Consider the following 1,153,433-nt stretch of genomic DNA (forward strand, 5'->3'; position numbering starts at 1 on the left):
TAAACAAATCATACAACAGGCTACACCAATGAAGAAAATGGTCGGTGCTATTACGGGAGTAGGAATATCGTAAAAGAGTGTCTTGATTAGACATATTTAATTTGTTGAAATGTACTGCTGACAAAGGCAGATCTACTTTCATGACAATGTAGTTCGAACTCCAGCTCACAAGGCACATTCTTGTTGTGCGCATTATCCTCCGCTGCTGACAATACACCGACCATTGTGTTGTGCGACAGATCAACTATTTATTTTTCTCAATAACAACTATTTTATTCGCTATCACACATCGTCAGTTTGGCAAGCCGTAGGTGAGTAACCAGTGTCCGGCATGTGCTTATCATTCCGCCTGAATGAATGCTCGTCATTATTTGAATACTGCTCAGATCAAGAGAAGGAATAATATCCTTTGGTAAGTTTCCAATCCAGTCGCTGAGTGTTAAAAATACGATGGGTTACGGGGATTCCACCAAAAATCCAACAGAATTGGCAATCTATTTTTGTGTTAGCGGTTAACCTTTTCTCATTCGAACAAACCACCATTTATGAGTAACGGCCACATTTCTCTTGATGACTGGTTTAATTGTACTTCTTTGTCACAGCGTAATTTGCGAGAAACGTCATAGTGTCGGTTTGCAGTAATAGAAGAGAAAAAATTTCATGTTTATTTTCGTACTAGGAAACTCTTTCTTCGCCAGCTGTCGATAATTCTTAAAAAAATACAGTCACGGGTGTGAAAAAAAAAAACGTGAAGTACTGTTATATCGCCATAAATAAGAAAGTTCCGTGTGTTAACCAATTGGCAAAATACTCTCCTCCTTGTGTGCTATCATTCGCCAAACTTTCGTTACGATGTCTGGAGCGGTTTAGGAGATATGAGAGATGTTGCGAGTATTTCATTCTCGCGGGCTTCAGATCGGAAGTGAGCGCGCTACATAGGTTCTATTTTCTCGAGATCGGAGGCAGATAGAGACCTCCTCCCAAGTCTAAACAAAAATTCAACATGTTAGCTAAATTTCATACCCAGCATCTTATGGTGTAATACGCACCAAACGCAAAATCATAGCGACCCCTAATTTTCGTTGTAAACTTTTTGAGTTTTGCGTAGTGTCTTACTACAATGTGTACATCACAATAAGACTGGCCATTAGCGAGATGATGGGCACTTCGCCACGAAGCTGACATGTAACGCTACAAGTAAGGCAAAATAAAATATTTTCGGTGAGTCTGTAAAATCGTTTGAGAAAGATAACAGGTTGCGCGCGCTTCGGTTCAGTCAGCGCAGAGCGTCGCCAGTCGGCGCGTGCGAAGTATGGCGTACGCGTCGCAATATGCGCTGCACCCGCGCGACCTGTGCGTGTCGCGCTGTCGTATCGTGTCACGTCACACGTGCTATACGCGTCTCAATTTGCGCCTAGCCTTAGGCGCAAATTGAGATGTGTATAGCGCGTGGGGCGCGACGCAGCGCAGCGCGCGTTTTTGTAACATCAGAGGTTCAAATGGGGCCGCGCAAATTGCGACGCGACGGGACTGAGATGCGACACGCGCCTGCGCCACGTCGTGCTGCGTTGTGGTTGCGGCAGTTTCTCTTGCTGCGCGTCGCGCGTGCCTCGCTAGCACCGTGGGAAATTTGAGGCGAAAAGTAACCCGGCCATATGCTCACATCGGAACGGCGCATATGAGCAGTGGTAGTATTGCCCATACGATAAATTTTGCCTGACTGTGTACTAAATTTCATTGCCTTTGGGTAGTGTTTCGTTTTTAGACATTTAAACGCTCCAGCTACCGTACTTTTTCTGTTATTTATATCTGTATAGTTCTGTTCTGTTTTGTTTTGTTTTTCTTCTGTCTACAAAAATGCATACTTCAGTAACTGATGAGCCATTGGCCGCTGGAATTGTATCATATGCTTCCGCGATGTTTTCAGATCGCAAGAAGTGACAGAGGGTAGTGAATAAGGAACCAAGGAATATTATAAAACCATGTGATTAATAAGCAAGGCAAGAAAGTAAAACGAGGTTATCTTATCGCTGCCTAGTTTGCTGGCGTATCTGTACGAACTGTTACAAAAATTTAAAAAGACATTATCTCCAAAGGTGTATTCCCTTTGTGCTCCTGGTAAAAAGGGTCCAAGAACTGAAGTGTAGAAGTCTCGCTGTGATAATTCAGAAATGGATGTAGTAATGTAATACGTCACATTGTACTACATGCATGTGAACATCACATTTCCACTGCAAGCTAGCAACAGTCGAAAAGCAGTCACAAATAATAATGTTTTAATCGGTTCGCCGTGATGAGAAAAAGCATTTCAGTTGTTGCATGCACATTATCAGCATTAATAAACTAATTATACAACAGGCTACACAAATGAAGAAAATGATCGGTATTATTACGAGAGTAGGTACATCCTAAAAGAGTGTTATGATTAGATACATTTAATTTGTTGAAATGTACTGCTGAAAAAAGGCAGATGTACTTTCATGACATTTTTCGAACTGCAACTCACAAGACACGCAACTCACAAGACACGCTTCTGCATTCCTGTCGCACGCGTTATCCTCCGCTGTTGACAACACACTGACCATTGTGTTGTGCGACAGATCAATTGTTTATTTTTCTCAGTAACAACTATTTTATTCGTGATCACACGTTGACAGTTTGGCAAGCCGTAGAGGAGTAACCAATATCTGGCATTTGCCTATCATTCCGCCTGAAGGAACGCTCGTCATTTTTTTAATACTGCTCAGATCAGGATAAGGAATAAAATCCTTCGGTAAATTTCCATTCCAGTCGCTAAGTGTTAAAAATACTGTGGGTTACATGGATTCCACCAGAATTCCAACAGAACTGGGAATCTATTTTTGTGTGAATTGTTAACCTTTTCTCCTTCGAAGAAGCATCACCATTTTGAGTGACGGCCACATTTCTCTTGGTGATTGGCTTAAGCAGCTATTGAGACAGAATTCCGAAACGGAGTGCCTCATTAAACAAGTAATAGGCAATCACAGAGCTCAATAGCTTACGGAAAACGTCATAGTGTCCGTTTACAGTAACATAAAAGAAGAAATTTAACCAGAATGAGATTTTCACTCTGCAGGGGAGTGTGCGCTGATATCAAACTTCCTGGCAGATTAAAACTGTGTGCCCGACCGAGACTCGAACTCGGGACGTTTGCCTTTCGCGGGCAAGTGCTCTACCATCTGAGCTACCGAAGCACGACTCAGGCCCAGTACTCACAGCTTTACTTCTGCCAGTACCCGTCTCCTACCTTCCAAACTTTACAGAAGTTCTCCTGCGAACCTTGCAGAACTAGCACTCCTGAAAGAAAGGATATTGCGGAGCCATGGCTTAGCCACAGCCTGGGGGATGTTTCCAGAATGAGATTTTCACTCTGCAGCGGAGTGTGCGCTGATATGAAACTTCCCGGCAGATTAAAACTGTGTGCCCGACCGAGACTCGAACTCGGGACCTTTGCCTGCAAGGTTCGCAGGAGAGCTTCTGTAAAGTTTGGAAGGTAGGAGACGGATACTGGCAGAAGTAAAGCGTGAGTCGTGCTTCGGTAGCTCAGATGGTAGAGCACTTGCCCGCGAAAGGCAAAGGTCCCGAGTTCGAGTCTTGGTCGGGCACACAGTTAAATCTGCCAGGAAGTTTCAAGAAATTTAACGTTTATTTTCATACGAGGAAGCTCTTGTATCGCTAGCTGTCGATAACTCTTAAAAGATTTCAGTCACTGGAGTGAACCAAATAAAAAGGGAAGTATAAGTACTGATATATCGCCATAGATAAGAAAGTTCTGTGTGTTTAACAACTGGCATAACACTCTCCTGCTTGTGTGCTATAATTCGCCAAACTTTCGTTTGGATGTCTCCAGCGGTTTAGGAGATATGATAGATGTTGCGAGTAATTCATTCTCGCGAGCGTGAGATCAGAAGTGAGCGCGCTACATGGGATTCATTTTCTCGAGGATCGGAGGCAGACAGAGATCTCCTCCCGAGTCTAAACAAAAATTCAACATTTTTAGCTAAATATCATACGCAGCAAAATATGGTGTAATACGCACAAAGCGCAAAATCACCGGTACCCCTTGGCTAGGCGCCTTAGGCTAGGCGCAAATTGAGACGCGTATAGCACGTGTGACGTGACATAACTACAGCGCGACACGCACGTGCCACACGAGTCGCGCGGGTGCAACGCATATTGCGACGCGTACACCATACTTCGCACGCGCCGACTGGCGACGCTCTGCGCTGACTGAACCGAAGCGCGCGCGACCTGTTACTTTTCTCAAATGATATTACAAAATGACCGTTCTTACTGTGATGTACACATTTTAGTAAGACACTACGCAAAACTCAAAAAGTTTGCAACGAAAATTAGGGGTCGGTATGATTTTGCGTTTGGTGCGTATTACACCATATGTTGCTGAGTATGAAATTTAGCTAACATGCTGAATTTTTGTTTAGACTTGGGAGAAAATCTCTATCTGCCTCCGATCTCAAGAAAATGGATCCCATGTAGCGCTCTCACTCCCGATCTCACGCCCGCGAGAATGAAAACTCGCGACATCTCTCATATCGCCTAAACCGTTCGAGACATCGAAACGAAAGTTTGGCGAATGACAGAACATAAGGAGGAGAGTGTTTTGCCAATTCTTAAACACACGGAACTTTCTTATCTGTGGCGATATATCAGTACTTATACTTTTTATTTATTTCACTCCAGTGACTAATTTTTTAAGAGTTATCGACAGCTAGAGAAACAACAGCTTCCTAGTATGAAAATAAACATGAAATTTCTTCTTTTATGTTACTGCAAATGGACACTATGAGGTTTTTCGTAAGCTATTGAGCTCTGTGATTGCCAATTACTTGTTTAATGAGGCACTCTGTTTCGGAATTCTGTCTCAATAGCTGCTGTGACATGAGTTTGGCAAATTACACTGTGACAAAGGAAGTACAATTAAATCAGTCACCAAGAGAAATGTGGCCGTCACTCACAAATGGTGATGCTTCTTCGAATGAAAAAAGGTTAGCAACTCACACAAAAATAGATTGCCAATTCTGTTGGAATTTTGGTGGAATCCCAGTAACCCATCGTATTTTTAACACTGAGCGACTGGAATGGAAACTTACCAAAAGATTTTATTCCTTCTCTTGATCTGAGCAGTATTAAAATAATGACGAGCGTTCCTTCTGGCGGAATGATAGGCAAATGGCAGATACTGGTTACTCACCTACGGCTTACCAAACTTACAATGCGTGATCTCGAACAAAATAGTTGTTACTGAGAAAAATAAACAATTGATCTGTCGCACAACACAATTGTCAGCGTATTGTCAGCAGCGGAGGATAATGCGCGCGACAGGAATGCACAAGCTAGCCATGTGTGCCTTGTGAGATGGAGTTCGAAAAACATTGTCATGAAAGTAGATCTGCCTTTGTCAGCAGTACATTTCGCCAAATTAAATATATTTAATCATAATACTCTTTTAGGATATTTCTACTTTCGTAATAAATCCGACCATTTCCTTCATTTGTGTAGCCTGTTGTATAATTTGTTTATTAATGCTGATAATGTGCATGCAACAATTGAAATGCTTTTCTTATCACGGCGAACCAATTAAAACATTGTTATTTGTGACTGCTTTTCGACTGTTTCTAGCTTGCAGTGGAAATGTGATGTTCACATGCATGTAGTACAGTGTGTCGTATTACATTATTACATCCATATCAGTGTAATCACAGTGAGACTTCTACACTTCAGATCTTGGACGCTTTTTACCAGGAGCACAAAGGGATCACACCTGTGGAGATAATCTCTTTCTAAATTATTGTAACAGGTCGTACAGATACGGCAGCATTCTATGCAGAGAGAAGATAACCTTTTATTTTTACTTTCCTGCCTTGATTCTTAATCACATGATTTTATAATATTCCTTGCTTCCATATTCACTACCCTCTGTCCCTTCATGTGATCTGAAAACATCGCGGAGGCATATGATACAATTACAGCGGCCCATGTCTCATCAGTATGCATTTTTCTTGACAGAAGAAAAACAAAACAAAACAAAACTATACAGATATAAAACTAATTTCGTTTATAATTTCACTTCGAAGGAATCGGTGTGTTACTTCTAATTGCGGATAATTTTTATGCCTATGTGTACAAAATAAAAGAATCACTTATGTCTATACATATTACTTTATCTTAACATAAACTCTAGAAGAAAAATTACACTTAGAATTATGTATACTATGTAAAATTATCTTGTGAAAAAAATGTTACCGCGCTTCGTCATTCTATAAAGGCTTTTATATCTTTGTGAAGGTAGAGACCCTTGTCTATTTCTGTTTTCTCTTAGGTTAATCTATACGTCCCCGGATATTGTATTTTGGAAATTACGTATGGTTCTCAATAGAGTAATTGCCACTTTTTATTCAATTTGCAATTTTTGTCGATGTAGGGTGAGTCCGTAAGAGGAGTCGCTGCCCTTCAAAAAATTGTGTAACACGTTTCAGTTTCTTGTTATAAATTTTCCTTCTATTCTCGGCCCTGTTTTCTAGAGTAACTATGTCTTGTTTGATTTTATCTTGTGGTGTCATTTCTGCAGTGGGTAACTTTGGTATTGGCGACTCCCACTCATTCGTTTGCTTTGTCCCGAACATTAATTCATTAGGTGTGAAACCTGTTGTAGATTGGGGAAGGTTATTGACAACTTGCATGAAAGGAGTTACATATTCTACCCGTTGCGTATGTTTGTGAGGGGTGTTGTCCTAATAAACCGATTAAATTCCTTAAAGACTCGTTCAACTGAGCTTGATTCTGGGTGAAAAAAGCTTACTAATATGTGCTTTATGCCATGTGAGGTCATACATTGTTTCCACTTCCGCCCAACGAAATATGAAGCATTATCAGTTAGTAGTACGTTTGGTTTACCTATTCTTCTCAAATAGGCCCCCTCAATTCTTTTTCTGATATCTGCGGCTGTTGCATTTTTAATGGCATACATTTTGACATGTTTCGAGAAAATATCGTATAGTGCTACTGCGTATCTTACTCCTCTTTACTTCTTGATATGGGCTAGCTATGTCCAGGGATACAATATCTCAAGGATTTTTTGTGAGTATTGGGTGTAGCTCAGTATATTTTGAAACACTGGACTCTTTTGATTTTTGACATATTGCACAGTTTCTTAATACCTGTAGGACTCGCCTTCTCAAATTTGGAAAATAACAAAGTGTTGCAATTTTTGCAGTACATTTGCTCACTCCATAATGTCCCCATACTTCATGTGTGTGGCTTATGAATTCGTCGATATAATCTTCCGGGATACACACACACACACACACACACACACACTATTGATAAGATTTTTTTATGTTTCCTATGAAACAAAACGCCCTTGTACTCCTGATACCGTTTACTTTCCTTTCCACCTTCATCTGGCTTAAGGTTTTGCATGACTTCACTCCATCTGCTTTCTTGCTGTTGTATAATTTTCATCTGCTTACAAAACTTATTGCAATCCGACTGTTGTGTTGTACCTTGCATTAATAACGTTTTGATTTCTGCATCTTGCTCTGTTAATTCACTAAATTCCTCTAAACCTAGTGGTAGCCTATACGAGGCATCTGCAATAACGTTCTGACTTTCTTTAATATAAATGATTTCGAAATTGAATTCCTGTAAATATAGACACCACATAGCTATTCTACAGTGCAATAGTTTACATGTTAAAAGAAATGACAGTGACTGGTGGTCACAATAAACTTTGGTATTCTTGCCCCTCAAAAAATATTCAAACTTTTTAATTTCCCATATTACCGCTAAACTTTCAATTCTGACCTTTATGCTTCTGATAACGTGCGACTAGCAAAACTGATGACCTTGGGAACTTCTTTGCCTTCTTCCTCTCGCATCTGGAATAAGTATTCCCTCAGCCCTTGAGATGAGGCATTTGTGCATAGACAAAAACCTTGGACATGTCAGGGTGGCTAAGAATGTTCACATTTACCAATTCCTGCATAATGTTATTAAAGTCCACTTGACACTTGTCATCCCATAACCAGAGCCTATTTTTTCGTAACAAGTTGACAATGCATCTCTGTTCATCAGTTGCTGTGTTACGAATTTACGATAAAACGAAGCTAGTCGTAAAAAGGCTTTTAGTTGCTTTTTATTTCTTGGAGCTGGACAATTGCGTATGACATCACGTTTTTCGGACCAGGTAATATACCATGTCCTAAAATATTGACTTGCTCCTTACCAAAACAATATTTTTTGAAAATTGGCTGTTACTCCGTAATCTGCAAATCGTTGAAGGAGCTGTTCAATGAGTCTGATATGTTCTAACCAAGTAGGTGTGGTTGTTAGCAGGTCGTCTACATAGACAGTGACTTTGCTAAGCAATTCGGGTCCTAAAGCCTTGTCCAATGCAGATATAAACACTTTTGCGCAGGTAGCACACAGAATTCGTAATTTCTACCACAACAAACAAAAGCTGTATATTTTGGACTTCCTTCGTGGAGTATTTTTGGCCAGTAGGATTCTTTGAGATCGAGTACACTCAAATATTTTGTATTGTAAAACTTTTGAAGCTGTTCGTCCAAATTGTCTGGCCATATGCGTGCTGGTATTATAATCTTATTGATACCTCTAGCATCGAGAATTACTCTTACAGAACCATCTGGTTTGCTTACTGGTAATATTGGACTACAATAGGGTGAAAATGAAGGTTGGATAGTTCCCCTTTTAATCATACGATTGATCTCTTCTCTTAATGCCTATCGTTTTGCCCATGGAATAGGATATGACATTACATAAAATGTCTCATGTGGATTTCAAATATATATTCATAGTCTTTTATTACTCCTGGCTCCTTACTGAAAAAACTGACATACTTAAATAACAAGTTAGAAAGTTCTTGTCTTTGGATATCATATAGTACCTGTGATTCACTTAGTTTCTACTCTACCAATTCGTAACTAACCTCAGAGGTCGCTTCTTGCTCAGTATCAAATTTGTTTATGAAATACACAGCTGGAAAGGAATATTGTACTACGACATTCGACTCTGGTTTGTTTTTCTTACTTTCATCAGGTGTTTTGACTAAATCAATTGAAAAGATCTGATCCTTCGCATGAAAGTGGCATTTACCATTACCTATGTCAATCTGTGTTTTGTACGTTCTAAACGTGTCCATGCCAATAAGACAATTAACAGTAAGTTTGTCAATTATAAGAAACTTGCACTTCACTGTAAAATGTTGTTTGTACTGAAATAAGTCCTTGATGCTTAACCAATTTATTCTTACTGCTTGTAGCAGTTTGCACCTTACAATTTTCTACAGGAAATGTTGGAAACTTGCCTCTCTTCTTCAAATCACAAAAAAATCATTTGACTTTAGATTTGTAGTTGAACCTACATCTAAAATTAACTGTGTGTCAATGATTAGCATTTTCACCTTAATGATTGCTTGTACTTGTTCTTCCTTCACTTTATCTACTATATCTAACTCATGCTCATACAAATCATCCTTGATGTCACCTCGTTTGTCAAATATTATGAAACATATTTGTAGTTCTGCCTTGCCCCCACTGCCTCAGAGGTCAATAACCTGGGGCTTAACTACGACCGGTTGGTGTTTTCCGACGGCGTAGTGTGACTTATTTCATTACCTGGAGAAATTTCAGTGAGTTGCACTGTGTGTGTACTTCGCCAATCTGTGTCCTTAGCTGCTGTGCAGTTATTTTGCTGCCCAAAGGTCGGCTGCGGTACAGCGTTAAGGCCTGGCCTTGTTGCCGCGCGTCGGCCACTGCTGCGGCTGACTGCTTCTATTCATATTTGGCATACGTCCTTGTGATGGTGAATTGTAATTCGCTCGTGCGTTGAAATTACCCATGTTGTTTTGGAAATTTCTTTCAAATCGTTTGTTTTTTCCGATCCCGTTATCGCACTCATTACCGCTAGGTATGTAACTTAGCTGTTGTGTGTACCAAATTTGCCGTGTGTTTAAATCACGTTTTACTAACTGATTTACATAATTACGTTGTTTTTGTGCCTGATTTTCTGTTGCTCTATTGGGTACCGGTCTTTCTTCATAGATTAATTCGATAGAATCGAAACAGACAGAAAATATTCAGTGTCGTGCTCGGGCGTTGTGACTAGTTTTTCTCTAATGTGCGATGGTAAACAACTTTCAAAATTTTTAACACGTCTACCTGTGATATTGGGTTCATCCAGTAGCGTGTCTCGTTGAGGTATTTTTCAAAGTATCCACGTAGACTATCGTATTTGCCATTGAATGGTGCAAGGTTGAAAACCTCGCGCCTTTCTTGCACTGCCTTATACCAGTATTTCTCGAGGAAAGCTCGTTCGATTGGGTATAAGTGCTGCAATGTTCGGCCACTTCAGTTGCCCATAAGAGCACATCACCTTGCGTACATCCCACGACAAATTTGATTTTCTGTGCTTCCGTCCAGTTGCGTGGAAATACATGACGAAAATCACTAATAAATACTACGGGATTCATTGTTTAACCTTCGGTAGTGAATGTAGGAAACTGTCGATGTCTCAGCAATTCTTCGTCTGTAAAAATAGTTGATAGACTCGTGGCGTTTTCGATCGTAGTGATGTTGCTATTGTAGTTACATGTAATTCCGGCTGGTAATTGTTCAGGTATTGGAGTTGTGGGTATGTTTACATTTTGGAATATACAACTGTCACTGGTACCTGCTGTGGGGCTCGTGACAATTTGTGAATAGATACCAACAGGTTGTGGTTTGTTCACTGTAGCCTGTGTATTATTTACATGCATATTTCGAGATCCGGTAATATTTTCTTCTACAAGATTTTGGATCCTATTTTCTGTAGCTTGTAGGCCAATATTTACTTAGTTCACGATTTCATTTTCTTATTTCTGAATGGCCTTTTCTACTACATCTGTGTATAGCTTACAATCGATTACTAACTTCTCTGTAATGGTGTTACCCTTATCTTACGTACCTCCTTCAGCTTGACTAATGATAGAACTCTGATTTTCATTAATCTTCTCTCTCTCCTTCTTAGCACATGCTGAGTCAACTTCTGATGTTGCTACCTTTAAAGTAAGCTCTTCTACAGATAGAGGTACTCCTTGATAGTCTTTATTTAGTTTGTTAACGGCAGTGGTTACCTTTCTTTTACTGTCGAAACCAACTGGTTTTGTGTGGCTGCAATGTTTGTGTTTGTGTCCGTGATTTTCTTTATCTGTTGTTCTACTAGAACGCGATGGTTAATAAAAGAACCTACCTTCTGTTTTACCTCCGTAATCTCACTATTAACTTCAAAAAGTTCTTCATGCTTTACCTGTGTTTTCATATCATTCAATTTTTCGTCGATTTCAGTGAGTAAAGTTTTGGCTAAGTCATCGAATTTCCGTGAGACTGTGTCTTGCAAATCCTTGAATACTTGTTTTCGTTCTTGCTTACTTGTATTTAGATCTTGTCTAACAGTGTTTTGTTGCTGATTTTCCGTGTAAATATCTTGTGTAACAGTGTTTTGCTGCTGTTTTAGCATGTCCATATCTTGTGTCAAACTACTGAAATTGGTGTTTATATTTTGTTTCATATCACCAAATTTCGCTTTTATGTTAGATAGTAGCTGTCTTAGCAGTGCTCCAGTTGCTGCCCGCTGTACTTCCCAAGTTAATGTCTGTGTTGTGAGCAAGTGGTGTTTTTAACATGTTGCCAAGATTCATATTTAGATCGCTCTCTGACGTTTCATTCATGAGCGGTATGTCGCTCTGGGAGATGCGGGACTTTGTCTCGTCAATTGTCAACATTGTGTCGTCAAGGTTATTCTGCTGTGGAGCGTCGCTATCATTTGTCACTCCTGCGACACACATATCTGATCTACTTAAACCATCCGCAGTAGACATGGAAGGCGCCTAACTTCAATTGTTCGATCTCGCAATTCTGTGCCATGTTGTCTGATTGCGTTTTCGCTATCGCTATCAACAATGGGCATATATTTTTCGGCCATCTTGTATGAATTTGCAAAAAAATGGAAATTTCACAAAAATTTTAAAAATTTCGTACACTGATTATTACACTTGATAAATGTAAATTATGTAATGTCAAAGCCTAAGCCTGTTTCACGTCTATTATGATGCTCAAACTATTGTGTCACAAATCTTTATTTACTGACAATGTGTATCACACTGAAAAATTTCTGTAAATTTTTCGCCAATAAAACCCAAGGAAGTAAATAATGAGGTAAAGGTTTCTACCTACATCAAAAGAGGCGCTACCAAGCGGTAACCATGCAATCAACTTGTGTAGCCGTCCTACCTTTGCTACGCCGAATAATACAGCTTACTAAGGGAAACTTTTTACGTAATCTGCGTCCAATTCTTATTCCTTTGAAAATTTTTTTCCTCAGTTTTTGCCTTTCTGTAATACTTGCTCCCCGTCGTGATTCATGCAAAGAGAAAATACAGGCAATCAGTTTTTATAATTCATAACAATGTCGTAGAAATTTCTTACTATAACCATAGTCAACAAACTTTACTCGCTACCGGTGCCCAGAAGTCTTGCCACACAGGCTGACAGTTGTAATATATAAAAAAAGAATTTTTTTGAATAAATTATAATTGTAGATGATCGAGTTGTTAAAATGTTCTGTGCTTATTAGTATTCTTTTGGGCATCTGCCTTCCTTATTTTTTTGTTGAAGCTGCAGGCGGCGGAAGACTCCGGGGACACCGGCGCTTGTCATAATCACGAAAAGCCTCTTCCTGTAATTTTTCTCTACACTTACTTCGATAAATAAAATGCTTGATACGGTTCTTTAACATTATGTTATTCACTCACACATATAATACATCAAGATCGCAATACTGCATCTCTAAAATCGCACATCCACATCGTCCTTCTACACACGAGAAAGTCTGACTGTGTCTGTCTACAACAAAAACCTGTACAACAAATTGAATGAGAAAATGTCAAGGATATTGTACGGTAGTTTTTTGCACCACATCTACTACCCTTCTTGTAGACATGTGTGTGACATGTGCCTTTTTCCAAGAACCGGACACGGTTATCTGTTCGAGGGATCTACCATAGATTATAGTTAGAAGAGGGGCTAACTCAGCCGCAAATGCAGTAGAGAATCTGAAAGGAATTCCATAGCGACCTGGAGCTTTGTTCAGTTTCAACGATTTCAACTATTCTCAACACCACTGACACTAATAATTATTTCATTCGTATTTTTAATGGTATGAGGATTAAATTGGGGCAGTTCTCTTGGGTTTTCCTTTGAAAAGAAAAAATTTGAAAACGGAATTAAGCATTTCAGCTTTTGCTCTGCTACCCTCCATTTTAGTTGCGGCTTCATTTGCTAGGGAGTGGACACTAACTTTGGTGCCACTAACAGCCATTACATACGACCACAATTTCTTTGGGTTCTGTGAAAGATCACTTGACAATATTCTGCTAAAGTAGTCTTGAAGACATCACACATTGTTCTCTTGACAGCCAAGCGTATTTCATTCAGCATCTCTTTGTCTCTAGCCCTACACTTTGTTTTACACCTGTTAGGCAGTAATCTCTGTTTCCTTAGAAGTTTCTTTACAGTGACTGTATACCATGGAGGGTTCCTTCCTTTACGAATTGTTCTGCTGAGAACATATCTATGGTCAACTTCTTTTAAACTTGAGCACAGTTCCTCTATATACTTTTGCCCAGTGCTGAAATTTCAGCTTCCTCAATGAGATGTGACACTACAGATTTTTTTATCTAGTTTACTGAACGTATATATCTTTCTGTTTGTTTTAGTTGTCTTTTGTACTTTCGTGATCATTGTTGCCTCAACCGCATCATGGTCACTGATATCAGTTTCGATGTGGACATCCTCAAAGACGTCAGGGTTGTTTGTTGCCATTAGACTCAAAACATGTACATCATGAGTGGGGTTCTAGTTACCTGTTCCAGGTAGGTTTCAGAGAAGGCATTTAGTATCGTTTCGCAGGATGTCTTATCAAGCACACCACTAACAAAACTAATGAGTCGACCCCAAACAATCTCACATGCAGCCGTAGTTTCTGTTTCGGTGGATCTGAGTTTGTCCTCTACTGCGATAAATACACCACCTTCATTTCCTTTCTGCCTATCATTTCGATATACACTTAAATTTTCCAAAAAATCTCACAGCTATCAATTTCAAGTTTCAAACACCTTTCTGCACCGAGTATTATGTGCTCTTCACTGCTTTTACCACACAATAAACCTTGATTTGTTCAACATCGATTCTCTCAATATATTTTCGTGAGTGACCTTTGACGCTCCTTGAATCAATTTTTCATCCACTTTTTTCTGCTAGAAGCTTGCAACAAAGTAGAGCAATTATCACACCAGCAGGGTGTTTATCATTAATTTCGAACCCCAATATTATTGAGCACTCCAGAGAGAACTTCAGTAACATTGCACAATGTTATTGACCAAGAGCGAGAGCGAGAACTGAGAAAACAATCATATGTTTAGATTACTATTCAGGGACTTATTCATTGTGTCACACATAACACTCCAAGCAATTCGGAAAATGCATACATTTTGAAGTGTGTAGTTTCCATAGTACAGTTTGGTAACTCAGACGATACATTTCCGTTCCACATCTACATCAATACTCCTTAAGCAGCCGTACGGTGCGTGGCGGAGGGTACAATGTTCAGTGTGTGTATTATAATTGCGTAGGCTGCCGCGGCCAGAGTCAGTCGACATAAAAGTTTTCTGGGTATGGTACCACGTCATAATGTAAAAACTACGGCTGGTTTTTCTCCAGGAGCTTACGTGTTGTTCGAACCTACCGGTAGCAAATCAAGCAGCTCGCCTCTGCATTGCTTCGATGCCTTCCTTCAATCCGACCTGATACGAATCCCAAACACTCGCGCAGTACTCAAGATCAGGTCGCACCAGCATCCTATATGTGATCTCCTTTACAGATGAATTTATCTTTCCTAAAATTTTTCCAATAAACCGAAGTCGATCATACGCCTTCCCTGCCATAGTTCTTACGTGCTCGTTACACCTCATATCGCTTCACAACATTACGCCCAGATATTTAAACGTGTTGACTGTGTTAATCAGGACACTATTAATACCGTATCCGAACATTCCAGGTTTGCTCTTCCTGCTCATCTGCATTATCTTACATTTGTCCACATTTAAGGCTAGCTGCCATTCATCACACCAACTAGAAATTTTGTCTAAGTCGGCTTGTGTCTTCCAACAACTTCGACACCTTACCGTACACAACGGTGTCGTCAGCATCCTGTCCGCCAAATCATTTATGTAAACAGAGAATAATAGCGGTCCTGTCACACGTCTCTGGTACACTCCTGACGATACCCTTGTCTCTGATGAATACTCACTGTCGAGGACAAACGTACTGGCTCTATTTTGTATCAAGTCTTCAAGCCACTCACATATCTGTGAACTTATTCCAAATGCACGTGCCTTCGTTATTAGCTTGCAACGGGGTACCATGTCAGATGGAAATCTATAAATATGGAATCTGCCTTTTGCCCTTCATCCATGGTTCTCAGTACATCATGTGAGAAAAGTGCAAGCTGAGTTTCGCACGAGCGATGCTTTTTAAAACCATGGTGACTGGACAAAAGGTTCTTAGCCTCAAGAAACTTTATTATGTTCGAACTGAGCGTATGTTCAACAATTCTGCTGCAAACACAAGTTAGCGATATTGGTCTGTAATTTTGCGGGTCCGTTCTTTTACCTTCCTTATATATTGGTGTCACCTGCGCTATTTCCAGTCGCTTGGGACTTGGTGCTGGGTGAGAGATTCCGGATAAATGCAAGCTAGGTAAGGGGCCAATACCGTAGTGTACTCTTTTAAAACCGGATTGGGGTTCCATCCGGACATGGTAATTTATTTGTTTTCAAATTTTTCAGTTGTTTCTCTAGGCCGGGTATGCTTATTTCTATATCGTCGATACGGGAATCTGTCCGATGGTCAAATGACGGTATGTTTGTCCGGTTCTCCTGTATGAACGATTTCTTGAACGTGAAATTTAAAACTTCGGCTTTCATTTTCCTATTTTCAACTGCCAAACTAGATTGGTCAACAAGGAACTGAATGAAAGCCTTAGACCCACTTAGCGATTTTACATACGACGAGAATTTTCACTTGTTCCCTGTAAAATCTTATGCTAAGGTGCGTTAGCAGTTGTTGCATGCTTTGCGCTTAGATTTTTACACAGATGCATGAATCTCTACTAACCTTCGCTTGTCGTCATTTGTGAGTCCCCTTTTGAAAATAGACTACAAAATTCTCTGCTTCCTCACTGAGCCGTGATTTAATTTCAAAGAATATTCTTAAGAATTTTTTTATTTACTAGCGATTCATCAAGAACATTAACACATTTAATCACACTATGTGAGCGTGGAAGTACTTGCCAGGGAGTAACTGATGAAATCATAAGCAAATTCCTTTTAAAAAAATGGAAATTGATTCACCTTTAATGCTGCATAAAGCATTTTTTAAAACAAATAAATTTAAAATTACAATCAGAAAGCACCCTCTAAACATCAAGTTACAATTTTTTCAGGGGCAGAAAGAATCAAATTTTTGACTGTATGAGCTTTCGGGCTCAGAACCTTGCCTCTCCATTTTGCCACAGCCGTAGTTACGACCGCTCACAACCACCTCTGAAAGACTACACTGGTGCAAATCTGCAACACCCCAGATTACTTTAAACTAAAAGTTTTAACAATTCACACAAGCACACAAACTATGCACCCCGTAGGAGGGATGGAAATGGTACAAAACTCTAAAATTAAAATATTAACTTTGCCACCGAAGGTGCAACTTGATTTTAGCTTCTAAGAAAAGTCTTACGGTGGAAGGGTGCCAACTTTATATACTAAAATGACCATTTAAATAAAAGCGCATGAAATGCAATCATATATAAAATTATACAAGGTTGGCCAAACAAGTTAACATGCTCTACAGTACACAGATACCGCCTCTCAAGATGATAGACAAGATCAAAACATATTTCATACCTCATAAATTGGTAAGAGATGGAACGGATCCCCCGTGGTACACAAAAAAGGTCCGAACGCTGTTGCAGAGGCAACGGAAAAAGCATGCGAAGTTCAGAAGAACGCGAAATCCCGAAGATGGGCTAAAATTTACAGACGCTCGAAATTTGGCACGTACTTCGATGCGAGATGCCTTTAATAGGTTCCACAACGAAACATTGTCTCGAAATTTGGTAGAAAATCCGAAGAAATTCTGGTCGTATGTAAAGTACACAAGCGGCAAGACGCAGTCAATACCTTAGCTGCGCAGTGCCGATGGTACTGTTATCGACGACTCTGCCGCTAAAGCGGAGTTATTGAATGCAGTTTTCCGAAATTCCTTCACCAGGGAAGACGAATGGAATATTCCAGAATTTGAAACACGAACATCTGCTAGCATGAGTTTCTTAGAAGTAGATACCTTAGGGGTTGCGAAGCAACTCAAATCGCTTGATACGGGCAAGTCTTCAGGTCCAGATTGTATACCGATTAGGTTCCTTTCAGATTACGCTGATACTATAGCTCCCTACTTAGCACTCATATACAACCGCTCGCTCACCGATAGATCTGTACCTACAGATTGGAAAATTGCGCAGGTCGCACCAGTGTTCAAGAAGGGTAGTAGGAGTAATCCATTTAACTACAGACCTATATCATTGACGTCGGTTTGCAGTAGGGTTTTGGAGCATATGCTGTATTCAAACATTATGAATCACCTCGAAGGGAACGATCTATTGACACGTAATCAGCATGGCTTCAGAAAACATCGCTCTTGTGCAACGCAGCTAGCTCTTTATTCGCACGAAGTAATGGCCGCTATCGACAGGGGATCTCAAGTTGATTCCGTATTTCTAGATTTCCGGAAAGCTTTTGACACCGTTCCTCATAAGCGACTTCTAATCAAGCTGCGGAGCTATGGGGTATCGTCTCAGTTGTGCGACTGGATTCGTGATTTCCTGTCAGGAAGGTCGCAGTCCGTAGTAATAGACGGCAAATCATCGAGTAAAACTGAAGTGATATCAGGTGTTCCCCAGGGAAGCGTCCTGGGACCTCTACTGTTCCTGATCTATATAAATGACCTGGGTGACAATCTGAGCAGTTCTCTTAGACTGTTCGCAGATGATGCTGTAATTTACCGTCTAGTAAGGTCATCCGAAGACCAGTATCAGTTGCAAAGCGATTTAGAAAAGATTGCTGTATGGTGTGTCAGGTGGCAGTTGACGCTAAATAACGAAAAGTGTGAGATGATCCACATGAGTTCCAAAAGAAATCCGTTGGAATTCGATTACTCGATAAATAGTACAATTCTCAAGGCTGTCAATTCAACTAAGTACCTGGGTGTTAAAATTACGAACAACTTCAGTTGGAAGAACCACATAGATAATATTGTCGGGAAGGGGAGCCAAATGTTGCGTTTCATTGGCAGGACACTTAGAAGATGCAACAAGTCCACTAAAGAGACAGCTTACACTACACTCGTTCGTCCTCTGTTAGAATATTGCTGCGCGGTGTGGGATCCTTACCAGGTGGGATTGACGGAGGACATCGAAAGGGTGCAAAAAAGGGCAGCTCGTTTTGTATTATCACGTTATAGGGGAGAGAGTGTGGCAGATATGATACACGAGTTGGGATGGAAGTCATTACAGCATAGACGTTTTTCGTCGCGGCGAGACCTTTTTACGAAATTTCAGTCACCAACTTTCTCTTCCGAATGCGAAAATATTTTGTTGAGGTAGGAATGATCATCAAAATAAAATAAGAGAAATCAGAGCTCGAACAGAAAGGTTTAGGTGTTCGTTTTTCCCGCTCGCTGCTCGGGAGTGGAATAGTAGAGAGATAGTATGATTGTGGTTCGATGAACCCTCTGCCAAGCACTTAAATGTGAATTGCAGAGTAGTCATGTAGATGTAGATGTAGATGTAGGCCGTTACGCTCCAAGCAATAAATTCGTTAACACGCCGAATCCGACAAACATGACAGAGGCAGATTGATAAAACCCGAACCGCCCCTACTCCACAAGGGAAAAACGGACCACCCAGTTCATAAATATCCACCTTCCCGCGGGTAGGCAAACGGAGAAGAATGGTAGGACGACCGAAAAACAAAACGGCTGGTGACCTCGCCAAGAAAACAAATAGAATTTAACCAGGAAACGAAACAATATATCACCGATCACTTAACTTCTAATAAACTGCGATTTCTGGAGAAGAACTGGCGCAGCACCCTCAAATCGCTCTCCCGAACCGTCCGCTGCCAGCAGCTTCAACGGACGCAGGAAGGCGCGCTGATCTCCCGTCTCACGGCGTCGCAGCTCGCACCGGGCAGACCGATGTCGCGGGTTGACTCCTGTTGCTCTCGTGTCGACCGCGAAGCCACTACCCCTCGCTATACGGCGCGGCCTACTGGACTCAGGTGGCGACCTCACATGCACCGACGCTCAAGACGGACAAGTCATCTTGTGTCTCAGTGCTCGACCGACCGACGGATCGATACATCCGCCAATGACCACTGCCTGAGCAACTCGAGCAGACTGGCCGCCTAACGCGCAGACTCAGATGCAGGAACTAACCCCGACCAGGCGACCACTCGCTGAGTTCTCTTACGGGCGGAGTGGAAAGACTCTCATTTATCCGGCTTTAAAGATTGATCCAAACGAAAGACATCCTAGCACTCCAGATGACAGACAGACACTCATTGCCTCACAAATGCGGACAAGAGACAGACTAGCAAGCTGGGGACGAGAGACTGACCCCAGACTAACACACTGGCGAGCTCATAGCGCCCTTAAATGCACGTGAATAGCGACCTTTCCCACCAGAGGGAAACACCAAATCTGCGATTGCCACAGCGGCGCCACCGCCAGAAACGGAGGGCGACTGCTTCACACTACGCGCTGCGGCGCGCTCTTCAAAACAGCAATTTTTACCACGGCTCAGTCAGCATCCGCTGAATTTCGGTATTAAACCATGCTTGGTCTTTCCCATCAAAAAAAAAAAAAAAAAAAAGGTTCAAATGGCCCTGAGCACTATGGGACTTAACATCTATGGTCATCAGTCCCCTAGAACTTAGAACTATTTAAACCTAACTAACCTAAGGACATCACACAACATCCAGTCATCACGAGGCAGAGAAAATCCCTGACCCCGCCGGGAATCGAACGCGGGAACCCGGGCGCGGGAAGCGAGAACGCTTCCGCACGACCACGAGCTGCGGACAGGTCTTTTCCTTCCTTCATCCACTAACTAGGAAGGTAACTTTCCAGTCGACGATTTACAATCTGCTTAAACTTCTCCCACAATTCCTCCACAACCATCTTACTGGAACTAAGTGGTGCCAGTTCGCTGTCTAAGTGAGATGTTAATAACTGCTTATCTGCTCTATCTAGCAGAAACACTGTCCTAAACTTCATGACTGATTTATTATCTTTCATAATCATAGTTGCTATAATGACATCATGATCGCTAACCCCCGTTTCCTTACTGACATTATCGATAAGTCTGGACTGTTTGTAGCTGCAAGGTCTAATATATTTCCATTGCTTGCGGCCTGTCGAGCTAGATGCTCAAGTCAGTTTTCAAAAAACACCTTTAATAGTACTTCGCGTGACTGTCTGTACCCCCCCCCCCCCCCACCCCACCCCACCCCCCCTCCCGCAATGAATCCATAGACATCCCAGTCTATACTCGGCAGGTTAAAGTCGCCTCCAACTAGTATTGCATGATTTGGGTATTTACGCGCTATAGACCGTAGACTTTCTTTGAATGACTCTAGAACTGTCACAGCGGTGTCGGGTGGACAGTAAAACCATCTAACAGTTAACTTGGTTTCACCTACACCTGTTATACGCAATCAGAGGACTTCACTGTCACACTCAACTTCGACCTCACTAGAGACAATATTTTAGTCAACTGCAATGAACACTCCCCCTCCAATGGCCTCTAATCTGTCTTTCTGATGTACGTTCCACGACTCGCTAAATACCTCAGCGCTTTTCAATTCGGGTTTCAGCCAGTTCTCGGCCCCAAGAAGTACAATTTGAGCGTGAGAACTTTCCTGGGGTGCAGCAAATTCGGAAACTTTATTACGAATACTGCGACAGTTTACAGATATAATTGTGACAGTCGAAGTGTCTTTATTCTGAACGCCTTTTGACTTCGCTTGCTGCTAATCGACTGGCGAGTGTTCATTATATGAAACGTCCCCTTAGAAAAATTATATAAGACTGTGCTTAAACTGACACAATATTTTTAGCGCAACGCAATCTGACTTTCAATAATCCCTACAAAAGAATGGCCCTGACTAACATTAACCTATACGTTTCACAAATCACTTACCTCACAAAAATCTTGGTGACTCGAAGTACTGCAATACAGCGAGCGCCACTACTGCCAGCTAAATAAAAGATTCAAACTACGGAAGGCACTTACTACTGATAGGCATAGTTAGCAAATGAAAGATTTTAATAGAGAACAAACAATGTATTTACCTTAATAGTCATCTAAAGTCATAATATATATAGCAGTTCATAACATCCAGTCTTACAAATTTCAAAACTCCGCCATTTCTCTCCCCACATCCACCACTGCTGGCGGCTCACCTCCAACTGCGCAACGGTACGAGCTGTTAACATCCAGCTGCCCAACACTACAATGGCAGACAACAGTGCAAACTAGCCACAGACTGCACACAGCACAGCCAGTGATTTTCATACAGAGCGCTACGTGGCGTTACCAATAAGAAAACAGAAACAGCCTACTTACAATTAGAGCACCTTAAACAACAGTCTGGCCTAAAAAACCCTCATGTGCACCCCGCAAGTGATGTGCAACCGCCGGCCGGGGTGGCCGAGCGGTTCTAGGCGCTACAGTCTGAAACCGCGCGACCGCTACTGTCGCAGGTTTGAATCCTGCCTTGGGCATGAATGTGTGTGATGTCCTTAGGTTAGTTAGGTTTAAGTAGTTCTAAGTCCTAAGGGACTGATGACCTCAGCAGTTAAGTCCCATAGTGCTCAGAGCCATTTGAACCATTTGAGCTGCAGTCAAGACCGTCACAGAGTCGACGAAGCCTTTGGGTGAGACCCTCCACTCGGCTCCAAATCAAAGAACCCTGATCAACCCTGGGAACGATGCTGCAAATTGCAAGTTGTGCTTGCACTCCGCTCGCGTAGTCAGCAATCTTCACCACCTCCGCCAGCTGCCAGTATGACCTGAGGATCGCCTCAAAACCCAAGCGACAGGCGTCCTTGGTACCGACGTGATCCACAACTTGCAGACGACTGCTCCCTGCACGCTCATAGTCACAGACAAGGCCGCTTCCACATCACAGATATACCGAGTGCACGCTAGCTTTCTGTCCATCCCTGAACGCTATCTGCCTAAGGGGCTCCATAGTACACCTAACATTGGAGCTCCAATAACCAGGAAACCCTTCTTCCCTGTGTCTACTCGGACCCTGCTGACGGAGCGGCCACCTGTCCACTCACAGGGTGAACGGGTGAGGCCAGGCGTCCAGTCTCCAAACTGGCCCTCTGCCTCGAGCGACGCGAACGCATAACCACCTGCCATTCACCCTGCTGCAAGAGTGGATCCACCGCTTCAGGTGCACGGGGAGGTGCCTCAGAAGCAGAGCCTGTGGGCAAAACAAATAACGCTTGAGGTGTCCCACAATGGAGGCGCCAGATTCTCTGCCACCACTACACCCCGAGGCAGCAGCCTGAAGGTGATTGACCGTAGTCAACAGCACGTTCAGCTGTTCCTCGAGCGTCCGCATACAGCATGCACACATCCTATCCATCCTAGCAAGCCTAAATGAAGAAGTGAACTATAAAAGCAGACTATTCTAGACATGCGACTAGCTACCCTCCTGATGTGTTGCCAATGGACGCTGATGCGTTAAAGAGCTACGTAGCTGGCTGTTCAGTGAGCAACAATTGCGCTGAAGACTTACTGAAATTACACTTACAAAAACACTAGAATAACCCTCTTATAGAGAGAAATACCCCAGAAATTTAATAAATATACTAGAATATGCAGACTAAATTAAAGTTTTTGACATAAAATGAAAACGACAAAATCTGTGACGTCTACATCTATACTCTATAAACCATCGTGAGCCACATGGCACAGGGTACGTCCCGTTGTACCGATTATTAGGGTTTCTTTCTGTTCTACTCACGTATGGAGTGCGGCAAGAATGATTGTTTGACTGCCTCAATGCGTGCAGTAATTATTCTACTCTTATTCTCACGATCCCTTTGTGAGCGGTACGTAGGGGGTGTAGTACATTCCTAGAGTAATTATTTAAAGTCGGTTCTTGAAACTTTGTTAATAGACTTTCCGCGGAAAGTTTACAGCTATCTTCAAGAGTCTTCCAGTTCAGTTCGTTCAGTAACTCAGTGATGCCCTCCCACGGATTGAACAAACCTTTGACCATTCGTGCTGCTCTTCCATATATACGTTCAATATTACCTGTTAGTGCTATCTGGTACGGGTCCCACACGCTTGAGCAATATTCTAGAATCGGCCGCACGAGTGATTTGTAAGCAATCTCCGCTGTAGACAGATTGCACTTCCCCAGTATTCTACCAATAAACGGAAGTCTAACACCTGCTTTACCCGCTTGCACTTCCCCAGTATTCTACCAATAAACGGAAGTCTAACACCTGCTTTACCCGCAACTGAAGTTACAAGTCACACTTGCAACTTACATGATTATGATGACGATCTATAGCAAAGGCCAGTAATGGAGAATATGCTAAATGAAATAAACCTTCGTCGCCAAATTCTGAAAACCCCTGAAAGAGGGAACGCTTCTGTCACTTAACATGTCGTTTGTTGACGGCAATATGCAGGTAGCGAGCCAGGAGGTGTCAACGACAGTCAAGTAAAATGAAAGGCGGTGAAAACAGACCTAACAGGAAGTAGGCCTATTCCGGCAAAAGCTAGCAACGTGCGAATAGAATGGCTCACGTTATAAGTTACCTGCACCGACTAGAACTTCAGAGGTCAGATACATTCAGTCGGAGAATTACCTTGCATCAGTTTTTCCATACATATACAGTTGTACACAATTCTCTTTGCCCCTCCCTAAACAAGTGCGCTGTTTTTCAAAAAAAAAAAAAAGTTCTCGTGGCATTGCATCGTGAATTCTTCTGGGACAGACTATTATAGTTCATTGTCCCGGAAATATCCTCTGTTTGCTTTCCATGAAGCGGAGTGCTCGTTTTCTTCTGGGTTGATATTTGTGGAAGTCAAGCACCTTACCCCAACTCATCTTTCTGTGAGCTGTCAGTACAGACTAAATCCATACTGTTACCTAAATCTGTACTCTACAACCCACCTTAAGATGTGTGGCACAGGATACTCTGGGCACCATAGTCACTTCCCCCTTTTCTGGTTCTAGTCGTGTACGGTTCACAGGGGGAATGATTGCTTGCACAGTATGAATGAACAGAAATCCGTACAGACCACTTACAAAGGACTAGGTACAGAGCCAGCTTGAAACGTTCCTTTGACTCGTCTTCAGTAATGCCATGGTTTAGCATGAAGTCTCACTCAGCGGCTGTAACAGCAGTCCACGCACACTTACGCACACTTAGCAATGTGTAACGTGTGAGTTACTTGGCTTATTGCACCACTGAGTAACACATTTATCGTGGACCACAAAAAATATCTTCATAAGGGTCGCCAGCCTGGCTTTGGGTCCGCAGAGTGGGTTAAAATTCCAGAATGAGATTTTCACTCTGCAGCGGAATGTGCGTTGATATGAAACTTCCTGGCAGATTAAAACTGTGTACCGGACCGAGACTCGAACTCGGGACCTTTGCCTTTCGCAGGCAAGTGCTCTAGCAACTTTTATTTTGTCATTTTGTTCGCTTTTGTTCGTTGTATCTGCTCGGAGCGGACGTCGTAAGACATCCATTTAAGTTCGTTGTTGATCGATTAACTCAGTTTTTTTATTACAGAGGGCAGCTAACCGAATACGCTGAGCTACGGCGTCGGCATCCAACTGAGCTACCCAAGGACGACTCACGCCACGTCCTCACAGCTTTACTTCCGCCAGTATCTCGTGTCCTACCTTCCAAACTTTATAGAAGCTCTCCTGCGAACGATGCAGGACTAGCACTCCCGAAAGAAATGATATTGCGGAGACATGGCTTAGCCACAGCCTAGGGGATTTTTCCAGAATGAGATTTTCACTCTGCAGCGGAGTGTGCGCTGATATGAGTTCGAGTCTCGAGTCTCTGTCTGGCACACTGTTTTAATCTGCCAGCAAGTTGCAGGGTTAAAATTGTCACTAGTCAGAGATTCGATCAGTGTTAATGCACTACTGGTATTCTATAAACCCTCGTCACCAGTTCCGTAAAGGCCTCGTCGCTACTGCTGTGGAAGCCGAGTTGCCATTGATACGGTAGATCCAGCATGTGGGTTTGTGAAACAGCTTCTGAGGTAGTACACCGGTAAGACAATTTCTTCCTGCCGGCTGTTACACAGCTACGCCCCAGGGTCAGGTACAGGTTAGGACAACGAAGGTACTACAACATTCCAATAAATTAGTATCAAAGTTGTGGTACTTCGAAATAACAGTAGAAGTAGTTTTAATTCTTTTGTAAAGTGCTGGTTGTATTACATTCCATTTGATTATTTCCTGTTTCTTTTTAATAACTGTCAAGTAAATAACATGTTACTGAAAAAGTTCTCAAGACGAAACATTCAGTGGGGTCAGCGGCAGGGCATTAAGTACAAATGAGACATAGGTACAATATATAACGCCAGAGGTTTGGTACAAGTGCCAAACCATCGCATTTTTTAAGTCTGTTGCTGCTGTAGTCTTCATTTCCATACGGGTTTGATGCAACCCTTGGCAACAGTCTGTCCTGCGGAAGTCTCTCATGTCCGCACAACCACGGCAAACTGCACGAATATGACACTGCTTACTGATTCCTCTATAGTTTTTATCACTGTTCCTTCCATAAACAGAATAACTATTCTTCTATTCCTCAGGTTACGACCAATAAACTTACCCCATTTGGCAAGTTCCATCATAAAGTTCTTCTTCTTTAATTTGATTCAGTACCTTTTCGTTAGATACTTGAACTATCCATCTAGTCTTCAGCTTTCTTCTGTAACACATTTCTGTAGCTTCCGTTCTATTCACGTTACTTGGTTACAATGCAGCTACAATTGAACCTGATTTATGCGTGACTCCGTGCGCGTAATTCTTATTTATAGGTAAAGTTTTGTCGGCCCCGGCAAAATATAATTTAAAAACATACGTAACGCATATTTACGTAATTCGCTGTTATACGTAACAAATTACGGTGAAATAAACTGAGTTGGCGTGACTCTAATGAGCCTTGTTTGAAAAAAAAAAAAGAAAGGCCTATGACATTTCTCTAACTTTGTTGACTTATGCAAGTACAGCGAGCCGGCTGCGCCGCGGAGACAAGGGACAAAGACACCGTTAACAATAGCGGGCGAAATGGAAACAAACACTCCTGGCACTGTTGTTTTTAGTACGAGAATTACTTTCGTGGTTACAGTCGAGAAGTTAAAAGTTGCCGACTGACGTTTATTGTTGAAGAGCTTTACATCAACCACACACTAGATCAGAAAGTAAAATTCGTACGAGAAGCGGATGCTAATCCACACAAAACAAAATCCGAGATTGCTTTACACTTAGGAATTGCCTATACCACATCATGTACAGTCATCGGCAAAAGAAACAGTATTTTGAACCAGTTTTTTTCCAAATTGGGTGCAGCATCAACAAAATGCAGCCGTCTACAAGAATGGAGCTACATAGGTCTGGAAAAGGCACTTTTTGCATGGTTCCAACAAAAACGGGCTGCAGCTCCACCGATCAAATGACGACATGCTAAAAGCAAAGGCGATAGACTTAGCTAGAAGTATGAACATCATTGCCGATTTCAAGACCTCATCAGGATGGCTACAAGGATTTAAAATCTTCATGGAAACACAGGGAGAACAATTTCCGTCGAATCGAAAGCTGTGGGCGACGTCACACTGTAACACTGGATTTATGGGATTCTGTCGGGTGTCTTAAGGGATTAGCAATCTCAAAATATCTACATCTCTGACAAGACCGGTCTATTCTACAGTTTGGTTTCTAGTAAAACATTAGCTAAAAAGGGTGACTAATGCCATGGAAGGGAGAAAAGTAAAATTCACTTTGCAGTTCTTCTTGCCGCGAATGCGATAGATCTGACAAACTTCCTCCACTTGTGACAGGAAAATCTAAGAATCCGAGATGTTTCAAAGAATAAAAGGCTAGACCTGTGGAATACGAAACCAACAAAAACTCTTGGATGACTATATTTTTAATGGAATAGTGGTTAAAAGGACTGGACAAAACAAGAAAAAAAAGAGGATTCTTCTTCTAATGGATCAATGTGCAGCACATCCATCCCAAGAAGTTTTGGAAAATGTTCGAGTGGAATTTTTCTCTCCAAACTGTACCCTGTGTCCTCAGCTGCTTGATCTGGACATTAATGCAAATTGCAAAGCGCGTTATTGAATAAAAAACTTGTTCAATATTTGATAGCACTGGCTGACACCAGAAATGAAAACCTCTCCACTAACCTACTAGAAGTCAAGGAATTTATTTCGGGTGCCTGGCAGCTGGTGTCATTTTTCACAATCAACAACTGTTTCCGTGAACCTGGTACTACGAGTATGTAGGGTTGCCATATCTAGCTGGGACTTAGTCGCCGTCGGGACACTCTTGAGATGGGGATATGGAAAGCAAGTAAAATTTTGTTTAATATAATTACTTTTTATTTAGAATACAATTACAAGGAACTTATTATGGCAAACGTAATTTGTACACGCTATTTTTTGGAAGATTTCACTTTTTTTAACAAGTCATTTTTCCCTTTCACGTGTTTATAAAACTCCATGCAAGTCAGGCTGTAGTTATACTGGCACCGTAAGATTGATTCCACACTCCATGGCAGCAGTCGATTTCTGTCATCAGTCCATTGGGCCGACATCAGCGAAAACAATCTTTCCACAGTGGCGATGTGTGCGAGAATAGAAAGCATATACTCACTTAATTTCAGCAGTTGGCATTTGCGTTCAGGATTTTCGGTTTCCTTCAGAAAGTAAATCCACCTTTCTTCCACGGACTGTTTAGACATCCATTCTTCCATGTCACGTTTAGTTACTAAAAAGCTTTTCAGATACAGATACTCCTGAAACAATTGTCGCCTGAAATCGTCACACCATTTTTAGTCAGATATATAATAGTGTTTTCTGTCATCATCCAATCTGGGGTTTCAGATGGTGTCATCCAATCAAATACTTGATATTTATTAAAAGAAATAGCCTATTTCTCTAAGTAATCAAGTGCTATGGTAAAGAAAACAATTATTTCTTCCTCACATTCGAAATGAAATTATTTCTCGGTTAGGTTTCTGATTCTTTAATTTGTTCAGGTTCATATTGGTTTGCATGCCAATTAAATTGGCAGTCTTCCTTTCGTTCAGACATCTTTGAGTGTCGATTAATATATTTCTCCTTTCAAATTATCGAGACTTCGTCTCCTCCACGTTTTTTATATTTTTTTTTCAAACAGAGCAAGTTTGACAATAGAAACCTGAAGTAACTTGCACTGATCGGACTACTGAAAAAATCTGAAGTTGTTTCAGGTAGCCTGTCTTCGGCTTAAAAAAAAAATTGTTTCAGTGGAATCCAAAGCTTCAGAATTCTCTCAACTGCTGGCATTATCGACAGCCATCTTGCTTTTAGTGAGATAGAAGAGTCGAAGTTTTGTACATTTTAAGATACTCTCGCCATGCGTGCGGAACCACAGGGTGAGGAGGTTATTGCTGATGGGTGCCAACAACGCACTGATGATCAAGACGGAGGAACAGCTTCAAGTGACAGTGATGGAGATGCAGATGATGACTTGGATCTTGAAATCGAGTGAAGACTTACGTGCAACTGATGTGTGCGAGCCTTACATCAGTGCAAAAAGTTGTAGTTGAAAAGCTCTGAATTCATTATAAGTTTGTAAAATGAGATGTATACGCTTGCTTCACGAAAAGTGAAACACGCCGAATTATTGGATTTTTTAAAAAGTATTAAGTCCAAAATAAGATATTTTCTCTTTAATACTGAATTTTTCTACATTGAAGAATACCAAATTACAATACAGTATCTAATTTCTCTAAACCAGTATCGAATAATATTTTTATTTCAGTAATGGACTTTACCTTTGTCGTTTCTAAATGTCACACTTGTAGGCCCGCTGCATGTTTTTTCAGTGAAAATTGGATTATATTACTGTGTCTACATCTAACCTCTAAGAAATTCGGAGTAACACGTGATCTTTTCTCTTCCCCTTGATATACGTATAAATCAGGTTCAACTGTAGTATCAACGGACAGTATGTTTTATCAAACATGAATGTTTGTGTTGGTGAATGAAGGAAACGGAAGATTTTGCTTAATAACTAGTTAACCACCTCCAGTTTTGCTTTCCGTTGTATTAATGTTGTTTTATGCTTAATCTGGTAACCTCTCAGGCACCTTACAAAGCCTAAATAAGAAAATTGTGGTGTTACGTTTCCACGCACTCATGGGGCGACAATAGCATGCTGACAGTTAAATTACATCTAGAAACAAGTAGATGAAGTAATCAAAGCTGAAAGTTAATAGCTAAACTTTATTAGCTAATAATTACTGTAATTTGAATATTAATTTGTTGTATGCTACCTAGACGACTGAGAGATACCGATAACGCAATGATGTTCCTCAAATGTGATAGTATATTTCCCCAATTTATGTGGCTTGATAAATATTGTCATCAATAAGTTACAAACCATGATCGGGCAAGGTATAGACATTTCCTATCGGGCTTACGGAACCTATCAACACGAATCTGCCCAAGGGGGTGTTTTTGCTCTACGCCAACGTCGCAGCTAATTCTGCTCAGTACGAAGACACATATACCCCGTCTTTGGGCTATTAAATATTGTTGCATTCTCTGGATAGTACAAATCTGACAGTTAGTCATCCATCATTAAGGACTTGGCGAGTGATCTGCTTCGTGGCCCGAGTGCCCACTGCTACAATCTTTGTCGTTGGCGAACCCTGTAGTCCGCCAGTTGTCAGCGACAGCAGTTGAAACACCTTATGTCCATCTTTTAGAGATGGTTTCGAGATCTCGGTTGTTCGGCAGAGAATGCCAAATCAAAACACGTTTCAGTCGTCTAAAGTTCCATATTGTTGTTTTATTGAACAACCAGTTACGGAGATATTTTACGCCGTTAGTTCAGTCTGAACGGTCGACAGGTGAAGTTTGAAGTGATCGCTGTCTCAAAAATCTACGGGTACCAGTCATTGAATGCTGGCCCCTGTTTTGACTGAACCAAGGGCGGGAATGTTGTTGCACGTCGGTCACGGAGTCTGAAGGTGGCGTAATACGAGGGCTGTCCAGAAAGTAAGTTACGATTGATCGCGAAATGAAAATCACAGTGAAAATAAGAAATGTTTCATTTGTAACAGTTAGCTACACCTTTCAGCTACTTCTCTACGTAGTCGCCGTTCTGACTCAGACACTCGTCGTAGCGTTGTACCAACTTTCCAATAGCCTCATCATCATAAAAGGCAGCCGCCAGTGCTTTCCGCCAATTCTCTACGCTGGCCTAAAGCTCGTTGTCTGTGCCAAAATGTTGTCTTCATAGCCAGCGGTTCGTTTAAGCAGAGATGAAACTCAGTGGGAGACAATTACGGGCTGTATTGTGAGTAACCAAAAATTTCCAATTGAAACAATGCAGGAACATCTTCATTGCCCCTGCAGAATGAGGCTGATAATTGTCTTGAAGAAGAAACCACATGACAGTTATGTAATGTTGGCTTCATAGCTTCAGGAGAAAATTCTCACCAGGCCCTCGTACTTGGCGGGAGACACTATTTTCTATAATATCTTTACGCGCTCACTAAGAGCTCAGGAATGAAAAGAGCGACATAATTCTACCTAGAGTTATACTAGAGACACTGCCCAACACATCTTTGCAAAGCTTTATCGGATTTTCATAGCCGTTTCCATTTCGCGACCGATCGTAACTTACTTTCTGGACAGCCCTCGTATATCGCTGAAATTTATTGCGCAATGACATAACATTTCGAAATTTAGACGGCTGAAAGATGTTTTGATCTGACATCCTGCTATTCAAACAAGCCACGACAATAGCAGATGAGTCGAGATGGAGCAACCGAGCGAGACGATTCAGAATTTAAGGCGCTGAGCTCATATTCGTGGGAAACGGGCATTCATACTCAGATTTACCGTGTTTTTCCTAAATCGATTAAGGCTAATGCAGAGATGATTCCTTTGAAAAGACGGGGGCAAATTCCTCCCACATCCATGTAAAATCCAAGTTTGTCTTTAATGACGCCTCTTCGACAGGCGTTAAACCCGAAAACGTATTTCTTTAGAGGTACTGGCAGTAGACTCGACGTGTTGGTCTGCTCACAGACCAGTATGTGGTCGAATTTTGGATGTAAAGTGCCGGTACGATCTGGCACCGATGGTCTTGCTGTTATCAAACGGTCTGGCGTATTTTGCTCATTTTATGTGTACTTGTGACATAGAGTGTCGCACCAAGTTCTGGCGAAGGCAACCGTCTTGATCTTGCTGAAAGGTGACAGGAGTGCTCTGTCTCCAACATCGCAGCGTCTCATGATGCATAATTATTTGGAAGGTAAGGTATGCAGGTTTTCATGTGTAGCTGCCGTTCTATTTGCTTTAAATGCTTGCTATGTAATTCCTTGTGAGGAATACTCACAGAATGGGAGAATGCCGTTGAATAAATAAAAATACAATTTTAAGCAAAGATATTCACTGTAAATTTATTAACAACAGGAAAAATGTATTTTGGTTAGGTATTGCATTTGTAGCAAAGAGTTAGAAATCGCTTGATGTTTTCAAACGTTGCTAGTACTTCTCTACATCAGCGGTACTTACCCCATGGGCGGCAATCCACTTCCGGACCGCGGGCAGCTTCGCACTGGGCCGTTAACGCTGGCCGAGAGTCGACGACAGATAAAAGTTATCGGAAGTGTCAGGGGTTTCACTCGTCAGCCGTCAAGGCCAGCGAGCACGGAATGAAACAGAGCTGAAATGCCCTGTTGCCTTCCCATGCCACTCACAAGGGAATGATCCGTTTTGTCAAGTTGAAAGAACGACTCGACTGAATTTTCTCATTTAATATCCAAACACAACAAGGAGAAAGGGTGGGATGTTGGTGTTTTACGTCTTGTCTACAGCTAAGATTATAAGAAACGAAACTTTGCACGGATTTATTACTTCTGGAGGAAAAGGAAGCGGCCATGGCCCTTCTAATCCTCTGACTACCTTGTCTTCCATGATAGGTTATCAGAGAACTGCTGCATATCATTGCTATGTATCAATGTCATTCTGGTAAAGGGAAGCATACTAATGGTTAGAAGAATTCTTATCACAGATTGCACCTGTAGATTGTGCTGTCCTCAAGTTCCACTGTTAACCCTCGTCTCCGTATTGTCCTCTCGAATTAGTTCGCACCTGCAGATAGGCAACCCAGTTACCAGATTTGCAAAGCGGGCTGCGTTCGTGCCTTCCTGAACACATCGTGTCAACGACTTGCACCCAGAATTGACGCTTGCCACACCGCAGATAAAGTTCATATTGTACACCTAAAGTGAGCGTTACAAAATCGGAGAGATGATCTGATGTGTTTCTTTTTTCAGTATATCCTGAAGTTTTTGCACAATCGTCTTCTGAAACCCTGGAGGTACTTATGAATAATCCTATATGTGTTACCCCCCGCCCCACCACCCCCAACTCACTTGGAAAACGAAACAGCGACAAACATTCTCTTCGTTTGTTACCTCCGACTAAGAAATTCACTAAAATAACCACACATGAAAGTTTCTGAAATAAAATTGGTTGTCAAAGAGTTAAGGAATCATCCCAACATTTGCATGGACTCGTCTGGATGAATGTAGGAAACTGATATCTGGATGGTTGACCCGAGAAATGAACCCGGATCTCTCGAATGCGAGTTGAGGAAGTTAGGCCCCATACCACCTGACTCAATGACGGTAGAGATAATGCTGAATTAGTGTTCACTGAGTTTTTTCATATTTCTTCATGTTTGGCTGCTAACGGAATTTGGATCTGTGCATGCTTGTATAACTAATATTGATTTCAGGATGTACAATCATTCTAAAATAAAGGCAGAGAGAGAAAGAAAAGAGAAAATTGTTAATGAATATCTTAACAGGTAAAATTTCATAAGACAGTCTGTATATTACCTATCCACTATTATAGCTGACATCCGATACCTCAGTGTATCATTCACAGTCTTCGACAGTTTGAAGCAGACGAACTATTGACGCCAGCATGTTCTGTATGCAGACGTTGATTTGATGAGAAGGTAAACTGTGGAGATATAATAGATATTGTGTGGATGGCGGCAATGATTGTGGCTGTATTGATTTGTAAATACTACGAGGGTTGTACCAAAAGTAAGGTTTCCAATTAGCTACAGCCTAGAGGGAAGGTGCGAGGCTAAATCTGACAACAGTGCTGTGCACAGTGGTTCCGCCGGCCGCGGTAGCCGTGCGGTTCTGGCGCTGCAGGACGGAACCGCGGGGCTGCTACGGTCGCAGGTTCGAATCCTGCCTCGGGAATGGGTGTGTGTGATGTCCTTAGGTTAGTTAGGTTTAAGTAGTTCTAAGTTCTAGGGGACTTACGACGTAAGATGTTGAGTCCCATAGTGCTCAGAGCCATTTGAACCTGCGGTTCCCCCACTCTCGAGACCGTCCGTCCAGAATTCGCTATGTCGCCCAGTGTTGACTTGGCAGCTGTCAGAAATGGAAGTGTTGACTGCCGCTGCCGCCAAGTGCGAGGTTGGAGCAGTCATCTGGTTTCTCCACGCACGGAAGTTACCGCCCATGGACATTCATCGGCAGCTGACTGAGGTTTATGGTGCAGAGTGCATGTCCGTTCAGAATGTCCGCAAATGGTGCAGGGCTTTTGCTGAGGCTTGCACGGAAGTTCATGATGAAGAACGGAGTGGAATACCGCCGGTTTCGGATGCGATTATCGAGAAGATCAACAGTGAGCTGCTCTAAAATCGTAGGGTCACTGTCCGTGAACTTGTTGAACGCATTCCTGAAGCTTCCCATGACACACTTGAAAGAACTTTAACACAAACGATGGATTATCGCAATATGTGTGCTCGCTGGGTCCCCCGGATGCTGTCTGATGGACACAAGGAGCAACGCCTTGACTGTGTTTGCAAGTTTCTTCAAAAATGTGAGGGGGAGGCAACAAGGAGAAGTTGTTGGGCTCTATCGTCACCGGAGATGCAATATGAGTATTTCATTACACCTCTGAAACAAAACAACAATCTTGTCAGTGCCGTCACTCCATTTCACCGCCACCAGAGAAATTCAAACAAACGCAGTTGTCAGGAAACGTTATTGCGAATGTGTTTTGGGGTTGGAAGGGGTTACCCCTCATCGATTTCATGCAACCTGGGACGACAATAAACTCAGACAGATATTGTGAAACATTGACCAAACTCTGGCGAGAAATCCAGAATTGCCGCAGAGGAGTACTGCTTCTTCACGACAACGCTCGACCCCACGTCACTTGTCAAACACAGGAGCTTTTGAAGAAATTTCTTATGCCGCATCCCCCACACAGCCTGGACTTAGCCCCCAACTATTATCACTCTTCCCCAAGCTAAAGGAACACTTAGGTGGCAAACGTTTCAAGAGCGAAAATGAAGTCCGAGCAGAGGTCATACGCTTCCTCAAAGGGTTGGCGGGAGACTTCTTCACTTAGGAATACAAAAACTAGAGCACCGTCTTCAAAAGTGTGTTGTAAAAAATGGAGACTATGTTGAAAAATAGACAAAAATGTAAGCTTTTCAACGATGTATAAATTAATAACAATAAACAATGTTTTCTATTTGTAAAAAATACTCTTGGTACAACCCTCATTTTCTCTTTTCATTTTCTTAAAAATACCTAGCTCTGAAGGATTGAGCTCTAACGGTGGAAGCAGAAAAAACTCTAAACCTGAGACATACTAAGTTCCAGTCATGTGGGAAGGTGGCATAATTTTCAGCCATTCTGCACATCCGTTAACCACTGGCAGCCAGTAAGATTCGTTGTCTTTCCGAGCGGCTAGCCGCGAGTTACAGCTAGACAGCAAGAATCTGTTTCCTGCACGCCGCAATGTTGCCAAACTATTCATTCAACTCTTTGAGTTTTTTTTCTTGTATCAATATAATTGTGAATGTGTATCTGTAAATGCCTACCCCCATGAACCATGGACCTTGCCGTTGGTGGGGAGGCTTGCGTGCCTCAGCGATACAGATGGCCGTACCGTAGGTACAACCACATGGAGGGGTATCTGTTAAGAGGCCAGACAAACGTGTGGTTCCTGAAGAGGGGCAGCAGCCTTTCCAGTAGTTGCAGGGGCAACAGTCTGGATGACTGACTGATCTGGCCTTGCAACACTAACCAAAACGGCCTTGCTGTGCTGCTACTGCGAACTGCTGAAAGCAAGGGGAAACTAGGGCCGTAATTTTTCCCGAGGGCATGCAGCATTACTGTATGATTAAATGATGATGGCCTCCTCTTGGGTAAAATATTCCGGAGGTAAAATAGTCCCCCATTCGGATCTCCGGGCGGGGACTACTCAAGAGGATGTCGTTATCAGGAGAAAGAAAACTGGCGTTCTACGGAACAGAGCGTGGGATGTCAGATCCCTTAATCGGAGAGGTAGGTTAGAAAATTTAAAAAGGGAAATGGATAGGTTAAAGTAAGATATAGTGGGAATTAGTGACGTTCGGTGGCAGGATGAGCAAGACTTTTGGTCAGGTGAATACAGGGTTATAAATACAAAATCAAATTGGGGTAATGTAGGAGTAGGTATAATAATGAATAAAAAATATAAGTGCGGGTAAGCTACTACCAACAGCATAGTGAATGCATTATTGTGACCAAGACAGACACGAAGCCCACGCCTGCTACAGTAGTACAAGTTTATATGACAACTACCTCTGCAGATGATGAAGAAATTGATGAAATGTATGATGAGATAAAATAAATTATTCAGATAGTGAAGGGAGATGAAAATTTAATAGTCATGGGTGAGTGGAATTCGAGAATAGGAAAAGGGAGAGAAGGAAACACAGTGGGTGAATATGAATTGGGGAAGAGAAATAAAAGAGGAAGCCGTCTGGGTAACAGAAAAAATATTGAATTTAATTGATGAAAGGAGAAAATATCAAAAAGCAGTAAATGAAGCAGACAAAAGGGAATACAAACGTCTCAAAAATGAGATCGGCAGGAAGTGCAAAATGGCTAAGCAGGGATGGCTAGAGGACAAATGTAAGGATGTAGAGGCTTATCTCACTAGGGGTAAGATAGAAAGATAGATACTAGCTACAGGAAAATTAAAGAGACCTTTGGAGAAAAGAGAGCCACTTGTATGAATATCAAGAGCTCAGATGGAAACCCAGTTGTAAGCAAAGAAGGGAAAGCAGAAAGGTGGAAGGACTATATAGATGGTCTATACAAGGGCGATGTACTTGAGGACAATATTATGAAAATGGAAGAGGATGTAGATGAAGATGAAATGGGAGATACGATACTGCGTGAAGAGTTTGACAGAGCACTAAAAGACATGAGTCGAAACAAGGCCCCGGGAGTAGACAACATTCCATTAGAACTACTGACGGCCTTGGGAGAGCCAGTCCTGACTAAGCTCTACCATCTGGTGAGCAGGATGTATGAAACAGGCGAAATACCCTCAGACTGCAAGAAGAATATAATTCCAATCCCAAAGAAAGCAGCTGTTGTCCGATGTGAAAATTACCGAACTATCAGTTTAATAAGTCTCAGCTACAAAATACTAACGCGAATTCTTTACAGACGAATGGAAAAACTAGTAGAAGCCGATCTCGGGGAAGACCAGTTTGGATTCCGTAGAAATATTGGAACACGTGAGGCAATACTGACCCTACAACTTATCTTAGAAGAAAGATTAAGGAAGGGCAAACCTACGTTTCTAGCATTTGTAGACTTAGATAAAGCTTTTGACAATGTTGACTGGAATACTCTCTTTCAAATTCCGAAGGTGGCAGACGTAAAATGCAGGAAGCGAAAGGCTATTTACAATTTGCACAGAAACCAGATGGCAGTCATAAGAGTCGAGAGGCATTAAAGGGAAGCAGCGGTTGGGAAGGGAGTGAGACAGGGTTATAGCCTCTCCCCGACGTTATTCAATCTGTGTATTGAGCAAGCAGGGAAGGAAACAAAAGAAAAATTCGGAGTAGGTATTAAAGTCCATGGAGAAGAAATAAAAACTTTGAGGTTCGCCGATGACATTGTAATTCTGTCAGAGACAGCAAAGGACTTGGAAGAGCAGTTGAATGGAATGGACAGTGTCTTGAAAGTAGGATATAAGATGAACATCAACAAAAGCGAAACGAGGATATTGGAATGTAGTCGAATTAAGTCGTGTGATGCTGAGGGAATTAGATTAGGAAATGAGACCCTTAAAGTAGTAAAGGAGGTTTGCTATTTGGGGAGCAAAATAACTGATGATGGTCGAAGTAGAGAGGATATAAAATGTAGACTGGCAATGGGAAGGAAAGCGTTTCTGAAGAAGAGAAATTTGTTAACATCGAGTATAGATTTAAGTGTCAGGAAGTCGTTTCTGAAAGTATGTGTATGGAGTGTAGCCATGTATGGAAGTGAAACATGGACGATAAATAGTTTAGACAAGAAGAGATTAGAAGCTTTCGAAATGTGGTGCTACAGAAGAATGCTGAAGATTAGATGGGTAGATCACATAACTAATGAGGAAGTATTCAATAGAATTGGGGAGAAGAGGAGTTTGTGGCACAACTTGACAAGAAGAAGGGTCCGGTTGGCAGGACATGTTCTGAGGTATCAAGGGATCACAAATTTAGCATTGGAGGGCAGCGTGGAGGGTAAAAATCGAAGAGGGAGACTAAGAGATGAATACACTAAGCAGATTCAGAAGGATGTAGGTTGCAGTAAGTGCTGGGAGATGAAGAAGCTTGCACAGGATAGAGTAGCATGGAGAGCTGCATCAAACCAGTCTCAAGACTGAAGACCACAACAACAACATCTGTAAATGTATTAGTGCGATTAAAGAAAAAAGTCAGTTGATGGCAATAAGCATGAAGTTGTTCACGAGCAAGCGAGGGGTGTTATTTGCCGCATTTCTAACTTTTTCGAAAGTGAATTTGAAAGCAGGACTCTTACTGCTGACATTTGAAGACACAAAGACGAAATGCAGGAACATGTGATGTCGGCAAGAGAACTGTAGTGATAACTGTAAACGAAAGTGTCAGAACTGTAGAAATCTTTGGAAAAGTTGGTGTCGTGTCGCTGGGGAAACATTAAAATCGCAAGAAACCTGTAACACAAGTGGATGGTTTTCTTAACAACGTTTAAATTGCCCCTTGTAAATGGTGAATACCTGACATAACAAAAACGTGTTACAATTATGCATGAGAATATTGGCTTCGATGGTAGCGCTTTGTCACTGTAAGAATTTTAAAAGATATTGGATTTAAATGTGTTAAGAAGACAATTTTTAGTTGAATAAGTGACATAGGTGCTAACGAACCACATCCATAATAAAGATGCACAATACAAGAGAAGGAGGTAGTGCAACAGAGTATTAACTTGATGAAACATGGGGTGAACCGGTAACATTCCAGGAAGGCCGGCTGGAAAGTGAGTGATGCTATTGGCGGTTTTAGGAATAGGTTCCTGGATAACTGTTCTGCATACTGGCTCTTCTTCTACTTTTATTCCTAAGAGTAAACTTGTATTTGCGTATAAGAAGTGACTATCACTCTGAAATGAACGCTGAGTTTTGTGAAATGGTTCACAGAACAAATCTTGCCGTACCTTGCTTCGAAGTTGGTCGTTATGATGTACCATGCCAGTTATAATACAACTGCTACCAATAAAACACCAAGCACAAACACCAGGAAACCGGGTATGTTGCCCTGGTTTAAAAATAAAAAATACTTTGCACATTGTGAACCAGATTCGTGCCGAACTCTTGCATATATAAGTTATGCAACAGAACATACAGACTTGATTTTCTTCCACGTGAATGTGGTCACACAGTTTTGTGTTCACCGACATATCACTCTCAGTGTAATCCAATGGTGTTAGTTTGGCCAAAGGTTAAAAACTATGTGGAGAAAAAAACAAATCATTCAAGATAATAGACACTGAATCTCTTGTGCATGAGGCGATAGACGACACCCTCCCCCCCTCTCAATGTGGGCACAGTCTATGCTTTGATAGCGAGGTGAAGATGGATGGAAGCCGTTAACCTATAATCGTAAATTTACCCTCAGATGCTTCGGACACAGACTCAGATAACAGTGACTATGGTATTACGATGTAAACTTTGGAGTACAATAAAGTAATAATATCTCTTGATTTTAAAGACTCATGGTTTAAAAATGTGTTTGTTAACACATCAAAATGGTTCAAATGGCTCTGAGCACTATGGGACTTAACTGCTGGGGTCATCAGTCCCCTAGAACTTAGAACTACTTAAATCTAACTAGGACGTGACACACATCCATGCCCGAGGCAGGATTCGAACCTGCGACCGTAGTGATCGCGTGGTTCCAGACTGAAGCGCCTAGAACCGCTCGGCCACCACGGTCGGCGTTAACACATCAGTTTCATACACAGTATATGAGAACTTCCTAGCCTTGAGTAATAACTTTTATCCTATGTAGTATACAGACCATAATGTTCAACATTTTGTCCGAGGAGAAGTTAAGCTTTCCTCAGCGTGTTGTATGCTCTAATAACTTGTGAGAATAATGTGGTCGCATAAATTCTTCAAAAACTTCCACTGGTAAATCCCTGTCATTTTCAAAGCATGAACTGGAAAATGTCTTAAAAAGACAGAGACGGTTATCTGTCGAGATATCGGTGGTTTGCGATGGTATCGGTCAGCATTCCCTCAAGTTATCCGCAGAAGGTGGTTAATTGTTTGCTTGTTCAATGGATTATAAACGCAACCTGTCACTGTAATTTCGAACAAGTTGGTTTATACTCATAACGCCTGTTGACAGTGAAAAATACACTCCTGGAAATTGAAATAAGAACACCGTGAATTCATTGTCCCAGGAAGGGGAAACTTTATTGACACATTCCTGGGGTCAGATACATCACATGATCACACTGACAGAACCACAGGCACATAGACACAGGCAACAGAGCATGCACAATGTCGGCACTAGTACAGTGTATATCCACATTTCGCAGCAATGCAGGCTGCTATTCTCCCTTGGAGACGATCGTAGAGATGCTGGATGTAGTCCTGTGGAACGGCTTGCCATGCCATTTCCACCTGGCGCCTCAGTTGGACCAGCGTTCGTGCTGGACGTGCAGACCGCGTGAGACGACGCTTCATCCAGTCCCAAACATGCTCAATGGTGGACAGATCCGGAGATCTTGCTGGCCAGGGTAGTTGACTTACACCTTCTAGAGCACGTTGGGTGGCACGGGATACATGCGGACGTGCATTGTCCTGTTGGAACAGCAAGTTCCCTTGCCGGTCTAGGAATGGTAGAACGATGGGTTCGATGACGGTTTGGATGTACCGTGCACTATTCAGTGTCCCCTCGACGATCACCAGAGGTGTACGGCCAGTGTAGGAGATCGCTCCCCACACCATGATGCCGGGTGTTGGCCCTGTGTGCCTCGGTCGTATGCAGTCCTGATTGTGGCGCTCACCTGCACGGCGCCAAACACGCATACGACCATCATTGGCACCAAGGCAGAAGCGACTCTCATCGCTGAAGACGACACGTCTCCATTCGTCCCTCCATTCACGCCTGTCGCGACACCACTGGAGGCGGGCTGAACGATGTTGGGGCGTGAGCGGAAGGCGGCCTAACGGTGTGCGAGACCGTAGCCCAGCTTCATGGAGACGGTTGCGAATGGTCCTCGCCGACACCCCAGGAGCAACAGTGTCCCTAATTTGCTGGGAAGTGGCGGTGCGGTCCCCTACGGCACTGCGTAGGATCCTACGGTCTTGGCGTGCATCCGTACGTCGCTGCGGTCCGGTCCCAGGTCGACGGGCACGTGCACCTTCCGCCGACCACTGGCGACAACATCGATGTACTGTGGAGACCTCACGCCTCACGTGTTGAGCAATTCGGCGGTACGTCCACCCGGCCTCCCGCATGCCTACTATATGCCCTCGCTCAAAGTCCGTCAACTGCACATACGGTTCACGTCCACGCTGTCGCGGCATGCTACTAGTGTTAAAGACTGCGATGGAGCTCCGTATGCCACGGCAAACTGGCTGACACTGACGGCGGCGGTGCACAAATGCTGCGCAGTTAGCGCCATTCGACGGCCAGCACCGCGGTTCCTGGTGTGTCCGCTGTGCCGTGCGTGTGATCATTGCTTGTACAGCCCTCTCGCAGTGTCCGGAGTAAGTATGGTGGGTCTGACACACCGGTGTCAATGTGTTCTTTTTTCCATTTCCAGGAGTGTATTAAAACATACTGACCATTATTACAACAGATTTTAACGTTAGTCTTTTCTACCATTAATTCCTTTTTTTACACACAATGAATACACTTAACTGCAGTCGGACACACTCACAATGAAGCCTTGTACACACTTTTAAAAATTCTATGGAGTAGAAGCAGGGGTTTGCGCTTGAAGTTTGTATTGTTGTGTATTACATTTTTACTTATAATACAGTCTAAATAGCAATAAATGACTATTATTGCAAGCAGTTTCAATAATCTTGTCGTTAGTTGTAATTTTGAGAAAAATTGTGCTTGACGTCTTCGCAAAGATGTGTCAGCTGTTCTCGCCTTCCGATACCCTGCGGACTAAAACTGTGGAGCAGAGGGCGCACCGTTCTCAAGACATCAGGTACAATTTCTCTCAAGACGCCTGCTCGAAATCGGTCTAAAAATTTATTATTCTGGTCATAGGAATGAACGTATAATACGATATACCGTAGGCAAATGAACCTGATTGTTGTCTGCGGCAACACAGTTGGGCAACGTTGACTTTGCCCATTCTCTGCTGCCATACACGCGCACATCTCATCTTCGCCACACTTCCCTACCATCTACCTCTATTTGCGGAAGCGCCATTCTACCTGATGCAGGCTGTAGTCGTACAATTTCAGTTTAACGTTATAGTTTCGCGGTGTTTCAAAATGCATCTAACAAGAAGATCGAGTTTTTGCGATAATATAAAGAAACTTCATAAAGTAGGGACATATTAATATGAAACCGAATACGACGAGTAACACATAGTTGCGGCGATGACGAGAGCACAGTTTGCACTGTCATGGTCACATCACGGGCAAGTGAGAACGCTGCCGTTTACATTCCTACAACAATGCTACCAACGACGTCGGTGAAATCACGGACCGCTGCTGCGGGTCCCAACGGGCTGGGGACACGTCGCTGTTGCAGACCCCGACGGGTTGGAGGAAGTCGCATCCACTGATGAGCAAAGAAATAAATCCGATACAAGCGATGATAGAAGTACAAAGACCGTCACACGGCAACAAACACAGACAATAAGCAGTGGGAACACTCTTCCGCGGCTTCTTCGTACTCTGTTGCTGCTGCGGCTGGACGGCGCTGGACGATTTCGACTGGCGCTGACAATGGCTGCAACTGAGGCTGCAGAGGTGCTGGGCCCGCCTTGTATCCCCGTTGTGATCGGATGCTGCATTCCTGTTGACTACTGCCAATTTCAAGCGCCTCTGGTGGTATAATTGTGTTATGGGGGTGCAATTCAGCTTTCCTTACAGGAGGACCAGGGTTCGAGTCCCGGAAAGGGCACCGCCATATTTAATTTCCCGGCAATTCACGGGTGGAGTGGGACGTGAGCACAGCACCTGCCACCCCAGTTGAGATCACTACATGTCAGTCAGCGGGTCAGTCGTAATATTCTGCAATGCATATAAAAGCGATATTTTTGTGTTCAACGTGTGAGCAAGTACTTAATCGTATGTGGAAGGAAGGTAAAATGTAAAGTACACTGGCAAGAATTATCCTAGTGGTCTTATAAATCAAGAGATTGAAAAGCTATGTAATCATAAGATTCAAAGGAAGGTACAAATAATGTTGTCTTTCGTATCCAAAGTAAATAAAGTTTCAGTGACATTTAATGTATACAATGCAGGGTGAGTCACCTACCATTACCACTGGAAACACCTCCCAAACCACAACAAACACGGAATAACCAATTCTGCAGTCCGAAAGTGAGGAGAGGGGCCGGTGTAATTGGTTAATACAGACCATTGAGAAATACACGGAAGTATGATTTTCAACACATTAAATGGAAAACTGTTATTATTTTTAGCACAACTGAAAATAGAAAATGCTGTTTCGTGCATTGTAAAACGTCAGTTACCTCTAGAGCAATTTGTAACGTAAGAGTGATACTTGAGTAACTCCTCAGCGGTTCAATCGTGTGTTTCGGAGGGAACCGAATAAATTGGAGATACAAAAAGAAGTGAGGTAACGTAGGTACAGTAGAGACTTGAACAGCACGTTACGTCCACATACTAACATTTTTATTAGTCTTTTTCTCCGAGGAATACTGTACGGCACTAATTTTTTAGAAGAAAATGTACATTAACATGAGAATTTAGTTAAACTTACAAATTTGTTTTTTGTTTTCAGTTACAGAATGTGAAAGAGTGTGTCCTGACATTTCAGGTCATTAAATGTTCAAAGTGGTGTCCATTCATTTGCTGCACACATTTGCAGTCTACTGCATAATGAATGTCTTACGCGACGCGGTACATCTGGTGTAACATTGCCATAGGCTGCCTCAATACGATGTTTCATATCCTCTGGCGTTGCAGGCACATGACGGTGCACGTTCTCCTTTAACGTACGCTGCAGAAAGAATTCTAAAGATGTAAGAGGAGGAGAACGGGCTGGCCAATTTATGCGTCCGCCACGTCCTATGAAACGCCCGTCGAACATTCTGTCAAGGGTGAGTCTAGTGTTCATTGCAGAATGTGCAGGTACACCGTCATGTTGATACCACATACGTCTACGCGTTTCCGGCGGGACATTTCCTAACAACATTAGTAGGTCATTTTGTAGAAACTCGATGTATTTTGCAGCCGTTTGGGTTCCTTCAATGAAGTGAGGACCATTGAGATGGTCACCAATTACTCCGCACCGTACATATACATTCCACAGTCGCTGTCACTCTACCTGTCGAAGCCAGCGAGGATTGTCCACTGACCACTAATGAATGTTTCATAAATTCACTGCACTGTGGTTTGTGAAACGTGCTTCGTCGGTAAACAGGTAGAACTGCAACACATTCTTTGTTAATGTCCATTGACAGAAATTAACTCGATTATTAAAGTCATTTCCAAGTAATTTTGATGCAGTGACACGTGATACGGGTGATTTTAGTGACGATGAAGTATGCGCATTACACTACTTTGACTCACTGCACTGCCTGTAGCGACGTCACGTGAACTCATGTGTGGGTTCACGCCAACAGCAGCTAACACACCGAGTGCACCTGCTTCTCCTGTGACGAATTGTTCCGGACCCGTTTGCGTGTTACTACCATACCTTTTGCATACAATTGTTTGTACATGTTTTCGAATGTGCGGCGCGATGGATGATCTCTGTCAGGGTACCTTTCTGCATACAACCTGCAGGCTGCAGCTGCATTTTGTCTACGCTCGCCATAGATGAGTATCATCTCTGCCTCTTCAGAGTTAGAATAAACCATTTTCACAGTTCTTACAACATTGTACACACAACATTGCGATCTTCTCACGTTCCTACTGCACGTACTTCTGTCCTTAGTTGTGTACAGTACACTACCACAGACGTCCGGTAACACAGTGTAGGCCGGCCGGAGTGGCGGAGCGCTTCTAGGCGCTACAGTCTGGAAGCGTGCGACCACTACGGTCGCAGGTTCGAATCCTGCCTCGGGCATGGATGTGTGTGATGTCCTTAGGTTAGTTAGGTTTACGTAGTTCTAAGTTTTAGGGGACTGATGACCTCATAAGTTAAGTCCCATAGTGCTCAGAGCTATTTGAGCCAAACACAGTGTACTACAGTTATTCTGAATACAGGGACTAATTCAGTAAGCACTACATGCAAACACGGAGACAGCCAAACGCGTAAACATCGTAGTCTTCGTAAACAAACCCCTACAGATCTTGTTTATTACAACACGCAACTGAACGGCTGAGGTTTCAAGCGTCAACTTTAGTTACAAATTACTCTGGATGTACTTAACATTTTACAATGTAACATACGGCATCGATTAAGTATTTTTTCCTATTTTCAGTTGTGCTAAAAATAAGGTTTACATTAAAAAAAAACATAAGCAGGTGTTAAAAATCAGACTTCCGTGCATTTCTCAGTGGTTCGTATTAATCAATTACAACAGCCCCTCTCCTCACTTTCGGTCTGCGGAATTGGTTATTCAGTGTTTGTTGTGGTTTGGGAAGTGACTCACCACGTATATCAATAAAAGACTAGGTTTTTTACAAATCCGTCAAAACAGTTAATACTATTTTCGTCGAGTCTTTATGTCCGTCTGTCTATCGTAATACTACTCGGGGTTGGCAAGTTAAAAATAAAGTGTTTTTTATCACATGTTAGAAACGCTATTTAATACACTTTCTAAATAAACATGTTTTTATAAGTGTTTTTATAAAAGTGTTTAAGATAAATAAAGAAATCATTTTTACGTGTTTTACTCCACTGTGGTGTAAAGCTGACATGAGGGGGAGGGGCGTCTCACGACATATCACAAAATCCCATCAAAGGGCGATGGGTGGTCAGAATTTAAAAAATAAAACCCTCGCGAAATTTATGGCTGTCCCGTTAGCCATATTGGAATAGCCTTCACTCCAGTGCGCAGTGACAGAAGACGAACTTTCTCGAGAGGTTAACACGAAAGTGCTACTCACGGCAAAATTTCTTCGAGCGAACTGGTGGGAGGTCCGCCTGTCAGGTGGTCATACCCGACCGACCGACAGGAAAAGTCTATTGGACGGCTGAGCAAAACGGCAGAACAGACGGAATACGGGAAGGGAGTAGAGGGAGGCTTACAGGCTTTGTTTGAAGTCAGGTGTTGCACTCGTTGCCAAATTGAAACCGATTAAACGTGAATCGATAGCTGCTTACTAAAATAAATAAATAAGTAAACTCTGAAGTCCCTAAGGTACCGATCGGCCGCCGTGTCATCCTCAGACTACAGGCGTCACTGGTTGCGTATATGGAGGGGCATGTGGTCAGCACACCGCACTCCCGGCCGTTGTCAGTTTTCTCGGCCGGAGGCGCTTCTTCCGGATCACGCAGCTCCTCTGCTGGGCTCACAAGAGCTGAATGCGCCCTGCTTGCCAACAGCGCTCGGCGGACCGGAGGTCACCCATCTACGTGCTAGCCCAGCCCAATAGTGCTTAACTTCGGTGACCCGATGGGAACCGCTGTTACCTCTGCGGCAAGGCTTTTGTGTTAGCTGCTTACTATTACGACTCGAAATGGATGTTCTTACGAAAAAAAAAAAAAATGGTTCAAATGGCTCTGAGCACTATCTACTTAACTGCTGAGGTCATCAGTCCCCTAGAACTTAGAACTACTTAAACCTAACTAACCTAAGGACATCACACACATCCATGCCCGAGACAGGATTCGAACCTGCGTCCGTAGCAGTCGCGCGGTTCCAGACTGTAGCGCCTAGAACGGCTCGGCCACTACTGGCGGCCATTCTTACTATACGGAAGTAGTATGGCCGACAAAATGAAAACTTCTGTGAAACAAAACGCTAGCGAAACAAGTTGTGATACATCTTTAGTCAAAAATTTATCGCATACGCTTTTAAATTAATTACTGTTCACATGTGGAAGCTGTAAAATGCCACTGCTTTTAGCTTCAGATGACAATTTAGCTACGTTGTTTTGCAAACATCTATCTTTTTCTTGCAGCAATTTTATTTTACCATTTAATGTTTCTTTTCTAGGGCTGTGAGCTGATAATCTCATTTCCAATAGAAACAGCTGTTACGGGACACACTGCAGGAGTTTCAGTGTTATTGCTGAAATTTTCACTCGTGTTTTCAACCTTATGGTAACACATTTACTTGAATGTTTGGATGAACAGCCATAAATGACGGCTGACAGTCGTCTGAAATTTATTCGAAATAAATTGGAGTGCACGGATAGACGAATTGGTTAAGGCTACCGATCGCGATAGGCGGGAATCTGGGTTTGCTTCCCAGTCTAATACAAACTTTAATGTACCGCTAATAGGTAGCATATCCATACCTAACGCAGTTGATTCCAAGATATTCGCAGTCAGCGAATTTATTTCCAATTAACATAGATATTACTTTAAATGAAGACAGTAGGTTGTATTAAAATTTAATTTATGCAAATGTTTTAAATTAGGTCCAGTCCTATAAGTTCACTCTAACGTATTGTGTAATAAGAATCATATTCGTTAAATAAATGATGATTGATAAGTGTTGCAAAGAAACTTTTGCCAAGCTTTCTCCTACATATGAGATGTGTTTCAGCTGTTCCGTTATATAACTGTTGGCATGGAACGTCTTCTTCTTCATCATTTTCTTTCAGCAGTACGTAGGGCCTCCAACTACAAATCGCAACCACTAATTTGAGAAAACTACACCTACTTGCACGAACTGTTCACGGCTGAACTGCAGATTACTTGCACGTGGCGCCTTTAGGGAGCGCGCTCAAATAAAATACTCGAACTTCCATTTCCTCCGTTCTGAAGTGAAATGTGGCTTTCCTTCCGATTTTAAAAATAGTTTTGATTGTTAGCTACATTTAGTACTCAGCAACTTATCACCCAAAATGAACCATACGCAAAGTAGCTGGTGACCACACTTTTCAGTGCAAACCATTCAAATTATACGCTGCAGAGTACTAGAAAAATCACACTAGCTATGTCCAGTCAATTCATCATCGAGCTATGATATGAAACTAAAATATACGAAAGAAATCAATTTTGTGTGTTTCATAATCGAGTGAGGTACAATAGTGAAGAAAACGCACAAATACGAAACATTTAGTTTTTAATTTTGTAAAGGAAAAGGAGAACCTCTACCGGGAAACGAACTCCAGGAGCTGATGTAGCTTTGCTTCATTTACACGCAGTATTTTTTTTTTACAGTTTAATTAGCTTTTATTGTTTACAGCAAAAAAATCGGAAAACACTTTTTCCCTTGTGCTGCTATCAGTCTCTTTGTGGGAACCGCTCTTAACTTTTCTGTGTGGTTTTTGTCTTACATTTGCTCATTATATGTTGCTAAGTTCAACTATACACCAAACAACTGTCAACTTGTAGGTTATCCCAGCAGCTAAAATGTACAATTAATAAAAAAAATTAAAGATATCCGTTCAAACACAGCTATTTATTCCGTTTCATATAGCACACTTTGCACACGTGCACTAAATTATGGCGCATGGATTGCAGCTGAGTTTCTATTCTGGATAATTGTAATTTGTCGGACGGTTGTTACGTGTAAAGGACCCTTTAGAAAATTCCAGTAATCGACTCACATAGCAGAAACTGGAAATATTCTTCAGCACCCCGCATTCGATTCCCGAGAGATAGCGTCAGTAAAATTAGCCAGAGGCGTACAAGCATTCATTCTTCCCACATTTCGTCAGCGACTGGAATGGAAGAAACCTTAATATACGACACAATAAAAAGTACGTTCTGCTACACATTTCATAGTGACTGCATTATAGGGCTAGACAAAGAACCAGAATGTATGCACCAATCCCGAAGCCAAACGAGTAAGTAGCCACATCATTACGTTTGATTGCCCAGGCAATTGCTGGATATTTGTACAACATGAGAATTCTAATACGAGGCAAGGTCTCACATTCCTAGACTATCGGGAAGCCAAGAAGTAGAAACTATTGGAATCCGAGTCGATTTACTTGGGAACACAAGACCGCCTCTTCACCCTTCTATGGATCGAATCTTTTAATAAAAAATTACAACTGATAAGCTCGACAGTTTTATATTTAAATTCGATGTTATGAAAAACCCGGAAAACGCCCGATTCTTTAAAGAATCGAACTCCCATGTATAAAATAGCTCCAAACGTTGATTGTCTTACAAATGATTTAATGTGTTAAATGTTTGCCCTTAAGCATGTAGGCTAGGAAAGATTTCGGAAAGATTTGAATCATGCTTGAAGCTTATTCAAAGTCGTCAAGTGCTCCTTTTATGAAACGTAACAGCCCATTTTTTACAAGATTTCGAAGTTAATTTGGATCGCTTGATTAATTTGCAAGTCGTTAGATAGGACCAATGTGAGTAATTTCGCGTTTTGTGCTCTGTGGTGTGATTGTCAACAACTTAATGGCAAAGCATTGGCCAATATTACGTCCATCCATTGGCAGAGACATGTATCGTCGATTCGTTTAAGTGGAATTATGACTTTTCGTATACAAACAATTGGATAGTAAAAGAAGTACGAAATACACTGTACTACACTTTTAGAAACCTGTAACAACTCTCTTTGCCATACCGTCAGCCTGCTATACTACTGTTTATCATAACGCTGCTCCGTGTCTATCACTAGGCAAGACTAGGCTGCCGCTTGGGCGGCAAAATTTTAGGGGCGGCAGATGGTGGCAAAAATTAATTTCAAATCAAACAGCATGTCTCGTATCAGTATAGCATAATTACTAAATTCAAGTAAAACTTCATTCGCACTAGAAGATAATTCCACGCTTCCGTTAGCCCATTTTCTTGTAATTAAATAAAATAAGTAATTGATGCCAAATGTAGTTGCACCAGTATATAAGTTGATTAGTGTTTAAAATGTTCGGCATATTCTTCCTATTTCAATTATTTCAGGAAATTTCAAAAATTGAGGACAAAAAATAAGAAATCGAGAACATTTGTTGTCCTTAATAGGATTTGAAGGAACTGAGGACAAAGCATTGAGCAACGAAAAGGAGTTGGGTTCTAGTCAACATTTTTTCGTTTTATTGAACTATCTGAGCTACCCCCGTTCAACTTCGCAAACTTTTATCCATCTACGATTTTCAAAATTAATATTCGTAAAGAATTTTGCTTTGGCTTACTTTTATTTGACAATTATTATAGCCAGCAAGGCGGTTACACCGCAGTTACGAAAGATGGAATAATATAAAAAGGGTAATTTTCGCTCCATTTTAAGCAAAACTAGTTTTTCAGGCATTTCAATGTTTTTGACGTCATATCTCCTGAACCAAGCGTCCTACAATGATATAATTTTGCAGGTACATTCAGCGATATAATATAATACTGTATACAATGTGTGTTGTGAATAGAGGTAGTAGTAAAGAAGCGATAAATTAAAACGTCATGTCTGATGTTGGAATTTCACTGCGCGCCATTTTAAGCAAATAAATGTATACAACATCGTATCTCCTAAACTATGAATCGTACATTGACATAATATAGCAAGTACATTCAGCGGTATATGTACATACCGTCTCCAAAGCGAGATGGGAATAGAGTTATTGCGAATGGAGTGAGTAGTAAAGAGGTAATAAATTAAAACGTCATGCACAATGTTGAGGTTTTACTGCCCGCCATTTTTAGCAAATTCTAGTTTTACACGCATCTCTATGTTTATCACTTCACGTCCATTGTATTATGTCTCGTATAATGATGTAAATTTGTAGGTACATTCAATGCTATATGCGGATAGTGTGTTGCGATCAGAGTTGGTATTGTAGTAAAGAAGTAATAAATTAAAACGTCATGCCTGATGGTGCCGTTTTACTAGATGAACAGCGGAAATCCAGTAAGCGACTAATTCTTTTTCCCTTCATCATTTTGTGCGTGAGGGCGTGTCAACGGCAAAAAGTGTCGGCAAATATTTGTTGTTACTTGTAGATTTTGTTAGAAGTCGCTCACTGCATTTGAGCGCCCATCAGTTAAGTTGTCTTGAGACAAACACACGATTTCTAAGTATAAAACTTGCTTTATTGTGTTACTTTTGACATACGTTTACACCTCTTAATGAGTAGATTATGACAGCAATTTAAAATTTTAAATTCGGTCAATAATTGCGCTATGGTCATCAGACGTTCCGTATTTTACAGGATTGTCCCTTATTTAACTTAATTATCCCGTTGTCCCGACAAAATACGTACAGGACGTATTTTGTTCCATTTTCATTAACCGTCCCGTATATTCTGAAATAGCGTGCTTCTAAGAAACTTATAGCGTAACCAGTTGCAGAGTATGTGTAGCATTACCCTAGGAAAAAAACAAGACACACTCTTTGATTAATCCAAACTGAATGAGGTCTATCATTTTCAGCTGGCTTACATCTCAAGATAACTGCTGCAAGAATTTGCTGCTCATTAATGCGTTTGTGCTAGCTCTACTTCGCACTAATGCTACTGTAGAAAGATCACAAATGATTTACGTATGAATCGGTGAAAAGAGAAGAATTAGAGTCGCAGCCGTTAAGGAAATAGTTTTAACCAAGATTCGTTACCAAGATACTTCATTTGTTGATTTTTATAAAATTCCGTTTGAAAAAATCAGACTCCTGAATGAGATACATTCTTTTGGAAAAATAGCGAAAGGATTGTCAGAAACTACCAATGTAAATAATGATCATTTTCTACCCTTGTTAAAGACATCGTTCTATTAAAGTGATATATTGTGTTTGCGTGTGACAACAATAAGACAATAAAATATTTACTGATTGGTAATGCAAGGTATTTTGATAGTTTTTTAGTACGAATTTTAAGAAAATGGTACAATGATCTGTGTAGTTGTAGCATAAACCATATGGTTTAACACACATCTGCTGTACATCAATCTACCATATAGAGATATTAACAACAGTTTCCGCAAAATGTCGATTCATTTCTGCCTGTAATTTGCGTCCCATATATTGATTTTGAAAATCTGGTCACCCTAAATTATGCGAAATATTAAAAATCAAATTTCTGATGCCTCTCTAAGCCTTTAGATAGGCAGTCTGGAAATGGGTCTTGATACCGTGCCTCAGGTCCTGAGGTTCACTAATGTAAATGACTTGCATCAATTACACACAATTCTAGAAAACATTTACTTTCTTCAAATACGTTTTGCAAGACCAAAAATATCCTTTTAAGCTTATAATGCATGTCAAGAGGAAAGATTACGATCAACTTCTCAAAATTCGCAATGCGTACAAATTTTAAATTTCAAATGGTTTCGTGTTACTCCGTGCCTGCCACATCTTGAGGATCATTTGGCCGAAGGCTCCGTTTCACTTGCCATTTCGAATATTCTGAAGTCGTTGCATTTATGTCTTGCATTTGTATGTGCTGCAGGCACCGATAACAGCGATTACTACCAACAAACGAAAGTGAACTGAGATTTTATGGTTTTCGGAGTAATACGTCGGCGCCTTGTTCTTTTTTCTGTCCCCAGACAATGGTGATGATCACAAAGAAGATATTAAAACTTTTGCCATATGCCGACAATGGTTACTGTATGATAAGGTTTCCAGATGCATATAATTATCTTAGAATATTTTACATTCAACAGTTAGTTGTATCTTCTGGATCTACTTTCCCCACGTAGGCATGTGGTTACGTTAACCAGGTTGCAATACATCAAACAAACAAAAAATGGTTCAAATGGCTCTGAGCACTATGGGACTCAACTTCTGAGGTTATTAGTCCCCTAGAACTTAGAACTAGTTAAACCTAACTAACCTAAGGACATCACACACATCCATGCCCGAGGCAGGATTCGAACCTGCGATCGTAGCGGTCTCGCGGTTCCAGACTGCAGCGACTGGAACCTATATCAAAGAAATAAATGTCGTCCTAGAAGCTAATAAAAAATAAATGCTATCTGTGGATCGCAGTTTTTCAGTATCTTTCCAATGTCTCAACAATAACGATCTTCCACGGATCTTTCCGACAGCTGTTCCCTGTCCTTATCCGCGACGCTTACGTCACGAACGTGGTGGCTCGAGATTTCCCTTGCGCATGCGCACTACGGAGTAGCAGGCGGTGTTCGGTGGGAATGGAGAGCGGCTGTCACGTTTCCAGTTCACGTGCTCACGAGCCGTGGGCAAGTCAGTTGCCTTGAGGTGGCATACAGGATAGTGTTGTCTCTGTTTCATCAAAACAGTTGATTTTGTGTGACAATATTCTCATTGTGATCGATAGCGACGCCGTACGTAAGAAAGTTGGTAAGTTGTTGCTTTTTTTCTGTAAAGGCAAGCGATAATTTCGATTTTATTAACGAAACACATTAGTGATCTTGAAAAACGTTATTAGTTCGTTCTTTTTATCAGAAATGTTGCGATTTGCAGCGACGGTCGTTCACTAGTAAAAACACTAGTGATACATGAATTTATGACGACAATTATTCAAATAACAATGAACTTTTGTGACAGTTCTTTTCATATGGTCTTGAAATGATCACTTGAGCGGGAAGGTAATAATTGTAAAGATCTTTTCTATGCTTGCAGTACATATGTAATAGCTTTTCGCAGGGAAAATTTGAAACGAAAATCCATTTCTTTACTGCGTAAAGAAGATTGTTACATCGCATGCGCGTTGTACAGTATTTCGCTTTTTTCCTTCTGTGATATATACAAATTTCAAAAAAACCCAACCAGCCAAACCATAATTTTGATACTTATTCCTTCGTTGCTGTCCTTTTTCTTTCTTGCTCCTTCCTGAAGACCTCGACACCGAAGGGACGTATAACTTCTTAGCTGTTTACTTACTTTGTGACAGAAGGTCTCATTTTAAAAAAATCTGCGCAATATACCAAGCGTTTATTCGAAAGTATTCTACAAAACATTTTTCAGAAAAAAACGAGCCGGCCGGCTGTTATGTGGGCCAATGCATATTGTTGAAAATTATTCTTGCAGTACTCATAATAATGCTCTTGCGGCTAATTGTAATAATTTAAGTAGAGGGACTGAAACAACCACGATTGAAAATTTGATGTTTTGCGAGTCTTTTTTGTATTACAGTTACTCTCTCTCTCTCTCTCTCTCTCTCTCTCTCTCTCTCTCTCTCTGTGTGTGTGTGTGTGTGTGTGTGTGTGTGTGTGTGTGTGTGTGTGTGTCACGAAGAATATGCAAAAGCATTGTCGCTTTGATGAGAAGTGGAAAAAAATTTGCATTGCAAGTAACTGATGGCTATCACCGAGCGAATACCATTTGCAAAAGCAGCTGGATAACGAAACATGTTGAAACGCCTTATTAAATAAGAAGAAAGCCATCGTAGAGTTGCTAATTATTGTAAAATAAGACTGCTAGATGAAAGCAATCTATGAAGTATGATGGCCGATACTGCTTGAAAACGTTTATTGCAAAATATTAAAGAATGCGCCTTACTTGAGTTAAAACTGGGTTTTCGATAAGTTATAAACTGGAGTTAGCGCTTTGCAAACCAGTAGAAACTTTAGACATTTGGGTCTGATATTTACATTATTTATTTTTTATATTTGTGCTAGGAGAAGCAAAGTGACATAAATAATTCATTGCAGGTTCTTGAGATCAGAGGTCAGCGTCACACATTTTATACATAAGCTGTTTAGACATAACATCGATAGACTGTAAGACATAGTCATACTTACATTATTCAACTCATTTAGTATCTTCGTAAAGTATATAATTTCGTTCCATATATTACGTCCATAGTACTTGAAAATATGTGCTGGGTATCTACGATTTGGGATGTTTAATTTTTACCTACATAATAACATCAAGTTTACAAGAAAAGACACATTTTTCTGTATTGCGCAGGACGTTGGTATGGAGGCAATTGCGGCAATACTGAGGAAATCAGCAGCGATATGAGAGCGACAACTTTCTGTGAGATACACGCCTTTAGAGGACCTTATTAGTGCATTGCCAAGATAACACACATCACATTGTTTCTCAACGTGATCCTAACTGACGTTCACGCCGGAACGTTCCATAAAGTTTGCCATTGTCTGTCACAGAACCACTGCCAGTCCGCGTCGTCAGAACCTGCTGTTTTCGTTACCAAATCGCAGCTGACCCAGTTGTACATTCAGATTGCAAAGCGTGTGATAATCGCAAGGTGAAATACTCGGACCGTGAGGAAGATGCTTTCCCTGCCTTTCCTTGATATCTACCCGAAACAAATGGTGTATGTCCAAGGGCGTGTTGATGAAAAGTAATGTCTCTGATTTTCTCAACGTGGAAACTTTTAAAGCTTTTAAAATAAAACAAACGTTATTAGCGTTCTACATCTTTGTTCTTCATGTCTACATATTTGCAGCCTTCTGCCGCTAGAGGGCTCCGAATTGTACCGTGTAACATGGCGGTGTGTAACGTAACATGCCGGTGCATGAAAAACAGCGTACTGTTATCCAGTTTCGATTTCGAATAGTTCCTCCACACATGGATTACCATCCCCTCCAGCATGACAATGCCAGACCATACACGAGCGCTGCGACATCTACACCACTCCGACGCCTTGCGTCCGCTGCCATCGATTATCCTCCATACAGTCACGATTTGGCGTCATTCGATTTTCATTTGTTTTCAAAACTAAAAGAGCACTTTCAAGGACTACACTTTGATAGTCATGAAGCGGTTCAAGCAGAGGTGAGGTTGTGGCTCCGTCAACAAAGTCAAACATTCTACAGCGATGGTAGTCAGTCGTTGACAGAAATGTGTTCGTCGCCAGGGTGACTATGTTGAGAAATAAATATGTAGACTAGAAGAATAAAAATGTAGAATGTTAATAATGTTTGTTTCATTTACGAAGCTTTAAGAGTTTTCACATAAATTCAGAGGCATTATTTTTGGGCACGCTGTCGTTACTTCAAGCTAGTTCTACATACTTTCACTCTGTTATCTTCTGGTGTATTACAGCTAAAGCCAGTAAAGTACTTCTTTTTTCAACGGTGAGAAATCATCATGTATATTATTTCTCGATGGTGTTTTTGTTGTTTGTACGCCATATCTCCCGTATTACTTAATTAAAATTTATGATTGAGACATCATTTCCAAGATTTTGTTCACCACTATTGACGATAAATACACAAATGGTTTAAAGATATTATTTTCGTTAAAAAACTTTGTTTTTAGAAAATAGTTTTCAAAATAATGTAGAAGGTGCCATCTATTGACGATCTAATTGCACTATTATGCAGGTCAGTGGTTGGAGTTGTTTACTTTCTTTAAGCAAATGTTGTGTACTGTATCTACCTGTACATGATTACTCTGTAATTCACAGTCTGTTAAATATTTGTATACAAATACGTGTATGAAGGACATGACTGCGCGGCTTTACGATTGCGCTCAGATTCTGAAGGACAACAGCAACTCATTATTGACGAAGCGGCTATTTACTTGAGCTGAAGTTTTACGAGTCCATCAGGGGCTACATGACTATTACGCGGACGCTAACTTTTCCACTGGTCTCATAAGATCACGCGACTGTCTGTCCACTTATCGGAAGAACACATGGTGACTCCAAACTCATGGCATTTTTTTTTTAAATTGTAGAATGATAATACTACCGCCTTCGATTGCCTTTACCACCAAGTTCCAGAATGTTCTGTATTGTGGAAAGGACAACAGATTATTTGCAAGAAAAACACCAATTGCTTTGTACGCATCTACACTGTCAATACAGCCTATATTTGAAGATACTACGTCAGCAGTACCACTACTGCACGTCAAAGAACCCTAACTCGTTTGCTCATCTACGCACAGTATATGGAATAATGTGGAACTCTATTCTCGAAGCTGCATAAAAATTATATTTACTTATTAATGACGTTGTATCAAAAAAATTGTTGCTGACGGCTGCCAGACATCAAATAACGAGCAACTGAGATTGATTTTAGTCATCATCTGCGGATTCTGTCCTACTGCTAACATACTTGAGTTGTGGACAACAATTCAGGACGCTCTTTCAGAAGATATTCAGAGACAGTACAAATCACCTAAAACCTTCAACCTCACACTGCTAGAACTGGAGAACGTTTTTAAATATCATGCCAAATCTTGCCAACAATTCAACCTGCCGACCCCTGCTGTGGTCTTCGCACAACATACAACAGAATCGTTCAGCGTAGAAGAAGAACGTATGAACGGAAGACAACTTACGGAAAGCTAAACATAGAACAGAAGGCAATAGCTGAGCAAGACTTACATTCAGTAAGAAATAAGATTCTCAGTTGTTGCTTCATTGACGGATTGGGAGGCTCTGGTAAAACATTTGTCCACAAAACTTTGTATCATACTTTACGAAGTGTTTTAACAGTTGCTTGAATAGGCATCGCTGCCAATCGCCTACCAGGGGGGACGCACATCCGATTTTCAAACTGCCTGTACCCAACATGAATATATCGGTCTCGTCGATTCTCACCCACATCAAGCATGCACATCTTCTCCGTGACTCATCATTTGGGACAAGATTTCAATGGTTCCCAAAGACTCGCTAAGTGTTGTCGATCGACTTTTAAAGGACATAATGAAAAATAATCGCTCTTATGGAGGCAAAATAATTCTGTTTGGTGGTACACGTTGCTGGACATGCCAATAGAACAGCCTTTGTCGAAACTACAGTGAAGGGGGAGGCGTGTTTATAGCGATAAGAAGTGCAATAGTATCGAAGGAAATTGACGGAGATTCGAATTGTGAAATGATTTGGGTGAAGGTCACGGTTAAAGCAGGCTCAGACATGGTAATTGGATGTCTCTATAGGCCCCCGGGCTCAGCAGCTGTTGTGGCTCAGCACCTGAAGAATAATTTGGAAAATATTTCGAGTAGATTTCCCCACCATGTTATAGTTCTGGGTGGAGATTTTAATTTGCCGGATATAGACTGGGAGACTCAAACGTTCATAACGGGTGGCAGGCACAAAGAATCCAGTGAAATATTTTTAAGTGCTTTATCTGAAAACTACCTTGAGCTGTTAAACAGAAAACCGACTCGTGGCGATAATATATTAGACCTTCTGGTGACTAACAGACCCGAACTATTTGAATCAGTTAATGCAGAACAGGGAATCAGCGATCATAAAGCGGTTGCTGCATCGATGATTTCAGCCGTAAATAGAAATATTTAAAAAGGTAGGAAGATTTTTCTGTTTAGCAAAAGTGACAAAAAGCAGATTACAGAGTACCTGACGGCTCAACACAAAAGTTTTGTCTCAAGTGCAGATAGTGTTGAGGATCAGTGGACAAAGTTCAAAACCATGGTACAATATGCGTTAGATGAGTATGTGCCAAGCAAGATCGTAAGAGATGGAAAAGAGCCACCGTGGTACAACAACCGAGTTAGAAAACTGCTGCGGAAGCAAAGGGAACTTCACAGCAAACATAAACATAGCCGAAGCCTTGCAGACAAACAAAAATTACGCGAAGCGAAATGTAGTGTGAGGAGGGCTATGCGAGAGGCTTTCAATGAATTCGAAAGTAAAGTTCTATGTACTGACTTGGCAGAAAATCCTAAGAAATTTTGGTCCTATGTCAAAGCGGTAGGTGGATCAAAACAAAATGTCCAGACACTCTGTGACCAAAATGGTACTGAAACAGAGGATGACAGACTAAAGGCCGAAATACTAAATGTCTTCTTCCAAAGCTGTTTCACAGAGGAAGACTGCAATGTGCTTCCTTCTCTAGATTGTCGCACAGTTGACAAAATGGTGGATATCGAAGTAGACGACAGAGGGATAGAGAAACAATTAAAATCGCTCAAAAGAGGAAAGGCCGCTGGTCCTGATGGGATACCAGTTCGATTTTACACAGAGTACGCGAAGGAACTTGCCCCCCTTCTTGCAGCGGTGTACCGTAGGTCTCTAGAAGAGCGAAGCGTTCCAAAGGATTGGAAAAGGGCACAGGTCATCCCCGTTCTCAAGAAGGGACGTCGAACAGATGTGCAGAACTATAGACCTATATCTCTAACGTCGATCAGTTGTAGGATTTTGGAACACGTATTATGTTAGAGTATAATGTCTTTTCTGGAGACTAGAAATCTACTCTGTAGGAATCAGCATGGGTTTCGAAAAAGACGATCGTGTGAAACCCAGCTCGCGCTATTCGTCCACGAGACTCAGAGGGCCTTAGACACGGGTTCACAGGTAGATGCCGTGTTTCTTGACTTCCGCAAGGCGTTTGACACAGTTCCCCACAGTCGTTTAATGAACAAAGTAAGAGCATACGGACTATCAGATCAATTGTGTGATTGGATTGAGGAGTTCCTAGATAACAGAACGCAGCACGTCATTCTCAATGGAGAGAAGTCTTCCGAAGTAAGAGTGATTTCAGGTGTGCCGCAGGGGAGTGTCATAGGACCGTTGCTATTCACAATATACATAAATGACCTGGTGGATGACATCGGAAGTTCACTGAGGCTTTTTGCAGATGATGCTGTGGTGTATCGAGAGGTTGCAACAATGGAAAATTGTACTGAAATGCAGGAGGATCTGCAGCGAATTGACGCATGGTGCACGGAATGGCAATTGAATCTCAATGTAGCGAAGTGTAATGTGATGCGAATACATAGAAAGATAGGTCCCTTATCATTTAGCTACAAAATAGCAGGTCAGCAACTGGAAGCAGTTAATTCCATAAATTATCTGGGAGTACGCATTAGGAGTGATTTAAAATTGAATGATCATATAAAGTTGATCGTCGGTAAAGCAGATGCCAGACTGAGATTCATTGGAAGAATCCTAAGGAAATTCAATCCGACAACAAAGGAAGTAGGTTACAGTACGCTTGTTCGCCCAATGCTTGAATACTGCTCAGCAGTGTGGGATCCGCACCAGGTAGGGTTGATAGAAGAGATAGAGAAGATCCAACGGAGAGCAGCGCGCTTCGTTACAGGATCATTTAGTAATTGTGAAAGCGTTACGCAGATGACAGATAAACTCTAGTGCAATCCGACAACAAAGGAAGTAGGTTACAGTACGCTTGTTCGCCCAATGCTTGAATACTGCTCAGCAGTGTGGGATCCGCACCAGGTAGGGTTGATAGAAGAGATAGAGAAGATCCAACGGAGAGCAGCGCGCTTCATTACAGGATCATTTAGTAATTGCGAAAGCGTTACGGAGATGATAGATAAACTCCAGTGGAAGACTCTGCAGGAGAGACGCTCAGTAGCTCGGTACGGGCTTTTGTTAAAGTTTCGAGAACATACCTTCACCGAAGAGTCAAGCAGTATATTGCTCCCTCCTACGTATATCTCGCGAAGAGACCATGAGGATAAAATCAGAGAGATTAGAGCCCACACAGAAGCATACCGACAATCCTTCTTTCCACGTACAATACGAGACTGGAATAGAAGGGAGAACCGATAGAGGTACTCAGGGTACCCTCCGCCACACACCGTCAGGTGGCTTGCGGAGTACGGATGTAGATGTAGATGTACAGTTAAGCGATAACCCTTATGCTCTCATGTTAAAACTCATAAGTTGACTTAAAGTAAAGAGGGCAAATTGTGATTCCGTTTTCACTGGATGGTTACTTAAATTGGGTAATGGTGATTCAAAAACTCAAACAGATCACTTCAATGAGTCGATCAAAATTCCTAAACATTGTTGTTTTATTACCACCATAATGCCATTGAAATCAAGGAATAAAATGTTTCGCAGTTCCATCCAACGGCGGTTATGTGTCCAAAAATGATGATTGTACAACAGTTAATGAATATGTCATTTCTAGTTCATTACCTGAAGAGGCGAAGGTTTACCTCAGTTCTTATTTTGTCCAACTTGAAGAAATAAACAACACCCAATTTTAATTGTACCGCGTCGAATTCTGCAACTTTTTAAATCTTTCTGGTTTAGCACCTCAACAATTGCTTTCAAAGAAAAATGTTAATTAGAAATCGTAACGGTAATCAGGGATTAGATTAGTGATATCTCTCTTCGGCAAGTGCATCATCACTGTTAAATTCACTGGCTGATAAAACTGCGTTCATACCCCGCATTAATCCAACCATGCACTTCCACATGATGACAAAACAATTCGGTCTACACGTGGCTTTTTCGAGAGTTGGCACATTCTGTGACATATATGTTTTTACTAAAGACACATACAGCCAAACAGTTAACGATGATTAGCAAGCAGAACACAGCATGTTGTTATCAATGGAGAGAACGTTAAAGTAACCTTTGGCGTGCCATAAGGGAGTGTTATGGGACCACTGCTTTTCACAATATATAAAAATGACCTAGTACATAGTGTCGGAAGTTCCATGCGGCTTTTCGCGGATAATTCTGTAGTATACAGAGAACTTGCAGCATTAGAAAACTGCAGCGAAATGCAGGAAGATCTGCAGCGGATAGGCACTTGGTGTAGGGAGTGGCAACTGACCCTTAACGTAGACAAATGTAATGTATTGCGAATTCATAGAAAGAAGGATCCTTTATTCTATGATTATACGATAGTGGAAAAAAAACACTGGTAGCAGGTACTTCTGTAAAATATCTGGGAGTGTGCGTACGGAACGATTTGAAGTGGAATGATCATATAAAATTAATTGTTGGAAAGGCGGGTGCCAGGTTGAGATTCATTGGGAGAGTCCTTAGAAAATGTAGTCCATCAACAAAGGCGGTGGCTTACAAAACACTTGTTCGATCTATTCTTGAGTGTTGCTCATCAGTGTGGGATCCGTACCAGATCGGGTTGACAGAGGAGATAGAGAAGATCCAAAGAAGAGCGGCGCGTTTCGTCACAGAGTTATTTGGTAAACGTGATAGTGTTACGGGGATGTTTAGCAAACTCAAGTGGCAGACTCTGCAAGAGAGGAGCTCTGCATCGCGGTGTAGCTTGCTGTCCAGGTTTCGAGAGGGTGCGTTTCTGGATGAGGTATCGAATATATTGCTTCCCGCTAGTTATACCTCCCGAGGAGATCACGAATGTAAACTTAGAGAGATTCGAGCGCGCACGGAGGCTTTCCGGCAGTCGTTCTTCCCGCGAACCATATGCGACTATAGCAGGAAAGGGAGGTAATGACAGTGACACGTAAAGTGCCCTTCGCCACACACCGTTGGGTGGCTTGCGGAGTATAAATGTAGATGTAGATGTAACTACTGACGTTTTTAAATAAGTTTGTAAAAATACAATTAATCTGACAAAGACAATATCCACTTTTTGTATGCTTTACATTAATAAATATTATATATAATGATATCGATAATTTAAAATACGAGTTATATTTGTCACTACTATACAGAATTTAATAAGTTTTATTAATAAGTACTTGGATTTACTTATTTCTGCATTATTAAATTACCTATGCGATACAAGAAAATTTGTGGCGGTCGGGGACTCGAAGCCGGATTCCCGTTTATCGTGAGCGATGGACTTAATCTCGGCTATCCGTGCACGCTTCCCGGCCCGATCCAAACCTCCAGATGCCATACTGTCTACTCTCCTATTGCTCGCAACATTAGAAGCCTAGGCGGGCAAAACGACGATAATAATACTAACGTTGAACACGTTTATCTCACCAACCGTGCCGCGGGAATCCAAGCAGTGCTGCGAGCAATAGGGGTGTAGATAATGTGGCATCTGGATGTATGGATCGGTCCGGGAATCATAAACGTATAGCCAAGATGTTTAAGGCTGCCGGTCGCAGTAAGTGGGAAATCCGGGTTCGAGTCCGTGTCCGCCAAAAAGTTTCATGTGCCACAAGCAGTTAGTATTTCTGTACCTAATACGTTAATATTAAAAGAATTCGCAACTGCGAATGAATTTCGTAATATTAATACAGCTGCAGATAGTCACTGTCTGCCTCTTCACACCCATATGCATGTCTGAAGGAACAAGCATTGTGAAATAAATATGCAGGTAATTTGAGGGTGCGCGGGGTGCGAAATTTGGTACACAGAGCTGCCAGCTTTGGTTGCAACAGCGACCATCGACTCGATCTGATCTTACAAGTGGACCGTACGAAATTCCTCTCACCGATTTGATTCATATTGACATGATGTGTAGGGCAAGACTACTACGCCAACATATGTAAACAAGAGGGCACAACTCTCAACCATTTTTTGAGAAAATCTAGTTTGAAACTTTTGCGCGTATTTATATACACTGCTGGCCATTAAAATTGCTATACCAAGAAGAAATGCAGATGATAAACGGGTATTCATTGGAGAAATATATTACACTACAACTTTCATGTGATTACATTTTCATGCAATTTGGGTGCATAGATCCTGAGAAATCAGTACCCAGAACAACCACTTATGGCCATAATAACGGCCGTAATACGCCTGGGCATTGAGTCAAACATAGCTTGGATGGCGTATACAGGTACAGCTGCCCATGCAGCTTCCACACGATACCACAGTTCATCAAGAGTAGTGACTGGCGTATTGTGACGAGCCAGTTGCACGGCCACCATTGGCCAGACGTTTTCAATTGGTCAGAGATCTGGAAAATATGCTGGCCAGGGCAGCAGTCGGACATTTTCTGTATCCAGAAAGGCCCGTGCAGGACCTGCAACATGCGGTCGTGCATTATTCTGCTGAAATGTAGGATTTCGCAGGCATCAAATGAAGGGTAGAGCCACGGGTCGTAACACATCTGAAATGTAACGTCCACTATTCAAAGTGCCGTCAGTGCGAACAAGAGGTGACCGAGACTTATAACCAATGGTACCCCATACCATCACGCTGGGCGTACGGCAGTATGGCGATGACGAATACACCTTCGAATGTACGTTCACCGCGATGTCGCCAAACACGGATGCGACCATCATGATGCTGTAAACAGAACCTAGATTCATCCGAAAAAATGACGTTTTGCCATTCGTGCACCCAGGTTCGTCGTTGAGTACACCATCGCAGGCGCTCCTGTCTGTGATGCAGCGTCAAGGGTAACCGCAGCCATGGTCTCAGAGCTGATAGTCCATGCTGCTGCAAACGACGTCGAACTCTTCGTGCAGACGGTTGTTCTCTTGCAAACGCCCCCTTCTGTTGATTCAGGGATCGAGACGCTACAGCCATGTGGATAAAGATGCCTGTCATGTCGACTGCTAGTCATACGAGGCCGTTGGGATCCAGCACGGCGTTCCGTATTACCCTCCTGAACCCACCGATTGCATATTCTACTAACAGTCATTAGATCTCGACCAACGCGAGCAGCAATGTCGCGATACGATAAACCGCAATCGCGATAGGCGACAATCCGACCTTTATCAAAGTCGGAAACGTGATGGTACGCATTTCTCCTCTTTACACGAGGCATCACAACAACGTTTCACCAGGCATTGCCGGTCAACTGCTGTTTGTGTATGAGAAATCGGTTTTAAACTTTCCTCATGTCAGCACGTTGTAGGTGTCGCCACCGGCGCCAACGTTGTGTGAATGCTCTGAAAAGCTAATCATTTGTATATCACAGCATCTTCTTCCTGCCGGTTAAATTTCGTGTCTGTAGCACGTCATCACCGTGGTGTATCGATATTAATAGCCAGTAGTGTATTTTGTATGGTCGCTAGTGCTCAAGAAGTCCGCAGCTGAGCAATGGTCTATATCGTGCAGTGAATACAGTTGCAGAATTGTGCGATGTGCTTCTGGTTCTTGGTGCGACGGATGCTGGCCTTAATTACCCGTCCGACTCCTGATCAGATGCCTCCTAACCTGCTCCTCTTACCGAACTCTGGATACTTCTCCGAAACGAAGACGAACTCCGTGAAGTGAATCTGTAGACACTTGTTTTCTGACGGCGAGAAAGATGTCCTTGATTTTGGGCACTTCCTTAATGAACGACTTTGTCCGCAACGGCAAATACAATTTTTCTCTAATTTTCTTTACGTCGTCTTGCTTAACCCACATCGGAGTTGCAATGAAGAGTTGACCCACGCCTTTCGCACTTACAAGGGAAACTCCCCGTCGCACCTTCCTCAGATTTAGTGGTAAAAAAGGGTTCAAATGGCTCTGAGCATCATTTTAACAATCAAAGTTTCTCTGTGCTATGTCAAAACATATGTTTTTAACAGTTTTGAAATTGCGTTCCGTTTTGGAAGTCTTAGCTTTTGAATTCCTTTGTTGTGACATAGTTCACACCTGTTTATTTGTCGTTTTCATTTCTGTGAGATGTCTATGAGGTATCTCACCAGCTCTCACTATTCATCACATTTACATGCGACGGTATATTCTTACCACATGACTCATATTCTATAACCAATGTATGACAACTGCCAAGACTACAGAAAGAGAACAAACATTTCAATGTACAGTACATAATGTTGTAAAAAAAAATGGCACAAGATAGTTTTGAACACGGCTCGTCCGGTTCATAGTTCAACACCACGAACACTGAAGTACGTAGCCGCAGCTATTCTACTTGCTGCTATATTGCACTTGTTCAGCTTGGACCGTTCACTATTTTTATTTTATTTTTTTCACAGTTCAGTACACCTTCTTCCTGTTTTTATGCTTGGTCTGCGTTCAGTTTTTGACGGGCTGTCCAGTGGCCCATTTTACCACAAAATCTGAGACGGTTGTGATAAGGAGTTTCCCTTGTTACTACCGGTTATTCTCTGGTCACAGGAATGTTCTTCTCGGTAAAACTATGCGTCGATTGTCCCACCGAGTGTGACGAATTGCCGTTCCCTCCTCTACGTCGGTTTCGTACTACGCTGTTTTATAAAATATAAAAAAAATTGGTCTCGTTGATGCGCTTTGTATCTCTATTCCACGTTCCTGGGGGAGGGAACAGGGCATGCTGGTTACGCCCCGGGATGCGAACCACGCCCACTTTGTCCCCACCCCTCATTTTAGGCGCCAGGAGAGTTTCTTTGGTAAAAACCCTCTTAAGCGGTTAGTTTCAGGAATGCGAGGTCCATGGATCGAATATCCTTGCCTGCACTTATTTTCTCTTTGTTCCCACATGATTATTATGACTGTGCAAACTGCCATTGTTGAATGATTCTTTTATTATTTTTATAATCATTACCCTGAAAAAAGAAGAAAAAAATTCTTGATGAGATTTGAAAAAAGATACACAAGAATTTTTAATCAAATCAGTATAGCTATTTTATTTATATTATTTTATCTACATGTGTGGCAGGTATAATGTGTAGGCTATGGAACACTGTGACGAACCAGGATGGTACTGATCATAGAAGCATAGAAAACAATAAGTATTGTGACATACAGCACTTGAAATGGACACTGAGTCTTTGCATGAGCTCGTTTTATTTTTCAGTGTGTGTATTGCAAAACATACTTTGGTTACAATGGTAAGCGGTTCTCGGTGATCGCACAAATTCGTGGCGTACCACGCAAATCTGTCGTTAGAATTACGTCGGAACGAAACAAAACAAGAGTACGGGAGGCGACACTCGATCCACGGACCTCGCGCCTATAAAACTCGACGCATACTCGCTTGGCTGTGGACTCCTTGGTTCCTAGTCACCGTACGAAGTATGTAAGACTGCCTAAAATGTTCAAACTCGATTTTCCCCAAAGAATTGCGGCTTGTTAATTACGCACAGGGTGTTAGGAAACTTCCGTTACCAACTTTTAGGACTTGTAGAGGGGAGTGAGTAGAAATATTTTGAATTGGAACCCATGTTCGGAAAAGTACTGTTCCCGTGCTGCAACCGATTGAAAACATGTTGGTAACGCGACAATTTTTATAAGTAATTGATTAGGAGTGACCCAGATCATCACTTATTTTGCGTTTCCACAGCTAACAGCTAAATAAATCGCTCGTATACTCATTGATGGGTTCTCTTCAACGTGATGCAGCACGGTCTGTTCCAATTTGGATGTGCGGCGTCTTCTTGGAGCACCACCGTCACGCCTGTTGACACTGAAGGTACCCTTCCTCGAAGCCATTGCCTAATTGCGGCGAAAAGGTTATGCGATGAAGTCGTGGGGAACGATCTTGGATAAAGGCGACAAGTAGCACTTTTATTGCCTTGTGACTTCCCCACTGAGAAGGGCCATGTCGGTGATTCGGCAAACGTGTACTCAACCATGTTGCTGTAACACTCACAGATACGTGAATGAGTCTCGAACCAGGTCAGAGAGGTAGGACAGAAGTTGGTTCAAATGGCTCTGAGCACTATGGGACTTAACTTCTGAGGTCCTCAGTCCCCTAGAACTGCTTAAACCTAACTAACCTAAGAACATCACACACATCCATGCCCAAGGTAGGATTCGATCCTGCGACCGTAGCGGTCGCGCGGTTCCAGACTGTAGCGCCTAGAAGCGCTCTGCCACTCTGGCCGGCAGGACAGAAGTCAAATGACATTAGCTGATCCGACGTGACCACCTCCCACCATGACTATCCTGTTGCATATCTAACTAGCAAACATGTTTTCAAACGGCTGTAGCACGAAAACGGTACGTTTTCGGACATGAGTTCCTATTCAAAATATCAATTAATCAATCACTCCCCTCTACAAGTTCTAGAAATCTGTAATAGGAATTTCTGAACACCTTGTATACTGAAGTTCTAGACGTGCCCTGCATAGCCTGTCAGTATGAATCAAATCGGCGAGAGGGCGTCGGTACGGTCTCCTTAGATGTCAGACAGGGAGAGGTCACTCCTTGCTGCTTCAGTCCGTTACCAGAGTTTATCAGTTGTAGTGGTTGGCGTTTAGTGATTGCCAGTCTCTTGGCGATACACGACCAGACATTCGGAGAACATGCTGGCCAGGGAACATCTTGTGTGTCGAAGTAGGTCAGGGCAGCACAGGCAATGTACGGTCTTGCGTTATCTTGTTGAAAGGTATCGTCACGGAGGCTTCGAAGGTACGCCACAGTCACCGTCCCCAGAACGTCAGAAATGCAACGGCAGATGTCTAAATTGCCAGCTAGATTTCCAGAATTCTTTGGCACAAGACATCTAATCAAATTACCTGCCTGCGGAGTATCGCTTAATTTGTGCTACAGGAGTAGTGATTTTCTTTCAGAAAGGTCACAGTACGTAGTAATCGATGGAAAATAATCGAGTAAAACAGAAATGATATGTGGTACTCTCCAAGGAAGTGTTCTAGGCCCTCTGCTGTAACTAGTCTACATGACTGATTTAGGAGACAGTCTGACCTGCCGTCTTAGACTGTTTGCAGATTGTAATGTAATTTAATAAAATTTTTAATTTATTTTATCTGCTTTGATAGCTATTAATAAAGTGACGTCAAAAGAAAAGAGAAATAACTAATAATACTATGGACAGTGTAACGTATTTTAATGTAGCCCGACACGAATCAGCAATCATTAAACTAGCTCAGTACTCAGGCTGGTTACGGGATTATAAATAATTAATTGTCTCTCTCTTGAATAATCACAGATATTCCCCTGTGTACGTACATCCAAAGTATAGTTAAAACTCATGTACTTATAGCACCCGATAATATTTCGTATGTCAGGTAAATGAGAAGTATTGAAACCCGTAGCTCAAGATCGTGGTTTCGTCTCGAATACCAATATAAGATAACAAGCATAAACTTTTGCAGATGAAATCTTATACTAGAACTAGAATCCTGTGACCAGGCCTTTCTGCCTGGGATATTATCTCGCAATCTTGAGAAAATTTGTAAATGAAATATATTAAATTATTCATAGCGGCTGCATAGCTCGTGGAATCTGAAAGAAAATTTAGTGTCCTAACCGGGGGCACGTCTCGAAGATGAGCTGAAAGAAAATTACTAATTATTTTCTAGTATGGCGCCTAACAATGGTCAATATTCCGTTAAGGCCACGTCTACTCAGGACAAACAGGGTTGAAGAATACATATTATTGAATACTGTACACAAATCTTAAGTTATGAACAACTATATTTTTTTCTTCGATTTAAACTTACATAGACAATTACAGCAAGATGAACTTCAGACAATCGTTCTTTTCTCTTCAAGTCCAATAACAGAAGAAGACGACAAAGGAATATAGAATTCAGACACAGAATCTCTAATGTCCATGGAGTATATTGCAACACAATGCATTTGATTATTCTTTGGAGCACCGCGCCATAACAATAACTATAACCACATGGCACTTATAAATTTCAAATTCATGACCACCCCAGGAAATACAGTAAAAGCAATTGAAAAATGATTTAGACAAAACATCTGCATGGAACGAAAAGTGGCACTTGTCCCTAAATAAGGAAAAGTGTGAGGTCATCCACATGATTATGAAATGAAATCCGTTAAATTTCGGTTCCACGATAAATCGCACAAACTTAAAGGCTGCCAATCCAGTTAAATACGAATTAAAATTAGGATAAACTTAAAATTGAACGGTCACTTAGATAATGTCGTGGGGGAGGGAAAGCAAAAACTTCGTTTCATTGGCAGAACACTCGGAAGGTGCAACAGGTCTACTGAAGAGACTGTCTACACTACTCTTCCGTACTCTGGTAGAGTACTGCTGTGTTGCATGGGATCCTTACCAGATATGATTGACAGAGAACATCGAAAAAGTACAAAGAGGCGCAGTTCGTTTTGTATTATCGCATAATAGGGGGAAATGTCACTGATATGATACGCGATTTGAGATAGCAAAGGCGTCTCTCGTTGCAGCTGGACCTGCTCATGAAAAGTCAATCAGAAACTTTCTCCACAGAGTGTGATAACATGGGCGCCCATCTACATAAGGAGAAGTGCTCATCATCATAAAATGAAAAGAAAAAAGAGCTCACACGGAATTATTTGCGTGTTCGTTTCCCCACGCCATGTGGTCGAACGGTAGAGTAATAGTCTGAAAGTAGCTCGAAGAACCCTTTGTTAGGCACTTCATTGTGTACTGCAGACTAATCATGTAGATGTAGAAGTGCTAACAAAAGGTGATCGTGTTGTGTACCCAATGACATCCTATACCATCACGTCAAGTGCCGGGGCTGCATAACGATGATGAATGCAATCTAAAAACGTTCGTTGGCCTCGGAACTTCCACACAGGGATAGCTGCACTGTGATGCCATACACGGAATCGACACTCGCCTTAAAAGACGACGTGCTGCTTCTCTTGTGTCCCGTGTGTGATTCGTCCCACCGCTGTCGGCGCGCGTCAAGGGAAGCCTCGGCTGCGGTCGGCGTTCCGACAGTCCTAGGCGCTCCAAACATCGTGCTGCCAACAATTGCATTTCTTGACGCACGCATGAGGCGTGGCTGATCCTACACGGCAGAGCGGTAAGGTATTTCTGTCATCTCGGGCACTGGTTGCACGATACCCTGCATAGCATCGCATACAACTTTTTTGGTCTTGGGATCCTGACCAGCTCGATCAGAAACGTAGCGAAATGGTAAACTGTAGTTTCAGAGGCCACAATCTTGCTGCTGTCGAATTTCCTACGTGCTGGTACAAGTTTCCTCTTATTCTTATACGAAATGTCACATGATATTGTCAAGAACAGACAACCAAAAGCGATTATGAGTGTGAAACCCGCTGCGTAACCTTGCCTTATATATACACTCCTGGAAATTGAAATAAGAACACCGTGAATTCATTGTCCCAGGAAGGGGAAACTTTATTGACACATTCCTGGGGTCAGATACATCACATGATCACACTGACAGAACCACAGGCACATAGACACAGGCAACAGAGCATGCACAATGTCGGCACTAGTACAGTGTATATCCGCCTTTCGCAGCAATGCAGGCTGCTATTCTCCCTTGGAGACGATCGTAGAGATGCTGGATGTAGTCCTGTGGAACGGCTTGCCACGCCATTTCCACCTGGCGCCTCAGTTGGACCAGCGTTCGTGCTGGACGTGCAGACCGTGTGAGACGACGCTTCGTCCAGTCCCAAACATGCTCAATGGAGGACAGATCCGGAGATCTTGCTGGCCAGGGTAGTTGACTTACACCTTCTAGAGCACGTTGGGTGGCACGGGATACATGCGGACGTGCATTGTCCTGTTGGAACAGCAAGTTCCCCTGCCGGTCTAGGAATGGTAGAACGATGGGTTCGATGACGGTTTGGATGTACCGTGCACTATTCAGTGTCCCCTCGACGATCACCAGAGGTGTACGGCCAGTGTAGGAGATCTCTCCCCACACCATGATGCCGGGTGTTGGTCCTGTGTGCCTCGGTCGTATGCAGTCCTGATTGTGGCGCTCACCTGCACGGCGCCAAACACGCATACGACCATCATTGGCACCAAGGCAGAAGCGACTCTCATCGCTGAAGACGACACGTCTCCATTCGTCCCTCCATTCACGCCTGTCGCGACACCACTGGAGGCGGGCTGAACGATGTTGGGGCGTGAGCGGAAGGCGGCCTAACGGTGTGCGAGACCGTAGCCCAGCTTCATGGAGACGGTTGCGAATGGTCCTCGCCGATACCCCAGGGGCAACAGTGTCCCTAATTTGCTGGGAAGTGGCGGTGCGGTCCCCTATGGCACTGCGTAGGATCCTACGGTCTTGGCGTGCATCCGTACGTCGCTGCGGTCCGGTCCCAGGTCGACGGGCACGTGCACCTTCCGCCGACCACTGGCGACAACTTCGATGTACTGTGGAGAACTCATGCCCCACGTGTTGAGCAATTCGGCGGTACGTCCACCCGGTCTCCCGCATGCCCACTATACGCCCTCGCTCAAAGTCCGTCAACTGCACATACGGTTCACGTCCACGCTGTCGCGGCATGCTACCAGTGTGGGAGACTGCGATGGAGCTCCGTATGCCACGGCAAACTGGCTGACACTGACGGCGGCGGTGCACAAATGCTGCGCAGCTAGCGCCATTCGACGGCCAACACCGCGGTTCCTGGTGTGTCCGCTGTGCCGTGCGTGTGATCATTGCTTGTACAGCCCTCTCGCAGTGTCCGGAGCAAGTATGGTGGGTCTGACACACCGGTGTCAATGTGTTCTTTTTTCCATTTCCAGGAGTGTAGAATGTGAATGACTTTACTCCTACCTAGTGTGCGCGGTTGTACTGAAACTGTAATTGACTTTTTTTTTTGCTTACCGTCTTCATCGCGTGCAGTTTTAATGGCCGTGTGTACACAGAGTGCGCAAGGGGTACGGTCAATATTCAGGGATATGAGAGCGGTATCGCCAGGACCACTACTATTTTATGTATACATAAATGATGTGGCGGACAGGGTGGGATGCAATATGCTGTTATTTGCTGACGATGCTGTTCTGTAGGGGAAGGAGTCGAAGTAGAGTGACTGCAGAGAGATAACAAGATGACTTAGACAGAATTGTAGTTGGTGGGATGACCCTAAATGTAGAAAAATTTAAGTTAATGAGGATGACTAGGAAAGACAAACCTGTGATGTTCTGATACAGCATTAATAGTGTCCTGATTAGCACAATTACGTCATTTAAATATCTGGGTGTAACGTTGCAAAGCGATATGAAAAGGAGTAAGAATGTGCGGATTCTAGTAAGGGAGACTTATGGTCGACTTCGGTCTGTTGGTAGAATTTTGCGAATGTGTGGTTCATCTGTAAAGGAAGCAGCATACAGCACGCTAGTGCGACCTATTCTTGGATACTGCTCGAGTGTTTGGGACCCGTAGCAGGTCGGATTAAAGGGAGTATATCGGAGCAATTCAAAGGCGGATCTGCTAGATTTGTCACCATTGGGTTCGAATGACACGCAGGTATTGTGGAGATGCTTCGGCAACTCCAGTGGGAGTCCCTGAAGGGAAGTCGACGTTCTTTTTTAGGAACACTATTGAAAAATGTTAGACAACGATTCTACTCTCGCCAACATACATTCCGTGTAAGGACCACGGAGATAAGATACGAGAAATTAGGGCTTAGACGGAGGCACAAAGAAAGTCGTTTTTCCCTGTCTCTATTAGCGAGTGGTACAGGAGAGGAAATGAGTAGTTGTGTAATAATGTGGTATACTGTACCATCCGCTACGCACCGTACGGTGGCATGCAGAGTACGTATGTAGATGCAGATGTAGAACACCCATTCGAAGCAAACGACCTAGAAAAAAATGGCCCTGTAATATACAGTGTGTTCATGAAATTCGGGAACACTTTAAGTTATTTATTGCACAAGAACCAAACGTTGTACAGATATCACACATATGCTATTTTGACGAGAAACTCTGAAAGTTGTTTTTTCATGTACACCGCCACAGCGTAGTTTAGTAATTTGCCGATAGTCAGCGCTAGTCGCAAACATGGCGAGATCACGTGCGGAGCGAGCATTCTGTGTGTTGGAGTTGAGAAAAACAAGTGTGCTACAGCTGTTCAGCGGTTGTTTAGAACCGAGTACGGTAAGAAGCCACCAACAAGGTGGCACAACAAATTCGTTACGACGGGTTGCCTTTGCCCGGCAAAGAGAAGCGGACGTCCCATTGTGAGTGATTTGAATGTGGAGCGCGTTACGAGAGACTTGGACATGTTGCAGTAATGGCTGATGCCTAAAATGCAATCAGACTCTCTGTTCATCTTTCAGCAGGTTGGGGCCCCACCCCATTTTCATCGTGAAGTTCGTGTGTACCTGAACACGAGCTGCCGTATCGATGGATCGGCCGTGCTACAGAAGGGGACAGCTGTTTCATGAAATGGCCTCCCCGATCACCAGACCTCACTCGGTGTGACTTTTTTCTGTGGGCACACTTTAAAGATCTGGTATATGTACCGCCTCTACGAAGTGATGTAGCAGAGCTCCGGGAGAGAATACGGGAAGCGACGCCCACAGTCGACGATGCCATGTGGGACGGGCATGGCAAGAATTCGATTACCATATTGACGCCTGCCGGCTCATTCATGGTTCGCATTTCGACTGTTTGTAAAAAAAATAAAAATAAAAAACACCAAACTTTCAGAGTTTCTCTTCAAAATGCAATATGTATGACCTGTGCAATGTTTAGTTCTTGTGCAAATAAATAATTGAAAGTGTTCTTGGACTTTATGTTACACCCTGTATATCTTAAAAGCTAAGACGAGTTCTTCATCTTAGATACTATTAAAAAAAACCTTTTTTAATCCACGCCCTTTGCTTTTTATATTTTTAGAGGTGGTGAGGTGGTAGTATGGATGAAAACAAGAAAAAATGTCCAGTAATCAGAGGCTCTATAGTGCATACCTTAAGTGCTGTGAGCACTTTTAATAGAAGAAATGTGTTTCACAGTAGCGAAGACGAACAAGTGCTCATAACTCTTAAGGTATGCATTTTAGAGCTCATGTTTATTAGAGTTTTTTTGCTTCTAATGATCGTTCCTGCCTGTTTAGAGTTTATGAACGTCTGAGGATAGCGACTCTTCTTATGTAATCGTGTGGCATATGGAACAGTTTATTGCATTGCGTTTGTCATAAGTTCGGCCACTTGTCAGACTGGACGTCGATTTTTTGCACTTTTCCAAGGCTTAAAGCCGATGAACAGATTTCTGATGTTACATAATCAGTAAGTTTTAAAGAATGAAATGCGCGTCAGATTGTGAATTAATCAGAAAAAATGTCGATTTTTTTGTGTTAACGTTCTGTACTTTTCCCTCTATGGTGGGAGGGATTCATAGAAATGAATTCCTGTGTGTTGTGTAAAAATTTGAAGACAAGGTATTTACTTAGCGCATTTTCTTACTAAATGAGACGTAATTAGTTGTTATTATTCCCCGGATAATGTTCTCGTTGGCACAAAACCGACGAACAACATGCCAAAGAGAGGACTTCACTATCTAAACACAACTGATTGGAGGTAGGGCTACCTGCTAGATAATGAGCGATCAGTGTAGCCAGATTTTGCAATCCGATGAGGCAAGTCTTGTACTGAAGCAAATGTTGTAGTTGAGAGATGCGTATTTTCTTAGCCATACAATCTATTTTCAAAACCCACAAGAATAGCGTTCAGGGGTGTTAGCGACTTTTCCCCATAAGTGGATCACTATAATTTATCATTGAAACATGTAAGTACTGTTACTGCCTCATCTACGATTCTCACTGAAGACAGAAGGCTGCTGCAATCACTATGCGATGTAGAATTTCTGATAACGATATGGAGAAAGAATTGTGCTATTATTGGAAAATTATCTGATGACGTTGTGTATTAGTGTCTGCTGTGGAGTCGCACAACTCCACCTTTTCCGGTTTCTACTGTCCAGGATGATAGTGGGAGCGGGGGGTCAGGGCTTCGATAAATTAGCTCTCTCTTTCATATTTAAAAGCACTTATGCCAGTTTGAAGAGAAAGGCTGAACGACTAAAGTTCAGTAGCAAATAGGCAAATTTAAATTTTTACGGCATTCTTTTCGCTATAGGTAAAGAAATGTTTTATTCATTTCTCCCTTTTGAAAGAGGTGTAACATTATCGAGAAAATTCATTACGTTTTACTCAATAAATTGTCCAGAAAGAACAACGCAGCGCTTCAGCGCTTTCTCCAGACTTAGCCCCATAACGTGGACGTAAATATGTTTTAACCTTTGTCCGATGGTGATTTTTGTACGTTACTGTGCGCTCCTGGTAGCTGAATGGTCAGCGCGACGGAATGTCATACCTAACGGCCCGGGTTCGATTCCCGGTTGGATCGGAGATTTTCTCCGCTCAGGGACGGGGTATTGTCCTAATCATCATCATTTCATCCCCATCGACACGCAAGTAGCCGGAAGTGGCGTGAACTCGAAAGACTTGCACCAGGCGAACGCTCTACCCGACGGGAGGTACTAGCCATACGCCATTTACAATTAATTATTTTACTACGTTACTTAAATCACGTGCTCCTATGTATGTTGGGGACCAAGAATGAGTTGTTACAACCCAGAAACCATTCGTAGAGTTAATACGCGCACTCCTTAACAGATTTAGCGTGACTTTCTGCTGACTATAATTTCCTTACAAGCTTTTCGAGAGTTGGGCGCACTCTAGTCTTAAACTAATAGTATTTTTAAGTTTGTAATTAGGCGTCCTACGATTGGCGAGTTGATTGTCTATCAAGATTCAGCAATTTATATGCATCTGTAGTTAACATTTTTTTCTATTGCTCCACATGCAGGTCGGCATGATTGCTGCGATAAAAATTATACTCTGTTTCACCTACCTTCTTATCAACTCTGAGTTGTTTCAACACTGTGCTATTGATTTGCGCCGAACCTCAACCCCCCACTAGAAAAAATACTCAACGATGTAAGGGTTTTTCTTGCCAAAGAATGATTATTAGAGTGTGGAGCAGTAGTGACTTACAGTTGTGTCAACAACTATTCAACCACCATCTCCATCATATCCTTTACTTCTTCAGAAAAAAAAGCAGCTACAGATTCTTTCTCCCTGACCGGAGCGTTTAGCCTTGACTTGTGTCTACGTTTTGCCGCTACTGCTGATTTCTTTCTCGCTTCTTTTACTGTATGCAGTCCGTAGAGAGCTTTCCTCTTGCCACCCTGTACTAGTCGTACACACAATTAGTGACATCATGTTCTGGTTTTCTGAGAGTTTGGTCAACCTAGGGTTATTTATTCTCTTTAATTACTATGATGACACGATGCTCTGAGGAAGTTTCCAGAGGACTTAATTGTATGTACATTACGTTACCCACCAACGATGGAACGGAGACATATCCTAATAAAAGCCTGCAGTTGACTATAATTCCTTCGTTACTTTCCTTGTTTCGTGTCCATTGAAAACATGGACTAAACATTACTTCGAAAACTCCTGGTCATCGTTCTCCTGCTCTGCGGCAGTGCAGTTGTGCACGCTAATAATATTGCTGCCATTCAAAGAGAAATTTTCCACTGTACACGCATCTTTTAGGAGAGGAAATTGTAGAATTCCATGGGAAATGCGCGTGTCATTTATGATAGGGAGACACAGATCGGCAAATGTTTGAAATGATAAACAGTGGTGATCATTGTGGACATCATTATCTTTGCGATAAATCCCAAGACTATAGTAAACGGCAGTAAGCGCTACTTTATGCTTGTATAGATAATCTGGTCGGGCTGTATTTATCTTGTGTATTGATTTTGCAGTGCGCGCACTAGCCCCTGTGTGTGTGTGTGTGTGTGTGTGTGTGTGTGAGTGAGTGAGAGAGAGAGAGAGAGAGAGAGAGGGGGGGGGGTCTTGACATACGTCTTGAAGAAGGCGAGCGGAGTTTGCTATTTTTGATCATTTATGCGATTCTATTATGCTCCTCAGAGCCCAGTAAGAGGCAAGTCATAAGCAACAACAATAAACTTCACCCCAGCAGTCATTAATTCGGATTTGGCGCGCTTTGTGTTACACTCTGACCTCGGAGACATCGCATTGGAGGTAACAGGGATGCATGACGAATGACGGACTCTCACTTAGGGTTGCCATCCGTTCCGGTATATCGGAACCGCCACCGTTACGGACTTTATTGTCCCGACAAGCCCTAATTTTGTCTCATTTTGTAGAATACTGTGAAGCGCATTGCTCGAGTACAAATAACGCCATCTGTTAGCGCAGCATGTAAATACAGCCCCGTTAGTTCGATTTATGTCAACAATTTTATGTTGATAAAGTCGTCTCACAGATGACGTTGTATTTTGCGTATCCTCTATCGACTATGCAAGCACATTTTAGCCATCATTCGAGAAAATACCTGAATTTTACAGTACTATGGGCTGGAACCATTGGAGCAGCGCCACGTAGAAGAATCCGGCATTTCCTATTTGAAGAGCGGTCTGTTAAGACGATTTTTTCGAAACGTAATACGAACAACGAGTGCAAGTTGTTAATTTTTTAAGTGTTTACTGCTGGTATATAGGGCGTGAACGTTATAGTGACATGTACTTCGATGACGAAAGTATTATTGTCGACTGTTTACCGTCTAATAAACTTATCATACTGTAACTTATGAAAATGTCAGTTTTCGGATGATTACACATAATAATAGTGCTTTTAAGAAAGGACGGGCGCATCAGGAAGCGTTGTGTGAGATTTGTAGCTGTCTCATCTCAGTAGGTCACGGGGGTAAGGCAGCCTAAGACCCAAATTATGCAGTAGTATAGGAGTAAATAAACTAAAAACTGACAGCCGCAGGCAGCATGGCATCGTTAAAGTAACTTAGCAACTACGGACATAAGTTGAAAAATCAAATAAAAAGTATTACGAAGAAAACTGTAGTTACATGACGAGGCAGCCTACTGATTTTATATTAACGAGGGTATAATTGGATCTCTGCATGTGTGGCAGGATCAGCGACCCCCACCAAAAGCCAACTTCTATACCATTAGTGGAAACGAACAGTTGTATTGGATGGATATTAGTAGTACGGCGTGAGACAGAAACAGATCTCGTGTTTGTACCCGCGAGAGCAGCCAGCCGTATGAGTACGTGGCGGCTTCTACTGCCATCTTGTTTATCGACTGACCTTCACACACCGGGAGTGGGGCCTCGCAGACGCAGCACGTGACCGCTCAAGGCTGTGAATCATTCGCGCCACACGGACACGTGTCTCGCGCCAGTTCTTGTCGGATTCTCTGACGCTGCGGTCGAATACTGACCTTTTTCCCAAATTCCGAGTAACCCACGCTGTAGCACGGCTACGCCTGTATTTCATCGTAAGTTAATCATCTCGGCAAGAATGCTTTCTGCTTGGTGGTTATTATTAATGTGCAGTTTCTCAGACGTGTCCTGTGTGGCCTGTTATTGTAGTATGGCAGCGAAACTTGGTAGGTGTTCTAATGCGTTAATGCGGAACCGATTTACGCTGGAAAAAATTAGTTTGTTTTAGCCACCAGGTGTAATTCTGGGGCAGTGAATGCCAGAAAGGCGTATATAAACGTTTCCTTATGTAAGGGACTAAGAACGGGACGTGGGCAAAAAACATCAGACAAATGAGAAAGGCATAATGATGATTTTATTATTAACCGCTGCTTACACAATTTATTCAGTACGATCACCGGAGACGTCGGTGGGATGCTGCATCCGTAAAACGACATGATCGACACTTGATTGCTGCAGTTTCGCTGGAATATTAGCAACGTATTCCTGTACATATCATGTAGAGACAAAACGTGTCCCTGGTGCATTCAAATACGGACGTTTTTTTGTGTGTCTACTGGAGCGCAACATGTAATACATAAATTAAAGGAAGTTTATATAACGACGTCAATGTTCGTTTGTTCAGAATCTTAAATCGCCAAAAGTTCTCAGCGATTGCTTCGAAATTTTGACACATCGTTGCATTCGAATAAGCGCGTGTTTGATATACACAATGTGATCAAAAGTACCCGGACACCTGGCTGAAAATGACTTACAAGTTTGTGGCGCCTTCCATCGGTAATGCTGAAATTCAGTATGGTGTTGACCCACCCTTAGCCTTGATGACAGCTTCCACTCTCGCAATCAGGTGCTGGAAGGTTTCTTGCGGAATGACAGCACATCCTTCACGGAGTACTGCACTGAGGAGAGGTGAGGCTTGGCACGAAGTGGGCGTTCCTAAACATCCCAAAGGTGTTCTATAGGACTCAGGTCAGGACTATGTGCACGCCAGTCCATTAGAGGGATGCTATTGTCGTGTAACCACTCCACCAAAGGCCGTGCATTATGAACAGGTGCTAGATCGTGTTGAAACATGCAGTCGCCATCCCCGATTTGCTTTCCAGCAGTGGCAAGCAAGAAGGTGCTTAAAACATCAATGTAGGCCTGTGCTGCGATAGTGCCACGCAAAACAACAAGGGGTGCAAGCCCCTTCCATGAAAAACACGAACACACCGTAACACCTCCGCCTCCGAATTTTACTGTTGGCACTACACACGCTCGCAGATGGCGTTCACCGGGCATTCGCCATACCCCCACCCTGTCATCGGATCGCCACATCGTGCACCGTGATTCGTCACTCCAGACAACATTTTTCCACTGTTCAATCGTCCAGTGTTACGCTCCTCACACCAAGCGAGGCGTCATTTGGCATTTACCGGCGGAATGTATGGCGTATGAGCTGCCGCTCGACCATGACATCCAAGTTTTCTCACCTCCCGCCTAATTGCCATAGTACTTGCAGTGTATCCTCAAGCAGTTTGGCATTCCTGTGTGATGGTGTGGATAGATGTCTACCTATTACACATGACGACCCTTTTTAACTGTCGGCAGTCTCTATCAGTCAACAGACGAGGTCGGCCTGCACGCTTTTGTGCTGTACGCGTCCCTTCACGTTTACACTTCACTATCACATCGGAAACAGCGGACCTAGGGATGTTTAGGGGTGTGGAATTCTCGCGTACAGACGTACGACACAAGTGACACCCAATCACCTGACCACGTTAGAAGTCCGTGAGTTCCGCGGAGCGCCCCATTCTGCTCTCTCACGATGTCTAATGACTACTGTGGTGGCTGATATGGAGTATGTTTTCGGGGTGTCTGGATACTTTTGATCACATAGTGTACCTGTTTTTAAAATATGTATGTAATATATAAATATATACGTAATATATAAAAGGGAAGCACTGTTACGAAAAAATTCAAAAAGTTTGTTTTATTAGTTTTGCTGAATATTATTCTTGTAAATATGTTTTAAAGTTAGAAACGCTATTTGTTATTTAACAAAGAGAATATTATGACATTTTGTAAGTAGACACGCTGGCCTAGTCGGGCAAATTGTATTGTCAAAGAGTGTAATAAACTATAAATGCATCATTGCTGGGCTTGCGGCCGAGCCAAAGAAAGTAGCTGTTCGGGATCGCGAGGAGACGATTGGTGTCGTCCATTGTGTGTATTCGCCGTGTGGCTATGCAAAAGTGCGGAGATAAAAAATCTTTTTCCGAAGTGCGGAGCAGTGAAAACTGAAATGTTTGTTTTGGCGGATGTTTTAATATGGGCAAGCTACGTTTATGACATTTTGGGCACAGTAGAAATACAGCAAGAGTAATTCACTAAATATCAAGAGTACTGTGGGCCCTTGTTATTAGCTATGGTATGACAAGAAGATCAACTTGTGCCTTATTTTACCCTAAAATGAAACTGCCCGACAAACCAAGAGCATCATGAAGGGAAATAAGATCTGGACTTTTTATAACTTGAAGTGCAATAGGCTGACCAGCGTAGTTGGGATTTTATTGCTTAAATAACATCGGTTTCGAGCATATTGTCACGTAAACAACTTTCCTAAGTCATTATTCAAGTAGTACCCATCCTATCCTTTTGTATGAACCTAGCCGCGCGGTCTCAGGCTCTTTGCCTCGGTCCGCGCGGCTCCCCCCGTCGGAGGTTCGAGTCCCGCCTCGGGCATGGGTGTTTGTGTTGTCCTTAGCGTAAGTTAGTTTAAGTTAGATTAATTAGTGTGTAGGCGTAGGGACTGATGATCTAAGTAATTTTCTCCCATAATACCTTCCCACAAATTTACAAATTTGAACCGAGATAATCAGAAAATAAAGTGCATACTAATTTATTAGATTATTAAAACATAATTTTTCCAACTTTTCGACAATTCCGTAATAATAAAATCTTTGGCTGTAGTATGTATTATGTCAGAAATAGATTGATGCAAAAGCCAGTATTGATTCGTTTGCTAAAAATAAGTAACTTTCACAATAAAAAAATTGGTAGTAAAACTTTACATAACTTGGACACTGAATTTCACTGTCAAAGCACAGCACAATTTATTGTTTTTGTTATCAAGAAATATCAGTAAATTCAAATGATCTCTCTGCTTGCTAGAATTACGACCGTCAGTATTACGGAGAGTAGCGTAACAAAAAGTTTCTGTCCACAGCCAGTAAACAATCTTACTTTAACTGATCTTTGAAAATTAATATATGTGGTATGTGTTTGCTATTTGTTTATTATCTCACTGCTGTGACATGTGTGGTGTGAAGTACTTGAAAGTCTGCATTAGGTACTTTTCCTACGTCATGATGCCAGTAACTATTCTTACGTTTGTTCCGTTGAGGAACTGGCTAAAGTTATTATTCTTGTTTCATTAACGACGTACTTCGAAAACCTTTCTTCCAAATTATCCACTAATTAAAAGCTAGTTTACGGAATAAAAATATAGAGTTAACCGAAATTTGTTTCTAATCGTTATTGTTAAAGTACTGAGCGGTGGTGATTCGGTTATAACTTCATCTACTTCTTTCGGTTTACATTATTCTTCGGAGTAGCTGCCTTTTCCCCACAGATTAGGGGTACACGGACATATAGAAAGGCCTAATTAGCCGGAGAGGCAGGAGGGTTATAAGCCCTTCTGCAAATTGCTGCAGATTTCAATGGTGGGCCGTCAACAAGTGTCAGCGTGCGAAGCGTTCAACGAAACATCATCAATATGGGCTTTCGGAGCCGAAGGCCCACTCGTGTATCCTTGATTACTGCATGGCACAAAGCTTTACACCTCGCCTGTGTCCGTCAGCACCGACATTGGACTGTTGATGACTGGAAACATGTTGTATGGTCGGACGAGTCTCGTTTCAAATTGTATTGAGCGAATGGACGTGTACGTGTTTGGAGACAACCTAATGAAAATATAGACCCTGCATGTCAGCAGGCGGCTGTTGAAGCTGGTGGAGGCTCTGTAATGGTGTGGAGTGTATGCAGTCGGAGTGATATGGGACCCCAGGTACGTCTACATACGACTCTGACTGGTAACACGTACATAAGTATCCTGTCTGATCACCATCATCCATTCATGTCTATTGTGCCATCCGACGGACTTGGGAAATTCCAGCAGGACAATGCGACACCCCATACGTCCAGAATTGCTACAGAGTGCTCCATGAACATTCTTCTGAGTTTAACCATTTCCGCTGGCCACCAAACTCCCCAGACATGAACATTATTGAGCATATCTGGGCTTCATTGCAGCGTGCTCTTCAGAAGAGATCTCCACTCCCTCGTACGCTTACGGATTTTTGGACAGCCCGCAGGACTCATCCAGTCAGTTCCCTCCAGCATACTTCAGACATTAATCGAGTCCATGCCACGTAGTGTTGTAGACTTCTGCGTGCTCGTGGAGGCCCTATACGATATTAGGCAGGTATACCAGTTTCTTTGGCATTTCAGTATATTTTTATCGAAGTAAATGCTTCCAGTAATTGTTCTGTAATTTTATAATCATACAAAAAAGGATCTTTCTGATTACGTGTTCGCGGTACGTTACATTTGGTTATATTGAGAGTCAATTGGCATTCTCTGCACCTAGAGCCGATCCTCTGCAGGTGTTCGTGCGTTTCATTACAATTTTTAGTGTCGCGCGATCACTGTGTATAAAGGCATCATCCATGAAAAGCCTCATGGAACGTCCGACGTTATCTACAAAGTAATTGAAGTTCTTTTACGTATGAAGATCAATCGAGTGCTCTAAGGTGCTGCAGTCATGGGTTCTGCGGCTGGTCCTAGCGGAGGTTCGAGTCCTCCCTTGGACGTGGGTGTGTGTGTTTGTCCTTAGGATAATTTAGGTTAAGTAGTGTGTAAGCTTAGGGACTAATGACCTTAGCAGTTAAGTCCCATAAGATTTCACACACATTTCTGAACGTATGAAGACTTCTCTCCGTTCAGAATGACAACTGTGATGACACGCTGTGTTATGTTCGCTAGAACCTCTTCACACATAGCTGATCGGATATTCCTTACGCTTGTACTTTATTCATTAGACGGCAGTGCGGAACTATATCGAAGAGGAGCCAGTTCTTTCCCACATTTCATGTAAAATAGAATTGGTATCGAGTCTGGTCTAATGGCGTTTCCTGTGCTGAGTAATTTCGGTTCCGTTTCTATCACTTGGTCTCTTATTTTGATATCTAAGTACTCTCAGGAAAGATTCCGTTGTCCGACCACTGGAATGGGTTATGTTCACGCTAACAGTTCAGTGTACCGCTTGCAACTGGCTACTAGCAACTCCAGCCAGTAACGTGCACAACCAACCTGCGATTGGTTTGATGTGGTAGAAGAGACCAAACAGCGAGGTCATCGGCCTCGTCGGATTAGGGAAGGGTGGGAAGGAAATCGGCCATGCCCTTTGAAAGGGACCCTCCCAGCATTTGCCTGAAGTGATTTAGGGAAATAATGGAAAACCTAAATCAAGATGGCCGAATGCGGGATTGAATCGTCGTCCTTTCGAATGGATTGAAGCGTCGTCCTTTCGAATGCGAGTTCACTGTCCTAACCACTGCGCCACCTCGCTCGGTATCACGCTTAGATTTCCAAACAAATACATTTATTGGCTTCCGCTAAATCTCGGCAGGTCCGTCTCGTTGACTAAAACGCTACCGTCCTGGTAGCTAATGGCTCTGCAATCTGATGTAAGGGCTCTGCCTATCGAGCACGTGCACGCCCATTTAAAGGAAATACTCGCGTAGAATACCGGAAATTTCCACCCATAATCCACGTCTGCGCACGGTAAAACACTTTCGGAATCTTTCATTACTGCAAAAAGGTAAACACGGGTTGAACAGGAAGCATCGCCGTCTCCTGCCTTCAGAAATACCCACCAAAACACCACCACTACAATAGTGACGGACGTCTGCACTCCAAGAGGGTGCAGCTTCCTGGCAGCACTTTTATAACTTCCTCTGCGTCACATGTTGGAAAACACTGGCTGCCATGGGAAAATTATTCATCCTTAAAATCAGTCAGACAGCTCAAACTTAAGTGACCGATGCAGGGCTCGGTAAGCAAGAACTCACTCCCAGGTAGACAAGGAACAAAACATTGATTGATAACAACATAAAATCACACTCCGTTCTGTCGTAAACACGAGAAAAGTCACAAAGAAGTCTGTTGGTGAATGTAACTCTACCTCTGTTTCGAGAGCTTTGTTATTCTAATAAAAGATTGTAACTGTTTGTCGTGGCAGACGAGTTCAGTGACTCTAAACAGGCATAAAAACTTCGTCCGGAGAGACGACTGTTACAGACGGCTCTTCGAGAGCACAAAACAATAAAAAGCTATTGATTGCCATTGTCCTGGCGACAGAGATTCGTGAGGCCAAGGCATTGCTGTGGGCGACTGGCTGCTCGAGATAGGCTCCGTAGGCGGCAGTCTCCGGGCTGGTGAGCAGGCTTCGGCTGTCGGACACTGTGTTTTCTAAAACTTTGAACACGGCTGCTAAGGTTCAGTGACCGTGTCAGAATTATATTGGAACAAATAAGCCCTCCATCACAAATATTAAGTCAAAATTGACCTGGTTTCGACGCTACTATGAGCGTCGTCTTCAGAATTAGACTAACCGTTCTAAAACATATTAGGTATATAGTACATTAATAAAATTAAAGTTTGTACTGACTGGAAAAGATACAGTACTTACAAGTCACATATTAAAAAAGATCTGAGCCGGAAAGGTGACGTCATGAACAGTTGTGAGATGGCGAGCCGCTAAGGGCTGCTCGTACTGTGAACAAGGGTTGCGACGAGACTGTTTTTTCTTCTTTTTGGTTCAAATGGCTCTGAGCACTGTGGGACTCAACTTCTGAGGTCATTAGTCCCCTAGAACTTGGAACTAGTTAAACCTAACTAACCTAAGGACATCACACACATCCATGCCCGCGGCAGGATTCCAACCTGCGACCGTAGCGGTCTCGCGGTTCCAGACTGCAGCGCCTGTTATGCCCTGTACTTTCGGGAAAGACTTTTCTAACACTAACATTTACATTAGACGTTAACGAATTTCTCTTTTCAGAAATGGTTTTGTTTCAGCTCGTATTACGTCTCCATTTTACATTCTCTTTACTTCAGGACGTTGTGAGTTATTTTTATTTTCCCCAGATAGCAAAACCCATCTATTACTTTTACAGTCTCATTTCCTCGTTTAATTCTCTCACCATCACCTGATGTAATTCAACTGCATTCCATTAGTACCCTTGTTTTACTTTTGTCGATGTTCATCCTATGACCTCTTTTCATGATACTATCCATTCCGTTTCAGCTGATAACACAAGTCTCTGACAGAATTACAGTTCATTGGCAAAGAAGGGGCAGTTAGGGGAAAATGAGGGAGATGTCCGACATTTCCTAAAGAACTATAACCTCATTTTCGAATTGGGATATTTTCTAATAATTACAGTCAAATAATTGTTTCCCCAGGAGGCATACTTCAATAAATCTGTAACTGTAAGTAAAATGCACAGGATGGCAATTATTGAACTATATGGAATAAAACTGTCATAGCTACTGAACGGTTTGCGTCAGGACGTTCGAACTGTACGGTTGGCTGCGGGGCGTGATGGGAATTAGTAGGCTCATGCTCATGGTTCGGTTTAGCGACGAAGCCCACTTACATTTGGATGAGTTCGTCAATAAATAAAATTGGTCATTTGGGGGACTGAGAATCCGCAATTCGCGGTCGAGAAGTCTCTTCACGCTCAACGGGTGACTGGTGTGCAGTGTCCAGTCACGGAGTGATCGATGCGATGTTCCTCGACGGTATGGTGACTACCGTGTAATAACGGTACGTGAATATGAGTTCATCCCCATTATACAAAGTGACTCTGATTTCTACAAGACATGGTTCATGCAAGACGGAGCTCGACACCATTGAAACAGGAGAGTGTTTGATGCCCTGGAGAAGCACTTGAGAGACCGCATTCTGGCTCTAGGTTACCCAGAAGCCACTGGCAAGGGCCTCGATTGGCCGCCACATTCTCCGGATCTGAACACACGCGACTCGTTTTCGTGAGGCTGTATTAAGACAAGGTGTACGGCAATAACCCCAAAACCATAGCCGAGCTGAGGTCATTGACAGCATCGATTTTCCGACACTTCAGCGGGTCATGCAGAATTTCGCAATTCGTCAGCGCCACATCATCGCCAATGATGGCAGGCCTATCGAGCATATCATAACCTAAGACAGAATATCTTTAGTGACGTTTACGTATTGAATAAAGTGTGTGCACGCCGTAGTTTGTAATTAACTTACTTTTTTTTCATATACTCTCCTGGAAATTGAAATAAGAACACCGTGAATACATTGTCCCAGGAAGGGGAAACTTTATTGACACATTTCTGGGGTCAGATACATCACATGATCACACTGACAGAACCACAGGCACATAGACACAGGCAACAGAGCATGCACAATGTCGGCACTAGTACAGTGTATATACACCTTTCGCAGCAATGCAGGCTGCTATTCTCCCATGGAGACGATCGTAGAGATGCTGGATGTAGTCCTGTGGAACGGCTTGCCACGCCATTTCCACCTGGCGCCTCAGTTGGACCAGCGTTCGTGCTGGACGTGCAGACCGCGTGAGACGACGCTTCATCCAGTCCCAAACATGCTCAATGGGAGGCAGATGCGGAGATCTTGCTGGCCAGGGTAGTTGACTTACACCTTCTAGAGCACGTTGGGTGGCACTGGATACATGCGGACGTGCATTGTCCTGTTGGAACAGCAAGTTCCCTTGCCGGTCTAGGAATGGTAGAACGATGGGTTCGATGCCGGTTTGGATGTACCGTGCACTATTCAGTGTCCCCTCGACGATCACCAGAGGTGTACGGCCAGTGTAGGAGATCGCTCCCCACACCATGATGCCGGGTGTTGGCCCTGTGTGCCTCGGTCGTATGCAGTCCTGATTGTGGCGCTTACCTGCACGGCGCCAAACACGCATACGACCACCATTGGCACCAAGGCAGAAGCGACTCTCATCGCTGAAGACGACACGTCTCCATTCGTCCCTCCATTCACGCCTGTCGCGACACCACTGGAGGCGGGCTGCACGATGTTGGGGCGTGAGCGGAAGACGGCCTAACGGTGTGCGGGACCGTAGCCCAGCTTCATGGAGACGGTTGCGAATGGTCCTCGCCGATACCCCAGGGGCAACAGTGTCCCTAATTTGCTGGGAAGTGGCGGTGCGGTCCCCTACGGCACTGCGTAGGATCCTACGGTCTTGGCGTGCATCCGTGCGTCGCTGCGGTCCGGTCCCAGGTCGACGGGCACGTGCACCTCACGCCCCACGTGTTGAGTAATTCGGCGGTACGTCCACCCGGCCTCCCGCATGCCCACTATACGCCCTCGCTCAAAGTCCGTCAACTGCACATACGTTTCACGTCCACGCTGTCGCGGCATGCTACCAGTGTTAAAGACTGCGATGGAGCTCCGTATGCCACGGCAAACTGGCTGACACTGACGGCGGCGGTGCACAAATGCTGCGCAGCTAGCGCCATTCGACGGCCAACATCGCGGTGTCTGGTGTGTCCGCTGTGCCGTGCGTGTGATCATTGCTTGTACAGCCCTCTCGCAGTGTCCGGAGCAAGTATGGTGGGTCTGACACACCGGTGTCAATGTGTTTTTTTTTCCATTTCCAGGAGTGTAGTTCAAGAATTGTCACCCTGTAGGTCGAAGAGTCTCTTCATACGAACTGAGAGTGGCGATCCATCATTTAGCAACGGCATTTGTGTTACGGTGCACTCATTACTTGATTACTACTTTGTCGCTGTGCGTTAAACTCTTCAGTGGTGCCGAGAATTGTCTGAAACTTTGGATGAATTAACCTAAACGTTCTATTCCGCTCATTTTTAAGAGGGCCACGTGTTGTTATCTCTTAATACTATGATGGACGAGTGAGGAAAGTCAATAAAACTGACGCTGTCAAACTGGAGCCGCAAATCTATTTGAAGTACTCTCTTTGATTCGCAAATGATCGCATTTGGCAGATATATCGCAGTCAGACTCTAACGAACCATCATCGTAACTAAAAATTCGGTATCTTGTTGCGAATGTAACACGTCAAATTGTCATTAAGGGCTCATTGTGGACATTTAAAATGAATTAATGACGACTTGACGTGTTACTTTAATAAGAAAATACAGAATTTTTAGCTCTGTTGATGACTCGTTAGAGTCGAAACCGGTTTACTGTGATGTATCTACCAAATGCGAGAAGACATTTGTGAGTAAACGAGTGAATGAGAGGACCAGTGATCACACTTCCTTCTGCGTGCTGGTGCCCAGCGCTGATTTTCTGTAAAAAAGATTTCGGTCGTCCCCCGAGTGACCTATTCCCAGTGTCCAAAGTTGACAAATTATTGCTGTAAGATGTTATAAAGTGTTTTTAACGCGTACATTAAAGAAAACATGTAATTCAGATGTGTCTGTAATATCTAAAATTAAGGTTAAAAGAAATACTTGGCAGATGAACTTGGTTGTTTCGAGCAGACTCGAAATCGGCATCAGAATATCGTACCATGTATCTCCTACTTCCTCTCTTTACTTTTACTGTATGCAGCCAGTTGTCTTTCTTTCAGGAACCAGGTCCTTACAGAAGGAGTTGTGTTGAGGAAGCTCCTGCTAGTTTGATAAACATCAAGTTGGCAAATTCTTCAGGTGCTGTGACTCTTTTAATGGGCTTAAAACATGAGTCATTTGTGAAAATCCTCTCTCGTATTCACTGGTGGACGTACGTATGCAGTTAATTGCGTTTGTCAGTGGTAGTAGAGAATCTGGACATTTCTTTTCTTTTAGGAACTTCCGAAAACCTGTGCGTAGTCAGCAATTCATTTCGACTATTCAACACTGAATGCAGATGTGAACAGACGACACTTCATATCGGTAAAAGCATTGCCTTCTCGAAACGTGTTTCTTTTTTTTTTAGTTGTTAAGATACATATGCGGAACGATTTCAATAATGTTATGAAGATCGGTATTCTAGAATAGTTTCGAAAAGCCTGTAACATTGTCTGCCATGTCTCCTAAAGATAATACCAACGTACCATTTACAAATGCCCCAGTTATCGACGAAATCTAATATTACTATCTGTTTTTGCTAGTAACGTTATTGATGTATGAATTTTATGCCTTTTAATGTTAATAAAATTTAACTTTTCCCCCCCCTCCGCGGATTAAAAAATTTGAAGTGGTCGCATCCCCTAGCGTACCCCCGGAACTCAGTTCTGGGTTTGTGGCTCAAAAATGGCTCTAAGCACTATGAGACTTAACACCTGAGGTCGTCAGCCTCCTAGACTTATACCTAACTAAGCTAAGGACATCACACACATCCTAGGCCGAGGCAGGATTATAACCTGCGACCGTAGCAGCAGCGCGGTTCCGGACTGAAGCGCCTAGGACCGCTCGGCCACAGCGGCCGGCACTGAGTCTGTCGACCAGCTCATAAAGGCGTACATTCTTATGCAGGCGTGTGTTTGTCATGTACACTCCAGTTACAGCACACATTCATAATGTCGGGCAGCTCGTTCGTTCTCTGGAGTTTTCAGACGTACATGAGCGGTACGTATTCGCGGCGTGTGAACCGTTACCAGCTGAGCCTGACATTTCGCCCGGGCAGCAGTTGAGCGCAAGGCCGCCGCTGCAGAATCCTGGTCATGGCCTCCCAACGGCCTCCCAACTCCCGGTGAAAGGGCTGCGCGAATCCTGAGCTCGAGCTGGCCGCAGTGCAAAATCCAGATCCTCGCGCGTTTTGAATAAGTGTCTCACTTGCTCAAGCAAACAGTCTTCACCAAGAAGAAAGCGATATGATATCTCACTGTTAGACCCTCGATCTAGGAAAAGAGCTGTAGAAAAGAAATCAGAAAAAGGAGAACAGTGGAGACAACTACAGACCAGTTCTTGATTCGCTACTTATGAAGCTGTCTCTGTTGTTGCCAAGACATCATCATCAACATCAACATCATACTCCGCAAGCCACCTAATAGTGTGTGGCGGAGGGTACTTTCGGTACCACTATCTGGTCCCTCCAACCCTGTTCTACTCGCAAATAGTGCGTGGGAAGAATGATTGTCGGTAAGCTTCTGTATTGGTTCCAATTTTTCAAATTTTCTCCTCGTGATCAATACGCGAGATGTATGTGGGGCGGGGGGGGGGGGGGGGGAGGGGGGGGGGGAAGTTATATGCTGTCTGACTCCTCCTCAAAAACTGAGCTTAGCTTATATAATATGTAGGAAGTATCAAGGCGTTCCAAATTGAATGAAAATCATTACGCAGTTGATGTTAATAATATACGTAGTAGATAAGTTCTCAGCATAATTTCACCAGCCACAAGTTAGATACATAAGAAATTATCACGTAGCTGCTCATATTTATAGTCACGCTGGTAATATGGTTGGCTATGTGACTAGATTTTCAAATGGCTCTGAGAACTATGGGACTTAACATCTATGGTCATCAGTCCCCTATAACTTAGAACTACTTAAACCTAACTAACCTAAGGACAGCACACAACATCGAGCCATCACGAGGCAGCGAAAATCCATGACCCCGCCGGAATCGAACCCGGGAACCCGGGCGTGGGCAGCGAGATCGCTACCGCACGACCACGAGCTGCGGACTATGTGACTGGAGGTCGGTGATAATTTTATTTCACGTCGCCCATGTCAAAACGCAGGACTGACTTGCAGATTGCTTTCCACAGAGTATATTCTGCTGTTGATTAGTAGGACTTCCTGTTTTTCTTCCCTTACATAAGTAAATACGTAAGCTGCACGTGCACTGCGAAACTGGTTTTTCCAAGATGGGCAGTTGTTAAAACAGTGATAGTTTTAAATGTCACGTGCGTCCCGCGCGTGTGTTGGGGAGGAGGCGGGAAAATGATCTTATACAGGCATAGGGTCTTTCGCATCTTACCTTATCCTAGACTGTAAAGACGTTATTACTTAGTGAATGACGCTCCATTTAAAAGTACAATATCGTTATTTAAGATTTACAGAAGCGCAGAGATAAGTTTCCTTCATAATTAAGAACAAGCCGGCAGTTCTCAGTGACTGAGACAATGAAGCTGGTGTCTATCGATTATGATGCAACTGTGACGGAAGAGATTGCGATGTCATCCTCTAGTGTACAACTTTCTTAAAATTTTCGTGATTACTGTATAACTTTCGAAATAAAAAAAAGACCAATCACGGAGCATTATGACAGCAAGTAGACGAATGCTAGAATATACTCCTTGCAAAATCATGCTCCTTCTTACGCAGTCTCATAACTCGGCTTCTAGTGGCCTCTTACGGTTGCGAACGTTGTCAGTAACACTGAACATCGATATCTACTCCGATATTCCTCACTCCACCATACGAGGCGTGGCGGAGGGTACCCCGTACAAATACGCAAGTAGAACTAGGGAAAACAGACTATCTATATGCTTCCATATGATCCCTGATTTCTCATATCTTCATGATCCTTACGCGTATTGTACAGTATGCTGGAGGCAGTTTCAAATGCCGGTTCTCTAAATTTTCTCAATAGTGTTCCTCGAAAAGAAAGTCGCCTTCCATCCAGGGATGGAAGCGTCTTACATGCGGTCTCCTTTGGAGGTGGACCACACTTTCATAGAATTCTCCCAATAAACCGAGGTCGACCATTCGTCTTTTCTATCACAAATCTCAAATGCTGATTCCATTTCGTATCGCTTTGCAACGTCACGCCCATATATTTAAACGACCTGACAGTGTCAAGCAGGACGCTACTAATGTTGTATCCGAACATTACGAGTTTGTGTTTCCTACTCATCCATATTAACTTGAATTTTTCTACTTTTAGAGCCTGCCATTAATTACACCAACTAGGTATTTTGTCTAAGTCATCGTATATCCTGCTACATCGACTCAACTTCGACACTTTACCGTACACCACAGCATTATCAGCAAACAACCGCAGACTGCCGCGTATCGTGTCCGCCAAATCATTTATGTGTATAGAGAATAATGGCGGTCTTGTCACACTTCCCTGGAGCACTCCTGACGATACACCTTCCCTGTTGAACAATCGCCGTCGGGGTCAACATACTGGATTCTATAACTTGCGAAGCCTTCGAGAGACTAACATACCTGTGAACCTATTTCACATGCTTTCAAGCCAGGTAATATGGCAATGCCGAAGACTAGTCCGTGAAAAACCCAATTGGGATTCCATCTGGACCTGGTGACTTTATTTGTTTCCAGTTTCCTCAGTTGTCTTCTACACCAGGGTTGCTTATTAGTTCGTCTTCCATACGGGACTCTGTTCTATGATCAGACTACGGTATGTTTGTACGAGTCTCCTGCTTGAACTATTTCATGAACTTGAAATTTAAAGCCGTCCTGTGTGGCCGAGCGGTTCTAGGCGCTTCAGTCTGGAACCGTGCGACCGCTACGGTCGCAGGTTCGAATCCTGCCTCGGGCATGGATGTGTGTGATGTCCTTAGGTTAGCTAGGTTTCAGTAGTTCTAAGTTCTAGGGGACTGATGACCTCAGATCTTAAGTCCTATAGTGCTCAGAGCCATTTGAACCATTTTGAAATTTAAAACTTCGGCTTCTGTTTTGCTATCTTCATCTGTCACACCAGGTTAGACCACAAGTAACTGGATGGAAGCCTTACACCCTAGCGATTTTACATAGGACCAGAATTTTCTCCGATTGTCTCCCAAATCTTTTGCCTGACGGTGGTAGCAGTTACATGCTTCGCGGATAGAGCTTTTCACAGACGCGCTAATCTTCATTAACATTTGTTTGTTGTCATCTGCGCGTTCTCTTTTGAACCGAGAGTGTAACAGCCTCTACTTCCTCAGCATTTTCCGTATCTCGTTATTAAACCATGTTGGGTCTTTTACGTCCTTAATCCACATATTAGACGCATAGTTCTCCAGACTAAGATTTACAATCTGCTTAAACTTTGCGCATAATTTCTCTACTTCCATCTTAATGGAATTAAGTGATGTAAGTTCATTGTGTTCGTGAGATACTAACAACTGCTCGTCTGTTCTTTCAAGCAGAAACACTGTCCTAACCTTTTTAAGTGATTTATTAACTTTCGTAATTGTAGTTGCTATAATGACATCGTGTTGATAAGGTCTGGCCTATTTGTAGCTACAAGTTCTAAGGTATTTACATGTGGGCTGTCGAACTAGCTGCTCGAGACGGCTTTCAAATGGTTCAAATGGCTCTGAGCACTATGGAACATAACATCTCAGGTCATCAGTACCCTAGAACTTAGAACTACTTAAACCTAACTAACCTAAGGACATCACACACATCCATGCCCGAGGCAGGATTCGAACCTGCGACCGTAGCGGTCGCGCGGTTCCAGGCTGAAGCGCCCAGAACCGCTCGGCCACCAGCGGCCGGAGGACGGCTTTCAGAAAACTTAATCAAAAGTACTTCGTACGACTGTCTGCCTGTACCCCCTGAAATGAATCCATAGACATCCCAGTCTATACTCGATAGGTTAAAGTCGCTTCCAACTAGTAATGCATGATGTGGATATTTACGCCCTACTGACCATAGGCATTTTTTGAATGACTTTAGAACTGTCACAACAGAATTGGGTGGCCGGTAAAAATTCCCAGCAATTACGTGGTTTCATCTAGATCTGTTATACGCGGCCATATAATTTCAGTGTCACACTCAACTTCGACGTCAATAGAGACAGTATTTTTGTCAACTGCAATGAACACTCTCCCTCCAATGGCCTCTAATCTGTCTTTTCGATATACGTTCCGTAACTCGCTAAATACCTCAGAGCTTTCCACTTCGGGTTTAAGCTAGCTCTCATTCTCGAGAATAATTTGAGCGCGAGAACTTTCCTGGAAGGCAGTAAATTGGGGAACTTTGTTATGAATACTTCGACAGTTTACTGATAACATTTTGAGAGTGATTTTACTCTGAACGCGGTCTGAATTCCCTTGCTGCGCATAGACTGGCGAATGTTCACCAGGGAACCTCAAACTAAAGTCTTGCATAAAAAAACCATGTACATTCTTCAAGTACTTTGCTACCCGATTAACTGCTTCCTTGGTTTAGTGCACCGTGACCCACCAAGGGAGTCCTACAAACATCAACCGATAAAGCAGGTCTAGAAATCGGCGGCGAAGACTGTCACAGTCGACGAATCCTTTTGTGGAGGCTTTCCACTCAGCTCCAAACCAAATACTCCTATCAACTATGGGAACATTGCTGCAAGTTGCGACCACTGTTTGCACCCCATGCGTAAGGCCAACAACCTTCACCCCTTCCGCCAGCCGTCTGTATGAACTGAAGATGGCCTCAGAACCCACGGCACAGCGTCGTTGGTACCGACTTAAGCCACAACTTGCAGATGATTGAACCCTGCACGCTCGATAGTTGCAGGTTAGGCCGCCTCCACATCTCGGATGAGGCCTCCCGGTGGACATACATAGTGCACTTTGACTTTCTTTTCAATCCTGAACTCTATCTGCCTTAGGAGCTCCATAACCTACCTAACGTTGGAGCTCCCGATAACTAGTAAACCCTCCCCCCGTCTGCTTGCTCGGACCCTGCTTAACGAGCGACCGCCTGTCCACTCACAGGGTGAATGGGCGAGTCCAGACGAGCAGTCTCCACATTGGCCCTCCGCCTCGAACGGCGAATCCACCTCATCGGGTACTCTAGGAGTTGCCTTGGTAGCAGAGCCTGTGGATGAAGCAAGAGACACCTGAAGTGTCCCATGCGACGCGCCGCTTTCTCCGCTTTCCGTTACACCCCGAGGCAGGAGCTTGAAGGGGACTGACCGTTGGCAAAAGCGCATTCAGCTGTTCACGAACTACACAGCATGCACACATCATAGCGCTACAGAGTGCTCGAATTACTTACACCTCTTAAACGGAAACACGCAGGAAGTTTAATAAATATACTACGAGGAAAAGACAGGAAAAGATAAAAAATAAACTTACCGCTCTTTAGATGTATATCAGCCAAGAGGTGGAGCCTGACTGACTGACTTACTAAACGAAAGGACGCTTATCTTCAAACCAGAACAAATGAGTAACTACTGCGCTACGGACTAAATGAATTTACATTTACAAAAACGCAAGATTAAACCTCTTAAACAGGAAAACAGGCTCCAAATTTAATAAATATACTACGAGGAAATCCCAGGAAAGCATAAAAACTGAACTTGCCGCTGTAGAGATATGCGTGTCAATTTAATTTGTTGTTTGTTCGTTCTCAGTATTCAGGCTTTGTGTGGTTTACACTGAGGTGACATAAGTCGTGGGATATCGATGTACACATACACAAGGCGGTAGTATCACGCACATAAATTTAAAAAAAGGCAGTACGTTGGCAGAGCTGTCATTTGTACTCGGGTGATTCATGAGAATACGTGTCCGACGTGATTATGTCCGAACGCTGAATGGTAGTTGGAGCTAGACGCATGGGACATTCCAATCAGAAACTCAATATTCCGAAATCCACAGTGTCGAGAGTGTGCGGAGAATACCAAAATTACCTCTCACCACGGATAACGCAGTGACCGACGACCTTCACCTAATGACCGTGAACAGCGGCGTTTGCCTAGAGTTATCAGTGCTAACAGACAAGCAACACTGTGTGAAATAATGTAGGAAGTAGCCGTCAGGCGGCGAAGTTTGACGTTAACGCGCTATGGCAGCAGACGACCGACGCGAGCGTCTTTGCTAACAGCACATCGCCTGCAGCGCTTCACCTGGGCTCATGACCATGTTGGTTGGACCCTAGACATTGGTAAATCGTGGCTTGGTCTGATGAGTCCCGAATTCAGTTGGTAAGGGCTAATGGTAAGGTTCGAGTGTGGCACAGACCCTACAAAGTCATGGCCCCAAATTCTCAACAAGGTACTCTGCAAACTGGTGGTGGGTCCATAATGGTGTTTGTTGTGTTTACATTGAATGGACTGAGACCTTTGGTAGAAGGTGAACCGATCATTGACTGAAAATTGTTATGTTCGGCAACATGGAGAACAATTGCAGAGATTTATGCACATCATGTTCCGAAACAACGATGGAATTTTTATATGGATATTAGTGCGCCATGTTACGAGCCCAGTCGTTCACGATTGATTTGAAGAACATTCTGCACAATTCGAGTGAATGATTTTGTCACCTAATAATCTCATCGTCCGTATACAGGATATAATCGAGAGGTGCACAAAATTCTGCACATCGGCAACATTTTTGGAATTATGTTCAGCTATAGGGGTATCATGGCTCAATATGTATGCAGGGGACTTCCAACGACTAGCTGAGTCCATACCACGTCGAGATGCTGCACTAAACTGGGCGAAAGGAGGTCCGACACAGTATTAGGAGGTATACCATGACTTCTGTCACCTCAGTGTAACTTGAAACTGGCGATCCAAGGACTTTGCAAGAAAATATTGAGACATTTTGGAACAGTTTCTGCCTAATAATAATGTCTTGATAGAAGACGCTACTGTAAGAGACCTTTGACCATAGACATTGAGTCATTCACAACCACGGAAGAGATTTTCCTTTTCCCTCGGTGAAGTATTATACAGCCATCAATGTTCATTCTGCAGAGTATGTTAACGACTTGGTGAATATTATTCGTTCTAACCCTTTATTTCATGCAGATAATACATTCTTAGGGAATAACACTCCAAACCATTCCCATTCCGAATGAAAGGGTTGCTACTCAATTAAATCTGACACATAATCAACGTGGCAGAAATTTTGTCAGCCGGCCATAACTATAACGAAATGTGAAGTTCAGCCATTCATGAAACGCAGTATATTATTAATAACAGAATGTCGTTGAAGCCTATCATTTCCTGCTAACAGTTGGAAATAGATGTGTATGCAACAAGAAGCAGAAAAATCTCACAGGGTTCAAATGTAGTTCTAGCAACCTGTAGGATTTTCTGGGGAACTGCGGTTAATCTAAATACTGATAATTGAATATTTGTATGACTAATTCTGCGACTGTGCTCAAGGGCGTGATAACCACACAAGGCTGAATTAATATAAAGAAGAACTGGTGCCCCGAGAGGGCAGCTGGAGGGGCCTGTATATTGGTTCACACAAATGTCGTCAGTGAGTGGATTTTCCTTTATACCACGTTGGAAGGAATAGCTCTGCGGGTGCAGATGACCTCAGAGATAACCATTTGCAATGTTTATTTTCCGCCAGACAGACCACTTACTTATAGTAATATCTTTCTCCCGCTTTCCTCACAACTGGGGACTTCAATTCGCACTACCCTCTGTGAGGGAGTACCACTTCGACTGGTAAGGGCCTTCTAATTGACCAGCTTCTTACCAACCATGGTCACCAACTTGAGTGCAGCACCTGGCACCGTCTTAGGTACCGACGTAATGATTTCTTCCGCCAACCTCGTGGTTACTACACGATGATCTTTGTGACAGTGACCACTGTCGCTTCCTTGCCACCGCCAGACGGACCGACTACATTGTTGGCTGCTTCAAAGAGCAGGACGACCTGCTGAAGCCGCAGGACAGGACAGGTAGTTTAAGTTGTGGAAAGAGACAAAAATAAGCGGCTGTCAGTTACACTCGAACATACAACCCTTTATTTGATCAAACATTACAAGAGCCAAGAATTTTTTATTTTTTTGTTTTTTTATGTATTTTTTTAACACAGCCTTAGTTTTGGAACTTAAATAGCGGCTGAATGCGTCGTAAAATCTCATGCCTAAAGGGTAAGACCCCTTTAATTTAAAACGGCTGAAAGCCAATAACTTAAAGCTCAACCAAAATATGAAATTTAAAAGGCAAAGCCTTATATTAAAACAGTTCCTTAATTAAGCTGAAGGCCCAAAGAATCTGACACTTCAAGAGCAAAACAATTTAAATTCAAAATCGGCTGAAGGTCCAACACTTAAGACTCAATAACATTAATTTTAAAAATGCCAAAGGCTTTACGTAAGACAGTTGTTAAATTAGGCTGAAGGCCCAAACCAACAACTCAACCAACAGACACACAACGAACCCACCAACAAAATAACCTCCACTTCAGCCGACCAGCACACAACAGGGAGTTCAATGGAACAACGTAGAAGGTATTGCCGCCTACAACCATTTATACATTGAGTTGTCAAACTACACACCTTGCTGGACAGCGACAACACAACGAGGAAAATACACTGCCTGAATTTACGTCAACGGTCAGGGCAGGCAACTGGAACGTTAACGGCCACAAGCCAGAAGATTCCGCTGGTGCACTTCAATTCAAATAGCCAAGTACAGTTAGACTCCACCGGAGGGTGGCTAAAATTTGCCAACTTGACAACACATGTTGTTGCTCGCGGGGATATCCCAACAGCCGACAACGAACTCCAAACGACACAATGTGAACAGTCGTGACTGGTAGATAAAGTCAAAACTCACTCAACTTTCATGTCCAGGATCGGTGAGCCACGAACCTCGTAGCAATGGGAACAGCACCACACACTCCGACACCACATAGAGGCCGCCAGCGGGCCTGGCCAAACTACACGCCGCGGAGATTTCTTCGCTGCTCCACCCCAACTGACCAACTGCCCACACACAGCCCAGCCGGAAACTATAAGCGCTAGGCCAAAGATAGTCCAAGGTGCGAATATCGATACACACCGCTGCTGCCACCCGCGGAAAGAGAGGATAACAGTATAATCGCGATAACCGCGGGTGACTAAACACAGAATAGCAACCAAGGTTTAGTCCAACGCATAGCATGAGCCAGCCACGGCACAGTCTCTTTCCACAGCAGTTGGGTCCCGAAATCGTGTTCCACGTTACCTCCAGATTCGGATTTGTCGAGGTTAACAGTCTAGACCAACTCAGGAATCACCTGTAAAAAGGACATTGGCCCACCCTTTGACCGTCCAGGTGGCACGTCGGCGACTCCACTCCAGACGTTCCCTTTTGTGAAGATGCATCAGAGCTACACATGCAGCAGGTCTCCGACAGTAAAGGCTACTCTAAGAAGCTATCTGTACACCGTTTGCCTCGCTACAACACGTCCAGTGGATGCTGCGAGAACAGATGCCAATTTCTGTTCAGTACTGAGGCGGTACTGTCGTACTCTTAAAGCCAAATAACGGTTCTCTTTTTCTGATGTTACATGTGGGTGGTTCTGGCCTGGTCTTCAGGATAGTTTCGATCACATCAGAAAAACAACAGAACAATTCACATTAAGCATTCGGCCACTAATTTGCGACTGTGCTCCTTCATTCTTCGCGTGGCCCTCCACCCCAAGAGAGCCTGGTAGGCGCCTTCTGTGTGCCATACTGCACCTGTGACTGTGTACACAGCGACTGTGGATGTGGGACTACCCAGCAAACAGTATCCTGTTTGATAGGTGCCCTGACCTCATCGTTGGCGTGGTTGTCCGTTGACCAGAATGCCATCTTCCGTGAAGGGCACGATCGTACAGACATCTGTTGACAGTTTGTAAGATTATATCGTGAATTAGACACAGGACGGGGAAATAGTGGTTTGTTGCTTTAATTTTGGGCATCAGTGTACTTGTAAACTTTAAAACCATGATTTCAGATAAGAGTCGATGAACATCACCTAGAACCCTGTACAAAGCGTGCATAAAAGTAGGGAATATCAAACTTACACAGATTGCACTGCATCATGTAACCGTTCATTCTTCTCAAGCTCCATCTGTGAAAGGAACAGGAAGAAATCCTAACATTTGCTAAAATAAAAATTCACTAGCAGTAATTTTTAGAGTATAGATACAAAAGCATGGTAAAGTTTCCTGAGTGTCCTTCTTCACTTGTAGCAGGGCAGGGCGTTCAGCCTGGCCCCTGTAACGGCACACAAATTTGTGTCACAGGAAACACAGATCTCATATTTGCTTGTAAGCTTCACACTACTAACTTATTTGGTAACAGAATCATTGTGCATCCCTGTTGTCGCACTAAAACAGTAGAAGTTGCATCTCATGTTGTATTGCTTCTGGCCTACATGCCGCCCTACATCGTCTCGTGTTACCGTCGTTACCTCAAAACGTAAATTGTCACAGCAAGGTATGTCCAATATTATTGTAAGAGATATTTACGGGCGACTAAAACTACTACCACCGTAGCTACGAGTAGATGTCACGTGTGCCGGGGATTATTGTCAGTAGAGAATCAGTAACAGTAGCTTGGTTCTGTCCCGGAGACCTCAGTGACTTCGAACGTGGACTAGTCATTGGATATCACCTGAGTTACAAATCCTTTAGGGATATTTCAACCCTTCTAAAGCTACCAAAATCGACTGTTGGTGACAGGACTGTGATCTGGAAACACAAAGGAACAACCACAGCTAAATCGGGATCAGGTGGACCCGATGTACTGACGAATAGCGCTCGTCGAGCATTGCGGGTGTAATAAGCGCATGAAGTCATCGGAAGGAATCACTCGTGAGTTCCAAAGTGCTATCAGCACTCCAGCTAACACAATGCGTAGAGGAGAAAAAAGGAAAAGGTGCATTAGTAGAGCACCTCCACATAAGCCACACATTTTAGAAGTCAGTGGTAGGCAGCGTTTGAGGGAGTGTAAACAATGACGCCACAGAACAGTGGATGACTGGGAACGACTGATCTGGAGTGATGATCACGCTAGACATTGTAACAATCCAATGGTAGGGCTTGGATTAAGAAAATGCTTGGAGAAGATCGCCTACTAACGTGTGTATTGCCAGCAGTAAAGTACAGAAGGGGCAGTGTTGCGCTACGGGAGTGATTTTCGTGGTTATGGTGTGGCCCTCTTGTTGCCCTTAAGAAAATGGTAAATATGGAAGGATATTAACACTTTTTACGGGATTGTGTACTGCATACCGTAGAAGAACAGTACGGAGATGTTGATTGTTTATATCAGCACAACAATATACACTGTCAAAGCAGCACTTGGAGGCAATTGTTTGTGGACAGTAACATTCCTGAAATGGACTGGACTACCCAGAGCTCTACCTGAATTCATCGGATACCATTGAGATGAGTTAGAAGGTTGATTTCGCTCCAAACCCTAGACCTCAACCACTATCTTCTCTGGTTTCGACTCTTGAGGAAGGATAGGCGCCATTCGTCTGCAGACATTGACACCTCGTTGTAAATGTCCTCAGCAGAGCTCAAGCCGCCATAAAGACGAAGGGTGGACACACTCCGTGTTACTTTCCACTCGTAGGTGTCTGGATACTTCTGATCAGATAGTGCAGTATTAACTAAGTACAATGTGTAACGAGTATAAGCAGAGGATAAAATGTTTCAGATAGGAGTCAAACTTTTACCGGTTCACAACGGGGTTGGTACAGCAAATAGTATGTATGATATGAAGAAACAAGTATTCTTGGTTGCAGTTTATAACAGAAATTTTAACTCTGTTGGAAATAAAATAATAATAATGATAACAATAAATAATAAAAAATTTAACATTGCACCGAAGACTGCTTGTTTTTCGTATGTAGGAGCCAAACAATTTCTTTGGAAAATTTTCTTCCGTCATGGCTAGTTCCTCATCTCATCTAGTTAACCTTCAACATAATAATCGTTAAGTGTAGGGCTCAACATTTAGTTAGACCCAGAATTTGATTCTGCAATTGAGAGTGGGTTTCTGAATCCACTTTATATGAAAAACTAATCGTTCAGGTATGTCGTTAAATAACTACGATTATGACTGCTTTACTTTTCCCAGATGTTAGTGGCGAGAATTTAAGATTGTGTAAAGGGTATTTCCGTGTTTCTGTTACTGGCTTCTAGGTATTGTAGAGGGGACTTAGTAAATAAAGCTTTGATAAGGAACCTATATCCGGAAATGTACCGTTTGGATATAAAATAGGTCTGAAGCTCGAATCACTTTCAAATTTCCCACTTCACGATACACACGCAAACTGAGAAGAGGGCATTATCATCACTCCCTGTTGTAAATTATGAACTCACTCACGATTTTCGTCCGAATATAACAACGGCTGCGAGGAAGTGGTATGTTCGCAACTGGGAAGGTTGACTCTGGTGCTCCACGTACGAGCCACACTCTCAACTGTGAAGAGGGCGTCATTCGTAATGTAGAAGAGAACTCAACGACGAGTACTCGTAACATTGGCCAAGCCATGGCTCCTGAGGAGACCATACGGGTTATTGTCGTGTCTCCGCTGTGTTCGTACTATGAAACGGGAGATCTGAAAGGAATCCAGTTTTCAAAATTGTTTTACATTCAAACAGGGCACTTCTGGATATGGATTTACTGTCAAAACTTTATCTACTTCGTCCCTTCTACAGATCCCAGAAGCCTGTTGTAGGAATTGTAAAACATCCTGAATATTTTACAGAACTACGCACACTTTGTGGTTGGGAAAGGAGTGAGACAGGGTTGTAGCCTCTCCCCGATGTTATTCAATCTGTATATTGAGCAAGCAGTAAAGGAAACAAAAGAAAATTTTGGAGTAGGTATTAAAATTCATGGAGAAGAAGTAAAAACTTTGAGGTTCGCCGAAGACATTGTAATTCTGTCAGAGACGGCAAAGGACTTGGAAGAGCAGTTGAAAGGAATGGACAGTGTCTTGAAGGGAGGATATCAGATGAACATCAACAAAAGCAAAACGAGGATAATGGAATGTAGTCAAATTACTACTTAAAGTAGTAAAGGAGTTTTGCTATTTAGGAAGTAAAATAACTGATGATGGTCGAAGTAGAGAGGATATAAAATTTAGACTGGCAATGGCAAGGAAAGCGTTTCTGAAGAAGAGAAATTTGTTAACATCGAATATAGATTTATGTATCAGGAAGTCGTTTCTGAAAGTATTTGTTTGGAGTGTAGCCATGTATGGAAGTGAAACATGGACGATAACTAGTTTGGACAAGAAGAGAATAGAAGCTTTCGAAATGTGGTGCTACAGAAGAATACTGAAGATAAGGTGGATAGATCACGTAACTAATGAGGAGGTATTGAATAGGATTGAGGAGAAGAGAAGTTTGTGGCACAACTTGACTAGAAGAAGGGATCGGTTGGTAGGACATGTTTTGAGGCATCAAGGGATCACAAATTTAGCATTTGAAGGCAGCGTGGAGGGTAAAAATCGTAGAGGGAGACCGAGAGATGAGTACACTAAGCAGATTCAGAAGGATGTAGGTTGCAGTAGGTACTGGGAGATGAAGAAACTTGCACAGGATAGACTATCATGGAGAGCTGCATCAAACCAGTCTGGACTGAAGACTACAACAACAACACGCACACTTTATCTATTTTTCTTTATTTTTCCACACTATTACCGTAGTATTGCCACACTATCACAGAATGTTACTACAGCTAGTTTTACAACAGCAACAATAATAATAACTGATACGTCATCTGCCACAAAGTAGAGCAGTGGGCTGTAGCGTATGCGGCGATCGGAGCCTACCTGCAGCTCAACGCTGGATACAGCGCCTGCGTGATACATTACTTGGAACACCCTGCATCTTTGTTGTGTGTGTGTGTGTTTTCTAGCTTAGCTCTGTAACTCCAGAGCAGTTTCAACCAAACTTGGTACCTTTATGACTGACTACGTGGAAAAAATAATACTAGTGGGGTAAGACCTCCCTAAAATCTTTGAATTGGAATGTATTTGTAGAGGGTGTGAACGTAAAACTATATTGGTATCGTAGCCATTGTTTCCGGGTCCTCTAGGCTGACTGGTGATAGCTGATGGCATTTAAGCTCTAGGTGTGAATGACAGTGGAAAGGGACTGCGTGTAAAGCATAACTCTGGGAAGATTGAAGCGATTACGACAGAAGATTGTATACGTAATTTAAGATTGCTCTAAACAAGTAACCGCGCATTTTATATGGCGATACCTCATACGAATTTGTTCTTACACTCGGAAGATTCCATCTGACAGAAACAAAACTCGTGTATGCTCCTTACCGCTGGTACATTGTATGAAATATTTAAAAATTACTAAAATTAATTTAGTTTTAAAGCACACTGTATTTTGTGTTACAGAGTTATCAGAAAATGAAAAGTGACAGAGATACTCCATCTCTAAAAAATACTGAACCAGCCAGCCATCTTTACCAAGTTTACCTCATACAAGATAATAGTATATACGGTAAGTAAACAGTTCATCTTAAAACAGTGTTGTCATGATGCAAAATGTTGAACTGGTGCGCTGTGTACCCGCGCTGTGTACCCGCAGTCGGTAGCAGAAGACGCTCTGAGACAACCGATAGTAGACCCGTACCTGCTCCATCCTTACGTTCTTTTTTCGATCATCAGTCTTCAAACTGTCTTGATACGGACCGCTACAAATTCCTCTCTTGTGCCAACATCTTCATGTCTGACTAGAATGTACACCCTAATTATTTGTTTGTAACGTTGCTATTTCTGTTTTCCCCTTCAGTTTTTACTTCCGTCCGCTACCATGGAAGTTATTCCTTGATTTACTAAAACTTTTGTGTCATTCGGTCTCCGCTTCTGGTCAATGTTTTTCAATGTTCCTCTCCTAGCCATTCTTCAGACGGGCTCCTCATTTGTTACCTTATCAGTCCACTTAAATTTCAACATCCTTCTGCCTCGCCGCTTCTCAAATGTTTCGATTATTTTCTTTTTCGGTTTTCCCACAGCCCATGATTCACTTCCATAGAATTCTATGCTACAAACATACATTCTCAGAAATGTCTTCCTCAAGGTTGATATTTGATATTAGTAGACTTCGTTGGGCCAGAAACGCCGTCTTTGCCTGAGCTAGTCTGCATTTTATGTCCTCCTTGCTTCTCCTATCATGTGTTTGTTATTTTGTTCCCAAGACAGCTTCGTCTAATTTGTGGTCCCAGTTTTGATGTGCTCGACTATTCATTTCATTCAGCAGATCCTGCAATTCTTCTTCATTTTCATTGAAGATAGCACTGTGTCACCAGCGAATCACAGGGATATCCTTTCCCCAAGAACTTTAATCCATCTCTGAACCTTTCGTTTATTTTCTTCATTACTTCTTTGATATGTAGACTGAACAGTAAGGACGAAAAACTTCATTCCTGTCTTAGAACCTTTTTACTCCAATTTCTTAACTCTTAGTTTAATCTCTTATTCTTTGTAGAAATTGTATATTACTCGTCTTTCCCTATATCCCACATCTATTTTCCGGAGAATTTCGAACATATTCCATCGTTTTGCAATGCCTAGAGCTCTTTCTACGACGACTACGAAGCGCTATGACAGAACTGCTTCTATAGTTCTTTCAACTTTCCTAAAGCCAAACTGATCGTCATCTAGAAGATCCTGAGTTTTCTTTTCCTTTCTTCTGTATTTAATTCTGAAAGTCCAAGATTTGAATAGAAATGGCGGTAATATTACTTCTGATCTCCTTCTTGTCCCTCCCTCCACCTTATTTTGTCTTTTCTCTTTACAGGTATGGTGAATCAGTGAGTTGTTGTTGATTTGTTTAATACTGTATGTTTCTTGAAATATCAGTGTTCATAATTTCATAGAGGCCTATCAAAAGTGTAAGATAAGGCTTTGATCAGCTAGTTACTTTCTTCTGGTTTTGTGACAAAAACACTACCGATGCGAATTTTCCGCACTTTTCATTGTGTAGCGTTAGGTGACTGTGTTTCGCAAGTGATTTCACAGGACACCAGCTTTTGCTAACACGCTGCGCAGTGATCAGGAGATGTGACAGCATCTCGCTCGGATCTGGCGGTATTCTTAGTAAACGTTGGTCTCAAATTGTAAAGGCGTAAATGAAAGGCCACTTTTTTCCGGGTCCAGGAACGCTCTAAGAACATGCACAGCCTTCAAAAAGAAATCGACAATCGTTGTGAGCAACGAAAGCCATACAAGCTGTATCATTTCGTCAGAAGTCAAGTCTGAACTCCTTGCGTCTATTTTCTCTACCCCTCTAAATTCACCGTGAGAGTTGGTACACTCCCTTTGATTCGTACTAACTGCAATAAACAAGAAGGGATAACTACAGTATGCGGGCGTTATTGTTATCCATATTGTTCTCACTCCCCCTTTAAATACAAAATAGTATCGAGTGAAATATCTTGAAGATATTCCTGAATATATTGCTCAAATGCTTCACTCGCAGTCTTCAGTGCAGACTACGTCTATTAATTTGTGTGATACGCATGAAAAGAAGTGAGAAGTTAAATAGTCCACGGCATACCAGCATACGCTTAAGAAACTTGGTTCTGCTTTAATTCGAGACATCGTGTATTTACTGTCGTGGGACTTTTGTTCGTTGCTGTTTATAACATACCTCGGTCGTCCGACGTAGAACAGAGAACTGATGTAATATGGTATTTGTTAAACAAGAGGATCATAGGTAGTTAGTTCTACATTTACATATTATCTCTGCAAACCACTGTGAAGTGCGTAGAAGAGGATGCTTCGCGTTTGTATTTCTTCCTGTCCCATTTACGTATATAGCGTGGGTAGAATGACTACGTAAATAAACATGTGCGCGTTGTGCCTAATTTTGTCTTCGCAATCTCGGCTGTTGCTCGACACCACTGGTATTAATAACTGCATCACTCATTCTTGCACTGGTACGAGAACTCAACTGGGACAGTTCTTCTTCTTTTTTTTTCCTTCATAAGTCATTCACCAGTTAACTCTAATTTGGTGTTATTGACAGCCTTTGCAGATAATCAAGAGGTCTTTCGATAAGATTTGGCTATGGTTCCACGTATTGCCCTTTTGACAGCCGACGCGTTTCATTCAGCATTTGACTGTCTATAGCTGTATGCTTTGCTTTACATCTGTTGCGCAGTAATCACTATTTACATACAAGGTGCTTTACAGAGACTGTATACCACGGAGTGTACGTAGGTACTTAAGTATCCAGTGCATTTGTCAACTATTCTTTAAACCCTCAGCCACAGTTCCTCTACATGCTTCTATGCAGTGTCAAATGTTTTCTCATTGAGATATGATACTACTGTCCCAGCATCTAGTCTGCCGAACATTCGAATCTTTCTACTTGATTTTATTGGCATTAGTACTTCGATAGTCATCTGTGCCAGAAATGTTTCACCGTTGCAGATACCAGTTTAAACGTAGATATCCTTAAAAAAAGTTTGATTTTGTTGCCATTAGTACTTTGATAATCATTTGTGCTAGAAATGTTTCACCATTGCGGATACCATCTTCAACCTAGATATCCTCAAAAAAGTCAGATATATTTGTTAGCATTAGATCCAATATATTGGCTTCGTTCGAGAGCTTCCGGACAATCTATTCTAGGAAGTTTTCCAAGAAGGCATTTATTACTGTTCTGCAGTATATCTTGTCACGCCCACCTCTTACGAAACTGTTATCATCCCAATCGATTGTTGGGTAATTAAATTTCCTCCAATGATAACAGTATAACTGAGGGACACATACACTAGCGAAATGAGGTTCACTGCAGAATTTTCGATTACATCTGGGGATGAGTTTGTAGTTCAATAGAAGGATCCAGTTATAAGTTTCTGCGCACTCTTGTTACTGATGAGGAGATCACGGCAGGTGCCACAACTTGATTTTCCAGAAACTTCGCTCAGTGGAAGAGGAGCCAAAATAAACGAACAAGTGTCTCAACTTATCCGTAGATATTCGACCGTTTCCGAGAAAACTGTGGTTAAAGTTTTCGAGGTACTTTATGGATCTCTTAGCGAGTACATACGAGGTTTGGAACTTAAATAGTGGCAACTATTTATTCACAACCGATACAAAAGGGTTACATGTTTGCACCTGTTACTGTCCTTCAAAGAAGTCACCAGCGTTGTGTAGAACCCGTTGCCAGCGACGTGGAAGGCGTAGTATAGCGCTAACAGAGCTTGTTCTGTTGGTGTGAATGGAGCGGTATAAAGTTATGGTGATTCTCGTGTACGACTGTGATGGTGTTATCCTAACGCATTACGTTCCTTCATGGCAGACCGTCATTTTTGGAGCACCACCTGCGACCTGCTTTGCGAAAGAAGGAGAGACACTTTCTGCACAACCCACACGTCATTTTGCACGACATTGCGTGGACGCATATAGCCTGCTCTGTTCGGTCAATGGGACTTGGAAGTACTGTATCATCCACCATACTCCCCGGACTTAATTCCTTGTGACTTTGATTTGATTCCGAAGACGAAGAAACCACTTCGTGGAATTCGCTTCAGGATTGTTCCAGAGATTCGACAGGCAGTAGACCACTCCATTCGCACCATCAACAGAACAGGCTCTGATAACTATATACTACGGCGTCCACGTCGCTGGCAACGGGTTCTACACGTCGCTGGTGACTACTTTGAAAGACAGTAACAGGTGCAAACATGTAACTCTTTTGTATCGGTTGTGAATAAATATTTACCACTATTTAAGTTACAACCCTTGTAGTTCAACCGAAGCAGTGGCACAGTGCTCACATCGCGGCATCAGACTTTTGCGACCCGTTTGCGAAACCCGATTATTATTTTTGTTTTTTTTTTTCATTTTTCTACCAGTGTCCGTAGAAGATTATCATACAAGTGTTTTCCAATATATAATGAAATAACGTTGTCCATATTCGTCTGCTAACTGTACGTCGGGTGGATGAATTTAAAAGAAGAAGAAAAACGCAATAAATGGATGGAAAAAAATTGTTCGAAATTGTTTTCGATGAAGTTCCTGTAGTGCATTTTGATTCGTAATCAACTGCAAGCGACATTTTTTGGAAAAGTAATCCGTTAAGTGTCATTTGCCGCAAAATTACTGCCAACGTGTGAAATCTTCACCCATGTTAAGGACTTTTTTTCCGGAGAGAAATTCATACGAAGAAATGTCACTCTGGCATATCTGCCTTCTCACAATGCTCGTGGTATTCGAAATTTCCATGTTTCTAATGTTTTTACGACCCGCTTTATCCATGGGAATGCATCAAATCGTCCTGAATAAATATAAGAATAAAATATAAAAATTAAACTTTGATATAAGAATACAGAGTTTATAAAGATTGTAACCCCAGAAAATAACATACGCACATATATTACATAATAAATTTGACACTTGTGAACCCAGTTGCAATTTTACAATTAATTTAATGCCCTTGTATCCCCTATCTTGATAAGAAATATTCGTGTAGTAACCTTCTACGGAAATGGGTAGATAAACGAAAAATAAAATAAAATAATTAAAAACAGTAATCGGATTTCGAACATGGCGTGCGAAAGTGAGAGGCCACCGTTTCGGCTGCGACTAGCGTGTGCTAAAAAGGCATCTAAATTATGTGGAAAATTTTGACAGTCGTTTTCTCAGAAACGGTCGAGTGTCTACGGGCAAGCCAAGACACGTGATCGTTTATTTTGGCTCCTCTTCCACTGAGCGAAGTTTCTGAGATATCGGCTTATGGCACGCGGCGTGTCCTCCTCGTGAGTCTTGCCCAAGCAGTCTCTATTGCAGCTTCATTTCTATCTCGATGGATTTTAATCACTTTTCTATTGTGGCAAATACACAGTTAAGAAATGTATATAAAAATAGTAGCCTATTGCATAGAAGCAAAATTTACGATGATTCATTTTGCTTGTACATGTATTCGTTGTCCGTGCACGAGTAGTCATTAATATTGCTATTATTACTTATGTCTTTTGTTTCACAAGCGGTTCCGTAAGTAAACAGTCCTGCTGTGAGTGAATTACGATTAATAATTCGATCTGTCAGTTCAAAAGCCCGTGCTTGCGAATTTCACTGCAAATCGTCTGACGTTACTGGGCCTTCAGCAGCCAGTCGAGGAAAATTAACGTTTTGTGTTATGCTGAACGTGCTGAAGTGAACAGTTGGGATGGGATATCGTCGCTTCATAGTTAGACAATTTACTATGAAATATCCAAAAGGTCTCGAAAACTTTCAACAAGATTGGTACTATGAATGTGAAATGCTCACAAAACAAAACGAACAAACTGCAGACGCAGTTTCGGACAATTTCCTTGAAAACAATAAGGGCTGTTTTATGTCATTTCAAGATTGCTGTGATTAAACATATGATTCTTATATATAGCAGATGAAAAGGCTAAAGAGCAATCTATGCAAGGCCATAGTTTAAAATATCTGATAAAAATGTTCTATAGCGTAAATAAGGGCATATGTATTTTGGCACAAAAAGTGCTCTTTTGGTGTATTTAATGGAACCGAGAACATTAGTAACTTCTGAAGTACCTGTCTAACATGTTTTTAATAGGTCGCTTCTTGGCTGTTTGTTCGTACAAATTCTGCAGTTGATTATCAAATAACTACCCGACGAGCTAGAGACTTGATACTTGCAACATAGGTCAAAACTGGATGACAATGCGATTTTAACTCCCTTTCGTGTCTGGTGTGTGGCTGAGGGCAACCACTGTCGTTTCCCGATGTGCTAGTGACTTGAGACTTTCAACATGGGTCAGAACTGGATAACAATACATTAACTTGCTTTCTTGTGTGGTGTGTGGGAGGGAGCTTGGCGTACAACTGCCATTTCTCACTTTTCCTATATCAGTCGCGAATGTTTCGCAGTAAGAACAACTGCTGATAAGGCTTTTTGGGAGCTCGAACTCTCTTAATTTTTACCTTTACGGGCTTTTACCAAAATATACGTAGGAGGAAGCAATATATAGGATGACTCAGGTAAAGAGAAACGTAAATAAACCTGATATGTACCACATACCCCTGTTGTAATCTCATCATAATGTGTAAAATCGATTGACAAATCTCACACACACAATAGCAAAGCAGAAAATACTTGTTAAAATAAAAAACTCTTTAATATTGCACGTTTTTAAAACCAACTAAAAAGTGTAAAATTATTTATCGCTGCCCCATACAGGTGATTTTGAAAATTCGTTCCTGTGAATTTTTAATAGCTATGACAGTACTTGTAAAATTTCAAACGAAAAACGTGGGGCGCATGCAACAATTTTAAGGACTGTAGAGAGTGGCTGTCATTGGGAAAAATCACTCAACTGTTCATATCATTAGCAGTGCAGTAAAATTGTTAGTGACTTGGGCGAACTATTCATGCATTAGTTATCTATTGCATGCACCCAACGCTTTTCGTTTTAAATTTTACAACTATTGCCATAACTATTAAAAATTCACACACATAAATTTTCAGGACTATTTGTATAGGGTTGGGAATCTGTATGGGGCCAGGAGAAAATATTTAATAATTTTAAGTTTGTTTTAAGAAGTTTTATTCAAACAATTACTCCAACTTTCCGTGAAAGTCGGAACCCGTTATTACCAACAAAAAAATTCTTAATAGGTATGCCTCCAGTCAGTGTCTATGCGTCGCGGTCTATATTATTATAGAAATATCATTGTGTCAGAGATTGCAGTGGCGCGGAGAAGTGTTGCCAGCATGAGAAAGCCGCGCGAGATGTGCGATGTCGACAAATTGTCGATTTCATCATCGATTTCTAAACAACGATGGCTTAAAATAGTCGACCTCTAAACATCGATGTTAAATGATGAATTTATGTATTGGCGAAAAAAGCAACACAAAATGCAAGTAATATGTATTTACTAAAGAATACATTCTCATACAATCAAGATTATATATAGACAAGTTATTGTGTAAAGACTTAATATTTTTGAGAGGTTTCCCCTTCAATCTACTGTATTTTTGACAGAGAACATATTCTGATTTTGATAAGTCTTTCAAAATTTAACGACGTGGCTGTACTGTTCGAATATTTAAAAGAAGTCTGTCGTACCACGTACTACCGATGATATGGCTATACTTCTAAAGGACCTAGTGTAAGATTTATAAAGCGATATTTCGGATAATAATTGGGATCAGTTCTAGTGCTGATTCCACCCTTCGGCTTTGAGGAATGGCATAAGGTGTGACGTTATTTTGTTTATGTCCCAGACATTTTAGTAGTGAATGTTAAATGTTTTCTCTGGATGTCTTCGTTACGCGCGTATATTAGAAATTTTGGGTCTAGTGAAGCAGGGGATACAACCCGTCGGCTTTGACCAATGACGTCATAAATTAGTCATAGATAGTAATGTCTTCACTTCGAGGCATAGATTATAAATAAAACAGTTCTGTGCTCCGGATAAGCGTTGTCATTGTACATTAAAATAATTATTCGTAGTGATATTGAGGTAATTTGGAGTATTAGTTTGTTATTGTAGAACAATGTTTAGTGTCTTATTTTTCATTATAGGAATGGATTTGTCTGTTTGTGGGTATGTAATTTTCGTTACTGTCTGTCTAGGCGAGCTTCGGTTATTCCTCGATATTTCCGTGTGGTAAGTTCAGTTTTCCATTTGCTTCTTTCACTGTACTTCACTATTTTGACATATTTCACCGTTTAATTCCACCAATATGTGTATTTTAGTGTTGTGAAGTACGTAATAGAAATTTTTAAAGTACAGGGAAACATTAGAAAGTGCGGGGGGGGGGGGGGGGGGAGCAGAGGCTATACTTGAAGTACACGAATATAATTTTGATTTTGGTAAAAGAGAGGACGAAAGGGGGCATGAGGTAGTTGGGCTTTGAGTTTTTGCAGTAATCATTTCTGGGGGGGGGAGGATTGTGCCAGAGTTGTATTTAGGGTGGTTTTAAATCGTACCAAAGAAGTGTTAACATCTTTGAATGAAGAATATGTAGAAGTTTCAGTAGTAATGTCAGATGAGTTTGCTTCATATAACAGTTGAGTCACACCGGTTGTTATCGTTTTGTTGTAAAACATAACATTCAGTTTAAAGATTATAAGACGGGGACATGTACAAAAATAATCGAGGGATATTGGGCGGGGCTGTAAAATCTGTTGTAGGGCTGGGAAGTATTGCAAGGCCATTTGGATGAATAGTGTTGGAGGAAGAGTATTTCTTAACGTTATTGTGTATTTCTAACTTTTATGAGGTCAGCCAAATGCACACGCCTCGTTTTGTTAATTAGGTGTCGGTAGGTTACATATATTTTTCTTGTTTTCTGTTTTTTTTCTGTTATTGTAATCTGTGAATTTGGTATCTTTTTGTTGGTTTCTCTAGGCGGAGGTTTTTCTGTTTTAATATTTTTTGGGTACGATGGTAGGGCGAGAGGTTGAGTGTTGTGTCTTGTGTGTGTGGGTTTCTCTGTTTGATTTGTGATAGTATTTGCGTTTTTTATTTTAAAATTTTGCGGCTGGTTGCGCGAGGGTTGCTGGAAGGAATTGATTTGAGTGGTACCTCATTCGTGCCCGGCATAGAGTTTTTCTTGTTAATTTTTTCATTACTTACTTTGGTTTTGCATATTTTGTCAGTTTGACCTCTTAGCATTCTCATTCCTCGTTATGTTCGTATTTTGTTCTTGTTAGCTTCGAGTTGTCATTCATCTGGAAGTTCTTTTATATGTAGCTATTTATTTTCTTTCTTCCATTTTGATGTTTCTGCTATATTTTTGTCAATTTTACTTTCAGTCCTTAGGTACAAGTTCTACGGTTTTTCATTTTCGAACTTTTGTAGCTGGTGTGAGTTACGTGTAGTCCAGTTACTGGATCCAAGGTTTGTCATTTTTGTGATTTCGGTCCAAAGTTTGTCGTTTTCGTGATTACGTATTTGGGGTGTGCAGTGATGTTTTTAAAGATTTTCGTTTTTGCAACACAACCTACGACCAGCTTAGAGACAGAAATGATGACACCTTCTGTAGGACCTGACCTTCATTTTGCAGGACAATGCTCAAGCAAGTACAGTGCAAGCTGTTGCTGATTTGTTTGACTGATGGGGCTGCTAAGTGCTATACCACCTACTGCACTTCCCTGACTGACTTAAGTCCTCGTGAGTTCAACTCGATTTCTAAACTGAAGAAACACTTCACGGCATTCGCGTCGGAACTGCTACAAATTCGTCCAGCAACAGACCGCGCTGTTCGAACTGTCAATGGCACTGTTTCAGAGTATCCTACGACTTCCACATCGCTGGCAACGAGTTATACACAATGTTGGTGACTAAAAACTTTGAAACACGTGTCTCTTTTGTTCGAGCTGTAAATAAATAGTTGCCCCTGTTAAAGTTCCAACCCTCGCATATTAGGAAAAGTTGGAGTTAATGTTATTGTGCCTGCTTCACAACCGGAAAATTATTTGCATCAGTGACTTTTATGGGACCAAACTGCTAAGGTCATCGGACCCTAAAGCTACTCACTGCTTGATCTAATTTAAACTAACACACACACACATGCCCGAGGGAGGGCTCGAACCTGCGACGGGGGGAGCCGCACGAACCGTGACATGGTGCTCCACACCGCGCGGCCGTCAATGACTCAGTTGTGGTACTTCCTGCAGTTAGTTTGTCCGACACGGTGTTTTTATATTAAAAGACACCACCGTCACACAAAATTCCGAAGATATAACTGTAATTGTTATATGATAATGATTTTTTGTAAATATATTTACTTTCGTGAAAATGCAAGGCTTAGGAAATTATCGCAGTTTCTTTAAGCGGGGATCGAAAAGATTTACTGATCTTAGTTTACTCAAATATGATTCAATATTGGAAATATTGCTTAGGTTTTTTGTTTCAAAGGAAGAACCGCTAATCAAGAGAAATCTCCGACATTTACATTTATTTTTACTTGTCAGAATTAGCGAATACTATGATATGTATTATGAATCTGGGCCGTTATCATTTAGGACAATGGCACAGACCTCTGCACCAGTGTTTCCCTATAAAATTTGCATGAAGTATTTAAATCTATCACTTCATGAATATAGGAGCTGGTACAAAAAACATTAGCGACACTGTTAAGTAATATTTGATTATATTCAGGCTAAATGTGAAATGAAACTTACACGTTTTCGTGCCTCACCACAAAATAGCTAAGAGGGAAGAGAGAGGAAGAGGGAAGTTACATTCATAGATCGTATTAACTGATTAGAGTCTCTGTTATTTTTCTCAGATAATATTTGTCTCGTTACGATGTCAGTTTTGGTATATTTGCGAAGTTATTCAATATCATTTTTATCGCGTTATGTGGCGTACCGCCACAGGCCGACAGTTTCATAGGAGAAGTTGGAGGGGGGAGAGACTAGGTTAATCTCACGGGAGCGTACGCAAGCGTGTTGTCAGTTTATGGATCGATTCCCCGTGACTGATTGAATATTCTCTGTGTCAATATGGTCTGCAACAGCATCACTCAGCCTTGTGAGGCCGACCGAGAAGGTACCTGCATAAATAAGCAGCGTTATTGATGCAGTTGTTCCCGAATTGACGCCTTGTCGGTTAGGCTCACAGCTAGACCAGCGACCGGTTGTGTCGCAAAAGCCGCCAGCGCCGTGTTTCAGCGATATGGCCTGTTGCAGATGTAACGGCGGGCTGCCGATATCGTCTCCTCGCTTCCCCTCCTCTCTCTCTCTTTTCCTTCTCCCACCCTCCTCCTCCATCTTCGCGCAGCGGCCGTAGTCGCTCCAGCAACCGGATAGAGGCCGTCGCGCAGATTGCGGTCACGTGGCTGGGACACGTGACACGTTCGTGGCAGGAACTCAGATACTCTCAAATTACCTGTCCTTCATTTAACACACTAAACACCAAGTATACCACAGCTCTGCTCGAAGAAACGTTCCGAGAATTATTTTTTTGTAATTTGGTTCCACCGAAATAGTAATTAGACCTTTTTCTCCCGAAGAATTTGCAGAGCCGACCGTTGACTTCCGCGTTAGGCAGCTTTACATCGTATCATTTATAACTTAGTTTCGTTGTATAGAGCTGATGATGATGATCGTATGCCATAGTTGGCTGGAAGTCCCCACCCGGGGAAGTTCGGCCGCCGAATTGCGCCTTTGCATGTCAATGATAATGAAATGATGATGAAGACAACGCCCTATCCCCGAGAGGAGAAAATCTCCGATACGCCAAGAATAGAAACCTGGCCCCCTGCATGGCAATATGGCAATCAGACGTGCCGACCACAATAGTTGGTTTATACCACAATGTCTGAGGAAGCAGCAGGTGATCTGTCACCTCCAAGATATACTTTGTCCAAATCACAGAGAAGGTGTAAAATGCTGTAAATTTCATGTAGCAGCATGCAAAGTCTTTTTTCATTTATATATATTAACTTCGTGAGTGTTATAGCTTAGTTGTTATTCTAGAGAAACAATCGTCCGAATGGACAGTTTTAGATCCAGCGATGCACATGCCCCAACAGTTGTGAAGCAGATGAGATGTAACGATGCAGTGCAGGACTTCATCTGCTGCGCTTTACTGAATGCTAATCGAACTACACAGCGAATTTACACTGCAGAGACCTTTGTTCGAGACATATACTTGCCCCACTTCGGGCAAAGTATCATTCTGCTGAGTACTACGGCACGCTGGATTCCATGGTAATGCTCTGATGCTGATAATGACTATATGTTGGTGTGGGTGTACCATAACAAGGTCTTTAGCGCCCGTACTAAAATATTATGAGTTGAGTGAGGATAAAGGGTACAAAAGGATAAAAAAAATTATTAAAAACTGCGAAGAAAAACATAAATAATGACTAAAAAACAAACATGAGCGCGCGCGACACACACACACACACACACACACACACACACACACACACACACACACAACCACGGAAAACTTGCAAGTAAAGAAAGAAAGCAGGATAAATAATGAAAGTAAAACTGCAGATAGTTGTAGATAGCTGAACGCTGGAACAAAAAGTGAGCCAGCCATAATGCGCTCTCTAAAATATCCAACCTAAATCCTTAGGGTGGAGTCCAGCACTTCACAGAACTTTAAAACCATTACCCTACCGAAATTCGCTTATGCCTTCTCATCATAGTATAAAATTCACTCAGCTAAAACGTGACACAGTGGTTTGCACGCCACAGGCACCACAGACTGGCGAATCCTCTCGCCGAAGTGTGAAGCCATGTGGTAGGGGACAGTTCCCAATTCGGAGATGGAGTCCGATCAATTCGTTTCACGTGAGTGACCGGCAGAAGAACGTTACGGTCGGATAGATAGCCTCATGAAACAAAGTGTCAGCCATCCCCCCCCCCCCAAAAAAAAAAAAAACTCAATTACGTGGATCACGGACACAATAGCGGAATGAGAGTCTGCAGGGGAATGGCACAACAGTGGAATGATAGTCTGCAGGGGAATGGCACATTGTGTCACATCGTGTTCCGTGCAAGCGTCCTTGGTGGCTCGGTCTGCCTTTCATCTCCCCAGACTCGCACATGTTCCGGGACCTATAATAATGATACCCGCTTCGCGTGCTGTTGAAGGAAGTACGCTTGGTACTGAAGTGGCAGATGCGGCGGCAGAAAAGACCTGTGAGGAAACAATTAACACAGGGTTATGAATCGTCTTGATATCAGGAGTGTCTTTGTTCAAACTGTCTCTTCAGTCTGCTGTGAAGGGACCAAAGAGCCTTATACTAAAATTCTGCTCTTGAGCGCCAGTACTTCAAGATGTTATGTATCTTTCCAACGTTTATATATTTTATATTAATGTGCAGCACATTTTATGGAGGATATTGAGAGGAAGGAGGCAAGTGTTTAACGTCCCGTCGACAACGAAATCGTTAGAGACGGAGCACAAGCTATGGTAAGGGGTGGATGGAGATGGAGAGCGGCCGTGTCCTTTCTGAGGAACCGTTCCGGCATTTACAATTGACAGAAATCAGGTAAATCTAAATCAGGATGCCCGGATGCGGGTTTCAGCCGTCGTCCTCCCGAATGCGAATCCAGTGTGCTAACCACTGCGCAACTCCGCTCAGTATGGTGCATACTATATGTATAAACTAATTAATGAGGTTTGATCTAGCATTGTTGGGAACACCTGGAATAATTTCAGTCAAACTGGATACATACATGACTGTGACTTGCTGCCTGAAAAAAAAATAACTGTGGATGTGCCACACGTCCAGCGCTCAAAGGAATGGATTGAATCCATAATTTTTTTCTGTCGTTAGACCGATTGATGTCAGCGACATCCCAGAAATCTCCTATTTCAGCCAGGATGGATGAACACAACGTTTATCAGTTTTTTCGTCGATCTATAGAGTGGACTGTTATCAGATGAAAGAAACCAGGAACATTAAAAAAATACCGAGAAAAAATGTCGAAAATTAGCTATTTCTGCGGGAGACCTCATCATATGGCAGTGACAACACGCGCACCTAAAAGTGCTCTCTTGTTCCATATTTTAAAACGAATTTTTAATGCAAGAAATTAGCCATCTTTATGATAATAACGAATCTTAACAGCTTGTGATAATCCCATTCTATGTCAGTGACTTGAATTAAATTGCAAATTTCGTTTCATGCCGAGTGATTCCTGAAGGTAGAGTTTACGATGATTGGTCTGTCAGATAGATACTTAAAATCCGGTAACGTCCTATTGTTTCTGCAGAGGAGCAAGCTACGTTCCGTAAACCGTGTCGAGGCTCTCACTCCTACCAGCGCTGTCATTCCCCCTCCCCCCCCCCCCCCCCCCCCACCATCACCACCAACAGCAATAACACGAACACACATGGAGAAACCATCCATACTCCTCAAGGAAAGATGACCAAAGGAATTTTTCAGTATTAGTTTTTTTTCAGTTTCATGGCAGGCCATTTTTTCTCTTCATTCTCTACCCAGATTATTTTCTTGACTAATCCAAGCTATCTAGAAATCCTCGAAGAATTGTTCCAGGAACAAGACTGCCCTAGTCAAAAAATATAAAAAACACTTTAAGTTTGTGATAATGGCAACATGGGGGGGGGGGGGGGGGCGTACGCTACCAGATCAAAAGTATCTGGACATTTATTAGTGGGCAGTAATATGGTGTGTGTCCACCCTTCGCCTTTCTAACGCCTTGATCTCTGCTGAGGACACTTTCAATGAGGTGTCTGATCGTTTGTGGAGGAATGGCAGCTTATTCTTCCTCAAGAGCCGAAACCTGATTAGTTACTGATGTTAGTCGTTGGACTCTATAGCGAAGTCGACGTTCTGATTGACCCCGAAGTTTTCCATTGGGTTCAGGTTGGGACGCTGGGCAGGCCATTCCATTTCACACTACATTACATCACACATCCCCTTCTACAGTCAATGAGCTAGCTGGACTGCTAGTAGCACTTTGGAACTTACGAGTGATTCCTTCAGCTGATTTCTTGCGATTTTTTACAATTACCCACCGCACTGCTCCACGGTCCCTGTCCTTAAGCACACGAGATCTGTCTGGTCTTGGTTTAGCTGTGGTTGCTCCTTCGCGTGTCGACTTCAGCACCAACAATCGATTTGGTAATTTTTAGAAGTGTTGAAATGTCCCTGATGGATTTAACATCTCGTCGACGTCTCAGACATTAGATATGGACGACAAGCTCGGATTGCGGAAGCATACGGAAGAACCATGCTGGCGTTCGTCTTATGTGATTTAGGAAAATCCCATAAAACCTAAACCTTGATGACCGTATCTCTAGTGTCGACCATTGCGCCACCTCGCTCGGTAGTCACACAACACAGAGCCCTGCTGAGTCTACGTGGCTGAACTCGCTCTACAACCTTAACGACTTGCTGCTCGTACGCTGCACCACACATTCCAGAAGTTCTGGTTATGCAACTTCCTGAACTACCATAATACAAAGCAATGCAGTCAGCACGCATTGCTAAGGAACTTTTTCTTGTGCCCTGTATTAGTGCGCGACTGTTTATCGACATACAACTCTGACAAGTTTCATCAAATGTATAAACTGACTGGCGGTTGTGATGTAATGTATGTACGGGAAAGATGAGATGATAATTTTTAATGACAAATGGTACAAGGACAGCTGATGAGAACAAATTTTTATTGTCAGTCTGTAATTATATTCTATAAAGATGTACAGGAAAGTTAAGATATACCATCGCTGAAGAGATCAAAGGAATCTTGATTAACATGAACGTTTTTGATCTTCTTTTATCTTTTCTTATCTGTTCTGTGTTCTAGCACGAGGAGAGGAAGAAATGAATGCACATATGTGTGGACTTAAATAAGAATGCCTGTCGGTAAGGCCACAGTTCGAAGGATTTCATTGGGAGTCATTGACTGAAACATAAGGGATATCTGGCGTTCCTAAAGGAAGTGTTATAGGCCTTCTGCCGTTACTAATCTATGTAAACGTTTTAGGAGACAATTTGACTACCCCTCTTAGATTGTTTACAGACGATGTTGTTGTTTCCTGTCTAGTGAAGTCGTTAGAAGATCAAAAGCAATTACAAACTGATTTAGACATTATATTTTTGTGTTGCGAGCAAATCTACCAACCGATTCCCTGCATTACGCTTGTCCGTCCTCTTCTGGATTATTGCTGGGGATGGGGTTAGGGGTCATTACCAGATAGGATTGACGGATGACTTCGAAAAACTTTAGAAAAGGGCAGCTCGTTTTGTATTATCGTGCCTTAGGGAGCAGTAGTATATCACGAGTTGGATTGGCAGTCATTAAAACAAGGTGCTTTTCGATGCGGCGAGTTATTTTCACATAATTTCAATCACTTTCTTCTCCAGGTGCGAAAACATTTTGTTGACTCCCACCTACATAGAGATAAATGACCGTTGTAATAACATAATAGAAATCAGAGTTTGTACGGGAACATGTAGGTGTTCGTTTTTTCCCATGTAATTCTACGGTGGAAATAGTCTGAAACTTGTTCAGTGAGTCTCCTGTCAAGAAGTTAATTGTGAATTATAGAACTGTCATGTACAAAGTAGATGTAGATCGCCCTACTTTGAAGGCAGCCACCGCTAATTCAAGGTATTTAGTAATTTCACGTTAAACTGTCTCGTTTGTTTGTGTCAGACCTCGTGCTCGATAGTCACAGCAGGAGTGCAAGAAGACGTCTGTAGTGAGCTGCCCATCCACTGACACTAAGGTGATCGGTTGCGATGAAACTTGCCGCCGCTAAGTACATAGTTCAAGGCCGGAATACACACGCGTACTAATGCGGCAAGGCAAGCAGTTCTTTAGTAATGCGAACAGTCTCATTACATTTGTGTCGAGGAAGTATGTGTAGTTAGTGGATTCATATGCGTTTGTCCGTCACGAGAAAAAAGCAAAAAACAGACATCCTGCATGGCATGAACTGGCTTGTCGTGCCAAGTGCCTCACGTGGTAGCGCACGGGACGAAGCACCCAACACGGCCAACACGCGCTCTGCGGACGCTGCTGTTGCTGGAATGCTGAGGAGTGAACTCGAACAGGGTTACTGCAACAACAGCACATAGCCGTGGACAGGCTTCACAAACTTGACAAAGCAGCTGGAAACCTACAGAGGAGCGCGGAGGAGGCCTTCAGCCCCGCCCTCACAGGACTTGAAAACGCATTTGGGCCAGCAGCTGGTGACGTCACAGCGTGTGGAGTTCCACGTTCCTCTACACTGCGGGGCGTGAAATAAAGAATCTTGCATGAGATGCAACGTCGTTGTACATCGCAAGCAGAACGTAGTACCTGCCGCATTGTATGGCGTTAAACAAGGTCTGTGATTTCTTTTTTTTTCCGCGTAGAGTACGTGATATGGATGTAAGTTGTCTCAAAGCAGTAACAAAGTGATCTGTTGTAAACGCATCGTTTTGGCTACGATTTGTTATAATAAAATGACAGGAAACTACACATCGGTAGGACTTGGCTTCCTCTAGTCGATGTTTTTAGTGCTACAACTTGTGTGCTACGAAAATGTGTTGTATCAATGTTACGGCTCAGTTATGATCCATCGAAAGCGTGTCTTTTTAGTACAGTTTGCATATTAAATGTCAAATAATAACATCTCTAGATACAGTCTTTAGACAGTGTATTCCTTATAAGGAAGCCAAGTTCCTGTGCTGAAGCCGCAGCGCAACTGATCGCGTTATGGGCTCGTGAGTGTTGACGAGGGAGATAATGGGTTCGTGTCCAGCCCCTTTCAATTTTTTAAACATTTTGATTTCTGTAATATTCTGGGCCTTCCTTATTCATTTAATAGAAGTATTATCTCAAAACTACATGTTATTTATTACAAATAATGAATTTGTTGCAATTCTTGCTGCAAAGGCACAGGACTGGATTGTTTCACCAGTGGCCAGAAATCTTATTATCGAGAATATTTACCCATATGTAAACTGACAATAACCATATTCAATCTGAAACCGAAAATGAGATGAAAATCCAGTTGAGCTAATGAATAACTTGTATTAGTATATATCTTACGTAAGATCGTTTTACAGCATTATGTAGTGTTCCTCTGCCAGCAGTCCGCTGTTCAAGCCTTCGACGAGTTCAGAATATTCTTTGCGATTTTCTCCACTCCTCTTCGACAATAGCTAACAGAATTAACACAGCTGTTTTACGCACGTCCAGCCATCGCCTGCATTACCAACTCCAGATTAACATGGCGTCATCGCGAAGACACAGCATAAGTCCAGGAAAAAAAAAAAGAAAGAATGATACTCACTTTCAATAGGCATCATGGAACCCACCGTTAACAAGATGTGGCTGCTGTGCCGTCGATAGGGGTAGTTAAATGACGTGTTATATGATACATTCGTATCAGTTATGCAAATTTCAAATATGTTAAACACTAACATAATTTTTTGTTAATAATCCGATTTTCATATTTTACTTGTGTATATCGTGATTTATACACTAAGAGTACATTTGGTCACATTCAACACTATCTACTCGAAGAATACCTAGTGTCTCGATTTTGGTTCGATTTATGGAAACAAATGTACGAGGCATCTTCGAAATGTCAGGGCCGTTTACTTGTATTTAAACGTGGGGAAATCAGAACAAAATTACACGAATGTAGCCTGATGGGTAATTGTTGCTGTACAATATTCGTGTGAATCTGGTTGAAAGCAAACAACGATGACTACGGAAATCGTAACCCATGCCAGCTGCGAAGGGCGTTCTGTAATTCGATTTTTGAGTTCAAAAGGATGTAAAACTGCATAACTTCATCAGGAGTGGTGCTTATTTTATAAGTGACCATAGAAATGTGCGTGTGAGCGGAATGGCACTTTCAATCGCACAACAGGTGGACCAAAGATAGCGAACTGATAAACAACTGACAAATTGTGTTCTGGGTGATGAATATCCTCATTTTGGACGCACACGATTGTGAGGCAAAACCGGGATTACGTAAATTTGTATGCGCAGTGGGTATCGAAAATGCTTAGACACCAACATAGCAAAGTATGCTGTGCGGAGGAGCTTTTTATGACTACTATCGATAAGATGGAGATCATTCCTTGTCCACATTGTTACTGACGACAAGACAGGAATATCACACGCCGTCGCGGCATCTAAACAACAGGCAAATCGGCAGTGCCAATCAGCTTCGCCAAAACTGACAAAAATTCAACTCCGCTATTCTTTGTTCTTTCGGTTGCTTTCAAGGAACGTGTGCCTAAGCTACAAGTGGCATGTACTGTGAGAACCCAAACCAAACAGACGCGCCACCCAAAGTCGACGGTGCTGGAAACTATCGTGTAACATACTTCCCCTTGGCGCGTCCACACACCTGTGTGCGTACCGGAGAAAAGGTTCAGCGTTTCCGTTGCGAACTTTATAACCAAGCCATTAGCACTTAGTGACTATTACCTCTTCTTGCATCTGTAACAGTGACTTGGTGGACAACTGTTTGAAAATGACGAGAAACACAAGAGCTCTATTGTCAACTATTTCATTTCACAGGCGGGGAACTTGTATGCTGAGGAAGTTAGTGAAGTGTTACGAAAAGTGATTACAAGAGAACATCGATTACGTGGAAAAGTGAAATAGGATTGTACGAAACTAAAATCGCCAATAAAAGCTTTTTCTGACGACTATACATTCTTATGAGTAAACAGCACGCACTTCTCGGATGCGCCTCGTAGTTCCGAACAGTCCTGCAATTTTCCTATAAAAAGTGGCGCAGTAGTATTGAATGAAATATGCAGGGTATGTCTTAGCTATAGGCTAGGCTTCTGAAGAGTTTTTTAAAATATGTATCCTTTCGGCTGTAGACTGTACGGAGTGCTTTCGGTGTCAACGTGTCTCAACAGCAAAATGCAGAACTACTTTATGAGAGGTTGCGGCCATTTTTAATGCACTCAAAAACTTATATTAGCGTTGACCTCTGTATTTATTAATTTTATACTGCCTCACACGTTTCATCTTAACACCAATCTCAAAGGCTTTGCAAGAGAAATACATGGACGGACATCTACAACAAAACATTTTATTGAACAGCTAAATGTTCATGTATTTTAATTTCATTTTTACACATTGACAACTTCTTGCGGTGATAATTTTCGCGTCTCCTTGCACCAGATGATTATTAATTAGATAATAACCTGGACGATGTAATAAATATAACAATATTATTTATCTTTTAAAACTCCGTGGTCTCTATCAACTGTATCAATACTTCTGTATTTCAAAACACGTCATTTTCATGAACGCCGTAAAGTACAATACTGTCGCATTCTAGTGCGTTGTGTAAGACTGCGGTGCTGTCATCTGACTGTCTTCTTCACATAATAACTGGATGTGTACAGTGAGTCAGTTTTCACTCAGATGTTATCAAGTAATATAGCACAGATGCTTTGTATCAATGTTCGAAGAATTGAGTTTCGTTTTTCCTTAGAACATTTTATTCATACTGGAAAGTTCTACTTTTCTCCGTTTTGTACGATTTGCATTTTATGTGCTTTGTCAATGTTTTTTCATTGAGTGCTTGCATCTTCCGTTATTACGATGTACACTATGTGATCAAAAGTATCCGGGCACCTGGCTGAAAATGACTTATAAGTTCGTGGTGCCCTACGTCGGTAATGCTGGAATTCAGTATGGCCTTGGTCCATCCTTAGCCTTGATGACAGCTTGCACTCTCGCAGGCATACCCATTCTCGACAGAGTGCTGCGTTGAGGAGAGGTATCGATGTCGGTCGGTGAGGCCTGCCACGAAGTTGGCGATCCAAAACATCTCAAAGGTGTTCCATAGGATACAGGTCAGGAAAAACACGATCACACCACAACACCACCGCCTCCGAATTTTGCTGTTGTCACTAAAAATGCTAAGAGATGACGTTCACCGGGCATTCGCCATACCCACACCCTGCCATCGGATCGCCACATTGTATACCATGATTTGTCACTCCACACTACGTTTTTCCACTGTTCAGTCGTCCAATGTTTACGCTCCTTACACCGAGCGAGGCTTCGTTTGGCATTTACCGGCGTTATGTGTGGCTTATCAGCAGCCGTTCAACCACGAAATCCAAGTTTTCTCACCTCCCGCCTAACTGTCATAGTACTTGCAGTGGCTCCTGATGCAGTCTGGAATACCTGTGTGTTGGTCTGGATAGATGTCTACCTATTACACATTACGACCCTCTTCAACTGTCGACGGTCTCTGTCAGTCAACAGACGAGGTCGGCCTGTACGCTTTTATGCTGCACGTGTCCCTTCACGTTTCCACTTCACTATCACATCAGAAGCAGTGGACCTAGGGATGTTTATGAGTGTGGAAATCTCGCGTACGGAGTATGACACAAGTGACACCCAGTCACCTGAGCACGTTCGAAGTCCGTGAGTTCTGCGGAGTGCCCCATTCTGCTCTCTCACGATGTCTAATGACTACTGAGGTCGCTGATATGGAGTACCTGGCAGCACAATGCACCTAATATGAAAAAGTAAGTTTAGGGGGTGTCGGGATACCTTTGATCACATAGTGTACGTTTTATATAATTGTACCAGTTATTCTTCAGAGATACCCTATCCACACAAACGCCCACTAGTCTTGAATGCTCTTATCCCTGGCAGTCTACATACCCTCAACACTTCCCTCACTAATATATCTATTTCAATCGATCAGCACAACGGCATTTTACCTTTCAAATTATGCAATTGCCCATTTATTTTTGTTCTTCCATTCATATACAGCACTCATTTTCCATTCTTCTGTGTCCAGATTTTTACTAATCAACAATCAGCCTTTTATATTTTTTACTTGTGTAACTTGCGGGCTGTCTTTTTGCTGTGTAAAACATTAATTTATGTCAACAGCAATGTGCAATTTTTATGGTATGTTTTAAAATTTCTATCCACTGACAGCCCACCCCCTGTCCATATGAGGCGAGGTGGATGAAATAACAATAAAGAAAAAAAATTCTTTTCACTTATACACTTTCATGTATTTTTCTTGTAGAGCCTTTGAGAATGACGTAAGGACCAAACGCGAAAGGCTGTTGAAATTCATAAATGAAGTGGCAAGACTAACTTCAGTTTTGACTGACGCAATTCTTCCGGTAAGCTCGTAGTGGAGACCGGGAGCCCAACAGCGGAGCAGCGGCTGTCCGTGTGTGGTGGGTTGTCGCGTGTGCCACCACGTGAGGCAGACGGCGCTGTACACCGAAGCGAACAAGAACGAACGAGAATTCTCCCTGGTGTAAACGCTAGGCGCGCGTGAGCAAATGGCACTCCGTCGTGTTCGGTTTGCATCCGCTTGTGTTCGCTCGTGTTTCGTTGGTTGTCGGTCTTCTAGCGAATCATCAAAGGAAATTCGCCTCCTCTCCGCTTCGACATCGGCAATTCAGAAAACTTTCGGATGCTATCTTGTCTAATCTTGTTGTTGTTGTTGAATCGATTGGTTGAGCGATGAATTGGTCCGAAGAGAATATGATGTTGTGACTCTTGAAGCAAATCTGATGTTACTGATAGAAGATCGTAGATAACATACGTGCTTCTGGAATCCAAGAGGTCCACAACACAAATACCGAAGGAAAAGAAACACGAGTGGTAGAAAATCGCCAAAGCATTCAAAGATCCTATTGTGCATATAAAAAAGACGATAAATTCATTACATGATTGCATTAGGCGGGAATGGAGTGAGTAAATACAAGCCTTGTAATTCTTTTTATTAAAAAAGCACAATAAATTTCTTTGAAAGTGAACAAGTACGAATAAATCGCACTCCAGAAAGAAAATGGACGCAAGTCGAAAAACAGCATCTTTAGTTTATGTCATTGAAAAATACGTGTAAAGTGCCCAATGAAATTTAAAGAAAGCTAATACTTTTTTAATGTAAGGTTTATAGACTTAATTCTTCGAGTCAACTGAAAGGAAAACAGTGATTTTTAGTGCTCTGCTGTTACGTAACTTCCACATTTCGCCACGGAAACTACGTCTCCTTTACCCCAGGAAGCCCATGCTGACGGCCTCACACATGTGTGTAGCGTCACTTCCTGGAACACACCTACTATTTCTGCGGGTATACATATGTGTGGTCAAAATGAGTGTGGTAGACACAGGTGTATTCACCAATGTCATCTCAGAATTCAGATGTTCGTCAGTCTAGACACGTTAGCACATAGACGTCTTGCGCTCTCCGAACGTAAATTATCAGTGACAACTGGCTTTATTAAGTTTGACTACAGTTGCGTCAGTTAGTACTTCTCATTCCACCTTGCAACACGCATTGAGCCATTTAGATGACATGGGACATTTGATCGTAAATACGCCTGAGGATGTACGTACATGGTACGAAACCGCTCGTCCCAGTCTCCGAGTGATTCCCAAAAACCAGCTAATTAGGTTAATTTTACTCATAATCAGTTTTATCAGCATTTCAACATCTCAATATATTTTAATTTGTTTGAGTTTTTCTTTCACCATGTATAATTATTCTAGGTGTGGATGCCTTACTAATAGGATTGTTCTTTAAGTCGAGTTATCTGAAGTATTGCATTTTTGAGTTTGACACTGTTATGATGATTAAAAAAGAAAAAATAAATTTTCTCACACCGAGAAATTAGAAGGAGTGATATGCTTTACTTGGTGAAAACTTTCTAAAGCCAAGATTGCGTAAGTATTTCTTTATTTAAAAACAACCGGTTTCGACAAATTTCGCTGTCTTCTTCACGTCCTCAAAATTTTTTGTCATAACATGTATTCATTTTGAGTTGCGCCTCACGCCAAGTTGTTTCGAAGATAAAATGTAGCACAGACTATAAAGGTTTGTCATAAATAAAACATTTCAAATCAATAAGCACCTTGTCCAGCTAACGTAACAGATGTGCTGCTGTGCATTTTATTGTGTAGTGCGTTTTTTATGACGTAAGAATCATCTGTGAGCGCTACGTACGAGGCATGACCATGTATACAAGTGCTTCTTGATTTTAAATGTTTTACCTATGACAAACATTTGTATTGTGTGCTACATTTTACCTACATGACGGCTTGCCGTGAGATCCAACTCAAATGGAACACATTTTATAACATAAATTTTTGAGGACCTGAAGATGACAGCGAAGTGTGTCGAAAGCCATTATCTGTAAATAAAGAAATATTTATGCGATCTTAGCTTTAGAAAGTTTTTGCCAAGTAAAATTAGAAATATACGAAAGATCTGGTCATTCTCGTTGTATGTGATCATAGTATATATAATTACAAGCCCTATGTATCACTGTTACATTAAATATTTTTGGGAATTAATAAAAATGGTTTACCTTAGATCACGCTGTCTGCCGTCTAACAAACTGCACAGCATCAAATTGCCAATGTGACAGGTCGTATGTATATTTCACATTCCATTAATCGTACTGTATTGACATTATGTTCTTTTATGTGTTTTAATAAAATCCTTGAAGAGCTTCAAGTATGCCACTATAGACATAAATTACCTGATATATAGGATGTTCGAGAATTTCCTTTACAAACTTCTAGGACTTGTAGAGAGGAGTGAGTACATAATATTTTGAATAGAAACCCATGTCCGGAAACTACCATTCTACGATGGTTTCTGTTCAGATGTTTAACTCGTCCACTTCTGCTTGAGGAATATGATTAGGTATGACGTAGTACAATTATTTGGGAGCAAGGCGAAAGGAAACATAACTAAACATCCATTTATCATTTAAGCGCAAATGTTTGTATTAACACGTAAACATTACGTTGTGTATGTACTGGATACTTTTTTGTTTTGGAATAATGTGTACACGTAATCTTTAATTGTTAATACAAACAAATGAGCTTAAGTGATAAATGGATGTTTTGTTATGTTCCCTTTCGACTGCATCACTCCTAATTAAAGTCCTCAAGAAGAAGTAGAACGGAAACGGACATGAGTTTGTAGTCAAAATACTGTGTACTCACTCTTCTCTACAAAACCTAACGAGAAATTCTGAACACCCAGTATAAGAGAAGATCAAAAACCTTTCGAAGGCCTTACAGTCCAGATCGGTAGGCCAATCAGCTTTAATCGCCGTGAGCATTGAGACAGCCATCCCACCGACGCACCGTGTTGAAGATATCAGTTTGGTAAAACACCGTGTCCTGCTACGTGAAGAAGTCCGCAACTCCCTCTTCCGACAGGAATCGTCGAATACTGAAAGACTTTTATAGGCGACCTGAGTCGTGATAATCGCATGGGAAAGATCAGGACTATAGGGCGGCTTTTGCCGGAGAGCCACTTCAAGTGCTATATTTTTGTTGGTTATGAAACTTGACGTAAATCGATTAATGACCATATCTGGCTCACATGGAATGGGGAGGGAATTGTGCAGCCCAAAGTGGTGTTTAGGGTAGAACAGATAATGATTCTCTTTTTCAAATTTTGCAATACTTTCTTGCGATTACCAATGTGCCTGGCAAGATGTAGGTTACATAAGCAGCTCCACAGCAGTGGGGATGGATCCCATGCTCGGTTCTGTTCAGCTAACGACACTATGCTGAGGAAGTAACACTTTCAGAAAGTTTAAAGCCAACCAATGGGAGAGTAGAAAGCCCTTTTACCCTATGGACATGTCTGTCTGCTCCTCCCACTGATGGAGAAATGCTCTCTGCTGCTATGTGCGGTTCCTTCCACAATTGAAGTAGATGACAGACCAAACGTACCCGTAGAACAGGAGAAGGTGAAAACATATCTCTTCTATTAGCTTACAGTTACAAAAGCTGGGATGTTTCTATAAGAGAATTGTTTCACAACTCCTGTTTATATGGCAAATTATTCTGTGAACAACTCTGCAGAAAAAAGAGAGCCGTAATGTTCAAAGATTGATGCACCTGACAAGCGAGGAGTCAAGGTGATAATATAACAGATTTCCACAATGTGCAGGAACTATTAGGAACTATTCACAAACAACTGTATACAAAGATTTCAACCAGGAGATAACTCCACAACAGCAGCTAGTGTCTTTCAGTGCTGCAGATTTCTACAATTTATCCCAAGCAAGCCAGGAAAATATAGAATAAAGGCATTCTGGCTCTGCAACTCGTAGATCATGCACTATAGATGGGCTAGTGTACTCAAGAAAAAACCCAGATCATCCTCATCAAGCTAATGTTGCAGCTCATGTGGTAACGATGCTTAGAGTAGCGGGTGCTCGAGAGTCTGCCACTTGAGTAGTATGTAGTGGATGAGGCTGGCCTCACAGATCGACCGGCGTCGTGTCGAATGCGACCACCACGGGACTCCGCGCACCATTCCACAAATGATGATTTTCGACAGACACATTTTCGTTCTCCTACGGATATCCACTGATGTTTGTCCTTCGGCAGCCAAGAAAAGAATAACAGGTCGTTGGTCCTACTTGAACGCATTTGGTAATAACGTCGCCATAGTTCACGTTTCCGCATTTACTGCACTGTGCCACCCTGATCCCTTGCCTACTTGTCCGTGCTTATATACCAGTATCAGAGTCGCGCTACGTGGCATATACGCTGCAGCAACTCCCTCAAACGTAAACTTTTTGATCGCTCCTTATATAACAGCTATTGAAATGCGAAACAATTACTAGCGTAAACGTCTCCGGTTGCGTTTACGTTAGAGTGTAAAAGCTAACTTTTTATCACATTGTGTTGTTCATTGGTAATTCGTGTTCAACTTTTAAATGTCCTCCTTAGTTGTAATGAGAAGCCAGCAAAAAGCGTCAGCCGACGTATCTGCAAAGTTCTGGACCGTTTGTAAAGAAACAAGCGACTGTGATTCAGTGTTAAGTGAACTACCTCCACGCATTTCACTTTTCATACAAACTGAGACATCTGAGTTCTTAGTTACATCATCAAAAGCAGTCCGTTCGCCATATAAAATAATCCTCTCTGAATATCAGTTTTTCATTGTGGTGGTAACTATAAGGTCTGAATGGCGGTTATCACTGAAAAAACCGGTTTCGGTTATACCGTTTTTTTATCTCCAGTTTAACGTGACGACCAGCTCAAAATAACCGGTTTCTCAAATAACTAATTTTCCGTTTTTTTATTGCTATTATTTCCAGTTGCAGACGCAGATCTCGAACAAAAAGTGAAAAATCCTGACTCCTTTAGATGTTTGCATTATACATTTCAAGTTACGTAGAATCAGAATGTCTAATAAAAGGGGTAGATAGAAGAAAACATAGTCCGTATACTGTTTCCTCCTTTTCTCTAAAAGTAATGAGGTTAAATAGTATAAAAATCATCTATTGATTCTAAGTTTTTGATACTCTGCTCAAAAATTATTTTGTAATCGAGTGTCATAAACCATTTTGGTATAACGAATAGTCAGTGCTAAACGATGAAAACTGATATTGGAAATCTCTATTTCTCGTATTAAGTTGTCCGCTTTCAAGGTCTACAAACAGATAAAGGCATACCATGTAGACACAGATTGCAGATCAGCTACTTTCTAATTTTATTTTAAACGCCGAATAAATTGTTAAGTACTTAATTTATTACTGGTGCTTTAGTTTCCTTTTTCTTGTATTCTTTTATAGAAATGGCGGATCAATAATAAGATTTTGTGTGTAAAATTTGTAGCACTCTTTCTGTTTTAATTATTTCGAATGAAAAACCCGTTTTGTAGTCATATCTGTTTACTTTTTAAGAGGAATGTGAAAACAAGCGATTTAAAAAAATCCATCTGTAAAATTTAGATAATAGGCAAAATAGAACATTTAGCAGGAACAATTACTTGACAATAGCTGAAATTTCAGTACCGAATTAATCTGTTGGCCAATATTTATTGACCCATCTGTTCACAAATACTCTTTCTATAATGCGCTGATCTGTAAGTCGACTCCTTTCATCAAAACAGTATAATTCAAAGGCTATATCAATCCTTCAGTAGCCAGAGAACTTGTTGTGGTCATCAGTCCAAAGACTTGTTTGATGCTGCTCTATTTTGTGCAAGCCTCTACATCTCTGCAACTTCCGTCCTTCTGAATCTGCTTAACGTATTCATCTCTTGATCTCCCTCCACAATCCCCCCCCCCCCCCCCCCCTCGTCCTCTCGTCCTAGTCAGGTTGTGGCTCAAATTTCTTTTCTCTGTTTCGTACCTCCTCATGAGTTACACGATCTACCCGCCTAATCTTCAGCATTATTCTGTAGCATTTGGATTGTTTGCGGGAAGAAACCAAACAGCGAGGTCATCGGTCTCATCGGATTAGGAAAGGACAGGGAAGGAAGTCGGCCGTACCCTTTCAAAGGAACCATCCAGGCATTTGCCTGCAGCGATTTAGGGAAATCACGGAAAACCTAAATCAGGATGGCCAGACGCGGGATTGAACCGTCGTCCTCCCGAATGAGAGTCCAGTGTGCTAACCACTGCGCCACCTCCCTCCGTTCTTCTGTAGCACCACATTTCAAAAGCCACTCTTCTCTTCTTGTCTTAACTGTTTACCATCCACGGTTGCACTCTATATAAATGCTTTCAGAAAAAACTTCCTAACACTTAAATCAGTATTCGATTTTAATACATTTCTTTCCTTCAGAAGCGCATTTCTTGACATTGTCAGTCTGCATTTTATATCCTCTCTACTTCGTCCATCATAGTTTATTCTGCTGTCCAGAAAATAAAAATCTTCTATTTTAATTGTCTCGTTTCCTAATCTGATTCCTCAGCATCACCTGACTTAATTTGGAGATAAATATTTTTGGGCAAATTCTCTGCTCCAAAAATAAATAACAATAAAAAAACGAAATGATCGGTGCTTCTGGGTAGTAAAAGACAACAGTTACAGTATTGTCGCAGCAACGTTGTACCGATTCTTATGTCACGTGTTCCTCGTTTCTGTCGGCGTTGTTATTAAAACAACACTAATCGCGTTTTCCATTTTCTATAATAACCCAGTATCTCAAAGGAGTAGAAATGCTACGAACAAGTATTACTCGTTTTTAAAGCAGTTTTATTTAGCTAAGAAAAAACTGATATGCCGGTTTTTTACGTAGTTATTAATAAAAAATAAAAAAGCTGAACTAGAGTTACCGGATTAAATTGACGACAAACCAAACATTACCTGGCGAAAGCATTTGCTGAATGAGGTATGAAGGTGAAAACAATAAAACACTTAGCAAACGCGAAAAATTCTACGTACTCGTATTTGTTATTGCAGTTTGCAGCTTCCAACAAATTTTCGTTGCCTTTAATTTATTGTTAAAAGTCGTTGCAATCTTGAAATTTTAACGAAAGCATAATTCTCCTTTTACTAGAGCGACACTCAGTTTTTTTCTAGCGTGTGACCATAAATGATTTATATGACTGAAGACTTTTAACCTTTTGGTAATTTTTTTATGTTAGGTGTTTTTTCTTCACTTGAAAACGTTTTCCACAAAACGTGTTTGTGGACACAGGAGCTTGACTCTGTAATTTCCAGTGCTTTAGTTAGTATATGGATCTATTCATATAAGCTATGTTTATCAAGGTCTTCTTCGGTGCCAATCACCCTTGATGCTTGGACATATTTTTCATACTAGGAGCTACCTTTCCTAATCCACGTAACCGAGAATCTTCAAAGCAGAGTTTTCATAGTCAAACCGTTTTTAAGATAATGCTCGGCTCTTTGGTAGACTACGGGAGCTTCATTCTTGAATTTATTTCGCACAATCTTATTTAGTTTTAAACTTGTTGGTTAGTTTTTGCTCCGAAGAAACAACCGTTCTTACATGAGTCGGTATCCTCTTTTAATGTGAGCATAATATTATAAAAACAACCAATCAAGGGCACGAATGCAGCTCGTATCAGCTGGCAACAGCGCAAGAAATGCTTATAGACTTGATTTTGAATATCAGTAAATAAATTACCGAAATGAGTGGAATTCTAAAAATACCAAAGCACTCATACAGCGGTACCGAACACCGAACACGGAGCTGAAATACCAAACACCTCGGTAAAAATCTGAACATCTGGCAACACAAATTCTGATGCGTGACAGGTAGCGCTTGTGAGTTGTTGAACAAGCCAGCGTTGCCAACTCCGTCAGACTTATCTTTCAAAATCAGCTAGAGATCGGCCAGAAATATCAGGAGCATGGTTAATCTTTCCTTCTTCAGACTACTGATCATTTTAACATTTCCTTATCACGATAATATTTTTCCCAAGTATAACACGTTAATTTTAAACTGAACAGTTCACTACATTTGAAAAACAAGTATTTTGGGGTCATTCACTGCTTCTTTCAGAAAATGGTGTTAATGTTGACAGACCTGGGTTGTTACTCCTAACGCTACTTCTCTTGCCTTAGTGATGAGTGATACCTATGAAACAAACAATGTTTATTTGGTAAAACATGGTAATGGAGAAAACTCGAAACATTTGTAAATGTATGAGGTTATCCAATTATGAATCTTACCTATTTCTTTAGAACTGAATCTTCAAATTGGAAGTTGTGACAGCACTTTCCGTAGCGCCAAAAGCCAGCATGTATCGTCAGAATAGAATTGAGCCTGACGTTGTGATAACGCCCGTGGACAGCCCCCCCCCCCCCTTTCCCACCTTAACAGCCTCCCTCACTATTTTATCAAAGGTGCCAATAACGCAGATTTAAACAGCCCCCTTCGCATAGACACATGTACATACTTACGCTACCGTGCGGTTTGAGGCGCCTTGTCAGGATTCTTGCGGCTCCCCCGTCGGAGGTTCGAGTTCTCCCTTGGGCATGGGTGTGTGTGTGTGTGTGTTAGTTTGAGTCAGATTAAGTAGTGTGTAGGCTTAGGGACCGATGACCTCAGCAGTTTGGTCCTATAAGACCTTACCACAAATTTCCAATTTACATACCTACGCCTCCATACGAGGGTGATCAAAAATGGTTCCAATGGCTGTAAGCACTATGGGACTTAACATCTGAGGTCATCAGTCCCCTAGACTTACAAACTACTTAAACCTAACTAACCCAAGGACATCACACACATCCATGCCCGAGGCAGGATTCGAACCTGCGACCGTAGCAGTAGCGCGGCTCCGGACTGAAGCGCCTAGAACCGCTCGGCCACAGCGGCCGGCATACGAGAGTGATTCATAAATAAGACTCAAATGGGACAGAGACAACATAGACTAGCGTACCAGGCTGAAATTTATTTTTCCTCTTCAACATATTATCCTTGTAAACATAAACACTTATCCCATCGTTCGACAAGGCGTTAAAACCCTATTGCATAGAATTCTCGTAGCAGCGTTTGCTTCTAACAAGCGAGATGTCTGGTTTATTTGGTTCCTTACGTTGCTGCAACCCACAAGACCGATGTGTCTTGGGGATAGCGAAGTACGCCTAGATAAGGAAATGCCCTTAAAAGACAAACTGTGTGCCACCACTGGATAACCAGTGCGGCCAGGACGCTCCTTGTTTGTGACTTTTTCTTGTCCTTTGCTGCATTCCCATATCCGACAGAACAAACATTTCCATGAAATGCAATTCCAACCACATACGGGACGAATTTCACTATGGACGTGTTCTGTGGACAGTACCTCAGCGCACAAAAATCGCGTTGTTCTAGTCGTGTACACTCTCATAGCACACCTGTGATGTCGGTCTGACTGCAAGTCATTAGCTATTGGCCGCAGAATACTATGTATCGGCTACCTTCCATGCGACTTGCGCTGCCATCTTCCGCTTGCGCGTTTGTCCCGCAGCTTTTGCAGGGTCGGCATGGTTACAATCGGATTTGGCATGGTTAATTTGAATGGGTTGCCGGATGCCCTTTCTGCCACCACCTCGTGCCCTCCGGGATGGAATCAGTAAACCCCAGCTGTCTGCATCTAGTGTAAATCATGAAATAGTGCTAACGTGTTACAAACGTCTGTGAGTCGTATAACTGAGGCGGGACGTGGGTACCAGCCTGGTATTCACCTAGCGGTATGTGGAAAACCGCCTAAAAATCACATCCAGGCTGGCCGGCACACCGGACCTCGTCGTTAATCCGCATGGCGGATTCGATCCGGGGCCGGCGCGCTTACCCGAGTCCAGGAAGCAGCGCATTAGCGCTCTCGGCTAACGTGGAGGGGCCTTCTAGGTACATGTAGGTGCAAAATTTAAAACGATGTTAGTTATTCTGGCGTTTGCGACTTATTTACTGACTCACAGTCATACAGTCTGGCTGCACCTGCCATTGGAAATCTTACACCAAATTTCTGGTACTGTGCATATCTTACCAGACCTACACTGGTCGTTTTTAAGGACTTCCAATACAATTTTGCTTTTGATTACATTTTCCGCGCATCGTTCTTCCAGCAGTTGCTCCTCGACCCTTTGTTTCAACGAAGTGGGGTACTGTTTGCCCTTCCCCAATAATTTCCCTATTGCCTCTGATGCCAGACTAACGAACTCGGCACTGCTAAATATGTATGGGAACTGGATATGCGTCCTAAACATCTTAACTTCCCCTCTCCGTCCGTCCCCTCTTCACCCCTCTCATTGTTCATCTGCTGCCTCTCCCCCCCTCTATCTGTGCATCAGTACCTCCCCCCTCCCGCCTGCGTGCATCATCTCCTCCCCCATCTCTCTACCCACGCTCTCCCCCTCCCCCATCTCTGTCCGTTTCCTCCACTCCCACCTCCTCCCATCGTTCTCTGCCCTCTTACCCCCTTCTCTGACCTTGAGACATGATTATTGTTATTGCAAACAAAACCTTGACGGGAAATTGGAAGTCGCTTAAAGCGGATGGGTAAATCGCTTGGGATCATTGATATATGGGATATGTGACTGACCTCCCTGGCTGCTGGATCTGTGACGACACTAGCTCCAGTGACAGCATTTCCCATAGTTTTAATCTGCGAAAAGGTAGAATTACAGTATTTCAGATGATTTAGATCACATAGTAGTATTCTAAACGTAAGCCATAAATGCAACTGTCCTGTTCTCTGTAAAACCGATGATATGGAAGAAAATAAAACAGAACTATTTATGTCTACAGTTGTTCGAAATTACATACAGGGTGTTAAAAAGTGTCAAATACTTTGAGAGGTGGTAGTACTCATCGATACCAGAAGAATATGTCCAATAAACGTTGACCTGGAGATGCATACTTTCTGAGATAAGTCCAATAAACATGAGTCCGGAATTGCACACTTTTGCGCTAAACACTTGTTTAACGTGATGCCCATTCATGACAATGCGCCCCTTTGTACTCTGGAGTAAGGAATGGCGCACCCTTTGAAGTACACCCGGTTGTTGTTGTACCTGCCGGCGCGCATTGACGACGCGACCCTCTAGTGTCCGCACATCGTTGATTGACGTGGCGTAGGCCAATTCCTTCAAGTGTCCCCATAACCAAAAGTATAGGGGATTGATGTCTGGAGGATGACCAGGCCAAGGTGTGCCTTTTCCCCCTCCCCGACCAATCCAGCTGTTCTGAAATGTCTGCATCAGATGTTCACGCACATTGTGGCAAAAATGGCTGGTGCGCCTTCATGCTTGAACCACATTTGTATTCGTTATTGCAATGGCACAGCCTCCAGCACGGTAGGCACTGCATTAATGAGAAAGTCCAGATAATGCTTCCAAGCTGACCTTTATGGCCCTGTTAATCTATCGCCAAGTGCTCCTGCCAGTACGTTGATTGAGAATCGATGTAGATGTCCTCTTTTCTGAATTGCTTGGGGATTTACATCTGCCCATACATACTGGCATACTGGTTGTGGAAATTCACAATACCATCTCGTGCAAAACTTGCCTCATCGATAAATAAAATGTTGGATGTGAACAGTAGATCTGTGGCACTCTTCTGCAAAAGCCATTGACAGAATCACCGTCTGTCATGACGATCTTGTGGCCGTAGGGCCTGCCTGCGCTGTAGATGATATGGGTACAGCACTTGTTCATGAAGCACTCCCCAGATCAGAGTGAGACACGCCTTTTGCTGATGCTAATGGTCGCACACTGGTACCAGAGGTTTCTTACATCGAACGTATCTCACACTCCTCCATGTTAGGCGTGCAGATTATGCGGGGCCTTCCACTGTCAGTCTTCCGAGGTGCAAGGGTACCCGTGTCTCTCACACGTTGGAAAAGCCTGCCGAACAACTTATCAGAGGGCCACTCTGCGCTTTGGATATTTTTCAGTGTAGAGGGCACGGGTTCGCAGGCTACATTCATGTGCCAAACCATAGCAGATTATCGTATCCGCCATTTCACGAGTCGTATATAAGGAAGCGGTGGAAAAGAGAAAATTTAAATTTACTACACCATTTGTACGTACAAACAGCGCAATAATAGTAAACACATAAGCGAATCTGCGTTTGGAAGAAAGTAAAACACCATGATATGTACGTAGTATTGACAGTACTGCACAGTAAGGCACACAAACACGACGAAAACAACGTTGCGTTCAACACTACTCGAATTCGAGACCACCTAATGGTAGGTAGAGTACAGTGACTGAAACATCGTAATACCCTGCCGTCACATTTGCGGTGCGCCAGTGCAACTATTGTGCTAATATCCGCAACCAAGTGTCGTGCAGCCCTTCCGACATACACGTATCTATCTCTGAGAGTACGCGTTTGTGGACCCATATTTATTGGACTTACTTTTCTTGTTTCGATGAGTACTGCCACGTCTCAAAGTATTCGATACTTTTTTTAACACCCTGTACAAGAAGGAAGAATCTACGGAAAATCAATTTGTCAACCGATTTACATGCCCTGCTGTCAGAGTTGAAAGTTCTTACAAGAAAAGAAAACGAAAGCGGTCTGAATGTTCATTTGAGTATCATGTAACATTTCAAGTAAATTTGTCAAGAACTTTTCGAGATTTTTGCTAGCAACATTTCCACTATATACGGGATATGTCCATGTCTGAATGTTTATTGAAACTCAGTAGCTTTTCGATAGTTCTGGTAACAACGGCTTGCCTTTATATAGTAGTATAGATTGTCGGCAGCTTCGCCCCGAGTGGCTCTTGCCAGTTTCGGATAAAGAAAACGTCCTCGAGTAGGCTGAAAGGGAGTGCAACTGGCATCGAGCAGAAACAGGGGAATGGAATGGCGTTGAGAAGCAGGCTCAACTTTTTGTGACAGGACCCCAGAAGCGCGATTGTCTTATTAGTTGCGTAACCCAGCTCTCAGTGGGCGGTGGAAGGCGGAGCCTGCGACTGCGATTGACATCGGCTGCCGTCTTTAAGCAGGGGATGGAAGGACACGCGTCGACGTTTTTTTAATGAATCACTAGGAAACAAAAGCAGATATGCTCACTGCCCGAAGAGCTTTTCGTTGTGAAACACAGCACGTGGACTTGGTGCCAGGTGGGGTGGACTACAGTCGGTAATGAAACACACGTGTAGCATTACCATTTTCTCTAATTTCCATCAGCTGATATAATTACTGATTCATTCAGAAATAATTATGAATTACAATCGCAACTGAAGAATTTATCTTGTTTCGACAATCGAAGTCAGTGCAGTATTATTCGGGGATTATGCTGTTCCTGACAAGGTCTTGAGTGGGAACTGATGTTACATTCGCCTTCAAACCGTTGTTGAGCAATGAATGAAAAATCAGCGTTCCTAACGGGTGACCAGCAATGAGGGGTAGTGATTACCATACTGGACTCGCACTGGGAAGGACGACGGTTTAATTATGCTGACAGTTGTAAAATTGTAAGGTTCCGTGGTCTAGGAGTAGCGTCTTTGATTAGTCCTCGGTCCCGGGCTCGAAATCCATCACTGCTCAAATTCTGATTAATAATAACCATCGGCGGCCGAAGATTTCCGGCATAAGGAGTCACCCTCATTCTGCCAACGGCCTCGTCATAAAAGGCGGAGGAGCGGACGGACGTTCAGGGCACTCTCTCGTTCTTGAGATGAGAAACTGCCTCTAAAGGCGGAAGAATCAACAATGATCAACGGCATGAGAATGCGGAAGGCAATGAAAACCACTACATTAAAGACACATAACTTATATCCACAGGAATATGGCGTATAACTGAAAAAAGTGGCATGATGATCTCTCCATTGGCAAAAGATTCTGGAACAGTACCCCATTCGGATCTCTAGGAGGGGCTGACCAAGGGGGAGGTGACCATGAGATAAAGATAGAATAACCAACGAAAGGAAACGTTCTATGAGTCGGGGAGTGGAATGTCAGAAGCTTGAACGTGGTACGGGGAGCTAGAAAATCTGAAAAGGGAAATGCAAAGGCTCAATCTAAATATAGCAAGAGTCATTGAAGTGAAAGCGAAAGAAGGCAAGGATTCCCGCTCAGGTGAGTAGAGGGTAATATCAATAGCGGAAGAAAATGGTATAACGGGAGCAGGATTCGTTATGAATAGGAACGTAGAGCAGAGAGTGTCTTATTGTGGGCAGTTCAGTGATAGGGTTATTCTTATTAGACTCGACAGCAAACCAACACCGACCACGAAAGTTCAGGTATACATGCCGACGTCGCAAGCTAAGGGTGAAGAGATAGATAAAGTATATGAGGATACTGAAAGGGTAATACAGCACGTAAAGGGAAAGGGAGATGAAAACTTAATAGTCGTGGGGGACTGGAATGTAGTTTTAGGGGAAGGAACGGAAGTAATGGTGACAGGAGAATATGGGCTTGGGACGAAGAATGAGAGAGGAGAAAGACTAATTGAGTACTATATTAAATTTAAGTTAGTAATCGAATACTCTGTTCCGGAATCACAAGAGGAGGGGGTATTCGTGGAAAAGGCCGGATGATACGGGAAGATTTCAGTTGGATTACATCATAGTCAGAGAAAGATTCCGAAATCAGATATTGAATTCTAAGGCGTACGCAGGAGAAGATGTAAGCTTAGATCACAATTTAGTAGTGATGAAGAGTAGGCTGAAGTTCAAGAGATTAATCAGGAGGAATAAGTGGGATGCGGAAGTACTGAGGAATGACGAGATACGTTTGAAGTTCTCTAAGGCTATAGGTACAGCAATAAGGAATAGTTCGGTAGGCAGTACAGTTGAAGAGAAATGGACATCTCTAATAAGGGCAATCACAGAAGCTGGAAAGAAAAACATAGGTACAAAGACGGCAACATCGAAGAAACCATGGTTAACAGAAGAAATACTTCAGTTGATCGACGAAAGAAGGAAGTACAAAAATGTTCAGAGAAATTCAGCAATACACAAATACAAGTCACTGAGGAATGAAATAAATAGGAAGTGCAGGGAAGCTAAGACGGAATGGCTGCTTGGAAAATGTGAAGAAATCGAAAAAGAAAGGATTGTCAGGAAGACTGACTCAGATTACGGAAAAGTCAAAACAACCTTCGGTGACAATAAAAGCAAGGGTATTATTAAGAGTGCAACAAGAGTTCCACTGTTAAATGCAGATGAGAGAGCGGATAGGTGGAAAGAGTACATTGAAGGACTCTGGGGGGCAAGATTTGTCTGATGTGATAGAAGAAGAAACAGTAGTCGATTTAGAAGAGATAGGGGATCCAACAGTAGAATCAGAATTTAAGAGAGCTTTGGAGGACTTAAGATCAAATAAGGCAAAAGTGATTGAAAACATTATATCAGAATTTCTAAAACCCTCGGGAGAAATGGCAACAAAACGACTATTTCTGATGGTGTGAATGTATGAGTCTGGATACATACCGTCCACACAGTTTCGACGACTGCAAGAGCTGACACGTGCGAGAATTATCGCACAATCAGCTTAACAGCTCATGCATCCATGCTAATGACAAGAATAATATGCAGAAGAATGGAAAAGAAAATTGAGGCTGTGTTAGATGACGGATCAGTTTAGCTTTAGGAAAGGTAAAGTTACCAGGGAGGTGTCTGACGTTGCGACTGATAATGGAAGCAAAACTAAAGAAGAATCAAAACACGTTCATAGAATTTCTCGACGTGGAAAGAGCGTTCGACAGGGTAAAATGGTGCACGAAGTTCGAAATACCGAGAAAAGTAGGGGTAAACCATAGGGAGACGGGGAATTTACAATAAGAATAAGAGCCAATAGGGCATAATAAGGGTGGACGACTAAGAACGAAGTGTTCGGATTTAAAAGGATGTAGACAGGGATGTAGTCCTTCGCCCTTGCTCTTCGGTGTGCATGTCGAAGAAGTAATGATGGAAATAAAAGAAATGTTCAGGAGTAGGATTAAAATTCAAAGTGAAAGGATATCAATGATACGATTCGTTGATGGCATCATTAACCTGAATGAAAGTGAAAAAGACTTACAGGATATGCTGAATGGAATGAACAGTCTAATGAGTACGGAATATGGATTGAAAATAAAACGAAGAAAGGCGAAAGTAATGAGAAGTAGAAGAAATGAGAACAGCGAGAAACTTACCATCACTATTGATGGTCACGAAGTAGATGAAGTTAAGGAATTCGACTAGCTAGGCAGCAAAATAACCAATGACGGACGGAGCAAGGAGGACATTAAAAGTAGACTAGCACTGGCAAAAAGGGGATTCCTGGCCAAGAGAAGTCCACTAGTATAAGACATAGGTCTCAATTTGAGGGACAAATTTCTGAGAATGTACGTTTGGAACACACCATTGTACGGTAGCAAAACATGGACTATGGGAAAACCGGAACACAAGAGAATCTAAGCATTTGAGGTGTAGTGCTACAGACGAATGTTGAAAATTAGGTGGACTGGTAAGGTAAGGAATAGGAGGTTCTTCGCAGAATTGGAGAGGAAATGAATATATGGAAAATACGACAAGGAGAAAGGACAGGATGATAAGACTTCAAGGCCAGGATGATAAGACTTTAGAGAATGACTTCCATGGTACCAGAGGGAGCTGTAGAGGGCAAAAACTGTAGAGGAAGAAAGGTATTGGAAAACATCCAGCAAATAACTGAGGACGTAGTAAGTAAGTGTTGTTCTCGGATGAAGAAATTGGCACAGGAGAGGAATTCGGGGTGGGCCGTATCAAACCAGTCAGAAGACTGATGACTCAAAAAAAGGTTCCGTTATTAAACTAAAAGACTAACAGAAATTTTATATTTTCGTTCTTTCCGCTTGGATTAATACGCAGTCCAGTCACATTAGTATGACAACGTTCAGCGTGCAGTAACCTCTCACAGACCGAAGATCGTAGCACAAGCAGTGGAGGGTATATACAGCGTGTCGGGGGACGCGGAAAACAGTACAGTTGTTCATGTTAGCTCTCACGGCGTATACTGTTAGTGAAAAGCTCTCAAGTTTCCAGCTGATTTATCTGACGTCCAAAAGAGCATGATCATTGGCGTTCGGGTCATGGGTGGAAGAATTTCCAAAACAGATGAGTTTGTAAACTGTTCTCCTGTCGTCGTAGTTAAAGTACACCGTGCATGGTAAAATCGCTGAGGTAACTAACTGTGGTGCACTACGGGCCATAGGTAACAGTGGTGAACGACTGCCGCAGAGATGTGTACGGGCAAATAGAAGTGCAGCTGTTGAGCAACTCACTGCCCAGATTAAACAATAGGCTACAAGTAGAGTCTTCTCAACGGGCATTTAACGAACATTGCTGAACGTGGACCTCCGCAGCACGCGCCTTGTCCGTGCTCCATGCTGACTGCTGTTCACTGGCGATGAAGGCTGGAAGGAGACGTTTACTGAGTGGCGACAGGTGGCCTTTTCAGATGAAAGGTAACCGATGGCGTACACGGCGTGAAATACTCTGCAACAATCCTCGGAAGGGTCCAGGCCGGAGGAAGGAGTGTTATGATCTTTGGAATGTTTTCGTGGCTTACTATGGTGGCCTCATCATCATAAAAGGAGCAGCGCAATCACCATGTCCACCCCTAATGCTGTTCGTTTTTCTTCGGCACCGTGGCATCTACTAGCAGGGCGGTGCAACGCGTGACACAGCTCGCAGCGTATGTGCGTTGATCGAAGAGCATCAGGATGTGTTTGCTGTACTCCCCTGGCCACTAAATTCTTCGGATTGAAACCCTGTCGAAAATCTGTGGGACCACTTAGATCCATTCAAAAATCTGTGAGACCACCTAGGTCCAGTCGAAAATCTGCGGGACCACCTAGATCCAGTCGAAAATCTGCGGGACCAGCTAGATCCACTCGAACATCTGTGGGACCATCTAGGTCGGGCAGATCGTGCCGTGAATCCTCAACCGAGAAATCTAGCGCGGGGTACAAGCCTCGCAGCGGTCTGCACTGAAAAATGTGGTTATTGGGGAATTTGATAAGTGGTCACAGTAATGTGACTCGACACTGTAGATAGCGAACAGCTTTTAATTATATGAAGAATTACCTTAAATATAAATTGTTGCTTCTTGTAACATTTAGCACTGGAATAAGGTTCAGAAATTTATTTATGTTATAGAGGACAGTCAATGTAGTGTCTATTGTAAAAGAAGAAAAGGCAATCCATTTCCACCACCATGTGATTTGAATTTATTTTCGAAGGTATTACCAGGAGCCCAAAGAAATATCTGAAGCGGATGCGAAGGGCTGGGTGCGCCAACGATACGTCGCTGTCGCTTGTGTGGAACTTAGTCCTCGAACTAGAGATGGGCAAAGTCGTTCATCCTTGGGAACTAGTTCACTGGTGATCGCTCATTTTATAGGAACCGTTCATTTTTACTCGTCCGCCGTTCATTGTGCTTGGTATATGGTTCTTGTGAAAAATTGAAAATTAGTATCATAGGTGACAAAATGGAAGGCGCCTCTCCCCTAGGGTACAGAGTTTTTATTCATAGTAGAATTCCCACACACTTGTAATTTTCATGATTCTGCAAAACATCTCGTTTAGCCAACTGTAGCGTTATGTGGCTGATCGCAGTGAAATAATATTAGGTGGCGCACGAAAAACCGGCCCTGAGTACAGACTGCTCGCCAGTTACGCACGAGCGGAATAGATAAGTATGTAATAATTAGGCAGTGAAGAAATAACAAATAAGCTAATTCAAACAACTACTTCGAAACAACAGATGACGATTGGTGGGCGACAGTGAGCAGTCGGGGCCGATTTTTCGTGCGCCACCTTGTACCACTGAAATAATATTGTAGGAGTTATCATTTTCTCTTTTCAAAATGTGAGACCAGACATTAGATTTCGAAGCGCGGGCTTCATTCTGTTGTAAGTCGGTCTGCCTTCCACAACAATGAACATGCTCGTTTACCTTGGATCAAAAAAAGACGGGAAATGGCCACTCGTGTGTGCCGTGCCGACGTCCTTTGCCTGTGTAATAACAAAATATCTTGCCTTTTTATAAGTATTTCTTCTGCTGTTTATCGAGATAGTGAAGTAAGCTGATACGCCGTTTTGTTACCCAGAAAGATGTATGTACTACATACGACGTGATTTGATGTAGTTTACATGATTATAAAATACATTTTAATTACCGGTCGTGGACGCTGAATAGAATACGAAAAGAACCAGAAGTTCAGAGTTCAAAAACGGTTTGAAACAGATCTATAATGGGCGTGCGAAGCGAACATCTTGATACTGAACTATGAGCAGTCAGCAGTGGAACTGCGACGAGTGGTCACGCGAGGAAGGACGAGTCCGGCCGACCGAGACAGACGAGAACGGGACCGAGGCTGGAACGAGAGCGGCCGACGTGCCGTTGCGGAAACGAGACCGATCATTTACCATTTCCGAGAACTACAAGTTGAAAGCCGCGACCGAAGTGAACTATGAGAGACCGTTCCTTAAGCCGTCGGCACACGGACCGTGCTGTCGAACGTTAACGTTGAGCGTGCCAAGTTCAACGTGCTGCTGAACGCTCAGAAACGATGCGACTTGTGCATACGGTACGTGGGACCAACGTGGTATACGCGATCACAACGCACTCCAGCGGCAGTTGAGGGATATTTCTAGTTCGTAAATCACACTGTTTATTCAACGGGCGAGCGTAAAATTCCCTCGTTACCTCAATTGAAACGCACATTTCCTCCATCGTCCACGAAAAGGAAAGTAACATGTCCAATTAATAAGGACACAGACTTATAAAAGTTCCGTTATAAACAGTGCATTACAAATATGAAATACTTTTCCGCATAAGATAAACATTATTTCATCTTTCCCACATTTTAGTAAAACCCCAAGGTCAGTCTTTCTTGACCACTGTTCCTACACAGCAGCAGAATCTTTGCAACATGTGAATTACGAGGCGTAAAAGAAAAATGAGCAAAATATCTTTAACAAGTAGTGCAAGCTGTCCTGTAACTTAAGACAATCCTACAAAGTCACCCCTTTAAAAAAAAAAAAAAAAAAAAAAAAGTGGACTTATATTTACATAACATCAAATATTATGGTATATGCTTATATTAAGCTAATAATAAAGTATCAGAACCTAATAAAAACGCGAATGTTAGGAAAAAAATTGGAAGGGTCAAGATGCGAATCACTGCCCCACCATAAAACTCTTCACTGCTCAGACTCTACTCATTACGGTAAACCAACATCACAACCTATACATCTAATCATGTTATGATACGGCTTGCTGAAAACCTTAGATATGTTACTAATTGAAATTTAACTATAACAAACTGTACCAAGAACAATACGTTTTAGGTGAATCTTCAATGTGTCGCTGACTTCAAATAGCCTACTCTCATAATACGCAAATTACAATAATTCTTTTGCCACGAATATGATATTTCTCATCATTTTATTGGAACGAATCACACAATTATCAACGGGTTTCCAGTGATTCTCAATTTGCTGGTGCTCAGAAACATAATATTTACATATAGGCTTGAAATGAACGCCAGTATGGCGCCTCGCAACTCTGTACTGAAGGCAGACGGCGTGGTTGTTACGTGGGTGGCGTTGTGCCATCTCATTGGTCAACGCTCAGACGCACGCTCAAAAAATCTGACATGCCATATATTGCTCTGCACGTCCGGAAAGACTCCTGAGCGTGCTGTTCCACGCTGTGACGTCAGAAACTCGGCATGCTCAACGTTCGGATGCACGGTCCGTGTGCCGACGGCTTTAGAATTCGTTTCTCGCTCGTTCCGTTCATCTTGCTGAACCGTTCCTTTGGACCCGTTAGTTCGCGAACGACCCTCGAATCAACCTTGCTGTGGCCAGCAAGAGATCGCGCGTGGAGCATAGCGTAGTTGACTACTTGCTGCATATGGCTTCCGGTGGCGCTCTGGGCCCATTGACCAGCCAGGCACCTAAGCAGCCAGGACCCTGGGCGGCAGTCACGTGGCGGCTCCGCACGCGCTCCGCCTGCCGGCGGGACGGCGGAGTGGGGGCCGCGCGCCCTCTCCTACCCTTCCCCTCTCATACCCACCCCTCTCTTGTTTACGTTGCTCTACTGTTCCGACACGACACAGAAACTGTTCGGTTTGTTTCAGACAGTTACAGCACAGGACAAATGACGTCACCCAGACTTGTTTATGACGGTACAACAAAAGGCTGGGTGACTGGAATTCGCTAGTAGAAAAAGGGAGAGATGGAAACGTAGTAGGTGAATATGGATGGGGGGGGTAAGACACGAAAGAGGAAGCCGCCTGGTAGAATTTTCCGCAGAGCACAACTTAATCATAGCTAACACTTGGTTCAAGAACCATAAAAGAAGACTGTATACATGGAAGAAACCTGGAGATACTGACATGTTTCAGATAGATTATATAATGGTAAGACAGAGATTTAGGAACCAGGTTTTAAATTGTTAAACATTTCCAGGGGCAGACGTGGACTCTGACCACACTCTATTGGTTATGAAATGTAGATTAAAACTGAAGAAACTGCAAAAAGGTGGGAATGTAAGGAGATGGGACCTGGATAAACTGTAAGAACCAGAGGTTGTTGAGAGTTTCAGGGAGCGCATAAGGGAACAATTGACAAGAATGGGGAAAGAAATACAGTAGAAGAAGAATGGGTAGCTTTGAGGGATGAAGTAGTGAAGGCAGCAGAGGATCAAGTAGGTAAAAAGACGAGGGCTAGTAGAAATCCTTGGGAACCAGAAGAAATTAATTGATGAAAGGAGTTATGCAGTAAATGAAGCAGGCAAAAAGGAATACAGACGTCTCAAAAATGAGATCGACAGGAAGGGCAAAATGGCTAAGGAGGGATGGCTAGAGGACAAATGTAAGGATGTAGAGGCTTATCTCACTAGGGGTAAGATAGATATTGCCTACAGGAAAATTAAAGAGACCTTTGGAGATAAGAGAACCACTTGTATGAACATCAAAAGCTCAGATGGAAACCCAGTTCTAAGGAAAGAAGGGAAAGCAGAAAGGGTGAAGGAGTATATAGAGGGTCTATACAAGGGCGATGTACTTGAGGACAATATTATGGAAATGGAAGAGGATGTAGATGAAGATGAAATGGGAGATACGATACTGCGTGAAGAGTTTGACAGAGCACTGAAAGACCTGAGTCGAAACAAGGCCCCCGGAGTAGACAACATTCAATTGGAACTACTGACGGCCTTTGGAGAGCCAGTCCTGACAAAACTGTACCATCTGGTGAGCAAGATGTATGAGACAGGCGAAATACCCTCAGACTTCAAGAAGAATATAATAATTCCAACCCCAAAGAAAGCAGGTGTTGACAGATGTGAAAATTACCGAACTATCAGTTTAATAATTCACGGCTGCAAAATACTAACGCGAATTCTTTACAGACGAATGGAAAAATTAGTAGAAGCCGAAATCGGGGAAGATCAGTTTGGATTCCGTAGAAATGTTGGAACACGTGAGGCAATACTGACCCTATGACTTATCTTAGAAGCTAGATTAAAGGAAGGCAAACCTACGTTTCTAGCATTTGTAGACTTAGAGAAAGCTTTTGACAATGTTGACTGGAATACTCTCTTTTAGATTCTGAAGGTGGCACGGGTAAAATACAAGGAGCGAAAAGCTATTTTCAATTTGTACAGAAACCATATGGCAGTTATAAGAGTCGAGGGATATCAGAGGGAAGCAGTGGTTGGGAAAGGAGTGAGACAGGGTTGTAGCCTGTCCCCGATGTTATTCAATCTGTATATTGAGCAAGCAGTGAAGGAAACAAAAGAAAAATTTGGAATAGGTATTAAAATCCATGGAGAAGAAATAAAAACTTTGAGGTTTGCCGATGACATTGTAATTCTGTCAGAGACAGCAAAGGACTTGGAAGAGCAGTTGAACGGAATGGATAGTGTCTTCAAAAGAGCATATAAGATGAACATCAACGATAGCAAAACGAGGATAATGGAATGTAGTCGAATTAAGTCGGGTGATGTTGACGGTATTAGATTAGGAAAAGAGACACTTGAAATAGTAGAGGAGTTTTGCTATTTGGGGAGCAAAATAACTGATGATGGTAGAAGTAGAGAGGATATAAAATGTAGACTGGCAACGGCAAGGAAAGCATTTCCGAAGAAGAGAAATTTGTTAACATCGAGTATAGATTTAAGTGTCAGGAAGTCGTTTCTGAAAGTATTTGTATGGAGTGTAGCCATGTATGGAAGTGAAACGTGGACGATAAATATTTTGGACAAGAAGAGAATAGAATCTTTCGAAATGTGGTGCTGCAGAAGTATGCTGATGATTAGATGGGTAGATCACATAACTAATGAGGAAGTGTTGAATATGATTGGGAAGAAGAGAAGTTTGTGGCACAACTTGACTGGAAGATAGGATCGGTTGGTAGGACATGTTCTGAGGCATCAAGGGATCACCAGTTTAGTATTGTAGGGCAGTATGGATGGTAAAAATCGTAGAGGCAGACCAAGAGACGAATACACTAAGCAGATTCAGAAGGATGTAGGTTGCAGTAAGTACTGGGAGATGAAAAAGCTTGCACAGGATAGAGTAGCATGGAGAGGTGCATCAAACCAGTCTCAGGACTAAAGACAACAACAACAACAACAAGAAAAGACCGATAATATCTTTTTTAGCATTTAGTAATTATCATTTTTACTATTTTGCGGAGTGAAGTTTGTGATGACTGCCTAATCTGTATTGTAGCCAAAGGTTAAGGTTCGGTTGAAACGAAATAATTTGGATACGAGCTGGCAATGCCAATGTACACTGAGGTGACAAAAGTCATAGGATACGTCGTAATAACGTGTGGCATCTCCTTTTGCCGGCATAGTGCAGCAGCTCGACGTGTCATGGACTTTACAAGTCGCTGGAAGTCCCCTGAAGAAATACTGAGCCATGCTGCCCCCTTTAGCCGTTCATAAGTGCGAGAGTTTTGCCTGTGCAGGATTTTGTGCACGAACTGACCTCTCGATTACGTCCCATAAATCAGCGTGGCCAAATCATTTACTCGAGTTGCCCAGAATGTTCTTGAAACCAGTCACCAACAGTTGTAACCCGCTGTCACTGCACATTGTCATCAATAAAAGTACCATCGTTGTTTGGGAGCACGAAATCCATGAATGGATGCGAATGGTCTCCAGGCAGCCGAACATAACCATTTACAGTCAGAGAACGGCTCAGTTGGCCCAGAGGACCAAATCCATTCCACGTAAACAGCCCAAACTATTACGGAGCCACCAGCAGCTCGCACATTGTCTTGTTGACAGCTTGGTTCCTTGGCTTAGCGGGATGTGCACCACACTCGAACGCTACAATCAGCTCTTACCAGCTGAAAGGAGGACTCAGCTGACCAGGCCAGGATTATCCAACCGTCTAGGGCACAGCCGATATTGTCACGAACCCAGGAGAGGCGGTACGTATGATGCACTGTTAACAAAGGCACTCGCGTCGATCGTCTGCTGCCATAGCCCAGTAACACCACATTTCGCCGCAGTGTGCTAACGGATACATTCGTCGCACACTCTACATTGATTTCTGCGGTTATTTCACGTAGTGTCGCTTGTCTGTTAACACTGACAACTCCACAAACATCTCTGCTCTCGGATGTTAGGTGAAGGTCGTCGGCCACTGCGTGTCCTCGGTTAGACGTAATGCCTCAAATTTAGTACTCTCTGCACACTCTTGACACTGTACCTCCGCCAATGCATTGCCTCTTTTATACGTCTTGCACGAGATACTGTTGCCATATGTATGTATGTTCAGCGCTATGCCATGACTTTTGTTACCTCAGTGTATGTGGTTCTGACCTCAGTGTACGTGGTTGTGTAAGAAGCTATCATACTACTCGTGCAGTTTGAATTAAATTCTTATATCCTACGTAACGACAGCGACGTAAGCTTGACGTCACGTATTCTGTGCTGTGATTTCTTGTTAGAAGCCACCTGAGCAGGCACCATGTTTGATAAAGTCTTTGGGCATCAGTGCCGTATTTGATGGATTTTGTAATTAAATAAGAGTACTACGAAAATATGCTATTTAATTACTGCATCGAATCAAAAGACTCTTGAAAACGCGTCGTGTTTGGCACGATTTGCTGTAAAAAAGCGTCAGAAAATAGAACGCCGGCCCATCTTAACCTTATCTTGAAAAGTATGTGTTTCTGAAATTAAAGGTAAAAATGAAAATTCCTGGTACAGGCCAGGTGCGGACCCAAGGGCATGAAAGGGATGGGGGATCGTGACGCACACAAAATTATCTTTTAGCAGAACCGTTTATATTGTTACATATATCAGTTTCCAAATTTCACACCTAACTTTCGGAGAGTAAAGTAGCATGAAAACAAAGTCTCGAAAGTGGTACGGATTTCCAGAAGCTACAAGCTGCATTTAACACAGGTTAGTTTTCAATTGCTAGCACAATGGACTGCTTGCTTGGTGGGCTTGTGGCTTGTCAGTAAAAGGTGCGTTATCCATGGGCCGACACCTTACTTGCTATCAACATCAAATCCGCATAATTTGTGAGTCCACTGGTAGAACCGGCAAACCGAAGGAATCTGGCTACGGCCCTCCACTAATAAAAAAATCTTCTTTTTAAGGCGCCTTCTCTGACGGAGATTGGTGGTCCACTGGACGCGACGTTGCAGCATGGAAGGCATCTTCTGACGTGCTTTTGTACCACTGCGGAATGTCCTTCAGCTATGAGTTCATTAGTCTTCCAACAAACCTTTTCCCTTGTACTTTCCCTTCGACTGTGTGTTGTAATAACAGATACAGGATGCGGTGCGGGAATTTCCTTATTTGAAACACGCGCCACACAGCGGCCGTTACTCGTTGCTGTGTGGGTCAGAGTGCATCCGAAAGTGCGGGGCCTAACGCGTTTTTGTTTTAAGTTAGTTTAGTAGCGATCATGCAGTGGACGAGAGGAGCGCGCGTTCCCCATGGCCACTTACTTCTCCAATGGACATTCGATCACCGCAACCATCGTACGGGAACAATTTAATATCGCGCCAGTAGGTCGTGTTCCTGATCGAAAATGTAATGTTATGTGGGTGTACACCTTTGTGGTGGTAGTGTGCAGAAAAAGAAAGCAGGATTTCCATGAACTACCAGGACACCAGAAGAAAGCGATCTGCACGCAACCATTATTGGCCCATAGTTTTTCGAAGAGAACGGAAATATTGAGGAGTTTTTTCTTCCTGAATGTGAGGAAAGGATGTGTGGGATTTCTGGTTCCAACGAGACAATTTCGCATGGCACGGAAGAAAATGACACTCTTGTGTGTGACCACTTCCCCCACCGTCTCAACTCTTTGAGGAACGATCTTCAGCAGCTAATATGCTCGCCAGATTTAGCACCCTGCAACATTTTTCGTATGAGGCTGTCGTAATTTCTTGGTGTATACCCCCCCATGAACCATGGACCTTGCCGTTGGTGGGGAGGCTTGCGTGCCTCAGCGATACAGATGGCCGTACCGTAGGTGCAACCACAACGGAGGGGTATCTGTTGAGAGGCCAGACAAACGTGTGGTTCCGGAAGAGGGGCAGCAGCCTTTTCAGTAGTTGCAGGGGCAACAGTCTGGATGATTGACTGATCTGGCCTTGCAACATTAACCAAAACGGCCTTGCTGTGCTGGTACTGCGAACGGCTGAAAGCAAGGGGAAACTACAGCCGTAATTTTTCCCGAGGACATGCAGCTTTACTGTATGATTAAATGATGATGGCATCCTCTTGGGCAAAATATTCCGGAGGTAAAATAGTCCCCCATTCGGATCTCCGGGCGGGGACTACTCAGGAGGATGTCGTTATCAGGAGAAAGAAAACTGGCGTTCTACGGATCGGAGCGTGGAATGTCAGATCCCTTAATCGGGCAGGTAGGTTAGAAAATTTAAAAAGGGAAATGGATAGGTTAAAGTTAGATATAGTGGGAATTAGTGAAGTTCGGTGGCAGGAGGAACAAGACTTCTGGTCAGGTGACTACAGGGTTATAAACACAAAATCAAATAGGGGTAATGCAGGAGTAGGTTTAATAATGAATAGGAAAATAGGAATGCGGGTAAGCTACTACAAACAGCATAGTGAACGCATTATTGTGGCCAAGATAGATACGAAGCCCACACCTACTACAGTAGTACAAGTTTATATGCCAACTAGCTCTGCAGATGATGAAGAAATTGAAGAAATGTACGATGAAATAAAAGAAATTATTCAGATAGTGAAGGGAGACGAAAATTTAATAGTAATGGGTGACTGGAATTCGAGTGTAGGAAAAGGGAGAGAAGGAAACATAGTAGGTGAATATGGATTGGGGCTAAGAAATGAAAGAGGAAGCCGCCTAGTAGAATTTTGCACAGAGCACAACTTAATCATAGCTAACACTTGGTTTAAGAATCATGAAAGAAGGTTGTATACATGGAAGAACCCTGGAGATACTAAAAGGTATCAGATAGATTATATAATGGTAAGACAGAGATTTAGGAACCAGGTTTTAAGTTGTAAGACATTTCCAGGGGCAGATGTGGACTCTGACCACAATCTATTGGTTATGACCTGTAGATTAAAACTGAAGAAACTGCAAAAATGTGAGAAATTAAGGAGATGGGACCTGGATAAACTGAAAGAACCAGAGGTTGTACAGAGTTTCAGAGAGAGCATAAGGGAACAATTGACAGGAATAGGGGAAAGAAATACAGTAGAAGAAGAATGGGTAGCTCTGAGGGATGTAGTAGTGAAGGCAGCAGAGGATAAAGTAGGTACAAAGACGAGGGCTGCTAGAAATCCTTGGGTAACAGAAGAAATATTGAATTTAATTGATGAAAGGAGAAAATATAAAAATGCAGTAAATGAAGCAGGCAAAAAGGAATACAAACGTCTCAAAAATGAGATCGATAGGAAATGCAAAATGGCTAAACAGGGATGGCTAGAGGACAAATGTAAGGATGTAGAAGCTTATCTCACTAGGGGTAAGATAGATACTGCCTACAGGAAAATTAAAGAGACCTTTGGAGAGAAGAGAACCACGTGTATGAATATCAAGAGCTCAGATGGCAGCCCAGTTCTAAGCAAAGAAGGGAAGGCAGAAAGGTGGAAGGAGTATATAGAAGGTTTATACAAGGGCGATGTACTTGAGGACAATATTATGGAAATAGAAGAGGATGTAGATGAAGACGAAATGGGAGATACGATACTGCGTGAAGAGTTTGACAGAGCACTGAAAGACCTGAGTCGAAACAAGGCCCCCGGAGTAGACAACATTCCATTAGAACTACTGACGGCCTTGGGAGAGCCAGTCATGACAAAACTCTACCAGCTGGTGAGCAAGATGTATGAGACAGGCGGAATACCCTCAGACTTCAAGAAGAATATAATAATTCCAATCCCAAAGAAAGCAGGTGCTGACAGATGTGAAAATTACCGAACTATCAGTTTAATAAGCCACGGCTGCAAAATACTAACGCGAATTCTTTACAGACGAATGGAAAAACTGGTAGATGCAGACCTCGGGGAGGATCAGTTTGGATTCCGTCGAAATGTTGGAAGACGTGAGGCAATACTGACCTTACGACTTATCTTAGAAGAAAGATTAAGAAAAGGCAAACCTACGTTTCTAGCATTTGTAGACTTAGAGAAAGCTTTTGACAATGTAGACTGGAATACTCTTTTTCAAATTCTAAAGGTGGCAGGGGTAAAATACAGGGAGCGAAAGGCTATTTATAATTTGTACAGAAACCAGATGGCAGTAATAAGAGTCGAGGGGCATGAAAGGGAAGCAGTGGTTGGGAAAGGAGTGAGACAGGGTTGTAGCCTCTCCCCGATGTTATTCAATCTGTATATTGAGCAAGCAGTAAAGGAAACAAAAGAAAAATTTGGAGTAGGTATTAAAATTCATGGAGAAGAAAGTAAAAACTTTGAGGTTCGCCGATGACATTGTAATTCTGTCAGAGACGGCAAAGGACTTAGAAGAGCAGTTGAACGGAATGGACAGTGTCTTGAAAGGAGGATATAAGATGAACATTAACAAAAGCAAAACGAGGATAATGGAATGTAGTCAAATTAAATCGGGTGATGCTGAGGGAATTAGATTAGGAAATGAGACCCTTAAAGTAGTAAAGGAGTTTTGCTATTTAGGAAGTAAAATAACTGATGATGGTCGAAGTAGAGAGGATATAAAATGTAGACTGGCAATGGCAAGGAAAGCGTTTCTGAAGAAGAGAAATTTGTTAACATCGAATATAGATTTATGTATCAGGAAGTCGTTTCTGAAAGTATTTGTTTGGAGTGTAGCCATGTATGGAAGTGAAACATGGACGATAACTAGTTTGGACAAGAAGAGAATAGAAGCTTTCGAAATGTGGTGCTACAGAAGAATACTGAAGATAAGGTGGATAGATCACGTAACTAATGAGGAGGTATTGAATAGGATTGGGGAGAAGAGAAGTTTGTGGCACAACTTGACTAGAAGAAGGGATCGGTTGGTAGGACATGTTTTGAGGCATCAAGGGATCACAAATTTAGCATTGGAGTGCAGCGTGGAGGGTAAAAATCGTAGAGGGAGACCGAGAGATGAGTACACTAAGCAGATTCAGAAGGATGTAGGTTGCAGTAGGTACTGGGAGATGAAGCAGCTTGCACAGGATAGAGTAGCATGGAGAGCTGCATCAAACCAGTCTCAGGACTGAAGACAACAACAACAACAACCAATCGTCCTTGGACCCTGGTTCCATTTTACCAACATCCGACAGAGACATACTGGACAGAATGGACCGAACCTTCCAATTTCGACTCTCCAAATACACTGAGCAAAACAGAGGCTATCTTCGAGATTTATTTATTTATTTAAAATTTTTATTTAAAATTTGTTTGACATTAGACCCAAAGAACCAAACCATTTCCCCTACAATGACAACAGCCTTTTAATCCACAACACACTACAAAGTAAGTATATTGAAAACCATTCATGAAATGACTTGTTAGAGCAAAATGTTCGTTGGGCTTCAGCAAGAGGAAACAATTCAGAAGTTACCAGATCCAACTTAATCAGCGAGGACAACTTGTAAACATTACCACCTTTTACTACTTAAAGATTCCTCAAGACCAAAATATGCAGGCCTATCAAACGAGGGGCTGAGCAGAGTACCACGGTTTGACATTCAATTTCAACACAGCACAAGATAAGACCGGGCAAAAGTGCGCAAGATAACCCGGCACTAAGACCACACGAAACGGCAACGAATTGACGGACAGCCTAACATCACGTGTTTCCCAAAGTTTGGAGAAGGCTAATCAGCTTGCAAGTCACCAAGCAGTACATTCAAATTCGCTCACCAAACAGTCGGAGACTGTGGCGATGCTCAGACACACAAGTCAGGGCAGAACTGTGCAGTACGTAAATTAACTAAACAGTGAGTAACAACAGTTTTTTCTAATCGCATTGTGACTTGAACCTAATTCGCAAACCATTAAAAAAAGTTGTCCAATTTGCAACAGAAATACAATGTCAGGACCAACTACAAGGGAGAAGATGATAAGTAACAGATAAAGAGGGGAGCAGGAACAGCGTTGCAATACTGGCCGCGTGAAATTGAGATAAGTGGAACATTTAGCCATACGAACTTGCATTCTATCAACTAAGAGATTCCCTGCTGAATTCCTTGTGTAAAAACAATGTAAACAAAGTTTGTTGGACCACACCAGGAGTATAATACTCTGAAGAGCCAAAGAAACTGGCACATCTGCCTAATTTCGTGTAGAGCTCCCGCGAGCAAGCAGAAGTGCCGAAATAGGACGTGACATGGACTAGAGTAATGTCTGAAGTAGTGCTGGAGGGACTGACACCATAAGTCGTTCAGGGCTGTCCAAAAATCCGTAAGAGTACGAGGGGGTGAAGATTTCTTCTGAACGTTGCAAGTCAGCCCAGATATGCCCATTAATGTTCATGTATGAGGAGTTTTGTGGCCAGCGGAAGTGTTTAAACTCAGAGGAGTGTTCCTGGAGCCACTATGTAGCAATTCTAGACTTGTGGGGTGTCGCATTGTCCTGCTGGAATTGCCCAAATGCCTCGAAATGGACAATTGACATGAATGGATGCAGGTTATCAGATAGGATGCTTACGTACGTGTTACCTGTCAGAGTCGTATCTAGACGTATCAGGAGTCCACAATTACTGGATCTGCACACCCGCCACACCATTACAGAGCCTCCACCAGCTTGAACAGTCCCCTGCTGACATGCTGGGTCCATAGATTCATGAGGTTGTCTCCATACCCGTACAACTTCATCCCCTCGATACAATTTGAAATGAGACTCGTCCGACTAGGCAGCATGTTTCCAGTCATCAACAGTCCAATGTCGCCCAGGCGAGGAAACAAATGATTCAAATGGCTCTAAGCACTATGGGACTTAACATCTGAGGTCATCAGTCCCCTAGACTTAGAACTACTTAAACCTAACTAACCTAAGGACATCACACACATCCGTGCCCGAGGCAGGATTCGAACTTGCGACCGTAGCAGCGGCGCGGTTCCGGACTGAGGTGCCTAGAACCGCTCGGTCACAACGGACGGCCCATGCGAGGAGTAAAGCTGTATGTCGTGCAGTCATCAAGAGCACATTAGTGGGCCTTCGGCTCCGAATTTTCATACCGATGTTGTTTCGTTGAATGGTTCGCACGCTGGCACTTGTTGATGGCCCAGCATTGAAACCTGCAGCAACTTGTTGAAGGGCTGCACTTCTGTCACGTTGAACGATTCTCTTCAGTCTTCGTTGGTCCCGTTCTTGCAGGTTCTTTTTCCTGCCTCAACGATGTCGGAGATTTGATGTTTTACCGGATTCCTGATATTCACTGTACACTCGTGAAATGGCCACACGGGAAAATCCCCACTTCATCGCTACCCCTGGGATGCCGTGTGCCATCGCTCGTACGCTGACTATAACACCACGTTCAAGCTCATTTAAATCTTGATAACCTGCCATTGTAGCAGCAGTAACCGATCTAACAACTGCGCCAGACACTTGTTGTCTTATATAGGTGTTGCTGACCGCAGTGCCCTATTCTATCTGTTGACATATGCGTGCCTGTACCAGTTTCTTTGTCGCTTCAGTGTATACACTCATGAGGAACTAAATGAGAGACAGTTGTTATGTGACTGCGATGTCAGATCTCGTCGTGTCAGTCGAGCCAAAGACAAGCGGCAATTGCATTATCAGACCATTTCATCGCGGCCATGTCGTGGCTGACAAACCCCAGAGGACTTTCGGTTGTTTTCTCCTGCATACTTCGCTCCACCTTACTGCACATAACCTTTCTTTTACTACTGGTTTTATCCTTCCTGTCCACTTTTTCCGTCCTAGACGAAAACATACTAACTGACGTCAATTCATGCGATTTCGTTTAGAAGAATTTTATTGACACTCTCAGGATGGAAGATTCGGTGGTCTTATAGTCTGGTGTCTTAAACCCACCAAACCAATCCAAAACAATCGAGGATCACTCCAAACACATAAGGTTGCTCACGTGCCCTGTAGATCAGTTGCTGCAGTCATACTGATTACATCTGCGGCATCGTAGAATGAGATAAGCGCTCATTCGGATCCAGGTGCAGCCTATATCCGTAATTGAGCGCTGCGGTTGAGCAATCATTGATCACCTTGGCTGCCCAAAGCTTTCAGTGTCTCGTCGAGTCCGTGATATGACGTGTTGCGCCTTCATCGGGAGAAAAGTGGTGCTACGTGCTACTAGCCAGGTGTGTCTATTCCACTGTTTATGAGCGTAGAGTCGTATCTAGGCAAGCGAGGTGGCGCGGTGGTTAGCACACTGGACTCGCATTCGGGAGGACGACGGTTCAATCTCGCGTCCGGCCATCCTGATTTAGGTTTTCCGTGATTTCCTATCCCTCCAAGCAAATGCCGGGATGGTTCCTCTGAAAGGGCTCGGCCGACTACCCTCGTCGTCCTTTCCTAATCCGATGAGACCGATGACCTCGCTGTTTGGTCTCTTTCCCCAAACAACCCCAATCCCATATCTAGGATGGCCCGTCATCCATAATTGGTCGTAAATTGGTTGTGGCCAATGACGACGACAGCGACAGAAGCAATATCTGTAGATACTATAACAAGGAAAAATGGTTTTAATGTTCCAGCTGTGGTTTTCTCCCACTTTTTGGGAATGGGCTGGACAAATAGTTCCCACCTTTGAGAAATGTTGCAGTGCTGGTGGCGTGGAGTGGAACGACCGGCTGTCGCTGGGTGGCGAGGCTCCACCGCAGAACACGAGGCCCGGCTCCAAACGCAGCGTCGGCTTTAGCGTTACGCAACACGCTCGTTTCGTGTACGTCACTGCTGCGAAGCCCGTAGCGCACGAATGGAATCCACGTGCTGCTAGTCGTTAGCTTGACACCGACAGCACTCACGCAGTACTTGATACCTCACTAAGGGGACGAAAGAGGTAGCAAATCCTGACGTGTTCAGGTGTACATTTTGTCTCTCACTTCTTTAGAGACTGAGACCACCTAATCCAGTGGGTATATAAGTAGATTTTTCTCGCCCAACACTTGACCTCAGGTTCTGTCTAGACGTACTTTATCTGATGAAAAGTACGTGGATACCTATTATTGGACATTATCAGGCGCTGTGTCCGCTATTCGCCTTTACAACGGCTTGACCTCTGTTGCCAAGCCACCGTCCTAAATCGTCCAGAACTGCTTCAGTGGGTTCAGGACACGACTCTGGGCAGTCCAGTCCGTTTCAAAACTGTGATTATCCGCAAACCGTTGTTTCACAGATGCCGCTTTATGACAGTTTGTATTGTCATGCTGATACAAACGATCCTCTTTCCCGACCTGTTCCTCTATGTAAGCACTACATAATCCTGTAAAATCTGCTCATAACCTTCCGCTTTAGCAGTATACGAGGTCTGGCTGGTTTTGGTTTAGCTACCGTTTCTCCTTCGCGTTTCCACCTCACATCATCACATCACCGACAGTAGAATTGGACAGGTTAGCAAAGGTTTATATGTCCCTGTCGCATATGTTACTCACGTGGAGTTTAGCAGTTACTCTACATCCGAAGTCAGTGAGCTCTCCTTAGCGATCCATTCTGCTATTACTGGTTCTCTACTGACGACCCAAACTCCCCGCCTCCTTTTATACTAGTGCATCCGCCTCTCGTGACATCTGATGATCAATTTCCCATTATTGTAAGGATACTTTTGATCAGATAATGTATACATTTCAACACCTCTTGGTGATTCCGTGATGCCGTTCTTAAGTTTATTGAACCTGTGCAGCCATCTTAGCATAAAATCCACCAAACGCCAAAGAAACTGGTATAGGCATGCTTATTCAAATAGAGAGATATTTTAAGAGGCAGAATGGGGCGCTGCAGTCGCCAACGACTATATATGACAAGTGCTTGGCGCAGTTGTTAGAGCGTTCTTGTTGCTACTGTGACAAATTATCAAGATTTACGTGAGTTTGAACTTGGTGTTATAGTATGCACACGAGCGATGGGACACAGCACCTCCGAGGTGCGATGAAGTGGGGATTTTCCCGCACGAGTGTACCGTGAATATCAGGAATCCGGCAAAACGTCAGATCTCCGACATCGGTGCGGCCGGAAAAGGCTCCTGCAAGAACGGAACTAACGACGACTGAAGAGAATCGTTCGACGTGACAGAAGTTCAACCCTTCCGCAAATTGTCGCAGATTTCAAGTGCCAGCGTGCGAACCATTCAACGAAACATCATCGAAATGGGCTTTCGGAGCCTACGGCCTACTAGTGTACCCTTGATGACTGCACGACACAAAGCTTTACTCCTCGCCTAGGCCCGTCAACACCGACATTGGACTGCTGATGACTGGAAACATGTCTCCTGGTCGGACGAGTCTCTTTTCAAATGGCATCGAGCGGATGGACGTGTAATGGTATGAAGACAACTTCATAAATCCATGGACCCTGCGTGTCAGCAGGGGAGTGTCCAAGCTGGTGGAGGCTCTGTAATGGTATGGCGCGTGTTGAGTTGGAGTGATATGGGACCCCTCATATGTCAAGATACGACTCTGACACGTGACACGAACGTAAGCATCCTGTCTGATCACCTGCATCCATTCATGTCAATTGTGCATTCCTACGGACTTGGGCAATTCGAGCAGGACAGTGCGACTCTCCACACGTCCAGAATTGCCACAGAGTGGCTCCAGGAACACTCTTCTGAGTTTAAAAGCTTCCGCTGGCTGCTAAACATCCCAGACATGAACATTATTGAGCATATCTGGAATGCCTCGCAACGTGTTGTTCAGAAGAGACCATCACCCTTTCGTCTCTTACGGATTTATGGACAGCCCTGCAGGATTCATGGTTTGAATTCCCTCCAGCACTGCTTCAGATATTAGTCGAGTCCATGCCACGCCGTGTTGCGGCACATCTGCGTCCTCGCGGGGGCTCTATGCGATATTAGGCAGGTGTACCAGTTTCTTTGCCTCTTCAATGTAATTCAGTAACTGAATTTGAAACAAAGCCCCACAATACTTGTCATGAGTATGTGTATATAGCAGTGCTTTGCATAAGTGAAATAAGGCTAAAGTCGATGTGTATGGTACACTACACAGGCCGAGGACAACAGCTCAAATAGGAACGTCCTTGTTTGTTGCTTTCAGATGAACCATCGAGTTGATCGTTATTTCATTTTTATATACAGTGTAACAAAAAGGTGTGGCCACACTTTCAGAAAACATCCTCACGCAGCATCTGCAAAGAGAGGTAACGGGGCATGGGATACTGTGCGAGGTCAGCCTCTCCGCATTATTCTACTATTTATTGCAATACCTTACCTGCCCAGGATTGATAGTTGTGACGATTTACGAAACCACTGATGTAAAGTATTGCCTCGTCACTGAAAATGATGCTAATATACGGATCTGAACACTCACAGTGCCATACAAACATAATTTTTGTATGAAAGAGAAGCAGATAAATGCCCCCCCCCCCCTCACCGTCTTCGAAATGCTTTGCTTGCAGCCGATTCAGCTGCTTAGGTAATATTGGATATTCAGCCCCGTTTCGTGTTAAGCCTTAAAATACTTTTACACTGGATTTTTTTATGGTAATGAGGGATTTCAAATGTTCGAAACTGGATTAACAAAAAATAACAGTTAAGTTGGTGGTTTTAACGCTTCAGGTATTCTACGTAATTCCTCCCCCGACCCTCACCCCCTAATTTGAGTACAACGCACAGAACGTTCAAACCACAGTGTGAAACCGTCATAAAAATTCTCGTTTGGGAAGCTGCTCAGCCCACACATCACTTAGGAATTATGACGTCAAGTAAAATTCTGTACTTTATCTTTTTGTAGTAGTTTTGTATCGATAACACCAACTCTCGTCTCTCGTGATGATTTTATACAGAAAAGAACTGCCTGCGTTTTTCAGTTAAATCAAGTCGCGGCAGGCACACACACATCTTTTTTTTTTTTTTTCAGGAGTCGTGGTGTGCGCGACAAACTTTGGACACACTGTTCTCTTCTTCAAAACATTCTAGACAATGTCATGAACTGAAGTTTTAGAAATGTTGCCCCATTGCAAACTTCGGAACAGTAATGACCAATGAAGAGTTATGCGACACAATCAGAAAACAAAACTTTGAGCATCTGAGTGAAGAAGAGTTCAAAGACTGTTTTAAACTCAGATTCAAGACAGGTCCACGGGGTCGAGATGTGGTACATCACGTCGCTGAGGTTACAGCGCGGATGTGGAAAAGCATTACGACAATGGGCAAAATATATGTTGGCTTCCATGCCATCAACACTAGGGACTATGTCGTGGTACCTCGTTGCCACAACTGTGGCGACTTGGACCACATTCTCAGGCTGTGCACCAGGGAGTCGGCCTGCACAAAATGTGGAGAGAACGGCTACAACCGTAAAGACTGCAAGGCAGCAGCAATCTGCATACCATGCAGGAACCGAGGCAAGAAATCATGCGGAGCCACAGGTCGAAACTGCCCAACATACAGGATGCTTGAACAAAGACTGATTTCCAGGATTGATTATGGGTGAGCCCGGCATACTGAACAGGATGCCGAAACATAAGTCCCCGAGCAAAAGGAGGAGGGATGCTATGAGGGCTAACAAGTTTAAGTTGTTCTTAAGGTCGCTTACGAGCACCAAGAAAACTGAAAATAGAGCCACACAGACTGAGATCTATATGATAAATATGGCAATACAGACAGATCCCCCCATAGCTGCAGCTCCCTCCTCCGAAAGCCGGGGAGCAGAGCCGACAGAACACCAGAAACGGCAAGGGCATCCTGTGGCTGTGGCAGTTTCCAGAAAGGAGCAGAAAAAAGTCATTCAACCGATACAGGAAAACTTGATAACCAGTAGCTCTAGTACAAGTTCTCCCACACAGGGTACTCCAGTAGTTAGACTACCACCTGTGGACCCTGTAAGAGTGTACCCCAACTTGGAGTACACCATGCAACTAGCAAGACTTGAGCAGCCGGCTACCCTGACCACTGCCCTGAGACATGTGGTTCGTGTAGGACACGAAGAGGGACGAAAGATAACCTTCTCGGTGATGGAGGCTGTGGACAGAATTCAACTAAAATCAGTGAATCTCCCCACTGACTTTGGAGCCCTGCGAGACTTGTTAAGAAAGGTGTTTGAAAGAAGGGGCGAGAAATTCGACCTAAATGACATCTACGAACAGGCAGTTTTGGCGAACGGACGAATTGCGTTCGACTGGACTAAGATCTGGCCACATGACCGAGTACACACCTACTTTCCATAATGACCAAAATAAACATAGGACAACTAAACACTCATAATAGTCGACTTGTGATGCAGGAACTCCGAAGGGAGGTGGAGGAGAGGAGATTGGATGTGCTCTGTCTGCAGGAGCCGTACTCCCAAGCTGGGAAAGTCGCATTTGCTGCCGCCACATGGCAAGTAATAAGCAGAGGAGAAGACCCAAGGGCGGCAATTATAATTACAAACAAACTCGTGAGAGTAACCACACTCTCTCAGTTTACAACTCCCCATTGCAACGTCGTGGAGCTCCAATCTCCAGCAGGAATCATCACCATCATTAATATGTATTTCCAGTATGGAGATGACATTGAAATACACCTAGACCACCTGATGAGGGTGACCACGGCGTTGCGGGGAAGGAAAATTGTAATAACAGCTGATATTAATGCCAAGTCCCCCCTATGGTTCAGTGGCACAAGAGACGCAAATGGAGAAAAGGTGGAAGAATACATTATGGCGTCGCAACTCGTGGTGGCCAACAGGCCTGGTAATCCTCCTACCTACACGGCAGGAGGAGGGCAGGGTACAAATATTGATGTCACTCTCGTGACACCAAATGTAACAAACATCATTCAAAATTGGAAAGTAGTAGGAAACGCCACCACTAGCGACCATAACTTAATAACCTTCACAGTAGGGGAGAGAGAGTGCCGCTGGGCCATGGGATGGGAAATACAATTTAACTACAGGAAAGCTGACTGGGAACGCCTGGCGAGGGAGTGCGACATTCCTCCATTACCGGAAGATGACATACAACAAGACATAAACGTAGACAACAGAGCAGATGAACTAGTAACTGCAGTAACCAGGGCGGTGAGGGCTGCTGTACCGATCAGGAGGAAGGCCATGGCGGCTTCTCCGTCACCGTGGTCGCCTGAACTGGAAGATCTACGCCAATCTGTCAGGAGGCTAAGGAGGCACTACCAGCGCAGTGTCGTCTGGCAGGAGAGACAAAGATGGCAATTGCAGTACAGGGAGGCAAAACAGAGGTTCCAGAGTGAACTACGTGAAGTCAGAAGGCGAAGCTGGGAACACTATGTGCTCAGCCAGCTAGCTCTGGATCCATGGGGACTCCCCTATAAATTAGTCAGGGAGAAAATCCGCTCTCCTATGGAGCTATCTACAGTCAGGCACGGGGACAGGATGACGGAGTCCTGGCAGGAGACTGCTGGGGTCCTCCTCCGGTCCCTGCTGCCTGATGACAATGCGGATGGGGAGACAGAGGGACAACGGCAATTGCGAGAACAAGACCGTGAAATATATAATAATGACACGGCGGTCTACCCCTTCTCAGAAGAGGAGGTGGCGACCCACATAAAGCAACTTAAAAGAGGCAAAGCTCCTGGGCCAGACGGCATTGTGGCGGAGGTGGTGCAATTCCTGACACCCCAGCTGGTTGCCCCGCTTACCCACCTCTATAATGAGTGCCTGAGGCAACAACAGTTCCCAAGAAGGTGGAAAACTGGGAACGTCGTCATCATTAAGAAGGGACCGGACAAGGATCCTGCAGAAGTAAAGTCGTACAGGCCGATCTGCCTGTTAGATTTGTTTGGAAAAATCTTGGAAAAACTGCTGGCTGACAGACTGGCAGCACATAGAGTATTGTGCGGGATGAGCAGTAGGCAATTCGGTTTCAGGCCGGGGCGGTCGGCATCTGATGCAATCGCCCTGGCGGCCGAGGTCTGTGGCTCAACCCCGCACAAATACGTGGTGGGCATCATGGTGGACATCAGTGGCGCCTTCGACAACCTGTGGTGGCCCTCGCTCTTCTCCTGCTTGCGGGAGAAGGAGTGTCCAGGGCCGCTATATGGCTGCCTGAGGAGCTACTGTGAGGATCGGGAGGTCTGGCTATCATCCCCTAGCGAAAGGGTAGGGAAAGCTGTCACGAAAGGATGTCCCCAAGGATCGGTCCTAGGGCCGCTCTTTTGGGACATCCACATGGAGCCATTACTAGACAGCCTGCAACGAAGTGAGGATGTGCTAGAGGTGATAGCCTACGCTGATGACCTCCTCCTGATGGTCGGTGGCCGTAGCCAAGAGGACATAGAACCTAAAATAGAGAGAGCGTTAGACAGACTCCTACAGTGGTGGCACACCACGAAAATGACCATATCACCAAGCAAATCGACATACTTACTACTTAAAGGACAACTAATCAGGAACCCTACGGTCAGAATTGACGGCACACCGGTACTGCGAAGACGAGACACACGTTACCTAGGAGTCATCATTGATGAGAAATGGAACTTCGGAAAACACATTGAAACTGTAACCCAAAAAGCTCTGCAAATATTAAACAACCTCATTTCCATAGGACATAAAAGATTTCACCTACCTCCACATCTCATTAAACTTTATCATAATAGTATCCTAACTTCAGTAGTGGGTTACGGCTCCGGGGTCTGGGCGCACAGACTCACGAGGGTTGTGCCCGCCATGGCAGTGAGAAGGGTTCAGAGAAGCATGGTTCTAAGATCTGTGGGCGCTTATAGAACATCTCCAGGAGGGGCCCTATTAGTCATAATGGGGCTCTGCCCACTTGACATCAAGATTAGGGAGCAAGCAGCCTGGTATTGGGCAAAAAAAGGGAACCAGGGGAAAATAGAAGAAATCATGGGTGTGAGGGTAGAGGACAAAAGGGGGATTAGAAGAAGGGGGGAAGAACTTTGGCAGGGGTCCTGGGAGACAGAAGAAACCGGTCGCAGAACCTTTCAGTTCCTGCCGAACGTGAGGGAGCGCTTAGAAATGAAGTACTTTCAGCCAACACGGGGACTGATCCATTTTCTCACTGGTCATGGACCCTACCCGACATACTTATGTCGGTTTGGGAAGAGGGCTACGCCAGCGTGTGACTGTGGCGCGCCGGAAGGCACTCCGGATCATGTGATTTACGAGTGCCCTCTCTTCAATGATGTAGCGACTACACTTCGAGACGGACTACCGAACCATGACACGTATCAACTCCTCAGACGTGAAGACACTTTTCAGATGATTAATACTCTGGCCAACGAGGTATCACGGAAAGTGTTAAATGAATATCTGAGGGAGATTAACTAAGAATGTGAAAATGAACACCGATATTGTCTAGATCCCTTTTCCCATACCGCCAGCGCGCGGACTGGCCGACTTCACATCACAGTTGGGATCCGCCGCGCGCAGGATTAGGGGGAGGAGGGGTTAATTTCACCGACTTAGAGATGCACCGGATTTGACTTAGGATAAGTTAGCTCCGTAGGACTTAGAATAGGATATTATGTTAGGTTATGGAACTGCAGCGAGTTAACATCTTGGCCAGCCCAGTGCCGGGGGCAAGCTCTTTGGGGTTAGCCCGAAGAGCAAGGCTTGCAAAGTAGGTTTATATATTCTACTGGCACATATGTGACGCTGCAGGTGTAGAAATTAGCAATTAGTGATAGTAATAGTTTCTTAAGTAGTAGGGATAGTTAGTATAATGCCCATTGTTGTAGTAACCTGTAGCACATCATATTTTGTAGCATGCTGCATGAAACAATAATAAATGTATTAATATTACGACCCACTAATGCTATTAAGGAAGTGGGTTAATATTGTATAATTATTATTATTAATGATGAATAAAGTTTTTTTTTTTTTTTTAAAAAAAAAAAAAAAAACTTCGGAACATGACGGCCGTCCGTCCACTACTGAATACAGCCTGCTCACAACTGAGAGATCGAATGCAATTGTTAGTTCAAGCTGTTGCCGCAATTATTGCTCAGACATTGCTTACAAGCTAAGAATAAAATATCCTTTTTGGACGGACGTTGTACGAGGGGTGTCCAGAAAGTACGTTCCAATCGGCCGCGAAACGGAAAGCTCAGTGAAAATTAGAAACGTTTATTTTGCAACAGCTACCTACACCTTCCAGCTACTTCTCTACATAGTCGCCGCTCCGACTTGGAAATTTGTCGTAACGTTGTACCAGCTTTATGATACCCTCGTCACAGAAGGCAGCCTGTGCTTTGCGCCAGTTCTCTACGCTGGTCTGCAGCTCGATATCTATGCCAAAATGTTTTCATCATAGTTAGCAGACCGGAGATGAAAATCAGAGGGAGTCATGTCCGCGTTGTAAGGCCTTAGAAAACACTGCAGGAGCGTCTTCATTGCCTTTGCAGTGTGCGGTCGATAATTGTTCTGAAGAAGGAAACGCATGACAGTTACGTTATGTGCCTTTACATGAAATCAGGCGAAACCTCTAGGCAAGCACAATACTTTACGGGAGACAATATTTACTATGCATCATTACGTGCTGACTGTGCGCTCAAAAGTGCAAAGTGCAAGGTGACTGGATCTACAGGCTTATTAGAGACATTGTCCAACACGTCTGTGCAAAGCTTCACCAGTTTCTCGCCATGGTTTCCATTTCACCAACGATGGTTAACTTACGTTCTGTGCACCCGTCGTATACCAAGAGCTCAAACGGTGGCCCAGAAGAATAACCTCAGGTAGAAAAAGTGTGCAGAAGACCTGTTCAAAGGAAACAAACTGAGAGACAAATGTATGCAAAAGGGAGGTGAAGTAGATAGAGAGGCGATACCAAGAAGAATTTAATAGAGCTCTTAAAGGTATAAACCGAAACAAGTCACGTGGAGCAGACGACATTTATTGAGATCGCCGGACAAACAAGCCATAAGAAAACTATACCATCTGGCAGACAATCCTATATTTATAGCATTTCTAGAGTTAGATCTTGATCTGGATAGTGTTGACTGGAATACATTCTTTGAAATTCTGAAGCTGACAGGGCTGAAACATAGGGTGAGAAAAGTTATCTACAGCTTGTACAGAAACCATATTATCGTAGCTGAGATGGGAGTGAGACAGTAGACTTTCCCATATGTTTTTTAGTCTGTATACTGAGCAAGCAGTAAAGAAAACGAAGGAGAAATTGAGAAAGGAAATTAAATGTCAGTAAGAAAGTCACGCTTTTGTCTCTTTTCAAATGATGCAAGTCGTCGGGTGCACTGGTGGGCCAATGGCGCGATTAACCTGCACTGGAGGAGGGATGTGCGCCAGGCTCCATGTGGTTTTGTGATGTTTTGGGGTGTTTTTCCTACAGTGACTTGGGTCCACCTATTCAGCTTACTGTGAGCGCGAAGCAAGACGTTTATTTTAACATACTCGGTAAGCAAGCATTGTCCTTTCTCCCACATCTTCATGATGAGAATGTTGCAGAAGCACCTGCCTTCCAATATGACAGCTGCATTGACAGGGCTGCAAGCACACGTTCCTGATTTGACGAACACTCAGCCAGCCTATTGTACCTCAGCTGACCCGCTGTATTGTCTGATCTTAGCCCCAGCGAATTTTCATTCCATCAGTGCGTGGAATCAGCTCGATATGGCATGCCTGAAGGAAATTTTGGACTTTCTGCCTTGGCGAATTTGGCCATTATGAGGAATGTAGGTGGTGTTACTTGCAATTAGCGTGATGTTTTATGCAGGTGACTTATTTTTTCTCCGATCTGATTATTTTTCATGATACTAAGAAATGGTCGAATACTGACATCGAGACTGATATCAGTGGTGCCGTACCAAAGGTATCCGTACTTACTCATACCAGTAATATCAGAGCACCTTTAATCAGATGTTCAGAGGTGTCCACTTTAGAGTTGGGTAAAACCCAGGACTTCAAGGAATCGAGAACTTTGTTTCTGAGAACCGAAAGGAATCGAATACACAACATAGAATATCAAACTTTAACGTGTACAGTAGCTTGCGAGATCTTTTCGTATATAAATGATTTATGTGCAAACGAAGATGAATGCTGTCTCAGAAGGAACAGGCTGGGGAAGTGATGCCTTGAGTTGCAGTTCCTTATGATTAATTCCAAAATTTTGTGTTCGGTCTGGAAATGCCTATAATAATCTGCAGACTTTTATTCGACTAATTTTATTTTACAGGTCCGTCTTGATCATATAAAGTTTTACACTTCTCTATTGCCGGTTTCGGCTGCTAGCATCTTCAGATCATAAAATATTCTGATGTAGTATCAACGTCAAACTAAACATCTAGGTACATAGTAAGTCCACTTACATTTATGATCTGAAGGTGGCAGTAGCCGAAACCGGTATTAGTGAAGCGTAAAAGTTTATGTGATCAAGACGGACCTTTAAAATAAAGTGAATAAAACTTGATCACGGTCTCATTTTCAGACTTTATGTCTTCAGTTGATATTCGACTAATCTTTGAAACAAATCTTATCAGGCGATCTAGCGACTCTGGAAACTATACGTCTGACACTAATGTTGGTTGTTTTAATACGTTTCACATTCTTTCTACACTCCCGCCCCTTCCACTCATAGTAGTGCCAAGGCAAACTGATCGTGCTAGTATTTTTGTCCAGACAATAAGTACTATGAGTAGATCTTCCGGAAATATGCGTAAATCTGCACGCAGACATTCATTTGAATCTGCCTACCATTGTGAAGTTACGTATCACATATTACGATGTATTTCAATGAGAATTTGTTTCAATGTATGAACAACTCGTCAGACTTCTATGTGATGTTGGTTTACACTACTATTTTGATCCACGTAGAGAAGATACAACAACCAAGCATGATTCGGACACGTGACCTCCCCTATTGTATTAACTGACGTTACTCCGAGGCCGCTGACGCCTGTTAGGATTATAGCAGTCCAAATGCTGTCACGTTCCCTTGTGTCACTTGCGTATTTTCAGTGCCCCTACAAGGATTGTTGCCACTTCCCGAATCATTAGTCCTTAAGCAACGTTATTTTCACCTGAACTTCTTTCAATATACAGGGTGATTTAAAAAGAACACCACAACTTTAGGAATTTAAAACTCTGCAACGACAAAAGCCAGAGCTAAGCACTATCTGTCGGCGAATTAAGGGAGCTATAAAGTTTCATTTAGTTGTACATTTGTTCGCTTGAGGCGCTGTTGACTAGGCGTCAGCGTCAGTTGATGCTCAACAGAAAGCTTTTTGTGTTATGGAGTACGGCAGAAGTGAATCGACGACAGTTGTTCAGCGTGCATTTCGAACGAAGTATGGTGTTAATCCTCCTGATAGGTAGTGTATTAAACGTTGGTATAAACAGTTTACAGAGAATGGGTGTTTGTGCAAAGGGAAAAGTTCTGGACGACCGAGAACGAGTGATGAAAATGTAGCACGCATCCAGCAAGCATTTGTTCGCAGCCCAGGAAAATCGACTCGCACAGCTAGCAGAGAGCTGCAAATTCCACAATCAACTGTATGGAGAGTCCTACGAAAAAGGTTAGTTATGAAACCTTATCGTCTGAAATTGGTTCAAGCACTGTCTGCAGCTGATAAGATTAAAAGAATCGATTTCTGTGATTTTATCCTTGCTCAAATGGAAACAGATGAATCTTTCATTTGAAAGATTGTGTTTAGTGATGAAGCAACTTTCCACACTAACGGGAAAGTCAACCTTCACTATGTCTGTACATGGGGCACTGAGAATCTGTGGGAAACAACTCAGTATGAACGTGACTCGCCTAAGGTGAACGTTTTCTGTGCCATTTCAGCCAATAAAGTTTTTGGTCCCTTTTTCTTCGAAGGTGCTACTGTAACTGGACTACAGTATCTGGAGATGTTAGAGAATTGGATGTTTCCTCAGCTCGAACAAGAAGCACAACAATTTATATTTCAGCAGGATGGAGCGCCACCACATTGGCACTTATCTGTCCGTAACTACCTGAACGTCAACTACCCGAGGAGATGGATCGGCCGCCAGGCAGCCCGTGACAGAGCACTTCATCACTGGCCTCCAAGAAGCCCTGATCTTACCCCCTACGATTTTTTCTTATGGGGGTATGTTAAGGATATGGTGTTTCGGCCACCTCTCCCAGCCACCATTGATGACTTGAAACGAAAAATAACAGCAGCTATCCAATCTGTTATGCCTGAAATGCTACAGAGAGTGTGGAACGAGTTGGAGTATCGGGTTGATATTGCTCGAGTGTCTGGAGGGGGCCATATTGAACATCTCTGAACTTGTTTTTGTGTGAAAAAAAACCTTTTTATATACTCTTTGTAATGATGTATAACAGAAGGTTATATTATGTTTTTTTATTAAATACACATTTTTAAAGGTGTGGTATTCTTTTTGAATTACCCTGTATTTTACCCTTTTGCATTTTAGTGTCACATTTGAAAGCTAAGAAACGTGTTGTAGCGTAGTTCTAGGAGATTTTTGCTAATACTTTATATTAAATTACACTGAAGGGGGAAAAATTGCAACACCAAGAAGGTGGTGTGCGACATAAACGAAAGTTGGTAGGCGTATTTCTATTTCTGAAAAATGACATCTGTTCCAATTAGGCGCCAGTTCCGTGAGAGTGGCGCTAGTAGCGGCACTACGAGGATGCAAATCATATTTGTTTTAAATACAAGCTATAACGGTCGTGAGCGTTAGTTACCTTTGAGATTGGACGTTGTGAGTTGCTGTTAGTCAGAAATGCCATTAAGGCGACAAAGATGCCATTATTAACATCCCAGAGAGTTTGAACGAGGTCATATAATAGGGCAACGAGAAGCTGGGTGTTCCTTCTGGGATATTGCACAAATACTAGGCAGAAATGTAGCTACTGTACATGACTGCTGGCAACGGTGGTCACGAAAATGTACGTTTGCAGGAAGACAGGGCTCCGGACGGCCGCGTGAGACTACGGAGAGGGAAGACCGTCACGTTTGGCGCAAAGCTTTGGCGCATCATACTGCATCTGGAGCAACAATTTGAGCAGCCGTTAGTGTCGGACAGCTCCGAGCCAGAGGCCCTGTAGTGTGAATGAAAGCTTGTTCTGCTACGGTGCCAATCACGGCTGTGTGTTGGTCAGAAGGAGGCCAGGCGAATGCCTGTAGTCCGGGGTGCACTTTCGACAGCAGGAGCACTCTCTTGGTGACTGCAAATTTGTCCGTCTATCTGGTGACAAGAGGCGTCAGGATAGGTGGGCGGAAAATTGAATGTATAAGATTTGCAGATGACATGGCGATCCTCGCAGAAAACCAAGAGATATTGACGCAAATGCTACATGACCTGAATGAAGTCTGTGTAACAGGCGAAAGAGGCATTTCAAAAGCAGGGGAGACTACTAAGTAGTTGTTTAATCAAGGAATTAAGGAAGCGAAAGGTTAAGAGCTTAATATGGAGCGTGGCCTTGTATGGGGCAGAAACGTTGATGTTGAGAAAGCAGGATGAGGAGAGAATTGAAGCTTGTGAAATGTGGGTATGGCGTAGAATGCGGATCACCTTGACTGATAAAGTCAGGAAGGAAGAAGCACTGAGGAGAGTCGGAGATTAACGGAGGATGCTGGTGCCGGCGAAGAACAGGAAAACTAAACTGGGCAAGGCATAATCTAAGAAGAGATTACCTTCTAAATTGCGCGTCATTTATGACGGCGGCCGAGTTTAGGTTCGTTCTGCGCATCTGACGTCACAAAATACAGTCAGCCAATGAACAGAGAACGACGTTGCCAGAGCTCGACTGCAAGTGCAGAGCATGGACGAGTGTCTTCAAGTATAGAAACGTTCAGTCATAAATAAAGTAATTGAACGAAAGCAGTGTCTTTCTTTTATAGAAAGTTTGGAAAAAGCATTCTTTATACCAATTGCTTCATATTCAATTAAGTAATTAAACAAAACTAGCAATAAGCCTCCTAATAGCAAGGAAAGGTATTTGTATCATTCTCACTAACCGCTTTTTCGCAATAAAGAACAGCGGTAATTGTTTATTTCCTTTTGTACTTCTACGAAACGTGAGTAATTCATAGTCATACCAACAGCGTTTGTCGGTATTTTGCGTGATATTTTAAAGTCTTCTGGGAGATGTATTGATCGACGAGCTCCGCTAGTGTCATGGTGGAAAAAAAAAATGGTGAAAGTGTATGACTGCTAAGTAGAAGGTTGTGAGTTCAAACCTTGTTCGGTGCTTAATATTTTCTTTATTTAAAAACAATATCAAAGTGTATTACTTTATGAATTTTATTCGTTTGAATGTAATTTTTTGAAATTTCTAGTGGCAACTAAAATCGACCATACGGAAAGTATATGCTATGGACGTTTACCTCTGCAAACTCTTCAAAATTTCGTGCAATAGTTTACTACATCTATTGCTGCACAATAACTGCGTTGAACTTCGAAACAAAATTAAGTCATTTATGGGGGGAAGGTATCAGTCAGGAAGATGTGTAAAAATAAAATTTTTGGGCGAAATAGTTTTTGTGAAATCGAATGATAAAGTGTGTCAAAGCAGTCGAAACACCATGTGTCTGCACAGGCGTGCAGTGCAATGATAAAATCGCGCACATCGCTGAATGCAGGAAGCACGTCTCTGAGGAAGCGAAAGAGTTAATGTTGGGTGGGGCATGGTGGCTTTATTTCATAAATTGCGCGCTCCCCCCTAAACTTAAGTTTGCGAACTATATACAATGACGCTGCTTCTCTTAACGCGTACAACTGGCAGCGCAGCAATCTCCCGCGAACTACCAAGATAAAAGAATTGAACTATAGTAGAAGCAATTGAAGGTTTCATTCCGGGAAAGAGAGGGAAGGGCAGAAGAAAGTTCCAGATGCTCTATGATGTCAGCAGGCCACAAGGAGGGTACCGGGTACGAAAGAATGAAGAGGAATGTAGAAGACAGAGAAGCATGCAGTCAAAACCTGGCGCAAGGCAGACAACCCAATTATGATGATGATCTGGTGACTCGACCAGCTGAGTTGCCATTCATGAACAGCATTCCAGGGGCTGTTTTCCAGTAGGATAACATGCTCTACATAGTGTCGACCTTTGTCTTGGCCTGCCCGTTCACCATATCTGTCTCCTGCTGAGCACATACGGTACATCATCGGACGACAACTCAGGCGTCATCCACAGCCAGCATTAATGGTCCCTGTATTGACCGACCAAGTGCAACAGGCATCGAATTCCATCCCACAAACTGACATCCTGCAGCTTTACAGCACAATGTGTGCAAGTATGCTTGCATCCATTCAAAATTCTGGTCGTTACACCTGTCATTAATGTACCAGCATTTTACATTTGGAATGGCTTATCTCGCGTTTGCATTAACCACGGTCCTGCATCGGTAATCACTCAGATATCTTACCTGGACAATGTATTCCTGAAATCTCATTACTCTACATTAATTGTGTTTTGTTGAACGGAATGGATAGTGTCTTTAAAGGAGGATATAAGATGAACATCAACAAAAGCAAAATGAGGATAATGGAATGTAGTCGAATAAAGTCGGGTGATGCTGAGGGAATTAGATTAGGAAATGAGACACTTAAAGTAGTAAAGGAGTTTTGCTATTTGGGGAGCGAAATAACTGATGATGGTCTAAGTAGAGAGGATATAAAATGTAGACTGGCAATGACAAGGAAAGCGTTTCTGAAGAAGAGAAATTTGTTAACATCGAGTATAGATTTAAGTGTCAGGAAGTCATTTCTGAAAGTATTTGTATGGAGTGTAGCCATGTTTGGAAGTGAAACATGGGCGATAAATAGTTTGGACAAGAAGAGAATAGAAGCTTTCGAAATGTGGTGCTACAGAAGAATGCTGAAGATTAAATGGGTAGATCACATAACTAATGAGGAAGTATTGAATAGGATTGGGGAGAAGAGAAGTTTGTGGCACAACTTGACCAGAAGAAGGGATCGGTTGGTAGGACATGTTCTGAGGCATCAAGGGATCACAATTTAGTATTGGAGGGCAGTGTGGAGGGAAAAAATCGTAGAGGCAGACCAAGAGATGAATACACTAAGCAGATTCAGAAGGATGTAGGCTGCAGTACATACTGGGAAATGAAGAAGCTTGCACAGGATAGAATAGCATGGAGAGGTGCATCAAAGCAGTCTCAGGACTGAAGACCGCAACAACAAACTGTGTTTTGCTGTTGCGATTCATTTTTCCATCGTGTATATCTTTCAGTTCAGTGTTCTGCCTTGTATAGATAACAAGTGAAGAAGTCGATAATGTTTCTCGAATTCCAATAATACCCACAGTGCGTTTGTCGTTTGACCGTCAGTGGAGCGGAGTGACGCAAGCGTGATCCGGCCCCACGAGGCAGCTAGTCCCCGGCCAGCCGTAGCGCGGCGCCTGCGTCATTGTCCGGAGGGCAGGCGCGCCGCGCCGCGTGACCGCGCCACGGCCGTTGTAACGTCACAACGTTACGTAAAAGCTTCTGAACCTTATTTCTTCTTATTTCGCCCTATCCGTCAGACACCCTTCCGCAGCGTCACTGCAGGCTGTGCCGCCAGGGATAACAGTGGGCCCGCATCACCTGCAAACTCGTTTCAGACGAGTGTGCAGAATGTTCCTCTTCTCCGAATGTAATCACTTCAGATTCGAACACAGCTAGTTCGTCCAGGCCTCTATCATACCACCTCCATATGCAAGAAAATCTTGCCTTGCAGCAAAAGTGAACTTTTATCGTCAGAAGCTGCTCTAGTCTAGAGTATTATAGTTTTGAATGGCTACTGTAGGCGAAAGAGAAGCTTCTGCTGTGACAAAGCCTATAGTGCGCGCAAAACGTCGTGGCCGCTAGATGCGCAATCGGCTGGGGAAGTTAGGGGGGGAGAGCGGCAGTGGCGGGGGCGCCTGGAGCGGAACTGACGTTCTAAACTGGAGCCTGCGCTCACATTTTTGGTAAATGTTAAGTGGGCCCCCTCCATGCCAACACTTACTTGCATGATGACCGTTCAAGGAGTTCTGTCACCTCTTCTATGTTTAGTATCTTAAAAGAATTCCGCCGAAAATGCAGCGATTTATTTTCTCCTGGCTTGTTAACCATTTGTAATTTTCAGAAAGGAGTCACGAGTGTGGAATTTTGAGTAAAAGCTACACATTTCTCTCGTTTCCTCACCACCACCAACCTTCAGTGGCCGCCAGTATTGCCACCCCTGCTGCCAGTCAGTCCGCACGCTATTCGTTCGTTTCCTTTGCCAGTCGACTCGATTGAATCGAGCTATCGAGTAGTTGTTCTTTCCTATGTAGCACGCGTGTCCATGTCATCGTATTTTATACGTTTCTGTCTGGCACATAGTTAGCTAACAGATACCTAAGAGAAAACTCAAGGCTATTCAGGTGATCTCGATACCTTATTCTGTCTGGCATTTCTTCGAGAAAATTCGGAAATATTCTACTGTTTTCTTGTAGAGAGAACCTTCGATACGTAGCGTTATAAAAAAGGACAATTCGCCGAATAGGAAGCTAGTCTACATTCAGAAGCAGAAATATTAAGATTGAAGAATGAATAAATAAAAAGTCCTAGTTGTTGCAAATGCAAGTGTGCAGATTAAAAAGTGAGAGTGATCAGTTGATTATGAAGTATTAATAGTAGTAATTCATTGTAATTTATCAGTGAAAATATTTTTACGAGACTCGTAACATAATTTTTACTAATAGTGTAACAAGAATTAAGACGTGGAGATGAGTATGCCTCGCCTTACAGGCAGACAGAGTCACAGGGAAAACTGCGATCATAATAATGATGCTATGACGTACTGGAAAAGAACTGTTTTTGTTCCAACACTGGGGCATGTTACGACTGACATGAGAGAACGTTTTGCTTAAGAAAATATTTATCATTTAAAATTCAACATACTTTAGCCCTCACAACTTCTGAAACATGACAGTAATGATCTGGCACATAAATTGAATCAGTGTTTAACTGAACTACCGTTCTTTGAAGAAGAATCACTCTTTGTGATTAAAAAGAGACTAGTGGGAGAGATTCTTCAATACAAGCAAACGAGTATAAACGCTCTTAATGATCGTGATTCTGTTATGCAAGCGTTGTGTCTCCTAGATCTGACTATCTTACTTTGCACATGCTGTACAAAATAACTGCTTGTCTACCTGCTTCTATTGCTACAGTAGCAAGAAGAAGTTTTTCAACATTCCGGCTTACAAAGACATGGCTGAGGTCGACAATGAAGGGGGATCGACTTAAGGGGATTGTAACACCCTATCCCACCAATGTTAAATTTAGTGACTTGGTTTCCCTGTTTTTGAGGAACCATTGTAGCCATTGACATGAAACTTTTACAGGACATTAAACTGTATGTTCTGAGTCTACTGAGCTACAATAATGCATTTCAGCCACTGCTTTCGGAAATACTATTTTTTAATTACACTGGTAAAATTTTGTGTCCGTTTTTGCACGTTATCCTAAATAATTTTAATTGTACGTGACATTATGTTCTTCTTTTAGTTCAGTAGGCCCAGGATATGTATGTTATTACTCCATGAAAATTTGAATACTCTACTTGAAATTGTTTCTGAGATTTTGAGGAAGATGCAATAGAAAATGTAAATTTTCAGGAACAGCTTCTGAAGTTTCAAAAGAGTGTAAATCACTTAATATATGCTTAATTTTTTATTGTTAGTTACTCAGAAGCACCCTGCCCCATATTGTATATCACCCTCTTGATCTTTTTCCAAGTTTTTTTCTTCTTTTCCTCTTTCAGGACTCCTTAGTGACCAACTGTGCTGCATACTCAGCTTTATCAATGCGAACCTTGTCCATCCGTTCAGGTTCTCTGATGCCGCTTGTTTCAGGATTAATTCCCATATGCTGTAGCACTTTCACCCAACCAGTGCTGCCATCATTAAAAGCAATAACAGCATCACTGACGCCCCCCCTCCCCCCACTGTAATGTCTTCATTCAAACAAAAAAATTTTTGGTAAGCGGGTCCATAGAAGATCATTGACTGACTTATTGGGATTTTGCGTCTGACTATACAGACACTTCTTCAGTAAATGAGAATTTGTCAGGTCTCTTGACTGCTTCTGGGATGGAATGTTTATGGCTGTATGAGTACAGGGCACTGCAGTAATTGCACTATGAATCAAGTCCATGAGAGCAAAGGTGGTGTACTGGTTTTTCATCAGTTGATAGTCTGTGGAAGAAGGTAGCCCACACTGTCTGCTTAATTCTAATGGCTGTCCCATAATACTGCTGTAGTTCATCAATCATTATGTTTATCAGCCTACGTTTTATGGTTTTACCACCAGAAAGTTTCTGTCTTTCAAACTTTATTTCAATTTCCTCAACCTGGTGCCCATCCTTTTCTGGACATGACCAACACATTCCAGTTTTGTGATACTCTTCTCGCCATAAGGCTGAGTAGCTACTACACTGTTACATGCTTTTGAGTCTCCATCACCTAAGAGCTTAGTGTAACATACACCACTTTCATTTACAGATAGACTAAAAATTTCAATAGCTGCAGAGGCCTCCATACCACCACTTGTTCCTTCATAATTTCTGTCACAGGTATGCCCTTCTTCTTTCCCTTATTTACAGTTATAACATTGTTTCATTAAAATCTGGAAACCTATTACCTTTCCAGTATCCACACTGGTCACTGTAGCAACAGAATTCTTAGAACTGTAGGTGTGTCTGCCCAAAAGCTACTGGTGTGTCAGTCATACCATCATTTATTTCAACAGTTTCATTTGCAGCACCTTTCATTGACTCACATGCAATAGATTCTACAGCAGCTCCAATGAATCGTGCATACTTGTCGATTTTACAAGGTGAATGTGGCATATTCATCACAGCACACATTGTTTCTGCTGCAGTGTGTCCTTTGCCAATTGCTCTCATTCCATAAAACCACCCAACATTTACTTCAAAATAATTATCTTTACACTTTTCAGAATTCCAAAATGAATGAGAGCATATCTACAGCTGGTACAATTAATGATAAGTTTCCTGGATAGTCCATTTGCTACCTCACTGTCTTCATGTAAACTAACTGGCCCTCCACATATTTTACAACGCACACATTCACCTAACACCCTTGTTAGGATGTATTGTATTCTGAATGCCCCGATGAAGACATTTACTAAGCAAAACAGGGTTACTCAGGTCTCTAAAACTTGGTTTTATTTCATTCATAACAGGCTCAGAAAGAAAATGCTTATGATGGTAAATTTGACCACTTTCTTTTGATTTTTGGTAACCACACCAAGAATCTGCTCCTTTAGGGCAAAATCCGTGAACAGGGTCGTCATCTGTGGACAACTTATGAAAGTAGGTGGCCCATATAGCTTTTCTCATTGCTGTTAACATCATTCAGAGCCGCAGTTCGTCTAATGGCCAGTCCATAATCTGCCTCGGCCAGACAGAGATTTTCCATCAGATAGCAACTTTCGTTTCATTTCTCTTCGTAGCTTCCTCAATCTAGCACCCATCCTCTTTTGCACATGTCCATAACACTACAGTTTTGTCACCAAGGTATCACTATAAATGTTGAACTCATTAATTTTATTGAAAGCTTTAGAGTCCCCATCGCCTAGGTACTTCGTATATCTAACATTATAAATGGGCACTGACCTCTGAAATATTTTTAGAGCCCCCTCACACTCCGTACCTCCATTGTAACCGTCATAATTATTAGAACACTGATGTTCAGTATGTCCTTCAGTGTTACCATGACAGGTGTGAGAATACTTGGATAAGCACTCAACATCAACAACTTTTCTATTTTCCAGAGAAATAGCACTTACAACACCATTCGAGGAACAATGCTCTCGATGTTGCCATGTTACATCAAGTGCAACAGCAATGCCCCTGGTTCCAACAATATTTACAGTTTCTTCTGCCGCACATTTCATAGATGCTTTAGACACAACCGTCACGGCGCCTAAAAGTATTTTTGTGTACTTCCTGAACCTACTGGAAGGAGGAGGAAGGTCCATCAAACCATAGAAAGTTTGGGCAGCCTTTTTTTTTCTTTTCCTATTGCACAAATTGCATACACTAACTTCAAATTCTTCTGCCGCACATTTCATAGATGCTTTAGACACAACAGTCACGGCGCCTAAAAGTATTTTTGTGTACTTCCTGAACCTACTGGAAGGAGGAGGAAGGTCCATCAAACCATAGAAAGTTTGGGCAGCCTTTTTTTTTTCTTTTCCTATTGCACAAATTGCATACACTAACTTCAAATTCTTCTGCCGCACATTTCATAGATGCTTTAGACACAACAGTCACGGCGCCTAAAAGTATTTTTGTGTACTTCCTGAACCTACTGGAAGGAGGAGGAAGGTCCATCAAACCATAGAAAGTTTGGGCAGCCTTTTTTTTCTTTTCCTATTGCACAAATTGCATACACTAACTTCAAATTCTTCTGCCGCACATTTCATAGATGCTTTAGACACAACCGTCACGGCGCCTAAAAGTATTTTTATGTACTTCCTGAACCTACTGGAAGGAGGAGGAAGGTCCATCAAACCACAAAACGTTTGAGCAGCCTTTTTTTTCTTTTCCTATTGCACAAATTGCATACACTAACTTCAAATTCACATCATATGAATTATGCATAATTTTAGAAGTCATTTGCAAGGTAGATTTATTGTAGGATCTACACAGAACAACTAATTTTGGTGCTAAACCCTTCCTGCTACTTTGTTGTTCAGTTATTTCCAGACAGCCTACACCGTCACATTATTGACATTTCGACACTTCCTTTGTCAAAGAAGATAAGACGCCCACATAAACAACAATAAATTCGCTACAAACATCATCATTGTCAACACAAAAATTTGAACCACCAGGAGGCGTGCCATGTGGGAGTTTCTTCCCCGAGGAACTGATACATAGGTTACTTTAAACAGTGTGGCTTGCTTTGTTTGTGAACTGGTTACCACGGAATTTCCTTTTATTGATTTTTTTTATGTGTGGCAAAGTTCGTATTTATTGCACACTAAAGGATATGTACCTCCACAAGTATATGTTGCACTTGGGTATATGTAGCACTTGGGCAACAAACATTCAATAACACGTGAACAAACTGCTTCAGCGAAACAAAAGTAAATAACAACAAAGATAATCATTTACAGACGCTAGAAACCTACATTGTTACCAGAATATACGTATAATCGCTGGATTTCGAAATACACTCCTGGAAATGGAAAAAAGAACACATTGACACCGTTGTGTCAGACCCACCATACTTGCTCCGGACACTGCGAGAGGGCTGTACAAGCAATGATCACACGCACGGCACAGCGGACACACCAGGAACCGCGGTGTTGGCCGTCGAATGGCGCTAGCTGCGCAGCATTTGTGCACCGCCGCCGTCAGTGTCAGCCAGTTTGCCGTGGCATACGGAGCTCCATCGCAGTCTTTAACACTGGTAGCATGCCGCGACAGCGTGGACGTGAACCGTATGTGCAGTTGACGGACTTTGAGCGAAGGCGTATAGTGGGAATCCGGGAGGCCGGGTGGACGTACCGCCGAATTGCTCAAGACGTGGGGCGTGAGGTCTCCACAGTACATCGATGTTGTCGCCAGGGGTCGGCGGAAGGTGCACGTGCCCGTCGACCTGGGACCGGACCGCAGCGACGCACGGATGCACGCCAAGACCGTAGGATCCTACGCAGTGCCGTAGGGGACCGCACCGCCACTTCCCAGCAAATTAGGGACACTGTTGCTCCTGGGGTATCGGCGAGGACCATTCGCAACCGTCTCCATGAAGCTGGACTGCGGTCCCGCACACCGTTAGGCCGTCTTCCGCTCACGCCCCAACATCGTGCAGCCCGCCTCCAGTGGTGTCGCGACAGGCGTGAATGCAGGGACGAATGGAGACGTGTCGTCTTCAGCGATGAGAGTCGCTTGTGCCTTGGTGCCAATGATGGTCGTATGCGTGTTTGGCGCCGTGCAGGTGAGCGCCACAATCAGGACTGCATACGACCGAGGCACACAGGGCCAACACCCGGCATCATGGTGTGGGGAGCGATCTCCTACACTGGCCGTACACCTCTGGTGATCGTCGAGGGGACACTGAATAGTGTACGGTACATCCAAACCGTCATCGAACCCATCGTTCTACCATTACTAGACCGGCAAGGGAACTTGCTGTTCCAACAGGACAATGCACGTCCGCATGTATCCCGTGCCACCCAACGTGCTGTAGAAGGTTTAAGTCAACTACCCTGACCAGCAAGATCTCCGGATCTGTCCCCCATTGAGCATGTTTGGGACTGGATGAAGCGTCGTCTCATGCGGTCTGCACGTCCAGCACAAACGCTGGTCCAACTGAGGCGCCAGGTGGAAATGGAATGGCAACCCGTTCCACAGGACTACATCCAGCATCTCTACGATCGTCTCCATGGGAGAATAGCAGCCTGCATTGCTGCGAAAGGTGGATATACACTGTACTAGTGCCGACATTGTGCATGCTCTGTTGCCTGTGTCTATGTGCCTGTGGTTCTGTCAGTGTGATCATGTGATGTATCTGACCCCAGGAATGTGTCAATAAAGTTTCCCCTTCCTGGGACAATGAATTCACGGTGTTCTTATTTCAATTTCCAGGAATGTAATACTGGTTTCTGTAACAAAATTTGGTATATATCCGTCAAAATGGCTCTGAGCACTATGGGACTTAACAGCTGTGGTCATCAGTCCCCTAGAACTTAGAACTGCTTAAACCTAGCTAACCTAAGGACATCACAAACATCCATGCCCGAGGCAGTATTCGAACCTGCGACTGTAGCAGTCGCGTGGTTCCGGACTGGGCGCCTAGAACCGCTCGGTCACCGCGGCCGGCATATATCCGCAATTTTTCATTTGAAACCCTATAATGTACGTATCAATGTAATCAAGAAAGACTATAGAATTTAATAAAGTAAAAAAAATTGATTTTTCCACCATTTACAAGTACCCTGGATCCTTAAGATGAATGTTACTCACACATGTACAAGCGGCTCTGTGAAGATAAGTCTGGATGTCAAATGTACAGAACGGAATTATTGTGAGTGGCATAATGTGCAATAATGTAGGCTACCTGTTGTGTTTGTTATACCTCATTAGTTTAAAAATGGTTCAGATGGCTCTGTGCACTATGGGACTTAACATCTGAGGTCATCAGTCCCCTAGAACTTAGAACTACTTAAACCTAACTAACCTAAGGACATCACACACATTCATGCCTGAGGCAGGATTCGAACCTGCGGCCGTAGCAGTCACGCGGTTCCGGACTGAGCGCCTAGAACCGCGAGACCACCGGGACCGGCACCTCATTAGTTACGTACAATATTACTGTATGCACTATTGTTTTCTATTGGGCTTTATTTGTGTCCTGGACACAGTAAAAGAAAGAAATACATAAGATAGCACATTGTGGAGCTGTAAATTGGATATAAATTGACGCTTTAACTGAAAAAAGGTGAGTCTGCATATCGTTCGTCACTGCCGTGCCTCATCTCACTGCGCTAATGTTGCGGCTCTGGCAGAGTGCAGGGTTCATGATACCTGTTCTTGGCCATTTCTGGTGAGTCTGTCATTTCCTACGTGAAAATATGTGTGGCACGGCTGGTATGGTAGGAATGAATCTGTGTCCATTGCAGTATAATACCGTGTGTCAGAGTGAGCATTACAGCGTTGCCAGTGCATCGTTTTATAAATTGCATGTCTGCTAAACCTACAGGCTTGAATAGGTTTTACTAGATACACTTTTCTCTTGAACTAGGATGAGGAATCGCATGCCGACCGCGATCAAGTGCGGAATTTTTTCATCACCCTGTATATAGTTTCAAACTGTAATACTTGACTTACTGTGTTATATCTATAATGTATGAGTGTAGCTCTTAGTGAGTAGATCACGATAGCATTTTACAGTTTTGAAACAGGCTAATAACTGTATGATAAATTGAAAATCAAACATTTGTTTCCCATAGGAGCCTTAGACAGGTAACCTGCAACTGGGAAAAGGTGCTGTGAATCGGGATAGGCGTTTATTCATATAGGTACCGCTACCGTGAAAGCCCTGTTTTCCCGAATTTGTGAGTTTTTGAACCAGTTTGTTGCTGGCAGCAGATTGTTGTCCAGTTGTGCCATCAACAAAACGTTCATCCTTCTGTTCTAAAATGACACCGTTGACAGACGTCTCCACTTTTCATATTTGGTTCGTATGCGGCACGAATTTTACTATGAGCGTCAAGAGTTCTTGGACTTTTTCGCTTCTAAAAACAGTGTTCCGCAATGGATTTCATATATGGCGGGATTTTCAATTGCAATGTTGATCTGTAAGATGAACTCAAAGTAACGTAGGTTCCTCACTATTGTTGCTCGGGCTGAGCCCTCGTTATAGAATGGTCGTTTCAGAAAGAGTTAAATTGTATTTCGGCCTGTGGCACAGAACCGGTTTATCGATGTAACATATGTAGTACTTCAGACAGGCATTGTGCAGTCATGGATCCTGATAATGCACTGCACAGCTAAGATCGTACGGAAATTAACCGGTAACAGTTTTGAACTGAAAATGGTAATACTGCTTAGGATTACATGCAGATGTTCGCGCAATATTTTTAAATCGATGTAAATAATAGATCGTTGCCGTAAAAGTATGTGTATTTTGGAGCTTTTGAAGAATAAATTCGTTTTAATTCTGTAATAGACCGCCACATCGAGAGTTTTTAATTTCTATTTCATTGTGGTCTGTTGTAAATTATTACGAACTTGTGCCACCATTGTTACGAATTTGTGCCACCCAGTTGTTAACAGAAACTTTAAACACACACACACACACACACACACACATCATTTGTTAGCATAACAGGCGCCGTAACAAGAATCCTCAAGTATGACAGCTATTCGTTTGAGTTAAGGTTACTGATAATTTACTCCACTCAGTGCCGTTTATGCGACCCTGATTTACGTTTCTTTTCCTCAGTATGCCTTTAAAGAACATATGCTTGCCATGTTTCCATGCAGTTTCTATAAAGTCGTTGTGCATACCGTACTTAAATGCTTAACCCAGTGAGCTCATTCTCGACAAACGTGGCGGTGTTAGATTTCCAAATTCCACCTCTAAGGAAAACTGTAGATAAGGCTTTCTCAACCAGTATGTTGCACTGTTTTACTGTGTGGCACAGTGCTATGGCACATGTCAGGAAATATTGTTCTAGCAGTGGTTCCCATTCTGCAGGTAATTATCCCTTGAGGGATAAAATGAAATTTCCAGAGGGATAAAAACAATATGGTTCAATTATATTTCAGTCACGAAACTACGTTATTTTTAAAAGAGAGTACCATTGTGGTTCGTAGTTGATAACTGATCATTTATTTCCATATGTATTACAAACATACACTCACTTACGAGGAGCATAGAATACTAAAACTAAGTCAAGAGGCAAAGAGTAACAGATTGAATTATGAGTGAGTGTCGTGGAATATTTATGTACACTGCCACTGTGCTTTTCACCGTATTGTACATGACAACTCCCCCCGTTCCCCCCTTAAAGTCAGCAGTACCTCAGGTTGAATTGGACATGACATCTTGCATGCGATGTCACTGTTTTTGGAAAACCGGGTATCTTATTGCTGAACCAGTGGTACTGTACTCAAGGTCACTTTCTTTATTGCGGACCTGTTGGTTGTTGTATCTTGTCAACATTATGTTGGACGTGTGTATCTTCAGATACTGCATCTTCCGTACTGCATCTTTATCTTCAGCAGGTGCGGGTCTGACTGTCTTCAATGCATTTTGCTTAACATAGAAGGCAGGTTTGAGTCTTATAAGTTGATACGGTGTTAGGCACACCCCTAATGTCTATCATAAAAGAATTATTGCTTCTACCAAGTACTGTACATGGCCCTTCATACGACGGCTGCAGTGGCTTGCGCATCATGTCGTTTTGTATAAATTCGTTATTGCTCCTAGAGAGGTCCCCGAACATGAATGGGTGTCATCCACTTTGTTCTTTAGGTGTCACTGGCTGGAGTTGTCAGATGTGTGATCATAATTTGATGACAGACTCTGTCACATTGACCATATCATCCTTCATGTTATGTATAAACTCCCCTGGTGGGCGCTGTGTTTGTCCATACACTATTTCAGCTGCTGTAGCCTTAAAGTCAAATGACATGTGGGGACCAAGGAGTATGATGGGTAACATCTGCAACAAATTTCTTGTAGCATGACACCAAAGGGCTGCCTTGAGTTGGCAACACAGGCGCTCTGTTGTTCAATTCACTTTTGATGATAAGCCACAGTGTGTGTGTGTTTAGTGTCTAACAAGATGTCCAGTGCTTCAAATAAGTGTGGTTCAAATATGCATCTTTGATCTGCTGTAATGGGTTTTGGAATGCCAAACCGGCAATTCATTTGCGGAGAAATGCTTGTGCTACCATCTTGGCTGTAATATCTTTCATAGGGATAGCTTGAGGCTATCTTGAAAATCGATCCACGACTGTGAGAGGGCAGCTGTAGCCTTCGGGCAGTGGAAAGGGGGCCACAACGTCCGTGTGCACGCGTTCAGAGTGCTGACTACTTTGTGGTAGGAATGTGCTTAATGGTGCCTTGATGTGCTGAGTGATCTTATTTTTCTGGTGTGCCCTGCAGTGTCTGACAAATGTCCTACAGTCAGCATCCATTCCTGGCCAGATGAAACTCTGTTTGACTAATTTCACTTGGTCTCGGACCCCAGGATGGGTCAGGCTGTGCACTGAAGCAATTGCTTCTGAGCGAAATTGATGAGGTATGAATGGTTGTACTTTTGCTCTAGACATATTGCAGTAAAGTATCAACTTTTGATGCTGGTACAGTCATGTGTTGTAACTTTAATTCCTTGGGTGATCCAATAACTTGTGTAATCCATCATTGTGATGCTGGAACTGAGCGAGGACCTCACAGTCAATTGCAGTGGTTATAGCTTTAAAACTTGAGAGAGCATTTGCTGGTACATTCAACTTTCATTGCACATAGACTACGTGGGTCATAAACTGACTCATATAGTCCAACTGTCGAAGTTGTGTTGGTGATGTTTTCTCTGGTTTTATATTGAAAATGGTTGTCAGCAGTTCATGGCCCATGTATGTGGTGAAGTGTTCGCTTCTTAGTGAGTGCAGCGTATGTGGCATAGAGTTGTTGCTCATAAGTTGCCCAGTGTTTATGTGACAATGACAGCTTACGATTAAAGAACATGAGTGGCTGCCAACTTGTTGCTCAGGTACAGTGCCAAAAGCAGTAGCTGATGCATGCATCATGAGCACAAGTGGAGCCTGTGATATTGCATGAGCTAATTGTGTCACCCCACTATTTCAGATTTTACGTTAAGAAAGCAGTATCCATTCGTTTGTCCATTGCATTCTGGTATTCAGCTTTGGTGCGCCCTACAGAAGTTCATTTAATGGTGCTGTTATTAGTGCATGGTTGTGTATGTTTTGGTGATAAAAATTAAATGTGCCAAGAAAATGACATAGTTGCCTAACTTTAATGGGACAGGAATACTTGACTATGGCTTCCACCTTATCTTTAGGAGGCCGGAAGGCATCAGTTGTACATCCAAGAAATTGAATTTCTGTTGCCCCGAAGGTACACTTTGTAGGATTAGTAACAAGGCCTTACATACACATATAATTAAATATTTAGGTTAAATGTTGCTGCTGCTCCACTTCAGGTGCACTTATCACTAATGTGTCGTCTATGTAGACATAACAGAAATATAGATCTCTTGTGATTTTGTCCATAAAACGTTGAAATGACTGTGCTTCATTTGACATTCTCACACACTGAAAAAGATTGAAGGACGTTGTTATAGCCTTCTTGTGTCTGTCTTCAGGTGCTATAGGAATTTCGTAGTACACTATGTGAATAGTACAGAATATTTTCTTACCTTGTATGTTGAAAGCAAAGTCTTTGATATGTGGCATGGTATACCAGTCAAGGATGGCCCTTGTGCTGAGTTGAAAGTAATCACCACATGAGCATCATGTGTAACAGGGCCATCCAACTACTACGGGGAGGGTTGACAGAATTCGTGCTTCATGACTTTTAACTGTTCCAGTGTGAGAGGCCTAGGATGTGCATAGGCTAATGGCCCTGGTGTGATAAAGATATGATGTACTGTGGTGTGCTTCACTGGTACCAGACATTTTAATGGAATATCCTCCAGAATCAAGCACTCAGTCTTCGGGATGACACAACATATCTTTTCTTGGCTATCAAAGTTAGTGATAGAATCTATCAGTCACTGATGTTGTTGATCACGAACCAGGCTGTAAAAAGATAGAAATCTGTTTGTAGAGTGGGACACGACACATCTGCTGCCGTGAACTGCCATTTGAATCTGCAACACAATCCGAGTTTGAGTAATAGTGTCACATGCACATATGTCTTCTGCAACTACATCTTCATTTAGTGCTGCTACGAAACAGCTATATTTGGTTTCATCTGACCATATCTGTGCTACTATGAACTGGCTTTCCAGTTGCGCAAACCTAATCATGATTCTGATGATCCCATTGCTTGCAGCCATTTCTGGTGAGTCTGTCATTTCCTACGTGAAAATATGTGTGGCACGGCTGGTATGGTAGGAATGAATCTGTGTCCATTGCAGTATAATACCGTGTGCCAGAGTGAGCGTTGTTGTGTTGATGTAATGCTACATCGGCAGTCAACAATTATGTGGTTATCTGTTAATAATTAATCATTTATTTCCACATACATTACATAAATATTCACACTTGTATGTGGGTTGTGTTCTCTACACATGAAGTATAAAATACTAAACTAAATCAAGAGTTAAATAACAACACATAAAATTATGAGTGTCATGGAATATTTATGTATATTGTCACTGTGCTTGTTGTCACAGTGTGGTACTCTGTCCCATTATCTCTATTTCATAAGACTGTAATACTGAATACATTAGTTTCCAATAATTATATTTTTTCAAGTAGATTCCTACTAGGATTAACATGTAGCGTTGTGGTGGAGATTTAAGCTTGTGAAACAAGTGTATGAACATCTTCCTCACACACTCCACCCCTACACACAGCCAATAAAATTGAGACATACTCATACCCGCAATGGACAGAAACTGCTTCATTATTCACTTTAGCAACATATAAACAAAGTAATTCGTATCACAACAGGACAGTCACAATGTAGTGGCTGCTATATTACTGGTATCCCAATTTCTGTCAGTTCAGAAATAAAGAGTCCAGCAATCATCCTATTTATAAACAAAAAATGTAGTGCACACACTTCAAAATGGTATATTTTAAAATGGGCGCACAGGTATGGATAAAACAAGAGTCAGTAGGGAGAAGAGTGGTGGAGAGGAAGTGTACTTTGCAATAAGTGTGTGCTCTCAATATGGATAGTTAACTTCCTTTTCTGAGAAGGAGTTTAGGTATTTATTGTCAGGCACAGAGAATTGATTCATTATCGTACAAAAATGATTGTTGGAAATAAACAATACCAGTTATCACCTGTGGCACTAGGATGGGCAAGTTGTGAGCCCAGCACACCAGCCACCTTGCACCCCCCTGGGAAAGCTCCCTGTTATTCATTTGACAACAGACCCGGGACAGTCCTGGAGTGACTGGAATGAGGAAAAGTCCCCACACCTATCCAGTTTGAATCCAGGATCTCCAGGACTGGAGGGTAGTGCCCTAGGTAGTAGACCACCATGGCCACAGTATAATAAAACACCTAAAAAAAGTAAATATCATTCGTCTTTTGTTGTTTCAAAAATAAAAGTGTTCAGGTAACATTCTTTTCATTCTGAAGTTGAGGTACTAACTACTATCTGATTACACTCAGGCATAATGGTCTGGGAAAGATGGGGAACCACTGACCTAGAGAGTCCAGAACTGAGCCCAATGGAACAAGTTTGGAGGGGGTCAGAATGTTGACTTCGCTTCAGATCCCAGAATCCAACACTACCTTCACTGGTTTCAGCTCGTTAGGAAGAATGAGCTGCCAGAGGTTGGGTAGCAACAGTGCACACAAACAACATTAATGCACTTTCACAGAGAACCACAGCTCTGATAATTTACTACCTGCTGATGGTGTGCCTGTACAAAGCTACATTGACATCTGACCATATCTTGTAGGTGTCTCACTTTTTTGTCAGAGAGTGTACATTTTGAAATGACATGTCTTTTGAGTAGCATAGGCCACACCTTTGGACAAAATACGTAATAATTCTATGTAGTGTAGAGTGTGCACATGGATGACTGTAAGGTACCATTGTTCCCAATTTCAGTAAATAAAATAATAAGAAGTAAAAAGAAACAAAAGTGACTGTAGAGAAGGCAAAATGACATATTTTTGAGATGTTGTGTAAAATATGAAATTGGACATACTATTAGATCATGTGTAGAATCCGAATATATTTTTCAGAAATGACAAAGAGACAAAATTATGTATATTAAGAGTTCTTCGGGTGATATTTTTAAATATATTGCGAGACAGTTGTTTTGTGGATGCTGCAAATGTGAGCAGGGACCAGCTCTTTGAAGGCTTTAACCTAGGCACATGGAGCAGACAGGGCTATTCACATTTATATAATATCTGAATGGATGAGTGATCATACGCAAATAGCAGCATGTAGTTATCAAACTGGAAGGAAGGAAGAGAGAACTATTAACCTTGAGTCATATAAGGGAAACATAAATCTAGATGGTTGCACAAGCATCAAAACCCCACTTTAACTTCATTTACAATGCTTCTCTGCAGTTCACATGTAAACAATCAGCAGATGATTCATACAATTAGTTACAGATTTTCTTGACCATTCCACTCTCAAATCGTACATGGGAGAAATAAACACACAAATGTTTCTGTGTAAGATCTCATTTCTCTTATTTTATTACAGTGGTCATTTCTCCATTTTTTGGTAGGAACCAGCGAAATACTTTTTCGTTTGGATGAAAAAACTGGTGATTGAAATTTTGTGTAAAGATCTCACCACGATGAATATACAGCAATTGTTTTAATGACTGCTACCTCTACTTGAGTATTATATCCATGACGCTCTCTTCCCTAATTCATTATAAGAAAAAACTAGCTGCCCTTTGACACTCTCACTTCCTAAGTCAGTTGTGTCTGGTAAGAATCCCATACCATGTAGCAGATTCCAGAAGAGAATGGGCAAGTGTAGTTTAGGTAATCTCTTTAAGAGACTACCGACTGGTTTAAACCGAAAAGTGCAGTGAAAAAAACAAGTCGTCAGTCAGATGTGAATTACAAAAATTGTTTGAATCAGAAATGGAAGAGGTAAATGAAGCACAACTTGTAAAGCTCCAGAAGTTTCACAAAGTGCAAACCATATTAATGCCAAGTGCAGTGAAGTGTTTCAGTCTACAGGAACAGTATAAGAAGTATCAGAATCACAAGTGTCATCGATAACAACAATGCTGTGAGAACCACCATCACCAAACACGGCAGAAGCAGTGTCATCGAACTCACAACAGGAAAGAGGCACAGTGTTTTTTATGGGGAGCCAATAAGAGAAAAACTGTTCAAGCCAGGTGCAAATCTCTCTCATATATACAAAGTGAGTCTCCAGTGCCTACAGCAAAGCAACAGTTGCATGTAATGAAAGAAGTTGTTTTTGCATCAAATGAATATGTTAGGGTATTGTCTGTATTCCCTGAAAATAAGCCTTAAAAAGGAACAGAGCAGGCCATTCTGTTTGAGGTATTTAAACATACAATATGTTTGAAATAAATTACACTTGCTGCAGCCTGTCATCGATGAATGTAATCCAGATGTTCTAGTGTCAACAGAAAATGACTTAAAGCAAGACAAAATAAAACATTTTAAATTAGATGGCTATCCCTAAGAAGTAGTTACTGTAACCAGCATCAAAAAGCTGATGGATTAGCTCTTTATGTTATTCAACATAGTAAAAGAGACTGTTATTTCTTGAACAGTACTGCAGAGTAGGACCACTTGAATTAACTGGTACTGTGATACATTATGAAGGCTTTAAGAACAGCACACTTGAAAAAAACCTCTGGGTGTCTGTCACATAACTGACGAAGTTGGACCCGATAACCTCACAGAATAACAGATTTAACCTCCAGTAGGATAGACTATGCAATAAACATCAAATGTGATGAAGATAGTATTAAGTTCAGTAACATGGAATTCCACTTCTCTGATCACTGCCAGAAAATTGATTACTTAATTGTAGATCCTCCAGAAATTGCAAGACTAATTCAGCGGAAAAGAAGCAGTACCACTAAGAACATAGTCAGGTTCAAAAATACATTAGCTAGACAAAATTTGGACAGCGTATACAAGTTAGAAGGCTCAAATAATAAATTGAATGAATTATATTCAGTTGTGTTGAAGCATTTTAACTCTTGTGGTTCAATTAAAACAAAAGCGCTTCTCAGTCAATGGCTTCAAATGGCTCTGAGCGCTATGGGACTTAACTTCTGAGATCATCAGTTCCCTAGAACTTAGAACTACTTAAACCTAACTAACCTAAGGACATCACACACATCCATGCTCGAGGCAGGATTCGAACCAGCGACCGTAGCGGTTGAGCGGTTCCAGACTGTAGCGCCTAGAAGTGCTCGGCTACCCCGGCTGGCTCAGTCAGTGGGAAAGAAGAGTTAAATTAAAACTATGACATAGATTAGTCAAGCTTAGACAGAACATCCATCACCTCTACATACTTACAAATCATAAGGGCTCCACATTTTCAAAGAAAAATTTAACGTATTAAACAAAGTTTCAAATTAAAACCCTAAATCTTAGAAGACAAGTTCACAGTGAAGCGATAGCACCGCCAACATGCCTCCTGGCACCTTATTAACAAAAACCGTAAAACACATACAAACACAGAGGGAGAATCAGTAAATATCAGACATGAAGGTCAACTGATACAAGCTCAAGAAAGAGTTTTTATCATCTTATATCCCCCAAGTGACGCTATTATTCCAGACACAGATCTGTTCAACATTCTGATGCTCTGCCATACAACAGTTAAGGGCTTTGATTTGAGGAAGTAAAAGAACAAGAAATAAACAAAATAATTTGATAACTAAAAAAACAAACACACAGGTTGTTGGGATGGTCTTTCTAGCTCAGTAATAAAAAAATTCACAAAAGTTGTGGCTAATCCAATTACATAAATCATCAATTGTTGCATCAAAGAAGGTATGTTTCTTAATGCACTGAAAAGGAGCTTTGTCAGACATAAAAAAGGATCAAAGGAAGAAGCATCAAACTATAGACCCAAATCTCCGATTCCTACATTTCATAAGATTTTTGAATTAGTGGTGTTAGCACAGCAACCTTTCTTGATAAAAAGAAAAAAAATATCTTCGCTGAAACTCAACGTGATTCCAAAAAGATCACAACAACTCTCACAGAAATTTTTGCTCCAAGTGTATAGTTATCAGACTGAAAGAAAGCATGCGGTAGGCATATTCTTAGATCTCACTAAAGCTTTTAACCTGGTCAATCATGCACTTCTCTTGCAGAAATTCAGTGCATGCAATATCACACACACACCGAGCGAGGTTGTGCAGTGGTTAGCACACTGGACTTGCATTCGGGAGGACGACGGTTCAATCCCGTCTCCAGCCATCCTGATTTAGGTTTTCCGTGATTTCCCTAAATCGTTTCAGGCAAAATTCCGGGATAGTTCCTATGAAAGGGCACGGCCGATTTCCTTCCCAATCCTTCCCTAACCCGAGCTTGCGCTCCGTCTCTAATGACCTCGTTGTCGACGGGACGTTAAGCATTAACCACCACCACCACCACCACCACCAATATCACACACAGATTTCTTGAACTCTTATCTACATACCTAAAAACCCTTAAAGAATATACAAATATAAATTATCAAATCAAAATTATGAAAATCAACATTTGGTCTGTGACTGAATCAGTAATGCAAGGAGTCGATATTGGAAACATTTCTTTTTATTGTGTATGTAAAGGATATTATACATCCTTTTAATTCCCATATAATTACTTGCCCATATGACCACTTTCTGCAGTTTTACAATGACAATGAGGAGGATATAACATATTTTTAAGCACAGGGGTATCTGAAGTGACTAAATATTTTAATAACCAAGATCTAAAATTGAATATCAAAAAATAACAGTTGCTGGAGTTCAAAGTAGGTGACTTGTGCCCCCCATGTGTAGGAAATATTTGGGGAACTTTTTATACAGACAATGAAGACTGTGAGTTCCTTAGTCTGTGCTCGGATGGTAATCTTTGGTGAGAAGACTATGTTAGCTATGTATGCTGGAAAATAAGCAGTGCAATTGTATATAAAATCCTAAAAACAGTTTTCTATGGGAAAATTTTCCCATTTATAAGTTGTGGGATAGGACTGGGGGGGGGGGGGGGGGGGTGCTGCTGAGGTGTGCCTGAACAGAACACTGGTGTTACTAAAGAGAAGTGTTAGATTGACAAATGGTCTGGGATACTGGGGATCATGTCATGAAGCCCTTATCAAAAAGAAATATCTTTTTATATAGATGGTCCATTCACCACCACTCATGTTCAGCATCAATATGCAGTAACCACTTACAGACAGCATGTGGCAGTACTGGAGAGTATATAAAGCATGTCGCAGTCATTGTCATAAGGCACAAATGCATTGTTTTACTTGACATCCAAAAAGAGCATAATCATTGGATTTTGAGCTAAGAGTGAAAGCACTTCAAAAGTTTGTCAACTTTTTGTATATCACTGTGGTTTAGGTATATGATGCTTGGAAAAATGGCACTATCCAAAATCTGCATTGATGCAGCTGTGGTTCACTGTAGGCCATCAATGACAGGGATGAATGACAGTTGCAGAGATGTGTACAGGCGAATAGACAAGCAACTATTGAGTGACTGACCACCCAAATGAATCAAGGGGCTATCAACAGTGTCTCCTCAACAGCCGCTAAGCGAACATTGCTGCAAATGGGCCTCAGCAGTAGGTGCCTAGTTCATGCACCCATGCTGACTGCTGATCGTCAGCGGTGAAGTACGGAATTTGCGTGTCAATACCACAACTGGCTGTCCACCAAGTGGTAACAGGTGGCCTCTTGTGATGAATCACATTTTATGCTCCATCTGACATTTGCCTGTTGGTGTATATGGTATGAAATGTCTGAAAGCAAATAAAGAGGGAGTGTAATGCTTTGGGGAATGTTTTTGTGGCATTTTCTGCAAGACCTCATCATTCTGGAAGGCACAGTTGGTCAACACAAGTATGCATCTGTACTTGGGGACCGTGTCCACCTCTACATACAGTTTGTTTTTCCTTGGCACGATGTCACTTATCTGCAGAACAAACAAGCATGTCACCCAACTCGCAGTGCATGTGTGTGATTTGAAGAGCACTGGGATGAGTTTACCATACTCTCCTGGCCACCAAACTCCCTGGATTTAAACCCAGCTGAGAATCTGTGGGACCCTCTCAGTCTAATTGTTGATGCCACCTAGCTGTTTACCTCGTACAGCTGGCTACGGTAATGGTGTCAGTGTGGCTTCACATTCCTGTTAGTGACCTCCAGAACACCCTGTTAGTAACCTCCAGAACCTCAGTGACACTCTTCCTGCGTGTCTTACAGCAGACTGCACAGCGCTGCACTCTTTTAAAAGGTGTCCAAATTATTGTGACTGGACAGTGTAAATACACTCTCAAGTTTTTTGTAAGCTGTTGGGCTGACACACCAAAATGTTATTATGTACATAATCACAATGCAAGAAATAAGAACAATTATTACAGACAAAGAGCAAAATAGACCACAGTCCTTATATCAGTGACTCAGTGATGTACAACAAATTGCCAGAATCAGTAAGAGCATATACGGCAGCTAAGGAGGGGAAGAAATCCAGTGTGCACTCCGTGTGCATTCCGGGAGGAGTCATTCCTGATGTGGAAAGGGTCCTTCCGGATGCCATGAAGAGCACAGGGTGCAGCCAGCTGCAGGTGGTGGCACATGTCGGCACTAATGACGTGTGTCGCTTTGGATCTGAGGAAATTCTCTCTGGATTCCAGCGGCTATCTGATTTGGTGAAGGCTGCCGGTCTTGCTTACGAGATGAAGGCAGAGCTCACCATCTGCAGCATCGTTGACAGAACCGACTGCGGACCTTTGGTGCAGAGCCGGGTGGAGGGTCTGAATCAGAGGCTCAGACGGTTTTGCGACCGTATTGGCTGCAGATTCCTAGACTTGCGCCATAGGGTGGTGGGGTTTTGGGTTCCGCTGAATAGGTCAGGAGTTCACTACACTCAGCTGGCAGCTACACGGGTAGCGGAGGCTGTGTGGCGTGGACTGGGCGGTTTTTTAGGTTAGAAGGCCTCGGGAAAGTGCGGGATGGGCTGCAATGTCAAAGGGTGCTTGGCAATTACAGGACGTGCTTGGATCAAGGAACAGTCGGAATTTTAGTTGTAAATTGTTGTAGTTGTGCTGGAAAAGTCCCTGAGCTTCAAGCGCTAATAGAAAGCACAGAAGCTGATATCGTTATAGGTACAGAAAGCTGGCTAAAGCCTGAAATAAGTTCTGCAGAGATTTTTACGAAGTCTCAGACAGTGTTCAGGAAAGATAGATTAGGCAGAATTGGTGGTGGAGTGTTTGTGTCTGTGAGTAGTGGTTTATCTTGTAGTGAAGTCGAAGTAGATACTCCGTGCGAATTGGTGTGGGTGGAGGTTATACTTAACAGCCGAATTAAGTTAATAATTGGCTCCTTCTACCGACCCCCAGACTCCGATGATACAGTTGCGGAACAGTTCAGAGAAAGTTTGAGTCTCGTAACAAATAAATACCCCACTCATACGGTTATAGTTGGTGGGGACTTCAACCTACCCTCGGTATGTTGGCAAAAATACTTGTTCAAAACCGGTGGTAGGCAGAAAACGTCTTCCGAGATTGTCCTAAATGCATTCTCCGAAAATTATTTCGAGCAGTTAGTCCACGAACCCACGCGAATTGTAAATGATTGCGAAAACACACTTGACCTCTTGGCCACAAACAATCCAGAGCTGATAGAGAGCATCATGACTGATACAGGGATTAGTGATCACAAGGTCATTGTAGCTAGGCTCAATACCATTTCTTCCAAATCCATCAGAAACAAACGCAAAATAATTTTATTTAAGAAAGCGGATAAAGTGCCACTAGAAGCCTTCCTAAAAGACAATTTCCATTCCTTCCGAACTGACTATGCGAATGTAGACGAGATGTGGCTCAAATTCAAAGATATAGTAGCAACAGCAATTGAGAGATTCATACCTCATAAATTGGTAAGAGATGGAACGGATCCCCCGTGGTACACAAAAAAGGTCCGAACGCTGTTGCAGAGGCAACGGAAAAAGCATGCGAAGTTCAGAAGAATGCGAAATCCCGAAGATGGCCTAAAATTTACAGACGCGCGAAATTTGGCACGTACTTCGATGCGAGATGCCTTTAATAGGTTCCACAACGAAACATTGTCTCGAAATTTGGTAGAAAATCCGAAGAAATTCTGGTCGTATGTAAAGTACACAAGCGGCAAGACGCAGTCAATACCTTCGCTGCGCAGTGCCGATAGTACTGTTATCGACGACTGTGCCGCTAAAGCGGAGTTATTGAACGCAGTTTTCCGAAATTCCTTCACCAGGGAAGACGAATGGAATATTCCAGAATTTGAAACACGAACATCTGCTAGCATGAGTTTCTTAGAAGTAGATACCTTAGGGGTTGCGAAGCAACTCAAATCGCTTGATACGGGCAAGTCTTCAGGTCCAGATTGTATACCGATTAGGTTCCTTTCAGATTACGCTGATACTATAGCTCCCTACTTAGCACTCATATACAACCGCTCGCTCACCGATAGATCTGTACCTACAGATTGGAAAATTGCGCAGGTCGCACCAGTGTTCAAGAAGGGTCTTAGGAGTAATCCATTTAACTACAGACCTATATCATTGACGTCGGTTTGCAGTAGGGTTTTGGAGCATATACTGTATTCAAACATTATGAATCACCTCGAAGGGAACGATCTATTGACACGTAATCAGCATGGCTTCAGAAAACATCGCTCTTGTGCAACGCAGCTAGCTGTATATTTGCACGAAGTAATGGCCGCTATTGACAGGGGATCTCAAGTTGATTCCGTATTTCTAGATTTCCGGAAAGCTTTTGACACCGTTCCTCACAAGCGACTTCTAATCAAGCTGCGGAGCTATGGGGTATCGTCTTAGTTGTGCGACTGGATTCGTGATTTCCTGTCAGGAAGGTCGCAGTTCGTAGTAATAGACGGCAAATCATCGAGTAAAACTGAAGTGATATCAGGTGTTCCCCAGGGAAGCGTCCTGGGACCTCTACTGTTCCTGATCTATATAAATGACCTGGGTGACAATCTGAGCAGTTCTCTTAGACTGTTCGCAGATGATGCTGTAATTTACCGTCTAGTAAGGTCATCCGAAGACCAGTATCAGCTGCAAAGCGATTTAGAAAAGATTGCTGTATGGTGTGTCAGGTGGCAGTTGACGCTAAATAACGAAAAGTGTGAGATGATCCACATGAGTTCCAAAAGAAATCAGTTGGAATTCGATTACTCGATAAATAGTACAATTCTCAAGGCTGTCAATTCAAGTAAGTACCTGGGTGTTAAAATTACGAACAACTTCAGTTGGAAGGACCACATAGATAATATTGTCGGGAAGGCGAGCCAAAGGTTGCGTTTCATTGGCAGGACACTTAGAAGATGCAACAAGTCCAATAAAGAGACAGCTTACACTACACTCGTTCGTCCTCTGTTAGAATATTGCTGCGCGGTGTGGGATCCTTACCAGGTGGGATTGACGGAGGACATCGAGAGGGTGCAAAGAAGGGCAGCTCGTTTTGTATTATCGCGTTATAGGGGAGAGAGTGTGGCAGATATGATACACGAGTTGTGATGGAAGTCATTACAGCATAGACGTTTTTCGTCGCGGCGAGACCTTTTTACGAAATTTCAGTCACCAACTTTCTCTTCCGAATGCGAAAATATTTTGTTGAGCCCAACCTACATAGGTAGGGATGATCATCAAAATAAAATAAGAGAAATCAGAGCTCGAACAGAAAGGTTTAGGTGTTCGTTTTACCCACTCGCTGTTCGGGAGTGGAATAGTAGAGAGATAGTATGATTGTGGTTCGATGAACCCTCTGCCAAGCACTTAAATGTGAATTGCTGAGTAGTCATGTAGATGTAGATGTAGATGTAGATGTACTGGGGATCAATCAAAAACAAAATTACTAAAAAATTCTAAATAAGTGCTTGTATTCACTGAAAGAATATATGTGGCTTTTTGTAAAGGTGAGTACCAGATCTCTGCTTATTGTTGCTTTTCTTTCCAGTGATAATTCTTCTCAACTAGAACATTATTGTGCCATTTCTTTAGTCAGAATCACAATGTCAAAACAATGGGTACCATCACCTGTTGCGCAACACATTGTAATCGAGTTACTCATGACGGAGGGCATGAAAATATCTGAAATTTTGAAAAGACTCGTGGCGCAGTGTGGTGTCAAGACCCTGGGAAAGATTCAAGTGTACACATGGCACAAATAGTTTTTATAAGGATGAGAAACTTGGGACTGCATCTCACTGATGTTGCTGAAGGACTCATGTAACTGAGGAGAATACTCTCATTATTAGCCAGGTCATTGAAAATGATTGGCAAATAATAGTTGCTGAAATTGCTACTGAGGTTGGCATAAGCAACGGTAATGCTCAGCTGATCATTACTGACAACCGTGCACTTCAGAAAGTGTCAGCGAGGTAGGTGCCTCTTCTTCTTACCGCAGAAGATAAATTTCAACGCCTTTAGGTGTGCAAACTGTCACTAACATGCTGCCAGATTGAAGGGGAACATGTTTTTGCACCAGATTGTGACTTGTGATGAAATGTGGGTGCACCATTACATCCGTGGATCTGAAAAAAGGCAGCATGGTATGGGACAGAAAGGACGAATTTGCACTCTTCAAAGCCAAAAACTGTCTTTCAGTGGGGAAGGACACTGAAGCATTATTTATTCATTTTACTTCTTCTCATCAATTTTCTCCATGAAAGTCTTGCTTTGAACTGCTGTATACTACAGCCAACTTTTTGACCAAGCAAAATGTGCTTATCATCAGAAAAGGCGCACATTTCCAATCCGGAATGTCATTGTGGTTTTTAAAAATGCTCAACCCTACACAGCTGCCCAAATTCAACAAAAAATCCAGTAACTTTTCTGGACCACACTAGAGAATTCTTCTTAGAGTCTGAACTTCTCATCCTGCGATAGTCATGTATTTGGACCACTGAAGGAAGCAATTGGAGGACACAGATTTGACAACTGTGGTGCTGTTTTACTGTTTGTGCGCAACTGGCTGCTGTCACATCCATGTTCATTTTACGAAAATGAGATAAGAAACTGTCTATCTGCTGGGAAAAATGTGTTTCTTGTTCATGAGACTATATAGAAAAATAAGTTCATGTATGTGAAATTTTATGAAGTTCAAATAAACTTATAAAATAAAGAGTCCAGATTATATTTGTTTCACCCTTGTATTATGTATTAACCTTTGTAGTTAAATAGTAATCCTTTGTACATAAAGATGTAACAATATGACATTTGGAAAAGCCATTATTTTATGACGTCATGCAAAAACATATAAAAAAAAGTTAAATCTTCTAAGTGTTCTGCCAGTAAAACATAGTCTTTAGTTCTCCTCTTCCACAACATATTCCATGTGATGATTCCAGTTTAAGATGTTTGTATTTGTAATCACTAGTTATTTAGTGTGATTTATATGTTGCCAAAATTTAACAGAATTTTTTTATTATTTACATGGAGGGACTAAAATTTTTTATGGTTGAGGGTAATTGCATCTTCACATCATATGGTTATCTTGTCTAAATCATTTTTCAAATTGTTTTGATCATTTCATGAGTACTGGATGATAAATGACATCATCAGCAAACAATCTAAAAACACTGCTCAGACTGTCTCCCAAAATGTGAATGTAGGCTATATTAGGAACAGTAGAAGGGCCTATAACAGTTCCTTGGCAAATGCCAGGTATCACTTTTGTTTCAGTCAGTGACTTCTCATCAGTTACTGCAAAATGTGACCTTTCTGACAGGAAATCCTGAACCCAGTTGTACAACTGAGAATATACTCTATAGGCATGCAGTTTTACTAGAAGCCACTTGTTACGAATGGTTTCAAAAATGTTTTGGAAATTTAGAAATATGGCATCAGTCTGAGATTCCCTTTTGGTAGCTCTCATTACTTTAGAGAATAAAGAGTCAGTTGTGCATCAAAAGAAGAATATTTTCTGTCATAGCTAGCTGTGTGTTGATAGATACTTTTCTTTGAGATATTTAATAATGTTCAAGTACAATAGGCCTATATGTTCCAGAATACTTCTGCAACTCGATGTCAGTGATATGGGGTCAGTCGAGGCCTTATGTGAAGGCTATGGTCCAATGGCTTACCATTCCACGTCAATAGGTGTCAAACTAGACTTTTGCATTACAGTGATATAGCAGAGTAAAAGTGACAATAAAATCTGTTACTGTGATAGAAATTGTGTATTCACACTTCATGAGGTGAATCACTTCTGACAGAATGACTGTGCATTATTTTTGCTCTTGAAACTGCCATTCAACATTTAATTGTTGTGCCGCTTTCTATGCATTGAACATACAACTTGATGGAAGGGAACAGACTCACCAGACAGGAAGTAAAAAAATGTAGATTATGAGAATTAATTTGAGAATGGGAAGGTATACCAGATTAAAGTAAACAGAAAGTTTCATATCTTAGATATGGTAATGAGGATTACATAGACAGAAAGAGATTATTCAACGAAGTTATCCTGTACCCAAGCAGCTGCATAGGTACAAACAGAGCCAACAAAAAGAAAATCCCATATGGGACATGGGAGAATTTAAGCAAATGGTAATAGGAAAATGATGGTGCACAGTGAGGTAAAATTACATGAAAATTTATTCGAGGGTGTATGAGCTGCCTCAAGCTAATTCATTTTGAAAACTTCCAATACTATATCAAATTTTTTGAATGGTTTCTTGTATAATGATTGCCACCATCTAGTAAGAACACAGTTCGCCTCTCAAAGAGAAACTGAGATAGATTTTTTCTACAGTTATTATTGTAAAATACCTTTCTTCAAGAATAGTTTTTATAAAAATTGGTCTAGTTTAATAGTACAGTACAACTACTAAATTAATGCAGCATGAAATACATGCTTGTTATTTTAAGGCTAAAATAGAAAACAAAAACATAGTACAATATTTTACAGAAATAAAAAACAGAACCACATGCTTCATATAGGTGTTGAAACGTGTGTAAAATATGAAAAAAAGCAAACATTGCATTTTGTAGAGCATTGAGATTTTCTGAAAACCAAATTTGACACTATTATATAAATGATTTTGTGTATTACTTACAGGGCTGGATTGGATTAAAAGGAGATAGATTACCAATGTAGGTGTGTGCTAATCGCAGGTCACGAAACTCTGTACACCAACAACAGCCAGCAGCAGAGCATTGACAGACTTTACAAATGCAGTCCACGTGATAATCGCCCACAAATTGCTACACAGCCCTTGTACTTCGTGGTGAGTATTCATGTGAGCTGCAGCAAGTCCTAGTCAGTTGGTCTTTCCTAGAGCCTTTTTCTATCCCTAGAGATACATAGAACCATCTGTATGCTTCCATACTATATTTTCTTCGCTAAATTCACATGAAAATAACCTGTTTTCATTTTGAAACTAAATCTCATATGTACATCTGTATTTTATTTATTTTGCATTCCACAGATCAACTAGGGAACTAAGTTGCAGTGATGTAGGATTTACCACTAATTTGTACCATATATTTCCAATAACTTAGTCCATGTATGCTATATTCTAGTCTGTACAAAACCAGTAAATCAGAACTTTATAAAGAACTGTATGCTAAAGCTAAATACAAGTATAGGAAGGCAATAAATGAAGCAAAGAAACTGCATAACATAGTAAACATTGGAAAATCTAACAATAAATGCAAAAAGGCCTGGAGTGTAATAAACTCCATTACTCACACTAAACACAAAGAGGAAATTGCCATTACCCCAGAAGAACTTAATAAGTATTGCATTCAGTCCAATGAAGAAATTAGTAGCTCAATAAACAAACCCCCTGAAAATGGACTTAGTATTATAGACAGCTGCTTTGAAAAGCTTCCCCCCAAGCACTTCACTTTCACGGAAGTGAGCCCAAATAATATCCTAAAAACAGTGAAAAATTTAAAACCTTCAGTTAGTGTTGATTACTATGATATGTCATGTAATTTGTTGAAAGATGTTATTGATTGTGTTATTTATCCCTTAATTTTTTCTATTAACAAAAGCCTAGTTGAAAGTAAGTTCCCCGATATACAAAAAATTTCTAGAGCTGTGCCTATTTGCAAAAAAATGCGGAAAGAACTGTCCCGCTAGTTACAGACCTATATCTGTAAACACAGTTTTTTCAAAAATTTTAGAAACAATTATGTATGAGCATGTTAGTGTCTACTTGGGTAAACTAAATTTAATTAGTGATAAACAGTTTGGATTTAGGAAAGGTAAATCCACAATGGATGCAATGGACTCCCTCATAAAATTAGTACTAGATGTGTTCGAGGCTAGGGTCTATGCCCAGGCTGCATTTTGTGACCTGAGCAAATCCTTTGACTGTGTAGAGCATGACATTGTGCTGAATAAGCTAGTTTACTATGGTCTTGATGACAACAGTATAAATATGTTCAGGTCTTTTCTAGAGAACTGTCAACAATTTGTGTGCATTGGTAGGCAGAAATCAAATCTGGTTAATGTTAGGTATGAAGTGCCTCAAGGGTTGGTGCTTGGACCTATACAGTTTATAGTGATGGTTAATGACCTGCCCTTGTTCATGAATTCTTACACAATATTGTATGTTGATGACACAAGTTTTATACATAAAAACTCTGATCTAGGCACACTGAAAACACTGACCAAAAATACCCTTGCTCAGGCCTCATTATGGTTCAAAGCTAATGGCTTATTACAAAATGAAAACAAAACCCAGACACTTTACTTTAGCCTCAAAGAGATTCCAAACTACTAAGAAATAGAAACTGTCAAATTTTTAGGTGATTAGTATTGACAATAAATTGACATGGGAACCTCACATTAAAAATATATTGGCTAGACTTTCAAGAGTTATTTATCTAATTAGAAATTTAAAAAGACATGTTCCAAATGACTATGTGAGATCAGCATATTTTGCCTTCTTCCAAATCATCATCTCTTATGGAATTTTAATGTGGGGTAGTAGCTGTCATGTAAATGACATCTTACTTTTACAGAAGAAAGTAATAAGAATAATAATGGAGTCTGATAAAACAGAACATTGTAAACCTCTGTTTATTAAATTGCATTGTCTTACAGTAGCAAACTTATTTATTTACAATGTTTTATTGTACGTTAGAAACAATGTCTCTAATTTTGTGTTGAGAAGTGATATTCATACCCACAATACAAGAAACAGAACATCTGTAGACGTGCCATATCATAGATTATCAAAATCGCAGAACTCCTACCTAGTTCTTGGACAAAGGATGTTTAATAGACTAAGTGCAGACTTTAAAGAACTGCCTGTAAATATTTTTAAAGCTAAATTATGCAAGCTGCTAGTGAACAATTCGTTTTACACCATTGATGATTTTTTTAAGATGAAAATACTGTATTCTAATGTGTACCTATTTTATGTAAACCAATTTACATCAATATAGTAGTTTATGTAGAAATATATGCTCTTGATTTTGTCTGTTGCTGTAATCAGCCAATTGGCAATAAAATTTTATTATTATTATTATTATTTTTGCAGGGAGACACCAACTGGTGTCTTTTGCAAATGTCTTAACATTTTTTTACAAGTTTAGTACAGTCATATATACATATGTGATTACATATACATGATACAAATGTACCAAATAAGGGACAGTATTGGGTGTTACATCGTACCTATTACAAATATTCAGATTTTAGTTTAGAATTAATATTCACTTAAAGAGTATAAACACTTGTCAATCAAGAATTATTTCAGTTTCACTTTGAATAAGTTCCCTTTGTGCCACCTTATAGAGCTCGGTAATCTGTTGTGCCATATTTGATCAGACTATGGTCTGTTGTTTTTAATTTTGTTCTTTGTCTGTAGTAGCAGTCTTTATTTCTTGTATTATAGGCATGCATATCAGAGCACTTAGTTGTAAATAAAATAGAAAGAAACTTCCACATGGGAAAAATATATTAAAAACAAAGATTCCAAGACTTACCAAGCGGGAAAGCGCCGGTAGATAGGCACAATGAATAAAACACACAAACACACACACAGAATTTTGAGCTTTCGCAACCGGCGGCTGCTCCGTCAGGAAAGAGTGAAGGAAAAGGAAAGATGAAAGGATGTGGGTTTTAAGGGAGAGGGTAAGGAGTCATTCCAATCCCGGGAGCGGAAAGACTTACCTTAGGGGGAAAAAAGGATAGGTATATACTCGCGCGCGCGCGCGCACACACACACACACACACACACACACACACACACACACACATATCCATCCATACATACACAGACACAAGCAGACATATTATATTTAAAGGCAAAGAGTAAGGGCAGAGATGTAAGTCTTAGTTGCTTTGTTTTGATGTGTCACAAAAAATATAATTAATTTGTAGAGATAACAGTGAGTAGACTGTGATGTATTTATGATGAACAAAGATTTCCCTGCATGAATCTCTATACCATAATCCATGGATAATTCTGATTGCTCTTTTCTGTAGGGTTAATATTCTGTTCATATGTATGTCGGCAGCACAACCCCATATCTCTATCCCGTAATTAATCTGTGTAAAAATGGTTCCATAATAAATTGTTTTTAATGTCTGATGTGGAACTACTTTTGATAACTGGCTGATTAAATGTAATGAACTGCTGATTTTATTGCATAAAAATTTGATATTGTTTACCCATCTTAGAGTTTCATCTAGGTGAATACCTAGAAATCTGCAGCCTTCTGTGTCCACTACTTCAATTCCACCTATGTTACCGATAGAGCTTTGGTCTGAGTTTTACTGATATTAACTTTCAAACCTTGCCCTTGGAAATAAGTAGTTATTTGACGTAGTCCCTCAGTTGCTACTAATGTTAACTCATCATTTTGTTTACCAAGAAATAACAGTGAGGTATCGTCTGCATAGGTTACCAATTGGGAGTTGAAGGGTTCCTCTATATCATTTATGTGCACTAGGAAAAGGAAAGGGCCCAAAATTGAGCCCTGGGGTACACCTTGTGTGACTGTCTCATATTTGGACTAGAAATTAATGATCTGATTATTGATTTTGTAAGTCAGCTTTGTACACTGCTTGCGCCAGCAATTGCATGGATGCAGCATTTACATTGTATGACTCAAGTTTACTTAAAAGTAACTCATGGTTTACCGAGTCAAAGGCTTTAGTAAGGTTTAGAAATATGTCAGCTGTTTCCATTCCTTGATCAAGGGCACCATGCGTTTTGTGAAGAAATTCCGTAATTGCTGTGATAGTACTATGATCTTTTCGGGATCCTTGTTGTGTCTCTGTTAGGAACTTATTTTTCAAGAAATAGTCACTAAGTTGTGTCAGCAGCACAACTTCAAATACTTTGCTGAAGACAGGTATTAATGATATGGGCCTGAAATTTGAAACCTCTTCCTTGGATCCTTTTTTTATGCACAGATTTAACTGTGTTCCATTTCAATACATTTGGAAATGTATGTTCTCTGATACTGCAGTTTACCAGGTGGGTGATTATTTTAACTAATTCCTTATTACATTTTTAATCACGATACTACTCAAACCATCCCATCCAGAAGAGAACTTATTCTTTAGGTTATTTATTATCCTGCCTATTTCTTTTTCACTTACTTGTTTGAATTCAAAAGGTGGCTCTTCAAAGGGGCAGAGCTTTACCTCACTGCTCACAATTGTGTTATTAACTGGACTAACAGCTGCAGATATAAAGTATTTATTGAAAACATTGCAGACTTTATTAGGATCTTTAATTGTTTAAATATCATGTATAAAATAGTTTCATTGTAAAAACAAAAAGGTGTTAACAGTGAAATTCATGCACACCTGTAAGTGTAAATTCATATTAGGTCTTTCATGCTCTCTGATAATGCATACTTCTTGTAACAGTTTTCAAGGTATTACATTGTAACCTACAGAGATTGTACATTATCATAAAATCCCTGCAAGGAGTGGAAATGTTGTCAGATGGCTGCTGTTGGTTATTTCTGGCTAGTAGCAAGTACGAATGTCCCTACTATGTCAGTCTTCTTATGCAGGCATCATCCAGAAATCATTAGTGTGTGACAGTATAGCTTCTGGACACGTGATGCCAGCATATTCAGAACCCCTGCATGTGTTACTATGTTTTGATGCTGCTGCTGGGTGTTGAATGGCAGGGACCTAAATGAAGGTTGTTAGCCACTTGGTCCTCCACTATGCTCCGGAAAAGCTGGTTTTCTTTAGTCTAATGGCAGCAGCACTGGATGACAGTGTATTGTTAGTTGGAATCCCAAGTCTCTGTTGATAGTGTGAATATCTATGACCTCCTTTTCTTACAGCCTCAGAGAATATATTTTTTTTCTTCTCATACTGTGCTAGGTGTGCTGTGGTAAGGCAATGCTCTGCTACTGCAGATTTATCCGTCTGGCCTAGACATGTATTTTGATGATGCTCTGTACCCATGTTCCACTGTATACCCATGTTTGACCAATATATGACATTCCATTCTGAATATGCTACTTTCATCCATTTGGAAGCAACTTAGTTGTACATGCATCATGTCCACATTGGCCTGTTTAAGAAGATTAGCATAGTGTAGACACCAAAAGGCACTATGATGAATTGCAGTCCCTCACCAATGTGAAATAAAGCTGTGTATTCAGAGCTTTAATGTGAAAATAACAGCATTGCCATCTAGCAGTGAACAGCATAACTCCTTGGAATCATCTGTACATATTCTGAAGTCCCTCATCATATTTTTCTCTCTACATGTGAAAGCTAATCTCAGGAACTGCTGTAGGGATTTTGATAAGGTTTTCACAATAAAGGTTTCCGGGCACTGAAGGTAGGTGTAAGGCTTCCCAACTATGGTGCTAGTCCTATGCAAGCCACTGCTACTGAGAGCAGTGTGACCCAGACTCACTTCCTAGTGGCTATAGTCTGTGCCAAAATGCCACTGCAGTTCGGCGGACCAGGCAGGTCGGTAGTGTGCAGCTCCCATCATTGCTATGAGATGTAACTTCAAACACCAACTAAATATGGAACAGATAACATTCATATAAGCTGAGAATTTTCCTGGAGTGTGCTGCTTAAATTTTTAAGTTATATATGTAATTGATGATATTCAGTTAAGTAGTGCTGTTCTCTGAATTTCAATCATAACTGTAAACTGTGCACCATGAGCAAAATTCTGCCAAACCAGACAAGTTGTGTGACCATATACTGGACATTTCAGTCTTTGTATCAAATGTCTAGGGGTGATAGATCACACAATATGGAACAACTGTTGTTGGAGACAAAATGTTTGCTGACACTTCCCAGTGATGTTAGGCATCCTTTAGTATTCACTGGCTCTCAGATGACAAGATTTCACCAAACTGGGATGACGAGATTTCACCAAACTGTCAGGGTCTGTGAATCAAGTGTGCTGCATACTACCTGCCCCATTAAATTGATAGAGTGATTTTCAACAAGAATACCTTGAGAATGAGTATCTGTAAGTGGAGAATTACTTCAGAACTGAATCAGGAACCTTAATTTTACTTCACATGGGGCATTTGGCAGGATTACAGGCAACTTACAAGACATATGCATGCTATAGAGTACCAATGCCCTTGAGCCTCTCAGGGGCATAACCAATACGTAAAGATGAATAACGTTGGGAAGTATCAACAAACATTTTGCCTGTAATGAAAATTGTTCCCACAATGTGTTCTATGATCCCCAGTCATTTGATGCAAAGACTTTGAAACACCATGAGGGTTGAGGGGGAACTGAAAAGTTCTTGGACAACCCAATAAAGGTTGTGAGTAGTCCAAATGTTTATGGCTATATCTTAATGTAGTCCTGTTTTAGAACCACACACTTCTTCCATCGGTGGTGTAGGCCCGTTATACCTTCCTTGTATAATGTTTCTTCTTGTATGACAGTAAACTCCTTCAGTGCAGCCTTGAAATCATCATCTGGTCAAAAATAAGTTCAAAGCAGTTTGAAGCCATAGTACTTGATGGCACACATTGCAATGACAGATGTGTGCAGGGGCAGTCTGTCCTGACGAAAGAGCACTCATTTTGTCAACATCCCAATGTGTTTCACTTCAATGGCCTCCCTCAAACACACTATTTGAGCAGCATGATACACTCCATTCATTGCGCCAACTTTTTTGAGGTATTCAACCAGGATAACACCACTCAAATCCCAAGAAATAGCAACCATCACCTTGCCAGCTGATCTGATTCACTTGAACGTTTGGGGGTGTGTGTTTCCACTGGTTCGATTGAACCTTAAACTTGGTTGAAATTGGTGAACCCATGCTTCGTATGTTGTCACAAAACATTTGAGAAATGTCACAGGATGTGCCTATAAAGAGGGTCAAGTTTTGTGACAGACATGATGTGTCTCTGGAGTCTGTTTTCTGCTGTCAACATTCTTGGTCGACTCATTGACACGAGACCTTCTGCATGTCAAGTACAACTCTTATAATGTGTCCAGTGCATTCCTGAGATATGCCCACTCTCTCAGCAGTGTAGCGTTCCATCAGACACCAGTCTGCCATGATGATATCCTGGATTTTAGAGACATTTTTCTCCGAATTGGCCTTTAGCTGTGTTCCACTGTGAGGTACATCTTTGATAGAGGTGTTGCCCCACTTGAATTCTGCCACCCACTTTTTCACATTGCAATATGAAGCAGAAACCCCTCCAAATGTGTCCATCATGTCCTTATGTATCTCCTGTGCACTCATGTCATTTTTTTCAGCAAGTACTGGATGACTGCACACTTTCTCCCTTCATCCTTATTTTAAAATCTGTGCACCTTGGTCACTTCGAACTGCAATATCTGAAAAAAAAAAAAGATATTAATGAAAAATTTGGTAAGTAACCTAGCAAAAGAATGTATTGTCTTCTTCTCCTTCTTCCTCTCCATGTCATGTGTCAGGCAGATTGCCTGTTATAGTAACCATATGGTCTTTCTACATTTCTTCTTCCAGTGTATTTATAATTTAGAGCCTTTACTGGCAATCTTTCACCATCCATACTGTCTACATGTTACTTCCATTTTCATCTATTTTCCTTTATTTTTTCATTTAGTTTATACATTCATAAATCTTTTCTTCACCTTCGTTTCCTTTTTGCTCTTTGATTTCACGATGACAGCTTATGTCTCATCTGAGAACCCCATTTACAAAACCATTATATTTTAAAGTATCATCTACAATTTTGAGAAACAAACAATATCACTAAACATGTAGCATTAATGGTATGTTATAGTAATAATTAATTTGTATTTTTTTTCAGAATTAAGCCTACAGTAAAATAAAAATGGATGTTATGTTTCATTTGGAGATCCAAAACATATTTGCATCACTAGGTGGCAATGTAGGAGATGTTTATCAAATTAATGAAAATTGTTTAAGTAAGTATAACAATGTACCATAGACAGTAAATTCAATAACAACCCTTCAGTAGATAGCTAAAGTGGAATGAATCAGAGCCTACCATACATTAAAGGAATGCAGATGAGTTTTCCAAGTAATGCATGTGTTGTGTTCCAGGTGCTTTGGGTGAAATACTAAACAAATTTTCAACGGATATTCAATCAGATCGTAATTTTCGAAGATATCTTTGGTTGTCACATGCAATTAAGAAGGTAAACTGTAAGAGAAGCACTATAGTTTCTTAGAAAAACTCTTTATCTTCTATTAGTGATATGATAATTTCTACATGCAGAATCATCTCTGTGGTGGTGATGCTTATATGAAATGAACAAGACAGTTGTTAGGTTGTAACAACCAAAAACAAATAAAGAGCTTAATTTAACTGAGCACTGACTGCTAGTTAACTGACTGGAAACTAATGAAGTATATAAGAGTTCTTTGCCCCTGTATGGGTTCCTTAAACACCTATGAAAAATACTGTGGTAATGCACTGGATTCTCATTCAGGAAGACTGTAGTTGAAATATCCATCTGGCCACCAAGATGTACAAAAAATGTTCAAATGTGTGTGAAATCTTATGGGATTTAACTGCTAAGGTCATCAGTCCCTAAGCTTACACACTACTTAACCTAAATAATCCTAAGGACGAACACACACACCCATGCCCGAGGGAGGACTCGAACCTCCGCGGGGATCATCCGCACAGTCCGTGACTGCAGCACCTTAGACCGCTCGGCTAATCCTGCGCGGCCCCAGATGTACATTTTTCATGATTTCCCTAAATTGTGTTAGGCAAATGTCAAAATGATAACTTGATGGTACCCACCAGCAGTACCATGACAGGACACTACCAGGCCTTTGCCTGCAGCAGCAGTCTCAGTTGAGAACACAGTGACCTCATTGCTGACAGAACATCAGACCTTTATCTTCCTTCATTTTCTTTTGTCTTCCTTTGTTTTAAGCCCACTACATTAAAGGGTTTACTGATCCAATAGCAAGCAGTAGCTTTTTTTTCTACAACTTATCAATGTAAAGGTCATTAGTAACATAACACCAACCCTGTTAGACAAGGATAGGGACCATGACTTAATTGCTGCAGCTGTCATGGCATTCAACTAAAATGATTTAGGAGAATCAGGGAATAATATGTTTCTGGATGGCAGGTGGTCAGTGTTTTAATCACAGTGTCATTCCACATGTATAAGCCCCCCGCTACTGATATTTTACAACCTAGTGCTAGCTTGCATCAAGAAATAATTGTAATAACTGAATATTTAAGAAAAAAGCAATGTATTGTAAATATTATATTCTTTATAAATGAACTAATGATAAAATTAATTACTATTTATGTTCAGTTTTGGACTTTGAATTTTTGTTTTTTGTTTTACATTTGCGGCTGAAGATTACCTTACAAGGATCTTGTATCCTTATAAGTATTTTAACTAAGAAGCAGAGGAAATATGAGCCAAGGATTCAGTATCCCTCTGTCTTCCAATTATATGGCAATATGCTTGTATTGTGTTAAGGCCAGCAATGTTCACCAGGTTGTCTTACGTGCTGTAGAAGTCTGAGCTAAACTAGATTTGACATTGCAATCATATATTTCACTATGAAGAGCAACATAATGAGAATTTAGTGGAAAGAGAGCACAAACAGATATTTTAATTTAGTATGGATATTTTGGTGAGTGTCAGGAAAATATAAATGATGACTACAATTCAATGACATAGCCTACACAGATTTATGAAGAAAAACATTGTGTTGCTCCATGGCCTGGAAATCTGAAACCATTCATTTTCATGCTTTGTTATAAAAAGAAATATCATGAAAATAACAGATCTCTACTGTCATTGGTTTTAATTGCATGAGTAAAAATGAATATTCACAATACCATTTAAATACAGACTCCCTTTTCTTTCTTTCTTTTTTCCCCACAATATCCAAGTATACTTTGAAGGTAGATCTCAATGATGATCCATCATCTCTCCTCAGAGCCCATACAGAACTCCAGTTGTGAAAATGTAGATGTTCTTTATGAAACACAATCTAGTTGTACTTGTACTCTTTTTTTCCTGAATCAGAAGAAACATAATAAAAATCAACAGTTCAAAAGATTATGCATTAGGACATAGCCAAAGTAAATAAATAAAACACACACTCACACACACACATATACACACACACACACACACACACACACACACACACACACACACACACACAAACTCATGTACACGTGGCCACTGTCATCTCAAGCTACTAAGGCCTGAGTGCAACTGTGACAACATAAGCAATGATTTCAGATGGGGTGGATATGGGGTTACAGAAGGGATGTGGAGCAGGGATAGGGAGGGATAGCAGGGTAAGAGTAGGAGAGATGTTGGTGGAGACTGTGGGAGTGTGCAGGGGTAGGCTCTTAGGTGCAGCATCATGAGATTGTGATGGAAGGTGGGGGGGGGGGGGGAGGGGGACAAGAGGGGAAAGGAGAGAAGTAAGGAATGGGAAAAGAGTATGCAGGTGTAGGGCTGGAATGCGAGCAGGAAAGGGAATATGGGCTGGTGGAGAACAGGGACTAGCGAACATTGGTATCACAGGGGTTACAGGAATAACAGATATGTTGCAGGGAGAGTTCCCACCAAAGCAGTTCAGAGAAGCTTGTGTCAGTGGAAGGAAATCAGATGACAGAAGCTATGAAGCAGTGATTTGAGCCTGTCTCATGGTCAAAGTTGGGAGGTGGCCATTCATGTTAACAGGCAACATGTTAGTTGTCATGCCATCGTAGAATACAGTGTAGCAGTTACAGCTAAGAGTTGGTACATCACATGGCTGCTTTCACAGTGGTCCTGCTGTTACTGGGGTAGGAGATGTATGAGACTGAAATCAGTGATAGCTGGAGGATGTATGGGACAGGTCTTCCATGTAGGTCTGTTGAAGAGAAATGAGCCACTGGGGCAACACGTTGAGAGCAGAGGTTGACTAGGGACAGACTAGGACATTGTGTAAATTGGGAGCTGATTTCAGGGTGTGATGAGAGGTGGTTGAAACCCTGATGGGGAATGCGATTCAGTTGCCTCTGCCCTGGATATTTCTGAATTACGAGGGGGGTGCTCCTGTGTGGCCAGTTAATGAGTATGTTGGGGTTGGTAGATGACTTGAGGAGACAAGGCACATGTTGTGTGTTTGTGGACAGGGTGGGGAGGGTAGTTTTGGTCTGTGATGGTTCAGTGAGAACCTTGGCGGGTCTGGAGAGAACTACTCATCACTAAGGGTGTGTGTGTGTGGGTGGGGGGGGGGGGGGGGCGGGGATGGTAATGCTCATTGCATCTGTCATCTGTATTATTTTTGATAAAGTCACAACTACACTCCACATCATTCTAAATAGCTTGCAGCTCAGGAAGCTCGGTCTTGGTTTGTTGAGTATGAGCTTATGAAGAATCTGGTTTTCCTGACCTGGTTAATGGTAAGGTAGGAGACAAGATACTGGCAGAAGTAAAGCTGTGAGTACCGGGTGTGAGTTGTGCTTCGGTAGCTCAGATGGTAGAGCACTTGCCCGTGAAAGGCAAAGGTCCCGAGTTCGAGTCTCGGTCGGGCACACAGTTTTAATGTGACAGGAAGTTTCATGTAAATCTTACTCTTCCTTGTCTTATATCATTTTAGACATTCATTTCTATTAATTTTTGTAAGGACACATAACCTCATCGTCGAGTACCCAATGATCGGTAGGTTTGATATGCACAGAGGTATTAGTGTAGCCTTTTGGAAGCGGAGGTCTACATCGAGGAAGGTGGCTTGTTGCATTGAGGAGTACCAGGCTTGAGCAAGTGGGGAAGAGGGTGTTGGGATTCTGGAGGAATGAAGATCGGGTGTCCTCATCCTCAGTCCAGATCTTTGAAGGTATTATCAAAGAATCTGAACCACGTTTGGGGATTTGAGATTCTTAGTGTTATGAAGAATTTTTCTGGATAGTTCATGAATAAGTTGGCATAGGATGGCACTGAAATGGTGCCCATTGCTATACCATGGATTTGTTTTTAGATGGTACCTTCAAAGGAGAAGTAATTGTGGGTGTGGAAACAGGTGGTCATGGTGACCAAGAAGGAGGTTGTACATTTGGAGTCAATCGTGATTAGGAAAGTTAGTGTTCAATATTGGGAAGGCCATGGATATTGGAGATGTTAGTGTAGATGGAAGTGGCACATGTAGTGACGAACAGGGTGCCAAATAGCAAAGGAACAGGAACTTTTAAAGAGTCAGAAGACGAAATAGTTAGTGTTAGGGTTGAAAGTGTTGGTCCACAAGGGCAGAGATCCTCTCTGTGGGTGGGGTTGAGAAGGAAGATGGACTCAGGAAATAGGTTCTAGGTTGGACCTGAGGATATGGGGAGGGACTGGAGATCCTATTGGATTTCTGGAATGGGGGGTCATTGTGGCACGCATTCCCTGTGTGGTTAATAACCATAGTAATGGAGCCTTGTGAAGTAGTCGAAATACCAAGACTTTTTATGATGTGTATGTAGAATGTTCTAGAATTAACACCACATATAGTTTTTACAACACCATTGTGTATTCTGAAAATACTATCCTTGTAAGCTAAGTTTATTCAAAAATGCTTCCATAATTCTTTAGTGAATGGAAACACGCAGAATAAATTAGTTTTTTCATTTTTAAATGACCTCTATAGCAGTAATGTATGTACTGTGAGCAACTGAAGTGAGGCATTTAATAAATTCTAGACAGTAGGTCTCCTTTTAAGTTTGTGTTCTATCTGTAATCCTAAAAATTATACACTTTGTATTTTTTGTATTTTGTTGTTTGACAAAACTATTTTTATAGCGTATGGAGTTCAAAGAGTAGTACTGAACTGTATATACTGAGTCTTGGTAAACTTCATGGATATTCCATCTGCCTTGAAGCATCTGTTAATGTTTTCAAACATTTTATTAGCTGTCGTTTCAGTAAGGAGACTGATACTAATTATTATTCCTATACTTGTATCACGTACTAACAGCACAACATTTGCATCTTATGAACTGCAAACAGAAGATCACTTATGCATATAAAAACAACAAATGACCCAATGTAGAACTTTGTGGAACACCAGGCCTGATTGCTTCAGTTCCAAGTATCTGTTGTTATGTGATCAACATGGAACTCATACATTTTACTTTTATGTCATTCACTCCAGACGAAATACACAAACCTGCTGTGTCTACCATTTCATAATATTTTAACTTTTGGATAAGGATTTAACTGTTCATACTATAAAAAGCATGAGCTAGGTCACAGATATTCAAAATAGTAGTAATATCTGATTTATTGATTCTAGTGTATCTTCTGTTAAGATAAATGTAGTCTATATAGTTCACAGCCCTTTTTGACATCGCAGTTATTCACAGAGCTCCAGTGTGGGCTTTAATTATCCTACGGCAGTGAATGTGGTAGGTATGCTAATGCATTAATTGGGAACTGATTTACGATGGAAAAAGTTAGTTCCAATTTTGGCCACTAGGTGCAATTGTGCCACTATACAGCATCTCATCAACTTTTCCAGTGATTATTTTTAACGGATCGTCTAAGCGGCAGTTAGTAATAAAATCAACATTATGCCTTTCTCACTTGTTTGAACCTTTATGCCCATGTCCTGTTCCTAATCCATTACATATGGAAACATTTGTATGTCTTTCTTGGATTTACAGTGTCAGACTTGCACCTGGTGGCCAAAATTGAAACTGATTTTCTCGAGCATAAATATGCTACGCATTAATGTATTAGAATATCTACCAAGATTTGATGCTGTATGATAATTACAGCAGACACTTGACCCCTCTGAGTAGGTGCACTTTAATTATAAAAGCCTGGTATTTATAACGTCCATTGTATGTAATCTTCTCTAATTGTTTGAAAATACTGTCAGTGGCAACATGGGTTGGTATTTTTTTAACTGATGTTTTATCTCCTTTTGAGTGAAGTGTCTTGGCAATAACATATTTGTCTGTTTGGAAAAGTACAGCTGTGAAGAGATTCATTACATAAGTAACAGAATATACAGGGTTTTCCTTTCATACCTCCTACATTTCAAAAGCCGAGGAAGAAAACTACATTAGATATGATAGTGAAACTGCACTTATGCTAGAGCATATGAAAGAATTTATATTCCCACATCAGATATGTTAACTTATTCTTGGCAGCTGCTGCATCATCACATAAGTGAAAATGGCAACTCCACAACAGCACACACAAACAGTAGTGTGGTTTACAGATGCAAAATTGCCGATTACTGGACAAAAAATGTATCATAGGTTATATGAATGTGATTCACCTGACCTGAAAACAATTTAGGAATTCTATCATAGGTTTCTTTGAACTAGAAGTATTCTGTAACATTCTGGTGGCACATGTCATAGGGTTTCAGAAGACACAATGGAAGACATAGGACAAGTACTTAGGAGAATAGTTACATTATTATTTGGGATTGATTGTGCATATGCATTTAGAGGATCATTGGTCTTCATGCCTATGAGTATCTGTGATCGCTGCAAGGAGTGTAGGTTATGATTAAGGGCGCTATGTTAGTAGTGTGTGGATAAATTGGGAATTTGGGTCAGACAGGGACCATGTCCGGATAGCCAAGGTAGTCAAGGTGTCCGTTTGTGAGAAACAGAAATATCTGCATTTGAGTCTGTGTCTGGCATAAATATACAACTTTCCCCATTGATTTAATTCGATGTCCACTAGCAGCTAACGTCATTATTCCTTTGATTAATTGTCTTATAAAGGCTGCAGGATCAAAGATGGTGCGTGTTTGGGCGTGTCCAATCATTAATGTAATTGCAACAGTGACATAGGATTTGTTACTAAGAACATGGCAAGAAGTTGAATACAGACTTGATATTCTTCATGCCGCTAATGATTCACATGTAGAGATGTGCTGATGACTGGTAAATTAACTCTTTGAGGTGCTGTAGCATATGGAGCAAATTCATTATCATATACTCTGTATACTCTGTAGTTTTTTTTTTCCTGGGCCTTGTGTTGCAAAGTTCAGCTGAGTAACAGTTCATTATTTTACTACATATACCATCATAAGCCTCCGAAGAGATTTGATGGTACTGAAAACTTCTTCTGGAGATTTGTTTTTTTATAAATCCAAACACAGATCACATAAAATTTATTAATCAGGTAATTAATTTTAGTCAGCTATGGTCGTATTCAGACCTAAAGAAATATAGCATACAAAGGTAGTGTGATGTACAATGTCTCCAAATTACATAAAGTATGGAATCAGAAATAGTTGTTATCAAACATGACAGTATTTCGTACCTAAGTGAATCCAGTATATTACATAATTTGTGTCACTGTGTATATCAATGGTACAGTCACATTACTCAGGAATACAAGCTTCATTGTAAGATTTAAAAAAATTTCTGAGCACCATGGATACTTTTAGACTTGCAGGATGAAGCTGAATTTTATCATATTTATTTTTGGAGTCTTTTCTTAGAAACAGTAATCTGTCTTAAGGAAATTTTTAGATAATCATCTTGAGATGGAATTCACTCACATGTCCATGTTTGGTTACAAATAAATTTGTTTTTGAGTAGGTTCTGCCTTGAGCACACACAGTTATTCTTTTTTGCCCAGGCTTGTTTTGCTGAAATTACAGCAACTTCAGTATTTTTTTTTTAATTTCTGTCTCTATTGATATTCTGTATGTATTCTGTTTACAGATAGTAAAAAGCAAATTTTCCTTTTGTTGAAGACTGACAACTTTCCACTATAGTCGTATTAAATTTTATTTTCCACTAAAAGGAAAAAAAAAAAAAAAACAACAAAAAACGCAACTGGGTTTAATTGCAACAGTCCAGTCATCAGGTACATCTGAAAATAGAACTAAAGTGACTATAAATTTTATCAAACTCTGAGAAAACCAATAAAGCTTGTAGTTACACCCTAAAAAAGATGCAACAGTAGAGACAGAATACCCATACAAGTCAATTAAAGGAAGTGATATAGTGATTCTCTGGTACATGGTATGTAAGCAGAAAATTCAGCTTATGTATTTTTGGCTGCATAGAAAATCTCTTAACCTCTTGATAGGCCTAGGTAAAACACAATTGATCCCCATATATGAAATAAAATAACCATCCACATGAAAAGAAATTTTAAACTAATAACAGCTGAACAACCAATAAAACCAATACAAACTTAATATTCTCTTGGCTTAAGCTCGTCACTAGCAAGTGTCCGCATAAAGCAAAGGAACCAGACTTTTGCACACTGAAACCAGAAAAAGAGACAGTAGAAAGTTTCTGCATCTACAGGTGCAGTGTATATATGATATGTTCCCTTTATGTAAATATTCCGAATTACCAATACGACGTATGTACTCATAGAGTACTATACCAAGCACACATAAACATTAAAATGCCAAGTGATGCTGCCATGTAAGCGAATACTCCGTGGTGCCACCTCATGTTTGAGCTCTAACCCAGTGGTTCTCAACTTTTATGGTGATGGAGCACTTTTAAAATACTAAATATTTAATGGAGCCCTAAAATAAGCAAAACTTGGTTTTACATTCATTCTTTAATTCCTGACTTCTGCAACAATATACAAAATAACCACAGTAATACAGTATACAAAATAATGGTGTATTGATGCCACCATAATTGATAAGCTGTTTTTATTTATTTTTTACTTTTTGATCAGCTGTTTAATGTAAGACTAGATGTCCCTATCTGCACACATAGCCTTTGGAACTCATTCCTGCAAAACATGCCTGATGTGCAGGGCATTGTAGATCTCAGGTGTTACCAACTCTTCTCACCCCACTGCAGTGGGAGATTAGTGGGTCTTATCCCCCAACAATACTTCCACTCAGACAATAAGAAATATGTGTACCAAATTTGGTTGAAATCGATCCTGTAGTTTAGGAGAAAAGGTGAAACGGATATGCATACATACACGTTTTTATGTATGTATGTAATAGATACATACTGTGCATGTTCATAAAAATATCATTTCAGTGTTTTATTGTTATTTATTAGTGTAAGTATCATTGTAACTGTAACATAAATTTTTGACATGTTTTCCGTTCATTATCATTGCACAGTTCCAGTTTCCCAGGTACTATTTACAAGAGTCTTCCCCTTTCTTCTATCCATGTATAACCCTTTATAGAGAATATCACTCATTTCCTTCCTCTGACAGCAAGGTCATCCTTGAACATGTCCATCCAATGGATTCTGGGTCTTCCTGCAGGATTTTTTCCATTCACTTGTCTTTCCAAATTTATTTGGGTTGTTCTTATAGGCTCCAACCTTATTATATGTCAATACTACCATGGTGTGTTTGTGCTGATTCACTTTAAAAGAGATGTCTCAGATCTTGCTTTGTTTCTCACCTCCTCACTCCTTAACTTACCAACCTTGGTCTTCTGGATGTTGGGTCTAAGGAATTTTATTTGTGAGGCCTGGAGGCTTGATGAAACTCTCTTTCTGAGAATGCATGCTTTGAGACCTTAGGTCAGTGTTGCTGCAAATTAGTAGTCAAACATAACTAATTTTGCTTTTTCTGGAACCATGTTGTCACTTCCAGGTGTTTCAGTTGTTGGTAGAATTCAGCACCTTTTTACACTCTGATGCTGATCTCATGTCGGACAGAATTACCTCTGGTAACTATACTTTTGAGGTATGGAAAGCTGTCTACAAATTCTGGGTGGTGATCTTCTAGTTTTACACTTACTGGGTGCCCCTCTCTTTTGACTGCCACCACCACTGTCTTCATCTAACTGATGTGGATGTTGTAGTCTTAGTACTGGGATCTCTGGAGCTAGGCAGACATGCATATATGAAGCTCTCGCATAGTTAAGTGGTTAATATTGAAACAAGAGCTAATTTAGTTAATATTACATTTTAGACTAGTGTATATACTTCATCTCTAGGCTATCCAATGAAGGTTTTGCTTTTCTGACCATGTGTTGTTGTGGTCTTCAGTCCTGAGACTGGTTTGATGCAGCTCTCCAAGCTACTCTATCCTGTGCAAGCCTCTTCATCTCCCAGTACCTACTGCAACCTACATTATTCTGAATCTGCTTAGTGTATTTATCTCTTGGTCTCCCTCTACGATTTTTACCCTCCACACTGCCCTCCAATGCTAAATTTGTGATCCCTTGATGCCTCAAAACATGTCCTACCCACCGATCCCTTCTTCTAGTCAAGTTGTGCCACAAACTTCGCTTTTCCCCAATCCTATTCAATACCTCCTCATTAGTTATGTGATCTACCCATCTAATCTTCAGCATTCTTCTTCTGTAGCACCACATTTCAAAAGCTTCTATTCTCTTCTTGTCCAAACTAGTTATCGTCCATGTTTCACTTCCATACATGGCTACACTCCATACAAATACTTTCAGAAACGACTTCCTGACACTTAAATCTATACTCGATGTTAACAAATTTCTCTTCTTCAGAAACGCTTACCTTGCCATTGCCAGTCTACATTTTATATCTTCTCTACTTCGACCATCATCAGTTATTGTGCTCCCCAAATAGCAAAACTCCTTTACTACTTTAAGTATATCATTTCCTAATCTAATTCCCTCAGCATCACCTGACTTAATTCGACTACATTCCATTATCCTCATTTTGCTTTTGTTGATGTTCATCTTATATCCTCCTTTCAAGACACTATCCATTCCGTTCACCTGCTCTTCCAAGTCCTTTGCTGTCTCTGACAGAATTACGATGTCATCGGCGAACCTTAGAGTTTTTATATCTTCTCCATGAATTTTAATACCTACTCCAAATTTTTCTTTTGTTTCCTTTACCGCTTGCTCAATATACAGATTGAATAACATCGGGGAGAGACTACAACCCTGTCTCACTCCCTTCCCAACCACTGCTTCCCTTTCATGCCCCTCGACTCTTATAACTGCCATCTGGTTTCTGTACAAATTGTAAATAGCCTTTCGCTCCCTGTATTTTACCCCTGCCACCTTTAGAATTTGAAAGAGAGTGTTCCTGTCAACATTGTCAAAAGCTTTCACTAAGTCTACAAATTCTAGAAACGTAGGTTTGCCTTTCCTTAATCTAGCTTCTAAGATAAGTCGTAGGGTCAGTATTGCCTCACGTCTTCCAACATTTCTACGGAATCCAAACTGATCTTCCCCGAGGTCGGCTTCTACTAGTTTTTCCATTCGTCTGTAAAGAATTCGCGTTAGTATTTTGCAGCTGTGACTTATTAGTTCGGTAATTTTCACATCTGTCAACACCTGCTTTCTTTGGGATTGGAATTATTATATTCTTCTTGAAGTCTGAGGGTACTTCGCCTGTCTCATACATCTTGCTCACCAGATGGTAGAGTTTTGTCAGGACTGGCTCTCCCAAGGCTGTCAGTAGTTCCAATGGAATGTTGTCTACTCCGAGGGCCTTGTTTCGACTCAGGTCTTTCAGTGCTCTGTCAAACTCTTCACGCAGTATCGTATCTCCCATTTCTTCTTCATCTACATCCTCTTCCATTTTCATAATATTGTCGTCAAGTACATCACCCTTGTATAGACCCTCTATATACTCCTTCCACCTTTCTGCTTTCCCTTCTTTGCTTAGAACTGGGTTTCCATCTGAGCTCTTGATGTTCATACAAGTGGTTCTCTTATCTCCAAAGGTCTCTTTAATTTTCCTGTAGGCAGTATCTATTTTACCCCTAGTGAGATAAGCCTCTACATCGTTACATTTGTCCTCTAGCTGTCCCTGCTTAGCCATTTTGCACTTCCTGTCGATCTCATTTTTGAGATGTCTGTATTCCTTTTTGCCTGCTTCATTTACTGCATTTTTATATTTTCTCCTTTCATCAATTAAATTCAATATTTCTTCTGTTACCCAAGAATTTCTACTAGCCTTCGTCTTTTTACCTACTTGATCATCTGTTGCCTTCACTACTTCATCCCTCAAAGCTACCCATTCTTCTTCTACTGCATTTCTTTCCTCCATTTCTGTCAATTGCTCCCTTATGCTCTCCCTGAAACTCTGTACAACCTCTGGTTCTTTTAGTTTATCCATGTCCCATCTCCTTAAATTCCCACCTTTTTGCAGTTTCTTCAGTTTTAATCTACAGGTGTGTCAGAGTCCACATCTGCCCCTGGAAATGTCTTACAATTTAAAACCTGGTTCCTAAATCTCTGTCTTACCATTATATAATATATTTGAAACCTGTCAGTATCTCCAGGCTTCTTCCATGTGTACAACCTTCTTTTATGATTCTTGAACCAAGTGTTAGCTATGATTAAGTTGTGGTCTGTGCAAAATTCTACCAGGCGGCTTCCTCTTTCATTTCTTTGCCCCAGTCCATATTCACCTACTTATTTTCCTTCTCTCCCTTTTCCTACTACCAAATTCCAGTCACCCATGATTATTAAATTTTCATCTCCGTTCACTATCTGAATAATTTCTTTTATTTGATCATACATTTCTTCAATTTCTTTGTCATCTGCAGAGCTAGTTGGCATATAAACTTGTACTACTGTAGTAGGTGTGGGCTTCGTATCTATCTTGGCCACAATAATGCGTTCACTATGCTGTTTGTAGTAGCTTAACCGCATCCCTATTTCCTTATTCATTATTAAATCTACTCCTGCATTACCCCTATTTGATTTTGTGTTTATAATCCTGTATTCACCTGACCAGAAGTCTTGTTCCTCCTGCCACCAAACTTCACTAATTCCCACTATATATAACTTTAACCTATCCATTTTCCTTTTTAAATTTTCTAACCTACCTGCCTGATCAGGGGATCTGACATTGCACCTCCGATCTGTAGATTGCCAGTTTTCTTTCTCCTGATAACGACATCCTCTTGAGTAGTCCCCGCCCGGAGATCCGAATGGGGGACTATTTTACCTCCTTAATATTTTACCCAAGAGGACGCCATCATCATTTAATCATACAGTAAAGCTGCATGCCCTTGGTAAAAATTACGGCCGTAGTTTCCCCTTGCGTTCAGCCGTTCCCAGTACCAGCACAGCAAGGCCGTTTTGGTTGTTGTTACAAGGCCAGATCAGTCAATCATCCAGACTGTTGCCCCTGCAACTACTGAAAAGGCTGCTGCCCCTCTTCAGGAACCACATGTTTGTCTGGCCTCTCAACAGATACCCCTCCGTTGTGGTTGAACCTACGGTACAGCTATCTGTATCGCTGAGGCACGCAAGCCTCCCCACAAATGGCAAGGTCCATGGTTATGGGGGGGTTTCTGACCATATTTAGATCGAAAGGGAAGTATTTTGTAAAAGACCGGTAGTTGCTAGTTTTGTTTATGTTTTTTAGGTGTAAATTTTGCTCGAGTGTAGATTTTCATTTTTTACTATAGTTATCACTTCAAAGTCAAATTAATTTGTGTAGGTCATACAACTTATTCTCTGCTTTTGTGTTAAGTTTGTCTGTCAAACCATGTGTGACAAATGTAGTGGTTGCTGTAGCAGTTTGGAAGAGTGGGTATTCTGTGTAGATGGTAAATTATGCTTGGAAGGTAGAAAATGAGGCTCTTTCATGGCTGTGTAGGTTATGTAGAAAGGACAGAAAAATCGGTCAACAGGAGGCAAAGATTTGTGTCCTTCGGGCTGAATTATGTTGGTCAAGGGAGGAAAAAGAGAGTGGGAACTGGGAAAAGGTAGCAAGCAAAGGGAGAAATAGGGAACGCTTGAAAAAACTCCAGAAATTCAATTAGTAAATCAGTTTGGCTTGCTATCTGAAGTTGAGGAAGGGCCTCATCCAGATGTAGTTGAAAGTAGGTTGAAGCAGAATATTAGCTTAAAGAAAAAAGACAAGTCGGGATCAAAACAGAATAGGAAAAGAAGAATTCTGCTTTTAGGCAGCAGTCATGGGTGGGGTGTGGGCCAGCAGCCTCAGGAGAAATTAGGTGCAGGGTACCAGGTCACAAGTTTTGTGAAACCAAATACTAGTCTCAGCCAGGTGACAGAAAGCTTAGTCAGCTATGCAGGGACTTTGAGAAGGAAGATCAGGTGATTATAATTGGGGGAGCAGGAAACAGCATGGCTATGAATCCAAGATACAGTATTAGGAGTGAGCTGGATAAAATAGGAGCAGAAACTGAGCACACAAATGTGGGGTTTGTGGAGGTCTTTGAGCGCCATGATCAGCCCTGAGTAAACACTGCTGTAAAGCATGTTAACACTGAGCTGAACAGGATGCTCCAGACACCAGCAAAATCTCACATAAGTTTTGTTTCAGTAAATGCTATTGGTTGGTGGGGATACACTATACATGGCCTGCACCTGAATAGGATGGGGAAAAGTAATTCTCTATTAGCAGAAACTGTAAGGGGGTCCACAGTAACACAAGGGGTGATCCCTGTGGTTAATGGGTTCAGGCAGACAGATTTTTTGGGTTAAAGCCAAAGTCCAGACAGATGACAATCAAGATAAATATAATAAAAGAAACTTTATGTAAATAGGGGTAAAGCTAAGGGCAGTATCAACTTACTTCATCAAAATATCAGGGAATAAAAAATAAAGTAGATGAGCTATTAGTGTGTTTAGATGGTCTCAAAAATAAGAATGAGATTGATATACTCTGTCTGAACACTATGTAACTGTTGGCATGGATAGTGTCAGTATAAGGGGGTATAATTGAGCATCTTACACTTGTAGATCTAGGATGGATAAAGGAGGAGTTGCCATTTTCATAAAACAAGGGTATAAATGCAGAACTGTAGAAGTAAGCAAATTTTGTGTTGATCAGCACTTTGAGGTTTGTGCATGTGAACTTTAGCTAGATAATGTAGTATTGATATTAGCAACAGTGTCCAGGTCCCCGTTAGGAGGCTGGGAGCTATTCATAAAAAAGTTTGACTCCCTATTATGCTGTCTGTCAGACAAAAAGAAGAAGTTATTAATCTGTGGTGATTTCAATGTAAACATTCTAAATAATTCTGAGAGGAAAAGTGAACTAGAAGTGTTATTAACAACACATAACTTTGAATCAGTGATCAGTTTCCCTACACATGTAACTCAAGACAGTAGCACACTAATAGATAATGTATTTGTACAGAAATAGGATGTAAAACAAACACATGCCTTCCCTGTGGTAGCTCAACGCGGTATCTATAGAACACTTCAAAGAAAGCTTAAGAAATGTTAATTGGGGAGATGTATATAATGAGCCAGATGCTAATGATAAATGCAACCTATTTCTTGATAAATTTATATCCCTTTTTGAACATTGTTTCCCAAAGAAAATGACTAAATGTAATACCACACATTTTTCAAAGAAACCTTGGATTACTACAGGTATTAAAGCGTCTTCAGAAAAAAAGAAAACCTTATGAGACAGCAAGAACTAGTAAAGATCCAGAAGTAGTTTTACACTATAACAATTATTGTAACATACTGAGAAAAGTTGGAAGGAAATCTAGAAATATGTATGTTAGAGAAGAAATTAACAATTCCGGTAATAAAATAAAATCAGTATGGAATGTTGTTAGAAGGGAGACAGGAAATGTAACGACTGGGGTAGGTAGTATTACTATTAAGAAGAATGAGACCATCCTAACCAACAGTATACAAATAGCTAATCTATTTAACAACCATTTACTAAGTGTAGAAGAAAAATTGGTGAGAACAGTTCAAAAGAAAAAGCCAGGCAGTACATGAAAGAGTCTGTTTTGAAAAAAATTAGTCAGATTAAGTTTCACCTAACAACCTCTTGTGAAATAAGTAAAGTTATTAAATCTTTCAAAAATAAATGTTCTGTTGGAGTAGATGACATCTCTAATAAGATATTAAAACAATGTGGAGCAATTGCAGCTGATGTTTTGAGTCACATATGTAATGCATCATTAACTCAAGGTATTTTCCCAGACAGGTTAAAATATGCCATTGTCAGGCCGCTCGACAAAACGGGGGACACCACAGATGTCAATAATTATCAGCCAGTATCCTTGCTTACAGCATTTTCAAAAATCTTCAAGAAAGTAATGTACTCAAGAGTGGTTAGCCATCTCAACAGTAATGGGATACTTAGTAAATCACAGTTCGGATTTCAAAAATGCTGTTCCACTGAGACAGCAATATACAATTTCACTGTCCACGTAATAGAGTCTTTAAATAGTAAAATATCACCAATAGGAATTTTCTGTGGCTTGTCCAAAGCATTTGATTGTGTGAACCATTATGAACATTATGTTACAGAAATTACAGTTCTATGGAATAAATGGAATAGTATATGAGTGGTTTAAGTCGTACCTACGGAACAGGAAGCAAAAAGTTTCCTTATATGGGCAAGTGATTTAAATAAGTTTGCCACTTCATCTAAATGGGGTGAAATTACATTAGGAGTACCATAGGGTTCATGGGTCCCCTTCTATTCTTGATATATGTGAACGACGTCCCTTCCTATCTGAAACAGGAAGCTGAACTGACACTGTTTGTTGATGATAAAAACATAATTATTAATATGGTAAAACAAACTCCAATTGAAAATGATACAAATAAGGTATTTGGAAAAGTCATTAATTGGTTTTCTGCAAATGGGCTTGCTCTAAACTTTGAAAAAACGCAGTGCATACAATTTTCTGCTGCAAAAATACAATTCCTTCAATAAACATAACACATCAACAGAAGTCAGTAGACAGGGTAGAGCATACTAAGTTTTTGGGTGTACACATAGATGAGAATCTTAATTGGAAAATTCATATTTTGGATCTTCTAAAGCAACTAGGTTCAGCAACTTTTGCAACCAGAATAATTGCCAATTTTGAGGATATAGAAATTAGTAAGCTCACATAGTTTGCATACTTTCCCTCTCTGATGTCATACGGAATAATATTTTGGGGTAACTCAACATTTAGACAGAAAGTATTCACTGCTCAAAAGAAAGTGGTAAGAATAATGTGTGGGGTTCGTAGTCACACATCTTGTAGGCATCTTTGTAAAAGATTGGGAATTCTTACAACAGCCTCACAGTACATTTGTTCTCAACAACATGGACCAGTTTAAAAACAACAGTGACATTCATGATTATAATACCAGAAAAAAGAAAGACTCACACTATCCTTTACTCAACCTATCTTTGGCACAGAAAGGGGTAAAATATGCTGCTATAAAAATTTTCGACTAATTACCAGATGAAATAAAGTGTCTGACAGACAGCAGTAACAGTTTAAAAAATAAATTGAACTCATATCTTCTTGACAACTCCTTCTATACCATACATGAATTCCTGAATAGGAATAAATAAATCTGCAAATATAGTATAGGCATTTTGTGCCATTTAAGGTAATGAGGTAAATAATAGAAATATTAATCCACCAAGTGGGAAAGCGCCGGTAGACAGGCACAATAAAATAACACACAAACACACACACACAAAATTTCGAGCTTTCGCAACCGGCGACTACTTCGTCAGGAAATAGGGAAGGAAAAGGAAAGATGAAAGGATGTGTGTTTTAAAGGAGAGGGTAAGGAGTCATTCCAATCCCGGGAGCGGAAAGACTTACCTTAGGGGGAAAAAAGGATAGGTATATCCTCGCGCACACACACACACACACACACACACACACACACACACACATCCATACATACACTGACACAAGCAAACATATTTGCCTTTCCTGACGGAGCAGCCGCCGGTTGCGAAAGCTCGAAATTTTGTGTGTGTGTGTTTGTGTGTTATTTTATTGTGCCTGTCTACCGGCGCTTTACCGCTTGGTAAGTCTTGGAATCTTTGTTTTTAATATATTTTTCCCATGTGGAAGTTTCTTTCTATTTTATTTACATAACATTCCACATGGGAAAAATATATCTAAAAACAAAGTTGATGTGACTTACCAAACAAAAGCACTGGCAGGTCTTACCCAATCTGTTACCCCCAGAAACCATCCTTGTAACCATTGATGCCACTTCCTTATACACAAATATTCCGCACGTCCAGGGCCTTGCTGCGATGGAGCACTTCCTTTCACGCCGATCACCTGCCACCTTACCTAAAACCTCTTTCCTCATTACCTTAGCCAACTTCATCCTGACCCACAACTTCTTCATTTCTGAAGGCCAGACATACCAACAATTAAAGGGAACAGCCATGGGTACCAGGATGGCCCCCTCGTACGCCAACCTTTTCATGGGTCGCTTAGAGGAAGCCTTCTTGGTTACCCAGGCCTGCCAATCCAAAGTTTGGTACAGATTTGTTGATGACATCTTCATGATCTGGACTCACAGTGAAGAAGAACTCCAGAATTTCCTCTCCAACTTCAACTCCTTTGGTTCCATCAGTTTCACCTGGTCCTACTCCAAATCCCATGCCACTTTCCTTGATGTTGACCTCTATCTGACCAATGGCCAGCTTCACTCATCCGTCCACATCAAACCCACCAACAAGCAACAGTACCTCCATTATGACAGCTGCCACCCATTCCACTTCAAACGGTCCCTTCCCTACAGCCTAGGGCTTCGTGGCAAACGAATCTGCTCCAGTCAGGAATCACTGAACCATTACACCAACAACCTGAAAACAGCTTTCGCGTCCCGCAACTACCCTCCCTACCTGGTACAGAAGCAAAACCAGAGCCACTTCCTCATCCCCTCAAACCCAGAACCTCCCACAGAAGAACCACAAAAGTGCCCCACTTGTGATTGGATACTTTCCGGGACTGGATCAGACTCTGAATGTGGCATGTGTCTGTGTATGTGCGGATGGATATGTGTGTGTGTGTGTGTGTGTGTGTGTGTGTGTGTGTGTGTGTGCGAGTGTATATCTGTCCTTTTTTCCCCTTAAGGTAAGTCTTTCCGCTCCCGGGATTGGAATGACTCCTTACCCTCTCCCGTAAAACCCACATCCTTTCGTCTTTCCCTCTCCTTCCCTCTTTCCTGAAGAAGCAACCGTTGGTTGCGAAAGCTTGAATTTTGTATGTATGTTTGTGTTTATCTATCGACCTGCCAACGCTTTTGTTTGGTAAGTCACATCAACTTTGTGTGTATACATATAACACAAAGATTCCAAGACTTACCGAGTGGGAAAGCGCCGGTAGACAAGCACAATAAAATAACACACAAACACACACACAAAATTTCTAGCTTTCGCAACCAACGATTGCTTCTACAGGAAAGAGGGAAGGAGAGGGAAAGACGAAAGGATGTGGGTTTTAAGGGAGAGGGTAAGGAGTCATTCCAATCCCGGGAGCGGAAAGACTTCCCTTAGGGGAAAAAAAGGACAGGTGTACACTCGCGCACACACACACACACACACACACACACACACACACACACACACACACACACACACTCACATATCCATCCATACATATACAAACACAAAGATGATGTGACTTACCAAACAAAAGCGCTGGCAGGTTGATAGACACACAAACACACAAAATTCAAGCTTTCGCAACCAACGGTTGCTTCGTCAGGAAAGAGGGAAGGAGAGGGAAATACGAGAGGATGTGGGTTTTAAAGGAGAGGGTAAGGAGTCATTCCAATCCCGGGAGTGGAAAGACTTACCTTAGGGGGAAAAAAGGACAGGTTACACTCGCGCGCGCGATCACACACACACACACATATCCATCCGCACATGCACAGACACAAGCAGACATTTGTAAAGGCTATGTGTATGCTTGTGTTTGTTTGTGTGTCTATCAACCTGCCAGCACTTTCGTTTGGTAAGTCACATCATCTTTGTTTTATGTGCATTTCTTGTGAACTTGACATGTTCCACATCATAACGGCTACCATACCATGCGATTGATCAATGGAACCCATGCAGCCAACTAACTATCTAACTGACTTTGCCTATTGAGTCTGGTCTGACATTATCAGCATAAGATATTGTATTAAGGTCAACAAAAGTTTTGTTGATATTCTTTATTATATCATCCATAAGTGGTGAACAGTAGTGGGGACAGTGCACTGCATTTCTGAACTCCACTCTTAGTGTCATGCCACAAAGATCACCTCTCTCCCATTTGTAAACAGTTCGTACAGTCCTTGTATAACATTTGGGTTTTTCTTACCAGTCTTTCAGGTACATTCCTTTTCCTAGATTACTCCCAGATAGTCTTGCTTGCAACATTGTTATATGCTTCTTTAGATTTAGGAACTTGATTAAAAGGTTCTTCCTTGCTTCCAGTATTTTTCATCAGCTTGAGGGCACAGAAAATTAGATCCACTATTGAAGTGTTATTTCCGAAGCCATACTACTCCTCTTCATTTATGATTCTATAACAACGAAAACACTCAATTATTGACAAAATAATTTAATTGGATAGATAAAAAATCTACTCACCAAGTGCCGGCAGACACAAAAATAAAAGACAGATGGGTTGAAGAGGAAAGAAAGTCTTTCCTTGTCATCCTGTGTGGTAAGTCTCCCTTGACTCACAGTTCTGGGTGAATTTCCCAAAATCTACCCCTTTTTGTAGACCTCTCCAGTACTTTTACTTCACCCTCTTCCTTCCCCTTCAAACTTTCTGCCTAAGAAGGAGCAACTGGCTCCAAAAAGCTTGCCAGTTACAGCTGTCTTTTATGTGTGTGCTTTGAGACTAGATTTTTGTCTATCCAATTATGTTGTGGTTCAATGACTGTTCTCAATCTTTGCTCTGTTATCTTCTATAGAATTTTCAACCCATGTGACATCAGTTTTATTTGTCTATAATTAGTGGGCTTCCATCTACTCTCTTTCTTAAGCAGAGAAACTGTGACATCCTTGCTCCAGCCTGAAGGCATTTGTTGTCTTTCCACATGGCATTGAGTGTCCTGTGCAATCATTGTAGGGCCTAGATGCCTGCTGGCTTTACCATGCCCACATTCACTTCATAGGCACCTGGAGATTTTCCTTTAGACAAACCATACGCATTGCAGATAATGTATCATGAGGAGAATAAACCACAATTTGCAGCATGCACCACACATTGGTTTTAATATTAATGAATTCAAATAACTTAAATGGCTTAGTCCTCAATTTAAGTTAATGATATGTTCCATCATGTAATGATTTCACTGAGTTTAATACAGTGAAGACAAAAATAAAAATGTGTTGAATGTAATACTAAAATATTATTATTCTTATTTTTTAGGAGTTTATACCACTTCTGATCAATGCAAAAGATGATATTAGAATAACAGATGGCATAATAAGGTAAGTTTCATAGTTTTATGATTATTATTTTTTGTGTTAGTGCATTGCCTCACATACAGAATCAAAAAATATAAAATAGTGTTAGAAATGTTACAGACAGAAGGGTTGTGCTTGCTGAGAATAATGAAATTCAAGCAGCTTATCAGCAATAGCAGACAATGTATATTTAATATCTAAATCTCATTATCATAGCTTTCTTTGGCAACTGAAGGAAAACAGAAGAAAGGACACAGAAAGTTGGAAAAGAAAAGCTGTAAAATATCCAGCTCAAGAGGAGCAAAATAAACAAAGCTTCATGTTCATAGATGCATGTGTATTATTTCTTCTGCATTAAGAGATATAAGTAGTCTGTGGAACACAGTTAGACTGTTGCATGCACTGTAATTTCTTTGACTTTGGCACATTTCTGGTGCGTTTTGTTACTACCTGCTCCTCCATTCCTTACCAGCTGTCTCTCATTACCCCCTGTGCAGTGACAGGAGACTTCTCAAGAGTGAATGTGCCCCTATTAATCTCCTTCTTTGGGGATACCTTGAAGGCTAATGAGTATTGCTGCAGTTCTGTGTTGAGATAACTTGTCTGTCTTCCACATCTCAATAATGGATGACCATTGCATAGGGTGAGTTTAAAAAAAAATCACCATCCAATACAGATTTCACAGAAGGAGAAAAAAATGTATGTTAGATACTTCGGAACCATCCTGGAAATTATGAAAATGTAGTCATCGTCTTCTGTTCTTTATCAGTTTTCAGCTCCAACACCACTCCATGATTTATGCCCCCTTTTTAGCACATTATTATACTCTCCAACAGCTCTCTCTCTCTCTCTCTCTCTCTCTCTCTCTCTCTCTCTCTCTCTCTCTCTCTCTGCCTAGAAGCACCTTGCTAAAACCTGCAACCAAAAGTGTGCTGATACACTGTATCACCCCCCTGTCACGAAGCCCAATGGTAGTACCACACAATTTGGCAGCTGCCAACAGCAAATGAATAAAAGTCTCCATACATACACTTATTTGCTGGTAGATGTAGAAAGCTGACTCCTAACTGCTCTTTGTAAAGCAAAAAAAAAGTTGGGCCATTTCTCCCCCAGTACACAGCAACTTCTCATGACATAGTGCCCTTTGTGGATTTTGGAGTCCTAGATAACTTCTAGGTTCCATGCTAATCAACTTTTTTGCCTCCAGAAACTCATTAACATCCACCTCCAGCATCAGTGATCATTTGAATATTTATACAGCTTAGTGCCCACACCAAAATCATCTAGGCCTAGAGAACAGGTCTGTCACACAGCTCTTCTTTATGAATAGCTTTTTTACTGTCACCATTGATTCACAGAGGTTTCTTTCATCCAACTTAATTTTTCTTCCCGTAACTGATAAAGTGCCGTTTTTCTCTTTCCATTTGTTTCCCAGAAATTTAGGTACTGTTGAGCATCTATTGTTTAACAACATTAAATTGTGCTTCTTATTTCTTAGTTTTTCAGAGTTGTGTTTTGGTGCATCTCACTATCCTGCTCTAAAGTTACTTTCTAGAAAGACATTATGTCTGTCTGTGTATGTAGTTTTCCATTTGATTTTCCTTATTCCAGTGTAAAAGAAGATCTGTTGTCAGTTGCCTGAGAGACTTGTGAAGTACTGCATGTTAGTGATGTTAAGCTTTGCCAGTATATTTTGATTCTGAAACATATTGTATATTCATCCAGGTATGTTTGTCCAGATAGTGCAATATGATGGCAATCTTACTTCAGGTGGTCCTAAATGATAATGTCTGTTGGGTGCCATCTTGTATATCCCCCTCCTCCCATTCTCAAGCTCAGACTTGCAATGCCTGGGCACAGGTCCATTGGTCAAGTGGAAGGGGAAGTGTGCAGCTGAGACCTCAGTCTTGATTCACAGCCTCTTTGTGGTTGTCAGAATTCTGCTGATGCTGAGGAAGCTTGTCTACATCATGGATGTTCCAATGCTACTGACATGGAGGAGGAACATCTACATGGTGTGATATCAGTTCTTCAGCTGGTATGGCGTGATTGGATCTTCCAACAGACTGTCATTGTGCAGTCAGTATTCTCAAGGCTAGATCCCAAGCCTTACTGATTGGAAACTGCTGCCTTTATTTATCAACAATGGAAAATTCAGGATGGAATGTAACAACATTATGAAAAGGATAGTTGTTACTCACCATATAGCAGAGATGCTGAGTCACTGGTAGGCACAACAAAAAGACTGTCTGAAAATGAGCTTTCGGCCAACCAGGCGGCTCAGTATCACCTCTATTTATCAGTTTATCATGCAGCTGGATCTCTACAGATTCATCAATGAATCAGATGTACATCACATATCCACCAGTGTTTTTAGGAGATGCTGACCACAGTATGATTAAATAGCTAAAGAGATTCGACAGTATCACTAAATACAATGGTTGGGATGATATGATGTACGTTACCAACATCTGCTTCATTGGTACAGCCCTTCAGTGATTTAAGAACAGTGAGAAAATGCTCAAGAGCCAATACAATTTCAGGCAGAATTAAGAAGTTATTTGGTGCCAACCATTGGTAGGTCTACACAGCTAAAGAAGAACTGAAGAACAGAGCTCAACATAGAGAGGGAGATAACACAGTCATCTGTATTACTAAACATATGAAACAGTAATCCAGTCCAAATTGCAGGTTGCCTGTGTAGTGGTTTTTAGATATAACAAAAATTTTATTTTTATTATTTCACACAATTATCAATCAAACTTTTAAGTTTACATTTTTGTCATAATCCAATCATTATGTTAAATGTGTAACACAATAATTTTTTTGATGATTTTTTCATTAGTCAGTGGATGAATAACTTGAAACTAATGAAATCAGCATAATTAGGGTTTTGTATCATTAACCATCAAATATTTGACACATTAACTCATTTGTAAAGTAATCAGATGTTTGAAGCTGTTTTATATGCAAGAGTTTAGTGCTTTAAAGAATCGGGCCTTGGGAAGTAACTGTTATACACAAATTGCTTTGAAGCTATTTATCACAGTGAAGCCGAATATTAAGAAAGCTGATAATGTTTAACATCTAATGAAAGAGTAGCAGATGATGTCTAGCAAGTGCTTCTTATTAAGGATATCACCACAACAGATGACTTCATAAGTTGATGACAGCAAACTGAGGTAATACTCCAAAGAAGAGTAGACCAGAAAACACTCAACAGACTTCCAATCATATTATTGGTGGCAGTCATAGAAGAGCAGCTCTTACTTCACTAATATGGCAAATTGGTGATATTGAATTCAGTTGAATTGAATCAAATTTTATTTGATCCTGTAGGTTTGCATTGTGTACAGTAAATGTACATGCAATATAGGACCATTTTGCTTACATTCTAATGGCACTGATTATAAATAACAATATATACAAATCTAATATGGTAAATACTCTTCAGCACTGTAAAATTTCTTTTCCACTGGATAGTTTTGAGTTTCTTTGGAAAGTTAGTGTTATGTACACTACCATGCAGGTTTTTAGGCAGACTTCTTAGTAATTTGATACGTGAGTACAGAGGTCCTTTTTCTAGGATTCCCACTGTGGAGTATGTGTAGTATATAATTCTTTCTTTGTGTATTGTGGTTGTCTACAATAACATTAGTAATCCACTCTGCACTATCTTTTGTGATGTATGTTATTGTTTTATATTTGTAGTTTGTGGAGGTGTAAAGATTAAAGATCCCTAGATTTTTGCAGCAGTTTCTGCATGTTTCAGAAATCTTTCTTCTTAAAATGATCCTGTTTTATATATTTTTTTCTGTAATGTGAACACTTTTGATTTCTTGAGTGTTTGTGTTTCCTCACATTGTCACTTCATTGAGCAGATGTGGTTAAAAGAGTCAGTGGTATGCTGTGCACAGAAGCCATACATCTGCATACTGCGATAGCTGCTTCATCATAAATATGTCGGAACTGAGTTCCTTACAGGCAGAGTTAATATCCTGTTTCCATTCTTGGTCATTATCCACAGTAATATCTAAGAATCTGTTGGATTCTACTTGTTCCAGTCTTTTCTCCACATGTAAATCCATGTTTATAGCCTTCTCTTTGTTTATGAATGCTACATACACAGGTTTATAACCAGTTCATTCTCCAAGAGCCCTTGAGCTATGACTATGCAGAAATACATGCTCTTCTTTCAAGCTGTTCCACACTTTTGTCACTGTTCTGTATTGTCATGCCATCTGCTTTCAATATTTCCTTCTCCTTCTCTTCAACATGTATAACATTAACGAAGAGGTCAAATAGCAAAGGCCCATTGCTGGATTCTGTGGCACTCCATAATTCATGGCTTTGCTTTCTGATTGCTATGAGTTTCCTATTGATAGATACTCTTTCTTGCAGCATAAGGATGATTGTATCCACTCTCCTGCTTTCCCTTAAACACCATAGTTTCCTGATTTTTGTACCAGTATTTCATTGTCAGTGGTGTCGAACGCCTTGGAGACACCCAGAAAAATTGCAGATACAACATCTTTTTTATCTAAGAAGTATATAATACAGGGTGTACATAAAGTCCAGGAACCCTTTCAATTATTTATTGCACAAAAACAAAACATTGTACAGATATCATACATATGTTATTTTGAAGAGAAACCCTAAAAGTTTCTTTTTTTCATGTATAACACCACAGCATAGCTTGGTAATTTGCCGATAGTCACCACTAGTCGCAAACATGGCGATTTCAGTGCGGAGTGAACTTCCTGTGTGTTGGAGTTCAACAAAAGCAAGTGTGCTACAGCTGTTCAACGGATGTTTAGAACCAAGTATGGTAAGAAGCCACCAACAAGGAAGCCATTTAACACTGGCACAACAAATTTGTTGCGATGGGTTGCTTGTGCCCGGCAAAGAGAAGTGGCCCTCCCAGTGTGAGTGAAGTGAATGTTGAAAGCGTACGAGAGATATCCATAAGGAGTCCAAAGAAATCAGTGCGTCTTGCATCAGGTGAACTCGAAATGGCTCCAATGACAGTGTGGAAAGTCTTGCAACAGAAGCTGTCTATGAAACCAATCAAATTGGAGCTAGTGCAGAAGCTCAATGATGATGACAAAGACAAACGTTTTGAGTTTGGTTCGGAGTTGCAATAAATGAATGAGGATGGGCATGGCATTGTTGATCGGTTAATTTTTAGTGATGAAGCCACTTTTCACACTAATGGAAAAGTGAACAGGCACAATTGTCGAATTTGGGGTACAAAGCATCCACAGGAATGCATTGAATTTGAGTGTGATTCCCCAAAGGTAATTTTTTTTTGTGCCATGTCACGTCGAAAACTGTACAGGCCAATCTTCTTTGTTGAGAGCACTGTCATTGGATACTCCTACTTGGCCTTGTTGCTGCAATGGCTGATGCCTCAAATGCAATTGGCCTCTCCATTCATCTTTCAGCAGGATGGGGCTGCACCCTATTTTCTTCAGGAAGTTTGTGGGTACCTGAACACAGAGCTGCCGCATTGATGGATTGGTCCTGATGCAGAAGGGGACAGCTGTTTCATGAAATGGCCTCCCCAATCACCAGATCTCACTCCGTGTGACTTTTTTCTGCGAGGATACATTAAAGATCTGATGTATGTACTGCCTCTACCACGTGATGTAGCAGAGCTCTGGGAGAGAATACGGGAAGAGACTGCCACAGTCAATGATGCCATGCTGGGATGGGTATGGCGAGAATGCGATTACCCTATTGACATCTGACAGGTCACTAATGGTTCGCATATCGAATTTTTGAAAAAAAAAAAAAAAAAAAAAAAGAGAGAGAGAGAGAGAGAAAAGAAATCAGAGTTTCTCCTCAAAATGCAATATGTATGACATGTGTACAATGTTTAGTTCTTGTACAATAAATAATTGAAAGTGTTCCCCGACTTTATGTAAACCCTGTATATTTTACCAGAACTGAAATTGCTGATTGACTAGATACACCCTTTCTGAAAGCATGCTTTTAATGTACAAGAATGTTATGTTTGCCCTGATAAGTTACTAATCTATTGTACATAATCATTTCCAAGATTTTGGAGAAACATGATATGAGTGGAACTGGCGTGTAGTTTTTGGGGTCATCCTTATCCTCTTTCTTGTATGTTGGTACCACTTTGCTTACCTTCAGTTTTTCTGGAAAAATTCCGTCTCTGAAAGAGCTGTTTGCTATGTCCAGCAGTGGTGTAATTATTCACTCACATACTATCTTTATTATGTGATTCAGTATTTCATCACTCACCAGCTTATTTCTTGGACTTCAGTTCTGTACAGTTTTCCTCACTTCATCCTCTGTGGCTGGTTATATTTCACTGGGAATCCACTGTGTTCAGTCTTGCAGCTTTTCTTGTCTCTTTAAAGGGGAATGCTATACTAAAATAATATTTAATTGTTGTAATAAAGGCATCATACTCCTCATTTACATTCTGTGCCTGTAAGTTTTCATTCCAGGTTTGTCTACTTAATATTGTTCTAAATATGTTAATATTTTACTCACTGATGATCCTGATTTCTTTGGGTTATTCTTTTTGTTTCTTATAGTATGTTATTGCTTCTGCAGATGGAGATCAGCTGTCCCTGATGATGGGAGACTTTTATTTGAACTACATATGACTCATAATTACACCTGTTAATGTTAGTAATGATGTAATCAATAACCCCCCCCTCTCCCTTAACGGTGGCACATTGAACTGCAGACAGATACAGTGAAAAGACTGTTACACATTGAGCTTTCATCTGTATATTGTTGACATTCCAACCTGGAATTTTCATTGTTTGTTACCAATGACTATCTGACTTTGAGAGTTCACTCTTCTTAGCACGATTATTGTTGTCTCCATCTTATACCGTATTAGCAGTTCTTCAAAACCTTGTCTTGTTTTTGAACCTTTTGCCATGTTGAAGTCTCCATGTGTAACAGTGTTTCTCTTCATATTCATCCTTAGTTTGTTAGCAATTTTTTTTCAGAACGCTGCTAGTCTTGCCACCTGGTGATATGTACACAAAAAACACTGTAAAGTTGTCTTTTACTACACTAGTCATTTCAAAGTTATTTTTTTTTTCTCTGGCTGTTGGTAACTTCACACTTTTACTGTTTGCTATCTTTCGGAGCATTCCTGTTATAATAAATGGAGAAACTTCACCATCTTTATGTTTAGGTCTACAGAAGTAACTGGATAAAATACAATCCTTTAGTGTCAGATTACCTCTGTGACTTTAAATTAGTCCATGTACACTGATGCATAATATGTCTGATTATACTTGGGAATACTTCCAACTATAGCTTACTGTTTCCAATGTGTTGGATAATCTGGCGAAATACTTCTATCTAATTTTTCTTTTGCTAACTTGTATATTGTGGTTTGTATTGTGAGAGCATATTCTGTAATACCTCCTTTTTTGTGTGGTGCTTGTATTTTGCTTTTTCAGCTAGAGCATCTGGTTTTTCACCCCCTTCAGGCCATATTAGTTTCTCTTGCCTCTAATGATTTTGCAGGTATTTCTAAACATTCTGCTAAGTTTTGCAGACCACAATATACTTATTCTTTGATGGCAAATTTATTTTGGAGATATCTTTGTCTCTCACTGACCTTCTTTTTTATGATTCCACTAAATATCATCTTCTAGGTTCCCACATACACACTTGCCAAAGGAATCATTTTTCTTGTGTCATCAGCAATTTATTCTTCATACCAACATGTGTTTGGTTTATGAATCCAGTTGTGCAGTTCTGTGTTTTGCATTTCCCATGTTTTAAAAATGTTTGTTGAGTTGTTGCATTCTAATTCTGGGTTGCATTTTGATTTTTCAGTTGGGAATAGCTTTTTTTTCTGCAGTGATTGCCAATTATTTGAAACTCATTTTCTTTCCCTTGCATAGACATGTCTTTTCTTTTACTGATTGTCACCACCTTCTGTTTATATTTATACACATGTTTTTGGCTTGCTGTGTTTATCATGATATCATGGATGTGTCATTGCTAGTATGTATACATGTATTTTGTGGTATTGTTGTCTTTCTGTTTGATGGATTTCACACAAACCGGAGAGTTTTTTTTCATATTAATGTATGATATTCTTTCTTTATAGTCAATACTTCAATTTTTAATGCCCCAATGTCATTTTGTATCAACTTTATAACTTTGTTTTTTGAATCCACTGCACTTACAAGAACAGTCACTTCATCATGTAACAGCCATGGTACATCCACAGAAAATCATCACTGATGAATTTTAATTTTTTACTTTTGTGTAATCAGTAGTTGTGCTTGGAACTCAAAACACTCTTTATCATTCACTTTTCACATTTTATATACGAAGAACTATTTATTTTTGCCTTTTTAGTAAAAGTGAAGTGTCACTACTCTTTTCTTATGATGGCATCTTGAAATGGTACAAAGCCCAGATAACTGGAACTGCATTGAATGTTGAACCCAACTAGGAAGAAGCAATTTCACTAATTCAAAATGATGTTCATCGATCTTTGGCACTGGGTACAATTTGTTATCCTTATAGTGTCGTTATTTATTATAGTGCTATTATTTATTAATGTAAAAATAATTGTAATTGTTTTATAAATTTTTGACATGTCTCCTGTACGCAAACCAAATGGATTGCAAATGCACGTCCTGAGATGAATAAAACACAATTCAACTGATATTGTCATGGCAGACTGATACGGTCAAATGGAGTCAGAAACCTGTTTGTCAAGCTGCACCCAACAGACAACCTCCAAAGTGCTTTATACAGCCAGGTCCACTACCAATTCAGTTACCAAGGGAAAAAAAAATGTATGTGGAATGGGATAACAACAAACTAGCATGCATTCTGTTGTGGATGCTCTGCATAAACTGTGCTCTTGTGTAAAGAAAGAACAAGAGTGTTCGTTAATAATTCCAGCTCAAGATGTCAAACAATGCCAGGCAACTGCAGATGCCAACAGCCAACTTGTGGGATGAAGACTATCACTGTAGCCTTGTTGAGGTCACTCTACAACATTATGCAGCTGTTCCCCATTGCCACACAGAGGACCCAGCTGCTCACTCAATCACCAAAATCAGGAAATCAACATGAGATTACTCTTTATGGAGATGAGACCACTCCAGATGAAAATTCTCCTTGGAGGACAGTTGCCAAGATGTTAGGAAACCACAATGTAGTCATCATTAACAACTAGTCTGTCCATCCTCTAATCGATTCTGGAATATTATTTTCTGTAATACCAGATATTTATTGTAGCCAACTAAAGAAGATTACATTACAGCCAGCTGAAGAAGATCATGTTCTGAGATTCAAATATGATTGTGCTGAAGACAACAAATGTAAAATATGGGGAGCTAACAGGAACCTATGCTGTGAGTATAACTATCAATGACATAACACAGCCCTTCAGATTTGTCTTTTTACCATAACACAGCCACAATACTGTCTTTGGATGGGAATTCTTGCAGGCATCACAAGCAATTATAGGGCGTGGACTGCTAGACTCCAGGTTGATGAAGCTACTTCAACAAGTTATGCATCTACAATTGTTATGGGTAGTTGTCTACCACTGAATCAAACAATGGAAAATCCAGGCTGGAATGTAACAATATTATGAGAAGGAAAGTTGCCACTCACCATATAGTAGAGATGCTGAGTTGCAGATAGGCACAACATAAAAACTCTCTTAATTAAAGCTTTCGGCCATTGGCTTTCGTCAACAATAGACAAACACACACTCACACACACACACACACACACACACACACACACACACACACACACACACACACACACACACACACACACAAGCCTATAGTCTCAGGCAACTGAAACGGCACTGCGAGCAGCAGCACCAGTGCGTGATGGGAGTGGCGATTGGGTGAATGTAACGAGGAGGCTGGGGTACACAGTGAATTATGGCAGACAGTGAATTATGGCAGGTTAGGTTCAGGGCAGGGGAGAGATGGAGAGGGGGGGGGGGGGGCGGGGGGGCAAACTAGCGGAAAAGTAGAGAAATAAAAAGACTGGGTACGGTGGTGGAATGACGGTTGTGTAGTGCTGGAATGGGAACATGCTAGTGGCTGAATGGGTGAGGACAGTGACTAATGAAGGTTGAGGCTAGGAGGGTTATGGGAATGCAGGATGTATTGCAGGAAAAGTTCCCACCTGCACAATTCAGAAAATTTGGTGCTGGTAGAAGGATCCATATGGTACAGGCTGTGAAGCAGTCATTGTAAATGAAGGATATTTTGTTTGGCAGCGTGTTCAGGGTGATCCACTTGTTTCTTGTCCATAGTTTGTCGGAGGCCATTAACGTGATCAGACAACTTGTTGGTTGTTATGCCTACACAGAATACACCACAGTGGTTGTAATGTAGCTTGAGGACCACATAACTGGTTTCATAGTTAGTCCTGCCTTCGATTGGATAGGTGATGTTAGTGACTGAGAACTGTTTCTTAGACAATAACATAGCCAGACATCAGAGCTGAAAATCTTTTTAGGACAATTCAGTTTAAAACATGTAAATTATAAATCTGCTAGAGATGTAGTATATTTATGTAACACTTTTTTAAATGTTAAAATTAAGTGATGCAACAGGATTTAATTTTTTCTGGCCTCATGATCTTAAGGCCTGTTATCTTTCAGTCTAAGAATTTCCTTTTCTGTCAGACACTGGTCTGGCCAATGTGACACTCACATTTCAGTTAATGACTTTTTAGACAAGGTATTATTCGAGAAGTTTTTGAAATCATTTTTGGAAGTATTGAATGGTAATGTAAAGTAATGAACATAGCCTTCAAAAACAAAATATCATACACAAATAATTTTTAGTATTCTGTTCATTTGATTAATACGAATCAACTAGTTTTATTATTTTCCATGTATAACATCAATAATGAGAAATTAATTGGTTAAATGTGGAAATAATTATTAAAAAATCCATTCAAGAGAAAGGAGGGTACATAAAATATTACTAATATTGAGAAAGCCAACAATAAGTGCAAAGCTGCGTGGAAGCTAGTATCAAAATGTTGGCAAAAATTCCAGAAATGAAAAAAACAGTATCTTTCCACACATACTCTATGATTTTCTTATTAAATCGCATTTAAACATGCATGAATTAAATAAATTCACCCTATACACATGCTTCAGTGTCTGTACATTTTTACAAAGCAGTAATGTAACAGACGAAAGATAAATCAAGTTTAATTATTAATCAAAACAGCCACACATGAAATATCATTCAACTAATGATTTGATTATAGTACTTTCACATTATCACTCATGTCTTTGCTCCAAATCCATCTGATTGTTAGCTGTGATTTGGTCTTTATTTTCATGAATGACTAAAATGAGGAAGTACCACACTGCATAGCTGGTGTTTGGCTGAAATCAGAAACTGGTATATGACATCCCTCACTGCTGCTCTGTGTAATGTGATCTTTGTCTTTACTGCCATATTTATGAACATGTTGTTAAGGATTCTGTTGTAGCTAAATACTTGTGAGAAGCAAGGCCATAAATAGGATTGCTGCTCATTTCACTCACAGCAGTTTAAGCTATGCTCTTTGGTTCCTGCATACCATCAGAAATTGTGACATATTCAAAAATAAGCAGCAAAATTTTTGTGACAAGAAAGAATATAAACATCATTACCGATGATTTCATGTACCGAAATTTCGTCTTTCGTTTTTTAATCAGACTGAAATCACGAAACTGAAGAAACTAGTTCCTGATACTGCACATTCCTATATACAGGGTGTTACAAAAAGGTACGGCCAAACTTTCAGGAAACATTCCTCACACACAAAGAAAGAAAATGTGTTACGTGGACATGTGTCCGGAAATGCTTACTTTCCATGTTAGAGCTCATTTTATTACTTCTCTTCAAATCACATTAATCATGGAATGGAAACACACAGCAACAGAATGTACCAGCATGACTTCAAACACTTTGTTACAGGAAATGATCAAAATGTCCTCTGTTAGCGAGGATACATGCATCCACCCTCTGTCGCATGGAATCCCTGATGCGCTGATGCAGCCCTGCAGAATGGTCATTGTATCACAGCCATCCACAATACGAGCACGAAGAGCCTCTACATTTGGTACTGGGGTTGCGTAGACAAGAGCTTGCAAATGCCCCCATAAATAAAAGTCAAGAGGGTTGAGGTCAGGAGAGAGTGGGGGCCATGGAATTGGTCCACCTCTACCAATCTATCGGTCACCGAATTTGTTGTTGAGAAGCATACGAACGACTGAAATGTGCAGGAGCTCCATTGTGCATGAACCACATGTTGTCGTACTTGTAAAGGCGCATGTTTTTGCAGCACAGGTAGAGTATCCTGTATGAAATCATGATAACATGGTCCATTGAGCTTAGGTGGAAGAACATGGGGCCCAATCAAGACATCACCAACAATGCCTGCCCAAACGTTCACAAAAATTCTGTGTTGATTACGTGATTGCACAATTGCGTGTGGATTCTCGACAGCCCACACATGTTGATTGTGAAAATTTACAATTTGATCACATTGGAATGAAGCCTCATCCGTAAAGAGAACATTTGCACTGGAATGAGGATTGACACATTGTTGGATGAACCATTCGCAGAAGTAGACCCATGGAGGCCAATCAGCTGCTGATAGTGCCTGCATATGCTGTACATGATACGGAAACAACTGGTTCTCCCGTAGCACTCTCTATACAGTGACGTGGTCAACGTTACCTTGTACAGCAGCAACTTCTCTGACGTTGACATTAGGATTATCATCAACTGCATGAAGAATTGCCTCGTCCATTGCAGGTGTCCTCGTCGTTCTAGGTCTTCCCCAGTCACGAGTCATAGGCTTGAATGTTCCGTGCTCCCTAAGATGCCGATCAATTGCTTCGCACGTCTTCCTGTCGGGACACCTTTGTTCTGGAAATATGTCTTGATACAAACGTACCGTGCCAAAGCTATTGCCCCATGGTAATCCATACATCAAATGGGCACCTGCCAACTCCGCATTTGTAAACATTGCACTGACTGCAAAACTACGTTCGTGATGAACACTAACCTGTTGATGCTACGTACTGATGTGCTTGATGCTAGTACTGTAGAGCAATGAATCACATGTCAACACAAGCACCTTCCTTCAACTGGGCCAACTGGCGGTGAATCGAGGAAGTACAGTACATACTGATGAAAATAAAATGAGCTCTAACATGGAAACTAAGCTTTTCCGGACACTGTCCACATAACATCTTTTCTTTATTTGTGTGTGAGGAATGTTTCCTGAAAGTTTGGCCGTACCGTTTTGTAACGCCCTGTGTAAAGAACTTCGAGTATTGCACAACATACTTCTGTTAAATAAATAAGAAAGTCCCAGAATGTATTACAAACATGAAGCTGGGGGAGGGGTGGGCAGGGGAACCGTGTACCTGGACGTGATCCTATTTCCTTCGATTCCTTAAGTGCGTGTCTCCAGCCACATGACCACAATCGTCATACACAATTTTGAGCATTACTATCATTCATCTTAGAATCTTGTAATATAACAGTGAAAACAATCAAATTTTGAGAAACTAATTTAATTAGATAGATAAAAAATCTACTTGCCAAGTGATGGAAAAACACACACATAAAAGACAGTTGTAATTAAGCAAGTTTTTGAAGCCAGAGGTTCCATCTTCAGGCAAAAGGGTTGAAGGGGAAGGAAGAGGGGCGAAGGAAAAGGACTGGAGAGGTCTAGGGAAAGGGGTAGATTTCAGGAAAGTCTTACCGCACAAGATGAGAAGGGAAGCTTCTGCCCGAAGAAAGAGCCACTGGCTTCGAAAGCTTGCCTAATTACAACCCTCTTTTATGTGCATGTTCTGGTGTTGCTTCTTGAGTGGATTTTTTATCTATCCTATTAAATTAGGATCTCCTAAGGACTATTACAGCCATTGTGTCATTAACTAACATTTAATTACAACAAATTGTACCTATAATGACATGTCTGTGATAAATCTTCAATGCACCATTGCCTCGAAATGACATAGTCGTAACACACAATTGTAATACAGAAACAATGAAATAAGATGAATCAAGTATGGCACTTCAAAAGTAGCAGGCAAGGGGTGTTAAGTGAATGATTTCAGATGAATGCCAGTCGAAAGCAGCTGTGGCTTCCTCATTTTACTTTTAGTCACTTGTTGTGGGGACAAGCTGAGTCACCATGCATCTGCACAATTTTGATGTCCTAGCTCCCACTTTTGACAGTGCCTGCACATTATTGATGTCTGGACTCGATATTGCTGTTAACTTGTGACTTGTTGACAATACAGAGTAAACACTAATTGTGCCGAAGCATTCACTTACAAATAACATAATGAAGACTGGCAAACTGATTTAAACTGATGAAGTCTTTTTTATTAAACAACACTGTGTCTTGTCTGTCACTACTGTGTAATGAGATGTGTAGTCCATCTTTCTTTTCCTTCTCCTCCTCCTCCTTCTTTCTGCCATTCTTTTTCATGCCCATAAAATTTGTTCCATCCTTTCATCCTCTGCACACATGTGAGTTTTTGAAACTTTTGTGCATTTTCTGTCTTTTTCAGCTTTCTCACCTCATCCTCCTTCCTTCTTCTTTCCTCTCATTTTCTTTTCCCTATTTAGTTTCACTTTTTAAACGATTTTGAAACATTTTCTTCCATTTTACTATTGTGCTTCGTAATTTTCCAGGTAATTTCCACTCTTCTGTTGCGTGTCCTTCATCTTACAGATGCTATTTCAAATTGCTGTATCTCACATGATCTATTTGTTTCTGCTTCCCATGGTCTTCTTCTGTAATAGCACAATATATCCTCATAAATGCATCTGTATTCTGCATAGTGTTGCTTTTCTTTAAATGTAACCATTTGCGCTTTTTTGTCCTTCCCATCATTCACAGCATTTTCACCAAAATCAACTCCACTTGACATCCTACCTTCCAGTCTGCCCCCCCCCCCCCCCAAATGTGCAATCCATACACAAATTCAATACTACCAAAGCCTTTCTTGCATATATGTCTCCTATTTTGATTATACTTCTATCAGTGCTTTTATGCCACTCTTTTCTTTCAAACAGTCTTCCTGAGCTAAATCTGTATTCATTAGGAGTGCTTCATCAATAGTTGCAACTGTTCGTTTTTGTGTTTGTAGTTCTGCTTGCAATTTGGAAGTTCCTAATTGACTGTTTTTAAATCTTTGCGTTTGGCTATATCTTCTTCTGGCCTACTAGACAATTACAGTGAAAGTTCTTCATGTTATTTTATTGCCTTTGCCCATAATTCTTCTCTTATTTTTCTCAATCACTCTTAATATTCTTCCTCCCTTTTTCTTGATTGTTCCTTGTGTTCATGCATTTTTCTCAGTCTTTCCTCATGTTGTTCTTTCCTTTTTTCAATCATTCTTCATTTTCTTCCTGCATTTTCATTATCCCCTCTAACGTTGTTATTATTCTCAATTGGCTAATAGTTGTATCCTCTTTTTGTTGGCCTTCATGCAGACCTGAACAAGACATGCTGCTGTATGTAACACTAGCTTCAGTTTCCACCATGATGAATAGTTTTGTTATAGCTCAGCCTTAGCAAGTTGAATAAACATGTAAAGTACAGTTATAACACAGTTTGCTCTAGTCTGTCACCCACTACTCCACACTCTAAAAACATGACTGCTCCAATCAACTTTTCTACTGCAGTGCTGCTTGGCAGAAATATAATTTTGTTTCTTGCAAGCTTACTTTTTATTGTCAAGTTTCTGCCGTTATGCGGTATTGCTTCCTCTTCGATGTTGAACACTGCTCCATGACGTTCTTGTCATTTCTGCTGTTGTCCAATCGTGTGAATGCATTCCATTCGTTCAGTTCACAGTTCGTTAAACTCTCCATTCCAGGCACGTGGTCCACTATGCTGTCCCTCCTTGCCTCTTGACAATGGGTATTGTCCACCTATTGTCAGTACCTACTGCCATATCTTTTGTGGTCACTTTCTTAATTTTAATATTGCTCTCTCAGCTCGTGTAAGATTGTGGTGTGGTGGGAAGTGGGGTGGGTTGTCAATAGGTCATTTGGAGAAGAAAATAGCTCTTCATGTGCCACAGTTAGATAAAAAACTATTTATTGTACTGAAAATTGCTCTTTATCACAAAATGAATGCAAACTCAATCTCTTTCTCGTGCATCTCTTGGCACACAAGTCCCATTTTAACTTCTAACGATGACATTGTGTGATATGACTGATAGTCACCACAACCACATGCCAACTAATACCTTTGAATACAGAATCAATAACATACATTTATACTTTTCTATTTATTTTTCAGCACTCTTGCTTTTTTTATATTTCAAAATATTTCATGATCTAACTTGGTACTCCAGTCACAACTTCATTTAGCACCCTAGCTATCACTTGACTTCTATGCACTGAAGATCACTGTGAGAAAAAGCCACGTTACACACAGTGTTAGACAGTATGAGTTATTTGATTTTTTTAAAATTTCTAAATAACTAAAGAACAGAAAAGAGTCTGGCCTTCACAGCTAGATACAGTGGTCACATATGTGTGAGTTGTGTTTGCATGAATGTTTGTGTCTGTTGTCTACTCCAAAAGAAGGAATTATGGCAGAGAGCCTATTTGTTTAGCAGTCTTTTTGTTGTACCTGTTTGTGAGTCAACATCTCCACTATTTGCTGAGTAGCAATCTATCCTTTTCATAATATTATCATCATTCCATTCTGAAGTGTCTGAGCCATCGGTCCTGGGGAGCAGATCGGGCGTGTCTGCTGCAGTTTTATAGGGCTTTCATCTGGTCGCATCTTGACTATGGATGCACCGTGTATGGGTCAGCGAGGCCTTCGTATCTGAAGATTCTTGATGCAGTACACCATGAGGGTATCAGGCTGGCCACTGGTGCCTTCCATACCAGTCCCATCCCCATCCCCAGCCTGTGTGCTGAGGCAGGGGAACCGCTGCTCGTCATCCGGCGGAAACTCCTCATGTTGCGATGGGTGTGTCAATTCCTTGCCTGTCCTACCTCCCCTGCATACCCTACTATTGCCCGACTGCATGTGGAACGTCGCTTTTCCCGAGACCATTTGGGATTCGTGCCAAGCATTTGCTTGAGTCCCTTGGTGTGGAGCGTGTGGCACCCCAACTCAAGGGTTTTACCCGCCTGCCTCCCTGGTTGCTCCAGAGGCCCAGCATCATTTTAGACTTGTCAGAGTACTGGAGGAGCTGCACTCCTGCGTTTGTTTTTACCTCCTTATTTTACGATATTTTAAACCAGCATCCCGACCATGTACCAGTATTTACGGATGGCTCTAAACAGGGGGACTCTGTTGGTTGTGCTGTTGTTTTCCCTGATAGAGTCGTCAAGTCACGGCTCCCTGCGGCGTTTACCATCTTTGATGCCAAATTGTTTGCGATTTTGCGGGCATTGGAGCAGATGAGATGTGTTCCCAGTCTTAAGTTTCTCATCTGTTCTGACTCCCTGAGTGCCCTTCAGACCATGCAACATTTGTACCCAGCGAATACGGTCGTCCAGAACATCCATGATGCCCTACTCCACCTGCAACGGCAGGGGAAGGAGGTTTCCTTCTGCTGGGTGCCGGGGCACGTGGGTATTAGGGGGAATGAACTGGCAGATGTGGCTGCCAAAGATGCATCTCCCCTCCCTCAAGTTGTTGAATGTACCATCCCCCTCCATGATGTTACCTCCCTTTTGCGTTTTCGTGTTGTGCATCAATGGGAATAGGAGTGGCTGGCAGTCGGTGAAAATAAGCTGCGTTTGGTAAAGGCCACCACGCGGCCATGGTGTACGTCCTACCAGTCATGCAGGCAGGATGAGGTTCTCCTCACTCGCCTCCGCATCGGGCACAGTCCCTTAATGCACGGTTTTTTACTCCGGCGGGAGGACCCCTCAATCTGCAGTGCTTGTGGCGTCCAGATTACTGTCCGTCACATTTTACTTGACTGTCCTTTATTCTCTGACCAGAGGACGGTGGCTTCCTTGCCACAGGATTTGCCCTCTATTTTGCAAGAAGACGCAACGACTGTGGTCAAGGTCTTACGGTTTTGTGTCCTGTCCAATTTGTTGCCTCAGATTTTAGGGAGAGGATTTTAATGTGGTGCTGAGTGACTGGCTCACCCAGGTTTTAGGTAAGAGGTCCGCCAGTCACGATTACCTACTTGTTTCACTTCGATTTCTGTTCTCTTTCCCTTGTGTTTCCTTTCCTTTTTTAGTGCATATCTTCTCCTCTTGTTTTGTCTCTGTATGTGAGGATTTGGAACTGCGTCAGGTCTGTGTCTTTTAGCCGTTCTCCTTGTTCGCTGTGCATCTTCGTCCCTTCACCTCCTGTATCTCAAACCACTCACACACAACTCCATCCTGGATTTTCCATTTCTTAAAAAAACGGAAACCAGTTTTAGGAAAAAAAAACAGGTCTATTATTTATGCCGTAGACTGTAGTTGAATATGTCATTCAAGTATTTATGACAAGAGTGTTGCTGTGGTCACTTTTTGTGATGTAAGGACTTATAGAGTGTAAAAAAATTGTACTACTCCTAAAAAAAATTGAATTTAATGGCACATGAAAATTTCAAAATCTTATTTGAGGAATGGTAAGCAATATGCCTCTATTCCTAGAGAAAGACCTAGTTCATAACAAATGAAGATATGTGTCCACTGTGGATCTGTGTTGTGACCTTTTTAGTTACTGTTAATAATTAATGACCTGTCTTCAATACCTAAAACTGTGTTTATAATACCATTGGTCAAGCATTGTATGGATTTGGAATGAATGGATTTTTGCATTAATGAGAGAAAAATGCAGCAAATTGTTTTTAGTTAATAATTATTTTGTTCTTCATATAAAATGCAATATAAACCTTCATTTTACAAGTACTATAGTTTATTTTATACAAAGAATTTGCCGAGAGTAAACACAGAGAAAGCATCCACTTTGAAAATTTGAGAAACAGTAGCCATATTTATGTATCACATCATAGACTGTCAAAATTAATTATTAGCTATGAGCTAACATGCCATAAATTATTTAATAAGCTTCTAGTAGTTGTAAAAAGGTCTCCTGGAGGTGCATTTAAACAAAGATTATGTAACATTCATTGTATGAGTCATTATCAACAGCTGACCTACAGCAGTTTTATATGTATTAATGTATTTACTGTCTAATATTGCTGTCACTGTATAGTGTTGTAATGGTCTAATGTGTAATTGTAAAATTATTGTACAGTTATAAACAGACACTGTCTAGTCCAGTACACAAGTTGTCAACTAATTAGATGTAGACATGAAAAAATAACTCTGCTCATAAAAAATTCACCACTTGTAAAAAAAAAAAAATCCTCTTTGTGTCCATATAATGATTGTTGGTTTTCTCTCCCAGTTCCCTCTCCAGAATGACTATATGGAAAATAAGACTATCATGTGATTGTTTTTAATGTTTTTGTTTTCAGAGTGTTTGTGAACGCAACAACACCAATAGAATGCTTATTTGCAGTGGATTCAGTATCAAAGACAGATGCTGGTCGCCTCACAATTTCCGAGGTAAACCAGTTACTCTTATCAGGAAAGGAAGCATTTGTGGATTCTCGAAGTACGAGGGCTGTCATCGACTTCATGAAAATATTACTTGAGAAGGTACTACAGAACTTATTATGATATAAGAGGTAATTTATTGTTTAGGAAACACATTAAATTAGTCCCTATTAATAAAAAAAAAAAAACTTGTTTTCAATTTGCAGAAGGAAAAGCTATCTGAAAGTGAATGTGAGAGCATCAATAATTGCTTACTTCTGCTGCGCAATATTCTACATATTCCAGAAACACGCATTAACCAGTCATCTACAAACCATACCAGCATGCAAAATCAGATTCTGTGGAATATATTTGCACAGAATGTGGACAAGATTCTTATCCATCTTTTGACATGCGAGCAAAAGGTACTATTGGTATAGTATACTATAACTGAATTGTTATTATTATTTATTTGTCCTTGGATGACTTGCACAGTGACATTGAACATGTTAATAGCAATACTAAAATGTGTTTATTAGTGCTTGGACTGGTGGAAATAAAGGCTTGTTTCAGCAAACTACTAAAACTCAAAAATCAGGACAGAAACATTCTTATACAAAAATGCAGAAACTCGCTAGATAGAGTATCAGTCACCCCCTTAAAAGAGCATACTGGTCATTTTGGAGCACTGTAGATGTTGTAGAACTGGTATCAGGTAGTCATGAGACACTAGAATGTTGATGTAAATCTAGGCCGTGAAGTGGTGTGTTTGTGGCAGTCAGTTGTATGGACATAGTGCACTAAGAGGGGTTAACATAAAGACAAGACAGAATGGCAGAAAGGAGCTATCATATTAGAACATGCCCATGACCTCACTGTGAATGTAGTTCTCTGATTTATTGGTGTACTAACACAGACTGTCCAACAATTCCACAAGGGAAGGCATATCACTTGCAGCCATGTAACACTATAAGAACAGAGGCCCTAAAAAAGTCCTGACAGTGGCCAGATAGAGCTATAGCTTGGTAACACCAGATTTTGGATGGGTTATGTATCATAAAATTTACAAAAATTCTTATTCATTATCTAGAAAAACATTATTAAAGGAAAAGGACAAGCTGGTCCAGAAGTGAGTGTAGGACAATGGACCATCTACAGGTTGCTAAACAAATTGTAGATAGAAGGAACTTAGTATGGATTTTTAGAATGTATAAAAGTCAGAATAAAATATATGCTGGTTGCACTAGAAAACCAAAGAATGTACTCTACTTAAATCAGTTTCTTGAAGACTATTACATTACATAAAGAGAGTGAAATATTCAGAAGTGGGAAAGGCGTGAGGCAAGGTGACTCCATTTCAACAATACTATTTTCTGCAGACTTGGAAGAGCTGTTTAAATAATCAAACTGGGATTAAGAAGGAATATATATATAACAGTTTTACCTATACTACCTTAAGTTGCAAGCTGACATTTTTTTGATTTTGCTCTGAATACCAACAAACTTCAGCAAATGTTGAGTGTGGTGGGGGCTGGGAAGGGGAGCTGAACAGAACAAATATATCAGTATACCAGTAAATCAATATGCCTGACCATTAAAGTGTGATCAAAATAATGTACAATCAGTATACTGATCACGAGATAGTGACAATTTTATGGCAACAGTTAGTAGAGTTACTTAGTACAAATAAAAACAACAAGCTGAAGGATACTCAAGACATGGGTTGATGACTTGGTAGAAACTATTATGAAACTGAAGATGGACTGGACAGTAGGGGAGTAGAACAAGTAGAGTAGAACCGATTGCCTTGATATTACTTCAACTATACAGATTAGTTACCTAAAATGCCAAAGTTAATTTACAATCTGAATTTTTCTGGTTCTTATTGTTGTTGTTGTTGTCTTCAGTCCTGAGACTGGTTTGATGCAGCTCTCCATGCTACTCTATCCTGTGCAAGCTTCTTCATCTCCCATTACCTACTGCAACCTACATCCTTCTGAATCTGCTTAGTGTATTTATCTCTTGGTCTCCCTCTACGATTTTTACCCTCCACACTGCCCTCCAATGCTAAATTTGTGATCCCTTGATGCCTCAAAACATGTCCTACCCACCGATCCCTTCTTCTAGTCAAGTTGTGCCACAAACTTCGCTTCTCCCCAATCCTATTCAATACCTCCTCATTAGTTACGTGATCTATCCACCTTATCTTCAGCATTCTTCTGTAGCACCACATTTCGAAAGCTTCTATTCTCTTCTTGTCCAAACTAGTTATCGTCCATGTTTCACTTCCATACATGGCTACACTCCAAACAAATACTTTCAGAAACGACTTCCTGATACGTAAATCTATATTCGATGTTAACAAATTTCTCTTCTTCAGAAACGCTTTCCTTGCCATTGCCAGTCTACGTTTTATATCCTCTCTACTTCGACCATCATCAGTTATTTTACTTCCTAAATAGCAAAACTCCTTCACTACTTTAAGTGTCTCATTTCCTAAAATAATTCCCTCAGCATCACCCGATTTAATTTGACTACATTCCATTATCCTCATTTTGCTTTTGTTGATGTTCATCTTATATCCTCCTTTCAAGACACTGTCCATTCCGTTCAACTGCTCTTCCAAGTCCTTTGCCGTCTCTGACAGAATTACAATGTCATCGGCGAACCTCAAAGTTTTTACTTCTTCTCCATGAATTTTAATACCTACTCCAAATTTTTCTTTTGTTTCCTTTACTGCTTGCTCAATATACAGATTAAATAACATCGGGTAGAGGCTACAACCCTGTCTCACTCCTTTCCCAACTACTGCTTCCCTTTCATGCCCCTCGACTCTTATGACTGCCATCTGGTTTCTGTACAAATTGTAAATAGCCTTTCGCTCCCTGTATTTTACACCTGCCATCTTCAGAATTTGAAAGAGAGTATTCCAGTCAACATTGTCAAACGCTTTCTCTAAGTCTACAAATGCTAGAAATGCAGATTTGCCTTTTCTTAATCTGTCTTAATGTGTTCCAACATTTCTACGGAATCCAAACTGATCCTCCCCGAGGTCTGCATCTACCAGTTTTTCCATTCGTCTGTATGGAATTCGCGTTAGTATTTTGCAGCTGTGACTTATTAAACTGATAGTTCTGTCAGCACCTGCTTTCTTTGGGATTGGAATTATTATATTCTTCTTGAAGTCTGAGGGTATTTCGCCTGTCTCATACATCTTGCTCTCCAGCTGGTAGAGTTTTGTCATGACTGGCTCTCCCAAGGCCGTCAGTAGTTCTAATGGAATGTTGTCTACACCTAGGGACTTGTTTCGACTCAGGTCTTTCAGTGCTCTGTCAAACTCTTCACGCAGTATCTTATCTCCCATTTCGTCTTCATCTACATCCTCTTCAATTTCCATAATATTGTCCTCAAGTACATCGCCCCTGTATGGACCTTCTATATACTCCTTCCACCTTTTTGCTTTCCCTTCTTTGCTTAGAACTGGGTTTCCATCTCAGCCCTTGATATTCATACACGTGGTTCTCTTCTCTCCAAAGGTCTCTTTAACTTTTTTGTAGGCAGTATCTATCTTACCCCTAGTGAGATAAGCTTCTACATCCTTACATTTGCACTTCCTGTCGATCTCATTTTTGAGACGTCTGTATTGCTTTTTGCCTGCTTCATTTACTGCATTTTTATATTTTCTCCTTTCATCAATTAAATTCAATATTTCTTCTGTTACCCAAGGTTTTCTAGCAGCCCTAGTCTTTTTACCTAGTTTATCCTCTGCTGCCTTCACTACTTCATCCCTCAGAGCTACCCATTCTTCTTCTACTGTATTTCTTTCCCCCATTCCTGTCAATTGTTCCCTTATGCTCTCCTTGAAACTCTGTACAACCTCTGGTTCTTTCAGATTATCCAGATCCCATGTCCTTAAATTCCCACCTTTTTGCATTTTCTTCAGTTTTAACCTACAGGTCATAACCAATAGATTGTGGTCAGAGTCCACGTCTGCCCCTGGAAATGTCGTACAATTTAAAACCTGATTCCTAAATCTCTGTCTTACCATTATATAATCTATCTGATACCTTTTAGTATCTCCAGGATTCTTCCATGTGTACAACCTTCTTTTATGATTCTTGAACCAAGTGTTAGCTATGATTAAGTTATGCTCTGTGCAAAATTGTACCAGACGGCTTCCTCTTTCATTTATTAGCCCCAATCCATAATCACCTACTATGTTTCCTTCTCTCCCTTTTCCTACTGATTAATTCCAGTCATCCATGACTAATAAATTTTCGTCTCCCTTCACTACCTGAACAATTTCTTTTATCTCATCATACATTTAATCAATTTCATCATCATCTGCAGAGCTAGTTGGCATATAAACTTGTACTACTGTAGTAGGCATGGGTTTTGTGTCTATCTTGGCCACAATAATGTGTTCACTATGCTGTTTGTAGTAGCTTACCCGCACTCTTATTTTTTTATTCATTATTAAACCTACCCTGCATTACCCCTATTTGATTTTGTATTTATAACCCTGTATTCACCTCACCAAAAGTCTTGTTCCTCCTTCCACCAAACTTCACTAATTCCCACTATATCTAAGTTTAACCTATCCATTTCCCTTTTTAAATTTTCTAACCTACCTGCCCGATTAAGGGATCTGACATTCCACACTTTGATCCGTAGAACGCCAGTTTTCTTTCTCCTAATAACGACATCCTCCTGAGTAGTCCCTGCCCGGAGATCCGAATGGGGGTCTATTTTACCTCTGGAATATTTTACCCAAGAGGATGCCATCATCATTTAATCATACAGTAAAGCTGCATGTCGTCGGGAAAAATTACGGCTGTAGTTTCCCCTTGCTTTCAGCCGTTCGCAGTACCAGCACAGCAAGGCCGTTTTGGTTAATGTTGCAAGGCCAGATCAGTCAATCATCCAGACTGTTGCCCCTGCAACTACTGAAAAGGCTGCTGCCCCTCTTCAGGAACCACACGTTTGTCTGGCCTCTCAACAGATACCCCTCCGTTGTGGTTGCACCTACGGTACGGCCATCTGTATCGCTGAGGCACGCAAGCCTCCCCACCAACGGCAAGGTCCATGGTTCATGCTAAAATTTAAATTGATATTTTCTTGGTTACTATAACATCAATCATCTTTTTAGAAACATGTTATTTAAGGAAATCTTCAATATTTAATATTTGTAAGATAATTTTGAATGCCCTATTAATTTAATGTAGCAGGCATGATTTGCCCTATTTTAAAGGCATCAGTTTCCTCTACAAAAAAGGAGTTAAAATCCTTTCATCATTTAGTAGTTGAGAATATGTTGCTCTTCTAAAACATCAATTTTGTACATCATCATCACTAGCAGCAGCAGCAGCAGCCAATTATCATGCACTGTTGGATACAGTACTCTTCAAGGCTTGTCCATACTTTACAATCTTCAGCGTTTAGTATCTATTTTTGTATTACTTGTTTCTTTATGTCATCCATCCTTCTTCCATTAGATCTTCTTCGAGGTCTTTTCTTATCATGAGTAATCTAACACACCAACTCCTTCAAGCACCTGTCATCACTTTGCCTTACTATATGTCCAGTCCCCCCATGAAAAAAAAAAGGTAAAATAGTCCCCCATTCGGATCTCCGGGCGGGGACTACTCAGGAGGATGTCGTTATCAGGAGAAAGAAAACTGGCGTTCTACGGATTGGAGCGTGGAATGTCAGATCCCTTAATCGGGCAGGTAGGTTAGAAAATTTAAAAAGGGAAATGGATAGGTTAAAGTTAGATATAGTGGGAATTAGTGAAGTTCGGTGGCAGGAGGAACAAGACTTCTGGTCAGGTGATTACAGGGTTATAAACACAAAATCAAATAGGGGTAATGCAGGAGTAGGTTTAATAATGAATAGGAAAATAGGAATGCGGGTAAGCTACTACAAACAGCATAGTGAACGCATTATTGTGGCCAAGATAGATACGAAGCCCACACCTACTACAGTAGTACAAGTTTATATGCCAACTAGCTCTGCAGATGATGAAGAAATTGAAGAAATGTACGATGAAATAAAAGAAATTATTCAGATAATGAAGGGAGACGAAAATTTAATAGTAATGGGTGACTGGAATTCGAGTGTAGGAAAAGGGAGAGAAGGAAACATAGTAGGTGAATATTTATTGGGGCTAAGAAATGAAAGAGGAAGCCGCCTAGTAGAATTTTGCACAGAGCACAACTTAATCATAGCTAACACTTGGTTTAAGAATCATGAAAGAAGGTTGTATACGTGGAAGAATCCTGGAGATACTAAAAGGTATCAGATAGATTATATAATGGTAAGACAGAGATTTAGGAACCAGGTTTTAAGTTGTAAGACATTTCCAGGGGCAGATGTGGACTCTGACCACAATCTATTGGTTATGACCTGTAGATTAAAACTGAAGAAACTGCAAAAATGTGGGAAATTAAGGAGATGGGACCTGGATAAACTGAAAGAACCAGAGGTTGTACAGAGTTTCAGAGAGAGCATAAGGGAACAATTGACAGGAATAGGGGAAAGAAATACAGTAGAAGAAGAATGGGTAGCTCTGAGGGATGTAGTAGTGAAGGCAGCAGAGGATAAAGTAGGTACAAAGACGAGGGCTGCTAGAAATCCTTGGGTAACAGAAGAAATATTGAATTTAATTGATGAAAGGAGAAAATATAAAAATGCAGTAAATGAAGCAGGCAAAAAGGAATACAAACGTCTCAAAAGTGAGATCAACAGGAAGTGCAAAATCGCTAAACAGGGATGGCTAAAGGACAAATGTAAGGATGTAGAAGCTTATCTCACTAGGGGTAAGATAGATACAGCCTACAGGAAAATTAAAGAGACCTTTGGAGAGAAGAGAACCACGCGTATGAATATCAAGAGCTCAGATGGCAGCCCAGTTCTAAGCAAAGAAGGGAAGGCAGAAAGGTGGAAGGAGTATATAGAAGGTTTATACAAGGGCGATGTACTTGAGGACAATATTATGGAAATAGAAGAGGATGTAGATGAAGACGAAATGGGAGATATGATACTGCGTGAAGGGTTTGACAGAGCACTGAAAGACCTGAGTCGATACAAGGCCCCCGGAGTAGACAACATTCCATTAGAACTACTGACGGCCTTGGGAGAGCCAGTCATGACAAAACTCTACCAGCTGGTGAGCAAGATGTATGAGACAGGCGAAATACCCTCAGACTTCAAGAAGAATATAATAATTCCAATCCCAAAGAAAGCAGGTGCTGACAGATGTGAAAATTACCGAACTATCAGTTTAATAAGCCACGGCTGCAAAATACTAACGCGAATTCTTTACAGACGAATGGAAAATCTGGTAGATGCAGACCTCGGGGAAGATCAGTTTGGATTCCGTCGAAATGTTGGAACACGTGAGGCAATACTGACCTTACGACTTATCTTAGAAGTAAGATTAAGAAAAGGCAAACCTACGTTTCTAGCATTTGTAGACTTAGAGAAAGCTTTTGACAATGTTGACTGGAATACTCTTTTTCAAATTCTAAACGTGGCAGGGGTAAAATACAGGGAGCGAAAGGCTATTTATAATTTGTACAGAAACCAGATGGCAGTAATAAGAGTCGAGGGGCATGAAAGGGAAGCAGTGGTTGGGAAAGGAGTGAGACAGGGTTGTAGCCTCTCCCCGATGTTATTCAATCTGTATATTGAGCAAGCAGTAAAGGAAACAAAAGAAAAATTTGGAGTAGGTATTAAAATTCATGGAGACGAAGTAAAAACTTTGAGGTTTGCCGATGACATTGTAATTCTGTCAGAGACGGCAAAGGACTTGGAAGAGCAGTTGAACGGAATGGACAGTGTCTTGAAAGGAGGATATAAGATGAACATTAACAAAAGCAAAACGAGGATAATGGAATGTAGTCAAATTAAATCGGGTGATGCTGAGGGAATTAGATTAGGAAATGAGACACTTAAAGTAGTAAAGGAGTTTTGCTATTTAGGAAGTAAAATAACTGATGATGGTCGAAGTAGAGAGGATATAAAATGTAGACTGGCAATGGCAAGGAAAGCGTTTCTGAAGAAGGGAAATTTGTTAACATCGAATATAGATTTATGTATCAGGAAGTTTCTGAAAGTATTTGTTTGGAGTGTAGCCATGTATGGAAGTGAAACATGGACGATAACTAGTTTGGACAAGAAGAGAATAGAAGCTTTCAAAATGTGGTGCTACAGAAGAATACTGAAGATAAGGTGGATAGATCACGTAACTAATGAGAAGGTATTGAATAGGATTGGGGAGAAGAGAAGTTTGTGGCACAACTTGACTAGAAGAAGGGATCGGTTGGTAGGACATGTTTTGAGGCATCAAGGGATCACAAATTTAGCATTGGAGGGCAGCGTGGAGGGTAAAAATCGTAGAGGGAGACCGAGAGATGAGTACACTAAGCAGATCCAGAAGGATGTAGGTTGCAGTAGGTACTGGGAGATGAAGCAGCTTGCACAGGATAGAGTAGCATGGAGAGCTGCATCAAACCAGTCTCAGGACTGAAGACAACAACAACAACAATAAGAACCAGAAAAATTCAGATTGTAAATTAACTTTGGCATTTTAGGTAACTAATCTGTATAGTTGAAGTAATATCAAGGCAATCGGTTCTACTCTACTTGTTCTACTCCCCTACATTTCACAGTGAGAAAACAAGTATCGTAGGTATACACTGGTGTGTCTATTTACTCTTAGTAACACTTTCATAGTTGTCATATTAATTCAGACAGTTGTAAAATTACAGAGAGAGAGAGAATGCCTGGCCAGTACTTACTTGCACATGGTTAAATTCCAAGTCCTGCCAGTTGAAATACTTAAAATAATAAAAAAACTATATCAAGTATAGTTTCATATGTTATTCACCAATAAGTATGTGTTCAATGCATGAGATCCACTAAACTGGCTGAGTCTATGAAAGGGCACAGAGGAACTGTCTGTCTTGATGACATGCATTACCCAGTTGTGCTCTACAGTATGGCTTAAGAGAAGTAAATATTTACTACACCACAGAGGCCATTTGGATCTCTCCATCAGGTACTAAGTGCCTTGAACTCCTAAACTTGATATGCTTTAACAACCCCCTCCCACCCACTTTGCACCATTGACCAAATATTCCCCCAGATGTGGGCAAGTTAGTTGGAAAGTTAGTGTAGCATTTATGGAGATAATCAGCTTCAAAAGATAGATTTTGGAGCCAAGGCTGGAGAAAGGAGTGTGTTCCATTTATCACACATGATGACTCTCTTATTGGCAGTTATTTTTGTTGGCTGTTTCACAATGAATATGTTCGTCATGAAGAAGGAACCTTACAATGAGGTAGGTGGCAGACATTTTGTGATATCACCAGCTAATTTTGCATGAAAATAGGGTCATTTACATAAGAAATATACATTTTAATTAGAACAATATTGTGAAAAGGAGAGTTGCTACTCACCATATAGCAGAGATGCTGACTTGCAGATAGACGCAACAAAAAGACTGTCACAAATTTAGCTTTTGGCCAGTAAGGTCTTCATCAAAATTAGAAGGAAAACACACCTACACCTTCACCCACACACACCGACACACCCACCCACCCACCCACCCACCCACCCACCCACCCACCCACACACACACACACACACACACACACACACACACACACACACACACACACACAAACGCATCTCACACCACACAAACGCATCTCACACATGCATGACTGCAGGTTCAGGCAACTGAGGTCACACTGCGAGCTGCAGCACCAGTGCATGATGGGGGTGCCGACTGGGTGGGGGTAAGGAGATTTTAGTAATTTGGACAAAGTAGCATCATTGCCAGAAGAGTTACTACTTTTCAATGATGTAATGATTTTTGTAATTGTTCTAATAGTTGATTCAGCAAAACTGACGTCTGGTGGTGGAGGAACTCTAATAGATTTATTTTTCATGGCCCATTCTTTTCTTCCTTCACTTTAAGCCACTATTAGAAAGAATTAATTGAATGATATCAATATGACATCATCTGTCTCACTGTTACTATTATCAAGAAGCTGAATTTCATTTGCCCTATTGAGTTTATTTATTTCATGTCGAGTAATGTTTACCTTATTTTGTTCTAGAATTTTGATTTTTCTTTGTGAGTAAGATATGGTTTGTCCTTTCTTAATGAGACAGTGAAGAATTTTGCACTACTGCTTACCCCTTAAACTCCTGCTTAAGGCTAGCTCTCTTCTTTAAATAAAGGTGTGTCTCTTGACACAAAATACTTTGATCCCAATCATTACTCACCCTTTCCTTTGGATTTCACTTTAATTGTTCATGACATGTTGTAAAGGAAGAATGTGTTCATAACACTGTAAGAAATAAATTTGTTATTTGCTGTGTTCCCTTAGTAAATTGCTTCCCAGTGTTCATTCTATAAATTTTCTCTGAATAGAGTAAATGTGTTACCACATGTTATTCTGTGAAATTGTACTTTCCTTTTCTTATCTGAACCTGGTTGATGAGGATGTCTTATTGCTGCCATTTTCCCATCATGGTCAGATAAACCACTTATAATAAAGCTCACATACATTTTGTGAAAGGCATTAGAATTAAGAAAAAATGAATAATTCTCTGTTGCCCTCTGTCCTTCTGGTTTTGTTGGGATGACATTGTGAAGAACAAGCCAAAAGTAGGCATAACTCCATATGCACTCTTGATAGAACTATCCTAGATGTCAATAAAATTCTTCAAGGTATGTAAGTGCAATGTCAATATGTGAAATTCTCCAACATTCCAATCACTGTTGAAGTGACCTTCCTTAGGGGTTGAGCTAGTCTGCTGAATAAGAAAAAGTTCAATTGTTATGTACTAGTGGTAGAAACTGTTTTGTAAACTGATAGGGTTTTGAGGATGAGAAGGAGAGGTGTTAGACATGCTTTATTTGTGTTTTCTTTGTTTCTTGTTATTGGTGGAAATAGGTGGATGAGAAAAAAGGCAACAGTTGGGATGTAGCACTATTTACTTGCTGCCTGTTGCCAGCTGAGGCATGCCAGTACTCACATGTCCCTGTGGCTACTGTGTTCTCATGTGTGGCTGTGTGAATTGCTTTGTGAATGCTGTCATTCTGAAGTGCTGTTAATACTGGCAGCCGGGATGCTAGAGGTCTGTACCCATCTTCTGTATTTATTTTGGTGGGTTGCACAGCTGTTTCTAACACCTTTACAATCTTCCTCCTTAAGCTAAGTGGCTATTTAGCCAGTACACAATGCTCTTGAAATATTATCAGTTTCCTTCACTCATCTTTATGTTCCACTACCACTGACTTGGTGTGCTTATGCTGTCTCAGATGAATGTATCTTTCATATTCAGATACCAATGTGCTAATCCCTCACCCTGTATCACTCACATACACTAGTCCACACTTGTAGCCTATTTCATCGACTCCATCAGTATGTAGCTTGTCAATTGCATCTTTTGAGCCAGTAACACCTTTAATTTTGTTGGTGATTCAGGAAATTGGCTTGACACCTGCTCAGTGGAGAATCTTGTCCACACATTCAGTGACCCCTTGTACATACGGTAATAGACCAATGTTTTGAACTTCCTTTTGCTCTTTCCTATTACCTTCTCCCTTGTCAGCATAGTTTTATCTATCATATTCATCTCATAACCATTGGCTCTGGAGACAGACATGAGCTTTTTTAACTCTGCCCTCAGATGTTCTTCATGACCAGTCCTGTGGGCCAATTTGGTGCAGAGGGGATTTCTTCTGCATAGGGTTGTGGTAGGAGGAGGAATGTAGGTACTTGTCCGTGCAAGTGGATTTTCTGGATACTCTGTGGGGAAGTTTACCATTAGGCTTTTGATAAACTTCCACATTTTCATAGTACATTTTATTTTGCTGTGCTGTTGATCAGGTGTTGGTGGAAGTTCTCCAGCTCATCTTCTCATGTGTTAAGTTGAAAATGGTATAACAAAGTACTGGAGCCAGCATTCAGGACACAACAGTAGGTTCGCAGATAGCTAAATAGTAAGGCAACTGCTCGCAATGAGTGGGAAATCCAAATCTGAGTCCCAGTCCGGCACAAATATTTATTGCTGTCATTCCATTCTACAGCTGATGTTTGTCCTTATTTGCAATTGTGAATTCATTTAATGTATTTCACAATGCCTGTAGTCGCTGCAGTACCTGTTTCTTTGGACATGCATGCATATTCAAAGGAACTTTGATTGTAATCAGAATAACACTGGCATTGAAATATCATATTTATCTGCTGATACTACACAAGTGACTTTCAAATACATCTGTCCTGTCCAAAGAAAGTTTTGCATCATAATCAGAATAACACATGAATGTGGTCAATGCTTTCCCAAAACAAAGCTTTACTGGCCTGTATGCAGATATCCCTCACCTTGTTCAGTTTTATGTAGAACATTACCATAAAAATTTTCGGGATACACTAGTGGTGTTGCATCTCTTCAAGAAGAAGTGATCATTCAGCAGTTTACCTCTTCTTAGTCACAGTGATTCAAGCTGCCTGGTTTTTCCATAGATTCCCTTTAGGTTGGTTAAATGTAAGCAAAGGTATAGGTTAAATGTAAGCAAAGGTATACACAGCCCTTGTCACTGTAAATAAAATTCTTCACAATTTGTGATGGCATTGTTGATATGTAAAATTCTCCAACATTTCAGCCACTGTTACAAATGGCTTTCCTCTGGGGTTGAGCTAGACTGCTTAATGAGAAAAACTTTCTTATATACTAGTGGAAGGAACTGTTTTTAAAGCACGATAGGATATTGAGGACAAGGAGGGTGGGTGTTAGATGTGCTCTATTGGTGTTTGCATTATTTCTTGTCATTGGTACAAATAGGTAGATGAGAAAACAAGCAGCAGTTGCGATGTAGTGCTGTTTATTTGCTGCCTGTTGCTGGCTGAGGCATTTCAGTATTCTGTGTCCCTGCGGCCATTCTGGTCTCCTGCACACCTGCGTCAGTTGCTTTGTGAACAGTGTCATCAAATTACAATATATAAAAAATATATATCATTTATTAATTAATTATTCTCTTTGTTTTGGCTTTACTGATTTAATTAAAGTTCAGTTTGAGTTTGAGTTTTAGATTCTTGGATATTATTATTCATTTATATTTAAAGCTTACTGTTATGATTAGTTTAAATTTATGTGACAGTGCATTAAGTTTGCTCGCATTTGCTGTGCAGCTCTCTGCAGAACCTGGTAGTTTGCTCAGCGATGCTGCTGCAAGTGAACTTTGTAGCTATTATTTGATCTCCATAGAGTGAACAGAATCTGTATATGTGCAGTTACAGAATGCTATGTGTGCAGCTATAGAATGTTTGATGAAAAGTGGATGATAGCTGTCAAGTTATGAATCACTTAAGACATCAGAAAAGTTGATAATATTTCCTAAAAGAAATTATGATTTTGGGATGAGGTTCTCACTATACACACTTTAACAATCAATCTGGATGATCTATATGTCATAGTAGGCTGTTGTAACATTGAATATGTGCTTTTACCAAATAAAGTAATAATATACCTTTCAAGCACTAACCAAGAAATATTCTTTGAAATAGGAGTACACATTGTCACATTTGAAGAAATTACTGACAATATTTCATCATTAATGCTAACCTAACTTCCATGAATCAAAACAATCAGTATTGGCAGCTGCTAACAATGGTTTTCACACAAAAGATGCTAGTTGTGATAAATGTGTGTACTCATAAGCACATTGCATTAACTTGGGTAGATGTTCCATTCACAGAGTAATGCTGCTAGCCAGGTAGTGCCTCTATCTCTTGCAGCTATTTCGATGATGTTCATTTATATCTTGAGTTATAAAATTTACAATCACTGTGTATGATATACCACAATGCCCCTCGTATGAGTTAAATTTTAATAAATTAACATTTTGTGGTCGCTAAGGTTTTTGTCAGCTTAAGTTCATGCTTTGTGTTAGGTGTTATTACTGAATGTAATTAAAGTAGCTGTGTACAACAATAATTCCTGCAGGATTGGGTAACTAGTAATAGCATGCTATGTCTTTATCAGTAAGATTTAAAATATTTGCACTAGTCACTTTGTTTACAGCTTATGGGATAGTATTGCTGTGGACTTTTAATTAACAAAGGGGTTTCCCATTTGGATGAGGGTTCCAAGGGAAACCATGGAAAAGCTGGAACATAGCTCATATAACACTGTTCCACATTCATCAGTTCACAAAGGAGTACAAGTTCAGTTGGTTACATATGTTTGAAATTTATTGACAAATTTGAAAAATTTTAGTTACTGTAATAATATTAGTTTGAGTAATTTGTAAACAAATAAATGATAAGCAGATGCTACCCAACGGTAATTTCTTTCTCCTGCATGGCGAGGTTAGAAACTGTTTATGGTCACTTGCTCCTGTGCAAACCTCTAGGAAACAGCCACGCGGGGACCTGTGCGGTCTGAGACGCCTTGTCGTGGTCCGTGCGGCTCCCCCCTGTCGGAGGTTTGAGTCCTCCCTCACGTGTGGGTGTGTTGTCCTTAGTGTAAGTTAGTTTGAGTAGTGTGTACGCTTAGGGACCAATGACCTCAGCAGTTTGGTCCCACAAGACCTTACCACAAATTTCCAAAACAAGGAAACAAACAAACATTCCTATAAGTCCACAACAGGCTGATTTCACAAAGTGAATGAACCACAAACATGCCTGGGATGTAGCAAAATTGGCATAGCAATAAAACAGTTCCAGATCATTAACCACTCAAGATTGGAAACAGGCTATATCTACTTGGCTGTCCAGTGGTATGATGCAAACAGCTACAGCGAAGGCAAGGAATAAGCCACACCGTTGAGCCCAGTACACAGGCTCAGTGGCAAATTTTTGGCATCGGTTAGTGCCACGTGAAATATATTTCTCAGCTGTGGCTCCCTTTATGGCATGGCCTGCTGATGTTGCTCACCATCTTGGTAACTCTGAAATGTCCAAGTCTGTGCTAAGTGAGGAATCCGAATCACTGTTGGATATGAAAGTAGTAATACAGTTTGCACATATTGTTACACTCAAGTACGAAAAACAGTTTGAATCTGGTATTGGTTTAAAGGTTTTGGTGGAATCAGGTATATAATAACAAGAACACATGAAAACAAAATATCAGTTTGCATAATAAGTTTAACTGATGTTGCCATGGCGTCATATTTATGGTACACGATAGGTGGAAAATATCTGAGTGTGAAGTCAAAAGGAGTCCTTCTTGATGCCAAAACAGATGTAGATGGCGGGACAGAAAAGAAATCGGGTTAATTCACAGATGGGAAGGACCCAGGATCAGACTCTCATAGGACCATGTTTGAGGTGATGACATGTGAACATGAAACATATGCCTGTGAATATGTACTTATTTATCTAAAAACAAAGATGATGTAACTTACCAAACGAAAGCGTTGGCATGTTGATAGACACACAAACTAACACAAACACACACACAAAATTCAAGCTTTCGCAACCAGCGGTTGCTTCATCAGGAAAGAGGGAAGGAGAGGGAAAGACGAAAGGATGTGGGTTTTAAGGGAGAGGGTAAGGAGTCATTCCAGTCCAGGGAGTGGAAAGACTTACCTTAGGGGGAAAAAAGGACAGGTGTACACTCGCGCACATACACACACACACACACACACACACACACACACACACACACATACATCCGCACATATACAGACACAAGCAGACATTTACTTAGTTAAGGTTATTTATCTGTAAACGACAATATTATAAAAATGACAGATTGCCACTTACTATACACTATGTGATCAAAAGTATCTGGACACCTGCTGAAGAAGAGAAGAAAAAAGACTATGGGTGCATTGGTGGAGCAGGAGGAGGAAGCTATGTAGTGTTGGAGTGGGAACAGGGAAGGGCAAGGTAGGCGGTGGACAGTGACTGACAAATATTGAGGCCTGAAGGGCTATGGCAACAAAGGATATATTGCAGGGAAAAAACTCACCTGTGCAATTCCAAAAAAACTGGTGTTGGTAGGAAGGATCCAGATGGCACAGGCTGTGAAGCAGTCATTAAAATGGAGAACATTGTGTTGGTCAATGTGCTCAGCAACTGGGTGGTGCAGCCATTCATAGAGAGAGGCAGTTTCTTATCCCATCCTAGAGTTTCCATTATTTGATTTTAGTGTAAAACAGTGAGGTTAATAGAAACAGTTTATTCATTTCTGATCTGTGCTGAATTTTGGAATTTCGAAGAGTTATTTTAACAGAGTAGCTGAGCCTGAATTGAGAGTTATGACTACTGACATCCAGTCATCAGTCACTTGCGTACTGTGGAGGACCATATCAACAATCACTGGTTGATCTTGGTACACTTCAGGTATCCCATATTCATCACAGTGTTACATGCACTTGTGGACATCTTGGTGACAATAATATTTAATGCATTGTCCAAAGATCAAGTGACATTCCACAGTTTAACAGCAAATTTTCACAGTTTGTGCATAGCCACTACATTAATTCACACATGAACCTGCAGATGTGTGTGTTCATGAGTTCTCTACTCTTCCACACAATACCTTACAACACTTCATATGAAGTTCATTACTAGTCATTTTTTCCAATAGACTTTGATAATAGAAAGTTTCATGGATCTTTTATTACAAAAGAATTTATATGATTACTGCCCCCGAAGTTGATCGAATTCAGTACAGCAATTAGTTAGATCATTGATACCACACCAGCACCAATAATCTGAAGCCCAGTGAAATACCTCCGTTGTAGGATGGGACATTTCGAGAGCATAAAACATCACAATGACCTCAGGACTCACCCCATCTTATTACAAATCATGTACATGAATTTAAAGGTCCTCAGCTATGGAATACATGGGAATCCTAATCAGTGTAGGAATAGTATCCATGGTGGCTCATTTTCAATTGGGATTTATTACATTAATTGAATTGCAGAAGGCTCTCTTCAACAAAACTTCTTAAAACTATCAAACCATTTGACTAAATTAAACTGAGTAACTTTAATACTGTTATATCATTATTATTAACAGCTTTTACTGATAAGTAATGAAAAATCAGAAAATCATTATTATTTACAACATATTACAACATTTGAATCAATGAATGAATGATATGCTGCCAGGAAGAAATGTCATTAATCCACATTCAGATATACGCACTAATAATACAGGGTGATTAAAAAAGAATACCACACTTTTAAAAATGTCTATTTAATAAAAAAAACATGATATAACCTTCTGTTATACATCATTACAAAGAGTATATAAAAAGGTTTTTTTTCACTCAAAAACAAGTTCAGAGATGTTCAATATGGCCCCCTCCAGACACTCGAGCAATATCAACCCGATACTCCAACTCGTTCCACACTCTCTGTAGCATTACAGGCATAACAGATTGGATAGCTGCTGTTATTTCTCGTTTCAAATCATCAATGGTGGCTGGGAGAGGTGGCCGAAACACCATATCCTTAACATACCCCCATAAGAAAAAATCGTAGGGGGTAAGATCAGGGCTTCTTGGAGACCAGTGATGAAGTGCTCTGTCACGGGCTGCCTGGCGGCCGATCCATCGCCTCGGATAGTTGACGTTCAGGTAGTTACGGACAGATAAGTGCCAATGTGGTGGCGCTCCATCCTGCTGAAATATGATTTGTTGTGCTTCTTGTTCGAGCTGAGGGAACAGCCAATTCTCTAACATCTCCAGATACTGTAGTCCAGTTACAGTAGCACCTTCGAAGAAAAAGGGACCAAAAATTTTATTGGCTGAAATGGCACAGAAAACGTTCACCTTAGGCGAGTCACGTTCATACTGAGTTGTTTCCCACGGAATCTCAGTGCCCCATATACAGACACTGTGACGGTTGACTTTCCCGTTAGTGTGGAAAGTTGCTTCATCACTAAACACAATCTTTGAAATGAAAGATTCATCTGTTTCCATTTGAGCAAGGATAATATCACAGAAATCGATTCTTTTAATCTTATCAGCTGCAGACAGTGCTTGAACCAATTTCAGACGATAAGGTTTCATAACTAACCTTTTTCGTAGGACTCTCCATACAGTTGATTGTGGAATTTGCAGCTTTCTGCTAGCTCTGCGAGTCGATTTTCCTGGGCTGCGAACAAATGCTTGCTGGATGAGTGCTACATTTTCATCACTCGTTCTCGGCCGTCCGGAACTTTTCCCTTTGCACAAACACCCATTCTCTGTAAACTGTTTATACCAACGTTTAATACACCACCTATCAGGAGGTTTAACACCATACTTCGTTCGAAACGCACGCTGAACAACTGTCGTCGATTCACTTCTGCCGTACTCAATAACACAAAAAACTTTCTGTTGAGCGGTCGCTATCTTAGCATCAACTGACGCTGACGCATAGTCAGTAGCGCCTCAAGCGAACAAATGTACAACTAAATGAAACTTAATAGCTCCCTTAATTCGCCGACAGATAGTGCTTAGCTCTGCCTTTTGTCGTTGCAGAGTTTTAAATTCCTAAAGTTGTGGTATTCTTTTTGAATCACCCTGTATGTCTCGATTTGCATGTATTTGTATATTACACATACAATAACTGCTGAAAATTTAAAGAAAACTTGTCGCATTATAACTAACACAATATATTTATACACAAAATGTCTGCTTGTGTCTGTATATGTGCAGATGGATATGTGTGTGTGTGCGAGTGTATACCTGTCCTTTTTTCCCCCCAAGGTAAGTCTATCCGCTCCCAGGATTGGAATGACTCCTTACCCTCTCCCTTAAAACCCACATCCTTTCGTCTTTCCCTCTCCTTCCCTCTTTCCTGATGAAGCAACCGTGGGTTGCAAAAGCTTGAATTTTGTGTGTGTGTGTCTCTATCAACATAACAACACTTTTGTTTGGTAAGTTATATTATCTTTGTTTTTAGACAATATATTTATAATTACATATGACAGTCATATGTATGCTTTAGGATCAGGCATGTCACTTCTTCTCTTCCTTCAAGCATAGAACTTTTTAAGCTCTTGATGTGGGTACAACTAGGAGTGGACTGCATTATGGACTGGTTGATGGTTTTGTTAAATCTCACTTTAGCATCCTCTGTATCTCTTCATCCACTGATTGACATTATCTCCAAGGAATTCAACAAAAGTTGTGGCAGTATGTTTGATGAGGTAAAACATCTAAATCACAGGTATCTCCTTTCATCATTCCTGGTTTTCCTCAAACACTTTATAGTATTGGTTCAGGAGGTCAGGCAATTGTTTTCTTTCCTCAAGTGTAAAGTGGTCTGGTTCAGTTGACTTTTGCTATAGTTGGTCTGACAATCTGAGCACATTCTTTACCTTTACTGGAAAAATGTGAGTTCAGTGGCTCTGCTTCACTATTGATTTTATCCTTACCCCTCAGCAGTACTTACTGTGATTACCCTTCTTCTGTATCAAATCTACTTGAGCCACTGCTCTGTTGGTCCAAAAAAGAACCTTCCTCATGGATAAGTCAATCTGTTCGACCCTCTGGCAGATCCCCTCAAGGCCTAGAGTACATTTGACTACCAGTTTATTTATCACTAGGTATGCAGATTTAATTGCTGCATTTTCCAACTCTCCAATATGTCTGTATTCTTATACGCTATGATTGTATGTCTATAGCTCCAATAATTTTAACAATTGTGGACTAGAAAACTGGGTAACTGGGTCCTTTGTGATATTTTCTGGAAGAAGCTGCCTGATATAACATTCACCAATGCTCTAGTATCTAGTGCAACTGTAACTGGTGTATCCTCCACTGTTGCCTAAATGGCTGATATCAATGCTGAAGGATATTCTCTCTTACATTCATTAACATTTGCACAGAGTTCCTCCCAGATGTTCTCTCCATCATTATATCAAAAGAACTGAATGGTAGGCTCAAAGTCCCTATTGAAATCCATGACCAATCTCTGGGCACAATCCGGTTGAGTATAGTTTAACAGATAATAATTATTAGAATGAACAGCTCTGACTTCCATTGTTACTGGTGATTGTTTTCAGCAATTATTATTTGTAGGTAGCAGCTGATGTTACTGATTATGATAAGCTGACTGATCGCACTGGTATAAAACATGGATTGTATCTCCTTTCAGATCTTCTGCCTACCTTGTTTAGGACACTGATTGCAACCATTCCTATTTTGTCTTTAGTTATTAAGAGGAGCGTTCAATAAGTAATGCAACACTTTTTTTTCTATTGGCCAATTTCAGTTGAAAAAATGTGGAATTAGTTGTGGAACATCATGGAACAATCCCAATTCAGACCTTATAGCTTCATGAAGTTCTGATTGGTGATGAAGCTATATGCAGCATTCAAAATGGTGGCTGTAATGTCACTGTGGTTCTTTTGGTGGAAAACGAGAGCATCACAGGTATTCATTGACACTTGCAAAACGTCCAAATGGAACTGGCAGTAAACAAAGGCACAATGAGTCGTTGGGTGAGGCATCTGTCACTATTCCAACAAAATCTCACAAACCTGTACAGTCTCCTGTGTGCAGCCTGCTGTGCACAGCTGTGACTTCTGCAGTGTTGGAACAGGAGGACACTCACTCAAGGTGATTGACAGATCACAGTGAAACACCTCATTGCACTGCTGGACATCTGTTGGTAGTGCTGAGATACTCATCCAACAGTTGGGGTACTCAAAGGTGTTTGCCTACTGGGTTCCTCAGCAGTTGCTGGAAGACTATGAAGAGCAAGGAAGGAACATCTGCACAGAGTTGCTTGCGCCTTTTGAGGCTGATCATGACAGCTTTTTTTTGAACATCATCAGAAGCGATGAAATGTGGGTTCATCACTTTGAACCGGAAACAAAATGCCAATCCATGGGGTGGTGCCACACTGCCTCTCCTACAAAGAAAAACTTCATAATCCCACCCTCAGTCAGTAAGTCATGGTGACAGTTTCTGGGACTGTGAAAGTTTTGTTCTGTTTGATGTCCTCCCTCATGGTGCAAAGGTTAACTTGGAATGTATTTCGCTACTCTCAGGAAATTTAAGAAATAACTTCAGTGTGTCTGTCACCACAAAATGAAAACAAACTTCTCTTTCTTCACGACACTGCAAGACCTCAAACAAGTCTCTGCACCAAAGAGGAGGTCACTGTTATTCCTCATTTGCTCTACAGCAGACATCTCACACTTTCCAACTTCCATCAGTTTGGCTCAATGAGAGATGCTCTTTTGTAGGAAGCAGTATGTGGTTGATGGAGATATTATTGTTGCAGCAATATGTTGGCTGTGATGTTGACCAGTTGAGGGGTACCATATGCACATAGAGGCTCTCCCAGTCAGTTGGTGTAAGGCCATCATATTGAATAGAAATTATGTTGAAAAATAGGGTTTTTTAGCCAAAAGAGTTGGGGAATTGTGTGGTGTATTGGAATTGTGAATAAAACCAAGCTGCTTTCAGGGAAAATGTGTAGCATTACTTACTGAATGCTCCTAGTGTGTTGTCCATTACTGTAATTGTTGCATCAGCCAACTAGCAGTTGTTTCTGCACCTGTTGCTTATTTGTGCAAGTATTATGTGGAGTAACACCGTGTACACAAAACTTACTTTATCCTTTTCACAATTTTATGCCCTCCTGTATTAAAGAGATGGAGTCAAGTACAGACATAAATTCTTCCAAACTGTCTTCTAAAGCGTGTAATAGTTTCTTAAGGATTGCAGTGAAGTATATCCTTCTGAGTAATAGACTCACACCAGTATCTTGCTTCTTTCAAACATTTTTCAAAATATTGCTACACACCATCGTTTTTGAAAGAGAAGGGCTCCTGATTGAATACTTCCTTCCTCAGGCATTTATAGCTTCCATGAGACCAATATTTGGCTAGGAATGCCTGTTCATATATTTTACACGAGTCCATGATGCACCATCTCCTTGGATATATCCTCACACATAGTTAATATTTTGGGCTTCAATCAGGATCCTGGTAATGCTCTTCTAAATCCTCATATGAAATTGACAGGGTCTACAGTTTCCACATCTGGTGAGAATGGCTGAAACTGTCTATGTTGTAAGACTTTCTCTTGCACTGTAGTATAAAGATTTAGTGACAAATGAACAGTGTGCAGAGAAAATAAATTCTTATTATGCATCTGATATGCAGACACGCATTACCATATTCAAATCTGAGGCTTGAGGTCTGTTGTCTCTCCTTTTTGTGCAATTTGATTGGACAGTCTTTTATTGCCTCTGGTCCTCTTGGAAGTCTTGCATAAATGTTTCAGTGGACTGGACCATCTTTGTCCACCACTGTAAGATCCCAATTTGTCTTTCACATCTTGCAGATCTAGTTTAATTTGATTAGGTTGGGGTAAATTATCAACCAAAATATTTTCTGCTACCTCTTTAAAACGTTTATTAACACAGTGAATAATTCTTTATTCCTTAGCCTGCACCCACCCATTGAATTTGCTCAAAAACTTTGCTTGATGCTCTTCAAACTGTTTTGGTGTTGATGCAGCTGGTTCTGCTACTTCCTGAACTTCCCTGACAGGGTGAACTTTTAATTTCTGATCTTGTTGCCTTTTGAACTGTGCACGTCTTTACCACACCACAGATTAATTCACTAATGAAACATATAATCATACTTAATTTGAATTCTCTCCTAGCACTAACACATGCTTATTCTAAGCACTTCAGGGAAAGAATGAACACCAATTATGTACCATCACAACTCCTGAAGACTCTGCACAGAAAATAGTCGAAATATGGAAAAATTATGTATCTTTTTCTATTAGTGAAGAGAATAAAAATGATCGAAGTTGCACAGGTGAGTGAGAACACAAGATTCTTATATGTACTTGCCTGTGTACCGTCCTCTAGCAATACAAAATTCTGATGTGATGGAACTGGACTGCTCTGCTGCAAATACCAGACTCCACCTAATCTATCTGTGAAACAAAATACAACACATTGACTAGAATACAATGCAAGATATTACAATACAGTTTAACAATTAAAAGATTTGTAATTTGTTCAGTCACTGTTGATGACACTTATGATGCATAAATTAAAACATATTTCATTTATTCTCTTTGTTTTGGATTTATTGATTTAATTACGTTCAGTTACAGTTTGAGTTGTAGATTCTTGGGTATTATTATTTATACATTATTTAAAGCACACTGGTATAGTTAGTTAATGAATCCTAATTCATCTCACAACACATTAAGTTTTCTGGAATACACCATGCAGCTCTCTGCAGAATCTTGCAGTATGCTCAGGGATCGTGCTGTAAGTGAACTTTGTTAGATGGAAGCTAGCAATGAATGTTATTCAATCTCCTTAGACTGAATTGAATCTGTATGTTTTTAATTAGAGAATATTTGATGAAAAGTGGATAATAGCCGTCCAATTATTTAGCAATTAAAACATCAGAAAAGTTGATATTATTTCCTGTAAGAAATCATAACCTTGCATGCAGGTTCTTACTTTACATCCATTAACTATAGATCTGAACAATGTGTGCATTTTAGTATGCTATTGTAATGATGAATCTGTAGTTTTACCTAATAAAATGATAATGTACTTTTCAAACATTAATCAAAGTATGTTCTTTAAACAGGAGTCACTTTGTCATATATGAAATTATGCTGACAGTGTCCGCCTTCCTAGCGTAGCTGTAGTGTTACCATGAGCACACAGGGGGCCTGGGATCGATTCCTGGCAGGGGTCTGGGTGTTGTGTGTCCTTCGTTATCATTTTCATAATCACTGACTCACAACTCGCCCAAGTGGCGTGAACTAAAAAGGACTTGCAATATGGTGGCCGAAGTCCCCCGAAAGGGGCCTCTTGGCCAACAATGCCATCCGATCTTTTTTTGTAATTTGTTTGCCGCTAATCTAATTTTTTGCAAATCAAAAACTCAGTAATGGCAGCTGCCAACAATTCTTTATCACACAAAAGAGACTTCTCATGATACATATACCTACTCATCAGAGCTTTCAGATAAAAGTGAGTTCGCATTGCATTAACATAGGTGGTAATATTCTGTTCATGGAGTAACCCTGCAAAACAAGAAGTGTGTAGTTCTCTTACAGCTATTTTGGTGAAGTTCATTTATATACTGAGTAATATTTCTTGTATTACAAAACATATTATTGTTGCCAAGTCTTTCATTTACAGGATGGTAAAATTTACAATAACAATGTATGATACACTGCAATGTAGCACTGCCACTGCTGGGAGCCAAATCCTAGATGTCTGTACCGATCTTCTCTATTCATGTTGGTGGGTTGCTTCTATTTCTTTTGTCTCTCTAACCTCCCTCCTCCAGGTAATGTAGTGTTTCACCACTACGCAAGCTTCTCAAAATATTATCAGTTTTCTGCACTCATCCTGGTGTTCGATCACTGCTGACTTGATGCACTGTCTCAGATGAATGTATCTTTCATATTTATATATTTGTTTGCTAATTGGTCACCCTGTCTCACCTACATACACTACTCCACACTCATAGCCTATTTCGTAACCTCTTGCAGTATTTAGCTTGTCAACTACATCTTTTGTTGAGCCAAGAACACCTTTTATTTTGTCGGTGCTTCATGAAATTGGTTTCTCATGTGCTTCTTGAAGAGTTTAGCCCACACACTCAGTGACCCTTGTATTTATGGTAATAGAACAATGTTTTGTACTCCCTTCTGCTCTTTCCTATTACTCTCATCCTCTGTCTACATAGTTTTATCTGTTAGCTTCATTCCATTACCATTGTCTCTATAGATGTACCTGAGGTTTTGTAGTTTTGCCATCAGATGTCCTTCATTGTCGATCCTGTGATCTTTTGATTAAAACATACAGGGTGCATTCTTCTGCGCTGGGCGATGATGGGAGGGGGCATGCAGGTACCTGTCAGTTCTGGTGGATTTTCTGTGCATGATGTCGTTAAGTTTACTATCAGGCTTTTGGTAAAGTTTCATGTTGAGGAAAGGCAGCACCATATTCTTTTATATTCCTTAGTAAATTGCATTTTGCTGAGGTGTCAGGGAAAGTACCATACCTAAGCAACCTGTCATCATGAATAGAGAAGGTAAGTGCATCCAGTCTTTTGGCTGCCAGCTGTAACAGCACTATGGGATGACAGTATTAGCAAATCAACCCACACAGATGTGCAGAGGACCAAGGTGGCTAGGTCATGTAGTACTAGCATGTCTCATCTGGCACAAGGGAGCATGTAAACAGTGCTAGATCACACCTGCTACCTGTTTTCTCATGCACCTATTTCCACCCCTGTCGTAGGGAAATGTGATTGTCATGAAGGGGTATATGCAGCCTGCAACCAGTGTACGATACTCCTTGGTTGTCATCGTGCCTTGCACAAGCTCCATTGGACCCATGGATGCCCGTGTGAACGTTCCCCAGAGCATAATTGAGTCACTGCCAGATTGTCTTTGACCTGCAGTGCAGGTATCAAGCGACTGTTCCCTTCCACGACTTTGAATTTGTGCTTTCCCATTGGCACAATGGGAAGGTATTGGGATTCATCAGATCATGCAATGCTCTGTCACTGTACTGATGCTGAATGCTGATGGTCATGTGCCCATTTCAGTCAATGTGGCCAATGTTGTGGTGTTAACACTGCGCATGTGTGGGTCGTCGGTTGTGCAGGCCCATTGTTGGGAGTGTTTGGTACACTGTGTGTTCAGAAACACTTGGACTCTGCCCAGCATTAAAACCTGATGTTAGTTCAACCACAGTTCACCACCTGTTCTGTTTTACCAGCCTGTTCAGCCTATGACGTCTGACATCTGCAATGAGGGGTGCCTGCCCAACCCCATGACATCTGGACATGGTTTCATCTTTGTTTCACCATGTGTTGAAGACACTCACTACAGCACTTCTCAAACACACGACAAGTCATGCCAAGCCTTGGAGCCATCACAATCTGCCCTTGGTCAAACTCAGTTAGATCATGCACCTTCCCCATTCTGCACACAGACAATACACTCACTAATACTACATGCATCATGCATGTGTCTGACTAGCAGTCATTCATGGTCAAGTGAAGGGTTTATATTGATAATATGTCAGTGGTTATAATGTTCTGATTGATGAATGTATATGTAAATGGACTGGGTACCATAGTAAAATGAGAAGTACCATCTGCCATCCACTTGACAGTGATTTGGAGAATGTAGATGTACATGTCAACTGTTGCACATGGTCATAATCATAAGCTGCTGGTAGAAAAGGCCTTCTTTAGACATTTCCATGCATTACAATCTTCAGCTGTATGTATTCATGTTTCTCTTTTTAATTGTTGATCATCTTGAACTTTTCTTATCCAAAGAAATACAGCGAAGAATTTCCTTGATTCATATACTATCCATTTGCCGACATTTTTTTATTTCTCTGTCTCCCCTAGTTATTCACAACATGTGACTCTCAGTTTTTGAGTGGTTTTTGCATCAGAAGTTAATGTCCCACTGTCGTGTATTAAAGTGACAACATACTCTGATTGTATACATTCTTTCCAAACATGTCAGAAGTATTGTCCTGAAGAGTCTATTTAATTCACAAAAATTACTACAGGTCCTGGTCCTGTTTACTTTTCTGTTTATTTCTTTTGCCGTTGATACAGTCATGGTCAAGCGCACTAAATATGAAAACTCATTAACTGGTTCTATAATTTCACTGTTTTCTTTTCAGGAGATTGATTATTTTGGTCTTATTGTGGTTATCTGTCAAACCTTCTTTCAAACATTCTCTGTTAAGTTCTTTGACTTGTTTTGGAAGTTTTCTTCACTAGACACAAAGGGTGGAATGCCATTAGAAATGATTCAGTATGTTCTACTAGGATTTGTGTTTTCTTCATGTATAACGAACTGTAAACTTCCTGAAACAGCAGACAAAAATAGTTTTTGTAAAATGGAAACTCCTTGCTTGACACTGTGTTCTAGGCTTTTTTTATATGCATGTAAAAGGTCAGGAAACCATGTATCATGTGGGCTCTCTCCTTTTTGAAGTGGTCTTCTTGATTTTTTTTGGAGGAACCCTGCTTTCCACCAGACTTTTCTTGTGAAATGACTACTATTGTAGAGTAATAAGTGGTAATAGGTTCACAAACAGGGTTTCTTTTTCCCAGTTACAATCAGTTTAACTTCTGAATGACTTAAGTTCATACAACCAGATAATAACGTGCATACACTCTCCGTATGGTTCCAAGTCAAATTTGGTTTTGTTTTATGTATAGATCTCCTTAGTTACAGAGTCCCGTGTTCACAGAACTTTGTCACAGATGCAGCTCCATGACACGCCACACTGCTCTGCAGACTCTGAGTCCCTGCCTGCTCTGTTGTCAACAGCAGCCAATTTTCAACCACTGTTTCAGGAAGTATTTGGATCATTATAAGTAAAGAAAACACATGACTTAATGAAAAATATTCGAATCATTTGCTGATGGTATCATAGTCTTTGTGTCTAGCATAGAAAACATCCACAGCAAGTGGAAGAACTTAAAAAACGACTAAAATACTGTATAACCAAATTACTGGAAATAAAACAAATGAAGTTACAGAACCAGTTGATGAGTTTATGCTATGCACACCCACACACGCGATCCCACAATCCTAGTTCAGCAGTAATAGTGCATATCATCAACTCCCTTTGATCACCATATGCATTGCCGGCCGGTGTGGCCAAGCGATTCTAGGTGCTTGAGTCTGGAACCACGTGACCGCTATGGTCGCAGGTTCGAATCCTGCCTCGGACGTGGATGTGTGTGATGTCCTTAGGTTAGTTAGGTTTAAGTAGTTCTAAGATCTAGGGGACTGATGACCTCAGATGTTAAGTCCCATAGTGCTCAGAGCCATTTGAACCATTTTGAACCATATGCATTTGCATCCTTACAGTCATTACAAGTTCTAGACCTATGTGTTATATACACCACCCGGCATTCATCTGCCGAGGAGGCATTACCTTTTTCTAATTTTTTTACTGTATCCATCTTAAAATGTTCTTTGTTGAAAAGTAATAAAAGCTTTATACATTGGAATTAATTTCTTTTAGTTACTAAAATACTCAGTTTGAAATATAAATGAATACTAATGTTCAAACCATATCTAAAACCACTATTTTGTCATACCCAAAAAACTGTTTGTGTGAAAAGGGTGAACATATTTTGTAAGACTTATAGAAATCTAGTTTCTGGATTTAAAATAAAGAATAACATGTTGTAAAATTTTCTAGCAATGTGTCCACACTATTGCAAAGAGACATGGATTGTAATGTTTTGTGAAAAATGTTACTAAAATATTGTCAGTTGTAGAAGGCCAACTGCTTAGAATAACAAACAGGTACAAAATTAATTGAAATTTGCATTTTTTCATTTACTTTTACTGATGTTTCCAGCATATGAAAACAACTTCTTGGCCAATTAATTTAGTTAAACTGTATTAAATTATTGCTCATAATTGTGTTGCACAGGCTGTGGTTTTGTATTCAAAACAAACCATAAACCATGTTTATCCTACTTTTATGCTATCTACCTGTGTGTATTTAAAGTGTGTGTTTTTCTCTTTGTTTTAGGCACACTGGGGTGTGACAATGGTTCAGCTCATTGCATTAATCTACAAGGATCAGCATGTAGGAACACTGCAGAATCTTTTGAATCTCTGGTTTGAAGCATCTCTTAGTGAAAGCTCAGAGGATAATGAAAGCAACACTTCACCACCGGTAATATATTTTTGTCTATTTTCATAATATCCTCTAAAATGTCAACAATAAGTTAATTAATTGCTGCCCTATCAACTTGGAATTTTCTTCATACACAGAAAAAAGTGAAATGACACTTGAGAAGAAAATACTTAGCAGTTATTTTGATGTTAGATACTCTTCCTTTTTCATGCACTCAAGGGCAACTTAATTTTAGAATTTATGGAATGTGTAACAGAAGGCTATTGGGTTCTCTCTGTGTATCTTTCTGTTTACACTTTTTTCTGATTTTGATGCTTAATAAACACTTTGTTCCAATCTCTGTATACTTTTTTGCATCCGGTTCCTCCCTGTTTCTGTTGTATGTGTGTGAAATATGATAGTTCCAACAACTGCTCCCCTGTCACTCCAGTTCCTCCTTCCCCTTCTTATATTTCATGCACATCACAGAATCTTCCTTAGATCTTTCTACTTCAGCCTCTGTATGACACTGTTCTATGATCTTTAACAAATATATGAAAATTGTCAAATTTTTTTGCATTTGTTTGACAGTTGTATTATCCTTTCTTTGTAATGATGCCTTTGCCTCCAAAAGTTAAATAATTGCCTGTTATGATACTTTTATGTTCTTATTTTATCTTACTTTGTGTATTTTTGTCTTAAAGACTCTTTTGTGTCTATTCTTTGTAAGTAAAAATACTGAACTTTTACTGAATAATAGTAATTATGCTTGGCTGCAATAACAAATTTTTATCTCACTGGATATAAACACAGTTTGTCCTTCACAATTATGATAGGCAAGTTCCACTATTCAGCATTCAGAATAAATTTCAAACTGATGTGGAACACATTTACAAATGGTACTAACTGGAAGACAGTAATATATGACTTCATCATGAAATGTGCAACCTGATAATTTCCAGAACATATGCCAAGTCTGTCATATGCAATATATGAGTACATTTGTACCCAGAATGAAATACAAGTCCAAAGAGAAGCAGTCAACACAATATTGTAATGATGATGAATATGTGCTTCATGCAAGTACATGGACTACTTCCTGCCATGATGCATACTTGTTTAAAGTGGCCAAAAACCAAAGAACTTTACCCATCTGAGCTGTGCCTTCAAGCAGCCTCTGCTGCTGCATGGGGCAGTGATTATGCTCCAGTCTTTCTCCAGGCAATTAATCAATTCTACATTTGTATCATTGCCCGCTGGTGGAATATCCTCATTGGTACTTTGTGGGTATACAGTATTCCTTCCCCTTTTAACTGACCCAAGTGTGATACAATATTCCTTCCCCTTTTAACTGGCCCAAATGTCAGCAATTTCCCAAAGAGTAATGGGACCAATAACAGAGGGGGAACTGGAGATGCAGGTAGGGTAGTGTGGGAGCTGACACAGGGACCATTACATCCACTTTGTTCAACAGTGGCAACAGAGTGGAAGCATCAGTGAGGTGGACTGGAGAAAGAGTGCCATTCCAGTGGTGCCCATCAGGACTACAGGAGCTCAGAGCTGTGTGGGTGGAGGGGTCAGCTCCTCTCTTTGTCAGGAATTCGTTGCTACTACTGAAATACTAGGCAGGGATGAAGCACATTACGCGTTGGAGTTTTGCGCAATAATAATGCTTGCAGGGGAGAAGCACTCTGATGAGACCAATGAACACTGTTAGGCGTTGGCACAAAACTGGGAATGTTTGCTTGCGCAGTCATTGTAGCTTTGGGTGTGACATTCTTCCGGTGTCGTGGCAGAATCTGATTTTGATGACATTGCAGGGGAATTGGTGCATGAGTCATGAGATCATACATTTTACGTCCCCTGTGGCAAACAACAGGGTGGGGCATCTACCCCAGCTTATGTGCACAGATGTGAGCCTAGATATAGGTGCCTGAGTAGTAATAAGTGTGTGTTTAATGGTGCCATGTCCAAGATTCTGGGCATAACAGGCTGTGTGAAATTTATGGTCATTACCTGTGCAGCATTTCAGTTGGCAGTGACCACTGATAGGGGTGGACTCATATGATGCTGGTAATTGGGTAAGGGCTTCCTCAGAGTGTGACATTAGCACATGAATTTTAAAGGTCCTGACCAGCTGCTCAACTTCCAAATTTGATGCTAAGTGAAAAGGACTGGTAGTCAGACTATCTATGCCATTTTGGAGGCTGAACTAGTGGAACTCAGAGCCAGGAATTGAGGACCATCATCAGAAACTATTGTATGCAGTGCATTCTCTATTGTGAAAATACTGAACAGGGCACATACTGTTCAGACAGGGCATCTACTACCAAAAGCCACATTTGAATAATCCAATGAAATGCACATGCATCAACTGCTCCCACAAATGTTATGGCTTGGACCATGGTGAAAAACGCTGCACAGGCCAAACTGATTTTGTGCACATACATTGCAGAAGATCTCAATTCGTTCTATCCACCCATCTATTCCCACTCAGCAAATGTGATGCCTAGTCATGGCCTTCATATGACTCATTCCCCAGTGCTCGTGATGTCAGAGCTGGAGTATACGGGGTCTGTGTGTGGGCAGTTCGACTACTTTGCACTGTGTGTCCTCTGTGGCTAACAGCAGGATGCCATCAACAGCATTAAGGTGATGTCAAAAGGAGGAAAGCATACTGAAAGTGGAGTGAGAGCCTCTGACTCTGCTCCAGCCAAACCTGCTGAATTTGAAACAACACATGGTGAAGAAATGGTTCTGCTGTGTTGCACTCATGTCATGATGAGCCGTGATTGCAAACTCTGTTTGTGTATGCTTTATGTTTTGATTGATGGAAAAGCAAACAACGTCCTTTTTATTGAATCCTGCATCAGACCCTGTTGGGAGACAGGATAACATGTCAGTGTTGACATGTTACAAAGTGGGCCTGTAGTGAATGTTACAATTATAATTTCTGAGAAACAAGGCACACCTTGAAGCCTCCATGTCGTTTGCTCATGGATTTTCACTTTGGATCAAACAGAGATAAGTAGCTTTGGTCTGTCACTAACTGTAACTTGATACCATATGGAATACATGGAAATTTTTCACCCTGTAAATTGTGGTTAAGGTTGTTTTTCCAACATGCGAAATTTTTAGCATGGGAACATTAAAGGCTGTTCTGTCTTGTAGATGTTTGTGTGAGTTAGAATCACACCAATGCCAAAATGTGATGTGTCGGAGGACAACATATTGCATATTTTGAGCATAAACGTCAATAAAGAAAGAGCAGGTTTGAGGCACTCTTTCAGGTAGCAAAGGTTCTCTGGCAGGTGACAGACCACACACAAATTTAGTTGTTGTTGTTGTGGTCTTCAGTCCTGAGACTGGTTTAATGCAGCTCTCCATGCTACTCTATCCTGTGCAACCTTCTTTATCTCCCAGTACCTACTGCAACCTACATCCTTCTGAATCTGCTTAGTGTATTCATCTCTTGGTCTCCCTCTGAGATTTTTACCCTCCACACTGCCCTCCAATACTAAATTGGTGATCCCTTGATGCCTCAGAACATGTCCTACCAACCAGTCCCTTCTTCTTGTTAAGTTGTGCCACAAACTCCTCTTCTCTCCAATTCTATTCAATACCTCCTCATTAGTTATGTGATCGACCAATCTAATCTTCAGCATTCTTCTGTAGCACCACATTTCGAAAGCTTCTATTCTCTTCTTGTCAAAACTATTTATCATCCATGTTTCACTTTAATACATGGCTACACTCCATACAAATTCTTCAGAAACACTTTCGTTGCCATTTCCAGTCTACATTTTATATCCTCTCTACTTCGGCCATCATCAGTTATTTTGCTCCCCAAATAGCAAAACTCCTTTACTACTTTAAGTGTCTCATTTCCTAATCTAATTCCCTCAGCATCACCCGACTTAAATTGACTACATTCCATTATCCTTGTTTTGCTTTTGTTGATGTTCATCTTATACCCTTCTTTCAAGACATTGTCCATTCCGTTCAACTGTTCCTCCAAGTCGCTTGCTGTCTCTGACAATGTCATCGGCAAACCTCAAAGTTTTTATTTCTTCTCCATGGATTTTAATACCTACTCTGAACTTTTCCTTTGTTTCCTTTACTGCTTGCTCAGTATACAGATTGAATAACATCAGGGAGAGGCTACAACCCTGTCTCACTCCATTCCCAACCACTGCTTCCCTTTCATGTCCCTCAACTCTCATAACTGCCATCTGGTTTGTGTACAAATTGTAAATAGCCCTTCGCTCCCTGTGTTTTACCCCTGCCACCTTCAGAATTTGAAAGAGAGTATTCCTGTCAACATTGTCAAAAGCTTTCTCTAAGTCTACAAATGCTAGAAACATAGGTTTGCCTTTCCTTAATATTTCTTATAAGATAAGTCGTAGGGTCAGTATTGTCTCACGTGTTCCAACATTTCTACGGAATCCAAACTGATCTTCCCCAAGGTCAGCTTTCGCCAGTTTTTCCATTCGTCTGTAAAGAATTTGCGTTAGTATTTTGCAGCTGTGGCTTATTAAACTGATAGTTCGGTAATTTTCACATTTGTCAACACCTGCTTTCTTTGGGATTGGAATTATTATATTCTTCTTGAAGTGTGAGGGAATTTCACCTGTCTCATACATCTTGCCCACGAGATGGTAGAGTTTTGTCAGGACTGGCTCTCCCAAGGCTGTAAGTAGTTCTAATGGAATGTTGTCTACTCCTGGGGCCTTGTTTCGACTTAGGCCTTACAGTGCTCTGTCAAACTCTTCACGCAGTATCATATATCCCATTTCATCTTCATCTACCTCCTCTTCCATTTCCATAATATTGTCCTCAAGAACATCACCCCTGTATAGACCTTCTATATACTCCTTCCACCTTTCTGCTTTCCCTTCTTTGCTTAGAACTGGGTTTCCATCTGAGCTCTTGATATTCATACAAGTGGTTCTCTTTTCTCCAAAGGTCTCTTTAATTTTCCTGTATGCAGTATCTATCTTACCCCTCATGAAATAAGCCTCTATCCTTACCTTTGTCCTCTAGCCATCCCTGCTTAGCCATTTTGCACTTCTTGTTGATCTCATTTTTGAGACGTCTGTATTCCTTTTTGCCTGCTTCACTTACTGCTTTTTTGTATTTTCTCCTTTCATCAATTAAATTCAGTATCTCTTCTGTTACCCAAGGATTTCTACTAGCCCTAATCTTTTTACCTACTTGATCCTCTGCTGTATTCACTATTTCATTCCTGAAAGCTACACATTCTTCTTTCACTGTATTTCTTTCCTCCATTCCTGTCAATTGTTCCCTTATACTCTCCCTGAAACCCTGTAGAACCTCTGGTTCTTTCAGTTTATCCAGGTCCCATCTCCTTAAATTCTCACCTTTTTGCAGTTTCTTCAGTTTTAATCTATAGATCATAATCAATAGATTGTGGTCAGAGTCCACATCTGCCCCTGGAAATGTCTTACAATTTAAAATATGGTTCCTAAATCTCTGTCTTACCATTATATAATCTATCTGAAACCTGCGAGTATCTCCAGGGCTCTTCCATGTATACAACCTTCTTTCATGATTCTTGAACCAAGTGTTAGTATGATTAAGTTGTGCTCTGTGCAAAATTCTACCAGGCGGCTTCCTCTCTCATTTCTTAGCCCCAGTCCATATTCACCTACTTGTTTCCTTCTCTCCCTTTTCCTACACTCGAATTCCAGTCACCTATGGCTATTAAATTTTCGTCTCCCTTCACTACCTGACTAATTTATTTTATCTCATCATACATTTCATCAATTTCTTCACCATCTGCAGAGGTAGTTGGCATATAAACTTGTACTACTGTAGTAGGTGTGGGCTTCGTATGTATCTTGGGCACAATAAAGCGTTCACTATGCTGTTTGTAGTAGCTTACCCGCACTATTGTTTTTTTATTCATTATTAAACCTACTCCTGCATTACCCCTATTTGATTTTGTATTTATAACCTTGTATTCACCTGACCAAAAGTCTTGTTCCTCCTTCCACCAAACTTCACTAATTCCCACTATATCTAACTTTAATCTATCCATTTTCCTTTTTTAAATTTTCTAACCTACCTGCCCTATTAAGGGATCTGACATTCCACATTCTGATCCGTAGAATGCCAGTTTTCTTTCTCCTTATAACAACGTCCTCTTGAGAGGATGACAAATATAGGCCTACTTGAATATGAATTTTCCATAATAATTTATTTTCCTTAGAAAAGTTGATGGTGTGGGTTCCTGTTGTCATGTCCTAGTTCATGAACCACGGGCAACCTATGAGTGGCCAAGTAAGTGGTCCTGACAGTCGGTATACCAGTTATGTTGGAATAAGGCTGGGCGTCTCTTACATATTCTGAGTCGTGGTCACCTTTGTGCTCAGACGGCAAAGACTACCAAATCCACCAGTTAGTCCTCAACCATTAGCGTTAAAACTCAATGGGATCTGGGGCAAGTAAGGCTAGCAACCTGCTTCCCTGGTACTTTAAATATGATGCTGGCAACAATCAGAGCAAAATGCCTCGGACCTTTGGAGGTGACTGAGTCCCATCTCTAATTGACAAACCAGGGACTCCTAAGATACGACTCGGCAAACGAATGGTAATGAGATGGGGAGCTATTAATATCAATGGGTGCTTCTCTGGGAAGAAGGTAGAGCTGGCAGAGTCTGCAAGTAAGATGGGGTTGGACGTTTTAGCTATTAGTGACATTCGGGTAAGTGGTGAGGAAGAAGAGGAAGTGGGAGAATACTAGGTCTACCTGTCAGGAGTCAAAATAGGAATAGCACAATGGGGTGTAGGTCTTTACATCAGGAAAGAAATGGAACCCAGCGTAGTTGCAATAAGGTATGTAAACGAATGACTGATGCGGATAGATTTGACAGTGGCTTGCAAGAAAATTAGGATTGTGTCAGTATATTCACATTGTGAAGGGACAGATCAAGATGAAATGGATAGTTTTTATGACACACTCAGTGATGTAGTTGTTAGAGTAAAATAAGGACAGTGTTCTGCTCATGGGTAATGTTAATGCTGGGATTGGAAATCAAACAGAATGCTATGGGTAAATTTGGAGAGGATATGGAGGCCAACAGGAATGGAAAACAACTCTAGGATTTCTGTGCCAGTATGGGCTTCGTAATCACAAACTCCTTTTTTAAACATAGGAACATTCACCAGTATACTTGGAAAGGCAGGGGAACCAGAACTGTCATTGACTATATAATAACAGATCAGGAATTCAGGAAGGCTGTGAGGGCCATATGTGTATTCAGGGGATTCTTTGATGACACTGATCACTATTTAATCTTCTGTGAAATTGGTATTGTGAAGCCTTAAGTGCAGGAGGTCAGGTCCATATGTAGGAGGATAAGAGTAGAGAAACTTCAGGATAAGGAAATCAGGCACAAGTACATAACAGTGATCTCAGAAAGGTACCAGTTAGTTGAATGTAGTCAATTACAGTCATTGGAAAAGGAATGAACAAGGTACAGGGACACAGTACTAGAAGTGTCTAAAAAATGTCTTGGAACAGTAGTGTATAAAGGTAGAATGAAGCAAACAGCTTGGTGGAATAACATAGTCAAGGCAGCCTGTAAAAGGAAAAAGAAGGCATATCAAAAATGGCTACATACTAGAACTCAGGTAGACAGAGAAAGTTATGTTGAAGAAAGAAACAAAGCCAAACAGATAATTGCAGCATCCAAGAAGAAATCTTGGGAAGACTTTGGAAACAGGTTGGAGACTTTGGGTCAAGCTGCTGGAAAACCATTCTGGAGTGTAATTAGCAGTCTTCAAAAGGGAGGTAAGAAGAAAATGAGGAGTATTTTGGACAGGCCAGGAAAGCTACTGGTGAATCCTGTTGATGCCTTGGACAGATGGAGGGAATATTTTGAAGAGTTGCTCAATGTAGGTGAAAATACGATCAGTAATATTTCAGATTTCAATGTACAATGGGATAGGAATGATGATGGAAATAGGATCACATTTGAGGAAGTGGAGAAAATGGTCAATAGATTGCAGTGCAATAAAGCGGCTGGGGTGGATGAAATTAAGTCGGAACTCATCAAATACAGTGGAATGTCAGGTATTAAATGGCTACACAGGATAATTTAAATGGTGTGGGAGTTGGGACAGGTTCAATCAGACTAGATGAAAGCAGTAATCGCACCAATCTTTAAACATGGAAACAGAAAAGATTGTAACAACTACAGAGGTATCTCTTTAATCAACGTTGTGGGTAAAATCTTCTCAGGTATTGTTGAAAGGAAAGTGAGAGTATTAGTTGAGGACAAATTGGATGAAAATCAGAGTGGGTTTAGGCTTCTTAGATGTTGTCAGGACCATTAGCTTATGGCAAATAATGGAGAAGTGTTATGAGTGGAACAGGGAATTGTATGTATGCTTTATAGATCTAGAAAAGGCGTATGGCCGAGTTCCTAGGAGGAAGTTATAGTCTGTTCTACGAGATTATGGAACAGGAGGCAAACTTTTGCAAGCAATTAAAGGTCTTTACATAGATAGTCAGGTAGCAGTTAGAGTTGATGGTAAATTGAGTTCATGGTTCAGAGTAGTTTTAGGGGTAAGACAAGGCTGCAACCTGTCTCCACTGTTGTTCACATGATTTATGGATCATATGTTGAAAACAATAAACTGGCTGGGTGAGATTAAGATATGTGAACACAAAATAAGCAGTCTCGCATATGCAGATGACTTAGTTGTGATGGCAGATTTGATTGAAAGTTTGCAAAGTAAAGCTAGATCAGAAATGTAAGGACTATGATATGAAGAGTAGCATCTCCAAAACGAAAGTAATGTCAGTGGGAAAGAGATATAAATTGATTGAGTGCCAAATAGGAGGAACAAAGTTAGAACAGGTGGATGGTTTCAAGTACTTAGGATGCATATTCCCACAGGATGGCAACATCGTGAAAGAACTGGAACCGAGGTGTAGTAAAGCTAATGCAGTGAGCACTCAGCTACGATCTACTCTCTTCGGCAAGAAGACTGAGTTATCTGTGCACCATTCAATCTTTCGACCAACTTTGTTGCATGGGAGCGAAAGCTGGGTGGATTCAGGTTACCTTATCAATAAGGTTGAGGTTACGGATATGAAAGTTAGGATGATTGCAGGTACTAGTAGATGGGAACAGTGGTAGGAGGGTGTCCACAATGAGAAAATCAAAGAAAAACTGGGAATGAACTCTATAGATGCAGCAGTCAGGGTGAACAGGCTTAGATGGTGGGGTCATGTTACACAAATGGGAGAAACAAGGTTACCCAAGAGAGTCATGGGTTCAGCAGTATCGGGTAGGCGGAGTCGGGGTAGACCAAGGAGAAGGTACCTGGATTCGGTTAAGAATGATTTTGAAGTAATAGGCTTAACATCAGAAGAGGCACCAATGCTAGCACTGAATAGGGGATCATGGAGGAATTTTATAAGGGGGACTATGCTCCAGACTGAACGCTGAAAGGCATAATCAGCCTTAAATGATGATGAGAAAAGTTTGGAGTTCTTTAAGATTATGGGAAAAATGACAGTTTGTTTCATGCCTCCAGATGATCTGACATTGGTGAAAGACTGTCTGTACTTAATATATGTTCTGTGTATTTTACAAGATGTTTAAAGAAAATGCACTTATCTAATCTACACTTAAGACTGTGAGTCTAGAGCCTATCAAACAAAGCAGGTAAACTGTAAAGGTGTTGCTTCCTCATGGCTCTTATCATGATTATGTCACATAAATTAACACACTGCTGAGAAGTGAGCAAGAGCTGTTGTAAAAACCGTTATAAGATAGCTGGCGCACTTGTGACATTGATGTTAATCAGTTGTATTGGTATAATCCAATATGAATATTTATTACAATGATAACTTGTATATCAGCCTCTAAGGGTCACTGTAGGTATGTACGAAGGTAAGTCAGTTATTATTCGCAATTTAGTTATATTTCTGTTTATTTTGGTAGTACTGTCGTTTTACATTGATGACACAAGCTTTGTTTATTTGTTGGTATATCTTTGCAATTTTCAAGCTGCTAGGTTTGTTTCGTTATTGCTGCCGTGCTGTTAGTCATGGCTGCTCTGCTGTCTATTTGCACCAAAGGAGACTAACGTTGAGTGATCGGTTTTTTGTGGTCGGAAGGCGTATCAGGGGCTGAGTCTTTGGTACAGTACGGGAACAGTGTTTTGCCACAGTGGAGTGTCTACGAATGGATTGGAAAATTCCAAAATGGTCGCACAAGTGTTACGCACAATGAAGGAGCTGGACGACCGTTTACTGCCACAAATGAAGAAACCATTGAGTGTTCACATGAAATAATTCTCTTAGACAGATGATTAACTATTGATGAAGTGGCACATCATGTGCAAATTAGTCATGGTTCTGCCTACGAAATCATCCACAACAGACTTAGGTTTCATAAAGATTGTGCAATATGGGTCCCAAATAACTCCCACAATTGCATAAACAAATGCTCTTTGACATTTGCAAAAAAAAAAAAAAAACATTTGGATTGCTATGGCAATGAAGGGGACAACTTCTTAGACAGGATTATTACTGGTTATGAAACATGGATCCATCATTACGAGCCAGAGAGTAAATGGCAGATATGGAATGGAAACATCCAAATTCACCGTGCAAGAGAAAGTTAAAGACCCAACCGTCCGCAGGAAAACTTATGCTTACAGTTCTTTGGGACGCATAAGGTCCAGTACTTGAACATTATGGGGAAAGGGGCACAACAGTAAACAGTGTATGTTACAGTGAGATGCTTACTGCCAGGCTAAAGCCTGCAGTTTGAAGCAAACACTGAGGATTACTGTCAAAAGGTGTTGTATTGTTGCATGATAATGCCCGTCTGCATACTGCTGCCCACACTGCTGAAACAATCCAGAAACTCAAATTTGAAGTACTGGATCATCCTCCATATAGTCCCAATCTTGCCCCTTCTGACTATCACTTGTTTGGTCCATTCAAACAGGCATTAAGGGGCTGTCAATTTGCCAAGGACGAAGCAATGAAAGAAGCGATGCATTCCTGGCTCGCAGCTCAACTGAGACCTTCTTTCACGAGGGCATCAGGAAGCTTGTACAATGATGGACCACATGCGTTGAAATGCTAGGAGATTATGTCTAAAAATGATGTTCTTGTAAGTTTCCTATTTGATTACAATAAAATTTTATAACTACTCTGCAGATAATAATTGACTTACCCTCGTATATGAGAGATTGATTTTAGAAAGTAGTGATCACCTGCTAAATTTGTTAGCAGTTTGTCTGTTACTGGGCATTGATTTTGGCCTTAAAATTGCAACATTTTCTAATGGCTTCAGGTGGTTTATGAACAATGACTGTTGGCATGGCCCCTTCACTGTTATTGAAGTGATTACTCTCACACCTGTGAAAGATCGAGGTCCGTCTTTTACTGCTCCTATGAGGGTGAATCAAATACAAACTGAAATTTGATTTTGCTTGCTGTTTTGTAAGTGGGGAGTGTCATGATATCTTCTCATTGTTGCTTTTGTTTCCAGTGATCGTTCTCCACAGCTAGAACATTGTCATACTGTTTCTTTAGTCAGTATCGCAACATCAGAGCAAGAGGTGGTGTTATCTGTTGCACAATGCATTATACTCAAGTTTCTCAGAACAGAGGGCATAAAACCATCCAACATTTTTAAAAATTTTACAGCACAGTTTTTAAAGGGTGAGAAAAAGTTGACATTGCTTGAGGACCTGCAAGACTGAGGAGAACATTTGCATTGTTATCCAGCTTATTGAAGATAATGGCTGAATAACAGTTGCTGAAATTGCTACTGAGGTTGGCGTAATATATGGTAGTGCTTAGGTGATCATTACTGATAACCTTGGATTTAAGAAAGTACCCACAAGGTGGGTACCTCATCTTCTCACCACAAGAGCACAAATTTTGTCATTTTGAGGTATGCAAACAGCTACTGACTTGCCACCAAACCAAAGGGGAACATGTTTTGCAGTGGATTGTGACCTGTGATGAAATGTGGGTGCACTGTTACTCCACAGAATCCTAAAAAGTCAGTGCCATCAACTGCATTTCTATACCTTTTTTTGAAGCACTGGCTATCCTTGTAGGGGTATAGATTCTTTATTATAAGTGCCAATTTGCCGACGAGATAGCTGCACCCCAATATGTCCATATTACTGGGTGGCACTGCAGCCTTGGTGTCAATTTGGAATAGCACACACACTATGTTAATGAGGCAGAACAGAAGCTTGGTCAGTGCTATCACTTCTGAAATGGTCTACAACACTATGCAATGGACCAATGTACTGCCTTGTCATGATGCGATGCACTGGCTCGTGCAAACTGCCACTAGGTGGCCCTGCTTGTTGCATATCAAGCATTGCACATCATGATATGAGCACTGACTTCTGATTTGCTGTATATGGCATTTAGCATATGACTTGTTCAGTTTAAAACTAAGGGTATTCAGTGACAACATTGAGGAGGTGCAGGTTCAAGAATGCTACCTCACTGGAACATGAGCAACATTGTTCTCCATGCTCCTCAAGTGTATCAGCTACCAAGAGTGTGAAGGTTTCACTACAAACAACTGATCTATGCGACACTACCATGCAAGGGTGTGGTAGTGAAGCAGAATTAATTTTGGAAGTTGAGAGGCAACTGTCCTCAGGGTTACTGTCCTCAAGGTAACTGTCCTCAACTGGTTGTAGGTTCTGACAGTGTCTAGCTATGCCATACCTCATTGTCAAATGCTTGTTGTGCAGATAACATAGCATTAAACAATAAAGCAGGCTTAGTAATACTGTGCAGGCTTTGTGTGGCCTTTCTGATCCAGAGCTAGCCACACCACAGTGTCTTTAATTAGTGAACTTGCATATGAACCCTTATAGACAAACTGTGAAACTAGGAATAACTATGCAGTGCTAATTTATGGTCCTTGATTTAGATAATTAATTATGTACAGTAAATGAATTCAGAGCCCTACATGAAATTCCTGTGCAATCAAAAATTGCAATAAATAAAACTTAACTTTGGTAATATTTGAGACATGCTGCCACAAACATGAGATAGAACTTGATACCTGTGTTGTGAAATGCAATCTTGTACCTATGTTGTGAAATGCAGTATAAGTGTGGACATACTAGTGCTGTCTGTTCAAATAAAAGCCCTAAACAGCAATAACCTGCTGCCAAAATGTCTCAGAAAGAGTTTAGATTCTAACGCTAGATTTCAAATGTATTGTTTGCATTTATTAGCTTTCAGATTATATTTTTCCTTTTAGTCATCTGATTAACTTGGTGAATAACACCATTAAGTGACTAGGATTTCTGATATGAAATATAGACAATAAAATGAGTAAAGAAACCACTCACTGTATAATGGAGGTGTTGTTCAGTGGAACTAAAGAGAGTTACATTGTACTGGACCTGTGGACTGACTGGATAAGTTGGGCTGCAGCTTTGGAAAATATCTCCCCCCCCTCCCCCCCTCCCCCCCAACCCCCCCTCTCTCTCTTTCTCTTTCTCTCTCTCTCTCTGTGTGTGTGTGTGTGTGTGTGTGTGTGTGTGTGTGTGTGTGTGTGTGTGTGTACGCACGCGCACTCTGAAGATAAATACCAGTTCATAAGCTGAGTTGCAAAGTTCAGCATTTTTATGTGCATATACACTGCTTAATAATAGTGCTATATACTGAGTGGTTATCTTTATTCACAACATTATTTATATTCCAATTTTAAAAGCAGATTCCTTGATATCAGAAGGTCAGGATACTCATTCAGTTCATTTGGTCTGACATTTTAATTCTTACATTTTGTGTAATTGTTTTTATTTTGGTCAATGATTTATTGAAAAAAGAAGAAGAAAAATTTTATATAATTGCTTGTAACTCTAATATTTGTGCAGGATCAAGGTGCAGAAGACTCTTCAACTATGGTAACATCAGACCCAACATCTGATTCCTCAGACAATGGTGGTAACAATTATGAGAAATCACTTACTAATCACTGTGGCACTGGTGAAATGAAACAGAATACAAATGAACAACATCCCTCAAAACAGGTATACCATATAAGTTAAATGCACTAATTTTTATAATAAATTGTCAGTATCACTGATGGAGGAGTGAGAGCCAACTTACTGAGTAAAATTATTTATTTCAGGTGTTGCAAGTAGAAATAACACATATTTCCTGCAACACTATATATTAAAATTATGTTATCAATGGGGGTACATATATATGTATGTATTGTTAAGCTGGAATGATTGAAGCAAGATGTCAGATTAAAAATATGAAAGGATTAATACTCAGTTTCTAACATATGGAACTTTTTAAAATAATTTGTACATAATTGTGTGTGTATGTGTGTGTGTGTGTGTGTGTGTGTGTGTGAGCATGTGAGGGAGAGAGAGAGAGAGAGAGAGAGAGAGGGTGAGGGTGAGAGGGAGGAGGGGGGTAGAGGTAGAGAGGAGGGTTGGGGAGGATGGGAAAAAGGAAAAAATAAAATGTTTTGCTGAAACGAAAAGAAGTTGTAAACCATAAATCAGGAAAACTGTCAACACATAAGCTAATCCTGGACAACATATAAGTGAGGGATGAGAGCTTTGCCTGACTAAAATTGCTTGGTGCAAATATTACAAGGTTATGTAAAAACACAATGTGGGAGCAAAATTTGTTGAAGAGGCTATGAGAAATGGATGAAAGAAATAGATAAAAATTATCATTATTGTTATTAATGAAGTTTGAAGTGTAAATTGGGACAGAGAAAAAGATACACATTTTGAAGAGAATTGCAGAAAGAGGAGATGCAAGCATTAATTAGCAGCAGCTGGACTGGTTAACGGACATGAAACTTCTCTCGTGGTTTCTTCATTCCCATCCTTTGTCTTTCTGCCTCTGCTTGACCAATGAAGAAAATAAATAAATAAATAAAGTTTGATTGTAAAAACATATTTAATAGAATTTATTTTTAATTGGTTTTTGTCTGTTATTTCCTATTCAGCTGAAACAATTTTTTGTCACATTCTTCCTGCTTTTATTTTTTTGTTATTTTCAGTATACCCTATGCTGAAGCCCTTAATATTAGCTGTTACAAATATTGTTACTTTTAAATTCATGTACCATCAACACACACAACTTTTCATTTTCTTTGCTGCATTATACCCTTCCATTTTTCCTGTTTTTCTCCATGTGTTTATGAAAGAGTTTTAAAAATTATGAGTGTGAAATGTGCCTATTTTTGAATTTGTGAGTCCCACAACAATATGCTATATGTTCAATATAACTTGGCATTTTGTGTGAGGGGTGCTGGGAGCAGAAGAATCAGTGTCAGTCGGTGCTGACATGTTTCTGCCAACATTAGCTAGTAAACAATAATGTCTGAAATAGCGTTTTACAGTGGTATTTTGTAATTTGTAGTCACAAGATTTCAGTTTTGGCAATATAAAATCATTTAAACAGTTGTTTTTTCATGTTTTATCACCTACACTTCTGTGAAAACACAGGCACAACATGATTTCAGATGTTTCCTTATACACAAAGATAGTCCACTCTCAGCAGCCCTGGCACGAAGTGCCAATTTATGTTGTGGGCATAGTAAGTAATGTTTTACTGTCTCATAAGTTGTTCATAAACAGAATTATTTTTCTGAAAAGTTTACATCTGTGATAAATTAAAAGACTTTTCCATTTTATGGACAAAAAGTGTTACACATTATGGCAATGTCTCAGTACACATTTGTCACATTTAGAGGCATGATTTTAAATATAAAAAACTGTTCCATTTTATGCAGTTACTTAGCACCCTTTCATAACAATATTTAAATACAGGGTACTCAGACTGGAATTCGGCAGTGTAGAGAATAAGATGTTTAAAACAAATTTTGGTAATTTTTGTAATGCTGAAATAGTTGTTAGTAATGTTGCTTGTTAATAAGGGTACTTGAAAATGAGTCAATGATTTTTGAGATATTTACTAAATATAACCTAATTTATAAAAAAATTGTATGTTTCCAATTGTTTGAGTCATTTAATAGATATAATCTAATTTATTAAAAATTATATGTTTCCAATTGCAGCATTCTTATAGAAAAACTTCTCACTGTGAAGCAAACAAAGCAAACAGAAAAAGTAAGTTCCAAATTGAATTCCTGTAAGACTTCTTCTTTTAACGGTAATTTCCGTGTGAAAATAAAATAAATATTTTCTGCACAGATGCAGTTGAAATCCAACGCAAGCCTCAAACCCCAATGCGACCAAATAGAAAAACAAGTGTAGGCAAAACCTTCAATAAAAAAAAACATCGGAGTGATTCTGAAGAAGTTACTCCATCTCATACAACAGCCACTGAACAGAAGGTAATGATATTTCTGTTTCATATTTGTTATCTGGAAAATACATTCACCTTTATTTTTTGTCACTTATTTGCCTGTAATATGTTATAATGACAAGCACAAGTAAAGTCACATTGGATATATTCTCTCTTTCTCAGTGGCATTTATTTCAGTGTCATTATTATTTTACTATTTTTCTTAAGAAAATACATTTGTAAGACTTTTGTCTCTAGTCCTGTACATCTTTTCACATTGCACCAACTACCTCTCTCTCGTCATGGATATACTTTTAAAATGTGAAAAACTGTAATATTTAATATAACCTACATAGTTTTCAGTTATTACACATACCTAAAATGAGAGCAGAATTAAAAGTTGGGCCAGGCTAAAGCACACAAAGAGATAAAGAATTTTATCTCTTTGTGTTTTACACTGTTATGTTAGACTCATTTTGGGACATTACAGCATTTTTGTTGCTTTACATGTGTTGTTATCCCCCTTAATTTGTCCATACCTTTCAGTTGAGCTAAATAAATTATGTTGATAAGTAGGTTTGTGCAGTGAGTTATCAAAATGGATCTTTCCCAGTCAGGTGCACTTCACACGCAACATAGTCCCAACAGCTGGTCTATGGATACATCCAACAATCTTAGAAAAGATTGTCCATCAGCATCAGAGCTTTCAGACTATGGATATGGTACTCAGGTGGAAAATCAAGGTTCTGTATCAACCTCCAGCAATGATGATGACAGCCCACAATTTAAAAGGTGAGAGTCATTATAATTTTTGGATTACAAGTGAATTTTACATAACTACCTACTAAATGTAGATATTGTGATATTAACTCATTGAAAACTGGCATCATTGGATAATGTAAATGTGAAAAAAAGACAATATCTTAATGAAATTAAAACAGCAACCAGTAATTATTACAGAATGTACTCTTATTTATGCAAACTGTATGTTTCACAGGTTTCAAACTTGAGTGGTGCATCTTGAGATAATGTTCATATTTTATATAATATAGAATACATTTTGAAAACAAAGATTCCAAGACTTACCAAGTGGGAAAGCGCCGGTAGATAGGCACAATGAATAAAACACACAAACACACACACAGAATTTGAACTTTCGCAACCGGCGGCTGCTTCGTCAGGAAAGAGGGAAGGAAAAGAAAGATGAAAGGATGTGGGTTTTAAGGGAGAGGGTAAGGAGTCATTCCAAGCCCGGGAGCGGAAAGACTTACCTTAGGGGGAAAAAAGGATAGGTATATACTCGCGCGCACACACACACACACACACACACACACACACACACACACACACACACACATGCATATCCATCCATACATACACAGACACAAGTATGTATGTATGGATATATGTGTGTGTGTGTGTGTGTGTGTGTGTGTGTGTGTGTGTGTGTGTGCGCGAGTATATACCTATCCTTTTTTCCCCCTAAGGTAAGTCTTTCCGCTCCCGGGATTGGAATGACTCCTTACCCTCTCCCTTAAAACCCACATCCTTTCATCTTTCCTTTTCCTTCCCTCTTTCCTGACGAAGCAGCCGCCGGTTGCGAAAGCTCAAATTCTGTGTGTGTGTTTGTGTGTTTTATTCATTGTGCCTATCTACCGGCGCTTTCCCGCTTGGTAAATCTTGGAATCTTTGTTTTTGATATATTTTTCCCATGTGGAAGTTTCTTTCTATTTTGTTTACATCATCATTAATTTGAACCCAAGAATACATTTTGATATTAATGACAGTTCTCTGCCACTGTGATGAAAGTGTAATGGAGTAGTGGTGTCAACGAAAATCCTTGATCATTTATGACTGAATGACTAGGACCAGATGCAAAATCAAACAATGGGAACTCCAGATAGGAATAACAACAAAGTAGGGAAAGACAGATTGCTACTTACCGTAAAGAAGACATGTAAAGTTGCAGACAGGTGCAATTAAAAACATACTTTCACAAAGCTTTTGGCCATAGCCTTCATCAGCAGAAGGGAAACACATGTCATTCATACACACAAACAAATGCACCTCGTGAACACATGACCACCCACTCCAGCATCTCGACTTGCATCCCACGTGATAGCTGTATTATAGCCCAAGATGGTAGAGCTGGCAGTCGTGTGCATGAGATGTGCATGCTTGTGTGTGTGACTAGTGTGTGTTTCTCTTTTGCTGATGAAGGGTATGGCCAAAAGCTTTATGTAAGTGTCTTTTAATTGTGACTGTCTGCAACTTAACATGTCTTCTTTGTGATAAGTAGCAATCTGCCTTTTCCTGCATTGTTTAGATCAGGTGCAGTAATGCTGATATTACAACAACCATAAATATGAAGCAAAACACTGTTATTTGTTATTTCAAGTATAACTGTGACTGTGGAAAGCAAGAGATTTTTTAAACTGGTATTTCATTTTATTTTTGGAAGTACATTAAGTGTAGAGCACTACATACAATATTTCAATTTAATAATTAGCCGAATGGTTGGAATTTTAATTTTGGTTGTAAATTACCTAGATTTTGGTATGTTGATTAGGTAGGCTTCTCGCTTGTCATCATAAAAAGTCTTACAAAATAACATATATAATATTTACCTGGATAGAAAGAAGCCGTGTTCTGATAAGTATTTACAATGACAGTAGCATCAAATTCCTAGAAAGTAGTAACTTATGCCTGTGCAACATGCCCCTCCAACGCAAATAACAACAGCCACAAAGAAAGGATAGAAATGGCGAATATCTTCAAAATCTTATTAAGGTCATGTCAATGGGCAGAATTACATTTCAGACTGAAACTCTAGTGGCTGTGAAAGCTGGAAAGGAAATCGGTAATACAGGGTGTTTATAAGTACTTTGTGTGGTGCCTTCCTTGACCTACTAAGATTTTGATTTTAAAATTGTGAGATAGAAATACTGACCAGCACTTTTATTCAGGAGAAATGTCTCTACCACTGACAGGCACATATAAAAATATATTCACTGTCCTAACTTTTGAAACTAATAGTTCCTTCTTTGGGGGAAGGTTAAAAACAAAGGGCAGATAATTCAGACCTCGGGATGAGAGGGACTCGCCTGTTGTGAGGAGGAGTGGAACAAAGATGAAAAAGTGGAGGGATATGACTCACCAGAGAGAGTAGAACTTGATAGAAAGAGAGAGGAAAATGAAAAAGTAAGATCATAAAGAAACTAAAGGAAACAATGAGGCAATACACACATACCCACACACATCTACCCACCCACCAACCAACACACACACACACACACACACACACACACACACACACACACACACCAATGAGCCAAAACATTATGACCATCTGTTTAATAATGTGTTGGTCCACCTTTGGAATGCAATACTCTCCAGATTCTCTGTAGAATGGATATGACAAGTCATTGGTGAGTTTCTGGAAATACAGGGTGTCTTAAACTTTTTGGATCAAATTGAAATATGTGACAATGGGTCCACATCCAATTACATTCAGACACTGAGATAGGAAACCAATGCTCAGAAATGCATATTTATTATGTTATGAATATACACAGTGTACACCAATTAACAACAGCCTAGCTCATAGTAAATGTTCAAAGTGATGATCACTAGTCATAATGCATACTCGGCAACAGCACATGAAGTTGTAATGCATTCTCTCAAAGATTCCTGGTGTCTGTTGAACTAGGGTTCATGCAGCATGGACCATAGCAAGCAGGTCTTTATCCATTTCTACAGTGTTTCTTTCAATGGTGTCTTGACATAACCACAGAGCAAGAAGTCCAGAGAAGTGAGATCCAGTTATCACGCTGGCCATGGGACAAGACCTTCTCTCCCAGTCCAGTGATGAATGTATGTGTTGTTCAGGCACCCATGGACATTAACATTGAAGTGGGCAGGTACACTGTAATGTTGAAAACACATCCTTTCACAGACAACAAGGGATATGCTCTCCAAGAACTGTGGCAGCACATCTCTTAAGAACACCAGGTAACATTGACCAATCAAATGCAGAGGCAGAAAATAAGGTCCTGTTAGGTGATCCTCGACAGTGCCTACCCGTACATTGACAGAGAACTGTTGTTGGTGATCACCGATGTGGGTGGTATGGGGATTGTCCTCACTCCAGACATGGCTGTTGCTGTTGTTGAAATCATCATGGGTGAATGAGGCCTCTTCCATGAACAATACAAGCTGTATGAAGTTCAGCACTGCAGTAGATAATCCATTCACAGAAATGTATGCTGGGCTCAAAATATGTTGGTTTTAGTGTTTGCACATGTTCTTTTTTTGATAAGGGTTTAATACATATTCCACTAGTGCTCTCCACACTGTGCCCTTCGAAGTGTACATTTTGTGTATAAGTTGACAGATGCTTATTGCTGGGTGGTTGGCTACATGATCCAACACCATCTTCTCAAAGTCTGATTTTCAGGCATATCTCAGGTGAAAACCTTATCCAGCTCTCTGTAGTGTGAATGACCCTGTCTCTCGTAAGTTGATATCCATGGAGTTAAACATCTTCCAGTTAAGACGACACATGTTGGGAAAACGTTTTCTGTATAATTCTGTTGCTCTGTGGGCATTACATCATGTCACACTATACATTAAATACATGTCTGCCAACTCTATCAATAAGTTATGAACCATCTTTGACTACACATCATGCACTGTACAAGCTAACACACTTCACTATGAACATATGACAAGCTGTCTGATGCAATGGACTACTGACACCAGGGATAATGGTGATCATGTGGCTCAGGTTAATGTGCCAGTGTCATGCTTGCAGTTGTCACATGACACACGTGCTGTGAGCCAAGTTGTGTACAGTATGATTGTTTGGTGCTCAGGGATGTATGCTGTTTATCGTCTGCTGCCTATTCCAGTGTATGATAGACACCCATAATCTTCATGAGAGTGAGGCAGAACTGCATGGCCTGTTGCAGTACACGCATAGAGACTTATGATAGTCACTTTGAACAATCACTATGAGCTTTGTTGTTGTGTCCTGTGTATGTCCATAACACTATAAAATGCATTTCAAATTGTTGATTCCATATCTCAATATAATTGGTTGTGAACACATTAACACCTGTTTCAGTTAGATCCAAAAGGTTTGAGACACTCTGTATATGGCACCAAATGTGTATACCCAGGACACAAAAATTCTCTAGGATTATTCCACATTCAGTTATCACTTTTATGGGCGTATATATCGACAGGTCATTTCTGCACTAGATTGGGCAAAATTTCATTATGCAGCAGTAGCTGTCAAAATACATCTTTAAAAATACCATACATACCCAAAATATAGCAAAAAATACAGTTTGAATAATATATCTGCTGGGATAATATGGCAGATAGTTGAAATTATGTTTCGAATGTTTATTTACAAGACTTCATCCTATAACTGGCCGAATCCTTGCTAACGGAATTTATTTTGTTCATTTAATAAAATTGGTTTTGTTGGTTTGTTGGTTTTTCCTCCTATCTTGCTTTTGTACTACTGGAAGCTTTTCATGGATTTTACTGTTCACACAAAAGTTTCACTTTTAATTTACTGTTGCCCCTGAATATGGGGCTGAGACTCAGAAATTAGGTTGTGCAAGATGTAAATAATACAAATTTTGTACAACTATAGCTGACATTTCAATTGTGAAATTTACATGACAGTTGTGGATGTCACACTAGCAGAAATTTATTTCCCTTAATGACTTCGAAATTAGATTTGTTGATAAATTCCCTGATATAAAAGAGAAAATACTGTATTATTAGCAGTAAGGCGGCTTCCTCTTTCATTTCTTAGCCCCAATCCATATTCACCTACTACGTTTCCTTCTCATCCTTTTCCTACTGTTGAATTCCAGTCACCCATGGCTATTAAATTTTCGCCTCCCTTCACTACCTGACTAATTTCTTTTATCTCATCATACATTTCATCAATTTCTTCATCATCTGCAGAACTAGTTGGCATATAAACTTGTACTACTGTAGTAGGTGTGGGCTTCGTGTCTATCTTGGCCACAATAATGCGTTCACTATGCTGTTTGTAGTAGCTTACCCTCACTCCTATTTTTTTTATTCATTATGAAACCTACTCCTGCATTACCCCTATTTGATATGAATGTAATTAACTTCCTCAGAATCAAAAACTTTCATTGGGTTGGCAATAGCCCAAGTAAAGTACCGAAATCCTATTTTCACATATATACAGTCACAAACGCAGTAAAATACTGTCACAGAGGATTTTTCCAGACAGACTGAAATTTACCATCATCAGTCCCCTTTACAAGAAAGGTAGTAAGATATTAATAATTATTAAAAAATTGTAATACTTAGCTCTTTCTTGAAGGTACTAGAAAATATTACGTATGCAAGAACCATAAAAATCTCCTTCAAACTAAGAAACTTATTAAGCCCCAATTTGGATGCCAAAAGGATCTCTCCACAGAAAATGCTGTTTTTCAATTCACAGATCAGAATATAGGAAATTTAAATAACACAAAATATTGCCAGCTGTTATATTCTGTGATTTGTCATATGCATTTGATTGTGCTGTTCATAGTATTCTCCTAGAGAAGTTAAGATGTTATGGTATTGGAGACTTTGCTGATAATTGGTTTCATCCTATCTAACTAAAAGGATGCAGGAATGACAAACTAAATGCCTTATCCTGGAAGTGAATCCACCCCCATTCTCATTGAGCAAACTGTGCTGTTTGATCCTCAGTGACATAATTGAGAACTGCTTAATTTTTCCAAAATTACTATTTTGTTTTTTGTAGAAATATACTGATAGCTGAACCCAAGCAACAAAATTGCATTATCACACATATAATGTATATATATCTGTAACCAATTTCTCATCAGATCAAAAGCCATTGTACATTACTAAGTAGAATCAACCACTACAAGCAACATCTGTAAAGCATAAGTACAATGAAATATAATAAAAAAAGACAATTACCTTCTAAACATCAGTTGATCCTCCTCTAAACTAAACTAAATACATATGTAACTTTACACAGAACACAGTGAGCTGTCCATACAGTGATAAAGTTAAAGTGTGTTTCATATTTAAATATAGCATTAGCTAGAATGTACATCCATAAGTTCCAATGTTCTAATAAAATACAAAAGAAGTAGTTAATAATGTACTCTTTTACTTCAATTTTGAGTATTTGGGGTTTCCAGTTTGTGGCCTGACACCCGCCAGCCACCTTTTAAAGAGGTCAGAATATAAAACTCTTTCTGAAACCTAGTCAGGGAACAATTACTTAATTGAAATTATTTTGTGTCTATTATTGTGGTTGTCAGATTTACATTTCTTCCTAGATTAAGTTATTAACTGAAAATACCATTAGGAAGTAAATGTATTGGCATATCAATGTAAGAATCCAAAAATCTGTCCCGATCCTGCTACTCAATTTCTGATGAGTTTATATCCCATAAAACTGCATCAAGTATGTGATAGAGCTATAAAAATAAATGACATGATAAATATTCAGTCATTTGTGAATGCATCTGTATGGCATAACTTTCATCTTAGAAATTTCTCTATTTGATGATTCTCAGTCATTTGAAAAGCTACCTTTGATGTATGTGCCTAATAGGTTTATATTTTTTTGTGTCAGACCAGTACATCAGAAACTACATTCAATGCAAAAGTTATGGTATAATTCCAAACCAGCACAACTGATGAAGGTAGATCAGAAAGAATGGAGAAGAAAGAAGCTGGTAAAAAGAAGTAAAACAAACATGTGAGTTGCAGACTTCCTATGTTATTGTTGAACATTCTTGTATTGGATTTCTCTACTATAGATTGTCACCTGTTTATGATTATTTTTTGTTATTTATTAATACATACTCAACAGAAAGAAATCATCGGTATTTTGATCTAACAAGCAGACTTTTTGTTCAAAGAATATTTTATTGATAGTTAGCAATTTTTGTTATCTCTATTCTATACCATCAAGAGATTATAATAGTTTATGAGACATAGTAATTCCAAGTTACCAGAAATAATTAGGCCCAATTTCCTGTTTTCAATGGCTTACATCTGATGCTTATGAAATGCATTGCATTTATATTTTTATTATAACTGACCATTGACTTTTCAGAATGAATATGAAAGCACTACTTCATCATACTCCTACAGATGAAGATATCTCCAATCTCCTAAAGGAATTTACAGTGGATTTCCTTTTAAAAGGATATGGATGCTTGGTGCAAGAATTATTTATACAGCTTCTCTCACCTAAACAGTGCATACAAGTTGATACATCACACTTCTTTTGGCTAATTACATACTTCCTGAAATTTGCAGCACAATTGGAATTGGAGTTGGAACATGTTAAGTAAGTGTACATTATGATTAATAAAAAATTTAATCAATTCAACTGTAATAACTCTTTAATTCTCACAATTTTGATCACACATTTTATACAGAGCATATTTTAGTGTGAAATCAGTTACTGTAATTGTATGGAAGAAAAATGCTATTTTAATTTGAACAAGATCAATTCTTTGTCAAAGCCAGAGGCTAAGCATAAACTCACGTGTGTACACCGCTTTGTGTGTGTGTGTGTGTGTGTGTGTGTGTGTGTGTGTGTGTGTGTGTTGTGTGTGTGTGTGTGCACATGCGTACACTTCAGCTATGTGAACTGGCTAGAAAGGTACCAAATAGGCCTGCAGTGTAGAAGAGAAGCATAGCCTGGCAAATAACATAAATTCATAGCTGAATAGAATGGAACAGAATAGAAGATTATTGTTTCACAACACAAAACTTTGTCACTCACTCACTGAACAGTACAATCATCTAAACACACAATTTTTTTACAGTTTTTTTTAAAAGGTAATTTGGTGCAACTTATATTAGAGTTATCCAATGTAAGAACAGCATGTATTTAGTAAGCTGAGTGATAGTGCTTGAAAAATCACTCCTTGATCTATGAAAAGTAGGCCATTTAAATAACAGAATAAATACATCCAACATATAATACCTGTGAGCAATGAACAGATCAGGAGATGTGATACTGGGAAGGAGAACCATCCCTGATTGATAAGCAGCAGCTCGTAACGGGGAAGACTCCATAACCATGTACACATTACAATGCGAGAAGTAGGTCCTACAAAAATTCAAAAAATAAACTGTCACTGCTGCTGCGAACAGAGTCACTTGTTGGAAATAGAGCGCTGTTAAGAAAACATGCAGGAAAGTGCACAAAATGTCCATATAAAGTTATGAGCTCTGGTTGCAGTTCTACATTGGGCAGTTGTTGCACCTGCAGTACTGATGCTGGTACTGGGAGATGAGGTTGTCCCATGTGCTTCAGCTGCTATTACATCCTGGAAGATGCAAGTGGGCTTGACGCAATTAAAAGAAATGGTTGTGGTCTTGTCATTTCCTGCAGTATCCAATGCCTGCACACCTCTTCTTAAAACACAGTGTGGACCAGTATAAGGCGTTTATAATGAAGATTTCACACTATCCATTATTATATGAGAGCAACTGCTTATATCATAATGCATGTAACTGGGTGGCACACCATGCCTGAAACCTTTGTGAAGATGAATGTGAGCAATATGGTCCCTTAGACAATGTGTCAATTCTGGTTGGTTTTGAGCAGATGGTTGCAGAGAATGTGCATCAATAAATTCTTGTTGGAGGCGTAGTGCTTCACCATAAACAAGTTCTGCTAACAGTGACTTTATGGCTATTTTGCACATGTTCATCAGATCAAGGAGAACTATTAGGAGAGTTGTCATCCAGTTTGTCTCATGATACGAGTGTAGCTTAAGGGACAGGTGCCATTGCTTGATTGTGCCAATACTTGCTGAATGATTGTTAGTGTTTTTATGGTGCACGTATCTGCAGAATTTTGTGAGCTGGGTGAGGAAGTCAGACTTAAAATTGTTGGCCACAGTCGGTAGTAATGTGCAGTGAGCAACCAAACCTAGATAACCAAGCTGATATGAAAGTGGAGGGTAATGTTTCTGTGGAAATATTGTATAACAACACCACTTATGGCCAGCAAGTAAACCAATCAACCATAGTAAGCAAATATTATTGGCCATTTGATGGAGGTACTGGTCCTATAACATCAGTAAGCATGTATGCGGAACATAAAGTTGTGTCAGGGAAATGACCGACTGGCACATGCACTATGCTATGTTGACATTGCAAAAATATACATGTACTCTCATGACAGTCTTTGTACATCCCAGGTCTGACCAAACACTTTTGATACCTAGTGATATGTTGAACAAACTGCTGGGTAACACAAGTGTTGTAGGCTGTTGAAGACTTGTCTGTGAAATGCAGCTGGTAGGAATGAATGAGATCTTCCCTGATAGAGATTGCAATACAACTTGACATCTTCTCCAGGAATGGTGACAAGCTGCAACTATAATGCATTGTTTAGGGAACTCTATAGCTCCTGGACAACTTGTCATGCCTGTGTGGGTTCTATGAAATCAATAGGCCTTGACACACTGTTGACACGTAGAAGCAGTTAGCAACTGCATTGTCAGTTCTGGAAGTGGCGTTGATGTTGGTGATGAAATGAGCTATAAATTCTAGGTGGTTATACATATGAGGTGAGCAGTTATTGCTGTTCCACTTGAAGGTGTAAATCAATGGCTTATGACCCATGTAGATGGAAAATTCTCTTGCTTCCTCTGTGGCTGAAAGCACTTGACTGCTTCATACATGGTAAGAAGTTCTCAGTCATAGCCACTCCATGTCTGCTTTGATGGTGACAGTTTCTGAGAATAGTAAGCAAATGATTGCCATCTGCCACCTTAAAATTGTTGTAACTCTGCACTAATAGCTGTCTGACTTGTGTCCACTACTATCACTAAGTGTGCATCAAGCTTTGGGTGTGCAAAGGACATTTCTTTAAAGGTGTTTTGGTACAGTAACTGCAGGATGACTTCAGTCTCTTCTGATAATGGTAGGTAGCCTGCAGAAGGTATCTGATGGCCAAAGAAAGCAATCTTGGGTTGCCAAACATGCATTTAGATGTTCAAGACTTCATCATGTACTGATATAAACACTTAAGCACTTTAATAAGATGAAAAGAAAATTGCAGGCCTTCCAGAACTGAATCGATAAATTCTAGCCGTATCTGAGCGGCATTTCATAAGCCAAAAGTCATTTACGTACTTTCAAATAAGTCAACATAGTGATAATCACTGCCTTTGTTTCTCTTCCTCTGCTACCAGAATCAGGATATAGGCTCTGTCACAATTGAGTATAGCGAATATGGTTGCACCATGCAAGGTGTAATTATAGTCCCACCATAATGACTCAGGGTAGTGATCTGGGACAGTCCTGGTGTTAAGCACATGATCATCTCCACATGTTTTCCATGCTCCACACTTCTTACCTACTAGATGTATAGAGGAGTACCAGGGGCCACTTAGTGACAAACTTGGCTTTAGTGATAATCAGGTGAATGGGTGCCAAATGCATGACACTGGTGGACTATCAGTAGTTCTGACATGGTGCACTGTACTATGTAGCAATTGTTTAGGCAGTCCTACAAAGGCTGCCTGGTGTATAGACACCAGGAAATGGCCAGCATCAAGTGGCTTCATGGATGCAAGATAGTGCCAGCTGTGTCCAGTGATCATGGCACCCTTCTTACTGCAGTGGATTGGCGCAGTGGAACATTCCTGTTCTCTTCATGTGGAGATGGTGAAGCCATTTTGATATGTAAGCAGTTGCCATGGCAAAGGTGGCAGCCAAGGACACAGCATTCCTTTTCCCTTTGGTAGAAGGTGGTGTAGCCATCTCAGTTTGTAGATGGTGACCACAGCAGAGGGAACAGCCAAGCACATGGCACTCCTTTCCACGTGGAGGAGGCAGCATAGCCGGCTCGAGAAGAGGACTGGAAAACAGAGGCACCAGTGAAGAGAAGAGGCCAGTGCTCTGCCAGCAAGAGACAATATCAGAGGATGAAGGAGACATGGTGTAGCACGAAGGTGCCTGCGGGGAAGAAAACCTGGTGCTTGAGAGAAAGCAGACATCTAAGGGTGGTTGCACAGAGCCAATGCTGTGAGTGGAACATGGGCAAAAGGTATGAAGGAGGGCGATAAGTGGGCCACGTGCACATGCGGTTGGCCTTGGCGGACCAGTGGCCAGTGTGTAATGCACAGAGCTCTAGTGAAGGGTGTGAAGTGGGCACATGGGCCAGTGGCAAGGGTGGAGAGCAGTGCTGAGGCCAGCAGCAAGAGTAATGGTGGTCCTTGAGCAGATAACAAGAAGCTCTCGGTGTGGGACCACGAGATGGACACCATCTGAAAGAAAAAGGTTGTCTGGTGAGGAGGCCTCAAAAAACAAAAGGTTTGCAAAGACATAGTTGAGAATGTCATCGAATATTCCAAAGGCCTCAAGATGAGGCATTGCCGATCCTAAACTTTCATGAGAGATGCACAGGAGCGCAAGCAGTCCACAAGACCATCAGAGAGAGCCATGAGGGAGGACCAAGGCTGGTGACCAGGAGGGGGTGGCACTTGGCAGGGTTCCACCAAAGCCACAGCAATGGATGATGCTGAAAGAGGAGAGAGGCCCAGAGCACTGATAGCAGAAGAAGTATAAGCTTTGGCAGCAGCGAAAGGAGAAAGGAAGACCATGAAACAGACATCAGAAGGCCAGGACTGGATTGGATAGAGAAGGAAACTGACCAGGCCAGTGCTGGAGGTGGCAGTGGCTACCAGGAGGGTGGCGATGGTCCCACAAGTGCGAAAACTGGAGGCACCGATGTGGGAGGAGGCACAATAGTGGGTAGGGGCACCACTTTAGGTGGAGATGTCATGCTGGTGGAGGCACCATAGTGAATGGAAGCACCAGGATACAAGGAGGTGCCAGATGGTTGTAGGAGGCACATTGAGAGGCACCAGAGAAGGCGTGGGAACCATGTCAGGAGAAGCCAGAGCAGGCCATGGTCCTGCACCATGAGCTGTATCAGAGGCACCAGAGAGTTGTAGGACACACATTAGGATGCTCTGGAATCTATGGGGCACTGCGTCAGGAGGTGCCGGAGCTGTGGTAGGAGATGTGTTGGGCAGTGCTGGAGCAAGTCTAAGAGCCACACTGGGAGGCACCATGTCAAGAGACACCATCTTGGGAGACACTAGAAGAGCTGGGGTGGATGAATCTGAGGGATCAGCATAGTTTGTGAGTATATGAGAGGCCAAGTGGGTAGGGCAAGTGTTGAGGTGGCCAGGGGAGAAGCATCGGGAAGAGTACAATTATGTACTAATTGGTCCAGTGGAGTCAGGAGGACGAGCCAAGGGTCCAAGACCACATTGAAGTCAGAGGAAAGTGGGGATAGAGACATGTTGACTTACACCAGGAGGGCATTAGGGTAGCTTAGGTGCCATTGGAGGAGCTTTGAAGTGCGAAGGAAGTGCCAAGCATGAAACAGAAGCTTTTTTGTCCTGGCTGTAGCATGTGGGGATGTTGGCACTGGAAAAGCACTGAAGCAAATGATTGGTATTCTGGTTCCAATGGAGCAGCTACTGACCTCACAACTGGACAAGCTGTGAAAGTGAAAGTTCGGTTGCAGAAGAAGTCATGCGAAAAGTATATGCAAAGAATGTTGGTTGAATGAGCATGGAGGCACACTAGTGCAGAAAGAGACCCACCTGGGTGAACATAGATACTGGAACGAAATTCTGAAGACACAAGAAGAATGAAAAGTGTACCCTCATTGCCAGCTGAAGTTCCCATTGTGGGCTGATGGATGTAGAAAAGAAATAGTTGCCCATGTGGCACTGAACAGCAGGTTTGGTAGTGCTGTGTAGTAGACTCATCGTTTACTCAGAATCAGACTGCTGGAGAACTGCAGGCAACAGTCCTACAAAGGCAGCCTGGTGTACCAGTACCAGGAAGTGGCTGTCATCAGGTGGCTTTTGTGATGTGAAATAGTGCCGGCTGTGTCCAGTGATTGTGGTGCTCTATTTACTGCAGTGCGATGCGCAGTCAATTTGAGTAGTGCCAACTGCTGGTGTCTGGCTGTACAGCAACCCACAGGGCAGTGGTGTATGCTGGGTGTGCCTGGTCATTAGGGACTAGCCATACATGACATTCCTCTTCCATCTGAAAGGAGATGGCGAAACCATCTCATTATATAAACATTGGTCATGGCAGAAGCAACAGCCATGGATTGATCTTCTATGGTTTCATCCTCTGTCATTGTCAGTACCACTTTGAGACAACAGCCTGCTGATATGAGTACCCAGTAACTGAATCTTTGCCACTAGAGAGTCATAGTCAGAGTGCACAACTGCTGCTGTTTTTTACTGCTGCAAGGCTCTGTTAATGAACTAATCTGAGAAGGAGTGATGGTTTCTCAAATTCTGTCCATGAGCTCTCCCTCATCATCCAATGGCATCTCCGTTTGGGACACCACTATTGCGTTAACCTGCGGTGGTAGGTGATTGTGCCAAGTGGTGTTCAACAAAATTATCTGAACACTGCCGGACTTACAGTTTGTGGTCTCCAATATCCTCCTGCATCAGCACTCTTTGAATTAATTCTATTTTGAGCTTGTCAAAAGAATTTGCCACTGGTGTCCCATACTTCCACAACAAAGCGGTGCTCTAACTGGTTCACTTCTGAGGAAAGCTTTATTGAACCAGCTATGATGTCAGCATAGTAAATACTCACTTCAACACAATACAAGGTTATGCAGCCAGCGTCTAAGTACGCCCATCGCTAATCTTGAAACTGCTGGTTCATGTGTCATCTTGTGAAATTATTTCAGATTAGAATTGTGGTTTTCTTGTCAGCTTAAAGATAGCATCAGGATCACCACTTGTTGGGTGGAGCTAGAATTAGGCCTGGCCAACCTTTGAATAGCTTGTATTTGTTAACTCAAGTGGCAAATAACTGTTGTGATCAATGAAAAATAGGAACTTTATTTAACAGAATAAACACACTCCACATGTCATAACTCTGAGTAGTGTACAGTGTTGGAGACTTTTGTACCTGAAAGTTGAATTGTACGTGCTCATAACAGGGGAAATATCCGTAATTACAAGGGACATTCAGTAAGTAATACAAAATTTTTTTCTGAAAACAGGTTGATTTTATTGATGATTCCAATACACAATATTATTCCCCACACCTTTGGCCACAAAATCCTGTGTTCAATGCAACAGTCTTTCATCATTCAACTGTGAGGGCCCGTATGCTCGCATGGTACCACTCTTCTGATCCAATGTCTTGCTGCATCAATAACCTCCCTATCATCCATGTACTGTTTCCTTCAAAGTGCACCCTTTATTGGGCCAGACATATGGAAGTCAGAAGGTGCGAGATCCGGGCTGTAGGGTGGATGAGGAAGAACAGTCTATTGAAGTTTTGTGAGTTCCTCTTGGGTGCACAGACTTGTGCAAGACTGTACATCACCACGAAGAAGGAGAAGCTCATTTGCATTTTTGTGGTGATGAACACACTAAGTCCAAAGCTACAGCAGTCACAGCTGTGTGTGGCGTGATGGACAGATTTGTGTGACCTTGTTGCAATAGTTACAGACACCTTGTGCAACAACTCACTGCGATTTTATTATCTCCCAGGTCTTCATAGACGTTCTGCAAGCTCCTATGAATATCTGTGATGCTTTGGTTTTCTGTCAAAAGAAACTCAGTGACAGCTCTCCACTTGAAATGCGCCTCTATTACAGACAGCACTTTGAAGGCTATATATAGTGACACAACCTATCGGAACTTCATGTAACTGTAGGGGCCATAGTGGGAATATTCCATGATGTTCTACAAAAAATTCCCCAGTTTTTCGATGAGAATTGGCCACGAAAAAAATTGTTGTAGTGCTTATTGAATGCCCCTGGCATGTATGCATCACAGTGTAAGAAGTACATAATGAAAAAATAAAATCAATTTGTATCAATTTGTGTCCAAACCCACTATACTGAGAGATATGAAATCATGAAATCAGTATTGTCTGAAGCAAGGGATATTGACTAATAGCAAATGCATGCAAAAGAGCCACTTGCTGCCAACATCTCAAAACCCTTTCACCATTTGCAACTATTCTGGGATGCATCTACTCTCTTTCTCATTATGTAGCACAGTAGTGCAAAATTCTTTGCCCTTCACAGTTGTACAAAATAAACGACAAATTTATTGTTAAAAGAGTGTTGGTACCTTACTTGAATCTTCCACTTTTCTGTTGTACACCAGTGTATATCAGATGTTGTTTGTTTGATAAAATATTTTAAGTGCTCTGTAACTTGTCTGTAATGTCACAGCTTGCATATTACGAAGTTGTAGCAAAAGCAGTTTAATGTTTTTGAATCATAGTATTTGCCATTTTTTGCATTACTACAAAACTACTAGAACTGTGAACAGTAGTGTAGTGCAAATTTAGTGAAAAGTTTAAATGATTTTTTGTAAAATTTATTATTTATCAACACTTATCCACTAAACTCCACTGACAATCAGTGATATGTAATTTCTTGCACCTAAATTTTATCTTGTATCTTAGACGAAGAACATATTATATTTTCAGTGTGGTCCTGTCCTCTAGAATTGTCTCGTACTTGACTTATGAAGGAGTAAATCTGTGTGAGGAACTGGAAATTTGTTTTCCTCAAGAGAGTGCTGATGTCAAACCATCCATTCGTAGACTGCATCTGGTAAGTAATGCTGAATACTTGTAAGCTGAAATTGCTATAGGGAAATAACAATGTTGCATATGAATCTTCTCATGCTCAGTAAAAGGCTAGTATGTACTGTTATAGAAATTTTAACTGCTCTCAGAAAGGTAATGCTAAGCTTTCAATTTCTGCCTCTGTCTATGAGCAGAGCAGGTGTAGATCTTACACACAACAGAATTAGCGCAAATAATGGAGATGCTGAGTCGCAGAAGGACACAACAAAAATACTATCACAAAATAAGCTTTCGGCCAACAAGGTCTTTGTCAAGACACACACACACACACACACACACACACACACACACACACACACACACACAATCACAACTCATACACACATGACCTCAGTCTGTGGCAGTTGTGGCTTCAGCTGCCATAGATTGTGGTCATGTAGATGTGAGTTGCGCTTGTGCGTGCATTCGTGTGTATTGTGTGTGTGTGTGTGTGTGTGTGTGTGTGTGTGTGTGTGTGTATCTGTCGTCTATTTTTGACAAAAGCCTCATTGATCGGAAGCTTATTTTGTGACAGTCTTTTTGTTGTGCCTATCTGCGACTCAGCATCTCTGCTATATGGTTAGTAGCAACTGTCATTTTTATCATATTGTTACATTCCATCCTGCATTTTCCATTGTGTTCACATTTAGAAACTTGACTAAAATTCTGAAGCTCGGAATACATCACAGGACACTCTCGCCTTAACACTAAACTGGTTCTCGGCTAACAAACTTCTATATAATCCAGAGAAAACTCAGCATCTGCAGTTGGGACTGCCTAATGAGGTAGAACCAAAATCCGTAAAACTGCTTGGAATACACATTGATTCCAAACTTAGCTGGCAACCCCATATCAACCAGGCCTGCAAAAATTTATCGAGGGTATCCTATCTCTCTGGAAAATGTCTGATCTAGTGAGTAATAAATATCTCAGAACAGCTTACTTGGGACTTTTTCAGTCTCATATATCTTATGGGCTGTTACTATGGAGCCACTCATGTCATGTCATTGATGTACTACTGATGCAGAAAAAAGGTGCTACAAATAATGTGCAAGGTTGGTCCAAGGGAACATTGCCGTCCCTTATTCATCAAAATGGAAATAAATGACAGTGATAAATCTTTATATTTATGCATCACTGATATATGCTAAAAAGAACAGAACAAAATTTAAAACCAGAAAGAACATACACTTACATTACACCAGAAACAAAGACAGTATTGAGATTCCTAGACATAGGCTGACAAAAACAGGCAACTCTCACAAAGTGAACTGTTTGAAATTATTTAACAAATTACCACATACTGCACTCAATACACTTTTCAATAATTTTAAAAGTAAACTGCACAAATGGTTAATAGACAATCCATACTACAATCTCACAGAATTCATGGATACTTGTATCATAAAAATTGAGTTTTAAGTCTACGATTCCAATACTGTATATAGATTAATGAAGCATAAATAATTTGTACTTGTAATGTAAACACTCACTAATTTAGTAACTCCTCATGTATCTTGATATAATTGTAATGCCTATTTCACTGCATGTGGTCAGTGGCAAATAAAGAATCTGAATCTCTGAATCACCAGTACAGTGTGCACTGAAATAAACACTTAAAAATGATAGAAACTAAAATAACAAATCAAAACTTGAGTCCATATCTCTCACTTTTGTGGCAGCTATTCTTTAGTAGTGTTATCATCTACTGCGAATCTTTCAGTCTAAGTCCCCATAGTGTACAAAAGTCAATAATAACATGGAAGTTGTTTTATGTACATGCCACTGGCAATTCCAAGATGTCATTTCAAAACTTATCTTGAGTTGTGGTCGTCATTTCCCACAATATCTATATTTATACAAGCGCTAAACCTTCCCAGTTATGAGTAGACTACATATACAGCAACAGGCATACAGATTACATAATTCATTTCCTACCCTTTCTGTTTGATTTGCAGATGGTATCAGTGAATAATGATTGTTGATACCCCTATTTACGAGCCCAAATTTCTCCACCTTGACTTTATGATCATTAAGTAATATATATGTTAGAGGAAGTGATATATTTCATGACGCATTTGGAGTTCTCCCAGTTTTGTAAGACTCTTCATGAAGCACAACACTTTCCTTGTAGCATCTCCCACTAGAGTTTGTTGAGCTTACATATGATACTCTCATACTGAATACACAAATTAATGGTGCTTCATACAGCTTTACTTTGGCTATTAATCTGTCACTTCCACTGGTACGGTCCAAAGTGTGATGAATAATACTCAAGAATTGGTCAAACGAGTGTTTTGTCAGCAACATAGTGGCACAGATGTGCAATTCTGTACTTTTGTGTTGATGGTTAATGCATAGAAAATACACTAGAAGCATCTTCACATTTAACACATATAATTGTATCTGTATACGGCACAACAGACAGTGATATCACAGTGTTTTGCACAGGCCTCAGAGAAAATCATCCAACATGTTTAAAAATGGTCTGGATAGAAGATTTCAATTTTTGAAGACATAAATACTGACATAAGTCTACATACACTTAAGCAACTTCACCTAATAACATGCAAAGATCATGATGTCCTGTATTCTGTTAATAATAATTTGATAAGGCAGTTTCCTTATCTTGATTATGTAATTACAAATGTTCAAAAAACTGTATGAACTATATTTTTCAGTATTTATTATTTTGTCAGATCATAAAGGTACATGGTTAAAATTGAAAACAAAAATTAGGCTTCTGAGTGATATAGGACACCACACACAAGTCACAGTTAAAGATGACAAAATGCAATTATATTCTCGAAAGTGCTCGTTTTGAAGGTGAGCTTATGTTATTTCTGCATGCCCTCTCACATACGTTTAAAATCTGTTGCCTGAAGGTAGCAAAATAAAGTAAAGGAACTGCCACGAAACATAATCTCACACCTATGTGTAACTGGTTTACACCTGATTTTATAAATGCTTAGAACTCGAGTGATGATTTCTTATGACAAGTAAAAAAATATGATGTTGAGAAAGCTAGATACATAAAATTAAAGAGCAAATATAAATCAGAAATGAGATTAATCATTTGAAGGCAAATGATGCTTACATGAATAACCCACAAAATAAATGTAAAACTGTTTATTGTTATCAAGACTCATATGCACAGAAGTAAAGGTGTGATGATGTCACACCATGACTTCAGTAGTTACTTTATTAAACTATTGCAGTAACAGTGCTCATTTTTCTTAAATATTGTACCACACAGTTTCTTCTTTAGTGTTTGTGATAGGAATAACACAGATGACACTGAAAAAAGCCAGAAATATGACATCATCCGTAATAAAATAATGTTAGTAAGTTCCCACAATATGCTGGCGATGTAGCTCCAGATTTTAAATGGAAAGAGGTAAAAGAAAGCAACATTAAAATAGCAATGGCTAAATTACCAGTACCAACTAAATGTTCTGGTCCTAAGGAAAGTACAATACTGACCGGCTGCTGTGGCATCATGAGTCATCATTTTGATGTGTTTGAGAGGCATAGGGGTCAGTGCACTGCTCTCTCAACAGTTGATACCTTTCCGGAAATTGCAGTCACTAGTTCACATTCATGTAACTCCTCAGTTTGAGTTGAGACTGAGTACACATCCTGCTGAGGGAAAATCCCTGGCAGTACTAGGAATTGAACTCAGCTACTGCTGTGTCAGTCAGATGAGCTGAACACTCAACTACAGAGATGGACAAAAAGTCACTCAGAATCAGAGGATGTATATGATATCTTCAATTTTCATGTGTATACAAAATTTAATATAAAATGCCAGTCACTAATTCAGGGGATACTTGATGTTGTTGTTGTAGTCTCCAGTCCTGAGACTGGTTTGATGTAGCTCTCCATGTTACTCTATCCTGTGCAAGATTCCTCATCTCCCAGTACCTAATGCAACCTACATCCTTCTGAATCTGCTTAGTGTATTCAACCCTTTGTCTCCCTCCATGCTGCCCTCCAATACTAAATTGGTGATGCCTTGATGCTTCAAAACATGTCCTACCAACTGATCAAGAATCAAGAATTTTATTCACTGTAGATCATTTTACAATGATATTGGCTTCGTCATACAAGATGTACTAGTACATCCCTTCTTCTAGTCAACTTGTGCCACAAACTCCACTACTCCCCAATTCTATTCAATACCTCCTTATTAGTTATGTGATCTACCCATCTAATCTTCAGCATTCTTCTGTAGCACCACATTTTAAAAGCTTCTATTCTCTTCTTGTCTAAACTATTTATCGTTCATGTTTCACTTCCATACATGGCTACACTCCATACAAATACTTTCAGAAACGACTTCCTGACACTTAAATCTATACTCTGTGTTAACAAATTTCTCTTCTTCAGAAACGCTTTCCTTGCCAATGCCAGTTTACATTTTATATCCTCTCTACTTCGATCATCATCAGTTATTTTGTTCCCCAAATAGCAAAACTCCTTTACTACTTTAAGTGTCTCATTTCCTAATCTAATTCCCTCAGCATCACCCAACTTAATTCGACTACATTCCATTAACCTTGTTTTGCTTTTGTTGATGTTCATCTTATATCCTCCTTTCAAGACACAGTCCAAGTCCTTTGCTGTCTTTGACACAATTACAATGTCATCGGCAAACCTCAACGTTTTTATTTCTTCTCCATAGATTTTAATACCTACTCCAGTTTTTTCTTTTTTTCCCCTTTACTCCTTGCTCAATATACAGTTTGAATAACATTGAGGAGAGCCTACAACCCTGTCCCACTCCCTTCCCAACCACTGCTTCCCTTACATGTCCCTCGACTCTTATAACTGCCATGTGGTTTCTGTACAAATTGTAAATAGCCTTTCACTCCCTGTATTTTACCCCTGCCACCTTCAGAATTTGAAACAGAGTATTCCAGTCAACATTGTAAAAAGCTTTCTCTAAGTCTACAAATGCTAGAAACATAGGTTTGCCTTTCCTTAATCTAGCTTCTAAGGTAAGTCCTAGGGTCAGTATTGCCTCACATTTTCCAATATTTCTACAGAATCCAAACTGATCTTCCCCAAGGTTGGCTTCTACCAGTTTTTCCATTCGTCTTTAAAGAATTCACGTTAGTATTTTGGAGCTGTGACTTATTAAACTGATAGTTCGGTAATTTTCACATCTTTCAACACCTGCTTTCTTTGGGATTGGAATTATTATATTCTTCTTGCAGTCTGAGGGAATTTCGCCTGTCTCATACATCTTACTCACCAGATGGTAGATTTTTGGCAGGAGTGGCTCTCCCAAGGCTGTCAGTAGTTCCAATGGAATGTTGTCTACTCCTGGGGCCTTGTTTCGACTTAGGTCTTTCAGTGCTCTGTCAAACTCTTCATGCAGTATCATATCTCTCATTTCATCTTCATCTACATCCTCTTCCATTTTCATAATATTGTCCATAAGTACATCGCATTGTATAAACCCCCTATATACCCCTTCCACCTCTCTGCTTTCCCTTCTTTGCTTAGAACTGGGTTTCCATCTGAGCTCTTGATATTCATACAAGTGGTTCTATTTTCTCCAAAGGTCTCTTTAGTTTCCCTATAGGCAGTATCTATCTTACCCCTAGTGAGATAAACCTCTATATCCTTACATTTGTCCTCTAGCCATCTCTGCTTAGCCATTTTGCACTTCCTGTTGATCTAATTTTTGAGACATATGTATTCTTTTTTGCCTGCTTCACTTACTGCATTTTTATATTTCTTCCTTTCATCAATTAAATTCGATATTCCTTCTGTTACCCAAGGATTTCTGCAAGCCCTCGTCTTTTTACCTACTTGATCCTCCGCTGCCTTCACTATTTCATCCCCCAAAGCTACCCATTCTTCTTCTACTGTATTTCTTTCCCCCATTCTTGTCAATTGCTCCCTTATGCTCTCCCTAAAACTCTGTACAACCTCTGGTTCTTTCAGTTTATTCAGGTCTCATCTTCTTAAATTCCCACCTTTTTGCAGTTTTTTCAGTTTTAATCTACGGTTCATAACCAATAGATTGTGGTCAGAGTCCACATCTGCCCCTGTAAATGTCCTTCAATTTAAAACCTGGTTCCTAAATCTCAGTCTTACCATAATATAATCTATCTGATACCTTCTAGTATCTCCAGGCTACTTCCATGTGTACAACCTTCTTTCATGATTGTTGAACCAAGTGTTAGTTATGATTAAGTTATGCTGTGTGCAAAATTCTACCAGGTGTCTCCTCTTTGATTTCTTAGCGCCATTCCATATTCACCTACTATGTTTCCTTCTCTTCCTTTTCCTACTATCGAATTCCAATCACCCATGATTATTAAATTTTCGTCTCCCTTCACTATCTGAATAATTTCTTTTATCTCATCATACATTTCATCAATTTCTTTGTCATCTGCAGAGATAATTGTCATATAATCTTGTACTACTGTAGTAGGCGTGGTCTTCGTGTCTATCTTTTGCCACAATAATGCATTCACTATGCTGTTTGTAGTAGCTTACCCGCACTCTTATTTTTTTATTCATTAGTAAACTTACTCCTGTATTACCCCTATTTGATTTTGTATTTATTACCCTGTATTCACCTGACTAGAAGTCTTGTTCCTCCTTCCACCGAACTTTACTAATTCCCACTATATCTAACTTTAACCTATCCATTTCCCTTTTTAAAACTTCTAACGTACCTGCCTGATTAAGGACTCTGGCATGCCACGCTCCGATCCATAGAACGCCAGTTTTCTTTCTCGTGATAACGACATCCTCTTGAGTAGTCCCCGCCCGGAGATGTGAATGGGGGACTATTTGATCTCCAGAATAATTTACCCAAGAGCACACCATCATCATTTAACCATACAGTAAAGCTGCATGCACTCAGGAAAAAGTACAGCTGTAGTTTTCCCTTGCTTTCAGCCGTTCGCAGTACCAGCGCAGCAAGGCCATTTTGGTTAATGCTACAAAGCCAGATCAGTCAATCATCCCGACTGTTGCTCCTGCCACTACTGAAAAGGCTGCTGCCCCTCTTCAAGAACCACACGTTTGTCTGGCCTCCCAACAGATACCCCTCCATTGTGGTTGCACCTACAGTACGGCTCTCTGTATCGCTGAGGCATGCAAGCCTCTCCACCAATGGCAAGGTCTATGGTTCATGAGGGGGGGATACTTGATAGTGACTGTTTTCATCACTAAAAATGATGATTATTATATCTACACCTACTAAATTCCATGCAACCTGTCTTGTGCCCTTACTTTCAAAAGTAGTTATGCCATATGTGTCACTATATGTCTGTAAACTCTGTTCTAAGTAACTCACACTGATTTGAAACTTTGTCAACAGTGAAAGCAATTGAAGACATTGTTTCCTTTAGATGATCCTCATTCAAACAGATATTATCTCCTATTGAGTTGCTTGTGCATCTCAGAAAGGCATTTGGTTCCATCATTCACTGAATTCTACAGGGGGAATAGTTCTGCTATTACTGGGTTACAGGTTTAGAACATTCTTTTATCAGACCATATCTGAGTGAGAGAAAAAAAAGTATAGTTCAATAGTTTGAGATAACATGTTCAGATGTCAAAAAAATGGGGTTTGTCAAAAGCTCTTTACATTTTATAATCTGTGTCGATGACTTGCTTAGTATTATATTGTGTAAGTCCACACTCTATGCAGCTGACACTACATTTGTTACAGCTGGAAAAGACTTAATAGTGTTATAAATGCAAAGTGGGGATCATCTCACAGGAACCATAATGTAATATATTAAAAACAAAGATTCCAAGACTTACCAAGCGGGAAAGCGCTGGTAGATAGGCACAGTAAATAAAACACACAAACACACACACAGAATTTCTAGCTTTCGCAACTGACGGTTGCTTCTTCAGGAAAGAGGGAAGGAGAGGGAAAGACGAAAGGATGTGGGTTTTAAGTCTGCTTGTGTCTGTGTATGTGCGGATGGATATGTGTGTGTGTGCGAGTGTACACCTGTTCTTTTTTCCCCCTAAGGTAAGTCTTTCCACTCCCTGGATTGGAATGACTCCTTACCCTCTCCCTTAAAACCCACATCCTTTCGTCTTTCCCTCTCCTTCCCTCTTTCCTGAAGAAGCAACCGTCGGCTGCGAAAGCTAGAAATTCTGTGTGTGTGTTTGTGTGTTTTATTTATTGTGCCTATCTACCGGCACTTTCCCGCTTGGTAAGTCTTGGAATCTTTGTTTTTAATATATTTTTCCCATGTGGAAGATTCTTTCTATTTTATTTGAACCATAATGTAATGTAGAATTAATTATTTGGTGATGATGAAGAACTATAGAAATTCTCTTCAGTTTGTCTATTAATGGTGAAGCAATGAGTATGCTTCTGCTAACTTCTTAGAATTCATTTTGGCATGAACTTACCCGAGAGCAATCATATCTGTTATATTTGTACACATGTTGTGTATTTATTACATAGTTAGTGACAAGCAATTGCTCAATGCATACTATGCCTTTTTTGTTAATCAGTTAATAGATGGAGCTCTGCTATAGTGAGTTACTTTGAGGAGTGAGGGGGGGGGGGGGGGGCAGACATGAATATGGGGACTAAAAATACCAACAACTATGTCCCTCTTTATTCTAAATTATTTGATACGCAAAACACAGAGAATTGTGAAATGTGTCAATATGTTCATCACCACGACACATATCAGAAATAGTAGACTGGCATTCTGGCTAGATTGGCATTCTGGCTGCTGCACTGATTTGAAACTTCCTGGCAGATTAATACTAAGTGCCAGGATGGGACTCAAATATGTAACCTTTGCCTTTCACAGGCAAGTGATCACTCATATCCTAGATTCCAAACTCAACAGAAGTTCTCCTGCATACCTTTCAGGACTAGCATTCCAGGAAGAAAAAATATAGAGAAGACGTAGATTAGCAGCTGAAAGCTGTTTCATGCCTGAGAGTTTGATTCCATAAGGAATCGGGGGGAGGAGGGTTACTAGTTTGATATAACTGAGGAAGTAGCAGCTTTCTTTGTAATTTGTTTGCTGTTGTAAGTTCGCGTAGTGTGAAGTAGTATTCTGACTGAATCTTCCTCCCTGTGTCCAAGATATTTCTCTTTTATATTCTTTATTCCAGAAGTACTAGTCCCACAACATATGTAGGAGAACTTCAGTGAAGTTTTGAAAGTAGGAGATGAGGGGGGCATTAATGGAAGTAAAGCTGTGAGGGTGGGTTGTGAGTCATGCTTGGTTAGCTCAGTTACTAGAATGGGCCTGCAAAAGGCAAATGCCTATGTTTGAGGCCCAATGTGGCACACAGTTGTAATCTTTCAGGAAGTTTTCAAACTCAAAATAGCTGTGCATACGTGGGTTGTTGTTTGTTTAACACTTTGCTGGCTTTTTGCTCTCTTATGTAACAAATTATCTTCAAGAATTCACCGTGATGTTCTTCTTCTGGCCATTTCTACTTTTTAAACTTCTCCATGAATCATCGTCTTGGTTTTGCTGTCCCAAAGACAAGACGATATATTGTCATTTCTTCTGTCCATATCTTGTAAATTTTCCCTAATTTCTTCTAACAAACTGATTTTGACCTTCTTTAAATTAATAGTGTGCTAGTCCTTTTTGAGTTTATTGTTGTTCATCCTTTTAATATGAACATAGAATCAGTTACTGTTGGTTATCTACCTTGAGCTTATGGGAATTTAATTAAAGTGAATTACACCAGTTGCATTTTGCTTTTATTTATAAAGCATCTTCTGTGGTTATTGGTGTTTCTTTATTTATTCTTCTTCTTGCCCCCTTGCTAGCAGTGGTTGACAGTGAAAGATTTTGATTCGTGTATGCGCTTGGCAGTTTTTGCCTTTCTGCAGTGTTTTTTGTGCTGCATTATTTATACTTCACGTTTGTAAATTGAACTAAAGTTGTGTGTGTTTCTTACTCTGTACAGTCCCATAAATATTTGATGAGATTCATGTTGAGTGATCTGGGTGGCCAAATCATTCATTGAAACTGCCCAGAATATTCTTCAAACCAATGGTAAATAATTGTGGTCTGGTGGTTTGGTGCATCGTCATCCATGTTTTTTTTGGGATCAGGAAGCCCATGGATGGCTGCAGATGGTCTCCAAGCAGCTGAATGTAACCATTTACAGTCAATGATAAGACAGTTGGACCAGAGGAACCAGTCCATTCCATGTAAAGACAGTCCACACCATTATGTAGCCACCACCAGCCCGCACAGTGCCTTGTTGACAACTTCGGTCCATGGCGTCATGGGGTCTGCACCACACTAGAACCATACCATCAGCTCTTACTAACTGAAACGGGAACTCATCTTAGCAGATCACAGTTTTCCTGTTATCTGCGGTCCAACCGATATGGTCATGAGCCAACTAGAGACGCTGCAGGCAATGTCATGCTACTAGCAAGGGGACCCATGTTGGTCATTTGTTGCCATAGCCCATTAGCATCAGATTTCACCGCACTGTCCTAACAGATACTTTCATTGAATCTTCCACATTGATTTCTGTGATTATTTCATGCAGGGTTGCTTGTGTGGTAGCAGTGACAACTCTACGTAAATTCCCCAGCTATCAGTCGTTAAGTGGAGGCCGTCAGCAACTGTGTTTTCAGTGATGAGAGGTAATGCCTAAAATGTCTGAAATTTGGTAATCTCTGCACACTCTTGACACTGTGGATCTTGGAATATTAGATTCCCTAACAATGGACTGTCCCATGCATCTAACTCCAACTACCATTCCACGTTCAGAGTCTGTTAATTCCAATCATGCTGCCATTATCATGCCAGAAACCATTTCACATGGGCACCCAAGTATAAATTACAGCTCCACCAGTGTGCTGTCCTTTTATACCTTTTATACCTTGTGTGTACATCCTGCCATCAACTGTATATTTGTATATCAATATCTCATGAGTTTTTTCACTACAGTGTATGTTTTCTTCTGGCGGGCATATATTTTCCTAAAAATTTTTCACTCACATTTTTCAATTTCTACAAGTTCAACAGCAGTGGTCCCTAATACGTTTACTACATCTGGTAAAAGAACTGTCTTGTATGTCAGAATTTTCCATTGAGCAGTATAATTTTTGACTATAGTAATTTTGCATGATTCAGAATGCCTTTTGCAGTTTTACAGCTCTTTGTAAGTTTGTTTTACAGCTCTTTCTAAGTTTTTGTTACTGTCCAATGCTAATGATAATATGAGCTCTTATTCTGTTTGAGAGAGGATACCTGTAAAATCACTCCGTATTTCATCTTTAATAGAATTTTCCAGGTGTATTAATGCCATTTTCTGTGTAATAGGTATTCTCATGAGATATCTGGATCCCGGCCTTTTCCATTATGTTATGTAGAATTTCTGTGGCATATTTAGTTTCCTCTTCAGTCTTAGTGATGACTGCTTGAAGGCAAAGCTTTTAACATTGATTTTACACATAGACCTTCTGATGTTTATGCCTTTGACATCTTTTCCCATTCTCTTATAACTTTATGCAGAACGGCGTTAAACAACAAATGGAACACTTATACATTTGTCAAAAGATTTCACCAAGGAATTTTACTTTTGAGTTTGTATTTGCAAGAGTTCACCCTTCTTGTCCACTCATGGCATTCTAGACTGCCAAAATCACTGACTATTGGCAGAGTTGTGTGCCTTCTTGAAGTCTATGAAGGTCACAGTTGTGCTGCTACATTTGTGAGAAACTTAACATCTTCTTCAAATTCTGTATTTGTTCTTCTATAATCCTACTTGGTAAACGTCCATCAGGTGTCAGTTTATTGATCCAAGTGGTTTAGATGAGCTTTAGAAAGAATTTTGTATGTGACCAGCAAAAGAGATAAGCCTCTGTAGTCATTCAGATCTGCCTTATCACTTTTATCATCAGGTGGATGTATAAATGCACATTTAAAGTCCACTGCAATCATTTCAGTGCACCAGTTCTCTGTTAAACATGTTTGTATTACTTTTATGAGTTCCCCTCTTGCCATCTTCCATATCTCAGTAATAATGTTGTGTTCACCAGAAAGCTGGCTGAAGCCAGAGATAAAATCTGCCGAAATTTTTACAAAGGCACAGACAGTGTTTAGAAAGGATAGATTGCATGCAACCGGTGGTGGCACGTTTGTCGCTGTTAGTTGTAGTTTATCCTGTAGTGAAGTAGAAGTGGATAGTTCCTGTGAATTATTATGGGTGGAGGTTACACTCAACAACCAAGCTAATTGGCTCCTTTTACCGACCTCCCGACTCAGCAGCATTAGTAGCAGAACAACTGAAAGAAAATCTGGAATACATTTCACATAAATTTTCTCAGCATGTTATAGTCTTAGGTGGAGATTTCAACTTACCAGATATAGACTGGGACACTCAGATGTTGAAGACTGGTGGTAGGGACAGAGCATCGAGTGACATTATACTGAGTGCACTATCCGAGAATTACCTCGAGCAATTAAACAGAGAACCATCTCGTGGAGATAACATCTTGGACCTACTGATAAGAAACAGACCTGAACTTTTTGACTCTGTAAGTGCAGAACAGGGAATCGGTGATCATAAGGCCGTTACAGCATCCCTGAATATGGAAGTTAATAGGAATATAAAAAAAGGGAGGAAGATTTATCTGTTTAGCAAGAGTAATAGAAGGCAGATTTCAGACTACCTAACAGATCAAAACTAAAATTTCTGTTCTGACACTGACAATGTTGAGTGTTTATGGAAAAAGTTCATGGCAATCGTAAAATGCGTTTTATACAGGTACGTGCCGAGTAAAACTGTGTGGGGCGGGAAAAACACATCGTGGTTCAACAACAAAGTTAGGAAACTACTGCGAAAGCAAAGAGAGCTCCACTCCAAGTTTAAACGCAGCCAAAACCTCTCAGACAAACGGAAGCTAAACGATGTCAAAGTTAGCGTAAGGAGGTCTATGTGTGAAGCGTTCAGTGAATTCAAAAGTAAAATTCTATGTACCGACTTGACAGAAAATCCTAGGAAGTTCTGGTCTTATGTAAAATCAGTAAGTCGCTCGAAACAGCATATCCAGACACTCCAGGATGATGTTGGCATTGAAACAGAGGATGACACGCGTAAAGCTGAAATACTAAACACCTTTTTCCAAAGCTGTTTCACAGAGGAAGACCACACTGCAGTTCCTTCTCTAAATCCTCGTACAAATGAAAAAATGGCTGACATCAAAATAAGTGTCCAAGGAATGGAAAAGCAACTGGAATCACTCAACAAAGGAAAGTCCACTGGACCTGACGGGATAGCAATTCGATTCTACACTGGGTACGCGAAAGAACTTGCCCCCTTCTAACAGCCGTGTGCCGCAAGTCTCTAGACGAACGGAAGGTTCCAAATGATTGGAAAAGAGCACAGGTAGTCCCAGTCTTCAAGAAGGGTCGTCGAGCAGATGTGCAAAACTATAGACCTATATCTCTGACGTCGATCTGTTGTAGAATTTTAGAACATGTTTTTTTCTCGAGTATCATGTCGTTTTTGGAAACCCAGAATCTACTCTGTAGGAATCAATATGGATTCCGGAAACAACGATCATGTGAGACCCAACTCGCTTCATTTGTTCATGAGACTCAGAAAATATTAGATACAGGCTCCCAGGTAGATGCTATTTTCCTTGCCTTCCGGAAGGCGTTCGATACAGTTCCGCACTGTCGCCTGATAAACAAAGTAAGAGCCTATGGAACATCAGACCAGCTGTGTGGCTGGATAGAAGAGTTTTTAGCAAACAGAACACAGCTTGTTGTTATCAATGGAGAGATGTCTACAGACTTTAAAGTAACCTCTGGCATGCCACAGGAGAGTGTTATGGGACCATTGCTTTTCACAATATATACAAATGACCTAGTAGATAGTGTCGGAAGTTCCATGCAGCTTTTCGCGGATGATGCTGTAGTATACAGAGAACTTGCAACATTAGAAAATTGTAGCGAAATGCAGGAAGATCTACAGCGGATAGGCACTTGGTGCAGGGAGTGGCAACTGACCCTTAACATAGACAAATGTAATGTATTGTGAATACATAGAAATAAGGATCCTTTATTGTATGATTATATGATAGCGGAACAAACACTGGTAGCAGTTACTTCTGTAAAATATGTGGGAGTATGCGTGCGGAACGATTTGAAGTGGAATGATCATATAAAATTAATTGTTGGTAAGGGGGGTGCCAGGTTGAGATTCATTGGGAGAGTCCTTAGAAAATGTAGTCCATCAACAAAGGAGGTGGCTTACAAAACACTCATCGACCTATACCTTAGTATTGCTCGTCAGTGTGGGATCCGTACCAGATCGTGTTGACGGAGGAGATAGAGAAGATCCAAAGAAGAGTGGCGCTTTTCGTCACAGGGTTATTTGGCAACCGTGATTGCGTTACAGAGAAGTTTAGCAAACTCAAGTGGCAGACTCTGCAAGAGAGGCGTTCTGCATTACGGTGTAGCTTGCTTGGCAGGTGTCGAGAGAGTGCGTTTCTGGATGAGGTATTGAATATATTGCTTCCCCCTACTTACACCTCCCGAGGAGATCACGAATGTAAAATTAGAAGGATTTGAGCGCGCACAGAGGCTTTCAAACAGTTGTTCTTCCCACGAACCCTAGGTGACTGGAACAGAAAAGGGAGGTAATGACAGTGGCACGTAAAGCGCCCTCCACGACACACCGTTGGGTGGCTTGCGGAGTGTAAATTAAATGTAGAACGCTTATTAGGTGGTGGTGGTGGTGTTGTGTTTTTTCCCGAATCTAAGCTGCACCTGAAATTTGAGACTCGAAATTCAAGGGGGAGAGAAGTTTTAGGCCGCATCTCCAAATCGAAACAAAGTTGGTCCATTGTAATATGAAACACAATTTAGGTCGAATGAATGACGATACAGCTACAGTAGTTTGGTTTTAGTCATAAGCTTAGCAGTTAAGCTTTACCAGGTAGCCATTGTTATGCGTCAGGCGCTTCATCCGTATTTATACGGGTACCCTTCCTTTTTCTCGTGCTTCGTCTGGTTTGAATTGGTTGCTTATTTCTCTTTCATCTGATAAGTGCTGTTTTCTTTGTTATAGGTGTTTACGTCACTCTAAGCTGAAAATTCATTTCTGTACTGTGTCATGCATTGTTCGTCGCATTATGATAGTGCGTATTTACGGCCTGTCACCGCTCGTGGCATGGCTTGCTTTTGTGCGTGTTAATGCCGCTTACAATTTTAAAAAAAAAAAATGTTACTTACACTGCTGCTTTCTTTGGTAATGATCAACAACAACCAAATAATAGACTGCATATGATAGAAGATGTTCTGAACAAGAGGTTAGCGAAAAATTTTCTCAGTTTAAAAATCTTTGCAGGCGCCTCTTTAGTACATTACATTCTGCACAGAAATTAGAGTCATCTTAGATTTAAAAATCTAGTCAATTGCTGTGCTTAATTTCTGACTGTATCATTATTAGGCATAAGAATAATACGAATATAAACATGATATGTATATTCTTCCGTGTTTGCTGTTGTCTCACTCTAATTTCGTAGTTTATTAAGCAGACAGGATTTAAATGAGATAGCAGCAAACACAAAACAATACATGGCAAAATGTTTATATTCATATTATTCTTGTGGTGAAGAGAATACTGCATGTGATTCACAATTCATAAAAGTCCCTATTAGCAACCATCTCTTCTCACAGGTAGGAAAAAAATCAGAACATAGAGTTGGCCATATTGATGAGTAAAGTTGGCCACATTGACAAACACCCCAAACAGTCTTGCCAGTCACCATCGGATTTTCGTAGTACATTTAAATGCTGCTACATTCGAAGATGAACAATGCGGAATTTGTATTTACTTTGTTGGATAATGTATGAAAATGCAGTGGTCGAAACTCGGGGCAGAGAAAAAAGCTCGTCTTCCACATTTTAATAAAATTTATTTACTGATGCAGAGGATTTGGTGCCAGTATTTATCTTTGTGCCTACAAAGCATGCCTGTGTAGCGCTACATGTATTTGGCGGCAGAAGTTAGTTATGGCGGCACCCACCAACATTTTTCAGAACTTCCGCTTGCTTTGCACTCGATTCTAAGTTGCAGGTGGTTTTTTGGATTACAAAAACCAGAAAAAAAGTGTGGCTTAGATTCGAGTAAATACGGTATCATAGTTGAGCAAGACTTAGAAGTAGTCAACCAGTATCATTCAATTTTCTCTGGTGTTCATTTCTCATTATCTGCCTGCTCAATGGAAATGTAGTATTTATGTCTGGTAACCAGACAGACTCTCCTTAAATGTCTGCTCAAATTCATGGTGTTTGGTGTTGTTTTTGAAGCAGTCTTCTTCTATATCTATGAGCTTTCTTTTTGTCATAAGCTCATGAAAATAAAATTCTTAAAATAATGATGAAGATCAATAAGTAAACCAAGTCAGAGATGGAGAGGTCAAATAGAAATTAACCACTAACACAACAGAGGCACTGGCTTTAAGGAGGAGGCAGCAGCTCATTTTCTTTTGTAGATTATTCTGGAGAGGCAATTTTCTGAGTCTTCTGGAGAGATGCCCATCAATCAGTTGTTCAGTGTCTGTTTAACTGAGTCCACACTTTGAGTCAGCCCACTATAACATTATTACACATTGTATTCCACTATCTATTTTTGTACGTACTTGGAGGCTGTCTTAATTTCAGAACTGATATTTAAAGTGTGTTCCATAGGCTTAGCCGGTTTCTTGAATCTTGCTCCCGCATGTCCTGTAAGAGATTGTTGATGTTCTGTTTGAAACATTCAGCATCTCTCCTTGAAACAGTCTCTGATAATGGGGTATTAATATATTAGCTTACCATACGCCTTTCATGATATATTATAGGAGCATACAAAAACTTTCAAACCTTCTTCTTTTCCACATAAATGAAGCACTGGAGACTTTTTTTGTGGAGATATGGTGCAGGAAATTCACACAAAGCTGTGAAGTTTATCCTGCTAACAGAAAGTGTCAGTTGCTGGCTATCTTCCTATGAGTGAGGACATGTAGTGAACACTCATCAGATTCTAGTAAGCTGCTGTAAAATGACAGAACAAACTGAGCAGCAAATTGCATATGATTTTTGCACATGCTTAGGGCTATCCCAGTGGAAAACATTGACATGATTTCAAAAGGGTTTTGGAGATGAAGCTATGACTAACTCATGGAGAAAGGAGTGGCACAACCACATCAAAAATGGCCACATGTCACTTGACGGTGAAATGTGTCCAGGCAGACCCCCAGCAAGCCTGTATGACAATGTCATTGAGCTAGTGCATACTTTGGTCACAGAAGGCTATTGTACCACACTGCAAAAACTTACAAACAATGGAGGAGCAACTATTGGATTGGACATTCGGTTTGATCAGAGATTTGTGCATGAGTGTAATGTCTGCAAAATTCATACCGTTGGTGCTGATAATGGAGAACAAGCAACTCTGTCTGGAAATAGCAGAAGAAATGCTAGACAATGCAAAAAGGACTCCAACTCTGTGTGACTTTCGGCTATTTTCCTAGCTGAAAAGGCCCCTGAAAGGCGCATGATTTGAGTCAAGAGAAGACATCAGGCAAAATGTGATAGCCTGACAGATCACCAATCCTATACTTTATTGAGGCATTCCTGTTCTCATTTTGTAAAACTTTTAGCAAAGGATGAAGTAAAGGACATGCTGGATACTTTTAGTATGCCTGTAAATTAAATATTATGTAAGATTATGCATTGATTAAAACATTACACTTGCATCATACAGACATTGGTTCCAAGTAATCTTCTACCCACTCCTGACTTAGATCGTCTTTTGCTTCCCAAATCATTTAAACTGAACATGATGATCAAATACAAATAGCTCGCTTGAGCACAGGACTGTCAAGTGGTGGAAATTTCTGGATTCTGTTAGTAGCTAATTCATAAATTCCTCAAAATGTTATTCCTGAAACTGCAGAGGATGCAGTGGTCATTGGTTTCAAAAAACCAAACCGATGTTATAGCTGTGTGGAGGGACACTAGCCTCTCTGGTTGCCAGACACCTGGCATCACCTCAGTAACATCAGCCTGTGCATGGACAGGCCAAATGGCCCCTTGGCTGAAAGCCTAAGTGATCATTGTCATTCCTGCCCCCCAATCATATTGATCAACAGTTTCTGTTCCTCTTCTTTGCATTATTTCCCACTTTGGCAGTATTGTCTTGCCTTTTCCCACATTATCATTTTTTCTTTCTTCTGACAATACAGTTTCTGTATTCTTACTTTTTCTCATAATTATCTTATAAAGTTTAATGGTTCAATTTTATAATAGTTTTTCAATCCTCTCCAATTCATGAATTATTATTAGTAGCAGTAACAGTAGTAGTAGTAGTAGTGACCTTTTTCGCACTGATGATGGTTTAATAACTCCTGTAATTGAAACTTGTATTGTGTTTAAATATGTACCATTGTTTTGTATGTTCTCATAGATAGTTTGCAAAACGCATCTAATAAATTCAGCATTTTTGTCCTCTGACAGGTGGTGACTGCAATTCGTGAATTTATTCAAGCTTTGGAAACATACAAAAAAATATCACATTTAAGCCCTGAGGACAGGGACTATCTTCTGCAATTGCAGTGTAAGTAGTTACTCATATCCATATCCCATGGGTTTATTTATAAAAATCCTATTTAAATATAAGTATATAACTTGGAAAAATTACCAAAATATGAAAAGCATGGAAAATTCATATGGGATGCCAAGTCCATTTTTTTCTGTATGTGATATTTTCTCTGCGTTGAATGCCTTGTCTGAGATTAAGGTCACTAAATTGAGGAGACTTTCTGCCTATGAAATAAAATTAGCCACTTCAGATTAATAGATAGTGAGAATTTTGATTATTGACTTGTCAAACTAAGTTGTACAGGTAATGTCACTCACTTCAGCGTACAGTATGGACCAGTGTTGTGAATTAAATCTTGTTCTTGCATTGGGAGGGAATGACAAGAGTTCAGAACGAGATTTTCACTCTGCAGCGGAGTGTGCGCTGATATGAAACTTCCTGGCAGATTAAAACTTGGGACCTTTGTCTTTTGCTGGCAAGTGCTCTACCATCTGAGCTACGCAAGCACCACTCACACCCCGTCCTCACAGCTTTACTTCCGCCAGTACTTCGTCTCCTACTTCCAGACTTCACAGAAGCTCTCCTGCAAAAGTAGGCGACGAGGTACTGGTGGAAGTAAAGCTGTGAGGAAGGGACGTGAGTCGTGCTTGGGTAGCTCAGATGGTAGAGCACTTGCCCGCGAAAGGAAAAGGTCTCAAGTTAGAGTCTCGGCCCGGCACACAGTTTTAATCTGCCAGGAAGTTTCATATCAGCGCACACTCCTCTGCAGAGTGAAAATCTAATTCTGGAAACATCCCACAGGCTGTGGCTAAGCCGTCTCCACATATCATTTCTTTCAGAAGTGCTAGTTCTGCAGGTTCACAGGAGAGCTTCTGTGAAGTTTGGCAAGTAGGAGACGAGGTACTGGCAGAAGTAAAGCTGTGAGGATGGGGTGTGATACGTGCTAGGGTAGCTCAGATGGGAGAGCACTTGCGCGAAAGGCAAAGGTCCCGAGTTTGAGTATTGGTCTGACACACAATTTTAATCTCCCAGGAAGTTTCATGACAAGAGTTAATTGTAAAGTGTCTGATGGATTTTGGGGGATTGGAGGGAGGGGTGGCACCTTCATCGAATTTGATAAGCATAATGTCCCCACGTGGATCATGACAAATATCAAAAACCTTGCGGAATTTGGCTGGTCATGACCAGGAACATGTTTGGAAAACCTAGAGATCCCACCAAGATGAAGCCAATCAAAAGTGCTAGTTCTCTATTACTTTAAATTCAGATCAGGCTTCAATGACTACCAATTGCACAAAATTGGAATATTATGTATGACAGAGAGAAAGTTCCTAGTTTAACCATGTAGACTATGTGGCTGGTACAGATCACAAGAAAAACTTCCTCAACCTCAAGATGTGCTATGTACCAATGGCTTAGTTAATTGATGAGTTGTGTATTAACCCATGCGTCATTTTACAATCATATTAGGTAAGTCAGTGTAATACGGCACAAGACATGATTAAAGTCAAGTATTGATTATCAACTTTCAACATTGAAATCTATCATTTAAAACATAGATTTAATGAGATGGCATGCTGTTGTACCTTTTATTCTGTGACAGCATGTCTGTGAAGTAATGAGATATAAATGATTTCTTTTCTTAAAAACAAATATTCTTGTAGAGATTATTTCTAATAGTGAATATGCTGAACTTAAGTTTTTTCCATGTTCCACATTGTGTTGTTTTATACCAATATAATATTGTTAACCCAGGTTATAAATGATGAACTTTTGTTATTCATTTATTGGCCTCCAGACATAACCCATAAATGCTATCACCATATGCTTTATTTAAGTATATATGTTCTATGCCTCTGGATACACATAATATGTTATAATACAGAGCAACCTAACATGGCATAATTACACATAAAATTGTCATTTTTTTTTAGTATGATTATTTTGTTACATGTTAATCACTAGTTGAAACGTTGTCTATATCTTTATTTAACATCTACTAAGTAGTTGTGTGGATGTCTGTCATTTGTTATTAGTAAGCATTTCATATTCATTGGAAGGTTTTCCTGGTTTCACCACTTCCTGCATTAATTTAGTGGCCTTATACTGCCATTATGGGCTAATGGAGAAAATACTTTTTAGGTCTGCAGTATAAGGAAAAATATAGGATGCTACTCACTATAAAGATAACACACTGAGCTTCAGACACATACAACAAAAAGACTATTACACATTTAGCTCTTGGTCAACAAAGCCTTCTTCAGAAAAGAAAACTCACACATATGCATATTCACAGACAAGCAAGCACACATCACTGCAATGTATGTCAGCTCGGACTGGAATGCAACTGTCATGCTGCGTGGCAATCAGGAGTGGGACAGGGAAGGGGTGGGATAATAGGGTATTGGTGGAGTGAGAGAAGAGTACTTTCTTGTGGAGTGTGCGGGACTATATGGAGGCATGAGAAGACTGTCAGGTGCTGTAGCTAGGAGGTGAACAGTGTGGTTGGGGGGGAGGGGGGGGGGGGCAGGTGCAAGGGAGAGGAGCAAGGAAGGGGAAAGATGGGTGGATGTGTTGATACAGAGCGGCACACATTGTGGGAGAGAAGACATGAATAAGGAAGAGCTGATAAGACAGAGGGAGTGGAAACTGTTGGATGGAGGGTGTGGTGACAGTACATTACTGTAGGCTGAGGCCAGACAGAATAGTTTTGGGAGCAGGGAATGTGTTGTAAGGATAACTTCCATCTGAAACAGCCTTTGAAATCAAGCATTTTATGTTCAGTTGCTTATTATGCCAAAGGGTGGTGTATCATGCTGTTGGCTGCTTTTTAGTGCTGGTCGTGCATCATGGTGGATAACTGATTGGTCATAATACGAATATAAAATGTAGTGCAATGATTGCAACAAAGCTGGTATATGACATGGCTTGGTTTCAGATGAGGCCTGACCTCTGATGGGATAGGATAAATCTGTGAAAGGACAGGAGTAGGAAGTGTTGGGAGGGTGGATTGGGCATATCTTCCACCAGGGTCTTTCACAGGGAGGTCAATGTCCAGGAAGGTGCCATGGGGGGTGAGGACCACCACCTCTCTGATTGCTCCATTAACACCTCTGTCCTCATTAAACCCACCATCCACCAACAATACCTGCGTTTCGACATCTGCTATCCCTTCCACATCAAAAAATCCCTCCCATACAGGCTGGCCACCTAAGAATGGCATATCTGCAGTGACAAGAACTTCCTTGCTCAGTGTGCTGAAGGTCTCACCAGTGTCTTCACAGACAGATACTGTCCTCCAGACCTAGTCCACAAATTTTCCATTTCCCCACACACCCCAAATCCCCCAAGAACGAACTACAAATGAGTGCCCCCTTTGTCATCCAATTCTTCCCTGGAATGGAATAATCAAACCACATCCTTCATCAGGGGTTTGATTTCCTATCATTATGACCTGAAATAAGAGACATCCTACCCAAAATCTTTCCCACCCCTACTAAAGTGGTGTTCTGTCACCCACCCAACGTCCACAACATCCCAGTCCACCCCTATGCCACTCCCAGTCCCAACCCATTCCCACAGGGATAGACCTAGGTGCAAGACCTGCCCAATCCACCCACCCAGCACTTCCCTCTCAAGTCCTGTCAAAGGCTTATCCTATCTCATCAGAGATTGAGTCACCTGTGAAAGTATCCATGTCATATACCAGCTCTCCAGCAATCATTGCACTACTTTTTATGTTGGTGTTGTGACTAACCAGCTGTCCACCAGGATGAATGGCCACCACCAAACTGTGGCCAAGAGCATGTTTGACCACCCTGTACCACAACATGTGACTGAACGTACCATGCTTCATTTCAATGGCTGTTTCACAACCCATGCCATCTTGATCCTCCTGTCCAACACCAGCTGTTCTGAATTGCACAGATGGGATTTATCCTTACAAAAAATGTGTGGCTCCCAAAATTATCCCAGCCTCAACGTACAGTAGCCTATTGTCTCCACACCGTCCACCTAACAGTTTCCACCGCCTCTGTGCCATCACCTCCTCCCTGTTCATGTCTTCTCACCCTTGTTGTGTGCCATCCTCTGCAAATGCATCCACCTGTTTTTCCCTTCCCAGCTCTTATCCTGTTCCCTCCTTTCCTTGTTGGTTGTTAGGTACTGGAGGAATGAGAGAAAATGAGCAAACTGACTAGCAGCTTAGTTGGTCTGTAAAGAACGCAGTGTGTGCCATTTGCCAGCAGACTGTCATAACTTTTTCTCTGCAAATGTACTGTCACTAAATTTAGATAAAGCACAATTCGTGCAATTCAGTACTGAACTAGGCCTGACCATACCATTAGAAATGATGCATAAGGGCAAATAAAGAAAGGACACACAATGTTCTACATGCGTAAGTGTTTGTATTGATAAGGATCTGAAATGAAAGTCACATGTTACGATTTTCTTAAACATCTTTGCTCTGCAACTATCATACAGCTGATAATATCAGATTTTGGAGTTACAAATGTAAAAATGTTGATTTATTTTAATGTCTAATGGGATCATACAGTGGAATACAGCTTAACTGAAAAAAAAAGGTGTTTGGTGCAGAGAAGTGTGTGATAATGATAATATATGGTGTCTACTTGAGAACATCTTGTGGACAGCTCTGTAAACAGTTGAACACATTGACAACAACCTCACATCTCATTTCCAGTCTTATGAAGCTTGTTGACAACCGTTAATTACACTGTGAACACATAAATATAATACTAGAAGGAGACATAATTTACACTATCCACTCAGTTCTAATGTGGCACATGAAGGAGTGAGGTAATCAGGCATAAAAATCTTTAACCATTTGTATTTTGCTTCTGCAGCTTTTTGATGCATATTATAAACAGCAAATCTTTTGTGTCAGGTGGCTATATTTCAGATACTTATCTCTTGGTCTTCATGTCTATAATGAGATGTCAGTAATTGTTTGCTGGAGAAAGCTAACATGGATACTGATGCATGTGGGACATAGTTAGTGCACTTCACCAAATAATTAAGACTATTTGAATGGGTGGATAAAAAATCTACTCACTAAGTGGTAGCAGAACACACACATAAAAAAGGCTGTTGTGATTGGCAAGCTTTCACAGCCACTGGCTCTTCTTCAAGCAGAAAGATTGAAGGGGAAAGAAGAAGGGTGAAGTAAAGGACTGTGGAGGTCTAGGAAAAGGAGTAGATTTTGGGAAAGTCACCCAGAACTGTGTGTCAGGGGAAACTTACCAGTTCTGGGTGACTTTGCCAAAATCTTCCCCTTTTCTTAGGCCTCTCCAGTCTTTTCCCTTCACCCTTCTTCCTCCCCCTTCAACCGTTCTGCCTGAAGAAGGAGCCACTGGCTCCAAAAGCTTGCCAATCACAGCAGCCTTTTCTATGTATGTTCTACTGCCACTTGGGGAGTAGATTTTTTATCTATGCAATTAAATAACTTTATTAATAATTAAGACTGTTTTATATGCATTTTGACATTATATTTTCTGTTTTGAAAGCAACGTTTCTCAGTGAATCTACATAATCTGGAATTTTGAATGGACTGCACACATTAACTCTTTCTCAACACTAAAACTGACTCCAAAAATCAACTCTCTCATCTCTCTCAGTGGGCATTAATGCCCCACTTTAAATGGAATCATAACAATTACAATATTACATATTATTGTTTTACTGTCTACAAAATTGATTTAAAGTTAAAATTTATAAGCAATATTAGGAAAAGATAGACTGCTATTTACCATAAAGATGACATGTTAAATTGCACACAGGCACAACTACAATACACTTACACATTGTTACAGAAGCAGCAATCGGAGGGGGTGGGGAAAGGGAAGAGGTAGCAGCGTACAGGTTGGGAGAGAGAATAGCATTGTTTGACAGATCATGCAGGAACTAGACTGCCAACTATGGATATTGAAACAATGAATTTCAATAGTATTGATTTTTGTACTAATTATAGAATTACAAATACTGTTTTCATGCTTCTTAGATCAAAAATATACATTTCAAATTGATTAGCTTTTTCTTACATGTTAAAATATACCGTAAAACAGAAACTGTACTCTGTATTGTGTTGCTTTGGAAACACTGATTCTATATCACTTTAATTCTGCAGAAAAATTGAAATAAACACCCTGTTTTCACATACAAGTGACAACATTCAACAAATGATGAAACGTTAAACTGTATTTATGAAACATATTCATACATACTCACTTGCATCATTATTAAAGTGTATCATGTACTGAACTGAAGAAGTCTTGGTCTGGTACATTACACACTTCTCCAGAATATCACACATAAAATTTATAGATGATATTGTGGCAGATTATGTATGAACCAGAATAAGAGGATATGTGTAAAAAGAGTCGACACAGATTGAACAGAGTTGTGCATGGGTCATAATCAGTTACAGACATTCCTGCGAAGTGTTGGTGTTTGTGTTGTTCTGGAGACTAATGAAAATTGTTTTCTGTGTGATGATTAATCTCAATGAATTTCATTAATCTGTAAATATAATTAGCACAAACTTTGAAAATGGCAATATACATTCTAATAATCTGTGCTCCTACAACTTAGTTTAGCCCAACTAAACATGAAGCAACATTAGTAAATTAGAATGCAAAACGTGATAAAATTGTTTGGATGCAATGAAATCATGATACACAGGCTGGTCAGAAACACTGCAAAGCTTGTAGGGGTGTTGCAGGGGAGGTTGTATTGAGAAATAATTACAGTGTGCTGCTTCCAAGTTATTTAGCATTGAAATTAGCCAATCAGGTCATTGCCCTCCCAAGTGAATCACTTGCACATGCTAAAATGTAGTAATGCACAGACCTCTATGGGTCCGTGAGTTACTACTTGTCCAAATGTTCATTACCAGTTAAAATGTAACTATTTCAGAAGTGATAAATTTAAGCTAGGTGATCAAAAGCTATGTTTGTTTGGTACGAGGAATCCAAATGAAGAACAAGTTTGGTGACAATGTCTGTGGCAAGCTGCTTGAATTTGCATGCTTGATGATCTGATCGGCTAACATCAATGCTAAATAACTCTGGAACAGTTGAATGTTTTTCTTAACAATTATTTCTCATCACAACCTCCCCTGTTACACCTTCACAAGCTTTTCAGACTATTTCTGACCATCCTGTGTATATAAAGGAGTGAGAACCAATATAACTCATATAATTTCTGTTTGTAAAGAAAATTTGTGGAAAAACTTTTTATTTTTTGAGGAGCACTTTTGCCACAGAATACACTTTGAAGATCCTCTAGGCTTTAATAATAATGTTTATTACTTCAGTTATGATGAACTGTTTCATGAACTCTTTTAATATCTTTTTAAATAAGTTGGCTTTGTTTTATGATAATCATCACATTTGGTTTCAACTGGGTTTCCCCTTCCTGTATCTATGTCCTTATTCTTAGCTGCTCTCATCATTTCCCACCTTCTGGCTTTATTATTTAGTTCCATGTTGGAGTGTAGCATCAGGTACAGTTGATAGTCAATGTTTTCAGAAATAGTACATAATTTTGCCAGAATGTAATATAATTAGAGCAAAAACAGTGTAAAAACCAAGTTAAACAGCACTGCTTGCGTGTTGACAGGGCTGTAAATATAGAAGTAGTATTTTGAAAAGTAAAGACTTAACACTAAACAGTTTACTATTCACCATGTTCTGATATTGATGCACTAGCATATCATTTATTTGAAGTTCATAATTATTCTCTGTATAAGAACATGTAGTCTGGAAAGAAACAGATGTGAGCTAATGTTGAATGAAATTACTCGTATCAGCACTAAAATGACAAAAGTCCATGTAAATATTTAGAACACATGTACATTCATGTGAATTTCAGTGTCATTGACATGGTCACAGAATGGAAGAAATTCTTTTCAGATGTAAGCAAGTTCATACATAATTAATACTTAAAATTAAACAGCTTAGTGCTAAGATGTAAAAGTTGAAATACCCAGTCATGATGCTGTTTTAATGGAGAGTGCTAATAGCAACAGATTCACTGCCTTATTTTTAAGAATTATTCTCTACATCTGTTGCAGTAATGATTTCCAATTTGTTTCTCCAATCTTTGATACAATTTCTCATGAACTTGTGTTAATATCTGTGATAATATGTTCCTGCAAGGTTTAGAGTGATAGAGCAACTCAAGCATTACTACTTCTTCATCACACAGAAATCCATTTAATCCATTTTCAACATTTTCTAATGATATTATGAATGTATACTGTAGTAAATTTAAAGACAGCAAAAACCCTAAATATAACTTCTTTATCATGTTTCTTACAATACATCATCACTGTGTACATCATCATCAGCGTCATTGTTCATTCATACATTATTCACAAGTAACCCCATCAGAACGTCATCATTTCAGTTTACAATAATTCTCATCATATTTCAACAGTTCACTGTATTTCATCATAATTATACCTCACTTAATTGCCATTACTTCGTAGTAGAATAATCATCCATTACACTGTAACTACACAAAAAGTAACAAATTTTCTTCTTCTTGCCTCCCAAAAAATTGACGTACCTAGAAGGGGAGGAGGAAATGAAATGAAACTTCATGGGTTGAGAGGCTATGTGATGTTATTGCAGTTATTACAATACTGAGTAATTTACAAATAAGTTGGTACTATGAGTACATTTATCAGTATGGCACATTCCTTCTGGGCTGGATTCATGCACTAATTCAGTTGGCTTGTTTCTCCTGAGGCATACTGGTGCACAGATGTTGTAACTTGTCCTGGATACTGGCACAGGGACAGAGCTGCTGTCTGTGACAATCCCACATGTGTTCTAATGAGGACAGATCTAGCAATCTTACTGGCCACAGGAGTACCTCAACATCACAGATAGAGTTCTTATAGACATGTAACCTGTGTGAACCAGCATTGTCCTGTTGATGTGCTGCCAGAGTTTCCTCAACCACTACGGGCTGTGGCTATCCAGTGGTTCCTCACACCGTGATGCCATCTTGGGAGCTGGTTATGACTTCAGGTCATGGCTGGTAGTGACTGAGGGAACCCTTGGCAGCACAACAGTATGGCAAGAACATCCTGCATCCTCGTGTGTTACCTCTTTTGCTATGTTACTGTGGTGCCACTTTTCAACAGGACAGTGCTCATCGAAGCATGGCACATACTTCTTCTATGAACTGTTTGACTGATGTTGAGGTGCTCACATGGCCAACAAGATACCCAGATCTGTCTCCAAATAGACCATTGGTGACACTAGTTTGTACGGCAGCTTTCTCAGTGTCATTATCCACGATATCAAGGATCAGTTACGGCCGGCCGGGGTGGCCGAGCGGTTATAGGCGCTACAGTCTGTAACCATGCGACAGCTCTGGTCGCAGGTTCAAATCCTGCCTCAGGCATGGATGTGTGTGATGTCCTTAGGTTACTTAGGTTTAATAGTTCTAAGTTCTAGGAAGCTGATGACCACAGAAGTTAAGTTCCATTGTGCTCAGAGCCATTTGAACCATTTTTGAACCAGTTAGGACACTTGTGGTTCAGATTGCCTCAGAAGAGGATACTATGGCTTTAAGCTCCATCCTCAACTGAGTAAATGCACATATCCAGGCTGGAGGTGCAACGTCATACTGATAAGTGGGATGATACTAACAAGTTACAAAGCAGTGCTCCCCCCCCCCCCCCCCCCCTCCTCACCCAGTATCACCATGGATTGGAGCAACTGGGTGACTCACCTAAAATTGTATTCCACTGCACACCCAACCTACACAACATCCTGGCTCATCCCTATGCCACACACCTCCTCCTAGTACTTGCAACAGAGGTCATATCTAAGTGGAAGTCCACGGTACAAGACCTGCCCAATTCATCCACCCAATACATCCTGCTCTAGTCATGTCACAAACTTTTCTTACCCCATCAGACGCAGAGCCACCTGTGAAAACTGTCATGTCATTACCAGCTCTGCTGCAATTTCTGCACAGTATTTTTTGTGGGGACGACAACCAACCAGCTATCCACCAGAATCAATGGCCAGCACCAAACTGGTCAAGAGTAGGGTTGACCCCCCACAGAACACACTGCTGAGCACCACATACTTGATTTCAGTGACTGCTTCAAAACTTATTACATCTGGATCCTTTCCTCCAGCAGCAGCTTCCTGAACTATGCAGATCAAAGTTATTGTAACACGTCCTTCTCTCTTGTAATCCTCCTAGTCTCTATCTTCACTAGCACTTTGCACCCACTCCTTCTACCCATCAGTCTCCTCTCCTCTGTTCTGTCATCCACTCCCAGTCAACACCCCAGTCATTATCACAGTGCATCACACCATACTTTGGTTATGGATTTTGCGTATTGCATCCTGTTCCATGCACATGCTGCCTCTCCCTCCTGAATTCCTATCCCATACACTTGCTGACTCCCTCTGAGCCACCAGTTATGCCTTCTCAAACCCTCCTCCTGCTTTCTGCCTCTTTCTCCTGCTACCCACCCCAGCTGATATAACCCTTCACCTCTGTCCACTTGTCAAACTGCAATCCCTGCATTGTGTGTCCAGGTAACACAAGGTAAGTGTGCAGAGAGCAACATTTTCATTTTTTTGTGTGCCTGTTGACAATTCAATGCTTTTACTGCTCAGTGACTGATCTCCTTTACTCCTAAGTTACTTACCTTCTGCCAGAATGTGCATGGTTTTATGCCATATTTTTATGTCACCATTGATTCATTGTTGAATATGCTCATTATAATAATTGTTAGTGTGTATTTGTGTATAGATAGATACAGAAAAAAGAAAAAAAGTCATTGTTGTGTAAATAATCATTTTAAACTGTGATTATTTAGGTTTTGTGTGTGTGTGTGTGTGTGTGTGTGTGTGTGTGTGTGTGTGTGTGTAACAGTATACTAATATGCAGAACTTTTTTATTTTTGCAGTGGAAATTGCAATGACTGAAGAGCTGAAATATTTATTCCTTCTACTTTTGCGCAGTTACAATCAAAAATTTCAGACAAAGCAGTATCTCCAGGATGTTATAGTTAGTAATCATATTCTGATGCTATTTCTGGACTGCACATCTAAGCTCCCACAATACAAAGGAAATGCTTCCATGACAGAACATATTAAACAGTAAGTGAAATAAAGTATTTGATTCTATTAAGATAAAAAACAGAAGCTTCTAAATACTTGTAATATAACAGTGAGCAGAATCCCTCCATCTGTGGGCTGTGACTACCATTATTCATTAAATGACCCATCATTATACCACAAGTGTTATTTACAGCTGCTACCATTTCTTGTTTCCCATTTTCTGCCTCTTTCTACTTAGCTAGTCTCTTTCCTGGCAGCCTCTGGTCCTCATTGCCTTGTAGCTGACACATCACACTTCGTGCTGAATCTACTACTCCACAGCTGCAGAAAAATGTTGTGAACTTTTGCTGCCCTTCATACAATGAAATTCTGTGCTCAATAGTGTGGAAATACCCAGATTGTACAGTATTAATTGTAGGCAACTTTAGCAAACAGAGTATAGACTGGGATGTCTACAGATTCATTGCAGAGGGTATGAACAATCAGCATTGTGAAGTACTTTTGATCTCATTTCCCACAAACTGTACTGAGCAACTAACTGAACAGCCCACATGAAGTGGAAATATTTTAAATCTTATAGCTACAAACAGTTTGGCTTGGTCTCCAAATAGAGATGCTTACTAAAGTCAATAAATCAACCAAGAAGGCCAGAAGAATATTTTTGCTAGAGAGAGCACATATGCAGTTGTTAGTATGCTGTCAAGACAGTGAACTGACATCATTTATTCCTGTATGATGGACATAAGGGAGTTATGGGCAAAGTTGAAACAGATTGTAAATTGCACTCTGGAGTGGTATGTGCCAAGAAAATGGATTAAGATTGGAAAAGACCCACTGTTGTTTAACAATGAGATTTAGAAAATGCTGAGGAAGCAACTGCTGTTACACCCTTGATTCAAAAGAGAATTTGCAAATGACAAGTAGCGAAAGTTAGTAGAGATTTGAGTGTCCGTAAAAAGACTGATGCACAAAGCATACAACTGCTACCACCGTCTTCCATAGCTAAAGACTTTGCTGAAACTCTAACAAAATTCTCTCCCTCTAAAATCACTAAGTGGGTTGAAGGCATCTTTCCAGTCGTGTGTTGACTGGTCTGATGTGACAAAAGAAAATAGCAGAAAGAAAGCTGAAGTTTCAAATCTTGTGTTTAAGATATTGTTCATGTGGGAGGATCGTACAGACATACCATTGTTTAATCATTGCACAGACTCCCATATGAAGGACACAGTACTAATCATACCTAGTGTAGTGTAGTAATTGAAAGAGTTGAAAGCAAATAAGTTGCCAGGTCCTGATGGAATCTCAGTTTGGTTTTTCAAAGAGTACTCTGTGACATTGGCCCCCTTACTTACTTTCCATTTATTAAAAATTTCTCTCCCCTGCGAAAAGCTCCAAACGACTAGAAAAATTTGCAGGTGACTCCTATGTATAAGAAAGGTAAATGAAAGGAAGCACAAAATTAGAGGCCAATATCTTTACCATCTTGGTTTGCTGCAGAATTTTTCAACATATTCTCAGTTTGAATATGATAAATCTGCTTGAGATGGAAAAGCTTCTGTCCACAAATCAGCATAGTTTCAGTAAGCATCACTTATGCAAATCTCAGCTTGCCCTTGTCTCATGTGATATACTATGAAGTGTGGATAAAGGCAAACAGGCAGATTTTGTATCCCTACATTAACAAAAGGCATTTGACACAGTCTCTCACTGCAGACTGTTAATGAAGGTACAAGCATATGGAATAGGTTTCTAGATATTTGATGGCTCAAAGACTTTTTAAGTAATAGAACCCAGTACATTGTCCTCAATGGTGAGTGATCATCAGAGACAAGGGTATCATCAATAGTGCCCCAGGGAAGTGTCATAAGACCACTATTATTCTCTGTACACATAAATGATATGACAGGCAGAATGAGCAACAATCTGCTGCTGTTTGCTGATAATGCTGTGGTATAGGGGAAGAAGTCATTGCTGAGCGATTGTAAAAGGATACAAGACGACATAGACATAATTTGTAGTTGATGTGATTGATGGCAGCTAGCTCTAAATGTAGAAAAATGTTAGTTAATGCAGATGAGTAAGGAAAACAATTCTGTAATGTTCAAACACAACATTAGCAGCATGCTGCTTGAACAGCGATTACAGTTGATTACATATCTAGTGATATGAAATGGAGTGAGCATGTGAGGATTGTAGTAGGGAAGGTGAATGCTCGACTTTAGTTCGTTGAGAGAATTTTAGGGAAGTATGTTTCATCTGTAAAGGAGAGTGTGTATAGAACACTAATGTGACCCATTTTTGTCTACTGCTCAAGTGTTTGGAATCCGCACCAGGTTGGATTAAGGGAAGACATCAAAGCAGTTCATAGATTGGCTGTTACATTTGTACAGAGATGCTTCAGGAAGTCAAATGGCAATCCCTGCAACGAAAGTTACATTGTTTTGAGGAATGCTATTGAGAAAATTCAGAGATGTGTCATTTGAAGATGACAGCAGAACAATTCCATTGCCACCAATGTGCATTTTGCATAGGGACCGCAAAGATGAGAGAAATTAGGGCTTATATGGAGGCATATAGATACTCATTTTTCCCTCATTCTATGTGTGAGTGGAACAGGAAAGGAAATGAATGGTACTGGTATCAGGTACCCTCCACCATGGACCATATGATGTAGATGTAGACTAGCAGTAGCCAGAAAAGCGTTTGTGAAGAAGCTAAATTCATTAACATTGAACATAGAATTAATGTTAGAAAGTTTTTTTTTTAAATTTATTTCATTGGAGTGTAGCATTGTATGGCAGTAAAATGTGGATGATAAACACTTCTGAAAAGAAGTGAATAGTAACTTTTGAAATGTGGTGGTACAGAAGAATGCTGAAGATTAAATGAGTGGATCATGGAACTAATGAGTAGGCACTGAACAGAATTAAGGAGAAAAGATATTTGTGGCACAACTTAACTTAAAAGAAGGGGTCAGTTAATACGATACATTTTGAGACATAACGAGATGACCAATTTAATAATGGAGGGAAGTGCTGTGTGTGTGTGTGTGTGTGTGTGTGTGTGTGTGTGTGTGTGTGTGTGTGTGTGTGTGCACGTTTGTTGGCATGCATGCACATGTTAATGTATTGGGGAATGTAAAAATTGTAGAGTAAGAGACAAATACTGTAAGCAGATGCAAAAAAAATGTAGGTTGCAGTAGTAACTCAGAGATGAAGAGGCTTGCACAGGATAAAGTAGCATGGGGAACCACATCAAACTAGTCTTTGTATTGAAAACCACAACAACAGGCATACTGCCTTAGAGATTATAATGACTATACAGTAATTGTTTTTATTGTGTATTACAGCTTCAGATAACTTAAATGGCATCATTATCAATTTGGACTTATTACTAAGTCATGCAGAAATGTTTACATTGTGAAGATCTTTCAGGACCTGTCATGTTGACTTACAGCTATGCAGACCATCTGATGACATCTTGAAAATAAGTCAAAACTGGTAATGATACCAAATATGTGATTTGAGGCTGTGAAATACAATGGTGTACGGAACTTAAGGATGAAAGCAAATTTCACATGACGTGTCACTGACATGTAACACAGCTTGATGAAACTTTGACAATACATGGGAAAAACCACAGCAGTATAGTGCAGTAGGCAACTAAAATAAATATGCAGTGAGATGAACAGAAATGGCGCTTTTATTCAAACAAAATAATTATTCTGAAGTCAACACAATTTATGATGGTCCCCTGGACATTACGAAAGGTGAAATATGATTCATAATAAGGTGTGTGATCACACAGGTGGCAATGCTTGCTCCGCTTGGCACTCCCATGCTGGTCACAAGGTTGGCAAGGAGTTCTTATGATAGGACATTCCATTCCTCCACCTGTACAATTTACAATTGCTGGTTGGTCATTGGTGCAAGTGAACATGCTGCTGTTGCATTCCAGCCTGAGATGCTGGGGTTCACAGTTATGTGTATGTGAAGTTTGCTTGCTTGTGTTTGTGAATGGCACATGCCACTCTTTTACTGACAAAGGCAGTGTCCAAAAGCTTTATGTAATTGACTTTTAATGGGGCCCATCTGCAACTTGGCTTGTCTTCTTTATGTAAGTACCAGTCTATCTTCTCTACATTGTTGATATTCCATGCTACAGTACATCTCCACAAAGCATCCCATACATGTTCAGTAGGATTTATGTTGAGGAAGTGGGCAGGCCAGTCCATTCACCAAATAGACCCTCTTGCCAAGAACACCTCCATCTGCACAGTTTGATGTGATAGCAAATTGTCATCCATAAAAATGGAATCAGGGCCAAGTGCATCCCTGAAAAGATGCACAATGGAAGGAGTACAATGTCACAATAACATTGACCAATGAGTGTACCATTTTCAAAGACTTGGAGGTCAGTACATCCATGCAGCATTCTGCCTACCCACACCCTAACACCTGCCCAACCAAAGTGATCATGTTCAACAATGTTCCTGATGCATTACATGTTCTCACCTCTCACTATATTACAGTACATAAAATCTAAAATTTCTAATTTTATTTTTCACTGAATGTTATTTGAAAAATTTGTTTTTGGAGTAACGTGATAACTGTGTGTCCAGTCATCTACTAAAGAATTTGTTTTGACATTACTCTAAAAGTTTTGTCTTGTTTTCACCTTAATGGGCATGGATTATATTCTGACATAAATGTATTCTTGCTTTGAAGAAACACTGATATAATTTTTAAACATCAAAAGCCTAATTCAAATATATTTCAGTGTATTGAATCATCTTTTGAGGTACGTTACTTTAGTTTTCAACCAATTAAGTGAACGATTTACATGTTACTCTTTATTCTCCCAGTTGGTAATAATTACAGCTGTTGGTTTCCTTTTTATGGGTTCTGTGGGTATAGAAGTTTTTGTTACACTCTTCCTTCATGAAAATGACTGCAGATGAATGCAAGTTGTTGAAGAACAACTAGCATCACCTTATAAAGTGTGTGTATACATAGGGTGTCCATAATTAAAGTTTCAAAACACTTGAAACAGGCGGAAATATTATGGAACAAAAAATCTATGACAATTTGACCAATAGATGGCGCTTTATCAGAATATGTACACCAACAGATGCGTGGCACATACCTGTTCCTCAGTTTGCATCTGAGATGCCCAACATGACTGTATCCCAGAAGGATCACACTTTGCTGTTAAACCTCTTTTACAAGAATTGTGTCTGTGGACCATTACCACTGCAGAAGCTCCATGCCCTCAAGGGCATGAAAAATGGCACTGGTTGGACGTCTGCTATGGGTCTGGAGAGAATGATAACAAAATTTAAAAAGACAAGTTCTTTTGAAGTGCAGTGTGGAGGAGGGAGGAAAACACCTGATCAAGCGTCTGTTGAAGATGTGGCCACAGTACTGCAGGAAGGGTCAAGCAATGGTTTACTCCTTAATGAAATTTGTCCTAAATAATATATCTCTTTTTCCAACAAACATCTCAGTTCACACATACAATATCAGGAACAAAAATGACCTGCACAAGGACTTAAAAGCACTTACTTTAGTTCAAAAAGGGGTCCACTACTCAGGAACACTCATCTTCAATAATTTGCCAGCAAACATAAAAAATTTAGTTACAAATAGAGATCAGTTTAAAAGGAGCCTGAAAGACTTACTAGTAGCCAACTCCTTCTACTCCATTGACGAATTTTTTAATAGAAACAAATGATGTGTTGTATATATTTATACTATTAGTATTGTTATTTCAGCTTAAAAAAATAAAAAATACAAAACAAAAAAAGGTGACATGTTCCACATCCACAAGGATCTCCTCAACACGGATCTATGGAACGAAAACTAATCTAATCTAATCTGTGCAAACACGCAGTGCCCAAACGTTGGACACGTGTGTGGTGCATGAAATCTTACAAAACATTCTACATTGCTATCCATACAAAATCACCCATGTTCAGGAGATGGTTCCTGCCGACTTGCCAAAAAGACAAAAGTTCGCTCTGAAATTTCATGCTCGCACAAATGTGGACTGTGAATGGCCTTCCAACATTCTGTGGACAGCTGAAGCCCATTTCCATCTTCAAGGACATGTCAATACACATAACTGCAGAACATGGGCAACAAAAAAACTGCACACACGTCAACCAGTACCACTTCATTTTCCAAAGTTAACTGTGTGGTGCAGGTTTTTGGCATTATTTATGGTAGGGCTGTATTTTCATCTAATTTTGTTTCTATGGGCAAAATTGTTCAGTATTATCACTGCAGGAGCTATTCTAGACTGTAAATATAGTTTTGCAGTGGCTTTTATCAGTATGCTCAAAGACTGTCAAGTGGCAATCCATGTCTCATATGGGCATTCAGATTCAGAAATAAAGGATTGTTTATGCAATGTAAATACTTAAGGAGTAAAGGGGACCACTCACTGAATAGTAGAAGCATTGTATCTATGACAGGCACACAAAAAAGAATGAAAACTTTCTATCTTTCAGATGAATCCTGTAGGATGATTGTTTACACACATATTCATAGCTTCATGAAAGATTAATTCAATGGGGTTTTGTGAGTATACATGTTTGCCATCCTTAGTACTGCAACAGATCAGTTGCTCTGCATACATATAAACATCAATAACATCATCTGCAGGAGTAATAAGTTTGCAGTGATTCTACTTCTGTGCCAGAGAGAAGGGAGGATTGTTGATATCATTCCTCAGAGCAGTTCCACAAATGTAACACCTAGTTTTTTTTCCTTTGATATTTCAGATGGATATGATTGGTGTCGATATTTGATCAATGACAACTTTTCGGACTAAAAGTATTTTGGAATATTTTGTTGGTTACCACTCTTCTTCTGACACTGGCTTCATCCACAAGCTTTTTCTTGCAATATCCTTTAGGAGCCTACCTGTTGCAGACATCAAAGTTTGAGGTCATTGAGTAAAAACACAAAACAAGCAGTTCATATTTAAACCAAAAATAATGTTTAGCTGAAGCATTTACTAGTGAAAAAGACCAGCTTACTTTCTGCTTTTGTTTGTGTATCCATAGCCAACATATGTAACCATTTTTACATAAAATTTAAATTTAATTCTGATGAATAACACTGCAATACATCCTCTCAACTCAGAATATTTTGGACATGCTTTCTTGAATTTACTAAGAACATCAGCAGTCAATGATCACTTCCTGAAGTATGTTGAAGAAATGTGGTACAACAAGGCTAGTATTATAGTGTAGGCTCTAAGTTTCTTAGCAGTGTTGGTGAAGAGTCCACTAAAACAAAAGTGTCATCATTGTAGTAAATAGTGATAGAGGTATCAATTACAACATGGATTAGGATCTGAACTCATTTTATTAAGGTCTCATAACCCATATGATCTAACTTACTTCATATAAAATTACTGAAAGTTTGTTTCATTTTGTTAAAAATATTTTATAATGGCAAAAAAGTAAATGCACTCTTTATCCATTGTTGCAAAATATTATATTCTAACTTTACTTCAACTAACTATATTTACTAATGCTCAATGATGATTTGGGAGTCCAAACAGTCACTGTTTACTCTCGAGTAAAGCATTTCAGTAAGACATCTGTTGGTCATCTTCAGATGGGTCATTGATGACTGATGAAAGCTGTGCTAGATGTTGATGGCTTAACTGTAGAAAAATGTAAGTTAATACAGACGAGTAGGAAAAACAAACCTGTAATGTTTGGATATAGCATTAGTTGTGTCTGCTTTGCCACAGTCAACATCATTTAAATATTTGGGCATAACACTGCAAAGTGACATACAATGGAATGAACATGTGAGGATTCTGGAAGGAAGGGTGAATGGTCGACTTTGGATTATTGGCAGAATTCTAGAACAGTGTAGTGTATCTGTAAAGGAGACCACATATATGACACTAGTGCAACCTTTTCTTCAGTACTGCTTGAGTGTTTGTAATCTGTACCAGATTGGATTACAGGAAGACATCGAAGCAATTCAGTGGCAGGCTGAAACATTTGCTACTGGTAGGTTTGAACATCATGCAAGTGTTACAGATATTCTTTGGAACCCAAATGGGAATCCCTTGAGAGAAGGCAACATTCTTTTTGAGGAATGGTATTGAGAAAATTTTGGGAACTGGCATTTGAAGCTGAATGCAGAATAGTTGTACTACCTCCAATATACATTGCGTGTATGAACCACGAAGATAAGACACAAGAAATTAGGGCTCATACAGAGGCATATAGATGACTGTTTTTCCCTTGCTCTATTTGTGAGTGAAACAGGAAAGGAAATGACTATTAATGGTATGGGATACCATCTACCACATACCGTACAGTGTATAGTATTGTGTATGTGTAGGTGTAGATATCGACCTGAAAATGATTGACAAATGTTTGGTTGAAATATTATGCTGAGAAGTAAAGAATGTTGGTTGGAATCCAGGTACATCATTAAATATTCATTGTGCAAGGAAAACTTCAGGACACACAATGTTGAACCCTTAAATTTTTTCATGTATCCAAGGATAAAGTTTTAGTAAACATTAAGAAACGTATTCCCATTGTGGAGCAACCTATCACAAGAAGGCAGCTCTTCTCTTAAGTCCAGAGTGAGCCTGTGTCTGGTGAGACATTGGTATTTTGAAGCATTTTCAGAAGGTAAGCAATGAAGACTAACCACACATGAAATTAATGCACCTAGTCCCAAACTGCAGTGTAAAGTGAAATTTCAGTCATTAAGAAAATACTTTGAGAAATCCACTGTGTGTTATTTTATCTTTCCATCAAAGATAAACCTAATAAAATATCTTAATTCCACAAGGTTGAAATTTCAGATGTGTGTATATCTGTGAGAAATGTCAAGGGGATGAAAATTGCTTTAGCATGGACCATGTGCTTCTGCACTTTCACAAGCTTTTCACTTGGCACCACACTTACCAGTGAAAGAAAATCTATTTATGAAGTACGTCTAGTAAGTTTTGTGGGTAAATTCAAGACAAGATAACATAGTTTATAGCTATGAATGGAATTATTAAGCAGACACAGTAGTAGCTCTGTGTGTAGCTAAAACAGCAGTGGTATGGCCTCTAATCCACATGTTACACGAACAAAAACTGTTAACAGCAATGCAAATATTAACATATTGATTCACACCATTAATTGCAAGATAATAATTTTCTCAGATTATTTGATTATATGTGAGAAAGTGATACCAGATGAAAATTGTTATAATACTCTACTAGATCTTGATGAAACATCACTGTAATGTTACTAGCTCTTGTAGACAAACACAGAAGTGTGAACTTCATGAAATGTAAAAATTCATTGCCTTTTGACTGCCTAATGAAAACAGCTCAGTATTAGTAAAGGAAAAGTAAGAAGGCTTCTGCTCACTTAGATGTTAAAGTGGGCAGATGAATGACAAGTGACAAGTAACTGAAATCTTGGATATCCCAACAGTAATTTGTTCTAAGCATGCAAGTATGCATTTCAGTAAAAGTGTAGGCAGTACTAAGTCTCAGGAATGTGATTTAACAGAATCTGTGGGAAGACAAGGTATTGGTTTTATAGAACCCGGTCAGTCATAACATATGGTAGAAAATTCTACTGAAATGTCATTAGATGTAATTCAAAAACTCTAGAAAATGGAGGGCATTCAGAGATCAAGATGAGATCAACCACAGCCAAGGAATAGGGGGTAGAATGAGACCCAACTGCAACAACAGAAAACCAGAGGACTTTTGGAAGAAATTGGAAAGGGTTGAGTGTGGGGGTTACATAGAAATGGCCTGTAGTTTGTTTTCTGATGACACAACTTAATGTTTGGCCTGAAGTAAATGCATTCATATTTGAAGATAGCATAGGATGCAAAGCAATTCAGTATTTACACATGAGGCATCCCAGTTTTATGGCTGAAGGCTTGTGGTGTGGCAGGAATTGGCATTAATAATTCCAATCCCAAAGAAAGCAGGTGTTGACAGATGTGAAAATTACCAAACAATCAGTTTAATAAGCCACAGCTGCAAAATACTAACACGAATTCTTTACAGACGAATGAAAAAACTAGTAGAAGCCTGCCTTCGGGAAGATAATTTTGGATTCCGTAGAAATATTGGAACACATGAGGCAATACTGACCTTACGACTTATCTTAGAAGAAAGATTAAGAAAGGCAAACCTATGTTTCTAGCATTTGTAGACTTAGAGAAAGCTTTTGACAATGTTGACTGGAATACTCTCTTTCAAATTCTAAAGGTGGCAGGGGTAAAATACAGGGAGCGAAAGTCTATTTAAACTTGTACAGAAAGCAGTTGGCAGTTATAAGAGTCGAGGGACATGAAAGGGAAGCAGCGGTTGGGAAAGGAGTGAGACAGGGTTGTAGCTTCTCCCCGATGTTATTCAATCTGTATATTGAGCAAGCAATAAAGGAAACAAAAGAAAAATTTGGAGTAGGTATTAAAATCCATGGAGAAGAAATAAAACCTTTGAGGTTCGCCGATGACATTGTAATTCTGTCAGAGACAGCAAAGGACTTGGAAGAGCAGTTGAACGGAATGGACAGTGTCTTGAAAGGAGGATATAAGATAAACATCAACAAAAACAAAACACGGAAATGGAATGTAGCCGCATTAAATCAGGTGATGCTAAGGGAATTTAGATTAGGAAATGAGACACTTAAAGCAGTAGATGAGTTTTGTTATTTGGGGAGCAAAATAACTGATGATGATCGGAGTAGAGAGGATATAAAATGTAGACTGGCAATGGGAAGAAAAAAGTTTCCGAAGAAGAGAAATTTGTTAACATCGAGTATAGATTTAAATGTCAGGAAGTCTTCTCTGAAAATATTTGTATGGAGTGTAGACATGTATGGAAGTGAAACATGGACGATAAATAGTTTGGACAAGGAGAGAATAGAAGCTTTCAAAATGTGGTGCTACAGAAGAATGCTGAAGATTAGATGGGTGGATCACATAACAAATAAGGAAGTATTAAATAGAATTGGGGAGGAGATGGTGGCACAACTTGACAAGAAAAAGGGACCAATTGGTAGGACATGTTCTGAGGCATCAAGGGATCACAAATTTAGCATTGGAGGGCAGCGTGGAGGGTAAAAATCATAGAGGGAGACCAAGAGTTGAATACACTAAGCAGATTCAGAAGGATGTAGGTTGCAGTAAGTACTGGGAGATGAAGAAGCTTGCACAGGATAGAGTAGCATGGAGAGCTGCATCAAACCAGTCTCAGGACTGAAGACCACAACAACAACAGATTTACAAATGTGCAAATAATTTAAAAAAATATGTTCTTTGGTGACTTGAAGATAGAGGGATGAGTTATTCCAAACTTTTATTCAGACAGTGATAATTGTTTACCTTTTATAGATGATAATTCTACACTAAAAACAGTTGGTGAATAAGACAATACAAGCTGATATTATGACTCAAACACATAGTACTCTCCAGACTTTTCTTCTATCTAATATATCTGCAGTTCCCTTGGAATATTCATTACTGGTGGTGCAATATCCCCTGTGCCTGTAACAGAGCTGGAAGCAGTTAATCAATAATCTCATTGAATCAGTTCTGTACACATGAAACAGTACTGTCTGTTTGCAGTGCCTACACATGTCACAGAGGAATCATGAATTATGCATTGTCCACTTGTTTTTTAACTATTCCACAGATGCAAAAATTGTTGTCTTATATATTGAGTCCTTGACCAGAATTATGAAGGAACTACCAGTGTTGAGTACCCTCAAAGCAACTGAAAGTGTATAACAGAGACAAAGTGAATTAAAACATGTTCTTTGTGTGGTGTGTGAAATTTCATCTTGTATCACATTGTTTATGGTAAGATTAGTCCCATAATTTAATACAGTATTCATTATAGTTTTAGTTTTCAAATACATTTTTAATTTACATTCCTCAAGTAGCATCTAAAATATTGTTTACATTTGTTTGTTTTATGTAACATTCATGAACAAGTTTACATGGTAGATAAAATAAGTCTTATTGTACATTTTACTTGCGGATGGTGTTACTCTTACATTGAGTTATATTTTAGCAGTCTAATAAAGCTTGTAATTTTACACGGATAGTAAAGCACACCCAAAAATGTAAGCATATGCATATTGACCATACTTCATTAATTCTTTCAGAAAGTGAAACACAATCTTTCAACAACCAAATATAAAGAAATTAATGAGAATTATTGGCTTGTTCCTTGACATTGAGCACGATTCCTGTAATCACATTTTCTGTTTGGAGATGCTCTTGTAACCAATCAACAGTAATAACATACATTATTCTACCATCATTACACAGTTCTATAAGCCAAACAGGTACCGGTACTTGTGACATGGTGAGAGAGTGAATAAGCTGCAATTAATATCGTTCCATGAAGTGGCTTGTGAATGTCATTTCAAATTTGTCTGCATTATGACAATGAAAACAATCAATATTTGACAATATAATGTAATTGGATAGATAAAAAATCTACTCACCAAGCAGCAGCAGAACATACACATAAAAGAAGGTTATACTGAGGCAAGCTTTTGAGGCCGGTGGCTCCTTCTTCAGGCATAAGGGTTGAAAGGAATGGAAGAGGGTTGAAGGAAAATGACTCTAGACGTCTAGGAAAGGTGGTAGTTTTCAGAAAAGTCACCCATAATCACGGGTCAGGAGAGACTTACCAGACGGGTAAGTCTTTGAAATCTATCCCTTTTCCTAGACCTCTCCAGTCCTTTTCCTTCACCCTTCTTCCTTTCCCTTCAACCCTTCTGTCTGTAGAAAGAGCCATTGCCTCTGAAAGCTTGCCTAAGTATTGTATAATCTTCTTTCATGCATGTGTTCTGCTGCCGCTTGGTGAATAGATTTTGTATCTGTCCAGTTACATTATATTATCTGCATTATGAGCTGTTCAGGTAACTATTACACTTCCTAATGACAAAAAGCGGCATATGGATTTTTCTTTGACTTTTATATTTTTTTCTCACTAAAAGTATGTGTTTGATACACTCAACAAGTATGGTGAATTTGGATGAATAAAATAACAAAAACGTAAATACAAATGAGACTAAAAGTAAGTACGCATCATTATGGTGACACACTATTATGCGTTCATGCCTGCCACTCGTTTGCCATAGTGGATGATCACTTGTTGTAGCAAATGATGTGTCACCCAGCAAAAGTGCATTACAGGCTGTAAAGATCCTAGGACAAGAGTTTTCTCTGCCACATGTCTCTTTGCCATAGCATGCAGGTGTTACTCAAGAAGCACGCTACAGGAAGCACTCCAAACCCCTGGCACTTCCCACGCTGATCCCGAGCTATCCACATGATGAGTGCAATGATTAAATGCTTCTTATGTGTTCAATTTATTAATTATATCAGAACTTAATGGCTTACCGTGGTGCTACAAGATATGTGCACAACCTGTGAAGACTTCAAAGGTGAGTTGGTTTTCTGTGCCTATTAAGCAAACAGTATTGTAGGCTTCTCTTGATGCCTATGGAGAGCTGGTTGGCATAGGACTGACACAGTATTTCGGGGCACAAGTGATACAACACTCCGTCTTCATGACCGTTCTGCTTGTGGAGTACCCACTTCACAGAATCTGTTATGATATAGCAAGTACAGTGTCTAATGTTTTTGATGACTAAGAGTGTGTGAAGTGTATGTGAAAACTTCCCACTTCTTTTATACGAGTTGACCTACTTGGTGTATACAGCCATACAGCCGATCTTCTCTGAAAAGCTGGATTCTGGAAACTTCCTCTATGAAGAATGATGCTAGTTACAGGAAACTTAAAGACTCTCTCACCACTTGTGAAATAATTTGGTATTCGAAGAATAATTTTCAATAACTATTGGTATATTTGACAAAATTCACACTTCGCACATAAACATTTAACTTTTCGTAAGTAACTCATATTGTCTCACATTAGAAACAGATTTAAGTCCATTTAGAAAAGAATTGGCTTAACAACCACGTCTGTACTACAAACATATCGTAAAATATGTCTTACCTCCAGCAAGTCCAAGTTACTAACAATAGTCACAATTACAAACAGCACAGAATAACATAGAAGTTCCTTGGTTTTTCCGTGTGCTTTCACTACAATTTTCACAGATTGCCCAACAAGTAATTGTTGGTGCCGTTCAACCACCACGTCGACCTTTAGCTCATGACTGATTTCACACCTGCACACACAGACAGGTGACGCGCAATAGGTAGTGTTCCTTTCTCCCACTCACATCTAAAATATCATGTGTTGGAGACAGTGGAAGGCCCAGTGGTTCTAGAATTTATGTGGAAATTTTCGAAACAGTACAAATCCCCCCTCACACTCTGATCGGACATGCGATCTTTTATACATAATCATTAAGTACATAACATCATTCACAACATTTCATATCATAACAATATACTTTTCTCATATATGTTTCTACATACATCTTTCACTTCAATAACCATCTTTTTTTTCTCTCTCTCTCTAGAACAATCTTTAGCTGAGCATTCCTTTATGCTGTTCTTATTTCACCTTGACATGAAGACCTGAACATTTTTTCATGTTTTTAGTCATCTTTTATAATATTTAAGAATTGTAAGGACTCTTTCCTTATTTCCAATCCTAAACTGCAGGTGTTCATGACACTTGAGTATTCTATTATTTCTAACCTTTGTAGTACCTTTTCTTCAGTATGTACTAGCTTTATTATCTGTTGTAGTTTGGAGGAACTCTGGGCAAAATGAAAGTGTTCTTTTTGACACTCGTGAACTTACATAAAATGTAATTATGCTCATTATGCCTAGAATTCAAACTTTCCAGAATAATCCCTGCAAAATTTTGTGACTTTTATCACGAAACTGTCCCTTTCCCCAAGGTCAGTACCTATACCTTGTCTTTGGGTTGACCGTATGAGACCACTCCCTCATTCCATTTTGAATAGAGGGAAACATTCCACATGGGAAAAATATATTTAAAAAACAAAGATGCTGTGACTTACCAAACAAGAAAGCACTGGTAGATAGATACAATAAAAAACACACAACCACACACACAAATTTCAAGCTTTCGCAACCCAAGGTTGCTTCATCAGGAAAGAGGGAAGGAGAGGGAAGGACGAAAGGATGTGGGTTTTAAGGGAGAGGGTAACGAGTCATTCCAATCCCGGGAACGGAAAGACACCTTAGGGGGGGAAAAAGGACAGGTATACACTTGCACACACACACACACACACACACACACACACACACACACACACATCCGCTCATATGCAGACACAGGCACATATGTCATTCTCTCCATGACTTTTCGATCTATAATCCCTTCAAATTGTTCCTCCAAACTACTTATATTTACTATATCAGAGTTTTCTATCTTCTCTTGGAATCTTCTTTCTACATTATCCACTTGCTTACTTACACCTGTAATTTGTGATTGGATTATTGGCATTATCTTATCTTGCTTTTCAACACCCTCTTTTAAATATACAATCCCTGCTTTACAGCATCAGACTTAACATTGCATACATTTTCAAATGATCCTAACTTTTCATTGATTTCTAATTCTACAGCATTACTTTTTTGGTAAATCTTGTAATTGATCATTCTGTTTCTGACTAAAGTCAGTCAACAGTTGATTTACATGAATGTCCAAGGAATTGGTTAATTCTTTCTTTAAGTCTAATTTCAAATCCTCTACTTTACTATTCAAAGTGTCAAATTCAGTCTTTAAAGCATCCATGCCTTCGCATAGATTACCAAATTCTTTGCTCTGTGAATCAACTTTGGCATTTAACAGTCTTAAAGTTTCATTCTGAGCATTTAAACTAGAATGTACTAAGCTTAGTTCTTTACTTAGAGTTGCACTTAGTTCCTTACTCAGAGCAGCATTTTGAGTCGTGATTAGATTTACTAACTCAGACCAATCAGGCCCTTCTTTAGTAATTCTCATTGCCACAACTAGTTCTGACGTCTCTCCAATTTGCTGAATGTGATCCATAATTTTACAAGCTTTAGACCTTGTGAGCATTTAAAAGTTAACTATAAGTATAATAACTACATTAATAAAGTTCATTAAATAGTTTGTATCACTTTTTGCTAAGATACAACAGTTCTGTTTTGTGCCCACCTGGCATAGAATTCTCGCAGCGTTGGTTAGCGGATGTGACATCAGGTCAGCACCGGTGAACAGCAGTTGGTGCTGGCGGTGTTGGATGTAGGCTGGTTTCCAAGTCTGTGTCCACGTTATGCGTGTGAGAGCTGTATACTCCCCACACTAGATCTTCTTAGTCATATTGCTTTAGGCGTATCTCTTCTTAGTCTAATACGTCAAGATCTTCTCTCTGGTTTTTCACATTGTGACTATCTTATGTCTTCTCCCTTATTTGCCATTAGAAATTTTCTCCTGCGGATACTTTGGCATAATCCAGTTTCTCTTAATGGTTCTGTTGTCTGGTCCTGCTCAGTTGCTATGGCTTGATAGCTTTTTCTCTCTCTCTCTCTTTTTTTTTTTTTTTTTTTTTTTTTTTTTGTCGCAAAATTCCTGTTTTTGGTCCTTTCACACTGGTGGCCTTATTCTAACGTTTTTGTGATGACTTTTTTAATAGGCCTTCTCTTCTAAAACTCTTCTCTTTCAGCAACCCTGTCTGTATATTTGGACTCTATGCACAGTAACAAATTCACAGTTTCAATACAAACATTTAACTTCTTGTAAGTAACTCATATCATCTCACATTAGAAACAGATTTAAGTCCATTTAGAAAAGAGCTGGCTTAACAATCATGTCTCTACTACAAACACATTGTAAAATATATCTTGTCTCCAGCAAGTTCAAGATAATAGTTTTTTCACAATACTGAATCTCAATTGTTCTTTTGTCACTAACAATAGTCACAATTACAAAAAAGCACAGAATAACACATAAGTTCCTTGGTTCTACCGTGTGCTTTCACTACAACTTCCACGGATCACCCAACAAGTACTTGTCGGTGCAGTTCAACTGCCTCGTCGATCTTTTGCTCGCGACTGATTTCACGCCTGTACACATACACAGGTAACAGATGGTGGAAGGCCGAGTGGTTCTAGAATTTACGCGGAAATTCTCGAAATACTACAAGTGTGCCCTGACACTTTTGTGAACTGGGTAACCTGCTTCAGCACCATGTGTGTCAGTTAGAGACAAAATATGAAAATTGTTAGATCAGTTCACCTATGGACTACAAGTTCATAAGTGTGCCATGCAATTTCTTTGGTTATTGTACTAGATTAGTCACTACATTCTCAATTCATAAATTGTATATATTTTTGCCTTGTTCTTTTTCTTAGATTGGATATGCTCTTTACCTGTTTATGTCCAGTTATTTTTGTATAGCATAGTTCTTCACCCCTGTATTAAATTAGTCACATTTTCTGTGTCACAAGAATATAAATGATGTTCTTTAATGTTGTCTAAAGAGATTGTGTTAACTGATCTTTCTGACAAACAGCGGGCACTCATTGCACGTAGTGATGTACAAACTGGCTTGAGGTTACTTTGTACATAGAAATTTTTATAAGTGTGTGCAACTGATTGTGCCTTGTTAATGTTCCAATAAAGGAACTGTTCAAATCTGGATATTTTTTCATGACATGTTTCCATGATTTACCATCTCCTTTTACCCTGCTCACTTACTAACACTACTGCACCTGCATGTTATATTAATAAATTTCCACATCATTATGAGTTCTTGTTAATAGGCAATTTTTGAGAGCTTCCTCGTAATTTCCAAGGTTAAGTATTTCAACTTCATAATAACTAGTCACTCAGTCCTATTATTATATTCACATTAAATTATCTTATAAGTACCAAACTTATTGCTGTTATTGATGTACTAATTGTAGTTGTTACCGGAAGAATCAATAACATGGGAAGTTTCTTCATATTCAAAGCTTTTAATAAATATGCTTATATGGATGTGTCGATTCTTAGCACTTTGCTGAGTTAATAGAGAATGGAACTGAGTAAATGGCCATTAAGAAAAAATATATTGAAACCTAACAGCCAGAAACTACCACACCATATAGTTTAGTTCAGTCATATTACTATTTGTTATCATTTTAGAGCACCTGTATTAGTGATACATGAATAAAAGTTTCATTGAGTATCTGTTACGTTTGTTAGCATAATTCAAATTTTATGTTCCACTTGAAATTTAGAATGCAGCAAGCAGAATGCTGGAAATAAATTAATAAGACATTTTAGACAATATGCAAATTCATAGATAGAGATCTGTTTTGTTTTGTTTGTATATTTGAACAAGTACAGAATGAACTGTGCAAATTAATCCTGTTTATTTATGTTATTTACATATCGTTAATAGGTTGGACAACTAGAATGGAACGTTTCACGTGATGTTGAAACTGCATTCTGGCCACCTTACCTCCAAGAAACCATTGCTGCTCCAGATTGGTATTTCAAATCCAAGCACTATTTTCATACCTATTCTTCTAATGGTGATAATTTTTGACAGTCTGAAAACATTCACAGAATATAATATTAATATGCATGTTTCAAACAGATATTCACTGTGCATTAGAAGATTCTATAAAACAGTGCCTTTATTTGAACATTGGAGCTGATAAACTAGACATGTTCATAATCACTCATCGTATAGTTTTTGAAAATGTCACAATTTGGTTTTCATTTCATATTCTGCAGAGCTGAAATAAACTTTTTTAATGGTTTTTCTTGTTTTATGGTCAATTTGTTTTCTAGGTTTGCAACTACAGAAATAATGTACCAGTATGGAATTCTTCTTGAAGATTTCCAAAGTAATGGAGAGTTTGTCAATAACTGTGTCTTCACAATGATGCATCATGTAGCAGGGGATTTGGAAAAGGCTACAGTACTTTTTCAGCCACACATTCTTAAATCCTTTTCACAGATATGGGAGACAGATTTTGAAGTATCTGATGTAAGTAAAAGCTGTGATACCTGATAAATAATTGTAAAACCTATTTTAAAGAGTGGCCTCCATTCCTCTGCAGCAACTTGCCTGAATGTGGTCCCATAGATTTTAAGCTGCAGCAAATGAAATAGAATCCAGAGCCTTCAACAGCTGTGATTATCAGAACTACAGGCTGCTGGTACTTGATTATGTCTTCCTTTCACAGGGAAAATTCTGGAAGCTAAAACTTTCCAGAGGACAGGGGCTACAGTCGTACAGTGGGCTTTGTAAACTTAGTAAGAATCTGGGAGATGGAGCTCAGTTAACAGCAGGGTGAAATCATGGTGGTGAAGTGGGTGCTAGTATTGCATGCTCATTAATTGTTACCAGTGTAGTGCTGGTGTGGAGTAACCACATTTTGTCTGGCGTTGGCTTCCTGTCCATATGTAATTCTGGTTCATCTTTTGAAAGCTTCAGACTCTGTTCCTATCTACATAGAAAGAGGATCCTGAATCAGTTGAGGCAATTAGTAGGTGTAAATTACAGCTGTGTGAAGCTCTAGGATTTTACTTGATCTGATTTTATCTAAGTAGAAAAATGAAATAATTTTTTCCTTAAATCATATCTAAACAATCCTTTTCCAGTAAAAATGAAAGCCACAAAACAATAATAATGACATCTAAATTATACCCACATTTTGTGGCCTTATAAAATCTTTGAGGCTGTATAACAATGAAGCACATTTAATAACCTTCCTTTAACCTCAAAACATTGAAGCCAATCTGGAATGTGGAGAGAGTTGAATAATACCCAGATACAACAAAGCAAGACAAATGTATTCCCCTTATCACACTACATCAACCTGAACTGGAATTTATTAATCATTAGCTTTGATGAAGAGGGACAGGCTTAAAAAAGTTTCTCCCACTTAAAACCTTATACTGTGCTATCCATCCCATCTCTGTGAATAACCTATTGATGTGTATTATCCCTCTCATTACATCATTTTGCCCCAGGTGTGTACCCCTGTGAGCATCACCCATTCAGAAACACACCCTATGTATCTTGTTGACATCACATACTCCAACTTCACTAATGTCAAAAGATGCTGGTATTATATGTGTGATGGGCACATACACATATGTCAACTAGCCTTTTCATTTTTTTTGTCTCAGACAAACTGTTAACACACCAGTAAGACGCTATTCTGTTACCAGGCACGTTATATTAGATGCTTTGCTACTTGTCAGACACTTTTATGTTATTGGGCAAGTTATCAGAAATTTTTGTTACTCCATATGTGGTATAAATTGAGATAATTAACTATAAAATTTGAGTTTTTTCTAAGCATGAAGTTCAAAATGTAACAGCTCATTTAGTTTTTCATAAATTAAATAAATTCTAGAGTTTTATACACTTGTAAGTATGGTTTGCATGCTGTGCAAAATTCATCAAAGAATCTGTCTTTATTTACAAAGAAAAGTGTACCTATAGCAACAAATGCAGCCAATAGTAAGTGAATAAATGATGCCACAGTTCACTACCTGCCCTTTTGTACCAGACTGCCCAGCCTTTAATGTCCGATATCTGTAATGAGAAATGGCTGCTACCCGACCCCACAATGTCTGGACATGGTTTTACCTTGTTTTTGCCATGTGGTGAAGAAGTCACCACAGCACTCCTCAAACAACTGAAAAGTCATGCATTTTCCAGAATACTCGTGCTGAGCCTCTGTGGCATCACAATCTACCCTCGGTCAGATTCAGATAGATGGTGTGTTCTACACAAGGGCAGCATGCTCACTGATACTACATGCCCCATACTTGTGTCTGACTAGCAGTCATTCCTTGCCAGGCAGTCCTGCTATTGCCTCGATGGGTTTATATTAATAGTAGGTTGGTGGCCATATTGTTCTAGCTCATCAGTGTGTATAAGAAATAGGAGCAGATCCAACATTGAACTCCATATTACTTCCTTTGCGATTTCTCCTCAGCCACTAATATTCTTTACCCTTTCGACATTGTTTGAATTATTCAGCACAACCCCATGCACAAGTATTCTGTTTTTTTTAAGTATGATTCAATCCAGCTGTGCCTAAAGCATTAAATTGTTTAATGCTATAGTTTTTTAAGAGATTAACATGATCTACACAATCAAATGCTTTTGAAATATCACAAAAATACCAACTGGTGATATTTTATTATTTATTACGTATACTATTTGATGAGTGAATGTATAAATAGCATTATCAGTTGAGGAGCCCTTCTGGAATCCAAACTGTGATATGCAAAGTAAATTGTTTTCCATTATGAGACTGCTGTTGAGTACACTAATATTTCAAATATTTTGGAAAACAGTGTCAGTAAGGAAACTGGACAGTAATTGTGCAAGTCTGTCTTGTTGCATTTCTTATGAAGAGGTTTAACAATTGTGTATTTTAACCTGTCTGTAAAAATTTCCTGTGCCAATAATGCATCATTAATCACGTTACTTATTAAGTTGGAACAACTTTTCAGAATTCTGTTTGAAATATCACCAACCCCGCATGAACTTTTGTCTTTTAGAATTTTTATAATTGTATTAATTCTAGTGAAGGATGTTGGCACTGCTTCTAGTTCCTTAATGTTTTGTGGAATGATATTTTAATATATTGTCTTGCTTCTTCAACTGACCCATATGAGCCAATTTTTGCTGCTGCTTTTAGAAAGTTCTGGCAATTTGTGAATTATAAGTCACAATATTATTATTTATTTTAATTGTTATGGGATCTTGTATAGTGACTGGCTGTCTTGTCTCCCATTTGACAATATGCTATATAATTTTAATCATATTATCTGCATTATTTATTTTGGTAAGGATGTGCATACTTCTGACTTCTGACTTTCCTTCAAATACTAGTGCATTTTTGTGTAGTATGCAAGTAATGTCAGATCTTGACTTATTGTGATCTTGATGCAGATATTCCCTCTTCTTCTTACCTGATATTGATTCCCTAAGTTATCAACGGGTTTTGTTTCTTTTTATTTTTCTTTCTTTCTTTCTTCTTTTCGTCCCCCTCCTCCTTTTTTTAATGGATATTTTCAATAGTTTTTTTAGGAAAGCAACTTCCAAATATTGAACAAGTTTACTATGGAATAAAATGAATTTGACATTAGCATCTCTTTCTATATTACCTCATACCATACCACTCTTGTCACCTGACTCTTAAAAACATTGTACCCTGTTCTCATTAATAAGCCTCAGTGCTTTCTATTAACCTATCTCAGGGTTGTAAACTCCATATTGTTTACCTCCACTGATTGTGCATTGTGATCATATACTGCATTAGCAATTGAGTACATATTAATTGCTTCAGCCTGAGCATTGTGTATAAAGATGTTATTAATATGTCTCCTACTACCATGCTGCATACTTGTCAGTAAGTTGAATACTGAAATTACATTGAAAGACCCAAATATAACTTCTCCATACCTGTGACTACATGTTGTTCAGAATTTTCCACATCTTCTAGGCATCCAAAAAGCTCATCTATCTTGTTTTTCAACTCTCTGATGTCCTGTAGGAATAAATTAATTTCATTTTTCTGGAAACTGTACATGTTTTATAGTCCCATTCTGCTCTGATTCTATTCACCATTGTCTGTCTGTCACCTGAATATGACATGAAAAATGTGCCCCTTTGACTCCAGTAATCGCAGCGATTTTGTCTTGTATTCTTGTGGCCCTCTTACACTTTCTGTGAGATGGTCAGTTAATATTTCCTGCTATTCAGTTGCAGGCCATGATTAGTGTATCCCCACCTTTTAATCGTAGCAACAGGTGTGGCACAGATACGAGACTTTGTTTCAGCTGAAGCAATTTGCTCAGCTCTTTGTTCACAGGGTTAATAGCTCTGTTAACCTAGGGCTGGTCATGTCACGACAAAACCTCCAAAACCCCGCACAAGTGTGTGTTATTGCTGTTTATATTTTCTCCATTTCATCTTTAATGTTATATTTCAAGTTGTTAGTCAGGCTATTTCCTTGCACTATAAGTAACTTACTCTCACCATCAAAGTCTCTGCATGAGGCTGCTATGTTTCCTGTCACCTGGCTAATGTTGGTGTTAGAACATCTTGTTTCACCATTTGGAACACTCATTACTCTTGCCAGAAATTCTCGCTGTTTGGAACTGTAATGTCATAGTATGTCATATTACTTCACTTGCAATGTATATTATTAGCTCACCAGAAACTATGTCTCACAGTAAGGCTTTGGTAAGTCCCGTCTATACTTCACACAACTTTTTCTTGTTTCCAAGACATTTTTGTGAAATTGTCTAAAACTGAATAAATGTTTATACACCTTGAAGTATGCAACAGACTTGTTGTCTCTGGATGCCCTTCTGAAAGGTGTGATTACATTATAACTAATATTTCAAAATTCCTCTCATTGTATGTTTTAAATACACACCCACACCCACACACACACACTTTGGAGCTTCAGTCTGATTGGCATTGTTTGTACAGATTATTTGTCAGGTGGTCTCTCTCTCTCTCTCTCTCTCTCTCTCTCTCTCTCTCTCTCTCTCTCTCTCTCTCTCTCTGTGTGTGTGTGTGTGTGTGTGTGTGTGTGTGTGTGTGTGTGTGTGTGCGCACGCTCGCGCATGTACATTTGCAGTGCGCAGGGGTTAGGGGTTGGGGTGGGGAGGGACAGGAGTTGGAAGCCAGTTTGGAGTTTGTTGGTGACAGTTAATTCAGGTGGTCAGGCCCACACGAAAGGCCATGGAAGTTATGCATAGATGATATGATGTAAATCAGTAATACTCTCCAAACTTCTATACAAATCATGTTTAGAATAGTTGCTGTAAAACGTAAGTTGATCACATGTTTTATGAATCCAAAGCATACCATCAGAGTTAAAACATCTTAGTGAACATCAGTAGTTTAATTACACCGTAAACATATAACATGTAAAAATCATTTTATAGTAGACATTATTGTGTGTCAAAAGATTTGCGACTTGAATCACATGACACTACATATACAATATTAATTTTTAAAGAAACAATTCTGCAATAATTGTTAGATGTGCAGAAGAACCATGTGACTACAATATTAATACATAACTGTTGCTAGCGGTGTAACACACATAGAGGTGATGGGGACATTACTTTGAGGCCTGTTCATATTATGAAAACCTGAGAGAGGGAACATGATTGTAACAATACTTATATAACAACAGTTTTATTAAGAGAGTAATTGTACCGAGATATGCTAGACTGTGGCTCAGTCTGGTTACATGGAAAAGAATGAAAAGAGAAAGCAAATGTTTCTAATATGTATGTTAATTGGATAAATGAGGGTCACTCCAAAAGAAATACACACTATTTTTTTAATACATCTTTTATTCTACATGTTTGAAAGTTTTTAAGTGTGTAGATACATCCTTCAGGAACAATATTTTCATTTTTCCACATAATTTCCATCCCTCTCAACTGCCTTACACCATCTTGGAACCAGCGCCTGTATACCTGCATGGTAAAATTCTGGACCAAGTTGTTGGAGCCAATGTTTGGCAGCATGTACAAGGGAGTCATCATCTTCAAACCTTGTTCCACAAAGAGAGTTTTTCAGTTTCCCAGAGAGATGAGAGTCACATGGAGCCAGGTCAGGACTGTAAGGCGGGTATTTCAGTGTTGTCCATCCGAGTTTTGTGATTGCTTCCATGGTTTTTTGACTGACATGTGGCCGTGCATTGTCGTGCAACAGCAAAACATCCTGTTTTTGCCGATGTGGTCGAACATGGCTCAGTTGAGCTTGAAGTTTCTTCAGTGTCGTCACATGTGCATCAGAACTTGTGGTGGTTCCACTTGGCATGATGTCCACAAGCAAGAGTCCTTTGGAATCAAAAAACACCATAGCCATAACTTTTCCATCAGAATTTTTGGTTTTGAATTTTTTTTTCTTGGGTGAATTTGCATGATGCCACTCCATTGATTGCCTCTTCGTCTCTGGTGAAAAATGATGGAGCCAAGTTTCATCATCTGTCACAATTCTTGCAAGAAATTTATCTCCACCATTCTCGTACTGTTCCAAAAGTTCGCTGCATACAGTTTTTGTTGTTTCTTTGTGAGCCACTGTGAACATCCTGGGAACCCACCTGGCACAAACCTTTTTTAACGTCAACACTTTCAGCATTCTGCAAACACTTCCTTCTCCTATCCCAACATAGTGTGACAATTCATTCACTGTGATGCATCTGTCAGCAGTCACCAATTCGTTAACTCTCTGCACATTGTCTGGAGTGTGTGCAGTACGAGGCCGCTGCGAGGACAATCCTCAATAGTGCCGTGCCCACTTTAATCACATAACCTGCTTGCCCACTGACTAACAGTACTGCGATTGACAGCAACATCTCCATAACCTTTTTCAACCTCTTGTTGATGTTTCCCACTGTCTCATTTTCACAGCACAGGAATCCTATGACAGCATGTTGCTTCTGATAAACATCAAGTGTAGCAGCCATCTTGAAGACTTGCTGTGACGGCGCTACTCATGGGAACAGGTTGAACTAAGTTTGAAAACAAGTGGGAAGGATATATCTACACACTGTAAAACTTTCACACAATCAGAATGAAAACTATTTTTACAAAAACAGTGTGCATTTCTTTTTGGAGTGACCCTCGAATGTCCAAATCCCCTTTTCTCTCCTGTCGCTCTCCATCTCCCCGTGCTGCTTTCTTTGCCCATCTCCTCCTCCTCCTCCTCCTCCTCCTCCTCCTCCTCCACCCTCTCTCTGTCCATCATCTGCTTCCCCATTCTGTGTCAATCTTCTCTTCCCCTGTCTCTGTGACCTTGAGCCTTGTTTATTTTTATGACAAATTCAGATTAGGTACTAGCATTCTAATCATAAACCAATAAACCATAAATATATCTTTTCTGTTTGCTTGCAGTGTTTCAGTATTGTATATTTTGTTTATACACTTATGTATTAAAAAGTATATAGTCCTGTAAATAAAATAGAAAGAAACTTCCACATGGGAAAAATATATTAAAAACAAAGAATCCAAGACTTACCAAGCGGGAAGGCGCCGGTAGACAGGCACAATAAAATAACACACAAACACACACACAAAATTTCTAGCTTTCGCAACCAACGGTTGCTTCTTCAGGAAAGAGGGAAGGAGAGGGAAAGACGAAAGGATGTGAGTTTTAGGGAGAGGGTAATGAGTCATTCCAATCCCGGGAGCGGAAAGACTTACCTTGGGGAAAAAAGGATAGGTATATACTCGCCCACACACACACACACACACACACACACACACACACACACACACACACACACACACACACACACACACATATCCATCCATACATATACAGACACAAGCAGACATGTATGGATGGATGTGTGTGTGTGTGTGTGTGTGTGTGTGTGTGTGTGTGTGTGCGCGCGCGCGCGAGTATATACCTATCCTTTTTTCCCCAAGGTAAGTCTTTCCGCTCCCGGGATTGGAATGACTCCTTACCTTCTCCCTAAAACCCACATCCTTTCGTCTTTCCCTCTCCTTCCCTCTTTCCTGAAGAAGCAACCGTTGGTTGCGAAAGTTAGAAATTTTGTGTGTGTGTTTGTGTGTTATTTTATTGTGCCTGTCTACTGGCGCCTTCCCGCTTGGTAAGTCTTGGATTCTTTGTTTTTAATATAAAGTATATAGTCCATATGTTTCTAAATTGTTGTTACAGTAATGTGCAAAAATCTGAAGCAAATCAGAAACGTATATTTTCAGATTTTTGGTAACAGTGCTTTCAATTTATATGAAACACACATATATTTATATATTAAAGAATTAGTTACTTAAAAAACTTCAATTTTTAAATTGAATGTTGTGTCAAAATTTCAAAGCAATTGGTGTAGAACTTTTGGAGATTTTGAACAAAACAACATTTACATTTTTATAATGTATCCCCATTTAATACATACATATATTACATATATACCACATAGTGTTCCAGTAAGTATATGAAAACACGTGGGTATTCAGATGCAACGTTATATCAAAATTTCAAAGCAATTTGTGAAGAATATTCAGAGATTTTAGATCTTAAAGAAACAAAGATCTACATTTAATCTGACATAAAAAATATAGATGTTCTTAACGGCAAATCTCCAAAAATTTTGACCCATTGCTTTGAAATTTTTACACCATGTTCTATTGGTATACACATTTGTTTTCATTTCTCTGTTTTTTAAATAAATGTAATACATAAATTTATATACATTTAATAATAGGGAAACATTGCTACAAAAAAATCTCAAAGTTGCAGATACCTGTGTTCCACATAATGTATTAAAGGATTAGGTACCGGTACCTAAAAACATACATCGGTAGCAGCAAAATTTCATAGCAATGTGTCAAGTATTTTAACTGGTTAACGATTTTGAATAAACTAACATTTACATTTTTATAACGTTTCAACTTTTACTACATATATATTACGTGTGCATTTCGCTTTTGTTGTTTGCAAGACATCTTCAGTGGCAAATCTTTTGGATGTTGATTTACATGATGTGTTCTCATCCCTTTGTTATAGCCATTCTTCTGATAACGGCTATTTGAAATTTCTTTTTTTATATTTCACTGCATTAGGAATAAGAATACAGCATGTAGACCAAAAAATGTGAAATTTGCTACTGAAGATGCCTTGCAAAGAATAAAGGCAAAGCAAGTATGACATACAATTGTGTTTTATTCCGTTGTGATAGGTTGTCCCAAAGTAATAATTATCAACATACTGTAATAAAAGAAAGTTAGACTTTAGAAAATACCTACATACATGTGCACACGTACTATCATCGTCAGTATTGTTCACTGTTATCAGTGTTTTTTACTGTTATTTCTTTTTACCGTCATTTATGTTATTACTGTCATCAATGTTTTTCAATGTCATCCATATCTAAATGTTATATGTTTATGCTGTAATTAGATAACAGAAAGTACAGGATGGCCACAGTCTCCGCCACCAGCAGCCAGAGACTGTGGTCTTGTGTGTGTGTGTTGCATCTGCATGAATGTGTGTGAGCATGAGTGTGTTATCTATTTCTGATGAAGGCCTTGTTGGCTGAAAGCTCAATTTCTGACAGTCTTTTTGTTGTGTCTTTCTGCGACTCAGCATCATCACTGTATGGTGAGTGATAATATTGTTATGCTGTAATTAGAATATTTATGGAATATTCCATCAGTTCTTGGAGGAACATAGACACATTAATAACATGAGAGCACAATATTAATGTTCCACAATAATATTTATTTAATAGTCCACTATGGACTGTCTTTCGGCTTCTTAGGCCATTGTCAGAAAATGTAATCCTAAATAGATAGTCCATACAACTTCAGTGGGGGTTCAAAGCTGAACAAAGATTGTTGCACAAAGATACATGACATTTGTTTTGTATCAATATAGCCATAAAATGTTACATATCTTTTTACAACAAGCTTTGTACAGCTGTGAATTCTTGCTAATGTTGTGTGGACTATCTGTTTAGTGCCCTAAGATGCTGAAATCTGGTTAATAACAAACTATTAAATGAATATTGTTGTGGAACATTAATACTGTGTATTCAAGTTATTAATAGTAATTAAGATATTTAAGGAGGGGAATAATTGTTTCAAATTAAAAATTCATGTGGGAAATAATATTTATTATGTGCCATTAGCTACAGCCATCTGGTGGCGGGCATGCTTACTTTTTAATGTGTTGAATGGCGAGAGTCAGTTTGGCTCTTAGTGTTGATTAAGTACTCTGATTAGATACTATGGATCCATAAGATATGTGATCAACTTATGCATCACAGCAATCATTGTAAACATTGTTTGTATAAAAGTTTGTTCCATCCTTTTAATGTTAGTTCTTTGTACCATAGATTTGATTTGAAGATGCTGTTAAAGTGAAACTTGTCATCAGGTGCAATAGTAAAAGGAATATAGTGACCAAGACAAAAGTGTATTATCAAGCCAAACATGGTTGCAGACCCACTGAAATACGTTTTGTCAAAGGTAATGTAATATGACATGAATGCTTCCAGATGTCCTTATCTCTGATTGATGGGATAGGATATGCCTTTGGTGGGACCAGAAAAAGAAGAAAGAGTAGGGTTTAACACCCCATCACAAACAACATCATTAGAGATGGAGCACAAGCTTGGATTTGGTAAGAAAATCAGCCATGTCTTTTCGAAGGAAGCACCCTGGCATCTACCTTAAGTGTTGGGAGTGAATTGAGATGTATTGCGTGTGTGCATAAGACAAGTCATGCACCAAGGTCTTTTGCAGGGATGTGGCCCATATGGCAAGGGGTTGTGTTTTATAGATTTTGTCAACAACAGAACACCTTTTTTGGAGAGGTGGGAAGGTTGCTGAGAAGGTTTTCTTAAATTCAGGAAATAATAAAGGACAGCTTAAGCTTTGGCATAGAATGTGATTAAGTTGTTCCTGTAGAGGATGATATTGAATAATAAAGAGTGTGTGCATTTTCTATCTGGAAATTTTTAACTTTGCCAGAATGAATATGTCACTATTGTGCAATATAAAAGGAAAGTTCTGACAGAAAGGAAATAATTTAGGAGTAAAGGAGATCACTCATCAAATATCAGAAGCATTGAGTCATTGACAGGCAGACACAAAAGATAATGGACAAACACACACACACACACACACACACACACACACACACACACACACACACACACGTGCGCACGCGCACGCACACACACACCTGTGTACTTATGTCTGGTTCTTAGCAGCAGCTTTGTCATCAATGCCTGCTAACTTGAAATTTGCTTTACTGTTATTTCTGCAAAATCAATTTTGTGCATGATGATATGCATGGTATCAATGTTTTTAATGCAACCTATGAACCTATTTGTCATTGGTAGGGCAGCTGCACCTTTGTTGCTCCACTACAACTTAATTAGGGCGTGTTTTTGAGAAAGGAAAAATCTTTCTAGTTGCATCCAGAATGCTTCCTGGCAGGTAATGGTTATTGCCATGTATACAGCTTTTGTTGTAGAGCTGCTCCTTGAAACTTTTGCACCTTGTAACTTAAAGAAGAAACTGGTGGTCAGTTTCCTATTTTTATCATCACCAGCCCATTCAGCATCACTCTGTCCTGTGATGTTGTAATGCCCATTTTTAGAAAATGATTGTTTGAAATCTGTAGTTCTTTTTAGATGTCAGAGCTTTCTGTTTACTGCTTGGGTTATTCCCACATATGTAAAATTTGGCTTATTATCAAATTGTGCACACATTAAATTACGTATTGCCTCTCTTTATGGGGCATTCTTCATGGTAGCCCTTTTTCTCTGCCTTTGAAATCATTTTCTGAGTTAATACTTGGTTATTGTCTAGCAGTGTGGATACTGAATTACAGTTTTCCATGTTATCCTGTATTTGACTGAAAACTGATTTTAATAATGAGTCTGTTCCACTCATAAAAGTCAACACTGTGTATTCCTCATAAATCACTTCTCCAAGCTCTTTCTGTTTAAATTGGTTCATAAAGTAATTTTTGACCCATAGTTTGCTACTAAAAATCAGCATGTCATCTAAATAAACAATGAAGACAACTATTTCTGTTCTTTGCTTTTTTTCTTGTAAACAAAGCAGTCATCTGGATTTCTTGAAATTTAAACATATTAGAGTATTACTAGTTTGGCATTCCAATAGCGACTACCTTGTTTTATGCCATAGACTGTGTACTTAAAGTCTTTTAATACTTTTATCTTTTACTGCTTTTTAAAATTGAAATCACTTGTGCACTTCAACATAAGTGCTGATGCATTGGATTTTACATACCATTCTTTATGTATGATTTCACCAGATGCTGGTAGTGTTAAAAATGTTTACTGACTCATTACTTTGAAAGACTTTTTCTACTTGCCTTGCTTTAACTGCAAGAATTCTTTAGTGTGTGCTGATATTCACTGCAGTTATATCACCTTGTACCTATAGGAATGTGGTGTGGATTTGTATGGTTTTCTTTATTATTTCCTAGAGGATCTACATACTTAACATTTGAACTGCCTCACGCATCATGCTTTAGTTCCTGTAGTATTTGTTCTTTATGGAACTCCCCATTATTGAAATATTTTAGTTCTGTCTGCCCATTATTATTGGTTTGTCACCATCGGACAACCCTACTATTACATTAAACCCTACCCGCTCCACTTTCACTTTTGAAATTAAGACCGTTCACTTAGTTTGACCTCTGAAAGTTCTTTGATATGTATTCTTCCAAAGACAAACAGTCCTGCTTTCCAGTTGTTAAGAATGTTCTTAGCAGTCCTATATTTTGGCCAAGTTCCACAGACTTATTTTAATTTCTCCAATCCTTTGACGAATTCCATAGACACACATAAGTGGGAGGGTCAACTGACAAGATCAATTAGCAATAGCAGTACACACTCATGTTGATCTCACCCATTATGCACTGTCAATAAGTCTTTGTGTTGCAAATAAGTTTTTATATGAAAGTGTCATGTGCCATTTCTCTTCCTTTCTGTTTCTCAACTAATGGCAATAAATTAGCACAGAAAGTAGACATAGTACCATAATTTTGTATCAGAGATACACGTGGTATCCTTTACTTCAAATAAGTTGCTCTTTTAGATAAATAATCCTGCTGAACTGGTTGTTGTGGAAACATATGTATTCTTATTCCTTCTTCATCTTCATGAAAGGAGTACCATTTGAAACTAAAAGAAATTATTTGTAATCAGTGGAAATGTAGTATAATCTACTACACAACATAAAAGCTAAAACATTTTCAGAAAGCATCCATAGAAATAGCCATAACAACAGTGGCAATTATGGACTTTTTAGTAGGGGCATGGATTCTAAGTTGTAAAAGACTGGCTAGACAGCACAAACCAAAATAATGTTGCAGCAAATACCCGTTAGCTAGAAATATGGTAAAAATGTCATGGGAAGTAGTTGGGTCATCAAAGAAAACTTTCAAGTTTTAAAAATGGTAAGTTATGAAGCAAAAGATGGTTAAGTTTCAACATCACATCTATAGCTAGGTCCTTGAGAGGAGCGCAAGCTTGGACTGGATGTTAAAAGGGTGGGAATTCACCACAACCTTTGCAAAGGAATTGTTCCAGCAATCTTGGTATGTGAATACAAGAAATCATGAAAAATCTAAATGTGCATGACTAGATTAGTAAGTGGCCCAGCTCTTCTCAAAAGAATATCAGTGGGAAGTTTCAGCCTACTCTAGGTATATACAAACAACATTTCATTTGTTGTTAAGCAAAATATAGAGTATCAGGCATTCAAAATAATCTCCTGGAACTTACTCAGAACACCCTCCAAGCAAATTTACACTCTCAGATGCCTAACAATAAGTAACAAATGGATTGTCCCACATAGGAAATTTATTTTAGTTTATCTGGGACAAACACACTACACAGTTAAATGCACACAGTGTCTTTTTAGGGAACTTGGGTTGGGAAGAAACTATTTAAATAAAAGCACATTAGTAAAAATTTTATATATTTACCCTAATACTGCATTTATGAAGAAGTTTCATCATTACATTATTGGAAACTATACAATACTTCAGGGCTTACCACTTTTAAATTTATACCCAGCACCAGTTTACCATTCAACATTGGTTTTATATATGTATTTTTTTTTTATAAAAAGCACCAGCCAACATTTATGGAAGTTTATCAGCCCAGTTACAATTAAGAGTCCTTTAACAAGACTAAATTATCAAAGCTGGTAACATTCCACAAAAAGTAGGGGTCAGTCATAAGTTAGGCTGCATTTCAGAAAGTCACTTACAGACAAGATTCTTTTTTAAAGTAAATGCACAGAAATTATGTCAGTACATTACATAATTTTAAACTGCATCACATAAAGCATCAACAATATGCTGATATTTACATCACTTACTATTACTTCAATTGGAAACTATTTGTATAATCAATTTACCTCCACATATCCAAATAATCATGGAAGATACTAATGTGCTGCCAGCTGGTTAGGTCTGTTACCTTACAATTGCACTGTCACACTTGGTGGCATAGTAAGTCAATACAACTGTATGTTTAAAGCTTCACTATTTTGCAATAGAATATTTACATCTGATTACTGGATTTTTATGTTTTATACTTTATTTAATTTTCAAGAACCTTTAAGAAATGCCAAAGTGCGAGTTGTCATTGTGTCACTCAGTTATGCTGGTCTTCTCCTTTTTTTCTTTTTTTCTGTTCTTTTGTAAATAGGAGAACAACATATTTGGTTGTTGGGTCTCTGTCCTTCTTAAGAATTTATGTGTTATATTCAACACTCTTATGATAAAGTTCCAAAAAATGTGGAGGACTAAGAAGTTTATTTATTTTTAAAGTCTCTTACAGTATCCATCACATTTGTGATAATAGTCATTTCTGTGTGATGACTAGTTTTGGACCATCACATCCATTTTCAAACTATAACTCCATTAGAAACATGTACTTTTGGAAGCTCTTATGGACTCTCATATGTATAATTCTTTATTTTAGTTGTATTTAAAAGATTTCCTTGTATTTAAAACAGGTTTGGTCTGATTTAATTGAATATGTGATCCACAAATTTGTTAATGTACCTAAACAAACTCCAGTGGCTCTTCATCTACCATCTGAACAAAATGTACAAATGAAAGACTCAGAAAGTATTAAAAGTGACAAAGATACAGGGTAAGAACATTTATCAGTATTTAAGATCACATATGTAGTCTTTTACCTAATATCTATTATTCAGTGATAAGAGAATAAAGATACATCATATTAAATTGCCTAGTGAAGTCTAATGTGAATTTTCATTACTGTGCTGCAGGTGGTCAAAGGATGAGAAAGATAATTTATACTGGTACTATGTACAGAGTGCAAGGAGTTCTGATCCCTTTGGAAAGATGAAAGCAATGTATAATGAAAATGGATCTATCAACAAAACTAAAATTGGTGTAAGACAAACAACAATTTTGCCCTCATTTAAAATCATCTCCTTTTTTACATTAGGTCATATTATTACAAATGTAAATGTTAGTTAAAGATGAGAATCTAGTATAGTTCGAATAATTAACTGGAAATAAAGTTTTTGACAGGGCTGTGATCTTAAGCAAAAACTTTCAATAAGAGCAGAGAGAGAGAATTTTTTCAGTACATTGTAAAAAATGGACACATTGTCACATAAAATATTTTTAAGATATCAAGCTTTGCAAATTATTCTTACATGAATTTTATTTTTTGCTACAGCATAAATTAATCAGGAAAGAAATGGAGGTTAATTCAGCTTACTGAATATTTTCATAATTTACAAATTACAAAATACTTCAGCAGATGAAGTTCAAGTAATTTTTGTGTCAGTAAAGATCAATGCTTAGTGTCAATCATATTCCCTGTTACCCACTGATTTGGACAATATACAGGAGGGATCATATGTATTGTCTAAGTTTGAATTTCATCATTAACTCTAGGGAATTAGTATGTTTGTGCTAGTTGTTTCTTCTCCTTTCATTAACATACTTGGTTGAAATGTTGAAATGGATTTTTGATAGAATTGGAAAATAACAGCCATCCAGTTTTCAGAATTAAAGGTTTATCAACCTTTTACCATGGTTTCCACAAATATAAATTTGCCTTCTTCAGAAAGATAGTAGACATCTAAAATCATGTATTGACATAAATGGATGGTGAAGCTACAAGGCTAATAAATAAATCATGTCTGTAGAGTGTAGAATATGTAACACAATATGGGTAATTTTTCTTGAATAGTCACAACATTTAGCCAGTGACCTAGAAAGTGCCCTCCAAAAATACATTGGGTTTACATTTCTCTCTGGTTTGAACTTTGGAAATTGACTGGAAAAACTTGTTCCATTTCCCAGTTGCAATTCCTCAATTAGCTCTCCTGACAATCTGCTATTGCCCAGTAGTTTTCATTTATTCATCTCCTCTTTCTTTTCGTGAGCTCATTCCAGATTTTCGGTAATTCCTCCCCATGCCTATCTGAGAGAACTGCATACTGTGTTGTACTGACAGTTGATTCAACTTCCGTTTGTACCTTCTGTTCTATGAAGTCAGTTACATGATCCTGTAAACTAGCAAAACGGATTCCTTGGTTTGTCCTGGTACTGTCAATCTCTATTGTGTGTCAGAGATTTGTTGCTCTTCCATAAAATCTTGCATTCCTCGCGTCATTATTTACCTCATGAAATTGTTCATAAACCGTCTCTTTTACTTGATTGCACTGTTTATGTATCTTGTCATGTTACTCCCCAGTTAACATCTTTTTTACAGTTTTCAACTTTGTAATTTTAGCATTTATCTCTTTCTCCTCTTGTCAAGATGCTCTAATGTGTTTCTCTAAACTTGTTTTCATGTCTCCAAACTTGGTTCATAAGTTAGTAACACATGAAGTTTTAGATTCTATAGTTGATATTTCATTCTCTAAATCCGCTATAGTGTTATTCAAATCCTGTAACCACTCAGGGACATTTGTTGCTATGCCTCTGGTAATCATTGGCATGCACTAACAAAATCACTATCACACAATTCTAATTTGATGTTTACTTTTGCAGCGCCACAAAGACTCAGTATATATCCAACAATATAAAACTTTGGTCACTCAAAACTGTTGTGCTCCAAGTAGCAAACACATACCAAACCCAACCACTCCCGGTTAGTTGTCTGTGACTGACATTGGAATTAGCAGTGTTGCGCTTTTCTTTCCACTTGTGCATTTATTTGTTTCCTTAATGGAGTTATTGTCGAGGGATTCAGCAATTTCTCTTTGTAATATTTACTTTTTGTAGAATCTGTTGATTTTCTGTGCAAATGACAGTTCATACACTGCTGCAAAATCAAGCTGTTGCCTTCATTGCTAGGGACAATGATGATGTGCTCTGACAAAACTTTCCTTCTTTGATCTTTTATTTGCATTTTAAATCAAACTTATTTCTTTTTCTTAATAAAATCTTCTTATTCGCCGGCACAAACTTGCCTAGACATCCTGTTTCAAAGGGCACCAGAATGGAATGGAATGTACCTACTGTTGTTCAGGTGCCCTGTGGAAATAGATTTTATAGGCTGCAAGCTTTGTGGTCACTGTTTCTGCTTGACTGGACCATGTTGCTATGTCTAAGGCAGCAAACTCTCTTCTCGAAGTGCCAAGTCCATACCAGCTAGAAATCTCAAACACCAGTCACTACAAAATAAATTCACAACTGCTCCTTTATCAAAAATGTATTTTACCATGTTAGACTTTACTATAACAAAGCTTTAACAAAGCTCACAATACATATTCCTCTTTGCCATTTAGCTACATCTATCTTTTATGAGTCTCCCTTGACAAGTGACATCATGACCATTGTCTTGCATGACATTTAATGTATTCACAATTGCGAATAGTGACAACCATCAGCATGAGAATGGAATGACAGTAATGAATATTTGTGCTGGAGTGGGACTCAAACCCGGATCTCCCGCTTACTGCGAGCGTGAAATACATTGCGCATACATTAAATGTATTTCATAACGGCTCTAGTCACCAAAGTACCTGTTCGTTTGGACGTGCATGTATGTCCACTTGAACTTTGCATTATAATCAGAATAACACAGGCACTGCAATATCGCATTTTCTTGCACGATGAGGTTCTGTGGTCCCCAGTGTAACTCTGAGGTGGGATGGCATTTTCATGGAATAACTTTCCTGGTAAGAAGGTGTCTCCATCATGTGGGCAGGAATCCAGGTGCCCACCATCCCTGCCTTTGCAGATACACTACATCCACTTTTGCTCCCATGACATGCACAAAAGAAACAAAATTTACCACATAATATGAGGCCCAAAACAAATACTTAATTACTAAAATAACAAAAATGCTTCTTCAAGGTCATAACTATCCTTCTTTGGTTAGAGAGAAGAGTGAATAACACACCACTTTCCCCAAAGTGATATGTTACTCCTCAACGGCCAACCATAGGCTGTGTGACAGGTGACCTGTGGTTACGTGGCAGCAGGTGTCATAGTGTAGGCATTTATGATACCACACTTCTACCCATCATATGCTATACTGTGGTGGTGTACTAAGTGGGGCCACAGCAATGATGAGGGGAGCAAGCTGGAGGCAGAGAGATGACATCAGACCAGGAGCTGGATACGGACATGACTGACTTGTATTCCAGCATTTGCCGCATGGGCCCCCAGAAAAACTGGAAGGAAAACCAGAGGCAGAATGCAGCTCCTGCCCATCCTGGCATGGACAGTGGCATAGGCACGTCTAGGTCCTAGGGCATCTTAGTAAATGCTGGTGAAGTGGATGGTGATTGTGGCTGGGACAGCAGGAGGAGCAGTATCCATGGCATCAATTGCAGCTGCAACTTGACTGCAAGTGGCCACAGTACCATAGGCTGCAATGTGAGGGGACATGATGCCTGTGCCTGCAGTGATGGAGGGAGTAGTCACTGTGTCCGAGGTGACCCAGGCTATGAAGGCTTCAGTGGTCGTGACACGAGGGAATCATTCCAGAAGTGCCATGTGGCATATACGAAACCCGCTTAGGATAACTGCGATGGGAGAAATCATCTCCTGAAACAGCCTCTAGAACAGAAAGGCCTGCAGCAGGATCAGTAACAGCATGAGAGCACAGGTGAATCCGATGTCTGTGATGATGGTGTCCTAAATAACATAGTTTGCTCTGCCCACCTACCTGACAGTAATGCTGGGTTCCCATGAATGATCACCGTTGAAGACCCTGAAATACACGTTGGCATTGGCCTGGAATTTTGAGGGATCTGGAAGAGTGCTTGGGGACTAAAGGAGATACAGGAGATGTAGCGTTGTCCAGTGAGACCTGCCATACAGATGTTCAGCTAACAACTTATTTCCCTGAGGCTTGTACAGTATGTTGATAAGAACAAGATCAGAGAAATTTCTTTGGAGTGAAACTGACTTACCTTGGACATCTGCACTTTGAAGGTACACGAATTGTTCCACTTCACCGTTAGACTTAAGTGAGAAAGGTGCTGTTCTGATGTGTGTGATGCTGTTGGCCTTGCAGAAAGCCACAAAGTCTGTTGAAGTCAGTTGCAAGCCATTATGAGATACAATAATAGTTGATAATCCTTTTTGGCAGAATATAGATGCTAGAGCCCAGATCATGCTGGCCAACACTTTGGAATGCAGAAGGACCACAAAAGGAAATTTGAAAAAAGTGTCCACCATGATAAGCCCTCGTGAATCCCAAAATAGCCTTGCAAGATTGTCGGTGCCAATTGAAAACCTTTTAGCATGGAGCAGGCAGGTTCCCATCACATTCTTGGCAATGCATGGTCATGTGTTCAATATCTTTGTTCATCTCTAGCCACGTGCAGTATTGCCTGGCCAACTGCTTTTAACAGATGATGCCTCAAAGTCCTTTATGAAGTAAGTCCAAAGCCTGCTGCTGCGAAGATGCCAGGATCAGCACTTGGGTTTGGAATACAACCCCATTTTCAACCAAAAGGCAATCTACTGGGAAAACCAACGTAAAAGGAGCTGAAGGGTACTGCCCTACCCTGTTGACCTTGTGATCTGATAGTGGTCAGTCAGAGAGGTAACCGCAGTGGTTTCATCGGTCTGTTCAATACAAAAGCAAGCACCCTCAGAAGAATCAAACACAGCATCTGATTCAACAAGAAGGTGAGATAAAGTATTTGCATTGGTATGGCATGCCACTGGGTGTTGAAGTATTTTATATGTGTAATTGGCCAGGGTAAGCACCCAATGTTGGAGATTTTGTGCCATCTAGATGGACACAGGTTTGGCTCGATGGAATTGACTGGTGAGGGGCTTGTAGTCAGTCCAGCAGAAAAAGTTTCCATGCATAAAGATACCGATGAAACTTGGATATGCTTTAAATGATTGCCAAGTATTCCTTCTCTTGTTGATTGTAATTAACATGAGATTTGTTGAGCAATTTTAATAAAAAAGCAATTGGATGGTCTATGCCATTGATCTTGTGGATCATCGTAACCAAGCAAGATTTTTTTTAATTTTTTTAATGCATGGAAAGCCATTACTTACTGAGTCAATGAGGCAAAAGAGACATGCTTCTCTCTAAAAGCAAATAAGGCAGTCACGAACTGAGTAGCATTAGGGATGAAGCGAAGATGTTATGAGATCTTGCCAAGGACAGCCTGGAGTTACCCAAGATTCTTCAGAGGTGGGAGCTTCCAAATAGCCTCCAAGTGTTTGGTGAAAGGTTGACACCCCAGTAGCCAATTATGTGATTGATGTATTCGATTTGGGCACATGAAAATGCATATTTCTCCTTGTTGCATCAGAGTCCAGCATCAGTGAAGGTTTCGAAGAGACACACTAGGTTCCGGAGGTGCTCCTCTTGAGTCCTGCCAGAGGTGATGATATCATTCACATAATTGGAGCCAGAGGGGATCTTCAATGACAGTCGCTCTAAAAACTGTTGGAAGATGGCCGGAGTGGAAGTGCTGCCAAAGGGTGTATGCTGACACTGGAACAGCCCAATATAAGTGTTGATGATGAGGAAAGATTTTGTTGCATTATCCAGAAGGAGTTGCAAGTAGGTGTACTTGAGATCGATCTTTGAGAAGAACATGGCCCTTTGTAATTTATCCATTAAGTGTAGGGGGCAAGGGAGAGGGTACAAATCCACAACAGACCGTGCATTGACAGTGGAATTAAAATCTGCACAAAGACGTAGTTGTCTATTGGGCTTTCTGATGATGATAAGGGGGTGATACCCATTGACTGACAGTGGCTGGCATTTATATATCTCAACTCTGCCTTAACTTCCTCCTGAATGGTGTAGGGGGACACCTCTTGCTTTGATGAATCCCAGGTGGACTGTATCTTTCGAGATAATGTGGGCAAAAAAGTCTTTGCCTTACCCAAAGAGTCCTCAAAAAGCTGACTGCATTTGTCACAGAGCTACATGATGCTGTTGTGGAGACTGTGGGAATTGATCATTGCCATATTATCTGGGATTTGGAGGCCAAAAATATTAAAGATATCGAGGCCAGATATTTTAGGACTGTTGTAAGAGTGAAGTACGTGACTGGAATTACATTTCTTGTAGATCTGTACTACATCTGTACAAGACATTTGCCCAGGAAAGTGATGTGGTCCACATTGTATGTAGTAGGAGCTTGTTTTGAGGTTCAAGCTGTGAGTAGCCAAGCTATTTCAGACATGCACCTATTGATAATGTACCAGAAGCCCCAGTATCCAGCTGGAATTGGACATCCTGGTTCTGAATACACAGCAGAATGAAAAGTTTCCTGTGGCTCACATACAAGCACCAAGGGATGTTGAGTGATTGACAGCTTAGGATGATTTCTGCACAGTGGAACTGCTGTAAAAGGTTTGAACCAGGAATGACTCATCACAAAGCAACTGGTTCAGGAGTTCGACGTCATTGACATCGACCTGATGGACACCATGGCTTCAGAACTGTGGGTGGCTGTATTAATTAACATACGCATCCTGTAAAATGTTCAAGCAAACATCTTAGATGTGACCAATCTTTTTGCAAAAAAGCATTTGATTTGGCAGGTGTAGCACTGAGGGCAGGATTGCAATTTGTCACTGTTATGCAGCCGTTGCAGGTCTGCCATAGGTTGTTTATGGTGCCCAGCAGAGGCAGAACCCCTATGTGAAGAAGACTAATGGGTCTTAATAGCACGCATCACAGGTGGCAACATTTCCAGCTCTTCAGTATCAGACAATTCGTGTGCCTTGATTATACGAATTACATCCTCAAGTAAGGGGTCCAGTAGTTTGAGGAATTCTGCCCAAAGTTGTGAATCAGTAACATTTTGCACAATAATGTTCCACAACATGGTATATGCATACAGTTTACAACAGGGACATACTAATTTGTAGGTGCAAGTCAAGCCCCAAAACTCCATGAGCCACTCTTGATGGAACATGGCAGGTTGGAACTTCACGTGAAAGAACTAATACCGTACAACAGTAAGCACTACCTGAGAGTCTAGAAAGGGCAATAAAAAAGATGCTTCCCCCCAAAATGTAAAGCTCAGCACCATCTGCTCCAGAAATCAAACAAAAATTGTACAATGATACTCCATTGGAGATGATTAGACTCAGATTTGGAAGGCAAGGATGTGCCTATACAATAACCAGCCTCTCTCAGCAATAATTTGTTGTAGCCATGAATGATGGAACAAAAAATAACAGAAAGTGTGAGTAATCAATGGGGTTTACTCCTCTACAAGTAAAGACAGGAAAACTGAACAGAGCAACACTTCAATAACTGAACTAGCATTGCCTCTGGTATGGTGGTCAGCAAGATCTATGGACGAACCAAATGGCTTGACTGTCAAGGAGAAATGATTCCTGTATAGTCTAGTCCCAGGATAGATGACAGTCCAGACGAGGGAAAACAGAATGGTGTGGCATCTAGTTTTCAGCAACCGTGAAATCCAAGACAGTACTGCTGAGTGAAGTACTGTGCACACTTAGAAAGCCCTGGCAGTGTAGGATTTTGCTTGCCATCGATGAGTTGACAATGGTGTGGCAAAGCGTGATTGGTGTAATACTGACATGCAGCTATTTGACATGGGTGCACTGGAGGCAGCTACATGCATGGGCCATGTCTGCGCAGCCCAGCTGGAAGGCAGTGCATGTGACCCAGGCATGGCTGGCTGTAGGCCATGTGACTTGTGACCTGCGGCCACATGGTGGCAGGTACCATGGTGTAGGCATTGATGATACCATATTATCATATAATATAAATGTAAGGGCTATAGAGTCATTAAAAATCATTGGTGAAAGCCTGAAACTGTAAAAATAATGGTTTTGTTTGTGATAAAATACTGCTGGTCGTGATTTTTCTTTATTTATCTCCTGTGCGACACTTTTCAGAGATAATTTGCATTATCAAAAGAGTTTTTCATGTGTTATAGCTTTTATATGTGATGTTTGTGATATGTGAACTTCTCCGTTATTCTAGTGCCTTTATTGTGTTTATACATTACAATAAAGGCACCAGAATAGTGCAGCAGCTCACATATCACAAACATCACACATAAAATCTATAATACACAGTATGCACTTGATAGTGGGAATTATTTCCTGAAATACATTGTATAGCAAATAAATAGAGGAAAATAAATGTCATTTATAACAAACAAAACCACTGATGGAAGTGAAACGTGAGTGACAAGATTTGCCGACAAGAAGATAGAACCTTTTTAAAATTGTGATATTGAAAAATGCTGAGGATTTGAAGGGTGGCTAGGATAATTAAGAGAGAGGTACTGGACTGAACTAGGAAGAAAATTGTGGCACAACTTGGCTAAAATAAGAGACTGAATGATGGAGATAAGTGTATGCGCATGGTAGGGGAGGTGGTTTGGAGTATTGACAAATGTTAGTTTCATCTGTATTCACACTTTCCACCTTTGTATTTACACGTGACCATCCCAGTAAATTATGATGACACAGTACAGGAAAAATAATCAGAAAATGAGATCCGGTAATGTGAGTAGACATTTCTTAGACTCCATGATGAATCTTTCACTCTGTGATGGAATGTGTGAAGTTTCAAAATTTTCTGGAAGATTAAAACTGTGTGTTGGACCAGGATTCAAACACAGAAACTTGCCAGTTGTGGGCAATTCTCTTACTGAGTGAGCTATCCACACAATAAAGATCATGTTCGAGGTGCATTTCCTGGTCCAACACGGTTTTAATTTGCCATTATCAAAAGCAGCACACACTCCACCGCAGAGTCAGATTCATTCTGGAAATAATCCTCATGGTTGTGGCTAAGCTGGTTTTCCACATTATGCTTTCTCCCAGAAGTGTCACTCCAGCTTCTGTGAAGTTCAGAAAGTATGAGAAAATTATTGGCAGAAACAAAGCTCAAAGCATGAGCCATGCTGTCAGTAAGAGAAATGACTATGAAAAGAAAGGTCCTACTTTCAGGATGGAGTCTGGCTCACAGTTTTAATCTGCCAAAAAAATTCTTAGTAAAATTTTCTGTTTTATTCTTGGAGAATACAGTTTCTTTGGAGAAACCTCAGCATTTATAGTTTTTATGATCCTGTTTTGTACCCTGAAAAGCACTTTTGGCGATGAGTCCAATGTTAGATTGTGTTGTGCTGTGCATAGAAAGAGCTAGATCTTTTTGAGGACAAGTGAAGAATGACACTTTTAAGTATAATGTTCTACTGTTCATATTATCCTCCTCTCTCAACAAGGAATACAAGAAATGAAGGATGAAAATGCCCTGGGTGAACTTTACCTCAAGTATTACAATAAAGGAATAGTGTCCTTATTAGCACACACTTTGTTTCATTGGGCTAGCTTTTACAAGGTGTGTTAGAAAAGTAATGAGACTGATTTTTTTGCCTACCAAAGTTTTTATTTTTTTCAAACAACATTGTCTCCTTCAAAGTAGTTCCCTTCGACAGCTATACATCAGTGGAGTTGTTATTCCAGTCTTGGTAGCAGCACTGAAATTCTTCAACTGGTAGGCCTTTAACTTGCCACTCACATTCTTTTGAATGTTCTCAAGTCCCAAAATACATCATTTTAAGACATTCTTCAGTCTTGGGAGACGAAAATGTCACAAGGTCTCATATTAGGCGAATAGGAGGGGGGCAGGGGGCTGTGGAACAGCAGTAATGCCTTTTGAGGTAAAAAAAAGGTCCATGATAGACGTGGCTGTGTGACATGAGGTGTTTTCATGATGCAGCATCCCCTGGTCTGCAGTGTGAACTCTCAATCGATTGAACCTTTTAAATCAACATTGTCTTGATTTTGGGTTTGCTCATTCAAGCTTTATGGTTGAGGAGATGTCTCAGTGTGCCACTCCTCACTTCACTGCTTTGTCTCTAGATTGTACTAAAAATCCAGAATTCATCATATCACTGAACCATTTGTGGTCATTGGCAATCTTCCAAAGAAGATCAATGCACAGGTTTCTTTGATAGTCCTTTTGCTCAGCTGTGAGGTTTTTTGTCTCCATTTTGGGACAAACTTTCACTTGTTATTGTTAAACATCGGCCTGATCTCAAAAAATGCTCTCACATTTTTGATGATGTTTTCATTCAGTTTTGAAATTAAACTTCTCTCTGAGTGAAGTTCAATTTTCCTGGCCTTCCAGAAATAAAATTTGCTAGTGAAAAACTTGTGCTTTTGATAAGGAATGTTCCCCATAGATCTGTTTCAACTTTTCAAAGGATGCATGAGCAGATTGCTGAAGTTTAACACAAAACTTGATTACAAAATGTTGTTCTAAATTTGTCTGTTCCATTTTTTGTAACACACAGCAAAAACACAATGTCACTGATGGTGCTTTCAAAAATCACAGGTAGCTGTACAGAGCTGAAAATCAGCCTGAAAATCTGGAAGAAATGAACACAGTTAGAACAAAACAGAATTGCCAGGTTGCTTGCAGTGTCAGCCTCAGTAGTTTTCTCATACACCTTGTATGTAGCTTTACACAGAATAGCTGTCTGTATACTGAAAACATCAAAATCTGATTAATATATGTTATAGTTTAGGAGAATTCATACTTCCAAGTTCAGATGTCGTATAAATTGTAGAAGTGAATAATAAGGTAGTCTTTTACTTTGTTTTTGAATAATTGGAGATTTTCAGTTTCTTTTCTGGAGATTAGTGTGTTCCTGTGCACTAGAATATAAAACTCCATCCTGAACTTAAAAGCCAAAAAGCCATAGGGAGAGGATGAAATTCAGATCTTTTACATTGTTTATGTTTTAAAAGGTAATTTAATAGTATAAACAATTGAGTAGCTCAAATAACTCTTTTGACAATTACATATTGCATCATAAAATACTTGCAGTCCTATTTCAATTTTTCGTTTCCTTCCGCAGAACAATTGATTCATTCTTTTGCATGTGTGTGTCAGTTTTTATAGTTATAAACACAGCACTAATGTTTATAATGCTGCATAATCTGTTACTATTTTTATGAGAATACTAGTAATATTTCTTTTACGAAAAGCTATTCAATTTTTCTCCCCAGATAATACGACAGCTGCTTACTCAGGATATAATTACACAGAAGCAGTTTGATGATTTCATGAAAGCAGAGCATGAGGTAAGTGAATGAACATGATAAACAGTAAAATAAATATTTTGCATTAGTACTATACATTTTTATATGAGTATTGAATAAGTGACATTGAAGTAAATACTCTCAGTATTGAACAACTGAGGACTGCTTGAGACAAATAAGGACCAAGCTGTTTGGAGTTATTTTTAGATTTCACATCAGATTTGTTATTATTAGCTTCTTTCCTAGGTCATATTTATTGATAACTTTGGTACAGTAAGTAGTCCCATGAGACTGTAACAGAGTTCAGTTCAATCTTTTTTATGAGGATCCAAAATATCAGATAGAACATCAATGGGAAGGCAAATATAAAACTTAGATTTGTTAGAAGGAGTGTGATGCTTTTGTAAAGAGAACTGCATACAAGATGGTTACCTATTTTAGAGCACTGCACCAGTGTTTGACATCTTTATAAAGTGTGCATGATAACAGACATTGAACAAATTCAGAAATGTGCTTCTAGGATCATAGCAGAGCAGTGTAGCATATATGAAATTGTGGCAGAGAAGCTCAGGCAGTTTAATTGAGGATATTTTTCAAGAAAGGCTATATTATTCTCTCATAACCTTGATGACTACATTGAGAGAACCACTGTGTAATAAAAAGTGTACAGTAGTTCTGCTGCCTCCATTGTATATTTTTTGTGGGGTTCATGAGAATAATATGAGAGAAATTAGGACGTGTAGAGAGACATAATCATGTTTCCCCTGCTCGGTATGAAAAACGAATAGGAGAGAAAGTCACATATACTGCCACATCTTTGTATCATACATCACGGTGTAGTGGTTATAATTACAAGTTGGTAACATATGGATAACTGATTATATTACTGCCTCCTGCAATCAACATTTGACATTTGTGTTTTCTAGACGGTTCTGAGACTTATTTACTTATGGAATACTGCAGCTTACTAGAACATTCTTTATATTTATAAAGAGGGGCACTTTCTGCTGATACATACAGTGCAGTTCCATGTATACCTTTGAGTGTGATCAATAAATGTGCACTCAGTGTGAAGTTTTGACAGTGTTTATGAAAGAGATAGATTGCTGCTCACCACGTAGAAAAGATGTTGACTCACAAGCAGAGGCAATAAAAAGACTACTAAACATGTAAACCTTGGGCTAAAAGGCCTTCTGCTAAAGTAGACAACACACACACACACACACACATACATTCACACAAGCACAGATCACACGTATATATAACCAATGTCTCTGGGCATGTGTGAATTATGCTTGCGAGAGTGTGTTTGTTGTCTGCTTTCGAAGCATTATTTTTATTGTGGCTGCCTGCAATTCAGCATCTCCCCTGCATGGTTAGTAGTAATATATCCCTTCCATAATATTGTTATTATTCCGCCCTGGATTTTCCATTGTTCAATGTGAAGTTTTAGGCCTTGTGATGATGCAGCTTTTTGTAACTGGTACTTGATTTCAGATTCTACATACATAGATTGGTGGAAGAGATGGTTATCGCAAACATCAACATTGCCATCGCACCCATAACAGTATGGGGAAGCTGTCATCTTCATGGACAGGAACTAGAATACAAACAGGACATTCATCCTAGATTCTACATTGTCAAGGTACCAATGGACACTAAAACATAAGTGAGTCAGGTGTCCAGCTGTGTTTTTGGAAGATGCTTCCCAGGATCCAACAAAATGGCTAAAGAAATTCTCTTTGTTTGCTAGATACAGTAGATAGGATGTGTCTCTCATATATTTTTGCTTGATTGGTACAACACAGCAGTGGTTTGAGAACAACAAAGAGAAGCTTAAGAACTTGGACAAATTTCTGATGGAAATTAAGAAAACATTAGGTGACAACCAGCAACGGGTCAACATTGCTCAAGAACAACTGACAAATAGAGCCCAGTGTCAGGGGGAGACAACACAGTACTATACACAATGTGTTGTGGCACTATTTATCACACAGTGAATGAGAATATGAGGAAAGCTGACTAAATTTCATGTCTGTGAAGGAGGTCTATCAAACACTTCTTTTGAAGGATGTCACCACAAGAGAGGCTTTCATTAAATGGTTCCAGAACTTTGAGACAATGCACCAGGTAAATATAAAAAAAGACATTTGAAAGGCTTCAAAATGTCATAGTGATTCAAATATAGGTTTGTCTGTCATTGGCATCAATCTCTACAAGACAAACCAACAATGAGAAATTAAATCACAAACTCTGGACTTCTGCCAGCTCCATTTCCACTCCAGGCTGGACTATGCTTACCAAACACCATTGACAATAGGCAACCGGCAGAGCCCCAGACCTTGGACCCCCAATCTGGGCAAAGCACCCTTGTGAAACCATGGAAAACTGAGAGTGAGGTCAGCCAACCTGGTTTCCACTACACAACATCCTAGTTCCTCAAGAACATAGAGAACAGGACTACAGGATGATATTATTCCATTGTGAATGTCATGCACATGCCACACGCTACTAGGAAGAAAGAAGACTGTTCAACACTGCAAGATGTAAAGAACAGGGCAGTTCTACACTCGTCATACAACTGTAGATGATGTCAATTTGTGGGACAAAGCTAATAGCTGTACCCTGATCAAGGTCATTGTCCAGTGTGCCACAGTCATTCTGTATTGCCATTCATAGGTGTCATCAATTTTCATAGACATCAAAACCAAGAATATTAAACAAGCCAGCCATCTATGGAGGTGTGCCCATGGTGCACAAAAATCCTCCATAGATAACCATTGATAAGGCATCAGGAAATGAAACTGATGCTGTCACTAATGATCAACTTGTCTAGGTGGTAGTCATTGTCTGTATTATGAAGTGTTTGTTGTCTTATGTTTGGAGATCCAAAGGCTCAATGTTGTAAATGGAAAATACTTCCAGCCAATGGGGACCTATATTGTGGGAATAGTGGCCAATGAAAGAATGCAGTGCTTTGAATTTGTCATTTTCTCAGAATGTAACTGCAGTGTTATACTTGGATGGGCATTATGTGGGTACCACAATCAGTCATAAGCTGTGGAAGAGTGGAGCTCCAGATTAGTGAAGTTATTTTGACAAGATTCTTTGTGATTGTCTACAACTTTGGACTGAATTATAGTCAACCATCTGGATGCTTTGTTAGACTGTTATATTCTAGACAAGTTCAAAAAGATACTCAGCCTCAAAAAAGTGATGAGCATATTCATTACAAGTGGACAAGGAGAGCTCTTGACCACCATTTGCCATAAACAGTAGCAACTCACCTCTAAGACTGTGGGCAAGGGGTAGGCAAAACTGTCCTCCAGGTAAATCCACATAATGCCTTCAATGAAGAATCATATTAAGGTATCACTACTGACTAACTGTTGCAAGAATCTTCTACACAGCCAACTTGAGGAATAATGTTGGCACATGTTAGCCATTATGTGTCAGTTTTTGGTCACATTCAACTCTGGAGAAAAGACAAGGCAATCCACACAACCCAGAGTGAAGTGCCATCTCGACACTGGGGAAAGGGTGGTCTCTCAATTAAATGGTGCTCATTTGGGTTGTGTCCAGCTGAACAGCGATTAATTCGAAAGGAAATGGAGAAGGTGCTGCCAGTACAATGTCATTCATTCATTTTGTTCTTTTGAAGAAGGAAGGTGGCACATAGTGTTTCTGTATTGAACACCTGGGCTGAACAAAATCACTAAAAGTGATGCAAAGTCATTGCAATGAATTGATGACACCTTGGACTGTATGAAGAGAGTGAAGTAGATATGCAGACTGGCTATTGGCTGATCAAGTTTGGAGAAGACGCCTGGGAAAAAAAAACAATTTTCAAAACACCTAATGGTTTTGATAACTTAAAAGTTATGCTGTTTGGTTTAGTGCATCTTTGAATGCATAATAGACAGACTGCTTAGACATCTTAAATGGACAGAGTGTCTTTTGGTGCCAGGATGACATTCTGTTTCCTCAAAAACATTTGAAGAGCATTTGAGACATTTGAAAACTGTTCATGACACATGTCTGCACTTAAATTCAAAAACGTGCCTCTTTGGTCCACAAGGGAACGAATTGTTGGGGCATGCAGTTAACAGATATATAGTGCATCCATTCCGACAAAAAATGTGAGGCATAACATATTTTTCAACTCCTCCAAACATTTGTGATGTGAGAGGCTTCCTTGGAATATTCTCCTATTACAGAGGATTTCTGAAGAATTTCTTTTGCAAGGCCCTGCCACTATAAGAAATGCTGCAGGGAACTTCCAAATATTCTTGAAGCTAAGAGCAATAAAGATCTTTCTGCGTCCTGTAGGAGGTAATGACATCTTCACAAGTGCTAGCAATTTTTGGTGAGAATGCTGAGACGAAACTAGAAACTGAGGCTAGTAGATTTGAGATAAGTGCAGTTCTTACACAAATACAGGGTGGAACTGATAAAATGATCCCATGATTCCTTATGCCTCCTGAATACTCTCCAAGTCCCACAAGAATTATTCTCAGACTGAGAAAGAGTTCTTGCAGTATGGGTAATCAATAAATTACAACCCTATTTATTGATTGCCCACCATTCTTTGAGCTAGGTGATGAGCTTGAAATATCAATCAGCACAACTGGCAAGATGGGAGACATAACCAGATTTTCTGTAGAAGATTTGATATTGAAGTATGGAGTACCTTGTATAATGACCCTGCCTAGGATTATTACACATATGAAGTCTGGCCAACAATCTCAAGGTGGAAGAGGAATTTGACTTCCCAATGGCAGAGAGAGTGGAAGACCCATCAAAATATATCAGGTAATGACTGTGCACCACTTTAGGTGTGGCTACCAAAGCCTTCTGTTTCTCCATGTCAGGGATGTTCTGAACTTATCTTCTTGGGCTAACAGCCTCAGTTGTGTAACTGGACGAACACTAGCCATCCCAAAGAATTTTCCTTTTAACTCAAGGAATGGATCACACAATTGAATTATCAAATTGAGATTGCCTCAGGGGGACAATCTCCTGTCGACCAAAGTTGACAAAGTTGCAGCAGGCGTTTGTATTCCGGGAGATCAGCTGAAAAGTGGGTAAAGGAAGAGTCAGAGCTCCCAAAGCCCTTGAAAAATTTAAAATTAAAAGTATTTTGGAGTGGAGACCATAAATGTACAGACAATGACCAAGACTACGAATTGGGACCTCCTCTTTATAGATAAAAAATGATTTACATAAACATGCTGCAGTCCAAACTCATTGAAATAGTAACAGTTCAGATGGATGGTTTAACTTTGGTAGTTAGCTTTTTCTTCCTCAATATCCAGGAATTCTTCATAAGAATAGGATTTGGATATATATTCCATTCGGTGTGCTAAATGTATTGAGTAAAAGATACACCTTTATAGATTTTATTACTTAAAGTGACACAAGTGGTCCATTGCTAATATTAGATCAACAGTGAACCCTGAACACCACAAATGCCACTCTTATATATATTTTCAAATAATTGCTTTGCTGTTATTATTATAAGTTATAGTTAAAAATTACCATGTCATGTTAATCTGACATATGTACAATTTTATCAATATTATCAGTTTTTCTTTCTTTTACCCAGGAAGTACCTTTTGATCACTAAATGTACTGTACATTACTGTAATTGTGCCAAAGTATAGCACATTTATATGGACAATATTCAGACAGACTATTATGATAGTTATATGTTCCACATTTGGTGGATCATATTTGACGAGACCGATGACCTTGCTATGTGGTTTCTTCCCCCGAACAACCCAACCCAACCATATTTGATGAACATGATTTTTTATCCATTGATGTACACTTTTTTTTCTCCTATAAAGGCAGGTGTTATAACAGAAACTGGTAGAGAATAAACATACAATTGCTTTCAAAAAATTTAACACATGTAAACAGTCACCTACAAAAAGTTTTATATTGAAAAAATTCTGGAAGTTGTCTGAGAATATCAGCCTAAGAATATATGGTAAAAATTTCAACAAAGAACCATGAAGGGAAATTTTCAACAATCGGTATTTTTCCTACTGAGAAATCATGATCTTTCTGGGTTTTCTCAGGAACCATCCATGAACAAATGGTGCTTTTATAAGCCTCCTAAGGTCCCCCTAGACCACACGTAATGCAAAATACCAATTGATTTGCTCAGTTTGCCTGAACTGGAGGAAATGTGTAATGTTTAAGTTTTGACTCTGTGTTGTAGGATATAGGTATAAAAATGGTCGCTATGCCAAGGGCTATGCAAATCACTTTACCCCTTATGTTTGTGATCAATAGAACCCAAGATACAATAGCTGAAAAATCACATTCTCACATGTGGCCTTTTGGGACACATTGGTACCGTGCAAGTCATGTATGGACTGGTAAAAACAATATCCACATATGCAGAGATCAGATACTTTAAGGCAACAATAAGGAATTTGGTATTACATGCACCTGAGGCAGTAACACTAAGAATGAATTGTGCTGAACAACTAGAGAAAGAAGAGAGAGAAATACTGGGCCCTAAAAGATTTTGTGAGAAACCACAAAGTCAGTATAGAGAATTCAAGCTGAAAAGGCAAGGTTTGTCAGACATGTAATCAGGATGAATATGTATAGAATCATGAAAAAAGTATGGGAAACAGTGGGGAGGACAAGAGGAAAGATAGGAACCAAGTCAGTTGTTGAACTCTGGAAGGATTGATCAGAATTTGAGGTCAATTTGGAAGAAAAGGAAAATCAGAGAAGCGGGTGCAGATTGACACATATGCCAAAGAATGATACAGGAAAAGGATAGAATGTCACTAGTGGAGCAGGCAGAAGAAGAGGATACTGGATATCTTCCAAGGAGGAAGTGGTGGTTTGAGGAGAAGAGGAAAATGCAATCCCTGAAGTGGCTGCCCATAGTCGTGTCTTACTGAGGATGATATTGCAAGAAGAAAAAAATATGCTCTTTGGTCCTACAAAAATGTTTCAGCCGAGACTGGTGTCAGAAGTAATTTCACAATACAACAGTGTTCATAGGGTGACAACTGCCTGCCTAGCACCTACAGACTAGCAACTTTAGAGATATTAATTAGACATTAACAGGTATCAGATGTATTCAGTATGTGTTGATATTGAACAAAGAGACTGGGATACATTATTGCCTGTTGTGACAGAATGCATCAAAGCAAGACATTGTAGATTTCACATATTTTTTCCTGACCCATGGTTAAGAGGCTAAGATGAAGATGAAGAAAATGCTTCCTACTCAGCCTGACAATGTTCTGAATGGTTCTTTAGTTTAAAATTTTTTAATCAATTTCTGGAAACTATTAACTGAATTGTTCCTCAATATAGTCCAAAGAAACCTGAAAAATAAATAAATAAATAGAATACATCATACAGTTCATGACTGGAACCTCAGAAGCAAGGACATTGAACACCCAGGGTCAGTACCACGAATGTTATAAACACTGATCAATAAGCTTCAATCCAGGTGACATAGTATGGATTTTTATACATGTGCAGAATGTTAGACTGTCAGAAAATAAAGTAAAACACTGCTTTGCCTGTGTCACATTTCTTAGAAAGACACGGTTAATGATCCCATATTGTTGAAAGTTCATCCATATGCTTCATGTGAAGCCCTATCATAGTACATTATGGGTTTCCAATACAAATGTCATAAAGACTAACCTAACATTTTAATGCCTGAATTGAAGTAATTCCTTTTAATAATTGCAATCTTCATGAGAATGTGACAACATGACTAGAATGTGAATATTTATCACAACCTCCACATGAAGGACCACTAACGACAGCTCTGAGTAGCTCTAGTCTACTCTGAAACAGCAATGCTGCACTGTGTGCTTTGTGGTGTAATGGTTGTAGTTGAATCCTGGAAAAGTGTGGGTCACTAGTATGATCCCCAACTTATGCAATTGTTTGTAATTTGAAATATGTGGTTTCTAGAAGGTTCTGGAACTTGCTTACGTTTGTGATCAGAAAATGTAATTTCAATGTGATGTCTTGTTGATGATTCGATTCTCATAACTGATAGTTGATTGTGGATTCTACACAACAATACGGATATGAAGTAGAAAGTTTGTAGGGTTTGCACAAAGCCGTATTCCAAGACAGTGGTGCAATGCATACAAGAAAAATTGTTCCTTCATACTTTTTACTGTACCTCTCATGCTTCTACTGTCAACATTTAAATTTGTTTAAAAAATTGGCCTTTATGACTGCTTAATGTGGAAGGCTACTGAACTCTTTATGTTAATATTTTAATTTGAACATCTTCCTTTGTTGTTGTCTTACAGCTGTTGGGTGCATTGTTTCAGAGCTGAAAAGTAGTAGTAGATAATAGTGACATTGAATTTTGAACTGTCAACTTCTGTTACAGACTCAGTTATGGAAAATGTGACAAAGCTCACCAAAATTTCTGAAATTTGCATTTTTGCTCATTCTTGCTCTAACTTGGGTAATGAAATCTCTACAATTTGTCAGTTGTTTACTGTTTAGTATGCACAGTTACCTATATTCAGTAACTGTTCTTAATTTCAGGTTACAACTGAATTAAAACAAACAGCTCATAACAATGCAGAACTTGTTACCTCCAAAGCAGATAATAGCAGTAGAACAATATGGGAAAAGGAAGAAGCGACTGGTTTAGACTTCAGACTGACTGCAGATGTTGATGACAGAGTTACATCACTTAAAGGTTTGTTGTTTTTCTTGTAGATATAAAAAAAATCAAACTACAATAATGGAATAATAAAAATATCGGGACGAAAATAATAAATAAAAAGGAGAAAAGCCAAGTACTTGCTTTGGCTAGTTGATGACTGGCTCATAGATGCACAAAACAGTACAGAGACTTAACCAACTTTTGAGCTACTTTTTGTTCTAGTGTAAGTACACATAACCATTCCCACAAGTGGTATGTATCAGTATCTGTGTGCTTGTGGCGAGAATATCTATTTCAATTAGAAAAAGACCTTGAAATTGAAACCTTGTAACTCCTCTGTTATGTTAGGTGAGTCTGTGAGCCATGCACCGATAAACAAGATGTGAGCAGTTGACTTCCTTTATTTTTTAAATTTTTCATTTAAAAAATCCAATGATAATTTTACCTTCATACAGGTAGAAGGTCAGTAACCCGTTTTTTTTAAAAAATTACAGATCATCTGTTGAAGGAAAATAAGGGGAATGGGTTAAAATGGCTTCAGAAAGTTCTTATTGACATCTGTCATGTAAAACTTGCAACAGAGAATCATCAGATGGACAATGAAAATGTTATTCTGGAACCTGTGGCCTACTTTTGTTCATGTAAGTTAAATGATGATCAAATATATGAACTTATTTCTTCACATCTTGTGAGCGCTGTGGGAATTGCTTTATTCGTCACTCCTTCTTCTTCTTACATATCTTGGATCACTATGATGTCTTCCCTCATGTATCAGCTCAGTGCGTTAAAAATGCTCAGAATCACAGTCTGTAGAATACTGCATTGTTTAGTGCTTGGACTGCAGTGTCATATTAGTTGACATGGAAATGTAAAAGCTAGTAATTTTCACATTTTACATGCCATTACCAGGAATTATTTCAAATGTTATCATTAACTTTGCAGAGCATTAAAATTTCCTAATAGAACTAGGAAGATATTGTATGTTGATAGTACACCACCTTCTTTACATGAAATTGTTACACAGAAGAAATTCTGATCATTTGTAAATTGTTTAAGTGGCACCAAAATTAGTGTCCAGTCACCCATGGGCAAGACAAGAACTGAAACCGTGGGTAGCAAAGCAAAAGAGAAATGTTTAACTCTGTTTCTAGATGTTCCTTTACAAAGGAAAACCCAAGAGTATTGCCCCAATCTAATCCTCATATCATTGAAAGGATGAGTGAAACAGATATTAGTGTCAGTGGCATTGAGAAGCAGCTGAAAACATTTAAAATTGAACAAAGCCCCTGGGCCCAATGGAATCCCAATCAGATTGTATACCTAGTTGCAGCTGAATTAGCCTATCTGTTAATTATGATGTATCACAGATCCCTCAAACAAAGTCAGGGCTCAGTAGTTGGTAGAAAACATGGTGACACATGTCTACGAGAAGGGTTGCAGAAGTGATCCATAAAGCTACAGTCCAATATCCTTGACATCCATTTATTATAGAATCTTAGTACATATTCTGAGCTCATGTGTAATGAGATATCTCAAGCAGAACAATTTTGAAAATGTGGATCATGTGATGCCTCATGTGCACGATTCTCACATGGCATTCTGTAAGCGGTGGATCAAGGCAGCCAGGTTAGATGATTTCTGAAAAGCATTTCACCCTGTACCACACCTACGTTTATTATCAATGGTATGAACAGCTGGAGTACCAGGTGAAATTTGTGATTAGATTGAGGATTACTTGGTATGGAAGACACAGCAATTGTCTCAGATGCAGAGTCATCGATAGATGTAGAAATAACTTTGGGTGTACCCCAGGGAAATATGTTGAGTTCCTCGTTGTTCGTGTTGTACATTAGTGACCTTGTGGACAATTTTAATAGTAACATCAGACATTTCTCAGATAAAGCAGTTATCTATAATGAAGCACAGTCTGAACAAAGCTGCACAAATATTCAGCCAGACTTTTATAAGTTTTCAAAGTGGTGCAGAGATTGGCAACTTGCTTTTAATGTTCAGAAATGTAAAATTGAGCACTTCGCAAAATGACAGAAACGTAGTATACTATGAATTCAATATTCCTGATTCACAGATGGAATTGGTCAATTCATACAAATACCTGAGTGTAACACACTGTAGGAACATGAAATGGAATGATCATATAAATCCAGTCATGGGTAAAGCAGGTGGCAGACTTCAGTTTATTGGCAGAATACTAGGAAAATGCAATCAGTCTACAAAGGAGATTTCTTACAAAACACTTGTGTATCCACCCTAGAATATTGCCTAAGTGTGTGGGACCCTGTTCCAAATAGGACTAACAGCAGCATTGAACATATAAGGTGAGGCTATAAAATAACGTGGCTAATGCCGACAAAGAGTAAGTATGCATGTGTGAAAGATGAATGACCAATAGCTGTGAAGCGGGAAGCCATCTCAGTTGAATGCTGCCATCTCTGGTGTATGTAGATAAATCATTGTGCCATGGCCTTCATTGGTGTAAGATCTGTTATTTTGTTTTGCCAGAAAAATATTAAGTGTAATGACAGAGCAACAAATCGTCATAAGGTTTCTTGTGAAACTATGAAAAACTGCTACTGAAACCTATCTTTTACTAATTTTTACTAAAAGAAGTGTGTGGCAAAGAATGTTTATCACATACATGAATGTTTGAATGGCTCAGGCATTTTCCAGAAGGCTGAAAAGATGTTGAAGAAAACTCATGCCTAGGACACCCTTCAAAATCATCAGAGTAGGTATTCTGATTTGATCTGCCCATCAGTCAATTGCTGAAACCATAGAAATTGACAACTAATGCACAAGGCAAATTTTACATAATAAATTTAATGTAAAAAAGTGTGTGAAAGACTGGTGCAAAAAATTCTCATGACCGAACAAAAGGAAGCCCTTAACAGTGTTTGTACAGACACTTTGAACATCATTGAAAATGATCATAATTTCTTCAAAAGAGTGATAACATGTTATGAATCTTGGATTTTCACTTATGATACAGAAACTAAGCTCCAATCCAGGCATTGGAAGAGCCCAAGTTCACCAAAAATGATAAGAGGTCGAATGAGCAAACTGAGAGTCAAAGCATTGATGATTGTCCCCCTCGTACTGTATTCTTGGAATTGTGTATTTTCACTGTGTCCCTGAAGGACAACTACTAATCAACATTACTACCTTGAGGTTCTTGCTCAAACCCATGATAAAATGAAGAAAAAAGACCTGAATTTAGTTCTTCATTAAGACAATGCACTACATTGTCTGTTAAGAAGTTTCTAGTGGAGTACAGCATCCCAGTGTCAGACCATCCAACGTATTTGCCTAACCTAGAACTTTGTGACACTTATCTATTCTCCAAGGTCAAATCTGCATTAAAAGGACCAAGATTTCAGTCCACTGAAGCAGTGAAAGAAGAAGTGGCACATGTCATCTAGAAACTCACAAAGGAAGAGTTCCACCACTGTCTCCATCAATGAAAGATTTGCTTGGAACTTTGTGGGGATACATGAGGGTGTATATTTAGAGTGACAATTACTAAATATGTGGATTTTTTAAATAAAATGTTTTACAGCAATAGTCTTGTTATTTTGTAGCCACACCTCGTATACAGAAAAGAGAAACACGAATAGTCATATGTTTGTCTGACCAGCAGGAGAGTGTCACAGATATGTTGAAAGAACTGAACTGAACTGGCAGACTCTTCAGAGTACACAGAAACTACCTTGAGAAAGTCTACCAACAAATTTTCAAGAAATGACGATTCTAGGAATATACTACAACCCCCTACATATTGCTCCCGTAAGGATCACGAAGACAAGACAGATAAATTACAGCACACACAGAGGCATTTAAACAATCATTCCTCCTGTGCTCCATAAGTGAATGGAGTGAGAAAAGTCCTAATAACTGGTAGACTGGGACATATCAGTACCATCTGCCATGCACTTCACAGTGTTTCAAATAGTAGATGCAGAAAAAATAATTAAAAATAAGGAGGGATAACATTGTGAAACTGCAATAATATATTTTTAAAAGTTTGACTGTCACATGTAATTTTCATTTTTCTAACATATGTCTATTCATTTTATCTTATTCTGCACCTCACTTGTATTGATTATATAGTCAATTTCTGCTAAGATGGAAGTGACATTAATCAATAGGTTCCCAATCACCTGTTTCGCAACAGTAATTGTTTCTTTAGAGGTGATTTTACTGAGACGGTTCCTTGATCATTTAACTGTTCTATTGTGTACATATCCAATTAGTGCTTGCTCAACTCTTATTCTAAACTTCAGCCACAGTTTCTCTACATGCTCCTGCCAAAAGCCAAATGTTTCTCTTTGGTTGAATTTTCTCATTTTGAGAAAAGTGAAGAAGGGTGATCTGTTTAATTGCTAAAAACCACTAAACAGCCAATATTTTTATTTAAGATAACTGGCTTCAACAGACTATGCTGTCATCTGCGGTCTTAAAATTTTTTCTTGTAAAACATGCTCATTTTTTGCTGACCTCACACTGAAGATGTCAAGTGAATAAAAATAGCACATTATAAAAGGTTTGTAATTGCTAAAATATTTTAAAACATGAAGCCATCCCCCCACCCCTCAGATACTACACACTGATCTTGCCAAAAGCTGAGAGGCACTAATTTACTGTATTGTGTTACATATTAAATTACAATTACAAGCAAGAGTCAAACGTCAAAAATCATCAAGACTCTGGCTATGCCACTGTCGTATACAGACTGTTCCATTTATCTTGACCACCCAAAATAACTGTTTGTCCAGATGCAAATTACAAAATGTTTCAAGCAAATGTTCTTTAGCCATCAGGGGGACATCAATCAGCAAGATTGCTTTTGTTGTTGCTTTGTTTTTTTTACAAAGATATGAACAGCGGTATGACTTTTTTAAATGACACCATTTACTGAACCACAATGTTATTAATTACATAACACAACATTCACGTTGACGCTCCCAGTGCTTAGTGCAGGTACTCGGGATAATGGAACACATCTGCATGCTGACATTGAGAGAGGACAAATGTAAACATAAGTAGAATGCAGACCTGTCATTCTGTCAACCATCGTCAGTTGAAGTGTTGTTTGAGTAGAATGTACACCAATGAAGAGAAAGTAGAAATGCTACTCACATACGGGGAATGTAAGTAAGCAGAACAGTAAGTGCATTACTGTTTTCTTATCTATGGGTAATTTAGTACAGTAGTTAAGTCCTTTTAAATACTGTTGTGTAGAGTAGCATACAGTAAAGGCTGTCCTTCCTATCAACTGCATCCACATAACTTTTCTTTTATTGTTGTTGCTGAAGGAGGCGAAATGCTACGCAGGCAGTGGAGCTGTACAGAGAGCACTATCCTGACAAGAACCCACCTTCCTGACAGATGTTTTCTCGTCTTGTTGTGACGCTTCAGGAAATGGGAAGTTTAAACCCCCAACAACACAATCGTCGTACCACTCACACAGACGAAGCTGCCGAAGTTACTGTTCTCACTTCCGTTGCTATGAATCCCATGTGAGCACACGACAGCTTGAACACAAGATTGGCATTCTTAAAACCAGTGTACATCATATTTTTACATGTCACCAATTCCATCCTTACCATGAACACCTACATCAAGAATTGCATGGGAATGATTTCCAGAATTGTGTACAGTTCTGTCAGTGGGCACAACAGCAAATCCTCACCAACCCGATATTCTTCTCCAATGTTCTATTTACCAATGAATGTTCTTTCTCAAACAAAGGACAGGTAAATACAAGGAACATGCATTATTGGTCCAGTGACAACCGATGTTGGTTTAGACAGGTGGATTGGTTGGTTGTTGGGGAAGGAGACCAGACAGTGTGGTCATCGGTCTCATCGGTGTACGGAAGGATGGGGAAGGAAGTCGGCTGTGCCCTTTCAGAGGAACCATCCCAGCATTTGCCTGGAGCGATTTAGGGAAATCACGGAAAACCTAAATCAGGATGGCTGGACGCGGGATTGAACCGTCGTCCTCCCGAATGCGAGTCCAGTGCCTTACCACTGCGCCACCTCACTCGGTTTAGACAGGTGGAACATCAGCATCAATGGAGAGTTAACGTCTGGTGTGGGATGCTTGGTACTACAATTATTGGCCCTTATTTCATTAATGATATTCTAAACAGCACAGCATATGCCAACTTCCTCAGATGAATTCCTGCTCCTCTTCTGGATGAAGTGCCACTAAGAACCAGAATGCTTATGTGGTATCAACGCGATGGATGTCCAGCACATAATGTCTTGCATGTATGTCGTGTTCTGAACCAAAGGTATCCTGCCAGATGGGTTGGTCGAGGAGGAACAGTTACATGGCCTGCTAGGTCTCTTGATTTAAATCCTCTGGACTTTTTTCTTTGGGGATGCATTAAAGATCATGTCAGTTGCTATATTCCAAAAACTCCAGAGGACATGCAGGAACATATGATGCTTGTTTGTAATTCTCTTCAGCAGGCAGCACTGGAAGCAGTAAATAATACTTTCATTCAATGAGTGCACCAGTGTATTGGTATCCAGGGTCATCACTTTGAGCACCTTTGAATGTTCTACTCCTGGGCAATGGTACAGGAGACTCAAAGTCAATTTTGTGTTATGTCTTTACTTGGTTTTCATTTGTTTTCTGACAACTCCAGCAAGTGGACGAGTTTGTGATCCTGGGCTCAAAGTCAACGCTGTGTTATGTAATTAATAACGCTGTGTTTCAGTGAATGGTACACTGTGTATTTTTGAATAGGTCTTTAGGAGAGGAAATGTATTACCGAATAAAAAAATACATGTGCCATTTAAAAAAGTCATACTGCTGTTCATATCTTTATTAAAAACAAAGCTACAACGAAGGCAATCATACTGATTGATGCCCCCTGAGGGCTAAAGAACATTTGCTTGAAACATTTTGTAATTTGCATCTGGACAAAAAGTTATTTAGGGTGGTCAAGATAAACGGGACACACTGTATATGTTGCACCTTGAACTACTGCATCCCCTTTGTCATGAAATAGACATAATGCATCCTGACAAATAGCAAATGAAATACTGATATAAACTTGAGTTTAAATTGGTATTGACCAACTCCATCTCCTAGCAACAGTTACATAACTTTGCCATGTCTACATTGGAAGAATATTACCTGATACTGGCCACAATTTTATATCGGGATTTAATATGGAGAGTTCACTGTGTTATACATAGGCTGCCGCACATACTACAGCATTTGCATACGTGCATATAGGGGGAGGGAACAGGTGGGGCGGAGGCTTCCCCACCTAGATTCCACACATTGATCGTGCTAAAAGCTGAGAGGTGCTAGTTTATTATATTATGATACATATTAAGTCCCAATTACAAGCAAGAAACATAGCCTGTTGTACAAGATGCTTTATGTTTTTAAATATTTTGGACATGACAAACCTATTATAATGTGCTATTTTTATCATCTTGACATTTTGTATGTGAGGTCAGCATAAAATGAACATATAATGAGATTTTCACTCTGCAGCGGAGTGTGCACTGATATGAAACTTCCTGGCAGATTAAAACTGTGTGCCAGACCGAGACGCGAACTCAGGACCTTTGTTTTTTGCGCGCAAGTGCTCTACCAACTGAGCTACCCAAGCACGACTCATGCGCCGTCCTTACAGCTGTACTTCTGCCAGTGCCTCGTCTCCTACCTTCCAAACTTTACAGAAGCTCTCCTGCTCCTGCAGGAAGTTTCTTAAAATAAACGTGTTTTACAACAAAGAATTTAAGATCTGAAGATGGCAGCATGGTCTGTTGAAACGGGTTATGTTAAATACAAAATATTTTATTCAATTTTGTCAGTTCCTCTTTGGGATATTACGCTACTGGCTCTTTATCTAGTTTATTCTACATGTAAAATCAAACAATGGAATATCCTGGGTTGAATAATGACAATACAGTGAAAAATATAGATTTCTTCTAAACCATACAGTGGAGATGTTGAGTCACAGATAGCTACAACAAAAAGACTGCTGAACAAGCGAGCTTTCGGACAGAAGGCCTTCTTCTGAAGTAGACAACACACATACATTCACACAAACATGACTCACCAATGCCTCGAGGATCAGAGGCATTGGACACATGTGTGTGAGTTGTGCTTGCACACATGTAGAGTGGCTATTATATATTTTAGATGAAGGCCTTTTGGCCGAAAGCTCACTTGTTTAGCTGTCTTTTTGTAGCATCTGTCTGTGAGCAGGGTGTATACAACCAGGAAATCCGAAAAAAAAATGGGAATTTTTTCATCCAGGACAAAACCAGGAGAAACCCAGGAATTTTTTGGAATTCTGGAAATTTTTCATTGTTTTATTTTTCAGTTAAATTTTTGTAAACTTGACTGGTAAGAACTGATACAGTAACAAAGAATATAACTGTATCCCACTGCTGATGAATAATACTGCAACAATAAAACAAATGAGAGAAAAAAATGAAAATTAAATTGCAAAGGAAATGTGCCATTTACAAAAACAAAACACAGTGCACACATGAGCGTATGCCAACAGCAAAATGTGTGAAAGACTGTAGGATGAAGACTATGCAATACTTCATAAGAACAAACTGCTTCCAATGAGCATGACGTCACAACTTTACATTAGGTGTGTCTGAGCAGCTGCCAGGGGGCTCATGCACAATTGAGTTGCATATGAGCAGTACCTTTTCACACTTCTGGCTGCTTTTAGCTGTATTGGCAGCAGCAACAAGCAACCAGATGCTACCCGTAAAAATTTTTCTGGCGTGCCCTAGCTGCCATATTGGCACTTTCGCAGAGCTGTCTGAGTTGTCTTGGGGAGGGGGCGTAGTCTCAACATGATCTGTGTTTAAGTTCAGTGATTTTACTGTCATCTTCATTTACATCTCTCACACCAAAGGAAAAATAAATGAATTTCTGTGACTGTGCACTGTCAAGTGAATTGAAATATATTCACATAATAATGGAAGGTTAATATGTGTTATTAATTTCAGATTTCTGATTTTATTTTTATGCCTTCATTTTTGGCAGTCAAGCATGAATCGCCTTGCAAAACAGTGAAGTTATTCCCGTCAGTTTGCTAAAGAAATTTGGATTTTATTAATCTTTTTCACTGAGGCAGTCAATTTATTTGAAACAAAATGCTTCATTCCACACTATTGGCTAGTTTCAACTGTTCGCTGAATTTCAAATGCACATTTTCATCTTCTGGCATGTATGGCATTATGCCATGATGAAGAACCAAACATAAGGTAATACAGTACTAGTACTCCAAGAAAATTTACATCCCAAAAATCACACAGCTTAATATCAGGCTGGGGCCCACGTCATTGTGAATCTGGTCATATCAATGTGTACTTTAAACTGAATTATGCATTTATGTATGGTTTACAAAATACCGATGCTCTTGAAGTATCTTCTGATTTTCTGTTTTTTTATGACATAATGTAAGATTGTCTGATCAAAAGTATACGGACACCCCCCCCCCCCCCCTTCCCAAAAAAAAAAATACATTTTTCATATTAGGTGCATTGTGCTGCCACCTACTACCAGGTACTCCATAAAGAGACTTCGGTAGTCATTAGACATCGTGAGAGAGCAGACTGGGGTGCTCCGCAGAATTCATGGACTTTGAACGTGGTCAGGTGATTGGGTGTCACTTGCATAAAACATCTGTAAGTGAGATTTCCACACTCCTAAACATCCCAAGTCCACTGTTTCCAATGTGATAAAGAAGTTGAAATGTGAAGGGACATGTGCAGTACAAAAGTGTACAGGCTGACCCCGTCTGTTGATTGACAGAGACTGCTGACAGTTGAAGAGGGTCATAATGTGTAATAGGCAAACATCTATCCACACCATCACACAGGTATTCCAAACAGCATCAGGATCCACTTCAAGTACTATGACGGTTAGGTGGGAGGTGAGAAAACTTGGATGTCGTGGTTGAGCGTTAGCTCATAAGCCACACATCATGCTGGTAAATACCAGACAATGCCTCGCATAAACACTGGATGATTGAACAGTGGAAAAACGGTGTGTGGAGTGATGAATCATGGTACACAATGTGGCAGTCTGATGGCAGGATGTGGGTATGGCGAATGCCCAGCGAACGTCATCTGCCAGCATGCATAGCGCCAACACTAAAATTATGTTGTGCGTTTTTCATGGAAGGGGGTTGCACCCCTTGTTGTTTTGCATGGCACTATCACAGCACAGGTGTACACTGATGTTTGAAGCATGTTCTTGCTTCCCACTGTTTAAGAGCATTTCGGGGATGGAGATTGGATCTTTCAACATGACCGAGCACCTGTTCATAATGCATGGCCTGTGGCAAAGTGGTTACATGACAATAAAATCCTTGTAATGGACTTGCCTGCACAGAGTCCTGACCTGAATCTTATAGAACTCCTTTGGGATGTTTTGGAATGCTGACTTAATGCCAGGCTTCACCAGCTGACATCAATACCTCTCTGCAGTGCAGCACTCTGTGAAGAATGGGCTGCAGTTCCCCAAGAAACCTTCCAGCACCTGATTGAACATATGCCTGCAAGAGTGGAAGCTGTCTTCAAGGCTAAGGTTGGGCCAACACCATGTGGAATTCCACCATTATTGATGGAGGGCCCACGAACTTGTAAGTCATTTTCAGCCAGGTGTCTGGATACTTTTGATCACATAGTGTATGTTCGAACATATGGGCTACCTACGTCATCATAGCCACACATGCGCAGTAACTTCTGTTTCCTGGTGCTCACTGTCAATTGCTGAAACAAAAGTATTTTTAACAGACTGCAGGAAAATATTGTGAATGGAGGTTTAAAAACCATTACTTTCAAAGTAAATTTCCTTTTATGCTAGATAGAAAGATGAATTATGTTACGTGTGAGCGTGTTTGATGAAGTTTTTAAATCACAGAGCTTTTGACTTCCATGTAAAACTTAGCACTTTGACTTCCAGCCACTAAGAAGAATTTCAAGCCCGGAAGATCAGACATTTTTGTCATTATTTAAAATTTTACTGGCACTTTTGTGTGATGGATCTTAAAGTGTAACACGAAAAAGACTAATACCATATGTGAAAGCTTAGCTTCTCTTGTAGCTCATTAATTTTGGGACAAATATTACATGTGAAAGCTTAGTTTTTCTTGTAGCTATGCTATGTACCAGATGGTTATAATTAAACTTTCCCTATTGAACATGTTATAACACAGAAACTAACTACCTTATGAGTACCAAATGTGGTAGCATTAATGTCAAGGACATGGGGAAGAGAAATAATGCACAATCAATGTAGTTGAAGCACCTTTAATGTGCTGCTATGGTACATCATACCATTGCCTACTGGTACAGTTACTGCTACAAAAGGGGCTCAGTAAAGTGCCTGTCAGTGTCCGGAAGAGTCTGAAAGCGCAGTATTGCATTCTGCACAGCAGAACGAAGCATGTCCGAAGGTATGCTGGCTACCTCTCTTGATATGCTGTGCTTCAGATTGGCGCATGTGTGAATGTTTCCCTGGTAAACACTGTCTTTCAGGTAGCCCCACCACCAGAAATCACAGCAAGTGAGATCAAGTGATTGTACTGGCAAGTATTTGGAAATGAAGGGCTGATAATTCGATTGCTTCCAGATGTGTTTCGGAGAAGCAGCTGACGTCACGAGCGATGTGCAGTGGGGGGGCCACATCTTGCATGAAAACAGTTGTGTTCAATGTGTATCTCTCCTGTAGGGCGGGTACGACATGCATATTGCAGTACTGTTGTCAAGTCACACTGCATGTCTTTGGTCCTTTAGTGCCAGCCTGTTCAAAAAAGAATGGGCCAATGATGAATGTAGCCATGAAGCCACACCATATGGTGACACATTCACCATATGGAGGAACTTCATGCACAGTGACTCGAGGTGAAGATCCCCACACTCAGCAATTCTGTGTGTTCACCTCACCATCAGAGAGAAATGAGCTTCGTCTGTCTATTGGATGATACAAGGCCAGCCCTTGTCACCTGCAATCCTTGCGAGAAAGTGGGAGCGAATTCAACACATCATTGTACATCCTGTGGTGTACGCCGCTGTATGGTATAGATCTTTTACAGATACCAATTGAGAATGGTTTGAAGCACCTTCCTTACAGTGGACCATGGGATGTTCAACTGTCATGACACAGCATGCGTGCTGCCTGAAGATCGGTAATTTCATGCAGTGTTATCTGCCATATCAACAGTGATTTTATCAACCACCTGTGATGCAAACAGTCGTCAGCCTTTTCCCACAATGATGCCCAGTTCTCCAGTTGATTTGAACTTATTCAGCATGCTCTGCACAGCTTAAGGAGAAAGTGGACCCTTCAATAATCCCTTCAGCCGGCAGCATTATTCTTGTTTTGACAATAGAGCTCCTTTTGTCCAAGCTCATGTTGACACGACAAGTGCACTGGGACTGGTCAGGTGTGTGAGGCTATGAATCTCAAAGACTGACCACTGCACCTGGTGGCCATAGCTGGAATTGGCGGTGGCACTGTGACACATGGAAATCATACACCCCTTACTCTGGACATTAATGCTACCAAATTTTAGTACTCATACGGTAACTAGTTTCCTGTTATAACGTGTTCAGTAGTGAAAGTTTAATTATAACCATCTGATTTATTAAATTTAAATCATTAGCCTTTCCTATTTTTCCATTTGCGCTACTAAACAGTGGTATTGCTACTGGCTAACTACATCACATGTCGTATCCTCTGAATATCTGCTGTCACTGCCTGGCGAGATCACATGACATGAGCTGTGATTGGCTTACAGAAGCACGTCACAATCTCGATTTCAGTGCTTTGGAAACTACCATGCTGTTTTATGACAGAATTCGAATTTATACTTTTCATAATACAAAAATATGCAGCATATCATAATGCGTAAACATGCAGGGCACATGTTGCTGCACATCAAAGATCTTTCCAAAACTTTCTTTTCTTTGGTGTGTCTCATTTCCTAAAGTATCGGGTAGTTCTACACCTGTGTATAAAAACTGAACCACTCAAAAGATTCGCACATTTTTTGGTTCTGGGGGAAAGTATCCAGTCACTTAATTGGAAAAATTGTACTTTCACGTGGAAAAATCCGAAAACATCCAGGATTTTTTTTTTTTTTTTTTTTTTTTTTTTTGTGTGTGTGTGTGTGTGTGTGTGTGTCTTGTCCACGTATACACCCTGGTGAGTTAACATCTCCACTGTATGTTGAGAAGAAATCTATCTTTTTCATAATGGTTTTTAGATAAGGCATTTAGTATTGTTTTGCAGAACTTCTTGTCATGCTCAGCACTCACAAAATTGATAGATGATGTGTAATGCACCATGAGAACACCATAGCTATAAATAAAGTTTGTAAAAACAAGCAAAATCTAGAACTGTTTTTAGCATAAAGTGCTGTGTATCTTAGTCAGGGCCCATTTTAGGTCCCACTGGACCAATAGGAATGATGAACTGTGGGTTCTGTATCTGTGAAGTAACTGTTTACTTCTACATGATACGTAAAGGTAACATTTAATAAAATATTATCACAGTAAATTAAGCATGCTAGTGCTTGATATTTGTACAGTTATCCGAACACCCTAATAAGCATTAAAGAAGGCACTGTGATTAGTTGACCCAGTTGACTTTCATTAGCTCACTTCACATAGCATGGAAAAACTTCTGTCTAGATATGTGAGTAGTTAAATGACTTCCCACATTGTGTGTCCCTTCTCAGTAGCAAAAATTATTGGTCCATTAAACGGGTTATGTAGAAATTTGTCAAGACAGTTAAATTGCAGAGGCAAGAGCTGTCTTGACTTGACCCCAAGTCATTTTGAGTCTCCTGATCAGCCCCATTGTTGTTTTCAGGTGAGTATCCACACTTGTCGATGTACTGGTTGGCTGGATAAGTAGTTTTGTCTCAATTACACTTTACTCAAACAGAAAGAGTTCAATAGTCCATTAACTTAATTCTGAACCTCTGCAGTTTGTTTCATATGGCATAGAACTCTCATAAGGAACAAGCAACCCCCCCCCCCCCCCCAATATAATACCAAGGTCTTCCACTGTCCACCCCTTACAAAATATTCCTTCCTTCTAAAATTGTCATAATGGCAGCATCAACCCACAAGTCACTGAGAACGGATGACATTGATAGCACCACATAAGCACATTGGCATATAATGGGAGAAAGGCATAGTGAAATTTACTATGGGCTTATAGCTGTAGAGAACTCACCAATGGTGTTTGTGGAAGATGTGACTGTCTTGAAACCAAAACAGGCACACACTGTCAATATAAGAGGCTACAAGGTGGTCATGCTACTAAATATTGACGTTAGTATCTAAAAGTGCCTAGTGAATGACAGACTTAAAGATGAGCATATCATATCCTGAGGTTCTATCAAAGTAGTGGGAGAGCAGATAAATTGATTAAGGCATTCCATTTGGTTGTAGAGAATTTGTTGTCATGACTTGTGAATAACAGTTAATAGCAGATATTACATTTTTAGACTATGAGAATGCCTAGGGCAGAATCTAATAAAACTATGTAATAGTAACCAAAAACACAATGAGTTTTTGTCAGCCATTTGTAGAAACTTTAGATGGATGCATCTAACCTGTAACAGGTGAAAGTAAATCATATCATATGCAAAGAAGTTGTGATGGTCAAAATAAATAATGTGACAGACTTAAAAGGCATTCTGAAGGATCATCCAAGATTATAAGCAAAATAATGGGTTACAACTAAATAAAAAAAGAGTAATAGCATTGATCAGGAATCCAACGACATCACCACACAGTGCTTGTATCATGTAACCAAACAGAAGCAAATAGTGTTAAAAACCAATCCACATCCAGAAGGCATGTGGTTAATCTACTGGAATCATATAGATGATTCAGTTTGGCTAGTAAATAGGTAAAACAACTATTCAGAAAGGATAGATTGCTACTTATCATATAGAACAGGCGTTGAGTTACAGATGGCCACAATAAAAAGAATGATAGAAATATTTCAGTTTATGGACAAAGGTCTTTCTCAGAAGTGGAGGAAACACACATACTTATATACAAGCACTACTCTCACACACATGGCCACTGTCTCCAGGCACTAAGAGCAGACTGCAACTGCATCTGACAGGAGCAACAATACAGATGGATCGGTTGTGGGGAAAAGGAAGAGGTGTAGGATGGGGAGGGGAAGGGTTAGCAAGGTAGGGTTGGGTGGGGGAAGATGCTAGCACTGCCTGTGGAAGCATAGAGGGACATGGTTGGGATGGGATATGGCAACAAGGTGCAGCAAAGGCCTAGCTGGGAAAGGAAGGTGGAGGGAGTAAGGGAGAGGAGAGAAGTTGGTGAAGAGGTGTGTCAGTGGAATATAAGGCATGTATGTACTGGATTGGGAGCAGGGCAGGAGAGGTCAGGGTGGAGGAGGCTTGATGCTGGGGTGGATTATAGGAATGAAGAATACATCATTGTGAAAATTACCACCTGTGCAGTTCAGAACAGTTAGTGTTGGTGGGAAGAATCCAAATGGTACAGGCTGTCAAGCAGTCAGTAAAGTGAAGCACACTGTCTCGGGCAGTGCATTCAAAAGCTGAAGTATTTCATTGTCCCTGTATATGACTCAATGCCTTCTCTGTGTGGTGAATAGCAACCCACCCTTTCCATAGTTTTGTTATTCCATTCCGGACTTCTCATGATTTGAATAGGAAAAACAAATTCAGTTCAATGGATACAGAGTGTGTGTTTCATTAATAGGTGCGTCTTTACAAAATTGCAGCATGTCCCGGCAATCTGTGGTCCATCCTTCTCTTTGCAACTGCTTCGAATGTATGGACATACAATATCCATAATGCATACTTTGTAATGATGGCAATATCACTAAAAATGACCTAGAAGCCCAAACAAAGCAATCTTTCTTCTGAAAATGCACAAAATTTTCATGGTAACAAAATGTTGTATCGTGCAGCAGTTGCTACTCATGTTTCAGTTGCAGAGTGTGTCTCCTTCGGTGATGTGCCACAATTACCTATATTTGACTTCATATAGACCAGTTCATATATTTATCACAAGGTAGCAGCTGCTCTTCCACCAAACCTGCAAATAATTAAACATCGAGCAAAAAATTGACAGAATGTCTGGAGAAATAAACGAAGAAGAGGAGCTTCAAATTCCCTTTGGTCATGAACCCATGTTGCTGAAAGTTCTGAACGATTGCCTCAGTGGCATACTTATTTATCTGTGAAGAACAATGATGTGGAATTGGATGTGGAAAAAGTGACACTCATCACCAGAGTCATCGGACATAGTACATAGTACATAGAGTATATCACATCAGCAACATTTTCCCATAGTGAAAAATTATCTGAATAGGTTAAACTGTTTAGCATGTGATATGTGAAAGCTTTAAAGGAATATGTTATAATATGGTACAGACACATACTCTATCCCAAAAACAAAACTGAGTTCTATAGATTACCAATAACCTTAATCCAAACTAATAGCTGTTAGACATTTAGAGTGTTCTGGTTGTTCAGCTGTCTGACCTTGTGGTCTATGTCATTTAGAGAGAGAGTATATCAACATATGATTTTTGGGCAAGGGTTATTAACAATGTAAAGCATTGTCATTCAAGTTTGTAATACTGCACATCAGACCAGACTGGGACAGAACATATACGTAGCAAAAATCAGTTTCAACTGAATTGTGATGTAAGCAGTCACAGTACAAAACACAAAGATTATTGTTTATAGATTTTGCTTCCTTGTCCAGCGTTCAGAATGAGGTTACTTACCCTGGTGGTAAGATATTCAACAAACTTTCACTAACTTGAAAAATGCAGCTTGCCTCATTGCGGTAGTATTAGTCTACCTTTTCAACAGTTCATTCACAAATTCACAACATGAATCGTTCCTTCCTGCTTAAAGATAGTGAAATACAAGCCACAGTTCAAAAAGGATAAGAAGAAGATGTAGCCAATTAGAGCTATTGCTTTTCTATATGTATTTCCAAAGGTATTAGATAAAAGGTTGCTTGATTAGATAAAAGGTTGCTTGAAAAGTGGAACATATTATTGACAACTCAACATGGTTTCTGGAAAGGTTGATCATCAGAAAAAGCAGTATTGAATTTCTGAACAAAGTGCTCCAAAACTTTGATAGTGGAGAAAAAGTAACTGGCATATGCAGTGATCTGTCTAAGGCTTTTGACACCAGAGACCATGGCTTAGATAATATCTTACTGGCTGCAAGCAAGTATTAGAAATACAATTTCAAGAAGATAAAGCAACCACACACTTCTGATTACAAAGAAATAAAGTATGGCATATCCAGCTCAGTATTGGGTCTCATCCTATTTTTGACATACATAAACAACTAAGCTTCAACCAAACAGTGTCATATCACTATCTAGTCTACAGATGACAGCAGAAATATTACAGACAACACTATCTGAGACATTAACTAGCGTTGTAAACAGGTTCAGCCAAAACAAGTTAATATTAAGTAAAAGTAAAACAATATCATTAAATTTTCATACTGTCAAGAGAAACAGTGAGGAGGATATAAAAATTCAGATATCAGGCACAGATATTGCAGCTGCAGATAATATAAAACTTCTGGATATCTGGCTCCAAGATAATTTTAAATGGGCTAATCACATTGATAGCACATTTAAGAGACTAATTATTATGTGCTGTTTAAGGAGAGTGCTTGAGAACTGTTGTCATAAGTACTGACTAATGTATGTATACTATGTTAATATACTCACTTCTGAAGTGTGGGCGCACTTCCTGACATAACTTGCCATCCTGCCTAAAACTCTTCAGGATGCAAAAAGGACAGTGAGAATCATGGCAGAAATAAAAAGGAACAAACACTGCAGACCCCTTTAAAAGAACGAGGATTTGTTCTCTTTCATGTATTTACCTGTGAACGACTTAGTTGAATATATGAGTCCTACAAAATTTATTTTGTTTGCCGATAACACCAGCATATTTTTCACTGGATCCAGTCCAGAAACATTGCAGTCCACAGCAGAAAGTTCTATGAAAAGACTTTCTGAGTTGTTCACAAAAAGACAAACTCATTATAAATACTGAAAAAACTATATGTGTCGATTTTCATTTAATTCCTCAATTCCTCCCACTAATCAAATGCCTATTAATGCACAATTAAAAAATGATCCCCCAGAAAATGTGTCACAAAAGTTTTGGGTCCATGGGTTCAGCAAGACATAAAGTGGGACTCATGTAAATAACTTGTCTAGAAAACTATTGTCTGTGTGCTGTGGCCTAAGAATTTTAAAGGCTACAACAATTAAAACAACAGTACTGCAGGCATACTATGGACAGTTCCACTCACTAGCCCGATATGGGATCGTTTTCTGGGGATACTCAACTTACAGTGCAAAGATCAGCAAATTCCTCAAACTGGGGATTTACCAAGAATGGGGTTCCACAAGGGTCAGTCTTGGGTCCTTTGTTGTTCTTAATATATATTAATGACTTGCCATTCTATATTCATGAAGAGGCAAAGTTAGTTCTCTTTGCTGATGACACAAGTATAGTAATCACACCTGGCAAACAAGAATTAACTGATGAAATTGTCAATAATGTGTTTCAGAAAATTACTAAGTGGTTCCTTGTTAATGGACTCTCACTGAATTTTGATAAGACACAGTACATACAGTTCCGTACAGTAAATGGTATGATGCCATTAATAAGTATAGACCTTAATCAGAAGCATATAGCTAAGGTAGAATATTCAAAATTTTTAGGTGTGTCCATTGATGAGAGATTAATTTGGAAGAAACACATTGATGATCTGCTGAAACGTTCGAGTTCAACTACTTATGCAATAAGGGTCATTGCAAATTTTGGAGATAAACATCTTAGTAAATTAGCTTACTACACCTATTTTCACTCATTGCTTGCATATGGCATCATATTTTGGGGTAATTCATCACTGAGGAATAAAGTATTTATTCCACAAAAGGGTGTAATCAGAATAATAGCTGGAGTCCACCCAAGATCATCGTGCAGACATTTATTTAAGGATTTAGGGATATTCACAGTGGCTTCTCAGTATCTATAAACTCTTATGAAATTTGTTATTAACAACCAAACCCAATTCAAAAGTAATAACATTGTGCATAACTACAATACTAGGAGAAAGGATGATCTTCACTGTTCAAGATTAAAGCTAACTTTGGCACAGAAAGGGGTGAATTATACTGCCACTAAAGTCTTTGGTCACTTACCAAATAGTATCAAAAGTATGACAGATAACCAACAAGTATTTAAGAAGAAATTAAAAGAATTTCTGAATGACAACTCCTTTTACTCCATAGAAGAATTTTTAGATATAAATTAAGAAAAAAAAATAAACAAAAATTTTTAAAAAAGTTGTTATATTAACTTAATTATGTTGTTAAATTAACTTAATTATGTCATGTATTGGAAAATTTTACTCGTTTCACATCATTACGAAATATCATATTCATAATCCATGGAACTAGTATTAATCTAATCTAATCTAATCTAATCTTAGAATGCAAAAAAGAGCTCTAAGAATAATTTGTGGCCTTAAAAAGATGGAGTCCTGTAAATCCCATTTTACTGATCTTGGTGTTCTACATGTTCCAAGTTTATTCATTTGTGAAACTATCTTGTTCACTAGAGACTACCTCCTGAAAACAGGCAAACTGTTACAGAACAAAAATGTACACAACTATAGTACCAGGGGGAAATCAAATACACATCAAAAATATCACAGAACAACCACCTATCAAAGGAGCATAATTAACATTGGTGTAATATTATACAATAAGGTACCAGAGGAAATAAAAAATGCTACTCATCCAATATTTAAAGCTAAACTAAAGGCATTTCTAATAGACACTGTTTCTATTCTGTCAGAGAATTTTTGAATACATAACAAAATTCATTGTGATAGGTACCTATTTTTAATTTGCCTGCAATTTTGCTAATACTATGTATTATTGTAACTTATCTTTGACGTGTCCAATATAAATTGTACAATTTGTGCTGTGTGATAAAACTGGACCCATAAAAAATCAAATAAAATCAATTTTTATTAAGAAATATTCAATAACAACTCCTTGTTCCATCCTCAAAAATAAAAATATTCATAATTGTAACATTGAACAGAAAAGTGACTTTCACATGTTTCAAAGAAAAACCATTTGTGCCAAAAAGGAGCATTACACCACAGCAAAATTATTTGCAATAGGCTGTGTTAAGGAGGAGGCTGGGGCAGAGAGGGGGAGGGATAGCAGGGTAGGGTTGGGGGAGGTAAAGTGCTGCTGGAAGTGTGCAGGTGTGAGGTGGAGAGTGTGACAGCTGCAGTTTGGAGGTTAAACAGTGGGTGGGGGAGAGATGGGAGGGAGGGGTTAGCAGAAAAGGAGAGAAGTAAAAAGACTAAGTGCATTGGTGGAGTAGAGGGCTATGTAGTGCTGGAATGGGAACAAGGAAGTTGTTGTTGATCCAGGTTGAGGCTGGGAGGGTTACGGAAGCATAGGATATGCTGCACAGTTCAGGATCCAGGTGGAACAGGCTGTGAAGCAGTCATTGAAATGAAGGATGCCATGTTGGGTGGTTTGATCAGCAACAGGGATATCTAGATTGTTATGAATGATCACATTTTGACAACTGCTTTTGAACTATGTTATGTGAGTCTTAAATATGTTTAGATTCAACCCATTTAGATGGAACCAAGTTTCTAAGCCATTGAGGGTCAATGGTTCAGGATTTGTTTCTGCTTCTTGATTTTACCCCAAAACATTAAGAATTGTCTGCAAAAAGAACTGATGGGTAACTGTTTTTGATGATAATTCATTCTATAGAACAGAAATTGAACTAGGCTAGTATGGAACCATGTGGGACACCATGAAACTTTGTTTTCCGGTCAAAATAATAATTTAAAATAATGATACTTCTTGATTTCCTGTTCCATAAATATGTTAAAGTCATTGTGGGGCACTGCCTCTTATTCCATACTTGCTGATTATAACTAAGGCATGTTTTAAAGAATGAAAAGCCTTTTTGAGGTCACAGAAAATTCTTGTCACCTGTTTTCTCAGCAAAATTGCAAAATGCGTATGTTGTTTTTCCCCTTGTTGTAAACCAACTTATTTTTTCAAATAATCTGGAATATTTTGCAATAAAGTTCTGGATCCTCTAACAGCAACTTCATCAAATATTGTAGATATGACTGGAGGATCAAGATAGGATGGTAGTTTATTACGACCTCTCTTGATTTTTATTTGAAGAGTTATTTAACTACAGCACACTTCAATACCTCTGGAAAGCAGCCCCCTTCAAAACATTGATTACTAGTAATTACTTGAAATAGTGAGTGTGCAGTTGTGTTGTGTACTGTACTGCTCTATGCTCTAATATGTTTAGGAGGTACACCACATTTTTTATGCTAAGTCTGCATCTGAAAATTTTGTAACATATTCAGAATTTTCATCAAGCCGAAAGGGATTCTTTTTGTTATGATAATCTGTTGCTTGGACATCTGATTTTGCTACATTTATAATTAATTCATTGAATACGATTACATTCATTGAATACAATTACATTACATTAGCCTAGAACTCATAATGAGGCTTATGGGCATCCAAATTACATTCCTTGTTTTACTGATGATTATCTCTTTGCTGTTGCTTCAAAGCAACTTTTGTTCCTGTGTGAATAAAAACACATTCGGAATGCCTGATACACTCACCTCTTGCCCTTTCTCCTGAATTTAAAGTGGTGTTGAAGTTTTCATGAGATTATTGTGCCACCTGTTTAATATTATGGAATGTTAATTTTTAGTTTGGGAGGATGACATTTTTACTGTAGCAAGGAGTCACCTATAATGAAGAATTGACTTTGTTTTACTATGATATTTTTTTCATGTTTGATATACATTACTCTGGTCAGTTTACATTTTTTAGTGGTTTTGTACACTTCAGTTTCTTTTGGATCTATAATGCTAATTGAATGGTTTTGTGATTCATAATTTGTATCGCAATTTGCATTTTTGAGTTTATATTCAATTACAACCATAATTTTTTTTTCCTCGCAAGGACAGTATTTCTAATGTTTCAATGCAAACTACCTCTACATTAATTTAATTTTGGTTTCCAATCACTATGTTCTCCATAACCTGAAACATATTTGATTTTGTACTTCAGATGAATCATCTACATCTTCAAAGACAGTTAGCACAAAAACATAATTAATACCAACTGTCTACCATTTAGCACAAAATTACAGTGATGTTTCTGTCTTCAGTAGTGGCAGCTGTTCTTTTTCTCTTTTTCACCTGGAAAAAAACTGTAGAAAAGATTAGAAATTTGTGATTTTAATATAACCCACATTTTTTTGGTTAAGTTATTTAATTACCAGTTATCAATCAGTGTCATTTTTTTGTAAATTTCAGTGTTTTGTACAATATAGCCTTGAATATCTTAAGAATTATTTTTAGCCATCCCCTCACCCCTTTTAAAGTAACTCGTGCCCATGTTATAACTCTGTACAGTTCTTCAGTAGGTCATGTAATATAAGCAAACTGTTTCTGTGTATCTAGTGAAGAAGCAGTCAATTCCTGTGGTGCCATGGACATCTGAGCAGAAAAGTCTGATGCTGTATCAACCATTTGTTCAGCTACTTCATACATTGGGTTTTCATTTGCCTCTTGATTCTGGAAAAATATTTGCACGTGTTCCTGAGTTTTGGACTGCTGATGTTGTTTTCAGTATAGCACAAAAACTGGGGCCAATTGATAAATGTAAGTAGCAAATTCCACTTTATTCATTGTAAATATGGTGTGTATATAATCAACATCACACATTTGCAGTTTTTGACATAGAACTGTGGAGCATTAACACTGTAATGTTTAAAAACACCATAATTAAAACTACAGCAAGAGATAACAAATTACTCCCCACTTTTATTTAAAATTTCTGCCTGTAACAGTAGACACAAACCATATGAAATACGATTTGTTAATTACAGATTTTTGCCTGCTTTGCATAACATAGATTGAAAAGAGCATAAGTTGGTATGGTTATTTGCTTTTATTTATGAAAACATCACAACGAATCATACACTTCTTTTATGCAGCTATTTTACATGGAAATGTACATCATACCAGTAATCACAACTTGAGCATTGTCATATGGAATCCTTGAGATGAATGCATAGTTTAGCAAAGCTAAAAGTCATGTGACTGCATGATGTTAAGGGTTCGTAAACATAACAGAAAGAGAGAAGAAAATAATATAGCCTCAGGAACCTGGCACCTTTTGTTAGCTCTTCATTCATACTCTGCAAACTACTGAAAAGTGCATCACAGAAAGTATTTCCCATAGTGCCACATATATGGAGCTTTCTTCTCATACCATTCCCATATTGAAGAACAGGTAGAATGACTGCTTAAATGTCTTTGAACGTACTCTAATTTGTCTTCATAGTCCCTGCGAGAATGATATGTAGGGAGGTGTAATATTTTTCTAGATTCCTCATTTAATATTGGTTCTTGAAGCATTGTAAGTAGGCTTTTTTGGAATAGTTGCTGTGTATCTTCAAATATCTCCTTGTTCTGTTTTTCATCATTTCCATGATGCTCTTCCATGGGTCACATAAAAAAATGGCAATTAGTGCTACCCTTGTTTGCGCAGGTTCAATAGACCATGTTTTTCCTACTTGGTATGAGTCACACAGTCCTGATCACTATTTATGAAGAGTCACACAAGTTTTTTGCAAGCACCTGCCTTCATAGATTGCCTTTTCCCATTATTGTATCAATGGACCCAAGTCTGCCACTTGCTCTACCTATGACTGACCCCATGTTATCAATACACCCTGCTATTTATATAAGTTGACTGATTCCAGTTGTGACTCACTGATATTGTAGTCATAGCATACCAAATTTTTGCATTTTGTAACATGCACATTTTTGTGTTTCTGAACATATTTTTGCATTTCTGAACATTTAAATAGGTTGCCAATCTTTGCACTACTTTTAAATCTTATTTACATCTACAGGACTACTGTGAAATTCACACCTAAGTGCTTATCAGAGAGTTCATAGAACTACTTTCACACTATTTCTTGCCCATTCCACCCTTGAATAGCACCTACATCTTTCTGTGTGAGCTCTGATTTCTCACAATTAATTGTGATGATAATTGATAACTTCTCCCTATATAGAATGAAGTCAACAAAATGCTTTGACATTCAGAAGGGGGAGCTGGTAATTTTAATCTCATGAAAAGATCTTTCTGCAGCAAAAAAATGCCTCTGTTGTAATGATTGCCCAACTTTGAGACTCTCTCTCATATTTTTTGATAATACAAAAAGAGGTAGCCTTCTTTGAACTTTTTTGATGTCCTCCATCATTCCTACCTGATAAGGATAAAACATCACATAGCAGTGCTCCATAAGAGGACAAGTGTAATGTGAGCAGACTCTTTAGCAGATCTGTTGCATTCTATAAGTGTTCTGCCAATAAAACAGTCGCTGATTTACTTTTCCCACATTTCTTATATGATGGTTCCAAGTGAAGCTGCTCATAATTACAACCCCTTGGTATTTAGGTGATTTTGCACCCTTTACATTTGTGTGTTTTGTTTAGTATTCACCTGACGGTCCTCACACATTTAATGTTCAGTTCAGTTGCCACTTTTCACACCATGCAGACATCTTGTCTAAATCATTTTGTAATTCAGTGGGATCTTATGATGATTTCAGTAGATAGTAGATGACATCGTCTGCAAACCATCTAAGAGCCGTGCTCAGATGGACCCCTAAATTGTTCATATAGATTGAGAACAGCAGAGCGTCTATAACTTCTCCTTGTGGAATGCCAGGTATCATTCCTATTTTACTTGATGACTTTCTGTCTGTTACTAAAAACTGTGACCTTTCTAGCACAATTCATGAATTCAGTCATACAGCTGACACGGTACTCTATTAGCATGCAATTACAAGTTAATTGGAGGAACACTGGCAAAAGACTTCTTTAAAACTGAAATTTGCAATCAGCTTCAGACCTCTGTCAGTAACACTCACTGCTTTATGTAAATAAAGAGCCAATTGTGTTACACAAGAACAGCATGAAGAATCTACGTTGATTATGTGTTAAAGATTCTTTCTGATTTAAAAAAAAAAATTAATCATTATTAAGGATACAGGCTACTTCTGAATGGTGGAAAAATCGAAATTTTTTCATAACTTTATTAAATTCTATAGTCTTTCCTGATTACATTGATATAAACATTATAGGGTCTCAAATGAAAAATGACCTATCTATACCAAATTTTAAAGTTATGGTCATGTATGCCGCCACGATCCATCTAGTTATGTTACAGAAACCAGTATTATTTCGAAAAGAACTGTGAACTTTCTGTTTCTAGCAATTATATGTCTGATACATTGTATATGTTGGTAACAGTTCAGGCTTCTAGTATCTGTAAATGATTGTCTTTGCTAGTATTTACTTTTGTTTTGCTGAAGCAGTTTGTTTACATGTTACTGAATGTTTGTTGCCCAACTGCTACATATATTTGTGGAAGTACATATCCTTTAGTATGCAATAAATACGAACTATGCTTCGCGTCAAGAAATTCAATAAAAGGAAATTCTGTGGTAACCAGTTCACAAACAAAGCAAGTCACACTGTTGAAAATAACCTGTGTATCAGTTCTTCAGGGAAGAAATTCCCATGTGGCATGCGTCCTGGTGATTCAAATTTTTGTGTTAACAGTGATGATGTTTGTAGTGGATTTATTGTTGTTGATGTGGTCATCTTACCTTCTTTGATAAAGGAAGTGTTGAAATGTAAACAATGTGATGCTGTAGACTGTCTGGAAATCACTGAACAGCAAAGTAGCAGGAAGGGTTTAGCATCGAAATTAGTTGTCCTGTGTAGATCCTGAAGTAAATCTACCTCGAAAATGGCTTCGAACATTGCATAATCATATGATGAGAATTTGAAGTTAAGTGTATGCAATGTTTGCAATGGGAAAAGGAAAAAAGGCTGCTCAAACGTTTTGTGGTTTTTATTGACCTTCCTCCTCCTCCCAGTAGGTTCAGCAAGTACATAAAAATACTTTTAGGTGTCTTGGCAGTTGTGTCTAAAGTACCTATGGAACAAACCATAGAAGAAACTGTAAATATTAGTGGAACCAGGAACAATGCTGTTGCACTTGATAGGACATGGCAATGTCAAGGGCATCATTCCTTGAATGGTGTTGTAAGTGCTACGTCTCTGGAGAATGGAAAAGTTGTTGATGTTGAGTGCTTATCTAAGTGCTGCCACACCTGCCATGGTGCCCCATTGAAGAACATGTTGAACATCAGTGTTCTAAGAATTATGATGGTTACAGTGGAGGTATGGAGTGTGACTGAGCTCTAAAAATATTTCAGAGGTCAGTGCCTGTTTATAATGTTAGATATACGAAGTACCTAGGCGATGGGGCCTCTAAAGCTTTCAATAAAATTAATGAGTTCAATGTTTATGGTGATACCACTGTAACAAAACTGGAGTGTTGTGGGCATGTGCAAAAGACGATGGGTGCTAGATTGAAGAAGCTGCGAAGAGAAATGAAAGAATAGTTGCTATCTGATGGAAAATCTCTGTCTGGCTGAGGCAGCTTGACAGAAACTGAAATAGACCTTCTTCAGAGTTGTTATGGACTGACCATTAGACGAACTGCACCTCTGAATGAAGTTACAGCAATGAGAAAAGCTGCATGTGCCACCTACTTTCATAATTTGTCCACAGATGACGACCCTGTTTACGGACTTTGCCCTAAAGGAACAGATTCTTGGTGTGGTTACCATAAAGCAATAGAAAGTGGTCAAATTTATCATCATAAGCATTCTCTCCCTGAGCCTGTTATGAATGAAATAAAACCAATTTTTAGAGACCTGAGTGACCCTGTTTTGCTTAGTAAATGTCTTCATGGGGGCACTCAGAATACAAATGAACGTTTCAACCATTGCGTATGGGAAAGATTACCCAAGAATATTTTTGTAGGGCTAAATGAATTAAAAGTCAGTGTACTAGATGCAGTGATGTGTTTCAACGATGGAGTGATAGGAAGGTTGGAATTCCTGAAAAATTTAGGCATAAAATGTGGCTCTAATAAGGAAGATCACTTGCTTGTGTGTAACAGACAACAGGTGCATGAAGCTGAAAGACTCACTCTTCAAGTTACCTAAGAAGCAAGAAGTGCTAAAAGGAATGCCAAGAGGAAGCTTGAAGATGAAGAACTGCTGAAGGATGAAGACTATGCTTCAGGAATGTTCTGAGGCACAGTTTAATTGGACTCATATCTTCATTCGCAATTTCCCGCATGTTCTATTTTTCAGAATTCAGGTACAAATATCTCCTAAAGTTTAAAAAAGTATTGCTTCAATTTTTTCTGTAACTTGCAATAGCCCATACTTCTGTAGTAGACCTAAGCTTTATTGCAGAAGCAACTAAATTATAGAAAAATGTAAAATGTGATATTTTTCATCATTGTAATATACATAATAGGTGGAACTAAATAGGTCCAGTACCTCAGCCATCATGTCATACATAGCTGGTAAAAATTTGGTCTCCTTCAAATGTATAACATTGGATTGAATGGTACCTCAATTTGAGGAAACATTTTGGAAAAGAAAATTGCATCAGTTTTTTGTAAATTTTTAATAACCCTAAGCAGGTTCAAAAATATTCAAAATACTTTTAATTTGTTTAGAAAGTGTGGTATATTCCCTGATACCAACAAAAATCTGTAAAACATACGCATTATAAACAGTGCCTGAAAGAAATAGGTGTAGATTTTTACATAATATTGAGCCAGAAAAGTATCCTTAAGCACCCCCCCCCATTCAAGGAGTTGAAGTTGCTCTGTCCAAAATGAGTTGTGTTTATGACGGAAGTCCTGCAGTCTGCAGATCTTAACTGAAATCAAGAAACAAACAATTTTCTTAATCAAAAGGATGTTGTGCATGGAGCAGTAGTACATTTTTTTGAAGTTTGACAAAAGAATAAAATGGCAGATATTTGTAGTTTTGCGTGTTTTTTTGGTAATATTTTTTGCAGTAACTAATGAATAGATTAAAATAAAAAATTAGCCTGTTAGTCCTTGTGGACAGGCCAGAGGAGCAATTCAGACAAATTTCAGAGAGATATCTTTATTAATGTGCCTGCAGTCCATTCCGTCAATTTGCAATACAATTGCTGTATGCAGTCTCACCTCAGAAGTTCACGTGTGTGTGAGTGTGAGTGTGTGTATTTGTGTTTGTGTGACAGAGAGAGAGAGAGACAGAGAGAGAGAGAGAGAGAGAGAGAGAGAGAGAGAGAGAGTTTATGGGTGTTTTCTACTGTAGAAGAAGAAGGCTTTTGGCTGAAAGCTCAAGTATATAACTGTTTTTGTTGTGCATGTCTATGACACAACATCTCCTCTATATTATGAGTAGCACTATCCTCTCTATAGTGATGAGTACCACTATCCTCTTCTTAGTATTGTCATTACTCCACCCTGGTCTTTCCCTTCTTTGAAAATGCATTTTGAAACTCTGAGTATTAAATTTTAAAAAATTGTGGGTCATATGGCTTTTTTGCTGTCACGTTTAGTATTTATCACACTAAAATCCACAAAAAAGTCACTTTCATTTGAAAAAGTTGTTTCAATGATCCTCTATACGACTATGAAGTAATATAAGTTAGCCATGGAAAAGTCATTACCCATTTGAAACGACTTAATCCACAATATCTTTGTGCATTCTTTATCATCAAAGGAGGAAAACTGTTGTTTTACCAAGCATGGTAAATATAACAGGCAGACCAAGAATTTGAAGTGTGCTGTCTACGTACTTTACCTTTCAGCTTCACAGTCCTCAGTCAGCAGGAGTCTGAAGATATTAATTAAATAGCCTATTTGCATGATCATTAGAGCACATTGTGATCAAGCAACTTTTGAAGCAATAGCAGCCCTAGACTTTCAGAATACTCTAATTTGAAATTTTGTGATGACAGACATTTTGTACTGCAGCAGCGTGCACCATTACGTGCTTCAGATTTAATCACAAAATATTCATCATTATAAACTCTTTTATGTCAGCCTTAAGCTACACATGGGCTCCATGGGAAGTGCAAAATGCGTGGCCCATTTCTTATGCACTCAAACAACATGAGCAATGTGTAGTATAATGTAAGGCTGACCTCCCTCTTTCCATTCACTAGGTTTCCCCTTCTTCTCACCCCAGAGAAAAGTAAAGAGAGGAAAGAAAGATGGATGATTAATGTGTGATCTTTAACATGCATAAACTGATAGAATTTTACATGTGTTACCAGGATGCATGTCTTTGTTAACATTCCTCATGTTTTTACCACCAGCTTATTACATAATTTGGGCAGTACATTAACACCACTTGACTGATCAATGAAGGATCATGTTGCAAACTTGTATGCAAAAATTCTCCATAGTGAATGTACACACAATTAGCAGCAGTGTTGGAATCTGAGGAAAAGCACACATAATGATATATTCTCTGAAAGGTGCCCCCCTCCCAAGAGTTGCATCTGAAAAATGACTTATTCTGCTTAAACTTGCTACCTACTTGTCATGACTTTCAATTACATTGTATTTATTTTTGCCAGACACTCAACTGTTTACAGTTCACTAGCAAAGTTCTTACAGCATTCATGCAGGTGAAGATGTTGGTTACTTAATCCGTATGGACAAATGTGTAAGATATTTTTTTTTAAATATATGTTACCATTATGCTAATATGAACTTGAGCAAAGTTTGATAGAATTATACTAAACAAATGACTCATTTTACTTTTCTAAACATGTGTTTTTAAACCGAACTTCTTTTTACATCTCTGTTAAATGTATTTTATTTGGGTTGTAGCTGTATTGAAGTTCGATGAAATGTTACTAAAGAATAGTGAATGTCAAATGGAAGACAGTGAAATTATGCCGCCTATGCCTATGATGATGCTAGAAAACAACTTCACACTTCCAAATATTTATCAGTCTTCTTCAGCTATACGATCTGTGCCTCAGTAAGTATATTTTTAATCTATAGAAACTGCTTGAGATTCCTTCACATTATTCAGTATCTCAAATTTTGTTGTGTAATTTTTTTCAGTCCTGCTTCATTTAACGACTGGATGCAGCTTACCATGAATTCAAAAACTGCTGTCTTACCTCAGAGGCCATCATCCCCTACAGAACCAAGGCAAGTATTGTATTTCCCCCCCCCGAATATCTATAAAATACAAATTATATGTGAATGTTGTTGTGGTTTTCAGTCCAAATACTGGTTTAGTGCAGCTGTCTATGCTGCTCTATCCTGTGCAAGCCTCATCATCTCCGAGTAACCACTGCAACCTACATCCTTCTGAATCTGCTTAGTGTATTCATCTATTGGTCTCCCTCTGTGATTTTTTACCCCCCCCCCCCCCCTCCCACTTCCCTCCAGTAGTAAATTGGTGATATCTTGATGCCTCAGAATGTGATATACCAATCGATCCCTTCTTCTAGTCAAGTTGTACCATAAATTTCTCTTCTCCTCAGTTCTATTCAGTATCTTCTCATTAGTTATGTGATCTACCCATCTTCAAAAGTTTCTAGTCTCTTCTTTTCTAAGCTGTTTATTGTGCATGTTTCACTTCCACACATGGCTACACTCCATACAAATACTTTCAGAAAGGACTTCCTCACAATTAAATCTATACTCAGTGTTAACAAATTTCTCTTCTTCAGAAACGCTTTTCTTGCCATTGCCAGTCGAGGTTTTGTATCCTCCCTACTTCAGCCATCATCCATTGTTTTGCTTCCCAAATAGTAGAACTCATTTACTACTTAAAGTGTCTCATTTCCTAATCTAATCCTCTCAGCATTGCCTCATTTAATTTGACTACATTCCATTATCCTTGTTTTGCTTTTTTGGTTGTTCATCTTATATCATCCCTTCAAGACACTGTTCATTCCATTCAATTGCTCTTCCAAGTCCTTTGCTGTATCTGACAGAATTACAATGTCATCGGTGAACCTCAAAATTTTTATTTCTTGCCCATGGATTTTAATACTTACTCTGAATTTTTCTTTTGTTTCCTTTAGTGCTTACTCTTGCTCAGTACACAGATTGAATAAGGTTGGGGACAGGCTACAACCCTGTCTCACTCCCTCCTTAACCACTGCTTCCCTTTCATGTCCCTTGACTCTTATAACTGACATCTGATTTCTGTACAAATTGTAAATAGCCTTTTACTCCCTGCATTTTACTCCTGCCACCTTTGGAATTTGAAAGATCTAAAAAAGTGATAGGTACCACTAACCTGTAAACAATCATCAGACAACCTTGCCAACTGACATAGAGGTTCTGCTGCAGCTGACGTACAGAGGTCAGTGATAGAATGACATACCAAGGTGTCATACAATTTATATTTCATGGTCGCTTTGGTGCCCAACATTGACCACGAGAATAAATGTGCATTGTCGGTATAGTGCAAATATGCAACGTAGTGAAATGAGAGAGAGGACAACCAGCCATATAATAGAATAAAATCACTGCTGCACTGAATGGAAGGGCTATAAATGATGAGTCACAGGTGGCAGATATATGTAGCAGTCATTTCTTAAATATAGTAAAGAGTATAGGGACAAACAGTTCAAGAGAAGTACACAGCAGTATGTTTGAAAAGCAACTCCCATAAAATTCAGTCATATAAAAGTATCACTAAATTCTCCTTCTGAAATTAAGAAAATTATAAATTCTATCAAAATTAAAAGTTTACCTGGTTTTGATGTCATTTCCAAGAGAGTTCAACACACTTGTTGCCACATAATAAGCCCATCTTATCTGTAATATGTAATGCATCACTAATTCAGGATGTTTTTCCAGAGAGACTGAAGTGTGCCATTGTCAAACATCTATTTAAGAAACATGATAGGAGAGAAGCCAATAATACTGATGTGAAGGACATGGTCAATCTAGAAAGACAACAGAATGTGAGGACTTAGGAATCGTCAGAGGAGCACTCAGAACTCCAGATTCATAATTATCGTCAATCCAATGTGCGAATGATGCTTGAATGACTACAAGGACCATTATTAGGCAGCTCATAGAAAGGTGGCTGAACTCACAGCACCACTTGTGCTGACTACCATTGACCACTGTACACCATCAAGACCGTTTGGAGTGGTGTTAGGCACATTTAGCCTTGAATCTCATTGAATGGTGTAGAATTGTCTTCAGTGATGAGTTCCATCACAAATTGAGCTCCAATAAGAAGTGAATACATGTCTGGAGATGCCATGGACAGCAGTGGGATATCAACCTGACTGTTACCTGCCATATGTTCCAGCAGTGAGGAGTGATGATCTGGGGTGCTGTTTTATTTCATAGCAGGACCCCTTTGGTTGACATTGCAGCACCCTTATAGCACAGTGGTACATCAATGACATTCTAAGCCCCATTTGTTGATCTTCATGGCAAACTTGATAATGCCTGCCTGCACATGGTGAGAGCGTCTACTGCTCGTCTTCAAGCTTGCCAAAGAGTATCTTGGTCAGCATGATCGCTGGATCTCTCATGAATTGAGAACATTTGGAACATTATGAGTAGGGCCCTACATCCGACTCAGGATTCTGATGATCTAATTGCCATTTGGACAGAATTTGGTATGTTATCTGTCAAGAGAACATCTAACAAATGTATCAATTAGTGCCAAGCTGAACAACTGCTTGCATCAGGGCCAGAGGTGGACCAATGCATTAGTCACTTGCTCAGTTTGTGAAATTATTTTTCTTGAATAAATCATCCAATTTTTCTGAAACTGTAATCATTTGTTTATCTCTATGGTTACATTACATCTACTGCATCTACTAATTTTCATCCTATTCAGATAATTTCTTCGTGGTACGTCCTCTTTTTTTTTTTTTTTTTTTTTTTTTTTTTTTTTTTTTTTTTTTTTTTTTTTCCCCCCCTCTATCTTAGAGCGAATCAGGATAACGTAATTTTTTCACAAAGTGGCAGTGTAGCCTTTTCTGTGCTTCTGTCTGCAAATGAATGACAGTAGTTCTAGTAATTGGCTGGACTGATCTCAGATACCTGTATCAAACCTTGTTCATCATCTTTGGAGTAAACTAAAGAATCTCATCTGTCCAGGTCAGTCCCCCAAAAACTGAATGATGCACCTTGCTTTTGGAAGAAATGAAACAAAATTAACTCTTTGTGATTAGTGGTAAACCTCCCTGATGATTAAATACTGTAATAGAAATACATTATGTGATCAAAAGTATTTGGACTCACCCACACCCCCAAAAACAGTTTTTCATATTGAGTGCATTGTGTTGCCACCTACTGCCAGGTACTCCATATCAGCAACCTCAGTAGTCATTACACATAATGAGAGAGCAGAATGGGGCACTCTGCAGAACTCACGGCCTTCGAACATGGTCAGGTGATTGAGTGTCACTTGTGTAATATGCCTGTACGGGAGATTTCCACACTCCTAAACATCCCTAGGTCCTCTGTTTCCAATGTGATAGTGAAGTGGAAATGTGAAGGGATACATACAGCACAAATGCGTACAGGCTGACATCGTCTGTTGACTGACAAGTCAACATCGTCTGTTGCCGACAGATGAAGAGAGTCATAATGTGTAATAGGCAGACATCTATCCAGACCATCATACAGGAATTCCAAACTGCATCAGGATCCAGTGCAAGTTCTATGACAGTTAGGTGAGAGGTGAGAAAACTTGGATTTCATGGTCAAGCAGCTGCTCATAAGCCACATATCATGCCAGTAAATGCCAAATGATGCCTCACTTGGTGTACGAAGCATAAACACTGGACGATTGAACAGTGGAAAAATGTTGTGTGGAGTGACGAATCACGGTACACAATGTGGCGATCCGATGACAGGTTGTGTTTGGCAAACACCTGGTGAACATCATCTGCCAGTGTGCATAGTGCCAACACTAAATTCGGAGGTCGTGATGTTATGGTGTGTTGTGTTTTCCATGAAGGGGCTTGCACCTCTTTAAGCACCTTCTTGCTTCCCACTGTTGAAGAGCAATTTGAGAATGGCAACTGCATCTCTCAACATGATCGAGCATCTGTTCATAATGCACGGCCTGTAGTTGAGTTGTTACCTGACAATAACATCCCTAATGGACTGGCCTGCACAGAGTCCTGACCTGAACCCTACTGAACACCGTTTGTTTTGGAACACCGACTTCATCAGGGCTAAGGTGGGGCCAACACCATATGGAATTCCAGCATTACCGATGGAGGGCGCCACAAACTTGTAAGTCATTTTGACCCAGGCGTCCTGATACATTTGATCACATAATGTAAGAAGATTTATAAACCATCAGTAAAATGGCAGATCTGTTTAGTGTGAACAGCAATAAGGCATCTGGACACTGTTGGAACATAGTGTACATTTCACATCATTTTGGTCACCACAAGATTGCCTTTGTCTTTAAAAATCATAGAGCTAATAATATGATTCTGATTGATTCAGTGAAAGATCATAGATTTTTACAGAAAAAGGGCATTTAAATGTTCTGCAAGTACGATAAGGAAACGTAAAGGGCTACTATACACACCGTACTGAAGTGGTGCTTCAATCATCATCTGTGTATTCACCTACCACAACACTGCAAAACTGCTGCTACTGAACAGTATACTATATTGCAGCTGGTCATTCCATTTTGTTAAACTGACAAATTCTTAGCTTAAATGATGATGTTCTTTGAACGGTTATCAAGGAAGCTATGGAAATACAATTTCAGGTGATTCATTTAATTGTGATGATATGTTACTATCTCTAGAGACATTCTACCAGACAATCTCCGTAATTCACCCCAAAAGAAGACTTCTCACTACAGTCAAGACCACTGACAACAACATATATTATTATTAATAGTAATGTAGATGAAACTGTTCATAAGTCATGTGTGTCAATGCATGTCAGAAAATGAAAGAAACATATCATCGTAACAGTCATGGATAACATATCTATTACTATGTTGAAGATACGAACCATATATTGTGGTGCCCATTTGTCTTCGCATTTTTAGCATCTTTCATCTACTCTAATGCAATCTTCACACTTCATTGTTGACAATCGTAAATTTTTAATGTATTTGAAACACGTTTTTCGTAAACAACAAGCTGTGCAATATAAACAACTTACAATTTTAAGAAATATAAGATGTGAACTGGCATATAAATTAAAGAAGGTTTAGCTAGTGGTTGCCAGCAAATTTCATGATAGGAAAGTGTCTTTTCCAGTGTCCCTCAAAATACATTTAGTGGAAAAAGACATTGCTTTAGGAATTCTATTTGTAGGAAGGTGTTTTCTTTCTATGATAAATGGAATTCTCTACTAAAACTACACTCTGTTATTATCAATTTGCATGTAATTATGTTTCTCACTATGTAAAGCAGTATATTTCTTTGGTGATATACAGAGTTATATGATACATGATGGGTAACTTTGTCCTGCAGTTTTCTTTCTGGGGTGCAACATGCTGATATCGACAAAGGGCCACCCACTGTATCAAATGAGAAATTTCATGAAGATTGTGATTCTAATGATGAACTGAGAGTCTGTAGCTTAAGTGAAATGGAAGCTGAGAGTGTGGCTTCAGAACTTACGCGAATGTGTGTCAGCGATGAAGAAGATAAACAAGGCATCGAAGTGCCTTTTCCAAGTTCCAGTACTGCTGGTCTTTCGTAAAAGACTGTGGACATTGTATGGTGAAATTAGCAGTGTCATTTGGTAAGAAAGAAAAAACTTACTAGAAATGTTTCACATATTTGATAGTGGAAACAGTGACAAAGTGTTTCAACTTGAAAATAGCCAAAATGTCACAAATATCAGATTTTTTCATTTGATGTGAAAGCTTTTGCCGAGATATATGACATATTTTGTTAACATGCACATGGTATGGCACTGAAACACAATATATCATCTTAGCAAATGAATATATTAATCACGGATTCACTATTTTTTAAGAATATATTATTTAGCACTGAGAATTCTGATATTTTTAAGTTCAGGAAGTAGATATATAAGGATAAAGTACAAAGAACTCTTGTGCAAAGTGCTCAAAATATTAGGCAGTTTTGTTGTTAGTAATGCAGACATTGGCAGCACTTATCAACTAACAATAGTAATGTATCACACATGTCCAAAATGTAGCAACAGAAAGAACTTTGAAGGTAATAAATTTCCTCGTTCTTATTCCTTTACATGCTTAACATATATCTCTTGTATCTGTTAAGAATGTGTATTATTTAGGAATAAATGTAACAACTCCTGGATAGGAAAACCACTGAGTTATTGAAAGGCAAATAAACATCACTGAGAATTTGGTTACGTTTCAGATGAATCCTTTCTTGACCTATAGTGCACACACTCCCTCGTGTGCGCATGTACTCACTCATGTGTGCATGCACGCGCACACACACACACCTACCCCCCCCCCCCCCCCACACACACACACACATACATACAATACACCAGGTAAACTGCAGTGGCAGCTCTTAGCTGGGGCTGTGTAGTAGTACTGGCCTACAAGTAACTGGTAATTGTGAAGTAAGATTCATCTAATAACTAGCAAAGTTTCTCAGTTTTATTCATGTGTATTTTGACAGCTCAACACTTATATTGTTTGATGAGCTGTTACTTCTGCCTACAAATCATTTACACCTTACCAGGATCTCCCATTAACATGTTTAGAATATTTGTTTTTCTTAAATATCTACATCTGCTTTGGTTGTTTGCCAGTGGTAATACTACTACAGGCTCACCAGAAAAAACAACAGTCAACCCCAGTTTACCACATATTAGAATTTGTCCCTAAAAGTCCAATAAATAGTAAGTCATACTCATTTGTTATAGAAATAGTATTAAACCACCATTTGCCTCATTGCAAATACAATCACAGTTCAGGTAGCTAACATACTAGCAATATGTATGAGCTAGTTGCCACCACCAATGGACACAATATCAAATGCTGATCAGTAACACTGCAAATGACATTGAACGTAGTGGAAAACAACTGGGACATGCCCATTATTATTTTCCTACAGACAAGTTATCTTACAGCACTTGTTGCTCTTTAATGTAATCTGAGCAAGTGAAGTTTATACATAATGTATTACTAAATCCATTTATTGCTCAATAACTCACCTGAAAATGCGGATTCAAGCTACTTTTCATATATAGCTATGACTCAGCTGATGTATTTTGCTGATGATGAACACAAAATTCCTGTTTATTTATCAAAAATGTCTTCTCCTAGGATGTTTTCCAACAGTAACAATGTATGAATTAAGCGGACAAGAAGTTTTCATGCTTTGCTTGTGCCCTTAATTACCATATATGTAAAGGGATCTTGCCTTGCAAGGTATAATTTTACTGAAATGCCTTTTATCAAATAAATTACAAGTATGTAGCAATGAATATTGGATACATTAATAGAACATAGGTATTTTCGATGGGTTCTGGGTATCAATAGATTAAACTTCTGATGAATTTGTTTTAATTGTTTATTGTAATGTATAGATATTTTCTTATTTTATTACAGCTTAAGCATCCAACAGATATTGATAAAAACTGCAGTAAATATTAGCAACATTCAATTTAGGTGTCTACACAGTAAGAAAAAAAAAAGCAATAGTGTGTTCTTATGCTAGAAAACTTACTTTTAAAAATTGTATTTTGTGTCAGAAAGTAAGATGTTCAGTATTTGAACTTAGGTTAAATAGTGTGTGTGTGTGTGTGTGTGTGTGTGTGTGTGTGTCTGCCTTGGTAGTAACTGATCATCTGTTTGGTGTTTGTTCCGTCCTCCAAGTGAATCATTGAAAGCTTTCATTATTTTATTACAGTTGATTAAATTGTTACTATGTTTCTCATGTCACATGTTATTTTCTTATTGCTTTTACTGTCTGTCCTTAATGTTTCATGTTGATGCATCTAATAGCCAAAGTATTAAAATTTTGTCCTGTGTGTTTCATGTTTTAGATTGAGTATGAGACTAATTGAAGAACAGAAGTTTCAGTAAAGCTACTGTGTTCAAGTTTGTAATTTTATACTTGTTATTACTGAAAAGAGTTTTGAAAATGATATGTCACATAAGTATATTATATGTATGTCAGAATAAAGATGACCCTTACTATATCACTACATCATTCTGTTATTCTCATTGTTTTTAATATTAAAACAAAAATTTTGAAGTAGCATTATATTTATAACTGGATGAATATGAAATTTGTTGCCAGTATATTTCATTATTTTCACCTTTGTAAAGAACATTTTTTACTATAAGTTTATATGTCTACAGTATGCGCTTGCAACATATATAAAGTGCAGATATGTGCTGGATATCCATGTTGTTGCCCAATTCTAAGGCTTCAACTTGGTGACATGTAGCCTTCTAACACAAACAGCATGATACCAGTGAACTATTAATGACAGACTGAAACTTCTACTACATCTAATAATTTCATTGCACTCAAACTCTTTTAAATGGCATGTTGAGTACTGTAATGGTAACAGCCAGACAAGACCATATTATTTTGCACTACAATTTAAAAAATTTGTTAATCAGGTATCAACAGTTAATTTTGACAATACTACATGGTCAAGTGTGTAGTTCACAGAAGAATAGGTGTCATTTTTCACGTAACATTAATCATAAAAAGTGGAAATTTTTGAGAAGGGAAATCACAATTTTTGACTTAATTTTTTTTTACAAATTTAACTGGTTTAAATTTTTCTGTTTGCATTTCATTTCAAGAGCATGTAAATGGTCACTGCAACCAACTTTAAAAAAATATTCTTGACCAATTGTGTCATGAACTGCTAAAAGCATAAGTTGAAAATTCTACATAACTTATAACTTTTGCTAATCGATCTTTTGTTAGGATGTACAATGTAGCAAATGGGTTATCAATTTTTAAAATAATGTTTACTGTTTTCCCTATTATTGTAAAGTTTTTGTTTCCTACAACAGAGTTTTATCAAATATTTTTATTAGTATAGATACACATTGCCACCATAATGTTATGAGCTAATGGTAAAAATTTGAAATGTGTAGCTAGAATTTTATGGAAAGTAGGCCACATATAACAGAAAATAAAGTTTACCAGAAACAGAAGGAAAAAATAAAAAATTATAGCTACAAGGATGAGAAACAGCTCAAATACACCACCCCTGCAATCCTTGTTATCTTTCTATGTCACACAATTTTAATTTTCTTCTCTTATTTAATGATTTTGTCTGTTCTTGATATTTTGTGGTTGTCCAAATCTTCAAGAACTGTTAGTGTATTACAGCTGTAGGGCTCTGGATTGAGACCCCTAGTGTTGTTGGCATGACAGAGTGTGGAGTGCAGTGGAGCAGGCCAGATGTGGTGCACTGAGTACTAAAGATATGACATTATTGGTACAACTTGTTATTACTTTAAAGTATAAAACTGTGTATTCTTCTCTGTGATGGCATCCTTGACAGTGGCAGTGCAGTGCACGACCTTGCAATGTGCTAACACACTCTCAACAATCTTCAGAGGACATCACCCTGGTGGTGTACATCCACATAAATGTGGTGTCAGGCAGGTGGCAGGTCTTGCTTGCCCTACAGCAGGCTTTTCTGCCCAAGACAGCAGCTACATATTGCTAGACCACTTCATAGACATCAAAGCAATGTACCCAGGTAAACTCTCAGCTAGAGATGGACAACAGCATAGATATTCCACAAAGAAAGGCTGAGGAAGTTGAAGGAACCTTACAGGACTAGTCAGGGGCATCAGCAGCTAGCACATTGTCCAAATACTGTGACAAGTGGACAGTGCGTGGAAACGCTATCAGTTTGGATTAGCAAGCCAGAGGTAGAAAATTCCAAGGTTTCTCATTAGTGGTTGTGAGTACAGCAGACCATACAGATAGAAGTTTCTATAGAGAAAGTCATATTGGCAAGCGTTAGCTGCAAATCGCAAGTTCTATATAAAAATACAATTAATTTGGCTAGAGAGAACGGTATGGTGATAGTGTTGTACTCAGGAGTGCCTGTCGATTGTTAAAGATTTTTTCCCCCCACAAACACTATGCAGGAGATGGTGATAGGTATTGCTTTCAGTCTTCTGCAACATGAACTCAAAATGATTAGTCTTGGAAGTTCTCTTCCTATTAATAATAACTACCTTTTCTCTCTCATAGTACGACAACACTGATGATGATGCAGTGGTCATTTTCTTGGAGGATTATTCCTGTGCATCTGAAGATTTGCTGGAATGGTTCATGATGTGCATAGGGGGAACAAGTGTACTTGAGGCTCGTAGCAATAAGATATTTTTCTTTCTTTTTAGTTTTTAGCACAAAGAGAACAAATATACAACTGTAAACCATGGTGGACGAGAACAGAAGAGCTATTTTACAAGCATTGATTATGCAGATAAACCTTACAGATACCTAAAGATCTGCCCACTATTGTATACTGACGTGGTTGACTACAACTGGATGACAGGAAGCAATTGTGGTGCAATACAACATCTTCAATTTCCTGTCTTTAAAATTTTAAATTACGACTTTTTGCTTGCATGGGTACAGAAGAACTTTATTGGCGCAAAATTTTTAATTTGTTCTTTGCCCAGAATGTGTCAGCATTATAATATGTAAATTTATGTTTACAAATAATTTACAACAAGCACATTTGAAGATCAAAGTTTTTGCTCCCTATATTGGAGTATAACCATTGCCTGCTACCGGCACGGTTAAGCACATGCACATCACATCATGTACTTTGTGCGTATTTGTTGTGAATTCATTAGAACTGCAACTACAGATATGCTGTCCAAGTTTGTGATACCATTTCACTTTTTATTACGAAGTTTGCTGGGAAAGTGTTCATTATGTTGCATCAAAGTGACGTACCATGGTGTGCGCATACTTGGATTATCTATGCTGTGATGAGTAGGCTCATCATTTACGGCCTAGGGCAGTGGTTCCCTGTCATAACTCAAATATTTCAGGAATTGAAATCAACTTGTGCGATCAGCACCATGTTGACACTTTATCAAGATCAAGGTAAGTTCACAATGTTTTCTACTTTATTCTGAACCCACCCTTTTGTAAAATGTCTGTCGTCCCACAACTCTACTGAGGATCAAAATGTTTTGCTTATGGTAAGCACTTGTACTTGTTTTTCACTTCAACACACGGGTACACTAGTTTGCTGTTGTTATTTTAGATGTTCATTACGAGCGATTGGTATTTTGAAGTTTCATATTCACATAGTTTTGCTGTACATAAGACATTATTCAACCCAATTTAAATTTCATATTTCAATATTAAGAGGACAAAATGTGTACAAGTTTCACGTGATGATGCATAATCCTCCATTTATACATCCTATCTGATGTGAGCATTTACTGAAGAGAAGACAACTCCATGGCATCTACATTGTGATAAGCCAACATAGCTACACTTACCTATGCCTTTTGCAAGTCTGCTAGAAGGTGTATATAAGTCTACAGGAATGAGTATATGAAAAGGAAGAAGCATTAATTTTACTGTGTTAGTACAGTCCTTCATTTATTTATAATAGAACCACTGAGTGCATTCTTTGTGAACATTTACTCATTTTTGTGTCAACTCACTTATTTTGTGTTTCCTACCTACTGGTAAATTCTGATTGTACGAGGGTCAGTCAAAAAGTAATGCCTCCTATTTTTTTTTCTACGTTTAATTGTCAGGAAATTTAAATGCAATTACATAGGTTGAAAACCACAACATTGAGGATCATTTTGTCATTTTTCAATGTAATCTCCGCCCATCTCTACAGTTTTGGTCCATCTTTGAACAAGGGCATGTATCCCAGCATGGTAAAAATCACAGCTCTGCTTCCTAACCCATTGACGCACGGATGTTTTGACGGCCTCCTCATCTTCAAAATGAATCCCACGATGAGCTTCTTTTAGTGGCCCGAACAGATGGAAGTCTGATGGTGCCAGGTCAGGGCTGTATGGGGGATAAGGCAAAACTTCCCATCCAATTTTGACAATCTCGTCAGAGGTGTGACGACTGGTGTGTGGTCTTGCATTGTCATGCAAAAGAAGAACATCTGCCATTGATTTTGTTGGGCGAACTCGCTGAAGACGTGCTTTAAGTTTTTTGAGGGCTGTGACGTATTGAACAGAATTTATTGTGCATCCCTGCTCCAAAAAATCAACCAGAATCACACCCTCTGTATCCCAGAAAACTGTTGCCATAACTTTCCCTGCCGATCGCACAGTTTTAAATTTTTTCTTCCTCGGCGAGCTTGTGTGACGCCACTCCATTGACTGCCTCTTTGATTCGGGTTCAAAAAAATGCACCCATGTTTCGTCCCCGGTCACAATTTTTTTCAGAAACTCATCTCCCTCCAAACGGAAGCTCTGCAAGTGTTGGGAGGCTATTGTTTTCCTTGCCTCTTTATTCTGATCGGTTAACATTCTTGGAACCCACCGTGCACAAACTTTTGAGTACCCCAATTGTTTAATCGTGATCACACTGCCTTTACTAAGAGAAATAATGCGACACACTTCATCTGCAGTCACCCGACGGTCACCACGAATGATGTCATCAACTTGCTGAATGTTGTGTGGAGTCACTGCACTCACCGGCCTGCCGCTCCGCTTTTCGTCAGTCAACGGTGTTTGCCCTTCAGCTTCCTTACAACGACGAACCCATCGTCTAACAGTGGTGCTGACATCCACTGTCACAACACCATACACCTTCTTCAGTCTTTCATGAATGCGTATGAGCGTTTCACCTTCTGCATTCAAGAATTCAATCACACAACGCTGTCGCAAACGAACATCGATGTCGGCCATCTTACAAACTTCTGCTGTGCTGCCACCTGTTGACACAGAAAGTTACTACTGCAGTGGATTGCAGAAGAAGGTTTGAGGAATGGCGTCAAATTCAAATTTTTCACTTAACTTAATTTTTTTAAGTAGAAAAAAAATGGGAGGCATTACTTTTTGACCAACCCTCATACAATACCATGTTATACAAGTCAACAACATCAACTGTTTGAAAATACCTGCAATTCTTTGGTGTTTGTGACATATACATTTTCACTAAAGGATATCACTCTTGTGTATTATGATGTGTATGTATGTTGGTATGAAGGTTGTGTCAGTGAATAGCTGTAAGGCAATGTTTGGGTAACTCATGATCATTTGCAAATGCACCATGAACACATGTGCTTTGTGCTCTTATCAGCAACTTATACTTACATTATCTGGTGTGACCGTGTGGTCTGATAGTAAGAGACCTAAATTTAACTTTTGTAACAGCTGATATACTACAGGCTTTCCATAAACACACATTCACAAAAATATTTCTATACTTATAATTATTCATATTATGGTGCGTCCCTTTTGCTTTGGTACCTAGCAACTAACCATTGTGTTCCTTGTCTATCCCAGGATGTGTCCATACAACATTCTCTAGAGGGAAACTTAACACTAATTTAAAACTAGATACATAGTTGCTTGATGGCTACTAACACATCAGTTTTTCAGTATATACATAACAGATTTTCCATCAGTATGCAAACTGTGTTCATCAGTCATCTCTTTCATAAGAATTTAGATGTTTATAGTGCATCTTTTGTTTTGGTTTACCTTTTTTACCTGAAAGTAAAAGTGTTGACACAATCTCATTATCTTTCACAGCTTATTCAAAATTTTACATCTATTCCTTCCTTCATTGTACATAGATATCCTACTACAGTGTTAGGTGTTGCTTGCATATGGTCACTTGTAAATGCATACGTATTGTGCATATTAATACAGTGTGTAGATATTTTTTCGTATGAAGTTTTTGTTTTGTTATGTCTGCTGTAAATACTCCAGATATTAATTCTTCTCTTTTTTTAGTTTTAGCTTCGTAGTGTAGACTCTTCATTTCCATGGTAGTTAACTTATATTGTAAAGTTTCTAAAATACAGTGTGGTTGGTGTTCATTTGCTTCAGTCTGCCGGTGATGCAGTGTGTCGAATTATGCTGTACTGTGCCCATGTGCAATGGCTGTTGACTTATAAGCAAGCCCCACTGTGTATGGGTAGTGTCTCTCTCTCTTCATAACATCATTTGTTTTGTCTCTCAGGCATCATATTATTACAGAGTGTTTAGAGATGCACAGATTATTAAAATAAATCTTGCACTCGGATTTGGAAGCGTTAGAGCTTTTTTTATGGCTAATGGACATTTAATCGAAATCTTGTTGTTGTTGTGGTTTTCACTCCAGAGACTGGTTTGATGCAGTTTTCCATGCTACTCTATCCTGTGCAAGCTTCATCTCCCAGTACCTACTGCAACCTACATCCTTCTGGATCTGCTTAGTGTATTCATCTCTTGGTCTCCCTCTACAATTTTTACCCTCCAGGCTGCCCTCCAATACTAAATTGGTGATCCCTTGATGCCTCAGAATATGCCCTACCAACCGATCTCTTCTTCTAGTCAAGTTGTGCCACAAATTTCTCTTATCTCCAATTCTATTCAATACCTCCTCATTAGTTATATGATCTACCCATCTAATCTTCAGCATTCTTCTTCTGTAGCACCACATTTCAAAAGCTTCTTGTCCAAACTATTTATCGTCCACATTTCACTTCCATATATGGCTACACTCTGTAGAAATACTTTCAGAAACGATTTCCTGACACTTAAATCTATACTCGATGTTAACAAATTTCTCTCCTTCAGAAATGCTTTCCTTGCCATTGCCAGTCTACATTTTATATCCTCTCTACTTTGACCATCATAAGTTATTTTGCTCCCCAAATAGCAAAACTAATTTACTGATTTAAGCATCTCATTTCCTAATCTAATTTCTGCAGCATCACCTGATTTAATTCGACTACATTCCATTATCCTCGTTTTGCTTTTGTTGATGTTCATCTTATATCCTTCTTTCAAGACAATGTCCATTCTGTTCAGATGCTCTTCCAGGTCCTTTGCTGTCTCCGACAGAATTACAATGTCTTCAACAAACCTCAAAATTTTTATTTCTTCACTATGGATTTTAATTCCTACTCCATATTTTTCTTCTGTTTACTTTACTGCTTGCTCTTTATACAGATTGAATAACATCGGGGAGAGGCTACAACCCTGTCTCACTCCCTTCTCAACCACTGCTTCTCTTTCATGTCCCTGGACTCTTTTAACTGCCATCTGGTTTTTGTACAAATTGTAAATAGCCTTTCACTCCCTGTATTTTACCCCTGCCACCTTCAGAATTTGAAAGAGAGTATTCCAGTCAACATTGTCAAAAGCTTTCTCTAAGCCTACAAATGCTAGAAATGTAGGTTTGCCTTTCCTTAATCTATTTTCTAACATAAGTCGTAGGGTCAATATTGCCTCACGTGTTCCAACATTTCTTAAATAAGTAAAACTTGCATTCTATTCAATTAACAAACGTTCTATAAGTATTGAAAATTACTAAGCATAAAATTGTGATCAACTGTGTCATCTTGTTTATATATTTGCTACTTCTAGGTTTTTTAACCTATGCTAACTTTGCCTAGTGCACAAATTACTGCAAATCTTTATGTGGATGGAGTCCTTTGTTCTTTCCACTGTTCAGGTAGGCTAAAGCGCAAGCAGCCTGGATGTCGATTTTAGATATGACAAATGGACCTGTATACAGAAGTTGACGATCTACAGTTTAACTTCCTATACTTTGCGGATTTTGAGTGTGTCCTTAGGATACCTGTTGTCCTGCATGGAATGGAACAGTGTGTCTTAATTTCATGTCATATGAGAGGGTACCCAGAAAAAAACAGAATAACAGTCCCGGGGGTGTAGTATGCATTTCTGCTACTATGCATTTATATTGCAACTCATTGACAATTCAATGCCACCTGTGTTGTTGATCTGGCTTGTTCTGTTTATCTGCACTGACTGTCTATGCTAGCGCTGTTTTGTTCTTGTTTTGTTTATTATGATAACAACTTTAAGTGCACAATGTGCACATGTTAAATTTTATTTTATATGTAGTAAAAATGATAATGAACTGTTTAAATGTGAAAAGAGCTTACCAAGATGATGCTGTGGAAAAAACTCAAGTGTACGAGTAGGTTGCTTGACTGAAAAATGGCAACATGTCAATTGATGGCAATTCTCCTTCTGTGCATCCAACAACTGCCCAAATTGACAGAAATATTGAAAAAATATGAGAGCTTGTGCTCACAGACCATCAACAGACAACTGATAAATTGTCAGAGATTAGTGGATTATCTTGGAGCTGTGTTTTCATAAAGAAGATCTGATTTGTGGCAGACTAGAGACTGGTTGTTCCAACACGACAATGCACGTACATACACAGCCATCTCTGTTAGACAGGTTTTGGCTAAAAATGTAGGGTACTTACATGTATAACAGTACAACGGTCCATCGTAAAATTAATTAAAGGATCAGGTATTGCTGCTTAACCTGAAGGAGCTTTTTCTAGACTGCCGAATAAAGTATGAGGAAAAAATGCAACAGTTTCCATAAAGAAAGAAGCAAGAAAATATTGTGCTTAGAAAGGTGGCAGAGGCCACTGACTGGCGGTGCCCCATATGTGGAATGTCAGTTTCAAGTTGTGTACAATGAAATTGACAATTTGATGAAGTTGTCAAGGGGAGGACTGTGGCGCCCAAGTAGGGACATGATATTAAAGCAACTGTGAAATGTGGTCTACCTTGTGTTGGTCTTTTCAGGGTTTCCAGCTGTGACAACACAGACATCAGCATCGGATCTATGATATTTCCAAACCGGTGCAAAAACTTGATAGTGGGCCCTCCCCCCTCCCTTCAAGCTTTTCAAATAGAATGTTTAAAATTCTAATAAACGATTTTTCAGAAGTATGTTCATTTTGTAGTGTACATATTTCTGAAGAGCTTGATATATAAAACATATATGTTCGAGGAAATGTAAGACATGTTAATTGGTCTTAAGTGTGCCAAAGTGCAGTGCCACGCCTCTTCATACAGAATTCTTCTACCGCAAGTCACTGTATAACGGTCTGTGGAACTCAAATGTTAAATTTTCTTGATTTAGAAATTAAAATGTCCTGTGGGCCCTCCTGCTCCCAGTCGGCCTGTTTGACATGCTACCCCTTAAAAAGCTGATAATTAATACTAAGTGGGATTACTTGTGACCGGAAGAATAAGAATTCTTCAGAAAATTTGCACTCTTTATTGCCTATTAGCAAATAAATTTCTCTTCTGGGCGACATAAAATTAAATATAAGAAACATAAAACCAATAAAGACAAGAGACAATCTAGACAGTACACATTTCATAAGTCCTTAGGTCCCAGCATTTTTTCCCCTTCTAATCTTGCTACAGCTTTATACAGCGTGCTTTCCTTCCTGCAAAATTATCTATTACCTCTCAAAGTTCGTCGAATGTTTTGCTGCATGAAAAATCAAAATGTCGTTTTCCACTACTGAAAAAGCTGTTAATACAAATAGTACCCACGATTTATGTGGTCACTGACTGCTATATAAAACGGAATAGGTCTTTCTAATATTGCAGCAATTTTAAAAAAATGGCTCTGATTACTATGGGACTTAACATCTATGGTCATCAGTCCCTAGAACTTAGAACTACTTAAACCTAACTAATCCAAGGACATCACACAACACCCAGCCATCACGAGGCAGAGCAAAACCCTGACCCCGGCAGGAATCAAACCCGGGCGTGGGAAGCAAGAACGCTACTGCACTACCACATGCTGCGGACACAGCAGCAATTTTAACACACGTCAAATAAGCGAGACTATTTTGGCACAAATTAACATTTTTATCCATCTCATCTACATAAATAACATGATGGAATACAATCAACCAAGTGCCACTATCAAGAGATCGAAAAGTGTTATTAGTAGCAATAGTAGTAGTAGTAGTAGCAGTGCGCATTTTTTTTTTTTTTTTTTTTTTTTTTTTTTTTTTTTTTTTTTTTTGTAAATTTGGAACCATCAAACTCTTCGATATAATTTTTGTGATGTCCCCATTTCTTCCCTTTCCTCGTTCTAACAATCTCGTCATCTCTAATTCTGTAACTATTCTGGCCATTGTCAAAACTGATTCACCAGTTAACTTCACTATCCCTGCCAGAATCACTGGTTCAGTTATCCCGCTTTTGTTCTCTGATTAGGCGTTATTTGGCAAAAATTTTCGGTCAAAATTTCATTTTCTTGGATACACCGAGAAGGTAATGTGAATCTTTATTACCTGTTATTTCTGGTAGTCTTTTATTTCCACCCTAGCCTGAATCTGTGGATGTCGCTAATGATTATAACAACACTTATAATTAGCACAACCACTCAACTAAATAAACAGTGGTTGGCATTTACCCGTCCGTGTTTATTCGACTCAGCTCTGATAGTCCCGCCCCCCTTTGTCTGTGGGGAAGTTTTTTGTTTCTAGATGTGACGGGGATTCCCATGGCACACACCACATATACTATGCACACTTTCAAAAGTCAACTTATAATTCGTTCCGAAATAACTTACAATGTGTTCAAAAATGTTAAAAAACCAACAGGGATGCATTTCAAAATCATATGAAGAATCGATAGGCCAACGTGCGCTGGATGCTAGGCACTTTCAATATGAATTTGGCGCCGGCTAAATTGCCCCCCTCCCCTTTATCCGGACCTGACAGACATAATAGATTTGACTGACAATCTTGAGAGGTGTTACAGGTGTTACTTGCTAGCTTACTGTAGTATTTGTGTCTTAGAATGATTAATTCATTATAGCAGAAAGGGGTTTATGCAGAAATTAGCTTTACTGAATATTGTGGATCCATTTTTGCAGTTATTGGGGATGTATAAATCTTGTTCCCATGATGTGATTGCTGATAATTATATTGAGTATATATATTAAAAATAAAATGCCAATTTTTACAATAAACAACCATAATCTTTTTTGTAATGCTCGAGTAGAAATGTATCTATGACATATATCCCAACTGGAAGCTGTTATTGTATCTCATCCTAATTGTTTGAGGAACAGTATTTCGCACATAATTCAACTATATCTTCCTTTTCAACAGTTATCTCAGCATAAAACTGTCAGTTTTGTTTCGAGAATAAAAATAGCTGTTTTCAAATGTGGAAGAATTAGCAGAGTTGCAGATGGTGCTGCTTCAAAGTAGCATGACAAGAACCAGATAATGTAGGAAGAACTGCATTGGTTAAAAAAGAACCAGCACAAAGTTCAAAATTAAGATCAGGAAATACAAATTAAACAAATGATTTCATAAGAAACGTATTTTATTCCACATACATGTATTTATTTTATTTTCACTTAATTACATCCAACAATTCATACCCACCCTTTTAATAATGCCGCCGCTGGCTGTCAATACCAATGAAGTCTCCAATGGACAGAGAAAATCACCAGAGGCAAAATATTTGAGTGTCTGTAGCATCTGCTTCATTAGTGGAATTGCCATTTCTGAAAGAAGGAAAAAGAATGAAATGAGACAATTTGTTTGACAGTTCAAGAGAAAATTAAAAACATAACTTGCCAGTCACTCCTTCCACTGTTACGATTACGTAGATTTAGAAACTAAAGATTCCCTGTTAGCTGATGACAAGTTCCTATATTCTTATGACACACAGATACCAATTACTTTATGACAAATACAGATTTGGTTATGTGGATAATACTAATAAGCGAGAAACACAACAGCTATATCCTATTGCTTCCATAAAAAAGACTGACTTTCCTGTTAATTTGGCTGTTAAACCTAGCTTGAGCAACAACAAATAATTTATATGTTTACAGGAATAATTTAGGTGGCGTATTATTTTATTTGCTCTGAAGCATTAACTAAAAGATGGAAACTTTTTGTCCCAATGGGAGATCAGAGTGAAGAATACTTTCTGTTACAGATGTGGCTGAGTGAACTCTGAATATTAGTATACTATCAAACTTTTTGTTAATAATCAGTCATACTAAGCCATCAATTTCAGAAAATTTGTACTTCACAAAAGTGCAATATAAGATATTTAAGTTACCTTCAGCTAATTACAATCTGAAATAAAGGAGGACACTGAAAATAACTTGATATTCAAGAACAGATTAAAACATAGCATTCCAGGCAATCCTTCCCCATCCTACAACTACACTGATTCATTAACTAAATTCTTGTTATCTTCCTTTTACATTTATATACAGCTATTATTTTATGATTAATATGGATGTGCTTATGTGGATAACACTGATAACTGGGAAACACAACAGCTGGGGAGGCATCGCCATGTTTTTAAATACTAACTTTGCTGTTAATCTTAACGTACGTTTACAGTGCGATACCTGTATCGCGACATGTTAATTTGACATGTTGTGATACATCACCTCACACAAAAATTCACGCAACTTGTATGCGGACTCTCGAGCTCATACATGTCGCTTTTTGGCCATATACGCGACATGTATGAGCGACATTTGGAGAACTCGCGCATGTGCAGTACTACCATTTCCTGCCGTCTCCCGATTATTTTGACGATTAGCGCATGCATAGTACCAGGCTCTTTGGCGGCTGTTTGAGTTTTGGAGGTGCCGACTTTTTTTTAATACTGTAAAATTTGCCATGACTTCTTGGTCAAAACAAAATACAATGCATTTTATAGAGGCAGTGCGCAGGCATCCCTGTATATGGGATTAGAAACTAGGAGACTATAAGAACACTCAGAAAAGGTACGACGAGTGAGAGGAAATTGCTAAGGCATTAATGTGTCAAGGAAGGAAAGAGGACAGTGGCATAATTTCAAAAGCCAATACAGTCGCGAGTTAGCGAAAAGGAAGAGCAGCAAAGGAACTGGAAGTGCTACAAGCAATGTGTACCACTCTACATGGTATGCTTTTGAAAGTATGCAGTTCATAAGAGATAATTACAAACCACTCTCTCATAGCACACATTAAGTAGTACCAGTAATTTGTTATATTATTTTATTAATCATATATTTGGCAACATTTTTTCGTGATAATGCTTTACATAATGTGAATATTTAGAATTTCACTGAAAAACATGATTCTCCATATTTCTATGGTTTGAAGTCCTGAATACTGCAGAAGAATAGAGCATATTCCTTTATGTTATCATTTAACAATGATGCCATACTGCCATGGGATGGAGCTCTGAATACTGCAGAAGTATTCAGCACATTCTCTTCAGCTGTCATTCAGCAATGAAGTTCTTCGGCCAGTTCTGGGCAGTGGCTCCAGCACAGTAGGGGTGTCCCTCCAGGACCCAGGTATTACGTTGCCATCATCTCCCTCTCTGTCGTATGTTCCTGCTGGACAATACCTTTGAGATTTTCTGTTTTGAAGAAAATGATGTAAATAAACACAGGCTAGTGCCACCATTGTAGCCTTTTACGGACTGAGAATCGTTTGCTTCCTCAGCACTCTGTAAAAAGCACTTATAATCCCAAATACATTTTCTAATACTCTTATTGCTCTACAGTTAAAAATATGTTGCCAACTATTTTTTTCATGCAGACCTGAAAATGGTTTCACAATATTTCCCTCTAGGCCAAAGACTTCGTCAGCGACGAAAACATATGGAACAGGCTTTAAGGACACCACCATCTGAAATCCTCCCCTAGGTGCCAACATCAGCGTAAATTATTCTATAATGAGCATCAGCAATTGCTAGCAAAACAATGCTGAAGCGCTCTTTATAATTAAAATAAATTGTTCCATTGTTGGGTGGTGCCCCAATGTCAATGTGCCTCCCATCTGTAGCTCCCAAGTACCTGGGGAAATTCCATTTTTCTTCAAATTGTTTGGCAATAATCAACCATTCCTCTTCAGTAGCAGGAAGATGGAAAGAAAATGGTTACTTTTTTAATTTAATTTACACATGGACACTCAAAAAATTCTCAATACATTAAGATACTTTGATTATAATGTACATATAACATAGAGCTCACTTTGCCTTAGAAATGTGTTATGCATTTTAAAAGTCATGGAAGCCCCAGCTACAGAAGGAGATGGTGAAGGAGGAGGAGGAGGAGGAAGCATTAGTTTCCCTTTCGATGTCACAGAAATGGAGGAGGTGACATTTGCCACGCCCCACAAGACATAGTGGAAGTGGAAACCACTCCAGTCATCTCTGTGCCTCCACATGAAAGTGGATCTGCAACCGTGTCACCCTGTCCGAGTGGAAGTGGTAGATCAAGTGCACTGAAGACAGCCAGGTGAGACCTGGATGAAGACCGAGAAGGTCTTTTACAGACCTTGGGAAAAGTTGGCGACAATTTAGCAGGCAGAAAAAAGGACCAATTTACCCGCTTGGGTGACTGTCGCCAATAAGCTCAGATTTGTTTATGAAAATGGCCATACTATAATTATGGCAAGACTTGAGAACGGAATATACAGATGTTTGCAGGAGGCGAACGATGAACTAATTGATGCAAATGCAACGTAATTTATGGATTCTTTAAAACATGTATAAATGTTGAAATATGCATGTCATGTGCTGCCAAGTACTACTTAACAAAACAAATACAAATCAATGTTGTTGGATATCTTTAGTTTGCAGAAAGTGTCCTCAGAAATTGTGATATTGTATTACCGAGTGAAACATCTCAGTTGTTCAAAAGGACTAACAGCTAACCCATTTCAGCAAAATTTGAGAAATTTATGGTGCAAAATGTATGTGCCGTTAAAATTTTTGTTCCTGTTCCAGCAGTCTCACGTGGTAATGTTGGCAACATCAACGACGCAGTAGAAAATTTGTGCTGCTGTTCCTGGTTGACAGTTACTTGTATGTACCCTCGTCCACTGGTTAAATGTAATTGCCCTCGTAAAACGAAGATTTCGTGACAAAACATTTGCATTGTCGCGCGATTGCTAATGCCAGCGTCTCACATACGATTGTCGGCATTAGCATCCGTTGTCAAGATTATGGCATGAAAAAATTATATAATGTATTACATACTCTGATATATATATGAAACTTTTACCTTCGCTTCTTGGGATAAAACTTGCACAGTGGCCTCGCAAACACGAAGAATAATGTTTCATATGGCACTTTTTGATATTCTATGCAGATACATTAACGTCGAAAAGGAATCCCCAGTGGCCAAAAAACGGAGTGTTACTGCCAACTGATCCTCTGGTGGAATCGCTTCCCGAAAGTTTGTGTTGTTTTTGGACACAAGAGGAGCCACAAGAGATAAGACACCGTGGAAATCCTCCATACTCATCCTAACATAATTTCTAAAATATGCGCCATCCTAGGCGTTAATTTCTGAACGAGCATTGCGTAAGCTCCGTGAGTAGCGCATTTGCGAATAAACTCTCTCTGCCACCATCTACGCTTCCTCCGCCTTTTCTTCCTATCATCTTCCAAAAGGGCAAGTGTACCAGCACATAAAAATGTGAAATCTTCTAAACCGTCGTCGGAAGCCATCGCACAGTGATACAAATCAACCAGTGTAAACGCACACTCATACTTGTATGAGGTTGATAGTTGTCAACTCTACAAGTCGCGATACATGTAGCAAACTCGCATATACATGGGCCTATAATCCTAATATTTTCATTAAGAGGCGAAAGTTGTTGTGATGTTTACAAAAAGGGCCATTCCTAATAGAAAACAAAGCGGAACAAATTTTTCTGCTATTGAAGTAATGTGGCTGAATGAAATTGGTACACTACCATTTTATCAAAACGTTTTACTACGACAATAATAAATGTTTTTGCCTAAAACTGAAACAGCTGTTAATACAAATAGTATTCATTACTGGTGTTATTGTTTGATTTGGTTAAGTATTTAAGGCACTGATGAATAAACCGAAAGAGTTCTCTTCCACTACTGCAGAACTTGTCAAACACACCAGATAAATCGGCACGAATCGTCATTTTAATGTGCCTTATTTACATAAATAACACGATGAAATTCGTGAAGAAGTGAAATCAAATGCATATTGCTACAATTTTACAAATACAAAACAGAGAAATAGTCTCACCTGTCCGAGATATGGTCCACTTTCTCACATACACGATTGAAAAGGTGAAGAAATGCTTCCTTTGATAAGCGAAATCTTGATAAAAATTCTGAATCGGCGTCGTCTCACTTTTTTCTTCTTCCTAATTCTCAAGAACATTTCAGATAAAATCTCGTCATTGTTGCTGCAACTGTCACTATTCCTGCCATCTTGAAAATTTATTTCCTTCCTGTTTAAGTTCGCTGACCGGCCAAAAATCAACGTAAAAAATGTTGACCTCAGCAGCAATAGTTTAATCTGCAAATATAAGACGATCCTTTGTTTTTCGAATGACGAATCTCGGACAAAACCTCATCTTGTTGTTGTTGTTGTCTTCAGTCCTGAGACTGGTTTGATGCAGCTTTCCATGCTACTCTATCCTGTGCAAGCTGCTTCATCTCCCAGTACCTACCGCAACCTACATCCTTCTGAATCTGCTTAGTGTACTCATCTCTCGGTCTCCCTCTACGATTTTTACCCTCCACGCTGCCCTCCAATGCTAAATTTGTGATCCCTTGATGCCTCAAAACATGTCCTACCAACCGATATCTTCTTCTAGTCAAGTTGTGCCACAAACGTCTCTTCTCCCCAATCCTATTCAATACCTCCTCATTAGTTACGTGATCTATCCACCTTATCTTCAGTATTCTTCTGTAGCACCACATTTCGAAAGCTTCTATTCTCTTCTTGTCCAAACTAGTTATCGTCCATGTTTCACTTCCATACATGGCTACACTCCAAACAAATACTTTCAGAAACGACTTCCTGATACATAAATCTATATTCGATGTTAACAAATTTCTCTTCTTCAGAAACGCTTTCCTTGCCATTGCCAGTCTACATTTTATATCCTCTCTACTTCGACCATCATCAGTTATTTTACTTCCTAAATAGCAAAACTCCTTTACTACTTTAAGTGTCTCATTTCCTAATCTAATTCCCTCAGCATCACCCGATTTAATTTGACTACATTCCATTATCCTCGTTTTGGTTTTGTTAATGTTCATCTTATATCCTCCTTTCAAGACACTGTCCATTCCGTTCAACTGCTCTTCCAAGTCCTTTGCCGTCTCTGACAGAATTACAATGTCATCGGCGAACCTCAAAGTTTTTACTTCGTCTCCATGAATTTTAATACCTACTCCAAATTTTTCTTTTGTTTCCTTTACTGCTTGCTCAATATACAGATTGAATAACATCGGGGAGAGGCTACAACCCTGTCTCACTCCTTTCCTAACCACTGCTTCCCTTTCACGCCCCTCGACTCTTATGACTGCCATCTGGTTTCTGTACAAATTATAAATAGCCTTTTGCTCCCTGTATTTTACCCCTGCCACCTTTAGAATTTGAAAAAGAGTATTCCAGTCAACATTGTCAAAAGCTTTCTCTAAGTCTACAAATGCTAGAAACGTAGGTTTGCCTTTTCTTAATCTTTCTTCTAAGATAAGTCGTAAGGTCAGTATTGCCTCACGTGTTCCAACATTTCGACGGAATCCAAACTGATCCTCCCCGAGGTCTGCATCTACCAGTTTTTCCATTCGTCTGTAAAGAATTCGCGTTAGTATTTTGCAGCCGTGGCTTATTAAACTGATAGTTCGGTAATTTTCACATCTCTCAGCACCTGCTTTCTTTGGGATTGGAATTATTATATTCTTCTTGAAGTCTGAGGGTATTTCGCCTGTCTCATACATCTTGCTCACCAGCTGGTAGAGTTTTGTCATGACTGGCTCTCCCAAGGCCGTCAGTAGTTCTGATGGAATGTTGTCTACTCCGGGAGCCTTGTTTCGACTCAGGTCTTTCAGTGCTCTATCAAACTCTTCACGCAGTATCGTATCTCCCATTTCGTCTTCATCTACATCCTCTTCTATTTCCATAATATTGTCCTCCAGTACATCGCCCTTGTATAAACCTTCTATATACTCCTTCCACCTTTCTGCCTTCCCTTCTTTGCTTAGAACTGGGCTGCCATCTGAGCTCTTGATGTTCATACACGTGGTTCTCTTATCTCCAAAGGTCTCTTTAATTTTCCTGTAGGCAGTATCTATCTTACCCCTAGTGAGACAAGCTTCTACATCCTTACATTTGTCCTCTAGCCATCCCTGTTTAGCCATTTTGCACTTCCTGTCGATCTCATTTTTGAGACGTTTGTATTCCTTTTTGCCTGCTTCATTTACTGCATTTTTATATTTTCTCCTTTCATCAATTAAATTCAATATTTCTTCTGTTACCCAAGGATTTCTAGCAGCCCTCGTCTTTGTACCTACTTTATCCTCTGCTGCCTTCACTACTACATCCCTCAGAGCTACCCATTCTTCTTCTACTGTATTTGTTTCCCCTATTCCTGTCAATTGTTCCCTTATGCTCTCTCTGAAACTCTGTACAACCTCTGGTTCTTTCAGTTTATCCAGGTCCCATCTCCTTAATTTCCCACATTTTTGCAGTTTCTTCAGTTTTAATCTACAGGTCATAACCAATAGATTGTGGTCAGAGTCCACATCTGCCCCTGGAAATGTCTTACAACTTAAAACCTGGTTCCTAAATCTGTGTCTTGCCATTATATAATCTATCTGATACCTTTTAGTATCTCCAGGGTTCTTCCATGTATACAACCTTCTTTCATGATTCTTAAACCAAGTATTAGCTATGATTAAGTTGTGCTCTGTGCAAAATTCTACCAGGCGGGTTCCTCTTTCATTTCTTAGCCCCAATCCATATTCACCTACTATGTTTCCTTCTCTCCCTTTTCCTACTGCCGAATTCCAGTCACCCATTACTATTAAATTTTCCTCTCCCTTCACTATCTGAATAATTTCTTTTATTTCATCGTACATTTCTTCAATTTCTTCATCATCTGCAGAGCTAGTTGGCATATAAACTTGTACTACTGTAGTAGGTGTGGGCTTCGTATCTATCTTGGCCACAATAATGCGTTCACTATGCTGTTTGTAGTAGCTTACCCGCATTCCTATTTTCCTATTCATTATTAAACCTACTCCTGCATTACCCCTATTTGATTTTGTGTTTATAACCCTGTAGTCACCTGACCAGAAGTCTTGTTCCTCCTGCCACCGAACTTCACTAATTCCCACTATATCTAACTTTAACCTATCCATTTCCCTTTTTAAATTTTCTAACCTACCTGCCCGATTAAGGGATCTGACATTCCACGCTCCGATCCGTAGAACGCCAGTTTTCTTTCTCCTGATAACGACATCCTCCTGAGTAGTCCCCGCCCGGAGATCCGAATGGGGGACTATTTTACCTCCGGAATATTTTACCCAAGAGTATGCCATCATCATTTAATCATACAGTAAAGCTGCATGTCCTCGGGATAAATTACGGCTGTAGTTTCCCCTTGCTTTCAGCCGTTCGCAGTACCAGCACAGCTAGGCCGTTTTGGTTAATGTTGCAAGGCCAGATCAGTCAATCATCCAGACTGTTGCCCCTGCAACTACTGAAAAGGCTGCTGCCCCTCTTCAGGAACCACACGTTTGTCTGGCCTCTCAACAGATACCCCTCCGTTGTGGTTGCACCTACGGTACGGCCATCTGTATCGCTGAGGCACGCAAGCCTCCCCACCAACGGCAAGGTCCATGGTTCATGGGGGGGGAACCTCATCTTATATTTGGATAAATACGTCTGGTCCAGGCTCCACAGCCTTGACACTACAACCATTATCACCTAGTGGCACAAATACTACTGCAACTAATTCAGTATCACCCTGTTGGTACCCACATACCCATTTGTATCTTTACAAGACAGTCTTACTTCATTTGGTGCGCCAGACACCACATTTTTACAAGATATTGGAACTGATATTCTTACATTACTCTTTGTTACTTCCTCGAAATGATTACTTTCTGTTGCAATAAATTGCCAGCAACATCCACAACTTTTGATTCCTGACACCTATTAACATTATCTAATCTCAGGCGAGCAATTTTCAACGGTACTTCCTGCCTCTTCATAATGACAGCTTGCGCAACTGCTGGACAAAGATATTAGTGTTTTCCTCCAACCAAGTGTCCCGTGTTTTTTATTATTGTTTTCCTTCTCTGTTTCCTCTTTCTCTATTCTTCTTTTCTCTTTGAAACCGTGTTATGTGCACTCACTATTTTAAGCATATATCAACTGATTGCGAGGTACCCTGATCTACTCTTTTTTAAAGGAGTTACTGGAGCAAAAAATTCTCAATGGTTCCTCCAGGATAGCTCCCTGTGGACTCGCCAAGGAAATGGTTGACCCATAAAAAGTTGTACAAAACCTCATATTTGTACAAATCTCACAATGCAAAACGATGATGTAGACAGATTCAGATTCTTTATTGGTCATTCAGCATTATTACATGCAATAGACTTCGTCAGTTCACTTAACCTAATATTTTTATTAAATACATTTAACACATTTAACTTAAGTTGATATTGGATATTTCTAAAAATTCTTCTATTGAATAGAATGGGTTCATTAACAAGAAGCTGTGTAGATTTTCCTTAAATAATTTGATTGGCATGCTTGTGGCATATTTGTACAATTTGTTATATATTTTAATTGACATGTACTTATGGCTATTGTTTGTTTTTGCTAATCTATTCTGTGGCAAGATCAGAGAAGTACAGTTTCTTGTATTGTAGTCATGTCTTTGATTCATTACACTTAAATTAGGTAGTTCCGCAAGTATGAAGTTAACACTATCAAGAATATATAGATTAATAACTTTTAAAATTCTATATTTAATGAACAATGGTTTACAATGTGTCCTATTATCTACCTTTGCTATTACTCTGATTGCTTTCTTCTGGATCACCAAAATTTCATTTATTTTTTTGCTATTTCCCCAGAGCGTTAGCCCCTACCTTAAAACAGACTGAAAAAAAGCAAAGTACGCTGTCCTTACATATTCCGATGTCACACAGAACATCAGCCTCTTCAACAGGTATATAACTCTTGACAGCCTAACTGTCATACACTTTTTTACTACTTAACAGTTCACCAACATGGCTCTTCATGAATATCACTACCCCATAGTTAAATATAATGTGTGACGAGCTTTGCTCACAAGAAAATACAGTACTCACTGAAAAAAGGTACAAACTGGTACACGCAACAATGAAACAAATTAATTTTTATGTTGGATCATCGCCCAGTGTGACTCTGTAAAGTACTGCATCAAGTGCTCAAATCTTATATAAAAATCACATGTAGATGGTACTAACACAAAGCATGGCTACTCATGGCCTGAAAATTTACACAATTTGCACCTTACTGGTATTGAATACATGTCCCTGGTATTTCCTGTTAACAATGACAAGTTCCTGCAGTTTAACAAATAACACACTGAGAATGGAATTAATGTCCCTGTTATTCAACGCGGACATAAACAATAACACAATAAGAAAGGCCTACAGAAAAATGCTCACTCATCATACTGCATTACATTGCGATGGAGGTCCAGTTGATGATGATGATGCTGTAGAAGTGGTTGACATAAACACTTCTGATACTAATTTTTAGGGGTCTGGGTTGAGGCCCCACTATTGGCGAGATGACAGTGTGGAATGCGGTGGAGCTAGAATACACTCATGTAGTCTTCTCTGTGGCGGTAGCCAGGCCAGCAGCAGTACTTGGCAGTGTCCATTCATGTAAACACCATGGCTGGTGGGCAGCAGGTCCCGCTGGCAGCCTGAATGACACATACAGCAGGCATCACTGACCAGGACAGTGACTGCCTGTTACCGTAGCACTCTCATGGCCACCAAAGGAGTGTGCTCAGATAAATTTTCAGGAGCTCTGCACGGCACAGAAAGGGACAACAGCATAGCCCTAACAGCGAGGAAGGCTGGTGAAAATTGATTAATGCTTACAGTGACTACTTGGGGCAGTAGTGGTTATCGTACCTCTCGAATACTGGGACAGGTGGACAGTGCACCAAGTACCATCAGTTCAGCTCAGCAAGCTGGAGGTAGAAGTCTCCAAAGTCTACTCATCGGTGGTAGTGAGGTCGGCAGCTCACAGCTAGCGAGTACAGCTGACCAGAAAGGTGTCATCTTGGCGAATGGTAGCAGCACCTCACAGTTTTGGCCTCATAGGTGATCTCCTGACTATTATTACTGTTCATCTGAGAAGTGATGTTATGTCTGGCCAGCGATGACTGAATGTGGTCTACTTTTCTGGGCCCACCAGTGGTCTTCACCTACTCTCTAGTTCACAAGAATGGCTTTCTGGGCTTCAGCTTGTTGCCTTTTTGCCATATCAGTAGGCTGATAGGTATTCTCATCAAGCTTTTACTCTCTCTTGTGAAAGCAGGCTGTGGTGTTAGAATAACATTATATCTTCTCCTCACTGAGCTCATGTTACTAAGTTCACCAAAAAAGCCTCACGCTTACGTGAGATGAGACAGTATCTTCCAGGATAGTTCTGCTGTTCACGATGCTGGCTTCCTGCCCATTTGTTATTCAAATTGCAACCCAGGCCATTGACTGAGCTTGCCTTGGCGTGGTGCTGGCTGGAGAGTGCTTGGAAAAAATTGTACAATTGCCCATTATACATTTCTGCTGTGCACTGCAGGCAGCCTTTAATAAGAGTACTTCCAGAACTTATTCTTCCTTTATTTCCAGGGTAAAATATAATGACATCATCATTTACCCCACACCTGAGTGTGTGATACTCAATAAGTAAGTTTTTCAACATTGTGACTAAATAGTAATGTCGAATGACTCAGTGACATTTCCAGTTTTTCCTGCTGGGCATTTCCCTCCGGGTTTACCAAATCTCAAAACACTGGCTTTATTACCTGAAAACCATCAGCCAAACTGTTTTTGTGAGCCAACTGACTTAAAGTTTTCTTTCTTGGGTGTTGTGCATTACAACACCAAGTGTGACATAAATAGTGAAGAGAATGCTGATATGTACAGGCCTTGTAAAGTATGTTACCCATAAAGATCTTATCATGGCTTCAATATTATTTTTATTATAGTGGCCATAGTTCTGATTCATTGAAAGTGCAACAAGTTGCCATTATACAAGAAGAGGTAAGTATTATGCACTAAACTATGTTATGACAAAATGATACCACATTTAAAGGCACATTTCCAGGATGGGCATTGACATACTGCAGAAACGTATATATAAATTGAGAATATAAATAAAGAATTACTTGAGATATTAAGTAGTATACGCAATTGTGTCGATTGTTGAACAAAACCGCTGACACATTAGAATAATTACCCAGTTCAGTTGTCTTGCCAAGAAGGCGCCACCTTTTTGTACTTGTAGCGGTCCAGAGCAGATGCATATCTGCCATCACTGCAGATAATTATTTGGCACACTGCATTATTACTGTTTTATTGAGACGCAATCTCACTAGGTGTACTCATAGTTACATACAGCAACAGAATTAATGTGCGTGTCTATGTTAATTTAATTTAGTATAATGTCTTGTGAATACAGTGATACGAGGGTTGGAACTTAAATAGTGGCAACTATTTATTGACAGCCAATACAAAAGAGTACATGTTTGCACCTGTTACTCTCCTTCAAAGTAGTCACGAGCTTTGTGCAGAACCTATTGCCATTTCCGCCCTTTTTACTGCTCATGAAAACCACGCATTGCATGTTGTACCACCATACAGCGAGACCTTCAGAGGTGGTGGCCCAGATTGCTGTGCACACTAGTACCTCTAATACCCAGTAACGCATCATCTTGTATTGATTGCCTGTATTCATCATGGCATACTAACCACAAGTTCACCAAGGGTCCAGATTGTCCCACTCCTCAATGGCGATTCAGCATAGATCCCTCAGAGTGGTTGGTGGGTCACATTGTCGCTTTTCAATCTATCCCAGGCATGTTCCAGAGTGTTAATGTCTGGAGAACATGCTGGCCACTCTAGTCAAGCAATGTTGTTATCCTGAAGGAAGTGATTCACAAGATGTGCACGATGGGGGTGCAATTTGTTGTCCATGAAGAAGAATTCCTCGCCAATATGCTGCTGATATGGTTGCAATATTGGTCAGAGGATGGCATTCACATATTGTACAGCCATTACGGTGCCTTCCATGACCACTAACAGCATATATCGGTCCCACATAATGCCACCCCAAAACAGCAAGAAACCTCCACCTTGCTGCATTCACTGGACAGTGTGTCTAAGGCACTCAGCCTGACCGGGTTGACTCCAAACACGTCTCCGATGATTGTATGGTTTAAGGGATATGCGACACTCGGTGAAGAGAACGTGATGTCAATGCTGGGTGGTCCATTCGGCATGTTGTTGGGCTCATCTGTGCCACACTGCATGGCGTCCTAGTTGCAAAGATGGACCTTGCCATGGATGTCGGGAGTGAAGTTGTGCATCATTCAGCCTATTGCGCACAGTTTGAGTAACATGATGTCCTGTGGCTGCACAGAAAGCATTATTCAACATGTTAGTGTTGCTGTCAGGGTTCCTCTGAGCCATAATCTGTAGATAGTGGTCATCCACTGCAGTAGTAGCCCTTGGGTGGCCTGAGCGAAGCATGTCTTCAACAGTTCCTGTCTCTCTGTATCTTCTCCATGTCCGAACAACATCAATTTGGTTCACTCTGAGATGCCTGGACACTTCCCTTCTTGAAAGCCCTTCCTGGCACAAAGTAACAATGTGGGCATGATCGAATCATGGTATTGACCATCTAGGCATGGTTGAACTATAGAAAACACGAGCCGTATACCACCTTCCTGGTGGAATGACTTGAACTGATCGGCTGTCAGATCCTGTCCGTCTAATAGGCGCTGCTCATGCATAGTTGTTTACATCTTTGGGTGGGTTTAGTGACATCTATGAACAGTCAAAGAGACTGTGTCTGTGATACAATACCCACAGTCAACATCTATCTCCAGTAGTTCTGGGAACTGGGGTGATGCAAAACTTTTTTTGATGTGTGTGCCTGTAGGTGATTAAGGTATGCAGTCACAGGTTTGCTTGTAATATAGGCTTTGGGTGGGGAGACTGTAAATTATGGTTTCATGGGGGTATCTGCTATGGGTCATATGATGGGATTCCCAATAAGGTACTCCAGTGAATAAACAGGATAGGTATGGCAAGCTTAATGATAGGAGGATTGCAGGCCTTGTAGCTAAGACAACACAGTATTGATAGTTGGGGTGCACACTGTGAGGCGCCACTTGCTTCACTTTGTGGAGAATTATGCCTCTCCTTTTTCATGATCAGTCATTTCTTAATTAATACCATTTAATTACCAGTGGATGAGATTCAGAAAAGTGCAATGGGCTAAGGTGCTACTTTTGATTTATTATTTCCTGTGTTGGCAGCAGTTATGGAAGCATGATAATGAACTTATGCCATGAGATTGTAACGACACCTTGTACTTAGAAATGATTCAGTACTGGACAGTACTTGTTATAATTGCATTAAGGTTAAATATTCTTCATGCATGCCACCATAAGCACACTACATTACCACTTTAATGGTGCTCTTAATGTCTTCCTGCAAATGCTTCTGTTGAAAATGATCCCAGATGACAATGAATGACAAGTTGCACTGATGGTGTATATACCCAGAAATGAACAACTTAATATCTTATTGTTGCAGCCAGAGTGGTCTAGCCATGTACTGTTATGGCTCACTGAGGCTACATTTATTTTCTTAATGACTGAGATTCAGCAGTGGTGACCTCACAAAGCAACACCAAAATCTGTACAAATTTAAATGTTTCTTCAAACAAAATTTTGTAAGCAAAATATAACTAAAAATCCTTTAGCATGGTACAAGGGGACTTCTACAGAGCAATCATTCCGACTTTGGTTTGAAGTGTGTGCATGCACAGCTTTCTGAGTCAGTGTCAACGAATGCTGCCTCAGTAGTGATCCTTAATGGTGTCATATTGTGGTGTCAAGATTTGCTGGAGTCCCTTTCAACCACTCTCCGTTTATAACACCCCAGGAGATTTAAATTAGAGATTTAGGGAGGCCAAACCATCTTAGACATATGAAAACTAGCTCACATTCAGTTTTGAGCCCAGTGGCTCATATGGGCCACAGCATCGTGTTCATGAAAATGTGGAATTCAAGATACCACTGTGTTGGACAGAATAATGATGGGACAGGTGACTGATCCACCATACAAGAGATGTTCAAAGAGTCCCCCACCAATCTCAGTGCACTTGTCAATGTGTTGTAGGGTGTGTTGTGTTGCATATCATCAAACATCATCTTGGCGGCTTCAATGATGACAACAGTGTCAGTAATGCGACAAGTTCTTTGTGTTTATCCACCTTTTTAGTGTACACATCCTCCTTTTTTAACTTACTCCATCAACAGAAGTCTAATGGGATCAGGTCAGATGATCTGGCATGCCAGTTAACAAGTCCACCACTGCCAATCCATCACTGAGGAAATGTGATATTCAGATACTGGGATACTCATCTGGTACAGTGAATGGTGATCCATCATGTTGTAGGTAAATCTGCCATCATTACTCTGGTGTCATGTCTTCTAAAAGTACAGGTAGGTCTTTTACCAGGAAATGTGCACATGCTGCAGCCATCCTGTGATTTTGCAGGAACACAGGCCCTATCACCAGGTCATCAATCACACCACATCAGACTTTCTCTGAGAACTTAATTTGGAATCTTGTTTTCCTTGTGTCTCATGAGTTCTCCATTGCCCACATATGAAAATTGTGGGCTTTATAATACCATTACATGTAAATGTAGCCTCATCTGTAAATAAAGTGTGCTGCACGTCTCTGTGTACATTAATTATTCACAAAATTGTTGTCGGCTTACTGAGCCACTTGGATGTAGGTGTTGCATGGTCTGCACATGGAATGAGTACAAGCCCCCAGAATATAATGTACACCACATTACATTTGTGAAGTATCAAGCTGTGTACTGGTGGGGGGACACAATTGTACGATTCCAATAATGTCTTCCCTTTTCCAAACAGATGGTCTCGCTTTATGATATTACTTATACGCTGGGTAGTGTTCTGGATTCACATTATGTTTGAAAACCCCTGGAAAATACCCTGGGCACAGGGCATGTGTGGATGAGGAAAGCACCAGAAAATAATCTTATTTGCCTGGCGGCATTATCTTTCATTGAAAACAGGAGCAATTTAAAGTGACTGACTTGAAATGCTCATGGACAGCATTTGTCTTACTTTCAATGTGTAGGATCTGTATTGAAGACTTTCTGGTCTTCTTAAGACTCTCAAAGTGAGGCTTTCTGGCTAGTGCTCCATTGCCTGTTCATGAATCTATGTTTCACTGTTCTGAAGCTGAATATTTTGCCAAAACAACATGTGTGTGGATTTCAGGCATGTAAAGTAGTGATTACATTTGCTGCTGATTGATCAGTGTGAGGGCCTCTGACAATCACTGGTCTTTTAGTGCACTTCATTTCAACATATTCACCATTTTCATATTATGAATGTTTACTAAAAACAGTGCCAACGATGAGCTCCAATGAAAGGCTAATGTGGCAGAAAATTTAAACTGAAATATGTTCTGATTTTGGTTGGGGCACCATGTAGAAGATAAAATAGAAGTGACCTAGATAAGGTAGGTGCAGTAACCTTGCACACAAATGTGAGTTTTGTTGAGATTCTTCAGTGGCAAGATCAACTTTGGATGATAAAAAATGAATTAACCAGGAACTAACTGTGTTGGTGTTGGCATTGGGTGGGGCTCACAATGGTGCTGCACCAGTGGTTGCTATTGGGAGACGGGGATATGTGAAACATGACCTATAGATTAAAAGGAGTGATAGACAGATTAGCTGAACTAATAGCTGAAAAAATAAGGTTCCACTTTTAGCAGTGGTAGTACAACTGTCATTATAAGAGGTGATCCTATTCTAGGCTAAATACTTCATTCACACAGACTGCTTTAAAATTAGGTCAAAATAAATGAAAGGTCACACATAAAAGAAACTTGTTTGAAAATGCTTACTGTCATATATAGAGTGTATCAAAAAGAAGCACCCAATTTGGCATGTCTATATTTCCGAAACTGGCATGTCTATATTTCCGAAACTGGCATGTCTATATTTCTAAAACTAATAAACATATACAATGAATTTTGTTTTCTGATAAATAGGAAACTCAAAAATGTAACACGTGAGATGCAATTCATATGTCCATATTGTATTCAAACTGTTCCCATACTGCAGCAAGCATGTCTTGAGTTACAGTTTCCACAGCTGTTGTTATGCGATGTGTCAGCTCATTCATTGTTGCTGCTAATGGAGGCACATAAAAAAGGTCTTTTATAAACCCGTATAAGAAATAATCACATACAGTCAGATTTATACAGACTCCTTGTGAAACTATGGATGCAATCGACACCTGTGTCAGACACTTGAGGATGACCCAGTGATTGGCATTTATATAAACAACCTGTTTCTCGGAATTGTTCATGCCATCATCTAATGCTCTGTGCTGTAGGAGGATCCACACCAGGTATGGCACAAAAGTCATACTGAACATTTATTAATGATCCGCACTGCACAAAATGTAGAACACAAAACACTTTCTGTTGTCCCGACACCATTTTTATTAGAACTGAAGTGGGTGCGCACTGCTGCTACCTAGCAAGAACCATGTAAAACTTGAGAATTTGTTCTTTTCAATAGTATGTTGTTCATGTACATATCTCAAACAACATAATAGTTATACGGTCAGTGCCTGTTGGACACTGTAGACCGGCAGGACATCCGTGGATATTTTGATTATAATAGTTATGATTTTTTAAAATTGGATGATTCTTTTTGATACATACTGTATAAGAATGCTAGACAACTAATAAACAAATTTAAAATGAGTTTCTTGTCTGTTTACAGGACTGAGGATGTCAGAAGGAGGTTGCTATATTATCTATTTCTGAGAACAACATAAATACACAAAGCCATGAGTTAAACATAAATGAGCACAAATTAGCAGCTTATTTCTGTAAGAAAACGATGAAGAAAGTAGGAACTATAATGTGTGTTCAAAACAATATTAAGTTCAAATCTTTTTAAATATCTTCGGGGAATGTAGCCAGGTAACATCCTTGACACCCATCAATATTTTGACTATTGTTTGATCGGGACAGAGCAAGATTCAAGGAAGGATTTAAGCAATAAACCATATCTCTACCTAAAAGGCTCTTGACAATATTACAAAAAGGGTAGATTGCTACTCATCATCTAGCAAAAATGTTGAGTCACAGATGGGTGCAACAAAAAGACTGCTAAAAAGTAAGCTTTCAGCCAAAAAGCCTTCTTCTGAATTAGACAGTACCCCCCCCCCCCCCCCCCCCCCCCCACACACACACACAAATATATACACAAATGCAACAGTCACATATATGACCACTGTCTCTGGCTGCTGAGGCCAGACTGTGAGCAACTGTGCATGATGGGAGAAGCAACCTGGGTGGTGAGGTGAGGAGGCTGGGAGGAGGAGGGATAGCAGCATAGGGATGGGGGATGGCAAAGTGCTGTTTGTGGGAGCATACAGGGATGAAGTGCAGAGAGGTTAGGGCAGCTAGGTGCAGTTGGGAGTTTAGACGGATGATTTTTTTTTTTTTTTTTTTTTGGTGGTGGGGGGGGGGGGGGGAGGAGTTGAAAAGGAGAGAAGTAAAGAGACTCTGTGGATGTGTTGGGTGTTTGTGGAATAGAATGCTGCGTAGTGGCAGAGTGGAAATAGGGAAGGGGACAGATGAGTAAAGGACCATGACTAATGAAAATTGAGGCCAGGAGGGAATGTAGGATACATTACAGGGAGTGTTCCCAACTGTACAATTCAGAAAGGATGGTAGGAAGGATCCAGAGGGCACAGGTCATAAAGAAGTCATTGAAATGAAGAACATTGTGTTGGACAGTGTGCTCAGCAGCTGGGTGGTACAGCTATTTCTTGGCTTCATTTTGGGACTGACAGCTTGTTGGTAGTAGATAACATGACTGGTTTCACAGGTAGTCCTGCCTTTGATGGGTGAGGTGATGCTTGTGACCAGACTGGAGTAGATGGTGCTTGGAGAATGTATGCAACAGGTCTTGCCTATAGGCCTATTACAGGGATGCAAACCATGAGGCAAGGGTTTGGGAGCAGGGGTTATGTAGGGATGGACAAAGATGTTGTTTAGCTTCAGTGGCTGGCAGAATACCATTGTGGGAGGGTTGGGAAGGATAATAGATAGGACACTCCTCGTTTAAAGGTATGAAGAGAGGTAGACAAAACTCTGGCGGAGAATATGATTCAGTTGGTCCAGCCCTGGGTGATGCTGAGTCAAGAGGGTAATGCTCCTCTACGGCTGAATGGTGGGACTTTGGGAGGTGGTGGGTGACAGTAGAGATAAGGCATGGGAGATCTCTTTTTGTACAAGGCTTGGAGGGTAATTTCATTCTGTAAAAGTGTCACTGAGACCCTTGGTATATTTTGAGAGGGGTTGCCTAGCCACATGTGATTATAGCATCTGTAGGGATGAGCAGTCCCTTTCGAAATACATCAGGAATCTTAATGAGGCTTTCACAGACTGAAATTACACTCCCAACCTTGTACAGAAACAGATCTCTTGTGCCTTATCTCTCCAGTCACCCACCACTTCCCAAAGTCCCACTCACTGGCTACAGAGGAGAATTCCCCTCATCACTCAGTACCATCCAGGGGTGAAGTAACTGAATCACATTCTCCTCCTGTGTTTTGTCTATGTCGCGTAGTGCCCTGAAATGAGGAATGTCCTACACACTGTTCTTCTCAACCCTCCCACAGCAGTATTCCACTACCCACTGAACCTATACAATATCCCTACACAACCCCTGCTCCCAAGCCCTCGCCTCATGGCTCATATCCCTGTAAAAGACCTATATGCAAGACCTGTCCCATACATCCACCCACCACCAACAACTACTCCAGTCTGATCACAAGCATCACCTATGTCATCAAAGGCAGGGCTACCTGTGAAACCAGTCATGCAATCTACAAGCTAAGCTGCAACCTCTGTGCTGTCTTCTATGTGGGCATGACAACCAACAATCTGCCTGTCCACTTGAATGGCCACCGACCAACTGTGGCCAAGAAACAGCTGGACCACTCAGTTGCTGAGCGTGCTGCCCAACATGACATTCTTCATTTCAATGATTGCTTCATGGCCTGAACCATCTGGATACTTCCTACCAACACCAGATTTTCTGAATTGTGCAGTTGCGAACTCTCCCTGCAATATATATCCTATGTTCACATAACTCTCTTGGACTCAACCTTCATTAGTCATTGTCCTTTACCCTCCTATCCCTTTTCCTGTTCCCATTCCACCACTACACATGTTTCTATTCCACATTACTTCTCTCCTTTCAACTGCACCTCACTGCCCTACTCTCTCTGCACATTGTCCCTGTATGCTCCCACAATCAGCACTTTACCTACCCTGCTATCCCTCCCTTTCCCAGCCTCCTCCTTACTCCACCACCAATACTACCACTCCCATCATGCACAGTTGCTCACAGTGTGGCCTAGCAGCCCAGCCAGAGAGAGTGGTCATGTGTGCGAGTGCATTTGCATGAAATCCTTTTTAAAATATTGTGATTATTCTATCGTGGATTTTTCATTGTTTGATTTTGCCTGTAAGGTCACTTACTAATTTCACCTCAACAGCTTACTTAATATGAGTATCCCAGTAACTGCAAGCACATACTAGAATCTCTGTATTGTTATATCTGATCAGATGACCAGTACCAAGCTATGTTCCACCATCACAGATTTGCTTGTGTTTTGTAAGAGTGTGTTTTAGCACACCTCCACTGTCCTGATTATCTAATCTATGTATGACTTGCTACAACTGCACTGGATACAGTAGATATATGCCTTACAGCTGGCCGTGCAATTCTGGCCCTGCAGTCCGGAACCGCGGGGCTGCTACGGTTGCAGGTTCGAATCCTGCCTCGGGCATGGATGTGTGTGATGTCCTTAGGTTAGTTAGGTTTAAGTAGTTCTAAGTTCTAGGGGACTTATGACCTAAGATGTTGAGTCCCATAGTGCTCAGAGCCATTTTTGTGCCTTACACAAACCGAGATCATCCTTACAGAACCCAAAGGGCTCAATCTAAGATAATGGTCAAAAAACATACTTCACACTATGTTTCCTCAGAGTATTAACAAATCTGCTGGAAACGCTACATGCATAAGGCAGTAAAACTGTAGACTTAGGTGCCATGTCATTCTCATCATATACCCAATTCATGGTTGGTTGATAGTGTAACATGCATCTGATTCGTCTCTCAGTATACACATACTGACAAAAGAAACTTCACCTAAGAAACAAGATATGAACTACCCCTTCATCCTGAGCCAGGTGGGAAGACCTATCAGCCTGAAAATACAAATCAGGGTGAACTGGATTCCTAAAAATGTCTTGCCCCCAAAAACTGTCATCGTTCACCCTAACCGACAAATCAAGTTTAGAGAGCTAGAGGTATGACAGTTTTTTCCAGGGCTTCTGAGAAAAATATTGGTGATACAGAACTTCCTTGTCTGATGCCTTTCTCAATTCAAAATATCCCTCTGTCCTGATGATGGATCGCAATGAAATCTATAGTATTTACATATACGCAGATAAGCCAAAATATTATGAGTACTGCCCACTGCTACATTGGAAGCTGCCTGGTGGCATTGCAGGAGCATGAGGAGGTAATGAAAGTATGAAAGTGGAGCAGACGCAGACAGAGGATCACCCTAATGAAGCTAAGGGATGCAAATGGGGTAATGCATTTAGATAAGTGACTTTGACAAAGGGCAAATTATTATTATTAGGTATAGCCTGTGAATGGGTATCTCAGAAACAGCAAATCTGGCGGAGTGTTCACATGCTACTGTCATGAGTATCTATGGAAAGAGATAGCAGGACAGTAAACTACCACTAGGTGCTAAATGGTTGCAAGACCATAACTCTTCACAACAGAATGTGGGGTTTAGAGGCTTGTCTGCTCTGTAAAGTAGGATAGAGGGTGATCTGTGGTGCCTCTGCTGAAAGAGTACAATGCTGGTGCATGCACAATTGTTTAGGGACACACTGTTCATCATACATTGTTGAACATGAAGTTCCATAGCAGACCACACATGTGTGTTCACAAGTTTACCCAGCGACATCATAAAATCTGATTGCAGTGGGATCAATGGAAACATGTAGCATTGTTGACTGAATCACATTTTTGGTACACTAGGTTGATCGGTTGATCGTCATCTCCACAAACACGGTCACTGGGGTGGACGGCAGTTCCAAAGATGCACCGCATCATGGACACAGGCTGGTGGGAGCAGTTTTGTGCTAAGGAAGACATTCTCGTGCACTTGCATGGGGTTTGTGGTAGAAACAGAAGATATGCTGACAGCTGTGAACCACCTACATCGCTTCATGCTTGATGTCTCCCTCAGTGACGGTCTTTCAGAAGTATACGCCCTTGCTTGACTGTGTCTCAGAGCCAGAACAGTGCTACAATGGTTTGAGAAGCATTATAGTGAACTTGTGTCAGTGTCCAGTTGACCAAATTTGCCTAATGTAAATCCAAATTACATGACCTGTGCATAGACATCCAATGCTACATAGATCCACAAACCCACCAACAATCTGCTGGATTCCTGATATGCAGAATCAATAATGTACTTAGTTTCAAAGACAGATGAACAAGTTATTAAGCACATGGGTATAATGTTTTGTCTCATTATTGTATATTATTCAGTATACTAATAAAAATGACACTGGATTTCTGTTGGTACTTACCTTTAGAAACTTAAATGTTTAGTACTACTGACAGACACACACATATGTAAGTGATGACTTTATCATAGCATTTGGAACTAGTTCCTTCATCAAAGAGAGGAGAGGATAGGGTCAGAAAGGTTAAAAAAGAAATACAGGTCCCTCATGATGAATGAGAAAATGTGCTTTGTCTCCTATTGCAGCATACATCCTCAGGGACTGGGAAGCTGTTGTGGTTCTGGAAACCTGAGCACAGTTGTAACAGATTTGTATAGATGCCCACTGGTTAGTTTCATTACGTTGATGACACTTTTGTTATATGATGTCATGCATGAAACGAAGTATAAGAATTTAAATTTTCTGAATGATATTAATTCTAAAGGAAAGTTCACAATGCAAAAAGAGAATAAAGATCAAATCTCATTTTTGGGCCTGCAGATACTTATAAAAATTTATATGAACTTCATGGCAGAAAGCCTAGAGAAAGCCCACTCTAGCTCACAAAAATTCCAATTACCATCCCAAGTAGAAAAGGAGTATTTAAGACATTGGTGTACTAGGCTAAAGCAATCTGAGTGACATTATTTGGAGGAATAGCTTAATTTAAGAATTATTTTCAGAAGAAACAGCATCTTTGACCAAGATACGGGACACTACATCCTAAAAGATCTGGAGAAGAAGGAAAAAAAGAAAACAAAACAAAATAAAACAAAAATGGTCACAGACTGCATCAGCAGAGCACTTAAAAGGCATGGTATTGAATTACTGTTCCACCGTAAGAAAAGTACATGTGAATGTCGGAATACTGCTAAGGATCTGCACCCAATAGTTGCAATGGCAGAAGTCTGCATAATCCCTTGCACATACGGTCAAGTGTACATAATAATTACTAAAAGCCAAATACCAGAGTTTTAACAAGGTTCAAGGTACTGTGTTAGGATGAGCAAGGAGGCCATAGAAATTCAGAAGTACAAAAACAACTTTAAGAGAAAAGAAGAGGGACTGAAGTTAGAGAAGTTGTGCATCTTTAGTGCTAAATAAAGCAAACAACACCAACTCCTCTGCTGTACGAGCTCCATAACAAGCATCAGTGCACCTGGCATATGATGGTGTCAGACCCATTTACAAGAAAGGCGTACAATAGATATTAATAATTACAAACAGTCTCACTACTTATGTTTCCTTGAAGTTACTGGAAAGTATTATGTACACAAGAACCACAACATGCCCTCTGATGGATAAGCAGGATTATATTCATAAGATGCAGTTTTTATCATCTGATCCAGGATGATTTAATGTAGACCCAGTAAAGAGAGAAGAGAGTTGGGAGGGAGACAAACAACCTCTTGAAGAAAAGTTAATAATAAAAATAATAATAATAATAATAATAATACTTTATTGAACACTCAATGATTCATTGCATATGTATAAAAACAGGTTACAATTCCTGATACATAGCACAATAACACATTCTTCTGAATATGTTACTGATTAACAAAATAATTAAATTACAATTAAAATGGTTTGCTTAACACTAACTACACGGTTCTTTAAAGCTCTTTTTATTCTGCATGTAAGTATGGTATTCTTCTAGTGTGGAAAGGGGATTTTGTAACAGGAGTTTCGCTAGCTGAAATTTAAGGTTACATGTGGATTGTGTTATAACTTTATTGGGCTGTGCATTGGCTAATTTGGCTGTATATTGTGGACCCTTCTCATACAGTGCTGTTCTGTGGCTGCTGATGTAAATTTTTTCTTTGTTTCTGGTATTGTGCTGTCACAAATCAGAACAAATGTTGGGCTGCAGTCTTTTAACAAGTAATGTGGAAAGGTGATGATTCTATTATATTATTTATTGCTACAGACAGAGGTACAGAGACATTTTGTCCGTACACTTTTAATACATTAAAACTGAGGCCATCATGCCCTGTTGAACTGCAAGATTTGGGAGAGCTAATGATGTTAATTATTTCTTTGCAGATTTGCTATGCTCAGATGAATTGCCTTTAAAATTATACTGCAGCTTATTATGTTTCTCATTGATGGCTTTCTCTACTGAAGAAAAATTTGCATGAAACATATTATCAATTTCAAGTTTTACTTACTACTAACCCATTATGCTTACTACTTACTTACTACTTACTACTTACTACTAACCCATTATGCTCAATAATAAATTCCATACAGGATTTGTCTCTTGTCTATTCTAAAACTGTTTATCACTCCTCAGACACCAGTAGTAACATTATGTGAAGCCTGACACTTATTTGCAACATAGTTACTCCTAGGCTGTAATAATATATCTTTACAGTATTCTCGATAAGTTTTGAAGGCCTCCTTTAGCTTGAGATTTTGTCTATTATTCAACATTGCGCTATGGAATTATTTTAATTTTTCCCTTGCTTCAGTGACATCATTTATTGAGATACTTTTGTTTATATTTTTAGTTTGTTTAACTTTTGTGGCTACAACTGGGCATGTGGCATAAAAACAGTAGTAGAAGTCAGCAGCAAAGCTATCATTCTGAATCCATGGTATGTGTGCTAACATACAATTCAATCTATTGATGTTTTCATAATAGATAATTCTTTTGCTTGCATACAGATTCTTTATGGTGACATAGGGCATCTCATTTGCCTCCAACTGAAGTTGTACTGCATGGTGACCAGAGATGGCTAGTTTTAGAACAGATATACTGTCAGAAAGATGGGTCATGTTTGTTGTTATGTTATCTGGTCATGTTTTGTCATTGTCAGTCTCTCTAGTTGCCTCATGGATAAGTGGGGTCAGACTGAATTCATTGAGTAGGAGGTGTAGACTTTTGGTATTGGCGTCATTGGTTAATAAGTCTATATTTATATCCCCTGTTATTATAGTATTTGCACAGCCATTTAACCCAGAAAATGTACTGGCTATACATATCAGCAAGTCAGACAGATTTTTGAAAAATGTATCCATACATGCCCCAGGTGGCCTACAAATACTGATAATTGCTATATTTTCTCTACCCCATGTTAGATTTATAGCAGCAAATTCTGTGATTCCTCCTATGCAGAATGCATTGAAGTCAGTAACACTGAAATTACTTGCTTTAACAGGGAAGATTGCTATGGCATCCCCAGACTTTTTTCCTACTGAAGGTAGAACGGTATTTCATGGAGAATGTTTGACTAATGCTAATTAGGCCTTCAGTGTACCAATGTTCAGTTATGATTAAAATATCAGGTTTATCAAGACACATAATAATATTGGTAAAAAATTATCGGGTTGACAGCAGAGTCAATGCATTGTTCTCCAGCAACATTTCAGCAGGTTTCTTACTTGCCATCTTCAGGTGAAGTGTTTGGTTCTTATCTCATCTGGATCTTTATAGCTGCTGGACCACGGGCTTCTCTGCATCCTTAGCACTGGTTGGGCCAATCAGACGCAGGCGGAATCGGTGCAGCGGTACGTGGTGGAGCGGAGCAGGGCACAGGGTGATACACAGCCTCCGAGAAGATGAGGATACTGTCATTCTACCAGCAGACAAAGGGAACACGACAATGCTGCTAAGAGCGGCTGACTATTGGGACAAGATTAATTCACTGCTGCAGGACCAGGCATACAAACAAGTGGAGAAGGACCCTACAAAAGCTGTGACTAGAAAGACCATTGGTCTTCTCAACAACTCAGGTCTGAGTCAGAACCTAAGAAAAAGGCTTTAGCCCAGAGCTTTGGTTCCACCATGGTTATACGGCCTCCCCAAGATATACAAGAGGGAGGTACCACTATGCCCGATAGTAGACACGATCAATTATCCTACCTACGGTATATCCAAACACCTGGCACAACTACTCAAGCTTCTCATGAGTAAATGTCCCGACCACATCAAGAATTCCATGGAGTTTGTTAAGACAGTCAGGGAGTGACATCTTGACAGAAATAATATTACGGTCAGCTCTGGCGTTACATGCCTCTTCACGAGAGTACTGTTAGAGGACTGATTGAAACTACAGGAGCATCACTTTGATGAAGAGACAGTGGAATTATTCCGCCATGCACTCATGACCATATATTTCCAGAGTGGAGGCAAGTTTTACCAACAGGCAGATGGAGTTGTTATGGGATCCCCACTGGCACCCTGTATCACCAATTTGTACATGTAATACTTCGAGGATATTGCCTTGGAAACAGCTCACCTTAAACCCAAGGTCTTTTATTGGTACGTGGACGATACTTTTACGATCTGGCCGCATGGCAAGTACACTCTAATGGGATTTCTCAACCATGTGAACAACATACACGTGAACATCAAGTTCACAATGGAATTGGAAGAAAAATGAGTGCCTTCCCTTCCTCAATATCCTAATAAAGAAGAAAACAGATGGCACACTGGGATACTCGGTCTACCGAAAGAAAACACACACACACCTGTACCTCAAAGCCAACAGTTGCCATCACCCAGCACAACGAAAATCCATGCTCACTACCCTTGTCCACAGAGCTCATGACATATGTGACAAGGGCAGTTTATCTACTGAGATTCATCACTTCAAGAAAACCTTCCAGAAGAATGGATACACTGAAATGCAGATTAGACGCACTCTCAACATGAGCAAGAAGAAGAAGAAGAAGAAGAAGAAGAAGCAGTAGGAGGAGGAGGAGGAGGAAGAGAACAACAAAGGTCTGGCGTTCCTCCCGTATGCAGGGCCATCCATGGCCAGAGATTGCCAGGATACTGGAGAAGAACAAGATAAAAACCATCTTCCATCCTCCAGCAAAAGTCAGAAATATGCTGGGGTCTAAGAACACTGGGTGTCTATAGCATTTCCTGTGAATATGGGAAACAATATATTGGACAGACGCAGTGTTGCGTAGCACAACACATCTCTGAACATGTGAGAAACTTTCGCCTCAGACAAAAAGCAAAATCCGCAGTAGCAGAGCACAACCTCAGTTAAGAACACATATTTCAATTTGAAGAAACCAAGAGACTATGTAGACCAAAAGGTTTCTGGGACTCTACTATTAAAGAGGCAGTGGAGATACAGGTAATTGATAACCTGGTCAGTTGGGATAGTGGTTTCCAACTCAGCACCATGTGGAACACAACATTATCAAGAATAAGATGAGAGCACACTGATGGAGGCAGATCGGTGGTGGCAGATAGAATAAACAGGTCACAACGAGACGACACACCAGGACCCAGTGCCCGAGGCTCCACCCCACCATGCGCCGCCATGCTGGTTCCGCTTGTGCCTGATTGGTTCGACTGGCACTGAGGATGCAGAGAAGCCCATGGTCCAATGGCTATAAAGATCTGGATAAGACATGAACCCGACACTTTGCCTGAAGATGGCAAGTAAAAAACATGCTGAAACATTGTTGGAGAACAATGCATTGGCTCGGCTGTCAACCCAAGAAGATTTTATCATTGAGATATGCCGAGAAAGCCTGCATCCTCATATGTAATAATATTCATATCATTGGGTTTGCTTTTAAGACTACCAAAATTCCGATGTATGACATTAAGTCTGAGTTTCTCCTGCTGGACTATACAGGATGATTTAGGGCTACCAAACTGTCCAGCAGCGTTTACAAGTGTCCCAGGCTTGCCTGCAATGGCTGTTTGTGTGCCAGATTCTGATTTAGTGGGTTGTGCCATTCCATGGCAATGCGCTCATTTACACTGTTTAGTGGGGAATTTCATCTAATTTCCTTGATAATTAATTAGTTGACAGTGTTTTTGCCTCTTTTATTCATGTGCATACCTTGAGTTGTATGCAGGTCTCTTTCTAGATTGCTGACATTTACCAGGGACTCATTGTGAAATGTGTTACATATTGTTTTAGGCCTATCATTTTACTTGTGCACTTCCAAGTTTACTATAGATTGTTCTATTAGATCATGTCTCTGTGGAATATGAATGATAATTACTTTAGTGTTAATCAACTTACCGAGTGCTACTTTCATGTGCATGATAGTGTCATTTGTTTGATCTTTTACTACATCATTTGTACCTCCCATGATTATGAAACAATCATTTGATGAAAAAGATCACTATTTTGATACACAAATCCTCCACAGCAGAAAGAGATGGCCCAGGTTGAATGTGAGCCACAGCTGTAAAGTCATCCTGGATACTCACAATGTATTGCACAATTCCACAACTGTGACTGTCTCCATATATTAGGATCTGTCCCTTCTTGTTTTTCTGATTCACTTTCCTTCTTCTATAATTCTTTTGGGCCAGATTCTTCCATCCACTTTCCTGGATTTCACTGTTGTTATCTTGGACAGGTTGTTTACATTCACTTAGGTTAGCACACAAGTTTAGGGTCTGTTTTTTGAACTTATTACCAGCAGTTTTTTTGCAGTTTGGAGTGTTGCTCTTTGTTTGCACAGATTTAAATGGTACATTTTCCACTATCTCATCAAGAATCTGATGCCGGTTTTTAGCCATAACAACTGGAATGTTTATTTTTGTTCTTGAATATGGGCTTAAAGTTGTTGAGCAGCCACTGATGATCAGTTTCACTCACCTTTTTATTTACTAGAGAAACCTCAGCCTTTAGACGCTGAATTTTTCTTATTAATTCTCCAACTGTTGCTGAAAATTCTCAATTACAGTCGTTTATTTACCTGTGTTTTTGAGGCAGCACTGAATACATTTCCAGTTTGTCACGAATTCATAATTTTCTTTCACTGACTGATCAATTTTAGAACATCGAAAATGGAATGAATGTTTACATTTTACACACATGATGCCGGTTTTCAACACATTTTCACACTTTCTGCACTTTTCATTGTCTAAATTAGTGTTTTTATGTGGATTAAGAAATGCTGCACTTCCACTTGCCGCCATTTCATTTCCTTGTCATAAGGTACTATCACGACTCTTCACTAGTATTGTACTGTCCATCCTAAATTATATGATTTTCTGAAGATCCACAAGGTGGCGAAATCCACACAATGTAAATTGTTACATGGATTAATAAAGAAATCAAATCAAATCAAATCAAGTAGATCCTCTAAGGCCTATTGTCAGTAATGTAGATGTTCTGAAATACCATGTAGCAAAACACCTTGCTACACTGTTGAACCGTCTAGTAAGCCAATGTGTACATGACGTTACAAACTCAGTAAATTTCATACATCAGTTAAGAGAGATGGCATTTGAGTGACATGTTTTACTAAGTTTTGGTGTAATCACTTACATTCCCTTGCTGGGTTCATTACAGTTACATAGGCATTAAATTAGCTGATTGGATCAGACATGTGTTGACTCTCACTTACTTTTTGGTCATTGATCAATTGTATGAGCAAACAGACCGAACTGCTATGGGGAGGCCTTTGTCACATATTGTTGCCAATCTCTTTATGCAAGACTTTATGGAATGTACCCTGGAGTTGGCTGTATTAAAACCTGTATTATTTTATAAGTAGACAATAATTTTGTTATTTGGTCTCATGGCAGCTTTTCAAAAAATCTCAGTTCAATCTTCCCAAATATTCACTTCACTGTGGAGGTAACAAAGTATGGTTTGATCCCTCCCACATTAACAGAGAAGCCTGGCATTCACAAAATTTCATATCAGTGTGAGAAGGCTTACATTGGCTCAATTTGCACAATTCAGAACAAGTGTGCGGAACATCATTATCGCACGAGAGTGCAGCAGCCTGAAAATGAGTGGTGGTTGATCATTGTTCAAATGAAGGACATAGGATGAAATTTGATGAGATCCTGGTAGGTACCAGTATTTCTAATTTTTGGAACAGTGTGTTCAAGGAGTCAGTTGAAATTAGTTTGGCAGACAGCTTGATTAATAGATGTGAAACTCTCTACTATTTTGCATCAAAGCACAATGTTCTTTGGTGTGGTCATCCAAGTATTTGATGTTAGTCTCTTATTGCAATACATCATTGGAATCGGTGTATACTACAGGCAGTGCCACATACCTAGTCTTGAGGGCAGCACTGGCGGTGGGTAGCACAAGTGCCATGTATGGTTTGGGGACATGTAAAGAATAATGGTGTCCAGTCTTGGTGTGAGATTTTAGCAGGACTAAGCAGCAGCATCTCTCCTGAAGATGGTGGACAAATGGATTGCTTAAATATTGAGTCATGTTGATTTTAGGATCTGGTAGCAAACCATAAGGGACTGCCAAGAATTATTATGCCTGGAAAGCCTATGCAGTCACACCACACATTTTTATTCAGATATATTACTACCATTTCAGGTGCAATGATAATGTTTACATAAGTCTTAGATTCGAAATGAAAGACAGAAGTGGGTATTAACAGCATTTCAGGCAGAAAGCAGCATCTGCATACCAGCTCCTAAAACAAGAACATTTCAAGCAGGGCTCTGTATCTGCAGGTCAACCTTATTCCTGTTTCAGCAGCTGAAAAGTGGAAGCTATATGCAAAGTTCTTATTGTTATAAGAATAGTGTCAATGCTTACAATGACATACATTGATTATCTACTTATACCACAGTGTCTTTTTACAGTTTATTAAACATTGTATGATATATTATCCCAAAACAGTATTTATAACAATGTAAAAAATCAATTATTGACAAAATTATTTAATTGGATAGATAAAAAAATCTACTTACCAAGCAGCGGTAGAACACACACATAAAAGACGACTGTAATTGGCAAGCTTTTGGAGCCAGTGGCTCCTACTTCAGGCAGAAGGGTTGAAGGGGAAGGTAGAGGGGTGAAGGAGAAGAACTGGAGAGGTCTAGAAAAAGTGGTAAATTTTGGGAAAGTTACCCAGGACTGCAAGTCGAGGGAGACTTATCGTAGAGTCTTTCCTTCTCATCCTGTACAGTAAGTCTCCCCTGACATGCAGTTATGGGTGACATTCCCGAAATCTACAACTTTTCCTAGACCTCTCCAGTCCTTTTACTTCACCCCTCTTCCCCCCCTTCAACACTTCTGCTTAAAGAAGGAGCCACTGGCTTTGAAAGTTTGCCAGTTACAACCTTCTTGTGTGTGTGTTCTGTCATTGCTTAGTGAGTAGATTTTTTATCCATCCAGTTGCATAATTTTGTCAAAACAATATTTAAAATGTTATATTGTAAACACAAAGAATTTTCTCTCTTGCATCCACTAAAAATATATTTTCCATCCATTTTCTTCAAAATATACTATACTCTAAACAACTGCTCCCCAGTCAGATATATGTTTAAAAAGAACACAAATTTATTAGGTGCATGCACAAAAAATTAACAAAATAACTTTAACCAAGTAAATCAATTACTAATAATAACACAGGCGAGTGTAGGTTGCTACTCGCCACACAGGTCAAGCACTCACATCAGACGTGGCTGCAGTCAGGCCTTAGTGTCTGGAGTGCGTGTGCATATAAGTTGCACTCAAGGAATGTGTGTCTGTTTTCTACTTTGGAAAAATGGCTTTGCCCAAAACCTTAAATATTTGTATCATTCTTTTTCACTGTGCCTGCCTGGGTCTCAATGACTCCTCGTCTATGTAGTAAGTAGCAATCTATCCTTTCCATTCTTCCATATATTAATAATGTTATCTATTGCCCCGTAAATGTCTAAATAGTTGAAGTTTTACATTATTGCAGATATTGCAGCACAATAAATTAAAAATTAGTTTTGACACTCAAATGCTGTAAGTTCCAGGTGAGTTCTAGATTTTTCTAAATAGCACATCACGATCAATTTTTGTAGGTAGCAGTAGTAATAATGGTATTGTCCAACACAAAATACAAAATCAAAAAGCAAAATACTCTCAATGCTCTCAGACACAAATGAAATGTTCAATAAGGCATAAAAAGAAGCAAGGTCAAGGAAACTAGAAAATCAAATATATTACATTGTTTTAAGACTAATAATGAAACATCATGATGAGTAACTTCAGTGCACCATTCTTTCAATGCAAAAAAAAAAAAAAAAAGAAGTTACTTTTCTTTATGAGAAGGCAACACAGAATTACTTTTATTTCTTGATTGAAGCATTCACTCATTAGAAGAGTATGAACTGCTCTAAAACTTCCTAGCAGATGAAAATAATGTACTTGGCTGGTACTTCAACCGTAAATTTGCCTTTAATGAAAAATACTCATACCAACAGAGTTATCCAGACACGACTGACAACCCACACTTGCAACTTCACTTCTGGCAGTCACTCTACCCCACTTTCTAAAATTAACAGAAATTCTCCTGCACAATTGCTGAACTAGTACTCTTGAAAAATAAAACAATTCAAAGAAGTTGCTTGGTCATAACCCATAGGATGATTTCCAGACTTCTGCAGCAGAGTGTGCACTATTATGAAACTACTTGGTTAATTAAAATTGCTATTTCAGCAAAATATGCAGGACAGCTTCTGTGACATATGGAAAGCAACTGGAATGAATTAGTGGCAGAAGTGAAGTTGAGGGCAGATCATGAGCAATTTCTGGATAGCTCACTGGATAAAAGAGTTGCCCATGAAAGGAATGATCCCAGGTGCATGACTCTGTCAAGCACATTAGCTTTACACACGCACGCAAGCACGCACGCACACACATATGTGACATATGGAAAGCAACTGGAATGAATTAGTGGCAGAAGTGAAGTTGAGGGCAGGTCATGAGCAATTTCTGGATAGCTCACTGGATAAAAGAGTTGCCCATGAAAGGAATGATCCCAGGTGCATGACTCTGTCAAGCACATTAGCTTTACACACGCACGCACCCCCCCCCCCCCCCCCCCCCCCACACACACACACACTTGCATCCACAATAAATGATGGAAATACTAATAACAAGGTCAGTATATGTTAAAAATAATAAAGCAACTCTTTATTGCATTACTGACTGAAAATGGTATATTATGCGTGCTACAAGCTTCGAACATGCATTACAATAATGTTGGTATAAGTTAGAAATAAACTACTAGTAAAGGAGAAACTTTTGAACTCCTTATTACATACACAGTGTTACAACATGCCATAGTGCTTCATGTAATGGGACCATGTTGCTTCACAACAGGAACTTTATTTTATGGAGTAATTCTGCTGCTCAGCTTCAAGCTCCATCCGTTCTTTGGCTGCTATTTTCTCCTCATCAATCTCAACCTAATGATAAAATAGCACAAAATACAAACAAAATTTACACTGTTTACTTTATATGTCGAAAACAAATATAAAAATTACACTCTGTCCACACCTTCTTTCTTCATACATTTATTTTTTACTTGGAAAGATTCACTCACTAATAATGTGACTATTTTGCCACATTTTGCATGAAACTATAAAAGTTACCAATAACTAAAATGAATTACTACACAGTCACCTTTCTTTCATTTTTGCTTAAAGTTATGTTTTGACTGTTTGTAGGAGGAAATGCAATATGTGACTACACTGGAGAATGTACTGATTAACTTGAGATATAGGTACAGTAGAATTTTAGGGAATTGAGAGAGCATTTCAGTTTGCTTTTGGAGTTGTCGTTTTGTAGGTTTCACACCCCATTTTTTGTGAAAACTTAGTTGATAATATTGCTTTTAAAATGCAGTTTGTTCATTAGTCAGCAAATAATTTTTTTTGTAAATAGTTTATGACCTGGTGTTCAACCATGTTTAACATTAAAGAGAACTTTCTATGAAAGGCTTCATGTAACATTTGGTTATTTTTGTAGCTACTAATTAGCATGATCATTGTATTTTTACACAGCAACATATCTATTCCAGTTTAGAGTGACCTTAACAGTTACTCTTGAAAATCCTGCATGGATCTAATTTTTTAAAGTGTATCTCAGTTTTAAATCCTGGATCTTCTCTTGCATGATACTTTACCAACATAATATTTTTAATGATGGAATTGAGACATTTAAAATGAAATACATTTTACCTGTGGAAAAATGTTCCTGATGTAGTGCAAAATGGGCTTTAAAAGACTTTGACAGAAAAATGGTGGATCAGCTACCCTAGTCTCATTCCGCCTTCCTTGCCAAAAATATTGGCATGTGAACCTATTCACATTCTTTTAACACAAAACATTCTAAACCCTTGTACCCTGTCTCTCTTTTAAGTGAAACATTCATACTCAGAATATCCCTCTCACTGCCATTGTCTACATATCTATCTTTCTCCCACTGTCCCCTTTTTCTCCAGTTGGCTCTTTTTCCTATCTGTCTCTCCCACTGTCACTGTCTTCATCCCCCTCTCTTGCTCTTCCTTCCCACTGTCTTCTCTGCTACTTTCACTGTCTTTCTGTCCCACTGCCATTGTCTTTATCCCATTTTCTCATTCCCATTGCCACTGTCTCTTTCTTTCTTGCTTTCAGTCTGCTGTCTTTGTCTTCAACCACCATTGTCTCCTCTCCACACATGTCCTTGTGGATGGTTTTGAACCCTAGATTGGAAAATTTTAACGTGTCTGTATGGGGAATTGGGGAAAGTGGGTAAATTTTATCGTGTTAGTCCCCCCCCCCCCCCCCCCTGCTCCAAGCCTGTGTGTGGTCTCGAGAAGGTGGAATGAGGACTGAAGAAGCTGGTTCCCCACTTGTCTGTCAGATTAGAAGCATTTAAAGAGAAGCATATTTGCTTTGCCATGTGTTCACTATGTCACGTAAAACTATATTATTCAAACTGATTGTTATGCACATATTTATGTGCATAAGTATGGTAACTCTGAACCTCTGGGTCTCTTTAATGACTAAGCATCTCAAAAAAGTTTCAAGATCACTGAGAACATCATTTTAAGAAACATACGGTACAGATATCAATGATTTACCATGAACGGAAATTACTGACGAGGCCATTCCTGCAACTGGCACTTCTGGTAACCAAAAATCATGGTTTTTTGGGTAACGATTTTTGAATATAATGGATAAAGGTTTTTGAAAATGAGAAGATGGTGTTTCTAGATGAAAGTTTACAGAATGTAAGTTAAAATTTAAGCCATTTTCTATAGTCAACTGTGGCCTACTGCGTAAAAATGGTTAAAAACCGGTTTTTGCAGTTTTTTGCATAAATACAATAACTTTGAACATCTGGATATTAGTGATGGACAATAATTTTGAAAAAAGTTTCATATTTCCCCAAGAACATCATCTCAAGAAGATATGGTAAAAATCTGGACGATTTTCCACAAATATAAATTACATCAGTAGCCAACCCCACAATTTGTACTGTTGATATCCAAAAATCATAGTTTTTTAGGGTTTTTCTCAGCAACCAACCACAATCAAATGGTTCTTTGGTTAGCCACCTACGGTCCACTCTAGAATGCTTTAATGCAAGGAAACCAGCTGTTTTGCTAAATTTTCTTGTACTGGAGAAAATGTGTAATGTCTGAACAGTGACCCCATAGTGTAGGATAGTTACAGTCTGCCCATTATTCTGATAGATGTACAAGTGGTTGCTAGACCAAGGGCCATCCAAAACACGTGCCCCTTATCTGTGGGATCAAAAGAACCTGAGATACGATCCCCTGAAAAACCACATTTTTGCACGTGGATTTTTGGAACATTTTGGTACGGTGCAGACCAAAAACAACAGATGAAACAGACAGCTGTTTCGCTGGAAACCAGCTGAATGACCATCCTACAAGCCAGATAGATCTGCTGACCATATATTTGGCCAAACATTGTCATGAGGCATGTTGTAATGTGTAGGCCTGAGCAAGCATGTGGAGGTGAGCCACAGATGGTCAGGTATTTGATAAATTCAGACAATGTCATTCATAACTGAAGGGAGTGACTGGCATAATGATTAACTTACCTGTTTGATTTTTTGTAAATTGTGATCACTTTCACTTGTTATTTGAGATTACTACTAAAATAATATGTTAAATGCAAGAGAATTTACAAAAACTGTCATTGGTAAAGAAAAGATCACTTGTTTGTGAATATTTTGATCCAAACAGTGACAACAATAAGTATGCTGTTTAGTTGTTTGATGTACTGGGTTCAGATTTCTTGTGGCAAAGAAGGAAAAAAAGTACGTGCATACTACAGCTGTAACTCAACAGTTGTATTTTTGTTTTGAAATGTTTTATAACATTGATCGGCTGGCATGTGTTCACAGATGTGATGATTTATGGAATACTTGGTTTAATTAAACTTGTTTGGGATCTGTAGATGTTTTTGTAAAATACAGCTATATAAACAGTTTAAACTAATATAAAATACCAAACCTATCTTAAACCTAATAAAATATTTTTTATCTATCAGATATTTCAGCTGTGAAGAATCATTTGAAAATGAAACTTCTAGATAAATTTCAATCCGTTAACAAAGGTGTAACTGCTAGTATATCAACACCATGTTTAGCCACCCCCAATAAAAAATCTGTCTTCAATACTGGCAGAAATGCAATTGACTATGTCAGGATCACTTGAAAAGCAATTGCTTTGGGATGCAAATGTTATAAAAGTTTAAAAAATCATTATTTAATAGCAGAGAATATTTCATTAAATAGTGAGCTTATTATCTGTTGAAAGGACCATAGTTACGAGGGTTGGAACTTAAATAGTGGGTACTATTTATTCACAACTGATACAAAAGATACATGTTTGCACCTGTTACTGTCCTTCAAAGTAGTCACCAGCATTGTTTAGAACCTGTTGCCAGAGATGTGGAAGGAGTAGTATACCATTAGCAGAGCCTGGTCTGTTGATGGTGTGAATGGAGCGGTCTACTGCCTGTCGAATCTCTGGAACAGTTCTGAAGAGAATGCCACAAAGTGGTTTCTTAAGCTTCGGAACCAAACCAAAGTCACAAGGACTTAAGTCTGGGGAGTATGGTGGATGGTACAGTACTTCCCATCGACCAAACAGAGCAGCTACAGTTTGCGCTGTATGCACCCACGCATTGTTGCGCAAAATGATGGATGGGTTGCGCAGAAAGTATCGCCGCTTCTTTTGCAAAGCTGGTCACAGGTGGTGCTCCAAAAACAAACAGTAATACTGTGCATTGACGGTCTGCCGTGGAGGAACATAATGCATTAGGATAACACCATCTCAGTCGTACACGAGAATCACCATAACTTTAGACTGCTCCATTTGCACTATCAACAGAACAGGCTCTGCTAATGGTATACTATGACTTCCACATCACTCGCAATGGGTTCTGCACAATGCTGGTGACTACTGTGAAGGACAGTAACAGGTGCAAACACGTAACTCTCTTGTATCGGTTATGAATAAATAGTTGCCACTATTTAAGTTCCAACCCTCGTATAAGACTCCTAGAACAAGCTTTACTCCCCATAAAATGCCAAGCCATATATACATTTCCCAAACAATTGTTCCTGATATCTACAACATAATTGTAGATTGTAACTGTATAACAAACTCAGTTAACATTAGAAAATCAATATGGAACTGTGTAAGTAAGTGATTTCTTACAAAACATGGAAAAAAATGATTGACATTGTACATAGGACATATAAGGATGTAGGTATTGATTTAGATGGCGATTGTAATATGGATTCCTTAGAGTACACTGAAGATTATGAAAAGCTAAATTGTGCTGAAAATGTTGCAGACAAGTGAAATAACTTTTTTAACACTTTATCCATTTTAATGTAACATTTACAATCCCTTTCAAAAAGAAAAAAAGTCCAGAACTGTGTAAGAGTGTCTTCTAGAGTGAGACAAATGAAGGAGAAAATACTTACTAGCTGGCAAATATGTAAACAGTTCCCAGATCGATAACATAGAGATAATTACCTATCTCGTCAAAAAGTCTATATACATACATCAAAAAACTGTATAACAAACTCAGTTAACATTAGAAAATCAATATGGAACTGTGTAAGTAAGTGATTTCTTACAAAACATGGAAAAAAGATTGACATTGTACGTAGGAAATATAAGGATGTGATTGTAATATGGATTCCTTAGAATACACTGAAGATTATTAAAAGCTAAATGACATTCTGCGTGGTTAAAAATTCCCCAGAGAGAGTTTATGTGCCAACCAAACTAACTAGAGACACCTCTAGTTGTACATACAAAAAATAGATACATACATAGAGTTGATACAGTAAACCTCCACCTCTCAGATCACATTTGTCAGACAGCTGAAATATTGAATATAAATGATCCACAAAGAATTCATGAGACGAAGGAAATTTGATGTATAAATGACAAATCTTTGTAGAAGTTAAAGTCTTCACTGTAGTCTGAGATATGGAACAATGTATATTATGCTGAAAATGTTGCAGACAAGTGAAATAACTTTTTAACACTTTATCCATTTCAATGTAACATTTACAATCCCTTTCAAAAAGAAAAAAAAATGCCCAGAATTGTGTAAGAGTGTCTTCTAGAGTGATACAAATGCAGGAGAAAATACTCACTGGCTGGAAAATGTGTAAACAGTTCCCAGAGCGATAACCTAGAGATAATTACCTATATCGTCAAAAAGTCTATATAATACACCAAAAAGCTGTATAACAAACTTAATTAACATTAGAAAATCAATATGGAACTGAGTAAGTAAGTGATTTAGTAGAAAACCGAAACCTAGCATCAGAAGTATCCAACTGAGAAATGATAGTGTGACCCTTTATAGTCGTAATGCTTTTAGTAACTCAGGTACAATATCTGTGGCCTTTGGTTCTGATGATCATAGAACTTCTAACCAGGTACAAAAATTGGTCAATGTTTATGAAATAAATAAAACTGGGAAAGAGAGAATTATAAATAAAATAAGAAATCAATTTACAACAGGCACTGAATAAAATTCAATTCCCTCCATTATCTTAAAGAAGTGCAAACAGTCACTCTTTCCTGTTCTGGTTCGCCTGTTCAATAAAAGTTTAAATGAAGGTGTTTTTCCATCTGAATTAAAATTTACAGTAGTCATGTCACTGCTTAAAAAAGGTAGAACTGACAAAGTTGAGAACTACTGACCAATCAGTTTAATTCTGATCCCAATTTTTAGAAAAAATTATTGCACTGAAATTAGAAAACTTATTTGCAACAGAAAAAAAATGTTACAAGACATCAAACATGGTTTTAGGAAAGGCTACTCAAAATCATCTGCCATATGTGATCTAGTGCACAAAGTATTAATGAAATTAGATGAGAAAGAAGGGGTGCCATATTTGTTCCTAAACTTATCACCGGCTTTTGTCATACTATCTCATGAGCTGCTATGAGCTGTCATCAGATAAACAGCTAAGACTCTTACAATCATACCTATAACACAAATATAAAGTTACACAACTTACACACAAATTGAGCAACATTATTAAAATATACAGCTGCAGGCCAGCTACAGTGCAGTGTGGTTTGGCCCCGAGAGCTAGTTGTGGGACCTTCATTGTTCACATTATATATTAATAATCTACTCACAGTGCACAATAGCAAGGTAACTATCAGACAACAAAACATTTGTTACCTGGAAACACAACAAGAATGATCTGGCCCTAATTTGTTGTGGGGTCTTGGCTTCAAGAATTACTTTCACAGTATCACTTGGGCTTAAACCTTAGTAAAATAAGTCTAATGGTCTTTCAAGTAAACCATCAACCTGCTGGAGTGCAATGGAACGTTATGACTGATGGTGGTACAGAAATAAAGTTGGATTATAAAACTGCCCTCCCTGGTGTAGTGTTAGACATGCATCTCTCTCTCTTGGAAACATCACATTTATCTTTTACACAAAAAACTAAGAAAATCAATTTACCCAAGGAGGACAACACCACAAGTTAATTACGAGCAATTATGACCTGTGGTTATTGGAACAGGCAGGCACGTATAGGAGTAGCTGACCTTATTGCACATACAATACCTTATTTTCTTTCCATGAATCATCCAAACAAAACTGCTGATATACAAGCACAGCTGCAGGTAACAGTTTGTTTATAATTCTAGGAGAGACTGTGATTATCATTGGGAAAGGTGTAATGCAAAAAGTGCAGACAACAGCCCCTATTACATGAGGATCAGATTTTGTAACAAACTTCCAAAGAATTTAAAAAGCTCAAGTGTAATCCACTTTCAAATGGCCTTGATGGAGTTTCTTACCAATAAATGTTCCTACAGTACGAAGGAGCAATATAATATTTTCATTTGTAACAATGCTATTTATAAGCACCAATAATGAGATATACCGCTTTTTTAGTCTGTGTAATTTCTCCCCAAATTTTTGACAGAAATGTAAAATATGTCCACAATTCACAGATAATCCTGCAGTATCATGTGCTATCGATACCATGCAGCACCAGTCCACATTGATAAGTTCGCACCTCCCATGTGATCATGCCACCAATCCATGGCCAGCTCAGAGACACACCCTCCTCAGCCTGAGCCATTAAGGAGCTAACTTAAAGGACACTGTACTGGTCTAGTCAGTCTCCACATGAATGAGACAATTTAGGAAATAACAGATTACAAATACAGTCATACATACAAGGAAAAATTTAGATAAACTGCAAAACCATTTTCACACATCGTTCAGTCAAGCTAGATGATGATGATGATGATGATTTGGTTTGAGGGGCACTCGACATCATGGTCATCAGCACCCTTTCAAAAAGTCAACAGTCTGACAGTTCACAAAATTTCACCACTCTGTTAACACTGGTATCGGTATCTGCGAGGATGGCGGGCTGATCTCCAGTGAGACCGAGGGCTGCCATAATATCAGTATACAGGACACAGGTAGCCACAATATGCTAAACTGAAAGCGACACACCAGAAACTTCACAGAATGTTGGATCCTCCTGCTGGAGGAGGAAGCCATGTGTGAAAGGGCTATGCCCGATGCACAGTCTGGTACGCAAAACCTCCTTCCAGTGGCGAGGCTGACACGAAGTCCACCAAGCCTTTGTGGTCAATTTGAGCAACTGCAAACATTCAGTCTCCCACTGACGCATGATGCATCTGTCAGAAAATGAGATAATGGTGTGCAACGGGATGGTGGACAGCACCATCCCAACATGCTTCCTTGGCAGCTTTGTCAGCCATGTCGTTACCCTGTGTCCCAACGTGGCCAGGTACCCAGCAAAAGGTCACCTCCTTTCCATGGCATTGGAGCCATTGTAAAGAGTCATGGACGAGCTGAATCAGTGGGTCTACCGGATACATTTGGTGATATGCTTGCAGCGCACTAAGAGAGTCGGAACAGACAAGGAAAGTCATATGGTGATATCTGAGAACCCTCTCCAGCGCCATTAGAATGCCATATAACTCTGCATCATAATTTGTAAATTGTTCTGGAAGACACACTTTAAAAATCCTATCAGAGAAAGCCACATAATAACTGAGAGCATTCTCCTGCTGGGATCCATCTGTATAAATAATGATAAAACTATGGTATATACTTCAAATAGATGAAAACAAAGTTGTAAGACACAGGCCTGGAGTACAATTTTTGTCAAGCTAGAAGTCAGGTGAGCAAAGCCCTGTGGTGCTTCTATGGAATAAAAATTCAGATAAGAAAGCGAGTCTCAACTGTCAGTCAGTTCAGCTCTCTGTCTAGCCTAAATGTTGTCACTCAGCCTCTGTTACTACTGTGGATATTGGACTCAATCCATCTCATCGACTTATATTGGATATTGCTCTGGACTTGCATTTGGTTATCAAGTTAACTAAAAGAAGTTCATAAAATATTATGTGTGAATCTTATTTTTTTGCTCTCTGTTATAGAACATATCAACTCCTTGGCATCTGTCACCAGGATGACCAAACAAATCCTGTATTTGTCTATGGGGAATAATAGAATAAATAATGAAGAGACTCAAGAAACTCAACTTTGCCTTTGTGGATGATGTTGCAATATAGGATGAAAACAAGGCTAATGTGCAACAGCAGCTAAACATCTGCAGAGTAACTATTGTAAGGAGCAACAGGCAGAACATTCTTTGAAGCAGTAAATCAAATTGGTTTGTAAATGCCAGTAACGGAGGAACTCAAATCCCAAAGGTTTCAGCAACCACAATGAAATGACACTAGGTACAGCTCCTTGCTAGTAACTAGCTGGAGGGAAGTAGAAGGGCTACCCAGAAAGTAGATAAATACATCACACTCAAGTTTAGGCTCCAGCAAAGGAGCTCTGAAATTTCATTGTTACAAAATTTTTTTCTGTCATCTGAGACTTCAGTTAGTCAAACCCTCTCACGGTTTCCTGTCATCATCAAAACACTGTAAGCCAGGTCTCCGTTGTTGGAAATAAATGGTAGTCACTGAGTGCAACATCCGGAGTGCATGGAGGATGAGGAAAGCACTGAGTACATCTCGAGTACGATTTTCCACGTGTGCTCGAGAGGAACATAAGTCGTGCAAGAATAAAATTTTTAAGCTCAACATTCCTCTATGCTTATTCTGAATTCCTCTTCTTAAGTCTTCCATAGAAAAACAGGTGCCACATTCTTTCTTGAAGACAATGTTTTTCAAGCATTTACTTTGTTCTTTGGGGAAGTTTGTGCCCCCCCCCCCCCTTCACCCTCCTCGCCACAGATTGCAATTTGGTCTCACATTCACATACTTGACCCAAGTCTCATCTCCAGGTACGAGTCACCATATTTTTCATAAGAATCGAGAAAGGCATATGTTGGTTCTTGTGATTTTCTGTCAAGGTTGTTAAAATCCATCTTACACAAAATTTATGATAGCCTTGCTTCTATGAAACAATTTGATGCAACAAACTTCGTGGAACTTATGGAAAGCTAAACAAGGACTGTGTCATAGTGAATTGATGCTTTTCTTGAATCTTCTTGTCAATTTTTGGGACCAGTTTAACAGTTGCAATGATTGGTCATTCATCTCATTCTTCATTGTGAACATTAGTTTGGCCATTTATGAATTTAATACACCACTGGCATACTCCACCTTCATACAATTGCAAACAATTTCAATCTATCTAGGGTTTTTTGCCAAGAAAAACCTTATTACTGACTGCACTTCACAATTTGTGGGATTTTCAGTTGTGGCACACATTTTAAGCTTTTGGTGTTAAATACTGGGAAATGACATGAATCTCACATTGGCAAGGCTGGATGCTGAGTTAATGGCCAAAAGCTGAGACAACAATATGGCCATACTAGCCCCACCCATCATTGCTGTAGGTAAGGCTTATCCAAACAGTGCCACTGGGGTGGTGTGGCTGAGCCGTGTCACTTTGTAGACCGTCAGGTTTGCCTGCCACACCTCACCATGCCACTGTATGCATGCTCCGTATAGAGGACAGACTGCCACGCCTGCAGCAGTCAAAAGCATTGATATGGTACAAAGCTGTTAGTCAAATGTTTAGTATGTCATCAGAACATCATGTATCTAAAAAAAGTACTCGACTGAACGGCACTTTAATACTTGACACAAAGATCAGTTTGAACACTTGTCGCAAGAGGAAGATCAGTCAAATCTTGAAGAACTGAAAGAAAATTTCAAGCAGCATTACAGTGAAGTAACTGTTCCCTATCGTATATATGACTCTTTATTATTTATAAACATCATAAATAAATAAAACTATATTTTATAATCTGATATGTCACTTATCAATGTGCCAATTATTGAAGTCAGATTATCAGCAACAAGAAACATTTCTTTTCAGTTAATTTTTATATTTGGGTGACATTAATTTGCATCGCATAGAAATAAGGAAAAGTTTCAGATTCATTTTTTTTTTACACACTTTCTGAAAAGCTGTCACAAATGCTCTCTTGGACAGCAAGGTTTCATGAAGAGTCATTCTTTCTTTTTCTGTATTTGTGCTTTGATGGATGGGAAAACATATGTTGTATTTTGATCTATGTTTTCAATTACTTAAAAAACAAATATTCCAATAGATAAAAATTTATTTGCGACCACACTTCACTGTCCTTTTTAGCATCTATGCCTGCTTTTCAGAGGAACTGGGACAAAATGCACCTAAAACCAATCTTTTTTGTTAGTTTTTTATTTGGGTTAATTGTTAAAATGATGAAAGTGTGTTAAAAACAGGATTGTACAAAATTAATTGTAAAGTTTTTTTGCATTGTAAAGTTTTGTTTTTCATGGTTGGAGAAGGAAACAGGTGGGCAAAGTTTGCGTGCGAGTTACAAATGCTCACTGAGAATTGTGAAAGCAGGGAATGCTTGCAGGTGGGAACCTCATTAAGGACTGCTTGGTCGACTCGATGGCTTGTATTTGTCCACTGAAAAATTTGAAAAAAAAAAAAAAAAAAATAGCTCTTTTGCCTCATTCTGTTGCTCACTGAGTTGAACATATGGCCTCAGATATGGAGCAGTGATTAGTGGAGAGAGCGGCAAACTTCATTTCATTTTTTATAGCTCGTCATATTCATTTGGGGTGTCGAAGACAAACTATGTGTCACCAAAGAATTTCTCGACCTTATACCATTAAAAGACAAAGCCACGGATTTGGCTATTTTTGTAGCCATGGAAAATGAGTCAATGGGCTTAAAATGGGAACACCTGACCTGTGTAACAATGGATGGAGCCCCTGCGCTATGAGGTGTATGCACTGAATACCTGGGTTATGTCAGGTCAAAATTGGCTGAAAGGCTGTTCCTTATTCAAACACTGTCTGCCTTTGTTGGTAATGAGGATCACCCTGTGGCTAAACATGCCTTGGTGCACGGCCAGCACATCTTGGCACAGTGTTACATCGTCTGGTTATCTGGATACTTCCTACCAACACCAACCTATCTGAACTCTGGAGATGGGAACTTGCCCTTCAGTATATCCTCTGTTCTCGATATCCACTAGGCCTCAACCTCCGCTAATTTCAAGTTGCCGCCACTCATACCTCACCTGTCTTTCAACAACTTCTTTGCCTCTGTATTTCCGCCTCCACTGACATCTCTGCCCGAACTCTTTGTCTTTACAAATGTCTGCTTGTGTCTGTGTATGTGCGGATGGATATGTGTGTGTGAGCGAGTGTACACCTGTCCTTTTTTCCCCCTAAGGTAAGTCTTTCCGCTCCCGGGATTGCAATGACTTCTTACCCTCTCCCTTAAAACCCACATCCTTTCATCTTTCCCTCTCCTTCCCTCTTTCCTGAAGAAGCAACCGTCGGTTGCAAAAGCTAGAAATTCTGTGTCTGTGTTTTATTTATTGTGTCTGTCTACCGGCGCTTTCCCGCTTGGTAAGTCTTGGAATCTTTGTTTTTAATATATTTTTCCCATGTGGAAGTTTCTTTCTTTTGTGGGAAAAACAGTTGCGCAAGGAGAATCGTGGACACTTCCCTGCATTAGACAGCATCAAAGAAGATGTGGATTTTTTATATTATGTTCAAATAATTTCCTAATTGTAAGAAGAGTATGAAAACAGATTTTTGGAGATAAGTGAGCTTCAACCAGCCTAGATATTTTTGTTGGCCCATTTTTCCCTTTAGGCAGAGGATGTCTCACAAGTGTTTCAACTAGAGCGATATCTGCTTGAAGGACTGCTTTCTTATGTGTAAGATTTTGGATGACTTTTACAACTGTTTTCCTTGAGAGAATTATCCTCTTTTGCACAAGCACGTGGCCAAAGTTCTCTCAATGTTTGTTTCCACATTTATATGTGAGCACCTTTTCTCCCTTTTAAAGCTAGTTAAAACTAAAAAGCATTCACTACTTAGCAATAAGACTTTGACAGTTTCCTTGAGATTTGCAGTCTACTGCAATATTGTACCGAACCTAAGCAAAATCATTTCCTCGAAAAAGAAAAACGTACAAAATGTTGTCGTCTTTAACAATGTTGACTGTAAGGTTTATAGGTCTTTATAACCTTAAGTCTATTTCTTTAATATGTTTTGAAACTTGGCCAATTAAAATTATTGTGTACAAAACAACAAACTAAGGATTCGATGTCTAAGCTCTGCAAAGGGATACAAAAAGCTATAGTTCAAAGTACAACAAAAAATATTTACTTGTAACTAGTAAAAGTAAGAACGAGATTGTATATCTCTTACATAAAATTATTTTGAAATTAGAATATTTATGACACTAGTTCATTGACGATATTGATATGTCTTTCAGAAGACACCTACTGTACATATGACAAATATGCATGTGTCATGTTAATAGGCTCTACCTGTGGGTCAGAAAACTACTAAGTTGTTCTTTGATTGTTGTTTTGGACAGTGTCTTCTAAAGCTTTGCATAGTAATTCTGCCACATGAATACTAATTGTTACCTAAACAGTAAATGGTTAGCTAGTTTTACCGCTCATCGACCACTTTTACATATCTGCACTACCTCTGTTATTTTGTTTATGTTGGATCTGACCGCTGGACAGTCCAACTCAGAACTGTGCTTTGTTGTGCGGTCCTGCTCACTCCGCAGCTGTCTCTCGCTCCTATGCTGACACTAGCAACACACAGTTGTGTACGGGACGCTGAACTACACTACCTAGCATCCACTGGGCGCAGATCTTGGATGAGCCTGCTGCAGGTGAAAACGTAATCTACTTTCTCGATAGCCCTCACATTATTGCTTTCACATCTAAAAAGAAAAACAAACACATGGATTCCTCTTATGATGCTCCAGACAGGAACAAGGTTAAAAATCGAAAAAAAGTCCTTATTGACTTGCTACATGGAGTGTACAGACTGGTCATATTTGGAGTTGTTCCAAACATTTGGGCAATATTTTAAGATGGGATGCACAAGTGATTTGTATACTGACTGCATTTTCTCATTATGTAGCTAAGAAGCTGAAGATAGCTAGATGCTTTACTTATGTTTCCATTCCAGTTGTCATCCATGACATTCTAGTCACTGAACGCAATTTTTGCACTTTGTAAAGTGCAGAATTTCAAACTGCTGAACACTGAAACAGGTTGACAAACTTTGCATCACTTTCAGAATCTAAAGATGTCTGCTTGGGTAAATGAGCAACTTTTTCATATGGTATTTCATTATACATAACCACACCACCTAGAAAAAGTCTGAGGTTACTGTTAATACTGTCTGTCAGGCAGATGAGCACAGCCAGCCCATAGCAGCCCACCCCAAGCAAATTTGATAGTGTAGAGCAAGTGGACTCAGCTCAGCCTGGGTCACCTTGGTGCACAGTACCTGGGCCATCCCAATGGACTCTGCTGTACTGCACTGGCATGAAGGCCCGTTAATGTCTCTGCATAGTGACACAGGCTGAAATCACTAATCCACTCGCTAGCCTACAGAGCCAATGCCTCTCATTGTCTCAAGAAGGTTTCCTAACAATAAAGTGTTATCACACTTTTTTCGCATTTCCTTACCAAAAAGAATTTGTGTGTGGCAATCCATTGAGTAATTAATTTTTTTGTCATCTCTATATGAAGCATTTGCACCGTACACAATATGTGATTGTCTGGTAAGTATAATTGTTTGGGCATCCTGATTAACTGTTTGAGAAAAACTAATAATTGTTGTAAATATGTTTTGCATGTGAGAGATGGGTGATTTTGGGTGGCAGAAATGACAAGGAGGAGATGAAACTGCTGCATGGTAACAGAGTAATTCATTGGTCAGCCCAGGAAGTTAGTGGAAATGGCACACTCTGAGACACAAAGAAAATAACATGTCCACAGATTTTTTGTCCATATCAGATGAAGAATGTGGTCAATAAACAAAAGGGGAACTGCCTTTACAGTTTTGTATGTGGTATCACTGAACCACATGAATCAACTTTCATTGCGGTCTTCTGATTGGTATTGTTTAAGGTGGCTGTAACCTAGTGAGAGGTATCATAATTGTCAAGTTGTAATGAGTGAACACTGTGGACAAGCTTCTATATAAAATACAATGAGCTACTGCATCTACGTGTGAACTGTTAGACTGTGGAAGAAATGGAAGTGAGAGATAATTTTTGATGAAACCTTCTCAGTTAACTTTCGAACAAAATCTCAAACTTTGACTTTCTAATTCTTATAACAGACATTTGACAGTGATTTAGTCTTAAAATACACAAAATGAAACTACATCAGAGAATAAAAGTCCATCATCCAAGAAGAGTGGATCTAGAGAATGGAATTCTGAGAAAGATATAGTTGAGGATGTCAGTATATGTTTTAAAGACAAATGAGACTGAACCTAACAACAAGTGCGCCAGATAGTGAAGACCAAAATATGTCACTTTACTACTGAAAATTACAGCATAATTACTTCCAAACATTTTTAGGCTGGCACACGAGATTTTTAGCCATTCATGCTGCTAGTATATTAAGAGAAATTAGTTCAGGAGCCCATACAACAGGTAAATGATTGTGATAACATACAAAACCCCTTAGTGACAAACAATGCTGAACAATGAGGGAGCAGAGAATCTTGACAGATATAGGAACCAGTGACCAAAATGTGGTTTTAGTGAGTCTGGATACCCAGATATTCTTCACTCATTCCACACTTACTACTTAACAGCCTACTACATGCGGGTTGGATTCAAAGAAATAGCGTCAATGGAAATTTATCATTTTATGCCAAGTAAATTATTAACAGATGGAACAAATCCCCTATGGTACACAAAACAGATCAGGGGCACTGTTAGAGAAGCAAAGAAAAGATCAGGCCAGATTTAAAAGAAGGTAAAATCGCCAAGACTGGTAACAGTTTTCAGATGTTCGAAACTTCGTGTGGACTTCAATGAGAGATGCTTTTAATAGTTTCCACAACAAGACTCTGCCTTGAAATCTGGCACAAATCCAAAGAGATTCGTGTCATACACAATGTATACCAGCAAGACACAACCAATACCTTTATTGCATGATTGCAGTGGTACTGTTACCGAAGACACTGCAATTAAAGCAGGGTTACTAGAAACAGTTTTTCAAAATACTTCCACAAAAGAAGACATAGTAAGTATTCCAGAACTTGGATCAACAAAAGCTGCCGACGTGAGTAATTTGGATAATCTGGATGTAGATACCATCAGCATAGTGAACCAACTTATGTCACTTAAAAAAGGTAAGTCTTCCAGTCCAGATAGTATATCAATTAGATGCCACCGCAGATTATGCTGATAAAATGCTCTAGTTTCAGCTATAATGAACAACAGCTACTAATGAAAAATCCATACCTAATGTCTGGAAAGTTGCACAAGTCACACAAATACACACGAAAGGAAATTACCTCGAAGAAACTGATGTGTTTCTCTGCCGCCATGCAAAGAGCACAGATCTAGAAAATGCTGTTCCTGTGACAAAAAACTCGTTTTTTATTAACATGCAGTAACAGTACTATCAACAGAGAATCTAAAGCTAATTCCATAAATATAGATTTCCAGAAGGCTTTTGAAACTGTTCATTACAAGTGGCTTCTCAACAAATTGTGTCTATGAATCATAGCGTTAGTTGTGTGTTTGGCTTTGTGATTACCTGTTACAAACGCCACAGTCTGCATTAATTAACAGATTGTAGATTCAACTAAATATGAAGGGGTTACAATTACAAACATCTTAAACTGGAACCATCATACAGAAAAGGTTAAGAGGAAGATGATCAAAGATGGTGTTTTATTGACAGAGTACTTAGAAGATGCAATAAATCTACTAAAGGTACTGGTACTGCTTACACTACATCTGCCAATCCTCTTCTGGGGTATGACTGTGCAGTATGGGATCCTAACCTAACTGGATAGATGGAAGACATCAAAAATGTTCAAAGAAAGAACAGCTAGTTTTACAATATAGAAAAATAGGGGACAGAGTACCACGGGTACAATGCACGATTTGGGTGATTATTATTGAAACAAAGGCATTTTTTGATATGACCTAAACTTTTCACAAAATGTCAATCCCCAGCTCACTATTTGGAACACCAAAATGTTTTGTTGACTCCTACCTACGTAGGGAGAAATGAAAATGATAACCAAGTAAGAGAAATCAATGTTTGCACAGTAAGATTTGGGTGTTCATTTTTCCCTTGTGCTATTCAAGATGGAACAGTCAAGAAATTCTCTAAAAGTGGTCCTATGAACCCTCCACTAAACACTTAATTGTGAAATGCAGAGTAATCATATATGTAGGTGTAAATGTAATGCCTCTGTAGAACATTGTTACAATCAAGTAGGACACTTTGTTTCAAAGAAAAAGAATACAGAATGTACTCAAAATGTAAATAACATTCTATTTATACACAATTATTTGGTAAGGTTCACACTAATTACTGCAAGTATAGATAGTTCTATTTTATGTAAGTAAAAGATAAATATTTTTATGTTTATTTATTTCATTTTTATTGTCAAGCTGATTTTGATATAGAGTGCTTCCAAGAAACATAAGCTTTTTGAATCTTGCTTCTGGAGACTGTTATCCACATGGCATATTTTTTGGTAGCTATGTTTGTATCAGAAGTATTTTCTAATTATATTTCATCAAATCTCTTGTTTGGAAATGTAAAAGTATATGTGACTGTTTATGTTGTAACAAAGTACCTCTTGCAGCTTTAGGTTTTCCTACACACCTGGGCAGATTACATGAAACTTTATGAGCCTTCAATATGTAGATGAGATTAGCACTGCAGATGTAGCTCACAGAATGAGCATTGCACCCAGTGCCTGGCCACAGCACATGAGCTACCAGCTGGATGGGTTCCCAGACCAGTGACAGGCTGAACTGAGTCTGACTGATGGCGCCAGCTTGCTAAAGATGGGACGGCCTGCCCAAGACAGGCCAGCCCATGGTGACGGGCTGCACCACGCTAGCAGTCTAAAGCATATGGCTCTGCTGATAGGTCAGTGATATACAAAATGAACAGTAAAAGTCCAAACAAAATTCTCTGAATTATGCCTGAAGATAATTCTACATCTGTTGGATGACTCTCCATCCAAGATAACATAATACACTGCCACTACTACAAATTGAATTTGATATCCTATATGTTCAAAATTTCATTAATAAGTTGTTATGTTTACTAAAATGCTTTTCAGAAGTCAAGAAATACCACGTGTTCCTAACTGTCTTGGTATATGTCTTTCAGGATCTGATGTGAAAAATGCAAATTGTGTTTTGCATGGCCATCGTTTTTGTAATTCGTGCTGGCTGGCATGGGCAGGGTTATTCTATTCAAGATATCTCATTACATTTTAGCTCAGAATATGTTCTAAGATTCTACAACAGAGGGGTGCAAATGAAATTGGATGGCAGTTTTGTAGATTACTTCTGCTACCCTTCTTGTAGATGGGTGTGACCTGCACTTTCTTCCAATTACTGTGATCAGGTTCTTGGAAACACAGTGTACTATTCTCATATATATGTTGTACTATACTGTGGCACACTAAACTTACAAGAGGAGCAAACTCAAATGCAAATTCCCCACCAGGGCACCTTTTCTGATCCTACTGTCAATATTTTCAATGAGAACTAGTGGCTTCATTGCTGCAAAAGAATCTCAATCAGTTCTGGGGCATATCAAGAAATGGGCAAACTGTCTACCCCCATTTCTCTGAGCCTGACTCTCATTTTGTGGTGTGGCCACGGAGGGAAACACCAGAGGTCATATGTCTCTGCACTGAAATCTTGTTTTATGTCTGTAGAGACGGCTGCATTGGCGTGGCACTGATTGGGTGAGTTTGATCTGTTTCATTGCAGATTGTCCACCTCAATACCACTCACTGCAATCAGAGGCATCATGATGTAACCAACTAGGACATCAAGGTGGAGTTATCACAACTATCTGAAATAGATACACATGTGCAGCCTGAACCACTGATGGCAGAAAGAAGCGGCACCCTTGAAGTGTTTGCTGCATCATCTGGTGGGATCCTGCAGCCATCCTGCCTGATATAAGTGGCCGCTTCACATGGAATGGCAGTTCTTGTTGGTGCTGTTTATGATTCACATATTACGCTGGCTGCCTCATAATGACAATTACTGCCTTAGATATGGACTACTCTGGTCTGTGTGATTCTTGTTCACCATTTGTCTATCCAGTGAATATGGAATAAAGAGCGTTAGTAAGCGTAAACATCAACAGTGTCAATGAGTATTTTTGGACCTGCCATGCTTCCATTCCTCTGACATCATAGGCCTGGAAGTGGCTGGTGCAAGAAAAGGAACAGCATTAGTTGGATAGGCAGTTAATGTAGCAACAGCATCAGCACTTGATTTTACTTCAACAGCGATCAGTATTGTCGGTCAGAGGTGACTTTCCCCCTGCTCTTTTTCTGTTTCCTTCCTTTGTGGACACTGTTGAATGTGATACATGTATTCCAAGCACCTCAATAATAATTCTGCATCATACCAGCTAATCAACACTGAATGGATGCGATCATTTTGTCTGCCATGGTCCTCTCGAGATAAGTTAGCTTTGCTCCATAAGTTGTCTCCTACAGTGAATTAGGATACTTTATTGTTTCCTGATATTTGCACTTTGTTGTCAAACCATTGTGGAAGACAGTCTCAATTGGCATGTGCTAGGCTGGAATTGTATTGGTGACAGAAGTTGGCATCAGCATCGTGTAAGGATTGGCTCACTGAACTTCACAGCCTTAGTATCATTGTGCTTTCACTTGTTTGGCAGATGCTAGTCGAAAATTGTATGCCGATGCTATGACTAGGAGATTTGCTTCTTCATTTTGCACCAGATAGGGAAATGTGAGCACAAACTATGTGCCACCATGCAGATCATTTCTTGCACTAAAGTCCTAAATTGCCACGGCTTTTGAACCGACACTACACTCAGACTGTAGAGAGGAGTCCTGTTTTGCCATATCAGCCAGGACAGCAGGCCAGCAGTACACACGCAGCGAACAAGTACCAGGAAAATTGGAGTGCATCCCAGCATTCTGAGTAAACAACTTGTTCTCCACAATCATTTTGGAGTGGACAGTGACACACCAAGTGTTTCCAGTCATAGTTTCTTTTCATAGGTTGTGTCTACTTGCCTATCTGGCAAGCACATTTGGCACTGTCATTTCCCTCATGCCACCAGTGTTTCTCTCAGCATTCATGACTGTGCTGCCCTCATAAGTAAACTATCAGTTTTGCCTGTGGCCTTTGCAGGCACATTGCTTCTGTTTGCTGTCGCACATAGTGAAGTCATGGCCATGCAGACAAAGCCATCTTTTACGGCTGACACCATTCACATAATTGACACTGTGCTTCACCCGGCATCAGAGAAACCCATCAAATTCCTACACATCCTGCATATGATGGATTGGGTGGTCTCTTTCCAGAGGGATACTTTCAGGGGAAGGCCATAACCCACATTGGTCATGAAATTTCAGTTTAGGGCCCTTTTCTTTTTTTTAACAGAGGTCTTTCATAAGAATGCATCCAACACACTTTCATTTTTGGCGGTTTCTTCTGGCACAGCAGGAATCATTTTTACATTAGATGCCTTCAAGCAGTTTGGGATTTCCATTTCTGAGAAAGTACATTTGATCTACCTGGATATTCCATTTCAAAGCACTGAAGGCTTCACGACCTCCTTTTAGGGCTTGTTCACTTGACATTTTGGTCAGATGGCATCCGTCATGGCATGCCTACGGTTGAAATGGGTGTGCCTGATTCCTCACATCCTCTAGGATGCAGTGAAGGCAGAACTGGACAGGTTGGTCATGTCAGCCACAATGTGATCATCCAAGTTTCTTCCAGTCAGCAAGCTTCTCCCCTCATCATTGTCAGAATGGCTCTCTCAGTCTGTGCAGCAATTTTTAAAGCTGTGAATGACCATTTAAACACAGATTCTTTTCCAATTCCATGACCAGAGGACCTGTTCTCCAGGCTCCTGTTATATGAAGACTATTATTATATGAGGCCTGTTAGACAAAGATTGATCTGTCAGAGGCACATTTACAGCTGCCATTACATTCAGATTCATGTGAAATGCTGGTGCTTAACACACTTTTTGACTTTTACTGGTATAACTGGCTTCCATTTGGAATTGCTAGTGTCCCAGTTATTTTTCACTGCTGCATGGAACAGTTGATTCAGGGCATTTCCTCATATAGCCGTTATTTAGATGACATCATTGTGACAGGGGCATCTATGGTTGACCACTTCCAGAATTTTCATTCCTTGTTTTCTTATTTATTGTCTGGGAGTCTGAAACGTAACCTCAGTGAGAGTAGCTTTTTCCAGCACTTGGTGGAATACCTAAACAAGGCATCTGACTAACCTGAGCCCATATACAGGCCAGAGCTCAGTTGCAGTGCTAACACAACATAGTCAGCTGGATCAATAATGAAACCGTACAAATGTGTGTGTGTGTGTGTGTGTGTGTGTGTGTGTGTGTGAGAGAGAGAGAGAGAGAGAGAGAGAGAGAGAGAGAGAGAGAGAGAGAGAGAGAGAGAGAGAGAAGGAGGTTTCATACAAAGCTAGTATAGTTCTCAGTTTTGTTTGTCTGTCTATTGATGACCCAGTGCCTCCACTGTCTGGTGACTTGTTACCTTCAGTCCTTACATTAAATGTGCTACCTATACATTTCTTGTGAAATTAAGATAAAACAAAAGAAATTAGTAAAGATTTGGTCTGGATGTAGCACCACCAGCAGCATGAACACCCAGTACCCCAGAATAATGCAGGAAATTTCCTTACCACAAGCTGATACAGATACAACAACAAAAATGCATCTGCATTCTGGATTGTCACCATCACGTCCTCTTAACGAAAACTTTCACATGTCAATGTACACCTCGAGTATGTAGCCAGATTTTTCTGTGTACAGTACAGCAAGGATTCCAAGCTAACAGCTTCACAAAAGTCAACAGACATAGAGAGCACACTATCATCGGTGCCTATACCGTGGCACTTGCCACCATGCAGCCATAGGTCACACATCACACAGTCCACATCCACAAGTTTCTGGCTCATATCCAGCACCACCCAGCTGAACAGTGCCTGCACACAGCTGCCTCTGCAGTATATTAGCAACACCAGCTGGCCTACCCTTGTGAAACAGTTACACACCAATGCCGCTCAAATCACACCACTACAGTCTCACTGATGGTGGGCATATTCATAAGCCACCATGGCTTTATAAGAACATGCAGTACCACACTCCAGTAGGCTCTCCTTGGACTATGCTATTGCTGTTAGCTTGACACCACACCATGCAGATCAACCCTCATCTGGTCTTTGAAACTGGACTTTCTTGGGAGTTCAGCAATTCAGCAATCTGACCACCAGATTCATCCATGGACTTTTCTAATTGCCTCCGAATGGCAATGGTAGCCCCGTCATTGAAGTTATGTATATTTGCTTACTCACACCTCCTATTATTCATTGTGCCTCCATTCACAGATTCAGCAGAGAACAATTTCGTAAGTCTACATTATATGATAACAGGGCTTCTGGTGACCACAAGTTTAAAGTATTTCATCAGAATGTTTTTTTTTTTTTTTTTTTTTTTTTTTTAAAGTTTCACCTGCTCACAGTAGATTTATAAATAGAAGTTATTAACTGTGTCTGCACTCTGTGTTTAATGAAACATCACATCACATAGCTGCTTAAAAGGAAAAGCTCAATACTCTATAAATTATGTTTTGGGTATTTCAGAGGAAACATGTGGACAGAGGTGAGGTAACCATTTATGTAAAAAGCAATATATCATTTCATGCAATAGACATACAGACGTTCTGCATAGATTTACACTCTGCAGGATGTGTTATTGACAAGTCAAAAATAAATTCCAATTTGCAACTGCGGCAGTATAAATGGAATTCTCCGGCAATTTTAATATTCTTGTTAAATAGTTATATTCTGTCTTCCTGAACATGACTAGAAAAATATAAGGTGCAGACAGTAACTGGAGATGTTGTTGTGGCTGTGATCAAAAGTCTGAAAACTGGTCTGACATAGCTCTGTACACTACATTATCCTGTTAATGTCTTGTCATCTCTGTATAATCTCTGCAGCCTACTTCCACTTGAAACTTACTGTTGCACTTGAGACCTGGGCTTCCTCTTCAATGCTGAAATGCCATGCTTTCCCGCCATTACCAGACTAACTACCCTTTGATTCCTCAGGATGTGTTCTGTCAACTAACAACTTCTTTTAGTCAGGTTCTGCCATACATTTCTTTCCTCCCTTAATCAATTCAGTACCTCTTCGTTAGTTACTTGATTTATACATAAAATCTTCAGTATTCTTTGTAACACCACATTTCAATAACTCTTTCTTTTTGAAGCTTCCTGGCAGAGTAAATCTGTGTGCAAGACCAAGACTCAAACTCAGGACATTTGCCTTTCACGGGCAAGTGATCTACCAACTGAGCTACCCAAGCATGACTCATGACCCGTCCTCACAGCTATACTTCCACCAGTAACTCATCTCCTATGTTCCAAACTTTACAGAAGCTCTCCTGTGAAACTTGCAGACCCATCAGTCCTGGAAGAAAGGATATTGCGGAGACATTGCTTGCCACAGCCTGGGGGATGTTTCCAGGATGAGATTTTCACTCTGCACCTGAGTGTGCACTGATATGAAACTTCCTGGTAGATTAAAATTGCATGCCGGACTGAGGCTCGAACTCAGGAGCTTTGGTAGAGCACTTGCACACGAAAGGCAAATGTACCGAGTTCAAGTCACGGTATGGCACACAGTTTTATTCTGGCAGGAAGTTTCATATCAGCACACACTCCACTGCAGAGTAAATATCTTATTCCTTCTTTCTTCTTGTTCTTCTTGTGTATACTGTTCATTGTCTATATTTAATTCCAGCTTATAATATGCTCCAGTCAAACACTTTGACAACCATTGCTGATACATAAATTTAGAATAGAGGCTACAACACTTTTCTTTTTGAGAAACACTTTTCTTGCTATTGTCAGTCTACATTTTAAATTATCTTTACTTTGATCCTCATCACTTATTTTGCTCACCAAATAGCAAAGCATGTCTACTACTTTTAGTGTTTCATTTTCTAATCTAATTCTCTCAGCATCACTTCATTTCCATTATTTCACTTTTGGTGATGTTAATTTCACACATCTTTTCAAGATGCTATCCATTCCAATCACATTATCTTTCAAGCCTTTTCTTGCCTCTGACAGAATTACAATGTCATTGGTGAAACTTAAAAGTTTTTATTTAATCTACTTTAAATTGAATTTGTTTTCCAAATTTCTCTTTGGTTCCCTTTACCACTTGCTCAATGTACAGATTTAATAGCATAGGGTATAGGCTACAACCCTGTCACACTCCCTTCTCAACTACTGTATCACTTTCATGTCTTTCAACACTTAGAACTACAGTTTGGTTTCCAAACATATTTCATCCCTGCTACCTTCAGAACTTCATGACTTATTGAACACATGGTTTGATAATATTCACATCTGTCAGCACCTGCCTTCTTTGTAACTGGGAGTATTACATTCTTAAATCTCTGAGGGTATTTCACGTATCTCATTTATGCAGCATACCAGGTGAAATAGTTTTGTCATGTAAGTTCTCACAAAGATCTCAATAATTCGGTGTGAACGTCATCTACTCCAGGTGCCTTGGTTTGAGTTAAGACTTTCAGTGCTCTGTCAAATTCTTCTTGCAGTATCATGTCTACCATCTCATTTTCATATATTTCCCCTTCCCTTTCCATAATATTGTCTTCAAGTTTATTTTGCTTTGTATAACCATCCTATAAATTCCTTACACCTTTCAGCCTTCCTTCCTTTGCTTAGTACAGGCCTGGTATTAGAGCTCTTGTTATTTATACAGCTGCTTCTCTTTTCTCCATGAGTCCCACTGCTATACGTGGCAAATGAATTTCCCACAATCAAGCTTACTTCTACAGCTTTGCATTTCTCATCTTGCCATTCTTGCATTGCCACTTTACACTTCTTAGTAATATTATTTTGTACATGTCTTTAGTCACTTCTGCCCATCTCATTTGCTGCATTTGTTACATTTCCTACTTTTTCAGTCAAATTCAGCATCTCACATATTATATTGGGTAATTTAATTTTGTATTAGCAACTCTTTCCTCATCTGAACAAAAATCCTGTTATACCTAATTCTCACTATACCAAACTTCACTCTGGCTATTTCCCAAATGAGTTCCCTATTTTATTTTATAATTTTTTTTTATAGGAATGTGGCACTGGTTAGCTTTGCCATGGTACTGTCATAGGGAGTTATGTGCATCACACAATGAAATGCATGAGAGGGTTGGGAAAAAAGGGGGCAGAATGGGGGATTTATAGAATAGGTAGTGAGGTGACTGGGACACATCATGACTTGCTTCAATGTCTGCTTCACAACTCATGTCATCTAGAGGAGAATGTAGTTCTATTTCCTTTAAGAATGTTCCAGATCATTTTGACTTTATTACTTGTGTTATTAGTTTCATACAATATGCATACGGTCTTTGCTTCTCAAATTTTTCGAATGCAAATTTATAACAGGTCTTATGATGTCTTAACTGTATAGGATTAGTGGGCTATTTTAATGCAGTGTAGAGTTGTCTCTGTGTCCTATAGGATTCTGTATGTCCCTAGTAATCCACAGGTTTCTAGCAGACTTTATAGTTTCAAATCTGTATTTCATTTTATGGAGGTTTTTAACACACCTTGTAGTTCCTAATATGTATTTCCTTTTATGAAATACACTTCCAAAACCTGTTCCATTCTCTGTTCTGAATAAATCAAACTTTAAGTTAGCATATTTTGCAAGATACATTGGGCAGTTTCCTCGGAGTGTGAAGTGAACACCTGAATAGCTTCATAATTTATTATTCTTGCATTTTCTGCTGACTTTAGAATAATTATGCCTAAAATGTTGTTATAAGAACCCATAAGATGAACTTTTGAGGGGTGGATTAACAAGAGAATATTCCAAATTAAAAGCACTCAACACGGTTTTTATATGTTGATACTGTGACATGGCTGAAAGCAGATGCAAACTATAGACATTGTATTTCCTAAGGACATGAATCTGTTCTGTAAGCTTCAATGATGTTGATATACTCTCGGGCACAATTTTCTGGAGGTAAAATAACCCCACCCCCAATTTGGATATTTGGGTGAAGATTACTCTGGAGGGCATTTTGGATATTTGAATGAGGACTACTCAGGAGGATTTAATCATCAAAAGGAAACCAATATTGCATTCTATGGGCCAAAGTGTGGAATTTGCTTTATCTCTTCCCAGCCCTCAGCCATCCTTTCCTTTACCTCACTCTGCTCCTCCTCATCTCCTACTCCTCTCCACCTCCTTCATTCCCTCCCCCACCTCCCTTCTTGCCTCCTTTTTCCTCTCACCCATTCCACCCAACACAGCCACTAAGCCAGAGGCACTGCAGCACTGGTACAATGTAGATAGCCTGGATAATGTTGCTGTGTGAGTTTCAGAGGAAGCCTCTTAGCCCAAAAGCTCCAGTCATTCATAAAGGGTGGGATTACTGGTATTGGAGAGCTCCAATATAAGGCATGTGATGGAACCTTTTAAGGATGTGGCTGCCATGGAGGGGAAGAGATCCAGTGTGCCCACAGTGCACCTACTGGGTGGAATCAGCCCAGATATGAATGCCATGAAGAGCACAGTGTGCAGCTAACTGCAGGTGTTGGTACCAACTTGGTATTATACTAACCTGTCATAACTGTTTAATGAAATAACCAGAGTTACGAGTACTCACACAGAGCACTGAAGCATGCACTGTTATAGATAATGGAAGCCAACAAAAATTGTAGATGAGCCCGGCTAAAGTTTTTACCAAGGAAATAGCCTTGTTCATCAAGGATAAGATTGATTTCAGTTGGTTGTGGCATGTTTGTTGCTGTTAGAGAAACTAAATTCAACTAGTGGTTGCACATTTGTTACTGGCAGTAGTAGTTCAGCTTAAGAAAAATTGAAACAGGTGGTTGCTATGAGATTTATTACGCAAATGGAGAAAATTAACAATTAGTTCCTTTTACAGACACCTGACTCTGATGATGTATTTGCTGAAAGGTTCAAGGAAAATTTGAGTTTCATTCTGAATAAGTACTTGAAAAGTACAATTATAATTAGTTTGATTTCCATTTACCCTTGATACATTGGTGACAACACATATTTAAAATTGTCAGTAGGCATAAAACATTTCTGAAACTGTACTAAATGCGTTCTCTGAAAATTATTTTCAGCAATTAGTTCAGAGCCTACACAAAACGTAAACTGTTGCAATAACATAATAGCCCTCTTAGCAATAAACCATCCTGAGCAAATAGTGCCATGATGGATTCAGGAATTAGTGACCACAAGGTTGTTGTACCAGTCGAAGTGGCACAGTGATTAGCACACTAGATCACATTAAGGAGGGCAAGGTTCAAACTCTTGTCTGGCCATCCTGATTTATGTTTCCTGTGATTTCTCTAAATTGCTTCAAGCAGATGCTGGGATGGTTCCTTTGAAAGAGCATGGTTGATCTCATTCCTCATCCTTCCATAATCCAAGTTTGTGCTCCATCTTTCAAATAGTTCAAATGGCTCTGAGCACTATGGGACTTAACATCTGTGGTCATCAGTCCCCTAGAACTTAGAACTACTTAAACCTAACTAATCTAAGGACATCACACACATCCATGCCCGAGGCAGGATTCGAACCTGCGACCGTAGCAGTTGCGCGGTTCCGGACTGAGCGCCTAGAACTGCCAGACCACCACGGCCAGCTACTCCATCTTTAATGACCTCACTGTCGATGGGACGTTAGGCACTAGTCTCCTCCTCCTCTGAAAGGTTGTTGTAGTGAGTCTGAATACCATAAATTCGTAAATGACCATCTCCATTCCTCGTCTACAAACTATGATAAGCTTTGGTCAAATGTGGCTTGGGTTTAAAAACAAAACAAAAAAATTGTTGATGAGGATTGAGAGTTTTGTACTATGTACATTAATAAGAGACAAAACAGATCCCTGACAGTATATAAAACAGGTTAGGACACTTTCGCAGAATTAATTTTAAAAAGTGCCAGATTTAAAAAGACACAATATCTTGAAGATTGGCAACAGTTTTCAGATGTTCAAAAACTTAGCATGGATACTTTTAATGATTTCTACAATGAAACTCTGTCTTGAAACCTGACAGAAATTCCAAAGAATTTTGGTTGTATGTAAAGAATAGCAGCAGCAAAACACAATAAAGAACTTTCAGTGTGCAATGGCAATGTTATCAGTGAGAGCACTACTAATGGACAGTTGCTAAACACAGTTATCAGAAACTGATTTACCAAAGGAAATGCAGTAAATATTACAGAAACTGAATCACACCAATACATAAGGAAGGAAATAGAAGAATCTGCTGAATTGTATAACCCTATTACTGATACTCATTTGTAGCAGTGTGTGGACTGTATACTGTGTTCCAACATTAGGAAACATCTTTAAGATAATTATCTATTTATATCTAACCACCACAGATTCAGAAAATACCCTCCTTTTGGATCACAACTGGCTCATTATTCATATGCAGTAATGAGTACTACTGGCAGCAGTCCTCAAGCTGATTCCATTCCTCTAGATTTCCAGGAGGATTTTGACATTGTTTCTCACAAGTGGCTTCTACTCAAATTCCATGCATATGGACTATCTCTCAGTTGTGTCACTGGATTTGTGAGTTCCTGTCAGAAAGGTAACAGTTCATGGTAACTGACAGGACATCATCTAGTGAAACTGAAGTGTACCTAAGGGAGGTGTTACAGGCCCTCTCCTATTCTGAATCCATGTTAGTGATTCATGAGAGAGTCTGAGTAGCCCTCTTACATTGCAGATGATACTGCTGTTTACTATCTAGTCATGTCATCAGAAGATAAAAATGAATTGCAAACTGATTTCAACAAGATATCGAAATGGTGCAAAAAGTGATAATGACTCTAAACAATAAAAAGTGTGAAGTCCTCTAATGAATATGAAAGAAACTTTTATTAAACTCAGGTTACTCAATAAATAACACAAGTTTAAAGGTTGCAGGTTACCTACCAATAAATTGGAAACATCAATTAATAAATGTTGTGGGGAAGGTGGACCAAAGATTGTGCTCTATTGACAGAAAGTTTAAAAGGTACAACAGATCTACTAAAGAGATAGCCAACACTATGCTTCTGCATCCTCTTCTGGAGTGTTGTTTTATGGAATGCGATCCTTTCTAGACGGGATTGACAGAAACTTTGAAAAATTTTAAGAGGGGCAGCTCACTTCGTACTATCATGAATCTGTGGAGAGAGTGCCATAAATACAATAAGAGAGTGAGGGGGACAGTCATTAAAACAAAGATGAGATGTTTTCATGAAATTTCAGTTAGTAACTTTCTCCTCCAAATGACACTCTCACATACGCATGAAGAAATGATCACCAGTAACATGAGAAAAACCATGGTTTATATGAAAAGTTTTCAGTGTTCATTTTACCCACACATTACTCAAGACTGGAACAGTATGAAAGTGGTTTTCTGAACACGCTGCCAAACACCTAAGTGTGAACTGCAGAATAATAATGCATATGAACATATTGATGAAGAAGATGAATAAGCAATGAATATTGATGAAAGATGATCTAGTGCAATGAAGACAGAACAACATATACTTAATTCTTTGTTAATTACTCATACCATCCATAAATTTCATCAACACATAACTGTGTACTGTTGTATTCAGTAAATCTAGTGAGGTTCACTTGGCAGCTACTTAAACACAAATGAAACCATGAGTGCAAATATGCACCATCTAATAAGTCCTTAAAGAAATTGTGTGTGTGTGTGTGTGTGTGTGTGTGTGTGTGTGTGTGTGTGTGTGTGTGTGTGTGTGTGTGTGTGCGTGTGTGTGTGTGTGTGTCTAGTGCAAGGAAGAATGGGGGTTAATTGTTTAATGTCCCTTTTATGACAGGATCCTTGGAGACTAAACATTTGGTCATGTGAATAAGGCTAAAAGAATAAATTGACTATGGTCTTCTTGAAGGAAGCATTCTGACAATTGTACCAAGTGATTTGTGGAAACCATGGAAAATAAAGATAAAATTTAATTCCTTTCTATGCCTCGTAAAATGACTCTGATATAATTCAGAGCCAACTTACAACAAACTGACAGTGAGAACAGCCAAATACATGAGTCTGGATTTTGGAAAACGCATCAGCTCCTGAAAATATTGACACTGTTGGGACTGTTATATCTCACAATGAGTTGAAAAACACTGCAATAATTATGTCCAATGAGTTTCCCACTAGAGAAGCTGAAAAATAGTACAATCCAAATAGCAGAATACTATTTTAATTTATGAATATGAAAAAGTACAATGTCATCAGAGTTCCAAACAATTAAAATCCATGCGAAAAAAATAAGGCACACAAAAGACACAGATTATTCTATCATTAAGTGCATCATACCTCATTATGCAATTGCAGGAACATTTCTAGTGTTTCAGTTTTAGAAAAGTCATTTAAGTATTTTTGACGGTGGTATAACACAGTATCAATGTGTGTTTTATGCTTTATAGCCAGTTCCATTGCTCTGAAAACAAAGAAATAACATGTAAACAAACAAAACACATCAAAGACATGTCTTAGTGAGTAAACTATTGAAAATCAAGCAGTATACAATTTTGATCATCATTATAATCTGTGATCAGTGTTCATATTCACACAATGTATACAAAGGAGCAGGAGGAAAATAATAACTAAGGGGATAATCCAGAAGATTGGTATCACTTTCCAGTTTGTTATTTTGATCATTCTGCATGTGAAAGAGAGCCTCATAGTGTGTTAATGCAATATGAATAAGCAAACAGTTACAAAGAAAAGATATTATGTGTGGACAGAGTAGAAGGAAAGAGTGCTTACACACTTCAACTTGATCACAAAATAAACTCTTAAATTCTACATTGATATGTCACAGTTAAAATGAAAGTCATACAGAAACCTGGCCACTATTCAACTGCAATTTAAATGCTCTGACATAAACACAAGAAAAAAACTGAGAGAAATATTAGGGCCTACAGTACCACAGATAAAAGTGTCTGTAAATTCCCATTAACTAACAGTTTTTCACTTTTAAAGTTGATTAGTGGGAATGTACAGTGTAAGGCACAAATTAAGGGGAATACTGGATATGTGGTGCTGCCATTAAAAATTCTGTTGATAGTAATATTTTAACACTGTTTCCAACACTATTATGATAGTTTTCTCAAATGATCACACATGGTGATAGCGAGAGTTGCTAAAAAGATAAATGGATTGCATTATGACTGTTTCCATTATCAAATGATTAACATCTTTAATGATTGTTTTTTATGTGAACACATTTACATGAGGTAGCAATGCACAGAATGTTCAAAAAAGGTCTTCCAAACTTCACAAGAAAGAATACTGACCAAAGCTAGAAGAAAGTGTTTCCATAACATTTGTCTGCAATTAAATGCTCGTTGAGGTATGCATCATTTGCCCTATGTTAACACTCTGTTTTTTGACACTACATGATATGCTCAATGTGGTTATAATTCTGTCTTATACATCCTTTAAATGATTACAAACTCATGGGGACACATTGACTCACCTCGAATTTGGTCATATTAATGAAATGCACACTCTCATAAATTGTGTCCATTGTTGATGGATCTGTTATACATCAGTGTCTTAAATGTCTCCATAACCAGAAATCTAAGGAAGGCCTGTTCAGGAGGCAGTTAGGTGGGCAAGAGTGCTCATGTGTGCTTGCTGCCTGAGTAGTGAGTACTCATGGTAAACATGGCTGTCAGACATCATTATGTACTGCAGGAGAAATGCAAATAGTGCACTGTCTTCAGAGGAATGACAACATGTTAAGGTCACCATAGTTTTACACCCATGCATATAAACTCAGTGGTTCAGTGCTTTAACGCACAGAGTGGCTCTTTGAAAATAGATGAAAAGCAACATTATGGCCATGTTGGTAACTTAAAAGCAAAGGTCAAACACCCCAGTATCAGCTTATAACACATCAGTATAGGATCCCTAGCAACCGATGCAGCTTATAGACCTGCAGTGTCACACACAGTTGAATGATAAGTTCCATAACAAAATAAATCTTGTAAACTCGCACAAAAATTTTCTTCAACATAAATTTTCACAGCTTCACAAGTTTGCAGTTATGATTACGTCAAGATCTGGATCTACATAACTTCTGTGACAAACTTCTTTCTGCAATGATAAAGTATGAAATCTACCCACAGAAGACCACTGACTGATTCCAATTTAAAAACTTGTCTTCAAATTAGTAGTGAGCAGAAACTGATGACTATTGCTTTAATGAAAATCAAAATAAGTAATAGTCATTGAAATGCCATTTTTCTATGTTTAACGTATGAATAAAAGAGTCACAAAATACATATTGATGCCAATTCAAACTACATCTGAGAACGACATTTACCATAAGGCTGCATCAGTTGTAACAAATACCATATTTCATACTTAGCTGCCTCATGTCCCTCGCCTAATTAATTAAAAGAAATGTAAATTTCATTTCATGGACATTTCTCATCAATGCAACAGTTTTAGGAAATAAATTTGCCACAAAAGGTATTAATTAGCCACCATGACATGGTACATCTCTATAGAGCTATTAGCTGCTGAAGAGTAGATTCACTGACAATAAATTATAATGCTGAGCTGGCTGGTTCCAGAGCCTCCTCCCTCCTCTTCCCCTTTTCCTTCATTACTTGCAGGGAGACAGTTCGTTGCTCATTGATGAGGCGTGAGGAGCACAAGCCAGCTTACACTAGCAGATCAGTGAACACAACTGATGTAAGGGATCAAGTTAGGTGAATAAGGAGGCCCTGCTATTGAAGCACCTTGACCAATCCATTGCTCACTAAATGCACGTGTTTCATGCTGATGTACAGAAAGTGTGGTAGTACCCCTTACAGATAAGCCACATCTCACATCTTTCTGCAAGGGCAACATACTCTAATGGCCTGGGTAATTTGTTGCACTGAAACTGGTCATAACCTCCTCTGTTTAAGGAGGAGGATCTTAGTGTTTAACGTTCCGTCGACAACGAGGTCATTAGAGACGGAGCGCAAGCTTGGGTGAGGGAAGGATGGGGAAGGAAATTGGCTGTGCCCTTTCAAAGGAACCATCCCGGCATTTGCCTGAAGTGATTTAGGGAAATCACGGAAAACCTAAATCAGGATGGCCAGAGACGGGATTGAACCGTCGTCCTCCGGACCACTGTTTAAGTTTTTCTGGGAACCTGTATGGCCTTATGAGTCTGTCATGGTCAATTTCTGTCTACACATCAGAGTGATTTGGATGCCTTGATTCCTTGAGGATTCACATTTTTCCGGATGTGGCTATTATGGTAATTAATCGTCCCGCTCCATGTCAGTCAACACATTTGGCAGAACTGACCAAGCAAGGCTGTGGTTTAGCATTTTGACAGCTACAATACTTTATACACTTTTTTCATGGATTCCCCTTGTCTTAATACTTGCTCCTACAACCACAGTGTGGCAAACTGTGTGAAGTCCATCATTACTCCTTGTCTCCTCGGCTGAGCAGATCTGGCGCCTGAACAAGTGAGGATGATCTGGTATGATTTTTTTTTTTTTAGTAATTTAATTGAAAGCTTTGTTGCTTTGGTAAAAGTAAAATTGGTTCTTTTTGTCGTGACAGAATAAATTACTATTAATCACACCAGATTTGTTGGAGAACAGCAGCAACATGTGTAATTGATCCAGCTTTAAGAAATTCTATTACCTTTTAGCGGAAAATTCGTGCGGTACTCTCCGACGTTAGAAAAGTCGTGGTGTTCCGTTTGGAGCAGGAGGCGGCTGACTTTTCTCATTCGCGATATCGAAAATAACTAAAAAATGAACAGAAATTTTTTCGGAGCAAGATCGCGCAGAGAAAACAGACAGAAGTTACATGAAAGAAACCTAATGGACCAACTAATTGGATTTGTACGAACATATAAACGAAACGGAAAGAACTTGGAATAAATACTATAACGATGTCGTCATGACAGCCTCCTGTTCCGACAGAACACACGCTGGATCATAAGCTGCATAAATCTTTTAAACAGAAAAGATTATCACAAGTATAATTAATGAAAATAAGGTTGAGAGATTTTCTTTGAAATTAAATAAACTTCAAGGCTTCAAGTATTATATTATGAAACAGAAACTTACACTCCTGGAAACTGAAATAAGAACACCATGAATTCATTGTCCCAGGAAGGGGAAACTTTATTGACACATTCCTGGGGTCAGATACATCACATGATCACACTGACAGAACCACAGACACATAGACACAGGCAACAGAGCATGCACAATGTCGGCACTAGTACAGTGTATATCCACCTTTCGCAGCAATGCTGGCTGCTATTCTCCCATGGAGACGATCGTAGAGATGCTGGATGTAGTCCAGTGGAACGGCTTGCCATGCTATTTCCACCTGGCGCCTCAGTTGGACCAGCGTTCGTGCTGGATGTGCAGACCGCGTGAGACGACGCTTCATCCAGTCCCAAACATGCTCAATGGGGGACAGATCCGGAGATCTTGCTGGCCAGGGTAGTTGACTTACACCTTCTAGAGCACGTTGGGTGGCACGGGATACATGCGGACGTGCATTGTCATGTTGGAACAGCAAGTTCCCTTGCCGGTCTAGGAATGGTAGAACGATGGGTTCGATGACGGTTTGGATGTACTGTGCACTATTCAGTGTCCCCTCGACGATCACCAGAGGTGTACGGCCAGTGTAGGAGATCGCTCCCCACACCATGATGCCGGGTGTTGGCCCTGTGTGCCTCGGTCGTATGCAGTCCTGATTGTGGCGCTCACCTGCACGGTGCCAAACACGCATACGACCATCATTGGCACCAAGGCAGAAGCGACTCTCATCGCTGAAGACGACACGTCTCCATTCGTCCCTCCATTCACGCCTGTCGCGACACCACTGGAGGCGGGCTGCACGATGTTGGGGCGTGAGCGGAAGACGGCCTAACGGTGTGCGGGACCGTAGCCCAGCTTCATGGAGACGGTTGCGAATGGTCCTCGCTCGCCGATACCCCAGGAGCAACAGTGTCCCTAATTTGCTGGGAAGTGGCGGTGCGGTCCCCTACGGCACTGCGTAGGATCCTACAGTCTTGGTGTGCATCCGTGCATCGCTGCAGCCTGGTCCCAGGTCGACGGGCACGTGCACCTTCCACCGACCACTGGCGACAACATCGATGTACTGTGGAGACCTCACGCCCCACGTGTTGAGCAATTCGACGGTACGTCCACCCGGCCTCCCGCATGCCCACTATACGCCCTCGCTCAAAGTCCGTCAGTGTTAAAGACTGCGATGGAGCTCCGTATGCCACGGCAAACTGGCTGACACTGACGGCGGCGGTGCACAATTGCTGTGCAGCTAGCGCCATTCGACTGCCAACACCGTGGTTCCTGGTGTGTCCGCTGTGCCGTGCGTATGATCATTGCTTGTACAGCCCTCTCGCAGTGTCCGGAGCAAGTATGGTGGGTCTGGCACACCGGTGTCATTGTGTTCTTTTTTCCATTTCCAGGAGTGTTACATTAACAGGGCCACCCATTGTGGCGGTGGAGCGAATTTTCATGATACACATTCTCACTTGTTTGTGACTACATATATTATTAATCACTTAAGCTCTTAAAGTTACAATAAAAGGATTATATCAGTATGGAGCACAATACTTTTGCATCCGCCTTGCAACACATTCAAAGAAGAACAGCTAGAGAGCGGCACGGCTCCCTGCAGAAGTAAAAATTGGCAATTGTTATTTTGAAACATAGGTGCATCGTTTTTTTTACTGATCGATAGCAGCGTATAACAGTTTATAGCTATCGTGATATTCTGCGCTTTTCAGGAGCGCGGCAAAGACATCTGGTTACAACATTCATTGGTATATGTTAAAAGTTCGCACATACTGACGCGAATACAGAAAAAAAACTTTTATATGTTAAAAATCGCAGTGATAAAGGCTGTAATGTCACAGTAGCCAATACTATTTGCAGATTATGGTAATGTACTGATCACTGGCAAGTCATAAGAAGTACTAAGAGAGAAAGCTGACGAAACACTAGCAGTGTATGTATGTGAGGAATGAACAATAAAGTCACACTTGATACATCCAAAACAAGTACTATGAACTTCTACATAAAAACTGTTTAGTACATGATAATGAAATTAGACACAGTTACAATTTGCATCCAGACAGACGAAAATAAGGCTGTAACTCAGCAGAGTTTCTTGTCCAAAGCTATCAAATTATATAATAAATTACCACAACACATAAAAGACATCACACACACACACACACACACACACACACACACACACACACACACACACACACGACTGCAGTCTCAGGCAACTGAAACTACAGTGCGAGCAACAGCACCAATGCATGATGAGAGTGGCAACTGGGTGGGGGTAAGGAAGAGGCTGGAGCAGGGAGGGGAGGGATAGTATGGTGGGGGTGGCAGACAGCGAAGTGTTGCAGGTTAGACTGAGGGCAAGGAAGAGGTGGGGGGGAGGGGGAGTAGTGGAAAAGGAAAGAAACAGAAAGACTGGGTGTGTTGATGGAATGATCACCGTTTAGTGCTGGAATGGGAACAGGACGGGAACGTAGGATGAATTAGAGGGAAAGTTCCCACCTGCACAATTCGGAAAAGGTGGTGTTGGTAGGAAGGATTCATATGGCACAGGCTGTGAAGCAGTCATTGAAATGAAGGATATCATGTCTGGCAGAGTGTTCAGCGCCAGGGTGGTCCACTTGTTTCTTGGCTGCAGTTTGTCGGTGACCATTCATGTGGACAGACAGCTTGTTGGTTGTCATGCCTACATAGAATGCAGCACAGTGGTTCTAAGTTAGCTTGTAGACCACATGACTGGTTTCACAGGTAACCTTGCCTTTGATGGTATAGGTGATGTTAGTGACCAGACTGGAGTAGCTGGTGGTGGGAGGATGTATGGGACAGGTCTTGCACCTATGTGTATTACAGGGGTGTCAGGTATGAGGGACTGGGACCAGGAGTTGTGTAAGGGTGGATGAGTATATTGTGTAGGTTCAGTGGACAGCGGAATGCCGCTGTGGGAGGGGTGGGAAGGATAATGGGCAGGACATTTCTCATTTCAGGGCACAACGAGAGGTAATCGAAACCTTGGTGGAGAATGTAATTTGGTTGCTCCAGTCCTGGGTGGTACTGAGTTACAAGGGGAATGCTCCTCTGTGGCCAGATGGTGGGTCTTTGGCAGGTGGTGGGAGACTGGAAAGATAAGGCACGGGAGATTTGTTTTTGTACAAGGATCAGTGAAGGCTTCAGTGAGACCCTTGGTATATTTCAAGAGGAACTGCTCATCACTGCAGATGCAATGACCACAGTTGGCTAGGCTGTATGGAAGGGACTTCTTGGTATGGAATGGGTTGGAGCTGTTGAAATGGAGGCATTGCTGGTGGTTAGTAGGTTTGATATGGACGGGGGTACTGATGTTGCCATCTTTGAGGTGGAGGTCAACATCTAAGGAGGCGGCTTTTTGGGTTGAGTAGGACCACGTGAAGCAAACAGGGGAGAAGTTGCTGAGGTTCTGGAGGAATGTGGATACAGTGTCCTCACCGATTGTTACATTCCATCCTGGATATTCTATTGGTTGATATTTGCAAATCAAAAGTTTTTATATAGTAATATATTAAGATAAATTTTAATGTCCATTATAGTCCAATAAATTAATTTTAAGTTGTTCATTTGTCTATGTTTTAATTGATGAAATCTGTCTAATGTAAATTGTTTCATGGATTAATAAAGAAATCAATCAATCACATAATATTATATCTGCCACTTCCTGCATGAAATAATAGTACTCCATTCCACTGTTTATGTTGGTCATACTTCACAGAATCACTGGTGGTCACTGGTGTTAGGACAACATTATAGTAATATATACAAAGTTGATGGTGTAGATGACTATAAGCACTGTATCTGTCAACAGCATCACAATCAGAGAAATAAGTACAGGGACAAATAACCTATGAGAAAAGAGCAGTGAAGATCAACATGTAGACAGCTAACACCACTGAGTAGTGAACTCACATGGCACAAATATAAAATGGCCCATATTTCAACAAATAGTTACATTTGGATGTGTGTTTACAGCGCAAATTTTTCTCTAGTTTTGACTCAACCTATTTCCTGTAGAACTGCAATACAATTTTTTATAATAAACTGCCCGTCAGATAATCAATGATTTCCATATTAAGTTGTATTACAGAGTTTATTGTTCATTGTTTTTGCATACTGGTTTTAATTTTGGAGGTGCTTGGAAGAAACAAAAACATACTTTCTTCTGTTAGTGTCACTGCGTGAGGCTGTGCTTGCTCACTTTAACGCTGCTTAAGGAAACGGCATTGACAAAGTATGTGAACTCCATACAATAAAACACATGCAACAGAGTTTGCAAATTAGGGAAAAATCAACAAAATATGTAAGATAGTTATTTTCATGTTCCATGGATCATAATAACAGTGATGTGGAACATATCAATTAGTTTACTATTATAATTTTCACTCTCTCTCTTTCTCTAATATATATTAACACGCATAACTGTACCATCCCAGAATTTCTTCTATGGAGTAGAGGGGGTTGTTGAGCAGATATGATTTCAGTTTGATTTTGAAGTTAATTTTACTGTCTACTAGCAGGCCAGCACATCACCTATTCCTCCAATGGGTATAAGATACCACTGAGGCTATCGCTATCACCAATCAACACAATCAACACAAACAACCCTGAAGGTCTTTGGATGTGACATTAATGTCACCCATTATGATAGTTTTCACGTTACCTCCTCCCTAACCTTGCCTCCCATACTGGAGTGCAAAGCAAGTCTTACCCCCAGTCTTCGTGACAGTAAGCGATGTGTGCACTAAGTTTGGTTGAAATTGTTTCAGGCATTCCGCTCTTATGCTTCACATGTCACCTTGTTTCCACCCTCACCCACCCCTATGGCTCCTTTATTATGATTGGCACTGTTAATCTTGTGTATACGATGGGGTCCTTTCAGGCCTGAGAGTGAATTAACCATTCATTTAATCATATGAAAATTGTATACACTTGGTACCTGTTATATTCTTATACTGGCAATTTCTTCAATTGCCAAACTCTAGCAACAACAATAATAGAATTCATGGTCATTATTGAAGTTGACCTCAGAAGTGAAAGTTGTTACTCTCATAGCTGATGAAAGTAATTATGTTTGTTACTCTCTCTATTTTTCTTTTTTTCTCTCTTTCTCTTACAGAGTAACTATTTAGACTTTTTTTCTACACAAGGAATGTTCATTACAATATGGAATCATCTAGAACTACTCCAAAAAGACAACCTGCTTATACTATAAATGTAGATGATTCATAAGCATCAATGATTATTTCTGATGGTTGGACAAATGTGAAACTAGTATTGCTTCTGAAGATGAAATTGATCCTACATATAAATCTATATTGTGCAGCTCGGAATCTGAAGAAAGTAGTGGTGAATCAGGATGTAAATGATGTAGGATTACCATGATAGCCTGGCCTGCTAATATAGTGTAGCCTGCAAATTCAAGCAAATGCATCCCAACTTGCAAATAAAAATAATATACCAAGCACAACCCAACCTGAATATGCAAATAATATAGCAAGTCAAGCCCAGCCTGCAAACTCCTTTACCAGACATGATGGAAATCAGTGGAGTAAACCACCACCTCCTCCTAATAGAACGCTTACTCATAATATAATAAAAGTTTCTCCCAGTCCTGTTAGGGGAACAAATAAACAAATGCCAAAAGAAGCTTGGAGTAACACCGTAACAAGCAATTAAATAGTTAATTGCACAAGTCTAGAAGGATGATGCTCAGCATCTATAAAAGGTCAAAAATGGTGTAATGTCACAAACGAGGAAGTCAATGAATTGCACAACCCAAAATGGTGTTAAGAGTATAAAAGAGCATTATTTTATTTTTCAAATTTTGCAATCCTTTCTTCTAATTATCACTGCACTTCGATGGTGAAATGTAGGTTATACGAGCAGCTCCGCAGCAACAGGGATGGACTCCATACTCTGATAGTGATACTATCCAGTAATGCCTTTAGAAAGTTCAAAGTCAACCAATGGGAGTTTATAAATTGGTCATGTGGAGTGTGCAGGCTGGCCAGGAAGACAGTGGCTGCAGCAACAGATCACTCTCTTCTCTACCAGCCATCCTACCCTATGGACGTGTCTGCCTGCTCTTCCCATTGAGGGCAAAATGCTCTCTGCCACTATGTGCTGTTCCCTCAGTGGTCACAGTAGATGGTAATCCAAATGTACCCCATAGAATAGGAAAAGGAGAATAAATCTCCATTTTTTTTAGAAACTCCCTGTTTAATTCTTTATGCTAAAGGGAACAGGATCAGCCCTTGATGCCCACTTACATTCATTAACCCATCCTGACATGTACAAGTGGTGTCTAGAAGTGGGATCACCATTGTTAGGTCCACCCAACCTTTTCCTCTTCACTCACATGAGCTGGTAGACACACTCGTGCTGGGCAGTACCTTGCCACAGGTTACATGTCCGCCTGCATGAGATGTGTGCCTGATGTTCTCGCGTGTAAGTTTTCATGCCAAGCACACCTGCCACAGCAGTCAGCTGGGATAGCTAAGTAATGCTGCAAAGCACGCCATCAGCCACACATCATTGCCACCAAAGCGATGCAGAGGCGAGACACTGGCAGTTGCCAGTACTACTGACACTGCCGTGGGTCACATCACTTCGACAGATGCAGCGCACCACAACTGCTCCTGCCACCAACTCCTCCAATGCTGCCACCTCCACCACCACTGACACTGCTGCCACCACCGTGTTGCTGCTGAGGTCACCACTGCTGCTTCCACTGCAACTGGCACAGATGCTACCTACAAATGATGTGTCACAGCAATGCAGTCTGCTAGTTAACAACTCCAGCGAACTTCTGCTAAGAGGTCGCTCCATCATCTAGAATAGAGCGAGACCTCTTTTTGTGTACATCTGTTCGGTCTCAGTCCCAGTTTTATAGCCATGCCTTGTCAACCAGTGGAGAGGACTGAATTGGCTCTCAATGCTGTAACTACGGCTCCAAATGAGCAGTAGATGAGCACTCTGTCACTTGAAAAAATTGAGCTACAGAATGGCCTCACATGATAACTCATGAATGTGAAGGCAGAGCTACGAAAAATGCAGCAACTCGGGGCCCTTCAAGAGCCCCTGAAGTTGAACCAGAGAAACTAGTACCAGAAAAAGCCAGTATGCTTCCAGCCATAACTTTAGTATCTTCTTTTGCTGGTAAGCCAGGCGAAAATGTAACAAAATTTTTGCAAGACATAAGGTACGTGGGACATACATGCACATGGCCAGGACACTTTTGTTAAATGTCACCAAGCTGAAGCTTTTGGCTAATGCACAAACTTACGTTGAATCAGTAGACAAGTTGTGGGAAGCACTCACTTTTGAATTCTTGGTAAAGGGGTTGGCAGAGCACTACTCTGACAAGTGTGGGGTTAGCTATTAGTGCTACTCAGACAGGTGTGGGTGTAGCTGTTACCGTGATCAGGTGTCCACTCTTAGACAGAAAAACGAGGAGGACTTTGAAACATTTGCATACAGACTTGGGCAGTATCTTGTCTCACATACACCCTAGGAAGGGGCAATACATGTAACGAAGTGTTAATTGAAGAAGCTGAAGTGAGAGCAGTTGAGTTATTCATATGTGGAATCAGTCCAAAAAAAAGAATGTGGGGTAACGGTAGTCTGCCCCTCCACCATGCCACAGGTAAGTGGTTGGTAAGGTGGGCATTGAAATTATCTGAGTATGATTACACGGTTCAGCATACACCCGGCTGTTTGCACTGAAATGCTGATATGCTTAGCAGGAAAAAGAGATTGCACAAATATATGATGTTACCATAGAAGAATTGAAAGAATCACAAGAGAGACATGTAGAATGTCACTGGTATGCATCACTCTCTGATTTTGTTACAGAAGACAGTATACTATATTGCACAACCCCATTGGGTAACAGAGTACGACTACCTAAAGAATTGCAACAACAAATAATTGCACTGTGTCTTTACAATTTACAGGCCTGCCATAATGTGTGACAAGTCACAAATGCAAGAATAGCCTCAAATTACTGGTGAAAAGGTCGATAAACTGACATTCAGAAATATATATTAAATTGTCTGCCTTGTATGCAAATAGCACCTCCACCAAGGACTAAAGTTCGTATACAAACATTACCAGAAGCAGTGAAACCATTTCAAATTGTGGCCTTAGATATCTGCAACCCATTCCCACAAAGTACCAAGAATAATAAATATATATTGTCAATTACTGATCACTTTCCAATGTACTTAATTTTGATCCCACTTGCAGATATGACTGCTGAAACTGTTGCTTGCAGCTTTGTCGATCACTTGGTGTTGACATTGGGAAGTCCTGACGCAACACTCACTGACTAAAGCTCAAATTTTATGTCTGCAAAAGTGACATATCAAAAACTTGTAAACTATGCCCTTTCATACTAAATCCAACAGGTGACTCAGTGTGTGCACAAATCTACTGTGTGAATGTTATTGTATTATGTATTGAAAACACGCTTAGAATGGGTCAGATATGTAGGATTTGTCGCTTCTGTGTACAACAGTTGTGTCCATGAGGGCACAGGATACTATCCATATGAAGCTGTTTGTGGAAGACCCATGAATTCACCTTTTGAAATTGACAAATTGTCTCCTGGTGTCAATGTAGGTGAACTGAAAAGGCTAACTCACAGTCTCAGAGCCTTTTGGAACAGGTTAAATATAGTAATTCCAAAACCACATAAAACAGTTGGAACATAACAACAAAAGCACTACACTTCCTCAGTACAAGCCCGCCAAAATCCCATGGTGAAGTAAGGGTGAACCAAGAAGTTTGCTCCTCCCTATGAGGGTCCTTATCCACTCTTATGGATAAATTCTCCAGTAAAAGCTGAAATAGAGTTATTCTGATCATACTATCATTGTACATTTTGACTGGTAAAAACTATATCATGGACCAGCTACACCTTCTTTTCAATTAGTTCTACTTGCCTCTCCTTCTAAAACAACTATGGCATGTAAAAATGCTGCAATGGTGAAGTCAAAGAAAAAGAAGGGCCAGCTGATGCCAGCCTGTCCCCAATATACCTTAAGGAATAAGCACCCTTATGCTCCTGGGACTAAATACATTCTGTCGGTGAGCAAAAACATCAATGTTATTACTGAATGAAGATTAATGGAAGTTTTGTTTATGCAATGTACTCAGAGGATGAAGACAATAGCCAATGAGATGCATTGCTGTCCCCTGTACACAGTGAGAATTTGCTTGTGCTTTTCATGTTTGTGATCATACATGTTTGTACTTGTGTCATGTTATAAGACATAGTTTTCAGAATTAGCAGCAAGAGCAGAGAGAAATAATTTTGTAACTAACCATAGGAAATGTTAATGGAAGTCATAGTAACTGCTTTTGCACTCATCACAAATCATGCCAATTGCAGAAAAACATGGAAGTACAACTGAGCATTTGAAACAGCAATCACTACGTTACGCAGGCTAGTATCTGCCAACCAATTGGTTAGGGTCATGGACAAGGATACCTCACACAGAAAATAATACGTAATTACAAGGTCATTGCATTCACAAGGCATGTAAGACAAGAGACCTTTGCGAGGCATTTATGAAGTATTTAGTTTATATGATATTATTGGCACTAGAAGCAGATGTAAGATTTCATAACAGGTCTCTCAAATGCTTACTGGTAACCACCATTCAGGAGTACATAATTGCAAGTTATGTCTGAACATTAAATACATTCAAGGACTACAAATTGCTCTCTGCCAGAGGATTTATCTGAAACTGCTTCTTATGCTACACCTTGAACGTTTTTGGAGAATAACTGCTGAATTTTACCAAGTCAGCCTTCCTACAGGAGGATCCAACATTCAACTTACAAATTTGATATTGAGTTACATTTCAGTCTAACATTCATTCTCAGTTAATTGATATGTAACAAAATGCTGAAGCTACCAAAGCACATAAATCACACCATTACACTGTAATCACACTGTTAACAACAAATAAGCTGCAACACATATAGACTGATGAATGCTGCACTGCATCTTGATTTAAGAATGAGCCAAGACCTACACACTTAAGTGAAACATCTGTACATCATTACACCAGTATTTTACACTTTCTTTGAGTACTTTACATGTGCTGCAGTTCTGACCAGAGTCAGCTAAAAATGTTTTCAATTATTTATATCACCACGAGGAAGCTTTCAAGAATACTTAGATATGATAGAAAATAGGCAGCCCAGCACTAGTAAACACTGATTACTCATTCACTCAGATCATTTGATATGGAACTGGAATAATTCATACATACCACTGAAATTCTACATCACATTAATGTTTTTATCACCCCCGTGCCTACTTATGAAAAACAATTAGAACAATGGCAGGTCTGTCAAGGTAAGTTACATCTGACAGCCTGAAGACAACAGAACTTCAAATGTGTCACTACAGGCCATCAAACCATAGCATCACATACAGGTTAATCATTAAATGGTTTTCACCCCTGCTCTATAAGGAATATGGGCGAAAAAATGAGTAAAAAAGTTCTGTTGCCACTAGGCATGACATCATGAACACCAGCAGATTGTGTAAGGCTGTGGTCACAGTGGTTCCAATATTGGTTGATTCTTGTGATGCCCGACACAGGCCAGTGATGGCCATTTTTTTCAAAACATTAAGACACTACGTGTGCAGTCACACTGTTGCTGATCTTATCACCTGAATGTACAGACTTCAGACGACAATCGATGAAATTAAAATCATTTCATGAAATATGGAATGAGAGAAACTGATAAGTTTAGTTGAAGAAAGAGTGAATTTGTGACAGTCTGAGGATCAGAATATTATAATCGGGATATAGTTCGGAACATATAGACTGAAATCACAGATTTATTTGAAATCTCAAATAGGCAAAATCTTTACTGGAAATTTTAGGCATAGATTATAACCTCAAAAATAATTTATTCATGTGTAAAGGGTGACATATCTTATTTGCTTGTAGCTATACTACAGGATCTTTTTAGTCGTAGGTTGTCATTAGTTGTCTACAAATTATTACTAGTGTTTACTGGCATTTTATACCAGTAGGGTAATAATTAAGTTGCAAATGTGGTGTATGGACAATATTTCCGCTTTCAAGTGCTTTAGGTTTTCAGAGTATCTTGTGCTTCACTTTAAGCTTGTCTTTCACAAGAGTACTAAATGACAGTCATTGAATGTTAACTGATGTACGTCTACACAACTTTAAATGAGTACTGTGAAACAGAGTGTTTCTAATTTGCTTTTCAATGTCACCATGAATTATCTCAAATATGTAACATAAAGTTTCTTCAGTCATCTCACATATTTGTAAAATTTGTCTGGTTACTCCGATAACAGAGGACAGACGGTATAGTACTTGAAACATTCTTTCCAAGACAAGAAAGCTCATTCACATGCATTTGGTGTCTCTTTAATTAACAGAAGCCACTGTGCAACACTAATATCCAAACACATAGGCATCCTAGTATCCACCCCACCCTAAGAGGTTAAAATCTAATCTACTTCATATATAGAATAAATTTCAACTTAACCTAACCAACTTAACCTAACCTAACCTAACCTCCTTGACCCGGCCAAGAACTGACAAAGGAGAACAGACATGCACTATGACCAAACTGCTGGCGATGGTGTCTGAGGACTGTTGTCGGTGCCACTAAGAGCACAGCCTAAGTGCATGGCTCTGTGAGAGAGCAAAATACCTGCCATCGGATGTCACAGAGCCTTTAACTGTAAGCTCCACCCCGATGCTTGACATGTTGGAGAGCCGCCTGTGCAAGAACACACCCACATGCCTAAGGTTAACTTAACAAACATTGAAAGATTAATTCTTCTCACCAAGTTTGTAGGTTGTACTGTACTTTAACAATGACATTTTGAAACAGGAAATTGTAAATTAAATCCACTCGTTGCATGAATAGTTATGCATTCGCCTAATGGCTTAAGTAAAACAAATTTTGGAAGGTACAGTGCTCGCCCAGATAATTAGGTAGATTCCTTGCATGGCAAGCCAATATTTGAGTCTCTTTCAGAGGAAAAAATAGGCATACTGGAGACCTCACGTGCAACTTAAGTGCATTGTGTGACTGGAAACTCAGGATATTAATGCGAATAACCTTGAATAAACAGAATTATTCCAGCCCAGTTCACTTACTGATTGCCAGCAGATTTGGCCGTCCTACCTGTCACCATAGCCGATATGAGTAACCGAGGTTCAGGTTTTAGCAGGCACCGCTGCAGTGTGCATTTTCATCGAAGTTCTCACTGAGTGAGAGAGGGGCAGTACAATAAACAACAGTACAATATGAGCTCGCCAGGCAGATCGATGTCTAACACAGACTGTAGTCCAAGCAATGATTTCTACTGGAAATGCAAAATCATGAAGTCTTACTTTGTAGCATGATGTGAATGATATGTATTATTGACAATACACAGTAATTTTTCACCTAATGAGATAAAATTTGTCATTGGTTAATAGCTATACTTGAAATGGGAGACCCTGAACCTCTAAAGCAACTAAGCTAACCCGTTCATTAAACTGTCATTTTTACTTGCATTTCATTTTCCTTGAGGAACTTAATGCTTTGAACACAGAATTGAACAAAATCTCGGCATACCACAGATCAATACTGATATTTCTACTGTGTAAATAATTAACAGACCACTGAATGTATTTTGCTCACATTATATGCTCCAGAAGCGATGCTCCAGCCACCAGAAGGACATCCGATCTGCTGAGCCTCGCATAGCATTTCTGATAAGCATTGAAGAGCAGAATCACAACACTGAGCGTAGCCTCACTGCAGTCCTCAACAGCTTACATAATGAATAAAAATGGCATTTCATCCCTCTACATATACAAACCACAGTAATGTTATCGCACATAACTATCTACACACCTGTGAACAATATATCTGATACAAACAACCAATTTAATTTGAATTAATTTTATTCCATATATCAGATGCTACACACAATGTCTTGAAACAAATACCTTAGGCTATAAGAAATTTGTTTACAATGTAGCAAGCCGACAAGCAACCTGAACGCATCGAGGTAAGTTCATTACTGGAGAAGCAGCACTCGCCGTCTACAAGAACCATTAATTTGCCGCTCTAACTGATTTGATACTGGAAGTAAGTCAAAAACCACTAAGGAGTTGGCAATCAAGGATAACTTGGCAGCAAAGACTACACAATAAAGAACATAGACGCAAGGAATAAAAACATGCACAGACACCAAACAATGATGAATATATCACGCAATAAGTAATACATTTGAGAGAGTCAGAAATTGCTAGGAATATGTAATGAAAAATCATGCCTTGATTCTACATCATGAGAATAATATTGAAGTATGCAAACATAACAGACTGTGAGACAAGCTGTTAGACACACACACTGCTCAGTGCTTTCATGTAAGTTATGTTGATCAAGAGTCAGAATGTACAATACTGCACATAAGGACTAAACAAATACCTCATCTCCTCCTGCTCTGCTGCCATTTACAAGTTTTGTTGAAGGATATATATGTTTTGCTAATTTAAGGACTGGAGTTCTGCCTTAGAGTGTTATATTTCATGTAATATGTTGATGTATTTCACCTGACAGTATACCCATTCTCTCTGAGCTTGACCACCATTTGAAGACGTGTTTTAATTTTATTATGTCAGTATGGGTGAATATTTCAATGCAGTCAGCCTTTGGGAATTAATAAATGTAGTTAGTCCATGGTATAGCAACTTGCTTTATTTGTAAGTGATATCTAAGGGAAATGCCCTAGCTTGGAGGACATATCTCTTCTTGCACTTAATATTGTAATGCATTACTGTTCCCATAAAAGGACTTTCATTTCACAAATTATGGATGGCTTTTATGCCCAAACCAAGACACAAATTTGTATTCAGACACATTTAATTTATATTTAGTTTATGCAAATTATCTCCGTCTCATGGATTACAGTGGATTATTCACATACTGTGGATTATTCACATACTTTTTGCACATTTAGTTTACACCCTTAATGTTAACCTTAGGCCCATACTGTTGTATCCACCTGAAGTGCCAGTCCCTCTACGTAATTCTCTGACATTATCTAACACACTACATAGTCACCTCTTAGAGTACATCATTAATTGCCAGCAAAGGAGCATGGACAAATTTCTCCAAATTTCTCTTGTTTGTGATCTGCACACATTGCTGATTGGCACACTCACAATTATTACAATCGAGTGGTCATTCTGAGTGTTACATCAGTGCCTTTATCTCTACTTGCTGTTGGCTTTATTGTACAGATTTTATATAAATATGGCTATGGTAAATCACATAAACCAGCCCCACAGATTGGTGAATATTGATGTTAACAATGTCACTTCATTGGCATAGTCCTCCTTCGGGTTAAGATATGAACTCTGTTTCCATTTCTTCTGCAGGTCAAATAAGACCAGATTTGCAAAGGACAAATTACCTTCATTTGTTAACTTTAAATCTCAAGTATTTACTAACTATTATGAGTTATGTAAAGTTTATTTTATTAATTTCTTTTGTGATCCTGCCTTTAACAACAAATTACTATATTTCTAGTGTTAGTCATTATTACCCTTCTACCTCCTTTTTCTATAAATTACAAACTACTCACACCCCACACCCCCCACTGATGCAACACCCGCCCATGAGTGTTGCATTCGCTGGTAACCAATCCACTTGCAGCACGTCAGCTTTGATACCAGGACCTTATCATGGTGCCCTCATAACTTTGCACAGCCCAGCTGTCTGCTGCTACCATGCTCCCAGCCATACCCGGTTGACAACCGTCCACTGCACCACATTCGACAATGTCACACATTTGGGAAGTAACATTTAAAGCAAAATTGTTAAGCAAGATGGTTCAAGAAATAATACTTGTGAACAAGATTTATTACAATACTGAAACTTTGTACTCCATGCCCCTAGTATGTTATTAACTTTTGATTTATATCCTCCATTAGGATAAGCCTTTTTCCTAAAACATTACATGTTGACAAACTTCCAGAGAGCCACTTCAACAGCTATATTTTAGTTGGTTATCAAACGTGACATAAATCGATTAAGGACCCATATCTGGCTCTCATGAAATGGGGAGGGAATTGTGCAGCCCAAAGTGGTGTTTAGAGTACAAAAGATAATTATTTCCTATTTCAAATTTTGCAATACGTTCTTGCAATTACCAATGTGCCTCAGTGCCGAGATATAGGTTACATAAGCAGCTCCACAGCAATGGGGATGGATCCCATGCTCGGTTCTGTTGAGCTAAGGACACTATCCATGAGGCTGCTGAGGAAGTAACACTTTCAGAAAGTTCAAAGCCAACCAATGAGGGAGCAGAATCAGTCACGTGGGGTGTGCGGGTTGGCCAGCAAGTCAGTGCCCACAGCAATGAATCACTCTCTTGTTTACCAGCCCTCCTACCCTATGAACATGTCTGTCTGCTTCTCCCACTGATGGCAAAATGCTCTCTGCTGATATATGCGCTTCTTTTCACAGTTGCAGTAGATGACAGACCAAATGCACCCATAGAACAGAAGAAGGAGAACACATCTCTCTTCCCCTATTAGCTGACAGTTACAAAAGCTGGGATGTTTCTATAAGAGAATTGTTTCACAACTCTACTGGTAAACCTGTTTATATGGCAAATTCTTCTGTGAACAACTCTGAAGAAAAAGGAGAGCCGTAATGTTCAAAGATAGGTGCACCTGACAAGCTAGGAGTCAAGGCAATAATATAACAGATTTCCACAGTGTGCAGGAACTATTCACAAACAACTGTAATCAAAGGTTTCAACCAGGAGAGTACTCCACAATAGATGAGCAGCTAGTGTCTTTCAGACAGTGTTGCAGATTTTTACAATTTATCCCAAGCAAGATAGGAAAATATGGAATAAAGACATTCTGGCTCTGCAACTCTTTGAGATCATGCACTATAGATGGGCTAGTGTACTCAAGAAAAAACCCAAATCGTCCTCATCAAGCTAATGTTGCACCTCATGTGGTAAAGATGCTTAGAGTAAGCTAATATCATGATGGACAACTACTTTCCCAATGTATCCCTGTTTCAAGATTTATTGAAGGATTTAATTGCAGCAGTTGTTACTCTTTGCCATAACAAAACACAAATTCCACCTGAAACGAACAATGTAAGGCACAAGAGGTTCTATCTTCAACATTTGGATTCAGAGATGATATAGCTATTGTGAGTTGTGTATCAAAGAAGAATAACAGTGTGGTGCTAATAAGTTCCACGCATCACGATGTCACAGGTGATGAGACTCGCAGAAAGAAAAAACCAAAAATGATTCTATTTTATAACAAAACAAAATCAGGTGTGGATTCTCTTGACCAAAAGGTACATACTTACACTTGTAAAAGACAGACAAGGAGAGGGTCATTTGTTTTATGGGCTAATGTAATGGATGTTGCAGCTACAAATGCTTTCTATTTATTAATGAATCAATGCCCAGAGTATAATGTAAAATCACATAAAAGGACGATTTTCTTGAAAGATTTGGCCCTAGAACTTATTCATCCACATATGGTGTGTGGAGCATAACTCCAGATTTGCAAAGAAATATCCTACAAGCATTGAGAAGATGTGGCCAAGAAACAGATATCATCCAGCAAAGAAAAATACCCAGAAAATGGTTTTTGTGTTCATATGAACTAGCAAAGAAAACTGTTAAGTGTAGTTCAAAATGTTCGAAGAACATATGCAATGAACGTAGTGTGCTTGTCTGTGGAGAATGTTTTCAGTAATGTGTAGACTTTTGTGACTGGCCATCTAATCTATATTAGGATAAAATGCCGAGTACCTTAATTTTTGTTGTGTCTATGTAATGTGCTACTTTGCCACTTTCTTTCTTTCTATTCTGTATTTGTATGCTTTATGCATATTGATTTGCATTGTACCTCACCAATGTACAAGTCCTAGTTTATATAACTGAATAATAAAATTAATAAAGATTAAACTGAAACTTACTCCTCTGAAATTAATGTCCAAACCTTTTCTTTAATGTTTTCCTAATTTAAACTAACTACAGATATGCTTTATAAGAGTGCATTCACTCATTTATAAAAGTACATTTTCACAATAAATGTAAGAAGGATAAAAATTATGATATTTATAGAAATCTCAATGGGAGCTTCTGGGGACCCCTTCATGCATTAATGTTAATCTAAACACTCATGGATCCTAGGGTTAACATTCAACCTACTAACCTCGAATATCATGGATGGCAACACTACAGTGGTTTGAAAGTAAGAAGGCAGAGGTGTGTGTGTGTGTGTGTGTGTGTGTGTGTGTGTGTGTGTGTGTGTGTGTGTGTGTGTGTGTGTAAATGAGAGAGGGAGAGAGAGAGAGAGAGAGAGAGAGAGAGAGAGAGAGAGAATACTTTATGGTGTTGCCAGTGTGCTTTCTGTCTCTGGTCTACACTTCAACCATTGCCTACCTTTGTAACTGGTGACACAGGGGTAAAAACCATACTGAGACACTTTTTCTGTTTTGGCTCTCCACAGAAAACACTGAAGCTGTTGTTTTTTTACATAAACTTTTCATTTTTGCTTCATGATACCTGTACTGAACATTACAGAGGGCAAGTGCTTTTATAATACCTAAACTAACATGAAAATCAGCATTAAGCATTTTATTTGCATCCTAAAGTGTATGTAATTGACAGATGCAACAGACTTATACAATTATCTGGAGTGTCATGCAGTACACTGCCCCTTCCCACCAGCCCTGTATCTGCAATATTTCTGAACTGGGGCAAAAACTTGATAATGACACCCCCTCCCACTGAGCATTTGAGATAGGACACCAAAGATTAATATGTTAAATGAAATGTATGGCATGGTATTTGTTATTAAGTGTGCGAAATTGTAGTGCTATGCCTCTTCACACAGTATTCTTCTACCACACATCACTGTATTTCACTCTATGAAATTAAAATGTGTATATTTTGTAACGGAAGCCATCAAACTTATATTCAGGACACTGGAAATTAAAATGTTCAGTGGTGCCGCTCCTGGTCTCAGTTGGCCGATTTGACATTCTATCCCACTTGAAAAAGGACTCACAATTAATACTTGGTGGGATTATTTGTGACCAGGAGTATAAGAACACTTAAGAAAATTTGCAATCTTTATTGGCTATTAGCCAATACCTTTCTCTTTTAGATAAGAGACAAGCAATACAGTACACATTTCTTCAATCCTTAGGCCCAGCATTTTTTTTCTCTCTGATCTTGCTACAGCTTTACATGGCATGCTTTCCTTTCTGGAAAACACCTCAAACTTCATCAAATATTTTGCTACACAAAAAATCAAAATGTTGTTTAATAGTGTAAAAGCTGTTAATACAAATAGACCCAAGACTGGTGTGCTTTCTCAATTTGATTATGTCTATTTTGTTACTGTCTGATAGATAAAATGAAACAGGCCTTCCAAATATTGCAGCAATTGTAACACACACCAAATAAACAAGACTGTTTTGGCACAAATGGTTATTTTTACATACCTCATTTACATAAATTACACGACAGAACATAATTCACAAAATACCAACATTGAATGCCTACTAAGCCCACTACAAACAAAAAGTTTCACATTTCATTCATACACTCCAGTTTCTTAAACATGAGGTCAAAAATTAGTATTATGAAATTTTTATATAAATGTGGAATCATCATATTCTTCCATACAATGTGTGTGATGTCCCTGTTTTTTTCTCCTTCCTTGTTCTAACAGTCAATCTTGTCGTCACTAATTCTGTAACTCTTCCTGCCATTGTCAAAACTTAATCTCTGGTTGACTTCACTAACTCTGCCAGAATCACAGTTTCAGTTATCCCACATTTATTCTCCAGTTAGGCATTATTATGTGTTAATATGATGCGTCTTCCACACTATGCCTAGAATAGAACTTAAAGTTGCTGCTAACCTGGGACTGTACAAGTAGTAGTGTAGCGATCTGGCAAAAATTTTCTGTAAAAATTTCATTTTCTTTGATACACCACAAAGATAATATGTAATCTTTCTTGAATGTTATACTGTTAGTCACTTATTTCCACTCTGGTAATCTGACTCTATGAATTCCACTAGTAATTATAACAATGCTGATCATTCGCTCACCCAATCAACCATATAAACAAACAGCAATTGGCATTCACCCATTTGGGTTTATTCATCTCAGTTCGTATAGCCTCATCCCCTTTTGTCTGTGGGAAAGTTTTTTATTTCTAGATGCAATGGGTATCCCCCTGGCAGACATATCACATACACTATACATGCATACAAAAATCAACTTATGACTCATTCAGAAATCAACTTAGAATGTCTTCAAATGTGTTACAAAACGAACTGGGATTTGTGTCAAAATCACATGACTAATGAAACAAGGTTTTTCTCTTCAAGGATATGAATTTGGTGCCTCCTGAAATTGCTGCCCAGGGAAGATACCCTGGTTTGCTCCCCGCTAGATACAGACCTGCTTACCACAGCGTATCAGCCCATCATTTGCCTTCTTATGTGTACACCACTATAATATTCTCAATTTTTGAAAACTGTTCTACCAGCTTTATGCCAGTCAAATTGCTATGTGTGAAATATCATCAGAACTGTAACACTGTGTAACTGTGAACACATAGCAAGCAAACACAAGCTAAAATCATATGTGCTTGAGGTATCCCTGTATGCATGTAACAAGGAAAAAGGCGTTAATCAATCATATAAGTGATCAGCATGTTGGCACATTGTGCACTGAGAAGATGTTCTATAACTGTAAAACTGACTCATTCCATATAATAGTGACAGGACACAATTATGATCCATGAAACATTCAAATAACTAACTAATTAATTATATTAAAAACAAAGATTCCAAGACTTACCAAGCGGGAAAGCGCCGGCAGACAGGCACATGAACAAAACACACAAACACACACACAGAATTACGAGCTTTTGCAACTGGCAGTTGCTTCGTCAGGAAGGAAGGAAGGAGAGGGAAAAATGAAAGGATGTGGGTTTTAAGGGAAAGGGTAAGGAGTCATTCCAATCCCGGGAGCGGAAAGACTTCCCTTAGGGGAAAAAAAGGACAGGTGTACACTGGCACACACACACACACACACACATATCCATCCGCACATACACAGACACCATTCAGCTCAGCTTAGGTGTCTGTGTATGTGCGGATGGATATGTGTGTGTGTGTGTGTGTGTGTGTGTGTGCCAGTGTACACCTGTCCTTTTTTTCCCCTAAGGGAAGTCTTTCCACTCCCGGGATTGGAATGACTCCTTACCCTTTCCCTTAAAACCCACATCCTTTCATTTTTCCCTCTCCTTCCTTCCTTCCTGACGAAGCAACTGCCAGTTGCGAAAGCTCGTAATTCTGTGTGTGTGTTTGTGTGTTTTGTTCATGTGCCTGTCTGCCGGCGCTTTCCCGCTTGGTAAGTCTTGGAATCTTTGTTTTTAATATATTTTTCCCATGTGGAAGTTTCTTTCTGTTTTAACTAATTAATTACTACAGCAACACCAAAAACTCGAGATTCAACATGAATATCACTCATTTCCAGTTACATGAACATGTCAACTCCTTGCTATCCACACCCTACTCCTGCCTCAAAGGTCATCTGATCTCATAGTATCTCTTTTTTTCTGTCACAGGGTTGTTAAGGACTTCGTCTATGTGCCTCCCCACAGACTATGATGTTGCATAATACCAGCAGTGAATGCTGTAGCTACAGACACACTTGAAACAATATGAGTGTTGTCTCGATGCTTGTCCTGCATCTGGTGGGGGAGCACATTGAACATTGGTAAGAGGTAAATGAAAACTTTGATCTTAAGTTTAATTGTAAGAAGTACCTCAATCTTGTATGTGCCTACATGTAAAAGTTATACCCTTGTAAAACTGAGTGGTCTGCTAGAAATAAACACTTTTTAGTCAAATGCAAAAGTTGAAATTCCCTCTAAGTTTCAACCTTTATTCAAGTAGAAGATATAGTACTGTGAAATTAGATTATTCTTTATTAAACATCATTAATATTTTTCCAGATAGTAAATCAAACACAGAGCAAGTTTTGTTGAAATTGCTCCAGACTTTACAGAGTTATGATTACATGTCGCCATTTTATCATCCCCATTCCCAAAATTAGGCATTCTAGGGTAGCTTCTTCTGGCGTTCTACGGATCGGAGCGTGGTATGTCAGATCCCTTAATCGGGCAGGTAGGTTAGAAAATTTAAAAAGGGAAATGGATAGGTTAAAGTTTGATATAGTGGGAATTAGTGAAGTTCGGTGGCAGGAGGAACAAGACTTCTGATCAGGTGGCTACAGGGTTATAAACACAAAATCAAATAGGGGTAATGCAGGAGTAGGTTTAATAATGAATAGGAAAATAGGAACGCGGGTAAGCTACTACAAACAGCATAGTGAATGCATTATTGTGGCCACGATAGATGCGAAGCCCACACCTACTACAGTAGCACAAGTTTATATGCCAACTAGCTCTGCAGATGATGAAGAAATTGAAGAAATGTATGATGAAATAAAAGAAATTGTTCAGATAGTGAAGGGAGACGAAAATTTAATAGTAATGGGTGACTGGAATTCGGCAGTAGGAAAAGGGAGAGAAGGAAACATAGTAGGTGAATATGGATTGGGGCTAAGAAATGAAAGAGGAACCCGCCTGGTAGAATTTTGCACAGATTAGATTAGAGATTAGATTAATACTTGTTCCATAGATCATGAATACGACACTTTGTAATGATGTGGAACGTGTCAGGTTAATAAAAGATGTCTGTACAAGAAATTACATTACACAAAATATTGCATGACACTAATAATTAAGTTTTTTTTTTTTTTTTTTTTTTTTTTTTTTTTTTTTTTTTTTTTTTTTTTTAACTTACTTTATATCTAAAAATTCAGCCAATGAGTAGAAGGAGTTGTCATCTAGAAATTCTTTTAATTTATTTTTAAATGTTAGTTGGCTATCTGTCAGGCTTTTGATGCTGTTTGGTAGGTGCCCAAAGACTTTTGTGGCAGCATAATTTACCCCTTTCTGTGCCAAAGTCAGATTTAACCCTGCATAGTGAAGATCATCCTTTCTCCTGGTGTTATAGGTATGCACACTGCTATTACTTTTGAATTGGGTTGGATTATTATCAACAAATTTCATAAGGGAATATATATACTGTGAGGTTACTGTGAGGATCCCTAGATCCTTAAATAGATGTCTGCAGGATGACCGTGGGTGGGCTCCAGCAATTATTCTGATTACACGTTTTTGTGCAATGAATACTTTTCTACTCAACGATGAATTACCCCAGAATATGATGCCATACGAAAGCAGTGAATGACAGTAGGCATAGTAAGCTAATTTACTGAGATTCTTATCACCAAAATTTGCAATAACCCTAATAGCATACGTAGCTGAACTCAGACGTTTCAGCAGACCATCAATGTGTTGCTTCCAGTTTAACCTCTCATCAATGGACACACCTAAAAATTTTGAAAATTCTACCTTAGCTACAGACTTCTGTTCAAATTCTATATTTATTACTGGAGTTGTGCCATTTACTGTACGGAACTGTATATACTGTGTTTTATCAAAATTTAAAGAGAGTCCGTTTGCTAAGAACCACTTAATAATTTTGTGAAAAACATCATTTACAATTACATCACTTAGTTCTTGGTTTTTGGATGTTATTACTATACTTGTATCATCAGCAAAAAGAACTAACTTTGCATCTTCATCAATGTGGAATGGTAAGTCATTAATGTATATCAAGAACAGTAAAGGACCTAAGACCGAACCCTGTGGGACCCCGTGCTTGATAGCACCCCAGTTTGAGGAATCAGCTGTTTTAACATTACACGAACCACTGATTTCAACTTTCTGCATTCTTCCAGTTAAGTATGAATTAAATCATTTGTGCACTGCCCCACTCAAACCATAATGATTTAGCTTATCTAAAAGAATTCCATGATTTACACAATCAAAGGCCTTTGAGAGATCACAAAAAATACCAATGGGTGATGTCCGGTTATTCAGAGCATTTAATATTTGATCAGTGAAAGCATATATAGCATTTTCTGTTGAAAAGCCTTTCTGAAAACCAAACTGACATTTTGTTAGTACTTTATTTTTACAAATATGGGAGGCTACTCTTGAATACATTACTTTCTCAAAAATTTTTGATAGAGCTGTCAGAAGAGAGATTGGGCGGTAGTTGTTGACATCCGACATATCCCCCTTTTTATGCAATGGTTTTACAATGGCATATTTCAGTCTATCAGGGAAAACACCCTGCTCCAAAGAGCTATTACATACGTGGCTGAGAATTCTACTTATCTGTGGGGAACAAGCTTTAAGTACTTTGCTGGAAATGCCATCAATTCCGTAAGAGCTTTTACTTTTCAGTGAGTTTATTATTTTACTGATTTCAGAGGGAAAGGTTGGTGGAATTACAGCTGTTTCAAACTGTGCAGGTATGGTCTCTTCTATTAATAGCCTTGCCTCTTCTAGTGAAGATCTAGATCCTATTTTCTCCACAACATTTAAAAAAATGATTATTCAAAATATTTTCAATGTCTGATTGTTTGTTAGTGCACTTGTCATTCAATTTTATTGCACTAAAGTCTTCCTGTGCTCTTGGTTGCCCTGTTTCCCTTTCAATAATATTCCAAATTGCTTTAATTTTATTATCAGAGTTACTGATCTCAGACATGATACACATGCTTCTGGACTTTTTAATAACTTTTCTTAGTACCGCACAATAGTCTTAGTACCGCACAATAGTCTTAGTACCGCACAACTTAATCATAGCTAATACTTGGTTTAAGAATCATGAAAGAAGGTTGTATACATGGAAGAACCCTGGAGATACTAAAAGGTATCAGATAGATTATATAATGGCAAGACACAGATTTAGGAACCAGGTTTTAAATTGTAAGACATTTACATGGGCAGATGTGGACTCTGACTACAATCTATTGGTTATGACCTGTAGATTAAAACTGAAGAAACTGCAGAAAGAAGGGAACTTAAGGAGATATGACCTGGATAAACTGAAAGAACCAGAGGTTGTACAGAGTTTCAGGGAGAGCATAAGGGAACAATTGACAGGAATGGGGGAAACAAATACAGTAGAAGAAGAATGGGTAGCTCTGAGGGACGAAGTAGTTAAGGCAGCAGATAATCAAGTAGGTAAAAAGATGAGGGGTACTAGAAATCATTGGGTAACAGAAGAAATGTTGAATTTAATTGATGAAAGGAGAAAATATAAAAATGCAGTAAATGAAGCAGGCAAAAAGGAATACAAACGTCTCAAAAATGAGATCGACAAGAAGTGCAAAATGGCTAATCAGGGATGGCTAGAGGACAAATGTAAGGATGTAGAGGCTTATCTCACTAGGGGTAAGATAGATACCGCCTACAGGAAAATTAAAGAGACCTTTGGAGATAAGAGAACCACTTGTATGAACATCAAGAGCTCAGATGGAAACCCAGTTCTAAGCAAAGAAGGGAAAGCAGAAAGGTGGAAGGAGTATATAGAGGGTCTATACAAGGGCGATGTACTTGAGGACAATATTATGGAAATGGAAGAGGATGTAGATGAAGATGAAATGGGAGATATGATACTGCGTGAAGAGTTTGACAGAGCACTGAAAGAACTGAGTCGAAACAAGGCCCCGGGAGTAGACCACATTCCACTGGAACTACTGACGGCCTTGGGAGAGCTAGTCCTGACAAAACTCTATCATCTGGTGAGCAAGATGTATAAGACAGGTGAAATACCCTCAGACTTCAAGAAGAATATAATAATCCCAATCACAAAGAAAGCAGGTGTTGACAGATGTGAAAATTACCGAACTACCAGTTTAATAAGTCACAGCTGCAAAATACTTACACGAATTCTTTACAGACAAATGGAAAAACTGACAGAAGCCGACCCCAGGGAAGATCAGTTTTGATTCCGTAGAAATGTTGGAACACGTGAGGCAATACTGACCTTACGACTTATCTTAGAAGAAAGATTAAGGAAAGGCAAACCTACGTTTCTAGCATTTGTAGACTTAGAGAAAGCTTTTGACAATGTTGACTGGAATACTCTATTACAAATTCTAAAGGTGGCAGGGGTAAAATGCAGGGAGCGAAAGGCTATTTACAATTTGTACAGAAACCAGATGGCAGTTATAAGAGTCGAGGGGCATGAAAGGGAAGCAGTTGTTGGGAAGGGAGTAAGACAGGGTTGTAGCCTCTCCCCAATGTTATCAATCTGTATATTGAGCAAGCAGTAAAGGAAACAAAAGAAAAATTTGGGGTAGGTATTAAAGTCCATGGAGAAGAAATAAAAACTTTGAGGTTCGTCGATGAAATCGTAATTCTGTCAGAGACAGCAAAGGACTTGTAAGAGCAGTTGAATGGAATGGATAGTGTCTTGAAAGGAGGATATATGATGAACATCAACAAAAGCAAAACGAGGATAATGGAATGTAGTCGAATTAAGTCGAGTGCTGCTGAGGGAATTAGATTAGGAAATGAGACACTTAAAGTAGTAAAGGAGTTTTGTTATTTGGGGAGCAAAATAACTGATGATGGTCAAAGTAGAGAGGATATAAAATGTAGACTGGCAATAGGAAGGAAAGCGTTTCTGAAGAAGAGAAATTTGCTAACATCGAGTATAGATTTAAGTGTCAGGAAGTCATTTCTGAAAGTATTTGTATGGAGTGTAGCCATGTATTGAAGTGAAACATGGACAATAAATAGTTTGGACAAGAAGAGAATATAAGCTTTCGAAATGTGGTGCTACAGAAGAATGCTGAAGATTAGATGGGTAGATCACATAACTAATGAGGAAGTATTCAATAGGATTGGGGAGAAGAAAAGTTTGTGGCACAACTAGACCAGAAGAAGAGATCGGTTGGTAGGACATGTTCTGAGGCATCAAGGGATCACCAATTTAGTATTGGAGGGCAGTGCAGAGGGTAAAAATCGTAGAGGGAGACCAAGAGATGAATACACTAAGCAGATTCAGAAGGATGTAGGTTGCACTAGGTACTGGGAGATGAAGAAGCTTGCACAGGATAGAGTAGCATGGAGAGCTGCATCAAACCAGTCTCAAGACTGAAGACCACAACAACAACAGGGTAGCTTCCCCACATTATTACCTCAAAAGAAACACATGCAATTCTGTACTACACAGGCCTGACCATGCCATTAGAAATAATGCATGAGGGTAAATCAATAAATGGAACAGAACATTCAAGTTTCTTAGGTGTTCATATTGATAAGAACCTGAACTGGAAGTTACATGTTTCATATCTTAAACCTGTTCTCTGCAAAACTTTTGTATTACAGGTGATATCACACCATGGGTATGAAACTGACAAAACTTTGATTTACTTTTTCCTGTTTTCATTCACTAACATTTTATTGCATCATATTCTGGGGTAAGTGTTAGTTGTAAAGAAGCAAGTAATAAGGACAATACGTGGGGTCTACTAAAGAACCTCTTGTAGGCAGTTCTTTAAGCAATTGGGATACTGTCAACATCCCCAAAGTACATTTTCTCCCTTATGAAGTTAATTGACAACAATCAATAACAGTTTTAAAATGAGCATTCATATGTACTAGAAGGAGAAACAACTGCCACTACACATCACGCATCCTTTAATGTGGCACAGAAAGGAATTAGGTATTTAGCCATAAAATCTTTGACCATCTACGTAGTGATGTAAAGAACTTAATACATAACATAGTCAGCTTCAAACATAAAATGAAACCACATATGCTTGACAGCTGTTTCAACTCCACAGAAGAAATTCTGAGTGTTTATTACATTGTGTGTGTGTGTGTGTGTGTGTGTGTGTGTGTGTGTGTGTGTGTGAAAATGTGACTCATGCTGTTTCATATCAGTAGGTCATGATTATTATCAATGGAACATGTAAATAACTAAGTTATAAATAAGAAAAATAATAATAGAGAAAATGTCTAAGCAAAGGGGGCAGCATTATACGTAGTGATGGTTTCACATACATCAATAACTTGGGAAAAAAATTAAGTGTATCCATCAGTTGTTTGTGCAAATTAATTTCATGGACCAATGAAAACTGTGTTGGTTGCCTACTGACAAGACTAATGTCAGAACACAGATCAGGCATAAGAGTTATGGTTATTTCATACTCCCTTCATAAATAAAATCCAGGCACAACAAAAGTAGCCATTTATATTAATTTTTGTTATGATAAAAATTTAAAGCAAAACATTCTCATGATATCTTACTTGTTAACCTCAAATTCTATGGTGTACAAACTCTGCAATGGCAGTGATTATGTTTTATTTAAAAAATAGGAAACAGTTTGTCTATGTGAGAAAAAGGCATTCACAATTGCAAGAAGTTAAAATGGAGGTCACACAAGGTTCTATCATTGTGCCATTCTTTTTTACAATTACAGCCAACGATTTACCCACTGTGTTCCCAACTTTGTTATTTGTTGTGCTGATGACACAGCTTTGCTAGCTCAACATGAGAACACATTAGTTCTGAAAGATGGCATGGAAGCAGCACTAAATTGTTTCTCATGAAATACTCTGTTTTGTAGCCCCAGTAAAAATGAGCAAATTATGCTAGGATTGTCAAAAGAGGAGGAGATGTAGGCAGTTAAAATTCTAGGAATTCACATAGACTCTAAGTTAACTGCAGAAAAACACATCAACCAATGTTGTTGTTGTGGTCTTCAGTCCAGAGAATGGTTTGATGCAGCTCTCCATGCTACTCTGTGCAAGCCACTTCATCTCCAGGTAACTACTGTAACCTAGATTCTTCTGAAGCTGTTTAGTGTTTTCAGCTCTTGGTCTCCCGCTATGATTTTTACCCCCCACGCATCCCTCCAATACTAAATTGGTGATCCCTTGATGTGTCCTACCAAACAATCCCTTCTTCTAGTCAAGTTGTGCCACAAATTTGTCTTCACCCCAGTTCTATTTAGTACCTCCTCATTAGTTAAGTGATCTACCCATCTAATCTTCAGCATTCTTCTGTAGCATCACATTTCAAAAGCTTCTATTCCTTTCCTGTCTAAACTATTTATTGTGCATGTGTCACTTCCATACATGGCTATGGTTCATACAAATACTTTCAGAAAAGACTTCCTTACACTTAAAATCTATAATCAATGTTAATAGTCAGTCTACATTTTATATCCTTCCTACTTCAACAGTCATCAGTTATTTTGCTTCCCAAATAGCAAAACTCATTTACTACTTTAAGTGTCTCGTTTCCTAATCTGATTCCCTCAGCATCACCTGATTTAATTTGACTAAAGTCCATTATCCTCATTTTGCATTTGTTGATGTTCATCTTATATCCTTCTTTCAAGACACTGTCCATTCCATTCAACTGCTCTTCCAGTTCCTTTGCTGTCTCTGACAGAATTACAATGTCATCAGCAAACCTCAAAATTTTTATTTCTTCTCCGTGGATTTTAATTTCTACTCCATATTTTTCTTTTGTTTCCTTTACTCCTTGCTCAGTATACAGACTGAATAACTGTCTCACTCCCTTCCCAACCAATTCTTCCCTTTAGTGCTCCTTGACTCTTATAACTACCATCTGGTTTCTGTACAAATTGTAAATAGCCTTTCGCTCCCTGTATTTTACCCCTGCCACCTTCAGAATTTGAAAGAGACTCTTATAACTACCATCTGGTTTCTGTACAAATTGTAAATAGCCTTTTGCTCCCTGTATTTTACCCCTGCCACCTTCAGAATTTGAAAGAGACTATTCCAATTAACACCGGCAAAAGCTTTCTCTAAGTCTACAAATGCTAGAAATGTAAGTTTGCCTTTCCTTAACCTATTTTCTAAGATAAGTCGTAGAATCAGTGTTGCCTCACATGTTCCAACATTTCTACAGAATGCAAACTGATCTTCCCCAAGGTCGGTTTCTACCAGTTTTTCCATTCATCTGTAAAGAGTTTGTATTAGTATTTTGAAACCATGACTTATTAAACTGACAGTTCAGTAATTTTCACATCTGCCAACACCTGCTTTCTTTGGGATTGGAGTTATTATATTCTTCTTGAAGTCCTAGGTTATTTTGCCTGTCTTACACATCTTGCTCACCAGATGGAAGAGTTTTGTCATGGCTGGAAGGCTATCAGTTGTTCTAATAGAATGTTGTCTACTCTCAGGCCTTGTTTCAATTTAGGTCTTTCAGTGCTCTGTCAAATTCTTCATCATTAGCCAACTCAACCATTAAATGAAGTGGTCTCTTCAAGTCATGGATTCAGATAGGCTTTCAGCAGTCCTCTCCAAGTGGAACAGTCTTGGGCAGTTCTCTGCCAGGTGCTAACAGCGATCTTCTTGATATCTTTGTCCCATCTGTCCAGTGGTCTTCCTCTCAGCCCCTGATGCTCTCTCGGACTCCACTCCAAGTAGTAGCATCGTCCATCTACTACCTTTTCTTCTTGCGACGTGGCTAGCCCATGGCCAATTCAAGGAGCTTATTGTCTCTACGATGTCCTTAATCTTCATCACATACGAGATGTCATCTGCCCTTTTCCAATCCTTTCTTGTATAGCCCAGCATTGATCTTTCCATGTCTCTCTGTGCTGTCCTAAGATTCTCTTTTGTAAATGAGTTCAGTGTCCATGACTTGCAACCATAGGTCAGCACAGGAAGAATGCATTGATCAAACATTGTTTTCTACAGAGTTACTGGTATTTTTGATCTGAATACTGTTGAATTCTTCCCAAATGCTTACCATCAAGTAGTAGATTTCTGGCCTTACATCTCCCTTCGTATTTATAATCTGGCCAAGGTAGATATATTCATTGACCTCTTCTAATGGACTGTCCTTGACTTTCACATTTCCAGCTGGTACACATTGTTTGGATATCACTTTTGTTTTGGAAAGGTTCATGTTCAAGCCAAACAACTGACATTACAATGCAAGATTTGCAACTAAGTTTTGGAGCTCTGCGAAGTCATTGGCCAGTAAGGCAATATCATCAGCAAATCTCAAGTTGGTAAGCCTTCTTCCATTAATTCTAATTGCCTTACCTTACCAGCTCAGCTCTGACATAGCCATTTCCTGTACAGCCGAGAATAGTTTTGGGGAGTTGGAGTCTGCTTGATGCCCTTCATGATGTGGAATTCTTGAGTTGATTCGCCGATATTAACATAAGCTGAAGAAGTTTCATAGATATTGATGAGCACTTCAATGTATGCTGCTCCCACTCCTTGCTCACTCAAAGCTTGGAGGACAGCTATATTGCTAATGGAGTCAAACACCTTTCCAAAATCAACAAAGGCAATGCAGACAGGCTGTTGGTATTCATTTGCTCTGCTTATCACTTCACTAATGGTCAGAATGTGGTCAATAGTGCTAACATTCTTCATGTGGTATCATATCTCCCATTTCATCTTCATCTATATCCTCTTCCATTTCCATAATATTGCCCTCAAGTGTGTCGTCCTTGAATAGACCCTCTATATACTCTTTCCACTTTTCTGCTTTCCATTCTTTGCTTAGGACTGGTTTTCCATCAGAGGTCGTGATACTCATACAGGTGGTTCTATTTTCTCCAAATCAACCATGCCTGTACAAAATTATCTCGAGGTACTTATTTAAAGAAGAAACTGAGAGGCTTTATAACGAAAGAATGTTTAAGAGTTATTTGGACTCTTTCAGTCACATATAATGTATAGACTGCTGATAGGGAGACTTTCTCCTCACATCAGTGAAATTCTAAAAATTCAAAAGAACATGGTAAAGGCAACAAGCAATGCTGGCAGATCAGAGCATGTTCAGCTACTATTCATATAGCTCAAAATATTAAGTCATTAACCTCTATATACACGTCTCATCACTGTATGTGAAAAAACAATACAGCAGATTTCAAAATGAGGGAAAACATACACCATTATAACACTAGATGCAAAACAAAATTAGATATACCTAGGCACAGGCTGGCAAAAATGGAGAATTCCCATCCAATCAATAACTTAAGAATATTTCATAAACTTCAATTTTCTGTTTGGTCAGTCCACATAACTAGCTTCAGAGGCAAAGTATTAAAATGGCTACTTACTAATCCTGTTTATGATATACTGGAACTTAAGAATATAAAATCAACTGATATTAATTTTTAAGTTTTTATTATGCGACATGGCTGAGTGAATTTATTAATTATTTTATTGTTACTCCTGTCATTTCTAGTTCTATTTGGAATATGTAAAGCTAATTTAGTTTTTAAGGTACTATTGAAGGAAAATGTAGCATGCTATCAATGTAAAATGCCTATTCCACCACAGGTGGTCAATGGTAAATAAAGGATCTTAATTATTCATTGTATGTAAGTTCTTATTAATTATATATTATAGTTTTTTGTGTAAGATGTAACATTACCATATTTTACACCCATTAATATTTTGATTCTAACAGGTATCACAATTATACACATAATATACCTTGTCCAATTATAAAAATCAATATTCATCATAATAGCTCTGTATATCAGTCCATTTTGCAGTAGCGTATTTTCGGCATCTTGTGTACTTCCAGCAAGCAGTGACACTTCAGCTACTTTAGCAGCTGCAACTGGGATTTCCTGAAAAAGAAATATAATTTTCTAAGTAGCCTCAAAGGGGTGAATTTTGAAGTTATATTATCCAAGTATAGCACAAAGAGAAATACGTGAAAATAACAAATGGAAACATCAAAGTTGATCCAAATATTACTGCAATTCTCATATTTCATAAAACACTTTATTCATTCATCAATATCTATTTTTTCTTTTCAATATACTTCCAATGGTAAATAATACTTTTGTATCAGTATTTTTTCCAATCTCTGGAACACTTTAGGGATACAATTTTAAGAATATGATTTAGCTCCTTGAGTGGTCTTGCCATTATCTCTCCAATAGAATCTTCATCATCATAATCAACTTAGAATCGGTCACATGGGTGATTAAATTTGGAAATTTTATATAAAATGTTGCCAGACAGCCAACTTAAACCCCTCATATACGACTAAAATAAATGGTACGAAGGAGACTCTTTATATATAATTTCCACATCTCATCAAGATAGGAAAAATGTCATACTTTCATGGTTCTTTTCAGCTTTAGTAGTATTAGGAAATCACAGGTGGTCATGTCAGTTGTTTTATGATTTTGTTTTTAGCCAAAATTTCATGATTTAGTATCAAATTGTGGTGCAACTACCACGAATTGTTCTGTCACTAATGGGGAAATTTTCTTCAGATTACTTCATGAAAATGGTGTAGAACTTCCAGGTGGTACCCCTTATTAACCATGCAATCAAATGTTAATGAACAGAACCCTTACTTTTGATCAAAGTTTATGAGTTTATCCCAGTTTTTAAAGTATGGCACATGGAACCACCAAAAGCTGTTGTGATATTTACTGTAATGACAGATTTCAAGCTCTTGCAGGTCACCACCAGATGATTGCTTAACCTCCACATATTGCAACAAGCAGATATTTCAGAATTATGAGGTCTATTCAAAAAATTCTGTAACTTTGTCTACAGAATTTTTCTATGCTTATCTTTTACTTATTGTGCATGGTCTCCTTTGAAATACTCTCCTCACAACTGGTACACTGCTCCCAACATCGTTCCCACTTCCGGAAGCAGTATTGGTACACCTCCTGGTGGAGTGTGTGAAGCATCTTCTGAAAATTTTCTTTCATCTCATCTATCATTGTAAACCTTTGTCCTTCCAATGGGGTTTTCAGCTTTGAAAATCAAGTCCGCAGGAGCCAGGTCTCAAGAGTACAGAGGATGAGACAGCACAGTGATTTTGTTCTTTGTGCAATGGTCACACACCAACAGGGATGAATGTACAGTTGCGTTATTATGATGCAAGAGCCACGAATTGTGTCACACCACATTTCAGGCTGCTTCCTTCTCACATTTTCTCGCAGGCATTGCAACGCAACCCGATAGTACCATTGATTAACAGTTTTTCCCTGTCACACAAATTCATGATAAACTGAACCTTCAGTCACAGCAAACTATCAGCAGGGCTCTGACATCTGATATGACCTGACAAGCTTGTTTTGGTCACGGAGAACCTTTCCTGACCTACTGTTAAGAGTGAACCCTGGTCTCAACATCATAACTGTAGACACACATCTCAACATCAGTTATGACTATGTTAAGTAACATCTCATTCTCATTTGTGTGATCCAAAAGGTCTTCACAGACTGCAAGGCGCAGGTCTTTCTGGTCTTGACTCATGAGCCATGGGAGAAACCTGGCAGCAAAACAATGCATTCCAAGATGCTGTATTAGGATTTCATGATATGATCCAACTGAAATGTTACATTCTTCTGCAATCTTTGAGACAGTCAGTCTTTGATTGGTATGCACAATTTTGTTGATGTTTCTGACATGAGTACAATTGGTAGTCATCGGAGGGCGTTCTGAATGAGCGTCATCTGTAACTCCCATCTAGCCATTTTTAAAGATGTGACCCATTCGTAGTACTGAGTACGGCTTAGCACTCAGCACCGTAGGCTTCTTGCATCATTTGATGTGCCTCTGTAACAGTTTTCTTAAGTTTCATGCAAAATTTAACACAGGTACATTGCTTCTCTAACTCATGTCATCTTGAAATTCGCAGACTGTGTGGTACAGTGTTCTACACAATAAAGCACAATAACTAACACCCATACAACAATGAAATGTCCAGCAGCTACACGCAGGCATATGCAGGGATGCCAACTGCATTTTGCTCTAAAAATTATGAACAGTCTGGAATTTTTTGAACATGTCTTATATATTACCCTGACCAGCATGAGTAGGTTGGTATGACCACCTGTTTGGCAACCAATGGTGTTACTGAAGTAAAGGATATAATTTCAGCATTATGACATGTTGACTACCTGAGGACATGACAGGCCAGGGCATTTGTAAATAGTGCCCACCCAGAAAGTAAAGGACTCAAGTTAATTTCCATTCTACACCTACATCAATACTCTGCAAATTACACTTTCACTGATCAAATATTAAATGCTCTGAATAACCAGACATCACCCATTGGTATTTTTTGTGATCTCTCAAAGGCCTTTGACTGTGTAAATCATGGAATTCTTTTAGATAATCTAAATCATTATGGTTTGAGGGGGGCAGTGCACAAATGGTTTAATTTATACTTAACTGGAGAATGCAGAAAGTTGAAATAAGTGGTTCATGTAATGTTAATACAACAGCTGATTCCTCAAACTGGGGGGCTATCAAGCACGGGGTCCCACAGGGTTCGGTCTTAGGTCCTTTACTGTTCTTGATATACATTAATGACTTACCATTCCATATTGATGAATATGCAAAGTTAGTTCTTTTTGCTGATGATACAAGTAAAGTAATAACATCCAAAAACCAAGAACTAAGTGATGTAATTGTAAATGATGTTTTTCACAAAATTATTAAGTGGTTCTCAGCAAATGGACTCTCTTTAAATTTTGATAAAACACAGTATATACAGTTCCGTACAGTAAATGGCACAACTCCAGTAATAAATATAGACTTTGAACAGAAGTCTGTAGCTAAGGTAGAATTTTCAAAAATTTTAGGTGTGTCCATTGATGAGAGGTTAAACTGGAAGCAACACATTGATGGTCTGCTGAAACGTCTGAGTTCGGCTACGTATGCTATTAGGGTTATTGCAAATTTTGGTGATAAGAATCTCAGTAAATTAGCTTACTATGCCTACTTTCATTCACTGCTTTCGTATGGTATCATATTCTGGGGTAATTCATCGTTGAGTAGAAAAGTATTCATTGCTCAAAAATGTGTAATCTGAATAATTGCTGGAGCCCACCCACGGTCATCTTGCAGACATCTATTTAAGGATCTAGGGATCCTCACAGTAACCTCACAGTATATATATTCACTTATGAAATTTGTTGTTAATAATCCAGCCCAGTTCAAAAGTAATAGCAGTGTGCATAGCTATAACAGCAGGAGAAAGGATGATCTTCACTATGCAGGGTTAAATCTAACTTTGGCACAGAAGGGGGTAAATTATGCTGCCATAAAAGTCTTCGGTCACCTACCAAACAGCATCAAAAGCCTGACAGATAGTCAACCAACATTTAAAAATAAATTAAAAGAATTTCTAGATGACAACTCCTTCTACTCATTGGCTGAATTTTTAGATATAAATTAAGGGAGGGAAAAAAACTAACTTAAGCATTAGTGTCATGTAATATTTTGTGTAATGTAATATCTTGTACAGACATCTTTCATTAACCTGACACGTTCCACATCATTACGAAGTATGGAACATGGAACAAGTATTAATCTAATCTAATCTAATCTAATCTACTGTGAAATGTATAGCAAAGGTTACTCCCAATTGTGTCGGTTATTATGGTTTCTTCCCATTCCATTCACATATGGAGTGTGGGAAGAATTATTGTTAAACTCCTCTATGCATGATGTAAAACAGTCCATTCTTAGCCCCATTGGCAGCCCTGTGCCAGGTGAGTCAAGTCAGTATTGCACTGTTTTAAAGATAAGTTATTTAGACTCTAATAACAATTTAGCACAGATTACTCATAAATACATTTATTGGTGTTTTATAAGCTTACTTTTAAATGATTTACTTTTCTTGATGTATTACAACAGCAAAAATGAAAAGATCTTTAAGTTGGCTTGTAGTTATGTTTTTGTCTACATTTTGGTGCAGTAACTGTAGACATTCTTCTTTAATATTCTTTTTTCTTTCAGCAATTTAAGTAGAACATATCCCTTCATTATTCAGTTCATATTTTCATAACATAGTATAAATTTTAAGCTGCCTAATTCAAGAACTTTGCAGAAGTAGTTTGTTTACAAGCAGTTGCATATAGGCCAAATTTTTGTAAACGTGTTTTCTTGTTTACCAGTAATATAGCTGACTTAACTTATTAAAGTATTATTTGACCATGAATAAAAAGTACCCAACTTGCTATACAATTGTTATTTCAGATATAATGTGATGGATGCTATATCTTTTTTTTCCATTGAGATGACTTTAGTGGTGTGGGAATTCGGTAAGTAAATCAGGCACATCAGTGGTTTTGTAGAATATGCAGTACAGATAGGAAGAAAGTGGAACAAGATGTGAAACTGCTGCCCTTCTGGTTGAATTAGTTGTGGTTAGGAAAGATCTGGAAAGGTTAAGGAGGCACAATGGTAAAGAGAGGTGGAAAGTGACACTGACTAACAGAAGAGACAGGCTTAGAACTTCATTTGAAAGCTTTGTGGTGAATTTGAAAAATGTTTCCCTGTTGTTTCAGTTATTTAGAAACTGAGGAGCCTGAGGTAGATGTTGTTATAGACAGGGCACAACATTAAGCAATAAATTGGAAAGTAAGAATGTAGGGAAGTCGGTAAAGAGAAAGTAAGTTTCGCCGTTGTTAGAGGTGTAGGCCAATGTTTGCAAAACGAACTAGGATTGGAATACCATGTCACCACCATTTTTAAACCTAGTACTGGACTGGGCAAGGTGGCAAGAGGATTTAGGATCACTTTGTAAGGATGATGAATTAGACTCATCAATCCAGGTGACACAATATGTCTCTCTAAACATCATGTATACTCTGGTATATGTGTATGGTATGTATGTGTGAGTTGCATTCATGTGAGCGTGTGTTTGTCATTTAATTTTGATGACGGCCTTACCGGCTGAGAGCTATATCTGTGACAGTTTTTTTGTTGCACCTGTCTGCAACTCAGCATCTCTGCTATATGGTGAGTAGCAACTTTCCTTTTCACAATATTGTTACATTCCATCTTGGATTTTCCACTGTCTGATGCAGTGGTATAGATGCCTTAATTGTTGCAGGATTTAGTTTAGCATTTCAGTTCTGTAGAGCAGAAATGGAGAAAGGAGGAGTTGTCAAAAAAAAAAAAAAAAAAAAAAAAAAAAAAAAAAAAAAAAAAATTAGTGAACATCTGTAAATGTTGGCAAGAGCAACATATGGAAGCCTGTGCAACAGAACCAGAGTTTTCTAATACATACTTCCTAATAGAAAGGGCATACCAAACACCTGCAGATAATTTTAATGTGTTCATAAAGCACCTTGAAGTTTATTCCCTATTTAACATATTTAAAAAGGTGTTGATTTCAATGTTACGGTAAATTTTCTTAAAAACTCTTCCAGTAAGAATTAATTGCACTTACTAACCTTATAATACAATTTAGTTACCTCTTCCCAACTACTCAAAGGCTTCTCGGATGACAACATGTAATTTCTTTTCTTGAATGTTAAGCTGTTCAGGATACAAAATCTCCTAAATTGAGTTCAATAAGCCAAAAATGGATTGTTTTAGGAAACTCTTCAAAGAAATGAACTGGAGTGTTGTATCCAGTACTGATGGCAGTCTTAGGGTATCTCACCTGTTTCATACATCTTGTTTATCAGATGGTAGAGTTTTGTCAGGACTGGCTCTCCCAAGGCCGTCAGTAGTTCCAATGGAATGTTGTCTACTCAGGGGGCCTTGTTTCAGCTCAGGTCTTTCAGTGCTCTGTCAAACTCTTCACGCAGTATCGTATCTCCCATTTCATCTTCATCTACATCCTCTTCCATTTCCATAATATTGTCCTCAAGTACCTCGCACTTGTATAGACCCTCTATATACTCCTTCCACCTTTCTGCTTTCCCCTCTTTGTTTAGAACTGGGTTTCCATCTGAGCTCTTCATATTCATACAAGTAGCTCTCTTTTCTCCAAAGGTCTCTTTAATTTTCCTGTAGGCTGTATCTATCTTACCCCTAGTGAGATAAGCCTCTATATCCTTACATTTGTCCTATAGCCATGCCTGCTTAGCCATTTTGCACATCCTATCGATCTCATTTTTGAGACGTTTGTATTCCTTTTTGCCTGCTTCATTTACTGCATTTTTATATTTTCTCCTTTCATCAATTAAATTCATTATTTCTTCTGTTACCCAAGGATTTCTAATAGCCCTCGTCTTTTTACCTACTTGATCCTCCGCTGCCTTCACTACTTCGTCCCTCAGAGCTACCCATTCATCTTCTACTGTATTTCTTTCCCCCATTCCTGTCAATTGTTCCCTTATGCTGTCCCTGAAACTCTGTACAACCTCTGGTTCTTTCAGTTTTAATCTACAGTTCATAACCAATAGATTGAGGTCAGAGTCCACATCTGCCCCTGGAAATATCCTACAATTTAAAACCTGGTTCCTAAATCTCTGTCTTACCATTATATAATCTATCTGATACCTTTTAGTATCTCCAGGGTTCTTCCATGTATACAACCTTTTTTTATGATTCTTGAACCAAGTGTTAGCTATGTGCAAAATTCTAACAGACGGCTTCCCCTTTCATTTCTTAGCCCCAATCCATATTCACCTACTATGTTTCCTTCTCTCCCTTTTCCTAGTGTCAAATTCCAGTCACCCATGACTATTAAATTTTCGTCTCCCTTCACTACCTGAATAATTTCTTTTATCTCATCATACATTTGTTCAATTTCTTCGTCATCTGCAGAGCTAGTTGGCATATAAACTTGTACTACTGTAATAGGCATGGGCTTCGTGTCTATATTGTCCACTATAATACGTTCACTATGCTGTTTGTAGAAGCTTACCCGCACTCCTATTTTTTTATTCATGATTAAACCTACTCCTGCATTACCCCTATTTGATTTTGTATTTATAACCCTGTATTCACCTGACCAGAAGTCTTGTTCCTCCTACTACTGACCTTCACTAATTCACACTATATCTATATATATATATATATAGGAATATATCATTCACATTTGCTTGATTCGACAATACTTGTCTTACCATTTCTATTAGTGTCAAATGGTGTTTACATGTCAATGGCACGTTAGATGGATATGCCATATTCGCCAAATATTTACAATTTTCATGATATACGAGAGAGAATTGTCAGAGCATGTGTTTGATAAGTGCCAGAGTGATAAGGAATACCACTCAATCCCTGATAAGAAGATTGCAGCACGGTACTGATACCAATTGTCATCATTTCGAATAGCTTCTGTAAATGGACGTTCATACCACCTTTTTGACCTTTGTTGGCCCTCGAAGACCTTGTGGGTACTCATCATTGGATTCAAATTGATAGCTGCTATCAGAAAATAAGTACCAAACTATGGCATCCCATTTAAAATAACAAAGTTGACCTTCATATTTATGAAGTGACCCCATCTAGCAACAAAAAACCAATGTCATATTATGGCCCCCATTGTCCTGCAAATTTTTCAGCTGCTATCATATTTTCAGAGATATTCTAGGTGGCAATAGTTAGTGACTCACCCTGTATATTATAAACATTATGTCGATGATATCTTGTTACTCTTAAAGGGTGACGAGAATGAGGTTATCACATTTGCTCAAGCCATAGGCAGCATCCACCAAAAAATAGCTTTTACTACAGCAGTAGAAGAAGCTAGCTCAATTAACTATTTAGACCTTACTATTAAGAAAGTTGATAACAGACATAAACTTTTGATTTTCGGAAAAGCCTACATTTACAGATACTGTTACTGATGCCAAATCATGCCATCCGCCATGATATAAAAGGGCCTTTTTCACCTCAATGATCCACTAACTGTTCTGATTACCATGAAATATGCCAAGAACTTAGTATCTTAATGCAAATTGCAGTAGCCAACGATTATTCTGAAAATGATGTTATGTGCCCATACAATATGATAAAAAACAGAATATAAATAGTATGCAGACCAATAATTAACCAGAAAAAAAGAAGTAATAAAGAAAAACTGAAAACTATTCCAATGAAATTTTATGGAAAAATTTCCCATCAAATAGAAAAGTGTTTCAGGAAATCTAAGGTTAGATGTGGTTTTCAAGTTAACAAAACTTTTAAACTCCATGTAAACATAATTTGAGTAATAATTCTGATAACTTTGATCATTCTGGGGTTTACCAGGTCATTTGTAGTAGTTGTGGCAAATTTTATATCAGTCAATCTGGACATTCTTTTAAAGTAAGATTCAAGGAGCATTTAAAGGCACATAACAAAACTGCATTGTAAGTGGATTTAGCAGAAACTGACCACTCTATAGGGAATACTGAGAATTGTGTGTGTGTTCTACACAGGGCAGAGAAGAGTTGTATTCTTGATTTGTTGGAGGAGTTGGAGATTTACAAAGACAAAAAACAAAGGCACTCAAAGGCAAAGTGATTTTGTGTCCAACGCCAACTTTGCTTTGTTTGATAACATACTACAATAACCACTTAATGCCCCACTTATTTATATCTAGCCTTGTTGCTGATTTATGTCAAGAACAATATGAATTTGCTTTACTTCCATACATTCGTCACTCTAATCCTGTAACTGATTATACCCTATCTATTCATGGAGTGTATGGCCAGACTATATAATTTTATTTATTGACTTTTTGGATGTTGCATAAACCTATTCTGTGGGAGACATATCACGATGTACAAAAAAACCTCTAGTGGTTACATTCTTACGATCATGGTGCACCTATGGAACATCCTGGCAGCTGACCCAACAGAGGGAGCTGATCACCAATCTGTCTTTTCTTCTGTACAGTTATTTTGTCATATAGACATTTTATCTTTCATGGGTAATATATAGGTTGCTATAGGCAGTGTATTATGTAATTTTATTTTTGACTGTAAATTCACCATAAAAGTGTCACACCTATTATCTTTATATATTTCCTGTAAATAACTTTATATGGTTAACTGTAATCTTCTTTTGTTTTATCACAGTTAATTTCTATAATAATTATCAAAATTTAAAAGTCTGCTACTTGTATTTTACCTAATGTATTTTCATCACATTATGGTTCTTACATAAATGAAGAATGCATCTAAGTCTGCAGTAGTGGCATCTATGAAGCAAATAGGCAAACATATTTCTGATAGTTACTGCACTTCAGTATGTTTTGTACAGTAATGCCAGTTGCAAAATGACTGTGGGAATGACGTGGCCTATTTTACACCATATTTTAGTTCTACGTGACTATGCTTTGCTACGTGTATTTATATGTTTTGACAGTGGCATTATGGCTTTCTCACATTAGGAGATGGTGTAGAACAGGTATGTTTTATCTTATTTTATCTGTACATTTCCCAGTTTGTATGAGAGTATATCATGATATGAAATACTGTATTGCTTTGAAAGATAGACTGCCCACTAGTTGTATGTTTTTTATATTGTATTTCTGAAGATGGTCATTACTGACTGAAACCAGTCATTGTCGAAGGACTTTATATTGTGATCAAAGACTGGGATAAAAAAAACATTTGACAGAACATGTGTCCATCCAGTCATGAGTGACTAGGGGGCAGCTCATTACGTCCTGAAGAGTGACTATTTAAACCAACCCAGGAATCACTGTGGACAGTTCCCACCAATGAGAGCTGGCTGAGTCATGTGCCGAATGCTTGCAGTCGGTCAATTAAGCTCACATCAATGTGCCACCAGAAAAGACTGTTACACCAGAAATTTAGACTTCATAGTAGGTAACACTTCTTTGAGTACTAGTTTTTTTTTTTCCATTTTAGTTCCGATGCCTGGGAGTTAGCTGAAGCCTTCACTTCAGAATTTTATTTACATAGAACTGCTCAAGAGGTGGAGTTTATTTCTTAGTATCCCTATCATAACCACCTGCTTTTACATCTATGGGGCCTCTTCTCAATTAATAACAAAAAGTAGGATCTGTCAAGGTGCGAGTAATGTAGATTCACTGAGATAACCTGTATTGAGTTTTCTGGTAGATGAGAGGTACTTCCAGGCTTTCATGGAGGTCTGGTTCTGCATAAGCAACCTCTACATTGTGATACTGAGACTGGAGAGGAATGCTAGTCTGCGTATATTTAGGAGCCAATATGCTTTTCAATATATTATGTGTGGAGGCACTAGGGGGGGGGGGGGGGGGGGGGGAATAGCTGGATAAGATGAGGCATTTCATGCATCAGATTGAGGTGTGGATACATGACTTAGACAGGAATTGGGTAGTGCCCATCTGGGCTGGTGCTTTTGAAATCACATATGAGGCGTCATTTAAAAGATTACTGATAGCCAATTGAGAGTTTTATGGCAAGAAGGCTTGATTACGTAGGTAAGGAACTCATTCAGACAAGTGAGTGGAAAAAAAACATGGAAGTATTACTAGTGGAACATGAAGATTTCTTTACTCCTCCTGAAGCCATACCAGTCACTCCAGTGATACAACACAAAGTCCCAATTGGCAATGGATTGCCTGTATATCAAAAACTTTATTAGGTATACTATCACCATCAATGTGCGAAGGAGTTTATCAACCAGCAGTTACGAGATGGGATCACTCAATAAAGTACTAGTCTATTGCATTTACCAGTAGTGGTTGAACCGAAAAAGAGCACTGATGAAATAAACACCTATTAGTTTTGTTATGAAGAGATACCTGAATAAACATACAGTTATTGACACACACATTTATACAAACATTGGATAAGTTGAAACAATGCAGATATTTTACGACAACAGATCTACAGATTGACTGGCCTCAGATGGAAGTAGCACTACACGATTATCTGAAAACAGAGTTTCTGTTCCATCTCGCCAACATCAGTATTGGTGTATGCCATTTGAATTAAAGAAAGCACCAGTCACATTTCAGCATTTGTTAGATGGAACATCGTGAGTTTAAAACCATGATACAAGTAATCACACAGTTGGGTGTGTTTCAAGTCAGAGCATCCTTTGGAATTCACCTCAAGATAGTTGGACAAAGCTGAGGAAAATTACTCCCCCACAAAAATGGAGACGTTAACTCTAATTTACGGCATGACAGAGTTAAGGTGGCTACAAAGTTTGACACTGTGGGCACTTACACTTAGTAAATTAGATTTCAGCAATATGCATCATCTGAGTAAGACATATGATATTGCAGATGCCCTAAGCTGTAAAGCGCACACTGTACTGCATGTACATGTATTATCAGCAAAATGGCAAAAAAAGCACAACCAGTTTGTGTCCAAACTGCAGTTCAGTATTGATGATAGTCTGTTATCTAAGTAAACGATGTGGGACCATGAATAGTTGTACTGGCTGTTTTGTGAGCTGAAGTACTGAAGCAAACAAATGATTTTGGATTAGCAGGTCATGGAGATAATACAGAGACTGCTGGGTCACTGAAAATTACTATCTAATTACTTAGTCAGCTGACTGAAACAGCACCACAGGCTATGGTTAAACACTAATTATTGAAGATTTGAACCCAAGAAGCACTAATTATGGGTCAAGGGATCCAATTCCATGTCTGAGTTAGTGAAGCAATTATGTCCGTTAATGTGGATCCATAAACTGAGAACAAGTGCTTTGAATCCACAGACCAATTGCAAAATCTAACATGTGCATTGGACTATAGAGAAGATGCTGCCTATAACATGAAAACATGAAGATGCACAGGAGTGTGGGGCTCTTGGCATACAAGGTACTCCACGGTCAGAAGATGCTCTCACCTTTCCAGACGGTGAAATCATTGCGGTGAAATCATCGATTGAGAAGAGTATGTCAGCTGTGTAAGATTTTGTGAAAAGTTTCCAAGCAATATGGGATCAAATGGAGAAAGCCAACATGAAAGCACTAGAGTGGCAAGAAGGTACATATGCCAAAAGTCACACTGCTGTGGATAATGTTAATCTGCCTATATAGCTCATAAGGTAAGATAAAGAAATTCTTCACATGGTACCAGATGCCTTGTCATGTCATTAAGATGAACCTACTCATTAATATTAAACTGAAACTCCCTACTAACACCATGGTTGTGCAAGCTATATGAAGTTCCCTAGGTCATGGTTGGGGCACCACTCCTCAGGGCAAGCCCACAGGTGATGGCAAGCAATGGTTCCATCTGGGATGATGCGACTTGCACAGTAAAATATTTTGAAATAGAAGTTGTTTGGCTCTGTCTCTGCATTGTCTTTAGAGGGTGCTGTCAAACATATGCGTGTGCATTTTGTAAATAAAATAATAAATTGTTCTTGATGTATGTATCAGATTAAACAATGTTCAGTTGAATATACCTGCAGTACTCTAAATAATTACAGTTTGTAGTGTTCAATAACAATAGTTTACTCTGCTTATCAAACATAAATGCAGAATGATGATTAAAATCATCAGCAAAGTTAAGCAGATTTAAATAGCTTGAGCCTCCAATATAGTGTGTAATAAAATCACTATATAATTAAAATAATAGGTAACACAGCATGTCTCCACAGCTTAAAATTGTTCAAAGTTAGGATCAACACAAAAAATCCAACAGTCATATGATGGACTGATTATAAGTATTAATTTGTGCTGAAATGTACAGACTCCCTACAAAGAGTCAGAGTTCGATTCAGTATCAGATGACTCTAAGTATGAACAAGGTTAATGCAAAATATGCAAGCTCTGCCATACTACTGGAAGAATACACTGATAAGCCAAAACATTATGGCCAATGCCCAGTGCAATGTTGGATGCTGCCTAGTGGTATTGCAGGCATGTGATGCGATAGCAAAAATATGTAAGTAGAGCAGACATGGGCAGGCGATCACTCTAGCGAAGATATGGACTGCAAATGAGAAAATAGACTGAGATATGTGACTTTGACAAAAGGCAGATTGTTATTATAAAGAGCCTGTGAACGAGTATCTCGAAAATGGTGAAGCTGATGAATGTTCACATGCTACTGTCATGAGCATCAATGGAAAGAGGTAGCACGACAGTGAAACTACAACTAGGTCGTAAATGGTAGTAAGTCCACAGTAATTCAAAGAATGTGGGGTTCGGAGGCTTGTCGGCTCTGTAAAGTAGGACAGAGGGTGATCTGTGGCACCTCTGCTGAAGGAGCATAATGCTGGTATATGGACAATTGCTTTAGGACACACCATTTATTGCACACTGTTGAACATGAAGTGCCACAGCAGACCACTCATTCGTGTTCACATGTTGACCCAGTGACATTATCAGTGGGCACAGGAGCATTGGGATTCGACTGCTGATTACCAAAAACATATCGGTTCTATGGGTGAATCACAGTTTTGCTACACTATGTCAATGGTTGTCCCAAAAAATGTCATCATTTAGGTGAATGGTGGCTCAAAATGTGTGGTGTGCCAAGGAAGCATACTGGTGCGAGCAGTATCTACTATGGAAAACATTCTCCTGGGCTTGCATGGGACCTGTGGTAATAATCGAAGACATGCTGATAGCTGCGAACCACCTGTATCTATTCATGTTTGATGTCTTCCCTGACAGCAATGTCATCTTTCAGTAGTATAATTGTCCATGTCTCAGAGCCAGAATAACACTACAGTAGTTTGAGGTGCATTACAAGTAGATGTCTTGGCAACCAAATCTGCTTGATGTACACTATGTGATCAAAAGTATATGGACACCTCCAAAAACATACGTTTTTCATATTAGGTGCTTTGTGCTGCCACCTTCTGCCAGGTACTCCATATCAGCAACCTCTGTAGCCATTAGACTTTGTGAGACAGCAGAATGGGGTACTGTGCGGAACTCACGGACTTTGAACTGGGTCGGGTGACTGGGTGTCACATGTGTCATGCATCTGTATATGATATTTTCACACTCCTAAGCATCCATAGGTCCAGTGTTTCTGATGTGACAGTGAATTGGAAACATGAAGGGACATGTACAGCACAAAAGCGTACAGGCCAACCTTGTCTGTTGATTGCCAGATGCCACCGGCTATTGAAGAGGGTTGTAATGTGTAATAGGCAGTATCCAGACCAGCACACAGGAATTCCAAACTGCATCAGGATCCACTGCAAGTACTATAACAGTTAGGCATGAGGTGAGAAAACTTGGATTTCATGCTCTAGTGGTTGCACATAAGCCACGTATCACACCAGTAAATGCCAAACGACACCTCGCTTGGTGTAAGGAGCAAACATTAGGTGATTGGAAAGTGGAAAAACCTTGTGTGGAGTGACGAATCATGGTAAATAAAGTGGTGATCCGATGGCAGGGCGTGGGTGTGACGAATGCCTGGTGAATGTCATCTCTCAGTGTGTGTAGTGCCATCAGTAAAATTCAAAGGCGGTGGTGTTATGGTGTGGTCATGTTTTTCATGGAGGGGGCTTGTGCCCCTTGTTGTTTTGCATGGCACTATCACTGCACAGGCCTACATTGATGTTTTAAGCAACTTCTTGCTTCCCACTCTTGAAGAGCGGTTCAGGATGGCGATTGCATCTTTCAGCATGATCAAGCACCTGTTCATAATGCACGGCCTATAGTGGAGTGGTTACACGGCAGTAGCATACCTGTAATGGACTGGCCTCCACAGAGTCCTGACCTGACTCCTACAGAACATCTTTGAGATGTTTTGGAATGCTGACTTTGTGCCAGGCCTCACCAACCAATATTGATACCTCTCCTCAGTGCAGCACTCCCTGCAGAATGGGCTGCCATTCCCCAAGAAACTTTCCAGCACCTGATGTCTGCGAGAGTGGAAGCTGTCATCAAGGCTAAGGGTGGACCAACACCATATTGAATTCCACCATTACCGAAGGAGGCACCATGAACTTTTAAGTAATTTTTAGCTAGGTGTCTGGATACTTTTGATCACATAGTGTACCTCCAATGGAACCCATCTGGGTAACTAACAGGTGCCATCATTGTGTACACAAATCAGAGGTCATTACATGACCTGTACGTAGACTTCTAATGCCACATACCTCCATGTACCTACCAACAAACTGCCAGATCTGTGATAGGCAGAATAAGTGATGTATTTTATTCCAAAGGTGGACAAATAAGCTATTAGGCAGGTCAGCATAATGTTTTGGATCATCAGTATAAATTAGAATGCTCACCACTGCTGATTTTTCTTTAAGTCGCCACTCCGCTACTGCACAGAATATTTCTGTCTTATGACCAATATAAATAAAAACTTGCATGTTTTAAAAGCATGCAGCTTGATCACCACCAAGAACAGCGTAGGTCCTGCCTCTTCAAGTCTGTCCAAGCAAGTGTGAATGAACAATGTGCTGCTACATTTTTATAATTCAGTCCACCTTTCTGTGGAAATTCCAAGCATCTATAACATTTCATGACTCTGAGCAGTTAGCAGCCTTACTTACAGCTTTTTATGCATTATTTACAACTTTTTACACAACAGTTCAATTTTAAAACTAGATGTATCATCAGAAGCATTGGAAACGTCACACTTGATTCTACATCAAGTAGTTTGACCACAAATCAAAGTTGTATAAATACATATTTTAATTGCAATGATCATTTTCAGTCTTTTCTTTTTGTGCATTGAATAATTATTGTACACATGTGTGGCATCTCTTTCTTATAGTAAATTGCCTGCTGTTTCAGAATTCAAGCATATCTAACCATGAAACTTCCTGGCAGATTAAAACTGTGTGCCCGACCGAGACTCGAACTCGGGACCTTTGCCTTTCGCGGGCAAGTGCTCTACCATCTGAGCTACCGAAGTTTCATATCAGCGCACACTCCGCTGCAGAGTGAAAATCTCATTCTGGAAACATCCCCCAGGCTGTGGCTAAGCCATGTCTCCACAGTATCCTTTCTTTCAGGAGTGCTAGTTCTGCATGTTTCGCAGAAGAGCTTCTGTAAAGTTTGGAAGGTAGGAGACGGATACTGGCAGAAGTAAAGCTGTGAGTACCGGGCGTGAGTCGTGCTTCGGTAGCTCAGTTGGTAGAGCACTTGCCCGCGAAAGGCAAAGGTCCCGAGTTCGAGTCTCGGTCGGGCACACAGTTTTAATCTGCCAGGAAGTTTCATATCAGCGCACACTCCGCTGCAGAGTGAAAATCTCATTCTGGAAACATCCCCCAGGCTGTGGCTAAGCCATGTCTCCACAGTATCCTTTCTTTCAGGAGTGCTAGTTCTGCATGTTTCGCAGAAGAGCTTCTGTAAAGTTTGGAAGGTAGGAGACGGATACTGGCAGAAGTAAAGCTGTGAGTACCGGGCGTGAGTCGTGCTTCGGTAGCTCAGTTGGTAGAGCACTTGCCCGCGAAAGGCAAAGGTCCCGAGTTCGAGTCTCGGTCGGGCACACAGTTTTAATCTGCCAGGAAGTTTCATATCAGCGCACACTCCGCTGCAGAGTGAAAATCTCATTCTGGAAACATCCCCCAGGCTGTGGCTAAGCCATGTCTCCACAGTATCCTTTCTTTCAGGAGTGCTAGTTCTGCATGTTTCGCAGAAGAGCTTCTGTAAAGTTTGGAAGGTAGGAGACGGATACTGGCAGAAGTAAAGCTGTGAGTACCGGGCGTGAGTCGTGCTTCGGTAGCTCAGTTGGTAGAGCACTTGCCCGCGAAAGGCAAAGGTCCCGAGTTCGAGTCTCGGTCGGGCACACAGTTTTAATCTGCCAGGAAGTTTCATATCAGCGCACACTCCGCTGCAGAGTGAAAATCTCATTCTGGCATATCTAACCATATTTAATTTATTGGCAAATTGATACAAAATACTGAATAATTAATTAAGATTGACAATTAAACATACAATTCTTATAATATACTCAAACAACAGGAAATCCAGAATGGAATGTAACAATATTATGAAAAGGAAAGTTGCTACTCAGTTGCGACTCAGCATCTCTGCTATATGGTGAGTAGCAACTTTCCTTTTGAGTGACTCAGCATCTCCGCTACATGGTGAGTTGCCTTTTCATAATATTGTTACAATTCTTATAATATAAATATTATGAACATTTGCCAATACATCCTGATTATTTATATATTCAATCAAACATATATTACCTCAGTTGATGTGCATCAAAGTGTATTATAAACAGATGGGTCAATGTTTTTTGTGGGTATAAAATTATAATTGTTATCAATTATTTGCTGAAAATCTGTTACAGAAACCTACTTGATTTTGTATCTAATCAGACATATGACTTTCACAGCACATCTACCTCTTTTTACAATGGTACATCATGTTATTTTGTAAGTATTATTATTTTTCGTCGCACATGTGCAGACATAAACGATGCTCTATGGCTCTTTGTGAGCACTACTGGATGGACATGAAGTCATGTATGAGTGGCATGCTGAGTTTTGCAGTACTGCATGCTCCCAGTTTTACCACATGGGTCCACCATGATCCTCCTGTGTGCCATCAGTGCAGGGCCATCTGGCACTTGAACCATTGTCCACATAAACCAAAAAATGTGCACATTCAGAATCAGCCAATCCACTCTCTCTACAGTATATCTTTTCACTGTGGCCAGAAGAGGTGTTGTCATATTGGTGGTGCTGTATCACCTCTGCAGTTCAGAGAGGCGATTGTCCTGTAGATAAAACCATTATGCAGTGCAGTACAGTAACTGAATAAAACATGGGTGGAGAAGCAGGGAACAGCATCGCAATGACATAGAATACCTAACCATTACCAAATACAGAATGTGGTATACTGAATAACACCAAAAAATTGAGAGAATTAGCTGTTACACTGACTGGTCATGATAAAGGCTCTGCTGATACAATAAATCAAACCATAGATGTTATTTGGATATGACCAGATGCACTCAACACCTGATCAATTTCAGCAAGATCCTTGCATACTTTGACAGAGATCATGGCCAATGCTTGCATTGAAGTGACAGCACTGCTGGAAGCCCTTCACTGTGAAGTTCGGGGATATCTCACTCCAATGACTACCACCAGAACAGTTTCTTGCAGGGTTGAGACAGGAACAGGAAGATTCAAAAGTCACTTTGAAAGTAACTGCAAACTTGGAAGAGAGCTCAGGTCCTTTTTCTCATCATATCACCACTGTGGAGGTTAGTACAGAGTGTGCATGTCTCCATTTGATGGGCTGGGTACCCATAGCATGTACCAGTGGCTGGTATGAATGTAACACAGTACACCCATACTCAGTGATATGGAAATGTGTGTTATTCATCTCACAACATACAATTTTCAAATCATTTGATTTGATGTATAGGGGACATGCCAAGATTTACAATAAGAAACATTTTTTTACCATAGGTACAAACGTTTATACTATTTCATACACATTTGTGAAACACTGCTACTCAAACACATAATACAGTTTCCAGTGCACAAAAATAAAATGTAGAATTATGTTGTTCACATTGTGAAACTGCCCTTAATGAATTCTTCAATAGAGTAATGACACTTTTCCACGAGAAGAGTAAAGAGTAATGTTTTCAGTGAATCAAGATCCTAGTTAAATACTGTATTTTACTGTAAATTTTTAATCCCATACACGCTGCTGTTTAGGCATAGAGTTTTAAATGGTATATTGGGAGTTAAAATTCTCTCTATGGCAAATGCTGTAGTCGTGATCAAAATGGAAAGAGCTTATTGTATGCTGGTTTTTATAAGAGCATGCTGAAAACTAATGCCTTCAAATTTTTTAAGTGAAAACTCTTTAAGCTTTTCAAATAAAACAAATGTTATTAACACCAGCATCTTTTTCTACATGTCTACATATTTATTTCTCAACCTAGTCAAATGATGACAAGCACATTACCCCAATGAGAGACTAAACTGTTAATATTGTCACTGTACAATGTCTGACTTCACTAATGGAGTTACAACCTCCATGTCTGCTGGTACTGCTTCATCGCTATTGAGGTGAAGTCCTGGAAAGGCATGAAAATTGGATGCGGCCAAGTTGAGAATGCATAAAGAACAAAGGTGTAGACTATAATAACGTTTGTTTTACTTAAAAAGCTATTTTCATGTAAAAAAATTTGGATGCATTACTTTTCAGGCTACCCTCATATACAGTAATAAAAACATCTTAGATATGTAAAGGGAGGGAATAGATGGTATTTTTTAATTTTTTTAACAGTGGTCAACCGGATACACAATGTTTGTTAACACACATGTTTATAATTATTTTATTTTGTAGTACTAGGAGCCTCACAACATTTCCTGAATTTCCCCAGAAAATTATGACAGAATGAATCACTGATTTGAAGTACCAGTGACAGATTATAATTCTGGTGTATATGTTTGTGACACCTGGCAAAATACAAATTGCAAAATGCTAAGCTGTTAAGTTTATTTGCTATGTAGCCAATGTGCATCTTCCAATGGAAACTTTTATCAAGATTTAAGGCTAAGAACTTTACATGATTTTCTTCTGTGATATCCCAGAAAACATTAGGTAAATTTAAGTGCCCGAAAACAGAAGAAATTTTACTACTTACACCCAATAAGAAATGATATGCCAAATGGAGTGAATTACAGATTGTTCCTCCACATAGTACAAACACTCATGGAGACACGTGAAACAACCTATTTCTTGTGAAGACTCCTATGAGGGAATGCTCATCTGTAATTCTTGGCCCCTGTCTCCACGTCTAGAAGATAGGACCTAACTGAGTATACTCTGTATTGGAACCTGTCGTCATGGTCACCACCAGCTAAGCTCAAGGGTGTCCCAGTGAGATGGAATATTTAGAGCTATGGGATAGTGGACCACATACTGAATGGAACTTGTGACATTTTCAGCTCATCCTTCTTGCTACCAGCAGTGATAACAGGGATCATCATATTGAATGGTACGTGCTTTCTGCTGTAGTTATTGAATCTACAATCTAGGATGCTGAATGTTGGAAAAAATGCCTCCATATGTTCCAACCTGACACCTTTCTAGACAAGATGGTAACAGTTCAAAATGGCTGCATGAATATGGGATAATTTTTTCAACACACCCACCACTATTGAGAAACATTTATTGGTACCTCCACCATGGACAACTTGGACCTGATCACAGCCTGCACGGCCTACGACTATCAACAGTAGAAAGCCATCCACATCCACACTGTGCTGAACAAGTACCTAAATGCCCAGGAGACTATTAGTGGTACACAAATATAGCCTGCTTGAACAGATTATACTGTTGGTACTATCAGTGCACATAAGGAATTGTGCTCACTATAAATAAGGAACAATGTGCTAAGTGTAAACAGATAGCTAAAGACTCAGTGTAAACGTAGGATGTATGCCCAGCAGAAACTTTGTTGAAATAAAAAATCATCATTTAAATAGTTACATGTTGTGCGGCAGCATGGAATTCAAAGGCCAAATTTCTCAAAGGGGGGAGGAATGTAACAGCACTAGCTAGCTGTTGTAGGTCATCACTGATGATTGGGTAACTGCAGCAAGCAGCTGTTTTAGAATTATGCCACACCATTTGGCACTAGTACATTGGTGTTATCACTTATCTGGCAATCAGGAGTATTACGATAATCTACAACATTTCAACATTATGACAATGTGACTACATGACATCTGAGATGTGTACATGATGATGTGTCAGGCAAGGGAACATATAAATACTGCCTAGCCAGATGGCAAAGAGGATCATGTTGGTAATCACTATAAAGCATGCTACTGCCATGTGGTATGAAGGAACATCATCACTCAGTCACTGTCAACTGGTGCAACCACCTAACTGCTAATGTCATTTCACAATGCTCAACAGGACCATTTGCTATATTTTCTTGCATTGGGCAATGAAGGGCCTGAGTGTTGAACTGTGTCCCTACTACCCACAAAATCACTTAACAACAGCCCTCACCAGATAATTCCTGCCAAAGATTGGGGGCTGCAGTTAACTGCCTGGAGGACATTGCCTTGTTGATCGGCACACTGTTGACACAACCCACTCACCGTGCGGCTGAGGGGTATAGCTGTACTGCCAGCACAGACTCAGCACCAACTGCCATCAGAGCTGACTACCCAGCAAGAACGCTTCACTCTTGAGCCAGGTGGGCCACTGCTTAAGTTCTGATAATGCACTGTCATCAAGGACCAAGTGTTCAGCATCCTTCCTGCCTGCTGAGCATGTGCCTGGAGTAGTGTTGTGTACTCTACAACATCAGTAAATGAGTCTGGTTGTAACATGAGCATTGGTGAATTTGTTCCTTTTTCCCACTAGTGAATCTGCACATCCTGTATGAGGAGAACAAAATGATCATCTTGACAAGTCTACACTTGCTCCCCCACCATTCAACACAGTAGACACTGTGTGTTGCTGCCAACACCCTTACAAATATTTTCAGACAACCAGTTTTGGTCAAGCAAAAATCTTAAATTCACCTATATATGCATAAAATGTATAATATCCTATCTACGGCAAAATAGTTATGGTATACCATTCAGTCACTGTATCTAAGTGAAACAGTCAAAAATAAAATATTTCTAAAGATATTATAGTATGTATATGCATACACGTTATACACAAATCTAACACTAGTAACTGTGACATACATATGCATCTACCATCTTGTACATTTTTTGTCCATTAGCAAGTGCTAAAATCAAAAATCCATTGTAATGTTCACCACACTGTCTGGCCAAAATTGTATCATAAAATTATCAAGCTAACTGATGTTCATTTTCATTATGAGAACTGCGATGTTACATACTAGCTGGCATAGTCAGAAATATGAAGACAACTGATTGTAACTTCCTTAGAAATGAATAACATACAACAGCTATGTTCTTGGTCACACACAACACAAGGAATATTGGTAAGACAAAGGGAACCCTATGGACTATAGGATGTAACTAGTGTGATAACCACCATGCCAAATAGCTCTTTGAAGTGTATATTTGCTACTTGTTTGAATACAATGCAATTATTTAATAACATATGCCATCTACAAAATAACCCAGCTTATATGGCATCAACATACAACTTTGTTAATTTTTCGAGTTCCATGACTCAATCTGTAAAAATGGAACCCTTACAGGATCGCTTTGTTGTCTGTCTGTCTGCTACCCCAACTATGAACCTTCTTTTCACAAACAGGGAGATGTATCAAGTTCAAATTTAAATCACATATTAAGGCCTACGGTCCCTTAGAGGAGTAAAAATTTTAAGCTTGTACGTCACTTCATCAAAAGATACAGCCATTTACGTCATATATTTTGGCACTTGTAGACACTTTTTCTCTGGAAGAGTTAAAATTTATGCCACATACTACGGTCTATGGTTCCTTAGCAGTGTAAAAATTGTAAGCTTCTAAGTCAATGCAATCAAAAGATACAGCCATTTATGTCACATATTTTGATACTCGAAAAGTCACACATCAAGACCTGCAGGGTGCTTCCTGTTGACCTAGAACCCTGAAATTTTGCAGAGGACAAGGTTTCAGAGTACAAGTAGAGAAAAAAAAATCTGAAAATTGTTAATTTGCAATTATATCACTTGAAAAAAATAATTTTTGTGTCATTTCATATCCATCCATCCGTCAGTCTTTTAAAACCACTTTTTCTCTAGAACATTTTGGCGTACCATTATCAAGTTCAGACTGATGTCACGTACTAAACTCTATTGCCCCTTGGCACTAAACAAATTAAACTGCTAAGTCAATGCTGTCAAAAGATTGAGTCATTTATGTTACATATTATGATACTCGAAAACTCACTAATAAAAACCTATAGGGCACTTCCCATTGAGCTTGAGTAATGAAACTTGGCAAGAAGCAAGGTTTCACAGTACAAGTAAAGCAAAACTCTGAAACTCATTAAATTGTTATTATATAACATAAAAAATATCTTTTGCCATCTGAACATATATAGCACACATCATCTGTCAAAAGCGTAATAGACAAACACTACTGCATGCAAAAATAAAACATAAGTTGTACTCCTATTTTAGTAAGTACATTAAAAATGTTTTATTAAATTTTCTTCCTCTACATATACAAACTGAAGTCACCTGCTCACTTCTTTTTGTATGTATGGACTAGCATGAGGGACCACTGTAGAGATTTTGATGTGATCTTGGAATTCCTGGAAGCAATATCTTGCCTGTATCAATATCGATAACAGGCAAAATCTTTGAGATTCATTAGCTGCCTAATTAAAAACATTTAGATATCTCAAATAATCTACCTCTACTGAATACATAATATGGAACAGAGTTATATCAATAGACAACATTTTTTAAGCAAAACTATCGAGATTACATCAGTTTGTACAACAGTCACTTTACATAGTACTGACTAAGCTAAGAAGTATGACATACCTTAAGAGCCCAGCTACATCTTTTGAAACTGTCCACTTTAAATGAAAACACGAATAATACTCAGATATTTTTATACAGGGTGTTTGGAAATACCAGTTACAAACTTCTAGGACTTCTCGAGGGGAGTCAGTAGATATAGTTTGCACTTGAACCCATGTTTTGAAACATACAGTTTCTGTGCTATAACAATTTGAAAACATATTGGTAGTGTGACCATTTTTATAAGTAATTGTGTTAGCCAGTCCAGTATGTTGACCTCCTATTGTCTGATGGCTCTACCCACACCTCTGTCCACATTAAACCAACCAAACACCAGCAATACTTGCATTTTGATAGCTGTCATCCCTTTCACACCAAAAAATTCCTCCCATATAGCCTAGCCACGGGGGGGGGCCAGAATATCTGCAGTGACGAGAACTCCCTTGCCCAATATACTGAGGGTCTCACAATGGCCTCCACAGACAGGCAACATCCCTCAGACCTAATCCGCACACAGATCTCCTGTGCCATTTCCCACACTCCCAATGCTCCCACCACTCCAAGGAAAAGCCACAAAGGAGTGCCCCTTTGATCACAAAATACCACTCTTATAAGAAAAGAAGTACTCTTGACTGCACAATTGAGTTACATATCAGCTGACAGGAAAACATGCAGATAAGAGAATCTGCTACAGCAGCATAGGTGCTACCCATCCAGCCTACAGCAAGTGGCTTGTAACTGCCACTGCAGAGACACACACAATCGTTGCAGTGTTCCACCTTTGGGCCACCACTGTGGATGATATTGTATGCCTGTTCATCCACACATACAAGATTCAGTTATTCCATGATCAAGTCACACTTCATGTTGCGGTATTTGGCCATCACTGCAGATATTTCTCTTCCATCTACAAGTTCCAAACATACATCACTGCTAGTGGGAGCATGGTGCAAGATTAAATGTCATGAAAGGACAAACCCAGTTTCCATAGACATATTATTCAGTTCCACATAGATGTAGATGTCTAAGGTTTCATGTTTCCACTTCATATGAGGCTATTCATGTGCTTCCTTGTTAACCTGCAGGCTATACAATAGAACTTGGGCTTGTTTGCGGCATAAATCTGCATATAATGTGTTCTTGATGCTCTTATCTATTGTAATCTCCTACGGCAAATATTTTATTAAAAGTGCACTCTGAGCTAATCTATCAAAACTGGGTGTTATTCTACAAGAATAATGTGGTTGCATAATTTTTACAATTATTTGGACTAAAATGGGATAACTGCCATACATATCAGTTCTCATTAACAAAACAATATTTCATGAATTTTCTCAATTTCTTTTTTTGAAATGATAATAAAAACAAACATAATTATATGGACCACAGATACTCTTACAGATGTTAGAAGTATTCTACATACAGAACAGCTTTCATGTGACATACCTTAATACGTTGGATATAGAGAACTTTATCCACTTCATCAATAGCTGCATATGCTTCTTCAGCTGTATTTAACTCTTTGGCATGTGTTGCTATAGCAGCAAGGCAAGCCCATAAAATTGGATCCTACAGACACCAGTAATGAAGCATTACAATATTCAAACCAATTTTCATTAGGTACACTTCACTTCAGAAGCAGTTCATCTTAGTAATAAATATGACTTTTTGTAAAGTACAAACCTTGACAAGCCGGCATAGTTTTAAAGCATCACTCCAATTAGAAGAAGCAGCATAGTTATGCAGAACTGATGGATAGGGTGAAATACTGCAGTTAACCAAAGATCCATCAGTACGTCTGATGCCTAAATGGTTCCCTACAAAACTAACAATCACTGGAGTTTTTCCAAATTCACTGTAAACATATGAGCAAGACATTAATAAATGGAAGACAAATGCAGAAGTCAATATACAGGTGCTTTCTTGATAAAATCAATCAGCATGTTCACACATTCAACTATTTCATTTCAATTCATTTCTTTGGTCAGTTTTTAAAGAGATCCACAACTTTTATTGTTGTTACTTTTTTTGCATAAAATATAATTTACACATATTAACTGGTATAAATGGAAACTGAATATCCAGAAACACTCCATCACCCCCACCCCATGTGAATGAAGTTTTATCTGCATACTATATTCATAGTGTCGTACTCCTTTGAACTGAATCCTGTATAGCCTCATCTCACTGCAGAGCGATTCAGTATATATTGTACTTATGTATAAATCTACATCTCTACACCAGAAGTCACCGTCAGTGGTGGCAACAGATACTTTTTGTATCATTGTATTTCCCCCTTTTCCTGTTCCATTCACAAGAGACATGCAGGAAGAGTGACCATTTGTAAGCCACCCTATGAGCCATAATTTCTACAATTTTCCCACTGTGATCACTTTACAAGATGTACGAGAATGTGGGAGGAAGCAATACATTGTTTGACTCTAGATGTTACACACACTCCTAGAATTTCAACACCATGATGCACAACACCTCTGTTGTAGCTTTTGAAATTAGAGTTTGATGAACATATTGATAATGCTGTTGCACTTACTAAATGAGCCTGTGCAAGATGCACCCCTCTCATTGGGGACCCTCCCTATACCTTGTATTAATCCTTCGCATTAATGTCCCAGACTGATCAACAATACTTAAGAAGCAGTCGAATGAAAATTTTGTAAGTCACTTTTCTATGTGGATGAGTTACATTTCTTTAATTTCTTCCATGAGTCTCATCTGAACATCTGCTTCCCCTATAGCAAACATTATGATGTAGATCCACTTTAAATCACTCTGGATGCTTATTCCCAGATATTGTGTGGGTGCTGGTGATTCCAGTAATCAAATAGTACTGGATCTTTTCACATACTTATGTGCAACATGTTACATTTTGAGGATCAGCTACCACTTTTTGTACCATGTGTTGATCCTCTGGAGGTTTTCTTACATTTTGCTACAGTTTTCTAACATTGCAAATTTCGTATATACAATACACCATCCACATACAGCCTCATGGAGCTGGCAGTGTGGCACTATAATCTCATAAACAGAGAGGGTAAGCTCAGTCTCACTAGATTTTTGATTTGTGGAGTACACGTTGATTCCTATACAGAAGTACTTCACTTTCCAAAAACATCCAAATGCATGAGCATAAAATGTTCCATAATTCTACATCAGTTCAACATCAGTGATATAGGATTACAATTATGTGCATCTAGTCAACAACCGTTTCCATCCTTCACATCTTCTTATGGTACATAGATGTCTTAAGTGTATTGTACAACACTTAGAATTTTATTCATTTAAGCTCCACATGTTTGTACTCAGACATGAATGTTTGTAGGCAACCCTTCAGATAATCTGCAATCTATTTTCTTTCACATGTGATAAGCAAATATGTTTCCTACCTCCCTTAAAATTCTTTTCTACATCTTTAGTCAGAGATGCTGTTAAGAGCCTTACAGTCACTGATTCACTCCTGTATTTTAACAGATTAAAAAAAATTGTGTCTGCTAGTGACGTGATGATAACGATAATGATGAGAATGATATGTTGGTCTGCAACACTATAAATGCAGCTGACTCACCGCAGGACTAGCCACTCTGTAACACATTAAATCTTTTGATCTAAAAGTACAGCAACATAACATGTTTTAGTGCCATTTATGACATGACCCACAAGAGGGGTGGGAAGTTTTTGCCTGGTATTTTCTTTATGATTCCTTAATTTCAGCTTGCATCTATGTTAATGGAGTTTCTTTCCTGTGTCTGTGGACACAGAAGCCCACACTTGCACTTCGGTGGACACATATATTTCAGAATTTGTGATGTGTTTCTACATTCTTTTGTCCTCACAGAGATTACACATATGGTGTTCCCAATAAATGCAAAGAAGCATGGGGCACTATCAATCAAAAATTTCCAAACCCACACAGCAGGTTGCAGTGCTGGACTCAAAAGTGAATGATTACTTCATAACCTCAGCATGTGAACTGAAAAACAAAATCAAGCAAAATGACATACACACAGTTGACCTGCTTGGTGCTGAGCTACATTGGAGGGATGCCTTCCACTGGAATGTTGTCACCCCTAGTTTATTATATAAAAGCAGTGCCAACTCCAATAATATGGTCTATTACTGTTCATCAAATTATTATTGAAAAAAAAGCTTCATATGTGTCAACCTTTTCCTTTCACTTTTAATACATATTTAGAATCTAGAATTTTCCATGATGTACACAAAACTGTTAAAGTGATATCAATATCAAAAACTGGACCGAAGAATCTGCCCACAAACTACCAACCAATTTCTATTGCCCCAGTTTCCTCCAAGACAGTGGCTGGGAGAGCAGTGGGCTGACCACATGCCCCTCCATATCCACACTCTGAGATGCCTATTGGCTGAGGATGACACAGTGGATGTTCAGTAACTTGGGCCTTGTGAGGCCTGCTCATACAGAGAGTGTTTTCTCCAAAGTTTTCAAGTCTCTAATACACAACCAGCTAAATAACTGTTTCAAAAAGCATGATATCCTCTCCAACAGTCAGTCTGAATCTTAATACAGTAAAAATATTACTACTAAACCAATCGTTAAATGCCTTTGAAAATAAGGATATTTATGGTATCCTTTGCACTTTGTGATCCCAGCAAAAGCTTTGAGCGTAAATCCTAAAACACCATACGTGGAAAACTGGAATATTATGGCACATGTAACCCATTTCTAGCTGCAATCAAGTCTTATTTAAGCAAAAGATGATAGTTCATCTCAGTTAAAAACACATGCTCTTCAATGAAGGAAGTTCAGACTAAAAACCTGCAGGACTTGATTTATAGTCCATTGCTACTCATCATTGCATTGAATGACTTGCCATATTGTATCTCCAGAAATACTATGAACAGTTTCTTGTTCTGTCCTTGTCCAAATAGAACTTGTCTCTGTCTTTAGCGAACTCATTGTTGATGTTAACCCTTGATCTTTTTTAGTTAGTGTGTTTTCAAATGTCCCTCCATCTCTTGGAAATAATACCCTTCTTGTCTGTGAGTATAACGCAAGGAACACAATTTTTTGTCCACGTTTCTGGAGTCCAAAATTTACATGTTTTAATGTGTGAATTTGATACAGTACTTCTTTGAGTTTGAGTCTTCACTAATACAAATATTGTGGAAATAAACTTATACGTATTATGCTTCACAGGTGATCATAGTTGAACTTCAAGGTAAAATTAAAGCATTTTATTCGAGAAAGCCTTCTTTTATTTTTCAACAGTTCATGCATTTCTCTTTATCGTGTCACTGTTTCAGACAATTATCACTCATCCTTGCATTTGTGGCATTTTTAGCAATAAATTATTTTTTAACATACCATCTCAGCCTTCTTTAATGAAGATGTGTAGACAGTATGATCTGTCTCCCTGAATGAAACACCTGCACTGTGTATTATTTAAGTTGGTTGGAAGTGGGTACTGAGTTTAGCATTTATGTAAATAGATATGGAAAATGCACAAATCTCTACTTACAATTTGGTCACTAAACCAAACCACTGATCTTTAGCCCATTTAGTGGCTGGTTGTGTCTGCTGCAATGGAAGATTTGTTGTTGTTGTGGTCTTCAGTCCAAAGACTGGTTTGATGCAGCTCTCCATGCTACTCTAGCCTGTGTAAGCCTCTTCATCTCCAAATACCTACTTCAACCTAAATCCTACTGAATTTGCTTACTGTATTCATCTCTTGGTCTCTCTCTGCAATTTTTACCCCCCCCCCCCCCCCCCCTTTCTCTCACACTTCCCTCCAATACTAAAGTGGCGATTCCTTGGTGTCCCAAAATGTGTCCTATCACTTGATCCCTTCTTTTTGTCAAATTGTGCCACAAATTCCTTGTCTCCCCAGTTCTATGCAGTACTTCCTCATTACTTATGTGAACTATCCGATAATCTTTAGCATTCTTCTGTAGTACCACATTTCAAAAGCTTCTGCTCTCTTCTTGTCTTAACCATTTATCATCTATGTTTCATTTCCATACATGGCTACACTCCAGTTAAATACCTTCAGAAAAGACTTCTTAACACTTAAATTTATATTTAATGTTGACAAATTTCTCATCTTCAGACATCCTTTTCTTACCATTGCCAGTCCACATTTTATACCACCTCTACTTCATCCATCATCAGTTATTTTGCTGCCCAAATAACAAAACCTGTCTACTACTTTAAATGTCTCATTTACTAATCTATGTACCTCAGCATGACCTGATTTAATTCAACTGCATTCCATTATCCTTGTTTTGCTTTTTTATGATCATCTTATATCCTACTTTCAGGACACTTTCAATTATGTTCAACTGCTTTTCCAAGTCCTTTGTTGTCTCTGACAGAATTACAATGTTATTGTCAAACCTCAAGATTTTTGTTTCTTCTCCCTCAACTTTAATTCCTACTCCAAATTTTTCTTTGGTTTCCTTTACTCCTTGCTCAATGTATAGATTGAATAACATCAGGGATAAGCTACAACTCTGTCTCACTCCCCTCTCAACCACTGCTTTCCTTTCCTGCCCCTCTACTCTTACAACTGCTGTCTTGTTTCTATACAAGTTGTAAATAGCCTTTTGCTCTCTGTGTTTTACCCCTACTGTCTTCAGAATTTCAAAGGCAGTATTCCAGTCAACATTATCAAAAGCTTTCTCAAAGTCTGCAAATGCTATAAATGTAGGTTTGCCTTTCCTTAACATATATTTTTAGCTGAGTTGTAGGGCCAGTATTGCCTCGCATGATCCTACATTTCTCAAAATCCAATCTGATATTTCCTGAGATAAGCCTCTACCAGTTTTTCCACTGTATTAAGTATTCGGATTAGTATGAATTAAGTATTCACATGGTTAGTATTTTGCAACCATGACTCATTAAACTGCTAGTAATTTTCACACCTATCAGCAACTGCTTTCTTTGGAATTGGAATTACTACATTTTTCTTGAAGTCTGAGGGTATTTCACCTGACTCATACTTCTTGCATACCAGGTAGAATAGTTTTCTCATGGCTGTCTCTCCCAAGGCTATCAGTCATTCTGACTGAATGTTGTCTACTCCAGGGGCCTGGTTTTGACTTAAGCCTTTCAGTTCTCTGTCAAATTTTTTTCGCAGTATCATGTCTCCCATCTGGAACTGTGATTGTTGTTGTTGTTGCGGTCTTCAGTCCTGAGACTGGTTTCATGCAGCTCTCCATGCTACTCTATCCTGTGCAAGCTTCTTCATCTCCCAGTACCTACTGCAACCTACATCCTTCTGAATCTGCTTAGTGTATTCATCTCTTGGTCTCCCTCTACGATTTTTACCCTCCACCCTACCCTCCAATACCAAATTGGTGATCCCTTGATGCCTCAGAACATGTCCTACCAACCAATCCCCTCTTCTGGTCAAGTTGTGCCACAAACTTCTCTTCTCCCCACTCCTATTCAATACTTCCTCATTAGTTATGTGATTTACCCATCTAATCTTCAGCATTCTTCTGTAGCACTACATTTCGAAAGCTTCTATTCTCTTCTTGTCCAAACTATTTATTGTCCATGTTTCACTTCAATACATGGCTACACTCCATACAAATACGTTCAGAAATGACTTCCTGACACTTAAATCTACACTCGATGTTAACAAATTTCTCTTCTTCAGAAACGCTTTCCTTGACATTGCCAGTCTAAATTTTATATCCTCTCTACTTCGACCATCATCAGTTATTTTGCTCCCCAAATAGCAAAACTCCTTTACTACTTTAAGTGTCTCATTTCCTAATCTAATTCCCTCAGCATCACCCGACTTAATTCGACTACATTCCATTATCCTCGTTTTGCTTTTGTTGATGTTCATCTTATATCCTCCTTTCAAGACACTGTCCATTCCGTTCAACTGCTCTTCCAAGTCTTTTGCCGTCTCTGACAGAATTACAATGTCATCGGCGAACCTCAAAGTTTTTACTTCTTCTCCATGGATTTTAATACCTACTCCAAATTTTTCTTTTGTTTCCTTTACTGCTTGCTCAATATACAGATTGAATAACACCGGGGAGAGACTACAACCCTGTCTCACTCCTTTCCCAACCACTGCTTCCCTTTCATGCCCCTCGACTCTTATAACTGCCATCTGGTTTCTGTACAAATTGTAAATAGCCTTTCGCTCCCTGTATTTTATCCCTGCCACCTTTCGAATTTGAAAGAGAGTATTCCAGTCAAGAACTGTGATTAAAGCTCAATTTATGTTAAATTCTTGTGCCATTATGGTCATCCTAATTAGTAGTGATTAATCTTGGGGATTGTTCCATGTTTGTTAATAGTAAAATTTATTAGTGTTTTGGATTAAAATTTTGAAACCAAGTATAGGCAATTTCAGTTCATCTGTTCATTTCATACTGCACTTAATGAGTTTTATGTGTTTCTTTAGGCCTTACTTTGTGTTGTGATTAGCTATTGCTCTGATGGTATGTGGATCCTGTTGCCATGCAGGGAGGTGGCTAGTTGGCAGTTGTATTGGATCATAATCTGACCAGTCTCCCAAGTGTAAAGAAGCATCTGTCTCAGAGCAGGGCACTGATTATATTTATCTGAATGATTAAAAAAATTCTGGCCTATAGAAGGGCCTTTTGGAGGCGTGTAAAAAATTATTGTACAAGAAATTTTAAGACATTGCATATCGCTGTATTATGACATTTGTGTTTTGAAATCTTATAAGAAATCTTGAGAACTTTATCCTATTTACATAAGAGTACAAAATTTTCAAGAATGCCATTTACAGGTGTAAAAGAAATTTTTTTCAGAATTTTAGCTGGTCAGTATTTTAAAATTGAAGTTTGTTGCCCTGAATTGTTCCAAGGGAGTTTTTCAGAAAATACTCACATGATATTCCAGGTCTAGATGTTTAATGTTCAATAAAGATTTAAGTGAATGTAGTTACATGTTAACCAATTTCCAGCGTCTTCCCTACTCCACAAATCTAGCTCTACTTAACAGTGGTCAATCAGTATTGTTATTCTGTTTTTTTAATGTTTTAATTAAAGCAAGTATTTACTATTTGACTATTAGGCACATGAGGCCACTATCATGGACTTCTTAGGCTTTCACAAAGTTCATGTTAACTTTGACAATTTACTTGCCAAATTTGCAGCCTAAATTTCTCACCAAGTGAAGTGCAATGGTTTCATGCACAGCTGATAGCGCATCAGCAGTGTGTCATGCCCATTACCATAAAGACACAATGGAGGCAGGCAGTATCAGGTGCCCCCAGGGTTCGGTATTAGGTCCTATACTCTTTTTCATTGTGTGTAGATGATATATCATCAGTTTTGTCCTGCATCAAATACCATAAGTACGCTGATGGCTTCCAGTTGTATTTAAGTGGAAAACCAATAAACCTGATGACAGATATTGAGGATCTCAATACTGAACTCTGTGCACTATCAAGATAGGTGCAAAACATAAGGTTTAAATTTAAGCCATCGAAAACCCAAGTGGTAGTGGTTGGTCACTAGGCTCATTAGCCCAATTCCTTCTCATCTCAAGTGGTAAGTCTGCCCTGACTTGCAGTTCTAGGTGACTTTCTTGAAATCTACCCCTTTTCCTGGACCTCTCCAGTACTTTTCCTTCAACCCTCTTTCTTCCCCTCCCACCCTCTCCCTGAAAAAGGAGTATTTGCTAATCAAAATATCCACGGGTGTACTGCCAGTCTACAGTGTCCAACGGGCACAATATTTTGGCGATCGTACATGTCGCCATCATCAGGTGAACTGACGGACTGAGCTCCTGTGAATATGCCGGTACGGAGATCCGTACGCTATGGCTGCTCAGGGGGAACTGAGTTCGGTCGCAGCGTCGGCCAATTTAAATACCCTCCGCCCGCAGCGTACTCCCTGCGCAGTCCGCGCCCTGCGCCGTGGTTGTGCGGTGGAACAGATTGCGATGACGTCTGAGATGACGTAGGTGTGATGGCTCTGTCCGCCCTGGTTGTCACAACTATATGTTTGCTCAATTTACTCTTGACTAACCCAATCGCTGGTTCCCAAGCCTTGCTAAGATTATAGCCACAGTCAAGATTTATGAGGTCATCATTGGTGCGAATTTCGATGGCCTCTCTAACAACGCTGTCCCAGTATCTCGACGTCTGTACCATAATCCTTGTGCATTCATACTCCATAGCACAATTTTCCGACAAACAATGTTCAGCAACCATCGACTTGCTTGGATACATCAGTCGAATGTGCCTCTGGTGTTCACGGCATCGATCCTCGACCGTACGCATCGTCTGACCAATATACGACTTGCCACACTGACACGGAATCTGGTACACGCCAGCCTTCCTCAAATCGAGGTCATCTTTGGCGCTCCCCACTAGTGCACGTGTTTTATTCAGAGGACAAAACACAGTTCCGACCCAGTGTTTCTTCAAAATGCGGGCAATTTTCCCTGAGAGTGTGCCTGTATATGGAATAAACGCAATGTCTACCTCCTCCCTCGTGATTTCATCCATCTCCACAGGTTGTGCTGTAGTGGTTGGGTGGAGAGCACGTTGAATCTGCCACTCTGAGTACCCATTTTTTCGAAATACAGTTCTCAGATGTTCCAATTCCTGGAGTAGACTCTCTGCATCTGAGATAGTGCACACCCTATGTACTAGGGTTTTAAGTACCCCATTCCTCTGTGAAGGGTGGTGGCAGCTGTCTGCGTACAAATACAGATCAGTGTGTGTTGTCTTCCAATACACCCCAAGACCTAGGGTGCCATCAGCCCTTCTCTTGACCAAGACGTCAAGGAAAGATAATTTACCCTCCGTTTCAGTCTCCATAGTGAATTTGATGTTGGGGTGTATGGCGTTTAGATGTGTAAGGAAGTCAAGGAGTTTATCCATACCATGTGGCCAGATGACGAACGTGTCATCCACTAACGGAAAAAGCAAGTAGGTTTCCATTCAGATGACGACAAGGCTTCCTCTTCGAAGTTCTCCATGTACAAATTCGCTACCATCGGTGAGAGTGGGCTACCCATGGCAACTCCCTTTGTTTGTTGGTAATAACCTGCATTAAAAAGAAAATAGGTGGAGTCAAGACATGCCTAAAAAGTTCAGTGGTCTTCTCGTCAAACTTCTGACTAATCAATTCTAATGACTCTCACAAGGGTACCCCTGTAAACAAGGAAACGACGTCAAAACTCACCATGATATCTGACTCATCCAACCTGAAGCTATCGAGGCGTTTAACAAAATCCATGGAATTACAGATGTGATGATGGCATTTACCCACATAAGGACTTAATATTCCCGTTATGTATTTGGCCAACTAATATGTAGGTGCCCTGATGTTGCTGACAATGGGGCGTAATGGTAATCCCTCTTTGTGAACCTTCGGGAGTCCATGTAGTCTAGGCGGTACCGGACCTTGGCGTAACAATTTCTTAGTGTCACCCTCCGGTAAATCTGTCTCCTTGAGAAGTGAACTCGTCTTGTTCTCCACCTTCTTTGTAGGGTCAACGCTGATCTTCCAGTAGGAATCGTCATTTAGCAGGCTCTGCATCTTATCAGTGTAGTCCTTATGGCAGGCAACAAATGTAGCATTGCCTTTGTCAGCCGGTAAGACAACAATTTCAGAGCATGACCGTGGTGCCGGGAGCGGATGGCGGAGGGAGTGTGCTGCGGGCAGAGGTATTTAAATCGGCCGCTGCTGCGACCAAACCCAGTTCCCCTTAGCAGCCATAGCATATGGATCTCCGTACCGGCACGTTCACAGGAGCTCAGTCCATCAGTTCACCTGATGATCGCGACATGTATGATCGCCGGAATATTGTGCCCGTTGGACACTGTAGACCGGCAGTACACCCATGGATATTTTGATAAGCATAAAGATATTTTTTCGTTATGACCAGAAGTGATTAAAAGTTATGTGTGTGAGCTTAAAATAAAAAAACAAACCATGAAATCAGACTTTATCATGTTTTCTTGTGGTGAAAGAAGAAGTCAAACAAGAAACTGGGAGAGTGAAAGACTGGGCTGTAACTGAAACATCTGGCAGCTGTTACAATAATCCTGTGGTAGAAGTGAAGGAACCAGACGGCTACGCACAGTTAGTATCAGATGCAAGAAAGGTAAATAAAATAATGGGAATAGAAAGAGATAGAACACCTATAATCAATAAATTATTGACTAGTTTTACAGGTCTTCAACACCTTAGCAGCTGGATCTAAGACTTGGATACTGGCAAATATCTCTATCAAAACATCCAAGGAAATAAACTGTATTTCTTTTTGAGGAGAGATGCTATCAGTTCAAAGTACTTATCTTTGTTTAAATATGCATCTGTCTGTTATTATGTGAGCATTATATAATTATACAAGACAAGACCTCAGAGAAGAAGTGTTAATCTGTGAAGACAAAATTATAATTATTTCCAAAATGTGGACTTAACATTGCGAAACCTTAGAACAACTGTTTACAAACCTCAAATCAGAAGGCGCCAGCATTAAGTTATCAGAATCTCAGTGTGGCAAGGAAGAAGTAGAGTTCCTAGGACATATTATTAACATACAAGGAATAAAACCTGCCCCACAGTGGCTGGATGCCATGAAACCATATCCTGCACCACAAAAGCAAAGACATATTTAGGTATGATAGGATTTTACCATATGTTCGTGGCAAATGCAGTTTCGAATACAACAAATTTATTAACATCATTAACGGAAAAAATGCTCTGTAAATGGACTCAGCAAAATGAAACAGAATTCAGAATAATTTATTCAAAATAGTTTATTGCGTGCACAATTACTACACCACCCAGATCTTTTCTAGCTGTTTCATTCCAGACCATGGTTTGGGTTGCCAGATTCTCCAGGAGATTAATAATGAACACAGTCCAACAGCTTTTATGAGCAGAATGTTAACAAGAAAGCAAAGGAATTATAGTATAACAAAAAAGGAAACGTTTGCTGCAATATGGTCTTGTAAATAATTTGAATATTTATTGGTATGGAATGAGACAATAATACCAGAGTGCCAAATCTTTTTTTTATTGAGAAGTAGCAATTATATATATGACTATTTATATAATGAACTGCATCTGCTCATCATTTTACCCATGCCAAGAATCCTGCATCAAGCGGATTGAAGCAGACAAGAATATTTGCGTGAACAGAGGAGGAGCGTTCCGGAACCAGTATTGTCATACCAAGCTCTATTCACAATGGCAGTAACAAGAAAAAGAAGCATGTAAATTTAAATGCTGAATATATGTATTGAATATTAAAGGTCTGTTGATATTAATTTCAGTTAAAATTCGCTCGGGATACATGTACCTTCCAATTTCTTTCAATTATTCTTTCCAGTTTTTTTGATTATTCAAGCAGCAATTATTAATCATTTTCCATTATACATTCTATTTTATGCCCGCCTTTCTATTCTAGCCACTATTCAAAGTTCACAACAGAGTATGTAAAAGATCGCAACAGCATAGTATGAGATATGTCACCACAACTGCCAATATGTACAGAAACAGACAGAGATACAACAGAGAGATGTCAATTTGTAGTCTGCATACTACAAAATAATAAATGCCTTCTGGAGGTAAGACAATTAGCAAATAATATAGCGACTAAGCAAAGAGAAGAGACATTCTTACAGGGTCATACTGAGGAACTTGAAAAATCTGTCACAAGAATATGATAAGAGGAAGATGCATAAGGATGTCATACTCTATAAGACTAATGTAACAAACAATTGGGTGTTGTGCATACTACTGTGTGCAGTATGGGACATTAAAACTAAACTTCACCTGAACAGTCCATAAAGGTCCAATCGTACTGACCAGCCGCCCTGTCATCCTCAGCCCACAGACATAATTGAATGCAGATATGGAGGGGCATAAGATCAGCGCACCACTCTCCCAGCCATATGTCAGTTTATGAGACCAGAGTAACTACTTCTCAATCAAGTAGCTCCTCAGTTTGCCTCACAAGGACTGAGTGCAGCCCACTTGCCAACAGCACCCGGCAGACCAGATGGTCATCCATCCATGTACTAGCCAAGCCTGACAGCACATAACTTCGGTGATCTGACGGGAACTGGTGTTACCAATGTGGCAAGGCCGTTGGGATAATGCACTCTCTGGAGTATGTTGCATGTAAAAAATATTGTTACTTTAAGAACATGTAGAGACAAGTAGAAAGATTACTTAGAACTTGCATTTTACATAAAACAAAAAAGCATCAACTAGTGGCACACATATATTATTGTACCCAATTATATCTAAATGCATCTGAGATTTAGTAGTGACCATGGACCTTTATGGACCACTGCCTAGGGGGCAGGAAGGAACAACACATTCTTGTAGTGGTTAAATGCTGGAATAAGCTATTAACACTGTATACAATGAAGAGAGCTACAACCTGTATGGAAGCAGATAAAAGAAAAAGGAGATGGGGCCAATACAATTGATTGCAGGAGACCTAGGATTTATTATCCTCCGCATCTTACTGCTAATAACATTGATAACCATCCTAATAACATCAGCTGTTATTATCTATGGAAACAGGGTGCCTTGTTTTAAGGGATACTTTCTAGCTCCCTATACGACTACTAAAATGTAGGCTAAAATCCACTCAAGTGCAGTGGGAGAATATTGTTCTCATTTTTCAATACCATAGTGTGTTGTTGGTAGAAGAGTGTTGTGTATCTGCCCTGGCTAAGGGGTGACAATAAGTGTGACGATTTGCAATATGTTTCCTTACTGGGAGAGAAGACAATTAGCAAATAATGTAGCAAGTAAGCAAAGAGAAGATATATTTTTACAGGCTCATCTTGAGAAACTTGTAAAGAAGCCAAGTCACAAAGTGATGAAAAATGGAAAATACGTAAGGGTGTCTTATTGCATAAGAATAATAGAATGAACAGTTGGGTGGTGTGTATACAATGATTTGCAGTACTCATACTAGTACAACACACACATCTAGAATATGAACAATTTGGAGCAAAGGAAGGTATACTGTGTATAAAGAATACTATTAATTTAAGAAAATGTACATACAAGTAAAAAGGTTACATGGAACCTCTAGTTTGTATCAAACTCTAGAACCATCAACAAGTGGAACACATAGATCATTTTAGCCAATGATACATAACCTCTGGGAGTTAGTGGTCATGGACCCTAATGAAACCCTGCCTTGAGAGTGGGAAGGAATGACATACATCCTTGTAGTAATATAACGCTGGTATAAGCTAGGAGTGTTATAAAAAATGAAGAAACTACAACCTGTATGGAAGAAGATTTGAGTGCTGAGGTTCAGAATTAATCTTAGCACACAATTTTAGAACGATCAGGAAACTAAGCCGTTTTGTTATTTTTGAAAGGGTTTAGTACTGATGGAGGTGTTTTACAGTTTGTGTGTGCAAGATCTATACAAGTAACTGCTCCTAGGGAGAGTGTGTTCATATTCAGGAGACCAGTCTACATTTTAGTAGTAGTGCAGGGAACTATAAAGTATCAATACCAGAGAAGGAAAGTTACTACTCACCTACTCACCATACAGTGGAGATGCTGAGTCGTGGTAGGCACAACAAAAGATTCATGCAATTATAGCTATTGGCCATTAAGGCCTTTGTCAGCAGTAGACACACACACACACACACACACACACACACACACACACACACACACACACACACTCTAAAGCAAACGCAACTTGCACACACGTCTGCAGTCTCAGAGAGCTGAAACCACACTGCGCGCAGCAGCACCAGTGCAAGATGGGAGTGGTGACTGGGTGGGGGTAAGGAGGACGCTGGGGCAGGGAGGAGAAGGGATAGTATGGTGGGAGTGGCGGACAGTGAAGTATTGCAGTTTAGACAGAGGGCAAGAGAGAAGGTGCGGAGGGGGGAGGGGGTAAGTAGTGGAAAGGGAAGAAATAAAAAGAAATTAAAAGACTGGGTGTGGCAGTGGAATGATGGCTGTGTAGTGCTGGAATGGGAACAGGGACGGGCTGGATGGGTGAGGACAGTGACTAATGAAGGTTGAGGCCAGGAGGGTTACAGGAACATATGATTTATTGCAGGGAAAGTTCCCACCTATGTAATCAAGAAAAGCTGGTGTTGGTGGGAAGGATCCATATGGCACAGGCTGTGAAGCAGTCATTGAGATGAAGGATACCATGTTTGGAAGCGTTTTCAGCAACAGGGTGGTCCATTTGTTTTTTGGCCACAGTTTGTCGGGCAGGACATTTCTTATTTCAGGGCATGACGAGAGGTAATAGAAACCCTGGTGGAAAATGTAATTCAGATGCTCCAGTCCTGGATGGTACTGAGTTACGAGGGGAATGCTCCTCTGTGACCAGACTGTGGGACTTCGTGAGGTGGTGGGAGACTGGAAAGATAAGGCACGGGAGATTTGTTTTTGTACAAGGATAGGAGGATAATTATGGTCAGTGAAGGCTTCAGTGAGACCCTCGGTATATTTTGAGAGGGACTGTCCGTCACTGCAGATTTGACAATCACGGATGGCTAGGCTATACGGAAGGGGCTTCTTGGTATGGAATGGGTGGCAGCTGTCAAAGTGGAGATATTGCTGGTGGTTGGTAGGTTTGATATGGATGGAGGTACTGATGTAGCCATCTCTGAGGTGAAGGTCAACATCTAGGAAGGTGGCTTGTTGGGTTGAGTAGGACCAGGTGAAGCAAATGGGAGAGAAGTTGTTGAGGTTCTGGAGGAATGTGAATAAGGTGCCCTCACCTTCAATCCAGACAGCAAAGATGTCATCAGTGAATGTGAACCAGGTGAGGGGTTTAGGATTCTGGGTTTTTCGGAAGGATCTGTACTGTGGATTTGTTTGTAAGCAATGCCTTCAAAGGAGAAGTAATTGTGGGTGATGATATAGTTGGTCAAGGAGACTAGGAAGGAGGTTGGTGGTTTGGAATCCATCGGGTATTTGGAAAGGTGGTGTTCGATAGCAGTAAGGCCATGGGCATTAGGAATGTTAGTGTACATGGAGGTGGCATCAATAGTGGTGAGCAAGGCACCATGTGATAAAGGGACAGGAACTGTGGAGAGTTGGCTGAGGAAATGGTTGGTATCTTTTCTATAGGAGGATAGGTTCAGGGTAATCGGTTGAAGGTGTTGACCTACGAGAGCAGAGTTTCGCTCAGTGGGGGCACAGTAACCGGCCACAATGGGCTTCCTGGGTGGTTGGGTTTATGGATTTTAGGAAGCATGTAGGAGGTGGGAGTGTGGGGAGTGGTAGGGGTGAGTAGAGAGATGGACTCTGGGGAGAGGTTCTGGGATGGACCTAACGATTTAAGTAGTGACTGGAGGTCTTGCTGGATTACTGTGGCATGGTTTGTATGTGGAAGTATCTGACAGCTGATGGAGTCCTCCTGCCACTTAATCCTTGCGGTTCAAAACAATAGTGGTGGAGCTTTTGTCAGCAGGTAGGATTATAAGGTCAGAATCAGTTTTTAGATGGTGGACTGTGGTTCGTTCTGCAGATGTAAGGTTAGTTTGCATGTTGAGGGATTTGGGGAATGATGTTGAGGCAAGGTTCGAGGTTAAGAAATTCTGGAAAGTTTAGCAGGGGGTGGTTTGGAGGCAGTGGGTGTGGATTACAGTTGGATGGAGGAGTGAACTGAGTTGGGCAAGCTTCAATATTGGTCTCTGGTTGAGTCTGATTGGTCGGCTTGATGGCAAAAATGTGTTTCCACTGTAGGGACCGGAAGAAGGAGAGAAGGTCTATAACCAGTCCTGTATGGTTGAACTTGGAAGTGGAGCAAAAGGTGAGGCCTTTGGAAAGGACTGATGTTTCTGTGGAACTAAGTATTCCAGAGGAAAGGTTCATAACTGTGTTGTGGGTCTGTTTAGGTTCTGGGTTCTGTGTGGTGGTGGGAGGAAGTTGTGGAAGGTGGGTTAAGTGTAGTAGGTCTGCGAGACAGGGTTTGTCAGCTATGAGGGGGTGGGGGAGGTTTGGAGGTAGTTGTAGAAGTGGTGGACAGTGGTACTCTGAGACAGGGGTAGGAAGTGAGTAGGATGGAGAGATTTTTGAGGCGGTGTTGTGCATGTTGCTCAAGTTCCTGCAGGGCAAGCGTTTCCATGTGTGTTATGGGTTCCAGGAATTTGGGATTACATCCCAGGAGAATTTTGCGGCTGGGGAGAAGGTACTGCAAGGAGGATTGGGCTTGGTTGATATTGTTTGCAGGACTATGTTGGTGAGGGCTACAGATTGGTGGAATCTGAACAGATGGAGGTCATTGTGGAAGGAGGGGTGGCAACCAGAGATGAGTAATTCGATGGTAAGGCCATTAGGCGAAAATTTCATGAGCTAAGCAACAATGCAGGAAAAGTATGTGGGACTGGGATCTGGCTAGGGATAAGGAAACTTTTCTGTATTGACACTCCTTCTCTGGTATTGTTACATTCCATCCTGGATTTTCAATTGTTTGAACTATAAAGTATCCCTTATAACAAGGGAATCTGTTTTCGTAGACGATTCATTTGATAGTTGATGTTGTTATGATGATTATCAATGTAAATGACAGTAAGATGCAAAGGAGCATAAATCTTTCCTGAGTCTCTATCTTACATAAGCTATGTTCTGAGTCAAACAATACCTGTCCCTAAAATAACATTCAGAATTCATGTACCCCACCTGAACTAAAATTTGTGCACAACTTTAAGTTCTGTACTACAGTATGATAAGTTTTCTGAGGGAACATTTATTTGAATATCTACATATGAGAGATTTATATTTTTCTACAGGGTGGCTATATTAAGAGTAGTGTATGTAAGTTTTGTATGGCCCACAGATGACTTCCAGTCTATTTAGTGAATATCAAATGCATTTAGATAGTATTACTCCTCTGTGTGTGTAAAAGGTAAAGAAGATAATGTGTGCCTATGGATTGTTAGCACATAATTCCATCATGATCTCTCGAAGTCTCTTGCAGATAAATTATCAATCTATGATAGCAAGTATCAGTCAGATTTTTACAAGGCATTGGGTGTATGAATCAATAACCCCTTCTTCCAATACTCCTTAGCAGTTAATTGTAATAACGGACCTGGTTCTTTTGATGATGATTCATTACCATTTTATGTAATAATTTAAATAATTTAACCAGCAACACACTACAGGCAGTTGCAGACAAATATAAAGTTGCACATTAATAATTGTTATGAAAAGAAAGATAGTAATTTTGCGTAACGGTCATACTGGACGGGATTCTTTGATGTCTTTCTTTGAATAGATCATAGATCTAGCAAACAATATAATATACATAATCATTTAGGTAGTTATATAAAAATGTAGAAATTAGTTATGTCCACTCATTTACATGGGTGGCAGGTGAAAGGGAGCAGAAAGTTTGAGATCACAGAAATTTTAAAATATGTGCAAAAGTTACAAAGCTAAAATTTGTGCTCCCTCAGTGTTAGGTATGAATAAGTAAACTTAGTGAGTCATAGTATTGCTCTTGTAGCCATTAATCTTATGTAAGATGTTGTTTTGTAAACCCATGATTTTTATGTATTGAACATAATATTTGTTTCAGCTTAGATTTGTGCACCTTCTGTATGAAGTATTCATTGGGCTACAGGTGGCTTTGCAGTGCAGCAGTAAATGTTATGACTTCAGAACAAGTGCACACAGACATCATCACCAACAACAGCTCCAAGGAATATGCCAGACAGGTGATTCCCTGAGCCCAAATGAACAATGCTGAAGAAGAGAATGTCAAGCTTGGATGTATACTTTAGGCAGTCTCTTGTCTGAAGTCTCGGGATGGACCCTTTATTATAGCATTTCTTGTGACATCATGTGTAATGCAATTGAGTCTGAAACTGAAGTAATTTGTTAATGAGAACTCCCTGTCTACTGATTTAAGTAGAATGTGCAAATTACTGTTTTGTGTGTTTTACTAAAGTTCAAAAACTGTACAGAAGTACTGTAAGATTGGCACAGTCACAGTTCAATGCAGTATCACTTACATCAAATTCATGTGGCACTCTCGTAACCTTTATGATGATGATGGTTTGTGTTTATGGCACATGACAGTTTCATCATCAGTGTTCTTACCATTTTCAGTGAGATCTGAGTGTGGTTAGAATAAACAAAATATCTTTGAAACAACAGTAAAAGTCATTTATGATAGAAACATAAGAAGTCCTATAAACTCATCTTAAAAGAGTGTCAATAAAATTCTGAATGTTTGTTGAAATTTAAATTAAGTCAAATCAGTGAACCCTAAAAACTGTGTGTAAAAACAATTATTCCGGAACAAATGGATGATGGACCACTGACTAGAAAACCATGGACCACCTAAGCTAAAAAAAAGGACAGGCAGGCTAAAATACGTGTTTTCAAAATGATTGTTTTCAAACTATCATCATTCAAAAGTTGGAACAGTTAGAGGAAAAGACTGACATCTGGAGTCTTTAGACAGTTGTTGTAAGATAGAAATAATAGTCTTTTGGGTTTCAATTTAAACATTTTCTAATTAATATATTTTACACTCGTACTGAAACCTTATAGAGTGTCATAAGACAAATAAAAAGTTCAAAGAAAATAATACAGTAATAAAAATACATGAACTTTAAATAGTAATGCATTAAACATAGTGTTAACAAATACATTTCTCAAAAATATCTGTCTCACCTGATATCTTTTACTAATACTGTCTTCTTAACAAGCCTCTTATCAATGTGCAAAACAGGGGGATAATACCAGACAGACAGTCTTGTATCTTGAATGGCAGCCAAAATATTGGCATCACAATTCCACCGCAGACATTGGACCATTGAGCCTTTAACCAGAACATAGAGCTTCAGTGTTTGATTTCACAAGTTGTGCATGAGATACAATGGTTAATTTAGTAAGAAATGTTAAAATAACAGCATTAGCAATAAAAGATAACAAATGCAACTGTGCTAAGGACATATTATAAATACACAATTGTAAAAAAGAATTCAGGTATGGAAAGAGCTGTTGGGTTTCTTCCTCAGTAAATGCACCACCTCTGATAATAACACTAGATGTGAAGCAGTACATCTGGAAAGAAGAAACAGCATTGTTCTTGCTGAGTCAACCATTTTGACATGTGGTCACTAGTTCATGTGATTCACAGAAATTAAATGAGAATGAGATGATTTCCATTTGAATATACAGTGCCTGACAAAAAAATTGAAGCACTCAGAAGATATGACAGGATTTCAAAGGTAACTTTGTACACATTCACACCATAGGCAGGTAGATAAGTGATTAGAGCTGCAATTCTTTGCGCCAGGTTGAATAGCCACAAGAGGGCATTAGTGTTGTTTGTGTTTAGTGCTGTCACCAAGACTGTTGGGGTATATAACGGGTGTGAATCACATCAGATGTTGAGTGATCACTGTGAAGGACATGGAGACGCTGTGTACTTGTTTGTGACAGAGCTATCAACACCTACCTGATCCTGAAAAGGACCTCACTGTTGATATGCATTTGGCTGGTTGGTTGAAACATTTAATATCCTGATTTCTGTTGTATTCAGATGTCACAGTGGCCCAATACTGGGCTGAATGGAAACTCGAGGGCTCATCATCAAAGTTCCAGTCAAGCCATCTGGCATCCACAAGGGAAGATTGCCATATTATGCAGCAAGCACATCATAACCCCTTCACATCTGCACCTGCAATTCTTGAACAAGTAATGGTCTCCCTGCAACTTTCTCTGTCATCCCTCACCATTGGTTGGAGACTAGCCAGACTAGTTACTTACCATATGACAAGTAGGCTCCTGTCAACACCATAAGGCAGATGACTGCATTTAGAATGGTGTTGTGACCAGAAAGCACAGACTGCTGATTAATGGCATCACATTAGGTTCAGGACTGCAGATGAATGGTGTCACACTGCGATCATTGATTAACTGCAGTCTAGCACTACCCTTGGTGGCCATCACTGGCAAGTATGGCAGAGACGCTGTGTACTTGTTTGTGACAGAGCTATCAGCACCTACCTGATCCTGAAAATGACCTCACTGTTGATATGCATTTGGCTGGTTGGTTGAAACATTTAATATCCTGATTTCTGTTGTATTCAGATGTCACAGTGGCAAGAAGTCTCATTCTCCCAATGTTTTAGAGAGGCACAGTGGTGTTACTCCTGGCACCATGGAGCGAGGATCCATCAGGTATGATTTCAGGTCACAGCTGATAGTCATTGACAGAACTGTGCAACCTTAACAGTATATCATGTACATCCCATGTCCTTATGTGTTACTTCTTGTGTGACAGTATTGTGTGTCATCTTTTATCCAGGCAATGCGTGTGCACACATCGTGTGTCTATGATCTGTTGGCATGATGCTGAGTTACTCTACTGGCCAGCAAGAGTTTGTAATCTCTGAATTAACATAAGATACGCACTGAGCTCATCAGTATTTTGTTTTCTCTTCCCATTCTGCGTGCTTCAATTTCTTCTCAGGTAAAGTAGATAGGTAATGAAAAGATCTAGTCCAAATATTGAACTTTTCAGGGCAGCACATGTAAGGTCTCCTCAATCCGAATTAAGTTTCTGTAATATTATTTTTAACACAGTCTTCTGTTATTATTAATTTTTTTTTCTAACAGAATTTTACGGTCTTGTCAGTGGCACAGATAATGTGAGCATGATGATTTCCTTGCTTAGTTCTCCCATAAGAGAGCCAGTGCAAACAAACATTGCAATCTCTATAGAAAAACCTTAACAGAAGGCAAACTGACCAGCTGTCAAAAGGATATTGCCAGTGAAGTGGTGCAAAATTCTGTTATAGGCTAAATAATCAAATATGTTTGAGAACATGGAAGGCTGGGGATGGTTCGGCAGTTGAAGGTCATACACTTATTTCTGTTTTTATATAAATGCATATTACCATGCGATATCAACTCATCACTAGCAGGTCGGCAAATGTATTTTATTTGGGAAATAAATGCTCTCTCAGTGATATCAAGTTAACACAAAATTAAAGTACTTTGGGTAATGGAGGTTTGGTGTAGTGAGGCTGACAGCTGGGAGGGAGAGGCAACAGTGGCATGGGATATGGATGTGCCATTGGTGCAGGCAGGGGTAGTTGGCCCTAGTGCTTGGTGACGTAAAGGACTGGTTTAGAATGGGTGGCGGATATAGAACAGAGAAAGACGGAGACCACGGAGAAGAGGGTGTGGATGCAGGATGAGCAAAGCTGGGGCTGGAGCAGGAGTGGTGTTACATATCACTTAGTAATGGTAATATGTAACCCTAAGTTTTATCTTTCAGACAAATGGTACTCACAAACAATGAAACAGTACAATGAATTATCATATAGGATAGTGCACCCACTGTTCAGATTTGTTCATTATTGTCATGTGGCAACCCGTTGAATTCTGATGAGCATGACAGGGTCCACAAAAGGGTGAACATAGAACTATAGCCTTTACCAGTCTAAGTCTCAGTTAGCATAAGTTGAATTACTCAGCAACTGAAAAATAATCGCTATCTATTGTTTAGAGGCTAAAAAAAACTATAATTATTCCTATCCATCCCATTTCCTCGACTGCCCTTGGATAATTTTGCAAGTTATTCTCGACACATACCTGAGCCACACAAACTTTTCAACATTGACTTAACGAATCTCCTCTCCCCTCTCTCACTTCTCTTATTCCAGCATGTGCGTATTCCCACAGTTCATTTGTTCCATACATTTTTTTCACATATTTTTACATTTTTCGCACATTTATTTGTGCATTTTTACATATTCGTAAGTACTTGTACATATTTTCATGTATTTGCATTTTAAAGTATTTCTATGTGTATTTTTCTGTTATCCAGCTCCCCTCACAACCACCTAACACCTTCATTCATGCATTTCCTATGTCATTTCCTGTTTCCCCAATGCCATCCCCACCACATTGGGCACATGCCCCAGCTTTATGAACTAGTTCAGAAAAGTGTCCCTTCCTCTGGCTAAAACCAGACCCATGTACTGTTCCTTGAATGTTGCCTAAGCCAAGGAATCCCCCCAAATTGTTTAACCAACCATAAAAATTCCTTACTCTGGATCCTACCCCTCCTTTCACAATGACCTTCCTCTTTTCAAATTCTTACAGAATCTGTTTCTCACAAAGCTGATACTGCAAAAACACATCTCCATGGCACAGGTATCCGACAATCACCTCTGCTCTCTCCACAAGATACTGCTGCTGTGCAATCTGTACCACATACTCTGTAGAGCAAAGAAACTGGTGCACCTGCCTAATATCATGTAGGGCACTGTGAGCAGCAGGAGTGTTGCAACATGGCATGGCATGGACTCAAATAGTGTCTGAAGTACTGCTGGAGGGAATTGAATCCTGGAGGGCTGTCTATAAATCCATAAGAGTATGAGGGGGTGGAGATCTCTTCTGAACAGGACGTTGCAAGGAATCCCCAATATGCTCAATAATGTTCGTGTCTGGAGAGTTTGGCTGGAGAGTTTGGCAGCCAGCAGAAGTGTTTAAACTCACAAGAGTGTTCTTGGAGCCACTCTGTAGCAATTGTGGACATATGGGGTGTTGCATTGTCCTGCTGGAATTGGCCAAGTCTGTCGGAATGCGCAATGGACTTGAATGGACGCAGGTGATCAGACAGGATGCTTACGTATGTTTCGCATGTCAGCGTCATATCTAGACGTATCAGGGGTCCCACATCACTCCAACCCAACGCGTCCCACACAGTTACATAGCCTCCACCGGCTTGAACAGTTCCCTGCTGACATGTAGGGTCCATGGATTTATGAAGTTGTCTCCATACCATTCAAGTCCAATCACTCAATACAATTTGGAATGAGACTTGTCCAATAAGACAACATGTTTCCAGTCATCAACAGTCCAATGTCAGTGTTGATGGGCCCGGGTGAGGCGTAAAGCTTTGTGTCATGCAGTCTTCAATGGTACATGAGTGAGCCTTCGAATCCAAAAGCCTATCTTGATGATGCTTCATTGAATTGTTTGCATCCTGACACTTTTTAATAGCCCAGCATTGAAATCTGCAGCAGTTTGCAGAAGGTTTGGACTGCTGTCATGTTGAACGATACTCTTCAGTCATTGTTGATCCCGTTCTTGCATGATCTTTTCTGGCCACAGCGATGTCAGAGATTTGATGTTTTATCAGATACCTGATATTCACAGTACACTCTTGGAATGGTCATAAGACACAATCCCCACTTCATCACTACCTCAGAGATGCTGTGTCCCATCGCTCGAGTGCCGACTGTGATGCCATGATCAGCCTCACTTAAATCTTGATAAGCTGCCATTGTAACAGCAGTAGCTAATCTAACAACTGCACCAGACACTTGCCTTATATAGGCACTTCCACCTGCAGCACCATATTCTATCTGTTTGCCGTATTCTGTCTGTTTACATATCTCTGTATTTGAATACGCATCCCTATACCAGTTTTTTTGGTGCTTCAGTGTATATCACATTCCTGAAACTGAATCCCTTGCCCCCCAAGCACCTGGAAGAGCATTAGAGACAACATTTCCATAACTTATCCAATCTGTTGACATCCTACTTCAGTCTTGGGGCACGACTTTCCAACCCCGACCGTATCCACAGTGTTCCTCATTGTCAACTCTTCACAGCACCCAGCCCCAGCCTAGTTGACCTCTTCAGCTTTTCTACATCTCCCAAAAATCCCTACCAACACTCCACAAAATCCAGAGTCGAAACAGTCCTGGAACACTGCTGTTAATCTTTTCACTGAAATCCTCAGACCCATAGATGTTTCTATCCTATCCAGATGCCTTGCCCTCAGCCCTGCACCCAAACTTGATCATAATGGTCTTTTAAAAGAATTATTTTTCTTCACCTGTTCCCTACAATAGAAACACTTCCTTGCCACCAATCCCTCGAACCAAATCCCAAAATTGAACCCTGTGTTCCCCAGTTCATACTGCCATCCGACCACGATCCCCTTCCCCAATGCGGCCCCCGTTACCCACCTAACCATCTACCATCTCCTGGTCACCCTGCAGGAATTCCTCACCTCCAAATTGGTGTCACCATACTTCTTTTCCTAAGAACACCAACCCTTCAGCAGAAGAAAGAATAGCCATACACAGTCTAAGAACACTTACTGACATAATAATTCTATCTGTGGAACAAAGGTTCCACCACCGGTGTGATGAACCACAGTGACCATCTGACAGAAGGTTTCTGCTAATTGTCTGACTTGTCCACCTATAAACTCTGCCAGAGTGATCCCTTCTCAGAAGTCCAACATAAATTCTAATCCCCACTTAAAGCCTTAGGGCCTTCACAGGACCCTCCATATCTATATGACACCCCATACACCACCTTTTTCATGCTCTCTAAAGTTTACAAACCCAACAATCCTGTAGCTCATTATTGTGCACCCACTGACCAACACCTCTAACCGATTCCACAAAATCTAGCTCTACCATCTAAAACATACCACCCACTTTCTCCACCGACTTTTCACCATCCCCACCTCTTTATCCCTCGCACCCCTACATACCCCTGTTGATGGCACTTTCCTATACACCAACATCCCTCATGGCCATGGTCTTGCTGTTACTGAACATTACCTTGCCAAACACACTTCAGATTCTAAATCCACTATCTCATTCCTCATACAACTCACTAACTTTATCCTAACACACAACTACAAGGTATATAAACAAATGCAGCACAGCCAATGACACCTGCATCACACCATCCTATGCCAACCTCTTTATGGGCTATCTGGAGGAAACCTTCCTAACCTCCCAAAACCTATGGCCTGGTTAAGGTTCATTGATTATATCTTCATCATCTGAACTTAGGTCCAAGACACCCTATCCTCATTCCTACACAACCTCAAGACCTACTCTCCCATCTGCTTCAACTGGTCCTCCTCAACCCTATGTGCCACCTTCCTGGACATTGACCACCTCCTTTCTGATGGCTCCATCCACACTTCTGTCCACATTAAAGCCAACAAACACCAACAGTACTTGCATTTCAATAAGTGTCATCCGTTTCACACCAAAAAACCCCTCTCACAGAGTCTGGCCACCCAGGGCCAGGATATCTGCTGTGACAAGAACTTCTTTGTTCAGACTCTCATCAAGGTCTATGCAGACAGGCACTATCCCCCAGACCCAATGAACAAACAGATCTCCCATGCCATTTCCCACACCCCAAGAACCAGCACAAAGGAGTGCACTTTCATCACCCAGTAACAGCCCAGACAGGAACAACTGAACCATATCCTTCATCAGGACACTTACCTATCAACATGCCCTCAAATGAGGGGCAGCCTACCCAAGACCTTGCCTACCACACCTAAAGTGGTGTTCCGTCACACACCCAACCTCCACAAAATCCTAGTCCATCCATATTCCACTCCCAATTCCAATCCTTCTCAAGGATCATATTCCTGCATGAGAACCAGGTGCAAGACCTGCCCAATCCATCCATCCAGCACTCCCTATTCCAATCCTGTCACAGGCTTATCCTACCCCATCAGAGGCCAGGCCACCAGTGAAAGCAGCCATGTCATATACCAGCTCAGTTGCAATCATCTTGCAGCTTTTTATATTGGTATGACTACCAACCAGCAGTCCACCAGAATGCATGGCCACAACCAAGTTGTCTCTAAGAGCAAAGTGGACCACCCTATGTCACACATCATGCAGTAAACCATAACATACTTGATTTCAAACAGTGCTTCACAGTCCAGGCCATCTGAATCCTCACCTCCACCACAAGCTTTCCTGAACTACACAGATGGGAGTTATCCTGTTATCCTTACAATACATTCTCCACTTCCAAAATTATTCCAGGCCCAACCTGTGGTAACCTACAGCCCCACAACCTCCACCCAACAGTTTACACTTCCTCTGTCCAATACCCTCCTCCAAATTCACATTCCCTCACCCTCATTGTGTGCCACTCTCTCCCAACACATACACCAGTCTTTCTGCCTCTCTGCTCCTCTCCTTTTCTGCTCCCCTTTCTCAACCCCCAACCCCACGTCACCCTAAAGCTGCACCTGGCAGCCTTTTCCTATTACCTTCTAGTCCATGTATGCTCCACCAGACACTGCTCTTCTCTCCTCCCACGTATACCTTGCTATTCCCACCCCTTTCCTTCCCAGCTCCACAGTGTGAGAGAATAAAATATCCATGTAGCCTTAAAGCGGTGGAATAATCAGTTCTAGTGTTGGCTGTCTACAGAATATGTAGCTGTGAGAAGCAGTAACACACAGTAACACACAGTGGTACAGTGCTGGTAACTCTGTTAAAAGTGGTAGGTAGACCAAAAAACAAAATTAAAGAAAAGTCTGTAATTATTTATTGTGCAAGCAATGTGATAAAATATTATTTTATAAAGTAGAAGTATGTAAAGATTTTTATATAAGGGACTGTTTGTACTTGTGAAAGTTATTACTTATTTGCAGAAATTAATATATCACTTAAGCGTATTAAATGAATTTGTCATAAGATCATCCACCTAAGTGGGACAATATGTGATGTTATACAACACACTGGAAGAGTGATGGCTACTTTTCCAAAGAATGATATTCAAAAATGATAAAAAAATACAATGAAATATGACATATGATAGCACATGTACTGTGCAGATTTATTATTTACTTTCATGTGACAAGCCATGTCAAGGGACAAAGTGTGTTATCAAGGTGAGATGGAGCTCACAGTAACCATGCAGGAAGAAGTATCTGCATGGGAGTTTGTGTACACTCCATACATTGCCAGCCCAGGAAGGAGTATAGTGCTTCAGTTCAGAAATAAAAGCCAAAACTAAACAATGCTGAGATTTACTTTTGAAGGCAAAGCACAGTGTAATATAATTAGTATTCCAAACTTTAAACCAAGACTGTCAAATTGACATTCTCATCCTGTGTTATGATGTTACTGTTAATGCTCTCATGGAATCAACTGTTCATTGTGAGAAGAGTACTGTAATGAATTGAGAGAATGTGTTAGCTTGTATATATTTGAGAAAAAAATGAATAGTGTGCTAAAAATTTGTGTTATACGTATATACATGTACATCTATATGTCACAAACCATGGTGAAGCGCATGGTAGATGGTACACCCCATTGTACCAGTTAGTAGACGTTCTTCTCATTCTCTTCACGTATGGAGTGTGTGAACAATGATTGTTAAATGCCTCTGTGCCTGCTGTAATTAATTTCACCATGGCCTCACGATCCATACATGAGCAATATGTAACAGTTTGTAGTATATTACTGGAGTCACCATTTAAAGCCAGTTCTTGAACCATTTTAACTATCTCAGGATACTTTTTGTCTGTCTTCAAGAGTCTGTCAACTCAGTTTCTTCGAGTTCTCTGTGACTCTCTCTCTCATGGATCAAACAAAAGTGTGACCATTTGTGCTGCCTTCCTCTGTATGCATTGGTATCCCCATATAATTATTTTTGGTACAGGTCCCATAGATTTGAATAATATTCTAGAATGGGTCACACGTGTGATTTGTAACTAATCTCATTTGTATACTTCTTGCAGTACCCCGGTACTCTATCAATAAACTGCAGTCTGCCACCTGCTTGACCGTGACTGATCCTCATTTCTTTTTCGATTTTTTCACATTTTTCATGCTGTCATTTCATCTTACCTTCAGTGCACTTCCTATTTATTTCATTCCTCTATGATTGCCCAATGTTTTTGTTTCCAACTTCTGTGACTGCCGTTTTTAGAGATGTCCATTCCTCTTCAACTACACTGCCTACTGAGATATTCCTTATCCCTTGGACATCTGCAAGTGTATCCCTCCATTCCTTTGTGCTTTCACATCCCACTTCTTTGTCCAATGATTCTTCCTGAATAGTCTCTTAAATTTCACCCTACTGTTCATCTTTACCAAATTGTGACCCGAGTCTTTATCTGCCCTGGGTACACCTTAAAATCCAATATCTGATTTCGGATTCTCTGCCTTACCATGATATAATCTAACTGAAATATTCCTGTTTCTCCTGGCCTTTTCCAACTACATCTCCTATTCTTGTTATTCTTTAACAGAGTATTAGCTGTTATTATTTGAAATTTATTTAAGAACTCAATTAGTCTTTCTCCTCTCTCATTCCTTGTCACAAGCCTATATTCACCTTTAATCTTTTCTTGTACTCCTTCCCCTACAACTACAGTCCAGTCTGCCATAACTGTTAGATTTTCATCTCAATTTACGTACTGTATTACGCTTTCAATATCCTCATACACTTTCTCTGTCTGTTCATCTTCAGCTTGCGACATTGGCATTGTGAGATAACGGAGGATAATATGGAGCTCTTTCAAGTAGTTTGTAATTTAAATTTAAAGCACAGCAGCAGAAATAATATGTTGGACTGGTGTACTTCAATCAAAATATTTCATAGTGGAATTAAGTAATAAAGATGTTTAGAATGACTGCAAGGTAAGTCATTATTTTATTATGAAGACACCATTCAGTTTCGATCTTTGTAGTGCCAGACAAGTATTTGTATGTCTCATATTTTGTGCAAAGACTTCATTAAATAAAGGTTGAGAGTGAAACTGTGCCAAAACATGGGAGTTATTCCTCATTATGCAAACCTGATAGCATGTCACAAATTAGTTCTGATTTTAATTTTCTGGGCTTAAGAATAAAATTATGTATTAAATACAGAGTGAAAATAGTGTAATGCAAAATAAACATGAAAATACTTATTTTGTTTTTTGATGAGTGTTCATAGTTCTGTTGCATAGTGTTTTTATTTTATTTGTTTTATTTTTTTAAAAATTGCAATGAATTATAAAATTATGTGGTGATAAATGTGTGTAAAAGTATATAATGTATTTAGGTTTAAGTATTTAAATCATATAAAAATTGTAAACAAATTGTGGCCATGTTTAGGAATTATTTTGATTAATGTAGTGGTACGGGACCTGATTCAGGACTGGGGATATGAGCAGAAAAATTGGTTCTTTGTCTGTTGTGGTGGTAAGTTCAGCGTGGCAAAGTTCCGCGAGTGTAAGCATAGATGCCAGTGTATGTGAATAAACTGTGAAGGAACAACGTGAAAGTGTCTAGGTGTGAGACAATAAATCACGTGTATGAATTGCATCGATTATTATTAACATCCATGGCCACAAAGTTAGAAAAGTTTCAATTGTATGGTGTACCTCATTTTGCGCAAGGTTGTGCTACAGACAATTGTGTATTCAGTTCAATGCTGTTCAAAGGCTAGCCAATATATGACTCAGTATTAGGTGTGCAGGGTGCAAATGCAACCGTTCACTACCAACCCCCTTTGCAGATGAGCCATGTGAAAAATAGGTAGTGAATGAGCCCGAGTACAGTAGCAGCATGTATACCTGAACTACTGTTGTAAATGTTTGTTTGCTGTCTATCACTGAACTGTTCACAGGAAGACACTGTCTGCCCTACTGATCTATTTGTAACGAATCCTACTCCCATTATGCCATTTTCTGCTGCTGGTGACATTACCCTATACTCATCTGACCAGAAATCCTTGTCCTCTTTCAATTTCATTTCACTGACTCCTACTATATCAGACTGAGCCTTCACATTTCCCTTCTCAGATTTTCTAGCTTCCCCACCATGTTCAAGCTTCTAACATTCCACACCCCAACTCATAGAACATTATCCTTTCATTGGTTATTCAATGTTTTTCTCATGGTCAACTACCCCTTGGCAGTCCCCTCCCGGAGATTCGAATGGGGGACTATTCTGGAATCTTTTGCCAATGGGGACACCATCATGACACTTTTTCAATTACAGGCAACGTGTCATGTAGATACAAGTTATGTGTCTTTAATGGTATCCATTGCCTTCTGCATCCTAATGCAATTGATCATTGCTGATTCTTCTGCTTTTAGAGGCAGTTTTCCAACCCAAGGACAAGAGAGTGACCTAAACCTCTGTCCTTTTCTCTGCCCTCTTTGACAAGGCAGTTGATAGACTGAGGGTGACTTCTTATGCTGGAAGTCTTCAGCTGACGATGTTGATTATTAATCACAATTTAAGCGGTGGCGGATTTTGGACCTGGGACTGAGGACATTCTGATTACTGATCAAAGACACTACCCCTCGACCATACGTGCATCGCATCCCTACAAAGTGTAATACCCAGGTATTTGTTGGAGTTTGGCAATTCCAGCTGTGACTCACTGGCATTATAGTCATAGAATGGTATGTTGTTTTTGTTTTGTGAACTGCACAATTTCACATTTCTAAGTACATAAAGCAAGCTCCCAATTTTTGCACTACTTTGAAATTTTATCAAGATCTGACTGAATATTTTGTGCCACTTCTTTCAGACAGTACTTCATTATAGATAACAGCTCATGTGCAAAAAGTCAGAAGTTACTATGAATCTTGTCTGCAAGGTCATTAATATACAAATTGACCAGTAAGGATCTCAACACACTTTCTTGGGGCACACCCAAAGTTACTTCTACATCTGATAATGACTCTGCATCCAAGATAACTTGCTGCATCCTCCCTTCCAAGACATTCTCAATCCAGTCACAAATTTTGCTTGGTACTCCATTTAATTGTGCTTTTGACAATAGCTGTAGATTTGGTACTGAGTCAGATGCTTCTTAGAAATCAAGAAATGCCTCATCTACCAAACTCCCTTGATTGAAAGTTTTCAGTATGTCATGTGAGAAAAAAAGGATTGGTACTCACCACATAGCGGAGATGCTGAGTCGCAGACAGGCATGACAAAAAGATTGTAACAAATAAGCTTTCAGCCAACAAGGCCTTTGTCAAAAATAGACTACAGACACAATCACACTCATGCAAACGCATCTCACACACACAACTCAGCATCTCTGCTGTATGGTGAGTAGCAACTTTCTTTTTCATAATATTGTTACATTTCATCCTGGATTTTTCATTGTTTGAAAAAACGAGTTGGGTTTCACATGATTAATGTCTGGGAACGCATGCTGATTGGCATGGTGGAGGCCATTCTGTTTGAGATACCTCAGAATGTGTTCTAAGCTTCTACAAAAAATTGATGTAAATGATATTGCATGGTAGTTTTGTGGATCAACACTACTACCCTTTTTGTAAATGAGTGTGATCTATGCTGTTTCCAAGTACTGGGCACTTTCTTTTACTTGAGGCATCTATGATAAATTACAGTTAGAAGAGAACTCAGCCACAAATTGAGTATAGGATCTGATAGTGATTCGATCAGACACTGAAGCTTTGTTCAGTTTTAATGATTTCAGCTGCTTCTCAATGTCATTGACACTAACACTTATTTCACTCTTCTTTCTGGTGGTACGAGAATTAAGTTGGAGCAAAACTCCTGGGTTTTCCTTTGTACAGCAATATTTAAAAACACAGTTAAGCATTTCTGCTTTTGCATTGCTGTCTTCAACTTCAGTTCAAGTCTTCTCCATATGAGACTGGACACTAACTTCATTGTCACTAACAGTCTTTACATATGACCAGAATTTCTTTGTGTTTTGTGAAAGATCATTTAACAATATTCTGCAATGGTAATGTTTAACCTGTTTCAATGTAACATGTGATACTTCACCCTTTACCTTAACCTATGTTGGAATTTACCTTTATCTGTGCCCAATTTTATTTATTGTCTTATCTGATGTTGCTACATCATGTCTAATGTGGTGGTGATCAACGAGAAGTCTGTCAACTGGTTCTTGAGCAGTATATATTCTGGAAGTACCCTGCTCGTACTTAATTTAGCAATATAAATCTGATTTTATGGCTTGTTGCCATTTTGGCGCTCAGTCTTTACAAGAAGGGAGAGAGAGAGAGAGAGAGAGAGAGAGAGAGAGAGAGAGAGAGAGAGAGAGAGAGAGAGAGGGAGGGGGGGGGGGGGGGGGGCGGGCGGAGGGGAGGGGTGCGGGGGGGGGGGGGGGGGGGAGAAGAAAGAAAAAATTGGGATGACGACTTTCAAGCTATGATGAGAACAAGATGCCTTTGACAGTTATATTGGGCAAATTCCTCTATCCATACTTATGATTTCCTGACCTGAAATGTTCATGTTGGTTCAGTTACTATAAAGTCTTGAGTATGACTTGTAAAGAAAGAAGAACGTTTGGTCCTACAAGTGGTACAGTCATTATGTCTAGGTGCATTTCAACAGTTGAAAACTGTCATAATTTTTCTACATCTACATCTACATCTACATCCATACTCCGCAAGCCACCTGACGGTATGTGGCGGAGGGTACCCTGAGTACCTCTATCGGTTCTCCCTTCTATTCCAGTCTCGTATTGTACGTGGAAAGAAGGATTGTCGGTATGCTTCTGTGTGGGCTCTAATCTCTCTGATTTTATCCTCATGGTCTCTTCGCGAGATATACGTAGGAGGGAGCAATATACTGCTTGACTCTTCGGTGATGGTATGTTCTCGAAACTTTAACAAAAGCCCGTACTGAGCTACTGAGCGTCTCTCCTGCAGAGTCTTCCACTGGAGTTTATCTATCATCTCCGTAACGCTTTCGCAATTACTAAATGATCCTGTAATGAAGCGCGCTGCTCTCCGTTGGATCTTCTCTATCTCTTCTATCAACCCTACCTGGTGCGGATCCCACACTGCTGAGCAGTATTCAAGCATTGGGCGAACAAGCGTACTGTAACCTACTTCCTTCGTTGTCGGATTGCATTTCCTTAGGATTCTTCCAATGAATCTCAGTCTGGCATCTGCTTTACCGACGATCAACTTTATATGATCATTCCATTTTAAATCACTCCTAATGAGTACTCCCAGATAATTTATGGAATTAACTGCTTCCAGTTGCTGACCTGCTATTTTGTAGCTAAATGATAAGGGACCTATCTTTCTATGTATTCGCATCACATTACACTTGTCTACATTGAGATTCAATTGCCATTCCGTGCACCATTTCCATGAAAATAGATGTCTGGAAGGCTAACAATTACCATTTCTTGTAAATTTCTTGACAACTACCTTTACATGACACGATGTACACTATAATCATCTGTTTAATCTGGTCTATCTAGACTTAATACAAAGATATACTGTTACATGCAATATAATTATTTCTAATTACCCACTGTTAATGTATTCTAAAACTTACGAGTGTTTTATTCATATGTGCTGCTGCTTGAAATACCTTCTACCTCTACTTGGCACAATGATATACTGTCAAGTGCAACATGGTTCTCAGTAACCACCTTTCATCAATGCTCTATTTCTTTCAAAAGAAATATATTTACTTTAATTAGATCTACAACTTACGAGTGTTTTATTCGTATGTGCTGCTGCTTGAAATACCTTCTACCTCTACTTGACACAATGATATACTGTCAAGTGCAACATGGTTCTCAGAAACCACCTTTCATCAATGCTCTATTTCTTTCAAAAGAAATCTATTTACTTTAATTAGATCTACAACTTACATCACAAAATTAGAACTAGCGATGTATTAACATATATTATACCATGATATAATGTCACATGCAACCTAATTCTCTGTAATCGCTCATCGTCAAGATATTCTCAAACTTACTTCTGTTTGTTTATATGAGCTGCCACTTGAAATAATTTTGTTAAGTGTACTTAATGAAATAGTGCTTGCTCCTTCATATGCATTGTCAGTTGAGAAGAGAACATATATGATGTTTGGATGAGAATCCAGAAAATTGAATTTTATGTCTCAGACCTGCCTCCTGCTTAATTTTGCAAATGTGACATATTTTTTTTGTAATTTTCACACTTGACTTTATGGTGTTTAGCAAATATACTGATGCGTGAGAAAGTACTTACTTCTCATAATATAAGCATTATAACACTTGGATGATCTGTCCAAAGAGAAACCTCACTTTGTTTATTTATCGACATGCGATATGTAATAATTCTGTATGGTATTTGTGTAACTTACTTCTATATTTTCATGTTTATGTACTAATATAAGTTTGAGCAGTAGGAGATATGACAGGAACACAGTAATTTTTTACCTCATTTCAGTTTTTCCATGTTTATGTGTCAGATATGTCACAGGTTTCAATATTTTCATTGTTTTTGTAATTAATTATGTTTGATCAAACCCAGATATTAGAAGGACTGCTTGCATGTCAGCTGGTATTATCTAGCATTTGTTACTTGAATTAACCAAGATAGCATTATATATGTCATTTCCTCTGTCCTGCAGAATGCTAATTGTTCACCCTTTGTTGATCAGTCAATAAGGAGTGTTGGGGTTAATTTTTGGGGACTGAGAAGGTGACACTGTGGCAAGTCCATTCTGTAGGGAATGCTGAACACTCCTCTCCCTCCGGGGTCACAGTGAAGTACTGGAACAGTTGGGGTCCTGGGAAGGGGGGTTTCCTGTCTTTGGGGTCTGTCATCTTTTCTTCTTCAACTCCAACACTCCAAATCTTCTATTTCATTTCTTACTCCTCATCAGAGTACCAAGCTATCTTTCCCTCTGTCCATATGCATATGTCTCTATTGCTGAGACCGTTCTCACTTATCGTGTCAGCTTTAATTAAGTGACTAAAGCCTATTTTATAGGATGATCCTGGGAACAAGTTGGCATTTATGTGTTATTAAATGTAACTATACTACTGTTGGAAACATTCCACAAGGGAAAAATATATCTAAAAACAAAGATGATGTGACTTACCAAACAAAAGTGCTGGCAGGTCGATAGACACACAAACATACACACAAAATTCGAGCACCATTGTAGCTGGTTACCAAGCCCCCACATAACGTATCTCTGCCTACATAGATCAACACCTTCAACCCATTACATGCAGTCTCCCATCCTTCATCAAAGACACCAACCACTTTCTCGAACACCTGGAATCCGTACCCAGTCTGTTACCCCCGGAAACCATCCTTGTAACCATTGATGCCACTTCCCTATACACAAATATCCCACACGTCCAGGGCCTCGCTGCAATGGAGCACTTCCTTTCACGCCGATCACCTGCCACCCTACCTAAAACCTCTTTCTTCGTCACCATAGCCAGCTTCATCCTGACCCACAATTTCTTCACTTTTGAAGGCCAGACATACCAACAATTAAAGGGAACAGCAATGGTTACCAGGATGGCCCCCTCGTATGCCAACCTATTTATGGGTCGCTTAGAGGAAGCCTTCTTGGTTACCCAAGCCTGCCAACCCAAAGTTTGGTACAGTTTTATTGATGACATCTTCATGATCTGGACTCACAGTGAAGAACAACTCCAGAATTTCCTCTCCAATCTCAACTCCTTTGGTTCCATCAGATTCACCTGGTCCTACTCCAAATCCCATGCCACTTTCCTTGACGTTGACCTCCATCTGTCCAATGGCCAGCTTCACACATCCGTCCACATCAAACCCACCAACAAGCAACAGTACCTCCATTATGACAGCTGCCACCAATTCCATATCAAACGGTCCCTTCCCTACAGCCTGGGCCTTCGTGGCAAACGACTCTGCTCCAGTCCTGAATCCCTGGACCATTACACCAACAATCTGAAAACAGCTTTCGCATCCCGCAACTACCCTCCCAACCTGGTACAGAAGCAGATAACCAGAGCCACTTCCTCATCCCCTCAAACCCAGAACCTCTCACAGAAGAACCCCAAAAGTGCCCCACTTGTGACAGGATACTTCCCGGGACTTCCGCTGTGCGCCAGCCAGGCGCGCTGCCAAGATTACGTAAGTTGGTCGGCGGATTGCGTCAGCCGCCTTTGTGGCGTGACATGCTGTTGCCTCCTTGAGCCCCCCGGTTCTAGATGTACCCATGTCCGATTCTAAGCTACGCTACAGATCAGTTTGGAAAAAAAAAATTATTTATGGAAATATACAGTACAATCACCAACAAATTTTACATATTCACATACACCTTTGCCTTTAACCCAAATGAATACAGATTCGGTAACAGATATTTTCCTCCTGTTACGAGTATACAATGACAAGGAAGAAGGAGAAACATATGCAGATTTACCAGATTTACAGAAGATATCGTCGCCGTTCTAAACAAACAGTCTACAAGACCATCGAGAACATCGAATTTGCTACAACAGCTGGAGACAAGAAGAATCGTATTCCAGTTAAGTCTGTCGCTGCACAAGCTCTGCTGGATGGTCCTGCAGTTTTCGTCGGTTGTAGACTTAATTTTAGTTTAGATATAAACTATACGTTTGGTCATGGCAACGGATGGTTTACTGTTGCCATTGTTCGAGGAGGTACTGGAGTACCAAGTGTTGCTGGACTTGAAAGTTTTGTTGACAGAGACATTATTGCCTTTCGCACTTACCATATTTCGGAATTAGCTAATAAGGATTTTGGTAAATCTGCATATGTTTCTCCTTCTTCCTTGTCATTCTCGTTATCCACCAGGCCTCAATCTCCGCTAATTTCAAGTTGCTGCCACTCATACCTCACCTGTCATTCAACATCATCTTTGCCTCCAAACTTCCGCCTTGACTTACATCTCTGTCCATACTCTTTGCCTTTAAATATGTCTGCTTGTGTCTGTGTACGTATGGATGGATATGTGGATGTGTGTGTGTGTGTGTGTGTGTGTGTGTGTGTGTGTGTGTGTGTGTGTGTGTGTGTGCGTGCGCGCGCGCGCGCGCACGAGTATATACCTATCCTTTTTTCCCCCTAAGGTAAGTCTTTCTGCTCCCGGGATTGTAATGACTCCTTACCCTCTCCCTTAAAACCCACATCCTTTCATCTTTCCTTTTCCTTCCCTCTTTCCTGACGAAGCAGCCGCCGGTTGCAACAGCTCGAAATTTTGTGTGTGTGTGTGTTTGTGTGTTATTTTATTGTGCCTGTCTACCGGTGCTTTCCCGCTTGGTAAGTCTTGGAATCTTTGTTTTTAATATATATATTCATATTGTTGTCGTGATGTACCAGTTATTTATGATTCATTTATTGTGTATCTACACGTAAGTTGTGAACACTTACTTACATGCAAATATGCTCTGTTATGTAACCATATTATCATGAGGAATGAGCAATTTGCAACCAAACTCATGTCTCAATACTACAAAATGTTAACACTTACTATTAAGGAAGAAGCAATGATTGTACTGCATAAATATTCCTGGGAGTAATAGTTATATGTTTGTAATGATGGAAATGAAGCATTGTAAGTGTCTTTATGAATGAAAAATAGAATAATTGGTTTTTGTTCAGGCATTCCATTCTGCACAGCAGTCTGCGAAGTGGCAAAATCAAGATTTTCTGTAAAGCAGTCTGTGTACTGCAAATTACCTCATATATTTAAGAAATAATTGGATCTTTGTACTATTGAGTAATAATTTTGTATTATGCTTCATATTAGTTTACATATTTAATCTGATACTGGATTTATTTCATACCATAAGTAAAACGCTTTTTCTTCCACGTGTCAGAAAAGGTTTTGTTCAACTTTCAGTTTCACAAATCCTTTTGGGGTGTTGAAACGTAACAGCCCATTTAGACCCACTCAAAATATACATTCTCCAGATGAATTCAGAATTACACATGCATACAAAATATGTAACTTCTCTAGAAAAAATTATAACTGCAAAAATAACTGTTTGATTTCATTTACCTCAAAGTGTAGAAGCTCTGTAAATGAAGGGAACATTTTCCATGAAGGAAGCCTCAAGTAATTAACAAAATATGTAAATGCATTATTATAATTATGTATTCGAAAAATTATACTTGAATAGTATCACAAATACGATCTAACATAGAATTGAACTTTCTGTTCTGGACTGAACATACGTTTATGTATGTATTTTCAGTTCTTATATGTTAATTTTAATTGTCAGTTAATCAAAAAAAGATTCTAAACAATGCCGAAGATTGTTCAGGATTGTTTGGAATATATACACTCCTGGAAATTGAAATAAGAACACCGTGAATTCATTGTCCCAGGAAGAGGAAACTTTGTTGACACATTCCTGGGGTCAGATACATCACATGATCACAGTGACAGAACCACAGGCACATAGACACAGGCAACAGAGCATGCACAATGTCGGCACTAGTACAGTGTATATCCACCTTTCGCAGCAATGCAGGCTGCTATTCTCCCATGGAGACGATCGTAGAGATGCTGGATGTAGTCCTGTGGAACGGCTTGCCATGCCATTTCCACCTGGCGCCTCAGTTGGACCAGCGTTCGTGCTCGACGTGTAGACTGCGTGAGACGACGCTTCATCCAGTCCCAAACATGCTCAATGGGGGACATATCCGGAGATTTTGCTGGCCAGGGTAGTTGACATACACCTTCTAGAGCACGTTGGGTGGCATGGGATACATGCGGACGTGCATTGTCCTGTTGGAACAGCAAGTTCCCTTGCCGGTCTAGGAATGGTAGAACGATGGGTTCGATGACGGTTTGGATGTACCGTGCACTATTCAGTGTCCCCTCGACAATCACCAGAGGTGTACGGCCAGGGTAGGAGATCACTCCCCACACCATGATGCTGGGTGTTGGCCCCGTGTGCCTCGGTCGTATGCAGTCCTGATTGTGGCACTCACCTGCAAGGCGCCAAACACGCATACGACCATCATTCGCACCAAGGCAGAAGCGACTCTCATCGCTGAAGACGACACGTCTCCATTCGTCCCTCCATTCACGCCTGTCGCGACACCACTGGAGGCGGGCTGCACGATGTTGGGGCGTGAGCGGAAGACAGCCTAACGGTGTGCGGGACCGTAGCCCAGCTTCATGGAGATGGTTGCGAATGGTCCTCGCCGATACCCCAGGAGCAACAGTGTCCCTAATTTGCTGGGAAGTGGCAGTGTGGTCCCCTACGGCACTGCGTAGGATCCTACGGTCTTGGCGTGTATCCGTGCGTCGCTGCAGTCCAGTCCTAGGTCGACAGGCACGTGCACCTTCCGCCGACCACTGGCGACAACATCGATGTACTGTGGAGACCTCACGCCCCACGTGTTGAGCAATTCGGCGGTACATCCACCCGGCCTCCCGCATGCCCACTATACGCCCTCGCTCAAAGTCCGTCAACTGCACATACGGTTCACGTCCACGCTGTCGCGGCATGCTACCAGTGTTAAAGAATGAGATGGAGCTCCGTATGCCACGGAAAACTGGCTGACACTGACGGCGGCGGTGCACAAATGCTGCGCAACTAGCGCCATTCGACAGCGGTTCCTGGTGTGTCCGCTGTGCCGTGCGTGTGATCATTGCTTGTACAGCCCTCTCGCAGTGTCCGGAGCAAGTATGGTGGGTCTGACACACCGGTGTCAATGTGTTCTTTTTTCCATTTCCAGGAGTGTATATAGGGGTAGCCACATTTCACAGGGGGTCAGTGTGGTTTTGGTTTTTGAGCAGTAAGCATGTAGCTGCTCCATTTGTATTGTAAGTATTGTTTACCTCTGTAATGATGCTTTTATTTTGTTTTGAAAGTATAATAAATATATTGGAACATTATGCAAGATTAATTATTAATTTAATGTTATAGTTAAATTTATAGTGACTGTTAATGGGATTCAGGACAACCACTGTGGCAGATCATGAGTAACTATGAGTAACCCCATTATTAAGTAAAAACAATACGGGTAGTTAAGTTGCGTTTTAACACAAGGAGAATTGGCTGATGTCTGTAAACAGATGATAGCAGTGTTGGCAACTGTTGACATGCTTCTGGCTAATTGTCAAAGCTGCTGTGACACTGGGGCACTGGTAACAAGACCTGCGACATCTTTGGAGCCGTTGAAATCCCTTGGTGAGCTGGATGTCACTGCATTTTCAGATATGTAACATCTGACCAGTCCATCTTCACTCAAGTGTGGGCAGCAGACAGTGGTGGGTTCGTGTGTCACTGGGTGGTAGGCAGAAAGAGAGAGCAGGTCATGTAGCTGTCTACCTATGCCTTAGCAAAAGGTACAAGATTCTACCCAGTGTTGATGATAACTCTGAGCCAGGAGCCTGTTGCCCAGTCCAGACAAGTACTGTGGGTGGGTGTGCTTGTCATTGGGAGCTCCAATGTTAGGCGAGTGATGGAGCCCCTCAGGGATATAACAGGGAAAGTGAGAAAACATGCCAGTCTGCACTCAGTATGCTTTCTGGGAGGTCTCATCCAAGTTGTGGAAGAGGTGCTGCTGGCAGCTATTATGCGTACTGGGTGTAACCGGCTACATATAGTACCACAAGTCAGCATGAACAATGCCTGCTGCTTGGGTTCTGCGGGCATCCTCAGCTCCCTCTGGTGGAGGCTCATTTGGTGAAGGCAACTACAATTACACATGGGATGCAAGCTAAGGAGATGCAAGCATGATAATCAGGACTGATCATGGTACTCTTGATTGGAGCAGAGTAGAAGGTGTAAAGCAGAGGCTCAGATGATTCTGCGATGATACTGGATGTGAATTTCTCGACCTACAAAATTGGGTACAGAATTGTAGGGTTCCCCTCAATAGGTCGGGCATGCATTACATGCAGGAAGCAGCTACTAGGATAGCGGAGTACATATGGTGTGCACAAGGGGCCTTTCTAGGTTAGAGAAACCCTCGCTCAGGATCAAAGATGATTTGCCTGATAAATTAGCCACAATGTCCTCAGAGAACGTTCATCATCACAGATCAGAGATAGAAAAGGTTAATACGATTTCAGCAAAGTGCAGGAACATCCAAGGAAAGGTGTCAGAATTAGTATCATTTACTGAAAGCTATAATTCACAGATCATATTAGAAACAGGAAGTTAATTGAAACCATATATTAATGACAACAAAGTCCTAAATTGAGATTGGAATATTTACCGTAAGGATAGGTAAGTCTCCAGTGTTGGTGGTGTGTTTATTGCAGTAAAGTATTCAATAAAATCTAGCAAGGTTATCACAGTTTCTGATTATGAATTAATCTGGGTGAAGTTAAGTATCAAAGATCAGTCAAAAGTGGTAATCAGATGTTTTTCGAGGATACCTGGGAGTTCTAGTGGTAGAGTGCTTCAAACAGAAGTTGCAGAATACGAATAATAATTTTCCTGATCGTGCTGTTGTAATAGGGGGGGACTTCAACTTGCCAGGTATGGATTGGGAGTGTCATGCTATCAAAATTGGTGCCAGAGACAGTAATTCATTTGACATTGTTCTGGATGTCTTGTGTAAAAATTTCTTTGGGCAGATAGTTACAGAAATGACTCATGAGGGTAATGGCTTAGATCTCCTGACAACAAACAGACATGAACTTATCGAATCAGTTAACATAGAGAGATTATAAGGCAGTGATAGCATCTATGACAATGGGTCTGACAAAGAATATTAAGAGAGGTGGGAAGATTTTTTTGTTTAGCAAAAGTGACAGGATACAGATTCAGTGTATCTGAGCAGCCAGCATCAAATATTCGGATATGGAAAACAAATGGAAAAAATTCAAAGGAATCATGCAATAAGCCCTAAACAAATAGTTCTGAGTAAAGTCTTAAAGGATGGGAAGGAACCACCATGGTTTAGCAGACATGTTATGTAAACAAAGAGAACTTCATCTCAGATTCAAATAAAAACCTAGCTGACAAACAAAAGCTGAACGAAGTAAAAATGAGCTTAAGGAGAATAATGAGAGAAGTGTTCAATGACTTTGAAAGCAAAACTTTGTCATCCTATCTGAGTAAAAATCCTAAGACACTTTGGTTGTATGTAAAATTAGTAAGTGGGTCAAAATCATCTATTAATTTATTCAGTGATCATACTGGCAGCGAAGCGGAAGATACACTACTGGCCATTAAAATTGCTACACCACGAAGATGACGTGCTACAGACGTGAAATTTAACTGACAAGAAGAAGAGGCTGTGATATGCAAATGATTAGCTTTTCAGAGAATTCACAGAAGGTTGGCGCCAGTGGTGACACCTAAAACGTGCTGACATGAGGAAAGTTTCCAACTGATTTCTCATACACAAACAGCAGTTAACCAGCATCGTCTGATGAAATGTCGTTGTGATGCCTCGTGTAAGGAGGAGAAATGCATACCATCTCATTTCCAACTTTGATAAAGGTCTGATTGTAGCCTATCGCAATTGAGATTTATCGTATTGCAACATTGCTGCTCGCATTGGTCGAGGTCCAATGACTGTTAGCAGAATGTGTCTAAGCTTATAGGTGATAGTGTAGTGGGTGGTGGTGGTGGCACTTGTGGAAATGTTCCTGTAGTAGTTGGTGTTAGAGGTGCAAATTTCTTAGATTAAGTCAGCTTATAGGTATACCTGCTTAAAGGAAATCCCTCTAACTATGGTCTCATCTTCTGAGGATGTAATGTTTACAACTAGAGAAGAAATTAGCATATTTCATCAAAATATAAGAGGTATTGGAGATAAAGTTAGTGGACTGCTCATAGATGTTGACTATGAAATTATTGGTATATCAGAGCACCACTTAAATAATCTTGAAATGTCCCCTTAGAAAAATTTATACTCGACTGTGCTTATGTGAAACGTCCTCTTTGAACAATTATACACGAATGTGCTTAAACTGACACACAATAGTTTTTTTTAGCGCAATGCAATCTGACTTCAAAAAATCCCTACGGAAGAATGCCCCTGACTAACATTAACCTATATGTTTCACAAATCACTTACCTCACAAAAATCTTCGTTACTCAAGCTACTGCAATACAGCGAGCGCCACTACTGCCAGCTAAATAGAAGATTCAAACTACGGAAGGCACTAACTACTGATAGGTATAGTTAGCAAATGAAAGATTTTAATAGAGAACAAACAATGTATTTACCTTAGTAGTCATAATATATATATTACTTCATGACACCAATTCTTACAAATTTCAAAACTCCGCCATCTCTCTACCCACGTCCACCACTGCTGGCGGCTCACCTCCAACTGCGCAACGCTACGCGCTGTTAGCATCCAGCTGCCGCTGCCCAACACTACAATGGCGAGTATTACAACAATGCCAACCAGCCACAGACTACACACGGCACAGCCAGTGATTTTCATACAGAGCGCTACATGGCGGCGGCGTTACCAATAAAAAAACCTAAACAGCCTACTTACATAGCCCCCATGCTCCCCACAAAAAAATTTACAAATATACATTCTTACAGCTGGTTCATTCTCTAAGTAGCCACACATAAATTCTAATCTGTGCTCTAGTGACCAGTTGGGAGGAAAACAATGAGAGAATTGATGGAGCCACGCTTGTGGATGATTGTCGTTGCCAGAATTCTTAAATGTTTTGAATTTACGTGTAGTAATGAACAGCTTATAGTCAAAATCATCGTGTCGGCGGGTCGCATATCGGTCATTGTTACGTCGTTTCGGCGGTTCCATCTCAAAATTCGGTGTACTTTGCCAATTTCTTTCATAATCTCCAAAGTGCCCTGTGTTGTTATTTTGTGGCAGTTCCATATTTTTGTGTCCCTCTTCCCGTATTGGAGTGCGAGTGTCCTCTGAAATACTTAATTCTTGTATTACCTGTGTCAACTGATCTTGTACTTCCCGGATTTCTCTTTGGTGTGGCGTATTAATTTGATTCTGATTTTGTTTGAATTTCCTAATTTGTTCGAACTCTTTTGTATCATTAAAGACTACCGGTTTGTGTCATTAAGATTATCATCTACCTTCGTAGATAAATTATTTAGCTGATCCGAAAGTTCAACTACTTTCTCTGATAATGAACTAATGTCCTCCATGTGTCTTTCTGAACCAATTTTCAGAGTATCTACTGTGTCCTTTAAGTTTTCTTGAGTTTTTGCAAGTTGCGTAACCGAATCGGTAGATGCAACTGAGTCAATTTTAGCTTGCAAGGTCTCATGATTTTCATAAACAATTGTTTGCAGTTCTTTTATGGCTGCTTCGTGATTCTGTAATGCATTTTCATGCCACAAAAAAATAGTTTCGAAATGCTCACAAATTTGTGTTTTTACGTCATTACAGACTTTTTGACATTTCGATTTGATTTTATGTAATTCAGTAGTTAAATCTTCACGTGTTTGTTCAAGCGTATGTTCCACTGAGTCTAACTTTTGAAGCTTTTGCTCCATTGCGTCTAACTTTTGCTGTGTTTGTCTCTGATTTTGTTCCATTGTGTCTAACTTTTGAAGCTTTTATCCCATTTGTTGCATTAATTGTAATAACAATGCACTGGTGTCTGAAACATGTTCCTTAGTGCTATTCGGCAATGCATTTGAACCGGCAATATTCACAGTTTGAAAAACAGAAAATGTGTCTTGACTTATTTGAGAAAGCGGTGAGGACGCAAAACCTGAATCTACAGTATTTGCAAGAATGTGTCCTGTCATTTCGGAATCCTGAGGCGAGCTGTTGCCGACTGATCGATCAATAATTGTTCCCTGTTCACTACTTATTTCACTGTCTACACCATTGTTTGCAGCCTGCTCCATTTCCCTATGTACAATTACCAAATTACTACTTTGAACATTAGTTAATTCATTACTCGGTGGCACTAACACACTGCTTTCGTCTTCACTGTCATTTCTCAGTTTACTTTGGAGCCTAGTATTACGTTTTTCACACGCCATTATTGTCACAATATTTCACACGACAACACAGAAAAAAAAAAACAATTTGAAGAGCAAAAATAAGAGAATACATTAACATAGAAAATAATATCTAGTTAATTGCAAGCGCAGCTGCGAAATACTTGGTGCAACTCTACATGCATGCTACAACTGTTGTACTGTACAACAATGAAAGACTACAACTACAAAGGGGATTCTCTCTACAATTACGCGCTAGCAATAAACAAAAGCTACACTAATTACACAAACTACAAGGAAAAAATCAGAAGATTCCAGTGAGGTATCCTTGGCTAAGGGTCGACATATGAAATGTCCCCTTAGAAAAATTTATACTCGACTGTGCTTATGTGAAACGTCCTCTTTGAACAATTATACACGAATGTGCTTAAGCTGACACACAATAGTTTTTTTAGCGCAACGCAATCTGACTTCAAAAAATCCCTACGAAAGAATGCCCCTGACTAACATTAACCTATACGTTTCACAAATCACTTACCTCACAAAAATCTTCGTTACTCAAGCTACTGCAATACAGCGAGCGCCACTACTGCCAGCTAAATAAAAGATTCAAACTACGGAAGGCACTAACTACTGATAGGTATAGTTAGCAAATGAAAGATTTTAATAGAGAACAAACAATGTATTTACCTTAGTAGTCATAATATATATATATATTACTTCATGACACCAATTCTTACAAATTTCAAAACTCCGCCATCTCTCTACCCACGTCCACCACTGCTGGCGGCTCACCTCCAACTGCACAACGCTACGCGCTGTTAGCAACCAGCTGCCGCTGCCCAACACTACAATGGCGAGTATTACAACAATGCCAACCAGCCACAGACTGCACACGGCACAGCCGCTACGTGGCGGTGGCGTTACCAATAAAAAAACCTAAACAGCCTACTTACAATCTGACAATTCAGAGGCTTCCTTTACCAGGCTACAGATTAGCTGGCTGTTTTTCAAGGAGTTCCTTGCAGGGTGGGGGAGTGGCTCTGTATGTAAAAAACAGTATTCCATTTGAGTCCATAGAGCTATCACAACACTGCACTGAGCAGATATTTGAATGTTGTGCAGCAGTAGTCGAATTTAGTGAAACTAAACTTGTAATTGTTGTTGTTTATAGGTCCTCTAACTCTGACTTCAGAGCATTTCTGCTCAAGCTAGAGAGGGTTCTTGATTCACTTTGTAGGAAGTACTGGAAACTAGTTATATGTGGTGACATCAATATAAATTTCGTAAATGATTGTGCAAGGAAAAGGATGTTGGTAGATCTCCTAAATTCATATGATCTGATGCAAACTGTTTTTTCCAGCTAGGGTGCAGGGGAACAGTAGCACAGCCTTAGACAATATTTTTATTCATTCTTCATTACTATATGGGCATATTTTAGTAAAAGCATGAATGCACACATTTTAACACTAAAAGGCTTTTGTACTCAAACCAATATCATATTTAATTACAAACTATGTACGAAAATTAATCCAAGAGCAATAGAGAGGTTTTTAAACCTTGTCAAGGAACAAGAGTGACAGGATGTTCATAGTGCTGATAACATAGATGATAAATACAATGCTTTCCTTAACACATTTCTCATGCTCTTTGAGAGTTGCTTTCCATTAGAACATTCTAAATGGGGTACTGGCAGTAATGATGGGCAGCCCGGGTGGCTGACTAGTGAGATAAGGATATCATGTAGAACAAAGTGGGAATTATATCAAAATGTTAGAAGTAGTCACAATCAAGCTACAGTAGACCATTAAAAACAGTATTGTAAGGTGCTTAAAAATGTTATCATGAAGGCAAAAAGTATGTGGTATGCGAATAGAATAGCTAATTCAAGGATAAAATTAAAACCATATGGTCAGTTGTGAAGGAAGTGTCTGGTCAGCAGCACAAGGTCTACAATATAAAAGTCAGTTCGCAGTAAAAATATTTCTGTTACTGATAAATCAAATGTATGTACAGTATTTAACAATCATTTTCTGAGCTTTCCTGGTGAATTAAATGAAAATTTAGTTTCTACAGGAAATCATATAACTTTCTTGGCAAATGCCTCTCCGAAATTGATGTCTGAAATACTCCTCTGTAATACAGACAAGAGGGAGATTGAGTCAATAACTAAATCACTGAAGACTAAGGACTCTCATGGTTATGATGGAGTGTCTAGCAGAATATTAAAGTACTGTGCTGCACATTGTAGCCCTGTATTTGGCCATATTTGTAATTTTTCCTTTAGGAATGGTCAGTTTCCTGAACAATTAAATACTCAGTAGAAGCCACATTATAAAAAGGGAGAAATGGATAATGTAGATAATTTTAGACCTATTCCTATGCCATCAGTGTTTGCAAAAGTTATTGAAAAGGCTATGTATGTAAGGATAATTGATCATTTTATATCATATGATTTGCTATCAAATGTACAGTTCGGCTTTAGAAGTCATTTAACAACTGAAAATGCTATATTCTCTTTTGTCTGTGAGGTACTGGATGGGTTAAATGAAAGGTTTCAAACGCTTCGCATATTTTTTGATTTAACAAAGGCATTTGACTGTTTTGATCACAAAATATTGCTCCAGAAGTTGGACCATTACGGAATACAGGGAGTAGCTCACAATTGGTTCACCTCTTACTTTAGCAACAGGCAGCAAAAGGTCATTATTCACAATGTTGATAACAGCTGTCATGTGAGGTCTGAGTGGGGTACTGTCAGGTGGGGGGTGCCCCAGGGATCAGTGTTTGGGCCACTCCTGTTCCTTATTTATATAAATGATATGCCCTCTAGTATTACGGGTAACTCTAAAATATTTCTGTTTGCTGATGATGTGCAACATTGGCTTGGTTTCAAATAGTGCAGAACATGACCTCAGTTCAGGGCTTATAGAAAATAAAGTAATGCTAAATCACAGTAAGACCCAGTTTTTACAGTTTCTAACGCACAATTCAACAAAGCCTGACATTTTAATTTCACAGAATGACCATATGATTAGTAAAACTGAACAGTTCAAATTTCTAGGTGTTCAGATAGATAGCAAGCTGTCACGGAAAGCCCACGTTCAGGATCTTGTTGAAAGACTTAATACTGCCATTTTTACTATTTGAACGGTATCAGAAGTGAGTGATCGTTTGACATGAAAATTAGTCTACTTTGCTTATTTTCATTCGCTATTGTTATATGGTATTATATTTTGGGGTAACTCTTCTCAGCCTAAAAGGATATTTTTGGCTCAGAAACTGTCGGTTCAGGCAATAAGTGGTGTTAGTTCACGAACCTCTTGTCGACCTCAATTCACGAGGCTGGATATTTTGACATTGGCCTCTCAATATGTATATTCCTTATTGTCATTTCTTGTTACCAATATTAGTTTATTCCCAAGAATAAGCAGCTTTCACTCAGTTAATACAAGGCAGAAATCAAACCTGCATTTGGATCGGACTTCCTTAACTCTTGTGCAAAAAGGTGTGCAGTATACTGTTGCATCAATTTTCAATAAGCTGTCACTCGAATTCAAAAATCTTAGCAATAATCCACACGCTTTCAAATTGAAACTGAAGAGTTTCCTGATGGGGCACTCCTTCTATTCTATCAAGGAGTTCCTTGAATAATTAAGCTGATTTTAATTTTATTGCTGAGAGGGTTTACTTAAACTTATGGACTGACTTTTTTAAGGTTCATGAACTTTTACTTTTATCTTTTATTATATTTATGTTGTAATTTCATGTACTGACACATTCCATGACCTTGGAGATTTCCTCCTCAATTTGGTCCTACGGAACTTGACGAGTATATAAATAAAATAAAAGGAGGGTAATACGGATCCCAACAGACTCGTATGACTAGCAGTTGAGATGACAGGCATCTTATTCGCATGGCTGTAATGGATCGTGCAGCCATGTCTCAATCCCTGAGTCAACAGATGGGGAAATTTGCAAGACAATAATGATCTGCATGAACAGTTTGACAACGTTTGCAGCAGCATGGACTATCAGCTCAGAGACCATGGCTGTGGTTACTCTTGACGCTGCATCACAGACAAGAGCGCCTGTGATGGTGTACTCAACGACAAACCTGGGTGCACAAATGGATAAATGTCATTTTTCCGGAGGAATCCAGGTTCTGTTTACAGCATCATGATGGTCGCATCCGTGTTTGGCGACATCGCAGTGAACGCACATTGGAAGCATGTATTCATCATCGCCATACTGGCGTAACACCTGGTGTGATGGTATGGGGTGCCATTGGTTACACGTCTTGGTCACCTCTTGTTCACATTGACGGCACTTTAAACAGTGGACGTTACATTTCAGATGTGTTACGACCTGTGGCTCTACCCTTCATTCGATCCCTGTGAAACCCTACATTTCAGCAGGATAATGCATGACCGCATGTTCAGGTCCTGTACGGGGCTTTCTGCATACAGAAAATTTTCAACTGCTGCCCTGGCCAGCACATTCTCCAGATCTCTCACCAATTGAAAACGTCTGGTCAATGGTGGCCAAGCAACTGGCTCATCACAATACACCAGTCACTACTCTTGATGAACCGTGGTATCATGTTGAAGCTGCATGGGCAGCTGTACCTGTACACAACATCAAAGCTCTGTTTGACTCAATGCCTAGGCATATCAAGGCCGTTATTAAGGCCAGAGGTGGTTGTTCTAGGTACTGATTTCTCAGGATCTATGCAGCCAAACTGCGTGAAAATGTAATCGCATGTCAGTTCTAGCATAATATATTTGTCCAACTAATACCCGTTTATCATCTGCATTTCTTCTTGGTGTAGCAATTTTAATGGCCAGTAGTGTAACTGAGAGAAGCCCAAAATACTGACTTCAGTCTTCCAAAATTGTTTCACCATGGGAGATCATAGCACAGTCCTTCCTTTCAATCATTATATGGATGCTGAAATGGGAGATATTGAGATAATTGATCATGGAATAGAAAAACAACTCAAGTCGCTTAGTAGTGGAAAGGTGTCAGCACCAAATGAGACACCTATAACATACTAGAAAGATTCTGTGAAAGAACTAGCTCCCCTTCTAGCAGTAATTTATTGTAGATTGCTTGAACAACAAAGGGTACCTAGCAACTGGAAGAAAGCACAGCTCATTCCTGTTTTTCAGAAGGGCCATAGGACAATTGCACACAATTATAGACCCATATCGTTGATGTAAATCTTTTGTAGAATTATGGAACATGTTTTACACTCAAGAATAATGACATTCTTGGAGGAAGAGAATCTCCGCTATAAAAATCAACATGGATTCTGCAAACTGAGAATTGATGAATGGTGGAGTCTCTGGCAGTTGATCCTCAATGTCAATAAAATTCAATGTATTGTGCATAGCTACACTATTAATGACAAACCGCTAGAAACAGTATCTACCAAAAAATATCTAGGAGTAACTATCCAGGGCAAATGTAAGTGGAATGTCTACACAAAACAAATAGTGGGAAAATTAGATCGCAGACTCAGATTCATAGTAGGAATCTTAAGGCAATGTAACTCATCCATGAAGGAAGTGGCTTATAAGGTGCTTGTTCAACCAATTCTTGAGTATTGTTCATCTATCTGGGATACCTAACAGAAAGGGCTTATAGAAGAGAGAGAGAAGATCCAATGAAGAGTGGCACATTTCGAAATGCAATCATTTAGATGGCAAAAGAGCATTATGGAAATGCTCAACAAGCTCCATTGGCAGAGAGGTGCTGTGCATCACAGAGAGATTTACTTTTGAAATTTCGAGGGAGCACTTTCTGGAAAGTCTGACATATTATTACCCCCCCCCCCCCCCCCCCCACACACACACACACACACACATTTAATGTCACATAGTGACCACGAGGAGAAAGTTCGAGAAATTAGAGTCAATACAGCAGCTTACTGACAATCATGCTTCCCATGTGCTATTTGCGAGTGCAACAGGGTTGAAGGCCTCAGCTACTGGTACAAAAAGTACCCTCCACCACACACCATTAGGTGGCTCGTGGAGTATGATGTAGATGCAGATTTAATGTTTCATAGGATGTCTTGACATATCCACTACAAACAAAACTATGATTTTCTCACTTGGTTGTTAAATGATTAAAGTATCCACTGATGATTACAGTATGACTGGGGAACATGTGTACAAGCGAACTGAGGTTTTCTCTAAAATTTATGATTACATCAGAAAGTGAGTCTGGAGGGCAATAGAAGGATCCAGTAGCCATTTTATCCCTAACCCTGATACTGAAACCTTCCCAAACATCGCACATGCAGCTTCAGTTTCTGTCTCAGTGATTTAAGTTTCTTGTGTAGTGCAAAAAATATACTACTTCCATTTCCCATTAGCCTAGCCTTTTGATATACACTTAAATTTTTGCCATGAATCTCACTGCAATCAATTTCAGGTTTCAACCAGCTTATCACAACTAAACACCTCAAAAAAAGTTTTGCCTCACCTCAGTACTGAGAGTTCTGGAACCTGTACAAAAATTTAGAATAGAGATCAACATAAACATTTTTCCCCTTTTTACTGCTCATGAAAACCACATGTTCAATGTTGTACCACCATACAGCGAGACCTTCAGAGGTGGTGGTCCAGATTGCTGTTCACATCGATACCTCTAATACCCAGTAGCATGTCCTCTTGCATTGATGCATGTCTGTATTTGTCTTGGCATACTATCCACAAGTTCATCAAGGCACTGCTGTTTCAGTTTGTCCCACTGGTCAACAGCAATTCAGCGTAGATCCCTCAGAGTGGTTGGTGGGTCACGTCATCCTTAAACAGCCCTTTTCAATCTATCCCAGGCATGTTTGATAGGGTTCATGCCTGGAGAATATGCTGACCACTAGTTGAGCAATGTCATTATCCTGAAGGAAGTCATTCACAAGATGTGCATGATGTGGGTGCAAATTGTCATCCATGAAGATGAATGCCTCGCCAATATGCTGCCGATATAGTTGCACTATCAGTCGGAGGATGGCATTCATGTATTGTACAGCCGTTATGGCACCTTCCATGACCACTAGCGGCTTGCAACAGAACAATGGTACCTTCTGAAAATTCTCAAAAATGTACATCAATCTGCACTGATATACACTAGAATTTGGGGTGATCTATTCCTTGACAGTAATTGTGAATCACAAATGCTGTTTTGCTATGAAATCAGTTATCCACAATGCTTGTAATTTACAAAAAAATTCAAAATATAATTTTGCAAGCATCTGAATAAAGACCTTTCCGACTAAAGACCTTGTTCTACTAAAGATCAGGAGTTATCTGATCTATTCTATGTGTGTTTCTGCTGATCTTTACCTCTGCTACTCAGTCAGTAGATAACTATTCTGATTCTCATGTACTTATATAATGGAATGCGGGTAAGCTACTACAAACAGCATAGTGAACGCATTATTGTGGCCAAGATAGATACGAAGCCCACACCTACTACAGTAGTACAAGTTTATATGCCAACTAGCTCTGCAGATGATGAAGAAATTGAAGAAATGTACGATGAAATAAAAGAAATTATTCAGATAGTGAAGGGAGACGAAAATTTAATAGTAAAGGGTGACTGGAATTCGAGTGTAGGAAAAGGGAGAGAAGGAAACATAGTAGGTGAATATGGATTGGGGCTAAGAAATGAAAGAGGAAGCTGCCTAGTAGAATTTTGCACAGAGCACAACTTAATCATAGCTAACACTTGGTTTAAGAATCATGAAAGAAGGTTGTATATGTGGAAGAACCCTGGAGATACTAAAAGGTATCAGATAGATTATATAATGGTAAGACAGAGATTTAGGAACCAGGTTTTAAGTTGTAAGACATTTCCAGGGGCAGATGTGGACTCTGACCACAATCTATTGGTTATGACCTGTAGATTAAAACTGAAGAAACTGCAAAAATGTAGGAAATTAAGGAGATGGGACCTGGATAAACTGAAAGAACCAGAGGTTGTACAGAGTTTCAGGGAGAGCATAAGGGAACAATTGACAGGAATAGGGGAAAGAAATACAGTAGAAGAAGAATGGGTAGCTCTGAGGGATGTAGTAGTGAAGGCAGCAGAGGATAAAGTAGGTACAAAGACGAGGGCTGCTAGAAATCCTTGGGTAACAGAAGAAATATTGAATTTAATTGATGAAAGGAGAAAATATAAAAATGCAGTAAATGAAGCAGGCAAAAAGGAATACAAACGTCTCAAAAATGAGATCGACAAGAAGTGCAAAATGGCTAAACAGGGATGGCTAGAGGACAAATGTAAGGATGTAGAAGCTTATCTCACTAGAGGTAAGATAGATACTGACTACGGGAAAATTAAAGAGACCTTTGGAGAGAAGAGAACCATGTGTATGAATATCAAGAGCTCAGATGGCAGCCCAGTTATAAGCAAAGAAGGGAAGGCAGAAAGGTGGAAGGAGTATATAGAAGGTTTATACAAGGGCGATGTACTTGAGGACAATATTATGGAAATGGAAGAGGATGTAGATGAAGACGAAATGGGAGATACGATACTGCGTGAAGAGTTTGACAGAGCACTGAAAGACCTGAGTCGAAACAAGGCCCCCGGAGTAGACAACATTCGATTAGATCTACTGACGGCCTTGGGACAACCAGTCCTGACAAAACTCTACCAGCTGGTGAGCAAGATGAATGAGACAGGTGAAATACCCTCAGACTTCAAGAAGAATATAATAATTCCAATCCCAAAGAAAGCAGGTGCTGACAGATGTGAAAATTACCGAACTATCAGTTTAATAAGCCACGGCTGCAAAATACTAACGCGAATTCTTTACAGACGAATGGAAAAACTGGTAGATGCAGACCTCGGGGAGGATCAGTTTGGATTCCGTCGAAACGTTGGAACACGTGAGGCAATACTGACCTTACGACTTATCTTAGAAGAAAGATTAAGAAAAGGCAAACCTACGTTTCTAGCATTTGTAGACTTAGAGAAAGCTTTTGACAATGTTGACTGGAATACTCTTTTTCAAATTCTAACGGTGGCAGGGGTAAAATACAGGGAGCGAAAGGCTATTTATAATTTGTACAGAAACCAGATGGCAGTCATAAGAGTCGAGGGGCATGAAAGGGAAGCAGTGGTTGGGAAAGGAGTGAGACAGGGTTGTAGCCTCTCCCCGATGTTATTCAATCTGTATATTGAGCAAGCAGTAAAGGAAACAAAAGAAAAATTTGGAGTAGGTATTAAAATTCATGGAGACGAAGTAAAAACTTTGAGGTTCGCCGATGACATTGTAATTCTGTCAGAGACGGCAAAGGACTTGGAAGAGCAGTTGAACGGAATAGACAGTGTCTTGAAAGGCGGATATAAGATGAACATCAACAAAAGCAAAACGAGGATAATGGAATGTAGTCAAATTAAATCGGGTGATGCTGAGGGAATTAGATTAGGAAATGAGACCCTTAAAGTAGTAAAGGAGTTTTGCTATTTAGGAAGTAAAATAACTGATGATGGTCGAAGTAGAGAGGATATAAAATGTAGACTGGCAATGGCAAGGAAAGCGTTTCTGAAGAAGAGAAATTTGTTAACATCGAATATAGATTTATGTATCAGGAAGTCGTTTCTGAAAGTATTTGTTTGGAGTGTAGCCATGTATGGAAGTGAAACATGGACGATAACTAGTTTGGACAAGAAGAGAATAGAAGCTTTCGAAATGTGGTGCTACAGAAGAATACTGAAGATAAGGTGGATAGAGCACGTAACTAATGAGGAGGTATTGAATAGGATTGGAGAGAAGAGAAGTTTGTGGCACAACTTGACTAGAAGAAGGGATCGGTTGGTAGGAGGCCTTGAGGCATCAAGGGATCACAAATTTAGCATTGGAGGGCAGCGTGGAGGGTAAAAATCGTAGAGGGAGACCGAGAGATGAGTACACTAAGCAGATTCAGAAGGATGTAGGTTGCAGTAGGTACTGGGAGATGAAGCAGCTTGCACAGGATAGAGTAGCATGGAGAGCTGCATCAAACCAGTCTCAGGACTGAAGACAACAACAACAACAACATATATAATGCTACTAGAGAATGATGTTTAGAACAACAGTAGGCTGGCATTTTAAATGGGCAGAAGTAATTTTAAGCCTATAATTGTCAATAATAGTACAAGTTTATCACGGCACTCATAAATGTTCAAAATTTTGCGATATATCACAACACAAATGACTACTAATACAATCAATGAAAGATAATGCAGAAGCAATGTGAACAGTAAAATATAATTTCAAATTGGCAGATGAACCTGGCATGTGTGGTCTCCCACAAAGCAAAGTCCTAAGTCAGCTTTTACATAATAAATAAACATGCGAACTCCATGGACTTTTTACTTAGCTGATTTTGTGACAACTTCAACACTGGCATGTCAAAAATTAACAGTGCAGCATCAGTTTACCTCAGTCAAAATTATGAAATTGTGCAGCTACAGCACGTCCTTGATGCTCGCCTCACACCTGGCCTTAATTTAGGCTAAGTTTCTTTCGTCTCAGCATTTCTTCACTCTGCTTTAATTTTCTAAATCTTTCATTTTATGTCCTGTCTATTTTTTTCCATCCCACTCCCACCTCTGTTACGTACAGTGCACTTAGATTTCCACTCTTATTAACTCATGCACGATGTTTCTGCAGTAATCTCTATCTTGCATATTACCCTGTCTTCCTCCTTTGAAGCTCTCAGATTTTTACATCTTGCATGACTTTTCCAAGATCTACCCCTTTTCCTACACCTCTCCACTTCTTTTACTTCACCCCTCTTCACTCCCCTTCAACCATTCTGCCAGAAGAAGGAGCCACTGGCTCCAAAAGCTTGCATAAGTATAAACTTCTTTTATGTGTGTGTTTTCCTGCTGCCTCATGGTGAGTAGATTTTTTTATCTTTCCAATTACATAACATTGACTAGGATACTCTTTGACTGGTTTGGTGGTGGAACACTACTTTAGGAAGGGTGAAAGTGCACTTGTGGATAGTACACCTGCAGTGTTGAGGAACAGAACTTCTTACTATGGCCTTCACAGATAGGCAGTATCCTCCAAACCTACTCCACAAAGAGATGTTCTGTGCCAGATCCACATTCAGCTTTAATCCTCCAACCACCCCCAAGAACCAGTCACAAAGGAGGCCCCACCCTTTCCAGTATCATCCTGGATTGAACAAGTAAACCATATCCTTTGCAACACATTCAATTCTTTACCATTGTACCCAGAAATAAGGAAAGTACCACCCACAGTCCTTTCAACCCTTCCCAAAATCGACGCTATATCTTAGTCCAACGTTACACCACACCTAATCCCATCCCCATGCCACATGGATCATATGTCTGAGGAAGGTCCAGGTTCATGACCTGTCTCATATACCCACACAGCCATGTCCATTTGACATTTGTTCTATTCTATCATAGGCACTGTTCTATCCTATCAGAGGCAGAGCCCCTGTGAAAGCAGACATACTTGTCTCATATACCGGCACTTCTGTGATTTCTACACAGCATTTTATGTGAATATGACCACCGATCAGTTGTCCAGCTGAATGATTGCGCACCATCAGATTGTGGCCAGGTTGACCACATATTGGCAGAACACGCTGCTGAGCGTATTATGTCTGACTTCAATGACTGCTCTGCAATCCATGTCACCTGGATCTCCCCCCCTCCCCAAATCCCTAAATACAAGCTTGTTTGGACTAAGTAGATGGAAGCTGTATTCCCAATACTTCTTTTGATCCCATAAACCTCCTGGAATCTACTAGTCTCTGCCCCATATCCACCTCCACCCTGCTGCAGGACCCTAATTCACTCATCCTGCACCCATACTCTTCCATCTACAATATCCATCTTCCTCTGTTCTATATCCCCCAACCAATACACTCTTGTGCCACACGCAAGTCCCCAAGGCTGTGGCCAGAACAAGCTTACTGGTGTCACATCTTTACCCTATGCAACTGCTAAATCTCCCTTCTATTCATCAGCCATCTTTCAACCCACTACACATGGCCCAATCCTGTGTCCCAGTAGAGTTGCAATGCAAGCACAATGCAGTCAGCTGTAACCAACAGGTAAGTAGGCAGTTACATCTTCAGAACTGGTAGTCTCACCTCTAATGCCAGATTTCCTGAATGTGAGCTTGGAAACTGTAAATCCAAAATATTCTTTGTTCCTGCAACCTCGCCTGCCTCATCTTTCACATGCTCCTGCCCTTCATCTACCTCTACCACTCACTTTTGGTCACACCTCATCACACTTCCCTACCCCCGTATGAGCTGCTCTTCAATTGAAATATTGGTATGAACATCACACTGCTTTACAAGGCACAGTGCTATTGGAGATCGTATGTCCACACTATCCTCTGATTTTTCAAATGAAGTAAAAGAAGTAATAAGTGACCAACAATATGCTTGTACTGGCTAAGGATAGAATGGCAAATTTTCGATTTGTAGCCTTACTCCTGTTTTCGTCCCTACATTAATGCACCCAGTCACCTGTCTCTCTCTCTCTCTCTCTCTCTCTCTCTCTCTCTCTCTCTCTCTCTCTCTCACACACACACACACACACACACACACACACACACACACATACACAACTCCAGATTTTCCCTGTACATTTTCTTCATGGTATTATACACCCTCTCCCCTCCCCCCAAATTTTTTCTGTAGGTGTATCTACAGCTCTGATACCTGTATAATATTTCCTAACCTGCTCCTCTTGGGTTCCACCCCAATCAATGTCTTTCATTTCCCTATCATACACCCTTGATAAATATCACTACTGAATCTAACTGGGCCACAATTTCGAGGAGGGGTGCAGGTGAAGTGAGTAACTGAATTTAGATGAGTTGTGCATCATTGTTATTTCTCTGACTAAAGACCTTGTTAACTACTAAAGCTCATCAGTTAGCTGACCCATTTATCTGCCTGACTGCTGATCAGTACCTCATCTACCCAGTCAGTAATTAACTACCCTAATACAGAATTCATTTATTGGGACAAGTACTGTAAATCAGGCATTTCCACTTTTTTAAAGTGCTTTATCTGAAAACTACCTTGAGCAGTTAAACAGAGAACTGACATGTGGTGATAACATATTAGACCTTCTAGTGACAAAGAGACCCGAACTATTTGAAACAGTTAACGCACAACAGGGGATCAACCATCATAAAGCGGTTACTGCATCGATGATTTCAGCCATAAATAGAAATATTAAAAAAGGTAGGAAGATTTTTCTGTTCAGCAAAAGTGACAAAAAGCAGATTACGGAGTACCTGACGGCTCAACACAAAAGTTTTGTCTCAAGTACAGATAGTGTTGAGGATCAGTGGAGAAAGTTCAAAACCATTGTACAATATGCGTTAGATGAGTATGTGCCAAGCAAGATCATAAGAGATGGAAAAGAGCCACCATGGTACAACAACCGCATTAGAAAACTGCTGCGGAAGCAAAGGGAACTTCACAGCAAACAGAAACATAGCCAAAGCCTTGCAGACAAACAAATATTACGTGAAGCGAAATGTGGTGTGAGGAGGGCTATGCGAGAGGCGTTCAATGTATTCGAAAGTAAAGTTCTATGTACTGACTTGGCAGAAAATTGTAAGAAATTTTGGTCTTATGTCAAAGTGATAGGTGGATCAAAACGAAATGTCCGGACACTCTGTGACCAAAATGGTACTGAAACAGAGGACGACAGACTAAAGGCCAAAATACTAAATGTCTTTTTCCAAAGCTCTTTCACAGAGGAAGACTGCACTGTAGTTCCTTCTCTAGATTGTCGCACAGATGACAAAATGGTAGATATCGAAATAGATGACAGAGGGATAGAAAAACAATTAAAATTGCTCAAAAGAGGAAATACAGCTGGACCTGATGGGATACCAGTTCGATTTTACACAGAGTACACAAAGGAACTTGCCCCCCTTCTTGCAGTGGTGTACCGTAGGTCTCTAGAAGAGCGTAGTGTTCCAAAGGATTGGAAAAGGGCACACGTCATCCCCGTTTACAAGAAGGGACGTCGAACAGATGTGCAGAACTATAGACCTATATCTCTAACGTCGATGAGTTGTAGCATCTTGGAACATGTATTATGTTCGAGTATAATGACTTTCCTGGAGACTAGAAATCTACACTGTAGGAATCAGCATGGGTTTAGGAAAAGACAGTTGTGTGAAGCCCAGCTCGCACTATTCGTCCACGAGACTCAGAGGGCCACAGACACGGGTTCACAGGTAGATGCCGTATTTCTTGACTTCCGCAAGGCATTCGATACAGTTCTCCACAGTCGTTTAATGGAACAAAGTAAGAGCATATGGATTATCAGATCGATTGTGTGATTGGATTGAAGAGTTCCTAGGTAACAGAACGCAGCATGTCATTCTCAATGGAGAGAAGTGTTCCGAAGTAAGAGTGATTTCAGGTTTGCCGCAGGGGAGTGTCATAGGACCGTTGCTATTCACAGTATACATAAATGACCTTGTGGATGACATCAGAAGTTCACTGAGGCTTTTTGCAGATGATGCTGTGGTGTATCGAGAGGTTATAACAATGGAAAATTGTGCTGAAATGCAGGAGGATCTGCAGCGAATTGACTCATGGTGCAGGGAATGGCAATTGAATCTCAATATAGACAAGTGTAATGTGCTGTGAATACATAGAAAGATAGATCCCTTACTATTTAGCTACAAAATAGCAGGTCAGCAACTGGAAGCAGTTAATTCGATAAATTATCTGGGAGTACGCATTAGGAGTGATTTAAAATGGAATGATCATATAAAGTTGATAGTTGGTAAAGCAGATGCCAAACTGAGATTCATTGGAAGAATCCTAAGTAAATGCAATCTGAAAACAAAGGAAGAAGGTTACAGTACGCTTGTTCGCCCACTGCTCGAATACTGCTCAGCTGTGTGGGATCCGTACCAGATAGGGTTGATAGAAGAGATATAGAAGATTCAATGGAGAGCAGCGCGCTTCATTACAGGATCATTTAGTAATCGTGAAAGCGTTACTGAGATGATAGATAAACTCCAGTGGAAGACTCTGCAGGAGCGACGCTCAGTAGCTCAGTACGGGCTTTTGTTAAAGTTTCGAGAACATACCTTCACTGAGAGTCAAGCAGTATATTGCTCCCTCCTATGTATATCTCGCAAAGAGACCATGAGGATAAAATCAGAGAGATTAGAGCCCACACAGAAGCATGCCAACAATCCTTATTTCCACGAACAATACGAGACTGGAATAGAAGGGAGAACTGATAGAGGTACTCAACGTACCCTCCGCCACACACCGTCAGGTGGCTTGCAGAGTATGGATGTAGATGTAGAAGTGCTGTAGAATGAAAGAAATTGTGTAATGTGCTTACAATTAATATTTTTGCTATGACTTACTATAATAAAATTAGAAAAGTCATAAATGAACATGACACATTTATCAGAAATGCTGCTTTTATGGGAAACTCTACATCCTAACGATATGTCATGGAACTTCCTCCTCTAAATTGTCCAGCAATTAAATCCAACCTGTGCAGTCGGCAGTATTAGATACTCACATCCTACTGTTAGCAAATGTATGTAGGGAATATTAATAAGAGCCCCATCATCAATTGCGCCAGCTGTAAATTTGGTCTAGTGTCGTTCCAGCTATTTCCTAAGTGTTATTCAAGACAACTACATTTCTAAGCAACAAGTTTGAGATACTGTCTCCCACTGAAACTAAAACTGAGCCAACCAGACTCACTTCACTTGTTGAGAAACATGTTGTGACCCATATCAAGGGCAGGCAAATGCAAAAGGATAGTAGTCCATTAATTGTCAGCAGTTCACATGAATGGTGAAAATGGAACCCCTTAGGGAAATGGCAGCAAAGAATGGGGAGGATCACATTATATGCTCTTAATGCATCCCTCGATGCTTCATTCAATGTGCTGAAGAGACTTTTCCAGCAGCCCCCAGGGGGGAACAGTGTAGAACCAACTGTAGATTGTGGCACTCATTGGAACAATTGATGTCTGTTGTCTGGGATCTGGTTCATACTTGGATCATTCCTGTGACTTATAGAGAGGACTCAGGAGACTAGCTTTGCTCTCAGAATTTTAATGGAACTTTTAGCCTGCATCACTGGCCAAGAACTGGCCATGGCTCCTTGATTCTGAACGAAGAGGAAGGCCAAACCAGAGACTTTGAAGTTTTTATAACACTTGTGATGTATTACTGAGAACTGTAGGCTCCCCCTCATTGGGTCAGGCGTTCACTACGCATCAATCAGAGGCTACTATCCAGGTATTTAAGTGGGTTGTGTGTACACAGTTATTTAAGGTTAGGTGACACTTTGTTCAGTCAAGGTAACAATAGTTGGAGATGATCACAGCATATCAGTGTGAGAAGCAAAGAAATGCTCCACACAGGCAAGTGTGTTAATATACTAATGCTCAATTGTCAAAGCACTCTGAGCATAATGCCAGAGTTTGAAGTGTTCCCAGAAATTAAAGGAGCTCCCTTAATACTAAGTACAGAAAATATTAAACTCTGAAATTGATAGCAGTGAGATTTTGGGGTAAAATATAAGTGTACAACCAAAGGATAGGCAAATAGAAAACAGACACATCATATTTGTCATAGTAGACAGGAAACTCAATTCCACCTTATAAATTGAGGAGGCATGTGAGATTGAGCAAGACTCAGTATGAGTGATTGGTCTTTCTATTGACCAGCAGATTCACCCTCAGAAGTAACTGAGAAGTTTAGAGAAATCATCAGCTTACTAAGATATATGTTACACATTCACATTGTCATCTTTGGAGTACACTTCAATCATCAGCCATTGATTGTGATTAATACAGGTTTGTTCCTGAAAGCTACCTGGAAGAGACAGTTTGGCTGCTCATTCATAATGGAAATATATTGGATCCAATGGCAACAAATAGAACTGACCTCTTTTAGGATGTCCACATTGAAACTGGTACCAACAGACAGGTGCAAGTTTTGCAATTAGACACCGCTGCGGTGACTTGCATGTCGCTGACCTACCCCAGGAATCCCATCATGGAGAGGATCACAGTTTAACATGGGGTCCAAACCACGTGGTGTTCTTGGTGAATCTTCACATCACTGAGATGTGAAAACTATGTTACAGGTAGACTGATATATTCCTTGCTCTGACTGAAATTTGATCCCATGACTTTTGGTCATGTGTAACTTGTGGTTACAGGTAGACTGATATATTCCTTGCTCTGACTGAAATTTGATCCCATGACTTTTGGTCTTCAGGTCTGACTATTGCTAACCACAAGGCACTGGTACCAACAATGATTACCGAAATCTAAATGGCTGCTAATACAAGTTAAAAGATTGATATATTCAGTAAATTAAATAAAGAGGCATTAGTAATTATTTAGGAATAAAGGGGATGAGTCACTGAAAGGCATACAAATGGTATGGAGCTTGGCTATCTTTTGAAATGCACTTCCTTTTTCTGGCTGTAGCAAAAAGACACACACACACACACACACACACACACACACACACACACACACACACACACAAATGTGCACACCTCTCTTCGTACATTGTACTTTTTCGACTGAGAACAATGTAGGGAGATAGCTATGTGCATGTGAGTGAGTGTATGTGTGTTTATGTGCATACTTTTTCTACAGCCAGAAAAAGGAAGTGCAATCTGAAAGCTAGCCAAGCTCCATAACTTTTCTTTGTGTGCCAGCCAACCATGCATTGCTTCTGACTTTGAGTGATCCATCTCCTTTATTCATAAGTAATTCACAATTTTCAACCAGAACATTCCATAAATTATTAAAAGGGCATTAGTATCTTATCCTTACAAGGAACTTGAAACAATTAACTCAGGACAGAAGCTTGTAGAAGCAATGTGGCTACAGTTTACAAGACTAGCTGGCCAAGCACTGGATAAGTATATAGCTGGTAGAGCAGTTCATGATGGGATTTTCTGTGGAACACACTCATTGTAAAGAAACTTCTAATGAAATAAAGACAAGGAAGCATTGGGATATAGACAGACAAAAGCATGTTGCCTTCAACACCTAATGAAGCAGATTATTATCAAAAGATCTCTCCCAGAACCCAAAGAAATTCTTGGATTATGTAAAGGCATGATACAGGACCTGAAATTGTGGACTGATGAGAAAAAGTAGAAATGCTGAACTCTGTTTACAAAAGTTCCTTTACAAAGGAGTACTCACCCAGTTTAATTCTCAAATGACCTCAGACATGAATGATATAGATCTTAATGTCAACATCTACATCTATACTCGGCAAGCCATGTGTGGTTTATGGTGGTGGAGGGTACTCTGTACCACCATCAATCACTTCCTTTCCAGTTCCACTTGCAAATAGAGCAAGGGAAAAATGATTATCTATATAATAAGAGACATAATTCCTCTTATCTTCTTGGCGCTTATGTGAAATGATTGTTAGCGGCAGTACAATCGTTTTGCAGTCTGTTGCAAATGCCAGTTCTCTAAATTTTCTCAATAGTTTTCATTGAAAAGAAAATCAACTTCCCTCCATGACTGCAATTTGAGTTCCCGAAGCATCTGTGGCATGTTGACTGAATCTACTGGTAACAAATATAGCAGCCCTCTTCTGAATTGCTTTAATGTCTTCCTTTCATCCAGCCTGGTGGAGATCCCAAACACTCAAGCAGTACTCAAGAATGGGCTGCACTAATATCAATGGCACAGAGAAACAGCTAAAATTGAAAAAATAAATAAATAAATAAATAAATAAATAAATAAAAATAAAAAATAAATAAAAATAAGGCTCCAGGGCCCATTGGAATTCCATTCAGGCTATTTATGCATTTCATGCTTTTCTCAAATAACACCCTGAAGCTATAGATGAAGGCTGTCAGATAGCTGCATTTTTAGAGCTAAAGCAGATGGCACACTTCAGTTAATTGGTAGGATAGTAGAAAACTGCAATCGGTCAACAAAAGGGATTGCTCACAACACACTAGTACAACACTTAGAATATTCCCCATGTTTGTAGGTCCTGTATTATTTGGTTCCTGTAAGCTAATACAGGAACTTCTGAAGTCTAGAGATGTTCTCCATTCTCTTCCACAATATTTTTTCCTTTTTCTCCTTTTTTCATCAAATTAAAAAATTTTAACAGCTTACAGGAATGCAGGTGCAATGCTTTCAACAACAACTAATATTCTGACAGGTGAACACCCCATCAGTTTCAAGGCACAAATGCAGCGGGAGAGTGCTGGTACGGAAATTTAAACTTTCAGCAGGCAAGAGTGCACTGACCAAGAGCCATTAAACAGCATAAGCAGAAAGACAGCACACAAACTGTAAACAGATCATGCCACCACAAAACCAAAGCTGACCAAGATCTGAATTTATCAACAGGGAATAGTAAATACCAAGAGATGAGCAAGTAGCATTAACTCTGTTTCTCTGCTGTCTCACCAGGAAGAGAGCAGGATTCCATGCAGAATTCAAGAAAAATCCTCCATCTCTGTTTATAAGGCCACTTGCTAATATAATCTCACCTACTTCCTTAATAACATCAGCCCAATAGCTGGAAGGCATGCCATAATCTCTGTATTATATTCTGTAGGAAGACTGGGACTATGACAATGTCCAGCAATAGGTCAGCTCAGTTGTTGTATGCACATGAGACAATTTTTTTGCTTTGCACACTTGTCTTCATTGGTCATAATGGTCTGAGCAATATATGACATGCCACAACTGTATGAGATACAGTAGACACTGCACTTACGCAAACCAAAATCATTTTTACAGATCCTAAAAGGGCCATTATCTTGGTGTTTGAGAAACACACTTAACACCGAATTTCTGCAGAATACATTCAATCCTATTGGAAATGCTACAGATATAGGTACCACCCTGATATTTTCATTCTTCACATGGTTCACATGTTGGTCTTATTGGTTGTATAGTGGTGCGAGTTGTTTATGGTACATGCCATCTTTCTGCAGCATTTGTTTCTTGGTTGATGTAGCTCTACCTACCATTGTTTCAACATTTTGTAATGTTTATTTTATTTTGCATACTTGTCCTTTCCCTCAAGTTTTTCTAAAAATTTTCTTCATTTACTAAAGTTGCTTTTAATTTCCTAAGTTAGTTACATATTGTCTCCTGAGATTCAATAAAAATTTCAAATATGTATGACTTCCAGCTACGCTGAACTTGTTTACATTTTCATGCTCAGTAAGCATGTTATTTGCACACTTTTTGTTACCACATCAAGTGCTCTGTCCTCAATTGGCAGAAGTCAGAAAACTGGATAACTATAGTCTATGTACATCAGCAATTGCCAACCATTGGAGTCAAACAATACATTAACACAGTAGTAGTTATGCCACCATTGCCAAACTGCTCCATTTTCTATTCAACATTTTTATAAGTAGCTCTGTTAATCAGAATGAGACTTTCACTCTGCAGCGCAGTGTGTGCTGATATGAAACTTCCTGGGAGATTAAAACTGTGTGCCCGACCGAGACTCGAACTCAGGACCTTTGTCTTTCGCGGGCAAGGGCTCTACCATCTGAGCTACCGAAGTACGACTCACGCCCGGTACTCACAGCTTTACTTCTGCCAGTTTCATATCAGCGCACACTCCACTGCAGAGTAAAAATCTCATTCTGGAAACATCCTCCAGGCTGTGGCTAAGCCATGTCTCCTCAATATCCTTTCTTTCAGGAGTGCTAGTTCTGCATGTTTCACAGGAGAGCTTCTGTAAAGTTTGGAAGGTAGGAGACGAGATACTGGCAGAAATAATGCTGTGAGTACTGGGCGTGAGTCGTGCTTCGGTGGCTCAGATGGTAGAGCACTTGCCCGTGAAAGGCAAAGGTCCCGCATTCGAGTCTCGGTCGGGCACACAGTTTTAGTCTGCCAGGAAGTTTAAGCTCTATTAATACTGTAGTTAATGACTGTCACCATAAGCAAATAGAAAATGAGATGCAAAAATTCTAAAATCATTGACTATATTGAAAGTAGCAGCTCTTTTGTGCACTGAACAGAAACTTCATTTAAACATATGCCATGTATATGTATATTTCTACTGTATCTGGCCATTGTTGTTTCTCATTTTCAGTTCTTGTGTTTTTGGCAATGGCCTATTGCTGCAAGTCCTTTGTTTTTATCTTATTCCAAATTTAGTTATGTGAACACTGCTTACAAATATATTCCTAATGTAGTAATGACTCATGTAGCCTTTGCTGTAGTATTTGATGTATTCATTGTGTAAAATTACAATAGGTTTAATAATCTCCAAAACTAGAAGTGTATTTACCAAGTTTTCTTAGTTTCCGTGTTGCCATTCCTCTTATGGTTGACACATACAAATCACGATTTTTGTCAATAATGGCAAGCTGTCTCATCAGTGAAGATCCCGCTTGATTCAAGGCAATCTCCATGACACTCATGCTATGTGAAATAGTTGGAAGTTCTGCTATAGAACGAGTACTTCCTATTTCAAAAAGATGCAAAACTGTAAAAGAGAATCATTAAATTGTGATTAATGTACTTGGATACTGGAAATGCATAAGTTATAACAAAGCAGGACACTGCTGTAAACAATATATATCAGCCTTTATCTTGTAATACAAGTGTAAAATTCTGAAACTAGAATAATAATGGAACAGAAAGAAATTTCAAACATCAAAATGAGCTACACAAACTGTAGCATTCACAACTTGGGAAATGCACTTTGAACCTTTGGCCCTCACCGGAAACAGAAGAATATAATTCAAAACAAATATAACAAGGCATTTGTACAACTACCACCATTACATACTGTATTGTACTAACATCAAAAAATCGGTAACAGGTTTTGAGTTGAGAAGAAGAGGCAAGGAAATGGCAAAAGAGATAAACATGAATATAGAGATAGAATTTTTTTTCAGACATCAGTTTTTAAATGGTTCCATATGATACATTGTCGCTTCCCATTCTCCTTCACTCTTCATTTGTGAGTTTGATTCAAATGGTGTGCTGAGTCATTTGTGTTACATATTCAAAACATATTTCATCTGCAGTTCATATCTCTCACAAGGCCCGCCCTTGTCATCCAACCAATCACATCAGTTCTCTTCTTCTAGTGTACTGTCTTTGCAGCTTTCATTCTTTATCTGTCTATATTAACACTATTTGTTTAATAGTTTCCTGCCTGTCAAATTTCTCATGTTACAGATCATCATCTTTGATTTCCAAAGACAAATGTTTCATTTTCAAACAACAGTAAATTACTATTACTTTCTTTTTATATTTATTTCACATTCATTAGTATGTAGTCCCTACTTACCGCAAATCACTGTCAGTGGGAATCAAAATAGATATGTTGTTTGAGGGCATTGTGAACATAAAGAACTGCTAATGAAAACATTTATTTGAATATATAATAAACATTACTGATTGTGTCCACTGAACGATTGTCCAGAGAACCTCATAATGCAAAATGTGAAGCTGACTGAGTAAATAAGAAACATAATTGACATGTAAGATGTTAAGGAGCCATCAAAGAAAATAAACCACACAGGGAATCAAATGTCATTTAATTTTGTTTACAAGTTTGCATTCTGCTCCGTTTCTTCCATACAATTTCATTTAAAATTGTGGTTGATACAGATCTGACACAATTTGTAGCTCACAAATAGATTATTACACATATTGCTGTACTGATTTGACATTACAGAATGTGCGTTCCCAACTGTCACCTTCAACTGTTCTGTTATTGACATTATCGCCCACACCTTTCCTCTGTGGCTTCCAAGGCATCACCAAGCCATGATGCTAAAGCATAAGTGGATGTTCACAAGAGCTCAGAACACTCAAATGCCTTATCAGTGTTCTGAGCTCACACCTTTTACACCGAATCTGCACTTACCAGTATAGCAAACCAGAGTATCCACATAATGTTTATGGTTTCCATGAAAATCTTTCTTTGGCCTACATGGTTAGAAGTGTAACATGTCGGTTCTGTGGAATAACAATGTACAAACTGTGGAATACCATTTTATTTCACAGAATCAACATGTTACACCAACAATGTCCCCACTGAGATGAAATATGTCATGTAACACATTTACTTGACTAATTACAAACATATTATAACATTAAAAATTGTTCATCAAATAAAAACAGTTTTAACTTTCATTCAGTTATTACCATTATTAGTAGTTGCAGTTGAAGTCCCTTAAAACCAAACCGAAACATGTAAAAACATTTTTTTTTTCTTTCAGTCCTTGTAGTTAATAATATTAGATTTCTCAGGATGAACGTGAAAGGTATCATCCACAGGGGCCCTTCTTATTTATCTGTACATATTACAAAAATCACCATCACTTTTACGATTTCTTTCTGTTGTAATATATGCCTTGACTCATCATTTATTACACATACCTACTTGTTTCAAAATTTGATTTCTTAGCTCTCCCCTTTGCATTTTCAATTAAGGAAAAATGTTTATCACGTAATTTAGCTTGCTTGGATAAAAGACAGAATACCTCCTTGACCACCTCATTTCATGCTTAACATACTTTGGTTAAAATTCTAGTGAATGTCTATTCAACCATACTTTTGTTCATCACATGCTATAATGTAGTAACTGACCTTCCCATTTTGCATTTTATTTGTATTGGATTCCCTTTCATACCATCATCCAATTATTCTACATGTGCATTATTTCCTTTTTGTAGATAAGAAAATGAGAGATATTTGTGCTGTTTGATCAAGCTATATCAGTATTACAGGCTCTTACTCAAAGACAACTGCATTTACTTTGCTTTTAATTGATTGATCAGAACAGAATTAATTCCTCAAATCTATTAAGATAGAAAATGTTTAGGTTCATGTTTGCCATTGTACAGGATGGCAGCCAGTGTAGCAATATGTTTACAAGTTTTCTCCCAGAGCACCTTCGGTTGTGCCTACATGACACAAGTTGCCTGTCTTTCAGAACCGAGACAGTTCTGTCCAGTTAAAGCTGCTGAGAAGAGCTGCCTTAAACCCTCATCTGAACTCACTAGTGAATTCACATCATTAGTTTTAGTCAATAGCATACGTTGGATACAGGTCACGTGTGTGGGACTGGAGGATTCTGCAGTGGAGAACACAGTTGCTTCCCTCTCTTGTGATCCAGACTTTGAGCTCAACAGATGTCTTTCTTGGGAGGCAGAGCCTCTGGCTCTGTATTCCATGACCACCCATTGACATCAATTAACATGAACTGCCTTCGCTTCTGTTGCCCACTTCAATTAGTTGTTCGACCTCCTAGACTGGCATAAACCTGGTAACTTCTGAACCTAGGTGTGCCCCTTGTATACTGTACATTTAAATATATTCTCTTTATTTTACCTTATTTCCTGTTCTGTCATTTAATGGCAGCCCTGGATGCCCACTCATAAGTCCTGACCACTCGCCCTCCTGTACATTTTCGTCACAAGGCATATGTAACAACCTTCTTCCCTCCCACGTACAACCATAAGGATCACATGCTGCTGACATTTTAATCGACACCACTTTCTGCAGTTTCAAACATGAGATCTGTGGTAAGTCAACCATGTGTGGAAATCATCAATGCCCAGATAAGCTTTTAACTATTTTGGAGACATTTCAACAGTCTAACTCTGTAAGAGCTGCACTTACACCTTCTTCTACAGCAGGCAGACACTGTGTAAATGTTTTCAATGTGTGTTGCCCACATATGTACAAAATCTTTAGCAATGTGCAAATTCACAGACCCTTATCTTTGTACAGTCCAACAACAAAGTTTCTCCACAGCATATCAGCTCTATCCATTCATTCTTGCAATGCCATAATTTAAATATGTTTATTAAATCATCTAATAATAAACCTTCTCTCATGTTATTCCTTCAGTGTTTGTACATGCATGCTTCTACAAGTAGTCTTAACTTTCCAATAAATACTTGTGGACAATGACTGTTTGGCAGGGATCTGTTCATTGCTACTAGAGTAAAAAAGTTTATCTTTATTCTTTATTATCAAGGCAGTCACATTCCATCCCCACAAAAAACAATGCAAAAATGCAGTTCAGAGTGTTTACATATGTGAAACATACATTTTTTCTTCATTTCTTTAGACAAATGCTGACTATATTGACATATGCTGAGAATAATTTTAAGTCAGTTCATAATCTCTATTTAAGCTTTCCTATTTTTTTTAATAAAATAAGACACATCTACTTAATCACTAATCAATCATTCACTTTTACAGCTCTCAATGTAATATATTACTAACTCTAGCCTTCCTATTTCATTTACTTACATCCTTTATTCAGTAGTGCACTCTCTCATCAGAGATTGTTCGACTCTTTTGTATTATTTTTGCGGAGCACCTGTTACACAATTCATTTGTGCTCTTTCACCAGAGATAACTATAACCTTAATTATGGCAACAAAAGAACTGACTCACCAAACTACTGGTTTCTGATTGCATGTTACTATGTCGTATTTCACTTAGGGAATGGTTTCCTTTCCCACCATTTCCCCCTGTTTACATGACATGCCTAATGTGTATTTTAACATCAGACATATAATCTGTCTTACTTAACAGTGAATATATTTGGTCATTGTACATGTGTTACTTCCCCATGCAGTCCTCGTTAGTGGGTTGTAAATATCACCATTTGAACTGCACAAGACAAGAGTTTCAACGAGGGAAATATATAAATGTGGAAAGAGGGTGATAGAATAGGTATTCCTGCAAAAGAAGTAAGAAAGGAAAATTAAGAATGGCTTTGTAGGATCAAAGAGATAAAGATCATAGAGGCCCATTTGCTTGTTTGATAGGAAAAGCTTTTATGTACTCTGACCAACATTCTATTAGTACGAAGATGTAAGTGACCCCTCTTCAACCTGAAGGTAACTGTACCAAAAAAAAAAAAAAAAAAAAAAAAAAAAAAAAAAAATCGGCAGTGGCTAAATTGTGCAATCCTTCTGGTATTTGTGGATATACTTTACAATAATGTAAATGTCTGTTACCACCTTTAAACTTCTGCCATAGTCCAAAGATCATAGTAGTTTTACAGCTTCATGAAGTAATAAATTTTTTCTTTATGCACTTAAGTATACCGAAATGTCCATGACCCATATGGATAAACCATATTAGGTCTTCTTCAACACTCTGCGGAACCTATGTATAACTTTCAACCAGATGGCATAGCATTTAATATCCAGAACAAGATACTATCAACTATTGACCACAATGCCTCCTTACATGATAAAAACATCTGTTTTCACTACTGAAATTAAATGCAAAAATGTTTATTTATTTTTATTTTCTGCTTTGTATTTAAAGATAGGGTTCTAACAGTATAATTTAAGTTTTGGAAACTGATTGCAAAATTGACACCAGGCTATCTTAGTCTCTCTTTTTTCATTCACAGCTAAAGGACATCTTGACAATGCATTGGAAACATAGTTCTGATTACTCTTCATGTAATTAATTTCCATTTGGAGTTCTTAAAAAATTGAGAGCTAGTAGTTCCTTTTCCATAGCACTGTAATTTAACTCATGCTTATTAAGGCTTTTCCTTACAGAAAGGTTCCATTCCCCTTCAAACAATTCCAAAACAACTCCATATTCTTAATAATCAGTTTCTAATTTACAGGTCTTGTACATCATAGGATAGATGTTCAGTAGAGGTCAGTCGTTCTCAAACATTTTTCCTCTGACTACCCACCCTCTCAGCCCATTTTAGTAATAAAAACAGTCATTTTTTGAAAATATTTTTCTGCCTTATTTACCAAATTCAGTTTACAAGATTTTATGCAGCAGAAACCAAAACTCCATGACTTATTATAATTAAAATACTGAATAAATTATTTATCCTTAACACATTTACAGTCATTTAAGAAAATGAAATGAACAACATTTATAATTCAGCAAACAAGGCTTACAAGAGCATTAAAAATTTAAATTACAAAATTTTTGTGTGATGGATGAGCTTGCTTTTGAGAAGAAAGTTTCTCAAGACATGATGTAATTGCAGAAACAGCCACTCAAAGTTCTTTGCTCATGTTAAGGTCTGAATGGTAGTTCAACTTCATAGCTGCCACAGCTGAAACCCTGTGTTGCACAACTATATTGTTGCAAAAGGAAACTTTGCATTTCCTACAGCTGTAGGTAAATGCATTTCTTGCCTGATTAACATAACATAGCTTCCCGTAATCTCTATGATGCATACACTGGTGATAGGTAGAATGTCACACAAGTAATTTTTTTTTCATTGCTTGTAAAAAATCTTGTGAGTTTAGTCAAATTTCACTACCAGAATTTGTATAAATATCCACTTTTCTGTCGCATATTTCACCAACTATTATGGGTTTTGACCTACTTTCTTCCTTTTCTTCCTCCTTGTACAACCACCCCTCTCACATAGGTATCGTATGTGTACAAGAAATAAATTTTTCTATATATGGACCTATGGTTCTATTGTATCCTGGCCTCTGTCCCAAGACTTTCCACATTTTCCATTTCCCTTAATTACTCCATTATTTGACACAGACCCATTTAAGGTATTGTGTTTCCCACAAGACTGTTAATTGTGTTTGGTACAAACACCTGCAACTGTATATTATTCTTTCCCCTGTATTTCAAATGACTGCAATTGCTATTTTGCTTTAAGTTAGTTTTTCTTTTCTTTGTGAACTGATCAGAAAAATACCCTCTGCCTCATTATTTCCACAGTTTTATATTTGGACGTTCTGTATATAAAGTATATAGCCCTAAAATGATGGTCAGCAAATTCCTTACTCTTGTCCACCCTCTATCCGAAAATTTCCTTCCTTACATACTGCGGTAATCTACGTACCAATATTTTCACAAAATGTGGTTCTTCTAATGGGTTATCCAGATATTTAAATCAAGTCAGATGCCACTTAGTATTTTTTGTAGATCCGCAAGAACTACTATAACATTTTGGGTCTAGTAATTCTAAAGTCAGCTTTTCCTGTGTGCTGGAGGACTAGCATTTCCTTCTGAATTTTTCCTGAAAATTGACACAAGATTTAAAATGTTCTGAATGAGGAGTTCCCCAGACTGCTGTGTTCCTTACTAAATAATTAAGTGCAAAATGTCCTTTCTTATGATACTCCCATTTATTAGATCATGACCCACAAAAAACCCATAAAAAATAAATTGGATGAACATCTCCATCAAGTTCTAACTTTAGAAATTGTTTTTATAAATTTAGGCCACTTCCTAGTTGAAATTCCTTTACCAAATCACTTGAGACTCCAATATTATTGATAAGTCATTTTCTTACTAAGTTCTCACTGGGTGCTTTATAAAGAATCAATCTCTTATCAGCAGAACATTTCCAGACTGGCTAAAATAAACTGAAGTTAGGCCTCTTTACAAGAAGGAGGATAAAGAGATGTCATCAAACTATTGACCAATTTCACTTTTGTCAGCTTTCTCAAAAATATCTGAAAAGGTTGTGTTCAAGTGTCTCTTTAAGCATCTGACTGCAAATAATATATTGTCCAAGCCACAGTTTGGATTTCTTAAGAATTCTGATATAGAGGAAGCTAGTTACACTTACAGTGAGAATGTATTTAATTCATTGGATAATAAATTAGAGGCTACTGGCATTTTCTGTGACCTGTCAAAAGGCTTTGACTGTGTGAACCACACCATACTCTTAAGTAAATCAGAATATTATGGCGTTACTGGCACTGCTGTGAAATGTTTTGAGTCTTATCTGACTAACAGGAAACAAAGGGCATTGTTGCAAAATACCTGTGCAGTAAGCAGTCAGTCTTCATCTGATTGGGAATTAATTACATGTGGTGTTCTTCATGGTTCCATTGCTTTCTTTTGTTTACATTAATGACCTCTTGTCTGTTACATTGCCAGACGCTAAGTTTGTTTTGTTTGCAGATGATACAAACACTGCAATAAGTAGCAAGTCAAGTATGGATTTAGAAATGGCTGCTAATCAAATTTTCACTGACGTCAATAAATGGTTTAAAACTAATTCACTCTCATTAAACTTTGAAAAGACTCACTATAAGCAGTTCAGAACCTGTAAGAGATTTCCTTTCAGCATGTGTGTAACATATGAAGACATTCAGATTGAAGAGGCTGACAGTGTTAAATTTCTGGGATTACAACTTGATAATAAATTCAGTTGGGAAGGGCATACCACAGAACTGTTAAGTGGCTAAACAAGTCTGTCAGTGAGAATGGTGTCAGATGTAGGAGATATAGGTATAAAGAAACTTGCAAACCGTTCAACTGCTCTTCCAAGTCCTTTGCCGTCTCTGACAGAATTACAATATCATCGGTGAACCTCAAAGTTTTTACTTCTTCTCCATGAATTTTAATACCTACTCCAAATTTTTCTTTTGTTTCCTTTAGTGCTTGCTCGATATACAGATTGAATAACATCGGGGAGAGGCTACGACCCTGTCTCACTCCTTTCCCAACCACTGCTTCCCTTTCATGCCCCTCGACTCTAATAACTGCCATCTGGTTTCTGTACAAATTGTAAATAGCCTTTCGCTCCCTGTATTTTACCCCTGCCACCTTCAGAATTTGAAAGAGAGTATTCCAGTCAACATTGTCAAAAGCTTTCTCTAAGTCTACAAATGCTAGAAACGTAGGTTTGCCCTTTCTTAATCTTTCTTCTAAAATAAGTCGTAAGGTCAGTATTGCCTCACGTGTTCCAACATTTCTACAGAATCCAAACTGATCCTCCCTGAGGTCCGCATCTACCAGTTTTTCCATTCGTCTGTAAAGAATTCGCGTTAGTATTTTGCAGCTGTGACTTATTAAACTGATAGTTCGGTAATTTTCACATCTGTCAGCACCTGCTTTCTTTGGGATTGGAATGATTATATTCTTCTTGAAGTCTGAGGGTATTTCAGCTGTCTCATACATCTTGCTCACCAGCTGGTAGAGTTTTGTCATGACTGGCTCTCCCAAGGCCGTCAGTAGTTCTAATGGAATGTTGTCTACTCCGGGGGCCTTGTTTCGACTCAGGTCTTTCAGTGCTCTGTCAAACTCTTCACGCAGTATTTTACCTCCCATTTCATCTTCATCTACATCCTCTTCCATTTCCATAATATTGTCCTCAAGTACATCACCCTTGGATAGACCCTCTATATACTCCTTCCACCTTTCTGCTTACCCTTCTTTGCTTAGAACTGGGTTGCCATCTGAGCTCTTGATATTCATACACGTGGTTCTCTTCTCTCCAAAGGTCTCTTTAATTTTCCTGTAGTCAGTATCTATCTTACCTCTAGTGAGATAAGCTTCTACATCCTTACATTTGTCCTCTAGCCATCCCTGCTTAGGCATTTTGCACTTCCTGTCGATCTCATTTTTTAGATGTTTGTATTCCTTTTTGCCTGCTTCATTTAATGCATTTTTATATTTTCTCCTTTCATCAATTAAATTCAATATTTCTTCTGTTACCCAAGGATTTCTAGCAGCCCTCGTCTTTTTACCTACTTTATCCTCTGCTGCCTTCACTACTTCATCCCTCAGTGCTACCCATTCTTCTTCTACTGTGTGTCTTTCCCCCATTGCTGTCAATTGTTCCCTTATGCTCTCTTTGAAACTGTGTACAACCTCTGGTTCTTTCAGCTTATCCAGATCCCATGTCCTTAAGTTCCCACCTTTTTGCAGTTTCTTCAGTTTTAACCTACAGGTCATAACCAATAGATTGTGGTCAGAGTCCACATATGCCCCTGGAAATGTCCTACAATTTAAAACCTGATTCCTAAATCTCTGTCTTACCATTATATAATCTATCTGATACCTTTTAGTATCTCCAGGATTCTTCCATGTATACAACCTTCTTTTATGATTCTTGAACCAAGTGTTAGCTATGATTAAGTTATGCTCTGTGCAAAAGTCTACCAGAAGGCTTCCTCTTTCATTTCTTAGCCCCAATCCATAATCACCTACTGTGTCTCCTCCTCTCCCTTTTCCTACTGACGAATTCCAGTCACCCATGACTATTAAATTTTCGTCTCCCTTCAATACCTGAATAATTTCTTTTATCTCATCATACATTTCATCAATTTCTTCATCATCTGCAGAGCTAGTTGCCATATAAACTTGTACTACTGTAGTAGGCACGGGCTTTGTGTCTATCTTGGCCACAATAATGCGTTCACTATGCTGTTTGTAGTAGCTTACCCACACTCCTATTTCTTTATTCATTATTAAACCTACTCCTGCCTTACCCCTATTTGATTTTGTATTTATAACCCTGTATTCACCTGACCAAAAGTCTTGTTTCTCCTGCCACCGAACTTCACTAATTCCCACTATATCTAACTTTAACCTATCCATTTCCCTTTTTAAATTTTCTAACCTACCTGCCCGATTAAGGGATCTGACATTCCACGCTCCGATCCGTAGAACGCCAGTTTTCTTTCTCCTGATAATGACGTCCTCCTGAGTAGTCCCCGCCCAGAGATCTGAATGGGGGACTATTTTACCTCCGGAATATTTTACCCAAGAGGACGCCATCATCATTTAATCATACAGTAAAGCTGCATGTCCTCGGGAAAAATTACGGCTGTAGTTTCCCCTTGCTTTCAGCCGTTCGCAGTACCAGCGCAGCAAGGCCGTTTTGGTTAATGTTGCAAGGCCAGATCAGTCAATCATCCAGACTGTTGCCCCTGCAACTACTGAAAAGGCTGCTGCCCCTCTTCAGGAACCACATGTTTGTCTGGCCTCTCAACAGATACCCCTCCGTTGTGGTTGCACCTACGGTACGGCCATCTGTATCGCTGAAGCACTCAAGCCTTCCCACCAACGGCAAGGTCCATGGCTCATGGGGGGGTCAGGAGGGATAGTTTCCTGTAGATGAGTATGATTTATTTGCTGACCAGGAAACATGCAGAAGCAAGTTACTTTGACCAGCTATTGGCCAAAAGCAGTACTCATACCATAGCTGTAGTCTCTTATGCCCATTTTCCCATCCTTGCTTGCTATAATGTAAATATTCTCTGCTGCCCTTGCAGGATCATGCACACATGAAAGATCTGTAGGGCGCATTGGAACTCCAACTTCTTGCAGCACAATAAAAAACTTTTCAGCAAATTTACCATCCAGATTAACAGTCAGCATGATTGTATACGAATGCATTAAGGCATTGATGTTAGTTGATTTTGATACAACTCTCTTGGTACCTCTGATTTCCAGAGTTCCTACCATATGAATTTCCTCTTCAAATCCTGATTGGTAATAGTTGAAAACAATTTTTTTACTTATTGATTGGGGGGGGGGGGGGGGGGGGTAGTGCTAGTAGACTTAATTTTCTCTGTACTTTTTGTACACCCATTTGTTGTAAACATTCCTTCCAACTGATAAAAGTGTTTGTGTCACTAATTACTTCACCAAATTTTCTACTTTGTTCTAATGCCTGCACTCAGCCTCATTTAGCGCACTTTCAAATTCACAGGTGGGAAATTTGTTGAATCTTATCATTTACCTCTTTAATGTGTTCCTCATGTTTTCATTTGTAACTCCTTAGGTAACTGTAATATCATCCCTGTATTAGAAATTTTGTCTGTTTTTGTAGCTACCACCTCCCCTTGTCTTTTTAGTTTCTCCCTTTGTGCTTCTAAATTTGACAGCACTTGTCCTTGAGTTGTCATACTATTAGACTACTCTTCTAATTTCTTTAATATTTCTGGTAAACTGCCTTCCATTCTGCAGATAGTCACCAGCATACATAAAGACATGGATCTATGTATCCTTAATAGCATATAGATAATGTTGCTGGTATTCACACCACTGGACAAAACAAGTGCAATGTGTTTTTACATTGCTCAAAGAATAAATTACTAAAGACAAAAAAAAAATCTCAGGTTGGTGCTATATACAGTTCACCTAATCAGGCATAAACCTAGCTGCATGTGTTTCACACGTGGGCTATGCAAAGTAGTGATGAGCCACTGTGTAGTCATTTTGTAGTCAACTGATAAGATGTTACACTGAAAAGCAGGGCTGTGCTTTTAGCATTGTGGTCAGCCACTGCAAGGATGCTGTCAGAGATTACTGCCACAATTGTCATCTCAAAATCACAACACAGAATTCTCCTTTGTTATTGACAGAATTTTTCTCCACTCACACTCCAAAGTTTATACAAGTATGCAAATATCTTGTGCTGTTGACCTCAGTGCTGTGGTCAACTAGTATTCTTTCCTCAACTCTTGATATCAGTTAACACTTCTTTTGTCTTAACCAAATTAAAGTTAATTCTACTTAAATATTCAAATTAATTCAGACAACACCACTGCATGTGACCACTGAGACTTTCTCAATTAACTTGGGCTGTTGTGGCTATGTTGCATCTTCTTCCATTATTTTTATCAAATTTCCCATTATTATTATTATTATTATTATTATTATTATTATTATTATTATTACTACTACTATTAATGCTCAGTTATTTTAGCACCTTTAATTCACGTTGTGTACATGGGTGCCAAATGTAGTGTTATAAATGAATGGTTTTCAGTATGTACCACTCCATACCCATCATCCTGTCAATGTGTATGCCAACTTTTACCTCACAAATATCTTGCAGTCGCTATTCCTGAAGTTGTTCGCTAAAGTGGACATGCTCTGCAGTGCTACTTGACAGCAACAATGAGAGTTCATCACCTTTTGCAATGGGCGAGTGCTGAAAGAAAGCTCCAATCTGTTCAAGTCACTAATCAGTTTTGCAATAACTCTTCTGTATTATAATCACACTGTATCCTCTGTACAATTTCATTTAAAATTACAGGCGAATCAGATCTCACAAACTTGCAGCTCTCACATAAGATGTATTGCAGTGCTGATTTGACATTACAGATTGAGAGTTCCCATCTGACATCTTCAATTGCTCTGGTGTTGTCATTATCACTTGCACCCTTTCCTCCATGTTTTCCAAGGTACCATCGAGCAGTGATGCCAAAGCATGAGTGGTCCTCCACAACAGGTGGACATGCTCACTTGCTTTTATGCCTTGTCAGTGTTCTAAGATGACATCTTTCACACAAAATCTGCACATATGGCAAACCAGAGCACGAACAGTGCTATGTTATGCATTTAAAAACGTTTCCAGTTTTCACAAACATCTTTTGTTGGCCTAAATGGTTAGAAGTGGAATGTATTATTCCACAGAATCAACATGTTACACCACAAGCTGTAGCCTGTGGGGACTTGGGGAGGAGGGTTGCACGAATGGAGGAGACAAGATGAATAAATAAGTTGAAAGGAGAAGAGAGGAAAAGGAAGGGACTGACAAGAGCTAGCACAACAGAAGGTGAAGGGAATGGGAATACAGCACCAGAAAAGCTCACTCTGATAAGGCCAGAAGTAGGAAATTGTGTTGGCCATTTATGTGGGTATAAAATACAGTCAGTCATGTTTTTTTTCTTTTCTTTTTTTTTTTTAAATTATGATGTTGTAAAACATAACAACCTTTTCATTTCACAAACTTTTTGTCAACTAAATATCCATTATTTCCACAAGCAGCAACATTATAGTGTCTAGCTGCTCATGGTTCACATAATGTTCACGTAACACTTCCTTCGGTCAATTAGCCTGCATTGGCTTGAAAACTAATTATTGATACAAAAAATAAATTATACCGAATTTATAAAAGGCAACTTGTTGCATATTGCACTCTATGCCTGCCCATGGGCATTATTTAAAAAATCATCCAATAAAAATCTTCATCCAAATTGTCCATTTTGTCAACATTGTTTCTTTAAATATTCACTGTAGACAAACTACTCAACCAGCTTCTGAGCAACCAATGCTTACTATAACAATTTTAAAACAACAGTATAAGGGGTGTTCAAAAAGAAATAAGCCAGAGGCATAATTATAGAAACCATAATCTGTATGTTAGAGGTACTGACACTAATTGTTTAGACACTTGTCCCACTGTGACACAAGTCAGTGAATGTCTGTCTCATAAAATTCCTGGGGCTGTGATGTTAACCAATTCCACGTGTACAGATGGACATCATCATGTGAGGTGAATCATTTGCCCCTCAGAGCCTTTTTAAGGGGACCAAAATTGGCATAATCACATAGAGAGAGGTTCGGACTGTATGGAGGGTGGCTGAGAAGCTCCCATTTGAATTTCTGCAGGAGTGCCATGACCTTGTTGGCCATATGAGGCTTTGCATTGTCGTGGAGCAGAATGACCCCATGGGTGAGATTGCCTGGTCATTCTGATTTGATCACTTGGCGAAGGGTTGTCAAGGTTTGCGAGTAGCACTGGGCATTCAATGTTGTCCCATGTTGCAGGAAGTGAATCAGAAGGAGGCAATCTTGGTAAAGAAGAATGTCAGCATAACCTTTCCTACACTTGTGTGGATGGCCTTGGCTTTTTTTGGTGGTGGTGACACTGGATGTTTCCACTGGAGACTTTGTCTTTTTGATTCTGGTTCGAAGTGATGACACCATGACTCATCTCCAGCCACCGCTAGTGCCAGGAATGCATTCCCTTCCTGAGCATAGTGCTGCAGATGATCAAGACAGTGGACCATTCATCATGCTTCCTGGTGTGGTTAAAGACTGTGGGGTACCCATTGGACACACACTTTGCACATGTGGAGTTGTTCCTTCATGATGGTGTGAACACTTTTGATGCTCAAACCAACCACGGCGGCTATGGCTTTCACTGTCACTAGGCAGTCCTGGGTAATGAGTGCATTCACCAGCTGGACAATGTCATCGGTAATGCAGTATGGTGCTCCAGACTGTGCATCATTGGTTAATGACAGCCGTCCTTCCCTGAAGTGCTTATGCCATGCCTTGACCCTTACAAGGAAATGCAGTGTTCGCTGTACACTTGTGACATTCGGACTCCTTCCACTGTCATAAAATGAACAGCACCTCTTTGCTCTTCACTTGATGCCTTCATGTCACTGTTTCCAATGGGACTGGCAGCATTGGATGACTGATGTATGCTGCTGCTAACTCTGTATTGTCATGTAACATGCACGTATGCTGGGGTCAATGGGCTGTGAACTTCTACACTCTGGTCGGAATCACACCTCATTACACATGCCACAATATTACTCTCCTGTCACCAGTTTGCGCATTTCTGACTCCAGCTTGTTTCTTTTCGAATGCCCCTTAAAAAGTCCCATCCAGTGGTTGTTTATAAGAGCAGCCCTTGTCTCACACTACAGAGGTGGGAACAGGTAGTATGTAAAAATTAGCATATTTATGGAATTCCTAGAGCAACTGTAACATAACTTTGTTGTTCTATGTCTTAATAGCTGGAACAAAGAAATGTGCTGCTAGCTACTCTAACACATGAGACAAAGAGGTGAAATGTACTGACAGACATTATTGTTGAATCCACAGTTTCTAGGTCACTACATGACTGTTGAGAGTCCTGGTGATATTTTATCCCTAGTGATATGGACATATGTGGTTCACTCACCTATAACAGGCTGATGTGCTGTGCATAAAAACAAGTAACAGAAAACAGTATTCATGTTAACTTTAAGCTCTTATTGTTTCTCTTTAGTAGAAATTCATACATTCACACACACAAACACGCAGATACACAAATGCACAAGGGGAGTGCATATTTGTGTGATTGTGCATGTGTGTACTTTTACTAGAGAAACAGCAAGAGCTCAAAAGCTAGTGTGAATACTGTTTTTTGTTACATGTTTTTACACGCCACACATCAGTATGCTATAAGTGAGTGATTGCCTTGCCCTAATTTTATGTTTTTTTCCCCCATCCAGGAATTTCTATATGTATATATTCAAGGAGTCGCGAGAAGTTGTGATTTTAATCTTTTGACATAGTCAACACACACACACACACACACACACACACACACACACACACACACACACAATCAACTTTTGTTCACCCAAGAGTTTGTTTATTGTTCGTCCTGGTGATTAAATTGAAAATGTTGTTTAGAATCCAGTTTTCTTTTTAAATTAATATTATGATGAATTTGTAAAACATTTTGCTTTATGATTTATATAATGTAAAATGTACATTTCAGTAAAATTATAGAGGCGTTTGATTCCTGCCCAACAGAAGATTGGAATAACAGGGGAAAAGCAGAGTAATTAGTTGATTATATAATGCTGTCAAACATCTTAATTACAGCAGGCTTGTGTAAAGATACAATGCTGCAATAAAGTTTTAAAAAAATTATTTTATGCAGGGTATGTGTATTTATAAAGGTTTATACATATTAGGAACTACATTGAAATTCTATGAAACTCGATATTGTACATGGATCTAGGGATCTAAAATTTGTAAAAGCTTTAATTGGAATTGTCTGCTTTGTTACTAAAATTAATATGATTACAGCAAAACTTCATTAAGGCTAATTTACAGTCATTGCAGTACTAAAAAACATAAATAATTTAAAAAATTAAAAAACTTTGCACAGATAAATTTTCTTAATTGTTTTCACTCACCTCTATCATCTACTTGATCTCTGACAGCCAGTGTATCACAGCTAGTGCTGACAAACATGGGGCTAAGAGTTTCTGGTTGCATTCCTCCCCATTTTGGAGAGCACAGCAATCGACCATCATAACCATGTAATGTGAAGTATGACTTTCCAACGATAACAAAGTGTCTGCAACAGAGATAAAACTGATTTATTTTTTATTCAACTCTTTATTTACAACAGATGACTGTCAATATTTGGAATTTCTTAGCAGAGTTGTTCACTCAAATGGTAAGCAACATAATGCAGAAGATACAACAAAACATAGTATGAAGAATAACTAAACAAGATAACCAAATTAGACATCTGATGTGGTTACAACACTTTACACGAAAATTTAAGTTGCATTTGTACACAAAAAATGCATGGGAAAAACACACTACTCAGTTTGTACAACAGAAAAATGAAATATTTGTGCCTGCACAGCAGTATTTACAACTGCAAATTCTTTAATAAATGACTGAGACGAGCAACACAGTGAGTAACTGCTACTGTACCACATGTTTTGTTTCTTCCTGTTCCATTCGTGAATGAAGTGTAGGAATAATTCTTACATCCTTGACAGAAACAGAATGTGTCAATACGGAGTTAATTAAAGACAAAAATCACAACAGCAGAGAGGGCACTATCAAGGCAGGTGTGCAGCCAGCTAGCATTGACACAGAACTGATTATGGAGGATTCCGACAAGAATATGTAGCACATCTCCAAACCGACTTTAGTTCCTGCACTATCAGAACATAGTGAGAGGGCACTGCCAGTCTTTACATGATCTCGCCATGTGATCTGTGCAGTTCACTCATCCAGGGCTGTATACAAGGCTGGCCAGAACTAGGTACAGGAGTTCTGTTTTTGGTTCTCATCATGCTCCGTCTGCCTTAAGTTTCTCACATCATTTTTAACATCACTATGACATGGACTCAGTTCATAAATTACCCTTCCAACTAAAGAGTGATTGCTGTGCATCAGACTGTGCCTCAGACTACCTTATGAACTTTGTATGTGGTGAGTGCCCAATACTAACTGAAATAGAAAACTGGTGACAAGCAAAACAGCACCTAAAGATAGACCTTGCTATGTCCAGGAAGGTGGCATGCTGGGTTGAGGAGGGCCAGGTGAGGCAGAAGAGAGAGAAGGTGTTGAGGCTGTGAAGGAATGAAGATAGGGTGATTTGGCCATGAGTCCAGGTTCATTGATGATATTTTCACGATATTGTGTGTCAATAGTCTGACAGTATTTTCAATTTGCCATCATTTCCCTTTTGTGGAACTATGCTCCCTTCACCTTCTACCTTAATTAACTCAATTTTACATCAATCTATGTTTAAGAAAAGTATGGATAGAGAATTTTTCCCCTACTCTCATAGCAAAAATTATTGTCAATTTCTGATAGGCCCACGAATTCTTGCAAGTTCAGGGTGCTTTTCTGCCATTCATAGCAGGAGTAAGCAGCAGAGATACATATTTTAGGGAAACAGGCTGCTATGGTATGTATTTTTGCTTACAACGTGTTATTTGCGTAGAGAGGCCAACCGCAGAATCTTGTGGTCAGGTGTCGAGGTTGCACACACTTATTCAAATTATAATTTTCTGCCATACCTGGCCTCTATCCTTATTTGTTAATCTATTCTAAACCTGCTACAATACTTTAAATCAGTTACCTTTTTGACAAAGCTTTTCAGTTCATTAACTTGAAAACCAAGAGTTTCACATGCTCAAGAACAACTACATGAAGCAACAATAGATTGTCAGTGTGTAATTGTGCTGCTTTCATTCATCATTCTTAAGATGGAACACTTGAAATATAAATATGTTACAGCCAGATATATAACCTTTGCTCATTGATGATCATATACTGAACCCAAAACAAATTGGCACCTGACATATTCACTCAATTAGCATCACTGAGCAACTAATAAAAATATTTCCAGTGAAAGATCAATATGAATCTGAGCAATCGACTACAGATACTAACCCAGTGGACAATGAACATCCAAGAATGGAGTATTTTCCCTCATTGCCCTGACTTCTCAGCTATTATTAACTACTGCCTGCCTAAACTCATGGAGGATTGATTTTATAACACTCTTACACACAACTGTGTTAGAAGGTTTGGTAAACGACTTCTACATGTTAACCAGAGCAGGTGTGGTTCTTAATACACTCCTGGAAATTGAAATAAGAACACCGTGAATTCATTGTCCCAGGAATGGGAAACTTTATTGACACATTCCTGGGGTCAGATACATCACATGATCACACTGACAGAACCACAGGCACATAGACAAAGGCAACAGAGCATGCACAATGTCGACAGTAGTACAGTGTATATCCACCTTTCGCAGCAATGCAGGCTGCTATTCTCCCATGGAGACGATTGTAGAGATGCTGGATGTAGTCCTGTGGAACGGCTTGCCATGCCATTTCCACCTGGCGCCTCAGTTGGACCAGCGTTCGTGCTGGACGTGCAGACCACGTGAGACGACGCTTCATCCAGTCCCAAACATGCTCAATGGGGGACAGATCCGGAGATCTTGCTGGCCAGGGTAGTTGACTTACACCTTCTAGAGCACGTTGGGTGGCACGGGATACATGCGGACGTGCATTGTCCTGTTGGAACAGCAAGTTCCCTTGCCGGTCTAGGAATGGTAGAACAATGGGTTCGATGACGGTTTGGATGTACCGTGCACTATTCAGTGTCCCCTCGACGATCACCAGAGGTGTACAGCCAGTGTAGGAGATCGCTCCCCACACCATGATGCCGGGTGTTGGCCCTGTGTGCCTCGGTCGTATGCAGTCCTGATTGTGGCGCTCACCTGCACGGCGCCAAACATGCATACGACCATCATTGGCACCAAGGCAGAAGCGACTCTCATCGCTGAAGACGACACGTCTCCATTCGTCCCTCCATTCACGCCTGTCGCGACACCACTGGAGGCGGGCTGCACGATGTTGGGGCGTGAGCGGAAGACAGCCTAACGGTGTGCGGGACCGTAGCCCAGTTTCATGGAGACGGTTGCGAATGGTCCTCGCCGGTACCCCAGGAGCAACAGTGTCCCTAATTTGCTGGGAAGTGGCGGTGCGGTCCCCTACGGCACTGCGTAGGATCCTACGGTCTTGGCGTGCATCCGTGCGTCGCTGCGGTCTGGTCCCAGGTCGACGGGCACCTGCACCTTCCACCGACCACTGGCGACAACATCGATGTACTGTGGAGACCTCACGCCCCACATGTTGAGCAATTCGGCGGTACGTCCACCCGGCCTCCCGCATGCCCACTATACACCCTCGCTCAAAGTCTGTCAACTGCACATACGGTTCACGTCCACACTGTCGCGGCATGCTACCAGTGTTAAAGAATGAGATGGAGCTCCGTATGCCACGGCAAACTGGCTGACACTGACGGCGGCGGTGCACAAATGCTGCGCAGCTAGCGCCATTCGACGGCCAACACTGCGGTTCCTGGTGTGTCCGCTGTGCCGTGCGTGTGATCATTGCTTGTACAGCCCTCTTGCAGTGTCCGGAGCAAGTATGGTGGGTCTGACACACCGGTGTCAATGTGTTCTTTTTTCCATTTCCAGGAGTGTAGTCGTATATAGGTTTTACATCATTTTACTTTTATGTCACTGCAATAAATCTTCCTCTCAGTTACATTATACTTCACAAGTGGGACTGAAGAAATAGACTGTTTGACAGGTGTGCTCAAGCTGTGTACATACCTATGTTCAAGAGGTGCACTGTGCCATGGCTCAGTCTGTTGTTGCTAGGACACTGTCCATTAAAATTAACAGAATTTATGCATCATTATAACCTGTAAGCAAATTGTACTAGTCAATTGCCGTGTGTCCTACTGATACATCCACTTCCATACACTGATTACCACTCGTCACTTAGCTTTTGGAAGAAACTTGACTTCATTTTTGACTCTTTTATTGCGACTGACTAAGCAGCCATCTAACGTTTCTGCTCCCATGGACCTATCTCTGTCTTGTAGACATCCTCAAATACCCCCACCCCTCCACCCCTACCCCATCCACTTATGGATGAGCCCATGTCTTTTGTTTGCTTAGGATGAACACCTGGACAGTGCAGCTGCCCGGATCACAAGTGAAGAAGACCAGATGTCTCACCTTTGTGAAAAGATACCTTTGGCACCTTACATGTAAGCTAACGTATGTGCCTCATTCCTACGCACTTCAGAAAGTCACTATGAACAACACAACATAAGTTTTTATTCCAACTTTGTATCTCTGATTGTAACACAACATTCTGACAAGAATACAATATTGTAGAATACTCTACGAAATAAAGAACAAGAATTGTACAATTTCATTGCACAAGAACAAATTGGAAAGAAAAAAAACATTCATCAATACTTATCTTATTTTGAACCCACAATTCTAAGAATTATTTTCTAGCGATAACACCAGTGCAACCCATAGCCATCTGTTCATACAGATACTATCTACAGTAATCTATATTACTGTTGAAACAATTACATGATGAAGAGAAGCAGGTTGTTGCATTTCAATGGAACATCCGTATCAAAGCGATAATGTGCAGATACATTTTAACATACAGTAAGCTGTGACCCCTCCTTGTTGAAGAATGCAGCTTGGTGGATTGAACTTCAAGCAAATCATATGAAGCTTGAAGTCAGACCATACATGTACATGCCCGAACAGACACGGCAAGAGCTTGGCGTCACTGGGCGAAGGCCCAGCCAACTCAGTAGGAGGCTACATAACCTCTTGGCCACAGACATGCTACCAGCCACAGCTTATTCAAATACGATTATATGCAGCCATACATGGAGATTTTCAATTCAATCACTTTGTCACTGGAAACAAATATGATTAGCAAAACAAATTCCAGCTACAGTTCTTGGCATTCGCCATCTTGGGGAATGTCTTACAGTTTTAAATATCACCTTTTTCTTGAGTCTTCACCTAATCTACAAAAGGTATCATACGTGAAATCCTGAACAGCACAAGTAAGTTCACCATCAGAAGTTTGCTGCTGCACACTGAGACTGCTGATCCAGCACTATGGGAATACAGTCTTAGTGCAGGTAAGTCAGGAAAAAGTGGGTATAAGGAAATTGTGAGGAATCAGAATGAGACTATGAACGTTCATGCATCTGAGAACTGGAGTTCCATAAAGGAGACTACTTTCCAAAGAGATGACTATCACCAAATTTGTATCACCAATGTCTCTATCCGACTGACAAACAATTGTACTTGAAAGAAACCAAAAATACAGAAGGTAGTGAGTGCAGCTTCACAGTAACGATTCATGAAGGGTTAACATTGATTACTCACAGCTCCTACATGGTTTTAAGAAATAAGATTTTTCAAGCAACAGTCACACCCCCTCATTATTGAAGGGATGAATAAGAATTATGTAAGATAATTATGATTCAGTAATGATGGAGAGATACTATGACTATTATAAACGCACAATGTTGAGCTAACTGCTTACATCACTGTTCCACCTACTTTGAAATGCACGTTACACTTAAGTGTATCACTTGTGTTTTATTTTACACATTTTATGAGCATTTGCTTTACTGTATCATGTGTTACTTTTTCAGCGTTTTGTATACTGTATTCAATGTGAGATAGAGACCAGGTTGCAACATTCCCTCTCCCCTGAAACTAGTAAGATAGGGTTCATGTCTGTAGGACATGCTATCCACCCTATTCGAGCGATGTCGTTATCCTGAAGGAAGTCATTCACAAGATGTCCATGATGGGGGCATGAATTTTCGTCCATGGAGATGAATGCCTCCAATATGTTGCCGATATGGTTGCACTATCGGTTGGAGGATGGCATTAACCTATCATACAGCCATTACAGCACCTTCCATGAGCACTAGCGGCTTATGTCAGCCCCACATAATGCCACCGCAAAGCATCAGGGAACCTCACCTTGCTGCACTCGGTGGACTGTGTGTCTAAGGCGTTCAGCCTGATTGGATTGAATCCAAACACGTTTCTGACGATTATATGGTTGAAGACATATGCGAGAGTGATCGGTGAAGAGAATGTGATGCCAATCCTAAGCAGGCCATTTGGCATGTTGTTGGACCCATCTGTACCACACTGCATAGAGGCATGATTACAAAGATGGACCTTGACATGGACGTCAGGAGTGAAGTTGCGCATCATGCAGCCTATTGTGCACAGTTTGAGTCATAACACGACGTCCTGTGGCTGCACAAAAAGGATTATTCAACGTGGTGGCATTGCTGTCAGGGTTCTTCCAAGCCATAATCCGTAGGTAGCAGTCATCCACTGCAGTAGTAGCCCTTACGTGGCCTGACTGACGCATGTCATCTCAGTTCCTGTCTCTCTCTCTCTCTCTCTCTGTATCTCCTCCATGTCCAAACAACATCACCTTGGTCCACTCTGAGATGTCTGGACACTTCCCTTGTTGAAAGACCTTCCTGGCACAAAGTAACAATGCAACTGTGATCAAACAGCAGTATTGACCATCTACGCATGGTTGAACTACAGACAACACGAGCCATGTATCTCCTTCCTGGTGGAACGACTGGAATTCATCGCCTGTTGGGCCTCCTCTGTCTAATAGGCGGTGCTGATGCATGGTTGTTTACATCTTTGGGGGGGTTTAGTGATATCTCTGAACAGCCACAGACAATGTCTGTCTTCAGGAGTTCTGGGAACTGGGGTGATGCAAAACTTTTTTTGATGTGTGCATTATGTTGAAGTCTGAGGTTTTATAGGAGCTGCTACAATGTACTGAGAGGGAGTCCATGGTATTAGTATGAGGTAAATGAAGTCATACTGAAGCTTAAGGCATTTACTTTACACCATACATAGTGACAATTGTTTGTGATTGTAGAGGATAATGATGTGTAGATAGTTTGCACCTTTTCTTGTATGTTTATTTGAAATAGTGGGGAACATATACTTAAAAGTACTTTTGCAGAGTTAATATTCCTTCTAACAGTGGTTTTATGCCTTTCCTTAAGTGACACAGTAAGTGGTCAGTGTGATTTTCCAGCAGAATGATTCAGTATACCATCATCAATCAGTAACTGTTTGGGCAAAATTGTATGTTAGGTGGAAGAAACTCCTTTCATCTTCGCCCATGATATGTCTCCCCATGACCTACTCAAATTGTCATGGCTAGAACAACCTAAAAATGACAAACAACAATGGGAATACTGTCACTCCATTCATGTGCATCACTAATTGGGTGAGCACCCTGTTACTTATAACACTATCGCTCACATGAAAACTAAAGAAATCTTGCAGTCGTGTATGCCCATTAACAGGTATGTCACATGTTCAACTACATTCAGCACAAGGGTGCGGTATCATCATGCAGTAATACAATGTGGGAAAGATACTATGCTTCTGGTGATGATAACATCTTTTCTGTTTGTTTTGACAAAATAATTTAATTGGATAGATAAGAAAATCTACTCACCAAGCTGTGGCAGAATACACACACAAAACAAAGTTATAATTGGGAAACTTTTGGAGCTAGTTGATTCTTCTTCAGGCAGAAGGGTTGAAGGAGGAGGGATGAAGGAAAAGGACTGGAGAGGTCTAGGAAATGGGGCAGATTTTGGGAAAGTCTCCCAAAATGGGGGGGTCAGGGGAGACTTACCAGACGGAATGAGAAGAAAAGACTGATTGTTGTGGACTGCATAGGTTGAGATTTGAAAACCTGAGAGCTTAAAGGTGGAAGACAGGGTAATATGCAAGACAGATTACTGCTTAAACACCATGCATGGGAGTGAAAGCTAAGTGCAGTGTATGTAACAGAGGCGGGAATGCGAATGTAAAAAATAGACAGGTAAGACAATGAAAGAGGTAGAAAACTACAAAGGAGTTAAGGAAAATGAAGGTACTGTGAAGAAATGCTGAGACAGAAGAAATCAACATAAATTAAGGCTTGGTGGGTGGTGAGAACCAAGGACATGTTGTAGCGCTAGTTTCCAGCTGCGGAGTTCTGAGAAACTGGTTTCTGGGTGATGAATCCAGATGGTGCGTGTGGTGGAACCGGGCACATAGGTCATGATTGTCATGCTGTAGAGCATGCTCTGAAACAGGATATTGCATGTTGCCAATATATGCCCTCTGCCTATGCCCATTTTTCCTAACTGATAATTTGGTGGTAGTCATGCCGATGTAAAAGGCCAAACAGTATTTGTATAACAGCTGGTATATTATTATGCAACAGGCTCCCCCAAGATCATTATGAACTGTCCGATACCACGTTTTCTGTATGCATCCATGTATTTAGTGTGTAATTCAGTGCTTCCTAGTGCCTTTTATGTGTATTTTCATAGGTATCATTCAGTTCAGTTTGTCCAAAAACCTATTCTTCTTTGTAAATACATACAGAATATTCTGGAATGACGTACATTCTTGTGACTGTTAATAGATTGTTGTTATTAACAAAAATATGTACATGTATTAAAAACAAAGATTCCAAGACTTACCAAGTGGGAAAGCGCCGGCAGACAGGCACAATGAACAAAACACACACACAGAATTACTAGCTTTCGCAACCGATGGTTGCTTCTTCAGGAAGGAGAGGGAAAGACGAAAGGATGTGGGTTTTAAGGGAGAGGGTACGGAGTCATTCCAATCCCGGGAGTGGAAAGACTTCCCTTAGGGGAAAAAAAGGACAGGTGTACACTCGTACACACACACACACACACACACACACACACACACACACACACACACATATCCATCTGCACATACACAGACACAAGCAGACATATTTAAAGGCAAAGAGTAAGGGCAGAGATGTCAGTCGAGGCGGAAGTAAAGAGGCAAAGAAGTTGTTGAAAGACAGGTGAGGTATGAGCGGCGGCAACTTGAAATTAGCGGAGGTTGAGGCCTGGCGGATATCGAGAAGAGAGGATATACTGAAGGGCGAGTTCCCATCTCCAGAGTTCGGATAGGTTGGTGTTGGTGGGAAGTATCCAGATAACTCGAACGGTGTAACACTGCGCCAAGATGTGCTGGCCGTGCATCAAGGCATGTTTAGCCACAGGGTGATCCTCATTACCAATAAACACTGTCTGCCTGTGTCCATTCATGCGAATGGACAGTTTGTTGCTGGTCATTCCCACATAGAAAGCGTCACAGTGCAGGCAGGTCAGTTGGTAAATCACGTGGGTGCTTTCACACGTGGCTCTCCCTTTGATCGTGTACACCTTCCGGGTTACAGGACTGGAGTAGGTGGTGGTGGGAGGGTGCATAGGACAAGTTTTACACTGGGGGCGGTTGCAAGTGTAGGAGCCAGAGGGTAGGGAAGGTGGTTTGGGGACTTCATAGGGATGAACCAAGAGGTTACGAAGGTTAAGTGGACGGCGGAAAGACACTCTTGGTGGAGTGGGGAGGATTTCATGAAGGATGGATCTCATTTCGGGGCAGGATTTTAGGAAGTCGTATCCCTGCTGGAGAGCCACATTCAAGGTCTGATCCAGTCTCGGGAAGTATTCTGTCACATATGTACATATGGCAAAATTGAAGTAATAAATGTTTAACAACAAATATTAAGAGGCTTTGGAAATGTTAGCATAAATAACTAACGCCTCTAATTACCATAAATGCAGTTTGTAAATTCGCTAACACATAAACCTCATTACAATTCAAATGAAAATAACAATCATTATCCAGTGATGTAATTTCAATCGTTATTCATTTTTATGAAATTCATTGTAATTAATGATACTTATAAATTACGCAATTATTTACCTCTTGTTAGTTATACACCCAAATGTACGAAATTCCGGTATTTGAGAAAACGTGTGGGTATTTAATTTATGTACTCTGGTGAAGCACGATGTGTATACTTCGAACAAATGTTAGCAATAAAATCCATGCAGTCACTAATTACAAAATAAAAGTAAAATCAAAATAATTGTTGAAATCAAATTGTGAATTAATTTTCACACATAAAACAAAGAGGATGATAAAAATATTATGTTATTTGACATTATATTTTATAACCTGTACAAATGTAACAGCAGTTAGTTTAGATGAAATTGTTTATAATTGTGAGTTACATTTTGTAATAAATTAGCAATGGTAGCATATTTTAAGTGACACAGCGATGCTGTGAGGACAGTTAGTTAAGTTTTGTGTTACTTCAGGAGTCAGTGTAGTTCAGTTCGGTTTAGCTCAGTTTCATCAGTTGTTTTGCACTTATGTCAGTTCTGTCCATCAGCTGATGTCAATAAATAATTTGTCAAGCTTGAAATTTTCATGATATTCTCACTATTCGCAGCATCCACAACATTGATGAACCACAAGCCAACACAAGTTAAGTAGTGATGTTTAAAGATCATTACATGTGATAAAGTAGAGCTGGTACTGATGTTTGAAATTTCAAATGTGTTTAATAAGTGATTGTTTCAGGTTATGTAAAAATATGAATGCAACATCTAAACGACAAAAACTTTTGCCCAGAGAACTGTTTGTGGTGACCGTTTATGTAAAGAGGAAAAAAAAGAAAAGAAATCATTATCTGCTGTGGGAAGATCGCAAAATCGTCTATTTTGGATATCATTACCTGATGATAATGGGCCAAATTCTCGGAGTGCGCCACTGGAATTCGTATGAGTAACTGATATTTTTAATTTTCTAATTTTAAATAGTGATGTGTGACATTTGTGTACTATGAATAACAACAAGAACACAAAAATGAATGAAGAGAAACATATAGGCTGTGAATCTGTAGAAAATACTTCGGACCTAGGATCAGTGAACTATTGTCCAGCAATAATCCAAGTATAGATCAAAGTTTTGGTGGAGAGGGTCCAGTGAAAATGTCACCACGTGTGCTCCAATTAACCAGGGAAGAGTAGGCAGAGATAATTTGTTAATGTTATTAATGCAGCATATGGAAGAAGCAAAGGAACAGATGGGACACATTAGGCAGGATATTGGTCAGCAAAGCCAACAGTTAAGTCAGCAATTAAGTGAAAAAATGGTGGAATTAAAGAATACTGTTACTGAAAATACTAATCAGATAAGGGAAATGCAGGAGGGTTTGGTAGCACTAAAAATTGCTGTTGAGGCAGGGCAGGGTGAACTCAATACTCGTGTGGGAGCAGTAGAAGAAAGGGTAGATATATTTGAAACTAATTTCACACAAGAGTTGCTCAAAAACAAGGAGAGATTTGAAAAACTAGATAAACATGTAGAAGCAATAAATTCTAAACTTAAAGTAGAGATTGGTCAGACTATGAGAGTTTTAGAAGACAAAGTAGAAGCTTATAAAAGGAACTCTGATTTAAGATTTACAGACATTACCATTCAAATTAGTAATGTAGAACTGAAGTGTGATGAAAATATATATCCGTGTAAAAATAGTTTGTAGATTTAAGCAAGAAAGTTGTAAAATTACAAGAAGGTGTAGCTCAAAGACATTTTGTTAGTAATGTTAATTGCGTATGGGGTGGCATACCTTTAGAGTGCTTTCCAGGAGATGTGAAAATGCTTCCTGTTGATTTTTTACAGCATTGTCAGGTTAGTTTTAGTAATGACATGACAGACAATGTTAAAATTCAATTTGTTAAGCGATTTTTGGATGAATAAGCAATCTCATGGGCCATTCAGAATGTTAATTCTACATCATATGATGAACTTGACAGAAAGTTCTTAAATAAGTTTTGGTCAGAATCTGAGCAAGCTTTGATTAAACGTGAGTTCTCGAATGGTTGAATGTATAGGGAAAGTCATGGTAGCTTGAAGTGTTTTCGTGCAAACCAATTGAGGAAATTTGTGCACTTAGACAAACCTTTTGATGAATTAGTACAAATAGATGCCTTAAAAAGGAGATTACTCAAAAGAGTACAGTGGGAGTTGATTTATGGACCAGATGACTCTGTGGCTCAGTTCTTCAGATGATGTAAATGCCCTCAGGAGGGCACCACATCTTTGTGTCAAGTGTGTGGTGAGCACTGGGTCTCCAAGCTATGTTGCATTGAATTTTCTTCTTTTTGTTTTGGGATGCTACATCTTTTACTCATCTATAAACCTGTAATGAAGTTATCTCTTACTGTAAATACTATCCATTCTCTGTAGTATAAGTTTTCTGTATGTAATATGAATACTGAGTGACATTATTTGAGGAATAATTTGAAAATATAAACTGTGCACTAAATTTGACTTCCTTACAGTAATGATTGTTCAATAATTTGTAATTATTTTGTAACTCTTAAGATGTGTAAATAATGATTCTTTAAGCATTTCAGACAATAGTTATGACTATGGCAGAAACATAAGTGAAAAGGACATTTTAAAACTAATTAATGAGAAATGATTTGTGTAAAACATAGTGAGAAAGTTATGACAGGTTTGTAGAGATAAGGATGATAATAGGTTAAAGTGTGTACTATGTGTGTGATAAGTATTGTAAGTGTTGTTAAGAAACTAATTTCTGGTCATCATACTCTGCAGGAAATCTGTAAGTAATGTTTACTTTTTCTGTGCAGGTTATTAGCCTTATGAACCAGTGACGATTTTCAGGAGGTAATTGATGGGAAAATGTATAGTTCTAGGAGTAACAGGTAATTTTCTAGATCCATATGTATGTGTACTGTACAGTGTATAATAGTTACAGATAAGTTAGTGTTAGCATTTTCATGACAAAATAGAATCTGGGAGTATATGAGATAATGGAGATTGTTGTAGTTATATTCTGCAGAGCACGTATTTGATCCGTGGGAAGTGATAGCATGAAGCAGTTCAAAGGTGTTGCTATGGGAATTACAGGCATGGTCAGGATTTTATGAATTTGCTAATGACACATACAAATTGACATTGCTAAAGATGTACAGTACACATGTTATGAAATTGACAAGTTGCACTCTGACGAAAGACATTTTGTGAAAAGTATGTCATTACAAGATTGTGTGATGAGGAACAGTCTGTGAGTTTATGTTTGAGATGATAAAGAGTAAAATGAGATCTGGAGGGGGGGGGGGGGGGGGGGTAAATATATTGTATAGTGGAATATACTGAAATACTAATCAAAAAGAAAGGAAATTTATATAATTTATTTTTGTTCTTTGACTTTAATCTGTATATAATTAAATCTTTACAGTTTAGGTATGCTTATCTTTGTGTAATTCCTACCTAGAGAACTGTATCCAAGATCCTTACCTGACCTGGAAGTAAAAATGAAAAATTGGGGAACTAATAGTGGACTTCTATTGCAGCATAGAGACTGCCAGAAAAAGAGGGATTTCAGACACAAGATGGACAGTGCAAAAGGACTGATGATTCCAAGTTGCCAATTGCTTAAGATGAGTGATGTGAACCAGTGACTGGAGTGAGAGCTATGAACAATAAAACTTGATTTTTTTCTATTAAATTAATAATATGAAAATTTAAATATATTGAAAACATGTGATTAGAAAGTACAAGATCGTCTATATGTATTTAGCAGCCATTCATACAAATAATACTTGTAAGAGTGGCTGGCTGGTGGTGGTGGTGGTGGTGGGGGGAAAGATGTATTATGCAGCAGTCTCCCCCAAGATCATTATGAACTGTCTGATACCACCTTTTTTATATGCATTCATGACGTTATCGTATGATTCAGTTCTTCCTAGGGCCTTTTATGTGTATTTTCATAGGTACTTTTCAGTTCAGTTTGCCCAAAAACATATTCTTCTTTGTAAATACATATAGAATATTCTGGAATGATGTACATTCTCATGATTGTTAATAGATTGTTGTCATTAACAAAAATATGTACAAGGTGCGAGAATAAAGTAATGAGACTGATTTTCTTTGCAAACTGTGGCAACCCTGCAGGCTTGCATAGGCACAATACCTTTGACCTTGATCTATAAGCTGCTTCTAGTCCAAGCGACACATTGATGCAACTGCTCAGTCATGAGTTGTGCTGTAATAAGTTAACATGTGTTTGTCTCTCTCGTCACGGAAATGGAACCGCATAATACTGAGCAATGGTATGCCATTTCTTTCTGCATTAAATTGGGTGACAACGCAACGACGACTTACGGTAAGCTACAGAAGGCTTTTGGAGAGGAGGTTATGTCAAGATCTCAAGCTTTTCATTGGCATAAAATGTGTAGTGGAGGCAGAACGAACATTGAAGATGAAGACCACAGTTGACGACCATCAACCTCACGGATGGATGTTAACTTGGTTAGGGTGCATGAACTCATATGATCTGATTTAAGATTATCCATGAAAATGATTGCAGAAGAACTGAACATCAATCAAGAAATGGTTCGTCTAATAATAACTGAAGATCTTGGTGTGAGAATGATTTGTGCAAAAATGGTCCCCAAAAATCTCACACCACAAGAGCGAGAAACACGAAAAAATGTGGCAGCCGATCTGTTAGAGCAAATTGAAATCAATCCAGAATTGTTGAGTCATGTTATCACTGGTGGTGAAAGTTGGTTTTTTCAGTATGATTCAGAGACAAAATGCCAATGTTCGCAATGGTGCTCAAATGGATCACCCAGACCAAAAAAAGATCGCATCTCAAAGTCAAAATTGAAATGCATGCTTGTTTGCTTCTTTGATGCCAAGGAAATTGTTCATAAAGAGTGGGTGCCTCCTGGACAGACAGTTAACCAATATTACTACAGAGAGATTTTACAAAGACTTCGTGAAAGAGTTCTTCGTGTCCGTGCCAACATTGCTGATATTTGGATTCTGCATCACGATATTGTGCCATCCCATACTGCTCTGCCAGTACAGCAATTTTTAACCTCAAAACAAATTTCAGTACTACCACAGTCACCTTATTCACCAGATTCGCTCTGTGTGACTTTTTTCTATTTCCAAGAGTTGAAACAGCGGTCAAGGGACACGATTTCGAAACAACACAAGACGTCCAAAAAGCTGTGACGAGGGTCTTGGAGGATATTGCAGAAGATGAGTTCCAGAAATGTTACCATCAATGGCAGAAGCGCTAGCAAAAGGGTGTGCAATCAGAAGGGAACTACTTTGAAGGACACAACACTAAACTTGACTAAACTGGTAAGCAACTTTTTTTCCCACACCAGTTTCATTACTTTATTGTCGCACCTCGTACATATGCCAATTTACCTCTTGCTAGTTACACCATCCAAATTTATGAAATTCCAATATTTGTGAAAAAAATGTGTATTTAATTTATGTAGTCTGGTGAAGCAAGATGTGCATACTTCAAACAAATGTTAGCAATAAAATCTGTACAGTCACTAATTATGGGATTAGAGGAAAATCAAAATAATTGTTGAAATCAGATTGTGAATTGATTTTCACACATAAAACCAAGATGATGATAAAAATATTATGTTATTTGACATTATATTTTATAACCTGTACAAATGTAACAGCAGTTAGTGTAGATGAAATTGTTTTTAATTGTAAGTTACATTTTGTAATAAATTAACAATGTTAGTGGTTGTTAAAATGGTATTTAAAGCGACGCAGCAATACTTTGTGGGCAGTCAGTCAAGTTTTGTTCATTTTAGGAGTTAGTGAAGTTCAGTTTGGTTTAGCTCAGGTTCATCAGTTGTTTTGTACTTTTGTCAGTACTGTTGATCAGCTGATGTCAATAAATAATTCGTCAAGCTTGAAATTTTCATGATGTTCTCATTATTCACAACATCCACAACATGCAAGGCCAATGCAAGTTAAGTAGTAACGTTTCAAGATTGTTGCAATATGATGTGTCATTTCACAGGTGGCTCTCCCTTTGATAGTATATGTTTTGCCAGTTACTGGGCTCATATAGACGGTGGCAGAATGGTACATAGGGCATATCTTGCATCAGGGATGGACATAGGGGTAGGAGCCATAGGGTAGGGAGGTTGGTACAGAAGGACCATAGGGTCTGACAAGGGTGTTGTGGAGAATGGGAGAGCAATGGAAAGCTATTCTAGATTTGGTCAGCAAAATCTCAGACAGAAAGGATCTCATTCAGGGCATGATTTAGGAAGTCATAGCCTTATCAAAGTAGCTGATTAATACATTCAAGACCAGGATAATATTGAGTGACATGTGATGTGGTCCAAAGCTGTTTTTTGGAGGGATAAGCAGCACAATGATTGGATGTGATGGCCCAGTAAAGCTGCTTTTGAACTAGGCCCATGGTGTAATTAGCTACAGTGAAGGCTGAGGTGAAAATGGTGTACTGCTGTAAAGAGTCTGCATGCGAACAAATATGTTTGCCTTGAATGCCAACGCTGTATGGGAGGGCACATTTGACACAAAAAAGATGGCAACTGTCAAAATGTAAGTACTGCAGTTTGTTAATAGGTCTAATGTTGGCAGAAGTGTGTACCTGACCTTCGGTGGGGACGACATCAACGTCAAGCAAAGCGGCATGAGATTTGGAATACGACCATGGGATATTTAATTGGGATAAGGAATTCAGACATTCCAGGAACTTTAACAGGTCAGCCTAACCACGAGTCCATATGGTAAAGATGCCATCAATGCATCTAAACCAAACCAGGGGATGAGGACTTTTGGATCCCAGGAAAGCCCCTTCCAAGTGACCTATGAAAAGGTTGGCATAGGAACGAGCCATCCTGGTCCCCATGGCCATACCCCTGAGCTGTTTGTATGTCTACCACTCAAAGGTGAAGTACTTGTTGGTAAGTATAAAGTTAATTAGGGTGAGTATGAAGGATGTCATAGGTCTGCAATCAGGTGAGCACTGAGTGAGGAAATGTTCAGCAGCAGAAAGACATGGGGGATGTTAGTACGAGGGTAATACCAAAACTAAGGTCTCCTTTTTTTTTTTTTATAAGTATAGAACTCTGTTTGTGTGGTAGTTGTTCACACTCTTACGAAGAGTGCTTCACGCGCTGTGTGTGAACATGCACATGCCATCATGAGGCGCTGAGGCACTCAGTCTTGGCTTGCCAGCCGTTGAGAATGGAGTGCCCGTTGGATGTCACCGCCAAGTGTGAATTGTTTGCAGTTATTCGATTTTTGAACGTAAAGGGCACTGTGCCAATTGAAATCCATCATCAATTGATGGAAGTGTATGATGAGTCATGCATGGATGTCAAAAATGTTTGTAAATGGTGCAGAGTATTTGCAGCTGGTTGGACCAAAATTCATGATGGACAAAGGAGTGGGAGACCGTCAATTTCTGAGGAGACAGTGTTGAATGTTGAGCAAAGCATATGTGAAGATTGGCAGATCACCCTGGCTGATCTCTGCATGTTTGATTCTGAGGTTTGGCCAGAAAGTGATTAAGCTCCGACGACGCGATGAAAGATGAGGTTCATAAATTTCTGAACAGCATGGCGGTGACCTGCTATGACATGGGCATACAAAAACTGCCTCAGCGTTACACAAATGCATCGACAGAAATGGTGATTACGTCGAAAAATAGCTACATGTTCAAGTTGAAAACTGATGTAAACCATTGCAGAAATAAACAGGTCTATGTATTTATATAAAAAAAATAGGAGACCTTAATTTTGGGATTACCCTCGTATAAAGGGAGGTGGCATGAATGGTGATGAGCAAGGGGTATGGTGGGATTGAACAGGCATGGATTTCAGACAATCTATGAAATGGTTGGTATCTTTGATACAGGAGGGAAATCTTTGTTCTATGGGTTGCAGGTGCTGATCAACTATGGAAGATGTACATACGGTGGGTGCTTTGAAGCCAACAACTACAAGATGGCCAGGATGATTGGGTTTGTGAATCTAAGGAAGAAGATAAAAGGTAGGAGTGCATAGTTTTGTTGGGGTGAGCAGTTCTATGGACTGAGATGTTAGAGCTTGCGAGGAGCTGAGGTTTTAAGGACGAAATGCAGGTCAGTTTGAATTACAATGATGGAATCTTTATGGCAGACGCTGACTGTAGAGGTGTGAGACAGCTGGTGTAGATCTTCACTAACATACTACTTTTGATCAAGTACTGCAGTGATAGATCCTTTGTCTGCTGGGAGGATAATGATGGAGTCATCAGCTTTCAGGAGAAGTAGAGCCTGGAGTTCTGCAGAGGACATGTTAGGGTCATGTTGCACAGACCTGAGGAAGGTTTGTGAAGCAATGCCGGATGTCAGGAATTCTTAGAAGGCTTGTAAGGGATGATTTTGAGGTAGTGGTGGTGGATCAAGTTGGGATCACAATCTGAACTGTTTGCTGCTGGAAAGGTTTTTGGATTGGGTTGCAAAGTGATATTTCCAGTTGACATTATGTGAGAATGAAAATAGGTCCTTTATCAAAGCAGCATGATCGCTTTAGATGAGAGGTTGAGGACACTGTACTTTTGTGCCTGGTTCTTGTGATTAATGGTTATTATCAGTCTGCTAGGCAGAGGTAAAGGCTATGGGTTGTTAAGGAGTTTGGCCAAACCCAGTTTGTAGGAGAGGAGTGGTGGTTGATGGTTTGTCTTTTTTGGGAGCTGCAGAGGGACAGGAACGGAAACATCATTGTTCAGATAGCTTAGGAGAAGGTGGGATAGCTTTTTGAGGTGAAGTCTGGCATGGTGTTGCAGTTTCAAGTGTGTGTGTTCTGCTGCTGCTTCGTGAGTGTATTTTTAATCTATCCAATTAAATTATTTTGGTTTATTCTGCAACATTCCCCATTGAACAAGCTGAGGATGAATGAGTACATGGGACTCACTAAACAGACTATCGGTGTTGCTCCTCAAAACTTGTCCCAATTTATAAGGCAGTTATGAAGTTGTTGATTGGCCTTCCGTTCTTCTCCAGTGGTGTGGAGTTAGCGTGATGTCATTAGAAGTTACGCAGACTCTCATCTGTGCATGGTACTCACATGAACATTAAGCACTTTAATGACTTAATTGGGTTGCTGTAGCTCCCCCTACACCAACAATGCAAACTTTGTATTTAACGCAAATGTTGGACTTGGACATCCCTCAAAGTTATTCAGTTTTCAATCTACCTTTACTGTATCTTTGAGTCCTCCTATCAGTCAGTAACACTTGGGCTAGAGTCATTAATGTTAATACTTATCTGTGGATCCCACCCTCCCGGGGGACTGATGACCTTAGCTGTTTAGTCCCCCTTAAACATTTCAACAACCACCACCACCTCCCACCCTCCCTCCCCTCTGTAATAACACGATTCATGTTTCCATCACACTTCACATAGTGTAGACCGGGAACTGTCTGCTATGCATGCCCAATGTTAACTGCCTGGCCATGGCCCGTGCTGCCTGAGTTGTTGTTGTTCCGCTGGCAGAGGGCGCAGCCAAATTCTCACGTGCCCTCTGGTGGACAGGACTTTACTTGCGGCAACTACTGTCCGTGCCATGCCGTGCCGATGTGCGCCTCCCGTGATCTTTCTGGTGGCTACTGCACTCCTCCTCCTTCGGGGGGGGGGGGGGGGGGTGAAGTCACTGTGACCCACTGCATCAGAGGGTGGAGTGTCATGCAGTAGCGATGACCTCCTGACCTCCACATCCATTAGAAGGCTGGAGTTGGGGGGATCTGCCAACCCTCAAGCTGGAACCTTTGAATACAGTTGGAAGTGACCCACATGATGAGGCCCCCGTTGTCCCACCACTGGAGCCCCGAACAGAACGGGCGGCAACCCATCGAACTCTGGATCCCAGTCCACCTCGGGAGGGGCAAGACCCAGTGGCGGGGACAATGGGGAAGGGACGACCACAGGTGAACCAGCCTCCTGAGAAACTGGGCCTGCGAGAGGGGCCGGCTCTCACTGGGGCATCTCTAATGATGGCAATGCCAGTGCTGGAGCTACTGGAGGCCGCCAAAGCTGAGAACCATCACAGTGTGGCGAAGTCACAGGTGGGAGGGGCAGTAGCGTCCCCTGAGAAAACAACACAGGTGCCGGCAATGGGGAAGTCGGCGCTCGAGGGGTCGGAGGGTGGGTGCCCAAACGTGGATGTAGCTGATTTTGGTGATGATGTACCTCCCGGTCCCCGCCTGCAAGGTATAGAGCTGGTGGCCATTGCAGCGCAGGACCACTGCCAGTATCCAACGTGGATTGCGACCAAACCCACGTGCCCAGACTGACATACCCGGTGGAAAGCCGGGTACCCCACTTTGTGAAGACTGGCATGGACTAGGCCAGAGGAGGTGCAGCAGAGTCCTAGGTTGGCGCACATGGAGGAGCTATGTGGGGTTGCGTTCTCCCATTGATGTGGTCTGGTATGCCATCAGAAAAAATGTCAACGCTCCCTCCGCAGGAAATTCGTGCATATACTTTTTCATCTGTGACTTAAATGTGCACACCATGCGCTCGGCATCCCCATTTGATTGTGGACAAAAGGGGGGAGAGCAAATGTGATGAATACCGAAGTGCCTACAAAAACCCTTGAAGACCTGCAAAATAAACTGAGGTCCATTTTCCAATAACAGGGTGACTGACAGACCTACCACAGAAAAGATTTTTGCGAGTGCCTGGCTTGTAACTTCTGAAGTGGTTAAGGAGCAGTGAACCACATATGGGAATCGGGAATAAGTATCAATGACAATGAGCCAAAAGCCATTGAGAAACGGGCCCGCAAAATCTATGTGAACACGTTCCCATGCCTGAGTTGCAGGAGGCCATGAAGAGAACACTGACCTGGGAGACACCTGTTGGCTTGCACACTGGGAACAGGCAGCCACCAAGTGCTCAATTTCTCTGTCAATACCAGGCCAGTACACATGTCTGCGAGCCAAGATTTTAGTACGGGAAACACCCCAGTGCCCCTCTTGTAATAACGTGAGGACCTCCCTTCGCAAACTTGCAGGAACAACCACGGGATGAGCTGTATCATCAGTAGCCAGAAGGAGAACTCCCCCCAAGACTGAGAGGTGGTCTCGTAGAACAAAATAATTACGAAGAGGGTCTGAGGCCCAGCCTGGAGGTTGGGATGACCACCCCTGATAAATGAGGCAAACTACTTGCTGGAGAACCAGATCAGCTGCCGTTTTCCTGGCGGCTCTAGAGCTAGTGATCAGGAAGCCATCAACCGCTTGGCGGGATGCCACATCCAGATGAAAACACACAATCTCCTCCCGATCGAACTGAGGATCTGGGCCCACCAGAAGACGAGAAAGAGCATTGGCATTGGCATGCTGTCCGGTAGGGTGAAAATTAATGTCATAATGGTACTTAGAGAGGAACAAGGCCTAGCGCTGCTGTCTGTGGGCCACCCTATCCGGAATGTGAGAGGTGAGGCCAAATAATGATATTAATGGCTTATGGTCAGTGATTAACTGAAACTTTGTGCAATACAAGAAAGGGTGAAACTTGGTAACAGCGTAGACAATGGCCCGCACCTATTTTTCCACCTGGGAGTAATGAGCCTGCGCGGGACTATTAGACACAAACACCAGTAGCTGCTGGGAGCCATCTGCGTTGCAATGGACCAGGACCGCCCCCACCTCATACTGTGAATCATCTGTAGCCAGGACCAATGGCTTATTGGGGTCAAAAGTAGCCAAACAAGGTGCCGACGTGAGGAGGCCCTTCAACGATGTGCACGCGTGTTCGCATGCAGGCAACCAATCAAAAGGAACACCCTTGCGCAGAAGGCAGTACAGGGGGCGGGCTACGGTGGAAGCCCTGGGAATCAACCAGTGGTAATAGGCAATCTTGCCTAAAAAAGTTTGTAACTTCTTCAGCAAAGCTGGCCGCGGAAGGTTGATGATACCTTGGACCAAACTTCCTAGCGGCTGGACGACGTACTGCGAGATGGTGTAGCCCACATACTCAATGGATGGTTGGAAGAAGTTCGACTTACGCAGGCTGCAATGCAGGCCCACGGACCTGAATTTGAGAAAGAGGGTTCGAAGATTGTGCAAGTGTTCCTTCACGCTGCGGCCTGTGACAGTTATGTCGTCCAGGTAATTAATACAATGAGGGATGGTCAACATGACATGCTCAAGATAACGCTGAAATATCGCCGGGGCACTGGATGTTCCGAAGGCCAACCGCTGGTATTGGTAAACACCAAACGGGGTATTGACAACCACCAGCCGTTTGGAGTTCTCATCAAGTGGTATCTGATAATAAGCCTCCGAAAGATCGATTTTCGAAAAATGTTGGCCTCCCGCCACGGCGGGGAACAATTCATCAGAACGAAGCAAGGGATTGGTGTTCACCACCAATTGGGAATTAATGGTGGCCTTGAAATCATCACAAAGACGTAATGTTCCCGAGGGTTTCCTGACAGTAACGAGAGGCGAAGCCCACTCACTAGAAGAAATGGGACGAACAACCCCGAGGGCTGTCAGCCGGTCTAGCTCTGCTTTTACCTGAGGGCGGAGAGCCAAGGGGATCTACCTCGTGCGTAGAAAACCCAGGCGAGCCGATGCCTTCAACGTTAAATGAGCTTCAAAGTCTGAAACATGCCCCAAGCCCTCCTCAAAGATATCCCTAAAGACAGAGGTCAAAGATTCCAGTGATTGATAGGGAACATCTTCGGAGACCAACTGTATGGTGTCTGTGAGAGAAAAACCGAAAGCTTGAAAGGCATCCAATCCAAAAAGGTTAGCGGAGCTCACACCACTGACACTAATAAAAGTGAGAGGCCGAGTGACTGATTTGTAAGTAATGTCGGTAGTGAATTGACCCAGTAGGGGAATTAACTGTTTACCATAACCGCGTAGATGCCACCGGTGGCGGGCGCGCTCTTCCTCACTGCCTTTTGTGTAGTAACACGATTCACGTTTCCATCGCACTTCACATAGTGTAGACCAGGAACTGTCTGCTAGGCATGCCCGATGTCATCTTCCTGGCTGCAGCCTGTGCTGCCTGAGTTGTTGTTGTTCCACCAGCAGAGGCCGCGGCCAAATTCTCGCGTGCCCTCTGGTGGACGGGACTTTACCTGTGGCAACTACTGTCCGTGACGCGCCGTGCCGATGTGCGCTTCCCGCGATCTTTCTGGTGGCTACTGCACGCTCCAACATATCATTTTCACTGACAATGTTCTATGCATCATGCATCATGGCCCATTACCCAGACACTAAATTGACACACACAATGATGACCCATTTGACTCTGTGATGTTCACCTGCTTTATTTCTTTATTGATTGTCCTCAGTGATGACATACCGCATTGTAATACTGGCTGAAAAAATAGAGTTTTGAAGTGTAGTACTGACTACTGTAAATGATGTAGCTGACAGGTGCACAGTTGCATTTCACAGTTTTTACTATCACTGTTTACAACCCCCCCTCCCCTCCCAATAATACACAGCTATATGGCCAGTGAACTACTGTTTAACTTTCGATAAGTTTTATTAATAGTTTGCAAGCAAATATCAACGTACTGCTACAGTAGTTTACTGTTGAACATCTACAAGCAGTAAAAACCTAACCACACTGTTCTTACCGCATAATACAGCACATATTGAGCAGACACTCATTGTTTTAGCACATGGCCTATTATACTTATTTCACAGTTAAATGGATGCATTGTTGTTGATATAACCAATACAGGTTCCTCGTCTGAAACTCAGTTGAGGACTGACAGTCTCAGGCCCAAAAATCAGGCCCTTATACATCCTCACAATAATAGGCACTGAAATTACACATTGATTGATGTTTACTTTACATAAATTAAAATTAAAACTTAGCTCATTCAAACATCTTAATACATCAAAAACTTCCTTCTTTTTAACATTTTCTTCTACTACAAGACACAAGCTGAACTATTTGTTTAAATGATGAAATTAACTGATATAGTTATGCAAACAATACTTTTGACAAAACTGCTAATTACTTTGGAATTAATTAAGGGCTGAGTTTACTAACATGTTTTCAAATAGAGCCAAATAGATCCTTTAAGAATTCTATTAGTTGTTCTCCCAAATGTTTATAATTAGCACAGAATTTATATTGGTTTATAAGTCAACAATAGAATTGAAGTTATGAAATAATTACTGATTTCACCCTTTAACAAAAGTATTAAGTAGGAATTGGCAAAATAAATTAGGAAATTGATGACATACACAAAATTAAGCATAAAATTAGATCTGGTGTTCTATTCTTTAAAACTGAGGGCCAATCTTTCTCTTTTTATGAAAATGCACATTATGCTCACGTATGTTAGTGGTAATTAGTTGACATGAAAAAAAAGATGGATGATCTTCATCATCCATCTATAGCACCACATCTCCAGGGCCTCTAGCCATCTTCTCTCCTCTTTTCCCATTGTCCAAGTTTCACTAAGTAAGTTCCTCCTCAGATTAAGTACAATTTTGGCCTGTTGTATTCTGCTCACAATTTCTTTCTGACTTCTACCATCCCTTGTGATTTTGCTTCCCAGGTCATAGACTTGATGAAGGGAAACCTCTGATCTAAACCTGTACAAGGAAGAGAGTGGGAAACATCACTTCAAGTGATGGCTAATGCAGACAGGGACTGAGAGGTGACCGGTATAAGTCATCACACCAGCATTTGCTGGGCAGGGCACCCTCTTGCCCTGGAAATGAGAAATTATTTTCAAAGGTGGAAGAACCAGCTGATGGTCAACAGTATAGGATGTGTAAGGCAATAGGAAACCACCAGATTAAAGAACTATGGATATCCCAAGCACCAGCAGTAAACCATGCCAGTAACTTCTGTAAAATTTTCCGGAGATGAAGTCGTCCCCCAATCAGATCTCTGGGTGGGAACTGCAAAAGATACAGACAAGTTGAAGGAAACCTAATATCAATACTGATAATTTTGAAATGGTGGAATATAGTGTAATCACTCATAAATCACACAGGGGGAAAGAGTACAACATAATATTTAATAAAAAAAAATACTGATTAGCAAAAAACCAGTAATTAAATGGTCACCAGTCCGCTAGGGTAATGAATATCCAAAATCCTAAGAAAGGTAATGACAAAGAAAATTAAGCAAATGATCACAGGTGTGTCAACAGGAGGTTGTCATGCTTTTCCACAACACAACATTTCATGATAAAATAAATGAATCAGAAAACACTGAGTTTACAATTACTTATTCTCAAGTGCTAAATTTTGAAACTAAAGTTAAATGACGTTGCTGGTTAAATAAATGACTGGTTGCAACTGAAACTTTGTTATGTAAAAATAGGAAAATGGCAAGGAATTTATGTTTAATTATTGAAAGATTTAATTGAATTTACTTTAAGCAAATGAGCAGATGATTTGCTTTTAATGTGAGAACAATGAAATACATACCAAGCTGGCAGAAATCACTGACTAAGCTAAATACAAAATACATGAAATTACACACTCTTAATTTGTGCTATATCTTTAGATATTATTTTTGCCAGCAAAATTTTATGTTACTTTGAGTGAGTGAAGTTAATGCTCAAAATTGCAAATAAGTTAAGACTCCATTAAGGAATACAAGAATGAACAGTTATTGAGGAACCAAAATTTAGACTGAAACTGGTCATTAGCATACAAACAAAACTGGCAGTAAATAGTTATCAGCTTTCATAGTTTGATGACACTTGGTTATTGAATGGAAAGGTGTGGGACCCTGCTTGGTAATAATGTTTGAGAACAATGACAACACAGGTACTCTACCACTTTTAACTATTGCAGATTATTATTCAAGAAAGTTAGTTGTTAAGGTTTATGAAAGAAATGCCCATAGGTAATGCCTGTACAATATTAGTTACACTTCGCCAGTTAACAGTCTAACACTGCTGTAGCTGTGCGCACGGTGGAGAATGTAGCCAATGACAATGCTGAGCAGCTGCTGTTGCTGCTGATTGCAAAACATAATTCATTTCCAGGTCCATGGATAATTATTAGACAGGCAGTAGTTAGATTTGCTGCTTCCTTTGCCTGTCCACTCTGAACATGCTCTCAATACCCATGGATTAACAACGTAGGTGTGTCTACAATGGAGCGATCATAGCTCCACACTGTGCAGGAGTGCCCAAAAAACATTTCCACACTCTTTAAGGACTCAAGCTGCTCTGTTCTCTCTGCTTACAGCTTGACAGAGACTCTCCAAACACAAAGATAAACAACAATACAGCTTCTGCCATTTCGTTATTGCTTTCCCTTGGCTATTAGCCAGCAATTTACAATATTTACATCATAATTACAATCAGTTATATAAATTCACAAATAAATACACTATTGCTTCCATTACACACTAAATACAGAGTTTGTAATAAAGCTTACATATTCAAAATTACCAGATATCAAATAGTGAAAAATTTTTCATAGTGCAGAAAGGTATTTTATCTGCATTTTCAGTGTTACTTGCTGACTATCGTGACTTCAAAGAGAAAATAACAAGAGAATATTTCTGTCCACTCCTACTTTTTCATGTTTACTTTGTTCTCCTTCTTTATGTTATGGACACTGTCAACCCTGTGAATATCCATTTAATTATTTAAGTGTGAAGCTAAATCAATATACGTCATGAATAATTTTACTAACTAGCTGCAACATCCCACAGGTAACTGATGCAAGATGCCTCATACAGATCATATTATTATATTGTTTGAGACATGTTTTAGCTTTGGTAGATTGTGTTGATGTTCAGGTTAGCACTGACATAAACTATTACAAGTTTTCTGCATTATCACTCCACACTAGTGTTATGAATCATGAAATTGCTTTATTTTTAGAGGACATCAAGGCTCCCCCTTGTCCTCACACATCTGTCACAAAGCTTGAACGCTTGTTTGTACCCAGTGTAAATACCTTGCTATGTTCTGTAGCATTTCTTTGCTATAATCATGCATTTATGTCTCAAATTTATTGGGTTACATTAACTGACAGCAGACAGTTCTTATGATGATGGAATCACATCCACTGTTAGATTATCTGTTCGTTTAACTTACAAACGTAATAGAAGTTACAAATATTTCCTGCTGTACCCGCCTGAAATATTTTTGTGCTGCCACAACCTGACAATTTTCCTACAATGCCTAATAACTCAAAAGTTCACTTGCCACAATGAATTGTTGAATTATTACTGTGAGAATGAGCCCAAATTACTCTTGATCATACCACTGTGCAGATTGCTGATTGGAACGCACTGGTATAGATGCATGAAATGGTTATACCCAGTGTCATATCCGTTCTACTAACTCAGGTTGTCTTTGAGCTGGCCATTTGGATATGTAACAGAAGGTAATGTAAGCAGTTCAACACACCGAAAACTGCTGTACCTGATCAGCAGCTGTCAGATAACTGTCACAATTAAAGATATTTCGAAACATTGTGTTATCAAGGCATAGACGTCAATTATTGCTAAGAACTAGGGATTAAGATGTTCATATATTAGTTCATTTACACTGAATATCTTCATCCTTTGCATATTCTGTCATATCTACATCTACAACTACATTTATACTCCACAAGCCACCAAACGGTGTGTGGCGGAGGGCACTTTATGTGCCACTGTCATTACCTCCCTTTTCTGTTCCAGTCGCATACGGTTCGAGGGAAGAACGACTGCCGGAAAGCCTCCGCGCATGCTCCAATATCTCTAATTTTACATTTGTGATTTCCTCGGGAGGTATAAGTGGGGGGAAGCAATATATTCTATACCTCATCCAGAAATGCACCCTCTCGAAAGCTGGACAGCAAGCTACTCTGCGATGCAGAGCGCCTCTCTTGCAGAGTCTGCCACTTGAGTGTGCTAAACATCTCCGTAAGGCTAACACGCTTACCAAATAACCCTGTGACGAAATACGCCACTCTTCTTTGGATCTTCTCTATCTCCTGCGTCAACTCGATCTGGTACGGATCCCACACTGATGAGCAATACTCAAGTATATGTCAAACGACTGTTTTGTAAGCCACCTCCTTTGTTGATGGACTACATTTTCTAAGGACTCTCCCAATGAATCTCAACCTGGCACCTGCCTTACCAACAATTAATTTTATATGATCATTCCACTTCAAATCGTTCCACAAGCATACGCCCAGATATTTTACAGAAGTAACTGCTACCAGTGTTTGTTCCGCTATCATATAATCATACAATAAAGGATCCTTCTTTCTATGTATTCGCAATACACTACATTTGTCTATGTTAAGGGTTAGTTTCCACTCCCTGCACCAAGTGCCTATCCACTGCAGATCTTCCTGCATTTCACTACAATTTTCTAATGCTGCAACTTCTCTGTATACTACATTATCATCCACAAAAAGCCACATGGGACTTCTGACACTATCTACTATATTATATACATTGTGAAAAGAAATGATCCCATGACATTCCCCTGCGGCATGCCAGAGGTTACTTTAACGTCTGTAGATGTCTCTCCATTGAGAACAACATGCTGTGTTCTGTTTGCTAAAAACTCTTCAATCCAGCCACGCAGCTGGTCTGATATTCCATAGGCTCTTACTTTGTTTATCAGGCGACAGAGCGGAGCTGTATCGAACGCCTTCCGGAAGTCATGGAAAATAGCATCTACCTGAGAGCCTGTACCTAATATTTTCTGGGTCTCATGAACAAATAAAGCAAGTTGGGTCTCACACGATCGCTGTTTCTGGAATCCATGTTGATTCCTACAGAGTAGATTCTGTGTTTCCAGAAACGACATGATGCGCGAGCAAAAAACATGTTCTAAAATTCTATGACAGATCAACGTCAGAGATATAGGCCTATAGTTTTGCGCCTCTGCTCTAAGACCCTTATTCAAAACTGGGACTACCTGTGCTCTTTTCCAATCATTTGGAACCTTCCATTCCTCTAGAGACTTGCGGTACACGGCTGTTAGAAGGGGGGCAAGTTCTTTCGCATACTCTGTATAGAATTGAACTGGTATCCCGTCAGGTCCAATGGACTTTCCTCTGATGAGCAATTCCAGTTGCTTTTCTATTCCTCGGACACTTATTTCGATGTAGCCATTTTTTAGTTTGTGCGAGGATTTCGAGAAGGAACCGCAGTGCGTCCTTCCTCTGTGAAACAGCTTTGGAAAAAGGTGTTTAGTATTTCAGCTTTACATGTGTCATCCTCTGTTTCAATGCCGTCATCATCCCAGAGTGTCTGGACATGCTGTTTTGAGCCACTTACTCATTTAAGGTAAGACCAGAACTTCCTAGGATTTTCTGTCAAGTCGGTACATAGAATTTTACTTTCGAATTTACTGAACATTTCACGCATAGACCTCCTTACACTAACTTTGACATCGTTTAGCTTCTGTTTGTCTGAGAGGTTTTGGCTGCATTTAAACTTGCAGTGAAACTCTCTTTGCTTTCGCAGTAGTTTCCTAACTTTGTTGTTGAACCACGGTGGGTTTTTCCCATCCCTCAGAGTTTTACATGGCATGTACCTGTCTAAAATGCATTTTACGATTGCCTTGAACTTTTTCCATAAACACTCAACATTGTCAGTGTCGGAACAGAAATTTTCATTTTGATCTGTTATGTAGTCTGAAATCTGCCTTCTATTACTCTTGCTAAACAGATAAACCTTCCTCCCTTTTTTTTATATTCCTATTTACTTCCATATTCAGGGATGCTGCAAAGGCCTTATGATCACTGATTCCCTGTTCTGCACTTACAGAGTCGAAAAGTTCGAGTCTGTTTGTTATCAGCAGGTCCAAGATGCTATCTCCATGAGTCGGTTAAAAAAATGGTTCAAATGGCTCTGAGCACTATGGGACTTAACATCTGTGGTCATCAGTCCCCTAGAACATAGAACTACTTAAACCTAACTAACCTAAGGACATCACACACATCCATGCCCGAGGCAGGATTCGAACCTGCGACCGTAGCGGTCACGCGGTTCCAGACTGAAGTGCCTAGAACTGCATGGCCACACCAGCCGGCCGAGTCGGTTCTCTGTTTAATTGCTCGAGGTAATTTTCGGATAGCGCACTCAGTATAATGTCACTCGATGCTCTGTTCCTACCACCTGCCCTAAACATCTGAATGTCCCAGTCTATATCTGGTAAATTGAAATCTCCACCTAAGACTATAACATGCTCACAAAATTTATGTGAAATGTATTCCAGATTTTCTCTCAGTTGTTCTGCTACTAATGCTGCTGAGTCGGGAGGTTGGTAAAAGGAACCAATTATTAACCTAGCTCAGATGTTGAGTGCAACCTCCACCCATAATAATTTACAGGAACTATCCAATTCTACTTCACTACAGGATAAACTACTACTAACAGCGACAAACATGCCACCACCGGTTGCATGCATTCTTTCCTTTTTAAACACCGTTTGTGCCTTTGTAAAAATTTCGGCAGAATTTATCTCTGGCTTCAGCCACCTTTCCGTACCTATAACGATTTGAGCTTCTGTGCTTTCTATCAGTGCTTGAAGTTCCGGTACTTTACCAATGCAGCTTCGACAGTTTACAATTACAATACCGATTGCTGCTTGGTCCCCGCATGTCCTCACTTTGCTGTGCACCCTTTGAGGCTGTTGCCCTTTCTGTACTTGCCCGAGGCCATCTAATCTAAAAAAGCGCCCAGTTCACGCCACACAACCCCTGCTACCCGTGTAGCCGCCTGCTGCATGCAGTGGACTCCTGACCTATCCAGCGGAACCCGAAACACCACCACCCTATGGCGCAAGTAAAGGAATCTGCAACCCACAGGGTCGCAGAACCATTTCAGCCTCTGATTCAGATCCTCCACTCGGCCCTGTACCAAAGGTCCGCAGTCAGTCCTGTCGACGATGCTGCAGATGGTGAGCTCTGCTTTCAACCCGCTAGCGAGACTGGCAGTCTTCACCAAATCAGATAGCCGCCAAAAGCCAGAGAGGATTTCCTCCAATCCATAGCGTCACACATCATTGGTGCCAACATGAGCGACCACCTGCAGGTGGGTGCACCCTATACCCTTTTCATGGCATCCGGAAGGACCCTTTCCATATCTGGTATGATTCCCCCCGGTGTTCACACGGAGTGCACATTGGTTTTCTCCCCCTCTCCTGCTTCCATATCCCTAAGGGGCACCATTATGCACCTGACGTTGGAGCTCCCAACTACCACCCTCTGCGACTGCCTGGATCTTGTAGACTGAGTGGCAACCTCTGGAACAGGACAAGCAGCCATGTCCGGCCGAAGATCAGTATCAGATGAAGACAGCCTGAAACCGGTTCGTCAGACAAACTGGAGCCCTCCGGAATATCTTTTGCCCCATGCCACACCTCGAGACGACCTCCCACTCTATCACAGGTGAGGGGTCAGCCTCAATGTGGGCAGTATCCCGGGCAGCCACAGCCGTAGTCCGATCAGAGGAAGCGTGGGACGAGCTGGCCATCCCCGACAAACCCCCATCCGGACCCCCACAGTGATGCCCACTGGCAGCAGCCTCAAGCTGTGTGACCGAAGGCAACACTGCTTGAAGCTGGGAGTGAAGGGATGTCAACTCAGCCTGCATCCGAACACAGCAGTTGCAGTCCCTATCCATGCTAAAAACTGTTGTGCAAAGAACGTCTGAACTAATCTACAGAGAGCACAAAGAATTCGACACAAAATTTAAATGGTTATTAAAATACAAGATTGTATAGTAAATGCAGCAATGCTGCTACTTGCACACTGCTGACATACTGCTTGGCGGTGGAAGGAGACTACGCGATTTTACACTATTCAGGTACTAAGACGTGATGCTACAACTCTCAAATACTATAATACACCCAAAATTTATGAATTAAACAATGCAAGTACCCAAAAACACGCAAAGAAATTAAGAATTAAACTATGTAACAAATAAGTGAGCTAAGAGTATAAAACTTGCTGCTGGCTGCTGCTTATCAATATGGAAGCCATATGTTATATGTTGATGATGGGAATGATATGTAGAACATTACATGAAAATGTGTTTGGCCAGAAAACCAAAGGAGTAACTTCTCATTGTGATAGGGGTTTATCAGTTAATACTGACCTCACTGGGAATAAATATGTGAATTAATTTAAAAAGGTGTTAAGGTTGTATTGATGGGATTAATATGTCACAGAGAGCACATAATTGGATAGGCAGTTTATAGTGTATTTTTCAATAAATCTGTAGTGCACTGGCCATACTGGGTCATAGACACACAAAGTAGGGAGTGGTTTGCAGTAGCACTGGTGACAGGCAAGCACAGGTGTTGTGGCTTATGTGCAGAATTTGAGGAAATTGATGTGTCAACCAGATTGCAAATTAGTTGAACAGTGTTTTGGGCAAAAATAAGGTGGTACAGATGGGAGATGTGTGGAAGCAATGTTGTCAGCAGTAGAGGGAGTAGAGGCGGAGGTAAGTATTTTGGTAACAGTAGTTTCAGGGTAGGGAACTGGGGATGAAGCACACAATAAACACCAAAGGAAACCCAAGGTCCACTTACGGGCAAACTCGGTACAATTAGAAGCTACAAAGCCATATGTAGAGCTGGATTTTACATCAGAGGCATTGTGGGGAAGAAGAATAGTGTGATACAGTTGGACACAGGGGGGCATGTGTTGGTTGCCAGTGGAGATCTGGCGGAACATAAGCTGTGGAATGCACCAAGGTATACTCTACGTATAGTGAAGGATAGTGATGTCACACCATTGGGATTGGTGGACACAGATTTTTGCCGTGGTACAGTTCAGTTCAGACAATGTGTAGAGACTGTGCCACATTGAATGAAATCTTCACTCTGCAGTGAGTGTGCGCTGATATGAAACTTCCTGGCAGATTAAAACTGTGTGCTGGGCCGAGACTCGAACTCAGGACCTTTGCCTTTTGTGTGCAAGTGCTCTACCATCTGAACTACCCAAGCACAAAATAAGCCCTATCCTCACAGCTTTACTTTTGCTAGTACCTCGTTCCTACCTTCCAAACTTCAAAGAAGCTCCCCTGTGAACCTTGGAGAACTAGCACTCCTGGAAGAAAGTATATTGTGGAGACATGGATTCTACCACAGCCTGGGGGATGTTTCCAGAATGATATTTTCACTCTGCAGCAGAGGTCTCGAGTTTGAGTCTCGGTCCAGCACACAGTTTTAATCTGTCAGGAAGTTACACTGTACCACATGTGAGTAAGTGCTATGATATAATTCTAGGGTTCGATTTCTTGCATCGGAATTGTGCCCAAAATTGACCTTTCGCAACACATCGTGGAGTTTTGTTGAAAAATGTTAGAACTGGGAAAAACTACTGCCTGTGTGGCAATGTCATGAGGGAGTCTGTATAGTATAACAAACTGTTTAAACTGTTACTTAAGGTTACCAGGAAATTGCTTTCGGTTAATGTTAAATCTAATTTACAGCTAGGGGTTTTGTGTGTGGTAGAAATGCTGGAAGTATACTTAAGGGTACTAGAAAATAGCTTTGGGTTAATGTTAAATCTAATTTACAGCTAGAGGTTTTGTATGTGGTAGAAATGTTGGAAGTAAATAAAGTATTGCATCAGGCAGCTCCTTAGTGAAAAGAAGTATTGCACATGTACAAGAGGTTAATGGTAAAAGAATGGTACCTGTATCTGAAGATAATTTCAGCGCCAAGGATTTAAGGTTAAGAAGGAGGCTGTTGATCACTAATGCGGATATCCTGGAGGAGAAGAAATGGGACATGTAATACCAGCCACAGACAATGACCAAACAGCCAGAAACAGCATCTTCTTCATCATTGGGATATTATCAATTCAGATGAATACTTTTTGGATTGAAAAATGCAGCTGCAACATTTCAGAGATTGTTGGACAGAGTTCTTAAAGAGTTGAAACCATGTCAATGTATTGTGTATCTTGATCACATCAAAAAGAGTTTTGCATAACCTCGGTTCCAAGAGTTCTGGAACCAGTACAGAAAATTGGAGTAGAGATCAACATAAACATCATTTATGCCCTTTTTATTGCTCATGAAAACCACACGCTACATGTACCACCATACAGCGAGACCTTTAGAGGTGGTGATCCAGATTGGTGTACACATCAGTTATCTCTAATACCCAGTAGCATGTCCTCTTGCATTGATGCATGCCTGTATTCATTGTGGTATACTATCCACAAGTTCATCAAGGCACTCTTGGTCCAGATATCCCACTTTTCAATGACGATTCGGCGTTGATTCCCTCAGAGTGGTTGGTGGGTCATGCCATCCATAAACAGCCCTTTTCAATCTATCTCATGCATGTTTGATAGGGTTCATGTCTGGAGTACATGCTGGCCGCTCTAGTCAAGCGATGTTGTTATCCTGAAGGAAGTCTCCACAAGATGAGCACGATGGGGGCGTGAATTGTCATCCATGAAAACGAATGCCTCTCCAATATGCTGCACTATCGGTCGGAGGATGGCATTCACTTATCGTACAGCCATTACAGCCCCTTCCATGACAACCAGCGGCGTATGTCAGACCCACACAATGTCACCTGAAAACATTATGGAATCTCCACCTTGCTACACTTGCTGGTCAGTGTGTGTAAGGCATTCAGCCTGACCGGGTTGCGCCCAAACAAGCCTCCGACGATTGTCTGGTTGAAGGCATATTCAACACTCATTGGTGAAGAGAAGGAGATGCCAACGAAAACAATTTCCTAGTACCCTTAAGTATAGTTCCAATATTTCTACCACACACAAAACCCCTACTTGTAAATTAGATTTAACATTAACCCAAAGCAATTTCCTAGTAACCTTAAGTATATAGTTGTGTGAACTGAGTCTTAGTGTGAGTGTTCACAGTTTAAACAGTTTTTTATACTATATAGACTCATACAGACTCCTGTCGTGACATTGCCACACTTGCAGTAGTTTTGCCCAGATGTAACATTTTTCCATAAAACTCCACGATGTGTTGCCAGAGGTCAATTTTGGGCACAATGCTGATTCAAGAAATCAAACACTAGAATTATATCATAGCACTCACTAACATGTGGCACAGTGTAACTTCTCGACAGATTAAACCTGTGTGCTGGACCGAGACTTGAATTCAGGACCTTTGCCTTTTGTGGGCAAGTGCTCTACCATCTGAGCTATCCAAGCACAATTTACGCCCCATCCTCACAGCTTTACTTCTGCTAGTACCTCGTCTCCTACCTTCCTAATTTCATAGAAGCTCTCCTGCGAACCTTGCAGAAAGTTCTAGCACTCCTGAGAGAAAGGACATTGCAGAGACATGGCTTTTACCATAGCCTGGGGGATGTTTCCAGAATGAAATTTTCACTCTGCAGCACAGTGTGCACTCATATGAAACTTCCTGGCAGATTAAAATTGTGTACTGGACTGAGACTCAAGAACTCCACTGCAGAGTGAAAATTTCATTCTGGAAACATCCCCCAGGCTGTGGTAGAAGCTATGTCTCTGCAATATCTTTTCTTCCAGGAGTGCTAGCACTTTCTGCAAGGCTTGTAGGAGAGCTTCTGTGAAGTTTGGCAGGTAGGAGACAATGTACTGGCAGAAGTAAAGTTGTGAGGATGGGGCTTGTTTTGTGCTTGGGTAGCTCAAATGGTAGAGCACTTGCCCACAAAAGGCAAAGGTCCAGAGTTCGAGTCTCGGCCCAGCACACAGTTTTAATCTGCCAGGAAGTTTCATACCAGTGCACACTCTGCTTCAGAGTGAAAATTTCATTCAATGTGGCACAGTCTCTATACATTGTCTGAACTGAACTGTACCATGGCAAAAATCTGTGTCCACTGATCCCAATGGTGTGATATCACTATCCTTCACTGTACGCAAAGTATACCTTGGTGCATTCCATAGCTTATGTTCCATCAGATCTCCACTGGCGACTGACACATGTGCCCCTGTGTCCAACTATATCCTGCTATTGTTCTTCCCTGCAATGCCTCTGATGTACAATCCAGCTCTGCATATGACTTTGTAGCTTGTAATTTTACTGAGTTTGCCCATAAGTAGACCTTGGGTTTCCTTTGGTGTTTATTGTGTGCTTCATCCCCAGTTCCCTACCCTGAAACTACTGTTACCAAAATACTTACCTCTGCCTCTACTCCCACTCTTCTGCTGCTGATGACATTGTTGGGCCCATCTGTACCGCCCTGCATGCTGTCGTGGTTGCAAAGATGGACCTTGCCATGGACGTTGGGAGGAAGTAGCGCATAATGCAGCCTATTGTGTGCAGTTTGAGTCGTAACACAACGTCCTGTGGCTGCACGAATAGCTTTATTCAACATGGTGGCGTTGCTGTCACGGTGCCTCCAAGCCATAATCCGCAGGTAGTGGTCATCCACTGCAGTAGTAGCCCTTGGGCTGCATGTGTGAGGCATGTCATCCACAGTTCCCATCTTTCTGTATCTCCTCCTTGTCTGAACAACCTCGATTGGTCCATTCTGAGACACCTGGACACTTCCTTGTTGAGAGCCCTTCCTGACACAAAGTAACAATGCGGATGCAATCAAACTGTGGTACTGACTGTCTAGGCATGGTTGAACTACAGACAACACGAACCATGTACCTTCTTCCTGGAGGAATGGCTGGATCTGATCGGCTGTCGGACCCTCTCCATCTAATAGGCGCTGCTCATGCATAATTGTTTACATCGTTGGGTGGGTTTAGTGACATCTCTGAACAGTCAAAGAGACTGTGTCTGTGATAGATTATCCACAGTCAATGTCGTCAGGAGTTCTTGTTGTGGTTGAGGCTGAGGACTGTTAATTTAACAATGAGTACAGAGAAATGTAATTTTGTGTTAGAAGAGGCGGCATACCTTGGTCACATAATTAGTAAGGATGGCATTAGGACAGACCTGAGGTTAGTTAAAGCCATACATGAATTTTATTGACCCGAACTGATGAAAGAACTGTAATCATTTGTTGTAGTCACAATTTATCACAGAAAGTTTGTAAAAAGATATGTGGATATTGACAGACCTTTGATGCAATTGCTGAAGGAAGTTTCAAAATTCATTTCATCACAGAATTGTCTGCCTGCTTTCAACAAACTGAAAGAAGCTTTGTCACTGAGTCCTACCTTAGTGTTCAAAAATTTTAATAATAATTCATACAATGCATCCCTCATGTGTTAGCAGGTCATGAGGGATGTAGGTCTGCCAACAGGAGAGTAGTGGAGAGGTACTGGTGCAGGAATACAAACGCAGACATGGACTAATATGAGCAGAATTACATACAGTGCACACAGAAAGCTGATTTGTGTCAGGCAAGAGTGCCACTGCATAAGTTACCTGAAGCATTAGCGCCAGTTCATTTGCTTGGGATTGATGTCTTATGCCCACTGAATAGAACACCTGTGGGGAGTAAATAAGTACTCATGATTATAGACCATTTTTTGAAATACGTGGAAATGGTTGGAATGCCCAACCAACAGACAGTAACAGTGGTGCAGGCACTAGTAAACAATTGGATACTGAAGTTCAGCATACCTGAGATGATAGTGGTGGATCAGGAAACCAATTGCATTTCAGATTTGTTCCAGTAGTAGTGTAGGCTGTTGTGTGTAAAAAAATTAAGAATGAGTCCTTTTCATCCTTAAGCTAACAGAAAGAGGCCATAGAACTATAGAGAACATGTTGGGATATTATGTGGGTACATACCACACCAACTGGGATGTTTGTTTGAGGTATGTGAATTCAATGAACAACTTGAAGCAGCACATGAATACAGGATTGTCACCAAACGCGGTAGTATATGGTCATAAGATGCCACCACCATTTGACATGTTAAGTGCCAAGAAGGGTAAGATAGGAGAAACTGTTAAATAGTTCACAAGAAAGATAAGGGAAATATGGAACAGAGTGCACAAGGCTAAAACCAGGGCACTAGAAAAACAAGAAGAATCAGTGAGCTGTTCAGTAAGAATGTTGCAGTACAAGGCTGGCAAGTGAGTAACGTTAGTGACTTCTTATAATCCAAATGGAAATACAAAGAAATTTTTGCAAAATAGCCATGGTCATATCATGTTGTGGAAAGTATGTCACCAGTGAATGTTGAGATCTACCTGCTAATGAGGAAGACAATTGTACATGCACTATGTTTGAAATGGTTTTGTGAGAGTACAGAAGTAGGCCAGGAATTGTGGAGTTGGAACGGAAGAAAAATGTGAAGAAGGAGATCTGGAGGAGGGAGTGAGAAGTTTTAGATGATCAAATGAGAAGTAATCCACCTGGGTTAAGGCCTAGCAGATAACAGGACACATATTTTGTGTTTGTTCAGTATAAGTATAGCATAATGTATAGGATAGGCTGAATGAACTACAGCAGGCTATCAGGGGACTTCTAGGGGGAAGTAAGGGTAAAGTGTATCCTTGTTCTCCGAGTGGTGACGGCCCTTGGAGAACAGTGGTTGTTATTGAATGCAAAGGACAAGAGTGGGCATGAGGCAAGTAGGAGTTACAGAAGTCTTACAGGGGTGAAGTTACAGTTTGTCCACTCAGGGTATTGAGAGAGGGCCAGAACTCCAGAGCAGTGAAGACACTGCTGTGTCATGAAATGGAAAATGGCTGCAAGAAAGATGTGATTGGTCCTGAGTTGTACTTCCAGCAGGTTGAGGCCTATCGGTTGCACTGTACCTTCAAGAGAATGATAGTAGTAACCAGTTGCTACAAACAGGGGAAGCGCACTGCAGAAAAAAAGGCTAGAGCCAGACAAAAGCAGATTTCTAATAAATGAGTCATACTGCATGCTTTATGTCTTCTACCTGTCACAATGCCATGAGTAATCCATCTGAGCATTTTGCAGCATTGACTGTAATGGCCAGAGGAACCTATAGCAGTATTACCAGCTGAAAATCTACTACGTTGATCTGGACTTTAGAACCCAGGGTAATTCAGTCTGTACACAAACTGAGAGGGGAAAATCCTTGTGGAGATGCTGAGGCAGCATGTTGATGAGTACAGGAAAAACCACTATCAGAGAGAAACAATCTTGACCATTGTCCTAATAAGTACTGCAGTGCCACATGCTCTGTCAAGCACAGTCCTTGTTTACATTTACAAAAAGCAAAACACAAGAAGAAGTTTGGACCCAGCCACTTTTCAAAACACAGTGTATTCGATTCCCAGGGCCTAAAAGGTAGTAGAATCAACTATATCTGTAAGTTAAGTTAAGCTGAAAAGGAACTAGTGGAGCTTTGAATAAGTAGTGCATGAGGAAAGATAGCGGCATATGCAATCTTGAGTAAAGACTGGACTAAAGATGACTGAGCCAGCTGCCAGTGGATATATGTAATGTAGTAGACCTGAGGGACTGTGTCTTGTTAAAGATGAGTGCAAAGCAGCACACGGACCACACTGGGTCAGAAATACGCAAAAAAGGAAGTGATTTTCAGTAGCACCAGGTGCAGGCAAATATGGGTGTTATGTCTTACAAAATATGACACAGCCATTGCTACATTACATTATGAGGCAAGCCGGCCAGGAAAGGTATGGAAACAGTTGACATAACAGTAGTTATGTAGAACAGGATGGGAGTCTTTTCACACCAGCATCTGCCAAAATGTTTAGTACACATGTTGCAAAGGATAACAAAGACCAAGCAAGCACAGCTCGGTAACATATAAATACCTAGCTATTTTGCATTAAAGTCACTTCTGTTAGTATTGCAGCTTTATCACTATAGGACTTTGTGACTTGAGCACCATCCAGAATGCTGCTCGTGAAACATAGTTTAACTCTGCATCAGTGCAGTCCACCATGAAACCACAGGACCAGGAGCTACCACCACATCAGGCCAGCATCAGCTCTGGGAAGCAATTTGACAGAGGGGCAGCAGGTCACTGCCATTACTTCCCCTGCCTGCCACCTACTGCACAGTTCAGATTGCATGAGCCACGCCACAACACATGCGGCCACAACTAACCAAGACCATCCGAATCCTGAGTCATCACACTATCAGCACTGCGGGGTGACAATACACAGGAGGCTATTGGATGCCTCAGCCACGCTGCTTCCTGTATCAAGAAAGGCGTAGAGCCATAATAAAGCAATTTAGGATTTCAGGCTGTGTGACTGGTGCCGTAAGGCATCCTCCCTAAACCCAAATCGACCAGATATTACAAATCTTTTGAGACCGCAACTTTTATACAACAGAACTAAGGAGTTTATAGAAGATGTAGCAAAATTTCGTCAACTTCATCAGACTAGCCTCTCACCCCCTTAGCCGCATCTGAAATATACTACCATGTACCTCCATCTATGTGCCCCTTCGATGGAGTGTCTCTTATTACCTATGAGGCCTGACTGTCACACTAGACAACTACCCTCAGCAACCCTAATGCTGTCATTCCTGACTGTAGTATTCCATCTCTGTACTCATGCACTGCCAACAAGACATTGTAGCCACTACCCAGCTAGCAATATCTTGAAATGCCTCATACTGTCTTGCCAGCTTAATACACTGTTGCACCACCTAGTGTCGTCTCCAGGCCACCACATAACCAAGTCAGTCTACTGCTTGAACTGGCCACATATTTCCATTGTTATTAACTAAAATAAGTCAACTGAGATCTTGAAAGTAATTGTAATATTACTTCTAAAGACAATGAAATTACTAAACTTTGTGCCCTTACTCCTTTTCACTAACTGCAGACATTTTTAGTAAATAAATTACTCACCATTAGAAAATACCATTTCTTAGTAAACACCCCCTGTCCAAGGGAGCACTTTTCTTTAGTTAAAAATAGAAGTCATTTAAATAATTCAATCACTGCATTTGAACTCTTGTAATCAGTTAAACTGCTCCTACAGAAGGGGGAGGGAATGTGCATAGTGGGCCAACAGATTAAATGGGAACTTTAATTTTCAAACAAAATTTTTACTTTTTCAATTTTTGTTCTCTGCAAGGAGTACTTGCATTTTACTTAAGAGTCATAACCATGCTTGGCTGGTACTGTACTAGATACCATATGGCTCCAGAGTACCCTCAAGTAACCAAATGCTACCATTGGGGCCATAGGATGGATTGGCAAGAGTGAGCTGGGACAGACCTCAATGTCTCTTAGCTGCCAGCCCTCAACCCATTCAGGCATGCCTTCCCATCCCTCTCTTCCACAACATCTCCCTGAGTCTGTTGGTGGCCTCTCTGGCACCATAGTTTGTTTCCTCTAGTGGTAGATTTTCTGAATAAACCTGGCACAGCAGCCAGTTTCTAAAAGTGCATTACTGTTCTCATTCAGAAATTTTGTGCACTGCCAGATTCCTACTTCCTGCAGTAGCCTTACACTCATCCAGTCCTGGATACACTACTACCATTAATTTAACAAATTAGTGTGAGAGGTAAATCTAAAATAGGTATATAAAAACCACGCTGAGCTAAATGTTAATTGTTCCCAATAGCAATAATCATAACATGTAACACTGCCTCTGACTTTGATAATGGCTTCAATTCTGTGAGGATGACAGTACAATATTTTCTTCAGTTATGACAAATCTGACTAAAACCACACTTTGGTAATTGGATGCCATGCAGCTAGTAAACATACTGTTACATTCACCTACTGTTCCAAATAGTTCCAGATGTTTTCTATGGGTTTACTATCAAGTTATTTAGCGAGTCAGTTGAGATGTGATAGTGCCAGAGTGTTTGTTGAACTATGAAAGTAAGTATGCAGTCCTGATAACATGCTTGTTTTTTCTTGGAAGATAGGAATGTCCATAGGATACTCATCGTGGGCTACACTTGATCACCAAGAATGATGAAAAAAATATTCTGGCTCGTGCTGTTGGCCACCTGAATGAGTGGGTTCGAGTGCTGTTATGAAGAACATACCAAAAACATCTCAGGACCTTACCTGGGTTGAATTATGCTCTAGATACACTGCAGATTAAACATTTTGTTTGGTCATTGGCATACTCAGTATTTTGCATCATTTGAAAATGAGGAAACTCATAATTTATCAGACCACACTACATGGGTCCATTCAGCATTTGTCTAGTTTCTATGTTCTTTGTGCTCTAAAAACATGCAGCTTTATGTACCACAGTCACAAGTGGTCTTTTGCCAGATATCTGGCACCACATGTCCACTGAATGCAGTTCCCTTTACAATGTACACTCAGAAAGTGGTTGAAATACATCAACATTCACTAACAGCAGAAACACCTGTCCGGTTTGAAACCAACATCACTGATACAGCATGGCACTTGTCTCCAGTTGGATATGATCATTTTACAGTTATTCTTCTTATGCCATGTTACATCACTGTGAATGGTACATCATTCCTTGTAGATATGTCGAACAGTCTGCATTAACACACCACACTCAAATATTATGGTATCAGAGATAGCTGTAGCTTAAAGCAATAAACACTTTACAGTTAGAGTATTTATTGGCCATCAAACACAAATACAACTTAAATCATGGTTCCTTGTATCTGGGAAAAATTAAAATCAGCAAGAAAATAAATTAAGTGGAAGGAATGGACACTTGAAATTCCTGACATTCAGCATCTACACAGGATGGAATTAGTGACACTTGATAGTAATGAAAGCAAGTACAAAGTGTACAATATGACACCAAGTGCAGCAGCACAGATATACAGCACAAATGTTTCAAAATTTATCACCTACAGTTGAGTACTGCTGACAGAGTCAAAGTCCCCCCTAGTAGTACAGTAAAACATTATGACAATTTCAGCAGAGTCCAGTGAAGCACAGAGATATAGCACTCAGAGCCCAACAGGAGTGATGGTAAAAAAGAAAGCTGCTTATTGTAGTAGGCAATGATCTAATTGAGAAAGCTGCCCTAAAAGAACTTCTGCCTACTCTTTGAATGCCTACCCAGTGACGTAAAGAATTTAGTGGGTACTGGAATTAACTTCAAATACAGTCTGCAATCATAAATGTTTGACAACTCTTTCTACTCCACAGCAAAATTTCTGAATGTGTACAGTAGCATGCAGTATGTTGTGTGTGTGTGTGTGTGCGTGTGTGTGCACATGCATGTGTGCTTGTGTGGAATGTGTCGTAAGCAAGGGGGTAATGTTTCCAGGTAGGAGGTGAGGTACTGGCAGAAGGAAAGCTGTGAGGATGGGGCGTGAGTCGTGCTTGGGTAGCTCAGTTGGTAGAGCACTTGCCCGCAAAAGGCAAAGGTCCCAAGTTTGAGTCTCGGTCCGGCACATAGTTTTAATCTGCCAGGAAGTTTCAAGGGGGTAATGTGTTGAAGAGAGAAGGGGCTTGGGAGCAGAGAGAGAGAGAGAGAGAGAGAGAGAGAGAGAGAGAGAGAGAGAGAGAGAGTGAACACAATGAGGTATAAATCACTATATGCAAGTATGTTTGTTTTTATTTATTTATTTTTTTTTTAATCTTAAAAATCAGAAATCATGTAAATGTGCAGCATTCTGCCACATTTCTCACTGAAAAAGTATTCTGAGATAATAAAACAGACTAATTTCAAATCGTAGCAATAGGTCACAACAGATCCATGGATCATGTAAATAACTAACTAACCAATAAATCAGGGAACTTTGTCCATGGGATGGTTATAGGTACACCACAACTGCCACCTCTTTACACCGACCTACCTTATTGCATTAATTCCATACAGCCAGCTGGCACATGTAAGGGGTGTTCCAATTAAAAAATATGGAACAACTCTGTGGACATAACTGAAGTCCTTATTCAAAAGTAACCATCAGAGGTCTCAGCACAATTACCCTACTGTTTCATGAGCCAAAGGATCTCCTATTCCCAGAATTGCTGTGGCTGTGACAGGGGTCAGTCCGCTGTGTCCTTCAGTTCATTGTGCAAGTTTAAGTGCTTAACTCTGATATGTTTTTTAGCAGACCAGATATGTGGAAGTCACAGGATGACAGGTCCGAGCTGTAGAGTGGACGCTCAAGCTGTTCCCATTACAACTTGGCCATTACACTTTGTGTGACCTGGGAGACATGTGGGTACACATTATCATGACGCACAATCACTCCCTCTGTGAGCAGTCCAGGCCATTTGTTCTTCATGGACTTTCATAGAATATGGAGTGTTTCACAGTACACTTCACTGTTACAGTTTTTTATGCTCAATGAGTTTGATGAGTAAAGGGAAGCAGTTCAATTCAGATGAAGGGAGGAAGATTAGATTTAAAGTCATGTTGACATAGAGGTAATTAGAGACAAAGCACAAGCTCAGATTGTGTCAAGGATCGGTACGAAATTGGCATTGCTCTTTCAGAGGAACCATCCTAGCATTTGCCTGGAGCGATTTAGGGAAATCATGGAAAACCTAAATCTGGATGGTCAAACATGGGGTTGAACCACTGTCCTCACAAATGTGAATCCAGAATACTGATCACTGTGCCACTTTGCTCATTAGATGATGAAATGCAGCAAACAGTGGAGGACTGGCTCCTGTCACAGCCACAGGAATTCTGGAAATAGGGAAACCTTCGGCCTGTGAAACAGTGGAAAAGTTTTTCTCAAATCCCTGATGATTACTTTTGAATAAAGACTTCAATTATAGCCGCAGTGTTGTTTTGTACCTTTTCATTTGAACACCTCTCATTTGTATCACTTACTGTCTTGAATTACATCAGCCATCTACAGGGCACCAAAGTGACAAGTGTGCTCATTTAAGTGGATCATTAATATTTTGTACAGTGAGGTTCTATACACTCACACTAGTCACTTAATAAACACTAAAATTACAAATTAGTACCATATTTTACCTTTCGGCAAGTAGCAGCATAGACACTGTCCCCTCTCGTAGATCAAAAATGGCTGGCGTATTCCAGTTCTTTGTACTGTAAATATGGCACTGTGTGGGTGTGATCACTACCAAATGGTTATATCCAAAAGATAATCTGATCACTCGATCTGGAAATTCAAGTTTTTCCCAAGTATCATCACTCACATTATGAACTGAAATTGATTTACGATCAGTGACTGTTGCTTCATAATTCTTCCATTCCATCCTCCTTTAAGGGAAAAAAGGAAGGTGTATAAATAAAGAAACAAGATTAAAATGAGTGTTTTTAAACAGCTTTTGCACAAAAATAATTTACTCAGTACATACCTCTCAACAGTGTGAGCAAATATTACATGCCCGTTTCCACAGGCACCTGCAATGTGGGTTCCATCACTTGACCAAGATATATTAAATAGGCTTCCAGTTCTGACTTTCTCCAAAGAATAGGACCACTACAATAAAGCAGATAATAACATAAATACAGTTTTTATAGAGTAAAAATAGTCAGTAGGGAAGTAAAAATTAAAAACAACCTTACAATCCACCATCTATCTCTAGCATGTCGTCATCTTTTGCTGGATACACACAAATGAAGTAATAGTTCCTCTCAGCCCAGTAACAGAAAACACATGACTTGCTTCCATTACACAAACTTGTATAAATATTCTAATTACTGACAAACAATGGAAAGTCCAATATGTAATGATAATATTCTAACAGTAATAAACTGAAACTGACCACAAGAGGAGGTGCAGGTCACAGACAGGCACAGTGAAAAGGCTGGTAAATATTTAAGCTTTCAGGCACAAAAGTCCTTCTTCAGAAAGAGAAACACACACACACACACACACACAATAAGACCAACTCACACAGACATGGCCACCATCTCCTGCCTGACCCATTCAGATCATCAGATCACAGCGGATGGAGATAGGGGTCATGGGTCTGTTAGTTGTGCTTCTGTGAATGTTTGTGTGTTGTCTACTACCAGAGAATTACTTTTTTGTCCAAAAGCTTAAATGTTTATGAGTATCTCCAGTATATGGGTAATACTAAAAGTAATTATTTGTTCATATTGATTATGACTGAACAATAACTTCGCCGAAGATGATAATCTTGTTCCAGCTCTTTAAGTAATTTGTATTCATACTATCTGTTGTACATTTATATCGTAAACGAGGAAAAATAAATAAAACTGGAAGAAATTAGAATTACATATTTTTGTAGAACAAACATTAATACACTAACGTTGCTGTGGCAAGTGAAACTGAAGACAACTAACTTATTTGCCTGTGGTTTTCCTCTCTTTTTTTGCGCAAAAGGTTTCTTTCTGGTTGATACTACATTTTTCCCGCACCACTAGGAGATAACAGGCAATTATTACAAAAGATGCAGTTGTGCTTTTCTCCAATAGTTGTTGTCCCCCCCCCCCCCTCTTACCTTTATCCACTGTCCTGGAAGCAGCAGAGGAAATTGGTTGCAAAGATTGTTTTGAAGGAGACGATGGGCTTCTATAGAGATATGATTGCAACAAAATCAGTCACAAGCATATAAATCCATTTACAGTGAGTAAGATCCAACAGATAATCAAAACATTAAAAATCAAAAAGTCTTCTGTATTTTACCCTATTGCTAGAAATACACTAAAAAATTATCACAAAGTTAAATGTGCAATTTTTCATATAACATAAAACACTGGAAAAGTGATGTATAATTCTACATCCACAGTTCTGACTAATGATGTTCATAAACAAATAAAATTGATACAACAATTTAGCAAATAGAATAGCACAACTGTTGGGCAAGTTTATTATGTATTTTGCATGTGGTGAGTCAGTTCAAGAGACAATGCATGTCTTCATGATTGGACAATGGCCACATTACCTTCATAAGAGAAGGTCTTTGTGAGGCATTTGTGCATGCTCCATGGGTCAACGCCGCAGGTCAAAGAAGCATATTAGTCCTGGAGCAAGAGCCACAATTGATAATGTCGATAGAAATGGAAAAAAATAAATGAACAATTTAAATGTATTCATTCCCTGACCATGCTTACAACTATCATCACAACAAAAAGATTGTCACACTATAAGCTTTAAACTGCAGCCTCTGCCAGCTGAATCCACACAGCGAGCAACAGCAGCAGTGCATGATGGAAGTGGCAACTGGCTGGGGATAAGGAGGAGGTGGGACAGTGAGGGGGAGGGGTGGCAGGATAGTGCTGGGAGACAGTGAAGTGCTGCTGGGAAGTGCTCAAAAATGAGGTGAAGAGAGGGTAGGGCAGCCAGGTGCAATCGATAGGTTAGACAGAGGTGGGGAGAGAGGGTGGGGGGAGGGGGTAGCAGAAAAGGAGAGAAGTCTGTGTTTGATGGTGGAATGATGGCTGTATAGTGCTGGAATGGGAACAGGGAAGGAGTTAGGTGGGTGAGGACAGTGGCTAATGAAGGTTGAGGCTAACAGGGTTATCGTAACGTAGGATATATTGAAGGGAAAGCTGGTATTAGTAGCAAGGATCCAGATGGCACACGCTATGAAACACTCACTGAAGCGAAGAATGTCATGTTGGGTGGCGTGCCCAGCAATAGGGTGCTCCAGTTGTTTTTTGGCCACAGTTTGTCAGTGGCCATTCATGCAGACAGACAGCTCACTGGTTGTCATGCCCATGTAGAATGCAGCACAGTGGTTGTAGCTTAGCTTGTAGATCCCCTGATTGGTCTCATAGGTAGCCCTGCCTTTGACAGGTTAGCTGATGTTTGTGACTGGACTGGACCAGGTGGTGGTGGGAGGATGTATGGGACAGGTCTTGCATCTAGGTCTATTACAGTGATATGAAACATGAGGTAAGGGGTTGGGAGCAGGGGCCTTGTAGTGATGAACAAATAAATTGTGTAGCTTCAGTGGATGGTGGATTACCACTGTGGGAGGGTTGGGAAGGATATTGGGCAGGTCATTTCTCATTTCAGGGCACGATGACAGGTAGTCAAAAACATGGCAGGGAACATAGTTCAGTTGCTCCAGTCCTGTGTGGTACTGAGTTATGAGGGAATGCTCCTCTGTGGCTGAATGGTGAGACTTTGGGAGATTATGGGACACTGGAATGATACAGCATGGGAGATTTGCTTTTGTATGAAGTTAGGAGGATAACTACGGTCTGTAAAGGCCTTAGTGAGACCCTCAGTTTGTTTCAAGAGGGACCACTTGTCACTACAGAGGCGACGACCATGGGTGGCTAGACAGTATAGAAGGGACTTCTTGGTATGGAATGGGTGGCAGCTGTCAAAGTGGAGGCATTGCTTGTGGTTAGTAGGTTTGATATGGACAGAGGTACTGATGTAGGCACCTATGAGGTGGAGGTCAATCTAGGAATGTGTGTGTGTGGGTTGAGTACAACCAGCTGAAGCAAATGAGAGAGAAGTTGTTCAGGTTCTGGAGGTATACGGATTGGGTGTCCTCACCTTTGATCCCGACAGCAAAGATGTCATCAATGAATCTGAACCAGGCGAGTGGTTTAGCATTCTGTGGATAGGAAGGATCCCTCTAGATGACCCATGAATTGGTTGGCACAGCATGGTGCCATGTGGGTGCCCATAGCTGTACCCCAGATTTGTTTAAAGGTAATGCCTTCAAAGGAGAAGTAATTGTGGGTGAGGATATAGTTGGTCATGGATGTTAGTGTAAAGGGGATGGTGGCATCAACAGTGACGAGCAGGGCACAGAGTGTGGAGTGTCAGTGGATGAAATGGTTGGTATCTTTTATATAGGACGGTAGGTTCTGGGTAATAGGCTGAAGCTGTCGGTCTACAAGAGCAGAGATTCTCGCAGTAGTGACACAGTAACTGGCCTCAGTGGGGCATCCTGGATGATTGGGTTTATGGACTTTAACAAGCATGCAGAAGGTAGGTGTACGTAGGGGTGAGCAGAGAGATGGACTCCTGGGAGAGGTTCTGGGATGGGCCTAAGGATTTGAGGAGGGACTGGAAATCCTGCTGATTTCTGGAATGGGGTCTTTTTGTTGTGCCTATCTGTCACTCAGCAACTCCGCTATATGGTGAGTGGCAGCTTTCCTTTTCATAATATTGTTACATTCCATCCCAGATTTTCCACTGTTTGACTTACGGTCTTATGTCAGATATGGAGAGAAAATTATATGTGATATTCTTACATTAATAAAGTCTTGCATAGACGAATTTACTGTACTGTTATCAAAGAACATACAGAGGATGTCTTTGAAGAAACTCTTCATATTTATTTCCAAGGATTTCATGTTATGTTAAAGCATCTCACTTCCAGCAATATTCCATACTGGAGAAGAGAAGAAGTCCAAGAGATTTGCAGTCTAAGTCAAGAACACCATTGAACTAAATATTATTCATTAACCCTTTCAGTCCTGGTGGTCACAACTGTGCACATAAAGTTTGTTCACTAATATTTCGCTGTCAATAAATGTCAGGTGCATCAAAACTCACTGTACACATTTGTGTAGGTTTATTTTAGCCATGCTCCAGCAGTTGCTGCTCTCTTGTGAGCAATCAGTGAACTACATGTTAAAATATACTCTCTGGTGTTGTCTCTCTGTGGGAAGCCATTACTCGTTGACTTTATTGCTGTAATAGTCACATTGTGGGTTTTGTTAATGAATTTTTTGTGTGGTTTCCATCTTTTGGAAACACTAGACTTTCTATCGGTGGAATTTTCAGCAATTTCATTCAGTTCATATTTGTGTTATGTATCAGGTAAATTTAATGTACACATTTGTGTACAACAGGTCCTTAATGGTGTAAAATAGGAAACATAACCTAAAATTTGCCTAGATGTATTTGCCTGGTAACGGTAGTTATGTGTGGTATTTTTTTCAGTAATTTCAGTAGCAGCAGCAAGGAGGAGAGTAACTGACCAGTACACATGATTTTATTTTATATTTCTGGCTTTTGACTTACAGATATGGATAAGGAATGTCTTTCTGTGGAGAAAGATTGGGACTCGATTATGGACATAATTGAATATGGTGACGTTTCTGACATTAGTTTGAGTGGAGATGAGGATGGCAGTGTAGCACTTATTGAAAGGCAAGCTTCACAAATAGTGAAACGTGTTAGAGCAGATAAAGTGGGCGTGAATGATGTGTGTAGAAACACCATATCTGAAAATGAAGATGACGGAGACGTGGTAGATGCTGAAATGAACTTTTTATGCAATGAAAACAATCCACAATTGAATAACCTGTGTGACAACATAATGGTGACACCTAAAGAATCCATAAAACGTGAAACGTCCCCTTGGAAAAATTGTACAAGACTGTGCTTAAACTGACACACAATATTTTTAGCGCAATGCAATCTGACTTCCAATAATCCCTACAAAAGAATGGCCCTGACTAACATTAACCTATACCTTTCACAAATCACTTACCTCACAAAAATCTTTGTTACTCAAGCTACTGCAATACAGCGAGCGCCACTACTGCCAGCTAAATAAAAGATTCGAACTACTGAAGGCACTAACTAATGATAGGCATAGTTAGCAAATGAAAGATTTTGATAGAGAACAAACAATGTATTTACCCTACTAGTGTTCAAAAGTCATAATGTATATAGCAGTTCATGACATCCAGTCTTACAAATTTCAAAACTCCGCCATCTCTCTCCCCACATCCACCACTGCTGGCGGCTCACCTCCAACTGCGCAACGCTACGCGCTGTTCACATCCATCTGCCCAACACTACAATGGCAGACAACAATGCAAACCAGCCACAGACTGCACACAGCACAGCCAGTGATTTTTCATACAGAGCGCTATGTGGCGTTACCAATAAGAAAACCTAAACAGCCCACTTACAAACGGAAACGCAAGCCTCTAAGTACCTTGGCAGAAACATACAAAGCTCCAAATTTTGAAGTATCTGTCTTGTGTTCTCCAATACAATACTTCATAAGATATATACCAGATGATTTGTTCACTAGCATGACAGCACATACTAATATTTATGCATTACAACAAGGCAAATCCTCATTCAAGCAGACAACAACTCAAGAACTAGAGGTGCTGATTGGCGGTTTGAAATTTCCCAGATTACGAATGTATTGGGATACAAGCGTGAAGGTAAATGTGTTTTGGGAACACATGTCACGAGACACATTTTTAGAATTACAAACAAATTTACACTTGGTGAAAAATCTGGAGAAACCACCTGAAAAGAAAGATAAATTTTACAAAGTCAGGCCAGTTTACACAGCCATTCGAAAACACTGCAGTGAACTTCCTATAGAAGTGAATTTTTTTGTGGACGAAGGAATTATTCCTTTCACTGGGAAGTTTTCTGCAAAGCAGTATGTCATGGGGAAACCAAGTCCATGGGGAATCAAAGTCTTCATGTTGTGTGGAAAGAGTGGAATAGTGCATGATTTCCTTTTGTGTCAAGGTGCTACAACTGAACTAAATACCACATACTGTAAAAAAATTGGATTAGGTCCTGCTGTTGTTTTAGGATTTTCTATTCCACTCTCAAAAGGTAAAGGTCATAAATTATACTTTGTCAAAACAGAACTGTCTGTCAAAACAGATTTGGAAAGAACTTGCCTATTTCAGATGACAAAACAACAATGAAACAAACTAGAGGTTACTGTGAAGAAATCATTAGTGCTGATGACAATACCATGTGTAAGTGGTTAGACAATAGGCCAGTTGTATTGTGTTCTAACTTTGTTGGTAAAGGCTCAGTGGATGAAGTCGAGTGTTGGGACAAAAAGCACCATAAATATGTGAAAGTAGAAAGACCTGAAATAGTGAGAAGATATAATCATGCAATGGGTAGTGTGGATCTATTTGATCAATTGATAAGCTACTACAGAGTTTTCATCAGATCTCGAAAATAGCCTTTGCGTATGATTTTTCACGCTGTTGACTTTGCCATCGTGCTAAGTTGGTTGGAATACGGATGAGATGCAGACAACCTGTCTATCCCAAAGAAGAAGCAAATGGACCTTCTTTCCTTTCATGTCAGGGTAGCAGATGGATTGATACTGTGCCAAAAGAAAGTGACTGGAAAGAAGAGGGGGCGTCCACATGATGAAGGACTGGCTTTAGACATGAGAGTCATACCAAGAAAAAGAGGAGAATTACGACCAGCTACAGAGATACAGTTTGATTCCATTGACCATTTGCCTTTGCATGGTGTAGGAGCTCCAAGTCGCTGCAAATTTCCAAAATATACAGGGCACTCAAGAATTCAGTGCAGAAAATGTAAAGTACATTTGTGTCTCCAAAAGGACAGAAATTGTTTTTTGCAGTTTCATACTAAACCTTAAAACCAGGTGTTGACAATTGTTGTTTAAACAAGAATGTAATATGGAATTATTTTTATTAATTCCTCTGTTTTAAAGTGAAATAAAGAGTGGCATAATTGATCTGTACTGTTAACCTACTTAATGTAAGACATGAAACTCGAAACCTGATGAACACATTTGTGTACATTAAATATCTAGAAAAGTAGAGATGATACGAAATTTTTATCTTAGAAAAATGTTGTCAGGAGACTCTCCGGAATGTAAAAATGATGTCAGACATTTTTTTTTACAAGTAAATAAAAAGTCAGGTCTGAAAGGCTTAACTGAAGATCAGTTGCATACAAACCTATGAAAGTCAATATACTCAGTGAATGGAACAACAAATTCTGACACCCTGATGACAAGACCCAGAACAATTAATGTTGGAATTGTATCAGATTGCTGGAGAATGTCAATAATAACTAGACACTAGGAAGTATTCAAGAACAATTTGGAATTTTAAGTGAAGATCAACAGGGCAGTTATCACTGTTGTCATCAACACCTGAGTAAACAATAGACTGTTGAGGAGAAGTGAGTAGCTAAATATACATATGGAAAGGCAAGCATTTAAGAAGGAATAATTCTGTTGATAAGTAATGAAAGTATCAGCAAAAGTTGTGTTGCAGAAGATTATTTGAAGTCCATGAGTTGGGAAATTGATGAGCAATACCACAAATTGTGACAACTGTGTTCATCGGGTCCCCAGCAATGATGCAGCAGCTAGAGGTATCAATGGCAATCTACAACAATATGGTCACATCGAGTGCAACGACCCAACTAGTCATCGCCTCTTTGGAGTGGCAAGCTACTCAACTAAATTCATTGAGCTGTACTGAAGCCAAATTAACTTTTTTTTTAAATACTTGTGGGTGTTTGGTGTAGTCGAATTTGATTGTGTGCTGCTAAGGTTTCTTAAGAGGTTACTGACACTTACACTGTTCTTGGTGGCCGAAAAGTAATTGTAAACATATTGTTGCTTTAACTGTCTGCCTGTACTGAACAGAATGATGGAGGAAATGCTCAAGGCTGTGTATGAGTTAAACATTAGAACAGGACAGTTAGTCAATACAATGCTGACTTATAGCCCCATGGTGATAAACTGAATGAAAAGCTAGATACAACTAATGATCAAAGAGATATTACTATTTCTGGTTTAAAAGCAGAGTTAAAAACAGCCTTAAAGTCTCATGGTGATGACTTAAAGTTTTTGCTGGTATAACAAATGAATTAAATGCAAAAATAGAGGCTCAGGATTGCTAAAGTTGAACAAGGTATTTCTGAAACAAATGTCAGGCTAGATTTGACTACCACTCAGATGGGTCAATCCTTTAATGACTCCTGTCAGAAAAAATTTGGAATAAATAAAACGTTATCTGGATCCACTAGCTTCAATATATAACGTGAGTTACATTCTGATGTACTTGGACAGTTTGATTTAGTTATCAATCTGATATATGGATATGCTATCAAACTAAATACAGATCCCCAACAAATTTCACACAATAGTGTCCCACTCAAGATTCAGAACAAGGTACAGATTCAGATGAATTAGTAACTTCATATTCTACTTTAAGGACATTGGAGGAATGAGTGGACAGTTTAATTGAACAAAAGGTCCAACAAATATTGCATTATATGCTGACATGCCTCTTCTGTGAAGTTTGTAGGTGAACAATATATTTGGGAGACATTATTTAAATTCAGAGCTAATAACAACAAACTTGATGGTCAATCTGTATTTGATATTGTTCCATCTGAGATGTGTGATTTTTGTACAGAATTTTGATTGGTGAGGCGGTTAACAAAGAAAATCAAAGAGTGAGATACAGGTGTACCTTTAAGTGTATACTGAACAGTGATGAATTTCAACATTTATAAAAAATTAAAAGAAAAATAAGATCTGAGGCAGAAGGTCGGCCTCATGCCTTTATTCAAAATATTGAGCTACATGGGGTATAAAGAGAAAGTTATTGGAATACACTTTTTGGTGTCAGTGATGTAGATTGGTAATAACTAAACGCTATGTTTCCTCAGGGATTTACATTCTCTGTGATGCCTACAAGGACCCAAGTTCATCATTATATTTCTTCATATTTTTTTTTCAGTAGACTGATCCTCTACACCCCCCCCCCCCCCCCCCCCTCCCAGCACCTACTATCCTTAGAATTTATATTGTCAAATTTTTGAGTTCCCTACTCTGAGGTGAAAGTGCAGGTAGAGAAGGGGTGTGTATAATGATACACACAATGTGCACATGGGGAGATATATAGGAACCGTCAAACGGGATGATTTCAGATGGTTTTGTCATTATTTTTATTGTAACTTCTTTATATATTGTTAGATTAAATTAATTGTTATGGAAGTGGTAGGGTATATGTGTAACGAATAAAATATCCCAGAACCAGAAAGTGTATATGTAGGTATATTTATCTGAGGCAGTTAAATAAAGTGCCCGATGTCACCCCATGGATTGGGGTTATTGCGGACACATGTGTTTTGTAAATCTCTGTTCAAAGTTACAGTACATTCAGACAGTTACTGCCTTTTTTATAAATTCTACATGCTTTTTATTTGATTTCGGTGACATTTTATACATTTTAAGGTAGCCCTTTCTTACGAATAAGTGATATTGAATGATATAATGAATTTTATATATTACAGATAAGTTTTTATTTTGCAAGAATTTAAATAAAAAATTTTTACAGTTCTTAACTGAAATATTAGAAACGGACAGAAACAAACAAAGTAATTTAAATAAAAGGTCAAAATAATTTTTCTCACTCATCATTCTAAATTAAGTTGCAAACACTTTAAATAAATGATTGTCTTTGAGTCTAAAGCACATCTTATCAAAATATGAGCATTCCTCTCTTCTCAACTGGTGTGGGAAGTATTCTTGAAATTTGCAATTTTTGTATTGTGTCTTCATCGGGAACATTAGGAAACACAAATATGTTTTTCCTGTTCTCTTGTGGGTGCAAGAATTTCACACTTACGTCCATAGCACCAACATTTGTGGCCACTCCAACATACTGCCTTGTTTGCTCCTTGTTTCCACGTTTATATTTGTACTCTGCAACAAAAAAAGTCTCTTCTTTCAGCAGTTCAACTTCATTGGATGATGTGTCATTTCCACCTTCACTACTGCTAGAAGCACTGTCACTTGTTTCAGCACTGTTTTCGTTTCCTTGAAAATCTCGGCCAGTGATTGGTTTTCCAGGCTGAACATCTAGTTTGCAGTGGTGGCTGGAGCTACAAAGCTTATTTGGAGGATAACAAATTTCTTTGAGCATTTTTTCAAAAGTGGAAGACCATGTGTCTGCATTGCTTTGCTGGTCTCCTCATTATCAGGCAATTTTTGTAAGACATGATCTCGATCAAAAGGGATTAGGCCCATGGCGCGAAATCTAGCCTTTATGTTTTAGTCAGTGTGTGCTCCAAAAGAGATGGGAAGGCATCCTTGGAAATGGTCCCACGAGTGTGTTTCTTCCAATCAGTTAATACAGCTTGCCACGCTGCTTTCATTGGCCTGAAGAAGCTTACATCGAGCGGTTGGAGGAGGTGCGTGCTATTGGGGGGAAGGAGAATGAATGAAGTATTGTTCCACTCACACTCTTCAATAACATGCAAAGCCATGTGACTGGATAAGTTGTCTCCAATCATGACTGTTGACCAGTTTTGCCTCTTCAAATAGGGCAAAGCAATTGTAAAGAACCCTAATGCTGAATTATGCCACTAAATAAATATGATGATATTATATATCCACCATTTTATACTCCTAATGTTAGGTAAGTAAGTACCATTGAGAGGTATGATATTACTCACCGTGAGCCCACATGGTTATGGAACACTATCCAGATGAGCCTGAGTTAATTAATGATGGTATTCGAATACACAACTACAATTTAAGAACCATCTATTAAATATTTATACTACTGATGCACAATTCTATGCCTTTCATTATTCTTGGTTGTAGTATTAAGGAATATTATGTTTTTGGTTTATCTCTCAAATAATTTTAATGCAAACTGAAGATTAAAAACACAGATGTAACAATCTGAGCAAAATCTCATAGCAGGCAACTGCATTTATACACTTATTTCCTTATAAAATAATATGTAAACACTTCAATTAATTACAAAATGAATTTAATTTTATTGATGTAACTTTCACAAATGTTTCATCAAATAATGAGAATTATATTAATACTAGAATGAATTTTCACTCTACAGCTGCATGTATGCTGATATAAGACTTCCTGATAGATTAAAACTGTGTGTCAGGCCAGAACTCAAACCCTGCATCTTTGCCTTTTGCAAGCAATTGCTCTACCTACCTGCTGAGCTATCCAAGCAAGGACTCACAATTCGTCCACACAGATTTACTACCATCAGTACCTTCATCACAGATGTTCTCCTGCATACCTTGCAGAACTAGCTCTCCTGGAAGAAGGGATACCGCAGAGACATGGCTTAGCCACAGTCTGGGGGCATAATGAATTTTCACTCTGCTGCCGAGTGTACATTGATATGAAACTTCATGGCAGATTAAAACTGTTTGCTGGATCAAGACTTGAACCTGGGACCTTCAAATTTTGCAGGCAAACATTTGGTGGAACACTTGCCAGTAAAAGGCAAAGGTACTGGGTATGAGCCCTAGTGTGGCACACAGTTTCAATATGCTAGGAAATTTTATATCAATACTGTTGCAAGGTCCTACCTGAATATTTGGAAAAGAAATGTGAACCGGTAAAAGTAGTTTTTAACTCTCAGTTAATGAGCACTTAATTGACATTGGTCTGAAATGGATCTGTACCTACAGATTGGAAAATTGCGCAGGTCGCACCAGTGTTCAAGAAGGGTAGTAGGAGTAATCCATTTAACTACAGACCTTTATCATTGACGTCGGTTTGCAGTAGGGTTTTGGAGCATATACTGTATTCAAACATTATGAATCACCTCGAAGGGAACGATCTATTGACACGTAATCAGCATGGCTTCAGAAAACATCGCTCTTGTGCAACGCAGCTAGCTCTTTATTTGCACGAAGTAATGGCCGCTATTGACAGGGGATCTCAAGTTGATTCCGTATTTCTAGATTTCCGGAAAGCTTTTGACACCGTTCCTCATAAGCGACTTCTAATCAAGCTGCGGAGCTATGGGGTATCGTCTCAGTTGTGCGACTGGATTCGTGATTTCCTGTCAGGAAGGTCGCAGTTCGTAGTAATAGACGGCAAATCATCGAGTAAAACTGAAGTGATATCAGGTGTTCCCCAGGGAAGCGTCCTGGGACCTCTACTGTTCCTGATCTATATAAATGACCTGGGTGACAATCTGAGCAGTTCTCTTAGACTGTTCGCAGATGATGCTGTAATTTACCGTCTAGTAAGGTCATCCGAAGACCAGTATCAGTTGCAAAGCGATTTAGAAAAGGTTGCTGTATGGTGTGTCAGGTGGCAGTTGACGCTAAATAACGAAAAGTGTGAGATGATCCACATGAGTTCCAAAAGAAATCCGTTGGAATTCGATTACTCGATAAATAGTACAATTCTCAAGGCTGTCAATTCAACTAAGTACCTGGGTGTTAAAATTACGAACAACTTCAGTTGGAAGGACCACATAGATAATATTGTCGGGAAGGCGAGCCAAAGGTTGCGTTTCATTGGCAGGACACTTAGAAGATGCAACAAGTCCACTAAAGAGACAGCTTACACTACACTCGTTCGTCCTCTGTTAGAATATTGCTGCGCGGTGTGGGATCCTTACCAGGTGGGATTGACGGAGGACATTGAAAGGGTGCAAAAAAGGGCAGCTCGTTTTGTATTATCGCGTTATAGGGGAGAGAGTGTGGCAGATATGATACACGAGTTGGGATGGAAGTCATTACAGCATAGACGTTTTTCGTCGCGGCGAGACCTTTTTACGAAATTTCACTCACCAACTTTCTCTTCCGAATGCGAAAATATTTTGTTGAGCCCAACCTACATAGGTAGGAATGATCATCAAAATAAAATAAGAGAAATCAGACTCGAACAGAAAGGTTTAGGTGTTCGTTTTTCCCGCTCGCTGTTCGGGAGTGGAATAGTAGAGAGATAGTATGATTGTGGTTAGATGAACCCTCTGCCAAGCACTTAAATGTGAATTGCAGAGTAGTCATGTAGATGTAGATGTAGATGAGACCACTGGCCCACCAAAAAGGGGCCTCTACACTCTACTATTTCAGACCAATGAAAATTAACTGTGTGTGGTTTTGTGGAGGGGAGTAGGGAAAGGGTGGGGGGAATCTGTCTTTGAGGCTACCTTCTTTCCTCGTTTCCTTTGTTACTTTCCTCTTTCGGGTACTGGTTCTATCCTTGCTCATCCCACATTCAATAGTAAACTTAGTGAGACCTTTTTTCTCTGTCTGTTTTATTTCCCCAAAAGTTAACTCTTTTGTAGGAATTTACCAGGATTACAATCTTGTCAGAAGAAATGTTTGCTCAGACACAAGTGGTACAGCACTATACTTAATATGAAGAAGTACTGCTTCGGATTTAACAGCAGTCAAATCTCTTTTTCTCTTGTAGGCATTCCATCTGTCCGGAGAGACAAAAAGATTCAGTTGGAATAGCAATAATTATTAATATTTACTGAAACACTTTCATGTCATCAATTATGTTCTCTTAAAATAATTGCACAGCATGCAGTAATTTACACTGCATTCTAATGTGTCCTTGCAATACATGTTTACCCAGTTATATGTTATAGTGTGATATTATAGTGTGCACTACAGTATGAGATCAGTTTGCTAATAATGATGAGGGTAAGATTTGGCAGGATATAAGTACTGATAGAAAATGCTTGATGACAAGCTAACATCACAGTAACATTAAAAAGAGTGTGAGAATCCATAGAAGCATAAGTTTACCTAATTTTTCAGTAATCTAATGCAGGTTTTATAATGAATTAACTGTTAAAAATGGTTGTGCTAACATTTCAGTAGTTTTGTTATGACAGATGGTGGTAAGTAAGCTAATGTACACTCAATAACATCAGCTACCCTCATGTACTAGCCTGTTTTGGTAAGCATACCTCGTGATGTGCTCCCCACTCTGTCCCCTCACAAGCTGTCCCAAAGCATGATGCAGCAGCAAGTGCAGCATTGCTGCCAAGGTTAGTTGGTTGGTTTGGGGTTATAAAGGGACCAAACTACAGGGGCATCAGTCCTTTTCTCCTCAAGCAAACAAGTCTCAAGGAAAAACAATTAAAAACAAACTAGTTGAGGAAGGTAAAAGAGCATAAAACTAACAAGGAACCACACCGAATGCAAAAATGAAAGAAGTAAACCAAAGGGGGAAACAGACACTAAAAGAAAAGGAAGAGGAATGTAATAAAATCACATAGCAGATGACCAGGGCTGGCTGATCATAAGGATAAAAAAAATATGAGCCAGCAGCATCTGTGCAACATACTAAAATTGACAGCCTAAAAGACAAGGTGAGAAGAACACATATAGGGAAAATACAAACACTATGGCAAACAAAATCAAAGAAAGAGTTACAAAGAGGTAAAAGGGAGGGAGGGCGGAAGCCTAGGATAGAAGACCAGACACCCAACCTTAGTTTGTACGATAAAGTACAACCTCAAAGTTTTTATTTCTTCTCCATGGATTTCAATATGTACTCCAAATTTTCCTTTTGTTTCCTTTGCTGCTTGCTCAATATTCAGACTGAATAACATTGGAAATAGGCTACAAACCTGTCTCACTTCCTTCTCAACCACTGCTTCCCTTTCATGTCCCTCAACTTTTTATAACTGCTATCTGGCTATCTGGCTTCTGTATAAACTGTAAATAGCCTTTTGCTCCCTTTATTTGACCCCTGCCACCTTCAGAATTTGAAAGAGAATATTCCAGTCAACGTTGGCAAAAGCTTTCTCTAAGTCTACAATTGATAGAAATGTAGGTTCGCCTTTCTTAACCTGTCTTCTAAGATAAGTCATAGAGTCAGTATTGCCTCCCGTCTACCAACATTTCTATGGAACCAATATGATCTTCCCTGAGGTCAGCTTCTACCAGATTGCCATTCATCTGTAAAGAATTCGTGTTAGTTTTTTGCAGCCATGACTTATTAAACTGGTACTTTGGTAATTTTCACATCTGTCAACACTTGCTTTCTTTCAGATTGGAATTAATATATTCTTAAAGTATGAGGGTATGTCAGCTGTCTCATACATCTTGCTCGCCAGATGGTAGAGTTTTGTCAGGGCTGGCTCTCCCAAGGCTATCAGTGGTTCTAATGGAATGTTGTCTACTCCTGGGGCCTTGTTACAACTTAGGTCTTTCAATGCTCTGACAAATTCTTCATGCAGTATCTTATTCCCATCACATCTTCACCTGTGTCCTCTTCTATTTCAATAATATTGCCCTCAAGTACATTGCCCTTGTATAGACCCTTTTAAACTCATTCCACCTTTCTGTCTACCCTTCTTTGCTTAGGACTGGTTTTCGATTTGAGGTCTTGATACTCATACAGGTGGTTCTCTTTTCCATAAAGGTCTCCTTAATTTTCCTGTAGGGAGTATCTATCATGGTCTAAAGTCCATAAACCCAACCACCCAGGATGCCCCATTGTATCCAGTTACTGTGGCCCCACTGAGAGAATCTATGCTCTCATAGACCAACACTTTCAACCTATTACCCGGAACCTATCCTCCTATATAAAAGATACCAACCACTTCCTCGACCGACTCTCCACAGTTCCTGTCCCTTTACCACATGGTGCCCTGCTCATCGCTATCGATGCCACCCCCCCTGTACACGAACATTCCTAATGCCCATGGCCTTACTGCTATTGAACACCACCTTTCCAGACGCCCTATGGATTCCAAACCAACAACCTACTTCCTAGTCTCCAAGACCAACTACAACCTCACCCACAATTACTTCTTCTTTGAAGGCATTACCTACAAACAAATCTGTGGTATGGTTATGGGCACCCACATGGCATCATCCTATGTTAACCTATTCATGGGCCATCTAGAGGACTCCTTCCTAAAAACCCAGAATCCTAAACCCCTCACCTGGTTCAGCTTCACTGATAATATCTTTGCTATCTGGATTGAAGGTGAGGACACCTTATTCACATTCCTCCAGAACCTCAACAACTTCTCCCCCATTTACTTCACCTGGTCCTAGTCAACCCAATAAGCCACCTTCCCAGATATTGACCTTCACCTCAGAGATGGCTACAGGAGTACCTCCGACTATATCAAACCTACTAACTACCAGCATTACGTCCACTTGGGCAGCTGCCACCGATTCCATACCAAGAAGGCTACCCATGATCGTCGCATCTGTAGTGATGAGCAGTCCATCTCAAAATATACCGAGGGTCTCACTGAAGCCTTCAATGACCGTAATTATCCTCCCATCCTTGTACAAAAACAAATCTCCTGTGCCTTATCTTTCCAGTCTCCCACCACCTCCCAAAGTTCCACAGTCCGACCAAAGAGAAGCATTCCCCTTGTATCTCAGTACCATCAGGGACTGGAGCAACTGAATTACATTTTCCGCCTGGGTTTCGAACACCTCCCATCGTGCCCTGAAATGAGAAATGTCCTGCCCTCTATTCTTCCCACCCCTCCTACCATGGTACCGTCCACTGAATCTACACAATTTACTCGTCCATCCTTACACAATCCCTGCTCCCAATCCCTTACCTCGTGGCTCATATCCCTGTAATAGACCTAGATGCAAGACCTGTCCAACACATCCTCCTACCACCACCACCTACACCAATCCAATTACTAACATCACCTATCCCTTCAAAGGCAGGGCCACCTGTGAAACCAGTCATGTGATTTACAAGCTAAGCTGCAACCTCTGTGCTGCATCCTATGTAGGCATGATAACCAACAAGCTGTCTGTTTGCATAAACGGCCACTGACAAACTGTGGAAAAAAAAAAAAAAAACCACCCTGTTGCTGAACATGCTGCCAAACATGATATCCCTCATCTCTATGACTGCTTCACAGCTTGTGCCATATGGATCCTTCCCACCAATACCAGCTTTTCTGAATTACATAGGTGGGAACTTTCCCTGCAATACATCCTATGTTCCTGTAACCCTACTGGCCTCAACCTTCATTAGTCACTGTCCTCACCCATACAGCCCCCTCCCTGTTCCCATTCCAGCACTACACAGACATGATTTCACCACCATACCCAGTCTTTTAATTTCTTTTTATTTCTTTCCTTTCCGCTACTTACCCCCTCCCCCCTGTGCACCTTCTCTCCTGCCCTCCGTCTAAACTGCAACACTTCACTGTCCGCCACACCCACCATACTATCCCTCCCCCTACCTGCCCCAGCCTCCTGCTTACCCCCACCCAGTCGCCACTCCCATCATGCGTACTGGTGCTGCTGTTCACAGTGTGGGTTCAGCTCTCTGAGACTGCAGACGTGTGTGCAAGTTGTGTTTACGTAAGTGTGTGTGTGTTTGCGTGTGTGTTTCTGTGTGTGTGTGTGTGTATATGTGTGTCTACTGCTAACAAAGGCCTTAACAGCGAAAAGCTTTAATTGTGTGAATCTTTTTGTTGTGCCTGTCGTGACTTAGCATCTCTGCTATATGGTGAGTAGCAACTTTCCTTCTCTGGTATTGTTACATTCCATCCTGGATTTTCCATTGTTTATTTTCTTTTATCTCATCATGTACTTCTTCAATCTCTTCATCATCTGCAGAGCTAGTTGGCACATAAACTTTTACAACTGTGGTAAGCATGGGCTTCGTGTCTATCGTGACAACACTAATGCATTCACTATGCTTTTCGTAGTAGCTCTTATTTTTTTAAATTAATTATTGAACCTACTCCTGCATTACCCCTATTTGATTTTGTATTTATAACCTGAAGTCTTGTTCCTCCTGTCACCAAACTTCACTAATTCCCACTATATCTAGCTTTAACCTATCCATTTCTCTTTTTAAATTTTCTAACCTACCTGCCCAATTAAGGGATCTGACATTCCATGCTCCGATCCGTAGAACACCACTTTTATTTCCCCTGATAACAACGTCCTCCTGAGTAGTCTCCACCTAGAGATCCAAATGGGGGACTTTCTCACCTCTGGAATAGTTTACCCAAGAGGACGCCAACATCATTTAACCATACAATATAGCTACACGCCCTCGGGAAAAATTACGGCTGTAGTTTCCTCTTGCTTTCAGCTGTTCGCAGTACCAGCATGGCTGTTTTGGTTAATGTTACAAGACCAGATCAGTCTATCATCCAGACTGTTGACCGTGCAATGACTGAAAAGGCTGCTGCCCCTCTTCAGGATCCACGTTTGTCTGGGCTCTCAACAGATACTCCTCCGTTGTGGTTGCACCTAAGGTACAGCTATCTGTATCACTGAGGCACAGAAGCCTCCCCACCAATGGCAAGGTCCATAGTTCATTGGAGGAGGAGTTGTATTACGAAAGTATAAATTTGAATTTTATCACACACAGCACGTTAGTTTCTGGAGCATTGTCTCAAAAATTAATAAGCTAGAAGAGAAGCTAAGCTTTCATTTCTAAATTTGATCTTTTCTTGTGTGTGTTATACTTTAAGATATTTCACTCAAATGTACCAGTAAATTTAAAACAATGACATAAATGTCTGATCTTCTGGGCTCGAAATTCTTCTAAGTGGCTGGTCCTTAAAGTGTAGGGACAGGAAGAGTGGAAAGTGGTCACTACCGCACAAGTCATCACGAGATCGCCAGTGGATACTTGGAAGAAAGCCGGGACTGCAAAATGAGATATCATTGGCTGAGTATTTGCCATGTGCCACACTAAAATGTGTGGGGACACCTGTATTTAGGAGGCAAAGGATGAGTTGAGTTAGTAGATCCTCAACATCTTTGTCATGGCCAGTAACATTGGTTCCACCCAGCAACTTGTTATGGGCATTAAAATTACCCAGAAGGAGGAAAGGTGGGAAGAGTTGTGAAATGAGTGCAGCCAATACATGGGGCAGTGCATCACCATCTGGAGGGAGGTAGATGTTACAAATGGCAATTTCCTGTGGTGTCCTCACCCTGACAGCCATAGCTTCTAAAGGTGTGTGACGGGGCACAGATTCGTTACATACAGAGGTAAGGACAAAGATATGGACTCCACCTGATAGTCTGTCATAAGCAGGACAGTTTTTGAAGTACCCCCGATAGCCACAAAGGGTGGGTGTCTGCACTGAGGGAAACCAGGTTTCCTGAAGGACAATGCAAAAAGCAGGTGTTATGTTTAAAAGTTGATACAACTCAGCCAGGTGGGAGAAGAAACCACCACAGTTCCACTGGAGAATGATGCTTTCTGTCATCTGGGAAGGTATGAAGTGACCCAGGAGCAAATTACACCTCAGCATCATCTACAGCCGCCGGTTGAGTGTTGGTATCCAGTACTACTGCATCCAAGGTGTTGGCGAGACCTAGGTTTTTGGGGGACACCACAATCTCCACCTTGTCTCTGACAAGAGCTGAAGGGGAGTGGTGCAGGGGCCACTGGAGGCACCCATTTCTTTGCAGCCTTCTTCTTTGATGGTTTGGCTTCTTGCTGCTCCTTAGCGGCTTGCTGGAACGGCTTCTCGGTAGTAGCCTCAGGGACAGAGGAAGCACGTGTGATGCCCTTTGACCAGCAACCAACTAGACCATGGAAGGGTGGTTGAGGGGGGGAGGGGGAAGGGGGGTGCATGGAAGGTAGAGTCCCAAGGGACCCCTTCCACTTGAGAGGAGCTGGAGGAGGCTGCTTCTTCTCTGGCTGGGGGTTGGGGACGAATGTCCCAACATTTGGAGGGGGGGGGGGGGGGGGGAGGAGGAGGGTCAATGCTCCCAAAGTAGAAGCTTTGGGAGCAATAGAAGGAGATATGCCCCCAGTGAGCTGGAGGGGGGAGGAGGATGGGCAGTCCTGAAAGCCTACTGGGGGAAGCTTAGATGAGTGGCTTAGTGGCATAATCGATGGTGATGTTGTTATAGTGGCAGCATAGGTAGATAGCATTTGAACAGGATTCAACCTTTCGAATTTTAGTTTAGCCTCGTGGTAAGACAGCCTGTCTAGGGTCTTGTACTCTATTATTTTCCACTCCTTTTGGAGTACTGAGCAGTCCGGTTAGCAGGGGGCACTCACTCCCCAACAGATCCTGCAACTGCTGGCCCATACCTCTACCGTGCAAAACTACCTCGCAGCAGAACCTTCTTCTTTCTGTTAGACTTTGCAACTGACCTAGTCCTCTTAACCACTGAGGACTGCGGCATGATCCCTACATCTAAAGCTACAAGAGGCTCCCCTCCACTCAATTCTGACAGTTGATCAAATCTATTGCATATCCGTGAAGTATAACTGAATACCTCCTCCTCCTAGCTGTCTTCTTGCCAATTGTCAGTTCCCATTCCCCACCACCCTTCATCCTCCTCAACCTATCTAGTTCCTCAATTTGCACATTGTAACTGCACCTGAAGGGCACAGATCTTACACTCCTGTTCCTCTATCATTTTGTTTCTACTACAGATTCTGCACTCTCTGGAGAGGATCTCACTAGAATGCCCTCTGGATTCCCCACTGTATCCCCCCCCCCCCCAATGAAAATACTTTGAACACACTGTAACCCACACTTCTCACTTGTGGTAAAATTTTACAGTTACTGAAAAACATTACACTTCTACATTACCTAAGTTCAGTTACGCCAGTAGAACTATTTGTAGAGCTAACAATAGCACTCTCAAAATTCTCTCTCTACTAAGAAAGCAACTACTTGTATTAATACTACTACACCACAGCTAATACCAATACCAACAAAACTTCACAAAATTATTAGCTAAAACCAAAAATTCAAGTAGCCACTGTAAAACTCAATGAAGTTAAAACACTGAATGAAAATTTTACTGCAATATTTCACTAGAAACAATAAGAAATATCAGCTGAAAACTAAAGCATAAAGTTTATAAAATGATTTCAATGCACAGAAACCTCTAAAAAACACAGCGAGCAAATGTTTCCAAAAGTTTATTAAATCTTTATTTTGCTACAAACAGCCTGAAACACCACTGAAAACTATTAAATTTAATAACTGTATAACTGTGAACAAATAACTTTGTCAGTACTTATCATTATAACTGCTACAGCTGCATGTGCACACCACAAAATGTAAACACACTACTGAGGCACGAGGCTTGGACGAACAATGTAAGCACACTCACGAATAACAGACCACTTGAGTCAATAACACAGGAAGAAAGACTGATATTAATGAAAATTCACTGATAAGTAACTTTCACAGCAAATATTAACACAAATAAACTTTAAAATAAGTAACTGAAGACTAAAACTTCTTAAAATATTGACAAGCAATTTCAACAGCAGCCCAGCACAAGTGATGTCACACCAAGTGGTATATGTATTCACTGTCTGAAAAATATGCGGCAAGTATAGTTAGTAGTAAAGAAATAAAAATTTAAATATCCTGCCTGATGCAAAAATGAACAAAGAAAATGTAGTAAGCAGTTAACTTTTTTCTTGCATCATTTTTTGGGGTGCCCATGAGAAGAAGTTTCATTAAGGTTTGAAATTATCCACAAAGTTTGTTGCAAGTCATTAAGTGCTCTCATTCTCAAAAACTGGATGAATAATCTGGGTATTTGCATGTTGTGTACATTTCTTTTGCACCCCCAAAGTGATTCCTTCCAGATGGTAAGTAATATGTTTACAAGCTTGGTTGAAATCAGTCCAGAGGTTTTGGAGGACATTTGGAATGTTCATACATAAATTTTTGGAATATGTACAGATATATTTTCTTCCAAGATCTGATTTTGATCAAATAAAGCCAGTATGGTGCCTTAGGCTATACTCAAGTTACTGCAAAAAAGCCATGAAAATTCACCATTAGTTTTGAAGATTAGTGTGTTTGAACAGACAGACACCATGAAAGATTTAGTAAAACTATCTGATTTTGATCAACTAAAGTCTATACAGTGCCCCAAACTAAGCTCAAGCTACCTGCAAACACCCCATGAAAATTAGGCTACTAGTTTTGGAGGGTAGCGTGTTCAAAGACAGAGAGACATGGCATTTTATAGATTTATTATTAGTATAGATTAAATATTGTTGCAAAATGTTTACTTCGAAGATAAACATTAGGTAAAAACCAAACAACTAAGTACATCTTTACTGTATTGTCACAAAATAATAAATATAGGGGGAAGAGAGAGATGTGAAGGAGTGAACAGGATAAAGTACCCTAATCTGTGTGATATGGAAGGAATGGGGTTGGTATACAAATAAAAGAGGACTTACTCCTGTGGTGAGGTAGGTACAGGGACACCGACCCTCTGAGAAATGTAGAAGTGGGTGTAAGATGTCTTCCTGAGCAAAGAGGTATTAATAATAATTTCTGCAGAAAAATTTTGACACTTACTCCAACATTGCAGAAAAATGTACTTATCAGTGGACTACCAACAAGGGAATTGTCCAATAAGACATGCCGAAACCTACCATGAAATTTTTTTACACAGGAAGAAAACACTGTCAAATAATTTAGCTGCTAAGGGGCACTGCAAGTATTTAAAAAAATAGCCAAAAATTCCTAAATTCATAGCACACTAGCTGGCAGTAGAAATGTACACCCCTACTGGTGCTGTGGCAACTAGAGTAATTATTGTGCTTTCATAAGGAATGCCTACTAATAGTACCTTTCTTTTTCTTCCAGTTTCACAGTAATGTGAATCCAGTCAACTTTCTCAATTTAGCAATGATGAAATATGAAGAATGTGGTTTCCAACCAAAATCACCTATTTTTCCTGAGGATGTACATATGTGTCATTTTTTAGTTGATTTCCTAGGCATTCATTCGAATTATATCACCATTTTGTTCGAAATTGTGGATACGTTAGAAGAAATAGGAAATAACTGTGACTATTCCATGAACTGTGGTTCAGATGACGTCTGTTGTATCTTCCAAGCCTAAGAAAAACACTTACCACCACAGCTTTCACTGACAAAGAAAATGCAGTGAAATATTGGTTAAATGAAGGAGCGAAAAAATGCTTGAAGTTATGCAGTGTGCAAGGGCATTTTTGTTTTGTAAAATTGGAGCATGAACTGTGCAAATGGAAGAATGAATTAAATGAAGTATGAAATATATACCAAATGGAAACCTGAAACCATTTGAATGAAAAACTGTTCAAAAAATTTATAACTGCTCATGAGAGACTATGCACCATTACCGATGGAGATCTATGAGACTGGGCCCTCTGCATTGCACCTGACATGAACATTGCTAACTTCCAGGCTTCGTTGACATGGCTATGCCAGTTCAAGAAATTGTACAGAATAGGAAGTCACAAAATTACCAAGATTAAATCATGTAAATATGTAGAGCAGCTGTCAGTGATAGGTAATGCTATAGGGAAATTTATAACTGACATTAAGACGAAACTTGCTGATATCCCCAAAACTGCTGTTTATAATGCTGATCAGTCAAATTTTGTGAAATAACTGTGTGCGCATCGCATTTTGTCATTTCCAGATGAAAAAGAGATGGAGTCATTTGCCCAATCAATGAAGCAATGACACACTCATATACGATAATGCCATTGATGAGTTCGAGTGGTTTACTGTTTCTGCTGCTGCATATCTGTCTTCAAGAACCGTAATGCAAATTAGGAGCAAAAATAAAAAATGCACTGTTTAGTTGCAAAAAATCTTGTAATTGACATCTAGAAAAATGGCAAAGAATAATTTTCAACATTTCATTCGAAACGTATTCCTACCAGCCACATAAACTAATTCGTTGCTTTTGCTGAATTCAAGGCATGGACACAACAAAACCCCTGTTTTTGTGAAGGAAGATGAAAAATCTGCATATGTAATGTGGATTCCACCTGGAAATACTATGCGATTCAACCCCTCAATCAAGAATTTTTTCAACAGTGGAAAGCATTTTCCAGAAAATTATCAGGCAACATAATTTCTGATACCTCCCTCACATTTTAGGTTTCTCGGCAGAACAGTATTCTTAAAATCCAGTCATTTGTGCATTATCAGTTTCCATTGCCACACTTTACAAATTTGATCAAGTATGTCTGGTGGTTGTTGTTGTGGTCTTCAGTCCTGAGACTGGTTTGATGCAGCTCTCCATGCTACTCTATCCTGTGCAAGGCTCTTCATCTCCCAGTACCTACTGCAACCAACATCCTTCTGAATCTGTTTAGTGTATTCATCTCTTGGTCTTTCTCTACGATTTTTAGCCTCCACGCTGCCCTACAATACTAAATTGGTGATCCCTTGATGCCTCAGAACATGTCCTACCAACCGATCCCTTTTTCTAGTTAAGTTGTGCAACAAACATCTCTTCTCCCCAATCCTATTCAATACCTCCCCATTAGTTATATGATCTACCCATCTGATCTTCAGCATTCTTCTGTAACACCACATTTCGAAAGCTTCTATTCTCTTCTTGTCCAAACTATTTATCGTCCATGTTTCACTTCCATACATGGCTACGCTCTATACAAATACTTTCAGAAACGACTTCCTGACACTTAAATCAATACTTGATGTTAACAAATTTCTCCTCTTCAGAAACGCTTTCCTTGCCATTGCCAGTCTACATTTGATATCCTCTCTACTTTGACCATCATCAGTTATTTTACTCCCTAAATAGCAAAACCCCTTTACTACTTTAAGTGTCTCATTTCCTAATCTAATTCCCTCAGCATCACCCAACTTCATTCAACTACATTCCATTATCCTCATTTTGCTTTTGTTGATCTTCATCTTATACCTTCCTTTCAAGATGCTGTACATCCCGTTCAACTGCTCTTCCAAGTCCTTTGCTGTCTCTGACAGAATCACAATGTCTTCGGCGAACCTCAAAGTTTTTATTTCTTCTCCATGGATTTTAATACCTACTCCAAATTTTTCTTTTATTTCCTTAACTGCTTGCTGAGTATACAGATTGAGTAACATCGGGGATAGGCTACAACCGTGTCTCACCCCCTTCCCAACCACTCCTTCCCTTTTGTGCCCCTCGACTCTTATAACTGGCATGTGGTTTCTGTACAAATTGTAAATAGCCTTTCGCTCCCTGTATTTTACCCCTGCCACCATCAAAATTTGAAAGAGAGTATTCAAGTCAACATTGTCGAAGGCTTTCTCTAAGTCTACAAATGCTAGAAACGTAGGTTTGCCTTTCCTTAATCTAGCTTTTAAGATAAGTCGTAGGGTCAGTATTGCCTCACGTGTTCCAACATTTCTACGGAATCCAAACTGATCTTTCCCGTGGTCAGCTTCTACCAGTTTTTCCATTCGTCTGTAGAGAATATGCGTTAGTATTTCGCATCCGTGACTTATTAACCTCATTGTTTGGTAATTTTCACATCTGTCAGCACCTGCTTCCTTTGGGATCGGAATTATTATATTCTTCTTGAAGTCTGAGGGTATTTCGCCTGTCTCATACATCTTGCTCACCAGATGGTAGAGTTTTGTCAGGACTGGCTCTCCCAACGCCATCAGTAGTTCTAATGGAACGTTGTCTACTCCCGGGGCCTTGTTTCGACTCAGGTCTTTCAGTGATCTGTCAAACTCTTCACGCAGTATCGTATCTCCCATTTCATCTTCATCTACATTCTCTTCCATTTAAATCATATTGTCCTCAAGTACATTGCCATTGTATAGGCCCTCTATATACTCCCTCCAACTTTCTGCTTTCCATTCTTTGCTTAGAATTGGGTTTCCATCTGAGCTCTTGATATTCATACAAGGGGTTCTCTTTCCTCCAAATGTCTTAAATTTTCCTGTAGGCAGTATCTATCTTACCCCTAGTGAGCTAACCCTCTACATCCTTACATTTGTCCTCCAGCCATCCCTGCATATCCATTTTGCACTTCCTGTCGATCTCGTTTTTGAGATGTTTGTATTCCTTTTTGCCTGCTTCATTTACTGCATTTTTATATTTTCTCATTTCATCAATTAAATTCAATATTTCTTCTGTTACCCAAGGATTTCTACTACCCCTCATATTTTTACCTACTAGGTCCTCTGCTGCCTTCACTACTTCATCTCTCAAAGCTACCCATTCTTCTTCTACTGTATTTCTTTCCCCCATTCCTGTCAATCATTCCCTTATGCTCTCCCTGAAACTCTGTACAAACTCTGGTTTAGCCAGTTTATCCACGTCCCATCTCTTTAAATTGGCAACTTTTTGCAGTTTCTTCAGTTTTAGTCTGCAGTTCATAACCAATAGATTGTGATCGGAGTCCACATCTGCCCCTGGAAATGTCCTACAATTAAAAACGTGGTTCCTAAATCTCTGTCTTACCATTATGTAATCTATCTGAAACCTGTCAGTATCTCCAGGCTTCTTCTATGTATACAACCTTCTTTTATGATTCTTGAACCAAGTGTTAGCTATGATTAAGTTATGCTCTGTGCAAAATTCTACCAGGCAGCTTCCTCTTTCATTTCTTAGCCCCAATCCATATTCACCTACTCCGTTTCCTTCTCTCCCTTTTCCTACTACCGAATTCTAGTCACCCATGACTATTAAATTTTCGTCTCCCTTCACTATCTGAATAATTTATTTTATTTCATCATACATTTCTTCAATTACTTCGTCATCTGCAGAGCTAGTTGGCATATAAACTTGTACTACTGTAGCAGGCGTGGGCTTCGTGTCTATCTTGGCCACAATAATGTGTTCGCTATGCTGTTTGTAGTAGCTTACCCGCACTCCTATTTTTTTTATTCATTATTAAACCCACTCCTGCATTACCCCTTTTGTATTTATAACCCTGTATTCACATGACCAAAAGTCTTGTCCCTCCTTCACTAATTCCCACTATACCTAACTTTAACCTATCCATTTTCCTTTTTAAATTTTCTAACCTACCTGCCAGATTAAGGGATCTGACATTCCACGCTTCGATCCGTAGAACGCCAGTTTTCTTTCTCCTGATAACGACATCCTCCTGAGTAGTCTCCACCCGGAGATCTGAATGGGGGACTATTTTACCTCCGGAATATTTTACTCAAGAGGACGCCATCATCATTTAACCATACAGTAAAGCTGCATGCCCTCGGGAAAAATTATGGCTGTAGTTTCCCCTTGCTTTCAGCAGTTCGCAGTACCAGCACAGCAAGGCTGTTTTGGTTAGTGTTACAAGGCCAGATCAGTCAATCATCCAGACTGTTGCCCCTGCAACTACTGAAAAGGCTACTGCCCCTCTTCAGGAACCACACGTTTCTCTGGCCTCTCAACAGATACCCCTCCGTTGTGGTTGCACCTACAGGACGGCTATCTGTATTGCTGAGGCATGCTAGCCTCCCCACCAACAGCAATGTCCATGGCTCTTGGGGGGAGGGGTGGGGGGTATGCCAGGTATAAAGTTCAATATAAGGACAATGGCCAGGACCATTTCTACTCCATCCCAGTTTTGTCTAAATAAAACTAGTGGTTACTGTGCAGTGCCTGACTGCCTCAATTTTTTCTTTGGCCAGTGTGCCTGATGCAAGAAAAATGTGATTAGAGACTTTTCATTTTTGTGGCGACTACAGGGAATAAACAAAGAGCTGTTTCGCTGATAGTCAAATTATTATAAGAAATGGCCTACAAGAATTGTTATAAAATGTAGTACTACAAGACACATTTCACTTCAACAAATTACAAGTCCTCACTGATGGAAGTCATCTGTGACATCAAACACTGTCATGATTTTATTTTATCTGCTAGCCACTTTTATCAGATTTTCACCAAAGCAAACAAGCATGAGCAAAAGAGAGTTCTGTCTGATGTACCCAGTAGGTCTCTTGCAGGTCTTTCAACTGGACGCCACTGCAGCTACTTACATGTCCCTAACCTTCCTCAGTTGCCTAATCAGAAAATGGAGACCTGCAGTTTAACATGGAATCTGGACCACATGTCTTTCATGGCTACTCCAACATCTGTGAGAAGTCAATGCTCAGCTAAAAATCATAGTGAAAAAGTTGTGGTGCGGATGGGATTTGATCCTGTGCCCTCTGGATCTCAAAGTTCACGCTTTGCCACTAGTCCATTTTTGTTTTGTGGGGGAGAATACGACCATTAGACCTTATATGCATAGTGGAAAAGGTAGCTGTGTCACCTCTTGAGATGATGCTCAATGTCAGTAATTAGTGTTCTGTTTATAAATTTCCCCTCAATGGTAATGAGAAGCCAGGGAAAAATGGCAACCGATATGCAAGGAAAATTTTGGAACCAGTGCTAAGGAGAGATGGAGATGCAGTTCCATGTAAAGTGCATAATCTCCATGCATGTCACGCTTCCATACAAATTGAGTCACTTAAATACTTCCTTCCCTGTGCCATTTTGCATACTCAGTCAAAAACAGTGCACTTGACATGCAAAATAATTCTCACTAAATAGTAGAGTTTCACAATGTGGCTCTAACAAGATAGAATTGTATCCTGTATGCTGAATATTTCTCAAAAAACTAAAAACTAATAACACAGCATTCATAGGCAATGTTCACTACCTCGTGTTCCCTTTGGCTCCCTCTAGTATAAATGACTCAACTCACATACAAGCGAATGATAAAGAATTTTCTGCAAATGCTCATTTGCATGTGTTCACTTCCATTCACTCCATTGTAAACCAGGCTTTAGGTGATTAGAATTGGCATCTGTGAACTCCACGTAATCCCGCTATGCGGCGTTGCGTGAAAATGAAAAGAAGTGCCTGAGATTGTATGTGAAATATAATGATGGTTTAGGAGATAAATGAATCATACCATACAATCAGAATGTAACACCAAAGTTACTAAGTACAAAAACGTATAGCCACATGTCTAGTTATGGTGACAAAAAGGAATAAAATTATTTTATAACAGACGACAACCAGAACCAATATCTTAGAGTACAAGCTGTCTATCATAGATACTTATCTCTATTACTTAGGCTTGAAAAAGAGCATTAGGAAAGCAGAATTCTATTGAACTGGAGGGGAAATGCTGTGGATATGAAATGGTACTAAATGTTATGAACAAACAAAAAAAAATAAGTATATGGACATATTAGTTGACCACAATACTATGTACCTGGGGCAAGGGCTCTTTGGACAGCTTATCATGAGTCATCACATAATTGGGGCTGATGTTACTTACTCACCACTGTCCATGTTTACTGTAACGTTACCGCTTGTTTCTGGTAATGGCCAAGTGCTATAATGTGGTTGAGTGTATAATGTAAATGTAACTTCTGTTAAGACCATATGATGTGTCTATGTAGTTGTACTACGGAGAAGAAATGGTACAAAACATTATATCAAAATATGTATTTGGATATAGGAGTAAATTGTGATTGTGGCTTCTGTTAGGAACATTCTGTGTACATACAGAATTACACTGTCCTTAAGGACAACAGAAACTTCTTATTAGAAGTGTATTGATATTAAAAATAAAATAGAGAGGGTTATAAAAGGAAAGCCGACAAAAGCCTATTACCATAATCATATGAAGAAAGTTTTAATTTGTATTACATGTTGCTAAGTAGAGGTTTTATGCAAGGCATTAACTACACGTGCTAAGCTAAGCATTTCTGTCTAGAACTAAATGTGTACCAACTTAAGTATAAGTAACTTGTCACAAAGTCATTCATCTAAGGGGAGGAATCTGTGGTGTTACATATCACTCTGGAAAAGTGATGTGGAACCCTATGTCAATCTTTCCAACGAATGATGCTCATGAACAAATAAAGCAACATAGTGGTTTAATGAATAGGAGAGAGAAACCATTGGGTAGATTTGTTACGTGCTTTGTATGTAGTAAGTCATCTTGAGAAATGTACCTGTCTTTTACGATGGGACAACAATCCCGTTAACTTCATAACACAGTGGAAATCGATTTTACACTCTCCGATTCTACATTTTACACGATTCTATACCATACATTTGTAGCCCTGTGAAAAACCCGTAAGATGAATGCCAAAAATTCCCCCTCTACGATTTTTACCATCCACGCTGCAGTCCAATACTAAATTGGTGATCCCTTGATGCCTCAGAACATGTCCTACCAACTGATCCCCTCTTCTAGTCAAGTTGTGCCACAAACTCCTTTTCTCCCCAATTCTATTCAATACCTCCTCATTAGTTATGTGATCTACCCATCTAATCTTCAGCATTCTGCTGTAGCACCACATTTCAAAAGCTTCTATTCTCTTCTTGTCCAAACTATTTATTGTCCATGTTTCACTTCCATACATGGCTACACTCCATACAAATACTTTCAGAAAAGACTTCCTGACACTTAAATTTATATTCGATGTTAACAAATTACTCTTCTTCAGAAACGCTTTCCTTGCCATTGCCAGTCTACATTTTATACCCTCTCTACTTCGACCATCATCAGTTATTTTGCTCCCCAAATAGCAAAACTCCTTTACTACTTTAAGTGTCTCATTTCCTAATCTAATTCCCTCAGCATCACCCGAGTTAACTCAACTACATTCCATTATCCTCATTTTGCCTTTGTTGATGTTCATCTTATATTCTCCTTTCAAGACAATGTCCCTTCCATTCAACTGCTCTTCCAGGTCCTTTGCTGTCTCTGACAGAATTACAATGTCATCAGTAAGCCTGAAAGTTTTTATTTCTTCTCCATGGATTTTAAAACCTGCTCCAAATTTTTCTTTTGTTTCCTTAACTGCTTGCTGAATATACAGATTGAATAACATCGGGGAGAGGGTACATCCCTGTCTCACTCCCTTCCTAACCACGGCTCCCCTTTCATGCCCCTCGAGTCTTATAACTGCCATGTGGTTTCTGTACAAATTGTAAACAGCATTTCGCTCCCCATATTTTACCCCTGCCACCTTCGGAATTTGAAAGAGAGTATTCCAGTCAACATTGTCAAAAGCTTTCTCTAATTCTACAAATGATAAAAATGTAGCTTTGCCTTTCTTAACCTATCTTCTAAGATAAGTCAGTATTGCTTCACCTGTTCCAACATTTCTACGGAATCCAAACTGGTCATCCCCGAGGTCAGCTTCTACTAGTTTTTCCATTCATCTGTAAGGTATTCATAATAGTATTTTGCAGCTGTGACTTATTAAACTGATAGTTTGGTAATTTTCACATCTGTTAACACCTGCTTTCATTGGGATTGGAATTATTATATTCTTCTTGAGGTCTGAGGGTATTTCGCCTGTCTCATACATTTTGCTAACCAGATGGTAGAGTTTTGTCAGGACTGGCTCGCCCAAGGCTGTCAGTAGTTCTAATGGAATGTTGTCTACTTCAGGGGCCTTGTTTCGACTTAGGTCTTTCAGTGCTCTGTCAAACTCTTCACGCAGTATCGTATCTCCCATTTCATCTTCATCTACATCCTCTCCCATTTCCATAATATTGCCCTCAAGTACATCACCCTTGTATAGACCCTCTATATACTCCTTCCACCTTTCTGCTTTCCCTTCTTTGCTTAGAACTGGGTTTCCATCTGAGCTCTTGATATTCATACAAGTGGTTCTCTTTTCTCCAAAGGTCTCTTTAATTTTCCTGTAGGCAGTATCTATCTTACCCCTAGTGAGATAAACCTCTACATCATTACATTTGTCCTCTAGTCATCCCGCTTAGTCATTTTGCACTTCCTGTTGATCTCATTTTTGAGACTTTTGTATTCCTTTTTGCCTGCTTCATTTACTGCATTTTTATATTTTCTTCTTTCGTCAATTAAATTCAATATTTCTTCTGTTACCCAAGGATTTCTACTAGCCCTTGTCTTTTTACCTACTTGATCCTCTGCTGCCTTCACTACTTCATCCCTCAAAGCTACCCATTCTTCTTCTAATGTATTTCTTTCCCCCATTCTTGTCAAATTTTCCCTTATGCTCTCCCTGAAACTCTGTACAACCTCTGGTTCTTTCAGTTTATCCACGTCCCATCTCTTTAAATTGGCAACTTTTTGCAGTTTCTTCAGTTTTAGTCTACAGGTCATAACCAACAGATTGTGGTCAGAGTCCACATCTGGCCCTGGAAATGTCTTACAATTTAAAACCTGGTTCCTAAATCTCTGCCTTACCATTATATAATATATCTGGAACCTGTCAGTATCTCCAGGCTTCTTCCATTTATACAACCTTCTTTTATGATTCTTGAACCAAGTGTTAGCTATGATTAAGTTATGCTCTGTGCAAAATTCTATCAGGCAGCTTCCTCTTTCATTCCTTACCCCCAAACCCTTATTCACCTACTACGTTTCCTTCTATTCTTTTTCCTACTATCGAATTCCAGTCACCCATGACTATTAAATTTTCGTCTCCCTTCACTATCTGAATAATTTCTTTTATCTCATCTTACATTTCTTCAATTTCTTCGTCATCTGCATAGTTAGTTGGCATATAAGCATGTACTACTATAGTAGGCGTGGGCTTCGTGCCTATCTTGGCCACAATATTGCGTTCACTATGCTATTTGTAGTAGCTTACCTGCACTCCTATTTTTTTTTATTCATTATTAAACCTACTCCTGCATTATCCCTATTTGATTTTGCTCTTATAACCCTGTATACACCTGATCAAAAGTCTTGTTCCTCTTGCCACCGAACTTTGCTAATTCCCACTATATCTAACTTTAATCTGTAAGTTTCCCTTCTTATATTTTCTAACCTACCTGCCAGATTCAGGAATCTGACATTCCACGCTACGATCCATAGAAAATCAGTTTTCTTTTTCCTAATAATGACATCCTCTTGAGAAGACCCCGCCCTGACATCTGAATGGAGGACTATTTTACTTCCAGAATATTTTACCCAAGAGGACGCCATCATCATTTAACCATACAGTAAAGCTGCATGCCCTCAAGAAAAATTATGGCTGTAGTTTCCCCTTGCTTTCAGCGATTCGTAGTACCAGCATAGCAAGGCCGTTTTGGTTAGTGTTACAAGTCCAGATCAGTCAAACATCCAGACTGTTGCCCCTGCAACTACTGAAAAGGCTGCCGCCCCTCTTCAGGAACCACACATTTGTCTGGCCTCGCAACAGATACACTCCGTTGTGGTTGCACTAATGGTACAGCTACCTGTATCGCTGAGGCACGCAAGTCTCCCCACTAACAGCAAAGTCTATGGTTCATGGGGAGGGGGGAACAAGTTATATGTGGCTCAAAAGTCAGATGTTTTGCACCACAAGTGGTGGCAGAATTAAGGGAATATTTGAGGCCATTGTTGAGAGGAAATGCTGACGTCATCCACAACTGATGTTGTCAACACAAGTTACAACATTTAGCTTCACTGAATAATTATGATAAAACTGCTGCTAGGTTGCACAGCTGACGTAAAGTGTTCCAGATCAAGTCGGTATGTGATGAAGGGGCTCAGACAACACCTTGCCACTTATATCTCAATCTCATCTTTTTGCACGTATTTTCGAGGTACTGTATTCAGCAACAATATCAATTGTCAACCTTTTAAATTCAAACACTGAGTCTCATAGAATATGCTCGGTAATAATCAAGGAAATGCTCCCTATTTCTGCCTAGTGAACTCTTATTGGCTGACAACTTGTTAAGTCATGCAACATCCAGTGCAGCTACCACACCACACCACACTAAGACACACAAAATGAGCTCACCTACTATATGTGTGGAGACTGGGGAGGGACCCTTCAGGGTTTTGCAGTAGCACATTTTAAAGACTTTTGTGTTTAAATCTGACATGATACAGTTGCAACAACTACATACACTACTCATGTATATAGTTTGTACCACACACAACACACACACACACACACACACACACACACACACACACACACACACACACACACACACACACACACAGAGTGCATGAAATGAAACTGTAGCACCTGAGTTGTTTTCTTTTAAATTTACATTTTATACAGTGAACAGAAATTCACTGAACCAACTTTGAATATGCTTATAATGTCAACTGGGGAAGTAAATTCATTTTTTCACATCTCTGTTTCTCTCACCAAGCCTAAAATAATGCTTTAATGGTGTTGATCATACAAAATGTGGCACTTAAGAAAAGCATTAAACAATAACAGCAATGGTGACAAAGTATGTCATTTAGCAGATGTCCACATCTATGGTTGTGGTTTAACCACTTAGCTGCTGTGAAGTTTCTAGTTTAATTCACAATGTTAATCAATTTTTGCTTTTTTCTGGGTGAGCACAAAGGATGATCTCTCAGATATGTGTGTTTTGAATGAATAATTTGTTGTTGTAGCATGTCGGAAAACAGCTCAATTACCTTGCAACCAGATACCAATTTCAATTTTTTTGTGAGTTTTTACTTGCTGTTACACATTTATGATTTTTTAAGAGCTGATGAAATTCATTACCAAAAATTATTGTATAAACATTGTACCATACATTTAATATCTTTCAGTTAGACAGATGTTATACAAAGTATTGGAGAGCATTGCAATTGTTAATCATATATGACAATTAATATATTTTAACTCATATTTTTGTGGTGGTTTAACCATTTCCTCAATTCTGCATTTCTCTCAGTTTTGAGTTTTTTAAGCTTGGACCACAGGAAAACGTAAAATAGGGGTTTCACTGTAATAAGGAAATACCTGTGAGGGTATTTGCGCATGCTCCATGAAGAGTTACGCCAGGCAGGATTAGAGATTAGATTAGATTAGATTAATACTTGTTCCATAGATCATGAATACGACACTTTGTAATGATGTGGAACGTGTCAGGTTAATAAAAGATGTCTGTACAAGAAATTACATTACACAAAATATTGCATGACACTAATAATTAAGTTTTTTTTTTTTTTTTTTTTTTTTTTTTTTTTTTTTTTTTAACTTACTTTATATCTAAAAATTCAGCCAATGAGTAGAAGGAGTTGTCATCTAGAAATTCTTTTAATTTATTTTTAAATGTTAGTTGGCTATCTGTCAGGCTTTTGATGCTGTTTGGTAGGTGCCCAAAGACTTTTGTGGCAGCATAATTTACCCCTTTCTGTGCCAAAGTCAGATTTAACCCTGCATAGTGAAGATCATCCTTTCTCCTGGTGTTATAGGTATGCACACTGCTATTACTTTTGAATTGGGTTGGATTATTATCAACAAATTTCATAAGGGAATATATATACTGTGAGGTTACTGTGAGGATCCCTAGATCCTTAAATAGATGTCTGCAGGATGACCGTGGGTGGGCTCCAGCAATTATTCTGATTACACGTTTTTGTGCAATGAATACTTTTCTACTCAACGATGAATTACCCCAGAATATGATGCCATACGAAAGCAGTGAATGACAGTAGGCATAGTAAGCTAATTTACTGAGATTCTTATCACCAAAATTTGCAATAACCCTAATAGCATACGTAGCTGAACTCAGACGTTTCAGCAGACCATCAATGTGTTGCTTCCAGTTTAACCTCTCATCAATGGACACACCTAAAAATTTTGAAAATTCTACCTTAGCTACAGACTTCTGTTCAAATTCTATATTTATTACTGGAGTTGTGCCATTTACTGTACGGAACTGTATATACTGTGTTTTATCAAAATTTAAAGAGAGTCCGTTTGCTGAGAACCACTTAATAATTTTGTGAAAAACATCATTTACAATTACATCACTTAGTTCTTGGTTTTTGGATCTTATTACTATACTTGTATCATCAGCAAAAAGAACTAACTTTGCATCTTCATCAATGTGGAATGGTAAGTCATTAATGTATATCAAGAACAGTAAAGGACCTAAGACCGAACCCTGTGGGACCCCGTGCTTGATAGCACACCAGTTTGAGGAATCAGCTGTTGTTTTAACATTACACGAACAACTTATTTCAACTTTCTGCATTCTTCCAGTTAAATATGAATTAAACCATTTGTGCACTGCCCCACTCAAACCATAATGATTTAGCTTATCTAAAAGAATTCCATGATTTACACAATCAAAGGCCTTTGAGAGATCACAAAAAATACCAATGGGTGATGTCCGGTTATTCAGAGCATTTAATATTTGATCAGTGAAAGCATATATTGCATTTTCTGTTGAAAAGCCTTTCTGAAAACCAAACTGACATTTTGTTAGTACTTTATTTTTACAAATATGGGAGGCTACTCTTGAATACATTACTTTCTCAAAAATTTTTGATAGAGCTGTCAGAAGAGAGATTGGGCGGTAGTTGTTGACATCCGACGTATCCCCCTTTTTATGCAATGGTTTTACAATGGCATATTTCAGTCTATCAGGGAAAACACCCTGCTCCAAAGAGCTATTACATATGTGGCTGAGAATCCTACTTATCTGTGGGGAACAAGCTTTAAGTACTTTGCTGGAAATGCCATCAATTCCGTAAGAGCTTTTACTTTTCAGTGAGTTTATTATTTTACTGATTTCAGAGGGAGAGGTTGGTGGAATTACAGTTGTTTCAAACTGCGCAGGTATGGCCTCTTCTATTAATAGCCTTGCCTCTTCTAGTGAAGATCTAGATCCTATTTTCTCCACAACATTTAAAAAATGATTATTCAAAATATTTTCAATTTCTGATTGTTTGTTAGTGCACTTGTCATTCAGTTTTATTGCACTAAAGTCTTCCTGTGCTCTTGGTTTCCCTGTTTCCCTTTCAATAATATTCCAAATTGCTTTAATTTTATTATCAGAGTTACTGATCTCAGACATGATACACATGCTTCTGGACTTTTTAATAACTTTTCTTAGTACCGCACAATAGTTTTTATAATATTGAACAATTTCAGGGTCAGTACTCCCTCTTGCTGTTAGATACAGTTCTCTTTTATGGTTGCAAGATATTCTTATTCCTTTAGTTAGCCAAGGTTTTTTATATGTTTTCTTGGAATTATGTTTAACTATTTTCTTGGGAAAACAATTTTCAAATACCCTTAAAAATGTACTGTGAAATAAGTTATATTTCAAGTTTGCATCGGGTTCCTTATACACTTCATCCCAGTGTAGCTGCTGTAGGCTTTCCCTAAAGTTTGCAATATTTATATTGTTAATTGAACGCACTGCTTTGAAAGTCTGATTTATTATACTGCATGGAGCTATGTCATGTACTGTAACAAGCTGTGCACTATGATCTGAAAGACCATTCTCAACAGGATAAGCATTTATGTCCTTAAACTGGAACAAGATCCTCAGTCAACAATGTTGATACTAATGGAAGAAAACAAATGAACTATTTAAACATATTTATTTTCTGGACATACTTATAACTGTGAAGAGAACTTTTTATAGTCTTATGTCAGCTATGGAGAGAAAAGTGTCTTTCGTGTTCTTGTATTATGAAGGTCTTGTCCAAAAGGATTCACTGTACTGTTATCAAAGAATATATGGAGAATGTCAAAGAAGAAACTCTTGTTATTTCTTCCTCAGAATTAGATGTTATGTTAAAGCATCTCATATCCAGCAGTAATCCAGACTGCAAAAAAAGATTTGCATGGTAATGATCAAGATCATCATTGCCCAATAAGTGTAGATCAGCTGCAAACAAAACTATGAAAATCAACACACAGAATGTAGGGAACAACGCAAATTCTGTGTTACTTATTGAATGAATCACTGCAGCAAGGGTTAGCCCAAAGAGATTGCTATAAGCTACTACGAAACAACCTTTAATAACAGTAATGCAGTTTACAAATGTTTTATTCAGGCACTTGTCAACCTGTCTGATGTGTAAATAAACAAGGCATCAGACCCTAATAAAATTTCAGCTTGAATTTTACAGATAGTAGTACTTTGTGACAGTGTACTTTTCTTAGTTTGATTTTATTGTGAACCTATCACACAAAAAACATTCAATAGTGACTAGAAAGAAGCACAAGCTATTCCCACAAATGAGAATGAGAAAGAATTGACGTGCCAAATTCTAGACCAATATCTTTAATTTTGTTCTGTTGCATGATCCATGAGCTAATTCTAAGCTCAAATACAATGAGTTTCATAGAGAGTAAAAATCTTTTTGCATATATCAACATGGATTTAGAAAGCATCTTTTATGTGAAACATATCTCGCTCTTTTCAAAAATGACATCCTGAGAACTACACATGAAAGTCAACATGCAGATATATAATTACAGACTTCAAGAAAGTGTTTGACACTCTGCCACAATGTATGCTTGTGATGAAAGTCTGACATACAGAATAGGTTCTATATGTGACTGATGAGAAGAATTTGTGAGTAATAGAAAGCAGTAAGTTGTTATAGATGGTAGGTGCTCATCAGACACAAAGCTAAACACCAGAAGTTCACTAGTGAAGTATGACAGAAATATTCTGTCCACTTCTGACACAAAAGTGTAAACCTTAAATAGAGCAAGAGTTACTGAAGCTGCGAACTGAATATATCACAGCCTTAAAAACCAAACAGACCAGACCAAAGTAGTGTTGTTGTATGCTTAGTAATATGACAGGATATTGACCACTTCATACAGTATGGAACAAGTGATTACTGGCCACCTGGCTAGCCCACATCCATGACAGAGGCATGGTCGAGATGACATGCCTTTTCTGCCTCTTAAAGCTGGAGGTAGCAGCTGGCATATTTATTATAGTGTGTCATGGTCACATGTAGACATAACACCTTTGCTACTGAATATGTGCTTCTGTATTTAATGCTGAGAGAAAAAAGAAAAATGAAAAAGATGGCATTTGTCTAAGGGACAACGTGAACAATTTCCAAGAACCACTTGAAAACATATTCAAGGCACCTACGGTGTTCTGCATGCATCACTCCTGTTTACAACGTTATCACCTGAACATAGTCCGCACCCGGTAGCTGAGTGGTCACCGTGACAGACTGTCAATCCTAAGGGCCCGGGTTCGATTCCCGGCTGGGTCGGAGATTTTCTCCGCTCAGGGACTGGGTGTTGTGTTGTCCTAATCATCATCATTTCATCCCCATCGACGCGCAGGTCGTTGAAGTGGCGTCAAATCGAAAGAACTGCGCCAGGCGAACGGTCTACCCGACTGGAGGATCTAGCCACACGACATTTCATTTTTCACCTAAACGTAAATACATAAAATTGCAGCCCGTCACTTTTTTGAATATTATTTATTATTCCATGAACCAGTTTTGGAATCTTTTCAGGTTCATCTTCAGATGGTTTTCTGGATGTTACATCATTATTTCTAGCATAATGCTGGGTGCTGGCTTGCAGCAGTCTGGGCGGCTTTTTTCGTTAGTGTCCATTTTGATGGCCAGTTCATACATCACTTCACACACTTTCACTCAATCTGTATTCATTTGCACTGTGACAGTGAGTCTCGCTGTCACAGTGTAAATGAATACAGATTGAGTAAAAGAGTATGGAGTGATGTACCAACTGGCCATCAAAATGGAAGCAGACAGATGGACTCTAACAAAAAAAGCTGCCCATACTGTCGCATACCAGCACCCTGCATTATGCTAGAAATAATGATGTAACATGCAGGAAACCAGCTGAAGATGAACCTGAAAAGTTTCAAAACCTGGTTCAAGAAGTAATAAATAATATTCAGAAAAGTGGGAGGTTGCAGTTTTATGTATTTGGATTCAGTTAGCAGTCATGGGTTCTAAAATATCCATACTGGATAAGTTTAATCTATTGTCTAAATAGTTATCTCAGTTTGGAATCCCTGAAACAGCTGCTCTAAGTGTCTTTGATCTATGGAATATGGGCTAGGGCTCCCAGCTCAACCACCCTCAATTTTGGTGAAATTTGTACAGGATGTACCTGAGGGCCCTACATGAACTTATGAAAAGTTTCAGGCTCACCTGTAACTTGGTTGAGGTGCTAGAGCCATTTTCGTGAAGACCACTTTTACAGAGTCCGAAAAATCATGAAGAAATCGTCAAGTTTGGCATTCCGCTGTTCCTAATGTAAAACAGCTAGACTCTTGCTTCTGGGTATGGTGGTACAGCTTTGTGTGCTCTAGACACAAATGCTGCAAGTAGAGTTAAGAAAGGAATTCATTTGGCATAATCTCAGTTCAAAGTGGGCAACAAACCACGTCACAAGAAATTTGCCCCATAGTTTAACGAGGCATAAGTAGTGGAGAAAGTGCACTATGGACCTGGTCTTTTGCTAAACTAGTCTGTCTGGTGTTTAGTATATCACAAATTTTGGCCTGGCTTGTGTGTTTAATTACTGTGCTATCATCCTGTAAATTTGCTAAAAAACATTAATGTATCAAAATATACCCATGTTCAAAGTCATGTATCTCAAAATGGGCACTTACCACATTACATTCATTAACCCCATTCAACAGAGCACATTTCATTCTATTAGAAAACCTTATTTTCATTTAGGTGTCTCTCTGGGTAAGGTGCAAAAATGTCATCTAAAATTTGGAATTCTGTTGATCATGTCTTCATTGTTTAAATATTCATTTTGCTGTTTATTCGGTGATTTTAAACCTGTTTGTGACAGGTTCATTGCTAAATTTAACTATTTAACTGTACTAGAGACTGCTACATAATTTTTGGGAAGCTGAATGCTTTTAATTTTATTTCTTTTCTTTATTTAGGACTTGACAACTTGATTTAAGTGTCTGAAGCATATCAAGTTGTTGCTAAAATGGAAGAACAAGATCAAGTTAATTTATGAAGTTTTGGACATAATTTAACGACATACAGTGCCTTAAAAGGACTGAAAGCTGCGAAGCAACTTTCCTTAGAAGAACAAGAGTTACTTTTGCTTTACATTCTACTGAAAATATTCAACTATGCTTCCATCATGAAGCTTTACTCCTAAGAAGATTTGAATTTTTGCAATGATCATGCTGCAACCCTTTTGGCAAGAAAAACCACACTACATAAAAAAGCTTGTACTCAATCAACATAGAAACAGCTGACCTACTAAACAGGATAACCATGTCTGATATTAAACCAGGCCAAAAAAATGTGCCCTTCCTGTAGAAAAGAATTTGATGTAGTGAAATATTCACAAATGGACGTTACATATCAGCCAGATGAAGATGATGAGACTGATGTTGGTCACAATTTGAATACAAGCTCAACATCTGTTGGAATATCACCATTAAAATTTCAACGAATTGGTGCAAGGGGTACAAAAGGACACGCAAAGCGCAAAATACATCAAGTTGAAGTGCAGAAAATTGGAGAAGTGGGAGGACTAGATTCCAGTGAATTGGAGCAACCATCCACAAGCAAGCAATGCTTTATTTGTTCAGATTACATTGAGCTGATCAAAGAACTGAAAGAAAAACTACATATATGAAATAATAAGGAGAAAATTCAAATTTTGACCTTAGTTCCCTAAAGCTGGTCTATCAAAAAGACTATGGAAGAATTTTGAGTTTCAGAAAGAATGGTACATAAAGCACAGCCCAAAGATAAATGTGGGAAAAAGCTGTCTGAGGATGTGAAGGCAAGAGTCACAGAACATTTTTATAATGGAGAGTTTAGTCAGATTTGTCCAGCAAAAAAGGGCTGTATTACTGTTTGGATAGATGGAGAAAAAGTTAAAAAACAGAAATACTTATTACTGAGCAACTTAAAAGAAATGTTTGTTGCATACCACAATACAAATGGACCAGAAATTGGATTTTCCAAATTTTGTGGATTAAGGCCAAAATGGTGTGTGACTGTAGGCACAGCTGGTTCACATTCAGTTTGTGTCTGCACAATACATCAAAATTTGGAACTAACGTTGGCACATAGCCCAATAAAAGAAGATTACAAAATTTTACTGAGCAAAATTGTCTGTAATTTGGAAACAAAGGATTGCTTGCTTCATCACTGTGAAGTATGTCCAGGAACAGAAGCTCTAAATGAATATTTAGAAAATGCTTTTTGCAGATATTGATCCTGAGGATACAGTTCAGTTCAAACAATGGACTCACACCGATAGAGATACACTTGAAACCAGAGAAATGACAGTTGAAGAATTCATTGAACTATTAGTTACAAAACTGTTGGCCCTTTCTACTCACCACTACATTGCAAATCATCAGAGCAAGCATTTGCAAATCATTAAAGAAGGTCTCAAACCAAGAGAATTGATTATATTAATGGATTTTGCAGAAAATTACTCCTTTATTGTCCAAGACGCAGTGCAGGGATTCCATTGGGAAAATAGTCAAGCTACAATACATCCACTTGTCATTTACTACAAAGGTAATGAAGACCTAAAGAGTGTCAGCTACTGCATAATCAGTGATTGCCTCCGACATGACACAGTTACAGTGCATGTGTTTTTAATGTACTTGATCAAATCCTTTAAGTGCATTTTTAAAGAAATTAAGCATATTCATTATTTTAGCAATGGTTCTGCAGCACAGTACAAAAATTTTAAGAGTTCCCTAAATCTTTGCCATCATAAAAAAGATTTTGGCATTATTGCAGAATGGAATTTTTTTGGAACAAGCCATGGGAAATCACCAAGTGATGGAACTCGGGGCACAGTTAAGCATTTAGCAGCAATTGACAATACCAACTCATTTGTTTGAATATTGAAAAAAAAAGGGTTCATGGCAATGAATTTATTTATATTAAAAAAGAAATTATAGAAGATGCAAAAATTGATCAATAGAAACGTTTTGAGGATGGATGTACAGTGTCTGGCACAAGAGACCATCACCATTTTGTGACAATTGATGAAAAGTGACTTAAGATTCACAGAGTATCAAATGATACATTATACTTTATAGCAAATGTTAACTGACATGCAAAAGTAGCTACTAAACATGTTGCTATTAATGAACTACAGCCTGGCCAGTATGTTGCTTGCGTTGATGATGGAAAATGGTGGATAGGAAATATCTGTGAAGTTTCCTGTGAAGAAAAAGATGCCTTGATTAATTTAATGCATCCTCATGGAGCTGCTCAATCATTTCATTGGCCTACTAGAAGAGACATATGCTGGATATCAGAACAATGGATAATTACAGTCATACCAGTCCCAGCTGCTTCACTAATGGGGTGGCAATACAGTTTGCTGGAAGCAAAAGTTTTGGAAATCGGCTTAAAAATTTAAAACATTTAACAACTGAAGAATTCTGTATTATGGCTTGGGAACCACAGAGAGACCCAAAAAAGGTTTGGGAACCTGCTAGATACCCACATTCAGACTTGGGAACCTGATAGATATTTGCATTCCAGCTTGGGAACCTGCTAGACACCCACTTTCAGGCTTGGGAACCTGCAGTAAAGAAACCCACAAATGGCTGACCTTGCATGGCTATTGGACGTGGCGCCTTGGCGATGGGGTTACCAGTTTTGAGATTGGTAGTGGCATAGCCACCATGGACCAATGCAAGGATTCTCCGAATTGTCAAAAAAGTCAATAGTTTAGGCAAATATTTTGCATCTTACCCAAAGAGACACCAAAATGGAAATAAGTTTTTCTGATAGAATGAAATGTGCTCTGTTGAATGGTGTTAATGAATGTAATGTGGTAGGTATCCATTTTGAGATACATGACTTTGAACACAAATATATTTTGATACATTCATGTTTTTTAGCAAATTTACAGAATGGTAGCACAGTAATTATACACACAAGCCAGGCCAAAATTTGTGATATACTAAACACCCAAGCAGACGGTATTTTGGCAACAGACCAGATCCATAGGGCACTTTCTCCACTACTTATCCCTCGTTAAACTATGGGGCAAATTTCTTGTGACATGGTCTGTTGCCCACTTTGAACTGAGATTATGCCAAATGAATTCCTTTCTGAACTCTGCTTGCAACATTTGTGTGTAGAGCACACAAAGTTGTACCACTATGCCCAGAAGCAAGAGCCTAGCTCTTTTACATTAGTAACAGTGGAATGCCAAACTTGACGATTTATTCACGACTTTTCGGTCTCTGTAAAAGTGGTCTTCATGAAAATGGCTCTAGCATCTCAACCAAAATACAGGTGAACCTGAAACATTGCATACGTTTATGTAGGGCCCTCAGGTGCATCCTGTACAAATTTCATCAAAATTGAAGAGTTGGGATCACCATCTAAACTGGGACACTTGACACAGAATGGCCCATATGGCAGGGGCACTATGACCCCAAATGAAAACCAGTCATACTGGTACAAGCTGAATGGTGTATTTGTGTATTTAAACCAGCAACTCTTTTGATTTGTTATCCTATGGAAGTTGGACATAAGCATATTTAAAACTGATTTTTGAAAAATATTGGTCTCTGGCTAGCTTTAGTAAAATAACCTCTGGGCAAGGTATAGGATAGAGATTAATGTTGGACTGAACATTGATAAATGCCTCAAAATTTCCACAGATGTGTAAATATCCATTATATTTTTTAATTAAAACCACAGGTATCATGCATGGAATGATGTCTAGTTCCTGACGCGATGCAAGCTGAGTCTGAACAGCATCCCTAGCAGCAAATGGTATCAGATGAGCTCTACAAAATTTTGGTTCTGCTGTTGGTTTCATGGGGATATGAGCAGCACAATTATTTGCACAATATAGTAATGGTTTGAAAATCTAATTGCATGTTTTGCAAAGAAAAGTGAGATCAGAAAACGGCACTGCTTTGGACACTAAATTTACATAATTCACTACTCTCAAACCAAATACCATAACCACATCTATATTGAAAACATTAACAACATTAAGTAAGTGCACTTGATACTTTTGTGCTTAGTGCTTAGTTGTAAACGACAATTCACTGAGGAGAGGAATTGTCTTTTGGCAGTAAGACATTACCTGACACTGAGTCCTTTGCAGCAAAGATGAGCCAAGCTACTGATATGTGTCTTCATTGATTAATGACATGGCAGCTCTGGTGTCAAACTAGAACTCCATTGATTAGCTAGAAATAGTACGAGCCTAGGTCAGCTTCAGTGATGCTCATGGAACTACCTGGTCAGCTGTTGTGAGTGTGTGGAGTGAAGTGCTGTCACCAGACAATTTTGGTACAAGATGATGGTGGGCAACTTATTGACACACAAATGCCAAGTGCCTGAGTTTGTCACACATCAAGCAGTGTGCAGTGTGATGCAAGTAACAACTTCTTGAATGGCATCTGCCATGGTCTGGGCATGACTGGAGCTGTGAATACTTTAGCATTGAGGGGAGAAAGTGTTCCTAACACACTCATTTAAAATTTAAAAAAGTGTTTATACAGCAATAAGAGAGGACCATTATGACTGACATACTCCCAACTGACACCAATGATCTGGATGAAATTGAACTTGGATAAGACTTACAGACATAAAAAGAAGACATTTAATCACAATAGTCAGCTGACTGTTGCTTGTGATGGCGACTAACCATTTTTGAGACTTCAATATTGTTAGTGAAATTATGCTAAGCTTTGGAAGTGACCTTCAAGGATTTATCATTTTTAAGAATTTCACAGAGCCTAGGATCAGATGTGGCTAACGCTTTGGCAATAACTTGCCTGTTGGGCACTAGACTAGACGATTCCAACATGGAAATAATATATTTCTGACAAGTGAGATGGAATTGACATATGAAAGCCTAAAAATCTGTAACCCAAGCTTCATAAGACTGTTCGTGTTGTTTATGACACTGATTAAATTTCAGCATCATTACAGCAAGGTGTGACTGATGACCATAGTATTCAGAAGCTAGAAATAGTTCTTTGAAAGATAAATCACTATAGTTGGAGAATGGTCACAGTTTTTGCACCACTTAATACAAATTTCTGCTAGAACACAAGAGTAAAGCAGTTTGCTGCTTAATGGAAATGCTATAAGCAATACAATGCAGGTTCGAATCCTGCCTCGGGCATGGACGTGTAGGTTAGTTAGGTTTAAGTATTTCTAAGTCTAGGGGACTGATGACCTCAAATGTTAAGCCCCACAGTGCTTAGAGCCATTTTTTGAATACAATGCGGTTCAAAACACTGGGGTATACATACGAGCCCTCTGAAGCCTTGTCAAAGCAGATGAAGGTGTTGGGGTGCAGCTGTGACCACTGACTGATGTTGCTGCTGTTGAGACAAGGGCTGAATGATAGCAGTACACTGTTCTTGTTGCAATTTTTATTGTTCTTGGTCCTGTTGCTGCATGACAGCTGTAGATGCCAAAGTTCAAGAAACCTTGGGTCCATAGCACCGGCACTTGGCATCAACAAGTCACAGACTTCACAATGGGGTAAATCCTTGTTGTCACTCCACTGTCCACTTCTGATACAAAAGATTACTGCACAAACCATGGCCCTTGCTGTTGGTGGGGTGGCTTGTGTGCCTCAGCGATACAGGCAGGCATACCACAAGTGCAACCAAAATGGAGGGGTATGTATTGAGAGGCAGGGCAATTGTGTGGTTTCTGAAGAAGGGTGGCAGCTTTTTCAGTAGTTGCAGGGACAACAGTATGTGTGATTGACTGATCTGGCCTTGTAACACCAACCAAAACAGCCTTGCTGCGCTGGTACTGTGAACAGTTGAAAGCAAGCGGAATCTACAGCTTTAATTTTTCCTGAGGGCATCTATCTCTACTCGATGATTATACAACGATGGAATCCTCTTGAATAAAATATTCTGCAGGTGAAACAGGTCGCCTTTCGGATCTCCAGTTGGGAACTACTCTAGAGGATGTCATCATTGGTGAAACAGAACTGGCATTCTACGGATCAGATTGTGGAATATTAAATCCCTTAACCATTAGGTAGGTTAGAAAATTTAAACAGGGAAAAAAGGCATTTATGAAGGTTGGTGGGGGATTGGGGGACTGAAATTTGGCATTAGGAAAAGGAAAAGGGGGAAAAATTGTAGGTGAATATGGACTGAGGGAATGAAAGAGGACGCTGCATAGTAGAATTTTGCGCAGAGCACAATTTAATCATAGCTAACAATTCATTTATGAATCAAGGAAGAATGTTATATAAGCAGAAGAGACCTGGAGAAACTGGAAGGTTTCAGATTGATTATATAGTGGTGTGACAGTGATTTCAGAATCATATTTTAAATTGTAAGACATTTCCAGAGGCAGATGTGGGCTCTAATCATAGTTTATCGGTTATGAACTGCAGAATAAAACTAAAGAAATTGGAAAATAGCAGGGAGTGGATGATATGGGACTTGGATAGTTTGAAAGAACCAAAGGTTGTTGAAAGTTTCAGAAGGAGCATTAGACAATTACCAACCAGAACAGGGGAGAGGAATTCAGTAGAAGATGAATGGGTAGCTTTAAAAGATGAAATAGTGAAGGCAGCAAAGGATCAAATAGGTAAATAGACAAGACGTAGTAGATAAAAAGACAAGGCTTAATAGTAATCCTTGGATAACACAGGAGACATTAAATTTAATTGAAGAAAGGAGAAAATATGAAACTGCAGCAAATGATGAAAGCAAAAGGGAATGAAGGGATTGAGATAGATGGAAAGTGCACAATGGCTAAGCTGGAATGGCTAGGGGACAACTGTCAGAATTTGGAAGCATATTTCACAAGGAGGAAGACAGATACCACCTACAGGAAAATTAAGGAGGCCTTTGGAGAAAAGTGAAGCAGATGTATGAATGTCAGATGGTAAACCAGTCCTAAGCAAAGATGGGATCGCAGAAAGGTGGAAGGAGTATGTAGGGGGTCTATATAAGAGAGATGAACTAGATGAACTTAAAGGCAATATTAAAGAAATGAAATGTGTTCTGGCATAACCACAAGCCCAGAACAAAGATGGACAGAAGACCTGAGAAGGCAGAGGGGAAACGTTGGCCAATGCTGTGTAGAATTAGATCACATCGCAGCAGGAGCAACATCTGAAAGAAGTGAATATAAGCGCCACCCCTATCACAAAAATTCTCTGCTTCGCCTCAGTTGCAATCGCCATGGCAATGTGTGCACACAGACTTTGCGGAACCCTTCTGGAACACTCACTGGCTAATTGTGGTTGACTCATTTAGCAAGTTTCCTTTTGCTGTGCAATGAACTCGACAATATCATGTAGCACAATTCAGCTGTTGACATCCATTTTTTTGCCCAGAAGGTTTACCTGAAGTAATAGTGTCTGACAATGGCCCTCGATTCACATCAAATGCATTTGAAACATTTTTTGAACGCAATGGCATACAGCATCTAACTAGTGCACCGTTCCATCCACAGTCAAACAGCAAAGTGGAACATTTTGTCAGAACATTCAAGCAGCAGATGGCCAAACTTCACTCCTCACACACCAGGAAAAAGCATTGCAACTGTTTCTCACCTCATATCGTTCGCACCCATGAGATGGACCATCACCGGTGGAATTGCTTCATGGCCTCCGCCAGCAGACACTGCTCCACCTGCTTCACCATCCTCAGCATCCGGTGCCGAAGGAAGGTAACAAGTATCGCCTCGCAATGCATGATATTGCCTTTTACAGCATTTTTAGCAGCAGTGGATGGTAGGCACAAGGCGAGATCATCTGTTGACTTGGTGCTTGCATGTATCTTAATTCAGGTCCTGATGGTTTGCAGCACCGCCATAAAAATTAACGTCACCTATGTCATGTACATGATGATCTTTCAGTTTCTCTTCCACTAGATTCATGGGTCCACAGGACAGTGTGGTCACAGCTGCCCACAGAGGATGTCTTCACAACACCACAGGATGACCCCATGGAGACAGAGCCCTCGCAATCTCTTGTCATACCCATAGAGCTGGACCCACTCACACCTCAGCAGTCGCTACCTTCATCTGGTTCATGGCAGCAGGAGGCAGATGTGTACCCTTCTGGTCATTTTCTGGGGAACGATTTCACAGCACAGTACAGCATTTCCTTTCATGGAATCAGTTTTAATAGAAAACATGTCCAAATAAAGACACCACATATATAATTACAGTGAGGATAATCAATTGATCACTTCAGTGTGGATGCACATCATGCTAGAATGGGAATCAGCAGAATGCCGTGATTAATGAGGATAATGGGCAAGGGGTACTACATCTTTAGTGTATGGACAAGTTGAGAATTTGGGTCTGACAGGAGATGTGCCAGTGTAATTCATGTCATTGCAATGACCACTGTGGCCATATGGCTGAATTTAAAAAAAAAATGTGTCTGCTCTTTCAGACACATCCAAAAGAAAAGGCACCACACACATAATTAAGATGAGGATGGTACATCATGCTCAAACTGTTACAGAAATCAGTGAAATGCTTCAAATAATGAGGATAATTGGCAAGGGGCACTACATTAGTAGTGTGTGGATAAGTTGAGAATTTGGGTCTGATGACAAGTGTGCTATGGTAGTCCTTGCATTTCTCTATTATATAATTATAACATATACCTACACATATTACAAGGTGACAGACACTGCAGGGTGAAAATTACCTATCTATCAAACAGATGAGGATGACAAAGAAGCATAGCCAACAACACCTAAATTCCCAGAATTTATTCATCCAGTATTTAAGAATGAGAGCAGTTAATGAATTGAAACAAATTTTTACATAATTTCAAAACTTGATTAAATTTTTTTCACTGACAAGCCCTACAAAATGATGCAAAGAAAAATGTCTGTTGTTTACTACTTTTCCACCATCCATGCAGTAAAAGTATCACTGAGACATGATGCTACAATTTGTTAGTTCTTTACTACTAACTGTATTCATGACTCATTGTACAGACAGTAATCACATATGCTGCTGAAAAGTAAGTGCAAAGTTATATCATTTTACAACAAATAGTTCAGGAGATATGATAACAGTAATGAGATGTCTGTAAAACATTTACATAACACATGACTTTAAATTTATTACTTTTTTGCTACTAACTCTATTCACTATAAATTTCGCAGGCGGTATCCACATATGTCAATGAATATAGCTACAAAATTATGTCATTGACAATGCTTAGTTCAGGAGGTATGTCATCATAAAACAGCTATAAACAAATACCTGGGAAATACTGGGTTTCTCCACTGGTATTAACATATAATATATATTTAAAAAGATATAGCCAATGTTCATCTGTAAGTTTATTTCAGTAATGTGTAAAAATTGAATTAGATTGGTCAAGAACTTTTGAGATATTTCCTAACAGTGGTTCCTCTTTATAAATTATACAAGCTATTAACCACAGCTGTGCTCCCACCTCAATAAACTTGTTATTATGAGTGATGGCGATTAAGTAAGCTATTGCCCAGTGAATGATGACATGGCATACAGAGGGGCTTGGCATCCATACATTATACAACATGTACATTATGCAACAAAGTTTTTAACACGGTTCATGTTCATCATTATAAAAAAAGATTTGCAATGCGATAGGGTCCGTAGCTGCAATGAATTTTTCGAATGATTTCTTGAAGCCTTCAGCTGCCATTTTCAGTATTTCCTGTACGATTGTACAATTTTGGCCTTAGGCCATTTTCAAGTATTTTATGGATGATTTTTGGGAACAGATTACCTCATATATGTTGTTGCTCCTATGACATCATGTTATGCTCATAAATTATTTCGAGGTGTTCACGCTATTTTAGGAGCATGTTACTTTTGAGCAGTTGTTGAAATTGTACAATTGTACAGGAAATAAAGAAAATGGCAGCTGAAGGCTTCAAGAAATCATTCAAAAAAAAAAAAAAAAAAAAAAAATAGGTTCCACTCCTTAGTTCATCTTTTAGGCATGGATTTTTTTTTCTAAAGTAGCCTATGTCCTTCCTTGAGGTTCAAAATTCTCTGTATCTAATTTCCTTGAAATCGGTTTAGCAGTTTAGTCATGAAAATGTAACCGAAAATGTTACATTCACATTTAGTAATACTGACATGGAAGTATGGATTAAACACATTGACGATTATATAAGCATTGTATGCTAGCTGTTAACTGTGGCTGGACTCTAACCTCGACAACACATTGAGGATTATATAAGCAATGAAATGAAATCCATGTACAGTTTTACTAGCCAAGGGGCCCATTTCAGCCACTTGGTGCAAGTCTTTGTATTTGATTCCACATTGGCAGTTTGTGTGTCTGAGAAGATAAAATGATGATGAGGACAACGCATACACTCAGTCCTGAGAGGAGTAAATTCAACCCAGTCGAAAATCAAACTACAAGACCACAAGCTGCATATCAATAGTTTTATTATGATGAGTGATGGTGATAATACTAAAATAAAATGTAGAGTTTCTAAAATTATTAATCAGTGTTAAACTGGCAAATAGAGAAACTAAGTAACTTGTAGTTTGATGCAGCACAAATTTTATAATATTTGCATGTGCCATGTCAGTTGCCTTCACATGTCTGCCTGTTAACTTCAGCTGCACTCACAAATCATAATCAAATGAAGCCTCACAAAAAGCATCCCATAGTCTACATGTAAAGGCATAACATATCTCTTTTTGTCAAACAGCATTTAAATGGTGCCATTGTCATGAGTTCTCAAGCATTTCAGAGGCTTTAAGAGACACGTGATGCTCAGTGGTTAAAATTCAATGGGTTTGTGAATGATTTTAGTATGGAAGTACAGATTAGACACATTGAGGGTTGTATAAGCATTGTATTAATTATGTTGAATCATATAACATAGAAAATATCAAACAATAAAAACATTTTCACAAATATGATAGGAGTTCAAAAGTCAAAGAGTAAACAGCTTTTCCAGGAGTAATTATTGTCACATATTTCACATTACACTCCTCAAATCAATAAATATCTTGTGCTACACACTTTTTAAAATAGCCCATGTTCTTGTTGAACATTCAAGCTATCACAATCTCTAATTTCATCAAAATCAGTAGAGTCGTTTATTCATGAAAGCATGACAGACAGACTTACTTTTGTGTTTATAATATGAGTATGGATTTATATATCATGTATATTAAAAACACATAGCTTATATCTGTCTTGATATTTATTATAGCATAGTGTAAACATCATCAGAATTAAATTGGTTAAGAACTTTTGAGATTTTTGGTAATAATGTTAAGCAACTTATCTTTATACAGGGTGGTCAGAAACAGTCTGAAAAGCTTGTAAGTGTGCTGCGAGCAAGGCTGCACAGAAAAAAAATCCAATATGCTGCACCATTTCTAAGTTATTAACATTGAAGTTAGGCAATCACATCATCACATGCACAAATTCATGCAGTCTGCCAGAGGTGGTGTCACTAAATGTGTTTCCTCAAACCAAAAAAACGCAGCTTTTGCAAACAATATTGTGAAAAAAAGGTGCTACTCACCATATAGCGGAGATGCTGAGTTGCAGATAGGCACAACAAAAAGAGAGGTATGAGCATTTCAACAACTGATAACTAATGGACAACAGGATGCTTGTGCATTACCACATTTTAGTGCGTGTAAGTGTTTGAACCTGCACTCACAACAAACTGATTGGCTAACTTTAATTCTAAAAGAAACTCAGAAATAGCACAATCTATCAATTTTTTTTGTTATGAGTTACTTGTCAGCACACTCTGTCCTGCAGAACCCTTCCAAATTTCACAGACTGTTTCTGACCTCCCTGTATAGCATTACATATTATTAGAAAACACTACTTCTTATATAAAATGATATTGTTCCATCAGTTACTATACACAAACACTTAACTTTTGTTCCCATTATGTAATATTTATTGTCATGACACTCATTGCTCTATGGCGTGCAGCACAACTCCAAGCTGGGACAGAATTGCAGAGTATAAATCACTCAATCAGCAGGTACAGTGAATTATGATACACCTGCTATCATTGTCCTGCCTTGCAGAAACACAGTGTCCATCCCAGAACCTGTGTACTTTCCTGATAACAGCAGGTTTCTACACAGTACGTAATTCTAAACCACTTAACTAAAATAAATTATATTTATCTGGGTGGCAATTACCATTTGTCAGTACTGTAGGTATGTGCAACACATCACTCTACCTAAGCGATATTTTACACCACATATCACTCTCCTTAAAAGAACTATGTCATCACAGTTATTGAATATAAACAAACAAATAATACTAGTAATGCTGAACACGCTTTGGAATTCATAACATTAAAAAAAAATTATTTACAATTAGTCTTTAGAACATATTCATCTTTTCCAAGTTCAGAACTGAAAACTATTTTGTAGAATCAAATTTTTAAAACTTTTAAGAGTGATACAGTCATACCATTGCTTAATTATCACAAGTGGATTGCCTGCCAAGAGCAAGTAACCCCTAAACCTTACAATGTTCTTGATGTTGTATTTCTTTGATTACAGTCACAAAAACAAATTTAGGAATAGTCACTCATTCAACATTACAGTCCATTCAAATGGAGATTCTTAGAGCAAAATTTTGTAAATTCCTTTTTTTTTTGTTTTTGAGGGTGCTTAAACTGAATTTTCAAAGACCCACCAAAATTTTGTACTTGAAATGGGTCACAAATGATAACAACAACGAAAAAATGCAATTTTTCTGGGGTTTTTACTTACAATTCAGAAACTACTCAATTTTTGTTAAGTTGACTATTTATGAAAATAAAGAGCATTAAATTTCTCACAAAGTAAGTTCAAATTCTTTTTTCATCAGATCAACCTTACAGTGTATAGTGAATGTTGAAGTTAGCGTAATTTCAGGTGCCACCACCAAAACCCAACTCCTTACATCTCAATATGCTATGATGTTCATTCAAATGGCAAAATGAAAACTTTCACCAATCCTACCATTAAAAGGTGTTCAAATAACTTATGTAAATGACATAATACTTAATGGTTTAGTTTGTATTTGGTAACAATAATAATGATAATAATAATAATAATAATAATAATAAGTATCAGAATGTGATATTATTAATACAACAGTTTTAATGAAATTTCAAAGAATTTACATCCCAATCTGTAATGGTGACATGAAAGTGTTGGGTCTGATAGCTGCCACAATGTTGCATGCTAGGGCCACACTTTTGGTCTTCTATTTATTCTAGTTTCCTCATTTCTTCATCATCACTAGTCAAGTAACGAAATTTTGGACAGAACCAGGGATGATCTGTAAGAAACTGGCCTGGAGGGGAATATTTTGTTTTGTTCTAAACCTGTGATTGAATATCTTCAACATGTATGCCTGCTGCTGTTTCAACCACACATTGTAGTTCTTCCTCTGGCGATGACCTTTTCGACATATGAACTATTTGAAGAATTTTGTATCCATTGTTTTTGAAACAAACTACAGCTGATTTCTTCACAAATGAAACAGTCACTATATCATTTCCCTACTTCTTGCACAGTCTATCAGGAGGGGGAGATGTCACTGGCATTACACAAACGTCTTATCCCTCCATCACGGCAAGTATCAACTACCAGCCACTCCAATGACATCATGACACTAGTGAAGGATAGAATTCAGTAACAGATGTGCAGCAAAGTACACTGAGGTGCTAGGTCCTGAGAAGGACTGTCTGCTCAGCTTTGAAAAAATGCTAACCTCTATTTTGTGCAAATTTTTATCCTCTTTAGTTTAACAAACACTCAGCTTTGCGGAGTACTGCATTTTTTCAGAGTTATAAGCAAAAAACCAAAAAAGTACCACTTTTTTGAAGATTTTTTCCATTTTTGAGTCATTTTCAGGCTGAAATTTTGGTGGGACTTCAAAAGTTTGGATTTAGCACCCTCAAAACAACATAGAAAGTTTGAAAAAAAAAACAAACAATTCTACAAAACTTTCCACTATTTGTTCTCTTTGAGAATCATTTGACTGGACTATTAACCCTTTTGCTGCTGTGGGCATGTACACATCCTGCTACACCATTCCGAAGATGTTGTGGACATGTATATGCATGCCACTTGGATTTTCCTACAGTGTTCTGGATGTCTGTATGCGTTCTGAGCTGATGATCACTCACTGCTGCTGACAAGTTACTTCCATTTCTTGGCAAATAAAAAATTTTCAGATATTTATCACACAACATATGTGCCTGATTGTTTGTTATAATTTGCGGAAAACCCTGTTCGATATCTTGAAATGTTTAAGAGATATGATGATTGTTATAACCGTGATTGTTGATGTGCATGGACATGAGTGGGTGTGTAATGTGAGACATCCTTCTGCTCTCAATTTTAAATATTTTTTTTTATATCTTATCTACATTTCATTCACTGCAACCATATACAAAGTTTTTACCTCTGCAGAACCTTTAATTTTGCATGATGTTTTACTTAATTTGATGCAGCACAGCAACTATGGTATGTAACGAAAAGAAATTCAATCCTTTTATCAAGCAAAGATGTTAGTCTGTAAGATGTGCAAAAATAAATTCTTTTCACGTAGCAGTTTTAAGAATGGATGATAAGTATTTCATAGTGGCCAGCAAGTCCGCATGGACGGAACTAGGCATGTCGTGCCTGACTGTCCATCAGATATAAAACCCAATACCTCGGGAACCAAATTTTGTATCATTCTGACTTTAATTTTAAATTAATTTAAATATCTTACTTACATTTCACTCACTGCAATGTGTTAACTGAAATGAACCAAACGCGAAGTTTACGCAATGCATTTTTACCTCAGCGAACTCTCTAAAATTACGTGTACTTCTTTACTTCATTTGATGGAGCACAGTAAGTATGACTGATGATGAAATGAAATTCAATTCTTTATTGATTGAAGATATTAGACTGTAAGAAGGGCAAAAATCAAATTTTTTCACCTAATAATTTTCGAAAAATTGGGTGATAAGTATTTCATATCAGCTGGAATGCCATCTCTCAGCACAAGCAGTAGTATTTGACAAGCAGTACAGCCATAACAAACACTGCCTCAGCTTGGAAAGCAAAGGGCTCATCTATAGCTGTAAAATGGTTAACTGAAATTCATGAAGTAAGTTACAGTTGTAACATGCCCTGGTCATAAATTTATTTATTTATTTATTGCATTGGCTCTAACTCTCTACACCTGTGAACTGACCACAATGAAGACTGGTAATTCTGTTATGCATTTAGTTTAATCATCAGTTCATTTTATAAGTAGGATAAGGACTCATTGCTTAACCATGCTCATTGGACTTGGAGTAATGATCTGTTACTATTACCAGTTTAATGTTTTGTACATCATCAAGAAGTCACTTGTATGTGTGCTGTGTCTCTAGCAGTCTTGTAAAAATAAGTTGTAAAAGATGGATGAGAGAAGGATTTCAGCAATGGAAATAGGCAGAATTGACACAGTACTCTTTGGGCAGAAGAAAGAAAGGAAAAGAAAGACTAGGAGTGTGGGAACCAAAGAAGGAAAGGTGACAGACCCCAAAGATAGATACCCATCAAACTCCCCATCCTAGGGACCCCTTATTGGGAGAAGTCTTACCATTGGGCCGAAAAATGATTCGCCAGTTCTACTGAATCATCACCACTGGCTTCATCACCGATGGCCCTGAAAATCGGTTTTAATACTCTGCTATTGACAGTTATCGAGAGTGTAGCAACACAAATAAGAACTGCCACTTACTTAACTAACCCACTCAACCAACCACACTTTTAAGGAAACTATGGCTTATCAACAATACCTGTATCTCTTCCTTGCTCTACACTGGATCAAGTAAGACAGGTAAGTAGCTAGATTTACTACATAATAATGTATCAGTTCAACCTTAAAGCTCAGCCAGTCACAAATGGTATAAACAGCCCTAATACAACTCTCTTACCAAACCAGGTTTCTGTTAACGAAAAGAAAAGTCTACAAAATTCTGCAAAATGTACCAATCTGCCTATTATGCCCACATTAGGTATAACAGGAGATTCATTACAGCATGTATAGAAATGTAATATTTTTAACCTTTACAGCACTGCCACCAAACCAGAAGAGTTACACGTTTAAGCAACTAACAACTTTCATTGTCTTGCATGCTGTAATTATCCACTTACTCCTCTCTGTCTGATGAACAGCACACAGAACTCAAACACTTGCATACTTACCATTCATTTATTAAATTTGTATACACAATAGACAACACAGCTCAGGGAGGTTCATCTAATCTGCAACCTTTGAATGACCCTCCAAATAAATGGCATCCTTCTCCTACAGGAACCATCAAGTATACCTCCTTCCACAAAATGATAATCCCTAATCACCCACCTATGTTCACAGCAACAGTGCCCATTCATTCTCATTTTGGTGTGGATCATACTGTCACTGGTACACCTACACTAATAATTACACAAATTTATATATGAAGGTTCAGTCACATTTAATATTATATACCACTGTACTCTCCACCCCTTTTCCTGTATATTTTAAGGACTCACCCCTACTGTATTCCTCAGATTCCTCATCTGCTTTCTCTTAAGTATGTTCCTCTATGTTCAACTCAATGTGACTTATGCTTATTTTTCTTCATTACAAAAGTGTTTTGGTAATGTGACTTTTGGTGCACCTTGATCCTATCTGGACATTGGTACATCAAACAGTTAAGATACATATATTATTATCTTCCCTTTCCTTTCTCCATTCAACATGCATTGCTAATAGCCAGCATTAGTATCATGCACATTTACCATGTGCTTAGGCCAATATACTTTTCAGTCATCATGCACATGATGCTATCAAAAAAATGAACTAGAAATATTCCCTTATCTAATCTCTACTATATATCGGAAAATCTAGAGTGTTGATGTTCATTATTTATGTTTATTATTTTGAATATGTTATGAACAAGTAACACACAAATCATAGCCCCATGTCCTGCAATTTCAACTGAGTAGTTAATTCTTTAATCTTGGTCGCAGTTGACATTGTATTTGTATTTTCTGTCTGTTAAAACAGCCTGTTAGACAGAGGCAGTAATGACTATAAGCTTACATAACATTACTTTGCTTTTTGCCATTTGAGCAATTTAGTAATGTATATGACATTTCTCACATGCTTTAGTAACTTAGCATAACTCTAGACAGTATTTATAGTAAAAATGATAGTTATGGTATTCACTATTTTGTGCAGTTAATGCGAGATTGGCACAAATGGCTTGGTTGCTTCATCTTTGTAAATTTATACCATTGTTGTTGTTGTTGTGGTCTTCAGTTCCGAGACTGGTTTGATGCAGCTCTCCATGCTACTCTATCCTGTGCAAGCTTCTTCATCTCCCAGTACCTACTGCAACCTACATCCTTCTGAATCTGTTTAGTGTATTCATCTCTTGGTCTCCCTCTACGATTTTTACCTTCCACGCTGCCCTCCAATAGTAAATTGGTGATCCCTTGATGCCTCACAATATGCTCTACCAACCGATCCCCTCTTCTAGTCAAGTTGTGCCACAAATTTCTCTTCTCTCCAATTCTATTCAATACCTCCTCATTAGTTATGTGATCTACCCATCTAATCTTCAGCATTCTTCTGTAGCACCACGTTTTGAAACCTTCTATTCTCTTCTTGTCTCAACTATTTATCGTCCATGTTTCACTTCCATACATGGCTACACTGCATACAAATACATTCAGAAATGACTTCCTGACACTTAAGTCTATATTTGATGTTAACAAATTTCTCTTCTTCAGAAACGCTTTCCTTGCTATTGCCAGTCTACAATTTATATCCTTTCTACTTCGACCATCATCAGTTATTTTGCTCCCCAAATAGCAAAGCTCCTTTACTACTTTAAGTGTCTCATTTTTTAATCTAAATCCCTCAGCATCACCCGATTTAATTTGACTACATTCCATTATCCTCATTTTGCTTTTGTTGATGTTCATCTTATATCCTCCTTTCAAGAGATGGTCCAATCCATTCAGCTGCTCTTCCAGGTACTTTGCAGTCTCTGACAGCATTACAATGTCATTGGTGAACCTCAATGTTTTTATTTCTTCTCCATGTATTTACCCAAGAGGATGCCATTATCATTTAATATACTGTTACTTTCTCTAATTTATTTTAGAAAGGTAGCCTGTGTTGTCTCTTCAAAAATTATGGGGTCCTGGCCTAGAGTAGTACGTCTAAGTTTTGAAAGAAACTGCATGGCAGTGACTGAACATTTCCAGCATATGACAAAAATGACTATTTTTTATGTCTTGTATGTTCAGACGATGACGAGAAAATGTCTAAGAGAGAGACTGCATAGTCCTGTTTTGTTAGCGAAGTGATCACTCTTGGCTCTTCATGTACAGAATAAAATAAGATAGTAAACAGAGGGAGAGACTGTTATATGGAAAGTTCTTCCAAAGCATGACTTTTTCTCCACTGTAACTCTATCTGTGCTAAAAATGTGAAAGTGCTTATCTATGTTTTCAACTTTCTTTTAAATTATTAGAAAGCACTTCTTCTCATACAAAATAACATTGATCCATCAGTCACAATACAGAAATGCTTCATACAATGCTTCCATGACTTTCGAGTGTACTGTTGGATCTAACTGTCAAAAGTTCACGATACTTTGTGCAGTCTTCCAAAGCGACTCCAGTGAAAAATGAGATGACATCAGAGCTGACAATAATGTTGGACTCCTGCAGTATTAGCTCTTTTCAGCCAACAGGTGAAATCACCTGAGTTCCTTGTGTGATATTCACACTTGCTGACATAATGGCCCAACATACAGTGAGCCCACAACAGACATTTCACTCCATCTGTGCCACCTGATGATGGTGGAATGGCTATCTACTGAAATATTGTAGACTTTTGACGATCAGATCTGTAATTACTCTTGAGAACTGTGGAAGCAGCATATATGCCACAATAGCCCCAGACCACATACATCATTCAATGTCCATGAGCTACGACACTACATGAACTTAGTACACCTTGACTGACAGTTCTCTTTAGAATTTCGATTTAGCATCATCTCTTTTTCCCATGATGTAATACTGGTTATCACAGTACTTGCAGCTCTATGGGACAAAGTGAATCTCCAAGCAAGGGCAAGATTACAGGAAATAAACCATCCAATCAGTGGTTATTGTGAAGCCTGATACAGCTATTACCATCATCCTGCTTGCACAAATGCTGCATCCATCATTCTAAATCACTTAAATAAGACGAAAATGTATTTCCCTGGTAATAATCATTATTTGCCAGTATTTTAGACATTGTGAAACGCATCATTTCATTAAAGTGACAGTGCTACATAAAGTACTCTAACCACACAACACAATGTGTCTTTCAGAGTATATATGTAAATGTGGATGTGAGTGCAGAATGTTCAATTCCCATATCATGTATGGAAAATAAGAACAAAATAAAGGAGATTACAGTTTGTACATGGACATAGAGGCATTACTTTTCCCTCTTCCCATTTTGTTAATGGAATAGGAAAAAGAATGTCCAGCAGTGGTACAAAATATTCTCTGTCACACAATGCACAGAGGCTTGAAGAGTATATATGTAGATGTAAATGAAGATGTTCATGTAGAATGATATAAACAATTACCTGGATAATTCAGGGATTTTTTTCAGAGATTTTTCACCAGTTCATGTATATAATTTTCACTGTGATAGGGTCTGCAGCTGCACTGAATTTTTTGAAAGATTTCTTGATGCCTTTAGCTGACATTCTTTGGCAGCTGAAGGCATCAACAAATCTTTCAAAAAAGTTCATGTATACTTTGCAAATCATGTTGCTAAGTTACTTTAATAGCATTTGTCATGTTTTCGAACACTTTTGTGCTGATTTTTCACATCCACATGTATACACGAACAATTTGTTAACAGCTCTAAAATCCTTTTACTCAACAAAGAAATACACACAATAGCCTATCATTTCTGATCATAGAATTCTATAATAAGATACTGTTGTATGATAACCACAGATAATTAACTTCATAGTTTTCAATCTTATTTACTACTTTCAATAGACTTACTCCACATTTGTCACACAGTCTCAGGGTATTGAAAGAGCCAACAGCAAATAAGTCTCCTTCAGGTGTCCATGAAACAGATGTAATTGGGTAGTCGTGAACTGAACTGCAGTACAGCTGTCTTCCATATGTGTCCCACACCTGCAATAATGTTTTCCGATGAAACACTATAATGACTTAATTGCAATAGATATCAAATATTGCAAAAAACACAGCAACAAATGCCTTCAACTACTCCACATATGTGAATCTTGAAGTTCCTAGCATAATGAGCATTCCATTAGGTGTAAACTTAGTGCCACACAGCAGAAATTTGCTGTGGAAAAGTCAACTGAGGACGACTGATAGGTTGTTAGCTGAAATATCATGGCAAGACATCGTGATCATCAGGCTGCAATCCTGAAGCTTTGTGGAAGACTCCACTTATACTCATTAACATGAATTTAATTAAAAACATATCCTGTATCTGAGATGCAGGAACTACACAGATGGGTCTCAGTAAGTGCTCAGTATAAAATGTTGAGAAAGACATGGAATTATCGGATGGAATAGCTGGTACCTACATCATTACGTCCCAGCCAATGTAACATATAGTGGCACAAGTGTTAGCCAGTCACTGTTACACAGCCTTCAATCATTGAAGAGGAGCAAATAGGGGTCTTCTCTGCAGGAGAAGGGCAACTCCACTCAGCTGGGAACACTGACAATGTGTGGTTCTAGAAGGCAGAGGAAAAAAAAAGACTGATAATAAGGTTAGAGCACAGCAGGGGATGTAAAATTGAGCAAAATTTGACAGACAGACATAGGTCAGAGATGCACCATTGTGGAGCTATGGAAATTAAATGAAAGACAATGTATGGCAATTATGAGGAAGTGTATGCATTTAACTGAAGTGGCCCAGCTCTACTGATTAATTAATAATTTTAAGAATAATAATTATGAAGGAAATTTGCTGGCACTGCATAAGAGGTGGAACAATAGTGAGTTTGCCCGGGAGTGTGTGTCTCAGCTAATTTATGCACAGCGACAAAGCAGGTGAAATAAATTATTTTCACACTACTAGTGAACTAAAAAGAAATTTACATCCTATCTCTACCATGGATGGGAAGAGACAGGCAGTACAAGGTCAATGAAACATCAAACAGGAGTTTCTACAAAACATAAGAAAATTATTGTTCTTAATTTTTTCTTACTATCTCCACAGCTTGACTGCTGTGGACGTACTGAATTTCAATCTTTGCTGTAAACTAGGGCTTAGGCAAATTAATGGATAAAAATAAACACAGTAAACTAATAGATATACACAGCATAAGTCCCAATACACAGCTAATTCCTTATATCTAATAAATGGAATTACTAATTAAAATATCAGAAGATAATCATTTCAGTTGAACAGTCAGAGATAAGCATACGTTGAATTCCTCTTCATGAAAAGTAAAGTTATGTTAGACGTGAATTTTTCATGATGTTGACTGGGTAATGCTTGGTTAGTAAATAAGCTATGCTAAAAGTATCAAAATGCCATTTTTAAAAGATAATAAGCTCTACTGCACAAACAGCACTGTAATAAAATAGTCAACAAGTGGTACTGGAAGGTGCAATGTTATTAATAATGACATCTAATTGCTACATATTTTAATTTATGTTAATGTACAGAGAACATGAATGAATTTTTATTGAGAGTGTGAACCACTGCAATGGTGGAAAACAAAACAGAAATTAAATTTTACTCATTTGCCTTGAATAATCTTCTACTTTCAAAGTTGAGATCTCTTGTGCATGGTAGCAATGTAAACCTTTTCCATTATATTTGCACAACAGAAAGCAAAGGGTAAGTGTCACATCAAATGCAGTGAATTATTATTCTAAATGGAGTACAGTATCACAAGGTGTCCCTCAAGGCTCCATTTTGGGGCCAATCCTGTTCCTATTCTATGTAAATGACTTGCCCATAAATATAAATTCCCCGTCAGTTCTGTTTGCAGATGATACTTCTGTTTGAACTGAAGATGATGCAGAAAAAATTCAGAGCTCCATCGTGAGCACAATGGGTACTCTAGAAAACTGGTTCCAGTTAAATGACTTGAAACTGAACATTGCAAAAACCAATATGGTACATTTCAAAACCAAACATTTGAAATGTGTGGATCTTAAAATACTTCATCACAATCATCCTATGGGAGAAGTTAACACAGTTAAATTCCTAGGACTAAATGTGGACAACAACTTAAACTGGAGTACACATATTGAGTCCCTATCAAATAAACTAAGCAGCTTTGCATTTTCAATGCAAATACTAGCAAACTCTACTGACATGAGTACACAAAAAAGAGCATATCATAGTTATTTTGAACCTGTCATTAGGCAGGGTATCAAAAATTCATGTAGTGTATCTCGAATCCTGAAACTGAAAAAGAAAATTATAAGATACATGTGTAGTGCACAACAAACAGAATCTTGTCACCCATTATTTCGGAACCTGCAAATCCTAACAGTTCCCTCCATATACATTTACGAAATTATAATGTTTGTACACAGCAGACAAAAATTATTTGAGGAAAATCATTTTAACCACATATACAACACAAGAAATAAAAATAATTTTATGTTACCTAGAAGCCATTTGAAATTATATGCACAAACTCCACAGTATATGGGGATGACAATATATAACAAGCTAATGGGCAAAAATATATTTAATATGAAGCTAGAGAGTCTAAAAATAAGGCTACAGCAGATTCTGTGGGATAAATGCTACTATTCAGTAGAAGAATTCATAGAGGATGACATGATAATTTGAGCAAGGGGTAATTAATTGTTAGTCTTTTATTGTACGTGTAACAAAACTATATTATTATTATGATACCATTTGTTAAAATCAGTTGTTGTAATTAATTGTTAGTTTTTTATTGTGTATGTAGTTTTATATTGTATTATTGTTATGGTACCAATTGTTAAAATCAGGTGTTGTATGTATATGGTAAAACTTTATAAAAATTTTGACGTGTCTCCTGTACCTGAATCAAATGATTTAGATTATTTATGTGCTTGAGACTAATAAACTACAATTCACAATTCAATTCACAATTCCATTGCAATATTCCAAGCAAGCCAATGAGTGATGTCCAGTTTGTGAGCTGTTGCTCTGATATTGTTTGAAGGCATTATCACAAAACATTGGACTAACTATTCAAGATTCTACAGTCCTCAATTTTCTTTGCAATCCTGTATTGGCCTTTTTGAGTGCTAATATGTTCATTTCTCTCAAATAATGGTATGCAGTTCTAAAGGTGTTGACTGCGGGTAGCCTTCTGTTGGGAAATGTTAAGCATACCATCTTCTTGCAACCTTAGCACTTCACCCCACTGCTCCACAAGCATTTTGAATGTTGGGTAGGACATTGTTTACATACCTGTTCATTGCATATCTGGAACAGTACAGCCCGCAGTGACCCATGCAGCGAAGCAAACAACCACAGCATAAGACAACAGAGCTCAGATGGGATAAAACACACTGTCAGACTACCCAACATATTCACTTATCAGAGAAACTTCTGGGTACTCAGTTAATTGGAAAATTTGGATTTATCTGACATTTCCTACCATAATCAGTCCTTATTATTAAATCTGAGTCCGAGGTCACAAAAGGCCAATGATGTTTACAGCATTCAACGCCCAATGTATTGCCTACCCTGCAACCTCAATATTGGCTAATAATCAACAGAGGGTGGGACTGGAGATATCCAATGGTGAGCACAGCACGGGGCTATGAGTGGAGATGAGCTGCTTAGTCGACAAGCAATTCAGAACACTGCTAGTGGTGATGAAGCAAAGCAGAGCAATGTCAACAATAATCAAAGCAAACATTGCACCATATCTGCAACAACAGTTGTCGAAACTGACACTTTGTCAGAAAGCAACCCTAGGAATTTTGTAGAGTGAGAAAGAAGTGCCAGACAAAATATTAGCACTTCTGCAAGATGAATCAGTTTAATGTGTGTTGCCATACATGCTTGACTGTGCAGACAATGTACATGAGAAGTACAAAGATGACAATATGTGCTTAACAGTGAAAGTGATGTTGAAGCAGGTGTTGAGGAGAGCAGTTCACCATCCATGTCAGACAGTCCCATCTCCAATGAAATGTAGTAAAGGACAATCACCGTTCAAGAAGTGGGTAGGATACTAAACATAATTACATACATGGAAGATCATCCACAGTATACTAAAAAACTAGTTACGAACAGATTAAAAAGAAATCCACAGCAATACGGTCATGTGGTGCATAAGAGAAACAATGAATACTCAAGATAGGATAAGGTGCACCTATTACAAAAACTGGTGCCTGCGCATTTCAGAGATGCTCGATACAATTTACAGGATGTGCACATCAAACTGTGCATGACATAGATTACAGCGATGTAAAGGGAAGCAGGGGATGGTCGCAAACTGCTACAGAACTGGAAGACGTAAGACAACAAAATTTCAAACAAAGCACCAACTTGATGATGTACAGCAAACTGCGGAATCAGTCCAAAAAATTGAAGATGAGATAAACAAACTTACCCCATCAATAAGTAAAAAATTTGTTTTCAACTATTACCAATCAGGATTTGAAGAGGAAATTCATATGATAGGAACTCTGGAAATCAGAGGTACCAAGAGAGTTGTATCAAAATCAACTAACATCAATGCCTTAATGCATTCATATACAATCATGCTGACTGTTAATCTGGATGGTAAGTTTGCTGAAAAGTTTTTTATTGTGCTGCAAGAAGTTGTAGTTCCTCTGCGCCCTACAGATCTTTCATGTGTGCATGATCCTGCAAGGGCAGCAGAGAATATTTACATTATAGCAAGCAAGGATGGGAAAATTGGCATAAGAGTACTGCAGCTATGGTATGAGTACTGCTTTTGGTCAATAGCTGGTCAGAGTAACTTGCTTCTGCACGATTCCTGGTCAGCAAATAAATCATACTCATCTACAGGAAACTATCCCTCCTGACCCCCCCATGAAACATGGACCTTGCCGTTGGTGGGGAGGCTTGCGTGCTTCAGCGATACAAATAGCCGTACTGTAGGTGCAATCACATTGGAGGGGTACCTGTTGAGTGGCCAGACAAACGTATGGTTCCTGAAGAAGGGCAGCAGCCTTTTCAGTAGTTGCAGGGGCAACAGTCTGGATGTTTGACTGATCTGGCCTTGTAACACTAACGAAAATGGCCTTACTGTTCTAGTACTGCGAACGGCTGAAAGCAAGGGGAAACTAGAGCCGTAATTTTTCCCGAGGGCATGCAGCTTTACTGTATGGTTAAATGACGATGGCGTCCTCTTGGGTAAAATATTCCGGAGGTAAAATAGTCCCCCATTTGGATCTCTGGGAGGGGACTACTCAGGAGGACATCGATATCAGGAGAGAGAAAACTGGCATTCTATGGATCGGAGCATGGAGTGCCAGATTCCTTAATCGGGCAGGTAGCTTAGAAAACTTAAAAAGGAAAATGGAGAGATTAAAGTTAGATATAGTGCGAATTAGTAAAGTTTGGTGGCAGGAGGAACAAGACTTTTGGTCAGGTGAATACAGGGTTATAAATACAAAATCAAATAGGGGTAATGCAGGAGTACAATTAATAATGAATAAAAAATAGGAGTACGGGTAAGCTACTACAAACAGCATAGTGAACGCATCATTGTGGCCAAGATAGACATGAAGACCATGCCTACTGCAGTAGTACAAGTTTATATGCCAACTAACTCTGCAGATGATGAAGAAATTGAAGGAATGTATGATGAGATAAAAGAAATTATTCAGGTAGTGAAGGGAGACGAAAATTTAATAGTCATGGGTAACTGGAATTCGAGAGTAGGAAAAGGGAGAGAAGGAAACATAGTAGGTGAATATGGATTGGGGGAAAGAAATGAAAGAGGAAGCTGCCTGGTAAAATTTTGCACAGAGCATAACTTAATCATAGCTAACACTTGGTTGGTTGTACACATGGAAGAATCCTGGAAATACTAGAAGGTATCAGATAGGTTATATAATGGTAAGACAGAGATTTAGGAACCAGGTCTTAAATTGTAAGACATTTCCAGGGGCAGATGTGGACTCTGACCACAATCTATTGATTATGAATTGTAGATTAAAACTGAAGAAACTGCAAAAAGGTGGAAATTTAAGGAGATGGGACCTGGATAAACTGAAAGAATCAGAGGTTGTACAGAGTTTCAGGGAGAGCATAAGGGGACAATTGACAGGATGGGGGAAAGAAATACAGTAGAAGAAGAATAGATAGCTTTGAGTGACAAAATAGTGAAGGCAGCAGAGGAGCAAAAATATAAAATATGAGGGCTAATAGAAACCCTTGGGTAACAGAAGAAATATTGAATTTAATTGATGAAAGGAGAAAATATAAAAATGCAGTGAATGAAGCAGGCAAAAATGAATACAAAAGTCTCAAAAATGAGATTGACAGGAAGTGCAAAATGGCTAAGCAGGGATGGCTAGAGGACAAATGCAAGGATGTAGAGGCTTATCTCACTAGGGGTAAGATAGATACTGCCTACAGGATAATGAAAGGGACCTTTGGAGAAAGGAGAACCACTTGCATGAATATCAAGAGCTTTGATGGAAATCCAGTTCTAAGCAAAGAACGGAAAGCAAAAAGGTGGAAGGAGTATATAGAAGGTCTATACAAGGGCAATGTATTTGAGGACAATATTATTTAAATGGAAGAGGATGTAGATGAAGATAAAATGGGACATATGATACTACGCGAAGAGTTTGACAGTGCACTGAAAGACCTGAGTCTAGCATTCGTAGACTTTGAGAAAGCTTTTGACAATGTTGACTGGAATACTCTTTTTCAAATTCTAAAGGTGACAGGGGTAAAATACAGGGAGCGAAAGGCTATTTACAATTTGTACAGAAACCAGATGGCAGTTATAAGAGTCGAGGGACATGAAATGGAAGCAGTTGTTGGGAAGGGAGTAAGACAGGGTTGTAGACTCTCCCCGATGTTATTCAATCTGTATATTGAGCAAGCAGTAAAGGAAACAAAATAAAAGTTCAGAGTAGGTATTGAAATCCATGGAGAAGAAATAAAAACTTAGAGGTTTGTCGATGACATCGTAATCCTGTCAGAGGCAGCAAAGGACTTGGAAGAGCAGTTGAACGGAATGGACAGTGTCTTGAAAGGAGGATATAAGATGAACATCAACAAAAGAAAAACGAGGATAATGGAATGTAGTCGAATTAAGACGGGTGATGCTGAGGGAATTAGATTAGAAAATGAGACACTTAAAGTAGTAAAGGAGTTTTGCTATTTGGGGAGCAAAATAACTGATGATGGTCGAAATAGAGAGGATATAAAATGTAGACTGGCAATGACAAGGAAAGCAGTTTTGAAGAAGAAAAATTTGTTAACATAGAGTATAGATTTAAATGTCAGGAAGTCGTTTCTGAAAGTATTTGTATGGAGTGTAGCCATGTATGGAAGTGAAACATGGAAGATAAATAGTTGAGACAAGAAGAGAATAGAAGGTTTTGAAATGTGGTGCTACAGAAGAATGCTGAAGATGGGTAGATCACATAACTAATGAGAAGGTATTGAATAGAATTGGAGAGAAGAGGAGCTTGTGGCACAACTTGACTAGAAGAAGGGATCGGTTGGTAGGACATGTTCTGAGACATCAAGGGATCACCAATTTAGTATTGGAAGGCAGCATGGAAGGTAAAAATCATAGAGGGAGACCAAGAGATGAATACACTAAGCAGATTCAGAAGGATTTAGGCTGTAGTAGGTACTGGGAGATGAAGAAGCTTGCACAGGATACAGTAGCATGGAGAGCTGCATCAAACCAGTCTCAGGACTGAAGACCACAACAACAACAACATCCCTCCTGAAAGGTGTGTGACATTGCAATTCATACCACCTGGAACCACTGGACAAATTCAGCCTCTGAATGTTTGTTTTTTTCCGTGCCTATAAAACATACCATTGCACCATCTACAGCTACACCTCAAAGGATAGCAAGTTTCATGATAAGTTCCATGACAGACTGTTTTGCATTTGATTGCATGCCATCACATTCCACCAGTTCTCATTTACCCTGTTACTGACCAACACGAATCTATATGCATTTTTTAAGAGCAGATACCTTGCTGAATGTCCTGCATGGTCTGTAACTCCCAAGGACTTTGCCTTCAATCTTGATTGTGCAAATCTTTGTGATCACTGTGGTGCACGTTAATGGTTTGTTTTGAACTTTTTCTGAATGTTGACAGTTTCCATCTGGTGAAGTGTAATTTACATGCACCCCACAGGAGGTTGATTTGTGCACCTCACGGATACCCATTTTCTGTCACCCTCCTGATGCACATGGTGAGTCATTAGCAGCTAATATTTTTCCTGTCACAATTGTTAACAAAACAGTTTCAAATGACCCTTAATAAATATTGAACCTATGACCTTGCACTCAACGGGTGCTTACAGATTGTTTAACTCTGTTTATGAAATTGACTGTCTTGTCTTTCAAAGATATTTCCTCATTACTTTGTCCGTGTTATAGTGAGAATAGCCATATCACTGTGCACTGGCAATAATTCCACAGTCTACACAAGAAATCATTGTTGTCAGACCAGGCTAGAGTTAGTGCCCTACAAGGCTTAAACTACAGATGCCATTTTAAGTGTTCTAATGCTGAGTGTCAATGTTCCTATGAGGATTCTATTATATCTAATTCATTCCTCACAGAGGAGTCCATTCAGACATTTTACATTTACAGGTGCTCAAAGTGTTGCAATCAGCAGACAAACACTTCAAATATTTATCTGAGCCAGCACCAATTTCATTTTTATTACACAAGCCCACCCAGTTTGAAAATCCACAGACTCAGCATTGTCCACCAAAATTTTTCATGTGGTCTAAAACATCCAAGTGTCATGTTCACACATAGTATAGGCAACACTGTCACACCCAACACTATTGACTCAATTTTTAAGACAATATGGTTAAAACCACTTCCAGCACACAAACACATGATTCACATTCTGTCACAAGTGGGCTCATGTGGCTACAATGGCACAGCATTCCATTGTATACAGTGACCAATACAAGTAAACAGTGTTATGATGATGCTGCACCAACAAAATCATATCCTGCAACAGTCTCACATTATACAGTGCATCCAATAAATAGAGATACAATTTTATGTCCATAAGGGAGCAACAGCATCTCTTATAGTCACAGCTACATACTGGAATTTGGGATCTACATCACTATCAAGTACCCAAGGTCATTCTGTCATTTATAACAACCAACCTATCCAGTCATAGAACAGTTCACTGCTGATATTGTGAGTTCATCACTATTCCTATATCAAAAATATCATCAAACTTGCTGCCTTCAATATTTTTAAGTTTGTGACAAAGGATTCAGTCAGTATCATCGCTGATAAGATTCCTTTCCAGGTATTAAAGTCAGTAGACTTAGATGAAGTACCAGTGTGTGTACTGAAACAATGATTATGGATTATACAAGGCCCCTTAACAAATATAATAAATTAATCCTTCAAATCAGGGAAATTTCCAGAGCAGTTAAAACAGGCAACAGTTGTACCTTTGCTTAAGAAAGGTAATGCAGAAGACATAGAAATTTACCAGCCCATTTCCCTGCTGTCAGCATTCTGAAAAATAATAGAAGCAATTATGAAAGACAGATTAATGAATTACCTAAATAAATACAATCTTTTAAGTGAATCACAGTTTGGTTTCCAAAGTGGCAAAAATACGGAGTCAGCCATAGTAGAATTCGTAAAAGTTGTACTTGATGCTCTTGATAAAGATGGGTGTGTCATAGGCATATTTTTGGATCTTTCAAAGGCATCTGATACAGTCAATCAAAAAGATGCTATTAAATAAATTAGAAGCATTAGGAATAAGAGGGGTAGCTAACAACTGGTTTCAATCAAACCTAACAGATAGGGTACAAAGAGTAGACATAACACATACTTCAAAGAGATCTAAACATTTAGTAAATGACTTATCAGAACCAAAATATATTAACATAGGGTTTCCGCAAGGTAGTGTATTAGGATAAATATTGTTCCTGATATACATCGATGACTTTCCCAGTAGTGTTACTCGTGGTTAAAATATCCTCTTTGCTGATGACAGCAATATCACAGTCACTAAGAAAACAAGAGAACTCCTTGCCAAGAAAGCAAATGAAACTCTCAAGGAAGTTTATGATTGGTCAATAAGTAATAAAGTGACACTGAACACAAAGAAAACTAATGCCATGAATTTCAATTTGAACAAGAAAAATGACAATGTTAAATTAAGTGTAGATGGCACCTCTATAGATTGTGTAACAAATTCAAAATTTCTAGGAATGAATATTGATTCTGAGCTGAAGTGGTGTGAACACACAAAGGTACTTGCAAACCGAATGCCATCAGCATGTTATGCCCTTAGAGTCCTATCATCAGTGTGTAACATGCAGTCTCTTTTAGTTACATATTATTCATAAGTACACTCAATTCTTAGCTATGAAATTCTTTTTGGGGAAATGTGAACAGAATTTTCAAACTCCAGAAAAGACCCATAAGAATAATAACCAAAAATACTAGTTGAGCTTATTGTAAGGATCTGTTCAGAACACTGGGGATTTTAACTGCTCCATGTGAATACATTTACCAGTCAGTTGTACACATAAAAAACAACATTGGTAATTACTGCACAAACAGCTCTGTCCATGACCATGCAACAAGAGATAGACTCAAATTACATTTACCAAGAAAAAATAAACATAGAACACAAAGCAGCATTTTCTATCAAGGAATAAAACTGTGCAATAAATTACCAAAAGAGATTAAAGATATTGCCAAAATACACTTATTTAAAAAGACAGCTAAAAAGTACCAGTTATGCAATACATTTTATACACTGAAGGATTACTTAGCTAAAACAGAGTAGGGGTTTGATAAAGTATGTTATACAAATAAATAATAATAATAATAATAATAATAATAATGTTGTTGTTGTGGTCTTCAGTCCTGAGACTGGTTTGATGCAGCTCTCCATGCTACTCTATCCTGTGCAAGTTGCTTCATCTCCCAGTACCTACTGCAACCTACATCCTTCTGAATCTGCTTAGTGTATTCATCTCTTGGTCTCCCTCTACGATTTTTACCCTCCACGCTGGCCTCCAATATTAAATTGGTGATCCCTTGATGCCTCAGAACATGTCCTACCAACCGATCCCTTCTTCTTGTCAAGTTGTGCCACAAACTTCTCTTCTCCCTGATCCTATTCAATACTTCCTCATTAGTTATGTGATCTACCCATCTAATCTTCAGCATTCTTCTGTAGCACCACATTTCGAAAGCTTCTATTCTCTTCTTGTCCAAACTATTTATTGTCCATGTTTCACTTCCATACATGGCTACACTCCATACAAATACTTTCAGAAAAGACTTCCTGACACTTAAATTTATATTCGATGTTAACAAATTACTCTTCTTCAGAAACGCTTTCCTTCCCATTGCCAGTCTACATTTTATACCCTCTCTACTTCGACCATCATCAGTTATTTTGCTCCCCAAATAGCAAAACTCCTTTACTACTTTAAGTGTCTCATTTCCTAATCTAATTCCCTCAGCATCACCCGAGTTAACTCAACTACATTCCATTATCCTCATTTTGCCTTTGTTGATGTTCATCTTATATTCTCCTTTCAAGACAATGTCCCTTCCATTCAACTGCTCTTCCAGGTCCTTTGCTGTCTCTGACAGAATTACAATGTCATCAGCAAGCCTGAAAGTTTTTATTTCTTCTCCATGGATTTTAAAACCTGCTCCAAATTTTTCTTTTGTTTCCTTAACTGCTTGCTGAATATACAGATTGAATAACATCGGGGAGAGGGTACATCCCTGTCTCACTCCCTTCCTAACCACGGCTCCCCTTTCATGCCCCTCGAGTCTTATAACTGCCATGTGGTTTCTGTACAAATTGTAAACAGCATTTCGCTCCCCATATTTTACCCCTGCCACCTTCGGAATTTGAAAGAGAGTATTCCAGTCAACATTGTCAAAAGCTTTCTCTAATTCTACAAATGATAAAAATGTAGCTTTGCCTTTCTTAACCTATCTTCTAAGATAAGTCAGTATTGCTTCACCTGTTCCAACATTTCTACGGAATCCAAACTGGTCATCCCCGAGGTCAGCTTCTACTAGTTTTTCCATTCATCTGTAAGGTATTCATAATAGTATTTTGCAGCTGTGACTTATTAAACTGATAGTTTGGTAATTTTCACATCTGTTAACACCTGCTTTCATTGGGATTGGAATTATTATATTCTTCTTGAGGTCTGAGGGTATTTCGCCTGTCTCATACATTTTGCTAACCAGATGGTAAAGTTTTGTCAGAACTGGCTCGCCCAAGGCTGTCAGTAGTTCTAATGGAATGTTATCTACTTCTGGGGCCTTGTTTCGACTTAGGTCTTTCAGTGCTCTGTCAAACTCTTCATGCAGTATCGTATCTCCCATTTCATCTTCATCTACATCCTCTCCCATGTCCATAATATTGCCCTCAAGTACATCACCCTTGTATAGATCCTCTATATACTCCTTCCACCTTTCTGCTTTCCCTTCTTTGCTTAGAACCGGGTTTCCATCTGAGCTCTTGATATTCATACAAGTGGTTCTCTCATCCCTGCTTAGTCATTTTGCACTTCCTGTTGATCTCATTTTTGAGACTTTTGTATTCCTTTTTGCCTGCTTCATTTACTGCATTTTTATATTTTCTTCTTTCGTCAATTAAATTCAATATTTCTTCTGTTACCCAAGGATTTCTACTAGCCCTTGTCTGTTTACCTACTTGATCCTCTGCTGCCTTCACTACTTCATCCCTCAAAGCTACCCATTCTTCTTCTACTGTATTTCTTTCCCCCATTCCTGTCAATCATTCCCTTATGCTCTCCCTGCAACTCTGTACAAACTCTGGTTTAGCCAGTTTATCCACGTCCCATCTCTTGAAATTGGCAACTTTTTGCAGTTTCTTCAGTTTTAGTCTACAGGTCATAACCAACAGATTGTGGTCAGAGTCCACATCTGGCCCTGGAAATGTCTTACAATTTAAAACCTGGTTCCTAAATCTCTGCCTTACCATTATATAATCTATCTGATACCTTTTAGTATCTCCAGGGTTCTTCCATGTATACAACCTTCTTTCATGATTCTTAAACCAAGTGTTACCTATGACTAATTTGTGCTCTGTGCAAAATTCTACCAGGCAGCTTCCTCTTTCATTTCTTAGCCCCAATCCATATTCACCTACTCCGTTTCCTTCTCTCCCTTTTCCTACTACCGAATTCTAGTCACCCATGACTATTAAATTTTCGTCTCCCTTCACTATCTGAATAATTTCTTTTATTTCATCATACATTTCTTCAATTTCTTCGTCATCTGCAGAGCTAGTTGGCATATAAACTTGTACTAGTGTAGTAGGTGTGGGTTTCGTATCTATCTTGGCCACAATAATGCATTCACTATGCTGTTTGTAGTAGCTTACCCGCGTTCCTATTTTCCTATTCATTATTAAACCTACTCCTGCATTACCCCTATTTGATTTTGTGTTTATAACTCTGTAGTCACCTGACCAGAGGTCTTGTTCCTCCTGCCACTGGACTTCACTAATTCCCACTATATCTAACTTTAACCTGTCCATTTCCGTTTTTAAATTTTCTAACCTACCTGCCCGATTAAGGGATCTGACATTCCACACTCCGATCCGTAGAACGCCAGTTTTCTTTCTCCTGATAACGACATCCTCTTGAGTAGTCCCCGCCCGGAGATCTGAATGGGGGACTATTTTACCTCCGGAATATTTTACCCAAGAGGATGACATCATCATTTAATCATACAGTAAAGCTGCATGCCCTCGGGAAAAATTACGGCCGTAGTATCCCCTTGCTTTCAGCCGTTTGCAGTACCAGCACAGCAAGGCCGTTTTGGTTATTGTTACAAGGCCAGATCAGTCAATCATCCAGACTGTTGCCCTTGCAACTACTGAAAAGGCTGCTGACCCTCTTCAGGAACCACCCATTTGTCTGCTCTCTCAACAGATACCCCTCCGTTGTGGTTGTACCTACGGTACGGCTATCTGTATCGCTGAGGCACGCAAGCCTCCCCACCAACGGCAAGGTCCATGGTTCGGGGTGGTGGGGGGTGGGGGTGGGAATAATAATAATAATTATTATTATAAAATATCCAACATTCCACATAACACCTTCACTTTATGTTTTTTCCTTTTTATAAATACTTACCCCCAAGCTATGCACAGCACAATACTAACACCTCTTCCTCTTTCTGAGCTCAACATCTCACTCATCATGGAGGGATGCTGACTCAGTTTTTCAGGATAGCAAATGGAAAGTTGCGGTACAGAAAATGGCCCAGAGATCACCAGTGCGTGCGTGCGTGTGTGTGTGTGTGTGTGTGTGTGTGTGTGGTGAGTGAAGTGTTATGAAACAATGTGTGTATAGTGTGTGCAATGACTGATAGTGGCACATGAGTGAACAATGTGGCATTACATTATATAATAAGTTATTTGTAAAAAAAGTATTGTATACCAGGAGTAAATCTAATGATTGTCTCTAACTAGAAGTCTGTAAATATATGTGTATACAAATGAGCTTATTTTAAAATGATCTAAATTTGTAAATACTTTGACATGTCCTATATCCTTGAAAAAGAGATCTACGGGTTAATAAAGCTACTACTACTACTACTACTACTATTGGATGACATTTGTTCAAGTAGGACGAAATCTTGTCCCTGGATATCTGGTCACTGCCGTATTAGACCTGGTATAACTGAAACACTCCAGCCTAGGCATAAACTTTTAGACACTGACCAAAATGTCAACAATTATTAAGAGAATAGACTGCTACTCACTGTGAAGCTGACACATTGAGTTGCAGACAGGCACGATGACAAGAGTGGCACACACTGAGCTTTCACCCAAAGCCTTCTACAGAGAAGAAAGGAAAACTCATACATATTCATACATGCAGGCACATGTCACATAAAATTGACCACTATCTTTGACCACTATAGGCAGACAGATATACTGCTACTTACTATAAAGATTGTATGCTGTGTTGCAGACAGGCATAGTGGAGAGACTTTTGTACATTAAGTAGGGCCAAAGCCTTCTTCAGGAAAGAAAGGAAAGCACACACACATTCACACAAGCAGGTACAACTCATGCACGCATGAAGATTATATCTCTAACTGCTCTGGGCTGGAGATACATTCATATGCGCATGAGGTGCACCTGCTTGTGTTAATGTTGTTTTTGTATGTCTGTTTTTCTTTCTTTTCTGAGGAAAGCTTTGGCCAAAAGTTTAGTATGTAACTGTCTTCTTATTGTGCATTTCTGTAACTCAACATGTCATCTCTACAGCATTAGCAATTTACCCTTTTCATAATAATTGATATTGCAGTCTGGACTTTCCATTGTTAGACTCTAAATGACCAGGATACTGGCAAAGGTTGTCACAATGTGTGGACGCTACATGTTTAACATAAACACCAAGGAGTGGGGCATTCCCAGCGTCTAAACTTGCTGTAGATGACAAGCAGTTCCACTGTGGAGGCAGAGGCAGTAATTGTCAACTTTTCATCTGTTGTCATTACAGCTATCATCTCAGAGCCAGCATCCAGCATCTGTATATGCCCAGAGGTATGTTACAACATTCTGTACAGGCACAACACACTGATGAGTGTTGCCTTAGTGACAAGTACTCCTGCCTTTTAAAAATTTGCTGAGCCTGGAAAATGCCACGATGTGTCAGCCAACACAAAGTCCCCCTCCTTTGCCTGGTAGTGCAATCTCACTGAGGCATTCACCCATCCTGGGCATCTACATGCAGCCACCAACAGCCACTGGCTTATGTGGGCTGTTCCCCATGATGGGTCCACCACAGGGTGGTTATTTCATCCTCTATGCACATGTTCCTGAAAGTAGGCACCTCATGCCTCAATTGCATAATGAGAATAACAACACCTACAAAATGCACGAAGACTACATACAAATGTTGTGCTCCATGCAGCACAGACTTACAGCACATGGTTGACCAGAGGTCTGTCATGCCATAAACTTCCACTGCAGCTCTGCCAATGATGTAATGGCATCATAACACCTCATCACTGGGGATATCACCGTATGAATGATGCCGCTCTCATCACTTCACCCCTAAGGAGGGAAGAATGTGGAGGCATAATTGATGCATCATTATGATAGTTCCTGTGACTGCACCTTGACCAGTGTGATGCCCTCACAGAGGTAGAGACTCCAACATCACTGCTGTCTCAGGGCACTCTCATGACTGGCCTGTGAACTCTGCTCACAGTGTTAAGTGTGTGCCACATCTCTATACAATGAACTCATGGCATATTTCTATTTTCCTCTGTCAACAATGGAATAGCTGGGTTTATAAATTTTAGTTGCATGCTAGTTTGTGTTGAATTTCCTTATGGCAACCCTACAGCCTACTCTGAACATTGCTGTTAGTATTACATTCTTTCAGTAAGGGTTGTATCTGGTTGTGCCTTGGTTGTACTTACAAATTTAGGAAGCATTTTTTCAAAACTCAATAAATGCAACACATATTGTTCTTCGTAAAAATGAGTTTTTCTGTTTTCACTTAGATAGATATGTGTGAGCATTTGAATTTTTACATGACTACCAGATCTCACTGACATTAATAAAGCACTGTAATGAAATATATTAAAATTTAGTTTATTTTAACAGTATATTAGGATGTGTTTTGTCCAGTTTTTTTCCCCAAAAGTCAATAAATGCTTATAATTATTGGTGGTATCAGTGATATTGCCTTCTTTAATGCTGTGTATTTTTCACACAACTAATTTATTTATGTGCTGTAGTGTTTATTATATGCCTGTATTGTAGTAAAATCCATATTTTTGCACATATTATTGTATATACCATTCTTTTAAATGTATTATGAAAAGGAAAGTTGCCACTCACCATATAGCAGAGATGCTAAGTCGCAGATTGGCACAACAAAAAGGCTGTCACAAATAAGATTTCAGCCAGCAAGGCCCTCGTCAAAATTAGATGACATGCACACACACACACACACACACACACACACACACACACACACACACACACACACACCTGAGACTCAGCATCTCTGCTATATTGTGAGTGGCAACTTTCCTTTTCATAATATTGTTACACATTCCATCCTGGATTTTCCATTGTTTGATTCTTTCAAATTTACAGTTTTTAACTTTATTCAGAATACAAACAATATAAATACAGTGGCATAATACAGCAATGATAATAATTTTAACACAGTTGTTAGCTTATATAAATCCTACATGAAGTATGAAATGAATATTTCATTTCATTTCATTTTATTATCTTCCTGTATATCATTTACATGATGTAGGAATTGTCACAACATAGTTATCATACTAGTGCAGGTACTACAGACATAATAATGGAATATCACTTTCAAGGCATTTTTAAAAGCATAAATTTAGACATATAAGTTAAAATTTTCGGCAATAAATTTACACATAATCAAAGTACTCATCTACATCATAGAAAGTTTTGCTTAAAAGGTAATTTTTAAGCTCAATCTTAAATTTTACTTCATCTATTATTGCCTTCATGTACACTGGCAGAAGTATAGTGTATTACAATTGTGGTGTCGATAGGTCACATCGACCACACAAATTACAATCTTTGGAATAGTAACTGCTCTGACCAGCCACCATGTTTAATTCAGTCTTCACGCAGTTTTCATGTGTATAAGTCTTTATGGTAAAATATATGTGTATATAGAAAACTTGGGAACTGTTTATTACATATATTATGATCCGTATCCAGAATCCCATACAATCAAATAGTTCTGTCAAGTTTTCCCTTTTACATCTATACATTATTAGTCTAGGGCATCTTTGCAAAACTCCTTTGCATCATCAGGACTTAAAAAATACTTTTGCAAAGGCAGACCCATCTTTCTTATTTTCTTTCATTAACATATTTTATTTTGGTAAAAGGGGGGATGTTAGTATTGTTGGATGGCATGATTTCTTTCATCTCAAGATGTCAACTTGTACTGAATGTCCAGAATGTGTCTTATTAACTGACACATTAACATTTTTTTTTAGCTTTCTGGTTTGAGATGACACACCAGCTGTTCATTTTGAATGGTACCTTGGATTTTAATACTTTCTGTGCACTACATCTTAGATTTTTAACAATCCATTCTGTGTTTCAAAATTTGAGAGTACTACACTCTTCTAAAGTATTAAAATATTCTTTAGAAGACATAAAGCTTTATTTTCTGTAAGACTTCTCAATTCTACCAGTCAGTCTGGAGGCATGTAGCTATGGCCATGAACAGAGGAGATGAATATTATTGAATTTTGTTTTCTTTTTTCCAATAACACTGTAAGTGTTGCCATCATACATGTTTTTATTATGGCTGCTGCACAAATCTGAGAACAGATGTATAGTACTGGTGCCAGCATGTAGTTTTTTTTTGTTTTGTTTTTTGTTTTATATAAGTCAGAAAGAAAGTCCAATAGGCTGGTTTCACTGCACGTCAAAGCAAATCTCAATGACAGTAAGATTATCTTCCTCCATTATATCACAAAGTAGCTTTACACAATTTTTTTGTAATCTTTGTCTAGTTCATAGTTCATTCTTGTTCTGCACACGTTTCTGCTTTTATTTTGATTGAACCAACCTTACAAGTGAAACAGATATCAGCATCAGGTGTCCTGAACGATCGATTGAAATGTTGTGAGATCTGCAAGATCCATGAACTATTTTGTATTTACGTGACAAACCCTAATTCTAGGGCTATCTTTCATTTTTGACAAATGGATCTATGCTGACAATTGTAAAAATGGCGATGGTACATTAGTCCTTACTAATGTAAAATTGCTACCTTCTGAAGAAGACAAATTTATATTTGTCGAAACCTAGGTAAAGAATTTCTTTATCCATTGCAACTGGTCAGCTGGTTATAATTTTAATACATATAAGCAGTCGAGATCACTGACTTGCTGGAGAAACTTGGAACTGGTCCTTGACAGTGTACTTGAATGAGGTCTTCAACTAGTGTAGTGAAGTATTCATTGAATTTTTCCACAACTGAATTTGAGTCTGTGACTTTTGAGTCTTCTAGTTTTAATGATATATTATTTCTCTTTGGCGCTGAACTACAAGTTTCTTTCTTTATAACTCTCAATGTGGATCTCACTTTGTTAGATGAGTTTATTATCAAATAGTCATTCCACATACTTTTTGCCTCTTTGACTTCTCTACCATAGATTCCTTTGTAGGCCTTTGAATAATTTGTGAATTCTTGGGTTACTACATATTTCTTACAACAGTACCTCAGAAATCTGTTTCTCTCAGCGGAAATTATTATGCCTTTAGTTACCCATTACTTAGTATTGTTAGGTTTTCCTGTTTTTACTACTTTTGGAAATGCTACATTAAAATAGTGAAGAAAGATGCTCTGAAAACTCATGTACATGCTATCAGCATTGTTATGAGTAGTGATGCTTCCCAGTTTTCCTTCGCCAGTAAGAGATTAAAAATTCCAGACTCAAATTTATTAAACAAAAATTTTTTAATGTAACGATACTTTTAAAGCTTAGACAACAATTTTCATTATAGAATTACAGCAAAATGGCTAGTTTCGGTTGCTTTCTACAATCATCTTCAGGTTGTTCAAATAAAAAACAGAGTGGAATATGCATTGAAAAAGATCATAATTAGCAAACAGCTGTGCAATGGTATGCATTCATATTATGGGCCAAAATGACTATGGCAGTATGTAATTAAAATCTTCATTGTGCGTGAGCCAGGCTGTAAACCATAATCTTGCAAGATGAAGGTAATAAAGAAGGAATGACCAGTTGCATTAGTAAAAATTGAATTATATGTTCATTATTTTCAAAGGTTCTTGCATAATTTAGCTCTCGTATAATTCAGTAAATTTTGATGTGTTTGGTCAGGCTGGTTGGGCTTGTGGCATTTTTTTAAGCTTTGACTTTTGGACATTTTTATAAGGATGACTCTTTTTGTACTCATGTTAGATAACTCCTTTGTAAGCTAGACTGTGGAATAGCTCACAATTATAGTTACTGTTTGTTGTATGTACTTTTTTTCACTGTAGTATTAGCTGTACAATTGCAAATAATGGGCATTTATAGCAATTTTTATTTATACAACAGGCCATTTTCCTTCTTTATTACCTGCATCTTGCGAGGTTGTGGTTCACAACATGGCTTGCCCACAGTCAAGCTCTTAACTACACACTGTTGTAGTCTTGTTTGCCCATAAAATGAATTCATTTCATTGCATGACTGTAGCTAATGATAATGTTTTTCAATGCATAACCACCTCTTTCTTACAATTTGAATGATCTGAAGATGCTTGTAGAAAGCAACCAAAACTAATTATTGTGATTTAATTGTATAATGAAAATTGTGGTCTATGCATAAAAAGTTTCTTTATGTTAAAAATTTTTTATTTAATAAATTACTTTAAGACCATTGTCTCCTTCCTGACAATGTCAGGCTTCACTAAGAATCAAATTTCAGTTGGACAAGCTTCATATTCAAGCCACCAGTAGGTTACTTCTATACTGCTTTGGTTGACATTGTTTTCAGTGAGGAGCAGAAGACTTGAATTTGATGATGAACTATTTTATGTCTGTTCACAGAACTTATGCTAACACTTGTGAGCAATGTGTATGTAACTGACTGTTTATAAACTGTAACACTAACAACAAACATTACTTAGTACAGTTACTCAAACATTTTGCTAAGTGAAATTGCTCAGGTCTGATTTATTCCATTCTGTGTTGAGTGGAAACATCTGTATGTTCTGTGTCATGACAGAGCTGATAGTTATTAGTGATTGTCAATGACATTTATGTTATTTTCAAGGCCATAAACAAATTTTATTTCAGGTCACAGTGATCTACAGTTTGTTTAGAGGGATGTCTTTTCATCCCAGAATTGTTATTTCCCTGTACAAAAATATTAAAAATGTTTTGCAACTTGGCAGGAGAGAAGGAACTAGGATTGTATATGTATTTATGAAAGGAAGATCCTCTCTTCCTCTGGCAGCAGTACATAATAATTTCTTTTATTTATGTGACAAATCATATAATTTTTTTTAGTATTACTATAACCTACTGAATACATGAATCTCGAGTATGGAAATTACTTTTGCATGTACCTTATATCGGCAATCTTCTCCACCTGAGACTATGAGATTGTTGCTAGAATTCCATGCAGCCTTCAGAATCAATCCATCATGTGCTTTCCACTGTAACAATAACAAACAGAACAAATGGTGTCATTTGAAATGAAACATTAACATTTTACAGAAAATATAAGTAATTAGTTCTATTTCAGCATCTGCAGATCATATATGGCTTCAGAGACATGGAACCATTCAAGACATGCATAACTCAGGTACTATAAACTTCTTCTGCATGTGGGTCAATAGCAGAAAAGCAACAGGTCTAGCATAAGTTTTGTTGCAAACACATAGGCTTTATCCACAGTATGGACCATTATATGGCAGGGTGGATGAATGACTTAACTCTACAAAAGAATCAACTACCCCAAAAATTGCCACAGTTCTACTTCTGAAAATGTTAGTCATATATGAATCAAAAGGAAAATTCAACTGAGAAGATAGAATAGCTGGCCTCTTCTTAGCTTCAGAGGACAGAATTGCAGTACAACAGATAGACATAAAAGTACAAAAAATTGTACCTTAACATCTGGAACTGTTACTTACTTCCTCAGGAAGTAAAGAGGATAAACTGTGGAAAGTTAGAAGGAAGGAACAAGTCACTCAGATACTAGTATGACAAGGGACCAACCTGTTATGAGGATGCAGGAAGGCAAAGATGAAGCGGGTGCTTACAGGGAGAGCAAGTGATCAAAAACAGTATGTCAGTATGCACTGTGCCAACTACAAATGTGAGTTAAGAGTCAATATAGCTGTTCACTTTGATATGTACACATGTAGGAAAAAAATACATTGCCTGACAGTAAAAAGGAAGCACCCATAAGGTATGGTTGGATGGCAATATTACTTCATCATACACATACACACTATCATTGGGTATGTAAATGATTAGCATTATAATTCTCTGTGATTGGTAGAAAGGGGACCAGATGGCACTCGTATCACTCATTTTTAGTGTTGTCACAAAACCTGATTTTGTATATAAAGGGCATGAAGCATGTCAGATGTTGAGTGAACAATGTGATAAACAAGAAGACACTGCATACTCATCTGAGACAGCATTATTGGTACATGACAGTTTCCAAGTGACCTTAATTTAAGTTTCAATTTGCCCAGCTGGTCAAATCCTGCAATATGGTCAAATCCTGCTATTGATTTGTGGGACATTCAGATGTGACAGTCATGCAATGGCTACCTGGAAATGTGAGAGCACGCATACCGTATTTACTTGAATCTAAGCCACACTTTTTTCCGGTTTTTGTAATACAAGAAACTGCATAAAGATAAATACTGGCGCCAAAACCTCTGAGTCAGTAAATAAATTAAAAAAAGGTGGAAGACGAGCTTTTTTTTCTCCACCTTGAGTTTCGACCATTGCATTTTCATACATTATCCAAAATTCCGTATTGTTCATCTTCGAATGTATCAGCATTTATTTCAATGTACTATGAAAATCCGACTGGCAAGACTGTTTGGGATGTTTGTCAATATGGCCAACTCTATGTTCTGAATTTTTTCCTACCTGTGAGAAGAGATGGTTGCTAATAGGAACTTTTATGAATTGTGAATCACGTGCAGTAATCTCTTCACCATAAGAATAATACGAATATAAACATTTTGCCATGCATTCTTTTGCGTTTGCTGCTATCTCATTTAAATCCTGTCTGCCTAATAAACAACGAAACTAGTGTGAGACAACAGCAAACGCGGAAGAATATACATATCATGTCATGTTTATATTCGTATTATTCTTATGCCTAATAATGATACAGTCAGAAATGAAGCACGGCAATTGACTAGATTTTTAAATCGAAGATGACTAATATCTGTGCAGAATGTAATGTACAAAAGAGGCGTCTGCAAAGATTTTCAAACGGCAAAAAATTTTAGCTAAAGTCTCGTTCAGAACATCATCTACCATACGCAGTCTATTATTTGGTTCTTGTTGATCATTATCAAAGAAAGCAGCAGTGTACGTAACAAGAAATAGCAGTCTCTTGCCATTGTTTCACTAATGAGACAATTCCTCTCTCTCTCTCTCTCTCTCTCTCTCTCTCTCTCTCTCTCTCTCTCTCTCTCTCTCTTTTTATTTTTTTTTATTTATCTTAAGTGGCGGTAGCGCGCACAAAAGCAAGCCATGCCGCGAGCGATGATAGGTCGTTAACACACATTATCAGAATGCGACAAACAATACACGACACAGTACAATAACGCATTTTCAGCTTAGAGTGACGTAAACACCTATAACAAAGAGAACAGCACTTATCAGATCAAAGAAAAATAAGCAATTGATTCAAACCAGGCGAAGCACGTGAAAAAGGAAGGGTACCCGTATAAATACGAACAGAGCAAGTGACGCATAACAATGGTGAAGCTTAACTGCTAAGCTTAAGACTCGAACCAAACTACTGTAGCTGTATCATCATTCATTCGACCTAAATTGTGTCTCATATTACAATGGACCAACTTTGTTTCGATTTGGAGGTGCGGCCTAGAACTTTTCTCTCCCTTGAATTGATTTCGAGGTTCATTTTTCAGGTGCAGCTTTGATTTGAGTGCGGCTTAGATTCGAGTAAATACGGTAGTCGTCAAGGTACTGGTTGTCCACATCTGACTACCACACCAGAACATCAGCAAATTGTGCACCAAGCATTTCATAATCTGTTCACATCTGCTACTGTCATTCAAGACCATTACTTGAACTCCCTGCAACATTCTTGTCATCCCACACTATTGGCTGGGGCTAGCAGTAGCTGGTCTATAAATTAATGTTCCATGCACAGGGTACCACTAATACCACAATACACATGGCTGTATTTGGAATGCTGTCATGATCAAGAAGCACAGACTGCTGATGAATTTCATTGCATTCCAATGATATAGTGAAACTGTTCTACGCCAGTGTGTGTGGTGGTGACCTCAACCTGGAATGAGGTCTCATTCTTCCAATGTGTTAGAGAGACACAGTAGTGTTACTCCTGAAATAATGGTGAGGGGAGGATTTGGGTATGATTTCAGGTCTTGGGAACTTAAAAGGACAATGGTAAGTCACAGATATCCTGTCTCATCCTGTGTTACTTCTTATGTCATAGCACTGTGGTGCCACAAGACCTTCAGATCTGTCCCAAAGAGAACACATGGGGGACCAGCTCAGATGTCAACTCTGCCTGAGTGTCAGTATAAAGGACATCATGACCAGCTAAAATAGCCATAGACTAACTTGCCTTTATGACACCATTCCAAACCAAATCAGGACACACATCCAGTAAGAGAAGGTTCAATGTCATACCAATAAATGGGATCAATTTCTTTGAAAAATTTTGACATGATTTCGTAATAAATGAAATAATATCACACACCCAATCAACCTGTGAAGTTTCATTCCATTTCCACCTCCTCTTCTGGGTGCTTCCTTTTTTTTTTTGTCAGATAGTATATGTATGTACTTCTGTAGCTGTAAGAGTGTGAGAGAGGAAAAAATTCGTGCCCATTAAAACTTCTGTAACCTGAAATAAACTCGTGAGTTTCATAAGTGAGTTATATATCTACTATGTTTCTTTACTTGTGGACATAGTAAACACAGATATTCTTATAACACAGCTGAATGTACCAAGGGATCAATCAATATAACTATTTATATATCCAGGTAGGCTGCTAGGTGCAGTATGAAAGAATACATTCAGTGGTGCCAGGTCATGTGACAAAACACCCAGAGCAGGTTTAAGGGCTGCCACAGATGAGCAACGCCTCACTTGCTGCAACTAGCTGATGTTTACAGCAATCACTCAAGTGTAACTACTGATGATGGTGATTCCGCACTACACAATTTTCTCCTCAACTGTGATTTGGACTTTGTATTACCTATTGTTGATGTCTGGCTACCACACAGATATGTCTTCCAGGATAATGCAGTATTGTCTTCAAACAAAGTTTAATTGACAGTTTTGATTTCAGTGGATGAACTAACAGCTGATGAGTGCACCAAGAGCATGCTTCATTCCAATGCTTCCCAATCAAACCTACAAACAGTGTTCTCCTGTACTCACAGGTTAGTTTTTAAAGAAACTTCCAGAGCACTATATTGGCCACAAGGTATCCACTTCCAGGAGTTTCCCATTTTGTGTATTTAGAGAACTGTCAGGAACTATTATCTTCTATGATTTATTTTATTTGTACATAATGGGTGTTTGATAAAATCTGTGTTGTCGAAGAAGCACCCTGACAATAGATATTTCTGCAGATAGCTTATGTCACCCTGTAAATTTTGACATACTGTTATCGATAAACAGTGCAATAGTGTTTGATACAAAAATTAAGTTAAGAGGAATTAGCTTTTATTAATCATTTATTTCAATTCAAAAATGATTTACATTAATGTATAACTTAAAAAGTATCTCTTTACAGGGGGGTGCCCAAAAAAACCAAACTAATTTCTTGGTTGGAAAAGCTTTCATAGTGCCACATTTTGCCACTAGAAGTGCATATAGCAAACATTCCAGAGTCTGTAAGCTGTGTGCCATCATTGAAGGTGGTGAGGACTATTTTTGACAGAGTTTATAGTGAAACTGTTTATGTGGTTGTGATTTCTGCAATGGTTTATCTTCATGAACAATGTGCAGTGGTGAATTTCAGGATTTTGTTAATAAAAAGTGGAACAGAAACCCTTTAAATGTTAAAAAGACATACAGGAATGATTGTTTGGGGAAAACTCAAGTGTTTGTGTGGTTTTACATTTCAGAAATGGTGAAATGTCAATTGATGACAAACCTCACTCTGGCCATCCTTCCATGGATAAAACACATGAAAATATTGAAAACATTAGTGCAATCATCAACAAAGACCAATGACGGACCATTAAAGAAATTGTGGAGCTATTGGGACTGACTTGGAGTTCAGTGCAGTGAATTGTGATAGGAGATATGGGAATGTAAAACTGGCTGCCAAATTCATGTCATGACTGCTGACTGCTGGACAACGATAAGGTCATGTGTAATCACGTTGAGCTTTGAAAGAAGAGTCCTGAAATGGTTCAAGCTTTTTTTTTTTTCAAAAATTATCACAGGTGGCAAAACTTTGTGCTATGCTTAAGATCATGAATCAAAGCAACAATCAAGCCAGTGGACGAGAAGTTCGCCTCACCCCACACAAGCTCATCAGGTGAAATCAAACATTAAAAGAATGCTAATTTCTTTCTTCAATGTGAGAGGAGCTGTCCACACAAAGTGTTCCACAGGGTCGCACAGATAACCATCTTACCTACTTGGGAAGTTTTGAAAAGATTGTACAACAGTGTGCGGCAGAAGCAGCCAGATTTGTGGCAGTTGGGTAGCTGGTTTTTCCATCACAACAATGCCCCTGCTCACATAGCCCTGTGTGTATGACATTTATTGACCAAGAATGGTATGAACTCTGTTCCTCATGATCCTCCCCCCCCCCCCCCCCTCCCGCCAAATACTCACACGACCTAGACCGAGGTGGCCATTTTTTTTTCCTTTCCCCTAGAATGAAAGACATATGAAAGATATTTTGAACAATGGAATAAAAGTTTAGACAATGTATGTGTGCGATTGGAGAGTACTTTGAAGGGGATTGGAGGTTTGTACTTAAAATGTGAATGAATAAGTTTAAAAAAATGTTCAGTTTCTTTCAGGTACCTCCTTCACTTCCTTAATTATCATGGATCAGATGTTACTTTGATGAGAGCACAGCAAAAGTTATTTTAACCAATTAGTATCATTACATATTTCATTTCATTGTTTAATTCAACTGAATGAGATACTGACTTATATTTTATGTAATTCCCCTTAATTTCAAAAAAATTGTTTCTTTATACAAACATAAGGTTTAACAGTGATGTAAATGAATGAAATTTTCTTGAGCTTTCAGCAGTGTCAAGTGGTTACAAATCCAAGATGCCATTGACCACTGCCAAGTGTGCACCTTGTGGTGGTGGCTGACGATTACTGGTGAAAAAGTATGTGGCTACATAACTACAAGTTGATGCAGCTCGAAACTTGAGACAATTTTGTTATTGTTCTCTTTAGGAGCCCTCTTAGATTGTTTGCATATGATGCTATCGTTGACTGTATAATAAAGTCATTAGAAAATTAAAGCCAATTGCAAAATGACTTGTACATAGTATCTGTACGGTGTGACAAGTGGCAGTTGGCTCTAAATAAGGAAAATGTGAGACCATGCACTTGAGTACTAACAGGAATCTGTTAAATTTTGGTTACATGATAAATCATGCAAGTCAAAAAGTTGCCAATTTAACTAACACTTAGCAGATGCAACAAGTCTACTGAAGAAACTACATTAAGCTTGTTCAGCCTCTCCTAGAGTACTGCTTAGTGGAATGGATCTGGATGGAGGACATTGAATAAGTCCATGGAGGACATTGAATAAGTTCAAATGGCTCTGAGCACTATGGGACTTAACATCTATGGTCATTAGCCCCTAGAACTTAGAACTACTTAAACCTAACTAACCTAAGGACATCACACAACACCCAGCCATCACGAGGCAGAGAAAATCCCTGACCCCGCCGGGAATCGAACCCGGGAACCCGGGCATTGAATAAGTCCAGTAACATGTAGCTCATTTTGTATTATTGTGAAATAGGGGAAAGAATATCAAAGATACAATCAGTTGGGGTGACTATCATTAAAAAGAAAGGGGGGGGGGGGGATGGGAGTTTTTTTTGTTGTGCTGAGATCTTCTCACAAAATTTTAATCACCAACTTTCTCTTGTGAATGCACAAATACTTCATTGACACCAACAACCATAGGAAGAAATTATCATTACAATAAAATAAAAGCAATCAGAGCTTGTGCAAAAATATTTCAATGTTTAGAGAGTTGAACAGTAGAGAAATAGTCAGAAGGTGGTGGGGTGAAACCTCTGCCATGCACATAGAAGTGTGAATTTCAGAGTAGTGATGTAAATGTAGATATAGAATACCATTCTTTTAATGGTATTATGTCCGCCCCGATAGCTGAGTGATCAGCATGAAGGATTGCCATCCTACAGGCCCGGGTTCGATTCCCGGCTGGATCGGGGATTTTCTCCACTCAGGGACTGGGTGTTCTGTTGTCTTCATCACCACTTCATCCCCATCCAGTGCGCAGGTCACCCAATGTAGCGTCAGCTGTAATAAGACCTGCACCAAGGCGGCCAGACCTGCCCCTTAAGGGGTCTCCCGGCCAACGACACAAAATGCTGATTTCCATTTCCAATGGTATTATTGCATTAAATAGTTCCAAATTTAGTTTTGGCCCTAGCATTATTATTTTTAACAATATTATCAAAACGATAGATTGCCACTCTGTACAGATGACACAAGGCTGACAGCCATTATGATATGACTGTTATATATTTGTGCTTTCAGGCAAAGCCTCCTTCAGAAAGAAAAACACACACATTCACATAAGCAGACATACCTCTACACAAATAACAGCTATCTCCAGCCACTCTGGCCATATTCTGGCCTTATACGCCCATGACCACTAGCAATCGTGTATGCGAGTTATGCTTGCTTATGTGAATGAGTATGCACTTTACTTTTTGAAGGATGCTTTGGCCAAAAGCACAAATGAGTAACAATCTTTTCATCATGTGTGGTTGCATGTAACTCAACATAATGTCTTTATGGTGAGCAGTAATCTATGCTCTTTGTGATACTGTTGATTTTCCAGTCTGGACTGTCCAATACTTCATGTCTTTTTTTATATTATAGACATTTCAGAATCTTCCAAATTGTGTTACATTCTGAACTGCAAAACTAGAGATATTTAAATATAAATCACTACCTGAATTGAAATGAGATCTATCTAGTTGCCAATTTACAATCAGTTCATTGTTGTTGTTGTGGTCTTCAGTCCTGAGACTGGTTTGATGCAGCTCTCCATGCTACTCTATCCTGTGCAAGCTTCTTCATCTCCCAGTACCTACATCCTTCTGAATCTGCTTAGTGTATTCATCTCTTGGTCTCTCTCTACGATTTTTACCCTCCACACTGCCCTCCAATACTAAATTGGTGATCCCTCGATGTCACAGAACGTGTCCTACCAACCGACCCCTTCTTCTAGTCAAGTTGTGATACAAGCTCCTCTTCTCCCCAATTCTATTCAATACCTCCTCATTAGTTATGTGATCAACCCATCTAATCTTCAGCATTCTTCTGTAGCACCACATTTCGAAACCTTCTATTCTCTTCTTGTCTAAGCTATTTATCATCCACATTTCACTTCCATACATGGCTACACTCCATACAAATACTTTCAGAAACGACAACCTGACATTTAAATCGATACTCGATGTTAAAAAAATTTTTCTTCTTCAGAAATGTGTTCCTTGCCATTGCCAGTCTACATTTTATATCCTCTCTACTTTGCACCATCATCAGTTATTTTGCTCCCCAAATAGCAAAACTCCTTTACTGCTTTAAGTGTCTCATTTCCTAATCTAATTCCCTCAGCATCACCCGACTTAATTCGACTACATTACATTATCCTCATTTTGCTTTTGTTGATGTTCATCTTATATCCTCCTTTCAAGACACTGTCCATTCCGTTCAACTGCTCTTCCTAGTCCTTTGCTGTCTCTGACAGAATCACAATGTCATCGGCGAACCTCAAAGTTTTTATTTCTTCTCCATGGATTTTAATACCTACTCCGAACTTTTCTTTTGTTTCCTTTATTGCTTGCTCATTATACAGATTGAATAACATTGGGGAGAGGCTACAACCCTGTCTCACTCCCTTCCCAACCACTGCTCCCTTTCATGCCCCTCGATTCTTATAACTGCCATCTGGTTTCTGTACAAATTGTAAATAGCCTTTTGCTATCTGTATTTTACCCCTGCCACCATCAGAATTTGAAAGAGAGTATTCCAATCAACATTATCAAAAGCTTTCTGTAAGTCTACAAATGCTAGAAATGTCGGTTTGCCTTTTCTTAATCTTTCTTCTAAGATAAGTCGTAAGGTCAGTATTGCCTCATGTGTTCCAACATTTCTACGGAATCGAGACTGACCTTCCCCGAGATTGGCTTCTATCAGTTTTTCCATTCGTCTGTAAAGAATTCGTGTTAGTATTTTGCAGCTGTGACTTATTAAACTGATAGTTCGGTAATTTTCACATCTGTCAACACCTGCTTCCTTTGGAATTGGGATTATTATATTCTTCTTGAAGTCTGAGGGTATTGCGCCTGTCTCATACATCTCGCTCACCATATGGTAGAGTTTTGTCAGGACTGACTCTCCCAAGGTTGTCAGTAGTTCTAATGGAATGTTGTCCACTCCGGGGGCCTTGTTTCGACTCAGGTCTTTCAGTGCTCTGTCAAACTCTGCACACAATATCTTATCTCCCATTTCATCTTCATCTACGTCCTTTTCCACTTCCATAATATTGTCCTCAAGTACTTCACCCTTGTATAGGCCCTCCACATACTCCTTCCACCTTTCTGCTTTCCCTTCTTTCCTTAGAACTGGGTTTCCATCAAAGCTCTTGATATTCATACAAGTGGTTCTCCTTTCTCCAAAGGTCTCTTTAATTTTCCTGTAGGCAGTATCTATCTTAACCCTAGTGAGATAAGCCTCTTCATCCTGACATTTGTCCTCTAGCCATCCCTGCTTAGCCATTTTGCACTTCCTGTCGATCTCATTTTTGAGACGTTTGTATTCATTTTTGCCTGCTTCATTTACTGCATTTTTATATTTACTCCTTTCATCAATTAAATTCAATATTTCTTCTGTTACCCAAGGGTTTCTACTAGCCCTTGTATTTTTACCTATTTGATCCTCTGCTGCCTTCACCATTCTTCTACTGTATTTCTTTCCCCCATTCCTGTCAATTGTTCCCTCATGCTCTCCCTGAAACTCTGTACAATCTCTGGTTCTTTCAGTTTATCCAGATCCCATCTCCTTAAATTCCCACCTTTTTGCAGTTTCTTCAGTTTTAATCTACATTTCATAACCAATAAATTGTGGTCAGAGCCCACATCAGACCCTGGAAATCTCTTACAATTTAAAACCTGGTTCCTAAATCTCTGTCTTACCATTATATAATCTATCTGATACCTTTTAGTATCTCCAGGGTTCTTCCATGTATACAGCCTTCTTTCATGATTCTTAAAGCAAGTGTTAGCTATGATTAAGTTATGCTCTGCACAAAATTCTACCAGGTGGCTTCCTCTTTCCAATCCATATTCACCTACTATGCTTCCTTCTCTCTCTTTTCCTACTGACGAATTCCAGTCACCCATGACTATTAAATTTAATCAGTTCATAGTTAACTTAATTTGAACACTATAAGGAATGGGATAGATTGCTACTCACCATATACATGACCCACTGACTTACAGACAGGCACAATGAAAAGATGTTACATATGCAGCTATCAGCCAAAGCCTTCCTTAGCAAAGAAAACACACACACATTCACACAAGTAAGCACACCTCATGCACACTTGGAAACCACCACTGGCAGCTCCAAACAGAATGTGACTACCATGTGAAAAGCAGTCTCCAGATAAATTAATAAATATGGAAATTTGCATTGAGGACAGAGGCGTGCTAGAATAGTCATACAGTTGTGCAAAGCCCCTATGCCATGGTGGCCTAGTGGTTAGCACATCTGCCTATAGATCAGGTTCAAATCCTGGCCTTAGTACAAATTTTCTTTTGCCCCTTCAGTCTGCATTTATACACAATAAATCAATTGGTTGCAATACTGATAAATGAATTGGAGGAAATGGGATTAAAATTCCACCTTATGCAAGAAACTAATGCTTTCTTTTTTCTTTTACCAATACATATTTCATCTCATTATTAGGTGCTAGTGTGTGTAATTTATTTATTTGCCAGTACATTAAGTCAAAGAATAACTGTTTTCAAAGACAGTTCAAGTACATAAAACTAAACACATCTCTACAAATAAAAATAATAATTTAGTGTATACTCATGTTTTGGTGCTCTTTATTTGTTTGTATGTATCACTCTGGTATTACCAAACTTAATTAACTCACTAAGATGTTTTTGATATTTTTTCAGAGTACATACGTGTAATAATGTTTTGTCTTGAAAAGTTTACAGCTGTTTCTGTAATGAACTTTTGCAATATTACAACTACTGATGTTCAGCTGTATTCCAATATATTTCCTTGCAAATGCTGTGCAATTCTAAAAGTCAAGTGGATTGAACTAAAGTCTGCATGTTCATGTGTGACTCAAATATAGAGAAGGATAATCACGTTTCTGGAAGCACAAAAACCCAGAAGTGATTGCTCTTGAATGAATATTGTTTGCATTGTCTCTGGCTTAGAAGCATAGATTTCTTGTTAAACATTTATTACATTGAATGGGCCTTACCCTTCCTAAAACGTGTTTTTATTCCTCACCATATGTATGTACACCACATACCACACAAAATTATCTTCATTGTTTTCTCAAATATTGTTAAAGGGAGCAATGAACAGACATTTAATGTAAAATTCAAATATCCTTAAATATTCAACTGCTTAACCTACAGTAAGAAAATCAATGCAACCTTCTCAAAACTGATATTCCTCAGTTTCGGCTGTGTACTGTATGTCTGGGTCACCTTCTGATATGACAAGGTTTCACATCAATTTCCACTTAAGCCAATCAGTCTGATGTTCCATTATTAACTTTATGAAGTCAGTTAAGTAGTTAATACGTTCATGACACTGTCTTGTCCTTAGTGAGAGGGAGACTGCTCCTACAGCTGTATGACTCAGCAATGATCAATCACGTGAGGCTGTAGAATGCAACAGAAACCACTGCCTTAAAAACACATAATGTGTATCCACAAAATATATTGTCTGTAATTGAGAAAAATGTCATGATGATTTCTCCATTGCCAAATATTCCACATTAGTTTGCCATTTGGATCTTTGAGAGTGTGGAGGCAAGCATGTAAAAAAGATTGAATAATCAATGAAAGGGTAACATTCTTTCAGCTGGAGCATGGAATGATGGTAGCAGGGAAGGCAAATGGATGACTTCATTTTACTGAGATAATTTTAGGAAAGTGTAGTTTATCTATTAAGAGGAACACATATGGAATTCTCATGCAACGGTACCTTGAGTACTGTTCAAGTGTCTGAGGTACTCACCAGATCATATTAAAGGAAGACATTGAAGCAATTCAGAGGGGTGCTACTGTATTTGTTCCAGGTTAATTTGGTCAAATGCAAGTATTACAAAATGCTTCATGAACTTGTATGGGAATTCCCAGAGGGAAGACGATGTTCTTTTTGCAAAACTCTATTGAGAAAATTTCAAGAAGTCATATTTGAAGCTGCATGCAGAATGATTCTACTAGCACCAGTGTACATTTCACTTAAGGATCACAAAGATATGGGAAATTAGGGTTTGTACAGAGGCATACAGACAGTCATGATCTTGTCACTCCATTAGTGAGTAGAACAGGAAAGAAAATGAATAGCTGTGGTACAAGGTATCTTCTGTCATGCACCAAACAGTGACTTATGGAGTATATAAACAGATGTAGGTGAATGGCAGAAATGAAAACGTGCTATGGAAGATAGAAACCAGAAAGCTGAAATGGGAAATGCAAAGGTATAATGGGGATCAGTGAAGTGAAATGAGAAGAAGATAAAGATTTCTGGTCAGATGAATATAGTGTAGTACCAATAGCAGCAGAAAATGGTTTAATGGGAGTAGGATTTGTTTTGAATAGCAAGGTGGGACAAAGAATGAGTGACTGTGAGCACCTCACTGATAGAAGTCCTCTCATCAGAATCAACATCAAGCCTACATATGCAACAATAGTTCAAGTATATATGCCAATGTCACATGCCAAAGATAAAGAAATGGAGGAAGAATATAAGGATCTTGAACATGTAACTCAGCATGTAAAGATAAATGAAAATGTAATAATCCTGGGGAATTGGAGCATCATACTGAGGGAAGGAACAGAAGACAGAGTTACAGGAGAGTAAAGGATTGCTGGTAGGAATAGGAGGAAAGCTCATTGAGTTCTGCAGTAAATTTCAGCTAGCAATAGTAAATGTACTGTTCAGAATCACAAGAGAGGAAAGTAAACTTGGGAAAGCTCTGGAGACATGGAAAGATACAAGCTAAATTACATCATGGTGCGACAGAGATTCCAGTGTCAGAAGCTATATTGTAAGGCATAGCTAGGAACAAATATATACTCACATGAAGATTTAACAATGCAGAAGAGTAGAACTGAAGACTAAAAGCATCATCAAGAAGAAGAAATGTATAAAGAAAAGGAATACTGAAGTTTTGAGGAATGATTACATGTGTTGTATGTTCTCTCAGGCTGTATGTACTGCAAGAATGAGTATCAAAGTAGACAGTTCAGTTGAAGAGGAATGAGTATCTCTAAAACAGGCAATCACAGAAGTTGGACACACAATTACAGATACAAGGTGACTGCAAAGAAACCTTTGGTAATTGAAGAAATATTTCAACTGATATACAAAAGAAAGAAGTACAAAAATGTTGGAAAGACTTACAAATGAAATTTATAGGAAGAGCAGAGGAACTAGAGTGAAACAACATTGAGAAAAATGCAAAGATATCTAAAACGAAAAGGCTGCCAGGAAAACAGATTCAGAATACAGAAAAATCAAAACAGTCTTAAGTGAAATTAAAAATAAAGGCACAAACATTAAGGATGCAAAAGGATTTCCACAACGAACACAAAGGAGAGTTGTATAATGTACACTGATAGCATCTATGAGTGGGACAAACCGCCTGTTGACATGACAGAAGAAAAAATAGAACAAGGTTTGAAGGCAAGAGAGGAGCTATTATCAAAGTTGGCGTTTGGTAGAGATTTGGAGTGAATGTAGTCAAATAAAGCAGAAGTGATAGATAACATTCCTTCAGAATTTCTAAATGGCGACCAAACACCTATTGAAGTGCAGTTGCAGTACCAATGACACTGTTTGTCCCTGGTAGCTGAGTGGTCAGTGTGACGGAATGTCATGCCTAACGGGTTTGATTCCTGGCTGGGTCGAGATTTTCTCTGCTCAGGGACTAGGTGTTGTGTTGTCCTTATCACCATCATTTCATCCCCATTGACACGCAAGTTGCCGAAGTGGCATCAACTCAAAAGACTTGCACCATGCAAACGGTCTACCCGATGGGAGGCCCTGGCCACACGGCATTTCCAGTTACCTATGACACTGAAGGCATACCATCAGATGTTTAGGAAAATATCATACTGAAGACAGCAAGAGATTTCCAAAAGTAAGTTATGCATTTTTATGGAAGTTCAAGTAACTTTTACTGAATGCTGTGCTGCACTTCAAAGTGACACAGTTATATGACAATACCTTTCAATATAGTCACACAGTTCCTGTAAAGAACACTCAGAACATTCAATTCCTTGATGAGAGAAATGTGCTCCTTATTTGCAGAGCCATTAAGAACCACTGAGTAAACATCCTCATTATAAAATCTCTTTTTTTCAGGTGCCAAAAAAATGGAAACTGCATGGCGCAAAATCTAAACTTCTCAATAAGCATCACTCATGTCTTGTGCAGCCTTGGTCAAATATTTCACAACATTTCACTACAGCTGGATGTGACACTGTACTTGGACCATATACCACCAGCTTGGATTACAAAGGATGTATGACAAGACTGAAGTCTTTTTCCCCTCCTTTTCAATCTTTTTCCCCTCCTTTTCAATCTTTTAATTAGTGTCGTGTGACTAGGGCCTCCCGTCGGGTAGACCGTTCGTCAGAAGCAAGTCTTTCAATTTGGCGCCACTTTGGTGACTTGCACGTCAATGTGAATGAACTGATAATGACTAGGACAACGCAACACCCAGCCCCTGAGTGGAGAAAATCTCCAACCCAGCCAGGAAACGAACCCGGGCCCTAAGGATTCACATTCTGTCACGCTGACCACTCAGCTACCAGGGGTGGACCTTTTCCATCTGCTCATACAGTAAGCAAGAACAGAAATAAAAGAGAAGCAATAACAGAAATAAAAGAAAGGTCCAGGAGAGGGATTAAAAATCAGTGTGATAGGAAATTCATGACAAGATTTGATAATAACATTTCTATCACCAGTGAAAGTGGAGAAGACTTACAAGACCTGTTGAAAAGAATGAAAGAAGGACTAAAGTAATAAGGAACAGTGGAAGTCAGGTTATTGATATGAATAACATGAAAATTGGGAACACAGTAAACTAAGTGAAGAATTTCTGCAATGCATGTTTTCACAGCTTATATTTCCATTCTTGGTGATTACTGTAACATGGGCATTAGCTGTTGTCTAAGGTATGATTTTGTGTCAAATGTTTTGCCTTCTACGGCTGGGGACATCATCAGAGGCTATAAAGACTCAAGATATTTATTTGAGTTTTAAACCACTGTCGAAGTCTTTATAGCCTCTGATTGGGACTCCACCTCCAGGAGATGAAACATGTGACACAGATAACTGCCTTAGACCATGGCTTAATGTGCATGTAATAATAATCACCAAGCATGAAGGAATTCTGTTGTCTTGGAAGCGAAACTACATTGATGAACAAAACAAGGAGATTTAAGAAGCAGATTAGCATACGCAAACAGAACATTCTTGCAAAAAGAAGTCTACACAAGCTTTAATTTGAGGAAGAAGTTTCTGAGGATGTACTTTTGGGGCACAGCATTGAGTGGAAGTAAATCATGGACTGAGGGAAATCCACAAAAGAAGAGACTTGAGGCATTTGAGATTTGCTGCAATAGAAGGGTATTGAAAATTAGATGGATCAATAAGATAGGAAATGAGAAGCTTCTTCAAAGAATCAGTAAGTATAGAAATATTGTGGAACATGCAAGAAGAAGAGACAGAGTGGTAGGACATGTGTTAAGACGGCTAATGGGGAAAACTGCAGAGAAAAAGAGAGATTTGATGTAGAGGACATCCAACAAATAAAGAAGGATGTTTGTTGTAAATGCCACTCAGAGGTGATAGTTTGGGTGCAGGAGAGGAAGGCATGGTGGGATGCATCAAAACACTCAGGAGACTGATGATTCTAAAAAAAAAAACCTAATATTCCACACATTTAAAACACAGTAGAAGTGGCTGGAAGTTTAATGTGTTGCCACAAAAAGCTTGACAACTTTTCACTCTTACACTGAAATTACACCATCCTTTCAAGAATTCTTTCCTCATTTAAACAACCTGTCCAATATATCATTCAGCTCTTATTACATCTCTGAACTCCTTCCCATACTTAATAGCTCACTCACTGACACAGTGTGTTCCATAAATAACATCATCAAAGAGCATCCTCAAGTACTAACAGTTTATGACTAGCACTAGTTTACTCACATTGACAATTATGCATAATGCTTATAGATTTCTTTTTATATTTATGTCAGAAGAAAAACAGTCACTTTGATAATAGCCACTGTTCTCTCTCTTTTACAACTCATTTACTGTTTTTATCTACTACTTCATACCAATCTTTTATGTTAATTTAATGATTACATGACACAAAATTGGCTCTCTATACTCTGGAAAATTTAAAACATGTTAAATACAAAAATTCATTTAACCAGATTTTACACTTACCGTTGATCTTTATTTTACAATTGCCATTACCAACTTTGGCCCATATAAACAGGTACTTATCAGCATTTAATTTCTTCTTCTTTCTAGTACTCAAAACTAATGGCATGCTTGGAACTAGAGTACCATAAGGCTGTTTAGCCAACAGTCCTGTAGTCTCCGAAATACTCCATGTCTTCCAAGTCAGAATGTTAGCATCAGGAAAAGCTTCAAGGCCACCATAATCTGCTTGATTGCCCCACACAACAGCAAGTGTGAGCCAAGGACTACCTCCAAACACTGCTTGTACATCACAGGTAAAGTTCAGATGGAGCCCACGAAATACATTCGGACCTCCAATCAACTGTTGTTTATTAAATTGACCAGCAAGGTCAATATCAATAGCCTTCAAACTGTGATAGACAGGTACACTGCGCCGCCAGCAACGACGCCATGCACGTCGCAGAGGCATTGCTGTGGCACGTTAACACAACAAACAACTTCCGGCCGCCGTGCAGTGAGCAAGCGGCCTTATCAGCGCGATTGCGCAACCGGAAGTGAATTTTTCTGCAACGCGGGGCTAGTAATACTAGGGCCCGTATTGCCGCGGCAGCCTCGCCAGTGGCTAAGTCCAGCTCAAGGTCACCCGCCTAGCGAGTAAAGCGGAGAGCGGTCTTTTTTTAAAAAAAAAAATTTCACGAGTGGTCTGGTGCGACCCATAACCACCTCAATAAATATTTTTTTTAGAAAGGAAAGAAGGAAGGGAGATAAGGATCTTTACTGTCTATAATAAATCATACAATCGCCGATGATCTTTATTTTACAACTGCCATTTTACAATTGCCATTACCCACTTTACCTGAGTGTGAAGGCTTGTAACAAGTTTCTTAATGTTCTCTGTATCTAATAAACAATATGTTACTAAACAGTTCTTCCAAAGAATAAACAAGTTTTGCTCATAACGTCTACAATATGGAGGGGATACGAAAATATGACAAGGAAATGATACTATATTTAACTGTAAATTCAAAGAATTTACAGTTCACTTGTGTTAACGTGCCACAGCAATGCCTCTGCGATGTGCATGGCGTCGTCGCTGGCGGTGCAGTGTACCTGTCTATCGCAGTTTGAAGGCTATTGATATTGACCTTGCTGGTCAATTTAATAAACAGCAGTTGATTGGAGGTCCGAATGTATTTCGTGGGCTCCATCTGAACTTTACCTGTGATGTACAAGCAGTGTTTGGAGGTAGTACTTGGCTCACACTTGCTGTTGCGTGGGGCAAACAAGCAGATTATGGTGGCCTTGAAGCTTTTCCTGATGCTAACATTCTGACTTGGAAGACATGGAGTATTTCGGAGACTACAGGACTGTTGGCTAAACAGCCTTATGGTACTCTAGTTCCAAGCATGCCATTTGTTTTGAGTACTAGAAAGAAGAAGAGTCCCAATAACCTGATAAACTGTACTTTCTACTCTGTTTTTAGATAACAGGCGATTTCCAGTTTCTGGCCAGACTGTTGCTAGCAATGTATTAAACAATTATGCACTAGAATCTGAAACTCCATTCCCAACCCAAGACAGTGATGGATAGATTCCACAAAAATTACTTTTTATTCTTGTATTGTGGTTGAGAAGTTCACATTTCATGATAAATTCACTTTTATTATTGACCACTAAAGATAATAAGCAGATAATGTCAGCACAGGAGTGTAAGAATCTGTTGATCCCTGAAGAAGCTTCTAAAAGATGTTCAGTTACCAACTTCACATAATATTGTTACAGAACATTCCTTTAGAATAAATGTTATTTGACCTTCCAAGGAGTGATACCCAATGGTGAGACAACTTTTTGAAACCATCTATATTATGGTGATGTAGGTCCTGGTGGGCCCCTGTTTGTGAGCAATCAACAGGGGGGGGGGGGGGGGGGGGGGGAGAGTGAGAGAGAGAGGGGGGGGGGGGGAGAGAGAGAAATTTATATGATGCTCAACAGTGTTAAAAGAGATTATAAGTAAAATGAATTTCAAGACAATGAGGAATAGAAATAATGATTGCTATAACATGTACGAAAAAATAGGATGATGAAATGAAAGAAATTAAATCAAAATTAACACATGAAATTAATTAAAATCACAAAGATTTAAAGTGGAAAAAGAAAGATGAAAGAAAAATGACAGCAAATGAAGAAGCCAGTATGTTGATTTAAATAGTGTGGCAGAATAATGTAAATATAAAATTACATCTAAACCAGTTAGTTGAATAAAAATAATGATCAAAGTAATTTTGGTAAAAATTTAAAAATAAAAAAATTAATTAACCAGAGCTTCTCCATGTCTATGTCTTACCCTATCTATTACACTACGCAACCAGTATATACGAGGTTACTATATTAACAGTATTGAGCATCACACAATATTCTGAAATTTTTTTCATCAGTAACTTGCAAATGAGGGCCGACCAGGGCAATTGACTGCAGGATATGATAGCTCAAATATTAACCTACATCACAGTATAAATGATTTCAAAAAGTCAATTCCACCATTTGGGGACCTCTCCTTGTTAGCTGCATTGCCCCAAAAGATTATGCCATGGGCCAAAATTGAGTTGAGGTATGCAAAGGATGCTAGCAATCCCCACTGCTGATTATCACAATTAGACAGAGTTCTAAGTGCAAAGCAGGCAGAATTGGATAGTTTGGTTATTTTACAGACATGCTGCTGCCACCTGGACATCAATGAATTTCAATTACTAACAGTTTCACGTCATTCGCACCTGTTGACCTCAACCTCTGGTATCTGTAGCTATTTTTATGTGTCAGGAATTCTGTAACATACGTTTTGCAAGATTAGGACTTAAGCTATTTGCTGGGAACCAGATGTAAGAGTTTTCCACTATTTTACATCATTCGGTAAGTAACCAAAACTTTTGGTGGCAGCACTGTGTGTCCCTTGTTGGGCTAAAAGGCAACAGTAATGTGGAGTGATCAATGTCATTTTTTCTTCTGTTATTGTAATTATGTCCACCATTGTTTCTTTTAAACTGCAATGGGTTATCAACAACCAGTTTCACGATGGGATAAATATATTACAAAGCAGTTGTTAAAATACCTAATGCCTTAAAGACATGTCTGCAAGATGATTTTGGGTTATTCAAACAGCATGTTTTTGTGCAATGAAGATTTTATTTCTTAAAGATGAGTTATCTCTCAATATTATTCCATATAACACTACTGAATGAAAAACTGCAAAATTTGTCAACTTACTTTCCAAGATTTGCAATGATTCAAAGTGAAAATGCGGGTGAACTAAGTTGTTTCAGGAGTTCCAACTTGTGCTGACAATTGGTGCAGTACCTCTAGATGTGCAGAACTGAGTACGTTACATCTTTTTGAAATTGAGAATGACAGAATCACAGTAACCTCTCAATAATACTTTTAAGAACATTATTTTTCATTTTTACTGTTGCTGTATGTGTGTTTGGGTTTATTACACCACTCACAAAAGGAATTAATTTTGCATGTTGTATATTATAGAGAAAGTCATTTACATATGTGATAAACAATAGTGGACCTAAGAGTGAGCTTCTTGTAACTCCATGCGTGATTTTTTCGCAAGTCAGAAGAATCTCTCCTGCTTAGATTTGTTTAGTCATGAAGTACAAATTTCTGCAGTGTTCTAGTTAGATATTACATTATCCTTTGATTGTCTATTCCATCACTTCCACGAACCAATTTACTTTCAGGAATACTGCAGTCCACACAGTTAAATGCCTTAGATAAGTCACATAAAATACCAGCTAGTGCTATTCTGTTATTTAATGCTTGTAAAATTTGGTGAATGACAATATAAATGGCAATATTAGTTGAGAAACTCTTCTGAAACAAAAACTGTTATTTACTGAGGACATTACTGTTATCCAGCTGCAATACTATTCTAGGACACACCACCTTCTCAGAAATTGTGGAAATTGATGTCAGTAGTGAAAGAGTTCAGTATTTAGTGATACCTTTCTTCTCGTCTTTTTTATAGAGCAGTTTCACAATGGTATATTTCACTCTCTCTGGAAAAATACCCTGATTTAGTCATACATCTTTCAAAAAAGAAAATACTTATTAGACAGGAATAAATCTTTAAAACTATTGCAAACACTATTAAGTCCAGAGGAGTTTTTATTTTTGAGAGAATATATAATCTTCTTAATTTCAAAAGGGGAAGTGGGTGAAACATCCATATCACTGAAGACCAACAGCTGGATCTGCAACCCAGCATCTAAATCAGGTTCCAGTTATGGGTCAACACCTTCCAGATCAGTAGTGTCAGCAGGCACAGTTTCTACAGCCAGCACTCCCACATGAGGACTGTCACAAGGATTCCTGCCGCTTGATTGACCAACCTTCGAATTACATCACACCAGGTCACTGACCTTGCTCCAGATGTTTCAATGCAGCATCAATACAGGGCACCTTCTGCAACTGTGAGCATGTGGAAATGGGTTTTAAACCATAAGGACCAGCCCGTCAGCAAGTCATCACAGCTCAACTGTCCAATGATGCACAGGCTGTGACAATTGTCTCCATAGCTGTGAAATTGCCTTTGCCATGCCATGAACCAATGATCGCTGCCTGTGTGTTCAACCTAGGCACAGGGATGTCACCTCATTCCCATGCAATTATTCTGAAGCCATCAGTCACCATCTGCCAGCACACCATGGTAGCCAGGACACCGCTACCATCCACAGAGTGCCTGTGTCGGCACGCCTGTACTGTGTGCCAGGGTCCAAGGAACACTTACCATCACCTGCAGTCTGTTTCTGATTTGTTGAACCATTGCTGTCCATGCTCACTGACAAAGTGTTCTATCAACTGATTGGCTGGCTTCTTCACCTACACCATCACTGACCTCCAGTAGAAAACCAGTCACCCACTCCTAGCTTGGAGTAAAACGTATTACAATATTGATGTTAGGAGAGGAATACTGTATTTAGAGTAAAATAAAATGAAATGGAGGACACATCAAAGCTTATTCAAGAAATGAAGATACACTTATAGATGTGAAAGTGTCTCTGTTATAGTGATGCCAAAAAAACAGGAACCTGGAGGAATAGATTAATCTAAGAGGGTAAGAAATGTAACAGATCAAATACCGGCAGCTCAGACCACAACCCAGCAACAACAAGTGAATTGTTTGAAGGGCAAAAAAAGGTATGGATCATCCTCGGGCACATCTTAACCTATGGCCTCTGAAGAAGATATTTTTGTATTCATGGATAGATTGGATACAACTACAAAATTAGAGAACTTGAGTGATGAACAATGATTAAATGTAGCATTTTTAAAATTGGTAGAGGATGGACATATGACATGCAATGAGAAATTCACCATCTTCAAGGAAGGGTTAGTGGATCATTACAGGAAGAAGAATACCTCACAGTGTTATCATGAAGAACTTAACAGTGGATCACAGAATCTGGGAGAATCAATAGAAGGTTTTGTGGATCATATGAGGCAATTCAGCATCAATACATATGAATTAATGAATGACGATCATGTCAATAAAGCAATATTTCAGGAAGCAGATCAACAGGCACTTGATATGGCCATAGGTCCAGAATGTCACAGAAAGTATGCATGAAGTTTCCAAGAACCCTGGACAAGGCAGTGGCAAATGTGGTAGCTTTAACTGAAGTTAATTGCGTAACTAGACCAAGGTAGAAACAGGTAGTGTTTAATGCGTAGATTGTTTTTTATCGATGGGGTGCTGTGGGTAACATTCAACATTTATGTGTGAAACCACAATTTCAGAGGTGCAAGTAAGTGGGAACTATGTTCAAAAATGTCCACTGGTGTATAGCCGGTGGAATCGGTATAACACTCACATCCCTCTGTTAACAGTACAAGAAGTGGGGTGACCACTGTGCAATGTTCCCAGTAAGTTTGACTACAAGACAACCTGGTGCAAAATCAGTTGCAAGTTTTTCTCTATTTAGCTATAGAAAGGTTAATTGTTGTTGGATAGATGATCACAAGTATCCGTGGTGAGCCAGAGTATACTGAGTGCCAAAGATTAAGTGGTAAGAGTGGTAAAATTTTGAATTCTCTCAGTTCTCAGTTCCACATTATTGGGTTTTCTGAGTGGGAAGGAGAGACTTTTAATATGTGTGGAAGGCCTGCCATCCATGGGCATTAGTTACAACATCATTGCAGGTCTGGCCTTCCAGAATAAACAACACACTAAAGTCAATTTGCAGCAAGCCATGGTAGAGCTGGACAGGACATAGTTCTGTCTTGCTTTTACTGTTCCAAGAACTGAATTATCACAAGGAACATTCTAGGCATTGTGTAAGCCCATTAAAACTGTATACATGGTCTCTTAGACTTGACTCGTGGGGTACAATACCAAAAGGTACAGAAAGGCTGGTCTGGATCAATGTAGGTGCTAATCTGCCAATTAATACTGTGTGTGTGGTAGAGCTATGGTGCATTGAGAAGTTACAAACAAGCGCTCTTCACCCGAAAACGAATAGTAGAACAGAGAAAGTACGCATGACACTGAGCAAAATGCTAAGTTATTACGTAAATAGTAGGCATGATAATTGGGAGATCCTATTACAATCTGTCATGAGTGCATACAACTCGAAAATCAATGAAAACTCAGGTCTTCCACTCTATGAGGTTGTTTTTGGTGGCAAAATATCATTTTTTAAATTATGTCAATCTATTCCAAGGGAGGATGTATCCTCTGTTCAAGACTTTTAAAAAAAGGAGAAAATGAACACAAAGACTCTAGAAAGACAGGAAAACACTTACAACAACAAAGCTAAATTACCCCAGGGATCATGTCAGGCAGTGGGTTATGTTACCTAACCCACACGTTCTGAAGAGTAAAACAAACAAGTTCATTCCGTGGTACCAAGGATCCTATCAGGTAGTCACAAAGACATTCCAGTTTAAAGTTAAGATAGAACTCCTCACCTGAACCACAGTTATCCATGAATAGAATCTGTCCAGAAGCACTGACTCAACTGCCAGCAGCTACTTTCGAAGGGGGAGGTAAATGGGTAAAGAAAGCAGAAGAAGGAAAGGTAGAAATAAGCCAGTGAGGAACAGTGTACCTGAGATTATTCCCACACAGCTATACACCCGGAGAAAATGAGGTGGTCTCATGAGCTGAATGTGTGTAATTACTTGTCAGTTACAGGTTAGGTTAGGTTAGTGTTGTTTAACGTCCCGTCGACAATGAGGTCATTAGAGACGGAGCGCAAGCTCGGGTTAGGGAAGGATGGGGAAGGAAATTGGCCGTGCCCTTTCAAAGGAACCATCCCGGCATTTGCCTGAAACAATTTAGGGAAATCACGGAAAACCTAAATCAGGATGGCTGGAGACGGGATTGAACCGTCATCCTTCCGAATGCGAGTCCAGTGTGCTAAGCACTGTGCCACCTCGCCCGGTATCAGTTACATATTATGATTTATTTTTGTTGTGTTATTTACATAAGAAAGGTTCCTGGTGAACATCTGCATATATTTAGTAGGTTAGAGAACTATTAAAACAAAAATAGCTTGTGTAATTCAAATCAATTGTTTTGTTTAAAATGGAGCTGGTATAGAAGGAGATGAACAGATATATCATAATATGGTAGTAAGTGAAAATTAATGAATATATGTGTGAAACACCTTGGCATGTAACTTTAAGGTTGAAGATTCTTTATAATGTATGTTTTCTAAGTTAATTCAGTCATTTAAGGTGATGAGGGATTTGAGAAAGTACCACTTTCTACCGTGAAGTCACTGCTGTGCCAAGTCAGGCAAAGTCACTGTACCCAAGTCATGTGAATATGCTGTTTCATTCAGAGAAGCCTGCAAGTAACTGCCCGATGCAGGTCTTAACAAGTGAAACTGAATTTTTCCAGAAGACAGGGGCACACTTGCCATATTCAGTACCAAAACTGATAGTACTCATTGTCACCTGCTATGACCAAAAACATTTTTCCAGCACCCAGCATAAAGAGCTACAAGGTCAAGGATTGAATGATACGCAATCCAACATTTTAGGACCCACTTTCCAGTTACCAGCTGCCAGTAGAGGAACCATAACTCTGAACACTACATACTCTTTAACTTACCAACTGGATCTGCAATTCAAAATCTTCACCATAAAATACCGGACTTTCCTAAATGCCAAGTTAGACTCAACTCTTCTGGCTACTGTGGACATAATGACAGCAGCACAAAATGCTCATGTGTTGATAGAACATCTATTCGAGTACATAAGAAAACATCGGAACGAATAGCACAATCATAACCATATGGACTAGCACATCAGCCATTTGTGTAATTTTGGGTATAATTCATATTGTGTACTGCCATCTCATCTCAGACATAGAGTGTTGCCCAAATTCCACCCTTACTTTCCCTCAACCTGTAGGTTCGCAATACTGAAAAGTGAAGAATAATAAATTGTAAAAGAGAAAAAACAGGGAAAAAACAAAGAGGGACACAGAAACACAGTGCATCGTAGGAGTGAGACACTGTATCTAATGTAAAATAAAATGTAAAGGAGAAGATGCCAAAGTTTTGTTCAGGGAATGAAGGTGTGCTGATAAATGTGGAAGTGTGTCTCTTACAGTCCAACCAACAAAACACAAAACTGGAGGACTGGACTAATGAAGGGAGGGAGGAAATGAAAAAGTCCAAACACCAACAGCTGAAACTACAGCCCAGCAACCGAAACCTGGCCACAGTTAACAGTCAATGCTCTGCCAGCTCATTAGCATCAGCAGACATGGCTTCCACAGCTGGGGCTTCACATGAGGGACATCGCACTGACTCCTGTTGCTTGCACAGCTGAAGTAGCAATTACATCACACCAGGCCATCAACTCTGCTCCAGGTTTTTGGAGATGGTCCCGATACTGGGGGCTTCTGGAACTGTCACCATAAAGGAAATGGGATTTAAATCACCAGGACCAGCTCATTGGCAAGTCATTACAACTGGACCATCCAATGACACACAGGCTATGTTGGTCACTGCTAATTCTCATGGGTTGCGAACCAACGACTGCTGCCTGAGTGTCCAACCTTGGCACAGGGACATCGCCTCACGCCCTCACTGCCACCCTGCAGCAAATTAGCCATCATCTGCCTGCATGCTGTTGTAGCCGGGCCACCACTACTGTCCATTGGAACACCTGTGTTGGAACGCCCTTGCCTTTGTGCTGGCAACTGAGGATCATCTCCTGTCATCTGCAGTCTGGCTGTTTCAGATGTGCTGAACCATATCTGTTCATGTTCATCAATAAAGTGTTCTATCAATTGATTGGCTACTTTTTTTCCCCCACCTCATCACCAACATCCAGCAGAGAACCACTCACCCACTCCAACCCTGCAGTAAACCCTGTTATGGTGAGAAGATTTTTCAGCACATTGCTTTGATATTTCTCTTGAACTGTTTGTCCTTCAATTTTCTATTACATTAAGAAATGGTTATTAGACATCCCTACTATTGGTCAGTGACAATTTATGTCCTTTATATTTAAATCAGTAGTGATATCATCCTGTTCTGTGGGCTGTTGTCCTGTCCCTTGTTTTGTTACATTCCGTACAGACTTAAATCTGCTGTCAGCATTACTGATTTCTGACTTAATTTGCATGATCCTTGATTTTTTAAATAACTTTTCTCAGTAATATTGAGTAATTTTTGTAGTATTCAATTGCTGCAGGGTATTTACTAGTTCTCTGTTCTGGTGCAACATCAAGCGCCAGCATGTTGGCCTGGAACAATACAGCAGAGAAGGCTGTAAGACGATGACAGCCAATAGAACACTGACTAGGATGACACCACAACAGGAGCGGCCCCTATACAAAGAGAATATAAGCACCACTCTGCAGTACCCTCGGCCGGACTAGAAGAGTCGCACTAGAAGACGAGCTGTGATCCAAATGATTTGGCTGTGATTTGTGGTCTATATTAATTGCTAGCATGGAAACTGTGTGTATCAAAGGACATTGATTATTTACATGTTGCCAATTGCTTGTGACACCTCTTTGTAAAAAGGCAAAGTTAAGTAGTATTGTCAATTTAATGTATTGTAATAAACTCCATTAATAAGATTTGCTTGAATTGTTGTCTAGCTACCTGAGAAAACAGCTTCCTAGGCACCCTATATCAGATGAGTGGGTAGGATCTTACAGTTCTTGCCAACAGATATATTTCCTTTCTATTCATGTTGGGTCTCCAGCTGGAATATATCATCATTTGGACATAAAATTTCGGCAGTCCATCTGGCCACCATCTTCAGATGAGTAGGCCATCGCACTATCTCACCAGAACCAGCAGAAAGGCAAGGGTGCTCAGCAACTTCCCCTTCTTCTTATGAAGTTTATCAAATTTCCATACAAGTTCAAACATGTCATCCCAAAATAGGTTCTTGATGTGGCTCCATAAACTTTCCTGGCGTAATAATTGGTTGTATTCACATTGGGTCTCCAGATGGAACAATATCGTCATCTAGACACAATATTCCAGCGAGATAGTGTGACACTCTACTCAGCTGAAGATGGCGGTCAGTGGACCACCGAATTATTATGCCCAGATGACGATATGTCTGGCAGATGTATTTCCCTTTTGCTCTCACAATATACTTTAATCCCACTTGCGAGCAGTGATTGTCTGCAAAGCATCTTAATATCCTTTCCGATTAGCTATTGTGAAAATCTACTTTCTAAACACAATATGAGCTTATCATGTATTAGATTGAATTTTATGTTGGCATTTGGTTGGGTAGATCTTATGGTACAGCACTTGCCCGCGAAAGGCAAAGGTCCTGAGTTCAAATTTTGGTCAGCACACAGTTTTCATTTGCCAGGAAGTTTCAATTAAATAAGTATTTGAAGAATGTTCTTGAAATAAAACATAGCCTATGGAAAGAGTAAACTGTAATGAAAATTACAAAGGAGATTTACCCATGTGGGATAAAAATTCAAAGCTACAGTGAAGAAAAAATTATCAATGAAACATGAAAAGTGACCACAACAGCAAAAAACATATTTTCAGCATAAAGAGTGGCAATAAGCACATGAGCAATAAATACATAGACAAAATAAACAGAAGTGCCAAGAACAGTGTAACAGTCTAGGGACAATATTTGTAGATCCAAACAAATTTATAACCACAAATTGCATGACCTACATTTTAACAGGTTACAGTCAGCAAAATACAGCAAGATGTTTACTGACATGTGCAAAATTATAAGCAATAAGGGAAACTAAATGTGAATTATGGGAGTGACAAGCTGCCTAAAGCAATAAAAATTAGGAAAATCCATCCTTAAAACAATATGTAACTCTAAAAGAACAGTTTTGATGCATTTAAACATACCTTAAAAGTGTCTTACATACAAGACATGTAAATGGCAAAGAAGCAAAAATTGATTATTTACAAATTTTCTTCACAGGAGGGAGAAATGTATCAGTCCTTTGCCTAAATGAACGTTGCTTAACAAAACACTTTATCAAAATTTTTAATAAATTAGAGTGCTATGTTGCAGCTGGTAGCTTTTGAAGAAATGTCAAAATTCATGGGGGTACCTGCATACTAATTAGCAATTCTTTAACATATAAAGTAAGAGATGAGAAAGTTGCTGTACAGAATTAGGAAGAAAAAACATGGTATTTTCATACACTGAATCTCAGGTAAAGCAGTAACAAAAGTAGTTCTCCTCCGGCTAAGGAGTCTCCTACAGAAACTAAGAAAATAGCAAAAGAAGAGGATTATCATAGTTCCTGATTTTAAATAAACATAATAAATGAATCCACTCAATTGACAGAATTCATTGATCTGATTCAAGAATTTGGTTTCAGGCTAAACTTTACAGAATCCACAAGAGAGAGTAAACAAACTGCAACCACTATAGATAACATTCTGCAAAATTATTAATCTGATGATACAAAAAAAAATTCTGCATTGATTTAGGTATTTCTGATTATTCTGCATTCTTTTGAAGCTACCAAAAATTAATGAGCTAGCCATTATTAAAACATGCATCAAATGATGCTTCAGTTAGGAAAACATAAATTTGTTTTATTGTAGGCTTAAAGAAATAAACTGGCCAGTGGGTCATAGTAGTACAAGTTCTAAAAATTATAGCATGTTTTTAACAAAATATTTCCCCATGCAGTCCGCCACAAGAAAATGGTAAGCAAACTGAAATGGATAACTGCTGGTACAAAAATGTGAAGTGGAAGAGAAAGACAGTTACACAATAGATTGGTAAGTAATGCAAATTTAGATTTTATAGACTGTATAAAAATGCATAAAACTGCATTTAGAAGGGTGGTACAGGCAGCAAAATAAATGCTACATAAAAAAATTCATTCTCAACCATACAAATAAATCAAACACAGTATGGCCAGTCATAAAAAGTGATTTGGTATGATAGTCCACAGTCCACAAATTTCCAAAATTAAGATAGGTGACAAATTCATTGCAAATCCCTCAGAAGTACCAGAATACTTCAATGAGTTTTTCGCAAATGTATCAAACTCAGATAATGATGTAAGTGGTTACCTAATAATGTCCAAACCTTTGGTTTCAGTAGGGATAACAGACAAGTTCTACCTCAGTTTGAATGAATTACAGCTAAAGATGTAGAAAAGAGTAGCATTCTCCATTAAAAATAAAAATTCAACTGGATGGAATGAAATACCCACTAGAGTAATTAAAACAGTTTCTAGTATAATATCACTACCCATACCTGAAAAAATAAACCAGTCATTTGAACATGGTTGCTTCCCAATGCCCTAAAGTATGCAGTAGTAAAGCTATTATTCAAGAAATGTTCAAAGGATGATATAGGGAACTACTGACCAGTAAGTCTGTTATAACCTTTATTCACCAATATTGCGTGGATATCCAAACGCTCTCACTTAGGAACAATATGGTTACATGATATCAACTCAGTATCTCATATTTGACTGCCATGCTGTGACATGCGGCCGGTGCCATTCGTAGCTAGGTGGCGCTCCCACAGCAGCGACAGGACTGGCTTCTCGGGCTGGTGGAGGCGAAGGAAGGGGCAGTGGCACCGGCGTGGCCACCACTTGTGGGCATATCTGGTCGTAATGGTGAACAACCGTGCCGTCGTCCATACGTATTTCACAAAGTCAGCGGCCGCGAAGAGCCTTTACCACCCCTGGAATCCATTTAGGGTGAGATCCATACCCTCGTGCCCACACGTCGGTGCCCACCGAGTATTTTCCCGCACTAGGGGACACAGCACAAGGCCTGACAGGGTAAGGCAGGTGCAGTAGAGTGCGCGGTTGGCGGCCATGCAAGAGTTCAGCAGGGCTGCGATCACCCAGAGGCGTGAAGCGATAAGAACTCAGAAATTGTAGCAGAGCGTCATCAGTGGAAAAAACACTAAGAAATTTTTTCATCTGGCTTTTGAAAGTGCGGACAAGGCGCTCGACCTCCCCATTCGATTGCGGATGGAAGGGCAGTGCTGTAACATGATGAATCCCTTGTCGAAGTACAAAAATCATGGAAGGCCTGCGAAGAGAACTGAGGGCCATTGTCCGTGACGATCGTGGATGGAAGACCTTCTAGCGCAAAGATTTTGGACAAAGCCAGCGTTGTCGCCGCAGTAGTGGGTGATGGACATCGAACAACAAACAGAAACTTCGAGAAGGCGTCAATCAACAGAAGCCAATAAGTACCGAGGAAGGGGCCGGCAAAGTCAGCGTGCACCCGTTCCCATGGCTGTGTCGCATCAGGCCACAGAGAGGGCATTGTATGAGGTGCAGCCAGTTGTTGAGCACACTGACCACAAGCAGCAACCATGTGGGCGATGTCCGAATCAATACCGGGCCAATAACATGCCTGCGGGCCAGGGACTTAGTCCGAGAAATTCCCCAATGGCCTTCATGCAACAGTTTGAGAACATCTTTGTGAAGAGAGGCTGGCACCACGACCCATGGAGATGTACCATCCGTGGCCAGAAGAACAACACCATCACGAACAGACAGACAAAGGTGCAAGGCATGGTAGTTGCGAAGGGGATCTGATGCCCGGCCCTTGCTCCTGTCCAGCCAACCTCGTTGAACAAAACCGATCACCTGATGCAGGACCGGGTCCCGCACAGTAGCCAACGCGACCTGCAAACCTGTAAGTGGAAAACCCTCGAGCGCACGATGTTCTTCCTCATCAATGTGGAAACAGAGTAGTTCATCACGATCGAAAACCGGGTCGGGGCCCCATCAGCAATCGCGACAATGCGTCAGCGTTGGCATGCTGGGCCGTGGGGCGATAGTGAATCTCATAGTGAAAACGAGACAAGTATAAGGCCCAACGTTGCAGGCGGTGAGCTGCCTTATCCGGAAGCGACGCTGATGGGGTGAACAGAGAGACCAGCGGCTTGTGGTCGGTGATATGAGGTGAAACTTAGAACCAATCAAAAAATCGCAGAACTTTTTTAGAGCATAAATGATAGCGAGCGCCTCCTTTTCGATTTGAGAGGAACGCCGTTGCGCATCGTTGAGGATCTTGGAAACATAGGCGATGGGTCGTTCCGATCCAACCTCATACCAATGGGTGAGAACAGCCCCTAGGCCATACTGTGACACGTCAGTCGCCAGAACCAAGTGCTGACCCGGACGGAATGTGGCGAGACAAGGCGCCGACTGCAAATGAGCCTTCAGGCGGACAAAAGCCTGCTCACACTTGTCACACCAACAGAAAGGGACGTTTTTGTGTAACAGCTGATGCAAAGGATGAGCTACCACCACCATGGATGGAATGAATTTGTGATAATAAGCAATCTTGCCTAGAAACGTCTGAAGTTCTTTGACCGTAGACGGCCGGGGTAGAGCGTTAATGGCTGCAACGTGCTGATGTAGAGGACGTATACCCTCAAGGGACAAGTGGAAACCAAGATACACAATGGAGGGTTGGAAGAAATGTGACTTCTCCAGATTGCACCTCAACCCAGCTGAATGCAAAACCCGAAACAGTGAACGCAAATTGCGACGGTGCTCCTCAGTGGAGGCCCCCGAGACAACAATGTTATCCAGATAGTTTATGCAGCCGGGAACGGAAGCTGTGAGCTGTTCCAAAAACCGCCGAAAAATGGCTGGCGCGCTAGCGATGCCAAATGGTAACCGCTGGTACTGATAAAACCCACAAGGAGTGTTGATGACAAGAATTAATGAGAGTTACTGCAGAGCCAGTGTCCACTTGCATGCAGATGTCTTTATCCAGAACACGAACAGTAACAAATAACTTATTTGTTTGAGAAAGCACACAGTGAACATCCATGTCTGATGTCTCGTCCTCATCGACGAGAACTTTAGGAAACTGACACACAGAAGCAATGTGGCCTTTTTTCCTACATGAATTACACGTGGTCCAACGGTTTGGACATGCGGCCCTGTCATGCTGTACGAAACAACGTGGACAAGAAGGAAGTGCAGAACGAACCTGCTTCTGTGGTTGCTGTTTTCGCTGCGAGCATTGCGGCCCAATGCGACGTTGTTTACACAAGTGAACCGCCGCCACATCTTCGTTCTCCTATGAAACAGGCAAATTGCCTGTGTCGAAAGTTGACTGTACAGTGCCTACATCACACCACGCGTCTATTTGCGCGCCAGCAGCGTGAGACACTTCAAAGGATTGGGCGATGCTTAGAACTTCCGGCAACGACTGGTTTGTCAGTTGTAGGGCACGTTGCCAAACTTCTTTATCAGGAGCAAGCCATAGAATAGCATCCCTAAGCATTGAATCAGCTTAAGACTCATGATGAGCGTCCATGACAAACTGACATTTCCTACTCAGACCGTTTAGTTCCGCCGCCCAAGCCCGATAAGATTGATGGCGCTGTTTACGACACCGGTAGAACGCCACGCAGGCGGCAAAGACGTGGGTGTTTTTTCAGTAATACTTAGACAATAAGTCACATATTTCTTGGAAGGACAGAGAGGCAGGTTCCCGCAGAGGGGCTAACTGAGATAGCAGCTGATAGATGCATGGGGAAATCCAAGATAAAAATAACGACTTACACATAGGAGTGTCGACAACACCGAAAGCCAAGAAATGTTGCTGCAAACGCTTCTCATAATCCTCCCAGTCTTCAGTGGCCTCGTCGTAAGGAAGGAATGGAGGCGGAGAAGAGGAAGACAGATGATGAGTAAGCGACATCGACAACACCTGAATCGCAGCCGTCAGCTGTGTTTGTTGAGCCGTCAGCTGCGTTTGTTGTGCCTAAATAGCAGCTGTCAGCTGTGTTTGTTGTTCAATGAGCGCTTGCATAAGCTGTTCCATGTCTGCCTCGTCACGAACACACAAATCCACAACGCAGTGAAAATATCCGACCTCGTCGCCAAAAAGTGTTATAACCTTTATTCACCAATATTACGTGGATATTCAAACATTCTCACTTAGGAACAATTTGGTTACATGATATCAACTCAGTATCTCGTATTTGACTGCCGTGCCATGACATGCGACCGGCGCCGTTCATAGCTAGGTTGCGCTCCCATGCTCAGCCGAGTTGCGGAGCGCCTCTATCGCCGTTTGTGCGTACTGTCGTGGCGGCACTGTTAAATGTGGTGGCACTGTCACAACAAAGTCTTCTCCCAACATTTTCAAAAATACATCCTCCACATCCAAAAGTTTCATGGCAGAATCTAACATCAGCATATGAAATCAATTCAGATTCCAGAAAGAGAAGAGTACAATATGTACCATCAATAAATTTGTTGAGAAAATTTCTTTATCTCTGGGAAAATTCCAAAATGTCTCAGGAATTTTCCATGACCCTTCAAAGGCTTTTGACTGTGTAAAATGTTCTCTACTGTTACATAAATTAGAAAGATACAGAATAAATGGCAGTGCTTTGAGATGGTTCAAATCATATTTAACAGATAGAAAGCAAAAGTTCAGCTACAGAAAACCGTCTCTCAGAACAGAAAATTATTTCACAGGGTGTCCCACAGGGTTCTAGTTTAAGCCCAATCCACTTTTTATTTTATGTAGATGATTTAAAGCTAAATATAACATCACACTCAGTTTTATTTAAAGACAAAGTATCTGTTCTTGAAAGTGAGACCACAGAACAAATTCCCCAGTCACTGACACCCTAAATAGTTTAGAACATTTGTTCAATGTAAATGGATTAAAACTAACACGAAAAAACCCACCTCACATTATTTAAAATTTGAACATTCAAAATCTAGAGACTTTTAAATTATCATAAAAATCAGGAAATTAGGAAAGCACAATCTGTCAAATTTCTGGGGATTGTTTAAAATTATTCTGGTCACTGCACATAAGCTACTTGCCAAATAAACTAAACAGTTTTGAATTCACAATGACAATATTGCCCTAGCAAGTGACACTGACACAAGGACAGTTATTTTCCACAGCTATTTTGAAGCCATTGCAAGACACAAAATAATTTTTGGGGAATGCACGTAATGTAAACAGAATATTATTACTTCACAAACCTATGATTCGAAATACGTGTAGTATTAAGCCTAGAGAGTCATGCCGACCTTTATTCAGAGATCTAACAATTTTTATTTCCAGTACACTAATGAGAAATAAAATCGCAACACCAAGAAGGAGTACTGTGACATAAACAGAAGTCGGTAGACATGTTTCTACATCCGAAAGATGATGCCTATTAAAATTTGGCACCAGTCGCATAAGATTTGTGCTGGTTGTACCACTAAGAGGATGCAGATCAGGTTTGGTTTAAATACATGCCAAACGGTCACAAGTGTTAGGTACATTTGATTGGAGACTGGAGATGGTGAGTTTATGTTAGTCAAGAATGGTTTTAAGCCAACAAAGACGTCACAATCAGCACCTCACTGAGTTTGAACAAGGTTGTGTAATAAAGCCATGAGAAGCTGAATGTTCCTTTTGTGATACTTCAGAAAGACTTGGCAGGAATGTAGATGCTGTACATGGGTGCTGGCAGTGGTAGTCATGAGAATATATGGCCACAAGAAGACCGGGCTCTGGTCAGTCACATGGCACTACTCAGAGGGAAGGCCATTGTGTTTGGCATATGGCTCTGGTGCAACGTACTGCATCTGTAACAATAATTTGAGCAGCAGTTGGCACCACAGCAACACAAAAAAGTGTTACAAATTGGTTACTTCAAGGATAGCTCTGAGCCGGACGCCCTGTAGATGCATTGCACTGACCACAAACAACTGCCACTTGCAACTTCATTGGTGTCAATAAGAGCTCATTTTGCTGTGTTTTCTGATGGAATCTGCTTCTGCCTCAGTGCCAAGGATGGCTGTGTGTTGGTTAGGAGGAGGCAAATCGAGTGCCTGCAAACAAATTGTCTGCATGCTAGACACACTGGACTTCCATTTGGGGTGCAATATCATATGACAGCAGAAGCACTCTCGTAGTTATCCCATGCACCCTGACTGGAAATCTGCATGTCAGTCTGGTGATTTGACGTGTTGTGCTGCCATTCATGAACAGCATTGCAGGGGGTGTTTTCCAACAGGATAACATTGGTCCACATACCATTGTTGTAACCCAACACACTCTAGAGTGTCAGCATGTTGCTTTGGTCTGCTTGATCATCAGATCTGTCCCCAATCAAGCATATATGGGGCATCATCAGACAACAGCTTCAGCCTCAGCCACAAACAGCATTAACTGTCTGCATAATGACTGACCAAATGCAACAGGCATGGAACTTCAGCTCACAAACTGACATATGGCACCTGTATAACACAACACATGCATGTTTGTATTCAACATTCTTGTTGTTACTCTGGGTATTAATGTACCATATGTTAATACTTAAATATGCCCCCTAGACAAATGTATTCCTGAAATTTCATTAATATAAATTAATATGTTTTGGCTGTTGTGATTTTTTTCCATCAGTGTATTTAAATTTATGAACTGTTTGTCTTTATCAATACGTATCCAGAATTATCTGTAGAAAACCATTTTCAACATATGTGTGAGACAAGAAACAAAGATAATTTCACGTTGCCATATTGTAGGCTAAAACTCTGCTCCTGACTCCTCAATACTTGGATATGAAAATATATAATAAATTAAAAATGAAAAGCTTTCACAGTATGAAACTAAGTTTACTGAAGATAAGACTATGTACCATCCTAATGCAATGATCTTATTATTTACACACAGAACTTTTAAATAATGATGAAGATTTCTTTGTAGAGTAATGAAACAAATCTGTGATGATTTTTGTAAATGAAGATTGTTTTTGTTCTTTGTTTGACACATTGTATGTGTCTCTGGTATATTATCTATATTGACGAGTCTCCTGTACTTTAAATCAATGACTGACTTGTGTACATCATTATTTTGATTCTAGAGTAAATTATTCTAACTGATTTCCATTGAGTTTCTATTCTGTAAGGCACTACCTTATTTACTCTAACTAACTGTGCATCATGATCATAGAGAGCTCTTGTTATGCGGCATAAAGTTATTTTCTTGCTTTTAGCTTCATCAATGATACTTGAACAACAGGAAACTAACATGCATCAAGATTAAAAAAATGGTGCATTGATAATGGCTAGGCACTAGCCAAAACCTGGATTTGCATTATAAAACCTGCAAAAAAAGGGACATCTGATTGCTGTGGTCTATCATTTATAAATTTATAAATTATTATCAATCAGAGTTCTACTGCCTTCATCCACCCTTGTGGAATTGTAATTACCAATTTTGAGATCAAATTTTAGGATTCAAATATGGTTTACAGATCATGTATCCTATCACAATTCTTTAGAGAATCTACACTGAAATCACCACAGTTTCTTAAGTGCACATTGCTAGCTCACAGATAGCACACTAAGAAACCCACGTGCCTTACAAACAGTTCAAAATTTGCCAGTGGGGCTCAATGTGCAGTTGCAATTTAAAGTGGACAACTTTTCAGTATTAATTAATAAACACTTACTTCTATCAGCTGATCACTACAAAAGTATACTTGCTTCAATCTTTTTGACATTGTGCTCCAGGAGAGGTGGTGTAGTGGCTAGCATACAGGACTCAGTTTCAGGAGGATGATGGGCTAAACCCGCATCCGGCCATCCTGATTTAGGTTTTCCATAAATGTAAATGCCATGTGACTAGGGCCTAACATCAGGTAGACTGTTTGCCAGGTGCAAGTCTTTTGATTTGACGCCACTTTGATAACTTGTGTGTCAATGGGGATGAAATGATGATGATAAGGACAACACAACATCCAGTCCCTGACCGAAGAAAATCTCTGACGCAGCCATGAATTGAACCCGGTCCCTTAGGATTGACATTCTGTCGCGCTGACCACTCAGCTAATGGGGACAAACAGGTTTTCCATGATTTCCCTAAATTGCTTGAGGCAAATGCCATGATGCTTCCTCTGAAATGGCTTGACCAACTTCCTTCCCCATCCTTCCGTAATATGATGGGACCAATGACCTTGCTGTTTGATCCTCTCCCCCAAATCAATCACTCAACCAACCAACCAATCTTGTGTTCTGTCTTAATATATGCAAAACTCCTTTTCCCATATTAGTTCTGCATGAGTAATATGGCATGTTGTAATCTTTTATATTTAACTTCTCTAGCCTGTGGTTATGTGGTACTCAGATAGGCAGAGGGTGTCTATTTTTTCAGAGCTCTCTAAATTTTGAAACAGACAAGACCTTAGTTAATACTCAGTGCCCTAATATTGTGATGAAATAGGGTAACTTTACTTTGCTGTTCATTCTTAAACATTATGGGGCTCTTCTATTTTAACTTCTTTCACAACAGGGTGCCTGAATCCTGATTCTAAACTATAAAAGGTAACTATCTGATACCAGTGAGGTGTTTTCCGTATGTTATGTGTTGTGATATACTCATTGAAATGTTTCCAGTCACTGTTAATTAATAAATCTGACTTCTTATGTTTTAACTATAAAGGCCAGAATAACTGTGGATGTCTTCATCAATGCAAACTTATTCTCCTTCTGCAACTTCTTCTGTGCTGGGATGCTGAAATGGCCTCTTGCAAAACTCAACTTTCCAACAAATGTTGCAAAGGCTTTCCTTCATTAATATCAATACACTGACCTTTTCATTACAATATTTCAACAGTTCATACAGTATTTTATGAAAAATAAGTGGTAGTGCATATGCTCAATATCAGTTCACTTGATAGTAACTGATGTTCATTCTTCTCAAATCACAGCTGATGAATGACCTCTAGGACACTCTCCTGATAGTGACATCACTGCAGTTATCACCGATGACCTACTTCTTGAGCAAGCAGTATCTCCAAGGCAGGATCCAATGACACGGTATAAACTGCCAGGCAGCAGGTGTTATGGAGCATGATAAAGTAGCTAGCATCATCCTAGCTTGCAGAGACCTGTGTCCGTTCCACAACAGATTACATCAAAAAACAAGGAAGCAAATTTCCACAAAGCAAACCATTCTAAACTCTTTACTAAAATAAACATTCATGGTGCCAATCATCATTAGCCAATTCAGTACATGTCGTGTAACACTTCTCTTTAGCAAAGTGACCTTTACATTATGTCACTTACCATAGGGACAGTGGTCCTCCATATATTCTCTGGAAAAAGCCTTCACTCTCTTGTCCAGATGTACGCTGTGCCTAGCATGTCCCTATCTCCTAATTTTGGCAACAGGTATGACATTGATATGAGTACTTTGAAAATTCCATCATATGTAGAATAGTTGCAGCTTTTCAGTTATCTAATGATTTCTACAATCTGTTTAATGCTTGAGTTGCCAAAACTGAAGTTCACTAGCACAGTATGCAGTACCTGATGGGTTTTTATTGCCCTATGTTTCCTGGTACTGACAGAAATGATTCAGAGAATTTGGTGAGTAGTGAATTGATTCCAACATCATCTGCTTTGCAGCCATTGTCATTGGGGAGCTGAATACTGCATAATTTATTTAGCAATTTAATCATTTTGTGTGTAACAATCTATAAATTGCATTGCCTCTTTCTTGGAATTTTAAATTTTTTAAAGTATCTTTTTGTTATGACAGAGAAAGGAAGATAGCAGTATTTAAAGTTATTCCTTTGCATTAAACAAGGCTTTCTCTTCTTGGCACAAGATATTACAATCTGATATGTTAGCCTCCTTTCTCTCAACTCAAAATTTATTTGTCTCTGACCCAGTGAAAAGGAAAACTGAGTTCATAGTGTTGTAAGGAAATAATTAAATATCTTATTTATTCCATGCCCTTAGTAAACTTCTTCATGTTCTTCACTAAGTAAATTCTCCCTGGATAACGTGAGTGAGTCATTAGTTATAACTCTGTGAACTGTGCTTTATCCTTCTTGTTGTTTTGTTGCTGCCATTTCACCATCATGGCCAGGAAGACTATTTATTAAAGAGTTCATTCCCATGTATCTACATTATTGAATGTTTTCACTATGCTAGGCATAGTGGGCTTTTTTGCTAAACCAAGACAGTGAGATGAGTGGAAACTTCAAGATAAACTCCACATACTGTCTTTACAGTTGTTTATTCTATAAGTCAGTGTCAATTCTGGAGCACATTGGTTACTGACTATGGCCAGTAATACAACCACCTACAAAACTGATAAATTTTACACACACAAAAAAAGGAAATTCTCTTCCTTTTTACACCTGTCATCTCCACACTTTTTTGACCTTTGTCCATTTGTATTATCAACTAGCAGGGTACATGGCATCACTTGGTTACATATTTACTCCAAGTCTATTATGCCGTCTACTCCTACCCTGTGTCTCTCTGCCCATCTCCTCTATCTTCCTCTCTGTCAATCTCCTTCTTCCCCTCTCTCTCTCTGACCACCACCTCCAGCCCCCACTCTCTTTCTATCTCCTCCTACCCCTCTCTCTGTCCAGCTGCTACTCACCCTCTCTATGTCCATCTGCTCCTCCCCACTCTCTCTGTCCATCTTTTCCTTCCCTCTCGGACCATCTGCTACTTCCTCATCTGTCCATTTCCTCCTTCCCTTCTGAGTCCATCTTCTTCTGCCCCCTCTATCTCCTCCTCACTCTTTTTATTTTCTCCTGCATTTCTCTACCCATATCCTCCTCCCTCCCCCTCCCCACTCTCTCTTTGCCTATGAATTCTTCCCTTTCTCTGTTCATTTCCTCCTCCTCTTCTCTCTGTCTATCTCCTCCTCCACCCTCTTTTGGTCCATTCCATCCTCCAGCCGCTCTCTGTCCATCTCCTCTTTCCTTCCTCTGCCCATCTCCTCCTCCTCCCTCTCTCTGTTCATTTCCCCATCCCCTACCTCTGTCCATCTCCTCCTCCTTCAGAATGTGTCCATGTCCTCCCCCCCCCCCCCCCTCTTTGCCTGTCCATCTCTTCCCACCCCTTCTCTCTCCACATTATCACCCCCACCCCAATAGTAGGTTGCTGATTTTAGCCCCCACAGTATTTCTTTCCAGATAGTAAGTTACACATGTGGCAAACTGGTTGAAACTGATCCATGGGTTCAGTGGAGTTTTTTTACCAACTGCTTTGCCTGCAAACTATCAGTCACATATATTTCACATATGTTTAGTATACTTCACACAAATTTATGCCATATTTTGCCTGTATCTCGAACCAATTTTATCCTGCAGTTTTGTTTTCACAAAGTATACAATGATTCAATTTTGAAGGTAGATTCAGTGGCATGTGTGGACACTGGCTGTGAAATGTGTTGCAAATAGTGTTAGTAGCAAAGAAGCAGTAAATTTAAATGTCATGCATGATGTGGCTGAATTTAATGCATCTCAGCTGTTTATGATGTCATACCACCTGAACTATGTGATGGACAACAACATAGTTTTGGAGGTATATTCAGTGATGTATGACAAAGTGTGTCACAAATACAGTTTGTAGTAAAGAAGTAATAAGTGAGATCATTAAGCCTAATGCAGCAGTTTTATTTCATGTACTGCAAAAATATAGTGAGCAATAAGCTTTTTCCTTTTTACCTTCTTGTGGGGGGTTTCAGTGAGAAAAAGTTTAAAGTTTGAAATTATGTGTAAACTTCATTGTAAGTCACTGAGTGCTCTTATTCGCAGATACTAGACGAATGAAGTCTGAGTATCCATGTGTCATGAGCAGCACTTCTATCTCACCCACAACTCCTTTGATAGGTCAGTGATTCTCAAGCCTATAGCAACTCTTTCGGTTGAAACTGGTCCAGTAGTTTATGAATACATGTGGAACATAAATACATACATACATTTTTATAATATATATGGATTTAGGTCCTTAGACCTTTGCGTCATGTGAATAATTTATTTATACTCCAGTGCTAGCACTTTAATATTTTATCTCTGAACTGCTCTTTATTGTTAGTCCTCACTCTGGTTCTGTGCAGTCTGCTCGAGTTCTCATCTGCTTCCTCCATAAATTTTTATCATTTTGCACTTCTTTAAAGCTTTATGAATGAAATGTTTCTGAAAGTTCTTTGTTTTGTTTTAATTATTCATGATCCACTTTCAGTGGTCATTTATTGCTATTCTCCTGTTTTCATGAACACAGCATCCTTCACCTTTCCTTTAATGCTGTGAGCTTTCTTGAGCACATTTGGTAATCCTACAAAATGATCATGAGCATTATTAATGTTTAAAAACTGAATAGAAAGGATGTCTTTCACTGCACTTGTCATCAAGGCAAACATTACTGAACTGTGTTGCATGATGACATTCAATTCAAGGTCATTTAATTATAATCCCAAACAAGTATAAAATTTTTAACATGACATGCAAGAGAGTTACATAGCAGTTGGCATGAATGTAATGGATTAAATTTAATTCTTTTGCAGAATACACAGAGGATGGAGAAAGGCACAGCTTCCATACCAGGACCTTGGGAAGCGAACAATATGTGAAATCTTAAATTCTCACCACACTCAACTAGTAATGATAATCAGCAACTGATTTTACTTCTATTAACATATTGTGATTGCTAATTTTTTTAAATTTTATTTATTTATTTATTTTTCATCTTTGAGCATTTTGCATGCTATAGATGGTAACAGTTTGTACAGCTTGAACAATACAAATCATACATATAATAATAATAATAATAATAATACAGGAAACAGTTAGCTTTTCCCACAAACAGAGAAGGAGTTTAAGTTACAATTTTAGATCTTCTTTGGCACAAAAAAATATTCCTCTATGGCTTATAAAGCCTTCTTTTTGTGTCAGTTTTGCAGAACGTTTCTGAAGGATTTAAATGAGATAGTGTGTGCTTCTGGTAGCAGTGGATTGAACAGTCTGACTCAAAGGTATTTATAGTTGTTGGGTGTTTTGGTAACTCTTGTAAAGCATTGGTCAATCTTTTCTTTGTGACATATATTGTGACAATTAAATTATTGCCTTAATGTGTAGCTCTCTTGGTTTGTGTGGACTGTTGTGACTATCACCTAATTTCTTGAAAAGCAGCCTACAAGATACATCGTTTTTGAAAATACATGGGAGTTGCCCCAAAGCAGCATGTTATGCAGCTATCAGGAAATGCATAGTAGGAGCTGAGTATCATGTTTTGACTCACAAATGTTCCAAATTTCTGTAAAAGGTATATTAACATTACTCTAGATAATTTAGTGAATATAGAATCTGTGTGGAGTTTTCAGGTTATTTTGAAATCCAAGTGGACACCTAGAAGATTAATAGAAATACAATTGTTGTTGGTATTGTGTAAACTAAAAATTACATTTTCAGTTTAATTCTGGTTTACAGTTAATTCATTTTCTTTAAACTACATACTAGAAATTCTGAGAATGGCTTTGCTTTGTTCCCTTAGCCCCTCTACATTGTTTCCACTTGCAATGAAAGTGGTTTCATCAGCATACAGAACAGATTTACATGGCGTGATACTAGGTAGGTCATTAACATATGTTATAAACAATAAGGTTCCCAGTATGGAATCTAGAGGCACACCTCTTGAACATCTAAGAACCAAGAGCTCATACAATTAAAGTGTACCTTCTGCTTCCTATTATTAAGATACAATCCTATAAGAGTGAGTTCTGCATCTGATGTCATAGCACCTCAGTTTATCTATTACAGTCCAATTGTTCACAGAGTCAATCAGTAGAGCATCAATATATGACTTTGCTTCAAAGGCAGTGAATATTGTTGAAACAACATTTTCAACAGCTTTCAGTGTGGATGAGTTTTCCCTGAAGTCATACTGAGTGCTTGTCAGTGTTCTATTGCAGTTGAAATTTTTGCAAATTTGTTGGTACATACAATGTTCTTTTTTTTTAAGTATTGGTACAAGAGAAATAGGACAGTAGTCATTAACAAATAACTTGTCTCCTTTAAGCAGGCTGGAAAAGAACAACTCATAAAAATCCAATTTATTAGCATGCCAAATATAATGTCCATAATCATTTTAGCAACAAAATTTAATAGACTGTACGAGTCTTCTGATTTTGAGTTGCTGAATTTTGGCATAGCTACAGCACTATAAGTGACAACAATTTGTGTCCACTTGAATATAGATGCTGCAGGTTTGTTGTGCAGTACGAATAACTTTTTTTTTCTAAATATTTATTAATGTCTGATTTATAGTTGTCATTTTGTTGAGCTGGGTGTCCTTTGTTACTAGAATTAATAAAGAAATTATTCATTTTGTAGGGTGTGATGTTGATAGTACCACAAGTGGCTCTATTAGTATTACCCAGTTCTCACTAAAAACAGGATTCTGACTGATTTTTCCTTTCCTCTGGCACTTAGTTATTCCTAGTTCACATCCACCCAGTTCTATTGAAAAAGAATGTAATTATTTTACAAATGGCCACCATTCTATTGTTCCTATTTCATAAATTGTATGCACAAATTCCTTTGCTGTACATAATAGTATTATTATTCTGCTGCTGTGGATATATTATTGTGTTCTCATCATCTTTAAAGTCTAAGGTAAAATGAGAGATGAAGAAAAGACCAAACTCTTTTTTGCTGTTACATAATATTTAGAAGTTTCCATATAAAAAACAGGAAACACTAGGTAGTGAGAAAAAACTTTAAAGTCCCTGTAAAATGATTAGCTCATAAACTTACCTTGAGGGGCTTGTTGTTTGGTGCCAGTGGTTTAATGGTTAAGTTCTTGCCTGAGGTGTATAAAATCTGATTTGAATCTGGACTCCATAAGGCACAGTAAACGGGGCAGTCAGTATGCACGACAGTTGACCTAAGCATTCCACTACGTGACCACACTTTAACTTGGCCATCTTCTCCAGCTTATTGGCATGAAATGGAAAATACATAGCTATCATGACTAATATGCATTCATACACATAAAAGTGTGATTAATCATAAAACTTCTTATTACATATCCAACACACGGAGTGTTCCATTTACCTTGACCACCCCACATAACTGTTTCTCCATAATCAAAATAAATACTATATCAAGTTCATGTATAGCCACCTGGGGAACATTCACCAGCATGACTGTCTTTCTTGTAACTTCATTTGTCATGCAAACATAACATATCTTTTTTAAAATACCCTATTTTTTTATTCGGTAATCCCCATCTTTATCTCAAGACCTGTTCAAACAGTATATCACAGTATACCATTCACATAAACTTAATGTTATCAAAAAGTTAACATAAATTGATTTTGATTCTCGTGCACTGGCAATTTGTACAGGTACCTGGGATAACACAACTCGTCCACTTGTTGGGGCTGACAGTAAACAAATAGAAACACAAGCAATGTGCAACCTGATCATTACTGTTCTACTAACTTATATTCTCCAATGAAGAGAAGCATTTCTAACATGTCTCCATTGGTGTTCACAGTACTTGTACAAACTTTCAAGTGAAGACATTTGACTGAATAAACAGTGTCCATTATTTCCCACCCCCACCACCCTACATCTTGCCCCTTTCAAGTCATTTACTCTATTTCCTTCCACTCCTTCTACATTCATCTGCCTTAGCAACCACTAAAAACAGTCATTGTTGACATGTCCAGCGTGTGTTGTTTGGTGATTGAATGATGATAATGATGATGATGGGTTTAAAGAGACTGAGTTATTGGCCTTTCATTGTACTGGAAATTCATGTAAAATATGTGAAATTTGAAAAGCAGGATCATCAGCTCTAGGGTCTGTGACCTTGTTGTCATGGCTGAAAATGTCAAATGGTTAAAAGTGAGGTAAAACTCAGGCAGCCAAGAACCGTAGCTGGTCTCTGAAGAACACCCAAGAAGGATCATCATAGTCAGTACAATTAAAATGAGGTGAGAAAATGAAGACTGTACAGATTAGAGTGCTAATTAGCTCAAACAGTTAAATAAATACAATATGCAATAAAAAATTTTAAATGCATGAAACTTCAGTGGTGGAAAGTATCCTAAGGCCGGCCATGGCACACACCGCAGTGAGGAGTACTTCCCCCACATCCACCTCTGACACTGAACATTGAGGTGCATTTAATTCTTTATATAATCCGCTTTCCCTCAAGCAATTTATGTCTTTTTCAGCTGCTTTCCCATCATCCACAAGTATCTGGAGTCAAGAGGTAGACCGATAGCTTGTCTCAGATCAGTCAGCAGGGCACACACTGTGAGAAAATGGGCTATTGTAAAGTGACTCCCATAGTTGCAATGGGGTCACTCCTCTTGACACACAGGACACTTGTAGGTAAGTCTGATGTGGCTAAGACATAATCAGCAAAGTGAGATGGCATTTTTTGAGATGTTTGGAGAGATGCATGCCATGCCTTCGTGGTACCCTTGATTGCCCTCGGCCTGTTTTAGTTGTAATAGCCTGTCATTCATATCACAGATTTTCAAAATTTGGCATCACAGTGGCAGTTGTAGGTCTGTGACCAACACTCTGAGTTTAAGTTTGTCTATTGCGGTTGCCTCTTTAGCTAATTTGTCAGCAAGTTCATTTCCCAAAATACCCCTGCAGCTCGGTGTCTGGATGACTATTCTGGAGCTACAAGTCAGTTAATAGGTCTTGGCTGTCAGAAACCAAAACATTTCCAGGATAGCTCTGAAATATGACTTTTAAGCAGGTCATGAAGTCTCTAAAAACAAGGAAGTGGTTTTTTTTCCCTACATATATGTGTTAGGCAGAGAGTACTTCACCTGTGCAAATGTATAAACAAATCTGCTGTTGACTTTGATCCACTGTGCAGATGCTTGTTGAATTAGGTGAAAAATGGATATACTAAAGGAATTTACATTGGAAAAATATGGTGTCAGCACATTCCTTAGGGTCATGGAAGGAGTCCATCCAAACTATAGGACTGGGCACACATCACGGTGGATACCGTGAGGCAACTCTACACAGGTAGGAGGGCACAGTTGGAGGTCCTTGTGCTAAGACTCAATGGATGTCTATCAATTTTTGGGTGATTTGTAAACAGTCTGAACTGTTGGCTGTGAAACATCATCACATAAGATGGGTAGTGTAAAGGGAAACCCTACTCTAACATTACCTTTCTTCAACAGAAGTTATCGATACCAAGAATACTTTCTACCTTTTAAGCAGGTTAATATTATCTCAGCTGTTGAACTACAAGAATTTCATATGATTTTGTATATGACATATTATATTTCAGTATAAAATATATAAAAAGAAATTACTTATTTTCTTTGTTACAATTGATTTGTACTAGCTCTATACAGGATGTACATAAAGTCTACCAACACTTTCAATTATATATTGCACAAGAACCAAACATTGTACAGATATCATACATATGTCATTTCGAAGAGAAATCCTGAAAGTTGTTTTTCATGTATACCACCGCAACATAGTTTGGTAATTTGCTGACAGTCAGCACTAGTCACAAACACGGCGAGTTCATGTGAAGAGCGAGCTTTCTGTGTGTTGGAGTTTGATACAAACAAGTGTACTTCAGCTGTTCAATGGATGTTCAGAACCAAGTACGGTAAGAAGCCACCAACAAAGAAGGCCATTTACCACTGGTACAACAAATTCTTTATGACGGGTTGCTTGTCCCCGGCAAAGAGAAGTGGATGTCCCAGTGTGAGTGAAGTGAATGTGGAGTGCGTAATGAGAGATTTGGACATGTTGCAGTAATGGTTGATGCCTCAAATGCAATCGGACTCTCCGCTCATCTTTCAGCAGGATGGGACTCCACCCCATTTTCATCATGAAGTTTGTGGGTATCTGAACATGGAGCTGCCGCATCAATGGATCAGCTGTGCTACAGAAGGGGACAGCTGTTTCATGAAAATGGCCTCCCTCACACCAGATCTCACTCTGTGTGACTTTTTTCTGTGGGGACACATTAAAGATCTGGTGTATGTATTGCCCTCACCATGTGATTTAGCAGAGCCCTGGGAGAGAGTACCGGTAGTGACTGCCACAGTCGACAATGCCATGCAGGGACGGGTATGCCAAGAGTTCGATTACCATATTGACATCTGCTGGGTCACTCGTGGTTCACATATTGAATGTTTGTAATTTAAAAAAAATTTAAAAGAAAACAGAGTTTCTCTTCAAAATGCAATATGTATGACATCTGTACAATGTTTAGTTCTTGTGCAATAAATAATTGAAAGTGTTCATGGACTTAATATACACCCCGTATATATAGTCAAAATTACTCTTCTTTTAGAAAGATTGGAAATTATGAAATATTTGGCACACTTAAAATTCCTACTATTAATTGCACAAACTGATGCTGATTATTAAATTTATTTCTGGATTCATTTATAAAATAATAATAGAAAGTCATTTGTGAAAAAAATTTGTAAACTCTTTGGGAAATTGTTAGTACCACAGAATGAGGTAGTAGTGGGCATGCCTCTGATGTGATCAGACATGTTTTCAAATTTGGCAATAAGAATGTAATTTTAGATTTAAAAGTGGAGAGTGTAAAGACAGTGCGATATAGAAAAATGTGATATAATAAAAATTACAGAAACAGATATTACAGAGCAGGATTACTTCAGCATTATGATGTCATTTGTAACATACAATGTCAAAAATTTCAGCCTCAAGAACCATCCCTAGACTTGAAGAACTGGAGCCAACTACGAGAAAAGAAGATTAATAAAAAAGTTTATTGTAAGTCTTACTCCTCTTGAAGCTTATTAAAATAGGCAATTTGGAAGAGAGTGCCAATCAACAAGTGATGTGAGGGTAGGTAAGATTATAAGCGTGGGCATTGTCGCGAATCAATAGACTGATAATGAAGTTTTGTCTGTTGCAGAAGAAGGGACAGTGATTTTTGTCATTTGCAGTTTATATATAAATGAATTTCTGATCACACAAAGAAAGAAGACTGAGAGCTGCCCAACAAAGTCGCATCAAGAGTGACGAGGAACTACCAATGTCTTGGAAAATAAATTTATTGTTTTGGGAAATGAGTTAGTTGCAAAATCTGCAAATCAGGAGAAGAATATTAATCACATTAGAGTTCAACAGAAGGCCATAGAGGAAAAAATGGAACAAAACTTTAATAGTTTAGATAAAAACATTTTAAATGTTGAAAACAATATGCAGACTAATGTAAATGTTTTAGATCAAAAAATTTCAGCAGTTTAGGAAAATTGCATTCACAAAAATCTGTATTCAAGCAATGGTATAGTGTGGTCCAACATTTCTATCAAAAGTTTTCCATCAGACAGTTTACTTACAGCGGATTTTCTGCACCACTGTAGAAATAGTTTTGTGTCAGGCATGAGTGACAATCAAAAAATTAAATTTGTTAAAAAATGTCTTGAAGACAAAGCTCTGTCTTGGATAAATTTAAATTTACGGCAGTGGGAAACATATCAATGTTCCGAGAAAAGTTTTTTAAATAAATTTTGGTCAGAAGCTGAACAGGGGAGAATTAAAAGGGAATTTTTGAATGGTCCTAATTATAGGAATAGGGACAATACTTTGATTGAGTTTTGTAAGAACCAACTTAAGAAATTAACAACCTTGACAAATGCTTTGAAGAAATGACTCTGGAACAACATTTGGATCTGTTAAGAGATGTGTTTTCAAAATTAGACTCAGGAGGTATGATTTTGAAAATAGCTAAGTGTAAATGTGGTGTGGAAGAAGTTAAATTTTTAGGACATGTTATGTCTGAGAAAGGATTTGCACCTGATAAAGAGAAACTTGATGCTATTGCTAATTTTCCTACTCCTCGCAACAAAAAAAGAGCTTAAGTCTTTCTTTTTTTCCATTAACTGGATTTTACAGAAAATTTTGTGGTAGCCAAGCTTTGAATGCTCTATGCTTGTACAATCTTTTGAAAGAGAATACCATTTAGTTTTGGAATCAAGAGCGTCAGGATGCTTTCAATGAGATCAAAGAACAGTTGTGTCAAAGTCAGATATTCTTCAGACCAGATTTGTCTCTTTCTTTTCTGTATTATGACAGAGAATAGTGATGTTGGTTTGGATGCTCATTTATTTCTGGAGATTGAAGTTGAAGATGTTATTGATCATAAATTTCTTGCATTAGTTTCAGGAGACTTAAGACTGACTCGGAGGATTGAAAACTATGTTGGCCGGAACAGTGTATTGATGTATTACTTATACACATGAGAGCTTTGGTCATTGTGGATCAACCAAATGCACACAAAAGATTCAGGAAAACATGTATTTTTATAACATAGGAAGGAGAGCCAAGAAACGATTGCCAGCTGTGACAGATGTCAAAGAGTAAAGGTAAGTAACCAAACAAGCAGAGGCCAACGCAAAACATACTGCCTAATACTAACCTAGATCTCATGTCTGTGGCTCTTTATGAGACTTTACCTTAGTGCAAGAATGGATTCTGTTATGTTTTTGTGGTGGTTGATGTATTTTCAAAGTTCATAAAGCTGTTTCTTCCTAAGAAAGCCACCAGTAAGCACATCATCTCTAAGTTTGAAAAAGCATATTTTCATCAGGTGGTACTCCTAAAATGATTTTATCTGATAATGGTTCTCAATTTAAATCACAAGCTTGGAAAGGTTTTGTTGATCACACCAAAATAAGGCACATCCTAATCTTGGTGTGCCATCCTTCAAGAAAACCTGCAGAAATATGTATGAGAGGCATTGGAAGGCTGTTTAGAACATATTGTAGCAGGAATCACACCAGTTGGATAGATTATGTCAGTGATTTTGAGGATATTATGAACGGCTTACAACATTCTTCAACAAGTTTTTCACCATTTGAAATCATGTTTAATCGCAGACCAGCTAACATTATTTCTGAGAATATTGAGTTTCCACCATGTAAAATTCTGTCACCACATGACAGGGAAGAGTGTGTTAGGGAGATAATGAAAAAACAAAGGAATAGGAGAAAGCAGAGACATGATGGTAAAGGCAGATTTTCTAAGTCTGAGGTAGGAGATCTTGTGACGGTGAAAGGCAAAGAAAAATCTAAAGTGTTAACATCTGAGATAACATTTTTTTTTTTTTTCAATATCTATATTGGACCATTCGAAATTCTTGAAAATCCACATCCTAATGCATACAGGCTTGTGTATCCTAAATCTAAGAAGATGTTTGGATTATGCAATATCACAATTTAGACATGATCCATAAGTACCTATTTTTTTCCACTGTGATGAATTTGATGTAAGATGATGTGATTTCCAGAGTACTGTCTCATCTATTGACTGAGTTTAAATCTATTTGCAGATTTCCATGACTATATAATTTTGTTTTGTTTGTCATGAATTTAGTATGTAAGATGACGTAAATTTTAAAGTTTCGTCTTATTTACTGACTGAGTTAAAATCTATGATACACTACATAATTATGTTCTGTAATAGAATTTGATACATATATGCCATAAGACTAAATAAGTAGATCCTTTTGCAATTTTGAAATGGGATGATGTTCATATTTTGTACTGTAAAAATTAGGAATAGTATCTTAGTGTATCTGTGTGTACCACCTTGTTAGTTCATTTTTTCTTTCATTGCATTTAACTCTATTTATTAATGTTTAAAATGTGAATGCTTTTTAATCCTATCTGATGCAAATCCTACATAATTGTTTTTGCAATATAAATAGGGAGAGCATATGCCGTGTGATGTGAAGAAGGTATTCAACATCATATTTGTATTGTATTGTATTGCATTAAACTGGGGACCTAGAAATGACGGAGAAGCTTTTGCCCACTGTAGCCCTCAGTAGTTCACAACCCCACAACAGGCTACAGCAGCCCACCCATCCACCGCCATCCCACTCCGAACCCAGGGTTATTGTGCAGTGTTGCCCCCAGTAGGGACTGGCACACCTTCCCACTTGGGAAGCAGCGCGTTGGACCATGTGGCTATCTAGGTGGGCTAAATCATGTTCAGTACACAAAATAATGTTTCAGGATTTGATGTGAATGCTAGACAGGAAGTTACCTGTCCATTGGAGTGTGTAATGAGAACTCTAGAGAGCAAACTGAGAGATGTGGGTGTATCCACTCCCCACACTGCTGTATGGCTGTACCCTGCTGGACCAGTCAACTTACAAGAAATTTTAGGTGCTGGGTAATGTACTCAAGCATCTGTCATCTACATTAGCGTTGTGACTGAGATTTATAAATTGTTAGCCAAGACCGTCAAGTAGGAGCATTGACTTCCCAATACATAATGTAATTTTAAATCACTTTTTTTTATCAATTGTAAATGAGTCTTATAGGCCTTCGTGTATGTGGGTTAGTTTGAATGGGCAATTGGCAAATAGTGTGGAAGACATTTACTAGTATAGACAATATAACAAGATGTATACATGTCTGCTTCCATACACTGATTTTGGTCCTCAAGCTACTTGATTATTTCATGATTCAAAGCACATTAGGTGTCCTTCTCCAAATGGCCCGCACTCTTGTAAAAGTTTATAGAACAAGGAGGTCAAACCATAAGAGTATATGTAACTATGCCAAAATCTGACTAGGTTTAAGACTCCTTTTAGACACCTCTTATGACAGACAAACAATTATTGTAAGTCTATTCTATGGAGGAATTGTATGGGTATGTGTGAAATGCTGGGCTTAAACTTAAGAAACAGCCTCTCACTGAAAGCTAAAGAAATTGTCTGAACACATGTTTATGTGCCCTGCATCGATGACATATCCTTACTTTTGTTTAATGTACCGACAAAATAGTCAAACATTTTGATGAAACCAATGTAAATGAATAGAGTTTGATTCAAAATTGTGTATACAAAATGGTATCCCCCTCCGTCCACCCTTAAGTTAGCCAATCCATTGTTTCCAGCAGCCATAGCCGTTCCAATAATTCAATAAATTAATAAAAACTATAAAAATGAATGACTTTAACAAAACTCATTTTATCTGCTAACAGAATCCTATATGATAACGCTAAACAAACAAAATTTATACATAACGATCAGCCTATATAAATTCAATACATTTTTTTCTGTTAGAACTGTTTAATTGAGCAATGTACAGTACAATGGCTGTAAGTTCACAGAAAACATAAGATGATCCAAAAACCATATGTATAATACCAACTGTTTTAATAGTATCATGAAATGACATTAAGTTTTAAGTAGATTAGTATAATTTCTATTATTATTTATTATATATTTGAATCATAATATATGATCTATAGAAAAAATAACAGTGCCTATCTACTTGACGAGTTTCAAGCACAGTGTAGTTGCTGAGACCATGTAATTCAGTTACCTGTTAGAAGCCCTGCACCATCATAGCTCCAACGAGCACTAAAAATGGCTCCTTTGTGAGCATCAACTGATTTCTCTATTCTTCCATTTTTGTTGACCAAATGGAATTTACCTGGGAAAAAATAAAATATATTGATGCTAATAGAATTATGTATGGCACCAATATGAACCATAATCATAACGGAAGTATTAGAATATTATATGTGTTAGTAGGGATTTATGAAAAACATTTCAGCAAATTAATATACTTGGCATGAAGTCCCTGAGGTAATTGGTCATCCACATGGGGTTGGAAATCAGAAATCATATGCTGATTCTGGCATCTCAAGAATTTAAATACAGTATTCCAAAATACCTGTTTATTAACATTAAGTACAAGTTATTTTAGAAAGATTCATCTGATTGCACAAGATTATATCTTTTACACGAATGAAGATAGAAACTTTGGGTGGATTTCAACTTATGCATAGGACAATAAAGTTTTTATTTTCAAAAGAATCATTTGATTTTACAAGGTCATGAATTTTACATGTGCAAAGGTACAAACTTGGAGGACACTTTTTACAATTATCTTTAGGATCATAGTTTTCATTTGCTTCTCACAAATGTTCAATCTGTTGTCCAATGAATGCATGATAAACAACCAGATGACAGTAAGACTCATTCCATACTTTGGCAAGCATGTCTTGAGTTATTGTATTTACTGTTCTTGCTATGCAGCATAACAATTAACCCAAAACTGTTGGAAAAGGGGCACATAGATGGGGAACTTCACAACATCCTCTCTCTCACCCCTCCCCACTCAAAAAAAAAGTACTGTGAGATTGGATGACTTGAAGCCGTCCTAAAGAAAAATGAAATTTTTGGTATGATCTCACAACTGTGAATGTATTCTATGGCCTACAAGCAAAAATTCTGCTAAATCAATTCTACCTCTTGAGCAAGCATTCAGGGGCAGCTTGTGGATTTCCACTTACGGAAAGAAAGTGTCTTGAAACTACTGTTGCCATCATTGAATGGTTTGAGCTCTGGATGTATAGTTCTGTACTCTTAAGACAAAACATGGTGCACTGGTGGACAGGGTGCCAAGGTAAACGTTTAGACTCGATACATCACTAACAGTCAAACCTAAGTTTCCATTTTCATTCATGTAGAAAATAGTGTCTCATGAAATCAGATGAATCTTTTAGAAACAGCCAGAATAATTCTGACTGGGGTCAATCAGTACAGACTCAAAACACAAAAAGCAAAACAGAATTTTACTATGCCATGATGTACTGTACCACGTGTTCACTGCCCCAGTTGTTTTTATTTGCTTCTATACAAAGTCTGGCAGCCTCCAGCAACTGCATGCCTTCTCTGTTACTCATCATCTCTGTGCTGTCATGTTATATTACAGATGTCACCAAAATAATTGTACAAGTACTTTATAAACAAAAATTTCATAAAGTAATATTACATAAACAATTCTCTTGTGTCCATTTTCAAAAGGTTACATAATTATGTTGTCTCTCACGATCATATTTACGCTAAACAATAGAGTAAATGTTCAGATTTAAATAATGACTTCACCCAGTTGATCATGTAAGGAAGTCGCCATTGTATGTAGTTCCTGTAAAGAAACTTTTAAGGAATCATTGACTGCTCCACAATAGGTGCCAAATAAAGCTATGGGTTAAGACAGAGAAATGCTAAATGAAACATGTTTGGCTGTCAGGAAAACAATGAGTGCAGGCTTCAATGAGTACCGTAACACAATCATATCAAAAGACTTTTGACAAAATCCAAAGAAATTCTGGTAATATGTGAAGGCCATCAGTGGTACCAAAGTAAGTGTCCAGACACCTACAAATAACACTAGGACCAAATATGAGAGTAGCAAAGTGAAATCAGAAATGCTGAACTTAATTTTCAAATATTCCTTCACAAATGAAATTCAAGGAGAACTATCCCAGTTCATTGTTCACAACATTGCAAAGATGAGTAATGTAGTGTCACAGACACTGGGAAAAAACTGCAATCAAAAATAATGAAGAAATCTTTAGGGCCTGATGGGAATCCTATTAGATTCTATACAGAATTTGCAGCTTAGTAAGCCAGTTTTATAGCCTTGATTTAGCGCAGGTCCCTCAAACAAAAAACTGTGCCCTGTAGTTAGAGGGAAATACAGGTTACGCCCATCTACAAGGATACCAGAATTAAGCCACAAGAGTACTGTTCAGTATCATTGACATCCATCTGTTCTAGAATCTTAGAACTTATTCTAAGCTCAATAATATATCCTGAACACAGTGACCTCCTCCAAGCCAACCAATATGGATTACGTGAACATCATTTGCACAAAACCCAAAGCTCACTTTTTTCTAACATCACATTCTTAAATCCAGGGGCCAAGGCAATCAGGTGGGTGCAATATTTCTTGAGTTATACAGGGTGATTCAAAAAGAATACCACAACTTTAGGAATTTAAAACTCTGCAACGACAAAAGGCAGAGCTAAGCACTATCTGTCGGCGAATTAAGGGAGCTATAAAGTTTCATTTAGTTGTACATTTGTTCACTGTTGACTAGGCGTCAGCGTCTGTTGATGCTAAGATAACGACCGCTCAACAGAAAGCTTTTTGTGTTATTGAGTACGGCAGAAGTGAATCGACGACAGTTGTTCAGCATGCATTTCGAACGAAGTATGGTGTTAAACCTCCTGATAGGTGGTGTATTAAACATTGGTATAAACAGTTTACAGACAATGGGTGTTTGTGGAAAGGGGAAAGTTCTGGATGGCCGAGAACGAGTGATGAAAATGTAGCACGCATCCAGCAAGCATTTGTTCGCAGCCCAGGAAAATCAACTCGCAGAACTAGCAGAGAGCTGCAAATTCCACAATCAACTGTATGGAGAGTCCTACGAAAAAGGTTAGTTATGAAACCTGAACGTCAACTACCCGAGGTGATGGATCGGCCGCCAGGCAGCCCGTGACAGAGCACTTCATCACTGGCCTCCAAGAAGCCCTGATCTTATCCCCTGCGATTTTTTCTTATGGGGGTATGTTAATGATATGGTGTTTCGGCCATCTCTCCCAGCCACCATTGATGATTTGAAACAAGAAATAACAGCAGCTATCCAAACTGTTACGCCCGATATGTTACAGAGAGTGTGGAACGAGTAGGAGTATCGGGTTGATATTGCTCGAGTGTCTGGAGGGGGCCATATTGAACATCTCTGAACTTGTTTTTGAGTGAAAAAACCTTTTTAAATACTCTTTGAAATTATGTATAACAGAAGGTTATATTATGTTTCTTTCATTAAATGCACGTTTTTAAAGTTGTGATATTCTTTTTGAATCACCCTGTATAAAACACTTGACTCAGTACCACACCAATGCTTATTTACAAAAATATGATCATACAGGATCATCATCATCATCATTATTTAACAGTTCCAGTTTCCTGGGTACTGGGAATGAGCCTCTTCCACTTTGTCCTGTCCAAATATACCTGTTCACGAAGAACATCATCCACTGTCCATCCTCTGGTCACTATATCAGCCACAATCAAGTCCATCCATAGGGTTTGAGGTCTTCCTTGAAGTCTTTTCCTCCCAAATGTCTTTCCAAATTTATTTTGGCTGTTCCAGTTGTCTCCATTCTCATCACATGCCTGTATCATCGAAATCTAGATGCGTCAATTCAATCTAATAGGGATGTCTTTATTCTGGCTTCTTTCCTCACCTCCTCATTCCTTAACTTGTCCATTTTAGTCTTCTGGATGGTGGATCTAAGAAATTTCATCTCTGATGCTTGCATCCTATTATACAGGGTATCAAATGAAATATGTGACTACATTGGGCTCTTCTTAGTAGCAACAATGAATGTCTTAATTTGGATGGCAAGTCATTGACAGTTGTATAAGTAACTTCTGGCATGCCCCAGGTAAGTGTGTTAGAATACTTGCTGTTCATGTTAATAACCTCACAGACAAAGTTAATAATAATAATAATAATAATAATAATAATAATAATAATAATAATGTCAATTTTATTATTGGGAGCAACAGGAAGGGTAGTGCCCCCCATGGTCAAGGGGGCAAGTGTAGTCTTATGGCTCGGAGAGCCGACTGGAACTTGCTGAACTGATGGGGCTATCACTGTTGTAGCAGGCAGCATAAGAGGAAGTCAGTCGCACAGGATGGAGTCATTAAAATTTCCTTTAAGCCTCAGTGTGGGTCAATCAGTCCTGGGTCTTGTACTCCATCATTTTTCTTTCTTTCTGTAAAATCCTGTAGTCTGGCAAACAAGGTGAATGATGCTCTCCACATCTGACACAGATGGGAGGCGGGGCACATGGATTATTGGGATGTGATGGGCTTGCGCAATCTTGACATGTGAGGCTGGCAGTACAGCGGGAAGACAATATGGCCAAGCTCCCAGCACTTAAAGTATCGCATCAGGGGAGGGATATAGGGCTTGACGTCAAAGTGGTAGACCATCACCTTGACCTTCTCAGGCAATGTATCACCCTCGGAGGCCAAGAAGAAGGCAGTGGTGGCAACATGATTATCCCTTGGACCCAATGAATGCACCAGATGCAACGAACACCTTGTCGATTCTAATTGACGCGTAGTTCATCATCAGACTGCAAAAGAAGGTCCCTGTGGAATATAATGCCCTGGACCATATTTAAGCTCTTATGGCGTGTGACGGTAACAGAAACATCCCCCAATCTGTCATAAGTAAGTAATGCCCCTTACTGGGCAGAGGATGCTGTTTTTATCGAAACTGCCCCAGAACACATTTTGGACAAGCCCTCCAGCTCCTCAAACTTGTCCTCTAAATGCTCTACTGAGGCTTCATCGTCGTGAAAGACTCCCCATCAGCTCTCATACAAACCAGGTACTGGGGTAAATAAGTCTCACTGCCATCCTTAGCCTTTCGCTCCTCCCATGGTGTGGCCAGGGAGGGGAACAATTTGAGGTAGTACTTCTGTGCATTGAATTGAGCCCTGGAACGCTTAGAGACTGCTGGTGGCTGGCCACCAGCAAGAGATTGTGTACCATGCTTCATTGCGGGTCGTCTGCCCCGATGACATCCACTCTCACCAAGGGTCCTCCCCATGGGCGCCACCCAACCTCAGCAAGGGACACCTGGTAGGATGTCCATTGCTGGGAGTCCCAGTGCCCCAGGCAGAAAGGCATCTACTCCTTGGCATACGTGGGGAGTTAACGGCACAGGCATCAGCAGAGCGATCCCTGTATCGTGAGGGGGTTACAACCAACAGGCAAAGAAGTCCATGGTCATTGTCACCGCAGAAATCTACACTGCATAGTGCAAGGGGGAAACCGCACAGAGAGAGAGATGGAGAATGAGCAGGGATGCAATGCAAAGACAAGAAAGGGGAGCTTAAGATCTCAATGCACTAGGGGCATGATGCACCATATAAGGTGTGTTTCCACAGATGGCTAGCTCTTTGGAAAAATTTGGAAATATGGAGGTCAAGCCCTACAGGGGGGACCATCACATAAAGGCTGAAACATGTGAGACTCCTTTTAGTCCCCTCTTATGACAGGCAGGAATACTGCGGGGAGTGATTAACAGAACATCTCCTTACAGGAGCATGAGGGGGAAAAAATTTGAATGAATACTTTTGTTTCTTTTTCTCCATTTGTCTGCGCCTTACCACGTATTCATAATTATGTCTTTGCCAACACTTAAGATCAATAGGTGTTTCAGTTTTTTTTTTGTTTTTTAATAAATCTTAATTTTACAATATCCTGGGGGCCTTTCACCATGTACTCATACAATTGCCCTCAAACTGTACATTGACATACAGCGTTTTTCTTTCTTTTTTCTTCTTTTTTTTAATGTGTATATTTACATTTGCCATTCGGAGTCGATGCCCTTTATTTGTCAGCTTCTCTTTTATTTAATATAATAGATATGTCAGCTTATCCTATGTATGTTAAATTTCTACAAGAAATTAAAAGATTATATACATAATATGATAGAACATATTTGAATTTAGTGAGCTAACAATAATGTTCAGTATGCTTCATTCTCACTGCCGGGTCCCACACTGGCGCACTGGCCGATTTGGCGACTAAGAGCTAGATGCTAACGGTCACATGTTAGATGCTGCAGGGTGTATACGAGAACAAGAGAAAAAAAAAATTCCGGATTATAACTGTATTTTCCCCAGGTATACCGTTTAAAAAATATTCTTCTTCCCGGGTGAAAATACACTTTTTCCATGCTAAGTGACAGTAGGTTTTCCTTATATTTCCCTCGGAACTGTAAAACTTATCAATCCTTTGAATGGCTAATGTTTTATACACTGGTGTAGAACTTCGAGAAAAAAAAAAAAAGAGAACAAGAAGAAAAGACGGGAGAGAGAAGTTTCGGAAAGACCTTTGATTTACAGAAAAATATACGCTGCATATTTTCTTGTTATGAAAGTATAAATTTGAATTGCACCAAACACAGTGCATTAGTTTCCGGAGCATTGAAATCAAGATTCCGATATCCTTTTGTAAGCCAGTCGTATCTCACGCCACGTGATCTCGCCAGCTGATGACAGCAGATATTCCAAGCATAGGACACATGTTACAGTCAGCCAATAGCATGGTCACTGTTACATAACACGAACACGCGTAGAGGAAAAGTTGACAGTTTACTTTAAAATATATTGTATAGCTACAAGAAGAGCTAAGCTTTCACATATAATATTTTTCTCCAAGATTAACAAGCTACAAGAGAAGCTAAGTTTTCACATGTAATATTGATCTTTTTTTGTGTGTGTTATACTTAAAGATACATCACACAAATATGCCAGTAAATTTAAAATTATGACATAAACGTCTGGTCTTCTGAGCTCAAAATTCTTGTAAGTGGCTGGGCCTCAAACTGCTCAGTTCTAAGCGCTCTGTGATTTAGAAATTCATCCCACTTTCTCACACATAACATAATTCATCTTGCATAAAAAGAAATTTAGTTTGGAAGTAACACTTTTCAATCCACTGTTCGCAATACTATCTGGAGACTGTTGGAATTTGGTTCGATTTAGCAGTTGCCAGAGAATGCCAGAAAACAGGCATTATTGCACGTGTGCAGCTGCAGTGGTGTAGGAAGCCCACATGTTTGTATGTATAAAGCATAAAGAGATCTTACATTACGCCATAAAGAAACAGAACATCAGAGGATACTCCTAGAGCATTAGAATTTCGTAAACCATACTAAAATTCATAATTCGGCTTGAACTGCACATTTGTATTTTCCAGATTCACAAGGAAGTAGATCCCATCTGATTAAGCTTTTCAGCGTGGTTTTTGGGATGTAAATTTTCTTGGAGTACCAGTACTGTACAATCTCATATTTGGTTCTTTATTATGACATAATTTTGTACATGTCTGGAGATGATAACTTGCACCTGAAATTCAGTGAATACTCTGGAATAAAACACTTTGTTTCAAATAAAATGGTTGCCTCAGTGGAAAGATTAATAAAGCCAAATTTCTTCAGCAAACTTGCAAAAATAACTTCATTGTTCTGCAAGGCAATTAATGCTTGATTGCTAATAACTTGGAAATAAAATAAAATCAGAAAACTGAAACTAATAATATATTTTTGCCCTCTGTAATTATGTGAATGTATTTTAATTCACTTGATAGCTCCCAGCCACAGAAATCCATTTTGTTTTCATTTGACGTGGGAGCTGTAAACGAAGAGAAGCAACGAAATCACTTAACGCAAACACAGGTCATGTGGAGACTAACTCTCTCCTATGTGCGAATCTGGAAGCTAGGGCACGCTAGAAAAATTTCTTTCATTTGCATCTGGCTGCTTGCTGCTACTGCCGATACAGCTAACAGCCACATTTCAAGTGGCAGGAAGTGGGGGAAGGTAGTGCTCATACATGAGTCAACTGCACATGCAGAGGAGTCTTCTGGCAACTGGTCAAACGAACCTAATGGGAAAAGTTGTGATATCATGCTCATACAAGCAGTTTATTGTTATGAAGTATTACACAGTCTTCGCCCAATGTCCTTTGACATATTTTTGCTATTTGCAGACGCTTGTGCATGCATGATGTTTTGTTGTTGTAAATGACATATTTCCTTTGCCACTAAAGTTTTATTTTTTATTTTGTTTCCACTCATTTGTATTTTATTGCTGCAGTATTATTCTCCAATGGCAGGATACAGTAACATTCTTTGCTAGAGAATCAATTCTTACCAATCAAAATTACAAAAATTTAACTGAAAGCTAAACAATGAAAAATTTCCAGGTTCTTCCCGGTTTTCACTTGGATGAAAAAAATCCCAAGTTTTTCCCATGTCATATTCACCCTGCGCTATCATCACACATGTGTGCACTTGCTTTCTTAGTGTTGATTTCACATTGAGTGTCATACTTTCGACTGAGTGTCATGTACTGAAGAATTGCCATGGCGTTCGTCTTCAGTCTGGATGGAGTGGGTGTGTGCTTATTGTTCAAAATCTGATGCTGTGGCAGAAGATCTCCATTTTTATGACCCGGGCATCATTATTATCCATCGTACTCGCATTTTCAGTGGAGAGACGCCCAACCAACAGCATCTGTTGATGGGGTAAGTACCTGCTCAAGCCACTTTAGTGCACTTGTTAAAGTGTCAAGCATTGTGAGCCACAATACTCAGAAATTATTTCGTTGTACACGCATGTTCATGTCACCACACTTGACCATTCACTTGTTGAAAGAGACATATAGCCATCCAAGACATAGTATAAATTACTTTTCCTTAAAGTTCATTTTCTCATATCGATTTTGTTTTCCAATGAAAATTCATAGAAGTATTGAGTTTCAACAATATACAAAACATGATAGCTTATACCTATGGCCGACATTCCATCCATTGCTTACACATCATCATCATCATCATCATCATCATCATCATTTAAGACTGATTATGCCTTTCAGCGTTCAGTCTGGAGCATAGCCCCCTTATAAAATTCCTCCACGATCCCCTATTCAGTGCTAACATTGGTGCCTCTTCTGATGTTAAACCAATTACTTCAAAATCATTCTTAATCAAATCCAGGTACCTTCTCCTTGGTCTGCCCCGACTCCTCCTACCCTCTACTGCTGAACCCATGAGTCTCTTGGGTAACCTTGCTTCTCCCATGCCTATAACATGACCCCACCATCTAAGCCTGTCCGCCCTGACTGCTACATCTATAGAGTTCATTCCCAGTTTTTCTTTGATTTCTTCATTGTGGACACCATCCTGCCATTGTTCCCATCTACTAGTACCTGCAATCATCCTAGCTACTTTCATATCCGTAACCTCAATCTTGTTGATAAGGTAACCTGAATCCACCCAGCTTTCGCTCCCATACAACAAAGTTGGTCGAAAGATTGAACAGTGCACAGATAACTTAGTCTTGGTAGTGACTTCCTTCTTGCAGAAGAGAGTAGATCGTATCTGAGCGCTCACTGCATTAGCTTTGCTACACCTCGCTTCCAGTTCTTTCACTATGTTGCCATCCTTTGAGAATATGCATCCTAAGTACTTGAAACCGTCTACCTGTTCTAACTTTGTTCCTCCTATTTGGCACTCAATCCGTTTATATTTCTTTCCCACTGACATTACTTTCGTTTTGGAGATGCTAATCTTCATACCATAGTCCTTACATTTCTGATCTAGCTCTGAAATATTACTTTGCAAACCTTCAATCGAATCTGCCATCACAACTAAGTCATCCGCAGATGCAAGACTGCTTATTTTGTGTTCACATATCTTAATCTCACCCGGCCAGTCTATTGTTTTTAACGTATGATCCATAAATAATATGAACAACTGTGGAGACAGGTTGCAGCCTTGTCTTACCCCTGTAACTACTCTGAACCATGAACTCAATTTACCATCAACTTTAACTGCTGCCTGACTATCCATGTAAAGACCTTTAATTGCTTGCAAAAGTTTGCCTCCTATTCCATAATCTCGTAGAACAGACAATAACTTCCTCCTAGGAACCTGGTCATATGCCTTTTCTAGATCTATAAAGCATAGATACAATTCCCTGTTCCACTCATAACACTTCTCCATTATTTGCCGTAAGCTAAAGATCTAGTCCTGACAACCTCTAAGAGGCCTAAACCCACACAGATTTTCATCCAATTGGTCTTCAACTAATACTCGCACTTTCCTTTCAACAATACCTGAGAAGATTTTACCCACAACGCTGATTAAAGAGATACCTCTGTAGTTGATACAATCTTTTCTGTGTCCATGTTTAAAGATTGGTGTGATTACTGCTTTTGTCCAGTCTGATGGAACCTGTCCCGACTCCCAGGCCATTTCAATTATCCTGTGCAGCCATTTAAGACCTGACATTCTACAGTATTTGATGAGTTCCGACTTAATTTCCATCACCCCAGCTGCTTTATTGCACTGCAATCTATTGACCATTTTCTCCACTTCCCCAAATGTGATCCTATTTCCATCATCATTCCTATCCCACTCTACCTCGAAATCTGAAACATTACTGATCGTATTTTCACCTACATTGAGCAACTCTTCAAAATATTCCCTCCATCTGCCCAAGGCATCCACAGGATTCACCAGCAGTTTTCCTGACCTGTCCAAAATACTTGTCATTTCCTTCTTACCTCCCTTTCGAAGACTGCTAATTACACTCCAGAATGGTTTTCCAGCAGCTTGACCCATAGTCTCCAACCTGTTTCCAAAGTCATCCCAAGATTTCTTCTTGGATGCTGCAATTATCTGTTTGGCTTTGTTTCTTTCTTCAACATAACTTTCTCTGTCTACCTGAGTTCTAGTATGTAGCCATTTTTGATACGCCTTCTTTTTTCTTTTACAGGCTGCCTTGACCGTGTCATCCCACCAAGCTGTTTGCTTCATCCTACTTTTACACACTACTGTTCCAAGACATTCTTTAGCCACTTCTAGTACTGTGTCCCTGTACGTTGTCCATTCCTTTTCCAATGACTGCAATTGACTACATTCAACTAACTGGTACCTTTCTGAGATCAGTTATGTACTTGTGCCTGATTTCCTTATCCTGAAGTTTCTCCACTCTTATCCTCCTACATATGGACCTGACCTCCCGCACTTTCGGCCTCACAATCCCAATTTCACTGCTGATTAAATAATGATCAGTGTCATCAAAGAATCCCCCGAATACACGTGTGTCCCTCACAGCCTTCCTGAATTCAATATCTGTTATTATATAGTCAATGAGAGATCTGGTTCCCCTGCCTTCCCAAGTATACCGGTGAATGTTCTTATGTTTAAAAAAGGAGTTTGTGATTACTAAGCCCATACTGGCACAGAAATCCAAGAGTTGTTTCCCGATCCTATTGGCCTCCATATCCTCTCCAAATTTACCCATAACCTTTTCATACCCTTCTGTTTGATTTCCAATCCTGGCATTAAAATCACCCATGAGCAGAACACTGTCCTTGTCCTTTATTCTAACAACTACATCACTGAGTGCCTCATTGCTTACACAATGAACATAAATTTCTTAAGTTTTTAAACATCATAAATTTTCATTAACTGGGTTCTGTTACTACAGTGTGTGTGTTAGTTTCAACTTCTCTTCATTCACATCACATGTACAAGTTAATTACATATCACATTATTATGACACAATACAAGCATATGATACATTTATGCTTCATTTTATACATAAGCTTTTATCATTTATGGAAGCTCATTTCTTACTGGGGTAGAGGAGGGAGAAAAACATTGGAAATAGGACTAAAACATTGTGCATTGCTGGCCTAACTATGTTTGGCACCGCCTCCTTGTTTGCGAGGGAAGAAAGGAAATACTCATCTACTGGTTCAAGGATTTATAATGAAATGTTACTCATACAATGATGGACTAGTTGCCAAGGAACTTTGTTTCATTGAAATAATGTGTACTGACTAATCATCCGTGTAGTATCATGTTGTTTCTTCATGTGTTAGTGTTGTTTATTTCAATTCATGTGTAGCTTAGTGTGAAACATGATGTTTTAATCAACATAGACTTATATTTCTCGATACCTAGAAATGTCATTATTCAAGCATTCATGTGACACAATAAAATTAATTGGTTATTGTAAAATCAAATGCTTAAATGTTTGTGTGTACTCTGCAGCGAACAGATACTGATAACTGTCATGGAGATAAACTGTGATGATGCATATTTAATTTTTCATTTGCCTTATGACCTTTGTATAATTATCCTTATAAATTGTTTACTCAAGGTGTAGCCTGCTTCTCCATTTGGTACCTACCACTCTCGGTGTAATTCTCTTCGTGCCATGATGATGCACTGCTCACTGAAAGAAAAAATTTAAAACTATCTTAACACTAATTGCATTTTGTAGCTCGGTGCCAACTGATACATTTGGTCATTGCATATGTCCGCAGATATTTCCATACTTTGTTTAAATTCATAGACATTCTTTTATTCTGCTATCCATTATGATCATTTACTCTGCAAAGAAAATTATTTGACATTTCTCATGGTGTTTTGCCATTAGTCCTTAGCTTACATGTCTTGTACGGATTTTCATATTATTTCCTTTTGCCTGTGTATACATTGTATATAGCTTAGTATTTAATTAAATCTCTGTGTACATATATTAATAGGTTCCTTAGTTCTTAAATAGTAGATGTAATTGTGTAGTATTTCTGTTTACTCTGTATTTAAGTTAAGTACTTGAATATATAGTACTCCTATTTGGTTGCACCTTCTATCAGCCTGTCGCGCATTTGCACAAGTCAATGTCTCCTCTCTTACTACTGATGTTAGTGCATATTGTTGAGCATGGACAGCTGAGCCACAAGCTAATTTTGTTTACTTAATGAAGTGGTGTGTCACCTTTCACTGCTGTTAATTTTCTGCCAATGTGTAGAAATCAGAAGAATTACTTATGCCTATACACATTCCTTTATCTTAAAATACTCTCCATAAGAAAAATTAGACTTAGAGTCATGTACACAATGTACAATGATCTTGTGATAGAAAGAAAAAATGCTACCTACCTTCATTATTCTATAAAAGCTTTTATGTCTTTGTAGGGGTGGAGAACCTTGTCTCTTCCCGTTTTCTCTTAAACTAACCTGAACATCCCGGTATTTTGGAAATTACATATTGTCCTGAATAGAGGAATTGCCACTTATTATTCAGTTTGTCAATTTTTTTTTTTTAGAATGCGTCTGTAAGATCTCCTTGCCCTTCAAAAAATCGTGTAAAGCACTTCAGTTTCTTACTATAAATTTTCTTTCTATACTCAGCCCTGTTTTCTAGTGTAACCATGGCTTGTTTCATTTTGTCTTGTAGTGTCATCTCTGTAGTGGGTACCTTTAGTATGGGTGACTACCACTCATTCGTTTGTTTTGTCCAGAACATCAGTTCATTAGGTATGAATCCTGTTGAAGAGTGTGGAAGGTTATTGACAACTTGCATGAAGGGAGCTACCTACTCTACCCATTGTGTGTGTGTGTGTGTGTGTGTGTGTGTGTGTGTGTGTGTGTGAGGGGTGTACGTCCTAGTAAAATGGTTAAACTCTTTAAAGACTCTTTCTACTGGGCTGGTTTCTGTGTGGAAAAGGCTTACTAACACATGTTTTATGCCCTTTGAGATCATAAATTGTTTCCACTTTTGCCCAATGAAATATGAAACATTATCAGTTAGTAGCCCCTTGGGTTTACCTACTCTTCTCGAATAGTCTCCCACAATTCTTTTTCTGATATCTGTGGCTGTTGCATTTTTAATCGTATACATTTTGATATGTTTCGAGAAAATATTGTCATAGAAGAAGCTGAGTACCACAGTCACCGTGGTGTAGTGGTTATGGTTGCATGGAGGGTCGTGAGTTCCAAACTCACCTGAACTGTAAAATTTTAATTTCTATATTCAGTTCAAGTACATTCTAGAAGTATTCACAAATGTCAAGTATCATTGTACTGGAATGTTCTGTAACTGTATATATATCATATGTGTTCTGGCCGGAGGCAGTTCGCTCCACGCTCTTGTATGTGCAAGTGCTGAATAAACCTTCATTAAGTGAAGTTAGTGTTTGTCATTCATCTAATTACACCTTCTTCTATGTGACAATATCATCTAGTGCTACTATGTATCTTACACCTCCTTTACTTCTTGGATATGGGCCAGCTATGTCCAGGGATACTATATCTAGAGGCCCTTTATTTTTTAGTATTGGACTGTTTTGACTTTTTACATATTGCACATAAGTTCCCACTGTCTTTGGGTGCCGGAGCCTGACTGCAAATGTGTTTGATGTGAGCAGCAATCTGTGGAGGAGGAATGAAATGAGAAGGGTTAGCAGGTGGGTTGTGGAAGAGGCTGTGCTGCCTGTGGGAGCATGCAGGAACAGGATAGGGCTGCTAGGTGCTGTGTAAACCACATTAATGTGTGTGTGTTTTGTGTTTCAGACGAAGGAATTTGTCTGAAAGCTCAATAATTTAGCAGTCTCTTTCATTGTACCTGTCTGCAATTCAATAGCTCCTGACTTTCATGATCAGTTCTAAAGCTTTCAAAGAGTATTTCTTTCACATTTTTGCAAGTTTCACTTCCGCTCATTCACTTCCGAGCTCATTTCATACTTGTGTCAACCTTTCTTTAGTTTATATAATTCATATTCAGATTTTTTTCTTTGGATGGTGGTCATCACTGAAACAACTGGATTTCAGTTATATCAGGTTTTTTTTTTAGTTTAACCTAACAGTTAAAACTGCTAAAAATAACCTGTTTCTGAAATAATCGATTTTTGGTTCCTTATTCCTACTATTCCTGCAATAAAGAAAGAAATCAAACAAAGATGAAAAATTATGACTCTCTTGGTTTCAAGATACACAGCAACAAAATATAAAATTAAATGGACAAATAAAAGAAAACTTAGTCCATCCATCATTCCTTGCTTTCTTGAAAACTGATAAGTGGCCAAATACTACAAAAAATCAGCACTCTTCTCCTATTTATCCTAATTTTTTGCAACTCTGCTCAAAAATTATGTTGTAATTGGGGGCCATGTCACTATTTGGGCATTATGAATAGTCAATGCTAAAAGGTGAAAACTGAGGCTGATGAACTCTGTCCACTTTCGAGGGTTACAACCAGATAAAGACATGTTATGTAGACACAGGCAGCAGACCAGCTACTTTCTATTTTAATTGTATATTATGAATGAACTGTCGTTAAGTTTATATTTTATAACCCTAACCATAATTTCGTTTCTCATTTATTACATAATAGAAATGGCAGACAAATCTTTAACATTTTAAAGCAAATGAAGCCCTGTACTTCATTGCTACATCACTTCATAAAATTATTTACAGATTAGCGTTGGTGCCATTCTGCAATACAACAGATAATCAGCAATGACAGCAAGAAACTACCATACAGGCCACATGGTGTCAAGTCTTGCACTCTGCATGTATATATGTACCTTAAGCCATGACACACAACTATAGGGGCAGTATTGTCTCAGTAATGGTGTATCAGCTCTCATGTCATGAGTTTGTTGCTTGTTTCTATCGGCACTGTTATTAAAATAGCACTGATTGCTTTTCCCATTTTCTATAATTATACAATGTTTCAAAGCAATGCAAATTTTACAAATAAAAAAAAAGGTTTATTCAAAAATGAAAAGTTTTAGCATTGCTGCTAAGGCTAATTGATATTTCAATTTTTTTACTCAGGTATTAATAAAAAATAAGAAATACCTGTTATAAATGAGACAAAACAAATACTGAAAAATACCCGTTATTCAGAACTAAAATAATGGTATCTATTTTAACCAGTTAACTTTTCCCATCCATAGTTTCCACAATTACTAACAAAATGTTAACATCATTGAAATGAATGTCCAAGAAATTAACTAATAAGTAACACATTTGTAGGTCTCTAGGAGAAGTAGGCAATTTTCATTGCATACCATGCACTTTGTATTTCATCTTTGCAAAATTGTAACCATTAATTGGATCCCACATCACTATGAAACTCCAGAAGCTGCACAAACACAGATTCTATTAGCAAGCATACACCAAGAAACCAGAAAGAAAATTAATTCGGTTTTATCTCCATTGTTAACACTTAGAGATACCATAAAGGCAACTGCTAATTATTATGGATATTAAATGAGCTACAAATGTGAGAGAATAGTAATTTTGGAAAGTTATGTCAGAGAAACTATCAATAGAAACTGAAATTTGCTTGAAATTTGTTTTAAAATTAAGATAGCAGTGGGTTGTGTTATTTGTTTACTGATGTGTTGTCAACCAAGTACATGTGCCCGCCTTGTTGAGGATGCACTGTCTGCTACAGCTACGACAGGAGTGTACATTTGGCCTGCCACCTGACATTTTTATTTTTTTAAATATATGTAGTATGTGCTCAGCATCTCCACTATATGGTGTGCAACTCAATATTGTAGTATGTCTCAGGAGATAAAATTGTAACGTTATATTTCTTTCAGTGTATTCTTTCTGTATAAAAAAGTTTCAGGGCAGGTTTCAACTTGTCATATTCGACAGTTCCCTTTTAAGGATTAATTAGCATGTTACTGTGCCGCAAGGTACTGGGAAGGTGGTCTGGGAGAAGGTGCGACCGAATGCTTTGTACTTGGTAGAACCACTGGCAGAAAATGATCTATCAGACACATCATATTGCTTTGTAAGAAGAAGCATAACATGCATACACAATAAATTTGACGGGAAAGTAATGCTCATGAATTTAGATAATTTTGGTGCCAATGGAGTACAGCTCACCAAAAGAATGTTAGTAGTTAATTTGAAAGTCCTGGGTAATGTGAATCGGGTCTCAGTCAACATGCATCAGTGCAGTGTGCAGACCACCAATAGAACTGTAGTGGGTAGGAAGTTGGAGCATCTTAGAGGTATCAACAGATCAGAAATGGAAAAACCATTGCATCAATTTGAGGAAGAGAACAGCATTGTATTTCTACAGTAACTGAGTCACTGGTACGAGGGTCAGTCAAAAAGTAATGCCTCCTATTTTTTTTTTTTTTTCTACGTTTAATTGTCAGGAAATTTAAATGCAATTACATAGGTTGAAAACCACAACATTGAGGACCATTTTGTCATTTTTCAATGTAATCTCCGCCCATCTCTACAGTTTTGGTCCATCTTTGAACAAGGGCATGTATTCCAGCACAGTAAAAATCACAGCTCTGCTTCCTAAGCCATTGACGCACGGATGTTTTGACGGCCTCCTCATCTTCAAAATGAATCCCACGATGAGCTTCTTTTAGTGGCCCGAACAGATGGAAGTCTGATGGCGCCAGGTCAGTGCTGTATGGGGGATGAGGCAAAACTTCCCATCCAATTTTGACAATCTCGTCAGAGGTGTGACGACTGGTGTGTGGTCTTGCATTGTCATGCAAAAGAAGAACATCTGCCATTGATTTTGTTGGGCGAACTCGCTGAAGACTTGCTTTAAGTTTTTTGAGGGTTGTGACGTATTGAACAGAATTTATTGTGCATCCCTGCTCCAAAAAATCAACCAGAATCACACCCTCTGTATCCCAGAAAACTGTTGCCATAACTTTCCCTGCCGATCGCACAGTTTTGAATTTTTTCTTCCTCGGCGAGCTTGTGTGACGCCACTCCATTGACTGCCTCTTTGATTCGGGTTCAAAAAAATGCACCCATGTTTCGTCCCCGGTCACAATTTTTTTCAGAAACTCATCTCCCTCCAAACGGAAGCTCTGCAAGTGTTGGGAGGCTATTGTTTTCCTTGCCTCTTTATTCTGATCGGTTAACATTCTTGGAACCCACCGTGCACAAACTTTTGAGTACCCCAATTGTTTAATAATCGTGATCACACTGCCTTTACTAAGAGAAATAATGCGACACACTTCATCTGCAGTCACGCGACGGTCACCACGAATGATGTCATCAACTTGCTGAATGTTGTGTGGAGTCACTGCACTCACCGGCCTGCCGCTCCGCTTTTCGTCAGTCAACGGTGTTTGCCCTTCAGCTTCCTTACAACGACGAACCCATTGTCTAACAGTGCTGACATCCACTGTCACAACACCATACACCTTCTTCAGTCTTTCATGAATGCGTATGGGCGTTTCACCTTCTGCATTCAAGAATTCAATCACACAACGCTGTCTCAAACGAACATCGATGTCGGCCATCTTACAAACTTCTGCTGTGCTGCCACCTGTTGACACAGAAAGTTACTACTGCAGTGGATTGCAGAAGAAGGTTTGAGGAATGGCGCCAAATTCAAATTTTTCACTTAACTTAATTTTTTTAAGTAGAAAAAAAAAATGGGAGGCATTACTTTTTGACCGACCCTCGTATATTATAGACCTTACAGTATGCAGTGATGTTTGCAACCTTGTACTGGAAAAGTTACTAGATAGAACCTACAGATATAGATTCTGTTATGACTACAGAAACCCTTACAGTAAGACCATAACTAATCATGAGCATCACTGAAACTCTTGACAGTTTGGGGCAGTGCACTACTTCTCTACCTTAGATCTGAGGAGTGGGTAGCACCAGAAAGAGGTATAACCAAGCGACCATCTGAAAACAGTGTTCTCAGTCCCCTGGGGCCATTTTCAGTATTGTAGGTTGGCATTTTGGTTACAAAATGATCTGACTACATTTCAGTATTTTTGCGATGCAGTGCTGAGGCCACTGAAACCTTGCCAGTTTATTTAGATGATTTTCATGAAGGATAACACAGAGTAATGTTTGAGATAGGTTTTTAGAAGATTACAAGCAGCAAATATAAAATAAATCATGGAAAAATGTCACTTCGCATCAGAATAAATCGCATATTTAGGGCACACTGTTAGCAGGAAAGGGGTTAAGATGGATCTGAGGTTGAAACAGGCAGTACAGAAATTTTTGATTCCTAGCAATATCAATGACTTATAATCTTTCTTGGGGCCAGGGAATTGTTATGGAACATTCATAAAGAGGTTTGCAGATAAAGCTGGACCACTTATGCAACTGATGAAAAAGAGAGTTAAGTGTGAATGGGCAAATGAATGCCAAGACGCGCTCAATGTGTTAAAGAGAGCCCATTTTGGGGCAGCTGAACAGAACAGAGACAAATTATGCAATAACAGAAAAGGAGATGCTTAGTGTGCTACATGGAATCATATATTTCAGATGGTATTGTATGAAAAGAGACTTACAGTGGTAACTGACCCTGCTGCTCTTACATGGTTGTTGGGGCTTAAGGATCCTTTGAGTGGCCTGATTAGATGGGCAATAAGGTTAAGTGAATTCAAGTATGAAGTTACACAGAAACACACAAAAGCAGATAGTTTGAGTAAAAACATAGCAGTGATACAGACACCGGGTCACAACATTGCACAATGGTAAGTAGTACAATAGGCTGATGCCTAATGTAAACAAAACAGTGTGCATCAAAGCTGCAGTTCACTCTGTGGGACAAATTATTGTGTAAGACAACTAGGTTGTAACCACACACTCGGCTATAAGAGGAAGTGTTGAAACAAACACATGACTAGGTACTGTCATGACATGGGAGTTGTAGACCAATAAACTGGTGAGTAGTAGAGCACTACTGGTGGATCTAGGAAAGAAAATGTCGATCAGTACATAAGGGGTTGTATAAGTTGGGCACAGTGGCTGTTATGAGCCAGAAGTTAATACCTTTGCAGGGGTTACCAGATGCAACAGAAACTTTTATCCTTTCAGACATGAAATTTTCCTGGAGGAAAGAAAATGTTTCTTTGTATAATAATGCTCTTGGGTGATTTTATAATGATGCACCTGTTTTGAAAATCTACTGTGTACGCTTGGCTTCATTTTATGAACAAAAATAATTAATTACAAAAAATATCTGTTGTTACAAATAGTAATATGATCATTCAGTAACTATCTTGCAAAATAACAATAACAATATTCAATTGCCATTTATACTCTAATAACCCGCGCATGTTTTTTCCTGAACTTAAGGACAAAAAACTGGGATGCACAGATTATTCTAAGCAAGGTTGGTACTGCTCCATCTACAACAATAGATCCCATTATAATACTGCATTGCTGTGGCCTCAGTCTGTGATGCATCTGTAGCACGTTAGAAGTGAAGTATTAACAATGTCTTCAAACTTGTTAATTATGGCGACAAGTTCTTGTTATCGCTTGTACACTGCTAAAGAAAAACAGAAAAATTGTTAAAGAAGCTGAGAGCACTGGAAACTGTGCAGCAAGAAGAAAGTATGACTTGAGCGAGATTTGTATTCACAACTGGCAAAAAAACAAAATGCAGCTTCAAAACACTAACAGCAACTGCTGGGCATTTTGCGGCCAAAAAGCAAAGCATCCAAACCTCAATAAAAGGCTATGTAAATATGTAGAGAGAAGTGACAACATGGGTGCATGGTGACGAGTGAAATGTGTCAACTTAAAGCATTGACTTTAGCTAAAGAACTAGGCATTACCACTTTCAAAGCTAGCTGGGGCTATCTATCAAGATGTCTCAATGAGAAATGGATAAGGATTCCAGAGGAAAACTACCATCGCTCAATGGCTTCCAGGTGATTACTAAGGAAAAGGATTGTATTTTCATCATTACATGATTAACCTGTGACACAAACAGTCCTATATATTATCGCAAATTGGTAACATGGATCAAATGCCAGTCTATTTTGAGATGCCACTCAACAAGACCGTAAACAGGAAAGGAGAATCCAGCATCTTGAGACGAACTGGTGGCAGTGAGAAGCAAAAATGTACAGTTACGTTGTGTATAACTGGCAAGGGACGAAAACTACCACCTAACGTGATATTTAAAAGGAAAACTATTCCGAAAATATTAGTGAAAGGCATATTAGTGAGCAAATCCCTAAGGGCAGATGGACAACGACCTTGTAACTGACTGAGTGATGCATGTTTGGCAACATCATCCCAGTGTGTTACTGAATTTACATAACTTGTTGGTCCTGGACAACTTCTGCGGACACACAACTAAGGAAGTGCGATTACAAAGATGGAAAACTGACTTGGTCATTATCACAGGAGGCCTAACATCCATACTACAATTACTAGATGAGTGTATAAACTGGCCATTCAGAGTTGCACTTGAACAGTGATATACATAATGGATGGTTGATGAAAATCACAAGGTCACATGGAGTGCAAAAATCAATCGGCCGGATCTGTCCCAGGCTTGTGAGTGGGTGAAAAGTGCATTGGATTCCATTCCACAACCACTGTGGAAAAATGCTTCAAAAACGTGGTACCACAAATTCACTGGATGGGAGAGAAGATGACACTCTATGGGAAGATGGTGACGACAACAGTTATTCTCTCACTAGTAATAACTATTGTAGGTGGGCCTAGAGTCTCAGGTGGAGGGGGTTATGATCTCCCGGCTGGCTACCCAGCTAATAGGCCAGCCAGCAGACCGGCCAGCCAGCCAAGCTACAAGCCACTGAATCAGTTGCATTTTGATGCTTTATTAACCTGTGCGGCAGCATGTGAAGAAACCAATTGATATTACATGTAATTTTGAACACATAATTACATTAAAAATTTTCCGTTTTTGTACATAAAATAAATTAAAGTTAAAAAAAAATTTCTCTTCCTCAAAATTACGATGTGAGGAATATTCGAGGGCACCATCCACATCCATGCATTCTAGTAATCACGAGTTTCTACACACTGCTGCATTGACTTGCTGGTATTTTCACAGTGATGCTCAACAGTTGGCAGCACTTGAGCATGATGAAAAGATTAAACATTCACAATTGTGTACCTTAGGTTTCCACTGGGAAGAAATACTAATGTTGCAGTGAAGATACGGTAAAAGTTAATGCACACAACTGTAGCCAGAGGGTCTGAAAGGGTTAACGTGATTGGGTTGTATGAAACTGGGTTATTCAACACGACTCCTGCTGGTAACTGATTTGTATTAACTATTACTGGTCATTTTTTAGACATGTGGAAATGATTGCAATACCCAGCCAATGAGCAGCAACTTTAGTGCAAGCATTGGTCAATAGCTGGGCACACAGATGTGGAGAGCCAAAAATTATGATCACTGATCAGGGGACAAACTTCATATTTGATTTGTTAAAGCAGCTGTTTAACTTGTTAAACATTAAAGAGTCAATCACAAGTCAATTGCACTCTCAGGCTAATGGAAGTATGAACAGCGTACATAACAGTGTAGGAAATATGCTGAGTAATTACATGAACACACACCATGATGGTTTAGATGTTTATTTATCTTTTGTTGTATGCACATTTAATTAAAAAGTTCATTCTGCTACAAGATTATCATCACATGAGGCAGTTTACAGGAGGCACATACCATTGCTGTTTGACGAAGTAAAGCTACGAGTTGGCAAGGATGGGGAGCTCATCAAGTATTTTGCTAAAACAGTGAAGGAAATTTGGAGGCATGTTTGATGAGCAAACACCAGAGACCTGGAAAGCCAAGAGTAACTGGGAAATCATGTGGGCTTATTACCACAGTGTAAAGTTGGTTAGTGGGTAATGTTATCAAACTTGTACGTTCCAAAAGGTAAGATCAAGAAATTTGTAGCTCGTTGTCAAGGGCCATATCAGGTAGTTGAAACAACACTGCCGGTAAACATTAAGCTTCAATTACCAACTCACATAACTATGGTTCATGTTGGGCTTCTGAAGCAATTTTGAGGAGCTCCAGATGTGTTGATGCAAATTTTATCAATCCATTGAGGGTAAAGCTATATATAGTAGAAAGAAGAAGATGTGATGGAACCTTGCATGATCTGTACAGGAGATAAGGCCAAAGAAGTAGGAAAGAATAGTTTACATTTATGTTAGAGAATACATGTTATTTAGGGGCATAAATCAGGCCAACAGAGGATGAAGGCAAGAGGGAGGAGTTTTGTTCACATTATATTTACTATCTATGTTCATTTCTGCATAAAATAGGTGTTTCAGGGGGGAGTTTTCTTTTCATATGTCTATGAGGCATGTCCCAAGGGCATGCAGCTTTACTGTATGATTAAATGATGATGGCATCCTCTTGGGTAAAATATTCCGGAGGTCCCGCATACGAATCTCCGGGCAGGGACTACTCAAGAGGATGTCGTTATCAGGAGAAAGAAAACTGGCGTTCTACGGATCGGAGCATGGAATGTCAGATCACTTAATCGGGCAGGTAAGTTAGAAAATTTAAAAATGGAAATGGATAGGTTAAAGTTAGATATCGTGGGAATCAGTGACGTTCGGTGTCAGGAGGAACAAGACTTTTGGTCAGGTGACTACAGGGTTATAAACACAAAATCAAATAGGGGTAATGCAGGAGTAAGTTTAATAATGAATAGAAAAATAGGATTGCGGGTAAGCTACTACAAACAGCATAGTGAACGCATTATTGTGGCCAAGATAGATACGAAGCCCACACCTGCTACAGTAGTACAAGTTTACATGCCAACTAGCTCTGCAGATGACGAAGAAATTGAAGAAATGTATGATGAAATAAAAGAAATTGTTCAGATAGTGAAGGGTGATGATAATTTAATAGTCATGGGTGACTGGAATTTGGTAGTAGGAAAAGGCAGAGAAGGAAACGTAGTAGGTGAATATGGATTGGGGAAAAGAAATGAAAGAGGAAGCTGCCTGGTAGAATTTTGCACAGAGCACAACTTAATCATAGCTAACACTTGGTTCAAGAATCATAAAAGAAGGCTGTATACATGGAAGAAGCCTGGAGATACTGACAGGTTTCAGATAGATTATATAATGGTAAGACAGAGATTTAGGAACCAGGTTTTAAATTGTAAGACATTTCCAGGGGCAGACGTGGACTCTGACCACAATCTATTGGTTATGACCTGTAGATTAAAACTGAAGAAACTGCAAAAAGGTGGGAATTTAAGGAGATGGGACCTGGATAAACTGAAAGAACCAGAGGTTGTACAGAGTTTCAGGGAGAGCATAAGGGAACAATTGACAGGAATGGGGGAAAGAAATACAGTAGAAGAAGAATGGGTAGCTTTGAGGGATGAAGTAGTGTAGGCAGCAGAGGATCAAGTAGGTAAAAAGACGAGGCCTAGTAGAAATCCTTGGGTAACAGAAGAAATATTGAATTTAATTGATGAAAGGAGAAAATATAAAAATGCAGTAAATGAAGCAGGCAAAAAGGAATACAAACGTCTCAAAAATGACATCGACAGGAAGTGCAAAATGGCTAAGCAGGGATGGCTAGAGGACAAATGTAAGGATGTAGAGGCTTATCTCACTAGGGGTAAGATAGATACTGCCTACAGGAAAATTAAAGAGACCTTTGGAGATAAGAGAACCACTTGTACGAATATCAAGAGCTCAGATGGAAACCCAGTTCTAAGCAATGAAGGGAAAGCAGAAAGCTGGAAGGAGTATATAGAGGGTCTATACAAGGGCGATGTACTTGAGGGCAATATTATGGAAATGGAAGAGGATGTAGGTGAAGATGAAATGGGAGATACGATACTGCGTGTAGAGTTTGACAGAGCACTGAAAGACCTGAGTCGAAACAAGACCCCGGGAGTAGACAACATTCCATTGGAACTACTGACAGCCTTGGGAGAGCCAGTCCTGACAAAACTCTACCATCTGGTGAGCAAGATGTATGAGACAGGCGAAATTCCCTCAGACTTCAAGAAGAATATAATAATTCCAATCCCGTAGAAAACAGGTGTTGACAGATATGAAAATTACCGAACTATCAGTTTAATAAGTCACACCTACAAAATACTAACGCGAATTCTTTACAGTTTGGATTCCGTAGAAATGTTGGAACACGTGAGGCAATACTGACCTTACGACTTATCTTAGAAGCTAGATTAAGGAAGGGTAAACCTACGTTTCTAGCATTTGTAGACTTAGAGAAAGCTTTTGACAATGTTGACTGGAATACTCTCTTTCAAATTCTAAAGGTGGCAGGGGTAAAATACAGGGAGCAAAAGGCTATTTACAATTTGTACAGAAACCAGATGGCAGTTATAAGAGTCGAGGGGCATGAAAAGGAGGCAGTGGTTGGGATGGAGTGAGACTGGGTTGTAGTCTCTCCCTGATGTTATTCAATCTGTATATTGAGCAAGCAGTGAAGGAAACAAAAGAAAAGTTTGGAGTAGGTATTAAAATCCATGGAGAAGAAATAAAAACTTTGAGGTTTGTCGATGACATCGTAATCCTGTCAGAGGCAGCAAAGGACTTGGAAGAGCAGTTGAACGGAATGGACAGTGTCTTGAAAGGAGGGTATAAGATGAACATCAACAAAAGCAAAATGAGGATAATGGAATGTAGTCGAATTATGTCGAGTGATGCTAAGGGAATTAGAGTAGGAAATGAGACACTTAAAGTAGTAAAGGAGTTTTACTATTTGGGGAGCAAAATAACCGATGATGGTCGAAGTGGAGAGGATATAAAATGTAGACTGGCAATGGCAAGGAAAGTGTTTCTGAAGAAGAGAAATTCATTAACATCGAGCAAAGATTTAAGTGTCAGGAAGTCGTTTCTGAAAGTATTTGTATGGAGTGTAGTCATGTATGGAAGTGAAACATGGAGGATAAATAGTTTGGACAAGAAGAGAATAGAAGCTTTCGAAATGTGGTGCTACAGAAGAATGCTGAAGATTAGATGGGTGGATCACATAACTAATGAGGAAGTATTGAATAGGATTGGGGAGAAGAGAAGTTTGTGGCACAACTTGACCAGAAGAAGGGATCGGTTGGTACGACATGTTCTGAGGCATCAATGGATCACCAATTTTGCATTGGAGGGCAGTGTGGAGGGTAAAAATCGTAGAGGGAGACCAAGAGATGAATACACTAAGCAGATTCAGAAGGATGTAGGTTGCAGTAGGTACTGGGAGATGAAGAAGTTTGCACAGGATAGAGTAGCATGGAGAGCTGCATCAAACCAGTCTCAGGACTGAAGACCACAACAACAACAATGTCTATGAACAGTAGACCTTTTAAAGGGGGAAGGGGAGTGATGGAAGTTTCCTGTTCCAAGCATCCCACACACTGAAGTAAAGATGAGGGTGGTCCTTATTTTGGCACCTCTTAGGCTTCCATTATAGGATGCAGTACTCACAAGTCATCGTTGGGCACAGAAGCTGACTATGAAGATTTGGGAAACGAGTCATAAAGTGGGGTGTTTGGAAGATGTGTTTATGGGATTAAGGAGGATTATTGAAGGGAAAGACACATTGAAGGAAATTAAGAGTGAGTACAGAAAGTTGCATCAGTCATATGAGCAATTGTGGGGGCAAATGCAGCAGATAGTGGAGGTAGTGTCATGCATGCTATGGCATTGTATGTGAGGCTGTTTAGACGGTTAAAATGGCTCTGAGCACTATGCAACTTAACTTCTGAGGTCACCAGTCACCTAGAACTTAGAACTAATTAAACCTAACTAACCTAAGGTCATCACCCACATCCATGCCCGAGACAGGACTCGAACCTGCGACCGTAGTGGCCATGCAGTTCCAGACTGAAGTGCCTAGAACCGCACAGCCACACCAGCCAGCTTGGTTAGATGCAGGAGATAGGCTATTAAAAAGGTTTTCAGGACTATGGATGTCAGGGACATCTGGGAACTGAATGGTATGATAAAGTGAGTTATGTAGCAAGGAGGAATAAGGCCACCATAGAATGGCACACTAAACAGTTAAACAGTTTGGAGCAAGGGGTAAGGAACAAAAAACAGGCACTGGCACGTGCAAGTTGTATTTGCATTGAGGTAATGCAGATGCTCAGGACTGTCCACAGGATGTCCTGGAGCCGCAACCTATTTACAGCCAGCAGGTTCAGACTGGTTTTATTCTGTAAACAGTACCAAAGTTGTAGCAGTGACCTGCTATGAGTAGGGTAAGCTTGCGAAAACTAAATTTTTGGAACTGCACGGGAGTGGAATAATTATTTACAGCAGACTTTTCATTGTCAGCCTCTGTCACAGAGGAAACCAAGTTGAGCACTACGCAGCCACAGTTGTACTGGTCAGAGGAGCAACTAACAATCCTTACAATGAGAAATTTGAACTACTGGAATGAAACATTGGACCCTGACCTAATCCTATACCTAAACTGGCTAATATGCTCACAGGAGGAACATGTTTCAATAGAGCAAATGCTTTCATGTTACAGAAATATCATGAGAAGCAGCAGCAGATGGTCAAGACCATAGGCACCACAACCACAGGCACTGTGTCCATATTGATCCTGTTTTGCACAGCCTTCATCTACCTTAATCAGAGGGCCACTAATCAATGTGACACTACAGTAAAGAAGATACATTAAGTTTCAGACAGGCACAATTAAAAGACACTCACATATCATGCACGTCTTCAACAGGTTTATCCTACTCCATCAGGGGCTGGGCCACCTGTGAAAGCAGCCACGTCATTTACCAGCTCTGCAGCAATCATTGCACAGCTTTTTATATTGGTATGGCTACCAACCAGCTGTCCACCAGGATGAGCACAACGTGCAGCTGAACGTAACACACTTAATTTCAATGGCTGCTTCACTACTCGAGCCAACTGTATCCTTCCTCCATCACCAGCTTTTCTGAACTGTGCAGATGGGAGTTATCCTTATAACATATTCTCTGCTCCCGTAACTATCCTAACCTCAACATATGGTAACATACTGTCCCCACACCCTCCACCCAACAGATTCCACCCCCTCTGTCGTGTCATCTCCTTCCCATTCTCATCTCCCACAATGTTTATTTGCAACCCTCTGCCAAAGCACCCACCCATCTTTCCCCTTTCCTCTCCTTTTTGCCCACACCTCTCTGCCCCACAATGTCCTGATGCTGCACCTGCTGACAGTCCAGTCTCTACACACCCCAGCAAATAGCATTCGTTTCTCTCCCCACATGTATACTACTATCCCTTCCCCTTCCCCACCCCCTCCAGATTGCTACTTGCATCTCACATGATGTTGCATTCCGGCCCAAGATGTTGGAGTTGGTGGTCAGGTGTGCATGAGGTATGTTGGATTGTGTATAAGTGTGTGTGTATGTGTGCGTGTGTGAGAGAGAGAGAAAGTACAAGGCGTGCTAAAAGCTAAATATGGTAATAAGAGAGTTGTATTATGGTATATAACTGATTCTGATATGAAATACGAGAAACTCTGAGTGGTGTTGAAATGAGCATTTTTACTTACAGTATCAGACATCATAATGGGACAATAAGGGAATATTCATGTACATAGTAGTTTAATATTTTGAACAAGTTAATGTTTAAGAGGCCCCTAAAATGGGGATATAGATTATATGTAATAGTGTAAGGTCCAGTGAAACCAATGTGTTAGAAATTGTAGACAGATTGTGTTCCACTTTTGAAGTTTTGTTGTGTAATGTAAGAGGAAAATTTATTTATCTATGTCATAACATTGTATGTGATGTCTTCAGTTCCCGACTGGTCATAGGTTCAAACTTGGTCAAAGAGAGGAGGTATGTAATGCCACCATCAGATTTAGGGTATTAATGAATTAAAAGCAGCTCCTTTGTGGCCATATGTGAAGCAAGCTGGTGAGCTCAGAAATGATGACATGTAATTTCACAAGCAAACCTGTTTGTACACTGTGAGGCAGCTGGGGCAAGCCACAGTATTGTGGTGACAGTGCAGAAAGTCCATGCAACTATGAGAATTCAGTGGACATACACATCATTGGCACTGCTCACTCAGGGCCACTTGTGATAACTCAGGCACATGCTGCTGAGTGAGGTAAACAGTATCAATGAAGCAGAATGTGGATGGCAAGCAGCCATCATGATGCACCGACCCCCTGACATCATCGGCACCACTGGCAGACCACACACCTACATAGGGAGTATCCAGGAGTGTCTCAGCACATTGACACTGTAGCTCAAGACAAAATGAGATATGTTGTATCTTGCTGTTGAGTTTTCCTAGCCATCCCTGGCTAGCACCACTGCCTCCACAACCTGCCACTCCAATAGCTCCACACCATATCTGCTCCATTCGTCCTCATCACTATACCTGGTTTTGCTAGTCATGTATATCTTAACTTGCTCCACAACTCAGAAGGCCCTCCTTTACTCTCTCATTTACAGAATAAGATATATGAGTGGTTGAATAAGTGAGTTTCTTCTATGTAATTGGCTCCTCTTTTTCCAGAAAGTGTGTAGGTGTGACCAGTAATGTTCCAATAATGGGACTGTGTATTTCTGGTCTACACATAAACTATATTTGGTTTATTTACAAAGTACTGGATGCTGTCTTTAATTATAACTATAATAGACAAAGAAACCATGGAAACACTTACAGCACAAGCAGCAAGAGTCAGTCACAGAGCAGAACCTGACAAATGAACACATACAAACATCTTACATATAACTTAAATAACATCATTTGAAGAAAGCTGAGTTCTCCATAAAGAGGCAGAGTACGGAAAAAAAAACCAATCCTAACCCTGAGAGCAATTTACATATCTTACAACATTTTACACAATGCCATCAAAAGATAAAGTAACCATCTGCACTAGCTCACGAAGCGATAAGAAAAAGTACTTACCATCTGCTGTACTTATAAGTAAAATGTCCAGTCCTTGTTTTTTGATAGATGACTGCAGTTTTGGAAAATAATGTAGATCAGTTGGATAAAAGTCATTTGGAAAGTCGGTTACTTTTGTTGTTTCATTTGTGATGAGATTCCACTTCAGAAGAACGTGATCATCCCTGTAAAAGAAATAAATGGGCTTGTGCACAGATAATAACCCAACATACAGTTTGACATTGGTTATTAACAGGATACTAAAAAAAGAGATTATGACCTATTGATCACAACTAACACTAACAACATTACTCAGTATTGTCTGTACTGAGATATGAAATTCTTTATGACGTCCAGTGAAGTTCCAGAGCAGCAATCAGCAAAATGAACAGGGTGTTGAAGCTCCATAGCAGGTTAATAAGAGCAAACAACTACTTCAGGTCAGCAACACCTTAAATTTGTGAAATATTATTTATGAATATTAGTTTGAATTAGCACAGGGGATACATGCAGCAAACATTTACTTATTTGTTAGAGAGGAATGTGGCTTCACTGGGTGTGGGCGTAATGGTTCTCTGCTGAAGAAAGTATGGATGTGAGCAGCAGCAGAAAGGAGGTTCTAGCAAGTGTACAATAACTTCTTTATTATTTCTTCACTAATTTATATAGCTTGGATTCCACAAGGTAACTGGCTAGAAATGGCTATGGACAGACTTGAGAATGAACACAAGTCTTTAATTAATCCAGTCAAATCATACAATTCATTTCCATCTTTAGATAATACTCTGATGTTGAGTGGTAGGCATAGCAATTCCAGAGAAGAGGGAGGTGAGCTGCTTACACAGAGTAGTGCAGACTCAATTGTTATGGTCCAGGGCACACCACGGTGCTCAGCTGCAGCCTGGAAAGGCAGGAAGTGACGTCAGCTGTCGTAGCAGGAGGTCATGGGGCTGCCCAGAATCAACCTCTGAACTACTGGCTGGACTCTGGCAATGGCAACTGATCCCATAGAGGGGCAGCAGTGTACTAGCTGCCATGGTTGGGATACTGAGGCAGAGATTCATAGGTCACAGTGGCAGAGTTTATGGCAAGAGATACCAGGGCTGCATAATTAGAGCTCGCAGTGACATCTGACATACAGCAGACACTGTATGTTGCCCTGCCATGCCAAACATGATGTTCTCAGCTGGGCCTGTGTTAGTTCTCAGTGCTGAATTCATGGAGGGGTTGCATTCGTGGGCCACCACAAACATCTGTAAGAGGGCAATGGCTTGGATCTGGTGTAATCCGCCATGTGCATTGATGACACAGAAGTTGGTCAAGTCGGAAGGCCTACTCGGAAGCTGGTCCCAAGAAACTGACACATGTAATGGTGTCATAGAAGTCTTGCTGCTGTTGAGGGATGCTGATCAAGCACAGGTGCAAGCCAGCTTTGACTGATGTTTGTGACTCGTGGCCTGATTTCAGCACTGCAAGTTCTGCTACAGTTCATCTCGTTACAATTCTGCCGTTCTACAAAAAAAATTCACCCTTGAATTTTGGCTGAAACACTGTCACTTATTTACATATAATTAGAGTTGAATTATAATTAAAGTTTCTATTTCTGGTGTCATTTATTACCATTTGCATTGTCTCCCTTATTGTTCATGTCAGCACTTGCTTCACCCCTGACACTATGTATTTATTTGCGTGATCTTCACTTCTGCTCATTTACTAAGTTCCATTAGCAGTCACATCATTTCACATCATGGGAAAGGAATGGGATTAAGGAAAGGTAGCCAATTTGTGTAAACTTGCTTTTCTTTCCACTTAATATTTACATGCTGAAATTCTCATCTCACACTGTCTCCTATTATATAAATCAGGTACATCTAATAATTAACAGAATTTTTTTTTAAAAAATTCGTTTGTCATTTTAAGATACATCCTGCATTTACAATGTCATGTTAAGCTGCATCCTGGATTTACAAAACAGTAGTGTACTCGTTTCTGCAACTACAACTGAAAGAGACCAGGCATTTGTTTACGTTTATCTATATGCATACTACCTTATTATCTTAACTTTATGATCCAACTCAGTAACGAAAACTTATTACAGCATAAATAGGTCAGTGGTAGCATTTCAATTAGTGCATTCTTAATTGTATTGACCATGTAGAACTCCTTAACAAACACAATTCACAAACTTCTTCCTCACAATACTTTAATAAATGTATGTAATACTTCTTGATACTCACAATTCTAACTTATCTCTCTACACACACACACACACACACACACACACACACACACACACACACACACACACACACAGTTCCATTGCACCTTTTAAAATTTACCATACATGGTCAGTGATAACCTGGTTCTAGTCTAAAAGATTCTCATACTTATTACCTAAACTTTAAGAATTTACAGTTCTCAGTCAGTTTTACAAAAGAAATACTTATGGTTATTTTGGTCTCTTTCTAAATCCTCTCTGCACCCACAGTTTCCCATATCTTAGCCAAGTGTATTCTTGGCACTGGTTTGTGTAATGACCTTTTGATAGCAAAGCCAACAAATCACATTGTGTGACTCACTGCATGGGGCTGAATGTCCTTCCCAATTACAATGCACACAAGTTACTGGTGTTAGAGGTTCGACCCTCAGGCCTACAACTTACATATTGAACAACAAGGAGGTTCTGGTAAGATACAATATCTTCTTCATCGCTTCTTCAATAATTTGTACAGTTTGGATCCCACCATGTAACTGGTCTGAAATGGCTGTGGATAAGCTTCACAATCAGAATGACAAGTCTTTAATTAATCCAGCGATCTCACACAGCCATTCAAGTGCGTTTCCATATTCACGTAATATTCTGGTGCTCAATGGCAGGTATAGCAATGGCAGAGCACAAGGAGGCAAGCTGCTTACATAGAGGAATGCCAAAAAAGTGAGCTGACTTGATGACGACTGTTCGAGCGCAGCACATGGCTCAGCTGCAGCACAGCATGGACAGTGGTTGATGTCAGCCAGTATACAGAAAGGTTGCGGTGCTGCTCAAAATCTAAATCCGATTTACTGGCTAGAATCTGGTGATGACAAGCAATCCTGTGCAGAGGGAGGTAGTCGCTGGCTGACAGGTTCAGGCTAGTCAGGCAGAGGCATGTAGGTCACAGTCTGGTGGCAGTACAGTTTATGGAGAAGACTCCATGGATGCATCAATAGAAGTCATAGAGAAACAATTACTAACAAAGAGATAGAGGGCTGGCCAGTACTTACCTCAGCTCAGTACAGCCGATAGAAACACAAAAAACAACCGAAAATTTAAGTTCCTAGCTTTCGGAATAAATGTTCCTTCATCGGGGAGGAGAGAGGGGAAAGAAAGGGAAGAAGGGAAAGTGGATTTAGTTACTCACAACCCAGGTTATGAAGCAACAGGGAAAGGAAAACAGGGAAGGTAGCAAGGATGGAGGCATGGTTGTCAGAGGGAAGCCAAAGATATTCTACTGCAGGTACTGTGCCAGCTTCAAACCAAAGAGGATGCATACAGAAGTAAAGAGGTGTATAGTTCGTTTTTCCCGCTCGCTGTTCGGGAGTGGAATAGTAGAGAGATAGTATGATTGTGGTTCGATGAACCCTCTGCCAAGCACTTAAATGTGAATTGCAGAGTAGTCATGTAGATGTAGATGTAGAAGATGTAGGATGAAAAGATGCATGAATGGCTAAAGAGGAAAGGGAAAGAGCATGCCCTCCAGCATAATTCTAGGGACCTAGGAACCTGCTACACGGTATGTGCCATTTGGCTTCTCCCACCCAACACCAGTCCCTCTGAACTGCGGAGATGGGAACTTGCACTCCAGCACATCCTTTCATCCCGCCATCCCCCTGGACTGAACCTATGTTAAACAACCTCACTCCCATTTACTTTTCAGTCTTCTCCTCTTCTCCCTGCTGTGCCGAACATGATGTACACTCAGCTGGACTGGCATTTAGATGTTGGTCCTCAGCACTGATTTTGCAGAAGGGTTGCCTTTGTGGGCCACCATGAACCATTTGGTACAGGGAAATAGCTAGTGTCTGGCATTATTGGCAGTACACATCAATGTCATGAAAATCGGTCAAGCCAGAGCGACTTCTCAAAGGCTAGCCCCACTATCCACAGATCACTGACAATCAGAACAGGGTCATAGATGTCTAGCTGCTGCTGAGGGGTGCTGATCAAACAGGGGCAATGGCCAGCTGTGGCCAATGTCCATGGATTGTGACTTTGTTTCAGCAATCCAAGTCCTTATACAGTTCAGCTAATTACATATTCATGAAACTTAATAAAGAAATGGAAAATGCAGGATGGAATAATGGCAATATTACGAATAAGATAGATTGCTACTCACCATATAATGCAAATGTTAAATGCAGACACAAGCAAAAGACTCAAATGAGCAACAAAAAGGACTTAATCTGAATTAGATGGCAGTCTTCAGATGAAGGCCATGATGGCCAAAACCTTACTTGTTGGGCAAACTTTTGCTTGTACCTATATGTGACTCAACATCTCTGCTATTTTGTCAAAAGATAATCAAGAGATATATAGAGCATGCAGTTTCTCTTTCATGAAGGATAGTAACTTAGATGCAACTTATATGTAGACGTTGATATAAATTATGTGAAACATGGAGTTGTTTATGTGGTATGTTTTATACAAAATTGTTTAAAAACAAGGATCAGACACCTTGATAATTGCTGAATGAGAAACATATAGGCTAACACTGTGTGACGTCACATATTTGAGCAGTATATCAATTATGCCTGAAGATAAGCTTTAAAGGATTACAACTGTCTACTTGACTGGTACTTGAACTTGGATCTTTGTGCTTAACAGGTAGTGTGTTATGGCATTGTTTGCGGCAAAATTTCCATTATATCATATTCTCCTGGTGACAGTCATCCAGCAGCATAGCCTCTGTGGAATTTAAAAGATATAGAAAGGTACTATTGGCAAATTCAAGCTTTGATTCAATCCATGATTCATGTTAAAACAGCATAATTGACAGTATTTTCTTATTTAGTCATGAATAGTTTATGGATCATTGCGGGAAAAGTGCATGTTTTATTATGTCTGTGATGCTTACTGTTCCTTTGTTTAGTGGCACATCAGCACAGCTTGCATCATCAAACCATTGCTGTACATTGAGTTGAGTTCAGGCACATCTGTTTTTTTTTATTTTCATGTTAATGCCACAATGTAAACAGAATAAATGCCATGATCATCATCAGATGCAATCCTTCTATGAAATACAAATAGCACTTTATGCACTATGGGTCATAAAAAATCAAAATGTATAGAGACATTGAGGCACTTAATCTAATGTATAACATTAACCAAAATAAATATCCAAGCAGTTCTAGCAAGTCGGTTATGCTTTACAATGGAGATTATTCCTCGCTATATCAGCAGTAGTCTGACAGGCAGGCTGAAAGCTAATTAGTCAACTTACCTAAACAGTTTGCGGCTCATTTTTCCTCATCTTATCATAAAACTAAATTTTCTCTATGCTTATTTTTTCCATACAATACAAAATCTCATCTGCATGAGAATTTTCCAATCTTAATCAGCTAGACTGTTACAGCAGATAATTAAAGTTGGCTTGTTTGTGACTAAAGTGGCATTCTAGATGCAAAAACTTCAAGAATGGCTACTAGCTAAATATAAAACTTTCGAGCTCTATTGGTAGTTACTATTATTACGCAGGGTACATAGGCCCTATATACCATTATCAAAACTGTAACAAGTAACAGATCGCACTCAAACGTAGAGGCAACCATAAAATTGTTTCATCCGCGCACTGGAAATTTCAGTAATTTTTTTGTTTCCATCGTCCAACTTATTTAGCAAATTGTAAATGAAGATAGATGTAATTTATTTACCACTTTCCTTAGATCTAATTGATCTATTATCTTCCTTACTTCCGTTTTTCTCAAAAAGGCAAATTCATGTAAATAAATTTGATGATACAAATCTATGTTACAAATTTATACTGACCCACAGGAATAAATTTCCTCGGTAGTATTCCACGTAACACATGTCACTACGTCCTTATGTTGTGGCTCATTTGCAAGAGAAGTTTTGAAACGCATGATACTGCCGATACTCCCGGACCCTTAGGAGCAGTGCAGCTTTTCTTTCTTTAAAAAAAAAAAGGAACTGATGCAAGAAATGTACCTATTCCGCACCAGTTGTAACTCTACTTTATTATTTTCATGAATATTGTTGTTGACGCTGCTCGCATTCTTCCCTTTGAATTACACAAGGACTCCACACGACACCAAAACACAACAGTATCCATGACAACACGCGAACACATTTTAATTACACCGCCAAGCATCCTCCAGAGTGTAAACACACGCAAGGACTCTGCGATATTGCGCTGCAGTGCTTCTTATGTATACTGCGATTTTGTCTGACATAACAGAGTGCGGCAGTTGTTCGATCAGAGAAACATCGAGTATAAAGGTGAGGCAACTCCGCGAAATTTGCTGCAATGCATAGTGTGCTGTAGGTACTATTTAGACTTGTTAGCTGCCTTCATGTAATTTTCGAGCCTCTGTGAAATCCTTCATTTGTAAGTATACACGCTACTACAACAATCTACATGTTGCTAATTATATAAAAAAAATGATTGTTCTGGAAATGTAAGATCTAGAGAGGGAATTATAGCTTACCAATGCGTCATTAGTAGTTAGTAGATTGTTTCGCTTCGTAGTATACCGTAGAACTGTGTTTAATTGTATGCGTACTGTAAATGACATATAATCCACCTTTTACACATTTACTATAGAGAAATCATCGTAAAGAGAACAACCCCGTTTCGATGCCCACAACACACACTATAAGAATGTGAAACGTTGGTGAACAATATTTTCATTTTATGACAAGACAGAAACGATTTGTAATCAAGTACGAATAGTCTGTGCAATTAGACCTATGTGAAATTACGTAAGCGCACTTTTTTTTTCGTGCAGAAAATCTGTGTACTTTTAACCTTTTGTAACAAGAACAATTGCACGTTTTGTGGTCTGTTGAAGGTGTTACACTGTGTAACTATGAACATCTGTCTGGAATGTTAACAATTCTCAATTTTATGTAATTAATAGCTTGACTGGATCAAGTTATTAGTAACGCAAGGAATGAGCAAACTTGTATGAGCTCATACTAGAGGAGAACCACAGAAGGGGGGTGGGGGGGATGGATGGGAGGCATGCATGCAATATTTGAGAATCAGCAGCCATTTTGGAAGTGACAATTATTATAGTCAGTGTTATTAAAAGAATAATTCTCACGGAATGACTGGATCTGAAGGCCAATAAATAAAACTTGTAATTTGAGGGAAGGATGTGTATTTGTACTTACTGAAGTGCATGTATCAAAGTCCTTTCGCTCTGAAGGTATCAAATGCTGGTAATTATTACACTTCTCTACCATCAAAAACAGCTGTGCCCTCAAAAGTATATTGTTTGAAGAGAGAACTTTAATGGCAAAGTTTGTTAAAAGCTTTATAAAGTAAGAGCAAGAAAATGTAAAATTTGCAAAAATGGGGTACAACCTTCACATCCTTAAAATTTCAAGAATTCTATGAGAATTTCTCTGTGCAGTTACTAGTTGTGGAAACATGATGTAATATATTGTAAAAGAAATGTTACAACTTCTTATGTAGACAAATACAAATGAATATGACACATAATGTTACGTTTGCTACAATATAGGCTACTTTTGCAGATATCTTAACCTAAATTACATATGAAGTTTAAAGCGAGAATTATGTGAAAAAGAGAATGGATGGGGAAAATAAATTCTGGAAAGTTAAATAGATGTCACTATCAAGGCTGGATCTCCACTTTTTAGTTCAACCATCCTTGTACAACTAGCAAATATTTGTAGTGCCTTTACAATATTATCTTCAATTCACAAAGCAATAATTTATGTTGAGAGTGCCACATTTTCCTTTAACATTGAGACATCCTTGTTCGTCTCAAAACATACATCTAACGAAAATTCATACTCAGAAAGGGTCTAATACATTTGCTGCTAAGCACCTTTGATGCACCACCACCTATACTAATTTGGCAGGAACATTTGCGATTCCTCTTCCCTGATGTATTTACTAGGTCCTGTACACACTGACAACAGTAGCCACATGCAGAAAATACCTACGGCCCTTGTTTCAACTTTCGTCAATTTTCCATTCGGAATTCTCAAAGCACCCATTGCGTCAGCCCTGTATGGGTGTGGGATATTACTAGTTTGTCATCCAAAGTGTAATAACTCCTGTTTTGCTCATACTGTGCTACCACAAAAATGTTGTGAATCTTTATGAAGCCTATGGAATCATCAAATATGAAATTCGACCATTTCCTCTATGTGATGGAAACAATTGGCCATACAGTTCAGAAGTAAAATGATCTCTCTTCAAAACACTAACAATCTCCTTCTTCCATTTCATTTTAAGTGACAGAAATATTCAGTTTTAGATTTGGGTATGTATATAGCTATTTTGTTAAACTTCTTAAGTTTAATACACTGCTGTGAGACATAAAATCCATCAATAGCTCCATGAATGGGTTGCCCAATATCCTGTCATTCCATCCTTTCTTTGTATTATTTTGTGTACAGAGATGACAATACCTTATGAGATTGAGACTGTTCGATGGGAAAATGGTGTCCCTCTGGGTCAGTATCTATAATGTGCAAATCATTGTGGAGTTAATGGTGAAGGACGCTTTTTATTCTGCAACATTTACAGATTTAATTGCCATTTCATTTGTGTGGTGGGGCCCCTGGGAAAAAATGATATTTATTTTCACAGCATACTGGTACTTGAAACTTGGTAAGTAGGCTTGCAAATGGTAATTGGCATCCATTTTAAAGTACCTGCAAATTCAGATTTTTCACTATTCCCTTGCTCACCTCCCATAAGTAGAACAAACCTGCAACCTTTCATGCTACCCTTCTTTGCATACATCTAATGTACGTGGTCTGTTCTGTTTGAAGAATAAAGCCTTTTGGCCAAAAGCTTACTTCCTTAGCAGTCTTTTTGATGTGCCTGTTTGTGATCCAAGTCCACTATATGGTGAGCAGCAATTTATCCTGCTCATAATATTGTCATTATTGCATCCTGGATTTTCCATTGTTTGACAAAGAAGGTTTCATACGAGGGAGATTTAGTATGTACTGTACACATTCACAAATTGTAACCCTCAAGACCTGTTTGCAACATTTAGTATGTCAATGAAAATAATCTAGTTTTGAAAATATAATGTAATTGTGTAGATCAAAAAATCAACTGACCGAGAGGTGACAAGAGGATAAAGAAATACGCAAGCTTTTGAAGCCAGTGGCTCCTTCTGCCAGAAGGGCCGAAAGGGAAGGAAGAAGAATGAAGGAAAAGGACTGGCAAGGCTTGGAAAATCGGGAGAGTTTAGAAATGTCACACAGAACACTGTGTCGGGGTGACTTAATGAATGGGAAGAAAAGAAAGACAGATTGTTGGGGATTGCACTAGATGAGATATAAATGCATAAGAGCTGAAAAGTGGAAGGTAGGCTAATAAGTAAAACATATCACTATGAAAGAGTTAATAAGAGTGGAACGCTAAGTGCTTTATATGTGCTGGAAGCAGGGGCAGGTACAGGTAAAACTGGCTGTGTCAGAAAAAGATGCAGAAAACTAAAAGGGGATGGAAAAAATAGTTGCTGAGAGAAAATTATGAAACAAAGGAAATTAAAGAAAGTAATGTGCTAGGTGGGTGGCGAGAACCAATGACATATTGTAATGCCAATTCCCACCTGTAGAATCCTGAGAAGCTAGTGTCTGCCTGAAGAATCCAGAGGCACATGTGGTGAAACAGCCACTAAGGTGGCAACCTTCCTGTTGAAGAGCAAGCTGTCCAACAGGATACTGTGCATTGCCAATTTACACAATCTGTCTATGCCATTTCATCTTAAGTGATAACCTGGTGACAGTTCTCTTAATGTAAAAGACTCAATGGTGTTTATATAATAGCTGGTACACAACACTTAGTTTCACAGGCATTGCATCTTTGAGAGTATGTTTGCCAGTTACAGGGCTGGTATAGCTATTATTATGAGGGCACATATGGCAAACTTTACATCAGGTATGATCACTGGGGTAGGAACCACAGGGTGGGGAAATGGTTGCAGAAGGAGCATGGGGTCTGACGAGAAAGGCGTGATGGAAAAAAGGTCACAGAATGGACCTAATTTCAAGGCTTGATTTTAGGAAGTTGTAGCCTTGTCGTAACACAGTAATATATTAAGGACCAGGAAAATACTGAGTGACACATAGAGTGCTCCGAAGTCATTTTTTTAGAGGCATCAGCAGTACCGGGATTGGATGTGATGGCCCAGGAAATGTGGTTTTGATGTAGTCTGGTGTGTTAATTACATCCAGTAAAGGCTGAAGTGAGAATGGTGATCTATTGCTATAGAGTCTGCAACCAAATGAATACATTTGCATCAAATGACAAATGTTTGAGAGGCATCATTTGACATGGAAAGGATGGCAATTGTCAATAGGTAAGTACTGCTCTCTTTTAGTAGTTCTAGGTGATGATGTCAACATCAAGGAAAGTAACATGGTATTTGGAATAGGACTGTGTGAAATTCAGGTGAAGAGTGCATTAAAAGGATCTGAAAAATGTTAACAGAGCAGCCTCGTCATCAGTCCATATGGCAAAGATGTCATCAATGTATCTAAATGAAACCAGAGGCTGAAGGCTTATGGATTCCAGAAAAGCCCTTCACAAGTGACATATGAAAAAATTGGTGTAGAAAGGAGGCACACTGCTTCTCATGGCTGTGCCCCGATCTGTTTTTATGTCTGCCCCTCAGAGGTAAAGTAGTTGTTGATAAGTAGTAAGTTGATTAAAGTGAGTGGGAAGGTTTTATATCAGGTGGGCGGTGACTGAAAAACTTTTCAGCAGCAGAGAGATTGTGCACATGGAGGATGTTGGTATAGGGGAAAGTGACATCAGCGGTGACAAGTAAAATGTGTAATTAATATAGAAGTGGAATATTTGTACCATTGGTTGCAGGTGCTGATCAGCTAAGGCAGATAAAAGTTTGGTGGATGCTTTAAAGCCAGCAGCTATGGGATGGCCCAGGGTGATTGGGTTTGTGGATCTTGGGAAGAAAGTAAGAGATCAGAGTGAGAGATTTGGCTGGGTTAAGAAGCTCTGTTGACTGAGATGTTAGTCCTTGTGTGGGACCAGAGGTTCTAAGGAGGAACTATCTATCAGTTTATATGAAAGAGGCACAGATCTTGATGGCAGATGCTGTACATAGAGGTGTCTGTCAGATGGCATGACCCTTGCTTATACACTCCTGTTGGTCTAGTACCACAGTGGTAGAACCCTTGCCTACCAGGAGGATAATGATAGCTACCAGTTTTTAGTGAGTGAAGAGCCTGGATTTCTGCAGAGGATAGGTTAGGATCGTGTTGTAGGGACCTGAGAAAGGGTTGTGAAGCAATACTGGGTGTTAGGAATTTCTTGGCAGGCTTGTAAGCAGTGATTTTTGAGGTAGTGGTGGTGGTTCAAGATGGGATCATGGTTGGAACTGTTAAAGGCAGGGATCAGTGCCAAGTTTTCTGTTGCAAAGGTTGTGGAATTGGCTTGCAAAGTCGTATTTCGATTTGACATTACATGTGAAGGAAAGTAGGAACATGATTAAATGCAGCTCTAGAGCTGAAAGTGGGACCCTAGGATAACACAAGTAATTCAGGAGGAGAGAGGCCTTAGCTCAGAGATTGAGAAAACTGTGGCTGGTTTTTGTGATAATGAGTTGCCATTGCTGTGGGGGAGGCAGTGGTGAAGGCTGGGGGCTGTTAATAAGGTTGACCAAGCTCAGTTTGTAGGAGAGAAGTGGTGGTTGACAGTGTTGCTGTTAAGAAAATTGGAGCGTGACAGGAAGGGAAATGTCACTATTGACATAGTTCAGGAAAAGATAGAATAGCTTTTTGGACTGATGTATGACCTGTTGTTACAGTTTGAAGTTGACTTTGCAGCTGATACCATCTGAGGACACTTGAGTGTCAGATAACTGCAGGATATTGTAGAAAGAAAGAAAGAAGTGTGTTGAAGTGGAAATTGGCAAATGAGCCATATAGGACACAACCAGTCACCCTGAGCAATCCCACAACTGCTGGTTTCAAAGTACCTACAAAATGTTGAACATATTAAAGACACCCGCCATTTTCTATATCATCTGAAATCTGTGCGTGTCCCACTTCCATCACACACATTGCGTTGCCATTGATACCACCTCTCTTTATGCCAACGTACACCATGTATGTGATCTGTCTGCTGCTGAACGTTTAAAGCAATAAGTATCGTGTACCAGCTATTACGTAAACACTATTTGGCCTTCTGCAATGGTATGGCTACCACCAAGTCATCAGTTAGCGCGAGTGGGCATAGACAGGGATTTATACTGGCAACACAATATCCTTTTGCAGGGCATACTGTACGACAGGGCAGTTGTGACCTCTGTGCCTACCTGTATTTCACCATGCATACCATCTTGGTTCTTCCCCAGACACCAGCATCCCAGAACTCGACAGGTGGTAACTGGCATTACATGATGTCCTTTGTTCTCGCCACCCATCTGGCCTTAATTTGTGTTAATTTCTTCAGTCTCAGAATTTCTTCTCAGTAACTATTCCTTTCTTCACTCCCTTTTACTTTTGTGTCTTTTTTTTTTATTTATTTATTTATTTTTCCACACCTTCCTAAATACTATGCGCTTAGCTTTCCACTCTTATTAACTCCTGCACACCAGCTCTCAGGTTTCCAAATCTTTCAGTGTAGTTCACAATAATCCAGCTTTCCTTGTCATTCAATGTGGTAAGTCTCTCCTGATAAACTCTATTTATGAATAATAAAACTCCCAACAAAAACAACATATACTTTAATATGCACTACCTATGAGGAACTATGTTTCTGTCCTTTGTCTTGATTTCCACTGCAGGTTGCAGAGTACCAAAGCTAAAGTGTCTTAGAATGTAGCACAAAGTAAAACTGTGTAAGTGATGTGACGCGCTTTATTTAGTTCTCCAGGACTGAAAGGGCTAGTATGGAATGGATGAGCATTTTGTAAGCAGTCCCCTTTGTAGACTAACAGTGTTTTCCCCAGCTGTTTTGCCTATGTTATGCTTCTATTTCATATTCCTACAAATTATTACAGTATGTTAGTAAGCTGTTTCTATTAAAATAGTCAGCCATGTTATTAACGTACAACACCAAGAGAAAGAAGACACCCCCACCCCCACAAAAAAAGTACTTCATGGGAATGTGCCTGAAGTGCACTGTGTCCATCCTATCGAGAAGTCTTCCATCCAGTCACAAATTACCATTGACCCCCCCCCCCCCCCTCACACACACACACACACACACACACACACACACACACACACACACACACACACACACACACACATTATCATACTTTTTGCTCATAAGTGTTACTGCGGTACTGAGTCTAATGCTTTTCCAAAGACAGTAAATCCTACATTCACCTTATTGCCTTGATCCAAGGGTATCAAGATGTACTGTGGAAAAACTTGAGATAGGTGTTGTGTGACCCACGATCTTGTACACAATACAGGTCACCATGGGGTTATTCTGTTGGAGATACATAATTATTTTCGAGATCAGAATATGTTTTGTGGAAGGCTTCCTCTCTCCTTCTGGTAGTTGGGTATAAACTGTGCTTTCTTGCAGCCATTAGACACAGCTTTCTGTTCAAGGGGTCTTCTTTATGTGATAATTAAAAGTTGAGTTAACTTTGTTGCAAATTCTGTGTGGTATCTGGTAGCGATTTCATTGGGCTCTGGAGCCTTCTTTAATTTTAATTTTCATTGTTTTGCAACATTTCGGTGCTAATATCTATTTTGCACATATTTATAGCACTGGAGCAATGCTCTTGGAATTTCGCTTGTAAAACAACACGTGAAAATAAAGTTCAGCTTATTTTATTTTACATTTCTACCCTCAGTAGCCGTTTGTATGGCATCTAAGTGTACCTGAAGATTAACAGATAGGGGGTTGAAACAGGTAAATCAATCAGATGTGGACACATTCTCACAAACACGGCCACTGTTGTCTCTGGATGCTTGTGAATGTGTGACAGTTCTGTTGTCTACATCTGATGAGTGTAGTCCATAGCTACATTTTATCTAACAGTTTCTCTGCCCTGTCGAAAACGTTTAACCACTTTTTGTCAGGGATGCCATTTTCACCAGCTGTGTTTAGTGTGTGCTTTATGCATTTGAGATATTTGATATGCAGTAAAAATACTTTTTTTTTTTTTTTTTTGCAGGAACAATGTTAATCACAACCATCTGCCGGGTGTCTGTGGCACCTTCTTTGCAACCTCTGCGTACGAGATGCCTGTCGATGAAACAGTGTTCACCAAAGATTCAAATTGTACGCTGTTTTACAAATGATAGTCGAAATACATTTAGTGAACGCCTTGCAAGGAGGCGATCGTTGAAAGAGAAATTACTGGCGCCAGCTGGAGAAACTGGTGAGTAGCCATTGTTAATATTGTATGAACCTAAGAATGTGTGGTGTAAGTATTATTTTAATAAGTATTAGTAAAATGAATTAAGTGATCTTTAGTGCAACACCTCCCCCCCCCCCCCCCCCCCCACACACACACACACACATACATTGGTCAGACAAACACAGGGAGAGAGGGGGGTGGGGGTATTATTATTACCAGCTCTAAAACTTGAAACTTGAACTTAGTACTGCGATTGATAATAAAATGATTTTACACTTTTTGCAACCGAAGTGTAAGGTGACATTACAACATGATATATTCTCACTAAGGTACTTTTTTAGGCAAGGAAAAAAGATGGACAAAAGTGAACTTGGTCTTAAAAAGGACAGAATAATTGATTCAGGGATCACTTTTCTGCTCTTTAGTGGATTATGTGCTGAGATAAATGTTTATGCCATATTAAATCTATGTTCTGGCTTAGTTTAAGTGCCATGGAGAAGCTCAAAGAACAAGTTGGAGATTAGTTGGCTTGTGGGACACAGTTTATAGTGTAGGGCATCTAAAAGGCAAGAGTTCAGTCTGAAGCCCCAATGTCACTCAAGTGACTGGGCATAAATACTCTTAATTGTGTTAGAATAGTGTTGTCTGAAAGTCATTCTGAAATGCAATGATAATGGTGCCACACACACACGAATTCATATTATTATGGCACCAAATGATGTTCATTTAGAACACATCTCATTATGCACTGATTTTATCATCTTTAAAACCATCTAGTGAGGTGGTACATTAGTTATGTACTGGACTCTTGTTCATGGCGAGTGGAGAGCAGATCTTCAATTTCATCTTCCATATGTTGATTTTTGGTAGTTTTCCCAAGTCACTTCATATAAATTATGGAATGAGTCCTTTTTGGGACATTTAACTTTATACAACTCTCAAGATAAAACAACTTTCACAGGTATAAAATCTTTTTCTTTACATTGCCACTGGTATGAGACTAGCCATCCATAATTATTGTAAAAAAAAATGCAAATTCCATAGCACCACATATAAATATTAGCTCTTTTATAAACTCTCATAGATGACTGAAAAGTGGAAATTATACAGAACTCTGAATCTAGTACCACCATGCACATGAGCACTTGGTTTAAACAGAAATAGACAGAAAATAGGGGGGGGGGGTTGACATAGTTAATGTAGTGGAAGCATAATTAAAGTTCTTGCACAACTACCTCATCCTACGCTTAGTGCAATAGCCTGTTGAGTTATTGGACGTCAGGACAGTATGTCTCAAAGTCTGTGGAACTTGCTGCTAGTTACCTGGCCTCTGTGGAAATTAACTTTGTCAAGCTGTTTAATCATAATGAGGAGTGATTGACTAAAACAGATTTTTTTTTTCTTTCTTTTTTTTTTTTTTTTTCGTTTCCACTATGTGCTATAGTTGATTTGGTGTAAGTTGATTGCAGTGCTATCTCAACCAATAGCGTAATGCGTTTTTTTAAATGTCTCTGCGGGATTGCCTTGGTGTTGTTACAGTTCTGTAGAAGGCTATTGTTTTTGCCTGTAGCTGCCAGTGCTTAGCAGTTGAAAGCTGGCAACAGTGCGGCAAGCTGTTGATATTCTTACACCGCCTTGACTATAGAAACATGCATTGTGTTTTCCATCAGATAAAGGTGTGGAACATGCAGGGCAGCTTCTTTTTTCTGCGTGAAGTAAGCGTAAGTGCGTTTTGACCATGCATGCAGTTTTAAACTTTTTCCAGCTACTACACACTTCATATAATCGGGTGGTATGAGGTAAAGGATTTGATAAGACTTCACTGCTGCCTTGGGGTTGTCAGACTACCTGTTGTGTCCATTCTCAGGGATTTCTAGTTTCATAGCAGTTTGTAAGTACTTCTGTCTTGTTTCCAAAGAATAAAGTGGGTCCCATAGAAATTTAGGGATTGAGCTTACGTGTGAAGGGTGCTGGATTAGCAGATTTAATGTGACCTGAACAAGCTAGGGCTTCAAATTGAGGGAATGTACAAGCTTAATGGTTATGCAATAAGATTGCATGAAATATGACACAGGTGTAGCACTTCGTAATCATAAGTGATAAAACTCCCATTTATATACAACTTCAACATACTTAATGAAAGGATGGTAATAGATTCTCCATATTAATAATCTGATGCAGGAAATATGAGGTGACCAATGTAGCCAACCATTTGACAGATAGAAAACCCATAGCTGTAAGGAAGAAAATGAATTTGGTAATATATGCAATAAGCAATCATATTGTGTTGCCAATAAACTGAAAACTGACACTGTTCATAGTGAAAATGTGGTGTGTACATATATGTGTAATTAGATGTTCACATGTCATATCCTTCTGCTAAGGCTTTTGTGAATATAGCTTTCTTTCTATCTGTGCCCTGAATTAAATGTAGATTTTTTTTTCCTTATTGTTGGTTTTTTTTCAGTTTATATAGATAAATTTGGCTAAGGATAGTTCTCTGCCAGCAATGCAGTAAGCGGTATGCCCTTCTCCCTCAGGTTTGAAAAGTTTGTGCCCAACAATACACCCCAGAGGGCTCTACACCTTTTGAGAGTTGTGTGTAATGAGCACTGGCTCCAAAGCCATTGCAGTACTTCTCCTTTTCCTGTGCTGCAGTCTTAATTATGTCTTTCCTCACACTTGGTATGTAGAACAGATTTTCTAATGATGACGTAGCTTGGTTTGTGATCTCTGATTTTCTTGGCATGATTGATTAATAGTGAGCTTCCTGGTGTTCAGCAGATTTGTTGTTTTTATTTGCTGCACAATATTTCGACAACTGATCCCTGGTGTTGTCTTCAGTTGTTGCAGTTTTTGCTTTTATGTGTACTCGCTGGCCACTGGCTGGACTCCAACCAGCTTTCTTGTAGGACGTCAGTTACATTCAGTCCCAATATATTTTTTTTTTTACGGAAGTGTTGGGGCATGTTTGAAATGTTGTCAAAGCTGAGGAGTAAGTGCCTATCCATTTGAGGGTGTTGAGACTCTGGACCTGGCTATCAAACCAGGAGGGTGACCATTGCTTTGGCTAGGTGGTGCCCCATGGGACACTACTCATTCAGAGTAGGTGACATAATGGCAAATATTTGGCGCCGTGAAAAGACTTAATCGTCAGATGGTGGCAAAGCTCAAACAGTCTTTTCAGATAGACTGAAATTCTTCATTGCAGACTGTTATGAGCCTGAGAACTTTCCTTCTTGCATGCACCATGTTTAGAGAGCAAACTGAAGCAAAATACAGTAACTTGTACCCTTCAGTTCCATGTTTGCACCTAGACAAAGGGTCCTTTCTAGTTACTAAGCCAATGCTCTGTCTGGGAAATACTGAAAATGTAGTTGAAGAAATCCCTTCCTTCAGTAAATTACAAAATGATTCAAACGTCATGAAAACAGTGAGTCATACACTGTCACGGGCTTTACTTGCCTGTTAAAAAAAGTTGGTGGTGTACCTTTTACCATAAGCCTCCTAAGAGTCTAAACATGGTATGGTGTATAATTTTTCACCAGGAGTCAACATTGCAGGTGGAGGAACTTTGCAAACATTGGCGAAGTGAGAGGGTCCATTTCACATCTTGTGTTGTCGAGGCCCACCAGACAAGGTCAATACTTCCACTTTCCTCCTCACTTTTGAGGGGTACCAAATAAGTTGGTTTGGAAAAATGTTCTTGAACTGGCTCAGGTTGTGCTAGCAAATTAGACTATATTCGGGGTCGTCGACTCTCAATACACAGCTGGAAGAGCAGCATCCTCCTCCAGTATGTACCACTGACTGGCATCCCTTTCATTAACTCTTTCCTTTACTATCTAAAGGCCAGTGAAATGACTCCATCTAGTAATTAAAGGAGTCACTAATTGCAAGTTGTGGTGCTGCACTCTCATCATTTACTATCCCCATAGTGGGTAAGCCCACATCTGTCCTGACTGCCTAAAGTGGTTAAACAGAAAAAGGAGAAATCTCTGGACAAAGCCGTCCCCCCCCCCCCCCCCCCCCCCCCACACACACACACACACACACACACACACACACACACACACACACCATTGGAGTCAAAACCTATCTTATTTGTTAGTCCCTCCCCACCAGTGACCCAGTGATTCTGGTGTATGAACTTCCTTCTTTGCCATTTCAAACCTTACCAAGATAACCTAAACTTGATAATTCAAAGGAACTGTAACGGTTATTACAGTCGTCTACCACCACCAACAACAACAACATTGTCCTGTACTGTGATATGTGTTGCTCTCCAAGAAACTTATTTCACTGATGAACATTCTCCAACTCTTTAGAACTTGCTGTGCATTCTGTCAGAACAATATTGGTCTCAAGGCAGCATCTAGAATGATTTGTACATTGGCTAGCACAGATGTCATCAGTGAGTGAGTTCCTGTACATACCACATTGGACACACATCAGTGTGGGTGCGAACGGTTCCAACATTATTTGCTATTCAGGAAGGGCAGTTACTTACCTTGAGATTGCCACCTTACTCCAACAACTCTCCCCCTTTTTCTTCTACTTATGGATTACCATATGCACCTCCCTCTTGAGGTACCAAGCCATCTGGTAGAGGCCTTCTTATTGGTCAACTTCTTCCTGACCTTGCTCTGTGTATCCTTAATGTCTGTACTCCTACTCACTCTACTGCCATTCGGGTCACCTTTTCGACTATTTGTATTTCCTTCCCCAGTCTCATTGATCTCCTGCAATGGCCAGTGATCATGTCACTGCCAGATGGACCACTTGCCACTTACGGCTCTCCGAAGAGCCAACTGGCAGTTGTATACATAACTTATCACCTTCATCCCCTCTGTCGAATGACATCAATGAGTTTTTAGGGGACTTATCCAATATGATCAACCACACCACTGGAATTGCTGTCTCCCTTTCTACAGGCACCCGCTACAGCCACCCACTAACATGATGGACCAGCTGTGACAGCTACTCATAACTGTTACAGGGCCAGGTAAAGATCTTAAGAGACATCCTTCACAGACCACTGTAATCGCTTTTTAAGTGACTCTATGCAAAGGCTTGCTACCTAATCAAATGCTGGGAGTTTTTGAGAGCATACAACTCTTCATTCCTGGTGTTGGTCAAGCTCTGTTGTGTATTGGGCCACTAAGGATCAGCAACTGTTCCATGTCTCCTCCTTCATGGTGGTATTTCTGCCAGTGCATTAGTTCTTAGTGAACACCTCGCAACTCACTTTGTGCCAGTTCTGGCATCATCGTCTTAGTAGACTACCTTTCAAATGCATAAAACACCAGATGTGACATTCCCTATATTTTGCACCCCGTAACCTTAAATTATCTAAACTTTTCAGTGCCTGAGAACTGCTTCAAGCTATTGACTTGATCCACAAGTCTCTAAACTGGATTCAATTCATAGTCAAATGAGTCAGCATCTGAATGCTACTTATAGACTTCATCTACTCAGGATCTTCAGTCATATTTGGCTAGAACGTGTTTCCCCTTTGCCATGCACAAATGTTGTCATCCAATCCAACTGACCATATGGTTCGACTGGAAACAGCAATCTGCAGTCTGTTCTTAAACACCAACTTCTCTTTGCAGGTTTTTTTAGACTTGTTTAAGGCATATGATGCCACTTGGTACCACCACCTGGTTTTACTTACCCTCCAATATGGGTTTTTAAGTCTCCTTACTGTTTCATATGTTAGCTTTCATCTCACCAGTTGTTTAAAATTAGATTTATTATGTAATGCAGCTCCATAAATGTCACAAAGAAATTGCATTGCTCAGAGCTCTGTGCTGAGTAAAGTTACACTCTTACTGTTTGCCATCTGTGAGCTAGTGTACTCCGTCAGACCGTTGTTCTACATACATACGATTACATAGTCTGAAAGCTACTGTATGGTGAGTGACAAAGGGTACATTGTACCACTGCTAGTAACTTCACACTCATAAATAGCAAGGAAAAAAAACTGTCTATATGCCTTTGTAAAAGCCTTAATTTCTTGCATCTTATCTTCATGGTTCTCACATGAAATGTATGTTGGCGGCAGTAGAATTGTTTTGGAGTCAGCTCCAAATACCGGTTTTCGAAATTTCCTCAGTAGTGTTCCTCGAAAAGAACATTGCCTTCCCTCCAGGGGTTTCCATTTGAGTTCATGAAACATCTCCATAATACGTGCATGTTGTTCAGTCTTACGGGTTACAAATCTAGCAGCCCCTCTGTGAAGCTTCAATATCTTTCTTTAATTCCACCTACTGTAGATACCAAATCCTTGAACAGTACTCAAGAATGAGTTGAAATAGTGTTATATACATGGTCTCCTTTGCAGATGAGCCACACTTTCCTAAAATTTTCCCAATGAACCAAAGTTGACCATTCACCTTCCCTACTACAATCCTTATACTATCATTCCATTTTGTATCACTTTGCAATGTTACATAGATATTTAATCAACCTGACTGTCAAGTAGCTCACTATTAATGCCGTAGTTTTTCTACTTTTAGAGCTAGTTGCCATTCATCACATGAACTAGAAATCTTGTCTAAGACACATTCTGTTGTTCTACAGTCACTCTGACACCTCTCTGCATGCCACAGCATCATCAGCAAAATGCTGCAGATTGCTGCTCACCTTGTCTGTCTGATCATTTGGATACATAAGTTACAGTTGTCATGTCACACTTCCCTTGGGCACTCTTGATGTCTTTGAACACTCATCATCAGCAACAACATACCTAAGTCTTAAAGCTACTCACTTATCTATAAACCTATTCTGTATTCTCATACCTTTAACAGCCTGAAAATGGGATGGGGCACCATGTCAAAGGATTTTTGGAAATCTAGAAATACGGAATTTACCCGTTACCATTCAACAGCTGATAGGATATTGTGTAAGAAAAAGCCAATCTGATTTTCACATGAGTGATGCTTTCTAAACCTGTGCTGATCTGTGTACAGAAACTTTTCCACCTCAAGAAAATTTGTTATATTTGTTATATATATGCAGCAAACCATTGTTAAGGATATTGGTTTGTAATTTTGTTCTTTTACCATCATATGTACAACTATCACCTGCACTTTATCCCTGTCACTTGGCACTTTGTGCTGGGCAAGAGATTAAAGATAAATACAAGCTAAGTAAGGGGCCAGTGTCGTAGTATACTCTTTGTAAAGCCACCAAATTGCAATTTGATCCAGACCTGGCAACTTATTTGCTTTCATCTCTTTCAGTTGTTGTCTACACCAGGGATACCTATTACTATGTCTACTGTATGAGTGTCCATGCCTTAGCCAAACAACAGTTTGCTTGGCTGATTGTCCTTAGTGAATGAATTAATTACAAAATTTAAAACTTCCTTTCCTTTTGTGTCTTCTATTGCCACCCCAGATAGTTTGAGCAACAGGATAGAAACCTTAGACACACTTGGCGATTTTACGTAGGACCACAACTTTCTCGAGTTCTTCTCAGAATCTTTTACTAAGAATGTATGCTGTATGTATCAGTCTTTTTACAGATGTACGAATCACTACTGACTTTTGCCTAATGTTATTCTGTGCATCCTCATTTGAACTGATAGTGCAGCATTCTTTGGTTCCACAGCATTTGCTGAATTTTGTTCTTAAACCATGGTCTTCCCCATCCTTAATCCTTGTGCTGTGTGATGACAACCTTTGCATTCATTGTAGCTATCAATCTGTAACCTCAGCTGAATACCAGCTGCAAAGAACTATCTGAAAACTCTCAGCTCGAACCCTTCCCCATGACTTTCAGTTCTCTACCATGAAAATGCACACAGGCAATTCCATCACACCACGGAGCATCCTGACCCAGAACTCTACTTGGGTACCTGGTACTTAGATGTTGTTGTGCAGTCCTGATTTCTGGGACTTTCCTTGTATTAATCAACTAAAGACTAGCTGGATGTGAATGTTTAACACTATCTGCTTCCCCACCCACATCTCTTTGGGTGCACGCTACACTTTTCTACTCAATATTTATTGTGCCATGGCTTCATTCAGACTGGGCTGTGGTTGCCACGTTTATGGCTCAGCGGAACCTTTGGCTTTGAAATTATTGAACCCACTACTTCATGATGAAGTAAAATTGATGACACATTCTGGGCTATTCCTCTAGACAGTCCCCACTGAAGTGGGGATATTACTTCCTGATTTCCAAAATTACCATGCTCACTTGCACAATCACCATACTACAATTTCCTGTTCATCCAACTTATCAAGTTTCTTTTTTCATGCAAAACATAGTGAGCCACTAACACTAATGACGGCACAATTGACTGCTTTTAACAACTGATTGGTCAGTTGAATTTTTTTTTAATTGAATGAAAATTAAACCACCCTGGCATTGTAGGTTTTCACAACTACACAGATTACCATAGCATGCTTCCCTTCTCTATCCAAATTCCAATTCACATGAGGAGGGAGAATGCTAAGTTGGTCTGTGCAGTTGTGTAAAGCCAATGTGTCAGGCAGGTGTAGTGGTTAGCACATCTGCCTAGTGAGCACGAGATCGAGTTTGAATCCCCGCCTTGGTACAAATCTTCATTTGCCACTTCAATCTGCATGTATACAGCATAGATTTGTGAGATTTGAAAGGGTCCCTGGAACCATATAGTTTCGTTTAATGTATCTATCTTACTTCAAGGAGAGGTGAATAAAAAGAATTTCCAAAATTTATGTACTTATTTACTTAAATACAAATTTTTCTTAGTTTTGACATTAAATATGCATTTTATCTTTTACTAGTAAATATTGCAAATGAACAAAATTTCATGTCTAGAATAACAGAAAATGGTACTAAGGTAGAGTACCAGAATGGATTACACGAACGTTAATAATACAAGCATGAAAAGTCAGTTGCATAACTGTTACAAAGGCATGAGTGTTTGCTCATAAAATGAGGCTAAGGCAGAGTTTTCATCTTAGTGGATACTCTTGTGAGAGACAGATTCAATAAAATTAATGTGTGTACCATAAAGATAAAATATTAAGTATTAAATGCCTAAGAAATAAACAGAAATGTCAACACAAAATAATATACGAAAATGCAATAAAACCAGCAAAAATATGTAGAGTACAAACTCAGCTGAACAGGCCACACTGGTCTACAGTATTTTGCATACAATATTGATACACCAGAAATTCGTCAAGGAAACCATATAATGTACAGGAATGTTAGTAGGTTTAGAAGTATTTGGTCAATGCAAAGTTGTAAGCAAACTAATCAGTGTGCAGGCCCACAAGGGAAAGGCAATATGTCAATAGGTTGTGCACAAGTATGCACAAAATAAATAACATGTAATATATGAAATAAAATACAACAAGTAAACAGTGGATAAAAGAAGTAATTAAATATTATCTACTTAACATCGTAACATAATGAAGTATCCAAAAATATATGCATACAAGTGAATTACTTAAGAAATGTATTTGACCATCAATATGTGATACAAATACACGAAATCAGGGAGTCAGGAAAGGGTTATTCACAATAAATAATTAAACAGAAGACAAATTGGACTATACTGCAAAATGGGTGCAACACCATTACTCCACAGGTAAATGTATCGTATCCTGATGTCCATGGTCTTGAGCTAGGTGAAGTAGAAGAAATGTCATGATGGCAGCAAATGTTCAGCCGACAAGCATCATATGTACTGTCATCAGAATAAAGATTTTGATATATTATACAGAGTGAAGCGAAATTCGCTCACTCAGGCTCCGCAGCGCGGCTCTTCAATGCCAGTGATGGGGGGAAAAAAAAGGGTTGTCACAAAATTTTGTCCGGCGAGTATATTCAGCAGAAAAAAGGACGTTAAAGAGTGGCAGTCTGGCAACACTATAACCACATGTATAGTAACTACCTCTGTCAATACGTAGTAGTTGTGCTGTACAGTTAGTGCAGTGGATAAAGTTTTGGGTTAGCATGTAGGAGGTGGAGGGTTCGATCCTGGTTAAAGCATATGTTTTTTATGTGGTAAATGTAGTCTCAAGTGGTACGGTATCTGGCATCTTATTTGTCAACAATGATTGCAGCAGGTCCTCTGGAAAACATTTGCACTTACATACGACAATCGTAGAAATGGAAGCTTGGTCAGCTTTGTAAGACGCATTTTCCATGTCGTGGGCTCGAATTGTGTGGTTCCTGAAGAGGGGCAGCAGCCCTTTCAGTAGTTGCAGGGGCAACAGTCTGGATGATTGACTGATCTGGCCTTGCAACATTAACCAAAACGGCCTTGCTGTGCTGGTACTGCGAACGGCTGAAAGCAAGGGGAAACTACAGCCGTAATTTTTCCCGAGGACATGCAGCTTTACTGTATGATTAAATGATGATGGCATCCTCTTGGGTAAAATATTCCGGAGGTAAAATAGTCCCCCATTCGGATCTCAGGGCGGGGACTACTCAGGAGGATGTCGTTATCAGGAGAAAGAAAACTGGCGTTCTACGGATCGGAGCGTGGAATGTCAGATCCCTTAATCGGGCAGGTAGGTTAGAAAATTTAAAAAGGGAAATGGATAGGTTAAAGTTAGATATAGTGGGAATTGGTGAAGTTCGGTGGCAGGAGGAACAAGACTTCTGGTCAGGTGACTACAGGGTTATAAACACAAAATCAAATAGGGGTAATGCAGGAGTAGGTTTAATAATGAATAGGAAAATAGGAATGCGGGTAAGCTACTACAAACAGCATAGTGAACGCATTATTGTGGCCAAGATAGATACGAAGCCCACACCTACTATAGTAGTACAAGTTTATATGCCAACTAGCTCTGCAGATGATGAAGAAATTGAAGAAATGTACGATGAAATAAAAGAAATTGTTCAGATAGTGAAGGGAGACGAAAATTTAATAGTAATGGGTGACTGGAATTCGGCAGTAGGAAAAGGGAGAGAAGGAAACATAGTAGGTGAATATGGATTGGGGCTAAGAAATGAAAGAGGAAGCCTTCTGGTAGAATTTTGCACAGAGCATAACTTAATCATAGCTAACACTTGGTTTAAGAATCATGAAAGAAGGTTGTATACGTGGAAGAACCCTGGAGATACTAAAAGGTATCAGATAGATTATATAATGGTAAGACAGAGATTTAGGAACCAGGTTTTAAGTTGTAAGACATTTCCAGGGGCAGATGTGGACTTGGACCACAATCTATTGGTTATGACCTGTAGATTAAAACTGAAGAAACTGCAAAAATGTGGGAAATTAAGGAGATGGGACCTGGATAAACTGAAAGAACCAGAGGTTGTACAGAGTTTCAGGGAGAGCATAAGGGGACAATTGACAGGAATAGGGGAAAGAAATACCGTAGAAGAAGAATGGGTAGCTCTGAGGAATGAAGTAGTGAAGGCAGCAGAGGATAAAGTAGGTAAAAAGACGAGGGCTGCTAGAAATCCTTGGGTAGCAGAAGAAATATTGAATTTAATTGATGAAAGGAGAAAATATAAAAATGCAGTAAATGAAGCAGGCAAAAAGGAATACAGACGTCTCAAAAATGAGATCGACAGGAAGTGCAAAATGGCTAAACAGGGATGGCTAGAGGACAAATGTAAGGATGTAGAAGCTTATCTCACTAGGGGTAAGATAGATACTGCCTACAGGAAAATTAAAGAGACCTTTGGAGAGAAGAGAACCACTTGTATGAATATCAAGAGCTCAGATGGCAACCCAGTTCTAAGCAAGGAAGGGAAGGCAGAAAGGTGGAAGGAGTATATAGAAGGTTTATACAAGGGTGATGTACTTGAGGACAATATTATGGAAATGGAAGATGATGTAGATGAAGACGAAATGGGAGATACGATACTGCGTGAAGAGTTTGACAGAGCACTGAAAGACCTGAGTCGAAACAAGGCCCCCGGAGTAGACAACATTCCATTAGAACTACTGACGGCCTTGGGAGAGCCAGTCATGACAAAACTCTACCAGCTGGTGAGAAAGATGTATGAGACAGGCGAAATACCCTCAGACTTCAAGAAGAATATAATAATTCCAATCCCAAAGAAAGCAGGTGTTGACAGATGTGAAAATTACCGAACTATCAGTTTAATAAGTCACAGCTGCAAAATACTAACGCGAATTCTTTACAGACGAATGGAAAAACTGGTAGATGCGGACCTCGGGGAGGATCAGTTTGGATTCCGTCGAAATGTTGGAACACGTGAGGCAATACTGACCTTACGACTTATCTTAGAAGAAAGATTAAGAAAAGGCAAACCTACGTTTCTAGCATTTGTAGACTTAGAGAAAGCTTTTGACAATGTTGACTGGAATACTCTTTTTCAAATTCTAAAGGTGGCAGGGGTAAAATACAGGGAGCGAAAGTCTATTTACAATTTGTACAGAAACCAGATGGCAGTCATAAAAGTCGAGGGGGGCTTGGAAGGGAAGCAGTGGTTGGGAAAGGAGTGAGACAGGGTTGTAGCCTCTCCCCAATGTTATTCAATCTGTATATTGAGCAAGCAGTAAAGGAAACAAAAGAAAAATTTGGAGTAGGTATTAAAATTCATGGAGAAGAAGTAAAAACTTTGAGGTTCGCCGATGACATTGTAATTCTGTCAGAGACGGCAAAAGACTTGGAAGATCAGTTGAACGGAATGGACAGTGTCTTGAAAGGAGGATATAAGATGAACATCAACAAAAGCAAAACGAGGATAATGGAATGTAGTCAAATTAAATCGGGTGATGCGGAGGGAATTAGATTAGGAAATGAGACACTTACAGCAGTAAAGGAGTTTTGCTATTTGGGGAGCAAAATAACTGATAATGGTCGAAGTAGAGAGGATATAAAATGTAGACTGGCGATGGCAAGGAAAGCGTTTCTGAAGAAGAGAAATTTGTTAACATCGAACATAGATTTATGTATCAGGAAGTCGTTTCTGAAAGTATTTGTTTGGAGTGTAGCCATGTATGGAAGTGGAACATGGACAATAACTAGTTTGGACAAGAAGAGAATAGAAGCTTTCGAAATGTGGTGCTACAGAAGAATACTGAAGATAAGGTGGATAGATCACATAACTAATGAGGAAGTATTGAATAGGATTGGGGAGAAGAGAAGTTTGTGGCACAACTTGACTAGAAGAAGGGATCGGTTGGTAGGACACGTTTTGAGGCATCAAGGGATCACAAATTTAGCGTTGGAGGGCAGCGTGGAGGGTAAAAATCGTAGAGGGAGACCTAGAGATAAGTACACTAAGCAGATTCAGAAGGATGTAGGTTGCAGTAGGTACTGGGAGATGAAGCAGCTTGCACAGGATAGAGTAGCATGGAGAGCTGCATCAAACCAGTCTCAGGACTGAAGACAACAACAACAACAACAACAACAACAACTTCCTTTACTAGAAGCGAAACCTGTTTTCTTTGTACCCTCCTCTAATGGTCACATAGATTAGTACCAACTATAATTCTTGCCTCGTTCAGGTTCATTACATTTCAGTAGGGCCTTACATTATCAGTAGGACTAGCAATGTGCTTTGCGAATAATATCCAAACTCTGTTACTATTTGTATGTGTTGTCACCTTCGTCCCATTAATTTTTTGAACTGTCTGTTTCTTATTTGTCTAACGTCATATTTGATGTGTTCAACATTACAAAATGTTGTGAATTTAGGATACATGTGACATAAGAAATGGTGTATATTACAGTATGAAATGTCAGAAGTACCCCAACCCAGGATTGAACCCTCAACCTTCTGCATGCTAACCTCGCCAACGGTACAGCACGATTGAAATGTGCTGTCAGTTGGTTACAATACATGTTGTTACAGTGTTGCCAGATTGCCACTCTTCAATGTCCTTTTTCTGCTGGATGTAATCTCCAGGTGAAACTTTGAGAGAGACCTGGCTGGCCTCGCTGGCATTTGAGGAGTCACACTGTGAAGCCCAAGTGTGCAAATTTCACTTCATCCTGTACAATAAATAATGTCTCTGAGTTTCTTCAAGATAGTCTCAAATATGAATTGTCCTTGAAGATTCTGTATATAACACTGATTTCATCTTGAAGATCACTTTCTGCCCAGTGATATGATTCCTTCCATTCCCATGCCCCTGACCATTTTGGCATTCTGATCCAGACACAAAGTTGACTATTTAGAAAACTCTATTAATAAATGTGTACGAAGAACTGAACTAAAAGCTACTTAATGTCATTCAATAAAAAATAAATATCAGAATGGCGGAAACAGTGAAAATGGGCAGTAACAGAGTACAGTCAATTATAATGATTTAACAATGAAAAAACAGTGGAATTGTCAGTAAAATTCTTCTGGGCTGTTGACCACATTGTTAATATGAGGAAGGCCACTTGCAACAGTGGCCAAAATGTCTGAATGTTTTACGCATTGACAATGCGGTCAACAACCCAAAAGAATTTTGACAGTGACAATGGCCTTAGAAGCCTATGCTTACATAAAATGATTGAATGTTCCTGCTCAGAACTTAATGCTCTGGATTGCATCGACTGTTAGCTTTTGGTTGCTCCCAGAGACTAGTTACTCTTAAGAGTGACTGAATATTCCAACCGATATGTGGAACTACAACTGACTGAGTCAGTTGTTCTTCAGCTACTAACTAGATTGTTTTCATTGGATTGTTTCCATAAATCATTGACATTCACCCTCAGATGGGATTAACAAACTGGAATGTGCTTTCAGACACTTTGCTGGGACCTCCGCCCACCCCTCCTTAGAATATGTTGCTGCGTTTTCCCCACACACCCCTCCTTTGTTTATAGCAAAGTAGTGCACAAGGACTGATCTATTTCAAGGACATAAAGTTTGTCACCCCTCTGATCTTTCGTCATCCATTCCTTGCAGTTCTTTAGCAGTGTCAGTGTACTACCATTCTTCACACTGTGTATTCCATGTTAAGCTGAGTGCAAAGCTCTGCGAAATTCCATCTATCCATGTGCAAGAAATTATTACAGTTATCTGCTGAGGAGAGTGTTAGAAGAGGTTACTGATTTGAACATCCAGTGTCTTGCAAGAATCTGAAAGCTATTTATCATCCTAGACTGACAGTTTGTTTGCGAGAAAGTTCAGAAGAATGAAATATTCTTACATGCTAACAATACATAGACATATATCATATACTTAATGGGCATGCATAAACTCATTGCTACTTTTCTTCTTTCTCTTCTACACATACAGAGTATTAATACAATATAAGTAAATCTGATGGTTTGCTAAACAGACTGGAAGTCATCTATGGATACATTGCCCTAAGAATTTTACATAAACTAATGAAGCCACCCTGTAGAAAAATGTAAACTGCCCCACAAATTTTGTTTGAGAAAGGATACATGAATTGTTAACATCATTTTAGGAAACTTTATTGTTGCCTCAAAAATGGCTGACATAGGGGAGACACTAGGGAAGGATTTGTGCTCCTTTGCATCTTACGGCTATAATCATCCCGATAGCCTCTACTATCCAAGTCATTATCTATGAAAACAAAGTTCTTTCTTATAATGGATACTTTCTAATTCCTTCCTCCGCTTCTAAAATATACACTGGTCTCCCGAAAGTGAACAAACACATCTAGGAGCTGTTTCTTGCAGACAACTGGAACAGACAAACCATAAACCACCATCAGTACTGAAATGGGTTATTTCCCTGATAATCCTAAAATTGCATGTTATGGTTAATTTTGATTCGTAACACCAAAATACCTCGTGCAATATCAGTCTAATTGCCGCCCCTCAACCAAGAACGTATACAACATTCGCCTAACTACAACATACTACGGTCTTATAAAATGAGAGCAATACTCTCCCACTATGCCCCCCCTACAGGTCTGGGGGTTAGAATAGGCCAGAGGTATTCCTGCCTGTCGTTAGAGGTGACTCAAAAGGAGTTTCACATGTTTCATCCTTTGTCGTGGTCCCCTGTAGGGTTTGACCTCCATTTTTCAAAATTTTCCCGAAGAGCGAGTCAATTGGGGAAGGGTGCCTTACATGGTGCATAATGTCCAACGGGCATTGAGATCTTTAGCCCACTTTCTCATCATCGCATTGCAGTCCCACCCATTCTCCATTTCTTGAGCGAGGACATCTTTCTTGGGTGCATTTTCCACCATGCCCTATGCAGTGTCGCCTTCTGCGTAGATGATGGCTGTGAACTTATTTGCACCTCATACCCAACATGGTAGCTAATCCGTTGAGGTGAGGCCGCCATGTTCCCTGTTGTTTGTAGCCCCCTGACCACATAGAGATCACTCTGCTGATGCCTGTACCATTAACTCCCCATGTATGCCAAGGAGTGGATACCCTTCCCCCTGGGGCATCGGGGCACCTGGCAATGGCTGTCCTGCCAGGTGGCCTTTGCTGTGGCTGGGTGGCGCCCGTGGGGAGGGGCCCCTGGTTGGAGTGGATGGCATCAGGGCGGGTTACGCGGTGAAACGTAGTCCATCATCTCTTGCTGGTGGTGAAACACCAGCAGTGTCTAAGCAATCACGAGCTCAATTCAACACACAGAAGTACGACCCCAAATCGTTCCCCTCCCTGGGTGCACCATGGGAGGAACATCAGGCTAAGGATGGCAGCGGATCTTATTTGCCCCGGTAACTTGTATGTTTGAGAGCTGATAGGGAATCTTTCATGACAATGAAGCCTCAGTTTTTTGTTGAGCATTTGGAGGGCTTGTCCAAAATAAGATCTGGGTCTGTCTTGATCAAAACAGCATCCTTTGCCCAGTCACGGGAGTTACTCGCTCCCGCCTCCCATCTGTATCAACTGCAAAGAGCACGATGCGCTTTGCTCGCCAGACTCCAGGATTCTCTAAAAAGAAAAATCGTGGAGTACAAGACCCTAGACTGACTGACCTACACTGAGGTTAAGAGAAAATTTGAACGCCTGCATCCTGTGCGTATGACATCTTATGCCCCTGCTACAACAGTTCTGGCAACCCAAGTCACCTCTGAGCCGGAAGACTACACCTGTCCCCTACAGCAGCTGTACATCTGCTATCTGCATTGCTCACCAGGAAACCTGGTTCCCGGCAATGCGGACCCCCTTCCCTCTGCGGCTGTAAAGGATATTAGAGGAAACGTAGTGACTATAATAGTGTCAGGTGTAGTTTGCCTTTATGTCCTAAACACAGTCTGTAGTGAAACTGTGCCCCTTCAGACCCCTATTGAAGCTGTGGCTGTCAGAATATGGATGACACAGGAAATAACTGTCTGCAAAGTATATCTTCCTCCGGATGGTGCTGTACCCCTGGCCGAGGCAGAGATTTCGAAATTTTACTGTCTCAGTTCGACCTCTCTTAAACACTGGGGCCGCCACACATTTCAGTGTAGCTCATGGTAGTTACTCAGGCATTGTTTTATCAATTTGCAGCCCAAGACTTCTCCCGTCTATCCACTGGAGAGCACATGACGACCTGTGTGATAGTGACCACTTCCCCATCCTCCTGTCACTGCCCCAGCATCAGGTCCATGGACGCCTGCCCAGATGGGCTTTAAACAAAGCAGACTTAAAAACTTTCACCTCTGCTGTCACCGATGAATCTCCCCCACACGGTAACATCAGTGTGATGGTTAAGCAGGTGACTATAACAATTGTTTCTGCGGCAGAAAATTCGATCCCTCGTTCTCTAGTGTGCCCCAGGTGTAAGACAGTCCCTTGGTGATCACTGGAAGTCGCTGAAGCAATTAAGGAGTGTTGACCAGCTCTACAGCAGCATATGTGGCAAAGGAGCACCTCATAGGTTTTAAATGGCTCCGTGCCCGTGTTTGCCGCCTTATCAAACAATGGAAGCAGGAGTGTTGGGAGAGATAAATCTCAACCATTGGGTGTCATATGTCACCTTCCCAAGTCTGGGCAAAGATCAAAGGTCTTTTCGGGTCCCAGGCACCAACAGGTGTCCCTGGTGTTATCATAAATGGTGTGTTATCTACTGATGCAAATGCAATTGCGGAGCACTTAGCTGAGCACTGCTCGAGCCTCTGTGTCTGAGAATTATGCCCCAGCCTTTGGCACTCTCAAACGGCGGGTGGAAGCAAACGTCCTCTCATTCCCTACACGTTGCAGTGAATCCTATAACGCCCTCATTTACATAGTGGGAGCTCCTCAGTGACCTTGCACATTGCCCCAACACAGTTCCTGGGCCTGATCGGATCCACAGCCAGGTGATTAAACGTCTCTCATCTGACTAAATGCACTATTTCCTTGTCATCTTCAACCAGATCCGTGGTGCGATGGTGTCTTTCCGTCACAGTGGCGGTAGTGGACCGTCATTCCATTGCTAAAACCCGGTAAAAACCTGCTTGATGTGGATAGTTATCGGCAACACCTAGTTGCCATCTTTTTTGACTTATGTAAAGCAGAAGACGACCTTGTGACATCATATCCTTGCCACATTGTATGAGTAGGGTCTCCGGGGCCCACTTGCAATTTTTATCCGAAACTTCCTGATGCTCTGTACTTTGTGTCCAAGTTGGTGCTTCACATTGTTCCATCTATATCCAGGAGAATGGAGTCTTGCAGGGCTCTATATTAAGGGTCTATTTTTAGTGGCCATTAATGGTCTAGCACCAGGTGTTGGGCCCTCGGTCTCACCTTCTCTGTATGCAGATGATTTCTGCATTTTGTATTGCTGCTCCAGTACTGGTGTTGCTGAGATGCACCCACAGGGAGTCATCCACAAGGCGGAGCCATGGGGTCTAGCCCATGGCTTCCAGTTTTTAGCTGCAAAGTTGCTGTGTCGTGCACTTATGTCAGCGTCTTACCGTTCATTCGGAACCAGCACTTTACCTCAATGACGACCCACTCACTGTAGTGGAGACATATCGATTCCTAGGACTGGCTTTTGATGCTCGATTAACTTGGCTCCCTTAGCTTCATCAGCTTAAGCAGAAGTGCTGGCAGCACCTCAATGCCCTCCGTTGCCTGAGCAACATGAATTGGGGTGCAGATCACTCTACACTGCTGCAACTCTACAGAGCCCTTGTCTAATCCCGAATTGACTATAGGAGTGTGGTTTATGGTTCGGCAGTGTCTTCAGCGTTGCATTTACTCGACCCTGTGCACTACTGTTGGGTTCAACTAGCGACAGGAGCTTTTATGACAATTCCAGTGACCAGCATACTGGTGGAGGCTGGTGTCCCTCCATTGCAGATCAGAAGTGTGCAACTGCTCGCCAGTTACGAAGCACACATTCGTAGTTCCCCTGAGCATCCAAATTACCGTCTCCTTTACCCGCCCATGGCAGTCCATCTCCCACGTCGGTGGCCCAGGTCCTGGCTAACGATTGCGATTCGCTTGCGGTTCCTTCTCTCCAAACTGGAGTTCTTCCCTTTACCACCTCAACTTGCGGTCCATTCATGTACGCCTCCACGGTGTACACCTCGGCGGCAGCTTCGTCTGGACCATTCACGTGGCCCTAAGGACCCCATTCACCCTGCTGTCCTCTGCTGTCACTTCCTCTCCTTTCTTGGCATGTTTCGGGACTGTGAAGTGGTTTACACCGATGGCTCGATTGTCGATGGTTGCATTGGCTTTGCCTCCGTGCACGGTGGCCATATTGAACGGCATTGTTTACCAGATGGTTGTATTCACTGTAGAGCAAGTGGCCATTTCTCGTGCACTTCAGTATCTCCATTCATGCCCTGGGGAGTCTTTTCTTTTATGTACCGACTCCTTGAGCAGCCTGTAAACTATTTACCAGTGCTACCCTCGTCATCCTTTGGTAACGTCCATCCGGGAGTCCATCTATGCCCTCGAATGGTCCAGTCGTTCAGTGGTGTTCATCTGGACCCCTGGTCATGTCGGAATCCCAGGAAATGAACTTGCAGACAGGCTGGCCAAAAAAGGCTACACGGAAACCACTTTCCGGAGATCAGCATCCTCACAACTGACCTGTGTTCGGTATTACGCCGCTAGGTTTTTCTGCTCTGGGAGATGGAATGGCAAAATTTCAGTACGCACAACAAATTGCGAGCCATTAAGTGGACCATGAATGTGTGGAAGTCCTGGAGGAGGGCATCTCACAGGGATTCTGTGGTTCTCTGCAGGCTCCGCATTGGCCATGCATGGGTGACCCACGGCTACCTCCAGTGCCGTGAAGACCCACCTCAGTGTCTGTGCGGTGCCCGGTTGACAGTGGCTCATATTCTTCTGCTATGTCCTTCTTTGGCTGCCCTGCCACTTCATCTTTGGTTGCCGGACTCCTTATCATTGATTTTAGCAGACAACACCTCATTGATTTGGTTTTACGTTTCATCTGTGTGGGTGGGTTTTATCATTCGATCTGAGTTTTAGCGCCTGTCCTTTGTCGTTCTGTATCCTCCACCCTAGTGCTTTTAGGGGAAAGTTGTAATGTGGTGCAGGATGGGTGGCTTTTTCCTTTTTATTTTCGTGGTTGGCCAGCCACTGTAATTTGCTTCCTTGTTTTACTCTCTTCTAACTGTTTTTTGTATCTCTCTGTTGTTGTTCTCTTGTCCTCTTTTGTTCCTTTTAGTGTTCATTGCCTTTCCTTCATTCTTGTGGTCTTTCCTTTGTTTCCACTTTGTTTTATATGTCTGGTCTATTTTATTCTCACACCTGTGACATTATTTTATTAGGAACAAGGAACGATGACCTCACAGTTTGGTCCCTTCTCTCAGGAAAGGCAACTTTGAGCGCTGTGTACTTTCCACTTTGCAACATTTCCTGCCCAGTTGTCTCACACGAGTAGACAAAATGACTTCACTGAACCTGTGTTTATACAGGGTCTATCATAATTAATGGCATAAATGCATACAGTTGAAAGTACTTGATACTAGAAACAAAAAAGTCTCGGTAAATATACGGTCGAAAATGCATACCTTAAGAGCTACGAGCAATTTTTCATCTTTGATACGGTGAAACAAATGTCTTCAACCGCAAGTTGTTTGCTTTCCATATTTTGGGAAGTGGTAGTAAGGACCAAAATAAGAAAAAAATGTCCAGCAAACATGTGCTCAAAAATGCATATCTCAAATGTTATGAGCACTTCGTCATTAGAAGAGTTGTTTCAAAGTAAAAAAAGATGAACAAGTGCTCATAGCTCTTAAGGAATGCATTTGATAGCACATGCTTATAGGATTTTTTTTCCTTGTTTTGGTCCATACTACCAGTTCCCAAAAATATGTAAAGCAAAGAACTTGCAGTAAAATGGATTTGTTTCATAGATTGAAGATGGGGGGGGGGGGGGGGGGGGGGGAAATTGCTAGTAGCTCTTAAGATATACTTTTTCAATGGTATGTTTATTGCAACTTTTTTTGCTTCTATTATCATGACTATTACAGCACGATCTATCAGAAAGCGAAAAAAGTGGTCCAACTAAAAAATTCATATTTCTTTACGTACTACACAAATATGTAATAAAAAATGGGGGTTCCTATTTTAAAAAACGCAGTTGATATCCGTTTGACCTATGGCAGTGCCATCTGGTTTCCCCCTTCAAGCTAGACGAGTTTTGTTCTTTGTAGTTATTTTGTTTGATGCTTATTTCATGAGATATTTGGCCCAGTCACTATCAATGGACCACCCTGTATATTTCACAATGTCAATTTCATTTTCTGCTATCACTGACTGAAATACTCCACAGCATTTGGGATATCAAATGTATTGCCAAATGTTTGAAGAGGACCAGAGGCTTAAATTCTCTATGCTTCTGCAACACAAGCAGATCTCTCCTCTCAAACACAGGAAGGTGTCCTACATATATTGGAACTTGAGATTTTTCAACATAAGTAATGTATTACAACAGATTACTTTCGTAGACCTTAAAACGGTAAAAAAAAATTCCACCAGACATATTCACACCAATTTTGCAAGATATACTGTGGATTTGTGGTAAGGGGCTCCTCTCAGTGCAGCCCAGTCAAGTGTCGGCAATTACTGAATGGAAGAGATTTATGCAGTCTACCAGTAGTGTAATTAATAGTGGGATAAGTTCAGTAACTTTCTAGTCATTCATTAATTTACCACAGAGTGACATCACAAATGCACAGCTTTACAATACCCTGTTGAAGACAGATGGCAGCAAAGTGCCACATGTAGCAATCAAATCCCCCCCCCCCCTTTTTTCAAAATTACAAGGTCACTGACATCACACATAAAGGGGGAGGGGGGCATGTAATGGAAAATGTAAACATTTATTTAAAAAATCACATAGCCATATTTATTAATGTACAAATCTAAAATTTTGCATGTGTAAAGCAAAAGAGCTGTGTTTTAATGGATAAATATAATAAAAATATGCAGGATTAATATCTTGGCAGAAATTTGAATTTTTAATTTTATATTGTCTTTTTTTTTATAAAAAGCCATAATTCAAATTCTAATCATGCAATTAATCTGAAAATTTTAATATAGTGTTCCTGAGAAGGTTATAAGACCACTGAACTACGGTTATTAACTTAAGATACAAATTGTATCATTAACAGAGTTTTTAAATTTTTGTAGATCCAAAATTAACCTTATCTAAAAATCAGAATGTAATTGGAGGATCTCTTGTTTTTTAGTTCAAAGGAGACAGCAACACATTGCGAACAGTTCCTGAAAATTTCATAGCATTAACGCATATACTTTTTGAGAAAAGACTTCTAATGGCCTGCATTTGCAGGTAAAACACTGATCTCGTAGCTTTCTTGATCTATACCAACTCTCTTCAGCACTTCAGTTCTGCCATTATGTCCATTATTGTTAACATAAAACTGCATCATAGACACCTATTTTGAGTACTTAGTCGATAAAATATCCTTTTTGAGCATCTAATCTGAAGCAAATTATTGAGGCTTTCATTTGCATTTTTTGTCTTTCCATGAAGACACTTCCTCAGTAAATCAGGGTGAATGAGTGTTTATGTGAATACGTCTCATTTCTATTGTTGAACTTAACACCAATCGTCTTTCAGACACAGATTGTGCATTGGTGTTTGGTCAGTGGATAGTTTGTGAGGGAAAACTGCCCACACAGCATGCCTCATTGCCTCTAAATTATGTGTGATTTTTCCTGATAGCTCTCCCATAAAATAATTGAAGAGAATACATTTATTTTAGAGTAAACTTGCCTTTTCCTCCTAGTGGTTTTCCATCCTCAAGTACTTCACCTTTCTTTCAGCAAGCGAAGAAGCCTACCACCAAGCCTCTTTTGGATGTGGCCAACTTATTCCAGCTGTTCTATTGTTGTGTTGTATGGATTTTTATCTGTTACAGCTTTGAACGAAGAAGAGTCCCCATCACCAAAGTATTCAGTATATCTAACACTGTACTGGTCCTCAGATCTGGAGAATATCCTCACAACTGCAGTAGCCTCCATGTCCACACTAAAGCCACTATAATTTTTAGAGCATGCTACTGCATGCTTTTCTTGCTACAGTTTCTCACTGTCTTCATTGTTGAACATTTTCCTTGTTGTACACTAATGGCAGTATTTAAACATAATTTCTACATCTAAAACTTTGCCAGTCAATACCAATAACAGAGATGTGTGACCCCTTTACATCCAGGTTCCATCTACAGACAAGCACAGGTCAGTAACATATGCAGGAGATTCACTGTAATGAATATCTACCCCAGGATCTATTTCTTTTTGGTTCATTTCCACCAATTCCTCCACTGCTTTCTTCGTAGAAACAGGTACCAGTGTCAGTTTTCTTTGGAGGATGGAAATAAAAATTCATATCCACTCACCAGTTTAAAATTACAAGCTATCCCACTTTTTTTTTTTTCCTCTTCAAAAATAATCGTGCATTTCGTATTTTTACAGCTAACCCATGAAGATGAAACCTTTATAGCCTGGCAGAGAAGCTGTAAATTAATAATTCTGTCTCCAGTGGTATCCATACCAACATCATTCACGAACCTGTACAATTTTCCTGTCCCAAGTTTCGACACTGAAGCTGAGAGCTTATGTTCTTCATTTCAGGCTACTTTCTCTTTTTTGTTGGTAAATTGATTTCTGTGAAACCTCTGTTTCCTTAATACAGCTTTACCACCACCCGTTGTGCATAAATCTGGACTTCCACGTAAAGATTTGCGAATTCAGCCTTCCACCTACTAATATGTGTTAGTATTGTCAAAACATAAATAAACACTATCTAAGAAAGTTTTACAGCAAAGATGTTAGCCAGAGATATAGATGTCAGGCAAAGATATAGGAAGAAAATAGGCTTCACACTGACAAAAATTCCACTGAAGCAAGCAGTTTCCCAAATGTTATAAAAGGTGGAAGTGCCACCAGTGCCGAGTTAATCAGTTTAATAATTTAAAGGCATTTCTAAAGATCCTATCACCGTAAAATTCACACACAACATAGATTAAACTGTGTAGATCAAAACAATGATGTTTTTGAAAAATTGATTTTTTTTTTTTTGGACCAAAATCCATTGCATCCTCCCTTGAGTTAGACACCTCTTAGCCATAGTTGATAGGAACATATTTTACAGTAAGTTCATTCAACAACTACAAATAAATACTCATTTAATAAGCTGAAAATAACTCCAGTATGTAGACTCGAGCTCAGTGACATTATTTTGTCTACTCGCATAAGAAAACAGTATAGGAAATACAGGGAACTGTAAACTGAAAAAGTGGAAAAATCTTCGTGGTGGGGAAAGTTGATACTTCCTGGAAGTATCTACAGCTGCCATATGTGATGAGTAAGAACCTGTTTGACCTCTAGCAGTGTTAAGCTGTGTGCACAGTTTTGAGCAGTTTCTGACAATATACATTTCTTGCATTAGTATTATTAGTAACTAGTCTTTGTATTTTGTGTAGCGTTACTGTAGTTTGTGGAAAGCTAACACTGCACAGGACAATGGAGAAACTATTCTAGATCTGGTGGGCAAAACCTGACAGAATGGATCTCATTTCAGGGCATGATTTTAGGAAGTCATGGCCTTGTCAAAATAGCTGATTAATACATTCAAGACCAGCATAATAGTGTGTGATAAGTGTGTACTCCAAAGATGTTTTTTGAAGGGATCACCAGTACCAGGATTGGATGTGAGGGCCCAGAAAATGTTTTTGATCTAAGTTGGTGGAATAATTACGTCCAGTGAAGGCTAAGGTGAGTGTGTTGTATTGCTGTAAAGAGTCTGCATCTGAATAATTGTTTGCCTTGAATGCCAGGGCTGTATGTGAGGGAATTTTGACATGGAAAGGAGGGCAACTGCCAAATTTAAGTACTGTTGTTTGTCAGTAGGTTTAATGTGGACAGAAGTGTGTAGCTGGCCTTCAGTGGCACAGGTTCTTTTGTCCCTTGGAGTTACTCCAAAATGCGTAACATTGAAAGTCCCTGTTCCAGGATGTAATCCTACTCTATACCAGGTTCTTTCACAATTTCAAATACAGCAATCTCTTGTTCTTATCTGGGTAATCTGTGAACTACATGCCTCATCTACCAATTCACACTCACCACACTTTTCTCCTACTAAATCCTACAGTGATCTACCCATATGTTTCCTTGGATGGTGTCATCTGCTAAGTCGACTTTAAACTGCAATAACATTCCAGACTTCACCTCAATGAGTTATCCCACCTTCTCGTAAACTACCTGAACAGTTGTTTCCCTTCCTGTCGCTATGCAGCTCCCTAAACAGCCACACCATCAACCACTACTCCTCTCTTATAAACAGAGGTTGGCCAACCTCCTTAACATACCACAACCTTCGCCGCTGCCTCCAAGACCAAGAATAACCCGTAATTAAAAGAACCAGTCAAAACAGCAGAGTATTCTCAACCTCTCATCTAAAGCACTCTCCCCTCCTAAATTATCTGTATTATCCAAAGGTCTCACTTCCAGCTCTAAACCTGCATTTAGTCATGCTGCCTTGGTGAAGGACCCATCTTTTTTCACGTGTAATGTCAAGTGGAAATGTCACTTTGCAACCAAATCCAAAAATCATTCCAACAGCAAACTTGACATAGAACCCTGCCTTGAACACTTCCAGCCATGATCTCAACTTGATCCATCATTACTACCTCAAAATCATCGTTTACAAGCATGCCAAGAATTCCTCACAGCCAGTATTGCTTTACAATCCTTCCTCAGGTCCATACAACGTGACCCTAATCTGTCCTCTACAGAACTGCAGGCTCAGTGTTCCCTAGAAGCTGATTACTCCATCATTAGCCTTGCAGCAGGCAAAGGATCTATCACTGTAGTGCTTGACCAAAAGGAGTGTGTTAGGAAAGCTCTACACGAGCTACCTGACACCTCTGCATACTGCTTGTGCAATCAAGATCCCGTCCCTGTGATTCAAACTGACCTGCAGTTCATCCTTATAACCTCTGGCCTCTCGTATGGACTAACAACTCAATCCTAGAACTTATTACCCCACCCAAACATGCACCCTCTCCTTTTACCTTTTTCCTCACATCCACAAAACCAATCCTCTTGGCCGTCCTTTAGTTGCTGGCTTCAAAAGATCCACCAAACATATCTACCTTAGTTGTTCAGCACCTGCAACCCATAGTAAAGACTTTCCTCCTATATCAAAGACACCAACCATGTCATACATTATCTGAGATCAATTTCCACCACACACTTTGCTTGTCAAGATTAATGCCACTTCCCTCTACACAAACATCCCTCACGTACATGGTCTGTCTGCTGCCGAACATTTCCTTAGTCAGTGCCCCCCTGATTCCAAACCTGTGACATCCTTTCTGCTCACCTTAATCAACTTTATACTTGCCAACAACTACTTCACCTTTGAGGGGCAGACATACAAACGCATCAGGGGTATGGCCATGAGAACTAAGATGGCTCCTTCCTATGCCATCCTTTTCATGGGTCACTTGGAGGGGGCTTTTCTGGGACCTATAAGTCACCAGCCCCCAGTTTGGTTTAGGTATATTGATGCCACCTTTTCCATATGGATTCATTGTAAGGCTGACCCGTTAAAATTCCTGGAATCTCTGAATACCTTCTCCCAATTAAATTTCACATGGTCCTATTCCGAATCCTGTGCCACTTTGCTTGATGTTGATCTCGTCCTCATTGAAGGTCAGCTACACACTTCTGCCCACGTTAAACACACTAACAAACAACAGTACTTACACTTTAACAGTTGGCATCCTTTCCATTTCAAACGTTCCCTCCCATGCAAATTTTGCATTTGATGCAAACATATTTGTTTGGACGCAGACTCTTTACAGTAATACACCACCACTCTCACCTCAGCCTTCACTGTATGTAATTAGCCCACCATCCTAGTTCAAAAGCAGATTTGCCGAGCCATCACATCCAATCCTGGTACTGCTGATCCCCTTCAAAAAAACATCTACATAGCACATACTTGTCACACACTATTATCCTGGTCTTGAATGTATTAATCAGCTACTTTGACAAGGCCATTACTTCTTAAAATCATGCCCTGAAAAGAGAGCCATTCTGTGTGAGATTTTGCCTGCAATATCTAGAATAACTTTTCATCGCCCTTCCTACCTCCACAATATCCTTGTCAGACCCTATGATCCTTCTGCACTCATCTCCCTACTCTATGGCTCCTACCTGTGTGACTGTCCCCACTGCAAGACTTACCCTATGCACCTTCCTACCACAACCTATACGTGTCCTGTGACTGGCAAAAAATAAACTATCAATCAGAGTCACCTGTGAAACGATGCATGTTATATACCAGCTATTGCATGAATATTGTTCAACTGTTTACATTGGCAATGCTACCACCATGTTATCAGTTAGGATGAATGGGCATAGGCGAGGGGTGTATACCAGCAACACACAGTATCCTGTTGCAAAGCATGCTCTATAACATGCAGTCATGACCTGAGTGCCTGTTTCACCACATATGCCATCTGTAGTCCTCCCCCAGACACTAGCTTCTCAGAATACCGAGGGTGGGAACGAATGCTACACCATGTCCTTGTTTCTCACCGCCCATCTGGCCTTAATCTACGTTAATTTCTTCTGTATTAGCATTTCTTCACAGTAACTACTCCTTTCTTCACTCTAGTTTAGTTTTCTACATATTTCATTTTTTGACTTGTCTACTTTTTGCTGCACCCTCCCACCTACGTTACATACAATGTATATAGCTTTTCAATCTTATTAACTCGTGCACAGTGTTTTAGCTGTAATTTGTCTTGCATATTGCTCTGTCTTCGACCTTTAAGCTCTCAGATTTTCAAATCTCATATGGTGCAGTTCCCAACAATCAGTCTTTCCTCCTGATCCTGTTTTTAGTAGGTCTCCTCTGACCTGTGGTTCTGGGTAACTTTTCTGAAATCTGCTGCTTCTTTTCCTAGACTTCTCCTCTCCTTTTCCTTCAGCTGTCTTCCTTCCCCTTCAACCATTCCACTGGAAGGAGAAGCCACTGGCTCCAAAAGCTTGCAAAATTATAACCTACTTCGATGTGCATATTCTGCCGCCACTTGGTCAGCAGATTGTTTTTATCTGTTCTACCACATTTGTCTTAGTTGGGATAGTAAAACTAGGACCAGTCTCTCACCTACCTTGTCTTAGCCTTAAAAACTGTACCAGACTATTCAAATCTGTCCTACTTTGTGTACTTTACTAGTTTAAACATTTTCTGTTCTCCAGTGCAATTAATTATTTATGAAATAATCATATTCTATAATATTAAATATTTGTAGTATTCTTGAACCTTTTGCAAAAGGCATACAAAAATCAAAATATCACTGGCTTGTAGCCCTTCCCAAACAAATACGTAACAGTAGAAAGTTTCTAGTAAGCTGTGATTATCGTAGGTGAAATGTGCCAGGTGTTTATTTTGTATTTAAAAGCAAGCAAATTCCTGTGCAGATTTACTTACAATAGCATATATTTCAGAAAATCCTTCTGCTAATCAAAGTTTAATATCTCTCATAAACAAATTTTGGCTATGGATTAGTCAGTGATACAGCATCAACTGTCCCATTAATTTGTTACTTGTAAGCAAAACTAAATACCTTTCATAATGTCGGGTGAGGGTGAGGGAATTAGATTAGGAAATGAGACACTTAAAGTAGTAAAGGAGTTTTGCTATTTGGGGAGCAAAGTAACTGATGATAGTCGAAGTAGAAAGGATATAAAATGTAGACTGGCAATGGGAAGGAAAGCGTTTCTGAAGAAGATAAATTTGTTAACATAGAGTATAGATTTAAGTGTCAGGAAGTCATTTCTGAAAGTATTTGTAAGGAGTGTAGTCATGTATGGAAGTGAAATGTCGACGATAAATAGTTTGGACAAGAAGAGAATAGAAGCTTTCGAAATGTGGTGCTACAGAAGAATGCTGAAGATTAGATGGATAGATCACATAACTAATGAGGAAGTATTGAATAGGATTGGGGAGAAGAGAAGTTTGTGGCACAACTTGACCAGAAGAAGGGATCGGTTGGTACGACATGTTCTGAGGCATCAGGGGATCACCAATTTAGTATTGGAGGGCAGTGTGGAGGGTAAAAATCGTAGAGGGAGACAAAGAGATGAATACACTAAGCAGATTCAGAAGGATGTAGGCTGCAGTAGGTACTGGGAGATGAAGAAGCTTGCACAGGATAGAGTAGCATGGAGAGCTGCATCAAACCAGTCTCAGGAAAAAAAAGTGGACATTTTGTTGTTGTTGTCTTCAGTCCTTTCTTCGTAAATTTTAGAAAATGAACTCATAGTTATACAAGTGATAACTTAAAATATCTGATTATATGTGCATATAAGCACATGTAATTTCTTTATATATGTGATCAACTTTTGAGTTGTGATTTTTTTTTTTTTTTTTTTTTTTTTTTTTTTGCTACATTGTTGAAAGCAAACTAAATCATGAGTAATAAAGTATTCAGCAAATACTATATTCTTTTTCTTTTTTATTACCTTTTCTCTTTGTATTTTATTTCAGATAATAAAAATAGTGTTATTGAAATGTCTCGTTACTTGGAAACACAAAATAACAAGTCAGTAACTGTATACAGATATTACGTTGTCAACTAAGGAGTTAAGTTGTTTGGTTGTGGGCTAAGAGTCTGGTATCACAAAATCGAAAAGTTCTAGAGCAACCTATCTAATGCCTGCACTGCGAACTGAGCACAAAGTCACCTTTTGATCTTCTGGGTACCATGTACAACAGGTCGTCAGAAACTGAAACACACTCCCTACGAGAATGACACAGTAGGACACTAGCTTGAAAACTGGAACAGAATTGGAAGCCAAACCAACTCTAAATAACAAATACCCAAACTTCCTACACCACTAGAGGCAGCTTGTCATAATGCAGCTTCTCATTTAAATCTCTTCTGGATCAGAATTGAATAACTATGCCTTAGCAGCTCTCTGAAGCTGCACAGGATCTAACTTGAATGCACTCCCTTTATAACAAGCTTCCTCACACACGTTTTCCTCTGGAACCATAGGAAATGTCACCAAATTCCTGATTTATAATGACTGAACTGTTAATATCATCAGTAAATCAACATCTAGGTTGAACTTGGCTAACCAATACCTCTACAACCTGATTTGGTATGGAGCAACATTGATTTTTTCTATCACTGTATTCATCTCTGTTCAGAATTATACTACTCTTACCAACACGTAAAATCATAGTGGAACCACTAACACTAACAAATGAAGAACATTAGGCTGCTTTTAATAATGTAAGGATTAGTGAATTCAGCCACTTGAGTGTGAAATAGCAGCCCATTCCAGCTGCCTGTGTTGCATCTTTACGGCTCATGCATACTTATGCAAGTTTCTCTGATTCCACCAGGCATGGCAGCATTCTCACTTTCTCCTGAATCTGCCTTACTCTACAACAGTATACATACAACACACATAACACATGAAACATTAGGCTAGCATATCCATTCGTTTTAATTTCAGATGTGGCTGCAATTCTATCTGTAATGAGATGAGGCAGCACATGAACTGTAAGATATTGTGCAATATTATTTTGAAATGTTACGGGTTCTGATAATCCTAAAAGTCTCATTCAGTTTCCTTCCATTCATACCTACTCTCAATAGTTCTTTAATAACAAAATCTATGTATTCTCCATATCTAATGTGTACTAAAAGACCACTAAAAAGTGTCGGTATACTAATTAGCTAAGATTTTTGTCATAGTTATGTTTAACACCTCTTAGTGTGCTTTACTTCATTTGATAAATCCCAGAGAACATTGTGCTTAATTTTTAGCATTCAATATTGGCAAAGGAGCTGTAGCAGGAGGAGCGGCACTGGGGTTAGGAGCACTCTGTTTCTATGGCTTGGGGCTATCGAAACAAACTGGAGCTATTGACCATGCTACGTAAGTTCTCTCTGTTTACCTGTATTTGAAAGGTTTTATTTGCTTTTGTACTGCTATAATTACTTCATTTGTTTTCAGATTTTGGCCAGAATATGTGAAGCAGAGAATTAGAGATACATACATGTATTTTGGTGGTTCTATAGTGGTGACTGCTGCAAGTGCTGCTGCAGCTCTGCGGTCTCCCAGAGTCATGAGTTTGGTCACAAAGAATTCATTTGGTGTAAGTTAAATGATTTATCTTTATGGAAACACTTGCAAATTGTAGTTCGCTTTTAAATTTAACACTCTGTTAATAATGCTGAACTGAAAATTACTCTAAGTTTGTGCTGTGAAATTGATTTCTTGTGGTATTGTTACCACTATTATTTATTTATTTATTTATTTATTTATTTCCAGGCAATTGCTTTGTCATTTGCAGCACTTATTGGAACCAATGTAATTGTTCAAAGCATCCCTTATCAGAAAGGTTTTGGAGTGAAGCAGATGGCTTGGCTTGCACATTCTGCTGTGTTGGGTGCTTTCATCGCTCCTATTTGTTTTGTTGGTGGGCCAGTGCTCATTAGAGCTGCTTGGTAAGGACGTGTTGATTCATCTGATTTTAAATCTGTTTTTATTAATACTATTACAAATATGGAAATGCCTATTGGTAAAACAGCATCCTAGTTTTAACATGTAGTGCTGCTTAGATGTTGTCTTTGCATGTGTGCTGCCCCAGGATTCTTGATTTGAAAACTAGAATATCAAGTCACAGGTTCTGGGTGTTTATGAAGAGTTGTTGATATTACTGGAAAACAGTAAACAGAAGACAACTCTTACCAGTTATCTCGTGTAGGCAAATTGTATTGAATTAGTCACTACACCTAGCCATAAAAATTATGACTTAACAATGATTGCATTAGCTGACAGGACTTTCTTCCATCTTTTTGCTCTCAGAATATGATATGATTTGATGTGATGTGATGCTTGAGTCTTTAAAGTCAATAAGTCTTTTCTTGTTCAATTATTTAATTTTCTTTTTAATCTTATTTTTGGTGAGAGTCATCTAATAAAAATGCGCATGTTGAATATTTACGACCTAGCCCAACCCTGTTTGTCCAATTTTATTGGATGTGCTACCCAAACATCCAATTTGTTTTTCCTGGGGTTTGTGATTTTTACATTAATTCTCACTGATTTCCCTCCAAAACTGTAAAATTGATTTTCAATCCTTGTTGTGAGAACTGCCATCAGCTTAGCTTTTTCATTTCTGGCATTTATTTTAAGCATGTCCTCTTTACCCTATTCGTATAAACTCTTCTGTATCCTTTAATAATTGCTTCCAAGTAGCATTCGCCTTTTAATTATTTCTTCACTCTATTCCTTTTAATTAGTTGTTTACTAAAAACCTTATAATTTTGGACTAACAGTAAATGCTATTTGTACATGTTTATGCTCCTGGAGTAATAACACCTTTAGCATTGTGCATTGTCATACACAGCAGAAATGTATTATGGGCAAATGTAAAATTTCATCAAAGCCCTCTCCATCTAGCATCAAGCCAAGCCAGGCAAAGACCCCTTGCCACAATCAAAATGGCAAATGAGCAGAAAGCTGACATTGCATGAAGTAGAACAAACCAGAAGATATTGCCTCGTTTCATACAGGAGAGGGGCCGCAATCATTAACTCAGCAATGTGACCTCAGTGAGGATAACACACCATGTCATTGTAATAGCACAACTTGATTTTATAAGAGAGAGTGAAAGTTTCACAAGATCACCTATCAGCCTTCCAATATAGTGGAAAGGCAACAACCTGAAGGCCTGAAATGGTGACGTCACTATGTTCATTAAGGATGTATTAGCTACTGCTGAAAGGTGCATTTGGACAAATGAAACGGTGATGCATATGACTAACTTACAATTAATGGGTGAAGCTAGAGCATATGTAATTTATTGCGATGTTCTTAGCAAGGTATTAATGTTCCAGGAGCTGGATGATGGTTTGCATCAGTGCTATCAGGTGCAGAACAGTGAGAGATTTTTAGAGGGGAATTGAGTAGAATCTTAATGTGTCAGCAGAATATTTTGGGATAGAATCTGGAAGATTAATGCACAAACATACAAGTTGACAGTACAGGAAGAAGCTGGTGCAGTTACTGTGCAGGAAGCTGAAAATAGGGGCTCCATGTTTCCTTACATGGTGTCTTAGCTGACATGTCATGCAGTCAGGGTGGAGAACTGGTCTGACCTGACTGAAGCTATTAGGATTGCCACACTGTAGGAGGAAATTGATATTGGTATGAAAGGGCGTAATAACCATGGAATCTTCACCTCTGAAGTAGCCATAGGGATATGGCTGTAAGGATCATCTGCAAAAGCAGTTTTGCCAACCAGATTAAGAGTCCAGTCAAGTTGGTCATAAGGCAGAAGAGTGCAGGAATAAGAAACAAGGACACTATTACCAAAAAAGTGTCCGTGAAACTGAAACGGGACGGCATTACCTGTCGGGAGGCATTCCCAGTAGAAGGGAACACTGTACATATGTATGCAGAGATAAAATGCTGTTTATCAGGTGTAGTGCAGGGAAAGAAACGTAAGTTTTTCGTGAACACTGGTACACACATGCCGTTAGCTAGTCTAGAACCCTTAGGCAGAAAGAGACTTGGGTTTCCACAGTACAAGTTAGGTGAAGCAAGTGGCAATGACGTGAAGTCATTAGGCACAACACTGCTCAACTTTAGCATTGGAGCCAAGTGTTTTCGAGGAAACAGGGAAGTGTTGTCAAATGTTAATTAAGATTATTCTATGATTTTTGGAATTGTCTTTCTTTGGAAACATCATGCCAAAATTGATCTGTTGTTGTTGTTGTTGTTGTTGTTGTTGTTGTTGTCTTCAGTCCTGAGACTGGTTTGATGCAGCTCTCCATGCTACTCTATCCTGTGCAAGCTTCTTCATATCCCATTACCTACTGCAACCTACATCCTTCGGAGTCTGCTTAGTGTATTCATCTCTTGGTCTCCCTCTAAGATTTTTACCCTCCACGCTGAAGGATCCCTTGATGCCTCAGAACATGTCCTACCAACCGATCCCCTCTTCTGGTCAAGTTGTGCCACAAACTTCTCTTCTCCCCAATTCTATTCAATACTTCCTCATTAGTTATGTGATCTACCCATCTAATCTTCAGCATTCTTCTGTAGCACCACGTTTCGAAAGCTTCTATTCTCTTCTTGTCCAAACTATTTATCATCCACGTTTCACTTCGATACATGGCTACACTCCATACAAATACATTCAGAAACGACTTCCTGACACTTAAATTTTACTCGGTGTTAACAAATTTCTCCTCTTCAGAAACTCTTTCCTTCCCATTGCCAGTCTACATTTTATATCCTTTCTACTTCGACTATCATCAGTTACTTTGCTCCCCAAATAGCAAAACTCCTTACTTCGACCATAGTCGGTTATTTTACTCCCTAAATAGCAAAACTCCTTTACGTGTCTCATTCCCTAATCTAATTGCCTCAGCATCACCTGACTTAATTCGACTACATCCCATTATCCCCGTTTTGCTTTTGTTGATATTCATCTTATATGCTTCTTTCAAGGCACTGTCCATTCCACTCAACTGCTCTTCAAATCCTTTGCTGTCTCTGATAGAACTACAATGTCATTGGTGAACCTCAAAGTTTTTATTTCTTCTCCATGGATTTTAATACCTACCCCGAAATTTTCTTTCGTTTCTTTTACTGCTTGCTCAATATACAGATTGAATAACATCGGGGAGAGGCTACAACCCTGTCTCACTCCCTTCCCAACCACTGCTTCCCTTTCATGTCCCTCGACTCTTACAACTGCCATCTGGTTTCTGTACAAATTGTAAATAGCCTTTCGCTCCCTGTATTTTACCCCTGCCACATTCAGAATTTGAAAGAGAGTATTCCAGTCAACATTGTCAAAAGCTTTCTCTAATTCTACAAATGATAAAAATGTAGTTTGCCTTTCTTAACCTATCTTCTAAGATAAGTCAGTATTGCTTCACCTGTTCCAACATTTCTACGGAATCCAAACTGATCCTCCCCGAGGTCCGCATCTACCAGTTTTTCCATTCGTCTGTAAAGAATTCGCGTTAGTATTTTGCAGCTGTGACTTATTAAACTGATAGTTCGGTAATTTTCACATCTGTCAACACCTGCTTTCTTTGGGATTGGAATTATTATATTCTTCTTGAAGTCTGGGGGTATTTCGCCTGTCTCATACATCTTGCTAACCAGATGGTAGAGTTTTGTCAGGACTGGCTCTCCCAACGCCGTCAGTAGTTCTAATGGAACGTTGTCTACTCCCAGGGCCTTGTTTCGACTTAGGTCTTGCAGTGCTTTTATTTATTTATTTATTTATTTATTTATTTACATGTAAAGTTCCGTAGGACCAAATTGAGGAGAAAATCTCCAAGGTCATGGAACGTGTCAGTACATAAACTTACAACATAAAAGTAATAACAGATAAAAATAAATGTTCATGGCTAAAATGGTTCAAATAGCTCTGAGCACTATGGGACTCAACTGCTGTGGTCATTAGTCCCTTAGAACTTAGAACTACTTAAACCTAACTAACCTAAAGACATCACACACATTGATGCCCAAGGCAGGATTCGAACCAGCGACCGTAGCAGTCGCACGGTTCCGGACTGCTTGCCTAGAACCGCGAGACCACTGCGGCCGGCCAAATGTTCATGAACCTGAAAGAATATCAGTCCATAAGTTTCAGCAAACGCTGTCAGCATTACAATGAGAATCAGCTTAATTTTTCAAGAAACTCCTCAACAGAATAGTGACCCATGAGGAAACTCTTCAGTTTAGATTTGAAAGCGCGTTGATTACTGCTAAGATTTTTGAATTTGAATGGCAGCTTATTGAAAATGGATGCAGCAGTATATTGCACACCTTTTTGCACAAGAGTTACGGAAGTCCGACCCAAATGGAGGTTTGATTTCTGCCAAGTATTAACCAAGTGACAGATGCTTATTGTTGGAAATAAACAAATATTGGTAACAAGAAGCTACAATAAGGAATATACATATTGAGAGGCCAATGTCAAAATACCCAGACTCGTGAACAGAGGTCGACAAGAAGTTCATGAACTCGCACCACTTATTGCCCGAACCGCCCGTTTCTGAGCCAAAAATATCCTCCTAGAATGGGAAGAGTTACCCCAAAACATAATACCATACGACATAAGTGAATGAAAATATGCAAAGTAGACTAATTTACGTGTCGAAATATCTCTTCACTTTAGATACCATTCAAATAGTGAAAATGGCAGTATTAAGTCTTTGAACAAGATCCTGAACGTGGGCTTTCCACGACAACTTACTATCCATCTGAAAACCTAGAAATTTGAACTGTTCAGTTTTACTAATCATATGCTCATTCTGTGAAATTAAAATGTCAGGTTTTGTTGAATTGTGTGTTAGAAACTGTAAAAACTGAGTCTTACTGTGATTTAGCATTACTTTATTTTCTATAAGCCATGAACTGAGGTCATGTACTGCACTATTTGAAACCAAGCCAATGTTGCACATCATCAGCAAACAGAAATATTTTAGAGTTACCCGTAATATTAGAGGGCATATCATTTATATAAATAAGAAACAGGAGTGGCCCCTACACTGATCCCTGCCCCCCCCCCCCCCCCCCCCCCCACTTGACAGTAGCCCACTCAGATCACACATCACAGCCGTTATCAACATTGTGAATAATGACCTTTTGTTGCCTGTTGCTAAAGTAAGAGATAAACGAATTGTGAGCTACTCCCCTTATTCCGTAATGAAGCAACTTCTGGAGCAATATTGTGAGGTCAACACAGTCAAATGCCTTTGTAATTGCCCCTGATGCATATCAAACTCTTCATGCATTATCATATCTCCCATTTCATATCCTCTACCTCCTCTTTTATTTCCATAACATTGTCCACAACAACATCGCCCTTGTATACACCCTCTATATACTCCTTCCACCTTTCTGCTTTCCCTTCTTTGCTTAGAACTGGGTTTCCATCTGAGCTCTTGATGTTCATACAAGTGGTTCTCTTATCTCCAAAGGTCTCTTTAATTTTCCTGTAGGCAGTATCTACACTCCTGGAAATGGGAAAAAAGAACACATTGACACCTGTGTGTCAGACCCACCATACTTGCTCCGGACACTGCGAGAGGGCTGTACAAGAAATGATCACACACACGGCACAGCGGACACACCAGGAACCGCGGTGTCGGCTGTCGAATGGCGCTAGCTGCGCAGCATTTGTGCACTGCCGCCGTCAGTGTCGGCCAGTTTGCCGTGGCATACGGAGCTCCATCACAGTCTTTAACACTGGTAGCTTGCCGCGACAGCGTGGACGTGAACCGTATGTGCAGTCGACGGACTTTGAGCGAGGGCGTATAGTGGGCATGCGGGAGGCCGGGTGGACGTACTGCCGAATTACTCAACACGTGGGGCGTGAGGTCTCCACAGTACATCAATGTTGTCGCCAGTGGTCGGCGGAAGGTGCACGTGCCCGTCGACCTGGGACCGGACTGCAGCGACGCACGGATGCACACCAAGACCGTAGGATCCTATGCAGTGCCGTAGGGGACCGCACCGCCACTTCCCAGCAAATTAGGGACGCTGTTGCTCCTGGGGTATCGGCGAGGACCATTCGCAACCGTCTCCATGAAGCTGGGCTATGGTCCCGCACACCGTTAGGCCGTCTTCCGCTCACGCCCCAACATCGTGCAGCCCGCCTCCAGTGGTGTCGCGACAGGCGTGAATGGAGGGACGAATGGAGACGTGTCGCCTTTAGCGATGAGAGTCGCTTCTGCCTTGGTGCCAATGATGGTCGTATGCGTGTTTGGCGCCGTGCAGGTGAGTGCCACAATCAGGACTGCATACGACCGAGGCACACAGGGCCAACACCCGGCATCATGGTGTGGGGAGCGATCTCCTACACTGGCTGTACACCTCTGGTGATCGTCGAGGGGACACTGAATAGTGCACGGTACATCCAAACCGTTATCGAACCCATCGTTCTACCATTCCTAGACAGGCAAGGTAACTTGCTGTTCAAACAGGACAATGCACGTCCGCATGTATCCCGTGCCACCCAACGTGCTCTAGAAGGTTTAAGTCAACTACCCTGGCCAGCAAGATCTCCGGATCTGTCCCCCATTGAGCATGTTTGGGACTGGATGAAGCGTCGTCTCACGCGGTCTGCACGTCCAGCACGAACGGTGGTCCAACTGAGGCGCCAGGTGGAAATGACATGGCAAGCCGGTCCACAGTACTACATCCAGCTTCTCTACGATCGTCTCCACGGGAGAATAGCAGCCTGCATTGCTGCGAAAGGTGGATATACACTGTACTATTGCCGACATTGTGCATGCTCTGTTGCCTGTGTCTATGTGCCTGTGGTTCTGTCAGTGTGATCATGTGATGTATCTGACCCCAGGAATGTGTCAATAAAGTTTCCCCTTCCTGGGACAATGAATTCACGGTGTTCTTATTTCAATTTCCAGGAGTGTATCTTACCCCCTAGTGATATATGCCTCTACATCCTTACATTTGTCCTCTAGCCATCCCTGCTTAGCCATTTTGCACTTCCTGTCGATCTCATTTTTGAGACGTTTTTATTCCTTTTTGCCTGCTTCATTTACTGCATTTTTATATTTTCTCCTTTCATCAGTTAAATTCAATATTTCTTCTGTTATCCAAGGATTGAATTCAGCGGAACTATGATTCTAATGAGAACAACTGCAAGTGAGGTAATGTTGCAAGTTACCACTTGGGCTGTTAACACGTATGATAAGAGACGGGGTCGCATGATAATGTACCTCTAGGTAAAGGAAAGGTGGTTTGGATGGCTGCTAATTTAGGCGTTCTGGATGAAGACATTGATAGGTCATGTGCCATGATCGGAGCCACAGTGAAACCATTAGTGTATCTCAATTATGTTCGAAAATTGGTCACTTGCAAAGAAATGATCAACAAGCTTTGTTACTATAATTTTGATATGACAAAAAAAGCCCTTTACCAGTGATAACTGTTACACATAATACCACCATCATAGACCCATAGGTTACAATGCTCCAGTCTCTAGGAAACCATACTGTGTACCCTAGCATTCACAATTATTTATGGAAGACTTTATTGACCAACAGCTGTCAGAAGGAATAATAGAACATAGTAATAGTCCAGGAAGTGCAAATGTTGTCATCGCCCTGAAGAAATCACTTGATGGTACTAAGTAGTACATATTTTGTTATGATTAGAGATATTTGAACACCAAAATTGCCCCTGATGCATATCCTATGCCCATTAATTCAGACACTTAAGACAATATGGGCAATGCAGATACTTTCAACAGTGGATCTAAGAAGCAGGTATTACAAAGTAGAAGTTTCTCCAGAAGATAGGCCAAACTGTGTGATCCATTCACTTTCCGATAGAGGGCAGGAGTGCACAATACGTGCCGGCCGCAGTGGTCTAGCGGTTCTAGGCGCTCAGTCCGGAACCGCGGGACTGCTACGGTCGCAGGTTCGAATCCTGCCTCGGGCATGGATGTGTGTGATATCCTTAGGTTGGTTAGGTTTAAGTAGTTCTAAGTTCTAGGGGACTGATGACCACAGATGTTAAGTCCCATAGTGCTCAGAGCCATTTTTTGCACAATACGTGCATTGTACCATTCACCCTTATCAGATAAAATAAGGAACTGTAAATAAGTGGATATAAAAACGGATGCAAGAAATATTGTTATTCTCAGAACAGCACTTTGGGAAATTTTTCATTCTGTGATACTGGCTATGTGCTTCTAGCATGTACTTAAATTAATAGTAATCTATCAGAACAAGACAGCAATGTAAATTATGAATAAGATAAATGAAGTCGTTTATTTATCGATGAGATCAGGTTGCTGGTATGACGGCCATGGTCTAAGAAGTGTAATATAAATGGCTTTCGTAAGGTGCAAATAATTACCATGCAATCTGTCTAGTGTGGGTTGTAATAATTATGAATATCAAAAAAAAACTCTTTAATTAGCATATCATTTGCCTGAACGTTGGGTGATTTATTGTTTCTTTAGTCACTTGGGAGATAAATTTGCTTCACATATATTAAAACAATTTATACATTGCATTTTGGCTGACCATCTAGTTAAAATGATTTTCATTACAGGTACACAGCAGGTGTGGTTGGCGGACTCTCAACCGTGGCGGTTTGTGCACCAAGTGAAAAGTTCTTGATGATGGGAGGTCCCTTGGCCATTGGTCTTGGGGTAGTGTTTGCATCATCATTAGGTATAATATGCTACTACAGAAAATATATGACAAATGTCTGCTTGTGTGTTTGTGCGCAAATGTATACCTGTCCTTTTTTTTCCCCCTAAGGTAAGTCTTTCTGCTCCCGGGATTGGATAGACTCCTTAACCTCTCCCTTAAAACTCACATCCTTTTCTTTCCCTCTCCTTCCCTCTTTCCTGACGAAGCAACCATTGGTTGCGAAAGCTTGAATTGTGTGTGTATGCTTGTGTTTGTTTGTGTGTCTATCGACATGCCAGCACTTTAGTTTGGTAAGTCACATCATCTTTGTTTTTAGATATATTTTTCCCTCGTGAAATGTTCCCTTCATATATATCACACCCACTACTGGCCATTAAAATTGCTACACCACAAAGATAAGTTGCTACAGACATGAAATTTAACCTACAGGAAGAAGATGCTGTGATATGCAAATGTTTAGCTTTTCAGAGTATTCACACAAGGTTGGCGCCGGTGGTGACACCTACAACGTGCTGACAAGAAAGTTTCCAACCAATTTCTCATACACAAACAGCAGTCGACCAACGTTTCCTGGTGAAACATTGTTGTGATGCCTCGTGTAAAGAGACGAAATGCATACCATCACGTTTCCGACTTATCGTATTGCGACATTGCTGCTCACATTGGTCGAGATCCAATGACTGTTAGCAGAATATGGAATCGGTGGGTTCAGGAGGGTAATATGGAACGTCACGCTGGATTGGAATGACTCCTTAACCTCTCCCTTGTATCACTATCAGTCGAGATGACAAGCATCTTATCTGCATGGATGTAATGGATTGTGCAGCCACGTCTTGAGCCCTGAGTCAACAGCTGGGGACATTTGCAAGACAACAACCATCTGCACAAACAGTTAGATGACGTTTGCAGCAGCATGGACTATCAGCTCGGGGGCCGTGGCTGCAGTTACCCTCGATGCTGCATCACAGACAGGAGCGCCTGCGATGGTATAATAAACGACAATCCTGGGTGCACAAATGGCAAAACATTTTAATCATCGTCATACTGGCATATCACCCAGCGTGATGGGAAGGGGTGCCGTTGGTTACATGTCTCGGTCACCTCTTGTACGCATTGATGGCACTTTGAACAGTCGACATTACATTTCAGATGTGTTACGACCCGTGGTTCTACCCTTCATTCGGTCCCTGGGAAACCCTACATTTCAGCAGGCTAATGCACGACCGCATGTTGCAGGTCCTGTACGGGCCTTTCTGGATACAGAAAATGCTAGACTGCTGCCCTGGCCAGCACATTCTCCAAATCTCTCTCAAATTGCAAACATCCGGCCTATGGTGGCCAAGCAACTGGCTCGTCACAATATGCCAGTCACTACTCTTCATGAACTGTGATATCGTGTTTATCATGTTGAAGCTGCATGGGCAGCTGTAACTGTACACGCTGTCCAAGCTCTGTTTGACTCAATGCCCAGGCGTATCAAGGCCGTTATTACGGCCGGAGGTGGTTGTTCTGGGTACTGATTTCTCAGGATCTATGCACCCAAATTGCGTGAAAATGTAATCACATGTCAGTTCTAGTATAACATATTTGTCCAATGAATACCCGTGTATCATCTGCAATTCTTCGGTGTAGCAATTTTAATGGCCAGTAGTGTATATTTGTGTGTGTTTGTGTGTTTGTGTTTGTTTGTTTGAAGGCCTTTTTTTTCTGTGAAAAGTTTGACTAAGATTAAGAATATTTAATTGATTTGTAGAAATCGGTCCTTTCATCCATTATAATTTACACTGGTCTTTTGAAACTAAAGGTATTAAAATACAAGAGACAAATAAAACTGAAATGTGTTACAGGTTTTATAGGAGGGGAAAGTGTCATTACTGGATGTGTTCTGCCACGAAATTAGTGTCAACTGTCCACCATCACCTTTAAATTTCAGTTAATGAGTTACTTTTCCAATCAGTTCATACACGTCAGGAGTATTGCTGTCTGTTATCTAATTGACAGTAAAATGTAAATGTTGTGTGACTAGGGACTCCCGTCAGGTAGACCTTTCACCGGGTGCAGGTCTTTCGATGACTTGCATGTCGATGGGGATGAAATGATGATGATTAGGACAACACAACACCCAGTCCCTGAGCGGAGGAAAATCTCCGACCCAGCCAGGAATCGAACCCTGACCCTTAGGTTTGACATTCTGTCATCTGACCCCTTTGCTATCAGGGAGCAGATAATTGACAAATGAAACTTGGCTAATAGCTAGGTAGTATCACAGAATTGTAACACTGTGGTTTTTTGTTTGATATTTAACAAGTATTGTAAGAGGTGTTGGCCTCTTTTGCATGTTCTCATAATGTTGAAAAGTAACTTTTTAACAGTATTCTAGACACTCATGTCTAGTTGCTTCTCCCAAACCCGTATTGGCTTATTTTTTTTAGTTGTAGAAAGGTCTAATTTTAAAAAAAATGTTGTGATACTTGAAAACAGGATCATTTTTACTAAGAAATGGGTTAAGAGATGCTGCTACTTTAAACAAAATGAACATCTTCCCTTCAGAAGTAACCTATGCAGTGTGAAGCTCTTTATTTAGAATGAGATTTGTACACACATTTGAATTCTTGTGCTTTCCTTATCAGGTAGTATGACTCTTACAAATTCGAATTACCACATCTCTATTATTGAAAGACATATATTAAGCTTGTTTCATATCCATTTTAGTGTCACACAGATGAATATTCTCAATGTCCCTGTGTATTTAATATGGTATTTAATTCTTTTACAACTCTCAATGCATTTTTGTGGTAAGGGCTACTTCCAGTTGAATCTATTGATTTTGTGAAGCCAATGTTAAATTAATGCATTTTCCATTTTTCTACAGGTACCATGTTTCTACCACCATCTACTGCACTGGGGGCAGGCTTGTATGCCATCAGCATGTATGGTGGCTTACTTCTCTTTTCTGGATTTTTGCTGTATGATACTCAGCGAATAATAAAACTTGCTGAAGTTTACCCCATAAATTCGGCTCGTCCATATGACCCAGTAAATGCGTAAGTATGCGTGTATCTATGATATAAAGATCCTGGTTGGGATATAAATGTTGTGAATAAAGTCACCCACACACAGTTTAGAAAAGTAGATAAAGTATTTAATTATGGGAGGCAAATACATACAGAAATAAACCTGTCATGTCTGTGTTGGTTGAACTCAGTATTTTTGTACCGTTCTTGGGTTTGATGTGCTAGCCAATGCAAAAGGCACAAGCATAAGTTAGTCTCGGGTTTTCAGATTTTGAAGTTTCATTGCAGTATTAAATTTGTTGTTAAATGGAAAATCCAGGATGGGATGTAACAATACCAGATAAAGAAAGTTGTTACTCACCATATAGTGGAGATGCTGAGTCACGATAGGCACAATAAAGATTCACACAATTACAGCTTTCGGCCATTAAAACACACACACACACACACACACACACACACACACACACACACACACACACACACACAGTCTGAGAGCGGAAACCAACTGCGAACAGTGGGAGTGGTGACTGGGTGGGGGTAAGGAGGAGGCTGGGGTGGGGAGGGGGAGGGGGAGGGATAGTACAGTGGGAGTGGCAGACAGTCAAGTGTTGCAGTTTAGATGGAGGGAAAGAGAGAAGGTGCGGAGGGGGGCAGGGGTAAGTAGCGGAAAGGAGAGAAATAAAAGAAATTAAAAGGCTGGGTGAGGCAGTGAAATGACGGCTGTGTAGTGCTTGAATGGGAAAAAAGGGGGGGAGGGGGGGGATGGGTGAGGACTGTGACTAGTGAAGGTTGAGACCAGGAGGGTTACGAGAACGTAGGATGTATTGCAGGGAAAGTTCCCACCTGTGCAATTCAGAAAAGCTGGTATTGGTGAGAAAGATCCCTATGGCACAGGCTTTGAAGCAGTCATTGAGATGAGGGATATCACGTTTAGCAGCATGTTCAGCTACAGGTTGGTCCACTTGTTTTTTGGCTACAGTTTGTCAGTGGTCATTCATGCGGACAGACAGCTTGTTGGTTGTCATGCCTACATAGAATGCAGCACAGAGGTTGTAGCTTAGCTTGTAAATCACATGACTGGTTTCACAGGTAGCCCTGTGAAACCAGTCATGTGATTTACAAGTTAAGCTACAACTTCTGTGGTGCATTCTATGTAGGCATGACAACCAACAAGCTGTCTGTCCACATGAACGGCCACCAAGAAACTGTGGCCAAGAAACAAGTGGACCACCCTGTTGCTGAACACGCTGTCAAACATGATATCCCTCATCTTAATCATATAGATATTTCCTACCAACACCAGCTTTTCTGAAATGCGCAGGTGGGAACTTTCCCTGCAATACATCCTACGTTCCCGTAACTCTTCTGGCCTCAGTGTTTGTTAGTCACTGTCCTCACCCATCCATCCCCTCCCTGTTGCCATTCCAGCACTACACACCCCCTCCATTTTAGTTAAAGTGACTGCAAGAAAGAGAACGAAACCACATGGCCTAGCATTTTCTTGCGTCCTACTCAGTGTGTGGCTGAAGATACATTGTACCACTACTGGTCACTTGCCATCCTGTGTCACTCACAAACAGAGCGAGGGAAAAAGACTGTCCTTAAGCCTCTGTACGAGCCCTAACTTTTCTTATCTTATGGTCCTTATGCAAACTGTATGTTGGTAGCAGTTGTTGTTCTACAGTCAGCTTCAAATGCCAGTTCTCTGAATTTTCCTGGTTGCATTCCTCAAATAAAACATGTCTTTTTGCCCCCTCCCCCCCCCCCCCCCCCTCCCCCAGTTGCGTACCTTGAATAGAACACAACTTTTCTTCCCTCCCTGTTGCTCCCGCACCACCTACTTCAGAAGAAACAACTCCCCCCCCTCCCCCCAACCATTGGGGATTTCAGTCCCCACTTCTGAGCTAGAGAAGCATAAGGCTTTCTCAGCTCCTCTCACTAGGAAGGGGTCCCTTGGGTCACTCCCTTTACAGGTTTCTGCTATTGGGAAAGACGACAAACGCCAGTGGCTGAAGAGCCCAAAAGTAGCTGGTCATAGGGCTTCACGCTCGTCCTCAGTCCCAGAGTCTGAGCCAGTGAAGTCCTCCCAGCCAAACACGCGATCTAGTGTGTGAGAGAAACCCAAAAATAAAACCCCCTAAGATCAAGGAAATAGCGGTGGCGTCCGCTGAGGACATGGATCTTGCCAGACCCTCACACACAATGGATATATACTGCTCAAGCAAAATGTCGGTGGCAGCAGGTGACCCTGAGTTCTAAACTGCCTCATTGAATGTTCTGTGCCCTCCCAGTCTCAAGATGATGTCATCCTCTGGTGGAATTGCGGCAGTTTTTCCCACCGCCTGGCTGAGCTAAGGCAACTGTTAAGCTTTACACCTGCTTTCTGCATTCCCCTCCAGGAAACCCGGTTCCCAGCAATGCGGACCTCTGCCCTCCTCGGCTATAAAGGATATTACAGGAAACGTAGCGACTATAATAGTGTCAGGTGTAGTTTGCGTTTATGTCCTAAACTCAGTCTGTAATGAAACTGTGCCCCATCAGACACCTATTGAAGCTGTGGCTGTCAGAATATGGACGACACAGGATATAACTGTCTGCAATGTATGTCTTCCTCCAGATGGTGCAGTACCCCTGAGTGTATTAGCTGCACTGATTGATCAACTCCTTAAACCTTTCCTACTTTTGGGAGATTTTAACACCCATAACCCCTTATGGGGTGACACCATGCTTACTGACTGAGGCAGAGATGTCGAAATTTTACTGTCTCAGTTTGGCCTGTGCCTCTTAAACACTGGGGCTGCCACAGATTTCAGTGTAGCTGATGGTAGTTACTTGGCCATTGATTTATCAATTTGCAGACCAGGACTTCTCCCATCTATCCACTGGAGAGCACATCATGACATGTGTGGTCGTGACCACTTCCCCATCTTCCTGTCACTGCCCCAGCATCAGGCCCATGGATGCCTGCCCAGATGGGCTTTAAAAAAGGCAGACTGGGAAACTTTCACCTCTGATGTCACTGTTGACTCTCCCCACATGGTAACATTGATGTGATGATTGAGCAGGTGATTACCACAAGCGTTTCTGCAGCAGGAAGTGTGATCCCTCTCTCTTTAGTGTTCCCCCCGGCGAATGACAGTCCCTTGGTGGTCGCCGGAAGTTGCTGAGTCAGTTACAGAGTGTTGGCGAGCTCTACAGACATATAAGTGACACCCTTCCCTAAAGCATCTGATAGCCTTGAAGCGGCTCTGTGCCCATGTACGCCAGGTTATAAAACGACAGAAACAGAAGTTTTGGGAGAGATACGTGTCGACCATCGGGTGCCATACGTCACCTTCCCAAGTCTGGACGAAGATCAGACTTCTTTTTGGGTACCAGACCCCAACAGGTGTCCCTGGCATTACCATCAATGGAGTGCTATGTACCGACACAAACTCGATTACTGAGCACTATGCTCAAGCCTCTGCATTGGCGAACTACCCTCCAGCCTTTTGCACCCTCAAACGGCAGATGGAAAGTCCTCTCGTTCACTACACGCAATAGTGAACCCTACAATGCCCCATTTATGGAGTGGGAGCCCCTCAGCACACTTGCACATTACCCCAACACAGCTCCTGGGCCGGATCAGATCCACAGTCAGGTGATTAAACATCTCTCTCCTGACTACAAACATCATCTCCTCGTCACCTTCAACTGAATCTGGTGTGATGGTGTCTTTCCATTGCAATGGCGGGAAACCACCATCGTTTCGGTGCTCAAAGCCCAGCCAAAACCCGCTTGGCGTGGATAGCTATTGGCTCATCAGCCCCACCAACGTTGTTTGTAAGCTGCTGGAATGTATGGTGTGTTGGTGTTGGTGTTTGGGTTGGGTCCTAGAGTAATGTGGCCTGCTGGCTCGTTGTCAGGGCAGCTTCCGGCAGGGTCGTTGTACCACTGATAGTAGTCTTGTGTCCCTCAAGTCGTCTTCTGGAAAAAGGCTGTTCAGATGGCAAACACCTTGTTGCCATCTTTTTTGATCATACACAAAGCGTATGACACCACCTGGTGACATCATCATCCTTGCCACATTATACGGGTGGGCTCTCTGAGGCATGTTTCCTGTGGCTCCATACTTTGTGTCCAAGTTGGTGCCTGGTGCCATAGTTCTCTCCTCCCTCCCCCCCCCCCCCCCCCCCCTCCCCCATATCCAGGAGAATGGGGTCCTACAGGGCTCTGTATAGAGTGTATCACTATTTTTAGTGGCCATTAACGGTGTAGCAGCAGCTGCTGAGCCATCCCTCTCACCCTCTCTGTATGCAGACAATTTCCTCATTTCATACTTCTCCTCCAGTACTGGAGTTGCTGAGTGGCACCTACAGGGCACTATCCACAAGGTGCAGTCATGGGCTCTCGCCCACGGCTTCCAGTTTTTGGCCGCTAAGTTGTGTGTTGTGCACTTCTGTCGGCATCATACCATTCCTCCGGAACCAGAACTTCACCTTCATGATGATCCACTCACTGTAGTGGTGACATATCAATTCTTAGGACTGGTTCCTGACACCTGCTTAATGCTGAAGAAGGTGAGGTAGCCAAGTCAATTGGAAGTGCTGGCAGCACCTCAATGCCCTCCGCTGCCTGAGCTACTGGGGTGCAGATAGCTCTACTCTGCTGCAGCTCTACAAAGCCCTTGTTTAATCCCACCTTGACTATGGGAGTCGGGTTTATGGTTCGGCAGTGCCCTCAGCGTTGCATGTACTCGACCTGGGACATCACTGTGGCATTTGCCTAGCGGCAGGAGCTTTTAGAATGACTCCAGTAACCAGTGTCCTGGTGGAGGCTGGAGTCACTCCATTGCAGATCTGACGTGCACAACTGCTTGCCAGTTAGGTTGCAAACATTCGTAGTTCTCTTGAGCATCCGAATTACCATCTCATTTCTCCACCCTAGGCAGTTTATCTCCCGCATCGGCGGCCGAGGTCAGGGTTCTCAGCTGCTGTTCATGTGTTGTCCCTTCTGTCTGAACTGGAGTCCTTTCCTTTACCACCTCCCATCCAAATCCGTCTGCATGCACCTCCATGGTGTACACCTAGGCCGCAAATTTGTCTGAACCTTTCGCATGAACCTACGGACTCAGTTACTCCTGCTGCACTCTGCTGTCACTACCTCTCGATTCTTGACGTGTCCTAGGGCTCTGAAGTGGTTTACACCAGTGGCTTGATAGCTGATAGTCATGTTGGTTTCGCCTACGTCCACAGAGGCCATTTTGAACAGCATTCCTTGCCCGATGGCCACAGTGTGTTCACTGCAGAGCTGGTGGCCATCTCTCGTGCACTTCAGTATGTCTGTTCATGTCCTCGGTAATCGTTTCTTCTGTATACTGACTCCTTGAGCAGCCTAAAAGTTATTGAGCAGTGCTACCCTCGCTATCCTTTGGTAGCATCCATCCAGGAGTCCATCTATGCCCTGGACTGATCCTGTTGTTCAGTGGTGTTTGTGTGGACCCCAGGACGCGTCGGTATCCCCGGCAATGAACTTGCCGTCAGGCTGACCAAACAGGCTATGCAGTAACCGCTTCTGGAGATGGACATCTCTGAACCTGACCTGCATTCTGACTTATGCAGTAGGGTTTTTCTGCTTTGGGAGACGGAATGGCATAACAGTACACACAACAAACTGTGTGTCGTTAAGGAGACTAAGAATGTGTGAAGACGTCCATGTGGACCTCTCCCTGGAAATCTGTTGTCCTCTGCCGGCTCCGCATTGGCCACGCTTGGGTGACCCACGGTTACCTCCTGCGCCATGAAGACCCGCCTGAGTGTCACTGCGGCACCCAGTTGACAGTGACCCATATTCTGCTGCACTGTCCCACTTTGACTGCCCAGTGACGAAATCTTGGGTTACCGGACTTGTTGCCACTAATTTTATCTGACAATGCCTCATCGGCCCATTTAGTTTTAAGTTCTATTTGTGAGGGTGGGTTTTATCATTTGATCTAAGTTTTAGCACATGTCCTTTGTCCCTCTGTGTCCTCCACCTTAGTGCTTCTAGGGTGGAGGTTTTAAAGTGTTGCAGAGTTGGTGGATTCTCTTTTTTTATTCTTATGGTCAGCCAGCCATGGTAATCTGCTTTGTTGTTTTAATCTCTTCATCCCTTTTCTTGCGTTTCTGTGGTTTCCTTGTCCCCTTTAGTCCATTTACATGTTTGTTGCCCTTCATCATTCTTGTGATTTTTCCTTTCATTCCATTTTGAGTTGTCAGTCTCGTTTGTTTTATTCTCACGCTTGTGGCATTGTTTTATTCAGAACAAGGGACTTATGACCTCATAGTTTGATCCCTTTCCCGCTCTTTTAATCCAACCACCCAACCAACTCTTGGAGATTTTTAGAAACAGCATTCAACAGGGTCGTTTCATTGTACAGTAGTATAAATGTTATCTACCAAAAATACAATCACAGGTTTTAACATTTGTCAGGCTTCTACCTTACTGAAGCTGTCTTTGAAAGTTATTTAATTCAGTGCAGTTAATGCTGTTCTAACGAAAGTTTAAGGCAGACTTAGTTTTTTTAAGATCACTTGTCCAACGCAAATCTTTATGGGTGCTAATAACTTGGATTTTGAGTACGCAGTTTCATGAGTGATGAGACAGATTAAGCAGTCATTCAATTCATGTATCAAGCCTGCTTGTGTATACAAAATTAGACTAGATTACAAACTTCATCCTCTCTGTTAACAGAGATAGGTTAAGTCGATAGCGACATAGCGAGCCCTCCCGCCCGCTAAGGGGCCCCACAACTCGTTTTTGTGGGTAGTGTGTGGCTCACACGGGGCCCCAAGCTATTGCAGCCTTTCTTCTCTCCAAGGCTGAATTCCCTTCCCCATATCCTCTCATTCCCATTCTAGCTCATCCTCGTGCACCCCCTTTCTCCATCATTTACTCACTTCATGATGACTCAGCTATTACCTACGTTTTGCTACTCATTTTCGGTCTTGTCTTGTATGTTTCCAATCTCCCTTTTTCTCAAGCTTTTTCTTGTTCCCCATGGCACTTGACCTCCCTTTCAAAATTCTGTTTCTGTATTGTGAACAATTTTAGGAAGAACTCTCTTCTTTCATTTCCCCCCCCCCCCCCCCCCCCCTCAAAAAAATCCCCTTCTTTCCTCTTTTCCGCACTGTAGCTCCCCTCTGCTCTGCGAGGTTGCCAGCATGCAAAATCAGTCCCTGTGGTGGGCCTGTTATGAACCCATTTGGCAGAGTCCCCTGACAACACAGGTATCACACTTCTAATTCCTGAGCTGTTTCCTCTTCACGTACACTTAGGAGTGGTAGCTTGTCATTCCGGTGAATCAGTACTCCCATCAATGGAAGGATCATTGAATGCTGCTTTTTATGACCTCACGGCCTTCCTTTCCATGGTTACACAGTGGAAGGAGGGCCAGGCTCGCCAGCTTACATTGAAACACTTTCTCCGCAATGTGGTCTGCTCTAGGATGGGTGGGACATAGTCATCGCCACTATTTTTTGTGGAAAATACCAAAGACAAGTTTAGCACAATAGTATCTCAGTAAGATGCTATAGTTTCCCTGTTGATCAGAATGTCTTCTGTCACCCAGTCTGCAGCTCTTCATGCTTGTGATCATCGTGGTGGTGTCCTGGTGTCAGTTACACCTCACTAGTGTATGAACATGGTCCAGGGATCCTTTTTTCATAGGGATCTCGTACTTCAAGTTGATGAGTAACTCTGGGGCAATCAGGAATGACAGGGTGTTCATTTTGTTGAGCATGTGCAGAAAACTAGGATAATCACACCTATAATGTGCCTTTATTCTGGCTTTTGAGGGAGATACGCTCCCAAAGGTGGTCAAGGTTGTGTAATCAGTGTAGCGTGAAGCTGTGCATCCTGCCACTCAAGAGATGCTTTCAGAGCTTGCATTTTGGAATGTCTTCCCGATGTATGGTGAACTCGCTGTGGTGGCTGTGGACACCCACTCCATGATGGGAGTCCTTCTGTTCCACCACCCATGCATGTTGTCACGACTGCCACTCTCCACGCTCAGCAGATAGCTCAGCTTATAAGAAAGAAAAGAAGGTACAGGAGTATAAGTCACTGGATCGTTTATCTTACACTGAGGTTCGCGAGAAATTTGACAGACTTCATCCTTGGTCAATGAATTCTACTTTTGCCGCTGTTACAGCCTTTCCCCTCCTCGCTCTTTCTTACTCCAGTCCTGTCCCTTTCCTGTTGGCATTGGGGCTCCCTCCCAGGACACTTCTCCCGGCATCCATCAGGCCAGAGGCTTGCCCCCACAACTCTGCCAGGGGCACATAGTCTGTGCACACAAAGGTTGCGCATTCTCTTTCAGTTGTGGATCTTGCTTGCAGAAGTCTACTCTCCCTCCATGCCTTGCCCTCCTCAGCCTACCAACGAGAGGAATCTCATCTTACTGATGATGCTCACTCGCCAATCGTTTGTGGGTTCTGTGCATTGTCGGAACCAGGTTGGCTCTTTGAGGGCTTATGATGGTATTTGCATCTTCATCCATATGGGTATTGTTAGTGTGTGTATCCCACTTCATACCCCATTGGAAGCACATGCCATCTGGGTCCACTTGGACTCTGCAGTCACAACTTGCAATCTCTATCTCCCTCTTGATAGGTCATCTACATCTGCTGCTGTAACTGCCCCTCAGCAACTCTCCTCTCCTTCCCTTCCTCCTCCTCAGGCATTTTAATGCCCATCACCCTTTGTGAGGCAGTGCTCTTTGATCTGGTCGGGGTTTCCCTATTGACCAATGTGTTGTGTACCACAACCTGTGTCTTCTTAATGATGCTTCCCATGTTTATTTTAGTGCTGCATATGCCACTCTCTTTGCTATTGATCTTCGCTGTCTTCCCCTCTCCTTCTTCCTTCCTTACATTGGTCACCACATGATGACCTCTGTGATAATAACCACTTCCCATTGGGTCTCTCATTCCCTTCCCGCCTCCCGATGACCACATTACCCCTCTTGGCTTTACAATTTGATAATTGGCCTCTATATACCTACCAGGTTGAGTCTCTTATCTTCTTCCTCAGGTTTTATCGATGAAGTTGTTTGTGATCTGTCTGAAATAATATACGTTGCCAGCATTGCCGTTCCCCTCTTTACAGGCCCCATTCACCTCATGGTGGAGAATGGCCATTGCCACAACTATTAAAGATAGTTGCCGCGCCTTGCAACATCTTAAGTGGCACCCATCCTCCGCCTGTCTTATTGCCTTTAAGTGTCTTCATGCCAAAACCCAATACTTAATCAAAGAGAGCAAACGGGTGTGTTGGGAACAGTCCTTTGAGGTCGTCAGTGGCAGTCTTCCATTCTGGGCCTTGCCCTTCCATGGGGTCTTCGTACAGATCGTCGGTTCATGTGGAACACGTCGCGACCCATTTTGTGACAGCATCACTGTCAGCTTCCTAGTCAGCTGCTTTCCTGCTCCGGAAACAACAGCCTGAAGCTCCCCGCTTAAGTTTTACCCCTTGTCAAACATACTCCTACAATGAACCTTTTACTAAATGGGAGCTTCTTGTGGCCCTCTCTTTCTCCCACAATTCAGCTCCTGGGCCTGATTCCGTCAATAACCAATTGCTTCAGTACCTCGATTCTCCCCAACAGTATCTCTTCCAGGCATTTAACTGCATATGGCTCGGACATTTTCTCCTCTCAGTGGGGAGACAGTATTGTGGTTTGCTGTCTTTAAGCCTGGCCAGGATCTATAGTCCCTTCATAGTTACTGGCCAGTCAGCCTGATCAATGTCCCCTTGCAAATTACTAGAACGAATGGTAGCTCATTGGCTCTCGGGACCTTTTATCTCCCAGGGCATCTTTCAGGAGGGACGTTCTCCGATCAATTATCTGCTCAGATTTGAAACTGCAGTTTAGCAAGTCTTTTCTCAGTTCCACCATCTTGTCACAGTTTTCTTCAATCTTTATTAGGCCTATGACACAGCTTGGCACTGTCACATCCTCCTTACACACAATGAATGTGGTCTTCGGGGGGGGGGGGGGGGGGGGGGGGGGCGTGGCTTCCAATTATTATTCACTGTTTCTGTGCCACCAGTTGTTCAGAGTTCATGTTGGCACTTTTCTCAGCTCTCTGAGAACTCAGGAGGATGGCATTCCACAGGGCTCCGTATTAAGTGTTCATCTTTCTTTCATTGCTATTAATGAACTTTCTGCCTCTGCCTGTATGTGGATGATTTCTGTGCTAGCTCCCACTCGGTGGCCTCTGCAGAACAGCGGCTGCAGGGTGCTATCTGACAATCTTCCATGTCGACACTCTCACATGGTTTTCAATTCTCTTCCTTAAGTCAAAGGTGATCGATTTTTATTGTTGTACTATGATCCGTCCTGATATGGAGCTCTACCTGGATGCCCAGTGCCTGACCATGGTCCTCCATGTGTGTTTCTTGGGTCTTCTTTTGACAACAAGCTTACATGGTTGCCCCCATACCTTCATCTGAAGATTGGCTGTTTGTGTAAATTCAATATTCTTTGCTTCTTTGCCCACACCTCTTGCAGTGTGGATGTGGTTGTCAAGCTTCCGGATCGGCTGCTCATCTTGGACCCACTTCGCTATCGTGGTATCCGTTTAACCATCAGCGCATGTCTCACCAGCCCTGTACATGGCCTTCTGGTTGACACAGGGAGCCCTCCTCTTCGATTTGGTGGTCCGAGCTCTTGGTTTCCTATGCCGTTAGTATCTGCTCTTCCCCTGCCTACCCCTTCTGTCATATTCTTTTCGTGGCTTCGGGCTGTTGCCCACCCACTGCCCACCATCAGGTAGGTCTACCAATTGGGCTCCGCCTCTCTTCTCTCTGCTGTGACTTCCATCTCCCTTCCTTGTCCTCTTCTCCATGTTGGATAACCCCTCATCCACAGATTCAGATGATTCTCTTCGTGGGAGTGAGGGGGGGGGGGGGGGGGTATAAAGACTCCATCACTCTAATGATGTTCCATTGTTTGTTCCAAACACTCTTACAGGAGTTACAGGATGCCATTGTTTTTTTACATCAAAATCTGCCAATCATGCAGGATATGCCTTCACAGCCTCTGTTGGTATGGATCATCATCTCGTGCTTGCCACATGTGGGGTGTTCACAGCAGAACTGGTATTCGTCTATCGGGTCCTCGGCTTTATTAAATGCTTCTCCTCACCAGAGTTTTATTAGGTATGGACTCAATGAGTGGTCTTCAGGCTATCACTTGGAGTTTATTCTGCCATCCCTTGGTATCTGCCATCCATGACCTTCTCACTGTTCTTGGTGATGCTGCATGTTCAGTTGATTGAATTTGGGTTCTTGGCCACACAACTCAGGGAATGAACCTGCTGATCTGGCTGGGGGGTGCGGGTATCTGTTCTCCGTGACCTCACTGGGGGAGGGGGGGGACAGGTTTGCGGCCTTACATCAAATCCTTTTTGCCAACTCTTGGGAGATGACATCCCTATGTCATAAACTTCGCACCATCAAGAAGACTCCCGACAAGTGGTGGTCTTTCCTCTGCCTCTCCCAGCGGGAATCTGCTGTCCTCTACTGTCTTCATATTGGGCATACTAGGTTGACTCGTGTTTTTTTTTACTCTACAGTGATCCATGCCACACCCTTTTTAGGTGTGTGGCTCTTGTCACGGTGATCCATAGTCCATATTTTGCTGGTCTGCCTGTCCCTTTTGGTCTTTTGCACTAAATACGCCTTCCCACCTTCCTTGTCCTGGGGTGTTAACGGACAATCCTCACGTGATTACGTCTGTCCTCAAGTGTTCTTCATGAAATGGTTTGTCCTCTTAGGTATAAGTCCTTGAACTTTCCTCCTGAATTTTAGTCCCTCAGTTAGTGTGGGTGTTGGTTATGGAGGTCTTGACCATACTTCCACACTGACCAGTTTATCCCAACCTTTTCCCTGCATATTGTGTAGCCTGTTGCACTATTTTGTTTCCCTGTTTCTTGTGTCTTCTTTCCCTGTTGTTATCCCTGTTGAAGCATCATAATGGTACGGTGTAGATGTCAGGACAGATTGGTGGTGGTGCTGGCACCCCACCGCCTGTACCATTTCTGGAACACTCCTGTTCTCACAGTTTTCACCCCCCCCCCCCCCCCCTCCTGTTCTTCTTTGTGCTGCCCTGATGCCCCTTCTCCCCTGTTTGTTTCCACATTATCCCTTCCCCCTCACTAAACTGTGCCATTTCTGTTGTTTCTTTTGATTTCTGCCATTTTAGATAAATGACCTCACTGTTTGGTTCCCTCCACTAAATCACCCAACCAATCAACACTGCAATAGGTCACCAGCACATATAGCCACCCCGTGTGGTGGAACTGCTTATGTATCCATCTGACTGAGTCTTCTGATGACACAGGGATCACACTTCTGGTACCTGAGCTACCATCACCTTTTATGTGCTTAGGAATGTTCACTTGTCTTTCAGTGCATCAGAACTCCCAGCAGTGCCACTGTGCCAGGTGGCCCTTGCTGCAGCTGGGTGGTGCACAAGGGGTGAGCCCCTGATGATACCAGGATGGATCCAGGTTCCCTACTGATTAAACCCTCTTCTGCCTGTCGGTCGGCTACCCTTTGTGCTTGCAAATATTTAGGAAACATCCCTCAGTGACAATTACTTCTCACCAGTCCTTGTGTTATTTTTCACAAGGCTATGCTCCTTTAATCTGATGAAGAACTCTGAATTAAACTGGAACACTATGGTGTTCATTTCATCTGGTGAGTTCAGATAGGTCTAAGGGAATTGTGTTGATACCGGTTCTCTCACCCTGGTTTTTGTGGGGGATAACATTCCCTCGCTGAATTGCCTGATATATAAAAAAAGAAGGGAAAGTTCATGAATTCAAAACTCTCAAGCATATGTCCCACACTGATGCCCCATAGAAATTCAACTGTCTCTATCCAGTATCTGTAACAACTGCCTTTGCTTCTGTTGCGTCTTTTCCTCTTTCTCCTTGCCTCAGTTCTGTCCCCCTCTCCTCCTCCTCCCTGGTGGTTCCTGTTCCCTCCCCTTATGGAACCACTCCTTGGCCGGAGAAGAAACCATCTTCTCTGGCATCTTCCAGGGCTGGGGCTTCCTCTAGGAACCCTCCACCCCATTGTCTCCAGGACAAGAAGTCTGTTACTGAGTCAGACACAGGACCCACACTCTGTGGGTCTCAAGGGCACTCGTTCTCTTTTAGAGCATGATGGTTTACATTCATAGAATTCACTCAATCATTACTGGTGATGGACACTGACTCAGTATGACCAATTCTGGCCTGTTTGTTGTCCAGTCAGCCTCTTGTATTACTCTCATCCAATGGAACTGCGGCGGTAACTGTTGTAACCTTCTGGAATTGCAGTCTCTCTTTCTCTCTGCTCTGTAGCTTGTGTTGTATTGCAGGTATCTCATTTTATGGATATTCATTCGACATCTCTTCATGGTTTTCAGGCCTTCTGCCAGAACCAAGCTGGCCCTTTGCGAGTCTCCAGTGTTGTCTGTACATCAGTCTGCATGGACATTATTAGATCATGTGTTTCTCTTCATAGTGCACTGGAAGTGACGGCTGTTCAGATCCATTTACATTATTTAGTAATGATGTGCAGTCATTATTTACCCCCCAGACTGGCATCCTATGCTTCCTGTTCCTCTTGCCCTCCTTCAACAGCTCCCATCCCCATTTCTTCTCCTTGGGGATTTTAACACCCATAACTGTCTGTGAGGTGGTAGTGCAACCACTCAGTAGGGCAAGGTTACTGAAGATCTGCTGGCAGGATTTCATCTCTGCCTCCTCAATACTGGAGTCTCTACACACTTTAGTGTGGCACATGGCACTTTCTTGGCCATTGATATTGCTGTCTGTAGTCCTGTATCCATACCATCCATTCAATGGGGAGTCATGAGTTGTGTGACAGCAATCATCTTATACACTCCTGGAAATTGAAATAAGAACACCGTGAATTCATTGTCCCAGGAAGGGGAAACTTTATTGACACATTCCTGGGGTCAGATACATCACATGATTACACTGACAGAACCACAGACACGTAGACACAGGCAACAGAGCATGCACAATGCCAGCTCTAGTACAGTGTATATCCACCTTTCGCAGCAATGCAGGCTGCTATTCTCCCATGGAGACGATCGTAGAGATGCTGGATGTAGTCCTGTGGAACGGCTTGCCATGCCATTTCCACCTGGCGCCTCAGTTGGACCAGCGTTCGTGCTGGACGTGCAGACCGCGTGAGACGACGCTACATCCAGTCCCAAACATGCTCAATGGGGGACAGATCCGGAGATCTTGCTGGCCAGGGTAGTTGACTTAAACCTTCTAGAGCACGTTGGGTGGCACGGGATACATGCGGACGTGCATTGTCCTGTTGGAACAGCAAGTTACCTTGCCCGTCTAGGAATGGTAGAACGATGGGTTCGATGACGGTTTGGATGTACCGTGCACTATTCAGTGTCCCCTCGACGATCACCAGAGGTGTACGGCCAGTGTAGGAGATCGCTCCCCACACCATGATGCCGGGTGTTGGCCCTGTGTGCCTCGGTCGTATGCAGTCCTGATTGTGGCGCTCACCTGCACGGCGCCAAACACGCATACGACCATCATTGGCACCAAGGCAGAAGCGACTCTCATCGCTAAAGGCGACACGTCTCCATTCGTCCCTCCATTCACGCCTGTAGCGACGCCACTGGAGGCGGGCTGCACGATGTTGGGGCGTGAGCGGAAGACGGCCTAACGGTGCGCGGGACCGTAGCCCAGCTTCATGGAGACGGTTGCGAATGGTCCTCGCCGATACCCCAGGAGCAACAGTGTCCCTAATTTGCTGGGAAGTGGCGGTGCGGTCCCCTACGGCACTGCATAGGATCCTACGGTCTTGGCGTGCATCCGTGCGTCGCTGCGGTCCGGTCCCAGGACGACGGGCACGTGCACTGGCGACAACATCGATGTACTGTGGGGACCTCACGCCCCACGTGTTGAGCAATTCGGCGGTACGTCCACCCGGCCTCCCGCATGCCCACTATACGCCCTCGCTCAAAGTCCGTCAACTGCACATACGGTTTCGTCCACGCTGTCGCGGCATGCTACCAGTGTTAAAGACTGCGATGGAGCTCCGTATGCCACGGCAAACTGGCTGACACTGACGGCGGCGGTGCACAAATGCTGTGCAGCTAGCGCCACTCGACGGCCAACACCGCGGTTCCTGGTGTGTCCGCCGTGCCGTGCCTGTGATCATTGCTTGTACAGCCCCCTCGCAGTGTCTGGAGCAAGTATGGTGGGTCTGACACACCGGTGTCAATGTGTTCTTTTTTCCATTTCCAGGAGTGTGTTTTCTTCAGCAGCACTCACCTGGACACCTTTCCAGGTGAGCCTTTACTAATACTGATTGGGATGCCTTTTCCTTGGCTGTCATCCAAACTACTCCACCACACAATGGCACTGATGAGCTATTACAGAATTTGGCCAACATCATCCTTTTGGCTGGTGCATGGTGATTCCTTGCTCCTCAGGTTCTCCCGAAGCAAAGGCTGTCCCTTGGTGGACCCTGAAATTGTTATAGTTACGAAAGACTACTGTCGTGCCCTCCAACACTACATATGGTGTCAATATCTATCTATCTCTTTTCTCTCTTCTCCCCCCCCCCCCCCCCCCCCCCCCTTACAGGTATGGATAAAGATGAGGGTTGCTTTTGGTCGCCATCCTCCTACATGTGTCCCAGGAATTTCCTTGAATAATGATATCTTCATCAGCCTGGTCTGTCGCAGAGCATTTTGCCCAGGCCTCGGTGTTGGTCCACCGTCTGCCCGTGTTCTGTCTTCTCAAACACTGTTTCTGTTTCTGTTTATCTTTTGCTTCACAATGCCTTGAGGCTTATAATGCCCAGTTTGCCAAGTGGGAATTCGCTAGCACACTTGCTCTCTGTCCCTAGATGGCTCATGTATTGGTCTGTGTGCACAACCTAGTGCTTGAACACTTATCAGGGACTAGCTAATATCATATACTCGCCCAATTTAACTGTATCCTCAGTGAGGGGGAACACTCTTCCCAGTGGTGAGAAATGGGTTGTTATTCCAGGTTTGAAATTGAGTAAACTGCAGTTTCAGATAGACAGCTATCATCAAATCTGTTTAAATAAGGTGTTCTGCAAGTTACTTGAATGTATGGTGAGTCAAAGGCTGTATTGGTTTGTTGAATCTCAGGACATTGTGGCTTCGACCAGGGTGTCCTTTGCCGAGGCCACTCTACTGCAGATAATGTGGTCCACCTGGAATTTGCCAGCCAAACATCTTTTGTTGGAGTTCTCTTCAATCTGCATAAAGTTTGTTACAATAGATGCCACCATATCCTTGCCATCTTACACGAGTGGGACCTCTGTGGCTCACTCCTGATTTTTATCTGGAACTTTCTTCCATGCCGCACTTTTAAGGTAGAGGCTGGTGTTTCCTGTGGCACCTCCAGTCTGCAGAAGAATGGGCTTCCACAGGGTTCTGTTTTGAGGGTCCGTCTCTTTAGTGGCTATCAGTGGCCTGGTGGTGGCTGCAGGGCCTACAGTGTCCCCCTCGTAGTATGCTGATGATGTTTTTCTTTGTCCATGAAGGGGATTGCTGAATGTAGCCTGCAAGGAGCAATGCACGGAGTGAAGTCTTTGGCTGTCAGTAATAGCTTCCATTTTTCTGCTGCCAAGACCAGTGTTACGCATTTCTGTCATCGCCACACAAACCATCCCCATCCGGACCTTGCTGCCCAGTTCCTCAATGTAGTGGGTTCTCATCATTTTTTGGGACTGGTCTTTGATGCCTGGTTGACATGAATTCTGCATCATCATCAACTAAACGGTACATTTGGATGGCATCTCAATGCTCTTCAATGCCTCAGCCACACCAATTGGGGCGCAGATTGCTATACTCCGTTAAGACTCTACAGAGCATTGGCTCATTCCCTTCTGGATTTCGCATATGGCTCAGCATCACCTTCGAAATTAAAATTGCAGGACCATATGGTCTATTGTGGGGTATGACTGGCAACTGGTACCTTTCAGACTTGTGCAGACACCAGCCTCCTAGCCGAGGCAGGGGTTCCATCATTGTGGGCTCTGTGCAGTTGATCGCTTATGCGTTGTGTGTCAACTGCTCCCTGGAGTACCCAAACTACCATCTGGTCTTTCCAGATACAAAGATCCACCTACTGCAGTGGCAGCCCAGGGTGTTTTTTTTTTTTTTTAAATGCCATCTTTACCATGTACCACTTCTCCTGTTGGCCCATTCATGTACACCTTCATGGTGCCTCACCTGTCTGCAGCTGTAGCTTGACAGGTCACAAAGACCGAAAGAGTCGGTTCATCCTGAAGCCCTCCGTCACCAATTATTCTCAATTCTCAACATTTTTTCATGGTTCAGAAGTTGCCTATACTGATGGCTGGATAGTTGTCAGTTACCCTGGCTTTGCTTACATTCGTGTGAGATGTAACGAACTCCACTCCTTGCCAGATAGCTGCAGTATTTTCACTGTGGAGTTCATAGTGCTCTCTCGTGCTCTTATGTGTGTCTGTTCCTGCACCGGTGAGTGCTTCCCCATCTGTAGCAACCCTTTGAGCAGTTTACAAGCTCTTTATCAGTGTTAAGTTTGCCATCCCTTGTTCCTGGCTTCCCTTTTTGCCCTCTAGCAGTGTGGATGCTTGGTGGTCTCCGTCTGGACACTTACGTTAGTATCTCGAGGAGTAAACTCTCAGACAGGCTGGCCAAATCGGATACCAGCAAGCCACCTCTTGATCAGTATTCCAGCAGGGTGAATATGCGAACAAGGACAAAAAATTCCGGATCTCCCGGTTAAAAATAAATTTGCTCCTGGGTGAAAATAAATTTTTCCCATGTTAAGTGACAGTATATTTTCCGTCGGAACAGTAAAACTTATCAATCCTTTGAATGGATATGGTTTTATACAACAGCGTAGAATTTCTCAGTGCTTTAGGAAACGAAACTAAGGGAGAAAAACAAGTTTTGGAAAGATCTTTGATGTGTAGCAACATGTACATTACATATTTTCGTATTACGAAAGTATGAATTCAAATTCCACCAACAGGAAAAGTTAATGGTTTAAGTTAATATACATAGTATTGCTACAAGAAAAGCAAAGCTTTTTCGTATAATATTCATCACGAAGATTAATAAGATACAAGAGAAGCTAAGCTTTCACATATAATGTTGATCTGTTCAGCACATGTTACACTTTAAGATAGATTACACAAAATGCCAGTAAAAGTTTTAATACCGACATAAATCTCTGATCTTCTGGGCTCGAAATTCTTCTAAATGGCTTGTCATCAAGGAGTTGATTTTTAAATGAGAGCAAGTGCCCTGTGATTTAAGAAATTCATCGTACATTCTTGCACATTGTTCATCTTGCATAAAAGGAAATTTACTTTGAATATAACGTTTTTCGAACCCGAATTCGCAATATTTTCCCGTGACTTGTTACATTTATTTCAGCAGTTGCCAGAGAGTGCCAGATAAGAGGAGTGCTTGTACAGCTACGGTGATGTAGGAAGCTCTTATGTTAATATGTGTAAAACATTAAAAAATCTTACTTACATTTTGTCATAAAAGAAACAAGACATCAGAGGATACTTTAAGAGCATTGTAATTTCATGAACCATATAAAAAAGCATAGTTTGCCTTAAAGCGCTCGTTTGTATGTCCATTTTCCCAATGACGTAGGCCTCGACCTGATATTAAGCTTTTCAGTGTGATTTTCGGGACTTAAGTTTTCTTGGTGTACCATACTGTATTGTCTCATGCTTGGTTCTTTATTATGGCATAATGCCGTATGTGCTAGAACATGAAAATGTGCCCTTCAAATGCAGTGAACTGTTGAAACTAGCCAATAGTGCGGACTTAAAACATTTTGTTTCAAATAAATTTACTGCCTCGGCGGGAAAGCTTAATAAAAGCCAAATTTCTTTAGCAAACCGACAAAAATAACTTCATTCTGCAAGGTGATTAATGCTTGACTGTCAGAAACGTGGAAATAAAATAAAATAAAATAAAATACGAAAGCAGTACCATATTTTAGCCTTCTGTAATAATGTGAATGTATTTTAATTCACTTGATAGCTCCCAGCCACAGAAATCCATCTTGTTTTCGTTTGATGTTGGAGCAGTAAACGAAGAGGAAACAGAAAAATCAATAAACATAAACACGGGTCACATGAAGACTATCCCGCACCCCAATATAACTTGGACTGCTCTGCGCATCAGAACGTCAAATATTGAAGACTTTTCAAAAATAAGTTCATTTTGTAGTGCACATCTTTCTGAAGAGTCTAATGCATAAAACATATATCTTCGAGGAAATGTAAGACATGTTATTTGGTCTTAAGTGTGCTGAAGTGCAGTGCCACATCTCTTCAAACAACATCCTTATACCGCATGTTACTATTTCGCTCTGTGGAGCTCGAACATGTATATTTTGTAATGGATGCCATCAAACTATTTCAGGACAGTGGAAATTAAAAAGTCCTGTAGTGCCTCTCCTGCTGCCAGTCGTCCGGTTTGACATTTTCCCCATTTAAAAAATTAAAAAATTGTGATTAATACTGCGTGGGAGTATTTGTAACCGGGAGAACAAGAACTCTTCAGAAAATCTGGACTCTTTCTTGCCTATTATCTAACTTGATCTACTGTGTGACATAAAATTATATATAGGATACCTAAAGCCAGTAGAGACAAGACACAGGCAGACACTACACGTTTCTTCTACAACTGTACATGGCATGCTTTCCTTTCTGCAAAAGAACTATGTTGTTGTTGTTGTCGTTGTTGTTCTCTTCAGTCCTGAGACTGGTTTGATGCAACTCTCCATGCTACTCTATCCTGTGCAAGCTTCTTCATCTCCCAGTACCTATTGCAGCCTACATCCTTCTGAATCTGCTTAGTGTATTCATCTCTTGGTCTCCCTCTACGGTTTTTATCCTCCACACTGCCCTCCAATGCTAAATTTGTAATCCCTTGATGCCTCAAAACATGTCCTACCAACCTGTCCCTTCTTCTCGTCAAATTGTGCCACAAACTTCTCTTCTCCCCAATCCTATTCAATACCTCCTCATTAGTTACGTGATCTACACATCTAATCTTCAGCATTCTTCTGTAGCACCACATTTCGAAAGCTTCTGTTCTCTTCTTATCCAAACTAGTTACTGCCCATGTTTCACTTCCATACATGGCTACACTCCAAACAAATACTTTCAGGAACGACTTCCTGATACATAAATCTATATTCGATATTAACAAATTTCTCTTCTTGAGAAATGCTTTCCTTGCCATTGCCAGTCTACATTTGATGTCCTCTCTACTTTGACCATCATCAGTTATTTTACTCCCTAAGTAGCCAAACCCCTTTACTACTTTAAGCGTCTCATTTCCTAATCTAATTCCCTCACCCGATTTAATTTGACTACATTCCATTATCCTCGTTTTGCTTTTGTTGATGTTCATCTTATATGCTCCTTTCAAGACACTGTCCATTCCGTTCAACTGCTCTTCCAAGTCTTTTGCCGTCTCTGACAGAATTACAATGTCATCGGCGAACCTAAAAGTTTTTACTGCTTCTCCATGAATTTTAATACCTACTCCAAAATTTTCTTTTGTTTCCTTTACTGCTTGCTTAATATACAGATTGAATAACATCAGGGAGAGGCTGCAACCCTGTCTCACTCCTTTCCCAACCACTGCTTCCCTTTCATGCCCCTTGACTCTTACAACTGCCATCTGGTTTCTGTACAAATTGTAAATAGCCTTTCGCTACCTGTATTTTACCCCTGCCACATTCAGAATTTGAAAGAGAGTATTCCAGTCAACATTGTCAAAAGCTTTCTCTAAGTCTACAAATGCTAGTAACGTAGGTTTGCCTTTCCTTAATCTTTCTTCTAATATAAGTCGTAAGGTCAGTATTGCCTCACGTGTTCCAACACGTGTTTCTACGGAATCCAAACTGATCCTCCCCGAGGTCCGCATCTACCAGTTTTTCCATTCGTCTGTAAAGAATTCGCCTTAGTATTTTGCAGCTGTGACTTATTAAACTGATAGTTCGGTAATTTTCACATCTGTCAACACTTGCTTTCTTTGGGATTGGAATTATTATATTCTTCTTGAAGTCTGAGGGTATTTCGCCTGTCTCATACATCTTGCTCACTAGCTGGTAGAGTTTTGTCATGACTGGCTCTCCCAAGGCTGTCAGTAGTTCCAGTGGAATGTTGTTTACTCCCGGGGCCTTGTTTCGACTCGGGTCTTTCAGTGCTCTGTCAAACTCTTCACGCAGTATCTTATCTCCCATTTCGTCTTCATCTACATCCTCTCCCATTTCCATAATATTGCCCTCAAGTACATCACCCTTGTATAGACCCTCTATATACTCCTTCCACCTTTCTGCTTTCCATTCTTTGCTTTGAACTGGGTTTCCATCTGAGCTCTTGATGTTCATACACGTGGTTCTCTTCTCTCCAAAGGTCTCTTTAATTTTCCTGTAGGCAGTATCTATCTTACTCCTAGCGAGATAAGCCTCTACATCCTTAAATTTGTCCTCTAGCCATCCCTGCTTAGCCATTTTGCACTTCCTTTCGATCTCGTTTTTGAGACGTTTGTATTCCTTTTTGCCTGCTTCATTTACTGCATTTTTATATTTTCTCCTTTCATCAATTAAATTCAATATTTCTTCTGTTACCCAATGATTTCTAGTAGCCCTCATCTTTTTACCTACTTGATTATCTGCTGCCTTCACTACTTCGTCCCTCAGAGCTACCCATTCTTCTTCTACTGTATTTGTTTCCCCCATTCCTGTCAATTGTTCCCTTATGCTCTCCTTGAAACTCTGTACAACCTCTGGTTCTTTCAGTTTATCCAGGTCCCATCTCCTTAAATTCCCACCTTTTTGCAGTTTCTTCAGTTTTTATCTACAGTTCATAAACAACAGATTGTGTTCAGTCCACATCAGCCCCTGGAAATGTCTTACAATTTGAAACCTGGTTCCTAAATCTCTGTCTTACCATTATATAATCTATCTGGAACCTGTCAGTATCTCCAGGGTTCTTCCATGTATACAGTCTTCTTTCATGATTCTTCAACCAAGTGTTAGCTATGATTAAGTTATGCTCTGTGCAAAATTCTACCAGACGGCTTCCTCTTTCATTTCCTAGCCCCAATCCATAATGACCTACTCCGTTTCCTTCTCTCCCTTTTCCTACTGACGAATTTCAGGCACCCATGACTATTAAATTTTCGTCTCCCTTCACTACCTGAATAATTTCTTTTATCTCATCATACATTTCATCAATTTGTTCGTCATCTGTAGAGCTAGTTGGAATATAAACTTGTACTACTGTAGTAGGCGTGGGCTTTGTGTCTCTATTTCTTTATTCGTTATTAAACCTACTCCTGCCTTACCCCTATTTGATTTTGTATTTATAACCTTGTATTCACCTGACCAAAAGTCTTGTTCCTCCTGCCAACATTCCCACTATATCTACCTTTAACCTATCCATTTCCCTTTTTAAATTTTCTAACCTACCTGCTCGATTAAGGGATCTGACATTCCACACTCCGATCCGTAGAACACCAGTTTTCTTTCTCCTGATAACGACGTCCTATTGAGTAGTCCCTGCCCGGAGATCTGAACGGGGGACTATTTTACCTCCGGAATATTTTACCCAAGAGGACGCCATCATCATTTAATCATACAGTAAAGTTGCATGTCCTCGGGAAAAATTATGGCTGTAGTTTCCCTTGCTTTCAGCCCTTCGCAGTACCAGCACAGCAAGGCAGTTTTGGTTAATGTTGCAAGGCCAGATCAGTCAATCATGCAGAGTGTTGCCCCTGCAACTACTGAAAAGGCTGCTGCCCCTCTTTAGGAACCACATGTTTGTCTGGCCTCTCAACAGATACCCCTCCGTTGTGGTTGCACCTACGGTATGGCCATCTGTATCACTGAGGCACGCAAGCCTCCCCACCAACAGCAAGGTCCATGGTTCATGGGGGGGGAAAAAAAGAACTGTTACTCATCTAATATTGAAAAAGCTGTTAATACAAATAGTACCAAAGACTGGTGTGGTTTCTCGATCTGATTATGTCTATTTTGTCACTGTCTGCTAGATAACAGAAAATAGGCCTTTCTAACATTGCAGCAATTGTAACACGCACCAAATAAGCGAGGCTGTTTTGGCAATAATGACCATTTTTATGGTACGACAATATAATTCACGAAGTACCTATTTGGCCTGCTACAATCAAAAGGAAATAGTTTCACATTTCAGGCATATGCTCCAGTTTCTCATCCACGAGACCGAAAAGTAGTAGAACGAAATTTTTGTATAAAGTTGGAATCATCATATTCTTCCATAATTTGTGTGAGGTCCCCATTTCTTCTCCTTACTAGTTCTAACAAACAATATTGTCATCACTAATTCTGTAACTATTCCTACCATTGTCAAAACTCATTCTCCGGTTAACTTTACTAACCCTGCCACAATCACCGGTTAAGTTATACAGTGATTATTTTCCAGTTAGGTGTTAGTAGGTGTTTGTGCAATGCGCTTTCCACACTACTCCCAGAATGGAACTTAAGTGACTGCTAGCTGGGGACTACAACTAGCCCTGTCTAGTGTTGCAATCTGGCCAAAAATTTTGTCATAATGTCACATTCTTGGATACACCTTGAAGATAATACATAATCTTTCTACCTGTTATTCCTCTTAGTCGTGTATTTCTACTCCGATAGTCTGAATCTATGGATTTCACTAGTAATTATAACATTGCTGAACATTTGCAAATCAATCTCATAAACAAGCAGCAGTTGGCATTCACTGGTTTGGCTTTATTCCGCCCAGGTTATATAGCCCCATCCTGTTTTGTCTGCAGGAAAGTTCATTTCCATATGCGACGAGGATTGCCCTGGCAGAGACATCATGTATGCTATGCACGCATTCAAAAATCAACTTATAATTCATTCAGAAATCAACTTAGACTATGTTCAAAAATGTCCAAAACCAGCAGGGGTGTGTTCCACAATCATTGAATAATCGATAGCCCTACGTGCGCTGGATGCTAGGTGCTTTGTGAAACAGTTTTTTTCCTCGAGAATATGAATTTTCCCCTCCCTCCAAAATTGCCTCCTCGTTTAGATACTGCAGTTTGCCGCCCTCCCTCCACTAGAGCTGGACCTGCTGCACACATGTGAATCTGGCAGCTTGGACATGCCAGTAACATTTTTCCAGGTACCCCATGTGGCTGGTTGCTGCTACTGCTGCTTACACAGCCAACAGCTACACTTCTGTAGCCAGAAGAGTGACAAGGTGTACTCATACGTGACTCAACTGCACGTGTGGATGAGCCCACTCGTATCTGCTTGAATGAATCTAATGTAAACAGTTGTGACGTCACACTCATTGGAGGCAAATTGTTGTTATGAAGCATTGCATAGTCTAGGAAGACACATTGTGCTGTTGGCAGATGTGTGCTATTTTATATGGCACCTTTCCTTTGCAATTGAAGTTTTCTTTTTTTTCTTTTCCTCTCGTTCATGTTTTAATGCTGCAGTAGTGGGATACAGTAATATCCTTTGTTAGAGTATCAGTTCTTACCAGTCAAAATTACAAAAATATAAGTGAAAACTAAAACAACGAAAAATTTCCGGAATTCTTAAAGATTCCCCGGTTTTCCCCGGATGAAAAAATTCCCAGGTTTTTCACGGATCTCCTGGTTGTTCCAAATCGTATACACCTGTCCAGAATCGTATTGTTAATCGCCGTGAAGATCTGAGGAGTTGGAATCTGGAATATGCATTGGCCATACTCGGCTGACTCATGGTTGTCTCCTCCATTGTGAGTTTCCACCTCAGTGTTGTTGCATTTCCCATTTGACAGTTCACATTTTGCTGGACTGTCCTAACCCAGGCGTCTAGTAGTGGAATCTTCTGACTCGCTACCTATGATGTTAGCGGACGATGGGACGATGCCTCAGTAGCTGATCTGGTTTTATCGTTTATTCATTAAGGGGATTTCCCCCCACTCCCCCGCTCTCTCTCTCTCTCTCTCTCTCTCTCTCTCTCTCTCTCTCTCTCTCTCTCTCTCTCTCTCTCTCTCTGAGGGAACCCCAGCCATGTCAGCTCATCGAGGGACTGACAGGACTCCCTGTTGCTCCACTGCCCTGAAGAGGCAATGGCTGTCTGGGCCGTCACACTTTGTGCCAACAGTTTATTTTGAACTATTGCTCGATCATCTGTTCTTAAGAATGTGTCAGTAAGTTGAAATTTTATGTTCGTTAGTTAGTATGTGTTTATCGTATTTTATAATGCAACGTAATTTGGTACCTAGCTGACGTATTCAGTAAGAACTGACTAACTGCCTGCTTACCTCTCTTAAAAACAACTATTATATATTAACATGCTTATTTTTATCAGTAATTTCAACATTGATAGAACCGATAGAAGTAAAAGACTGCTTTCAGTATTAAGCAAATGTTACTTTTCAATGTTGAACTGTGCTCTTATGCTGCGACAAGTTCCGTCAAAATTGGTCAGCTCGGTGGCAGTGGATTAATACTACTCCACTAGAAAGCAAAAATGCCAATGTTCATGTGTGGCCTCGTAGAAAATTAACTGCAGAAATGTTTTGAGCTATAAAAGAAGCTAATAAAGAGGTATGTGAACCCAAAATAAATCTACCACTAATTCAATTTACACATAAGCTACAGAAATTTTTATCATTGATATTGTTACTTTTGTGTCGGGCCTTGTACATACCGTTCTACAGCTAAGTGAGAACACTTCTGTGGTAACTGCTCATCCTTTGCTTCAGAGTTCATAAATTTTAATGAAAACTTTCACTACATAACACGACACATCCAATAATTTCTCAGGAACATGAAAAGTTTTGTTTCTTTCGTGTATTTTTTGTGTAATGTCTCTTTGAAAAAAAAACCCTATCTTAATTATTCTCTTACTGGCTGAGCTATCCAGGCATGACTCGAAACCTATCGTTACATTTTCAATTCTGCCAGGATCTCTCCCCGTACTTGCAAAACCCCTAGAAAAGATCTGTTGCATACCTTGATATACTAGCAGCCCTGGAAGAAAGTTATTAGTTAAATTTGCTTAGTCACCGTCACTGGGGTATTTCCAAAATGAATTTTTCGAGCTAGACAAACAGTTTTAATCTTGCAAAATGTTTCTCGCTGGCCCATACCTGCTGCAGAGAGAATGATTACTGTTATGTTTAGTGTAATGCAGTTTTCAGCTGTGGTTTAATTGTGCTGCTTTTTTTTATATTTCAGGTCCATCTCTATTTATCTAGATACAGTGAACATCTTCATACGAATTGCTATGATTCTAGCTGGTTCGGGAAGCAACAGAAGGAAATAATGAAGATCAAACTAAATTCTATGTAAAATAATCTTTGTAATTGATTTAAATTGGTACTTAATTTCCTTAAGTTATTGTGTAACTTTTTTATTACCTAATAAAAACTTAAAAATTGCAACAGGACAATTCAAACTGTAATATTATTTTGGTTGTTAGTAAATTGGAAACCCTTTTATTATATGCTTAAAAAAAGCTAAGAATGACAAGATAAGAATTATTTTGTGGTTATTTAGGATGAACTACAGAAATACTTCTTTACTGATTTTTTGATAACCTTTTCCCATTTGTTAAAAGTATTATAAAATTTGATTTATAGATATATCTAGTCTGTAATTGAAGTGTTTGCTACTGCTACAGTATTTGTTGAATTAAGTCAACAATATAATCAGGTATTAACAGTTGTTATAGTGTCAATAAATGTTTTGTCACTCTTTCTTGGCAGTCTTTTCACACTTCGCTCCCCAGACAGTTGTATCCTTAAATTTTTCATTTTGTAGACGTCTACAGTTTTTATCCTTTGTCACCTTCCCTCTTTAACCTTCTGTAGTTTGTCTGTTATGACAGTAACCCCTTTTTAGATTAGATGGATTTTCAGAAAATTCTGAATAATGTGTTCATGTGCCCGTTGGTTGAAAAATTGTATTTGACCCCAAAAATTAATCATGTGTCAATTCCAGCAATTTAATTTTTTTTCTTTGGAGCTGGTGCTGTGCACACCCCGAGAGTTGCCCTCTTAATCCATTGGCTACCACGAGCATCATACTTGTCAGTGTGCCTGCCAGTGGCCACACTGCCAGGCCAAGCCAGTTCATGATAACAAAAAAATTTGGAAAACGTATAAAATTCTGAAAGGAAAAATCTACCATGAGGATGCTGACTGCTGCAGATTAGTCATTTCTCAATGAGAATTAGACATAAAAACTTAAAAACTATAGTTGTACTACAAATGAAAATAAGGGAAAACTATCACTTGTATTGTACAAAATTTATTGGAATAGGCAAATAGAATTGAGGATGCAGGTTCGTACGGTAAGTACATGTTTACGAGGGTCAGTCAAAAAGTAATGCCTCCTATTTTTTTTTCTACGTTTAATTGTCAGGAAATTTAAATGCAATTACATAGGTTGAAAACCACAACATTGAGGATCATTTTGTCATTTTTCAATGTAATCTCCGCCCATCTCTACAGTTTTGGTCCATCTTTGAACAAGGGCATGTATCCCAGCACGGTAAAAATCACAGCTCTGCTTTCTAAGCCATTGACGCACGGATGTTTTGACGGCCTCCTCATCTTCAAAATGAATCCCACGATGAGCTTCTTTTAGTGGCCCGAACAGATGGAAGTCTGATGGTGCCAAGTCAGGGCTGTATGGGGGATGAGGCAAAACTTCACATCCAATTTTGACAATCTCGTCAGAGGTGTGACGACTGGTGTGTGGTCTTGCATTGTCATGCAAAAGAAGAACATCTGCCATTGATTTTGTTGGGCGAACTCGCTGAAGACGTGCTTTAAGTTTTTTGAGGGTTGTGACGTATTGAACAGAATTTATTGTGCATCCCTGCTCCAAAAAATCTGATCGGTTAACATTCTTGGAACCCACCGTGTACAAACTTTTGAGTACCCCAATTGTTTAATAATCGTGATCACACTGCCTTTACTAAGAGAAATAATGCGACACACTTCATCTGCAGTCACCCGACGGTCACCACGAATGATGTCATCAACTTGCTGAATGTTGTGTGGAGTCACTGCACTCACCGGCCTGCCGCTCCGCTTTTCGTCAGTCAACGGTGTTTGCCCTTCAGCTTCCTTACAACGACGAACCCATCGTCTAACAGTGCTGACATCCACTGTCACAACACCATACACCTTCTTCAGTCTTTCATGAATGCGTATGGGCGTTTCACCTTCTGCATTCAAGAATTCAATCACACAACGCTGTCTCAAACGAACATCGACGTCGGCCATCTTACAAACTTCTGCTGTGCTCCCACCTGTTGACACAGAAAGTTACTACTGCAGTGGATTGCAGAAGAAGGTTTGAGGAATGGCGCCAAATTCAAATTTTTCACTTAACTTAATTTTTTTAAGTAGAAAAAAATGGGAGGCATTACTTTTTGACCGACCCTCGTAAATACCAAGATGGGCAGAGCTGTCCTAGTTAATAATTACCACATTTGTTAGTTTTTTTTAAGCTTTAGATATTCCATGAGGTTCAGAAATCTTTACGAAACATTCTTGGCATATCTTTCTCACTTTTCCCATTATCTTTTTCTTATGTAACTGTAGGGCAATGGCCTGTTCTCTTTCCTGATATTGGATCATGAGATTGTGGTAAACTTTATTGGTTCCTGGAGAATGTTGAACAAGATAGTGTATCCGATTTCCTGTATACTCGATAACAAAATGTGAACAATGTATTATACTCTATAATTCTAGAGCAAGTAGAACTGTAAGAAGCTACAGCTGCAGTCAAGGCTAATCTGATAACAGCGAAGAAGAAGAAGAAGAAGAAGAAGAAGAAGCAAGAGTCAATTTAGAAGAGGTACAGGATCCAGTATTCATCGTCAGTGTTCTGCCTAACGGCAGGTTTTCACATGGTAGTTCTCCAGGCTGTCTGGTCTTCTGTCATCCTCTTCAGGTCTGCGTAATTTCCTCTTCCCTTTGTCATCTATTACATCTACATTTATACTCCGCAAGCCACCCAACAGTGTGTGGCGGAGGGCACTTTATGTGCCACTGTCATTACCTCGCTTTTCTGTTCCAGTCGTGTATGGTTCGCGGGAAGAACGACTGTCTGAAAGCCTCCGTGCGTGCTCGAATCTCTCTAATTTTACATTCGTGATCTCCTTGGGAGGTATAAGTAGGGGGAAGCAATATATTAGGTACCTCATCGAGAAACGCACGCTTTCGAAACCTGGCGAGCAAGCATCACCGCGATGTAGAGCGCCTCTCTTGCAGAGTCTGCCACTTGAGTTTGCTAAACTTCTCTGTAACGCTATCACGGTTACCAAATAACCCTGTGACGAAACGCACCGCTCTTCTTTGGATCTTCTCTAACTCCTCCGTCAACCCGATCTGGTATGGATCCCACACTGATGAGCGATATTAAAGTATAGGTCGAACGACTGTTTTGTAAGCCACCTCCTTTGTTGATGGACTTCATTTTCTAAGGACTCTCCCAATGAATCTCAACCTGGCACCCACCTTACCAACAATTAATTGTATATGACCACTCCACTTCAAATCATTCCGCACGCATACTCCCAGATATTTTACAGAAGTAACTGCTACCAGTGTTTGTTTCACTATCATATAATCGTACAACAAAGGATCCTTCTTTCTATGTATTCACAATACATTACATTTGTCTGTGTTAAGGGTCAGTTGCCACTCCCTGCACTAAGTGCCTATCCGCTGCAGATCTTCCTGCATTTCTCTACAGTTTTCTAATGCTGCAACTTCTCTGAATACTACAGCATCATCCGTGAAAAGCCGCATGGAACTTCTGACACTATCTACTAGGTCATATATATATATTAAAAACAAAGATTCCAAGACTTACCAAGCGGGAAAGTGTGTGTTTTATTCATTGTGCCTATCTACCGGCAAACACAGAATTTCGAGCTTTCGCAACCGGCGGCTGCTTCGTCAGGAAAGAGGGAAGGAAAAGGAAAGATGAAAGGATGTGGGTTTTAAGGGAGAGGGTAAGGAGTCATTCCAATCCCGGGAACGGAAAGACTTACTTTAGGGGGAAAAAAGGATAGGTATATACACACACACACACACACACACACACACACACACACACACACACACACACACACACACATATTTAAAGGCAAAGAGTAAGGCAGAGATGTAAGTCGAGGCGGAAGTGTGAGGCAAAGATGTTGTTGAATGACAGGTGAGGTATGGGTGGCGGCAACTTGAAATTAGCGGAGATTGAGGCCTGGTGGATAACTAGAAGAGAGGTTATATTGAAGGGCAAGTTCCCATCTCCGGAGTTTGGATAGGTTGGTGTTGGTGGGAAGTATCCAGATAACCCGGACGGTGTAACACTGTGCCAAGATGTGCTGGCCGTGCACCAAGGCATGTTTAGCCACAGGGTGATCCTCATTACCAACAAACACTGTCTGCCTGTGTCCATTCATGCGAATGGACAGTTTGTTGCTGGTCATTCCCACATAGAAAGCGGCACAGTGTAGGCAGGTAAGTTGGTAAATCACGTGGGTGCTTTCACGCGTGGCTCTGCCTTTGATCGTGTACACCTTCCGGGTTACAGGACTGGAGTAGGTGGTGGTGGGAGGGTGCATAGGACAGGTTTTACACCGGGGGCGGTTGCAAGGGTAGGAGCCAGAGGGTAGGGAAGGTGTTATTTGTATATATATATATATATATATATATATATATATATATATATATATATATATATAGTAATGGTCCCATAACACTCCCCTGTGGCACGCCAGAGGTCACTTTAACGTCTGTAGACGTCTCTCCATTGATAACAACATGCTGTGTTCTGTTTGCTAAAAACTCTTCAATCCAGCCACACAGCTGGTCTGATATTACGTAGGCTCTTAATTTATCAGGCGACAGTGCGGAGCTGTATCTAACACCTTCTGGAAGTCAAGGAAAAAGGCATCTACCTGGGAGCCTGTATCTTAATATTTTCTGGGTCTCGTGAACAAATAAAGCGAGTTTGGTCTCACATGATCGCTGTTTCTGGAATCCATGTTGATTCCTACAGAGTAGATTCTGGGTTTCCAGAAACGACATGATACGCGAGCAAAAAACATTTTCTAAAATTCTACAACAGATAGACGTCAGAGATATAGGTCTATAGTTTTGCGGATCTGCTCGATGACCCTTCTTGAAGACCGGGACTACCTGTGCTCTTTTCCAATCATTTGGAACCTTCCGTTCCTCTAGAGACTTGCGGTACATGGCTGTTAGAAAGGGGGGGGGGGGGGGGGGGGGGGGGGGAAGGCAAGTTCTTTCATGTACTCTGTGTAGAATCGAATTGGTATCCCGTCAGGTCCAGTGGACTTTCCTCTGTTGAGTGATTCCAGTTGCTTTTCTATTCCTTGGACACTTATTTCGATGTCAGCCATTTTTTCGTTTGTGCGAGGATTTAGAGAAGGAACTGCAGTGCGGTCTTCCCCTGTGAAACAGCTTTGGAAAAAGGTGTTTAGTATTTCAGCTTTACGCATGTCATCCTCTGTTTCAATGCCATCATTATCCCGGAGTGTCCGGATATGCTGTTTCGACCCACTTACTGATTTAACGTAAGACCAGAACTTCCTAGGATTTTCTGTCAAATCCGTACATAAAATTTTACTTTTGAATTCACTGAACGCTTCACACATAGACCTCCTTACGCTAACTTTGACATCATTTAGCTTCTGTTTGTCTGAGAGGTTTTGGCTGCGTTTAAACTTGGAGTGGAGCTCTCTTTGCTTTCGCAGTAGTTTCCTAACTTTGTTGTTGAACCACGGTGTGTTTTTCCCGCCCCACACAGTTTTACTCGGCACGTACCTGTATAAAACGCATTTTACGATTGCCATGAACTTTTTCCATAAACACTCAACATTGTCAGTGTCAGAACAGAAATTTTAGTTTTGATCTGTTAGGTAGTCTGAAATCTGCCTTCTATTACTCTTGCTAAACAGATAAATCTTCCTCCCTTTTTTTATATTCCTATTAACTTCAATATTCAGGGATGCTGCAACGGCCTTATGATCACCGATTCCCTGTTCTGCACTTAGAGTCAAAAAGTTCAGGTCTGTTTGTTATCAGTAGGTCCAAGATATTACCTCCACGAATCGGTTCTCTGTTTAATTGCTCGAGGTAATTTTCGGATAGTGCACTCAGTATAATGTCACTCGATGCTCTGTCCCTACCACCCGTCCTAAACATCTGAGTGTCCCAGTCTATATCTGGTAAATTGAAATCTCCACCTAAGACTATACCGTGCTGAGAAAATTTATGTGAAATGCGTTCCAAATTTTCTCTCAGTTGTTCTGCCACTAATGCTGCTGAGTTGGGAGGTCGGTAAAAGGAGCCAATTATTAACCTAGCTCGGTTGTAGTGTGTAACCTCCACCCATAATAATTCACAGGAACTATCCACTTCTACTTCACTACAGGATAAACTACTACTAACAGCGACAAACACGCCACCACTGGTTGCATGCAATCTATCCTTTCTAAACACCTTTGTAAAAATTTTGACAGAATTTATCTCTGCCTTCAGCCAGCTTTCCGTACCTATAACGATTTCAGCTTCAGTGCTTTCTATCAGCGCTTGAAGTTCCGGTACTTTACCAATGCAGCTTCGACAGTTTACAATTACAATACCGATTGCTGCTTGGGCCCCACATGTCCTGACTTTGCCCCGCACCCTTTGAGGCTGTAGCCCTTTCTGTACTTGCCCAAGGCCGTCTAATCTAAAAAAACGCCCAGTCCACGCCACACAACCCCTGCTACCCATGTAGCCGCTTGCTGCGTGTAGTGGACTCCTGACCTATCCAGTGGAACCCGAAAGCCCGCCACCCTATGGTGCAAGTCGAGGAATCTGCAGCCCACACGGTCGCAAAACAGTTTCAGCCTCTGATTCAGACCCTCCACTCGGCTCAGTACCAAAGGTCCGCAGTCAGTCCTGTCGACGATGCTGCAGATGGTGAGCTCTGCTTTCATTCCACTAGCGAGACTGGCAGTCTTCGCCAAATCAGATAGCCGCCGGAAGCCAGATAGGATTTCCTCCGATCCATAGTGACAAACATCACTGGTGCCGACATGAGCGACCACCTGCAGATGGGTGCACCCTGTACCCTTCATGGCATCCGGAAGGACCCTTTCCACATCTGGAATGACTCCCCCCCCGGTATGCACACGGAGTGCACATTGGTTTTCTTCCCCTCTCTTGCTGTGATATCCCTAAGAGGCCACATTATGCGCCTGACGTTGGAGCTCCCAACTACCAGTAAGCCCACCCTCTGCGACCGCCCGGATCTTGCAGACTGAGGGGCAACCTCTGGAACAGCACAGCGGTGTCCGGCCGAAGATCAGTATCAGCCTGAGACAGAGCCTGAAACTGGTTCGTCGGACAAACTGGAGAGGCCTTCCGTTCAGCCCTCCGGAATATCTTTCGCCCCCCTGCCACACCTCGAGACGACTTCCCATACTACCACAGGTGAGGGATCAGCCTCAATGTGGGCAGTATCCTGTGCAGCCACAGTCGTAGTCCGATCGGGGGATGCGTGGGACAAGCTGGCCGTCCCCGACAAACCCCCGTCCGGACCCCCCCAGTCATGCCCATTGGCAACAGCCTCAAGCTGTGTGACCGAAGCAAACACTGCCTGAAGCTGGGAGCGAAGGGTTGCCAACTCAGCCTGCATCCGAACACAGCAGTTGCAGTTCGTATCCATGCTAAAAACTGTTGTGCAAAGAACGTCTGAACTAATCTACAGAGAGCACAAACAATTCGACACAAAATTTAAATGGTTATTAAAATACAAGATTGCCTAGTAAATGCAGTAATGCTGCTACTTGCGCACTGCTGACACACTGCCCGGCGGCGGAAGGAGACTACGCGATTTTACACTATTCAGGTACCAAAACGCGATACTACAACTCTCAAATACTAAAATACGCCCGAAATTTATGAATTAAACAATGCAAGTCCCAAAAACATGCAAAGAAATTAAGGTTTAAACTATGTAACAAATGAGTGAGCTAGGAGTATATGACTTTCTGCTGGCAGCTGCTTATCCAACGGCGGCAGGGAGCACACCTTGTATCTTCTCCTTCCTCTGTCTTCTCCCACAAACCAATCCTTCCAGAATATCTACTAGCAAGCACTCCCTTCTCAATGAATGTCCCAACCAGTTCTTTTTCGTTTCTCTTACAACCTTCAGCAGACGTCTGCTCTCACCAACCCTTTCCAATACGCTTTCATTACTCACTCTTTCCATCAAGCTTATTCTCTCCATTCTCTTCCACATCCACATCTCAAATAATTATAACCTTTTTCATCCGCTCGTCTCAGTGTCCATGTTTCTGCTCCATATAGTGCCACACTCTAGACAAAACATTTGCCAAGCCTTTTCCTTAGTCCTTTATCTAATTTGCCACATAAGTCTCCTCTTTCTGTTGAAAGCCTCCTTTGCTATGGCAATTCAGGTTTTCACGTACTGGTGACATCTCAAGTCTTCAGTTATTGTGCTTCCGAGATATTTAAATTGACTTACTTGGCTAATGGTAGATTGTCCTATTTTAATATTGGACAGTCTGCGTCTTGTACTGATGACCATACTCTTTGTTTTTGCTGTGTTTATTTGCATCCCATATTCCACACAAGCTTCATTCAGATCTTTGAGCATGTTATTCACTGTCCGCTCACTTTCTGCCACTAATACCATGTCATCTGCAAATCTTATACATTCTATTCTCTTTCCACCAATACAGACTCCTCTTTTCCCTTCTAAACTTATCGCAGTAATCTCTTCAAGGTATACGTTAAACAGCAGTGGGGAAAGGCAACAACCTTGTCTAACACCTCGTCCAATGATGCTTCCTTCTGACATATCATTTCCAATCCTTATCCTTACTTTCTGGTGTAAATATAGGTTCTGTATCAGTCGTCTCTCTTTCCAATCTACTCCTTTCCTCTGCAAGATATCCATCAGCTTGTTCCACTGAACTCTGTCAAAAGCCTTTTCTAAATCTATAAAAACAGCAAAGATTTCTCTGCCCTTTTCCATATATCTTTCCCAATAGCATCTCTTGTTCCTTTTCCTCTTCTAAATCCAAACTGCTCCTCTGCAATCCCTCTATCTAGATTGCCATATAACCTCCTGTTCAACACTCTCAGCAAGACGTATAGCTGCATGAGATATTAGACTGATGGTCCGGTGCCCTTCACATTTTTTAGTATTTCTCTTTTTCTGTATTGGTATCATAACTGTTGCAACGAAGTCCTCAGGCCATTCCCCTTTGTCATATATCTTGTTACAGTATTAGTCAGAATTTAAAAGAGCTTTAGAGGACTCAATATCATATAAAGCAGAATGGATAGATAACATCCCATAGAATTTCTAAAATTATTGGAGGAAGTGGCAACAAAACAACTATTCACATTGATGTGTAGAATGTTTAAGTCTGGTGACATACCATCTGACTTCCGAAAAAATATCATCTGCACAATTCTGAAGACAGCTAGAGCTGCCAAGTGCAAGAATTATCACACAATCATCTTAACAGCTCATGCATCCAAGTTGACAAGAATAATATACAGAAGAATGGAAAATAAAGTTGAGGACGTGTGCAAGGTGATGATTAGATTGGCTTTAGAAAAGGCAAAGGCATGCGCGAGAGGCAATTCTGACATGGTGGTTAATAATGGAAGCAAGACTAAAGACAAATTAAGACTCATTTATAGGATTTGTTGACATGAAAAAAGTATTCACCCATGTAAAATGATGCAAGATGTTCAAAATTCTGGGAAAAATGGAGGTAAACTATAGGGAGGAACGGGTAATATACAATACGCACCAGAGCAAAGGGGGAATAGTAAGAGTGAATGACCATGAACAAAGTGCTCGGGTTAAAAGAGGTGTAAGACATGGATGTAGTCTTTCGTCTCTAATGTTCAATTTGTACATTGAAAAAGCAATGATGGAAAATATAAGAAAGTTTTAGGGGTGGAATTAAAATTAAAGGAGAAGGGTTATCAATTATATGATTTGCTGATCACATTGCTATCCTGAAGAAAAGCAAAGAATTACATGATCTGCTGAATGGAATGAACAATCTAATGAATACAGAATATGGATTGAGAGTAAATCTAAGAAGGATGAAAGTAATAAGTTGCAGAAATGAGAACAGCAAGAAACTTAATGCCAGGATTGACAGTCATGAAGTAGATGAAGTTAAGGAATTCTGCTAACTAAGCAGCACACTAACCAATGATGGTCGAAGTAAGGAGGACATCAAAAGCAGACTAGCAATTGCAAAAAAGGGGATTCCTGGCAAAGAGAAGTCTACTGGTATCAAATGTAGGCCTTACTTTGAGGAACAAATTTCTGAGAATTATGTTTGGAGTACAGCATTGTATGGTAGTGAAACATGGATTGTGGGGAAAACCAGGACAGAACAGAATCAAAGCATTTGAGATGTGGTGCTACAGACAAATGTTGAATATTAGCTGGACTGATAAGGTAAGAAATGAGGTGCTGCGCAGAATTGGTGAAAAAAGGAATATGTGGAAAATGCTGATACGGAGAAGGGACAGATTATAGGATATCTGTTAAGATATGGGGGAATGACTTCCGTGATACTAGAGGGAGCTGTAGAGGACAAGAACTGTAGAGAAACACGTGGATTGGAATACACCCAGCAAATATGGGACATAGGTTGCAAGTTCTACTCTGATATGAAGAGGTTTGCACAGGAAAGGAATTCATGGCAGACTACATCAAACCAGTCGACGACTGATGATTTTTTAAAAAAACGGTTAAAGCCCAAGAGGTACATTTCTTGAGTGCCTTGCAACAGGCAGACAGAGAAACTAGTGTGTATAACTTGTTTGCAGGGACAGATAGCGGAAGATTAAGATAATTTAGCAAATACCTTTTGAAGATCTTGAGCATAACACATATAATCACAACTTATGGAAATAATCAACCCCAAGTGACCTCACACTATAATACTATATACAATCTTGAACAATGGAAAATCCAGGATGGAATGTAACAATACTGTGAAAAGGAAAGTTGCCCCTCACCATATAGCAGAGCTGCGACTGTCTCAGGCATTGTCCAAGACTACAGTCATATGTGTGAGTTGCATTCTCATGTGCGTGTATGCGCGCACGTCGCCTATTTTTGATGAAGGCCTTACGGGCCAAAAGCTTCATTTATTTGTGACAGTTTTTTTATTGTGTCTATCTGCAACTCAGCATCTCTATAGTAGCAACTTTCCTTTGCATAATATTATGTAAAATCTTGCCTTGATAACAAAAACATTCAGTGAAGAGGGTTTCTTCAAGTATGCCATATCCTGCTCAAGTTGCATGATGATTTGATAGATCTACATCTATGTGATTACTCTGCTATTCACAATAAAGTACCTGGAAAAGGGTTCAATGAACCACCTTCAAGCTGTCTCTCTACTGTTCCACTCTCAAACGGCGTGCAGGAAAACTGAGCACTTAAATTTTTCTGTGCGAGCCCTGATTTCTGTTATTTTATTATGATGATCATTTCTCCCTATGTAAGTGGATGCCAATGGAATGTTTTTGCAATCACAGGAGAAAACTGGTAATTGAAATTTCATGAGAAGATCCCATCGCAACAAAAACGCCTTTGTTTTAATGATTGCCATTCCAATTCACATATCATGTCTATGGCACTATCTCCCCTATTTCGCGATAATACAAAATGAATTGCCCTTCTTTATACTTTTTTGATGTCATCTGTCAGTCCAACCTGATGCGGGTCCCACAGCACACAGCAATACTCTAGTATAGGATGGACAAGTATGGTACAAGCAGTCTCTTTAGTAGACCTGTTGCACCTTCTAAGCCAATGAATCACAGTCTTTAGTTTGCTCTACCCACAACATTATCTATGTGATTGTTGCAATTTAGGCTATTGGTAATCGTAATCCCTAAGTATTTAGTTGAATTTACAGCATTCAGATTTGTGTGACTTATCGCGTAATCGATATTTAGCGGATTTCTTTTAGTACTCATGTGAATAACTTTACACCATACAGATACCTTAACTATATCATTTTGCAATTCATTTTGGTCATATGATGACTTTACAAGACGGTAAATTACAGCATCATCTGCGAACAATCTAAGACGGCTACTCAGATTGTCTCCTATGGATCAGGAACAATATAGGGCCTATAACATTTCCTTGGGGAACGCCGGATATTACTTCTGTTTTACTCGATGACTTTCCGTCTGTTACTACGAATTGTGACCTATCTGACAGGAAATCATGAATCCAATCGCACAATTGAGGCGATATTCCATAAGCACACAGTTTGGTTAGAAGATGCTTGTGAGGAATGGTGTTGAAAGCCTTCTGGAAATCTAAATATATAGAATCAATTTGACATCCCCTATGATGCCACTCATTACTTCATGAGTATAAAGAGCGAGTTGTGTTTCACAAGAGCAATGTTTTCTGAATCCATGTTGACTATGTGTCAATATTCATAATTTTAGAACACAGTATATGTTCCAAAACCCTACTGTAAATCAACATTAGTGACATGGGCCTATAGTTTAGTGGATTACGTCTACTTCCCTCTTTGGGTATTGGTGTGACTAGAGCAATTTTCCAGTCTTTAGGTATGGATCTTTCTGCGAGTGAGCTATTGTATGTAATTGCTAAATATGGACCTATTGTGTCAGCATAGTCTGAGAGGAACCCTGACTGGTATACAATCTGGACCGGAGGCCTTGCCTTTATGAAGTGATTTAAGCTGCTCTGCTACATGGAGGATATCTACTTCTATGTTTCTCATCTTGGCAGTTGTTTGTGACTGGAATTCGGGGTGGCCGAGCAGTTCTAGGCACTACAGTCTGGAACCGCGCGACCACTACAGTCGCAGGTTCAAATCCTGCCTCAGGCATGGATTAGTGTGTTGTCCTTAGGTTAGTTAGGTTTAATTAGTTCTAAGTTCTAGGGGACTGGTAACCTTAGAAGTTAAGTTCCATAGTGTTCAGAGTCAGCCATTTGGAATTCAGGAATTTTTACTTCATCTTCTTAGGTGAAGGAGTTTCAGAAAACCGTGTTTAATAACTCTGTTTTAGTGGCACTGTCATCGGTGACTTCACCGTTGTTATTGTGCAGTGAAGGTCTTGATTGTGTCTTGCCACTGGTGTGCTTTATGTATGACCAGAATCTCTTTGGGTTTTCTGTCAGATTTCTGGACAGAGTTTCATTGTGGAAATTGTTAAAAGCATCTCGCATTGAAGTATGCGGTATATTTTGAAATTCCGCAAGGCCATGCCAGTTTTGGAGATTTTGCATTCTTTTACATTTTGCATGCTTTTTTCGCTACTTCTGCAACTGTGATCTGACCCATTTTGTGTACCATCGGGCATCAGTACCATGTGGTATAAGTATCTCTCTCAATTGCTGTTGTTACTATCTCTCTGAAATCATTCCACAACTTTTCTACACTTACATAATCAGATCGGAAGGAATGAGGACTGTCTCTTAAAAATGTGATAAAAGCATTTGTATCTGCTTTTTTAAATAGATATATTTTGCGTTTCTTTTTGATGGTTTTTGGTGTTATGATAGACAGCCTAGCAGCAACTGCCTTGTGGTCCTAATCCCTGTATTCGTCACAATCTCACTATATGTCAAGGATTACTTGGTGCTAACAGGTCAAGTATGTTCTCACAACGATTTACGCTTTGAGTGGGCTCATGAACTAGTTATTAAAAATAATTTTCTGAGAAAGCATTCAGTACAATTTCAGATGACATTTTATGCCTGCCACCTGCTTTAAATGTGTAATTTTTCCAGAATATTGAGGATAGATTGAAGTCACCACCGACTATAATTGTATGAGTGGGGTACATATATGAAATAGGCTCAAGTTTTCTTTGAACTGTTCAGCAGCTATATCTTCTGAGTTGGGGGGGGGTCGGTAAAATGATCCAAAGTTTAGTCCGATTCTCAAGTATAACCTCTACCCATACTTTTTCGCAGGAACTATCTACCTCAGTTTCACAATAAGGCAAAATCTTCTGACAGCAATAAATACTCCACCACCAACTGTATTTAATCTATCCTTTCTGAGCACTGTGAGATTATTCGAAAAATTTTCGGCTGAACGTAGAGCCCCGCTATTCCAAAGAGTCTGACATTTTTTGTGGCATTAAGGTCAAGTGATTTAGCGGTCCAGTCAAGATGCAGTAGTGTTCCTGAATGTATGTCATACTAAACATATATTTATATTAAAAACAAAGATTCCAAGACTTACCAAGCGGGAAAGCGCCGGCAGACAGGCACATGAACAAAACACACACACAGAATTACTAGCTTTCGCAACCGATGGTTGCTTCTTCAGGAAGGAGATGGAAAGACGAAAGGATGTGGGTTTTAAGGGAGAGGGTAAGGAGTCATTCCAATCCCGGGAGCGGAAAGACTTCCCTTAGGGGAAAAAAAGGACAGGTGTACACTCGCGCACACACACACACACACACACACACACACACACACACACACACACACACACACATATCCATCCGCACATACACAGACACAAGCAGACATATTTATTTGCGGTCTTGCATACTCGTCTTGAATATGTAGAAGGAAGGAATACACTTAGTCACTGAGACTGTTTAAGTGTACATCCTGGGTCGCATTCAGGCTAATAAATTAAAAAGAACTCTGAATCAAATTTAGCAACTTAATCTGTGTAATTTTCTTATCATCATAATAACATTCTAGCACTGTGGCAGAAAGGTGAAAAAGAAAAAAAAGTGCTACATGTCTCAAAGACCTGTGGAAGATAGCAAAGCTTTATTTTAATTAATCTTTGTTCATTAACAATTGTCCCTGGGGTGGCATGATTGTTGATTTGTAATTCCCAGAAATGTTAAACCCTTTTATCACCAGGAGGGGGACTGCCATCCTGGTGAATGTAATGTATAATTTCTGTTTCTACAGCACCAGCTGATCATTTTTCACTCAGCATCGATACACAGAATACTCTGGAAAGTCATATTGGAGCGAGTATCTCTTTATTCTCCAGTAATGATCAACACCTATGAGGATCTCAGTGGGAAAGTATTGTAATTCGATTATGGGAACAGTGACCTGTAGTATTGACATCTCTAGTGTCGTAATGTATGGCACAGTTAGGTGAGGTAGAAACCACTGGCATGTTTCAAGTGCTGTGATGAATGACCTGAAGTTTGTGAAATACTCTGTATATTGAGTTGTAGCTACCCTGTGCTGATATGAAGCAGGTGATAGTGTTTCCAAGGTGCTTATAGGTAAATGTCAACTTTGAGTTATTGGATTTCCAGCTGCATCTCTTTGATCAGTGATACTGCATTTAAGATTATCGGGCTGCTGCCATCTGATGCACATTTGGTTAATTTTCCCAGGCAGGTAGGACGTTTTGTAATCAATATTCATGCAGTTTTTCTGTCTTGGTGAGTAATTTTTATTTGAACAAATTAGAATCATCTTCTGTCTTAGTCTATATATGTATATATACATGAAAAACAAAGATTCCAAGACTTACCAAGCGGGAAAGCACCGGTAGACAGACAAAATAAAATAACACACACACACACACACACACACACACACACACTTAAAGGCAAAGAGTTTGGGCAGAGATGTCAGTCGAGGCGGAAGTGCAGAGGCAAAGATCATGTTGAATGACAGGTGAGGTATGAGTGGCGGCAACTTGAAATTAGCGGAGATTGAGGCCTGGTGGATAATGAGAAGAGAGGATATATTGAAGGGCAAGTTCTCATCTCTGGAGATTGGATAGGTTGGTGTTGGTGGGAAGTATCCAGATAACCCAGACGGTGTAACACCGTGCCAAGATGTGCTGGCCGTGCACCAAGGCATGTTTAGCCACAGGGTGATCCTCATTACCAACAAACACTGTCTGCCTGTGTCCATTCATGCAAATGGACAGTTTGTTGGTGGTCATTCCCACATCGAAAGCGTCACAGTGTAGGCAGGTCAGTTGGTAAATCACGTGCATGCTTTCACACGTGGCTCTGCCTTTGATCGTGTACACCTTCCGGGTTACAGGACTGGAGGAGGTGGTGGTGGAAGGGTGCATAGGACAGGTTTTACACCGGGGCAGTTACAAGGGTAGGAGCCAGAGGGTAGGGCAGGTGGTTTGGGGATTTCATAGGGATGAACCAAGAGGTTACGAAGGTTAGGTGGACAGCGGAAAGACACTCTTGATGGAGTGGGGAGGATTTCATGAAGGATGGATCTCATTTCGGGGCAGGATTTTAGGAAGTCGTATCCCTGCTGGAGAGCCACATTCAGAGTCTGATCCAGTCCCGGGAAATATCCTGTCACAAGGGGCACTTTTGGGGTTCTTCTGTGAGAGGTTCTGGGTTTCAGGGGATGAGGAAGTGGCTCTGGTTATTTGCATCTGTACCAGGTCAGGAGTGTAGTTGCGGGATGCGAAAGCTGTTTTCAGGTTGTTGGTGTAATGGTCCAGGGATTTAGGACTGGAGCAGATTCGTTTGCCACGAAGGCCTAGGCTGTAGGGAAGGGACCGTTTGATATGGAATAGGTGGCAGCTGTCATATTGGAGGTACTGTTGCTTGTTGGTGGGTTTGATGTGGACGGATGTGTGAAGCTGGCCATTGGACAGATGGAGGTCAACGACAAGGAAAGTGGCATGGGATCTGGAGTAGGACCAGGTGAATCTGATGGAACCAAAGGAGTTGAGGTTGGAGAGCAAATTCTGGAGTTGTTCTTCACTGTGAGTCCAGATCATGAAGATGTCACCAATAAATCTGTACCAAACTTTTGGTTGGCAGGCTTGGGTAACCAAGAAGGCTTCCTCTAAGCGACCCATAAATAGGTTGGCATACGAGGGTACCCATGGCTGTTCCCTTTAATTGTTGGTATGTCTGGCCTTCAAAAGTGAAGAAGTTGTGGGTCAGGATGAAGCTGGCTAAGGTGATGAGGAAAGACGTTTTAGGTAGGGTGGCAGGTGATCGGCGTGAAAGGAAGTGCTCCATTGCAGCGAGGCCCCGGACGTCCTCCCCACTCCACCAAGAGTGTTTTTCCGCCGTCCACCTAACCTTCGTAACCTCTTGGTTCATCCCCATGAAATCCCCAAACCACCTTCCCTAACCTCTGGCTCCTACCATTGTAACCGCCACCAGTGTAAAACCTGTCCTATGCACCCTCCCACCACCACCTACTCCAGTCCTGTAACCCAGAAGGTGTACACGATCAAAGGCAGAGCCACGTGTGAAAGCACCCACGTGATATACCAACTGACCTGCCTACACTGTGACGCTTTCTATGTGGGAATGACCAGCAACAAACTGTCCATTCGCATGAATGGACACAGGCAGACAGTGTTTGTTGGTAATGAGGATCACCCTGTGGCTAAACATGCCTTGGTGCACGGCCAGCACATCTTGGCACAGTGTTACACCGTCCGGGTTATCTGGATACTTCCCACCAACACCAACCTATCCAAACTCCGGAGATGGGAACTTGCCCTTCAATATATCCTCTCTTCTAGTTATCCACCAGGCCTCAATCTCCGCTAATTTCAAGTTGCCGCCACCCATACCTCACCTGTCATTCAACATCATCTTTGCCTCCACATTTCCGCCTCGACTGACATCTCTGCCCAAACTCTTTGCCTTTAAATATGTCTGTGTGTGTGTGTGTGTGTGTGTGTGTGTGTGTGTGTGTGTGGGTGCGCGCGCGAGTATATACCTATCCTTTTTTCCCCCTAAGGGAAGTCTTTCTGCTCCCGGGATTGGAATGACTCCTTACCCTCTCCCTTAAAACCCACATCTTTCCTTTTCCTTTCCTCTTTCCTGACGAAGCAGCCGCCAGTTGCAAAAGCTCAAAATTTTGTGTGTGTGTGTGTGTGTGTGTGTGTGTGTGTGTGTGTGTGTGTGTGTGTGTGTTTGTGTGTTATTTTATTGTGCCTGTCTACCGGCGCTTTCCCACTTGGTAAGTTTTGGAATCTTTGTTTTTAATATATTTTTCCCATGTGGAAGTTTCTTTCTATTTTATTTACACCATTTTATGTGTATATACATCATAATATCTCCAGTGTTTCACACAACACTGTCATTCTTTAGGACATCATGGTCACAATTTAGAAAGGAAAAACAATTACCTACTTTGCAGCCCTGTGCCCAGTGGTCTTACATTTCTGCCCAATGTGCGATGGTTTGCCTAATTTTTAACCTTTAACTACACAGATGGTGTGTCAGCAGACCCCACGCTACATTTTTGGTTTATAATTTCCATTGTTGGTGCACTGCAGCCTCATCATTGTAAGTATTCTCAGTGTGCCGCTGATGTTTGCAATAGGTGGACGTGCGCCGTGGTCTCGCACCAGTAGGTGCCTGTTTTTCATTGTTGGGGTACCTGTAGACCCCAAGTGTGCTTTTACATAGTATTTATTTACAATATCCTAATACAGTAATTTCCTCTTATTTCAGTATATTTACAACAATGACCCACTTTCTTCGTGATGAGGATATTGCACGACTGTTGGAAGAAGACACTGACTCAGAAAGTGAAGACACAGAACTAAATGACCCAGATGAAGATGTTGATGACATCAGTGATTGTGATTCGATACACAGTGAACACCTTTCTGGTTCAGAGTTGGAGCTAAGTGAAGACTCTTCTTCTAGTGAAGAAGACAAGAAAGCTCACGGAACTTTTTTTATGGTAAGAACAGATTCAAATGGAGTAAATCTGCCCCACATTTATCTCGTGTACGACAGCACAATATCGTATGAGAATGTGCGGGACTAAAACGACCTGCCGCTTGTAAATGCGAAATGTCGCCTGTAGAGAGTTGGGAAGTATTGTTTACTGATGATGTGATTGAGACTATCGTGCACTGTACCAACAAAAAACTTGAGGACAAATATTCACCTCCATTATTACAGCTGTATTATGCCAACAACATTGATTGCTGTGAGTTACGAGCTTACCTTGGATTTCTCCTGTTTATGTCAATATTTAAGTCAAATCATGAAAATCTTAGATCGCTATGGGCGACTGATTTTACTGGAAGAGACATTTTTCAAGATGTAATGAGGATAAAGAGCTTTTTTTTTCGTTCATTTCAATGTAACCTTTGATGACATCAGCACATGAGAAGAAAGAAAATCTACAGATAAACTGGCTTTGATACGAGGAATTTTTGAAAAGTTTATTAGTAATTGTAGCATGAACTATTCTTGTTCAGAATATTTGTGTGTTGATGAAATGTTGGTAAAATTTCAAGGAAGATGCTCATTCAGAATGTTTATCAAAAGTAAACGTGGAAAATATGGCCTGAAAATGCAGTGTATTTGCGATGCAAAAATTCATTACTTATGCAATGCATTTATATACTCTGGAAAACCACTTACCCAAAGAAATATTCCTTTCACACTGCCAACACAGGATGTGCTAAAATTTGCAGAGCCATTTTATTGAACTAATAGGAATATCACTGGAGACGGTTGGTTTACGTCTGTTGAGTTAGTAGACGAATTATTGAAATGAGGACTAACATACGTGGGTACTGTACGAAAAGACAAATGAGAAATTCCTCGACAGTTTTTGCCTGATAAAAGAAGACCCACTGAATCATCATTATTTGGATTTGTTCAGGACAAGACCTTGGTATAATTCATTCCAAAGAAGTATAAAAGTGTAGTTTTACTTTCTACTATGCATCATGAAGTGGCTGTAAATCAACAATTGAAGAAACCTGCAATTATAGACTTTCACAATGCGATTAAGGGAGGAGTTGATGCCTTCGATTTGAAATGCTCAAATTACTCTTGCTCACGTAGAACAAGAAGGTGGCTATCTTTGCTGCAATGTTGAATATTTCTCTTGCTAACGGATATGTTCTTTGGGTCAGTTCTAATCCATATAAAAAAAGTCAGAAGGGGGGGAATACATAAAGTCCACTGGAATGAGTCTTGTAAAGCCATATGTTTGCAGGAGATTACAAAGATGTACGGGAAATTATGTGCAAATTGTTTGGCAGAGAAGAAATGTTTTCAATGCCTAATGCAGGTGAGTCTGGTCCTAGTGCTTCTAAAAAGCGAAGGTGTTATATTTGCCCAAGGTCAAAAGATAAAAAGAGCTCTCTAACATGTAACACTTGCAAACAATGTATTTGTAAGCCTCATTCAAAGGCAATCAATTTTTGTTTGTCCTGTGAAGCCAAAGGAAACGAATGATTTTGTAGGCACATAATGTGGTGTCATTTTTTTTGTCTTGTTAGGTTTTTCTGTGTTATAATTTTCATCTGATTTTATTCTCCAATTCTGTACAAAATAAAAAAAGTTTAGTTAGAAGTTAGTATTTGTTGATTTTTATGTCATTTTGACTGAGCTATTCAAACAGAAAACCAAAAGACATGTTTTTGTAAAAGGCTTGAAGTTTCTGATAATACTGATTAATATAAGCACCATAAATGACTGAAATAATAAATACATTGTCTTTTATTGTGTAAATATAAAAATATCCAAGTTATTTCCAGTAATGTTGGGGTACTTCTAGACCCCACACATGACTGTATGTTACCAGAAACAGCGCGTGTACTTGAAGGTTAAATTTGTTTCCCCCCCTCTCCTCGGAACCAACATACTGGCTGAAAAAATAGGGGGTGGAGCTCATACTGTAAATCATGTAGCCGACAGGTACACATTTGTGTTTCACAGTTGTTTACTTTCACTTTTCACAACCCCCTATATACACATTTAATATGACCAGTGCACTACTGTTTAACTTTCAATAAGCCTCATTAATAGTTTTCAGGCAACATTCACATACTGGTACTATAGTTTACTGTTGAAGATCTATGACCAGTAAAAACATAACCACATAATTCACAGCTCTTTCGGACTAATCAAGTACGTATGGAACACACACTGTCATTGTTTTAACATATGGCCTAATCGTGTTACACTTATTTCACAGTTATGTTGATGCATTGTTGTTGTAACCAACACAAGTTTCTCATCTGAAACTCGGCTATCGACTGTCTCAGGACAAAAAATCAGGCCCTTTTATATCCTCACAATAATAGGTGCTGAAACTACACATTGTTTGAAGTTAAATTTAGAAATTACAATTAAAACTTAACTCATTAAATTAACTGAATACATCAAAAAATTCATTCCTTTTAACAGGTTCTTCTACTACAAGGTTTAGTCCAAATTATTTGGTTAAATGATGAAATTAACAGATATAGTTACACAAACAATACTTTTGATGAATTTTAAGACTAAGGACCAAACTTCCTTTTTTATGAAAATGCAGATTATACTTGCATATCTTAATGGTAATTAGTCAAAATGAACAAATGAATTTTAAGGAGGCAGATGGCAAAACAATAAACGACTCTCATTTGATGAGAGATAATTGAACAATATGGCTGAAAAATGGGGTAGAAAATCACTCTGGCATCTTGTCGACTGCGGCATCTGAAACTTTTTTCCTCATTCAAAATTTCCCACTTCATAGAGTCTGTGTAGACTTCATATGCTGGGACATCAGCTTTGTACTCCAAGTCATCCAGAAATCTTGAATAGCATCACTTAGTGTCATTAGATTAGTCAGTGTCCTATAACAAGGTTTGTGGCATTGTAACGTCGTGTTGCTAGTCTGCGTTTCAGTTTAGGGAAACTGTTAGTTGTTTGCATGTTGCTTGATATTGTAGTCTCTCTGATGATGACCAGCAGATTGTTTAGTTTGCCAGATCTGTCATGGAACTGTATTTCTAATAATCACCAAAAGATGGCAGCACCTGTTTTTATACTGCTGAGCTTTCTAACTAAATGTCAGATCCACTTTTCTAATATAATTATTTATTATTGCATTCTTTTCTGTCCACTATGTACATCCTGCTCCCATCTCTCCCGTGTTAATGCAATAAGAACACTAATTCCGATAATGAATGCAAATTAAGTGGTAAATTGAAGGCAGTGATCTTTACTATTTTGAAAACTTACAAGGGGACCAAGACTACTTTTTATCACCAATTTTGTCTGACGCTATGCGGCAACAGCCTTGCCACGGTGGATATGCCAGTTCCCATCAGATCACCAATGTTAAGCACTGTCGGGCAAGGCCAGCACTTGGATGGGTGACCATCCGGGCCACCATGTGCTGTTGCCATTTTCCGGGGTGCACTCAGCCTTGTGATGCCAATTGAGGAGCTACTCGATCGAATACTAGTGGCTCCGGTCAAAGAAAACCATCATAATGACTGGGAGCGGTGTGCCGCTCCTATCCACATCCTCAGCTGAGGATGATATTGCAGTTGGATGGTCCCGATGGGCCACTTGTGGCCTGAATAGGGAGTACTATGGTATATGCAGGGCATGTCCAGGAATGAAAGTAATGGAACTGAGAGCTCCAGATGGCCAAGCATTTAGAAAAAATTTGTTGCGGGTCAGGAGAGGTATGAGCCATTCATGTTAACATAGATTCCACACAATGCTTCGTGCAGTGGAATGGGTACAGAACAGTAATCAGAGGGTCATGGGGTCGAGTCCTTTGGGGACATGTTATTTTATTTTTAATTTTTACTTTATTCCACAAATAAACCAAAATAATGCTAAATATGTTGTATTTATTAATATTTTCATAAAAGGTAAGGAAATGAGAGGCAAAGGAAAATTTGGAATTGCAAATAAATTTCCAGGACGAAAGCATAAGGCATATACAAGAACACCACATATAAAATTAGATACTCTTTATTATTTGATGATTTACATGTGCTGGGGTGATACACATTGTAAAAGCAGGGAAAGGAGTACTTTTGTTGGCATCTTGCATTTATTATAAATGCAGCATTTTTAAAATCACATGGTTATTTTGAAATTTCTATATAAAAACAAAATTCTCACTGTGTTCTTACAATGTTATCAGTCGAGAGTTAGCAAGCAAATGAGCTCTATAGCAAATGTACCCCAAAAGCCAATGGGCCGCTTTTACCTGTACTGGAAACCTATTGTTCATGTGTAGTTGCTGAGGGCCACTCATAGTTCAAAATGAAACTAACAGAATATGAAGTTATGTACACATTAATTACAATACCTTCTTGGAAAATTATTTGCAGAGCCTCGTGATTGCTGCAAATGCAGTCCTTTCTTGGAAATGTATTTGCAATCACAATTTTTCTTTTGCCTTTTCATTCATTCGTTTTATGAAAATATTAGTAAACACAATACATTGAGCATTATTTTGGTTTATTTGCGGTGTTAGTAATGCAAAATATGAAAATAAAAAATAGTTACCCCATACTCCACAACCCTCGAGTTACTGTTCTGTACTCTTTCCACTGCTGCAACTGCTGACTGGGTTCATTGCTAACATAAATGGCTCGTGACTCATCTGACCTGCACCAAAAATCTGAGTCTTTTAACCCTTTGCTGTCTGGCACTCTACTTCTGTCAGTTTCACATCAAGGCCTTATGGAAACAATATGCATCTGTGTGTATCTCTTCTGATCTTTTCTTGATAGTGACAGATATTTAGGAAGTGGCATGCAGAAAGTCACGGATATAAAAATACATTCTGGCAATTCATAAGCAACAGGCAAAAGAATGAAAATATAAGTATAAAGCAAATAAAATTAAATTAATAGGGGTAAAATAATAAAATAAGGACATTTATAAAATAGAAAAGCATCATATGTTCATAAAAGGTGAAGTAATAATTGACAATCATTAATATCACAGGTAGGTAAACTGCCCGATCTTTGTTGTTGCAGTCATATATTTGCATAGAAGAAATAGGATAAGATGATTGAGACAAATAGACAAAAAAGAACTAAAGCAATGCTGCAGCCCAGATGAATGTAAAATGGAGATTGCAGCCTACAGCCCTGTGCTCACTAAGCGCATAAAGCTATTGATCTACGGCCTTCAGTGTCTCATTTCTTAAACTAATTCCCTCAGTATTGACTGACTTAATTCTACTACATTCCATTACTTCTGTATTACTCTTGTTCCTGTTTATTTTGTAACATATTTTCAGAATGCTATCCATAGCGTTCAACTGTTCTTCCAAGTCTTTTGCTTTCTCTGTCAGAATTAAAATGTCATCTGCTGACCTCAAAGTATTTATTTCTCCTGCCTGAACTAGAAATTCCTTTCTAAATTTATCCTTTAGACCAGTAAGTTTAGAGTCCAAATCATAAATAATTTCTACAAAAGATTTTATTGTTTTAATGGCTTCACGTGTGGCCCAATATGACTGTCCTAGGTTTTCCCTTCTGCCAGAGTTGTGCTTAAATGGTGTGGGGTAAAAATGTATCCCCAGAGGGGATATTTTTGTGGTTTTATGGTTATATCTCATAAGGAACTTACAATATCAAAAACATGGCGCCATTAAAAATTGTAGGGCATTAAATTCTGCATTGAATGAGACCATACAAACATTTTTTGGACCACTTGTTCTCTTACTAATGCTCAACAAAGTTGGACAAATTTTACATATCTATAAATAATTGTTTTTTTTAACATGGGCTTTTTGATAATATCATCTAAACCAACCCATCTAGCAATGAAATGGCCAATACAAAAATTATAGAGGAATAAATTTTGTGTTCAATAAGACCAAAAGTCAATTTTTTGGACCACTCATTTCTGAACAGCTTCACCTTAAAGTTGTACCAGCCTATATTGATTATGTAGGTTGTGGTGAAGAGTAGGGAATTTTTTTGTTGCAGCCTGTTTCGTATTACAGTCAGATAAAGGGTAACACTTAGCACTGTAGCACACCATAGTACTAGTCTTGTACCTAGTGCGTACAGTAATATGTTGTTAAATAACATTTGCACCCAATGTATGGTTTACTATCAGAGCATCTGCTAAGTTTTGGAGCAGGTTATGGACTTACTTGACGATTGCACAGACCTTAACGCACTCATTGAAAAGTACCGGGGGACTTTGTTATGGTCGTGGTATTTCAGACAGTACTCTGAGTAGATGGATTTTGACAGTGCCAACTGTTACTGTAGTGACCCTGCAGGTTTAAAGAGTTTGTGGGGTACAACCAAAGTGCTATAAGTGTGGTGTTTGATGGCTGCCCACCAAGAGCATCAAATATGTGAGCGCCTCTGCCAGAGCGAAAGACACACTACTCCTGAGGTCACCTTTACCAAGTTAATGGTGGTGAAGGTCACTCAGGAGCAATTCCTTGCCATTGACAGAAATCGTACAGCACATCTCAATAGCTTGAATACTAAGAGGCTTGAAGGTGTGAAGGCTTGTGTGTAAAGCAAGCTAATGAATCTGCAGCCCAACTGATTATTGCCCTTGAGGTATGACAGGACCATTAGAAGGTTGTATAGTGGATGAGGATATGTACCTTCTCATCATGCTCGATGTCCTTGCCACACCACCAGCAAACATACATTTCTCAAAATATGAAAGAGGAACAGCCCCTTCAAAAGTATTTGGTACCAACAGATTCCACCCAGCCCCCCCCCCCTCCCCCCTCTCATATGAACCATGGACCTCGCCGTTGGTGGGGAGGCTTGCATGCCTTTAAGGTTCGCCGATGGCATTGTAATTCTGTTAGAGACAACAAAGGACTTGGAAGAGCAGTTGAACGGAATGGACAGTGTCTTGAAAGGAGGATATAAGATGAACATCAATAAAAGCAAAAGGAGGATAATGGAATGTAGTCAAATTAAATCAGGTGATGCTGAGGGAATTAGATTAGGAAATGAGACACTTAAAGTAGTAAAGGAGTTTTGCTATTTAGGGAGTAAAATAACTGATGATGGTCAAAGTAGAGAGGATATAAAATATAGACTGGCAATGGCAAGGAAAGCATTTCTGAAGAAGAGAAATTTGTTAACATCGAGTATAGATTTAAGTGTCAGGAAGTCGTGCCTGAAAGTATTTGTATGGAGTGTAGCCATGTATGGAAGTGAAATATGGACAATAAATAGTTTGGACAGGAAGAGAATAGAAGCTTTCGAAATGTGGTGCTACAGAAGAATGCTGAAGATTAGATGGATAGGTAACTAATGAGGAGGTATTGAATAGAATTGGGGAGAAGAGAAGTTTGTGGCACAACTTGACAAAAAGAAGGGATCGGTTGGTAGGACATGTTTTGAGGCATCAAGGGATCACAAATTTAGCATTGGAGGGCAGCGTGGAGGGTAAAAATCGTAGAGGGAGACCAAGAGATGAATACACTAAGCAGATTCAGAACAATGTAGGTTGCAGTAAGTACTGGGAGATGAAGAAGCTTGCACAGGATAGAGTAGCATGGAGAGCTGCATCAAACCAGTCTCAGGACTGAAGACCACAACAACAACACCAACAGCTTAAAACTGGCAGACGGCATCAGAAGGCCACTCATATTTCTCAACGCCGTAAGTGGATGTGACACAACTTCAGTACTCCAAGCAAAACAAATTGTAAAAAAAAAAAAATGACTCAGTTAACAAGCAACACTTTGCATAACGAGTGGCAAGATTTAGTGTGTTGTCACCAGTCATTCGCAACGGAAGGAGAAACGTTCAAAAATATGAACACCTTTTATCATCGGCAGTGGCATATGAACAATGTCTTTAGTATGTACTGCAGTCTGGTTTAGTGCTCTTTCTGCTACCATCTTAGTGCAGCTTGTGATCACACATTTTTCTAAACTTCTGTTCACATAGTGTTTTTTTGTGCAAATTTTAATAACATTTCTATAAAGTCCCCGGAGTTTAAGCTGCAGGAAGATGACCATAAGAGAATGAAAATGATCTTAAAATGAAACATAAAGTCACTGAAAAATGCAAAGGTGGCGTGTGTTTTGCTGATTTAGCATGTCAAAAGGTTGCTCCTTATATGGATAAATGAAAAGCAATTGCAAGGTGACACTATTAACAAGAACAGTATTTTTGAGAAGGCAAGAATGATTTTCATCGACCTCATTAAGAAGTAGTCATGATCATCAGGGGGTGAAGAAATGTTTTAGGGAAGCCGTGGGTGGTTCAAGATGTTTTAAGAGAAGAACCGTCATCGACAGTGTTTTCAGGCATGGGGATGCCACCAGTTCCAACACATAGGCAGCAGAGAACTTCATCAGCAACTTCAAGATTGTCTTAGATTCTGAGAGTTATCTGCTGCAACAGGCTTTTAATTGTGATGAGGCATGTCTATTCTGGAAAAGGATGCCGAAGCATACCTTTATAACTACAGAGGAGAATGCATTGCCTGATCACAAACGAATGAAAGACCATTTCACATTGCTATTCTGTCCAGTAGCAATTTTAAAATTAAACCACAGTTTGTTTACTATTCAGAAACCTCATGAGCCTTCAAGAAGTGTAAATCCCAGAAGAGCAGGTTAAATAAGATGTGGAGGTCAAACAACAAGGCTTGGTGACACATGATATTTTTTGTGATTGGCTCAACAAAGTGTTTGGTCCTTCGGTGAAAAAATGTGACTCCATGTCTTGCTTATTATGAGCTATGCTCCTGACCATTCTCTAGACCTACAAGACCATCTCCTTGAACAATTTCAATTTATCGACATCCAATTTTTGCGTCGCAGCACCATTCCATTATTCCACCTTATGGACTAGCACATTATTTCTAACTTTAAGAAGCTCTATACTAAAACACTCTTCAAGCATTGCTTTGCATTGACTTAGCTACTAATTTCACTCTCAGAGAGTTTTGAAAATGGTACTTCAATATAATTGTCTGCATCAAGATGACCAAAAAGGCATAGGAAGGTACTACCAAGAGAACTCTCACTTCTGCTTGGAAGAAGCTTTGGCCGGAGTGTGTTGTCAAACGTGACTCTGAGGCATTTTGGCTGAGAGCATGAGACTAGAAATGGATAACAATGATATTGATGAGCTTGTGGAAAATAACAGCCAAGAATTGACCACAGAAGAGCTTACAGAGTAACAGTGTATTTCACTGCAGGAAGTTGTGAAGACGAGTTCTTCAGAGGAGGAGGCTATAACAGCAAACCAGCAGTCCTTTGGCACAATAAGAGAAACTCTGAAGGCATAGGAATCAGTTGCATCATACACTAAAAATCGTCACCCCAATGAAGCAGTGACTACGCACACTACAAATTTATTTTATGAGAATATGCTGCATTGCATTTTTGCGAAGTGTTGAAGCATTGGCAGAAACAAATTACTATATAGATAGCTTCCTAGTAAAACAGAATTAGTTATGTATCATGAATAATAAAGTACTTAAAACTGTAAATATAATTTTCTTTGAATAAATGGAATGAATAAGATAAAACTTTTAGTACTTTTTCTGCATGAAACACGTTATCGTATTTTGCTTTAATATATATAGGATAAATTGTTTTGCTTAATGAGTGTTTCGCACAACAAGTAAGATTCTGAAATGAATTATGCTCGTTATGTGAGGGTCTACTGTATTTACTAACAAGGGAAACTCCCCATCACATCCCCCACAGATTTTGTCGTAAAATGGCCTAGTGTATAGCCCTTCAAATACTGAACACAGATCAATCACGGAAACAGGAAAAAGGCATACTGAACTGAGAAAAAAGAAACAAAGTAGAGACAGTGAACGGTCTGAGCTCAAGATGTGCAACATTGACTGAACTGCAAGAACCACATTGTCGTGGTTGTAAGGTCATGGTGTTCAACTGTGAAGGGGGAGATCTGTGTTCAACCACCGTCGCACCCCATTGTAAATAGTGAGAGCAGGTGAGATGCTGCACAGACCTCTAACAGTAATGAAAACAACAAATAAACAGGTCTAAACTCTTTTGCAACAAAGGAATGCAAGAGACAGAACTTCCAAAATGGGACTTGAGAGTCATAACATGTAGAACAAATAAGAGGTACGTACATCTGGGCTGGATGGAAAGTTCATAATTTTGTGAAAAATAAAAATAAAAATGGGTATGAAGGAGATTTGAACACAGATCTCCCTTTTCACAGTACAACCCTGTGACCATACAACCACGACTCCGCAGCTCTTCAACTTTGCTTGATGTTGCACATCTTGAGCTTGTTCTGTTTACTGTTTCTATTTTGCTTCTTTTTTTCACAGTTGATTACACCTTCTTTCTATTTTTATGCTTGATCTGTGTTCAGCTGCCCACTATCCTTCCCACCTCTCTCACAGTGGTATTCTGCCATCCTCAGAACCTACACAATATACTCATCCATCCCTACACAACCCCTGCTGCCAACCCCAGTATTAGACACAGATGCAAGACCTGTCCCATACATCCTCCCACCAGCACCTACACCAGTCCAGTCACAAACATCACCTATCCCATCAATGGCAAGGCTACCTGTGAAACCAGTCATGTGATCTACAAGCTAAGCTGCAACCACTGTGATGCATTCTATGAGGGAATGAGAAACAACATACTGTCTGTCTGCATGAATGGCCACCGACACAACCACTCGGTTGCTGAGCATGCTGCCAAATGTGACATCCTTCGTTTCAATGTCTGCTTCACAGCCTCTGCCATATGGATCCTTCCCACCAACACCTGAATTGTGCAGGTGGGAACTTCCCCTGCAATATATCCTACATTCCTATAACCCTCCTGGCCTCAACCTTCGTTAGTCATTGTCCTCACTCGTCCAACCGCCCTGTTCCCATTCCAGCACTAAACAGTCCTCATTCAACAATCGCACACAGTCTTTTCATTTCTCTCCTTTTCTGCTACCCCCACTCTCCACCTCTCCCCTGCCCCCCGTCTAAGCTTCCGATAGCACATAGCTGCCCTACTCTCTCCACCTCATCTCACTGCACTGCCCAGCAAGAAGCAACACTGCACTGTCCACTACCCCTACCCTACTATCCCTCCTCCTCCCCACCCCAGCTTCCTCCTTACCCCCACCCAGTCACCACTCAAATCATGTACCGGTGCTGCTGCTCTTGCAGTGTGGCTACAGCTGCCTGAGACTGCAGTTGTGTGTGTGTGTGTGTGTGTGTGTGTGTGTGTGTGTGTGTGTGTGAGGGGGTGGGGGGGGGGGGGGGGGGGTGGGAGGGGAAGTCTATTTTTTGATGAAGGCCTTATGGGCCAAAAGCTTCATTTATTTCTGGCAGTCTTTTTACTGTGCCTATCTGCAACTCAGCACCTCTGGTATATGGTGAGTAGCTACTTCCCTTTCCATAATATTGTTACATTCCATTCCTTCTGAAGATAGACAGCAAGGGCTCTGTGTATGCCAGTGTAAAATGTTCACATATGCTCAACACATGGATCAGATGGAAACAGAGTATTCCTATTGTCAAGTGTTATTTAGAGAAGATGGGACACATGGCAACTTTATCAGCTTTCACTGATTTCCTCATGTGCAGCTCCAGTATCTGATAAAATTCACTTGATATTCTCTTGCCACATTGATGAAATATTCTAAATAATTAACACAAGCTGTGAAACTGAGTTCATAGATACCGTTTTTCAACTCGAGGATGCTGCCATGGCATTCTGTTACTGATCTGGTCCAGTGCTTATCTCTCACTGTGAAGGCTACTATCACAGTCAATTGAAGTTTCACTTCTGAACTAGTATATTTAAGCCAGTTCTTTTCTCTGTTCTTTTAATTCTGCTGTAAAAGGTGGGAATTAAATTCAGTAATGAAGTCATTAGAAAACCCCTGCAGTTGTCCAGTTGCTGGATATTAGCTTTAATCACAAATCGCCTGCATAACTGTGACAAAATAAATTCACTACTAGCATATTCTTTTCTTTATTATTTATTGTAGATGTCAAAACGATCTCACTTTGATGGGCTATCAGTAGTTTCTGCCAGTGAAATTCAGTGTTGTTCTCAGTTTTATTATTCTTGTCACATGAATTGATCCTCTTAAATTTGTAGCCTACCAATATTCACTGATGTGTCTAGTGTGGTATATTAACCATGATCACCATCTTTGACAAATGTGTTTCATGTAGGATAATGGAAAACATCACCAACTCTTAATTGTTGAGCTACAAGAGTGTATCTTTTACAAAATGAAAAGAAGCAAATAAAGCTGGAATCAAACTTGTGAACCTCTTCTAAGATAGTTTTAACATTGCTTATTCAGCTGTAGAGGCTACCAAAGTTTCTTCTCAGTTACTGTATGACATAACTTTCAATGATGGCAGTGTATCCTATAAATATGAAATTTTTGTGTGTTTTTGTTACAGGTCTAGAATATGGTCAGGAGCATTCTATCATAATATTTCATGTGGTATTTCCTCATAAGTGTGCCTTACACAGCCAAAATATTGACCTATGGCATTATATTTACATCAGTACTGTGCAGGACAGAGAAACTCTGGCTGATTTCTGCTAAGCTGTTTTTGTCCTATTAAGTGTACGTATAGTCATTCAAAGTACATTGCTAAGCCCAGGTTATATTATCACTTTGTTATTCTAATCACTTAAATATTTTATTCAACTTTAAACACTACGTAAGTTTGATATGTACAGGTTCATGATGTTTTAAATTATTTTAAAGACTCATCTTACAGCCTGCCTGCTCCATTTACAGTTAGAATTCAGAAATAACATAAGCCTCAAGTTTCCGCTTATGCTCTAATTTTTTTATTTACATGGCTGTTACTATCCTGTGTAGTTTGAGCATCAATGCAAACACTGCATTCTTGGTCTTCATTTCTCTTGCAGTGTCTCCTTAAATGCAAGACTCTTAGATTCCATACAGGAAGAGATAATACATGATATTTAGAGAATTACTCAATATGTTCTATCTTTTATTATGTTATCCTATATTTATATTTCTGTTTATTTCTTTACCAGTTATTATTCAAACATAAAATGATTTGGAATAGTTGAGTGTTCTGAAAATAATTTGTCAAATTAAACTATTTTATTTGCAAAATTACAAAAGTTTGTAATTTGATGTATACACATTCTCATTCTGTTAAAACAATTTATAATTCAGAATGATAATAATTCATTCATGTAATTCAGTTCTGCAAAATTAAAGAAGATAGAGTTCTAGAAAAACAGTGTGTATTCATGTCAAGTAATTGAAACTGTAAATAGTTCAGTAGATAAGAATCTTAAACAGGCTTTATAGAAAATTATCTCTCCATTCTCAGACATTATGTCTGGTTAAAAATGTAAAGTGACGCAGACCTTGATCAAGCGTGACTTCCTTTTAACTGTGTACGGTATATGTTACATTGCATTTAGGAACTTTCAGGTAATTGAACATGTATCAATAATTACAGATTTCTGTAGTTGTATATATATGTTTGGATGTAGCTGTATTGCATTGATGTACTGGTGGATATTGTGTGGTATGCCTCCTGTAGTTGATAGTACAATTGGAATAATGTCAACTTTATCCTGATGCCACATGTCCTTGATTTCTTCAGCCAGTAAGATGTATTATTCAATTTTTTCTCCTGTTTTCTTCTGTATATTTGTTGTATTGGGTATGGATATTTCGATTAGTTGTGTTAATTTCTTCTTTTTATTAGTGAGTATGAGGTCAGGTTTGTTATGTGGTGTTGCTTTATCTGTTATAATGGTTCTGTTCCAGAATAATTTGTATTCATTATTCTCCAGTACATTTTGTGGTGCATACTTGTATGTGGGAACATGTTGTTTTATTAGTTTATGTTGTATGGCAAGTTGTTGATGTATTATTTTTGCTACATTGTCATATATTCTGGGGTATTCTGTATTTGCTAGTATTGTACATCTGCTTGTGATGTGATCTACTGTTTCTATTTGTTGTTTGCAAAGTGAGCATTTATCTGTTGTGGTATTGGGATCTTTAATAATATGCTTGCTGTAATATCTGGTGTTTATTGTTTGATCCTATATTGCAATCATGAATCCTTCCATCTCACTGTATATATTGCCTTTTCTTAGCCATGTGTTGGATGCGTCTTGATTGATGTGTCGCTGTGTTAGATGGTACGGATGCTTGCCATGTAGTGTTTTCTTTTTCCAATTTACTTTCTTCGTATCTGTTGATGTTATGTGATCTAAAGGGTTGTAGAAGTGGTTATGAAATTGCAGTGGTGTAGCCGATGTATTTATATGAGTGATTGCTTGGTGTATTTTGCTAGTTTCTGCTCGTTCTATAAAGAATGTTCTTAAATTGTCTACCTATCCATAATGTAGGTTTTTTATGTCGATAAATCCCCTTCCTCCTCCTTTTCTGGTTAATGTGAGTCTTTCTGTTGCTGAATGTATGTGATGTATTCTATATTTGTAGCATTGTGATCGTGTAAGTGTATTGAGTGCTTCTAGGTCTGTGTTACTCCATTTCACTACTCCAAATGATTAGGTCAATATTGGTATAGCACAAGTATTTATAGCTTTTGTCTTGTTTCTTGCTGTCAATTCTGTTTTCAGTATTTTTGTTAGTCTTTGTCTATATTTTTCTTTTAGTTCTTCTTTAATATATGTATTATTTATTCCTTTTTTTGTTTGTATCCTGTATATTTATAGGCATTTGTTTTTTCCATCACTTCTATGGAGCTGCTGTGGTTATCCAATATGTAATCTTCTTGTTTAGTGTGTTTTCCCTTGACTATGCTATTTTTCTTACATTTGTCTGTTCCAAAAGCCATATTTATATCATTGCTGAATACTTCTGTTATCTTTATTAATTGGTTGAGTTGTTGCTGCCAGTAGTTTTAGATCATCCATGTATAGCAAATGTGTGATTTTGTGTGGGTATGTTCCAGAAATATTATATCCATAATTTGTATTATTTAGCATGTTGGATAGTGGGTTCAGAGCAAGGCAGGACCAGAAAGGACTTAATGAGTCTCCTTGGTATATTCCACACTTAATCTGTATTGGCTGTGATGTGATATTATTTGAATTTGTTTGGATATTAACGATGGTTTTCCAATTTTTCATTACTATGTTTAGGAACTGTATCAATTTAGGATCTATTTTGTATACTTCCAATATCTGTAGCAACCATGAGTGGGGTACACTATCAAAAGCTTTTTGGTAATCAATGGGGGTGCAGTGACCTTTGTTTAGTTTTAGCTTGATACGTCACCTCTGTATTATTATCAGTTTCTTTTTACAGCCTCGTCCTCCTTTGCAGCAGCCTTTTTGTTCTTCATTTATAATTTTGTTCTGTGTTGTATGTGTCATTAATTTCTGTGTAATAACTGAAGTTAATATTTTGTACATTGTTGGTAGGCATGTTATTGGGCGATATCTACATCAACATCTACATGACTACTCTGCAATTCACATTTAAGTGCTTGGCAGAGGGTTCATCGAACCACAATCATACTATCTCTCTACTATTCCACTCCCGAACAGCGAGCGGGAAAAATGAACACCTAAACCTTTCTGTTCGAGCTCTGATTTCTCTTATTTTATTTTGATGATCATTCCTACCTATGTAGGTTGGGCTCAACAAAATATTTTCGCATTCGGAAGAGAAAGTTGGTGACTGAAATTTCGTAAAAAGGTCTCGCCGCGACGAAAAACGTCTATGCTGTAATGACTTCCATCCCAACTCGTGTATCATATCTGCCACACTCTCTCCCCTATAACGCGATAATACAAAACGAGCTGCCCTTTTTTGCACCCTTTCGATGTCCTCCGTCAATCCCACCTGGTAAGGATCCCACACCGCGCAGCAATATTCTAACAGAGGACGAACGAGTGTAGTGTAAGCTGTCTCTTTAGTGGACTTGTTGCATCTGCTAAGTGTCCTGCCAATGAAATGCAACCTTTGGCTCGCCTTCCCGACAATATTATCTATGTGGTCCTTCCAACTGAAGTTGTTCGTAATTTTAACACCCAGGTACTTAGTTGAATTGACAGCCTTGAGAATTGTACTATTTATCGAGTAATCGAATTCCAACGGATTTCTTTTGGAACTCATGTGGATCATCTCACACTTTTCGTTATTTAGCGTCAACTGCCACCTGACACACCATACAGCAATCTTTTCTAAATCGCTTTGCAGCTGATACTGGTCTTCGGATGACCTTACTAGACGGTAAATTACAGCATCATCTGCGAACAGTCTAAGAGAACTGCTCAGATTGTCACCCAGGTCATTTATATAGATCAGGAACAGTAGAGGTCCCAGGACGCTTCCTTGGGGAACACCTGATATCACTTCAGTTTTACTCGATGATTTGCCGTCTATTACTACGAACTGCAACCTTCCTGACAGGAAATCACGAATCCAGTCACACAACTGAGACGATACCCCATAGCTCCGCAGCTTGATTAGAAGTCGCTTATGAGGAACGGTGTCAAAAGCTTTCCGGAAATCTAGAAATACGGAATCAACTTGAGATCCCCTGTCGATAGCGGCCATTACTTCGTGCAAATAAAGAGCTAGCTGCGTTGCACAAGAGCAATGTTTTCTGAAGCCATGCTGATTACGTGTCAATAGATCGTTCCCTTCGAGGTGATTCATAATGTTTGAATACAGTATATGCTCCAAAACCCTACTGCAAACCGACGTCAATGATATAGGTCTGTAGTTAAATGGATTACTCCTACTACCCTTCTTGAACACTGGTGCGACCTGCGCAATTTTCCAGTCTGTAGGTACAGATCTACCGGTGAGCGAGCGGTTGTATATGAGTGCTAAGTAGGGAGCTATAGTATCAGCGTAATCTGAAAGGAACCTAATCGGAATACAATCTGGACCTGAAGACTTGCCCGTATCAAGCGATTTGAGTTGCTTCGCAACCCCTAAGGTATCTACTTCCAAGAAACTCATGCTAGCAGATGTTCGTGTTTCAAATTCTGGAATATTCCATTCGTCTTCCCTGGTGAAGGAATTTCGGAAAACTGCGTTCAATAACTCCGCTTTAGCAGCACAGTCGTCGATAACAGTACCATCGACATTGCGCAGCGAAGGTATTGACTGCGTCTTGCCGCTTGTGTACTTTACATACGATCAGAAATTCTTCGGATTTTCTACCAAATTTCGAGACAATGTTTCGTTGTGGAACCTATTAAAGGCATCTCGCATCGAAGTACGTGCCAAATTTCGCGCGTCTGTAAATTTTAGCCCATCTTCAGGATTTTGCTGGGTTTGCTGTGTCTGCTTGATCTTTAGGTTTCAGATAAGTTATTCCATGTGTAAGTGTATCAGGGAATGTGTATGGGTCTGCAATGTAATTGTTAAATAATTTAGTTGGATGTGAATGTGTTGAGGTGAATTTTTTTAGCCAGAAATTTGCTATTTTATCATTTCCAGGGGCTTTCCAATTGTGCATGGAATTAATTGCTCGAGTGACTTCATGTTGCAAAATTATCACTTCAGGCATTTGTGGTATCATCTTGTACGTGTCTATTTCTGCTTGTATCCACCGTGCATGTCTATTATGTTGTACCGGGTTTGACCATATGTTGCTCCAGAAGTGTTCCATGTCTGTTATGTTTGGTGGATTGTCTATTTTAATGTGTGTGTTATCTATTGTCTGGTAAAATTTATTTTGGTTTGTGTTGAATGTTTGGTTTTGTTTCGTTCTATTTTCACTTTTTTTGTATCTTTTAAGTCGTTTGGCCAATGCTTGTAATTTCTGCTTCTTTTCATCTAAATGCTCTATCACTTCTTGCTGTGAAATTTTACCTAACCTTTTTCGATTTTTGTCTGATATTTCATTTCTTATAAATTGTGTTAGCTGTCCGATGTCTTTTCTCAGTTTTTCTATTCTGATCTGTAGCCTGTGTTGCCATGCTGGTTTTGTGGGTTTCTTCTGTGTGTTGGTTGGTTCTGATGTCTGCCTAGTGTGTATATATTTAGTGTAGTGCGTGCTCCTACATAAACCAGTAGTTGTAACTCTTCCATAGCTGTATTTTCATTTATTTTGTTGTGTATGATCGTGTTGATAGTTGTTATTGTTATTTGGTGGTCTATGCAAGAATGGTCTAATGTCTGTATTTGTGTCTTTGTATTCTATATATGTCAACTGAAATTTTTCTTCTATATCTAATGTGTGTCACTTCATGTTCTATTTGTGCTTGTTCTGGTGGCTGTCTTAAGATTTTGTTTTCCTCCGATTGTTTAATTGATGGGTTTTCTTTGTTTGTTTGCTCTGGGATGTTTGAGTCCATGACTGTATTTTCTTCTTCTTCTGATTGCACATTATTTTATTCCAGTATTTGTTGTACTTGTTGTTTGATGTTTTCTAATTCTGACTGGGGTATCCTGTTATTTTTAATTATTACACGGATTTGATCAGCTAGTCGTCGTCCTGTTAAAAATTTTAATTCTGGGCACCTGGTAATAAATGTTGTGCGTACTTTTGATCTGTATCCAGTTGTGTTGGTTCCTAAGTTAGTTGCAACTGATCGACATCATCTGTTGGTGGTAGTTAATGCTGTCACTGCTGCAAGATGCAGCATCAGCACTGACTGCAGCAACTATCACCACCTAAAGATGTCAAGCAGTTGCATTGATGAAATATGAGATTTACACAGTACAAGCTGGTGGCAAATATTAGAAGTGTATTTGCAACAGATCCATCAGGAAAGCCTGAAAAGTCACAAGGTTGCAGTTACTTATGTGACTGTAGACAATAAGTAGACTCCTTACCAAGTGTCTCATAAGACTGCAAACCATGTCAGCCCAACTTAAATAATACTTGGAACCACTTTTGTAAGGGTTATACTCAATCTCCTATATGTGTGAATTTTCTGCACTGTTTCAAGCATCCACCTAGACTGCCGCTTATGTTTCTCATATGATTTGTCTGAACTAAAATTATGAGACTAATGCTTTTCCAAGAAACAGTATGTACTTTTAGGATACTTTGAATCAACATGGAATAGTATTATTACACAAGGAAGCATATTTTGCACTATTTGCAGTGACCATGGTAGGACTGTTACTGGGACTAGATGTGGATAAGGGAGGAACATGGGGAAAGTAAGAAACCAAAACTGTGGACAGCAACAGAATAATATGTCCCAAACAAGATCTGAACCTCAGGATAAACACAACTAGAAGTGCCACAACTATTGTATTATTCAAAAGATACTTTTTACAGTTTATTTACCAGTTTTAATTTCAAAACAGTCTTTTTTCCTCACAAATGTGACAGCTCTCAATTTTTAGTATAACAACACCAAATAAATTCAAATTCAGTAAACTTTATAAACAAAATACACACAACATATATTTTATCTTTTCACACCAAAATCATAAATTTTGTGGCTTTATTTCAATGGTATTCTTTGGTTTTTCACTGACTAAAAAAATTACTACATGATTCTTTGAAAAGAAAGCATTAAATTATTTTTTCAGTATATCATCCAAGGTAATAAATTAAGTTTATTTCTTGGGTTGGATAGTCATGATGTGTGTCTGCACAGTTTTCAGATCAGTTTTAAGGTCATAATTTTAAAACACAGAAAAAGACAATGAGAAATTCTCTATACACAGTAACAATAATCACAATAATATTGGCAATAAATAGTGCCAAACAATCAACAGTCTGCTCATCTAAAATAATAAACATCATTACTTTCAAAACAGATCAAATTTACAAAAATGACATAGTGAAAAAAAAGTAAGCTTTGGTTTTGAGATCAATTTTAAAGAAATACAGATGATAATTATACTGGAGTTATACACATATTTGGCGAACTCCTGCCTATAGCTTTCACAAGAGTTCCAAAATTTTTTCCCTGAAATACTTAGTTATGAACAGTTTAAATTATCTTAAAAGCTCTGTAAAATAAACATATACACATTTCTTAATAGGACATGAAGGTGATTCACTGTGCCATCAAGAACACTGGTGCCATTTTGTGCAGTGTTAAAAAGCAGAACAGAGAAACTGGCTATTTGATTAATATGAATTCCAAAAAAATCAATTACAGCATGCCTTCATTTAAGTTACTGCATTTGCAGGAATTTAATGTAACTGAGGAAGCAGCAGTTTATTTTAGTTTCCTTTCAAAGTAACAGTATATTTCCTGTTAGTTTTACTGTGTTAAATTTAGCTTGAGTAAGCTGAAATAGATCACAGATAAGTCAAAGTTTTGTTAGTAATAATTAATGCAGTTTATAACAACTGCTTCACTTTGTTGATGTATGTCTTGACTTATTCCATATGCTGGCATGTTTCTTCTTTGATGGGGACTGCAGAACATCATGAATGAATGAATACCATCTCAGTACTGAAAGCAAATTACTGCAAACTGGTTGAATTTATGATATGCTTCATGTTCTCCATACCTGACTTCTAAGTCAATTTTCACAAGTAAAAACACAAACTGTATGCCTGTTGGTTTCCATTTTTAGGCTACATTACAAACTTGAGTGAGGCTGTTACTAAATATATATTGGAAGATGACAAGTCAGTGGAAAAGCATAAATTTTAATATAGCTCAGAAGGTTTCCGAATAACATTTTTCTTAGGAAGAGAATGATTTGTAATACCATGCTTATGAGAACAAGGTGCACAAACACATTTACTTCAATGTCCTCACTATTGCAGGCTGAAAACTTAGATTCATTTGTACAGTTAGTTTGCATGCAGACATGATACTGACAAAGAGAATGTTGTGTGTGTTATCACTATCCATTTGATCTATTTCTCAAAAATAAATCTCATATGTTGTGACACACTAGAATTGGCTCTATAACCAATAATATGAAACTCATATGTCAAAAAGAAGTCCATAGTTTTCAGCAAGTGTTTAGTGTGTTCCTGTTAATTGCCACTTAAGGTGATACATAATTGGACAATATGTAGTGGAAAAAGTGACAATAACTCTGTAATAAACTGAGGTATATCTGAAGATAGTGCAGTAAGCTTATTATTTGTTGGTTTTTAGTGAATGTAACACACACTCGGCACCATATTACATTAGTGATACATGTACTCTGTTCATGGTTTTCACAAATATGAAAGCATATTTCAAATTTAGGAACCACTTAACTGTAAGGGTTATTTTCAAAATTGGTAATACAGTAATACAGCAAATATTAATCCACTTCAACTAATCTGTCTCAAACATGATACGAATTTATTTTGTGAGGCAGTGAGTATTGTTGGGTGATATGACTTAGTGAGGCATTGTTGGTGAGGATTTAGGAACATTCATGATGACATGGTATTTGGTCTGAGAGAATTACTAAACATGTGCGAGTGGGGAAAAGAAGGGGAGAGAAAGGAAGAATAGAAAGGTAGGTGAAGAGTGAGTGGAAGAGGGCAAGAGATGGAAGGAGAGGGAAAGGGGTTGTTAGGGAGGGAGGGGGGGGAGGGGGAGGGAGAGGGGGGAGAGAGAGAGAGAGAGAGAGAGAGAGAGAGAGAGAGAGAGAGAGAGAGAGAGAGAGAGAGAGAGAGAGAATTAACTATCTTCACATCACAAAACTGGATGGACTGTATTCTTCATAAACAATTGGAATTTACTCTTGGAATGTATCTCATACTTTGAATCTCCATAGTGGTAACTATTTGTTAGCAAGTGACATGGCGACAACTTTCGTAAAATGTTTTCTGTAAAACTAGGCCCCATACCTAAACTGGCTTTGATAAGATTATTGCATCAAATAAAATGGGGCTCTGGCTGAACACAGCAAAAAACAAGAGTTCTACAGTTAAACCAAAATAAGCTTCAATACTCGTAACGGCAATCATGATGCATTAGAGATTTTATTTACAATCATTAAATACTTCAGAGTAACTTCATACAGAGTGTCTAAAAGAATGTGCCACGTTATTTAACCAAGAGAAAACCAATAGATGACTCAATTTCATAAGAGTTGGGCAGTATTTAGTAAATAATGAAAGGTATGTAAAAGATATTATTTTAGGGGCTTTTAAAGAGTGATTGACAGATTTTTTTTTTCCTGCCACCATGCAGGTTGACATTTCTACTTTTATGCACAGTGTTTTGATAACTAGCTTGTTTTCAAAACTGTGAGTGCTGATACCCTTCAATGGAAGGTTTAACATGTGCTCTGTGCTCACTACCTGGGCAACAGCCAGACTGAGCCTATGTAATGAATGCACATAACACCATTTAAAATCAATACTTGCAGCACCTGGCACAGGCAATAAGTTATTTAACTATTATTCGTAAAAACAGAATAATCAATCCCATTGGACAACTGGAAACACACTGTCTGTTCAAAAGATTCTTATGTAATCTATTGTCTCCAGCTACCTTAACTTCTGTGATTTTTCTCACAGAAGTGTGATTGTAATTTAAATGAGAATAAAATACCACCAATACTCAGAGATAAAACAGTGTTAAGGGGTAAAAGAAGGTGGCATACAAAGAAAATATGGGAAGGGCATGATGAAAATATCAAATGCTTTACACAGAACATCTGAAAGAAAAGTCGTATCTACCTCAAGTACAAATTTGTGTGAATTTTCTCTCTGAGTCTAACAATAACCCATAGCCATACATTAGCACAGACTGAGTAAATAGGACTTACATAAAGATGCGTAAGTAATTCTTTCTCTCCCGAATGGTCACCACTCCTGACAAGACTACTCAGATCTGTTCTAGTACACCCTGTAGTGTATGTTACTAAACAATCAAACCTGTTGCTTATACAACAGCAATAAAACAATTGCAGCTTTGATACATATAATTTATTTCTGTTCATATTCCTCCCTATACCATTTTAAGCAAGGATGTCAATTAAATTATTATTGAATTTGCATGTTTTAATTCCAAAAACCTATGAACATTAACTTACTAAAATGAACAAAGAATTCTACCGAGTTCTTTGGCTATAGCTGTGAAAAAGGAGGTACACAAAAGTACCAGAGTATTATTTTTCATGAGTATAACTGTTACAACCTGCACTTTGCCTGTTTATTTGTACATTAGCACAAGTAAATAAAAAAACACATTTTATTTTAAACAATTTTCAATATTTTTGATATTTTTAAAACTCACCAGCAGTCCTAATGAATTCCAGGAATAGAGTGGTAGAAAGCAGAAATAAGCATCAGCATAAACCAAGTCACAGCAAAGGAAAACATACTTCTAGGATAATAAAGAGAATCAAAAGATCAACCGGAATATCACAATGTACTCAAATGCAAGAAAATTTCACAACAAATAATTTCAGAGATTCTCATCACACCTTCAATAACAAATTAATGGCCTACCAAGTATTAGCTTCAGGAATGAAAGATTTATTGTTGTCTTAACAGATGATAAAAATTGTGAAGACATAAATTAAAATTATCAGACTTCAGTGAGAATCTAGAACCACTGAAAAAATTGCAGAAACTATTAAAATTCTGAAAAAGATTATCAAAGATCTGCAAATGACTTCACATGTGGGTTCACAGCCTTAATGTAACTTCTGACTGAATGACAAAACTTAAAAAATACAGGGCACCATGGCTGTCAATTTTTATTATTTTATTATACAATATGCCTTCATTGTTTCATGTCAATATGTGACAACATTGAGCAGTGTCGTCCTATGGCCATTTGCAGATGAGTCGAGTTGGTGATGTGTAATAAACAGATTTAACAAGAACTAGGTAGACTGTTGTATTGTTGATATAAAGCATCTCCACATAAGAAAGATGACAAAAATATGCCAATAACTACAGAGAAATCTTTCTCCTAGCCTAAAACGCTGCTTCTGCTCAGAACAGGTATTCAATTCAAAATTTTTGACCTGTCACAGGCTATTGAACAAAATAATCTCAGAATTTGATGTTAATACTAAACTACTAACAAATCTAGTCCTTTAAACATTACAGACACAGTCTCAAAATTAAAGTTCATGGGTGAAATTTCAAAGTACTTTAAAGTAAATATAAATGTAAGGCAGTGTGATGGCTTCCCTCCAATCTCTTCAACTATGTATTAGAAAAAAATTGAATTTTTAGTGAAAAGTTAAAAAATATGAAGTACTATAGAGCATACGTTATATGAACACCAGTCAATGAAAAGATTGGCTACCCAACAACATTCAGGTCAACAAATAAAAATTTTTCACTTGCACAGAACAGAAATTTCTCTGGCACTAGGGAGGCCAATTCCGCAGTTTACCCTTGCCTGCAAACTGCCGCTATTGCTGTTCCATGTTGATATGTGAACTTTTACTTGTAACAGATTGTGATGTTGTGTCATTTTCAATAGTGCTAAATGAAAATGTATTAGTCTTGATGTATCTCATAATTCTGCCTGTATACACCCGAAGATGGCCAGTAGATTTTGCACTGAAATATCATGGTAGCGAGTTACAGGACGATGTTTGCCCAAAATTTTATGAAACAATAATAGACCAGTTTAAGAAATGTGCTAGTGAATCAATTTTATCTCAGGAATATGGGAGTTGGAAATGCAACAGTATCAGATGTAAAATAAAAATGATGCTGCAACAAAATTTGCAAGTGTACTTACAAGTGAAGATGGAAGATTGCACAGAAAACATAGAAAATGACAAGAAACCAGGATTTAGACACTGCAGTTTACACATAGCTCATGCAGGTACATAGCCAAAGACAAGCAAAAAATGGCCATTTGATTTGCCTACAAATTCTTGAAACGAACAGCAAATACAGGGACAACATTGCTGGCTGGCTTACGCATTTCAGATCTAAGCATGAAGTTGGAGAATTAGACATCCAGAGTATTCCTGTGTTTCATATCACTATGAACACTGGTACAGTAAATGATTGGTTACCAAAAAATTAGTTATCCACACCACCTTTTACCCCTACTCTCACGCCCAATTGTTTCAGATAATTGATGCCCTACCATAGCATCAGTAAAACAGGAACAAAAGAAACAGTGTATTGAAGTAAACTACCTGCATTTGAAGATAATTTTCTTGTAGTGTCTAAAAATCTAGTATATGTGGAAATCGGTGTCACTCTTGGAAGAGAAACATTATAGAATGTTTAAGAATCTCTACAGAGAAAACCAAATTTATCACAAACATAAAAAATACATACAAATTGTTAGAGACAGACATTGATACAACAAACAAAGTCAAATTGTTCATTCAAGTATCTAGGAGAAAGAATTCAAGGAAAAAATCTGCCATCAGTGAAAGGATATACAAAGTGGAAATCACATATGGAATAACAAAAAATATTTACAAAAAAAGTGGATGTCAATAAATGGAAAAAATGTGTTGCATGATGTCAGTGAAACCAGAAAGTCTCTTTGCAAATGAATGCTTAGAACTGAATTGTAAATTAGAAATATTAGAGAGAAGAATGAGGACAATTTTAAGTCCAGTAAAAAGTAAAGAAGATTGGGAATTAAGAATCAACCAATATACACATATAAAAACAGAAACAATAAGGACAAAAAGACTGATAAATATCTTTGACATCCATACAGCATGGATGACAATAGGCTGACAAAAGAGCTTTTCACATATTTCTGGGAAAATAAATGGACAAAAAGCTGGATCTGAGGCATCAAACAGTTTTAAGTTCATGTAACATAGAAGAAGCAAGAAACGAGATATTTTAGAAGAAAAGTGTTAAATTTAGTATTCTGAAGAAAGAAACAGAGATATGCTGAAAAGATGAATGATTAAAAACATTACAGGAGAAGAAGGAAAGAGCAAATGAGAAGAAACAAATTGTCATGTGGTACACAGCAAGCTAAAACTTAAAGGGATGTGAGGTAAAGTCACAAATTAGGAAATAAAGATTCTGGAAAAAGAATGAAGTGTCGTATGTTGCAGTCAACTCAGGTTACTGATGCCCAGCTTTGATATGCAAAGACATTCTCTAGCTGCATGTCAATCTCTCTCTCTCTCTCTCTCTCTCTCTCTCTCTCTCTCTCTCTCTCTCTCTCTCTCTCTCTCCCCCCCCCCCCCTTCCCCATCCCCACCCCGATCTGAAGAAGGAAAGAGATATGGTGAAAAGATGAAAGATTAGAAACATTATAGGAGAAGAAGGAAAGAGCAAATGACATGGATATACATATATATTTTACAGATTCAATACTCTGTAGTGTGAGGACAGTCCCCTCTACCCTTCTCACTTCCACACAGTCTTTTGTGACGCAGTCTCACAGTCTTTCCTTTACTTTCTGAGATTATTTTTCTTATGGCCTACTTTTACCTGCCCTGCTTTTGATTTCATAATGTTTTGTTATATAACTGGAATGCTCCCATTTGGTAGGGTATCAAGACCTCTTGTAGAAAATTAAAGCTTTCAAGATTCAGAAGGCAAAGGTTTTGCATTTGACAACCCAAAAGTTAGCATACTCCATGTAACTGGAAAAAATAAAATATGGTTAATAGAAGAAGAGATTCCTCAATCTTTTAGTCTTACAAGTTACCTGTAAATTGTCTAAGCAATTCTCTTGGTAACACCTTGTCAGCTTCAGTCTTAACCATCCTTGGCAACAAAACTCAATACCCCAAAGGAGTACTTTAAACTATTGTTTCCCAATGATATGTCCTATAGGTGGACTTCAGTGCATATCTGTGCAATGTCTGTAAAGTCTACACAACAATGTTGCTATAACAACAACACATGCCCACTGTGTATAAATTGCATACTTACTTAAAAACTCAACTCATCACCTGACACAGGATACAGCCTCCGCAGAACACTGTGGTTCATGATTGACAGGCTGTGGTATGTTTGATCTCTGTCCACAAAATAATTTTGTGACCACATCTTAGAGAAAGTGTGGTTATAAGGTGCAAGAGCAATGCTAATCAGTATCACTTTCAAAAAAGGAGGGGCAGCTTTGTTGTGAGAAGTTCACATGGTCTCTAGGTATAAACACAGTGCAAGAAAATGTGCATCATACTATGGAGATAATAAAGTTAATACACAACTGTTCATTATAAAAATATATTGTAGGTGGATTCAAATCATCAGTACTTGGAATGCCAAATATTTTAACTCATTAAGCAAAACGAAGTGAGTCATATGATCAATTCATGTGCACACACTTTCTCACCACTAGCATCTTCCGAGAAGGAACCTGTCAAGAAGAATAAGGTTAATTTATTGCCACTGCCTGAAATTATTTTTTGAGCTACAGAGAGAAAAATGCATTTAAAGGACATTACTATCAAATATATACAGTAGTTCAACATAAATTATAGAAGTCAATAAATGTAGATTTACACAAATAAATCAAATAAATGTGTACCATTTATGATAACAAATTTTAACTGTTAACACAAGTCCCACATAAATAATTATTTATTACATTAGAAATGTAGGACGCTTACATTTCTTTCACTTTCATCTATAACGCCTCTTTAAATGTGCTTACGGAGCATATACATAAATAAAGTAACTTACAATTATGTTTTAAGTACAATTCTTATATATACAAATCCCAGCCACGTATTACAAAAGCTATAATAGTATGATGCTCAAAGATTTCTACAATATTGTCACCTTTTTATATCATAATTTTTTGACAGAGAGAAGCGGAAAAAATTGGCAGCAAGTTTCATCAGATCATTACCAGATCCTATGATATGACAGAATACAAGGTAAGTAGATAATTAAAACAGTAAGTGTTATTTATTTTTCATGGAAGGAAATGAAACTAGGTTTGTAAATTGTTTTCTGCAAATTGTGAAGTATTACATTAATGGCTTGCAATTATTTCACAATATGCTTCACATTATCATTTTTTATACTTTTTGAATATGCATTTATGCTTCAAAGATCATCATCATTTTGCTGAGAGTTCTTAATATATAGTTAAAAACTTGATATAAATCTTGCTAACAATAAATTAATTTTCTATTTACATTGGTGTTAGTCTTCTTTCACCTATTTTATGTTAAAATTTAGATTTTCTTTCTTTCATGCTACACTGTGCGTGTGGTTATTATGTATTGGAGACACTGAAAATTGTTACACATGAATTTAAAAATGTCTGAAGTAGTAGAAGCAGGTATTCTTACTGCTGATAGCCACAGTGAGAATGGCATTAATGTGTAGTTAATTTCATGTCAGTTTTACTCATAAAGGCAACTTTGTAATGGTAATCTTATTTTGTATTTGAATTCAAATGTGTAATGGTTTTTGCAAATGGCAGCTCACTACATTATCACTCAGGCCAAAATCCATTTAGAAAGACACAAAAGAGGGAGCAGGCTATAGTAATAAGACAAAAAATACTTTAACATGCCATACAAGCAGGGTACGGCAAACTAAATAATAAATAAACTAAACCTCCCCCCCCCCCATCCCCACCCCCAATCACACACAATAACAATAATCTTTTTACACATTTAAATCAACTCCACTATCAGCATTATTGTTGAGAGTAGCTTGCTGTCTAAGATATGCAGCATACATTTGTCTTGCGTGGTTTAGAACTCTTGTAACATTATGTTTTCTTACCATTTTATCAAAATGCATGGCCATTTCATTATAGTCCATAGCACTACGTATTATAAAATCACGGTGTTGTTGGAGGACAGTGAGACAGAGAAACATTAAGAACGGATTACCATCACCAAATTTATGTGGAGGAGGTAACTGTGATCCAACAAATTGTGCTTGTTTGGTGACTGGACAACTTTGTTTTGTTAAGTTGCTTACAGTGGGTAGCACAGACGAACTGTTAACACATGTAGAATTGGAGGAGTTCTTGTGTGCTGTAAGACTGGACTGTTCCTGTGATTCTGCAAGAGAATTTGTTGTTGAATTAGGTGCAGGTAGGAATGATTCCCTACTTCCCTTTTCTTTGGATTCTGGAACTATTTCCAAATTTTGTCGTTCTGATTCAGAAACTCTATCTGTAAGTCTTAGGTCAGTACACAACGATTTTTGCTGCTGGCGATGAGATGTGCTGTTTGCAGAACCTACCCAACCATCTGAACTATCACTTGCATCATCCGATTGTGTTTCCTCTTTTTTCTGATAATTCAAAGGACTAGAGCTATTACGTAGTAGTCTTATTGGTGTTATTGATTTAATACACTGTCCTTCATTCTCAAAAATTTCACCAGCACTTACAGATGAAAAATAGGTATCAGAGTCATTTGCATTAACAACCACACCATCAAATTCCAAGTCTGCCTGCTCATCTGGTGTGGTAGGACACTGAAGAGGGTTCTCCCAGACAAAGATTTCCTCCCCAGTTCCCATTGTTGGACTACATGCTTGTGAGAAATGATGGCTTTTTGTTGAAGAAATGTCCAGATTATGTATTGCACACTCAATATCAACTGTTTTTCTATTTTCACACAATGTAGGTGTTACTATAGAACTGACTTTTGAACGAATATCAAGATCCAGTTTCAAAGCTGGAGTAGCAGGAATACTGCATATTTCAGCAACTTCAGTAGTTGTGTCATCACTTGGAAGTTCTGATTCTTGCTTTGATACTACACAGTCACATCTTTGATCGAGTTCTTCTCCTCCCACTTTTGCTTCAATTGATCTGAAAGACTCACTGCAAGGAGACTCCAAGTCTTCAGAATCTTCTAAATTCAATGCACAGTGATTATAAGTAGACCCAAAGACCTGGCGGTCCAAATTCTCAAGTTCTAGTCTTAGTTCTCGTGTCATTGATGTTGTCATTGGGAAGTACTCTGTTGAATCATCTGGAGAACTACTTTCACAAAATGTATCACTATTTAGGCCATTTACCTGAGCTGGTAGTCCTTCATGTTTCAACAATTCATCGGTATCTGTAAGTTCTTCCACTTCTCTAGTAGTAAAGTGTGATATGTCATTACTTGATACATGATTCCTAGCTTCTTTACCTTCTGGTGAGATTTCCTGAAGACTGTGACATACTAACTTTGACTGTTTAACATCAGGAACTTTTTCTGGATGACTCCGATTTTTGCTAAGTGATGCAAAGCTTAAAAATTCATTCAGATTTTTCACAATCCTTTTACCAGATGCTCTGTCAATTTCATCTTTTGAAGGACTTGTGTTGATTTTTTCAAAGGATGAGAAAATAATTTTATCTCCCAACAATTTCTGTTTCTTGTCATTTATGTAACTTTTTTTCTCATTCATTTGGGGAGAAAGTAAGTTTCCCGTGCTGCCAGATAAAACTTCATTTGTTCTTTCCAAGAGTCTGTTGTTTATTCTGTTGTTCACATGATCATTTTCTGATTCAGAAAGAGCTTCATTTGGAGATGTAGAATGGGATTTATTGGCTTTTGTTAACTGTAAATTGCTGTCATCGAGACTAGCAAAAAGTTTCACTTGACCCTGATGCTTAACTTTGCTGTTGCGTTGACCTATGACAGTTTCATCCAAACTCTGGTTCTGTCGAACTGCTAATCCAGGTCTGTGCCATATTCTGGAAGCAGGTACACCATTTCCAAATGTATGCAGAGATGCAGCTGAACTCTGACGTCGAAGAGCACACACTTTGGTGTAAGCGTTTTCTCGAGGTGTCTTCAGCAGAGGACTTATTGGTGGTGGTGATTCCCCAGGAGACTTTTCACAGAATCTTCTCTCAAATAATGGCAATTCCTTTTCAGGGGGCATCTGTGACAGGGAACTCCATAATACCTCCAGCATTCGAAGAGCATCCTCAAATGCAAATTCACGTTTCATCTCCAAAAGTAGCCAACGGTAACAGAATAATAGATCATCTGCCTGTAATTTTAAAAGAGACACATATTTAATTATTATGCAAATACATTGTTAAGAATGAAACAATATAATTAAAATGATCAGTGGAAGAAAGGGCTAAGCCATAATTAAGTAAAGATTAGTGTGAAAACATTATCTGTCGTATTTCCAAATAAACTATGTAGTGGTAACATTTGGTTTCATATATACTGTGTGAGGGTACAGCTGATTTTTATTATTATTATTATTTTTATTATTATTATTATTATTATTATTATTATTATTATTATTATTATTATTATTATTATTATTATTATTATTATTATTTACAGATATTGGTGTGTTGCTGTTTTCATTTAGTGAGAATTTTTATGTTTGATGTACTCCCCAGGGCATTGTGTGGTGTCACAAGGCCTCCATATGATGTGTGTATTTCATCATACAGTGTCCGCTCAGACTCTGCAATGCCGTGCACTGTGTCCTGGAGCCCCTCCTGAGGAAGTTCTTTGCTATGGTCTTCATCAACAACTGAAGAATATTGGAGATTCAATGTGAAATGGGTCATTAAGTTCAGACTTGAGGTTGACTCAGCCTGGAAAATATATCCAAGTTGTCAAACTAATGCTCTGAAATTTTATGATTTAATGCACTGATGATAAACCAAGTCATTAACCAGCACACAGATTCTCTTTTAGTAGCTTGCTAACCATAGCAAATGATTTTTTGTGACTTTGCAGTTTTGTTGTCCAATCTGCAAGAATTTGCACTTCATGGGCACAAACCCTCACAACTGCTAGAAAACACTGTTGACTATATAAATTGTTTTCTCTTTTTGTATTTATGGTCTTGTCTGAGTTTAAACAAACATAGCATAACTCAAAATATGCACTTGCAATTTAGCACTTTCTTCCTTCCAGCTCTTCAATTATGACTGGGGAAACTAACCTGATGCATTTTGAGATAGGCATAAAATTCAGGATCATAATACATCAGTCCTTCTGCTAAGTGTTGAAATTTTAAAGTCATTGTCACACCATCCAGCATAAAATTTGACTGTAATCGTCTCATTAAAGCACAGAAACATATGTAAGCATGTGCTTCATCTCCCATAGTGACCAGAAGTGGTGATGCCAAATCACTCATTCCTTGGCAGTAACTTACAGTTGGGTGATTCAGAGCATATCTGGAACACAGGAAGAAATGAAACAGCATTGAATTTTAATACATATATAAAAGAAAAGAAAAATGGGAATTCTTATATAATATCAGACCAACATTAATCTTGCAGCTTAAAAAATTAATGATGAATTTAATAGCCACATTAGGATAAACAAACATTCTGTCCCATTCTTATGCTGTGGTCTGATTGGTCGGTTTGAGCTGCATTCTCAGAAAAAGGGGAGGGACTGGGGAGGAGGAGGGGGGGGGCGCGCGCACACACACACACACACACACACACACACACACACACACACACACACACACACACAGAGAGAGAGAGAGTAGACCGTCACATATTTGTGTTAGATGGCTTTCAGGCAAAAGCAACTCAGCTGCTAGTCAGATTTTTCTACAAGCCTGTCCAGCCTGACCACTCCTTAGTGTCTCCTCTGTCGAGTTAATTTGATTAAGATTTTGCATTTTGATACCACAGGCATAATTTTTTTAAATGACATTCATTTTCCACCTCACATGTACTGACTGAGGAATCAGCATTGTTTTAGCTAAAATCAGTTGATTAGGCTAAACCTAATTTTCAGATGGATAGAAGATATGTGTCAAGCAGTGGAGAGATGGCATACTTTCAGTGCATACGTTCATAATGGCCACATTCATATAACCTGGTTTGAAATCTCAGTCTGGCACAAATTTTCAGTAGTCACAACATATTCATTACATTTTTGAGTGGTTTTTGTGATTATATTTCATGTCATCACGTCTTTACTTGATTATCTATTGATTCATTAATTTTAGTGAAAGTAATTTGATTGATAACAGTGGGTATCACAAAACTTTGGTCTCATTTTATGATGATACCAGGTTTTATCTCTGTACATTGACATTGCCATTACAAGTTGGATGCACATGGGCCATAAAAGCATGATATCACTATGATGCTTGAAATCTTTTCTGACCATACAAAAATGGCTTACAGCCAAAATTAGTGAACTGTGGGTAAATACTATATGCACAATTGATATGGAGGAACAATGAGAATGGAGAAATAGATTTAATTCCTTAAATATGCTTCCAGCAAAATTACATTTTGATCCAAGACTAATCAGCACCAGATCCGTAAGTCAGAGGTGGATCACAATAGTGTGTGACATTTATACAATCGTTGCAATAACATATCAGATGTGCTCAGTAAAAACTGATATTTCTTAACAGTGATTTGAAACATCACTTATAAACATTATCATTCCATTCACATCCTAAAATGTACTATACTGAGAATTTGAGATCTATTTAGTCATGCACACTTGGGCACTTATCACTGTGTATTTATATGTATCACAACTTTGCTATCCAACTAACTTTTCCCCATAGTGTAAGGGTCTAGCAGTAATGTCACTGCACTTATGTAGATTTTTATGCCCTTCACATGGATTTAGTGAACTTACTTGTATGAGATGGTGGTTTCTGTAGCCCCTAGTGGGAACACTGTTCTGAACATCATAGTTTTTTGCATGCTTTTGCCATCCAGCATTAAATTGGGGAGAGATCAACTCCACTGTGATTCATCTACTCACTGTTAATATCCAAAACAGCTGCTTCAACCCCCCAAACTGAGGGGTTGTAATATGTCAGAACGACCATAAGGTATGGTTTGGGAGAGAGGAGTTATTCATGCCAAAGTGTACAGAGAGACACCAGCAACTGTGTCACTGACTTTATTGCATCGAAGGTACACAGTTGGCATTTCAATGATCCCGATGATGGCACCATGCTGCATGCGTGCGTGGATCAGTGCAAACGCCAATGCCGGAATCTGCTGGTTCAGCATCCAGCCACCCAACCTTGGAAATGCAACGCTCCTACTCATGCCATGGCTAAGTGGCAATCAACCATGTTGGCTGCACCAGTAGCCTGGGGGATGGCTAAATGTTCCCCCAACAGCAACTTGTGGAGGCCATATACAGCACCAAAGGAAACAGCTGACCGTTGTCATTGTAGTGAGCCTTACTAAGTTTCGACTGTCCACCTGGAGCAGCTTGGTCAGTGACCGCAGGCAGCTCTGCACCCAGGAGGCTGCAATTTCTTGCCCCAACCCCTCTCCTGCTGACAGCAGCTTGCAGTCCACTGGAAAATGTCAACCACGAAGCGGAGGCCAGTAGCCCTCTTGTTCCTCATGCCAGTGCAGTCTAAAGTGTGGCCTGCCCTGCCACAGCTATGGTGCATCTATGCAGTGGAGGTTGGTAGTAGTTTCAGTGGGCCGGTTTGGCACTGATATCCATCACCAGATGTTGTGGTTAGCCTGAAGTTTAAACTATCATCATTCTATCCCATTCTAGACACCGACAGAATGGAGGCACAACTGTCCAATTTGAGCCTCTGGCCTCACTTATTCATACATTTTTCCCTATGCCTCTAATGAAGTTCCTCTGGAGGGGACAATTGGAGTGCTCTTTAATAATTACAACTTCAGTTCCCTCAGCCCACTTCGACCCTACAAACAGGTTACTAGGCATTGTTGTAAATGCAACATATGGGTTCTTCATAACACGTCAGTGCCCTGTCCTGCCCTCATTACTTCACACTTGTATACAGTGCCCACCAGGCTGGGCCTTCTCATCTGTGAGTGGTGTTGTAAACCTCCCTCGCATAATTGTTTGCTAAATATCAACATCGTCCACGTCTGCCATCTGATGTGACAATTGGTCCCTTAACTACTGCTTACCAACCATAGCTGCACTGAATTTACAAGAATTCCCCAAATCCACACCTATACTTATCCATGGCACAGCATAACCCCTCCCTTCAGAGAGTATTCATCCCAAATCTTGAACATAGCACTCCCATTACATCAGCTTAACTCTAATAACTTACATATTGAGGACAATCTCCCGAATTCACCATACAGGACTTCTGCTCACTCTTTGCTACTACCATGCACTCTTATCGTGCCCTTATATACTAATGAAGACTTTAAAACTAATTGCTTCCTCCAACAATGGCAGTCAACCATTTTACTAGCAATTGGTGTGTTGCACATCTACAGTCTGTGCCTTCTTACATCTTACCCAGAAATACAGTACACAAAAGCCTGCTGGAAACAAGCTACAGCTAGCAGCTGATACACTCACCACTAATACTTTGTGCTCTGGCTTCCTGGAAATGATGGACGGTTGTTACATTTGTTCCATCAAAATTTCCCCTTGCTAGGACACAATCTGTCCACAGACTGCAAAGGTTCTGGATAGTGTGTGTCATTTAAATATGTTAAAATTTTGAATGAGCATCACCCTCAAAAGCCCATCCGGTTAGCCGTGTGGTCTAACGCACTGCTTTCCGGGCAGGAAGGCGTGCTGGACATCCAGCACAAATCCACCCAAAAGATTAAGTGTCAAGGTCCAGCGTGCTGGCCAGTCTATGGATGGTTTTTAAGGCGGTTTTACATCTGCCTCAGCTAATGTGGGATGGTTCCCCTCATTCTGCCTCAATTACATTATGTTGGTGATTGCTGTGCAAAGATTGTCTCCATGTAAGAGTACACCAACATTACTCTACCATGCAAACATTGTGGGTTATACCCATCTGGTGTGAGACATTCCTGGGTTGGTTGGTTGGGTGTGGGATTGAAGGGACCAGACTGCTAAGGTCATCGGTCCCTTGTTCCACGATAAAATCACACGAAATAAAAACTGTCAGTCGTTAAAAACGGATAACTGAGACAAGGGACGACACAATACAAGAAAGACAGACAAAGACCAGACAAACGGAACTAAAATCACACCGAGTGTGAAGGTGGTTGGCCAACCATGAAAATAAGGAAAAGCCAACCACCAAATGACATTAAAACCCACAGTTTAAAACCACAGGCCAAAGGCCCAAGTCAATACAGGAAATAAAAGGACAAACACTCAAATCATACGATAAAAACCCCCTGCCCGAATAAAACTCAACACGAGGTCCGCCATAGCAACGTCATCACATAAAAGGGCAGGGAGGGTATCAGGCAGCGCAAACGTCTGCCTGAGTCCTGTTAAAAGCGGGCAGTCCACCAAAATGTGGACCACCGTCAGAGCTGCCCCGCAGCGACATAGCGGTGGGTCCTCCCGGCGCAACAAATGGCCGTGCGTCAGCCACGTGTGGCCAACGCGCAGCCGGCAGAGGACGACAGAGTCCTTCCGAGAAGCCCGCATGGAGGAGCGCCACACACCGGTCGTCTCCTTCACCGCCCGAAGTTTGTTGGGCGTGGGCAGGGTGCGCCACTCGTCACCCCAGGCACCAAGCACTTTCTGGAGCAAAAGCGACAGGAGATCACACTCCATAAGGCCGAGTTCCAGAGCCGGAGAACTCACTGCCTGTTTAGCCAGCGTGTCACCTCGCTCATTGCCCGGGATGCCGACATGACCTGGGGTCCAAACAAAGACCACGGAGCGGCCGCAACGGGCAAGAGCATGGAGCGACTCGTGGATGGCCATCACCAGACGGGAACGAGGAAAGCACTGGTCAAGAGCTCGTAAACCACTCAGGGAGTCACTACAGATGACAACGGACTCACCTGAGCGGGAGCGGATATACTCTAGGGCGCGATAGATGGCAACCAACTCGGCAGTGTATACACTGTTCCCGGGTGCCAGCGACCATTGCTCACAATGATCCTCTAGAGTAAGAGCGTAACCAGTGCGACCAGAGACCATCGAACCGTCGGTATAGGCCACGGCAGATCCGGGAAACTCAGCAAGGAGAGAAACAAAGTGGCGGCGGAGGGCCGGAGGAGGGACTGAGTCTTTCGGACCCTGTGCCAAATCCAGCCGAATGCATGGTCGGCACACACACCAAGGGGGCAGACGGAGATTGGCCCGGAAAACAGGCGGGAGAGGAAAAAACTCAATCCCACACAGTAGAGCCCGGATGCGAACCGCGATCGTACACCCTGACCGGGGCTGCCTGTCTGGAAGATGGACGATCGAGTGCGGGAACAGGAGACGGTAGTTGGGATGCCCTGGCAAGCTACAAACGTGGGCAGCATAAGCGGGCAGAAGTCGGTCATGCCGGATCCGCAATGGAGGAACACCAGCCTCCACAAGTAAGCTGTCAACAGGGCTTGTCCGAAATGCTCCTGTGGCGAGTCGGATCCCGCAGTGATGGATGGGATCCAGCAATTGCAACGCTGATGGCGATGCCGAACCATAAGCCACACACCCATAATCAAGGCGGGACTGGATCAGCGCTTGATACAGCCGGAGAAGGGTGGACCGATCGGCACCCCATCCGGTGTGGCTAAGGCAACGGAGAGCGTTTAAATGCCGCCAGCATGTTTGTTTAAGCTGCCTAATATGAGGCAGCCAAGTCAACCGGGCATCAAATACCAGTCCCAAGAACCGATGCGTCTCTACCACAGCAAGAGGTTGACCGTCAAGGTAAAGGCGTGGCTCAGGGTGAACCGTGCGACGCCGGCAGAAATGCATAACGCAGGTCTTAGCGGCCGAAAACTGGAAGCCGTGCACTACAGCCCACGACTGCGCCTTGCAGATAGCGCCCTGCAGCTGGCGCTCAGCAACTGCAATGCCAGCGGAGCTGTAGTAGAGGCAGAAGTCGTCTGCATACAACGAAGCTGCGACAGACGATCCCACCGCCTCAGCGAGCCCATTGATCGCAATTAAAAACAGGGAGACACTGAGGGCAGACCCCTGTGGGACCCCGTACTCCTGGACCCGGGAGGAACTATGGGAGGCAGCAACTTGCACGCGGAAGGAACGAGACGACAGAAAATTCTGAATAAAAATCGGGAGCGGGCCCCTAAGACCCCACCCATGAAGTGTGGCCAGGATGTGATATCGCCAAGTCGTATCGTATGCCTTCCGCATGTCAAAGAAGGCGGCAACCAGATGTTGGCGGCGTGCAAAGGCTGTACGGACGGCAGACTCTAGGGAGACCAGATTACCGACGGCAGAGCGACCTTTACGGAACCCACCCTGAGACGGAGCCAGAAGGCCTCGAGACTCGAGGAGCCAACTCAACCTCCGGCTCACCATACGTTCTAGCAACTTGAAAAGAACGTTGGTGAGGCTTATGGAGCGGTAGCTGTCCACCTCCAGCGGGTTCTTGCCAGGTTTCAACACGGGGAGAACGATGCTTTCTCGCCATTGAGACGGGAACACACCCTCAACCCAGATGCAGTTGAAAACATCTAGGAGGCGTCGCTGGCAATTCACAGAGAGGTGTTTCAGCATCTGGCTGTGGATGCGGTCTGGCCCAGGAGCCGTATCAGGGCAAGCAGATAGTGCACTCTGGAATTCCCAGTCGCTGAAAGGAGCATTGTACGACTCCGCGTGGCGCGTGTGAAAGGAAAGCCTCCAACTTTCCAACCGCTCTTTCCGGGAGCGGAAGGCCAGTGGGTAATTCGTAGATGCGGAACACTGAGCAAAATGCGCTGCTAACCGGTCCGCAATCGTGTCGGAGTCAGTACACACCACTCCATTCAGCAAAAGCCCAGGGACAGAGACAGGCGGCCGATAGCCATGGAGTCGCCTAATCTTAGCCCAAACCTGCGATGCAGAGGTACGGACGCCAATGGTGGAAACATACCATTCCCAGCACTCCTGCTTCCGTTGGCGAATAAGGCGACGGGCACGGGCAGGGAGCTGTTTAAAAACGATGAGGTTCTCCAAGGACGGGTGCCGCTTATGGCGTTGAAGAGCCCGCCGGCGATCTCTAATCGCCTCTGCGATCTCGGGCGCCCACCAAGGCACAGTCCTCCGCCGAGGGGACCCGGATGAACAGGGAATCGCAGATGCCCCCGCAGAAACGATGCCGGTGGTGACCGACAGAACCACCGCATCGATGGTGTCAGGGGAAGGAGGTGCGATAGTGGCGAGAGAGGAGAACAAGCCCCAATCAGCCTTATTCAGAGCCCATCTGGAGGGGCGTTCAGAAGAGTGACGCTGTGGTAGTGACAGAAAGATGGGGAAATGGTCACTACCACATAAGTCGTCATGGACACTCCAGTGGATGGATGGTGAAAGTCCGGGGCTGCAGATAGAAAGGTCGATGGCCGAAAATGTGCCATGGACTACGCTGAAATGTGTCGGCTCTCCCGTGTTTAAGAGGCAGAGGTCAAGCTGCGAGAGAAGAGTCTCGACATCTCTACCCCGGCCAGTAATCGCGGCGCTACCCCACAGGGGGTTATGAGCGTTAAAGTCGCCCAGTAACACAAAAGGAGGAGGCAGTTGTGCTATCAATGCAGCCAACACATGACGCGAGATATCACCATCTGGCGGAAGATACAAACTGCAGACAGTAATAGGCTGAGGCGTCCACAACCTTACAGCGACAGCCTCTAAAGGTGTGTGAAGAGGTACACATTCGCTGTAGACAGAGTTAAGGATGTAGACGCAGACTCCACCAGATACCCTCTCATAAGCTTCCCGGTTCTTGTAATAACCCCGATACCCACGTAGGGCAGGGGTCCGCATTGCCAGAAACCAAGTTTCCTGTAGGGCAATGCAGAGGAAAGGGTGACTGCTGATGAGTTGGCGAAGCTCAGCAAGGTGGTGGAAAAAAGCGCTGCAATTACACTGGAGTATCGCTTTGTCCATGTCCGAAAAAGGCGTGAAGGGGCCAAGGAGGCAGATCACGCCACTGGGTCACCTGCTGCCACCGATGGAGGACCAGTACAATCTGCTTCCATGGTGTCTGAGGGTCCGGCGAGATCCAGGTCCGCAGCGGACGCCCGGATCTCCACCTTATCCTCGGACGCAGAGCCTGTAGGGAGCAGTGGGGTGGATGCCACCGCGTGGTCCTTGGCCTTAGAGGTCTTCTTCTTCGTCTTGTCTCTCTGGTCCTTGGGTTTCATTGGCTGGGAGGGCTCCAGCGAGTCAGTCTCCGGGACGGAGGAGGAGCGGGAAGCCCTGCGACCAGCCGCTGGTCTGCTTTTCTTCCATTGGCTGACGTCACCCTTCCCAGAGGCGGAAACCTGGGAAGGAAGGGACCCAAGGGACCCTTTCCGTGCTATTCGAGCCGGGGAAGTTTGAGGCTTCCCCAGCTTAGAAGTGGGGACTGATGTCCCCGATGGTTGGGGGGTTGCTGCTCCTGAGGCAGGTAGTGCAGGAGCAGCAGGGAGTGAAGTGCCCCCCACCATCAAGGGGGCAGGTGTAGTATTCCGGCTCTGAGAGGTGGCAGTCTGAGGGAGAGCTAATGGGGCCATAACAGTAGTAGCCGCGGCGTAAGAGGCAGTCATTCGAACAGGATGGAGGCGTTCGAACTTCTGCCTGGCCTCAGTGTATGTCAGGCGGTCCAGGGTCTTATACTCCACGATTTTGCGCTCTTTCTGGAAGATCCTGCAGTCCGGCGAGCAAGGCGAGTGGTGCTCTCCGCAGTTTACACAGATGGGAGGCGGAGCACATGGAGTACTGGGATGTGATGGGCGTCCACAATCTCGACATGTGAGGCTGGAAGTACAGCGGGAAGACATATGCCCGAACTTCCAGCACTTAAAGCACTGCATCGGGGGAGGGATATATGGCTTGACGTCACAACGATAGACCATCACCTTGACCTTCTCAGGTAAAGTATCACCCTCGAAGGCCAAGATGAAGGCACCGGTGGCAACCTGCTTATCCCTTGGACCACGATGTACGCACCGGACGAAGTGAACACCTCGCCGCTCTAAATTGGCGCGAAGCTCGTCATCGGACTGCAAGAGAAGGTCCCGATGGAATATTATGCTCTGGACCATATTAAGACTCTTATGGGACGTGATTGTAACCGGAACATCCCCCAGCTTGTTACAATCGAGTAACCGGCGGGACTGGGCGGAGGACGCCGATTTGATCAAAACCGAGCCCGAGCGCATTTTGGACAAGCCCTCCACCTCCCCGAACTTGTCCTCTAAGTGCTCGACGAAGAACTGAGGCTTCATGGATGTAAAGGATTCACCATCAGCTCTCGTACACACCAGGTAGCGGGGCGAGTATGGTTCGCTTGCATCCTTAGTCTTTCGTTCCTCCCATGGTGTAGCCAGGGAGGGGAACGATTTGGGGTCATATGTAGTTGCGTTGTATTGAGCCCTGGAACGCTTAGAGACTGCTGGCGGCTGGCCGCCAGCAAGAGATGATGTACCACGCTTCATTGCGGGTCATCCGCCCTTATGCCACCTACTCCGACCAAGGGCCCTCCCCACGGGCGACACCCAGCCTCAGCAACGACCACCTGGCAGGATGGCCATTGCCGGGAGTCCCAATGCCCCAAGGAGATAGGCATCTACTCCTTGGCATACGTGGGGAGTTAACGGCGCTGGCATCAGCAGAGCGATCCCTGTGTAGTCAGGGGGCTACAACCAACAGGGTACATGGCGGCCCCACCACAACGGACTGGCTACCGTGCTGGATTTCAGGGGATGTAGTCCAATATCGTCATTGGCGCATAAAGCGACACAGCATAGCAGACTGCAATAAACTGCACCCAAGAACAAATCCACGCCCAAGAGATGGTAGGTGAGCGGGACTGCTAAGCGATGACGACAAACCTGGCTAGAGATGGTAATGCATAATGGACACATCGCTCCTTGTAAGGCGCCCTTCCCCAATCGGCTCGCTCTTCGGAAAATTTAGAAGGATGGAGGTCAAACCCGTTAGGGGACCATCTCACAAGGCCAAAACGTTTGAGACTCCTTTTAGTCGCCTCTTACGACAGGCAGGAATACCGTGGGCCTATTCTTACCCCCGAACCCACAGGGGGGAGACATTCCTGGGGATCGGGGGAGGGTCCACTGGGGTCCGAACTGCACAATAACCCTGGGTTTGGTGTGGGACGGTGGTGGGGTGAGTGGACTGCTGTTGTGTGTTTGTGTACCACTGAGGGTTATGGCGGGGATGAAGCTTCTCCATCGTTTTTAGGTCCCCAGTTCAATACAAAACAACACCCTCAGAGATCCTTCTGGCCTTTACAATGTGTCCTGAAACAATGTCATAACAGTTGAGCCCATAAGTGTAACCAGAAGATAAAAATCCATTCCGATTACCTCACAAGTCATGCAATTAATTATCATTCCACTTTCTCAAATCTTGAGTTTTTTCAAACCTACCAGTTTGCCTCCTTTGTAGCAATTCAACCATACAGATTCCAGCATGAATATGGATATATACAATGTATACCCACCACACTCTGGAGGCACGTTCGGGCTAGTAGAAGCTCTTTCGTACAACTTGCCCCATTACTTCCCCCCAGAACAAAGTCCCTTCACATATCTACATATCAGTCCCTACTTGGCCACCCAGACGGATCACAAATCACTCTACCACCCATTCCTCCTTCCGAGAAAGCAAAAAATAAAGAAAAAACAGAATCAGTAACAACAACATGAAAAATAACAACTCCACAAAAAAAAAACCTGTGGCAATAAAAATACATACTCCATGACATACTTTAAAAAAAACACACACACTATTATACAGCTTACTCATATGACCTTAACCTACACAGCACATTCTGCAACTTACATTGCTCACCAATCCCAGGTTTCTTCCTTTTACCCTTTGTAACTTCCACCTCCTGGTTGGTTGCCAATAACTGTAGTGTCCTCTCTACCATCCATTTAAATGGTTTTATATGACTGACATATATAACAGATGTTTTCGTGAGAAACTGTATCTTCACATTGGCCAGTGAGGTCATTTACATGATCTCGTATGGTCCCTGGTATTTTGTTAAAAATTTCTTTGTTTTCTTCTGTGATTTATAGGGACTAGTGACCATTACCCACTGCCCCATGCAGTATTGCGGCAATTTGCCCCAGCATTTGTTCAGTCGTTCGTGACATTCTAGCACCTTTGTATTTCCCTCTTGCACGTTCCTCCAAGCTTTCCCAATTCTTCCTGTTAAGTTCCTCACTGCCTAGCTACCCAGTTGTAAGTTAGGAATCAAAATGCGAAATGGAGATAGCATTTTCCTGCTGTACACCATCTCAAGTGGCAACAAGCCAATTGCAGTATGAACCTTCAAATTATAGTCACACTGCAGATAAGAAACAGCTATCCCAAATGCCATGCCTGGAACCTACGTTATAGCTCAACATCTTTACAATTGCCCCATGTATGCGTCCCGTTCTTCCACTGGTCTCCGGATGAAATGAACTTACCTATAACTTCATATATGCAATATGTGACATAGCTGTTTCATTAAATTTGTACCCTGGTCCACAATTATGTCTCAAGCATCCCAAACTTTGATATCCAGTTGTTTACTAATGCTTGCACTATACTACTAGCCCGCTGGTCAGGCATCAATACCATTGCCAAAAATTAAGAAAAGTGATTGATGATCATGAGAATGTACCTATTTCCTGCAGGTAACTCTACTAGAAAATGGACTGGGCACCTATGGTAACCTTCTCATGTCGCACTTCTACACACTTTATGTCAAACGCATTGATCATAATCCACTTAAGTCATCTTCCAAACGTCTAAAAAGCTCTGGTAAATCCTTTGAATAGACAGTTATGTCATTGAGATAGACCAGACAAGTTTTTGCCTTTAATCCTCTCAGTATACCATCCAGCAACCGCTGTGAGTTGCAGGTGCGTTCTTTAATCCCATACGTTTGTAATGAAAATGTTCTGCTGCGATGATAAACATGGTTTTCGGTCTATCTTCAGGCACCACCTCCAATTGATGGTATTCACTTCTGAGGTCCATAGTTGTAAAGAACAGATGTTGACCCAGATTATCCAAAGTTTTTGTGACACTTGGAATCGGATCAGCATCTGAAATGGTTTGCATCTTTAGATATCTGTAGTCACAGCAAAATCTGTATTTCCGTGTCCTATCCGCTGATTTCTTTGGCATCACGACAGTATCTGTGCTCAAGGGACTGTCACTCAGTTCTATGATCCCACCCCATAGAAGTTGTTCAATAAATTCTTCTAACAATGGTTGCAGCTGCTTCGTTATACAGTACGACTTCCTACAAGTTGATGCGCTATTGCCTTTCAGTATGTGAAGTTGTGCCAGGGAGATTGCCGGTAACCCTCTGTTCACACAAAATAAGTCACTAAATCTCAATAACAAGTTCTCCATGGCTGTTCAATCACAGCCCTTCAAATGACCTACTTTTCCTCATAACACTTCCATACTGACAGTTTACTTGCGGCTTTCCTCAGATAAAACAATGCAAACTATCTGTCTCTTCATTGCTTAAGAGCAGTTCAACCACAAATAATGTTTCCCTTGGCAAATCAGTATCCACTGAAACTCATGGTATCTTTCCTGTACCTGCTGGTATTTTACCCAGCTGATTGATCTATACTGAAAACTTTCACAGTTTAGTTGGTCTCGCCCTCACGACAGGTGAACCTTGCGCCATTGTTTCAGTTGCAACTGTTTCCCCCAGTTAAAGTCCCATTGAGTTCAACTGCATATTGCAAATGATCAATCTTAGTGTGATGCTTGTCGAAAAAGTCTAGCCTAAGAATCACTGAATAACCTTCACCTATGCATGGCAACGCCTCCATGCATTAACTGAACTTAGTTTTCTCAACCAAAAACTCCAATACTGCCAAATCCAATAATTCTACCCCATTATTGCCAACACCATGTAACCTATACCATGGTGGCCGCAATCTACTTTTTGCCACTATGTCAAGAATAACAACAGAAAAATTCACACCGCTGTCCACCAGAAATCTGCCACCCAATAAGACCACTATGCAGCAATCCATCTGTGCACTAACTTGTGCATTGTTACTGGCTATTGAGACTGCCTTCCATTGATGGCTGCTTTCCTTGCCAGTGATTTTCACCCTTCCTACCTCCACACTCAAATGCCTGGAGGCCCACTACACCACATGCATAGAATTATGGTTGCTTACACTGCTTCCTTACATGCCACTCCTGACAACACCTATAACACTTGATTTCAGAAGCTCCCACAGACTCGTTGCGCTTCATCTAAACATACTTAATTTCGCCTGAAAAAATCATGCACTCTTCTGCTTTTGGTGCTCCTGACACAATCCAGTGTCCCACTCGCAGAATGTATGAGCTTTACTAAATTTGTCATGGAAAACAACATATCCTTCGGTGTCCTCCTCAAATGTATATTAGCAACATACAGGGTTACTTCATCTGACTACTCATATGCTTCCACATCATCCCTTACATCCTTAATGAAAACTGTCCATTGCCTTATCCAAGAAGGAATTAATCAATGCGATCATGACCGCATCATACGGGATAGAAGGCACTCTCAATCCAGACTCACTTTCCTGTGGCTCTGATTGTGACTGACTGTGACTCTCTTGAAGAGCTTCTAAGTCATGATTAAGTTCAAAATTTCTCTGTTTCATGCTCTCAAACTGTTCTGTTAACACTTGCATTCACTGAGTTAAAGCAGCAACTGCATCTGAGGTAGTAGCACATGTTTCCACCATTTTGCATATTCTTAATTCACCTGAAGAAGGAAAGAAAAGAAAAAGAAAGACTAAATACAAAGTCTGATTTAATCCTTAAAAAAAATAAAAAATTAAAAAAAAAATTAATCATAAATTAATTCCTACAGTGAATCACCACCTATCTACACTCCACCTATCTACACTCAGTACACTACTAGACTGATAACCAATATGCCTACATGCAGAACAAACAACTGCTACAGCTCTGGTGCAAGGTAACTTATGCCCAGACAAACTGCAAAATGAACACCTCACTGGCACTAAATTATCACATCCACCATTAGCTCCAAATAAAGCTAAGTCCACAGGTTCCCTTGGCTTCACAAAAGTAAATTTAAGATCTTGCACCCTAGCTCACTCAACTAACTGTAACAATGAGACAAAACATCAAAAATAACATCAATAAAACTTGAATTCAACATATCACATTGAAAAGCAAACAACTGCTTCTGACACCAAAGTGTTACAATCCTTCCAAGCTCAGAGATTGTAATATGTCAGAATGACCAAGAGGTAAGAGAGTGGTGACTTACGCCAAAGTGTGCAGAGAAACAATAGCAACTGTGTCATTGACTTATTGCATTGAACGTACACAACTGGCCTTTCAATGATCCTGGTGACGGCGGTGGGTGATTGTGATTGTGGTTTTGTTTGTGTGTGTGTGTGTGTGTGTGTGTGTGTGTGTGTGTGTGTGTGTGTGTGTGTGTGTGTGTGTCAATGCCAGAATCTACTGCGTTAGCATCTGGTCGCCCAGCTTCACAGACGTAGCACTCCTACTCACACCATGGTTACGTGACTGCTGCATGTGTTGGCTGCACCATTGGCCTGGGGGATGGCATACTCCTTCCTCAAGAGCAATTTGTGGACCCTATGTAGAGCATCAAAGGGAAACAGCCAACCAAAATTGCTGTTGTGAGCCTTATCAACTCCTGCCATCTGCCCAGGGCAGCTCAGTCAGTGACCACAGGCAGCTCTGCACCCAGGAGGCCACAATTTTGCACCCCAGCCCCACCCCTGTGGACAGCAGCTTGCAATACACTGCATGGTATCACCCAGAGATTGGAGCTCAGCAGCCCTCTCACTCACCATGCCAGTGCAGCTCCAAGAATGGTCCACCCTGCCATAGCTATGGCACATCCATTCAGCAGAAGTTGTTGGTAGTTTCAGAAGGCTGGTTGGCTACTGATAGCCATCATCAGACATCACCATGACCTGCAACTTAAACAATCGTCATTCTGTCCAGTTACAGACATGGACAGAATGGTGACATGACTGCCTCATTTGAGCCTCTGGGCTTGCTTATTTATACTTCTTTCCCATATGCCTTTAACTTAGCTCCTCTGGAGGGCACAAGTGGAATGCTCTTTAATAATTACAATGTTAGCTTTTCTTAGTCTGCTTTGACCCCTAGACACAGGGACTAGGTGCTGTTGTAACTGCAACGTATGGGTTCTTCACAGAATGCCAGTGCCCGGTGCTGCCCTGATTACTTCACACTCATATACAGTGCCCACCGGGCCATTCCTTCTTGCCTGTGAGGGGTATCATAAACCTGCCTCACAGAATTGTTTGCTAAATATCAACAGAAACCGCACTGTTCATATGATCTGACAATCGGTCCCATAACTACTACCTTCCAGTCGTAGCTCTGCGTAATTTACAAGAATTCCCCAAACCCAAGACCGTAAATATTTGTGGCACAGTACATCTCATACTCTGTCTTTCACATGTTACTGGCCATGGTAGCTCACCCTGACAATGGTATTATTACTCAAACTGGGGTATGGACAGTGGCCCAGGAAATCTACACAAAGAAACAGCATTAAATCTAGGATTTGTAAGTGCATGATGTTACTACACCTCATACAGCACTACACCTTCTTGTAATTTTAACTCAAGCTATGAACAGGCAAATAGTTTTACCACTGAAGATTTAGACTGCACCCTGTTTTGATATCGCTATTTGCCAACTGATGATAAAGAAATGTGTAACCTGTTAAGACAGGTATACTCTAGGAGCCAGAACATACATTCTTTGAACTGCACCCAAATGTATCGTTAATACTAATCAGCCTTAATCACATGCAGTTTATACAAGTTGGCGATGGCAGAGAAGCTGAGGGTGAATACAAAAGCATTATGTGACATATATTGTAATACTTTGTTTCATAGCCACAGCTACACGGATTGAGACACAATTTGATGCTAAGGACATGATCATAATGCACAACAGAAAATCAGTTTTTAAAAAAAGGACGTTTGACGGTCACAGATTTACTGGTGGTAGTTGGCAGATGGACACCTATACAAATGTGAATTTTCAAAACTCCCCACTGAACTGATTACTGAATGAAACTTCGGGCTTGCAGCTGGGCCTTGTTCATTTCACTGCACGATACTTTGACTGGGCACCTGTCAGTCCACCTCAAGTGAGCCAACGAAGACTCAAAGACTAACCTGTCTTGAAATATTATTAGCATGGTGTATCTACTCTGGGTAGTGTCCAAGCAAAGGTCGATCTCTGGCCAACACCAATTAATCAGCTATTGTCCTAACCTTCGGATGAAGTTGAAGGTTTAATAGCCCCAAGAAATTACATTCAAGAATGGCAAAATGTGAATAAATAATTATTTTTATAAAATATATAATCCAAACAATTTAATGAGATGGTTAAAATTGTCTTGCAACCTCTCAGAAATAACACCACCTTGGAATATATTTAATTATAACATTTATTTACTTAAAAGAATACTCGAACAGTTACAATTAGAAAACACATAGTAATAGTGAATGAAACTTACATTTCCATTAGTGTTTCGAAATCTATCAACAAAAATGAATTAATAACCAAAGTTGAATAGTTTTATGTTTTAAGCTAAAATAATTATTTGTCCATGTTTTCACCAATCAAGTTAGATTGCCTGTCCATATGTATCTGTCTCACTGTGCTGAACAATTGTTCACTAGGAACACTTTTAGGAGCAGCAGATAAATATTTAAGTGCAACTGTGCGTACATACGTATACGGAATAGAAGCCTTATATTCATAAACATCACCGTTCCTCACAAGCAAAGGTCCTTTTAAAAAGCATGTTAGATGTTCTTCAAAGAGCAGATAGTGATGTTCCAAATCCAACTCATTACCTCTTCTGACAGGTAATACAAGTCGATCCTGTGAATGCCATAAACCATCATCATCTTTTGAGGATGCATTTTCAGTATCTGCATCTGATGTTGACCAGAAAGGTCTAGCTAGGCCCATCAAATCTACACCTATATGAGCTATTTGACTTGACCGAGACTCATTCTGTCATAGAAATGGTATGGTAATGTTTCAGTCTTTGTGTTTTATGTTTCATTGCTAGTCAATTACTTCATTTTGAAATGAGGATATATTAGAGTTGTAATCAATAAATGCAGAGTATTTATTGAGTAAGAAAATCTCCTGTACTACTTGTATTTGCTGGCAATGGTGACCGACCAACACAACACCATGTACTAGAGTCTGCGCCAAATAGTGAAGGCTTCATGACTGTTGCAATTTAATTGTTGGATTTCCACCACCCATGTGCAGTTCTAACAGTTAGTTCAATTTTGGCACTTGCTAGCATATTTTGTCCAAATCCAAAGGTTTGGTTGAAGGAGGGATTTTTGGCTGTAAGTGGCCAAAGCCGAATGTTCTGTCGGACTCCCCTGGGGCACTCTTGATGATACCCTTGTCTCTTATGAACACTCGCCATCAACAATAATATAATGGGCCCTATTTCTTAAGAAGTCTTCAAGCCCCTCACATATCTGGTAATCTATTCCATATTCTCGTACCTTCTTTACCAGTCTGTAGTACGAAACCACATCAGATGCTTTTCAGAAATCTAGGAATATGGAATTTGCATGTCGCTGTTCATCCACAGCTTGCAGAATATCATGGGAAAAAAGGCCTAGTTTCTAAAATCATGCTGATTTGTGGACATAAGCTCTTTTGTCTCAAAGAAATTTGTTATATTTGAACTGACAACATGTTCAAGAAGTCTGCAGCAAGTGATATTAAGGACATTGATCTTTAATTCTGCAGGTCAGATCTTTTACCTTTCTTATATACAGGAACCACCTGCACTTTTTTCCAGTTCTTTGTGACTTTGCACTGGGAAAGAGATTTATTATAAATGCAAGCTGAATAAGGGGCCTTTGGCACAGATTACTCTTTGTAAAACCAAATTGGATTCCATCAAGCCCTGGCAACTTTTCAATTCTTTTAGTTGCTTCAATACACCAGGGATCCCTATTACTATGTTCACCATAAGGGAATCTGTGTGATGCTCAAATCATGTTATGTTTGTATGATCCTCCTGCATGAACCATTTCTCAAATTTGAAATTTAAGACTTCAGCTCTTCTTTTGCTATCTTCTGTTTACACACCAGACAGGTCATTGAGTGACTGGATACAAGCTTTTGACCTACTTAGTGGTTTTATGTAGGACCAGAATTTTTTTCAGATTCTTAGCTACATCCTTTGCTAAGGTATGACAGTGGTAGTAGTTGTATGCTTTGTGCGTCAATCTTTTTATAGATGCATGAATTTCTACCCACTTTTGCCTGTCACTATTCACACATTCTCTTTTTAAACAACTGTGTAACAGCTTATGCTTCCCCAGAATTTTCCAAATTTTGTAATTAAACTACAGTGGACTTTCTTGTCTTTAATCCACTTAACTCAGTATATACTTTTCCACAGTGTAATTTAAAAGCTGTTTAAACAATGCCCGTAATTTTCCTTATTTACATCATACTGGACCTAAATGAAGTCCATGCATTGTATAAATGGGATGCTAGCAATTGCCTGTCTGTTCTTTCTAGCAAAAATATTGTCCCAGCCTTCTGTATGATTTATCAGCTTTAGTAACCATAGTCACTATGATGATGTCATGCTCACTAATCCCTCTCTTTACTGATGCCATCAATAGTGTCAGGTCTTTTTGTAGCGACAAGGTCTAAAGTGCAGGCTGTCGAACTAGGTGCACAATACAGTTTTCAGAGAACTGTGTTCAAAAGTAGTTCACAAGACACCATGTCTGTACCTCCTACAATTAATCCACAAATGTCTGAGTCTACACTTGTTAGGTTAAAGTCACCTCCAACTAATGTTTCATGATCTGGGTATTTCCGCACCACTGAGCGCAGACTTCTTTTGAATGACTCTAGAACGATCACGGTAGAATTGGGTAGCCAGTAAGAATATCCAGCAATTAACTTTATTTCACCTAGACCTGTTAAACACATCCATAACTTCACAGTCACACTCAAAATCGACATCATTAGAGGTAATGTTTTTGTAGACTGCAATGAACACTCCCCCTCCTATGGTGTCTAAGCTGTCTTTCTGTTATATGTTCCATGACTTGCTAAATATATCAGAGTTTTCTACTTTAGATTTCATCCACCTCTCAGTCCTGAGTGTAATCTGGGTCGTGACAAATTTCCTAGAGAGCAGTAAATTACAGAACTTTGTTACAAATACTTCGGCAATTTACTAAAAAAATTTTGACAATCAAAGTGTCGTTACTCTGAACACAGTCTGATTTCACTCTATGCCTGTCGGCTGGGGAGTTCATTAAAGTACCTCAAACTAGCACCTAGCCTAAAAAAAATCCACGTGCACTCCACATGTACTCTGGTACTCGAGTAACTTCCTCCTTTGTGTGGTGCACTCCTGACCTATCAAGGGGTATCCTACAACTCTCCACCTGTTAACACCGGACTAAAAGTGTGCAGACAAAAATGTCAAAGAGTTGACAAAAGCCTTTGGTTTAGACTCTCCACTCAGCTCCAAGCCAAAGGACCCCAATGAACTCTTAGAACTATGGTTGGCCTAGAGAACCCAAGTGACAGGCATCATTGGTTCCAATATGTGCCACAACTTGTACACGACTGCACCAGCACGCTCCACAGGCACAGGCAAGGCCTCCTCCACATCTCCAGCAGACATATCGAGTGAACATTGATTTCTTTCCAGCCCTGAATGCTATTTCCCTAAGAGGCTCCATAACACACCTAACACTAGCACTCCCAATAACTAGCAAACCCCTCTTCCCATGTGCCTCCTCAGACCCTGCTGAAGGAACAGCAATCTTTCCAGTTACAGGTTAAATAGCAAGGCCAGACAGCCAGCCTCCACATTAACCCTTCGTCTCAAGTGAAATGGACACATTACCAGCCAACTGGTTCCCACGATTGTGGTTTGTCAGATTTTCTGCCAGGCATATTTTCATTTATTCTTTAATAATGGTGTCCCAGAAAAGTGTTGCTGTGGCAAAACTGTTCTACACACTCCATTGAAGGACCAGAGTAGATACAATGCTCAGCAATAGTAAACTTAGTTGCTATCAAAAGACAGTGTTCAGTGCAGCACTCTCCCAGGAGAAGTGGCATTCTGCGAAAGATCTGACGACAGAATACGATGCTGATGCAGGTACAATTGTTTGAGGTATGTCATTCAGTGTGCATCATTGAATGTGGGGCTCTTAAGCAGATCATCCTACATACTCCCGTGTTGACCCAATGGCATTGCCAATTACAAAAGCAGTGGGTACGGGATTGGGAATGGACCATGGATCAATGAAAACATGTCATCTGGTTGGATGAATCAGGTTTCTTGTTCTACAACATCAATGGTTGAGTGCGGATACATTGTTGTCCAGGAAAAATGGATGCTCAAAACACTAAATCACACTAGGGGAGCTAGCTGGAGGTGGCAGTCTAATGCTGTAGGGTTTCCAAGGAACCTGTGGTAGTAATCACAGGCACCAGTACAGTTGTGGACTATCTACACATTCCATTGTGTACTACCACATGTACAGATGAGTAGTATCCATTTTTGTGCAATACTTCAGTAACAGACCCAAATGTCTACATCAGGTGATGCAAGTTGTGCTGGTACAGGTACTTATCTGCCAATGCTCAGACCATACTGAACTATTGCTGGTCTCACATTGCTATTTATAGCTGATTACGAGATTGACTCCTGACACACACAATGCCCACTGATGCTCTTTTGTTCCTCAGAGCCAGCACTGATATCCTGTGAAACAAACAGTGTCTTGAGAGGAGTATATAAGATGAACATCAACAAAAGCAAAACGAGGATAATGGAATGTAGTAGAATTAAGTCGGGTGATGCCGAGGGAATTAGATTAGGAAATAACACACTTAAAGTAGTAAAGGAGTTTTGCTATTTGGGGAGCAAAATAACTGATGATGGTCGAAGTAGAGAGGATATAAAATGTAGACTGGCACTGGCAAGGAAATCGTTTCTGAAGTAGAGAAATTTGTTAACATCGAGTATAGATTTAAGTGTCAGGAAGTCTAGGATTGGGCAGAAGAGAAGTTTGTGGCACAACTTGACCAGAAGAAGGGATCGGTTGGTAGGACATGTTCTGAGGCATCAAGGGATAACCAATTTAGTATTGGAGGGCAGCATGGAGGGTAAAAATCGTAGAGGGAGACCAAGAGATGAATACACTAAGCTGATTCAGAAGGATGTAGGTTGCAGTAGGTACTGGGAGATGAAGAACCTTGCACAGGATAGAGTAGCATGGAGAGCTGCATCAAACCAGTCTCAGGACTGAAGACCACAACAACGAAAGAACATTCTCTCAGCATTTCCAGGCTCTGGTGGGTGTGATGGTTGCAGTTATCTTAATTAACTGAGTGCCACACCCGACATCCTGATTAGATTGAAATTTCTATCCTAATTTATTATATATTCTGACATCTCTGTATTGATAGACTCCTCAATCACATTGTCCCAGAAACTTGGTGTTTGCGTCAAGATACTATTCACATCATATTTAAATTCGTAACTACATTTCATACAGTGCTTGACAACAGCTGCTTTGATTGGCTTTGATAAGATATGTTGCCGATATTCCTTGCATCTCTCCTTAACTGTTCTAATAGTCCATTACGTGTTAGACATGCCACACTTGCCTGAAATGCAATAGCATCTGGCCTCTGGGGACTAGGATTGTATTTAACTTTACAATGAAGACACTTTATTTTTATCAAAGAAAGCAAATCATACTAAATGACATGTCTTAAGAGTACATCAACCTTCCTGGATATTAGATTGAATGGCAAGCTGCATCTGCTTCCTGATGATGATGTAGTATACAGGGAAATATTGTTATCGAGTGAGTGTAAAAGGATATGGGACGACTTGTACAGAATTTATATTTGGTGTGATGAATGGCAGCTTGCTCTAGATATTTTAAAAAAATTGAGTTAATGTGGATGAGTAGGAAAAACAATCCTGTAATGTTCCAAATACAGTATTAAAGGTATGTTTCTTGACTCATACACATCGATCAAAGATTTGAGAGTAGCACTGCAAAGTGATGTGAAATAGAATGAGCATGTAAGGTCATAAGTAAGATGTGCAAATGGCCATCTTTAGTTTACTAGAAGGTTTTGAGGAAGGTATAGTTCATCACAAAAGAGGCCATGTACAGAACACTTGTGCAACCCATTCTTGAATACTGTTCAAGTGTTTGGGATCCCAACCATATGAATTAAAGGAAAACATCAAGACAATTCAGAGGTGAGCTGCTAGGTTTTTTATCAGTAGGTTTAATCAGCATGCAGCATTGTGGAGATGCTTCATGAACTAAAGTGGGAATCCCTTTTTGAGAAACACTATTAAGAAAATTTAGACAATAGGAATTTGCACATGCTGCAAAGCACCAATGTACATTTTGTGCACAGACCACAAAGATAAGAGAACTTAGGGTTCATATGAAGATGATGTTGTTGTGGTCTTCAGTCCTGAGACTGGTTTGATGCAGCTCTCCATGCTACTCTATCCTGTGCAAGCTGCTTCATCTCCCCGTACCTAGTGCAACTTACATCCTTCTGAATCTGCTTAGTGTATTCATCTCTTGGTCTCCCTCTACGATTTTTACCCTCCACGCTGCCCTCCAATACTAAATTGGTGATCCCTTAATGCCTCAGAACATGTCCTACCAACCGATCCCTTCTTTTTGTCAAGTTGTGCCACAAACTTCTCTTCTCCCCAATCCTATTCAATACTTCCTCATTAGTTATGTGATCTACCCATCTAATCTTCAGCATTCTTCTGTAGCACCACATTTCAAAAGCTTCTATTCTCTTCTTGTCCAAACTATTTATCGTCCATGTTTCACTTCCATACATGGCTACACTCCATACAAATACTTTCAGAAATGACTTCCTGACACTTAAATCAATACTCGATGTTAACAAACTTCTCTTCTTCAGAAACGCTTTCCTTGCCATTGTGTCTACATTTTATATCCTCTCTACCTCGACCATCATCAGTTATTTTGCTCCCCAAATAGCAAAACTCCTTTACTACTTTAAGTGTGTTATTTCCTAATCTAATTCCCTCAGCAGCACCCGACTTAATTCGACTAAATTCCATTATCCTCGTTTTGCTTTTGTTGCTGTTCATCTTATATCCTCCTTTCAAGAAACTGTCCATTCAATTCAACTGCTCTTCCAAGTCCTTTGCTGTCTCTGACAGAATAACGATGTCATCGGCGAACCTCAAAGTTTTTATTTCTTCTCCATGGATTTTAATACCTACCCCGAAATTTTCTTTTGTTTCCTTTACTGCTTGCTCAATATACAGATTGAATAACATCGGGGAGAGGCTACAACCCTGTCTCACTCCCTTCCCAACCACTGCTTCCCTTTCATGTCCCTCGACTCTTATAACTGCCATCTGGTTTCTGTACAAATTGTAAATAGCCTTTCGCTCCCTGTATTTTACCCCTGCCACATTCAGAATTTGAAAGAGAGTATTCCAGTCAACATTGTCAAAAGATTTCTCTAATTCTACAAATGATAAAAATGTAGATTTGCCTTTCTTAACCTATCTTCTAAGATAAGTCAGTATTGCTTCACCTGTTCCAACATTTCTACGGAATACAAACTGATCTTCCCCGAGGTCGGCTTCTACTAGTTTTTCCATTCGTCTGTAAAGAATTCGTGTTAGTATTTTGCAGCTGTGGCTTATTAAACTGATTGTTCGGTAATTTTCACATCTGTCAACACCTGCTTTCTTTGGGATTGGAATTATTATATTCTTCTTGAAGTCTGCGGGTATTTCGCCTGTTTCATACATCTTGCTCACCAGATGGTAGAGTTTTGTCAGGACTGGCTCTCCCAAGGCCGTCAGTAGTTCCAATGGAATGTTGTCTACTCTGGGGGCCTTGTTTCGGCTCAGGTCTTTCAGTGCTCTGTCAAACTCTTCACTCAGTATTGTATCTCCCATTTCATCTTCATCCACATCCTCTTCCATTTCCATAATATTGTCCTCAAGTACATCGCCCTTGTATAGACACTCTATATACTCCTTCCACCTTTCTGCTTTCCCTTCTTTGCTTGGAACTGGGTTTCCAACTGAGTTCTTGATGTTCATACAAGTGGTTCTCTTTTCTCCAAAGGTCTCTTTAATTTTCCTGTAGGCAGTATCTATCTTACCACTAGTGAGATAAGCCTCTACATCCTTACATTTGTCCTCTAGCCATCCCTGCTTAGCCATTTTGCACTTCCGGTCGATGTCATTTTCGAGACGTTTGTATTCATTTTTGCCTGCTTCATTTACTGCATTTTTATATTTTCTCCTTTCATCAATTAAATTCATTATGTCTTCTGTTACCCAAGGATTTCTACTAGCCCTCGTCTTTTTACCTACTTGATTATCTGCTGCCTTCACTACTTCATCCCTCAAAGCTACCCATTCTTCTTCTACTGTATTTGTTTCCCCCATTCCTGTCAATTGTTCCCTTACACTCTCCCTGAAACTCTGTACAACCTCTGGTTCTTTCAGTTTATCCAGGTCATATCCCCTGAAGTTCCCTCCTTTTTGCAGTTTCTTCAGTTTTAATCTACAGGTCATAACCAATAGATTGTGTGGTCAGAGTCCACATCTGCCCCTGGAAATGTCTTACAATTTAAAACCTGGTTCCTAAGTCTCTGTCTTACCATTATATAATCTGATACCTTTTAGTATCTCCAGGGTTCTTCCATGTATACAACCTTCTTTCATGATTCTTAAACCAAGTATAGCTATGATTAAGTTGTGCTCTGTGCAAAATTCTACCAGGGGGGTTCCTCTTTCATTTCTTAGCCCCTATCCATATTCACCTACTACGTTACCTTCTCTCCCTTTTCCTACTGCCGAATTCCACTCACCCATAACTATTAAATTTTCATCACCCTTTACTATCTGAATAATTTCTTTTATTTCATCATACATTTCTTCAATTTCTTCATCATCTGCAGAGCTAGTTGGCATATAAACTTGTACTACTGTAGTAGGTGTGGGCTTCGTATCTATTTTGGCCACAATAATGCGTTCGCTATGCTGTTTGTAGTAGTGTATAAAGATATATGATGTTTTCTTTTCCCTCTGTCCATGTATGAATGGAATTGAAAAGGAAATGAGTAGTAGCAGTACTTGGTACCCTCTGCTGTACACCACATGGCATATGGATTATGCATATAGATGTAGATATTGGACCAACATAAGACCGATAAACTATTCGTAGCTTCTCTCTCTGTGCATCAGTGTCAATCTTTTTCTCAGGCTCCTTGATTTTGACTCCAATACCTGCTCAATTTGAAGATCTGAGAAACCTTTTCTTTGGAACAATATTTAAAGGCATTATAATACTTTGGTAAGGCCATCCTTGTCTGAAAAAGTGTGAGGTCTATGGACCAGCATATTTAGCACCAAATTTCTTTGTTGCAATGGTCATCCAGAGCACGGAGATAAGAGGTCAGTGTGTGTTGGCTTCCTCATACACTGTGTGGCCCAGGGATCTATGATAAGACTGACTCATAGAGAAGAGTCATCAACTACCCCTCAGTTTTTTTTTTTTTTTTTTTTTTTTCCATAGGATCGATATCTGCCTGCCTGTAGGCAAAGTAATTTTTATCATCAAATATCTTCTAATTTTAATGCATGTGTCACATTAGGACTGTAGCATTGCCCTTGTTGGCAGGCATAATTACAGTTTTCTTGTCCTCTTGCAGATTTTGCAGTGCTATCTGACTTGTTTTTGGAAATGTTGGATTTTAATATTGGTGCATTGGTTAGTGCTCTACAGGTCTCATACCAACAAGCTCCACAGAGCTGATGTAATCTGCTATTGATAACATTTTTGGAGTGGGTATGAAATTTAGCCCTTTAGCAAGGATCTTCACTGTATCCTCATCTAGATGTCTGTCAGTGAAATTAATTACTATATGGCTCTCTGGTTCTTGTCTTGGCTTTTTGTGCAAGTGATCAAATTTCGCTTTCTGGCACGGAGATGGTTTCAGCTACATTGATTCTGCTTGTGACCACTGTCATGCCATTCCCAAGAATCTGCAGAAAGTGTAGCTGGCATGTAAAGATGGAGCTGAAGAAGCTCTTTTGAAATGACTTATTAGTTTACAGAAAACTATGGATCCCTGGGTCATAATGTGTATGGGAAACATTCACATACTGACCTCGACTCTCACGCCTCAAACCACCACCATCAGTCACAAAGAAATTTGAGGCTAAAAAGTGTGGTCCACAGAGCTTAAACACTTTCAGACAAAGAGATCCTTGCCAAAGAATCATTACACCTACAAACAGTTTCCAAAGATATGGGCACTCTGATCTTCACACTGAATCGGTACTGCAGACAAAACAAAGAAGCCTAAGACAGAGACTGATGCAGACAGGAAAAGAGAAGCCTGGATAGTTTATCTACCTTATGCGAGGCCAATACCCAGTAAAATTGGTATGCTCAAAGAAAACACATCCAGTGTATTTTTTTCTGTCATCAACAAAGATAAAAAGTCATTATAACATTAATGATGATCTAGATCTCCAAAGGCAGGTCGTGTACTGTATTCCATGTGAATGTGGCTATGACTGCTGGTAAAATTGAGGAGAGATAAGGAACATTACTGACACATCCAATTAAAACAATCAAGCAAATCAATAGCAACAACTGCAATCATTAAATGCAGTATGATGAGACTGGTATCATGGTGCAAACACCAAGTTTCTGGCATAGCATGATTAAGGAGGCTATATCATGAACAACTTTCTTCAGCAGAAACTTCATCTTATTTACTCAATTAAAATATAAACTCTACATTTAGTTATGTTGTAACTTTTAGAAATAATACAAGTATCACTACCACAGTAGTACAAGCTTCTAGGCCAACTAGCTCCGCAAATGATGAAGAGATTGATGAAATGTATGATATGATAAAAGAAATATTTCAGACAGTTAAGGGATACGAAAATTTAAAATTTCACAGGAGGAAAAGGAAAAGTAGTAAATGAATATGGACTGGGGGTAAGGAATGAAAGAGGAAGCTGCCTGGTAGAATTTTGCACAGAGCATAACTTAATCATTGGTAACACTTGGTTTAAGAATCATGAAAGAAGGTTGTATATGTGGATGAGGCCTGAAGACAATGGAAGTTTTCAGAAAAATTATATAATGGTAAGACAAAGATTTAGGAACCAGGTCTTAAATTGTAAGGTATTTCCAGGGGCAGATGTGGACTCCGACCACAATTTATTGGTTATGAACTGTAGACTAAAACTGAAGAACAGCAAAAACATAAGAATTTAAGGAGATGAGACCTGGATCAACTTACAGAATGAAAGGTTGTGGAGAGTTTCAGAGAGAGCATTAGGGAACAACTGACAGGAACAGGGGGAAAGAAACACAGTACAAGAAAAAGGGGTAGCTTTGAGAGATGAAATATGAAGGCAGCAAAGGATCAAGTACGTAAAAAGATGAGGGCTATAGAAATCCTTGGGTGATGGAAGGGATGAAAGGAGAAAATATAAAAATGCAGTAAATGAAGTAGACAAAAAGGAATACAAATGTCTCAAAAATGAGATTGACACAAAGTCCAAAATGGCTAAGCAGAAATGGCTACACGAAAAATGTAAGGATGTAGATGCACATATCACTAGGGGTATGACAGACACTCCCTACAGGAAAATTACAATATCAAGAACACAGATAGAAAACCAGTTCTAAGCAAAGAAGGAAAAGCTGACAGATGGAAGGAATATACAAGTGGTCTATACAAGGACGATGTACTTGAGGGCAATATTATGGAAATGGAAGAGGATGTAGGTGAAGATGAAATGGGAGATATGATAGTGTGTGAAAAAATTGACAGAGCACTGAAAGATCTCAGTAGAAACAAGGCCACAGGAGTAGACAACATTCCATTAGAACTACTGATAGCCTTGGGAGAGCCAGTCCTGACAAAACTCTACCATCTGGTGAGCAAGATGTATGAGACAGGCAAAACACCCTCAGACTTCAAGAAAAATATAATAATTCCAATCCCAAAGAAAGCAGGTGTTGACAGATGTGAAAATTACTGACCTATCAGCTTAATAAGTCACAGATGCAAAAATACTGACATGAATTATTTACAGACAAATGGAAAAACTGGTAGAAGCCAACCTTGGGGAAGATCAGTTTGGATTCCACAGAAATGTTGGAACACGGGAGGCAATACAGACCCTACGACTTATTTTAGAAGATAGATTAAGCATTTGTAGACTTAGAGAAAGCTTTTGACAATGTTGACTGGAATACTCTCTTTCAAATTCTGTAGGTGGCAGGGGTCATATACAGGGAGCAAAAGGCTATTTACAATTTGTACAGAAACCAGATGGCAGTTATAAGCGTCGAGGGGCACGAAAGGGAAGCAGTGGTTGGGAAGGGAGTGAGACAGGGTTGTAGCCTGTCCCCAATGTTATTCAATCTGTATATTGAGCAAGCAGTAAATAACACAAAAGAAAAATTTGAAGTAGGAATTAAAATCTATGAGAAGAAATAAAAACTTTGAGGTTTGCTGATGACATTGTAATTCTGTCAGATACAGCAAAGGACTTGGAAGAACAGTTGAACGGAAAGGACAGTGTCTTAAGGAGGAGGATCAAAACGAGGATAACGGAATGTAGTTGAATTAAATTGGGTGATGCTGAGGGAATTACATTAGGAAATGAGACACAAAGTAGTAAATGAGTTTTGCTATTTGAGAGGCAAAACAACTGATGAGTGTCAAAGTAGGGAGTATATAAAAAGTAGACTGGCTACGGCAAGGAAAGTGTTTCTGAAGAAGAGAAATTTGTTAACAGTGAGTAAACATTTAAATGTCAGGAAGTCTCTTCTGAAAGCATTTGTATTGTGTGTAGCCACGTATGGAAGCGAATCATGGACAATAAGTAGTTTACACAAGAAGAGAATAGAAGCTTTCGAAATAAGGTGCTACAGAAGAATGCTGAAGATTAGAAAGGTCATTATTCACAGTGTTGACAATGGCTTTGATGTGGGGTCTGAGTGGGGTACAGTCAAGGGGTAGGTGCCCCAGGGATCAGTGTTTGGGACACTCCTGTTCCTTATTTATATAAGTGATATGCCCTCTAGTATTATGGGTAACTCTAAAATATTTCTTTTCGCTGATGACACTAGCTTGGTAGTAAAGGATGATGTGTGCAACACTGGCTTGGTTTCAAGTACTGCAGTTCATTATGTACGTTCATGGCTTTTAGAAAATAATCTAATACTAAATCACAGTAAGACTTAGTTTTTACAGTTTCTAACACACAATTCAACAAAACCTGATGTTTTAATTTCACAGAATGGGCATATGATTAGTGAAACTGAATAGTTCAAATTCCTAGGTGTTCAGATAGATACGAGGGTCGGTCAAAAAGTAATGCCTCCCATTTTTTTTTTTCTACTTAAAAAAATTAAGTTAAGTGAAAAATTTGAATTTGGCGCCATTCCTCAAACCTTCTGCAATCCACTGCAGTAGTAACTTTCTGTGTCAACAGGTGGCAGCACAGCAGAAGTTTGTAAGATGGCCGACATCGATGTTCGTTTGAGACAGCGTTGTGTGATTGAATTCTTGAATGCAGAAGGTGAAACGCCCATACACATTCATGAAAGACTGAAGAAGGTGTATGGTGTTGTGACAGTGGATGTCAGCACTGTTAGACGATGGGTTCGTCGTTGTAAGGAAGCTGAAGGGCAAACACCGTTGACTGACGAAAAGCGGAGCGGCAGGCCGGTGAGTGCAGTGACTCTACACAACATTCAGCAAGTTGATGACATCATTCGTGGTGACCGTCGGGTGACTGCAGATGAAGTGTGTCGCATTATTTCTCTTAGTAAAGGCAGTGTGATCACGATTATTAAATAATTGTGGTACTCAAAAGTTTGTGCACGGTGGGTTCCAAGAATGTTAACCGATCAGAATAAAGAGGCAAGGAAAAAAATAGCCTCCCAACACTTGCAGCGCTTCCGTTTGGAGAGAGATGAGTTTCTGAAAAAAATTGTGACCGAGGACGAAACATGGGTGCATTTTTTTGAACCCGAATCAAAGAGGCAGTCAATGGAGTGGCGTCACACAAGCTCGCCGAGGAAGAAAAAATTCAAAACTGTGCGATCGGCAGGGAAAGTTATGGCAACAGTTTTCTGGGATACAGAGGGTGTGATTCTGGTTGATTTTTTGGAGCAGGGATGCACAATAAATTCTGTTCAATACGTCACAACCCTCAAAAAACTTAAAGCACGTCTTCAGCGAGTTCGCCCAACAAAATCAATGGCAGATGTTCTTCTTTTGCATGACAATGCAAGACCACACACCAGTCGTCACACCTCTGACGAGATTGTCAAAATTGGATGGGAAGTTTTGCCTCATCCCCCATACAGCCCTGACCTGGCACCATCAGACTTCCATCTGTTCGGGCCACTAAAAGAAGCTCATCGTGGGATTCATTTTGAAGATGAGGAGGCCGTCAAAACATCCGTGCGTCAATGGCTTAGGAAGCAGAGCTGTGATTTTTACCGTGCTGGGATACATGCCCTTGTTCAAAGATGGACCAAAACTGTAGAGATGGGCGGAGATTACATTGAAAAATGACAAAATGATCCTCAATGTTGTTGTTTTCAACCTATGTAATTGCATTTAAATTTCCTGACAAACGTAGAAAAAAAATAGGAGGCATTACTTTTTGACTGACCCTCGTAATAAACTCTTAGAAAGCCCATGTTCAGGATCTTGTTCAAAGACTTAATGCTGCCATTTTTACTATTCGAATGGTATCAAAACTGAGTGATAGTTTGACACGAAAATTAGTCTACTTTGCTAATTTTCATTCACTTATGTTGTAGTGTATTATATTCTGGGGTAACTCTTCCCATTCTAAAAGGATATTCTTGGCTCAGAAATGGGCGGTTTGGGCATAAGTGATGTAAGTTCATGAACCTCTTGTTACCCCTGTTCACGAGTCTGGGTATTTTGACATTGGCATCTCAATACATATATTCCTTACAGTCGTTTCTCTTTAACAATATTAGCTTACTCCCAAGAATAAGTAGCTTTCACTCAGTCAGTATTCAGCAGAAATCAAACCTGCATATGGATCGGACTTCCATAACTCTTGTGCAGAAAGATGTGCAGTATACTGCTGCATCCACTTTCAATAAGCTACCATTAGAATTCAAAAATGTTAGCAGTAATCCACACGCTTACAAATCTAAACGGAAGAGTTTCCTCATAGGCCAATCCTTCTATTCTTTCAAGGAGTTACTTGAATAATTAAGCTAATTCTTGAGTGCATTTACCTAAACTTATGGCCTGACTTTTTTCAGGTTCATAAACATTTTATTTGTATCTGTTATTACTTTTATATTGTTGTTTCATGTACTGACATGTTCCATGACCTTGGAGATTTGCTCCTCAATTTGGTCCTACAGAACTTGACATGTAAATAAATAAAAAATGGCTCAGTTAGGAGGGGTCAGCAACTTCAGACCCCTCCTAAAGCTGCTCAAGTTGAATGTTCGTGATCTTATTGTTAAGTGGAAATGTGAAGAAGCGACCACAGTTACACGAATACCAGGCAGATCTCATATTCTGGCAGACAGCAATTGTCTTCCATTGCGGAGGGTCCTTGCAAGACATTGCTAGGAATCAGTGGAAGGAAGCACTCCTAAGTTCCAAAGTGCTACTAGCAGTTCAGCTAGCACAATGACTGTGCATAGGAAGTTAAAAAGAATGAAGTACAATGGTTGAGTAGCTTCTCATAAGCAACACATTTTTGTAATCAGTGCTAAGTGAAGCTTAAGAGGGTGTACAGTGTGACACCCCAGGATGGTGAATGAGTGGAAAGGTGTGGCCTATATGCTGTGGCAGTCTGATGGAAGGGTTTGGTTTCAGCAAATGCCAAGTGAAAACTATGTTGCATCATGTGTGGTGCCAACAATGAAGTATGGAGGAGTTGGTGTTACAGTATAGGGTATTTTTTGTGTTTATAGAGTGCGGCCCCTTAATGCACTTAAGAAACCAATAAATGTGGAAGGATATGAACGTATTTTACAGCATTGTGTCTTGCTTACTGTAGAGGAACAGTTCACCAGACAGTGATTGTATTATCATGACAATACATCCTGTCATATAGCAGCATCTGTGAAGCAATGGTTTGTGGGCAATAATGTTCCTGAAATGAACTGGCAAGCTCATAATCCTAATCTGAACCCAACAAAACATATTCAGGGGCAACATCTCACTCACACTGTGAGCTGTGCTTCCAAATCACAAGAAAAGCTACCAATCTTCTCCTATGCAGCCAGTTAGCAGAGTTAACAGAAAGCAGTCTCAGAATAATATAACATAAGTAATGAAGCTAAGATGAATTACAAATTTCAAACACCTGCAATTTTTTTCATTCCAAATTTACCAAATGCATTTCTGAGAGCCTCTAGTCTGTGTCCAACACTGAAGCTCCTAGCAATTTCCTCCCCGAGTTTGCTGAACGCTGCACTATTTCCAAATTCAGTGTCAATAGAATAAACAACTTATGTGGGCTCACATTTCTTACCAGCCATGGCCCAGAATCTATTAAGTGCAAAAATACATCTTACAGGTACTTCTGAACAGCAGATAATTCCACATATAACAGTGTGACAAAAATTGTTCCTATCCCTCTGTTACTAAATGTAAAAAAACTGAATGTATTAGGAACATTAGCAATTTACGACATAATAATCCAGATAGTGTGGACTGGCAGCTAATTGGTTGTCAGGCTGCTACACTTAAGGTGTGTGAGGAGTCCAGCAAAAATCTGTTTGTACTGAGCTGTGTTTACTATACACATATACCTTGCTTTCTTGAAAACATTTGGAACGACTGGCAGCAAGAAAGCTAGTCTGTAATTGTCTACATTGCTTTCTTCTCCCTTTTAAATTGTTAGTACAAGCATTTTAATCTATCTAAAAATTAAGCGCATCCGAAAGACACATTTGCACAGGTGCATTAGAACAGAGCTAATGTATGGTTCACTGACCTTCAATATACTTACTTAATATTTCATCATATCTATGTTTGTCTTTACACTTCAGTGATTCAGTAATTGATTCAAATGCTTCCTTGACTGTTTCTTGTCTCTGAGACTTCTTGTCTCTAGTGACTTTGGAAATTGACTTTAAATATCTGTATTGCAAGTCTACTCATATCACACAATACATTGTTTACTACCTTCAGAGATGACTGTGGCAATTTCTTTCAGTGTTAATATTTTTGAATCATGATCCATCAAGCCATTACTAACTTTACTCACAGTGTGCTCCATAACTAATGAGAAGATAGCATCCATAACCATGCTACTGTTTCCCAGCATTCAAATTGTAAAAGTCGGGTAGATCAATTAACATAGCCAAAGAAATTGCCATACTAAATTAATTTGATGTTATTTTTAACATCAGAGTTCAGCTTAGTGTCAGTTTTCAATATGAACTGGAAAATTTGTAAAAAAAAAGTTTCCCTTGAGATTTTGAAAACACTTGCACAATTCTCAATTATACAGGGTGTTTCAAAAATGACCGGTATATTTGAAACGGCAATACAAACTAAACGAGCAGCACCGTATGTTGCAATATGCTTGGGACAACAGTACATTTTCAGACAGACAAACTTTCGAAATTACAGTAGTTCCAATTGTCAACAACAGATGGCGCTGAGGTCTGGAAAACTCTATAGTACGATATTTTCCACATATCCACCATGCGTAGCAATAATATGGCGTAGTCTCTGAATGAAATTACCCGAAACCTTTGGCAATGTGTCTGGCGGAATGGCTTCACATGCAGATGAGATGTACTGCTTCAGCTGTTCAATTGTTTCTGGATTCTGGCAGTACACCTGGTCTTTCAAGTGTCCCCACAGAAAGAAGTCACATGGGTTCATGTCTGGCGAATAGGGAGGCCAATCCACGCCGCCTCCTGTATGTTTCGGATAGCCCAAAGCAGTCACACGATCATCGAAATATTCATTCAGGAAATTAAAGACGTCGACCGTGCGATGTGGCTGGGCACCATCTTGCATAAACCACGAGGTGTTCGCAGTGCCGTCCAAGGCAGTTTGTACCGCCAGAAATTCACGAAGAATGTCCACATAGCGTGATGCAGTAATCGTTTCGGATCTGTAAAATGGGCCAATGATTCCTTTGGAAGAAATGGCGGCCCAGACCAGTACTTTTTGAGGATGCAGGGACGATGGGACTGCAACATGGGGCTTTTCGGTTCCCCATATGCGCCAGTTCTGTTTATTGACGAAGCCGTCCAGGTAAAAATAAGCTTCATCAGTAAACCAAATGCTGCCCACATGCATATCGCCGTCATCAATCCTGTGCACTATATCGTTAGCAAATGTCTCTCATGCAGCAATGGTAGCTGCGCTGAGGGGTTGCCGCGTTTGAATTTTGTATGGATAGAGGTGTAAACTCTGGCGCATGAGACGATACGTGGACGTTGGCATCATTTGGACCATAGCTGCAACACAGCGAACGGAAACCCGAGGCCGCTGTTGGATCACCTGCTGCACTAGATGCCCTCTGTGGTTGCCGTACACGGTCGCCCTACCTTTCCAGCATGTTCATCCGTCACGTTCCCAGTCCGTTGAAATTTTTCAAACAGATCCTTTATTGTATCGCTTTTCGGTCCTTTGGTTACATTAAAAACTTCGTCTTGTTGCAACAACACTGTGTTCTAGGCGGTGGAATTCCAACACCAGAAAAATCCTCTGTTCTAAGGAATAAACCATGTTGTCCACAGCACACTTGCACGTTGTGAACAGCACACGCTTACAGTAGAAAGACGAAGTACAGAATGGCGCACCCACAGACTGCGTTGTCTTCTATATCTTTCACATCACTTGCAGTGCCATCTGTTGTTGAAAATTGTAACTACAGTAATTTCGAAAGTTTGTCCACCTGAAAATGTACTGTTGTCCCAAGCATATTGCAACAAACGGTGTATTTCTATCGCTGCTCGTTTAGTTTTTATTGCTGTTTCAAATATACCGGTCATTTTTGAAACACCCTGTATGTTTTGCACTATGTTTTTGTGAGTCACTATTTTATGAAAGAAACATCATATTTGACATAAATTCCCAATTTTCCCACCTGCAAATATAATGTTTTGTTTTATTTTTCAAGTAAAATGAGGCTGCTGTACAAGTGTGTCCACACAATCAGAAGTAAAAACTGAGATACTGAAACTCAGCTTTTCACAAATCTGTTGTTTTTAATGTCTAACTATATTTTTGTGTCTCTGCTTCTTATGGGTTATGTCATTGTGGTATTGTCTCTGGGTCAAATGGGTCTTCTGACTTTTTGTTCTGTAAAACTGTTCTTTAACATAATAAATCACATTTTATAGTTTGTCAGTACAATGAATGACAACAATTAAAATTATTTAAAATACACTTAATTACTGAATTACAATTTTATGGTATTTGTTGTGAACAGTTGCACTGGACACTAATTGTTGGTTGTACAACAGGGATGTTTTCTTTGGGGGTTACATTTTGTTATTAGAAAAATTGTGCATTAATAAATACCAAATATTACATAGTTACAGTTGAGTTACAGTTAGGAATGTAAGCACATAAGGGATATTACATTATTTAGGGGTGTGAATTTGTTTAGTATTGGGACACTTTGCAGTTAGTAGCAGGTTTACTGTAATGTGTAAAGTTTAAGAGTGATGTGCTCAGTCACAATTGGTCATTTAGAACCAGCTGGGGATTTAGGGCTAGGTGTTTATTAATTTCAAGTGCTTCTAGTAGGCTGAGTTTTCTGCCTTTGTTGGTTATATGTAGCACTTCTGTGTGTGTTAGATATTTGTGTCCTCCTTTGGGCACATGTTCAGCAAAGGTGGAGTCTGATTTATTTAATCTCCCTCCAGCTGTGTTCACGTTCAGTCATCCTTGTTGATATGGCCTGGCCTGTTTGACTAATGTACAGTTTATTGCAGTCTGTGCAGGTTATTTTGTAGACCCCACTGTAGCTTAGTTTATCTGATTTGTCCTTGTTGTTGAATAGGAGATTAACTGTAGTGCCTTGTACATAAAATGATGTTTTATAGTTTTGGAATTTCAGTGTTTTGGTTAGTTTGTCTGATAGCTTACCTAGATATGGAATAGTACACCAGTTGGTTTTTGGTGTGGTTTTTATTGCAGAGGAGGCATCAATGTAGGGCAAGATGTTTCTTCTTTGTTTCTTGTGCAGGATTTTGTCAACTAATTCAGGGTCATAGCCATTGTTATATGCAATATATTTAGTGGTGTCTACTTCTGTTTGGAAATTCTGTTTTGGCATTGGTATGGATGTGAGGCGATGTATCATGGAATGGAAGGTTGCGTGTTTGTGTATTACTGAGTGTTAACAACATGAGGGTATTACAGAGTCTGTTGTTGTGGGTTTTCTGCAAATTTCAAAAGTATGTGTATTTTTGGTGATATCTACGTTAAGGTCTAAAAAGTTAATTGATTTTTCACCTATCTCCATGGTGAATTGTATATTTGTGTGTTGTGAATTTAGATGTTCTAGGAGTGTGTTCAGTTGTCTGTTGGTACCTGCCCACATACACTGTACATCACCTACATATCTGTACCAGTATTTAATATTATTACCGAGGGGTTCATTTTCTAGGAACTGTTTTCTAAAATTGTCCATGAATATTTCAGCTAAGAGGGGACTGAGAGGGGACCCCATTGCCAATCCTTGTAGCTGTTTGTAAAGGGTACCTTCAAATTGGAAATAATTTTGTTTCAGACATGTTTAGGTGGCAAAATTTATGGCTTCTACTTGTACTGGGTTGACACCTACTCTGTATAATAGTTCTGTCAAAATATCAAGGCATTCTTGTGTATGTATGTTTATAAATAAGGTGCTTATGTCAAAGGATACTAATTTTGCACTATTTGGTATTGAAAGGTCTTTAATTTTGTTGACAAGGTCCACTGAGTTTACAATTCCAAACTTAGATTTGAATTTTGTTTTGGTTTTGACACAGGAATGTAATTCTTTGGCAGTTTTGTAGTTTGGTGCAGTGTAGGTTGAGACAAGTGATCTTAGAGGATGGTCTTTTTTTGTGTACTTTAGGGGTCCAGACAGTTTAGGAGCTATTGGATTCATGTTGATCAAATATTTAGCTTCATAATCATGTTTAAACTTTTGCAGGACTTGGTTAAGTTTTCAATTTCTTCATTAAAGGTTTTGGTGTGGTCTTTGTTAAGGACACAGTAGATATTGGGTGTGAATAGTGGTTTCACTTTTACAACATATTTACTTTAGTCCAGGAGGACCAAGGTATTACTTTTATTTGCTCTTGTAGTAATTGTTTTGTTTTGGGTGATTTTCTTCTTTAGGTTATACAGTGTGTTTTGGTCACTGGATTGAGTTTTAGTAGTGTTACACTCTAACCATTTTTGTATTTCAAGCCTTGCCATGAGTCTGGTTTCAATGTCGTTATTTATATTGTGTTCTATATCAACATCTAATACATCTAACTGCTTAGTGGAAGGTTTATGATGAGGAGCAGATCTGAAACCTTTTGCTAACACTTCGATTTCTTTTGTGGACATGACTCGAGCGTAACACCACTAAAACTTAATCTAGTGACAGTTAAAAATAAAATTCTGACTTTTTCAAAGCAAAGAACTTCATGTAATTCAAGCCACTTTAGCACAGAAATCTAACCAAAGAAACAAATATGTTAAAACAGGGTTATCCTTAATTTCTGACCACAAAGAATAATAATGGAAGCTATGCTAAACATAAACTAGCAGTGTCATTACAACTTATTGCTATGAACACTTATAAACAGAAGGAGGCAGTTATAAGGTTATTCTATTCTTCTACTGAATATAGATTACTTTTCACATTTATATGATGTTCAAAGTGTCCACCATTGCATTCAGAACATAGCTCTGTCCTTCTAAACTGTGACAGTTGCATGTGTTCGAAAATCTGCAGATTGCCTGGATCATATTTGCAACAGCTACTACCACATTCTTTCTTGGGTTATGTCACTGGGAATACACGTGGTCTTTTATTTGGCTCCATAATCAGAAGTTACAGGGTGTGAGATCAGGAGATTAGGCTTGGCATAAAATGGCTCCATTACATCCAGTCCACCTCCCATGGCAATATCCTTTCAAGTAGCGAGCCATATGATGTGCTGCGGCACTGTCATTAAGCAGCCACATATTCTTTCATATTGCCAGGAGTAAATCCTCTAGCAAATCAGGAAGAACAGTCTGACATCCAGACAGTTCAAATGGTCCATGTAGGCAACCTTTAAGATGAAGTGTGGAGTTTTGCCAAGCTAAACACAGCAATTGCATTGACTGAAAATCCCACTTATGATAAATGTTTCTTAGTCTATTGCCTGTACTCTACTGAGGAATTGTTGAGCTGTGGCTTGTTGGTTCAGAATGCTCTACGGCATTGAAAATTAAAATCTGACTTCAGTTTCTGCAGAGGCTGTACATGGAAGGGATACAGTAATTGTTCACATACTGCACTCCACACAAACCACCATGACAGTTGGTGTGCAGCTAATCTCAGAGTACTTGCACTTGGTGAGCATCCCATAGAATACGGAACTGTGCCAGCCACTGAAACTGTCCTGCGACATTGCAACTTATGAGCATTGATGATCACAGATGTAAAGTCACCTGTCTCTTTCAAACGACAAGCTAGTGAGAAATGTTCTGTCAAAAAAACATGTGGCACACACATGAGCAGCAGCAGCAGAATCCTGATGTTCTTGACCATAAATCAAAACCATATTGGTCAATTGATCGTTTTTATACTCCATTGTTTTATGTCAACCATAGCATCTAAATGACTGAGTGCTTACAGTCTATGACAGTGCACTGCAGCAATGTGCTGTATTAGTACACACAGTACCAACAACATTACCATATTTCACAGAGGTTTCCAGCAATAAGTTGTAATGACACCTTCAGTTTAGTTTTTAGTGTAGAATCCACTAGTAACCACTATAATCAACAACTGTGAATAACTCTGTATTGATGAATTCTTGCTCTTTAAGTTCTTTTAGCTGTTATACATTTGAGCTGTGAAAATTATGCTGGAAGATACCATTTTAAATATTAGTAACAAATATATGCTCACTAATGAGTGTTAAAACAAAGGAGGTAGCATATAATAACTTCCTAAATTATTAATATGACTGACCTGTTACAGAATATTGGAAAGTCACAAGTGCAATATAAATAACTGAAGCAGTTAAGTTAACAACTCAGCAACGCAATGACAGCACATAAAGAAGACCGAGATCATCATTAAGGTGTTGGGAAAAATTCTTCCTCAGAACTAACAGACTAAAAAATGCATGCATGCATGCATGCATGCATGCATGCATGCGTGTGTGCATGCATGCATGGAGATGAACACACATATACAAGGTGTGATCAAAAAGTAATGGGATTTTTTTTAATTTCACAGGGTTCATAAATCCAATTTTCAAATTTTTTTAAAATCTTGTTGATGCACTTGTTCCTGATGTAGATATGTATTTTCAGCTGCTTTGAATATCTAGTTTACTGTTGACGGTTGACGGTTGGAAAGGTTATACCTGTTTTCAAGTGTTCAGCGAATTTTTACTTTTGAAAAAGGTGGAACAAAGAATCTGCATCAAATTTTGTTTGAAAAATGACATATAAAGAGCAGCACCACATTTGAAATGTTGACTATGACTTTTGGGCAATCTACTGTGAGTAACAAATGTGTTTATGAGAGGTATAAAGTTTCAAAGAGGGTCACAAAGTCACTGAAGACAATGACTAACCTGGACACCCTGGCACATCAATTACTGTTGGCAATGTGGAAGTGGTAAAGAAAATGGTTCTGGGAATTCACCAAATCAACCATCAGAGAGGTTGCTGATGTTGGCATATACTTTGGCTTATGCCAAGCATTTTTTTTTCCGGGTGTTTTGGGCAAGAAATGTGTAGCTGTGAAGTTTGTTCCAAAATTTTTGATTTCTGACCAAAAACAATGCCACATAGACATCACTCAGAAATTGCTGAATGAAGCCAACAATGATCCAGAACATCTAAAAAAGGTTTTAACAGGTGACAAAATGTGTAAACAGATATGACATCAAAACCAAGGCCCAGTCGTCCTAACAGAAACTGCCTTAAGAGCCAAGACAAAAAAAGAGAACAAATTCAATCACATGTGAAGGTTGTTCCCACTGGTTTCTTCAATTACTGTTGGCAATGTGGAAGTGGTAACTGGTTACTGTCGCTGCACAACTTGGGAACCACATGGTGCCCACCATTTATGACGTAATAATTTCAAGATTTCACGTCGTTTGTTGTCTGTTAACTCTAAGGAAGATCACTGCCCAACGATTACTGATAATCTCAATCTCTTGTCAATTAATGCCTCAATTATATGGAAAGTGGTTCTCTTAACTCCTTCCACTGTTTTTATACTTCACAAAAGATTTTCCAGTATCTTATTCATATACACTTATCAGAACCAAGTGAAGTAAAATGGGTCAGAACACAAAGAACTAAAATAGGAACTGAATAAGATAAGATCTAAAAGCAGATGCTGCTCTAGGTATGACGGTGTCAATAAAGTTATAACAGCAGTTTTTTATGTTAAGGGGAGCTGGAACAATGAAAATGACAAGATTAACATTTTTTTCATTATAAAATTATTTGGAGTTTTCTGAATAAAACAAGTTTCACCCTTCTAACTTAATCCTAAGTGTGTTTTTTATCACTGCAAAGTTGGCGCTCTACGTAAATGGTTGTAGCGACTTGGTGTGTCACCTCTGACAGCACCGCTCACTGGCTGCAAGCAGGGTATCTTTGAGGAATTAGACAGTGTTTTGTTTTCCAATGTTGTACGGCTTTATCTCTGTGACAAGTGACTGTTCACATCAGTGAACATAAACACCATACCATGGGTGTTGACTTGTTGAGTTTGTTTTGTGTTGTTTAGCTGTTCAATTTGCACATTTGACAAGTTTTGCTCATACCTGTTTTATGTATTTGGTTTGTGGATTTCAGTATGCCCCGGTTCAGCAATCGAGTGTTTAAGAAAAGGCACAATGAGTGGAAGAAGAAATCTTTCGTTGTTTTGAAGGGAGATGCTGCTCAGACTGCTTCACCGACTACTCCAAATGAATGTGATAGAACTTCTCCCAGCAAGAAACTTTGTGAAAGCAGAGAAAAATTTGAAAACTATGAAAGTGTCAGTAATGATGTGAATGAAATAATTAACATTTCCCTGCTCTCTAATATTTTGAAACATGATGTATTATGCCAAGTTTGCAAAGAAAGAGGACTGGAATTTGAAATAACTTTACAGATTGGTTTGGCATTTAAAATGTTACTGAAGTGTAACAAATGTGCTGCAGAAATTTCGTTTTCTAATTCTAACAGTATTCCTTGTAGTGGTAATAGTGGAAAGAAGGTGTATGCTATAAATGTTAGGCTAGTGTATTGGCCTGTGTTGCATTGGCAAGGGCAGTGCTGCAGGGACAATGTTATGTGGAATTACGAACTTGCCAAAACCACCAACCAAATTTGGATTTTATAATGAATTGGAGGGATCTTCTGCTGAAGATATTGCTCAAGCAACAATGAAGAAAGCAGTTGAAGAAGCTGTGACAGATAATGAGAATTGTAGAGATTTAACTGTTGCTTTAGATGGATCACAGCAACGTAGAGGTCATAAATTTCTAAATGGAGTTGTGTCAGCTACCAGTGGAGACAGTCGTAAAGTAATTGATGTTGCTGTTCTCTCAAAATATTGTAGATGTATGGTCAATACCAAGGACGAACACAGTAAAAGTTGTGAAACAAATTTTCAGAGCACAAGTGGAGCAATACTAGTAGAGGGAGTCAAAGCAATTTTTTTCCAGATCACAGGAGTGGTATAATGCATGATACACTATCTAACAGATGGTGATTCTAAGGGATACAAAGCTGTAGAGGAATTCAATCATTATGGAAATCATATTCACATTAAACAACAGGAGTGCATTGGACATGTGCAGAAGCGCATGGGGGCTTGCATGCACAAACTAAAGCACACATTAGGATCCCAAAAGCTTAGTGATGGTAAGATCTCTGAGGAAGAGAAAGATTGACAGATGAAGCAATTGGTAGATTGCAGAGGTATTGTGGGTGTGCAATTAGGCAAAATACAAGAAGCATTGAGCATATGAAGAGAGCAGTATGTGCATTATTTTTTCATACTGCATCAACAAATGAGCACATACAATATGCACTGTGCCCCACAGGTGATGTCTCATGGTGTAAGTACCAATCAGGAAAGGAATATGCCCATAAAAACAGTTTGCCAAATGCTGTAATTGATGTAATTAAGCCCATATTCAGAGATTTATCACAGCCAAGTTTATTGAAATGTGTTTACATGGGAAAACACAAAATCCAAATGAAAGTGTAAGTAATTTAATTTGGATTAGGATTCCCAAAAGAATGTTTGTACAGATAAAAATGTTGCACTTTGGAGTGTATGATGCAGCGACAACATGCAATGAAGGAAACATTATTAAATGTGATGTGCTGAAACGTTTAGGCTTCCAACCAGGACATAACACCATTTCCACAATGTGCCTAATTGATGAAGAAAGACTAAGAGGTGCAGGAAGAAGAGACAAAAGCCTACAACATGCAGCAAAAGGAAAGGAAAGACCAGTGAAAAGGAAACTAACACTGGAGAAAGAAGAGGATGGTGATAATCCATCATATGGGGCAGAAATGTATTAGGGGGGGGGGGGGGGGGGGGTAGGACGTCAAATGGGCCGACTTGGAGCAGGAGAGGCACCACAACAGGACATTTTAATTTCCACTGTCTATACTTTTACAAGTAAATTCATAAAACTTTGTCAGCATGACCAGGAAGGATTCAGGATTCACACTTGTAGCAGCAGAAGTTCAAAAACATAACAAAATAATTTTTTTTTTACATGTGAAATTTCATCATTTTTTACTTACTATTGGCTGCATTTGTTGCTATAGATACACTTTTCTTCATAAGTAAGAGAGACTGTTCGATGAATTTTGCACAGCATACAAACCATACTTATAGGTGTCAAACTCTAGAATCTATTTAATTTATGAAAAAATGAATGAGCTGTTAGATTTTAAACTTTATGTTTAGAAAAAATCTAATTTTGTAGTTAATTATCTCAATTTTTACCACAGTTTTTAATAGATTTGGAAAATTCTAGAGTTTCATATACCTGTAAGTATGGTTTGTATGCTGTGCAAAATTCATCAAAGAATCTCTCTTACTTGTGAAGAAAAGTGTACCTATAGCAACAAATGCAGCCAACAGTAAGTGAAAAAATGATGAAATTTCATATCTAAAAAAAAATTTGTTGTTATGTTTTTGCACTTCCACTGCTACAAGTGTGAATCCTGACTCCTTCCTTGTCATGCTGCCAAAGTTTTCTGAATTTACTTGTAAAAGTATAGACAGTGGAAATTAAAATGTCCTGTGGTGTCTCTCCTGCTCCAAGCCGGCCCACTTGACATCCTATCCCCCTTAAAAAACTTTGGAAGCCATTTCCCGTAACTATAAAATTTTTATCTTTGAGGAACATTTTCTCAAAAACTGCTAACAGAAACTCAAAGAAATTTATACACAATATTGTTTATTACTTTTCCTTCATTTTTTGAACAAATTGTAAAAAATATTGTACAATTCAAGAGATATAGAAGAAAAAGTGCAAAATTTTAGAGAAAAAAATAAGCATCTGTTTGAAAAAATTGTAAAACAAAAACCAATAAATATTTCTTAACATGTCATTGTAACTTTTGTAGAGAAATATTCACTGAACATGTAGCCAAATTTCAGAGCAATATGTTTAATGGTTTTAGAAAAAAAATTTCCTTCTATTTGCTAAAATTAACATGGAGGAGATGAATCGTTCCGTCTCCCCTTAAATGAAAGAATGCTCCATACGAGTTACAGGATCTCAATACATAAATATTTTTTTCTGGTTTTATACAAGCACTAAACGGAGAGGAAATCCTTTATAGTGATCAAAATATACACAACAAGGAATAGCAAGTAACTCAACTTTATATGTGACAGACTGGACAACTTTGGTTCTCCTGGACATGTGAAACTATAAACAAACATTCTGAACATGAATATATTGTGTGCACCTTCTCTCCTAAAACAAGTCACTCTGTGGCTAAATCAGACAAAAGTGTCTACATAAAGCACACATTTATGTTATATATTCCAATAAAAGGATCTACATCAAAAAAATTACTGTAGAAGAGCTCTCAGGAGATAATTTTGTAAAATTCTGACAGGTTTTGTCAGTTGGCTAGGCATTTCATACAAAGGTTGAGTGCAGTTCATTAATTTAAAATGTTTACCCACTTATTGTACTTATGACTTTTCCCGGATGTTCAGGACATATGATGTTCCTTACTGCCTTTTCATTATAAAATTTTCCTTCTCTTTAATGCCGAATAATTCACATAATTGTCAGACATGGTGGTCTAGTGGTAAAGCACTTGACCGGAAACCAGGTTATCATCAGACCAAAACCTGCCCAGACTACGGAAATTTTCAGTCTGCCTTTAATCTAACCTTCAACTCTCAATTGTGTGAGGAGTCACCAGGAATGACTTGATTCAGATTCCACAGTAAATTGTATGTTCCCTTTTTCTCTAGATGGATAACTGGAGTAGATTAGGGACACTTCATGGCCAAAGCAGAATCCAGTTAAAAGTCTTGCATTTGACCATTGAACCACAAAATATTAATTAATATTTATGGAATTGTAAGAAAATTGAGTGGTGTGGAATATTTAAAAGTGACAATATTTTAACCATACTGTATCAGTCTGGTTTCTTTACATTCGGAGATAACTGGATGATAATGAAGGAGTTAGCTTCTTGGGAAATTAAAAACATGCAATATCCTTGTAGTACAAGGTGTCCCATTCAAAACCCCCTGATTTCAAAGACCCAGGAAAAAAGACACAGTAGACATGACAATGAAAAATGCACCACACTGTAGAGCATCTCAAAGAATTTATTTATTTATCATCATTATACCTCTACATGTGAAGCATTTGTAGCTCGAAGAATATCGACTCTATATTCAATTTCTTGCTAAGTTCTTTGTAACATTGCCTCTGTTATTGTTGCAATCGCATTAGTGATATGACATTGCAATGTAGGAATATTGTCCACTTTGGTCGCATACATGCAGTTCTTCATGAATCCCCCCATGAACAAATCAAGCAGCGTAATGTCGGGTGAACGCGATGGCCAGGCAATGGGTCCTCCGTGTCCGATCCAACTATTGGGGAATTTCCTATCCAGTAACTTGTGAACAGCCGTTGACCAATGCGGTGTAGCTCCAACTTGTCGAAAAATGATGTTGGGTTGCAAGTCTTGTATCTGAGGGTACAGAAACTGCTCCAACATGTCCAGATACACTGACCCATTAACTGTTTGTTTTGCAAAGAAGAACGGTCCAACAATCCTGTCGTGCGTTACCCGCACCAGATGTTTAGTTTAAGGGCTATCACAAACATCTTTAATGACAATGTGCGGATTTGGTGAACCCCAAATCCAAACATTCTGTCTATTAACCCTTCCTGATAGATGAAAGGTTGCCTCATCTGAGAACAAACATCTTTCCAGGCATCCATATCAATATGCTGCAGCATATCCGCAGCAAATTGTTGTTGGTCTGGTTTGTCGTTTGGCATTGAATGTTGTAGAATTTGCACTTTGTAAGCACACACATGAAGATGCTGGTGAACTACCTGATGCAATGTTGATCGAGGTACATCAAGTTGCCTAGATGCTTGACGAATTGACTTATGCGGCCTTCTGAGAAACATTTGTCTGATGTCCTCCACTGTCTCTTCTGAAACTCCATAACGTGCACCGCCAGAATATTTCGGAACACTTCCTGTTGCCAGAAATTTCCTATACCATTCCTTAATTGTTTTCACATCAAGTGGATCACATTCACACACATGACGATAATTTCTTTGCACAGTAATCGACGATTTTGTTTCTGCAAACCACACTACTGGTAGTGCGCGCTGCTGTGGAGCCACCATTTTCACTTCATGAGACCATTCTGTAGTCTGACGACGATACATGGCACTTCTGACGTGGGAATATAAATTCTTTGAGATGCTCTACAATGCGGTGTATTTTTCTTTGTTTTATCTACTGTCGTTTTTCTCTCCTGGGTCCTTGAAATCAGGGAGGTTTGAGTTGGACACCCTGTATTATTAGTTGGAGAAAAAACTGACATGGTTATATTTTGTGAGAAGCACATTAGCAACACATTAAAAAATTCAAGCATATTAGTATATGGTAAACATTATTTTGTTGTACATAAACCAATATGACAACTTAGAACTTAGCAAATTATATAATTTTCACAGTAATGCTTACGTTGTTAGTATATTAAATAATGAGGCAATATTCTGATTATCATCACTACCAGCATAAAATTTGTGATGTCGGTCAGTCCTAAGCACATCCTTACGAACCATACTCGTAACGTAAGCCAGTTCATCGGTTACCTGTAACACCAGTTCAGTGTCATTAGGAACATTTTTAAAAATTTTACCAATATCAACAGTAATTCTATGTTTTACATTATATATCTTCTGAAATGTTCCAATATTTTTCTTGACAGGGTAACATTAATGAAAAACTCTGTAGCAAAGAATTAAAAATGTAATAGGAGCACTATTATGTTTTCTGTACATAAATGATCTGGTGAACTGGGTGGGCAGAGAGCTGCAGTTGTCTGTTGATGACACTGTAGTGTTCAGGAAGGTGTCGAAGTTTAGTAACTGTAGGATACTACAAGACTATTTAGACAAAATTTCTAGTTGGTATGATGAATGAAAGCTGGTTCTAAATTTAGAAAAATGTAAGTTAACATGGATGAACAAGAAAAACAAACTCAATGTTCGGCCATAGCATTAGTAGTGTCCTGCTTCAAACAGTCGCGTTCTTTAAATATCTGGGTGTAATACTACAAAGCAATATGAAACGGAACATGCATGTAAGAAATTATGGCAGAGAAGATGTACAGTTTATTGTGAGAGTTTTGGGAAAGTAGCGTTCACCTGTAAAGAAGACAACATACAGGATGCTAGTCTGACCTAATCTTGAGTACTGATTGAGTGTTTGGGATCCACATCAGGGCAGATTAAAGGAAGACATTGAAGCAATTCAGAAGTGAGCTGCTAGATTTGTTATCAGTAGGCTTGAACAACATACCAGTGTTATGGAGATGCTTCGGGAACTCAAATGGGATCATGTATGAGAAAAAGTACCACCACTGTTGTATCTTGAGAATGTCTTTATTGTCTCACAGGACTAGTTTCAGCGGCACATTAGCGCCATCTTCAGGCTCCACCACTGCCAAAAGCATATTAGATTTCCTTGGTGCATTTATTGTAAAGTCTTTGTTACCAGCACACATGGGCTAGCTTTCGTTAGGAGTCTCCACACGACGCTGTGTTGTCTCCAATGGGAGGGGAGGAGGGCAGGGGAAGGTGGATACGATGGAAGCGTTCACATGACTGTGGATTCTTCCTCAAACATTTCCGACACAAACAGAGAGAACCTGGCAAATGGGAAGGCACAAGTCACGTGCACTGTACGGGATACATTGTCAGGAAGTAGGTTTCTGTAATATTCATTGGTTTGAGAAAAAGTCAGATATATCAGAGGCCCACTTATCCTCTAAACACCCTCCCTATACACAAATACTTTCATGAATTATCTGAAGAGTACTCTACGATGTCAAGCGTGCATAGATACACAAGTGAGGCAGTAGCTCTAGAACCTCTAAGAAAGTAGTAGTGCTGGATTGTGTAACTGCTACTCAGTTGTTGAATTGATGCTCTGATGTACTGTGGCTTATCTATTCATTGTCACAATTCATAATACTTGGTGGAAGTTCCTCTAATTAAAATGTAATTGCCTACAGCACTTAACACCAGAGGCAGTTATTTTACCTATATCATACAACAGCCATGTAAAAGCCAGTGCTTGCATGACTTCACAGATGGCTATAAATATTAGTTCAACTGAGCTTATATTGGGCACCTTGTGCCATCCTGCACTTGACTGTCATATTGATGGCTTGTTCAAGCTCTAATGATATCCTTGTAATATGACACTCTAAACTTTTCAATTTGTCATGATAATAGGATCAACTACCATCTGTTTGCTTTTCATCTCCTCCCCCTCCCCCCTGCCCCTGGTACTTGTCGATTGCATCAACTTAGAAGCTTCTATTTCGTACAGAGTGGTGCAACTGCATACCTCAGCAAGCGACATAAATTGCCAGGCGATAAATGTAAATCACTCCCACCTACCCTACCAACTTTAGAATCACTCCTTGAAGGGAAAAAAAACAACACCAACACAGTTCTACAACATACATTTTCCTTAATTATGTGTTACAATTGTAGTTCTCACACCTAAAATGCAGTAATAGATCAAGCAGACATTAAACTGGAACACACAAAAAAACGTGTATTTTCTGATGGTATCTTAGCTAGTTAAAAATACCATGCAACCATACTAGGACAACTTACTGAAATGAGATTAGCTATGGTATATAGTTTTTTCTCACCGAACACTACACACTATAACATTAGATTATAAAAGTCTACATCTTGGTCACATGCTTCTTTATTAAACTGATACTGGTTTTGGCTTTGCAGCCATCATCAAATCTAACAACTACTGCACCAATACAAAGGTGTGTAGTCAGTACATGACTGTACTGATGATGTGCTTACAAGTCACTGCTGTATTTGTGATATTTGCGTATGGTTGCTAAACCAGAAACTTATCAGTTTTAATAAAGAAGCATACACATAAGCCAACCAAAGTTCAGTGGCCACCTGAATACCTACCACCACCTGAATACCTACCACCACACTCCCCTCACCCTGCCACTTGTACAGACAATTTTAACAGGTATCGTGCAATGTGAAAAGCTACCACCCATGATCAGAATGTTATTGTACTTGCAGATAAGGGTACATTCAGGTCTGCTGCATGGAGCAGAGATTACAACCCAGGTCTTTACTTCTTATCACAAAATTCTCAAAACCAGCCTGTAAATATGTGCAGAATACTTCTACATGACTTTCCAAACAGCCAGTCATTTACGAAGTGAAGTTTAAGATTTTGGTTATTCGATCCGTTTCTAAATAAAAATGAAATTTCGAATGTGGAAACTGGCAAACATTCTCCAAAGGACTTGATAAAGCTATCAGCTGGATACCAGCTTCATCTGAAAATTATGAATGATTTGTTAGTGCTGTAATCTTGTCTGCAAAGAAATTTATACCAACTGGCTACCAAAACGAACATATATCGGAGCAGAGTTATGAATTCGAAGTATTTTTTGTGTCATATACCGTGGATGGCGAAATCCTGGTCTAGCTCATGAACTGACGCAAAAACTGAATGAATCAAGAAGAGAGGAGGAGATCAAAACAACAACTGAGTTGGATTTTAAGAAACCAAGTTGACAGTCCTGGAGAATGGTGAAGAAGTTCGGTGAAAGTGGCCCAACAATTCATGCAGATTACTCAGTGACATCAGACCAAATAGCAAACAGAAATGTTTCACCCTTGAAAGCCCCATGAGACAAAAAACATACAAGAAAAATAAAAAAGGAAATTCATAGCATTTGACAAATAACATCTGCCGGTACACAATTCTCTCAGGACTTCACACTGAAGAAACTACAAACAGCTTTTCAGGATGTAAAGACAGACAAGTAATATGGTTTTGATGGGATGCACTCAAATTACTAAAACTATTGCTACCCTGAAACCAAAAACTCCCTCAAATAGAGTAGAAATTTATCATCCAATAGCACTTTTTAGTTGTTGCGACAAACTTGTGGACAGACCTCTATTAGACAGTGTAACCACAAGAATCCTGGGAAACAAGCAGGTTTCATCCCAAACAGAAACTGCACAGACCAAATTCTAAGCCTAACTACACATAAAAAAGCTGGATTTCAGAAACAACAGAAGTCTTCATGGACTTGACTGTTGCTAACAATACAGTGTGGAAAGAAGGGCTCTTATATAAGCTGATCACAGTCATCCCCTGCCAAACCATATAGAGACTAATCAATAAAATGCTCTCATCAGACTGGCACTTATGAATAGTGCAGTGTAATCTCATAAGCAAAGAAGGAAAATAATGGACTACCTGGAGGGTCGGTATTATCCCTCTATTCTTTTCAACCTTTATATTTCTGACATATCTGAAACCAGCACAAAGAAGTTTGGATATGGTGACGATCTAGGACTCTTAGTTCAACACAAAGAGTGATGAAAGCACTCTAAATTACAATCTAAACAAAATATGTAAATATGTCACCATGTGGAGACTCATAATCCATCTCTCTAAAACTGAAATCATCAGTTTCTACTTAAACAATGAAGTAGCATGTTATAAACTGATGGTCAATATAAATGACACAGTGCTTTCTTACCAGAGTCACTGAAATTATCTTGGAATGACTGACTGCTGACAAGATGCTGTCTTTCAGGAAGTATCTTGGAAATTAAGCATACGAAACAGCCTTATCCAAAAACTCTGCTGTACTAGCTGGGAAGCAACAGCAGATACACTTTAAACTTTGGCAGTCAGTTTAGTGTTTTCTGCAGCTGAATATTGTGCTTGTTGAAGAGTCCTCACATAAATAAGATTGACACTCAGCTCAGTAAAGCAATGAGAATAATTTCCATTTGTTTAATAACTGTTCCCTTATGCTAGCTTCCAACACTCAGCCACATAGTTCCTCCTTGCTAAGAAGGCATGAACCCCATTGAAAGAATATTCTAAAATAATGAATAATCTTCAACTTCCCAACCCTGAAAATATTCCTAGGTTGAGAACAAACCAACTTCCAGAAATCTACTTCTGAGACTGACTCTCAGCAGCTTGCTGATAGCAACTTCAATGTTGACAGCAAATGGCATGAAATCTGGACTACAAATACTCCATTTGAAGTGTGATCTCTCACGGGCTCTCTCCAAGGTCTTTGAACTTCCACAGTATCACTGGAAGAACATAAATCACATTCAACTAGGAAGTGGAGTGTGTGCATACAACCTGCGCAAATGGGGTAAGGCAGCTCATCCCAAGCTGAGACTGGAGCACTGAAGCAGACCATCTGGCACATTGTCGAGGAGTATACACTGAGAGCTTACCCGTGTGATACAAATCACTTTCATGGCCACAATATCATGCCTTGACAAGATAAGCTGACTGAACATTAGAATATAACACCAGTTTTTAATGTATTACCTGTATTTGTGTGTCTATGTATCTTCTACATATTTTTGACTGTACTTCATGTGTAGTACTATACACTAAATAAAAAAAGAAAGAAAGAAAGAGGTGTGTGATCAAAACACTGACTCTTCTAATCTAGTCTGATACAGAGATCATCAGTCTCCTCAGCAGGTCCAAATGGCCCCATTTCGCAGACTATGAAATTACACTCCTGGAAATGGAAAAAAGAACACATTGACACCAGTGTGTCAGACCCACCACACTTGCTCCGGACACTGTGAGAGGGCTGTACAAGCAATGATCACACGCACGGCACAGCGGACACACCAGGAACCGCGGTGTTGGTCGGCGAATGGCGCTAGCTGCGCAGCATTTGTGCACCGCCGCCGTCAGTGTCAGCCAGTTTGCCGTGGCATACGGAGCTCCATCGCAGTCTTTAACACTGGTAGCATGCCGCGACAGCGTGGACGTGAACCGTATGTGCAGTTGACGGACTTTGAGCGAGGGCGTATAGTGGCCATGCGGCAGGCCGGGTGGACGTACCGCCGAATTGCTAAACACGTGGGGCGTGAGGTCTCCACAGTACATCGTTGTTGTCGCCAGTGGTCGGCAGAAGGTGCACGTGCCCGTCGACCTGGGACCGGACCGCAGCGATGCACGGATGCACACCAAGACCGTAGGATCCTACGCAGTGCCGTAGGGGACCGCACCGCCACTTCCCAGCAAATTAGGGACACTGTTGCTCCTGGGGTATCTGCGAGGACCATTCGCAACCGTCTCCATGAAGCTGGGCTACTGTCCCGCACACCGTTAGGCCGTCTTCCGCTCACGCCCCAACATCGTGCAGCCCGCCTCCAGTGGTGTCGCGACAGGCGTGAATGGAGGGACGAATGGAGACGTGTCGTCTTCAGCGATGAGAGTCGCTTCTGCCTTGGTGCCAATGATGGTCGTATGCGTGTTTGGCGCCGTGCAGGTGAGTGCCACAATCAGGACTGCATACGACCGAGGCACACAGGGCCAACATCCGGCATCATGGTGTGGGGAGCGATCTCCTACACTGGCCGTACACCTCTGGTGATCGTCGAGGGGACACTGAATAGTGCACAGTACATCCAAACCGTCATCGAACCCATCGTTCTACCATTCCTAGACGGGCAAGGTAACTTGCTGTTCCAACAGGACAATGCACGTCCGCATGTATCCCGTGCCACCCAACGTGCTCTAGAAGGTGTAAGTCAACTACCCTGGCCAGCAAGATCTCCGGATCTGTCCCCCATTGAGCATGTTTGGGACTGGATGAAGCGTCGTCTCACACGGTCTGCACGTCCAGCACGAACGCTGGTCCAACTGAGGCGCCAGGTGGAAATGGCATGGCAAGCCGTCCCACAGGACTACATCCAGCATCTCTACGATCGTCTCCATGGGAGAATAGCAGCCTGCATTGCTGCGAAAGGTGGATATACACTGTACTAGTGCCGACATTGTGCATGCTCTGTTGCCTGTGTCTATGTGCCTGTGGTTCTGTCAGTGTGATCATGTGATGTATCTGACCCCAGGAATGTGACAATAAAGTTTCCCCTTCCTGGGACAATGAATTCACGGTGTTCTTATTTCAATTTCCAGGAGTGTATATATACTGCTTCACACCAAAAGAAAATTGGCTGTCCCCATTACTAATGAAGGAATTTTTCCATCAGTTGGTGTCATATAGCTGATTACATATATTTTAAAAACCAACTGCTGGATAATGACTCCCTCCACATTTTCTATTCTTACAGTTTCAGTTAGATGTATTCATGTTAATGTAATCTACTCCCTTCCACAAGCGCACATCATCTTGGCCTTTTATTACCTCTTGCAATCCAATTAAGAACTTCTCTGGTTCATCTGCCAACCACTGGCTGAGCTCAATGTCCCACTTAAATCCATTTCATTTTCTTTACATTAAGTCAATTGAAGTTTTAAGATTCATCCATTCACTCCCCTTGTGTGCAGCATAGTAAAAATGTTGACAGTGTGTTACCATAGTAGTTTGGAGGCACTCAAGTGATCATGGCATGGTGTAGCCTATAACAATCTCTTAACTGTCAGCATCTACAGAGCAAAATAAACTTTTTGTTGCAGATACAGCAGAACTTTAGTTTAAAAAATCTCTATTTTGCTTACCGTTCCCTGTCATTTTCACTAATTTTATTTATTTTATTGTCAGTCTACTGATTGTTTCCAACTGCCCTACATTAAAAAAAGGCAAATTGTTCTATGAATTCGCCATTAACTACATAATTTTCTTTCTAAAATTTGACTATTGATTATCTCAGTCTTATAATTTATTTGAAACTTGCGTATTTTTTCCTTCCATTCATTGTTGAAGTTTATCAGCACTGTAGAAAAATTTTGTCATCAAAAGGGTGGCAGTACTGGCATTTTCCATTAACACTAATTGCTACTCCTTCTCTCTTGAAACTCAGCTTGTTCTTTTGCTCACGTAAAATCCAAATGCCCCCCCCCCCCCCTCACTTTTCCTATGTACAGTCATTACACATACAACCTATTCCTATCTTCCTTTAATGTCATAAATTGATTTTATGATTACTAAGTATGTAAAAATTAGACGTGTGAGGTAAGTATTGTAAGATAGTCCATACCCATAATAAGCAGTGGAGGATGTCAGAAAATAAAAATATTATTAATAAATAAAATTATACTGTCATATGCACGTAGTAGTAATAAATTATACCTGTCCATTCTGCACCATGTTTTTCCAACAATCACGCAATGACTGGTATTCATAGGACTTCTTCTTCATATAGTCCATTCTCTCCTTCCCAGACATTCCTTCAGGATAAACATTTAGTATATGCTTCCAAACAACTTTCCTGTAAAGGCAAAAATTCACTGTAAAGGCAAAAATTCATAGTCCACATAAGTAACTATCTGCCTGACTAATAACAACTATTCCCTCTCTAGATACAGAAACAACACTAGAAAATTACTTCATAACTTACTCCAAAGCTGGAAAGTACAAGCTTTAACAGAAGGTTTATCTTATGAAATAGCTACAACAGTCACTGGAGTAATGGTAAATTTTATTTTGTTTCTTCTCAATATGTATGAGTCAAATTAAGAGGTGAATACAATCTCTTGGTCAGCATAATGTGCATTATAATGGAAGTTGAAAGAGTCCATATTGGTATCTTCTTCCAACATATTTGTCTAGAAACAATAACACACGAAGAATCTCATCTACATATTAAACAGGTAGACGGGAACCTGGGAGAAGATCACTTTGGGTTCTACATAAATCTAGAAACAGGAAAAGCAATACTGACCTTATGACTTACCTTAGGAGATAAAGACTGAAGAAAAGTAAAACCCACATTTATATTTTTTTTTAAATTCAAAAGAAAGTTTTGGACAGTGTTGATTTGACTACACTCTTTGGTACTTTGAAATTATCATGGATAACATAAAGGGGGAGAGGGGGGGGGGGGGGGGGGGAGGCTAGCTGCAACTTACATAAGAAGCAGATTATTGTTATATGAGTAACAAGACATGAAAGAGTTGCAGTAGTTCAGACTGGAGTGAACCTATCCCCATTTTATTCAATCTGTACATTAATCAAGCAGGACAGGAAACCAACGAGAAATTTGGAAAGGGAATTAAAATCCAGGGAGAAGAAATTTTAAAAAAAATTGAAGTTTGCCAATAACATCGTAATTATGTCAGGAACTGAAATGATATTGGAAGATCAGCTGAATGGAATGGATAGCGCCTTGAAATGAAGTTATAAGACAAACATAAAAGTAAAACAGGACTAATGGAGAGTAATCAAATTAAATTATGTGATGCTGAGGAAATAAGACACGAAATTAGAAACTAAAAATCGTAGATATGTTTTTCTGTTTGGACAGTAAAATAACTGGCAACGGTTGAAGTAAAGAGGGCATAAAATGCAGACAGCAAGAAAAGGGTTTCTGAAAACGAGAAATTTGTTAACACTGGATATAAATTTAAGTGTTAGAAAGTTTTTCCTGCAAGTATTTATATAGGGTATAGCCTTTTATGGAAATGAGATGTGGATGATAAAGAGTTCAGAGAAGCAGAAAACAGAGTGTGGTGCTACCAATTAGATGGGTAGACTGGATAACTAATGAAGAGGTACTGAACTGAAATGAGAAAACAAATTTATGGGTGTCAATTGACTAAAAGAAGGGGCTGGTTAATGGGACAGATGCATCAAAGATTAGTTAATTTGGTAATGGATAGAATGGGAGAGGGGTTTAGTCTTCTTGAGGAAGACCAAAGCTTGACTGTAGTGACCAGGTTCAAGTGGGTGTAACCTGCAGTAATTATGCAGAGGTGAAGAGACTTGCACACGTTAGACTAGTGTGGAGAAATGCATCTAACAAATTTCTGGACTGAGGATCACAATAACATCACTTTATAATACATGTTCAAACTAATATTATACACAAGGAATGTCACTTGTACTGTGGGTACTGTCTCATATTTGGGATTTCCTCTTTGAGGACTGCTCGTCAGGTTCAGAGAAGAAAAGGATCACCTAACCAAAGATTACCACCCAGTTTCCATGAGTGTTGTCCATAAGCATAGAAGAGCAGAATAGGTCATGAGAGGAGAACAATAAAATCACCACAAGATAATTGTCCTGCAAAATTTAGTTTGAATCACCAAAAATGGAAGGAATCATTTGTACAGAACTTAGACAACACAGATTATTAGATTGTCTCAGGCTAATTGATAGATATGCATAACAGTCTGTCTAAAGGACTAATGGTTGGCAGAGTTCAGAAACGAAAGGTTTGAGATTCTTTATGCGCTCAAAGTAACTGATGGAAGTAATATGGACATCACTATTACTTCTCTAATTGACAAATAGTTGCAATTCATCTACTAATAAAACTATGATAATTATGACAAGTAAGAAGAGATAGACATTATTGAACAAAAGAGTCACATTAAACATGGGTCTAGGCAGTGTGGTTTAGTTTCATCAGAGGTGGTAGGCCAATACATATTTCTCATACATCTATTTTCAACAAGTTATTGCAGGGTTTCCATCATCTGATGGACAAAGAAATCATAAATGTTTTGATTTTGTTTATCTGCTGGGTAAATTTATCCAAAAGTCTGAACGGTACTCCAGGAATAGCAGAAGATGAGAAATCTAGAAAAAACCAAAACCAAGGAAAAGTTCAGTAATAATGCAATTTGTTTCTGGGCTGATAATGAAGAATAAAAATTTAGTCATAAAAGGGAGACCATTAGAACTGTTACTTTCACAACCCCCTTCTTCAGTATGCCATATATTAAACAGAAAGCATACAGTGAAAAAGAATTTAATTTCACTCAATTTTTTCCAAGATGCATAGAGCAAGATAGAATGCTGATTTCATACATCTACATTTATAGCTACAAACATACTCTGCAAAACACCATGTGGTGTTTGGCAGAGGGTACAATGTACAACTACTATTCATTTCCTTTCCTGTTTCACTTACAAATGGAGTGGGGGAAAAATGGCTGTCTATGTGCCTCCATTGGCACCCTAATTTCTCTTTTCCTGTGCCTATGGACCTCCGGCAATAGAATTATTCCGTGGTTACCTGCAAAATGCCTGTTGTCTAAATTATCTTAATAGTATGAATATCTCAATAGTGTTCTGTGAAAAGAATGCCATCTTCCCTCCATGGATTCCCATCTGAGTTCACAAAGCATCTCTGTAACAGCTGTGCATTGATCAAACCCACTGATATCAAATCTAGCAGCATTGCTCTAGATTGCTTTGATGTCTTCCTTCAATCTAGTATGGTGGGAATCCCAAGCACTTAAGCTGTACTCAAGAATGGGTGCACAAGTATTTTATATGCAGTCTCCCTTGTAGGTAAGCTACACTTTTCTAAAACTCTCTCACTAAACCAAAGTCAATCTGTGACAAAGCAAGATGGGAAAATTTTAATTCCCCTCTTGTTTTGCCACATCTGCCTCCTTAAATTCGTTTTGTTACTTTTAACTATTTACCATTAACATAAGTGAATATATCTGCATTTCCATAAAAGAGAAAGGATAGCCCGCAGTTTTAAAGAATATAACACCAGATCTAATTTCATACTTAGTTTTATGTATGTAATTAAATTTCTAATTTATTTTGACTATTCCTAGTTAGTATCTTTCATCATAGGGTGAAATCAATAATTGTTGATATATAAACAAATATAAATTCTGTACTAATAATGAACGTTTGGAAGACGAAAGACTAGTAATCTTAAAGTATCTATTTGGCTCTATTTGAAAACATGTTAATCGAATGAGTTAAGTTTTAATTGCAATTCCTGTAGTTAACTTTTAACAATGTGTAGTTTCAGTACCTATTGTTGTGAGGACATATAAGTGTCCGATTTTTGCTTATGAAACAGTCATTCCACAGCTGAGATTCAGACAAGGAACCTGTGTTGGTTAGAGCAACAACAATGCATCAGTGTAATAGTGAAACAAGTGTTACACCAATAGGCCGTGTGTTACAACAATGACAGTGACTGCTCCATACATAACTTTATATTCTTCAAGAACTGTGAACTTCGTGGTTAGGTTTTTACTGCTCATAGATGTCCAACAGGAAACTATTGAAGCAGGATGTGGATGTTCGCCTGAAACCTATTGATGAGGTTTATCGAAAGTTAAACAATAATGCACTGACCATATATAACTGTGTATTATTGGCGGTTTGTGATAAGTTAAAGTAAAGGACTGTGAAACAATTGTGCATCTGTCGGCTATATCTTTTACGGTAGACAGTAGTGCATGTCCATCCTCTATTTTTTCAGCCAGTGCGTCCACACTGAGGACAACAAATGAATAGACAAAGCAAGCAAAACTGCTACAAATCCCTTGCCTTCCCTATTAGTGTCCTTATGGACTCGTTCCATTTTGTATCTCTTTGCAACATTATCTCTAGATATTTATTGATATGACTGTGTCAAGCATCACGCCACAGATATTTTATTTGAACATTACGTGATTTTCTTCCTTATTATCTGCATTAACTCTTAACACATTTAAAGCAAGCTGTCATGCATCACAGTAAATAAAAATTTTGTCTTAGTTATCCTGTATCCGTCACCCGATGATACTTCCTCATACACCACTGAGTCATCAGCAAACAGTTGCAGATTGCTGCTCATGCTATCCATCAGATTACGTATAAATATATTAAAAACAAAGATTCCAAGACTTACCAAGCGGGAAAGCGCCGGCAGACAGGCACATGAACAAAACACACAAACACACACACAGAATTACGAGCTTTCGCAACTGGCAGTTGCTTCGTCAGGAAAGAGGGAAGGAGAGGGAAAAATGAAAGGATGTGGGTTTTAAGGGAGAGGGTAAGGAGTCATTCCAATCCCGGGAGCGGAAAGACTTCCCTTAGGGGAAAAAAAGGACAGGTGTACACTCGCGCACACACACACACACACACACACACACACACACACACACACACACACACACACACACATATCCATCCGCACATACACAGACACAAGCAGACATATTTAAAGGCAAAGAGTAAGGGCAGAGATGTCAGTCGAGGCGGAAGTACAGAGGCAAAGAAGTTGTTGAAAGACAGGTGAGGTATGAGCGGCGGCAACTTGAAATTAGCGGAGGTTGAGGCCTGGCGGATATCGAGAAGAGAGGATATACTGAAGGGCGAGTTCCCATCTCCGGAGTTCGGATAGGTTGGTGTTGGTGGGAAGTATCCAGATAACTCGGACGGTGTAACACTGTGCCAAGATGTGCTGGCCGTGCATCAAGGCATGTTTAGCCACAGGGTGATCCTCATTACCAACAAACACTGTCTGCCTGTGTCCATTCATGCGAATGGACAGTTTGTTGCTGGTCATTCCCACATAGAAAGCATCACAGTGCAGGCAGGTCAGTTGGTAAATCACATGGGTGCTTTCACATGTGGCTCTCCCTTTGATCGTGTACACCTTCCGGGTTACAGGACTGGAGTAGGTGGTGGTGGGAGGGTGCATAGGACAGGTTTTACACCGGGGGCGGTTGCAAGGGTAGGAGCCAGAGGGTAGGGAAGGTGGTTTGGGGATTTCATAGGGATGAACCAAGAGGTTACGAAGGTTAGGTGGACGGCGGAAAGACACTCTTGGTGGAGTGGGGAGGATTTCATGAAGGATGGATCTCATTTCGGGGCAGGATTTTAGGAAGTCGTATCCCTGCTGGAGAGCCACATTCAAGGTCTGATCCAGTCCCGGGAAGTATTCTGTCACAAGTGGGGCACTTTTGGGGTTCTTCTGTGAGAGGTTCTGGGTATGAGGGGATGAGGAAGTGGCTCTGGTTACCTGCTTCTGTACCAGGTTGGGAGGGTAGTTGCGGGATGCGAAAGCTGTTTTCAGGTTGTTGGTGTAATGGTCAAGGGATTCAGGACTGGAGCAGATTCGTTTGCCACGAAGGCCTAGGCTGTAGGGAAGGGACCGTTTGATATGGAATGGGTGGCAGCTGTCATAATGGAGGTACTGTTGCTTGTTGGTGGGTTTGATGTGGACGGATGTGTGCAGCTGGCCATTGGACAGATGGAGGTCAACGTCTAGGAAAGTGGCATGGGATTTGGAGTAGGACCAGGTGAATCTGATGGAACCAAAGGAGTTGAGGTTGGAGAGGAAATTCTGGAGTTGTTCTTCACTGTGAGTCCAGATCATGAAGATGTCATCAATAAATCTGTACCAAACTTTGGGTTGGCAGGCCTGGGTAACCAAGAAGGCTTCCTCTAAGCGACCCATAAATAGGTTGGCATACGAGGGGGCCATCCTGGTACCCATGGCTGTTCCCTTTAATTGTTGGTATGTCTGGCCTTCAAAAGTGAAGTAGTTGTGGGTCAGGATGAAGCTGGCTAAGGTGACGAGGAAAGAGGTTTTAGGTAGGGTGGCAGGTGATCGGCGTGAAAGGAAGTGCTCCATTGCAGCGAGGCCCTGGACGTGCGGGATATTCGTGTATAGGGAAGTGGCATCAATGGTTACAAGGATGGTTTCCAGGGGTAACAGACTGGGTACGGATTCCAGGCGTTCGAGAAAGTGGTTGGTGTCTTTGATGAAGGATGGGAGACTGCATGTAATGGGTTGAAGGTGTTGATCTACATAGGCAGAGATACGTTCTGTGGGGGCTTGGTAACCAGCTAAATGGGGCGGCCAGGATGTTTGGGTTTGTGAATTTTAGGAAGTAGGTAGAAGGTAGGAGTGCGAGGTGTCTGTGGGGTGAGGAGTTTGATGGAGTCAGGTGAAAGGTTTTGTAGGGGGCCTAAGGTTCTGAGGATTCCTTGAAGCTCAGCCTGAACATCAGGAATGGGATTACCTTGGCAAACTTTGTATGTAGAGTTGTCTGAAAGCTGACGCAGTCCCTCAGCCACATACTCCCGACGATCAAGTACCACGGTCGATATCCACCAGGCCTCAACCTCCGCTAATTTCAAGTTGCCGCCGCTCATACCTCACTTGTCTTTCAACAACTTCTTTGCCTCTGTACTTCCGCCTCGACTGACATCTCTGCCCTTACTCTTTGCCTTTAAATATGTCTGCTTGTGTCTGTGTATGTACGGATGGTGTGTGTGTGTGTGTGTGTGTGTGTGTGTGTGTGTGTGTGTGTGTGTGCGCGCGCGAGTGTACACCTGTCGTTTTTTTCCCCTAAGGGAAGTCTTTCCGCTCCCGGCATTGGAATGACTCCTTACCCTCTCCCTTAAAACCCACATCCTTTCATTTTTCCCTCTCCTTCCCTCTTTCCTGACGAAGCAACTGGCAGTTGCGAAAGCTCGTAATTCTGTGTGTGTGTTTGTGTGTTTTGTTCATGTGCCTGTCTGCCGGCGCTTTCCCGCTTGGTAAGTCTTGGAATCTTTGTTTTTAATATGTTTTTCCCATGTGGAAGTTTCTTTCTATTAGATTACATATAAAAGATGCTTTAACTTACCAAACGAAAGACAGTAAAAAAAACACCAACACACACACAAATTTCAAGCTTTCGCATCCCAAGGTTGCTTCATCAGGAAAGAGGGAAGGAGAGGAAAAGGCGAGAGGTTGTGGGTTTTAAGGGAGAGGGTTAGGAATCATTCCAATCCCAGGAGTGGAAAGACTAATACTTACCTTAGGGGGAAAAAAAGGACAGGTATACACTTTCGCATGCGCGCGCGCCCACACACACACACACACACACACACACACACACACACACACACACACACACACACACACACACACACACACACACACTTCACAGTGTAGGCATGTCAGTTGGTAAATCACATGGGTGCTTTCACATGTGGCTCTGCCTCTGATCGTGTACAACTTCCGGGTTTCAGTACATTCCCTACCCTCTGGCTCTTACCCTTGTAACCCCTCCCAGTGTAAATCATGTCCCATGCAGTCTCCCACCACCACCACCTACTCCAGTTCTGTAACCTGGAAGGTGTACACGATCAAAGGCAGAGCCACATGTGAAAGCACCTATGTGATTTACCAACTGACCTGCCTACACTGTGAAGCTTTCTATGTGGGAATGACCAGCAACAAACTGTCCATTCGCATGAATGGACACGGGCAGACAGTGTTTATTGGTAATGAGGATCACCCTGTGGCTAAACATGCCTTGGTGCATGGCCAGCACATCTTGGCACAGTGTTACACCGTCCGAGTTATCTGGATACTTCCCACTAACACCAACCTGTCAGAACTCCGGAGATGGGAATTTGTCCTTCAGTATATCCTCTCTTCTCGATATCCGCCAGGCCTCAACCTCCGCTAATGTCAATTTGCCGCCGCTCATATCTCACCTGTCTTTCAACAACTTATTTGCCTCTGTACTTCCGCCTCAACTGACATCTCTGCCCAAACTCTTTGCCTTTACAAATGTGTGTGTGTGTGTGTGTGTGTGTGTGTGTGTGTGTGTGCGCGCGCGCGCGCAGCGCGCGCGCGCGTGCAGAAGTGTACACCTGTCCTTTTTCCCCCCTAAGGTAAGTCTTTCCACTCCCGGGATTGGAATGACTCCTTACCCTCTCCCTTAAAACCCACATCCTTTCGTCTTTCCCTCTCCTTCCCTCTTTCCTGAAGAAGCAACCGTTGGTTGCAAAAGCTAGAATTTTGTGTGTATGTTTGTGTGTCTATCAACCTGCCAGCACTTTTGTTTGGTAAGTCACATCATATATTATATATATATATATATATATATATATATATATATATATATATATATGTGAGAGAGCGGTCATTTCACACTTCCTGGAGCTCTCATTTCTCTGACAAACACACACACACACACACACACACACACACACACACACACACACACACACACACACACACACTTGAAGACAATGTACTGGGCTCTATTACCTAAGAAGTCTTTGAGCGACCCACATATCTGGGAAATTTAACATAAGCAAACGAATGTCATCCATAGTTACAACGTAGAGTTATTTATGACAAACGTCACAGTGCCAGACATCTCAGAGAAACTTTGTTAAGAATTATCTGATGTAACCTTGCACCTTCATAGAGGTGAAACTCAGAGTGTGCTGCAATATTTACTACGCATAATGTTAAGCCCACACCTACTACAGTAGTACAAGTTTATATGCCAACTAGCTCTGCAGATGACGAAGAAATTGAAGAAATGTATGATGAAATAAAAGAAATAGTGAAGGGAGATGAAAATTTAATAGTCATGGGTGACTGGAATTCGAGTGTAGGAAAAGGGAGAGAAGGAAACGTAGTAGGTGGATATGGATTGGGGCTAAGAAATGAAAGAGGAAGCTGCCTGGTAGAATTTTGCACAGAGCACAAATTAGTCATAGGTAACACTTGGTTTAAGAATCATGAAAGAAGGTTGTATACATGGAGAAACCCTGGAGATACTAAAAGGTATCAGATTATATAATGGTAAGACAGAGACTTAGGAACCAGGTTTTAAATTGAAGGACATTTCCAGGGGCAGATGTGGACTCGGACCACAATCAATTGGTTATGACCTGTAGATTGAAACTGAAGAAACTGCGAAAAGGAGGGAATTTAAGAAGGTGGGACCTGGATAAACTAAAAGAACCAGAGGTTGTACAGAGTTTCAGAGAGAGCATAAGGGGACAATTGACAGGAATGGGTAGCTTTGAGGGATGAGGTAGTGAAGGCAGCAGAGGATCAAGTAGGTAAAACGACAAGGGCTAGTAGAAATCCTTGGGTAACAGAAGAAATATTGAATTTAATTGATGAAATGAGAAAATATAAAAATGCAGTAAATGAAGCATGCAAAACGGAATACAAACGCCTCAAAAATGAGATCGACAAGAAATACAAAATGGCTAAGCAGGGATGGCTAGAGGACAAATTTAAGGACGTAGAGGCGCATAGGACTAGGGGTAAGATAGATACTGACTACAGCAAAATTAAGGAGACCTTTGGAGAAAAGGGAACCACCTGCATGACTATCAAGAGCTCAGATGGAAACCCAGTTCTAAGACACTGTGTGAAGAGTTTGACAGAGCACTGAAAGTGCCCGAGTCGAAACAAGGACCCCGGAGTAGATAACATTCCATTGGAACTACTGATGGCCTTGGGAGAGCCAGTCCTGACAAAACTCTACCATCTGGTGAGCAAAATGTATGAAACAGGCGAAATACCCGCAGACTTCAAGAAGAATATAATAATTCCAATCCCAAAAAAGGCAGGTGTTGACAGATGTGAAAATTACCGAACAATCAGTTTAATAATCCACAGCTGCAAAATACTAATACGAATTCTTTACAGACGAATGGAAAAACTAGTAGAAGCCGACCTCGGGGGAGATCAGTTTGGATTCTGTAGAAATACTGGAACACGTGAGGCAATACTGACCTTACGATTTATCTTAGAAGGAAGATTAAGGAAAGGCAAACCTACATTTCTAGCATTTGTAGACTTAGAGAAAGCTTTTGATAATGTTGACTGAAATACTCTTTCAAATTCTGAAGATGGCAGGGGTAAAATACAGCAGGGAGCAAAAGGCAATTTACAATTTGTACAGAAACCAGATGGCAGTTATAAGAGTCGAGGGGCATGAAAGGGAAGCAGTGGTTGGGAAGGGAGTGAGACAGGGTTGTAGCGTATCCCCAATGTTATTCAATCTGTATATTGAGCAAGCAGTAAAGGAAACAAAAGAAAAATTCGAAGTAGGAATTGAAATCCACATAGAAGAAATAAAAACTTTGAGGTTCACTGATGACGTTGTAATTCTGTTAGAGGCAGAAAATGACCTGGAAGAGCAGCTGAATGGAATGGACAGTGTCTTGAAAGGAGGATATAAGATGGACAGCAACAAAAGCAAAACGAGGATAATGGAATGTAGTCAAATTAAATTGGATGATGCTGTGGGAATTGAATTAGGAAATGAGACGCTTTAAGTAGTAATTGAGTTTTGCTATTGGGGAGCAAAATAACTGATGATGACTGAAGTAGAGAGGATATAAAATGTAGACTAGCACTGGCAAGGAAAGCATTTCTGAACAAGAGAAATTTGTTAACATCGAGTATAGATTTAAGTGTCAGGAAGGCTTTTCTGAAAGTATTTGTATGGAGTGTAGCCACATATGGAAGTGAAATATGGACGATAAATAGTTTGGACAAGAAGAGAATAGAAGCTATTGAAATGTGGTGCTACAGAAGAATGCTGAAGATTAGATGGGTAGATCACATAACTAATGAGGAAGTATTGAATAGGATTGGGGAGAAGAGAAGTTTGTGACACCACTTGACCAGAAGAAGGGATCGGTTTGTAGGACATGTTCTGAGGCATCAAGGGATCACCAATTTAGTACTGGAGGGCAGCGTGGAGGGTCAAAATCGTAGAGGTAGACCAAGAGATGAATACACTAAGCAGGTTCAGAAGGATTTAGGATGCAGTACGTACTGGCAGCTCCCTCTTTCATTCCTTACTCCCATTCCATATTCACCTACTACATTTCCTTCTTTTACTTTTCCTACTATCGAGTTCCAGTCACCCGTGACTATTAAATTTCCCTCTCCCGTTGGGCTGGAATATGTGAGAGTCTTTCAATCATGCCTGTCTGCAACTTGACGTGTCTTCTTTATGGTAAGTAGTCATCTATCTTTTCCTGAATTGTTGATATTCCTACCTGGAGTTCCCATTGTTTGGTTGTAAACATATTTGTTTGCACTTTTAAGTTACGTCCAAATCAAAATTAATTCTTTTTTATTGTTATATAAGTTATGTGTTAGAACAAAGATACGCAATTTGCGGAACAGTTGATATAGTGCCCACACAACAAAATTTAAAAAAAAAAAATATCACTATATTATAATATCACTGTATTATACTATGGACATGGTGTCACATGAGCCAGAATGTTAAGTGTCACAGAAACATAGGAACATAGGAAATAATAATTTTAATGGTTTCAAGCACACCATACAAATGTTGCATTTTTACAGTTGCCACCATACCACTGAAATATGAACCCACAAAAATGATCAGGAGACAAGTTAAGGTGTTTGTCGCAAGAAATAAAAAGACATTTAACTTGCCAGTCATACTGGAACTAATGCACAAAGCTATGTTGCACATCACTTCTGAACTCTGATGTGATACAGAACTAAAAGAAAAGAAGAAGAGAAAATGTGGCATGTGGATTCCACTGTTTATCAACATGTCATCAATGTTTCAGATGACAATTCCAGTACTGAAATGCATTTCTCAGATATGGATGTGGACAGAGTTCAGCAGCAAACCTGAGCAGACTACCAAAAAGTATCACACAGGGACAGCCCACGAAGTGACAATACCTTCAGTGGCCTCAATATTTAACTATACAATGAAATCCTTGTAACATCTCCCGAGTCACAAATAGCTCATGCAGAAAAATTACCCTGTGTTTATATTAGGAATTTCCAACACTCTTGGCTTTAATTACAATACTATGTTAACTAAGAATGAGAGCACAATCTGCTTTCCCTGTTATGTAAAAAGAGCATACTATTGCCAAGGTTTTGCCAAATATTATTTCAGTATGTTTTAGAATAAAATGACGTTCAAAGTTATATTTTTTCTCTGCTCGTCGCTTTTTATATCTTAATGCAACTGCTCACATTACTGCATGTTAGCTGGACCAGCTCGTTGACTTGTGCTGTCCAAGTTAAATGCACCAGTAAAGCTGTTGTGCCATATTATTGCTCAGACAATGAGTGCCTAACACACAGAATAAAACATATCCCTATTATTGTACTTGAATGTACTTTAGACAGCTTGGCTTCTGCCCCACATGAAGTGAATTCCAATGAGATTCCAGCAAACATGGAAGAATTCATGTTGTAATGTTTACATCAGGTTTGTTCTTATAATGAACACAGTATAGTTCAAGGATGCCTTTATGTAACTTCCTTTGTAAACCACCTATTCTAAAATTCTGAACAGAGCTCAAAAAAATTTCAAATATAATTGAATAATGACCCACATCTTCAAATGCACCACTGCCACAATTTCATCCAATATTGCAAAACCTGTCATAGCTAACACATAGATTAATCTTGGCTGACTGTGCTAGGTGTGATCTGTCTCAACAGCAGCTCATGAAACACCAGCAGTGGAAACAGATCTAATTTCATTCAGCCATTCAATTGTGGGAGAAAAAATCACTAAACAGAGAGAGAATAGCAGTTGCAATATACATCAAAAATGCTTTCTGCAAAGGTAGCAACATTAGAGAATATTCCATGAACTGTTATTCACATTCTCGGCTACACAGTGCCACATAATATGACACAGTGGCAAATTAGCTGAAGTTAGAATGCACTGTGTAGACTACTATTTCTGGGACTTTACTAGATTGCTTCAAATTAGTTTCTTGAACACTAGTTTGCAAAATGAAAACTAATTTGTAGAGTGTATGAAAGAGTACAAAAATTTGCAATAAAAGTTGTATTGCATCAAATATCTAACCAAAATTCACTATGTTATGAGTAAAGTGCGTCAAGAAGTTGCAATTAACAATAGTGCCATGTAATTGTGTAACTGACTGTTTTAAATTATCAGTGTCAAAAGACAGATTGTGATCCGATCAGCCACATGATGAGTATGCATGCGACCAAGCCACTACAATCCAATTCCATCAGTGGATGAATTATCAGACTTTCCACATACGTAGAATAGTGAAAAGAATACTAGAAGTGCTAGTGTTTACCATGACTTATCATTGGTTCCACCTCAGCAAACTTTGACCAACAAAACAAAAGCAATAAAATCTGTATTCTTTCTTCAGTTAGCATTAAAAAAGAGCCACTTCTTGGAGTGCATTGTCACAGAATTAAAGCGATTTGTTTAAAATAACAAAGCCTCAAATAATTACATGTTATGTTTCTGAATTGTTTCTGTAAAAGTCCGAAGCAAAACATCATAACAAGAAGATATTGTTGAGTGAATGGTGCATATAACATGAATAATTAATTTGGATGGTGTAATGAAATCAACAGTCGGAAATAAGGGTTATCTAAAGCGAAGAATATGATACCCATAGTAAAGAGTTGAAGTAATTTCACGACTGTATTATGTTGCCAGAAAATGTGCTTAATTTATTAATTTAATCATGAATATGTTCTTTTGTAATAAATAATGAACTTGTTTAAGATGTTAAATACATATCAGTAGACCAAAGAAGCTATGAAGTGGGAATATCTGCAACTTCGAGACACATGTTGGCTTGCCCGCCACTTTTTTTTTCAGTCTTGGAGGAAGACATTCATGCTTTTGTAACCAATGATGTATAATGGAGTTAGATAATCAATCTTGATAGTAAAAACGGTAAGAAGTGCAAACCTACATTGCAAGTAGTGTAGTTCGGAACAAAAAGTTTGAATAAATATAATGTTTAGCAAAAAGTATTCCAATCTGGTGGAGTTTATTTAAACAGAAAAAACTCAGGTCATGCTTGATGTTGGAATGATCCTTTCCCAGACAATGAAACCCCCTAGACAAACGAGATCTGCAGTTATTGGGTATGTAATCTTTCAGCAACTACTAACTAATTCGAGCTGAAATTGTGCTGGGACTGGACTTATTATTCCCATTCAAATAGCCTATTGAATGGAAACCAATAACAAGTGGTGAGAGTGCTGTCCTACCACACTATACTGCGAAGGTTCTATAAACAATTCTTCAGTTATTTAAGAAACCAGTAAGGTAACAACCAGTACAATGGTCTGGAACCTAGCTAAAACATTAAATGCCTGCTTCTTCTCGACAAAGTTGAACAGACTGTACCAACAACCAAATGTAGACATCTGTACCAACAACCAAATGTAGACATCTGTACCAACAACCAAATGTAGACATCTGTACCAACAACCAAATGTAGACATCTGTACCAACAACCAAATGCCGAAAAGTTACCATGGTGTTATCAAAATTGCCACGTGTCACTATTGCTACAATCAGAGTAATGAATTTTGGTTGAAAATTTTTATCACAATTGTTTTTATTCTTTAAACCTGCAAACAACCATCTAGCTTTCTGTTGCAAAACTCCTGATGGGTACATATTTTATTACACGCCAATTGCACTTCAAAATTCAAGATTTTTGTTGACTTAGGATTGTTTTACTACTAGAAAAGGTAAGAAACACTGAAGGAAATGTTGGTTATGCATGGTTTTGGTTGCATTAAATTCCATATTGTTTGCACATCTCAAAGCACATTCTTCTGTTTCAGATATGGAATGACCCATAAGAAAGGTCAAAATCGATAATCCAAAAAAGTGAACCAGTTGGAGTCTGTATTTGTGCATGATACTGAAAATAGTTGCAGCATCCACAGATACATATACATTTATGAAATAAGAACCTGAGATAAGAGTCAATTTTCATTGCAAAAAGACTTGCTTTTTTACACTGGCTTCTGATCATGAAATAAATCATTACCGTTACTTATTAGCTGCCTATTTTAGTAAACAAATAATTTTTGAGCAGTTACTGGTTTTGCAAATGTGGTTGCATACAATTTTACTCAATTTTACAACCTCTGCAGTTTACCTTGAAAATTAAGTTATATTTTTAGGTTCAACCTATTGCTACACTTGTGAAAAGAGAGGGGGATATATACACGAAAGGATGTGGGTTTTAAGGGAGACTTACTTAGGGGGAAAAAAGGAAAGGTATATACACGCACGCACGCATACAGACACTAGCACACATATATAAAGGCAAAGAGTTTGGACAAAGATGTCAGTTGAGGTGGAAGTACAGAGGCAGAGATGATGTAGAATGACAGGTGAAGTGTGAGCGGCGGCGAATTGAAATTAGCGGAGGTTGAGGCCTGGCGGATATCGAGAAGAGAGGTTATACTGAAGGGCGAGTTCCCATCTCCGGAATTCTGACAGGTTGGCGTTAGTGGGAAGTATCCAGATAACTCGGACAGTGTAACACTGTGCCAAGATGTACTGGCCTTGCACCAAGGCATGTTTAGCCACAGGGTGATCCTCATTACCAACAAACACTGTCTGCCTGTGTCCATTCATGCGAATGGACAGTTTGTTGCTGGTCATTCCCACATAGAAAGCTTCACAGTGTAGGCAGGTCAGTTGGTAAATCACGTGGGTGTTTTCACAGGTGGCTCTCCCTTTGCTCGTGTACAACTTCCGGGTTACAGGACTGGAGTAGGTGGTTGTGGGAGGGTGCATAGGACAGGTTTTACACCGGGGACGGTTACAAGGGTAGGGAAGGTGGTTTGGGGATTTCAAAGGGATGAACCAAGAGGTTACGAAGGTTAGGTGGATGGCGGAAAGACACTCTTGGTGGAGTGGGGAGGATTTCATGAAGGATGGATCTCATTTCAGGGCAGGATTTCGGGAACTCGTGTCCCCGTTGGAAAGCCACATTCAGAGTCTGATCCAGTCCCAGAAAGTATCCTGTCATAAGTGGGGCACTTTTGGGGTGGTTCTGTGGGAGATGCTGGGTTTGAGGGGATGAAGAAGTGGCTCTGGTTATTTGCTTCTGTACCAGATTGGGAGGGTAGTTGCGGGATGCGAAAGCTGTTTTCAGGTTATTGGCGTAATGGTTCAAGGATTCAGGACCGTTTGATATGGAATGGGTGGCAGCTGTCAAAATGGAGGTACTGTTTCTTGTTTTTGGGTTTGATGTGGACGGATGTGTGAAACTGGCCATTGGAAAGATGGAGGTCAACGTCAAGGAAAGTGGGGACGAGAGGGGCGGGAGTGGGTGCGGGGGACGAGAGGGGCGGGAGTGGGAGCGGGGGAGGAGAGGGGCGGGAGTGGGAGCGGGGGAGGAGAGGGGGCGGGAGTGGGAGCGGGGGAGGAGAGGGGGCGGGAGTGGGAGCGGGGGAGGAGAGGGGGCGGGAGTGGGAGAGGGGGAGGAGAGGGGGCGGGAGTGGGAGAGGGGGAGGAGAGGGGGCGGGAGTGGGAGAGGGGGAGGAGAGGGGGCGGGAGTGGGAGAGGGGGAGGAGAGGGGGCGGGAGTGGGAGTGGGGGAGGAGAGGGGGCGGGAGTGGGAGTGGGAGAGGGGAGGGCTGGGAGTGGGAGTGGGAGAGGGGAGGGCTGGGAGTGGGAGTGGGAGAGGGGAGGGCTGGGAGTGGGAGTGGGAGAGGGGAGGGCTGGGAGTGGGAGTGGGAGAGGGGAGGGCTGGGAGTGGGAGAGGGGAGGGGTGGGAGTGGGAGTGGGAGAGGGGAGGGGTGGGAGTGGGAGTGGGAGAGGGGAGGGGTGGGAGTGGGAGAGGGGAGGGGTGGGAGTGGGAGTGGGAGAGGGGAGGGTGGGAGTGGGAGAGGGGAGGGTGGGAGTGGGAGAGGGGAGGGTGGGAGTGGGAGAGGGGAGGGTGGGAGTGGGAGAGGGGAGGGTGGGAGTGGGAGAGGGGGAGGGTGGGAGTGGGAGAGGTGGGAGTGGGAGAGGTGGGAGTGGGAGAGGTGGGAGTGGGAGAGGTGGGAGTGGGAGAGGTGGGAGTGGGAGAGGTGGGAGTGGGAGAGGTGGGAGTGGGAGAGGTGGGAGTGGGAGAGGTGGGAGTGGGAGAGGGGAGGGTGGGAGTGGGAGAGGGGAGGGTGGGAGTGGGAGTGGGAGGGGTGGGAGTGGGAGGGGTGGGAGTGGGAGGGGTGGGAGTGGGAGGGGTGGGAGTGGGAGGGGTGGGAGTGGGAGGGGTGGGAGTGGGAGGGGTGGGAGTGGGAGGGGTGGGAGTGGGAGGGGTGGGAGTGGGAGGGGTGGGAGTGGGAGGGGTGGGAGTGGGAGGGGTGGGAGTGGGAGGGGTGGGAGTGGGAGGGGTGGGAGTGGGAGTGGGAGGGGTGGGAGTGGGAGGGGTGGGAGTGGGAGGGGTGGGAGTGGGAGTGGGAGGGGTGGGAGTGGGAGGGGTGGGAGTGGGAGTGGGAGTGGGAGGGGTGGGAGTGGGAGTGGGAGGGGTGGGAGTGGGAGTGGGAGGGGTGGGAGTGGGAGGGGTGGGAGTGGGAGGGGTGGGAGTGGGAGGGGTGGGAGTGGGAGAGGTGGGAGTGGGAGAGGTGGGAGTGGGAGAGGTGGGAGTGGGAGAGGTGGGAGTGGGAGAGGTGGGAGTGGGAGAGGTGGGAGTGGGAGAGGTGGGAGTGGGAGAGGTGGGAGTGGGAGAGGTGGGAGTGGGAGAGGTGGGAGTGGGAGAGGTGGGAGTGGGAGAGGTGGGAGTGGGAGAGGTGGGAGTGGGAGAGGTGGGAGTGGGAGAGGTGGGAGTGGGAGAGGTGGGAGTGGGAGAGGTGGGAGTGGGAGAGGTGGGAGTGGGAGAGGTGGGAGTGGGAGAGGTGGGAGTGGGAGAGGTGGGAGTGGGAGAGGTGGGAGTGGGAGAGGTGGGAGTGGGAGAGGTGGGAGTGGGAGAGGTGGGAGTGGGAGAGGTGGGAGTGGGAGAGGTGGGAGTGGGAGAGGTGGGAGTGGGAGAGGTGGGAGTGGGAGAGGTGGGAGTGGGAGAGGTGGGAGTGGGAGAGGTGGGAGTGGGAGAGGTGGGAGTGGGAGAGGTGGGAGTGGGAGAGGTGGGAGTGGGAGAGGTGGGAGTGGGAGAGGTGGGAGTGGGAGAGGTGGGAGTGGGAGAGGTGGGAGTGGGAGAGGTGGGAGTGGGAGAGGTGGGAGTGGGAGAGGTGGGAGTGGGAGAGGTGGGAGTGGGAGAGGTGGGAGTGGGAGAGGTGGGAGTGGGAGAGGTGGGAGTGGGAGAGGTGGGAGTGGGAGAGGTGGGAGTGGGAGAGGTGGGAGTGGGAGAGGTGGGAGTGGGAGAGGTGGGAGTGGGAGAGGTGGGAGTGGGAGAGGTGGGAGTGGGAGAGGTGGGAGTGGGAGAGGTGGGAGTGGGAGAGGTGGGAGTGGGAGAGGTGGGAGTGGGAGAGGTGGGAGTGGGAGAGGTGGGAGTGGGAGAGGTGGGAGTGGGAGAGGTGGGAGTGGGAGAGGTGGGAGTGGGAGAGGTGGGAGTGGGAGAGGTGGGAGTGGGAGAGGTGGGAGTGTGGGAGAGGTGGGAGTGGGAGAGGTGGGAGTGGGAGAGGTGGGAGTGGGAGAGGTGGGAGTGGGAGAGGTGGGAGTGGGAGAGGTGGGAGTGGGAGAGGTGGGAGTGGGAGAGGTGGGAGTGGGAGAGGTGGGAGTGGGAGAGGTGGGAGTGGGAGAGGTGGGAGTGGGAGAGGTGGGAGTGGGAGAGGTGGGAGTGGGAGAGGGGAGGGTGGGAGTGGGAGAGGGGAGGGTGGGAGTGGGAGAGGGGAGGGTGGGAGTGGGAGAGGGGAGGGTGGGAGTGGGAGGGGTGGGAGTGGGAGGGGTGGGAGTGGGAGGGGTGGGAGTGGGAGGGGTGGGAGTGGGAGGGGTGGGAGTGGGAGGGGTGGGAGTGGGAGTGGGAGAGGGGATGGGTGGGAGTGGGAGAGGGGATGGGTGGGAGTGGGAGAGAGGAGGGGTGGGAGGGGAGTGGGGGCTTGGATGGTGGGTAGGGAGGGGAGGGAGGGGAGGGATGAGAGGGTGGGGATGGAGGGGATGGAGGGGGAAGAGCGAACTGGCTAAAATCCATAATCAGTCAAACTATTTTTTAATATCATTTTACAGTTTAATCTCTAATTCTTAGGTACTTTCAGTCTACAGTTGGTCTACAATCTCTGCATAGGTGTCCATTTGAGTGATGACATAACGTGACATCACGATGCTGCCACTACCTTTTAGTTTAATACTATCCGTACATACTCTCAGTTGTTAGCTATGGAATTCTTTTATGAGGAACAAATGCATAAAATACGAAGACAATTTTCAGACTAAAGATTATACAATAATTGTTTTGAAGAGATTACAGAGATTATTAAAACAATCTTATTTAACCCTCTAACCACAGGTGCTCTTCCTACTTTTTTTTTATATAAAATCACAAGACATTTTTATTCAATAGTATGAATAGTAGTTAGGATAGGATTATGGAAATACAAGAAGAGAACTGAAAACTTAGTTTAGAGTTTATTTTTAAGTGACATTTAATGCAAATGATATGGGAAACACTAAAATTGCATTCAACATTATAAAAGAATAAGCTTATTGATAAACTTTCTAAGTGTTATGTATCTTAAATCATGGTCAATACACAAGCTTGGGCATATGGTTACAAAACTGCTGCCATCAGAAGGTATATTTGTAAGTATGTGAGAGAGACTGGAGAATGTGTAAAATGTAACTCTTGCTGTTTCAGACAGCAAAATACTTCCTACGACATTTCAGAGTAAAAGAAAAGGAGTTGACAGGAAAATGGCAGCTTGCTATGTTCCAGAGAAACAGAAAAGTATTTGACATGAAAATTATGACTTCTAATGAGCGAACAGAGCAGAAGTTATGTGCAACACAATAATCACAGGCCCCATGAAATTGTCCTAAAAGAGCTGAATGTACATGTTTTCATTACCCATGACTGGAGGGTTAGACAGTGAAAAGTACTTATCAAGCAACAACTTTTACATAGTGAAGGGTTTCTTACATATTACAGAACAGGAGTTTGACAAAAACTGTTACAATTTTCACCTATTTTTTCTCAAAAATCATACACTAAAGCTTATTGTTGTGTGATAATAATATCTTATCCTTTCTATTTGCTTAGTATCTCACTCATTATGGAGGGATGTTGACTCGGTTTATCAGGCAAGGAAAATGAAGTTGCAGTATACAAAGTGGAAAGCAATCACCACCACCACCACCACCACCACCACCACCACCTTCTTCTTCTTCTTCTTCTTCTTCTTCTTCTTCTTCTTCAAGGCCTGATTTCAGGAGATTGTGTAGTGTGTGCAGGAGTGATTGGTGTTGAGACATAAATGAAAGTGTAGCACTAGATTTTTACATCAAGAAATGACTTCTTTGGAAGAATGTCTAAATAAAACAATATTGTGCACTAGGACTAAATGAAGATGATGTGCTATTTTAAGCAGATTGGCCTTTTGTTAGGAAGGATGGAGGCTTTAATTCCCATTCTGCCATTCTGATTCATGTTTTGTGTGTTTTCTCTAATTACTTGAAAAAAATGCTGGGAAGGTTGCTACTACAAAGCCATGGTCAACTACCTGCCCAAACCTTGTGAAATGTTTTATTTGCGCACAAGACTTACATAAGTGGAGTGTTTGCACTATTTGTAAAAATTAAAAATGAGCTTAAACAAACAACCTATTTTGGAGGATTTTATTTTTTTATGATTATGAAATAAACATTTAAATTTGGTCCACATATCAGATATACCAATAATTCTACATCTAATCATCATTGTGTAATTTGTATCTTGCCAGTCAACACCTTTCATATTACAGCTATGGATAACTTCAATTTCATTCAACATCAGTGCTATACAAATTGGTTACTATGTAATATGGCTATGCAATACCCTGCTCATAAAATATTCACATTTAGTGACAAAATCCAGGTATGAAGATTGTAAAGACAATGGATGAAGGAAGTGGAGAGGGAAAAACAGATGTGCACAGATACCAACAGAAGGTGAGGGTTACATCTATGCAGTAGTGATGTTAAATTATGTGGAAAAAGAAGCAGTAATTAGGATCTGAACAAGAGCACATGAACTACTGTTGAATATGAAAAACAAGTCATTTGCAACTGAAATAATCATTTACTACAAAAGTGAAAAACTGAATTCAAACGATAATTAACTCATCCTTGAAAAACATCAGTTCATTTGATGAAAAATCACGCACAGACAATATCATATAATTCCTCACACAGACGTACCTCAAGCTTGGTTCTATACCGCCAAGGTATATGACTGTACGTAGTTCACGGGTCTGGATAACCTGCCCTATTGGGTCAAGAAATTTACGAAATTCAGCGTCTGTCAATGGGGGCCTTGGTGGAGTGTTCAGGAATGCTGGTTGTTGATCTTCAACTAAATTTAAAGCACGCTGCACCATATTAAATGTTCTTTCCACTTGGTTCATTATTATGCCTGGTAGCCTGTTTTGCAATTTTGTTTCTGAGAGAGCAACACGATTAGTGTCAGCTGACCCAGGGGTCTCCCATTCATCTGAACTTTCCTCAAATGGTTTCATATCCACTTGAAGTACCAAGCATGGTTCAGAAGCACTGTAAATGACAAGCCACACAGTGAAATTATGGACTTAGAGCTATCATATGTGCAGTCAACATACAAATGATCTAAATAAACAAAATAATTATTATGTTAGAAAAGTCCTTGGTGAAATATAAAAAATTAAGAAAGTACTCTCTCTCTCTCTCTCTCTCTCTCTCTCTCTCTCTCTCTCTCACCCCCTGTACAGTGACTGTTCCCTGGATGACTGCATCATGTCAGCACTACACTGCCTCACAACTTAGAAAGGATTTGTGACAGGTTGAGTGGGTGGAAAAAGAGGCCAATAGCAATAGCGGGTGGGAGGGTTTGGTAAGTGTGACTAAAAGGGGTGGGGGTGGGGGGGAGGCAGCATGCACATGGGATAAAAATGTGGCACACTGTGCAGAGTGTACCACTGGCATGGAGAAATGGATCTGGACGAAGGAGGGTATACAACGAAGGAGGGGGGGATACTGAGGAGAGGAGGGTGTGAGTGTAGGATAAGGGCTGTTAAGCCTGTGGGGCAGGAGTGGAGGCTGAGATGGGGCAAGGCCTGCAAGAAATTGAGGCCAGGATGATCACAGTCTCTATGGATGTGTTGCAAGAATTATTCCAAACTATGGAATTCAGATAAAATGGTGTTCGAGGGAAGGATTCAGATGGCACAGGTAGTGAACCAAGCACAGAAACGTAGCATTCTTCAGTAGTTTTTCTGTCATGGCTGCTCTTGCGTGAAGTTTGGCACAGTGACCATCATTAATTTGGGTGGACAGATGATTTGTATAATATGTGGACACACACACACACACACACACACACACACACACACACACACACATTCTTCTAAAGTTGAAAACACACACAAACAAACAAACAAACACACACACACACACACACACACACACACACACACACACACACACACAGTTCACACAAGCACAACCTACAATTGCATGATCAATGTCTCTGGATATTGAGGTCAGAAATGTGCCTGGTGGGAGAAGCAGTTTGTGGATGGTTGAGGTAAGGAGGAAGCTGGGGCAGTGAGGGGAAGGTACAGCAGGGGAGGGGAGGGGGAGTGTGTAGTTTTGCTTACAGGGGTAAGCTTTAACGTGCAGACACAAGGTTTAAGGGAGGGGAAGGAGTCAGTGGGAGGGGGTCGTGCAAAGGGGAGTAGGAAAGAAGAGAAGTAAAGCACAGGAAATAAATCTAGTGGGCACACTGGTGGAATACAAGGCTGAGTAGTGATGCAGCGTGAGCAGGGAAGGGACTAGGCAGTTGAAGGATGGGGACTAGTGAAGGTTGAGGCCAGAGGGTTCCACAAATGCAGGATATATTGCAGGTAGAGTTCCCATCCGTGCAAATCAGAAAAGATGGCGTGGTAGAAAGGATTCAGATGGCACATTCTGCGAAGCAGCCATTGAAGTGAATCACATTGTGTTGGGCAGCACATTCACCAACAAGCTGGCCATCCATCTCTTGGTCCCTGTTTGTTAGTGGCCATTCATGTGGACAGACAGTTCGAGCACATGATTGCTTTTGAGGCGGTCCTGCATATAAGGGAACAGGTTATGCCAGTGACAGGACTGGAGTAGGTGGTGATAGGAAGATGCAAGGGGCAGGTCTTGCATCTGCATCTGTTGCAGGGATATGAGCCATGAGGCAATGGGTCAGTAGCAGGGGTGGAGTAGGCATGAACAAGAATATTGCATAAGTTTGGTTTGTGGCAGAATACCACTGTGGGAGGGAGGGATCAGGATGAGGGAAGGTCTTTAAGATGTCCAGCATGACTGAATTTGGATGTGGGGAAAAAGGTAAGGTCTTTGCAAAAGACTATTACTTCTGTGGGACTAAGGATTTTGGAGGCAAAGATCATGGCTGTGTTTCAAAACTGCTTAGGTTCAGAATTCTGTATCGTGATGGGAGTGAGTTTCTGAGGGTGTGATAAGTGTGGTACATCTGCGAGGCAGGGATTGTCAGCTACGCATGGATGTGGGGAAAGCTTGGAGGCTGTTGTACAGGGTGTCTGATACGTCACTCCCTATTTTTAAATATAGATAATTTCCCCCCATGAACCAATAACTTTGACATTGCTGGGGAGGCATGCATGCCTCAGCGATACAGATAGTCGTACCGTAGGTGCAACCACAATGGAGGGGTAATGTTGAGAGGCACAATTGGCTCTAAGCACTATGGGCCTTAACATCTTAGGTCATTAGTCCCCTAGACTTAGAACTACTTAAACCTACCTAACCTAAGGACATCACACACAACCATGGCCGAGGCAGGATTCAAATCTGCAACTGTAGCAGCAGTGCGGTTCCAGACTGAGGTGCCTAGAACCACTTGGCCTGTTGAGAGGCCCGGCAAACGTGTGGTTCCAGAAGAGAGGCAGCAGCCTTTTCAGTAGTTGCAGGGGCAACAGTTTGGATGACTGACTGACCTGGCCTTGTATCATTAACCAAAATGGCCTTGTTGGGCTGGTACTGAAAATAGCTGAAAGCAAGGGGAAACTGCAGCTGTTATTTTTCCTGAGGGCATGCAGCTTTACTGTACAGTTAAATGATGATGGCATCATCTTGAGTAAAATATTCCAGAGGTAAAATACTTCCCCTTTCAAATCTCTGGGCAGGGACTACTCAGGACAACGCCATTATCAGGAGAAAGAAACTGGCATTCTACAGACCGGAGCATGGAATCGCAGATCCTTTAATCGGGCAGGTAGGTTACAAAATTTAAAAAGGGAAATGGATAGGTAAAAGTCAGATATAGTGGGAATTAATGAAATATGGTGGCAGGAGGAACAAGACTTTTGGTCAGGTGAAAACAGGGTTATAAATACAAAATCAAATAGGGGTAATGGAGAAGTAGGTTTAATAGTGAATAAAAAAAAAGGATCAAGAGTAAGCTACTACACACAGCATAGTGAACACATTAGTGTAGCCAAGATAGACACGAAGCCCACGCCTACCACAGTAGTACAACCTTATATGCCAACTAGTTCTGCAGATGATGAACAGATTGAAGAAAGGTATGATAAGATAAAAGAAAGTTTTCAGACAGTGAAGGGAGGTGAAAATTTAATAATCATGAAGGACTGGAATTCAATAGTAGGAAAAGGAAGAGAAGGAAAAGTAGCAGGTGAATATGGAATGGGGGTAAGGAATTAAAGAGGAAGCCGTCTGGTAGAATTTTGCACAAAGCATAACTCAATAATACTTGGTTTAAGAATCATGAAAGAATGTGGCACACATGGAAGAGGCCTGGAGACACTGGAAGGATTTAGATACATTATATAATGGTAAGAGAGATTTAGGAACCAAGTCTTAAATTGTAAAATATTTCCAAGGGCAGATGTGGACTCTGAGCACAATTTATTGGTTATGAACTGTAGTCTAAAACAGAATAACTGCAAAAACATAGCAATTTAAGGAGATGGGACCTGGATAAAGTGAAAGAAACAAATGTCGTGGAGAGTTTCAGACAAAGCATTAGGGAATAATTGACAGGAACAGGAGAAAGAAATACAGTAGAAGAAGAATGGGTAGCTTTGAGAGATGAAATAGTGAAGGCAGCAGAGGATCAGGTAGGTAAAAAGATGAGGGATAGTAGACATGCTTGGCTAACAGAAGTGATGAAAGGAGAAAATATAAAAATGTAGTAAATGAAACAGGGAAAAAGGAATGCTAACGTCTCAAAAATGAGATCGACAGGAAGTGCAAAAAGTCTAAGCAAGGATGGCTACACAACAAATGTAAGGATGTAGATCCATATATCACTAGGGGTCACACACATACTGCCTAAAGGAAAATTAAAGGGACCTTTGGAGAAAAGATAACCACTTGTATGAATATCAAGAGCTCAGCTTCTAAGCAAAGAAGGGAAAGCAGAGAGGTGGGAGTATATAAAGGGTCTATACAAGGGTGATGTACTTGAGAGCAATATTATGGAAATGGAAGATGATGTAGTTAAAAATGAAATGGGAGATATGATAGTGTGTGAAGAATTTGACAGAGCACTGAAAGACCTAAGTCGAAACAAGGCCCTGGGAGTAGAACTACTGATAGCCTTGGGAGAGCCAGCCCTGACAAAACTCTTCCATCTGGTGAGAAAGATGTACGGGACAGGTGAAATACCCTCAAACAACAAAAGGGTGAAGACTATTTCTAATTTTTGTGTTAACACAATATTAAAACTAAATTTTGATACATTTAGATATTATACGTACAACAAACCAGTTATATTACTTAATGGTGCACCAACAATCTACACTTTCATGTATTGTGCATGGATGAGATGGTTGATAACAGTGTGGCTCATAAGTCAGAGCACATGTGGTTTGGAAGGTGACAGATGAAAAACAGGAAATAGGAGATAGAAAAGGACAGATGCCAAGTAAAGTAACGTGTTAGACAATAATAACAAAGGAAAACCGCACTTGTTTTGGCATGGAAGAAAAGCACTATGCAAAATCAAATAATGGAAAATCCAATTGTGAATAATGACAATATTAGGAAAAGGACAGATTGCTACCCACTGTATAAAATAGACATTGAATTGCAGACAGGCACAACAAAAAGGCACCTATCCCTTTCAGTTTTTGGCCAAAAGGCCATCTTCTAAACTAGAAAACACATACATGCATTCACATAAGCACAACTCATGCACATAACCACTGCCTCTGGCCGCTGAGGCCAGACTGCAAACAGTAACTGTTCAAATGGTTCAAATGACTGAGCACTATAGGACTTAACTTCTGAGGTCATCAGTCCCCTAGAACTTAGAACTACTTGAACCTAACTAACCTAAAGACATCACACACATCCATGCCCGAGGCAGGATTCAAACCTGCAACCATAGTGGTCACGCGGTTCCAGACTGTAGCGCCTAGAACCACTTGGCCACTCGGCCGGCTAAACAGTAACTGTGCCTGATGGGAGACCCAATCTGTGGGTTGTGGGGTAAGGACAGAGAGGAAAAGGGATAGAAGGTTAGGAGACGTGGAAGGTGTCGTGCCGCTTGTGGGAGCATAAAGGGACGTCGTAGGGACAGGGTAGGGCTGGTAGATGAAGTTGGGAGTTTTGACGGATGAGGGGGTTGTGGGAAAGGAAGCAGAAAAGAAGAGAAGTAAAGGAGGCAGAAAAAACTAACGGGTGCATTTGTGGAATAGAAGGATGCGTAATGCTGGAGTGGGTGCAGGCAAGGGGATAGTCGGGTGATGGAGAGGGACTAGTGAAGGTTAAGGCCAGGTGGGTTGAGGGAATGTAGGATATATTGCAGGAAGAGTTCCCACATGCACAATTCAGAGAAACTGGTTTTGGTAGGAAGGAACCAGATGGCACAGTTCTGAAGCATGTCATGCTGGGTAAGCACATTCAGCCACTGGCTGGTCCAACTGTGTCTTGGCCACAGTTTGTCGGAGACCATTTACGCAGAAAGACAGCTTTTTGGTTGTCATGTCTACTCACTCACATGCAGCCTACATTACTGTTTTTTATTTTCTCTCTTTGATCTCCTTGTGTTTTCACATAAATTTTAGTGCATTTTCACGTTTCGGTACTGGCCTTACACCCTCAGGTTTCACCTTTTTTTCCTCCACATGGCATCCGTTCAATCCCTTTTGTGTTTTTTCCATATTTGTTTATTTTTACAAGTTTTTGCACATATTTCTACATTATTTACATATTGTGTATGGTTTTTATCCTCCACCATAGAGCCTTGCTCCTTTCACCCGTGCCGATACAAAAGAGTTTTTTTTTTTTTTTTTTAATCACTAGCCAGAACCCAGTCCAAAATAGTGTTTCCTGTGTTATTACTTAACTCATGGGATTTCCCCTGCCCCAAATGGTCATACCATCACATAACCACTCTCTGGCTGTAGATCCCACTTTCACAATGACTGCTATCTGTTCAGCCTTCAGCCTTCATCAAACTAGTCCTGCAAATTCATGTCAAACTCCCTTGCAACACCACCTCTACATCTGTAAAATTCCTGTTCTGCTATCCCAAATCCCTGCATCCCATATTTCACATAGAAACTCTTGCCCTCCAGGAACTAAAGCAGCATGCAAACTTCCACCTCAATAACTTCTCCAACCCATTGACCTCCTACATCTGTTTTGGACTCCCACTATCCACCTCCTAGAACAGCCTCCAAACTTCCCCCACATCCACTCATAGCTGACAAACCCTACCTCGCAGACCAACCACATTATCACACTACCATACAGAATCCAGAACATAAGTAGACCTGAAACATAGCCATGAACCTTTCCTATCAAAGCCTTAGTCCCACAGAAGTAACAGTCCTTTGGAAAGCCCTTAACTTTCGCTCCACACCCAAATTCTATATGCTCAACTTCTTAAAAACCTTCCCTCCTCCTCCCAGACACTTTTTCACCACAAACCCTACCAACGACACTCAACCCACCCAAAGCTAATGTTTAACCTTGCCTGACACACTTCATTCCTCCATCCAATTGTGATCCACACCCAATGCTTGGAAATTGCCCCCTGTTCACATTCGAGAATTACTTAACCTCAAACCTTGCATCATTTCCCAAATATCTCAGCATGGAAACTAACTTTCCATCTGCAGAAAGAACCACAAACCATCACCTAAAAACTGATCCTGATCTTATAATCTCGAGTGCTGAAAAAGGCTTCCTCACTGTGGTTTCCAACAATAGGAATCACCTGGTGGAGGGACACTGCCATCTGTCAGATTCATCCACTTACAAACATTTCCACAGTGACTTCATTCCAGAAATCCAACAGGATTTCAAATCCTTAGAACCAACCAAGAATCCCCCCCCTCTCTCTCTCTTATATATATATATATATATATATATATATATATATATATATATATATATTCCAAGACTTACCAAGCGGGAAAGCGCCGGCAGACAGACACATGAACAAAACACACAAACACACACACAGAATTACGAGCATTCGCAACTGGCAGTTGCTTCGTCAGGAAGGAAGGAAGGAGAGGGAAAAATGAAAGGATGTGGGTTTTAAGGGAGAGGGTAAGGAGTCATTCCAATCCCGGGAGCGGAAAGACTTCCCTTAGGGGAGAAAAAGGACAGGTGTACACTCGCACACACACACACACATATCCATCCGCACATACACAGACACAAGCACACATATTTCTGTGTATGTCTGTGTATGTCTGTGTATGTGCGGATGGATGTGTGTGTGTGTGTGTGCGCGAGTGTACACCTGTCCTTTTTTTCCCCTAAGGGAAGTCTTTCCGCTCCCGGGATTGGAATGACTCCTTACCCTCTCCCTTAAAACCCACATCCTTTCATTTTTCCCTCTCCTTCCCTCTTTCCTGACGAAGCAACTGCCAGTTGCGAAAGCTTGTAATTCTGTGTGTGTGTTTGTGTGTTTTGTTCATGTGCCTGTCTGCCGGCGCTTTCCCGCTTGGTAAGTCTTGGAATCTTTGTTTTTAATATATTTTTCCCATGTGGAAGTTTCTTTCTGTTTTATATATATATATATATATATATATATATATCCCTCTCCAACTTCTCATACTCCTATTTTCTATATGCCTCCTGAAGTCCAGGAAACAGACCATCCAGGATGCCCCATTGTGGCCAGTTACTGTGCCCCCCAGAGAGAATCTCTGCTCTCATGGAGAAACACCTACCCTCATATAAAAAATGTATCAATCATTTTTACACGGCCCCCTGCTCATTACAGTTGATGCCACCTCTTTTTACATTACAATTACTAATTCCCATGGCCTTGCTGCTATTGAATACTACTTCTCCCAATGCCTAATTGACCCCAAACATACTCTCTCCTTGCTGGTCACAATGACCAACTATATCCTCACCCACAATTACTTCACCTTTGAAGGTACCACCTATAACAAACCTGTGGTACGGCAATTGACACAGGCATGGCATTACCCTATCCAACCTATGCATGGGCCACCTAGAGGATTCGTTCCTAATTACCAGACTCAGGTTCAGATTCACTGACATCTTTGTGGTCTGAAATAAAGGTGAGGCCACCCTATCCAAAGTCTACCAGAAACTCAACATGATCTCTCCTATTTGCTTCACCTGGTCCTCCTAAACCCAACAAGCCTTTCTTTAATGTTGAACTCCACCTCAAAGATAGCTACATCAGTACCGCCATCCATATCAAACCAACCAACCACCAGCAACAACTCCACTTGGACAGCAGCTACCCATTCCATACAAAAAGTCCCTTCGACACAGTCTAGCCACCCATGACCATTGTACCTGTAGTGATGAGCAGCCTCTCCAAATATATCAAGGGTCTAACTGAGGCCTTCACAGGCTGAATTACCCTCCCACCCTTTTATAGAATCAGGTAGCCTGAGCCTCCAGTCACCTACCACATCCCACATTTCCACCATTCAGCCACAAGTGAGTACCCTCCTCATGACTCAGTATCACCCAGCACTGGAGCAACTGAATCACATTCTCCGCCATGGTTTCAACTACCTCTGATTGTGCCCCGAAATGTGGAATATCTTACCCACTATCCTTCTCAAACCTCCCACAGCGGTATTCTGCCATCCAAAGAACCTACATAATATCCTTTTCTATCGATACTCCACACCTGTTCCCAACCTCATGCCTCATGATTCATATCCCTGCAATAGACCTAGATGCCAGACCTGTCCCACAAATCTTCCTACTACCACCTACTACAGTCTGGTCACAGGAATCACCTATCATATCAGTGGTAGGTCTAACTGTGAAAGCAGTCATGTGATCTACAAAGTAAGCTGCATCTTCTGTGCTATCTTCTACATGAGCACGACAACCAACAATCCATCTGTCCACATGAATGGCCATTGACAAACTGTGGCCAAGACACAGATGGACCAGCCAATTGCTGAACATTCTGTCAAATACAACATGCTGAATTTCAATGACTGTCTCACAGTATGTGCCATCTCAATCTTTCCTACCAAGACCACGTTTTCTGAATTGTGCAGATGGGACCTCTCCCTAAAATATATCCCACATTCCCACAACCCCATGGCCTCAATCTTCCCCAGTTCGTGTCCTTCACCCACCTATCCCCTTGCCTGCTCCCAGCTCAGCACTACACAGCCTTCTAGTTCACCAAACCTTTCATTACTTTTTCCCTCTTCCACTTCTCTCCTTTCCCACTCCCTTCCCCCATCCCCTCCCTTAAACCTTCCAACTGCACCTATCAGCTCTACCCTGTCCATGCCACCTCTCTGCATGCTCCCCCAAGTAACACTACACCACTTTTCACCCCCTACCCTACTATCCCTCCCCCGCCCTACCCCAGCCTCAGCCTTACTTCCAAAACCACAAGTTGTTTCTCCCAACAGGCACTGTTGCTGTTTGCAGTCTGGCCTCATCAGCCAAATTCAAGAAGGCTTTTTGACCAAAAGATCAAGTGTATAGCAGTCCTTTTGTTGTGTCTGTCTGACTCATTGTCACCTCTACATGGTGAGTAGTAAACTACCCTTTTCACGGTATTGTCAAAGATGTAGAACAGGTTTTCGAGGAATGAGAAGCAGGTTCAGAAACAGACCAGAGAAAGGATTCAGATGGTTGGTTGTCTTTGAATTCTCTTGACTCACATGATGAAGTCAGCAGTTATTTGTCACTTTAGATGACATGGAGAGTAAAACTAACAGCTGTCGATGGAACATAGTCCTTGGGTGAATGTGAAATACAAAATTAAGTTTATTACATTATAACAGTGTACAAAACCTCAGTGAGGACAAGATACACATTTTCAAAATGTAACAGGTATCAAAGATCTATAGCCTGACTAAAAAAAATTGTGATAGATTCCAGCGGAAGAATATCGATGTTGACACCATCCAGCCAGCCACATTTGACAAGTCAGTGCACATAACAGTGGAACAAGCAACACACTGAGTATGTGGCACTTGAGTAAGACCTAAGAAGGGTTGGTGGCCAGTCATACCATTTGACTCCCTGAATCATCAATCACAAAGTTATTTTAAATGAAATATAACAAACTTTGCAGTTCACCGAACATCTTTGAGCACAATGCCTTAGCATCCGACTTGTGTGGTAAACCAAAAGCCATAGTATTGAAACTTTTACAATCATAATGAGCAGATACTACTTCCTATCTCTACTAGCATCTTCAAGGTTTTATAACAGACTGATGAGAAAGGACAAACAGAAAAATTATCATCTTTCTCATTTTTAATAAATTTTTCAAAACTTCATCAAAAGTTTTTGCAAGGTTTACTGTCCTGGAGCTGATGAAAAACTAGATTTCCTGAGAATTATCCCCTTAGTACAATATTTATCATTGGACTCTCAAAAGTATGTGATAACTTATGCATTGCCTGACTATTACATTTTCTATGAACATAACTTGAAAATATATGCTGGTAAATAACAAGGAGGACTGCCATTTGAAGTCAGCAGTTCACCTATTGTGGTTAGAAAGCTCTCTGCAACATAGGTCAACACAGATGGTAATCTAAGTATGAACAATTAGTTCTCATATGTCGCACTGCTAGAAGAAATGTTTGACAAGAACCTCAGCATCGTTGTAACATTGAAAATAACATATTAGAAATTTCTACAGCTTTCGGCAATGTCAAAGACCAGAATGTAAAACTGAGTACTTTTGATTTCCCTTAACACTGAAAAACCCACAAGTCTTCATCCCTCATGAAAGGAAAAAAGAGTCACACTCATTTGTACAATGTGTAATAATGTTATGATTAATAATGATAGGGAGAAAACAAACAAAATTATAATACTGTGTACCACAACAAAAACAAAAATGCCGTTGATGATAATCACCAGATGTGTGAAATGTAGTGTTAACAGGAGATAGCCCTTGGTTGGCTTTGATTTCATGCTACATACAGATGGAATCAATGCACAATTTTTCCCTAGAAAGGATATAAAACTTGAGAGATAGTGACATTTTCAAAAGAAATTTGGTGAGAAGTTGGTGAAAGATAATGTAATTCATTATCAGCAGCTGAATGTCAAAATGAGAAAAATTCGTAATACCAAAATACTTCAGCTAACTCTAGGCAAGCCTATTCCACATAACTGTGAAATCAGTACTAATCAAGAAGTTGCAAAAAATCATGAATGAAAACCAACTCAAAGAAAATACTGAGAGTATCACAGATGAAAGTTTAGATAAATCAGAAATAAATTCAAACAATGAAAAAGTTTCAGATCGAGCTAGTTGGTAAAGACATGATACATGTCAAACAATGAGGAAGAGCTGAAGCTTCAAATTCTGTAACTGATAGACTAAAACAGACAATACTTTACAAGCATTCAAAATTGGAAAGTCATCAAGAACTAGTTGTCAATTTTTCGACATTTATTCATGCCTTAAACTGTTATTTGTGAAACCCATTTTAAAAACTATCCCACAAGTATGAATTGTTGCCAAATATTTTCTAGTTTCTATTCTTTATCTTTTGCTGTATGTTTTCAGTGAGTTGCCTCCCCTTTTCTGAATCTGCCAGCAAAATTTATAATATATGCCACTGATACAGGCAACAAATAATTCTGCCCATAGGGAATTTTAACTCTGTGGTGGACTTTATACAAAGAACAAACCATTACTTGTAACTCAGAAAATATAAGTTTTTATAGTTTGTATAATATACACAATTAACTCCCTAATATATGCTCCATCTTAGTTACTGCATCCCAACTATTAACAAATTGTACATTGATGCAATAAACAACAAACAAGTCCTCTCAGGTATTTGCCCATCACCAAGTACTTTTCATATTGTGAGTTCTGGACTAATATTTTTTTCATTACTAAGCTAGATTCTGTTACAATAGGTTTTCTAAGTTACCTTACTACAGACAACATTACTGAAGTTTCAGTGCCATTATATGTGATGGTTAGATGAGACTAAATTTCTGCATGCATGGGCTCACAAGGAATATTGGGTGGACCAGGAAAGTGTGTTTTGCGGGACAAGGGCGAGGGGGACGGGCAGAGAGTCAGGGATGGATGGATGGATGGATGTTGAAACGGACCAAGCTAAGTGGTCATCGGTCCGTTGTTCCATTGAACTAAGTCCATGGGATAAAACGGAAAACAAACAAGACACCACTCGAGTTCTAGATGGAAAAAAAACACAAAGCTGAACACCCTAGTGACAACAGAAGATAAGAGAAGAACAGACATGCAAGAATCAGGCAGAAGAGATTAAGACAGTACAGCAGATGTCCTGGGCTGGCTGATCACGAGGATATAAAAAGATGAGCCATCCACTCTGCAACATATTAAAATCTCTTAACATAAAAGTACAAGGGTCGAGAGCATAGGGGGACAAAGACAGGAACTAAAACTTAAACTGAAGAAAAAAACCAGCATCACGTAGAAAATGTAAAACAAATTTAGCTGTGGAGGCATCGTCTCCTACAATCAAAGGAAGAGAGTCAGGGAGATTAAAATTCCATCTTAGAGCAGCTATATGTGGACAGTCCACCAAAAGGTGGACCACTGTTAAACGGGGACCAGAGTGACAACGTGGTGAAGCCTCATGCCAGAGAAGAAAGCCATGTGTCAGCCAAGTGTGGCCGATGGGAAGGCGGTAGAGGACCACAGAGAGATGGCGAGGGCACAAGAAATGGCCACCAGCATGGCAGTAAAGACACTGCAGCTATTTGGCAAGGAGCGCTGTTCGATATGCGTCGAGTGAGCATAGGTAAAGCCTACGCACCCATCAACCAGTGAGCCATCGGTGTAGATGACTCCAGAACCCTGGGACGTGTCGAGAATTGATAATAAGTGACTGCAGAGAGCCTCACGAGGAACACAGTCCTTATGGAATTGCAAAAGGTCCAGCTGTAGTTTCGGCCAAGGCATATACCACGGGGGCATATGTGTATGGCCCCGCACGAAACACTGTGAAGGAAATGATTCGAGTTCAGACAACAGGGAACGCACATGTACAGTGATTGTTATCCTTGACTGAGGCCACTGTTCCAGGAGATGAACCACTGTGTTTCGAAACAAAATACAGTAATTCGGATGCTGAGGCGAGCTATGGACATGCGCTGCATAGTGGGCGAGCAATTGGCGGCTCCTGATGTGCAATGGAGGGATTCCAGCCTCCACTAGTAGACGGGCCATTGGACTCGTTCAAAAAGTGCGTATCGCTAGACGGACCCCGCAGTGGTGCACAGGATCAAGCAACTTCAATGCTGAGGGTGCTGATGAACCATACGCTACACTCCCATAGTCAGGTTGTGACTGAACTAGGGCTTTGTAAAGCCATAGCCATGTTGAGCTATCTGCCCCCCCCAAGTGGTGTTGCTCAGGCAGCAGAGGGTGTTAAGATGCCGCCAGCACTTTTGCTTAAACTGACGAATTTGTGGAAGCCATGTTAGTTGAGCATCGAAAACCAGTCCTAAAAAATGACAAAGATGATAATTTTTCTGTTTCTCCCTTATCAGTCTGTTATAAAACCTTGAAGACTACTCGTAGTGGATGGCCAACATGAAAAAGTGCAGGGTCAGGATGGACTGTTCATCGCCGACAGAAGTGGAAAACGCAGATCTTGTCGGCAGAGAAGTGGAACCCGTGGGTGAGAGCCCACGACAGCGCATTCTAAATGGCTCACTGTAGTCGGCGTTCAGCAACACCAATGGTGAAGGAACTGAAGTAAATGCAGAAATCATCAGCATATAAGGAGGGCGACACTGACGGCGCTACAGCTGTTGCTAGGCCATTTATAGTGACTAAAAACAGTGGAATGTTCAATACAGAGCCCTGCAGGACCCCATTTTCTTGGATATGGGAGGAGGTAAAGGAGCCTCCAATTTGAACACGGAAGGTACGGAGGGAGAGAAAGTTCCATATAAACATATAAAAATCGGGAGTGAGCCACGGAGGCCCCACTCGTGCAGCATGGCAAGGATGTGGTGGCACCAGGTCGTGTCTCAGGCCCTCCGTAAATAAAAAAAGATGGCTACCAGATGTTGGCATCTGGAAAAAGCCATTCGGACGGCAGACTCAAGGCACACCAAATTATCTGTCGTTGAGCGGCCTCGGTAGAAACTACCCTGGGATGGAGCCAGAAGGCCCGAGACATCAGGAGCCAACACAACCTTCGGCTCACCATTCATTTGAGTAATTTTCAGAGAATGTTGGTGAGGCTAAAGGGGCGGTAGCTGTCCAACGCTGCAGGGTTCTTCCCAGGTTTCTACACTGGGATGAAGATGCTGTCTTGCCACTGGAACAGGAACACTCCCTCGCCCCAGATGTGATTCAAGACATACAGAATCTGTCGCAGTGAGGCCACAGACAGATGTTTGAGAGAATGGGAGTGAATTCTGTCAGGGCCTGGAGCAGTATCAGGACAATGGGCAAGGGTACTGAGGAATTCCCACTCAGTAAAAGGAGCATTGTATGGCTCAGGGTGGTGCGATGTAAAAGACAAATGCTGTCGTTCTGCCCATTCTTTCAAGAAAGGAAAAGCCAGGCGATAATTGGCAGATGCAGAACTCCGAGCAAAGTACTCGGCGATTTCACCTCAGTTGGTGCACACTGCCTCATTGACTGAAATCCCACGCACCCATAGCGGGATCGGGTAACCATAAAGGCGGCGAATCCAAGTCCACACTTGGGAGGCAGGGATACAAGAACCAATGGAGGAAACATTGTTCCTCGCACTCTTTCTTCCACCGTTGTATCAGGTGATGGGCATGAAGCAGCGTAAAAAGAATGAGAGTCTCTAACGATGGATGCCGCTTATGTCATTGGAGGGGCCGCCAACACTCTTTGATGGCCTCAGCAATATCCGGCAACCAATAAGGCACATTTTTACACCGAGGGCACCTGGAAGAAAGAGGAACCACACATTTTGCAGCCGATACGATCGATGCAGTGATCTGCTCGACCACCACATTAATAGTGCCAAGCGCGGGAGTGTCACAATGACAGCATACGTGAAAGCCAGCCAATCTGCCCTATTAAGGGCCCACTGTGGCAGACGTCCAGAAGTGTGATGTTGGGGTTGTGACAGGAAAATCGGAAAGTGGTAACTACCACACAAGTCGTCATGAAACCTCCAATGGATGGATGGTCAATGTCCAGCCAATTCATTAAGAGGTACTTCACTATCCAGAGCAAGGTAGACATTGCAGACAGTAATGTCCAAGGTTGTCCTTATTCTCACAGCAATAGCCTCTAAAGCTGTATGAAGAGGCACCGATTCAGAGTAAACAGAGGTAAGGACACACAGACACACGCCACCTGACGCCCTGTTACAGCCAGTCCGATTTCTATAAAAAAACCCGATAGCCACAAAGGGCAGGGGTCCACATTTCTGGGAACCAGGTTTCTTGGAGGGCAATACAGAGAGTAGGTGTTGAGCTTAAAATCTGTCTTAGTTCAGTCAAGTGGTGAAAATAAACGCTGCAATTCCACAGGAGGATGACATCATGATCAGGCTGGAAAGACAAAGTGCTCAAGAAGGCATGTTACAACTCAGGGACACCTGCTGCCACCAACTGAGTACCTGTGCGAGTGACATCAATTGAGTCTGAGGGTCTGGCGAGATCTAAGTCCTCAGCAGATGCCAGAATCTCCACTTCATCCTCAGACGCAAAGCTTGTAGGTTGTGGTGGGGTGAATGCCACCCCAAGTTCCTTGGGCTTTGAGGTCTTCTTCTTTGACTTTCCTCACTGCTCCTTGGGTTTCACTGGCTGGGAGGGCTTCACCGATTCAGTCTCCGGGACTGAAGAGGATCGTGGAGCCCTATGACCGGCTGCTTGTAGGCACTTGTGCCACTGGCGCGAATCATCCTTCCCACTGGTGGAAACCTGAGAGGGAAGGGACCCAACAGACCCCTTGTGAGTGAAAGGAGCTGAAAAAGTTGGGCACCTCTCCAGCTTAGAAGCAGGGACGGACGTCCCCGATGAGAGGGGGGTGTTGCTCCTGAGGCAGGTGGCGCAGCAGCAACAGGGAGGGTAGTGCCCCCACGGTCAAGGGGGAATGTGTAATCTTACGGCTTGGGGAGCCGAATGGAATGCGCTGAACTGTTGGGGCTAACACTGTTGTCATAGTGGCGATGCACGAGGAAGTCATTCGCATTGGATGGAGTCGTTCATATTTCCTCTTAGCCTCAGTGTAGGACATTCGGTCCAGTTTCTTATTCCATGATTTTCCACTCTTTCTGTAAGATCCTGCAGTCTGGCGAGCAAGTTGAATGATGCTCTCCGTAGTTGACACAGATCGGAGGTGGAGTATTGGGATGTGATGAGCGTCTGCAACCTCAACATGGGAGGCTGGAAGTACAGCGGGAAAACATATGGCCAAACTTCCAACACTTAAGAACCACATCAGGGGCGGTTCAAAATGGTTCAAATGGCTCTGAGCACTATGGGACTTAAATTCTGAGGTCATCAGTCCCCTTGAACTTAGAACTACTGAAACCTAACTAACCTAAGGACATCACACACATCCATGGCCAAGGCAGGATTCAACCTGCAACCGTAGCGGTCACTCGGTTCCAGACTGTAGCACCTAGAACCACTCAGCCATCCTGGCCGGCTCGGTGGAGGGATATAGGGCTTGACATCACAGCGGTAGATTATCACCTTGACCTTCTTAGGTAATGTATCACCCTCGAAGGCCAAGATGAAGGCACCGGTAGCAACCTGATTATCCCTCAGAACCCGATGAATGTGTCAGACAAAATGTACAACTCACTGCTCTAAAATGGTGCGCAGCTCATCATCAGACTGCAAAACAGGGTCCCTATGGAAAATAATACCCCGGACCATACTTAAACTCTTATGGGGCGTGATGGCAACTGCAACATCCCCCAACTTCTCACAACTGAGTAACCATTGTGACTGGGCAGAGGATGCCGTTTTTATAAATACTGATCCAGAGCGCATGTTGGACAAGCCCTCTACCTCCCCAAACTTGTCCTCTAAATGCTCTACAAAGAACTGAGGCTTCACAGACACGAAGGATTCCCCCATCAGCTCTCATACATACTAGATACTGGGGCAAATAAATCTCGCTATTAGTCTTAGCCTTTTGTTCCTCCCATGGTGTGGCCAAGGAGGGGAACGATTTGGTGTCATCCGTATTTGCATTAAATTGAGCCCACAAATGCTTAGAGACTGCTGGTGGCGGGCCACCAGCAAGAGATGATGTACCACACTTCATTGCCCTGATGCCGCCCACTCCGGCGAGGGACCTCCCCATGGGCACCATCCAGCCACATCAAGGGCCACTTGCCAGGAAGGCCACTGCCAGGAGTCCCGATGCCCCAGGGAGATAGGCATCTACTCCTTGGCATACACGGGGAGTTAATGGCACACGCATCAGCAGAGCGATCCCTGAGTTGTCAGGGGGCTGCAACCAACAGGGTACATGGAGGCCCCACCACAAAGGACTGGCTACCAGGCTGGATATTAGGTGCAAGGAAGTCTATGGCCGTCACTTCCACAGAAAGCAACACTGTAGTACATGGTAGAAATAGCTTCCAGGAATGTATCCTCACCTAAGAGATGGAGAATGAGCGGGACTGCAATGTGGTGACGAGAAAGCTGGCTAAAGGTCTCAATGCACGAGGGACACAATACACCATGTAAAGTGCCATTCCCCAATTGGCTTGCTCTTCGAAATAATTTTGAAATATGGAGGTCAAACCCAAGAGACGACCTTCACATAAGGGCTAAAACGTTTGAGACCCCTTTTAGTCACCTCTTACGACAGGCAGGAATATCGCGGGCCTATTCTTACTCCGAACCCGCACGTGGCCAGGGCACGGCCAGAGAGCCAGGGCACAGCCAGTGTCAGGGGATGGTTAGCAACATTTTCAAAAATAACACTTAATCTTACCCTAAAGTGAAGAAATAATAGATCTGAAAAGAAAGTGAGTGAACCACAGCTTTGATATCCTTTTAAAGTGGGTACCCATGGGAAAAGCTGCAGGACCAGTTGGCATCAAAATCAGAACAGCCTACACTAACTAAATAAATTTTACCATAGTGCAGGATAAGCAGAAAAATCCCGTACATGAATAAAGGCAAGAGGGCACTATTTATCATTAGGACATTGCATGCTAAACACTGTGGAGTTCCTACCAATCCTTGTGACTGATGAGAATGTTAATTATTCACATTTACAGCACATATTATACAGTTTAAATTAATATCAGTTTGCAGACATATTTACCAGCAAATTTGTATCATATTATGATCTGAATGAATAACAGCTGGAAATACTTTTCCTTTTAATTTAACATAAATAGCCAGTTTTAAAATACCAAAGAAACAAACCTGATAAATGCAGCATCTAGATCCCAGTCAGAAAGCAAAGGTAAATAGGTCTCCTCTCCACAGTCATCATATGCTCTGTAGCACACTGTGAAATCCCTGAAGGTAGATACAAAATACAACTTAATTCAGAATTAGGATTAACAGGAACAAATACAAAGACTATATATGGTGTACATTTGCCATGAATAACAGGAATGCAGCAGAGCTCAAGACAAAATCATTGTCAGTGTCGTCATTGCCATTTTTCTTCTAATAAGCCAGGCAGTGTACTCAAAAGTAATGAAAATGGAAAATACATCATAAAGTCAATCTGATTTCTATTGAAATATAGTGCATCCTAAATCGTGTGTTGGATAAAATTCTCTCCCAAATTTGATGACAGAATGTGTGTGTCATTCAACCAATTGACCTATTTCTCCACAAAACAAATTATTTTGTCTTAACTTACTTTTGTACGCAAGACACAAAATCATTTTCTGCCTTATTTATTCATTTCAGTAATAATGCTCACAAACAAAATCGTCATCCTCATTGTCATAATCGTAACAAAAAATAATTTGGGAAAAATCAACCTATGTAAAGTAAATTTGCAAAAATTTACACCAATGGGTTCCTTAAATGCATGATTCAGAAACTGGCTGTGCCATTAGCATTTATGTTGTAAATGGGAATAAGACTGGGCTGTAATGTCCTTTTGATGATGAGGTAATTAAAGACAGAACTCAAGCACTAAATGGGCTAGGCTACAAAGGGAAATCAGCCATGTCATTTTCAAATGAGCTACTCTGATATTCCCCTTAACCAATGTAGGTGAACACTGGAATAACTAATAAAGGATGGCAGGACGAGGATGTCAGTCCTTCTCCCAATTTCAAGTTCAGTGTCTTAATCACCACATCAGATAACATGGCACTACTGTTATAGCAGAGTTGATTTCTCAGAATTCAGCTAGGGAGTTAAGAGATGCAGCTGTTTACATACGGATTACATTATGGATCTTGCAGTACTTGCACAACACATACTGATCAAGGCTGCCCCATTTATTTACATGTATTTTGCATCTACTTAGTCTCTAAACTATTGAGGCAGCAAGGGAGGGATACAGCCAAGCCAACTATTCCAAACTGTGAAAGGAATTTTTCCCAAATTCACTTCACATGAGCACAAAGTTTCTCCAATAAGGCATCGGCTAATTTTCTACCTCTCGCTTCAACTATACTGAGTGTTTACACACAAAGCCTGTATCAACAGGTGACAAAGTTTACTCTATAAAACAATATGAAATTTATGGTTTTTCTCAAAGATACAATTCGTCACTGCATATCTTGTATTTATATTTTGAGTTCAAATCTATTGTCTCAGTAAGGACTATGGCATTTTAGTTGTACATTCACTCTACAAGAAAACACATGTATAAAACATTGTAATCCAACTTGATTAACATGTGATATTCTGTTATTAAGGTTACCACCCCTTGAAACACACAGTCAAACAAAACCACCTTGAAGAAGATCACTTGCAACAATGACTGAAACATCGGTAGTTTTACATGCTGACAATGTGATCACAAACCAAGAAAAATTTTATTGACTGTAAATGGCTATGGAAGCCTAGGTTTATAAGCAGTCAATATGTTTAACACTTTAAAACAATGTGTAAAACAATGTGTAAAACAATGTGTAAAACAATGTGTAAAACAATGTGTAAAACAATGTGTAAAACAATGTGTAAAACAATGTGTAAAACAATGTGTAAAACAATGTGTAAAACAATGTGTAAAACAATGTGTAAAACAATGTGTAAAACAATGTGTAAAACAATGTGTAAAACAATGTGTTGCTATTAGACATCACTACATTACAATGTTTTCGTTGCAAGATAATTACGGAGACTGCCAGATATCACTATTTATCAAGGCAGTTATTAGGTCATCCAAGTAGTAGCAATCACAATAAGTTCTGTCTGACTTTCCAAATTCAGTACTACCCGGTAATACAGGAATCTGCAGATCTTTCTGGTAAATTCCATCCCCCCCTCAACACTGAAACTTTCAGAAAACAAACTGGTCCAACTGCTCTAAAAACCTAGATACGATCTTGGGATGGATTTGCCCATGTTCAATAACTGTGACAGATTCATGTGTACAGTCGCAGCACAGCAAGAAAGTCTACTTCCAGAGGATACCAAAAGGAGAACATTTCAGGGTGGCTTGAGATTGGAGAGAAACTGTATAAGGACTTCCTCACAACTGTAGCACAAGAAATAGCATGCTAACCGATGCACAGTCTTGATGCTAAGCCCCACCAGAAATGACTGGACACAGTTGAAAAGGGACCAATAGCCTTTGTAGTCTGGTCCCTTCAATCCCCACAAACCAACTAACCGACCAACCAACCATTAGTTGAAAAACTTGACTTCAAACAATTAAGCAGATAAGACTGGTCTCCATTACGCAACTTGGGAAGTGGAAAACTAGTAACATGCAATAACAATCTCGTGAAACCAAATACATTTGATGCACACATTGTCTCAACATCTAAACCATTTATTTCGGACCTCAACTCCATACAAGTGAAGTGAAACCTGAGATGCATTGTGGCAGATTGTTCACACCGTAGTCCATATCTTAAAACCAGGAAATCTCAACAAAAAAATCACAAAGTTACTTTCCTATTGCCCTTCTGTGTATGATGTACAATTTACTTGTGAGGTCGCCATATCCAGAAACAGCTAAAGACCCCTGCTGTACTTATTGATCTGTCTGCAGCTTATGATTCCATGTGGTGGCAGTGAGTTGTCTGTCAGTTGCTCTGTGTACTAGCCTGCACAAGAATAGCACAACTACTCAACAATTGGTTGACTGCCAGAACATTTCAAGTAATTATAGGCAATGCCACTAGTAATCAGAAGACTGTTAACAATGGCTTACCTCAATCCTTAGTCCTAGCTCTGCTACTATGTAGCTTGTACACTGTATATACACCAGCCACTCAGTTCAGGAAGTTTGGTTACACTGATGACTGGGGATTCCAGCCCTAATGAAACAGAATCCACATGCTTTCATCTCAGTACAAGGGCCATTCAATAATTATCGTAACACATTTTATTTGTGAAAGCACGTCATTTTATTCAGGATTTCAAAACACTATATTACTCCCCAATCTTTTGTCCATAAAATCTATTTTTCAACATAATCTCTGATCAATGTAACAGCCGTATGCTACCTTACTGTATGGGCTTCTGGGCCTGAATGGTACCACTCTAATAGTCAACGTTGGAGCCAACATCTTGCTGCACCAATAACCTCCCCATCATCCCGTTACTGCTTCCCACTGAGTGCAGCCTTCATTGGCTAAACAGATTGAAGTCAGGAAGTGAGAGATCCATGTTGTAGGGCAGATCAGAAAGAATAGTCCAACGAAATTTTGTTAGCTCCTCTCGGGTGTGCAGACTTGCGTGAGGCCTTGCATTATCATGGAGAAGGATTAGTTAGTTTGCATTTTTGTGGCAACAAATACACTGACGATGTTTCTTCAACTTCCTGAGGGCAGCACCATACACTTCAGAGTTGATTGCTGCACCATGAGGGAGGCCATCAAACAGAATAACCCCTTCAGAGTCTCACAAGGCCATTGCCATGACCCTACTGACAGACTGCAACTCTGAACTTTTTCTCTAGAGGAGAGGTGGTGTGGTACCATCTCATTGATTGCCATTATGATTCTGTTTTACAGTGATGAAACCATGTTTCATCACCTATGACAATGTTCAACAAAACACTGTCATGATCAGTACAAGCAATTCCGCACAAACGGTCCTCCATTGCTCTTTAAAGTCTCCTGTTACATGGCGAGAAACCAGCAGGCCCACACCTTTGAGTACCCCAACTGGTGGACAAGTGTTCAGTTGAGCAGTGAAATGTTGGTTTGTGATCTGTTGATCACCTCAAATGAGGAAGTTCGCACATTTCAACACTGCACAAGTCACAGCTGTGAGCGGTCGGCCAAACAGGTTCGCGTGACCTTGTTGCAATGACAACTGATGTCTTGCCCACTCACTGACCGTGTTTTTGTTGATTGCCAGATGTCCCTAGACATTCTACAAGTACCTACAAATACCTGCCAAAAAAACTCAATGGCAGCTCTCTGCTTGGAACGCACCAACATTATATATGCCATTTTAAAGGTTACATACAGCACCAACCACCTAACGGAACTTCATGAAACTATAAGGGCTGACGTGGGAATATTTCACTATGTCCCACAACAAATTTTGAATTTTTTAACTGAATCTGATTGAGAGAAGAATCCCAGCCAACTGTGAACTGGACATAATTTTTGATAGCAACCACATCCACATCCATGGTACCTTGGAGCTACACTTGATAGAACTTTGTCATTTAAACAGCACATGGCAAAGACTGCAGCTAAATTGAATTTCAGAAATAATAAGCTGCAAAAACGATATGGTACAATATGGGCTTCTGCGCCATTGACCTTCCTATCATCTACCCTTGGCCTTGTCTTGTTTCGTCAGCAGCTAAATATTGCAGCCCACTCTGGATAAACAGCAGCCACATGAAGCTGGTAGATTCGCAACTACAACAAAGTGGATTGTTACTGGTACAATTAAGTCCACTCCAGTATTCTTTTTACCTGTCCTGAGCCACATTCCACCATCTAACTTGAGAAGAAAGAATATCCTTCAGAGAGAACATAAGAAAATCTGGACAACCAACAACTCCAAATTCATGAGAACATGCCAAATTAACAGACTTTGTTCCACACACACCCCTCTTAGAACAGGTAGCAACCTGGTGGACCACAACTTCAACCTCCATGAATTTTGGATGCAAGAATGGTATAACAACTATACACCAGAGCTCCATAGCTTTCTCCACGTCAGCAACAAACCATGCAAATGATCTGCCACCTTAGGACACAGCGTACACGCAACAGGATTTGAAATAATCATGGCAAATGCAGTGACTTATTTTACAGATGAGCAGAGATTACCAATGTGGAGTGGACCTGTGTCTTTTGAAGACAGGTTGTCAACCTTATTATTGAAAAGTTCCCTCAAAATTTGAACCCTGGAAACCTCTCAGACTTTTTGGATACTACAGCAGAGTGATCAATTATACAAATAACATGTCTGTAAATTTGTAAATTATGTGTGTACTCTGTATTACTATAGTGTTATGAGGAAATTGAATTGTCATACAATTAGTAACAAGTAGTCATCCACCAGTTATATTTCATCCATCTTCACCATAAATTTGTTCCAGAAATATGATCTGCATGTCAATGTTTCACACTACAATAATCCTTGGAATGGTCAATACTTTTGTGTCTTAAACTAACCTCAAGTAAACAGGTCACTGCCATGAACTGCATACACTGTCAAAACAAAAATTGACACAGACAATGGCTGAAGATGCCACATAATGTTACAACTGTCAGCACCAATAGCACTCACAAACAAAGCCAGAATTATCATGCACAGGAATACACACTCAATGGAATTCCAAAGCAAAGACCAGACCAGGTCCAGAAAAGTGAGGTGAGAGTTATATTTGAGAATCAGCATAACAAAGGTTTTTGGTGAAGAGATATGAACTGTCAATCCACTTGCTTATTTTTTGTATACAGCTAACAGACAGTCCCATTCAATGTCTTTGCTATGATACCTGGAGCCACAAATGTCAAAGGAACAGTTTTGCACCATACAAATAATATTGCTGGAGTGGCAAGATATAAGGAGTACAGAAATCAGGTGTAATGGGTTGTACAATTCAAAATTCAGATTGTATGGCTAAATAGTTAAGTGACAGTCTACATATCCAAAGGGCCAAGGCTTGTTCACCAGCCAGTGAAGTCCTCGGCAATTTGTACACTATTACTTCTTTCACCTCTTGCAATGTTTGCCAGAGGGAAAACTGCCAAAAAGCAACACACCACAGTTCTGAGTCTGTATTAAACTATAGGTCTTTCTATACCTGGCTGGGTCAGACAGTTCAAAATTGGAAGGGAAAGGCATATCACCTCCAATAAGTCCATGCCCAGTAAAGTACTGGGTTGTTTAAATCAGCCGTTGGGTTGATGGAAGCTTTACTCACCTAAAATGCAGGTCAATACTCAACACATCACTATAAGAGATGTGTAGTTTGCCAATATTGGGCTCAAAACATTGTCACAGAATGTGGTACTCATATGTGTTACACAAATTTAAAACATGATTCACAGAATAAGTAGAGCTGGTGGATAATTTTTGAAAGCATGTCAGGAACAGCACTGATTTACATCTTATTTTAATGAAAATAAACAGTCATGATCGCAAATGATGATTTTTTTATTACTGGTGGCCAGCTTTAGTCTATGCAGATCATCTTCAGACCAGAGGGGGCACCACTACTGACCTGCATACAGGACTAACAAAGCTGTGTTTTACACCGGAAGGAATCATGGTATAGAACACTGCTTTGATCACTGTCTACACAGGTCACTAATGGTGTCACCCTCTGTTACGTAACTGTACAATCCCAAGATTTTTTTTTTTTATGCTTTTGGGCAGGCGGCAGGGTGGTTGGAGGTCACATCGTAGGATATGTAAATCAATTATTACATGTAGCGATCTTCTTCTCTGTGGTTTTCATAATCTGCCAATATTTTGTGTTTATAATCTAGTTCTGTCTGCAAAATTTGATATGTAAGGCAAGCAGTTTAAAGCCAAGAATTACAGCACTGAATGAAACTGCTGTGCTGGATAAGCAATCGAATCTGAGTCTGCTTCACTGTAGAAGCACTGATTGTTTTGTGGGTTGCACTGCAACTTTCAAAATTGTCTGTTCAAAAACTTGGGTATTTTTTTCCTTGTTGTTTTGGTGTCTTAATGAATGCATTTCAGTCTTCAGCAACAGTGTGAAGTTTGGGTTTTGGGTGCAAATATATAATATATGGATAACAAAATATCTGGCAATTCCACGTCAACTGAAGCTATTACAGCAATAAAAAGTTCCCTAATAACTATAAAGCTTATCATTCACTATCTGTAGCTTAGTCAGTCTGACATCATGGAGTAAAAATTGACAGGTTTCAGAGTGTCAACTGCTCTCCACATTTGAAATAATATTCAGAAAGTGCGACGCATTGGCTTGTTTATGAAATAATCCGATATAGTTTATATTTTGAATACCTTTGTCAACAAGACCTCCACTACCTTTTTGTTATGGGACAGCTATTCTTTGTATGCTGAATTTAAAGTTGGACACAGCATCAATCAATATTTTGAATTGTGAATTTTGAATTTTACCGCAAGATCAGTTCAGTTCATATACTTTACTTTTAAAATGAGCCTCATAGTTGTAAACATTTATAAGACAAATAAAAGATTATATATTTCGCTATTACTACTCAGAGATATATCAAATGTACAATTTCATTAAAGATCGATGATTAATATCTTTAATTTACATCAGTTTCAGATTTACATCTACATAAATACTCTGCAAGCCACCGTACGGTTGTGATGCAGGGTACCATGTACCAATGCTAGTAATTTCCTTTCCTGTTACACTTGCAAATAGGTGAAGGGAAAAACAACTATCTATATATCTCTCTAGGAGCACTATTTTCTCTTATCTTAATTTCATGGTTCTTACATGAATTGTACATTGGCAACATATGAGGAAACCAAAACAATCTTATCTTTAATTTGCACTTCGGATCGCTATTCCTTTCAAAGTGATCATGTCAACCATCATCAAGTTTTACAACACATTGCACTTTATTAGCAGTAGAAATGGAACAACACCAATAAAAGAAGTCATTTTAGGGGTTTGCACATTGGACATTTGGACACTAATACCAAAACAGATGAGAAGATTCCACAGTCTTTATCAAATATTATGAGGGTGATGAGACAGTTTTTGCTACTGCCTTTGCATATTTTCTTTTTTCAGTTCAGAGAATTGCTAGAATTAGTGGCTAGATCTTGTAACTGTACACACATAAATAAGAGTGAAGGTTTCTTCTCACTGAAGCAGCAGTATCTGCACTCAAACTCTAGGATTTACTATCTTCTGTACAATAATGAACTGCCTCTCCAATCATCACATTTTAATGAAGTATTTCTTGCACTCCAACTCACTGCCACATGTCAATTCTGATAGCTCCTTATGTAAGCAAGCACTGTCCAGTTGGCCTAATATGAGGCACTCGTGAGGTGTAAGGTGGGTAATGTCAATTTATTACTACACTACTTCTTGGGCGACAGTCTCTCTTATGAAATACTCTGTCCCACACCATATTAATAATGACACAACCTCTTTTTGACCCTACTTAAGGATACATTTGTGACGGTCACTGTTTAACTTATGGCAGTCATGTGACCAAAGTCTTCCCATAACACATGGTAATTGTGGTATTCAATGTTTGAGTCAGAAATATTTGTTTAACACAGGGTTTCCAGTGGGGGCAGCACGTTCGCAGTTTACACACATGATAAACTGTCCAGTTGTGCATTTTAAGATACAAACCTACAAAGTTCATTGAAAGACACGTACCCTTTTATTTGTCCCTCTCTTAATGATATACTTAAAGAATGTGTAGATATAAGATACCTCAAACTTCATTCATATAAATCACAAACACTGTGTGCACAGAAAAGCATTCCTTATGGTGTTGGAAGGGTGTGAAGCATGGTGTAAGTTATTGTTTTACAGAGACAAAGAAAGTGCACAGTTCTTTTTTCCTTTCTTTTTTGCCAGTGAAGATAAAATTCTTTAGTTATAGAATAAAAGGTTTTAGGTATTTTTGATATGTCCAGTCATCTGAACATAACAATTATTTGATGTGTTGCCTGATATAAAAAGGGCACTCAATAAGTAATGCAACACATTTTTTTTCTAACAGCCGGTGGGTTTTATTCAGGATTCCTATACACCATATTATTCCCCACTCTTTTGGCTACAAAACTTATTTTTCAACAATCTATATTCAATGTGACAGTCATACATCACCTTAATGGGAGGGTCTATCTGCCTGCATAGTACCACTCTACTGCTTGACGTCTGAGCAAATGTCTTACTGTATCAATCACCCAGTTGTGCAGTGATGTGTTTGATTATCATCTGTTAATCACCTCAAATGAGAGTGTCCCCAAGTTCCAACACTGCAGGAGTCACAGCTGTGTGCACCTGGCTGGCATGCAGAAGATCGGACAGGTTAGCATGACCTCGTTGCGATGATGACAGATGCCTCGACCAATGATTGAATGTGTTTTTGTTCCCTATCAGGTCTCCATGAAACTTCTACAAGTGCCTACAAATATATATTATGCTCTGGTTTTGTCAGAAGCAGCTCAATGACAGCTCTTTGTTTTGAGCACACCTCCATTACAGACACCATTTTGAAGGTTACATATAGTGCTGGCACCTATTAGAAATTCATGAAACTATAGGTGTTGAGGCAGAAAAATCCCACAATGTTCCACAAAAAATTCTGCACTTTTCAACCAAAACTGGCTGAGAAAAATAAGATGTTGCATTAATTATCAAATCGCCCTTGTATTTTACAACTTTGTGTGTATGAAGGTGCTCTCTGGAAATTTTCACGTTTCATTTCACCTTCTCTTCTGGGCAATATATTTTCCTTCAGTCCTTTGGTTATGTTTCAGACATGTCTACACCTACCTACATACAAACACCACAAACCACAGAACAGTGCATGGGAGAGGGCACGTTGTACAACTACTAGGCATTTTCTTTCCTGTTACACTAGAAAATAGACTAAGGGGAAAACAACACTCCAAAAGCAGCCGTATGAACCATAATTTCTTGCATCTTATCTTCATGGTCCTTACATGATATATATGTTGGTAGCAGTAGCATCAATCTGCAATTGGTTCTCTAAATTTGTGCAGTAGTGCCTTGTGGAAAGAGCATTGTCTTCCCTCTAGGGACTCCCATTTGAGTTAACAAACCATCTCCATAATACTTGGATGCACACTGAACCTACCAGCAAAAATCCAGCAGTACATCTTTGAATTGCTTCAATGTCTTCCTTTAATCTGGTCTGTTGGGGATCGAAAACACTCAGAGTAATCAAAAATGGCTCACACTAACTTTCTATACATCATATCCTTCGTGAATGGGCTACACTTTCATAAAATTCTCTGAATAAAACGTAGTCGAGGGTTCACCATCTCTATTATCAACCTGACATGCCCATTCCATTTCATACCAATTTTCAACATTATGCCTTGATATTTAATCAAAGTGACTGTGTAAAGCTGCATGCTACTAATGCCATATTTGAACATAACAGGACAGTTTTCCATACTCATTTGCACTCACTTAGATTTTTCTATATTTGCATGCTGCCATTCATCACATCAAATACAAATTTTGTCTATGTCATCTTGAGGCCTTTTGCAGTCACTTAGTGGTGACACTTCCTGTACATCACACCATAATCAGCCATACATTGCTGCTCATCCTGTACGATAGATCTCATAAATGCCTTCGAGAAATCTAGGAATATGCAATCTGCCAGTTCCCCTCAATCCGTTTGTAGGATACCATGTGAGAAAAGGTTAAGCTGAGTTTCGCATGACTGATGATTTTAAATCCTTGGTGATTTTCAGACAGAAGCCTTTCTGTATCCAAGAAATTTATTATATTCAGACTCAGAATGTGTTCAGGAATTCTGCAGCAAAATGATGCTAAGGATATTGGTTGTAATTATTTGGGTCACTTCATTTACACTACTGGCCATTAAAATTGTTACACCACGAAGATGACGTGCTACAGACACGAAATTTAACTGACAGGAAGAAGATGCTGCGATATGCAAATGATTAGCTTTTCAGAGCATTCACACAAGGTTGGCAACGGTGGCGACACCTACAATGTGCTGACATGAGGAAAGTTTCCAACCAATTTCTCATACACAAACAGCAGTTGACCGGCGTTGCCTGGTGAAACATTATTGTGATGCCTCGTGTAAAGAGGAGAAATGCGTACCATTATGTTTCCAACTTTGATAAAGGTCGGATTGTAGCCTATCACGATTGCAGTTTATCGTAACGCGACATTGCTGCTCGCATTGGTCGAGATCCACTGACTGTTAGCAGAATATGGAATCGGTGGGTTCAGGAGGGTAATACAGAACACCATGCTGGATCCCAACAGCCTCATATCACTAGCAGTCGAGACGACAGGCATCTTATCCGCATGGCTGTAACGGATCATGCAGCCACATCTCGATCCCTGCATCAACAGACAGGGACATTTGCAAGACAATAACCATCTGCACGAACAGGTTGATGACATTTGCAGTAGCATGGACTATCAGCTTCGAGACCGAGGCTGCGGTTACCCTCGACGCTGCATCACAGACAGGAGCACCTGCGATGGTGTAATCAACGATGAACCTGGGTGCACGAACGGCAAAACGTCATTTTTTTGGATGAATCCAGGTTCTGTTTACAGCATCATCATGGTCGCATCTGTGTTTGGCGACATTGTGGTGAATGCACATTGGAAGCGAGTATTTGTCATCACCATACTGGCTTATCACCCGGCATGATGGTATGGGGTGCCATTGGTTACACGTCTCGGTCACCTCTTGTTCACATTGTCAGCACTTTGAACAGTGGACATTACATTTCAGATGTGTTATGACCCATAGCTCTACCCTTCATTCGATCCGTGCAAAACCCTACATTTCAGCAGGATAATGCTCGACCGCATGTTGCAGGTCCTGTACGGGCCTTTCTGGATACAGAAAATGTTCGACTGCTGCCCTGGCCAGCACATTCTCCAGATCTCTCACCAATTGAAAACGACTGGTCAATGGTGGCCGAGCAACTGCCTCATCACAATACACCAGTCACCACTCTTAATGAACTGTGGTATCTTGTTGAAGCTGCATGGGCAGCTGTACCTGTAAACGCCATCCAAGCTCTGTTTGACTCAATGCCCAGGCATCAAGGCCATTATTACGGCCAGAGGTGGTTGTTCTGGATACTGATTTCTCAAGATCTATGTACCCAAATTATGTGAAAAGGTAATCACATCAGTTCTAGTATATTTGTCTAATGAATACCCGTTTATCATCTGCATTACTTCTTGGTGTAGCAATTTTAGTCATGTAGCTTTCTTAAATACGGGGTCACCTGTTCTCTTCCATTCACTTGGGACTTTTTGCTTGGCAAGAAATTCACAATGAATGCAGGCTAATTTAGGGGCCAATGCTGCAGAGTACTCCCTATAAAATCGAACTGGAATTCCATCTGCACCTGATGACTTATTTGTTTTCAATTCTTTCAGTTGTTTCACTGCACCATGGATGCCAATTTCTATGTCCTCAATGTGGAAATCTGCACAACAGTCAAATGACAGTACATTTATATGATCCTCTTGCATGTATGATTTTTTAAATGTGAATTTTAAGATTTCAGCTTATCTATTGATATTTTCTATTGCCACCCTAGACTGGTCAGCTAGTGACTGGATAGAAGCTTTCAACTCGCTTCATGATCTTACACAACCAGATATTTTTTTTAAGTTCTGTGCACAATTTTTGACTAATGCATGACAGTAGAAAAATTGTTGCATTCTTCATGCATTGAAGTTCTTAAGGATGCACAAATTTCTACTAACTTTGGCCTGTCAACATTTGCACACTTTTTTTGAACCAAGAGTGCAACAGTCCACTTCCTCAGAATTTTCTCAATTGGATTATTAAACCATGGAGAGTCCTTTCCATTCTTAATCTGGTTACTTAGCATACAAGTCTCCAGAGTGCAATTCACAATCATTTTAAACTTTGGTCATATCCTTTTAAGCCCATCATACTCAAGCTAACTGATGCCCATACGTTATCAAAGTTGGGTGCTAACAACCGCTTATCTGCTTTTTCTACCATAGATGCTCTCTGATGTCTTTGATGGATTTATTAATTTAGAAGCCATTGCTGCAATGGCAACATTAGGATCATTAATCTTTGTTTCTATACTGTCACTGTTAATAAGGCCAGACCAGCTTGTAGCTGTAAGTTCTAAAATGTTTCCATTGAGTGTGGTTTGTGTAACTAGTTGTTTATGGCAGTTCCCAGAAAATGTGTTCAGAAGTACTACGAAAGACAAACTGATTGTACCATCTGCAGTGAATCCACACACATTCCAGTCTACACTCGGTAAGTTAAAGATACCTCCAACTAATATTGCATGATCTGAGTACTTCCACAATGCTGTCAGTAGACTTCCATGAATGACAAACTGTCACAGTGGAATCACATAATATTAATTAGTTCCATCAGTTATTTCCAATTGAACTGTTTTGAGTTGCAATCTCACATAAAGGCCCTTAAATTACCCCTGGTGTAAAAACATCAAACGTTAAGTACGGTTTCAGCAATACCAAAAATAATTCATAGAAATAATTGAATTTTTAAATGATTATTGCTTCCACCATTGCAATAAAACAACTTTTTTTTAAGCAACACTTATCACACATTACACTATGTCATTATCACCCATTACATTGTATCATAAATCTTGATAGCCAGCTCCGATATTAAGCATAAAAACCGGTTTCAATCTGATAGTTTTTCACGGTACTTGAAATAAGCATTGGGCATCTGGTGAAGTATGGCAATGTTTAAGGTAGAAAATATCATGGATATGTTTGTGTCCTGCCATCACTATCAAAACTGACAGAAAAAGGTCAGAAAAGACTAATAAAGTACTGAACAAACATCTAGGTAAAATGAAGACAAGAAATGCACAAATGCAGTAACTAAATCACAACAAAACTATTTCAGACATTTTAACAATGAATTGAATTGATAATATAGAAACAGAGAGATGTTGGCCTATGGTAAATGTTGCATCAGACAGCACTGCATGTACAGATGGGTTCTGATGTGAGCTCTTCTTGGATGGTGGCAAGAATAAAATCCTGATATCTTTTGTTAGTTCCTGATAGGATGAAGACAAGCAATCTAATATTTTACAAACAGTTAGAAAATCATTAAAACTCTTTTCAAAGTCACAAGTAAATAAAATTAAATCACTTAACATTATTTACTTGCAATTTCAACTATTAAAAGATTTTATTAAGAAAAGTTTTTTTTTAACTTTTTGTTGATAATTTTTAGTATTATGTTGGGTGGATAGTTGCCAGATGAATTTGCTTTAATAACGGGTAAACAAAAACTAAATAGAAACACGAATGAGGAAACACTCCATCATGCAGCAAAACAAGTGACATTGTTCTTGGATAGAAACCAAAGAAAAAAATGAAAAGAACCTTGATATGAATTGTAATCTGGTAGAAAATGGAACAACTGACTGTCTTATGATCCAATGAAAATTAAGAGCAAGTGGTGGGCAACATTTGTAAATTCAGCATTTACATAAAAATCACTCTTCATTTCTCTATCCACTATAACAGAAATCAGTATGCCTATCTGTGTGTCATCACGTTCAAAGTAAACTGTCACTCCTTTCACAAACAAATAGAGGTAGCAAGATATGAAAAATGCTGGTTGTACATTAGATGGTAAACACACATATTTCTCTGTTTCTATACCCATGTGGCACATGGATACAGAGCTAATAAAAATCTTACAATGGAAAATCCAGGATGGAATACTGACAGCATGGTGAAAAGTATAGTTGCTACTCACCATATTGCAGAGATGTTGTGTCGCAGATAGGCACAACAGAAAGACTGTCAAACAAGGTATCTTTCAGCCAACATCGTCTTCATCAGAATTAGATGACACACACAAGTAAACAAAACCAGTCTCTGGCTGCCGTGACTGTGGTTTTGTGTGTGTGTGTGTGCGTGTTTTTTTTTTTTTGCTTTTTTTTTTTGTGCCTCAGCCTCGCCGCTATATCTGCTATACGAGTAGCAACTAGCCTTTTCAAAATACTGCCTTTAACAAAAATCATTTTTTCCCCGTCCTATTTACAATCAAAAAGTACTTGGGGATGAACCACAAAATATTATCCTTCCGAAAAGAGTTACAAGCATGGATTACTGTCAGATGCACAATGTTCTGATTGAAACCAACACATGCTGCTATACATCACAAAATATGGATCTCTCCCTGTGTGTGACTATTTCTAGGAATAGGAAATGGAATAACAACATAAGCTCAATTCCACGTAAAGCAGATAGCACACTTCAGTTTAATACTAGGAAGATGTAGTCAGTCTACAAAGAGAAATACAAAATTCCGCACTTTAAAAAATGCGTTAAAGTAGTATCCTATGACTATAATATCTCCAAAAACACACTTGGAATCAGTCACTAACACAAATACCTGTGTGTAACAATCTGTGAGGATATGAAATGGAATGATCACACAGGCTCAGTTGCAGCTAAAGCAGGTGACAGACTTTGGTCCATTGGCAGGAGGCTGGGAAAATGCATCTGTCTACATAGGAGACAGCTTACAAAACAGTTGTTCATCCCATCTTAAGAGTATTACACATGGGTAATGGACCCATATAAAATAACTGGAGGTATTGAACATACAAAGAAGCATGAATGGCGACGGGTTTGTGTGACTCACATGCAAGCAACAGAAATGCTCAACAATATGAATTATAAGATGCTTGAAGACTGTTATCCTGAAAATGTCTACTGGCAAAGTTTGAAGAACTCTTATTATGTTAAAAGTCTGGGAATATACTTCAACACCACAGGCAGCACTTTCACAGGCACTGTAAATCCAAGAGTTAGCTAATTATAACAGACTTGCATCTAAGCAGTTATTCTTCTTACCCCCGTACCCAAAACACAACCGGAAAAAATTTGAACTCTAAATACCAACCAAATCTTAGAGGCTAACAACTGTTGAAGCTGCACCCAAACAAGTAAAAATGATTTTCAACAGCATGAAGTCTTTTGAAGTTGCAAGAATATACCTAAGTACTTGCAAAGTGAGTCATTAAATATGAAAAATAATAAGTGAGAAATTTACACACTGTCAGACAGCCATGGTAGAGGTTCAGCAGGTTGTATGGCAAACAAACAAATAAAATTCAAGTAACTAATATCACCAAGCCCGTTGCCCTCTATGTGAAGTGCTCAAAAGTGGGAGACTTCAATTTAAAAAGGGTTCAAAATGTGTTTTTGGTTGGTTGGTTGGTTGGATTGAAGAAAGGGACCAAACTACGGGGTCATCAGTCCCTCTGACCTTGTAATAACTAAAACCTATAAAACCTCACACTATAAGAGAGAAATACAATGGCCATAAAATTACAAACTATTGACAGAGAAGGAAGTAAGAAGGCAGAAGAAGTGAGGAGGGAAAGAAAGTGACTAATGACAGGGGCATGAAGGTAGAAGCATAGGTAGACAAGATAGACACTCAAGATAAAACAGACCCCATAAGGAAAGGAGTGGGAAGGCAGAGGACGGGGGTGTGAACCACCAAGCCCAGTCAAACCCAGTCCAATCGGGGCAGAGGGGGGAGCAAGACGGCCTGCCATCCCCTCCACCCACTAATAAGGTTGAAGGTATCACCCTTAAATAAAGCGATAAAAACCCCCATCACAAAGAAATCATAAAACTATATCAGCCGCTGAGGCTTTGTCAGCTAATACCCAGGGTAGAGAGTCAGGAAAGCTAGAAGTTCGTCACAGTGTGGCTAAGTTGGGACAGTCCAGTGAGAGGTGAACCACAGTCAACATTGATCCACAACGACAGAGAGGGGATTCCTCAAGACAGAGGAAATAACCGTGAATCAGCCAAGTACGGCCAATACGGAGCCAGCAAAGGACGACAGAGGCCTTACAAGAGGCCCATAAGGAGGACCGCCACATAGTTGTAGAATCCTTTATCACCCAGAGCTTGTTCAGTGAAGAAATAGTGTGCTATTCTTCATTCCAAAGTCCCAAAAACTGACAACATAATGCAAAGCGAAGGTCTATTTCCAGAATGCCAATAGCAAGAGATGGCTTGTGAGTAGCCAATTTAGCCAGTTGATTGGCAAGTTCATTGCCAGAGATCCCAACATGGCCTGGGGTCCAAATTAAAACCAATGAGCATCCATGCTGATCAGGGAGAGAAAGGGAGTCCTGGATAGCTATGACCAATGAGTGTCAAGGGAAGCACTGGCCGATAGCTGCAAGCTACTCCAGGAGTCACTACAGATAGTGAAGGACAGTCCTGAGCAGAAGCGGACATGGTACAGGGCACACAAGGTGGTTACCAATTCTGCAGTACAAACACTACAGTCATCTGGCAAGGAACGATGTTCCATGTGTCTCGCATAGGTGTAAGCATAACCAGTGTGAGATAAATTCACAGACCAATACAACTGTCAACAATGAAAGAAGAAGTAGTGATATCACTACCTCCAGGAAAAGAAGGACCATCACAGATTAATGACAAAGAACTAGAAGAAGAAACATTGATGTGCCTTAGAGAAAAGAAAGAAACATCATTGTGTCCTCCAGAAAAAGAATCCTCACAGATTCAGGCCGAAGAAAAAAAAAATATACTTCACTCTGCCTTGTAGAACAAGAAGACATGCCAATGACCCTACCAGAAGAAACATTGTCACCAGCAAGAAGCCACAAGAAAAATTGGGGAGAGTAGAAAGAACCAAGACATCTGAAGGACAGTGGTTTTTTTTTTTTTTTTTTTTTTACCAGTATCTGGGAAAAAGGTGAAATATAAAATTTAGATATAAATGTTTACATATTAAGAATTTTACACCAGGATGTACAGTACACATCAAGTAAACTAGTAGAGAGGAAAGTTCCAGTAGCAGCAGAACTAGCACACAATTTTCTTGTGACAGAACATGGGTTAAAAGAAAATGAAATTAGTGTTTACTACAGAACTATAAAAAATTTGCTTACTTCTGTATGACTGAACATATAGGTGGAGAAGTTACAGTACATTTATGCAATGAAATGAAGTATTACATTCCATGATCAGTGGACAACTGTTTATAAATGTTATTTGAATCAGCAACAATACAATGTTCACAGGAGGAAAATGTTTGATATTGGGGCTATGCAGATCATTATGAGTCAGGTAAAATGGTAGCATCTGATATAAATATTAACACACTGAAAGACCACTGTTATCCAAGGAGATGCAATTATCTGATCAACAATTATGATTCTAATCTAGCAGTAAAAATAGCGCCAAACTTTGCAATTAAAAAAAATAAAACATTAACAGATCATGTGATGACCAATACAACACATCACAGACAAAAAGTACAGGTCTTAAATTCAGCCAATGCAGCTCACTAACAGGTATTAACTGAAGTATCAGACAAGATAAAAAGCTCAGAAAAAAATCTTTAAAGAATGCAACAAACAAAACCAACAAACCCAAACAGCTACAAAGATTATTGTATTCTGAAGGCTGGAGTGATATATACTTAACAGGAAAGATAAATAAGACATGGGAAGCCCTTAGCAAAACATTAGCCTCCTACACAAATCTTTTATTTCTTGTAGTACATAAAAATACAGAAGTTATATGGTCTGGTGTTCAAATATGTCACGTAACATGTTTCCAGGGAATTTATCAAGCTAACCAAAGTTGTTGCCTTTAGATCAGGCACTGTACCGCCATCATGACAATCTTTGATTCCGGTTGGTATGTAGGTTTAGGTTTTTTGTAAGAACTATGGTAATTGTGCTGAATGTGCACGATTGTTTTGTTTGTATGTGGAAATTTAAGTCAATGGAACTTTTTTTTATGAATTTGTATGTTGTGTTATTGGTTGCTGTGAATGACAAATAAAATTAAGATTAATATGTAAAAAGGAGAAAGACAACCATTCAACCACAGCAGATTGATGTGTGGAGCACAATAACAACGGAAAACAGCAATTACACTAACTGTCCAGCACTAGTTATTTTTCCAACGACAGTACACACATCCACACACACAACTACATACACCTAAATGCACACTTCCATAGCCTTGTCAAGACTGTCTTGCCACGCCAATGAGTGTGTGTTTTTTGGTGTATTTGATTGCATGTGTTCATGTGTGTACTACTGCAGCTGGAAAACAGCTAGAGCTCAAAAACTACCATGAATGCTGTTTTCTATTATGAGTTACTGTGCTCTGCACATCAATCCACTACAGGTGAGTGATTGCCCTTGCCTTATTTGATGTATTGCTCCACCCAGGCATTTTCATTATTGTTAAAATAAAGGTTGATTTAGGTAGTGGAGATTGTTCTAGCTATTTTGATCAAGCTAGATTTTCAGTTATTGATAGATGAGCAAGTTTCAGTTTATTGCTATTATGGTCTTGTTTGATTCAGTGAGATCTTTGATAGCAATTCAGCAAGCTTGGAATTTGTTCTAGCTATTTAGGTAGAGTGAAGATTTCAGTACTAGTTCTTGCAATGAGAAGTTGTTTCTGGGTACTGTGGACTTTGTTCTAGCTGAGGGCAAGTGAAGTTTTCTAGTCTATTCTTTGGTTTTTGGAGCAAGTTATGGTTACATGGACTTCACCTGAACTGGGTAGGTCAAATGATGTTATTGATATCAAGTTTTGGAACAAATTAAGGTTTTGTGGTATTGTGGTCTTTGTCTGAACTATATGGCTCAAGTGAAAATTCTGCCACTAATTTTGTGGATACATTGTTTTAAATTTTCATTGTTCTTGCCCTGAATATGCTAATTCCTGTTAGTTCCATGTAGTTATTAGAATCACTTTCATTACATTTTGTATAATGGGATTGCCCTCGTCTGTTCCGATCCTGAATGCACGGAGTCATGGTAGGCATATTGCATGAGGCTGAAATGGCAGTGACCATCATCTTGATAATGTCACTGGTACTGGATGGTACAATTATTTTGTCATGTTTGCAAATGACATTTCATTTATCATCAACAGTGTTCAACATACGACTAAAGTCTTCTCCAAATACGAAAATTTGAAACAATTACTTCAGTGAAAATATTTTTATAAATGTTAATCAAACCGAATATATGCATACACATGCAACCAAAACCATAACTTGAACAAAATTATCAACAAGCTTGGAGGCTTAGATCTGATAGACAAAAAATTATGAATTCCTGGGTGTGATGGTGGATTGGTACTGGACATGGGAGAATCATATAAACAATGTCTCTTGCAAAATGAGTTAAACATTATTTCTGATGAGAACAATGCTGGGGACAATACATACACACACAATATGAAGAGTGTACTATGGTATAATCCTTTCACAACTATCATATGGAATCCTGATCTGGTGAAGTGCTGCTGATGTGCACATACAAATATTACTAAAACTTCAAAAGAAAGCTGTGCGATGTGCAACAAAATTGTCCCAATAATTTGTACAAAAATACCTTCAGGGAACTAGGCATATCAACTGCATCATCACCACACATAATGAAACAATTATTTATGTACATATGCATCATTAATCAGGTATATCCATGATTAAAACCCAAGAAGTAAGAATTATCATCAAATTTCAGGAAACTGGCTCATTATTGACTGATAAAGAGCCTGTAAATGTAAGAAGACTCCTATAGTGTTTGCCACCCTACAAAGATGACAGAAAACATTGATATTTCCAGAACGAAATTGAAATGTCATTTAGTAAAATTTTGTACATATGATGTTAAAGAATATCCTGAAGCTAAACAATAAAGTGGTGTGTTCAAACATAATGAGTTCAAAAATCAGGAATTGTTGCAGGTTGTAACAATTCACTTTATCCTGTTATAGTTCATCTCTGTGTAATCAATGTTTTAAAGTAGTTACCTTAAGATAAATAAGCACACTGACAGATGCGAAAACTGCCACAATGCCAGTTTAAAAAGTCATGATTGCAAAATTTTGACATGAATTTACTGAACAGAAAATGGGTTGAACTTAATCCCAGGACAGATCAATTTGGGTTCCAGGGATAGATATGAAATGTGAATCAGTATTGCCCCAGAGTTTTATCTCAGAAGACAGGTTGAAGAAAAACCTACATTTATAGCACCTGTGGAGCCAGGAGAAGCTTTTGACAATGCTGATTGAACTAAACTCATAGAAATTTTGAGCAGGTTAGGGATAAAATACAAGCTGCCACAGTTAATTTACCATCAAAGGCTATTTACAATTTGTACAGAAACCTGCTGCAGCTATAAGAGTCAAGGAGCATGAAAGGGAAGTGGTGGTTGTGAGGGGAGTGAGATAGGGTTGTTGCCTATCCTCAATGTTACTCAATCCATACAATGAATATGCAGTGAAGGAGAAGGAATTTAAGTTCAGGTAGAAGGAATAAAACCACTGATGTTTGCCAATGACAGTTCTGCCAGAAACAGCAAAGGACTTTGAAGAGTAGTTGGATGGGAATGGTTAATGTCTTGAAATGAGGATATAACATGAACATCAAAACAAGCAAAACAAGGGGAATGGAATGGAAGCGAATTAAATCAGGTGATGCTGAAGCAATTGCCTTAGCTCACAAGAGAGTTATTTTGTCAGTAAAATTAGAGGGTATAGAAAATGTACCGGCAATGGAAAGAAAAACATATCAGAGAAATCTGTTAATGTGAAACATAGCTTTAAGCATCAGGAAGACTTTTTTGGGGGTATTTGGGGTGTATCCTCATACGGAAGTGAAATGTGGACAACAAAAGGCTTAGACAAAAGGGGAATAGAAGCTTTCGAAATGCAGTGCTACAGAGGAATTCTGAAGATTAGACGAATACATTACATAAAAAATGAGAAATTACTGAATGCAACTTTGGGAAAATGACATTTGAGGCACAGCGTGACCATAAAAAGGGCTCAGTTGATATGACATTCTGAGACATCAAGGAATCATTAGTTTAGTACTACAGGGACGCGTAGGGGACAAAAATTGTAAAATGAGACAAAGAGATGAATACAGCAAGCAGTTTTGAAAGACAGTAGGTTGTATTAGTCATTTGGAGATGAAGAGTCTACCACAGGATAACGTAGCACAGAGAGATGTGTCAAACCAGTGTTCGGACTAAAGACCACAACAAACAAGCATGCCTTCTATTGAGTAACTTCATGTAAGGAGTTAAAAAATCTTTGCATGTATCATCAATTTTTGATATTTATATTATGATTATCATTCATTTTATATTCATAGGATTGTTTGTGTTTAAATGTCATCTAAAACTGACGTGTCCACCAATACTATTGCACAATGCTTTGCAAAGTCTGTATGTACACTAATTCAACTTTGATAACTTCTGTACTGATGTGTACATGAAAGTCTGTGACCCATTTCAATTAGGCGAACGATTCATTTGAATAATGGTCTCCGGAATGTCTTACATTTCTTGTCAAAACAAGTAGTACGTTAACCAATTAAATGTGGGAAAATACACAACTTATTGTAGGGACACATTATGCAGCGATGAAAAGCTTTACTAGAATCTGCCCATGTACCTCGCATGAAATTGGTAAAAAGCGATCTATTTAAGAATGCTGAAGTTAAATTACAACTATTTCATTATGCGGCCCGCACTGCAAAGTTTGCTTACCCTTTAATATCAAATGCTTTCGCCAAGATACTCTGAAGTACTTCAAATGATGTTATTTGGGGATCAACACTAAATTTCCTGTGTTCCCTGGGCATGACTCCTTCACATTTCTGAAATAGATTACTTTACGTAAGCGAATGTAAAATAAAAACATGCAACAAATATTACACATTCGTATTGGCAACTTAAATAATCGTATTGTTCGCTGACAAAATATGGATTGCCCTAATAATGAACAGCCGTACCGTCACTTTCACTCTTATTGCTTCACGGCCATAACCGAAAAGCCCCGCCATGGTGTAGCACAGATATTCTGTTCAGAAAAATCACTTCATTCGCTTCTCATTTCGGTCTTTTAAAGACGCGCTTCCCTTGACATCTGTCAGTCATTACTCGATAGACGTACATGTCCAGCAGTATCTGTCAGACTCCGCCAATCGGTTTCGAATACAGAAGAGTAGCCAGCCAATATTTTTGCATATTAGTCCCTCATGTGTCCTCAATATCAAACGAATCGCACTGCAAAATTTATTTCATTAAATATCTATTACTTGAGCCCACATGATAACATTTTCACACTACGCCAGCAGACGACCATTATACAAATTGTCAAAGATATTCCCTAATACAACACGACGTCCACAGATAATTTTAAGAGTGGGTGTCTCCTGAGAGTACTGCATCGCACTTTGTAGGTAAAAAGAGGGAAGAAGGAAAAAAATAATTTATCAGGTTTTTATTTTTATTGATTTTTTAAAATATATAATAATAAGTCCAACGTTAAAAGTTGTTGTACCATTACTAAGCCACGTCTGTTAAAGCAGTCCAACAGGCTTTGGAGTGCCTTAACAGACATGACTTAATAATGGTCTAACAACTTTTAGAACTGTACTTTATAGTGGCACAAAAAACGAAATCTACATAGTAGAAGAGACAAATATAATAATGCACAGTCAAACGGCGGTTTAGCTCTTTTCAAAAGTTTTGCTTGACTATGCCTCAACACAATCGAAAACTTTTTTACGCACATTACGATAAAGAAACTGTAATTCTGTCATTTGTAAAAAGAAATAAATGTCATACAATATTTCAAATTGTTTTTAAGGCAAATTCACACTTTCCGTCACATCAGAACGTCCTACAATGCTTTTCCAATGAGGCATTCACATAGACCGTGAACGAGACGAAGCGTCACGTCACGTTACCGTCTAGATTTCTCGGGAAGACAGTTTGGATTGTAACGTTAATGGAAGATTGCTGGAGCTTGAGATGGTAGGGGGGAGGAGGCAGACTATCTTGTCCGCCTGCTAACGTCAGGTAGTTCAACTGTTTCATCAAGCTGACCCATGTTACAGTAGTGGATTTTGTGGTTTTGTTTATCTGTAATCTTTATTTTATTATTGTGATTTGTTTTCGTGTCAGTTTGCAAATGTTCGATTACGGCAAGGATATTTTTTCCATTGAGTGTTTCTCCACAACGAGACCAGATATTTGAAAGCGACATATGAATTAGATTTTGCAGTACAGTTAATGTGAAATAGTCAGCTCGATTGGCGGAGAAAAAGACACTTGTTTATGATGTTATTTGGTAGGCAAGGAAATAATATTTTGTTTATTTATGTTCCATTGATCCAGAAAACAAAAGAATTAACTGGATATGGAATGAGTCATGTTTAGCAGATTTTAAAAAATTGAAATTAAAATATTAGAACCATACGTGGTACAGCAACTAAATGTGTTAATAATTACAAATTGTAAGATAACATGTGCCTAGGAACAAAATATGCTAAAAATTACAAACTTGATCGTTTACTACACTGAAACGTAATTATAAAACAATAAAATCCCACATTACTCTTATTCCACAGTGTAAGATATAAATCTGCTAAAATTATAGTAAATCATTAAACTGATAATGAGTTCAAATAATTTCAGTGAAAAGATAGGCTGTAGTTTTCATTTACATTATGGTAATTACAAGTATTACATGGACATTCTGACAATGCCTAAACTACAGTGAAGAAATATTCACATCAAAAATTCATCAAGAGAGTAAAAAGAGCTTTCCAGTGGATATTTATTCAGTTTATTTTTTAAATTCTGGCATTACACTGGGAATGCTTTTTGTGTCAGAGGGAAGTACATTGAACACCTTTCTGCCTGAATAATGTGCGACCTTATGGTCTTTTGCATGAATCCAATTTTTAAACCAAGCATTCAAATTGTGTTTTGGTCATGACAGTAGTCATGCTGGCACTGTTGGCTTTGTACATGGAGTTGTTCTGAATTAGATATCACATGAGACATATACTGTGAGACAATTGATAACATTTAGTGTTTTTTTAAGATTTATTCATGAATGATTTATATTAACTCTGTTGTCTTCTGAGCAACAAATCCTTTTACGCCACTAGTTGGTTACCCCAAAATATAATGCCATAAGGACAACAATGAATGAAAATACCAAAAGTGATGACAAAAGCCTTAAAAAAATAAGCAGCCATAACAGTGCCATTATAACAGTTGATTGTTACATAAGTCACAGTACTAAGTCTTTTTGTCAAATCCAGGGTATAGCACAACCGGTTTTATTTATTGTCGATGTGGACGCCTAAAAAGTTTTGATAATTGCATTTAAACTTATGTCCTTTTGAAATTTTTGAGACCCATAAAAATGAATGTACAGTTTTTTTCAACATTTAAAGTTAGACCATTACTTCTGAACCAGATCAGAGAAACCATTGTTGACAGATCTTGAAACGTCGTTTTCTGATGTTTTTTCAACAAAAAGAGCGAGGGGCCCAGCAACGAACCTTGAGACAAATGTAGAGTGACAGTTCCCAATTCAGATGAAGATAATGTACTGTCTCCATGATTAAGTGATACCCTCTGTTTTCTATCAGCTAGGTACGATCTAAGCCACATTCCTACATTGTCACTGAAGCTGTAAATGGCTGCTTTGATATGATGGTTACGGTAAACAAACTCTATTTCTTGCCTTATGAATATTGTTTGTTGTATTTGTATTAATATATTTTTTTCTAACAAATAAATGTTGATGTTTTGCGGTGTACTTTCGCACCTCAGCACTTCACCAGACAAAACTGATCAAGAACAACTGTTAAGACGTTAATTCTGACCATTAACAAACTTTACCATTTGCTAGTTACACAGTTCCGATAATACAGTATACTCTAACTTACGGTTGCTCGTAGTCTCACTTTAACCACTCAGTGCTTTGCTAAGCTGACTAACGTGATGTGATGTGATGAACACTGCAAATATATCCTGATGTGACAGTGACATGACATGATGTAAAGATCTGTTGACATCTACTGTGAATCAGCTTTTATCCTTGCACTTGGCTAAGTATACTACTAAAGATATTGATATGTTGCTCATATATAGGTACCTCTATGGCTTCATGAGTGTTAAGGCCTGTCCAGATACAACAATCTCTCTGTGCAAATGTCTCTACAAATCACATCATCTTTTAAGAGGTGTGCTTCATGCTGGCAAAAGTTGCCAGTACTTCCCCCAGCTAGACAATTACCGTTAGATACAGCACCATTGCACTTGTCAGGTAGGATCGTCTCAGTCAACACTACATAGGGACCACTAGAATATATTACCAGAGATGTCAGTGACATGGCGGTGTTGTGGTGTATAGTTACTTCCACTCTCAATATGTGGCTAATTGTTCAGTTCCAAGTGTGTCTTTGTAGAACTGGTACAAACTTTTATTAGTAATGGAGGGATGAGCTTTCTTGGTGAAATACCACATTGTGTAAATTGTTTAATGTATGATATCAATACAATTTGTTGAAATAATGAGCTGTGTTACTTGTTTGTACAGATGTGTTGAAAGTATACATATTCGGATTTTTGCATCAAACATCTCATATGCAGTGTTGACAGCATGTGATCAGTATTAACTGAGTCGTCTCAGCTTATCAAGAGCCAGCATGAGAATACTGCATATCTCTATTTTACATTGGCAGAGGTGTTGTAAGCTTGAAGAGTCAGTGACATAGTATGTAGAAATAGTTTATTTTTGCTGCACTGTGGTCATTGCTCAGTCTTATTTGGGAAGCAGAGATGTCTATACACTTTGAATTTTTCCATAGTTATTCATGAGCCTTATTCTGACCTCATGCACTAATAATGCATGAAATATTTGTTTAAAATATTATGTTGTGTTAGGCTAATTATTTTCTTGCTCTTTTTTATTCGACCTGGGAATGTGGTCTGACCAGCCCACACACAGTTTCCCTAGTATTAAAAGCAAGATGGTTGGGAAGCTTGTTTCTTGTTGGTCCAGAGAGAAAAGGAGGAGGGGAAGGTAGTGCTTTGCAGTTATATGCACCTATGCATTTTTACAGTAGCTTTTAAGAACCCTTTTCCAATAATCACGTGGGTGGGATGGTCCGCCTCGAGTGCCTGCTTCCATATCAGTGTATTCTCTGCTAGCAACCAGGTCAGTAGAGTCATAGCAGCTCCTGCAGTTAGCAGTGATGATGTATACTGTATTCACATGTCTCGTAGATAAACCTCAGAATTTTGCTATGACACCATAAATTTTGTGAATATTTGCACAATATGTTGTGATATTTCTGCCATTAGGATAACACTTATTTTAATGCACACACGGTCATCTCACATATGCACACACACACACACACACACAAACACACCCACACACACACACACACACACACACACACACACACACACACACACACACACACACACACACACACACACACACACACACACACACACATACATGCACACATACACATTGGTAATGTAAGGATGATGTAGCAAGAGTTCACTCGTTTAAATGTAGCACAATGATATTTGTTAATATTTACACTCTTTGCAAGAGTGTATTTGATGTTAAATATTACATTATTTGTTTACTTGAGGGTGTAGTTCTCATTAAATAATGTGTTGCAGTAATTTGCAAAAAGAACATATTTGCCAATTTGTCATATATGTATATAAGGTGGTCCATCGGAAGTTTCGGATGAGTTTATCTCGAACACTATACATTGGGTAAAAATAGTGGGCAAGACAAGTTCGTAAGCTCGAAGGGCGACATCAAATGATACTACACGTGAACCCCAACCGCCGCCTCCTTGGATGGGATGGGGGGCAACTTTTCAATGTTAAATGGAAACACTCATCTTTTTATTGCAGATTCGGATTCTCCATACAAAAGCACTCAAGTTTTGTTTGAAACATTTTTTTTAAACCATTGACAGATGGTACTGAAATCGAGAAAAAAGTAAAATTGGGGAAGAACTCTGATTTATTTAGAATCATCCGAGAAAGACGCATCAAATCGTTAAAAAATGTGCACCAGTCCTTTCGTTACGCTAAGTTAAACTATTTTTGTACAAAATGTACTGTATCCTACTTTAAGCGCTACCCAGGAGCAACGACATGAATGTAGTAGAATGACGTTGCCATAGGGTGCTTCATTAGTGTGAGTCCCTCGCCTCTCACATGTTGGGTTGATTCATTAGTGTGAATCAACTTGCCTCTCACAGTTTGGGTGCTTAAATAATGAAATTTGCCACGAAGAAATTGTTCAAAATTATCCCCATTTGCTACAGTGCATAAAGTCAATCGTCTGCGAAAGTTGTCCACAGTTTTGAGTAGCACATCCCATGGTATGGCTGCACACGCTCTTCGAATGCATTGCTCCATATCGTTTCGGATTGTGGACTGTCTTTCATAAACAATACTTTTTAAATTACCTCACAAGAAAAAAAATCAGGAGATGTTAGTTCTGGTGAACATTGAGGCCACTGAATTGGTCCGCCGCATAATATCCACCGCACATTTTTAGCATAATGGGGAGCTGCTCCGTCCTGTTGGAACAACATTCGTTCCTAGTTTCTAAATCAACATCTTCCATTAGCTCCAACAAATCATTGCAGAGAAGTTATTAATAAGTTCCCCCAGTAATATTTCGGTCAAAAAATACGGTCCTATCAAGTAAGCGTTTAAAATTCCACACCAGACCATTAACGACCATTTTTGTTGATTGTCAACGTGTCTGTGCTAGTGTGGATTGACAGGGGACCAATAATGACAATCATGACGATTTAATTCGCCATTGTTTTTGAATGTGGCTGTCACCTCTTATCATTTCCAAGGCCCATTGGCAGAAATGCACACGTATTTGAATATCTTTCGGCGTAATGCCTGTGTCAGTGTGATATGATACATACGATATTTATGTGCCTTCAAAATCCTCAAAACAGTTGACTTCGGTATTCCAGTTTGTCTCTTAATCGCACGACTACTCATTTCAGGATCCAGTTGAACACAGACAAGCACAGTAAGGGCACGAGCGTCATTTTCATTGTAATCGCGATGACGAAGTGGACGGTGCATGTATCCATTTCGAGCTCGCTGAGAGCGATTTCGAATAATGAATAATGTTTTCGCTTGGATCTCGACTGTTTTGGAAACGATCTGCGTACAATTGTGCAGCTGCAGCGTAATTGTTATGCCATTCACCTATAATTAACATTATATCAACAATCTCTGTAGGTGGATAGTGAGCCATGTTTCGCTAAAGAATAAATTACTTTCGTCAGTTGATGTTAACAGTTCACAATCTGAACGTGAAGTGACGTCTGATCGCATTGTACCGTCCATCATACTGAGCCATAGTTCATAGTTTGGCCACAGCAGCACCACAGTCGGGTCAAGTACGCAATTGTGAAAAGTTCTCTAACGAGATTTTAATACCATTCCGCCTCCCTCCATCAAAAACTGTGGCAGGTAGAATACATTTTGTAAAAAAAAAGAAAAAAAAGCTTAATTTGGCGTAATGAAAGCATTGATGCAGATTTTGTATCGGTTTGATGTGTCTTTCTCGGATCATTCTAAATAATCATTCAAATGATACGTGTAGTATCGTTTGATGTCTCCCTTTGAGCTTACGAACTTGTCTTACCCACTATTTTTACCCGATGAATAGTTTTCGAGATAATCTCATCCAAAACTTCAGATGGACCACCCTATATATATATATATATATATAACATAAACAACGAAGAATCAGACTGTAATGGCGTCAGTGTGTAGATTAAAGTGCAGGATTTCATGTAAAAATAAAATTATTGGGATATCTTAGCACGTCGTTTTTAAATTTCTAAACGATACTTAAAAAACATGTCATATATATGACGTGTTAAGATATCTCAATAATTTTATTTTTACATGAAAGCCTGTACTTAAATCTACACACTGACGCCATTACAGTCTGATTCTTCCTTGTTTACATTGTGTACCGAGTGTTTAAGATGCCTCCAATAATTGTGAGTCCCGCCGACTGTGAAGTAAGGAGTGTTATAAGATTTCTTAGTGTTAAAGGCCTAAAGGCGGTTGGTATTCATCGTGAGATCTGTGCAGTGTACGGAGAAAACATTATGAGTGATGGAATGGTAGGAAAGTTGGTGAGAGCATTTGAAGATGGCTGCACAAATATGAATGATGAACACCGGAGTGGGCGTCCTTCAGTCGGTAATGAAAGTTTGGTGCAGGAAGTGGATAATAAGGTGAGAAAAAGGAGACACTTTACGATTTCCTCCTTACGGAATGATTTTCCTAATGTTTCTCATAGTGTTTCGTATGCCATTGTGATTGAGAACTTAAATTACCAAAAATTGTGCGCATGTTGGGTACCGAAATTGTTGACTGATGAACACGAAACCAAACGTTTGGACAGTGCATTGACTTTCCTTGAGCAGTACCACAATGACGGTGATGATTTCTTAAGACAAATTGTTATGGGCAATGGAACATGGGTGGCCTACGTCATACCAGAATCAAAGCAACAGTCCATGGAAGTTGAGCAAGGGCATCGTTTTGCTGCAAGACAAAAAACGTCCGCATGTGGTGAATCAGACCAAAGATCTCAACACATATTTTCGATGGGAAACTCTAGATCATCCACCATACAGCCCCGATCGTGTGCCCAGTGGCTACCATCTGTTCCTGCACTTGAAGAAACAGCTGGGCAGTCAGCGTCTTCAAGACGATGATGAAGTCAAAACAGTGGTGATGCAGTGGTTAACAAGTCAGGCCGCAGACTTTTATGAGGAGGGTATTCAAAAACTGGTACAACGTTATGACAAGTGCCTCAATATTGACGGAAATGATGTAGAAAAGTAGATTAAGGTACAGGCTTTCATGTAAAAATAAAATTATTGAGATATTTTAGCACATTTTTTTTTAAATTTTCAAATGGTACCTACTTTAAAAACATGCCATATATATTCTGTGTGTGTATGTTTGTGTGTTTTGTTCATTGTGCCTGTCTGCCGGCACTTTCCCGCTTGGTAAGTCTTGGAATCTTTGTTTTTAAGATATATATATATATATATATATATATATATATATATATATATATATATATATATATATGGTTTCGAATTTTTCACCACTCATTGTCACACAGTTTTTTCACGCTTTCATAGATACAGATTATACAGTGGTTTCCTATGAGTTGCCTTAGGATAATGAATAATTTACGATTTATAAATGTGTTACCAAAATGGTTTCGTTGTGTATTTGTGTTGGAACATAATTTACATGAAATGTCCATCTAGCGCATTTGTATTAGCAGCTTTCTTGTAATGAAATGCGTTCTCAAGCAGGTTTATATTTTCAGTCAGAAACGTTGCACTGCATTGTAAACCACTTTTGTACAGTCACAAAACGAATTTTCGATGTGTGCCAAATGTTTTGACTTATGACATATGAAAGCAGATACACAGTTTGCATTGCACATGAGTATCAAAGATGCTGAAACCGATGATACAAAGATATGGCATTGTTTTAGAGGAGGGTGGAAGGTAACGTAAATTACTGTTATGTTATATTGAAAATATGTGATGCACTACAATTTTTCCATAGTAACAACATTGCTGCAATAAAGTCTCATCCCACAATGAAATTCCAAAATAAACTCAGTAAACTTCTAAATAACTTCAATCCTTTATTGAACACATATAAAGTGCACAGCTGTCCAATAATGAATCCATCAGCACTATGTGCACAGCTAAAGATATGTAAAGAAAGCTGTTCTAATCACGCAATCATCAACTCAAGAAACAATCCTGTGTATTTTATAGCCTGTGACTGAAAGACATCATTAATAAATATTATACCTTTGAAAATAGCTTCACCATACGGAACACACATGAACTCATAGCCTCTAATGAAGACATCCACATCCCACCCATAGCTAAATTTGCATCACTTGATGTAATTGATCGATACACAAATAAGCCTGTTAAAGAGACTATTAGCATTATAAAAAAGTCTGTTTAGCTAAAAGACAATTAGTACTTAGAGACCTCTGAACACACAGAAATACTCACACTCATCCTGAACCAACATTATTTTCGGTTCAACAATAAGGTTTACCAACAGCATTATTGTTTGGCAGTGAGAAGTAGCTTAGCTGGAATATTAGCAGACATTCCCATCAACCACACAGAATATAAAATATTTCTCAACTAATCAATAAATCATTAACAAATTAATATACTAAAAAAGTATGTCGATGCTACAATCCTGCTTTTTGATGATGCAAACAATAAAATTGGTACATTGGTAACAGAACTCAGAAAAATGCACAAAACTGTTAAATTCACAAATGAGCATGAAGCAAAAAGAGCATAAATTTTCTTGATCTTAAAATCTGTAACATTATCCACAAACGTCGGATTAGCATACACAGAAAACCCACCACCACAGATGTCATCACTGACAAGTCTTCATGTAATCTCAACCAACACAAAATGTCATATTTCAAAGCCATGGTGCACCAAATGCAAAAACAACGAAATGAAATCTGTTTACTTAAAACAATTGCTCACATAATAGTAGATAAACTCCACAACAAAATAAAAACAAAAGCCACAACTCCACAGAACAGCAGTTCACACATTAGGCCTATTCAATCCAAAACAAATCAGTCTCCTGCAGAAGCCAAATCTGAATATACTGTTATCCAACACACATGCCCAGTATCATACTTAACTGCAAACTTATTTAAAAGGGAGAATATTAATATAATTTTCTCTACCAACAGTAAACTCCAGGAAAAGTGATCGACAATGTAAAATTTTCCAAGGCTCCCTACAATAAATAAGCTACAATGTGATTCAGCCCGAAATTCTACATTGGCCAGACAGTGAGAAGATTTGAGATTAGGTACAAAGAAGACCACTTTGGCCTTCAGGCTCACGAACTTGAAAAAATCTATATTTGCAGCCTCCATTGTAGAAGAAAACCATTCAGTAAGATACTGAAAGTAACAGGAAAATGTTACACTTCAGGGAAAAAAGAGCCACTGTGAATATATTACAGGGAATAGAAATCTATACACACAAAAGCACTTCATGTCATAATATCGAAAATGAGCAGACTAAATTTGGTAATACTCCTTTCCTGAAAAAACTTCCAGAAAGTACTTTCTCTGCATCAATATAAATAACATTTGTACAGCTGTCTGCAGATCAAGTAACAAATCTTTCAATATTGTATGTGCGTACAATAGTCAGTACTATTTATGGCAGTAAATACATATAAATTGTAATGTACTATCATCATCGATGTTCAAAGCATGTAAGGATTTCACACACATCTTGCTCACACTTGTATCTCTATTGTTGTATAAAATAAGTTTTTAGTGCTGTAATTTTCAACAGCCCATGTATTTATCGTTTCTGTCTGCATTTAATGCCCCAGATTTAACATAACACACTGTTTCAATCTTTCATAACAGTAATTTAAGTTTTCTGCCCCCCTCCCCCAAAAATTCCACCTCTTTGTATCATTGAATTGTAACATCTTTGACACTCATGTGATTTGAAAACTGTGGATTTGTTTTCATATGCTGTGGACCAAAACATTTGGTGCACATTCGTTTTGTGACTGAATGAAAGTAGTTTACAATGCAGTACAACGTTTGTGACTGTGAAAACATATACATCCTTGAGAATGTATTTCATTGCAAGAAAATGCTAATAGAAATGTACCAGCAGGCATCTAACGTAAGTTGTATTCCAACATGTATTGGAACCATTTTGGTTACATGTTTGTAATTTATGAAGTATTGTTTATTCTAGGTAAACTCACAGGAAATCAATGTATAATCTCTATTGATGAAATGATGAAAAAACTGTCTGATGACGAATTGTGAAAAATTCGAAACCAGTAATGGTACTTTTCGAATAAAGTAACTTAAAACCAATTTGTGCCTGGTTGCTGTACACCATCAACAGTTCATTAAGAACATATGTATTCTTATACATCTGCCTTTCGACTATGAAAAATGTGGAACTATGTAGAATAATGTGTAAGAGTGGCGAAATTGTGAAAAAATCGAAAAACACGAAAAATGATGAAGATAGGGTAAAGCACAAAAAAACTGAAAAATGCACAAAATATCAAAACTACGAAAAACAGTGAAAGCGCAAAACAATGGAAAACGAGAGTACTTATATGTCTGTTTGTGGGAGGGGGGTGATGATTACTTTCTGCTGGCGCCTCAAATGACGAAATTCGCTCGATTGCAATAACATTAAATTTGATTCGTTATTAAAAAAATACACTGGTTTTCTCACTAGATGTCAAGTGATCAACCTTACATAATTATATTAATAATAATAATATTAATAATAATAATTCATAACAAATATCCAGACTCTTGTTATCTCCCTAGACGTCAAATGATGAAACTTATGTAATCACAATAACTATAACGCATTATTATTTATAACAAATACCAACACTCTGACCTCTCCCCACAATGTGTAGCTAAAGAATGAACTCACCCACTCAAGTGTTCTAGTTATAAAAGCAGGAGAGGCAAAGAAGTTGGAACCTCAGTCCCACCCCCCTGTGGGTTCGGGGGTAAGAATGGGGCCGCGGTATTCCTGCCTGTCGTAAGAGGCGACTAAAAGGAGTCTCAAACGTTTTGGCCTTATGTGATGGTCCCCTCTTGGGTTTGACCTCCATTTTTCCAAATTTCCGTTGTTAGTGCGTGCCATTTGGGGAAGGACGCCTTACGTGGTGTTTTTCTATTGGTCCATCATGCACCACCATCTTGCATGCTACCTATTGTGTTGTGGCGGGATTTACACCCAACGTCTTCTGGGTTGCCTCCTTCTTGTCTTGTACGCAATCCCTTTCTTAGCGCCCACGACAACTGTGGACCCTTTCAACACCTAAAGTCCAGCACGGTAGCCAGTCCGTTGTTGTGGGGTCGTCATGTAGCCTCTTGGTGGTAGCCCCCTGACCACGCAGGGATCGCACTACAAATGCCAGAGCTGTTTCCTCCCCATGCATGCCAAGGAGTATGTGAACATCTTGTCTTGCACGGGGACTCTGGGCAACGGGATATCGGCCAGGTACCCGTTGCTTTGGCTGGGTGGCGCCCTTAGGGAGAGCCCTCGTTCGGAGTAGGTGGCATCTGGGAGGATGTGGCGCAATGAAGCGCAATAAATCACACCAAGCTGGTGGTCGCACGGCCACCAGTGTCTCTAAGCGAGGCAGAGTTGAATTTGATGCTGCACAATATGACCCTCAGTCGTTCCCCTCATTGGCTGCGCTGTGGGAGGGACGCGGATCTAGTGCCAAGCGGGAGCCTTACGTACCACAATACCTTGTCTGCAACTGGACTGATGGTGACTCATTTCTTACAACAAAGCCTCTGTTTTTTGTGGAACACCTGGAGGATAAGTTTGGGGAAGTCGCGGGGTTGTCTAAAATGAGGAATGGGTCCATCCTCCTCAAGACGTCCTCCCCAGCCCAGTCACGAGCGTTACTCTTGTGTGATAAGCTGGGTGACGTCCCTGTTACCGTCACTCCCCACAGTAGCTTAAATATGGTCCACGGGATTATTTACCATTGTGACCTATTTTTGCAATCTGACGACGAGCTGAGAGCCAACTTGGAACGACGTGGTGTACATGTTGTCCGTCGTGTACATAAAGGACCCAAGACTAACAGGGTGGTCACCGGTGCCTTTATCTTGGCCTTCGAGGGTGCTGTATTGCCTGAGAAGGTCAAGGTAATGGTTTACCATTGTGACATCAAGCCATACGTCCCTCCCACGATGCGGTGCTTCCAGTGCTGGAAGTTTGGGCATATGTCCTCCCGTTGCCCATCCAACGCCACATGTCGAGATTGCAGACGCCCCTCTCATCCCGATTCTCCATGTACGCCTCCGCCTGTATGTGTCAACTGTGGAGAGCACCACAGTCCATGCTCGCCGGATTGTCCCGTTCTTCATAAGGAGCGGAAGATAATGGAATTTAAGACCTGGACCGGCTTACTTATCGAGAGGCAAAACTGAAATTTGAAAGGATGTATCCTGTTTCCCTTCGAACATCTTATGCTGCAGAAACGTTATCGTCGCCCTCACGAGCAGCAGTTGTCACCTCCATCAGTGCCGCCTTCAGTGGGCCCTCGGGGCCGTGCATCTCTGTCTGCCCCCCAAGTGTATAGGGGCAAGCCTTCCTCTGTTGCCTCAGCAGTTGGGGGCAAACCCTCTTCTGTCGCTCCCCCCACGCTTACTTCGGGAGTAACATCTGCTCCAAAACCGGGGGCGCTCTATCCCTCCCCCTCCTTCTCCGCTGGCGTTGCCTCTGACGGTTCCTCTCTCACGGAAGGGGTCCCTCAGGGCTCTCCCTTCCTCCGTTTCTTCTCCTACCCAGGCGGATGTCAGCCAGTGGCTGAAGGTTCCGCCACCTGCTGGTCGTAGGGCTTCTGCGTCGTCGTCAGCCACCGACGCTCCTTCAGAGAAGCTCTCCCAGCCCTCTAACTCTAAGGACAGACACGAGAAGAAGGAACGGAATGTGTCAAGAAGTAGGACGTTCCTGCGATTTCAGTACCGCCTGCTGTAAATAGTTCTGGCTCTGGGGATGAGGTGGAGATCCTCGCCTCTGCCTCGGATCTCGCCCTCACGAAACCCTCGGGGGCCTTTCCTATGGACGCAGCTGAGTCTCCCCCGGTGGCGGCCGTTGGCTCTCAGGAGCCGTCTGCCTCTTAGTCACCTTCACCCCCTCCCAGTCCCTTCCTGCTTCCATTCTCCAGTGGAATTGCGGCGGTTATTCCCGCCACCTGCCTGAGCTCCAGATGCTTCTGAGTGTTTCCCCTGTTCTCTGCATCGCTCTTCAGGAAACGGTTTCCAGCAATGTGGACCCCTGCCCTTTGCGGTTATCGGGGATACTATAAGAACCGCGCTGCCTGACAACGAGCGTCAGGTGGAGTTTGCCCCTTTGTTCACCACTCTGTCTGTAGCTCGCCCGTACCCCTTCTGACGCCTTTAGAGGCAGTCGCTTTCAGGGTCGACCTCTCGCTGGCTATTACTGTTTGCTCTGTTTACATTCCTCCAGATGGGGAGCTCCCGCGACAAGTCTTGGCTGCGCTGCTGGCTAAAAAATTTTGAAAATTCTGCCTTAGCTACAGACTTCTGTTCAAAGTCTATATTTATTACTGGAGTTGTTCCATTTACTGTACAGAACTGTATATACTGTGTTTTATCAAAATTTAAAGAGAGTCCGTTTGCTGAGAACCACTTAACAATTTTGTGAAAAACATCATTTACAATTACATCACTTAGTTCTTGGTTATTACTATACTTGTATCATCAGCAAAAAGAACTAACCTGGCATCTTCATGAATATGGAATGGTAAGTCATTAATGTATATCAAGAACAGTAAGGACCTAAGACCGAACCCTGTGGGACTCCGTACTTGATAGCCCCCCCCCCCCCCCCAGTTTGAGGAATCAGCTGTTGTTTTAACATTACATGAACCACTTATTTCAACTTTATGCGTTCTTCCAGTAAAGTATGAATTAAACCATTTGTGCACTGCCCCCCTCAAACCATAATGATTTAGCTTATCTAAAAGAATTTCATGATATACACAATCAAAGGACTTTGAGAATTACAAAAAATACCAATGGGTGATGTCCGGTTATTCAGAGCATTTAATATTTGATCAGTGAAAGCGTATATAGCATTTTCAGTTGAAAAGCCTTTCTGAAAACCAAACTGACATTTTGTTAGTACTTTATTTTTACAAATATTGGAGGCTACTCTTGAATACATTACTTTCTCAAAAAATTTTGATAGAGCTGTCAGAAGAGAGATTGGGCAACAGTTGTTGACATCCGATGTATCCTCCTTTTCATGCAATGGTTTTACAATGGCATATTTCAGTCTATTGGGGAAAACACCCTGCTCCAAAGAGCTATTACATACGTGGCTGAGAATCCTCCTTATCTGTGGGGAACAAGCTTTAAGTATCTTGCTTTGCTTAGGTCACAAAAAGTGACTTGATGGAAGTCTTTATTCTCAAATACTTGATGGATGTACTTTACAACACCATCTATCACATTGATTGTTGACATGCTTTTCCTAAAACCATATTGAGATCCACCAATAATTCCTATATTATCAAAGTAATCAGATAACTGTTTGTAAATTGTGCATTCCAGAAATGTAGAAAAGATGGGAGTATGGAAACTGGCTGGTAACTTGAGGCAGAGTCCTTATCCCCCTTTGGTTAACTGAAACCAACCTAGATAGTTAAAGCTCATCAGGAATATATCCTTCAGCTAGACATTTGTTTATACAATGTGATAGGGGGTACACTATATTGCCTATGACTTTCTTTAGTATGTTACAGGATAAGTCATGTATGTCTACACTGTCTGATGATTTTAACTGTTTCACTATTCTTAATACAAAATCTGGTGAGACCTCAGAGAAACTGAAGATACTTGTATTTGTTGATTATCTACAACTATTTTTTGACAGTAACTGTGATGAGGTGATTTCGGGTTTAGCAGTACTACTTCCTACTTCTTCAACTGATTTAACAAAATAATCATTGAATTTTTGGGGAGAGATATTATAGCTTCCAAGCAGCTTTGCACTTGTTGGTGGATTTCTCAATACTTCTGAGATTGTGTACTTTTTTGGCTTCTATGATAATTTTTTTATTCAGAGTGGTCAACTGTTCCGTATACTACATATTTTGTCTTTTTGGAACTTTAGTTTTCAGCACTCAATCAGTTAGGGCTACTTTGAATTTCTTTGTTGGAATGCAGTCATTGAAGTGTGCCAAAAATACTTTCAAAAACCTATCAAATAGTATATTTGCTGGCAAATCGTTACTTTAAGTGTAATGTGTATCTCCATATTACTGGCCAAACCAGTCTCTGTCTGGAAGGGAATTACAAAATCTATGAATTTTTTCATCTGAAACAGGTCTGGTGATCACAATTTTGTAGGACAGGCTTAGTTATCTTATCAGGAGAGAACCTACTATTATAATTTAAGGTTACAGAAAACGCAAGCTCTAACACATCACATGATTCGTCTATTGTTTTAAAATTCACAAAAATATTGTCAAGACATGCTTGTTCTCTTGTGGGTCTATTATTGACACAGTGTAAGTTGGATTGTTTTAGTAGATTTTCAAGTTCAGTGACACTACGTTTGTGTGACGTTAAATCAAAATCTGAATTCAGATCAGCACCTATTACAATATCATAATTTATCCATCTAGTTTCGCCAAATGCATGTAACAGCTGGTCCAGTTTCTCTAGAAATACACTGATGATGCCCTTAGGCTCTCTGTACAGGGATATTACCAATAACTTAAAACAGTCTAAAACTATACCAGCAGCTTCAAGGTTCAGTTCATCATACAAAAAATCTACTTTCAATCTACTGAGTGAACATCTAAGTGACTTGTTAACATAGATTGCTACACCATCTCTTAAATGCAATTTTCTGCAGTAGCTATTGGCTATATTATAATTATTAAATTTAACAAATGTTAGGTCACTCTCAGTAGCCCAGTGTTCACTCAAACACAAAATATCAACCCCATTTTCTATTTCAAGATTACTGCCAATACAGATCTTATTCCTCCCTCCTTAAATGTTAAGATAGCATATTTTAATATCAATGTACCATTATTATTAAATCTCCTGCACTATTTACCTTATGGGCTTCTTGTCCTTGCTGCCTTCGACTAAAAAATCGTTTAGATGAAGATGGGGGAACTGTTTTTCGCTTACCCACAACACTTGACACTGCTACTGCTCGTTGAACTCTCGTCCCTTCTTCATTTTCATGTCTTATTTCAAGTGACAGAGATAGTAATTTTTTCAAACCCTTCAGTGTACAGAGCTTATGCAGAGCCACGTCTGCACAGTCATTATTCTTGTAATACAGGCTTACAAGCAGAGTGTGATCCTGTATTGAGACAGTCATGGCGAATGTCGCAGACGCGAAATGAGAAACGCCGAGTGGCCAGCGTGTTTACATCAACTTCAATGGGTCGTCCGCATGAGCAGGTGTTTTCATTTACGTATTCTGACACATACAGCACCATCTATTGATGAATTTTTACACTATTTTTATTCTTCTACCATAAGTTTTTCCACTCCTCCTATAATATTCCGTTGCAATTTGACGTCGTTCTGACCAGTGGTGTCATTTCTATTGTCTTTTGAAAGTTTAACTTTAATTATATTGCTGGCAAGAGTTCTCTTGGAAATGCAAATCCCTAAATTCCAACAGCGACTCTTCCATATATTCATTATCACTTCCCTTTAAGAACTTCACTTTCGCTGATAATATAGTTCCAAAGGCGTTTGGCGAATGTCTTTGGCCATCACTCCTTGTGTCTGACTCATTCTCCTCTAGGATATCCACGTTAGTGATCAACAAGCCTTTTTGTCACTGTTCATGGTTTAAACGGTATGTCATAATCTCAAATGCTCAAACTCCACCATGTGCTGCCGACTGATTTTGGCACAATGCTAATGCAAGAAATCCAACCCCAGAATCATGTTATGGTCCTCACTCACATGTGGCGCAATCTCAACACATAGTCCGACCAAAACCATACCCAAGTAAAAATCTATGTCCGCCAATCCTAATGGTGTGATGTCTCTCTCACTCTTTCCACACAGCCTATACCATAGTGGATTCCATTGCCTTGTTCCACCAATTCTCCATTGGAAACTGACACATGCATACCCCCCTTGTGTCCACCAATACATTGCAATTCGTTTTTCCTACTATTCCTCTGATTGCACAATCTATCTCTGCACATGACTAAGCGGTATCTACTTTTACTGGAAATGTAGATACGTTCACCTTAATTCCATTTGGCGTTTATCATCTACCACTTTCCTGGTAACCTATCTCTGAAACTACTGTTCCCACTATGCTAACCTCTGCTTCTACTTCCACTGACCTGAGGCTGGTGACGTTTCTTCTGTACATGCCCAATCCATAATACCTTATTCACTGAAGACAGTGTCTGTGTAGCTTGCAATCCGGTTGACATGTTAATTTCCTTGCATTCTACTGCCAGTCTGACAGCTGCAAGCAAATCCATTGGAACCCCTGTTTGTAGTCTCGGCATCTCTAAAGTTAATCCTCTTAAAAATGCATCAAATACGCGTTGTCAGCCTTCCAGAAAGTTAGTTCACTCACCAAAGCGTTCTGCTGAAAATTAGGTACCATTGCTTTTCCATATTCTATCCGAAATTTTTCTAGCGATGCCACATTCCAGTTCATTAACATTCCCAATATATGGGCATTTACATACTGGCGCCATAAAGGAGGTGAGAATAATGCGGATTATTTCGAGGCGTGTGACTGGCGGATACTTTCACCATCAGCAATTCACAAGTCTAAGTTTGCATCTCCACATTCTCTCGTTATGATTACCTCTCAAACAGTCAAAATTGATTAATATATTAACTCTCCTTCTAACACAGTGATATTTGCCGCTTGTTTCTTGAAGAAAAGGGAGCGCCATTCATCGTCGTGGTTGAGAATGCAATATAATATGGTCATAAATAATGTCGCCGTTACATCTGAAAATCGCAGGCTGTGGTGCATTCAGCTATCATTTTCGTTATGAACACTTTAGAAATGAAAGAAACTGCCTCTATTTCCAGAAGATAAATTGTAAACACTTTTACACAAATACACATAATTGTCCTTCACACACTCAACACATCCACCCAGAATCACAGATGAGAAGTGATAGATAGTTGAAGTGTGAGATATATGATGTCAGCTTAAGGAAACATGAGAATACAAATATATGTTCGTCTTTCTTTTCGTACATATCTCTTTTTGGCATGGTCATGTTTATATTGCATATTTTGCATAGTATTTCGATATTCATTAAATTACTTATGCTATGCTTTATGGGTAAAACAAAATAAAATCTATCACAACTGTACCCCTACTCTATGCTGGCGTTGTCCATGATTTAGGGATTACATTATATAGTAGTGGTGCACTTTACAAACATACCTAATATAAATAAACAAATTTCATAAGAAAGTACCACTTAAATTATTTTTCTGTCTGGCTGGGGATCACACCAATTATTTATGGCCAAGTTTATATTTTATTTATACATTGCACATGTCAGCTTTATTTATACTGTAATTAGTTTACATGAAATTTACAAAACTTTTGCTCCATTATTGGGGCTTGACCATAGTATCTGCAGCCACAAATCCACATGTTAAGTGGTGTTCTTTGTGCACAAGCCTTGTGGCACCATCTGTGCATCTACAGAGAACTGTTCAGCTTCAGGTCTGTAACTTTGTAGATGATGACGAACTGCAAGTCGTTATAGTGTCCTGAGGATAACTCCATAGAATGAGTGCATGTTGATATGTGTTTGGTTAAAAAATTCAACGCCATGATGGACAAACCGGAAAGTTCCGATCATGTTTATATAGAACACGTCATCCATCATATATTTCAGTCCTAAATGATTTTCCAGGTAAGTCCACAAATGTTTTAATTCCACTAGCGTAGTAAAGTTAGTCGTCCAACTCCACTACAAAGGACACTTAGAACGTTTTCACCATTGTAGGCACACACAAGTTTGATCACTCTTTCACACAAGTGTGTCTCCTTCATTTGACACATGATAAATATATTCCTGGTCTCTAGACATGAGAAGGACCTTAGTTGGCTTGTAAATTATATGGACTATTTGGAGTATGTTAGATCAGCGAAATTGGTATTCGCGGATGGAAAAATGATTTTTCATATTTTTGTTTCTAGTTATTCAGTGGTCTAGAGGACGCTCCACGTAGCTAAAGTTTCGTGTTTGTAGAGAAATGATTTCGAGTCAATATGTCGGAAATTATGTTGCGTTAGTTATCGGGAGGCTACAGCTGTGTACTTGATATCGAGATGTAAAGCGAAAATGGTACACTATTATGGCGAAAATACGTGTGTTCTTGTAATCCCCAAGTTTGGAGATGTGCGTAGAAAAGCGAACTGGAAAGGAAGCAGAGACAGTAATGCATTTCTGTTGAGGGGAAACGATCGCGAATTTGTGGAACAGTTCTGAGAGTGACTTTGGTTCATTGATGTAAAAGGGGTGATTTTGTATGATGGGGAATGTGAAGTATATAGTTACTAGATCGACAAGGTACTCAGTGATATATCGCTGGAATGGTGATCGGTTTCATGCACCAATATTCTTGCGAGTCTGGTATATGTTTGATGATCTGTAGACAAAATTTTTTCGGGTGCTGTACAGATATAAAAGATAACTGCACTGTTTGTCTAAAATGTCTATATATTGTAAAATTACTGTGGTTTACACTGTGTAAATTATTTGCGTAAATTAGGAGATTTTTGCTTGCCTGCAGAGCGTGTATTGTGAGCGCAAGGATAAAATGGAGAGTGTTTTGCCTCAGTGTGATAAATATATTCCATCTGTAAATAAAATGTTCGAAAGTAAATAGATTGGACTCCTTCCTTACCATCCCCAGCAGCGTAGCGCAGCCTCAGTTATTTCAGTATAATACTCGCCCCTACAGACCACTATCTGGAATTAGGTCATAGGAGGGAGGACAGTACGATGTGGTGGTTGGTAATGTGTACTATGTCAATTGGACAGCAAATGTAGTGGTGACGACATGGTCTGCAAAATAACGACTTGTGTTCAGATCTGTTTTCCCGTCATATCGCCCCACCATCTTGGAGGACGTTTGCCCACCAACATAGGCGGGTAAGTGGGTGTGGTGCTGGATTGAGGGTCGTGGTGGAAAATTTAATTATTTAATTTCAAGTACAGGTGGGTGTTGCATTGGTGAAAATTGATTCCAAGTCCTAGGTTCTACGAAGTCGAATCACGTGACTAATGCAGTTGCCAATAGGAGTGCAGCGTTCGAGGGGTGGGGGAGTGCTAGGTCATGAATGAACACCGTGCCGATAGTGGGAAAATGAGGAACTTCTCATTTGATCATTGAATATTGAAATTGTTAATTGACTTATTGAAGATGATTAAAATTGAAATGGTATTAAGTAATTTGGTAATTGATAGGTTAGATGCGCGATGCGGGTGTTACTTTAGTTAGCATATTTACAGAAGACTATGTCCAGTGTGTGTATTGAGGTGGCTGCCGAGGGTGTGTGACGTAAGTGGTCAGACGCCCGTGTCATCACGCAACTTCACGGTAACGCTCTCTGGTGGTCACAATATGAACTATGTCAGTTGGGCTCTGAACCTCGCATTGAACACACTGGATGAAGTCATCTTGAATGTCAGTACTTGCGTCATGATCTGACGTCAGGAGAGCGCCCTCTGGTGGCATCGATATGAATTAAGCCATTTGGGCTCTGGAGCTCATTGTGAACACACTGGGTACCGCCAACTTGAATAACACTACAAGTGTTATCACCTGACATCACATTGGCGTCCTCTGGTGATGCCGATATCAACTAAGCCAGTTAGAGTCCAGAACTAGCGACAAACAAATATCCTTGAAATTGGTTAAATAATGAAGACAAATAAATTTTGCCCGCCGTTTTCTTTGCTTAGTAGAGATAAGTAAGATGTGGTGCATTATGATGCTGGAATTTGAACTTTGCGCCATTTTTCTGGGCGAGGGGGCGTGGCACTTTCCCGTCAAAATTGAAACTTCCGCCAAAATCCGCCTTCTTGAGTGATGTCATCGCCGCCATCATGGATGACGTATCGCCGCCAACTTGGATGACGGTTCTTTGGGGCTGTACTGGCCTAGCCCCAATACTCATATACAAACTTCTTTTGAAAAAGTAACATTTATGGATTATTGTACACGTAATCATGTACAACATCAAAGACTCGTTGTGTGACCGCTAAATAATAGCAACATATTACATATAAGAAGAAAAATATATGTATACTACTTATGACGATATTGCTGCTGCTGCCACTGTTGGACCTCTGCCTCCAACTCTTCCGTGATTTGGTGGTTTTATGCTGACATAATAAAAAAAATTTTACTCGTAACACTTAAAACTTCTGGGCTGATAGGCCGTGGTCGAAGTATAAAACTGTCTCCTGACGTTTCGTCTCCGACTGCGGGAGACATCCTCAGAGGTAAAGCGGCTAACTGCATGCTACAAAACTTTTCTCAACTTCGAAATCTGAACGCATAAAGATTTGATACTATTCTCCCCCCCCCCCCCCCCCCCCCCCCCCCCCTCTGCTGATGATTGCTGGTCTGAGCACACACAACAAGTTGGTGCTGGTCTGCCAGCCACGGATTTCACATACTTTCGCATGCGTTTTCTGGCACTCTCAGGAAATACCAACTTCTTCCACTGATCCAGTCTTTGTGCTGGACGTGCTCTTCAGTTCAACCAGGAAGACTCCTTCTAGTCGCCTGTTCACTCTGCGGCGAGCTGCGACCACTGACGGACGTGCTGCTATGCAGTGCACGAGGCAACTGGCTCTGTGGCAGCCAACATGACATCGGCTGTGGGGTCCCAAGCTGGCTTAGTGCCTTCTCTTGGATGACAGCAGACGGTGCGTGCTTCGCGATCTTAAGATTTTTAACAGTGTAATTACATGTGATGAGTGTTTCATGATGGTATTCCTTGTGCGATCGGAATAAGAAAAAGCGATCGAATTAATTAATTATTTTCGATGTATTTTACAACTCCTGCATCTTCCCAAACAGCAAAGGATGATTAGCAAGAGAGATCCAACCCCTGAAAAATGAATTTTATAAATAAACGATATATGCTTTGCTGTGAGTTGAATTTCTTGTCATGTGATCCCTCCTCTTCCGCACAGGCCTGCCAGTTCCCAGGTGGGAGTTTGGGAGGGTGGGTTGAGGGATTTACCAAAGGGTGAGGGGTTAATTAATTGATCAATTTAATTAATTAGTCAATCAAATTGATAGAGTGGGAGGGGCTATCCGAATAACTCAGCCTGAAGGTGCACTTATATTGGCGTGAGGGAGGGTTGGAGGCTTCCAGAGGGGTTGGTAGGAGGAGGGGGAGGGTTAGAGGCAGATTTCTCAAGACATGTTATCCCCAGGGGGTCATAATCCAAGCAATAGGTTAAGGACCTGTCGGTCAAAAGAGAACAATAGGTTTGCCCTTGAATGTATACTTGCCCCTGATGTAGGTAACCTGCTGATTCCTCTGTTGTCCTACTGCTACTAGGTTATTCCTTACAATATACACACAATCTACATTATGGCTATATACAAAATAAATTAAGCGCTATAGTATAGGAAATCTATATATACCATGAAAGAGTGAATAATTCTAGGAATATGCTCACACTCTGAATAAGCTGCAAGAGGGGATAATGACACTGTACCTTATCTAGGTAGATACTTATTAGTTTTATGTGCTCCTATTGTATGATTATGAAAGAGATTGAAAAGGTAAGGTAAAATGATAGACATGCTATTAATATTTGCAGTCTCACTAAAAAAGGTTGAAATCTGAGAATCAATCAGAAAATAGTGAATTAAAAACATTTGCATTATATATATATATATATATATATATATATATATATATAACACTAAAACTTACCACATGGAAATTCCCCAGTGGAAAGCAAGAACTACAAATCGACCATGTAATAGTCCAGAAAGACTCACAAAAAGAAATTTTGAACATAGACACACGTAAAGGCTACTCTGACTCAGACCACCACCTACTACAGATCAGGATTCGCCTTTTGCTCAAGAAAAAGCTCCAGAACAAAATTGCTAGACCAGATCCAGAATACCTTACTTTAAATCAGACACAAATGTTGCACAAAATTAAAATGGAGAAAACGACAGACTGGACACAACTTTTACAAAGAATCCGAGAGGCTATGAAACTAGCACAATCACCATGCACAAGGAAACACCGTTGGTGGAACCATACATGTGACCAAGCTATTGAACAACGAATCAGTGCATGGAAAAAATTTAGTAGCCATAAATCCCAAAAGAATTGGATGAACTTCTTGAAAACACAGAAGCAGTCAAGCAAAATCATTTGCAGTGAAAAACGATAGTATGGTAAACGGCGATTGACGGAGATTGAATCGGACTTCATGAAGAACAATACAAGAAACTTCTACAGAACGTTCAGAGAAAATATGACTGGATATGAACCATCCAACTTGCGTTTTAGAAGACCGGATGGAACCCTAGAAACCAATACCAAAAACAATTGTCACATTCTGGCAAAGTACTTTGAAAAACTGCTCAACAAGGACCCCCCTGTGGAAGAAATGATGACAGAAACGAGCACATACAATCCAGATAGTGAACCTCCAACTCTAGAAGAAGTTAAAGAAATAATCAAGTCAGTCAAGAATCGTAGAGCACCAGGACGGCACCATCATGGAAATCTGGAAGTTACAAAACCCAGAACTCACCAAAGACATCCGCAGGATCTTGGAAGACATCTGGAAGACCATGAAAATTGCTGACGACTGGAAAACTGCCCTGATACACCCACTACACGAAAAAGGTGACAAGACTGACCCGAACAACTACAGAGGAATATCCCTACTACTGGTCACATACAAGATCGTCTCTAAAGCTTTACTGAACAGACTAGAATGCCAGACCGACCACTTGATCCAGGAATACCAAGCAGGCTTCCGTAAAGGGCGGTCTTGTGTGGAACAAATTTGGAACCTGAAAATGATTTTACAACACAAACAGAACCTGATCATTACCTTTGTCGACTTCAAAATGGCGTACGACTCTATCGACCAGAAAACTCTCTTCAAAATTCTAGCAGAATACAAAGTAGGCTATCATAGATCAAACTTTAAGCAACACGACCTCCAAAGTAAAGTTCTGTGGGGAACTATCAGAGCCCTTTGAAATTCGCACAGGTGTTCGACAAGGCGATAGACTTTCACCTCTGCTTTTCAATAGAATGGGAAACATCACAACGGGCGATAACTTTAAGAAACCTACAGATTAAATGCCTGGCTTTTGCAGACGATTTGGCGATTGTCACGAAAGGTATAAAGGAAACAATGTGTATATATTGTATTGTAAAGCTACTGTGTCTTACACTGTGTAAACTGTGTATATATTCCATTATAAAGATAGTATGGATAATGTTATGGCATGACTAGGGTGTATGATTGTGTGTCCTATCATGAGGGACGTATAGATTGAGCAGGTTGATAACGATGAGGGTATGAGTGAGAATTTTTAAGTGGAAAATTATATTCGCCATAAATACTGAAGTAGAGTCGTCGAGAGGAGAGATTACTTGTACATTGATAGGTGTCGGACTGTAGCAGGAACAGTAATATTTAATTGTAGTTACAGTGGTAAATGTATTCCTGGCTTGCAATATTCTTGTGAGTCTGATATATATTTGATAATGGGGAGACAATTTTGTGGGTTTAACTGTGAATGAAATTTAGCGTTCTGTGTAATAATGACTGAAAGCACCAGAAAGAATAGGTGGATCATGCTTCGATACCGGCTGCATAAGTAATTGGGCCTGTAAATTCGATAAGAGCAAATTAGAATGCTCCATCGTTTGTGCTGGGATATAGGGGTCTGTACATAGCGAAGGGAACGTTTGCGTATGTTGAAATCTGGAGGGAAAAGACGTTAGGAACGCTGGGATGAGTGCATTCGATGTTATTTTCGTAAGGAGGTTCTGTTAGAGTAGGAATTTCCGTGCATACAAGCTGGGACATATAGAAAGCTAGCGTTAACTACAGGTATATCTGAGAGAATATACATTCCGGAGAGGTGGAGTTCTTTTCTTTTCTTTTCTCTCAATTTTTTTTTTCTGTAAGAATAAGATAAGGAGCGTTCATACACGGCGAGCCGCGGTGCAGACATTTCGCCAGGAGACGGTGTGAGCCATGCTGTGGCGGGCAAGCACAGCTGAACACGTCACATATGTTCCGTTAGATGGAAGCATGCTGTGCAATTCTTCCTTCCGCAGTAAAGACAATACTGGCCTGAGGCGTCTCGAGTATGGGGCTGCGCCTTGGAGTTCTGTGACATGGGTATAAGGGACACAGTATACACGCAACTTTTGCCTGCATTCAGGGGCAGCTCGTGGCTGTGCTCCCGCCCGACCATGTAAGCATGCGTGTCTAGGTGAACACGTATTTGGATAGGAATTTCAAAGAAATGAAGTATGAATGAGATGTCGTCGCTTGCAAGACACGGGCAGGTGCCTGTGCATGGTTTGACAGTTGACAGCGGCACCACGTCGTTGCGGCTGTCTGTACGCTGTACAGGGCTTGGCGGCGGGTGCTTGCGGGCATTGATTGAATTATTTTGCGAGCAGGTGTGTGGGCTGTGCTATGAGTTATTTGGACAGTTTACGACTACTGAGCATGTCTAGACATACCTGTGCTGAATTATTTAGGAGGAGTGTGAATGTCTGTAACTAAATTATTTGCGTAAATTAGGAGTTGTTTGCTTGTCTACAGAGTGTGTATTGTGAGCGCAGGGATAAAATGGAGAGTGTTTTGCCTCAGTGTGATAAATATATTCCATCTCTAAATAAAATGTTCGAAAGTAAATAGAGTGGACTCCTTCCTTACTCTCCCCAGCAGCGTAGCGCAGCCTGAGTAATTTTAGCATAATTCTCGCCCCTACAGACCACTATCTGGGATTAGGTCATAGGATGCATGACAGTACGATCTGATGGCAGTAATGTGTACTATGTCAATTGGACAGTAAATGTAGTGGTGAAGACATGGCCTGTAAAATAACGACTTGTGTTCAGATCTGCTTTCCTGTCATTTCGCCCCATCATCTTGGATGACATCAAGTGCTCTGCACATTAGTGCACTTTAGTACATGTTAGTACACGTTAGCCCACCAACATGGGTAGGCAAGGTGGTGTGGTGCTGGGTTGAAGATCGTGGTGGAAAATTTAATTATTATATTTCAAGTCCAGGTGGGTGTGGCATTGGTGAAAATTGATTCCAAGTCCTAGGTTCTACGGAGTCGAATCACGTGACTAATGCAGTAGCCAATAGGAGTGCAGCCTTCTAGGTGTGTGGGGGGGGGGGGGCGGGGGGTGCTAGGTCATGAATGAACACCACGCTGATAGTGGGAACATGGGGGACTTCTCATTTAATATTGAAATTGTAAATTGACTTATTGAATATGATTAAAATTGAGATAGAATTAAGTACTTCGGTAACTGATAGGTTAGATGCGCGATGCGGGTGTTACTTCAGTTAGCGTATTTACAAAAGACTATGTCCAGTGTGTGTATTGAGGTGGCGGCCGAGGGTGTGTGGCGTAAGTGGTCAGACGCCTGCGGGCCAGTGGCGTGGGGCGAGAGAGAGCAGAGGATCTTGTGTCATCACGCAACTTCACGGTAGCGCCCTCTGGTGGTCACGATATTAACTAAGTCAGTTGGGCTCTGGAGCTCGCAGTGAACCCACTGGGTGCCGTCATCTTGAATACCAGTACTTGCGTCATGATCTGACATCAGGAGAGCGCCCTCTGGTGGCACTGATATGAACTATTCCAGTTGGGCTCTGGAGCTCGTAGTGAACACACTAGGTACCACAATCTTGAATAACACTGCGAGTGTTATCTCCTGACATCACAGTGGCGTCCTCTGGTGGCATCGATATGAACTAAGCCAGTTGGGGTCCAGACCTAGTGGCAAACAGATCTGATTGAAATTGGTTAAATAATAAAGACAAGTATTTTTCCCGCCATTTTCTTTGCTTAGTAGAGATAAGTGAGGTGTGGTGCATTATCATGCTGGAATTTGAACTTTGTGCTATTTTTATGGGCGAGGGGGGCATGGCACTTTCCCGCCAAAATTGAAACTTCTCGCCAAAATCCGCCTTCTTCATTGACGTCATCGCCGCCATCTTGGATGACGTCATCGCCACCACCTTGGATAACGGTACTATGGGGCCATACCGGTCTAGCCCTAATACTTATACGCCCATTAATTTTTTCATCATAGTATCTTGCATACGTAATTTCTTTCTTACAAAAAAATTCAACATTTACACATTATCTTGTTGATTTTGAGAATCAAAATCGATAAATGTTACTTCTTTTTTCCATATATCTCCATTAATTTTTTGTCATATTGGTACTGTGTGTATGTAATTTCTTTATAAGAATTTCATCATATACATAATAAATTGTTGTTGTTGTTGTAAATAATTTCGAGGATTGATAAAACGTTACTTTTTTTTTATTTTCACTAAGAATCTGTTTTGTTTCAGTGCATGTCCAGCGGGTAACTGGCAACCTGGCTGTTCAAAGCCAGCAGCAGCAGCTGCAACAGTACTATGTACATTTTTCTTCTTCGTAGTACTATATGTACCTAGCATGTTGCTGTATGACAAAAATTTCATCGTATTCATAAAATATATCACACACTGCAGATGACCTTGTGACAGAAGAATATAAACAGAGAGAGATATGTGTTGTGGATAAGCTGGAGCCATTGCAGATCTCCTGTAAGTGTAATGATTTGCATGTGTATGTGTTTATTATTCGATAATTGTGTTGCAGGTGATGTACGGAGCTGGAAAGCTGGATCTTCCCCAATTCAGGCGAGGACGAAATGTCACCATGGGTTGGAGGAGACGGAGCAAGACGTTCGTCGACTTGAGGAGATGAGGGAGAAGCCAAGGAGCCAGAGCGAAATAGGTAATACATACTCACTCTGCTTACAAATGAACCGTACGTATTCTTTCTTTCTTTGCAACCGCTTGGCGATATCTGGAACATTGTACTTAACTGTGTTCATTCTTCTTTCTCTACAGCCCCACCGTCCTTGCAATACGACGTGGTGTGGGTACCGGGGCGGCGAAGAAAGACACGCCTCTCCGAGAAGGGCGCCGCCGCTAGACGTCGCTGACGCGCCAGGCGACGCCCCAGTAGCGCTCTGGCGTCCATGGACCACCCTGCCTCTGGCGAGTGGGCCAGGGCTGCAGCAACCAGGCTGATCGTACTGGCCTGGTACTGCAACACCTCCTCCTCCTCCTCCTCCTCCTCCTCCTCGTCCTCCATCTCGTCCGTGCTGATCTCGCAATGTACGACACATACCCCACAACACAACAAGCGACTTCGTAATCTAGTTGTAGTTATAGTGTTTGAAATAGCAAAGATCCTGTGGCTAGTGGTAGTACCCTCTCCTGTCATTCAGTGAAGGACATCAGGCCAGCGGCACCATACCATAGTTAGAATTGCTTGATTGATTGACTGATTTTAACAGGAGAGCTAAAACAGCTTTGGTCTGACCCGCCACTGTCCGCATCGAAACTAGGTTTATTGTGCGCTATCGCTCCCTGTATATCTAGCAAAGCCAACCAGTGCCCTTAAATAGTGCAAGGAGTCCCTCTAAGCAAGAACTTGAGAAATACGTAACACCTACTGAGTCCAGTACCCTATTCCCATACCGCCTGAGCGTGGACAGGCCGACTTCTACAGTCTGGAATCCGCCGCGTTTCGGGTCTAGGGGGAGTGGGGTGCAACACTACCAATCAATGACAAGCACCGAACTTGACTTTAGGGTAGAATTAGTTGTAGGACTTAGATTTTAGGTACTTCTCTCTAGAAACCTGCAGTGACTTACATCTTGGCCTGCCCAGTGTCAGGGGCACGCTCATTGGGTTTAGCTCAATGAGCAAGGCTCTACAAGTAGGTTTATATTTTGACTGACACATATGTAACGCTGTAGGCACTAGTAACTAGTTAATAGTTAGGTTTATTAAGTAATTCCCATTAAATCAAAATCAACTAGTTTTGCCTATTGCAATTATCCTGCAGCTTACTCTACTAATTAGTTACTTAAATATAACTTAGGATTTAGCTGCAATTGTAATGATTGTATCATTATCTGGACCCACTAATCATATAAGGTAGTGGGTTAAAATTGTATAGTTATTAAGATTTTGAAAATAAAGATTTTTTTTTTTTTGAGAAAAAGGAGTCCCTCTGCCAGTTTTTTGTTAGACACAATTTCTTCAGGTCTAGTTGTCCTGAAGATTCTGTATCTTTTACTCTCCAATGCCATGCATTGAAAGAGGTGTGATGCAGTTTCTTCATCCTCGTCACAGGTCCTACATTTAGGGTCCTCTTCCATTATACCCATTGTGTGTAGGTGTTTTTTGAAGTTCCCATGGCCGGGCATCAGTCCAGTCATGAGTTTGATCTCTTTCCTGTTCAATCCTAGGATTACAGAGCTTCTTTTAAAACATGGCTTGGGCATCGTTACCTTACAATGTTTTTGTTTATGGACCTTGGTCCAATATCCTACATGCTGTTTCGTAAGCCACTTCCGTAGTTCTAATTTGATCATAGCCTTGGTGATTATCAAGACAAGTTCCATAGTTAGAATACTCGGTGATTGCAGATGCCTTTGAGGAGCGAATCTCGTTCACGACGATAGAGAATCCGATAGAGGGTACCGCGACCCTGCTGGTTTTGGTTTTGTAACAGTGTGCCTTTTTGTCGTGGCGACGGAGCTCCTCAAGGTAGTCAACGATCCACAGTGTCCCACCATTATGTGCAGTGCAGTGATGTGCATCGAAATGTCACCCCCCCCCCCCCCCCCCACCGGTCACCGTCCCCAAGTTTGCTTCTGGTATTGAAGAGACGAGTGTATTTATCTATTATCTGCGGGGGGATAATGGTGTGATAACTCGGAGCACGTCAATCGCCGAGTGGTTTCGTGAATCCGTTTTGAGAGCTACAATGGCCCAGTTTTCCGAGATGGAAGTGAGAGGCTCAGCTATAGCACTCAGCCGAATGCTACACCTGGACATCCATATACATGTGTATGACCCGGTAAATGAAAGGTCTACTTACATAGAGCTTCCTAAAGGTACAATGATCAGTGGGCATGCATTAATGTCGAAAATAAAAAGGATCAGGCATGTTTTGCATGGGCACTCCTGGCTTGAGAGAGAAATTACGAGAAAAATCCGTAACGCACATCTCAGTACGGCAGATAACTTGACATTTATAAGTGTTATAACTTTGACGATATTGAGCTCTCCGTCAAAATCCAGGACATACCTAAATTTGAGGCCAGGTACACCGGAATACAGGTTCATGTTTATGACCTGGGGAAGGATAGAAAGCCAAATGAGCAAGACGAGCATATTGTCGTCCGCCCCCCCCCCCCCCCCCCCCCCAAATCCTCAAAATTTGCTGGTGAGCAAAAGATGCATGTAAACATGCTGCTTTCCTCTGAGAGTAATAATTATCATTATGTTTGGATTAAAGACACGTCTGTACTTCGGTTCTCTCAACTGAGTAGCTACAAGTGAAAAAGGCATGTTTGCTTAAAGTGTCACAATTATTTTTCCCCAGACAAGTTATTAGCAGCACATTTAGTAGACTGCACTTTCAAGGGCCTGGTACATGTAATTTTGCCTACCGAGGAATAGAAATTCATGAAGTTTAAAAATGCTCACGGCTATGAGGGATGCCCGGTCGTAGTGTAAGCCCACTTTGAATGCCTCCTCGCTGCTGTGACCCGCTGTGAAGTTGACCCTAGGGCCTTACATACCATCTTTACAGAAAAACATGGACCATATGCGACAACGTACCAAATTGTATCGTCCTAGGATTCAAGTCTTAATAACTACAAATCTTATGTCGGGGTTAATCCTGCGATTTGGCTGCTCACTGAACTTGGAAAACTTTCATGCGAGGTTAATAAGCTTTATAGCGAGAACGTTCCCATTACCAAATCTAAGCAGAATGAAGATCTGTGCAATAAAGTTGTGGACAGTCATATTTGTGGGTTTCCGTTAGGTTGGAAGAAGGAAACTCGTAGCACTGCCATTTTATGGGGTAGTTCTGTGGCACAACTCACAACACATGCAGTTTGAAGTACCAGTTACGAAGGCACATAACCGCTTTCTTCCATAATTTAAGAAAGTAAAGAATCATATTGTTTGTTTTCTCTAGATCTTTTCTTCTATATAGTATAATAACAATTATGTACCATAGATAATATTGTCATACAAACAAAACAAGGAGAGATATGCTCTTCAATTGATCAATCGCCATCTGTTTGTCTCTGTAAGTGATAGCGGGCGGACGTACTACGAGTTCCGCCGAGTTAATATTGTTTTTTTAAAAAAATGTGAATTCCAACCGTACATTAAAGAAGTGTTGTAGAAAGTTATTAGGAAAGCAAAGTTTATTCGTACATTCATATTCTGTTCATCATTTCGCCCGCGTCGAGAATCCTGCATCAAGAGGATTGAAGCAAACGAGAAGAATTTGCGTGAGCAGAGGAGAGGCTATCCGGAACCAGTATTGTATTACCAATCTCTATCCACAATAGCGGTAACAGGAAAAGGATGCACATAAATTTACAAATGTTAATCTAATAATGTATTGAATATTGAAGGACTGTTGATATTAATTCCAGCTAAAGTTCACTCAGGTTATGAGTACTTTACAATTTCTTTTTTAATTATTCAAGCAGCAATTTTTAATTAGTTCCCATTATATATAATATTTTATGCACGCCCCCCTATTCTCTCTAGACACTATTCAATGGCGACCGTTCAAAGGAACAGCCCTTTCAATTGTTGAAATAAATCTTTTTTGAGATAAATGGTCCATTTTATCGTTACAAGAAACTAATGAGGCCTTTGTTGCATTTGTTAAATGTCCGTGAGATTGGGACTAATAAAAACTTGAAGGAGCAAACTAAAATTAAATTCAGCCTGCAAACAAGACGCGCCAGGAATGCTGATTTCAGTGGTAAAGGTAGGAAGCTGCTATGCTGTATGCTTAAATGGCCGCGCTTGGCGGCGTCTCTCTCGAAGTAAATAAACTCTTTTGCTTCTAATTAATATCCTTCACAGAAAGTGCATTTCTATAGGAAACACGAAAATTTGTGTAAAGTGAACATTAAAGCGCAAAATAATTTATTCAAATTCTATAAGACTGTATCAGAGAATAATCAGGTTCATTAATGAATATGCATCTAAAACTGCTTTAATTGAAAGGTACCGATACAAACAAAATTTTGTTTCTGAAAATATTTTTTTCATAATTTTGTTAAATATTGTTCACAATGGAGTCAAAGGGAATGGCCATGGTTGAAAACTCATTACAAAATGCAATATGCCAAGATGTCGGAAATCCGAGCTTGTCAACAGTTGAAGGTAACGCGCCAACTCGTGAACTGGCCGATGGCTACCAAAACAACGAGGTTGGTGTCCCACTATCGAAAAATGATGACACTGGTAATATAACTAAACGTTATCCCACTTTTATGACGCTCGATGAGACAGTTTCTCAGATCTCTCCGGGAAACATTTTTTCATATAGTGAAACTGAAGCGCACGACAGCGAAAATTCCTTTTGATTATTTGCTCACGACGACGAGAACGCAAGAACACGAAACAGTTCACAAAAGCAGTGCTAATACTAGTGAGACACAGACTTTGATACATCTCATGCAACTAATAACATAACAGTTTGCACTGTAAAATCAGGCATTTAAGGATTTCAAGAATAAGATTAATCAACAGTTCAGCGAGGTGGCCAAAACTGTACGCACTGATGAATTATTCGGTAAGTTCGCAAAACTCGGTAAACAACTAAGACAAGAAATAATTATCGACATGTCCCGCAATATAAATACATTAACGGAAAAAGTAACATCCGTAGACTATAAACAGGAACAACTTGCAGGTGAGTTACAAGACCCTACTGAAGCATATTCTCAAATTCAAGAGACGCAATCCGAAGTGGATGCGTCAGTAAAAATGCGACGAACGGAGTCTGCGAGCTGCAAGACGTATACAAAAACCTACCTACAGAAATACACAAGTTGAGTCCAAGAGTAGATCAGTTACGTTTAGAGTCAGAATGTGCCAAAAAACAGAGAGATAAGTTATGTGCAGATGTAAAGGAAATAACTGAAAAAGCTGAAGCTAGGCTACTGGATAAGAGCAGCACCCTTGCTGAAAAGGTAGTGTCAGAATCCAAAATTAATGTAGATACTGTAGAAGAAGCTTTAAAAGAGAAAGTCAACTTCTAGCTAAAATAGATTCGGGTTTAAAGGAAGCAGGGGAAAGGTTTCGAGGCAGTGCTGCTAAAACTACTGGCATTCCAATACAACATATGACAGAAAACAAACCCATGGTTTTGGAGAAGTTAGATACCTTCACTGGTTACCCACAATAAGGGGTGAGCCCGTCGAAGGAAAATAACGAAGTCTGCACAATGCAACAACACTTGGCGACAGTTGCACCTGTCGAGCAAGCGTAGCTGCCATTCGCTACGCCACGGGCGAGCACAAAAACGCCTGTCACCGACAGCGCGGCGTGTTTGTCAACATTACTTGCAGATGAGGGATTACTTAGGCATCGACAGTTTCCGATATTTACTTCTGAAGGTAAAAGAACACACCCTTTGGTCTTTATCAGAGCATTTCAAAAGGTTTTATCTCGTACCTGGATCGAAGAGCAGAAAATTAGATTTGTTGTTGGGTATACACAGGGTCACGCTCTGCTATGGGCTACGGACATGGCGGAACGTTGCCACTATTATGAACAGTTGCCGCGCGGGATTAGCCGAGCGGTTTGGGGCGCTCCAGTCATGGACTGTGCGGCCGGTCCCAGCGGACGTTCGAGTCCTCCCTCGGGCATGGGTGTGTGTGTTTGTCCTTAGGATAATTTAGGTTAAGTAATGTGTAAGCTTAGGGACTGGTGACCATAGCAGTTAAGTCCCATAAGATTTCAACACTTTTTTTAATGAACAGTTTGAGAGAGCATTTCTGGATAAGTATTGGTCTGAGGCCGTACAACAGAGGCTCAGACGTGAAGTATTCAACCCAGCTTCGTCGAATAGCAAGTATGGAAGCTTAAGGGGTTATTTTGAAAAATATTTTAGTAAAACCAGGTACTGGGCGAACCCGGTATCTCAAGTAGACGTGCTGAAAATTTTAAAGAGCCATCTTCTTTTCCACATTAGGGAAAAACTCATTACCATCGCGGAACACGACTCCGAATACTTTCTATCTGTACTGGACTCAATAGATTTGATATATATTTTTTTTTATTTATTTATTTATTTATTTAACCTGGCAAGATTAGGGCCATCAGGCCCTCTCTTACATCTAACCAGGCATTCTACTTATTTTACAGTCATATGTTTCAGTAGGCATGTTAAACTACATCTAATACAAAAAGTGAGATAAACAATTAGAAAGGTACACCTCGAAAAATACATTATTGAAGAGAAAGATTTAAGATAGGAGTGCTGGCAGCAGGGAGTATGAGGGAGACTCATGGTGAAGCGAGGAGAAGAATAGAGAGACATGATGAAACATAATTAAGGAAAATATAAAGGAAAAGGAGACTGCGTGTCTAATAGAGATAGATGAAGAGGAAGGCATCTCAGGAGCAAGATAGGAGACACTAGCTTTGCTATTTGACAGATGAGAGGATTTGCCTTGCACATTAATTTTGTGGAGAATTTTATGCGGATGATAGTAGGAAATGCTTCAACTTCTTCTTAAAAGCAACAGGAGATTGAATTTTCCTCAAGGTAAGGGGCAGTTTGTTCCAGAGGCGGACAGCGGCAACTGAGAAGGAGTTTGCAAAAGTTTTTGTTTTGTGAGTGGGCACAGTTAGGATACCAGATAAGAGTGACCTCGTGTTTCGATTATGATGGCATGACAGGATTTTAATCTCTGAAGCTAGGTACTGGGGTGCTTGCGCGATGAGGAGTCGGTGAAGTAGACATAGAGTGTGGTAGTCACGCAGTTTGTCCGGCCGCAGCCACCCTAGCTCGGAGTATGAAGCACTAACATGATCATATCGGCGAATGTTGCAGGTGTAACGCACACAGGCATTCATGGTTAGCTCTAGCCGTCTTTTGTTTTCACTACTCATGCCTTGTTGAATCACATCACAATAGTGGAGGTTCGGTAGAACGAGTGCTTGCACGAGCTGGCGTTTCAAATCCTGTGGGAATATGTTCCGAAACTTTTTGAGAGCATAGAGACAAGCAGACGTTTTTCGGCACACTGCGACTGTATTCTCCGCCCAGTTGAGATGCTCGTCCAAAGTTACACCCAAGTTCTTCACTGTTTTTTGATATGGTATTGGAGTACCTTCGAGCAGAATAGGAGGTAGCCGTTCGCGGAAATCTGAACTTATTAATTTCTGATGGGCTATTAAGATTACTTGCGTCTTTTTTGCATTTAATTTAAGCCCCAGGTTTTTCGCCCATGTCACTACTGAAGACAGATCATCATTCATCAGAGCGATTGCAGTGTTTACGTCTTCAGGTCTGACGCTGAGATAGAGCTGGAGGTCGTCGGCATAGAAATGATGTTTACAGGAGGACAAAACCGACGAAATATCGTTGACATATAAAGAAAACAAAAGTGGTCCTAAGACTGATCCTTGTGGCACTCCCGAAGAAACATGTTTCCAGGAAGATTTTTCATTTGCGCAGACAACACATTGCTGTCTGTCTTTTAAGTAGCTTTCAAACCATCTCATTGCACTATCAGAGAAATTAAGCTGTTGCATTTTTCTGAGTAATATGTCAAAGTTAACAGTGTCAAAAGCTTTGCTGAAGTCCAGTAGCGTCAATATTGTTGCCTTTCGATTGTCGATGGCATATTTCAGGTCATCAGTTACTTTAATTAGAGCAGTGTTTGTGCTGTGATGTTTACGGAAACCGGATTGAAATTTGTCATATAGACTGAATTCATGCAAGTGTTCAGTGATTTGGTCATGAACAATATATTCCAGTGCTTTGGAAACAGCAGGCAGTATGCTAATTGGTCGGTAATCACTAGGCAGTTGCGGGTTTTCGACCTTAGGGATGGGTCGAATTATGCTTCTTTTCCATGCAGTGGGGTATATTCCGTTCACGAGGGAAAAATTAAATATGTCAGTTAAGACAGGTACTAAGATATCGGCAACATTCTTAATCATGGTTATACCGATACTGTCGTTGCCTATTGCATCAGAAGAGATTCTCATTATTGCTTTTCTTGCCGTATTTGTTGTTACATGTTTTAGATGAAAGGTATCGTTGTTAGTTATCCTGTTTGGGGATTCTTGTGGACGGAAATCATCAGCCGTGCTGGTATTCAGAGGTGCAGAGAAGAATTCATTTAATTCGTTAGCTGACACATGAAAAGTAGTTTCCGATTTTGCCTTTCCGACCCCCAAGCTACGGAGATTCTTCCATAGAGTCGTGGGTGTCAGATCGCTGCATACGAGGGAGCGAGCGTGCCTGATTTTGGCATTGCGAATGCATTGTTTCACTCTGTTCCGTAGCTTTCTATATTCTTCAAAACGTTCGGGTTTCGGATCTGCCTTGAAACGCCTGTGGGCAGCATCCCTATTAGTCATCATTTGACGTAATTCAGCTGTCAGCCATGGAGCAGGAGATTTTCTTACACGGACTGTGCGCACAGGTGCATGTTTGTCATAGAGGGCAGTGAGTTTATCACCAAGTTCATTAATTTTGCCGTCGATTGTAGGTTCTCTGATTATTTGATGCCATGAGATTTCTGAGCAATCGGCTGTTAGAGCGTCAAGGTCAATACGTTTCATGTTCCTACAAGTTATGTAACGCGATTTGATCCTTGGGGGCTGCACAGAGTAGGCCAGGAATATTACATCATGTGCTGAGAGGCCAGGGGCCGATGATTGACCAACATCTCTTACTTTGTCAGTCTGTTTCGTTGCGATCACGTCTATAAGAGTATGACTGTGCGCCGTATGGTGTGTAGGTTGTAATGGAAGAATGTTCATGCTATTGCAACTAAACAGTCTTCTTAGGTTTATTGCGGAGGGAGTATCTCTTAGCAGGTCTATGTTCAAGTCACCCATTACGATGACATGTTCGTATTGACACTGAAGTGAATGTAATTCCGACTGGAAGGAACTCATTGAGCTTATTTTTGGCGGCTTGTACACGACGCCAGTCAAGAATTTCCGACTTTGTATATTTATTTCAATGAACATGAATTCAGCCTCTTTTTCTTCAGCAGGATTTGATGTACATAAGACTTTCGCTTTGAGATCTGTTCGTATATATGCGCCGACCCCGCCACCTCGCTTTTTTGATCTGTCTGCCCTAAGAAATGTGTACCCTGGGAGATGAATAGATGCAGAGGATATGTGTGGTTTCAACCACGTTTCGGATAAGAGGATTACGTGGTAGTTTAGTTGGTGGAAGAGGAGGCTAAGTTCTTCGTAATGCGCAGGTAAAGACTGAATGTTGCAGTGAGCTGCTAAAAGCTCGGACGCGTTCCGCTGAGCAGCCTGGAGTAGGGTGGCAGACTGGTTTGTCCCTTTGTTAGGCACTACCTGCCGCGAGGGGCACTGACCGGTGTTTCCGCCAAGTGACATATTCCAGGGGTGTCCGAGATTTTGCGCGCCCTGTTTGTGACTCCGCGAGAGCCGAAAGAAAAGCGACTGCAAGAGATTTCCTGAGGTTGCGGGAGTATAGAAAATGGATTAGTGGTATTCGGTGCAGGGAGAATATGACCAAAATGGTGACAGCTGTGTGTCACTGAGTATCCTATGTCGTAAGAGGAAAAGTGTAATTAGAGTATTTGAAACAGCTTAGGGTGGAAATAAGGGAAAGAGGAGTGATTTAAGAGGCCGATGCTGCCAGCAGAGAGAAGAAAGCTTAATATTTAATAGAGTATCGTAGGAAGCTAGAATTAAATTGAAATTTGCTAAAGTGATACTGATAGTAATTTTTGTTATGCACAATTTAAACCGAAGAGATGGTTGACTAATGAACTAAAGGAGAGACAAATAATTGCAATAGAACTATTACAGAATGGAAGAGAATAAACTGAGAAAATGAAAAAAGTATTAGCAGTAACTAAAACTAAGCAATGGCTACAGCTAAAGACACAAAAATAGTAAAAAGTTAATACAGTTACAAAAACAATTAGTTGAAGGTACAAATAATTGAAAAGTTAATAAGTTACAAAAACAATTAGTTGAAGGTACAAATAATTAAAAAGTTAATACAATTACAAGACTATATCTGAGTATAGGACTGTTAAAATTTGAAAATGGTGTTAAGTTTGACTTTTGGCTCGAGTAGGTTCACTTAATACTATTTAGTTCTGTCATGTTTGTGACTGTCTTCTTTCCAGCTGCAGTCTTAATGATTACTCTGCCATCCTGAGTCCACACATTCTGAAGACCGAAATGGGATATGGCACTGTTTAAAATCTTTAGCCGCTCGTGTGTCAGATCTTCCCTTATTGTAATCCCTGTCCTTGCTAACTTCTTCTTTTGGGTAAAGATCTCAGCCCTTTTTCGGTACGACACAAATTTAATAATTATTGGACGAGGTTTGGTAGCACCTGGTAGTTTTCGTCCCACCCGGTGGCTCCTGTCAATGTCTGCCTTGGTCACTTCGACACCTA

At 40.0% G+C, this 1,153,433-nt stretch overlaps 4 protein-coding genes and 1 pseudogene across 10 annotated transcripts; 3 read left to right on the forward strand and 2 right to left on the reverse strand.

Moving 5' to 3' along the window:
• The first annotated feature begins 53,069 nt into the window (after positions 1-53,069).
• Positions 53,070-436,177, forward strand: LOC126322318 (protein timeless). 4 transcript variants are annotated; one of them, XM_049994282.1, is made up of 29 exons: positions 53,070-53,390; positions 104,589-104,694; positions 203,858-204,026; positions 212,029-212,146; positions 212,286-212,380; positions 233,249-233,310; positions 252,773-252,956; positions 253,061-253,258; positions 281,398-281,544; positions 295,399-295,554; positions 297,570-297,621; positions 297,706-297,848; positions 298,413-298,591; positions 305,457-305,582; positions 305,943-306,179; positions 314,363-314,489; positions 333,007-333,106; positions 344,055-344,247; positions 362,980-363,178; positions 377,728-377,867; positions 378,007-378,133; positions 389,204-389,278; positions 397,793-397,949; positions 398,411-398,557; positions 420,547-420,747; positions 427,874-428,027; positions 428,114-428,203; positions 433,492-433,765; positions 436,016-436,177. In XM_049994282.1, the coding sequence occupies exons 4-28, from the start codon at positions 212,053-212,055 to the stop codon at positions 433,721-433,723; spliced, it is 3,615 nt and encodes a 1,204-aa protein (XP_049850239.1). In that variant the 5' UTR covers positions 53,070-53,390; positions 104,589-104,694; positions 203,858-204,026; positions 212,029-212,052; the 3' UTR covers positions 433,724-433,765; positions 436,016-436,177. The 4 variants fall into 4 exon arrangements, with proteins under 4 accessions (XP_049850239.1, XP_049850241.1, XP_049850237.1 ...); XM_049994283.1 differs by lacking the exon at positions 53,070-53,390 and adding an exon at positions 78,481-78,592; XM_049994284.1 differs by lacking the exon at positions 398,411-398,557 and having other exon boundaries at positions 53,231-53,390.
• An 11,106-nt stretch (positions 436,178-447,283) lies between these two features.
• Positions 447,284-868,450, reverse strand: LOC126322385 (intraflagellar transport protein 80 homolog). 2 transcript variants are annotated; one of them, XR_007558988.1, is made up of 17 exons: positions 868,126-868,437; positions 862,122-862,285; positions 832,577-832,687; positions 824,010-824,188; positions 780,356-780,445; positions 759,056-759,193; positions 698,436-698,560; positions 698,089-698,337; positions 653,642-653,805; positions 637,486-637,683; positions 590,399-590,546; positions 571,439-571,610; positions 571,202-571,324; positions 546,203-546,342; positions 510,906-511,029; positions 480,694-480,837; positions 447,284-447,485 (listed from the first exon to the last, which is right to left on the reverse strand). XR_007558988.1 is itself a non-coding variant. In XM_049994301.1 (16 exons), the coding sequence occupies exons 1-16, from the start codon at positions 868,218-868,220 to the stop codon at positions 480,757-480,759; spliced, it is 2,301 nt and encodes a 766-aa protein (XP_049850258.1). In that variant the 5' UTR covers positions 868,221-868,450; the 3' UTR covers positions 480,537-480,756. The 2 variants fall into 2 exon arrangements, 1 of the variants encoding a protein (XP_049850258.1); XM_049994301.1 differs by lacking the exon at positions 447,284-447,485 and having other exon boundaries at positions 480,537-480,837; positions 868,126-868,450.
• A 67-nt stretch (positions 868,451-868,517) lies between these two features.
• Positions 868,518-946,744, forward strand: LOC126322441 (growth hormone-inducible transmembrane protein-like). Of its 2 annotated transcripts, none has more exons than XM_049994367.1 (8): positions 868,518-868,596; positions 876,477-876,683; positions 907,804-907,915; positions 907,994-908,135; positions 908,312-908,487; positions 917,099-917,220; positions 920,075-920,246; positions 946,531-946,744. In XM_049994367.1, exons 2-8 carry the CDS (start codon positions 876,482-876,484, stop codon positions 946,616-946,618), a joined length of 1,014 nt encoding a protein of 337 aa, XP_049850324.1. In that variant the 5' UTR covers positions 868,518-868,596; positions 876,477-876,481; the 3' UTR covers positions 946,619-946,744. The 2 variants fall into 2 exon arrangements, with proteins under 2 accessions (XP_049850324.1, XP_049850325.1); XM_049994368.1 differs by having other exon boundaries at positions 868,559-868,705.
• A 21,676-nt stretch (positions 946,745-968,420) lies between these two features.
• Positions 968,421-968,538, forward strand: LOC126337107 (5S ribosomal RNA; annotated as a pseudogene).
• A 15,776-nt stretch (positions 968,539-984,314) lies between these two features.
• Positions 984,315-1,114,283, reverse strand: LOC126322364 (uncharacterized). Of its 2 annotated transcripts, XM_049994285.1 has the most exons (8): positions 1,113,900-1,114,283; positions 1,113,655-1,113,764; positions 1,091,125-1,091,220; positions 1,072,474-1,072,824; positions 1,050,969-1,051,107; positions 1,043,330-1,043,460; positions 996,792-997,029; positions 984,315-995,870 (listed from the first exon to the last, which is right to left on the reverse strand). In XM_049994285.1, the coding sequence occupies exons 1-8, from the start codon at positions 1,113,948-1,113,950 to the stop codon at positions 993,528-993,530; spliced, it is 3,459 nt and encodes a 1,152-aa protein (XP_049850242.1). In that variant the 5' UTR covers positions 1,113,951-1,114,283; the 3' UTR covers positions 984,315-993,527. The 2 variants fall into 2 exon arrangements, with proteins under 2 accessions (XP_049850242.1, XP_049850247.1); XM_049994290.1 differs by lacking the exon at positions 1,072,474-1,072,824 and having other exon boundaries at positions 1,113,900-1,114,282.
• Positions 1,114,284-1,153,433: the final 39,150 nt, after the last annotated feature.

Source organism: Schistocerca gregaria, chromosome 2 (genome assembly GCF_023897955.1).
Source record: "Schistocerca gregaria isolate iqSchGreg1 chromosome 2, iqSchGreg1.2, whole genome shotgun sequence".
In the NCBI taxonomy this organism is placed as follows: Eukaryota; Metazoa; Arthropoda; class Insecta; order Orthoptera; family Acrididae; genus Schistocerca; species Schistocerca gregaria.

Excerpts from the sequence above, each read along its gene's own strand:
- LOC126322318 (XM_049994282.1), top strand. The coding sequence starts at position 212,053 with ATGGATGTTATGTTTCATTTGGAGATCCAAAACATATTTGCATCACTA. Across the intron at positions 305,583-305,942 it reads AAAAGAAGTAAAACAAACAT|AATGAATATGAAAGCACTAC; the intron begins GTGAGTTGCAGA and ends TTGACTTTTCAG. Across the intron at positions 397,950-398,410 it reads CAGAGTTACATCACTTAAAG|ATCATCTGTTGAAGGAAAAT; the intron begins GTTTGTTGTTTT and ends AAAAAATTACAG.
- LOC126322385 (XM_049994301.1), bottom strand. The coding sequence starts at position 868,220 with ATGCGTTTCAAAACTTCTCTTGCAAATGAGCCACAACATAAGGACGTA. Across the intron at positions 862,286-868,125 it reads GAGGAAATTTATTCCTGTGG|GGATGATCACGTTCTTCTGA; the intron begins GTCAGTATAAAT and ends TTTCTTTTACAG. Across the intron at positions 546,343-571,201 it reads TCTATATCCAACGTATTAAG|GAAATCCCAGTTGCAGCTGC; the intron begins GTATGTCACATG and ends TTTCTTTTTCAG.
- LOC126322441 (XM_049994367.1), top strand. The coding sequence starts at position 876,482 with ATGTTAATCACAACCATCTGCCGGGTGTCTGTGGCACCTTCTTTGCAA. Across the intron at positions 908,136-908,311 it reads TCACAAAGAATTCATTTGGT|GCAATTGCTTTGTCATTTGC; the intron begins GTAAGTTAAATG and ends ATTTATTTCCAG. Across the intron at positions 917,221-920,074 it reads AGTGTTTGCATCATCATTAG|GTACCATGTTTCTACCACCA; the intron begins GTATAATATGCT and ends ATTTTTCTACAG.
- LOC126322364 (XM_049994285.1), bottom strand. The coding sequence starts at position 1,113,950 with ATGGCGGGGCTTTTCGGTTATGGCCGTGAAGCAATAAGAGTGAAAGTG. Across the intron at positions 1,043,461-1,050,968 it reads ACATGGTGCAGAATGGACAG|GTAACCGATGAACTGGCTTA; the intron begins GTATAATTTATT and ends CTGGTGTTACAG. Across the intron at positions 997,030-1,043,329 it reads TTATTTAATATACTAACAAC|ATATGCTCTGAATCACCCAA; the intron begins GTAAGCATTACT and ends CCTGTGTTCCAG.